Source organism: Anser cygnoides, chromosome 3 (genome assembly GCF_040182565.1).
Source record: "Anser cygnoides isolate HZ-2024a breed goose chromosome 3, Taihu_goose_T2T_genome, whole genome shotgun sequence".
NCBI classification, from domain to species: domain Eukaryota; kingdom Metazoa; phylum Chordata; class Aves; order Anseriformes; family Anatidae; genus Anser; species Anser cygnoides.
Genome location: NC_089875.1, coordinates 14,982,000 through 16,135,432, shown reverse-complemented (window position 1 = coordinate 16,135,432; position 1,153,433 = coordinate 14,982,000). Strand labels below are relative to the sequence as shown.

General features: G+C 40.5%; 13 protein-coding genes and 8 long non-coding RNA genes across 39 annotated transcripts; 8 read left to right on the top strand and 13 right to left on the bottom strand.

Annotated features, from left to right (window-relative positions):
* Positions 1–68,322: 68,322 nt before the first annotated feature.
* Positions 68,323–69,009, bottom strand: LOC136790339 (uncharacterized). Of its 2 annotated transcripts, none has more exons than XR_010830076.1 (3): positions 68,874–69,009; positions 68,663–68,714; positions 68,323–68,460 (listed from the first exon to the last, which is right to left on the bottom strand). It is a non-coding gene; the product is annotated as an uncharacterized lncRNA (long non-coding RNA). The 2 variants fall into 2 exon arrangements; XR_010830077.1 differs by having other exon boundaries at positions 68,663–68,717; positions 68,874–69,001.
* A 150,906-nt stretch (positions 69,010–219,915) lies between these two features.
* On the bottom strand, positions 219,916–712,076 carry LOC106044717 (uncharacterized). Of its 3 annotated transcripts, XR_010830075.1 has the most exons (8): positions 643,939–644,057; positions 643,731–643,795; positions 621,585–621,700; positions 409,305–409,432; positions 244,523–244,697; positions 238,101–238,133; positions 237,479–237,596; positions 219,916–220,346 (listed from the first exon to the last, which is right to left on the bottom strand). It is a non-coding gene; the product is annotated as an uncharacterized lncRNA (long non-coding RNA). The 3 variants fall into 3 exon arrangements; XR_010830074.1 differs by lacking the exons at positions 219,916–220,346; positions 643,939–644,057 and adding an exon at positions 711,071–712,076 and having other exon boundaries at positions 235,809–237,596; XR_010830073.1 differs by lacking the exon at positions 219,916–220,346 and having other exon boundaries at positions 235,809–237,596.
* An 18,160-nt stretch (positions 712,077–730,236) lies between these two features.
* On the bottom strand, positions 730,237–768,146 carry LOC106044771 (uncharacterized). Its single transcript, XR_010830072.1, has 10 exons — positions 767,800–768,146; positions 763,104–763,251; positions 757,415–757,525; positions 757,188–757,295; positions 752,465–752,585; positions 751,905–752,071; positions 746,905–747,057; positions 746,092–746,795; positions 734,747–734,813; positions 730,237–734,088 (listed from the first exon to the last, which is right to left on the bottom strand). It is a non-coding gene; the product is annotated as an uncharacterized lncRNA (long non-coding RNA).
* Positions 768,147–805,126: 36,980 nt separating this feature from the next.
* Positions 805,127–873,146, bottom strand: LOC106044770 (uncharacterized). Of its 2 annotated transcripts, none has more exons than XR_010830071.1 (3): positions 872,459–873,146; positions 806,163–806,288; positions 805,127–805,312 (listed from the first exon to the last, which is right to left on the bottom strand). It is a non-coding gene; the product is annotated as an uncharacterized lncRNA (long non-coding RNA). The 2 variants fall into 2 exon arrangements; XR_007169021.2 differs by lacking the exons at positions 805,127–805,312; positions 806,163–806,288 and adding exons at positions 822,313–823,512; positions 827,765–827,835.
* A 38,196-nt stretch (positions 873,147–911,342) lies between these two features.
* Positions 911,343–932,062, bottom strand: DTD1 (D-aminoacyl-tRNA deacylase 1). Of its 2 annotated transcripts, none has more exons than XM_048078910.2 (6): positions 931,906–932,062; positions 930,897–930,987; positions 928,439–928,674; positions 922,761–922,858; positions 912,914–913,090; positions 911,343–911,959 (listed from the first exon to the last, which is right to left on the bottom strand). In XM_048078910.2, exons 1-5 carry the CDS (start codon positions 931,946–931,948, stop codon positions 912,935–912,937), a joined length of 624 nt encoding a protein of 207 aa, XP_047934867.1. In that variant the 5' UTR covers positions 931,949–932,062; the 3' UTR covers positions 911,343–911,959; positions 912,914–912,934. The 2 variants fall into 2 exon arrangements, with proteins under 2 accessions (XP_047934867.1, XP_047934868.1); XM_048078911.2 differs by lacking the exon at positions 931,906–932,062 and adding an exon at positions 931,598–931,744.
* A 1,177-nt stretch (positions 932,063–933,239) lies between these two features.
* SMIM26 (small integral membrane protein 26) lies at positions 933,240–934,147 on the bottom strand. The gene is made up of 2 exons (XM_066993541.1): positions 933,893–934,147; positions 933,240–933,653 (listed from the first exon to the last, which is right to left on the bottom strand). Exons 1-2 carry the CDS (start codon positions 934,011–934,013, stop codon positions 933,466–933,468), a joined length of 309 nt encoding a protein of 102 aa, XP_066849642.1. The 5' UTR covers positions 934,014–934,147; the 3' UTR covers positions 933,240–933,465.
* A 261-nt stretch (positions 934,148–934,408) lies between these two features.
* SEC23B (SEC23 homolog B, COPII coat complex component) lies at positions 934,409–949,058 on the bottom strand. The gene is made up of 19 exons (XM_013194928.3): positions 948,838–949,058; positions 947,758–947,815; positions 947,251–947,337; positions 946,807–947,043; positions 946,354–946,439; positions 945,428–945,572; positions 944,737–944,895; positions 943,799–943,914; positions 942,869–942,992; positions 942,310–942,390; positions 941,861–941,950; positions 941,276–941,382; positions 940,946–941,099; positions 939,505–939,582; positions 939,056–939,217; positions 938,172–938,258; positions 936,613–936,768; positions 935,511–935,576; positions 934,409–934,662 (listed from the first exon to the last, which is right to left on the bottom strand). The coding sequence occupies exons 1-19, from the start codon at positions 949,056–949,058 to the stop codon at positions 934,573–934,575; spliced, it is 2,304 nt and encodes a 767-aa protein (XP_013050382.2). The 3' UTR covers positions 934,409–934,572.
* Positions 949,030–956,163, top strand: LOC125184659 (uncharacterized). Its single transcript, XR_007169002.2, has 3 exons — positions 949,030–949,174; positions 950,428–950,500; positions 955,996–956,163. It is a non-coding gene; the product is annotated as an uncharacterized lncRNA (long non-coding RNA).
* POLR3F (RNA polymerase III subunit F) lies at positions 953,364–961,392 on the bottom strand. The gene is made up of 9 exons (XM_048078909.2): positions 961,246–961,392; positions 960,815–960,932; positions 959,084–959,151; positions 958,074–958,141; positions 957,197–957,309; positions 956,445–956,588; positions 955,563–955,670; positions 954,648–954,839; positions 953,364–954,048 (listed from the first exon to the last, which is right to left on the bottom strand). The coding sequence occupies exons 1-9, from the start codon at positions 961,299–961,301 to the stop codon at positions 953,971–953,973; spliced, it is 945 nt and encodes a 314-aa protein (XP_047934866.1). The 5' UTR covers positions 961,302–961,392; the 3' UTR covers positions 953,364–953,970.
* Positions 961,312–983,233, top strand: DZANK1 (double zinc ribbon and ankyrin repeat domains 1). Of its 5 annotated transcripts, none has more exons than XM_048078905.2 (22): positions 961,312–961,395; positions 961,928–961,983; positions 962,961–963,085; positions 963,717–963,870; positions 965,123–965,237; positions 965,634–965,730; positions 966,504–966,628; positions 967,172–967,257; positions 967,588–967,705; positions 968,665–968,778; positions 969,075–969,167; positions 970,809–970,931; positions 971,956–972,120; positions 972,714–972,942; positions 976,039–976,142; positions 978,255–978,329; positions 979,244–979,340; positions 980,486–980,574; positions 981,694–981,774; positions 982,339–982,466; positions 982,724–982,798; positions 983,039–983,233. In XM_048078905.2, the coding sequence occupies exons 3-22, from the start codon at positions 962,977–962,979 to the stop codon at positions 983,202–983,204; spliced, it is 2,343 nt and encodes a 780-aa protein (XP_047934862.2). In that variant the 5' UTR covers positions 961,312–961,395; positions 961,928–961,983; positions 962,961–962,976; the 3' UTR covers positions 983,205–983,233. The 5 variants fall into 5 exon arrangements, 4 of the variants coding, with proteins under 4 accessions (XP_047934862.2, XP_047934863.2, XP_047934865.2 ...); XM_048078906.2 differs by lacking the exon at positions 961,312–961,395 and adding an exon at positions 961,425–961,470; XM_048078907.2 differs by lacking the exon at positions 961,312–961,395 and adding an exon at positions 962,088–962,217 and having other exon boundaries at positions 961,569–961,983.
* Positions 983,011–985,208, bottom strand: BIRC5 (baculoviral IAP repeat containing 5). Its single transcript, XM_048078912.2, has 4 exons — positions 985,042–985,208; positions 984,818–984,927; positions 984,599–984,716; positions 983,011–984,326 (listed from the first exon to the last, which is right to left on the bottom strand). Exons 1-4 carry the CDS (start codon positions 985,159–985,161, stop codon positions 984,243–984,245), a joined length of 432 nt encoding a protein of 143 aa, XP_047934869.2. The 5' UTR covers positions 985,162–985,208; the 3' UTR covers positions 983,011–984,242.
* A 1,176-nt stretch (positions 985,209–986,384) lies between these two features.
* On the bottom strand, positions 986,385–1,004,991 carry KAT14 (lysine acetyltransferase 14). 2 transcript variants are annotated; one of them, XM_048078903.2, is made up of 10 exons: positions 1,004,736–1,004,991; positions 1,002,514–1,002,632; positions 1,000,196–1,000,317; positions 997,479–997,660; positions 996,492–996,911; positions 995,115–995,686; positions 994,473–994,609; positions 993,823–993,998; positions 990,428–990,618; positions 986,385–988,086 (listed from the first exon to the last, which is right to left on the bottom strand). In XM_048078903.2, exons 1-10 carry the CDS (start codon positions 1,004,989–1,004,991, stop codon positions 987,913–987,915), a joined length of 2,349 nt encoding a protein of 782 aa, XP_047934860.1. In that variant the 3' UTR covers positions 986,385–987,912. The 2 variants fall into 2 exon arrangements, with proteins under 2 accessions (XP_047934860.1, XP_047934861.1); XM_048078904.2 differs by having other exon boundaries at positions 996,492–996,908.
* LOC136790338 (uncharacterized) lies at positions 1,003,075–1,004,729 on the top strand. 2 transcript variants are annotated; one of them, XR_010830070.1, is made up of 3 exons: positions 1,003,075–1,003,445; positions 1,003,601–1,003,664; positions 1,004,485–1,004,729. It is a non-coding gene; the product is annotated as an uncharacterized lncRNA (long non-coding RNA). The 2 variants fall into 2 exon arrangements; XR_010830069.1 differs by having other exon boundaries at positions 1,003,550–1,003,664.
* Positions 1,004,992–1,005,233: 242 nt separating the features above from the next.
* On the bottom strand, positions 1,005,234–1,009,417 carry PET117 (PET117 cytochrome c oxidase chaperone). The gene is made up of 2 exons (XM_066993542.1): positions 1,009,218–1,009,417; positions 1,005,234–1,005,386 (listed from the first exon to the last, which is right to left on the bottom strand). The coding sequence occupies exons 1-2, from the start codon at positions 1,009,311–1,009,313 to the stop codon at positions 1,005,237–1,005,239; spliced, it is 246 nt and encodes an 81-aa protein (XP_066849643.1). The 5' UTR covers positions 1,009,314–1,009,417; the 3' UTR covers positions 1,005,234–1,005,236.
* An 11,030-nt stretch (positions 1,009,418–1,020,447) lies between these two features.
* OVOL2 (ovo like zinc finger 2) lies at positions 1,020,448–1,028,029 on the top strand. Its single transcript, XM_048078901.2, has 4 exons — positions 1,020,448–1,020,704; positions 1,021,285–1,021,475; positions 1,024,104–1,024,293; positions 1,026,822–1,028,029. The coding sequence occupies exons 1-4, from the start codon at positions 1,020,605–1,020,607 to the stop codon at positions 1,027,130–1,027,132; spliced, it is 792 nt and encodes a 263-aa protein (XP_047934858.2). The 5' UTR covers positions 1,020,448–1,020,604; the 3' UTR covers positions 1,027,133–1,028,029.
* A 3,425-nt stretch (positions 1,028,030–1,031,454) lies between these two features.
* Positions 1,031,455–1,039,808, bottom strand: MGME1 (mitochondrial genome maintenance exonuclease 1). 4 transcript variants are annotated; one of them, XM_013194947.3, is made up of 6 exons: positions 1,039,511–1,039,808; positions 1,038,495–1,038,678; positions 1,035,118–1,035,719; positions 1,033,717–1,033,939; positions 1,033,147–1,033,279; positions 1,031,455–1,031,782 (listed from the first exon to the last, which is right to left on the bottom strand). In XM_013194947.3, the coding sequence occupies exons 3-6, from the start codon at positions 1,035,653–1,035,655 to the stop codon at positions 1,031,639–1,031,641; spliced, it is 1,038 nt and encodes a 345-aa protein (XP_013050401.1). In that variant the 5' UTR covers positions 1,035,656–1,035,719; positions 1,038,495–1,038,678; positions 1,039,511–1,039,808; the 3' UTR covers positions 1,031,455–1,031,638. The 4 variants fall into 4 exon arrangements, with proteins under 4 accessions (XP_013050401.1, XP_013050398.1, XP_013050403.1 ...); XM_013194944.3 differs by having other exon boundaries at positions 1,039,543–1,039,808; XM_013194949.3 differs by lacking the exon at positions 1,039,511–1,039,808 and adding an exon at positions 1,039,268–1,039,398.
* Positions 1,039,809–1,039,851: 43 nt separating this feature from the next.
* Positions 1,039,852–1,055,027, top strand: SNX5 (sorting nexin 5). Of its 2 annotated transcripts, XM_048078899.2 has the most exons (13): positions 1,039,852–1,039,983; positions 1,046,597–1,046,701; positions 1,047,195–1,047,305; positions 1,047,879–1,048,000; positions 1,048,357–1,048,480; positions 1,049,109–1,049,204; positions 1,050,070–1,050,175; positions 1,050,261–1,050,336; positions 1,051,167–1,051,206; positions 1,051,295–1,051,381; positions 1,052,446–1,052,605; positions 1,053,352–1,053,437; positions 1,054,463–1,055,027. In XM_048078899.2, the coding sequence occupies exons 1-13, from the start codon at positions 1,039,951–1,039,953 to the stop codon at positions 1,054,508–1,054,510; spliced, it is 1,194 nt and encodes a 397-aa protein (XP_047934856.2). In that variant the 5' UTR covers positions 1,039,852–1,039,950; the 3' UTR covers positions 1,054,511–1,055,027. The 2 variants fall into 2 exon arrangements, with proteins under 2 accessions (XP_047934856.2, XP_013050397.1); XM_013194943.3 differs by lacking the exon at positions 1,039,852–1,039,983 and having other exon boundaries at positions 1,047,172–1,047,305.
* Positions 1,055,028–1,095,010: 39,983 nt separating this feature from the next.
* Positions 1,095,011–1,120,407, top strand: RRBP1 (ribosome binding protein 1). Of its 4 annotated transcripts, XM_066993534.1 has the most exons (24): positions 1,095,011–1,095,151; positions 1,101,768–1,102,472; positions 1,104,778–1,104,926; positions 1,105,185–1,105,307; positions 1,105,763–1,105,915; positions 1,106,240–1,106,358; positions 1,107,212–1,107,365; positions 1,110,160–1,110,298; positions 1,110,584–1,110,771; positions 1,110,922–1,110,959; positions 1,112,012–1,112,102; positions 1,112,745–1,112,837; positions 1,113,207–1,113,299; positions 1,113,412–1,113,492; positions 1,113,591–1,113,680; positions 1,114,138–1,114,230; positions 1,115,647–1,115,718; positions 1,115,909–1,116,004; positions 1,116,411–1,116,494; positions 1,117,864–1,117,956; positions 1,118,858–1,118,941; positions 1,119,189–1,119,287; positions 1,119,774–1,119,917; positions 1,120,202–1,120,407. In XM_066993534.1, exons 2-24 carry the CDS (start codon positions 1,101,788–1,101,790, stop codon positions 1,120,238–1,120,240), a joined length of 3,000 nt encoding a protein of 999 aa, XP_066849635.1. In that variant the 5' UTR covers positions 1,095,011–1,095,151; positions 1,101,768–1,101,787; the 3' UTR covers positions 1,120,241–1,120,407. The 4 variants fall into 4 exon arrangements, with proteins under 4 accessions (XP_066849635.1, XP_066849636.1, XP_066849637.1 ...); XM_066993535.1 differs by lacking the exon at positions 1,117,864–1,117,956; XM_066993536.1 differs by lacking the exon at positions 1,119,189–1,119,287.
* A 4,464-nt stretch (positions 1,120,408–1,124,871) lies between these two features.
* DSTN (destrin, actin depolymerizing factor) lies at positions 1,124,872–1,134,742 on the bottom strand. The gene is made up of 4 exons (XM_066993538.1): positions 1,134,600–1,134,742; positions 1,126,685–1,126,992; positions 1,126,371–1,126,447; positions 1,124,872–1,125,160 (listed from the first exon to the last, which is right to left on the bottom strand). Exons 1-4 carry the CDS (start codon positions 1,134,600–1,134,602, stop codon positions 1,125,051–1,125,053), a joined length of 498 nt encoding a protein of 165 aa, XP_066849639.1. The 5' UTR covers positions 1,134,603–1,134,742; the 3' UTR covers positions 1,124,872–1,125,050.
* Positions 1,134,743–1,134,827: 85 nt separating this feature from the next.
* On the top strand, positions 1,134,828–1,135,530 carry LOC136790336 (uncharacterized). The gene is made up of 2 exons (XR_010830066.1): positions 1,134,828–1,134,965; positions 1,135,317–1,135,530. It is a non-coding gene; the product is annotated as an uncharacterized lncRNA (long non-coding RNA).
* Positions 1,135,531–1,147,182: 11,652 nt separating this feature from the next.
* On the top strand, positions 1,147,183–1,152,728 carry LOC125184670 (uncharacterized). Its single transcript, XR_010830067.1, has 3 exons — positions 1,147,183–1,149,241; positions 1,151,177–1,151,358; positions 1,151,458–1,152,728. It is a non-coding gene; the product is annotated as an uncharacterized lncRNA (long non-coding RNA).
* The last annotated feature ends 705 nt before the right edge of the window (positions 1,152,729–1,153,433 follow it).

Here is a 1,153,433-nt window from a genome sequence, read left to right as displayed (position 1 = left end):
TTATTACCACATTTCCATGGATGCTTTTTTCTTTTTTTTTTTTTTTTTCCATTTTTGTGTCTATTTTTAAAATATATCTTCCAAAAGTATATTTTTAAAATATATCTTTCAAAAGTATTCATAAGCGCTTCCCTCTTTGATAGAACTTTTGCTTTTCTAAAAATTAATGAGAATAAAAATAGGGTGTATGTGTGTAGCATTTTAATGTAAAGTTTTAAAACAAGGCCCTTACCCAAAACTTATTGAAGTCACTGGAAAATTATCATTCTGATTTCCAGCAAATCCTAAACATTCATCACACATCTCGCAGTGTGAACGGCTTCAGTGTGATGAACAGCTTCAATATGCTATTGTTGTCACTGCTGGTTAGCTATGGAGATGGTCACAGCTTATTGAGGTAGATGAGCTAAAAGTATTGCATAAAACTCATGCTGATTGGAAGCTGGATGGAGAATACAAATCATGGGCATTGAAGGACTTAAGCAACACTTTAGTGATTCAGAAGTTCACTGCTGTTTGCTTTGTGAACAGGGACAGTTTTACCCAAGTCTTTACTATACTTCCTTTCATCATTATCCAATTATTTACTGTTGCTAATGGAACTATCTGTCATTAGCCAAGATTTGAAATACCATAACTTACTAAAAACATATTTCTTTTATATATATATGATACAACAGTGGTTGTCATGAGTGCAACCAGTAACAACTGATTGATTAATTTTCTGAATTATGTCTTAAAGAGTAACGTTTGATTAGTGCAATAGAGCACAAGCAGGATTTTGATTTTATTACCTCAAAACCATTAATTCCTCTACCATTTCCTTTCTAATCAGAACACAGCATGGTCTGTGCAGAAAATAATTGATTTTTTTTTTTTTAGCAAGTCTTAATAGCACAGAGAAATGCAACGATTACAAGACAGAATGGAATCAGATTTATTTGGAAAACTGTCATATAGAACTTCAGTCTGTCTCACAGAGACAGGAATAAGTTGCAGGTAAATGATGCCATGCATTTGAGAGCTACTTTTTCAATGCCATACCATATATTACAAATGAGTCTCCTGCACAGATAGTTCTCAATGGAAAAATAATAATATCCCCTGTATTGACACTTGCTTAAGAATATGAATACTGCAAAACTGATTTTCACATTATAAGGAAAGAGTGGGATACAATATGTGTCAGATTTTGTATAATTTCAGGATTTTTCCTCTCCCCCAAGAAAATATGATTATGAAATCAAGTGTTTCCTGTGTCAAAACAAGTGATAGCTCTCATTCACGTGCTAGCCACACTGATCATTTTCTGTATATGTACAAAACTCCATGTCACCAACTGTATTTCTTCTATCATATTTGTAAATATGAAAAAATATACCAACAGCTTGGTAATGAAACTGGTTTACCTTGCCAGGTATAATGGGCTTTTGGTACATATAAAAATACTGACACTAGAAAAAAATCCTTTGGGTTTTGCAGTCCACTACCAGCTGAATCCTATTTTTCATCCAATTGAAAAAAGTGTCAGGAAAAAAACAAAAACTCTTAAAATTCAGAGAACAATATAATTAATCCTAACATACATGATTTATAATATGTTAATGCCAGCAATGCCATTTTTTAAATGAGGAAGAATATGAAGGATTTTCATTCTGATTGATTTTTAAATATAACTGTGCACAGATGTGTAATGAGAAATTTTTGGGGGGATTCCATGTTGGAAGAGCAGAATGGCTATAGCAGTGTGTTGAATATTACATGTATGTGGAAATACCAGTAAAAGCTGAGCTTCTTCATTTTACTCTGCCTAGAGCAGAAGATAGGATTAGATGACTTGCTGAGGTTCCTTCCAGTCTGAATCATCCTATGGACCTTGAAAAAGACAAAGTTTAACACCGAGTAATTTAGCAGAAAGAGGCCAGATATACAGAAACAGAATATGTTCTTTACCAGTATTGCTCAGTCAATAGTTCTTAAACATTAAATTAAGATTTCAACGTAGACAGCTCTTCTGTCTTCAGAAGTTATATGGAAAACTTTAATCTTTTTATCGGGTTTTCACTCATACTAGCCTGGATGATTCAAAGTCTGTAATATTTCCTGAAAAGTCTTGGAAAAACTTCCCTGTTCTTCATCAAAAGACAGAATTATGGTACAAGAAAGGTAGAATTTTAATACTTGATATATGACTTGTCTTACTAAGCAGTTGTTCCTTCAGCCCCTCTGAACTCAGCTTCATACATGACATTTAGCCATATGAATTATTTTTTATGTTCATTTTATTATAAAAGATGAAGGCTTCCCCAAGAACCTACTATAATAGGAGTTCTAGCAAAAGCAGGAGAGGAGAAATAGGGTACAGAACAGACAAAAGATTTGGCAAGGTAAATTTTGAGGTAAAATCCTGATCCTTAGAACATTGATAAAATTTCCATTTGCTTCCCTGGAAGGAACTACAAAACCATCCCAGCTTTCAGAGAAAAAATAACTTATTTAAAATGCTATTTAGTGAAAAACTTCCCCATAGATCTTTAATATACCAACATTAACATTGGCAACATGGTAGAAACACCTTCAACTGAAAAGGAGAAGACAATTTTCAAAGACACATTTATCCAAATTAAGTATTTGATCAAGCTGACCATAAGATTTTCTGAAATTTTAAAATGATAAAGGTCACAAATTCTGTTTCAAAAGGCATCTTAATTGTTTGAAAGATAAAGTCTCTCAGGTTCTCACAAAAACTTTGCTACAGGAAAATTAATCTTTGGTTATGATCTTCAGTTGTGAAAAGCAGCTCAGAGAGACTAGCTAATCGCTAACTAACTTCCATGTTTTTAGCTCATACTTTTTTCCTTCCAGCACATTTGCACTGGATTTTTTAGATCTCTGTGTGGAGATAAGAGATGTGATTCTTAATTTTGAGTAATGATTTTTCTTGCTAAATCAAAACAAAGTTTCTTCACAATATTTATAAGCTAGGCCTCATTCTACTTATATGAATTAAAAAGTGAAGCTGAAATTTTCAAAGCAATGTTGGGTTCATCGGAAATTGAGTTGTCTGAAAGAGAGGGTATGGTGTTATCTCAGCTGAGATAACTGAGCTTCTCATCAGTAAACGCATCAAAATTTTTGTCCTGTCTGTTAACAGCTTTCTGTCTATGTGTCTTAGCCTTTGCAACTCACTATTGCTTTTTTTTTTTTTTTTTTCCTCATTTAATCTTTCTGGCTAGCTATCATCTACTCAGAATGATGAAATACCTCCTTCTTGTTTATATATACTGTCTATATATGTTGACTCCACTACATCTGTAAGACATTGTAAACAACATTACTAAAAGTCTTCCAATATTGTTTCCAGTTTGCAGGTATTCTAGTCATATAACAACATGCCATTCCTGTCTGTGTTATACAACCATACTATGGAGGACACTCACCCTTTATAATGAAATTCAATAGCTATGCAAATGACTAAAAATCTATGTGTGTATAGCATGGAAATGACATGGTTAAAAAACTTACCTTATCACACTGTTGCAATAAAGGCACTGTCACATTTCATTTTGCTATCTTCTGCATCTCTTTGCATCTTTCTCATGTCATCACAATCTTAGTTTTTTACACAAACACGTATATTTTAATGTACATGTTCAGAGCACTTGAGTTGCACTGACAAATAACTTGGGTAAAAATATTCCTATTGTTTGACTCTTTTTCTTTCCCCTAATTACAAATGAATTTGAGACTTTCCCAAGAGAGTATTTCTCTCTTCAATGACTTTAAAATCATATTTGTCTCTGAAAATATGACACAGACGTACCAGGAATTTTCTTCTTGTTTCTAGTTTTATATTCATTGTTCATATGAAAAGGTTTAGCTTTAATGCATTAACATAGAAGAGAAATGATATTTAGTTTTACCTATAGAATATCATTGAATAGCTGAGAATTGTTTACATATTACTTTTCAATCTTCAGTGAATCAAAACAAAATCAAAGCAGAAGTTCTAACAAATAATTCTAGTTTATGACTGCTAATTATAAAAAAGGCAAGCACTGATGAGCTTGTGCAGATGAAACAAAGTCATTTCAGGTACACAGTGTAAATTATCAACATGAAGAGATAACCACTACAAGTTTTATCTGTTTTATTTGCACTGCTTTCTGTAGAGAATTAAAAATAAATAAAATAATGAAAACAACAACTCTTGCTAATTTTTACTTTCAGGTAGTCTACTGATTTATCAGTTAGTTGTTATGAGAATGCTATCTCAGTCACTGGAATCTTCTACCAACTTGTGTCTTTTTCAAAGGGTCATGAGTTAATGACGCTGTTCATGTAAATGGAACATTTCAGGATTAGTCTATGAGAGGAGATGTGTAGCTGTTTTATGGCCGTGTGGATTAGCTTTCACAGCTGATGCCACAGGGTTGGTAGCAGTCACAGAGCTCCTGCTTATCACAGTTAACTTCACTAACACAAAGTTTCATTTTTCACGTCTCTTTCAGGTAAAGTCCTATAGAATGAGATTCTCTATGTAAGATTGACCTTGCAAATGGATAGAGTAGACATACACTGAAAAAGATGAAGAAATAAAATTTCCTGAGGGTTATTAATCAAAATATCCAGCAGACAACTAAAGTATAAATACTTCATTTTAACTGCATATGACAAACTAACTGTTATAACAGCAATTCAAATCAAATATGGGTAATAGTATATAGGTGGGCTATATTAGTACAGGTAATTTAAACTCGTATACTGATGAACTCTTAGCTAATAAAACCTTTAAATAAGAAGACTTAGACTATTTTGAGAAGCTCAGTGATTATGCTGAAACATGTGAGGTAGAAATTTATTTATTTACAATAGCTATATAAAGAAGGATAAAAGCAGAGTATCTGTCAACACTTACAACACTGTCTTACCTCTTGTCCTCCTTTCCTCTTGTCAGATATGAATGGAGATAAAGCATGGTAAACGTGAATAGTGAACAAATGTTGTTGTATTCTGAATTAGTCATTACAAAAGAGAAACATTACTGGAAGTTTTTCTGAAGTATTTAAGGATAAATTGATTAATCACATAATTCAAAAAAAGTTTAATTTATAGAATTAATTTAAAGAATTCACTACATGTCACTGACAGGAAACCAACAGCACTGCAAATTCGTTGAGACTTTCTGTACCACACTCCAGCAATGGATGTGTAAATTCAAGGCGATGGGACATATGGTACATATGATTGGACATAAATTGAAATAAAAAGTAGAGATTTTTTTCTATGGTCTTTTTCCTTTTTCTAATGTTCTTGCCTTTGTAACAGTACTCTTAACTTCTTTCTCTTGAAACTTTAATGATGTAATAAAAAAATGTTATAGTTCTTGCACAAGCTCCTTATTAGTCACAAAGAGAAAGGTAGTAATTATAGTAAATTGTGTAACATTTTTTCTTAATACTATATATGTTCTCATTTCTTATAGATTTTCACAAGAAGTTAAATATTAAATTATTTAAAAAATTTAAGAACTACAACCTGAATTAAATCATAAGTATATATCTGTATAGCTATTTATAAGTGTGTCTATAAACTCAGACAATTATGCCCATATGACCAAAAATAATGTTGTCTCTTCATAGCTAATGAACGTGTAGACAGTGGTACTAGTGAGCTATATCAGTATGTAGTAGGCCTGCTTAGGAGACATTTGATTGTTCTCAAGGTATTGGTACAGGATTGCTACTTTCCAAACAAGTCTAAGTGGCTTAGAATAGCTGCATAAGCATCGTGTTTTAAGGATCACCAACCACTTGAAGCTCAGCTGTCTGCCTGTAAAAAGAAAGGCTTTTATGAAGTAATTTCTTATTGCCATTGATGAGTTGTTCTTTTGTTTGTATTGCTGAAGGCACTTAAAATAGACATGAAATTGAAAGACTTTTCTCTTTCTGTCTCCCTTTCCCCCTAAACCTAGAAGGAATTTGAAAACCTTTATGCGCTACAAATCTCTTGGCAAAGAATATTACATATTGTGAAAGTGAATTATGGTAATTTCTTACTATATTTAATCATGAACAATATGTTCAGAAAGATACAGAGAATAAGAATAGAAAGGTCTTTCTGTCAATGGATTCTGGAGGACATCCTTGCCATCTGAGGTGCTATGTCTCTTGTAAATAGTTGTGCATTGGATTCAAAACTATTTTGTTTTTCAATCCCATTATTCCCTAGAGACACGTAAGAGAGACTACCTAGGCGAAACCTGTTAGAAGTTATTCATTGGAATGATTTTCTTACTTTGCCTTTTTTTTTTTTTTTTTTGACATTGATATTTCAATGAGATGTATTGTCATTCCTTTACATATGACAGCCAGTTCTTGGGATATTGCCACAGAGGAAAAAGTCATTGACATACAGCCTTGATATTTTCTATATGAAACTCATTTTATCTGCATTTCTGGGAGAAAGATCATCAAAAAGAATAGAATGACAGGCTGTTTTTCAAGAATTTCATTCTATCACCAATATCTAGGTCCAAGTGATGCTACATTGCTACCCAAATCACATGTAATCAATCAAACAAACAAACAACAAAGAGAGGACAAATGTATTCCACTTTCCTGGTTTCCTCTTTTCTGTGGCATCATGGTCGTTTTTGGACTAAGACTGGGAAACTTCATGAACCAAAGATGTGATCAGGCATGCAAATTTTGAATTCCAAAAGACTGTGCCCTTTTTTCAGAGAGTGTGCTCTGGAATTTAAGAGGAATTCATTAAATGCTGTGGAAGTTGCATCATGTCTTTTACTTGAGGAATAATTGGGAAAAAATGGTTGAAAGGAAAGAGAAAATTTAAACATAACCCAATGAGAACCAGTCTGAGAATGAAAGGCTTAGGCTGTGTAAAAAACACTTAAGGAACCTGTTGACACTCTAAACAAAGTCAAGAAAACCATTATCATTTGAGTATATAACTTCAAGTAAAAGAAAGGGATACTTAAAATGACTTCAACAGCATATTTTGGGTTTTGGTATTTCTTTTCTCACAAGTACCTTTTGTTCATATGAAATTCCTGCCTTAAGTGCTACTGTTAAGAGTATACTTAGTTTCTTAGTTTGTAGACTAGTTAACAGAAAAAGAGAGAAAAAAAAAAAATCATGAGGAAGAAGTTGAAATTACAAAAATGAGAACTGGAAAACAATTTAAATGGAAGATAATACCAATCTATTTGTGAATTTTAAAAGAAACTATGATTTTCTGCTGAGTTTGGACCCAGTTTAAGGTACGACTTATGGAATCATATAGTCCTGCAGATCTTTTTGTTGTAAACAGATGCTGAGAGACAGAAAAACCATGGCATTCTTCAAAGTTGAGGCCTCTGTGGTCAGGTGCTCAATGCTTACAGGTGAAGATCTGATTTCACGCTATATCAACACCAAGCCATTCCCACATAATACATATGACTAGACAGTTAACATTTTGTAGGCTTTAGGGAAATTGGAAAGTTTGGATTCCAAAAAGGATTTTGTGGCACAGGTAGAAATTAGATTTTATTTTGTCATTAAAAGACACCCTTGCTTTGCTTCTTCATTTTTTTTGAAGAATTTTAAAAACTCAAACCAAACCAAAGTACTCTAAAAATGTTTTTAATTGAGAATTTTATTGTAGGCCCAGCAGAACAAGGATAATTAAGTCCATGCCTTGAGCAACGTGATCACTTCTAGCTGTGCTGCTCTTAAAAACAATTTCCATGCGTAGCAGAACTAATACAGAAATACAAATACACCTAGAAGAATAATGATAATTACAAAAAATAAAATAAGAAAAAAAGTCCTCAAATCTGCTTAATTCAATATCTGAGTATCTAGGGTATATGCTAAATTAACAGCAGATCACTTTAATTAAGAACTCATAAACTCATGAGCTCTGAAAGTTGAATTTTTAAGTGAGTTCACTCATTAGGTAAGTCCTTCCAATATCTTACTGTTCTTTTACTTATTAAATATGAACTCCATTTAACCCCACACACATTAAGCAACTTCCTTAGTCATAAAGATTTTAAAATCAGTATGGTTATTTTTTATCTACAGGTTTTATAAGGATGAGCAAGGCCCGTTTTCATTCTTTCTAACATAGTGTCATATAAAATATAAAGAGGTTTATGATAGTTGTTTTGCTTGGAGGAGATGAAAATAAAAAGAACAGTACTGACTGTAATAATGACAATGTCTTTACGCTATTCCAGCATTCAAGTATAAGTGGTCCAAAATAACTTAGCTCAGGGACCTTCATAGTCTGAAGTCATGGATTAGGCAAGGATTTGGGGCAAGATGGGGCTGCGGAAGAAAAAGCTCATCTGTTCTTCTGCAATAATAGCTAGCTTAACAAATGTACTATGTTGTTAACATCTCCATGTAGCTGAATGTTTTGTTTTGTTTTGGTTTGGTTTTTTGCTTTTCTATTTGACACCACTGAGTTGTCATTAGTGTGTTAAAAGAAAAAAAAAAAGTAAATATTTCAAGTTATATATATATATTTAACAAGTATATGACTTGAAATTGATAAAGAATTATATCTGCTGTTACAAAAGTATATTGAAGGCAAAAACACAGGTAATATTATTTCCAGTCATCGCAGTTTATGATTGCATTTTTGTATACTTTTAGAAATGTAAACAACTGTATTTTAAAGCAATATATAATAAACACATTCATACATATAGTTTTGTGAGATGTCTCAACTGTTTCATTTCCACTCTACCAAGACACTCACATTTGCCTGGAAAACTGCAGCCCTTCAGATTCCAAACAGTTTTCTTTGGAAAGGAAAATAAATTTCTTTCTGATATGAAGATCATTCTTCTCTCATTTGCAGTGTCTTGAAGCTCAGTACTGGACCCATACTGTAACTAAGGTCTGCTGTATTTAGTGCTGGGCAGCAAGCATTTGAAATCTTGTTTATTACTACCAGTCCCAATGTGACAGTGACAGTGACAAGGCAGTTATTTTTAAGAAAGTTCACAGATAAGCTATCAACCCTATAAAAGAGGATATTTCACATTTATGCTCAGTTATAATTCTACTTTCAAAACAAAACAGTGATAACAGTTATTTGGTATCTTAGCAGAAAGCAAAATTCTATTTTAAATTTATTGGTCCACTCTCTTGTGAGAGATGAGTGTACAGGTGTGACATTATGGTCTTCAAAAGCTAGCTCTGACTAACTGGTATTAAACAATAGAACATGCTGAAAATAAGGAAGGTAGTACATCTGTGGTATCATATAGTTGATACACAACTAGTATAACTGCATAATTTGCCAGCGGAGAGCTACAAATATAATTTGCATCATTTGTAACAGCTTGCAAGCAACATCAAATGCTTTCATTCTAGCTTCAAACTAGTCTCTTTAATGAAGAGACAGAAAGAATTGCCCGTTACCTTTGCCAAAGTCAAATCAAAACCCGATGAAGTTAGTAGCTCTCCAGTAGATCTTATGCCAGCTCTCAGGACCACTAGTACAAGCTCAGTCTGTACTTCCTATTACCCCGCTATTACAGGTGGGAAAGGTTCTAACTAAATTATTTCCTGACTAGTCCAAAACTCCCTATACTTGGACAGTCTCTCCAGAAGGATAAGACAGCAAAGTTTGAATGCATTTGAACAACGGGCTCATTGGTCTACTCTTAAAGAGCAGGATACGTAATCAAAAAGTCATAAAAAACAAACCAAATTGCAGTTCTTGCTTTCAGAAAATTTCCCTTTTAAAGTGCAAATAGAAATTTTTGTGTTGAGAAGTCTGGTGACAAACAATCAAATCAAGCATGACCTCTCTGAGGCTTTGTTTCTTAGCTTGAAATGCATATCATATCTGTACTGAAACTGAGTTCTTGTCACACACTTACATCAATTGATCTATTAGTAATGTGTAATACTCTGTTCAACTCACATACCGTGAAGAAAATAATATAGAGTGTTTTGCACTTAAAATTATTTTTTACCTTTTGTTATTTTTGTCATATTCCTCCTTTTCCTAATGTGTAGTTTTTGCTGGATGTAAAATTCCATTCCTGCATAAATATCTTTTCAACTAGAAATAAAGTCAGTGTTTGCTAGTTTGTTCTTGTCTAAAAAAGCATAATTTTCTATTTACATAATCTGACTCTGCTCTTGAATGCACCTGTTTAAATTTAGTGTAACTCTGAAATCAGCAGAGTGGTACACGGTCTGCTTTGGCAGTCTTCATATGTCTATAACCCAATCCCATATACAATAGTAGCAATTTGCAAAAACACTGACCCTAACAACATGTGGTTCTGCAAATAACAGTGTATTGTATATACTTATGTAGCCATTTAAAATAATTTGATATTATGCAATATGCCAAACGGGCAGTTTAGGAGATTAAAAGCACATGCTTTACAGAAAAGAAACAAGAGGAACACACCTCAATGAAAAGAATTTTGCATAATATTATTTCACACTGAGAACCTGCCTTCATACTTTTTTTTGGTTGTTGTTGTTGTACTAAAAAAAAAAAAAAGGGCAAAAAAAGCATCAGTTGACGTTAATCCTGAGACGGTTGCCCCAACTCAAGCATCCTCTCTTTGTCAGCTTCACTATTTCATGTGAGACAGGATTCTTTCTCTTGAACTTTGAGTGAGAAGATTTTGTTTCTTTTATTCAGCAGAGGCTTGGGCTGTTGTCCTAAATTTGGCTCTGTATCTGCTAGGAGAATATAGCAGCTCATCTGAGGTGAGGTAATTTGCTGTCTCCATGTCTGAATGTCTTTTGAGTATAACAATCTCAATTACAGCATCTACACTGATTAGTCTCCTTTGTTTTATCCTAAATAAGGATAATCAAAATAAGGGAATAAAAGTGTTCACAGACTTTTTTTTTTCTTTTTTCTTTTTTCTTCATCTTTCTTTCATTAAAATTATATTTGCAGGAGTAACATTTGTTATACAACAAATACATTAGTTCTTCATGTGCCAAAGCCATTGGAAACATGGACAGGGTGCTCACCTTCTTGTGCTTGTATAAATAAGGATTGTACTGTCAGAAGTTACTTTATGTGAACATGTGACTGAATTATGAAATGGGTGGTGAAAGTATTTTGATCCACTCCCTGTGGCCAAAATATGAAATTCAGAATTGCAAAGGTATGTGAGGAAGGGACTGAAAGGAGAGATACATAAACTGTTTCAAAGTCATCAGCAAAGTCCTTTTGGTGGCATATTCTCACTTTTTCCTGGAACTAGGAAAATAAAAACCAACCAACCAAACAACAACATCAAAAACAAAACCACAAAGAAACAGGTATAGAAATTCATCACTGAAGCTCAAAGCTGCTGGATACTCTTGCTGAAATAGAATAGCAGCCCATCTTTGTGATTGTCTAAAGCAAGACTGCTCCCAGTCTGTTAACCATTTAATTGAATTTCAGGTAAAACCAGAGATGTGGTGAGTCCAAAACAAATGGCAATTTATGCACTGTCCTGAATAAAAACTAACACTAAATATCCAAACTGCTGTTTGTTACTACATTTCAGTTGCTTTTTCCATGTAAAGAAGATATGAAATTGGGACTTTGATGTCGTACACAGTGTTGATTATCGAGATATTTTTGCTTTGTAGTACTCCATAACATGCTGTAAATGTTTCCATTTAATCTCTCTGAAATTTAGTACACTTCAGGTTGATTTTGCCAGAACATAAAAAAACCTCAGGGTATTCAAGGGTGTTAGATGTAGACATATAAATGAGGTGGACAAGGAGAATTTGTGCTCCCAAGAAACTTCCGTGGATTAAACTCAGTCCAAAGGGGCTCAGGAGTACATGTGCTTTTGGAAGGATTATAGACACAGCCATAGCTTTCTAACTATGCTATTGTGGGAGGTATTATTTCAAGAGTTAAATGATGGAATGAGAATTAAGATATGCATGAGCCTAATTAACCGATGAGTAACAATGGGTCATGATGTGCATGGGGGTGTGCTGTGGTTTTACTCAAATAGGCAGATAAGTGCCACACAGCTGTTTTCTCACTTCCCTTCCTCAGCAGGACAGGGTGAGGAAAAAAGCTGGCAGGTTTGAGATAGGAACAGTTTAATGAAAGGGAGAGAGAAAAAAAAAAAAAAAAAAAAAAAAAGCAAATGCCACGTGGAATCAAAAGGAGAGAAACAATTAATACTTGCTTCCTATCAGGAAACGATGTTCAGCCACTTCTTGGGAAGCAGGGCCACCTCTTAGTGGTTTATCAGGAGGCAAATGCTTTCATAATGAGAGTCTCCCCTTTTTCTTCTTCTCCTCCGACTGATTTTTCTGAGCATGACATCTTGCAGTATGTAATACCCGTTTAGCCTGTTTAGATCAGATGCCCTGCTGTGTCCCCTCCTCACCTCTTTCCCATCTCCCCAGCTTACTGGCCTTCGGTGGACTTGGAAAGACAACCTTGCTTGATGCTGTTCCAGCACTGCTCAGCAATAGACAAACCAACGGTGTGATATCAATGCCGTTCTAGCTACAAGTGCAGAACATAGCACTATATGGGCAGCTGTGGAGAAAACTAACTCCATCCCAGTCAGACCCAGTACAGGGTCCAATTTCAGCCTGCAAAGCCTGAAATGCCAGAAATACTTGCAGAGAGTGGGAATAGTTTTTAAAATTTATTTACTTATTTATTGATATATTTATTTAAAGGAAGGAAGACAAAGCATCTTACGAATGTGAAAGGAACATGAAAAAAATGTTGTTTAAAACACCTGTTTAATGTATCATCCAAGGTGATATCCATTTGTGACTTTTTTTTTTTTTTTTTGAATGCTCTACAGAGTAACTAAAAAAAATTATGTTTATCTTGAGTTGGTCTTCTTCCTAGTCAGTCACATCCAAGTTATTTCAAAGATACTCAGCTTTGCTGTCCCTTTTGCTTTGTTTTTATAATAGCCAATTTATTCAAGATTTCCCTTAGATATTCTATCCAGATTAATAAAAGAACAACATTTTGTTTCAATATGAAGCTTACTAAAATGATCTATGTTGCTTGATATTTCAGTACAAAATATTATTTATATATATATTTATACTATATATATATTTATATATATATTTATATATTATATATTTTATATATAATATAATCAAATATATAAATATAATATGTATATATATAAAAATATACACAATGTTATATTATATATATTATATTATATATTATATATTTATATTATATATATTATATAATATATAGTACAAAATATTTCTTTGCATCTGTTGACATATCTCAATAACTTCATTATTTTCAGAACAAAGACACTAAAAAATAGAGAAAAAAGTGAAAATGATTAATTACAGGAGGCATTCTAGTTTTCATATAGTATTTATATAGTTATGTACTGGATAATTCTTGATGACCTAACCACCTCAACAGTTTGTGTCTGTATATTATTTAAATGATTATGGCTACATAAAAATAACAATTTCTTAGTAAGTGGCCACATTCCTTGGAAGCTGATACCTCTCTGTTGAGCTGTTTCCTATATTGTGGTGGAAACCAAGGTTATCCAAAGTTTTTGAGGTATGGAAGAAAGAGAAAAGCATATTTGTCTTTTATCAAAGAATACAATAGTGAAAAATGTAATTATTTCCCTGGGAATTACTTCCTGAGATATCTTATGTCTCATACATTTCATATTTCAATAAGTAACTCCAGTTTCAAGAACCATTGTACTTTATAAAAATAAAATAAAAAAATAAAAAAATAAAATACAAAACAAAGCCTTTTTTTTTGTTGTTATTTTCTGATTACCTCTTCCTTGCCTTAAAGTTCATTCCTTTCATATGCAGACAAGCTGCTTGATATGAATCTGATATTAGTTTACAAGAAAGAATTGTTAAATATATTGATTTCAGATAGTATGCATATTTGAAATTTCTTAGGACAGTGAGGTTCACAGTTCAATTACATATTAGTGTGGAAGTTCTTCCTTTTGTGTGTGTGTGTTTTTAAGTTCATCAGAATCTTAAAATAGTTATCAAAAGAAAAATAAACATAGTTGAAATAGTTTATTTTTTCAACTTTTTTTTCCTTTTTTTTTTTTTTTTTCTGAACACTGTAACACATAAACATGAAGTAATGAAGAACTGCAAGATAATGTGCATCTCTGGAACATGCCATGCTTATTCTGAATGCATGATGGAAATCTATGTCAATATTCTGTTCAAATTACTGTACATGTGTTTTCCTTGGAAAGCAATAATGTCGTGTTTTCAAAGGACACACATTCAGTGCTGAAGCATACCTCACCAGTGCTCCTCCCTCTTTAAATTTAAGACATGTTTTAAAAATTCTGAGCACTGAGAAAAAAACGTCTTTAGCTTTTTAGCAGTGGTAAGACTGGTCAGTAATTCTCTTATTTTATGGTGGATGCTACTGAAACTCTGTCAGGTTCAGTCAAAAGCTCAGCTTTCAGATCTGCTTTGTGCTTCTGCCCAGTAGATAGGAAACCAAAGATTCATAACTTATGATATTTCCGAGGCAATATATATATATATATATATATATTTAATGTGTTTGGATCTTATTAGAAAAATACATTTTCAGGAATTATAGATAAATCACCACCCTTGCTAATAAAATCTTAGACAGTAGCCTTTCTTTTCTTTTTTTTTCTGTTGTTGTTTTTTGTTAAACTTGTGTAATATTTAACTATGTTATAAACAAAATGGAATAAACAAATCACCTGCATTTGCTTCTCTAATGTATCCTGCCTGTACATCAATCTATATTTGATTTGAAGAAATCATATGCAATTACACTGTTCATTGTACTGCTAAATAGGTTATTGAACTGGGTCTATAATTATTAGTTTCCAAAAGCTTCTTGGTTGCCTCCCACAGAATTTTTTGCAAATGTTCTAGAAATTTACTGCAAACACAGCTATACCTCAACCTCAATTGTTTTTCTGTTTATGCATGCATGTACTTGCTAGTCCTGAGGTCAAAGGCTTCAATATTCCACTTTTACAGCCAAGCAGAAACAAGCTGAATAAACAGGACATTATGCAGATACCAGGCAAAAACATCTCTTGATTAATGCCACTCCAGTGTTCGGCAAAAAGAAAGTTTCAAATCTTTATCTAATCTATATCTATATCTATATCTATATCTATATCTATATCTATATCTATATTTATATCTATATCTATATCTATATCTATATCTATATCTATATCATCTATATCTATATCTATATCTATATCTATATATATCCTTGCTAATAAATTCCCATTTATTATTTGTTGTATTACTCATACAAAAATGGACCCATTTTGGAAGCAAGAGAGAGATGTTTTCATAAGAAATTGAAACTTTTTTTGTTGTGGTGGTTTGTTGTTGTTGTTTTTGTGGTTCTGAAATTCAAATAAGTCACCTATATAACTTTTTATATCTTAATTTTGCTTTGCTGAAATCAAGACCAAAACTGAACAGTGTTGTAACTTTGTGTTTCCAATATGAAAATGTTTACTTGTGGAGAGAAGTGAGGGGAATTGGACTTCATATAAATTTGGATTTGATAAATATAGTGCTTTCTTTTACACTTGAGGAATTTCTAGGTTCCCCTAAGGCCAAAAATAGAAATTCTAAAAAAAAAAAAAAAATCTTAAAAAAAAAAAAAAACTACCACCGTTACCACCGCCATCAACAACAAAACTAAGATATTATTCTGAAAGCAATCTTTTTCTCTGTGTGATCAAGGCTTTGAACAAAACCATAGACCCATGGGTCTGGAGCTAATATCTGATTAATAGTATCAGCTTTGTGTGCCAGACTGGATTCTACTTGCTAACCCTTCAGGCTGCTTTACTTGTGCCTATGTGTGATGTAGTATTGTGATCTACATTAAGAAGTTTCAATGCATAAAGATCCTGGACTTCCTGGAGTACATTTGGAAGTGATTGCACTGATAAAATATGATATTGAGTACGTGTAAATTTGAATACATACCCTATTTGGGTATGGAGACTGGTTACTGAAGAACTTCCAAACCTTCTTGACTTAAAATTCTTCATTGTTTGCAATAACATACAGAGTACTAAAACGTTAAGAGATATATTTTAAAGAGATATATATGACAAGGAAAACCATATGCAGATAAACAATTAAAAAGGATGTTCACTAGAAAATTCATTACGTATTTTTTAATAATATAAAAACAAGGGAGATTAACTTGATTTTTATGTAAACTCACATAGATCCTATCAGTGGATATATGCTCATACCTCAAGGGATCCATGCCATTCAGAGAGTTATTACTCAAAACAAAGTAGAAGTCCCACAAGACTCCACAAGAATGATATTTCATTTTCCTCTCAAGATTATTGTAGTAGGTATCAACTTCGACCATATGATAAGACTTCTTGTGAGACGTTACTCTCCTTGCACAAAATCTAAAGCAAAGACAGCCTACTTTTCAAAAGAAGATGTCCGGTCTGACAAGAAAATGGAATCATTCTAATAAATCTAAGAGAAAGGGGAAAACCTGTTATTTGCAGGCTGAGGATTGAAAACTACTGTGACTTTTCTTGCTTCTTTGATTTTTAAAGGAAGAAACAAGCTTGATGTTTTTGTTTTTCCTTGGGTGTTAAAAAAAAACAAAAAATTTGAAAACTTGCTGTTGTAAAAGATAATTTAAGAAGCACATCATAAAATATCCTTTGTAATTAAAATGTTCTTTATATTTGTTTGATATTGAATATTTAGTTGAATTTTTTTTTCCCCATTTCCAATAAAATGGAACATATTGAAGAATGATCAAATCATGTGGATGGACATAATGACAGTTTTACTTATAAATACCTTAATGAATTAAAGAAATCTCTCAACATTTCACTGAGACATGTGGTAAATACGCTCTGTTAATCCCAATATTGCACTTGACCAAATTCTCTTGAAGTTAACAGAAATGTTTTCAATTACTTTAGTGCAAATTTATCAAGCTACTAATGGGGAAAATGAGAAGATTAATATATTTCCAAAATATCTCAGAAAATAAAAGTTTATACACATGTAAGAAATCTATTTTTAAAAAACGATAAATAAAAAGAACTATCATAGCTGAAAAAGATGTTACATTTAGATTTTCTAAACTTTGGGTATGTTTGTCTGTCACATAAATGTATAAGACTTCATAAAACTATTTCTACAGCATTCTTATATAAGAGAAAATACACATTTTAGACAAGTTGAAAGGAGGGATAAAGAAAATGAATTAAATGTAAAAGGGAATGTCTTGAAATAATTCATATATAAAATTAATTGCAGATTCATTACTGTTATGAAGAGCACCCCAGCTAAACCAAGCAGAAATTATTTTGACTTTAACACTACAAAAAAAAAAAAAAAGGAAAAAAAAAAAGGAAATATAACTTGCTTGAACCAGAACTAGAGATTAATTTATATTCATCTGTTCATTAGACTTAATCAATTCAGAGACAGACATCAGAAGAGAAGCTGGTCATTCAGAAAAGACAGACAACTCTTCATGAGATTACATGTGTTTGTGTATGCTAAAAACAGCACAGCTCTCTATTTCAAATTATTTGATAGTTATGTAACTTAAAATTTCTATTAAATATTCTCTGCACGTGCAGTATTTGCTGTTGTGACTCTTCATATAACCCAGACAGTTCTACTTTAAAAATATAATAATTGTGTTAGTAGTTCCGCCATCATTTATTTTTTCTTTCTATTTAATGGAGAAAATAATATCCTTTCATATCCTCCCAGGCATCTTACTGGTATTTTCAACCCTTAAATGCTATCTGTAAGGGATGGGACACAATGTTAATGTCCTGGCTGAGCTGACAAATCTGGTCAGTTTGGGCCATGGCCAAACATGAGTGTTCAAAATATGGAACTAGTCCAGGAGGCTGAGATTTTCAGTGAATCTGGGGAAAAATCTGACAAAAGTGCTCAGCAGCTATCTTGAAAAGAGATTTCTCTAGAAATCTACAATGTGTGGGTGAAAAAAAAAAAAAAAGGAAAAAAGCTGTGACAGGACAAGAATGAGCTGAAAGAGTTGAAACTGGTGAACAGTGAAGGAGGATAAAGTTTACAGTGCATGGACAGAATGAGAATGACAGGAGAACTGAAGTACAAGGATATAAACTTGACCACAGTTTCCTGCTTGCAAATAGCAACACAGTTCTTGCCACCATGTTCTCTATTTGGCCAGTGTTAGAAATGAACGTTTGTAAATGTTTTAAAACAGATCAGTTAATCTCTCTGATATTATCCTGTGTTTCTGTATAAGCGAACTTGCTCTGGGGGTGCACTATATTTAAGAGGGGCGTGGTAGTAAAGACGGACATCCCATAACAGCTCTCTAGCAATGACAGAAACATGTCCAGTTGACTTGTAAAGGGAGCTGTATAGCTTGCTGCCTCTGTTAAGTACACTAATATTTTCTGTCACTGTTCAATGAGCCCCTTCAATGCACATCATGGGAAGCTCAGAAAGGGCAGGTCCTCTTCGCTTCCATCCAAATGGAATCCTTCTTCTGTGGCTTTTAACACACACTACAGTATGCTGGGTTTAAATAGCTACTGTTCAAAAGTAGCCAACTCCTATCTGTCTGTCATCCACTTTTTGGGCAGGATTGTTTTTGGGAATGCTAGAAGAGGGGAACACATGTGGCTGCAGGACTTTGGCAGCTATCCAGACAGACAGCATGTGCAGGCAGTAATGGAGCTCTTCTCCAGAAGTAATGAAGGTAGAGGCTCACAGTCAGAACGATGTGGTGATGTGTCAGCCCTGGAACTCAGGTGTGTGTGGAGGACAGCCAAGCTTCATGGTGACTGTACTGGGTTTTATATAGGAGCACTAAGTGGGCTCATGTCCTTGGGCAAAACTGAAATCATCCATGGTTGTGTCCTTGTTCCCTCATCTTTTTTTCTAAGTGTTGAGATTATATCTTTAGTATAACAAAATGTAGCAATAGGAAGTACGGATGTAATTTTTAAAGGTAGATCTTTATCTGTCAAAGCAGGTTTTTAGCCCTGAACCCTCAGGGCAAAGTACAACTTTTATGCACAGTGCAGTTTCCAAACTGGCCTTCCACTTGCATATTACAGGATCTGCAGAATTGGCTTTATCCCAATTCCTCTAAACAATGACAAAAACATGAAGGGAAATCTACAACTAGATGGTGAAAGACAAGTCCTCTGGGTTCAATGTATGTGGAAGCATCTAGGGATGCTAACTATAATGTCTGCATCGTAAGAAAGGGTTCCTCCAACAACACAGTATTGAGGAAAACAGAAATACCTAGTGGTGAAGAGAATATCAGTGGTACGAAACAAGCAAACAAACAAATAAACAAATAACAAAAACAACACCAGAGCCTAATCATATAATTTTGATTCAGTTTGGTGCCAATGAGGGTTTGCAAAGGATATGAATTACACTTGCTTGGTGTCTAAATATTTGTTACTTTTACCACACGAGAAAAATAAAATTGTTTTCTGAATCCCCTGTTACTCTGACACAATATTTGAGACTTGTGAAGTATAGTGTAAATACTTTCTTCCCTCCATGATGTTGATAAAATTGTATTATGAGTCTAAAGTTACCATTCTTTTCCCTATGTCTTCTGAATGAAAGATCTATTTTTTTCTAAGTACTTATACTTGTAGAGTAATTTCACACTGGTGTCTAGCTAAACTTCACTACATTGCTCTCTCATTCCCCCTCCACAACAGGACAAGGAGAGAAAACATGATGGAAAAAAACCTCATGGGTTGATATAAGGACAAGGAGATCATTCACCAGTTACCGTCATGGTTTTTCCTTTTTTTTTTTTTTTAATTTATTTTTATTTTATTTTATTTTTAATTTTATTTTTTTAAAGCCAGAAAGAGTCTTTTAGAGAATCCAAATTACAATTTCAATCCTTGGAGGCTGATAACTCTTGACCATGTTTTGTATACCCAGAGTAAAACAAAAAGCCAAAAGGCCAAAGCCTGTAGTAAAATGCAGAAACATTACAGTGTGTGAGGCTGCATAACTGACACAAATGACCACAGATTATTGTTCATTGTTTCAAATTCTTAGTTGCATTTAGCTAGGTTTTACAGTGTTAGCTGATCATGAATGGCAATAATTCATCATGAGCACTAGATGAACATTCAAAGACCATGAGTAATTCATTTAATATGTTTTGACAGTATATAATGATAACACATATGCCTTGAGAAATCTGAATTATAAGATAAATAACATTTTGCCCCTTTTCCCCTTTTTCTCCCTCTTCTTCTTCATCTTCCTTCTCCTCCTCCTCCTCCTCCTTCTCTCCTTCCTCTCTCCAAGAACAAGTCTTCACTTCTTTTCCTTCTTTTAGATGAATTTTTTAAAAAATTAGACGACTACTTACAGTTTTTTTAATACACAAGGAAGGCAGGAAAGAACAGAACTGCTATGGACTGCCACATATAATTTCACCAGAAAAATACTAAAGGTTTCAAATCCTCTTAAATGATAAGTATTGAAATAAAAGATCTCATCACTTTTTAGATTAGGGGTGCATGAATGCATACAATTGCCATTCTGATTTGGTGTCTGTCCAGTTAGTCCCTGTTTATTTATCTATCTATCTATTTATTTATTTAGTTATAATTTTTTATATTTTTATATAAACTATCATCTGCTGTTTTGGGTTATCCAATAAATAATAATGACAACCTGTGGAGAACATGTAAGTGATTCTTGGGACACATAATAAGAAACAGCAATTGGTGCACAAAAAGGAAACATTCAAAATGGAAAAAGAAGGTGTTTATTAGGTGGACAGGCCACCATTCAATTTTACTGAACTCAAATACTATTTTCAAAAAGCAGCTCTGAATATGACTAACATATATTCAAAAGGAGTTTGAAAAGATACTGATACTGATCCATGCTGATCTTTACCAAATGACAGACTAACATTTCATTCAGTAGATCTTGTATTACAGCCCTCTCAGTGCATTTAATGGTTTGCAGTATCTTACAGTTATAAATGACTTCCACAGTGATACTAGAAATTTTTAATAGGACATGCTGAAAGAGATGACGTATGCTATGATAGTCATATCTTGTATGTTATTAAGGATAAAGTGTTTTGCTCAACATTTAGGGCTGACAAAAATTATAATAGTGCAAGCAGGGTTTCAGAATATTAAAAGGAATCAGTCTTTCTACAAGAAGAATGCTTTCCCCAGCATAATAAGAATTTATTTCTTAAGCTTGAAATTTAAGTGTGCCTTCTTTTATTCATTTGAGAATATATTCTTAAATTAGATGCAGTCTTCCATGCTACACTGTCCTGTAAGCAAAGTTGTAAAATAGTGGGTTTATAGCATGATTTTAAAGTAACTTTTAAGGGATTTTTTTTATATTATTGTATATTATTGTTGCTGATGAGGCAATTTAAATGTCTAAATCAAGCATTATATCCTAAAAACTATATTTTGTAACTTACATTATTATATTTTGTCAGAAAGATAGTACTTCAAATAGTAATTATGTTTCTCACTGAAGAAGACTAAGTTAAATCCTTCCTATACAAGTCAGGAAGAAATCAAACTTGACAAGTACATCTCTTACCTTCCAAACAAGCAACTTAACTGCCAAAATTGTAGATAACCTAATGTATGTCTACGTATTTTCCCCCTTCCACTTCAATCGTTACTCATTACAGCAGAGAACCTGGCTATTTGTTTGCTTGTTTATTTTAAATGGAGTAGATGAGACACTGTACTCTGATGAATTTTTTTGTATATAATGTGGAAAAGGTACCTGTCTCACATGACCTACTTCTGAGTGCATACAGAAGACCTGAGCTAAGGCTGAGTTAGCCTTAAAAACTTGGCTCTTCTGTTCTGAGGCAGTGCCCCAGTCACTAATATTGGTTCTGCTAACATTTGAACTGCTTCATGTTTGTGTAATGATGCCCAGTTACCCATAATTATTCCCCATGAATTTTATTGCATGTAATAAAAACGTTTCTTTCCAGTTATAACTGAACATAGCAGAATTTCTCCAGTTTCAGAACTGAAGAAGTATTAATATTTTACACTGTCAACATAGATAATTTCTTTTTATCTGCATATAGAATAACTTTAAGTCAGCTTTGTTGATGTGGAGAATATTTTACTAATTTTGATGGTAGGGATACAGGGCGCATTACTTGTATCAAAAATATCAGGAAGTGCATTAGAATATGGTTTGGAGAAAGCATTCAAGAGATAAGAGAAAATGAAAAAAATGTAACTAGATTATTTTAGATACTGAAAAAAACGCTTTTATATAAAGGTGTGCAGCTTGTGTCAGCCATTGGAAAGACTATATTGCACATGAATAATAATTAAATAAAAATCTTATTTGAGATAGGTATCAAGGTAAATGGCTATTTTCACAGAAATAGTTCTGAAATAAAATGTTTCTTATTAGCAGAATGAGTTTTATACGTGAAAATCATCCTCTCGCAGGCTGATTGTTATTCGTGTTGATAATATCCCTAGAAGGTGTCCCATGACTATTTAAGCAGTGATAGCAACAAAGTAATAAAAATCTTCAATTTTCTTTTAAAATTCAACAATGACAAAAAAAAAAAAAGACAATTTTTAGCATAAAAATAATTTGCAAAATGCATCTGGTATAAGAAGAATGGAATATGACTCTGCCATACCATCATAGAGAAGCTCATCATACCAAGATTTAGTACACATTTAAGTTTGTGAGAAGAACCAATTAAATCATCTGGATTAGTTACATGCATAGAATTAAGAACATGAAAAAACTATTTGTCTAAAAATGTTCAGATTTAATATTGCTTCTCTTAAATTCATAGGTTTTTTTTTTTCAAGAGAACACTGTTTTGTAAAAGCTGAAAGCTCTTATCTTCATTGCCTATAGCATTGTGATTTGTAACATTTCACTGTATTTTAAAACAACAGCTACCTCCATTTGTTTGCAAAGGAAATGTTGTCATTCAAGTGATCCTTCAACTGCCAAATCAGGTAATTAGAGCTCAGTAAGTATTAATCAGTTTACTTCCGTATGTGTATACTATATGCAAAGCTATATGTGATATGAATTTAAACCAATAAAAGGTGTATCCTCTCTATGCTACATTAAATCTTGACCCCTTTCATCTGTTTTTTATATCAGGATTCCTACAAAACCTCAGCAATGATTGTGCACTCTTTAGATTATGAGTAAAACTGATTTAAAAAGTGTTTTGGGAAAAAAAGTGTAGCAGAGCTGACAGCATCAGGTAGGTTTCTTTCACCTTTTATTTCAGATGTTGCCTGTTAAAATCATAGCATATTCTGCTGCATGTAAAAATATATTTTAAAAGTCAATTTAATCTTGTGGTCAAATGAACTGTCCCTTGTAGACTGCAGATTCTATGATAAGAATTCATTCCTCTTAGAGGTACTATGAAACTTGTTCCAGATGTCAAGAAATGCCAGAGCACTCAAAGTTTGCTAAGCACATCACTGACATTAGTCAATCCTCAAGGTAACAGTATAAGGCAGGCAATTGTATTTTGTTTGCTTCCCTGGAAATTAAGTAACTCGTCCAAGACCATGTAGCTAACCATTTCAGAAAAAGGCTTGATCTTCAAAAGCACTTTAATGTGCCTAGTAGATTTCAGTTCACTTTGAAGTTGAAAATACTCCATTTTGCATCAGAATGAGATTAAGACCATTGAAATGATATTTTTAATGTAAAAACAAAGGGAAACATCCATCACCTGATGGTTGACAACTCATCTGCTCAAATGCACAGTGGAGATCTGGCTTTTAGCCCTTATCTTTTCATCCAAATACTCCAATACACTGACTGTTTTGGAGAGGTTCCTCATCTTTCCTTTCTTGGAAATTGAGCTAAGAGTCTGAGAAATGTTCAAAGGACTAACTGTAGTGAAATAAACGTGGTATGTTTTTATTGTAGTTGTTTTGTTGTTGGTTGGTTGGTTTTGTTTGTTTGTTTTACAAAAGACCGCAACTTCATCAGCTCAGTACAAGTACCTCTACATTATTAATGACTCTTTCTGACAAGCACTGTCCCATAGGGATTTTTTTTTATGCTGAGTAATGTCAAGTATAGTCCCCAGTTGAAAGAACTTCTTTCCTATCCCCCAGAGGCCTAGTTCTAACATACATGCAGATCTAAAAAAGACTTTAGTGTGCCAACAGAGCAGCATGTGAGTTCTGTAAAGATATATATCTAGGCAAAACAACCAGCAAAAGAGCTCAAAGTAAAGTGCTTTCCAGAGGACTGTCAACATCAAAATATTCTTCAATCAGACCTGTCAGCTTCACTGATATGAGTAGTAAGCTGTGTCTTTTACCGATTAAACAACCAGTCTAAGTGGTAATCTACCACCATACCACTTGTTGCAAAGATCTACTGCATTTAGGGAAGTCTGGCATTCCAGGCTATAGATATCTGGAAATACTGGACAAATGGCTGTTATGCATCATAGGATTGACACCAGACACATTGGACCTGTTGCTGTTGGACCTGCCAGATTTGGCAGAGTTGTAGGCTGTACACTTCCAATGCATATGTATGTTTTTGTCTTTCAGAAGAATGACTGTCATCTGTAAAGCAAATGCTTAGGAATATTTGTGTAGGTAGGGGAGGTTTAGTAGCCCTCACATTTAGAGGAATTTGCCATACGGAATCAAGTGAGAGGCTGAGAGCTGGAAGACAGTTCAATTACTGGGCATGAAGAGGCTTTGCAGTAGTTTGGAAGTTGAGACAGTGGTGCAGACTATTTGGAAAGAATTCCAAAGTATCCGACAATCAACTTTTTAACCTTAATAAAGAGAATCAAAATGCCCTTGAAAATTATTAATGAGTATTACTGTAGTCACAAGTAGTCCATACTGGCAGACTTTCAGGTTCTGACTGATTTAAAAAATAAAACAAAATAAAATAAAATAAAATGAAATAAAAAGTCCTCCAACATATTACTTGTCAATTATACAGTCAGATTATTTATAACTACAGTGCACTGACATATATAATCATACTTGCCCAAAGGAACAATCACTGCTTTGTACTTGCTGTCTAAAATAACATCATAAAATGTTTATTATAGAATCAGAGAATCACAGAATGGCTGAAGTTGGAAGGAACCTCTGGGGATCATTTTGTCCAACTTCCCTGCCAAGCAGAGTCACCTAGTGTACATTGCACAGGATCACATCCAGGCGGGTTTTGAATATCTCCAAAGAAGGAGACTCCACACCCTCTCTGGGCAACCTGTTCCAGTGCTCTGGCACACAGTAAAGAAATGTTTTCTTAACTATTTATGCCTTTTGCTAATGTGGCATTCGTGGAAATAAAAATATGTTATCTACAAGACAGACAGACAGACAGAAAGAAAGAAAGACAGAAAGAGAGAAAAAGAAGGAACACGGTTAATATGTGAGGAAAATGAGAAAAAATGCTTCTTTAAAATAGGCCCAGAACAATTGACAATGTAGATCTGCGCTAGCAGAAAGGAGAGTTAGAGTTTAGTCAAAGCCTCTTTAAAGACCTATGGAACGTGGGACAAGATATCTCTAAATTGCTGTTAAGATATTATGGCATTTTTTTTTTTTCACAGTCCTGTTGTGAAATTGAAAATTGAGTTTCAATAGAATTTGATACATTTTTACACACTGTTGTCCGTTCATGCTATATCATTGATAGGATACATCAAATCTTGAACAACTCATCAGGTCAGTATGTTATAGGCAAATACCCATTATAAGTTAAAGCCCTGGCATAGTATATAAGACTAAAATTCTATTCTGTAAGTAACTGCTTGGGTAGCACTTGTGATGGTACAATTGCTCATGGCAGAGAAAATTGCAGGTCATATTGTTCATATTTTAATGAAATAGACTCGGATTTTATGGAATACCTTTTGGGATTGATATACCAATAACAGTTAAGAAAAAAGTACTTAAGGTCTTTCTAGATAGAACACTGGGTGTCTTCCAATGAACAAAGAGTGTATGTCAGGAATAAATATTAAAAGCTGATAAAAATATTTGCTTGAATTTTTAATGTCAAGTGATGTTAAATTTTCAGTGATGTGTTTTGTCAACATACTTTTACCTGCAGCCCTAAGATGCTTTGAAAAGAATTATCACCATCTGGAGTGTTACAGAAGTATAGTGCTGTTATCTGTTGTTTTCCCCAAAACTTCAAATGAAATGGTAGCTGCAGATATCCAATTAATCATTAATTAACCATTTAATCAAATGTATCACTGAGTTCATATTTTTGGTAGCAGCAGATGGGTGGTAAGTCTGGAAGACTTACCTAGAAAAGGCTTATAGTAGTTCTGAATATTTTCTTAGTATGTAAGCATATGCTAAAAGTGAGTGAGTTACCACAGTTTAGTAAATTTCTGCTCACTAATAGTAACTGGGGTAACTGATCATGTGCAGATTTAGTATACCCAATTGCAAAATATCAATGATGGAAGGGAAGGGAAGGGAAGGGAAGGGAAGGGAAGGGAAGGGAAGGGAAGGGAAGGGAAGGGAAGGGAAGGGAAGGGAAGGGAAGGGAAGGGAAGGGAAGGGAAGGGAAGGGAAGGGAAGGGAAGGGAAGGGAAGGGAAGGGAAGGGAAGGGAAGGGAAGGGAAGGGAAGGGAAGGGAAGGGAAGAAGGGAAGGGAAGGGAAGGGAAGGGAAGGGAAGGGAAGGGAAGGGAAGGGAAGGGAAGGGAAGGGAAGGGAAGGGAAGGGAAGGGAAGGGAAGGGAAGGGAAGGGAAGGGAAGGGAAGGGAAGGGAAGGGAAGGGAAGGGAAGGGAAGGAAGGGAAGGGAAGGGAAGGGAAGGGAAGGGAAGGGAAGGGAAGGGAAGGGAAGGGAAGGGAAGGGAAGGGAAGGGAAGGGAAGGGAAGGGAAGGGAAGGGAAGGGAAAAAATAAAAAAGAAAAATATGTAAAATTTCTTTTAATAGTAAAAGTAATATTTATAAATGTAGCAATACAGGATACCAGTGATCAGTTCTGTATACCTGATTCTGAAGTAAGGCTCAAGCACACGCACTCAGTTGGTCTGCTGTGGACTAGCGTGCAATCCAGAGATGTCTCTGCTCATGCTACCAATGACAATCAACATCAATATGTTTTTATGCAGTTCTTTGAGATTTTCAATCATGCTGTAAAACTGCTATTAGCCTGTGTTGCATTTATTAGGAACAGCATCTCAACACTCCACCCTGCCAGAGACTGTGCTATCATCCTATTCTTGTATTTTGGAGGCCTTAATTATGACTTTCAGAGATGTGTGGGTCTGCAGATTTCTAATTTGGCAGTGCCAATACAGAAACCTCATTAATCAGGTTATGTTAAGTCATCAGACAGTAAGTCCAGGTGGTGTTCAAGGACTTTAATATTTCAGCAGGGTTTCCTTCCATATGGACTCCTTAAATTTTGTTGTCTATTTGCAAGTTTCTTGGAAGCCTTTATATATACTTATAGGCAAAAACAAACCTTACACAGGTTCATGTCAATTTTGTCCCTGAAGAAAACACTTCATTGCATGTTTCCTCTAAGTATTTTCTAATATTTTTAATCATTAATAATAATAAAAATACTGAAGCTTTTGAAATTACTTTAGAATTGTGAATTTAACCTTTCTAAAGGAGATGTAATCATAGGGAAAACTGATAGTCTACAAAAACAGCAAAACGTCATTTTATCAGATTTGAATATTTTCTGGTATTTGAAATATTTATTATTCCTCATTCTGTGTCAGATACTCTTGTTTTTTATTTTTACTTTTATTTTTTTTCCTGTGTCTCTAGCCCCTCAGCTTGAGATCTCAACTGGAGAAAAGTTCCATTAAACAGAGTGATAATTAAGACTACTTATAAGTAGGCAGATTCGACTAACCTTGTGACCAAAGTTATTCAACTAAATAATTACTCTTTTTTACATGTAAAGATTATGAAACTTGCTGCATTTTCCTGTGGCTCTGATGTGTCTCTTCATATATTTATACCTGAAGATGCAATAACACCCCTGCTGCTGGTAAAGATTTTTTCTAATAAGTAGCTCTTCAGTAAATTAGGACCTTCTGAGAGAGACATAGCTTTTGCAGTAACATAATAATTTTGATGAACTTGTTAGAAAAAAAAAAAAGGGAGGGAGGTTGATAAATAGCTAGTTGGAGAAATAAATCTTCTGACAGAGAGCTGTACTTGTTTTGTAACCCAGATGCTAGTTCAGTCCTTTGTCTGCGTCCTTTAGAGAAAGAGCTGGAACCCGCATTTCTTAAAAAATGTAAACTGACAAGTATAAACTAAGATCAGGATTTCCACGAAGTACTGTCCCATTTCTCTGGAAGGTTTCTGAGAGGACACAATACCGGTCCATGGTTGAGAAAAGCATGCAGGAGAAAAAATGAATTTTGCTAACAGTGACAACTTATACAGGAAGGATTGGCTTTATTAAAGATAAAAAAGAATAAAACTTCTGGTATGTCAAAGTAGGAAACCTTTGAATAGAATCATCAAAATAAAAACTGCTTGAAAGTCAGCAAGTGCTTCATTCTCTAGAGGTACATTAATTTAAAGATTCAATATTATTCACAGCAACAAAAGATAGAGCAAAAAACACATTTCTTGTAGGAAACAGCAAACAAAAGTCACATCAAAATGAACATAATAACAAAAATCAAAAGTTTATAAGTTTCTGTACAAACATTGGAATATAGAAATGAAGTGAATGAATTGAAAAGCCTGGGTTTAGTTAAGGTTATTGCTACTGTGGGTATGTATGGAAGTTGGGGGAAAAAAAAAAAAAAAAAGTGTGTGGGGGGGTTAATCTGTGGAATCACTTAAAACTGGGAAATAAAGAAAAAATTTAGAGATTCTGAAGTAAGCCACACCATGGAGGAGTGATTCCTAAAGATGAAGATGGAGGAAGCCTCGGCTGCAGTGACCACATCCTGGTTTGAGTTTGAGGCTAAGACCAGTCAAGACCCTGAACTTTAGAAAAGCAAACTTCCAGCTGATCAAAGAATTAGTGGATGAGATCCCATGGGACATAGTCCTTAAGGACAGAGGATCTGATCAGAGCCAACAACTCTTTAAGGATATTTTCCTTGGAGCGCAAAAGAACTCTCTATTCCTCTATGTCATAAATCAAGCAGGGAAGGTAGGAAAACAGCATGGCTGGACAAGGAACAGCTGGTCAAACTCAGGTAAAAGAAGGAAATGCACAGACAGTGGAAACAGAGTCATGTAACCTAGGAAGAGAACAGAAATGCTGTCTGGATGAGCAGCGATGGGATCAGGAAAGCCTCAACACAGATGGAACTGAGCTTGGCAAGGGAAGAAAAAAATAACAAGGGATTCTATAGGTACATTGACCGCAAAAGAAAGACTAGTGAGAGTGTAACACCTCTGACAAATGAAGACGGAGAACTGGTAACAATAGATGTGGAGAAGGCAGAAAGGGAAATGTATCAGCTGGTTAAAATATCTGTCCAAAAGTGTGGAATCCTTGCAGTAGCAAAGTAATCTTTTAAATATTTATCAGTGAATTTTCAGAATAAATGTATACCCTACGCAAACACTGCAACAGGAGATGTGGGCAGAGGAGGAGAAAAGCTGTAGAGGCAATATTTCCATTGTTAATGGAGGAATAAAGAAATATATTAGAAATAAAAGGTCTTTTTATAAGAGATGTGCCCAAGTGAGAAAAGAAGTAAAACACATACCAGGAAGTTAAAACTTTAAATCATGACTAGGATTGTCAGATTTAACTTTGACAGTGCAATCATATTATCCAGGTTCAACCAGTTTCTAGTGTAGGTTAGACCTGTAAAGCCTAATAATGCAAGATGTATTCAGTAATATATTTGTACAAGCTTTATTATTATTATTATTAGATTTCAATTACTGTTTTAAACTCCTATTATAATTCAATGCTCAAGTATAAATTTATAGTTAAATCATTCCCCTACAAAAACTGTAATATTATCTATACATTTTGTTGCCTTGAAAGTAGAATTTCTGTCTTTAGATGTTTCTCTCTACCTTGTGTGGTATACATACTAAGAAGAAATAAAGTTTTGCACTTTTTGGAGTAGTGCATTTTGTGACTCTGTTATTAATGAACATGAGTGTAAAAAGTCCAAGATTTTTTACATATTATATTTTTAGTGTGAGATTTTATTTGGAGAGTCATAACTTAGTTTTTATATGAAAGCATTTAAATAGAACTTTAAACCACAATGATCTGAAATGTTCTGCAAAGTCAATTACACATTACATATACCTAAATATATATTTTAATTGTATTCAAATTATTTATCTGCATATTTCAATATTTTGCCACAGTGTGATCTTAGGGCTAACAAATACATTGAGTTATCATTAGTGTTAGGCAATATATAGATATTTCGAAATCCTGAAGTGTCAGGCCTAGCAGCACCTTACCTGTTGACATCATAAGGCAGTATGGACTCTTAACTGACTTGAAAGGATCTATGTATCTTAAATTACCAGCATTATCTGTACAGTTTCTGAGCTTTCTCAAGAGGTCTTTTATTCAAACACCCAACCCTGCTTAGCTTATGAGATCTAACAAGAATACAGGTGTCATGCCTGCACAAAATTTTATGTAAACTGTAAACCTGATTTTATTTGAAATTTAGTACTCAAATAGACTGAAATGGAGATATACATTTTTGTCAAGTTTCAATCCACAGAAAGATTGTACAGCTGATCTATAAACTAGTAAAAATAGGATTTGTAAATGAAGTTCTGACAAAAGTCTCAAGCATAATAGGATGAGCATTATCATATATGAATGAGTCTCTCCCTTGCACAGTAACATGTCATGAAATATTCAAATAGCTTGGCTTAATGAACAGTGTCATTTAAAAAAAGAGTTCATGTGGTTAAACACTCAGTTATTAATGTTTTAATTTTATGCACTAAACTAGGATGCATAACATTAAATCCAACAAAACAAGAAATAAGTAGAAGTCAACTAAATGAAAGTCATCATAGGTTAGTATGTTGCTACCAGATTAGGGTTTCAAATCACAGGAAGGTGAAAGGAACTTATCTTACAGAGAGCAAACAATAAAAATACTCACACAAAAATACATCTGGATACTCATGTAATGTGTCAAAATAACTTTAATTAAACTAGATAAATCTACTTTAAACAAGTGAAAGACGACCTAATTGTGGCTTCCAGACTACAGTTCCTGTACATGTTACTATTTCAGAGGAATTAGTATGAATCTTCAGACAGTTTAAAAGGAAGAAAAATTCAACCAGGAAGCATTTCATAAAAGATATGTACAAAGAACTGTGGAGAGTCTTTACTCATTTTAGTGCTACTTAAATAAAAATTAATCAAACATGTCTGTCTGTCTATCTATCTAACTATCTACCTATATTTTTTTTTTTCCAGGATCACAGCCCCAGCACAAACAAGACACACCAGAGTAGAGAAACCTCTTGTGTTACTTGCCTGGATCCAGTGGATGACATCAGTTCTACCAGCTTATGGTATGCCCTGTGTGTCAGCATGCATGGTTGCATTGGAGTTGCATCCAGGTACTATTTGTAATAAAGTCTAACCTTTCTCCCAACAATATGAGCGTGTGTACATGCACTCAGAGAAATTCCACTTCTTGCCCTTACAAAGACCCAAAATTAAGAGTACTCCAACAGTTGAAACATGAATACATTACAAGAAAGAGGAGAAGAGGAGGAAGAGAGAGGGGTGGAGGAGAAGGGAGGGGAGGGGAGGGGAGGGGAGCTGAGTTGGAAGGGACATACAAAAATCATCCAGTCTAATTGCCTGTATTATGTTTACGTGACAAGGTTTTGGTCGCGGGGATCTGCAGGGGTGGCCTCTGTGAGAAAAGACCAGAAACTACTCCATGTTAGATAAGGGCCAGCTCCAGCCGGCTCCAGAAGGGACCCATTGCTGCCCAGAGCCAAGCCAATAAGCGATGTTTGCGCCTCTGTGACAGCAGATTTAAGAAAGGGGAAAAAAAACTGCTGCACAACAGCAGCTGGGAGAGAGAAGAGTGAGAAACAACCCTGCAGACACTAATGTCCGTGAAGAAGGAGGGGGAGAAAGTGCTCCAGGTGCAGGAGCAGAAGTTCCCCTGCAGCCTGTGGAGAGGCCCCTGGTGGAGCAGGCTGTCCCCCTGCAGCCCATGGGTCCCACACGGAGCAGATCTCCACGCTGCAGCCTATGGAGGAGCCCCTGGCGGAGCAGGTGGATGTGGCCTGAAAGAGGATGCGGCCCATGGAGAGCCCCTGCAGGAGCAGGCCCCAGGCCAGACCTGTAGCCCATGGGGAGGAGCCCACACAGGAGCAGGAGGTCTGGCATGAGCTGCTGATTGTGGGGGACCCATACTGAACCAATTAGCTACCCATAGGCAGCAGCTCTTCAAGAACTGCTCCACATAAGGGGCCATACCATGAGGTCCATCCATGAGGTGCTGTTCTGACCACTGTTCATGCTGCACCTTTGGATCCTGCTCGGCTGCCATGTTTCTCCTTATTTCAGAATGTGTCCTCCAATGTGGAGGGTTAAGGTTCCAACTCATCTTCAGTCTCTGCTCACATTCCAACTTCCATGCAACCTATCTCCAGCTGTTAGTTATATCCTGACACTGGTATGGCACACCCTTGCCTGTGTGCCACCCTTAATGGGGAGCTGCTTCATTCATGTGCTTACTTAAGTAGCTTCTTGACTTTGGTCCGTATTTGGTCTCCTTCTCAAATCTGGTACTTATTGAGGCTCTATTTTGACTCCAGAAACTGGTCTGGCTTTTGCTTATCTCCTGCTCAACTTCTGTTTTGCTCCCTGTTCAAGCTGCCATGTCTATACTGCTGTTTCTCAGAATGTCACTTTTCTCCATGTCCTTCTCACATTCCAGCTCAACTCTAGCTCTTCTTTGTCTTGCTACTAGCTCAGAGCCTTCCTTGGGAGGCCGCTTGTCTCTGGATCCACCTTAGGCTCACACTGCTCACCAGGCCTTTCTTGAGCTGTTACACAGCTCCAGACTTTGCTTGGGGCCAATACCTGGCTGCTCATGTGGTCTTTCCTGGCAATCTTTTTGGGGCTTTTCCTTACTGTCCCCAAACACATTCCTCTGATGCTAACATTCTAGTTTTCCATTTCCACTGTCAGTGTTGTCTGTGTCTTGCAGAATCTTGCAAAACCGCAGTAACAGACAGGCCATCTTGTCTGTCTGGAGGCAAATGTGTATGTAACCCCTCAATTGGGCTCACAGGACTGGCCTCTGCTTTATACATTGTGGGGGGTTGCATGGAGCCTCTTGATGGCCTCCTTGGACAGCTTCATATCCATTAGACATTTTATCCAATGTGTTGCTTCCTCCCCCACCCACTTTCCATCTCTCCATTTTATGAACCTCACCCAAAGATGTTAGGGCTTGTTCAGCAACCTTGTAAAGTGGGGTGTCTTGTCCCTGCCTTTTAAATTTTTTTAAATTCCTTTCCATTCACATTTAAACTTTAATTATTTATTTCATGACCATCTTGTTAACAGATGTTTTGTACATTATATACCTACACTTTTATGGATATATACATGTATAACTAATGCATCTATATATATTTAGACATACATGCTCTATATGCACATATGTAAATACATCTGTCTAAATACAGTATACCTGTAGATAAATAAAGACTATATTTATCCATATTAGTATACTCCTAATATGTATATAGATGTAGTTAGTAGTATATAGGTGGGGTTAGTCTCTTACAGTGTCATATAAAATCCTGCTAATGATAATTTGGTGACAATAAGAGAGGAAACTAATGGCATGAACAGAGAAATGTAATAAAAGTCTGCTTGGGTAAAGTATTTTGTATGTAATGCTTTTCAAATTTAAGCTTAAACGATCACCTGAGAAACTGGCTTACTGTCAGTAGCTACTGTTAGTGATCTTTCTTTCCTTTCAACACTGAGAATATAAAATGCCTGCAGAAGCCTACCAAGATAAAACATATAGGAAGCTTTGCACTGAAAAGCTCATTGTCCTGATTTTGTCTAGGATAGAGTTAATTTTCTTCCTAGTATCTGTTATAGTGCTGTGTTTTGGATTTAGGATGAGAATAATGCTGATAACACACCGATATATTAGTTGCTGCAGATCAGTGCTTACACTAAGTTGATGACTTTTTTGCTTCTAATGCTGCCCTGCCAGTGAGGAGGCTGGGGATGTAAAAGAGACTGAAAGAGGACAGAACCAGGACAGCTGACCCAAAATGGCCAAATGGATATTTCATACCATATGATGTCATGCTGGCTAGGGGTGAGGGCTGCCTCTGCTCAGGGTCAGCCTGGACATCAGTCAGCTGGTGGTGATCAGTCAGCTGATGGTATTGTGCATCACTTGTTTTTTATATTTCTTGTCATAATTATTATCATTATTTTCCCTTCCTGCTGGGTTAAACCACAATACTCATGCTGGTAGAAATCAGGGAAAAAGAAAGGAAGAGTCTTTGGACTATCACCAAAAAATATGTTAAAATTATTAAGAATTTATTTTGACAGCAGTTTAGTTTTATTATATAAAACATTGGATATGTAAAAAAATCCTGCCTCCAGATTACTGTATATATTTGTAATTCAGTAGGAGAGAATTAATAAATAGATTCCAAAACACATTTATCCCTTTCTTTTTTTTATTTCCCAATAATTCTTTTATCTTTTTAAACCTTTTATTAGTTTGTTCTTCAGAATTTGCTTCAACCGATTTGTGATATTCAACCATCTGTGTCAATTTTGATATTCGTCAATAAATATAAGTAATAATGTATAGTATTTTTACTTGCTCAGATTCTAAACAGGCAATGTTAGAGGGAAATTCTTGGCAAAATATCATCACATTATAGATGTGAAGAATGGGTCAGAAAAAAAAAAAAGAACACTGGTATATTACAGGATTTTCATGTTTAGGTGAGAAAAAATGAACACAATGGAACAATACAGACAGCTGTCAGGGTTTAAGGATAGCAACTTCTGTTCTTTCATGCTGGGCTGGTGGTAACTGTGAGGAACAGATGACAGTGAAAGAAAGAAAGACTGGAGTGCTAGACAAGAAGATATAGGAGTTTTTGGTCAACTTGGCTTTCTCTGTTCTTGAGATGGAACAGAAGGATATTCCACTGAGGAAGTATGGGACAGAGGAGAATAAAGTTGTCAGGAAAATTAAAAAAAAAAAAAAAAAAAACAGTCAGTGCAGAACTGTGAATGCAAAGACAGTTGAAGAGAATAAGGCAGACATAGCAAGCAAAAAGTAAAAAAAGGTTTTTCTTCCTTCTTGCTCATTACAGCTAATAATGGAATCCCATTTTCAAGGAAGAATGTCTTCAGACACTTGGAACAGACAAATTGTTCAGGTACTTTAGATGTGTGAAAGCAGGAAAACTGCAATGGCAAGGAGAGTCTTTTATAGAGCAAGTTTTTTATCAGACTTTATGTATAGCCAGAAGGTTGGAGCCAAAGCAAGGTTAAAATAAAGTATAAAGGAAAGAGAAACTTACAGAAGATACTAATATTGAAGAGACATTTCAGCAAGTTTGGAAAGGATAATAATCACCAAATAGATGATAATAATTTCTATTTTACGGTTACTACAAAAGTCATATTCTAATGAGTATCACCCTTCCAATCTAGGGAAAAGATAAATATTTTTCTTATGATAAAATAATTACCCTTGATTTGCTAGGCAAACAGATCTCTGTGGCTTGTTTGGAATCTAAAGACAAGTTCAAGGTCTGGAACTGGGTGCTTTGATTTTGATCAATGTTGGCTAAATCATTAAAGCTCTGATGATTTGAATCTGTAGTATTACAGTCTGAAAATAACTTAAATGATCTTAAATGAAAGGTGATAGCTAGAATATTGTTTTATTTAACTTAAACGTAAATCACTGCTATAATTTAGAAATGTCAATGCTTTTGTTACTTTCTTTTAAAATTCAGTTAGTTCTCTTCCTAAAATGAAGATATAGTTAAATGTCTACATACTTTCAAAAGTGGGTCAATCTCCCAGTTTCATCTAATGAAAAGTGAGATCTATAAGATAGAAGAGAGTTCACCTCTACTGTTAGTGAACAATGACAATTGGGATAGACTTCCCTCCCCTCCCTGCAACAAAAGGAAGAAAAAAAAAATGAAACCTTAAATAGTTATTATACTTTGTATCCTTGAAGCAGAATCTGGACATAAACTAAATGAGCAAAGGCTTCAGTGGGTTTGCTGCTCCAAAAAAAATGAGGAAAGTTCCCTGGACTGCTTTTCTTTAGGGTGTTTAAGAAGTATAATGTGACAGAACTTTAGAAAATCAAACACAGTGTATAAATTAGTCAACACAGATGAGAATCAAAAACTCTTGTGAATACCCAAAGCCCTGCACATATGTAGAAACAGATGATTAGAGTGTTATGCCTGTCCTACCTTTCAGTGGGAAGTGGTTTAATATGCAGTGAAGGTGTCTCTTGAGCAAATCTCTTTCATATTCCAGGTTTCACTGATCTTACAGGATGGTGCCTTGATAACTCTAAACTCTGGTTAGTTAAGAATGGTGAGAAACTGCTTACTCTTTCATTCTTTTATATATGTTGTTATATTAACATTTCCCCACTCTAGGACATTAAAATAGTCTTCTGTAATCATCACTGTTATTAATTCATGGCTCATTACTAACTAAAAGTAGTCTGTAACAAAAACAACAAGTGAATAGACATGTTTTTCCTTAAATTTAATACTGTAGTTTCTCACTTAACATGGACTTTTTTTGAGATACAACAAACTTAAGGTAAGTTGAAAGACAGGTATGAAAAACAACACGTTGTAAAACTTATCATTAAAAATTACTTTTTACAGAAATTTCTTCATAATAAGCTACTAAATGTCAATTTGTTATGTTGTATTTCAAAAAGACAAAAATGAGAAATAACCTTTTATAAGCAAATTGTGATGAGAAAGAAGAAAAATCCAACACTGTTTACTCATTAGAAAAGTTTTGTAAGTTCTGTATTTTTGCACAAAACTAAATTTGTTCAATTCAATACCAGATAAAATCAAGCTGTCAAACAAAAATTCTCTTTGGCCAGAACAAGCTTATTAGATTCAACACTTACCATCTGATATTCCCATTTTAGCATATCTGGAGTATAAAGTCAACAAACAAACAAACAAAAATTGTTTTTTGGTGCAATATTTAAGATAATGTCTTTGACCGCTTCCCAGATTCCAGTGATTTCCACGAATGCTGTCTGCAGGTTAAATTTATCTGCTTTTCCCCTACTTATGTACTTATTTATAAACATTATTTATGGGGAGCAATGTCCCAGTAAACAAATATTACTGTCCTTCCCCTGTCAATAAAGATAAAAAGTAAAATAAAAAAAAAAATAATCAAACCAAATCAAATCATCACAAAAGTACAAATACAGTATTTCTGTCTATAAGGCTATTATTATTCGCAGATGGTCAGATACAACAAATTAAGAAAATTAAGTTGGTATCTCATACTAGAAGGTATTAAAGGCTGAGTAATAGCAATGTTAGTTTCAAGGGTAAAAACAATTAAACGTTTAGAATAGCTGTGACTGGTAAAGCTTTTGTCTAATGAAATTGGAATTGTGCAAGTAAAATTATATAGTGTTACAGCTGCTGTAATAATGCTTTACAGTGCTGACTTTTATGAGGAAAATTATTAAACGTTATTTGCTTCTTGACTAACATGCTTGTAAACAGCAAACAGTATCATTCAAAAAAAAGTAAATATTAGAGTAGGACTTAATTCATTGCTTCAACATTAAGACTAGTTTAGCTTAATGTACTATAAAGTCAAAATGTTCAATACTGTAAAGCTTGAACATGAATACTGTCTGTCCTTAATTGGCCCAGGTGAAGGGAATATCTGAAAAAAAGAAAAAAAAGAGTCCCAAATTATTTGCTAAAATGAATAACGGTTTTAACTCTTAAATTTCATCAAGTAAAAACTTCAGCATTTGGGAAAAAGACATTTTTATAATTTTGTTTAATTTGGGGATGTTTAATAATGTTTTTATTCATTCAATAATTAATAGAAAAAGTCAGTAACTTCTTAATCTTTTTGGCAAAGAGTTGACCTTTTTCATGCAAATGTAAGAACACAATTTAACTTTATGGGATCAACTAGTCCCAGGAAACCACTTGAACAGAATGGTAAACAAGGGATTTTGAGCAAATTTGGAGAACAGAGTAGAGTTCCTTCCACTAACAGATGGCTTTACAGCAGGTAACAGAAGAAGATAATGAGTAATCAAGTGCAATGAATAAGCTGCCTTGGACAGTTTGTGTTTTCTATTCTACTTCCCACTTCATGTCCCTATCTCCCTATCTGCAAGGATTCAACCACTGACCTGTATATTGATGAAGCCCTCATCCTTAAAATACTTTAAAATGGAAAAAAAAAAGAGAAAAAAGTGAGATTGCAGTAGCATTAAGTATAATCTGATAATTGTGAAGGAGAGGATTTGTAATCTGTAATGAGATCCTCAACACAATATTTGAGATAAACAAAGTTTTTCTTGAGTTTACATTGTTTGACACCCTTGACAGAAAAACTACGAAAACTACAAAGAAAAATGAAACAGATTCGTGATATGATAACCAGCTGCTAAAAATAAGTAGGAAGTCTATCTAGCTAGAAATTTCACATTTTTCTCATAGGTATGACAAATAATATAGTAGGATAACTGTATTGGAAAGGCAAAACACAAAATTAGAGGGAACATTTAGTGAATGTCTATTTGGCATGAAGATGCAGGTACTAAGGGAGGTTATTCAAGCACTTTATAGAAGTAATTCTCATCAACAATTCTGTATTATAAGTAGTGAAAATTAGATACATATATATTAAACAGAAACTACATTTGTTCTACATTCATGTAATGGAAATCATAACAGCAAGATTGGTCAGCAGTACAAAATCATTTTCCAGAACTTTACATGGGACATCTATTATAACTAAGATATGGAATCACATGAAACTGCATAGTCAAAAAAACTGCCAATGTGAACTCAGAAAGCAACTGAAAAGAAGTAAAAGATATTTTTCAGTATTTTCAGATGTCCTTACAGTTTCAAAAAGAAAAGACAGATGGCAGAAAATGCAAGAGGTGAATCGACATGTGTGGTGTGTGTGTGTTGAAAGGTACTGTGTTTTCACAAGAAAAACGGCAGAGTAAGCAGACCAGCCTATTCTCATAGGAGAGCACTGATATTCTCAGTTAGAAGGAAGCAAGGGCATCCTAGAGAATGTTAAATAAACTAACCCTATATAAAGGCAAGCTCACAAAATTGTGAAGAAAGGCAGGCTTTCATTTACTTTAATATCAAGGCTAAAAGTTTTAAAAATAATCATGCAGAAATTCTCAAGAAATGTAGGAAGAGATCTGTTGTATACTGGTCAAATCAAAATAGAGAACAGGATAAGCTACCATTTAAAAGCATCTGTTTATTATGACTAGAGATTTCTTATTACAGATGTACTCTTGTGTACTCTGTACACCTGCAATAGGTATTATAAGAGGACCAGATTTCAAGAATTGTGATATTTCAAAACTTAGAAAACCTCTGTGACGAAAACTGAGAGAGAGGAAAAAATTATATGAGAATGTGAATGAAAATTGATGATGTTTGGGAGGTCATATCTCCACAGCCCGGGATGAATTACAGATAAACTAGTGTAAGAATGCTTCACTCTTGAAGAACACCTGGCTCTAGCAAATGTCAAATCTCTTCATGCAAAGGGGAACTCTTTCTTGTGAAGTACTAAATTCAGATTCCTGACCCGTTTTCTTGTCTCACTTATATTAGCATTCCTATTTTCTGTGACCTTGGTTAAGCCTGCCTATTTCTTCTCTATGGTTAGTTAAGAATGGTGAGAAACTGCTTGCTCAATCCACTAAACAACACAAATGGCAAAATAATGCAACAAATAAATATTAAAAAGTATTATATAATCAAAGCAAAGAGAAAATAGAAAAATAAGTCAAAAATAAAAATAAAATAGAAGTTTGAAAATGTAGAAAATTGCCAAGGGGAGGCTGGAGCTAGCAGGAAAGAAATTTCTGACTCTTGATGTAAATCAATAAAATGGTGGGTTTCTGTGTTTAAAGTAGAATAGAATAGTTCAGCTGCAAGGGACCTACAAAGATCATGCAGTCTAACTGCCTGACCACTTCAGGGCTAACTAAAAGCATATTCCTGAGGGCATTACCTTATATGCTTTGTAAACACTGACGGGCTTGGGGCATCAACACCTCACAGGGAAGCCTGTTCCAGTGTTTGACTACCCTCACAGTAAAGAAATTTTTCCTAATGTCCAGTCCGAACCTCCCCTGGAGCAGCTTTGTGCCATTCTCTCACATTCTATCATTGGTTACCAGGGAGAAGAGATCAGCACCTCCCTCTCCATTTCCCTTCCTCACTGGCAAACTTGCTAAGGATGCATTCAACTCCTGCATCCAGATCACTAATAAAAATGCTGAACAGGACTAGCTCTAGAATTGAGCCATGAGGAACACCGCCATTAACTGATCACCAGCAAGATATAGCCCCGTTCACAATGACCTTCTGAGCTCTGCCATTGAGCCAGTTCATCAACCAACATACAGTGACCTGTTCAACTCACAGCTGGGCAATTTGTCCAGAAGGATGCTCTGAGGGAAAGTATCAAAGGCCTTACTAAAATCCAGAGAGATTATGTCCACTGCCTTCCCTCCCTCCACCAAGCAGGTGGCCTTATCATAAGAGGAGATCAAATTACCACAGCAGGACTTTCCCTTCGTTAACTCATGTCAACTCTGCATATTAATAGCTTTGTTCTTTAAATGCTGCTCAATATCACCCAGAAAAATTTTCTCCACAACTTTTCCAGGGACTGAAGTTAGACTAACAGGTCTGTAGTTTCCTGTGTTTTCTCTCATGCCCTTTTTGTGGATAGGTATAGCATTGACTGGCTTCCAGTCAGCAGGAACCTCCTCAGACTCCCAAGAGCTTTGGTAAACTGTTGAGAGGGATTGCTGCTATAACATCTACTAACTCCTTCATTATGCTGGTGAATCCTGTCAGGCCCCATGGACTTACGTTCATGCATCAGTTCAGCTGATGCAACTGTTCCCTTACAATTTCAGTGACTACAGATGGAAAGTGACTGCTCTGTCAGTCATGGTCTTCCAGCTCCGAGGACCAGGCATCCCAAAATATGTCACTGCTATTAAAAGACTGAGGAAAAAAAAAAAAAAAAAAAGCATTAAATGCCTTTGTCTTTACTCAACCTTACTTGTTAGGTGACCATCTTCATCAAATATCAGTCCAATGTTTTCCTTAGACTCCTCTCACTGTTGGCATGTTTCAAAAAGCCTTTTTTGTTTTCTGACACCATACTCACTAGTCTTAACTCAAGCTGAGCTTCTGAGCTTTGGCTTTTCTTGTTTTGTCTCTGCAGATGTGAATTGTATCTCTGTGCTCTCCCTGTCAAGCCAGACCTTGCTGATTTTCTTCCCTAGTTCTAGGAGGAATTCTGGTCTTCTGACCCTTTCCTTGACTTGTGACACAATGGTATTGCCTGCTTCTGGACTTTCACAAGGTGTTTCTTGAAGAGTGACCAGTTCTCACGGAATCATAAACCCTCTAGAACCAGAGTCCCAGCAGACAATACTAGCTAGCTCCCTGAGCAGCCTAAAGTTTGTTCTCTTAAAGTCCAGAGCAGCCTGCACTGAGCTTTTTAATTCTTACAGCAAAAATGTTGAATTCAACTAATTCATGATCACTGGAGCCAAAACAGCCACCTACTGTCAACTCTCCCACAACACCTTCCCTATTCTCAAACAGCGGATCTAGGAGAGCACCTCTCGTAGCGGGTTCACTCATTACTTTTGATAGGAAGTTATCTTCAACACATTTTAGGAATTTACCAGACTTGCTTGTCACACCAAATCACTGTTTATGTTTGGAGAGTTAAAATCTCCCACAACAGTGAGGAAAAATGATCCAGAGATTTCCCCTAATTAATTACCTGTAGAATAGCTCACCCGTACCATAGTTCTGGGCAGGCAGTCAATAGTAGACACCCACAATGACATCTGTTTTGGTATCTATCCCCTTAATCCTCACCCAGAGGCTCTCTACTGCAACAACCCTAATGGCAAGGGCTGTACAGTTTGGTTGGTTGGTTGGTTGGTTGTTTTTTATATTATATTGGAAACAATAAATATTATTGGGGCATAAACCAGACACCAGCCAGATGATGATGATGAACTTTTGAACAATGTAGAAAAGGCACAGATATTCACTAATAAGAAATCTTGTTTTGTATTTGGAAAGCTGTGAAAATATGTAGGTGTGTCTGATAATGTCATTGAAAACAATGAAGCACTTTCTAGTCCATTAGTACAAATAGTACATAGCATTTACTAAGGATTCAGATTTTTAAATAGGTAGGTCTAGAACTGTGACTTATGCTTTCAGAGACAATACTTTTAAACAGGAATGAAACTCATGATTTCTTTCTTAGTTTGGAGAAGGGCAGAAGTTAAATGAGATCTCACAGTCATTCTAAATATAGAGGGAGTTCTGAACACCACACACTTTCCCCCCCCCAAATTAGCTGAAATTATATTTATATATTTTTAACATATCTACTGAAATAGATATGCTGAGGTAGATCCACAATGTTTTTGTGCCTTTTTTTCAGGAAAGGCAAACAAGATGACCTTCTCTGTCTCACAGGCTTCTAGTAAAATCCATAAGCAAACAAAAAAAATCCCATCCCACCCCAAACTGATTGATAGAGCACCAAATAATATTAAAAATACTCAGTACAATATATGGAAAACCTATCTTGTGATGTAAACTTAATTTCAGTGTTTGTGATCACAAGTTTGGTAGCTAAAGGTAAATGTGTATATATAATATAGTTCCCTTCAACACCTTGATAGGAAAATAGCACTATTCATGTCCATAAAGCCCATGTGAAATGAACTAAGAGCTAGCTTGCTGACAGATCTCAAAAACAGTTGCCACAGGGAGTGTTTTCCAGCAGAATCTTGAAGAGAGAAATAATAGGTCTAGCAGTATTTAGCATTTTTCTGTTGTTCAATGTAGTTTTAAAATAATTTTAAAATCAGTTATAAAACTTGGTGCAGAGCTAAACTATCAAGGAACCATTAAAATTGATAGGTAAGTTGAGCTTATTAAAAGAAAAAAAATATTTTAATGTGAAATTATACACAGAGTTATAAATAAATCAGGTAACAAGTTAGATTCTATGGCTGTAGAATCAAACAAGCAGTAAAAAATAGAATAGTCCACCTTGTCTAACCTTCTGTAGGGCAGTGATTGAAATACTACATCTGTTTCTGGGGCCCAGTTTTTAACCACTATGATGGAAAATAAGATTTCAGGAAAGCAAGACATTTAATAACTTACAATAAGCACTCAAGGAAATGCACAAAATGGCATTCTTTTAATTTTAATAATTTTAATAAATTAAAAACTTGTGATTACAATGTGTTACTACTTTAACTGGGAGAATGTCCCTAATTTCCCACACAATATCCTTGTCTCCAAATTGGAGAGACACAGATTTAACACGTGGACCACTTGGTGGATGAGACATTGGCTGGATGGTTTTACTCAAAGAATTGCTGTCAACAACAGGATGTCTAAGTTGAAACTGGTGACAAGTGGTATTCCTCAGGGATCTGTATTGGAACTAGTACTATTTAATATCTTTATCAGTGACATGGACAGTGGGATTGAGTGCTCCCTCAGCAGGTCTGTGGATTACACCAAGCTGAGTGGTGCTATCGACATACTGGAGGGAAGGGCTTCCATTCAGAGGGACCTCGACATGCTTGAGAGGTGGGCCTGTGTGAAAAACATGAGGTTCAACAAGGCCACATGCAAGGTCCTGAACCTGAATCAGGTCAGTTTTAAAGATGAATACAGGCTGGGCAACAAGCTGATAGAGAGCGGCCCTGCAAAGAAGTGCTTGGAGGGTACTGGTGTTTGAAAAGCTTGCCATCAGCCAGCAATGTGCATTTGCAGCACAGAAAGCTAACCGTATCCTGGGCTTCATCAAAAGAACTATGATTAGAAGATCAAGGGAGGTGATTCTCCCCTTCTGCTCCACTCTCGTAAGACTCCACCTGGAGTACTGTATTCAGGTCTGGGGCCATAATACAAGAAAGATGTGGTCCTGTTGGAGCAGATCTGGAGGAGGCCACAAAGAGGGTTAGAGGGCTGGAGCACCTCTCCTATGAAGACAGGCTGAGAGAGCTGGGGTTGTTCAGCCTAGAGAAGAGAAAGCTCCAGGGAGACCTTATAGGGGCTTTCCACTAAAGGGGGTCTACAAGTAAGATGGGGATTGCCTATTTATCAGGGAGTATAATGGTGGGACAAGTGGTAATGGTTTTAAACTAAGAGGTGGTAAGTTTAGATTAGATATGAGGAAGAAATTCTTTACAATGAGGGTGGGGAAGCACTGAAACAGATTGCCTAGGGAAGTTATGGATATCCCATCCCTCCTGAAGTCCTTGAGGCCAGGTTGGATGGGCCACTGAAGAACCTGATCTAGTGAAAGGTGTTCCTGCCCATGGTGGGGGGGTTGGAATTAGATGATCTTTAAGGTCCCTTCCAACCCAAATCATTCCACAATTCTCCAATTCTGTGAAAATGTTGGATATGCTACAGCAAAATTTAACAAAACCTAACAGTTTGAAACCATGTAAAGTGAACATAAATAGTACCGGGTCCATGATTACTGATTTTAGCAAACTAAAAATATGAGTATTTTTTCCATACCTTGGTGTCTCGGTGCCTGGATTTCTTTCATGAATGTCTGATCATTTTTTCTTCCTACTTCAGGAATATAAGTGGCTTGGTTTTATTCTTCTCCTGTCTCTCAAATCTTCAACTGCTCTGTTATGTGCTTCAGCATATTGTATCTGATTGCATCAATCACATTATGTTTTCTGAAGTAAATAATATATTGTCAAGTTATATATTATTTATTCCTGAGTAAGGCCTTCACATGTGAACACACAGGTACAAATTTACAATTTTGCTGCAGTGCTGAAACCTTTATTTGCCACAAGGCATGAAGGGAGAGATGAGTGAATTCATTTTGTCTGATGTTGAATACTTGGATATTGACTGAAAAGTTCAAGTTGAACTCCATCACCCACTTAGTCAAGATTATGAAATGGTTGCAAAGGCAATGTATTTTCTGCTATCAAAATAAAATAAAATAAAATAAAATAAAATAAAATAAAATAAAATAAAATAAAAATAGAAGAGCAAACATTGAAGAATATATTAAGACCCTCAATTCCCTGCAGCTCATTTAGCAGTAATGAAAGGCTGTACATTATTCCTTCGATTTTTAAAGCTACTAATTCTAACATGCTGAAGGCTTAATCCATATCTTATGCTCTGCTGAATCATATCATTGTAGGCATAAAAACAATAATGTTTTAGTACACATAGTTAAATTATAGTACAGATCTTGTTAACTTATTCTCTGATAAGTTTCAGTTTTGCTTGTAATAACTTGGATGTGTTACTTCTAGTGTCATTTATCTGATGAAAACTAAGGCTCAGAAAGATATTAATAGTGGTACCCAAAGGTTTCCTGGGTTTTTGACTTTGCTGTAAATCTAAATGTGACAAAATTATGAGGTTAAAAAAAAATAAATCCTATTTTTGCAAAGAATAGTATAAACTTAATGCTTTGTGGCATTTTTGTTGTTGTTGTTTGTTTATTCTGTTTTTGATTAAAAGCTATATTCTGATCTTCCTGGTGATAAGTTTATATCTGTAACTGATGATTTCAATTGTGCTATTCTCTAGAGCTAACAATAACCAATTTGCAAACTAAGAAGCTTACCCACTAACTTAATCAGAAACGTCAATGATGTATGCACTGCAGTAGTGATTAATGTGTAATAAGCTACATTTGCAGATCATAAAAATCTTTACTAGCTGTAACATTGTTCATACTGATATTCAAACTAATGTCCTTGTCTTGCTGTTATTTAGTCCAGCTGTACAGAAAAAGAAGAGCTTCCAAAGTCTCATTTGACAGTTTTTCAGTTTTAGAGTCATCTCCAGAAGTGAGCTGAGAAAGTGGATACATATGACCTCTGTTCATTGACACAGACAACTTGCGATAAGTCTGTGATAAGTGAGGGGACTTAGTTGTAGCGATTTATGTCAAATGTACCCTCACTACTGACAGAATCAATGTTACCACAGTGACAACAGGGCTAAAGTATTTTTATAGATCAGTAAGTCTCTTTTCTTCATTTGGTTTCAATAACAATATTTTAAAGTTAAGTTAAAAATTCAGATTATAAGTATATTACATAATTCCATTAACAATCTTAGCACAATCTCCCTTTGAGTTCTGAAGGTATATTTAAAATTTAGAGTCATTTGTGCAAATTTTTTTTGGTAGAATATACTCAGCCTATTAGTTGCTGGTAAACCTTTCACAGAGTACTTGCTATTTGGTGTTCTTGTGTCTGTGATCACCGAATTTGTTTTGGTATTCATTTTGCAAGCAGGTAACAGATGTATTACACAAGAGAACTGTTCATGAATTCTAAATAATTCCTGTCAAAATTATAGCCACTGCTATGAATGCCCAGTGACTGTCAAAATATATATAAATTGTAAATCTGATTCCTGACTGCATAATTTTTAATAACAAATTAAGTGTGGTGTTTTAGGTACCAAAATCATGCCTTCGTTTAACAATACTACCACCTTGAAGTGAAAAACTAGACCATCTGGTTTCAAATAATTTGATAACATAAATAATATTTACTTGAGAGTAAACAGAAGTGAAGAAATATGCTATTTTGAGATTAAGGACCATGGGTTATGTTTTCATATGATTAGATATGTTGTATGTGATAGACACAGATATTTTTCTGGATTTGCTCTAGGTGTAATATGTGTGTATTTCCAAAATAGTAATATGTAATAATAGTAATAGTAATAGTAATATGTATATTTTATATATTTTATATATATTTTATATTATAATAATTATAATAATAATGAAATATATTAATAATGAAATATTATAATTATATTTTACATTATTATTTTATTTATTTATATATTTTTAGTATTTTTGCTAACTCATTTACACTAGAAGAGATGTTTTTCTCTTTTCTGGATGTCACTATATCTTAAATTTAACATAATATACATTAAATTGTTTAACTACATACAATATAGATTGAACATGATGCAAACTTGGCATTGTAGGTTAATAGTTTTGGACTTAGGCACTGTAGTTCCATAACAAGAAAATATGCACTTGAAGAAAAAAGTGTCAGCAGAAGTCCCTAATGAAGAACTGTAAAAAAGTATGGAAAAATATTCCCCCAAAGCCACTTCAAACATCACTTCAAACCTTTGAAGCCAATGTTATTCAGTTTCAGCCTTCGCACAGTAAAAAATTAAACCTTTGACTATTTTGTATTAATGAAATGTTTGGTTTTCTATTCTCCATAAGCAAAATATAAACAATTTCTAAATATCAATATTGACGAAATCGATGTTGCTACTCCAGAAAAAGTTTAGCAATAAATTCCTCTCACCTGAGATACTTTGTGTATTTGTATTTAAGTCCCATAATATTTGTATACTGTTTATCTTAGTGATTACTATGCTGTTACAATTTTCTGCTTATGTATTCAAAACTAAAAAATATATATTTTTATTTAATTGCATACATTGACCATGTAGCGCTATACCTAAAAGTTATATTACTATAACTTTAAGGCTACCTTATGGTACCTGATAGTATTTTGGTTGAGATGTAGCTTTATTAAAATGAGTGCATTCACTGTCTTCAGCACTATGCTCATCTTAAAAATATTTACCATACCAAGAGTCCTAATATATGAAGTGGTATTTTACAAATAAACAGAAGTGCAAAACTCTACAGCTAAGAGTTTATTTGTTAGAATGGAGTACCTCTGTGATTCAGTCAACTTTCTCATGAAGATCCTTTACTTAGGTATTTTCAGAATGCAATAGTGAGTTCAGCTGAATGTATTTTATGCTGTTGAAGAAATTATTATTTTTTAAATCATTATTAAATAAGCATGTGTGCAACAGAAAATTAAATGGTTTAGTGCTATGAACTTTTTTTATTATCTCATTCAGAAGACATGAAATTATTTGACAGAACTATAAAGCAGTCAGAAGAAGATATTACTACCACCCTTTAAAACAGTACCTTGAGGAAGGACATGTTGCTCCTAAAGTGATGTCAGATTTCCATAATGCCAAAGACATCTTTTTGCGAAGACTTTTTAATGGTATGAATCACCTGGCCAGGTATGCCATTGTATACAAATTAGTCTTTTATACAAATATAGTATACAAAAAAAAGATTCCTTTCTGACCTCATACCTCCTTACATCTTTCAAAAAACTTTGAAAGTGTCAAAGCTGCTTGTAGACAAACTGGCTTATTGGACATCAGATCTGTTTCACTTTCTGGTCTTGCCCTATTGCAAATTACTCTTTATCTTCATCCAACTAGCACACTCTTCTCCACAGGTTCTGAGGTTTTAGGAATCGTTCCCCTTCTCATCTTTACTATTTCCACAGCATTTTTAGTCATTGTGGTAAAGTTAATTTATCCACCTGCCCCAAGCCATATTTAGACTAAAATACTTTTTTTCAAGAAAATCTCCATCATTGCCAGATGTCCAAAAGCAAGATCAATGTTGGGAACTCTGAGGCAACCTGAGCATCTCTTGTAACATAAACTTTAGTCAACACAGTAATGTTTTTGTAATGCCTAGTGTTTTTGCAGAAAGCAGGTGTTTTTCAGAAAGCTGCAGGCTCTTCGTTACAAGCTCTCTGGAAACCAGGTAGATGTAGTTTAGCACTAGGCTTGCTTCAGGCTAGTAAGTCCTACAGAGAGGCAGAACATAACATCTTCTGGGATGGCTTGTCTGGTTTTGATAACATGCAAAATGTAATCACATACACTCCTGTTTGCTTTATATCATGACCCATTCTCTCATAAAGAGCCTAATTGTGCTAAATTCTCAGTCTTGCTAATGCCAACAGAGTAGAACTGCACTTAAGAGTTGGTGTGAAATTTCCCCAGGGTTAGCAAATCCTTGGTCCATGAATGCATGGGCAAGTATTTTAAGTCTATTGGCATAAAAAATATTTTGACAGTGTACCTAAATAATCTAAAAGAAGCTAGACAAAAGAAGAGGATGTCTGAAATGCAGAAACAGTTTCAGTTTGATGTTACTAGTAGCCAGCGGTATGCCCAAAAACCTCCCAAAGGCTATGAGAGCTAACAAAGGGAAAAGCACAGTCATGGGAAATGTCTTAATGCTGCTCTGAAGTTAAGCTGTGGCATAAAGAAAACACAGAGAAAATCAAGACTCCCACTAGATCTTACCATCAACAGCCATCTTGGAAGTTTTCCATACCCATACCGCGTTTTGTGACATATTTTGCTAAGGTAGCATTCAGATTTTTCCACCGTTTTTGGACCTGCATTTTTTTGCTTTAATCCAGTTCCCAGAGAGGTCCCTATAATTGTGCCCAAGGTTAAAGTTAAATTACTATAAGTGGTTTTGCATTCCATTTTCACTTATTCATATGTCTAAATTGTCCATTTTCACCATTGCTCTCACTTGTAACTTGACTTTCTTTAATCCCTCAATCCATTTGCATCACCATTCTTTGCTTTGAGGAAATGTAAGCTTTAATAAAAAAAAAAAAAAAAGTATATCCAAGGCAGTATTACATTAGAAAGATGGAAATAAGTATACCAGTAACACTTTCAGAATGTAAAAGTACAGCTTGATCATTGCATTGAGCTATTTAGATTTTTCTTTATGTAAAATTAAAGAAAACATATTGGTTCTTTTAGGAGTTTCATGTTGTAGTTCCTAGGAAATATAGAGGGTACTGTACTTGTGTTCATGATGGTTTGGTGTATATCAGTCTCTACCCCTGACACTATTGTTCTCAAAAATTGATGCAAGTCTTCTAATTAGCTAAGGAAGCTGATCAGACTTTTTAAACAGAGAGGTGTAGACACACTTTTTTTTTTTTTTTTTTGCCTTTGACTATACATACGAGTAGATATTTTCCAGAGAATTTTTCCTTAATTGCATCAAAAATGGTTTCAGTTACAGTTTTTCTAGATCTAAAAAGTCACCAGTCTGTTTGATTTCTTACATCTTCTCCTATTTTCTCCTTTTCTCTTTTTCTCAGTTATTTATTGTCTTTCATTATTAACCATTAAGTGCCTCCAGAATAGTTTTCATGTTCATGTCTTCTGCTAGTAATTTCGTATCAAGTCTTCAGAACTGTAATTCTATAAAATGCATTCTTTTTCATAACTATGCTAATTCATGTTCAAAGAATGGTACCTTGCAATCCATTTCATAGTTCCCCATAAGCATTTTCTATTGATTCAATCAACTTATTTTTCATCACCTAGCAACCTCCAAATTCAGAAAACAGAAGTGAATCTCTGCAACAGATATTTTAATAATTTTCAGCTCATTGTCATAGACATTTTATAGTGTCCTCAGCTGAAATTAGAAAACTATGTTTTGACTTTGAATAATGAATTTATCAGGAAAGATGTTATTCCACTGGGGTTATGGTCCATCAAATGAATTTGTTTGCCATTCAGCAACCACCTGAGATATTCACTGAAAGTTCAGAATATCTGTGTCTCTCATCAGGTTTAGCTGATAGTACATTTGGATTCATTCAGATCAAACTGAAGAAAATAACAATGCATTTATTCTTAATCAGGCTACACATTTAAGGGAAACTTGAATTCATAATGTCAGAATTCAAGTAGTAACTATTTAAATAGCTTTTGAATATTTCTTTGTTTTTGTTGGTTTTAATGGCTGATATTAATGTGGATGTTTAATCCAGAATTTCAATAAAATATTTAGGAACTGCAGTTGTGCAAAAATGGTGAAGAGACACATTGTGAGAAAGTCATTCTTTTCAGACAAAATGAAGCGATAGCTAGGATTATAATTGGACTTTTAACAGTTATCTTGGTGACTGTGGCCTAGCCCATTTAGTAGCTTTGCAAAGTGTGGCAGATGGTTCTTTCTGATTTCACAGCATCTCACAAAGTACAATATAACCTTCTTCATAGACACTTTGTTAATCCTTATACTTAATGAATCTGCAGAAAAATGTGAAAATGTTTTCACTTCCAATGAGCAAAGATTTCAGATAGAGAAAAAATGCTGAGATGCATGGATTGCTGGAATGTCGTTATTTTTAGAATATGTACTTAGTATGACAAAGTAAAATATTAGATAGCTGATATGTGATATATATATTCTTTTTTCTTTTCTTTTCTTTTCTTTTCTTTTTTTTTTTTTCTTTTCTTTTCTTTTCTTTTCTTTTCTTTTCTTTTCTTTTCTTTTCTTTTCTTTTCTTTTCTTTTCTCTTCTCTTCTCTTCTCTTCTCTTCTCTTCTCTTCTCTTCTTTTCTCTTTTCTCTTCTTTTCTCTTCTTTTCTTTTCTCTTCTCTTCTTTTCTCTTCTTTTCTTTTCTTTTCTTTTCTTTTCTTTTCTTTTCTTTTCTTTTCTTTTCTTTTCTTTTCTTTTCTTTTCTTTTCTTTTCTTTTCTTTTCTTTTCTTTTCTTTTCTTTTCTTTTCTTTTCTTTTCTTTTCTTTTCTTTTCTTTTCTTTTCTTTTCTCTTCTCTTCTCTTCTCTTCTCTTCTCTTCTCTTCTCTTCTCTTTTCTCTTCTTTTCTCTTCTTTTCTCTTCTCTTCTTTTCTCTTCTTTTCTTTTCTTTTCTTTTCTTTTCTTTTCTTTTCTTTTCTTTTCTTTTCTTTTCTTTTCTTTTCTTTTCTTTTCTTTTCTTTTCTTTTCTTTTCTCTTCTCTTCTCTTCTCTTCTCTTCTCTTCTCTTCTTTTCTTTTCTTTTCTTTTCTTTTCTTTTCTTTTCTTTTCTTTTCTTTTCTTTTCTTTTCTTTTCTTTTCTTTTCTTTTCTTTTCTTTTCTTTTCTTTTCTTTTCTTTTCTTTTCTTTTCTTTTCTTTTTTCTTTTCTTTTCTTTTCCTTTCTTTTCTTTTCCTTTCTTTTCCTTTCCTTTCTTTTCTTTTCCTTTCTTTTCTTTTCCTTTCTTTTCTTTTCTTTTTTTTCTTTCCTAATAAATTTCTAAGCTTGATACTATAAATGGCTGATTCAGTAGTTATTGAAAATATATAGCTTTATGACATAGAGCTCGTTGTTCCATAGTGAAGAACTCTTTATTCCATATTGAAGAACTTACGCATAACTGGTTAACAAATTTTGCGGATTTTATTTTATATATATATATGTTTGTCTACCTTTGTGTATAGTTCTGGTGAATTGTAGGCAAGTAAATGTTAAAAGTATTCGAGATGTTTTTCTTTTTTATTTACACAATAAAATCTATTTCTAGGTCATTGTGAGAAATGTCTCTAATTATGAATCTCTGCTTGCAGTAATTTTTACTGTATTACAGCATTTTCTTTTCCCCACCTGCTTATTTTTAGATATTTGAATAGGTTGTGTTTAGGACTCTTAAACCCCATTTCAGGATGGGATTAATGCGGAATATTGGGAATTTGTTAGATCTTCATTTAAAATCTTAGATCTTAATTTAAGTTTTTGGTGACAGGAGGAAAACTGCCACCAAAACTTCAACCCTGGATATGGGGACTTAAGGCTTCTCAGGAAACTAGTTAGTAGGGTCCCTTGGGAAATTGCTTTTGAAGGTGTCCATCAGTGCTGGTCAGTCTTTAAGCACTGCCTCCTAAAAGAATGGGATCAGGCAATTCCAAAATACTGGAAGTTAAGCAGGCAGGGCAGAAGGCTGGCTTGGCTGTCCAGGGATCTTCTTCTGGATCTTAGGCATAAAAAGAAAGTGTACGGCTGCTGGAAGCAGGTCGGACAACGTGGAAGGACTACGGGGACGCTGTTCACCTTTGTAGGGAGAAAATTCATGTGGCCAAAGCCCAATTAGAGTTGAATCTGGCCAAGCCTGTGGGAAACAATAAAAAGGGCTTTTTTTTTTTTTTTTTAAATATGTGAACAGAAAAAGGAGGACCAGAGAAAACATAGATTCACTACTTGATGGGGATGGTCACCTCAAAAAATAGGACATAGGCAAAGCAGAAGCATTTAATGCCTTCTTTGCCTCTGTCTTCAACATTGATAGTGGGCTTTGGGACCCCAGCTGCCCTGAGGTGGGAATGATAAACTCCCAACCAACGCCGAACATATGTGGGATTTGCTGCTCCACCTGGATTGATACAAGCCCATGGGGCCTGATGGGATTCATCCCAGGGTGCTCAGAGAGCTGGCTGATGTCTTGCGGGACCACTCTCAATTATTTTTCAATGGTCTTGGGAATCTGGAGATGCCCCAGCTGACTGGAAGCTGGCAAATGTTGTACCAATTTTCAAGAAGGGCAAGAAAGACTCTGGTAACTACAGGCCTGTCAGTCTCACATCAGTGCCTGGTAAAATTATGGAGAAGATTATCCTGGGAGTTATTGAAGCACACCTGGGGGACAATGCAGTCATTGGTCCCAGCCAACATCGGTTCACGAGGGGTAAGTCCTGCTTAACTAAATTCATTTCCTTTTATGATCATCTATCTAATCAATCATGGGAAGCCAGTTGATGTAATCTTTTTGGATTTCAGTAAAGCTTTTAATATGGTTTCTCATAGGACTCTACTGCACAAAATGTCCAGCATACAGCTAGATAAAAACATAATACGATGGGTGAACAATTGGCTGATGGGTAGGGCTCAAAGGGTTATGGTAAATGATGTTACACATCAGGCTGGTGGCCAGTCACCAGTGGGGTTCCCCAGGGCTCCATTTTAAGGCCAGTTCTTTTCAATGTTTTTATAAATGATTTGGATGTAGGACTAGAAGGTAAAGGCAAGAATATGTGCCTCTGTTCCTACATTTTCTTTCAAAAGTTAGCTTATTAAATGATGAATTAATGATATATATCATATAATATAAATGATGATCTTCCCTTCAGTAACAAGACACACCTACCGCTTTCATTCAGAATATTATAGTAAGGGATGTATTAATAACAATTTCATGTGAAAATGCTCATATGTATTTGTTTGATATTTATATTTCTTTCTAAGATTCTGGATAGACATAACTGATTTTTACCACAATATATATCAACCACAACTATATCAACTTTTTGGCATTTGAAAATTACTTTTCCTAAGTTTAAACAGAATAATTTGTGTTGCAGTTTAAGCATAGTTTGTTTTTGTCCTCACTGAGAAGTTGATGACCCTCCTGTTATAATATCCTTATTGTTATTTTCTAATAAATTTGTCTTTCCTAGGTTATCTTTTCTCCAGTCTAAGCATACCCTTTTATCATTGGCTTCACTTTCCTAACTTTTAATCATTCTCTGTCATTCAAGGTTGTGACCTCCCTACTTCATTTGTTCTCTTTTTGAAATATGACAAAAATGGTGAAGGCAGGCCCTTAACATTGCAAAATAAACAGAAGTGTACTAATTGCTCATTTTATACGTAATGCTCCTAATAATGCCATTGAGGTCTGCATTTGCTTTCTTGTTACTTGTTTTGATGTGTAATCTGTTATCCAAGATGTTGGAGTTGAGATAATTATTCTCTGCTTTCTACTGTTTCTTCATTTCTCATTATTTGTCTCTATTTAAGTGCCTGTACATGTCTCTATTCAACTATGTAATTGATGCCAGTCTATAAATATATATATATTTCAATTTATCAAGCTGTCATTATTCCTTTTGTGAAATATACTTAGTGTTTCATTTCCCAGGCTTTAAATTATTCAAAAATTTGATTAGCTTACTGCCTCTTTTCAACTTCCCAGTCATTATCTGAATCCCAAGAATCCCTAAGCAGGATTTTCAGAGCCCATTTCAAAATTCAATAACCCAATGTGACATAAGCCATTAATGATGTCTCACTTGGACTGGTATTTTAACTTTGTCTAGTTTTTCATAAAGTACCTTAACTAATTCCTGATTTTTACATACTTCAAATGTATTTTTCAGGTAATCACTAAAACTTCCTGAAAAGACAACATGGTATGTATAATCTATCAGGGTCTGATTGGCCAAAATATGGCTGGAGGAACAATGTAGTCTAATCTCTAAGTGCCTCTGTTGTCTATAGACCATATGCTACTCTTTTTCTACTCAAAGACTGGGAGGAAAACCACTGAAGTCCCTCTTCAATAGTAAAATCTCTATAATCTTAATCCTCGTTTCATGAGACCCTGTGGTGCTTGGTTGTAGACTTCATGTGTAGCAGGGACTGAGAGGATACCAGAAACCCAGGATGTCTCCTTTGTGAGCAGTAGACACTTTTCTGTATGTTTCTCATTCTGTTTGCTTCCCAGTACTGTTTTAGGCATTGCAAGGCTGCATGCTCAGAGGTTCTTGCATCTCTCAGTATTCATCCAAGTTTTGATTCAGCTGGCCATCCTTTTCTATGAAGTCTCTGCTTATATAACAATATTTTTAGAAAATGACAGGTTGTATTGGGCATATGTGGCAAGGTTTTGGTAATGGGGGAGGGAGGGGTCTGTAGGGCTGGCTTGTGTGAGAAGAGCCAGAAGCTGCCCTGTGTTAGATAGGAGCCAGTTTCAACCAGCTCCAAAAGCGACCCGCTGCTGACCAAAACTGAGCCAGTGAGTGACGCATGTTGTGCCTCTGTGATAGTAGGTCTAAGAAAAAGCTGCACAACAGCAGCTGGGAGAGAGGAGTGAGAAAATGTGAGAGAAACAGTCCTGCAGACACCAAAGTCAGTGCCGAAGAAGGAGGGCAGGAGGTGCTCCAGACACCAGAGCAGAAGTTCCCCTGCGGCCTGCGGAGGCGACATGGTGTAGCAGGCTGTCCCCCTGCAGCCCATGTTGTACCACGCACGGCAGAGCAGATCTCCAAACTGCAGCTCGTGGAGGAGCCCCCAGTGGAGCAGGTGGAGGTGGCCTGGAGGAGGCTGCGGCCCATGAAGAGCCCCCGCAGGAGAAGGCCCTGGGCTGGAGCTGCAGCCTGTGGAGAGGAGAACACAGTGGAGCATGAGGTCTGGCAGGAGCTGCCACCCATGGTACAGACCCATGTTGGAGCAATTCTTGAAGAACTGTATTTAGATTGTGGGAAGCCCACATATAATCAGTTCAGGAAGGACAGCACCCTATGGGAGGAACCCCACAGAGCAACAGGGGAAGAGATTGAAGATGAATGAGCATCAGATGACTAAGAGAGTTGAGGTTGTTCAGCCTGGAGAAGAGAAGGCTCCAGGGAGACCTTATATTTAGGCCTTGCAGTACCCAAAGGGGCCTACAAGAAAGCTGGAGAGGGACTCTTTTTATCAGGGAGTGTAGTGAAAGGACAAGGGATAATGGCTTTAAACTACAGAGGGTAGATTTAGTTTAAATATAAGGAATAAATTCTTTACTTAGAGGGTGGTGGGACACTGGGACAGATTGTCCAGAGAAGCTGTGGATGCCCCATCCCTGGAAGTGTTCAAGGCCAGGTTGGATGGGGCTTTAAGCAACCTGGTCTAGTGCAGGGTGCCCCTGCTCATGGCAAGGGTTGAAATTAGATTATCTTTAAGGTCCCTTCCAAACCAAAGTATTCTATGATCCTCTTAGCCTACAATTCTGCATTTTAAAATAGCATTTGAAGTCTCTTTTAGAAAATTACAAACATTAAAATGTTGTGTTTTAAGGTAAAGGTTTATGAAAAACACTTTTATCATTTTTCCCCTTGGACTGTTTATCTTGATGTAAAGAACTCTAAAATGACACTTCATTCTGAATGAAACACAAATATGGTTTTAAACTCTGGAGGTGGTTTATGAAATCTGATCTAAAACCTTCAAAGAAAATAACAATTTTAGCTCAACTTTTGTGCATTCAAATTTTCATCTCAGATTAACCTTTATAACACTTTTATACATGTAGTCACTCTGTAGATCTAATATGGAAAGAAAAATGGGCACTGGTTATGAGAACTCGAATCAGAGAAATGAAACAATATCACGGAAAGAAAGCAGTATGTAAAGGACAGAACTGGGATGAGAAATTTAGGTTTGTTGCTAAGTGCAATGAGTTGCATTGAATTTGGATTGAAAGTAGTTTGTATTTTTAGTTTGTAATTGCTCATTTGGTTAATGAATCTTGGTAAAACATTTATTTATTTGTTTATTAATAGTATATTTTTATTTATTGTGTTTCTAATATCGTCAGGTAATGTCACATTTATATGTCTATAAATGCCATATTTATATGTATATTACAAAATAAGTACTTCTAAGAATATAGTAGATGCCAAGTGGCATGTCCCACTTAGACCTAAAAAATCTAATTTGCAGTAGAATATTTCAGAAAGCTGCAAAAGTTCTCTGAAAACACCATTCTGGGCAGCAGTAGAGAGTTATTTCATTATTCTCTTGTCCCAATATCCCCAAGTACAATGATGTATCCTGGAAAAAAAAAAAAAAAAAACAACAAAAACGTGCTTCTTCCATGAACATAAGAACATGTTATTTATTTATTTATTTATTTATTTTGTTGTTGTTGTTTGTTTTGTCTCAAACAACTTCATTCCACTGATTTCAAATGCTCCAGTTTCAGAATGAGGTGATGAGGTGAACTCAGTTTGAGAGGGTAACTCATTGAGAATAAACATGTTTATTTAGTGTCCTTGTACTGCTATTTATGAAATATGTTGTGCTTTTTAAACATTTAACCATTAATAAGGTATATTGAATGAATCCGGAACAGTTAAAAAACAATAAGTTGCAAAATAATGTCTGGAGTAATTTTCTTTTTTTTGTACCCAAGGCTTCACATCAACTGATGTGAAATTAGAAACTCACATGATCTGTATATCAGAAATATTAGATCTATGTTTGTTTTCATGTGTTATGAAAATGCTGTACTTTAATGTTTAGAACTTGTTTAAAGCTGGCCTATGCACATACTGCAACAGAAACAAGAAAAACCTAAATTACCTTGTATCATACATTTTTATGGGAAATAATGAAGATGTTTCTGTCTGTCTTCCAGATACTTAAGTATATGAGAACCTAAATCAAAATATTCTTTCCACCCACAGGCGTTATCCAAAGTAAACCATGTTAGGAGTTGTATGTCTGCTGAAAGACTGGTTTCAAATAACTGAAGACGAAAACAAATTATTTTACTATCAAAATGCTGAAGTGCACTATAACATAATTTTGTTCAAGAGCAATCCCTGCTACCCTTACTGAAGATTCAAGCAAAGAGTTGATTTTTTTTTTTTTTTTGTCCCTGAAGTAAGAAATTCTCCAGGAGGCTTAGTAATGTGACAATTTGACTGCATTATTCCTTACACTTTTTTTTTGTACATTTTTTCAAAGAAAAATCAAAAAGAATTTTCCTTTTCTTTTACAAAATGTAGTCTTGAAATGAAATTGGGTTCTGCTGCCTCACCCTTCATCTCCTTTTCTTAAATAGTCTGGCTTCCTTCAAAAATTTTATAGCAAAAAAATATAGTTAGAAAATGATAGTTCACATTTTGGCCCTATTTAATAAATAAATAAACAAGCAAAAAAAAAGAAAAAAGAAAAAAGAAGGAACTTTCCAGTGCAGCTCAAATATGTTCTTACTCTTTGTGGTTTGCCTCATGAGGTGTGGTGGCAGATAGAACATTAGATTATTGTTAGAAAGACAGACTTGTCTTGAATAATGGTATGGGATATGCCCTAAGTAGCCCTCATATCTGTCTTTGACGGACATTTTTTACAGGAGGTGGGTAATGCTTGCATAAACTCTATTTCTGCTGCGGCCTTTGAGATAACCTGTTAACGGCAGCGGAAATGAAGGGCCAGACAAATGCTTTTGCAGGTACAAAAAAGGTGGTTGTGCTGTCAGATCTATGAAGGGCTTTTGTGTGCTGTTGAAGCTGGCTAAAAGCCTTGTTCTGGGTGCTGAAGAGTCCCAGACACTATGTCTTACCCAGCCCTGGTATTGCGTCATAGGTTCGCATGTAGGAATTGGTACATCCACCAACTTTCTGCCTCCTTGTCTCTGCAGGACCTTGCTCTCTCCATGAATCTGGGTGGTCTGTAAACTTCTGTTGCTAGAGGCAAAAGGAGGAGAAAGGTTATCAACATTAGTGGATTTCCTTCAACGTGGTAAAAATACTAGGGCGAAATGTCACTAAACATTTACAGGAAAGTAAATCTTAAAAAGAACACCTCTTGCAAAAACCTATTATTTCTATAAACACATGAAGCTGAAGGCTTTCTCTGGATTTGATTTTCTAAAAAAGACAGCAAAAGCATGGCTGAGGTTAATTTCAGATGTTCATTTTAAACTTTCCTGTTCTTACTGTGTACCAGAATACTAGAAAAAGATCTCAACAGAAGATAGGAAGTAGGGAATGATAATTAAAGATCAAAGGTAAAAGCAATCATAAAGCAATATATATTTGTCAAAAGCAATCATAAAATAATATATATTTGTCAGACTTTTCTGCTAAGTTAGTTTGAATAGATTTCTCGTATTACATCTTAGAGGATTCTGTGACATCTCACACTTTATCCCTACTTTCAATTACATGTCTTGGATCCAACAGCTTTTTTGCAGGTTAATGGTGATCATCAATTAATGGTTATTCTTTCCCTCCCCCTATCTTCCCTTTAATTTATTTTCCTGAAAGCAATTGCAAAATAAAACCTTGTACTCACCAGAAATATATGCAAATGAGAATGCTTTGCTATTGTAATGTCAAGCAACTAGAGAGAAATCCAAGGCAATGAGATACTTTGACATAAGAGTGGATTATTCTGCCATTTTGCAAATACTGTTATATCAAAGAAGAGAAATAAGTAAGATGCAAATTCATGACTGTAGATTTTAATCTGGATTGAAATTTATACTGGCACAAGCAAGAAAAAGGGAATTTGTGCACTATAAACATTTCATTTGTTTCCAGGATCAGGTTAAGATTTTGTGGGGGATTTATGTAGTTACCTGCTGAAATTAATGACTAAAATAGCTGAAAGTGATAAATATGCTAGAGAAAGTATAGTGTCCTTTGAGGAATTTCTGCGATCAGAGAGGATGATAGCAATTTTTCCAATTATATACCATACTCTAATATTGATTAATGGTGTAGCCTGTGTCTGATGCAAGAAACCAAGGTTCTCAGTCCTCTTATGAGGTGGAAGTGTATTCACTGTGGATATCTGCAGTTCACTTGACTGGTAGCATCGATGACAGCTTTACCACACAAGCTAAGCACTGCATGATAGCCTTTTCTTACTTGATGGTGGACCCCTTGCAATAAGGATTTGGTGCACAGATGTGAAGCCGAAGGATTAAATTTCTACAGATACCAGTAATTGGTGGGGTGGAGGGAGGGGGGTGAACTGTTATCTAGTGAGCTGTTTTCTATCACTGATTATATGTGTAAAATACCAAACTAAAGACTTTTTTTTGTTGTTGTTGTTCAGAGAAACACATCTTTCTCTTCAGCTTTTAAGGTGAGGTTTTCCAACCAAAATGGGAGGTAAATCAGAATCTTATGATCTAACAATCATACACTTTTATTTCTAGAATATTTCTGAAGCTTGTTCAGTATGGTTGTCTTAATTTATCCTTTTGATTAAGATGTCTTGCCTTTTCTTGTTTTGGCGTGTTTGTGTGTGCATGTTTTTTGTCTGCTTTTTGCTTGTGGTTGGTTGGTTTGGTTGTTTGCTTGAAACCACGGTATTTTCCCTTGAAACCGGCTAAGCATCTTGTGCCATGAGTGGCTGTTCCTTTCCTTGTCTGAGTGCCTTGCCTCCTCTTCTTTCCATTTGGGGTGTTTTGGCTCAGTGTGAGCTCTCTGCTCAGATATTTCCCTGCATTTCTGCATGTGCAGGAATTGACAACAGATCCCAGGGCACACTTTGAAACACAGCATTGCAACTGGGATATTAAAGAGAAAGATTTTTGGTTTCCAGTAGCACATTGAAACATCAGTGTAGGTTACCTGTGACTGAGTCTGACATTTTTTAGTTTTTTAGAACTATTTGCTTACTAGGAAAACTTGTAAGAAAGATGTGGATCCTCATTGTATGCAATATCCAAGGAAACCATATCAGTACCCTGGAAAGTCATTTGTTTACCTCTTTCTAATACCTCTTTATACCTTCCTTTGGAGCACCACACAAGTAGGACAATATACTTCTGTAATCTAGAGCAGGCTTTTGTGCGTGTGCTTTAATGTAAGTTAATGTATTTCTTATAACCCTTGTTATCTAGTTGTGTTTAAGATGATTATTGTAAAACAAAATTCTCAATATTTTAGATAGCACATCATAGCTTTTATTGATTTACTGACTTCAGTAATAGTTGCTGAACTCTCTCTATAACACTGCAGTCACAGACTAGGTCTCTTCAGATTTTAAAAAAACTTTACCAGTCTGAATGACCTGTCCAGGTTGTTTTGTTTCTTCCCCTTTTTTCGTCCTCATTAAAACAAAAGGAAGAAAGGAAGAAGAAGGAAGGAAGGAAGAAGGAAGGAAGGAAGGAAGGAAGAAGGAAGGAAGGAAGGAAGGAAGGAAAAGAAAGAAAGAGAGAGAGAGAGAGAGAAAGAAAGAAAGAAAGAAAGAAAGAAAGAAAGAAAGAAAATAAAGAAGGAAGAAAAAGAAGGAAAGAAGGAAAAAAGAAAAAGAAAAAGAAAAAGAAAGAAAGAAAGAAAGAAAGAAAGAAAGAAAGAAAGAAAGAAAGAAAGAGAGAGAAAGAAAGAAGGAAAGAAAGAAGGAAAGAAGGAAAGAAGAAGGAAAGAAGGAAAGACTTAATGCTTGAAAAGAGCTCATATAGAGCTATTAGCGATCAAAATAAATAAGCATTGAGATAGTCATAGAAGCTGCCAGAACATGCAAAAAATCTAAGAGCTAGCTGATATGCACAATATATCAAAAATAGTATAGGGAGAAATTGAGAGGATCCTTATCATACATAAATCTCTAAAATATATATTTATATTCTATTTATAAATATATATGGAAATTGTTGATCATTAAAATACTTTGCTAACAATCTACTTGTCAAGTTCTATCAGTCAGCAATTGATTACTTCCTAAATAGAAAAATCTTTGTAACAGTTAAAAAACCAGTTCTTTTAAAGTACATTTTTTTTAACAGTTTTTTTTAACAGTTATAAAAACTGTTCTTAATAAGAACAATTTATTTTTTATTTTATTTTTTTTTTCCCTTTGTGGGCTATTCTGACAATAATTAGAAATTATAGATTAAAACAAAATGTCATAATAATATTAAGTATAATAATAATAATAAGTATAACCATTACAAACATCAACAATGTCATGTCACCAACTTGAATGGAAAATAAAATCTTTAATAACAAACTCCCACCATAAAACTAGAAATATCCTGATCTTAATTCTTACTCATCTCTGGCTGTCCAATATTAATTTACATTTGTATCTCCTTCCATGCTTGAATGCTGGTGCTGCATTTTAATAACTTGTAATCCTTTTTCATTACTTTTGAAATGCATTTCTTATGTACTAGTACTAGAGTTTTTCTGTAAATGCAATTTTTCAATGTAAATTTTTAGCTTCATTTATTTTACATGAATAAATAAAACCATTATGACCTCAAGACATGAAAAATACCTTATAAATTAAGACAAAACTCAGATATAGTCATCTTAATGAGTTATTTGTTAAATGGTATAATAAAAGGTGAGGTGACTTTCCAAAGAAACTGTAGATTGTTGATTTTAACCTCACTGATTTAATGGTTCATTGAGAAATTAATATTCTAAATCAGTAGGATCAATAACACATATAATTTTGTAGTTTAAATTCTTCAGTTTAAATTTCTATCAACTGATACTTTTCAAAGTTCCTGATTTTTTGATACTTGATCCTTGACAATTTTCTGTTTACAAATGAAATGTCAAATTGCAAACGTTCTGTAGAAATCTGAATCCAAGACATGGTGAACAATCTCCAAGACCGCTGCAAGTCCATTCTTTTAATTGAATTCTACAGAATGGATTTTTGATTAATTTTTAAAGGTGGTCAATGATCAGGGAATTTAGGAAGCATTGCTTTAAGCAACTACAGCAGATGCCACCTGCTGGCAATTACTGTTTTAATTGACAGGAATGTCATGACTAATGGAGCAAAGATGAATATGACACACTACTGATATATCTAATATGTTCAAAGGTATTACTGGAAACATCTTTTCTCTGACTTTGAATGCCCATGTCAAAAATAATCATCTAAATGCAACAAAAATTGCAATTGCCACATTGGATTAGATCCAATGACCAGCTAGAGAGTGATTTCTCTGAGAGCAAAGCAAGGTAAGAATGTGTACATGTATTCGTACATTACTGTTTCTGGGAGTACTGTCCAATCACAAGCAACCTATGTTCAAGAAATTCCTGAGCAAGTAATAATATATAATTACATTTATTTAGTGGCTATGTAACAAAGATATCGGATATCCATATATATATATCTACACATATAAATATGAAGGCGCATAACAAAATGTAGAGTGGGATCTAAAAGCTTGCATTGTTTTTTATATGAAAGTTTTGAAGACAGAACTGTGTGTATCTAAATGGGAGACATCTTTAATGGACTAATGTTACAGGGGAGTGGGACAATACAAAAATAGAACTTTAATTTAGTCACAGTCACTGTGTTTTTTTTTTTCTTTTTTTTTTTTTTTTTTCTCCAGGTTCTCTATCAAAGTTGTTATTTTCCCTTTTTCAGTGAAACAGTATCAATCCTCAGCCCAAGAGACTATACTGAGGCAGGTGGTGGCAGATTTATACCACCTGTCTCCATAATTTCTCTGAAGCAACTTCCTTGTCTGTACGACCTGAGGAGCTGTTTCAAAATGTCTTCAACTTATATATTGCTATTTCCCCTAATGGAATATAAAAAATTTTACAAATTACATCACTTTCTTTGCAACTGCTATACCATTTTCTCTGGAGAAACAGTTTTTTGGCAGTGAGTAGAAGAACTTGGTAAAAATTAGGGACTGTATTCAATTTACAGTAAGAAAATCAGCATGCAGGTTGTAGATCGTAACTTAGATTAGGATGTAAATTTGGCCAGGACATTTGGAGTAAAGTACTACTAATAAGAAAAATGCCTTAAATATTTCTGGGACCAAAGGAACAGTAGCACTTGTTTACAAGCACCTTCCAGATATACAATAGTAGAAAAGACAAACATGTTGTCCAGTCAGTCTTAGGATATGACTTTTCAGTGCAAGAGAAGATATTAGTGTCCTGCTGTGACCATCATTGCTGGCTTGAGTAAAATTCTACAAAAATAAATTTTGATTTTTTTATGTGATTTTTATTTATTTATTTATTTATATCTCCTTTAGTTGACATCAGGAATTGATGAAAATCTGCAAACTTTTAGTTCCAATCAAATATGTAAACCCCACTCTCTGGTGGACAGTCTGGTGGAAAACATACTAGGATGGAAGATAACAGTGACAATATACAATTAAAACAAGTAAATAAATATTTTAAGAAATTTATTTTTCTATAGCACATTTAAAAAATCCAATTAATATTGGATTTTAAAAGTTCTGTAATGACTCAGAATGAAAAAAAAAAATGTTCTAAAGTCATCATACTATCTTAATTTCCCCCCCTACACGTTATACTGATTCATATTTTTCTGATTAAAATTTATGATGAAATAATTTCATTGTGCTTGAATAAAAATAATTTCTTATATTAGCCTATTTATTTATTTATTTATTTGAAATTTCTATGTTTGGAGACCAAATTATAACAACTTCAAATAAAAATCAGCTTTTTTTTTGGGGGGGGGGCAAAACAGAAAATTTCATATTTTATGTCTTCTGTTGACAGGCTAGGGCTTGATGTTTTATCTGAGCAACGCATGGTAGATTTTTTTCACGCACACTTAGGTTTCTGTCCACTTTCCACTAGCTTTCAGTAGTATTTGGATACTTAATCTTTGTCTACCATGGCAGTTACTGACCCACACCCCACTTCTACAGGCAGCTTGTAGAAGCAGTGCATAGCTTTTGCCTACCAGTTTTTCCATGGTGTAAACTCAGTGAGGAAGAGAACAGATCAATTTTTACAAAACAGGGCTGTTTGCAGTGGACTGGTGAATCAGCTTGTTTCTTGTCTCTGTTAGAGACAAGAGTTAATGGATCAGGGTAGCAAATCTGACTCTGGGGCTCAGATTCTGTTTAGGTACTGAGAATATTGTCCAAAACAAACAAACAAAAAAAAAGTGCAAATTTACAACACTTGAGTTCTTCTGAATATTCTTATGTTTGCCATCATTAAGCTGCTAAGAAGTAAGTTTTAAGTAAACTTATACAGATATTGAAAAATAAGAATGTTATGCATAAAAAAAAAGAGAATTTACATATATAATCCCACTGAGCAATGCGTCATTACTGAATTGTCATAAAAATACATGCTGAGCTATTTACAGGATGAACCAAAGTAATTAGCTGTATCTGTTGTAATTAGGATTCAGTCAGTATGTCACCTGAAATAATTATATTTCAATGCAGATAATTTTCTTGAATAGCAAATACTACACGGAATCTACAAGGAATTATTTGTCTCCTAATATGAAGATACTTCTCCAGATAAAAATTTCAGTCTAGAAAACTAATAGATATTGCAGTGACTGAACAAAAAAAAAAAAAAAAAAAGTGTGAAATTTAGTTAACTTCAATGTTGTTTCAGATATTCATATGATTGTAATAATTCCACCTTTGTTTGATGTTTTTGATGCTTTTGTTACAGATAAGTAGTCTCACTGTTTAAAGAAGAATAATCAAATTCATCTCTTGGTAGCACTTCATTGAAGTCAACAAAGGTGCTGCAAGCTTGACTACTTTATAATCTTCTCTTCTTTCAGGTATGTAATTCTGTATATAGTATGCTTGTTGAAGGGCTATATCAGAATATCCATCTGTAAAATGCAATTTACATAGTAACGAACATCTAAAGGAACTCCTGGATTCTTACTAGAAGACTTAATTAAGTTTTTGCACATAATCTACCTTTGTATTATTGTATATTTGTATATATATTTGTATATTTGTATATTGTATATTTGTAGATTATTGTATCTCTCTTTCACTAGAAGATATTTTAACCAAAAAAATAGATAAATGATAGTCAGTCACAAACCTTTAGTTTCAAAATTTCCAGGTTTGCACTCAGGCCCAGTTCATACTAGAGCTGGGACTAGTAGAGAGACAAGGTCTCCAGTTGCAGTGGGAACTGGGCTGGAAAGGGGCTGCATGAGGAGATCGTGGGCTGGAATAAGAATCACCCCCTAAGAAGCTTCTCATCTTAGAAGCTGAGGGTCCCCTGTGGTCTGACTCAGCCTCAGCCAACTAAAGGGCTTTATCCAGAAATAGCCCTGCTTTAATTTATTTGGGTTGTCATGCCTCTGGCTGATGGACACAGCTTAAATTAGAATATGGTTTATTTTCATGGAGGCTTTTCCAGTTATTCTGAATTAAGAATTTCTCATTCTAGAGACAAAGGATTCTGTTTTCCTGCCAGCACTCAATACCTTAAGCAACTGTATGCCCTTTTCTGACTGGTGAAGACAGACATCTGTGGTAGACTTCAACATTTAAAAAATAATTCAGTAGGGTCCCAGAGACCAGCTGCATTAGATGCCCATAGCAAAAATCATGCACTTTGATAGGCAATACAGGAAGCTTAAGGTGTACACTAGAAACTGCCGAGTTTTACTGTTCATGCACAGTGAGTCCATGAATTTGTATTTCTCTCTGAAGCACCAAACTAAAAATTAAGTACTTTTGTGCACTCCTAGAAGTTGGATGATGAACTCTGAGACCAGATGCAAAGTAAAGGTGGAGGCAGAAATTGGTACCTCTTGTTTGGATGGTCACACAATGGCTGGTGCATGGTAGCACATAATGGGGAACACTGGTTCTGAACTGGCCTCCAATTAAGAAAACGAGAATCTGCATCCCAGCTCTTATATTCCAAGTAGATAGAGTAACTATCAGGTTGTAGCAGGGCACAAACAAGCAAGAATAGACAATTTTTTAAAAAGACAATAAAATAAATAGTAAAAAAAAGCTTCTAAAATACATTAGCAACAAAAGGAGAAGAAAGGAGAATCTCCATTTTTCATTGGATGTGGGGGGAAATGTAGTTTTAATAGGAAGGGGTTTAACAGATTGAACAGTTTTAATAGGAAGGGGTTTAACAGATTGAACAGGAATAGGAAGAGTCAGTGATGGGGAGGCCTCCACGTTCCATCGCAGCTTCGGTCCCTCGCAGCACAGGCAGCAGGGGATGTTTTCCATCGGACACCCGCTTTCCTGGTGCTCAACCGAGTCTCGAGGGTGGTGCTGAACGTGGAGCGCGGCGCGCTGCTCTTAGGGGACTGATGGCAGTGCCTGGGGCTCTGCCAGCGACCCTGCAGGCAAGCCCCAGTGGTGGCGCAGCTTCTTCTCTCGTATGTGCATCTCCAGGAACTCCCTCACGTCCTCATGCAGGAACAGGGCCTCCGGTGAACAGAAGTAGGAGGGGGCAGGACGGGAGTGCAACAGCGTGGGAGTTGTGCGGCGTGCCATCCTGTATGTGTACCTCCTGTGGGACTGCTGCACCATGGTGGGGAGAGCTCCCAGCTTGGTCTCTAGGGACTTCCTCAGGGTGTGCATCCACAGGAGCTTCCAGAGGCCCAGTCCTTGCTCCAGCCTTGCCACAGGACAAGGATCCGCACCAGCAGGCAGGCTGCCATCCTCGTGAGCTGCATCAGAGCCTGTGGTGGGGGACAAGCAGGCCTCGTGGCGCACAGGAGCCATCTCGACGAACTCCTCGGCCTGTCGGAGAGGCCCAGCATCGCGGGGAAGTGTGGCTGCCCCCTGGGTGTTCAGCGCTGTATGCTGGGGAAGGAGTCTCCTCTGCTTTCTCTTCCGCAGCACTGGCTGCCACCAGGACCTGAGGGATGTTCCCTTGGCTGGGCGGAATGAGCTGGCCGTGGCCCCGTGCCGGCAGGAGTCGCTGGAGTCCCGAGAGGAGGAGGAGTACGGACAGCAGGAGGGTCTTGCCTGCCTGGCAAGGAGCCGCTGCTGCCTCTCCCTGACAGCCTGGCTGCAGCGCCCGCAGTCCAGATCATAGCAGAGCAGCGTGCCCATGGGTCTGCTGCCCACCCAGAGCAGGCTGCTCCTGCAGCCGTGCGGCGCCTCAGCATCTGCAAGAGAGGGGGGACGCGGAGCGCCGTGAGCAAGTGTCTGCGGGGACGGGCCCTGCGCCTGGGCCAGGTGGCCAGCTGGCCTCTGAAGGTGGGGCCCGGCTACCCGCGGCTCGGATGCGGCCCAGCCCTGGCCAGCAGCAGGGTCCTAGGGGACCCCAGCACCTGCAGGAGCCAGCGCCAGAGCCGATGAGAGCTCTACCTGAGTTGTCCGTCTTCCTGCGCCTTCCCCTGCCTCGGCTCCCGGCACAGACCTGCTGGCAGAGAGCAGCCCCCCAGTGAGCCTGGCCGCGGCTAAGCCCACCGAGAGGCCTCGTGTCCCGTCCCACGGGGCACTGGGATCCCCCCGAGCCCCCAGCCCCCCTGCCCTGCCAGGCTTCCTGAGAAGGGCTGGCCTGGAGCCTCCCTCCTACCTGGCGCCGTTTGCCCGAGGTGCTGCGGCAGCAGCGCAGGGTGGCCCAGGCCACCAGGAGCAGGACGAGGCCGGGGCCGAGGCAGAGGCAGCCACGCAGTGCCAGCCCCAGGGCATCCAGCATGCTGGGACCAGAGACAAGCGTCTGTGCCATGCTCTGGAGAAGCCTCTCCGTGCGACACTGGCCTCGGTGGCTGCTGTCACCGGGGGATAAGGGCAGGAGTGAGACTGTGAGGTCGCTGCCAGCTCTGTGACACCACCGAGCGCATCAGAGAGCCCAGGCGCAGGGCACAGACGCGGGACCAGGGAAGGGCACCCAGCAGGGCCAGGGGCTGGGGGCTCAGCAGGGAGCCCCTGGGCAGGAGGCTGGGGTAGGCCAGGCCCTGGTGGCTGGGGAGAGACATTTGTGGCTGTCAGGAGAGGACAGTAAGACTGAGGAAGCCGTGCATTTCACGGGCCTGAGGGTTCCTGGAGCCTCAAGGCAGTACTGTAAAACACTTCCTCAAACTGAAGCACCTCTCTACCTGGCAATACCTACTCCTGACTTTGATAGTGCTGCTTTTCCTGGCCACGGCTGGGAGGTTCTGGTGAGTTTATGGCGGTTGCTTGACCGGTGGCTTATTGCTATGGTTTTACCTTTGCCTTTTTGGCTGTGGTTGATGATATTGAAGGATTTCTTCAGAGAGGGTTGTGGTGGCATGAGTCTCAGGGAGCAACATCCCCAGTGTGCAAGTACCTTCACAGCTGCATTCCAGGGCTTCAGAAGCATTGTTTCCGCCTAGCCAAAAGTACCCTTTGGCAACAGCTTGGCTACTAAGAGTACTCTGTTGTTCTATTCAAAACCCAAAGCACTGTGCGAGTACAAGAATATTTCCCATTCATTCATTGTTTTCTGTCCATACCAGCCCATTTAGATTTCTAAAGTAGTGTTTTTGGCAATGAAAACTTTCGGGTTGAAATTATTATCAGTTCTAGTGAGGTTGCAATTGGCCTGGACACCAAGGAAATCATGTGCACATCCTGTCCCTCCCCTTTTCTCTGTGCCAATGGGTGTTTACCTTTGAATTTGTGTAAAGCTAGGGTGGCCTGTCTCCTAAAAGGAGGAATGTGAGAATGGCCTAAAGCCCTCTTGTTATGTTTTGTAGCTATGCATCCAGGTTCAAGGGAATTGCTGCCAGTGAAAGCTTCCTTGTGCCACCCTAGGGCCATGGAAACAACACCTGCGATCAGTTTCATTTCCTTCAGTGGCAATTGCTTGTGTCCATTTAATAGTCAGGTTATTTTGCTGGTGTTCTGATTTTGTTTGCTTTGGGGATGTACAAACAAGCATGCCTATAGTTATTAGAAAGCGCCTCATGGCAATAAACAAATTATGCTGCTCACCAAAAGTTATGACATCTCGCAATCTATCAAAATGAGTATGTTCCTCATTGGTCAGTATAGTTCATGGCTCCTATCCTTTAGGACTCGGAGCTTTAGAGAGTCAGTGGGTTGAGTGGTCCTTGCGGGAGCTCCCTCAGTCATCTGGTCTCTTTGGGCAATCTCACTTCTAGCGCCTCGACTACTTGCAGTCGTACCACACCTGAGAATTCCTGGGGGAACCATAGGAGCTTGGGGGAACCATAGGGACTTCCATTCATATAATAGGTTCTTTAAACTCTGTAAATACTGCGGGACCTGCCAGATATATAGAGAAGAAAAATGGAAAGAAATACTTTTCTGCATAACATAGAATTGTAAGAAGAGTTTGGATTGACCTATTACTGCAATCTCTTTTGACCTTATCTGAATTCTACAGTTAAAATTGTTGAAAGTTTCTGAAACACTCAATACCAAAAAAAATTTTTAGCTAAACCACCATAAACATTCAGAAACATAAAACTTTTGGAAATATCACAGGGATGCAATATTCAATGTTTAAGTGGACTTCTGTTTATGTGACTTACTCTCTTTCATGGGCCTCAGTTTCGTTAAATGTACCATGACTGCTGTATTCTGGAACTCCTATATGGCACTGTTTGGACAGAGCTTGAAATTTTTTGGTCTCTAAAGAGAGTTATGACATTTGTCACCTAAATGGGGACTTCTGAGAGGAAAAATTAAACTGTTTATTAACACAATTAAGTCGTACAGATTAGGACTGATCTTTTGGAGGCCTGATATTTTATTTTTTCTGAAATGTTGATTTCCAGTAATCTCAAAAAACTGTTTCGTGCATCATTTTTCATTAGAATTATTTCTAGAAGATATGTGAATATATTTTTCATCTGCATATCCCCCAAAGAGGGAACTCCAGTATAAAAATTGCATCTGCCTTCTGAAACAAAAATCTCAGCACCAAATCTTACATTTGATTTACCAAAATCAGAATTATATTTGTTTCAAACCTCTGCTAGTTGTCAGCAGGGTAACTTACTTGAGGTCTGACAAGGGTGAGAGTTGAATTAACTGAAATTCTGCATCTTCTTGATAACTTCTCCATTGCTGCTTGTCACTCCTGCAAAGCTCTAATATCCCTAGGGCAAAGTGAAAATCCAGTGAACCTTAGACAGGAGACAGCCCTGAATGCACACAGAACAGTTTACTCAGAATGTAATTTTTTAGGCACTGCAGAAAAATTATTACCCAATGGATTCTGACAAAATAAAATAGAAAATGTTAGAATAAATTAGCATAGCATACTTAATTTTTTATCAAATGGTTTTTGTTTGTTTGTTTGTCTGTTTTTTAAGAAACAGCATGGAAAACTCTCTTCTCCAATAGAATAAAAAAATATGACAAGAATAAGACAGATGAGGCTTCTTAAACCTCAACATGCAGACAAATACATACAGATACTGAGAGAAAAAAAAAATCCACAGCACATTTTGTTTCATTTCTTTAGCAGACATATTCCAGCTGTTCTACAAGTTATGACTGGGGAACTTAAATCTTAGAATTATAGAATCATTACAGTTGGAAAAGACCTTGAAGATCATCTGGTCCAACCATCACCCTACTACCAATGTCACCCACTAAGCCATGTCCCTAAACACCATGTCCAACGTTTTCTTAAACACCTCCAGGGGCAGTGACACCACCACCTCCCTGGGCAACCCGTTCCAATGCCTAACTACTCTTTCTGAGAAGAAATGTCCCCTAATTTCCAACCTAAGACTCCCCTGATGCAACTTGAGGCCATTTCCTCTAGTCCTATCACTTTTTATCTGTGAGAAGAGGTCAACTCCCATCTCCCCACAACTTCCTTTCAGGTAGTTTTAGAGAGCAGTAAGGTCTCTGTGCCTCCTCTTCTCCAGACTAAAAAAACCCAGTTCCCTCAGCTGCTCCTCACAGGACTTGTGTTCCAGGCCCTTCACTAGCTTCATAGCCCTTCTCTGGACACGCTCCAGGGCCTCGATGTCTTTCTTGTTGTGAGGGACCCAAAACTGAACACAGTACTCGAGGTGCAGCCTCACCAGAGCAGAATACAATGGGACAATCACCTCCCTGGTCCTGATGAACTGTTGATTAGTGCAATGGCATGTTTAGTTTTATAAAACAATCAGGCATCAGTCCTGAGTCAAATGCACAGACAGGATAAGGAAGTTTACAGCATGTGGAAAAAGGGACAGGCCGCTTGGGAGAAATACAGGGACACTGTCAGAGTATGCAGGAATGTGAAAAGGAAGGCCAAGGCCCATTTGGAATTAGATCTGGCAAGGAAAGTCAAGGGCAACAAGAAGGGCTTCTTCAAATACATCAGTAGAAAAAGGAAGACTGGGGAAAATGTCGGCCCACTGCTAAATAGGGTGGGTGCCCTGGTGAGAAAGGATACAGGGAAGGCAGAGTTGCTGAATGCCTTTTTTGCTTCAGTCTTTACTGCTAAGATTAGCCCTCAAGAATCTCAGACCCTAGAGACAAGAGAGGAAGTCCAGAGAAAGGAGGACTTTCCCTTGGTCAAAGAGGATTGGGTCAGAGATCATCTAAGCAAACTTGACATCCACAAATCCATAGGCCCAGGTGGAATACACTCACAGCTGCTGAAGGAGCTGGCCTATGTTACTGCTAGGCCACTCTCAATCATCTTTGAAAGGTGGAGAACAGGAGAGGTGCCTGAGGACCAGAAGAAAGCCAATATCACACCAGTCTTCAAAAAGGGCAAGAAGAGGACCCAAGCAACTACAGCCCAGTCAGCCTCACCTCCATCCCTGGAAAGGTGATGGAACAGCTCATCCTGGAGGTCATCTCCAAGCATGTGGAGGATAAGAAGGTGATCAGGAATAGTCAGAATGGATTCATGAAGGGGAAATCATGTTTAGCCAAACTGATATCCTTCTATGATGAGATGACTAGATGAGTAAATGAGGGGAGAGCAATAGATGTAGTGTACCTTGACTTCATCAAGGCTTTTGACACTGTCTCCCATAACATCCTCATAGGCAAGCTCAGGAATTGCGGCCTAAGTGAGTAGAAAGGGAGGTGGATTGATAATTGGATGGATGGCTGAGCTCAGTGTTGTGCTTAGTGATGCAGTCTAGTTGGAGGCCTGTAACTAGTGGTGTTCCCCAGGGGTCAGTACTGGGTCCAGTCTTGTTCAACTTCATCAGTGACCTGGATGATGGAAAAGTGTGAACCCTCAGCAAGTCTGCTGACGACACAAAGCTTGGAGGAGTGGCTGATATCCCAGAGGGCTGTGCTGCCATTCAGAGGAACCTCAACAGGCTCAAGGGTTGGACTGAGAGGGACCTGATGAAGTTCCACAAGGGCAAGTGCAGGGTCCTGCACCTAGGGAGGAATAACCCCAAGCACCAGTAAAGGCTGGGGCTGACATGCTGGAGAGAAGCTCTGCAGAGGGAGACCTGGGAGTCCTGGTGGACAGCAGGCTGACCATGAGTCAGCAATGGGCCCTTGTGGAAAAGAAGGCCAATGGTATTCTGGGGTGCATTTGGAAGCGTGTTGCTAGCGGCTCAAGGGAGGTGATCTGTCCCCTCGACTCAGCCCTGGTGAGGTCACACCTGGAGTATTGTGTACCAGTACCAAAGGGACATGGAGCTACTGGAGTGGGTTCAGAGAAGGGCTACGAAGATGATTAGAGGACTGGATCACCTGTCATACGAGGGCAGGCTGAGAGACCTGGGCCTGTTTAGCCTGGAAAAGAGAAGATTGAGGGGAAACCTCATCAATGTGTATAAATATCTGAGGGGAGGGTGTTGAGAGGATGGAGCCAGTCTCTTTTCAGTTGTGCCCAGCGACAGGACAAAAGGCAAGAGGCACAAACTAAAGCACAGGAGGTTCTGGCTCAATGAGGGGGCACTTCCTTACTCTGAGGGTGACAGAGCATTGGAACAGTTTGCCGAGAGAGATAGTGGAGTCTTCTCATCTGGAGATATTCAAAACCCACCTGGATGCCATCCTGTGCAATGTGCTGTAGGTGATCCTGCTCAGCAGGGGAGTTGGACTAGATGATCTTCAGAGGTCCCTGCCAACCTCAGCCATTCTGTGATTCTGTGAATAATGACGGTATAAAAACTGATAATTTATTAATTATCATGGTGCTTTGGGCTATGAAACTTTACATAGAGTTAATTATCACCTTGTTAATGAGTGGTGTAATGATAAATACAGAGTGGGTAACTTCACTTTCTGATTGTATTTGAGGAGTTAGTTATCCATTATAGTGCTCAAATTAGAAGTGAAAAACCACCATTTTTCCACAGTTCTGCTTATCCTCACTGTTAATGTTAGTGTTTGCACTGCACCATGAATGTGAGTAATTGCAAGTTCCTCATTAATAGATATTAGCTGTAGCTCTGTCCTGTTTTGTGTTAAGGTGTCTGAGAGTAGTACCACAGCTGTCTCTAATTTATGCAGACTGTTAGAATTTTATTTTTTTTTTTACTTTGCCTGAATTTTTGTTTAAAACATGGAGTGGAGTCTTCACAACTTCATGACCTCCTTTACTCTTTTTATGTTCATCACAGGAGAATGTTCAGACCTAGGAAAAATAGCATCCTGAATATAGAAATGCCTTCTAATAGTTGTAGGCCTGCTGTTTTAATTAATCTTTTCAATGCCCAGGAGCCAGTTTATAAGCACAGTTTGCCAGATTACAGGCTGTAAAGCATCAGTAATGAAGAAGTAAAGCATAATGGCATCTGAGTTTCATGGCAAACCGAAGATAAACCTGGCTTCTTATTTGTAAACCAGGTTTTGAACACTGTAATGGATATGCAAGACCATGTGGCACAAGTCCAGAAAAACAATAATGTGCCTCAAGTTTTTGGGGTAAAAGTTATAATTGGTAGGGTTAGGAGAGAGAAGTGAGAGCCCCACCAGGAGTTGGCACTTCGCTTGTCAAAAGGAGGGGTGAACTGCAAGAAGAATGGTCCTCTGGAAACTTCTTAAATTGGGAGAGGAGTGGGGAGGTCTCATGTAATTGTCTGCTCATGCTAAATGCAAGAGCTAGGACCAGGTAGCACATCTTCAGGCCTGCTGCAGCTGGACCTGTCCCTAAGCCAACTCTTAGCCCTTGTCCAGGTTCCCTGCTTTATCTAGAATCTAGTTATTTTTTCAGGTAATATATGTCCCACATCCTTTTTACCTTGCTTCACATCCATTCTTTTGCATGTGTATGCTAGAGACTTTTTTTTTGTGTGATTGGAAGCCAAAGTAAATGCACAAATGATGTGAGGAAAGCTCCCTTTGAGCTGCAAACACTGTCCTGAGGATTTCTGCAGGATGTACTAGGAGCAACAAAACAAATATGTGATGAAACGCAGTAGTCCAGTTTTGAGAAAACTTTGGCTCTGGGGAAGAGCAAAGTCTCTGGGAGATAAAAACAGAGGACTGGAGCCAAACAAAGACCTGCACTTCTCCTCCAGCAGATGCAATGTGCATGGAAATAAGGGAAGATGACTTGTGGAGTCACGACTGGTGTAATATGATTGGATGTGTTTTCATAGTGTTTAGTTTATAAATTGTACATAAGATATTGCAAATTTTAATGTGGGACTCTCTCCCTCTCATTTACCTAATAGAAGAGGGGTCTCATGATCATTTAGTAAAACTTTAGTAAAGCTTTGTCTACCTGCCCTTGGGTCCTGTTTCCTCCTCAGTTGTGGAATGTCCAGAATCACTTTTGTGATAATGGGCATATTGCATGAATTCCTTCTCAAACAGGACTTTTTCATCTTGTCAGTTGCTTTTTCTCGTCAACCTCCCCGCCCCCCCCCCCCCTTTTTTTTAAAAAAAAAAGATTTTATAAACTCTTATATCACTTTCACATTGGTTTCGATGTCATCATTAAGCCCTGGGGAGCATTTTGCTGAAGTTTTTTATGAATAATGATAACTCAGCTAAGTCTACATTTACACAATTTTGATTTGCTGCTTGTCAGAAGGCAGATTCCAATCCTTCATGTATTTCATTACTTAAATTTGTCTCACATTTGACACATTCTGATAGTCTTTAAAAGAGCAATACACTGTGTGATGGCTTTGCCTCTTTCCCAGGATGACTTATTTCAATAAAATTTTTCAGTCATAACCAGCACTTTAAAAGGTAGATTCTGTTTTAATTTTTTTACATTCCATTGAAATCATGTTATAGCTGAGTTATCTGTTACTTTCAACAAGTCATTTACTTTCATAGATCTAAGCATACTACATGTAGAATGAAACAACATTTTTTGTTTTTCTTATTGGTCTGACATTCCCCATGCAGCCTGACTGTGCTCCCCTGGGTAGTTATGCTTAATCTTGTTCCTTACAGGGATTGACGTATTTTAGTATTACATATATGACTTGCAATGTCCTTATTAGCAATATTTTACAGTTGCTGTAAGTATCAGGTAAAAAAGAAATCTGGGAATGGAAGGTGAGGACAAATTATTTTGTCTGAGAGGCCTGAGCTTAATTTGAACTTTGAGCAGCAGGAGGAAAATTCTTGGTATTGTATAGAATATTTTCAGCCAAGTGGGCTGGCAACCATGAAAGAAGGAAATCCATAGCATCACTTAAATTTTCCAACTTCACTCTCTTTTGTTTTTCAATTAAAAAAAAAATTATGATATTTCTTCAGCTTCAAAACAGCAAAGAAAAATAGAGCAAGGAGCACTGCTACTAATGTTGTTTTTGTCAGGTGACCAATTGCTAGACAGCATCATCATCTGCTCCATGTCCTACTCAAATCACCTTCAGCCCAGCTCCCAGCTGTATTCAGTTTAATAGTTTAGAAACAGGTTGTAGCATTATGTGACAAGATGTAAGCAACTATTTCCTCCAGGGTGTATAGCAGTTACAAGAAATAAACACATGATTATTTGCCTAAAATCAAGGATGGTGTTAGCCTGATATCAATGGTATATTAATGAAATGAGAAGTTCATACCTTCTGGGAAATGGATTTGCAGCTTCTTTACATATATTTTTATATAAGAGTTGAAGCGTATACATAAAACTATATAGATATCCTATAAAGATTTTCATACATATCTATTTTGAAAAAAAAATGGGTTCTCATATTGAGACAAGAAAGCATAACACTTGGAAATCAATTACCCTGTTTCCATTGCACTTCTCCAGCACTGTACTCAGTTTGCCATATTCAGTCCTCTTATGGTAGCCTGAATAAATAACACATACCCTGCTTTGGAGGACAATACTACTGGATGAGTCTTATTTCTGAAGTTGTTTGAATAGTCCTATTCAGTCATTTCTGTTTCTATAATTGTCAGCTGATGGAACTCTAATGAAAAATGCATAGTTAGTGAAAGATATGAAAAAGGAAGACAGACTCAAAAAAAGGAGTTATTGCACTCTAAGCACACACAAATACTTGCATTTCTATTTGAGATGCAAATACATTATTGAAAAATATTTAGAAGTGTGAACACTAGAACCAATAACGAAGAAATTTACAAAAGATCAATAAACCTTTTCTTGAAATCACTGCAGTAGTTATGTGTAGTTAAGATATACGTAATATATATGTAACTATGTTGAGCAATGGATACTCTTCTGAACATTTCAGATCAGACATCGTGATATTCAGGAGTCTAAATGCTAATTCAAATTATCTGTATACGTAACATTACAAAACATACGGTAATTTCAAATTACATCAGAGCCAGGTATTTGCACTGATTTTTACCACAAGATTTTTTGTCTTGATGCAGATGGCTGTAGTCAAACCTATGTCTTCTCTGCACTATTTTCAGTTCCAATTCCCAATCACTGAAGAGTATAACATTACAGAGGAAGTTAAGGAAGATCACAATGAATTAAAAACAATGCAATACATCAAAAACTCAAAGAATGTTTTGTTTCAGACAGGAGTGAGAAAAAAGACTTGTATTGTTTCTGATGTTGGAGTGGAGCCATTGAACATGTTTCCTTGTAGTGCTGTATCAGTATGTGGAAGACACTGAGAGTGCTTGCCAAGGAGGCTAAACATAATGAAATAGCTGTTAAAGAACAGCGGTATTACTAATGACTCAGGATTTTGCAGGCTTTACCATTTTTTGAACTTTGTAGTTCAAACAGGATCAGATGAAGAGATGAACTACAATAAATTTTTGAGTAATTGAATATGCTATAAGAGGATCCCAAAAGAGCAAGGCTTGGGTATCTGAGCACACTACTGACAAAGGAGACAAGTCATGACTCCACAGTTTCATGAGAACAGAAAGCAACAGAAGGGAAAAAGTAATTAGGCCACAATACAAATGTTGGCATGAAACTGGATGTAGGTAAGGTAGCCATGAATACAGCAAGGCTGGAAATCAGAGACTCTGCTCATTACTTGATTGCTGGAGCTTTTGGAAGAGTATCCACTGCTCAACATAGTTAACATATACCTTACATATACCTTTATCTACATATATCTACTGCAGTGATTTCAAGAAAAGGTTTCTTGAGGTATTGTGAATTTCTTCACTACATGATAGAAACATACTTTTGGAGTGTTTCTATCATGAAGGAAGAGCAGAGAATAGGTATAATCATCCCAGGCAGTTTCTTCCCCCTGTATATGTTTAATAGTATTTAGTAAGCAAAATCTCCACCCCCCTGTGTTACAGTTTCCACCCTCCCCCCCACCCCCCCACCCCCCTTTTTAGTATGTTGGTGCCACTACTTTGTATTTAAGTGACACAGTATGCACAAATAAGATCTCTTTGTCCAGATTTACATTGCAGTCCCCAGCATTCAATGAGAATAAAAAGAAAATGGTTGTTCTGGTCTGTAATACCATTGTTAAGTCATTGCAATCCTGAAAGACCCAATGAAGATCCACACTCCATTGCGTATAATGATTCGGTGTGTCTTAGTGTAGCACCAGACTGAAGTTATGGGCACAGAAACATGGCAAGCAGCTAGAAATTAAGTACTTAATAATGTAATAACATGATGCCACTATCGATAAACCGTTTAAGGGAAATTTTGTTTTAATATCATTCTAGAAGCTGCCCCACACTTAAAAAAAAAATAAATCAGAGTAGATATATCTTGCACAAGACACTGGGCCACTTCCTACACTACTGAAGCAGTAAGAAAGATGTCTTTATTTTTTACACCGTTAGTCTCAACAGTAAATCTGCAGGATGTTTTTTAATTAGAAGTAATATATTTCAGATAGATATTTGGAAAACATTTAAGGCTTTCATTATACATGTGCAGAAAGCTGACTTTTTTGTCAACAATGATAAGTCATGCTGCTTACACTGAAGTAGCATGGTGACAGCAATGTAATCTACAATTCTTTTTGCTGCATGGAAATTATAACACTTTATATGCAAAAAATAATGGGACTATTTACAGAAAAAACTAAAATCCTGGATTGATGAGGCAACACAAAGGGTAGAATAAAATGTTATGGAGGAGTGCTCACTATGAAAAATTAAGTCATATTCTCTGAAGAAACTACTTCAGAGTTATTGTGTGTGTGTGTGTGTCTGTGTGCATGCCCCTGTCCAAGTCATAGAGTTTTTAATTAGTCCATCTTTGTCTTATGAATAAGCTAAATACCTTTTAGCTCATTGTGATTTTTTGTTTTTTATTGGGAAGTGCTGTGCAGGATGTCCTTTTTACCTTAAAAAATAAAAATAAAATAAAATAAAATAAAATAAATCCCTTCCTCCAAGTGAAAACCTAACATGAAGTTCTTTACATTTGCTTATCAGATTACATTATTAATGTCACTTAGGGAAAAAAAAAAATTATATTTATTTTTGCTTGACTCTTTCCTCGCTAGATTCACCTCTTTCTCAGCTACTTTGCAAGATATTAGGGACAGGGACTTGAGTTTCTTTATTAGACTCCCTGCTACCAAATTCAGTGAGACTCTGTGCTCTCAAAAGGTTACAGCTAGTCAAAAAAATCGTGTTACCACTAATACCTTTCTACATTTTAGGTATTTTGTATATCTGTCAGGCCCTCTGCTTTATTAAAAAATATATTGTCATGAGCATTACTTTCTTTTCATCATCTCAGACCAGCCATGATCTATCTTAACTTAGCTCTTAATGTATTTTCATACAACTGATTGTTTTACTGACCAGTGTTAGCACATTACATGGAATGAAGCCAGTAACCTACATGTTTGGAAGAAGGAAAATTTTTGGATCAGAACCAGAAAAACTCTGATCAGAATTTAGCCTGACATATTTAGTTGTCAAGGGCATTGTGCATTTCAGGACAGGCTATTGTAATGCAAAAACAACACAGCAAGAACCATTTAGTTTATTTGGCATTTTACCAGTTGTTATCATCAATTTTCATGCATCAGAGGCCAGTTGAAATTGTTGATGCAAGAAATGATAATTTTCTTGATGTGAGATGAATAGGACATTTTAAATTTAATACTAAAGTAGAGAAAAACTTATTATCTATTATAGTGGACCTGGCTTAAAAAAAAAATAATAATACAGAATTAACTTGTCAGAGCTGTAACTGTGTATGAATCACGGAAAGGGAATGTAATCAATTAATATCAATTAGTATCATACTTACTGATAGAGAAGAAATGGAGAAAATGACATCTCTGCAAAGACATTTGTTAAACTTCCAAAATAATCCTTTTCCTTCCTGGTCTATTTGCCCAGGTTCTTTTTGCCATTTTCTTTTCAGTTTGGCATTATTTCTCCTGAATTTGGGAGTCATAATTCAAACACACCCATTGCCTGAGTTGGTTTTTGGTTTATCTCTAATTTTGTCTATCCAAATCTGAAGGAATCTGAAGGACCAAGTGACAGCTTCCACAGGGAGTTGTTAAGATCCCCATCTCATTTAACTATCATCTTGTCTTGCCCTAGTACTGGAGCTCTACTTTACGTTTCCTTTCCCACTTTAAACCATTCTTGTCTAATCCTACACATCATGTACTCCTATTTTAATTTTGTTGTTAATGCATGAGAGACATCTTTTAAGTTTCTTCCAACCACATGGAAGAAACTTTATAGATCTGCTGAGCATCTTTCCTACTGATGACAACATGTGGTCACAGAGTGGCAGCAGGATGACCACCAAACAGAGGAAGTCAGCACATTCCCTATCCTCTTTATCTCTTCTCCTGATTGCAGGCACTCTGCAAAACTCGGCCAAGCCATGGGACTTGCCTTTTCACTGCCAAGAACCTTCTCTTTTCTCCCTAACTCTCTCAAGGCTCTTCTCGAGAATACCTCTTCCATCCTAAAATATTGCTGTATGACTGTCCTTGTTTCAACTACAGAATAAGATTATGGGTACAATCTTTAATGTTTCTCAAATTCTTTATATATTAAATCAATCATATTAACCTAAATGTAGTTTATATAGCAGTATATGCGCAAACTGTATACAGAGCATGAAAACAAGTATTTATATACAAATTATCAATAGATAAGAAGTCTGTGATTATTTTCTAACTCTTCTGTGTCAAGAAGGAGTATTATTCTTCATTGTGTGATTATCCTGGGTTGTCTTCAAACTTGATTTGTCAGGCTATTTAGTTTTTCTGCTTATGTAACGTTTACCTCTCCTGAGTTACATTCCTGCTGGCCAGGCAGTAGATTATTAAATGAACAGTTTACATGTTTTCTTACACCTTTTCCTGAGTCATACCTTTTATTTAGAGGAAAGGGGAATGAATAATTTTAAGTTCAAATGCATATTTACTTAATTAATTCACAAACTAAACTACCAACACAACAGTCCAGATCATCTGCTATGTGCTATGTGCTTGCAAGATCCAGCTATGATTGTCCACCTTGGAACTCATCCAGTCAAAGGTCAACTTGACTTTCAGGGTATAAGCCAGACATTGCAGTCTGACATCAGATGACAATGTAAATTCTTCAATATTTATCAGTAGCAATCACAGCTGCTTCTGAAGGTATGTGAAAGGACTTCTTAGTAGAGTTCTTTCCCCAAACTCTCATTGCTCAAAAACAAAACAAAACAAACAAACAAAAAAAATAATATATGACAGAATATCTCACTTTGCTGTGTGTTGACTGGGATAGGTTGCTCTGATGATCTACTATTTAAAATTGAATTTTCCAACTACTTTTGGTAAGACAGATAAACTCTTTGTGCCTTAGTTTCCCCATCTGCTATAACAGCACATACCTTTCTCACTGGGGAACTGTACACTTTAATTAATCAGCAATTGTAGATTGCTATGTAGAGCAGAGCAAACAATCTGGAGTGAGCAGTTTATTCAATAAATTTAACCTACTTGCAAAAAATCCTTGAGCAGATGGTGTTGTCATCAACTGCAGAGGAAAAGAGTTAAAATCACCCCAGTCTGAATATTTCTGCTTTGTTTTATTTCATTTACAGAATCTTCAGCCCCAGGGAAGTATTTCTCAAGGATGAGGAACTCTTTCTTTACAACAGTCTTCAAAATACTATGCCCATGGGACTGCTGGAGCTCTCTCTGTCTGATTCCCAAGCAGACAGGTGGAGGAGGTTTCCACATGCAGTTTGACTGATCGAGGCCCATTGGGGTCTCCTTACTTCAGGGAATACTTTACTATAACTGGAAGGCCTTTTTTAACTATCTTGTCTTGGCTGAAGACTTCTGATAAGTGGAAAGCTTTTCTTTGGCATCAAGAACCAAAACGTCATTTTAAAGGATAACAGAAAAATAGCCAAGTCAGAATGAATTTTACTTTGAAATATTAAAAAATTCTATCATGCAATTTAACAGTTATGTACCACATAAATTCGCTGCTTGCCATTCAAGAGAAAAAAACTGTTTTGTTATCATTGGATTTAACTTATTTTAAACCATTGTACATTGTTTTATTTTTCTTTACGTTTTCGTCTGTATTCCCCTGGAGACTAACTTAAGGTTTATATGAATTTTCAGAAAGATATTTTATAAACTGTAATGCTATGCTAGTCATTGCCTAGCAGTCAACAGTTGAAAACAATGACTGTACCGTGTTATATGTATTATATTTTGAACTGCAGCTAATAGCCTTCCAAGGGCCCAGTCACATAATATTTAATAACTTTACTGTGATGGTAAACTAAAAATACCTTCCTTTCATCCATTCTGTTTTCTCTCCAAATGGTGCTGGAAAAACTACACACAATGGTGCTAAATATACTGGACATAGAGATGGAATTTGGTTTTACAGGAATCTCTGTACAACCTACATTTATTTGTTTCTGTCTGTAAGAAACAGAGAAAACAATCTTTGATCAGGCCTTCCAGCATGACTTCTAGTGGATGAAGCTCCACTTCCCTGAAGTGTCATGACACATGATAGTGTCATAGTCATGACACTATCCTCAAGTTGACAACAAAATCATCAATGAAATTCTATATCAAGGAACAGTTTCTTTCTTTCTTTCTTTCTCCCTGAGCCTCCCTTTTATCTCTGTTTTTTTATTATAGAAGTTGACAAGACATAGCTTTAATTTTTATTCAGTTTTAGAACATATTATTTGCATTTTAAAAGACAATAAGAGAAAATAATATTCTGTACCGCAATGGTAGAAGTTAAAAAATGTATTGGGGACATGCGTCTGCTAATGAAAAGGACATTTTCTGAAATTGCTAAATGCAAAAATACCAAATAGACAAAGACTCTACATAGGTCTTAATTAAGATAATTATTCCCTAGATTCCAGATATTTAAAAAAAGACTCCAGGCAATTTTTTTTTTATTATTTTTTTATTTTTTGGTAACACTGAAATAACATTAAAGCATAGTTTAAATCAATGATATAGTCATATTCACATAACTAAATTCAAGTGTAGTATCACGTCTGTCATTCTTTGGCAGCATATGTCATGTTAAATAAGTTGAACATAGGAATAGAATATATGTCCTATGATAGGGAAAGTCTTACATCTATGATTTTGCTAATAATTCCATCTAGCTGATTCTTTTAAAAAATAAACTGAGTTTTACTAAGGGAAAAATGTTAATTAAATCATAACTTAAGGTCTGAAGAAAAAAAAAAGATGAAGAAGTTAAGTGTTATATAGTGTGAGTCAATGTAATCAGCAGTTGTAAATCAAAAGTCAGTTTTCCAAAAATATCTTTCAAACTCCAGTCAGTTCTGAAAACATAAGAGCTAGTACATCTACATGGCAGACTGTGGTATGGCGTTGTTTTAGTTAAGTTGGCATTGGCAGTGGAAGAAATCTGGTGCAGTTAAATTACCTACCACAGCATCATGACAAAACTCATGTCTCATTCAGTGCCATACCTTGAATTTCAGTGGCAGCCACCACTGCTCAACATGACAAATTAATTTCCTTAATAAATTTGTCTTCTATTTGCTATAAACAGTACTACTATGGTGTGGAAAAGCATAATTTCTTATACTAGAATCAAGGTCTAAACTGACAGTGTCTGGAAGTACTGGACAATTCTGGGGTATAGTCTACTTCCTCAGGATTTTATTATTATTTTTTTTACTATTGCATAATGTCTTCTGCTTCGCATAGATGAAAGTTTGGAAGCATACCTTTTTGAAAGTTTGGAAGCATACCTTTTTGCATAATTACCTTACCCTTGTTTTCTCTCTAGGCAGAAATTGTCTGCACAACCTATAAATTTTAGGCAAATGTATGTTAAAAATGACAAGTTTGTGCAGTGTTTTGGATTGTGGTCCTAAATGTTCATTGTGTGGCTGCTTATTTTTACTGGTATAATACATTACATGTTAGGTCATACTGTGTTCATAGGGTATGTTATATATTTTGTTTTCTTTTTCAATATTTGTCTACTAGTTTATATTCCTGCCTGGCACACCTCCTGAATAACAAAATAGAGCAAATTGCACTATTCTAAACAGGGCCAACTTGACTTATATACCCTTGCTGATTTCTACTGCTCTGGAGATGAAAAGCAGACTTTAAGCAGGGATTGTACAAACAAACTTGTATAGCGGAGTCATGTAGGTTATATATAAACTGCATCTAAATGAAAGCTAGTAGCAGGAGTGTCATCTTTGGCTGTCATTTTTATTTTTGCCTTCTAAAATAATATTAAAATATTTTAAAATAATATTACATTTGAAAATATTATTATTCTTTTTCAAGTAATAATTATTAAGGCTATATAAAGTATCTATCTGTGGGTTTCTTCTGGGTACCTTTCACATATTGTTGATACATAAATAAGAATGGAAAATGTAAACTTTGCAAAGCTTGTTCTATTATGAGATCTTATGGCCTGTGTCAAGACATATAATACTTTTATGTTGAATGAAGTTTTATATGGATTAGGATGATTTTATGGATCATGTTTTGTTTAGTTTTCATTAAAAAATGAATTGAGGCATTAGCATGGTATTTTTGGAAGACAGTTCTAATTTAGAGTCTGATGTCACATATGTGGCATTAAAACAATTCATTCTGGAAAACTGAGTGATTAAAAACTTATGAATTGGATCTAAAATGCAAACTTGTGAAGACACTTCTCTACAAAATATTCTGGGTAACTTTTAATTGCAAAGCAACTGCCTTTTTTGTTACTCTGATATTCATAAACATTTAATGTGAAGAGAGCTTAAGGAGCTGTAAAAGGAGATGGGAAATAGCAGGCAGTCAATAATTTTCTCATGATGACTTTAGGAAAAAGTAATGAAAAAACATATAGTTGTAAGTATGATCCATGACAGATTATTGTCATGGGAAAGTATGTTTTTTCACAGCTTTGTGCAAGCATTCTGAAACGAACAAAATACCAAGAGACCTTTAAGACATGAAGAAAATTGGTGGGGAAAAATGTTTATCAGCAATCTATGACATTTACTTTGTCCTGAGATTTGAAGGGAATGGGGCTAGTGTTCAAACAATGCCCAGGAATTCATAAACATTTTCCAGTTTTCAGCGCTGCAATAATTCAGCTTTTCAAGGTAGCTAATCAGTCTCATTTCAGCAACATAAAATGCTGGACTTTTAATTAGAAGATGGCAACAGAATACACCCTGGCAGATTTCAGCCTGCTTATCAGCAGAAAACAAAAGTATATCTGTATTACTAGCAGGCAATCGGCATGAGGATTGTTGATTTAGTGCTTTCAAGGAATTTCCACTAGTGTTATGTTTTCTATAAGCATTTCAAAAGTTCCTTATTTAAAGAGGCATCAGAGAAAGAACATCTCATTCTTCAAGCAAAGTGAAGGGACTTTGCCTTTGTCTCACCGTGTCTGCTTGAGGCCCAGTTCTCTCAGCCTGTACTCGTCCTCTTGTCCTCAGCACCTGACAGGTGCTCCAATCCCCTAATCATCTCTGCTGGACTTGCTCCAGCAGCTTCATGTCCCTCTTGTACTGGGGAGCCCAGAACTGGACACAGTACTCCAGGTGTGGCCTCACAAGGGGTGAGTAGATGGGGAGGATCACCTCCCCTGACCTGCTGGCAACACGCTTCCAAATGTACCCCAGGATACCGTTGGCCTTCTTGGACACAAGGGCACATTTCTGATTCGTGGTCAGCCTGCTGTCCACCAGGACTCCCAGGTCTCTCTCTTCAGAGATGTTCTCCAGCAGCTCAGCCCCCAGCCTTTACTGGTGCTTGGGGTTATTCCTCCCTAGGTGCAGTACCCTGCACTTGCCCTTGTTGAACTTCATGGGTCCCTCTCAGTCCAACCCTCCAGCCTGTCCAGGTCCCTCTGAATGGCAGCACAGCCCGCTGGGGTATCAGCCACACCTCTGAGTTTCGTGTCATCTTATATGTGTGTGTAAAATTTGCTCCTTTGATAACCATGCTCATGCACCTGAAAATAATGTCTGTGAAAAGACAATGCCCATTTAGATTTATGGCTGTGCTAAAAAAATTCATTATTCCCAAAGCTTCCCAAAATCCTTATCAGCTAAGACTTTGCAGCAAATATGCACAGACATTTTCTGACATTTATGAAAGACATGTAATAGGGTCATGTTACATTGCAAAGATCAGTAAGGTACATTGAGCATTATTAGCATATATGAGGAAAACAATCATTAGAAGCAACAGATCTCTTAGATGCAGATAAAGGAGATGTCAGTTCATTTTTATTTGGGCAGGAGTAAGTGTAAGAAACATGATGTTAGAAACAGTAAAATTAACAAAAAATCATGTCTAAAATTGTTTCAGCTGTTAAGCTCGGGGTTTATTGTTGTTTTGGGGGTTATTCTTTGCTAAGTACACAAACATGCTTTTCGTTTTCTCTTTCTGATAAAGATATACTTAAAACAGTTACCTATGGTATTATTTCTCACATAAATATTACACAAATTTTGTGTAGTTTGTTGATTCTGTTCCAATTTAGGCATTTTCTGTTCTGAGACGTGCAGTTATTCCAATGCAAACTCAGCTACACTTCAGTGATAGGGGATTGTACTAGAAGCATGATCTGTCTTTTCACTTAGCATCATCCTTCCCACACTTCTTGTGAGGAAATCCACTTTGCTTCCAGTGCAGACTAGCATGGGAATTCATCACAAGGACTTTGAAAAGGAGGAGCAAATAAAATGTCCTCCCAAGGCAGGTTATGATTCTGCCCCCATCCTCCATAGTTATGGCACAGATAACTAACATCACAAATTACATGCTACTAAAAGTGCATGGTGGCTGTGGCTGTGACCCTTGCAGTGAATCGCAATGAACACTCATAGAGAAAGAATCTGAGGAAGCCTCTTCACAAAACTTTCTTAGCAGGAGCCCACGTGCAACATCGCAACCAGCTCTGACACTGCTGATGTAAAATCAAGTTATACTGACTGTACAGACTGGAATGTGTTTGGCACTTGCCAGCCATAGTACTAGAAGACCCTTATCCCTGGTTCTTCCATTCCAGTCCCTTTAAAAAGCCTTGCACTCACCAAATAAATAAATAAATTGATATATCCCCTGAGGCATCTCTTGTAGAGATTGAGAGACAGAGGCATTAATGTTTCGGTAGGCAGTAGATGAAATGAATCTGTGTATCTGATTACTGAAAGCACACTAGGAAATTGAAACGAGTGATCAGCACAGAGGTGAGAGAATGATGATACTGAAAACTAAATTGGAGGAAGATTAAGCAGTTTGCATATCAGTGAGCACTGAATATATAAAAACATGCACAGAAATTAGGAAAGCAGAGTGAGGAGGCATAAGAGACTCAGCAATAAAGCCAGTGAAGGAGACTTGGGGCTAAATTCTGGCCTTATGTACAACCACATAGTAAACAGTTCCTCACTTCATGTCCACCACTAAAAAAAAAAAAAAATTGTCTCTTTGAGGTTTAGAGAGTGTGTTTATGAGTAACATTTACAGTTTGCCTATTGGATCTGTTACATAAGGGATTCTGACACTTACTGACATTGGCATTTACTTGAGCCACAGGAATTAATCAGTTCAATGGCTAGGGATACCAATTAACTTTTGGACCAAACCCCAGTGAAGTCAATACCACTTCCACTGAAGTAAATGCCAGAATTCCCATTGATTTCAATAGTGACAGGTGTTTCTCTTAGCAGGCATCTCTATGCTGCAGTGGAATCATGCTGGACTGTGTGCACTGAGGAAGATGTCTTCTTACTTCCTCCAGTCCCTTCATATGAAAGCAAGCAACATGGAGAGCTACATCCATTCACTTACTGAATAAAAGAGGGTGCGCAGTCCAGACTCTATAAAATGAAGTCAGATAATGAAAGATGTTACATTACTAACTGAGAAAGACCACAGAGCTCAGGAGGATCTCTATCCTGTATTCAAAAAAGAAAAAAAAATATATATATGGCTGAATAAAAGATGTTCACTGAGGAAAGCAGGATAAAGTAGGCATCCATTCTGTGGGGAAGTTTCGTGATAGGTTGGACCATGCTAAAACTAATAATGAAGCATAGAGAAGTTGCAAAACAGAGAATGCTGCTAGTCTTGATGCACTGTAACCCAGAACTCTGAAATAAAAGACATAATTTCATGAAACTGTGAGATAATAAAACATTTCATTTGCATCTCACATCACCTGCCATAGAACTGCCAAAAAAAAAAAAAAAGTGATATTTCAGAAAGTGCTCATAATGATGTAACCTGAACGTGATAGCAAGGACACATGCTGTGGTAAATGAATGTTTACAACACTGCAGGCTAAAAACCTCCTCCAGCATGTGAATACCTGGGACCTGGTGCTACAGAAAATCTTTCACAAATTGGAGGGAAGGAAAACATCTGAAATTTGTCTAATTATAACTGGCTGGCGCTATGGGCCGCATGGGCTATGATACATAGTATTCTGAAAGTTCTATTTGTCTCACACCATGCACAGAACTGTAAATATAAATTTTAGAATCTCAAATTCCTCATATTCCTAATCTCTTAATCTAAACCCTTATGAAAAACAAAAAGATAAAGGGAAAAAAGGAGGGAGGAAGGAAGGACATGATGAAGGAAACTCATCTCTGAACATCAGAAGAACCAGTCACTCTACAAGCAGTGAGAAATTTTGGGCATACCCAACTGCTTTTCTGTCTGCAGTCACTTTCTCCTACATCTCAGTACTTATAAATCTACCTCCAATTACTCCCTCTGCTCACCTAATGCCCCCAGCCTGTGAAGATTTCCTTACTGAGCTGTCCTGGTTCCAGTTAGGACAGAGTTAATTTTCCCTCATAGTAGCTGGTAGGGTGCTATGTTTTGGATTAGGATGAGAAGAGCGCTGATAACATGCTGATGTTTTAATTGTTGCAGAGCAGTGTTTACACCAGGCCAAGGACTTTTCGGCTTCTCACTCTGTCCTGCCAGCGAGCAGGCTGGGGGTGCAGCAGGAGCTGGGAGGGGACAGACCCAGGACAGCTGACCCAAACTGGCCAAAGGGCTATTCCATACCATCTGACGTCATGCTAAACAATATATAGGGGTGGCTGGCCGGGGTGGGGGGCCGGCTGCTCGGGGATAGGCTGGGCATCGGTCAGCGGGTGGTGAGCAATTGCATTGTGCATCACTTGTTTCTTACACATTATTATTATTAATACTATTATCATTATCACTATTATTATTATTATTGTTATTATTATATTCCTGTCTTAATAAACTGTCTTTATCTCAACTCACCGGCTTCACTTTCCCGTTTCTCTCCCCCATCCCAGAGAGGGAGGGGGGAGGGTGAGCGAACGGCTGTGTGGTGTTTAGCTGCCAGCCAGGTTAAACCACAACAGCCCTTTTGGCGCCCAACGTGGGGCACGAAGGGTTGAGATATCGACAGATTTGACCAGAGTGTGTTAAACTAAAATTGGTATAAGTATTGGACCTGCTTAATAGTTGCTAGTCACGATGTTGATTGCCTTAATCTCCAGTCTGCTGTACCTGTATTCCAAATTGAGTTTTATGGTGCGTTACTTTCTGTATGTGCTCCCTGTTGCACTGTTTATCCTTTCCGGGCCCTGGTTTAAGATTGTTATGGTACTGTGCGGTGTAACAATGGCTTATGAAATGATGAAATATCTGGCCACGACTTTAACCTGGTATTTGTACTCAGCACTGACGTCGACTCTATACTTTGGAACCCATATCTCGGAAACTATTAGCAATTACACCTATTGCCTGTTTTCGTTAGGGAGCCAATCTGTGAAGGGGACAGGGGAAGACATGTTTCCCTACCTGTTCACTCTCCCTTTCTCCTTCACCACCACCCTCTTATCCCCCGAGCTAGTTACGGTGGTTCTCCGAGATGTTGAATATCCTTGGGATACTCAGACCAGCCTGCTCTTGTTGTTATGTCTCCTGAATGCGCTTCAGGTTTTGTTGAGGGTTAAACAACTACTTAGGAATCTCATCCGGAGATCTGTCTTGAGGCGGGATAGTTGCGAGTGGCAGGGAGCGTGGGAGGATATGGGCAGGTTTCTAGAGCAGTGGTCACCTCCAGTGTTTTGGACATTCACCCCTGAACAACTGCAAAATCCTAAAAAGCTGGCAGAATGCTTGAAAAAAAGGTGTCATGACTCTGGCAGTTCCAAAGTGACACAAATCACTGTAGCGTGCTGGGGTCTGGCTTGTGCCTATCGAGCTGCAATTGATGCTACTAGCAACCTAGCGACAGCTCCTGCAGCCGTTCCAGCTCCAGCTCCTGCAGCCACTCCAGCTGCAGCTCCTGCAGCCGCTCCAGCTCCAGCTCCTGCAGCCGCTCCAGCTCCTGCAGCCACTCCAGCTCCAGCTCCTGTAGCCACTCCAGTTCCAGCTCCTGCAGCCACTCCAGCTCCTGTAGCCACTCCAGTTCCAGCTCCTGCAGCCACTCCAGCTCCTGCAGCCACTCCAGCTCCAGCTCCTGCAGCCGCTCCAGCTCCAGCTCCTGCAGCCGCTCCAGCCCCTGCAGCTGCTCCAGCTCCAGCTCCTGCAGCCGCTCCAGTTCCAGCTCCTGCAGCCGCTCCAGCTCCTGCAGCCACTCCAGCTCCAGCTCCCGCAGCCACTCCAGCCCCTGCAGCAGCTCCAGCTCGTGCAGCTGCTCCCACTCCTGTGTCTGGGTCAGAGAAACGAGCTGTAGCAGTGCAAGTTGACCCCGCAGAGGGTATTCCAACCCCTGTGGCAGACCCTGTGTCTGGGTTAGAGAAACGAGCTGTAGCAGTGCAAGTTGCCCCTGTAGACAAGGTGAAAAAATGGTATAGAGGCTCAGGTCGTTTAGAACGCAGACAGTCTTCTGCTAAGTCTGGGCGTAGTGAAGACAAGGCTGGGCCATCAAAGGTGCAGGAGACTGAAGATGAGGATGAGGATGTCGAAAAATCAACAGTAACTACCCGGACTCTACACCGGCCATCAAAGGTGCAGGAGACTGAAGATGAGGATGAGGATGTCGAAAAATCAACAGTAACTACCCGGACTCTATACCAGCGTGAGCTACGAGATGTGCGAAAAGATTTTGGTCGCTGTATAGGCGAGCAGCTTGTCACCTGGCTGCTCCGGTGCTGGGACACGGGAGCCAATTATGTGGAATTAGAGGGCAAGGAAGCCAGGCGGCTGGGATCCCTTGCTAGGGATGCATGCATTGACAAAGCAATTGGAGATGGAGCACGATCTCGCAGCCTCTGGAGGCGTCTCCTGTCAGCTGTGCAGGAAAGGTATCCCTTCAAGGAAGAACTTGTATGTCTACCAAGCAAATGGACCACCATGGAGAAGGGAATTCAGTACCTGAGGGAATTGGCCGTACGGGAAGTAATTTATAAGGACCTGGACGACGCACAAACATCCGCAGATCCAGATGCAGTCCGGTGTACACTACCCATGTGGCGGAAGTTTGTACAGAGTGCACCATCATCATATGCCAGCTCATTGGCAATACTAGCCTGGAAAGCGGAGGAGAATCCCACAGTGAATGAAGTGACTAAAATACTCCGGCAGTACGAAGGAAATCTCTCCTCTTCCCTAAAGGCCTGTGTCTCAGCTGTGGAGAAACTCTCTGAAGAGGTCCACCAACTTAAAGAGAATTTATCTTCCCCTCCACCTGAACGAACCAGTGTCCACCAGCTAAAAGAGAATGCTTTGGAGAAACTTTCTGAAAAGATCCACCAACTTGAAGAAAGATTATCTTCCCCTTCACCTGAACGAACCAGTGTCCTCCAGCTAAAAGAGAATACTTTGGAGAAACTTTCTGAAAAGATCCACCAACTTGAAGAGAGATTATTTTCCTCCCCACCTGTACAAACCAGTGTCTCAGCTATTAGGGGTAAACGTTCATCTATGCAAGGAAGACAATATGGTGGGCACACACACCGCGCCACCCTGTGGTTTTACCTACGTGACCATGGAGAGGACATGAGAAAATGGGATGGAAAATCTACTGCGACCCTAGAGGCACGGGTACGTGAATTGCAAAGGAAAACAATTGGGAAAAAGGAGTTCTCTGAAAAGTTTGCTGCTCCAACTTCCAGCAGGCAGTCCTTTAAACACAGAAATGAAGATTCTGACCAGGACTAGAGGGGCCCTGCCTCCAGCCAGGGGGAGGAAAGGGACAATCGAGTTTATTGGACTGTGTGGATTCGATGGCCTGGCACGTCAGACGCACAGAAGTATAAGGCTTTGGTAGGCACCGGTGCACAATGTACTCTAATGCCATCAAGCTATAAAGGGCCAGAGCCCATCTGTATTTATGGTGTGACGGGGGGATCCCAGCAGTTAACTGTATTGGAGGCTGAAGTGAGTCTAACCGGTAATGAGTGGCAAAAGCACCGTATTGTGACTGGCCCAGATGCTCCGTGCATCCTTGGCATAGACTATCCTAGAAGAGGATATTTCAAGGACCCAAAAGGGTTCCGCTGGGCTTTTGGCATAGCTGCTTTGGAGACAGAGGACATTAAACAGTTGTCTACCTTGCCTGGTCTCTCAGAGGACCCTTCTGTTGTGGGGTTGCTGAGGGTTGAAGAACAGCAAGTGCCGATCGCTACCACAACTGTGCACCGGCGGCAATATCACACCAACCGAGACTCCCTGAGTCCCATCCATAAGCTAATTCGTCAACTGGAGAGCCAAGGAGTGATCAGCAAGACTCATTCACCTTTTAATAGTCCCATATGGCCAGTGCGAAAGTCTAATGGTGAGTGGAGACTAACAGTGGACTATCGTGGCCTGAACGAAGTCACGCCACCACTGAGTGCTGCAGTGCCGGACATGCTAGAACTCCAGTATGAACTGGAATCAAAGGCAGCCAAGTGGTATGCCACAATTGATATCGCTAATGCATTTTTCTCCATCCCTCTAGCAGCACAGTGCAGGCCACAGTTTGCTTTCACTTGGAGGGGAGTCCAATATACTTGGAATCGGCTGCCCCAGGGGTGGAAACACAGCCCTACCATTTGCCATGGACTGATCCAGTCTGCGCTGGAGCAGGGGGAAGCTCCTGAACACCTGCAGTACATCGATGACATCATTGTGTGGGGTGACACTGCAGAAGAAGTTTTCGAGAAAGGGAAGAAAATAGTCCAAATCCTTCTGAAGGCCGGTTTTGCCATAAAACAGAATAAAGTTAAAGGACCTGCACGAGAGATCCAGTTTTTAGGAATAAAATGGCAAGATGGACGTCGTCAAATCCCAATGGATGTGATCAACAAAATAACAGCTATGTCTCCACCAACTAGCAAAAAAGACACACAAACTTTCCTAGGTGTCGTGGGGTTTTGGAGAATGCATATTCCAAATTACAGTCTGATTGTAAACCCGCTCTACCAAGTAACCCGTAAGAAGAATGCTTTTGAATGGGGCCCTGAGCAACGACAAGCCTTTGAACAAATTAAGTAGGAAATAGTTCATGCAGTAGCCCTCGGGCCAGTCCGAACAGGACCAGATGTAAAGAATGTGCTCTACACCGCAGCCGGAGAGAATGGTCCCACCTGGAGCCTCTGGCAGAAAGAACCTGGGGAAACTCGAGGTCGACCCCTGGGGTTTTGGAGTCGGGGATACAGAGGATCTGAAGCCCGCTATACTCCAACTGAAAAGGAGATATTGGCAGCATATGAAGGAGTTCGATCTGCTTCGGAAGTGGTCGGTACTGAAGCGCAGCTCCTCCTGGCACCCCGACTGCCGGTACTAGGCTGGATGTTCAAAGGAAGGGTCCCCTCTACACATCATGCAACTGATGCTACATGGAGCAAGTGGGTTGCACTGATTACTCAGCGGGCCCGAATAGGAAACCCCAGTCGCCCAGGAATCTTGGAGGTGATTATGGACTGGCCAGAAGGCAAATACTTTGGGATATCATCAGAGGAGGAGGTGGTTCATGCTGAAGAAGCCCCACTGTACAACAAACTACCGGAAAATGAGAAGAAATATGCCTTGTTCACTGACGGGTCCTGTCGTATTGTGGGAAAGCATCGGAGATGGAAAGCTGCTGTATGGAGTCCTACACGACGAGTTGCAGAAGCTGCTGAGGGAGGTGGTGAATCGAGTCAGTTTGCAGAAGTAAAAGCCATTCAGCTGGCTTTAGATATTGCTGAACGAGAAAAGTGGCCAGTTCTCTATCTCTATACTGATTCATGGATGGTAGCAAATGCCCTGTGGGGGTGGTTACAGCAATGGAAGCAGAACAACTGGCAGCGTAGGGGCAAGCCCATCTGGGCTGCGGCATTGTGGCAAGATATTGCTGCCCGGGTAGAGAACCTGGTTGTAAAGGTACGCCATGTAGATGCTCATGTGCCCAAGAATCGGGCTACTGAAGAACATCAAAACAACCAGCAGGTGGATCAGGCTGCTAAGATTGAAGTGGCTCAGGTGGACCTGGACTGGCAACATAAAGGTGAATTATTTATAGCCCGATGGGCCCATGACACCTCAGGCCATCAAGGTAGAGATGCAACCTACAGATGGGCTCGTGATCGAGGGGTGGACCTGACCATGGACACTATAGCACAGGTTATTCATGACTGTGAAACATGTGCTGCAATCAAGCAAGCCAAACGGTCAAAACCTCTTTGGTATGGAGGACGATGGCTGAAATATAAATATGGAGAGGCCTGGCAGATTGATTACATCACACTCCCTCAAACCCGCAACGGCAAGCGCCACGTACTTACAATGGTGGAAGCAACCACCGGATGGCTGGAAACATATCCTGTGCCCCATGCCACCGCCCGGAACACTATCCTGGGCCTTGAAAAGCAAGTCCTATGGCGACATGGCACCCCAGAGAGAATTGAGTCAGACAACGGGACTCATTTCCGAAACAACCTTATAGACACTTGGGCCAAAGAACATAGTATTGAGTGGGTGTATCACATTCCCTATCATGCACCAGCCTCTGGAAAAGTTGAACGATACAATGGACTGTTGAAGACTACACTGAAAGCAATGGGTGCTGGGACATTCAAAAATTGGGATACACATTTGGCAAAGGCCACCTGGTTAGTCAACACCAGGGGATCTGCCAACCGAGCTGGACCTGCCCAATCAAACCTGTTACGCACTGTAGAAGGGGATAAAGTTCCTGTAGTGCACGTAAGAAACATGCTGGGTAAAACAGTCTGGGCTACTCCTGCCTCAGGAAAAGGCAAACCCATTCGTGGAATTGCTTTTGCTCAGGGACCTGGATGCACTTGGTGGGTAATGCAAAAGAATGGGGAAGTCCGGTGTGTACCTCAAGGGGATTTGATACTGGGTGAGAATAGCCCATGAGTTGAATTGTAGTATGTTAATTATTATATAATACTGTATGTCATCACTACCATAATTGCTATATATCATAGATGAAAATGGTGATTAATTAGAATGTATTGGAAAGAGTGTAACCTGAGCATGACATAAATGGTATGGAATAAGGGGTGGATATCTGTCCTGGTTCCAGTTAGGACAGAGTTAATTTTCCCTCATAGTAGCTGGTAGGGTGCTATGTTTTGGATTAGGATGAGAAGAGCGCTGATAACATGCTGATGTTTTAATTGTTGCAGAGCAGTGTTTACACCAGGCCAAGCACTTTTCGGCTTCTCGCTCTGTCCTGCCAGCGAGCAGGCTGGGGGTGCAGCAGGAGCTGGGAGGGGACAGACCCAGGACAGCTGACCCAAACTGGCCAAAGGGGTATTCCATACCATCTGACGTCATGCTAAACAATATATAGGGGTGGCTGGCCGGGGTGGGGGGCCGGCTGCTCGGGGATAGGCTGGGCATCGGTCAGCGGGTGGTGAGCAATTGCATTGTGCATCACTTGTTTTCTTACACATTATTATTATTAATACTATTATCATTATCACTATTATTATTATTATTGTTATTATTATATTCCTGTCTTAATAAACTGTCTTTATCTCAACTCACCGGCTTCACTTTCCCGTTTCTCTCCCCCATCCCAGAGAGGGAGGGGGGAGGGTGAGCGAACGGCTGTGTGGTGTTTAGCTGCCGGCCGGGTTAAACCACAACATGAGCTTTTAGCCATGCTATGCTATCTGAAGTCCCCTCGCTTCTTCCCTCAGAGATACTGTCAATTTTGTGTGTTAAGTCCCACTATAAAGCCTTCATTTTATATGTAGCTTGTGGTAACTATCTCTGATGCTTTTTGTGAAACCATGTGTGAAAGTTGCTGTACAGAAATATACAACAAGGCACTGGAAGCTCAGTGCTGTGGAGATTGTGGAGTCATAGAATATACTGATTTGGAAAGGACCCACAAGGATCATCATCTCCAGCTCCTGACTCCACATAGGATCACACAAAAATTAAACCATATGTCTGAAAGAGTTGTCCAAACACTGCTTGAACTCTGGCAGCCTCAGTGACGTGACCACTGCCCTGGTGAGCCTGTTCCAGTGCTCAGTCACCCTCTCAGTGAAGAACCTCCCCGATACAGCTTCATGCCATTCCCTCGGGTCCTATCGCTGTCACCAGAGAGAAGAGATCAGAGCGCCTGCCCCTCTGCTCCTCCTTGTAAGGAAACTGTAGCCTGCCATGAAGGCTCCCCTCAGTCTCCTTCTCTCTAGGAAGAACAAACCAAGTGACCTCCGCTGCTCCTCATGTATCCTCCCCTCTAGACCCTTCACCTTCTTCATAGACTTACTTTGGATGCACTGTAATAGTTCTATCTCTTGCTTATATTGTGTTACGTAAAACTGCACACAGTACTTGAGGTGAGGCCACACCAGTGCAGAGCAGAGAGGGATAATCACTTCCCTTGACCAGCTAGCAATCCTGTGCTTGGTACACCTCAGGGTACGGTTGGCCCTTTTGGTTTCCACAGCATACTTGTTGATTCGTATTCAACTTGACTTCAGCCAGAACCCCCAAATCCCTTTCAGCAGGCTGCTCTCCAGCTTCTCATCCCCCAGTCTGTACATATATCCAGGGTTGCCCCATTCCAGGTGCAGAATGGATTTTTTTTTAATTGTTTAATGAGAAAAAACAAACAAACAAAAAAAACCCACCTTATTCTTTTGAAAGCTATATAACACAATTATTTTATGACTTCAGAATATTTTTTCTTATTTTTAATACGAAAAACTTCTTTGAAATGTACCTTTTCCTTAAAATAGCTTGAAAAACATTGATTTGTCATATGAAAGGAAAATTTATTTGAAAGAAAAAAAGTGAACATTACAGAGATGTAAAGAACTTACAACAATATGAAGAACAGAAAAAAATCAAGAGAATATAATGGTACAGACTTGTATGGCTAATGAAAGAAAAATAAGGAACAAAACAGAAAAATCAAATCCATATGAAAACTCATTAACTAAGCTGTAAAATAGCAGTTGAAACTGAGAATAACTTTATTTATATCAACTGTTAGAGTAAGGAGAAGAAAATAAAAAGAATATTCTGTAGTTCAAAAATAAAGACAAGCAAAGCTCCCCGTCTTTGCCATTTAGGATATGGATGTCCGAAATATAATTCACATTCTGTCTGATTTATATTCTGGAATAGTTGTTAATCAGATAAAGCTGTTCTGCTTTCTATGAGAGCTGAGAAGAGGGTCTGGGTGTCCCTGGTGTATGCTCAAACTACAGAATCATTTTCATTTTCTGTCTGACTCTCTAAATATTTGAACAACTTGAGTAAGAATGGCAGAGGGATGCACCCTAGAATACAAATTGCCTTCAGGCATTCATTGCAATTGGCCAGTTCTTTAGAAATTCATTTAGGAAGTATGAAACCTGGGTGTTTAAGTCATTAGTTATTAAGCAAGGTGGGAAAGGATGCTGCCTTCCCTACTAAAGAGGTTTACCCGTCTTATAGCTCATGAGAGTCTGAAAACACAAAGTGGTACCTAAACATTAAATTTAGTGAAAATAACCTAACAGAGCATTTAGAACCTTGCAAATTGCAAGATAGGACATCTTGTACAAAATAAATAAATAAATAAAATAATTGTATGTGGAAGCTGGTATTTATGAAGGAACGTAAGTGTTCCATATGTTCATACATGTATGTACACATATGCAGTAAGAAATTATGCCCATCGTCCTTATCTGGATGCAGAAGAGAGCAGCAGTAGAGAACTTTTCTTTAGCCACACTATTTAAGTACATTTTTATTCAGCAAATTAAGACCGTCTTAGATAGATGTAAAGACTAGAATTAAATAAGAGGAAAAACAAAAAGCTGTACTGATTTCTGTGGAAGGAGGAGAAAATTTTAAGGTACTCGAGTATTAAAAATCACTAATTGGCATTATTCTGGACAGTCTTACAATTCTTTTCCAGCTGAATTAGTTATGAAGATGCACAGGTCATAGCCCACATTGGAACCGGCTGTACAGTCTCAAGGTCTTCTTGCAGTGCTCAACATAAATTAGCTGCCCTGTTCATATTCAAACTCAGACAGGAATTGTTTGAAGTTTTCATTTTTCATTATCAATCTTTCACATTTGCAGGCTTTCCTAATGCTCCTAATGCTTCTGAAGTTATTACAAGAAAGCACAGCTTTCATAAAGCAGTAAGTTTTTTGTGTGTGGTCTTGGTGGAAAGAATTGAAAATATGACCAGGGAGTGTAACAAAAAAAAAAAAGTTACCAGGATTTTTTTTGTTGTTGCAGCTGATATTTTTAGTTTCTTGAAGTAATGGCTTTTGAATCATAGATTCATAGAAAGGTTTGAATTGGATGGGATACCTTCCACCAAATCAGGTTGCTCAAAGCCCCATCCCACCTGGCCTTGAACACTTCCAGGGATGGGGCATCCACAGCTTTTCTGGGCAACCAGTTCCAGTGCCTTATCACATTCTGAGTAAAGAAATTCTTTCAAATTCCTAATCTAAATCTACCCTTTTTAAGTTTAAAAACACTACACTCCCTCCCTGATAAATAGTTCCTCTCCTGCTTTCTTGTACACCCTCGTTAGGTACTGGAAGGCCACTATGAGGTCTCCCTGGAGCCTTCTCGTCTCTAGGCTTAACAACCCCAACTCCCTCAGCCTGTCTTCATAGGAGAGGTGATCCTTCCCTCTGATCATATTTGTGTCCCTCTTCTGGACTCATTCTAATAGGTCCATGTCCTTCTTGTGCTGGTAGCCACAGAGCTGAACGCAGTACTCCAGGTGGGTTCTCAAGAGAGCAGAGTAGATGGAATGGGACAATCTTCTCCCTTGACCTGCTACACTTCTTTTGATACAGCCTGATATACAATTGGCTTTCTGGGCTTTCTGCTGGCTCATGTTCAGTTTTTCATCTGCCCTGTAAGGTGGATGTAGGGTAGTAAAACCATAAGCAAGAGAAACATCACATGCATGTTTCACAAAAATAAAAACAAACAACAAAAACAAATGTCAAAAGCAAACAGACAGACCATCAAAAAAATTCTGAAGCAGATCACACTGGCCAAATTCAATTCAAATTCATCTTAAATTCTTACAAGCTTAAACAGTCCTTGAGATGTAGTGTTTGTCATGTGGCTGTTTCTGATGACATCTTATTTTTTGCCTCCAGTCTCAGCCCTTCTAATCCTGGTCAGTTTAACCATTACTAAATTTCACATCTCTAGTGTTGCTCAGAAAAAATATTTGATATAGTGCTGCTGAAGATGGAGTTAATTCACTCCTAACAAGCTAGAAAAAGTTATGGGTACTTATCCTGGTTATGCAGTAATTCAGAGGTCTTCTCTCTGCCCCCAGTGTCCAAGGTTTCTATTGATACAGGTTTAGCCAGCTGGTACAAGTACTTTATCTTCTGAGCACTATGAGATTTGAACACCTGGTGATTCCCAGTGCACCACTTAAAATTGCCTGCAGCAGCTTGCTCCTGTCGGAGGGTTGGATGCCCTGCCAGTGTGAACAGATTTCCTGTTTTCCTTCCATCAGCCACAGGACTGCTCTGCTGGAGCTCAGCACACTTCTAAGTAGTAACAGAAGAGCAGTGGGAAATCATTTCATCAGCTACTGCTGAGATTTCAGGATGATCCATTGCATGTTCAGGACTCCCAAGTAAAATATAGACTAAGAGTAGGAAAGTGTTAGCCACACAAAACACTTAGTGGGAATTATAACCTTGTCATTGAGAGTTTAGTATGTAACCATCTATATTCCATTTTACATTCTATGTGTAGAACAATATTGTCCTTTAAAAATTTATTTCCGTTGAGGTTAAGAAGATTCTTTTATCTTGCATCTTACTCTTTGTGGGTTAAGAATTAAAAGGGATCACACACTGTTTTAATGAGTTTTCTACTGAATATTGTATATTGCTGTTCTTCTGAATATTTGTGATATTTATTACAGCCAAACCAATGGTTCCCAACAAAAGTAATATTTAGGGTTGAGGTTGCTTTGAACTGGGGAAAACAGACAGAAAATGAGAGGCCTTGGGTTGGTATACTTAAAAATTCCCTATCAAAATAGCTGGGAAAAAAAAATCACGACCATGTTTTGCTACCTCACTTCAAATGCAATAGCCAAAACTATATACTGGAATGGGAAGGCTGGAATCAGAGTACTAAGACAGCTAAGCGCATTACAGGACTTTTCCTTGTCCTATAAAACCCAACAGCCAAGACACAAACTGGGCATCATATGTAAAATTATTATTAAGAGAAGGACTGTCATTGGAAGCCATTATTTCATTTAGACTACTCTAGTATGACCTACTCTCATGAACAATGATCCTCATAATCACTTCATTGATCAGTCTACACACTTCCTTCTCACCTAACCACGGCTGAAATCTGTGCTAAAACTACTTTGATCGTAATGGTGGTTGATGTTGCACAGATTCATAAAAAGACAAGGAGATATATTAAACAAACAAACAAACAAACAGCTTTTTTCCAGAATTTCATATATCAGTATAGCCTTCCTGAACTTCATTTCAAAAGCTGTTGGACTTTTAAGCATTCTCCCATAGGCTTACAGACGTGAGTCTTAAACACTTCTGTAAATTATGCTATAATCCTGTCTGAGAAATTTAAACCACTTAAAGCACAGAAACCCAAGAGAATTATTTCTGTTCTGTAAACCCATGACCTCACATTTTGAAAAAGATCAGTGTCTCATGACTTTCCCCCTACTGAAATGTGATTTTTCTAGTATTTATTTATTTATTTATTTATTTATTTATTTATTTTGTATGGGAGAAGACAGAAAGTTGAAGAGTTTAAAAGGCACAGGAAAGTAAAATAAAAACATATTTAACAGAATTAGCTACAAACATGGCTACTTGTACATCTTTAAAACTAAATGTTAACTTCCACGGTATAATGAAATTCAGGACATGTATTAAAAAAATGGAGAAGAAACCAGCTGGGAACACAGTGATAAATGAGGAAGATGTCTCGAACACCTTAGGAAATGAAGAGTTTCAGTAGGGACATTCTTCCTTTATTTAATGAAGGAAAGGTGGAATTATTTTTAATTCTCTCATTCTATCATTTAGAATAGTGATGATGATGATGATAATAATGATAATACTAATAATAGTAGCCATGGCCTGTATTTCAGTTGTCAGTTAATCATAAACTTTATCTACCCTAGGTTCATTAAATCATATTAAATCCCACATCTATCTCTTCCTCCTTAACACTGGTAGGCCTACTTTGACATTAGGCTATGCTAGGTGTTTGCAGTATTAAACAGAGTAAAATTTGAGTTTTATGTTCCTTGTTAATGCAAAGCTTATCTAGGACATAAGCTTGCTTTTCCCTATACTCAGGTCCACTTTTCACTGAGATGGTTCAAATACCACTACATGAAGGATCATGGACAAGCGGGTTCCTGTATATGTAATTTTTTACATGCACAGTTGATATGTCATGACAATGACATTGAGGACAACAGCCTGGAACAAACAGACTTCTCTTGAAGTAGGCTTTCCTTTAACATATCTGTATGAGTTGTGTACAACAGTTAGAAATGCATGTTGTTATTATTGGTTTATTTCAGTTTTATCAGGTATCTAACAGTAACCCAGTTATCAGTCTCATAAATGAGATATTTTTAGAACTAGATATACAAAAGAATTTAGTGTTTTGATTTTCCAGAATTGCATGAAGTACCATCAACGTGATGGGGTATTATTCTTCCAGAATGTAGTTAGAATATTTGCTTTTAACTTGTATAACTTTTTTTTTTTTTTTTTAATTGGAAGAGACAAATGAACTGAAATGAAATCAAGTCCTGGAGACACAAAATCCATTTATTGGAATTTAACAAAAAATTTCATCATGCACACACAAAAATATACATATATGCATATTAAGAAAAAGAAAAGCTCATTAATTCAGAATTTATCTTGCAAAGATCAAAGAACTTTTAACACTGACATATTGTTTTTCAAATAGTCTTTAAGTTTTGTCATACAATACACACACAAAATATATTGTAACAGATCAACAGTGTATTATTAGCTTCACACACACACACACACACACACACACAAATTATTCCACCAAAATATGCTTAGTAAAGTAAGCTGTTTTCTTCAGCAGGAACAAATCTCAGAAAATTCTGAATCAGCTCTAGTTATACTATCAACCTTGGTCAACATTAATAGTCTCCTACCTCGGCAAGCATTCATAAACTTAACCTTTGCAACAGGATGATTTACCTAGGAAGGACTGTGACAGTCTACACGTGGGATATGTAATGATCTTCAAACTTGTTCGCATATGCTAAATTCAATCAGAAAGTCAATCTTTTCCCACCATTTTTAGGAGTATAAGATTACACTGAAAAGTAATGCTGACAGATGTTGGAGACATCAGAAAATTTTGGACCACTTGTGGTGTTAGATACTGTTTGACAGGTTTCAACCCAAACTGTTCATCTTCTGATGGTTCTTAGATATGCATGAACAGGATTCTCTGTAGAAAACACACATTCAAATCCTTATTTTAGTTTTTCACAAACATGAGTTGCTGTGCTTGCCTAGGGTTTTCCTGACTTCTGTTGTCTATTTGCTACCAAAGGGTGTTAGAGATGCACACATCCAAACTTTATGACCTGAGAGTTTCAGGGTTTCTTATTTATTTATTTATTTATTTATTTATTTTAATGAGAACATTTGATAACTTTGTTCTGTTCTGTCCTTATTCTGTAATCCTCTAACAGCTACTCTACCTGAGCATTAAGTGCAATTTATTCTCTTTCTCTCTCTTTCCTTCCATCACACATAGACACACACATGCATGCACACATACACAATTTAAACTATTTTATTAAAGCTTATAAATGCCTGCATTGACAGTTTTGGCAGAAGTGCATGGCTGGCAATCAGTCTGATAAGCAATGACTTGTGACTGCAGCAATGGCAGTGGCATGTGAAGGTAGTGACAGCTGCGAAGTCTGAAGTGTTGATTGAAAATATGCATTTAAATGATGCAAATTTCCAAAACAAGTGGCAGTTGCTGTGTTGAAAGCAATTGATACAGCACTTCACTTACCATTAGAACTGGTTAAATGGTAGGATTTCCAGTTCATTATAAATTTAATTTTCTTCCAAGCTCTCTGGTAAATAACCCTTTCTTTCAGTTTTTGACATGGAGTGTTTGTCTATTTCACTACTAACAGCAGCAGCAAAAGGCATTTAAATGGTTTCCTGAAGCTTGCCAGGGACTGCCGTGATGGTTTGAGACATACAGCCTCCTTCAGACCCCAGTTACCAAAACAGTCCTCTGGAAACAGTGATCCTTGCTAGCAAATGGCAGGCTGAGAGCCACAAAATCATAATTTCTTGCTCCTCACCTTACTCTTTTCTGTTTTACGTCTCTTCCTAACCTTTTCTGCCTTTCAATTTCCCCATTAGAGCTTTTATCAAAGTAGAAATCACATTGTTACTGGAGCTATGCACTACTGCAAGCATTTAGGAACTGTTTTGTGTTTCTCTGGCTTATTAAAGCTTCAAGTCTAGATCCTGCAGCTTGTCAATGACCCAAACTGGTCACACTTCACAGTTCTGACACCTGGATATAGGCAAAGAATCAAATATCAAGCTTTTTTGCTCACTTCGTTTCTCTGTGAACTCCTTCCCATCAGAAGGTCCATCATGTGCAGGCCATGGAGATGGATCTCCACTTCTGTGACTCTTCTGATGTTGGAGACCTTCTTAGGTGGCACCTTGCATTAGCATCAGAGCTTTTCACACCATGGTTTAGGTCCAGCAATGAGGTTTGCTCCTCATTTCTAGGTTGGATTAGATGATCCTAGAGGTCTTTTCCAGCCTGAATGATTCTATAATTCCTAATTGAGGTATTCGTATTTCCTTACAATGAAGCCTTGAAAACAGAAGACACTGATAATCATTTCCAGACATTTCATGATGTGTGAAATCAGCTGTGGTGCTGGAGAAGATTGAAAGGTCATGTTTTAAATACGACTAGAATTCACTCAAAGCATCTGGAAGGTTTGCTAAACCCTCCATGTAAGACATGATTTCTTATATCTAGTGCAGTAAATGTTGGTTTTGGAATGGCACCCACTTCCACTTGTCTTTTCACTTATATCTCTTCAGCTGACTTCTGGTCAAGTTGTGATGTCTTATTCCCTGTGCAGCGCAGAGCCACTCATCTGTCAGCAGTAGCTGTCAGTACTGGAATTTGCATGCTTGTAGTGATGGTAGAGAAGGCAAGTTACAAGACCTACTTTCTTTCCATCAAAAAACACAGTCAACGTGTCACTTGCACACTGTAGTTTGTTTCTCACACCCTAGAAAGGCAGTGTCACAGCTGTCATTAGCATGTTGGAGAACAAGCAGTGCTCATGTAAGCATTCTGACAAATGGCCCTTCCTGCAAATGCCAATCAATCGCTTTCCCCGTTGTACTTCAGATTCCTCCAGCCTTGGCAGCAGCTGCATTTCTAGCATGACAAACACAAATGGCTGCAGATGATTTAGTGTGATAAAAAGAAATAGTTTATATAATTGGTATAAGAAGCATTCTCAGGTACTCTCCGCAGCCATGTCAGAGAAAGTAACCATACAGATGGAATGTCTCTTTATGTCCTGCACATGTGATAATGTGAATAAAATACCAAAGCTGAATATGAGGTATGTGTCAATTTATCCTGAGGAAAAATAAAATGAAAAGAGAGGTGTTAATAATATTTCACTATAAAGTGTACAAAATATCAACAAACACCAAAGCTAAGATATTTTCTCAATATTCAACAGCCAGCTATGTTTTGGTATTTTAAGTATTTAATTTCAAGATCACTTCAATATTTGTACATACCAGCTGCATTGTATATTTATTATAGTAAATATGCACAAGAAGCTTTCATATAAAATTATATATGGAAAGTAAGGAAATAAAACAGTATCTACAAAGATGTTTATTGCAAAGATTTAAGTTCTCTAGAACAAGGCTGATGTACAGAATTTACCTCTGTGATAAGAATGACATATATGATTTCCTCTGTCAAATACTGTATTTTTCAACAAATCTACAGTTCAAATTTAATGTGGGAGGGGATAGAGAAGAAAAAATGTGATCTTAAATTAATTAAATTATTGTTTTTATGAAAATGAGTTGCTCTTTGTAGTAGATAGAGCTAAATGATGTGCTTTACATGCTAAAGCCATATAGTTGGTACAGGCAAACCATGGGCTTGGCAAACCATGTTGGTATAGGCAAACCATGGGGTTTGCAAACCATGTTGGTATAGGCAAACCATGCTCCATTTTGAAACTCTCATTTGCAGTTATATTTTCAAGGTATCTTGTGCACCTCCATAATATATCTTGATAGAGGTTACTATTCATGTATTCATATACTTTTTAAGAGGTATATGCATGCACAGCTGTGTTGAAAGTGCAGCTCAAAGGTCCATGGGCATATTAAAGTATGTACCTGTTCAAACATATGCATACAAATACCTGATTTTATAGGAGATTTCAAATGGAATGCATTTATAAGACAAGTAGATATTTACAGGTTTCTTCAACTTGTACAAATCCAGAGATAATATCTGATCTTCCTTTCTGGTGTTATCTAAACTGTAAATCAGAAATGAGATCCACTGCACTACTGAATGAATACTGTTGAAACTGCCTATAATTTCTTTATGTGCTTAGCATCATAAGCAGTGGGCAACTATGGAGTGTAGGCAGTATATTTATAAAGGAGAGAACTAGTGGAAAGTTTTCTTGTTAAAACACTTTTCCTCTCAAAAATACGGATTTGACTAAATTGTGTTTTGCAGATACTTATTGCTTTCAGTGCAATTCAATAAAATTGTCAAAACTTAATTTCAATTGGGTTGAAAATATTTAATTCCTACCTCAGATAGATATAAAACTTTTCAAGTGAATTAACATGGATTTCTACATACACCTGTGCAGCCCTAATGTCTCAAGAGAATACAATGTTCTTACAATATAGTTCCTATTCAGGCCAGGCTGTCTTTACATAAGAGGCAGAACCTACTACAGTCACCAACCTCACCAAGTTCTCTGATATGTCTCAATAAAGGCCGCCATGGGAAATATATCTTTCTGGAAACATGGCTTGAGAAGGAATGTAGCTAAATAATAAGGTTTACCTGAAGCCATATTAAATACTTTATTTTTCATTGTCATCCAAAAGTAAGGTCTTTCAAATTACATATACTGAAGCACCACACATACAGGGTCATTCCAGTATATTTGAAACAGTTTCTTAAAAACAAACAACCCCCCCCCTACCAACAACAAGACACTAAACAAACAAACAAACAAACAAAAAACCCTGAAGGGGATGGAATCAGATGTTCCTAAACATGGCAAAAGCCATTTCTGTATTGTCTCTAACTCTTACTGCAAGTTCAGGTAACACTGATTTAAAATTAATTTGATAGACCTTGTGTTGTTTCCTCTTGCAAACATCAACACCTCATGGTGATGAGTAAAATTTTGCTAGATATTGTACTGGCTTCACTGGTAGAGTTTCTCAGAGATATGATCATTGTTAAATGTCTGCTTACGTTTTTAACTTAAAGGTTGAAAGCTGAAGATTAGAAGCTTTGATTTTTTTTCTTCTTATGTTATAAGCATATCTGTGTTTTAAAAAAAAAAAAAGAAAATATGCTTGTGAGAACTGGATCAGACTCATAAGGATCAAGACTATTCATATATCCTTATAACTAGATTCGCCTAAGTGCTTTTAAGTCTATAGTTTCCATATAGGTTAAATACAAAAAAAAAAAAAAAGAGCAAATACATTATATAAATGTGAAATTATTTATGTTATATATAGGGAATATTCTTTTCCTTTTATCACTTATTAAGAATCATATTAACCATACTGACGTATTGTACAGCAGTCAGTCTGTGTCTAGCCTCTGTTCATCATCATTAAACTAAATGTTCTACCTTCTATGTATTATTGGAAATGGAGACTGTAATGCATGCATCAGTATTTAGGAAGTTTTTGCAGTGTAGACTTTTCATCCCGATGCATTTTATAAGTGGATTTATCTATAATAAATCTATGAAACAAATGCATGCAGAAACACATTTCTGAATTTATTACTTCATTAAGTTAAGCTTCAGTAAGGTTGCTGAGGTAAAGATAATATCAGGGCATGCCATATTGTACTGGATTCTAGATTTTTCTGAGCAATAAAAATAAATCAGAAACATTCCTTGCTGTGTTGTGAAGGCTTATGGGTAATTACCAATGTGGCCATTCTCCCAAACTCCAATGTTTTAGGATTACTTCTATATTTCATTTTTTCAGCACTAACAGGCAGCAGCAATAAAAATGTTGAATCCAAAGAAAAATCTAACAGCCCATAAAAAGATATTGACATTATCTTCACTATTTGTGGAACAGTCATATTTACTTAAAATTTTTTTTTTTTTTTTTTTTTTTTTTCATTTCTAAGCGTTATAGAGATGGAGCCCACCTGCAATCTTTATGACCTCGAAGGGCCTTCTCGCAGGACTGTGAATTATGGCCCAAACATACAAAGGAAGTCACAAATCCTAGGTAGAAACCTAATGTCTATTTTAATGCTACAATTAAAAAAAAAAAAAAAGGGGACACCTCTATCACCTCTATCTCACTGTCTTGGACAAAAGTTCTTAGCTTTTAAAAACAGATAATGCCTTGAGGAGAAAGTTGTCTTTATTCAGATCAGTTAAATATTTTATACAATTTCATACAGATAGTCTTGCTTTTCCAAATTATTTGGTCCAGTTTTAAACTGTCATAATGATTTAAGAGCTTATCTGACTTAAGGTACCTCATACTATTTCTAAAAGGAATTAAGGCAAGCAACTGAGGTGGTTATGAGTTTTCCAGAGTATTGGCAGATCCGATCCCCCTGCCCATAGCACCTAACCAAGGTAAAGAAATCAATCTTGGTTGCTTCAGGAACCCTATATTGGCAAGAAACAAGAACCTCTCAATGCAGCTATACTCCCAGCCAAGGCACTCAGCTGCATGGAATGAGTTCAAGACATGGCGCTTAGGGCACTTTTGCAAATGGTCCTAAGTGTGGAAGGGAACATCTCTAGAGATGGGTGCTGGCAGACCAGAGGATCCTGCTACATCCCAAACTACTAGAAAAGCATCAGATACAAAGCTGTACCAGATGAGCATGTTGCTGTGGGTGTCCTGATACACCTGGTCTTGCAAACAGGGTTATCAGTTCAGGCCCAATACCACACCAAAGTAATTATTTATCTGATGTTGCAGGCTTGTATTTGCACAGCTCTGAGAGTAAGCTCTCTACTGATTTTATCCCTACAGGCAGACTTTGTACATAATACCTCCTCATTGCTGACTGTAGTATTACACTGAAATGAATGTTATGGGCAAAAAGGAACTCCCTGTATATATGAAGAAAGAATTAGTTAGCTTAATTAAAGCCCTAAATGCTAACTAAATACAAGATACAGTTGTTATTGGTCCTGCTATTATAAAACTAACAGATAAGCCTCTATAATAATCTTATAAATAGGGGGGAAGGAGCAGGGGGACAACCTGCTCCACTACGGCCCTCTCCACAGGCCGCAGGGGAACTGCTGCTCCGTGCCTGGAACACCTCCTGCCCTCCTTCTGCACTGACCTTGGGGCCTGCAGGGCTGGTTCTCACTCCCCTCTCCCAGCTGCTGTAGCATAGCAGTATTTTCCCTTTTCTTCAATCTGCTCTCCCAGAGCCCCAGCCAACGTCACTCACTGGCTCAGCTCTGGCCAGCAGTGGGTCCCTTTTGGAGCTGTCTGGAGCTGGCTCTGATCTGACATGGGGCAGCTGCTGGGCTCTGCTCATAGAGGCCACCCCTGCAGCTCCTCTGCTACCAAACCCTCGACATCTAACCACAGTACAATGCTCTCCTTCTACAAACCCATACAGAATCCTTTAATTTTTTCACTTTTCCCCCCTTTCAGATAAAACATGAGGAGTTTTCAAAGAGTTGTATGTTAAATTATGAATTTTTACATCAGAATAAACTCAATAAATGAAACTCAATTTAATTTTTAAATATTGTCTGAAAATATTTGACAGCTACTTGAGGATTTTATCTCACTGTTAGAGGTTATCTTCATTTCTAATGCTAGATTAGTTTCAAGATCAATTAATCAGTTTTTCTGTTTGTATGCTGCTAAAAACTCATCATAATATGTAGTTGCATTTTAAAATTAAGACAATTAAAACTATTTAAGGACACCCTATTTATCTTGCTGACTTTGGATACAAAATTATCAGAAGTTATGGACGCTTGTGAATTATCAAAAGAAAAATGCCTGTAATAAAATTTACAGAAAAGATGAGTAAGGAAAAGTAATTTAAATTCAATGGAACAAAATTAGATTCCATAATAAAAGATGTTGTTGTATTATATGACAATATTTTGACATATAATGACAATATATTCTAACTGCAACAGAGTGATCTGGACTGTGTAGAAATGGAAAATATTTAAAGAAATTTACTGTGCAAATGTGATGACTCATCACATTTCTTTTTGGATAAAGACACACCTCATAGCTTTAAGTAAAAATTGATGATTCTCTGCTCTTCTTTCAGGAGGGTTTTGGGACAAGCTAATTACCAATTTATCAGTTTTAAATCTAGTCTCTTAAAAAATTGGGAGAATTGTTATTTAGAACTGCTTATTAATCTGCAAGAGATCGCTGCAGTAAGATTTTTTTTTGTTTGCTTGTTTGTTTTGCATCCTACACTATTACTTGTCTACTTCTAATGGTATATATCATTAGAAAAGTGAACTATGTACACTGTTTGCACAAAGTGCTGATTGTGTGGAGTATTTATTTTTAAACATAACATTTGTGTGTGAATGTGTCTCATCACTGAAAAAGCTGCAGAAAAGTAATAACAGGAAAACAGAAGATTGATGGTGAGCCCTGAACTTTGAGTCTTTATAAAAAGGTCTACTCCTACTATCCGTACAAAGGACATAGAATGTGGTCAGTTTTAAAATATATGACACAAATCCAACTGAAAATACCCTATTGGAAACACAGGAATCTTATTGCTCAATTTGAGCCACATATTACTAGGATAAGTTCACTGTCCATACACAATTATTGATTTGGGTAAAAGACATTATTCTTCTGATAACTCAAGCTCCTTTTGTTTAAAGAAAATTTTCTTTAAAATGTTGTTCAAACAAATGTTTTATTAGGGCAAGCAAAGATCAAAGAAGTTATTCATTTTTATCTCATAGTTATTTTATCTCATATCATCCAAATTCTAGCTTCTAGTCCAAGAAGAAATCTCTGGCCCTTTGTAAAGAATTCTGATAATGTATATTATGTGTTTTTAAAGGCAATGTTCACATTACTCAGCAAGAAATTTCCAATGGCAAGTCATCATAATACCTTGAAGTCTTGGTAACTTGTAGTACCATACTGCTCTTAGGTCAAGCTGTTGAAAAGCACTTATACATTTATTTGTACACTTATATACTTATTTGCATGGGGAGAAAGTAATACTTTACACTAAGTAGATTAGAAAAGTTTGTACGTGAGCAGGCTAAGGATCTTGCAGGTTCCTCAGCTCTGATGGTGCTCCAGATATCTCCACAGAATGATTTGGAGATGAAAAGGGAGAAGGAGAACCTGGTGGATACACACACACACACACACACACACACACAGAGACACAGACACAGACACAGACACACACACACACACACATACACACACCAGTTCCCCATGGATATTTCAATTAGTGTTTATTTAGTGCCTTGTGTTTCCATGAGAAAGAAGCTCCTTCAGAATATGGTTGTATTTACCTGCATTTTTTCCTTCTCTCTCAGGGCAGTAGAGATAATCCTAAACTAATCCTAAAGAAGAAGAGGAAAGACAGCAAATGCAGGAGAAGGATTTAATTTTATCACTATGTAATTATATCTTAAGTCTTCAAGACATTAACTGATATTCTGGACATGCTCTAGAACATTAATAACACTGAGAAGAAAAATATCAACATACTGCAGTCTTCCTAAGGCAATTGGGTTTGCCAATGTGAAATGTTATGGCCTGTGTCATGCAGGCAGTGCTCTCGCTTGAAGATGAGCATAAGCCCACAGCCTTAATAAACAGGGTTTTTGTGAATAAACAAGCTATTTTGATGCTAATCACCTGTCTCAGTGATCTGCAAATGAAAACTGCAGTTTGATCACAGATGTTGCCAGCAATGTTGAATTACCAACATGCTGAGTTTACAGAATTGCTTTAACATGGTTTTGTTCGCTAAGCAAAATAGTCAGCAAATAAATAATTTGAGCCCTACCTCTAAATATAAGGAGAAGTAAAAGACATGGTCTGAGATCTGTTGCCTGCAGTATTTTCTATTCATTTAAGGAACTTGGAGTGAAATTTGCTTCAGTATTGGTCTCTTTCACTTACTGCTTATCCATTTCACTATGAAACTAAGATGAACATTTAGTAATCTGATATGAAAAAATCATCATTATGCTGTGATAATTCATACTCACGTGCATGTAGATAATTTCAAGACAAACAAACAAACAAACAAAAAGTTATTTTTGATTAATTTCCTGTGTAGTCTCATTCTGTACACATGAAGAGAAAATAAATTTTACAATTCATTTCAGGGCTTTATGTTAGCAAACTACCTTAAAGTCTTGCAATTCAGTCGCAGTTGCTGTGCAAATAAACCATAGTCTTTAGCTCACAGTTCTAAACTATATTGTACATGGTTGCACTGTGTCCTAGATTTCTTATACATATTACTCCAGATGATGAGAATTATTATAGAGAAGTTATTTGGGGGCTAGCTTCATTGTATAAACCATTGGCTTGGGAGTGTCTCAAGGACCCCAAAAGTAGTAGCTTAATCTGAGTATACATTTTAAGTTATATTCAGCGCAGGAGACCCATAATTATGTAAAATAAAATAATTTTATCTCTCTCTCTCTCCAACGTGACATCTCTCTATATTAATATGAAAGCCTAGATTCCCAACCAAAACAAGCACCTGGGCAACTTTTAGATTTCTTTCTCTTGCTAATGATATATGAAGCATCAGGAAGAGGGTGAGGGAAGATTTTTTAATAAAGATGTTGAAGTTTATCCCAGTACATAAGTCAACAGTCAGCTGATTTAAAAAGTCAACTTCCTGCACTAATAAAGGCAAAAATGTGTTATTGAATTCTTTTGGCATTTCTTTACTAAACAGAAGCTAAATCTGGAATTTTTACAGCAGTTCATTTCATGGGATAACATCTTAGAAATCAATACCAATAAATTTCCTAGACATTGACTTAAGAAATTATGGCTACAGACATAGAAGGTTTGTTGGTTTTCAATGTAATCAGATCAGCTGATCTAAAACCATATGTTGAACAGCAAAAAGCTCACCTGGCTTCATACATTACTAATCAGTACTGTGTAACTAAAGGTTTTGTTTTGTTTCCTGTAGTGAAAGGTCTGAGTTGCCGAATATAATTTGCTAAGACTAAGATGAATCATCTTTTAAATTTCACCTCATGATCTAGAGCTGGTGATGAGAAAGAAATATGGAGGCTCCACAATTCTTTAGAACCTATAAAACCCTGTGACTGCTTTAGCATTTATCAATTTTTAACTACTGCTACAAGGCTTCAAGCAATCAATTATTTCCCAGCTCAGCAAGAGACTCAGAGCTATACCAGATAAACCAGAAATCAATTTTACTGCCTTGTGGCTGGGTTCTAAATATGTTTCTCCTTACCATACTTAAAAGCAAATGAAGCTAGATTATTATTATTATTAATTATTATTATTATTATTATAAATAATTAATATAATAAATAATAATAATAATTACAGACATGGCAGAATTTCCTTCATACTTCAGAGGATGTTAAAAAATTCATAAAGGGATAAAACTTTTCTTTGTTGGGATGTAAATGCATTGTTCTTTTATTATTGTTTCCTAAAGAAACAGAAAAACATTTTTTTTTTTTTATATCACCCTTTTGGACTTCTCTGCTGGATGGAAAGCATTTGTTTGGCATAAAGGCTGCAATATTCTGCTAAGTAACCATGGGAGTTACAATTGTAATTAGCAGCATTTTAATGGAAAACATCATCTCCTCCAAAGGTTGAGTGAAACCTTGCATGAAATTCAAAGCAAAAGTGCTTTTTAAAGAGGCAGCAATATGAAAATACAGATTTAACTTCATCTGTGCCAGCCTCTTCCCATGAATTTCTGTGCCTGGGTTTGAATCTGCCTGACATCAGCTGAAATGCTGTGAGCGCATTTGTAGATTACAGAACTTCTAAGTGTTATTTTTATTCTTTCCCTGTAATGTGGAACGGCTGTACACAAGTTCTAGTGGAATTTTTCACTCCTGAATCACAGGAAAACACTGCATAATTGAGGTTGGAAGGGATCTCTGAAGGTCATCTTGCCCAACCCTCCCTGCTCAATCAAGGCTAGCTACATTTGGTTGTCCAGGACCATGCTGAAGTAGGTTCTAAATATCCTCAAGAGTGGAGAATCTACAGCCTTTCTGGGCAACCTGGTCTAGAGCTCAGTCAACCTCACAGAAAAGAAGCATTTCCTAATGTTCAGATGGAGCAATCAGTGTTATGGTATGTGTCCATTACCTCTGTCCTCTCACTGGCTACCACTGGAAAGGGCCTGGCTCCATCTGTTTTACACTCTCACTTCAGATATTTGTACACACTGATGAGATTCCCCCTCTGGACTTTCTCTTGTCCAGGCTAAATGGTCCCAGTTCTCTAAATCTGTACAATAGACAATTCAGTCTCTTTGTCATCCTTGTGTCATTTGCTGGACTTTCTCCAGTAGCTCCAGCCTTGACCCTGGGGTAGACTGCTAATTTCAGGCCTCCAACAAGACTTCATACCACTGATCACCATCTTCTGAACCTGCTCACCATCCTGGTTTCAGCTAGGTTAGAGTTAATTTTCCTCCTAGTAGTTGATATGGTGCTGTGTTTTGGATTTAGGATGAGAATAATGTTGACAGTCACTCATCCAGCTTTCAGTCTACCTCACTGTCTGCTCAAAAAGCCCACAATTCATTCACTTCTTTGTGAAGATCTTAAAGGGCACAGTGTCAAAAGCTTTGCTGAAGCTTAGGTAGACAATGTATGTCCACCACTCTCCTCTCATCTACCAATTGGGTAAAGTCTTTTAATTGTTAAAGGTTACAAAGGAATAGATTCTATGTAAATGATACCATAGAAACATGAAACACTAGAACATATTCAATCTTTCACAGCATTTTGCCACTACTTTTTACCAACACTGAAATCAAAATATCCAAAAAGTATCCAAAAAATAATTTACTAGATACCACCCCATCTGATATTTCTTCTTTGCCTAAAAATAGTAGTAATATTAATTTAAATATAAATGTCAAGTTTCTTGAAGACTGGGAAAATGATAGAGCTCATTCAAAACCTGTGAAATGCAAACTGTTTCAGACATTTTTCCTTTCTGAGTTCTTTCTGGTTTTGATCAGCTAAGTCTGGACACTTTCTAAAGGGCAATGACACGTCAAACAGCAATGAAAGCACAGGAGGCCAATGGCAAGGACTATGTACAACTGCTTGAATGTACAACTGCTTGAAACATTTTCCATGGAAATGAGTCACAGGTTCAAAGCTATAGTGCTCTGAACTTGCTTCTTATATAAACTAGGACATGCTGTAGTATTTAAGTCTGTCCTATCAGGAGATTCATTGCAACTACAGGGTCATTACCTGCTCTAGTAAAGGCATAAAGCACATGTTGTTGCCTGCAAATATTCCTACAGTACTTTGCAGTGAGAACAATGCTGCTTTTTACAAGCTAAGCCATTTGCCTATCAGCAATAGTTCATTTGTATGTTCTTTCTAGTCAGTCATAAACAATCCTCCTCCGGTCTGACTTCTGAAGATGTGTTTTGAAGCTTTGCCATCATATTCCAAAATAAGTTTATTTTCCTGTATAAATTTTTACTTACATAAACTTTATTAAATACAGAAACTTTATTAAATATGGAGACAGAGCAAAGACCTAATACTATTTTTCCACATGCACAGAGCAGTGGCTTAAAAAGTCACTATACTTTATACACTGAACCTTATTGGATTTCATTAAAATTTAAGGTCAATGCTACTGATTTACAAGTTCTTATATAGAACCTTTTATTTTAATTTAATTTAATTTTTTCCCAGAGAGGTATATATAGTCTATCAAATGTCACACTATGTGAAATATAAGGTTTTTCAGTGCATTGAAACCTCACAGTACCAATGGTTACAGCTGCATTGTAGTTACACTGCATTGTAGCATACTGCTACCTGAATGAAGCCACCAAAGACATAAGTTTTGGTATAAGTAAAGCTGAAAACATCTCTGAGAGCATTTTGTAGCCTGGTTATTCTTATGAAGTGAGTGTGTCCATGAATGTAAGACATAACCTGGAGCATATACAAATATTTTTGTGTCAAGTCAATAATTTTACACAAGCTTTAATTCTGTTCAATCTAAGCACCTGTGAAGCTTATCTGAGAGTTTTATTTTTCTTTTGAGCAGCTGACATGATATACTTGTTGACCAAAGACTTTATTAAAAGACATACCATCAAGTTAAAATGAAAATCTTTACTTCAATAAGCATCAAGGTTGGAAGTGAAGCATATAAAAGGTAAGAAATACTACAGCAGAAATTGTCTATTCAAATCTAAATCTCATCTATTTGCAGCATATCCATTACATATGTGCAGATGTTCTAATTACATGCATGTTTTAATTAGATGCATTTGTTCACAGAACATAAAAGGATACACACAGGATAGAGTATGCTCACTTAATGAGTAGATCCTCATCTTGAGTTTTTATCTCCCTTACTAAATGTGTTGTCCTCTGCCTTCTTCATTTTACATTATTAAAATCCTATTATGAAATTATTACTTTGCTCAAGGAATTTCTATTACTATCACTGTGACCAATTCCTGAACACTCATTTATTTTGCAACACCTGCATGAAGACTGTGCACTAACCATTTTATACAAACAGTGAAACACAAATATACAAGGTTTGTAAAAGAAAAGTAACTCAACATTCCCAAGGCTCGGATTTTGTAAAACAAACAAAAAACCAAACCAAACCAAACCATACACACCCTTACAACCCCGAGACCTGCATAGTCACTGTTTATGTGCTCCAGATCTCCTCTGGAACGGTCTGAGTTACTTCTTATCCTTAGGTAACTAAATTTTGCTGGTAGTGATCCCATACAAAAAATGTTGTGTGACTTAACTCAGGATCAAATGGGAACATACAAGGGGTATAGCCAATGCTCTTTTGCTAGCATAATATTATGTTAACGTTCTTTCTTGAATGTCTCATGTATTTACTACAATGGATATACAAAAGAGGCAAAAGTTCTTAGAAATAATATATTGTTTGATTCAGTCTCAAAGACCATCTTCTGTACTGAAATATATAGGAGAAAAAGAGAGTATCATAAGTTCTATTAAAAGTATTGCATAATGTTATAGTACAGTTTTAACAGCCTTTTTATTTTTAATTTCCTTATTTTTTAAAAAAAGCTTGATTAATTGTATATTCATTTTCATATAGTTTACAAGCAACCTGGGACCTTGACAACCTCTTCACAGGCTTCAGCTTCTTTTCTGACAGTATCAACAGCAACGATATTGATTTCTGTGATTCAAACTTTTGTTAGAATTACATTAAAAGAAAAAAAGTGGCCTGTAATGCAAAGCAAAATAATGTAATTGCTATGTGCCTACAACAAGCTCTGTACCTCTAAACAGGAAGACTGAGACTAAAACTCTTTTGGAATTTCCCAAAGCCTAGATGGCTAGCATTGAAATTAAAGAGCAGCTTTGTTGAGAGCAGTAATTATTTTAGGACACTGAAAAAAGGAAAAGCAGAAGGAAGTGTATTTTCCAAGGTGGACAGAGGCTTTGGCCTAAAGCCTAAGGGTAAGGCTGGTGTTGTAATTTATATGTTTCATTAGGAAGTTTTATGTTGAGCCACTTTTTAATCAAGCAGTGAATACTTTTACTTGACAAGGATGAAATTGGTTCTGTACTTCAGCAACAGTGTCTGGCTAATGATGAGAGAAATGCATAAAAAGCTGATTTTTCGGGGGGGGGGGGGGGGGGGAGGGGGGCAGACTCAGACTTACCCATGTATTAAAATGTCCTGTATGGAAGAAATGAAAGGCAAGGGAGAATGTGGGGAGTTTGAAGGCGATGAACTTTCCATTGGATATTCTCCCTGAACTGGGGAAAAAAACAGGGTCAAAATACCAAATTGTGGAACCAACATCTACAATAAGACAGTCAAACTGGAAATATTAAGTCCGTTTCATATGTCATCCCTCTCAGTCAAATTAAGATGCTGTGACACTTGATCAAACTGCATGTGACTTTGAGTCACCTTGACACTGTGTCCAGGATGCCTTCAGAATTCAGAGGCAAATTCCATACTCTTTCCTTGACAGCTTATTGCTCAGATGTGCCCTTCGTGATGACCTTACATATCTGTGCAGTATCATGTACCACACTGTCAGGGGAATATCCTTCCAGCACAAGACACTGAGACAAGATATTGTCTAAAGAAAAGAGCTAGGCAGAAGCAGAGGGACAGTGGACATGCCAGATTCATTTTGAACTGATCTGCATCAGAGTGCTGTGAGTTCAGGCCAACGAATAATGCTTTGATTCAGATTAAATACATATGTAGTTCTCTGGGAAGGATCTTTGTGGAATCTAAGCAAACTATACTTTAGGAAAAAAAAAAAAAACAACAATGCACATTCTTATCTGATTGTAGTTATCATGTAATAGAGCCAGTAGACATACATCAACTTACTGCTGTTATGCTAGAAGACTTGAAAAAAGTGTATATAAAGTCACCCAAGTATCTATTTTGTACATATCTTCTTTTCACACTTCCACTGTTCTGCAGCTCAAACAGGAACAAGTCCATTCACTGAAGCACAATATATATATATATATAAATTACCAAATATTTTTTATCCCACCAGTTATTGAAACAATAAGCCTTCCATCATTAATCTCCATGTTCTCAAGTGACAGCTGCACATCCCCTATAACACAGGGGCTTTTCTGATGATCACCAGTACATGCCCTTGATTCATGACAGTGATATCAAGGTGTTGACAGGAAATAAGAATGTGCAAGAACATTGACAGCTAAAATGATCACATTGTGGAGATCTTCCTATGGCTGAAAACATATCAGTCCTCTGAAACAAACTTCAGAGAAACTTGTAAAATTTAGATATATTGGTTTTAATTATAGTGTTTTTGTTTGTTTGTTTGCTTGTTTGTTTGTTTTTTGGGGGGTTGGTGGAAACTAAACCATTTGCCTAACTAGTTTTGTATGAGCCTTTCTATCCCATGTGTTCAAATGTACCCCCAAGTCAATAATTGTTTGTATTTTTTTGGTTGCTTTTAATCTCCATTTTCAAAGAGCTTTTGAAAGATGCTTTTCTTCAGCCTATAGCACTCCAGGGTGCTTAAAGAGCTGGCTGACGTAATCGCGGGACCTCTCTCAATTATTTTTCAATGATCTTGGGAATCTGGAGAGGTCCCAGTAGACTGGAAGCTGGCAAATGTTGTGCCAATTTTCAAGAAGGGTAAGAAAGAAGACCCTAGCAATTACAGGCCTGTCAGTCTCACATCAATGCCTGGTAAAATTATGGAGAAGATGATCCTTGAAGTTATTGAAGCGCACCTGGGGGATAATGCAGTCATTGGTCCCAGCCAACATGGGTTCATGAGGTATAGGTCCTGCCTAACAAATTTGATTTCCTTTTATGATAAGATCACCCATCTAGTCGATCAAGGGAAACTAGCTGATGTGATCTTTTTGGACTTCAGCATAGCTTTTGACAGTTTCCCATAGGATCCTACTGGACAAAGTGTCCAGCATACAACTTAACAAAAACATCATACGATGGGTGAGCAATTGGCTGATGGGCAGGGCTCAAAGGGTTATGGTAAATGGGGCCACATCTGGCTGGCGGATGGTCACTAGTGGGGTCCCTCAAGGTTCCTTTTTAGGGCCAGTCCTCTTCAATGTTTTTATAAATGATTTGGATGTAGGACTAGAAGGTGTTTTGAGCAAATTTGCTGACAACACCAAACTTGGAGGAGTTGTGGACTTGGATGAGGGTGGAAAGGCCTTGCAGAGAGATCTGGACAGATTGGAGAGCTGGGCAATCACCAACCACATGAAGTTTAACAAAGGCAAGTGCCGGGTCCTGCACCTGGGACAGGGCAACCCTGGCTATACGTACAGACTGGGCGACGAGACGCTGGAGAGCAGCCCCGCAGAGAGGGATCTGGGGGTTGTGGTTGACAGCAAGTTGAATATGAGCCAGCAGTGTGCCCTGGCAGCCAGGAGGGCCAACCGTATCCTGGGATGCATCAAGCACGGCATTGCTAGTCGGTCGAGGGAAGTGATTGTCCCACTCTACACTGCGCTGGTGTGGCCTCACCTCGAGTACTGTGTGCAGTTCTGGGCACCACAGTACAAAGAGGACATTAAACTGTTGGAGAGTGTCCAGAGGAGGGCGACGAAGATGGTGAAGGGCCTAGAGGGAAAGACATATGAGGAGCGGCTGAGGTCACTGGGCCTGTTCAGCCCGGAGAAGAGGAGGCTGAGTGGAGACCTCATCGCAGTCTACAACTTCCTCTTGAGGGGGAGTGGAGAGGCAGGTGACCTATTCTCCATTATCACCAGTGACAGGACCCGCGGGAATGGTGTTAAGCAGAGGCAGGGGAAGTTTAGGCTGGACATCAGGAAGAGGTTCTTCACCGAGAGGGTGGTCGCACACTGGAACAGGCTACCCGGTGAAGTAGTCACTGCACCAAGCCTGTCTGAATTTAAGAAGAGATTGGACTGTCCACTTAGTCACATGGTCTAAACTTTTGGGCAGATCTGTGCGGTGCCAGGAGTTGGACTTGATGATCCTTATGGGTCCCTTCCAACTCAGGATATTCTATGATTCTATGATTCTATAGTGTTTATAAGAGTAAGTGGCTAAAATAAAAATGAATTCTTGTTGCACTGGTCAGTTAAAATGTCAGTGAATTAAAATGCTTGGAAAGAAAAAACAAGAAACAAACAGCAACAACATGAGAAAAAAAATCATGCTGTTTTGATAGGGAGAGCAAAATGCTCCTATGGTATCATCATCTCAGTAAGATAGCACTAGTAATTCTTTATGTATAGCAGTCCTCCAGTAATATTCAAGTTTACAAAAGGTTTGAGAATGGTTAGTTCTCTGAGCACTATGAATGTTTAAACATTTTTTTCTGTAAGTCTAACAACAAAATTGATGAAAAATATAATGTCATGAAAGCTGCATATCCTGAGTTTAAGTTTCTCAGTTTTAAATAGAATAGAAATAGGAAAAACACAGGAAATGGTGTTCAAACACAGGAAATGGTGTTCTTTACCCATTAAAAAAAAGGCATTGCAGCAATGTAACTATGTAATTTCATAGTAACACCAGTGTAGTAAATTTACCTGGATGATATCCTTGGATGCTTTCCCCTGTTCAATGCAACATCCACATTCTGTGAGCTGCCCCACACAACCACAGAAAGAATTTATCAGAGTGGCTGAGACATCTTGGTTTCTTGGTAGCTATAAGAGACCTGAGGCAATCCTCCGTATGTAACTTCTGTATCAAAACTGGGCTCCAAATCTACAAAATAAAGAAAGAACAAATTAGACTGGTGAATCTGAACAAGTTTTACACCTAATGCTCAGAAAATATTGGCTCATCTGTGCACAGAACTTGTATTTGTACATTCTGTCTACTGAATAACCAGCTCTTCTGCCCCTTAATCAATGATCAAAATTCCTTGACCCTTCCTAGCGTATTTGTTGAAACAGTAACTTCACAATAGTGCCCAAATTTAAAACTTTCTGAATGTGTGATCCTCCAAGTGTTTTCACATAAAATATATTGTTATATTATAAATATATAATATTATAATATTAATATATATAAATAAAATAAATATAAATTATATTATATATTATAATATATTATAATATATTGTTATATTATAAAATATAACAACAAGGTAAAATTAATTTATACAGCTAATTTATACCAAAAGTCAATGCCTGAACAAATACCCTGAGTAAAAACCACACACACACAAAATCCCCAAAATGCACTGACAGAATCAGTCATACAGTGCTAAGAAGTAAAAGATCGTAGCAGATCATTTAATGGAGTTACCTTACTCTCACCATATTGCTGTTCCCCAAGTCTCTAATAACCTGGTCCTGGGATAGATACACATGATTGTATCATTTCAGTTGTTTCTTCTTTATTTTCCCTTTCCCATCTATATCTTCATCCAAGCATCTCCTCCTCAGAGGTTTCAAATTGCTTCACTACATTTCTGTGAAGTGTTGTAATGCATAAAGGGTACAGGAATCACAGAAGATTAAAAAAAAAAAAGGAAAACAGTTTGCAGGGTGATGCTCAGGTTGAGAGGATTAACATGAACTTTCCACAGTTCAAGAGAGAATAGCAAGCTGGAGAAGATGTTTCTTTCATGATGGCACGCAGCACTGTTAAGAATGATACTTGAACTTCTTTTTAAAATACAATTTCATTTTAAACATACTTTAGGAAGGCTATTAAATAAGAAATGTTGGGGTCCAAAAGATTTCCGGTCTGAAGAAAGAGTCTGTGTAAAGAGGGCCTTAATGGACTTAAAACTATTTGGCTCAAAGGACAATTTAAAGGTGATAGGTCTTATACAAGTTACCGCACTGAAACAGTGCCAATTACAAAAAAGACAACAACTTGAACTCTCAGACAATTTCAAAAGAGAAATTACATACGCAGACAATGAGGATGATTAACCACTGGAAGCAAATACCAAGGAAAGAATATCATCCACCTCTAAGCTGTTTTAATAAGGACAAGATGTCTTGTCTGAATCATGGACATCATGTAGATAGAAGGATATGTGTTCAATACAAAAATAACTGGATGAAAATCTATGCTATTCTAGAAGACAGCCTGACATCATAGATTATACAGTTCCTAATTCTTTTTGTTAAAGAAGATGGGATTAATGGCACTGGTATAAGTAACTGTTTACATGCCTGCTAATGCAGAGCACTTTTAAAGGTAGGATTTAGAGAAACTTTATAGTCTTTGACACTTGGAAGAAAAGTAAATGAGGAACAGCTAGGCTTACAAAGCAAATGGAAAAAAAAACACGAAGGAGTCCAGTGGTTAGAGAAGACCTAAGAGGGATTTTTTTTTTTTGTCATTTTCATTTTACTTATCTGTGTGTTCAGAGACCTCTAATGAGATGGAAAATCCTTTGCTAGTCAAGCAAAGTATTTTTGTGCTTACCTTGTTATAAATGTCAATAGATCCATCTATTCTTCAAAGTGATCTAGCATTAAATAATAAAGCAACCATGAAAATTGTAGAATTATCATGGCCTCTGGACACAAAATAAACGGGCAAAATAGCCACTTTCTTAATAGTGTTGATCTAACTGATACAAGTTATATTCCACAGTCCTCATGAAGTAGTGAAATACTGCTGTCTTAAACATTTCAACAGTGTCAGAAGACAGAATATATATGTTTTTAAACTTAAATATTTTTTAAAAAAAAAGTAGGAAAAATTCATTCAGGCTATAATTCTACTCTGGATTCATTTTTCACAAAGGGCTATATTTTGGGCCTACATCTTTAACATGTAAAGAAAAGAATTTGGGGTAAAACTGAGAGATTTTTTTTTTTTTCACAAGGCCTATTCGCTAGGTGAATGAAAGAAAAATCAAGTTAAAATCAATGATGCTTTCTACTCTCCTGAAATATAACATGCAGGCAATATACTGCTGTGTAAAATGGTACTGTCAACTGAATGTGGGGCTCTAATGGCTTTCAGTCTTTGTCATATATCACACAACTTTGGAGTTAACAAAGCAGAACCAAGGTCCTGAAATACAGTGTTAAAAATCCCTCTATCCTCTGCAGATACCATCCTTAGAGACATATACAAGGAGAAATAAATTTGGAATTAACATTAAGCCAATTCTACTCAAGGCTGCATGTAATCCATAATACACCTTTATATATTAGAGATTGTTCATGGAGACTGGAAAATTAGAGATGGCTTTATTGGAAATGTGAAGACAAAGATGTAGAGGTAGAAAGCAAGGAATGCTCTGTGGTAACTGTATAACATGGGCACATACATATCAAGTAACCATCTGACATCATTCTACTACTCCTAGGAACAGGCTGGTGGGAATCAGTACAATGCTACAGAAGGCAGTGTAACAATGACCATTTGAATAAACTGAATATATACTCTCTAGAAGATGAGAGGCTGTGGGATATGCAGGGGCATGATCATCTCGCCTATGAAAGAAGAAAAAGCCTATTTTTTCCTATTTTTCCTATTTTTTCCTATTTTTCTCCTTTTCTACTGGACTGAACCAAAAAGTAAATCTGATAGAAAAGTTTCTTTAAATATAAGACCATATCACTAGAATGTCCCCTGGACAAATGCATGTAAACAGCGAGATACTTTGCTTTTTGCAGCAAGAATAACTTTCTCCTTTTCAACAGCAAAAAAATGTAGTTTTTCCATTCTGTGTTTCAAGAGCGTGAATGAAGCTCTCTTCATTTAGTCCTTCATTCCCTCCCATCTGCAACTAAATTTAGTACATTAGATTCACTTGGTTTAGAGGACTTCTTCAAGAACAGTTGAATTTCTCTTGCTTTTTCTTGTACTTTAGAAAGAAATAGCAAGACTGGAGAACTAACAGGATGCATAAAACCTGAGCCATGTAATTCTCTCCACTTGCATAGGTTAGTGATCCAGGAAAATAAGCCAGAGAGAAATCCAGCAGAAATGGATTGCAAAATAAGCATAAAATTCAAAATAAGGCAGAATTCTATGTCTTTCACCCACCAATTTCCAACAGTAGAGCAGACCTGGGTGCATGGTATATTCTGCTTTTTTGATCTGATCTACCAAGTCAGGGTTTAATTTGTAAATCAAGTATTTTACATGAAGATGGTGCTGGGCCTTGAAGAGCAAGCATTTGTTTATGTTTTGAATTGAAAATGATGCTGTAAATTTCAAATAAAGAGGCACTTAGAATATACAAGACTTTATGGAATGAAATAGAAAAGATATATGACATAAAGAAGTTTCACACAAGCATAGTTATTCTGTTGCAAAATCTTGAGATTAGTATGTCTTACAAAATAATGATAATGATAATAATAATAATAATAATAATAATAAATAGGAAGCCTGATGGAACAGTTTTCTGCATAGATTAATGTGGCTTCCTTTCTTTTTGAGCAATCACATTTCAAATAATTATGTAAATATCTAAAAATGCTGCAATAAAGGTCACATCACTTATTGTCAAACATATAGTGAATACTGAAAGAAAAATGGCTTCCTTTCTAAACCAGAATAAGCTCTTAACGTGTCTCTCCTGCTGATTATTCTATTACAAGATTACTTACTGAAGTTTTTGTAGACTATAGGGTCATTACCAGCATATTTTTCATGTGTTATTATTTTATGGCTTCTTCCTGACATTGCATCAAAGGAAAACTTATTATTATTTCAATATCAGCCATCCTGACAATAAAAAATATTTGTTCCAGAGGAAGTGGATGAATCTTGTCATACTTATGTATACCTTTTTGCTACTGGAAATAGAAACTGTTAGCATTCTCTCTAGGTTTCATGTTTACTCCTCCTGTATGAAAATGATACTAATTAAAAAAAACAAAGAATCCCAATATAATGTACATTCAGAATAAGTTAAATGGGAATGTGGCTGTCAGTTTCTCAGCTATGAAACAGCTGCAGTAATATTTCGATGACTTTAGTAAAAATTATATGAAAAAAATAAACAGCAATACTATAGTGTTTCACTTCACTAAGGTCTGGCAATGTAACTACGTCACTCAGAGAATCTTAGCTCTGCCTAGGATAAGTAAAATTAAAATCTAAAAATTAGAAAAAACTGCCCAAGGTAAGTAATATTGAATATCCAAATTAACAGCAAAAAATGTTACCTTATTCTACTAATCTGAAATTACAAACAAAAGTTTCATTGCTCTAAAATGTACTGCATTCGTATTACATGAGGGCAAGCATGAATTTGTGCAGTGTTTCAAAAATTCATTCCTATCAGGTTACAACATATTTTCCTAGCTTTTTGTTATGTTTGGTTTGAGAATAATGAAAGAATGCAAAGAAGAGTTGCAAAGATTGCTTCCTTTTTTTTTTTTTTAAATTAAAAAAATAAAACACATTTTTAAAGTGTCTGCTTCGCTGTAGCATTCATGAAAACATTGTAACTCAAGCTCTTCTAGAACTGCTGAAGTCTGGCTTCTTTCTGCAGTTCCATCCTCAAGGATCTTGTAGATTTTCATGGACAAACAAAACATGTCATTTTGAATTAATTCTGATCTTCCACACTATCTGAATAGACTTTAAAACTGTGAATATCACTGTATTACAGTTATAGCTTTGCCATGGCAAACTTGAGCCTGTGTCTGTCAATTGAGGGGTTAAAGGAGAGTTAATATGCCCCATCCAACTAAAAACTAGTCCTATAATACAACATACTTTTACTCTACCAATATAACACTTTTTTTTTTTGATGTATCTAAAGTAAAATGAAAAGCAAAGTTCTCCTCCTTTTACCTGACTGCTTCATCACATCATTTAGTAGAGAGAAACAAACAGCACATCTGCTATCAGATGTGTGAGATGAAGTGAAGATATTGTTATTAAAGTGATCTTTAGTCACATCAAGCTTTTTCTTCCTTTTCATAAACTCTCCTTATAGAAAGCTGCTGATTGTCCTAAATATCCAGGTATTTGGACTGGTATTTCAAAAGTGCAGGTCAGTCATAAAAGCAAGCAAGCAAACAAACAAACAAACAAAAACCCACTGAGATAGTGTCAGGGATCTCCTATGATCAGTGGAATGACTTTTATACTACAGCATCAGCCACAGATGAATCCTGAACCCTATACCAATTACAGCCTTCACACTAATGCGAGGTCCTATAATATGAAGTCCACACTAAGTCCTATAGCTCTTTCTCCAAATTTTAACTTCTTTTATATTAGTGCTTCATCAGATTTGAGCGAGGGATATAGGAATGTTAGCTCGTTTTATTTCACTTTATCCTCCCCCCACAAACTAGGTTTTCATGCAACAGAGTTTTCGTGTTGCACATAAGTATAATAGAACTGGAAAGATTCTGCATCATTTCTTACCATTTTAAAAATTTGTTTATATTCCAAATAGTAATCTCAATTAACTGAATTCCATAAAATAAAATTATATAAAATTATCCAGTTCAATTAATCAATTGCATATGGGAATTCCTTAAAAGTTACCTTTTTCAGTTGCTGAAAGAAATCATTATCTAAAACCATCACCAAAAATCAACACATTGTTTTTTTATTAATTAATTTAATTTCATATCTGTCTGGTGAATGAGCCAGAGCCAGAACCTTATTAAGTCTCTGCTGTCACGGGATGTGACTTATGCCAAAAAAGTGAAAATCTGTAGTCAAGGCAGAAGTAATTAGAGTATGTCTACAGTGATATTCAATGTGTAACTTCTTGCCATCCATCTCACACCAAAGCTGAACTCTGCTGAAATCCTCACTTCACATGTTAAGCAGTCAGGGATACTGTGGACTGGTCCACACTGGTCCAGAGACAATCTGACTTTCCTCTGGCTCTGTGTTTGGTAAAATACAGATTAGAGAAGATAAGTAAAAAAAGGAGAGAAGCCAGAAAGAGGGAAGTGTGAGAAGGCTGGTGTCAGACTGCTTTAGAGGTTTCTGCCTTCAGATTATTCAATGTAATGATGGGTAGTTTAGAAGAAAACCATCCTTGGAGTAGGCTCAAACTCAAACCCAAAAATTCACAGGGCTTTGTTATCAGTGGATCAGACACAGAGGTATACAATATATCTTGTCAATGAGAATAAAACAGCTTGATGAGGAATTTAAAATCAGCCCAAGCTACCAGAAGAGCAACACTCTGAAAAGGCTTTAAGAATAGGAAAAAAAAGAATACACAGGAAAGCTAAGGAAAGGGGATGTGGGGGAAAGAGGAACAGTTCCAGGGACACAAAATGATCTGTTATTCTAATTGTTCTGCTTATTATTCTGTAAACACTCTGGCAAATGTTCTCCGTAGTTATCAAGCATATGTTTTGAATGTATTATGCGAAACAATTAGAAGCACCTGCTTCCTTTTCTATTCATAGAAAAATGTCAATATTAATCTTATTCTCACTGTCTTTCCAGAGCTCTCCTTTGGCTAGACACTCCCCAGGCAGCTGTACTAGATCCCAGTCTGCTTCAACTCTTCATATTAAATTCATAGAATCACAGAATGGCTTGGGTTGGAAGATCGTTAAGATCTTTTAGTTCCATCCTCTTTACTTATGCAAGTAATAAGACTCACTTTCTTTAGCCTTCCTTGCATATTTCCTCTGCACATCTTCTTGCCCTTCACCCTGTTACATAGAGACCCTGACCCTTGTAACTCTAGTACACTGACTCTTTCTTCTGAGTGAGGAGCTGGGGGTCAGCCTCTTCTTGCAGATAACTAGTGATAGGACTAGAGGGAATGGCCTCACGCTGCACCAGGTGAGGTTATGTTGGAAAATAAGACATATCTTCTCAGAAAGAGCAGCCAGGCATTGGAATGGGTTACCCAGGGAAGTGGTGGAGTCATTGTCCCTGGGGGTGTTCAAGGAAAGGCTGGACATGGTGCTTAGGGACATGGTTTATTGGGTGATATTGGTGGTAGGGGGATAGTTGGACCGGATGATCTAGGAGGTCTTTTCCAACCTTAATGATTCTATGATTCTAAATGTCTTGTCTTAAGGAAGGTCTGTGTTTACAAGTCCAGGGCAGCTCTAACACTGGGTACAATGCGGTCTATCCCCAACATAGCTTGACTGAGAATTACCTTGCTAAAATCTTGCCTGAGTTATTTCCCTCTTGTTTTAAAGCATGGATGGCAGCAGCTCATACTCCAGCACTAAACCTGGCACAGAAGAACTTCAAGTGCACAGCAAAACCAAAAGTACCTCCTGCCTGTGCAACATCACTCCAGGAGGAAGATCCTTGCCAGATAAAAGGCGTTAGAGAAACCACAGGGTAACTCTTGTACACAGTGTGTTATGTGATTGACGAAGCAAGAAAGCAGGAAGGCAAAGGCTAAACTTATGGACAAAATGGAGTTTGCAGGTTAACATATATTCCACTTTCTTTTTCTGTGGACGTCTGTACAAACTGATAGCAGCAGTTTTCTATGAGAAAACCTCCCCAAGAAACGCATATAGGGGAAAATCCTAAAACACACTAATATCATAATGATAAACAATGTGATCCTAAGCTCTGAGTGTCAATGGTCTTTCTACTCCAACACCTGCTGTTCAGAAGAACTTCTGGATGGAAAGGCAATACGGAACAAATTTTGATACTAACATGATGTGGAAATATAAAATGGTCATATAAAGAAAACAAATAACCTTGAAGAGAATTTCAAACAGCTAAACATCTTCTCTAACCACTGCAATCATTTCATAACATTACCAGAAGTTCAAATATCTGTCTTTTTTTTTTTTTTTTAAGGTTTTGAAATTTGTTGTTGCTGATGATGAAAATGAGAAAAGGAATGTTCATGTTTTTCACAGAGAAAAAAAAAAAATCCTGCTTCCCCGTACCAGTATAAAAACTAACGATTTAGCAAAACAAACAACAACAAAAACAACTCAAATTCAAAGTAGCTTTAAACAATTCTGATTGCTTCTGAAATAACCTGTCCATTGCCAGTCTGTTATGTAACTAAAGGAAAATAAAGGAATATCTCTTTGGCAGCTGCACAAAAATGGGTGGCAGAAGAAGGCTCTTTTGAAGAGAAGCTACAGGGGGCAACAAGAGGTAAGAAGACCCTGAAAAGAACTACTCCCACAGTCTTTTACAACATTATAGGCTGTTAAGCTTAATAATATTAAGCTTTAATTTATGCTCAAACACACAGAAATTTAGAAGAGAATATAAAACATCTGTAATATTCATGCAGAATTAATGAAAACACTTTTTGAAAATGTTATGGTTTGTTTGTGTAACTTATGCCTCTCAAAACTAGAGTGAGTAACAGGAAATCAGTCAGCTCTGGACTCAGTTATTTCCTTAATGTCTTAACATCTTTGAAATTCTTCTCCTAGTGCCACCTTTCTTTTTCCAGTAAAACTGATGGTCTGTACTATTTAACAAAAGAAAACCAAAACAAATTTAAAGCACAAAAACTTGTAATCTCAGTATAAAATTTTAAATAAGTACAATAACTTACTGTAAGTAACTTACCTGTAAGTCATCACGGATTTTTTTTTTTTTTAATTTATTTTTTTTTTCAGGCAAGAAACCTAATAGCAACAAAAGCTCAGTCAAAATGCAAATACAGATTAGTATTTTGAATTTGATTTCACATTTCTCATGAATGACATACAAACAATGTCTTTGCTTGAAAGAAAAATAATATTGTGTTGATATGAATATTATTTCAAGCACAATGTTTTTAGTAACTTAATGTTAGAAATATTTATTAAACAGTTATTTTAAATGACTTCCTCAAAATCAGACTTTTACTAAAGGGTGTGATGTTTGTAGTTTTAGAATTGTTTGTGTAGTTAAGTAATGCTTTCAACCTAACTTTTTGTTTATATCCAACAAGGATTGTTAATGAACCTCAAAGCTTAAGACTATCTTTGAAAGTATCTATTTTATCTTTTCTTTTTAAACACTGTACAGTAATCTGAATGATCATTTTCAGTATGTTTTGGCAAATCCTTCAGTGCAATCTATTTGACTTGGAATAGGTCTAGAATAAATCTTTGGCAATTATGGGACAGGAAATATTTTTAATGATGAAATAGCTTACTACATTAAAGTAGGACAACAGCATATGTCCCTGTTCTTGAGACAACAGGACAATGATTTAAAAATTAATCTCTTCCACACATGATACTGTGACAGACTGGAAAAGGTTTGACACAAAGAGGACACATAGAGTAATCCCTTCCAACACAGCATGCATATCTGTATAATACGTTTATTTTATATTCCTTTTATCTTTTCTTCCTGGATGGGCACATAAAACTCATCACTGCAACAACAACCATGCTTTGTGGAAGTTAAGTTAAGCCAGGAATACATGTGGGAGACTGGTGTTTTGTTTTTTGTGGTTTTTTTTAGGCTCTGGCATCCAGCTCTCAAACCTAGCCACTTGATTTGTTTGAATTGCAGAATTGCTTGGGGTTGTAAGAGGGTGACTTTACAACCCAGAGTGAAAACAGACCATAAAAAAAAATAATCTATATTATGAATGGATTGCAATAGTCATCCCTAAGGAAAAGAGTTACAAAGGAAGCAAAATAGTTTCTGGTTTTGCTAGAATTCATGTATGTCAAATGTTCGTTCCAACATTGACATGGGAATTAGTTTTAGTGACACTCACTTTTGATGATCCACATAATTCACTAATAGCTCTCCTGTTTGCCAAAGAAATAAAACAGTCATCTAACATGGACAAAAATATGTAACTTTTCCTGGAATCATCAAGTCTTATTTCAAATTCAAGACTATGTCACACCATGTACAAGCTTAAATCTCAGGTGGAGACAATGGAATTTGAGGGCATTCTGTACCTTGCAGAACACATGATATTACAACAAAACATTTAGATTTTTCTTTTGATTCATATTACAATTTACATAGAAGCCAACATCAAAAGTTATTGTCTGTATGAGAAAAGGTTGTTTCCCAGATACAGGAGCTGAATAAACTTTATACATAACCTATCATGTCACTATATAGAAATTCTTCTGCTTCATTGGGTTAATTCAAATTTGCATAAAAACATAATGATTTGAAGGCAATACCTGCTTCTCAAAGGTACAGAAATTGTAAGATTCATCCTTCACTGGCAAACACTTACTACCAAGAGTACAGCCATTATCTGCTGATCTGCAAAACTCATCTCAAGAGAAAGAAAATGTTGCCCATGCTGGTCTGAGAACTTTCATGATTATTAATCAATACAGCTTCTGCTTCAAGAAACTACCAGAGATTGTAATTTATTTATATATATATATATATTAGTTTAGTTTCTCACACTGCAAAAATCAAAAAGAAACACTAAGAGATCAGGTAATTAGAACATTACATTGGTAAAAGCATTATAAAAAAATTACCATTTTCTAGTTTTGACCACAAATCACCTCAAAAAAAAAAAAAAAGTAAGGGAAGAAAAGAAAAAAAAAAAACACCATTCTCCTGCAGCTGATGGTAGTGAGCGAACTTAATACAAGCAGCTACATCAGCTGGTATGACCTACTCCCAAAACAAAACCACCAAAAAATAAAATCTACACTGACAAGGGCAGAAAAAATCATCTGGTAACATATCATCTTACTGCAGTATTAACTGAAATATTATCCATGGATTTTCTGATTCTTTTTTGTTGCAGAGAGAATAAAGCCCATTCCATTGAATTGTGAATGTCCCAGCAGCAGAATATTGTGGAAGTCAATATGTGCGATATATCATATAGAAAACTCTGCAAGTAGAGCTACCTTTGACCTTAAGCAAAATGTTGAAAGCTAATCTGCTTAACCTCTAAGCTTGAATCCAAATTTATCTTCAATATCACTACCAAATGCAGGCTGATCAATGTCTGCATCGTGCAAATTGCTGCTTAAACAACACCAACAACAAGAAGTCAATATTTACACACACAGCACACATAACAGAAAGAGATCATTGTACATATTGCTCAATTCAATACATGGTCCAAAAAAAATGCATGTCACGTATTTATCATGGTGCAAGTTAATGCTATATTTACAAGAATTAACTTGGGAGAAATACCCCACTAAGTTGACTGGAAAGTTGTTTGGAATACATGAGTTGGTATTTTGCAAAATATTCAGTGGTTATGGGGTTAGCAATGTCATTTTAGATTTGTGGCATGTAAATGAGATCAAAATGCACCAGTTTTCATTTTCTTGTGGCAGAAGGAAAGAAGATGATTTTAAGCACTTACTATAAATAATAAAATATTCAAAGATATTGCAAAGGCCAAAATGTGTCATTTATATAATGGCTGTGACAGGTTTGGGAGAGAACAGTCTGTCTCCTCACTCTGAACTTAAGCAGGAACCCACCTGGTAGGGAGAGAAATCTGAATGTCACATGAACTTATTGAAGACTCATGACATTAAGTGCAATGTTCACATTTAAACTATTTAGCACTGTTAGTGCAATGTTTATATTTAAATTATGTAACGTCTTCAAAAGGCCATTATGATCATGTCATTTAAATACTCACAGAGGGATTCTTTAGGATTTCATACAGCATGGCTCACTTTAACCCCACAAATTGCTGTGGTTGAAACTGGAGCATTTTTACCCCCTTTGAAACATCCTCCAAAAGTGAGTATTTGGGTAAAAAGGTGTGGGCAGCAGTTAGCAACTTCTACCACATTAACATTTAGGTTCATTCTCAGGAGTTGGGTTCAACATTCAGAGGTGTTTAAGACCATAATTACCACTGCAGTCAATGGCAGGTAGCTGCAAAGCATCATTGAAAATTCAAGTCTTCACCCTTATGAAACTCCACAAATTCTGGACTGACCAGTGCACTGCAGGGATCATTCATGGAATGCTGCAAGCGTGTGTACTTTTTTTCAACAACAGCTGATATCCCACCTTCACATCTCAAAGTTAAGACTAAAGTTTTATCTACCAAACTCTATGTTGTGGTCATGAGGCCTGTGTTACTGAAGTGTGAATTGCATGTAGTAGCACATCTCATGGATGATACCTCAGCTAAAACTGTATTTATATGTAGAAATACATAGAAAAAAATTAAATGACAACTCTTGTGACTTCCAGTTAGGTGTTGTGTTATAATACAATTTTCAAACTGAACACAAAAACTAGCCTAGAACAACTACACGGAGTCCCTAGCAAAACTGTGTCTGAAAACCACATCCTATTTGCTGGTTCTCACATTTCGAGAGTAGTTTATCATACATTTAGGAAATGCACACTGGTAGCCAGCACTTTCATTTCTGTAATTAGTAGTCAGTATTCTGACATTTAAAGCTCTCATGCTGGAAGAAGAGCTCAGAGCTGATCTCTTCTCACAACTTTAAAACTGCTTCTGCGGCTTGCACAAGGAAGGGAATACCCTCTGCTCTTTCATGTGTTTGTCCGTTGTGATCTTGACAAGCTTGTAAACATGTCAAAAGCTGACTATCATTTAACTAGATTTAACAAGTCTTCTAATATAAAGTATTTAACATAACTGCTAAGTTGTCCTCCAATCTCCAAGGAATATTTTTGGTGCCAAAAAGGAGTGGAAATTCTAAAGACATTAGCAGAATATGTTTTTTCATTGGAAATAATGATTTTTACTGGAAGAATAAATTTTAAATGTTGTATTTCATATTGACATGCATACTGGTATATGTCATAATTGCATGGAGATCAAGGAAAAAAACAGCATTTCGAGCTCCATTAATAATTTCTGTGTTACTATGTTTTGTTTAGTGTAAAATTCATTAATAAGGTATTATCTCAATGATTCTAAACAACAGAAAATCTGAATTCAGGCACTAAAAACAGTCCTGACCTTCACTTTCTAAAAACTTTTTAGTTACATTTTTGTTCTTGTATGTTTTCTTTCTGAGTTTTGAACCTGCATGTCACACATTTTCAGAGGTTCCTTTTTCCAGTCACAAGGGGAGATATGCAGAAGTTTTTAAATAAACAGCAAGAGGCTCACATATTACCAATTCTCTGGAAACTAGTGCTTTAATAAACACATCAAATAATCTGCTATTCATTACGACAATATAAGTTTGTTACCCAGGTCATAAAATTCCTCCAAGAAGTGTCCACATAACAGTGATGTCTTGCTTAGATTAATGAATACAAATAGATCTGGCAAAATTTTACTTCTTTTGTGTGTGTCTTGGTATAGACATTTCCATGTGTAAGGAAATTAGCAAATGCTTGCCTTTGCAGGCAGTCTTCTGGTGTCCTCTCTGAAACAGTAATATTTAGTCTTGCAGGTAAAAAATATACCTGGCAATAAAATGTCATGAGCTCCCCTGATTTAATGCGAACATTTTAAAGAACATATTAAATTAAGCTTTTTTTTTTTTTTTTTTAATGCTATAATAATAGTATAGGAAGACAAAGCATGGAATCATGAAAATGGGTAAGCATTTCTATACACATTAAATGCATGGAGAACATCCATGACTATTTAGTTACCAGATTTATTCACTACATGGGAAAGCTAACAATATGTTGTTTTTATCCGTATATAGATATAGATATTCAAATGTAGATTATAGATTATATTGGAACTTTAAATAGACCAAACAGGATAAGTTCTATACTAATTACATGTATCAATTCTTTAGGAAATATTACGTAGTAGAGGCGTGTGTGCAGAAGTGCTCAATTTCCCTAGATTTCAAGGCTGTCTAGATTTTAAGAACCTTGTGAAAAGAACAAAGAGAACACCATTCTCTGTAGTTTCAAGAAAAATCTTTATTGAAAGCTAAGGAAGTCTTTTAACAGTTTTCAAAACATGGATGAATTCAAAAAGTTCTATCTGCAAGTGCTTGTAATTTCAAGGCAGGTCTTGCTGCATCTTTCACCTGTTTTCTTTTTCTGTTTTCAGAGAACAGAAAAGACACAGAGTTGCAGCAGAATCTTTAGTGAAGTATGGGCTTTATTGTACCTTCCCAGGCTCATTAGTTCAGGCAACAGCTTCTGGTTGTTAAGAGGCTCTTTGGGTAAAAGCATCAGCAGTCAATGATGCTAAAGCAATGAGGTACATGCAGAGATGAACCTCTGGTTCAGGCTCTGTCTTGGGCTGGAGACAATACTATGAACTCTGGTTAGGGAATGTTTGGGTTATATTCATTTTATTCACATTTCATTGTGATTTCCTTTTCACACTCAAGTCAACTTCACACCTCTCAGACTTGCCTTTTTTCAAAGGAAACTGAAGAATTATCAGTCATATGCTGCTCTCACTAAAAATGACCTTTTTGTTAGCATGTGTCTGTGGAAGTTTGTTTTTTTTTTAATTCTGTATTTGGTCATTTTGAGCAATAACAGAACATAATAGAAGCTGAAATATAGCCTTCTGGTTGACACTGGCTTAAACATTTGAAACGTTTTTGCTGGAGGGTGCTGTTAGTGCTTTTGTGCCCCCTTTTTTTTTTTTCTTCTTTACCGAGTATCTATTCCTTACTGTCCTGCAGAATGAATATGAAACATATTTTTGATGAATACACAGTCAAACTGCAAAATCTTCTGGTTCAATAATGAAAGCAACAACAGACCCATAGTTGTATACCCACATGCATTGCCTATGTTCTTCTACTGAACATAAAATCTCATTGATTTAAGGGGAGGGCCTTTATAAGGTCCCTGTGTGGTATAAGGTTGAACTGTGCAGGGAAGATCTGGTGGTGTACCAGCATCACCTATACAAATTTACAGAAGTAGAAGTTTTGTCCCAGAAGAAAATCATTGGATTGAGGGGATTGATTGTTGTCTTCAGGACAGTCTCCTCTTTGATGGTATATGGAAAAATTTTACTATCTCCAGATGGTAAAAGTGCTAGTGCCAGAGTAATTTGTTTTTGTAGCAGTAGTTCCTGTCCTTCCCTGCATATCTATGTCAGAAAGTGAGCACAAACTTTTTATTTTTTGTCTTCCTTAAGCTCTTCACAGAAGCCCAGCTCAGAGTTGCAAAGAACACCACCACACATTAAAAAAAAAAAAAAAAAGAGAGAGAGAGAGAGAAATACTTCCACATACTTCCTCCATGTTTATGGCATAGCTGGCATAAAGAAATTTAGGTTGTTCCTTTTCATGGAGGGGAATGGAGGGGACATTGCAAATACCCTGTAATATAAGAACTGCATGTTCTTCTCCCAAGTAACAGCTTCCAGCTCAGAAGATATCTTGGGCATCACAGTTTTGAGTCAGTTTGTATATAAGATAGCGTACAGCAAGAAAGGAGAACATAAGTGTACCACTTAGCTTAAAAAAAATTAAAACAAACAAACAAAACAGAATAAACAGTGCTGCTACAGGCTGTACTGTACAAGCAGAACTTGTCAGTTTTCTGACCTTTGCTGCCAGTGGCTACTGCTTTTTCTTATGCCTGAGAGAAAACAGACGATCCATCAGCTGGATTGCCAGAACAAGTCATTCAAGAAATAGATTCTGTTTCTTTCACTGTCAATGGGACCTGGAGCAAATCATGTAGACTAAGTTTTGAAGTGATGATAGGAGCCCACATGTTTTAAGATCTCATTAGGCATCAATGCATCATCAGGACCCTAACTATAAACAAAAATACCTCTCTTTGCTACATTGTACAGTTTGCAACACGGGCAGAATTCAAAATGCTGTTCTCAGAGTGAAAAGGCCCATGGCCAGTCCCATCTCCCACTGCACTGAATTTCATGGTCTACCACTATGAGATCTTTGCTATTTACCTGCATGAGCTTTCCTCACGGTTAACAGTTTCAATTTTAAAGCTGAAAATTCCTCTCAGGAAAAATCTCCATGGAGATTTTAAGTATCAGGATGAAGACCTTGAATCAGTCAGTATTTTCAATTTGTGTGCAGAGCAGAATAATGGGGTGATATATATATATATATATATATATACACAGTATTTTGGAGACCAGATGGATTTCTGCCCTTGAAACCATTCACTGTTTTCAGAGTGTAAGACTTCATCCCTAGATGTAAAAAATTCATCTAATTAGTTCTCAATGTCAAGAAAGTATATGTTAGTGTGTCCTATTCTGTGCTCACAAAGATAAGTCTGGCTTGACCTTTGGCTTTTTTTTTTTCTTTTTTTTTTTCTTGTTTACATTGTTGTTGTTGGGGAGGTGGAAGGGAAAGTTTCATTATTCCTTGTTTCAGGCTTGTTTTTCTGTCATATCAAAGAAGTGTACAGCACTGGAGAGTAATGTAACAAAATGGTGGTAAGACTTACTAATGGTGGGAAAGAGCATGGAGGAAAACCAGTTTTCCCTTTACGTTTTAGTCAGTCAACTTTTGTTGATCATGTGGGCTGACTTAATGTGCAAAATGCATATATACAGTATGTATGGACAGTTGTCAGTTCATGAGTTTTATACCCTAAAATGCTGGCATGTACACCAGTTTCCTCTCAAAATCTGACCACAAAAACTTGTTGCTGAGCTTGGCCTAAAAACTTTTTAGTTTGGAATTAGCTGTTACACATCTGAATGTGTATGAATGAATGAACAACCACATGCCAGACATAAGGCCAGTGATCCTGCAAGTGTGTTGTTAGACAACAGACAAAAAAATACTGATCAGAAATAGAATATCTTAAGGCTGTTATATTATGCAGATTCTATCTTCTAATCTCAAAGTGCAGACAGAAGAAGTTTGTTTCTTTGACCAGTGTACTATGTACATATAGCTTAAAATACTTCATGGATGTATTGAATACCATCTGAGAAGAACATTAACCCTACGAGATGCGGTTCCAAATGATAATGTTTCATTTGAATACAAAGAAAAAAGGTTTGATATTTTGCTCAAACCAATTTTGTACCAATCAGAATATTCTTATTTCCCAAATGAAAAATGAACTTCCATGAACACAAAGATTAGCAAAAGAACAAACAAGAACAATGACAACAATAACAACAAAACTGTTATTACTTAAATGAATTAAAAATGCATTGAAACTAGAAATTCTCTTTTCTGGGAATTTTTTCCACTACAACCACTTGTTCTTTATGAAAAAAAAAAAAACAAAAACCCTTTCTAAACTGTATATGCTGCATATGAAAGATAGCTATCAAATGTTCACTTTATCAGTGCAGGAACATGCAATTTCATTCTGACAAGCAGATGGTCAAGAGTTTGCCAGTGACCACAGCTACTTACACTGCAGTTATTTTACATTTGCATAGTATCATTTTCAAGATGAAATAATGAATGCTTGCAAATTAGCTATTAAAGTATCTAAGGCAAAGCTGCCAATTTTTACTTCATTTTTAACTATACATCTCAGGAAATTGAATAGACTAAATTCACTCTATAAATTCAAAACTTGGTAATTATTATCTTGAACTTATGCAGTCCTAACAAGTTATTTTTAGTGGGATACAGTTCTTAAACAAAATCTTCCTTTGAATGCCAGAAATTTGTAAGCAAACAAATAATTGTCACAATCCCATCTCGCCTTTGACAGAATTGCAGGAACTAATGAAGTCAAATTCTGCCTTAGCTAAAATCTTCTTACCACGCTGGAGATGTTCTGTCTCTATTCTTATTGCTGTTGGACAGTGATCCTGGCTTTCAGTATGCAAGACCACTTGTATTTATAACTTCGATATATTTTAAAGGTCAAAGGTGTTCTTGATAAATACACTTAAAAAAAAAAAAAAAGATACAGGGAAAAGGCCATTCAAACTTTGTCTTAGAGAAAAGCACTCCAAAACAAACAAGCAAACAAACAAAAGCAAACAAAAACTCCACCCTATATAATTACCACATTTTGAAATCTCACTAAGGGAACATTTTCACATTTTCTTACACTGAATTAGGAATCTCCCCTGACCACAAATGTCATGTACTCAACGACAACAAAGGGAAATTTTAGTATAGCTGGGCAGAACAGTACATGCCCTTCTAAACCCAGAGACTCAAATATTGCAAGGAGCCTGTTATACTAACCCAGTGTGCCTTATCCAGTGTTTAGTCAGCTGGAACTGTCAATCCATGAGGATTTACTTGTGGGCTTCATTCAGCAAATTTAGTCCACTCAATTATAAAGGACAATTGTAACCTTCAGACATCCTCTGCAAGTTTATGAAAACGATAAATAGTATTTATTTATTTATTTATTTATTTATTTATTTATTTATTTAAAGGACAGTGAACTACTAGAACAAGATAAAAGGGAAGCATTGATTTTCTGTTGATGTCTCCAGATCAAAACTAGACATTTTTCTTCAGAACAGTTTTTATTCTGACAGAATTTAGTGGGTTAAATACACTTTTTTTTTTTTTTCCCTGGGTGTTACAATTGATATTGAATTGAGTTTTTAATGTTTTTCATAATCTCAGAATTTCTAAAGGCAGAATAACCCTTGATGTCTTCTGAGACGCTTCAGCTCTCCTCACCCAGACAGCACTTAAAGTGCAGCCATCAACATTAGCACTGATGCACAGCCACACAATAATTATTCTTACATTTCTACCTATATATATATATATATATAACTGTTTTCACATCTGTAAACAAATGACTGATAGCTAATTTTCACCAGCTGAAGCATGCAGCTGTTCTTGCAGTGCAAAAATCAAATAAGACATCATTGAAATCCAGGTTAAGAATAGGAAGTTGGCTTTTGAAAGGTGCTGACTAAGACTGAATGGCAGCATCAGAGTTTAAAGTGCTGAATTTTTACCCCTTTTGGTAAATAGATGAGAATCCATTTAAGCAGGGGAATAAGAGATACTTTTTTCTTTATTTCTTCCATTTCTTAACAGTCAAAAATTTGTTGAGAAGATCATTTTCATCTTTCTGTATTTTATTTTTACCTGACAGTGTAGTAGAAGGAACTCAGGGAACCATCATATTATTTTTCTTTTCACGTTACTGTTTAAATTGCAAGTTCCTTAGAATCTGATGGTATTAAAAAAGCAGAGAGTCACTGTGACAAGTGACAGAGATCTTTACTGGCGGTAACAAGTTTATCTTGTACATAGAAATTGTTTGAAAGTTCCCAGCTATCTGAAAGAACTCAAATTAGAATTTGGGGGTTGTAATCCCAACAGATACACACTGATTATTAGAATCTGTTAGAAGAGAGAACAATAATATTTCTTAACACTGAACATAGAAAATTCTTAGTCTGTTTCTAGAAAGGCACTGAATTTAGTTGAAAGGCAAGGCTGATTCCACCAGTCCATGCTATAACATATGATGAATAATAACATTTCTCAGAGTATTACTTTGCAATAAAATACTTTACTGGGCAATACTGTCACCAACTGCCTCTGTTTCCCCCTACCTCCAACATACTCTTTCACCACTCAAAGAACAACTTGGTTTACAGACAAACGTCTATAAGAAAGAGATGATTGATGAGTACTCCACTGATGAGTAATGGCTTAGTGTAAAACCAGTTCATTAGATACAGAAACATTTTAAAACCTGAGTCTGTTAACTTCTAATAGTAGGCAAATAGATTATATGTCATCACTAAAGCATTAAGATAAATCTTCATGAACAGACTTGTACAGCAGTGATCGGCATAGGCTATTTTCCCTTCGAGTGCTATGTTTCATTCTTTTTGTGCTATGTAATATGTGAGAAAAATTTTCACATTTCCATAAAATATAAAGGATGTGTAGAAAGTACTGACTGGGATGAAACTGATTCCCTCTTTAGTTAAGCCTCCAGCAGTCACTCATGCACTGGAAACTCCTGTCCTCCCTTGCATGTGCTGATTGAAGTGGCTTTATTAGCTTCACAATGACTTCAATGCTGGTAACCACTAAGTCTTTTCTCTGTGATTATATAGAATCATAGCATGGCTTGGGTTGGAAGGGACCTTAAAGACCAGCTAGATTCACCCCCCCTGCCATAGGCAGGGATGCCGCCCACTAGATCAGGTTGGCCAAGGCCCCATCCAACCTGGCCTTGAATACCTCCAGGGATGGGGCATCCACAACCTCTCTGGGCAACCTGTTCCAGCGCCTCACCACCCTCACAGTGATGAATTTCTTCCAACTGTCCAATCTAAATCTATCCTCTTTTCGTTTAAAACCATTCTCCCTTGTCCTGTCACTATATCCCTGAGTAAGGATATACTCCCCCTTTCCATCCTTTTTATAAGTTCCCTTTAAGTATTGAAAGGCTGCAATGAGGACTCCCCAGAGCCTCCTCTTCTCCAGGATGAACATCCCCAACTCTTTCAGCCTTTCTTCTCAGGAGGAGTGCTCCAGCCCTCTGATCATCTTTGTGGCCTTCTTCTGGGACTGGCTTCCAACCCTCCTTGTCTTTTTGGTCCCTTCCCTGTTCCCAACAGCAACAGGGCAGGGGCTCCAGCACCCTCCCCCAGCACCCTTCTCTCAGGCACACCAGGGAGTTACTCCACCACACAGTCTCCTGCTCACACACCCTTATGCTCCGTAGTCTCTCCACCTCCTCCCTGAGCTCAGCCACCATTGCAAGCAGACCTTTCCCAGAAACAGGCGGTCTCCCCGCTGCCCTCCTCCCACAGCAGCAGCAGGTTGTGGCACTCCCTGCAGGCAGAAGCCTGAACAGCCACGTCTCTGGGCAGGCCCTCTGTCTGGGTCACCACAGTCTTTTTTGAGTAAGCTCTCTGCCTAGTGGACACCATGGTACATGTGTGATCTTGGAGACCGCCAATACTTGGTGCGGAGCCCCGGGCTCTGCCACACCAGTGCATACGCACTGCTGGCCCCTCCCCGTGCCTGGTGGACACCGCGCGGTGCTGCACTCTAGGGGCTGTTTCTAGGCGAAGGGTGAGGGCGCAGCCGCCATTGCCCTGGCACCGCCCCCTCCCGTCAGCCTCTCTTGTGAGAGCCAATGGGTGCAGCCTGGCTTCTTGACTTCCTTAGAGAGGAAAAATAAGCAGCACCCAAAACATCTCAAATAAGTTATCCTCAAAAGCATATATACACTGGCAAGGTTCTTTGACAAGAAGCTAACCAGTGTAAGTCATTTGAAATAATGAAACTTGCTTAAGGTTGAAGTCTTTCGTAGAAACATCAATATGTGTTACTCCAGTACTAACAAATAAGGCAGAACAAGTACTTGTCATGTCATCAAATAAATGTATAAGCAATTAAAACAAAACAAAAAACTATGTTTTAGTACTAAGTTAAGAGCAATTTAGAGGACTTAAAAAATCTGGAAGTATAAAATGTAAAAGCTGGCAGCGATAGAACAAGAATGAGAACACTGGCCTTGTCAAAGTGGGTAAGTCATAGAAGATATTGGAAAGCAAGTCTAAGCACATACATTAAAAGAGGACTTTTTTTTGTTCTATTCCAGTGACTCAGTGTGTCAAACATCTAAGGTCTGGAAGGTTTGAATGGGTTTAAATTAATCTATATTCAATTATTTTAGGTGTCCTGCTGTGCATACTGCTGATTGGAAATCTAGATTATAATTTGTGCCACATAATGCCAGCAGTATAGATGTCTAATCTTGGTGATATTATTTAAAAATATATCGCCAAGTATATTTTACTAGATTAGCCATTTAAAATATTTACCCTTTCTGTGGTCATTTTTCATTTCTGAAAGGCTGACAGACTTACACTGAGTTCTAAGAAATCTAAGGTTCCAAGGATATTTTTCTACTTAAAGTTTCCATTCTTCCTTCTGTAACTTTATTTTTCATTGGGGAGTGTGAGACATGGCAAGTTGTTCAAATGTTCCAGCATTTGAAGTAGCAGATCTGTAAATATTTGAACTGTCACACATGACTACTACTCTTCATAAATAAAGCGTCTCAGAGTGTTTAGAAGGACTGTTGTTCAGGACTCACAAGTTGTTCCCTCTCTTTGTCTTGTGAGCGCTTGATTGATCTTGAAGGATCATTCCTTCAAGACAAAACTCAAATGTCTTCAGCACTTTTGCAATAAATAATATGCTCAATTTTGCCTAAGCAGGAAAGAGAAAGCACAGTAGTCCACCACGTGAATGAGAGGGCTTTTATGATAGGAGACTTTGAGTGGAGTGAAAATGGGCTGAGCTAATCTGATTTTAATAGGCACTATGAATATTCTTCCCAGGGTTTGGAGTAGTGTCTGTGCTGTATATTTACACTTCACCATTCTGCACACCAACTCATGTACACAAGAGCTCTGCACTGTCAAGAAGAAATATCTATTTTTTCAATGACGATTATATTGATCTGTAGATGGGTATGTTTGTCTTAGAAGTAAATAAATAAATAAATAAATACACCTTTGTATGAAAATCTAAATGAAGAAGAAAAACAAAATCAGAATGAAAGGGATGTAAGAAGTCCCAGTTATGATGTGTATAGAACAATAATCTCTGAAACATCTGTTTGATGACATCATTTCTCACATGAACAATATTTAAAAATAGGCGTTAACATAGCACTTACAACCTTTTCCAAAAGCACAAAGAAGGAATTACTATTTTTCTCTGTCTTACAATGTCCAAACATTTTTACATAGACAGAATACTGCCACCACCAAAAAAAAAATACCTCCTAGATTTGATACACATGCTCTTTTGAAGACTTGATGGTGTCTGTCATCCATGCTTATTTGTGTATAAAGAAAGAACATTCATTATCACCTTTGAAGATATGAAATGTTCAGTTGTTTACCATATGTAATGTAATTCCTGACCAAAGATAAGGAATTCAAGATTCATTATTGTGGAATAATTAATGGAGGTGACTTATTGAGGCTAAACGCATGTCCATGTCTTAAGAGAATGTTTAACGTTGAGGAAACTTCCGGGGTGAGATGTGGCAGATATGCAAGGAATCTGTTTCATGATAGTCCGCTTGGCAACATAGTCCGCAACCTTAGGTGATACCAGGGGGTCTTGGTGTGCTGACTCTAAGAGATATAGCATGGAGGTTGGAACAGAGAGAAGACAGTGAGGCCAGGCTCTGTGCTATCACTGCAGGGATGGGAAACCTGATGGTACTATGGAACTAATAGCCATGGCCAGCCCTGAGTCTAACTGACAACCAAATCATGTCTCTGGGTGTACTCATTACAATGCCAACACACCTCCATCCCAAAGGCTACTTGCCTGCAAGGTGTGAGCACTCCTCACTGAGCAGGTGCTCTGAATTCCTCTGATCCTATACCTTTAAAACAAAAGTGAGAAAAAAAATATACCAATGAAAACAAAGGCATGTATAGCTAGTTACTCAAGCTCCACCTAAAAGTAGGAAAATAGTATAAAAATGGCTCAGGAGAGGAAAACATAGGGGAAGAAACAATTGGAGGTAAGTTGGAAAGACATTGTTTACTTCTGGGATTGGTTGATGGGCTGAACCTCTCTTCCCCCTTTTTGGGTGAAATTCAAACTCTCAGTTATACCAAGTGCTTCCCTGGGAAACCTAACACTCTCTATAGAGTTGTTTCATAAGTTAGCACATTTCTAGTTAGTTGTGTTTGTCATATTATTGGTATTTGCATGTGCTTTGCAGACAGTATATTTATCACTGGCAATCCAAAAGAACCTGTACTCCTGCTGGTTCAGTAAACTACACCAGCCATTTACTAGACTGAAAGTGTATTGTGCTGTTTGTGCATCTGTGATCATGATTAATGGAACCGGACTTACAGTGCTGATTGCACTATTTGTGCAATCCATGATTGTGGTAATTCAACATAATTAATGTGACCGGACTTCTGGTACTGCAATATTGTGCAATTTGTGCATCTGCGATCATGATAATTTAATATATTGAATGTGACTGGACTTCTAGTACCAAATTGGACATCACTCAGAATCTAAGCCTACATGCCCTCATCCCCTCTCATATCTGAAGACAAGCTGGAATGCAAGGGGGTTTAGGTCCTGCCAAACTTCCTTACCCTTTAACTCAATAGCTATGTACTCGATCACTGAGATAGTTATATGCAATATTTCTGTAGCTGAGTTCTCCAGATAAGTAAGAAGGTATAATTCCTAGATTTAATTTGAAGTCTAGGAGCATGGAACTTATTTAGAATACATAAGCCCTGAATTGCAAGAGAATTCAGCATTATTTCAGTCTTAGGCTTTAAAATTAAGATTTAGTAAAAAGATTGATTTCCAACACCTGTTGTAAGTTTGGAAGCAATATCCTTAATTTTGGTTAAATAACTATCTCCTATGTTTTGTTAAATTCTGGATGTTATTTTAAAAATACTTGTTATCTATAAGTTGCATTTCTATACTTCTTATGTAAATACTATTTTAGCTGCAGCAAAGAAAAAATGTATACTTTGCATTGTATACACTTTCCTGATTTCTAAGCAATACACTTACATATCAAATAAATTATAAGATCCAAGCAGACCATTATAAGCCAACATTAAGAGTCCTTATGGCACTTTGTACTTAAGAAAGAAACAAATGTATGCTTTCTTCTTCAGTGGTTGTCTTTCTGGTTGTCAGGGTCATAAAAAAAAAAAAAAAAAAAAAAAGGAAGCAAAGTATACTCCAAATAAGGCCTAATAAGCTTGATTTTCCAATTCATTCATTACTTCTTACATCCCGGATGATCCAAGAAACTGATTTCAGGGCTCTTTTCCCACTCCCAATTATTTAGAAAATGCCTAATGAGGTGACAATACACTTCATAGTGTTAATTGCAGTTTAACTTTTTTTAATGTGCTATTTCCCTGAGTCATAAAATAAACTGAAGAAAGAAAGACAGCTTTATTACATGCATTCTGAAAACATTACATTGGTGCTGTTAGGTAGCTAGATAATATTTATAATTTTTTTATAACATGCATTCTAGATCCTGGATATACCAAACCTTATCTTACATGTTTGCAGCACTGAAACTCAGGCTAGAATTGGTATGTTTTCCTGCACATGAAGGATGTCCTTCACATGAAGGATGCACATGATGTCCTTCACCACACATAGTGCCTTTATTTACTCCTTTTTGAATGTTCAAGTGTCTGTGACTGGAATTTTGTCCTCAAATCAATCAGTTTTGTGGGAGAATCAGTTTTAAGCAACCCTCAGTACACCTGAGTGGGCAGTCTCTATTGCAGCGAGGCTCCCCACAGAGCAGAACATGACAACTTCTTTGCCACCCATGACCCACGCTCATGAGGTGGGTGGAAAGGGGGCATTGTCATGACTAAAATATGGACAAAAATTAATAGGACCTTAAACAACCTGCATTATACAAAACATTTTTCAGACTCATTTAACTTATTCTGGGATTTGTATGAATACAGTATTTCTCAGGGCTATGTTTTAGATGGTATTTAGATGTCATAAGATTCAAGTAGGTGCTTTACAAGGCTGATAAATGTGCCCAAGTATCTGAAGTCCATTAGCCTCCTGATTTTCACTTACAAACCTACAAACTCATGTAAATTTACGTGATGAAGTTATTTGTGTTATTTGGGTGTAGTGTACATAGTGTACACATATATTATCACTCGTGTACCTACTCTTCAGAATGTATGCTGTTTGCTGCTCAACTTCAGATGAAACCCCAAGCCATTTTTGTCTTTCAAACAAGGAAAATGGTGAGCAAATATGAAAGCTAAGTTATGCTTATTATGTTCAGCTGAACAGCTGAAAAGTTAAACGAAACAATTGTCAATAGAAAGTTGTGAAATATACTTGTTTAAGATGGAAATTATAATTGATGGTTTTGGATCTAATGCTGAAGGAAACAATCTTGCTCAAAGGTGATAGCACGTATGACAGGTATGGTGTGACAGATTTGCATATTAACTGGCCAGTTTACCACTGGTGGCAAATACCAGTTTAGGAGAAAAAAGGAAAATACTGATACTGAGTGTTTATAAAGCATTTGCTTGCTTAACTATTTCTTCTCTGAATGTCATTCCAGTACTAAAACACAGTTTAAGAATGCTTTCAGTGTGCCAAAAAAAAAAAAAAAAAGTGCCAGATCTTATTAAGTCCCTAAGCCACTTAGTCTCTTGTGAGAAAAGATTAAATGTAGGAGCAGCAGAGAGAACACAGCACAATTTCATTGGAACTTCAGAACCATGCAGTTTTATTTTGCAATTTTAGATAAGTGCACCCAGCATTTTATTTAGTTATAAATTGCTTTTCCACGTTGTTTAAATAACATGAGGAGCAGATCTACATTATTCCCCTAAGTTCCAATCAAAGTCAGCTTCAGTTCTTTCTTCTCATTTTGTATTTATATGCCACATTTCTGCAAGCAACGTACAATGTATTCCCGGGTATTTGACTGCATTACATTTTATTTGTCATATGCATTGCTAGGCCAGTCAGGAACAATTATACAAAATGGTGCAATAACACTTGGTGGAACACAATGCGTCTTTGAATGTAACAGTTACATTACTGATAACATAAATCATCTGCCATATACACAACAGTTGGTATTTGTCAAACTTTGGTACTTAGGGTGCCTCTATTGGGATTAATATGTTTCAAGAAATCCAGAGAACTGTAGCAATTAATCAACTTTCCAAAATCAGGTAACCTTGATTTAAGCAAATTATCCTTGAAGCTCTGAAGAATCAATGGGTTAGATAAAACTGCTGAGTCAGTAATTCTGTGGTCAGTAACTGGATCCTTACAGCTGATTTATTGAATAATTTCTGTATGTAAGTCCCCCCCTCAACACCTTAAAAATTCAAATCTACCTACCAGTCCAGATGACTGTTCAGCAGAGGATTGCCCTGAGACCTCATCTTCCAGCCTGTTAGGAGTTCTCACGTCCTGAGCTTAGGAGTTTTCATCAGATTGTGTTGCATTCATTCGGTTAATTTCCAAATAAAATAAAAATAAAAATAAAAAAAATAAAATAAAAACATACAAACCAGGAAAGGAGAAACAAACACTAGCTGCCTTAAAGAGATGTAGTAGAACAAGAGTCTAGGGAAGAAACATTTCAAGTCCTTTTACAGTAAGCAGTAGAAGAAACATTTGCACAAAAATTGAAGAAGTCCTACATGGAGGACAAAGTGAAAACCTATTAAATGTGAAGAACCTGGAAGGTGTTTTGGAGCCTTTTATGCATCTGTTCTTAAAATGTTTGTCTTGATGGGGAGCAACTTTTGCTCAACTGAAAAATGACAGGACAAGGGGGAATGGTTTTAAACTAAAAGAGGGGAGATCTAGATTAGAGGTTAGGAGGAAATTCTTCACTCAGAGGGTGGTGAGGCAGTGGAACAGGTTGCCCAGAGAGATTGTGGACATCCCATCCCTGGAGGTGTTAAAGACCAGGTTAGATGAGGCCCTGGACAACCTGATCTAGTGGGTGGAATCCCTGCCTATGGCAGGGGGGTTGGAAATAGGTGATCTATGAGGTCTCTTCTAACTCAAGCCATTCTTTGATTCTATGAAAGAATAAAAGGCTATCACTCTTCCTTCATTAACAGAAAAAGCAGAATGTCAGTACGAACTATGGAATAATTTTGTTCATGAATTTCCCTCCTACGGCTTCTAAATGCATGTTTACTCCCAAAGCTAGGCATTGATCACTAAATCATCAGCTAAAAGTGGCTGACCTGTTGTGTTACAATGGCTGGCACCATTGCCTCATTTCACTAAGAAGAACTCATAACTGTTATCAACAGAGTCATGAGTCCCAAATTCTTTACTATTCATACCACTTAACTACAAAGAGTAAGAAGAAAAGAATTTGAACTGTTTGCCAGGCAACACATCAGAGTAAAGTGAACAAGATACCTCCCTCACATATATGAGACTTTAAAAAGATCAAGGTCTCAAAAAGAAATGGCATAGTTTAGGGTATAGAATTGTAGAATCATAGAATGGTTTGGGTTGGAAGCAATCTTAAAGATAACTGAATTCCAACAACCCTGCCACGGGCAGGGACACCTTCCACTACAATAGGTTGCCCAAGGTCCCATTCAACCTGGCCTTGAACACTTGAACAACATGGAAGGCCATTATAAGGGCTCCCTAGAGTTTTCTCTTCTCCAGGCTGAACAACCCCAACTCCCTCAGCCTGTGTTTGTAGGAGAGGTGTTCCAGCCATCCAAGCATCCTCATGGCCCTCTTCTGGACTCACTCTGATAGGTTCATGTCCTTCTTGTGCTGGGGGGCTCAGAGCTGAACGCAGTACTCTACGTGGGGTCTCACAAGAGCAGGGTAGATGGAAGGGGAAAATCACCCATCTTTTGATGCAGCCCAGCATATGGTTGTCTTTCTGGCCTGGAAGCGCACACTGCCAGCTCATGCTGAGCTTCTTGTCAACTTGGGACTCAGGCTATGTGGCTAGAGCTTTTGCCAGGGAAGACTGAGACAAAAAAGTTACTGATTACCTCAGCCTTCTCCATATCCCAGATAACCAGCTCTCCTGTTTCCATCCAGAGAGGGCCCACAATTTCCCTAGACTTTCTTTTATCACTGGCATACCTACAGAAACCTTTCCTGTTTCCCTTGATGTCCCTAGACAAATTTAATTCTAATAGGGCTTACCTCTCCTAACCTGATCCCTGGCTTCTCAGATGATATTTTTCTATTCTTCCCAGGCTATCTGTCCTTGCTTCCACCTTCTGTAGGCCTCCTTTTTCTGCTTGATTTTGGCCTAGAGCTCTTTATTAATCCAGGCAGGCCTCCTGGCGTTTTTTGTCTGACTTCCTCTTTGATGGGATCCATTGCTCCTGAGCTTGGAGGAGGTGATCCTTGAATATTAATCAGCTTTCTTGGGCCTCTCTTCCCTCCAGGGCTTTGCCCCATGGTACTCTACCAAGCTGATCCCTGAAGAGCACAAAGGCTGTTATATTCTGTAGAATAGACGTGAAAGTCATGTAGGGTTGATCAAATCAAAATCTATATAACATTCATCCAGAATCATTAGAAATTATTTTCTTAAGGAAACTTAAGTATTTTCTGAAAGAATATGTGCTTCTGTTTTTACATTTTCTTTCAAAAGTTAGCCTATTAAACAATGATTTTATAATATTTATTCTATAATATAATATTAAATGATGATCTTATCTTTACTGAGACATACCTTGCCCTTACATTCAGAATCTTATAGTAAGGGATGCATTAATAACAATTTAATGTGAAAATGCTCACATATGTTTGCTTGATATTTATATTTCTTACTAGGATTCTGGATAGATGTAATTGTCTTTTACCCCAGTATCTACCACTATATTATTTTTTTGGCAGTTGACAATTGCTTTTCGCAATGTTTAAACAAAATATTTTGTGTTTCACTTTAAGCGTATTTTGTTCTTGTTGTCACTGAGAAGTCAGAAAAATTGATGTCCCTGCTGTTATAACATTCTTATTGTTATTTTCTAATAATTTTGTCTTTCCTGGGTTATCTTTTCACCAGTCTAAGCATGCCCTTTTATCATTGCCTTCACTTTTCTAACTTTTAATCATTCTCTGTCATTCAAGATTTTGATTTCCCTACTTCCTTTGTTCTCTTTTTTCTTTCACTGGTTGTCATTCAGGGAGCAGATTAAGCTGCCTTACTCAGCTTCACACCCTGCATAGGGGTGAACATAGAATCACAGAATCAAAGAATATCCCAAGTTGGAAGAGAACCTCAAGGATCACAGAGTCCAGCTCCTGGCTCTGCACAGGACCACCCAAAAATCCATTCTGAAGCTCCTCTGTTGCAGCTTCATGCTGTTCCCTTGGGTCCTATTGTTGTTTACTAGAGAGAAGAGATCATTGCCTGTCCCTCCATTCCCCTCATGAGGAAGCTAAAGACCACCACGAGGTGTCCCCTCAGTCTCCTCTTCTCTAGGCTGAACAATCCAAGTCACTTATTTGATTAAGCTTTAAATGACTGCCAAACTCTCACCAATGTTTATCACTATCAAACATCTCAAAACCTGCAGGTTTTTAGCTATGCCATTCACTCTCACATCATCAACAAAAGTACTTAGTAGCATCTGTCATAGAACTTACATCATTTCACTAGAAACACTAAGTTTCGTGAACCCTTTTGGAGATGTGCCAGTTGTTATTTGAATAAACTCTTCTTATTTAGTATTACAAAGTGCTAGTATTTTTAATCAGAATGCTTTAGGTACAATGTGGTCATTGCCTTGGGAGTGGGGAATATGTATGACAACTATTTTCTATCTTTACCAATCACTGCTTTTCCATGAGTTTTAAATTGCTCTGAGAAGACCTATTTTCCTTAACAGAAGTTTGGTTTGTATTGTCTATAATAATAATAATCTAAGCATACACACTTTACTACTAGGAAACCATCTTCACACAACCTCACAGAACAGCCAAGGTCAGAAGGAACCTCTGGACGTCATATAGTCCAATTACACTGTTCAAAACACAGGCAACAGGAGCAGTCTGCTCAAGGCATGGTCCAGCCGTGTTTTGAATATTTCTAAATCCCTTGACTACCTTGACTACCTTGACTTCAGTAAGGCTTTTGACACCGTTTCCCACAACATTCTCCTCAAGAAACTGGCTGCTCGTGGCTTGGACTGGCATACGCTTTGTTGGGTTAGAAGCTGGCTGGATGGCCGGGCCCAAAGAGTTGTGGTGAATGCAGCCAAATCCAGTTGGAGGCCGGTTACTAGTGGAGTCCCCCAGGGCTCAGTGCTGGGGCCGGTCCTCTTTAATATCTTTATCGATGACCTGGATGAGGGGATCGAGTGCACCCTCAGTAAGTTTGCAGATGACACCAAGTTAGGTGCGTGTGTCGATCTGCTTGAGGGAAGGAAGGCTCTGCAGGAGGATCTGGATAGGCTGGACCGATGGGCTGAGGTCAACTGCATGAAGTTCAACAAGGCCAAGTGCCGGGTCCTGCATCTGGGGCGTAACAACCCCAAGCAGCGCTACAGGCTGGGAGATGAGTGGCTGGAAAGCTGCCTGGCGGAGATGGACCTGGGAATACTGGTTGATAGTCGGCTGAATATGAGCCAGCAGTGTGCTCAGGTGGCCAAGAAGGCCAACAGCATCCTGGCTTGCATAAGAAGCAGTGTGGCCAGCAGGTCTAGGGAGGTGATTATCCCCCTGTACTCGGCTCTGGTGAGGCCGCACCTCGAGTACTGTGTTCAGTTTTGGGCCCCTCGCTACAAGAAGGACATGGAGGTGCTCGGGAGAGTCCAGAGAAGGGCAACGAAGCTGGTGAGGGGTCTGGAGAACAAGTCTTACGAGGAGCGGTTGAGGGAGCTGGGGTTGTTCAGCCTGGAGAAGAGGAGGCTCAGGGGCGACCTCATCGCTCTCTATAGGTACCTTAAAGGAGGCTGTAGAGAGGTGGGGGTTGGTCTATTCTCCCACGTGCCTGGTGACAGGACGAGGGGGAATGGGCTAAAGTTGCACCAGGGGAGGTTTAGGTTGGATGTTAGGAAGAACTTCTTTACTGAAAGGGTTGTTAGGCATTGGAATGGGCTGCCCAGGGAAGTGGTTGAGTCACCATCCCTGGAGGTCTTTAAAAGACGTTTAGATGTAGCCCTTAGTGATATGGTTTAGTGGAGGACTTGTTAGTGTTAGGGCAGAGGTTGGACTAGATGATCTTGGAGGTCTCTTCCAACCTAGACGATTCTGTGATTCTGTAAAGAGTAAGCCTCCGCAACTTCTTAACTTCTTAGGGAAACCTGTTCCAGTGCTCGATCTCCCTCCTAGTAAATAGTTTTTTGTTTGTTTGTTTGTTTTTTTTTTTTTAATGTTTAAATGGAGTTTCTTTTATTTCAGTCCATGCCCACTATGTCTTGTCTGTTCATTAGTTCATGAGAAACCTCTAAGAAGAGTCAGGTTACATGTTCCAATACCTCCAAATGCGAGGTTTGAAATTTTCAGAATCATACTGAAAAAGCATGAAATATTCTATTTGTGTGTACCTGGCATGAGGGATTTTGAAGAGTCATGTTTCTGGAATCTCATGCTTTTCTCATTTTTGAGTAGACAACAGCTGGTCCCTTTCTACCTTGGATTATATAATGCACCAGGAAACCATTTTATGTATTATATCAAGAATGAGACACTGAAATCACAAGTAATGAGATTCTGATGTTATAAGATATAAATGTGAAGCAAATCTCCAAGATTTAATCAGAATTCTTTGCTTAAACTTTATTTAGAAGCTAATACCAGCTCCTTATTGTATGTTTCGGTTTGTGTCTCAATATAATGTTCATGCCAAGAGAGTAAAAAGTACATGCCTCTTGAATTTAAGTCAGAAATGGCTGTCCCACATTTGATGTCTAATGCTGCACAGAGCGTACAATGTATTTGTATTTTATGAGTTGATTCTGAAATGTATATAAGTATTTTGCAGGAACATCCAAATAAAGCATGACAACCAATGTGAAAAAGAATTCAAAAGGACAGACCTCAAAAAGAGGCCTTGCTGTGTCAGAGGGCAAGGCAAGGCAAGGCAAAGCGAGGCAAGGCAAGAAGGAAAGGAGTAAGAATTTTAGCTTTCCAATTATTATTGCCCCTGCTCTTATGACTGGATTTTATCAATGACTTCCAAAAGACATAGTAAGCCACTTGCACATGTATCATTTCACATTACAAAAGTCAGAGTAAAAAAATAAGAAAATGACTGGATGGCAGAAAAGACGAAAGTACCTTTTTATTTTTTATTTTTTTTGGTTGAACTTTGCTGTAAGTAGAGTATCAAGAAAGCAGACAGATGCACAATAACCTTCTCAGATAAGAATAAAGTTTTATTAACAGAATACTGAAACGGCAAAGTGAAAAAGAGAGTGTCAATAAAAGGTAAGAGGACAAAGCAGAATAGAAAGTTAGGAACATAATCCACAAGGTAAAGCTCAACTACAGCATTGAGAGTTTAAAATCATAGAATCACTGAGGTTGGAAAAGACCCATAAATCATCAAATCCTTGTGACTGAGTTTATAACTGAACTGAAAAAGTCTCCTGAAGGCAAACAGAAATAGTAATGTTAAAATAAATGCATTCTGTGGAGAGAGAAACCTCTTCAGCATTCATAAACCCTTAGCACAATGCATACTTGACAATTTAAAAGAAGGTACTTCTTCCCATGTGACAAAACTACTCTTTGAATTTTAAGTTTCACATCTTACAAGACATTATCCCATACTGGGATTTGGTAAACCGTTTAGCACAATTCTGTTTAGAATCAGGTGTATTATTTTTATGAGCAACAGACATACATATATGAGTAGTGATATGCTATTTCTCTTCATAAGAGGCTCATAATCTGATGGTGAAAAGAAGACCATTTATATATGTAAATATTAGACCAATGATTTCATGCAGAAAGACATGAAAAAAACATCATGGGTTTCAAGCAAATATGGACCTAACTTTATTTCAAGCCTAGCAGTAATTAGTAAACTATCACATCACTAGATAAACTGTTCCAGAGGTCAGTAACCCCGATTGCTAAATATTTGAAGTTTATTTATAATCTGAATTTCTAATGCTTGCATCTTTTCCAGTTCCTTTCTGCTACCTTTAGATGGTCATGCGCTATGAGGTACATATTAACACAACCTTTGTTTGGAAAAAAATACAGGTTACATTGCTCAGGCCACTAATGAAAAGACACTGTTTGTGCTTGAATCTGAATTTTTTTCATTCATACCAAGGAACTGTTAACCTTACTAACGTTAACCTGAAGTTAACGCTGTTATCTCCCCTAGTGCTAAACAGAATAGTAAAAATAGTCTTATACAAGAAGCTTCAGCATCCTCTTAAGAAACAAGTTTGGTTTTCAATGTTGTTTTATTTTCAAGTACAGTGTAGAGTTAATACCTACTACTTTTAATTTTTATATTGAAAATATTCTGGCATCTGTTTTGTATGATGTGTCTGAAGACTGTCCTTTTTCTAAAGATAAATAAATTTCAGGTTTCAGTTGCATTTTGACTTGTAAGAGGAAAACAAACAAACAAACAAACAAACAACAACAAAAAAGACAACCAAAACCCTCCTTTGGAAGCCAGTTAATTTTCACAACTTCAGTGAGAGAGAACTAAAATGCTTCCTGCCAAGATTTGCAGCATTTCCTTTGTATATTCTGTGTAGAAATAAAACAAGAACACCTTTCTGCATGATATTCTGGAGCTTTGTTCTTCAGTTTCATTGACTGATAAAGAAAACTGAGGTGATTAAAATGAATAAAACATGGAAACATACTTAAAATGTTCTTTATTTTAGAAAAAGTTATATGCGACATGGCCAAGTACTTTTCAGTTCCCAAATCAAACTCACTATGGCTTTTATTTCTATTTCCGGATACGTCCTAAAACTGATTTGTAATTATTTTAGTCACAAAAACAAAACAAAAAAACTATTAAAAATCCTGAAAAAGAATTTTGCAAAGTGATTTAAAGACAAATATAAACTGAAGATGAATAACAGTTTAACATCTCCATTGTCTACACCAGACTAATAAATGGTCAATAAATACGTCCCTATTTAATTTATCATTTGCAAAAATATACTTCTACAACTTACTTCAAAAATTCTCAGTAGTTAACCTTTCCCACATGTCCTGGAATTAGATCTGTTAAAAGGTGCAAACATTAGAACTCTCATGTTTCTACGTGAAAGCTTTGATAAAAAGCTAGAAAATGTATTAAAGTGGAAATCTATATTAATTAAGGGGAAATGCAAGTTCCAGCACACCAACAGAAGCTACAAATTATAACAGATTTTGTGTCACCACTGAAGTGTCCACTTATGTATATCTAGGTTAATGACTAAGTACAAAAAGCATTTGTAGTTTGAACAATAAAATTTCAGAGCAGAGAATTGAATCTCTTAGGTAACTTTCTTCCCTTCAGAAAAGACAATTATAATGACACCTTGTGCTAACTCAGAAATCACGCAGTTCAATGAAAACCATAGACAGTAAATACATAATGTAAAACAAAATTATTAGAGGTACTGTTTGATTCACAGACTATAAAATTGAACACATGGTGGCCTATCATTAGTTTAAGCCTGATAAGTATCTTAGTATGATGTACAGAGCAGTGAAGGTCGGCTAGTATGAACAGAATTGTTGTTATTATGACTTATGGCAACTCAAATGCAAACTCCGTAAGAGCTCCGATTTCACAAAAACAAGACAAGCATAAGAAACAACAGTAGACAAAAGCCAATTCACATATCCTTCACACACATCTTTTGTTGCTAGGAAAAGTCAAACACTAAAACAGAATATTAGAACCCTCTTCCCTTAAAACTCCTTAATTTGCGTTGTGTTTGAGGAACGAGGGCTAAGTGACAAAGAATGACAAAACCTAGAGTTTCAGCTGGAGTACAGCTGCAAAGGTACTGACAAAGAAGAGGAACAATCTGTCTTCAGCCTACCTTCTCCAGCCCAACTGCAGATGAAGCTCTAGACTTTGTCTCTCTCCTGGAACTAATTATAAACATAACCCTAACAACATACAAGGGGCAGGTCTGAAACCAAAGACTGCACACCAGCCCTCAATTAAGTCATCAAGGCGACACCTCTTTTTCCAGCCTACCCCTCCTTTCAGCAGCCTCTTTGTAACACAGCCCTCTAGGATTTCTCTCTCTCTCAAGCCCAGCCCTAATGCTAACTGGAGGGATTGACCCTTAGCCCAAGAAACCCATTCTTGAGCCACATTAAAAGTGTTAGAAGCAGACAAATATTTTTCAGCCAGTTCCACCATGGGCAGCCCCTTTGCTGCCTCACTCTAGATAGAGATCAAGATTTAGTCTACATCACAACATTAAATTTAACTTGAATCCAACCCCCAAACTTTTGGTTAAGTCTTAGGACAAGATTTTGTTCGAGAACAGGGTTACAGTTAGGGTTTGGAGTGAGTCAAAGCTTAGAGCTCCAGTTGTGGTGAGGCTGAAAAGGAACTGGGATGGAACAAGTGGATGACTGAATAGGGATGGAAAAAAATCTTTTTCCTGAGAACTTCATATGAAAAAAGGTGAGGGAGTCTAAGACAATGACCTAGCCAATGATTAAGTTTAGGTCAGGTTTAAGGATCAGGTTAAGAGAAATGGAAATCACAGATCTGCAGCTGGAAAGGAGCTGTCAAAAGAAGTGAAAGTGGCACTGCCTAGGGAAGTGAGAGAGACCTAACTGCGAGACATTTTATTTTGGGCAGTGTTTCATGGTTGTTGTCAAAGGTTCAGACTGAGATTATGGATGTTTTTTAAGGTTAGGTCTCAGGTTGAGAGAGGGAAATCTCAGAGCTGCAGTTGGAGAAGGGTCTCAGAAAGGGGCTGCCAAAGGGAGATGTGGGCTGCAAAGAGAAATAGACTGCGAGAAACTTTATTTGGTCAACAGTTGGTGGCCCTTGACAAAGGCTTGGCCTCTGGTTATGTGTTGTTTTTTGTTGTTGTTGTTTGTTTGTTTGTTTGTTTTGTTTTGCAAGGGTTAGAGTTAAGGTTAGGGTTGAGAAAGCCTAGAGCTGCATTTATATTGGAATAGGAAAGTGTTGACTGCAAAGAAAACTGGGCTGTGAGAAAAATTTTGTCTTTGTAATGGTGAGGATCTCTTGTCAGATGGTGAACCCAAGATGACATTTAGGGCTAGGGTTAAAGTGCAGAGAAAGAGAAAGCTTAATGCTGTATTTGGGCTTGGGCAGGAAGGGGGCTACTAAAGACTAATGTGGACAGTAAAGAGAACTGGGCTGTGAGAAACCTTCTGTCTGGTCAGTGGCTGGACAGTCTTGTTGTAAACTCAGTTTGGGAGGATGTTTATTTTAAGGGTTAGTGTTTCATTTAAGTGAGACATCGTCTAAATCTCCAGCTGGAATGGGGTTGAAAAGGGCTTGTCAAAGCAAGGGGTAAGCTGCAGTCACAGCATTTCTCTGAGAACTTCTTCATCTGGTTTGAATATAGAGGCTTGGGCTAAGGCTGCCAAAGGAAGGAACAGGCTGCCAAGAATAGTTCTCCATTGAGAAAATTCTCATTAAGGACAAGGATGGGGGGCTTGTGTTAAGGCTTAGTCTGGGCCTAGAGACAATATTGATGTTAGGGTTTGGTTTGAGAAAGAGTTTAGAGCTCCAATGGTAGTGGGGCTGTAAAGGGGCTTCCTAGGTAAGGGATAAGCTGCAAAAATTTGTCCTTTGAGAACTGGTTGGTCTAGTAAAGAAATAGTGTTAAGGTTGGGAGCAAAACAAAGCCTAACATTCCACTTGGAATGTAAAGGAGCTGGCAAAGGAAAAGGAAGGGTTTCAAGAGTTCTCCCATGAGAAATTAATCTAGGACAAGACTGAGGGGTTTCAGCTAAGGCTTAGCTTGGGGCTAGGGTTGGGGCTTGTTTTGGGAAAGAGACATAGCTACAGACTATTAGAGAGCATAGCCATGACAGAGAATCAGTCATAGACTCATTTGGAGTGGAGATGTAAAGGGGACTGTCTTCTGTAGAAAGGGGTAGACTGTAGAAAGAGTTTTCTCTTCATAAAATTCTTCTGAGGCAGGTTTGAAGGGCTAGGGTAAAGGTTAATGTTAGGGTTCGGTTTGAGATAGAGATATAACAGAGCTGCTGGAGTGGGGCTAAAAAGTAGCTACCAGAGGAACAGGTAGGCTGCAAACAGAGGTCTCACCTGGGAACTTCTTTCTGTACAACATGTGGTCCCTGGGCTACAGCTCAACTCCCACTTGTGTATAGTTAGCCATAGAAAGATATGGTTAGACCTCAGAAAGATGTTATTGTAGTGGAAAATAAAAGTGGAATAAAAACCCACCAAACTATGACATGGACAAATGTTAGTGTGAGTGTGAGAAAAGAAATCAAATGCGTAGTGATGTTTAGAAATGATTGAAGAGGTGGGTGAAAGCAAAATACCCTAGAATATCAAAGACGTTTCAATAAATCTTACATAGTATCTAGGCGGACAGTAAGTAGCATTTCACTAAGCAGAAGTATACCTCATTATTTGGGCTAATATTTTTTTAAAGAATATTATAAAACACCAGATAAACTTTACAAATGTTTTTAAAATGGATCCAGTTTGTTATGTCCTGAAATCCCATTCTCATTTTACCAGTGTAGTCTCTTGATAGCCATGAGTGTACATAGTATCCTTGACATTTTCTCCTGTTAATTGAATTCTGGCTTACCTCCATTAATTCTGGGATCAGAAGCAGATATAAAATGTTGTACACTTCAGACAGCATTAGATTCACTTTTTTGTTTGTTCATTGATTTTGGCACAATACTTACAGTTTATCCATGTCCAAAAATATAAGCTTTTTGCAAAAATGCAAAATATAAGCTATGCAGAGAAAACACCTGTATGTCAAAAGATCATTTGTCTCAACCTTAGCCTGCATAGGACTTGCTGATCTGAGTGAATATTGACATAACCTAAAAAAGGCAAAGATGAAGTGAGCCCAACATACTCGGCAACTGTGGAAGAAAAGACAGACAGTGAAATAAAAAAGTTAACTGGGTTTGTATTGGCTTGGTGTGACACGTCTTATAATTTGTCAAAATCTCTCTGTAAGGCCTCTCTGCCTCTCTGCCATTAAGGGAGTCAACAGCTCCTCCCTATTTAGTGTCATCTGCAAACATAGTATACATTAAAGTCCTGCATGCAAGTCCTTTATGAAAATATTGAAGAGAACAGCCCCTAAAATAGAGCTCTGCAGAAGCCTACTAATGACCAGCCACCAGCCTGATGTAACCCTATTTACTATACCTCTTTAAGCCTGCTGACCCATCAGCCAGTTCTTTACCCTTTGCATTATGTACTTTTCTAGCTCGTTCTGGACATTTTGTTGAGAAAGATACTGTGAGAAACTATCAAAAGCTTTGCATCTTTACATAGACTGGCTTCCTGTGGTCATCTAGGTGGATAACCCTGTCAAAAAAGTTAGTTAGGCCGGACTTTCCCCTCATGAACCCATGTTTCCTGTGAGTAATGTCTGCATTGTCTTTCAAGTGTTTTTCAATAACTCCTAGGATAACCTTCTCCATAATTTTATCAGGTAATGAGACTGAGACTAACAGGGCTGTCATTACCAGGGTCTTCTTTCTTACCCTTCTTGAAAACTGGAACAACATTTGCCAGCATCCAGTCCGCTGGAACCTCTCCAGTTTCTCAAGACAGTTGAAAAATAATTGAGAAAGGTCTCACAATGACATCAGCCAGCTCTTTGTGTACCCTGGGATGAATCCCATTGGGCCCCACAGACTTATGTGCATCCAGCTGGAGCAACAAATCCTGCACCAGTTTAGAATCGGCTGGGAGTATTGTTCTCACTGTCACGGTCCTACAACTCAGGGCTCCGGGGGTCCTTGGGGCCCATCACCAGTGTTAATGACAAAGTTACAGTCTTTCAACAAATATTCTTCCTTTATTTTATGTTACTAAATTCAAAGAAAACTGTAATTTTGTAAGTTTAACTCTGTGAGATAGCAAAAAATTATCTTACCTGCTCTGGCTGATCTCTGATGATCTGATGACTGGTTTCAGTATCAGTGATGTCTTTGACATAAGTGGAAGCTTCTTGGTTTGAAGTAATTGGTGCCCAATCTTGAAACACGTCAGCCTATGAAAAAGAAATACAGAGCATTAGTCAGATGCTGTCTGTGATCAGTTTCTGAGTATACTTGAATTACTGTGATGACTATACAGATAATTCTATCCAATCCTGAGAGTAAGTGGAATTATGTTTCTTTTTATTTCATATTTAGACAAACACTTCATTTTTTTCTTTTTCCTCCCTCATCCCATATTGAAACTGAATATCTCCCGCTAGTCCTAACAATGCATTATTTTAAGGAACAAAGGTGGACTTCCATCTCCAGTACTATTCATTTTATACAACATTCAATCAAGCTTCAGCTGAAATCTATTTTCATCCATTTTGGCACATGTCCTTCTCCTGTTGCTGTTGGAATCAGAGAGTCACTGAGTGTTTGTAGTTGGAAAGGACCTCTGTAGATTATCTAGGCCAACCCAGCACAGCGCAGTGTCATCTACAGCAGGCCTTTGAGAATGCCTTTGAATACCTTCATGAAGGGATGCTCCACAACCTCTCTGGGCAACCCGTTCTAGTGTTTGACTGCCCTGACAGTATTTTTTGTTATTATTTTATTTTGTTTAAGTGGAATTTCCTGGTTTAAAATTTGTTCTCACTGCCTCTTGTTAAGAGCTGGAGCACCTCACTTTTCAAAAGCCTGTTGTAGTTTTCATCCTAAATACATTTATAACCATGTCTTTTCATATTTTCTGTGTGCAAACAGTCTTCAACTGAACAGCTCTTCTTCCACCCTGGTATTTCCCTTGATGTATTTATAATGTAGAATAATCTTTCCCTCCATCTGTGTTTTGCTAAATCAAACAAACCAAGCTTGTTTACTCACTTCTTGCATGATATTCTTCCCTTTTAGTCTGCTATTCTGTGCCTGCTCCAGTTTGTATTAATCGTTCCTATACATGGACAACCAGAATTGCACATAATTCCAAATGAATTTTCAGTGCAGAGTAGTACTAACATATAATCTCTTCTAAAGGGCTTTTGACTTATGTATTCATGGCTGCAAAATGTTAGCATCTAATCTATACATTCTCCCTACCAAATGCTATACTGACTTTCAACCAAGTAAGATGATCATCAAGTTCTCATTTACAAAAGAAAACATAGAGATCAGTTTGATTAATCCTACTTCTCTAAGAATGTGGAATTGTATTCCAATTTACACCTTCCTAATTATACCCGTCCAACTGCAGATACTGTAATGGGACAATTTGAAGAGGACTTCATGTACTTTTATCTAGTGTGCACGTTTTACTTCAGTGAATGACTTTAACACTGAAGAATAAAGGACATCCTTTATAATTTTGTTTAAGAATATATTCAGAGTTGTAGATCTATCTCTGTAAATCCCAATGAAAAATAAATGTAAGACAGCTTGCCCTTATTCCTACAAATCTTTGGACAACCCTACAAAACCATCAGATGTTTGAAAAATATTGATAATTTCAAAAGGAAAAGAAGTTCCTATGAGTTCCCAGCCCTTCCTGCCCACACAACTTTTATGTTACCTTGTTTTCCTCAGCATGTGAATTCCAGCAGAATATTGCTGAGTGCCATGATTCACTCCCTGCTGTGAATGATGGCGGTGAATCATCATTTTGAATCCTGGTTAATCACAACTTGCTTGACCATCATAAGTGTGTTAGATAGCTACCAGATGGCAGCTAGAGAGAGTACTTTTTTCTCTGTCTTCTTATTAATGTCATATTATCCAGGGGAAAAAAAAAAAGTATTTGAACCCTATCATTTGTTTGCATTTTACTTTTATTTTATTTCTAACATGAGCTTAACACAAAACAAACAGAATGGAGCCCTTTATTTCCTTACTATGATTCATTTTCTTGGAGATTAAGTAGTTCTGTACTTTTTTTTTTTTTTTCCCCAGCAAATTATAAAAGTAGATAAAGAGGAAATCACTATTAGTAAAATGCAACATATTTTTAATTGCAATATACTATTTTATTACACACCATGATTGAAAAGTTTCATTAGATCAGTTAGTGTGCAAATGACTCTCAAAGATAAATTGTTTCTAACACAAATCTGGAAAATAAGCCAGCCAAGTTTCTTCCAGAAAAAAAAAAAATATATATATATATATATAAAAGATGCTCTCTGAAAAATACAAAACTAGAATTAATACTGAATGTGCAGATAACATAGAAAATTCATCCCTTCTTAGATTGCCTTCTGAAGAGACTACATAAGCATTCACAAGAACTTTTGAAAATTATGGAGTTGTGATGTTTAATTAAGCCTCTTCTCATCCATGTTCAGGTGGGATGCTGTGGACTTCTTACAGTAAGAAAAAATAAACCACAATTTTTACATTTTACTTACAGGTTACTGTGTTATTTGTACTTGAGGAAATGCTTGAAAATAAATGAAACCCAAGCATAAGTAGAATTATGAGTGCCCCTATTTAGCAGACAGAGCAATACAATAGAACACCTTTGACTTACAGTGAAAGTCAAGATAAATATTTGCCACAGTTTTTAAAATATTCCCAAAGGCAACAAAGTGTTTAAATGAGTTTGTCTCAATAATACATACATGTCCAAGTACACTTAGGAAATTTAGTTGATGACATATAGAACTACAGGATTAACGTTCATGCATTTTTTAATACCTCCTTCACTCACTGAAAGCTGATGTTCCTTAGACCAGGAATTTAACATGTTTCTGAGATCTTTCAAACAGCTATCAAATAATTATATATATTTAATTAAATCTCCACCAGAAAGAGAACTTCCAGGAACAAAGTCAGATTTCTTAGGCAATAAAAATGATATTGTAGAATATAGAATGAAACAGAATAGTTTATGTTGGAAGGAACCTTAAAGATCATGTAATTCCAATCCCCCTGCCATAAGCAGGGACACCTTTCACTAGATCAAGTTGTTCAAAGGCTATCCAACCTGGCCTTGATCACTTCCAGGGAGGCAGCATCCACAGCTTCTGTGGGCAACCTTTTCCACTGCCTCACCACCCTCTGAGTATAAAATTTCTTCCTTATATCCAATCTAAATCTACCCTCTTTTAGTTTAAAGCCTTTAAACGTTGTCCTCTAACTACACTCCCTGAAAAAGAGTCCCTCCCTAGCTTTCGTTTAGGCCTCCATTAGGGCTGAACAACCCCAACTCCCTCAGCCTATTTGTAGGAGAGGTGCTCCAGACATCTGAGCATCCTCATGGCCCTCCTCTGGACTCACTCTAATAGGTCCATGTCCTTGTTGTGCTTGGGGTCTCAGAGCTGAACGCAGTACTCCACGTGGGGTCTCACAAGAGCTAGGTAGATGAAGGAGGACAATTGCCTCTGTTGCCCTACTGGTCACGCATCTTTTGATGCAGCCCAGGATATGGTTGTCTTTCTGGCCTGGAAGCGCACACTGCCAGCTCATGTTGAGCTTCTCATCAACCAACACCCCAAGTCTTTCTCCTCAGAGCTGTTCTCCATCCATTCTCCAGAAATACCTATATTTGTGCTTCGGATTGCTCTGACCCAGGTGCATAACCTAGCACTTGGTCTTATTGAACTTCATGAAGCTTACGCAGACCCACCTCCCAAGCCTATCAAGGTGCCTCTGGATGGCATCCCTTCCCTCCAGTGCGTTGACCACACCACACAGCTTGTTGTCATCAACAACCTTGCTGAGGGTGCACTCGATCTCACTGTCCATGTCTCCAGCAAAGATGTTAAACAGTGCCAGTCCTAATATACTGACCCCTGAGGAACACCACTTACTGATCTCCACTTGGACACTGATTCCTTGATGGATGGCTCAATGTGACGAGTGAGAGATTGCACGCAACACTTTGAGTGTGACCATCCAGGCTATTCCTTATCCACTGTGTGGTCCATATGTCAGATCTGTGTCTCCAGTCTAGAGACAAGGATGTCATGCTGTCATGCGGCATCAAGAATGTCACCCACATCTCCAACTTGCTACCAGCACCCTACCCACATCCCTACCCCATGCAGGTAGCAGCAACTGCCAGTGTCACTGCTACGGGCCCCAGCTGCAGCACATCTGGGTACAGCACAGGCCCCTGGTCTACAGAGGAGGAAGGCAAAAAAGACCTCAAGCTCCCCATGCCCACTTGCAGGGCAGGACAGGGCAGCGCAAACATCCCCACTGCAACAGATCTCCTCCAGGAGAAAGCTCTAGGCACTGCCAGCAATCTGAAGCAATATGCATTGCAACCTCACCCTTCAGCAGCCCCATCTGTGTGGAGGCATAAGCCACCACTGTATTAGAAAAGACTTTTAATGCGATCAGTGCTTAAAACAGAACAAGAAGATAACAATGCTACAGGTAAAGAAGACTATTCAGGGTCTCCTTCTGTACAATTCCAAAAGCAAGGATATACTTGATGGCATAAGTAGTAAAGAATGTAACATGCATGAAAAGATGTTTTTTTTTTTTTTTTTCTTTTCTTTCTTATTCGATGTGTGGAAGTAACTAGAATGAAATCATGATCCTGTGAGTAATTCATGGGAATATTTGATTGATAAACATTCTGAAAATGAACAGAACATAACAGAGGAGAGGCAAAGTTGAAAAACTTGGAGGACTTGTTTTCCGCTTGTCACTACCAGGGGTGCTTTATAATGGTTTAATAGTGAATTGACATTAATGGTAATATTAATTTTAATTAAAGTACTCCTTTCAAATTCCACTTCATTAAGCTAAAAGATGTGATTACCTTATTTTCCCACTATGTTGGGGGAGTTAGCTTAGCTCACTTCACAGTTTCTGACTAGAAAAATTTGGGCACTTGGTAAAAACAAATTCTTTCACATTTTAGAATTAACAGAAGTGGACCAAAAGGAATTTTAACAGTTTCACATCTACAGAAAACATTTCAACATTTTGTATTTCTCTTCTTACTCAAAGGAACTCTTCATCATGGGCTGAAATGAAAGGCAAAACTCTTATTTGAGTTCCATGCTCCCAAAACAAGCTGCATTAAAAAATAAAATAAGAATGGAAAAGACAGAATAAAATACAAAGTCATAGCCTTTGAGCATAGCTTGAATGAAAGATTTTTGAAACAACATTCTTGGGGTTACCCTTTCTGTGGACTTGGGGAATGTTTCTTATTTTCACATTGTGAAAAACTGATTTTACTGCAACTCCTTCTGCATACTGCATTCATAGCTTTATAGTATCATAAAGAGTAACCATCTTTCCAGACAGTCATATGAAACTATTTGAAACATTCATTAACTGGAAACACCTAGTAAGCTTAGAATCTGCTATTTATTGACTATAATAGTACAACACTCTTCCATATAGTAAATCTAAATTGGTTTATCGGTGGAAAAAACGTCTCCAAGTAAAAGCAGTTTATGACTCAACTATTACAGATTTGTGAATTCCCATGCAATTACAAGGACAATAAAGGGTTTTGTTTTGTTTTTAATTACAAGATGCATCATTTTAAAGAAATATAACTTTCTTCAATATTCTTTTTAGAGCTGTAGTGAGGAATCAGCTATATCAATTTGATTAGAGGAATATTTTCCTTCCCTTGAGACTGACTTCTTACACATCTCTAACAGAATGATTCATAGGGCTCAGCCATTTAGAATTGCAAATGTGGTATGGGACCTCTTGTCAGTTGACAAATGGGAGTAGGCGCATTTAAACAAAGAAAGAAAAGATAGAAATTATACTTTGGAAGAGATGAAACTGCACTTATTTTAACCTCTGTGCTCCACTGTTGTGATTACTCTAATTAAGGAACTTCACTGGCTTATTGGGTCTTTTAGTTCACACACATACCCTCAGAAGCGTATCTTGCCTATCCAAGGTAGCAGAAAATGAGACAGAAGCCATTTTGGCTTATGAAATGCACTCAAGTAGCTGTCTGCATTGCTTATATGTGAAATTTTGTTGTATAACATACTTGTGGTGCTTGAGTAGTCAACTTGGAACAGAAATGTGGAAATGTCAGTCACCTGTCATACAAGCTGAACTTAATTATGCAATAATTGCACATCCGATACACTAAAATTGAAAGGAAGCAGCACTTCCTTGTACTTACCATGGAATTAACATGTATTATTTATTCATTAAGTTACTATACTGAAGTATTATTGCAGGCATTACCATTTTGCTTTAAGGTACAATGAGTAATTTATTAAGTAGAGATGCATATGTTTATAAAAACTGCTATACTGAAGTTCTGAAATGAACTAATGTAAAGAACGCATGGGACTGACAGTCTAATTCATGGTTAGGTAAAATGTGTAGTTATAAAGATCGGAGAGGACTCCTCCAAGGAATATCATGTCCTGGTTTTCATTTCCCTGTCATGGTTAACTCCAGAGCATTCAGAGGGATTGTTACTGATACCACATCTATAGCACTTAACAGTAATGCTATTGCCTCTATATTGGTTCATCTATATCCTCCCAGCAGTTACTGTATAACATGCAGTACTGTGCTGATACCCCACAAGAGTTGAATTTTATCCTTAAGCCATTGAATAGACTGTTCTACACTAGATTGGACTTCGTGGAGGTCACAACGCAGGTGAAAGCTTATAGAAACAGGAAGGAAAAATATACCATTGAAAAGTAAAGATATACGCAACTACTTAGAAAATTTAAGGGGTTTGTAATATTGTTTTATGCTTGTGTCACAGGAGATATCCAACTCTTACATGGCTTTAGTGATATAACAGCAATTTATTTTATTATAAGAAGTAGATTGATACCATTAATTTTTTATGTTGACAAGAGTCACAGTGAATAGTTTACTGCATATCCAAGTTGCTAAAACTTAACATAAATCAGGTACCTATAAAGTTTCACTGAACAACAAGCATAGCAAGGATATCTTGACCTTCAGAAGTAACCTTGAGAGGTGTCCCAGTGCAAGGGGAGATAATTGCCATATGGCCCACTGCTTCAGGAAGGAGAGCTCAGATTAGGCCTTCTCTGACTGCTATACTTATGCGATAAAGTGATTGTCCTATTGTCGAACTTAGAATTTTACCACATTCTTTTTATTGTCCTTCTTTTCCAAAAAACAAGCTAGTCATAAAAGGGGCCTTGCCTGTTGGTTGTCTCCTCTACTCTAAATTACCTATATTCTTGCTGTCAAAAGAGCCGTTTTAGTCCAGCTTGAGAGAAATTTCCTACCAAACTGAAATAAGATCATAAGACTAAAGAAATGGTAAACACAAGATCATAAATTAGGCATAGAAAAGACAAAAAAAAAAGAAGGAAAACCTCTTATCTCTTCATAAACTCATGAAAAAAAATAATTTCCTTTTAAATTAAGGTGGAAAAATTAATTAAGGTTTATTAGTTCGTGTGCTTGAGCAAAATGCCTGAGCAAACTGTGACAACGGACATTGCTCATACAACTTAAGCACTTTGTATTGGAAGTAATTAAATGATTTTCCTCACCTTATTCACTTCTCTTTTCAGACATGCAAATACCAATACACTTGACCATATAGAATATTTTTTTTACTTGTAAGAGAAAATGAGTAAATACAAATTGTGTCCAATGTCAGGTGGTTGAATAGCATATCTGCCATCAGACTAGCATATTCACAGTCAGCTTTAAACAGTTAATACACATGCCTGAAAGTGATCTTTACCTTCCATATAGTCAGTGACATATATGGTGCGTGAGTGCTTTGACTCTTCCCGTGGAAATTCTACTGACTGATGACTCCATAATTCATTAACTCAAGTGCCCACTTTCTACCCTAAACATATCAAGCTTTTATAAAGATAGAAAATTATGAAAAACTTCTAAACAGATTCTCAGAATGCATGAACCTGTAATATTCCTTTGGAATGTTAATAAAGTTTTGGGATGAAAAACAAACAAACATACAAACAAACAAAAACACAACAATTGCTCCATAAAGCCAATCATTACAGAACTCAATCATAGTGACTGGAAGATTCACCGAAGAATTTGCATTCACCAAAACAGTCTAGTAGTAGCATTGTCCCCTTTTAATAAAATATGGCTTTATTAGCCAATACCCTTCAATAAAAATGTCTGACTATTTATCATAGGTTGATGAACTTCAGGAATTCACTGGACAAGACTTCAACTAGAAGTATGGCACAGGAAGCTTTCAGAATTTATACGGTATTTCTAAGACCATGAGAACTGTTTTTCAGAATCCTGCATATATGAGGGGAATTTTTTATGAGGCACCCTATATGGATCATCCGGATTTATTTTAATGTCTTGAGGAAATAACTTATTCAGCACAATAACAAGGATTTATTACAGTCTTTGTGAAGTGTTTGAGGACCAAACTAAGTGGAACAAGCAATTGAGGATTTTTGTTTATTTATTATTATTTTTTCTAATGGCATGATACATCTGAAGGCTTTCCCAGTACTTGCATTGACTAATGAGAGAAGCATGAGTTCAAGCATATAGAACAGCTTTATGTATTCAACAGCAGCTCACCCAAAGGCATGAATTTTAGAATTTCTTCTATTCAGAAAAAGTAAATACAATATATTTGCATATATGGCTAGATATGCCCATATATGTATATATCCAAATATAGTTCAGAAGAGAGAATATTAGGCAAGAGAAACCTCTTCAGATTTTCAAAAGCAATGAAGAATCTTTAAAAGCTACTTTTACAGCCTTTAAAAATGGAGAAAATGCAATCGCAGTTTAGCATCTTGTTATTAACTCAGCATAATGTGCATGTCTCTGTGTCCAGTCCCTTGTATCAGTAAGGGTGTAGGACGGGACAGAAATTAATTTATCATATTTCTTTAAAACTGCAGGAATTCTGTAAATGAAAACATGATTGTGTTTTCTTACAGCTGCTAAGCTGTCACAGCTGATGTATTCATGAGCACAGTGAACTACAGTTACTGCCATTCCCTAGTGCTCACTGCTTTCTCAGCATTCACAGGACAAACTTTACAACCAAGGAAAGCATTAGACAGTGGGGGCGTGAGCTGGGAATAGTGCTCTACTCAGAATGTTGTCTGTTTTTGCAATCTTATCACAGATTTTTTAATAATTTGTATTTTTCCTGAAAGGCACAACATTAACCACATGCTTGTGCTATCACATAAGTACACATTCGTGCAGCTACTTGAGATCTACAGTTTTCATTAATAAAATAAGCCTGGTTGTAGTCTTCTGATCATCAGGTCTAGTCAGATCTTCAGGGCTAGTAAGATAGAAGGGCTAATGTCAGAAACTACAAAGGTATTTAAAATTAGTATTGTGCTTGGCCTGTCTTATAGTTACACAGAGAAGTACTAACCCATGAATTCTTGTGAATAGCACCTTAAATACATTTCAAACTGCATATAATACAAACTAAACACACTACAAACTACTTTCTTTATTGAGAAAAGATGACACATATGAGCCAAGAAAGATTACCATAGACATAAAAACCCCTAATGCAGGTTACTACTATCACTCCAAGTAAGGTGACTGCAGAAGTTATCACACTGCATGAAACAATGTGTTTTTTGAAGTCATTGATTTAAATCAGATTTTGAGAAGCTGAATTAGGAATCACACTTAGCAATGTGACTCAGACCTCTTCCAAAACATGCTTCAGACTTGGTGTTTGTGCATATCTGGCAAAATTCATGGTTTATTCTGTCATCACTTTAGTAGCTAAGTATTGCTGAAGTGGTAAATAAACAGAGCATAAGATGATCCTTACAAGGCCATGCAACATGTCAAACACTTACCCAAGACAGACTTTTGTAGCACTGATTTTACCTGTTCCCAAGGGTACAGGAATTGTATCCTGAAGCACATGTTATAAAAAAATTATGTTTATTTACTGCTTATATTGACCTAGCTCTTTTCATTTGAAGGTCTCCATGTGCTTTACACATACAGTATTTCAACTTAATCAGCAGCAAAGATCAAATCAGACAGAGAAGTAACATAGCAAGATGGCTGAATACGACAGTGGGATATCCAACCTACGTCTTCAGATCCTGGTATACTGTAAAGCCCTTGGACAACTGCTCTTTCTCAGACTGTAAGCTGATTGCCTTCTCAAGAATGGTGTAAGTGCCCCTTCAAGAAAGCCCCATTCATATTTTCTTAGAGTAATACCCTACCATCAACAAAATTACTCATTCGATTACATATGTGATGTGAAAAAACAGGGCATTTATCACCTATGTAAGTGAAACTTGCTATGATGTTATCTTCCACTCTGAGTGTTAGGACCACCACAAACACTGCAAGCTGGAAAATGTCCTTTTCTTTAATGAGACCTACTCAAAACATAATGTAAATGACAGGGTTGTCTACTGTATTATTCTCAAACTGATGGAAAATACAATAAAGCCATTTTTAAACTTCACTATAACTTTTTTTTTCCCCCTTTAAAATTCAGTACTTTGCTCCCTTTGGAAGGGACTGCGTATATGTTATTCACAGTACCTTCTCTAAGTCTGTCTTATAATTCAGAAGATGAACTGAGACAACATGCAAACTGCTTAAAGTGTCTCCTATTCAGGATACTTAGAAGACAGGTATTTTTCTATGCGAAAGACAAAGTTTCAGGAGACTAGTTTGACTCAATATTTGCTGGCTGAGTTGCAAAAGACTCTTGTTCCTCAAGTCTCCAGTTTTGGCTGAGTGCATTCAGACCTTGAACCTCCTTAGTCAGTTAATAACCCTTTCTCACAAATGTATTCTTCTCACTTTTGATTCTTCACATTTGAAAACATACATAGAAACCAGTCTCTCAACAAACTTTGTGATTTCTCTTAGAGTACTTCAAGATGCCTTTGTTTCTGTAGATTACAATATTTTATTATCACTGCAGCAAACGTCCCACAGAAGGGCACAGCAACAGGCTGATATGTGGAGAATGATCAGTCATCCACAGCTGGAAGGAACAGTGAAACCCAATTTCATCACCAATCTAATGAAATTAGCCTCTCAAATCCACTTGATATATCTAAAAATATTAGGTATAGATTGAAATATGACTTCTTCCTCAAGACCTTTCATAATCATTTGAATTAGGGTTGTTTAGGGTTTAATAGAGAAAAGGAGGCCCAAAAGGAGACCACGGTAACACTTTAAACGACACAAAAATCTGCTGGAATGAGGAAGGAAATAATCTTGTTCTCCGTGTCCACAGTGGATAGGACAAGAAATGAGTGTTGATTAGAAAAATGACACAGGATACAGTCAGAGGTAGTTGATTAAAAAATAAGTCAGTGTTTTCAATGACAGAGATAATGAACTACTGTCACAGATTGCCTGGGGAAGTGTCAGAGTCATTGACTTTGGCAATTTCTAAGAAAAGGATAGCCATTCATAGCATTAAGAAGGGAAAATCTATCAGGAATGATATAGGAAAGTATTCTCATCCTGTACTAGGTGACCTCCTGAAGTTCCTCGCAACCCTATAACTCTGTGACTAGCAACTTTCACTTACATAGCATATATTACACTATCATGAAGGCTGAATGGTCGTGGTAGGAGCACTTGTTTATTTTCTTTTGCAGCAGTTATTGTTTTTAACTTTTATTTTACTCAATTTCACAGCACTGAAGTACTTCTGTGTTCTGTGTTGCATTGTCATGTTACTGTTGGGACACCTTACTCACTGACTTCATCGACTATTTTATCAAGCATCAAACAGACTCATTATAGACTCTCCATTCAGTTTTACAGTCAAGCATCCCAGGACCTTTGTTAAGCCCTAGTGCCATTACAGCTGCTGAAGAACTCCTACGCTGCATGAAATAGAAAGAAGTTGGAGCAAGAGTGGGTATTAGTCACAAAGCTTTTCTAATGTCTTTTTACGTTTTCTCTTTTGACTATTATTTGGCTTGTTTCTGATGTCAGAACTGAGAAAGGAGATAATACAGTACTACTCTGGCATCCTGGTGCTAGCTAGAAATGCAAGTGTGTTCTCTGGAGGTCATTTCTCCCCCTTACAGTATGCATAACTACAGCTGTGCATTCAAGGTGATATAAAGAAAATTATTTTGAAAACCATGGTGCAATTAGACAAATATGAATTGATTGCTATAACAGAAACATGGTAGGATGGATCACACAACTGGAACACTGGAATAGAGGGCTACAAGCTCTTCAAAAGAGATAGACAGGGAAGGAGGGGAGGGGGTGTTGCCCTCTACATTAGGGAAGGGATTGATTGCAAAGAGATGCCTCTGAAAGACAGCCATGGGCAGGCTGAGAGCTTGTGGGTGAAAGTTAAGGCCCACACCAAAAAAAGGACACCTTGTGGTCAAGGTCTACTACAAGCAACCTGATCAAGGAAGCCTGTGGATGAGGCATTCTTGCTTCAACTACAAGAAGCATCATGCTCACAGGCTCTCATCCTGATGAGGGACTTCAACCACTCCAATGTCTGCTGGAAAAGCTACACAGCAGGCTGTAAGCAATCCAGGAGATTCTTAGAGTGCATTGAGGACAACTTCCTGGTCCTGGCATTAGACAAAACAACCAGAGGAGAAGCATTACTGGATCTGGTCCTCACCAACGCAGACGAACTCAATAAAGAGGTTAAGAGCAAAGTCCCTCCCATTATAAGCAAAGAGCAAGTTCAGGACCATCTGATGAAACTGAACAGGTACAAGCGTATGGGGACATGCATCCCAGGGTCCTGAAGGAATTGGCTGATGTAGTCGCCAAGCCTCTCTCCATCATATTTGAAAAGTCCTGGCAGTCAGGTGAAGTCCCTGGTGGCTGGAAAAAGGGAAACATCACTCCAATTTTTATAAAGGGTAGAAAGGAGGACCTGGGGAATTAGAGACAGGTGAGCCTCACCTCTGTGCCTGGCAAGATCATGGAAAAGATCCTCCTGGAAGCAATGCCAAGGCACATGCAAGACAAGGGAGTGATCTGAGACAGCCAGCATGGCTTCACCAAGGGCAAATTACGCCTGACCAATCTGGTTGCCTTCTACAATGGAGTGACTCCATCAGTTGAAAAGGGAAAGCAACTGATGTCATCCACTTAGACTTCCGTAAGGCCTTTGACACTGTTCCACATGACATCCTGATCTCCAAATTGGAGAAAGATAGATTTGATGGGTGGACCATTCAATGGATAAGGAATTGGCTTGAAGATCATACCCAGAGAGTGGTGGTCAATGGTTCTATGTCCAGGTGGAGGCCGGTGATGAGAGGTGTCCTTCAGGAGTCTGTCCTGGGACAAGTATTGTTTAATATCTTTATCAATGACATAGATTTTGGGATTGAGTGCACCCTCAGCAAGTTTGCAGATGACACGAAGCTGAGTGGTGCAGTCGATACAACAGAAGGAAGGGATGCCATCCAAAGGGACCTGGACAGGCTGGAGAAGTGGGCCCATGTGAACCTAAAGAGGTTCAACAAGTCTAAGTGCAAGATGTCAGGGCACCTGATTGCATCTGGGTTGGGGCAATCCCAGACATAAGTACAGACTGGGAGAAGAACTCATTGAGAGCAGCCCTGCAGAGAAGGTCTTGGGGGTGCTGGTGGAAAAAAAGCTCAACATGAGCCAGCAGTGTGAGCCTGCAGTCCAGAAGGCCAACTGCATCCTCGGCTGCTTCAAAAAGGCCAGCAGGACGAGGGTGGCATCCCTGCCCATGGCAGGGGGGTTGGAACAAGATGATATTTACGGTGCCTTCCAACCAGAGCCATTCTATGATTCTATGATTTTAATGAAATGGTTATTGTTGAAGATGTTGATAACTGTTCAGATTTTGTGGATTGAGAAAGTATTGCATCACTTAGAAAAAATGGCAACTAAAGAGAGGGGCAGCTGGCTATAGTAAAGAAACAAACTGACATAAATAGCAGTAATAGTTTAGCTTGTAGTGTTAATGTGTAGTCTGGAAAAATAAATAATCGAAGGCAATAATTGTTAATAAGACTGTCATTTCAAGCAATATATTCATTTGTCTGCTAAAGCTAGTTATTAGCACATTTCAGCACATACGTTTTCCACATTTATGGCCATATGGTACCCCTACCTCCACTCCGAGCACATCAAATGTCTTATTTATGCTACCTCAAGTACTGACATAATGCTTTGTATATTATGAAATCTGTAAGATTCTTGGCTGAATATAGGCAGGTATTTTCAACAGTATCATTAGAGAGAACATTGGGATTCAGACAGAACTTCTCTCCTAGCAAAATTATAGTAGCCATTGCACTGATGGAAGGTGAAGGTGCTGAAGTACCTTTCCCCAGCTGTGCTGCTGTTAGTGAGACTACCGCAGTAGCTTAACATTAGATGTTTTTCCTTACCTGGAGTTTGGGTTTTGATTTTGAACACTCTGTTCATGAGTCCACCTAGTGGGTACTATGAAAAATATTTCTGCATACAGATGTGTATACATATGGTGTATATACATATATATATATACACATACATATGTATCTCTAAGCTTTTTTTTTTCTCCTATTCTATTCATAACACTTTCTAAAGCAATTAAAAATATGACAGTATTTGGCATTTATTTAAATAATTTCATAAAGTTTAAAAACAACTGAAAATACTGCAATGCTTGCATATTTGTCTTGCTTAGAAGGCACAATCCCTAGCACATGGTTACAGAAGCAAAATAAAAACTCCTTGCTTCCATGGGCAGGGAAATTTTGAAGATGATGCAAGCTTCAGAAAACAATCGTTTTCTGAATGTGAAAAATACTGAATGCCCCCAAAAGTCTTAGAGAGGATGGAATTCTGCAAAGCCTTGTGCAATCTTCAACATGATACTCTTGAAGCCTCCCTTACTGTTCAGGACTTGTCATATTCAAAGATTCAACTGGTCACTAGAATTCAGTGCTCATAAGGGCAAAAAACACCAAGGAAATGTCTATACGCATTAGCAGGTAGTGCAAATTTGTCATTTTCTGCCTCTGACTTAGCCATCAAGCAAGCCCTCTGCTTCTGTCTCCATCTTCAGACTTAGTCGTTTCATACTTAGGGCCAGTCGTTTCATACTTAGGGCCACAGGGGATTCCATTACTTTTTCATATTTATAATGTTGAGTGGTGAGCGTGTTGGAGGATAACTACAGGGGGAGAAGAATTCAGGGCTGTGTGGGATCCACTTTCCATATAATGTTCACAAGACCTGGACCTCCCACAAGTTCACAAGTTTGCTGATGCACATGAATAGTGTGCCTCTTTGAATATTCTGTTTTTCAAAATCTAAGATCAGCTGAGACCTTCAGAACTTTTCATATGATTTAGCAAGGGGTACACCAGCCCCCCTTTTTTTTTTCTCTCAAATTACTATAGCAAGTAACTAACCTTGCATAACATTGCAACCTCTTGCAAATACTCTTGGTAACTCCAGTTTCAGAACTAGACAATAATTTGGCAGTTAATACAATATTATGCTGCCAGTTCGGAAAAAAACATTTTACTGAAACGTTGGCAACTTGTATCAGTTTGACGTAAACAACTTTAAGCTTTCCAAAATGAAAAAAAATAAAACAAAACAAAAAACATAAAATGAAACCAAGCAAAACCAAAACAGCAAAAAGACCAGTTCATATGCTAGTTGACATCTGCAGAGAACTTCAATTTTTATATCTTTCTTTGAGAAGTAAAATTCTAGTTTTTAACATTCAGTAATTTCTCTGTAAATTAGTTTTTATCCTCTGCATTTTTTTCAGGCTATTCTTTACCACTGCTTTTCATGTCCCATGCGATCTTGTTACTGGAAACAGAAGTTTACTTACACTAGACGTAAAATAACTATTAGTAATTCACAGTTCAGGAAAGTGAGTTAAAAATACTACCAGATAAATAAGGTACCTTGCATCCATCATCTACTTTGCTGATCCCGGAGTGAGTGTTCCAAGGAGTCAGGTATCTTGTATCTAGGAGAGTTTCCACTTCAAAAGTAAAAGCACTCACACTATCAATATTTTTTTAGAGAAATGGCCTTCATATTTCTGTTCTGGGAAAAGCTGAAGAGGAATGAAGCTGTTCCTTATCCACTCCCTGTTCAGTCCATGACTCCGAACCACAAACGTATCCCTCTGCACCACCTACAGAACTATCCATCTGGAGGCTACAATTATAATATATCAGAGGGAAAGATTAAGCATTAAATCTAATATGTTACTGAATGATGACACTAGCACTATCTCTACAGATAGGATAATAGTTGCACTTAATTTGCATCCAGCCATATAGATACTTGCATGTCATAATGTGTAAGTAAGATGTTTGGCTAGAGGTGCATCTGGGTAAAACTGAAAGCTCTTAATGATACAACAGTATCCTTAGATATTAGTTTTTAAAGAAAAACTTTTTACTGGGAATTAGTTTTGCTTCTGTTGAAAAAGCTGTGAATGGAATTACAGGCATTTCTAGCATTTCAATGGAGAAGGGACATCACATGCCTCTAGCATGGACAACATAAGTATTTGCAATTTTACATACCATTTTATATTTCATGGGTCTCTCATCTGACTTCCAGCAGTTCCTTCAAAAGTATGTCCTACATCCACTCCCTTACCTGCCAAGTAAGTTCCTCAGATACTCAAGAACATGTAAAGTGCACTAGATGGCTGTCTTTAAGAATCTGGATCACTTCCCAGACTACCTACTGGGCTTGCTGAAGATAATAGGATGAGTGCTAATATCCATGATTATCATTATTCTTTACTGCTGGTGGAAGTTATTTTAAAACACTTTCTCTGGCTTAAAGACAGTCTTCACTTTATAACTTCATAACAGCACAAGCAGGTTACAACGGATCCCACATTACTGTAAAATAACACTTTTCTGTTTCTGCTTTCTCAAGCTCTCCATTTGCACATTAGTGCTGAGTTCATTTCAAATCCTACCAAAATTGTTTCTGTTTAAGAAACTAAGTTAAATTCCTACCCAAAGTACTTAATTGACCCAGTTAATCATACTTAATATACACATACTATCTTTATATGTGTGCAATTGTCATCACTGGTCTTAAACATAAGTTCATTGCTAATTTGTTTATGTGGAATATTTTAAATTAGTGTAGATGGTGGTTGCATTACAATTTTCAGTAGCTGGAGAAAGAATTTTGTGCTAGATGCAGGGTTTTTTTAGTTATATATATAGTTCTTTGGCTTTGTTATGTAAGAGAGAGCAGAAGAACATTGTATGTCAAAGTTTAACTGTTTATTATTCTCTAACTTGAATTTAAACCTTGAATTTTTGAAATTGCCTTGAGATTTTATCCCATATTGTCTTTTGGTGTGTGATTTCTGCTTCCATTTCTAAATAAACATTCCAAAATAGAAAATTTGTCATTTTTCTTTCATTTTCCTTACGCACACTTTGTTTTCACTGAGGTTTGAAAACATTTTGTGAGGAATTGTTTCAGGATTCCTTCACTGTTAACACTGTGGTTATGAATTCTGGAGCAAAGCTATACAAAGACAGAAGCAAATGAAAAATGGAGCAAAGGCAGGTGGAGGAAAAGTGGCCTTAGTTCAGATCCTGGAAGTGGTTCCTTTATTTCATTCTTCTCATCTTTGTAGCACCTTCTAGACAATGCTTGCTGACATCTATTGTCCAGTGGCTGAATTCAGTTCTTCTAATGTATATACCTCCTTTAGCAATAATGCCTAGGAACTATAAATCACTGAAAAACTCTACAATATCAGGTTTGGATCCTTCTTTGTGTATGGAAAAAGGTATTGCAACTAACAGTACCAATCTTCTGGTCTTGTGGGACTGATCTTAGTGATGAAAAAAGGTTTTGCAGCATCAGAGCTACAAACTGTACACTTTCAGGGCAATAAAATGATGGAATCCCTTAGGAAAATAATATGAACTTGTAGACGGAAAAAAGGACTAAGAATAATATGAACTGACAGAAGGTGAGAATTTATTGTGAAAGCATTAAACAGCCCCTGCTTATAAAAATGTTCAATTATTTTAACATTGAAAATATCAAGCACAATGAATGAAGGAAGCCTGAATTTAGGCCATCCAAAGTCTGCACTGCAACCGTTTGGATTTAAAAATTTTAGTCTCTAAAAAAAAAATGAAAAAACTTGAGTCCAAATTCACTAATCCTAGAAAACTTTCACTATTTCACTGGTGAAAAATCTAGTATCCATTTTCTCACTGCACCTAAGGCAACCATGAATATTTCATGGTTACTTTTGAATATAAGTATTTATTTTTATTCGGGGATGATATCTACAGGAGAAAACACAAAGAACAGCATGTAGCAGGTAACATGATCATGTCTCCCTCACAAGAGGGCTGCTAGTTTTACAGATGCTTAGGAACAAGAAATGAAATACATATAATAGCAAAGCAGAGACAAAGCATGGCCTTTGCCAGTAAAATCACTGTATTGATTTTTAATAAATGGGCTTATCTAGTATCAAATATAACTTTTTTTTTTTCTTTTTTTTTTCCTGAAGACCTTTCATTACAATCTTCTCACACGCTCGGATGACTGGAGTTTACAGTTTCTGTTAGCAATTTCCAGCACAAGTAGTACATACTAAGATAAACACGAATGAAGAAGCTTTTATTTGCATGTACTGCTTTTCAATTACTCCAGTGCAGATTCTTGAATACAGTTGATATTTTTATTTTGCTTTAAACACAAAAAGTAATCAACACAACAAATCTACCTTTGACATATGTACTACATTTTTAAAAGTTAACTTTCTTCAAACAAAGGGATTGTTTTAAAAAAAAAAAGAAGGCAAGTAAAAAGGAATTGGCAGATCTTTTACACAGAACAAACAGGCCTGGATTTTCTTTCACATTTTAGAAAATTTACCACACTGAGACTGTTGTACTTTAAACCTAAGCTGTGTGTATGTGTGGTAGAGTAAAACAAATTAAAGTTTGATTGTATGCCCTCCCTATCAAGTGATCTGAAAGAACAACTTCAAATGAGGCCCCAAGCAACAATAACCCTTTGAACAAATTAAACAGGGTATCATGCATTAGCCTTTTGGTCCAGCCCAGGCAGGACAAGATGTAAAAAAATGTGCTCTATACTGCAGCTGGGGAGAAATGTTCCTATCTGGAACCTCTGGTAAGAAAGCCCCATGGGAGACTTGAGGTAGACCCCTAGGGTTCTGGAGTCAGGGATACAGATGACCTCAGACCCACTACACTCCAACCAAAAAAGGAGATATTGGCAGCATGTGAAGGGGTTTGAGCTGCTTTGGAAGTGGTTGGTACTGATGAACAGCTGGATGTTCAAAGGGTGGGCCCTCTCTACAAATCAGGAAACTGATGCTACTTGGAGCAAGTGAATATTACCCATATTTACGTAGTTTATTACCACTAAGAAAACTGTAATGTGAATTAAACCAAGCAGTGCTAATTTCCCATACAAGTGGAAAATAAATAAATAAATAAATAAAATGTCAATAACTATATTATTCTGAGTAAGTGGAATAAGGAAAATGGGAACAGAGATTAGACCTGTAATTTTGGTAGTGTTTAAAGTGCTTCTACCAGTTAAAAAAAAGAAAAAAAAGACAAGACAACCATACACACACATAAACACACACACACAAAGACAAATGACAAAACATTGTACAAAAAATGAATGATCTGACACGTTCTCAGGTACAGACACTCTACTATTCCTTTATCTTTATAAGTTATACTTCATTGGAGGTATGCTTCGTTCATGCAAACATGCTTTGCCTTGTAGGGGAAAGCAGGTATCACATACACATACATGTGGATGAGATCAGCACAATCAACTTCCATTGGGCACTGAAAACCTTTTCAAGTGCTTTAACAATCAATACACAATTCATTACCGCTTCACAGATCGCCCAGTGCGCAGTGAGAGAATTGTCATCCTTATTTTACTCTTACCCAGACATAATTTATTTCACATCTTTGATCCTAAATATCAAGATTTCTTGTTCCCTCCACTCTTGCTGATCTAAGACAATATCAAACCAGAAGATACATGATTCATGAGAGTTTCAGTCCTCACAAATGAACAGTAAAGTGTATACATAGGAGTAGGATGTTAAGGGAAAAGAGAGAATAAATAAAATCACATCTATACATTCATACACATACTATGACTTCAGCCCACATATCTCAGTTCCACTTACTGTGGAGAACTCTGTAAGTAACTGCCACAGCTACCAATGCTACTACAGCTTTATCAGTGCTGGCAGTCCTAGTGTAGATGGCACCCCAGCAGCTGTCAGTAGCATCATGTCTATTAAACCAGCTCAGTGCCAATCTAATTAACACAGTGTTGAAACAGCTGCTGGTGCTGGAGAGCTGTGAATATTGCAGCTTCTCATATACTAATGTCAGTGGAGCTGCAATAGTGGGAATGTTCTCTAAATGTTCCCTAGTGCAGAACAAGCCTATGCTGGCAGTGACCTGCTTTTCTGTCCTTGTTGGACATAATACTTATAGCAAGGTGTCAAATGTAACTCTCTGCTTCTATTCTAATTAAAGGCTCCTCATCCTGCATGTTTCTTTACAAATTTCCAAATTCTGGCCTTCTGTTTATAAATTCCTTCATATACTTGACTTTAGCACTGTATATGATAAACCTGTTATAGAGAGAGCTGTAAGGCAATGTAACCCATAGAACTGTTCATCACTGAAGAAAACTTTGTGAAAAGCCCCAAACAATTATAGTAATAGTTCCAAAAGGGGCAATACATGTTTATATCATTTCTTAATGAAAGTAGGAGAAATCACTATTTTTAGATTATTACAAACGTATATGTATAATTATATATGTATATATCAATAGAGGACACAATCTTAAATTTCCCACCTCCAGTCAATTGAATTAATAAACCTGCAACCATATCTTGAGAGAGGTTTTCATGACTTATCTTCATACATAGATCCTGGAGGAGGCTGCGGCCCATGGAGAGCCCCCGCAGGAGCAGGCCCCGGGCCGGAGCTGCAGCCCGTGGAGAGGAGCCCACGCAGGAGCAGGGAGTCTGGGGGGAGCTGCCGCCCGTGGGGGACCCGTGCTGGAGTAGTTTGCTCCTGGGGGATGGACCCTGTGGTACGGAGCCATGTGGGAGCAGTTTTTGAAGAGCTACTGCCTGTGGGCAGCCCCCACAGGCTCAGTTCGAGAAGGACGGCATCCCGTGGGAGGGACCCCACATGGAGCAGGGACAAAGGGGGAAGGTGTTTTTAGTTTCTTTTTTTGTTTCTCACTTCTCTAGCTTGTTAGTAATAGGTAATAAATTACATTAATCGCCCTATGCTGAATCTGTTTTGCCCATGACAATAACTGTTGAGTGATCTCCCTGTCCTTATCTCAACTCTTGAGCCCTTTTCATCGTATTTTGTCCCCCTTTCCCTCTGAGGAGGGGGAGTGAGAGAGCAGTTGTCGTGGAGATCAGGTGCCCAGGTGAGTAAAATCACCTCAGGTCCATCTGACATAGGCTACAACATGTTAAATATATCCTTTAATTTTTTAATTTTTTTTTTTTTGATGAGTGACCTGTCTGTCCGCACTTTACTTAAATCCAGTTGATTAGTAATTTGTCTTCTCAATTTTTTGCAACAATTTCACTATGTCCACCTTTTTATTCGTGTGCTATTTCATTTCACTTTTAGTGATTGTTATGACTGGGTGAAATGTGTTCACAGTATAATCACAAATTGAATTTTTTGTCTTCTGGAGTTAATTAATCTCTTCTTCATAATCAACATTTATTTCTGAAAACAATTACTAGGTTGGACCATTGTTCCTTCCCCAAGACTGGGGAAAAGCCCATTCAGTTTTCCCATGTTTTAGTTCAGATTTTAATTCAAAAGGCATTTTAATGTCTATTGAGTTTAGCAAGAAAAAGTCAAGGTGTCTGAATGTTAATGTAGATGCCCATTGGTTTGGGCTCTGTGTGTTCAATCCCTGATATTTAATTTATCTGTATTTCTGTCTGTTACTGCTTCTTGGGTTGCTTATAGCACTCAGAAGGATTTCTTTGCTGAGATGACTAGTACAAAGTGCCCATGCTGTCCAGACACATTTGGGTTCCTAGAAAGCATATAAAAGGACTTCTTGAAATGTGGTAAGACCCAATAAGACCAAAAACAACTTTCATGTCTTGGGCAACTCATTTAGAGACACCTTGGTTTTCAGCCACCCCCACCAAGTTACTGTGAAGCATGAGGAAAGGAATTAAACAATAATAGGCTTTTTTTTTTTTGGTCTTTATAAATTGGAAATAATAAGAAATTTATAACAAGCTAAGTCACTTCTCTAAAAGTGTTTTAAGGGGAACCCCATCACCCTCCCCTGAGTGGGAGCAAAAAAGTACCCTTCAAGTGATTGTTCCATTCATAAAATGACTCAGTGGAACACACTGGTCTTATTTATAGAATAACTTTTGTGACACATTGAAAAAAAATAATTGTGGCATATTTAAAAAAAAAAAAAAAAAGCTGGCTTGATGTTTTGCTGGGAGCTTGACATTGGCTCCAGAGTAAATGAGTAAATAGAAAGGTAAGATGATGACATTCCCTTACATAAGATTTAAAGATTGTGCTTATTGTATATCAGAGTGCCACTGTCATTGACTCATCTGTTGTTCACATCATCAGTACTTCTGCTCCACTTCTCCTCTTGCAGCAATATCACTTGCTGGTTACTTTAGAGTGGTTTTTGGATTCAGTTCCTGTAGCAAGCACAGGGGAGAGGTGCTTGGTTTTTCCTCTGTTCCTGTGCATTCATTTTCATCTTCTCTCTCTTCTAATTTTATCATAAACATTTATTCTAGGTTAAAAAGATCTCTAGGAGAAACAGGAGAAGTAAATAAATTTTAAAAATCATGTTCAAGGAATATTTCTTGATAGTCTAGTAAGAGAAAAACTATAAGAATGCACTGTTTTTTAATATTAATGTACTTTTAGCTTGTTTCTTTTCTCCAAGATTTCCAAGACCAGAGGTTACTCAGAAAAAACATTTCCTCTGATTTTTGTTATCCATGTTAATAATACAGGTGACCAAATTACTAGAATTCAGATAACTTCCTGTGACAAAGGAAGTAAAAGGCTTTCATTATGTATTCCTCTATTTTTACTTTACTGATGAATCATGACATTTATACTCAGGATATTAATTCAAAGTACAAACATGGCCAAAAAAAAAAAAAAAAGTTTCTGAAGATTAGTTTCGTTTGCCATGTTTTGACTTACTTATAAGAAAGATAACCTGGAAGACTGAATATTAAATCAGCTGTTGGTATTACTGGAGGATACTTCTATCTACGTGGGCCAACAGAAAAGCCAAAAACTAGTTTTAGGCTGTTCATTGCTTTGACAATTCCACGTTGTCAAAAAGCTAAGTATAATCAAATACAAAAAGAATACTCATTAAGTTTTATTAATTATACCATACACAAATCTATTTGACATGTAATTTGCTTAATATCACACAAGCAACAAATGCAGTTATATTTTTTAATACAACAAATTAAAAATTGAATTTATATAACGTGCTTTTAATGGGCATTAAAAAATATAGCTGTGTTTAATTGCAAGTAACAGCAAAAATTATTAACTGGTTAATTGACATTGATGTGAAACTTAAAGTCATAAGACTGGTACAGCAATAAGGAACTTCCATGACCATCTTCCTGATGTGTAAGCTTTCACAATTTAGTGTTGGTTTTGGTTATAAATCTTCTATGCTTTTGTCTTAATAAAGGGTAGCCTTCTTTGGTCAGAGTAACCATGTGGATATACTTTATTTATGAAAGCTGAATTATAAATACAATTTGCTCTCTTTGCTTAGCAATGGTAGGGTATGTTGTATGCGGATGCAGTGTAATATGTATTCTGCTTCACTTCCTGCCTTATTATTCTTGTGGTAGGCTATTCAATAGCGGTACATAGATTCTTATTGTGTTCAGCCTCATAGTCATTGTACATAAAGAATGGAAAGACTGTGTCTGCTATCGTTTGGTGACAGTGCTGCAGGCCACATGGACAAAAAAAAAAAAAAAAAAAAAGCTTCGGAAGCCCCGTTGATTCTGGGCATATAATAAAAAGAGATTTAGTGAATGTGAACATAAGCAGGCAGAATATCTTTGTGACTATCGATCCATACATTCACATACAGACACAACTGTGATTAAAACACACAGCTAGTAGAAAAGGGCAAATAATTTCTAAGTATATAAAGACAAGTATTCAGAAAACTATTCACACAGAAAAGAGCATAAAGGACTTGTTCTTTTCTCAGAAACAATGCATCTGCTAAGAGATTAAAATTGAAACAGAAACTAAAACTTTACAGGTACTTCTGTCTGGGAAGTAGCATAACTATCAGGACTCCAAATTAAAAATTCTCCTCAGGGAATCTTAGTGGAATGACAGCTCCTGATTTCTGTGGAGCCAAAAAAAAGAAAAATAATGTTTACCTTTTTATAGCATTTGTCTTTGAACTTCACTCCTTTAATATCTCTTGCTTCCTGCAACAGAGGAAACAAAAGTGGAATGTAATAGACTTCCTTTTGCTCACAGAACAAAGCTGGATGTAACTTTTATCCTTGTTTTTTGTTGTTGTTGTTGTTGTTGTTTGTTTGTTTGTTTTTGGTTTTTTGTTTTGTTGCTCCCCAAATCCATCTCTCTTAGAACAACCTTCTACTTTGTGCCAGCAGAAACTTTAGAAGAAGGCTATCTACACTGGTTGCTGTGTTTGGGGACAGACTCTCTTGATTCCTAATGCATGAGAATGGAGATTTTGCTGCGACCAGAAATCTCAGCCATCATGTTTGGGGGATGAGGCAGATCTCAGAGAGAGAGACACATACTGCTGCTGAGTGAGAAATGGTCGTTCACTCCTTCATTGTGGAGGTAGACAGAGCACATTCTGAGCCTACCTGAAAAATAAACAAACAAACAGATAAATAAATAAATAAACGGAAGTTCTACTGTCATTTCATATAACCTCTGCCAAATGAATGAATTACTTTGAGGAAAATTTTCATAGTAATGTTTTAAGTGGGTCACTTAGCTTATGCAGTGCACTGGAGAAAATGTGAAGATCTCATCTACAGTAAAGGGTTATCAGATGTTTATATAGTGGCAGTCCTCAAGAGGGTCTAAATATAACTGAGGTTCTGTTGTACTATACAGGAATGGAAAAGAGATGGAGTTTGTCTTTAATGTGTTTTCACTTTGGTAAATTATACTTAGACCAGAGCTATACCTCTGTAGTACAGCAAGAGAAAAGGTTATTTTGATTCATTTCCATCAATCAGGCATAGCTTTCTTCTCTTTAATTCAAACCTGCAAATATGAACTCTCCTAAACACTTTCTGGACTCTTGTCTTTCATGTTTTTCTGTTCCTCTCCTTAAGGCTTATTTGTGTCTGTATTATGAGCCCTGCCTTTGAGAAATGCCATTAGAGTATTACCCCACAAACAGAGAGGAAATCCTCCCAAATCCCTTCTGTTTAAGGAGGAAATTAACAACAGTTTAAAGGCTCTCCTCCCTCTCCAATGAACTCATAGACCTCTCTTTTCCCTGTACCCTCTGCATAACTGGTGAGTTGCAGATTGTTGGAGGCCATTCTCCCAGGGAGGAAACACATTAACAACCACTTATTTATTTATTTGTTTGTTTGTTTATGATAAACTGTTGTCCAGTTCATTATAATTGGTGTTTCATCTGTTTTTCTCATTTTAAAGCATTGTGGTGTTTTTTTCTCATATGGGCAGCTGAGCTCCACCACAACCACTCTCTCACTCCTGCTCCTCAAAGAGAAATGGGGACAAAATATGATGAAAAGAGTTGAGATAAGGACATGGAGATCACTCTACAATTATCATCATGGAAAAAACAGACTCAGCATAGGGAGATTAATGTAATGTATTACCTATTACTCAGAAGCTAGAGCAGTGAGAAACAAACAAACAAAAAGCAAACTAAAAACACCTTTTCCCCGTTATCCACCCTCTTCCACCTCCTCCCCTCAAGCAGTATCCAGGAATGGGAAATGGGGGCTGCAGACAATCCCATGACGTTTCTTCTCAGCTGCTCATTCACGGCCTCTCTCTGCCCTTGCTCCAATGTGGTGTCCCTTCCAAAATGCTGTCCTTGTCCTGTCCAGATGCCATCCTTCCTGAACTGATCCTGCATGGGCTTCCCACAGGCAGCAGCTCTTCAAGAACTGCTCCCACATGGCTCCATACCACAGGGTCCATCCCCCAGCAGCAAACTACTCCAGCACGGGTCCCCCATGGGCGGCAGCTCCCCCCAGACACCCTGCTCCTGCGTGAGCTCCTCCCCATGGGCTGCAGCTCCGGCCCGGGGCCTGCTCCTGCGTGGGCTCTCCATGGGCCGCAGCCTCCTCCAGGCCACATCCACCTGCTCCAACAGGGGCTCCTCCACGGGCTGCAGCGTGGAGATCTGCTCCATGTGGGACCCATGGTCTGCAGGGGGACAGCCTGCTCCACCAGGGGCCTCTCCACAGGCCGCAGGGGAACTGCTGCTGCGTGCCTGGAGCACCTCCTGCCCTCCTGCTGCACTGACATTGGGGTCTGCAGGGCTGCTTCTCACTCCTCTCTCCCAAAAGCTGTTGCACAGCAGTTTTTTTTTTTTTTTTTTTTTTTTTTTTTTGTGTGTGTGTATGTGTGTGTGTGTGTTTTTTTTCCCTTTCTTAAATCTGCTCTCACAGAGGTGCAAACAACATCACTTATTGGCTCGGCTCTGGGCAGCGGCAGGTCTCTACTGGGGACAGCTAAACTTTGCCCTTATCTAACGTGGGGCATCTTCTGGATTCTTCTCACACAGGCCACCCCTGCAGCACCCCGCTACCAAAACCTTGCCACGTAAACCCAGTACAGGACCCTATCTAAATTATGCTTTATTCAGTGTCGCAGTCCAAATATGGCAATGTTTAGGATCTTGAATTTTATACACTTCTCATTCTGTTGACTTGAATCTTGGAGTGATATTGTCAGTTCTTGTTGCTTTCACTGAAATTAGGGCAGCCAGTCAGATGTAAATGCATTGAAGAATTGTGTCTTTGTTTTAACAAAACTTCTTCCGCTTTAAGACCACTCAAGAAGACATAGTTATTTCTTAAATACCCATCTCAACATATAGCAGTTAAAATAGTATGGGCCAGACCACACCCCTCTCAGAAAGTGTGGTAATTAAAGATAAATGGTAATAACATTGTGTGTAAAGACTTCAGGGGAAATCTACTCAAAGGAGTTTAAAGTACTGAGTTTTGAAAGTGCTAAGTTTGAACTTGTAAATTTTGCATTTCAACCTATTTTTTTAAATAATTCTTCAGTGTGCATATGTAAATTTGAGACCTATTCCATGAGTGTAAACTCATTTAGCCACAAAAATAAGTGGTACATCTAAGTCAAGAAGGTTGCACTAATACAACAAGAAAGTACATTAAACCTCCGTACATGCTAAGCTTTAGCCCATGTTCTCTTTACAAAATGTCACTACTGCTCTTTCTAATCAGATAAGTGGTTTATTTATTTATTAAATGTCATCTCTTTATTAAAATAAATCACTTAATTATTAAAGCCCCCATTCTAGGTAATTCTAAACTTCAAAGCAAAACCAATAAAATACATTACAGCAGCATTCCCAAAGAGAGAGTGATGGGTTGAGTGATGGGATGTTAGGGTTTGTTTACTCACATGAACACACATTCTCAAGAACAAGTGAACAGAGGAATCAAGGAATGGGAGGATGAAACTTACATATCGTACACAGGAAAAGGCATGCTATGCCTGGTAAAAGAGATCAAGCAAATTACTTCTCCTTGTGGAAATGAAGTGACAGTCATTTTGTTACAACTGGTGCTACGTAACTGCAAGTTCTGGAGAGATAAAGGACAGGCATAATCTAGGTCTAACTTAACAGACTGAAAAGAAAGAAGAGAGAAAGAATTACAGTTTCTTTCGATATTAGCCTTCATCCTAAGTGCCTGATATCTTGTAGCTCATTAGGTGGTATCGTTTTGTCATAAAGTTCCTTAATGTCACTGAACATTGCCCCCAAAGGTGGAGAAAGTTGCAGTAACAAGCAAGGGCTTCTATGCTTTGGTTGATGATTAAAATAACCTATCAGTCTGTAAGAACAAGGGCATGGACATAAACTTTCTCTTCTGTTATTTAACCTTTTATTAGAATTGAGAGCTTTGTTCCAGACCTGTGGCAGTTATCTGGGAAAATAAGACTTCAGAAAAATACTGAACATTCAAAAATGCATAAAAGAAATTGCAGTGGAATACTTCTCTGAGGTTTTTGTGGAAGTAAATTGATGTGAAATGCGTTCTAAAAGACTGCAAAAGATGGTTGTACATTACGTCTTCACATCCAGTATGAAGCAAAGAGAGCAAGTTAGAAAACAAACTATGCTTAAAAAACAATAGACAATACAGCTTTGGAAAAATCCAAATAATTGTCTTTTCATCTGCTTTACTGATGACTACTTTACTATTTTCACTCTCTTTACAGAACACTAGAATTCACAAGAGGTAACTTCTTTCACCATACGTTGTTTCAAAATGCTGATTCGTCTGAGTTTTTTTTTTCTTTTTTCTTTTTGTAGAGTCAGTATGAGAAATTTGTCTCTAAAAAGAGAAGTCCTTGAGTGATGTGGAATGGAAAACTCAAAATGGCTGACTACTATAAGCTATCAACTAACAACAAACTTTCTGCATTGCTAATACAACCACTCCGTGAAGGTAAAAAGTTAATTGCCTCCCCTACATTAAAATAAGCAAACGTAGGTTAACACAACCATCTCCCCAGTAACAACAGACATTCAAAATACTACATCAGTTGTAGACAAGATGAAGTGCCAAACAATTTTCAACCTTTTAATTATTTATCAGAATGCAAAGGTATAAGCACATACATGTGTTGAAAAACCTACAAAGGCTTCCAGTTCAGCTAAACAGGGTCATTTTTTTTTTTTTTTTTTTACACACTCGACTCCAAGCTAAAGGCTCTATTGAAATCAGAAAGTGTCATCACTGGATATAAGAGCCCCACATATAATTTAGCAAGAATACACGACTGGAACAAAAACTTCAGAAGTGTAGAAAACAAAAAGAAGTAATAATAAAATTAATAATGATACCTAACTTTGTCAACAAACAAAGAAAAACAAACAAACAAATAAACCAAAAAACAGCTGTTTTAATGGTTTCTGTCTGCTTTAATCTGCATTCCTTTAGTTGTAAATTAGTTTAGTATGTCTTCTTTTTAGTTCGGTTCTGTTTTTTTTGTTTTGTTTTTCCATTGCAAAAAGAAAAGCGTGTGTTTAAGTGTTCTTGTTATTTTACTCAGATCAGTTACAATTTAAAAAATTTCTTCTGAAGCTTTGGATACTATTAAGGTCAGACTGACTGGGCTATAACTTCTGGCATCCTCTATCCCCCTCCACTCTTATTTAAAAGGTATAGTTGCTACATTTGCCAGTCTTCAGTAACATGGGAACTCTGGCACTAGAGAATGATAAAAAATCTTTTAAAATATTACTACTAAAATAAAAATTACTATTAAGTATAGCTACTCCAAATTTTTGAATGAATATCTGAATGAGTATCTTCATGGCTCTAATTTGTACAAATAACATTTTTTGTCCTTTGTTTTAACTCTAGATATGGGAATAGGCCAATCCAGACACTATTATCCATGAGCTGCACTACCTTTGTGTCATAATCTTTACTGAAAACTGAGGCAAAATTTGACTTTGTTAGGGTTACTTCAATGCAACAAGTTTATGTGTAGCCTACTCTTCAAACAGCTATGGCTGGAATGTGTACTGTTTTGCCTCTAATTAAACACCTACTCAAATAAGTTGTATGGAGACGGAAATAGCTGATGATAGGGATATAAAAATGAATTCTATTTAACCTATTCTATTTAACTCAAAAATTATCATACTCCTTTTTTCACTTTAAATGAACTGGCATAAGACATTAGCTCCATGTTTGTGTCCATTCATAATTTGATCAAGACAGAATTGTGCATATGAAAAGCTCAAAACAATATAACTCAAATTATACAAATGTGAAGGGAAATAAGAAAACAAGAGCTTATATAGCCATTTAATTTTAAGAATCAAAATAGACTGGAACTTTTTCTGTCTTCCCATGTATATAGTCCCCACATAGCCATCACTGAGGTTAACAATTGCAATATTATTGACTATAACACTCTCACTTGCTGTACTACAAATATTCTGAGTATTGAGTTTAACTGTCTTCCAGTGATGCATGAATTCATCCAACTTGTAAAGCAGTAACGTTCACTGTGGTGCAAAGTGAAGCTATTTTGAAACACATAAAAAAGATTCACTTACCTTATTTTAAATGAAATTTAGATATGCTAAGGTAATGTAACATTTCTTTATAATATCTTGATTACATCTTTATGCAGCATTTTTTGTGCAGCATACATTAAATCTTTGGCGAACTCGTTGCTAGCAATGGATATTGCCAGTGTGCTCTGCTGGCTTCCCTATTTCTCAGACATGCATTTCTCCACCCAAAATATTCAAAACTCAGAATTGAGGAGTTCTTTGTTTTGTTTCTAAATGACCCTCACTTGGAAATATTGCTTGCTCACTAGATGTAATCTGCTGTGTATTCCCAGACCGAGCATACCCAAAATGAATATTGGTTGTCTCGTTAGAGCACTGGCCTGAAACATAAAAGTTCTCCCTCTGCACTGATGTCCATGCTTTAATCACTTCACAAGTCTTACTGTGACACAGAGCAGAGATGAATTTTCCTACAGCATTTTACATTTCCAGATGAAAAATAACACATAAGAACTTAACATTGTTAATGTTTCATTGTTAATATGATAACATAGTGCTGTAACTGAAAAAAAAAAAGTCAGAAAATCATTATTTTCTGGATAGAGAGTTAAAATTATCTCTTATCTATTCTTCCTTCCTAAAAGAATATATATATGAAGTTTTTTTGAAAGTATATTCTTAAAAACATTCATTCAGATTACCAAAAGAAGCCATATGTCTGCAAAACTAACTCTTAAAACTGGCTAGGTTTCACACTATTGACAAAGAATTCAGCCTAGACTCTTTCAACCCTCTCAGGCCATTCTTCTTAAGTACCTTAAAACTCCAGTGTCTGGTTTGCAAGTAGACCTGGTCAATACTATTATGTGAATGAATTGTTCTGTAAATGTTGCCATTTTTCACCGAATATAATTTAATTAACATTTTTGCAGTTTAATTATACTGATGTATAAATTACTCAGATAATAATGGCAATATTTGTCATTCATTCTTTCTAGTTTTTAGCCAGTCCTAGCTGCAGAAAAAGTCAAGGGAATGTTTCAGTCTGAACAGAACAAACACAATGTCTCATTACAATTAATCAAAAATGGACATTTCTATTTATCTTATTTCTATGACCCTGCTCCTATGATGAACATCATGAAGCCTCCTCCAAAGTTTTTTGCAGTTAGTGGAAATATTTACACTAAATCTCATGGTCTTTGGATCAGATTCTAGTAATGCTGATGGTACATAGAGAGCCCTATTTTTTAAAGAAAAAAATAAAAATAAACAAAGAAATTCATGCCGAGGTTCAGAAAAGCATACCTATTCATGAAAAATCTTAAACGTGGACTTAGTTTTAAACACGGAGCTGTGATATTTCCAGGGAAGAAAAGATATGAAAATTGAGTTTATTCTGACCTGATAAATATGTGCTACTGAAAAAAATAATCTGTACTCAGGATTACATGTAAATTGTTCCTTAACCATTCAGAACACTGGTAGGTCATGAGTATTCACACTATACTTATGGTTTAGAAAAAGGTTGATAAAGACGGGTCACTTAATAACAACAATCTGTGTTGTGTTTTCTTTTACCTGAATTTGACTTGGCATAAGAAGTTACTTCTTCAGTCTTCTGCTTTCTAACTGATTCAACATCAACACAAAAGACAAGCACACTTGCAAAGAAATTTTATTACCATAATTTTCATATTACATTGCTGAAAATATAATCCAAAAATAATGTGACTCTCAGTTAAATTCCACCTTTACAATCTCAGTTTGCACCAACATCCAACTATCACATAAATTCTGTTGAAACAGTGAAGTTGTGCAGAGGTTCTTGTTCAGAACTTCCTCACCCTTCCTCACCTACGTATCTATCTATTTATCAGTGCAGTTGGTTTCCCTTCTGCAGTGAACATGAAAGATCCATCACTAAGGGCCTCAAACACATATTTTTTGTTCTTTTCCTGGATATCATTAACAGCCCAATATTTTGTTTCTTGAAAGACATTCATTCTTCTGCCAATTATATTATTTTCCCATGGAATAAAAGTGTTGTAGATGCTCGTCTGTAGTGAGTAACTCTGGTTTTAAAGATTACAACCAAATTATATTTTTCTTCTTTCCTTCTGAGATTCCTGACTTTTGTAAGCCTCTGGATTTAATCTCTACTGTGGAGGAACAATAATAAACTCATTGCTTATGAATTTTTAACACACATAATGCAAGTGCAAGATGAATAGAATTTTGAATACACACTATTACACTATGAGCGATTACCCAGAAAATGTAGAGAACACATACAAATACTTATGCACTTAAGATGATTGCTAGCCCTGTCTCACAAAGCTCTTTCCTCCCTGCTGCTTCTGTCTGCTTTAATCTGCATTCCCTTGGTCATAAGTTAGTTCAATGCATCCTTCGTTATATTGTAGTTGTTTTGTTCCTTCAGAAAGGAGGAAAAAAACCCTACATATGTTTTTCAGCTTATCACTAGTAACATATCTAGAGTTCTAGTGCTATTTATATTTATTTTTAGTTTTCTTTGCCTTGAATTCACATAAAGTACTTATTACAAATAAATAACATTTTCCCTTTATAAACTATAAACAGTTATTATATCAAATATTGTTGTTATATGGATTTCTGATATTTTGATTTATGAAGCAAAAACAGCCATTGGAAAATTCCACAATGTAAATTTCATGTCCAGTCATCTGTGTTATTTAATTATTACCTCAGTTCACTTGCTTCTGAAATTATATGTAAGGATCTATACGCTAATTAAAATGACAGTTAAGGTAGCTTACTGTCACATATCTGTGTGAAACTTTAAGCATTCTATATTTTTTGGTTTCTAGAAATAATATTTTATTTACATGCCTCATAACTGAAAATTATTTTTATCACAAAAAGTGTATACCTCATACATAACCATAAAAAGTATTGAATGAGGCACATTAAAAATGTATTAAACTAATTTTAAGATTAGTTTTTAAAATCATCTACTGAAAAGCTACAAAAATTTTTGCCTGTGGATACCAGAATTAGCTACTTTTATTTTTCCTCAGAAGAAAGCAACAGGCCTGCCTGCTAGTTTCTTGGTAATTGCAGTTAGTATTTGAAGTTTTCTCTTCTTCTTAATAGAAAAGAGTGATTGATTCAAAATCTACAAGTCAGATTAGAGTAAGGAGGTGCATATTTGCTACAGTCTATTGCAACTCCATTCCAAGATTTCACATGATATCATTTTCTAGAGTACTAAAAACAAATAAAACAAAAACCACACGCTGCATTCACCTCAACTCCAGCCTTAATTGAAATGTATGTAACTTGGAATTCAGCAAACTATGTCTGGAAATCAGGGCTGATAAACAAGTTCTTTAACACTTTTTCTTTGGAATAAAATGCTTACAATGAAAGTAGGCACAGGTTTTCATGATCATGGAGTGATCCTCATTTCAGATCAGTAATTTTCTATTTATTGAGGAGCAGGTACTGAGATAGAAAGCAAAATATACTGCCTTCTTTGGAAGATATAATCCTTAACAATGGTACTGCTGTACCTTTGTGAGTCAATTGACTCATTTGAGTAACTTCTAACTTGGCTGCATAATTATTGTACAGGTAACTTATTGGGATTTATCCCACAAATAAGTGCTCCCTGGAGTAACAAAGGGGTTCATGGTTTAATATAGGTTTTCCTTCCCTTTAATGTAAGGTTCCTGTACCTTGAAACTCAACACAATTGCAGTAGACATCGGGGGGTGGGGGCAGGGGGGGTTGGGGAAGGGGGGAGGGAAGTGGGTATGGCTAAGTTAACAGAGTATATAGGGTGTAAAATTTTATTCTCTAGGTAGAGTTAGCATGAATTCGCAAGGAATAATTGCAATGTGCACTATTGCTATACTAGACAGAAATTTGCTGCACAGAGTTTATTTTTCATGCTGCCAAACACCAAACCTATGCCAAAACATTTATTTTTCTTTTGCAGATGTGCAAGTACTTTGCTGAAAAGCTGTACTCAGTAGTTTCTCATATTTATTTTACATCCCACATTTCTCATGCATCTGTTGGAATTTGAAGGACTGACATCTCCTACTCCCAAAAGACAACTGAAAAGCAGTAAGTTACCCTGTGCACTGTATTACATGGCTTCTTCTGCTGAAGACACAGTCCAAATAAAAGGCAGGAAAGCCCTTGATTGCAGAGGGAAAAATACAGCTGCCACAGTGACCCTTTCTGTTGCTCCTGCTGCTGTATATATTCAAGGCAACATCTGTTGACTGTAGCAAAGAGAAATGTGGAACTAAGCTTACCATCAAGAAATCGTGTTTTATCTGATAAATAGACCATAGCAGCTGTATTTAGAGATAGGAGATTTCCTCCAACCATTGGACAAGCCTTGGACACTTATTTGGCACACCAAAATTTGAGGGACGGTGTGCTATTGAGATCCTTCAGTCCACTCCATGGGGCACTGGGTACACTGAAGCACATTTGATATGTTTCTATACTAATGCATGCATCATGAGGAATAAGCAAGAGGAGCCTTGGCTCAGTCCCAGAGCTACAACATAACTGACATAAGCAAAACTTGGTGGGAAGGGTCCTGTGACTGGTGTACTGTGATGGACAGTTATAAGCTCTTCAGAAGGGATATGAAGAGCAGGCAAGGAAGGGAGGTGGCACTGTATGTAATGCAGGGGCTGGAGTGCATGCAGATTTCAGGAGAAGATGACACAGTTGACAGCCTCTGGGTAAAGATTAAGGGCAAAGCAAATGATATGGTGCCATTGTGTCCTTCTGTGTAGTCTACTACAGGCCACCCAGACAGGATTACTACATCAATGAATCTTTCTATAAGGAACTAAGAGATATCTCTAGATCAGCCACCCTTGTCCATTTGTTGGGATGTATTGCTCCTGAGCTTGGAGGAGGTGATCCTTGAATATTAAACAGCTTTCTCGGGCCCCTCTTCCCTCCAGAGCTTTGTTAAAAGCCACTGTGAAGTTTTGCATCTGGGATGAAATAATGCAATGTAACAGTGCAGGCTGGGGTCCATTTGGCTAAGAAGCATCTCTGCAGAAAAGGATCTGAGGGTCCTAGTAGACAACAAGTTGACTATGGGCCAACAGCATGCCCTTGCAGCAAAGGCTGCCAGCCGCATCCTAGGCTGTATTGGTAAGTGTCACTCACCAAGGCAATCAGCTCTGGTGCTGGCGTGTTCCGCAGTGGAGTTCAGAACTGCAGTGTACAGGCAGGTTTCTGGAACTGAGGAAACCCCAGGGGAGGGCAGAGACCCACCAGAAGCTATCAGCTCTCCCAGGAGAGGCTGAGGGGGCAACAGCAGCCACCTCTGCACCTGTAGAAGGCAGCCTTAGGAAGCACTAGGAACAGGGCAGGCAAACAGAATGTGGCATGTCAGTCAGGGAGTGGCTTGGTAGTTTGTGTGTGAGGGCGCTGTCACTCCACCGGCTCAAATGTCCCATTCAAATCAGGCTGTAATCCACTCATGAGGAGCTTCAGCAGTGGTATCCATCCAGCAGAAAGCCATGTCCTCTGTGTTCCCTGCAACCTCTGCACCCATAGGAACCGATTCAGCTACCCAGACAGAGCTCCCAAGGGAGCATGCGGCCACACAGGTCTCAGGCTGCAGGGTGTGCCTGAGTTTTCTGATGGCAGCAATGAGCGCACCTGGGGGGGGTGGGGGGGCGGAAGGGCACCCAGCTAGAAGAACTGCTTAGCCTTGTGGCAGAGCTTCTGGAGGAGGTGGGTAGGCTGAGGAGCATCAGACAGCCTGAGAAGGAGATTGACTGCTGGAATTGTACTTGACCATCCATGGGACAGAGGCATCAGCCAGCCTCTTGCCACCTGGCAGAAGGTAATGACTGAAGAGATAAGGGGAAATGGATGCAGATTTCTCTTTGGGATAAAGGGATGAAATCAGGCTCACCACTGATAAACTGTGGCAAAGTTTGAGGGAATTCTTGACCTTCTTGATGATAGGAGTAACATTTGCTTTCCTCTAGCTTTCAGACACTTACCCTAGTTACCATGATTGACCAGATTATCGAGAGTGATCATAATCACAAAGTCCCTCAGCACTCATGGTGTATCCCATCAGGGCCATGGACTTGTGGATGTCTGGTTAGCTCACGCATCCCTGACCTGATCTTCTTCCACCAAAGATATATCTTCCTGGTCTCAGCCTTTCAGCCTGGCCTCAGGGAGCTGGGATTCCTGAAGGCTGGTCATGCTGGTAAAGACTGAAGCAAAGAAGGCATTCAGTACCTTGGCCTTTTCATTGTCCCAGGTAACCAGCTCTCCTGTTTACTTCTGGAGAGAGCCCACATTTTCCCTAGTCTTCCTTTTGTCACTGACGAACTTGTAGAAGCCCTTGTTGGCTTTGACATCCCTAGCCAGAATCAATTCCATTTAGGCTTTAGCTTTCATAACACCATCCCTGGATTCTCTGACAATAACCCTATATTCCTCTCAGTTTACCTTGTTTCCACCCTCTGTAGGCTTTTGTGTGTGTGTGTGTGTGTGTGTGTGTGTGTTTTGAGTTTGGCCTAGAGCTCCTTGTTCATCCATGAAGGCCTCCTGGCATTTTTGCCTGAATTCTTCTTTGCTGGGATGCCTCACTCTTGAGTTTGGATGAGGTGATCATTGACTATCTACCAGCTTTCTTGGGCCCCTATTTCTTCCAGGGGCCTTTGCTAGGGGACTCTACCAAGTAGATCCTTGAAAAGGCCAAAGCCTGCTCTCCAGTTTCTGGTGATGTCTGATCAAAGAGAATGTTAATATTGGTTATTAGCATACTTTTTTTTTTCTGAGAAAAAAATAATTTGTTATTAGCAAATTTTAATTTGTTATTAGCAAAACTGTTATTTGAGCTACATGTATTAAAAAAAATAATAATAAAAAACACATTACACTTCTGGAACAAGGTCACGTTGAACATGGCAGCCAGAATCTGTTCTAAGTATTTCATTTGCAGGTCAGAAAGCCATTCACTCTTCCATTTAAAGTTACATATATATAAACACTGACTTTATTTATGGATTTAAGCACTGGGTTAAGCCCCGCTACCTCCCATCAGGCTCGTATACATGATTAAAATACATCCAAACTCTATTTTGAGTAGCATTCTTGCTCTGAATCCAGGCTGTTACTCAGTTCTATTTCATACAGACATTGCTGTAATATCTGAGGGAAATCTGAGTCAAAACTGTATGACTGTATGGGATTTATTCTTACTGTTAAAGAAATTTTAAAGGTTATTGTACATCTTTTCTTATAACAGTGTAGTCTTCTTTGATATGCAAAACAGTCTGAACCTATGATACAGAGAATTCCAAAAGCAGCTTCTAGCTTAAATCTCATCTATTTACACCCATCCTTATTTTTAACATATCCAAAAACTATAGAGTTGTGAGCAAGAGACATACGGTGTGTTCTATAAAGAGCAAGCAATTGCCTGCCAACAGAGTTGCTATGATTAATTGCCAGTTCAACAGAAGGTTGGAAGTTCTCATGAAAAGGAGAAGGAAAAAATGGTCAGGGAAAATTTTAAAGGGTCAAGCAATTTAACTGGCTTGAAAATTATTTGATAACCAATTAAGGAAAAAGAGAACATGATGAAGGTGGGTTAATTCATAATGCTGGGTGGATAATTACAAGTAACTAATGTACTTTTGAGAATATGAAAGCTGGCTTAAATTTCTTGTCTCTGCAGGTATGAAGGTGAATAAGCAGGCTGGGTAAAAATAGACTAATCCAAAAATAACAAGAATTACTTATCACTTATAAAATTAAATGCAAGATAATTAATATGAAACTAAAAATAACTCTCAGAAATCAACTACTCCTCTGTTGTTTCAAATTACACAGACATTAAAAGTCAAAATTAGTCTTAATTCACCCCACCATTATTCATATAAACTGTGATCTAGCTTGCAAAAAAAAAAAAAAAAAAAAACCAACATATTACTTCTCAAGTTCTCTGCTTCTCTTCCCTGCAGAAGGAACAGCACAATGCTATGCTATATGCATAACACATGCTTCACAATGATAGCTTCTGAATAAACTGTTAGTCAAGATTTGTTCATTCTCTTCAAAGTAGCCATGATGACCCTGAAACACAGAAAAAATGTCGGGTTGGAAGGGAACTGCAGAGATCATGTAGTCCAAGGAACTGCTCAGAACAGGTCTAATTACACTAGGTTACTCAGGGTTATGGACAATCAAGTCTTGAACATCTTCAGCAATGGAGATTCCATAACCTTCCAGGGTAATGGCAATTTTAGAAAGCTAGTAAGTTCCCACTGAAGCATTTTGTCCTCACAGAATCGAAGGGGTTGGAAGGGACCTTGAAAGATCATCCGGTCCAACCCCCGTGCCAAAGCAGGCTCCTTAGAGCAGGCTGCCAGGTAGATGTCCAGACATGCCTTGAATATCTCCAGAGAGGGAGACTCCACAACCTCCCTAGGCAGCCTGTTCCAGTGCTCTGTCACCCTCACCGTGAAGAAGTTCTTTTGCATGCTGGTGCGGAACTTCCTGTGCTCTATCTTGTGGCCATTGCCCCTTGTCCTATCCCCACAAACCACTGAGAAGAGGTTGGCCAAATCCCTCTGTCTTCCACACCTCAGGTATTTATACGCATTGATAAGACCCCCTCTCAGTCTTCTCTTCTCCAGGCTGAACAGACCCAGGTCTTGCAGCCTTTCCTCATAGGGAAGATGCTCCAGGCCCCATATCATGTTTGTGGCCCTCCGCTGGACTCTTTCCAGGAGTTCCCTGTCTTTTTTGTACCAGGGAGCCCAGAACTGGACACAGTACTCCAGTTGAGGCCTGACCAGGGTGGAGTAGAGGGGGAGGATCACCTCCGTTGACCTGCTGGCCACGCTCCTTTTAATGCAAGCCAGGATCCCATTGGCCCTCTTGGCCACGAGGGCACACTGCCGGCTCATGGTCAACCTGTCGACCACCAGGACCCCCAGGTCCTTCTCCTCAGAGCTCCTCTCCAGCAGGTCATCCCCCAGCCTGTACTGATACATTCGGTTGTTCCTTCCCAGGTGCAGGACTCTACACTTGCTCTTATTAAACCTCATTTGGTTTATTCCTGCCCATCTCTCCAGACGGTCCAGGTCTCGCTGAATGGTGGCACAACCTTCTGGTGTGTCAGCCACTCCTCCCAGCTTTGTGTCATCGGCGTACTTGCTGAGGGCAGACACTATTCCCTCATCAAGGTCGTCGATGAAGATGTTGAACAAAACCGGACCCAGCACCGACCCCTGGGAAGTACCGCTAGTCACAGGTCTCCAGCCGGACTCTGCGCCACCCTCTGAGCTCGGCCAGTCAGACAGTTCTCAACCCACCTAACTATCCACTCCTCTATCCCACACTTTCTCAGCTTTGCTACCAGGATGTCATGGGAGACAGTATCGAAAGCCTTGCTAAAGTCAAGGTAGATGACATCCACTGGTCTTCCCCCATCTACCCAGCTGGTGATGTCATCATAGAAGGCAACGAGGTTGGTTGAGCACAACTTCCCCTTGGTAAATCCATGCTGACTACTCCTCATAACATTCTTCTCTTCCAATTGCTTGGAGATGACATCCAGAACAAGCTGTTCCAACACCTTTCCAGGGACAGAGGTGAGACTGACTGGCCTGTAGTTTCCTGGATCCTCCTTCTTGCCCTTCTTGAAGTCCGGAGTGACATTGGCTATCCTTCAATCTTCAGGCACCTCTCCTGTTCTCCAGGACCTTTCAAAGATGATAGAGAGTGGTTCGGCAATCACCTCTGCCAACTCCCTGAGCACACGTGGATGTATTCCATCAGGACCCATGGATTTGTGTGCATTGAGCCCACACAGGCGCTCCCCAGCTACCCTCGGGTCAACCACGGGGGGAGCCCTCCATTTCCCAGCCCCTTTCTCCCCCCACCAGGGTCGATAAGTCCCAGGGGGGGAGTCCTTGAAGCAAAGACTGAAGCAAAGACAGCGTTCAGTATCTCCACCTTCTCGGCATCTCCCGTTACCAGGACACCCCCCTCGTTCAGCAAGGGACCTACATTATCCCTAGTCTTCCTTTTAGCGTTTACATACTTTAAAAAACCCTGCTTATTATCTTTTATCTCTTTTGCAAGCCTCATCTCTAGGTGGGCTTTAGCCTTCCTCGTCGCGTCCCTGCAGGCCCTGACAACACTTCTGTACTCTTCCCAAGAGGACAGGCCCTTTTTCCACATTTCATAGACCTTCCTTTTGATCTTATCGATTATCTCCTTGCTCATCCACGCAGGTTTCCTGCCCCCCTCCCCCTATTTCCTACTCTTAGGGATGCACCGATCCTGAGCTTGAAGAAGTGCTGTTTAAATGTAGCCCAGCTCTCACAAGCACTCTTGCCTTCTAGCAACCTAGCCCAGGAGATACCTCCAAGCAGGTCCCGGAAGAGGTCAAAGTTGGCTCTTCGAAAGTCCAGGGTAGCAATCCTGCTTTTAGCCTTACTTCTTCCAACAAGGCTGAACAAGTCCAGCTCTCAGCCTCTCATCATAAATTATATTTCAAGCCCCTGACTAATATGTTAGCCTACTGGACTCACTCCATTATGTCAAAATGTTTTTGTACAGGGGAGTGCAAAAGCAGACACAGTACTCCACAAGTGGTCTCTCAGGTAACAAATATAGGGGATCAATTACTTTCCTGGACCAGGTGGCTTATTAATCAATGCATATAGTTCACCATCCTCAAATAAGATCTACTCTGGCAACTGTGTTTGAAATTCACTCAGGCAAATCCAGAAAAAGAATATCTACCTCTTTTAGAATCATAGAACATCATAGGTTGGAAGGTATACACAAGGATCATTAAGACCAAATTCTGGCACCCAAAACTGCATGCAATACTTGAGGGGAGGCCACAGCAGTGCTGAGTAGAGAGGGACAATCTCTTCCCTTATCCAGCTAGAAATGGTGTGCTTGATGCACTCCAGAATGCAGTTGGCCCCTTCAGCTGCCAGGACATGTGGTAGACTCATAGGGTTTCAAGCTTTGCTGGGAGGTAGATCCATATCAAAAGGGAAAAAAAATTCAAGGTTGCATGCTGCAGGAATCTGAGGAAAATAGTGATCTCCTGTTACAGTCTTGAAATTGTGTTTGCCCAGTTGTTGCCAAGTGTAAAATACAATTTTATTATTAAGTATTTCTTTCTTGGACTTTCTCTCAGGTACGCACATTCTGTGTAGAGGATCTGATTGACCTCCAGCTTCATGTTCTTCTTATCTTTTGGAAACATTATTTTTAGAAAATTCAAGTCCTTAATTTGTATAAGCTTTGTGTCATTTCATCCTTGTAAGTTTTAAGGATGGATAGAACTTTAAGTTTCCACAACAAATACTCCAATCAAAGTTACCCAAAGAAATAAGACGAAAGAGCAACTGGTAGCAGTGACAGTAGACACCATGGAGTTACTTGGAGCACAGAAATGTGGATATCTACTGTAGGAATATATGTACTATACAGGAATGTTACTGGATGTCCAGGGGGAAACTATATTGAATTTCTCAGTTTCCTTTCTAATAAAGAATAAGCTTGCCTCCATGGAGAATATGCCTTCTATTACCATCAACTAGTGAAAACTATTTGCATGGTCCCTGACTTTCTTGACTTACATGTAATATCCCTTATGAATTTGTAAATACTTTGGGGAAAAAATAAATAAACCTGAGAATGGAGTATTGCCTTAGTCATGAGGGATTCTTAGAGGATTTGTGCTCTAACCTTTCCAGGGATTGAGGCATGGCTTACTGACCTCAGAGGATCCTGTGGACTCAGAAGCTGAATCTTTGCCTTTGTCAATAGTCAACAGCATCTCTTTGAATCCACTGCTGTTTGAGACTTTCCTATTCACTGTAAGGATGAAGAAGGGACCTCTTGATACCCTAGTCCTTCAGCCTCTGTAGTATCAAGATGGCTAGGAACAAATGTTCCAAGGCATCAAATCATCATTGGTAGCTCTGTTCCGCACAGCAGGGTGTCTACTGTAACCATTGCTTGCCTTTTCACCCAACAGAGGGAAACTTGGTTTAGACATAGCTTGCTTGAATTCATCCCCAGATGGTTCTTGTTCATTCTCACTGGGCATTGTATCTATTCTGAAGTAACAGATCTGCAGATGGAGCAGGAATTTTCCTCCTGTTGCCAGAAGTCACAAGCTTGCAGCCTCCCTAACCTGACCATGGCCTCAAGCTGAGCCACCATATTTGCCTGGGCTGCTACATTTGGTAGATCTTCCATATGGGTCCTGTTGGTCTCCCATCATTCTCTCTGATGGTGCACATCCTGCTCACTTCTTCCTGCAGGACCTTCACGTGGTACTCTGTTCAAAGTGATGGGTCATATTTCCCATAGAAGGGCTCCTTACTGCTGCCCCAGTGACAGGAGGAGCCCCAGTCATTCTCTGCAGCCCTATAACTGGGCAGTGTCATACGTCTTCTCACACTGCTAGCTGGGTCAAGGTTCCCACTGTACCAAGGACATCAGAGCATGTGCTCTGTGATGTGATGAGGCTGCACAATTCCCAAACAGCCCTGCATAATTCAGACACAGCCATTGTGCTCCTCTGGTCCCCTACTGCAGTAACTGCTATAACCCTGCCTGCCTCCTGTAACTGGGATGCAAGCAAGGAGGGAGATGCATATTTGATCATGATCTATGTCTCCCACTGACCACAGTGTGTGTCCTCAGCACTTCTACAAAGAAGTCCTCCAGATCGTGCACTCTGGGCACAAAGAGCTTGGGCAAAGAGTGACTTGGCCTGAATACAACAAATGACAATTCACAGGTTATCTCCTGCTCTCAGAAACAGTACATTTTGGTACATATTAATCAAGAGCATTGTTTAAAAATTCACACTGCAAATTTAATTTTCACTTAGAATAAGCCACTAGTCTTTTCATATTAAACAAAATAACAATATATGTGCCTTTCTTGTTCAGTCAGCAAAGCTTTTCCTGTAAGATGGAACAAAATTCTATTATAGAAAGACAAATATTAAATAGTCTGATTACCTTGGATATCCACAGAGCAGCTGTGATTAGTCAGGAATTGTGATTAACTGATGTGAACCAATGTGAAGGTATCACATTTTGGTAAAATAACATGGTGTAGAAATTCAAATTCCTGAGAAGCAAACCCTGTAAAGACAAAGCAATTTTTACATGTTGATATGAACCCTTGCAGACTACAGCAAACTGATTGTCACAACCATAAACAATGGCTTGTTTATGCTAAATATCGAACAATCTTATTTAATGCTGGCCCTCTTCCACCCTTATCCTTGGTCTGTTACTGCCATGGTGTGCTTATATTTAATTCTGTAATATCTGTGTTTCTTCAAAGGGCCTTCTTCAATAGCCTCAACTTCCAGTACCATCACCTCTGTATGCCACAGGATTTAAGCCTGATGCAGAATTTACAAGCCACACAATAGTCCTGCTCACTCATGACACAATTTTCTTGGATAATACATGTCTGTACACAGTATGAATTATCCATCAAAATATAGTATGAACTCCTGATCCTGTTAAGCTTTATGGGACAAAGTTTTGTCAATAATTGTCAGTAAACTTTCATATAAGACGTCCAGTGCCAGAAGCTGCTGCAAATTCTACTGTAGATGGAGAGGGCTAGAGTTTATCTTGTCTTTCAGTTCTTCGGTTTTCTGAATCCAAAGGTAAAATCTGAAAAGGGAACATGCTATTCATTGACAGATAAGCTGTTATAAAAGATGAAACTGATTATCCTATCAAACTTATTATTCTGTCATTTAACTGTGATGTCCCCATAATTTAGACACCTCTTGCATAGGAAGAACCCATTTATAAGTTAAGGATGAAACTAAACTTTCTTTTCAATTCACTGATGACATTTTCAATTTCTAAAGGTCTTCTTCATTGTTCAAATATAGTATTACTGATTCTAAAGAAATATAACAAGGTAAGGCAAACCAGCTGAGGTGGAGCATGAAATTGCATTTCTCAAACATCATTAAGATTGGGTTAATTTTGTACCACTGGCCATTCTTGACTTTAGCCACAAGAGTGGATTCATTTGCAGATTCTTGGTCAGTAAGTTGAATTCGGTCATGATGACTTTAATCACTACTCTGCATTACTGTGAAAGTTTGTTATTAGTCAAAGGTGATGGGAGCAGCAAGAATAAATAGCTTATTACTAATTTCTGTCAGTTATAGATAAGCTCTGTGCTTTTCTACTTTTTCACCCACATGAACATGAATTCCATTCGGCAATCATGCCCCTACTTCAACATGACAATTATACTTTGTCTGCCTTTCTCACAACTATGCCTTTATTTGCAGCCAACACCACAGATGCGTCTATTTTACAGACAAGTAGGAAGGTCTTTGCCACAACAAGGTCATAATCCTATTCTCCTGTTACAATTTACACTTTTTTTCAAACTTCTCTAATAACCTGTAAGATTTCTACATTTCCCTTGCTTATATATATATATACATAAGCACATTCACATATGTGTATATAAGTGTATATATACTTATTCATTTAAAACTTATTCCATTATGTAAATTACACGTTACAAAAAAAATTTTGCAGATTCTTTATTTTGTCTACAATATTTCAGTGGAAGGACATCTGGATTTTCATGAGGTATGCTAACCCTGATTACCTTTCAAGAACATGTTTATGTTGATAAAGGCAGAAGTGAATCACTGGGGCGTTTTCCAAGATAAGTTTTTGCTTCACTTGGAAAATTTAAATCAATGTCCTCTTGTTCAACCACTAGTTGGTTGAGAGAGTGACCAGTTTGCATTATCAAGCCTGCAATTTACAGAAGGTCAGACAAGCTCCTTACAGTCATTCTTCCTGGTCTGAAAACATCCACATCTAATTGAACAAGAGGAATAGACATTGTAATATAACATGGGGAAATAGATATTCTTTCCATGATTATGTTAGATTTATAAGTGGTGAGAAGAGCTGCTAGGATTCCTTTCTGGCTTTTTGGGAAGATCAGAAAAGACAGCTGAAAATATTTCCCAACAGGATGAACATTTTGGAAGAAAAGTGATTTTTTTTTTTAATTTTTCTTTTTTAATCTTCTTAGCTAAACAAATCATCAGCAAGTAAAGAACAATCGATATTATTTTCCTAGTAAGTGTGTAGCAGTATAAATCTTTGAACTCCAGACCTCTTGTAATAGAGAGTTAAGACAGATACTTGCAGTGCTCTATTTTAATTTGCTGTGGATCAATATAAGTGAACACTGAATATTTCTATTCATTTCATCTTAATTAAGAAGGAAAGAGGGACTTAGACACTTTGCTTGTAAGCCAGATAAAACTAAATTCAAAACTGTTTTCGGCTCTGACAAATTTTGGCAAATTTTCTCAATTTCTAATTTTGAATAAGATTAGGTCCAGAAGCACAAGCATAATACAAGATAAACAGCTTTCTTACTCAACTTATTCCTCTGAATCTGTAGAATACTATAATTTTAAATGGAATTCTAAGAACATATCATCATTCCATTTTTCCCCATTCTTTTTAAAGAGGTCTGTGAAAAGCAGTTAACTTCTGTTTCATATGTTAATATACTATTAGATTGCTTTATAGCTTTCTGATGTACAGAAACTTTGACGTTGGCTTCTCTATTTTATTTCAAGTATTCTTTTTGCTTGTAAGCTTGAAAAAGGATCTTTCACTTAAATAAGTTGATTGCAAGTAGTTTCAGTAATTGAATCCCCAGATATTTGTCTTTAGTCTGGGAGGTTTCATTTAACTTTTAATGGATTTTGAATGCTGAAGCAGTTTCATTTAAAACTGTTGCCATAAAACATGTTAGAATTTTCTCTTTTTGTTAGAGAATTTTTTCCCAAAAAAACTTTTTAAAAGCTGAGATTTAAGATGATATTATTACACTAAGAAATACTGTAGAACATATTCTGAGAAAGAAAAAAAAATCTGCAAGATAGAACTGTTAAGACTGTCATACTGTCAATCTGTTGCAAAGTGTTCACCATTGTTATTTTTATTTTATTTTATTTTATTACATTTAAATTACATAATATTACTAATATATTACATAATATTACTAATAACTGGAGTGTATTTTCAGTTGGATGAACAATCTTCTGTGACCAAAATTTGTAGGTCCTGTAAATTAAAGACTTATCTACAGCAAAGTTAAGAAATCCATAGCTTTATATCTGCACAGAAGTACTGTCAACAGAACGGATTATCTAAACCCACTACCTGTTAAAGAATATTAACATACTTCTGTCCCTTGCTTTTTTAAAATTTTATTCTCTTTAAAATTGGTTTCATTTCATGTCCTGGTGCACAGGGTCAGCTGGATGTATACATAATCCTTCTGTGCTATGCATCATGGTCTAAGGGGTGAGCAGCCTGCACAGGGGAGACATGGTAACAGGGATCTCTCTCACACACACACACACCACCTTGCAAGACTAGGCACAAACTCGGACCAAGGATGGGTGGGCCCCCATAAGGCAGCATTTAGAAGCCAAAAGGTGCTAGTTAGGACTCCCTGCACAGGGCTATGATCCATTTTCTATGGAAGGAAGAAATTCAATGACTGATGTTTATCAAGATGTGTACATTGTAAATGTATATACACACAAAGTACTATTTGAATGCATTTTCTGGGTGCAGTCAGCAGCAATGTAGTTGGTGGTCCTAAGCAAAACGGGGTACTGTTACTTCATAAGCTATTGTTTGTCAGCTAAGCTATAGTAACAAAAGGCCTGTTCTGATCACCCTGAGATGCAAACTAATTTGGCTAGATAAATATATTTTGACAATAAAAGATTTAAAGCTAAGACCAGCCTTCCATGACTGTCTCATGTAATTAATCATTCACACAGATCTTTTTGTTGACACATTTTGACAAAATTTACAAGTAATCTGTAGATACGGGACCATTTTTCATTTTTGTATCTGGCTAGATCTGGTTAAGATCAAGGTAGGTAAATATCCAAACCACCTCTGGTAACATAAAAACTGAAGTTTAGTTCCCTTGAAATTATTCACAGACTTGTTTTCTAAATGAAAAGTAAGAGGGATGTCAGCAAGTTCATTACTTACTCATATAATCTGGTCCTTTAAAAATATCTCCTGTTTCATCATTGCTTGAGTGAAATGAATTATTCTCTTTATACATTTCTCAAATTCTCAGATATCAGTATAAGATCAGAATAAAATAATTTTCAAGGAATAATTGATAACGCACTCTTATACAAAGCTGAAAAATGACCAAATAATCATTTACACATGTGTAGAGTAGGGTGATGTTTGGACCAGATGATCTTGAAGGTCTTTTCCAACCCTTATGATTCTACGATCTTATGATTGTCAGGGAAGTATTTTATTTTTATTTTTAATTTTACTTTTTTATTTTTATTTTATTTTTTACTTTCATTTCTTTTTTTTTTTTACTTTATTTTATTTTATATTTTTATTTAAGTCTGTCTGAGAGGACTCTCAACTCTTCCTATGTTCATTTCCTCTAGAGTCAATTTAGATGAATGTTCAGTGTTAACACATCTAACTTCACACAGAATATGTTCATAAATTCCTGTATTCTGTTCATCTTTTATCTTATGTTAGGCTTTTGAGCCATGGGTTAAATAGTTGAACAGGTGGAAAACCTGTTTTAACTACAGACAGCATCCAGCAGAACATGAGCTGGCAGTGTATCCAGGTGACCAAAAGACTAAAAGCATCCTGGCTTGTATCAAAAATAGCATGGCCAGCAAGACTAGGGAAATGATTTTCCTCTTGAACTCAGCATTGGTGAGACCACACCTGGAATATTGTGTTCAGTTTTGGGCCCCTCACTACAAGAATGATATTGAGTTGCTCAAGCACGTGCAGAAAATGTGATAGAAAACCAGGCATATAAGGAGCAACTTAGAGAAGTGGGGTTATTTAGGCTGGAGAAGAGGAGGCTGAAGGCAGATATTGCTTCCTACAACTACCTGAAAGGACATTACAGAAAGGAAGGTGTAGTGTTTTTTTTGTTTTTTTTTTTTTTTCCTCAGGTGACAAGTGAGGAAGCAAGGAAGAGTCTCAAGTTGCACCAGGAGAGGCTTAGATTGGATCTTAGGGAGGACGTCTGCATGGAGAGGGTGGCCAATCTAATCTTTGGGACAGGCTGCCCAGGAAGTGGTGGAATCTCCATCCCTGGAGGTATTCAAGAGAGGTGGATGTGGCACTAAGGAACATGATGGGACTTGGTAGGTCTGGCTGATGGCTGGACTTGATGATCTTGAAGGTCTTTTCCAATCTAAATGATTCTATGATATTACGATTCTAATATGTATGTCATATGTTTGATAATAAGTAATAATACTTATTATACATGTAATATACATGTACTTATTATACATCATTATACATATGACATACTAATAAGTATGTACATATGACATACTAATAAGTATATCATATGTTTGATTTTCCTCCACTCATTTAAAAATGCTTATCTCTGTTGTTAACTTTTGGCAGAGGCTGGACAGAAGCTGATATTAATATTAATGTTTGCTCCTATGGCGGGTTTCTGACCTCTCAGAACACAAAAATTGTGTTCAGTATTTGAAGTATGGGATTATTTTAGGCTATTGTGTGTTTACTGCAAGTTAAATTTCATAACACTACTTCTATTTCCCTCTGAAATGTTTCACAATCCTCCATAGTTCTGCTGCTGTAGTACTTTACAGTATTACTGACTCTGTCCTGTTTCTGTCTTCTGCCTTTCCCTCATCAAATGTCTTTTTTTTTTTTTTAATTAGAATTCTATTTTGTATCTAATGCATATTTGGACCGGTATTTTACACACTGAGGCATAGTCACATGGCTTTTTTGATGAGCAGTCCTGTCTCACACAGATGTATTTTTCAGAAGAACTTGACAAGTTGATTAGGGCTTGACTACTGTTTCTCCAGAAGGCTTTTGACAATATACTTCACCAAATCCTCTTAAGGAGGTTAAGATAGTATAAAAAGGAAGATGTTTGCATGGGTACATAATCTGGTAAAAGACAGGAAACAGAAGGTAAGAATAAATGGTCAGAAAACGGTCAGAAGGCTGTGCGTCACTTTAATAAGCAACTCTGGAAAAAGTATCAATGAGAGGGGAGACAACAATGTTTAGAAATAATATTAAGATATGCAGGATATATCAACTCTCAAGACTTGCAGAAAGTGCTTACAAAACTGAGTAACTTTTTAATTCTATGTTGCACCCATATGGTGTGCATGTAGTTTTATTTGCCTCATTTCAAAAAGATAAAACTGGAAAAGCTTCAGAGAAGAACAGCAAAGATCACAAGTATGGAGTATCTTCCATAGGAAGAAAGACTGGGTGGACTAGGTCTCTCCAGCCTGGAAAAGATCCAAAATGTGTCAGAGGCCTGTAAAACTATAAGTAGACTAAGAAGATTTTTGTTCATTGTCTTTTCCATTGCAAGGACTAGGGATCAACAAATTAAGCTAACAGGAAACAAGCTTGTGCTGAACAAAATATGGTGAATCTTCAAACAATATGTGGTTAAACTGGTGAAAATCTTTGCTGTAGAATGCTCTGAATGTTAACGACATACATGACCTCATGGGGACACTGTATAAAATCATGGACAAGAAATCCAGTTGAACTATTAAATACAACGGTTTATTTAAATCTCTCTGGAGAAGTCCATAAGCTGTAAACTCTTGGTAAGAGGGCATATCAGGAGGTATCACTGGAGGCTTGCATCCCTAGGCACCTGCTGTTCACCACCACTGGCAAGGGGACACAGGATTAGACACAGCGTAGCCACATCTTATGTCTACTCCATTCAGCAGTGGAGTTGTCATGTTTGTTGCTGTCCTTCCCCTAGATAATTGGAACAGCTTAGTTGGCAGCGATAACTTCATGTGAGTAAGCACGGCAGAAATGTGCCATGAATATGCTTTGGTTTTCACCTCTAGTAATAAGCAAGTTCAGATTTTGAAGGGTTCAAAACCTGAAATTTTGGAGAAAAAAGAAATTAAATTAAGAACTACTATTTTAGCCAAGTCATATAAATTTCAATATCATATGCATGACTGAAATTTTACAATATCCAGAAAGGACTGTCAGTTACTGTTCTTTACTTTGTGTAGTTACCTTACAGAAACAAATTGTTGGGACACAACTTGTAAGTATGCTGGGTTTTTTGTTTTGTTTTGTTTTGTTTTGTTTGTTTGTTTTTGTTTTGCCCTTTTTTTTTTTTTTTCTCCTGGGAATATGCTTTAATCTCTCAAATGTATACATTGGGATTTTTGTAATGTTACATTTTTAACAAGTCTGTGGAAGTCTGAAGCAGTCTCATACTTGTATGCTTTCCTTACTGTAGAAAGATAAGCTGACAAATATGCATAAAAATCTTTAAAAGTACCAGGAAAATACAAAGTATTCTGATTAGAAATGTCAGTAAAAGAGACAGAATATTATGAGTACTCCTATGGCTCACAGGAAAAATGGAATAAAATGTTGTTTGCTTCTTTGTTTTCAATAGCTCAAGTGTCTGGAGTTCCGTTTTGAAAATGGTATCTCTCGAGTCTCATATTTTCTATCAATCACTCACACTAATTTCTAAGTACAGCACACATCCAGTCATAGTAACTAAACCTGGGAACTATAACCCTCACATTTAAAAACAAACAAACAACAACAACAAAAATATAAGCAACTGATGAGGGCCATTCAATGACAATGCCAAACATACCAATGGACTGATCTCCTAACCTCAGTAACTGCGCACATCCTTTTGAGTATTCATGCCAATTTAATGCATGCATAATTCTTGCTCCTTACTATAAATACAGAACTAGATTTATATTAATCCCAGTAAAGTAAAGTTCATTGCCAAACTAGTGCCTAATTCTTGCTTCAGAGTGTATTGTATTGGCAAAATTGTGAGCTCAATGAGCTAGTAGAATCTGTTTTGAAATATGGCCTTGATTTTGTGATCAACTACCTAGCACCATAATCTTCCAGAATTAAATTCAGTCTATATTTGTCTACCTGTCTGTAATAAGAAGATAATAATTTACTTCACAGGAGGGGTATAAGGATGGGACCAATCTTGTCAGTTCCTATATCTGTACCTTGCTCTATAGTCAGAAAAGTTCAATACCTGGAGGAATGCATGGCTGAGCTCAGTGTTAGCAAAAGGTTTTGGAGATGAAAACACGAAGTTCTATTTTTAAAAGATACATTATTCAGCCTTCAACTGTGAAATCCCTGCTGCTATGTAAAGAAAACGTTAATTTTCTTTTAAAAGAACAGTGTGTGGGTTAAACATTTCTGATGGCAAGACTATGCACAGCATGTGGGTTTTAAGTACAGACATAAAAACTATCTTAGAATACCGTTTCACACATAGTGAGAAAATTTGTACTATTTGGTTGATCTAAATACTTATGATGAACTTTGAAGTTCACATCTACAAATGCACCTTGACAGCCTACTGCAACCAGTGGGCATAGAGCACCAAAATACCTTATAGGATCTGAACTTTTATGTGCTGTTTTTGGTGCTCAGCCAGGATTTAGATTTATATGGCTTCATTTCCAAAGGCATAATCTTTATTTTGCTTGTATGTGGTATATCACACTAGCAGTTCTTATATCTAGGATTTGAACCAAAGATTTATTCTCCCAGAAGTAAACACTGTGCAACTGCTTTCTATTTTTTGAAAGCAGAGTATAGAAGTGCATAGGCATCTACCTGTAGGAAAATCCTTTGTGCAAAGCAAATTCTAGGCAGCATTCAGCAACATTCAGACTCCTGCTTCAGCTAGATTTTAAAATTCAAACTTCTGTTCCCTGTTTTGCTGTTGGCAAATAATACAGTTCTGTGATTATATTTCTATTTTTCAGGTACGTTTACCAGAGCTGTACAGGGAACCCCAGCACTTGGTGTAGTCCTGTGGACTTTGCTTTAGCAGAAGGGTCAGGAATGTCACTTATATACAAAACTGATATTGAGGCTTTTAATTTTCTTTTGATAATGTTCCAATAAATAAATAAATCTATTTAATTTTCACACTGAAGATCCCTGAATTTCCAAGAGACTCTCATATTCCATTATCAGTAAATCTTTTTTCATTAAACAGTGGTCTTCTTTCTGGGCAGGCTGTTTTCTTTTCCTCCCCCACTAATTCAATGAACATCTACTCACATCAGCCTTCACCCTGTATTTATTCTCAACATACAAGAGAATCCCACAGTATCAATTCCAATTCTGTCATTGTTTTTTCCTTACTGACATGAGATATAGTGAACCGTGAGTCACAGGAGAGTCCACATTGTGGCTAAGGGACAAGAAAAGCAACTGTTGCTAATTTGCATCTGTTATCAGGCTGATTAACTGTAGTCACAATGATATCACTGACCTCAGAGACACGAAAAAATAGTAATGTAAGAGCACATTTACATTTCATGAATACAGTAATGTAAAAACTTTGGGCATGAATACACTGCAAACAACCATTGGCCTTTTTCAGTAGAGAAAAATCATGTATTGTGCTACCATGGCTACATTGCTGTCTTCACCAGGACAGGCCATTTCAAACTGCTTCTCCAGCTAACCTGGCCCTTGGCCATCTCATGACTTTTCTCAGCCTATAAAGGGCTAGTTTTTTTTGTGCGTGGTTTTGTTGTTGTTTATTTTGTTTTGTTTTGTTTTGTTTTTGTGTGTGCGTGTTTTTGTTTTGTGCTTTTAAATATATATATACATGTTAGTTATTTTTCAAGAATACAGACATATAAAAGGTAAATGCAATTTAATTTTAGACTGTTTCATTTTGTCCTCCCAGTGTTTTTTTCTGTATATTCATTTTATACTTAAACTAGAAGTGACCTGTCACTTTTAATGCTAAAAAGGTTCGAAAAATAGATGAGATAGAGACATTCTTTCTTCTCTCTGCTACTGTCTTGCTCCCATTTAGGTGCAAAAGGACCGCTGGTGCTAAGTACTAAAGTCCTGTCTATGGTTGTATTAATGACTATGTGATCTCTCCTTTTCTGGTCAAATATTGTACTTCTCTGTCTCAGGCTTTGATTATTGTGCTAGAATTTCCCCTTAGGTGTCACTCATCTGACAGGATGTATTCAAATTACATTTCACTTTCTTTTGAATGAAAAAGTCTTGATTCAATTAAAATATTCCTATAGCAATCTCTGGAAAAGTAATTTTGTCCCTAAAGTTTAGACGTCATCTCACCTCTGGGGGTTGTATATAGCAGTTTAGATAGTATGCATTGTTTTCAGCAATAAATGTGTATCAAACACAATCCCTACATCAACTGCTAGTTTGATTTCTAAGCACTGTCAGTACATATCATATGAATATATATATCAGCATTTAAAATTGTCTGAAAAGCTGGTATAGCTAATCTCTTTATATAAAAGGGGGAAAAAAAAGAAAATTTAAATATCAAGAAAGGTTTCTTGAGAGCTGTCAGGTAGTCATCATACTCACTGGGAAGCTGGTGCACAGTCTTTCTTCTGCTAAATTCACTCCCTTCAAATTTATCTTATCTGTATAGCTCAGTGTGGAAGCATACATACCACCTGGAACTGGTTTGGCTGTCATTAGCAACTCCATCACATTCAACAGCAGTGATCTCTAGACTTCACTGGGATTTTGATCTAGTCTGTAATGAAGCAGGTGTGCCTGTGGGTCAAACTGAACCTGCCTTTTTACCGGAGTACATATGAGAGGCTGAGCAGTGGTGTTTTTTTCCATCTGCATCATGTGCAGAGGTCAGCTCCCCATTCAAGGACTACAGCCTTATCTCAGCACATGGATGCAGTAGGCAGGGCCACAGTCATGAGCCTGCAAACAACAACAAGCGATACTCAGTGCCATAGTGACAATATGGTTTCAGTTCTTCAGCCTGTCAACAGTGCAGTGGCTCCAAAAACTCACTTCCTTGTGGTTGGCAGATCTGCCGAAATGTGAAAACATTGTCACCATTTAAATTGGTATGACCTATCTAGTGTTACATTAGTATAACCCAGGAATTTTTACTATCCATTCTTTAACCATCATCTCTACCAATGTGCATCAGTGGCTGGCAATGCATTGGCTGGTTAGTTTTTAAATTCTGGCCATGCAGCTGTTCACCTCACTGATTCATATGATCCTGTATGGCCTGACCCATTGCCTCAGAAACCTCTGGCTCAGCTGTCCGTAAATTAAACTGTTGACTGAGTCTGAGCTATGCTTCTCTCTTAGGTAGCACCCACAAGTATAACAAATGAGCGTGCTACAGCTTTGCTGAAAACATTAAAATGAGTATTAAAAAGTATTGACATAATTAGAACCCAGTGGGGTTTCACTCTTTACCAACTCCTGTGAATAGCAGATACCTTTAATTCGTGTTTCTGGTTCCTAACCAATTCCTTATCCATCTTAATCATGTATTACCTCACCCATATTTAGAGAACTTTTACAATAATCTATCAAGGGAACCTTTGTCAAATAGCTTTCTACAAATCCAGACATATTACATCTATTAACTTAATAACTGCTCCACATTGTAAAAGCAACCACTTCCTTTTTCTGTAACAGTGAGGGAAAAAAAATGCTTTGAGTCACTACATTGGCTTCACCCTGTTAAGATTATATGATGTGACTGCTTCAAAGAATATTTTTTAATAAAAACTACTGATTTGCACTTTCAAAAAAACTTTGCTTTGATGGCTGGTGTCCTAACTTCCTACAAGGCACACTCCTATTGAAACTAGAAGTCCATCACATTAAAAATAGCTTCTTAACACCAAATGGAGAAAACACTGAGGAAAAATACCACTATCTCTCCACCTTATTATGTGTTCCAAAGACATTGAGGGAGATAATAGATCACTTTTATCTTTTTTTCCTCAAAGTATACCCGTAGAAGAAAAAGGTCTGGCATTTTCATAGAATCATAGAAACATAGAATGGCTAGTGTTGGAAGGGATCTTAAAGATCATCTGACTCCAACCTCTCTGTAATGGACACCTCCCACTAGACCAGGTTACTCAAAGCCCCATCCAGCCTAGACTTAAACACTTCCAGGGACGGGGCACCCACAGTTTCTCTGGGCAACCTGTTCCAGTGCCGCACCACCCTCATAGTGAAGAATTTCTTCCTTATATCTAATCTAAATCTACCCTCTTTTAGTTTAAAGACATTACTCCTTGTCCTATTACTACACCTCCTGACAAAGAGTCCCTCCCCAGTGTTCCTGTAGGGCCCTCTTAGGTACTGAAAGGCTGCTATAAGGTCTCCCCAGAACCTTCTCTTCTTCAGGCTGAACAATCCCAATTCCATCATGTTATCTTCATAGGAGAGGTGCTCCAACTCTCTGATCATCTTTGTGGCCCTCCTCTGGGCTTGCTCTAACATATTTCCATGTCCTTCTTACGCTGGGACCCCAGAACTGAACACAGTATTCCAGGTCAGGTCTCACAAGAGTGGAGTATACGGAGAGAATCACCTCCCTCAGTCTGCTGGTCATGCTTCTTTTGATGCAGTTCAGTATAGAGCTGGCATTCTGGGATGCAAGTATGCTTTGCTGGCTTGTGTTGAGCTTTTCATCCACCAGTAACCCCCAATTCCTTCACCTCAGAGCTGCTTTTGATCCATTCTCCTCCACCCAGACAGTGTTTGTACTTGGAACTGCCACAATCAAGGTGCAGGACCTTGCACTTGGTCTTGTTGAACTTCATGAGGCTTATATAGACGAACCTCTCAAACCTGTCTAGGTCCCTCTGGATGGCATCCTTTTCCTCCAATGTGTTGATCGCACCACACAGCTGGGTGTCATCAACAAAATTCCTGAGGGTGCAGTCGATCCCACTGTCCATGTCACCAACAAAGATGTTAAATAGTGCCAGTCCCAATACCAACCCCTGAGGAATGCCACTCTTTTTTACAAACAAGGGTATTCCAAACCCCTGAAGCTGCAGAGGGAAGTTTTAATATGTTATCTTTATGTTTTCAAAACTGTGAATCCAAATACATGCAACTCTAAATTCATTATATTTTTTAAAACCCAGGACTGTGGAAATTGGACTCATATTTAATCAGCTGAGTCATTTTGTCAAACAGAAACAATACGTGAGGTGGTTTGTTTCAAGAGGACTTGAAGAATTTGTGTTACTTAAATATTTGGTTGGTGTTGACTAAAGGTATAGCATCTTGAATTTTTATGTAAAAAACAATTATTTTGTGACTCTGTCATTAGCAGATTTAGCCACTGAGAACTGAAAATAACACTAGGTTTGTAAGACTGTTAGGAAGGATTGATATAGATCACATGTTGAAAAATATCTTAATTCTTGTTCTCTATTTAAAGTAACAAGATTCAAGGACAGAGAAACTCCTTTCATCTTGAAAAGTCCACCATATACTTTCTGTATCACATACTTGGAATTGTTGGCTTCTGCTAATCCAGGTTTTAAGGGAGAGTTTTTGCCCTGAAGAAGTTGGTACAGTGATTCAAATTTCAAAGAGATCAGAGCAAACACTGTTTTCTTCTTTGGTTAACTTTGCATAAAATGTTAAGATGTGTCAGTCTAATTCCTGATAAATGAAAGCAGCTAATGTTTGAAAATGTACTGTGGAAATAGCTGGCTGACTGCTCACATGCAGGGTGATAATCAGCTATCAAGCTTGAAGGCATTTTAATTACGCCAATGTTTTAATTTTGACTGTTAAACGAAAATGAAGATTTAATTTTTAATGGGGAATACAGAACTTCCTAATGGTTTGGCTAGGACTTTCTCTTATATCTCAAAAATTCATACAATCAGATTAAGCTATGAAAAATGAGATATTGGACCATATTTGTCTTTGATGTAGTAAATCCACATAAAGTTAGTGAAAACAAGACATAACTTTGACCCAACAGCTATATTTAATACAATTAAGTTTAGGTTTAGAGTCATGGTCTTTCCTGTTCACCATTATTTTTATTTTGACAAAAAAAAAAAAAAAATCAGATAAGGCTTCATAGTCCTAAAAAAATTACTGTTAGAATAAACAACTATCTGAACTTTTTTATTATTTATAATGAATGAAATTTCATAAACTGTTTTTAGTTGTTTATGATAATGTACAATTTTTAAATGAATATTGATGTGTTTTATTAGGAACATTTATCCTACAGAAGATTTCACCCACTATTTCATGGAACAGTTTATAAGATTTAAAGGAAGAATGTTGACAGACTTTTATTTTCCTTTAAAAATCAAAGAACTTTTAGACAACACCAGTTCATATGAACAACTTTTGGTGGGCTTGTGCCATCAATCCTTTCCTCCAAAGTGTTTAACAGTGTTTTAGATATATTTCCTGTTATTAACTATTCAAAAGAGTCATGAGAGTTCAAACAAATCTCATCTGAGCAGACTTTCTCCTTGAGTCTATGCCACTTTGCAGAGTCAGGAATGGAAGTAAGACTGAAAAAAGAAAAAGGAAAAAAGAAGGAAGAAAAAAGAAAAAAAAAAGAAAAAAAAAAAGAAAAAGGAAAAAAGAAAAAGGAAAAAGAAAAAAAAATAAAAAAAAGAAAAAAGTAATGTCTGAAAAAGAAAAAGAGAAAATGTGATGCACTAGTGGTCTATGACTGATGAAAACATTTCTGGAATAAAAGTGCTAATGAAACAAATGGTCTGACCTTACATGATGAAAGATGTGAGAAGAAAAAATATTTTTAAGCCCTCTGACTAAATCCAGCCAATACTGTGTCCTGCTTTTCCTGTGCTTTTGGAGATGTGCTTCCTTGTGAAAAATTAGGGCCAGAAACAAATGAAAAAAATGATTCAAAATTTAGGAATCCTTTAACGTCAACTATGTATTTTTTTAACACAGAAGTCCACTATTTCTTCTGGAAGAAAACTTTTCTGTATTTAGTCCACCCAGTTCTAGAATAACAATGTCTTCGGAAGATTCAGCACTTAAACTTGGCACAGAAAGCAATTCATGTTTCACATTTACTGAATTCCTCCTCTGGTGTGGATCTGAAAAGAGAACAAACATATTTGTTGCTAATAGCTAAAAATATTTAAAGTTTTGTTTCAGTTAAGATTTTGAACATGAATTTAAGATGGAGTTATTTTTCTTCTTTCAGCATCTGCATCCTGAAGAACACCAGTGAGTGAGTAGTAGCTAGCTTAGAAATTTGCACTGTAGCACTTAATGGAGAGGTAAAGGAAAGATAACAGGCAAGCATGATTTGTTCTGCACTGATTTAGATGCCAGAGATATTTCCACTGATGCAGCAAAAAAGCTTGCTCTGGTTTCAGGCTGGTTGATAAACTATTTAGATTACAGTTCCAGTAGAGAACTCACCCCTAACTAAAGTCCTGTTGTGCTAAGCATTGTAATATATGGAGCTCCTGTTCCAAAAACTTCCTGCAACAGCATACAGAGATATTAAGTGAATCATTGCAAACCATGTATTGCAGCTTATGCAGGCTCTCATTCTCTAGAGTCACAGTTCAGTGTTGCATCCAGGCTACTCAGGCTTGTGCAAAAATGTGGGATTGTTGGATTGTTTTAGCTCCTTCAGTTTCAGGGATTTTTCTAAAGGCTGAACTTGTGCTTGTTGAAAGTTTAAAAGAAGGGTGTTCGGGTGAGCTGAACAATGAACTGGTTTGTCAGTGTACCAATGCAAGATTCATTTCCATCTGAGAATAAGTAACCCATACAGATCCAATTATGTAAGTCATTGTTATTAAAAAGCTACTGAATTTGGATGTACTAGTTAAAAATAATTTTGCTGTCACAATTTCCAGATATAAATAAATAAATAAATTCTGCAATAGGGAAGCTAATATAATAGGGAAGCACACTACATATCCCACACTAGAGAAGATAATTAACTGGTGTGATCAAAAAAATCATAGAATGGTCTGGGTGGGAAGGGACATCAAAGATCATCTAACTCCAACAAGCCCCCTGCCATGAGCATGGACACCTTCCACTAGAGCAGGTTGCTCAAAGCCACATCCAACCTGGCCTTGAACATTTCCAGGGAGTGGGCATCCACAGCTTTTCTGGACAAACTATTCCAGTGCCTAACCACCCTCAAAGTGAAGGATTTCTTCTTTATATCTAATGTAAATCTACCCTCTTTTAGTTTAAAGCCATTACTCCTTGACCTCTCACTACACCCCTTGACAAAGAGTCTCTCCTCAGCTTTTCTGTACGCCACCCCTTAGGTACTGGAAGGCCGCTATCAGATCTCCCCAGAGCTCTCTCTTATTCAGGCTTAACAACCCCAACTCCCTCAGACTGTCTTTGTAGGAGAGGTGCTCCAGCCCTCTGAACATCCTCGTGGCCCTCCTCTGGACTCATCCTAATAGGTCCATGTCTTTATATTGGGGACCCAGAGCTGAACGCAACAGTCCAGGTGCGGTCTCGCAAGAGTAGAGTAGAGAGGGACAATCACCTCCCTTGACCTACTAGCCATGCTTCTTTTGATGAAGCCCAGGACACAGTTGGCTTTCTGGCCTGCAAGTGCACACTGCCAGCATGTCGAGCTTCTTGTCAACTAGCACCCCACCAAAAATAAATAAATAAATAAATAAAAAATTGAGTTTATGGGTTTAGATCAAATGTTACGAATCAACATATAATTGAATTAAATTATTATTTCGGTGTATACCCATTCTGTCATTTTAATCCATTCCTCTGGTTCCCTGCCCACATTTCTCACTTGCCACTTCAGTCACTGCTCCCATTGGGAGTGAATCAGCTGGCTTGCACTGAGGAGTGCAGAGCTACACAGCTTGCCGTGGGCTGTTTGCTGCTCCAGGAAGTACATCTGCACACCTTCTGCTCCCACTAGTGCTAATCATGAATAGCGGAAATGCGAACCAGTCCCCGTTAACTGGCTTCAGAATCAGTGTTTTGCTTTGATGTAGCTAACTAATATGGTGTGAGTATCCATAAACATGCAGAGAGTTCACCAAATGACAGTGAAAATGTCTCTTTAGATATTGATTTCAGAATAATAAATCCCCTCAAGCACTAAGAAAAGGAAAAAAAAAAAAAGAGAGAAAAAAAAATAAATAAAAAAGAGAGAAAAAAAAAAAAAAAAAAAAAAAAAAAAAGACCTGTTTTCTAAAGGAGGATAATCTATGAGAAAGTTGTCTGTGTTAAGGAAAATATCATTAAAATAAGAATGTGGACATAACTAAGGAGCTGTTGGAGTGTGTGCTAATTCCTAAATCCATTTCCTTGGCTAATAGGAACAGGTATATGCTGAACATAGACCCTAGGAACTGTTCGCTCCAGGAAAGGGTTCCGCTGTTGAAGCCCTGAGCATAAGTCTTAGAGGCACTGCTATCTAGTTTACCTTCACTCCCAGGGTAGTCTTCAAGGCTTGTTTTCATTGCAAGGATATTTAAAAGGGATTTACAGGATTTCATACGTGATGTGACATAAAGAACATCAAATATAAGGTGGTAATATGCACATCAAGGGTTTATCTAAAACACACGTTGACTTTCAATATGAAGGCCAGATCCCAAAGAGGACTGGAGAGTCTACACTAAGAAGAGTACAAATATTCAAGAACAAACATGATATTGTTGGGAGGGGACAATCATTTGATTGTTTAAGTATCTGAAGATCCACAGGCATCTGTGCTTTCCTCCAGTAAAGTTATGTAGCAGTCAAAGTTCTGGTGCTGATAAAACACAGAGATGTTTAATTAAAATACATCAGCTTTGGTTGAGCTATAGTCAGCTCTGGACCCTAAAGCTTTTCATTTTCAAGTACCAACTATTAACATATCTGAAATGTGGTAGGGTAGCCCTTCAAGTATGAAAAGGCATAAAATGTGAAAGGTTTCAACTAACCATGGTGTTGAATGGTGTCAGAAGGAGAGAGTTTTTCTTGTGTGCTTTTTGCTCTCTGTGCGTGTCCTACAAGAATGGTTGTAGTCCTACAAGGTTCTGAAGAGCACATAATCCCTTGAAATGTCACTAATTTTGTGGAATCAATTTTTGTTGTTGTTTATTTGGCTTCCCTGTTAATTCTACAATTAATCTAACATGATTTGAAAGTGGGAAAAGAGTTTGCTTACACACTGTTCTGTCAACTGTTAACTGTTTAAGTGGTCTTTCTCTATTTGTCTCCTGCAACTGTCCTTCTAAACAGTCACATGACAGTTATTAAAGTTACAATGCAATACTGCACCATTGCACAGCAGACATAAACACAATGCAAGTTCAACATTCTTTACAGAGAAAATCAATAGATCTTCTAACAGAGCAAAACCTTCAGCAGTTTCTTATCCAACTCACAAACCCCTTTGGTTCAGCAAGTACAAGATGAATGACAGATAGCGCTAAGCTAATTTCAAGAAAGCAGGGCCAAAGCAAAATTCTCAGATGGCCTATTATTCCTGAAACCATTGAATTTTCACATTCATTTGTCATTATATATGTGGAAGTGTCATATTATATGCTTAGGACATTTATTCTACTGATCAAATAGTATATTTATATCACTTCAAAACCAAATGCATCAATAAAATAATCTTCTGCATTATTATGAAAACATAACCTTGAAAATACGTTAAAATATTGGTGTTAATACATTCTAAATTAATGTTTTATTAGGACAATGGATTATAAATTTACTTATTTCCCAGGCAAGCCATATTTCTTTTTTTTTTTTAAATTTCCTTTGTCTTTGCTTTATTACCCTTGTAGAAAAGGATACGCCCACTTCTAAGTCCACAATGAATCATTACACTGCCTCCTCATACTTATTATTGTTATCTATATAAGAAGAGTTTATTAAAAACTTTTTGAGACAGTTGCTTTCTGCTTACATAGGTAAAAGATCTAATGTTGGCAAAACATACAATGAAATGGTTGCAATAGAGGGCTTAAGTGAAGACAGTATTTCAGCCTCACTGACATTGTCTTTCAATAGTTAGAGAATCCCAAATAATGCATTTTTCTCATTAGGAACTGCAGCCAATTAATATCATCAACAGTGTCTTCTAATAAATTTATCTTCTTTTCCATTTACATATTTCTTCCACTCTACTACAACACAGCAGAAAACCTAGTTATTCTTAATACCAATACACAGGAAGGCTTCCATATCATTTCTGAATCTGAATCACAGGAAGTATTTTTTTAATCCATATAGTAGAGGTAAGAAGCTTGAAATGATGCTGATACATTGACTTCACTGAGGTACGTATAAATTGATGTATTTAGAATAGTCTTGTGTCAAAGGATGACTACTCACAACTAGATGTTACACATGAATCTAGCCAATGAGAGTCACAGAGATTGAATTCATCCAGAACTGCAACAACATGAAGACAGGATGCCAAGGAAAGTTCTCACTTTTCACTGCATGGTGGAGAACTACGGTTAATATAGAAAGAATTCGTGAAGTAAAACAGATGGAAGAAATATTCTGAGCATTAGGGAAGAAGCTAGAGCAGTAAATAGTAAAGGGAGGTGATTTGTTTTGCATGAGCAGTCAACATTCTGGACAGATTTTATAAATAGTCATTATTTTCTTTTCTATTCTATTCTATTCTATTCTATTCTATTCTATTCTATTCTATTCTATTCTATTCTATTCTATTCTATTCTATTCTATTCTATTCTATTCTATTCTAATTTTTTTTTTTCTAATAATAATAATAAGACAACAATATGATTATAGTCTCAGAGTGATTAGTTCTGAGAATTAGTGTTTATCAACTATCTGGTTAAATTAACACTTGAGCTATTTTAAAAAAATCCTAGTTTTGTCACTCTTCTACAAACAAGAAACCAAATTTTGATAAGTCCACATGGAAGACAGATGTGATTTGACCTATGAAGTTGCAGAAATAGTGAGCCATATAGAGGGCTTAGTCAATTTACTCCCTGCCTAGAGAAGGTGGGTTGCAAGAAGAAAGAATAGTCAGAGATTGATAATTCATTGAGTACCAGCCAAACTATTCAAGATTGCTGCTGCAATTTAGCAGTAATGTATGACTACAGTAACAGTAACTTTACCACAGTTATAATAAGGCTACCATGCACATTCCCAAGGGATAATCACCTCTTCTATTTCCCTTAAAGAGAGCAATATTTTAATTTTGTATATACAGGTAGGTAGATGTTGTACATTGGTAGCCTGTGAAAATGAAAATTGCAAGCATCTGTAATGGTGGTGTAGTAATGTATGACAGTTTGAAAATATTCTTATAAACTTTTGTGTAAGCCCCAGATTAGGAATTCTGAATATCTGCGGTTCTTAAGTATCTTCATGGATGACTCTTCAGATTTCTAATAGCATATTTTTAAACTATTATGTAGTATCATAGAATTATAAAATGGTTTGGCTTGGAAAGTACCTTAAAGATCGTCCAATTCCAACCCTTCTGCCACAAGCAGGGATGCTTTCCACTAGATCAGTTCGTACAAAACTCCATCCAGCCTGGCCTTGAATACTTTCAAGTATGGGACACCCACAGCTTCTCTGGGGAAGCTGTTCCAGGGCCTCAACACCCTGAGTAAAGAATCTTTTCTTTATATCTAATCTAAATCTACCCTCTTCTAGCTTAAAACTGTTACCCCTTCTCCCATCACTACACTCCATGAAAAAGAGACCCTCCTCATGTTTCCTGTAGGCCCCCCTTTAAGTACTGGAAGGCTGCTATACGGTTTCCCTGGAGTCTTCTCTCCTCTAAGCTGAACAACTCCAACTTTCTCATGCTGTATTCTTAGGAGAGGTACTCAAGCCCTCTGATCATCTTTGTGGCCCACCTCTGGACCCATCTAACATGTCTATGTCTTTCTTATGCTGGATGCCCCAGAACCGTATGCACTACTCTAGATGGGGTTTCACAAGAGCAGAGTAGACAGGAATAATCACCTCCTTCAAACCTGCTAGCTACATTTCTTTTTGATGCAGCCCAGAATACTGTTGACTTTCTGGACTGCAAACACACTTTTAACACCATTTCCCACAGCAAACTCCTGGAGAAACTGACTGCTCGGGGCTTGCATGGGTGTATGTATCACTGGGTTAAAAACTGGCTGAGTGACCGGGCCCAAAGGGTCATGGTGAATGGAGTTAAATTCAGTTGGAGGATGGTCACAGGTGGTGTTCCCCAGGGCCCGGTACTGGGGCCAGTCCTGTTCAGTATCTTTATCAGTGATCTGGACAAAGGGATTGAGTGCACCCTCAGTAAGTTTGCAGACGACACCAAGTTAGCAAGCATTGTTTGGTTGAGGGTAGGAAGGCTCTGCAGAGGGATCTGGATAGGCTGGACTAATGGGCCAAGGCCAACTGTATGAAGTTCAACGAGGCTAAGTGCCAGGTCCTGCACTTTGGGCACTACAACCCCATGCAACGCTATAGGGTGTGGGGAAGAATAGTTGGAAATATGCCTGACAGAAAGGGCCCTGGGGATATTGATCAATAATTGTCTGAATATGAGCAAGCAGGGTGCTCAGGTGGCCAAGAAGGCCAACAGCATCCTAGCTTGTATCAGAAATAGTATGGTCAGAAGGACTAAGGAAATGACTGTCCCCCTGTACTCAGCTCTGGTGAGACCGCACCTTGAGTACTGTGTTCAGTTTTGGGCCCCTCACTACAAGAAAGACATCAAGGTGCTGGAGTGTGTCCAAAGAAGGACAGAAGCTGATGAAGGGTCTAGAGAACAAGTCTTATGAGGAGTGGCTGAGGGAGCTGGGGTTGTTTAGCCTGGAGAAAAGGAGGCATAGGGGAGACCTTATTGTACTTTAGGACTACTTTAACAGGGGTTGTTGCGAGGTGGAGATTGGTCTCTTTCGCTGAAGCACCAAGTGATATGACAAGAGGCAATGGCCTTAAGTTGCACCAGGGAAGGTTTAGGTTGGACATTAGGAAAAAATTCTGCACTGAAAGGGTTGTGAAGTATTGGAACAGGCTGCCCAGGGAATTAGTTGAGTCACCATCCCTGGAGGTCTTCAAAAGTGTGTAGACGTAGTGCTTAGTGACACTGTTTTAATGGTGGACTTGTCAGTGTTAGGTTAAATGTTGGACTAGATGATCTTGGTCGTCTTTTCCAACCTAAATAATTCTGTGATTATCTGATTGACTATTTTCTGAGCATCAAATTCTTCCAAATTTAATTTGAAATGACTTATTTGTGACAACTTCAAAATGCCCCTCAGACACTATCTGGATATGATGGCATCACTAATGAGGAAGGAGAGAAGTAATAGATTGAATTGTGATTGCTGCTAGGGCCTGATTTAGAAAAATCTTTAAAGAAGCACTTCATTTGTACAGAGGAAGTTTCTTGTATGTGATGTGCCTGAGGTGATCGCATTTACTTACCTTTAAGAATGTGAGTAACCCTATGAACAGGGCTTTGGGGCCTTTCTCCATATTTTTACAGTCTTGCTGATTCATGGACTTTAGGTTTTCACCTATTTACACCAAAATAATTGAGAATTTATCCACTTATTCAGATCAGCCTGTGAACAGACTTTTAACTAGCACTGGTAAGGAGCACCTGACTGAGAAGAGGCTCTGTCTGGCCTGCCTTTCAAAGACTTATATTACCTTCTGTTGTGCTGTTTGCACTGATTCCTGCACCATACCAATTGTTAAGTACTACAGCAGCAATACCAAAGGAAAATGAGTCTTGGTTCTGCACAGGCTGGGTAATTTGGCTGATCTAGCAGGCCTGGGAAGTTTTCAGGCACAAGGTCTAGAGCATCTAGAGAATTTAGAGAAGCATGCTGGAATTTGTATCTGGATAGGATGGGAAACTGCCACTGAGTTCCCTCACTCTACTGCAACACTGCTAAATAGTCTCATCAGGTCCTCCTGATGGGACCACTAATGCTTTAGCAGGTACCAGCCACAAAACCCAAATCCTGGCTCCCATGTACCACCAGAGAGATCATGATCTCTACCTAAAGGTTCCTTTGTATCCACTGTAATGGACTGGCAAAGAACCAGTACTAATTTAGCAGGGTGAGGGCTTGAAAAAGAGCCTTCATCAGATTTTCCAAAATACAAATATATATATAAATCATGTTATCATGTTTAAAAGTCTATTAGAAGGTAGCAATGATGAATAGTTCAACCTAGCACCTTTCACAGTGACTAATACACAGCTTCCCTGGTGTTCACTAGGATGACTGGTGATAATGATAATGATGAATATCCATGCAAAGTATCTGAGGTTTCTGGAAAATGGTTCCCTTTGACTCATTAAACACACTGACTTCACCAGCAAGATAATGTGTCAAAAGCTATTTCTGAAGAATGCAAGCTATTATTTCATTTAAACAACACAGGATAATTTTAAATTACTGAATGTGCCTCGGGATTGCAAATGTAAAGCAAAAGTAAATTTTTCCTCTTTTAAGACTTGTCTTTACATTAGCCAAGAAAACATTAAGATTACTCTCACTGCAGTCATATCTCAGTTTTGTACTCATACAATTTTGTGATGGTAATAAATTCTTTGAAAAATTTGTATCCCCAGTATGAAGAATGGCAGCTGATGTGCTCACTGCGTATGGAGAATCATGGTACTTCACTTGTAACTTTTAACCTGGAAATGTAAGAAATAAAATAACTCATTCACTGTGTAATCCTGACATAAACTAAAATAGACACAAAATAATAATACATAATAAAATCCAATGCATGGTTACATGAAACAGCAAGCAGATGTGACTGGCTCTAAACTGAGTTAATGCGTAGGCTGCTTCCTTCACTGAATGGAATCAAATGGCAGATAGTTAACTTCAGGCATGATGTGTCTCAAATATATTCAAGCTTGAAATATAATGAAACAAGCAACTGGCATTTACCCAAGAAGTACTCGTATTAAATGGATACACAGAAGTAAGTAGTAGTATAAAGCAAGCACGAAAGCTAACAATGCCTAGGTGATTCTCTTTTCTCCTAGAGAACTGTACGAAGTTTGGACAACAAAATAATATGCAGAATAAAAGCACAGAAGTAATATAGCCAATCTCAAATATCGAGGAGGGGAGGGGGAGATGAATGAAAAAAAAAAAAAAAAAACACACAAGCAAACAAACAAACAAAAGCTATATCAATAATTGTGAAAAAAATAATCTTTTCCTGGAACTGACTGTATTTAGATTTTTTTTTTCTTCTGGAATTTATTGTATTTAGCTATTTAGCTACTAGTACCGTCAACCCAAACTTGCTGCTTCTGTCTTGGAATAGCTTCTTTAATATTTAGGATGTGCTGCTGTCATTTTTTCCCTCTGCTTTTATGGCTGCATCTGTTATGACTGGCTGCTTGTTGCTAATGTTAGTGTGTCTTCAGGGGAGAGGAATCATCCTCCCTCTTCAGTTCCAGTCTGAGGCTGATGAGCATGAAGAGAGATGGCACTTTGAGGGACTATGCAGCACAGAAATTTGTCCAGCAAGGAAAGAGAAGCAGGGCTGCTCAGTAATCAGCTCTGTGATTTTTTTAATTTTATTTTTTTCTGCCAGTCTGCTAGGAAAAAATTACTGGTGCTTACATTTCCTCATAAATGGGAAAATGAGAACTATCACACCTCATATCATTTCAAACAGAAAAATAATATTCTTGAAATCAAAGTATTGCATTTTTAGTGCATAATAAATTAAGCATATCTTAATTTGCACGATTGCAGTAGGAAGGAAAATGTATCCAAACTCGTGCTGCCTTTCACAGCCCATTGTACGGGCATTAATAAAAACAGGTTTATCAAATAATCTGACAAGACCTAGAGATACCAACAAAATGTAATCTACCTTTACAGTTACATGGCTGTGTCTGCACATTCATTCTTGTTCCCTATATCCTTGAAAAGACTGCCTCTGGGTTGCAGCCTGCCAGCTAAAGTACAAAGGGTTTGAGAAGCACAACTCTTAACAAGGGAAATAAGAATTCATTGCAAGCATTCCTAATACCAAATAGAAGGTCTCTCTCTGCACATATGCCCTCATCTGCCACCCTGCTTGCAAGCCATACAAAAATACATTTACTGGGTGGCTGAAAGTAACTTAGTATTCCTGGATAACAGCTTTATCCTGTTACACTGAGGCTGCTTTAATGACACAAATAATACAGACCTCATGGCTATGTACTACACTGACAGAATTGCTCCCCCCCACACACTACATTATGGCTCAAACTTAACATGATACATGATGCCAAAGATACAAAAATAATTTTGTTTCTTAAAGTGGACAGGAGATGTGATTTAAACTCCCTGGACTGGAGTTATACAATCAATCACCAAAAATAAAATACATTATTTAAGCCTTATTCAGAAGCATACAAGTTGAAAATCTAATTTTAAACAATTAAAAAGTTTATAGACTCTTATAAACATCAACGTTACTTCTCCATACACATTCTGCACACTGATTTCTTTTGTTTCATATGTAAGAATTTCTGTCATGCTTTGTGACTATGCTTGGCAGTTTCTATTTGCAGGCACCACACACTTGGTGTTTTTTCTTTTTCTTCCTTTCTCCTTCCTTTCTCCTTCCTTCCTTCCTTCCTTCCTTCCTTCCTTCCTTCCTTCCTTCCTTCCTTCCTTCCTTCCTTCCTTCCGTCCGTCCGTCCGTCTTTCTTTCTTAAACTAAAAGAGGGTAGAATTAGATTAGATATAGGGAAGAATTTCTTCACTGTGAGGGTGGTGAGGCACTGGAACAGGTTGCCCAGAGAAGTTGTGGATGTCCCATGGTTGTCAAGGCCAGGTTAGATGTGGCTTTGAGCAATCCAGTGTAGTGCAAGGTGTCCCTAGCCACTGACAGGGGAGTTGGAACTAGATGATCTTTAAGGCCCCTTCCAAGCCAAACCATTCTATGATTCTATGATTCTACACGCAGAGGAAGTCTCAAGGACCACATCTCAGCATCTCAGGAAACAACACTGAGATCAAAGCAAATATATAACCTTTATGTTTGACTGGACCTAACTGAGAAGTTCAGCTAAAAATATCTCCTTTCTGGACCTGGCATCCTCAACCAGAGGAAAATAACACTCAAAAATACAAAATTTCCGATAAACCTTCCATTGGCCTTAAGTGCATTACAATGTTTTCCCACTTTTATGGAAGAGAAAGTTTTTTTAAGATAACTTTTTTTAAGCATTTCTACTTGAAGAAAATAGGCTGTTTTCCTAAATTCAGGAGAAGAAAAAGAACAGAACAGCTATGAACTACTGGACATATCTTGCTGGTCAAGGGCATTTTCAGAGAAACTGGCAAACCCATCTATTTTTATCTCATTTTATGCCCTCAAGGGTTAGGAAAATGAGTCAAGGCTTTTAGAATACTGTATTACACTTAAATGGCTTTTGCTTGAAAATGTAAATCTTCCCTGGAAACACAGACAGAATGTAAAACTTACCAGTTGAATGAGGAGCATGAAGAAAAAAAATTATAAATGATGTTGCAAAGATTGGAGATAAAATACGCAGCCTAAGAGGAGATAAATATATAAGGATTACTGTAACATATATTTACTCCTGTGTAATCTGGAAATGACTGGAATAATGACAGTATTACTTATAGAGTTGTTCATGTATTTAAACATTTTGTTGCTGTTATTTTAAAGGATTACAGGGAAATGTAAATAAATGCTTATTCGTGCTATCCTACTAAACTGAACAACAACAACAACAACATAGTCTTTAACTACTATTTTCTTTTGTTTACAGGTAGTAACCAGACTTCATCTTTAGAACTCTTCCTATTTCTAAAGTTACAGTTGTCCTTGCTCCCATTGTGAAAACATGAAGATGTTAATCCTGAAACCACCCCTAGCTGTATCTCTGGACAGATCCAGAGATTAGATCACATCTTAGATATTCCTCTTGTGTTACCTGGAGACTTGCTCTTTTATCACAGCTAGAATCACTGATTTGTCCTAAAATAAGCCAAATTCTACTGAATTCAATATGGTTTCTTTCAGTGATTTCATAGGTTGTGAGATGTTTATGATGCCATTTTCACTAATCTCGGATATTAGAGATAAGAGAAGGGTATTTTTTATCTACTCAGAGAATTTGTACAGCACAAGAGAAGTTCAAAACTGGCCTTGGGAGGTTCTCTCTCTCTCTCTCTCTCTCTCTCATCCTGAAGCAAATTTTGGGGCTCGCAAAGTTCAAGTGAATTTTGTATCTGCTAAGATATATTCTATAATCTTTATTAAAGATTCATGACAAGCAAGAATCACTGTTTCTCTATGCTTATAAAAAATAATTGTCCCTAGAAATTGCCATGTAATTATTCTTTTTTTTTTTCTTTTCATTTAAGATTGATTTAAATAGTTTTGAATTTGACATCAGCTTTGAAGCTTTTCATAGGAAAAAAAGATGCATGGGTCAGGACTGTGTCAAAGTGACATTTAAATGTCAGCCCAGCACTTATTTTATTGAGATATGAAGTAATGTCTGCCTGTTCACTGAAAAAGTATATAAGTCTATTTCAAGTGATCAAAGATAGTTCTCCAGTAATGATGTCTTTGAGTGGCTCCAGAAAGAAAGTAGAAACTGAGATAGATTTGATGGGGATAAATAATGGGGAATAAAATTATGAATTGTCTACTAGTCTGACGTGAAGTCAACATGACCACATTACATCTCTATTTGTACACAGGATGAATTAAAGCAAAGAAAAAACAAATAAATAACTTATTTTTGTGAAGCATTGGAGCTCAAAAACAATAAAATAGATTAAATGACACAAATTTGGAGTCGGATAAAACTTATTTAGCATAGCTGAGCCAACATCACTTTCACCAATTTGTAAGAAAAAAATAGAAGCAGGAGGGACAGTTACTACTGTGCCAAGGATTTGCAGTTAGAAATGACAGAGGATGTGGAATGGGAAACATTGCTATCAAAATGGAAGGATAGAAAACTGATTCTAAAGACTATAAAGTGAAAAGTCTTGTACGGAAAATACTATGGAACTGCAATACGATTGTATAATCCCCCAAATGAGGTACTGAATTACTTACAAAGACAGCTTCCCTCATACACATCAGTTTGTAGTGGAAACACTCCTCTTGGTTCTGGCCTTTCCAGCAGGGATGATGAAATGGACTACAGCTGCTCCAGGCATTGCTCTGGCCACGGGACTGGTAAAGGTGGTGGTGAATGACAGAAAGGCCCCTATTCCCAGGCAACAGCTTTCTTCACCTGTGCTATCTGCCATCCCTAGCTCCTTCCATCACATTTTTAAAAGCAGGTTTCATACCCAGAGAAGAGCCTACTTCCCTGGAAGAGATGAAGTTTCTCCTCTGCTTTTCTAATAACCTCATGTGTATGTGTCCAGGGTGAGTTCAATTTCCATGGCCAATATATACTTGCCTGCTGTGAGACCAAATTGAACTAGGAGCATCCAAGTGAAAAGTTTATAGTCCATTCCAAATCTCATGGCATTTTCCCCCCACTTTGTAGGGGTTAGGGAAGAGAGAGAACGGAAAATTTCCATACATTCCTCTCTACAAATTGTTATATTTCACCCCAGAAGTTCATACTTCAATGTTGTTGATTATTTTAAGGAAAATTATCAGTGTAATTTTTTTATTTTTATTTTTTTATGATATACTTAAGAGCTCAGAAATAGTGAGCTTGCTATGCTGTACAACACATTTAAATTATGGGACAATCTACATTCTTGACAGGTTGTTATTTGACAATATATGGGTATGTTAACTGACAGGAGGGCAATGTCCTTGTAGCCTAGTATACTTTATGCTGGATCTGGCAAATTGAGCAAGCAGACATTAAATACTGAAGACATTCAGAATACCCAAAGTGCATTTTTCATCCAGTATTATTTTTCACAAATATGCTTAGCCGACAGCTTGTTTAATATACACTGAATAATATGGGTCATGATATTTGCCAGCAAGTGAGAGAGTTCCACCAGCAAACATTTTATTAGGTGCATTATTGCTTAGCATTCACACCATCATAATATTTGCATTTCCTTTTTATCTGGTGAATTATCAGGAACTACACTGTAGCATTTAGCATAGCTCTGCATTAGGCACTGTGCAAAAATGAGAAGCACCAGGAGGTGGAATACATCCCAAATGGCAAACAGTACAAGGGAGAACATAAAGCAATGTTTCTCTTCAAGAGGTGCAGGCTCTCCGTTACATTTTTGGTGAATCAGAAGGTTGGTATGGGCAGAGAGCCAACTAGCTACCCTACTAAACCCAGATTCCTCTAACTAGGAGAGTCTCACTAACTTTGAATTCAGGAGGCAACGTGCTAAGGTTTAAATCTCAGGTTAATAGTCAATCTCAGGTTTACCTGGACTTCTGTATCTTACATGGGTCACAGGGCTAAATCACAACTGTTCTTATGCAGGCTACATGAGACAGGGACTCCTTATGCTGTCCCTTCTCCTGCCTACTGTATGGCTATAACAAAAATGTGACTTTATACCAAGGATAATTTAAGAAACATGCACACACAAAACCAACCAATCAACCAACCAACCAACCAAACATGACACTTAGGCAAGCATCTCAACATCAGGATTCTGGAGTTCTGGTTTATCACAATGACATACATATCACCACGTATCACCATATCCTCCAGTGCCACTCATGGGAGGCCCAAGTCTTTCCAGAAAAGTAGCCGAGGTCAGCAGGAGAACACCTGTAGAGCAGCACGAATAAATGACAGCCAGCAAGTCATGTTCATTAGGGGCCCAACTTAAATGTCTCTGCACAAATCCATGTAGCTTGGGAAATAAGAAAGGGGAACTGGAATTTTAGACCAGTATCAGGACTTTGATATCACAGGCGTTAGTGACATGTGGTGGAATGGCCGTGGGTGTGACCGGATTGCTGAGATGGACGGCTACAGGCTATTCAGGAGAGAGATGCAGGGAAGGAGAGGAGGGGAGGTAGCCCTCTACATTAGGAAAGGTCTTGATGGCATGGAGCTTAGTTATCGTGATGAAAGGGTTGAGTGTCTTTCGGTAAGGCCAACAAGGGAGGTATTGTGATAGGACTATGTTACAGACCACCCAACCAGGATGAAGAAGCAGATGAAATATTCTGCAAGCAAAAGTGTCATGATCACTAGTGCTTGTTCTCATGGGAGACTTCAATTTCCCAGACATCTGCAAGAAATGGTACAGCGGAGAAGAAAAAGACTAGGAAGTTCCTGGAATGTGTGGAGGATAACTTGCTGACACAGGTGGTGAGGGAACTGACAAAGTAAGATGCCTCACTTGGGCTGTTGTTTGTTAACAGGATTTTCAGGGGCAAGATTTTGGCCTGCTTAGGGACCCAGGTTACTGATCCTTTGGGGGGCAGTTCTAGACAAAAAAAGGAGTCCAGGAAGGCTGTACATTCTTCGAGAAGGAAATCCTGAAGGCACAGGAGCAGGCCATCTCTATATGCTGAAAGACAAGCTGACAAGGAAGACCAGCTTAACAAGAGTTTCTTCAAGTACTCAGGAAGAGAGTTTATGACCTGTGGAAGAAGGGGCAGGCAACTCAGGAGGACAATAAATGTTGTGAAGTTATGCAGTGAGAAAACTAGAAGGGCCAAAGCCCAGCTAGAACTTAATTTGACTACTAGAGTAAAAGACAATAAAAATATTTTTATAAATACATAATCAACAGCAGGACTAAGGAGAATCTCCATTCCTTATTGGATGTGAGGGAAAACATAGTGATGGAACATAAGGGTAACACTGAAGTAGTTAATGTGTCTTTTGGCCTAAATCTTTATCAGTAAAGCCAATTGTTCCCAAGGCAGACAGCCCCATGTGTTAGATTAAAGTGACAGTGAATGAGATAAAGCTTCTATAATCCTATGGGAAAGTGTAGGTGACATGTGAATGACAAGGATCTGAAATAACATGATATACATTTAGAGGACAAACAGAATCCAAAGATTGTGACAAACCACTGGTGATTAAAATGTCTTTTTTGCTTTATTTGGTGGACCTGTTGGTGTTTAGGGAGAGTAAAGCTGCCTGAATATTCCCCTTCTGCTTGAGAAGCTGGTGTGACAGAAATCAACTTTAGGCAATTTTGACACACGGCTTAGCTCTTCTCTATTTTATTTTATATTTTATTTTTTTTTTATTTTTTTTTCTGTGCATATACATGCATGCCCTCTAGCTCATACACAGATTCCTCCAACCTTGTCAGTGTTCGTTTTACAACCTGCTCGCTTTACCCACCTATACACGTTTTCATACAAATGCCATGGATTCTTCTTCCTAAAGATAATCACTGCTGAACATTGCATTTTGCCTTGCCTGCCCAGGTCACATAGCTCATCTTGCATCTCTAATATAAATTCACCTGTGAAATTATATTTTAACTTTTGCAATAGATGTGCAGTCAGTGTTATGAACACACCCTGGATTTTTCTCATTTTTATTTAGTTATTATGTAAAGCAAAATATCAGCTTTCTGGTAATATATATTTATATATATATATATATATATAAAGAATAATGAAAAGAATGAAGCTTTGAAAGTTTTGTTCAGAAATTGATTCTTATGCTGTATTTCCAACATTACATTTGCATCTCTTTAAGGCTGATATTAGTTACATGGCACAGGAATATTTTTTTTTTCTTTTTTATCTGGGGGAAAATAAAATCTTTTTTATTGGAACTGAGGAATTTTCATGATGGCATTTGAAGCTATACAGGAATTTTCAGGATCTTCATCTAAGTGCTGTATTAACATTACATAAATATCTGCTTTTTAGAATTATTTTTCTTATGGCAAATCATTTATTTTATCATTAAGAATGATAACCTGGTACAGGATGGTGTCAGCCTACTGATGAGTATGAGAAGTGGTCAGATATGAAAATATAATAACACGGACAAAAAAGAGGAAATAAAGCCTATAAAAATATTTAAATAAAAAATACACCTTTAAACAGTGAGATTAATTGCTATTATTATATATTATTAAAGAAAGTGGTAGGCTCTCTTTCTCTGGGTTTCATCAAAATTGTTGTTTTCCTGGAACATCTGCTGCTGCAAAGCATGTGTTCCTGGGCCTCGATGGGATATGCTGGACAAAATCTTGCATTAAGTTGGAGTTCAGGTCAGATCCCCGGTTCCCACTAGCAAGGTATGCCTCCCTTAACAAGATCTTACATTGTTGTGGCTGGTGGAGACCTTTTCCAGTGCTTTTGGGCACAACATCATGCTGCAGGAGGACAGGAGATGGGAAAGTTGCATGCCCATGGGTGCTGTCTCTGTGATCTGTCTCCACCTTAAAGTAAAAGTACAAAAGAGCATCAGCCACGCTGTAAGACCCAGAATTAGAGCTTCAGAGAGGCAAGAAGGAGTAGGAAAGGTTATATGGGAGGGTAAGTTATACTATGTGCTTTGTCCTCCCTTCCAAACCTAAGCCAATGGCACCAGATACCTGAGAGAGAATGAAAATGCAGATCTGAGGAACAAGGTCTGGATAGAGGGATGTCAGGAAGGTGACAGAAACCATAAGGGCTGGGAGGCTGGTGGTCTGAGACAGACGTGAGAGGACGGAGAGGCTGGGATAAGGACTCAGCAGTAGGGAAAGGAGAGAGGACAGAGATCGTGAGTCCTGACTAATGCAGTCTGGGAACCTCTGTGCTGACTCTGCTTCATCAGACAGACCCCCATCAGCATGTAGCTTCATCATGTAAAGATATAAGGAATACCTGTGGGTTGCCTGAGACTCTGTTTTGCTATGTGTGGTGGATTAGCTTCAGCCAGTAGCCTGACTCCTACCCACCTGCTTTCTCACTCCCCCTCCTCAAGAGGACATCTGGAAAACGAGATGAAAAAGCTCATGAGTTGAGTGTCATGCTTTAAAATCTATATAATCTTGTCCTGTTTTACACTTCTTTACCCCTCTATTCCCTTAAATACTATTCATTCAAGAAACTCTGGACCAAAAGCTAAAAGTCTGCTCTTCTCCCTTCTTTCTTTGGTGTTTGGGATAATTACCAAGGGTAAGACCACAGAATTGCAGACGGACAGACACAAGATCCTCTCTCCATGGTTTGATCTCACTGGACATGAATTCAAAACCTGTATTAACAAGGTGCTATCTTTTGCCTTATCATAACTGGTCTCCCTGAGTTTTAGTCCCAAAGAGGCCTAGGCTATTTGCATGGTATCTGAACTCCCTTCTGTCTGCATCTGTATAGGCAGTTAAACTTGACTAAATTTAAGAGAAATTTACATTAGTACTAGCAAGATCTGAATCATTCGATTCAGATCTTCCATATTGGCAGAACCAGGCCCATAGTAAAGCCCAGAGGAACTGATAGCTTCCCCATGTGAGTGATAAAATTACATTAAAAAATCTGTTTCTTTGACTGATTTCTCACACTGAGTATGTTATTAACATGCATTATTTCCTTTTTCTTTTAATAGAAACTTTGATATTCAATTTCTGGATATAACTTTCAAATATTAGACTATGTTGAACTTGCAGGTTCCTGGAAGCTGATGACTGACATTAGCATTGAAAGATGGTAAATACTGTAATTATACTAAATTCATAAGTAAAATGTTATAGCTAGGAGATGCTTAAAAATTCATGTTTCTCTTAATTAATTTTCAGTAGGAAATAATAAAATAATTTATAAAAGTTTTAATAAAAATGAATGCGTAGAGTTTTTTTTTTTGGAAATAAATGGTGAAAATCAATTATCTTTGGAGAAAAAAAGTAAGATGCATGTTTTTCAATCAATAAAGATCTGATTACACCACAGAAACAATTAAAAATTGGACCATAAAAAGAGCATTTTTTGATTAGTTTTGTCACAGAGAACAGCTTCAAATCCAAATAAAAAGCAGAAGAACTTTTGTTTATTCCTACTTTTTCCTCAGATTTTGATAAGTATCTGCACACAGCACCCTATCTGTGAAAGGTGGACTTTATGAGAAATGATTATAAAGTGTTTTGCAGATTAAAAAAAAAAAAAAAAAAAGCTTCTTCATAGAACAATAAGTATTATAATTGAATTGTTTATCTAGTTTCTGCTGTCAACATTACAAGTGAGATTGCAAATGACCCTACATAACCTATACAGAGCTCTTTTAGAGGGCAGTTCAGACATTGACTGTTCACAACATCAGAGTCGATGAAGCCTTACACACGCTTACCCACCTCCACTCTATCCTACACAACCAACAGTCTTTGTAAGGGAACAGAAAGAAAGACAGCAAGGAATGGGCAAACAAAAAAATGCCTCTATTAATTTTTTATTTTTAAACTGTGTTCTTTTTTAAAAATAATTTGTGGAGCTTATATCCAAGATAACCTTCCTGAGAAAACCAAAATAATAAATCACCAAAATTACAGGTTGAAATTTTCCAGCTCTCCATGATTTGGCAAACTGATAGTTCTGACTCTTGAAAGCAAATGATTAAGCCAATATTTGTAGACAGACTTTTGTTTCACCATTAAGAAAATCATAGAATCATAGAATATCTAAGTTGTAAGGGACCCACAAAGACCATTAAGTCTAACTCCACCCAAAAAATTAAACCACGTGTCTGAGACCATTGCTTAAATGCGTCTTGATCTCTGACAAACTCAGTGCTGTGACCACTGCGCTGGGGAGCCTGTTCCAGTGGCCAACCACCTTCTCGGTGAAGAACATTTTCCTGATATCTAGACTGAACAACCCTTGTTCAGGGGGCTTCAAGCTGTTCCCTCGGGTCCTATTGCTGGTCACCAGAGAGAAGAACTCAGTGCTTGCCTTTCTGTTTCCCCTCGTGAGGAACTTGTAGACTGCAATGACATCTTCCCTCAGCCTCCTCTTCTCCAGGCTGAATAAGCCAAGTGACTTCACCTGCTCCTCATACGTTTTACCCTCTAGTCCCTTTGCCATCTTTGTTGCCCTCCTTTGGACACTCTGTAACAGTTTTATATCTTATACTGTGGCACCCTAAACTGCACACAGTGCTCAAGGTGAAGAGTAGAGCGGCACAATCACTTCCCTTGATTGGCTAGAAATGCTATTCTTGATGCACCCCAGGGTACGGTTGGCCCTTCTGGACTCCACGTTGCTGGTTCATATTCAACTTACTGTCGATCGAACCCCCCAGGATCCCTTTCTGCAGGACTGCTATCCAGCATCTTGTCCCCCAGTCTGCATGTATAGCCAGGGTTGCCCCTTCCCAGGCGCAGAATCCAACACTTGCTCTTGTTAAACTTCATATGGTTGGTGATTGCCCAGCTCTCTAATTTAACCAGATCTTTCTGCAAGGCCTCACCACCCTCGACGGAGTCAACAGCTCCACCCAATTTGCAAACTTGCTCAAAAAACCTTCAAGTCCTTCATCTAAATCTTTTATGAAACCATTGAAAAGGACTGGCCCTAAAATGGAGCCCTGGGGAACCCCACTAGTGACAGGTTGCCAGCCTGATCCAACCCCATGTACATGAACCTTCTGGGCCTCACCCATAAGCCAATTGTTCACCCATCTTATTATGCTTTTAACCAACTGTATTCTGGTGATTTTGTACAGATGGAAACTGTGAGAGACAGTATCAAAAGCTTTATTAAAATCCAGAAATATTACATTGACTGGATTCCTTTGGTCAATTAGCTGTGTGATCTTGTCGTAGAAGGAAATTACGTTTGTTAGACATGAATGCATATACACACTCAGGGGTTTGTTTTAGAACACATATTTCAATATTTCCTTGTCTTGCTTGTCTTATTTTCAAGGGTTGGCATCCAAAGGTTGTCATGCTGCTTCTTAATAACTTTGACATCTGGTCAATTTTCAGAATTAGATGACATGCAGCTTTAATTTTTCTTTTTTCATCCTAGATAAACTAATACAGAAGATTTTCTATCATATACAGAAAAGGCACTTCCATATCAAGCTCACCATTCTGTAAACTGCAGTACAACCAGGACCCATCACAATATGAAGTCTCACCCTGTATTGGGTTTATGTGGCAAGGGTTTAGTAGGAGAGGGGCTGTGGGGGTGGCCTCTGTGAGAAGAATCCAGAAGCTGCCCCATGTCAGATTTAACAGCAGATTTAAGAAAGGGGAAAAAAAAAAAAAAAAAAAAGAGAGAGAAAAAAAAACAACCTGCTGCAACAGCAGCTTGGAGAGAGGTGTGAGAAGCAGCCCTGCAGACCCCAAGGTCAGTGTAGAAGGAGGGCAGGAGGTGCTCCAGGCAAGGAGCAGAAGTTCCCCTCCTTTTTTGCCCATGAAAATAATTGTTGAGTGATCTCTCTGTCTTTATCTCAACTTCTGAGTCTTTTTCATCATATTGTTCCCCCACCACCACCCTTGTTCTTTGAGGAGGGGGAGTGAGAGAGCAGTTGTGCTAGAGTTCAGCTGCCCAGCAGGATAAAACCACCATACACCCATGTTGGAAAAAAATGCTTTTGTTCTCAAGAAGGTTAGGAATGCACCAAAACAAAATGAAAACAAGCAAACAAACAAAAACAACAACAACAAAACAACACAAAGGTTAGACGCTTCCTGCATGAATTTTGAATTAAAAGCCCAACCTATATGCCTGAAGGATTGCCTACTGAAGTATGAGAGCTTGGTCTTTTTTAACGTACCTAACGTTTACAGGTTAGGGCAAAAATCATCACCTGATGGCCTAGTAGTCACAGATGCAAACAGAACAAGCACCCCTTTTTAAACTGTGTTTCTTATTAGCAATCCTGCCAGCTTGAACCTTACAATAAAACTCAATTCACTAGTAGCATCATAATCACTCAGTTCCAGCTATGTGTTCACATTTCCGTACTAACACAATATTTTTCAAGAAACAGTGAACAGCAGATTTATTTATCATCCTAAGAGGTTCCAAAAGGAAAGTTAAGGACATACTTTAATGTGACTTTCATTAGTATTTCTGTATAGGGAGCAATTCAGGACCCTCCAAAGTGCCACCACTAAAACCAATTAGTATCCTTGTGGCGTGAGCTGCCATTCACAATGAGAAAACATCTGTGATCTATTCTTGCATAATTAGTATGTATTTGTAATGCTGTAGATACTTTTCTTTCTCTGCAATTTTTATGCTAATGCAGAAGGCAGAGAGAACAAACTCCTCACTGTTCACTTTCTCCCCACAACTGAATCCTCTCCTCCAGTTCAGCTGAGAAGGGGGACAGCAGTAAGGGAGGGAAAATGGCTGGTTCTTCAGCATGAGAATAATATGTCCCCAGGGCATAGTGGAGCCCTGACCTTCTAACCCAGGGCCACATGGTTGCTTAACAATCAGGGCAGTTCAGAGACATCAGGCATTGTGACAGCACATTTATGAATAAATCAGTTTGTTGCACTTTTTTTTAATGATATTCTTAAAGGAAATGAGAACTTTTGTGTTTCTTGTGCTTGATCTATTTCTAAGATGGAAACTTAGCCTATTAGAAGAATATGCAAATCCCAGTTTTCTTTTTTAAATGTTAATTACAGTCAGTGCAACTCACACCATTTATTTGCACTGTGTGACATTATGTTAAATTCTTTTTCAGTTAATTTATTGTTTGCTACTGATCTCTAGTGCCCTTCAGACACTCTTGAAAATAATTATTTGGGGCTCTATTACAATATTTTAATGAATAACCCCCCTGAAGTGCTACCTGATGACCACCAGCAATATTTAAAAGAGGAACAGGCTTGGAGCTTTGGGTCTTGTTATTTTTAACATTGCTGGAAGTATCTGGAACAAAGCTATTGGTGAACAAGCTTTTTAAAGCTCTGTAATCTTGGAAGTTAAAAGAAAATTTCATACATTACTTCATACATAGGCACTGCTTTGAAAGGCTCTTGCCTGATTGCTAGATTGAATTACGGAAAACTAGATTAGCAGAATCACACAAAAGTGTTAGTTATCTGTCTGCCAATGCAGCATATTTTTGAAATCCTAAATACCTTAGGCCCCACTTCTATTGTTGTAAAACAGAGATTTGTGTATATTTTACAGTGTAAAAGATACTTCTCTTGTCTTGACTTCATTTTAACTATGGAAAATCTAATGCCACCAAATTCCTCAACAGAGACACATTAATTTGGATTATGCTGGAGCCTGAGGTCAGAGCAGACTGATTATTCCTGTTGGAACACCCATTGGGGTGGAGGTGGGGTTGGGGGGTGGTTAGGAAAAAAAGAAAGATAGCCTTATTTTGTATTCAATTAGTCAATTTTCAAACCATTCTCACTCCATGCTCTGAATGACAGAAGATCATAGAGTTAATTATTACCAGCATATATTACATTACAAAATTTCTACTTTCCCCCACATTAGCTGTACTCATTCAGCCACCTCTATCCTCCCCTCCACTCATCTCCCGTCCCTTTCTTTCTTTTACCCTCCCCTCCATGTTAGTTTGTGCCTGTAACAACATACAGCCTGAAAATAATGTTAAATAACAGATATATATACAATTAAATTTCAAACAGAAGTTTCCTGTGAATCTGAATGTTTCTAGATTGTATTCTATAAATAATAACATAATCATATATAATAATAATATTTTAAATATGGACATGAACACTTTTCATCATAACAGGATCAAATAAAATAAACGTATTCAAGAGAACATGATTTATTTACTCATTTTCCAGAAAGCAAATAAAAGTGTATTTTATATACCTAAAATGTCTTTGAATCATTGTTTACTAATAAAGCCAATACCTTCCTTGTTAATCTACTGTTTACATAAAACTTATGTATATATGTACTTAGTAAGGACAAATTCAGTAATGTTTTATTTCTGTCACAAGAAAGTCTGGAAGAAAGTGGCATATTCTTAAGAGAGCATATCAACAGTAGAGTGCCAAACATCATCAGATTGTGACTAATGCTCACTCCATTTTACATCTTAAATACTTTTGCCTTGTATTTGTTTTGTGCTATCTGAAGTTAGGTTTTTGAGTAGGCGCTTCAGAGCAAATATAAGCCTGTATGCTTCACTGCAGTTCAAGAGCACTCTTCTCTCCACAAATCCCCTCCTACTGCTTCCTTTCCATCTACTCAGTGCCTTAGCCTCTCATGAACTAGACTCTGTAAGTCATTTAGCACCCTTCTTCAAGAAGGCTCAGGCACTGCCACCTTATGCATATGAAGTATCAACAAGATGCCTCCTCCAGATGCACTCTACATAAGCAGTCCAATGAGCTAATTTACCAATAGAGAATCTCAGAAAATGACTTACATCCTTCCTTACTCCTCCTTTTTATTTCCTTTCCTGTTTTCTCCTCTTTTCTCTTCCTGCTCTTTTTCACACAATTATGAGTTTGATGGGCTAATGCTTGTGAGTCCTGTTGTGTACGAGGCTGTAAAATATACTCCCCAGGCTTGACAGTTCTTTCAGCTCAAGAAGAACATCTCTGCAAAAGTGGCAGAAAACCATACGTCACAACAACTCCATTGTAGTGACAGACAATCAATGAAAACAAGATAATATCAATAAAATGTATATAAAGGTTATGATGTTCACTATTTCTGGGCTGCATCATTGATAAGATGTCAGTGACAGAACAGTAGGAACTGACACAAAGCTGTGACACAGATTTTCTAAAATTGGGGTCACCAGGTGTTTGTCAATAAAAACAAAAAACAACAACAACAAACAAAAAAACAAAGAAACAAACAAAACAGGCATGCTTCCTGGCCACTTGGGAGCTGTTGGTTAAGGAGTCAAGTAATATAAGATTAGGGCTATTTAATGTTAACACAGAAAACTACCCAAAACTCCTGTAAAGTAAGAGCTCATTAGGGGCAGAACTGACAGTGAAGGTATTTCCTGCAGCTGAGCTTCCAAGACAAAATGCTTGTATATATAAAGATGGGGGGCAGGGCAGGAGAGAGTATGTTAAAAATATATAACTGTGTTTTCTATATTGAAAAGGGGATGATTAATAGAAAACCCTGCAGCATCAGATTTAATCCATCTCTGATGTGCAGCATCACCCAGCATTTTACATTATAAGATTTTAAGATGCAACCTTGCTTTCTTTCTGAAAGATTTCTTGATTCACTGTAAACAAACTAATTTGCTTAAATATTGAAATATACTAAAAGACACTAAATTTGTATTTAGAACTAGAGCCAACTTTGGAATTTTCTAGTAGTGAATGGAAGAAGTGTAATTAGCACGTTACAACTAAAAAAATAATATAATAGTATATGAATTTGACGTCTCTGTCTGTGCTCCATGATAATATCTCCACTGTTTTGGCACAGTTCACTTTTGACTGCATTTCAAGAAAATCTGGTTTGAAAGTACTCTGTCTAACAATCTCCTTTGTATGTGCCATGAGGCTCACTCAGCTCCTAAGAAGCATATTCTTACCATCTCTGCTATGTAGCCGTCCTTGGACTGTGCCACGTGAGCAGCATAAAGTAAGATTTAGCAAATTGGCAAATTTTGTCACCTATACGTATATGTATACGTATAGGTGTATGTGTAAGGATACACATACATGATAAGGATTCTTCATACCTTCAGAAGGTAGCTGAGAATTAAAACGTAACTGAGAAAGAAGCTGTCTGAGTCACGGCTGGGGTGGGGCGGCGTGGGCAACAGACAGACCACCATAGTTGAGAAAAATAAGCAAAGGGAGTCAAACACTGCTCTTACTCTTTGTCTTTCGCAGGAACCAAGATAGATGGGACTGAATGATCTGCCACTGTAAAAAGTAGTGAAGAGCTTTCTTCCATGGGAAGTCATCTAAACTCCTATTTCCTTGAGTGTGCTCAGTATTACCCATAATTAATCAGTAAAGTTGTGCAGGCTCAAAAAAATATTCCAAGATCACTTCTGTGATGTCAGCAGAGCCTTTATTTTTCTGAGCTTAAATAGTTGATGGTTGTTTGACAGAAACACAGCTACCAGCAGATCTGAAACTCTGGAGCTCCAGAAAGATCCAGTATTTCAGGGATACACACTCCCAACTAGCAGTACAAGATTAAAACCTGGATTTAGGAAGAAAAACAGACATCTCTTTTACAGGAAAAAAAAAAAAAAAAAAGACTCTCTATTAAATTGCACCTTAATTGGACCTTATTTTTCAATGCATTCTTTTTCTGGTAAGTTTACTATGCCATATTAGTAAGACATGATGGTTGGCTGAAAGTAAAGGAAACTTGAAGGAGCCAGAGAAATACCAACTGACAGAAGTATGCTCAAAGACCTTTCTTTCAAAGGAAGCTCATAAAATATGTAGCCCAGCTGTTCTTTACTTTCTAATCAGGCTTTCTGATATAATGAAAGTTCATCCAGAATGACAATTTTTCATTCATGTGATGCGTCTAGCAAGAAAATGGAAAAAGCAAATAATGGTAAAAGAGGATCAGCTTAATCCATTTCAGCTTAACTGTGCAGGTGAACTTGGGAGGAAATGATATTGAACTGAAATCTATGAAATTTTTCCCTCTTCATAAAACCTCTTTTAAATAGCAAATATTTGTTGAAGATTGCCCTGTATTATTGATGCTGCTAATTAGCTAATGAAATACTCTGGTTTTGCTGCTACCTCTGGCATTTCTATCTGCTTACGGTATAAATAACCATACCACTGTCCTCACTCATAATGTGATTATATATCATATGTCCTATATAGCATATTATGCAGCACTTACTCCTACAAATATTCGAAAATACCTGCCCAATACTGGCCACACTGGTTGTCCTGGTAGCAATGGTTTTGCACAGCATGCCAAAATTTTTCATATATATGAGCATCACCTCTCTGACAGATACAGTGAGATATTCACAGCAATTAGAATAGTGTTATTGATGGTAATCAAGGATTGACATCATCTCCTGCTCAGCCCATATTATTTGATATAAAAAGAAGCTCAATTAGATCTGTGTTCAGAGTCTGGGTTTGCATTAAGTTGTGGAAGTGGCAATTAATTGGAGATTCCCATTTAAGCAGGTAAAAAAAAAAAAGAGGCATTTGGGTAGTTGTTTTCACTTTTAATGAGAGCACATTTTATTCATAAGATCAGAAGTGTGACATGTTCTATCTCATGTTACAAAAATAATGATGTTTTGGGTCATCTGAGATGAAAAAAAGGAAAAGCAAGACAGAGAGAGAGCTATAGGCCTGTTCTTGACTTATAATAGTCTTTTTCTGTGCAGCCATCACTAAATGCCAGGCTGCTAAATAACTTGAAAAATTGCTAGAATTATTTATTGTTTTGGATTGGGAAACAAATATCATTTGTAGATCAGGCATTTAAAATAACTGTTTTGATATTCAGGCAGTACCAAGCAATGAGACAGCTTGTCAGTGCTTCCCTTATAAAACACGCATTTCTTAAAAAAAAAAAAAAATCCCATTTATTGTCAGTTAAAATGAAAAACATTTAAATCAGCTTGTCTATTTTTGAAATGAAGATCAGCAAAAATCAAAACAAAACAAAAAAAAATGTTTTAACTGTTTCCAGGTTCTATTTATACTTTCTTCATACTTTTTTCTAACAAAGAAGCATTTTGCTTTCCAGAGGAAAATTCAGGAAAGCCCATATGAAGCATTATGTTGTTTTAAGCCCAGTTCTGCTAATTAATATATTTTCCTGGTTCACAGGCTGGACAATGCAGATGCATTAATTTTAAGAGTTAGGAAGCCATCAGCAGTGTCATTCCCCATTGCTTTATGGGTAGCACATTGAAGATATTTGCCTCATGTCCTCTTTCTCCTTCCTATTCAAAGCACTCAGATTGTGGTTGTATTTGCACACCCAGAGGCAAAGGAATCTGCAGAGAACTGTCTGATTGTACCCCAAAGTGAGCAGATAACCAAAGTAGTAGGCTAATTTATAGTTTAATTTACTGCAGACCAGACTCCAAAAGAAATTATCTGCACCTCACTCTATGAAATCAATGAGACTATTTGCAGAGTAAGGGTATGGGCAGACAAGCAAACTTCTGTTGAGTGAATTGCTCTGTCAGCTAAAATGCATGAAGAAGGGATCAGCATGAGGTTGCTGATGCAGTCCAACCTAGTTTACTCTGAGCAAATTGGTTGAGTGCCCATCCTATATCAAAATGTTTTCTGCAGTGACTCACACATTTATTTAGAAATACAATATCTGCTCTTTAATTCATTGATACCAGTGTTCAGAGAAGCATTGTCGAAGTCAGTAGGGTTACATGAGCATGAGAAGGGAATCAGGTCAGCAGTATTTCAACTAAAGCAACAGCTAAGACTAAATCCCACACAAAATCCTGCTCAAGAAAATATTTATAGAAGCTTGCAGATCTGCTGCCTATCAAGTGGCTCCCTCCATAAAAGCACCAGTTGAACCACCTGTTCTACTGTAGGTCAAATTTGTCTTTAAAGGCCAGGTCTGACATGCTGGCTGCTAATGCCAAGCCAAGAAATGGAAAGCTGCAGGGCTTTCTCTACTTCTTGTAGACTGATGACCTTTCCAAAACCTAATTACAAAATACAATGTATTGATATTTGGGGATTGCTCACTATAATCGTAAGCTGCACATTTGTAAAAACTTTGTATGGTAACTATTTTACTTGCCATATAGGCTATATGATATTTTGGTAAGATCTGTGTAGTATGAGGTAAAGCACGGCAATATGAAATAGTAGCATCCTGTGAAAGACTAGAATAGTTGCTGGCAAAAAAAAGAAAAGGAGAAAAAATAAAATAAGTTTTATCACTGTCTTACAATGAAATGTTTGATAAAGAAAAGAGCTAAACTCAGGTTTCTAGTGTGCTTTTATAATGACATTACTCTTATAGCTTCCATTGGTTCATGTTTGCTCATAGAAAACTGAGAATTATAGTTTCCATCTTAGAAAAGAGTAAGAGTTAACAAAACAACAACAACAACAACAAACACAATAAAAATCGCAGAGGGCTAGAAACAAACAAACAAACAAACAAAAAAAACACGCACAAAAACAAAACAACATCAACATCAACAACAAAACAACAACAAATCACCTTTCAAAATTCCAAACAAACAAAATCAGATATCTAAAATTCAAAAGCAGAAGAGAACTGAATACCACATATTCTTGGATCAACCAATAACTGAGCTTGACAGTATGAACCTTAGACACATATTACGTAGGATATGAGTCCAGTCACTTAGCAGGCAGATGTTTTTATGTCCCATCCCTTTGGGTGTGGCAGTGCTGCCCTCAGCCACACCAGGCCAACCTTGTAACGAGAAATGGAGTTTATGCTTCTTTTCCAGTTTCCTTTCCACCAAATCATCATGATGGCTATCAAGTGAAGTTCTAACATCTGGTGATCACATGATTTCCTTTTGCTGAAAATATCTGCAATCTGCTCCTTATCTGAGTCCCAAGGAAGAAAGAGAAGCAGTGGGTTTAGGAGCATCGTTGTGGAGTTACAGTTACTGTGGAAGTCCCAAAACAGCTGGCAACACTGAGTTTCCTCCTGTTTAATCCCCACATAGCCTGTGCTTCCCCTTGAGTTTCATCCATCATACTTGAGTCTAAACATGAATTTATTTAAAGACACACAAACTGAAAAGGGTTAAAAGAAATTACCTAAAAGCTTAAATCTAAAAGCAGATCAAAGAAGGTTTCTAAGCTGACAGGTGAAGATGAGGCTCTTAAAACATTATTTATTGTTATCTAGGCCTTATTGCAATCTCCTGTTACAAAAACATTTCACAGATGACATTTAAGTGAATATGGTAGTATTATAATTACACATAACATACTTGTTATGATTGTTTCTAGTTATCTGCATCCTTTTATTTTGTCATACATGAAAAGTTCCTTTGTACTATACATTTATTTGCCAGTTCACTGTATAGTCGAAATGTCTCCTTTACAAATAATTTAACCTAACCAGTTAGGCAAAACAGCATCCCTGGAAATTAGTTCAGTCCAACTGAAGCAACTGTAGCAATATCAGCTACATAAATAAATGAATTAAAGTATACCTGCATCAAGTAACAAAGTACTATTTACAGATCATTCAGCTGTCTTTGAGATGATAAAATTCACATGACAGTACAGTGTGGTGAAAGAGCCTGAAAATAGTGTAGGCATCCATGTGTATGGGTGCATTTATGTGAAGACTGTAAACCTTCTGGTCAACCCAAAATCAATTAGATCAAGTGTACTGCTAGGAAACATGGCCATGTTACCTCCTGAGCTGAGGTGGCTTATAGAAACACAAGCGTAGATACCTGCCTAGTGCTCCCCACTATTTCTGTTTCTGGGATATTTTCTGTGTCCTATGTTGTGCTGTTCAAAACCTTACTCCGTCCTGTTTATGAATTTTGAAAAGAAAAGCAGTATCATTTACAGTAAGCCAGAAGCACAGCTAGCAGCCAAGGAAGAGCGCACTGGAAGGAGCAAACTAACAACAACAACAACAAAAAGTCATTTGATACTGGAGTGACTAACCTCTGCCAAATAGAAAGTTTAACTCCAAAGAACATCCCACATAATTGTCGCCATATTTCTTCCATTGCTGGTACAGCTGCATGACATTGGACTGCACTAGAATAGCACAAAACACAACTAGGCATAAGTTTGTTCCACTTGGGGATTAACATTTATTGTTAATCAGATTTCCACCGTGTCTATATATATAGCTATTATTCTGAGATTCTCATTCTCCTCGATGAACATAGCTGTGGCTCTGACAACTCCTAAGACAGAATGACCCCTCTGACACAGGATGTGCTGCACTCCCAGTGACATGGCAGTGCTACCAAGAATAGCTGCCAGAAGACAAGGAGTCATTGCCATTTGCACAAAGGTTTGTACCACTAAGGAATGAAGCCTTGTGAATCTACACATTCCCAAAATAAAATGTTAATGTTTTCATCTGAGCTATAGAAAGAAAGCAATTTCAAATACTTTAAAAAAACAAACAAACAAACAAACAAAAAAACCACCTTTCTTTATGAATATGTTCTACATTAAGCTTTCTATCACAGTCATGTTCCAGTCTGGGAGAATAAATGTGTGTCAAAATTTTGCAATATCCACTAGAAGAGAAATTGTGCTTTCCATTCATCACCATCACTGTAAATTTAACATATAGTCATCATCGTAAGCTTAACATACAGTGAGGAAATATTTTTGTATATTTTTGTATCTGCAGCAAGTAGTCTCTACAGTTATGGAATTCAGAAAATTTCCCTGCTGAATTTTCACAAAGGATGTATCTCAGTTCAGCTTTTAATAGGAACTGTTTTCCTGAGTTGGCATTTCCTGGTAAGAATTTGCAAATGCTGTTTTCTGTGTTGTAGTGCATGAAAAGATCCTATTCCAAAAGCTCTCATGCAATATAAGTGTATCAGTTATGCACATGTTTATCCAGTTGTCATTTATAAATACAACGTCATCGGTCCCAGGCCTGTTTTGGCACAGAAAATACTGTCTGTGGTTTTTTTTTTTCAGTTTCATTTTTCTTGTTTGTTCCTAACAAATAAGAAAGTTGAAGAATAATTAAAGCACAGACCAGTACAAAAATAACCTCATAGTAAACAAGTGTGCTTAAGCAATATAAATGATAATTTATTTTACAAGCAGAGATTAAAAGAGCTTTGTTTGTTCAGCTTCTCAGAACAATGTCTGAGAAGGGATATGAACTGTTCCCTATAAATGTATCTGGGCATGTAAACATGAAAGGAGAGAAAAATTACTTAAGCAACCAGTAAAATATTGGCACAATGACAAATGAGTATAAACAAGCCATGAATTAATTATGGTTAGAAATTAGGATAAGTAGAAATACCTCTTCTTTCAGGCTGATAATAATAACAACAATAATAATAATAATATTCTGCCCAGTTGCTCTGTATTCAGCCTGAAAAGTATATTCATCTTATGCTTGTTACAAAAGTAAATTTGTGTGAAAGCATAAATATGTGTACAATCTGACATGTATCCTATAACATTTACTACAGAACTATAAAGGTTTACCCCATCAGTCTTGTGAAAAGCAAAGGAAAAAAAGAAACCAGAAAGAACTAACAGAAAAGTGTGAATATCCTTACACCTTCTGGTTTTTTTTGGAACTAATTTTAGATTCTGTGGGGTCAGATTACTACTAACCTTCCCCAAAAGGGAACAGAGTGAATAAAGGCCTGCCCCTGGACTCCCACACCATAAAATCTCACTCTGTCCATATTCTTCTCCAAAGCTGAAAGCACTCCTTTCCTCAGTAAAACATGTTCCAATCCAAAAAATAAAATAGCAAAAAATTCATTTTGGCATATCAGAGAGGTTTAAGGGATATTTTGTTCCCCTATGGTAGGGCAATTCCTCATTTTCCCTACAATGAAACAAGTTTTTTAACAGACAGAAAAATCAGCTTTCTTGACAAATATTTCTTAAGCTCGAGTCTTTATTACTTACCCATTTATAAATTGTCTGTAAATGTATTTTTAAAATGACTATGTTCATCCTATACTTCAAATTATTCATAAACATGTCCAAGAAATAATTCTTCTTCTGCAGACTGCTTGCAAAATGCATATTTATCTGGAATTGAAAATTCATGCTATGTAGCTAATTGGCCTTCACAGAGGGCTTAAGCAGGCCTGAAGGGTGCCTAGGGCTTGTGCATTTCCTCCAAATGAATTTACATTTCTAAATTCCTCAGTCTACTTTATCTGGAAATCAAGTCTCTTCCCCAGCCCCCTTCCTGCGTGTACCTCAGTACAATATTTGTTTGTTTTGATCCACTCTCTCCTAAAATAATGAAACACATTCAGTCTCCCTCACTAAGTTAAAGCCTATTTAAAAATATTTTTAATTCAGTTTAGAAATAAGTCGGCAGTCAAAAAAATGTATAAAGAAAGTGTATCTTTCACTTAGATTTTAGTCAGATATTCATCTTCAGTTTTTCTCCAGTAAGATCAATTTTCTCCATGCAACTTTTAGCTCAAAATTTTTATTTCTACATGCACTGTACATTCTTTAACTGCATAATATTTAGACCTCTTAAAATGCAAAGTGATTTAGCCAGTATTGGGTATGACTATTATTCTTCCAATACCAATCACATTCATCAATAATACCACATTATGTTACAATGAAAATGTAAGAGAAATAATGTATAAAAAAAAATAAAGAAATCTGTTTGATTCCATAATGTCACTAATCACTCACTGCTTTCAGATAAAAATTGTAACTTTCGTAGGCAAGGAGATAATGCACATCATATGTGAATGAATTTTAACTTTTCTCTCCCCCACCATTCTCATCAATATTTAGAAAATTAATTTGTCAACATCTTTTCAAGAAAATGTAAAAGCTTTCAAATCTCAAAGCCCTGCTATAACAATTTTTTTGGCAGGAATATTTTTGAAAAGTTCTGGATGGTCTTTGACTGGGAGCTCTGAGACCTGTCAGAACTTCTGAATGTGTTATGTTTCCAGTGTTATGAAAATCTGAGTGACAATACTGGAAGAAATTTTCACAAAACTGGACTTTGGACAAACTTCAAAATTATTGACCAACATTTAGAAGTATTTACTCTCGGTTGTGAGGATAAGTAAGAACTGTTAGTGTTCAGAGCAATCAGAGGCTTTGCTGGCCACATATATATCTAACCAATCTAGTAAAAGCTATTAAAAATATTGCTAAAACAAACAAAAAAACAACAACAACAACAACAAAACACATTTCACATTCTAATGGATATTCTGTGTTAGTAAATAGAGTAGGGCCAGACAAATTTAGAAAACTGTAGGTATACCTAGGTTTAGGATCAGCAGGTGTGTTTATTGATATTCTTAAAAGTAGTGGGCTGCTTGTGGAAACATTAGTTTTCAAGGTACAACTGATGACTAGCAAATCTTGTGAAGTTCTGCCTAACATTAAATACCTGCTGTTAATGGTGGCAGTTTAAGGTATGAGTTACAACATAGAAGCTGAGATCACCTGAACAATATAATTACTGAGAAAGGGCATGTCAGGTAGAGAGTGTCTGGACTCTACTTCATTTTATTTCTGGAGCTGATGAAAGCTGCAATTTGTTACTTAGTTAAACCCAGCAGATTAATGACTTATCAAATTAGAGATGCTGTATACTGCATCAAAGTCACAACCAAGTTATTCAGATCCCCAATCTATTAAATCAAATCTATAATTTAGCAAACCATATCACTCATTAAAAGCATTCCTTGATCAGCCATGCTAGGATGCTAATCGATATCACCATCCCAGCTAAGGACTTCACTGTGCTTAGGTCACCCAGGATAGTGGGAAAGTAGTATGACAGTGCAAACCCTCATGAGTGGATGAATTACTTCAGTGTAAATATGCTCTTTCTATACAAATGCTCCATAAATGTGCACCATTCCTAGGCTAATCCCTGGAAATAATCTGTTATTTTCATCAATTTTGACTTAGAACACTACAATATGGACTACTAACCCCAAGAAATCCCTGGTTTGAAACACGATTTCAGAATAAATCATCATAATGTATCAGAGAAAGGTATCAGAAATTATCACAAGGTGTCAGAATACAGCATCACAAAAGGTCAGAGAAAGTTGTAAAATGCAGTTCTGCAGATTAAGGTCTCTTCTCTATAGAGCAGATGCACAGAGTTTGATGCAGAAAGATGTTAAAACACCTGGATAAGGTACAGAAGAGTCAATGTTCCTTTTGCACATACAAGCAATGATGTTCATGTGAACAATAGGATTTTTTCCCTTGACTTAATTCAGTCATTTTGTTGTGGAGCAGGTGAATCTGAGACTCATCAGCACCCAGAATATTACATTATACCTGAACATGTATAAAAAGTAGGTGTAGAGCTTGGAATCACAGAAACAGTAGATCAAAGATGGTAGAAAGAAAGGAGGAGTAATGGGATTTCTTCCGTAGCCACTTAACTGTACAAGAACAAGCAACACATTAGATAAATTCTTCATGAATTTGAAGCTGCCTTTCCTTACTGACCTGCCTTTCCTTACTGACAAATTCAACAAGAATTTCAAAAGACAGGGGTGATGTTGAGACATGTACAAATCTGTAGACATATATTTTTTCTTTCCATACCCTGTTTACTGATAATTTTGATCATTTCTAAATTTCTTAATATTTCTCATTTTATCATAACTTCTTATCATTTGTATCAGTTCATATAAACCCTGTTCTTGCTAGTACTAGCCCTGATCTTGCACCTGCCACTTTTGCCTCTGGATCCACTGATACTTTCTTAGTCACTTTGTATTCACCCTAAATTGCAGACAAATGATTCAAATAGGAGTATGTATTGGGAATTTCTTACCAGTTATTTCTCATTACAGCTCTTCTTCTTGAAGCTAAATAGTCTTGTGTTTGTTTCTGGCCTCCATCAGTTAAAGAGATTAAAAACCTGGAGTTGGATGTAGCTGGATCCCACCTTCATGAAAGGGAGAAAACTGGGGAATACAGAAAGCATTTAGGGACACAGTTCCCTATCCTGAGATTTGGGACAGACTGCCAAAGAGGCTGGGCTGCCTAGGACTTCAGAGACAGTGTGAGTCTTAGGAAAGGGGAAAAAAAGAAAAAAAAAAAAAAGAAAAGAAAAGAAAAAAAAAGGTCAATAATAAGAGGAAAAGGAAAGCAGCAGGGCAGAAAATTTCATTTAAGAGAGATCTCTGAAGAGACATTGGGTCGAAGGCCATAAACACTCCAGCTGCAGCAAGAAGACATGGACTGGGAGGAGATCTCACCACAGGAACAAGAAGAGGACAAAAGATGATTTATAAGCCCAGAAGCAGCAGAAACCATAACAAAATGCTTTAAAATAAACAAGAAAAAAAGATTAAATGCTTCCTTTAACCTCCTCAAACTGTATTAACATTGCTGCTGACAAAAATTACACTGCCTAGAGTGGACAGACTCACTTCAAGCTAGTCCACAAGCCAAATCCAAGGTTTCCCCAGTCATTTTAAATAATATTTATTACAAAAAGCAGAAGTGTTCATATTCCAGTGATATTGGGGTTCTCTCTTAAACAGAAAAATAAAAAAGATTTTGAAAGAGAAAAGGCTCTCTTCAATGTGTATTGCTCTGGGAAACATCAGGCAACCCCAGGGGAGAGTGAAAAGGCAGTGGAAACAGGAAGTGCATATAGCAGTAGTATAGTACACCAAAGCTAATTAAGAAGCCAAGAAAAATCTACAGCAGAGGTGCCTGGAGGTTATAATAGAAAAGAACAGAACAAAAAAAAAATGGAATGGAATGGAATGGAATGGAATGGAATGGAATGGAATGGAATGGAATGGAATGGAATGGCATGGAATGGCATGGCATGGCATGGAATGGAATGGAATGGAATGGAATGGAATGGAATGGAATGGAATGGCATGGCATGGCATGGCATGGAATGGAATGGAATGGAATGGAATGGAATGGAATGGAATGGAATGGAATGGAATGGAATGGCATGGCATGGAATGGCATGGCATGGCATGGCATGGCATGGCATGGAGTAGAGCAGAGCAGTGCAGAGCAGAGCAGAGCAGAGCGGAGTGGAGCAGAGCGGAGCAGAGCAGAGCAGAGCAGAGCAGAGCGGAGCAGAGCAGAGCAGAGCAGAACAGAACAGAACAGAACAGAACAGAACAGAATAGAATAGAATAGAATAGAATAGAATAGAATAGAATAGAATAGCCTTTGCTTGCCTTTGCTTCCTCCCCTGAACATTCTGTAAGTGTTGTGCAATCCCAAACTGCTTTTCCCCTGCATGCCACAATGTATCCCACACCCTACTAATGGGCTGAAGAGTATCCTAGCAGGATATTATTTGGACTCCCTCTCCTGCCCTTGTCTCTCTGATCTCCTTTGTGGGTGTGCAAGAGAGCTTTTATCACATAACCTAATAAATCCTTCAAATAAATGTATATGTAAAGTGAAATGCAGTTATAAAACTGATTTGGCAACAAAGCTACAAAGATCCAGTAGAGAATACTATGTGGGTAGAAGTCACATCTACTTTCACAGCAAAATTACTTAATTTTGTTTCTTTACTGTATTAATATTCTAAAAGGTAGCTAGATAGAGAAGTATTTAAACTTTCAAAAATATAAATAGAAGTTATGCACAATAACATTTGCACATTACTCTTATATCACTGGAAGGTTTTACTATTGTGCTACCTTGACATTCACAACAATGACACTATGGTGTAGTATGCCCAGGTTTTCAGAACTCCACATTTTGAGTCTCCTCTCTCAGCACAATCAGAAACATGGCAGAGAGGTCAACATGTTTTTAGCTTAAACACCGCTCTTCCATAATTCTGATTAATGAATTTCATTTCAGTGTTCACTCCATCAACTACCTAAAGTTTTAACCTGCTACCAAATCAATAGAGACCTTCTAGTGTTCATTATTCAACTCTCAAATGCTTTTCTTTCCTTATCATTTCTTCCCCTGTCTTCGTTAGGTATATTAAGCACTTTGGCAAAATGCTATAAAGCCTCTAGCATAATACAGAATTACTTTTCCAAGTTTAAATTTAATCTACCTCTCTTTACAGTACAAAGTTACATTCCCTGGAGTTGCAAATGACAAAGTAACAGCATGGCATTAATTCAAAGGACTTATGTGTCCAAGTTAGATGAGCTAGGTCACCTACAGATTGGATGATCACAGATAATCTTTCATAATTGAGCAGTTACTATGAGATGTTTCTGTGTTCAGTCAATACTTCAGTTTATAGGTTGTCATTGGTCTTATCCATACTACCTACCCAGTTTAAAGAAGACACAACACTTTCATCCTTGAAGAAAACACTTAATCTCAAATAGATTACACTGCACTGACATTAAATTCGTATGCACAGGAATATATATATTTGTACAAAATACAAATATATATATATGTATGAAACCTTAAACCCAGCTGTAAGAGGGTATACCATATTTTTGTAAGGATTAATGACTCTGACAAACTTGGTCTTGGGTATTGGCATAAAAACATTGTACAAATATCTTCAGTCAGTGAGGCACACTACATTTAGCCTCATTTATCATAATTAGTTTAAGTATTTTCAACATTATAATAAAGGCCACGGAATTGATTTTAGTTGTTTATTTATTTTAGAGAAAATATTTTCCATTTGTCATCATCATTTCTGCTTTGCACTTGGCCTTTTAATCAAAACGTGCACAGTCAGTTCTGTTCATCCTATGCTTATTCACTGATTACTTTTGCTCATGGTTTATGTTTGCTGACTATTGGTTACTGCTGGGTAACCAATAGTCAGCAGGATGACTCACTGGCATGATACGCAGCTATTATACTGTTCTAGGAGATCACTGAAAGAAAAGATGCTGGACTGACTGACTGACTGCCTTCTAGCACCTTCTCCTAGTCTGTGGACCTGCATATCATAAAATTGAGTGATAAAACAGAAATTACAATTTTTGCCACCCAAGGAACTGATGAGGCAGTGCCTGAGCCCATGTCAGAATTGACTGATATTGCAGTTATGCTTTAAAAACTTCATTATTTCTTTGTTACCTTCAACACTTCAGTTATGAAAACTTATATATATATGTAAATATAAAAACTTTCTTTAGAAATAAACTAAACCAAACAAAAAAAAGGAAAGAGAGAAAGAGAGAAAGAGAAAGAGAGAAAGAGAGAGAGAGAGTTAAAGAAAGAAAGAAAGAAAGAGAAAGAAAGAGAAAGAGAAGGAAAGAGAAGGAAAGAAGGAAAGAAGGAAGGAAGGAAGGAAGGAAGGAAGGAAGGAAGGAAGGAAGGAAGGAAGGAAGGAAGGAAGGAAGGAAGGAAGGAAGGAAGGAAGGAAGGAAGGAAGGAAGGAAGGAAGGAAGGAAGGAAGGAAGGAAGGAAGGAAGGAAGGAAGGAAGGAAGGAAGGAAGGAAGGAAGGAAGGAAAAAGAAACAGGAAGGAAGGAAGGAAGGAAGGAAGGAAGGAAGGAAGGAAGGAAGGAAGGAAGGAAGGAAGGAAGGAAGGAAGGAAGGAAGGAAGGAAGGAAGGAAGGAAGGAAGATCCTCATTAACAAACACAGGACGAGTAACTGTATCATTAAAAAATGTTATCCAGGATATTTTAATACATAAAGAGAGAATGGAATAAATCTTGCATAACTTGTACTTAAGTACAGACTGTAAAGTCATTAAAAAGTTTGCCAATAAGCAATTTGCAAAAAGAAGCAACAAACTCAGATTATTCTTGACCTGCAGTCCCTCCTTACTAGCTCAAAACTGAAAAGTAGACCTATTTTAATTAACAGATTTTACCAACTGGAAAAGACAACAAATGAAAAAAAAAAAAAGTCTCTGTAAAGTTTTCTAAAAGTTTGACCTGAAAGAGCCTTTCAAAGACTAGATTGGAAAGAAACATGGAACACTATAAACAGATACATTTACAGAAGCGCTCTAAGCAATACAATCTTGCTTTTACTTAATATACATGGAGAATATTGATAGTAGAGCTCAATTATAAGTGACAGGGAAAGGTACTGAAAATTAATTTGAATAAAATGAAGGCCATCGATCATTGTCACCAACACTAAAAAAGAAAAATAATTAAAAAAATAATAATAAAAAAAAAACAACCACCAAAATCCAAAAAATGACAGCTCAGCATATTTGGGAGATAATTGAAAAGCAAAACAATAAATCTCCTTTTATAGTTATTTAGGTCAAATAGAAATCATAAAATACAAAGGTAGAAAAGAACTGGTCTAACCACAAACAGATTTGCATTTATGAAAGTTAACAAGAGAGTATTCTTTCCCAAGTCTGATAAATAATAGGATCTACAACCAGCATATCTATCAGGTAACTTATTCTTCAGAAAAGTGGTGCAGAATTTGAATGAGTAACAGCTACACTATGTCATAAAGCAGAGTTTGAAAATAAGCAGGCTAGAAACAGAGCAATGATATCTTTTTTTTTTTTTTTTTTTTTTTTTTTTTAGGAAAACTTTCCTCTAGAAATATAGATAGTTTCCAGCTTCTGAATAGTACAATTCAGTAGTATTGCTTGAAGCTTGTAACTGGCAAATTAATCTATCAGCCACAGACATGAATGCTGAACAGAGATGTTCAGAGACAACTTGTATTGATATTGAATTGGGGGATAGAAGAGAACAGAGAATTTTACCAAAACTATTGATAAAGAAATTTTATCTTCACCTCAGTTTCACCAGAAAAGGAAAGTTAACTTGTATTTTGTGTCCTCAGCTAAAGGAAAATGTCTCAGCTAACCCTCATCATTATTCCTACTGAGTTTTTATTCTTCTCATTTGCACAAGACTACTTTAATCAAATTTATTTTTATTATTTGAAATTATTTATAAGTAAAATGCTGAATCATCAAACTCTGGTAACAGATCTTTAAGTTAATGTGAAGCAAATTAACGACATGTCATTTTAGAGCATTGTTTTTTTGAAAATTGACCTAGGTTAGATACCAAGAAATTCTTTTGCATGCCCTAGCATTTAGCATTTCAACACTACAGAAAGAGGTAAGGGGCCTGCCAGAGAAGGTTTCACCTGCAGTACAGTGGAAGAGCTCAGCACATCACTACAGCACCTACAACAAAGTGCAGTCTGCATGACAAAGTCAACATGCTGAGAGGGAGCCATCTAGAGTTACTCAGCAAAGAAATACACCAGAAGGAGGTGCATCTGAAACTCACTTCCAAGATGTTCTCTTCAAGACTGCAGAAAGAAAACTGGGAATACACAGATGTATCCCAGAAGAGGGGCCTGATAAAGATTCTCAGGGTCTGTCCTTCAGATATACGTGTTGGAGAGTACACAACTCTCCTCCTCTCTCTGTTCCAGGAATTATTTATATGTTTTGTCCCATATTTGTTCCACATAAACCTGTCAGCCTCTGTTGAGACAGAAGTGTCTCCTAGCCACTTCAAGGTAACAGAAAGCCACAAACATATGTCAGCACACAGGTTCAGCAAGGCACGTTGCATAATGCCCCATTATAATACAATGAAAGATGACCATACAGACATTTAAAGATCTGCTCACTTTTATCTTCTCTCAACTTTAACCTATTATAGTCTCTTGATTGATTGATTGATTGATGATGATGATAGAAGAGCAAAAAGGGCTCTACTTGTTCTTAAAAACAGACTGAGAACTCTTTAAATTCCAGAATGAAGTAGAAATTAACAATGTCGTATATATTTAGAAAAATCCACTCCTTTTGTTTTTCTTATTCCTTATGTCTGCCTTTAAGACCTTTGTCCTAAAACTTGTAATATGAAAAACTGAAAGACATATGTTGCATAGTTGTAATCAATAAGTTGGTTTTTTTTTTTTTAAATAATATTGGGAAAATCTCATTAGCTCTCTCTCTTTTTTTTTTTTGTTTTGTTTACTTTGGTTATTTCCATACCTTAGCACAACTGGCCTTTTCTTTTTTTTTCTTTTTTCACCCATTCCTCCCTTAGAATTCAGGAAGAAAGGATTATTAACATATGAGTATTGTCTACTTTCAAAAAAGTAATAATAATTAAAAAGCCATATTCTCAACAGAACGTAAGGACAAACAATAGGAGAACTTTGCTAAAAGTACCTTTATTCTATGGAAAAGGGCTGTCTAAATGCAAATAAATCCACAAACCTTTACTCAGATCCATGGGAAATTTGGCCTCAAGTATAAAGTTAGCTCCAGGTAATTCCAAACCAAAAGAAAAACAAACAAAAAAGAACAAACAAAAAAAAAAAAGCAAAAACCAACCAACCAAAAAAAAATCTCTGTGAAGGAAAAGCCATCCAATGAGAACTGCTTTTAGAATGGTCAGCATTAAGGAAAGTTCAAGTAAAAATATGTATTATAAAATATATTCATAGTTATAGTACAGCAATATGTAAGTGATAAAACCATAAGTAGTCCTATAAAATACTCTCAGAAATACCTATGAATAAAATCTTAATACCATACCAAATTCCTAAGCATTCTACTGCAGAACAATGTGTATTTCCTTCCCTGCTCTCCAACCTCCCTTCCAGAAATTGTATCAGACCACTGCAGCAGTCCTGTATTTCAAAGAACAGAAAAGAAAATGAAAATGAGTTGCCAAAGATGATTCAAAGAATTAATAGTAGGGAAAAAGGAACATGACCTACATTTGGCGTATTTCAGTTCACTCTATGACGCTGCCAGCTCCCAAACTGTTACAAGAAGATTTTTCTGAAACCTTTCACTGAAACTAATATTCATGTGCTTCCATTAGTTCAAATATGACAGGAAACAAAGAAGAAAATCTAATAATTTTTATCACTTCTGAAAATAACCTTAAAACACTTTTTATATAACTAATACGTAACTCCTATAGCAGATGCATAAGCTCAAAGAGGGAATTGTGGAGTGCAACCAGCTTGTCCCAGTCAACTTTTCCACTTAGCATGAAGAATGCACATTAGCCAGGAGACTTAATCAACTTTAGTTTTCAGATATTCAAATATTGAATATTCTCTTTCTCTATGCAGGAGGAATATATACACTACAGAAAAAAAAAAAAAAAGGGTCAAAGGAGACTCTTCCATAAATTTATCATCTCACAGAGTATATGAATGAATGGAGAATTTCACTTGTCAAATTCTTTTTTCACGTCTGTTATGTGAGATTTCTGTAGGAAGAACTGATAAACAGCCAGTCTACAAATTTCCAACATTTATACCATTCCTTCTGGAACAGTATGCACTCAGTCCAGAAAAGTGTAAAAATAGAATCCACAACCTTCCCAAATCTGTCTCCCTATTAAGCAAGAGATACTTGCTTAATACATATAATAGATACTACATATTTCTTCAGAAATATTCTATTCATTTTGGCCTCACTCAAGTAACAGAATTTACTGAAGCCATTATGACAAAGAACTCAATCGCCCTCTGTTATATTTGTTCTATAGCACTCCTAAATTTCTTAAACCTGCTGACAGGATTCTAGGATAAGCGCTAGCAGCATGAATGTGCATTTTGATATTGGAAAGTGATTTTGACTTTTCCATTGTCATCTAAATATTTTCAGTTTAATTTAAATATTTTTAGTTTAATTCAGTTTAATTTTTGTTAATTGCCTTGGCTTTGTTTTCTGGAATGGAAGCTCAATTATTTCTAACTTTATCACCATTGAGCAAGTCCTGGTGTAAGAAGGCTGATCTTGATTCTTTGTTCATTTTGTAAAAATATCAACTGAAATGATAGGGCTTGATTCCAACCTCACTTCTACCTGTTCTACATTGTGACAATGAAATTGCCTTTATTACTTTTATGCAGTGCCAATAAGGCCAGAAAGAAAGTTCAGAAAACATCCTAAACAGGAGTCTAAAGTATTTGTCTATGTTACTGGGAAACTTACTCTGGCCTGAGCTCATACCTATAAGAAACGTGCATGTGGATGTTTAATATTTGCAGAACTGGAACCTGCTTAGCTGTTCTAGATGTCTTTCCTTTACACTTGTGGTTTCAAGACTTATCCAGTTGGAGTTTATGGCAGCTAAAATATCCTCATTTGACCATGTTTCATCTCCTTGTTAGTTCAGGCAAACACTATAGTCACACTGTTCACATTCGGATGGCTAATGTCTCATCAGTACTTTCATTATAAACCCTGATCTAAAAATTCATTCCAAAATGAAATATAACTGGCATATTTGTTCAATACTTGAAAGCCTTTTTTTAAAAAGTTGAGAACATACTTTGACTATTTTTAATCTACAAGAAGAAGAAAAGTAAATGAAAACCAAAATTAAATTCTCATTATTGTCTTCACACACAGCATAAAATATTTTTCTCTTTGATGCTGGCAATCGTTTCAGTTTGTCTCTGTTCATTAGATTCACTCTAAGTTTTGATGTAGATGGAATGAGAGGTGTTAGTGAAAGAAAATTTGCACATTACAAAGAGGACACAGGTATCATTGGGAAAGCTGAACTCATTCTCCTACAATATGAGTTTGAAGTACTAGGGGTTTGAGATGAACATGATGGGCTGATATTTCAGTCATAATTTTGAGTTTCCTGGGTGGCAAATCTCTTGTGTGACATGAATCAGATGTTTGCATTTTAGTTAACCGTTATGAATCGTACAGAATACTTTAACACCATCAGCATTTCAGGTTGAGTTGATTATCATGCAACCCAGACAGAAGTGACATGGTAGACTGCACCATCACAGCAGGACTTCTGATTCCAGTATTGCTATCAGGAAGTAGACAGCTTTAAACTGTTCAGCCAGAAGTCTTGACAGACTCTCAGTTTCATTTAGCCAGGCTTACTGAAGAACTTTCTAGATCAATATAATCAAAGAAAATGTGCACAGGAGGCTCCCTTCTAATTCTAGTCTGCAAGAAAACCACAGTTAGAGTTACTGGCGTTTGTTTTAAAGCATGTTTGGAGACACGTTTCTCTGTTGTTGACAAAAGATCAAACTGTCTCACTTAGAAAACAGCTTAAGAAAACAGCCTATTTATTCTTTTAGCAACTTTTGCCTTAACAGTGTGACAGGACTGTCTTTCACTGATAGATGAAGCCCTATTGAGGAAACTGACAGATGCCATATTCCCAGAACAAGAGAAAAAACAGAAATGGCTGGCTGGATGAGGTTCTTCCTTGGCACTTGCCATTCTAAATAAAAAAAATAATAATAAAATAAAATAAAATAAAATAAAATAAAATAAAATAAATAAAATAAAATAAATGACTGTACTGTTTATCACAGATATCTATAAATCCTTTCAAGTCAGAGGAAGACCTTCCAGCTTCACCAAACAGCATGTTCTCTGCAACCAAGGCATCCAAGTTGTTGACAGAGAACGCAATTGTAAATAACTCTCAGAAGCTTGTTATTTTAGAGGCTGCAGATGTTATCCAGTTTAGAACATGCACAAAATCACAAGACTTGGAAATTCACTGAGGCAGCAGCTTTCTGGCTGAGAAATAGCCTGTTGGTAGGCGAGAGAGAGTTCACACTCATGGAGCCTACTGGGATCTCTTCTTTAGTTATTGCTGCCTAGCCCTTGGAGCTTTTCCTGCTACAGCATGTGTTCTGTTACCTGGAGTCTCAGTTTTCTCTTCCTGCTACCAGTAATGAGTACAAGCATCAATCAAGGTTCTTGTGTTTCTTTTTTTCTTTTTCATTAGTCATCTTCTATTCTCTCTGTATTATTTCCAACAGCAGAGATTTGCAATGGCCCTAATAAATTTTACAGATTCTGTTGAAAAAGGGCCAACTCTTTTAGCTACTTCATTCTTGATAAAAGTTGCATCAATTAACTCACAGATAGGTGAACATATTACTAGAAAATCTGACTTAGCAACTTCTTGCAAGACATAGTAGTAGTGGATGATGTAATGAGACAAAACATTGTTTTGCCAGGTTTTAAAAGAAAAATAGATTAGGAATAAAGAAACTTCCTTAATAAATAAGAAAAAAATGTCAGTGAAATGGACAAAATCATTCTGCAAACATGTAATCACATCTCCAGTGGTGAGAAAGATCTGAGATCTTTCACTGATGTCCCTCAGAGCCTTAAAGAGAGGACAGGGAAGTGCCCTTTGCATTGCTTTGTATACACACAGGAGTAATCTGACTGCATCTACAGAAAGCAGGCTGGTATGAATTTCAGAATGGCAAGCAATTTTGGATGGAAATAAAACTTTACCTTGAACTTTATCAATATACATACCATTCCCTACAGTCTGATATGGTGATACAAGGTATTTTTAAGAGTGCATATATCACATGAAGAGTTGAGATTTGTGAAAATATGCCATTGCTAGTCTCCAAGACTCCATCTTGACTGTCCTGAGCACTACCTGATCTCTGTGGAATGGTTTTACATGCACTGATGGGAGAGGGGTTTACAGAGGATCAGTTACCTCTTTGTTGCTTCTAACTGCAAGCGGCCTTTATGAGCATATGAAACAAAGTTGTGTTCCCAATACTGGTTCCCAGCTAGCCTAGAAGAGAATGAGTGAAAAGCTTTCCATGGTCAGGTGAGAAGAAATGGAAAAAGAATGAATAAGAACAGAAGCAAGGGGAGAATAATAAACAGGCATTGGTGGAGTCTGCCAGCAAGTGGGGCAGAAGGGAGCAATTGTAATAGAAAACTCTGCCAGAAGCAAGAATTGAAATGCAGTCAGGCAACAGCTTGGCAATTTAGTAGCAGAAATGCATTCCTCATCCCTCCCTAGTGCCAGATCTGCAGAGAGGATGACTTCATGCCACAGGTTTCCCTGTTAACTCAAATGGCTTACATCTGTGCTACTGACCTGAGAATGCTGACTGTAAGGTATTGCACTAAAAAAAATTGCAGAAATGCCTGCTCATATTTGCATAATCCATACCAACAGACTGCAAAATTTCCACTGATTTTCATCCTTAATTACCCTTTGATTCTATGATCATAATTAGGCCAACATTTTGGTACAAATCTACTGGAAGAAGCACTGGTTGATTCTGAAATTCCCACCTGTCTTTTTCCTTCAGCTAAGGGTATGTTTATTATGGTTGGCTGTACTTACCTTAAACCACCTGAAAAGGTGACAGGGAAGGGTTATAGACCCCTGGTCTCAATTTAGTTATGTAGCTTTAAGTGTCTAACGGCTGTTTGAGAGGCAGTCAGGTGCCTAAGCTTAGGCAACAGAAGAAATCCCAAAGACTGCTAAGATCCAAGACTGCATTATAACTTGTATTAAGAATTTTGCAATCAGTACATACCAAATAGTCATCTACAGAGAAGAACCACTGTGACTCAAATGCTGAAAACAAAAGTCATTTTGTGATTTCATTTTTGCCAAAATGCCAAAAAGCAACCAACCGTGAATCTTCTGTGATACCATCCAGATCCTTGCACTAACAACATGCATTTTACACTTAAGTTTTGTATTTTGTATGTAACAGTATGTAATATACTGCAATTTTATTCTACAACCTTAAAGAATTTCATAGACATTAACTAATTACTCTTGACAAGACTCCTCTGAGATAGGTGTGAATATTCAATTTGCATTTTATAGGTGGGGAATCTGAGACAGAAGAACATAGACCTGTCTCACATTGTTGTAAAACCATTGAAAAATAAATCATTATTAGCCAAAGGAGCACCAGACTCAGACTAAATACATGGAAAAGTTTAAAATGGGACATTTTGTTTTTTTCTAATGGTATTTGTGCTCAGTCCAAAATATCACAGTAACATCCTCTCATTCCTGTATGACAGCTTTCAGCAAGGGTTCATTCCTTTGCTGAACATTTGCTTGAAACCTAATACAATACAAGCTTAACACAATATAAGGGGTTAACGTAGTAAAAACATGGCAAACACTTTTTAACTAAGGCTTGTCAAAAGTTTTCTGATTGATGTGCCTCCTGCAACAGAGATGCTGCTGAGGGATGTGACATCTCAGCCTGAACCACTGTCAGGGAGCAGCCAGGGAAGATCTGGAGCCCTCTCTGGAGAGACATGGAGCAGCTGGGACATGCATTACTCCTGACCAGGGAAGCAGGGGTTTCCCTGGCTCTTAGCCTTCTGCCTGCCAGCTTCTCACTTCACAAGTTGCTGAGCTCCACAGACTTCTCAGGAAGACATATCCTTTGTATCCTTCACTCCCCAGGCAGTCAGAGTCCCCCAGCAGTTCTGGACGAGAATTTATGAAGTAGCAATGTATATTGAGCAATTGCTTATGGAGCCATACAAGGCATTCCATTTTGGTTCTCACATAACTCCCCTTCCACTTTGGATTTTCTGATATAGAAATTAAAAATGTAAAAATATACATTCTTTCATCCCAATTCGGGACTTTATTTTTTTGTACTGCTTAAAGGGATGTTCACTTTTTAGTCAATAGCCAATTCAGAAAAATCCTGTACTTTTAAATTTGTAACATCTAGAAATAGTATAATTTCAGACCGTTAAAACTTCAAAGAGATCCCCACATCTCCTGCCATCTCTTCATTCCCCACATCTCTGTGACAGGGGTTTTTCTCATTCCAGGCAGGCAGCTGGGTAGCAGGAATGGTTGAAACACCATGCTGTGATAATATCTCAGAGGCCTGTAAGTAGCATGATGATGGTTTTTGTTATTTCTTTCCTTCTAGCTTTCTTGAAAGGTGGCATGATTTCTCATGATATCTCCCTGGTAAATGATATCTCCCTGGTAAATATTTTCTGCAAAAACAAGGTATGTGGAAAACAGCCACTGTGTATGTTCACTTTCCTTGCTTGCATTTCGAAAAGCGTAGAGTGACAGGGTTATTTACTCATGATTCATACCTCTGGAGTCAAAATGAAAGTAAACTGCTGCCTAATTTCTATTCAGAAATGCAAGGATACCACAAAGTAAAGAAATATTTAATGTAAATATTGAGGGGAATAAAACCTCATGCTATAGGCATGCCATGTCATAGCTCATCTGATGTGGCATTTCTGCAATTTAATACAATGCATCAAGAAACGATACACAATACAGCCCATGACATAAACATCCAATTTTAGTAGATGTTCTCTATGCTACATTCAAGCCTTTTTCTGTGCTCTGAGATATTTATGGAAGATTCACTTCCATTGTAATCCTGGGTAAGAGGTGATACATAGCACTAGGACGTGCAGCACCATAAAAACAGCTCTGCGAGCTGACTAAATTCCGTGAAAAAGACCTGTTGGAGTAAACATTGTGTACCAGAAAAAGGTGATAGATGTCAGTGAAAACTGCAAGAAATCTACTGTTTGCATACATCATTCCCTGTGGCTAAATCTGTCACTTCCATTGCATATAAATTGGCTATACACTGGGGAAAAAAGCAAGAGCATTAGACAGCTAGATCAGAAAGATGAAACACAGCTTCAAAGTTCTTGAGTAAGACGAGCAAAGCAAGCTTTATATGGTTGATTGAGAATGGATGGAGTAACAGATGTGTTGTGAAAGAATTCACAGCCTGTATTGAAAAGCAGCACATTGCTCTTAGACACCATTGCATACAGCCTATAAGGAATACAGTCCACACAACTATGTATATATGTCTATTTTTTTTTGAAAACAATAATGAGACAAACATTTTGCTTGTATGAGGATGACAATAGAGATGTTACAAATGCAAGTTCTGTAGCCTGTTAGAAAATAAGGATGGAGGGGTGAAGAAAGACCATGTATAAACTCAATTAATAACGCAATGTTGAAATTTAGGGAAAAGATAGAAACAATTGAAATTTGAGGTTGTTCTAAATTTTTAAATAATCTCTATCAAAATTTGTAACTGTGAAACTGATTTTGTTTAGATAAGTTCTATTGGCTATCCAGATTAGTAGAGGAGCAGGGCTGTGGAATGTCAGCAGAAAAGCGCCATATTAGATGTTCTGTAGCTTAAATTCTTATGCAATTTCAAACTCATTCAGGATCACTTCATTTACTCCAGTTTTGCATGATTACAGACAAAGCACAGGCTTGAGAGTGACCCTCAAGCATACTCCACCTCCTCCTCTCCCTGTTTCCAGAAGAAGCAGGGCCAGGATATATAGGAGAAACAGGGCATGTTCCAAAAGAGTCATTAATCTCAGAGAACCTGGGAGCACAGGACAGCATTAATACTATGGAGAACTAAATGGACGACATCTGCACATTTCAAAAATTTTGTCACAGAATCACGAAATGGTAGATGTAGGAAGGGACCTCTGAAGATCAACTAGTCCAACCCCCCCTGCCAAGCAGGATCACCTAGAGCATGTTGCACAAGACTGCATCAGGCGGTTTTTGAATATATCCATATATCCAGAGAGGAGACTCCACAACCTCTCTGGGCAATCTGTTCCAGTGCTCTGTCACCCTCACAGTAAACAAGTGCCCTCTCATATTCAGATGGAACTTCTGTTTTTCAGTTTGTGCCCATTGCCTCTTGTCCTGTCACTGGGCAACGCTGAAAAGAGTCTGGCCCCATCTCCTTGACACTCTCCCTGCAGATATTTAGACACATTGATAAGATCCCCTCTCAGTCTTCTCTCCTCAAGAGAAACAGGCCCAGCTGTCTCAGCCCATCCTTGTACAACAGGTGCTCCACACCCCTAACCATCTTTGTAGTCCTCTGTTGGACTTGCTCCAGTATCTCCATGTCACTCTTGTACTGGGGAGCTGACAACTGGACACAATGGTACAGCCCTCACCAGGGCTGTGTAGAGGGGGAGGATCACCTCCATGGACCTGCTAGCAATACTCTTCCAAATGCACCCCAGGGTACCATTGGCTTTCTTGGCCACAAGGGCACATTGCTGACTCATAGTCAGCCTGCTGTCCACCAGGAATCCCAGGTCCTTCTCCTCAGAGCTGCTTTCTAGCAGCTCAGCCCCCAGCCTGTACTGGTGCTTGGGCTTATTCCTCCATAGGTGCAGGACCCTGCACTTGCCTTTTTTGAACTTCATGAGGTTCATCTCAGCCCAGCTCTCCAGCCTGTCCAGGTCCCTCTGAATGGCAGCACAGCCCTCTGGGGTATCAGCCTCCCAGTTCCATGTCACCATTAAACTTGCTGAGGGTGTACTCTGTTCCATCATCCAAGGTTATTGATGAAGTTTGACAAGACTAGACCCATACTGACCCTTGGGGGATCACTGTTATCTGTCACCATTCCCTTCAAAGGAAGCTCCAAAGAAGGCAAAAGGAGACTGAATTCATCAGTCTTTTACTTGGAATATGGCACCTCATACAAAATCTTCAATGGAAAAAAAACAGAATGGTGTACTTGCCACATACATGAAATCACAACAATCTTGAATCCCAAAAAGCTGAAAGGAAGAAGTAATAGAAATTTGCTTGCACCATGAAAAGTGTCTTGGATGTCATTACGGTTATTGTAATGAACTAGATGCAGACAGCTTAAAGCTTTACTCTGATCAGCTATCATATTTCCCAAGTCATATTCAGCACTAATGACTACCTGCATGACACAATGGAACTCCTAATTACTTTTCGTTTAGCAAAGAAACAAAAAATGTTAATGAGGAGTTTTGAATATTTCCAATATCTCAATATACAGCTTGGGACTCTTAATCAGTCTGTAAGACTGTGTAGAGAAATAAGGATAAACCCAGAGACTGGTAAAAATTAGGTAGTTCTAGTGACCCCTACTTGTACACATTCAAACAAAACAGCAGGGAAATAAAAATCAAAACTCACAGCTTGGTATACCAAATGACAGGTGTTGATAATGGAGTGCACAAGTGACGAGGCTAAGGAGAACTTTTTCAAATGCTCATAGAAAAAAAAAAAAACTACATTGGAGAAGAGACTTGAAGTTTCATTGAGAAAACAGACATGGAAAAAGGGGAATAATCTAAGAAAAGTAAAAAAAAATAAGACTAATAAAAAGAGATGAAGAAGTAATTTAATTTCATTTTAAGATAAGGAATAATGTTATGAAGAAGGCAAATGAAATGACAGCTGAGAAAGGGCATACAGGAAAATGTATGCACAAATTGTGAATTATAAGTTTCAGTAAGTCTTCCCAATTTCCTGACTCCAAAGAGGAAAGGGGATGAGAAATATGGGGAGTTAGAAACTAGAATAAGAATAAAGACAATGTGATGTAGATGAGATAAAAAACACTAAAGATTTTGGAGAAACCAGTTGAAAATTACTTTAAATTATTACCTTCTGAAATCCCTTTAGTGATCTATGGAAAATTAGTGGTGGTCTTATACCAGTTTCTAACAATAGTCAAAATACCATCTTCATGTTGGCAATTTTATAGGAAATGGCAAAAAGAAAAGAGTTGTGAAACAGTCTTAAATAACTTCTATGAGGATTTGTTTTCAAGGTAAGCCAAGCAAATACTTTGTGAATAACACATATGTTTTGCATATTTTTTTCTTCTTTTGAAATTTGCACTAACAAATTACCTTGCAAACTATATTTATGAGAATTTGTTTGGTAACCCTTCTAATTCCTGAGCTATGAGCAATTGAGTACTTGAAAACCAAGACCACTGACTGATTTTATGTGCACATTTGCGATCATTCTTGCTGAGATGACCATACTCTTACAAGAGATCTTTGGAAAAATTTGTCTTGAAGATTTAAACTGTTTAACTGCTTTATACCTTTGTTTCCCATTAGCAAAACAGAAATGTCCCCTTTCCTGTTTGTGAAAATCCATTTCTTTATGTTGTTTGGTCACACTGAGCAATATTCCACTGTGATAATTGCCAGGTCAATTTATAGATAAATCTATAATTTCTGCCGGTAACATTGTTAGCCAAAGTATTTTTTTCTCAAGTGAAATACACAGAATTTTAAAATTAAAATAATGTATCACTTTTTTCTTTCTTCTTTCTTCTTTTTTTTTTTTAGAAGTCATGAGAGAGAGGAAAAGAAAGAAGAAGCTGTTTTGGTGTAAAGGAAAGCATAAAGAAGCTTAAAACAAAAAAACAAAGCAAAAAACCAAACAAACAAACAAACAAAACCAGTGCAAGTTGTGCTGTCCTTTACATATACTGCAGATATAAAATAAGAGCCTTAAATAAGAGATTTTCTAGAAAATGTAAAGCCCTACATTGAGTGTTATATTTAATCTTCATAAAGCCATTAAGTATAATGCCATATGGTAAACTGATAGGGAATACTAAGATGGGAATTGCAAGATGGCTAAAGCAAATAAAGAAAAAAATATATATATTCATAGGAGCTATATGACATTACCAGCAGAGTCCCTCCAAGAAGGATCTCAGGATCATTTTAATTTACTACTTTCATTAACAACTTTGCCACAAATCATCAGAGTCATCTCTGAAAACTTGCTGACGACATGAAGTTGGAAGGTACTGTTAGAAAAGGAGTACAGACACCATGCCAAAAAAAAAAAAATATATATATATATATATATATAAATGACCTTGGAGACAAAAGTAACAAAATGGGATTAAATTCAGTAAAATTGTAAATTCATACACAGAGGAATTAATAGGAAATCTGAGTCAGGAGTTAAGGAGTTATCAACAAAGAATGATGAAAATCAACAGATAAGACTCAGTGAAAGGATCATTGTGAATTTCCACGAGAAGCAGTAGCAGACAGCATAGCGTTTGTAGCCACAGCCACAGAGACTGCGTCCATGCTAATAAGGTGAACAGGAGCAGAGCCTGGGTCAGTGGGGGGTCCACACCATTTAACCTCACATAGCCATCAGTTTGGCCTGCAATAGCTAGCACTCTCTCGTGCAGTTCCCGAGGAAAGCTCTGCACAGCAGTGCAGACCAAGGCCTACTCCCACAGGCAGTGCTGAGAAATTCATCCCATGCTGGAGATGTAGAGTGTATAGACACAGGTGTACCCTGCTACTTGTTTTGAAAGAAGGAGGCTCGTCTGGACTATTTGATTTCTTAGTCAAATCCTGGTCATTATTTCCACTAGTGACAGGGAATTTTGTCCCACTGTGCAAGGCACTGATGTTAAGACCTAAACTAAAGTATATAGATTTCTGATTACTCAGGGCTAGGAAAGACAAACACAGCCTGGGGAAGGTTTCAAGATGATTAGGAGGATGGAAAGCCCTTCATTATACGAAGGAAAACCAGAAGAAACCAACTTGCTCAGCCTACCCTCTCAAAGGCTGTGATCAGCTATAACTCTTGTCTATGAATACCTGTGGGGAAATAAAAAGAATGAAGAAAACAGACTGCAAAAGGCCGTGTTGGCGAAAGAACAATTTGGTTTGAACTGCTTACTGATACAGTTAGCCTGAAAAGCAGAAGGAAGATTTATGCTGTCAGAAGAGCAAGGTTCAGTAACAGCTTTCTGAAAGACTGCCAGGGCGACAGAGGACCAGATTTCACAGTCTGCTGACCTCGTGGATTCCTCTTCCCTTGGATTCAGTCTCAAAGACTAGGAGTATTAAAATATCAAAGCAAAGCTGTATGCTGCTTTCCAAACTGTGGTTTAACACTGACATCTTAGTAAAAACAAAAAGGTGATGATTACTGTATCTCCAGGATGAGGAACTATAATTCATAATTTTGTTTCTTGGTCACAATGCAGCTACTCACTGCAAAAATACTGATCATCCAAGCAAGAGATTAACCTTCTCATAGACATCTCCAAAGCTGTGCAATGAACTCCCTTTGGAATTACAAACCACCCCCAGCCTTAAATACTTTCTGCTTCAGTGTCACAAATCTGTAGCACACTTTTACAGAGAATTGCATGTATTACTTTCTTCAGTAGTTAAAATGTAAACATAAATTTAATATGTACATATATCTTCCATGAAAGAATGAATCAAGCAAGAAAGAAAACTATCATTTTATCTTAATACAGTGCTGGAAAAGGCTTAGCAAAACTGTGAAGAGGTATTAAAGGAACTGTGATATAATAGTTGTATCTGGGCTAGTCTTTCTGTTCCAAATAATGAAATATATGACAGGAGGTTAGTTTTATTGGATGATCAAATATGAGAGGTTCAAAGATATAATCAATTAATATATCAGCAAATCTTCATATAAAAACTTAGGCGGGTACTCTGCATAACTAATAAAATCTGTAAGGAGAGATTTCTTCTGGTTTTGCTTTGCATGGTTCCCTTAAATAAACACAAAGAATTCTAAGATAACAGTCACTCCTGTGAATTCTTTTTGTCAAATACATGTTATCACAGAGCATCTTTCTCAATGAATGAATAAATAAATAAATCTTTAACATGAAGGAAAGAATACAGATCAAATCTGTCTACTTCATTTTAAATTAATTCACTATTATTCACTATGGCTGTCTATGAAACAAATATACAAAAATGTCCTATAATGAAAAAAAAAAAAAAAACACTTGAATTCTGGGGGAAAAGGGAGTAACAAGTATAACATCTTGATCACCAATAACAGGAAAAAAAAAAAAAAAGGAAAAGTACCACCATTAGGACAAAAGCAAGGAAATATCTTCAGTGGATACCTTACTGGGAAAGGAGTAACTGAAATAATAAAGGTTTCCTTTCAGATAGCAATAGCAGAACTTGATATAGATTTACTTACAGAGCAGTTCAAAATGTTTGCAAAATAATTTAAAAATTAATTTTGAAGTGATAAAATGCTCAGGTGGAAAATGAAATTCTGATCACTCATTATTTTTTTCCTGTGGGTAACTTATTGCATTGGTAAGGAAATCAAATGAAAATGAAAATTAAGCATTTTCAGTGGCTAGAATTGCTTTAATTATATTATGTACTCACTTTGTGTGACAAGGAATCACTGCAAATGGTACAGAGCTGGAGTCATTTTAAAATAAATAAATAAATAAATAAGGAATGTTCTGCTGATCTTTTAACTGAGCTTCAGCCAAATTTTCAGAAAACAAGACTAGTGTTTTTGTATGACGTGCGGACTTCCTAACCAGAGATGAAACACATTCAATATTACATGTTTCACTTCATTATCTCATGCCAGGGTTTCTTCCAGAACCTTCAAGCTGAAGAACCTTCAAGGTGAAAAAGCTCAATTCTTTGACTGCACTTTGAAAAGTGCATGCATACACAAACATACATACATGCCTACACACAAACACACCCTACACATGGTCCCTTGTACTGGGCCTGGACACTGACAACTGCAGTTTTAATTTTTATCCAGGCAGGCTGTTGATATGAAAGATGTGCATTTCATAGTCATTACATTAGTGTTAATTATACCCTTGAAAAGAACGAAGCCAAATTAAAATGGTTTTAGTCTAAATAAAGGTTTAATGAAAAATATGTTAAAAAAAAATAAAAATGATACCTTAACGTTACTTGAAAAGGGTTTAATTGACCACAGAGATGTTTCTAAGTATAATAAACCTGAAAGAAAATGGAAAACCTTGAGGGGAATAACAGAACTAGATTAAACCTTGAAGGAAACTGACTCTGAATTTCACATAAATTGAAACATACAAATATGTGTATTTCAGGCTTTTCCGGTCTTGCAGTTTAGATGAGATATGCTGCAAGCTCTAACTTGTATAAGCATTATATTAAATAGGAGGGTTACAATACAGACTTCAGATGGTATGAGTGTAATATTTGGCAGACAGAAATGCTATGCAGACTTAACAATCAGCAGACCATAGAGAATTTTTTATTCTATAAATTTTAACAGGCATGTAATTGTGTCTTCTCTATAGGTATTTGAAGTCATGCTTCCACTTTAAACAATGCAAATCCCCAAAATACTATTATAACCTTATTATCTCCTCTGTTTGTTTTCCATCACTTTCAGCACTGCAAGCCTCAAGCAGAGCAGTTATAGCTTTTGAATAGTGATAAATACCCTTACGCTACTCTTCACGAAAATGGTATACCCAATTGCACTTTGCCCGCACATAATGAAGTTCTTAATGATAATAACCTATTACTAACACAGAACTCTTCACTTGAATGAAACTTTATGAATATTAATGAGACAAATTCCCTACCTGGAAAGGTTGACTGCTTAAAATAAGAAAGACAATATCCCTTTATTACAAGCCAAAAAAGCAAAAGAATCAGCTGAAAGAATAGCAGTTCAAGCCAGTTAAGAACTAGCATTTCCCATTTGTGCTCTTGCCAGTACCTATGGTTCTGAACACCAAAAGGGAAAAACATTCTCAAAAACAGCAGTGGTAATCCCTTATATGAAACTTCTGATTAAGATGTAGTCAAGAATTCATAGAATTTAGATTTTTACTTTATTCCAATATTTTTAATCGTTTACTGAAGGAATAAATCTATTGATTTCAGTGAAATTCTTGCTGTGGCAAACTGGAGCTGTTGTACTATTCTTGGTAAGAATATCAGAACCTGTTTTGTAATTATTTTTAATCCAGAAGCATTTGCAAACTTCATCTGAATGTAGAAAGTATTTAAGTGTTCATTTAATATATCACAAAAATAGTTCTTCACTTTCTGCTTTCAAAACTAGTTGTACTTTGGACAACTTGCTCCTCCAGTTTTGTAGGTGACCAGTCAACAACACATCATCAGGATATTATACAATCACAAAAGACAGGAGGAGAAAGCAGAGGAGGCGACTGATGATTTTTGTGAAAGACAGAAGTGAAATCAAGAAGAATAAGCTACAGGCATGAACCTTGGATTGATCAACGAGCCTTGATCAAGGCCTATTAGGAGGCTTGCTTCATCATGCTTCCGAGGTAGGGAAACGGCACAAGGCAAACAAGAAAGACTGAAGGAGAAAGATGCAGAGGGCATCTGTGTAGCACAGGGGGTTTGGAGAAAAAGGAAATGAAACAAAATAGGAAAAAAAAACTGAGAATCATATGGGAGCTAAAGTAGTTTTGTTAACATAGGATATCACAAGAACATAATTTTAGGCAGTGTACAGTAACAAGCTGAAAAAAAAAAAAAAAAAAAAGTGCAAGAGCCTCCAAAATAGGCAGGAGAGGAAGAAATTGAAGGGAAAGGAGAAACCCCCAGAGTGAGATTCAAAGGGAGCATCCATTTCTGACAGTGTGGTGAGTGGTGACAGATGGGAAGAAATAGTGGGAGAAGAAAAAAAGGTTCGAAGATGATGCTGTGGATTTGAAAATAGGGTAGTCTAAAATATTCATATGACTTTCTTGTGGAGAAATCAGTTTTATTATTTTATTATCTGTTTGTTGTTTGTTTAATTCTAGCATATAATTGTACTGCTTTAGAAAAACAATGATAACCTGGAAAATAATTTGGAAATTTTTCTCTGAATGCATTGCCTGCTTGCTGACTAGAAGCAGTTCTCAACTTCAGTTAGTAAATAGTAACGCAAAACTATTAAACATATGCTAACAGCATTTGTGGCTTTGAGATTCTGCAACACTGCAAACCAAGAAACCATAATCCCAGTGAAATATAGAAGTGTATTAATATTAAAATCAACAAAAGAACAAATAATCCTGGAATTTAAAACACAACTGGCTGAATATTCTGGTTGTTTGTAATAAGAAACCCATTTATCATTTCCCTTGTTTCAGGAAACAAGTCATATCAGCAATGGTCCCCTTAGAAATGCCCTTCCTGTGACAGGAAACCTGAAGTGACCACTTTTCATCACAAATCATAAGAAACAGAACTGGCTCCATGTCTACGGCTAGGTCATCTATGCAAAGAAAGTAAAGATTTGGGACACACATCTTGAAGGGCCTGTCAGTCACTGGGCAAATTCTGAGTATTTCCCAAAGCCTAGATCCTGTCCATGTCTTGCCACATGGAAAGGCAGAATTTAGTTTTCTCTTTCCCAGAACAGTCTGCAAAAATCTCTCTCTTCTTGTATCCATCTTGTATCCCTCCCTATGAGGAAGAAACAGTTTTCTTACCCATATCTAGACATATTTTCCAGGGTGAAAGAAATGCAGAGAATGCATGTTTTATGACCACAGAAATAAAACCAGCCCAGAAATAGGAAAAAATTGATCATTTAATAAAAAGTAAGTCCTACAATGCACAATCAGAACTAATTTCAACTTTGATTTTAACAAGTAAGCTTTATTTGCAACAACAATACTTTAAAAAGATTATTTGTATGTCCTTATTTTGACAAAGATAGTCTTCATCTATAGTCCTGTATTAAAAAAAAAAAAAAAAGAGATCGGGTTATCCTCTTTGAATCAATACCCTTATTGTTTTTAATTAAAATGGAATGAAGAGGTGTGGAAACTCATTTAAATAACATCTGAATCAGGTATTAAGGCTTCAAATACTTTTTTTTTTTTTTTTTTTTGTAGTGACACAATATAGTGAGGCTTGTATTGCAGGCAAAGTTTTGCAGAAGTTGCAATAGTTTGAGTCTGGGGCTTTCCAAGGTATCTATGATCATGTTTGGAATCCTTACTACTGAGAAATCTTAAAAGGCAAGATCTGCATATAAGTTACTTTTCATAAAGTTGGACACTGTCACCAAAAGCATATATGAAGAGAAAGATTCTTATCTAGTAATAACTATCTATGATACACCACGTAATGAAAGTCTTTGCAGAACTTTATGCAAACTAGGCATAATTTCATCTTGCTAACAATTTTACTAAATTGTTTCAATTTTGTAACATAAACACCTATGAATAATTTAAAAATAAACATCCCTGTTAGATTGATTTAAGTATCACTAGCCTGTGATAAGGACTCCTGTCTGATGGATAAAACAAAGGCACTGTACAGCATGATATGTCTCCCTGGACAGCATGTAGGTCACTTTTGCCAAAGGTACAGCTGGAATGGGCTTCCTGAGAAAGCTCAAGTTGCATCAGAGAAGAAATCAAAAGACTTTTGCCTTTGTAAAGAAGTCAAAAGACTTTTTGCCTTTGAAAATCTGTGTACAAAGATATCACAGACAGCAGTCTGTGGTCCCAGGAACTCTGTGCAGCTTGAGGAACAGCAGTTCCCTCCTCTGGCAGTCAATGTCCATGTACATCCATGTAATGTACTCAGAGCCTCCTGGTAAAGGACATTCAGTAGCATCACTGCCACAAACTCTTCTCATCTGGCAACAATCAGCACTTAAGCAACTGTTAGTGGAATGGAAAATAAATAAACCGGCAAAACAAAAATAGTTTAATTTATAGACTGTCATTACCACTTCATGCCAGATGGGAAACACAATGAGCTCGCAGGTGAGATGCTGCCACCTGTCAAAAACAGGTCATATGAAAAACTTCATTTTATTGTCAATCCTTTGGAGGCATGATCAAAAAAAAAAAAAAAAAAAAGTCTAGGACACTGGACTTTAATTATGTATCCCTTTACTTGGCTCAGATGGATTTTTTTTCTTTCTACTCATTCCACACCCACAGAGACCAGCTAAAAATGGGTGATACAAAACATGGAAATGTTTCAAGGGACAGGGAAGCAACATCCTCTACAAAATATTAACACTTTTCTCAGCACTTCGCCAGTGAGATCACCAAACAGGCATATTTAATGTATTTTGTTTGGCAGAAGTGGTGACAACAGTGAAATTCAGTGGTTGAAACAACTTCTAGGAAATTTGAAAATAAAGTAGCACATATAAAATGTCATCCCACAAATGTCTAGCATATCTGGTACCACAAACTCAATACGTTCTTCCAGTTTAGCTGGAAGGTGGATGGAGTGCAAAAGATGATAAGCAACAGTGACATGAAGGCTAACACCATGTCATAACAAAAGTACCTCAGCATAATGTGTCAAACAATGAGGCATATGTCTTTGGGAAAATAGAGTGATCCAGTTTTATATAAATATATCTATATATTTTTATATATATTTATATATATTTATACACACTGACATACACACAAATTGATTTTAAATACACACACACTCCTGAATAAATATACCACAGCTGTAAGCACAGCATATGATCTCAATCAAGCATTTCAAATGCTCAGAGGGTTGCAAAAATCACTGGAAACCTGAGGAAGTCAAATGTTTTTCTTTCAGAATCCCTTAGAAAACATAAAGCATGGGCACATTACATAACAAATTAAAATCCATGTGAATCTAAAACATCTACTTTTGCTGCTGTTTCAGCTTTTCACCATAAGTTTTTGTTTGTGCACGTAGCCCTTTTTGTGAGCTGGTGGATGGACACTGTCCTCTCTGGGGCTTAACCAGACTCTGTGTCACTGGACTCTTCACCACCCTGTCACACGTATCCACATCAGGTCTCTGTCACAGCTATTTTGTTTCTACATCCCCTCCAGCTGCTGAATACTATTCTCCCTGAATTTCTGACTCTACAAGTGCCAAGATTAAATTTAAAGGGTAGTTAACAAGCATTTTGTTAAAGTGTTGCTATCATTTGTATTTATAGTTTAATCCATCAACAGATTCTTGTTTCTACCTTCTCATTTTATAGTGAGCATCTTGCTGGGGAAAAGAGAACACAGCTATAGCAATGAGTTTTGTAATGACACTCAGAAACAGTATTAAAGGAAAAAAATTTCAAACCATCTATGTGGTTCATTATGCATGTTTTACTAGTGCTAGATCACTGAGGCTCACAGAGCTTGCAGACATGAAAATAAAAGACTTCCTCTTACTGAAACAGTTGTCACAGGTTCTTCTTAAGTTTGGGAAATAGGAACACACATGATTAAGCACATCACTCTCCTGTAGAGCTCACTTCAAATATGTGCTTAGGGACTACACTCAGTTGGGATTTTTTCCTCACCTGCTGTCTGGAAGCCAAGCTTGAAGAAAATATTTAGGCTTTTAAGATGATTATAGATGACTATGCAGGTTTATGAAAGGGTCTAATGGAGTTAGGTACCTCATTTCTCCTGACATTCAGCATTTTTAGGTGCTTATCTCTTTATGAGACAACACAATTTCATTTATCCTTCAGTTAGAATTTCTTCTGAATACCAAAGTGAAACACTTTCTTCCAGTAATTCTTCTAATTAAATGTTGTTTCAGAAAATATGTTGCATACATCCAGTTTTTGAAAAAAATTAAGAACACGAGCATTTTTGCCACACATTCATATAAGACATTACATCTGTCTTCAACATTTCCAGTACTCCATCCTTTGGTTAGAAATAAATTAAAAAAAAAAAAAAGTTTTATATTCCTGGGGAAAAAAATCCAAAACAGCTCATTCCCCTCTAAAATGGCAACCCCTGTGAAAACCGGAAGCAATATACTTGTTTATTCTTACAAAGTAATATCAGACTCTGAACTCTGGTCCTCAATGAAATGTCTGCTACAAGCTATCAGCTAAATATAAATCCATCATCATCTTATACATCCATACTATAATCCATACTGCAGACTTTTCCCACAAACTTTGGGAACGATACCTTCTTCCCTAACTCCTAAATAAATAAAACAGATTTGTACCAGCCAGCTGTAAAATGTTTATGCTTGGTTAAAATCATGTCGTCCTTGAGCACACAGAAAACACAGCAATTGCCATATCTGATCAGCTCAGTGATCCATCTCACCCACTATCTCGCCTCAAGCCCTTGCCAGTACCTGAAGGGAGCGTAATGAAGCTGCTTTTAAAAGGGTACTTGTTATGACTGTGCCCAGTGTGCCCCATATGCCATTAACAAAGAAGTAAACAGGCACTCCATCTTATTCAAATTACAGACAGGAGAAGATACAGCCTTTATTTAGAACCTTCAGAATGTCATGACTTAAGAAACAGTCTGGAAAAAAAAAAAAATCAGCTATATATTAGGACCTCTTTAAAAAAAAATAATAATTTCAAAATATTTATATGCTTTTTACTAACACCCATTTTGCAATACAAGTAGGGCATCAGGTAGGGACATGTTCAGATTTCATGCATGGCTTGACTATGAAGATTAAATTGTTACTCTGTGATAATATTAAAAAAAAAAAAGCATACATACTTAGGCGTTTTTTATACTCTGATATGTGCCACAGATTTCAGCTTTCAGAATGGCAGAATTTGCCCATAGCATTTCTTGAACTATATAAGGAGACATTAAATAATCCAAAGATTGTATAAGTAATTCCAAGAGGCACCAAATCTTGCTAACTCTCTCTTGAGTCACTTTGGAGGTTGCAACTTGCATATATTAGACTAGCATAAAGCAACTCTGGAAGTAGGAACTCTGCCCCTTCCCTTCCCTTCCCCCTTCTCTTGTCTCAGTCCCCATGAAAAGGTAAAGAAAGAGAAGACATTTGAAGATAAGAGCCTGAGCATCCTCCTGCCCATCTCTTGCTGTTTGAATGCTCTCTAGATCCTTGACAGAAGATGAAACACAGAGAACCTGCACTGCACCTCATGGCTCTCATACCAGGATGAGAAGACGTAAAGTGTTAGAAATCTTACAAAAAAAAAAAAAAAAGGAATATTTTCAGCCAAGATTTAAAAAAATGTGCAATTTCTGACATCTTAAAATGGAAGAATGTTGTTTTCACCCTAAAAATAGGTGTATTTAAGACCTGTAGCTACTTTCAAGAATGGTCTAAATAAATTATGTGAACATTTTACTTTGCCTGTGTACCAAATCTACTTCCAGTACTTGCAGTTTTTATTCTAGTTTATTTTTTTAAGAAAGTGTTAAAGTAACTATTTAATAGAGCCAGTCAAAGACATGTGCTGTCAAGAATCCTCTTCTTGAAGACAGAATGGGATCCACAGTGGACCAGTATTGACAGCTGAATTGAAATTTTCCTCTTCAAAAAGAAATTTTGTGCATGCGTCATCCCCTTCCATACACTATAGGCACTTGTTTCACAGAGTGGCAACCTCTACCTGGGAGGAAAGGCAGTAGGAGAATCCTGTCCCCAGACTAACTCAGTCTCAACAATTTAAAGATTAGACCCAGACCTAACAATTTAAAGATTAAAAATGCACAGCATCTTGAACAGAAGCAAGCAGCAGATGGGAAACCATTATGAATCATAAGTGCAGCAAACCATTGCAACTGCCAGAAGGAGGTAAGCAACCATAACAACAACCCAATTTGTTTTCCATATATCAAGCCTTAACAGTAAGCTGAGTCAAGAAAAACAGACAAATTCAAAAGAACTGAAATATTAAAGGATTATATTTCTAAGAGAGCCTACATCTTGTAGGAAGAAACTCAGATTTTGAAGGGAGTCTTGAATATTCTGTTCATTTCTTAGCCTGCTCTTTCCAAACAGGTTTTCACAATCTAAATGGAGTAGCAAATCAATAATAGAAATAATAGAAAACACAAAATGATAGTATGATAGAAACAATAGTAATCACTAATAGAAACATCCATATGCAAATAGGTAGTAAAACTCATTTCAATGGTCAGCTGACCAAAATGAACCAGTCACTAGTTTGCAAAAAACTGTGTAAAAGTGAGAAAGACTCCTGAAAGTAGCAATTTTTTTTTTCCTGTTTCTTTTATTTCCTGTCTTTGAAAGAGGTTGGGAAATTCCTTCTCTAATTTAGTCACTGGATGTCCTAGGCATGACTGTGATCAATAGTTCATGTATGTCATCTGCTAAGATTCTTGGAAAGGGCTTGAACTATTTTGACTACTTATTAATGATGATTTATTTTATTAAAACCCATTAAAAGCAATTTTACTGTAATTTATATAACCATCACTCAGTCACTGGAAATGTATATTGTCTAAATTTTTTCTCAGAGACAATTGAAATTTGCTGTTCATACTAGCCTCCTCTGTACTGTATGGTACAAGAGACATACTTATCTTCTGGGAGTTTTACCCAGCTTGCATTCCATAGCCTGGATTATTTGTTGTGATTTAATATGATGTATTCTGTACCTAATAAACCATTTAATTCAAATAATTATTAGATTATTGAACTAAAATTGGAGTAGATAACAGTGTGTGGATTCCTCCCCTGAACTCATCCTCTCTGTAACAGTTTTCCAGAGCAATGTCATTTGAAGTAATCACTTTTTAGTGTTATAGCTAAGTAACCATAAATTATTAAAAACTCCATTAAATGAATTAACGTGACATAAAACAATCTGCAGTGAAAGGGAAGGGTATTATTTTCAATGAAGAAAAGGCACGAATACTGTCTTCTTCAGCAAGTTAGTCCGTTAGTACACACACAAATGGGAGGTGGAGCACCTATCTTTGCAAAACAAACTACAATGAAACACAATATACCAAAAGTTATTCCAAAATGGATGTGCCTATGAAGGGAGCAAAGACTGAAGAAAGACCTAAGCTAATAAATTTTCCCTCCCATATACTTCTTTTAACAGTAGCTGATAATAAGTTCTAAAAATGAGTAGGGTGGAGATCACACAACGTAAAAGTAACTACCAAGGCACTGAAAATATGAACTTCCTTTTGTTTCATATTCCATGGTTTAGTCCTGAAAAATGTTTTGTTCTCTAAAATGTTTAAAAACAACAGCATCAACAAGTGTTACTTCTGAAGTACTATTCAGAAAGATTGTTAAGAAAAGGGTTTTAACCCTGGAAATAATACATGTTGAATACTAAAATGTGTTTTACCACAGTAGAAGGAAGCTGTCAAAGTTATCTTTGAGAACCACTGCTTACAAACTATTTTCCCTCTATTTTAAAGTCCCCCAATTTTTGTTACGGCTGATATTGCTGCCTCAGCACTCTAGTGTTACATTCTTTTGGCCTCACCTTTGAATTTAATTCCCTGTAATTCCCAAATGGCCAGCTGTGATATCAATTAGGAGGAAGCAAGGATAATGTAGAACCATGGCATTACAGCTTCTTCTTGGAGAAGCCTATGATAATGATGAACCATAATGATGAGCCAAAGAACCATAGTACTTCAAAACATTCAAAATCATTTAGTTCAGCATTGCAGAACTAAAGAAAAAATTCAATTATAAATAATTGCTTTAGAATCATACATGTCCAGTGACTGCAAAGGAAAACCCATCATGATATTTCCTCATTTAAACAGACTGTGATAAACATAGGACTGGGCGATTACAGCCATGTATATGTGGTAACCAGACAAGAAAATAGAAAATTTGGAAGTAGACTACAGATTGATCATCTGGAAAACTAGTGTTTGCATGAAATAAATCCAGAAGTGTGATCCATATGCAAGATGCTCCCCTCTCCCCTAAGAGGAGGACCTAAGAATGCCCTGATGTGCTACCTCTTGGACTAACAGACATCTCTTTGATTCAAATCAGGCTTTCAAAATAAAAATTGCAATGTTGAGGAAGTGAGCAAAGTCACACATTTTTAGGCTAGAGGAGACCATCAGTCTGGTCTGACATTCAACAAAATAGAGGCATAGTATTTTAACCACTGCTGAAAGGTTTGCCTTTCCTTGGTTCTGCAAGACAAGAAATAACCTTTCCAACTTGTCAGTGAATGTTTGGCTATTAAAAACCAAAATTGGCTTTCCCTAGCACATGGCAGCTACTGCCAACTTATAGTTGTTATAGGAATAGAAAGTTATGCATTTACTTGACAGTAGTCCAACATTTGTGCATTTACTTGACACACCAAAATTTAGAAACACTATTACAGGCTTTAGAAAGAAAGAGAACCTACAATATTTCTGAGGCATCCTTCAGGGGCTGGCTCCCATAAACAACCCAGTCCAGAGATAAACAAACAAAAACCCTAAACTCTCCCCTCTGTGAATCCATCTGTCCTATCCCCAGCTCTCTTCTTTCTGTTTGGTATTAGAATTATTTAATAAATCTCAAGCTCCAAGTAAAAATGTCACAGTAGGAGAGGGTTCATGAATGAAAAACCAATGACATCAAAAATGATGCCATCAAAATAAAAATGATCAGGAAATACACTCATTTTAGGTGCTGGTCAACCAAAGGTCAATATCATTATACCAAAGATGAGTTTGGCTTATTACAGCCTTGGGAATGCATCTGTTTACAGGTTACCATCATAAGAAGGAAGAATTAAAAATAACGTGGAGGAAAAACATTCATTGCCTCTCTCCCTTTGTCATGCCCATCTCCCACCCCCTCCCAATTTAATTATTCAGTGCCTGCTAAAAGTGACACTTAGAGAGTTCAGTTTCTTTCACTTAGTTTTATTCAGCTATGTGGTAAAGGAGAGTTCAGAGATAATGGATTGTTATAACTTATCCATCTTTTGTTGTGCCTGACTTACAGGGAGGAAAATCTTATATCTTTTGAATAGTATGGTATGTTGATCACCTAATTTGTAGGTAAGTGCCTGCATCTTTCTTGGATCAAAGTATCTTTAAATCTCTTTAAACCCATAAAAATGTCTGGTAATTTCTTAATTGAGTATAAGGTTGTGCTAGAATGACAAATTAGTGCTACAAAATGAATGAATGTGACTATGTGACTGGGATGAAAACAAAATGAATGAATGTGACTATGTGACTGGGACGAAACACTTCACATAAAAACTTGACAGTATCAGTTGCAAAAAGAGGGTCTTAGCTAAGAATTCGCACAATAAAACAGCACATTCAGACAGCTTTAAATACCATTAAACAAAAGAAATACTAAGGTCAGAAGAAGTGGTTAGGTGATAGCGAAGCTTCAGACTGGGGAATCATCTCTGGATATACATTTCATTCTCATGCTGACTTGTTATCACTTCTTGTCAATCAGCTTATTATGTGTGCCCCAGTATCCTCATAAAAATGTCCGTTATTTTATTTGTTCTTGGAATGCTAATTTTTAGATATCAAATTGATATCTTCTGAGAAGATTGGAAAGAAGCATTGTCCGGTAAATTAGATAATCATGTTTAACTTCAACGGTACAGTATCATAGTTGTGGTCTGCTACTTATTTACTGGTTAATCGTAATAAAGTCATATTATTTCTTTTATGTGTCATTTCCCCAGACAGAATAATAGTAGGAATAGTGAAAAATAAATGCTTCCAACCAGTTATTCCTACTTAGACCTTTGCCCATTACAGCCTGTAATCTCATAGTATTTCAGATGCACACTGTTTTCTGCATGTGGGATGGTGACATTAGCATGGATAACCCATGTAAATAATTAATTGAACATTTCACTCTGATGATAAGATTTATGTTGAGGAGGGAGGAGAATCCAGATGGATTCATTTGATTGTTTCTTTATTCTTGCCTCTTAATAGAAGCACTGTGTGATCATCTGACTACTTGATATTAATCGCAACATAAATACAAAAGAGAAGTAGCCATTAATATAAAAACGGAAAATCATGACTACCTGAGATGGGCATGTCACCAATTTTTCTCTTCACTGTTCAGATAAACAGCCTTGTCTGTAGAGCACATCTTTTCAGGTTGTTTTTCCCCACATCTTCCATGATATTAATTCAATGATAAATAATTCATAAATTAAATCAATATGATTGATTTAATTTGGGGAATATTTCTTCTTATGTTCCAATACAAAGTCATACAGAATCAACATTCATACAAATTCATAATAACAACAGCAGGTTCAAAGTCCCAGCACTTGGCATGCCTAAGTATGCCTCTTCCATCTTTCAGGCTAGGGAAATACATTATAATACAGACTCAGAAGATCCATACAAAAGTGCATTCTTTTTACCCACAAAATGAGTACTACTTATTTTTAAGCAAATGTAAATTTAAAATTACATTTGCTGTAATGAGAAGAAGATAAGACTGGGGCTTTGGGAACATTTTCTCCATTATGGGAAGACATTCTTACAGATTAAATCTGCTGTAGACAAAGACAGAATTTGACCTAGGAATGTCTGATGCGTGCTGGGAGAACTGCATGCACCCATAGATGAGACCTGCCAATATGGCTTACAATTATAAAGTTAGACAGATTTCATAGCTATTTTTGTTGAGTGATTTGTTTGTTTGCTTGTTTTTGTTTTAATCATCTTTGCATTCTGATCCAAACAAGAGCAATTTTAGGAAACAATGACTTTTAAAGAAGATTTTTTTTGTACTGTTTACTGGGTAAAAATCTCTTAGGATGTCCAGGCCCAAAGGTTTACTGTGAATGGAGTCAAATCCAGCTGGTGGCCTTTCACAAGTGGTGTTCTCAAGTGCTCAGTACTGGGACCAGTTCTGTTTCTTATTTTTATCAATGATCCAGACGTAAGTAAGTTTGCAGCTGACACCAAGTTGGGCGGGTGTGTTGATCTACATGAGGACAGGAAGTCTCTGCAGAGGGATCTAGATAGGCTAGACTGATGGGCTGTGTCCAATCATATGGCATTCAACAAGGCTAAATGCCAGGTACTGCATTTGAGTCATAACAACCTCAAGAAGCAGTATAGGCTTGGGGAATACTGGCTGGAAAGTTGCCTGGCAGAAAAGAACCTGGCGGTGCTGATTAACAGCCAGCTGAACACAAGCTGGCAGTGTGCCCAGGTGGCCAAGAAGGCCAATGGCATCCTGGGTTGTATCAAAAATAGTGTGGCCAGCTGGATTAGGAAAGTAATTGTCCCCTCATACTTGGCACTGGTGAGACCGCACCTTGAATATTGTGTTCTGTTTTGGGTCCCTCACTACAAGAAAGATATTGAGTGGCTCAAGAACATTTTCAGAGAAGAACAATGAAGTTGGTGAAGGGACTGGAAAACAAGACTTATGAGGAGCAGCTGATGGAACTGGGATTGTTTGGTCCGGAGGGGAGGAAGCTGGCAGGAGACCTCATCACTCTCTACAACTACCTGAAAGGAGGTTGTAATGAGGGGGTGTTGGTCCCTTTTCTCAGGTGACAAGTTGCACCAAGGGAGGTTTAGATTAGATATCAGGAAGAATTTTTTCACAGAAAGGGTGGTTAGGCATCGGAACAGGCTGCCCAGGAAAGTGGTAAAGCCACCATCCCCAGAGGTATTTAATTGATGTGTGGATGTGGTGCCTAGGGACATGGTTTAGTAGTGGACGTGCATGCATATGAATTAAATATATATGGGTAGAATGATACAAAACAGTTTTATTGTTTTCCATTCCTCCTCTAAATGTAAGAAAAGCTTTCCTATACATGCATTAGCAGAGCTGTCTTTTGGGTGCAAACTCTACTATTGTGCCAGGTTTTGTATCATATCCTGCAGCCTGAAGAAATAGACATTCACCAAAAATACCCTATAAGGGACTCATTTGGGATCTTCTTTTTTAGTTCTTTTGTTTAGTATATTGTTTAGTACATTTATTTAGTATTTTTAGTACATGTCATATTTATCTATGACAAGCTCAGGAAGTGCGGGCTAGATGACTGGACAGAGAGGTGGATTGATAATTGGCTGTATGGCAGAGCTCAGAGTGTTGTGCTTAGTGGTGCAGTCTAGTTGGAGGCTGGTAGTTAGTGGTATGCCCCAGGGGTCAGTACTGGGTCCAGTCTTGTCAAACTCCATCAATGACCTGGACGATGGAAGGGAGTGCACCCTCAACAAGTTTGCTGAAAACACAAGCTCGGAGGAGTGGCTGATACCCCAGAGGGCTGTGCTGTCATTCAGAGGAACCTCAGCAGGCTAGAGGGTTGGGCCAAGACGAACCTCATGAAGTTCAATAAGGGCAAGTGCAGGGTCCTGCACCTTCACAGAATCACAGAATCGTCTAGGTTGGAAGAGACCTCCAAGATCATCTAGTCCAACCTCTGCCCTAACAAAACAAACATTGGGAGGAATAAGCCCAAGCACCTTTACAGGTTGGGGACTGACTTGCTAGAAAGCAACTCTGCAGAAAGGGACCTGGGAGTCCTGGTGGACAGCAGGCTGACCATGGGTCAGCAATGGGCCCTTGTGGACAAGGAGGCCAACAGTATCCTGGGGTGCATTTGGAAGAGTTACCAGCAGGTCCATGGAGGCGATCCTCCCCCTCTACTCAGCCCCGGTGTGGCCACACCTGGAGTATTGTGTTCGGTCCTGGGCTCCCCAGTACAAGAGTGACATGGAGCTACTGGAGCGAGTCCAGAGGAAGGCTACGAAGATGAGGACTGGAACACCTGTCATACGAAGACAGGCTGAGAGACCTGGGCCTGTTTAGCCTGGAAAAGAGAAGACTGAGGGGAGACCTCACCAATGTGTATAAATATCTGAAGGGAGGGTGTTGAGAGGATGGAGCCAGTCTCTTTCCAGCTGTGCCCAGCAACAGGACAAGAGGCAATGGGCACAACTGAAGCACAGGAAGTTCCAGCTGAATATGAGGGGGCACTTCTTTACTGTGAGGGTGACAGAGCACTGGAACAGGTTGCCCAGAGAGGTTGTGGAGTCTCCTTCTCTGGAAAACCCACCTGGATGCCATCTTGCGCAATGTGCTGTAGGTAATCCTGCTCAGCATGTGGGTTGGACTAGATGATCTTCAGAGGTCCCTGCCAACCTCAGCCATTCTGTTATTTCTTATCCTCCCTTTCATTACTACAAACAAACTCTATGTATATTTGTCCTCAGTTTACTCTCTAAAAGCCCAATGTTGTTCTCACAGACTTCCTTTTCCTGTGATTTTATTTTCATGTACCATGACACAGTTAAGACTATTATCATTAATGAGTCACACTTTTTTTTTCTGGCTGCTTTTTTTCAGATCACTGAACTTTAGTGGAAGGCAGACAGGCAAACTTCTATTTTACCGCTGGTCACATTATCACTATCAACAATGCTTTTCTGTCTTTCTACCAGTCTCCATCACACATTATTTGACAAGCTCTGTTTCTGAATAACACTGACATGAATTGCCATGCTCCATTATAATTTGCAAGGAAAGATGGCTTACACAGAAAATAACTGCTTTTAAAAATCATAATTCAGTTTCAGTAGTAGTTATTAACAGGCTTTTTCCCTCTTCCTTCTATTTTCACGCTTTAACTTTTCTATCCTATGTGGCTACACCTGTACTGAAAAATTTAAAATCCAACTTGAAAAACACCCACAAACAACAACAGTAAAGACCTGTTTTCAAATTTTCCAGTCAGTTGAGTACTACCAATATAAATATGATTAAAGAGATTAAATATTGTGCCATTGCTAAAGCCCATTATTAATATCAGGGTATTTTCTCAGAAACTATGAACCATTAAAAATACAGTGATGAACATACAGAAGATCAAATTTGTCACAAATTTTGTTTATTATTAAGCTACTAAGGAAGTAGTATTTGTCTTTCCCTTGCCTCTCACACATATCTTTAAAAACTTCTTATTGAAGTGTTAAATTCTGAGTGCTTTAATAGAAAAAGTACACTTGTCTTAGGAATCTGGCCCCACGCCATATTTCAAAAGTTACCCAAGATACTATACTGGACTACACTAATTTGCGTATATTGCTATAAACATCAGGAATGCTTTAGTTTCTGTAAGCAAGGCACAGCCACCAAATCTAAAAAGCTGCAGAAGAATGAATTGAACTACTACTTAGCCTCCTTCCATCATCTCCACTCAGCAAAGCCCCATTTACCCCAATTATGAAACTGCAGCGAGCTCATTCATTCACATCTGCACAGGACAGGATGTGTTTCTATAAACACACAATCCTTTTTTTTTACTTCTTTTTTTTTTTTTTTCCAAATGAAAGAGTAAAATAACTTGAGATAGTAGCTCAGCAAGTCCTGAAAATTACATAATTTTATATCCAAGACATTTCACGCTTGGATATGTATTCTGAAGCAGATGGTAAGCTTTGGAAGAATATGAAGAATTGGGATTCAGCCACAGCTAAATGTTCTGGAAAATGAATGCAGATTATAATACAAAAAGTACAAAAGGTTGTGGAGATTGATGTATCAATTCTATCTATTTTAAAGCGAACTCATGCACAAGGTACACAAACATAAGGCTAGAACTTCATAGTCACAAAGAAGGTGTAATTTCAAAGATCTGTATGGGCTCTTCTCACTCTTCCATGAATAGGAATTAGACAATATGGTTCTACTAATGTTTACCAAGCATAGTAATAACTGGAGGGTAAGTTCCAAAGCAATCTCTTTGAGTCTAGCATCTGCTGAAAACTGAATTCCTAGAAGCTTGCTCAGGTGTCATATCCAAGAAGATATAGCCTTATATTACCCTGAAATCATTACAGAAAGCTCAGATTTCTCCACCTAAAGCAGTTTCAAGTATCTTATTCAGCATTCTCCCTAGTGACCTATACAAAACGTTACGAATTCCAGTTAAATTGATGATGATCCATAATAGAAAAACATCATGAATAGAGATTTTGAGTAACTTACACAGAGAAATGATGAGTTTGAACTTGCAGTCCCAGAAAAGAAATGAGATTCAACTGGAAAAATGCAAGCTTCTGTACAAGAAGTAATAAATAGAATTACTGTTAAATGTTGAAACTCATTAGGTGTCAACAATAGACTAAAAACCAAAAATGCTACTGGTTGACTACAGTGAAGGACTACTATGGGAGTAGGGGCATGAAGCCCTGGTGTTCTACTAATAACAAATTCTTAAGTCCTTGTACAGGATCTACAACAGATTTCTGCTAAAGAAGAGAAACCAATACTCCAAATTTCATAAAAGAGTAATATCCTTGTGAAGTATATCACTATAAGAAGGCAATAATTATCTCCTACAGCAGGATTTTTACACTGCTATTAGCAATTACTGCAATGTCCTGAAATGTCTTGCTTGGTAGTAGGTACAGATGACATCATTTGGTTTTGCTCATTATTTCATGAGTCTAATGTCTGCATATGAATATCTCCACAAGCTTCAAGGTAAACAAAATAATAAACCTCATAAACAAAAAGGTGTAATTTTACCTGATTTTGCATATCTCCAAGAAAAAAAAGTTTTTATACAAAGCATATCAAATGTTTCCTGTTTTATGATCAAAGACTCTCTAAAAAATATTATTTTGTTACCAGTTTGAAATAAACCCATAACAATAACATATCCTTAATATCCAACATTTACAGTATAACTAACTCTCAGCATTTTAGTCTAACCACTGTGTTTTTAAAGCTGAGGTACAAATATATTAAAAGTATGAAGCTGGAAATCCAACTCCTTTTTAAGTCAAACTGACAAAATATAAAGTGCAAGCATATTTCTTTAAACTGTATCTTGTTAGTGTTTAGCAACCTGTCATAATTCTAAAATGTTGGTAGATTGTGTTAAGACATTAGGAAATGCATCTGAGTACCGATAATGATGAGTGCTGAGATTCTCCATTCCAATTGGAAGTTGATGTGAGGACGGATTTGGGGCAGAAAGCAAGAATTCTGGTCCTTCCTCAGGTAAGCACCTTCACTAAGGAGAAAACATATGTATGAATGCCCACTTTAAAAGAGATGGGTTTAATCACAACCCTAAGTACTATTCTGAACTTTGAGTGGTCGGGACGTGGTGGTATCTAGGCAGCTCCTTGGGTGAGTCAGGGCAGGGCCTGGCAGCAAGGGCCTGTCTCACCACCTGAGCCAGGAAAAAGGAAAGGGCTTTTGTACACAGACACACTTACACAAGGTACACAAGGAAAGAGTGTGTGAACTGAATACAAATGACATATTTTTAGCACAACAGGAAGCTGATATGATACCAAACTAAACTCAGAAAGTAATTGATCTGGTTTAATTTTATATGGCAAGTTGATTTATTTTTTTAGGTCTTGCTTGGTAGGTAAGCATGTATAAGACTTTTTTAGTAAGACAAAGGGTAAGAGGCATCAGTAGTAAAGCAGGGAAATAAGTGTCACTCACTGGCTGAGCTCTGGCCAGCAGTGGATCCCTTTTGTAGCCAGCTGAGCTGGCTCTGATCTGACATGGGGCAGGTGCGGAACTCTTTTCACAGAGGCCACCCCTCCAATGCCCCCAGTACTAAACCGTTGCCACATAAACTCAATATACCTACCACACTAGCTACCCAGCAAGAAGAATTTATGTACTACTTGCAAGAGACAAGTGTTCAGTCTTTGACTATTTCTGTTGGAACATTTGAATGACTCAGCTAGACCTCAGAAATCCCCGCTGAACGCACCTGCTGTTTACCAACAGCTTTCTTTCAAGCAATATTCTCTCAGAATGAAGGTCCCTTGCTTCCATGTTCATCTTACTTGAACTCTGTGTTAGCTTTCAACAGTGTTGTTTGAGCTGTCCTCAAAAATATATCCTTCAAAGCTTTTTCAGTCTTCATCTCCCAACTCCTCACCTGTTTGTCTCTCTGTGCCCTCTCTTGGTATCTCCTTTGATGAATCAGTTTTCTATTTTAAATCTGATTATTTCTGCAGAGTACCATAGACATTGTCAACCTGACTTTATACAAGGTAACTCACATATTCAGTCTTATTGTAACAAAACAGTGCTCTTCTCAGCAAACTTCCTTCTTCTCACCCCACTCCATGTTTTCATATTTGCCATACCTTGGGATTTTTATTTATTTATTTATTTATTTATTTATTTATTTATTTTAATTATTAATAAAGGAAATGCTTTAGCAATACTATCCTAGATCTTTTAGCCCTCTTGTTTAGTTAGGTTTTTTAAACCCTAAAGGCTCCCTTCTACAAGCTATCTACATTGAAGGGAGTTAAGAGGAGAAGCAAATGAGAATAAAAACAGGTAATTTATAAATGATGCTATAGTATTTTTTTCTTTTTCTCTTGATTTAATTTTCTATTAATTATAATTACTATCTGTGCAAAAAGGTGGCAATATACAAGGGACTCTTGGGCATGTAGAAAGACATTACAAGTGGAAAGCATTTAGTTCAGGATAGTACAGTGTGGATGCCAAAACAGAATTCCTGCTATGTTGTTATACATAACCTCTTTCCAAAACGCCACTGTTCCTCCCATCCTCACCAAAGAAGATTTTTTACTGCCAACTTAAATCTACATTTAAGGTTATTTGAAACAAAGCCTCAGGCTTCAGTTTTGCAGCTGGAGACCAATCCTATCTGTATTAATGAGCTCTATAATTGTCTTGTATAACATAGCTTTCGAACCTGTGTACTTTCTAAAATTATTTAAATCTCATATTAAACTCACAGAAATATTTCATGGAGTCTGCTTGCACTTAACAAAAAAGACTCCTTCCTAAAATTGTTTAAGCTATATTTCTCACTTAACAAGATAGTTTTAAAAGTCAAATATTGCATGCAAGATTATAATTTTTTTTTAAATTAAGCAATTCTACTTCTCAGCAAAATAACCTTAGATGTAAACATGGCACAATTTTATCCAATACTTTTCCACTCTTACAGGCAGGCTCTGAGCCATACCTCTGTTATTTCTGCTTTTAGCTCTTCCTTCCAGCATATACCAGAGTCTGCAGGGATATGGAGCAAAGTCCAAGATTGTGCATGATAGAATTCAGGCCAATTTACTTCACACACAGTCACTTTAGGTCAGATGTTATTTCTGGTGATATGTAGGCAAGAAAAATAAATAAATAAAAAGCTTGATTTTGAAGAAATGCTTGGAAGTTAAAAAATATATATTCATATACACACATCTTTTAGTAAATGTTAATTGAAATTCAAATGTAAAATACGGCAATTACACACGATCATTTTAGCTGGCCCAAAAATCAAATATCCTTGTAGATCATCTTGACTTTAAAATGCAGAGGCTAAATGGTTAATCAAGATATTTATATAGTATCTCTGCATGATCGTTTTCTTTTAGGAAAAACAACAACAACAACAACCTTGCACCACTGAGCAATCAAAGCATTTTTCATAATTTTACTACACTCATTATCTTTAGAAAAGTGTTTGATCTCAGCTCACAAATTAGAGTGACTTTAAAGAAGCTTGATCTCATATTAAGAGGCCAGTAGCTCAGATGCATATTCCCGTCTGTTTTTCTGTAGTCTCCTTCAACATCTCTGGCTAAAACCTGGCAAAAATTCACTGAAAATAAAAGAGCCATCTGCAGAATACTGAAGTTCCTACAGAATTAGATGTTTTTTGAATTGCTACTTGACATTTTATATTTACTAGCAAAAACAGGAAAGTGTCAAGTTCTGTTCTTAGCTATATTGGTGAAAGCTAGGAGAAATTCAAATGATTTCAAAGCAATATCCCTAGAATTACACTGACTAGAAAGCTTGTCATTTGAAACTTTGCTTCAATATTTATTCTCAGTAAATTCTAGTCATCCATACGACAGAAGATGCTGCTATGTAGAGAAAACCTTGTAAATTAGTATAGGATCATCTGAAAGGTCACCTGCTATTTGTGAAATTACACACACATATATGCAAATGTGATTATTTGCCAGAGTCTCCACTTTGATAAGTTAAAGATGTTCTCACTGTATTCTGTTGTGATGTATTCTAATGTAGAGGTCACGGCTTTGTGTTTTTTGTACTCTGCCATAATGCCTAGCTATTCCTTTGGTTTTGTCTGTTCGTGTATGTACTGGATAGGTACACTCTATACATTATATTGAAATAAAAATTTTCCTGACCTTTCTATTAATCAAGAGATATTGAACTAGTGAATCTATAAAAGTCAGTAGCAAGAAAAATAAAACACCACAGGCACAAGTGCACTTTAAAATTATTACTTATTCTTTTTAACTTATTTTTTGAAGTATCCTCCTCAAATCCTTCAAAGTCATATTCAAGTCTGCTTGCTATGTACAGACATACCTGTCTGGCAATGATTTTAAAAAAAAAAAAAAAGTATTGCTGTAAGAGGTTATGAACTTTTACACCTAAATGAGTTAATAGCTTTCAAACTCCATCCTCACAACTACATAAAATTCAGAGTTTAAGAACACTAAACTGAAAGCTGGTACTCAAAGCTGAGAAACAAACAGGTAAATTTTAATTAAACCAACAGGTCTAATGATACCTGTACAAGGTCAAAATCTGGCTCAGAGTGAAGCTAGGTTTCTTTTTGTTTCAGTAAGCTGGAGGCCTTAATTCTCTACCTTCTTGCACCAAGCATTTTTTTGTGTTCAAAGTGAGAAAATGTTAACAGTGTATTCTTGCAGATCCAAAGGGTTCTGAGAGGTGCCCATCAATAAGGAATAACATTTAGAGCAAGGGAACCCAAGGGAATATCTTTGGTTGGCTATACTGGAAGAGCACTGTTTTTTCAAATATGGCCTTCCAAAGAAATTCAAATTGTACCTAGAGGCCAACTGTACAATGTTGTTCAAAGCCTATGGTAGGCCCATGAGATTAATATGCATGTTTAATCTTTTTCTATTCAAATCTTCTTAAAGTCTTTTGATGGGAATTACTGTATCTAGGAAGGAAAGTGAAACAAAGGCCTTACCAAAAAAAAAATAAAATAAAAATGGTGTTTTTAGGTTGGTATTTCTTTAGTGAGGAAAGAATTTTTCCTACTATCCCTTTTAATCTTTTATTTCTAGGAAAACATCAGAGAGTGAGTCACAGCTTCTGGGTTTATGCATGTGCTTAATATTGAGAGAACACATAAGAAGCGCTCAGTAGTGCTGCCATCACAGCTCTGTCATGTTATCTTCCCCCAAAACAGCAGCCCTCCCCCATGGAGGGTGTGAACATGCTGTGCCATCTGCCCAACATACACTTTTGCTGCTTGGCAAATACAATGTAACTGATCCTTTATCCATTAAAAGATAAGAGATGTTTCATGATTTTTGCTTTTTTAGTGTCCTGTAGATAGGAAGGACTGAGATTATTGAACTTGTAGCTTCTTTCCCCAGCTTTGAGAGGATGGGTTTTCTCTTGGCATGCAAGGCTTCCAACTAATGCAAACATCAAAAGCCTGTTAACAGAGCAAAGAAAGTATCTCCTACTCACTCCCCCTTCCCCTAAAACACAGTCTTGACAAAGAGCCAGTAAAATCTCAATCATTTGCTAGTGTTCATGCATGTATCAAGACATTGTTTCATGTATCTGTTGATTTTAACAATGCTTTTGACTACCTGCACATACAAGGCCCCTGTGCTGGGAGCTATTGCTATTGTTCAGCATAAAAATAAATAAATAAATAAATAAATAAATAAATAAATAAATAAATAAATAAACCTTCTGAACTTCTGTCTGGGACTTACTGGCCACTGCTATAGGCTTTAGATCATGGCAGGGCTCACCTGTGTGGGCTGGGGATAAATGTTTTCCTTCTTGTTGAAGCATGGGCTAAGAAACTAGTCTAAATATATGATGGAAGTAGGAGGCAGGAGAGAGAAAGGCTTCTTAAGGACAGATCTTACCGGAGTAGCAAACCTGGTATTTCAGAATAGGAAAGACACCTGATGGCTTTCCCTTATATTCTGAAAAACAGGACTTATTTACAAAACAAACACATTGAGATTGCACCAAAACTAGTGAATGCTTGTGTTACCACCTACTCAGTGTTCTTGCAAGGTCTTTAATTTTGACCAGCTGCTCAGGTTAGTGGAGTGGTGGTAGTAAATTCAGCTTCTTTTGGCATTTAAAAACTGCCTTCAACATGATGAGATAGTACTGTCAATATCAGTTAATCAATGTTTTCCTCGATACCACAAAAGAGATTTCCTGATTTTATATAAACGGGGCGACCAATATATAAAAAGTACTTTCTAAAGTCTTTGACAAATCTATAAAATTGCATTTGCAAATCAGCACAGGTTTGCATAGATACTTCAGTACTTTCTTGTGCAGGAAGCTGGGCATTTTATCAGATCGCAGCCATAGATTAAATATCATGCTTAAGGGAATAGATTATGCTATTCTTCAAACCAATGATGATGTATTAAATATAAGCAACTCAGATATGACCCACAGAGGATGCCATGACAAACTCTGTACAAAAAGAGATAATAATGATCAGGTGAGTTCTTTAACACTGAATGAAAACATACACTGCACCTGAAAGGTATGATTAAATTCACAGTGGAGTTTGAGGGTTTGGTTCTTTTTTATTCTTCATCTACTTTTGGTCTCTTTCTTTACTAAATCTGGATATACAGAATGGGGGGGGGGGAGTCAAAGTACGTTATAAAAAAAGAACCAAAGTTAGGAGAACTCATAAAATATGAATACCATTTCAAGTAGCTTAATGTGTCATAGCTGCATAATAGAAAAGGGAGTGAAGTGCATATGTGCCCCTGCTGCTTAACAGTAAGTTTGAAAGAGGCTGTAAAGGAAGCACAAGTGGAAAATTCCCCCGTTGGCTGCTTTCCAAGGCATCTATTCAGTTTATGAAAAATATGATGTTTTATTTGATATTGAGTGTATGGATTGGGTTTGGGGGATTCTTTTTTCTAGGAAAAAAAAAAAAAGAAAAAAGTAAAAAGGAAAACAGAATGGGACACTGGAACCCCATGTGTTCTGCCTTTCCCCCTTCCTCCTCCCAGCCATTCCTTTATTTTTAAGCCTCTCGTCAAATCTGTAAAATGCCTTCTTTCTATAATGTAGCCAGTTGTATATGTGACAGATAACATGAAAGTGCATTTCTGTGATCTTTCCTGGTCTCAGAGGTGAACAGTAGCCTAGTAACCAGGGTCTGCTAAATACTGATACCTTAATTCAGTGTAGCTCTGGTAAGCCTGCCATCTTCCATCTCCAGGGGAATCACTGTATTAAATTTAGATTAAAGATGGCTGCATGACTGACCCAAGGGTCATATTAGCATTTTTACTCTGGTAAGTTGGTCAGCAGAACATTTCTGTACCATGACAATTATTCCGGTAGTCTATTGTTAGGAATTAAACATTTATGAGAAATTTTGTAAGAGCGTATTAGAAAGAATGAGCTGGTAAGAATACGATAAGGGCAGAGCAGTATCAATATGTAGATCTGAGAAAGAAAATCAAATCAGATTCTTTTTATCTCAAAATGAAAGTGGACACTGGGAAACCAAAAGGAATGTGAGTGAAAAGAACTCTATTTACTGGAAGAGACACAACAAAGGTAATTGTGACAAATGTGTTCAATCCCCCCTGCTCTTCTGCACTTACTGAGCTCTAGTCTAATACAGACCCTTTCATCAGATTCTAAGTTTGTCATAGAGCAGATAAATATAATAGACCTGAATCTCCATTTTTAGATGAGCATAACACGCAGAGCTACTTGGATTTTACACTCTTGAGATTCAAGAATCAGTCACAAAATAGATGAGGGACTAATTGACATTTATTCTGTATTTGAAAGAAAACCGAGAACTGTATGTTAAAAGGGATCAGCTGTGAAAAGATAGTATATAGAAAATGCTACCTCACAGCTTTATACATGCAGGAGAAATGAAAAGGAACCAGCAAGAATTGACATTCAGTAACGGAATAACAGCACTTCTTACAGACCATTAATATCTATTTCTCTTTACCCTAGATAATTCCATATGGATGAAAATGACCAAAGAAAAGCACTTAACAATCTAATAAGCACTAATAAGCACATTTCTTTGCACTAAACAATGCATATAAGACCAGTCCAGCAACTGATTCTATTACATTTAAAAGAGACTGGGATATTCTATGGCTGTTCGTTTGTTTTTTGTTTTTTTTTTGTGTGTGTGTGTGTGTTTTTTGTTTGTTGTTTGTTTTGTTTTGTTTTTCTTTCCCATAAGACTGGCTTCTAGGAAAAAAACTTCTATTGGCAAAGTGATATCAATATGCTAAGGTAATTTCAAGCATCTCTCTTTTCCATTCTTGAAACAAACAAACAAAACAACCAAACAAACAAAAAAGGTGGTTTCCAACCTGGGAATCTGGCTCTGCAGACACTACCTCTTGGCTTGCACTTTTGCCTCAATTGTTCATATGTAAAAGGGGAGAGGACTGGCTTTTTGATACTTCAAAGTTTTGAGAATATATGTCACACAAAGAACATGAGATGATATAATACCTGGAAAGGGGACCATCATATTTTTCTCAGAAAGTTTCTGGCTGGATCTTGAAGGAAAAGGAAGACTTTCTGCAACAGGAGAGGCAGAATTAAGTAAACACTATCAGATATAAGCAAGGGAATTGAAATACAGCTATTTCCATCAGATATACAGTGCCACTTCCTGGAATATCTCCTGCATTATACAAGCACTCAGTCAAGAATATATTGGTTAAATAATGTGCTAAAATACAAGTGTGGAAGAATCATATGTGTTTAAAAAAAAAAAAAAAAAGTTAGAAAAAGCCTTCTAATCTCTGTTCCAGCCAAAAATCTCCTTAAAACACATTCTCTGATTTTAGCTGTAATGTGCCAACTTGCAAACTAAAGCAATATATTTGAAATGAGTGACTGAAATGAACTAAACCTCTGTGTTCCTGGAGGAGCACAAAGACTGCAAGAACCTGTAAATAACTCTTTAGTTAGCTTTGAAAAATCACTTTTTATCTGAAAATTTTCTTTAACTTACAGTGCATTTTTCTTCCTAGATTTTGGTGGGTTTTGCTATTGTTTTTCTGGGGCAGAGGTTGGTGTTGGAGTGTGTTTTTTTGTTTGGTTTTGTTTTTTTCTTATTCCTGTTGTGTTGCCAGGAAGACTTGTCTCAGGATATTCATGCTTTATTTTTCTAGGGGATAGCCACATATTCCTGTTTTCTCATTTAACATCTTCAAATCACATCACTTCTCTCAATGCACGTTTGTATCCATTGAGACCCCTGCCAGTTTAAAATCCGATGGTTCAGATTCGAGTATATAGAGACCCCAAAGCCTTTTGAAAGTATTTGACATAAATTACTCTTACAAACGCATGCACAATCTCTTCCTGAAATGAGAAAACATTTTAGTCTGAGCTGGGACAACTTCTTGCTGACAGAAGAATTTGCAAGGTAAGACGGTGTCATATTCACAGCACTAGAAAATTGCTATTGAATGCTAGAAATGCTCTCAAACCCAGCAGTCATGGCATTGTGCCAGACTCAGAGGAATTGAGCCACCTCTACAGTGTTTACCTTCTGGGGCCAGCTTGTAACTGGCCCAATCCCTGGCACAAGTCACAGGACACTAAAAAGTTGCTCAGACTTACACCTGAACACCCACTGTTCTGATAGCCTGCTACAACAACAGGGACTGTTGTAGGTGCTTCAACTGTGACCCTTTTCTTCTCTGAATTGCCTCCACAGCAAAAATACACACAGTAGAATAAAAGCCTTGACTCATCACCACCGGGAAATCGCTTTCTACTGAAGAGACCTCCCAGGGCTACATCCATGGTTGTTGTGATTGCTTTTGGCAACTGCATTAAGAGGGACATGGTCAAAACAGGCCAACAGCAAGTTTATTTCCAGTCTTCTACCTGAGGCAGCTGTTTTGCAGAAAAACAAGACATAAAACAACATTTCAATAGCAGGCTTTTTTAATTTTTTTATTTATTTTTTAATATTTATATACCAATTCAATTTGGGTGTAATGATTGAAAAGTTTTATAACTTTAATGGACAAAAGTTTTTAAGTTTTTTTGAGAGAGTCAGGTTTGAGAATAGGGCAGATTTATTTTTGCATCTTTTTACTTATGTTATTACAGATATCTGAAACACCGTCCATTTGGGTTAGGCTAGTCACAAAGTAGTTTGCTTAGCAATAATCTTAGAAAGACCAATTATGACTTTAACAATAAAGACTAGAATTTCAGCTGGGCTGCTTCTGATTGAACTGTTATGTCTAGTTCTTGCAGTTTTCCCTTTTTCCATTAGAATGCAGGATTTCACAAGAGCATGGCTAATCATTCAGGTTGCAAACAAAAAATAGGGTGACCTCATTGCAGCTTTTCTATACTTAAAGGGGGCTTATAAAAAAGATGGAGATCAACTTTTTGCTCAGTCAGATAATGACAGGACAAGGGGGAATGGTTTTAAACTAAAAGAGGAGAAATTTAGATTAGATGTTAGGAGGAAATTCTTCACCCAGGGGGTGGTGAGGCACTGGAACAGGTTGCCCAGAGAGGTTGTGAATGCCCCATCCCTGGAGGTGTTCAAGACTGGTTTGAGTGAGGCCCTGAGCAACCTGGTCTAGTGGGTGGAGTCCCTGCCCATGGCAGGGGGGGTTGACAATTAGATGATTTTTAATGCCCCTTCCAACCCAAGCCATTCTATGATTCTAAGTGATTTCTCCTTTAACTGACATGCACGCAGGATACAAGAGCAAATATTTGACTCAATCCTCTTTTTGAAGGTTTTTGAACCTGCATCTCCCATGGCCCAAAAAGAAAGGACTCAGATTACCAGGCTATGTAATATTCCAGGGTAGCACTTTCATAATCTATACTATAAACTATTCTACTTTTCATGAGAAATGGGGTATGAAGAGAAAGTGTAGACAAACACGAGCAGTTTTTGCTGCATCCTGGTGACCTCAGTCACCTAGGGAGGAGCTGACCTAGAAGAGCTTTTTTCGATGAACACATAATGTTCAGTACATACTAAAGCAGGGACATGAACCCACTTCACAGTTCTCCCAGAGAGACCTCCTCGTCATTAGGCTGAAGTTGTATTTTTTTTCTCCTCCTGCCCTATTAATTATTAATTACTTAAAGTGAAAGCAAAGGGAAAGCTTCAAGTCTGTCACTCAGACACCTGCCACTGCAGAACAGCAAGCAGTTACAGCACCCAGATGCAAAATGGCAGCAGATGCTCTAACTTTAGACAAAGTGAGTAGAGGGTTTTATTATCACTGCTGACTTTTGCAGCACGGTTTCATTAGGCATTTTCCTCCACCCTTTCTCATACCAGAAGGAGGAAATCAGACTGGAGACGGATGGTACCCTGCAGCATACAGTTTGTTAACTTTGCTCCTGAGAGGATCAGGGTTTCAGCTATATTCCCCACTCTAGCACTTTCTGCTGGTTAATCTGAGCTTTTAAAGCACTAGCTTTTTATGCATCCATCTTCCCTCCTGCATTATAGAGACAACTCTAACACTTAAGTCAGCACTATTGAGTGCATCAGGAACAACGCATGTTAAAGCTAAAGCTGCAGTGTTGGTTGAGCCCTGTCACCGTACCTCTGTGAAACAATATCAGAAATAATTCCCCCCTCATCCCTATCAAATGTTTCAAAGATCATGTTGGACGACTTGAAAGGCTTGAGACAAGCCATGGAAAATCATGATGCCTTCCTGGGTTTGTTAGTCAAACTATAAAAGCTCTGAGAAAGAAATAGTCCTTGTTTTTATGCAGGCTACATGCTACAAATCTGCCTTCAATATCACTCTCCAGGGTTTCAAGCAAGATCTTTTGATCTTTCAGCAGGTTCCTTGTATAATCTCATAATGTTAATGGCTTTAGGCGGTGACAAACAGCAAACTGTGCCTGACTCAGCAGTCTCTCACTTTCTATATGTATCACCCCAATGAAAAATACAGCATTTCCCTGCTGGCTGTTCCTTTCTAACTTGGATTGTGCCTTCAAATAAAAAGGGAGAGAGGGGCAGTTATATGAAAACAAAAATAAACAATTCTTTTTGACTTGGAAGTCATCACATTGATGCACCTGCAAACCAAAAATCAAAACTCACACAACTAAAACAAGCATGTGCTGCTCACAGAAATTTAGGTCTGAGTTCTGCAGTGAGGTGGCTTTTTTGAACAGGAGAATTGTTTGTAGAAGCTTCCAACTACTTAGAGTGGCTGCATGCCTAGACACAACTGAATCAGAACTTACAGGATCACAATAAAATATATTTGAAATGCATCATAAGATAACATGTAAAATTCATATGACAATGGCCTACACAGAATAAGTGTTTGATAAATTGAGGCACTGAGGTTGTACTCTGAAAAAATAAAATAAATATCTCACTGCTAAATTGTTTGATAACTTTACTTCACATCTGAATCTTCTGAGGCTCTTTAAATATATCACAGCATATTATATTGTGGGACTGCTCTCCTTAACCTCCAAAAAATAAAAATAAAAAAAAATCAAGCAGCTCCAAAGACAGGTGATGCCATAAGAAACTCAGAAAGGCTGTAGATACATCCTTCTGGGATTGTGCTTTTCTATTTCCCCTTAGAAGGAAATTTTACGAACTGAATGCAAAGGCTGTATTAAAGGAATTCAGAGGCTACAGAAGGGCAATTAACTTTAATATAATTTCACAGAAAAGTGAAAAAAATATTCCAGTAGTGTTTGGAAATTAAAGCTATTCTGTCCTCCCAGGCTTTAAAATAAATGAGATGGTGAGGTAAAGACCCATTCTTGCTTTCTGTCAGAGCAATCATTGATTCTTAGATGGTTTAGAAAGATTTTTGTTTTCCCACTTTAAACAAGGCCTTCAGCTTTTCTATTTTACTGATGTCTCATCTAAATCTCTCTTTTCTCACTATTTCACTATTCTGATTTTGAAAGTATTGCACACAGTCTCTGCATTTTATAGATTAGCTATGCCAAGAGATTCTGCAGCTTGGTGGCAACTCCAGTCATTCATCTTGTGGTTCTGGTTTTCCTGACACATACCTCACCTTTACAATGCCAAAATCCCACTGATTTCACTGGAGATAAAACTGATTTACACTTACATTGCAGAGTCAGGCCATGTAGTTTCTACATAGCATCTTGGTCTGTGGACAGATTAGAACCTGCTGAAACACAGTGGGGTAAATGCCTTTTCCCCTGCCAAAGTCATAGTGAGGGAATTATCACATTGGGTTCAGCATGGAAGTAAGGATAAATGTCCACCCTCTGTGGAAGCTTCATGTGTACAAATGTGTAGAAATACGTGCAACCCCACTTCCCCTTCATACGAATCACACATCTTCTATACTAGACATTATATCTGTGCCTGCCTGGGTGTGAATACATCTGCTTCTGTACAGAATCCCACCAGTGGCACGAACTTTTCTCAACACTAGCCATTTTGTCACAGCAGGGTCCCCAGATCCGAGAACAGGTAACACCAGTGAAAATAAACAGCTGTCTGAACACTACAGCTGCTATCATATGATGCATGATCTCCATGAAAACTCAAAGGTTAGGATTTTAATAGGAGTTATTGACAGCAAAATGAAGACTTCTTATGATATATATGGGGCGCTGTCAGCTCAGCAGAAGTAGAAACCTGTTAAAAGAAAGAAGTCTTTCCACTAGCAGAAATATGTTAAGTGACAACTAAAATCCTTTCAACCAGAAGAAATGTGCTAAGTGAGGACTGAAATGGGAATGCACATTTAGAGAAAGCTCCCCAGGACAGAAGAAATGAACACTCCAGGAAATTAGCAAAAAAATGGCAAATATTAGTACAAATGCATTATCAAAGCCATTTTCTTTTGGATAAACCAGACAGGAAGGAAGTGAGCCTGAGAGACCTGTTTGAGACCAAAGAAAATGAGGAAATGTCGAGTCAAAGAATGCCCAGGGCAAGCAGGACTAAGCTGCTACCTTCCCAAAGTCATTTCACATGCCTGTTCTCAAAGACAGTCTCTAACTGGGGCTTTGTGGATCCAGCCTTGAGCTAAAGCATCTAAGACAAGTCTCAATCTTATATAAAAGTTTGGTGAAAAGATTGCTTTCAAATTTATTTTAACCTTATATTTTCCTACTTTATGTCTCCCTTTTCCAAAAGCCTTTTCAGCTTTGTAGTCAAGAGCTTATCTCTCATTTTAATCTTAACTACTATTTGAAGTAGACTCAAGTGAATCTGACAGTCTCAAGACACACGGCTTTTATGAAAATGACAAATCCAAATAAATTGGTCGTGCTGACAAACCCTTTGGGCAATCTGCGGTGAAAGCTGCATTTGGCAATCCCACAGGCTAGGGCAGTCTACACCTCCTGCAAGCTTGCAAAAGTCAGTTTGAGAAAGATATTGCAATTTACCGTATAAAACAAATGATGTTTCCTCTGGCATATTTTATTTAGTACACTTTAGCAAAACTCAGACAGTGGAGAAGAAAACCTTTGCCCTTCCAGCATCTATTTAGCTCAGAAACTCTTAACTCCTGTGCTCCCCATACCATTTCCTCCTCCTAAAGGAAGCTGGGTTCTTCTCTTTGGTATTGCATTTTCCTAAATTGTCTCAATATGATGGCTAAAACAGCCCATACATGAAGCTATGTATATTTGCATTATGGGCATATGATATTGCCATGTTTATAGAGGGTCAGGCCTTTTCCTCAAGTGTTCATGGATATTTTTGATGTTTAGAGTTTTTCTGTTCTTTAGAGCTTCAGAGGAAGAGAAAGTGTTGAAACAATGCCATGCCGAGGGGTGTTTGGAAACGGAGATCTGCAGACTTTAAGAACAGCAGTAATAATGGCATAATATGTGGGATTCTGGAGCTTGAATTAGCATTTGTACAGCAACAGATTAAAATAAGATCTGTAATTTGCAGTTACATCTTCTACATCAAGACAGTTGAAATACTTCAGTATTACAATATCAGCTCCTGTTCAACTACCTTTAACTCTATGACAGTATTAGACCTTAACCTCAACAGACATTGAATCCTAATATTCAGGAATCACATCTGGGGAAGGAGTACCTCCTGTTTTCTTTCAGCCTAGTTAGAAAACACATTCCATGTTTTTCCATTTCCCTGTTTGAGCTGTCTTCAGTGTTGTTATTTTTAAAGCAGCTATCATCTTCAGCCTGTTTACATCTGCCGGTCCATGATCGTGCATCCTCCAACTCTCTCTCAGCCATAAGCCACAAATGCTTCACACCCTCTGAATGCAAATGACACATTTTCTAGTGGTTCTGGTAGATATTAAAACATCTCCTTGATGTCTCGTCCCTTCCTTTTTACAGAGATTTTACGCTTTTCTTTTTTAATAAAAAACCTTCAAGCTCCCTAGAAAAGACTCTTATTTAAAACTACCATTGAGACTATAAACAAATAGGTGGTTTAGAATAATATTTTACTATAACTATCTTACAAATTGATTTTCTTTCTAGTGTAAGTATCTTTGTGAACAGAAATGTAAATGATTTCTGTTATCAGATTTTACCTATTTTTCTCTATAAAGAACATAAAGAACATGTATAGTGCCTCTATTTCATTACTTACAGGACTCTTGAGAATGTTTCTTATATATGTAGGTCATCTATTTGCTATGAACCATAAGCTCAGAGTATGTAATCACTGAGCATTCCATGAAGTTGAGTGGTGTTATTTCTTTCCTGAATGAGCCAGACATAAATGTATGTATCTAAAATAGTGAAATCTACTTTAAAAATAAAATCAAAGTTGTTTGGTGAAAACCTTCAAAACCTACCAACTTGTCAGGAGTATGCGTGACAACCATTGTGGCAAAAAAACAAAAAGGTGGAAAATACTGCCTAGGTGAATCTTAATTTTCAGCTTAGAATTAATGTTATCATGATACTCTTCCTACTACTGTTGCAAAGAAATGTCACTGCATAAGGCTTCATTCATGGTTTTCCGACACTACTACTTCAGAAAAGCAGCACTGAAAATGTCAACAAAAAGGACGTTCAGAGGAACAGCTATAAACACCCCAAATTAAAGATAGTCATCCTACAAATATCTCAAGTAAAAACAGTCTGTATAAAACACTTAAATAAATCTTTTCGAGAGTGTGATCTGATTAAATTAATTAATGTATTTTTTCCCTCTCTCTCTCTTTTTTTTTTTTAAGTAAACAATACTGTCAGTTAACATAATCTGATGAAATTAGAGGTGCAGACACTTCATAAGTGTTTCTTACAAAGAAGTACCAAAGAAAGTGCTTGCACCCCTTACTCTTAATGCAAGCATACACAAAACAGCAGCAAGATGTTTGAGCAGCTTAGAAAGCTAGTCTTTTTTCTCAGAGTCCATACTATATCATGATTTCAATGACATTACTTATTGGTAAAGTTGTTACATTTCCAAAGCACTGTGGCTTGGCTAATTGTGTATATTCTTTTTTTTGAGAGAGATTAGCAATATAACAACTCCTTGCTTCTGTCAGTTGCTGTGTGTTACATCTGATGATTAGTTTTTATCAATTGAATAGAACAATCAGCATGTGTTATTACAAAGCTTGAAAAAGGCAGGCTCTGAGAGGATTAAGATTCTTTTTAAATTATCAATAGGGGAAGCTTGGCAGTTTTCAGTGCAGAAAACAATCTGAAGTCCTAAATGCATAACAGGGATCAGATTCTTGTCTGGTGTAGATCATCACAGGACTGCTGAAGATGCTTTGCACTAGTCAAGCATCTGCTGCCAGTAGTTTTCTAAAACTGTCCACGCTTCTTCTACATGCATAATTGGGTTGGCTGTCAAGCAGGAGTGGATGTACTCCTTATGTTCCCGCTTCCACTTGGAGCAGCCATGATGCAAGACTGGCTAGCTTCAGCGTATGTAGGTGCAATTGCTTCCGCTCCCAGCAAAAGATGAGAAGCATTGCAGTGCTCAGAAGTGGGAGAGGGAAAGGACTGTCTGGGCTGAGAAATTCCACCACACTTTCCTAAACAGAGAACACTGTGCCCCGGCCTGTCATTCACCGATGCCAGGAACCTTACCAGAGCACAAAACCTGAATTCAAGCATGGTACCTCCCTTGCTCTGCTTAAAGTCCAGGAACAAAATGGGTGTAGCCTAGTTTCTTTGCCTTCTGAATCAACTTCTAGTGTAAAATAGATCTCCTGCAAAGTGTAGAAATGAGACATGATAGTTATGTCATTGCTGGTGCCAAGAGGCACAGAATGCAGCAAATCCAGTATCAAATGCAACAAGCTTTTTTTTTTTTTTCTGACATTTCATCCGCCATTGCTGAAAGCAGAAAAATATGACCAACAGTCTTCAGAAAAAAAAATAAAAAAAATTTAATTAGTACTTGTGTTCAGACTCAAGAGCATCTCCTGATATGCTCTCTGTAGATTTCTCCATTCCAGAGAAAATGCAGTAAGCCCACTCTACTGCCTCTGAGTAGAAAGAAAGGTTACAGTATTATTATTTGAAGTCAAAGAGTGAGAAACAAGGATGTCGGAGGAATTAGACATCAATTAAACCTACTCTTGTTGTACCTTACAGTAAGCACACCTATTTCTTTCACTTCTACTGAACAGGAATCAATAAAACAAACAGTATAGATAATTAAAAAAAAGAAAGGAAGGGGAAGGGGAAGGGGAAGGGGAAGGGGAAGGGGAAGGGGAAGGGGAAGGGGAAGAAAAAAGAGGGGGGCAGGGGCGAGCACAGCATGGAATATCGTTGTGTCTCTGGATATATGCACAGAGTGCCAACATCTTGAATAATGCAGGTAGTCCTGGTCTGCCTTTTCCAAAAGGTTACAGTAGAACTGGAAAAAGTTCAGAAAAAAGCAACAAGAATGCTGTGGGTGTGGGACAGCTTCCACATAAGGGATGAATAAATGTGCTACAATACTACAGCCTGAAACAGAGATGTCCAAAGGGAGTTATGATGGTAATCTGTGCCATCACTTGTGGCACACAAGCTCTAATAAGACCTAGAAGTTCACCGTCTCTCCTACTGCAGGACATCAGCAAAGCCAGCAGGAAGCAGGAGGTGGTACAAACAAATAAAAGGAGGTGATTGATTGCACAACAGGTACAGAGGCTGTGGGGTGTCCGTACCCCGCAGCGATGTGGTTACTACAGTCTTACACATTTCCAGAGTAAAATCTATACAGGGCTATTAACGCAGAGATGCTGGAGATGAGTAGAGTATTCTGAGGAAGTGCCGCCATATGCTCACTTAATTTTTATACTCTTCACATAGGTACCTGCTATAAGTTTCTGTTTAAGATAGGAAACTGGACTATATGGACTTCTGATCTGACCCACAGCTGCCATTCTCTTATTATGTGCCTTGGCTGGGGATCACTCCCAAACGCCTCAGATCCAAGAAAGCAAGGACTATTGTCCTCTTCTGATGGATTAGTTTGGTTTTGGGTTAATTTAATCTGTGTGGTAATGTTTGCTTTTTGGGAGGGAAGAAGGGGGAAATCACCCTACATTTTTGGTTTGCTGTTGAAGTCATGTTGAATTATTTTGTGGGATGCACTAACAGTTTTGCAGGTTAAACCTTCACATTGAACAATATATATTAGAGTGTTTTATTCTTTCAATATCCTTCTAAACTTTTGGAGGTAGCTCCTTGAATATCTGCTCTCTGCATAAGAGAATGTAAATGTAAATCCAAATGTAAATATAAATGTAAATGTAAACGTATGACAGAACAGTTCAAGTAATTTTCACATACAAGTTTTACATCATTCTCTTATTCTCTGCAGGGTCCCCTTTAAGCATCCTGAAAAGGTAAAATCAGTGAAGCCTTTTAAATGTTAAGAATGATGCAATTCATATTCAATGGGTCCTCTTTCCACCCAGAAAATGAGGAGTATCATGGCACATCTAGTTTTATTCTGGCACAAAGTGCACTTGTGAACAGCATTGACTCTTTCCTTTGAGCAGCAGTCACTGATGCTAGTCAGACAGCAGTACCACAGTAAACTGTCATCCTACAAAACAGCAGCATATAATCAAAATGTCTGTACCCTAGTGAAAACTGGTACATCAGCTGAGGACTCTGGTCTAGATCTTCTGCTTACGTCATTTCAGTAGATCAGTTTACTCACTGAAGGGCCTCTGGCTCGCACCAGCTGAAAAGCTAATCTTTTCTTCTTCATCATAGTTTATTCAAGGCAATGAATGATTCAAGGGCAAGAACACGAAGGTGTTTTGTAAAATAATCTTATTTTAGTAAGAATGCTACACTTTGATACTAATCTGTTACATATACATATATATATATACATTTTCCAGCTGAAATTCCCATAATTAAATCTCCCATTATTAGAATTTGCTTTCACAAGTGAAAACATTATTTTCGTACAAGTGGTCAGTACTGTGTGAACTGGAAATTTAGACAAGCTTATGATGAATGTATTTTCTCCCAGATGTGTCAAACCTTACTAAGAGTTTCAATTCCATGGTATAAATTTTAGTTCATTAAAAAAAATGTTTGTAGAAACTATATAAAGAGATACTGATTGCCTCAGAAATGTATCTTTGAAGAAAATATGGTATCTACCTAATAATTAAAAATGAATAAACAAACGTAATTTAAAAAGGAGAAGCAAGAAAAAAAAAAAAAAGGTTTAAATAGCATGATATTATGCATTAAGGGGTCTACAAAGTCTTCTTGGTACTCTACTAAATACAAAGGGAATTTTGCTTTATTAGTAAGTGACAGTACTTTTACCTTTCCTGTTGAAATGATCAGCTTTGAACTTAGAGAGCTCCACAACATTTAGTATTGACACATTATTCTCTTTGCCAGAAATGGTTCAGAAAACTGCTTTTTCACTAGAAGAACTGAACCTTTCCTCAAGTTACAACCAGTCTTTTGCAATCTGAAACTACCTGTGTGAACTGAAATTCTAGTACAATCCTTGGGTACCATTTTAATCTATTTTGAAGTGTCTCCCAAAGACACTGGGGCCATTCTCTGGACTCCACCATGGTAAATTTGATGCAGAAATACAGGGAACTTTATACCAACTTTTTTGGCTGGGGTTTATCTAGGGACTAGTCAATGTGTGGCAAGGCTGAAGCAATACCAAGGTTGTCTCAGACTAAATCATCACAACCTTAAATGTCTCCTGGGAAAACTACAAAAAACCAGCTATGACACATGGCAGCTCCTTGTTACAGGACCACATTAAGGCATGGGATTACCACAAATGTTTATAACAAACAGTTTTCTTATACATAGATAGTTTGCAATATATACCCCTAGATTCTCTGAAACTTGTTCATACTCACAACTTGACAAGTCCATATGCTGAGTAAGGGCTACTCAGAATGAGCAGGATTTTCACAACCTCACTTGTATACTCCAAACATGATGATGATAAAGATTGGTTTATGTTCCAAAGAACTTACATTGTACATACATGCTGGACAAAGATAATTTTTATCTGAACATAAAAGAAACAGTGCCATATCAGTAGAAATGTGACATATATTATGTGCTTCCATACCAAAATCCTCTAATGGGAGAATTGGTTCATCAAGAAACTATTTAAGCAAAACTGTTCTTGGTCTGTTGTCATCTGTTTCAGAGAAATATGAAGAATTCTAGCTTGTGTCAGTTACTGGAAATACTGCATTGCAATAGCAATTTTTCTTCCACCTATGCCTCAAAAACCTATCTGTAGTGATGCATAGAGGGGGAGTGAAGGATGGTGGAGCCAGCCTATCTTGTGATGCCAACTAGACATCTGCAGCTCTGTTCTGACTGTTTTCCGTAGCCTGAGTAGGACAGAATGCCCAGGACAGAAGAAAAAATGTTATCCCAATATGTGAAAACTTATTCTAAATGCTATAGGCAGTAACACTTTTGCAGTTATTTGTGCTCATTTTCTCCTTGTTTAAAAAACATGGAATGAAAAATATACCATTCCTACAAATGGTGGAAAACACACAGAAAGCAAAACAAAACATAACAAAAAAGGCTCATCTACTGATAACACTTCTCCTCTCAGTATTGAATGTACAGATGTGTTACAGTTTTGGCTCCAGAGACAGTAGTAAGGATGTTGAGTTCCCAGAACTTCTTTATTCTGAGAGCATGATTACATAAGTTTGCAACAACAGAAATTGTCATCAGTACTTACAAAGTGATACATATAATCTCACTCTTTAAAACTCAGAGTGATGGCACTTACTTTTACCTTTCCTCTTTCATAAAAAAAACTACTTTTTCAGATTTACAACAAAGTAAATCCATAGAGAAAAGAGAGAAGAAAAGAAGAGTAGGGGAAAAAAAAAAAAAGAAAAAAAACACTCGTCCTTTTTAAAAGAAACCATATGTTCACAAGAATGGAAGACTGCATCTTGCACTGTAATCATAAGGGAGAGAAGATCCTTCAGAAAAAAAATGGACTTAATATTCGTTTAAAAATAAAATCCACTTTAAATACATTTGAGTATCAATAACAGGTTTTTCAAGGCTTAACTGCAGCACACAAGAGTCCCACTGGAACAGACTACTTGGCATGATTTTGCTGCTGTATGTTCTGGTCTACCACCAAATGAAACCCTTTTTAAATACAAAGTTTAGCTACAAAGTCCTGTAGCTACCAGTGTCCCCCACGGGTCAATACTGGGTCCAGTCTTGTTTAACTTATTCATCGGTGACCTGGATGATGCAACAGAGTGCACCCTCAGCAAGTCTGCTGATGACACAGAACTGGGAAGCTGATACCCCAGAGGGCTGTGCTGCCATTCAGAGGAACCTCAACTGGCTGGAGGGTTGGGCCGAGAGGAACCTCATGAAGCTCAACAAGGGCAAGTGCAGGGTCCTGCGCCTAGGGAGGAATAAGCCCAAGCACCAGTACAGGCTGTGGGCTGAGCTGCTAGAAAGCAGCTCTGAGGAGAGAGAGCTGGGATTCCTGGTGGACAGTAGGCCGACCATGAGTCAGCAATGGGCCCTTGTGGCCAAGAAGGCCAACAGTACCCTGGGGCTCATTCTGAAGAGTGTTGCCAGCAGGTCCGTGGAGGTGACCCTCCCCCTTTACACAGCCCTGGTGTATTGTATCCAGTTCTGGACTCCACAGTATAAGAAGGACATGGAGCTACAGGAGCAAGTCCAGCAGAGGGCTACAAAGATGATTAGGGGACTGAAGCATCTGTCATATGAGGAGAGGCTGAGAGAACTGGGCCTGTTTCTCTTGGGGAAGAGAAGACCAAGAGGGGATCTTATCAATGTCTCTAAATATCTGCAGGGAGAGTGTCAAGGAGATGGGGCCAGACTCTTTTCAGCATTGTCCAGTGACAGGACAAGAGGCAATGGGCACAAACTGAAGCACAGGAAGCTGAGCATGAGAAAACACTTGAGGGTGACAGACAACTGGAACAGGTTGCCCAGGGAGTTTGCAGAGTCTCCTACTCCGGAGAGGTCCAGAGGTCCCTTCCAGCCTCAACCAGTCTATGATTCTGCGAAAGTTAATCTTACCATTCTCTAGAATTAGAGGGTACCAGCCTCTAATTCATAGACTGTTTACTACATGGGCACCACGCCTGCATCACACAGCACAAATCACTAAACGAGCTGAATACATACTCCACTGCTGCTCTGGTCACACATCAAACAAAATAAGACTTAGCATGTGTTCCTTCTTTGTCTGGGTAGGGCCTAAGGACTCAGCAGCATAGTGGTCTGTTGTGTTTCTGACAGAGCAGGCTGGCAAATAAATCTAGTAAATAACCTCACCCCATCACTATTCCCGATGGGTCCAGTGGTGGATGCATTGTGCAAACCTCCCCCAAAGTCTCCCAAAAAGCACTGAGGGGATAATAATTTAAAGCAAAAATTGGCTCCCTGTAAAAAAGAAAGGAAACTATTTCCAAAGAGTACTAGAAAAGATCAGACTAATATTCTGAGGTACCTGGACACCATAATGACAAGATCAAGGACTACCCACAAACATATTTGGGACAGAGACAGTATTCGCTTTTTTTTTTCTCCTTTTCCAGCCATCAGACAATAATCATAATTTTTGAGGTAAAATTATATATATATATATATTATCAGGAGATCATAATTCACACACTCTGGACACACAACTTAATAAACAAATGGTGCCAGGGTAAATATTGTCAGTTCTGTCACTTCTGAGTGGAGGGGAAATCATCCAATTGGGAAAAAGAAATCTGACAGAGGTTGGTCTGTGCAGTAGGGAAATCTGCTGCATAGGTTTGTTCTTCTGCTCTTCCCCAGAAAAATCACAGAATAATATTAACAGAATCAAGAATTGTAGAATGGTTTTGGTTGGAAGGGACCAATTAGATGACAGAATATATAATTCCACTCCCCTGCCATGGGCAGGGACACCTCCCAGTAGATCAGGTTGCTCAAGGCCCCATCCAACCTGGCCTTAAAACACTTCCAGGGATGGGGCATCCACAACTTCTCTTGGCAACCTATGACAGTGCTTCACCACCCTCTGAGTATAGAATTTCTCCCTTATACCTAATCTAAACCTACCTTCTTTTAGCTTAAAGCCATTACTCCTTGTCCTGTCACTACACTCCCTGATAAAGAACCCTGTTCAGCTTTCCTGTAAGCCCCCTTTAGGTACTAGAAGGCTGCTATAAGGTCTCCCCAGAGCCTTCTCCAGGCTGAACAACCCCAGCTCTCTCAATAGAAACTCAAGAGGTAGCACTTACCAGTGCCATTCTGCCAGATGCAAAATACGCTGCCGTGATAAGGTTGAGGAGAACTGATATAATCAAAATAAAGTATGATAACATCCACATAGCATAAAGGGGATTCTGTCCCATTTCATTCTTGATATTAAAGTGGGCAAATCTTCATCTCATATAAACTGACATAGTTCCACTACCTACCATAAAGACCTGCTGATTTTCCATCAGGAGAGTAGCAAGTTGCGTAAACCATTTTCAAACAGAAACACCTAACCAGGAAATCAGCTTGTGAGGCTCAAATTTTCAGTCTTGCCATGCAATTAAGTAGTGACTTGAATGGAAAAATAGTTTATTCTGTCACTCTGATTTTCTGTTTAAAAACAGGTCCTGTCTCAGTTCAGGTGATGAGATTTCTCTATACAGAAGATCCAACCATAAGTCTACGAAATCTTTTTATTAAAGCATTACTTTCCCCAATATATTTTGCATCTCTCTTATCCAAAACTCCAGAATGACTTGATTGGCTTAGTTTCTGTTTCCTGGCTGGATAAGTGAGATGAAATAATAGGCTGTTAAGCTGCACCTCTAGGAAGCACTTGAAGCATAATAACACATACATTTATCCAGAGAACAGAAAGGCTGAAAAATGGGTTTGCATCTTTATTGACATAATAGTATTAATAAATTACAGGGAAAAAGATTGCTCTCATTGTGAGGAGAGCCCACAGATCTGCCAGATGAAGCTCTGCCTTGGCCCTCAGAAGGATAAGGAGATTCAGCTGGTCAGTGCCATGCACAAAGCCAAGTATGTCAACTATTGAACTGTCGTCCACTGCTGCAAAGCACAAGTAAATGATCACACCCCTATTTTGTATGATCTAAAAATCAGTTATTTTTCAATTTACTTGACAAGTTAGTGGTAAAGATAAACAATTTTGCAAATAGTATCTTGTGAGCACCTGTGCCGAATTGAAAAACAACATGTAATTAATGACTTGCCTTGCAACAAAATTGCCACACTGATACCAGGATTAAAAATACACAACATGCTCAAAAATAAGAATGCAAAAGCTAAATTCACCCACAAAATGGACGGAAATCACCATTGCGAGAACACAGCTGGGGCAGGAACAACAATACATAAGAGATCATTTCAATTCTGCCCTGTTGTTCGGATCCATTATTAACCACACATGGGCTTCCTCACACAGCCAGACACAAACTCACAGAAGTTGGCTAAACATGACAGAAACCTGTGGAGCTGCCTCTCTAGTACTTGTTAGACCCGAATCTGGGGCTTTACAGTCATCTCTCTGAAAAGCCAGAACTATCTGTGGCTGTTCTACTAATTGAATGTTTTGTAGAAATATAGCCATAGAAAGACTGGAAGGGAACATCTTTCATAGTCTCAGCTATTAGAGATGCATTAGCACAGAAAATGATTTTCCAGCCTTTAACTTTGCTTCCTTGATTGTGAAGACCCTACATTCATACCAAATGCTAGACTTCACATACTTGGTTCATCCACCTCTCCCTGCTAACATAAGTGTCAACAGTTATATTACTTGAAAGCAATTGTGTTATTTAGGAGCTTAAACCAATTGACTTTGATGTATACACTGTGAAATATGACAGCTAATCACTCAACACAGAACTGCTTTTGAAATTCTGAACCATATCTAATTTACAGTGATATTCCAGTAAACTTTTTTTTCTTAGACATTCCATAGATGTCAGTGAAGTTTCACGAAGATGAGTTCCAGCAGAAAAAAATAAAAAAAAATAAAGTGGTGATATAAAGGCCAGTAAAGTCTGAAGGCATCCTGCCAATGAACTAGCTGAATAAGAGTGAAAACAACTTTACCAGAAACCTTAGGCTAGCTTCATTATTAGGTAGCTTCATTTTGATCTGTACAACAAAACAGTATACCAGTACATAGAAAAAAATGATTTAGTGCTTTTCTGCAATTTACAGGTTTATAAAAGAGCTACATTCTGGGATTTGGATGACTCCAAGGGCACAGCAATGATTTGCTCATAGTATGAGAAGAGTGTGCCTCTGGTAAATCTTTCTTGTCTATCATATAAAGGCTTGCATATAGATCTTTTGCAGACTCAATAGATAAGAACACACAAATACTTTTGGAACTGGAGGTGACTCAAAAGAAATTTCCTTCCCATAGCAATCCACACAAGTTGTTAGATGAGACAGATGCTACTTCAAAAATTTTATTCTACAGGGTTTGGCAGACACGAGCTTGAACTAATAACCAGTTAGCACCACAGGAAAGGGACAACAAAAAAATGTTGCTTCATTATAATTTTGTTGCCTTCTCAAAACCTGAGAAAAAGCTTGTAAGGTATTATTTATCATCTCACAGTGCCAACAGCATGCACTGAAACATCACAAAATGAAAGAGAAAAAAAAAAAGACAAATTCCATTTATCTTACTAGAAAAGATTTTTATTATAACAAAATGAAGAATCCTGCATTCACTGTAATCGTTTTTTAAATTAGAAGCTAAAGGGAAGCACCATAGAGGAAAGAAGGTGCTTGAGGATAAGGCATTAAGGACCTGACACCCCAGTTAATTAAAGCCTTGCCTGAGTAACGAGTGCAGTATCAAGACCTCATTAGTCCCAATTTCATTCACGTAGGCAATCACCATGACAGGACCATCAGAATCGCTTTCTTTTTTGGCACTTTAAAGCTTAAGGCCTGGAATATAAGAGGCCAAGAAAAGATTTTTATTTCACTGAATTTAGTCTCTGTACATGAGGATGTGGGCAGCAACACTATATGTAAGTGCCCTCTGCTACCACGAAGGGCCCATAAAAATATGGATTTCCAGCCATGCTGCTCACTGCTCTGCCTCTCCAAGAATAACAAAATATAAAGGATGAAAACAGGGCCAGAGGTACTCATGCCAAATAGCCTGTTTATTTTCTCAGCATATTTACAGTAAGAGGGTTTAAGAACTGAAGAAAGAACATTTGAATAAAAGCACATATTGCTACTAACCAACGAGTTTAACTTAGATGGCTTCATACACCTTAAAACTAATGCTACATGTTATTAGTTAAATTCAGCTCAATTCAAGATTTGTACTTATTCTTCAGGATTAGAGATATTTTTTTCATTCTTTAATGGGAAAACTCTATCCCAATACCATGAGATCAGCCTCTCTACCACACAAGCAGCCTAAGGAAACAGGTTAACATGTTAGTATGTGTTCCTTTTCATTTTAAACTTTTCCTGTTTTCATGTAATGCTCCACTCTTTCCTTTAAAATCCCTTGAAGCAGCAGATGTCAGCCAGTAATAACTGATCTTGCTGCTCTAATTGCAGGACATGCAAATTAAATTAAAATGAAGGTTTATCAGGAGGCTACATACAGAAATATGCAAACAGAGAATTTCTATTAATTTCTGCATCTGAGGCAGCACTGTCACTTTGCAAACATATCTGCCTGTGGATGAATTTGTCTTATAAGAAAACACTCCAGACTATTCCTTCTTTATTTTCATACACTGTCTCCTAGCTAAGGTTGAAAATACTCTTGTTTCTGGTGTTAATATTTTGGTGGCATGAGGCATTTGGGAGGCTTGGAACTATTTCAATTCAATTTTTCTGATGATATTTGAAATGATAATTGATAAAGTATCACTTCTTTTTACTGGGGTGAAGGAAGTGGAACGTCAGGGTGTGAAAAGGACAGTATGGAAAAAAAAGTACAGAGAAGAACTGCAGAAAATAAGTAGTTCAAGGTGCTATATACTACAGAACAGAAAAATCCTAAACTATATCATCTGTTGATTCAGTAGCATGTGGGCACTTCACTTTGCTATTTATAAATAGCTTTCATGATTGCAGACCTTGGCATACATGTCAAAGGTCATACAGTAGCTAAAAGAATGCTAGGTTTATAAATTTAGACATAGACCTGTTTTTATATTCAGCTTTTCTATATTAACTGTTTTATGGTCTGAAATATCAAAGAAGAGCCACAAAGAATAAACACGCACAAAGTTAAAGGAACATGAAAACCAGAAAACAGAGAAGAGCAATATTCCTAACATAGAGCTTAACTTCCATCCACAAACCTATGATGCTGAGCTGAAGGTTACTCAGATTTAAACGTTTGAGTGGCAGGTTGATGGCACATGGAAGTATTTGGGAGAAAAAGGCTGTATGATTTCATTGTACCAAACCTCAAAACCACTAAAACAAAAAGTCTTGTGATTCATTCAATGGTACTAGAATACTGAAAATGAATCTCATTTGTGCTTTTTGGAGCCAAAATATCAATTTTCTCTCTCCAAAACTGTAAAACCAGAAAGACTAATTTTCAAGAAGTGCATTTCACTGCTTTTGAATCATGAACAGGAAAGCAAAAGTCAACCACACTAGATCTGGCCTAGAGCTAGCTCATACTCAAACCCACAACATGACAATCCTTACTTTTAAAGGAGTAACATGCCCTAACTGAAATCAACCAAGTCTATTTTGTACTATTCAAGACTATGCCTTTTGTAAGACAGTAGTGAGGTAACAAGAAATAATGAAAAGTGAGCTCAATAGCACTGAATTTAGCGGATCCAATGAGAGTGAAGCCAATGAAAAAAAGCCTCTTTTACATACCTAAGGGTATGAAGGAGACTGTCTGCTCCTTTAAGGGTATCTGGGGTAGGGCCTTTTCCAAGGCACCAAGGGATAAGAAGAAACCCTTTTACTTGGTTCTTACCAGGGCAGATCTTTTGGGATATTTTGGTGCAAATGTACAGTGAAATAACAAACTTATTTTCTTTTCCAGTGCCTGGACAACAGACAACAAAGACAAAGTTTGTCAGTCCAAATGTTGTCAGTACAAAAGGTATGATATAGTATATCATAGTATGATATACTACATCGTATGTATATATAACTAATGATGCTTAACCAAATGCTTAACCAGAATTGAAATTTGTCACTCGCTCCAATAGGCAGGCAATAGTGAGAATGGATTGAATTAACTCAGTTTCTGGACATTGCTTTATTAAGTAACCTTTATGATTCAGAGTGTTCCCCAGTAATAAATGGACCCAAGGAGTTAAAAAAGTATTAAAAAAGTATTCTCTGTAATGATTGAAAACTGGACAATAAATAGATTCAATATAAACTTTCTCTATGAAAATGATCAACTGAATGGACAATTTTGAAAAAAAAAATAATAAAATAAAATAAAATAAAACTCTATGAAAAGAAACTACCTAAATGGAAAAACATCCCTTTCTCAATATTTTAAAATGGAAAGATTAATCACATGTTTCAGAATGTCTTTTAAATAGTTATAGAATCATAAAATGGCTTGGGTTGGAAGGGACCTTAGAGATCCTCTAGTTCCACCCCCATCCCCACCATAGGCAGGGATGCCACCCACTAGATCGGGTTGCCTGGGGCCTCATCCAACCTGCCCTTGAAAACCTCCAGGGTTGGGGCATCCACAGCCTCTCTGGCCAACTTGTTCCAGTGCCTCACTACCCTTACAGTGAAGAATTTCCTCCTAACATCTGATCTAAATCTCCCCTCTTTTAGTTTAAGACCATTTCCCCTTGTCCTATCATTATCCACCCAAGTAAAAAGTCTTTCTCCACACTTTTTATAAGACTTCTTTTTTATAAGAAGAAGAATTCTTCTCCCAGTCTGTACTCTTGTCTGGGATTGCCCTGATCCAGGTGCAATCAGGTGCCCTGACACCATGCACTTAGACTTGTCGAACCTCATTAGGTTCACATGGGTCCACTTCTCATGCTTGTCCAGGTCCCTTTGTATGGCATCATCTCTTCCTTCTTTGGTTTCAACTGCACCACTCAGCTTGATATCATCTACAGACTTGCTGAGGGTGCACTCAATCCCATCATCTATGTCACTGATGAAGATATTGAAAAGCACCAGTCCCAAGACAGACCCCTGAGGGACACCACTTGCCACCAGCCTCCACTTGGACATAGAACCATTGACTGCTACTCTCTGGGTGCGGCCACTGAGACAATTCCTTATCCACCGGATGGTCCACCCTTCAAATCCATATCTTTCCAATTTAGAGATTAGGATGTCATGTGGGACCCCAGACTTGTAGTTGTTAAGTTGCACCAGGAGGTCCCGAACTTGCTCTTTGCTTACAGTGGGAGGGACTCCACTTCCCTAGCCCTTGCCTAGAGGTTCAGGGACTCAAGAGATGTGGGAAGCCTGACCACTAGTGAAGACCAAGGCAAAGAATTGTTAAGCACCTCTACCTTCTTCACATCTGTCGTTACCAGTTCTCTGTCTTCATTTGTGAGAAGTGATACACTATCCCTAGTCTTTCTTTTGTGGCCAATATACCCGTAGAACCCCTTCTAAAGACCAAAATATTTCAACTGACTCAAAATTAGAAAAGCTATTCTATGTTGTCACATCAACTCTAAGACTCTAGGATTAAAAATGTGAATTATGAAATTCCCAAATAGTAGAAAATCCACTGCTATCCAGTTCTGCTTCAAGCTGCACCAGCTCCAGAGCTACATTTGACCCAACACTGCCTTTTTTACAAGGTTCACAAAATGCAAGAGGTGGTCTGGTTCCTTGCTAAGGGAGGTGTTAGAGACAAGAGAAAGCTGAAGAGCTTGACAAGACTGTGGGGCAATGGTCTGTGTATCCATGGCTGTTGTCAAAACACTTCTTAGGGTAGAAAAACGGACTTGGATTGGATTTCAAATCCCATGCCCTGCCCAGCATGTCTTTGGGCCAGTGCTTCATACCTGATGGGATGGGTAAAGTTCCCTGCATCATCCTATGTAACTCATTTATAGAAGCTTCACAAGACATGCAGATTTGGCCCTTCCTCGCAGCACAAAAACACCTTAAACATTCCACCTCAAAATAAACCACCAATCCTCCATGCAGGTGGGTAGTAAACACCAAACATGGAAAAACTAGAGTAAAATCTACAGTGGCTGATCTTATGACCTTTTAAGAACCTTTTTCAGACCACCATCTAGACTAGCAGATTACCATGACCACAGTCTGCCAGGCAGGCTGCAAATTAACCATGGGTAGCATGGGGTCCATCCCACAAAGCTTCGGTCAAAAAGTATGATTACTACGTGAGGAAATATCTGAGAGGAAAGAGACAGTTATGGTAAAATATTTTTCCTTTTACTTCTCCTCAAGAATGGCTATCAAGTGCTGGCTAGCAGAATGACATGAAAAAATGTAAGTCTCAATAGAAATAACCTGAGGAGTCTGTATGAATCATAACCTAACCATTGCTTCTGCGACTTCTAACCAGAGATCATGGTGGAAAACAGCATAGCCTTACAAAACTGAGCTACCCAGAGTAAAACTCTTATGGAAAATTCTCACTTGCAGGTGGTGCACCCAGGGAGAGCTGACGAAGAATTTAGAGATCAGCTCCCCATCCTGGTAGGGAGTGTCCCAAGGCAGACATCACCACTGGGGACAAGGACAAAACAAGTGCAAGACTGGGGCAAGCAGCACATATTTTTGCCCCCCTAAAAGTGTTCCTTACCAGAATGGCATAATCTTGCCACCACTTTGAGGCAGTGGAAATGACTGGTGTGAAGGGATGACAAAAACATGAAAAGTATATTAAACTTTTTATCTACTGTGGCTAACAATATAGGAAAATAGGGAAGCAGCTGTGAGGATGGGCACAGTACTTTTGAATACCACCAACTACTGGCAAGTTCTGTAGTGTGCTTTGCTTTGAAGTAGAAAACTGCCTATTAATTATGAGTATGTAATATTAATTGCCCTCCCCAAAGCAGATGCTACAGACAGAATAACACACAAATACATGCGTAACAACTGAGTGATACAAGAGCTCAAAAGCTCCAAAATGAGGGAAGCTCAATTAAGATGTCTCTTGAGGTTTTCTGGCTTAGATGCCTAAGATGATATGACTGAATCTCTTCTCAGATATGTGGGTTTTGATCCCTCCAGCTGCCTACCCTTTTGGACCTTAATAGGCTGGCTTCCTTATCATCAGTAGAACTCAGGACTTAATACTCCACTTCTAAATTTCTCAAGTTTACATCCAATTCAAGTATAAAATATAATACACAATATTCCTTCTTAGATTATTTAATTAAACAAGGGGGTTTGTTTGTTCATTGTGGGAAAGGAGCACAAAGTAAATTCAATTTTGAATTCAAAAACAAGGGAGAAATAGGTAAGCATAAAAACCAGAAAGATTCATAGTTAAAAGCCTGAAAGTAATGAAGAATCATTAATAAGCCTTTCTGCTTCTGTTAGCACTCACAGCATGACACTGTTCTCTAAATGAGGAGCTCACTACAAGGAGCATATCTCATCTGTAACAAAATCCAGAGAGGTGGTCAGGCACCAGGAAAAATGGTATAATTTCTTAGTTTAAAAAAAAAAAAGAAAAATTACTGGAATCTGTCTTGGTGGCATCTAATTGTTAATGTTAATTGTTAATCTAATCATTATTCTGAGTTCAAAACATACAAATCCATCCAGAAAGGGCTTTACTCAGAAATCTGGTATGTGTAAACCATCTGAAAAAGAAATCTTTTTCACTTCCTTTCTTAGTTGCTCACTAAACTTCATACGACATTGTTTATCTTCATTTGCTTCTTTCTATTTGACATTCATCATCTCTCATCATTCATCTCAATTTGTTCATGTCCACTTAACAATTGTCATCCAACACTGTTCGGCTTCATTTGCATCTTGTCTGCTTGACAGTCATTATCTGACATTACTCATCTTCATTTGCTTGGCAATAATTTCCCTGACATTGTTCTTCTCACTGCTTTGAATTTCCCATTTTTTCAATATGTCAATAAATCTATCAATAAATATTCCCCCACTTCACCATAATGAATGCTATTTCCCATTTTTACTTCACAAGGAAAAAAAAAGACTAAATATTATTTTATTTATTTTGGCATATAAATATATATACAAATACATATATAAATACATATAAATAATCATAACTTCCAGGAAAAACAACAAATATAACTCAGATAAATAATGTATCTTTTGACCTCCAGCCCTCAGAGTAGAGAAGCTGTCAACCAGCAGTACTGTATTTAGAAATACAGCATATTTCGGCCTTTCTTAAACTGAAGAGGGCATTGAATAATTCATTATCCCCTCCTGCCTTAGTATTTTTGAAATAATAATAATAATAAAATGAGTAAATAAATAGTTCATAATAAATATATAACCAATTATGGCATCTCCCCTACTCTTTAATTTTCTTCAACTGCTTCCTATTTTTGACAAAGTAGCTTCTTAGAAAATACTCATTTTTTTTAATCTTAAGATAATGACAGGACTCTTGCACATTTTCAATTCCTCAGTCAAATTTACCTGAATCTTGTCTGTGAACAAAATAGCGTGTTTAAACCACGCATAGTATAACTCTGAGATTCAGATGTCTGATATATATCCAAACATATGTGTGAGTTTCCAATACTCTCTTAAATATGGTTCTATGAATAGTCTGCAGATTAATTTGTTTGCCAACTTACTCGCAGAAGGTGACCAGAGAAGACAAATAAATAATTTACAAGATGTAAAGAGAGTTATTATAACTGTTTCATAAACTGCTCCAAATAGCACAAATCTGTCTTGCCTCAAGACATCCATTACAGTTGGTATCATTTATTCTGGACAAAGACCTGGTCAAAGGCTCCAGAAGCTGCATTTCAAGGATTCTTGTGATTAGGGGTTACTCGATGTACTTTAAAGAAGGAAAACCAGAGAAAAAGTTACCACTAGAACCTCCTCAAATATGACTGCTGCTGCTTTCATGTATTTTATTTCATGTCACATACACATAAGTTCTAATCATATGAATGAGATTAGCTGTAAAATCACTCCTTTTTCAGCTGACTGACACCAACCTTCAAATAAAGACAAAGACAGGCAAGGTACAGGCCTCCCTCCTTGTGTTACTTTTTGCAGCTCCCCCTACTTGCATATGGATTTCTTGCTTGCCTTTTCATAGAATCATACAATCCTTTAGGTTGGAAACAACCTCTAAGATCATCTAGTCTGACCTAGCACTGCCGAGGCCACCATTAAACCATGTCACTAAGCACTACATCTACGCACTTCTGAAGACCTCCAGGGATGATGACTCAACTACTTCCCTATGCAGCCTGTTCCAGTACTTCACAACACTTTCAGTGCAGAAATTTTTCCTAATGTCCACCTAAACTTCCCCTGGTGCAACTTAAGGACATTTCCTCTTGTCTTATCACTTGGTGCTTGGAAGAAGACACTGACCCCCATCTTGGTATGACCTCCTTTAAGGTAATTGTGGAGTGCGATAAGGTTTCCCCTGAGCCTCCTTTTCTCCAGGCTAAACAACCCCAGGTTCCCTCAGCCATTCCTCATAAGACTTGTGTTCCAGACCTTTCACCATCTTCGTTGCCCTTCTCTGGACACACTCCAGCACCTCAATGTCCTTCTTGTACTGAGGGGCCCAAACCAGAACACAGTACTCGAGGTGCGGCCTCACCAGAGCAGAGTACAGGGGGATGATCACCTCCCTGCTCCCGCTGGCTACACTATTTCTAATAGAGGCCAGGATGCCATTGGCCTTCTTGGACACCTGGGCACACTGCTGGCTCACGTTCAGCTGGCTATTGACCAATACCCCCAGGACCCTTTCCTCTGGACAGCTTTCCAGCCACTCATCTACCAGCCTGTAGCACCGCATGGGGTTGTTGTGTCCCAAGTGCAGGAGCCGGCACTTAGCCTTGTTGAACTTCATACAGTTGGCCTTGGTCCATTGCTCCAGCCTATCCAGGTCCCTCTACAGATCCTTCGAACAGATCAACACCTGCATCTAACTTGGTGTTGTCTGCAAACTTACTGAGTGTGCACTTAATCCCCTCATCCAGACCGTTGATAAAGATATTGAAGGGAACTAGACCCAACACTTGCGACTGGCCTCCAACTGGATTTAACACCATTCACCACAACTTTTTGGGACCAGCCAGCCAGCAAGTTTTTAACCCAACAAAGCATACACCCATCCAAGCCATGAGCCTTCAGTTTCTCCAGGAAAATGCTGTGGGAGACAGTGTCAAAAGTCTTACAGAAGGCTAGGCAGACCACAACCTTTCGCTCATCCACTGAGCACGTCACCTTGTCATAAAAGGAGATCAGGTTCATCAAGCAGGACCTGTCTTTGATAAACCCGTGCTGACAGGGCCTGAAGGAACAGGCAAGCCAAGATGAAACAGACCTGTTTCCTCAGTTCTTATTCCTAACCCTTTAAAGATGATGGGTCTGTTGCTTATACAGACCAGCATAGACCTATGGAAGGTAAATGAGATACAGACTGGGACATTGCACCCTAAACTATATTACATTTTCAAATTTCTGATTTGAATTCAGCTCAGTCTCTTTTCTTTCAACTATTAAAGAAAATTATTTTCAGCACACACAAGTTAGCCGTGTAATACCTATTAATTCATCACAGAATTATTAAAGAAACTTTATTTTCCGTAAAGCTTAAAAAATAAAAAAAAACTATTGCTAGGATATAATTCTGTGACCTTCTCATGCCCTCCAGCTGTCACAGTATAAGGTTCTCAGCATTACTGAAGTCAATCAGTGAATGTGCATTTCTAATTCTCTAAGGAAAAATAACTTTTAAATAAGCTTAGTCCTCCACCTCCTGTAAAATCAAGTTTCTTAAGACTAGATTAAGCTGTCCCATAAAAAAGAAGGCACAAGTGTCACCTAGAATAGACTCAAATAAGTGTATTCCCATTATCATATATCTTGTTAAATCCAAAAGATTTCATAATGATTTTTTGATTTCAAGAACTTGAAGCAATAATAATAATTCAAGAACATGTGACATAATCTTCCATGATAGGTAGTAGAAACGTCACTATTTGAGATGCTCAAAAGAAGGCAAGCACAAGCATTAGAAAATACAGAATATGAAATAATCCTTCATTGTTAAGAGTGGGTTTGACTGGACAACCTTGGGGGACTCACCACTTACCTCGTTTGTAGTATCTAACAGTTTAAGAGACAGAAGTGTAGTAAGAACAGGCTGAACTAAATTACAAGGTATTTGGATTGTGTGGGGGAAAAGAAAGATGTAGAGAAAATTAGTCACAAAGCCACAAAGCTCCCTGTGGAGCTTAGGTAAGTCCTATGGTTAGGTGAGAAGATATGCTCTAGAAATGCATCACCAGCTACTGTATGCTTAAAAAGTGTTCCCAAATATTTCACTTTCTCTACACCCACCTCCTCAAATGTGTACTGTTGCTATGTTTTGTTTTCTGTTTTTTTTTTTTAAAATATGTTAGAAACGTGTACAAAATGTATAATTTCACGACTATCTGTAAATTAACCTAGGGGGACCTATAGGCAGCACACACAATTTCCTAATTTGTGCAAGACAGGATGGGTGTTTAGTGTGTGCAAAAAGGATATGTGTTTGGATTTTTAAATTAATTTCTCAGCAATTAGCAAGCATCTCTGCCTCGAGTGAATTGAATCAAAGAGCTCACAGATCACAAGTGTCCCAGTGGATAATGACAACCCTTTGTCTAAGATTTTTACTTTTTTTGATAAATCACTCTTATTTCAAGCAAGTGTATTTTGCATTTCAATTCAAACACGTCCTGTGTTGTTTGTTTTTTTTTTGTTTTGTTTTTTTTTTAGATTTTTAGAATAGATTTCATGCATTTACAACTAATTTCTAGATCAACAACAACAACAAAAAAAACGCCCATATCCAGCTGCATAGGAAGTGTCTTCCTCAAATTGAACACAAAAATCCCATCCTTAACTCATTTCCATGTCTTCTGATGCTTGAGCAATTATTTTTCAAAGCATTATCTCCAGGGAAGTGACACGACATGGAGAGCTTTCAAAGAAGCTAAGCTTCAAATGAAAGATAACAGGTGCTGAGCACCTCCACCCACTAGAAACTTGTTAATCCAAGCTGAACTCCTTTCTAGCTCAACACCTCCCACAAGAAAATGCAAGCTTTCTTGCTCCCCTCAAGCTTGCCTGCATATGAATCTGTAGCAAGGGCAGTCTGTGTGATTTTACAAGTGCTGGCACTATTTCCAGGCAACTAATGCTCCAGAGAAGGCTCTATAACTATCAGTCTGATCTAGCATAAGTGATTTCAGTGCGCTCTTTCAGAACAGGCTTTGGTGCTGGTGTAGTTCAAGTCTCCACCACCGTCAAAGCAGGATGCGTACTGATAGATGCTACATCGCATTCAAAACGTACACTTACATTTAAACAAATTGCATCTCATTACAAATCTTTCCTACGCTCATCAAGAGAGCAATTCTCTCAGCTCTCAACACTGACTTCAGAACACTCAGTGTGTAGAGGGTTCCCAAAATCTAAAGGACTGTTTAACTTGCATTGCAGGATAAGTGCCCATATAACGAACATCTATCCTGCAACGCAGTTCTGTTGCAGAAAAATGCATTTAAGGAGGGCAGTGACAATTGGATATGTTTCACAGATAGCTGTAGTTTCATTCAAGCCTTAAAAAGACAGGTAAGTGTCACTTTTCAACCTTCTGTTGATATAGGATAAAATTTAACGTCCACTGTGGCAACATTCACCATAGCTTCCTTAGTTAGTTATGCATTAAATTTGATCATACCTGGGGCAGTGCTTTGGTAAACAGGTCCAATATTTCATTTGAATCCTTAATTGTTTTCGTTACAATTCTATTCATTCTAACTCCAACACAGAAGCTGGGGCTTAGGGAGGTTCCTGTGGTGGACTTTTGCTTACAAACTGTATTCTGATATCCTCATCCTGCATGACCATGGCTAGTGAAAATGCTGGTCAGATTTGTAGGGTAGTCTGAACTTCATGAAATGTCTCAAATAGTGTCTAGTTTAACCAGCATTTCTCATTTGCTCTTGCCCACTATTCCTTATTGTCCGGGTATGATGAACAGGATGTTCAGAGTAGTGTCGGAGCAGAGCCACTAGTATTGAGACTGCAGCTCCTCCAGTCCTGAAATACACTGTCTCGACAATTTACTCGGCCTTCTTCCAAAAGCTATGCTTAAGATTTTTGAGGTTTAGAGTGTAAGGAGAAAGAAGAAAGACGATTCAAGCCTTATCAGGCAGGTTAGCTATTTCTACAAATAACAGAGTGAAAAACAGTTTTCCACTGTCACTGAAACCCCACTGAACACAAGATTTGAGATTCCATTATCCATCTTACAGCATCTCAGTAGCTGTGCTGCATTCAGATGTTTGCCGTGATCACTACATATTAGATTATACCCCAAAAATAATAACAACAAAAAAATCACTTTACAGTGCATTTCCAAAGCAGAAGCAGAGCACAGAGTTTAGAAGCCTTTCAAGTAACACATTTTGTTTGATTTTTTTTTAATCGCATTTAATTTGACAGTACTGTTCATGAGTTGGGTATAACAACATTAAAGAGGAAACCACATACATTTGTAGTTTTCACTTGGGAAACTCCAGAAAGAGATCAGGAATAATAGAAATATCAGAATTGTCTCTGCCTCTACAGAGATGGTTTTGGAAAAATTAGAAACAAGAATATTTGGAATTGACAAGGAAGAACATGTTATTCCATCACCCAGTGAAGTATGTGTTAAAATGCTTAAAGAAAAGCAAACAACCAGCAGCAGAAGAGACCCTGTACTTTGACAGAATAATAACATTATTAATAATAAAAAATGCAGCAATGAAAACAAAAGGTTAATGTTTATGTTTAAAATGTTGCTGTGAGTACTTGGTCCCTAGCTTCCTTTGATTTCTTTTCTCCCCGCTGAAATGTTGCTTTTGTTTTCAGAGTACAGGAACTGCTGTAAGGAATCACAACCATAAACTACCCACACAGCACCCTCTCTCAGACCCCCAACTGACAACCTCTAACTACAAACAACAGCTAATTGTTATTTAGTCTTAGTTACGAAGCCATGGCCAACCAAAAGCACAAGTCTGAAAAATGTCTGCTCATAAAATGGCACTACAGCAAAATTACATGTTGGGCTGGAGGATGGGTGTTACCTGTTCTGAAAGAGATCAGTGTCTGTAGGCTTTAAGAGATTTAGTTTCACATGAATTGAGCCTGATGTTGCATAAAAATATTTCATGTCACAATCCAAAATAAAGTAGGCATTCATATACACCTATTTTTCAGCTTTAACACATCATAAGAGGAAATAAAATAAAATAAAATAAAATAAAATAAAATAAAATAAAATAAAATAAAATAAAATAATAAAATAGCCATAATCCAGGTTTTATCTCTTTCCAAAGACCAGGTTGGTAGTCTGTTCAAGCCACTGAGTAACTACAAGAGCAGCATCTATTGAGACATTAAAATATGCTGTATTTATGCTGCTTAAAACATGACAGCCATTATAAAGATTAATAGTCATATAAATCATATGATATATAATCATAAAAATGCTTGAAAGCACGAGGCTTTTGGAAAAAATGTTGTTTTATAAAAATGACAGCTTGATGGTGCCTATTCAAAGATATGGCTTGTTTTGTTTGTTCTGTTTATTAATGGAGAGTTTTTTGGAGGGTTAACATTTAGGTTTTCAATATATGTGCATAAAAATCCCAATTTTTCATGCAACCTGGTCACTTGGCAGCATCTTATAGTCTGCCCAGAACTTTAAGCTACCCCAGAAATCTGCAGAAATTTAGCTGAATTTTAGAATCTGATCTCTGATGCACTCAGACTAGACAAACTGGATTTGGACTATTGGCCAAGGCTCATGTCACAAAGACCTTTTAATCAAGTCCCTCAGTTGCTACTTCTGGAAGTAGCCACTTCCAAAACCACATCACTTCAAATCAGCTGAGCTCAAGCCAATATATATTTATCACCTGAGAATAATACTAAATTTGATCATAACTTGAAAATAACAATTTTTGGACCTGTGTAGCTCACAATGAAATCCAACACACCTAAACTCCCAGTGGATCTTTCAATCCTTAGGCTAGTTCTTGGCTGACACTAATACAGTTTCATAGAGTTTGTACGAGATGAAAGAGCACATTTTCTTGAAGTATTACACAAAGTAATGATCACTTCTGCTTTAGTAAAACAAGTTTGTTACAGAATGCAGAAAGCATGGGTGCCTTATTACATACACTGGCAAGTAAAAGGACTTTCACACTCCTGGAAGAGCAGCTATTCTAGGAGTGATCACAGAGAATTGTCAAACCTTGCAAAACTTCTGTGGCAATGCCATTTTTGAAATATAGATATATTAATATTAATTTGTGAATTAATGAATTAAATCAATCAAATGTTTTGCACAAGCATAAACTAAGAAATTCTGTCCTATGAATTGCTGAATTACAGTTTACTAATTCCTGAGATTCCTGTTTTTTGTTTCATTTCTATATTTATTAACCATAACATTTGAAAACAATAAGCAGAGTTTTCCTTACACAAAGCAGAATAGATCCAGAGAGTACATTAGTTGATGTTAAACAAATTCCAGACTCTCTTTAGCATTACTCTACAATTTATGCAGTCAGTTTTTTAACTAAGATGTTACCGGGAAAAACATTTGCCAAATTTCAGAGAAATGGTAGTATCCTGGGTGAAAGTTTACATGAGGCATAGTGGATCACAGACACAGACTCCAATGCCTCATTCACACAGGCATAAAAACATCAGGATGCCTTCACTGTCAACTGTCTATGCCAATCCAGCTGTTGTCTTTGTCTCGTCTCTCATTTTTTCCTTTTCCTAAGGAACTCCAGAGTTTCAGGAGCACTAATGAAAAGGAAGACACTTGTTGTACCATGTGTGTCAGCTCTACAACCATAATTGACTGCCAAAACCTCCCTTTAAACTGCATCCTTGCACACACACAAAAAAAAATAAATGCATTCTGCACAAAGCATGAAGCAAAGCCAGTGTAGCAATTTTGACTCTTTTTCCTTGCCTCTTTGTTTTGATACAGTACCATGAATAGGGGGGAAAAATCTAGTTTATTAATATTTTTCAATACAAGATTAATGTTGATAGCAGTAGGATTCAGAAGCTCACAACCTTGAGAACTGTGGTGACATTTACACTGTTCCACTTAGCTTTAGTTTGGATTGATAGTAGCTATACGATTCCTCCTAAGAAGGTGATGAGTCCCTGTAACACTGAGTGAAAAAGAAACACGAACTGGAAAAGAGCTGTTCTTTGGTTTCTCATAGTTTCTGTTGCCAGGGAAACAACTTCCCATCAATGGATGGCATGGGGTCCGACCAGCTGCTTCCTCCCAAGACTAGCTCCCTGACATCAGAAGGCTGTGCTGAACAGAGTAGGAATAAAACAGAATAAATGCACACCCCTTTTAAAAAGAAAAAAATGAGCAGAATTTTCTAATTATGCCTTTTTGAATATGGCACCACAAGAAATGTCTTTTAGAGACACAATAAATCTAAGATCCTGACAACACATGGTCACTAAAGATCCCATGCCAATTTTTATAGGATGAAACACATTGTTAGTCTCACTGTCTTGGCTGTGCTCTGAGTTGAATAATTGCATTAGGGGTAACATACCTAAATTCCCCTGACGCTTAAACATGACATCAAGTTTTCATAATGTCCTTTTGTAAAGCACCAGGGGTCATTGCTGGTGCCATTATAATGGCTTTATGTCACCAAAATGCCCACAAGAAGTGACAAGCTTATTCCCAAGACAACACAAACAAAAACTTATAATTTAATAGATAGCAATAACATGGGTTGCTACACTAAAATGTATTATATATGTTTATTTAAGTGCATCACAGTTGTGGGTTTTTTAAATAACAATAAAAGTAGACATGAATAATGAAAGATTTAAAAAAAAGTGGAGAAGCAGTAAGCAACCCAACAGAGTTTTTTGATACTCCCCCTGAATCTAGTTACATTTAGGTTCTGACATTTCTTCAGGTCTCCATATCACTCATTATTTGGAATGTAAGTTCAATTTCTACTTCTGGGAACATACATTAAATGTTCTTCTTAAAGGGCAATGAATATATTGCATTTTGTCTTGGTCAGCAAGTGCGGTCATTTGGTCAGTGATATAAGACAAGAGCAAATTCCTTTCTTGACCCCATAGCTGGGTTTTTAGGTACTCGATAACATTGGCAGAACATGAGCAAGTTCTTACTCCCATGCTTCATTTCCTAGCATTTGTTTGATGGTACCAACCCATCATGAAAACTCAAAGCTTGCAAAGAATGTAACACGCAACAGGCAGCAGAAGGAACAGACTGAAAACAAACCACACCAAATAAATAAGACACAACTGATTTTGTTTCGTTTTGTGACTTGTTTCCAACAATATTCATGTTTATATATATGTCTTAGTTCATAGAATCATAGAAACACAAGGTTGGAAAGGACCTACAAGATCATCTAGTCCACCATCCTCCTATCACCAATACTACCCACTAAGCTACTAAATCAGATCTTGTAGCACCTTCTCCAGGCGCTTCTTGAACACCGCAAGGGACGGTGACTCCACCACCTCCCTGGGTAGGCTATCCCAGAGCCTGACCACTCTTTGAGACAAATAGTTTTTCCTGATATCTAATCTAAATCTCCCCAGGCGCAACTTGAGGCCATTCCGTCGAGTCCTGTCATCAGTTATCTGAGAGAAGAGGCCAACCCCCAGCTCCCCACCACTTCCTTTCAGGCAGTTGTAGAGTGCAGTGAGGTCTCCCCTGAGCCTCCTCTTCTCCAGACTAAACAACCCCAACTCCCTCAGCCGCTCCTCACAAGACTTGTACTCCAGACCCCTCACCAGTTTTGTTGCCCTTCTCTGGACACGCTTCAGGGCCTCGATGTCCTTCTTGTAGTGAGGGGCCCAAACCAGAACACAGTACTCGAGGTGCGGCCTCACCAAAGCTGAGAGTACAGGGGGACGATCACCTCCCTGCTCCTGCTGGCTACACTATTCCTGATACAGGCCAGGATGCCATTGGCCTTCTTGGACATCTGGGCACACTGCTGACTCATGTTCAGCTGAGCATCGATCAACACTCCCAGGTCCCTTTCCTCTTCACAGTCTTCTAGCCACTCTGCCCCGATCCTATAGCGTTGCATGGGGTTATTGTGGCCAAAGTGCAGGACCCGGCACTTGGCCTTGTTAAACCTCATCCCATTCACCTCAGCCCAGCAGGCCAGTCTATCCAGATCCCTCTGAAGGGCTACCCTACCCTCAGGCAGATCGACACTACCTCCCAACTTAGTGTCATCTGCAAACTTAATGAGGGTATGCTCAATCCCCTCATCCAGGTCACCAATAAAGACATTGAACAAGATAGGCCCCAGTACTGACCCCTGGGGGACACCACTTGTAATGGGATACCAGCTGGACTTAACTCCATTAACCACTACCCGCTGGGCACGGCCCACCAGCCAGTTCTTTACCCAGAGAAGAGTGCACCTGTCCAGGCCACGGGCAGCCAGTTTCCCCAGGAGAATACTGTGGGAGACTGTGTCAAAAGCTTTGCTGAAGTCTAAGTAGACTACATCAACAGCCTTTCCCTCATCTACCAGTCTGGTCACACGATCATAGAAGGAGATGAGGTTGGACAAGCATGACCTGCCTTTTGTGAACTCATGCTGGCTGGACCTGATCCCCTGGATGCCACACAAGTGCCGTGTGATCTCACCCAAGATGATTTGCTCCATAACTTTCCCTGGAACTGAGGTCAGGCTACAGGCCTGTAGTGCCCTGGGTCCTCCTTATGGCCCTTCTTGTAGATGGGAGTCACATCGGCAAGCCTCCAATCCTCTGGGACCACTCCAGATAACCAGGAATGCTGATAGATGGTGGAAAGCGGCTTGGCAATCACCTCCACCAGCTCCCTCAGCACCCTAGGGTAGAGCTCGTCTGGTCCCATGGACTTGTGACATTCCAGATGGAGGAGCAGGTCTCTAACTGTCTCTTCATGGATCACGGGGGGGGGATTCTCTACCTGAATCACAGGGGACGTCCAGGTCAGGAAGTGAAGTACCCTGAAGATAACTGATCTGACTATTAAAGACAGATGTACAGAAGGGGTTGAGAACCTCAGCCTTATTCTCGGTGATCACATTCCCTGCTGCATCAAGTAAAGGATGGAAATTTTCCTTGGTTCTTCTCTTGCTGTTAATGTATTTGTAAAAGGATTTCTTGTTCTCTTTCACTGCAGTGGCCAAGCTGAGTTCAGGCTGGGATTTTGCCTTTCTAACTTGTTCTCTGCATATCTTAGCAACTTCCTTGTAGTTGCCCCAAGTAGCCTGTCCCTTCTTCCAGAGGACGTAGACTTTCTTTTTCTCCCGGAGTCTCAACAAAAATTCCCGGTTCATCCACACCAGTCTTATTCCCCTCCGGCTCACATTATGTGACTCAGGAACAGCCTGCTCCTGTGCCTTTGAGATTTCCTTCTTGAGGAGCGTCCAGGCTTCCTGCACCCCTTTGCCATTCAGGAGTGACTCCCAAGGGACCCCTGAAACAAGTGTCCTGAATAAATCAAAGTCCGCCCTCCAGAAGTTCAAGACAGCAGTTTTGCTAGTTACCCTTCTGACATCACCAAGGACAGAAAACTCTACAATTTCATGATCACTCTGCCCAAGACAGTCCCCAGCTTTCAGATCTCACACCAGCCCTTCTCTGTTAGTGAAGAGCAGGCCTAGCGGGGCACCTCCCCTGGTAGGCTCTTGGACCAGCTGTGTCAGGAAGCTGTCTTCCACAAACTCTAGAAACCTCCTGGAATGGTTCCTCTGTGCAGTATTATACCTCCAGCATATTATCAGGGAAGTTGAAGTCTCCCATGAGAATGAGTGCTGGTGATCGTGTAACTTTTGCAAGCTGCTCATAGAATGCCTCATCCATTTCTTCATCCTGATTAGGTGGTTTATAACAGATGCCCACCAAGATGTCATCCCTACAGGCCTTCCCCCAGATCCTTATCCATAGACACTCAACTTTTTCATTCCCAGCCGCAAGCTCTTCAACATCAAAACACTCTTTAATATAAAGAGCTACACCACCACCCTTCCTTCCTTGCCTATCCCTTCTGAAGAGCTTGTAGCCGTCCATCACAGTATTCCAGTCGTGGGAGTGATCCCAACATGTTTCAGTTATTGCAACTAGGTCGTAGTTTGCCTGTCGCACAATCGCTTCCAGCTCCTCCTGTTTGTTGCCCATGCTGCGTGCATTGGTGTAGATGCACTTCAGATGAGACACCTGCCTCACCCCCAGCTTCAGCATTGTTTCTCCAGGCACTTCTCTGGTGAGCCCTGTTTTACCCCCTTCCCCCATCAGAGCTAGTTTAAAGCTCTCTCCACAAGTCCTACTAGCTCCTGCGCTAGGATTTATTTCCCCCTTTGAGACAGGTGAGTTCCATCCATCAACAAAAGGCCAGGAGTCTTTTTTGAGTCAGAACCTAAAGTTCCTGTCTCGACACCAGCCTCTCAGCCAAGTATTCATTACCTGTGTTTTCCTAGCCCTCTCTGTGTTCTTAACCTCCCCAGAAGGAATAGAACAAAACACACCTTGCACTCCCGCTCCTTGAACTATTCACCCTAAACCCCTGAAATCTCTCTTCACAGTTTGCAGGCTTCTCTGAGAGATTTCATCACTGCCCGCCTGAACTATGAGTTATGGGTAGCAAGCAGTGGGCTGAACCAGCTCGGGGAGTTTTCTAGTTATGTCCCTGACCCAGGCCCCAGATAGGAAGCACGCACCCCTACAGCTCAGGCCTGGTCTGCAAATGAGACCCTCCTTTCCTCTGAGAAGGGAGTCGCCTACCACAACCACGCTTCTTTCTTTCCTGGCAGAGGCAGTCTGAATGCATGGAGTTGACTGCCTCGTCCTTGGTAACATCTTTGGGGAACCCTCCCGCGCCTCCCCACTGACCTCCCCTTCAATGTCCACTGCTACAAACCTATTGCTTAGGGGGACCTGGGGACGTGAGGGAAGCAGAGGAGGGGGTTCGCAAGCTCTCTGCCTGGAGGAGACCATGGCAAAATCTATGGTCACAGACTGCCAGCAGATAGAGTGGACTCGAAAGGGAGGAGGGACAGAACCCCCGTGCCCCACCACACGAGCTCCCACAGCCACCACTGCAGCACGCTGTGGGCTCCCCATGCCTGGTGGGCACTGTGCAGCACTGCCCTCCCGGGGCCATTTTCTAGGCAGAGGGTGGGGGCGCAGCGAGAGCGGGCAGGTGCGACTTGGTCGTGCTGCTGTCCGGGGCCGCCCCTGGCGAAGCATGGCTTGAATCCTCCTGCAACACATGGTCAGGCGCTGCGGCAGCTCCAAGGCAGCCGTCCTCAACCACCGAGGGCTGGTTCTGACTTTCAGTCATTTAAATTGAGTACTAGCTCTTAGTTTTTAAATCACTTGAAATGTAAGAAGTGCTATCATAATTTGTCCAATATGAGTGTGGGCTGTTTGTTTGTTTCTTAGTTTTTTTCCCCCAAAGAACCCCTGCCCTGCTGTCGTTTATCCTGGGAAATGAAGAAATGACAGAAAAGTCGTCTAGACTTACATAATTGTCAACAGGATCACAATCTGTTCCTGGTTTTCTCTTTCTCTATTGTGACATATTCTGTTCTTTAACTAGGCACATGATGAGATGTAATTTGAATTTACAGCGTGGAAAAGAATCCCAGAGCACATTACGAACTCATCTGCCAACTGCACACAGCGATCATTCCTCTCATTTTTGAAACTCAACCACTTCTGCTGGGAAGCACATTGACTTTTAATGGCATCACAACTGTTTAAGATGGAGAAGAAGACAGACACCATATCCAGTCATAATATCCAAGAGATTTTCAAGCTGATCTGTGTTTCTTTAGTCCCTCTTAGAGCACTTCCCAATGGCCTGAGTGCACTGGGCAAATCTTCAGTTATTTTTAAGTCTCTTTGGAAAGAAGAGCCTGCTGCACATTTTATATTTGACTCATGTAAGGAAAAGACACTTCCAGAAAGGGGATAAGAAGTCATATTTTTTAGTAGAGGAGAAAGTACAAAAGAAGAAACAAGAATATTAATGTGCAGAGCATTATTAGAGAATGGCACAAGCTATGGGATTATTCATGTCTGCAGACATTCTTGAGCACATTTATGTGTGTCCACAAAATCCTATAGCATTTGTCCCCAGTTCAACAATTAGCTGCAGGAAATATTTTTGAAGTCCCAGTGAAACCAATTAAAAGGTGTTCCTGAACTGAGGCTCAAGTCACAATTAAGTTTCATAAGACTTTCTCATACTCAACTGAGTTACTAAAAAAAAATGAGTCACCAGAAATTACATTTAATTCCCATTTTGGCAGCTGTGAATCATTCTGGCATATGAATGGACTCCGTGATCAATGACCACAGCAGACCAAAGTACCTGCTTGTAGGATTTGCAGGAGTATTCTATGGTCAGAAGAGCCCTTTTGTACACACTTATTGATGCTTCCTTACTTGCTTTGACGGCATGCAGGGAGAACTCGGCTGTATGAAAGATAGGATTTTGCAAACATAGTTGCTGGGCCTGTGTAACAGAAATACAATCGCACAATATCTGATTTGTTCAAGTTATATCAAATTGTAGAAGCAGTAGAAAAAATGAGCTACATATCATTCTTCCCCTGAGTAAGGGAATATTTGAATATGTTAGGATTAGCAATAGAAATTAGCTCCAGGAAGAAGCAATGCATAGAAGTTGCAAGCTGAAAATAAGAAGTCAAAAGAACAAACCACCCCTTTCAAAAAAAAAAAAAAAAAAAACAGACAAAAAAAAAACACTACAATACTTGGCAAGAATGAGACAATCCCTTACTGCCAGTACAGAGAAGCAAAAAGATGCTGTTTCCCCATCAGCAAAGATGCTTGTGCTGCAGAAGAATGAACATTGCTGAGGAAAGTAGAGCCAACAATTTTCCATTACATTTAGTTATGGCATCACAGGGAAGCACAGAGTAAAGGCTGATCAGAGCTTGCAGTCCTATGACTTAGGACATGACGATTTTTGTGGCATGACACTGTTCACTTAGCAGAAACAAAGTCCCTCTAAATCCTTGGAAAACCCAGTCAGCTTATGATCCCTGACAGCTCCTCCAGTTAGGTCTTGGTCTATATTCATGCAAGAAAACATACAAAAGGGCAAACACGAAATAATCCTCACCCTTTCCCAGTTTTAGCCTCCTGCTACCATTCTCAGACATGGTTTTATCACTGTACTGGTGGTATGATGATGGTGGCAGAGAGATGAACAAGGTTGCAGAGTTCAGTCCTTTGTTGCTGCTGTCTCTTCCCTTGTTGTTTAAGGGAGATGGTTGCAGGGCTGGGTCTTAACCCATCAGCTTATATTTCACAATATCTTCATAATGACAAAAAAAAAAAATTAGGTTGTACAGGGAATTAGAACAAAAAGTGATATTAAGCAACCCACTGCTGACTGTATCTGAGTCCTTTGCCAAGGCTGGCTACTGTAAAAAAAGAGTAGGAGGATATTTTTATTGATTATTTTCAAACCAAATTTGTTATAGGAGTCGATATAGAATCTGCTTGCTAAAAAATACTTTATCATTCACTTTAAAATAAATCAAGCGTGCAATGGTAGTTTTTATCAAGCTGTCACCAATCCATTAATAATATTTCAACAGTTTCAAAAATATGGCCAGTTCTTTTTTGCTAGGCAATTTGTGCAATTTGTGAAATTCTCATTTTTCCAATACTGAGGTGAAGTGCACAAGTTATTCCCAATAGGATGGGAAAGCAAATTATGATTTAAAAAAAAAAAAAACTCAATTCATCACTTACTAAAAATTCTGCTTTTTGTTTGAATGTCTAAGTATTTTACCATTCACTTTCCTACAGCTAAGTACACTGCAACAGATATTAGCTTATTTTCACTCATGCTGCAAATGCATTTGTTAGTTAATAACCCTTTTGCTATCCCAATTAAAAGCTGCACTACATATGTGGCCATGAAAATAACATTATTAAATAAAAGATATAACTCTAACACTACAGAATAACCTTTGTGAAAGACTACTGATATGAAATACCTTCAACCGTACTTTTACTATAAGAATCAGGTAATGAATTGACATATATTCAATTATTTTTCAAGACCTAAAGTAGTGAGGAAAATAGTCAGGGCTCTATTCTGATGTGTAGATGAATTCCCATTACACCAAGCTGCAAGAGTGAAAACAAGACATCCAACCTTCACTCTCTTAGCTTAAGGTCCTCACAGCACTTTTCTACTAGGCATATATGAATCAGCTTTGAGTTAAAAAGAATGGCCTAAATAGACCAAATTATCTTGAGATCAAATCCATACTGAATCTCTTCTGAGATTCAAAATATTTTATTTTCACTTTCTCATAGCTCTTCTCATTTTAGATTTGCCCCCAAAGGAATATGTTGCTGTGAACTACCTATTCTCAAAATATGTTCCATGCTCGAGAAAATTAAGAAGTCCCAAGAGAGGTTCTGCTGTGAGATTTCCACATGAATTTTCTATAGCCTGGAGGTTTGATTAAAAGCTGAAAACACAAGGTGTGAACAAAGCTTCCAATTACACACTGCAGATTTGAAAAAAAGGTCACATATCACTGTCATCCATGTACTGTGGATCAGGTTTGGCAATTCCTTAGGACCAGAAAGTTGACCATAGAATCTGCCAACTATTTCCAACAGTGATAAACCCCAAATAAAGCTTATGCTGCAAATAACTGCACCTGGATATTACCATCAAATGCTTTTTTATTCACTAACAGTCAGATTACTAGAAGGAAAGGAAATTAGCACCCACATTAGTACAATCCAGCAGAGCATATGGTCCCTCATCAAGGGATACCACTGCAACCTCATACGGTCTCATCAGATTTGCACCTTAGTATATCCCTGACCTACACACTATGTCTAAAGTAGCTTATTTCTAGAACTACAGAGAACTGCTAACCTTCCCCAACAAGCCTAGTGTGGCTGCAAATTGAAGTCTTGATCCAATGTTTTGGTCTCCAACGTCAGTGAAGTTTAGATGGGGTTGCATCACAGCAAGATATTCACCTGGACTGTACCAGAGTCCCAGATCCAGCTTTTTTTTTTTTTTTTTTCCCTGCTAGATTTATCTCTATATTTTTCTCAAGCTCTATTCAAGGTCTAGATTTACCCTGGAAGGTTTTAATTATCCAGGGGCAGCATAAGCAGATCCTTTCTCCCAATATAGCATGTTCTTATAACTCTTCCTCTGTTCCCAAGTCTCTTTGTACCTTAGCCCTGATACATATCACAGTGGATATACCCTAGAAAATCTGCTTTCCTGCACCTTCACCACATTTCTGTGTAGCTTGGTACCTTAGGGCTTGCCCTTCAGTTCTGAAAGCTTTATCAGTATTTTCCATGGATAAATGACAATTTTCTTTTTTCATCATGTTATTTTTCCCCATTTCTACATCTTTAGCACTGAAATATCACTTCTCTTTCACCTCTGAGGGAAAGAACCGTATTTACCTTGTAAATAATTTTTTTCCTAATTGTCAAGAACTCTGTTTGTGTTCACTCACTTTGAAAACCTGCCTCAACTGTCCAAAATCACAAGCTGGAGAATTACCATAAAGAGTCAGGGCAATCCTGATCTCTCTGTTTCTTAGCTCCTTTTGCTGTTACACACCCCCACCACACTCTAAACAATGCATAATGTAGAAATGCCAATCACTGGGACAGGACGATGAAAGAAAGCATGACTTACTGTTACATTACCTAAGGATATACTTTTCATAGTGAAATTGAAGGCTCATGGACTAAAGACTAAATGGACTCATCCCATAATAAAAAAAAAAAAAAAAAAGTTAGAAAGGGCCTCTGCTATAAGTGAAAGATTCTTCAAAAAAATCAGCAGGGCTAAGCAGAATTGCCACAGTTAAGGAACTTGCACATAGATAAGGTAAGGAAGAAGAAAAACTCTGCCACTTCAGAGCATTTCCATGCACATGAAAAAACAGACACCTACATGTCACGTGGACAAAGACTGGTATTAATATCCTGTGAATTACACGTCATCTGCATGTACTACATCTCAATTCATTAATGTGCTTGGTGTGGTTAGGCCGTCTTTTGTGGGAGGAGGGGAAGATGTACTAGCATTGGTAATGCAACGTTCAAAAGGCAGAGTAGCATTTTCTTTTTCCCATTTTCTGTGGTAGAATCAAAAGCATTAATAATTAAGAGAAATGAGACACTCCTTCAAGGCACTGAATGGCATGGTGCAGGACGGATATGCTGAGCTTTGTTACTCAGCAAAACAGAATATGTACAAACCCTTGCATGCTTTTTATTAGTGTTGTACTCATTCACTTTCTATCGCAGACAGAAGTATAGTCATTTGCTTTCTATTTTTTTCAAATATCAGTTGAATTGAGGGTGACAACCTAGACTGTCAAGTGAGTGGTGCTGAAATAAGAGGAGAGTTCTAGTACTTCAGTGTACCACAATTCTTAACTTTACTTTTGAGAAGCATCTCACAGAGCAAGCACAACACTTAACGTTAACATGTACACGCTGCAGACTGCAATACATTGTCAGACCAGAGCTAGCTTTATACTTGCTGTCTGGGTGCTAGAAACAATGCTGTCATGATGAGATATGAGCTCTGGAGAGTTATTTTACCATATTTCTCTAAACAGAGCCCAAGATTTGCAGGATAAGATCAATAGGCTGCAAGGCTGTTCAAATGCCAAGCAAGCAGGTCCTTTTCATAAATAGGGAATTTATTAACATGCTTAAGACATGCAGCTGACAAATATATTATTATTTCCTTTACAGTAGCATCTAGAGAGGCCTCCAGCTGAGATAAGGACTCCCAGCTGCACTAAACACTATGCAGGCACACAGCAAAAGACAGAAACCATTCAGAGGGGCTTACAATGCACTGTGCAAATGTTCAGCCAATTCTGCTTGTCGGCAATGCTGCACTCTAAGACCTGTATTTCACACCTGTGTTTTTGAGCAATGACTTATGGATTTCATGTAAAAACCCTGGCTTACAAATCTGATGCTATATTATACCTGCCAGGTTCCCAATAACTGATTTTGATGGTATATTATTTAAACACAAGGGAAGTCTAAAATCTTTGTATTTCTTTAATGCAGTATTAAATACTGTTAACAGTAATTCAAGTGCTATTTAGCCTATTCTGCTTTACACAGTTGTATGTCAGTCTTCTATAATAAACCATGTGGTGACTCATAAACATCTAAAATATTTCCCTTGGTGTTTAGTATTTTATTACATAGATGCCAATTATGTTCAAGTGGCAGACTGCACAAACCTGAAAAGTCATCTATTACATGAATTGTTCCATTGATTTCTACGCTACAGAGGGTTATGCTTTCATATATCATACTGAATAGGATTTGTTTTCACAGATACTGGGGGTAAACCACTAGTGAAAGTGCTTTCACCGGTTATAGGCACCAGCAGTATCCTCAACCTTACTCAAAGATTTCCCAAGCGTAAACTAATAGACCTTCCCTCCTACCCAACCCCCATTGCCTATTTGTTTTAAAGCAAACTTGGCTATGAGGGAAAAAAAAAAAAAAAAAAGAAAAAAAAAAACTAATTTTACAGATATGCAGTAATACCATTGTGCTCAGCACAACTTAACAGGAGAGAGTTAAAGAAAGGAGCTTGAAAATAACCTAGAATGAACAGCAGGTTGTCCTCTTAAAAATACCTAGTTGGAGCACTCAGTATAGGAAGGCATAGAGCTCATGCAGATGTATACAATGCAGGTCCTAGAGATACACAACACATCGAAATGAAAGTAATATTCTGGAGATTAAACTCTCTCCTTTTAAAAAGAAACCATTTAGAACTGTTTCATTACAAAGAGATACAACATTTCTAAAGCACAGACAAGTGTCATGGTCAAGGTAACATGAAAAACATGAACCACTCTTAAACCATGAAAATAACCACATACAAGACATCTGTTCTTACGACGCAAATTTATCACTCAGAAATGTCATCTGGCTGCTTTTAACAAAACAGCTGCTGCTGACTGCTTCCTTGGAACAAACGTGAGGCCACAAGCAGCAAAGATGGCCCACTATGCAAGAGTGCTGGGGACATAGCACACAATCACACCTTTCTCAGTATTAAAACCATTGAAGCAACTGGTAATCTTCAAGAGAAGACAACAGCATAGGCAGAGGACTCCCATTTCTCATGGATCACCTATGCCTTTCAAATTGAGAAGTTTCTCGTACTGGTCTAGCTCCAAACAGGATGACCACAGTAATCCCTCTTCTTCCTTTGTGTTGAATCTGTCACTTTCATCTCAGCATCTTTCTGTTCCGTTATCTCAGCAGTAGTAAAAGAGGTCTGTGGGCCACTCTTCATAGATCTTCAGATTAGTGCAAATGACTCCTACCTAAAATGTAAAAAAACTTTGGCTCCACCAAAGTAAACTAGGGATTTTATGTCAAAGGGATTAGGAGGTTAGACTAACTGTAAACTCCTGCTGTCCCTCCACAGCAAACTTCTAAGGAAAAACAGGAGCATAAATACCATAGAGCTCACTGGAAGGGTGGGATCCGGCTTAGGAAGACCTTGGGAATAGGCATAGGAAGCCTTCTTCCTCCATTTTAGTGGAGGCAGGATTCTGAGTTCAGACTGTAGGGATCAGTCTTCTGGGATCAAACTGCAGTAAATAAGATTCAGAGAAAGGTGCAGGATGGTGGATGACAACCCTATTTCTACACAGGAGACTGCAATCCTGCAAGCCTGATGTGTAGGAAACAACAATAAATATATGTATATGTATATTCATCACTGTCTCATTTTTTGTCTGATTAGACTGGCAGATTTCACTAGAATGACATATTTTTCTTTAAAATGTCATTTTAAAGGGAAGAAAATATTTATTCTGTTGGTTTCTTTGAAAGCACTGAGACCCCAGTGGTGAAGTATACTACTAAATACCAAATATTATCAAGTTTTCTTCAGTCTCCTCCACATCTCTGCTGACTTTCTCTGTATTGCTTTTGTTAAAATGTCCTCAGAACTGTCACTTATCTATACCCTATAGTCACCTACCAGATGCTTATTTTTTGTCTTAGTCTTCCTCCTCAAAAAAAAAAAAAAAAAATCCTAATTAATCTCATGTTCACCTGGTTTCCTTTTCTAATTCTCAGACTATACTTTCTACCTTGTCTCTCCAAAATCAGTATCTACCTAGCTTTTCCTCGCAGAGGTAATCTCCAGCCCTAACAGATGCTTCCCTGCTGTTTCTTCACATTTTATTGCTTCATCTCCTGTAGCTGTCCTGCCACAAATTATTTTCTGCCTGCCTTTTCCATCACTGCTTCATTCTGCCTCAGCCCATTGTACCAATAATTCTGTTGGTACCTTTTTTCATCTAGAAATGCCTTTGAGCTTAGTTGGTGTTTGCAAGCCCACCATTCACAGCAGGGAAAAATTTTGTCCCACAGTAGAAAGGACTCTGTTGCTCAGCACTGCCTTGTAACAGCTCACCTAGCACATGCAAAAGATGTAAGGATCGTATGTTTACTATGCCATTTTAATTCGCTGAAAGTAATAAATGGAGGGCAAGAACTTATGATACTCTTTCAAGAGACATCATGAAAGCCCTGGATGATATATCAAACACATTGATCACAGCTGTACCAGGAGAGCTGATAAACACACCTTTAGAGGCTCCATAAGGCCAAGATGTCACCACGTTTTCCTGTTTCAAGTTATGTGGCAATTCTTGGTTTTACTGATAGTTCCTGTAAACTAAAATATGGCAGACTAAATAGTTAGATGAAACCATAAAAGTCCAGGTTGTGAAATGATGGGTATACTTTATTCAGATTATTTCTCATACCTGCTAAAGCCCAAGCCCCGTTCTGTGTCCTTTAGACACACAGAGATGGTTCTTGCTGGAAGACCTATGATTGGAGCATGCAGAAGTGAGCAGTCCTAGAGCATACTGACAGCACATACCTGCAAAAGGCACTGCACCCACAGACATGGGTCAGAAAAACAAAGTAGTCGAAGATGTGTCTTCTCATCACATCTCTACCACACAGAGATGAATGAAACATAAAATTGCAAGGGTCAAAAGGAGATAAATCATTTTTAAGGGAGATAAATGTTTCCCTAAGGAATCAGCTTCCATATACGCTTCTCCTAAGAATTTCTACTGCAATTAAGTCAATCACTTAAAATCAATCTTTTGCAATAAGTCACTGAGATCTACTAGATACTTAAATATCTTTGGCTGCAGTGGAGATTAGGTATGTAAATAACTTAAAGAAACTGTACTTAACTGTATAGTCCTCTGAAAATCACTGGATCTAATGTGAAGAAATGCTGAGCATCCACAGACCCAACAGAAGCCAGCAAAAGCAGTGTTTCACTTAAAAAAAAAAAAAAAAAAAAAGTTCTATATTGGTTGGACAAGCTGCCAACAACTGGTGGATGCTTCTGGCTTTAACCCGTTCTCTAAATTTCCCATCTGTAGCGCGGGAACTTTGCCATGACTTTATCCCATAGGCTAATGTGAAGATAGAATATACTACTATTCAGACACTTCATTGATAAACATCACAGAGAAACCCATAGGATCATTACTAGTTTTTCTTCAGAGTTCTGGTGGTTTTACCCAGCCAGGCAGCTGAGCTCCACCACAACCGCTCTCATACCCCCACTCCTCAAAGGGAAAGGGGGAGAAAATACGATGAAAAGGGCAAAAGGGTTGAGATAAGGACAGGAAGATCCCTCAACAGTTATCCTCACAGGCAAAACAGACAATGCAGGGAGATTAATATAAATTGTTACCTATTACTAACAAGCTAGAGAAGTGAGAAACAAAGAAAACAAACCCCATGCACCCTATGCTTTCCCCCCATGCACCCTCTTCCACCACCTTCCCCCAAGCAGTGCAGGGGAACGGGGAAATGGGGGGGTTGAGGTCTGTCCCTGACGCTCCTTCACGGTCACTCTCTGCCCCTGCTCCCCGTGGGGTCCCTCCCACGGGATGCCGTCCTTCCCGAACTGAGCCTGCGGGGGCTTCCCACAGGCAGCAGCTCTCCAAGAACTGCTCCCACATGGCTCCGTACCACAGGGTCCATCCCTCAGGAGCAAACTGCTCCAGCACGGGTCCCCCATGGGCGGCAGCTCCCCGCAGACCCCCTGCTCCTGCGTGGGCTCCTCTCCACGGGCTGCAGCTCCGGCCCGGGGCCTGCTCCTGCGGGGGCTCTCCATGGGCCGCAGCCTCCTCCAGGCCACATCCACCTGCTCCACCGGGGGCTCCTCCACGGGCTGCAGCGTGGAGATCTGCTCCATGTGGGACCCATGGGCTGCAGGGGGACAGCCTGCTCCACCAGGGGCCTCTCCACAGGCTGCAGCGGAACTTGTGCTGCATGCTTGGAGCACCTCCTGCCCTCCTGCTGCACTGTCTTTGGGGTCTGCAGGGCTGCTTCTCAGTCCTCACTCTCCCAGCTGCTGTTGCCCAGCAGGCTTTTTTTCCTCTTTCTTAAATCTGCTCTCACAGAGACACAAACAACATCGCTTATTGGCTCGGCTCTGGCCAGCAGTGGGTCCCTTTGGAGGTGGCTGGAACTGGCCCTTATCTAACACGGAGCAGCTTCTGGACTCTTACCATGGAAACCACCCCTATAGCCCCCTGCTACCAAAACCTTGCCATGTAAACCCACCACAATACTATATGTATTCACTAATAAATAATCAAGCACTGTTCACCTTGTATACCAGAAAAGAAAGAGGTCCTATGGGAGGCCGATTGAAGACTGAATCATAACGTATATGCACAAGAGGGACATATTAAGCTAGCCAGAGTAGTTTCTCCTTACAGAAAGTTGCAAAATTGGGATAAAAATACATGGAAATAAATTTCACTTATGGGAAAAACAAATCTTCTCAACTGTAGCTCTTGACTTGCTCTAATTTGGACCTTCTTGCTTCAGCATTGTATATCAAGATGCCCAAAGGGAAGCTGGTGATGGCTTAGTTTGTTCTGAAGATATAATGAAACATTTAGAAAGAGTAGTAACATTACTTTCTTGCCCTGTAATTAAGAGGTTGTGCTAACTATTCCCATTGGGTAAGGAATTCTTTTAAAGGTAGCATATAGTACTGCTGTAAGATATAAAAGAGACTTTCTATAAGTTATCATGCCTGTAAAAACCTGAAAAAGTGTTTATTCTGCATGCCAGGAAAAAAAAAAAAAAAAAAAAAAAAAAAAAAAAAATCTGTCATTTAGCCAAATGTTGCAAACAACAAGATTCACTGCTTATTAAAAAATAAGGAAAAATCTTTCAATCTTCTGTAATTACAGCAGATTCTGACAGTGTGAAGATGCTAATTTCTGGTTTAGATATACAACACTATGACAATAAAAAAGGAGAAATGATAATAAAAAAGAACAACATATAACTTCATAGAACATAGTCTTATGATGGGTGACCTGGTCATGCATATGATTTATAATCATAGGAAGTACTGGGCTAGATTTTTTGAAATATTCAACCACAAAACTTATCTATAGTAAATTCAGATGCTTGCTGCATCTTGAACTGCAGCTGAATGATAGATATAGAGAACTGAGATTTTTTTTTTTCCCACATATGGCTTACAAACCAGCACAAAACAACACATGGCTGCAGAAAGACATCAACCCAACTTTTTCATGACTGAAAGTGGAAGCAGAGTGACTGAAAGTGGAAGCAGAGTGTACTGCACGTTAAAAGTCAATAAACTTTCTCTCAGTGCTTGTGAGTCAAATATGCATTAAAAAAAAAAAAAGGTAAAAGATGAGCATCTGCAGTCTGGATGTACCTTTGAATAAGAGGAATTCAAGGTGCATAGAAATAGCATGGTGTGAACCAGCCACCTTGAGAAATGCAGACACCCATGCCTGGGTGCAATCAGTATGCTGGTTTACATGAAGTAACCAGGTATGGTGTGTCACAGTAATTATATGGCAATCCCCCACACACTCTACAGAATATATTCATTTTGCTGAAAACACTACCAAAGTTATTTTTCATTAACACAAAGAGACAGCTTCCTTGGTGATGATCTCAATTACTTGAGAGGAAGAATGCAAAAAGGCAGGACTCCTCAACTACTTCATTCAAGAATACCCACATGGGATATGAGTGAGGAGGAAGGCTGGGAGTTGGTTGGATGGAAGTATTTTACTCACTGTAAGGGAAATGCACACAAATAAAAATTAAACTCTTTAACTCATCTATTGAATCAACATTTGCCTCTCTCCATTTATCAGTCCACTACATGTAAAATATTTCCTTAGCTCAGATATATGACACTTTGAGTGCAGTTTCTCTGAGGTGCTAGATCCTTGCCTAAAAGGCAAAAATACCAAGTATTAGAAGATGCATTCACTGACACAAATTTAGCTTGAAACTTTTAATGTTTGGTGTGGTCATGGGAATAAGCAAGTGCAGTTATCAGGAATGCATGTCCTCAAACACAAAAAGAAGCTAGTCAGGAATAAACTAACTTAGCTGAACTGCATATAGTCCTAAAACCAAGCAAATACAATTCACTGTAAGTATGAATTTTACTTGCATTATTCTTTTTGCCTAACAGGAGCACTTTGCAATAGTTCTGTTTAATCTTTCCAGATATTCTGCTAGATGAATGGAGACCATGAAATCGTAAATACATTTTTTCACACTCAGTAGGAGCTTACATTTGTCTTTAAGAAACAACAATCCAAATCTGGATGGTACATAAATATAGTTCTCAAGGCTGAAGCCTTTGGGAAAAGAAGTTCAGTTGGGACCTGCTACTGTTGCAGGTTAATAAGGAACTAATCATTTCCTACCCTCCCCCCTGCCCCACAACAAACCTATAATTTGTATCTACCTCCACAATAAATCAACAGATGAAGGATAAACGAACAGCAGACTGGAACTAGATGCCAAATGTAACAAGGCACCAGATGTGTCAGAGGAAGGACAGAGAAGTTGTGGATGCCCCATCCCTGGAAATGTTCAAGGCCAGATTGGATGGGGCTTTGAGAAACCTGGTCTAGTGGGAGGTGTCCCTGCCCATGGCAGTGGGGTTGGGATTAGATGGTCTTTAAGGTCCCTTCCAAGCCAAACCACTAAAGGATTCTATGATTCTATGCATAGAATATATGTAAAGAAGTATTAGCTTATACAATTGTCTGAATTACAGAAAGCACTTATATCTGCCTCCGAAGCCTAATAGACATGCATAATCTATAAATGATTTCCTCTCTCTCAGTGCTAACTACTCACTGTCCTTCCCTCTAACCTGACATGCTTCTTTTGGATTTCCACTTTTTCAAAAACAAAGTAAAATTTCTTTTCCAAAACAAACTAAATTCTTCACTGTTAGAGCTATGGTCATGGACTGCACAGAAAACAAGTCTCCACAATGTCTAAGAACCAAACATGGACAAAATCCTCCACTCTCCACTAGTCAGAGTTTGAATGGGGCACTTCCTGCCCCTCCTTTCAAACTTAGCTTATCTGTTTCGGCAAAAATAAAATAGCTTGAACACTGCCTCCTGCACTGCATAGTCCTCTACACCTAACTGCATTACCATGACAAAAAGAGTCCTTATGATTCCTCCTACGCAGGAGTACAGGAAGAAAAACTTGTAAGTTGGTAGTCACATCAACTGCTAGAAAGTGATTCACATACTTCATGAAACAGCAGGGAAAATTAAATTTACTCCCAACCACCCCAAAGCTCTTCCACTGAATCACTGTGTGGCAGAAATGATAGTAGGAGATGTAAATCCTTTCTCTATTTTAAAAAGACAAGGATTGGGTAATGAGCTAGAGTGCATAGAGCAGAATTATCATTTACTGTCACTGAAATATATTTCCCCTGTGGTTTTGCCAAAAAAAAAAAAAAAAAGGTATGAAACTGGGATAGAAAATAAAACAGGTGATGCTATAGGCAAGAAAGTGGGTTAGTACGCATCACCAGCAATATGTGACCAGCTTACAAAATAGTGACTGACAGTACCAGAAGACAAGCCATTTAAAATTCTCTCTGAAGCTGCCCTATTCTTAGAGCACAGCCACACCTGAATGTACTGCAACATTTACATAAGCCACTTTGCTGACAGCAAGCTGAAGTTTTAACGTGTGAAGGATAAAGGTTCCCCACCTCTTTTTGAATTCTGTTGGGCCCTGGAGAGAGAAACAAACAACAACAATAAAAAAAAAACCTATAACAACAACAACAAAATAGCAAATGAAATCATTGTTTGTTTTTTGTGTTTTTTGTTTTGTTTTGTTTTTTCTACAGAACTCCTCGACTGTAACTGCTATTTCCATTTATATTATAGGTGCGCCCATGACAAGCAGACATTCGCAGGCAAATGTACGGGATCTTGCCTTGCCACAGTCTATAACTGATTGAATTGTGTGACTTTCATTCTGGTATCTTTTTCTGTCCATGGGTCAAAGCATTGCAATCTCCAAATAAATTAGGCATAAGCACCACACAACAGGAGATAACGTCTCTAAAAAGTGGTCATTTATGAAGATAAATCTAACTTCAGTGAGACCTACCACATGCTGAAACGAGTGATATTTATCTAGCTCTGCAGAGAAGACAAGCTTGAAGTTCCATTTCTGTGTTGGAGAGAAGGAAAAAAGACTTAAATGGCTGTAGACGAAGTAGCCTACAGCCTTTATCTTAGCTCATAATGCTATAAATCATCATGACATAAGGACCCCATACACAGAAGAGCATGTGAGAGTAATTTGGTTCAAATTTCTGTAATCAGTATCTGAACCATACAAAGACAGTCATATTCTTTGATCCCAGCAAGATATTACCCTGGGCATTATTCAAAAAGTTTCCAGAACTTTGCAAACAAACCTGGGCGCTGTTTCAAGCAAGCTAGACCTTAAATACAGTTTTACTTCAAAACCACATGAAGTTTATTGTTTCATGCAATTTTGATGGAAAAACACAGCTGTACTGACAGTTCTTGTCATGATTCAATGTCCTTTTTGGAGCACCTCATTGACAAGCTGGCAACTAGCCACAAGCACTGCAAGAAAATAAATGAAACGTGTCTTCCTGTTTCCATCCAGTTCTGAAAAAGGCATTTGTACTGCAGCAAGTGATAAGTCAACCCATGACTGCTACAAGATTCTTTATCTTACACTTCTTTTAATCAGGAACCAATGTTATCAATGTAAGGTTTATACAAATATATATATATATATATATATATATTTTATTTCAGCACAATCTTGCACAAAATTTTAAGCTCCAGCAGAAAAACGAAATTAAGGTACTATTTAAAATATATGTATATTTAAAAAAATGCCTAAGAAACATAGAAATTAACCTGATAATAATATAGTTTTAAGCCAAGCCCCTTCTTGTTCTGAAAGCAGAAGAGTGATGTGAGCCTCACTCTTCACCCAAGTTAGTAAGTCCTTGCAAGGAGAACTCTCCATTCATACACCATATCCCTGGGCTATAAGCCTCTAGGTGCACAACCTGCTGCACTACATCATGCCCTGCCCAGCATATGATTGCTGCGCTGTACTTCTGTAGGCCTTACTGAGTTTTTACTCAAGCAAGAATCCCTTTATTTCAACAATAATTTTGGTAAGAGTAAAAGCTTGTTTGTTCACACAGTTTGTAGAAGTTATAATAAGGGTTATCCTCTAGCATTCCATAACAATTTTTTTCAAGAGTAATAATAAGTCAACCCAATAAATAATTACGAAACATTCCCATAATACTCATTTTACTATTTTAAAATCGCAGAAGTGTAGCCTCCCTGATCAATAATGGATAAAAGGAGAAGCAAACCAATTAACGTCTCTTCTAAAGAATAACTTCCTTCTCTCTCCACTCTCAGAGTAAAACAGAAATACTGGTTCTGTGCCACACTGCTATTGTCAGAGGAACAGCTACCAGCAGACTTTTTTTTAATGGTGTTAACAAGAGTTCAGTAAACGACTAAATCTGAAATTAGTAATTGTAGGTTTGGTTTGGTTTTCTTTCATACCTCAACATCAAAACTGACAGAAAACAAAACCTGTCCTAGAGGATGTTGCTCTGCTTAAGCACTCAGCAGGTCAGTTCAAATGAAATAATAATTTCCCACAGCTTAGAGAATGCAGGGATGGAGTCCTTTCATTAGCTAACTTCTGTGCTAATACGATAGAGCAACAGGGCTCCTGGGGAAGTACAATAGACCTATTTAAGCATAGTAGTTTAACAAAACAAAAAGAAAAAGGAAAAAAACAGTAGCACACACTGCCACACACCCTTCCATTTCCTGCATTAAGCAGAAAATACCTTGATGCTCTTCCTTCACATGAAAATAATGTGTGTTTTCCACAGGGATGGTTGAATGGCTCTGTAAGTCTCTCATCATCCCCCTGCTTTGCATGTATTCCTCTTGTGAACCCTTTCCAGACCTGTCAAGCACAGCAGGCACAGGCTCACAACTCCCCTTTTCAAATACTCCCGCTCCTGGCCATCCAGACCGCCTGCTCAGCTCTGCTTATCGAATAAACCTTCCACCTCAGATCTCGAGGAACCTTCTTTGAACTGTTCCTGTTGTGCCCTGCCCCAGCTCATGGACCTACCAGTGGTGGAGAGAAGGAATGAAGTGACAGCCTACTGCCACATAACAGTCAGAAATAATTCATGTTTTTACCTCGCTTCCTGATTACGTACAATTTAACATTTCATGTTCTTCCGCTGTGGAAAAATCAGTGTCATCATCACTATGCTCATTACATCAATTCCTCATTATTAGATTTTTCCACAATATACCTATCATTCTAATATTTACCATTAATTACTGATTGTAAGTAATAACTGTAACTTCAAGGTTGCCTTTGCTGGAAATGTCAGTCCTGATACAGAAATAACAGACGCAGAGGTAGAGCAACCAAAGGGAATGTTTATCAGGACAGCAATTCGCCTTTTCAACAAGGGCTTCATTACAGGATTCTGACTCAGCTCAAATGGACACCAACATAAATTAAAATCAAACAAAACAACAACAAAAACAAAAAGCAGGCTGCTCCTTCCAGAGGTAGTTTTATAAGATACTTGACAGCCACACATAGAATCACTGAATTATAGAATCATTGGTTGGAAAAGACCTTCAAGACCACCAAGCGCAACCATCAGCCTGACCTACTGAGTCCCATCACTAAATAATTTTTCCTTAGTGCCATGTCCACATGTCTGTCAAATACCTCCAGGGATGGGGCTCCACCACTTCCCTGGGCAGCCCAGTGTAACGCTTGACCACCCTCTCTCTGAGGAAATTCTTCTTAATGTCCAATGTAAACGTCTCCTGGTGCAACTTGAGGCCATTACTGTGATAAAAGTATTTGATTAGTGGTAACAAATCAGGCACCAATTCAGAGGCTTATTTTATACTCAAAAAAAAAAACAACAACAACAAAAAAAACCCAGTCACAATGGCAGCTCAACACTCGAGTTCAGATTTGGACACAATTTAAAAGCACCTATTTAACACAACACAGGCGTGCACCTGCAAAATTACGTACTTAATCACTGAGATTACAGGACTTGTAAAGAGTTATTTGTGTCATCCTCATATTAAATGCTGTGTTATTCCAGTGAAGGTACCTGAAAGTTTCATTAACATTTTAACACCAGTATAAATCTCTGTTTAAACCAAACATGTCACTGTGTAAAATGATGCAGATGATATACACAACAAGGCACACCTCAGTGTCTTTATGCTCTGCAAACAAGGTAGCAACTAGGGTTTTCCTGCATTCCTGAACTCCATCTTATCATTTATCTCAACACTATCTTGTCTTAGTGCATCTAAGTATTAGATAACTTCCTTTTGAAATGACAGCTGGAAGGTTGGTCATAGTTAGCTGTGATTCCCTGAGCTGCCTCTGAAGTTACACCTTGCAACCCAGCCAGTGGTTACTTTTTTTTTTTTTTTTTTGGACAATATGAAAACAAGCTCTGGAAACTCCTAGTGGGAAGTGCTAAAGCATCCCAGGTTCATATAAAATGTAAATTTGGATTTGGCTTATGGAGCATTTTAAAAATGCATACTGGATATACATTCAAACTCTATTTCCAACATTACAAAAATGTTTAAATTTTAATAGGATTGTCTTTTTTTTATTAAAATACCTTCTGGATGATCCCCAGACAATCTGAATCAATGTATGAACTGCTGCTTTCCTTTGCCTGAAGAATTAACTGTACATGTATAATTATTGTTCACTGAATCCTGGAAGGCTATTGGACAACACCTGATCAGCTTTCTGGCTTTGCTGGTTGACTACCATGATTTTGCACAGATCCCTGACACTCCAGAGCAGCAGTTCTCAGGGTCAGGGGAACACCCACAGGACAGGACCACCAAATGTCCAAGGGAAGTACAGCTTTAAAACTTATTATCCACTTAGCATACAGTTGCAGCTCTTCCAATACTAAGTCAACTTAGCACACAGGTGAGGTTGTTACAAGTGCACAGAACATGTGCATCATGTCCTAAGCGAGTTTGATAATGGCTTCCTTACATAATGTGGCTACCTTAATTTTTGCGTAACGGGTGGCATTGAAACCCACCGTAAGCAGGTTGTTTTGCTGGAAAAGGAGATATCAGACAAAGCTCCCTCATCCATTCCAAAATTTAAGAAACTACAGCTTATTTGAGTTAATACAATATTTACAGAATTATAGAATGTCTTGAGTTGGAAAAGACCTTAAAGATCACCTATTTCCATTCGCCTTGCCATAGGCAGGGACGCCACCCACTAGATCAGGTTGCCCAGGGCCTCGTCCAACCTGGCCTTGAACACCTCCAGGGATGGGGCATCCACAACTTCTCTGGGCAACCCATTCCAGTGCCTCAACACGCTCTGAGTGAAGAATTTTCTGCTAATATCTAATCTAAATCTACCCTCTTTTAGTTTGAAACCATTGCCCCTTATCCTATCGCTATTTGCCTATGTAAAAAGTAGCTCTCTATCTTTTTATAAGCACCCTTTAAGTACTGAAAGCTGCAATGAGGTCTCCCTGGAGCCTTCTCTTCTCCAGTCTGAACATCCCTGTGATGGTTTTACCCAGCTGGGCAGCTGAGCTCCACCGCAACCACTCTCTCATTCCCATTCCTCAAAGAAAAAGCAGGAGAAAATAGGATACAAAGGGCTCAAGGCTTGAGATAAGGACAGGGAGATCACTCAACAATTATCGTCACAGGAAAAACAGACTCAGCATACGGAGGTTAACAAAATTTATTACCTATTATTAACAAGCTAGAGCAGTGAGAAACTAAAAACAAACTAAAAACTCCTCCTCCCCCATACAACCTCTTCCATTACTACCCCTATACTTGGGTAGGAAGGTCTCATTAGGAAGCTAAGAGCTGCAGGCATCGTTTTTTTGTTTGTTTGTTTTAAAAAGAGGACACTGTTTAGGGGAAATTCTTTCTTAAAAACAGCCACACCAATCAGCCTGGAAACACTAGGGTGACACTTACAAGAGGTTTGATCAAATGAAAAATGTACAGAAGTCTGGACAACGGATGTCAAAGCAAAAAAGTTGTCCTTTCACAAGGAGGAATATAAAAGCTTCCCAGCACACTCACTGGCAACAGACACCCAGAGCTGCCATCAATAACAATAACACATCCCAGAGAAGGAGGAAGCATCTTGCCCGATATAACATTTTACATTGACAGTGGTAATACATCATTTTATTTGTTATGGTGACTGTTCCTGCATCATTTTAGTTATAGGGAGCAGAAATAAGACAATTCCACTCTTTAAAAAATTGCCCCAGTTTTCAAGTAAGCACAAGAGTCTGTTTCAATGCAGACTAAGAAAAGTCGGACAATCCCAAAGCCCAGTTTTGCCAAAAGAACTAAAAAAAAAAAAAAAAATCAAAATATTTCTTTATGAGAATCATTTTAGTGTTCTGATCTTTTCTATTCAACTTCTTAATGACGTAAAAAAAAATGAGTGGGTAGATATTCAGTATGTTCTTTGCCAGTCTATTCTGTTCTCAATCTGTACACAGTTCCTGTCCATCTTGAAGAAAGATGGATCAGACGGGAAAAAAAAAAAAGGGCAAAACAAAAAATGGCAGGCATTTGTAAATGATTCCATCCAATTTCAGTATTCTTGGCACTATTAACCAATTCCATTTACTAGAAATAATAATAAAAAATTTTGTCTATTTAAGATGTAATTCTATTTCCAATATCATCCTTTTGTTCTCACAGATGAGCCTGTCCTAGACCAGCAATAATGGGCATCATGCCTCTGCAAAGGGTCCTATAACTGGGTATTAAAACCTGGGGGGTCTTACTCATGGCCCCAACCTCTGCTGTGTGAGGGCCTACACAAAATTACGATCTTTTCACATAACTGCCTTGATAAGCTAAGTAATAATCTTTGGGAGGGTCATTGTAATGATTTGTTGCTCAATACTTCTATTTCTAACTTCAGTAGGAGTTGCCGTACAATGTATTTCATCATTTTCTCTTATTTCAAAGGGCTTCTCCAAAGTCATCACATGTAAAATCATTGTTCTAAAAAGAGATGCTTTTTTATGTGCAAATGCTTAGTATATATAAAAGTGCATGTCAGTAACTAATGCATAAAAATGCACACAAAAGTTTTATAAGAATCAGTAAATGTGGCTATGCAATGGAGAAGGCTTCTTTAATGTAGCTTTTTATGGACTCCTCCCAAAATATATATACATATACATTTGTTCTTTGCCCTGTAAAAGTTATTTCCATCTCCTCTCTCCCCCTGCTCCTAAACAGTAGCCAGGAAAATATATTTTCTTTACTGATTTGCAAAAGCTATTTTTCCCAACTGGGTTCTTAAGCTGCACACTGCACCCTGTAAAAAATATTTACCCTGATTTACAAAATCTATTTCTCTCCTTGGGCCTCTAAGCTGCTGTTGCAGAAGTGATAAAGGTGTTCTCATTCAGACTTTTATTGTTTCTGGGCCCCTTGCCACCTGTTTTTATTTTTCCCCTCTTGCACTTTCTTCCCATCCCTTTTCCACATGCACCACAGTTGTCCATCAGAGCTGATTCTGTGTAACAGGAGTCACATTTTCACATGTTAGCTGACCCATAACTTAAAGAGGTAGTAAGTACTCTCCAAGTCACATGCCTCGGCCAAGAAGTAAATTTGATCAGAAAGCAGAAAAATTGATAAATATCAGCTAAGCACTTTTTTTTTTTTCTGGCTATAATAAATGAAAACACATTTGCTTACCTTTAATTCTGTCTTCTAGAATCATAGAACCATAAAATCATCTAGGCTGGAAAAGACCTTTAAGATCACAAAGTCCGATCATCAACCTGACCAACACAATATATGAGTCTATATTCACAAGCAACCCACCTCCCTTGTCTCAGCACTCCCTACATCAATCAAAGGGATCTTTGTGAAAACCCAAACTCATCTGAGTTCACTTTAAACCTCACATGGCTTTTTCTTTTTTTCTTAAGTAATCTTGTATCATTACATCAGCTTATTTCAGAAGTAAATGTCATATAGATTCAAACGGCTACCATCGTTATGAACAACAGTTACAGTGCTTCCAATAATTTTGTAGACTGCAGCTAAGGACTCTGTTTAGACAAAAACTCACTATGCTAAAGAAACCATGAAATAGTCCAGTCTATAACAAACTACTAAAAATTTGAACATCTACCAAAATCCTGAGAAAAAAAATCAATGACCAGCAATTCTCAAATAAACAACCGTTCAAAAGGATAAATTGTTGCATGCAACTGCAAATTGAAATGGTATCCTAGAGATTAAATTTTGAGTTCAATCAAATTTACATATATTCAAATATAATCCAATTTAGCTTTATGTACTCACAATTATTTTCTCCTCGTAAGCCATAATTGTTCTTTGATAGTCTGCTTTTCATTTGCCTTAAATTATAAACATAGTGTTACACATTTTGTGTCACCCCAGAGGTCACTTGTCCTGTTGCTCCTCCTCTGCTGTGACCTGGTGAGCAGGGGGAGTGTGCTGCCACCCAGGCAGATGACACCCACTTTTGCATGAAAGTGGCGACTTTATGACTAACAGAAATCATGATGGTACTTCAAAATGAACGTTAAAACCATTAAAAAAAAAAAAAAAGGGAGGGGGCAATTTAGGATGCATTTACTTTAATGTAACATTGTAGGCTTACAACTCTCTCCTAATATGTCAAAACTCAAATACTTAAGATGTTTTGCTACTGTAAAAAAAAAAAAAAAAGTTCAAGTATTAACATGAGGCAAATCTAGACACCTGCAGAAGGTCCACTAGCTGTAGAAACAATTTTAACTGCACTGCAAAGTGGCTGGGGTCCTTTAAAATCCAGGCAAGATGGTATCACTAGTTACTCTAGGCCATATGCTAGTGTCCTATGATGACATCTATCAATTTATACTCCTGGGCTGTGCCTAACCCATCTCAAAGGAAGTGCTACATGCATCTCATGTCCAGAGCTATGGGTACCTTCAACATCATGTCATTGTGGTTTCCTTTGAAAGAATTATAGAAAGTTCCTTTGATTCAATCCCAATTCATTAGAAAACAAAACAAACAAACAAAACAAAACTAACTAACAAAAACCCACAACCCCACCAATACTTTCACAGGAAGCCTCTGATTAAAAAGATGAAAACTGCCTGCAAAGAGAGTGTGCCACATGAAGCTTATATGCCCTTTTTTTTCCCCCAGAGGAAACATGTTTCACATTTGTGCATGTCTTGTTAATTATTCATGTGATTTGTCCATAAAATTCAAGTACATCAGTGAATATGTAATGCAGAAGTAGAAAAGGACATAAAAATGACAAAAAATCAAAAAGCCGACACAAAACAATTAGTCACTCGTCAACATGTTTCAACTAAAAGTTTACTCAAAGCACACTTTTTTAATCTGATAGACCTACTTCCACTGTAGTCTCAGATGAGATAATAAATGTTACTTAGTATAAGTATCTTTTTTAATATCTGCCCTCATTAATATATTCTACTTGAAAGGAATGGAGTAGTTCATACAGAGTTCAAATGAATATGGTTTGATTTTGCAGAAAGTATCTTTTCTTTGAGTGTTGCCACTTACTGCATCACTTCAACATGAATTAAACATGAATTCATGATAAAATCATCAAAATGCAAAAACAAAGAGATGGTGGAGGGATCAAAGGCAACTTCTAGTTGCTAGAGAAACCAAAACAGCAAATGAAATTGAAGTACACAGTACTCACACAATCTCCCAGGACAAGTGCACATGAAGTGCATGAAGAAACTCTTTGTATATGTGTTTCAGCAGCAGAACTGAAATGAACAGAGAATAAATTCATTAATATTATGCTCAGATGGGTTAACAGTTGTCATATTAGTGGGTGGCATTTCTAAAAGGAGCTGCAGCAGGTCACTGTGAAGAAGTTCACACTGCCACTGTGCAAGTTGAGTGGGTAGAAGAAATTCAGATCCAAGTTTTGGAGAGAACTATTAACCAGGAATGCATCATTTGCATCATTTAGAGCCCAGAAGAAACTATATTAAAGAGTTCAGATTCACAGATTATGAATATGGAATGCAGCTTTCTAGGCTGCATATTCAAAAACATCACCACACAAAAAAAGCATGTAGTGTAAGCCTGAATCTTTCTCAGTTCTCACTTCCCCCATATTCTTCTCTGCTACATTCAGCTAGCTCGCAGAGGCTCCAAAGATGCTGGTAGTAATATTATTTCATGTAATATGGAATCTGTCCAGTCTACTTACTCATTTCACAAAGATGACAGACAAAATAGCATATGGTAATGATTTTTCAGTCACGGCTGCCCTTGCTGGGATTTGAAAGGGGAAAGGCTCTGTATCCATTACTGACTCCCTGAAAATCACATCCTCCAGGGAATAAGAATTGTCTCCTTTGTTAGCTATTCTAATTCTCTGATTAATAGTGATGGTTTTCATTTAAATATAGGCATGAGAAGCAGCAAAGCAATATCTTCAGCAGAACTCGTTACAAGGCAACTGGCAGTGCAGTACTGCTCTGAGGGGAACCAAAACCCACTGATTACCCACACGTCACGTCATAGGGGAGCTAAAACCCACTGGTTACCCACATATCACATCGTAGGAGCCACTTTCCAGGTTTTATTAGGATAGCCACTGCTGTAAATAACTCTACAAACAGAAAAGTCGCTCGTGGGTGAAGAAAAGGGGGCATGCCCCCCCCCTTGACCTGGGGGCAGCTCTGTCTGTCAGGATGGGTTTTGTTTTCCCTCCCAGGTACAGTCCTGTGACCCCAAAAATCCCTTGCCTCAGCACTGGCCCAGGGATGCCAGCCCTCCTGCCCCTGCACCGCCTTAAGACGGCTGAAAGGATCAAAACTGGGAGAACTGGAAAATAGCTTCAAGGAAGCAGGTCCTCTAGTACAAGGGCAACCTGCTTTGAGTATGACAGGCAAGGAGGAGGCATGTAAGAAAGACGTGCCCTGATTCCCCCTTATTTTCTTCTGTGGGTCCAAATGCAATGTTGCAAATGGCTGGATCATTAATGTTCTTTATTTTAAAGCATTAAGGAAAAATAACATCTTGATGTCTGACACCTCATGCTCTGTGTCTCTTCCAGCTAAGGATATTCTATGACTTGGTGATTATATATGAAGTTTCAAGGAAAAGAAAGGCAAACATTTCTAAAGTTCAACTTACTATAGCCTGTGCAGTACCCTTGAAGGACTAAGCAGAACTGGCCCTGGCATATTCATCATTCTGCTCTTGTCACAGCGCTTGACTGAATGTTTTTTCAGGAGGTAGAGATTAAAATGAACCAGAACTAATTGAAGGTATATTTAATGAAAGCATCATCATTGTAATGAGTATACAACTGCTACACTAATGTTGAATAATGTTTAAGCTACTGAACAACTCCATATTGTTTCACCTAATGGGATCCGCCAATTACAAAATAATTAATTGAACCCTATAATTTTGCAATATGTGGAAATGTGAAACCCACTCATAAATTAATTAATGCTCAAGTCAATAAAAGAGACAAGTGTCTGGGACTTACTACTATTTCTCCTGAAATAAATCTAGGTATTATCACTTACTTTGAGCCATGCAGGATTGGTTTCGGTTCTTCAAGCATTTGGTCTAGTTATTACGTTGTAATCATTCGTAATCCAATTCTGGTAGACAAGGGCAAACGCTCGGCAGCTGAAGCTCCTCTGAAGCTTTTTCTCACCTTCAGTTACGCTGATGCTCCCGTTTCATAGCTTCCTCTTACTTGCATTCTCACCATCTTTCCCACCCTGTCACATGCCCTTCTTTTAGATTTCCTGCACTTCTGGTCAGCACATGGAATTTGAAGATACCATTACACTCCTCACTTCCTATTTTCCAGCTCAGTTACAAAGGCTATTGGCACATTTGTTGCAAACACTCTTTACTGAGCCAGGAAATTAATGGATCCGTTTTCAAAATGCATTTATCAACTTTTTTTTTTTTTTTTTTTTTTTTTAAGAAATAAATCAGCTACATTCACAAGTCACACTAAATATATCCTCATTCCTGGAAATACCCTTCCTTAGAAGCAGTCTCCTACCTGAAACCACTCTAACTTTAATGGAGATTGGTGTAAATCCAGCAAGATTTCTCTAAGTTCATTTGTGTGGCTAGGGCCCCAATTATTTTAAGTTAGGACTACTGTGTTTTAGATATCCTCCTCCTACCTTTTTGCCATACATAGTTCACAATCAGTGGGATAGGCAGTACCTCTTTCACTGAATAAAAACTACTGTTGAGCCCTATGTACAATCGTGCAGATCTGGCAAGTACAACCACAGGGATTTGCAGAGTTCTTACAAAACCAACCACATTAACAAATGTATAGGAAAACCAGGACAACCATATTAATCTTTAAATAGGATGGGGTAAAATATTTAAGGTCTCTCATTTAGGCAAAGCAATGCTCTGATTAGGCTATTCAATTATTCTTAAATATTTGGAAAGGAACAAGCAGCAGTCTTACATTCAGAGTTTATGATCAGTAATAGTTTTTTTCCATATACAGCCTCTGACTTGTCTCCAGAACTCAAAGCACAACCATACCAATAACATCCTTGATAAGGTTTTCCCTTACACACAACACCTGTGCTCCACAGAGAATGGGCCTCAGCTCTTGACGGTGCTGTCTTTTCTGGCCTGTGTCAGAGAAGAGTGCACCCACAAGCCTGTGGTTTTTTTTTCAGGGTAGGAGATTTGGGGAGATAGGACAGGAGAGAAGAAGTTTTCTGAGGTGCAACAGGTGCCCCCATGGCATGGTGTGGTATTTAGTTCATCGCAAGGCTTGGGTTTCCTGAAACAAGATTCAGTTCTACGTCTTATTCCTCTCTCCCACCCCATCTTCCTGCAAAATTTTTATATCTGAGCTCCACCATGAAGTCCATTAAGCATGAAGCCCATTAAGCACAAAGCCATTGCACACATTTGACAAGCCTGAAGATGACTGGGGAAAGTGGTAAACTGGCTACGGTCTGCTTTTGTGGTGAAGCTGCTGGCACAACACAACAGATACTGAAGTAGGGGGGCAAACCATTAGTGTTTTCTAACCAAGCTGCCCTGCAACACTGTCAGAGTGAAAAGAGACTTTAACATGACAAAGGGTGTAGCTGAATGTTTCTACTTTCATTTAATCTTTCTAACCATATAAACCAGAAACTTTAAATCAAGAATTTGAACGAGCACTAGAGTTCCTCATTCGGTCTCATATAATCAAGTCCTTAAAAAAAGAAAAAAAAATCCAAATGCTTTTCTGAGCCTTTTGGAGAAACAAACAAAGAAAAACCAGAACAGGAAAGCATTTGGTGGTATACTTTATTTCCCCCTCTACATCTTTTCAAGGAAATTCCAGAAAACTTTCAAGTTGTCTTGAAAGCATTATGGATGGCACAGAAATGACAGAACCGTACAAACTGCCCTCCTTCTGCCCTTCAGCACTACCAAAAAGCCTTTCTGTTCCCATCTGTATCACTGATTTCTCTTAACTAACATATAGACCTCATGGAACAGAAACCTGAAGAGTAAAAGCCCATTAAAAATGGCAAAGCTGAGATAATACAGTAATAAGTGCTACATAGAAAGTTAGACAAAACTTCCAACAGTGTGTATAAACATTGCACAAATGACACAATTATTTACAAACTATTAAAAAAAAAATCCAAGCCCCAAGAAGCTCTAACATGAATAAACGTGTTTTACTCCTGTGCATCTTAAACGAAGAGCAAGATATGAGAGATTTCCCCTCATATTTAGAAATACTGCTAAGGTTTTCAGGAGTCTGTCTCCTTCAGGTAGCTTAACACTTCTTTTTCATTTCTAACATCCTATCAGTCCTAATTCAAAAACAGACAAGTAGAGTAATAGGTGGCAAAAAACATCTAGAAGGTGAGATAACTCCAAAGAAGTGGAGCTGGCTATGGCAAATAGCCGTTAAATTGGCAAAAGGAAGTGAAAATGGAAATAATCAACTTTAACCTCATCCAGAACGGAGACAGAATGCTAGGGCATGTCCAGTCTCTGTGACTGCCCTTTTCTGCACTGACACCACAGCAAAAGAGGAGTAAGAAGCAATAGCTGAATAGGTTTTCTTTTTTCTTTTTAACAAGAGATTATATATACCTTCCTGATTCCTGCCTTGTATACTGCTCATAGAAAATTTGAAACAAGAGTTCTGCAAGATCCCCTAAGCAGCTACAAAAGAGGGAAATGAGAAGACTATCACAGGTTACTTAATGGGGTCCCAAGAGAGGCTGCAAATCTCTTGGGTTATACAAGCGTCTTCCAAAGACAAACATACCCTAAAACATTTACAGTAGAAACAGACAATACCTGAAAAGCAAGGATTGCCACACCCATCTTAAAGCTGGAAGACTGAGGTATTCAGTAGTTTACACGAAGGTATGTGGGGCATCTGTAGCAGAGCAAAAGCGGAACTGAGATCTATGTCTCTATTAGTCACATCACTATTCTTCCTCCCAAAATTGTTCTTAATTTCTTTTCTTCTTTTTTTCTGTGTGTGTGTGTGTGCTGTCTTCTACATAATATTAATTGTACTAATAAAGAGTAGAAAGTAGAAGTGTATTAATTTACAGTTTAATTAATGGTTTAAATGAAAGTTTGAAAAGAATTGTTCTTTAAGGCAAATAATTATAATTGTCCCACAGAAGTGAGTGGATTTATTCTGCCTAATACAACTTTTCTCATCTGGCCCCATATATTTCCTAAACTGATGGCTTATTTCCTTTCAGTCCATAAGATTTACAGCAGGGGTTTAAGATGGCTAATGAACATAATATATGGAGCTGAAATCTGTTCTGAGAGGTGAAATATCTCACAGGTCAGGGACGTGCAAAAGGGATTCAAGACTCCCGATCATTTTATCTGTAATTCAGTTCAGTCCCTACAGAGCAAAATTCAAAGCCTGTGGAAATCAGTGGGTGTCTTCCAACTGACCTCAATTTTTATATCAGGCCAAGGTCCATGAGAATAAAAATGGCAGACTAATTCACAACTAAAATCTGCACTCGGAGTTTCTGATTGCTTAAGGAAAGTAAATAGCCAGTGCTTGATTAATGCAATTATTCATCAGGTATGAAGCATTAAAATCCAGCATTGCTAATATCTCAGCACAGATCAGAATTAGCCCACACTCTCTGATGAGATGCCCATCTTCTTCAGGTGCAGGGAGATTATGAACAATCAGCCCTTCCTCCAACTTGAGAATTGCCTAGCACACTATGGTAAACACACACACTGCTATTAGCCCTGAAGTTTTCTCCCTGGGAATATTACCTCTGGTGTCTGATATGCACAAACATGTATTCACTCTGTGTGTGTGGTGCATATCCGTACACGTGAGGCTTAGATCTTATTAATTCTATTCACAGTCATAAAATATTTACCGCAATAGAGAGACATTGAGAAGGTCATAGGCTTGCATTCACTTTAGCAGACTTTATAGTTATTACTGATTTTTTAAAAGGATTCGCTTCTAACTTTATGTTTGCAGAAGAAAAAAAAAGAGTAGTTTCATTTTCCATGACAGTTGTGTTCAGATTCATTGTAATCCTCTCTCTTTTTTCTCTCCTGTGAGCAAACACATAGGTACACATGCTCTCTTTCTCTCAAGCTGCCCTGGTGTTTTGCTGCATTGCCATCCGGGGCACGGTGGATGTATAAGGCTGGAATTATTTAGGGCAGAGAACAAATTCCTCTTTTGTCTTAAACTACATGCCTGAGATTTCATATTTCTTGTCATTTACTCTCTGATGCTTTGCCAATGAGGCCCTAATAATATAGGCAGCCAGGTCACATATTTTAATGAACTGCACAAGACGGATACTAACGTTATTTAAAGAAAATGACATTCACTCCATACCAATTAAGTTACCCATATTGGGCAGTATATTATGCCTTTGCTGGTGTAAATTAGAAAAGCACCATTAATTCCACTGTATTCATAACTATAATGGATAATACAATATAAATAATTAAGGTAGGGAAGTAGCTTTGTTTTGTTTTAATTACTGAAAACACAGGAATTATGCTGTTATACGTGAGGTAGTTCTGGACTGACTTTTCCACAAAAAGAAAATAATATACTAGTAAAGATTAACAGTTTAATATACTTCAAACTACAACTGATGATTTCCCATGTCAAAATTTAGACACTGAAAGCACACAAAAGTGAGGACTATGTCTTTAGTATGATGTGAAGGCAGAAACAAATGCATTTAATGACATCCTTTTTGACCTGTTAGCAAATAATGTTGGGAACAGCCTTCAGAAGACTTTAGGCACAGCAAATTTCACGACCATGATATTGCACTTTGGTAAAGTTAAAATGAGAAAGAGATTTATAAGGGAACCTGCCACATAATTTTAATGATAGATGCTTCTCTTGGTCCACTACAACAGAAAGAAAATCTCTGGACTACTCATACTGAGTAGATGAAAAAAAAACAACAACACTTTAAGGCAATCATCCATGTGTGATTCACAAATTTTAAAGGATAAAATTTAATTTCTTTTTTTAGTCTTTTATGTGTCCTACTGAATTATACTTCAGAAATTCCATCTCACCAAATATTCCTCCCAATCACATACTCTAAATTAAAATCTGATGAAGGCTGGTATAACAAATTATTTTTCTTCATTAGTTTATCCATCTTACTAGCTCTATTTTGAAAGCTAATTACTAGAGCGAATTATTATTCAATACATAGACATTCAATTTAAACAGCAAATTATTTTTCTTCTTCCTCTTCCACTAAAATCTTGTTCTCTAATATAATGTTTGCACTGGTTTATGACCATTTTAAATAATCCAGGTAAAAATATATTACCAGCTGAAGCAACACAGAAAACATGATTTAAGAAACCAAGGCTGGTGATAAAGTGCATGAAAGAGTCAGACAATTTCCTACAAGATGAGCAAATCTTAATTCTTTAGAGATGAAAATAATAAATAACTGCAGTTCAGCACTGTTCTTTATGAGACCATTCATTGTTAACAGTCCCATGTATAAACTCACATCCAACAGGACCAATGTGTTACTATGCAAGTAAAATGATACTTTCTTTGTGATTACTTAGTGACTTGACTCCTCATAATGTCTTTCCAGATAACATCTTGAAAAGCCTGATTCATTCACTTCTTTCACGGGTCTCTACCTATACATAAAGTACGTAGGTGGCATCACCCACTTCCTCTGTGAAACAGGCTAAAGTGCTGTCCTGGTTTCAGTTAGGACAGAGTTAATTTTCCTCCTAGTAGCTGGTAGGGTGCTATGTTTTGGATTAGGATGAGAAGAGCGCTGATAACATGCTGATGTTTTAATTGTTGCAGATCAGTGCTTACACCAAGCCAAGGACTTCTCAGCTTCTCGCTCTGTCCTGCCAGCGGGCAGGCTAGGAGTGCAGCAGGAGCTGGGAGGGGACAGACCCAGGACAGCTGACCCAAACTGGCCAAAGGGGTATTCCATACCATCTGACGTCATGCTAAACAATATATAGGGGTGGCTGGCCGGGGTGGGGCGCCGGCTGCTCGGGGATAGGCTGGGCATCGGTCAGCGGGTGGTGAGCAATTGCATTGTGCATCACTTGTTTCATACATATTAGTAGTGGTAGTACTATTGTCATTATTATCATTATTATCATTATTATTATTTTCCTGTCTTAATAAACTGTCTTTATCTCAACTCACCGGTTTCACTTTCCCATTTCTCTCCCCCATCCCAGAGAGGGAGGGGGGAGGGTGAGCGAACGGCTGTGTGGTGTTTAGCTGCCGGCCGGGTTAAACCACAAGTGCTAAGAATATTGCTTTTTCTTGGACTCTTTGGGTTGCTGGAATTTCTTGTTATTTTTGTAGAGAAATAAGATTGTTTGTTCTATTGAATCTCTTTTATGTAAGATTATTTCATATAAGTAATTGTTATTTAGTATGTTGAAAGAAAAAAAAAGCAGTATCTAGGATAGCACTTTAAGAGGGAAAATAAAATAATTTCAGAAGCACATTATATATAAACAAGATAATGCAAATGTCATTGTGCAAATTCTTTGATGGAAAATACTTGGAAATCCTCTAGGAAAAAAAAAATAATTTGTTAAATGTAGCAAAATAAGGGTTAAGATAATGGAGAACATCTTTGTGATGTTTGGTGAGCTTTTTAAATTTTTAGTGAAGTTCATAATGTTCACTTACCAGAAATCAATAAGGATATAGATATGCAGAATTTTATGCAACAAAGCTGCAGCATTGATTGAATTAATAACTGTAGACCTCTGAAGACTTCTGTACAAAACATGCCCATTCCAATCTGTGTATATACCACATTGATTTTTTCCATCCGTCTTGATCATGATTAGGAAAATGAAACTTTCTGCTCACAAAGGAAAGGTTAAAAATTTTGCATACTTTTATTTGGTGAAGATACTCCAGTTATCAGTTCTACTTTTATGCAATGAAGTGTTTAAATCACCTAGAACACAAAGCTTTACTTTTTTAATTATTATTATTTTTTCTTTTGAACTTCTATAACTTTCTACGCACTATGCTAAGCTATACCTTGTAATGAATTATGCATCTGATTACAAATAAGACATAATGATTTTGGATACAGTGTATAACTATCCTATTTCTTTATATGCAGAAATGAAGATACAGATCTGAATGTATTCTTGTTTATCTGCAATTGCATGTGAGTAGCTCCAAATTAACCAGTGGGACCTGTTGTATGAGTCAACTCAAACCTGTTTAGACAGTCACCCAAGCCTAGAGACAGTTGTTTTGTACTATTTCTTCACTGTATCCAGGATGAATTTGATTAATTTACCAATAGTATGAAGCCTCTGTTTCTTTGTACCATTCCTCTCTTTTAGTTTCTGTCTCACCCAGTTAAATGCCATGGATAAGCTATTTATGCATTTATGCTGAGTGATATGCCGCTGAACCTAAACTTCAAGTGTAGAAGTTCTCTATGGTTAATTATTATTTTTTTAAAAATATTTGTCCATTTAAACAGAAAACAGCTGTGATCTTTTCTAGGCCATCTCCAAGCTACCCTGTATTTCATTTATTTTTTCTTTGAGGTCTGACTACTAGTCCAATTTTTGCCCTATATTTTCAAACAAAGTTCCTGCTGTGTGGTTGCAAATTAGATCAGTATCTAAACCCCATGGAATTAAGTGCTTTTGCAAATGTAACTTTTTCCTTCTTTCTTTTTTCCTTTTTTTTTTTTTTTGTGACAGAATATCTGTGTGCAGTCTGAGGTGGATTCAGTAAAAATAAAATAATCTATGCAAAATTTACAGCCAGATTCTTCTCACTTTATTTTAGTCACTGCATCCTTAATTACCACCATGGGTTTCTGTTACCAGTCTAGCTCATCTTGAGTCAGAGATAACCAGTGCTTGATGTACCAGACAGCAGAGAACAACATGGCTGAAATCATGGTTGATGTAACCATGCTGTTTTGCAAAAAAAAAATCATGGGATCTTCATTTCTTGAGTGCAGGAAGCATCCCACAAGATGAGACAGTTTTCTCTCAGTGAGGAGCTACTTTCAGCTAATGCACACATCCCAAAGGCATTCTTACAGGCTTCTTTTAATATCCTGTTATTCAAACTGCGCTGGCTTTCCTTCTAACTGGTCAAAGTTTATCACTTCATATTTCTGAAAATAATAAGCACGTGAACCAATTTGCCTATAGCATTTAAGGGCTTTTCAGCTTCTCATGCTGCCCTGTCAGTGAGGAGGCTGGGGGTGCCCAAGGAGCTGGGAGAGGACACAGCCAGTACAGCTGACCCAGACTGGCCAAAGCGATATTCCATACCACATGGTGTCACACTCAGCAATAAAAGCTGGGTTGAAGAAGGAGGAAGGGGGTGATGTTGGGAGCGATGACATTTGTCTTACCAATAAACCATTATGTGAGATGAGCCCTGCTTTCCTTGGAGTGGCAGAACACCTGACTGACAATGGGAAGTAGCAAATCAATTCCTTGCTTTGCTTGCATGCACAGCTTTTGCTTTACCTAGTAATCTGCCTTTGTCTCAACCCGTGAGTTTTTGTACTTTTACCTCTCTGACACACTCCCCCATCCCACCTGGGGAGAGTGAGTGAGCGGCTGTGTGGTGATTAGCTGCCTGCCGGGGATAAACCACAATACTCTCCACCCTACCCATAATGATCCTTTCTGAAATGCTGCTAAACTAGAGACACAGCAAGGTGCTAATACTAATACTTGCTAATATTAGCAAAATGCTTCCTTAGAGAGTCACTTGTTAATTTATATTAAAAAAAAAAAAAAAAAAAAGTTTGTTCCAGAGGAGCACTTGTGAAAGTGAGGTCATCACCCATTCTGATCAACCTGCTGCAGGGAGACTTTTCAGAGTAGCCAGTGTTTCATCTTAGCATGCTGAGCACCAGATACTAAAGCAGCATTTCCAGACAGGCTAGGCACTTTCATTCAAAAAGAGTGAGAGACGGCCATGCTCTGCCCACTCAAGTGCCTGTGGTTAGCAGCTCAGCAGCTTCCCGAGCTGCTTCTGGAACACCACAGTTCCTCCTGCCAGTGACCTCATTCCTACCCACAGAAGTCTGATAAAAGGAAGAACACGCAACAGGTGTTCAAGCTTCCAAGTTTTTCATTTTGGTTAACCTTCAGATCAGGCACGCTCCTTTCCTGGCCTGAAAGATGAGCAAAACATTTATAAGGCCTGTTTGTGGCTGTAGGGACATCTCCTGGCAAAAGGCCTACGGACAGTCGCCTCCAGGGCAGCGTAACTGAGACACAGCCCTAACAGGCTAAAAAGTAGAAACCTGAGTCATTGCTGCCTAAAGAGAGAGAAGTTTTTTTCCGACAGCCTTGTGGTCAGCCAGCTGCTAAGCATGGCAGGAGAGAGTGCAAGGCACTCTCTTATTATCACTCCCTCCAGTAAAGTGACCAGAATATTTCCTTCGCCCAGGAGGTACGTTGCCATCACTTAGTGGGGAGTAACAAGAAAGTACAATGATAGGACAGGTAAAATCTGATTTACTTTCCTCCCTCACATAAGAAAAGGGCTCAGTCCAAACCACCACTGACAACATTTATGGGGAAGGAAACAAAAATCAAACACAACGTTGCCTTTTTAGTTAATTACATTTTGGATCTCGCTGCTTCTCACTCTTCCAAAAGAGCAAGCCTGAGCACTCCTCTTCCTCTGGGGCACTGATAAGATTCAAGTCTGCTTCAGACCAATATTTGCAGCTACCTTCAACCCAATGAGGCATCGGTTGTTTTCAGATGTACAAATGAGTTTAATAAGGGTCCCAGCAAGAATCTGAAATCATGGTTGACTTGTCACACCTCCAGCCCCCCAGGCAACATTTTGTTATTGATCTGTTTGTTGCTTCCGCTGAGCGAACACTGTCAATCCACCTATGTCAGAATCCAGCCTGCAGCATGCAGTGGACACTATTATTACTATTTAAGTGATAAATGAGACATGCATTTCATTCAGCATGTTTTTGAAGCAGAAAATATTCATTTTTAAAGCACCAATGTGCAGGAAAGTACACAAGTCTCTTCGTTTTTGTTTCTCGATGCAACTAGTAATCGGTTTTACTGAGCTCCAGATAAAAATGCTCATACAAAACAAAATATTGCTATTAAACTTTGGTGTTTTGGCTGAATCTCTTCAGAATGAATATTATAGAACTGAAAAAAAAAAAAAAAGGAAAGAAAAAAAGAGAAAGGAAGAGAGGAAGATAGGAAGGAAAGAAGGAAAGGGCTCAATCCAAGACCTGCAGAAGTCTGGAAGTTTTACTATAGATTTCTATGAGTGTTTTCTATGAAAGCTTGGAAATACAGAAAGATCCATCCCAGTCTCAGTGTGTTGCTTGCCAGTTCCTTCCATCATACGTGGGAGCCGTAACTTTTCAGACTATACCTTTCTTCCGTGGACAGAGGAAGGCTTCCTGCTGCCTGGAGACGCCTGTGGATTCTATCCCTCCTGAAAAAGGCATTTCAAGACTTGTGCTGCCCACACAGCTCATCCTGAAGGAAGTAGTTGTTTTTTTCTCTCAAGCTTCTATGGAGAACACCTCCATCAGCCAGGTCCTGGACCAGTGAGTCACTGTCTGGCATGCACAAGCATGCTGGAGGCTTATTGGCTTCTGGGAAACTATTCACATGCCCAAAGCTAAATGCACATGTAAGGTTACAAACCTTGCTGATGTCAACTAATTAGGAAAGGATTGGAGTTTTATTTTTTTTGTCTTATTATTGTTTCTCTTATGGTCCAGCAGATCCTGGACTTGCAGTGTAGGTTTAACATCTTATTAAAGCCTGTACAAAGCATTTGTTTGTGTGATATGGTGAAGTGGAAGATGGCTAAGATGTAAGAAAAAAAGTTTGCTTGTATTTGAGAAACACTGTGTTTCGCTTTTAAAGCCAGAGCATATTACACCTCACGTATACTTTCTTTGCCACTTTAAGTCATTCTCAAAAACATGCAGCTCACCTAGAGCAACAAATTACCTCATTAACTTTTGCATTTTCCAAAAGTGATCAAGCCAAAATAATAGATCATGATTCTTTCTGCTTATCACAGTTTTCCTTATTTACTAAATGCCAGTTGCCTACTGGAAAAGGAGTCATTTCCCAAATTAATAACAGAAACAGCCTGTTTTGATTTGTATCAATGGCACCTTTCCAGCTTAACTCTTTAAAAGCCATATAAAACGCAACTGATTTTGCTTCTGTAGTGGACCTGAACAGCCATCGGATTCAGTGAGAAAAGGCCTCAAGCACTTGCCCTTGAGACTAAGGACCAAGTGAGACTCTCAGCTGCTCTGAGTGTTGTTGGCCTATTACAAGGTATTTTCTGGATATGAATATTTTAAAGAAGTGTGTGAGACCTAGAGGCATGAACAAGTTTCCAAGCACTTACTGAATTCATTATGAAAGACAACACATTGCTCTGCTAGAGAACAAAATTCACAGGAAACATCTTTTTAACCTCCCAAACATCATATCCTATGCTTAATGGAACAATAAAAGAAAAAGAAAGAAAATAAATTAACCCTTGGTATTTCAAAGAAATGCCATCCCTGGTCTATTGGAACTGATGAGAACCCTTGACATCAGTAAGTGATGAATCAGACTTCATTTTCATAGATGCTACAAATTAATGGTATGAAGTCTGCGTTTTGTTTGCTTTGGTCCTTAACAATACAGGGGCTGTTAGCCTAAGATTTCAAAAACTGAATAGGAGAGAGGAGTAACCTTCTCCCTGTAAAAAGACCCAACTAGAAAATGTGAGAGGTGACCCTACAGTCTTACCCAAATTGCTAAGAGCGCATTATCATAGAATTAAAATCTAGGGGACATAGGAATTTATCTCATGTTCATTTCCCACAGTGCTCTGAGTTATGACTCACGTAAAGAACATTTACAAATGTTAATGAATATGTACCCATACATTTTCAATATGTCAATGCCAAAACACTTCTCATAGATATATATATATATATTTATTATTATTTTTATTTTTTTTGGAAAAAGGAGGGAAGGGAGATTTGTCAGAGGCCAAGAGCAAAAAGATTTGTAAAATTCCTTTCTTCCATTTTTATTCTCTTGTTTAGTAATAAACAGTAAATGTTAACCTAACACACTTTAAAATTTCAGGTTTATTTTTTGCTGAGATACTAACATCTTTTTAACATGCCTTCCAGCGTCAGCTCATGCTGACAATAAACATTAGTATTTCCCTGTTTAAGGATGAACTCAATTGAGGTGACATTAAAACCCTTGTGTCAACTGGTGACACCTCCTGCAACAAGAGTTTATTTTTCTGCCTAGTGCCATGCCTGGCATGCTGGAAGGAGGAGGCTCAGAGTTGGGCTGTGAAGCAGGAGGACTTGTGCATGGGAGGAAATGAAGTTATCTGACCTTTCTGCCCCAGTGCTTTCAAAAGCTACCTTCACACATTAGGAAGAGCTAATCTATTGCTGGGTGTTAGCCAGGATCATTAGGGTTGCATATGTTTGATCCCAAGATTTAGAACCTATGCTAGCTGCAACAGATGGAATATTTATTCCATGCCAGTTCATTCACCACTAATCATGACAGACTAGTTCTTCCCTCACCTTTTATGCTGAAACTGTGTAACACACTCAATTTCCCCATCCCCAGGGTACTTTTTCTGTCTCTGATAAAACATAATAAACAATCTCTTTCCTAACCTTGAGCTGATGAGTCCTTTAAAGCTTACAGTATATCATTCTTCCTGGGGCTGAAAAAGTGGAAAGTGCTTACTTGCTTAGACAAGCAATCTAAAAACAAACTAAATCTGCAAGTCCTTCTTCTACCACTTAAACTCGATTCACTTCAATTATTGGCAAGGCTGGTACACAATACACAATATCCTAGTAAATAAACCCCAAATGGGATAATCAATCTTAGACATTGTTAACATTTAATATGCCCTCTATATATCTTATTTAATAGAAAATCATATAACTTGGCACTGTTAGAAACTTTTTCCCCTCAAGCAGTCCTAGCCTAGTTTTTGAAAAGGATGATACAGTTTAAAACATAAGACTTTTTTGTTTTTTTTTAGAGAAGAGATGAGAAGGACTACATTGAGATGATCCCAGAAAATTGTTTATACGAAAATAAAACCACGAAAAAAATTCAAACAGCATCTGAGTGTCCTTAGAGTCCTAAAATCTGTCAATACATCTATTGGTCCCAGATTTAGAACTGGACTGTGACCAGATTGATTGCTTCCAGGTAGGAAGGATAAAAACTCTTTAAATTTGCACATAGCATTTCAAAAAACAGGAATGGAAAACGTGACTTGTAGAACACTAGCAATCCCTGAATAGTAGGGTCAGAAAAGTCTATCCATTGCTTCCTTTCAAATAATCCTACCCTCAAAACTTGCTTAGTTTGGAATAATGAAGAACAGCAGTTCTACATATATCCTAATTAGACCTCACACTGTATTCTAAGTAGGAAGCAGGTATCACAAACCCCAAATTACACATAGCAAAATAAAGATGTAATAAATTATCTAATGTCTGGCACAGACATGACATCACCTTCTCTGCAGCAAGTTCTTCAAGCACCAGTATCCCTATGTACCTCTTTCACATACACTAGAAGAAGCAAGATGAAGAGAAGGCAAGCAACATCTGCATACATGCTGGAGAACAGGATCTCTCACAGGGGCAGGGCAGCCCTGGGATTTATTGTAATGTCCTAAAAGGTTTTCCCCTCCATATTTTCTTAATTCAAGGCATTTCTGCCTAGATATAACAGGATTGGTCACTTTCCGCCTCTCATTAGATAACTCATTTGCCAATAATCTCCAGTTTCCTTGATCAAGTTATACACTAAAAATAAAGGTTTATGCTGTCAGACAGTTTGGATCCTGTATTAAAGACAAATAGGCAAACAAACAATTTGTATCTCCATACTTCCCAAAACTTCATAAAATATTTCTCCATTTGTTTCCCCTGTTTTTTACCACCGGTTCGTTGGCAGTAAGCAGATCTGTGTGTGATGACTTATTTCCATTACAATGGGAGGAGAGCTATTCTTGGTAATCACCATATTACAGTGTAACTGGGCTCTAAAAAAACCACTTGTTTCTCTTGTGAGACAGAACTGAATAATCCCCAGCTGTGGTTAGTCCACTAATGTTGTGGATAGCTGTGTATAGTCCTGCTGTCCCAGTCTGGGCTTGTTATTGCTCTCCATCACCTCCAGCAATCTTTTCCAGGGAGGAGCAAGCAGATGGGGAAAATCTGTCTGAAGACATTTCCAGCAGAAGTGAAGGAGCTTCTTGGAGGGAGGTGGAACTAAGTGACTCTCTGCTGGGAGTAACCGTCTTGAGAAAAGCAATTATGGGAATGGGAAAGTCTAATAGGTCTGAGAAAATAAAATGAATGCATCAATTTGGGAATGTTTAGCTTCAGGGAATGGCTGGAACAAGTTAAAGAGGGAGGGAGGGCTAGATCCAGACTCACGCTTTCAAAGTTCGTTTCTCATACAGTTCATCAATAGTTTGGTCTACCAAGCCATGAAAATGTGTTTCTGTCTTAAAATGTCCCAGAAACACTAAAGCAAAGCAGCATTACATACTGCAATAACTGGTATATCTATTTCTCTCTCACACAATTCGGTTAGGGATTTGACACAGCATACTTTAAAAAAATATTTGTCATCAGTGATCTATTAAGCCCTCTATCTGCAGCAAGCTAATGAGAATTTTGGAAAATTATGCCAGTTACCAGCTACACAGAAAACTATTGACAGCAAAGATTATACCCTAAGGTGTATTCACATATATATCACATGTTGTTTGGATTAGACAGCACAACAAGAACAATTTACAGAGACATCATGGTACCAAGACCAGATTTCTTTTTCTAATACATAATCATGGAGAAGGTTAGCCTTTTCCCATAAATGTAAACAGAAAACCTTTCACGAATTTTTATAAAAAATAAAATTGGTCCCTGAAACATTGTAATATTCAGGAAAATAAAATTACCCTGCTTATGGTCATAAGCCATAATACCATGGATCTCAGCAGCCACAAAAGATCCAAAATAGAAATGAAGATTGGGAGATTTGTGCCAGGGAAAATAAAGAAAGGGGGGAAGCAGAGCAGACAACCACAGATACAGTAACACAAAGCTGGCAGCAAGATATGCATATAATGAGGCTGGGGAAAATGGTCTTTTGTTTGCCAAGTGCATGTACAGAGCAGGAAGAAAACCTCTGAAGCAAGCTGCTATTTATCCTCCCTTGCTCCAAAGAGGAATTGCTGCTCTACAGTCATGTATCACTCAGAGACAAGGTGTTAAGTCTAAGCCAAAATGCTACGAAAAGCAAGGGGCTGGCGGAATAGAGGCCAAAAATGCTGCATGGGGTGGTATGTCCTGTGAGCATCCACCCCTTTGGAGCCAGCACGGAGCACTGTAGAAAGGGCTGCTGCAGGGATGCCGACGGATACAGCACCTGTCGCTCTCTTGTGAGACCACGCATACTCCTCTGCACCCTGCCACCTGCGGACAGAGGGACAGCAACAGCCTCTTCTTGGAGAGGGGACCTACCAAGCCCAGATAGCTTATGCCACCAGGCAATGTTTAATCCTGCCTTTACTTTTAAATGGATGCTGCTTTCATTGCAGAATTACCTCGTGAGTAGGTTGAGAGGGTAGGAAAGCAAGCAGAACGCATGGAATTATTCACCTTTACCTTCCTGTGCATGATTTCATTCTGATAACCCAGTGCAGGAATCTACCCAGCAGGTTAAATTCAGTATTTGAATCAATCTGCTGGAAGCAGAAGAGCTCCTCTCCCTCTTGATAAAAAATAACTACATCTGAGGTGGTTCTGGCTGTACTTATCCCAGACATAGGTTTGTACCTGTTCTGTGAGGCAAGCTCAGTTATCAATATTTCAGGCATATCTCTGGGGAGTATCAAGTACTAACTTGGTCCTAAAGTAATTAAAATCTACTATGCAATTCTATTATTCCATTATTGAATGATATTGTCTTTTAATTATGCATCCAACCAGCCACTAGGTCTGGCACCTGCTCCATTCTGTTAACAAAAAATAATACAAAATTAAAACGTCTTTTGGTCACAGAGATCCTCCACTGGTCTTTCATGGCAAAGCTTTGTCTAGTAGCTTCCACACCTTTGCTCAAAAACAACATTTCCATTTCACTTGTTCCTCTTGATTTAGACTGACTGAATTGCTTTTAATCTCTTTGTGGGATGTGACCGGGTGAAATATTTTATGACCACATAAGGATGAAAGAGAATTTGGTCTTCCCTGGTTTACAGCTGAGGGGATGGCAGCAAGAAATCTTTACATCTCTGGTGGTATATAAAAGCATGGGAAGATTTGCAGCCTGCTCCGTGCTGCTTAGTGTTTTCCATCTCTCTGCTGCATTGGTAGGATGGTAAGCAGTGAACTCTGAAAGGGCAAATGGGCTCTGGAACGGAGTTAAGTCTTCTCTTGTCTACTTGGTCTATTGCCTCTGGAGGAACTAGATGATCACAGGCTAGCCTGGCACCTGCTGATATCTGTCAAGAGGAATATGGTTGAGGAAATAGCACAGATCTTCAACAAGTTTATTACTCAGTTCATCTGCTTCTACTATTCATCTGGATATTATAATAATACTTGTGTGTTAACTTATTCCTAGAGAGAACACTTACTTTCTTTACCCTAGCTGCAATGCTATTTCCATAGTAGCACTATTATTTAGACCATCTCAGCAGACACTGTTATATAATTTTGTCATTAAAAATGCCATCAAACTGCACGGGCATCTATATAACAAGAGGGTACATAGAAATTCCAACCTTACAGACCCACTATACAGGCTCATAATGCCACTTCAGCAGCTCACAGCTGCAGCCTCCAACATCTATCTATCACATGGATCTTATTGCAGTCCAGATTATTTCACTACGAAGAGAGTGGGCAAAAATAGCCTACAAAGAAAGCATATTTGTTCACTTACGAAGAAAAGTTCCACGAATTTCAGTAGCTACTTTCCGTATTTCTTTTTTTTCTTCTTCTTCTCCATTTTTTTTTTGCCAGTTTCAATGAGTCTAGAAATCAGTACATATGTACATTATGAAGTGGCACGCTTTTGCCACATTTCACTCCTGAGGGATGACCTCATTACTCAGAGAATGCCTCAGTGTCTTCCGTCCAGATGGTGTTTGTTTGTCTGACATGGGGGCGGATATAACTCACACAGATGCCCAGGACTTTAAAGACAGAGTGGGTGGGAGAGTCAAACCAAGCACTTGCTGCTTTTTGGCAGGAAGGTGCAGTTGAAATAAATGCTCAACATCTGAGTTTCCTTACCGTTATAAAAATACTCAATTAGAAATGTAGACATTTTCAAAATGAATAGAAAAAGGAGATCACAATGGAGAATAAAAAAAAAAAAAACAAAAACGAACTATTAAGTAAGGACTTACAGAAAATTCTGGGGGATCTTCACTGAGATTCAAATACATAACTTCATTGACATAGTTCAGGTCCCTTCATTCTTCTGTTATGAAAGATGGGCACAGCTCTCTCTGTTTTACCATATCATTGTGAAAGTGTAGAAATTAATGGAAGAACACATGCAGGGACAAGAATTCTAACTTTCGAATAAATTTCAAATAAATAAATTTCAATCTGAGGTTCTTGTCAAGGCAGCAGTAGAAATTGCAATCAGCAATACATTTTTGATCTTACCCTATTTCAAGGGGTCATTTCTGATCATAGTCAAGATTTGAGTATAGGACTACCACGAAATTCAATCTATATCAAAAGAAACAATTTGGCTAATTTGACTATAAACATGTTATGTACCAGCAGAAATGGGCCTACATTAAATTATGTAGTGGATGCACAACATCAGCTTTCCTTACCTCTGTCATCAGTGGATGCCATGTCTCATAACTTTTAAAATAACAAAAGCGCTTAAAAAACAGCAATACTCAAAAGTATACGAATGTCTTTACTCTTGCAGAGTTATTTGAGTTTTTATGTATTATTTCTCTTTCTGAAAACATGCAGAAAGTGCAAAGGATCGTTAAATAATTTGTAGAATTATAAAATTAGAATTAAAATGATAGCTTTGCAAAAGGTATAAACTTGTAGAAGTGTAGAATCAGGCCCAGCGTATAAGCTTATATCAACATCAGATTACATTTATTAAATAATGATTATCAAACCCAGGAGAAGAAACTGCCCACATAAAGACAATGTTGTGTTAAATAATCAACATAGTAGAGTCCACATGCATTTTTTTAAGGATAATAAAAATAATAATAATGATAAAAAGATAGATTGTATCATGCTTTTAATTTGTGCTAAAATTTGGTTGAGCAGCCATTATATCCATAAATGACAGTAGAACAGCCTAATGATACTAATGAAATATAAAAATTAAAACAATTTTAGCTGTTGAGCTCTGGTTTGACATTCAGACATACATTGAAATGATACATCCGTGAAAAATCTGCAGAAAGCAAATAAATTAATGCATATAATTCTTTTCCTTGACATTTGCTAAGTCAGTTACATAAAATGTACAGAAAATCACTGACTACCCAAGAAAATAGTTTTGATTTGATATTTGAAACATCCCGTATTTCTCTTGGCCTGTACATGTTAAATAACTTTGTTTAGTGGGAAACTGAACTTGCAAGACAATTTAGAAACTTGTTAAGTAAAGGTCACAGTACTGGAATCTGCAGCAACTCTCATTTTGATCCATGATAAAATCATCACTGTCTTCACTAGGAAGTAGAGCTGGGCAAAAGTGTTTCCCAGACAGAAACTTCACCAAAACCCACAGGTTTGGAGAAAATGAAAGTACAACTGGAAGAAATTAAACTGATCACATATTTACTTTCATTTTGTGAAACAGTTTGACAGAAAATGGGAAGGGGGGGTGTAGAAAAGTTTAAAAGAATTTTCATCCTTAAGAAATCAAAATGTTTCATAGCTATATTTGAAAGGAACATTTCAATATATTATTCCAAAACAGGTTCAGTTTGAAATCTAAATGCATTTTAAAACTACTACTGGAATTGAATAGAAAGTAAAAAAGATTCACTTTAATTGAATATATGCAAATACCAATACACAACAAAAAGATTATTTTCTAGTTCTCCCAGAGTGTTCAAAATTCCTTTGGTTTGACAGCTGAGTTATAATATCCACATTCTTTGGTCTTTAGGATATTTTCAGTGAAGAATGTGGTTTTTGCCTTTACTCCATTGCCAAAAAATAGACTGCTAAACGATGGAACAATTTTATTTGATATTAAATAATGCACTGCATAAATGCAAAAGTATGGACAAAAGTAATATTAAAAATGGGTATTGCTGATGTGTAGCACCTGAACGTAAAAAGAAAAAAAAATTGATCATAAATACTAATTTAAAATTATTTATTTTAAAGTGTACTACTTGAAATAGAGGTATTGCTTTTCTTTTTATCTTGATCCATTAACAGCATAGCCGAGGCTAACATATCCATGCACAAACCTTTCTAGTGGGAAACCTTTTATAGTTTCTTCAGTCTTTTTTCCTCCTACAAAGAGAGTTAACATTGTTTGAAAATTTGTTGAGGCAGTCCTAATTTTACTGGGGATCCAAAAAAAAAAAAAAAAATGTGTTTCATTAAGTTAAAGTCAAGGGTTTAAATGTTCAACTGAAGAACAATACTTTTATGTACTTGTAGAAGTTATCTTAGACTCTGACATCTATTTTTCTGTATTTAAAATGTGGGTAAGGATCCTGACTTTTCCCAAAACAAGATATTTCACCAGGAAGTAACTCTAGACCATCAAGCTCTGTTCCCTCTGCTTGAGCCCTTCTTCTCCTTTTAGAAACCTCAGGCTGATTGACTATCAGCTATCAGGCATACATTTGAATAGGCTATGACAGACACCTTCCAAATATTTATTTCAACTTATAGAAAAAGATCTGTTCATTTTACCAAAAGACAGGGAGATGTATGATCTCTTATTTAACTGCTAAGCTTTGCTTCCTCTGCACCCTAAGCCGTCAACACACAAAATGTACACTCCCTCCACTATCCAAAAGAAAATAATTGAACAACCAACTTTCCTGCAAACTGGCTTGAAAAAATATGTTTTTTGTTTGTAAATATCTGTCACTTTCATTCATTATATATATATATATTACTTATTTAGAATCTGTATTAAAAACACCTGTTTCACCCAAGGCTTTAGAGGTCTTACACAAAAAGCATCTAAGCCCATGTGTCTTTGTCAACACACAAAAATTCCCCAGGGTACATGAGATAACAACTCACACTGCACTGCTTCCCCCAAACAAATATCAATTCCTATAACATTTTTCCCTGTTCTGTAGCTCACAAAAGGAACCCTTGCATCATGATCTGCTCTGAAAGCTAAAAAATAGAGAGGAAAAAAAAATAGTTTAAAGCATAAAAATGTACTTTAAAGTTCATTACAGAAAGATCCATCAAAGTTTTTATACCCCATATTATTCATCTGGCACTGGGAATCCAGATTCAGCATCTCAGTTGACTACAGAGATAAAGAAAGAGCTTTTCTCTTTCTAAGTGCCTTACGTTTGAAATGACAAAACCATAATTTTACACATTACTTGACCATCAGGAGACCATCAATGAACCGAGCAGAGTATTGGAGCCATGCTCCAGCCAAGAAATATACCTGATCCATTAATTATATCTATCCCTTTTACAAAGCAGAAAGGTCTTGCCTCAGGAAAAAAAAAAAAAAAAAAAAAAAGCAATGAATTAACATGATAAGGAAGGGAAGAACTTTCAAGTTGTCCTCAAGAACTCAAGAATATCAGCTTAATCAAAAAAAGAAAAACTAGTTTACACTTGGGAAAGCCTTCTTTAAGGAACACAAACTGTTATCTGTGATGCAAAAATGCTCTCAAGTCCCCAAAGACCTTGAAACATTTATCTTCACAATAGGCTGCCCTGTGTGTCTTAAGGGGGCCTGTCTTTGAAAATATTAACTTTTTTTTTTTTTTGCAAGTCACAAAAGAAAGGAACAGATGAATTATATCAGAGTACTAGGCTTGAGAAAGGTTGGAAGAAAATGACGCACAGGGTTAGGCAAGCAGGGACAGAAGATGTTATCAAAATAAGGTGAGGTTAGAACGATATTAGCATTTTTTTTCAATTCAGAAGTTTCAGAAACATTATCTAGGAGAAGCTGAGTACTTACGTCTATATTCTAACATGCATATAGAAGATGCTGTATATGCCTGATGACACTAAAGACACGATAAAAAATGTGAATCACTGGGGAAATGACTTGAGTCATCTTCAAGTTGATGACCAACCTGTATAGTAAAAGTAATTTAAAAAAAAAAAAAAAGGCTACTATATGTATTATTATCTTTTAGACAAAGATATAAACTCAAAACAACCTAATGATGACCTTGCAAGAAGTAACGAAGTGAAGCTTCTTAAAAATTCTGGATAGAGAGTGGGAAGTGGCAGCCACGCTACAGAAGGGTCAATGTCAACCTTCCCAGGCAGCCAGATGCCAATGCTCTGCTTGACTAAATGGGGGCACACCACTTCAGAGTGTTCAGGCCATTGCCTCAAAGGCAGATATAAAAGTTTAAGTGATAGCTAGGATTTTATGTAATATGTGATGTGATCTCTGATACTTTCAAAGTGGAAGATTCCCTCCGAGGTTTTGAACAGGAAAGCGGCATACGTGTTGAATTTGAGTCACTGCAGTGATTCAGACAAACCATTCAAGCAAAGTGTTGCAAGACTTTTTAGTTTACAGCCACCAACTTCACTGTGAAATTTTTTTTTTGTATCTGGTATTTTAACTGGTAACTTCTCTTCCAGTGAAAACATTTAGATGTTTTGTTTTGTTTTGTTTTCTCTTCTGATGACACTGATCAAAGCTCTTTCCTTCTGTGACCCTCAGAGACTTTTAGTCACCACAGTCAGCTCTGTTTTCTACCTTGTTTTTTACTTTAATCTTATCTGAAGTCACTCAAAAATGATGCAGTGTTTACAATAATGTGCTGAAGCTTTTCAAGTCCATCTGATGAAATATTAATAATTCATAATAATGTAATAAATCATTTATGTTTCTGCAGAAGGATTTATCACACTGTCTTGCTTGAATCTCTTCTCTTTCGAGGTCCTATTTGTCATACACAAATACCGCTGGCAGAACTCAATTGGAAAACACGTTTCTGCCAGTCAAACCTTAGGAGGTGTGAGTGCTCCCTAATGACAGAATCATTTTTGTAGGGTAAATTCTGCACAATCACAAAAGTTATTGAGGGACATTTCTTGAAGTTAAAAACCTGAACAAAGATTGAAAACTCAATAACATAAATATATGTGTATAAAATGGTCTTCTAACTATGGAAGAAGGGCATACGCAGAAGACATAGAGTACGGCTAGAAATTTATGCCCTTTCCCAAAATTTGTATTTAGAGGCATAACAAAGATTCCATGACTTCCTATCAAGAAAACTGGACTGGCCCTGCTGTTGTCAAAATAGTATGTTAGATGAAGCAGTGGTTTATTGTTGAAGAACTTTTCAATCACTGTTAGAACAAACAAACAAAAAAATTTAGGCCACCTCTCCAAAAACAGTACATTCATAGTATAACACACCTCATGTGAGACATAAGACTGGTCTACAGAATTGCTGAGCAAATATAGGACCTACTGTTCTCACGGGGGTTGCAGCTCTTTGCTTCTGACAGCAAGACTCTCAAGAATTTTATTTCAGGTGTCCTGTTAAACACAGACTATAGAAAAAGGTGTTCATGGTCAGGCAATGTTTTCCTTTCTATCATCTTAATATATTAAATCAGTCTCCAGTACTTCCATTATGGTGACTGCTTTGACCTTGACCCACACTCTAACCTTGTGAGCTCAATATAGATTCCCATTAAGTCTACAGGAGCTGCTTAACTGGCAGCAGCATTTGAGCCAATTACTGCACTGTGAAAGAGGACAGACAACTCCCATGGTTGTTCAACTGAAATAGAAGTACTGAAATTCTCTCACCAGTCTTACTTGGCTGAATAGGATTCAGCAAAACAGGACCTCAGTTCAAATGACTTTTCTTTAAACTGTTAGCTAGAGCCCACTTGTTATTATTACTGTTCTGCAAGACCATGCTTTCTTTAAAGGAATTCTTGTTACTTTACCTCCGCTTTTGTAACCTCATATTCTTCAATCTCAGTTTGTCTCTGAGGCCTATCTTTCTTATTGTGGGAAAAATCAATAGTGCCTGCATTTTGCTAAGACATGGTGGCATTTTTCCCAATAAAATCATAGTAAATTGGGTATTCCTGCCTTCACTACAGAAGTGACAGCAAAGTGTATAGTGAAAGTCCACTGGAATCTCCAGAATCAGTATCTGAAGGTTGAAGGTCTTTCTCAGGGATGGACTGAACTAACATCTGAAGAAATTTTTCTTAACTTTGTTCTCATACTAGGTAACCTTGTCTGTCTCTTTGGTGTCATGTCTTTCCTCTGGGATCCTCCTTTCATTTAGCAGCATGCTCACAGGAAGTTAACTAGCTCCACAAAAAGAGTTGAGTACTCGAAGACAGATCTGGCAGGCAAGAGGAATGAAGCACTGAAAATTTCAACAAATCTCCAGGAGCTGCAATAACACTGAATGCTCAACACATTGTCATCTTGTCTGTCATCCCTAGGTCAGTAATAGAAATCAATTTCTATATGAAGCTATCAGAACCTAGAGAGCTAGAATATTGCTGCAGGTGCTCAATGTCCTTTTTTCGAAAGCCCTCTCATGCCAATTTTTAACAATCAGGGGAGTTTCTCAGTTCTGCACATAAGGTATGACTTATTTTTTGTGCATAATATGAGAATTCAATTACTGTGGGACCTATTCAAAGAACAGAGCTTGAAAGCTTCAGCATAAATTCAAGTGGCGTTCAAGATGGATAATTCACTTCAGTCACTAACATCTGCATATCCAAAATACTGTACTATCCAACAGAGCAATCAAGCCCTTCTGCGTAAACTCAGCAGGGCTGCTCTCCAGTCAGCTGGCTAAAAGGTCAGATGTTAAACTGATTTCACAATGTCACAGAAAAGCTTAGAAACTAGAAAAAAAAATAAAATAAGCCTTATTCAGACTATGTCAAGGGTTAGAATAGTACATCATTTCAAAAGAATTAATGACAACAGCATAAGTAATAAAATACAGCAAACATCTTTGCTAATTCTTATGCTATTGATAAGCAATACTATACTAAGTCGTTATTTCAGTTTATGGAATATCCAAAAGTATGTCTGTGATTTTATCCTAGTCTCTTAGATTGAAAACAAAAATGAGAAGTGCTGAGCATGTAAGATTTTTGTGACTCATTTATTTCAGTGAACTGAGAAATACGAGAAAACTAACATTTTTGTTGTGATGCATAATCTTGTTTCTTCCTGCCTCTAATGTAAAAATGAAATAGCTGAAGTGCTTGAACACCTTAGGAATATACATTGAAATCCCAGAACTACTTTGGTCATTCTGCACTGCTGCAGATGTTAGCATTGAATTGTCTTTTGATTTTAAGCCAATTAATCCAACCATACATGAAGAATGAAGTTATAGCCAGATAATTTGGCCCATTTTAAAGAACTATAAAAACATAACAGCATCTCTGAAACAGATTTAGCTACATCATTGTGAATACATCACAACAGCAGCTGAAAACCATTTGGTTCCCTCCTGTGAATATGTAATACAAAACTAAAGGTGACTGAGCCTCATCTCAAGAGTGGTAAATTGACTCCACTGAAAAAAAAAAAAAAATAGAGCTCAGCTTGTACTCTGAAAAGCTCACCTTTTGATGGACAGCATGATTATGTGTTCACAGATACCATAGTATGCTTTACTCCAGGTTTATGTCTATAATATATTCTCTTTATCCACTTACATACAGTCTCATTTGAACTACCCATACTTATGTATTTTACCCTCCATCAATGTACAGATCTAAGGCATCCCTTACTGTTCACAGAAAGCTGTTTTGATACTATTCATACTGATGGTAAAGCCTTAACTGGGTCTGCTAGATCCATTGCATATATTTTCTATATAGGCAGAAATGTTAGTTCATTGTCAAGTTTTCAATTCCAAGCACTGTAAAACAGTTACTGTAATTGTCCGTAATCCTCCAAGTCAGAGGACTGTGGGCACCAGTGGACCCCAGTTTAGCAATGAAATAATGTTATGGAGCTGTCTTTAATTAAACACCACAGAAGTCAACTGAAGATTCTAGGTACTTGAAAATACTATTCATGATATTAAGTATGCTTCCTTTTTAGTTCATTTTTAATGAAAATTGACATCTATCTGCCCTCCCACATAGCATCAAACCTTGAATTAAATGTGAGGATGAGAAAAAGGCAAAGATGTATGAATAAGGCAGCTAGAACAAAAGTTTATCCATCATGTCACATTGGGCATAGCTTTTCTTTTGGTATGCAAGACAAAAAAAAATGAAGGAAATGCTTGATCAGAGGCATGGATCTGGGTAAAGGATAACATGCTAATCCTGAAACAAGCACTTTTTTCATGGCCTTTTTTTTTTTTTTTTCCCAGTAAGCATTTTTTAAAGCAACAATGATAACAGGATTGATCAAAGCAACAGACTGTTATATCAAAGGTCCTTCACAACTGTAAGCAACATTCTATCTTTTTTTGGTTCAAAAGGAATTAATGGATATTTTCAATATCCTAAACCTCTAAGCATGATTTTTCCTTACATATTTTGCTTTTGAACAAGTATGAAATACATTGAATACAGTTCTGTCCTATTTGCTTCCCAAATGCTGGGCAATAGAAATTAAATTAATTCTGAGGAAAGCTCAATCATTGTTTTATGCTTTTTTTCTCATATTTTATTTCATTGCATATATTCTTTCTGTAATCAGAGAAAACAGAGGTTAAGTGGAACCATGTTTGTTTTGCAGTATTCCTGTTTCATGCTGGGGAGTATGGCAAATGCTTTAGAAGAAAGAAAAAGAAAGAAAAAAAAAAAAACTACTACTGGGCTACCATAGCATTGTGTTTACTTAGATATATTCAGTGGCAATTTACTCTTAGGCATCATTTATGTACAAAAGTGTTTGACTCCTGGACAACAGAGAAAGCTCATTGATCAAATTTACTTTTGGCTCTGCAGACAATTGCAATACAGCACAACTTCCATTTACCTCCCTCAGGGGTCAGGCACATGCAGAATGACCTACTTTCATCCTCAAAGACCATCCAAACTACATAACAGATACTGAAAACACTCTTTATGACAAGCTCTTCTTAGCCACCGTATTATGTAAACATATAGTCACCAATTGCAAAATCTTTCATTTTTTATACACACCAAGATGCAGTTGCTTCTATTAATTTTATTGTATTTTAGTTGTTCTTCTTTCCAGTAGAGTTAATACTGCAAAAAAATAATACCAAAAATACATATATAATTCTACTAGAGTTGAATGTTCAACAAAACAGTATTTGTCCAGCTTATTTGTTCCACTGAATGCCTTTAGAAAGTATGAATAAATGCTTTTTCCAGCTTAACCTTATGTAATGCACTGAATAACTTAATCGTTGAAAGACATTCAAATAGTGACTGCTACTATTCCTTATTCCAGTATGTTAAGGTGTGGGGGGTAGCAGATACTGTAACAGTAGTTGTTACTGTTCACAGAACTGTAAATTCAAATGGTTTGCACTAGACATTTGTTTTTATTATATATTGCTACTGATATTTGTTCACTTGAACATCCATTAGGAGACTTCCACTGATATTAGTGTAAACAGTAGTGGTCACATTCATCCAGCACGCTATATCTAAATGTATTAGCAATACCTAGCACACAACATTGATTGACTTGGCCTTTTTGGTGCTGTTATGCTTGTTCAGACAGTGAAAGATAGCTAGACTACAAAGGCATTTATTTATTTGGCAACTTCGAGGAGCAGCAGAATGCAATAGTGACCTCAGCTCCATTGACACTCTCAAATAGCAAATTTCTAAAAATAAGATTTCAAAACCTACCATGGTTTTGTCTTGTACATGTCATTCCTTCAAGATGAAAAGAGTTGTGCTTCTGCAGCTTTCAAGCTTTACTTACCTACAAACTTAAGAGCAAAATTTGCTAATTGCATGCAAAAAAGGCAAAGAATTAAGCTTTGTTGTTTAGTTTTTTGATCTAATGCATTCTGCATTGTCAAAAGGAAGAGGACTTTGCAGGAAAAAATATAAATAACGCATAATAACTTCAGAAAAGTATGAATGGATATCCTCTCAATAATCTCTGATATAACCATTCCCTGATACATGTCAGAAACAATGCCATAATAACACAAATTTCCTTGCTTTCCATCTAAGAGATGGCAGCAGAACTTCAAAAGACTTGGCTAGGTTTGTGCCTTTTTTCTTAACTTAAAAATCTACCAATCTTTAGTCTAATCAAAGCCAATAGATGAATGCCATCAAGACTTTTTTTCTAGTACTACTTCTAGTACTTTTCTTTTCAGCTCGGAATTATAGAGATAATACCCCTTATTTAGTAAATGAAGTTAGAGTTATGTTAATAATTGATTTTTCAGTTTCTTAAATTAGCAAAGCAAATCAAAGCTTCAACTTGAAATGTTAATGCTTTCCTCAACAGAAATAACTCTTCCCTCCTGGTACTTCCATCTCTCTCACTATCTTCCAAGTATTTTAAATTTAATGAAACAATTCATATTGCTTTGCTTTGTAATTTTTGTGTGGTAATAGTGATTTTTTTTCTCAAATTCCAGTAATGAAAAATACTTTAGTTTTGAATATATATATGTTATATATATATTATATTCCAGGGTAATTTTTCACCTTTGTGTTTGTTTTCTCCTCTTTCTGTTCTAAGAACTTGTTTTGGTTTTGGACAGAAATGGTCACTGAACTCAGTATGATTTGCAGATAGTTCTACACAATCTAAAAGCTGTAAATAATTTACCAGGTTTAAAAAAAAAAAAAAAAAAGACAGCTTTATGAAGCTCTTTCACAGCCCTTTCATTACTGCTAGGCAAAATAAGGAAGAGGTGAGAAAACTGAAACATGATTACTTTATAAACAAAAAGGCAATTCTGCTCAATTTCTAATGAAGAGATTTCCAATTCAGTTGGGTCCTTCTGTCTTTTAAAATGATGTCACCCCAGAATCAGTAAATGTTTCTTTCTAGAAAAATGACCTTTATGCTAGCAGACATAGTTTACATAATAACAATAGGTTATATATATTATTTACTGATCCTTCAGCACCCTAAGGACAACCAGTAGACTGTTTGCAGTTTACCATAAATTAAAAGCAATCCTTGGAGTTCATGTCAATAAAAGTGTAGCTCCTGAACAGAGACACTTTTTGGATAAGGCAATTAGAAAATATGTTACTAATTCAAACATATGCAGGATATGATATTTGGGGTGTCATGATGAACTTACTCTCCTGCTTTAGAGATATTGGATGACATATTTGTTGGAAACATTTTTACTCTCCTGTTTGAAAAATGCCAGTAGCTCTTCAGCAAAGCACTGAAGCATAAGATGACGTCTGGGCAGCATGGCATGCTATGGTCAAGGGAAATGTCCCATTAAGCAATTATATTAATTATAAATTGCCTTTAAGAGGCACATGCTAGTACAGCAGATAATGTTCTTGCCAAAAAGACGGTACAAACAGAATACTTGGCTAATCCTTCCAAAACTACTGGATAGGCTTAGCAAGTTGATGTGTTATCTCTTCATAAGAATATTTCTACTAGAATATTTCTAGCAATTTGATTTGAGTTCAGTAAACTACATATATCTTGGAGGCTGTCATTTAACACTATAAGGGCTTGCATTAAATAACACACATGTATGTAACTATAGTTTTAAGACAGGGTTTATTACAACAAAAGAAAACAATTGTTCATGTTATGCAGCATTATTGACACAAGTTTTGATGCTTTTGTTTGACTCAATAACAGATAAGCGCATATATTCACTTGAAGCAACGTATGCTGTCTATATGAATTCCCAGCATGCATGCCTATTTTTCAGTTTTAACAAAGACATGGGGTTTCTTTTCCAAAGGTGCCAAAACTAATTTGGGAATTTAGAAACTCAGTTTTCAAGAACAGACAGTTAAATGAGCTTTCAGACTAACTTGTGGGCGCATTCAAACCCAGTTTACTTAAGGGTGCTGACATCCCTGGGTCCAGCTGGCTGCCTAGTGTAGTTTGTAGTTGGGTCTGCAAATTAGGCCCTGGCTGTAATTCAATACCTTGCAATTCACAAATGATAGATGAGTTTGGTCTTCTAGCTGAAAAGCTCATAGAGTGACATTCATAAAAATAAACAAGCATTTGCTACTTAGACAACATGTTCTGGAATATATTTCCAAGTGTCATCAGAGAGACAAGGAGGCTGATAATGAGGATGATTTGTTTGTCACTAATCATCGTAAAAACCAGAAAAGATAAAAGTTAAAAAATAAATAAATGGAAAGTTGATGATCTGAGACTGATTTCTGTATTCTATTTTGGCCTCTGCTTTAGTGAGGTTTTTTTATTTTTAAGGATTCACTTAGTGGTGGATGTGTTTGAACAGCAAGTGTGTTTAGAATCTTGATCACTTGTGAAAGGAGTCCATCTTGGTACTTTGAGACTATTTAAGCAGGAAACAGTAAAACACATTTCATAGGAGCTATGGTCTGGCAAACAGACATGACCTTTCCCAACAGATGGCTTTAGAATAAAAGCAGAACCCCAGGATGCAGGGGTATGTACATAAATATACACCCAGCAGACCTGGATGGAAGTATTATCTGTCAGAGTGAGACTTTCTAACAGCTCAGAGCATTAATTCCATTATTTTTTTCAAAGGTATGTGCCCAATGTCTAATGTTCTGCAACAAATAAGAGAATGTGTTTAGCAGTCTATACTGTCAATGCCAACCGTAAGGACACACAAAATGTTGAAGACTCCATGCCACTCTTCCCAGCCCAACTACTCTGGAATCTAACAGCGGGATCGTTTCTTTCTGAAGAGAGATTTCTTTTATTGCCACACAAACTTAAGACTGCTGCTTTGTCTTCCACTGCTAAGTGATTCACAAAAAAAAAAAAAAAAAAATCAGCAAGCACTCTATCATGACTCTACACAGAAAAAATGCTTATTTTGTAGCTGCAAATTTTCTTTAAAAAATGGTCAGCTCTCCTGTCTTTCACAACTCAGCAAATGGCTGACTTGCACATCAGTTCTTATGAGCAATATCAAAATAGACCCTGACACCACAGAATGGTACTGCATGGATTCGGTAATTTTGGAGATCTTAAGCATGTTTATATTGATATTGTCTGAGTCCATATAATGAAATATAGGTCATATTCCTGATCATATTGTTCAAAGAATCATATTATTCAGAGATTGTTTTGTGTCTGTAAATGTCTGCTATAGATGACATATACCTTAGAGTTCTCACTTTTTCATTTCATTCCTGTAATCCAAATATCAGAATCACATTTCCACAAGCACTGATGGTCACGAACCATGTAAACATCTACCACAAGAATACTGTCTATTTTTGTACATTTTAATCACAAATTGCTGATTGATCACAAACTAGTAAATGGATGCCAGTAGAAGCAATCACTAAAGTATCAGCCTTACCAGAGTACCTCAATCTAGTTAAAATACCACCTAATATGGGACCCGATACTCAAATAAAGGAACAATGTAATTTCATGCTATGTAATTGTTTTAAGGAAGCACAAGATAGAAATTCAGTACTCTTCAGCTGAGAGGATGGATCAGGGGATACTACAGTAATTTTTAATATATGATGTAAGTTCAGAGTGAAATACCACCAAGTATTCTTTAAAGAAGGCAGTTTCTCCTGGTAAAAGAGTCCAGGTGGCAATGTTTTCTGGTGGTGCTGAAGAGAGCTAATACAAGAAAACTGATTGTGAATTATGCAAAATAACTGAAAGTTGTAAAGAATATTGCATAGATGATTAAAATAAAACCCAGAAAAACTATGGTTGCAAACACATTGAGAATTTGAACTCCTGGTTCAACCTACATGTGAGAATACCCAGTGCAGAGGCTGATCTCTAGTGAAAATGCTGCAAATCATATACAAATTAGAATGAATATTTATCGAATGTTTTAATTAAAAATATCAAGCTGTTAGATTCTGTTGAAAAAAATAAAAAATCAAAGGAGACAAAAACCATGAAGCAGAAACAGTGCAGCAGAACAAAAACTCAGCTGGAACCCCCATCAGCAGCCAAGGAAAAAAAATACCTCGTGAGCATCCCACAGCCTTAATTCAATAATACTCAGAAAGCCTGCACATCCCAAAGGATGCATGTTGCTTGAAAATGGAATTCATTAATGCTCATGCTCAAAATCAATACAGGAAACTCACTGAACCCAAAAGCATATGCCATGAGTCAAATTATCATCATTATAGATTGCTGTTTTCATATTTTTGCTTTCTTTTGTCAAACCCAAATAAGCCATCTCAAGGCAAACAGCTTTTGTTCTTGGAAAGCTCAACATTAAATTAGATATAAAAAGACGTAAAACTTATCAAAAAAAACCCTTGATGCTGCATGTGCTAAACTCTCTCTGCTAGGCAGCTGGAATAGAGAAGAGCCACTTGTACAGCATGACCCTGTCTGCTGTGGTTGACAATTTGGATCATACTTCCTCTCCAAAGAGAGGACTTTACCAAGCTACATTTGCTCACACCATTAATGCAACTTCATGCAGTTATCAAATAAAGCAAAAGTGAAAACAGAACATGGCCTACAACTTCTGTGGCACAGGAAAATCCAGTAAAACAAACAGGATTTAACAGAAGCCATTTAGGGTGAGTTAATTATTTTCTTACATGTTCTAATGTATTTTAGTAATAGAAAACCTTCAGAACAACTGGGACTATGTGTTTAGTGCCAATCCTTTCACGTAAGAAACTATATTTATCATTCAACTTAGCTGAAAACTGAATCTAAATGCAGTATTTGTTTATAAATTTATGACAGCACCCTCTTTATCAAACATGCTACAAACACGTTCTCTACAGAGAATACATTAGATTACTAAAGAGACCTTAATTCATAAATTTCATATATAAAGGTTTCACTGCAGACAGGTATGAAGTTGAATTCTCAGCTTGAAAGATATTTTAAATTACAAACTATATTGCTAATACAAATAAGAACTCTTACACTGAGATAATTAATAAATTAACAAATCCATCCATAGTATAATATATTAGGCCAAATAAAGTACTATTCCATCCTGCTAATGTTGGCCAGAAGAAATAACGGTGAGTACATTTGGTGAGAAGAATTAATGGTGAGTACAAGGTATGCAGAACCAGTTCATTGGTTTTAATGGATATTGCAAATTCTCACTACCCCCGAGAGCCTTAGCTCTGTAGTACAATCTTGGTTCAGGGAGGAATGCTTAAATGGTATCTTCTATTACTGTAAACAGAAAGATTTTCTGATGAGTTCAGTTTGATGGGCAGTCTGTTTGAAAATGTGTCCTACCTAAATTATAGATGCAGAAGCCACAATTAATCAGCTTCTATAGTTCTCATTAAAAAGTAAATGCACTGTGAGGTAAAAACAAATTTGCAGACAGCTACCTACTGCATTAGTCTTACACTTTATTTCAGAGACAAAGAAGTGGTGCCATTATTAAAGAAAGTCTCTCTGTGCAAAAGAATTTTAGAATGAGAAACTGCATCAGAAATGAAAATGTAGGAAGCTACCCATTTGCAGTTTCATTTCCTCTTCATCTGCTAAGGATAACATAGTGTTGTGCTTTGTTTGATTTCTTTATATCTCAAAGTAAATACTGTTCCAGATTCATAAGCAGACCTCACAGATCATTTAAGGCTGAATCTGTAACAAGTCGCAACATCTTTAATCTGCTTCCTTCTTCCTCTGAGTTCTTTAAAGGCTTTAATTTTGCAACTATCGCCTTTTAGATTGTATTCCACCCTACGCATTATATTTGCCATTTTATTATTTTGCTGCTTTTTTTTTTTTTTGCCATGACCACAATTAATGAAAATGTGGCTCATAAACCCCAAGGCTTTCAAGAGACTGGACAGCTAATATCTGACAACAAACTTCACTTTTTGCCAATAGCAGCTAATATGCTCTAGCCTTAAACCCTCATGGGCTACAAATATAGACTACCCGTTTATAACATACATCTTATGTGAATTTGCAACAAAAGAGGACAAATCAGCTGCCTCGATCCTCTTTGGATATTAGGAGAAATTTCTTTACTGAAAGAGTTGTGCGGCATTGGAACAGGCTGCCCAGGGAAGTGGTTGAGTCACCATCCCTGGGGGTCTTCAAGAAACGTGTAGATGTAGAACTTAGTAGCATGGTTTAGTGGTGACTTTTAGTACTAGGTTAAAGATTGGACTAGATGATCTTAGAGGTGTTTTCCAACCTGAATGATTTATTATTCTTTTTTAAAAACTAAAATGACTTCTGCAAATCCAGACAGACAGACCTGCACAGTACAAGAGCAAAGTGAGTACTAATCACTCCAGAGCAATTTTGTTTCTTCTTGTTGCCAGTGCTACTTGGCATAAGTGTATCAGTTTTAATCAAATCATCTTGATTTCAACTTTTTAAAATAATTTTCTATGCCTCCCAGTTCATTGGAGAGGGTTTTCTGTTTGTTGTTTCTTTACTTATTACCTCATAAGGTACCCATATAGGCTTTTAAAGCATTCAAAGACAGGTACAGCTACAAATACAGATTATCAGAAACCTGTTTATCAATATCAAGCTTTATCAGTGAGACCACCTATGATTTGCAATCAGTTTTCTGGGCTTTAAGAAACAATACCTCCCATCTTGCTCTAACTGATTTAAAAGAAAGTCAGAGTTATTATATCTAGTTGTCACATAAAAATAAAGACATAAATAAATAATTAAATAACTAAATAAAACAAAACAGAGGAAGTAGGTTATGTCAGATCACCCAAAGGTCAGCTGCAGAGACAGGAAGAGCACCACAGCTCCTGAATTTTGGGATAGCACTTTAACCAGTAGTCTACAGCTACTGAGGTATGGTTATAAACCTTTGCAACAAAGCATATAAAATTCACATTTGCCATGGAAGTCCCATCACAGTCCATGGTCCAACCCATATATCTTAACTGTAAATGGCTAACCATACACCTCATTGGGTTAGTACCTGTTCTACACAGGAACAAAGCTGAACTAGTGTATTAAGAATGTTCATACAGCACTTTTTGGTATTGTATGTCCAGAACAAAGCAACATTTTGCTAAAAGCTAACATCACTGCCATTTAGTAAAATACTGAACACGTATTAGAACATTTGCTTCATTATTATTGATTTTATTTTCTTTTATTCCTATCTTAATTTTGACGACTGCCTCATAATAGCTAGATAAGGAGAGAAGCATCTCTGTTTATCAGGCAAACCCTTCTGTGCCTTTTGCTCCATCATTACAAAATTAAAGCCAGGGAGTGAATGCTATGGGCAAACTGGTAAAATGTGTTTATTTCCTCTGGGAAAATATGTCAGCAGGAAAGTGAACAACTATATGCACACATATTAGAAAGCAATAATGTGGCTTGCAATTCTGGAACTGTTTAAAAAACTGCCTTTGGTGTTCATGGACTACTTGCATCTGAATATATATCTATGTGGTTATACGCTTTTTTTTTATTTATTATTTCCTAACAATAAAACCAAATAAATGAAGGCAGTCTAATTTTATAAACAGCTCAGAAAGCTGCCCCCTGCATTTCTGCACAATTTAAAAGGAAATTGCTGCATGAAGAAAAGATGATGCAATCATTTCCCAAATTTGAAAATCCTATGTATGTCACAGTGCTTGGATATTTTTCAGGCAAAACTGTCATCCATAAGCCCTAACACTGCAGGAAGAGGAACAAGGTGACTGAGGCTGTGGTTTAATCAGGTCACAGAGCTATTCACTCAACACGTCTGAGAAAAGAGCTGGCAATAACTTACCTGGTACTGGTTGCTCTTCATTTCACAGTTGGTGAAAGGAGGAGCCAAGGATAAAAGCACTCGAAGCCCCCCAAAAGGCATTGCACCATACTGGCAGAGGGAAAGCAGCCCTGCTGTAAACTCATGCATGAGAGCAGCCCATTCTTCCTCAGCACAGCAGCCTCCTACTTGAAAGAAGGGGGTAACACAGGCCCTCGGCAGTGGTGGGCACCGCATGCAGTCCACCTGCCCACCTGGCTGGCCTCCATGAACACTAATCCCCAAGGGGAGCAGACACAAGAAAGATTAAGAGGGTTGGAGTTTTTAGCAATAATCCTAAACCGTGAGGGCAAAGAGGTATTGGGAAGGTCCTTTTTATAACCTCTGGACACTGCTGACAGCCACCCATGGTTTCATGGTAACAGCCTCTGTGAAGTCAAAGCAGCCCTTGTTTAGCTAAATCACAGAATCACAGAATTGTCTAGGTTGGAAGAGACCTCCAAAATCACCTAGTCCAACCTCTGACCTAACACTAACAAGTCCTCCACTAAACAATATCACTAAGTTCAACATCTAAACGTCTCTTAAAGACCTCCAGGGATGGTGACTCAACCACTTCCCTGGGCAGCCCATTCCAATGCCTAACAACCCTTTCAGTAAAGAAGTTCTTCCTAATATCCAACCTAAACCTCCTCTGGTGCAACTTTAGCCCATTCCCCCTCGTCCTGTCACCAGGCACGTGGGAGAATAGACCAACCCCCACCTCGCTACAGCCTCCTTTAAGGTACCTATAGAGAGCGATGAGGTCGCCCCTGAGCCTCCTCTTCTCCAGGCTGAACAATCCCAGCTCCCTCAGCCACTCCTCGTAAGACTTGTTCTCCAGACCCCTCACCAGCTTCGTCGCACTTCTCTGGACTCTCTCGAGCACCTCCATGTCCTTCTTGTAGTAAGGGGCCCAAAACTGAACACAGTACTCAAGGTGCGGCCTCACGAGAGCCGAGTACAGGGGGACAATCACTTCCGTAGACCTGCTGGCCACACTGCTTCTTATACAAGCCAGGATGCTGTTGGCCTTCTTGGCCACCTGAGCACACTGCTGGCTCATATTCAGCTGCCTATCAACCAGTACTCCCAGGTCCTTCTTTGCCAGGCGGCTTTCCAACCACTTGTCTCCCAGCCTGTAGCTCTGCTTGGGGTTGTTGCGTCCCAGGTGCAGGACCCAGCACTTGGCCTTGTTGAACTTCATACAGTTGGCCTCAGCCCATCGCTCCAGCCTATACAGATCCTCCTGCAGAGCCTTCCTTCCCTCGAGCAGATCGCCACACGCACCTAACTTGGTGTCATCTGCAAACTTACTGAGGGTGCACTCAATCCCCTCATCCAGGTCATCGATAAAGATATTGAAGAGGACCGGCCCCAGCACTGAGCCCTGGGGGACTCCACTAGTGACCGGCCTCCAACTGGATTTGACTCCATTCACCACAACTCTCTGGGCCCGGCTATCCAGCCAGTTTTTAACCCAACAAAGCGTACGCCAGTCCAAGCCACGAGCAGCCAGTTTTTTGAGGAGAATGTGGGAAACGGTGTCAAAAGCCTTACTGAAGTCAAGGTAGACCACATCCACAGCCTTCCCCTCATCCACTAAGCGTGTCACTTTGTCATAGAAGGAGATCAGGTTCATCAGGCAGGACCTGCCTTTCATAAACCCATGCTGACTGGGCCTGATCGCCTGGTTGCCCTGTAAGTGCCACATGATGACACTCAATCTGCCCCATGAGCTTCCCTGGCACTGAGGTCAAACTAACAGGCCTATAGTTCCCTGGGTCTACCCTCCGGCCCTTCTTGTAGATGGGCGTCACGTTTGACGACACGTCACATTTGACATCATGTCACAATTGAACAGCAAATGTAAGATAAAAACATTGTTGGGACGTTGTAGAGTGATGGACTCGATATAAGCAATTGGAAGGGAGAAAGAATATCTCCTGTTTATCTGAAATGATCCACTCAGCCAGCCTGATAGTCATAAGGGACATACAACACATCATTTAAATGCCAAAGTAAACGCCACCTTCCCTGGCTTTTGAGCATCACAGGTACTCCAGACTATTTAGCTAATGATGAGGCCCTATAACACCGCAAGGTAAATTGCAAAGTGGGAGCCAAGCATCGAATTAATAAAAGTCAGGTGCCCATAAATCCATGGTAAATGAATTTCACAGAGATCTTCCAGTTCTTGGTGGTCATGCACTCAGTTACAATCTCACCTCTAAGTCTGTTCCCAGACATCCCATGTTCTGGACTTCCCTTGTTGCAGGCACCTGTGTGTATAACACCATGCAACAGTTAACCTCACTGAAATTCAGAAACTAACAGCACAGTTTTTTACTGAAGCCAGTCCTTGATTTGGACTGTTACACAGATACTGGCAGCTGATGCTTGGAAGGATTTCTTTCGGTAATTTCCAGGCAAGCAAAAAAGACGTCAATTAGACATTATCATCACATATGATGAATAACAGGAGATCGCAGAACCTTGCTCAGGTAGAAAAAATAAACAGAGTAAAAAACACAGATTTTTTTAAATTAGGCCCAGTCATATAGTCCCGATGCTGTAAAAGATTTTCAGTGCAACAGCTGTGTACTTCTACATGACAAATTCATTATTACTGTGTCTCTTGCTACTCATAAAAAAGCAAAATTCTAAAATACTTCATCACTTTCTGAATTAGCAAGAGCACATTCATGAGTTATTTTTAAGCCAGTAGTTATGGGAAAATGAAAATAATCCCAGTTGTTGTCAGCATTGGTTTCTTCAGAACTGTTGACTATGAAGTTTTGTGCACTGAAGACATTTTCAGCCAGTGTAGTTCAAAGATGTAAGGCCTGCTCTGCTTTCATGGCAGGCAGGCAAAATCTTCCCAATGATTTTAATGGGACTTGGGCATAGTCCACAGAGAGACACAAACTGAGGCTCTTTAGCACTATTAGTGATAACACCTGCCACCATATTTCTTATGAAAAGAAAGGCTACGCTATACCTTTGAGATATCTGAAACAAGCTGTTAATGTGAAAACTTTCAATCTCTACTAGACCATTGTTTGCAATTTCAAAGTCAAACCCAGTAGCATATGCAAGCTTGAATTTAATGCCATGGTACATATTGAAGACATTTAACACTAGATGTCAAAATAAGTATATATCTGGTAAAACTCTTATTACAAATACATCCACTCAAATTCAGATGCTGTCTTATAAAAGGAAAGTGTGCCTGGAATGCATTTAATGCCAAGAAGGATAAACTAAAATGTGCGAATGGCATTTCTTTTTCTAGACTCAAGCTACGTTTATCAGATCACAACTGGATTGGGGATAGAAGTGATGTAGTATTAAATCAGAACAAAAAAATACCATTGATGTAGCACTGATAGTCTAATCACAACCCACAAAGGCAAAGACAGAGCTCAGACTAAGTACCTACCATTTATTTGTCAGAGCCTTACTCCACTAATTATTAACGGAATTTGTTCTAACCCACAGGCATGACATGTCTCTCTGAAGATTACACTTACCCCAATATCTGCCTATAAAGTATATCAAAATGCAAGTCTCTCTAATGTCTGACTTTTCACAAATTGCATTTGTTTTAGGATTAAAGCAGGGAATTATTCTGTCCTTAGATAAAAGGGTTTATTTGACACTTGTCTTTGCTCACCATAACACTCTGCAACATTTAGGCAGTAATGACTCACATTTATACAGTCTGCTCAAGTCCTGTAAAGCTGGAGTTGAGTCAATTTTTAACTCAAACTGCAGAATACACAGTAATAACACTTAACTCTACAGCTTATCAGTATATACTATCTAAATTGTAAAATGCACAACATATAATTGCAGAACATATCATTCTCCGGGTCAGATATGAGTATACATGAGAAAAACTTGAAAAATGTGAATTTTGTCCCATTACTTTATATTTTGGAGGCCTCGGCTTCTCTGAGATTATACAGTTTAACTAGCTTGACTGTAGCAGAATAAAGAAAGGGTGATCTTGGAAGCAGAGATACCTCCTGTCCAGAGGGTTACAACCTCACAAGATACCAGTCTACTTGTTCTAGAAAAGGTAAAATACAATGTTTCCCTATCTTCCAGAATTAGGATAATGACACAGTGGGTTTGTGATTTTTATTTTTTTTTCATTTTACAACAATTACTAAATGGGGAAACAGGGAAATTCTAAGAAACTGCCGTATCTAAGGTACCTCCTACTGCCAGCAATGTTCAGGCTTAACCGTAAGTTATGTTATCCAAAGTGAGGTAGAGTAAATAAGCTTTGACAAGGGAGGAGAAAAATGTCAAGCTGCCTCATAAGGGGTCATTATGTCAAGAAGATGAGAGCATTCATCTAACTATTACATCTGACCAAGCTTCAAATGTAAGCAAGTATATTGGGTGCTCTTCTTTTGCATTGACATTGCTGTAGCCAATCTCTTATCATTTCCCTTGTACTCTAACTGCATATTATTGATTCAGCGTTTTGCCCTGAATTGAGGCAAACATTTTAATCACCTTTAATTTTAACCTGACCTTAACCTTGATCAAGCACTAAGAAAATTCTCCACTTGTTACACCTGCAAGGATTGCATGTGCTTTTACTGTTCCCAAAGGACTTTTATAAAATGACTACAAGCCATATAGCTACATAAAAAGGCCTTTTACCAGGAACCAGATGTCATTGCATTCATGTTAACCCTTTCTCATCTTTAAAATGAAGCAGCTTTGTGTTCCACCAGCAGGAGCTGTCACTGCCTGCAAAAGGCTGTATTTCTGCAGTACAGATCTTTATCTTGTTTGGCAGGAAGGTCTCCAAAGAACACAACAGAAAGACAAATTTTTGTCAGCTGTGACCTCAGCAGACAGTGAAAAGGGCATGTTACATCATCGAAAATGGGTTTTGGATTGTTCTACACTTTATTTACAGAAATGTAGAACTGTGATAAGAAACTGAAAACGTATCTAAACTTAGGAAGAAATAAAAATTAGGACAGAAATGCAGCAATCTTCTTGTTCATTTTCAAAGCTGCTACCCTGAATAAGTCTCTAATAAGACATCCCTGTGTATTCCTATGCAATCTTTTCTATAAACAGTTAGATTTCAAAAGATAAAACTTTAAAAAAATCTGTTCTCCTTGGATAGCATATCTTTATTTATAATTAACTGTCACTGGATGCTTAAACACGTATGTGCAGAATTGCTTGTTTTCAGGACAATTTCTGCGCAGAGTTATATAAAAGCCACTGGCTAAAAAAACTGTGGACTCTGCATCTTACTTTCATGGTTGCTAAGACCAGATCCACTACACAGCAAAAGCAGCGGAAAGATTTCCACTGTTTTCAGTGGGCTTTGTTTTGGACTGCAGTCCTGTCTTTACTGAGTATGAAGCTCACTCAGATCAGACTGGCAGCCTTTTAAATTGACTTTACATAAACTGGAGAATGAAACTCCCCAGTCTTTAAAATCAATTCTTACATACATGATATGGTTTTGGAAATATGTTTGCTCTGCTAGCACTTAGTGCCTGCAAGTCATTTTGCCAAACTGACAGAGACAGGAAGATTTATTAGGATGAAAAAAACAAACAAACAGAAAAAATAAAAAAAACAAGGGAAGTGAAGCCAGCTACTCCATGAGAATTTATCTGCTCACGGCAGCTGGCCACTACCCCCTTTCCCTGCACAAGTAAACACCGAGGTAGATGGCAAAGAGATGCCTATCTGTAAGATACACAAATAAACAGTTAATACAACAAATAAGAGGGGGGGGGGGGGGGGTGGAAGACAAAAGGCAGAAAGTGGAGAGGCAGAAAAGACAAAGAATCAGTAAGGGATTACTGAGATGAATGCAAAGACCATATAGGAATGCTCCAGAACAAACAATATGTTGAAAATCACATACACCATATTTTCCCAACACGATGGTATTAACTCCAATTCTTGCACATTAGATTCTTCTAAAAGACATCGAAACACTGTGAACTACTTATTCCTTTTTAACACAACAAACTTTGAAACTAGCTTCAGGAGAAATTAAAAGTATTACATGATTCATCATAATTTCTTCTGCATCCCTACATTCCCATTCCTTTCTTGCCACTCCCACCTCATTTTAGAAGTGAAGGAAAAATCTCTAAAACTGGGCATGTAAGTCTGTAAACAGCTTTCGATTCAACAACAATTGAGAGCATATGAACACCCTGAACAATAACTAAAGACTTTCTAGATATCTAACAATTTATCTGATCTTCAGAGAACCATCAATTAAGTCATTTTTGTCCTTACAGTGCAATGTGGTGAAACTTTGTGCATGTATCCTCATCACTGACTAAGCTGCGCAAGTTACCTAATCAACTGTAAATAATAAAATATTCTCAGTAAATAAAAACATCTCAGTATTTTGCTGCAATGCACTGTTTGCATCTGCAGGGGTGTTCCACACTGCCAGGGCAACTGGTATCACCAGTTTTGAAAGGTGCTTGGTAGAAACTGTTTGGTAAGTCACAAGATTCAGGCATAAATACTAAGAGACATTCTGAGTACCACGACCAGTGTCCACAAGCTTTTCAGTCTCAAAGAAAAGGAGAGTCTAGTATTCTACAGATCAGCTAGATGCATTTTTATTACAAGGGACATTTGAAAATGGACTGCCAGGTTAGGAGATCAACTGGAGGATCAGAATCAAATAACAGAGGAAAATTACACAACAGGCTAAGTGCCTCCCTTTGCCAGGCTTTCTACTCAGACTCAAGCCTGGTGCAGCAGTGCTATCCTGACAGCTGATGGTGGGATTAATATAATACTGCTCTAACATTACACCAAATAGGCTACATGGGTGGGGGAAATGCTGCTTTAAACATGTTTTTGGAGACTATCAGGTTTCCCTGCAGCATGAATGGATTACCAAAAGGGCCATCTTGGGGATGCTGCTTCTCTCATTCTTCAATTATAGAAAAAAAAAACACGCTTATACTAATTTCACTTTTTTTTTTCTCCTTCTTCTACAAATTGAAATTATATCATTGCATAAGAGACTGTTGCCAGTGAAATTTCAAATCAAGCCATGTCAGGTTTGCTTTCCCATTTGGTCACTACAGTTTTAATCCCCCAACAACGTAACTGGGGCAAGAAAGCTCTCCACCCTAACCCCAGTTATAGATGACTGTATCATCACACTTTTGGTGTCAACATGTCTCAGCTATCTGCTGTTTCTTCCCAGCTCTCCACAGAATATAACCATGACATACAGGTATGACAGAAGATTGTTTTGAAAAGATGGAATTGAAGTGCAGCCCCTGCTGCCATCCAGTTTACTAGGGGACTCTGTCACATCAACCAACAGCTACTCAACTGCTCACTACTTCTTCAGACAGGCAAAAATTAGATTTTGGACACCAGGTCATAAAGTGTAATATGAAAGTGTATGTATCATTTCTAAAGCCACAGAAATGTAACTACCTTCTGTAGGTTCAACAGTGCAATTATATACCACACAAAATAAAAGCAGTAAAACTGAGAAGACTGAAGTTAAAAGCAAACATTTTAAAAAGATACGTCTTTTGTAGATTTATGTAGTAAGTACAATTTTGCAATACTTACTCCTTGGCTTCAATACATAATAGCATAAGTTAGTCACAAGTGTAATGACCCCCAAAATATGCACTCAATCACAGTGGCCTTCATCACTATTAGCAGTTCGGTATATTAATTTTCCCACCTTTAAAACAGAGTTCTTTCCAACTTTGAAGGAGAGAATGGCTGTTGCGATTTTTCTCAATCAGGCAAAAATGTGTATGAAAATCTCAGGTAAATATATGCTAATTCAGCCTTCTGCAAGCCATCAGATTGGAAGGCACAAAACTACACATTTTAACTTCTTCCATATCTCTCTCTAAGAATGCACATTTTTAAGAAGTTGGTCCCTTAGAATCGGAGTTTACATTTCCTCAGATGCCTTGTTCCTCCAGTGACTAATTTCGTGCCTTCAGATGCTTTCTGTGGAATTGAAAACATCTACTATTAAACCTGATGCCATTACTCTGACCTCTATTTTGTCTCAGCTGACCTTAGACTCTAAGCAATAGCCATTGCTCAAGGCTACCTCTTGCTTCAAATGTTCCAGATTATCCACATTTCAGCAAGACTTTGGATGTAATATGACTTTCCTCTTTTGTTCAAATTAGTCAACACTATTGCTTCTTTATGAGACTTTGCTTCTACCTTTGCTGCAAATGTTTCCAGAATGTAAGGGTTTAACTTCTAAAACTCTGTTAAGAAAATTCTTCCCTGGCTAAATTACTTACAGATGTATCAAAATGGCCGCTATTAATTATAACTCCTGAACCAAACCATATTATGGCTGGTTCTGATAACAGAAACCTGATAAAGGCCAGATCTAAGAGCAGCTCTTTCTGCCAATTTCACTAGGACAGCTCCCAAAACTATTAAAGATCACATTTCTCAGACTGGATATTAAACATCTCTACACCCCAAAAGCCCAAAAAGGTGTTATCAGTGAGTACAACAGGAACAGCAAGCTAGAGCTGTCAAATTTTCAGCTGTGAAAGAACCAGGACCCATACATTATCACAGGAGCATGCTGCTGTTCCTGGATTTTAAATATTTAATCATTTAATGCCATGCCTGTTTCTATAGTTGCAAGTCAACACAGCTCATGCTGAAAAACAAAAACCAAGCAAACAGAAAGAAAAAAAAAAAAAGAGAGAGAGAGAAAAAAAAAAAGAAAGAAAGAAAACACAAAAGAAGACAAATCTATTTTGCTCTTCAGCAACAGTAATGCACTCTCCAAAACATGGGATCTGGTTATTATTCTTTCCTCAGTGAGGACTCACCTGGCGTCTGCTCTTTAAGGAGAGAAAATAAGAAAGGGGCTAGAGGAAAGAAACAGAACTGATAAGAAGCTTTAAATGAAGTGGTCTTAGCCATGAATTAGTGTTGAATGATTTGGTCTGATGGTCTCCAAAAGAGACAGATAGCGAGGGACACAATAAGGACGTTTCAGTTTGCAAAAGTCAGAAAGTTATCCATTGCTACCCATGTGCTGTCAGAAATGGGAAAGGATATATAACTACATAACTATGTGCTAAGTGGAACAGGCTGCCAACCAAGGTGAGGAAGCCTTTTTCACCAGAATTACCAGGAAAAGGTTGGGCAAATGTCCATCAGCCAGCATCCATATACCACCTCTCCTCTTATAAATATTTGCATGAGTAACACACATACTTAGGTACATATATTTCAAATAACTTGCCCATGGTTGAACAGTTGTGGCTAAAGCTTAATGAAGAGATGCATTATATAATCTGCCATTGTGTGTTTCTTTTTTAACTAAAGGAAAATCATTTGAAGCAATATGGAAGAAAAAAAAATGAAAATAATTACCTTGAAATCAGTCACTTACAAGCAGGAATTCAAAAAGCTTGTATCTCATGGACTTTGTTAAGTTTAGTCTGGATTTTTCACGTTGAAATCTAAATTTATCTGATTTTTTTGAATATCCTCAGATGATACTTATTAGGCTAGAGGAGACCATAAAGCCTTACTCTTGTTAATACTGTCAGATCTTATCTTAAATTCACAGTGCTGTTAAGGTCAATATTTCTTTGCTCAGCATATCTATAAGGGAGAAGCTGAATTGATGGAGAATATTTGAAGTGTGCCATCCCCCTCAGCCTTTCCAAAAGTGAAGGCAGAAGACCAATAAGCCATTTACTTTTATTGCCACTTTCTCTGAGTAGCATTTTATTCCTTTGAAGATGTATCTTAGTCTCTTCTAATTAAAATTTATTGTTGTAATTTATAGAATGTATTGTCACATACACTGCCCACCTTTCTGCCACCATTTTTAAGAGCTCTACGAAATCAATCTGACCAGTGACACATCAACATTTTTCCATAGGTCAATGTATAGGTGTTTGTAACATGTACTAAACTCAACGAACAGTTGAGCTTTGTAATTTCATCACACTAAAAGAGTGTACATGTACATGTACAATGCAGTACTATATCTGATGAAAATACAGAGACTTTTCACGTAGTCTGACAGGAGTTAATCCTGCTCCCATTCAAGACAATGAGAAGCCCACTGGGCAGAACAGGAAAAGGAGTTGGTTTACAATGAATAACAATAACAGACATAACTGAAAATGTAATACTAACTCTTGATCTCAAATGGAATTGGACTCTCGTCATACTGGATGCTTTACTAACACATAATAAAATTATGGTCCCTGATCCAGAGACCTTTCATGGTAACTTTAGAAACAGAGACCACAAATGAATCTCCTTAACAGATGGCAGCAATCAGAGCAATGTATGACAGGCAGATCTACAGCGCTAAGAAAAACTGTGGGTAGTCTTTAAGTGGAAGTATGCAAAAGAGGCTCCTTACCTTCAATGCAGGCCGCAACGACAAATCATGGCCTGTAATGCTCCTCCTGTGTATTCCACAGACCACTGTTGTGCCCAGAATGGAGACAGGTAAAGGTGAAAGAGGCCAAAGCACAAGGACAATGCTGCCTGCACAAAAACACAGAACAGCAACCACAAGTAAATTTTACTCTGCCTGTTACACCTGCAGGTAAATTAGGCACAGTGGCACCTCACTCTCAGTGTGACACAATCTTTCACACTTAGACCCAACTCCCTTTCCTTTCCCCCAGTTTCCAGGCTTGTTTTCATCAAACATTCACGCAGTTCACTAGCAAACAAATAGAAGAAACACTGGACCTTCAGACAAACCAATATACAACCTAAAGAAGAGCTGAGCTCTAGCCACACACCTACTGAGGACCATGACTGACGGATACTGCAGTCCCAGTGGATTCACTTCCTGGGACGACAACAACTCTCTCATCTGTCTTGGGTCAATGTCTTTGACTTTTTTCTTTGATGTCTGTGCCAGATAATTCGACAAGAAGCTGCAGTGCTCTCAGTACATGTTCTCTGGCATGCTTATATGCCTGCACACTGGCATACATTAATACAAATGAGTTTACATTGTATTTCAGTTAATAGGATTTAAATGTGACCATGCAAAAAATCTGCACCACAACTAATATGAATATATACAGTTTTCAGAGCTTATTTTCTTTGTGTTTACAGTCCTGTATCCTAGGTATCTTTGTGGTCTGGTGGAGAAGGGCAAAATTCAACTTTTAACCTTTTCTTTATTAATTTTACTTAACAGTTCCACAGACAGGAGAGATGATCTTATCTGGAATGTCAGTAATTTATTGCCTTCCCACTCTGATTTTGCCTACTGCAAGGAGAAAAGCTATAAAGCAATACATAATACCAGACTTCCACCTGTACCTCAGGGCAAATGAGGACATCCTCCCCTCGTCCTCATCCTTGTCCTCCTCTCCAAAGCCCACAGCAGCATCTTCTTGTTTTACAGGCAAGCAAGCACACATCTCTTGTGCCTTGCAATCCAATTACTTTCCTTTTTTTTTTCCAGTCCAATGAACACTTCATCATGACCATTTATGTGGTCACCTAACAGAAGTTTCAACACCAAGTGAATTGACTACAAGTTTCAGCACAATACCCTCAATAGAGCATTAGTTTCTTCATTCTGAACTTCCATGTTTGAAGGCTGTTTCAGACCAAGGCTGTCATACAGCTGAGCTCTTAGACAACAAGTCTCCCTCCCAACAAAAACTGCCGCTATAATTAGTGCCACTCCTTCTGGCAGTTAAAGAATCAGAAGAATAAGAGGTGGCAAAGCCTAGCATATCACCTAGTGTACTCCTCTGCAAGTCCTTGATTTTTCTGTACATTTCTTCCATGCAATTTGACAAGACTTGTTAAAAATGCCCAAAGCAATTAAGTTTTGACGTCTTCCATTGGGAGACAATTCCGGGTTGTAACAGATTTCACTGTCTGGACGAGTTCCCTAATATTCAATCTAAATTTCTCTTCTTAATAATTTCCTCTCATTATTTCCTTCTTCAGACCCATTGTCAAACCCTTCCTCTTCATCCATTGCTACATCCTTCAGGTAGATAAGATAAAAGCATTATCTCCTATTTTTTCCTAATTTAACTGCCACATTTTCTGCGTCATTTTATACCTCTTGGTGACAGAGCCAAGGAATGCATTTCGCTTAAATTTAAACCCCTGTGCCACCTTCACAAAAGACACATTAGCACATTTAACGGGGATGACTTGCACTGTTGTTGTGTACTTATGTTGCCAGTCTGTAAGTCAATGTGAACAGAGTAATTTACCTAGATAGTTGTAAAGAAATTCCTTCAAATGACAGAAATATTTACTTCTAAACACTTTTCTGAAACGGTATGAGTCAGATCATAATGGGGCAAACTGCAAATTTCATCTTTTTGCAGAGTATAGAAATTATATGGGAGAGTAGGGCAAAACCATAGTTGCAGAGCTATAGCAGTGTGGAAGCTAACTCCAGCTTTCATGCTCACCTGATTTGCCTTTTGTACATTACATATGTTCATTCAGCATCTGCTTAATTTGTATAAATACATAACACTCATGATAGTACTTCTTTAATCATTTTCAGTACTCAATGTAAAAAACACCTAGCCAAAAATTATAGCTTAAATTTTTAGTACTTGATAAAAGACCTCTAGATACAGAATGTTCACTTACTTCCTTTTCTAAAGGGAAAAAAAAAAAAAAAAAAAAAAGTAGATGAGGGCATTTGCATTCTGAATTCAATAAACAGCAGAAGGTCAGCTATATGGCTAGAAAATAAATTCTTGATCATGCCCTTAATGACAGAAGAAAACATATTAGTGTATTTGGAAAGTGATTGCTGGAAGATCTGATAATTTTGATTTGGTCAGCTATCATTCGTGAACTGTTTGGTATCAGAAACAAGTTAAAACACTCCAGACCAGATAAAAATTTTGCTAGATTGCTGAGGACATAATCAATGTAAGTAGATAACAAATATGACACATGATCTCAATAACTATGCTCCTGTGACTATAATGGAGCAAGGTCTTATATACAACACCAAAAAAATGACTGCCAGAATGTCAGAAAAAGCAGAAAAAGGATGCAGGTGGCCTGCCGTAGTGTAAGATGGTAAAATAACAGCAGGTGCAGGTGATGCAAAGCAGACAGAGATTAAGGGGCAAAGAGAACTCTGGTCACACGAAACGGACTGTCCCCACCAGCTTAAGGAATATTTTTAGCCACCGAGAGCAGTTTAGACCATAGTCACAGTCACAGCTGAGTTGAGCAGAAGTTATCCCAAAGGCTTCCCAGATTTGCCAGAATATTGTGGTACCCATTGCCATGTTTTTCAAGCTTGATGATCTCGCTTATCTTGATGATCTTAACGGGTTGTCCAGGGAGGTGATGGAATCACTGTCCTTAGGGATGTTTAAGGAAAGGCTGAACGTGCTGTTTAGGGACATGGTTTAATTGGTGACACTGGCGGTAGGGGGGATGGTTGGACCAGATGATCTTGGAGGTCTTTTCCAACCTTAATGATTCTGTGATTTCATGATTTTGTGATTTTATGATTCTGTGATTCTATGACTGATGGTGGTGTTTAGCCATTCATTTTCACAGTCCGCCATGACCACCACCACAAAATTCTTCTTTTAAGAGACGGTTAAACCCCATAATATATTTGAATATTACATAGTGGTACAAGTGATAACACAATCTCTGTATCTTTTCTTCCCACCTGCAGTACAAATGCAAGGGGTCAGGCACAATCCTGCTTTTAAAGTGTAAAAAATGCAGTGACGATACTAGGACATTGAATTGGGTTATATTGTGTTACATAGTATGAATAAAGTTTGATTCTCAGAAATGCTGCAGTAAGTTCAAGTTCAGAAAATAAACTAATTAAGGATTTCAAAAATACGCAATAAAAAGTACACGTTATTTTTAACTCTTGTTCATCAGCCCTACTGAGGTTATCAGGACATATATTCTGGCACAGAAAGCATTACATCTCAAATGTCTATTGTGTTAAAACAGTGCAGCTTATGCTATCACACTTATACATGTCTGTAATATTCTGCTCCAGGGGTAGCTGTATTCACATTCTCCTTTCTCCACATGGAGTGATAAATCAGCTTTCACTGCATAATGGCATATGGCCAACTGTAAAAGCACTGCCCCCTCCCTCATAACCTAGTAAATGTGATTTTTGCCACGAATAATAAAAGGCCACAGGTTTTGTATTGATTTGACAGTGTGGGGTCTCTGCAGTTGTCCAGGACTGCCTTGGCCTTGTCTGGCTTTAACAGGTTTTAGCAGTTGTCTACTGGTTCAAGTGATTATTACATAATCTGTGTTATCTTAAATTCTGCAAATACAGTAATACTGTTTGGCAAAGGCCTGACAAACCCAGGTTGCCACTTCATAAGAAACAATACCCCTTTTATGCTAGTTGATGCTAGAGTGTGATTTTCAAACTTGAGTGGGAAACCAGTGATAAGAAAGCAAACTATGATGAAAATTGTATAAAAAATAAACCCAAGTAGACTCTAGACCAAGGAGGTCTCCACAACACTTGTCATACATCTCCTGGTGAAGACCTCGACAAGTCCCTGACTTGCCACAGCCCACTGCTGCTCTGCTGGAGCCAGGCAGAAAATGTTGACTGTAGGATTCAGAGCAACACTGGTACGGTGAGCACAACATTAGGAAACAGGGGTAGACAGAAGTGAGGTCTTTGCATAACAATTTAACTGAATTATTAATGAGGTTTTCTGTATTCATTTGATAATTTGTAAAACATTAGACCATTAATTGTACTTTGAATAGATTCTTTGTTTCATATGTATGGTTCATGCCCCTTTTAAGGTTGTTCCCATGACTCTTTTATATTTTATATATATAACCTATTATCTTTTTCCTAATTTTGATTGTGAAAAATTTACCTGTCTCATAAAACCTTTGCATCACTCACTTCTCAAAAAAAAAGTGTAAAGTTGTCTTTATGATGAGAGCAAGAACTACATGCAAAACTTCATACAATTTGCACTACTGTGTTGTCGTACTGTAAGACTTCTAGTGCACCATGTTTCTAGTAATGAAATAATTACATTGCATGGCTATACACATAACAAATACTGTTTGATTTATAAGGAAAGAGTTGGAATTAAACTTGCAGGTTTTTCTAAATGAACATTTTAGAGATTATTAAACTTGACTCCAGTGAGGTATGGCCCCTTGCTAGAGCTGTAATATCTCAGGAAAGCTTCTCGGCAAGCAAAGTCATTCCTCATGCGTGTAGCATGATCTTAATCACAGTTAATGGATAAATTAAAAATGTCAAACTTCAGGCAGCAAGGTAAGTGAATACACTGGAAAAGAGTAACAACAAAGAACAGCAGGAGCTGAAAAATACGTTTCCGTATCATATTAGAGATTTTCCTGCTCTCTCAGTTTTTCTGCTTTACTCTTTCTGAATCAACCTGCATGTGGCTTGTTCAGCAGATAGATAGCAAGCTGTTAGAAGCAAGCTGAGCTGGCTTTTAACTACATAATGGTGTACAGGCAAGGAAAGTCACTGTGAACCTGGGAGCGCCTCATAATTATACCATTCACTGAACAGTTCACTTAAACATTGTCAATTTAATGTAAGGAACATCTGAGCCTAGGTGGAAATAAATAGGAATAGGTCAAGATACATTATGCTCTATCTGTAGAAATTTGAAGCGCTGTAGCTGCTTGCACACCTTTCTTTTCTTATGTCATTTCAGAAATCAAAAGAACGTAAAATAAATGAGAGAGATGCCCTGGCAAAGTACTTGTAAAGAACTCCTGCATTCACCTGTACATCAGGACTAGAATTGCTCCTGGACCAACTTGCAGGGAAAATTTTCTCAATAGATCTGGTCAATGTAAGGAACACCAGAATAATGCAGGCTGGCCAGAACCAGGTCACCTAGAGCAACCCCCTGCCCAAACCAGGGTTAATTTCCAAGGTAGCACAGGTCACTCAGGACCTTCTCTAGTTGAATATGGAAACTCTCTAAAGCTGTAAATCCCACAGCATCTCTGGACAACCTTTTTCAGTGCTGAACCACTCTCATGGTAAATTTTCTTTTTCCTTAATCTAAAATCAGAATTTCCTTTGTTTCCACTTAAGACTCCTCTTTCTTTGTGGTACACCTCTGAGAGGTGTCTAGCTGTCTTCCCCCATCACCCTCTTTAGCTTTTCTCATTTATAATGTGATCTCCTAGCCGTCTTTTGCTTTTATGTACATTATATTACATTACTGGTTCATCAACATCTCTCATAGTGGAAGCACTTTTCCAAATGTGTTATCACCAATGCCAAGCGGAGAAGAATAATCACTTCTCTCAGTCTACAGACCCCCATGCTACTATCTCCCAAGCAGGTCTGGATGATAACACCTACTTTATCAGTTATTCTGAATGCTCTAGAGCAATTCCTAGAACCGCAAATATGTTCACATAGCTCAGCTGTAAGAATCACTGCTGCCAAAAGGGATGCTTATGATTGTTTTTGTCTGTTACCTCAAAATCACTTTTAACACTAACAAGATGAAAACATGAGTTAAAGCAAGTAACCTTTTATAAAATGTAAAAAAAAAAAAAAAGACAAAGGTTCATAGAGATACAGATATGCAAATAAACCCTGGAAATTAATTGAAGACAATGTGCAAGCTGAGCCAAGTTTATGTCATCTCATATGTATATAAGTGCCTCATAGTACCAGGCCAAAGACCGAGTCCTACATTTGTGCATTGTTTTCATGGGGAAGGGTCTGCCATGAAAGGGACATGTTTTCCTCTGGAATCCAGATCTAGCTGTATGAGTTACTCAGTTCCAATTTTTTTCCTCCTTTCCCTTCCCTGGCTTTTACCACATTTAAAAGAAGTCATACAGAAACACCAGCCATCCTGGCAGATGTCATCACCTCCTCCTCTAGCTTAGATGGCATTTTTACAAATAAACTGCCTTAATACAGATGTGGCTCACTACAAGCTCAGGTGCCATCCTAGGAGGTGAAATGCACCTCTCTAAACCACATCTATTTATGCTTTTCTAGCCAATGTATTGGGAACTGCATGGTGAGGAAGGCAGAGAATTAATGTTAATATAGCACAAATGTTAACTGCTAAACTGAAGAGCCATGGTAACATAAACTGTCTAAGGATCTATCCCAAGCACACAAAGTCAAGTCTTATCTATTGCTTAGAAGCTGATGAAAATAAAGAATTGATTACTATTAATGCTCCTTCAGCTCAGAAGAAAGTGTTTATCAGAGAAAAAGATTCATAAACAACTGTGCATGCATTTTATGCATTTAAAGAAGAAAAGGTTAAGCAATTTTAAAACAGTCTGTTTGCATAATATGTCTGCTTAAGCAACCAAAACAATTTCATACAATTGCTACCCTTTCCTAAAATGATTTCTCCTGCAGACTTCTCAATATCTGCAGACTAAGTTACTTAGTTTTATTTCCCAAACCTCATAAACATTGACTAGCCATCCATGAGGCTCCAAACACTTTGTAGTTCAGCAAAGATGAGGAAACAGCATTCAATGACATGATTAATGCCAGCTGAGCTGATAGCAGACCTGACAGTCTTAAAATGACCGTCTTGTAAAGGAGATGTTTCAAGCAATGGTAGACAAATGGGCTTTACTGGATTATTCACATTTTAAAGGCATTCAGTGTCAGGAAAGGCAATGTACTATGTGTGGTGAAATTGTAAACAGGCATAAGAAATAATGCATTCAATTTCCCTTATCCTATTTTCTACTTGGCGCAGTGTTGTTGCCTCTAAGACTGGAATACAAACATCTATGCATGACCCCACACACACAGGGATTGCATTAAATGCTAAGACGCTAAGACAGTTGGAATTAATTGGTACTGGACTTTTCTTTAAGCTCCTTGAGCAGCTCAATTCACAGGAGACTTAAAAGATTGTGTCTTGTTCCACCCTCCGTGTTATTAAAGAATGGTGGGGATGGCTTAAAAGAAACAGGGGAGAGAGGATATCTCTAGATATCCCTAGACACTTATTTCCTTTCTCTCTGTTTCTGTCTCTCTTTTTTTTTTTTTCTTTTAGTAACAGATCTTTATTTTATGATGGCTACTAAAATATCACAAAGAAAAGGCTAGTATTTCACTTCCATGGTCCCACATTGGGTTCTAAAGAAGTCTACAGAATCATTCATAATGCAAAGGGGAGTTGGCCTTTTTAGATTCTAGATTTTCAGCATTCAAAATCTCTAGTCTGGCTACCTAACTTAAACAGTTGGATTACCAGAGTTTTGCAGTGCTATTCTTGGAGGAACAGGGGAACTCTGGAGAACTTTCAGAAATGTTGGAAAAACAAAGCATATCTAGCAATATTGTCTGTAAATGTGAATAACAACATGGGGAAAAAATCTACACCATATTCTACATTAGGAAATACATTTTAAGAAGAGAGAGGGTAAATTCTTTAGCATACTTTTTAGGAAGCCACAGCTTCTAGTAGCCCACATTTAATACCCTTCATCCACCCCAATCCCCCCCTTTCAAAATAGCATCACACAACTGTTAGTCATTGAATTTTAAGGATGATTTTTTTCAGAAAAAATGAGCTATTTTCACATATAAGCTAAAAGTACAGTATCTAACCAACTTTGCATCATGTATGAATTCTCAAGGTCAAGGTAGATGTGCAAGAAATACCTAGTCAATTGAGTCATTTGCCCTCTGACATTCATCATTTGAAGTATTTCATCAACAGAATAAGTTTGATTTTTTTGTTAGCATTTTTGTTCTTGGACCTGATTTTGACAGTAAAGACACAAGAAGTTCTTGAAAAATTAGATTATCAGCAAGAAAGGCAAAAATGTAAGAAAAGTTCTGAACAATCTAATACTTTCCTGACAAGAATGTTTCCATATCCTAAACTTGATTTAATTCATGTGGAGCACTTTCCCTATTATTCACGGTTTCCTGTAGAAACTATTTTTTCCTTTAAGCATTTGTCTTTCTACTAGACTACAATAAAGTGTGCCACATGCTTTCTCCTTATGGAATATTAGAATAGATAGTTTTATTGTCTCCTGTATGTTCATCTCATGCAAACAATTTAAATTGCTTTCTCAGAAAATACATGAGTATGTTCAGTATCTGTAAGAGAAGAAGTTTGCAGCCATTAAATCGAAGTACTATAGATATGAATTCCTAGCAGCACAATGAAATTCATGGACTTCAAGAATCTGTACTTTGGATAATAGGGATGTTATCTTGCTTGTAAGGTGTGTTGCCCTGGCAAGAAACAAGTTATTATATAGATGACAAAAGAATAAGGACCTGGTGTCTGATTTTTGGCACCCATACATAACATAAGACTTTTAGACTCAGAAATGAACATTTCTGGAGAATTATATATATCCAAACCCATTTGTGTTAAGCAACCACATGTTAACACAATATCTCATAGTTTGTTGTAAGTATAAGTTATCTTTAAATGTCATTAAATGAGCACACAGAATGAAATAGTGTAGCCAACCTTAGCTAACATCATGATACCACTTCAGATGGAGAATTGCATGTCTGAGGGCATCATCATTCAGTGAATGTTATAATGTGTGTGGCATTTTGTAGGAGAGGTCTGACATTGCAAGAAGCCTTCAACAATGTGTTTGCCAATAGTCAAACTCTGAAGAGAAAACCTTAAACAGCTCATAAGTCACATGCTGTTCATAAGCCTGGATGATCCTCAAATCAAGAGATCAAGGTCATTTATTTATTAAATGTAAGGTCTACCAAAAAAAAGACATACTCTTCCCAACTCCAAGTAGGTGAACAGAAGGAACTGCTAAGCTCTAACTGTGCCACTCAAACTGTTTAGGAATGCCTTTTTAGCAACCCCTTCTAAAGCATACCTTATACACTGAAGCAATATATCACAGCTATACTGTCAAGCAGGTAAGAGGGCATCCCTGGACAAGCTAGGTAACTGGGCCCATGTGAACCACATGAGGTTCAACAAGTCCAAGTGCAAGGTGCTGCACCTAGGTCAGGGCAATCCCAGACATGAGTACAGACTGCAAAGAAGAACTCATTGAGAGCAGCCCTGCAGAGAAGGACATGAGGGTTCTGGTGGGCAAAAGGCTCAGCATGAGCCGGCAGTGTGCACTTGTAGCCCAGAAGGCCAACTGCACCCTGGGCTGCATCAACAGGTCGAGGGAGGTGATTGTTCCCCTCTGCTCTGCCCTTGCAAGGCCCCATTTGGAGCACTGCATCCAGGTCTGGGGCTCCCAGCACAAGAACGATGTTGATCTTTAGAACATGTGCAGAGGAGGGCCACAAAGTTGATCAGAAGGCTGGAGCACCTCTCCCATGAAGAAAGGCTGAGAGAGCAGGGGCTGTTCAGCCTGAAGAAGAGAAGGCTGTGGGGAGACCTCACTGCAGCCTTTCGGTACTTGAAGGGGGCTTATAAAAAGGATGGAGAGCAACTTTTTACTCATGAAGGTAATAGGACAAGGGGTTTTAAAGTAAAAGAGGGGAGATTTTTAAATCAACATCCCCTCTAATTCAGATCTAGATCCTTGTCTGAAATCTAATAAAGATGAATTCAGTTTTCAGTGTCAGTCTATGTACTATGCTTTCTCTTGAACATCCTACTTTAAAAAAGCAAGCTTAAAAGACTTCATCAACTAGATGAGAGAGACCCTCCATGGCATAAAACTAATGATCACTCAGCAGGAGCATCCAGAGATACCTTACATGCCAGCTTCAGCTCAAATACACAGTTTTACCACTGTTTATGTCTCCAAGTTCTTTACCATATTCCCAAAGTTTTCTTCTTAGGATTTATGAGGGTCTGTCAAACTGTCAACAGATCCTTCCTCATCTCTACTGTGTGTCATTGAATTCCTGCTAGCAGCGATCTTTAAAGGCACATATTGTTATTCCTTCCCATTCAGACTACTTTTAAAGCTCCATATATTAAATGTACCAAGAGATAACTGTGAATTCTGATTCTCATTTGTCAGCATATTACAGTAAGGAAAAGAAAAAAAAAAAAGACCAATGCGTTAAGGAGGGAAAGGGAAAGAGGAGCTGGGGTGCATCATGGGAGGACCAATAAATTATGATACTTTGTCAGAATGAAGTAGATTCAGATTCAAGCAGAGGAAAAAAAAAATTCTGCCTATTCAGGGGGGTAGTTTTGCATCTTCCAGCTTTTGACAGGTTCTAGAATCCACTTTCTAAAACTTTCTCCTCTTTATTTTTCTAAAAATAAGGCAGCTATATAAAACTACTTATCATGAATGTCAGTAAGTTTGAGAATCTTTCCAGCCCTCCTCTGTTTTTTATTCCGTGTGCTTTTAGCAGCACACGGGACAGTGTTGCTAACATGGGAGCATGTTAAGAATATGGACTCACTGGCACTCGTTTACAAAAAAGCAAACACGGAGGCTTTCTCATCCAGAAAATGCTGCAGCTGCTACCAGCACTGTGGTAACTTCTAACAGCAACAGCAATGACTGCAGTATGTAATGTCAGCTCAAGATGAGAAGCTGTAACACTGAAAAGAAATTTTTTGTATACGAATCCCTCTGTACTCCTGACAGCCCTGCCCTGACTTTGCAGCAATGAGAGCACCAAGCATCCCAGTCATGACACCAACTACATTTTGTCAAGGCAGTAGAAAGAGAGAGAAACAAGAAGGAATGATCTGTGCAGAGCCCACATCTGCTGCAGCACAAGCGTAAGGTAAATTAAAAGTCCCCTTGCCTTCTGCAAAGCATAGCCTAAACTATTTTGACCTATCCCCAACACCATGTCAAGAGCATTTATAACCTCACCTTTCTTTCAGTATCTGTCAATGCTGACTTTACATTTTTATCATCTGTGCTCTATCACCCCTTGAGAATTTGACATTTTATTCAAATATTTTTTCATTGAACTTTAAAAAAAAAATAGCTGTTTCAAAGCACTAAGAAGTATTTGTAAATTTTGATTTGTATTTGCCAAATTCTTTTAATCCATGGGGGAAAAAAAAAAGAAAAAAAAAAAAAGAAAAATGAGAGATGGAGGGAAGGAAAAAAAGCTGTGGGGTTGGGGAGAATAAATACTTGTAATGTTTGTCCAGGATGAAGTGGATTCAGACTGAAATCTTCTTTTCAGCTGATGAGCTGATGGTGTTTGAGCCCAAACACCAGCTCCTACAGGACTGCCAGAACTACCACAAAGTGTGGTACCTGTATCTACTGGAGCAAGGAATGCAAAAAGATGTTACATTTCCCAAGCAAACGCCTTGTCACCAGGCTATGTGATGTCTTTCGCTATTGGAGTCAGCATTTGAATTAGAAAAAAATAAAACTTTCAAAATTATTATTTAAAGAGAAAAGGAAATTGGTAGAAATAAAAATAATTTAAGCATGTCCTACTGTCCAGATCAATGTCACACAGCCCTTGATGAAGCCTTGACCTTTTGAATCATCGCTGCCCAACTCCGATTCTATTAAACTAAGTAATCAGAAAAGACAATAGATCAAGAGTTTTAAAGCTCCACAGATGGTCTTTATTTCTTAGCACAGGCCTCATGGCTTTGCAAAGCAGTTCTGTGAGCTCACCTTGGACAATTTATCAAGTTTAATGTAACTGATATAGTCTTTAACTTTACCGTGTAACTAGCAAAAACAGTACAACAGTGTGACCTCAATGGCTTTCTGGTCCTTCTAATTTACAGAAAGAACTCCAGAGACCCTTAGAGCAGAGAATGGTAGAATGGAGGAACATTTCTTTCGGACATACTCAGCATCACCACGGATTATTACGTCTGAGACACCCGACTGTACAGGGTCACTGTCTTCATCTGTTGTTTTATAAGAAAGTCAGCCCCAAGGTGACAAAAGCAACAACCCATTTCAAAATGAGACATAGCCAGAAAATAAATAAATAAATAAAATTGGAAAATCAGAATCCAGTAAGTTTTTAGAAGCCACAGGAACAAATATAATGCTGTCTAGGTGCTGCTTAACACGTTTCAAAGTCCTTTACAGAGCAGTTTTCTGTGTTTTCCTCATCTGTTTCAAAACATATTTAGCAGTGTCACAGAGTTCAACAGTTTGTGAAAGTGGTTTTACTGGTGGAAAAATGGAGCTTGGAGAGAGATAATGGCCTACCCAGTTTTATCAGGTATAGCTAGTGACAGAGCTAAGAGCATATCTAACACACCCTGCATTTCTGCCCAGTGTTCTGGCTGCCATACTTAAATTGATGTCAGTAAAAATGATATGAAATAATGGAAAAGGCAAGCCTTATTACCTTTGTAATAATCTCCAGTCCATGGGAAGGAGGGGGCTTGCTGAATCTTCTAATCTCATTGTTCTATTAACATCCTTAGCACCCCCATAACACATTCAGCTGCTAATGGAAGTTAACACTGCTAGCAAAACTAACAAATTATGAAAAATATGAAAATTTAACAATTTCACCAAATATTCCAAAGGGAAACAGTGGCAGAAACAATGAATTCTGCAGAGGGAACTAATTTATGGTCTCTAAGGATTATGTTTACAATATGATATATTTATTTAGAGCTGTAATACTCTAAATACATCTACAGATGCAGCCAGGACATATTTCTTCAAATATTTATGTATCTCTGGGTGCCTTACAAATCTGGGCATCCTTGGATTTAAGTCCCCCCATACATCTATAATAAGTACTAGCTAACATACAACATGTAGTGTTAACACAGACTGCAAAACCCAGCTAAGAAGCACAGTAAATCCCTGGAAAGTTAGTACATGCACAGCCATCTTCTCTGCAGGACAGACTGGAATCAGGAGACTTGATTTAAGCCCATGTAGCAATACCTACCCCACACTGTAATCACAAACTAGGTAGCCTGCTACACCCACACTTCTGCTGTAAAAACACACACACCTTCTCTAAGATGAGGCAAACTAGTTTATGTGAAGACCCAAAGGATCCAAGTATTTGCACAATGAACATATCTGCACTGAGATTTCCACATGCTACAAAGGATGAAATACATGGTAAAACAAGCAATCTTTTTGCCACGATGTGTTGACGCAGTTAACTTTCTTTTTAAGTGCTGTGCTCCGAAGGACACTAAATAATCTCATTTCTGACAGTGGCACATGCTAACAAGGCAAATAACAGAGGAACTGCGCCGAAAAGCTGAGTGATTTAAATAGTGATTCAGTCTGATGTGAACTGTAATGAAATAATTTTCAGTCCCGGCTGCTTTCTGTGACTATTTGAGACTAAAATGTCAAAAGGTTAAAAACTTGCACTTGGCATCAGATACTCATATCAGCTCATCTCCCTATCCTGTGTGCTCACTGGGTGATAAGGGCGCAAAGGGCTGGTCTCCACAACTGGTGGGTGGCTATGGCTATACGGTCCTGCTGTCAGACCTCGCGGTACCCCTGTGTGCTCTTCAGTGCAGGACTATGGGCAATTTCCCCAATGCAACCAGAGCCTCTCCTATCATTGCTCTCTAAAGGATTTAAATAAGAGCAGTATATTAATCCTGCTCCTTATTCCATGAATGTCAATGTAATGAGAGTTATGTTTTATTTTTCTTTGATTATTTAAGTACTGTACCTAATTCCCTTTCTAATGGCATTTTATACAGAAGACGTGTGAACTGGAAAACTATACATTTGTGTTTACTTATCATCATATAAACAGGAAACTAATTTTGCCATCTCCTCTAGAATGTGATTTGATGAGTACTTAACTAGTGTTGAATTCTCTATCTTATTAGTATTTTTTCTACTAAAACTTCAGGAATAGAAGAGATAAAAGTTTGTATTTGCTTATCTTATTAACGCACATACTAAATTGTTAAGGCACTTTTCCCACTTACACTAAATCATTAAGGCTGGGTTTTGGGCAGTATAAGGCTATAATCATCTCTCCCAGAGAAGAGAAGGCTCCAGGGAGACCTTATAGTGTCCTTCCAGTACCTAACGGGGGGCTACAGAAAAGCTGGGGAGGGACTCTTTGTCAGGGAGTGGAATGATATGACAAGGAGTAATGGCTTTAAACTAAAAGAGAGTATATTTAGATTAGATACAAGAGGGTGGTGAGGCAGTGGAACAGTGCTCTGTCAACATTGTAGTAGGTGTCAGCTGCAGATTATCTGATCAGAAAGAAATAGATGAGGCCTTCTTCAGATAACTGCTGGACCTCATATTTACAAGAAAGAAAGAGATGGTCAGGGATGGGAATGCTAGGGGCAACCTTGGCTGCAATGACCACGAGGTAGTGGAGTTTCAGGAACCTTAGCAGGAGTAGCAAAGTAAATAGCAGGATCACAACCCTGGACTTCATGAGAGCAGACTGTGGCCTTTTCAGGACCTGCTTGGAAGAATCCCATGTACACAGCCTGGAGAAAAAGGGGTCCAGGAGAGTGGGATGATTTTCAAAGATCACATTCTCCACGCCCAAGGCCTAGTCCACTCAAGTCAACCAAAGGAAGTAGCAGGTGGCCTGCATGGATGCACAAGGAGGTACTGACAAACACATAAAGAGGAAGCATATAAAGGGTGGAAGCAGGTATAGATTAGGAGGAATTTGGAGACACTGTCCAAGCACACAGGGATGGGGATAGAAAACCCAAAGCCAACCTGAAATTGAATCTGGCGAGGTATGTGAAGGCAACAAGAAGGGTTCCTACAAGTATATCAGTAGCAAAAGTATGCTGCTACTAAATGATGCTGGGGACCAGAAGGCCCAACACTATCAGGAAGGCACAAGAAAGGCAAGAATGGCAAGAGGATCCACAGAACTACAGGCCAGTCCCAGGGAAGATGATGGTGCAAATAATCCTGAAAACACTTTTCCAAATACATGAAGAGAAGAAAGTGACTGGAGTAGCCAGCATGGATTTATGAAAGAAAAATCATGTCTGATAAACCTGACAGCTTTCTGCAATGAGATTGTGAGGGGGGAGCAGTGGATGTTGTTTATATTCATTTCTATGAGTCTTTCAACATTGTCTTCTATTAACACTATCATAGACAACATCTACTTGTCTAGCACATGCTAGGTAAGTGGACAGTCAGATGGACAGTCAGTGGCTGAACTTTGGACCTCACAGGGTTGTGATTAGCAGCAAGCACGAAGTCCAGCTGAAGGCCAGTCACTAGTGGTGTACCTCAGGTTTTGATACTAGGGTCAATATTGTCTAACAATATCACTAATGGTCTGGATGATGGAGCAGCAGGCTGCAGATGATACAGAACAGTGAGGAGTGGTTGAAACACCAGATGGTTGTGTTGCCATTCAAAGGAACCTCAACAGACTGGAGAAATCGATCTGACAGGAACCTCATGAATACCAGTATATGCTAGGGGCCTACCAGCTACATAAAAGCTTTGCAGAAAAAGGCCTGGGTCCTGGTGACCACAAACTTGAACATGAGTCCACACTTTCTGGACTGTTGTGTAGCCAAGAGCGTTCTGGACTGCATTAGGAAAAGCATCACCAGCAAGCTGACAGAGGTGATCCTTCCTTTCCAATCAGCACTGGTGAGACACATCTGTAGTGCTGGGTCCAGTTCCGGTCTTCCCAGTTTAAGACAGACAAAGACATGCTGTAGTGAGTCTCACACAGTGTCAGAAGGGACTGGAATATCTCTCAAACAATGGGAGAGGTAAGACTTTGAGAGTGTTGGGGCTGAGCAGCCTGGAGAAGGCTCAGGGGGAATCATATCAATCTTAGTTCCTCACAGGGCAGTAAAGGAGATGAAGCCAGACTTCTCAGTGATATATCCAGTGACAGGAAAAGATGTAATGGGCACGAACTGAAATACAGAAAAGTCCACTTAAACATAAGAAAACACTTTTTTACTGGGAGTGCAGTCAAACACTGGAGCAGGTTGCCCAGAGAGGCTGTGGAATCTCTATCCTTGGAGATATTAAAACCCCAGCTGAACATTGTAATGAATAACCTGCTTCATCTGACACTGCTTGGAGCAGGGGGGTTGGACTAGATAATCTCCAGAGGTGCCTTCCTAACTCAGCCATCCCATGATTTTGTGATCCCACTACCAGACCACTGTATACATTTACTTGAGGTATATGCAAAAAAATTTCACTCATTATGGGGCATGTTATCAGTTTCACAGGAGTAGTAACTACTGAAAACAAAAGATGCCAGCCCAAGGGCGCTGTATTACCTTCACCATTATTAAAACAATAAATGAATAAATAATCTCCAGCTTGTTCAGATTTTAGTTTAAATTGCTCCAAAGTCCAAAGTAGCATTATTAAAACAAAAATACTTCTCAATGGACTATTCTTTTGACCTGTCCCATTCTCATGATCTTTCCAGAAGTTAATAGCCTTCATTTAACCTTGACTGCACAAGCAAATTGCTCTCTTTGAAGCTGAACTGTTGGAAGTACATATAGTCCAGAGCATCCATTTCAGGCTTGCCAAATTTGTTGCAGTTTTGCTCAATGTCTGCACTAGCTCTGCTCTGAGCTGCAGTGACCCATACAGGCATGGTAGTTTGTGTTTGCACCTGGGAACAACACGTTCTCTGAGGCTTGGCAAGATCAATAATCCCCTGAAAGATGGCTGAATGAATAATAGTAATTTATCTGTAATCATATTACTTCAATTCAGAGACTGACTGGGTTACTCAACCTACCAAAACACAGCCCATTCTAACTAGCTATTACACGTTTCTTAACTCTTTTAAAGTGTAAAATTGAGACAAGCCTTTAGAAAGCTTCTAACTGGATTAATAACTAATGGGCAAATATTTAACCCATTAACTAACAGATTTCCTTACGTGAATCCTGAAAGAACACTGCATAAAGAAAGCTTGTTGTTTCAGTGTTTTCTTTTTATCAGGTAGGAGCCATTCTCCAGATCCTTCTAACAGAAGATATGAACACTAGCACTATGCACCACTGATGGTAGCAAAACCTCTCAGGTACACGGTAATTGTAAACTCTCGTCAAGAGCTGTGAAGTTGACGGAAGTCAACAAGACTGAGATCACATTGAAGAGAGTGACCTTTGGGGAAAGGTGCAATAATTCCTGGAGCTCTCTGCAACCAAACCTGGATTGTGTGCATGGGTGACTACATGTCTGGCACTATAAGAAACTCTGTCTCATTGACATACAAATTAACAAGCCAGTTTATAGGAAAAACAAACAAACAAACAGAAAATTGTGTGTTTGTGTGTAAGACACATGAAAGAGCAAGTAAAGATTAAATGGCATGGGTGATGGCAGTCAGCTCAGTGAAGGGCAAGCAGACACAGACACGTAGCTCCTGTTCTTTATAGTACCAAAGAGGTACATAAGATTTAGAGCCATTCATTTAGGCAGAACAGTGAAGCTGCTGCACCTGGCTCCCACCTCCTAGGAATACTTCTGAATCTATTTAAAATAGACAGAAATTGTAGAAAAATATGTAAAACATCTTCCCACACACATACAAGTGTGATGTAAAACATCTCTTTAATTATGTAGAGTTTACAAATAATTGAAGCTCCAATCCTTCATTCAATACTGAAAGTCCATAATGAGAAACGGGTCTACAAAGATCAGAAAGCTCTGTAAAGACAATTTTTCTATGCATTTAAGTATTTTCTTTCAACTATATCTCAGAGGCATGTTTCTGCAGAATTGGGTCAGTGGCGAACAACATGCATTTTCACATTGTCCTATTAATTTGCCTATTTTCTTCCAGCTAGGAATGAACTAATCCAGAGCTGGAAAGTATTATATACTTGGGGCAAAGTGATAACTCAGCTAACATCTGTAGATGTTTCAATACTATTAATGTAGATTTATTAATATATTTGTTCACAAAAGTATGATATTTTTAGAACAACAAATAAAATAAAAGCAAATATGTAGGAAGACATCTCTGGGTTTCATAAAGTTTACCACTGCTGTAAGCCTGCTTTAAATTATTAGCTGACTGCATCTTATTCATATAATTGAACATATTTCAGCAACACCAAGAAACCCTTTTCTACCTTAGTGATGCCCCTGAATTGCGAGTGTCAACCATTTCACTAAAACTGCCTCCTCCTACAGTAGTCTTCCCCAGCTCTGGTGGAAAGGACTAGAAAACTGACTGAGGAGCAGCTGAGGGTACTGGGGTTGGTTTGTATGGAGAAGAGGAGGCTGAGGAGAAATCTCTACAACTATCTGAAAGAAATTTGTAGTAAGGTGGGTGCTAGTCTCCAGACTTTATTTCTTGAAGCTCCAGAAGAAATAAAGTAAGGGAAAATAACACTTCAAATGCAAATCCTAGGTTGTCTGCTGCTAACATTTAGTTTCCAATTGAGTTTGTGTGGGGTATAAATTCAGGCCAAAATTGTTAGCCTTTGGACAACAGCACAGAATGATTGCAGCATTCTCTATTAACTTTTTCATTTCACCTCAGACCCAACTGAAAAGTTACTTTCCTGCATATTTTTTCAGTTGGGCTTCAGGATAACCTCAGCAGCTTCTGACCTTGCAAAAGCCAAATCATATGTGTATGTCTGTGATCTCACACGGCATCCACACTTTCCTTCCACATAGGACGAGACTAGTTAGATACACTCCCTCAGAGCTCTAGACATCATTATTTAAACTTGGGGTTTGAGTTACTGAAATGTATCCCTTTGCCAGAAAAAGGATTTTGCAAGACAGATGCCTGAAAATTACACCCGTGCCCTGCAAAACACTCAAGGAGCCTGAGCAGGCCTTTTTGCAGCTCCAGTTTATAAGATTTTCCAGTTAATGCCTAAGCCCTTTGTGACCACAAACTACTTCATGTAAGACAGAGACATTTTAGAAAGATTACTAAGTCAATCATTTTTATTTTGCAACAGCATAAGCAATGCTGATATAAGACAGACGTATATGCTACCCCCTTTCTCAGTTTCAATGCATGAATGTTACAGATTCCTAAGAAACAGGATTTTCTTGGCTAGAAAATAGTTAGTTCTTCATGAAAGCCTTGTCTGAATGGGTGATTCTCAAAGCTTGACAGCCCGTTGATTCAGTGCAACATGAAGTCTCAGTGGAGTCTATAGCACAGCACTGGACAGCTCTGCAATCAAAATTGCCTTTACAAAACAAAATGGAGGTAACAAATTGAGATAGCTGCATACAGATTTGTCTTCTAATCTGTCACAGGTTTAAAAATAAAAGTGGATTCTATTTTGTTTTACTGTCAGCGTATCAGATACAGAATAACACTGTTAGTAATATGGTGCATTTAATGGGCCTTAAACTTTCTCCTGCACTGCAGAAATCTCTTTGTGTTACCTGCACATGCAGACTCTCCTAAGCACTGGTACAGGCCTCCAGGCAATGCCACCAGGCAAAAAAAAAAAACTAGGAGCAATACCTCCATAATGCTTCCTTCCTGGGTGATCATCTTTTGAATCAACTCTTGAGTTGATATTTACCCATTTATACAGCAAAAGGACTGACAACCACAGGTGTCAATTCTCTGCAGGCCCCACTGGGACTGTGGGGGCCTAGGATATGTGGGGGAAAAGAAGTATGTCCCAAAGTTACTGTTATCAGAGACTCTTGAACATTTACTGCTGCAATGGGTCCTGAACATATTTAGAAAAGAAACAGGTCTTCCAGGAATTTCACACCCCCAGGGCACGTGTCAGAAGTCCAGAGCAGCCTCACACATTGGTGTCAGAGTAGAAGCTTCTCTGCTAGCTCCCACAGGTTCACAGCAGAAGGAAATTGAGCATGGTGAGCTCTGCTATGGTCAGCAACTCTCTTTTCAGCGCTCAGAAGAGAAACAGTGAGGGCCTGTGACCACATAATACATGCTCTGAAAAAACCCTGATGCAGCAGCATGGCTGATATTCTTTCAGAAGTAATGACCAGCCATTGCACATCTTTCACCAAAGCACAGTTACTGCACAGCCACAGCTGGTTTCGAACAACAGAGTAAGCTATCCTAAGCATTTTAAAGGTAAAGAAAAATTCTATTCCAATAGCACCTCTGAAAAAACTCTTTCAAAGAGGAAACTTTCAAGATGTTGCTATTTAAGATTCCACAATCAGCATGCTTTTTTATTTTTTTTTCTCTTGTATAGATACGTAAGGAGTTGTCCCTGTTGCAGCTGGAAGCGTTCCTCTCCTCTGGATTTCAGGTTGATGGATAATGCCATTCACTAACATCCCAATTATATGTCAGTCTCTACAGACTTCATTGAGTTCAGTCATGAATTCCCACACCATATTCCTGTTTTGCTGCCTTTGTGCATAGGGGGAAAAAAAAAAAAAAAATAGGTCAAGTCATAAAGTCCAAAATTATAAAATTATCTCAGATGATCTTAGATGATAGTATCTTAGATCCAGCAGCATGGGGTATAATTTTCAAACAATAATAGTAAGTCCACTATGTCAAACTCTACACATTACACAATGGCAGCAGCGAAAAACTCTACATTGCATACTAAGCCCACTTGCACCATAGACACAACGTAAAACACTTCGTTCTTTGAATGTATGCAGGGTAAATCATTGGAGGATGTGTAGAACAAGCCAAGAGATGGCCTGAAATAAACTTTGAGAAGCTACAGCACAAAGTGAATCAAAGATTGATCAAATTTAAAGGTAAAGCTCTAGATAAAGATAATAATAAAGATGAAAAGAAAGAGGAGACGAATGATGAAAGAAACAGAGAAGGCTGAAGTCTTCAATACCTCCCGTGCTCTCGTGCTTCTGTCTTTTCAGAAAATGTTCAGAATGATTAGCACAATTAGCTTGAACAAGAGGAGAGAAGCACAGGCAAAACAGGGATAGAGCAGGGTATTTAAATGTCAGATGAATTCAAGTCAGCGGGGCCTACTGAAATTCACCCTAGAGTGCTTAAGGAACTAGCTAAAGCAATCTCCAAACCATTAGTAATTATCTTCAAGAACTCATTGAAAATAAAGAGTTCCCAGAGACCTGAGGAGAGACAAATAAGTGAATAACTTTTAAAAGTGGAAAAGAGGAAGTTGGGGATTTGTAGACAAGGTGGCATTGAACTGACACCTGGAAACATACAGGGACAAATTATTAATAACCAGTTTTTAAGACTTTCAAGCATAATAAGCAGAAAAGAAACAGACAACACAGATTTGTCAAGAGCAGAACACGTAAGACCAAACTCATTAGCTTCTTTGACAGAATAAACTGGCTTTGTGAAGTGTGCAGAAGCTGTAGATGTGATACAATTTGACTTCTGTAAGGCTTTTGAGATACTGTGTCATGGCATTCTCCTACATGAATCAGGAAAACAGAGTCATAATTACACAAGTCAAAGGTGGGTGCATTATCCTGTGTAGTCTAAAAAGGTTTGCTATCACTTTGGGAAGGCACTTTAATAGAGGCCTAGCTGTAGCTTACTTCTGTTTAATAACTTCACTTAAGACTTGCAAGAAAGAATAGAGAATCCAGCTATAAAACCCGTGCTATGGTTGAGAACTAGCTCGCTGAAACCATCTGGGTTGAAAATCTTAAAGTAAGTAATGGTCCTGATCAAGGGAAGAAATTGTTTGAAATCAATAACACGTAATTTAACACAGAATGCAAAGTGGATTTAGGAAGGAAGAAAGAATGAACAAATACAGAATGTGCAATAAGTGGCAAATAATCTGGGCTCTGTAACAGACTCTGGGCTAAGCGTGAGTAAACAACATGTCCCCAAAACAGCAAGTGTCTTTCCGAGATATACTAACAGGAGCATTGTGAGTACAACAAGGTCAATCATTATTACACTCGACTTATCTCAGTACAGATGCAGCCTTACTGAAGTTCTTAGTCCCATTCTCCACTACACTTGAGGAAAAAAAAAAAACATAAACAAGATGGAAAGATCCCAAAGAGGACAAAAATAATAAGAGGGTTATAAACATGACTTACCAAGGTAGAAGGAACTGACAGAGGAGACTACATAAGACCCTGCTTAATTTCCTTCACTATAAAAATGTATTATAAACTTGACGGTTATCTATTGTTCTCTGCATTTACCTATAAAGTACAGATTTTTAGCAAGAATTAAAATAGGCTAGATATGAGGTAGGACTTTATAACTGTAATGCAAATCAAGCACTAGAACAGGTTATAGATAGGGAAGTTGTTGAATATCTACCAGAAATGTTTTAAACATGGATTAGAAAAACATCTTCCAGTGAACCTTTAAACAGAGGCTAGAGTAGATAAGCAAGCTGAGGTCCTTAAATTTGTGTGTGGCTGAACCAGGAATCCTGATGAAATTTGTGCTTGATATGGACAAGAACTTCAGTCTCAGGACACACTCTCATCTCCAAAATATAGGCACTTTTTTTTTTCTGGAGCTTGTTGAGAGCTCTACCAAAATCAGTAGAGAAAAGGATAGTTCTTCTGGGACATAAACCCTACTCCCATTCCTAGCCCTGCCCATATTTCTGGTGTTTTTGTTTGTGTTTTTTTGTTTGTTTGTTTTTTGATTTTGTTTTGTTTTTCTGTGGTTAAAGATATAATTCAGTGCAACATAAGCTTCAGTCTCCTTCCCAGACTGTGTATTTATTCTTCATGTGGGGCTTAAATGACTCTAAAATCTTTAAAGTGTTTTGCTGCTTTCTGTGTTATATGAATGCAATAAAATGCTTATACAATTTTGCAGGAAGTCACCTGAAGATCACATTTGCATCACCCTTTAAAGGTTGTATTTTCAAATGAAGACCCAAAGGAAGGTTTGCAGGCCCAAAAGCTTGTTTCAATTGTTCAATTACTTATTTGTCCAATAAAAGATATTACTTCTTTCTACAAATTTTGTCTTACTGATGTCCTCTGACAATCTCACCAATAACAATGAATTTAAATTGTTAGTACATGCTAAATTACTGTGGCCTCCATAGTTTCAAACATCTAAATGATACAAAATGAAAAGTGATGCCATACGCATTATTGCATTGCTGTGCTTTGACCAAAAAAAAAATATGTCCACGTAGCCCTTTGCATTAGTTGCATCCTTTTCATTAACCACAACAACTACTGAAATGATCATAGTAGACATCCCATTTTTTTCTTATCAGAGATCTTAGAAAAGCTGTCTTCTGCTACCCCACCCATAGTCTGCCTTTCCCCACTATTCCTTATTCCATTCAGATCTACCCATGCCCTAGACTTTTGGAGGGTGAGAAGAACCTAGACAAATATTTCTTCATCCATGTGCTTAGCCTACCTGAAAAACGGATCATTTTTTTAACTATTTCTTTGCTAATCAAGCTTCTTATAGGGTATGCCATCAAGATACATTTTTCTTCAAGCAGTTGCATCTCTTTCTCATGTTGCTATGTCCTCTAAACTGCTGCAACACAGTATTATTGGAAATTTCTACCATTATGTCTGGGCAATCAACTTCTTATGATTCTCTGGCTGGAAACCAATGCTGTATTCATAAGGGCTAACGGTTAACAATGATTTTTTATTAGAGGGTAGGTTCAAGGACTGGCAGCATAGTCTGCTGCTATTATGCAAGGTCAGCCTTCTCAATTAAAGCTCTGTTAAATCTGGCAGATTTGCCTCGTGTCTGTCATTTGTGGCTACCACTAAAACATCCTTTCTCTTGTTTTCTGTTGTTATCCATTCATAGACTATAAAGTAAATTCTGCCTTGGAGACAAAACCACATATGAGCAGCTGAAGACAGAATTTGGCCCTCTCTGTTTTCAATCTGCCCCAAACCAGATTGGTTACTTGATTGACACTTTGTGAATTTTATTAATTACACGGTAGTTCTTCAGTCTTATTTTCTGAGCTGTGAACTGCATTTTTATTATTTTTTTCCTAATGTTGTATTTTTCCCTATTGCACATAATTATTGTTACCTGTATTTTCTGCAACTGATGTGTTTTCTTTTCAGCCTCATTTCTGATACGCAGTCAACAGCAACGAACCAACACTGGCTCATTTTTGAGTGGAGGTCCTCAGCCAGTATAAATCAGTTTTACTCCATTATCAATCAGAAAATCTTCACTGTTGAGATATTTGAGGTTAATTCTCTGATTCTATGCATATACTCGAAATCTCAGTATCTGGAGAGCTTACCTCTTGTTTTTAGCATGATGCAGTTTTTTTCTCCTACCAAACTCTTCTTTATAATCGAAGCTGAATTAATGAGCAACAAATCTAACACAATAGCCACGTTTACCCTTAATCCAGATCAGCATAAGTAGACTACAGCCACTTTTTGTCATTTTATGTTGCTCTCAGAGTGACATGGACAAGGAACAAGGGCAGTGCTCTAACCAGTACATCCATCCATGAAGACCTCTCCTTTCTTGAGAGGAAACCAGCTGACCTCCAGAAAACCACTTGAAATCCATGCCATAAAGTGACAAGAACCAAAACAACAACAACAAAAAAAACCTACTACTCTTTGCATTGTATACCCATTTGCCACTAGCACTGTACTCAACATTTGGTCTTTGAATATTTCCAGGAAGAAAAAAGAAAAAAAAAGAAAAAAAATAACAAAGACCATGGAAGTTTTGTTGCCCAGACCTGAGGAAAGGGCAGTTCAGCAGTGATAATCCAAAACAATTACAAGTTACCATCTGGTAGAGCACTTGTTTAGATAATCTTAATTGAAGCTGCAGGCAAAAGCTAGTACATACCAGGAATTCTGCTTCAACAAACCACACCATCACCTTTGTCAGAAAACCTACAGGTCATTTAGCATTTCAAGAAAATGTAAACTTTCACAAGACTGAGCCATGTGAATCCTGCAGAAATCAAAAACACAGAGAAAGATATACACAGTAGGGGCAGGAGCTTTTTTTTCCCCACTGAAACATAGGACTGGAGACTTAGCACATTTTTGGAAGTATTGTTTTGGGGCAGTGCTTGACTTCAAGAGAACCAGATTAGACTCTGACCTTGTAGGGCAAGTCTTTTCACTTCTCACTGGTCTAGATGGTCTGAGATACAGACCTCCAGGAACATCCTCTCCTGCAAAACTCCAGGAAAGACCATTTCTCTAGGATTTTTATGGGATGATAATTTGGTCTACATTCCTTGCTTAGCAGAGCCTATGCCACCAACCCTACAAACCAACACAACTGCCCCTGATTAATTTGGTTATTTGGCAGAACTACTTTTTTTTTTTTTTAATTTAATTTAGACCACAGTCATGAACCCCACACCTCATTTATAAATGCAAGAAGAGTTTTAAAAAGCAAACACACTTTTTCTGTAAAAGGCAGGTCAGAGAAGGGATAAAGAGCTTAGCTGCACGGAATATAGAGTTAAATGGAGCATTCAGGCCAGTTAGAGCAGTTTTCAAGCCACCATGTACTAACTGCTTTGGACTATTGAGTGTTATACACATAAAGGATTTGATGGAGACTATAAAACGAATCTTTGATCATAATAAAAAAAAAAAAAGACTCCTAAATGGCATGAAAATCTCCACTTAGAGAATTCTGGTAACCTTTGCATTTTAACTTCCAGAGTTCAGAGGCTTAAGTTATGTATTGCTGAGAGAAAAAATATCTCCCTAAAGGAAGACAAATTAAAAGCCATACCGGTAGTCAAGTCATGTTACTGGTAACCAGACTGAGACAATTTTGACCATAGGAGGTGTTGACAAAGGCTTAAACTTTTTAAGATAATACAATTTGAACAGCAGTGCAAAAACATACAAGTATTTCTTGAGAGTCCTTTTTAGTATTTATAAGCTGCTCCTATCCTTGATATTCTAATGGAAAAAGTGGGTTAACTAAAAGAGGTATCTAGCATTGAGGCTACACATCTTAGTGAAAGAAATAAAAGAGGTTTCTTGTGAAGCATTCTACAGGTTCCTCTCAATCTGTTGAGGTCAGATTTCTGCCTGGCACTTGCTTAAAATAAAAGGTTTCATGTGAAGGAAACTTCTGGAAGCCCACAGGATCACACATGGATTATTTCCACAAAGCTCCTTTCCATGGATGTAGCTGTATGAAGAAGAATGGGGTTGATGGCAAGCCTGTCTTGGCATGTTGGAGCAGGGTGTGGACATCTCAATACTCAAGATTACTCAATACCAACACTGGTGGGAAGCCACACACATTTCCACACCATGCCACTAGCAAAGCACCGTCAGCTCCTTATACAGACATTTCTACCAAATGTTTTTCCCTGTGAGAACAGAACTAGTCTATTGGTAAAGGACCAGTCTTTTTCCAGTCAATTTTTGAAACTGACTTTATGAAAACAGTTGTACCAGTCCTTAATTTGTCCTTTTCTGACCCAGTAGAGCTGGCAGCTCTGACACAGTGTTTGGCACTAACTGTAGACAGAGCAGCTGTACCAGGCACAACTTAAATGGCTCCTAACAAGGAAAACATGGTTGATGACTCATCCCTGATTGCATTTTAATATGGAATCTCAGAGTTTTATCTTCTGTTCCTGGTGAAGCCAGCACAACACAGCCACAAGCCTGTGTGAAGCAGCAACAGTTGCTGTTTTCATGGGCTTCTACATTCCGTGACTAAAAAATGTATTTTGAGCTGCTGAATCTAAATCTAGAAAGTGGGGATTTAGCTTCCTATTTTCAGTAATATTCCAGGAATTTATGCTCTTATACTAACTTTTTCATGTGTGGGATTCTATAAGCATGTAGGCTGGTTTACCGTATTACAGATGACCCACCTGCTGTCAAAGTGCACTTGTCTCCCACCAGCTGGGAACTCAAGATCTATTGATGCTAAAACAAAGCTTCAGAATGATATCACTAAGTTCAAAAAGATTACTCAGTGTCCATCTTCCTTCAGCACATGCCAAGCCATGAACCGCAAAAGAAAAATGCCATGAGCATCAACTGTGGCACACTTGTAACTTAGGAAGTGAATTGCAACTGCCAGTTTATTTCTGTCAGCTCTTCCCAACTCAGCTTTGCCACAATGGAAGGTGTTGAAGAAGAGAAAAGACAAAGAAAAGATGAAAGGGGAAAGAGAAAAGGGGAAGGGAAAAAGGGGAAAATGGAAACAGGAAGGGCAAGGATAAGAAAGGACCTGATCAGACTCTTTTCTACTGTGATTTGGATTGTGACCTTCCTTAAAACTTACAAAACAGCTTATATTTTAGAAGAAAAATAAATAGGTAAAATTTATCATCTTTTTATATTGTGCCCATTCTTTTATATTATATTTTTATCATTCTTTTATAATATGCCCATTATATTATGCGGGTATAATATAAATGTGTCTCCAATATGAGAAACTGCTCATCTCCATGAATAAGCTAGGCCTAAGCACATATATTTTAAAACTGAATCTTTCCAGGAATTGGATAATACAATCAGCTCAGCAAAACATTCTTGTGCAATGACTCTGTGCTGAAGGGATAGTAAACACAGTCTATATAAGACACAATCAAGCAAAATTTATGCTAGAGCTTTAAATCACCTTGAAATGGTTTTGTCTGAAATATCTGCTGTATTTTAGGAACTGAAAGCTTTGGGCTTTATTTTTGGATATATAGCTATTTCATGGTTAAATTAAGAAATATAAGCACTTTAAAAGTATCCTTCTTACATATAGTAAATAGCAGAAACACAAATAGCTTAATTGATCCTTTACCTAATTCACCTACATGCCACACTCACTCTTCTTCTGAAAGCAATTACAGTATGTGCTCTAAAGCTTATGGATTGCACAGTGTTCTCCAAAATAGTGAGCTATATCACCTGTATCTTGTTTCAGAAACAGAATGGCTTTCACTTTGGTGAAGTTTCTTCAATAATGTAAAGAAATGAAATGAGCTGTTGACACACAACTGTTTTCCCTTGAAATCTATTTCATGTGAATTACTTGAGGCGTAGCTATATATACAATACCTGCTGAAGGATTTGTCACAAATAACCTGTAATCTTTCACTATATTATCAAGGGGATATCTTAATAAAAGGAAATTGTTAATGTGTGTATTTGAATGGCAGCACACTAAATGAAAACACAGCTGCATTACTAACAATGCACATTATGCCCCTGATACTAAGCTCCAGGTTATGAGGACATCTTTATTTCCTTATAAGTACTTCAAAAAGTAACCCTTTCCTAAAGTCTGAAGGAAAATATGGGCCCAGTGTAATGCCTTACAGAATTTAAGAGCTGTCAGTATTTAATGCTGCTCTCAACAGTGATGTAGGCTGAACAGTTAGAGAAATCTGTGCAGTTCTTTCAGTTGGCTGAAGAGGCATCATTTAAGATATGGCTGGTTTTCTTACTGGGGTACACTGATGTCACGCCACAGTTTAACTAGACTACACCCAAGACTTCCTATCCTGTTCTTGAAAGATGTTCATTACTCTAAGCCTGCACAAAAGGGTTTTTAGAGGAATCCATTATTATGTATCTAATTATTTTTGAAATTCCACTGGAAAGAATGCAAAGTTACTCAGGTCCACTTTTCTTAGAACAAAAAACAACATTTTCAGGCACAACTATTTATTAATAATAAGTTGCATGTATAAAATTTGTAAAAATTCTAGCTGCTGTTAAAGCATCAAACAATTGAAATTGAGTTTCTACATGAAGTACAAAACTCTGATACATTAATGATCACTTCTATAATCAACTGATGTAATTACATATATCCTTTGTATGCAGTGATGAGGACAGAGTGTATTAATGTGGTACATTTAGATACAGCATCAACTTTTGTGCAGTTCAACTGTCTGGATGTGTCTCTGATCTTGCCAATAGCTTAATATTTCATTAAGAGTAATAGTTCAAAAAAGACATTGATTAGAGTTCCCTGTATCTGAGTCAGAATAATCACAATCAGGAAATAGTACAACTGAGAAGACTAAAAGGAAATACAGGAAAGCCACAGCAACAGAATTTCCATCAGTTTGTATTATTCAAGTTTGACTGCATATCAGCAAGACCATAAAAATCCAACTTTTACCTCCTATTTGTTCTTTACACTTTGTGAAGAATATGTGATAACTGTAAAGAAGCAGAAAATAATCTCACCTCCGTGAAAAAGCCTTATGTTGCTACTAGATGCTGGTATCTATCCTCATTAACAGATGAAGTGACAGCAAAACCTTCCAGGATTTGGTTTGATTTGCTTTCCTTTGCCACCTTGGTTCAGCACTTTTGCACTGAGCAAACAAAAATAATGGGACATATAACACAAAGCTTAGCGGTAAAACAAGAGTACTCAATAACTATGATGCAGTCCTCGTGAATATTATTGAAAAACAACAAAGACTGATTTTCAGAAAACCAAGAACAACAGCTCTTTTCCACTAAATGAGAGTGCTTGTATTATGTGAACACATGTTTGTCACACATGTTGGTCATTCTACTTCTATGCTACAGTCAGGTCCAAGGCTAAAACACAATGGTATGGAAAGCAGACTGGAATAAATTGCTCCACATTTGGTGGATAGAGACCTATGAAAGGAGACTCTCAGTATCCGAGTCTGACTTTCCAAATATTTCGGACAACCTTCTACTGCCATCTAAAATGTCAGATTGAGAAAAAGGCTCAACAGGCAAAATTGAGATCCTGGCTGAGCATTTATTGTTCCACAATTCTGGGCACCAGTCAAGGTCAGATTTGTTGGTAAAGATAGCAGCTTGCAGTTGCTGCTAGTAGAGAGGATCACAGCACATTCCTGTGTCCTGCCCATGTCCAGCTCACTCACAATGAAAACAGACTGCAATACAGCACAAAATATGTTCAAGTGTACTCCCAATAACAGCCTGTGCGTAAGCAATACTTCTGGAAAAAAAAAAAAAAAAAAAAGGGAAGGGAAGTGGGCTAATCTAGATTTAAGAACAGGCTTATAACCGTGTTTGACTGACAGGGCAGATGAATGCCACGGATATTCTCTGTACAAGCCAAATGAATCAGAAAGAAGGGATGGGAAAGGTCAATACAGTGGCATGTGTAATACACATGCGTACCAAATGAGTAATATATGCTCCAGAAAAGACTGCACTGCAGATACTAGTGTTCACACAGAAAGCCATAGACAGAACTTAGCTCCATACTATTTTGGGAAAACAGTCAGTACCTCTCAGAACTGCAGAACTGCTTGCAGCAAGCTCAGATGATGGATCTATATATTAGTAGTTACCTGCTGCTGTAGGGCATAACAGTCCTACTAAATACTGAGCCATAAATTGACTTTTCCAGTGCTAAGTAGCGGTAGTATTTAAGATTTAATAATTCATTATTAATTACTAATTTTATTACCTATAATGTAATTGAGCTCAAGAATATTTATTTCCCCACAAACACTTCACTATCCTTTCTCTTTTTTTAATCTTAGAACTCCTACAGTGATTATGTCTTTTTGTAGGCTAAAAATGTTCTTCTGGTTTGAAGTATTCACCTCTCAAATAGCCATATACTCTTCCTGTTATTTCTCTATTGTGCAAAGCAATGCAAAACAGGTACACATTTTCACTTCAGTGGGAGCTGGTAGCTTCTAACCCCTCTGTGAGTTTTACCAAAACGTTTCATATCTGAGCAGCTAAAAAGCAGGGCATCCAAAATTAGTGGCCCCTTTAGAATACGTCTCATTATTTCACCTTAAACATATCACTTTCCAGACCTCAGCTGAACTCTTCCTCCTGGGCCAGTATCTCATACGTGCATTGCTGCCAGCATTACAGCTTTCACCAAAGGCACAGCTGCATAGAAAAGGAGTTCATTACCTCCTCATTAACACCAAGGCCACAAATGCTACCTAAGGCTTTTATCCAGCAGCTGGCTACCCATGAAGCTTTTGTCCAGTGGTTACACAACATCAGGCTCCCCAAGAGCTGGTGTTACTCCTTCCAACCCAACAATATACAACTTGTGCCCTTCTTCTTAGCCAGAAACAATGATGCTCCCCTCACTGGCTCACTGTGCTAACTAGTACCATCCATCTGCTCCACAGGAATCAAGGCGCCAAGGAAAAAATTTAACCATAACCTTAGGGCCTCTACCTCAAAGAAAATCAGAGGTAGCAGAGGAACTTGTAACATTTCCTTTGCAACTTTTAGAGTTTTTCAGCTAGTCACCTTTCTTAATTGTTTGTCAGTACCCAGTACCAAATGTCTACTTACCTGTTCATTTATATATACTCCCTAATATAGTAAGTCTACAAAACTGTGGTACAGCTTGTACCAAACTGGAACCTGTCACCCAGACATACAATCGGTCTAGCAATTTTCTGTATCTTGTTAGGGAGTACATGGTATCCTACACAAATCAAAATAGTAAAACACAATACTTTGTTACACTACAAATGAGAAACTCATTGCACCAGGGTATTGCAACTAAGCAGAGTTTAAAAAGGATTTTGCAGGCACTGAGAAAATTTGAATATAATAGTGAATACTTATGACTTTGAAAGGGGTATCAGTCTTAAAACCATGCAGTGAAAGTTTGACTTCTAACTCATGAGAACTACATGGGCATTAACTATGGCTAACTTGTTATCCCACAGACAAATTGGCACCAAAGAGGATGCTTACACCTAATAACCCAGTGCAGCAGGGTAATGCCTATGCAAGGCTTTTCCCAAATTGGAGTACAGAAATGGCAGAAATTAGACCACAGTTTTTGTCTGAATAAACCCAAGAGAGGTTGCTTCCGGGCTCTACAACACACACTGTAAAATGGCAAACTACTAATGTGGTAGTAATATATCACTACTTCTACAGTCTTTAATGCACATGAAATAATGGGTTGTGACCATGATTAACACCAAAGAAAAGCTAACTAAAACAAAAAGTAGTTCTTAATGCATGACTACATAAATAAGCTCAATGCATTTACTAAGACTTTACACATTTGCTGAATCCAAAATAATTCACTTTGTGTATTTTCAGGGGTTTCACTCCTCATCCATGCTACCCTGCTACTGTTAAATTTGTCCAAGAAAGAGATTCAATATTAGTCCCTGGGGAACTTCATCCGCCCTTTCTGAGGCTGAGTGTTGCAATTTGTGAAGTAACAATAAAGTTCTTGCAGAATAGACTGTAGTGTATTTATACATGTAAAAGAGGTCCCAATTCCACCTTTACATCTGTGTAAGTTAGAAGCAACTACAAAATAAAATTGATGCAAATGAGTTTGTGATCGGGAAACAAAAGTCCTCTTGAAATAACTAGTATTCTTTAATTTTCATTACACAGAGATCTGGTATTATTTATAATACTGTTCATGTTATAGAACCTGCCATGACTCTTATCCCATTACTGTTGCATAAATCAATGTCTTTAAATAGTCATTTATGTGAGGGAGAATATTAACATATTTTGTTAATTTCTTGCCATGCTTTTGCCTATTTACTGAATTCTGGTCCCATTTCTGTCTTTATTTATCTTCTACACTCACTTCTTTTCCAGAAAAAGACATTAAAAATAAGTATTTTTACTTCTCATAAAATAAAGAGAAAGGTAAAGAACATCACTCCAGTGAAGAAAAATTATCAGACAAATCTTGAACATTTTTTGCACTCATTCTGTATTTTTCTTTAATAAGAAAAATGCTGGTAGAAGCTCTTTTCCGTTCCCATATACTAAACACTACCAATCACATGGGTATTGATTCAGTCTGTGAAAATGTATTGTAATGCCAAGTTTACCTTTTGACCTTCAGTCTCTACAATTCTTTTGCGATGAGCAAGAACACATTCACAGTTCCCAGATCTAAAAGTATTTATATGGAAGCAATATAAGGAAAGAAAAGGTACGGAAGATGCCTCCTAACCCTTACCTGTCAGAGACAGAACTTTTGCTTTTGCAGTAGGCGTTTTGCCTTTCTTGCTTTGTCACTTCTAGCTGGGATTTATCATCTCTGCCATGACATGGGTTTGTTTATTGTCACCTCTTCACTCAAATTCTCACAATGACTCCTTTTAAGAATGGCTTGTGAATTTGCTAAATAATGAAGTCAGAATGCCTGTCATTGCAAATGTCTACAAAGCTGTGAAGGCTGAAAGAGTGGTGAGAAACTGATACTAAACATACACATTTGAGCTAGTAACAAACAGGGCTCCACATGCTTGTCCTGGGCAGACCTGCCTTGCAAAGCACTTCTGCTTCTGGAGCCATTTGGTTACTGGGTTCTTCAGTCCAATGGTCATGAAACTACTGAGTGCCAGGCTTGAACCTAGTCAGCAAGACTGGTCCCTGGCCACAGATCCCAACCCCTCAGAGTCTGAATTCAGATAGTCCCCCTGGCAGCATCAGCTTGTGGACAGAGGGGCTACACCTGTATTACTGTATTAAAGGCGTCAGATGTTTCTCATGAGGAGAACTCAACTACCACAACTATGACATTTTCAAAGAGTCCATCACATGGCTTTGGCCCATCCCAACTAACATTACTTCAAACATTTACTTGGCATCACAAGAGGCTTAGCAGGTGTCTGGGACTAGTCCCAGTGGCAGTTTGGAAGTTGCTACCCTCTTCTAGAGGATAAGAGAGTGTAATGGCAGAGATATGGACTGTTCTACCACAAGTGGCCTGATGCTGCATCTAGCTTGCCAATAGTGCAGCTTCTGTCAGCAGATCTGTAGAGCAATGCAGCTCTGTGAGGTACCCCCAATGCCTACACTATACACCTACCTGGGTAACATGTGGAGCAAGGTCCTGTTTGCTGCTGTAGACTGAGTGGATATTTGTAGCTGGAGCACATCAGGTGCATTCCTGATAATATATTTTGCCATTTAGTTACACCTCAAAGGAATGCAGCTTATGTGCTCCAAGCCCACTCTGCTCTGTAAACCAAGACAGTATGTAAAGTTAGGAAACGCACTTCCAAAAATATGGAAAGTATTTTTCCACAAAGAAATAACTGTTTCTTTCCTTTATTGACCATTACACAGTGACCAACACAGTGTTTGTGTTCATTCTAGTGCAATATTTACCCATGTAGTTTCCTGCCTGCATTTGGTGTATTTGATGAAGTCAACTGCATACCACAAAATGCACATATAGAGTAGGTGGCCATTCTGAAGGCTTCAGGGATGTGCTGGTGCACTTTGCACCTTGGAAAAATGTTAAGCTCCATTTGGTGCTCACTGATCTCTTTTGCTTTCAGCGGTAAGTCTGGCCAAGTGTATGAACTATTTGAAGACTTACCACAGGTATTCTGGGAAAGAAGTAAAATCATAATCCTTTTCTACTTTACCAGGTAAGTTCTTAATAATTTTCTGTACACATTTTAGTACAGCATAAGATTAATTAAGATTTATGTAATATATTACTATTTTACTTAAAGGCTAGATGTACTTTGATGTAGAAATGATCTTAGGAGTTAACAATAATCTTCAAGTACAAAGAACATTCTGTTTAGGATAGGATGTTTTGTTATGCGAGGATGTGGCATTTTGACAAAAGAGGAATGATGCATGTTTTGGAGAACCAGATTTTGTTTGTTTTTTAATGATTTTTCTGAAGAGAATTTTGTGCCATTTTTGAGAAAGATTATAGCATCTAGAAATGATGATGTTGGAGTAAAATACAGGATTAAATAAAAGTGTTTTTCTTGAAGAATGCAAACAGAATATTTGCCATATGTATAGCTAATATTTCTGAATGATTATATGTCATCTCTACTCTTTTTGTTTCCAGTTTAATGACAAGGTGGTATTAATGGTGACATTTCTGGCATATATATTATATTAATGTTATCTCTTTGGTATACAGATTCATTCAGGTACACAGAGATACATACTCACATGTCCCTACCTGTATGTGCAAAATTCACATTTCACATGCAGAAATTGAAACTCCCTACTTCTGACCATCACTGAAATGAAAGGACTCAGTATGAAGGAGATTTATAGAATCAAGCTCCCATATTTGTATTTCATCTGTTTTCCCTATTGCGTCTAGGAACAGAGTAATCCTTATAGCAAATCATCTGGAACTCATGTCAAAATAATGATGTCCAGGCAGACATAGGTGACATGATTACAGGGAAAAGTAAATGAAATGTCATGTCATAAATCCATTACATTTGAAAAGAAGGGAATAGTGCCAAACTTGAGATGTCAGACTTCAAATTTCAAGGGGATCACTATCACTACTCCTCTAAGCTTTATCTTCATGACTTTGATTCAAGCCTCCTTTTTATCAGTGTACATTGTATGACTTCAACAGTGTCATCAATATACATTGAGAGGAGAGTTTGGCTCAAAATTTTCAAGTTTAATTTTGTAGCTTATGATATGATAGTGCACAACCAAGACAACACGTATAGTGAAAAAAGTCTGAATGTCATTCCTGGCATGGAAATCTTCAGACTTAATGCAGTGTATAGCTGTAGGTGACCCTTCTCTGAGATTGTATAAATGACATCAGAGCAATGGAAGGATACTGTTCAAGTCAAACATAGCCTGTTCTTCATCTACACTTTAAAGATCAAGGGTGTTATTTCTGAGTATTTTTAACAAGTCAGTGTGATACAATGATGAATATGGGTAAGATTTGACTGTACCTTGTGAATTTAAATGAGACAGGTTTCCTGTTACAAACCCAGAAATTAATTAGGGGGTAAATTTACACTGCATTTAGCACTGGTTCTACATTCCAAAGATTTATCTCAATGAAATAAGAGGGTGTGTTGTAGTGAAGATTGCTACTGCAGAATTGCTAGAAAAATTATGTTGAAATTTACATTACATATATTTTCAGATACTTCATTATGACAAATTTTCTGTAGAATATTTGTGTTGTAAAAAACTTTCAGGTACAGTTTTATTCATCTTGCTATGATAAAGTTGTTCACTGGAATACTTCTCTTTCCAAAAAAGATGCATTAATCATGTTGATACATGGACCATGGTTTACGAGAATACCATGGAATAGAATAGAACAGTTCATTTGGAAGGGACCTTCAAAGATCATAGAATCATAGAATATCCCGAGTTGGAAGGGACCCACAAGGATCACTGAGTCCAACTCCTGAGTCCAACTTCAGTCAAAGATCCTTGAGTCCAACTGCCTAACCTCTCCAGCGCTATCCAAAAGTTAAAGCATATTAATGAGGGTTTTATCCAAATGTCTCTTGCATACTGACAAGCATGGAGCATCAACCACCTCACACAAGGAAGCCTGGTCTAGTGTTTGACCGCCTTCATGGTAAAGAAATTTTTCCTAATGTCCAGTCTGAACCTCCTGTACTGCGTTTACGTGAATAGGTTTGACGGATGGACCCCATGGTACGGACCCATATGGGAGCAATTCTTAAAGAGCTGCAGCCCGTGGGCAGCCCCCGCAGGCTCATTTCAGGAAGGATGGCATCCTATGGGAGGGACCCCACATGGAGCAGGGGCAGAGAGTGACCATGAAGGAGCAGCAGAGATGAAGCCTTATGGACTGACTGCAGCCCCCATTCCCTATTTTCCTGCACCGCTTGGGGCGGGAGGACATAGGGTGGATGGGGGGAAGGTGTTTTTAGTTTGGTTGTGAGTCTCACTGCTTTTGCTGTAGGTAATAAATTACATTAATCTCCCTATGCTGAGTCAGTTTTGCCAGTGACAACTGTTGAGTGATCTCCCTGTTCTTATCTCAGCCCTTAAGACCTTTTCATCTTATTTTCTCCCCCTTTCCCATTGATGAGGGGAAGTGAGAGAGCAGTTGTGGTGGAGCTCAGCTGCCCAGCTGGGTAAAGCCACCACACCTCACCTGGTGCAGCTTTGTGCCATTGCCACATGTCCTGTCATCCATTACCAGGGAGAAGAGATCAGCATCTCTCTCTCTCTACTTCCTCTTCTCAGGAAGTTGTAGAGAGAATTTATAACAGAATTAATTTCTTAGACACTTTTCGCTGTTATTATGTCTAAAATAAAATAAAAATAAAAATAAACTTCTATCTATTCTGCTATAGGTTTAACTCAGTCCATTCTTAACAACGGATGTGCAAAACTTCTGTATCATTTTGAAAGTATTCAGTTGGAATGAGATTTTTCTGACCTTTTTAAGGGAAAAGTGTCCAGGGGTCACTGGACAATTAATTCCTCCGTGCTTATGAGCTAAGCTTTTCAGTCAAGCCTTTCAACTTGAATGGGATGATGGAATATTTTTGACAAATGTTCCCACTTCTCAAATAAAATATTTTCAACAAAAGGTATTTTACCAGTTCTACCTGCCACCTATTAAGATAATTAAGGATCTGTTTACAGTTTTATTCTCATTTTAAAAAACAGCACATTTCAACTAATATTTAAAGAACTTGTCATTTTGACTTATGACCTGAGTGAATAGCATGTGTTGCTATACCTACATACAATCTTTGGCAACATTCACTTTTGCTCCTGGGCTCAATTCCAAATAATGCAGTTTAAAAATAATGTAAATAGATGTTCCTACAGATTTTTTCTCCACTACTTTCCAATATTTGACCTCCACTTTCAATGTAAGTTTAAAAAAAAAATCATGGTTTGAGCCAAAGCCATTAAAACATAGCTCCTGCCAACTTTAACCCATTCTGCAGTTGCAAGTAACTGAGACAGTTTGCCATAACGTAGATCAGTGTTGTTAAATAAAGTCTGATTTCCACAGGCTCCTTAGTAATAAGATTAAAACATCTGTCTAGATAATTATGTGTACATATACATACAACTACCTCACTAACACATGCCATTGTGCAACACCAGCTGCTCAGAAACCAACTCCCTCAAGGACTTGCTTGAACCAGGACAAAGCCAGAGTAGGTTCCCTAATCCACATGCCAATGATGTTTCCCTTAATTAAAAATAAGCCCAGCTTTGTAATAGTTACCAAAAATATTTTGCCTAAATAACGTTATATGTGATACAGACATTTCACCAGCTCCTGTTTGAATTTCATTGGGCAGGGAGGCTAGACTGATGGAAGAGAGGCACTGTTTTATTTGGCGCCATCTAAGGGCAGGACGGAATTTCACCTAGACCAGCACAGCATCCAGTCCTGGTGCTGCTGTGGCTGTTCTTCAGCCTCCCAGGAGAGAAATTTTTGTGAAGTCTTAGGTGTTTCCTCAAGATTGAGCAATCATGATATAAAAGTTTCTCCACTCATCTTCCTTCAGTACCTTTGAAGTTGGGGAGGCAGCAACATCTGCCAAAGTGCATCAGACAAATTGGCACTCACAGTTGAGCAGTGGTGCTCTCCTACATTTATTTCCAGGGGTTGATGTGAATGCAGTATGAATAGTTAACTATGATGAATCTATCTACTCATAAAGATTAATTGGTTCTATTTGCTGCTTCTGCTATTGTTATTTAAAGAATCAACAACCTAATTTTCATTAATATTTTGCAGAAAAGGATATGATTTAGACTACTGTTAGTATTCACCCATCTCCCTCAAGAAAACTGCTGAAGATAAAATTACAAATGTGTAGGTAATTTATTTGCTCAGCCATGTGTGTCAAACCAAAATATGTTTCTCTGCATATTCTGACCAACTAACCTCCCAGTAATATTTTAAGACTGTGTACTATCAAAATTAAATACATTTTCATAACTGCATTTGTCAGGATCATAGCTCAATGTGTTTTCTTTGCACAAAACGCAAATTTGAGTGAGATGGTAAAGCTAAAGGTTACATTTGCCTTGGGAATTAATCAACGGCCTACATGGAACATTCAGATTGAATTCCTTTTTGCCAAAATAATAGTGAATATGGAATTTTTGCATATTTTAAAAATTAATCCTTCTTCAAGGAACAGATGCAGACACATAATTTAAAGTAGGAGAGTCAGAATAATCAACAACAGCATATGCATAAAGTAACACACCCTCTAGGTCCACAGCAGCATGGGACACAAGCAATAAAGGTTCGGACAGGTTTTACTGAGCAAGAAGGAGATGTTCTTTGGAAATGATAGCGTGAATAAAACACCTATAACCTCAGCTATAACTGTGTGATTCCAGGTGGAAAATGAGAAGGTCACTGAAGTATCAGCTGTATTTGTTGTTTTATTAATCAACATTCACTAGATTTTTTTTTTTTTTAATGTGCATAAAGATCCCTTTGCTAGATCAAGGTAATCATGATCATCCAACTGCAGTTGTGAAAGACTGTAAGATGAGACGTGGTGCCACAGATGAATCCACTAAAAATGGACAACTAATCAAAATTAACCAAACCAAATGCAATGTATGCAAATTAACTATGATTTCCTTCATTAGGAATTGTGTTCATTTTGCTTTTCCATATAACAGACCTTATTACCTCTCCTAGGTACAGTTAGTTGTCCTAATTTCTTTCAATAGCCAACATTGCCTTGAAACTGGAGTCAGGCATGCCACTTCCCTCTAATAAGAAACAGTGAGGCAAGAAAGAACAACTAATCTTGCCTTCAACTTTTTGTATGACAAATAATGCAGTTTTACAGCCTCCCATGAGAACTCATATGGATAAGGTTTAGTGGGCTATCAACACACTTCGTAACTCACATCACATTGCATTAATCATCAGCTTACATTAAAAAGGCCACCTGTCCTTGCCTGTTTGTTCCCTACAATGAAAAATGTTCCTCTATATCACAGTTGTTCAATTAATCTGTATATTCGTTACAAGTTTTTACACATTAACATCTTCTCATACTCAAAAGTCTGCAACCACTAAATCTACAACTCTTCCTGTCAGAGTTTATGCCTCTATTTTCAGGTTATGAGGTAAATGAACTGAATAAAATGACACAAACACATTAGTTCTGTGCTCAACGTCTGACCATTTAAAGACCAAAATATATTTGAGGTCTGAAATGTTCTGATAAGAGTCTTAAAGTTCCACATTCCAGTCTGGACTAGATGGTGAGATGCCATAAATTTATCAAACTTCTGCTAACGGAAATTCTAGCTCAGTTTTCTGTGCTCAAGCAATTTGGACAGGCATTTTCTGGATGAGTTTTTCAGTACAAAAAACAAACCCAATCTCAGCAACACAGGCACACAAACACTGATCTGAAGTCTTCCAAACATTAAAAGGAGGAGGGCATTAGACCTTAGATCCGTACTGTTCTGCTTGATCTCCAGCCTGAACAAGAAGATGTTACAGATGTGTGCATCTTTAGGAATATAGCTTTAGGATGATAGCAATCTGAAATTATGAAAAGTCTAAAACCAACAGGAAAATACAGTGGTGTGTGCTCCTCCACACCACCCTCCAGCCCCCACAACAGTAGGGGAGCTCATCCTGATAACCAGTAATGGTCCTTGTTATGTAAGACTCGGTCACTTACCAAGGCCATTTGTGGACTAATATTTGTTCTATGCCATAGGACAGAGAGAAAAGCAAGCAACAGAATTATGATGCAGACTAAAGGTTAAAAAAACAGGTGAATTAAGACGTGGCGCAAGGAAGGGGATCAAAGGATGCTTTGTGTGTGTAATAACCTGGAAGAGATCCTGCAGCTCACAGCAGCCAATTGCAAGTTTTATTTTGGTGTGATTTAACAGCTATTTGAGGAGCTTGCATCAGCAGATTTAGTTATTATAGCTTTCAATAATTTTAGCAGATAGAGTACTAGAGGTGGATGCTAATTATTTTGTTTGTGTAAGAGCTGGCTTTGTTGTTGTTGTTTGTAAATGCATATGATCTAAGAGCTATTTGCCAAGATATTAAGTAGTAATGGGAGATAATATTGTTGCTCATGTAAATATTTGTAAAATATACAAAAGAGATTTATTCCTTAACATGGCAATCCTAACAGTTCACCAATTCAAAGAGAGCTCTAAAGCCTGCCGTCACTATATGTATGCTGCTAGTTAGGTATTCACAGCAAATTGCAAATAAAATTTTGTTCAAACTACAGAGGGGGGAAGATGCCTCCTCCCGCTTTTCATGGTTACAGTATGAAACGCTGCAGAGGAAAGGGAGAATGACTGTTAAACACACAAGATAGGAGAAATAACAGAACACTCCATGAGAGATACTCTTCTTTCTGTTCCTACTTTAACACTTTTCCTTTATACTTCACATGAATATAGAGGTAAGAAAACAGAGTAGATGTATCTTCATACATTATTTCAGTAAGTAATTAACATCAGCTAAAAATACGTCAGTCTTCTTTACAATAAAATCCCAAATTCAGTCCTCTGTGATGTGAGACGGTTTACGAGACCCCAGATAAAAACATAAGGAACTTTAGAAACCTACGGAAGATTTTTTATTTTATTTTCTCTCTCTTTCTCTCTCTCTTTTTTTTTTTTTAAGTTCAAGAAACCAAATGAAAATGTGTCTGATAGTTTGATTTTGATTTACTTGTAGCTGACCAGCAGCTACACTTTCCCTTCTTTGATGAAAATAACCCTACCAGTTTCTGGTTCTACTTGAAGAATCACTTGAAGATCAAGTTTAAATTTACTTGATCTTATTAATCAACTCCTCCAAAATTTTGGTCTTTAGTTAGATTTTATTTTTTTTTTTAGGTAAAGAATACATACGAACACTTAGGCTTTTAATAATATTTTACCCAAAATCATCAAACAGGTGATATAACAAAATAGTATACATTACATAAAATATTTCACAGCATCAATAGGATTAATTTGGGTTCTATTTCAGAGGTAGGGCTTCATCCCTAGGTATAACTAACTCAAATGTAAAAATAATGTTATTTTTGTATTTTTTTTTCTCTAGGTCTCTCATTTAGCAGGAACTACACTGTCATCATTCTGCTCTTCATTTTACACACATCTCCATCTATAAAAAGTTCAACAAACTGTGTGTAGACCTGAAGAAAAATGTAAAGTATTGAAAAATACCGAGTGCTCTCTTAATTACCACTCTGAGGAGTAGCTACAAAAAAAAAAAAAAAAGATTACTGTTCTGTCTGATTACACATACACTTTGACTGTGTCTATAGGTTCCAGAGAAGCCTAGGGACTCATTCTGGCTACCAAAGGGTGGCTCCATCCTGAGTACTGTTTCATTCATTAGTGTGGTGCACAGCCCAGCTTCAGCAGGGCTCACGGCCTCATGCCCAACGCTGTGTTAATGCAAAGGCATGGCTTTTGGATAGGAGCTGTGCTCAACAATACCAAAGAGAAGATAGATCCAAGGTAGGTCTTCATTCCCTTGCCCTTAATGCATGCCTCCTGATGACTCAGCTCTGGGAACTGCTGAGCAACATTGGATAAGAAAGCACGGTCTGCACAAAGGAAGGTATAAAATCTGGATGTCACACCGACAATCTTCTCATGCTTAAATCCTGAAATGTTCCTCTCACAGAAGTGAAGAAACTTCAGAAAGTTAGAATGGTGCAAAATGAGGGAAGGAATGGTTATAATCATTGTGAAATGACATTCCTGTTCTTGAGTTGATGGACTGGAAGGCTGGAGGTCAATGTTTAGCAGATGGGTGTTCTTTAGTTCAATATGAGAAAAGCAGACCATTACACTGGGACTGCAGAAAAAGGGGAAAAAAATAGAAGCCCTGCTGCTGCTACTGTGACAGGCAATGACTGCTCCATGTGGCCATAGTGGTCTCTGGCTGGAGAGGGAGATGCTGGCACCACACCAGGAGCCCTTCAGAACCCTTTTTAGCCCCAGAAAAGCATTATCCCAGAATTACAGCTGGGTAACAAGCATAAATCTAGATGGACTTCAGCGTAAGATTATAAAAAAAGGTGCAATGGAAATAACAGATGGAAGTGTACTGTCCATCAAAAAATGGAGGTAAGGGCATGTTCCTAATATAAAATTATAATTTCAGCAGACAGCTGCCAAGGCCAGAGGTGTTACAGCTGTTTATAGCAACTCAGAGCCTATATCATTCTCCTGAAGATGAACAGGGGCCTGCTTTTACTTAGAACAAAATACTCATGATACAATAAATATAGCAGGACAAATGCTCATGTAGCATTAAATAAGCACAACCTCAAAAAACCGTTGTACGTTTACAGCAGCTAAAGAGTTGGTCCTACGTGTACATGACTTCTTCTCATGACATTATCCAGATTTATTGCTTGTGAGTCACAAAGGATCAATCTTTAATCAAAATCAGAAGTCTAGAAGTGAATTAAAATTAATAGTAACATACAACTATAAAGTAATTCCTCATATTGCAAAAATACAGGAGGTATGGAATACAGACAGCAGTGTTCAGTAGTTTTCATTTGTGCTCCTATATATATTCATTAAAGTGGTTTTACCATTATTTCATCAAAAGAACTTGTGAGATTTGAAAGAACCATAAAACTTATTTTTCCATCGTTTGGTGTTAAACCAAATAACCCAGAGACCAGCCTCTTGTACCTGGACTCTGTACAACTGAGTTTGCAGTTCAGGGAAACCATTCAACATAACACAGGTACAAGAAAACATGGAGTTTCCTTTGCCATAGGAGATATACTTTACAGACCACTGAAAGTTAAAAACATGAGTGGGTAAAAAAGCACCCATGAACAGTGGGTAGGGTGGAGGGGAAGAGATCCGTAGCATTCTACCTTTCCTACTTCTTCCACAAAAACCTGAGTGTATGGGGGAAGGAACAAACAGACATATGACATGTTTGTGCTGTTAAAAAGGGGGTGGTAGATTATCACCAGCTATATATATATATTGGGGGGGGGTGTGCATCTTTAGACTTATCAGTTCCTCTAAAATACAATTTCTATGATTAAAACCTTTGTATTGCTATTCTCTCCTAAGTCCAAAATCCTACAGCACTGCCTGAGCAGGTGATAAATAGTAGTTAATACTAAACAGTAATTATAACACTATTAAAGAGGGTTTTTTCTTCATTTACCCAACAATTATTAAGCCCAGAAGGATACACTGTGAAACTAACACTCAAAATATTTTACAAAATGATAAACACCAACCTACAAACATCACAAAATATTTCAGAAGCTCTGACAATCTAACAAACGGTTATTGAAAAACAACACAAAAAAAGTTTTAGAATGAATAGGTTACGCTCTTCCACCAGAGCATTTGAGTATATGAAAGAAATTAATTCCAAGCAAATTATGCACATCAGGGCCATAAGCCCTGCTACCTAAATTTGCTTCTCTCTAAAATAGATGACCCATGCGCTGAAGTCAAAGGCATAAATGTGATATCTGAAGTCAATCACATATTTGTACCAGGAGGGTTTCAGTGTCAGAGTTCCTGCCTGAAAGACTACAGACACAGTAACTAAATTTTGATCCAAAGAAATCGTTTAGTTTTATTTCAAAAAAAAAAAAATTTTCTTTCACTGAAGAATATAAATAAGAATTTAAACAGAAGAAAAAATATTTTCTAAGAGCATTTTCTATTTTATTTTCCAGTTTCTTGATTTCTAAAAGAAAGATTTTGCATGTGATTCCTAGAGTATCTTTATTTCATCACTTTCAGTGCTCGCTCATATTAATACTCCAGGCTGTGAAGCAGAGCAGCTGAGGCAGCAGTTCATATCTTGCTCTGTCATTCTTTCTGCAGAAATGGTAACCTCTAAAAAAAGGGCTAGGGTAATAAGTGGGTGCCTTAAAGTGCCAAATCATTAAAACTAAATCTATCATTTCATAAATCATCATGTAAGCCATGTATATGAACAGGTCCGCACACAGGTAGCCAAGACTTTTCTGAGAAAAAGAAAAAAAGAGGGGGGAGAATAAAGAAAGTAAGTCTTCTATTATTTTAAGAAGATTGTCAGAAAGTAATCAAAAGGATGAATAAAAAAAAAAAAATTCAATTCTATTAGAATTGTAGCTTGTTCTCTTCATGTGACTATTACATGACCTAATTTTCATAAATTTCATCTCCACTTTCATCTCCAACAGTTCCTAAGCAGTATTGCTCCTTTTGACTAAGAGACCTTGTTTAAAGAAACAATTTAGAAATTATATAATTCTCTCTCTATCCCATTATTCAATATACCTGTAATCATGTTGCCCCAAATCTATTTGTCCCATATTCAATAATCTTTTATATTTTCCACTTGAACAGATCCTTCATGCTGTTGCACAGAGTAATACCATTCTTCCCAATCATGACTGCCTGCATTTTAATTTTCCCCTACTATTAAAATGACAGAAATAATAATTTAGCAAAATACACTTTTCTATTCTTTAGAACTACCCCCTTAAGACCTGCTTCAACAGATGACTTTATTAAAATATAACTCATTTATCTACTCCTTTTCTTCCTTTAGAGTAGCGAAGAGCATCTGGGGATAACACTGTACTATGTTAACTTTTAGAGGTGTATTTTGGAATACCAATAGCAAGTGTCCAAAAGCAATTGTTTTTGTGATCACTTAAAATCCTCAAAATAATTTTCGAAAGAAAAAAAAAAATCTTTAAAACACTTTTTTGTATAGAAACTATAAATGTTATTTTTCAAGTGGTGTATAATACCATAATAAATATGTACATATATATGTGTGCTATGAAATTACAAAGATATACTAAAGTTACATTTTTTAAGCCTGGAGGATATAGACATTCCCCTTGCACACACACGCAATTAGTCAGTTGCCTGACTTTCTTCCCATAGTTTATAGTACTAATTATATACATGGGCCCCAGCTTCAAAGTTAACTGGAGACCCGAAGAATTATGTGCGCTGAAGTACTGGGCTTACATGAATAGGTTTTGGTAGCAGGGGACTGCAGGGGTGGCCTCTGTGAGCAGAGCCCATCAGCTGCCCCATGTCAGATCAGAGCCAGCTCCAGCAGGATCCAAAAGGGACCCGCTGCTGGCCAGAACTGAGACAATGAGCGAAGCTGGTTGGGCCTCTGGGAGAGCAGATTTTAGAACAGGAAAAAACTGCTGCACAACAGCAGCTGGGAGAGAGGAGTGAGAAGCAGCCCTGCAGCCCCCAAGGTCAGTGCAGCAGGAGGGCAGGAGGTGCTCCAGGCATGCAGCAGCAGTTCCCCTGTGGCCTGTGGAGAGGCCCCTGGTGGAGCAGGCTGTCCCCCTGCAGCCCATGGGTCCCACACGGAGCAGATCTCCACGCTGCAGCCCGTGGAGGAGCCCCCGGTGGAGCAGGTGGATGTGGCCTGGAGGAGGCTGCGGCCCATGGAGAGCCCCCGCAGGAGCAGGCCCCGGGCCGGAGCTGCAGCCCGTGGAGAGGAGCCCACGCAGGAGCAGGGGGTCTGGGGGGAGCTGCCACCCGTGGGGGACCCGTGCTGGAGCAGTTTGCTCCTGGGGGATGGTACATACGGATGGTACCCCGCGGTACAGAGCCATGTGGGAGCAGTGCTTGAAGAGCTACTGCCTGTGGGCAGCCCCCGCAGGCTCAGTTTGGGAAGGACGGCATCCCGTGGGAGGGACCCCACGTGGAGCAGGGGCAGAGAGTGACCGTGAGGGAGCAGCACAGACACCTTAAGAAATGACCGCAGCCCCCATTCCCCATTCTCCTGTGCCATTCAGGGGGAGGAAGTAGAAGAGGGTGTACGGGGGAGCAGGAGTTTTTAGTTTGCTTTGAGATTCTCAGTGCTCTACTCTGTTATCAATAGGCAATGAATTACATTAATCACCCTTATGTTGAGTTTGTTTTGCAGTTGCTGGAATTGGTGAGTGATCATCCTGTCCGTATCTCAGCCATTGAGCCCTTTTTCATCGTATTTTCTCTCCAATTTCCTTTGAGAAGGAGGAGTGATAGAGCAGTATGTTGGAGTTCAGATAGCCATCAGTTTGAAACGACTGCAGCTGAATGGCATGCAGAAGATACAGACAGTTCTGCAGAGTTAAGGCTTCAGAAGCAATTTCTCTTTTGGGCACAGGATGTGCTCACCACCTGGCAACAAGCAGTTCCCCCAGGGAGGCTGCCCAAGCTACACCACCTTCTGAAAGCTGACTGAGAACTGCAACAGCTTTTACTGTGCTGCGCTCAGGGCTTTTTCAACCCCAAATGGATTCATGTATGCTTCCTTCTGGCTATGGCAGCCAAGGTTGGATGAGAAGAAGAGTACAGCACTTAAATTCCTTTGGAGCTGTAAAAGCTAGCATTTCCCACACATTGAACTCTTTTTGCATATCCCCATTACAGTGGTTGAAGAAGTTAAGGTAGCAATACAGTTGCAAGATAAGACAACGTGCAAATGGCTCATTTACTTTGCATCCCTCCTTCCCCTTTCATCTTCTAATGACTCTGAATTTAGCCAGAAGTCCATTTGTTTTAGCCATTTCTCATTAAGAATATGCTCAAGAGCAATACAGTCTTCATCATTAAGTTTTATCCCTGTTCCAAAATGACTTCAATTCTTGCCCATGTGTCTTCCCCAGAGACAACTTTACATGAGCTGAGGGTCACTTCTGTCCTTCCTTCAAGCCCTTCCTAAAAATGACCACTTGGTCATTGCTTTTGTGAAATACTTACGACAAAAGTAGAAAACATTGAATCATAGAATCCTAGAATATCGCAAGTTGGAAGGGACACGCAAGAATCTTCAAGTCCAACTCCTGATTTGGCACATGAGTACATAAAGATTAAAGCATATATCTGAGATCATAGTCCAAATGCTTCTTGAACTCTGGCAGGCTCAGTGCCATGACCACTGCCCAGGGGAGACTGTTTCAGTGCCTGACCACCCTCTCAAAGAACCTTTCCCTGATATCCAATCTGAACATCTTCTGATGTAGATTCACGCCATTCCTTTGGCTGGTCACCAGAGAGCAGAGATCGGCACCTGCCCCTCCCCTCCCAAGGAATCTGTAGGCCACCATGAGGCCTCCTCTCAGACTGCCCTTCTCCAGGCTAAACAAAGTCACTTCTGATATTGTAGCACCCAAAACCGCACACAGTACTTGAGGCGAGACCACACCAGTGCAGAGTTGAGCAGGACAATCACTTCCCCGGACTGGTTGGCTATGCTGTCTCTGATGCACTCAAGAATACAGTTGGCTCTTTTGGCTGTCAGGGCACACTACTGACCCATATTCATCTTGCCATCCACCAAAACCCCCAGATGCCTTTCTGAAGGGCTGTTCTCCAGCCTCTGGCCAGGGTAGAATCCGGCACTTGCTCTTGTTAAATTTCATACAGCTGGTGATCACCCACACCTCTAGTTTGCCAAGATCTCACTGCAAGGCCACTCCACCCTCAAGGGAGTCAACAGCTCCTCCTAACTGAGTATTATCTGAAAACTTACTTAGCATGCATTTGAGTCCTGCATCCAGATAATTTATAATAACATTAAAGAGAACTGACCCTAAAATAAACTAAGTCACTACTATGTTACAAACACATGACCACTGATCACTTATGTCAAATCCAAGGGTATGTTCTTTTGTACTGAGACATTCCATCAAGTTATGTTTTCTCTTGGGCAAGGTACAGATTGCTCTGTGGTGCACTATATTGTGCTTTTCCCACACACATACTTCTCGGAAAAAAAAAAGAAATAAAGCCATCAGATCTGTTCTTCTGCCTCCATACAGCTAGTACAAGATGTTCAGCAGGACACAAGGTAAGGTAAAAGGAGGACAAGAACCAGAGGCAGATGAAGCTATAGGGCTCCCAGATGATAGCACCACAGTATTAATTTATGTTTTGTAAACAATGCTGAAGAAAGACAAAACAGAGGCCTATGATAACTAGAATTTATAAGTGCCTTAGAAAATAATTGCTATTAGCTTGCGCTGAACCCAAATATAAGCATACTAAAATAATGTAACCAACAGCAACGTACAAGTATTATGCAACATTGATGGCACAGCCAAACCCAATATACAATACAATTAACAGTATGTGAACAACCTGACCATCAAAGGGGTAAATCCAAGCAATTGCAGACAGAAAAACAGAAGAGTAAAGTTTGTTGATAAAGAATGAATTTAGTGATGTTTAGTTTTGAAGTTGAAAACTGGCCTAATTTGTCAATCTTCTAAATATTCCTATCAAAATAGTCTCTAATTCTGACATATATAGATAGATACACAAAAATATATATTCACCTACAACATTTTGCTTGTTTGTTACTGAAATCTGTACTACATGATGAAGGGATGCCAGTATTTTCAGAATCACACATTTCTTTCTGGCTCCAGTCATATTGTTTATTTTTAATGTCACACTCTATGTTTCACATGATGAGCTTTGAAGTTCAGTAAGGTTTTCTAAAATCAGATTACCATCACTGTAGGGGAAGAGGAACCATTATAGCCAGGGTTACAAAATGCTTTCTAAAGCTGTCCTTCTGAGAATATTGTTAATCTTGAACATGCAAATAAAGAACAGCAGGAAATAAAAGAAAAATTGGATCCCCATCAGGAGTGAATGAATGGCACAATTCTTTAACCACATTTTTCATACTCGTTAATTGAGCAATGGCTATGAAATAGTCAGCTGCTAACATGTCCTTATATACTTTGTTACTAACATTATCACCAAGCATTTGTGTATGTTATTCACTGACAAACTAAGTACTCTGAAACCTATTGGGATATGGGGACACAACAGCAGCATTCAAAACCTATTCTCAGTGAGATAAAGAAAAACACAGAAGGGTTGGAAACACATTAAAAGAACCAACAAGATACTGAACATCTTGCACCTGAGGCTATAAATTTGAGCGCTCTTCCCAGCATAGTGCCCGTGATGCCCTCCCACCTCCTGCTTGTCCTCCTTTTTCCCATTTGTGGGGGAGGAGGAGAGGAGTGGGAGTCTCCAGCTACACTAGAATGACTGGCTGAGCTGCCCAGAAGATCCCTCTATGACCTACTTCTGTCAGAAGGAGCTATGTTGACTGTTTGAATTGCTTGTTTTGACTGTAATGAGACTGGAAGCTCTCCTGCGCCTAACTGAATGGATACATCCAGAGCTCAACAAACCCTAGCACAGTGACGGCAATAAACAATAACCTGTTCACAGCATGGATGTGGCCAGAGAAAATGCTGATGTTGGCTATATAGATAGCATCCTTGAATATCCATGCAAAAGCCATTCACAGCATATCTGACACAAACTGCTGACTTCAGTCTCATTCTGGAGGGGACACCAAACACTGCCTCTTTGTGAACAATTTTGCTTCAGTAGAGAAATGAATGAGAAAGGGAATGACTCTCCCACTCCCACAGGTGATGGCTGGAAAGCAGGGTTGCAGAACAGAGCATTGTGAACTGTCCCTGCCTGCACTGTCCTGCTGTAGATAAGCCAAAGACTCCCAGCTGCAGACTTGAAAATCAAAGATTAAGATACATGCTAAACAAGCAAACAGGCTAGCTCTGCCATTACCTCTGGGATAGCTGCTACCTTACACCGTCCCTGAGGCATCAGTAAGGGAGGATTTGCTGAGGTGAAGAAAAATAAGAGTCTAAATCAAGTGACATAGGTATATACATTGTGGTTTGCTGGGTAATTTTTTTTTTTTTTTTTTTTTGCTGTCTACTGAAAATCCTGCCAGGAAAAAAAAATGTCGAAGAGGTACTTCCCTCTTGAAGATCCAGACTTAGTATTTGGCTCTGTTTACTGTTGGAGCCTTCTTCCGCACAGATGACCTTTCTGTGCTGGACGGGTCAACAGCTGTGTTTCACATGAGCTCTCCCAGTCTCATCCCTTCACAGTAAAAACCAAAAACTCCCTTGCCCTTTGCCTGTTTCAGACATGCCTTCAGACACTAGAAAGCTAAGAAATATGAAATGAAAGTACACTTATAACAATTTTAATTACCATATAGATGTATTCTATCAACCAAAAACTGCTTCCATGCTCAACACAGGGGAAGGACTGAGACAAACAGGAGTTATTTAACATGCGCATAATCAATAATACATGATCTTTGGGTATGGGCATGCGCTGTATGTCAGCAGAGATGGTTAAAAAGTCAAGTCTGCCGTAAACAGATGTTCCTTTCTGTTTTTTAAATTAAAAAAAAATGCTAGCTTGTGACACTAATTTCAGAAAAGATAAGGATCTCAACGTGTCACAGAAGCTATAGTAGGATGGAGTGCCCATACTTCTTGCCAACACAAAGTCAAATACCACACATTCCTTTCAAAGGCAACTTCAAGTATTACCATCTTGTTAATTTACTGTCACACTGGCTTCCACAGTTATCTATGCATTGCTGAGATGATGGTCAAGCCTCCAGCAGCCAATTTATCTCCATCTGGTGTATAGGAAGACAGATTTGTTGTACTGCAGGAAAGGGGAACTCTGACTCTGAACTTGTGGTGTGCTGCTTTATTTCAAATATAAAAGTTAATAGTGCAAGAAGCAGAATAAGAAAGGACCAAGCGACAACATATGAAAACCTCAGTGAAGAGATTTAAAGGATTTAGTGTTTTTTAATGAACAGAAGTGCTTTGAAAACAGATCATCATCTTCATAGAAAGTAACATCAGAAATAATTATCACACCCCGGGTGATCACAGATGAGCTAGGAAAGAGAAATTACACAGGTCGATTCTTTTTCTCCCCCTTCCTTCATACACTGCACCAACAAGTACACAAACAAGGAAAAAAAAGCCTAGTACAATGGCTACAAAGAGTGCTTGGAGAGCTGCCTGAGTATCCATGGACTGGCACATTTCTGTGCCAGGCCACGTGATTGCAATTTGAGCTCTATAGTGCATGTTCTGTAGATCAGAGGATGCATTCATTACTGGGCACATGCTGCTGCTGCAAAGTAGTGACAAAGCCTACCTCATTAGGTGTTTATCACTGCTGGTCTGGCTCCAGAAACCTGGACCAGAAAGACAAAGATAAATCTCCTCCACTATACTGCTCTTTCTATCACCAATGAAGGGAAAGATTTACCCTGATACAAACACACAGTAAGAAATGACGTAGATTGAATTTTAGCTAAAATTTATTTGCAAATTTCTTACTGCCATGTTACGAGAAAGTAACAGCATAAAAGTCCTCATTTATATTAGATGAAATGTTTTCATCTGTTCATTATACAAAGAAGGTATAACTGCATGCTGGTTTAAAACAACAACTACAAGAAAAAATATAGGCTAGAAGAAAATCTCTGAACACTACCCTCTGATTTCTGGAGTACTTGAATTTTTTTTACTTAAGCCATTCCATATTGTTTTCCTCCCATTTTATGTTTACAGAATCTATATTCTAGATCTAGTTAAAACAAGTCTGATGTAGCCAATTTATTTACTAAGATTTCTGTTTGTTATATTTTAATGGTACTGACCTTTAACTGTCATCTGCACAAAGGCACGGATCTTCATGCTTGCCAAGATCTAATTTATCTCTAAAATTTAATATGCAGAATTAAACTGAGTAAAACTTAGCTGAGTAAGTATGTAAGTCTAACATACTGTCATCTAAGCTATTTTAACATTATCCTTAAGTGGTTAAGTGTGCAAATCTGTGATCGCAATAATTATATTTTAAGGTAAATCAGATTTAAGTAAAAGCAGGTGGGAAAAAATTGGCTCAGCATCTTAATGTCTAAAAGCATACATTTTATATTTTATTTTATTGGTAAACCATAACATTTAAGAAACCTAATCATCATGCAAGAGCTGACAAAAAAAATAGTACGGCACTCTTTGCTGCTGACACATGAAATGCATTTTCTTGCCCACTCACACTTCCCCCCCCCCCCCCCCTTTTTTTTTTTGTTTCCCCACCAGTGTTAGGGTTATTTAGACTCAAGTTTGCTCAAGAACCTGCTAATTTCTACCTACTAGGATTAGTTTCATGAACCATACAACTAATGGAAGCAGAATTTTTACTAATTTGTGTCTCGGTGGCTATCCCTTGTGTAGATTTCATTTTGTATAATAAGCACAGAATTCTGATGAGAACCTTCTTTCAGTTGAGTGGTAGGTTCTCCTCTTTCTGTCTGCCTTTTTTTTTTTTTTATAAAACTCTTAGAAATACAGTATTTTGCGTATCTGTGAATTTTGGTTGAAATTAGCCAATAGATTAAAGACATATTGGAGAACAGAAAGAACAATTAAGTACGTGTATAACTCCATATATATACACATATTTACAAAACATGGTCACAGAAGTCTTCTGCCCTTGGGAAACCAAGCTAAATCATGATTCTCATTGGACAAGCGAGATGCCAGACTACGGCCTTCTGCAATTTGCTAGTTATTTAAATGGTAGTTTGAAACATGCATTACAAGCAGCACCTTTTGCAAGTGGGGCTCCATTCTCAGGAAAACAAGGCCCTGTTTTATTCATGAGTCTCCTTCACTAATGATAGGATATCTTCAAAGCAAACAGTCAGTACCTGACCATAACACAAAAATGCTTCTTTTTCCAGCAAGATTTTCACTTCACCTTCCAATGCTGTCAGCTTCCAAACAGGCAACTACAGCTCATTGAAAGTCCTCTCAGAACACAGATAGGTCACACAGCTCATTTCTGGATGCATGCCTTTTCTCTGTACTCAATTAACCTCTTCCTCTCATACCATCAGGGACCGAAGACTTGAACTGATTCTTTCACAGTCCCATGGGAGTCTCAGCTTTCTCTTTCTCTCCTCCTCTCCCCTGAATGTCAAAGGTTATAGTAAAGAGGAACTTTCTTCCTTAATGACCTCCAGTCTTATCAATAGATTGAGTTGTAATAAAACAATGAGGATTCTATCCAGGTAACCAATTGTCCTTCATCTTTGAGCTCCATTTCCTAATTTTGAGCAAATGAGTGACAAGAACGAAAGAAAATACAATTTGCCAGAATTACCTGCCATCTTTCTACTCCAAAAGATTCAAAGCCAATCTGTACAAATAACGCTCACACACAGAAGTGAATGCATTTCAACTTAGTGTTAGGATGTGAGGTGGAGGAAAGAAAATTAATGGATGAGGAAAAAGCACGGAAAGGGGGGAAAAAGTAGTACAGAGTTGCTAGGTTTTCATTGTTTTCTAAGGAAGATAAATACAGGCTTAAAAATCACACCAAAAAAACAATGTTTTTCCCTAGTCATATATCTATAGCAACATACTTAGTGACAATTGCTTGGTTCAAAGGATATTCCATTTTACAGATAAACTATCTTTTATGAAGAAAAAAAGGAATTTAAAGACTGAAGTCATGAACACAATAGTCACTGGTGGTTATCCATGAATTAAAATTGACTACACAAAAGGAAACATGTAAAATCATTTTTCTTCCCTGAAACCCTATATTCTGAGCTCCATGCCTTCCACACTAGACTCAATGAAGTTACTGGCCTGTGGACAGAGAAGGAAAGCCTTTTCTCCCCCCCCCCTCCCCTTTTTCTTCTTTTCATACTTCTCTGCATTGCTCAAGATAATATTATAATGCTGTTAGTGATTATACAAGGTAATATGAAACCCTGATTTTAGGAAGGAAATGAAGGAGATGTAGTTTTTCATCTGCTTTGTTAACGCAGAATTGGACTGAGAAATGCATGGTGAAACACATTGTAATTATGAAGGAGAATTGCTTTAGTGGCAATTATAGTCCAAAAGGAGATGTGCTCTCAACTTTCTAAGTTGCTTTGTGAAATACTTTTGGCTATATTTACTCCTAATAATCAAATACACATGCATGCATGCAAAATCACATATGGTCTTTACTGATCATATGATAGATTTAATGTGATATGATATATATACACATACTCACAAACACATAACACAATTTTACATGAAAAGATCCAGTGGGAAGACCTCCCTTCCCTGGGTCTATTCTGTTGTTTGCACAAAAACAATAGGAAGGAATTTCACATCACTTGAAATTAAAAAAAAAATAAATAAATAAAGTATGAATTATCAAGCAGAATTAAATATTTTTAAAAATCAAGCAAGGATGGGAAATGTAAGTCACCCATTTCTAATGTTAAACTACTGCTGACATTAAATTAGTTCCGGTTTTGCAATTTCCTCCTAAATCAGTAGTGGTTCATTAATATCATACCTTAAAATGTACCTAAAAATGAACCGGAGTACAATGATGTACTGCTTACATCATTGAATATAGCTTCATGCATCTCTTTGCAAGTATAAGGAATTTTATAACATACATATACGTATATTATAACAAAAGAGCTTCTAAAATTGCGTACATGTGAGAGCTTACCAGAAGGCAGCTGATTCCATGAAGGGCATCCAGGTTTTGGAGGCTGGGAAAGCTGACAAAATCAAGAATATTTATACTGAAAATTATTCTTTCCTTTGTGACCTAACTGTATCCTAATCTAATTGCTTAATAGTTGGTACAATGTTGAATACAAAGAGATGAAATTAACATGTTGCTTCATACTGACAGAAAGGTTTCTTAAAACTCCACTGAGACACTCCCTGAGTCATGGACATTATTCTTTCCACAGTGTGTTCCCAATTTTAATTGTTTTAGCAGCTGTATTTTGCTCAAAGGGCAAGATCCAAACTGATACTGGCACATTTCAGATACAAAATTGGCAGAAGCTGGGTGCCTAAATCCTAAATTTGCATCGCGCATGCACAAAGCCACTAGCCAGCCTGTTTAGGCATATGAAAGGCTGCAGGTTTTTACATTTCTTTGCAAATCTCTGGGCATTCAAAAATCTGTTCTTGAATATATGCAGTCACCATCATCCTTGCTAAACGGACCATCTCTCTAGGCACTTCTCTTTTTTTTCCCCCCCATGGTTCCTTACTCCCAGACATTAAGTCCTTACTCCCAGACATGAAGTCAAGCTCAAGCTTGCTTTCTCTCCTTGAAAATTCCTCCTTGGATTCTTTTAAATTTTATGTCCAGTTTCAAGAGGAATGAATAAGAATGAGCTCCTGGGATGTGTAAGGGGATGGTGTAGATAATTTTCTAACAGCAGGTAATATAGAGTTGCTCTTCTTGGACTGAGAATTTAACCCCAGCCTCCCTGTTTCGGTCCCCTGCTGCCTTTACTGTCACAGAACCATCACTGACTCCATGTTGAAATGAAAGGACAAGCCTGTAATCTCTGTGGGATGCCTTTGGTGGCTATGATATTCCAGTTTTGAAATGCACCTAACTGAAGGCAGCAAATGCATGCCTTAGTTTCAGAAAAAAAAAATAATAATAAAACAGAATTTCAGAAATTAAACTGGTATTTTTATTGGTTAATTTTGAAGCCCCCATCTCAGCATGTTTAAGGTCATAAATTTCATTCTCTGAGCTAACGCTGAAACATATCAAAGACTATAAGACATGGCCCAAATTCCCTCCACATCTCTCAAAATAAGGACTCTCTGCCTATTTTTCATTGACTACTGGGACAGGTGTGTTAGTTAAGATCTACCTGTACGTGCTGTTAGATTAATTTCTGTCTCATGAATCTTATTTCTGTCATAAAAAATTTGCATATCTAGTTAGCTGAAGCTAAAATTCTCATCCTTCCCAAAATGTCTCATTGCCTTTGGGTGTATATTCTTCTACTGTTTTTTCCCAGATAAAAAATTCATCTGTGTAAACCTAAAGCCCTCTATACCTTCAAAAATGTGTTACACCTCAGGTGTTGAACATGATCCAGACAGCAGCAGGAGGAAACTGTCTCCCCAAAGGAGGTGCTGAACACACACAAAGACTAGTTCAGTTTGCTAAAAAGAGCTGCCAGAACCCTGCTGTTACGCTCATTATAAAATATAGCTATGCATATATATAAATATATATACAGATATATTTGGCATCAATCACAGTTCCAGAAATGTCTTCTTTTATATGTGGTGGAGAGCATTCTTTCTTTTTTTTTTCCCTCTTTCCTTTTAATGTATTTAATTCCTCATTTTTCTCCTGAAACAAACAAACAAAAAAATATATTCATCCTGTTGTTTCTTCTCTTTGCTCAGCAGTTTCCAAAGCAACAGGTCTACGCAATTCTTTTTCTGCTGTTTGGACTGGGGGATCTGTCCTAGGGCATCAGCCATGTGGCTAAGCTGAGTTTTTTTTTAACTCAATTCAATATTCTGCTGAGAGCTTTTATGTTCCCTGAATGAAGTATTAAAATTTCCTTAGCTCTTTCTAACCCACCAAAAAACCTTGTTCTCTTGCTAAAGGTCTGATAGGATTTAACCCAGTGATGGATATCATTGTCTGTTTTTGCTGGTCCTAGCACAAGTTGTGTCATTTTGCATTTCCCACACATTTAATGTATGCATTCGGTGCATAGAAATTCAGCTCTATAAATCATCTGCTTTAGTATTTTAACCCTCCAGTGCCTCTGGCTTTTCCTTTATTGCTAGAACATAATTTGTGGCAATATGTTAGACTGTGTATGAGCATCCAATTTAAACAGCCATCCTGTTTGCTTTTAGATCAATAGCCTGTTCATATTCTGTTCTCTTCCTGCCCATAGCTGCTAGGAAAAAAAAATAATAATAATCACACAATGAATGTCACCTTTTTGTCTTTTTTGTGCATACTGCACAGGTGATGACAGACTCTATGCCCAGCTGTGTAGCAGGCTATATTTCTTGCACATTTTCCCATATGCTTACGGCACTGGGAAATCACTTCAGCTGGTGTCAATTGCCACTACAGATTCTGTTTTGTTGGAATTTGACTTCCTATTTCAGTTACACTGCTGCCACAGGACTCTCCCTCTCATATGCCTGTAACTGCTACCCACACTTAATGCAGCATGCTGCTTCACGCTCCACAGTCCGAAAACCATGCCGCTGGAAGCTGCCATACAAAAATATCAGTATCATATTCACGAAAATACTGATCACATTCATGAGAATAGTGGGACTGCTGGCTCTAAGAAGATTAAAATAACCCAGCCTCGTAGATGTGCTATTGGCTTCAAAATTATGAGATAAGAAAAACAAAATGACATTTTATTTTGGGGGTTTTTGGCTTTTGTTTAACTTATAGCCCTCACATCTTCCAAGGTTTTTTCTACAAGACTAGATCTTCCAAAACGACAGCAGAGAGGTTCAGATAACTGCCTTATTCAGAGGATGGATCAAACACAAAATATTATGAAACCCCTTAGAAAATTACAAATACTAAGGTCACTGAAATTTATGTGGAAATTGGAGGCAGCTTGCCTTTCTTTACTAGATAAATACAGAAAGTGGAGATATCACTTCTGCCACTCCACAAAGGAAGATAATCAAGAGCAATCTGGCTGTAGACCATCTTTTCCACAAGCAGGACTTGTTTCCTTTTTTGCAAATATTTCCAACATACCTTTCATCGGAAGAAGACACCAGTTCCTTTTTGCTTGTCTTGCTTTTCTTTCTATCCAGTTCAACAATCAGCAATTAATATTTCCTCCAGATGGAATACATTGTCATTTTGTTTCATGAAACACTACAGAGGAGCAATATAAGCCTTTCCAGGCCTTCCATATGTCTTACCCTCTGTGCTTTATTAGATTCCAACATCTATATTTTCTTTTTGAACCACATGAAATAAGATAAAAAGCATTTTCCTTTAGTGTTTTCACACCTTTATAATATATCTATATATTTGCTAAAAAACGAAAGACCAGCTGATAAATATTTCTGTATTGTTGTTATCAGTGTGTTTTGTTATCTGTCACTTCCATCCTTAGGAGCTGATTGTTTGCAGCAGGAATGCAGGTCTGAGCATTGTCTTAACTGCTTATGGTAACAAATCCTTCTAGTAGTAGGCCTTTGTTTCCATAGCAACTGTCTAATAATTTGCCAGATAACATTTATGTGATAAACAAGCCTAGAAATCATTGTTGACTCACATTAGAAGAAATCCTATACATTTTGTGCTGCGCTCTCAGAGGCAGCAGTTGCACTGTGCGGCTCTGAGGTTTCGTATTTCACATTAGGAGGCACTCAATCTTCTTCAAGAAGTAATAGGATTAAGAAATTTCCCCAAGCATCATAGAATATTCAACACAACTCATTTTAATGTGATCAGGATAAAGGCAACATCCTCTGCATCTGTCACCACACTACGTGTTCACAATTAATTAAGAAATGCATCTGCAAGCACTGCCTCATTTAAAAGGGTTCCTTGAACAAAAAAATAAAAATAAAATAAAATAAAATAAATAAAAAGCAGACAAGCACACATGCAATTCCTAGAACTTTGAAATTTTGTTTAAAAATTAAATATAGACATTGAAATGAAATAAATATCCTGAGCCATATCATAGTTCCTTACTGGCTTTTTGATTTACCTCTTGCCATTTCTTTATAAAGCCAGTATGTGCAATCATACTGGGAATCTGAAGTGAGCAGAAACAGCATATTTGCTACAGTGAGAAAGTGATGCTGGCAACACGGCACAGTACAGTCGCAGAGGAAGCTACATGGAAATACGAATTCCCCTCATTCATTGTCTTCAAAAATAACACTTCAGTGGATCAAGACTGTCCCAAGTAACAGTTGTACAAGACTGAAGAGCAGAGCTACCTGGCAGGCTGGGAAATACGTATGCCAACAAAGAACTGAAATGAATGCCCAAATTGCTTTGAAGACAATTAAGTTGACTATACTATCTGGCATAGAAACACAGAAGTCAGGAGTTGGCAGAGCTGATAGATAGGGCTTTAAACTAGAGTCGAAGGGGGAAGGGGATAAAACCAGGCACGCTGGTGCCCGCTAAGGGATGGTGCGCTAGAGTCAGAGGGACTGTGTGCTAGTGAGGTTCTTCGGTCAGCTCCACAAGGTGCTGCATGTAGGGAGGCGCATTTGAAGTGCTTCTACACAAACACACGCGGTATGAGGAATAAAATGGATGAGCTAGAAGTCTTGGCCCAGTCCCACAGCTACAACATCATCAGCATAAGCGAAACCTGGTGGGATGAGTCCTGTGACTGGGGTGTTGCGATAGATGGTTACAGGCTCTTCAGGAGGGACAGGCAGGGTAGACAAGATGGCAGGGTGGCAATGTACGTGAAGCATGGGCTGGCTGGACTGTGTGGAACTTCAAGTTGACGATGGCAAAGTTGAGAGCCTCTGGGTAAGGATTAAGGGATGAACAAATAAAGGGGATGTCATTGTGGGAGTCTATTACAGACCACCTGGCCAGGACGACAACGCCGATGAATTATTCTTTGCAGAACTAAGAGATGCCTCGAGATCAACTCCCCTTGTCCTTATGGGGGATTTCAACTTGCCAGACAACAACTGGGATCACCACATGGCTGACACAAGCAAGTCCAGATGATCTATCATCTATCTAGATGATAACTTCTTGGTGCAGGTGCTAAGGGAGCCAACTAGAAAAGGTGCCCTCCTAGATCTGTTGCTGGAGAACAGAGAGGGTCTTGTGGGAGACGTGGCAATTGGCGGCCGTCTCGGTCATAGTGACCATGAAGTGGTTGAGTTTAGAATTTATGGTGACAAAAGGAAATCTGCCACCAAAACTTCAGCCCTGGATATGGGGAAAGCAGACTTCAGGCTGCTCAGGGAACTAGTCAGCAAGGCCCCCTGGGAAACTGCTTTTGAAGGCATTGGTGTCCATCAGTGCTGGTCAGTCTTTAAGCACTGCCTCCTAAAAGCACAAGATCAGGCGATTCCAAAATATCGGAAGTCAGGCAGTCGGGGCAGAAGGCCGGCCTGGCTGACCAGGGATCTTCTACTGGAGCTTAGATGAAAAAAGAAAGCATACAGCTGCTGGAAGGACGGTCAGGCGACGAGGAAGGAATACAGGGATGCTGTTCGTGTTTGTAGGGAGAAAATTCATGTGGCCAAAGCCCAACTAGGGTTGAAGCTGGCCATGTCTGTGGGAGACAATAAAAAAGGATTTTTTTAGATATGTGAACAGAAAAAGGAGAACCAAAGAAAACATAGGTCCGCTACTGGATGGGGAAGGTCTCCTCACAGACAATGACATAGGCAAAGCAGAGACATTTAATGCCTTCTTCGCCTCTGTCTTCAACACTGATGATGGGCTTCGGGACCCAGGGTGCCCTGAGCTGGAGGACCATGACGGTGGGAATGACAAACTCCCAACCGACCCTGAACGTGTGTGGGAATTGCTGCTCCACCTGGATCCATACAAGTCCACGGGTCCGGATGGGATTCATCCCAGGGTGCTGAAAGAGCTGGCTGACGTCATCGTGGGACCTCTCTCAATTACTTTTCAACGATCTTGGGAATCTGGAGAGGTCCCAGTGGACTGGAAGCTGGCAAACGTTGTGCCAATTTTCAAGAAGAGTAAGAAAGAAGACCCTAGCAATTACAGGCCTGTCAGTCTCATGTCAGTGCCTGGTAAAATTATGGAGAGGATGATCCTTGAAGATATTGAAGCGCACCTGGGGGACAATGCAGTCATTGGTCCCAGCCAACATGGGTTCATGAGGGGTAGGTCCTGCCTAACAAATTTGATTTCCTTTTATGATAAGATCACCCATCTAGTCGATCAAGGGAAACCAGCTGATGTGATCTTTTTGGACTTCAGCAAAGCTTTTGACACAGTTTCCCATAGGATCCTACTGGACAAAGTGTCCAGCATACAACTTAACAAAAACATCATACGATGGGTGAGCAATTGGCTGACGGGCAGGGCTCAAAGGGTTGTGGTAAATGGGGCCACATCTGGCTGGCGGATGGTCACTAGTGGGGTCCCTCAAGGTTCCTTTTTAGGGCCAGTCCTCTTCAATGTCTTTATAAATGATTTGGATGTAGGACTAGAGGGTATTTTGAGCAAATTTGCCGACGACACCAAACTTGGAGGAGTTGTGGACTCAGATGAGAGTGGAAAGGCCTTGCAGAGAGATCTGGACAGATTGGAGAGCTGGGCAATCACCAACCACATGAAGTTTAACAAAAGCAAGTGCCGGGTCCTGCACCAGGGATGGGGCAACCCTGGCTGTACAGACAGACTGGGCAACGAGATGCTGGAGAGCAGCCCCGCAGCGAGGGATCTGGGGTTTATGGTTGACAGCAAGTTGAATATGAGCCAGCAGTGTGCCCTGGCAGCCAGGAGGGCCAACCATATCCTGGGATGCATCAAGCACGGCATTGCTAGTCGGTCGAGGGAAGTGATTGTCCCGCTCTACTCTGCGCTGGTCTGGCCTCACCTCGAGTACTGTGTGCAGTTCTGGGCACCACAGTACAAGAAGGACATTAAACTGTTGGAGAATGTCCAGAGGAGGGTGACGAAGATGGTGAAGGGCCTAGAGGGGAAGACATATGAGGAGCGGCTGAGGTCACTGGGCCTGTTCAGCCCGGAGAAGAGGAGGCTCAGGGGAGACCTCATCGCAGTCTACAACTTCCTCTCAAGGGGGAGTGGAGAGGCAGGGGACCTATTCTCCGTAATCACCAGTGATAGGACCCGCGGGAATGGTGTTAAGCTGAGGCAGGGGAAGTTTAGGCTGGTCATCAGGAAGAGGTTCTTCACCGAGAGGGCGGTCGCACACTCAACCAGGCTCCCCAGCGAAGTAGTCACTGCACCAAGCCTGTCTGAATTTAAGAAGCGATTGGACTGTGCACTTAGTCACATGGTCTAAACTTTTGGATAGACCTGTGCGGTACCAGGAGTTGGACTTGATGATCCTTATGGGTCCCTTGCAACTCGGGGTATTCTATGATTCTATGATATGCCCATCACAGTCAAGTTCATTCGACTAGCAATCTGCTCCCATTCTACTATGCCTTCTCTGGGAAACATTTATGTCATAAATCAAAAAAAAAAAAAAACCCTGATAATCGCTGCTGACTCATGTTTTATTGTGTTAACACTCCTTTAGCATTTTTGCAAATCCTGTTTGCTAATTTTATTGTTTCACCTTTTCAACATGGAGTCCAAACCCTATTTGTTGTGACACTGTCAACCTCAAAAAAACATAGTAGTCAGGGAGGTCATTTGATATGGCTTGCAACTCAGGAGAGTTCCCTTTTAGTTTCCTTCAACTTCTGATAGTGAAACTCATACCATAACACATTTATGAAACAAAACACAATCATTTAGCATTTGAAGTGAGAACCACTGAAATTCCTTGGCCCACATTACACAAGAGTTCAGATTAGTTTATTATCATTTTCCCTTTTGTTTTTTAAATCTCTGCATCTTTAATATATATCTATGTATACATTTCAACATGAAAATCTGGTTTATAATCCCTCAGTGCCTGCAATTAGAGTTGAATAAATTATGTATTCAGAATCTGTACCATCAAACATGTTTCTCGAGAGTTGAGCTGAGTTTTGCTCTGGCCAATTTATTCTTTGTGGTAGAAAAGCATACATAACCAACATAATTGCCCTTTGAATTTGAGTCAGAATCTCAACATATAAAGCCAACATAGACCAGACCTAGTGATCAAATACTAGTAGGTTTTACAAAGTTTTGATCAGAGCCCCTTTGGAATAGTATCTTTCAGAACAAACATGTCACAGCTATTCAAAGTTCTTATAATGCACATTGTTGCACAAAATCACAATAATATACTCTATTTCCTAACTGCGTAGTTGCATAGCTTAACATTAACAAAAATGAAAAGGAAAAATGCCTAAAGAAAATGTATGTATTTTGAGTTTTGTCCATTATATAAATAATAGCCTTGAATATTCAAGTAACTGGTTTGAATGATAGAGATGACAGAAGTTTTTTGGCTTTATCTTAAAATCTGTGTTAAAATCAGCATGAAATTTAATTTCCAACTCATGAATCTCAGCGCATCTTTTATGTGGAGTACACTGATCTTTTTACAAGTGCTATGTAGACCTCAGATAACCTGCTTCTATTGTTTGATGTATCAAATATCTTTATCATTGTTTCATTTTGTAGTGGAAATGATAGACGATTACAAAAGGAGACAGAAGAATACAGGCATTCAAGTACTGTGCATTAAAAGTTTTTATATCACTTTAACACAACAATTGATCAATGATCAAATGATTGAATTATTGCTATCTCTCCCTATAAAGGAGAAGAGTTCATTCCTCTCATACTCCTCTGAAACCAATAGACTGGATTCAGCCTTTTCCTTTTGATCAGTAAACCTCTGAGCAGATGCCTAATTTTAAGGATAAAATTCAAGCAAAATCAACAATCTTCCCCTATTGTAGCTTTAAAAACAATATATATACTTGCATACATGTCCACAATTCAAAAGGTTTGATTTACAATCCCACAGGTAAAAGATATTGTTCCATTTCATGAAACGTGTCCCACTCAAGTGTGCACAGAGCTGTCTCTCTATGAGCTCACTCCACACAACTTCAGTGTTACAGAATACATATTTATAGGATTTAAGGCTAATCAGTCTCCATCAAATGCCACGCAATTTCTCTGCAAGGGTGGGATTTATTGCTTTGCATTGCAATATGTTTGGTTAGCTCATCCAGTTGCAATTGGACTAGCTTTCAGTTCTACAAGAGTATTTAACATTCACAAAAAAAAAAAAAAAAAAGCAAATTTGAGCCAAGAACTTAGCCAAGCACAAAAAACAAAACAACAAAAAAACTTTTCTTTTGTCACTTTGATATATCAAAAGCTTTCTAACATAGGCATGCTGAAAATTTTGTAAACATTTTTCAACTTTGAACTAGTTTTGTAACTGACATTTGCTGTACATGGATATTTTATGGTAAGTTTATTATGCCATGTCTGTCTGCCAAAGCGTGCACTTGACAGACAAATCATTTTACAGTACAATAAGTAAGGTAGAGCACTTCATATCCAAGTGTTTTGCCTTGGATTGTCAACCAGTGTCAGCTAACAGCTGTGTTTTGAAAGAAATCCCTCTGAGCTATTTCTTGTACCTAATCTCCAGCAAGCCGCAGGTTCCCCACAACAAGGTGAAGTTTCACCTGCTGTCATCCATCCCCACCTCCTGTCACTAATCGGTAAGCCATCATCTCACTCAATTTCTGTTCACTTCTTTCTAATTGGGTTATATGTTGTTCATACTGGCATGAATTGAACATATGTGCTACTACCATCCTGAATCACTTGTCTTTGAGATCCTTTATTGAGTAGTTAATTCATGCATTACAGTATGTAGTGTGGAGGCAGAGATGCAACTAAACTGTATCACTTGCACAGTACAACAGTAGGAAATATGGAAGAGAACATAGAAGGAATATGGTTTATTACTGGGTTAGTTTACAATAAGCAGGAGAGAAGCTCAAAACGGAAAAAAAATTGCTTTTAGGATTTAATGCTTTGACCTAATTTGGATAAATTCAGATATCTGATAATCTAAGACATCGAAACTTCTCTCCAGTGCACTATTACTTTGAACAGAACATATTTTTTCTTCTGAACTGTAATCACAAGATGCAGAATGAAAGGAAAAAAAATGTGATTTATCAAAAGCTAGTAAAAATGTGGTAGTTCTAGACAGATAAATTTGGGATTATGCCCAGACACAATGCTAAAATCAGATTAATTTTAATTATTATTAAAATCAGATTTCAAATATACCCCTCTATTGCAGTTTAGAAATCTCTACTAGTAGTGAGGTTTAACTGGACGAGACTAGAAAAGAAGGAAACAAGTGGAGGGAGCCCAGTTTCAATTAACATCAGAACACAGATTTACCTTACAGATCTAACATCCACAGTGAAATTTTCAGATGTGCTTAAGTGCCTTCATAGCCTCCAATTTCCAAGCCTATCAAGTACCAACTGTTCAAGTCATCTAGTCAATCTATATGGAAGGATGTTTGTCTGTGCTCATAGTCTAAAACAATATAATCATGCCTACCACTTTTTTGACATTTCAACTAGTATCAACCACTGCAAAACTCATTCTCAACAACATGGCTTATCTCTGCACATCAAATCCATCCTCTGCTCCATACATTTCCTGAAACACTAAGTCAAGTTCAGAGTTAACGACCACGACTATTAAGTCTAGCCTTTATAAAATGAATGAAATTTTATTTCTCCTCAGGTGGAAAACTAAACCTTTTTGAGACTTGCACATTTCTCCTAGAGAATAAGAAACAGACCATCAACCTCCTCCTAATACTGATTCCTCCTAATACTGATTCCTTAGTGAGCAAGCAGAAAATATCTTTATAAAGATAAAATAATAATTCTGAAAAAAATAATTCTGAAAACGTCAATGTTGCTTTTTAGAGTTGTTCAGCTTTCTCAGGACTCTCAAATTCTCTCTTTCAGCAGACAGTCACACTTGCAGCACTCAAATAATTCATATATGCATGAAAAGAGTATAAAAAGAAGTTCAGGCAATTTCTGAAACAAATTACCAAATTATACTGAATATAACTGAAATAGCTGCATTTATTTAGCCACGTATAACAAGGGGATCTTAAAAGATGTCTGTATATTCTACTTAAATAAAATACAATTACTGGAAGGTGTGTGCCCTGAGCTCTGTAGCTGCAGTTCCTTGAGGGGATTTTTTTCTGAGTGTCACTGGCTGGCATATTTTCTTATTAGTGCATAATAAAATAAATAATGAAATAAATAACTAATAGTAATTATTTTTATTATTATTATTATAAAGAACACAAATCATAGCTGAACGTCACATTCATACATTGTTTCACCAGGAGTTGGGGATCTGCATGCCCCTTGAGCATTTAAAAATGTCATCCCCTAACACAGAGAGAGAAACTTTGGAAATCTTCACCATTTCTGATTAAAATTCATCCTCACAGCAGTCCTGCTCATTGAATCTGATTAGTTATTTTGTGTGATGCCTGGATTTTTATGAAAGTTAATAAACCGAGAAACAGCAAAGGTTAATGTGATAGTGCTTTTAGGATATTTGGTAGTATCATTCTATAGTTAAAATATTATGATAAAAACAATCCAATAAATATACTTATTTAGTTTTAGTTTTGACGCTTCAATCTATCTTCCATTGAGGAGTCGGTATGTTGGCTGTGCTGAAGAGAGATAAGAGGAAGATGCTAAGTTACCACTGATGTTTGTTTCCTCCTAAATAGTCACTTGTGACCACTGTTGATATCTTGTTATAGCATTTACTTTCTGCCACCCAGATAAAGAGGGAAAAGAAGCCACTTTATGGTGAGGCATAGTCTGATGGTAACAAGTCTGAAGAGCTCTGATGATAAATGAATGCCAGCAGATGCAAGAGCCGTATAGGCAAGGGCAAGACAGATGAAGTCCACCAAGCTGTAAATACCATTCAAAATTTTTCTAGACTAACTGAAAGTCTTTTGAGCTACATTTCCATCTTAGGGTACTCCTATTTAGCATAGTTTTTAAGGGATGCTGTATTGATAGCAGACAAAAGCTCATTCAGAATGACTTTTCCTGGATTTATTTTTTTTTTCTTTTCCTAGCCCCAGAAAGTTTTAAGAGGGGAGATTTAGATTAGATATGTTAAAATGAAGTTCTTTACTCAGAGGGAGGTCAGGCACTGGAAGAGTTTTCCCATAGAAGCTGTGGATATCCCATCTCTGGAGGTTGGATGCATCCTGGACAAGCTGACCTAGTTGGAATTGTCCCTGCCCATGGCAGGGGGGTTGGAACTAGATGGTCTTTAAGGTCCCTTCCAACCCAAACCATTCTATGACTATACAATTCTATGAGTGTTCTGACATACCATAACTTAGTCACATTATTTTGCATTTTCAAAGTCTAAAACAATATTTGGAGGCCTCTGAAATGCATTAGTTATAATTCCAGTCTTTACCTGGTCTAGAGTGTTGAGGAAGACGAGCTTTCAGGCGCACAGGAGTGACAAATCATTCCAATAACCTTTTAGATCATTATCAAAAGGCACGGAGAACAGAATGATATCTATGAAGGAGCCACCTCCCCTCCTGAGGGAAGGAAACAAAGGTAGCTGAATAATGAAAACAAACATTCATAAAGAAAATTGGGATTTAACAATTTAAATATGATGTTTCTCTTATTAATGTGATGATAATATTCATTGTTCATGAACATTAAGGTGATTACTCAAAACTGTATATATTTTTTTAATGTTATTTCCTCTCAGCACTTTTGTTTTCTGAACATTTTTATCACTGGCTCACAAAACACAGGCAAGGCTAGTTAATAACTCATAACATCACAAAAAAATCTTTGAGAGACTGGGATGGGATTTTTCACGACTCAGTATTAACTTGCTGCTCCTAACACCGAAGACAGAAACCATTTCTTCAATAAAATTAAGTTAGAGATATAAAAAAAATCTCATTTTTAAGAAATCACTTTTTTTTTTTCTGATTTTAGGACAATATACTATCAGAAACACCGCAGCATTGAAGGCATATCTTAACGTTTCGTTTCAGCTGATTATGGCTTTGGTCTGTTAAACTTGTGTGTAGGATAAATATTATAATAATTTTATTTTCACATTTAATTTATGCTTGAAATTTCTCAGCAATTTTAAGATATATTCAAATGATTATCAACAACATTTCAGATTCTGATTGGATTTTCCAATTTCCAATGTTAATAAAACTTGTAATAAATGTTATTAAAAACCACCCGCATATAACTGATATCACTACCTGAAATTCCTAGCTTTGTCTTTTTTTTTTTTTAATAAAATAAATTTGCAGACTTTAGGGACTCAGGGAAAGATTGCTAAAAAACACGAGCTCTCAGGACTCCAAAATATATATAGTAAATAAAAGTGGTTCAGCTATATGTTTTTTTCAAAATATAAGTGACTTTACCTGCAGGATACCTGGGATCTGTTTCATGACATTTAAATTTTAGTGCTGTCAATTTTTACTGAAGTTCCAAGTAAAATACTAAGCCTGTGAAAATCACAGTTTTTCTGACAAAGGACGTGCACAGCCCTTGCAATACCTAATTCACAATGTTACTTGTGAGGCAGAGCCAGTCCACTATTTCTGTTGATTTTGGTGGAATTTAGGAGTTTCCTCTCCTTCTATTTCTGACTGGCTCTCTTCTCACTAACAGCCAGCTTAGAGATTGGACAATTACTTATTAGCTCTAAAAGGGATGCAGTCTCAAAGCACTGAGATTTCCCTGTCACTAATGTTGCTGAGAAATATAAAGGAATTAAAAAGCTAAAAATAACTTGCAGTAGTATAAAGTGTTATTGTGTGAGATTATTAGTGGAACAAGTAAAATTAAAAAAATAAATAATACCCAGATGTTACATTATTTTTGTGCTCTCCTTCACAGTATGGAATAGCCCATAGTTTAAATTCTCCCTTCTTGAATAAAAGTCACATAAATGAGCACCACCCCAGCACCAAATGAGCCACTATTTAGACAAGCATTGGACTTCCAGGGAAGACATATGCAAACCTATAGAAATGGCCAGGACTCTGATAGTGTATCTTCACTATTAAGTAGTCTGTTAGCTTGCTAGCTGCACTGCTTGCTGCCTTTGCCTGGTATCTCTTTCATTTTCTAACAAGCTCCAAGTGTTTGCAGAGATCTGTAATGACTACTCAGGTTTAGCTCCTGTATGCATTGCTTGCATGATTATTTCATTATTTCGATCCACGCAGACCTCTGTGGAAATTGCCTTTTGTGGCTCAGAGTTTGTCCAGTCTAAAATCCCAGGGCATACCCTTATTTAAAGATGACACACTTTATTAGCTTTCATTTAACATCTGCTTGTGCTGCAGACAGTTTTTTTTAAAAACACATTATGTAATTAGCTCTGATTTTATCGATTGCCTGTTGATGTGTGTTACTAACAGCAAATTTGATAAGGCTAGTGCAAGCAAGACTGCAATCATTGTGCAAGAAATTTAGAAAGTGACTGCCACCCATAGACTAAAACTAACATAACACAATAGGTGTCTGTAAACAGCTGCAGGACCAAGAAGGACCAAGGAAAGCAGAGCTTCTCCTGCAGGCTTTCACTATTGCTGCCATTTACAAATGGCACTGCACAGAAATTTATTGGACACAGGAAACTAAACATCCTTGATACGGTTTTATAAATTTACTAACAGAGTCACTGCTAAAGTGAAAAATGCCCAACTTCGACCTGCCAAACAGCTCTAGTGTTAGACAGAGAGTATTTTCAAAACCACATAATTAATTTAAATGTGCTGTGCCCCACATGCAAAGCTTAGCTTTAAAATAAGAAATAAATGTGCTTGAACTGCATTTTTGGTGTGCCAGTGGAGCAGCAGACAGACAGTGAGTGTCTTGGACACTTAATAAATCTTTTCAGGACTCACTCTGCTTGTAGAGCCTCACACAGTTTGCCAGCGTATACCATCACTTCCCTGTGCAGTAAGCTGGAGCCATGCAAGTGACAAGGCTTGTGAACAAGTCACACTAACTAGGCACAAAGCAGGCCAGGCAAGGTTTCATATGGCCCTCTCCTCACTTAGGTACTAATGTCTCACCACACTATAAGATTTGATTCCTTTGCTGTCAAAGCATGCAAAAAGTTATGTTAGTCATATCTGGGGGAACAGAAGGTTACTTAATTTTAAATTTCCAGGCATTTTTGCTGAGTGCAAAAGCAGAGCTTGAAGATGTCTAGCTTGTAAAGATGAAAGCTGGAAGAAAAAACTACAGATGAAAAGGTATTTTCTAGCTTTGGCTATAGTAGACACTGATACTTTCATTAAGCTTTAAAATTTTATATAGGAGTGTTACTGTTCCCATGATACAAATGATTTTGGAAAGCTTTATTTCAGGATGTTTATGGTTGATGTACCATAGTAGGGAAAATTAAGGAAGGATACTCTTGGTGGAAATATCCCATCTAGAGAGTCTGTATAATAACAAGGAAGCAACTGCTTCTCTTTGCAGTGTCATCTGCAAAACGAGCCTTCATTTATCAGAACTAGTGAACTAAAACATATTGATAAGAGTTAGTTCAATAAAAGTGCAGATGGCCAACTGCAATGCCTGAACCTCGCTCAAGATCATATGCAGCCATTTCTTCCTCTTCTTCCTTTGCACCACTCCAAGGCCTGTGCCAAATGATGGTGCGTTGCTTCCTGTTTGGGACAAGGTGTCTATATGGACAAAATATTGTTGTGTCAACAAATGAGTGCAACCTATAGCAATTTTCAGTTGGTGCAGAAGCTGCCAATGTTAGAGAAGTATTTCCTTTTTTTTTCCCCAAAAGGAAGATAGAAGAGTAGAACTGAACTTTTCCATGAATTTAGTTGACCCCCAGCTAGCATATTTACGGCTAGCATCACAGCAGCCATAGTGTGAATGGAAGACACTTCCACGTAATTTTCCGGATACTTTTCAAACCATTTAACAGCAATACAAAATACTAAAGAGAGAGTCTGTCTAGGGGGAAGAAAAGCACATAATTACAATCGTGCAGGAAGAGTTTTTGCATAGTTTCGCTTTTTATGGATCAGTAAAAATTACACTGAGCATCATATGGCACGTGAAGAAGATTTTGATTCCCAGGCTCTGATTCCTAGGACAGGTCTGTTCCTTTTCATCTCATTCAGTGACTGGACAATTTTCATCAAAGTTGTCATCACAAAGGGATCTTAAACAATACACCACAGTTAGGATTCAAATACACCACAACCTCTGCCTTTCCATGAAAGGATAACAGGGACATACTAGGAAGAGAAAATTGATCCAAACTTTCTTCGTACCATTGTTGGAAGTCTCATGCAAGGTGAGAGCTGGTAAGGGGGCTCAGTCAGCCTCAGACGGCTGGTAGCCCCATCACTTGAAGGCAGCCAACAACTTGTGCAAGAAGAGCTGATGATCCCTGTACATTATCCAGTACAGATGATACATTTTGCAAAATCACCAGTAATCGGTACAACCATGACAATACTTCTGGTTACACTGAAAAAACCATCACAGTAAGACCTCTCACAGTAAGACCTCTTACAGATTTGTTTCTTTTTCTCGTGCTTATGACCACGTTCAGTAGAATCATAGAATCATTAAGGGGTAAAAAGACCTCCAAGATCATCTGGTCCAACCATCACCCTACTACCAACGTCACCCACTAAACCATGTCCCCCAGCACCACATCCAACCTTTCCTACCCTCAGGGACGGTGACTCCACCACCTCCCTGGGCAACCCATTCCAATGCCTGACCACTCTTTCTGAGAAGAAATGTCTCCTAACTTCCAACCTGAACATCCCCTCGTGCAACTTGAGGCCATTCCCTCTAGTCCTATCGCTGGTTATCTGTGAGAAGAGGCCAACCCCCAGCTCCCCACAACTTCCTTTCAGATAGTTGTAGAGAGCAATACGGTCTCTTCCCTTTGGAGAAGAGCCTCCTCTTCTCCAGACTAAACAACACCACTTCCCTCAGCTGCTGCTCATAAGACTTGTAAGTCTTATGTAAGATAATACTACATCTCTTGTGCAAGTGCAATCATCCAGTAAGTTTGATTCCTACATAGTAGGATCTTCAGAACTGTGATTAACCTGAATAAGCAGTTGTCCTATAAAAAGATACTTGGAGCAAAACGAGAACAAAAAAAAATAAATAAAAAATAAAAAATAAGGTGCATTTCAAAGATACATGCTTAAAACAGAAACCATATAAAGAGTATAAACACTGCAGAATAATCCCCTGAGAAATTCATGTGTACATTAGCTTTTAATTTTCTCTTAATCCTTATTTGCAAACTTCATATTAAGGAACGAAGCCCAGAAATTCCTGCCTGCTAGTTAGCACCAAGCCAAAGAGAACTATGAAAACATAAATTGATATTTCCATTAAACAGAAAACATTTTCTTTCAAATTCAGAACAGCAACTTTCTTTGAAGATGCTACTACCTGACAAACTGGCCTAGTGCATATACAGACACTGGAAAAACTTTCCTTACTGAAGTGTAGTTCCAGTGCCAGGTATACCATCCTGTGTATATGTATATAGACAACTCCCTTCTGTCAGATCTGGTGCTTTTCCCAGTTAAGGGGATTACAAACAATACATTTAGCAGGAATGTCTGTTGTGTGAATATCATACAGATCTCTTGTAACATTTACAATACTTACAACGTTTAGTCTTTCTCTTGCTAATGCTCTAACTTTACTTAAATCCAGCAGCAACATTGCACCATTCCCAGTAGTAACACTGGAGCACTTCCACTGCCCTAAATGACTGTAAAGAGTTGTAGTATTGTGCAAATGTGGCACTACTTCATCAATTCCTACGATGCATTTCTCCTGTCACATTTTAAAGCCGACAGTGACATGAGTCCAAACAAATTAAGTTTTGCCAACTGTGTTAGCCTTTTGCCATTGCAGTGCTGTCTCCTGAATGTAGATCAGGCTAAATAATCCTCGAGGCACCATTAACTATACTATATTTGTGGAAATAACTCTGTTTTTTCCTCTACAATATCAGTATATTTAATTTAACTTGAAGGCAACAAGTAAAAAAAGAACTAGACTAGCCAGAAAGTGAGCATTTCACATTCTGTATTGAAATAAGATACATTTAAAAGTGAGAAGTGGGATTAGACACATCTGTTGTAGACAGCAGCTCACACAACAATCATTTGCAAGGCAACTGGAACTGCACGAGCAAGTCTTGCTTCTGCAATGGAAAACATTGAACTTGTAAGTGAACCAAATGAGAGGTATGAGCCATTCATCTCAGAAACTGATTTTTCCTCACATTTGGGTTATTCTACCCACTCTGCTATTGCAAGACCATATGTCTTCAAAACACATTAAACCAAAGCTGAAAGGGACCACTTATTTTATATTCAAAGTGATACGTTCTTCATATCAGCTTACATAAATCTTCATGTAATAAAGGCATATTAAACTATAGGATATAGCAGAGAGTGTTTGGGGTAGGAGAAGCAGCTCTAAGATAAAGACGTGGAGAGGTGGAGAAAGAATACTGGTAGCTGAACTGCCAATGATGAGTAATGCAAGTACAGAGCCACTTCCTCCCCAGTGGCATATCCCTTCAAGGGCTGGTGGATCACTTTTGATCACTCATTAGAAACACTGAGAGGCAGAGCAGGATCTGCAATGCCAGGCTGTGTAGAAACTGGGGACTGCTGATAACACTGCTCTTTACTTAAAGGGACATCAGGCAGTTCTTCAAGCTATGAATATGTGTATAGGGTATATGTAATGGGCTTGGCCTGGTTTTGAAAGGGAGACCTTGCTTTTAACACAGTAGGGAGAGAAGTGACAACTGACTGTGGTGATGAGTAAGTGATGGAGAACACAGGCCAGTCTGCGTGTGGAACGTAACTTGAGCAAACCAAGTAACTGAAGCAGCCGGGAGGCTGTTCATACCAAATTCTGCAACACGGTAAGGCAGAGCTGACTCCTAGTCCAGGAAGGAGCACATGTCATTTTAGAGACCTTTTTATTTAAAAAGAAGTTACGTCTGACATCAAAGAGTTTTAAAGCCTACCCAGAGCTCAGGCAATCCTCTGGAGACAAGTCCCCAGTCACCCAGTACAGTGTGTGAAGGTCTTAGAATATCATTGGAGCAGTAATTTCAGTCTTTTGGACAGAGATTGCTTTGTGATGTGAGCTAGCAGAGCACTGGTGTATCAACTAAACAGCAAGGACAAATTTCTGAGCATGCTGTGTGCAATAACTTCATCTGCAAGGTTGACATGGCCAAAGAGCATTCAAATATGGGGGGTTGGAGGTGGGAGAGGAAATACATGAAGTTCAGAGCTGCAAAATAGTTCCCTGTGAGAGCAAGTCCACAAATGGAACAATTTCCCTTGACAGCTTTTGTGATACACCATGTATGAGACAGGTTATATATCAACCCCAGCCTACCTTTACGGGAAACATTTTGTTTTCATGGTACATTTAGCTAATACTGAATTACAGTTGAGCTCATGTGATACTACCTATTATGCAAATACATTCATTATGATGCATGGCATTACAATAGGTAGTAAATGAATTGATAATTACATGACACTTAAAACAAATAGGATAACACTTTGCAAAATCACAGCTAAACATTACTTTTTACAACACATTATGTTTGTATCCTACTCTTGCAACAGACTGTAAGAGGTCTGGAATAGGAGTGGCAATGCGGTATCTGCAACAAATTGACTGCAGTGTACTTTATTAGCAAGGAAGTGCTACTATGTGTTTTAGATGCAATGAAGATATTTAATTAGAAAGCTGCCTAATGTACACTTGATGTCTTGTCATCCAGCTGTTGACCACAGGGAACCACAGAGGATAGTTCAGTTAATATGAACTAGATGACTTTTTACCCCTCTGAGATGATAAATACATTATACATTCATGCAGAAAGTTCCATATAGCTTTTTACAGCACAGGCATTGTTAAAAATAATATAAAGAAAAAAAAGTCAGATAAAAAGCAGAATAAAATGAAGCAGTTCCTGGATTTTACAACAGGATACAGAGGTTATTTTTTTGCCCCAAGTATCTAAATGTTAAGAATGTGGAGACTAAAATGGAATTGGTGATGTGGAAGACTTGTCTTTAACCAAAGGGTGAAGTACAACCAGATCTATGACTGCACCAAACCTTTGAACAAATCATAAAACATGATTAGGGTAAGAAGGAAGTAGCATTTCTTCCCATATAATACAATATGGGTTAGAGACAGATTTTACGTAATTTCTTTGGGGGAACCAAAATAAGAAATGCCAAAATAAACATTGCAAACAAATCCGCAGCTGCCGCGGGAGGGTAGAGATACACCAACGAAGATTTCAGTGGAGCTGAGAAGCAGTGGCAGCTTGTGCTGCACCGCCTGGGCAGGTAGATAAAGAACTTCACTTTCTTGCCTAGTGCAGACGGCTGCTTCTGCAAGTGTAGCCTATACATTTGACTTAGGCACACACGACAGTTAACCATCCAAAACCCAAACCCATTATCTCCTCAATGACTGAATTTCTCTGTCTATCTCGCATGTCTGCTGCAAAGCCTTTTAGTATGATTTGAAGAATTTCAAATTACTGTTACTCCTACTGTGTCAAAAGTAAATAGTAAAAAAATTAAAATAAAAACCCTGTCATTCTTAACATAAAAAGTATCAGATCAAATCAGACACTGGCTCATTTGCTTACTCAGTGAGAACCAATTCCAATAACTTCTTTATAATTAAACTTACTGAACTTTCCAAGGCCTTTGTCACTAATTATTCTGTCTTTTCACATGTAAAAACATACAACTACCAACATTTTTATATGAAAATGAAACAAAACATACTAAGTTTGTGGACTTCTCCAACTCTGAAGTTAACTTACATACAGGATATGCAACTGTCTGAATATTTCATTAAGCCTTCTGTTCATTTTGCAGCCCTCAGCAATTTTAAAGGAACCGTGCGCTCTGTCAGTTTCATACATTTTCTAGTTGGGTTCAGATCCCTCTCCCTCCCCAGAAATATGTACAGGTGAAGCACCTCACTTCTGGTACTTTATAATAAAGATCATCACTATTGATTTCCCATATGGCCATTTTATATGGCTGAAGAAAGGCACCTGAACTAGCAATCAGAAAGCAATCAATGAATGTTTGTTCAACATCTGTCTTCCCATCGTTTCCTTAGGCAGAGTGCAGTATTTAAAGGGACACCACCAAGCAAAACTTACACCCAATAAAAGGCTTTTTAAAAAGTAAAAAACCAAAGTGTCAGTCTCAATGGAAAATGGTTATGAAAGTTGGAGGAGGAACTCCAAAAGGAAGCATACTTTTAAGCAAACACTGTCCTGGGTTTGCTGTTATGGTGCTGTGACACCTTGATGGTATGTACACAACTGACAATGAAACTTGCCCGTAAACTGACTGAAAAATGTAAGCAAAATGGACTGGTTTCTCTCATCAGATAATAAGGGTTAGATGACAAACACTAGCCACTTTACAAGTAGAAAGTGTAAATCAGATTTCAAAAAGCCTTCTCTTCAAGCAATTTAGGAGTTAATTTGTCAGGATATTTTCATATACATTTAAATCCTTACGTATTACACGAAGACAGGTTTCATTACCAAAACCTCATCAACTCTCACAAGAAGACTGGCCTTGTAGACACAGCCCCCAGCAAAAGTAACTGACCAGCTGCACAAGCAAGAAACAGCAGCACCAGAGATCTCTTGCTCTTGCCATTGTCACCAAACAAGCAAGACTGATATGTACAAAAAGGAGGTAGAAAAATAGCCCTATCCCAGCGTAATTTGTAGAAGCTAGTTGCTTCTTGAGTCTCAGAAGACCAAGGAGCAATTTCATGATCTCCATACATGCTTTTTGTAGTTTTCCAATAAACAACATTACACCAAGGCATTCAATGAACATACTTTAGAAAGAAATTTGATGAAAATGTCAAGTTTATTTGTTTTCTGTAAATTCAGATCCAATAATAGCTGGGAAATTGATATTGCTCATTTCTGAATTCCTGTGTACATCGTGGCTTTACAAACTTCAGACAACAGGCTAACATTAATGGTTTTCTATTCTGCCTACAGGAGTTCACGGAAGGAAAACGGAGCAGAAATTGGGTGTTTTGCCTTACCCATATAATTTGGACAGAAAGGCAAGGAAGGAAAAAAAAAAGGAAAAAAAAAAAGGAAAACCACATAAAAGCATAACAGATAAAAATATAAACCAGTTGTAAACAGTCTACACAGTATTTGCTGATGCCAGCTCAATTTATTATCAATATTCCTCTGTGTTTAATTCTTTATATAGCATATCATTTTCTTTTCCTAGAAAACTATTTGAATAGTAGAACTGCATCACCTTTGAAAGGAAAAACACTTAAATTAACATATACTAAGACATTAAAAATCCATGCTGAAAATCTAAAATGAATGTGAGAGCTTCCCACACTCAGCTGGCATACGAGAGGTGAGAAGAGCACCTTGCAAGTTATGAAAGCAAACCATAGTCTCCATAAGTCTCAGGACTTCTCAGGAGTTGGGAATATGGGCAAAGAGGCAGAGGTCAACACAACTGCTTCTAAGGCAGATCCTAGCTTAAAAACTTGAGTAAAAACCACTTCTGTTTGGCTTGCTCCCAAAGTACGAAATGTGGTTTATTTAAAGAGACGCCTCTAAATAGAAAGCTTCAGGGTCCTGGCAGTATTCAGTTAATATCTCATACATTAAATAGAACAGAGATTTATTTTCTTCATGTAATTTGACAAAGAACACCAAAGTAATGCAAAGTAATACATGTTCGAGTTGAAAGAGGCTGTAGAACTTAGAGTAGACTTATACAATTCTCTCCATAGTTGTTCTTCTGGAGAATTGTTTAAAAATAAGTTTTATGAGCATGAAGCCTTCTCCTCTCATTCCTGAACACCTTTACAACAGCAGCAAAGGTTTACCCCAGTGTAACCCCAGATAGGGACACAAAAATAGGGAGACAAAGTTTTGTGACTTCTATAGCCCTACCAATGCTGCTAGCGGCTTCAGTTTGAGATTTATACACTAATCCAAAGAGGTAATCAACAAATAATTGAATTAAGCTTTATAGAAGGTGATGAAACTGGCAGTAAGGAAGCAAACTACAGCGCTGCAAACAACATTACATAAAACAGCATTTGGAGCATACTGTAATGAAACTGCTGCCTCATTTCACGGTCCTGCCACAGAAAGCAAAGAGAGAAAGGCCATTTGAGGAAGCCAAGGGGATGGATTCAACACTGAGATGAGGTTCTTGTGCCTCTGTGATATTTAGTGAAGGGGAAAATTTAGTGACTTTCACAGCCAGGGGCAATTACCAGAGTCAACAGCTGGTGAGGAGAAATGGCCCAGAGAGTTGGTCATGGTGGGAAGTCCAGGTATGCAGTGGTCTGCCTAAAGGAAGCTGTGTAAAAAGCCCATGAGCCAGACATGAATTGGCCAAGTTGCTAGGGCCAACATCTAAGGCAAGAAAAATGAACAGCAGCCTAGATGGAAAGCATGATAAAGAATGGCAAGTATAGGGGCATTTCCTTCCACAGTGACCACAATTTTGGCTAGGGGAATTAACAGAAAAAAATAATTACCCTCCTGAGACCTCCGTACAAGGTAGGGTTTCTTCTTATTTCATCCTGAGATAATTAATGGAAGATGGAGCTACCCTTGTGTGTTTACTAGGCTGTTGCTGGACATGAGTGAAACATGCAGAGGCTGCCAACTGTACCAGGCCAATTCTGTGATCTTTGCTCATTTTTTCTTTAAGATTTTTATTCATTTCATAAATATCAGGATATAGTTTTACCACAAGAAAATAACTACCAAGAGGTTGAAGAGTGTAAAATTAATGCATTCTGTAATATTAGTCATTTATCATTTATACGAAGTGTGTAATTGCTGAAAGCTGCTAACAGATTGCAGGTCAAGAGGGCCAAAATGTGTACTTCCCACACCACTGAGGTGAACAACTCATTGTGTTTATGCATAATATTCCAACTTGAAAATGCAGGATAAGATGCAGCTGCAGATCTAAAGCATCATCTCCCTAGTTTCTCCAAAGGAGCTGCGCTGATCTACAACAGCTGCTGCCTCTGGCCCCATGTTTCACAGAATAAAATGCTTCTACTGCATTCAGGTTTTTGTCACTGGAGAAAACACCCTCATAGACATTTCTTTCACAGTTCTACTTTGTAAGTGTTACAGGCAGAAATATCCAGACCCTGGATTAAAGCTCCCCAGAATGACAGCAGGGACCACACAAAGCTTCCAACCCCTGCATGACAATGGATTTGCCTGTCACAACAATTGGGAAAACAGCTGTGAAATTTCCTCCTGCGGCTGTGCAGGGGAAGGCATGGCTACAAGCAATGCGCTGGTTTGAGGACATGCTGTCCCTTGCAGGAACTTGGAGCTGTCAGACACTGAGCAATTGCCCAGAGCTCAGAGACCACAAGAGGATGCTTCGACTAAACCTCTATCTAGCAGGGGCAGAGAATGAGGTGTTGTCTCATCAGAGCAGATCTAAGCTGTAATTCAGTGTGATGGAAGCATGTTCAAGCAAATCTGAGCTACTGTGATACCAGCTATCAATGGTGGACTTGTCACCAGAACGAATATACACCATCCTAAATGGGAAGGTACTGCCCATATTCAGCTTCCCAGCTAGTGGTTGTCCAGGTAGCTTAGCTCTGGGCTTTCACTGAAGACCTACATTGAGATAAAGTACAGAGCATTTGTATTTGGCTCTGTCTGTAGTGCTATATGGCCTTTTCTTTCATCTCCAGACTGCTCAACGTGTTTAAAGATAAACATCCCCTGCAAAAACAAACCAAAACAAAAAAGAAAAAAACAACAAAAAAAAGTGTTCGCAAATATCAAGGAAGTGTACAGTTAATATATCCAATATTTTATTTGCAATTAGAAGAAAAAAGGTACTTAAAAAATACAGTTATTGTATCTTCTGTTGAAGATATCAGACAATTAAGTACTGAAATAAGCTATGCACATTCATGCAGGCACAAACTAAAGATGTTCTTCTCCGCAGGAATTTAACTGCAACTGTGTTAAATAAAAAAACATATAAAAAAAGAAAAGAAAGAAAAGAAGTAACAATGACAGACTGGGTAGAACAGTGACACCAGTCTAAAATTCAGAGATTTGAATCAGTCCTTGCAAATTTTCATAGGCTTTCTGACACTCTCCACAGAAAACTTTATTGTGGAGGCTAACATTTATTTTTCCTATTACATTGTTAGTTTTGTTCATCTCAGCAGATATTAATATTGATACTAACATTACTCACATAAAACTACATTTTAGAAGGCAAATATTACAAAGACCTCAGTAATGTGCTCAGCAGTTTGTTTTTGTATTAACCCTTTATTTCTGCAATCATTCTCAAAGTCCCGGAGCCCCCTTCTGAGCAATTATTACCTGCTTCATATTGGTAGCCTTTTTAGTTTAATAAAAAAGTGGGACAAATAAGATGAAATCCCAAGAAATACACCTGAGATTTATGTTTGGATTGATTCAGAGTGTGAATATTCACATGGGAACAGCAGGACTTAAAGTCTTCCCCCATTCGAAGCAGGCAGAAAAGCAACAGAGCATCAGAAAGGTCCCAGAGAATTGCTCTGATAATCCCTGACACCGCTACATGAAAAGAGGAGGTCGGTCCCATCTCAAATAAACATCTTGATACCTTGGAGGCCCAGACTACAGCCACCTCTGGCAGCTGCGTTGAATGCTTCCTGCATCTTCAGGGAGGTGCCATTACCATGCCTTTGTTTCCTGCTCATCTGATTATTCAATTGTTCCTATTTTATTGCCTCAAATGCTAGATTGTGAGCTCCCAGGGGCAGGGATATATCTTTGTTTCAGTCACTCAGAGCCTAATGTAGCAGGGCTTTGGATACTCCCCAACACCAGAGACAATAATATTGATCATTTTTCCTACTCCTAGACATGATGGTAATGGTTGTGTTAGAAATACGTAAGTACAGTAGACAGAGACAGATAGACTGACCTTTAGTCTTTACAAGGTCTTCACAAGAAGGCATGTAGACTGGGATATGAGGCTTTTGCAAAATATCGATTTCATCAGATTGGAATTGGACCTCTACAATATCAATGCATCTTGGATAGAGTTGTTCTAGTTTCACTGTCTTTAGTGATTTATGCTGAGGCGTTTCACCTTTACAGTGATACTGTTCCATTTATTCCTGAATCTCATTTTTGTCTTATTTAATGACCATCTCAAGCAATTCCTTTTTGTATTTCTCACCTAATTCATACTTGACCTTTTCCAGATTTCCTTCCTTATAGCAATAAGCACACTTCAAAAGGTTTAGCAATCAAATCAAATAAGCTCCCAGGAGCTTTTCTGTGTTCCTAAACTTTTTTTCATTTACTCAAGCCTATTAAAGGAAGCATCCAGTATCACAGACGGAGCTTTCCTTCTTTCTCAATGGCCTTCTTCATCATACCTTTCAGAAGTGTTGGGAACAAAAGCCAACAAGCTACTGCCTGTGTCTGGTATCTACAGCTTTCCTCCTGCAGGTACCCATTCACTCCTTATAGTTTCCCATCTCTAAGAGGAAAGTCAAAACAGCCCCTGGTATTGACAAGGTGCTTTTGTGCTTTACAGTTAGACTTCTTTCCCAAATACATTTAATAAGTAAATGTCCCGCAGATACCGGATACATCAAATACCACATAATACTCATGAAACAAAGAAAATTCAAAGATCATAAAATACAGTCCTTGAGTTTGCATGATAGCTAAGTGTTTATATAACCAAAGTACTGAGATTCAGTGGTATTATGTGAAAATGTAGCAAGATCCAGCTATTAGAGTATCACAAGTTTACTTCCTTAGCCAAAATGATAATACCAATGTGACTCACAACAGGAAGCACGCTGCAAGCAGCAGGAATATACTATGGCTTCTGAATAATGAAGCCTTTGCAGTAAATTCTTCTTGCTATTATGAAACAGAGGCTTATAGCTACTGAAATATGATGATACCTCTACGTTCACCATTGAGAAATGGGAGACAGTCAAATTCTTTCAGTAAGCACAGAATTATTTTGGTTGGTGTAGAAGTTATTTCAGACCTTATGCTCTTGCAAGGAATAGCTTACCATCAAAAGTCAACAACAACAGCCCAGCAATGACAGCAGCTATCTACAGTATGAGTCAATCATTTTTAATTCATCCATTGCAAAGAAAGCGCCTCTGTTCCCTGTGTTACAGGGTTCTAGCTAACAGTCACCATATATACCCGCACCTGTAGGTAATATATCACAAACACAGCAGTTTATCAGCTGATCCATTCAAAGCCTTGTTTGTCAACACCAGAGTATTTCTGTTCATCCAGCACTACATAACTGCTAAAGAAACCTAAATGCATTGCATGCCGTTATTTCCACCTTCTAAACAGTTTGTCTTCCTTCAGTAATAGCAATAGAAATTAAAAGGCATTTTTCTTATCATAAATCAGTCTCAATTCATTAATTTTACAATGTTTTTGAAGACAGCAGCCAAACCTTCTGACTGTCTGAGCAAGAAAAGATTGTTTGCCTTAAAGTATACTGCAAAGACTGAAAAATAGAAAAGGAATTATGTGACTTGACTGCCAATTAACTGTAGAGCTTCTGAAGAGTTAACGAATCTGAAGTACAACAGAAGTAATCAAACTAAGTACAGATGAGTGCTGCACACCTCAGTGGAGACCAACAGCTGGTGTTCTAGCACACAGTCAGATATTCTATAAAACTGTCCTCACATGAATAAGTATGTGCAATGGCTGTCTTTCACACAGAGAAAGCACCGTCTGGGGATTGGGCAATTAACCGCAGCGGGAAGCCATGAAATCCTAGAATACCACATTTACAAAATATAAACACAGGATCTCAGGGTCTTTCAGGAATAAACTCCACTTGCCTTGCTGTTTGTAGACATCTTCACTGGGGGTCACTATGGTCATCAACTCTTGAACAGTTTTTCCTTTAAATAAGCAGCATTGGTGTTCTTGGTCTATACTATGCTATACTGGAGTCTCAGTCAGGGAGAAATAAGAGTGATTTGGATTCGAGTTCGATTCTGCCTGCATATTTTGGTAAGTTTGGCCATGAATATGGGTCAAAGTTATCAAAACGCTTTGTTCAAGGGTCAAGGATGTGACTGGATAATTCAATCACAAGTTCTTATAAGAAAACAAACCCCTCTTCCTATCATAGAGGCAGCATGTTGAAGCACAAACATGAACAATCCTTGTCTTCTAAAAAGTCTATGAGTTTCCTTGAACTGGAAGTATAACGTAGTAGCAACACACTCATCACATAAATAATTTTAAGGTAGTTGAAGATTTTTAATCAGAGCTGTATTCCAAAAATCACTTTTTTTTTTTCCTCCATTTCTAGACCCTCCTGCCCCCCACACTTTTCCTGCTAGCACTACTCTTTTCCTACTGTTGTTGTTGCTATTTATAATGAAACACTGTAAATCAAAATCTTTTCACACTTGTAAATGTTGCTACAGTGAGTTTCGGGATTTAAAGTTAAGCGGTTGTCTCTCTTGATTTTATTTCTTCAGGTTATAAACCAACTTCCATATGCTGCAGTGCATGGTGATCAAGTACTCCCTGGAGATGTTAGAGTAAGTCAGCATAAGGGGAGACAGGAGAAATTTTTAGATAATACTTATCATTTCCTCTGAGAGACAATAAGTATGGGTATCAAACGTTCAGAATGGGGTTTACAAAATATTATTCAGTTTAGTATTTCTCAACATTGATAATCCAATACAGTTTACACCCCATCTTAAATACTTTTGCACAGATTATTAGAGATGAGTCAGCTTCGCAGTTTTATAATACTGGGAAACTATTTTTCCTGGCTATTACGTAACACTACAACATGTTTAAAGGAAGTTAATTGCATACCATAGGCTTCCATAGATCTCAGTTAGCAATTTTCTCCTTTCTCCTCACACAGTACTTCACCCAATCAAAATTAAAGCAGAGGTACAAAAGGAAGAATATATCCTAAAATTTTATGCATGAGTGGTGAAAGATAAAGACAAAAAAGGTCTCTAGGAATGTTCATAGCTCCCGACAGTAAAAGGCACACACAGCAGTATTGCATGATTCTGATAAAAAGGAAGGTGGCATCAAAGCAGACAGTCTTTCACTCCAAACTGACCAGCTTACAGAAAATGAACTTTCTTTTGTAGAGAAGTAGTAAACCATAAAACCAGTAAACATTTTTCTAACATGTACCCATGAATAGCAACATTTTCATGCTCAGAAGTGCTCGGTTTATCTCAGCAAAACAGCATTTGTAATTTACAGCAACAACTGTACTCTGGGTAAAATCCTTACAACTTTAACAGGATTTTGCCAAAGACTTCAGAAGCTGGCTGCTAGTGTCATGAATGTACCACCTTTTTATTGCTATCAGCCTAAACTTATGTCACATATAGATGACTATAGAGGTGCAAGGAAAACATTCCTGAAAACTAATAGTTCAGGAACATAGATTTGTGAACTCTTTTTTACAGAATAGAATCATATATATATATATGTATATATAAAGAAAAAGCATCAGAAAATTAACAAACACTATGAAAGACAACAACATAGCTTTTGCAAAAACACTTTCTCTAACTGGAGCATAATGATGGCTGGAATGCTTTGTATGTGCTTAGAGTAAAACCTACACACAGAACCTAAAATGATGTTATTGGAGCGTGTTTTATAAACATTTAGCATTATTGCATTATTTAAAAACATGATTTATAAAAGCCTCCACTGAACTAACTAGAAAAAAACAGCCTATGATTTCTAGAGGAGTTAAATTAACAATGTCAACTTTCAAGCATATCATTAATGGTCTGCAATGCCTGGAGATGGCTCTGTATGTGTTCCACTCACCTCTCCTGCTGCATGAGCATGGGTTTAATACTTTTCTGTCCTTTGCACATATCTGAAAAGTGTTTGGAGGAAGAAGCAGCAGAGAGGAACTCTTATGGGCTGACTGCAACACCTGCTCCCCATCTCCTGTGCCTCATGGGAGGGAGGAGGCAGTAGAAGAAGCAAAGGAGTGAAATCAAGCCTAGAAAGATGGGAGAATTGGGGAAAGGTGGGTTTAGTTTTGTTTTTATTTCTCACCATCCTACTCTATTTTCAATTAGTAATAAAGCAAATTAATCCTACCCAAGTCAAGTCTGTTTTGCCTTTGGTGATAACTGGTAATTCATCTCCCTGTCCTTATCTACATCCAGAAATTTTTCTGTCTTAGTTTCTCCCCCTGTTCTGTTGAGAAGGGGAACAAGAGAGAAGCTGACTGAATACGGCAGCCAGCCAAGGTCACACCAGCACAAAAATGAAAAGATTGTCCATGACACTTCAAAATCTTTATAACTAAAGATTAGAAGCAGATTTTTATCTTGAAGTTATAATTGCCATTATTCTCCTTATGCATAATCATTTTCTAATACTGCCACATGACTTAAGAGTAGAAATATGATTACACAGACTACCCTTACATGTTGCGGACTGATAGAGTCAAAAGAAATCATCATGAAGAGGTTGCAGAGATCATTTTTTTCAGGCATAAAATACTTTCTGGTTGTGATTTAGGCTGTGAGACAGATCATCAGATGGGTGACTACTTCCTGTTCACATGAATATAAACTCACAAACTGAATTGCTGGAGTGAAAACTGAACTGCAGGTTCTGAACATTTAATTTATGTCAGTTATGGCAAGTAATTTAGCTTGAAAAAGTCATAAAAAGGAAATACTACATAAAGTAAATACTACAGCTGCAGATATATATATCTGTGTATGAACCATTACCTCTGTATGCATAGATTTAAATCATATCTAGAGACTACAAAAATCCATCAGTCATGTGTACAAAGAAGTCTTAAACCACCTTGTTCTTAATCAATTTGAAGTCTGGCTCAGGTAAAACCTCATCTTTGGGACAAAACCCATACCTTGATTTCACAGGCTATGGTAATGAAGCACTCAGACTCGAACCACACATAACAACAATGGATCCCTACCATCTCCTTCTCTGATATTAAATCAAAAAAAAAAAAATCCACAAAGCTTATCCTCTCTCAAAGCATGATTCAGCAACAGAACAAAAGAAGTGCTGGGTATGTAGCAGATTCAAAAAGTGAGGTCAACCAAATTGCAAAAGCATTGTTAAAAGGGAATATAGCAGCAAATTGTGATCAGGTGGCTTTAGAGATTCAGGTTTCATCCAGGATGGAGGAGCTGCAAGAACAGTAGAGTTCCGAACTAAGTACTCATTTTCAAGGAAAACACAGCATTTGAGCGGAGGCTCCAAATGTAAAATAATTAAATTATAGACAACTGAGAGTATTATATAAAATTCTTCCAAGATTAAATAGCAAACCAAGAAACAAAAAACAACCTTAAGGCATAATACTGAATTTTCTTTGTGACATCAGATACCGGGGCAGAATTCCAAGAACAGCCTCTTTAGTCAGTTACTGCAATGAGCAAAATTAGTTTCCAGTATCTTCCCTTCTAGAGTGGCTCTCAGTTCAGTTACTTAAATAACACAAAACAATTGACTATATACTGTGTATATACAGTACTTCATATTGTATCTACGTAAGAGATTCTGCCTCTACAGGATGCTTAGCATGCTTGCTATTTTTTGGACAACTTTTCATTTTTATAGGAGAAGAGAATATATTCATCTAAGAGAACAATTAACATTTTCATTACATGCAGAACAGGTGACATATCAGGGCTTCATGCATTTACTTACTGAGTGAAGAGCCTTTAAGAAATGCTCCTTCACTGGAACGCTGGCTGCTAAACCACTACATGAAGTATTGGCCCTCTAAATATAGTCCTGTTGACAGTTGTCAAATGTGTAGTACTTTAGCGAAGTCAAGATAATCTCAAATATTGCAGTCCCTGCTCAAAAGATGATGTAGCACTTTAAAATGTGCACAGTGCATGCAACTAGTGTTTTATCAAAAAAAAAAAAGTTTGACTTACTTTAAATCTACTTTCTTAACATTCTGACTAGCTGCCATCTAATTGAGTTTTCTCCATTAAATTAATTCCAACCTTTGTGCATACCTCAGAGAAAGAACGAAGTGAAGAAAACTTGCATTTCATCACCAGCCAAATAATGAACAACTACATTAGAAATATGACTACAACGATCACAGATAGTCTGAATCTATACTCATATTAAAAAAAAAAATGTTTTAATTTTCCTCATTAAAACTGAAGTAATTTAGTGCATTTTAATTCTATTTGAAATCCAAATACCTGTGAAAGCTTTTGTAATATCATTTAAAGGACCGTATAACCTACATTTTCTTTTCTTCTCTTCATTCTCTCCTCCTTTTCACCCTTTTGTGTTGTCTACCTGCTTAAGTCATTCATAGTAACTGGAGCCCTACAGTCTACTTTTTTTTTTTGTCTTAAAAGAATCCTCTTTCATTTCTCCCACAAATTTTCCTTTCTAATTTTGCTTTCCATTTTTGACTTTTCAACAATGAGTCTTAGTTATTAGCACATACATATCCCTTGCTGAGGCAACCATCTCCTGTGCTGGCTCGGAGCAAGGGATTGCGGCCTAGTGTCCTTTCCTCACCACACTGGGGAAACCCTGGGGCAGCAAAGACCCACCAGGAACTGGCAGCTCTCTTGAGAGTGGCTGAGGAGCAGAGGGGCCAGGAGCAGAGGTGGCCTCCCCCACACCTGTGGAAGGCAGCCTTAGGGAGCATGGTGGGCAGGGAGGGCCTTGGTACTGTCAGCCCAAACGGTCTGTTCAAACCGCAGCTGTAAATCACTCATGAGGAACTGCAGAGAGTGAGAAGATTGACCGGTGTAGTTGTACTCAACCATCCGTGGGACAGAGGCGTCAGACAGCCACAACACAAGATACAAAGGATCCCCTACCCTCTTGCCACCAGGCAGAAGGTGGTTACTTAAGAGACAGGGAGAAATGGACACAGGGTTCTGCTCAGGGCCGCAGGCAAATCCTATCCCCACCTACCTGACCTTCCCAGGTTCTTCTGGTACATTTTTTTCTGCTTCATCTCTTCTTCAAAATAGCTGTCCAGGTTAGATGGCAATGGCTCTCACAAAAACTAGTGAACAAACCACCAGTAATCTCATTACTTCTCATTTGTTATTAAAATAATGCTGAAGTTACTGAAAATGGCATATTATGTCAGTGTAAGCTGGACAGTTTGCCTATCAAAGTCCTGAGCACGTTAGTAGTGCTGGCTTTTTGTGTGTGTTTTTTGTTTGTTTTTTTTTTTTTAACATAATTCAGGCTGAAAATAAAGTTTGTGAATATTTTTTTCTGAGTCATAAGCCTGTGAAATGGTTAGAAGGAGGAACAAGTATTTACCTAGCATTCACAAGCCTTCTACAGTTTGTCAGAAACAGTGCTGGTCTTTATTACAAAACTCTTATTTATAGCAAGGAAAAATGTTAGATGTCTATATATTTATAGTTATCAGATTTCTATCTTAAGAGCCTTATAGGAAATAAACTAGATTCCATGTAGTTTGTGCTATCACATTGTATTAACATGCATAGGGAAAAATGTAGTCCGAAACCTGGCCAAGGGTACTCTGCTTTCACATTTGCTTCTCTTTTTTTTTGTGTGTGTGTGTGTGTGTGTGTGTGTGTGTGTATGTGTGTGTTCCTTAAAAAGCTTTCCTGCTTTTCTTAAAAGCAAATGGAAAAATAAAACCCAAGATAAGCAGCAGTCTTGAAATCCAGATGTTCAAGGGATTGCTTCAGTAGATCATCAATAGGCAATGCACAAAAAAAGTCAAACTCAGCACAATAGGCAAGGAACCAGAGAGTTTGAAGACAAAATGGAATAAATGAACATCTAAACTTTCTCAGTGGCAGCGACTGATCCCAGCAACTCAACAAATTCTCAAGGCATCAACCATTTACTGTGCCAAAGGACACTGGTCATTAACTCAGGGGTGCATTCAGACTCCTACAGACAGACAACAGGCAGCTTTAACAGATGGACAACAAGCTACAGACTGTGACTGAGGAGCAATGAAATGTTCATTCACTGCATTAATCACATATATGTGAGAATCACAGAAAGATTGAGGTTGGAAGGGACCTCTGGAGATAATTAGTCCACCCCCCCAGCTCAAGCAGGGTCACATAGAGCACATTGCACAGGATCATGTCTGGATGGGTTTTGAATATATCCAGAGAAGGAGATTCCACTACCTCTTTGGGCAACCTGTTCCACTGCTCTGTCACCCTTACAATAGTTTTTCCTCATATTCAGATGGAACCTCACATGTTTCATTTTGTTCCCATTGCTTCTTATTCTATTTCTGGGCACCACTGAAGAATCTGGCCCCATCACCTTGACACCCTTCCTTAAAATATTTATAAACATTGATCAGATGCCCTCTCAACCTTTTCTTATCCAAGCTAAGTAGGCCTATCTCTCTCAACTTTTCCTCATAAGTGAGATTCTGCAGTCCCCTAATCATCTTCATAGCCCTCCACTGGACTCGTTCCAATAGCTCCATGTCCCTCTCGTACTGGGGAGACCAGAACTGGACACAGTGCTCCAGAGGTGGCCTCACCAGGGCTGAGTAGAGGGGCAGGAACACCTCCCTCGACCTGCTGGCAACACTATTCCTAATGCACACCAGGATACGACTGGCCTTCTTGGCCATAAGGGCACATTGCTGGTTCATGGGGCTTATGTCCTTTAACTGTGCACATGCATACACCAAATAACTCACTTGCTCTTCAAAGCTGCTCTATGTCTTATTTCTCCTCTTCTACAAATCATGAATATACACAGGATAGAAAGATAGTGATTGCTGCTAGTACAGAAGTAATGTCAAATCTGGGGGCTATACACACGTTGAAGCTCTTCTAAACTACAAGAGTATTATAGCTGAGCATCTGGAAATGTTTTCAATCATCTTTGAGCAAAATCTTTTCAATGCCACAGGGCTAATCTGGGAATGAAAGCCCAGCTCTAAGCCATCTGTAACAGCCCACTTTTACCACATTCTTTATTTAACAGTTCATTGTTCCAAAAGTTTGCAAGTAATTGGCTTGTTACATTAGCAATTACCTTCTTGGGTGTAAGTGCGTATTCTTTCCTATGTAATTAAAACTGCTGAGCTGAGGAAATGAATCTAAGCCATTATACAATAATGTAAGATCAGAACCTCTTCAACTTTCATTTAACCTGGTTTTGTAGACTCTGAGATTTCCAATCAAATCTTAATTTCTGACTCTGTTTGGACTTTATCCTTAATCTAAAGTGTCGGTAGTTAAATACATTTCACTTGAAGAAGATGTATGAACAAAGCCTCTTTCATTGCTTGGGATACTTCACTGAAGATACAAGAGGAAGTCTCCCTGAAATGCAACTGTGGGGAGAGGAGAGGAGGAGGTTTCAAAAGACAGTAGGTTGACTTCATGGCAGAAAACCATACAGACAATGATTCAGAGGTATGGAAACAGTTCCTTTGCTGATTTTCTACTGAGACTGTCATAAAAACAAGATCTTGATTATGAAACACTGCCTGTGCAAGAAATAATCAAAAGACTGAGCACTAGATTTTTTTTTATGTTTGCATAATGAAATCCAAACTTGCATGGTGCCATAAGATCTCTGATCTCTGTCTCCATTTATCTCACAAATCATGAGCAGTGTATAAAATTTGTGGCAATTAGGTAAATGTGCATGAGGTAGACATGGGATCCGTCTAATCAGCCACTTACTGCATTTTCTGTAAGCTAAAACACTGACCCCAGCAAGAAGATGCTTTGCACTATTTGACGTTGACACATATGAGGGAAGCAGAAGTACACTTTAAAAGTTCATTCTCAAAATTCCTCTGAGGGCCTTCAGCCTGTACAAGAAGAACTATCTCTTCTGTCTCTTTTCATGCTCCCTCTTCCATTCTCCAGGATGTTCAAATAATCCAGATATCTGCACAGAGAGCATGAACTATTTGATTTCCCCTAGAATAGCCTGTGTGTTGAAATTCTACTGGACTCCTCAATGGGATCAATACACGATCAATGCATACTGCAACACAACCAAAAACTTGCAACTAATTATTAATTACTTACAAAAATGCCCTCATTCAGGTTAATTGTATTAAATAACCTCTCAAGGAAACAAGAGCTAGCAAAGGAGTGTTCTATAGGAAGTTTATATTAAAAGCTGATTTTTAGTATTTAAAAACATGGTAACTCTATTGCCCTATTTTTAAAGCCAAATTTACATGCCTCTGTAATAAAACAGGAAAAATCCTAATATGTCTAACCTTGCTTTTGAAGGGCTGGCTATGACCCAGTACTTACAGAACTGATACAAGCTGCCAGCCCCACTGATGTCAGTGGATCTCTGCCAGTTGATATCAGCAAGGATTAACCCCATTATCATTCTTCTTGCTCTAACCTTGCATTCTTCTTTTTTTTTTTTCCTCCATTTACCTGCATAGTGGCCTGACAGAGGCAATCATTGAACAAATATCTTTGAGACTAAATCCTTTCCATACTCCTTAATTTTTACTCCTACCTCATTTAATATTCTCTATGTTGCCTGCACCCAGCCTTAATGTTACAAACGTGGTTGCATTTTCATCTTCCATCCACCTAAAAACAAAACAAAACAAAAAAAATCAGATCACTCTCTTTATTGTTTAAGAAATGCCTCTTTCTTCATAGCTATTGTTCCCAGGCATTTTAGCACAATCAAATGTCCCTGGTTGTTGATTCAGATCATACCTGCACAAAACAACCCTCTCCAGCTATCTAAGAAGCAGCTTTAGTTGGCAAACTAACAGTTCTGAATTATTTATCATGTTCATATACTGGGATTCAGATTACAGACAATGGGGATTATTACACAGAGTGGAGTAGCAATGCTACATATATTGCAGTAATTCTTAAGTGCTCATTGAGCAAAAAACGTTAGCATTTGAATCCACTTGTTAAAATGGACAAAAAAAAAAAAACATACAATTATTTTCTCCACATCTGATGACAATTTGCCATGCCATCTATTCAACATGTCTTAAAGGTAGGCCTCAACTGAACAAAGCATTTCAATAATCCCTGGAAGTGTTCAAGGCCAGGTTGGATGGGGCTTTGAGCAACTTGGTCTAGTGGAAGGTATTCCTACCAATGGCTTGGGGATTAGACTAGATGATCTTTCAAGGTCCCTTCCAATTCCTAACATTCTGTGTGTCTGTGATTCTGTGAATCCTGTTTATCTTTAGAGGTCTTTTCACACACAAAGATATTCAGGGACATTTTGAAGACCAATTTCCTCTTTAGAAAACAGACTACCTAAACCCAAAATCCACCATGGAAAGACAGTCTCTAAAACATTTACTGAGATAGGCCCATTATTTTACACGTGATTATTTTTCCTTGCTTCTTCCCCAAAATACCAACTTCTTTGATTTATTACACCTCAGAATAAAAAATAAAAAATAAAAAAATAAATCAGAAAAACTTCATCTTTTTTGATGAAGACAGTCATTTTGGAAATTTCAAAAATTTGGTAGGCCAACAAATCCATTTTCTTGCCAGCATTACTCTTTGTAGTTAATCACAGATTCAAATTCCTTAATATGTTTTGAAAATCAGATCTGTATGTGGTCAGTAATATTGTAATGATTTTTAATATCTCCTCAAAGAGATAAGAATATCTTCTCAAAATTGATCTATCATGGAAGCAGTATTTTCTAAAGAGGCTAGCATATAGCAGTGACACTTCAGCATCCTGTGTCTGGGATTCCCCAGCTCCGATACATACTGCATAAAGAAGCATCTTCTCTTGCTTTGAGTATGTGACCGTTTAATACCGTTTAGTTCTTATACTGGGAGAAGAACAAGCAACCACAACCCTTCTTCTCCCTGGCAATCCTGATCTTTATATACTGCTGTGACTTCTGCCTCAGTTCTCTCTTGTACAAGCAACAGTCCTAACCTACTTAATCATTCCTTGTTCAGAAATGTTTCCACAGCTTTGATCATCTTCACTGCCCTTCCCAGAAATTCTCAAAATCAGTTCACCAATATACTGTATATGGAGCTGCCTTTCAATATCACTTGTCTGCTGATTCCTCCCTTCCTTCCCAGGTTATTTTTCTCCAGTACTCAAAATGAACCAATGGAAGACAAACGTATTACTGAGTATTCTACAACAATTTGACAGAGCAATTTTCAGCTTCGTATAGCTCCTAGATAATGCTACATACTATCAGCTTCCTGAAAAACCAATCTATTTTCAAGTATAATTACAAAAAAAAAAAAGGGGGGGGGGGGGGGCAATCAAGGCCAAAGCCAATCAGCCTAAATAGTTCAATCTCATAAACTCTTGAGGAAAATAAGTGGGTTTGTGCACATTTTGACAACCTAGCTCTCTGATTCTGTGCATGAGCATTCCTGGAATCAACCAATTCAGGTCATCTCAAGTTGTGCCAGAGGAGGTTCAGATTGGATATCAGAAAGAAAGTCTTCATAGAGAGGGTGGTCAAGCATTGGAATGGGCTGCCCGGGGAAGTGTTGGAGTTCCCATGCCTGGAGGTATTTATGAGATGTGTGGATGTGGCACAAAGGAACATGGTTTAGTGATGGCACTCAGTAGGTCAGGTTGATGGTTGGACTTGACGATTTTGAAGGTCTTTTCCAACATATATGATTCTATGATTACTCATTTTTTTACAGAATGTGTTAAGAAAATAAAAATCTACATTTTCTGAACTTGGAAAGCTGCTTTGGGACATGCAGCCTTCACATAGCCAACCATTTTCTTTTCTCTTTGACTATCCAAAGTAAACTTCTGCTGTGCTTGCTTCACATAAAGGCAGAAAGCAAAGACTACTTAAAGAAATCTACCTTCTTTAAAATGCTTGTTTTCAAATTCACTTTATAGTTGATCAGATATTACTTCAATCTTCTGTAAACACACTGGCAGAAATAAGTTTTTATTCATATTAACCAACAGACTCATAAACAATGATCTAGATTCTTGAAGTGCAGAAGAGTAGCTTTACTAACTAAGGCTTAGAGTAAATTCAAATACCATCTTAATTAATCTTTACATTGTCAACTTACTGTTTCAGTACAATGTCTTACTTATTAGTCATATATCTTTTTTAATGTTACTTTATATGTTTGGTTTTTAACATAAAACCCATCAAATCTTTAGTTATGTATACTCTGATTACTCTATTTCAAATTCTGGTCTACTCTATTTCAAATTCTGATTATATAGTTGTGTTTTCTCTGATAATATATATATATATATATTAACATTCTTTCAGACCTACCTATTGCTCTATTTTTAAAACCAGCTCTATTTCTGTATTTACTTCCAAAACATTACTGAATTCCAATGAGAAATCCCTAGGGCATTTCACATTTACTCAGTCAGCTCTCCTGAAGGCAAAATTCATTCTTGTGCTGTTCCTCAAAAATGTGCTTGCATGACAATGTCGAATATAATGACATCTGAAGCTGAAAACCCTAGACAGCGACAGTTCTGGCACTGTCTGTCACAGTAGGCTCATTTACTTAGGTTAGGGCCAAAACAGATTGTGTCACTCTCTAGCACATTGCATATAAAAGATACCTCTGTGTTTCAAAAAAAAAAAAAAAGAAAAAAGAAAGAAAAAGAAAAAGAAGATCCCTTCCAAAGTTTTACACCACCCTCAAAGTCAATAGCTGTGCAGTTAAAATCTCTAAGCAGTTCAAAGCCTTTCTTGCAAGCCTTATCAATAACCCAAATTCCTGATCTATTTTCTGTACCTGTTCTAGAACAGCAGGAAAGCACTGCCGAGTAACCCCAGCTATTGTCCCCACTATGTCTTTTCTGCATAAGGCAAAACATTTTAAATTTTTATTCACTTGATATTTCCTTTCTCTAAACACTTTATTCCCCCAGTATTAATTTTAACGTGGCAAGGGTTTGCTAGAAGGGGGGCTGCAGGGTACCTCTGTGAGTAGAGCCCATCAGCTGCCCCATGTCAGATCAGAGCCAGCTCCAGCAGGATCCAAAAGGGACCGGCTGCTGGCCAGAGCCGAGCCACTGAGTGACGTTGGTTGGGCCTCTGGGAGAGCAGATTTAAGAAAAGGAAGGGAAAAAAGACTGACGCACAACAGCAGCTGGGTGAGAAACAGCCCTGCACGCCCCAAGGACAGTGCAGAAGGAGGGCAGGAGGTGCTCCAGGCATGCAGCAGCAGTTTCCCTGCAGCCTGTGGAGAAGCCCACAGGCCTGCCCAGAGGCCCATGCAGAGGTGGAGCAGGCTGTCCCCCTGCAGCCCATGGGTCCCACACGGAGCAGATCTCCACGCTGCAGCCCGTGGAGGAGCCCCCAGTGGAGCAGGTGGATGTGGCCTGGAGGAGGCTGCGGCCCATGGAGAGCCCCCGCAGGAGCAGGCCCCGGGCCAGAGCTGAAGCCTATGGGGTCTGGGGAGAGCTGCCGCCCGTGGGGGACCCGTGCTGGAGCAGCTTGCTCCTGACGGATGGACCCCGTGGTACGGAGACATGTAGGAATAGTTCCTGAAGAGCTGCTGCCTGGGGAAAACCCACACAAGATCTGCTCCTCGGAGCAGGGGCAGAGACAAAGCATTAGGGACTGACCGCAGCCCCCATTCCAAGTTCCCCTGCGCCGCTCAGGGGGAGGAGGTAGAAGAGAGTGGATGGAGGGAAGGCGTTTTTAGTTTGCTTTGAGTTTCTCACTGCTCTAGTCCATTACAAATAGGCAATAAATTATATTAATTTCCCTATGTCAAGTATGTTCTGCCTGTAACAGTTATTGTTAGTTATCTGTCATCATCTGAACCCTTGAGCCCTTTTTCCATCGTGTTTTCTCCCCCTCTTCTTTTGAGGAGGGGGAGTGAGAGAATGGCTAGGGCAGAGTTCAATTGCCCAGCAGGGTAAAACCACCACACCCCCTTGAGCTAGAATATTCATTTAACAAATCCTATAGCTTGCTGCTTTTAGATTTGCCTGGTTTGAGCTTCTTTTTCTTTTTATTCCCCCAAAGGCATTGGAATTATTTCAAAATTGGATGTCTTGGAGAAGTATTTTATCATTATCATTATTTCTATGCTATCTTATATGCAAGTGCATAAAACATTCTTTCTTAATCTCCTTCTTGTGTACTGTCTCCCCTTTTCGTTCTTTCACCACTTCAGGAATGTGCCTGAAATCCTAAATCACTTTTAGCTATACTGCTCTTGGATGACCAGAATCATGAAACTCAGAACTCACTTGCATGACAGAAGACAAACTGCATATATTGGGTCATGAAACACTCAGCTTTGATAATACTTTGCACTTTATATTCCATTTAAAAGGCTTTTGCTGTGCATTTGTATCCAGATGACCATAAGTAGAGATAGCAACATACCTGGCTTCCAATTTCACCTTCAAACTTCCATGAAGTTCTGAGGAGTTTTTCTCTTAAGATTTAATTCAGGACTGCTCTTATTTCTATTAATGACCATGTATTTCTATCAGATATTAATTATTTTAATCAGGCTAAAATCAGATACCTCATGTCTAGTAGCAGTATTGCTACTTCATTGATTCTTTTCTGAAGCTGCAGTGTTTCAAGATTGCTTATAAATGCATGTATTGATAAGCAGCAAGTAAGAAGTTTCGGCATTTATATTTTACATTTGAAAGAGTGTTGACACTATTTTTCAACACCAGGTGATTATAATTTTTATCTTACGGTGGCATTTTTACCTGCGCTTCTGGTTAAAGCTACTGTTTTACTATGTATTCAAAATACTACAGGTCCATAGAGAAAACACTCCAGTAATTGTCTTCCTCTCACTTGTCTTTTTTGCACTTCTTCAGTAAATTATATTGCTCACTTTAGAGTTCTTCATATCCAGCAACAGGAATTATATTAACTCATCTTTAAAATTATAAAAGCATAAGGTACTTATTTGTTTTTTGAATGTTTACAACAGACACAGGAGGTAAGTTATAAGTAGTAGACACTTTTTTCTTACACAGGTTTACTTTCACACATGAAAGAAAAATACATTATTAAATAGGAAAAAGGGGAGCCTTTTCATAATTGCTGTTGTTTTCTTCTTTTTTTTTTTTAGAGTCCACAGAACAGTATCAAATTCTGTCATATAAAGTGACACTAAAATATAAAAGTCTTTCACAGATCATTAACAACAAGCAATCATTCTTAGCTTAGTGAAAAAAGAAATTATTTGGGCACCAAATATGTTGCTTTAAATTTTCAGCAACTGTAGCATCTATTTCTCTATGAAAATAGTATTTGATTAACTTAGCCTCCGCCTTATATACACACACAGCAACATGTAAAGATCTCTCAATTTTCAGAACATTCATGACAATCTTCAATTATAATCCAAATGTATTATCTGAGGACTAAGCCCCTAGCATATACTAAGCAAATTTCATTGATTAACTGTGAGAGAATTGGAGAAACCAAGCTTAAGTATTTTTGTTTCATGTTTGCCCATGTGCAGAAACATCTAAGATGAGAGGAGAGGAGGGGAGAGGAGAGGGAGAGGCCGCACCAACACTAACTATAGCAGGAGGATCACCTCTTTTGACTGGATGTCTATGCTGTGTTTAATGCACACCAAAGGCAAAGTCTTTTCACGAAACTTATTGGCTGGAGATGTTGAAATATATTCCTAGTGAGCACTTATGGTGGTGAAGAATAGCTGACAAAAAGCAAATATGAAACAGAAGCATATTTCTCATACTTGGAGAACTGCAGACATACGCATATATAACATAATCATAATGAACTAAGAGTATTGGCAACATTCACCATTTTTTAAGATACAGTGGTTAGATAAATAAGCTCCATTTATGTTCTATTTTCTATTTATTATTTAAACAATTTAAAAATAGTTTTTTTAAAACACTGTAACAATATTCAATGAAATCATTCATGCAGTATATTTTTTGTTTCCACTTTTCCCCAAAGGTATACAAGCAGTAAATTCACTTGTTCTCATTTCTTTCAGGTAAAGAAAATTTATTTTAGAAATAATAGTGATATCATCCACAGCACTGCTGTGGAGCATTTCCATTATATAAACATTGAAGCTATCCTGCACTAAGAAAAAAATAATAATCTGTGAACTGGATGATAGTCTGAAAGCAACAGAGATCATGTTTGATGTAGGGAAAATAAATCCATATTTTTTTTTCTTTAAACCAAATCTATTGAAAGTGTCAGTACAGTTCAAACTGAAGTCCATAGAGGTATGCTGATATTCACAAGCTGAGGCTCCAGTTTTCTGTTTTTTGTAAACTGGTAAGGACAAGTTTGAAATAAGATTGATAATGGAATGCTAATATCTGTAACTTCCATTCTCTTTCACATTTATTCTAAAAAATAGGTTTTAATTCAAGTGTTTGGTCTGAAGGAATCAAAAGGCTGATACCAATGTAAACCTTTCTAGTTTTCAGTCCAACCATATGGCCTTTTAGTATGAAAGCATATCTCTGCTTTCAAAGCACAGTTCCTTCATAGACATTTTCATTACGCTAACTTCCTATGCACCCTGTAGAGGAGAGAGATCAGATGGCAGTTGTATGAATATGTGTCCTGGTTCCAGTTAGGACAGAGTTAAGTAGCTCATAGTAGCTGGTAGGGTGCTATGTTTTGGATTAGGATGAGAAGAGCGCTGATAACATGCTGATGTTTTAATTGTTGCAGAGCAGTGCTTACACCAGGCCAAGGACTTTTCGGCTTCTCGCTCTGTCCTGCCAGCGAGCAGGCTGGGGGTGCAGCAGGAGCTGGGAGGGGACAGACCCAGGACAGCTGACCCAAACTGGCCAAAGGGCTATTCCATACCATCTGACGTCATGCTAAACAATATATAGGGGTGGCTGGCCGGGGTGGGGGGGCCGGCTGCTCGGGAATACGCTGGGCATCGGTCAGCGGGTGGTGAGCAATTGCATTGTGCATCACTTGTTTTCTTACACATTATTATTGTTAATACTATTATCATTATCACTATTATTATTATTATTGTTATTATTATATTCCTTATATTCCTTATATTATTATATTCCTGTCTTAATAAACTGTCTTTATCTCAACTCACCGGCTTCACTTTCCCGTTTCTCTCCCCCATCCCAGAGAGGGAGGGGGGAGGGTGAGCGAACGGCTGTGTGGTGTTTAGCTGCCAGCCGGGTTAAACCACAACAATATGCAAACTTTAAGTTCGTATTTCTCGTTTATCAAGAACTACCAACACAACCGCAAACAGTAAGTGAGCTGTATCCAAACAAACAACAAGTCCCAGTACTGGGACATCCAAATGGCATAACTTGCTAGTGCATTACTGCAAGTTGCACAAGCTTGTTTAATGGCCATTGTTTGAGCTGGCAAACTATGAGGAAGAAACGGAGGAAGTTTTCAGAGCTCTTAGCCTTTTTTCATCATTTGTGAATTACCCAAGAACTCATTTTTTTTTCTTTTTAAATTATTTCCTTTCCTAAATCATTTGAAGATGTTTTCCATACACAAAAACTCACCCCATGCTTGATAAGTGGCTAAGCACTGCCCAGGATCTACCTTCCATATAGTTAAACAAAGGATCGATATTTGCAGCGGGAAGGCTTCTTTCCTTTGCGCTTCCCATCAGTCCTGACTTCAGGGTTGGCATCTATGTTGTGGCACAGTGTGTGGCATGGGAGCGATGCAAACTGGTTCGTCCCTGATTCACTCACTTCTAGTGCCAATGTCAAATCTGCTTTGTACTGATCTAAGCGGCTGCATCCAGGGAAAGTAGGACAGACACTCCCCAGAGAGGGGGGAACAGTCCAAGAGGAGGGATTGGTCCAGACTTTATGCTCTGTGCTCCTGCTGTGCCTCTCTGTTTGAGTACCCACAACTATTTCTTTTCCTCTTGGAGGCTTACATCTCTATAGAAATGATGATCTATTAGATAAATAACTACACTACACTCTAATAATTGAAGTGCAATTTTTCCCTCTTGGACTTTTCCCTTGAAGGCTTTTATTCCAGCAAATATGGCAATTCTAGTAGGGAAATGCATGCAGGCACACTGAGCTCTCAAAGTGGAAGCCTTTCTCACCTCATAATCCCACGTGAAGTTGAGGAGCACTTACCACTGTCATTCTTTTGAATCTCTTTAACCGTAAAAACTACTAAGAAAGCAGTTATGCTAAGCAGTACCACTGAAGCAGGCATTACACTATGCAAGGAGACACAACAGGGAAAATAAATACTGTAGCAGAGCCAGTATCTCTTCTATATCTTTTCTTTTGTAATTTTAATTAAGATGCTCAAAATAAGCTTTGCCTGGTAACTGGTATAGAGCAGTCTGCCTCTAAAAGCCAGGCTAGAAACGCCAAGCATTTTAGATGAGTCTCAAGTCATTGGACTGAGGACATGAGGAGTGATCGTTACAAAGTGCCCAAATTTCATCCCAAGATAAAAACCTTTTCTTCTGCAGGTTTGTATTTTCAGATCATTTTCTGGCATCCCTTAAAAGTGACAGAGTTTGCCACAATAAAAATCCTTCATGTGAGATATTGTATCTTAAGCAAGAGGGTCAGGCCAGCAAAGGCATTGCCCCCTTTCAGATATCCAAACCAAACTATTTTCAGACATTTGGAGCCACCATTGCTATAGATGGAGAAGCTAATCCACTGTGAGCACGCCTCTGCAACAAAGAAAATAAAGAAACCAGCCACAGCCAAAAATACTTCACTGACCTATCTGTAGTAGATTGCCTCCCCCCTAGTTATTAACAATGGCCCCTCATGCATGGTTAAATTCAGACACAGATAAAAAGGTAACCCCTGTGGTAGCTGAAACACTACTGAGATAAAAACACCTCCAAAATGAAGCTTAGAACTTTCTGTAATTCACCGCCTATTACAGTGGGGCTAATTCAAAAATAAAATAAAATAAAAATAAAATAATTAAATTAAATTAAATTAAATTAAAATTAAAATTAAATAATAAAATAAAATAAAAGAAGGTTTGATTTCAAATTCAAAGTCTTTCCTGGGTCTTTCAAAATACATTTCAAAGCCTTCCAACAACCTGAAAAAAAAAATTTCAAAAATTTAAAAAGAGGCAAAAAAAATAAAGCCTTTCAGACAGGCTGGGGCTTTTAATGCAAGTTTGACTCAAAGTCTGCATCAACATCCCCACAAAAACAAAATTACCTGTGTGATCCAAAAAAAAATACTTGAAGGGAAAATGTATATTCTAGGTAGCACAGAATTTAATTTATATTGTACACTGTAGACCATAAAGATGTAGTTGTTGAAATGAAAATAAAAGTGAGGACTTCTCAGGAAGGAGTCTTCTAAATGATGCAGATTAAAATGCTCTGTTTGTTTCCATTTAATAACAAACCTGTGATCCAACCCAAAGGAAGGGAATAGCAGAACAAATGTTCTATAGTATTAAATGCAAAAGTGGGTAAAAGCATGTGATATGTTTTGAAAGAGTCAGTATCACATCTGATATCTAATATTATTGGCTCATTATATGCATGCTTTGCTTTCAAACAATAAGTCTCATTTCACATTCAGCCTTATGAGGACGTCCAGAAAATGTAGAGCTCAGAGCAGTCTCTCAGGGAGCCTTAATGGCAGTGTCTGTGTAGTCTCTGGCACAGACTGCATCTGGGAAACTCTAATGGCACAGAATCACTGTTTTGCTTGCTGGTGGTGCTGCTGTAAATGAGGAAAACAAATTTAATAGGATTAAATTACATATATTAGGCCCAAAAAGTCGGTGACTTATTTGCTGCAAACTGTGTTTCCTGAAAAAATTATGTTGCAAAATGCCCTAGTTATGAAAGCCTGCAGCCCAGAGCTGCCACACAATTATAGCTAAGTCTACAGGATGCTTTTTGACACAGTCCTACAAAATATTTCTTCTTCCTCTATGAACACTTTCTTACAGGCCTTTCTGATCGCTCTCACAGGGAACATCAGGGTTTTGAAACTCTGACTGGTTCATAGCCATGCCAATGTGTGAAGGTCTTACGTAACATAGTCCTTCAACCATCTAAACCATAGAGAAAGCTATTTTCCCCGTTCAAATGCCCTTAGAGATGAGAAGTATAAATCAGGATTACAATGAATCTAAACCAGACTTAAAACTGCCTCTCCCTCATTCCTCAGCATTTCCACGCTGGGAGTCATATTCTGGCTTGGGGTTACAAACGTGTTCCCATTAAATTTTGGTCCCACTTAGGTGCTAGTCCAGAAAAGTTTATATTTTGGAGAAGCTTTGAACAAGCCCTAGAGAGGCTCTAGTTGTAGATCCTTTATGTTATCAGTTACAAGTACTTCGAATTTTACCCTCCAGCCCAGGTTCAGACCCAGTTCAGACCCTTAACTGAGCAGAGTCCATCTCTTCGCATCTCTAGTTGTGCAGTACAATGTAATTACTTTGAATACATTTAAAATTACACTGGAAAATGACGGCATTCCCACAATTTACCTTCCAGGATGATTCCCCTATTAAAGTTTTAGTTGCACTGGGTAAACCTATGGTGCTTGCCAGACCTAATACTCATTAACTGCTCCCTGCACATTAGCCTCATTAGAGTATGAGCTGTATTTTAACACCAAACTGTTCTCCAGTCTGAATAGATTGATGATTCTGTTTTATTTACGTGGAATTTTTACTTCTTTACTTAAACCTCAACATATTTAAAAAAAAAAAAAAAAGTCATTTTCCCCTCCCCATTTTTAAGTGCACAGCACTGAGACACATAAATAGAGCAGGTGATATGTTTCAGTTCATATCCTCAGCTGAATCCTCTCTATTGTATATGCAGGGCTACTAAACCCACGCATGAGTTTTCAGACATAGCAGTCCCAGGCTTACTTAAGCATAAGAAATATGGTCTGGACGTTCCTGCTTACACATGATCCTTCTGCAATGGGAATGACATTGTGAGGTTGTGATTTCATACTTTAGTCCAGTATGAGTGTGCAGTACACTGGTGATCCCACACGGATACGTCCTTTTGGTGGGAATAAAGCTTTACAGAACAATTCTAGTCATGGGCTTCACTGGAAATCCTGATTACAAGAAGATTAATACTCATCATATCAAATGTCAGGTTTTTACTTTCACTTCCAAAGCAACATTTCCAATCAGGCAACTCTATGCTTTCCTCAAAACCAGGTGGCATCGCTGGAATAAAGTTTTAAGATCTGACTTGTGATTTACTTGTTAAACTTATTACAATCTTCCTCTTTTATAATCAAGAATGGGAAAACGTCATTAAATAGAAGCTCATTTTCTCATTTCCTCTAATGACAGAAAGGGAACCAAGAATGAATATCTCAAGAACCAAACAAACATGTATCTTCATTACTGACAGAAATGTCCATGCACTTGGGGGACACCATTTCACTTGAGCAGAAAGACTTAACCTAAAATAACTTATACACGCACAGCTGACTGCTACTGACATACTAATAAAAATATTTATATGTCCTCGGGATTTTCCATCTCAGCAGTGCAGAGGAGCAGGGCTTCCTGCATCATTCTGTGTGTTTAGTGCACAAATACCAAGAAGCACATAGGATTGCTACCATTTGGGCACAGGTCAACAAGTGCAGTGAGATCAGCTTGAAGCTCCAATTCTTGCTACAGTGGATCCTGTCTACCTGACTGTTGCCTTCCTCCAAGGATAGCTTTTTATTTTTTACTGTAGGAAACTACTTTTGAAGAAAGACCAAGAAAAAAAAATTAGTAATTTATGGATCAATACCTACTGTCTCCCCAGGAAATATATGTCATGATAAAATATAGTTGGTACCCATTGTCAAAAAAATAAAATAAAAAAATAGAGAAAAACAGATGTTATTTTCCCCGGTGTAAGCAAATGTAGATTTTCCAGACTGTCGCCCAAAGAAATTTTTTAACAATCTCTATATCAATCATAAACATTGACATATCCTGTCACTGCCACTGGAGATGACAATTAAGAGCTAACCACGAGGAAGCATCCCACTCTTTATTTACTACATAATTTAAAACATTACAGCTAAGATCGTTATCTAATTTTTAAACAAGAAGACTCACTCAAGCTGACTGATTTTGTTTAGAAAATTAGCCTGAGGTTTATCTTTGTCACCACAGTCCTCACAAGATAGCTACAGTAGTTATCGCCTGCCAGCAAATATTATGTGAGAAAATGGGGCAACAACTCTTTAAGCTGACATTTGCACTATTTCCACTGCAGAAGGACCCTCACCAGAACAGCTGCCCTGGAGATGAAATAAAATGGGAGAGAAGTGGTTCAGTTTAGGATGAAGGGATATTATATTCTAAATGTTCACTGTATATTTGGGATATTTCACCAAACTGTGAGTCACAGCACTGCAAGGAACACAGAAAGCCAGTAGTTTTGTACTCACTATTTAAAAACTGGCAGCACAAGATACACATAGAAAAGAGTTATCTGCAATTTATAAAACCAGCTCTTTTTGTACTTAAAAATAGATATGAAAATATGAAGGGAAGGTCTGAAATTTGAAATTTCAGTATCTGCAAAGCCACAAAGCGCATAATGACTCACCTGTACAAGCTTTCCATGCCAGGGTGATACACTATTCCCACGTTTCATTTATGCCTATATTAAAAAACAACTTCAGAAGAAGGATCCAGTCAGAAAGGCCCTTTTGTTCTTGCTTTGAGAAAAGGGCCAGTGTAAGAAAACCAGAGAAGCTATTTCCGTCTCTAGGTCAATTATAAATGCCTGAAAGGCTATTGACCTAATTCTACCCATATTTCAAATGCCTTTGTGCACCTATGCTGCAGTACAACTTGAATATACATAGAGATCTGCTTCAAACCTTACTCTTACCCCCCACAAAAAGCTCACCCATTAAGACACACAGTCCTTCCTTAGCTGCTCCTCCAGCCTCCACCCAAGCTGGTGCTCTCTGAAACCAAACACAACAGCAAGTAGAGCAGGATCTGTTCTTTGCTCCCCAACAGATCCATTGCACTAATCTGCCTGGTGAAAAGAGTAGAGATTAGTCATGTAGGCCAATGATAACCTGATACTGAATGTTGTTACATGAAAGCGTTCCCCTTTTGTACCAACATCGGTCCTTTGTAAATAAATGGCTATCACATCACAGCACTTGAAAGGCAGTAACTCATATTTCCAAAATTTTACTATTTGAAAGTCACTGGAATTTTATCAAAAGGCCTTCCAGTCTGTCCACAGGGGGCAAAAGAGCAGCAGAAAGTTTGGCCTACGTGAAATCACCTCAATAAAACACTTTCCTCAAGAATCCAACAGTGATCCTATGTGTTTATCTCATACAATCATCAATACTGTCATTGTTATTTCATGAACTGGAGAAGAAAATAAATCCACAGGTAAAGTATAATCCCTCTAGATCAAGTTCTTCCCCATATGTTAAGAAGGAAGAGAGCAGAAGAGCGAATAATTCCAGCTATTGCTGTCATATTCAATAGGAGATATTCATCTTTTCCCGTATATATTAAGAAATGCTGCACTGCTATATTAGCATACGAAAAGAAACGTTACCTTTCCATGTAGGCTGTTTTTAACCCTAAGGATTTGCTCTTCTGCTTTAGTAAAGCTAATATGTCTGTACAGGGTAGTAGGACTTGACAAGCTGAATTGGAATAGAAATATTATTTACAAATTGAAGAGTTTATAGAAAAACATAAATTTAATTTGTTCAATAAAATCTATTTTGGTTTTAGTGCAGAGGGAGTGCCTACTCTTCATACAGGTAGATGCCTTTCATTTCAGAAGTTCCTCCTGTGACCAGCTGTGTCCTCTGCAACAGTCAGTAATGATCAGATCCGATTAGGTCTACATCTAATGTAACCCTAAGGCAGAGGTACTGATGATACTTACATATTCCCAAATCTTAGCAAGAGAAAACAAGCAAGACTTTGCCATGAATGGACCACATGATTTTTTTTTTATTTTAAAACAGGCCTCACAACTCTTCTTACAAGTGAAGTTTATTTGGCTTAGGGCTTAAAAATGCATACATTCATGGGACTGGACCTTGCTAGGTACAGGGGCAGAGGAAACACTGGCTTGGATTTCACTTATGCAGTGCTAAGACAACTGGATCTCAGAACTAGATTTAAAATGCTCGCTATCAGTTAAATCCAGATGTCACTTGACAGCACACAAAAGCTCACCACTAAAGTCCTGCATCCATCTCCATGACCTGTCCTCAGGTCAGTGCTCCTAACAAAGTACAGCTGAAGTACATTGAGCCCAAGTCAAGAGTAGTTACGTCAGCATATACTGGAGGAACAGACCTCACTTTGATCAGCAAATATTGATCAGTAAGTTTGGTGTAGTTGGCTTTAGGGTTGTCTTATATTTCACATCACAAATACCACTGCACTTAATCAATAATCATACTGCTCACACAGATGGAGCTTTCATATTAACAATGTTCTGATAATACTTCTCAAACTCCATTTTTGCATTTGATAGGCTACATTAAAGTGAAACAAAACTGAACTCTTGAAATAAATTCTAGTCTAAGTCAGCTTTCTTAGCTAGCTGCCACTTTGGAAATAAATTAGTCCCTGCAGGGATCGCCAGCAGCACAAGCACCAGGCATCCACCCACACAGCACATTCAGCTGTTATACTTTTAATTCATTAGTGTCTTCAGCTAGGTTAGAGGTTATTACAACCTTTCCAGGAAAAAAAAGAAAGCTTAGATGACATTCTAACCTCTTTTAAAACCTATAACAAAGTTTTTAAAAATACAACAGCTTAACAATGGGAATTAGAAATGATTCTTATACTAAAATAACATTCAAACCAGACCAGACAAGGTCTTGGAAAGCTCTTCAAACAGCAGCAGTAGTGTATGCTAAATCTCAGAACTGCAAGCTATTTTGATCATTAGATTCTTTTCAATTTTCCTTTAAAAAATAGTTACAACAATGATTGTAAAAAAAAAAAAAAACATGTAAATTAAAATCCTGAAAATGTCTTAATGTCTGAAATGTCTTAATCTTAAATTATTTCCACTTCCATGTGATGTTCCAACTGACATGATATTAATTACTGTGTATTGGTGTATTCTTAGTTTCTACAGTAAATACTTTAATTCCTTAACTAGTCTTAATTCCTTAATAAGTGTTTTCTATACCTACCGTTGTCTGCTTCAAATATCTTTCTTCCAGTGAAGGAAAATATTCCCACAGATCACATTTTAGTGAAAATGATACAATGCAAAACTTCAAATGTTGCAAATATCTAAATCATAAGAATGGCCATGTTACGTTAAACCCCAAATCCATCTATTCAGCTCAGTATCTACCCCTAGCCATTGCTGGAGAAAGAGACACATTAGAAAAGCATAAAAATCAGAAGCAGGACTAAACTATCCTTCCTTCCCAACAAGTTATTAATCCATGAGAAAGCCTCCCACATGACAGCTTAATTTCTTTAATAGCTTCTAGTGTATTCTGTAACTTTTTTAAAATCTCGCTCATCACTTGATTGACAGGCTTCTTTTTTCCCTTCCAGAGAAATCCAAGCCAATTGTGAGGCATTATATCCCTTTGGAAAAGTCACAGTGACACTTTCCCAACATACCCCATTCACTTCGCTTACTTGTTATCTACTAATTTTATCCTTTGTGAAAGTTTTTTTGACACCTTATGTACAGAGATCACACTGACCATTCCCAAGCTCCCGGGTCCCTCAGGAGCCCTGTGGGCACTGCAGTTCTGTGACCTCCTCACAGTCCCTTGAGCTCCTTGACCAATTAAAGACACAAATTACCCTCCATGGTAATCTTCATAAAGCATATGCAGAGGGAGACATAAAGTGTTTTCTTCTTTTCTTTTCTTTCTGGAAACTTCCTGTGTCACGCAGCACAGCACAGGGATGTGGGCAGCCCCCCCTTGCTACTATTGCCCTTCCTGCAGCAGGGAGCTCACTCTTACTTTAATAACTGCCTACTGGGAGGTGCACAAACCTAGCAAACACTACTTTGGGGAAAGGTTTGATGAAAGAGACAAAGCAGCATGCAGAAGAAGGCAGAAAGCCTGACCATGCTTGCTGTCACATCTCTCTCTTCTTGGCCTCACAACAGACAAAGTGGACGAGGAAGTGTCGCAGGTCAGCTAAGCATGAACTCCGCTTGTATCTGCCCATTTCAGCAGTCACAGCCACTGAGGCAACATATACAGTAGGAGGAATATATGTAATTCCCTCCAGGAAACTAGAGAGCAGGCTGTAGACCTGCTGACTCCATTTCTTCTGTCTGTTACTGAAGCAGCCCACTTGATCACTTGATTCCTACGCTGATGGTTTCACTTCTCACACCAGCTGCATCCTTTTGGGGGGCACTGGAGAGAGGGTAAATGATCTGAGAAGGAAGGAGGAGGATTGTAGTAAAGTGCCAAGGACTTGATTCAGCAGCTACTAGGGTCAGTGAGATTCTCTGCTCACTGCCTTTCAAACAAAGCTCATTTTAGTCACAACCTCTGGATCCAGAATCTGGACTCAGGATCTCAAATATTTTGCCTTTAAAGCACTCTGACACCACACTAAGATAATAAAAGCTGCAAACTGTTCAGTGAAGGCAATAGAGCTGCATCAAACCAGGCCACTCATAATCTAACACTTTTCAACCCTAATACCAAGATTTACTGAAAAACAGAGCATTTTTTTTCAGTGTTGGTTTCTTACCATTGGACCATGCAGCTTCACTTGAAACCTGTCCTCACTGAATAAAGATCAGCTGCAGAAAAAGATAAATCTGACAGCGGTTGTCTGATCCTCAGAAAGGAATTTGACTGTGAGAAGGAAAACTGGACAGAGAAATCAAACGCTACAACAACACAAAAAAGGAAAAAGAAACAAACAGGGAGCCCATGCAGTAAATTCAGAAAATGGGATCTTTCCAAAGCATAAACTATCCGATTGCTTTTAGCTTTTGGCAGTGTGCTGGCATTAATGCCTTTCCTGCTCAGATTTGAGACCTAAGCAATCTTCTTTGTCTGCAGGACCTGTCCCATATGGTAGAACCAAACAATGCGCTGAAAGCTTATTGCTCTCGCTGTAAACAAATCTGCAGTGGAGGTCAATAGAAATCTCAATGGGAAACAAATGTTCTCATGATGAGACAGTTGCTGCTGGATCCTATCTTGCTGCCAGTGACAAAGAGAAGGTAAATGCAGAAAAAATGAATTGAGATGGAACTCGTGTCTTATCATCAGCTACGAGGGAGGCTCTGAAAAATGTATTTTGAAGCATGTCAAAGCCGGAAAAATTCAATTTGCCAATAATAGATGAATTAGCTCTGAAAAGTAAGCTTAACGAAGTCAAACTGCACGTTAGAAAATCAACCCTCATCTGCCATCACTTGGAACATGACTATAGCAATACAAGAAATGATAAGCTGTCTCAGTAGGGCTAAATGTGCTCGTCTCATGAATAAACAGAAAATATGTACCAACTCAGAATCATTCCATGCTTGTACACATATCTGCATACACAAGCAAACATAGAACCAGTTTCTATCAAAGTTACCTATATATGCCAAATTGTAAAGGTTATGGATCTGGCTAGTTCTACAGTTGGTATGATACTAGATCAGCTGAGGACAAAATAGTAAAACTCATTTATACCACTTTCAGTCAGGGTTTCAGAATGCTTCCCATAGCCTACACAGTGCTGCAAATGCAGAGAGCCCAACAGACACTAGACAAAGATCATTAAATGTTTTGTATCATGTATCAGCTTTGTAGTGCTGAAAAGCATGTTGATCTCAGCTGTGTTCTGCTACCAACACAGGTAAAAAGGTATTGTAATTAACCTTTGTTTCAGCCTCTGCTGCCTCTTTACATCACTTCCTCCATCACTCACATATTAGCAGCCAACTACATACACAACTGAATTCCATTTGTGTATGGAATATGGTTTATGATGTGGCTATCATTTGACTTGCACAAGAGGCAGAAACAATTTTGCACAATGACAACTTGCAACTCCAAAAACTTGCAGACACTACATTTGAAGTTACATGGCCTGATACCGTAGGTTTAGTAGTGATTAGCATTTGACTGTGGGCTCAGCACCTGGATATAGAAATGACCCAGTTAAGAGACACCCATTAGATGCATAACAGATGATAACAGCCAATGCCGGTATGATTCAATACTTGGGATTTGAGCAGCTCAAAATTTGAGCAGCAGTTATTTACATTGCCATATACCTGTTGAACTCTAGTTTGAGTTCTACATTTCCAACCAATCAGAAAGCCTAAAAGGAGAAGTCTGAGCAATAAATCTATGCTCTGCATCAGCTGCCTGTGGTCAGTGAGCATCAAGAATGGTTCAGGATCCTCAGGGGGCCACCATCAATAGTTCATGTAATAAACTGGGCAATCTGTTACTGGCCTCAAATTTCTGTATATACAAATTTGCTGCCTCAATTCTGTGCCTATATTTTACAAGTATTGGTGCTTGTGTGTGCACACACAAGCCCTTGAGCAATCCATATGGGTTAGCAGAGTATGGGTACATGCATGCGTTCGTAGTAGGGAAGCACAAAGCGTCAATCTCTACACATCAGCAAAGAGTCCCCATGCTGTTTCAGAAGGTCCACCTTAATAATTCTAATAGGACATGCCATAAAAATTATCTGTACATCATCTCACATAAACAGCCTGTTAATTATTTTATCTGAATAGTCAAGCTGAGTTATGATGAAGCAGATTTTGTCATTCTTAATTCTGCAATGCTTTATTTGAGAGGTCAGACAGAGTAACGAAGGGAATGCATAAAAAGGATGTCAGAATCAGCCCCTGTATGTTTGCAATGTATTGAGATAATCCCTCTAGACTACTTTATCTGATGCCTCACAGTTTTTTGTGTATGATAATGCACAGATGGAAACGGTAGCAGTGCAGGAAGGAAAGGAAGCACTAGAAACATAATAAATGTGACAAAAGGTGGTTACTTGTTTACTTGCAGAAGGGCAAAGATGACAAAATCTGAAGGGAGCACAGCAGCAATGCAAGACATTTTCTTCCCACATACACATTAAGCACAACAGCCAAAATCAAAAAAAAAAAAAAAAAAAGGGTCTTCCCAGGTGACAACATACAGGATCAGTTTTCTCTAAGCTTTTTGATTCTAGATATAAAATTATTTTGACTTTCTATATATCCCAGCATGCCCTTATCTTGCATGTACTCCTTACCACTTCACACTCAAAATTGAAATTAATACTCTCATATGTGGGTTGCCCTGTACAGGACATCTTTAAAAGGTCTACCTTTTCAGAAAGGGCTTCCTGTCTTCTCCTTTGACACAAGGGTTTCATTTTTAAGTTAAGCATCCAAAAACTGAGAAATACAAGTTTACCACCACGTCTCATCTGGCCAGTGTCACCCTTCTTGGATGGAATCAGATTTGGAGAAATGCTTATTTCTCCCCAGTTATAAAACATAGGCCTCGGAAATATTAGTGTGGATGTAGATGTCTAACTTTTAGCTACCTTAGGTAGAGCAGAGAATCCCAAACTTCAGAGCTGATGTAGATCAATATTTATACATCAAAATCTCAATGAGTGTTGCTATGCAACACCAAACACTGGCTTTTAGATACCTCATCCTGATAAATTTCATATGCAGTGATGCTGCCAGATTACTGAAAAAGATATTTTTTGCAGTCCTCATTCACATGAATTTTGCTGATCTCTTCTATTTTCCAATACTTTTCTAAGAGATTTTAAGTTCAGCTGAAAAGACATACCAATTTATTATTTATTGGTCAACGTTTTTTGATCAAGACCTTGATCAGTTCTTCAGTATGCTGATGTATACATCACTCCAATCTGCATGCTACATATACTGATACTCTTATTTCCAGTAGCTGTACATTAATGAAACCAGAACTGAAATGTGTGATTTCATACATCTGTGATTCTTTCTGTTCACACATTTGAAATAATATGGCAAAAATTCACAATGGATAAATTATGCTGTTTAATGAAGTTCTAAATCTTTTTTTTTTTTTTTTTTAATTTGGATAATTTAACTTGCATTAAAAAAATGGAAAGCAGAAAGTACTGACATGAAAAATAACTGAAACCAAGAGAAAGGGAAAATAATAAAAACAAGCACTAATGAAATACAATTAAATAGATAACAATCTGGAAGTAAAAAAGAAGAAAAAAAGGATTCCAATACTAATTTTGAAAGACTGCTCTGGAGAAGAACACAGCCGGAATAAACAATTGTTTTTACTGATAAGTCTACACAGTCATGGCTGTTTTCTTTATAATTAATTATTAGCACAATATCACTTGCAGATATTTGACATTTCAATCTAAGTGAGAAATAAAAATATGAAAGTCAGAGTCAAAGGGATCATACATTCTTCCCATAACCAATTTTAATGACAAACATCAGTAATTAGCTGGGTGAGTATTAGGAACTCAAAGTCATAGAGTTAATTTTCTCTGAAACTTCTTTCATTCCTCTTATGGTAATCTGTCACCAGTTAATCAGAAAATAAACTACTCTTTACCGTGTTACTAGAAAAAAAGAGAAAGAAAGTCTGACATTAGCAAGTAAGCATTTACAGCATGTTATACCTCAGCAGGGTTGCAAAAAATATCCTGTCCTTCCAAAACTTTTCTTAGGGTTTATTTTTCTAGGGAAACCAGGTCAAGGAAGTTATCCCAGAGGGGTCAGTAAAAAAGAGACAAGGATGAACAACAGTGTCTTGTTTATGAGCTTGGAGGAAAAAGGAAAATACAGAAATGGGAACACGTTAGGAAAGTGGGAACAGAAAAAAAGTGGTTGCAGAAAGAAGAAAACCAGGCAGATAACTCAGCTAAAACCATTGTAAGAGAATGTAGCACTGATAATGTCCTGAACATCCAACTCACCCTATACAGCTGATTGTTCATACCAGGCTTCACTTTCCTGTCCTGTCCATCCCCTCAAGGAGAGCCTGTCTAACCTATGCTCCTCTCTCTGAAAGTAAAAGATCCTACAGGTTTGGTAAAAAGGACTAGCAGTGCTACTTTCATAGCTTAGTATCAGGACACAAAATGGAAAAGACAGGGGGCAATATAATATTTAAATGCTTTTAGAATTGATTTATCTAATAAGTTAGGTGCTTATGCTTCATATTACAATTTGGTCTATACCAAAGTATAGATATATAATTAAAAAAAGGCTGTGAGCATATTTTCAACATGAATGGCATATGTTTATCTGAATATACTATTCATATCTACAGGTAATATATCTGTTGGGTTTACAGCACCTTGAAGATTGTTTAAAAGAAAAAAAAAATCCATCAAAATAATTCTGTAGAAATGATTCATAATTAGAGCTGTTCTCTCACACACAACAAGATAGATATTTTGCATTTCTGTATATCATGGAAACACCATCTCTGGTACTAAATGACTTCATCTTCCTTGTGTTTTACAGTGCTATAGTGAGAATGGCTTTTTGATAACATCACAGCCAACATTCAGAGAAATGTATCATCTGCCATTGTTAAACTGTATTCGTGTTCACCCTAATTTCATGTGTTTTACGCTTTGCAATTGTCCTACAAGTTTCACTGCAAAAGAGATTCTTACTTTACAAAATAATTACACATAGTACAACTATGTATTATAATAAAAACATTTTATTATAAATACATGGATTTTGGTTGTGTTTCAGTTGTCTTAGCAAACATATATTTGCAAGGTTCTGCCCAAAATATTTGAGGAATTTAAGAACCACACCACCGTACCAAGAAATGAAAGACATCCCAAAGAAGGGAAACTACCTTTTTTTTTTCTGTTAGTTACACAGTGACACTACAATGACATTTAGCCCAAGTAGTGGTATTGGTCCATTCAATTTGATTCTTTGTCCCATGGTTTAAATAGATAATAATTTAGTTGAATGACCTGTACTTCTGGAAAACTTTAAATATGAATGAATCTGAAAATAATTTTGTTTGCTTTGCACAATAAAAGGAAAAAAATATTTACTTCTGATGAAAATATGTGAAATATTGGATTTTTTATATAAGCAAATTTAGCAGCCTTTTCATATGCATTTGTGCCACAAGATACAAATCAAATTTAAGTTTCTGAACTGTTTGCTATATGAATAAATACAGATTAGTGGATTGAGTCAAGATAAACTTATCATATCTGCTTTTATTTGAGATTATTTATGGAGTTCTACATTTTTTTTTAACTCCATTGTTCATTTCAGGATGTATGCATTTAGTCAGAGCTTACTGTAGTTTCTTTTAGCTGGTTTTCTTTCTTTTTTAATAGACTTTTATGCACAGGTTACTGGAAAAATATTTTAAATAGTCACAGAATTTGTTTGGGAGAAAACTAAGAACAAAATAATACTAGCTGTTGTTTAAAACTTTGACAATTGCTTATTTTACTGCAACAGTTGAAAATTCACTCCTATCATTAAGCAGATGGCCATGTGATTGTCTCACCCACTTACTTCAGCCTTGTTGTTTGGGAATGAGGTCCATTTGTGCTCATATGTCCCTCCTACTAAAAATTAAGCTGCAGATGCATTCACAGACTGCCCACAAGTGACAGCTTTGCAGGTGAGCAACACATTTTAGGACTGGCAGATGCTTAGAGGTATATATTGATAACTACACCACCAACTCAAATATCACCTTCTCCTCTGCCACAAACACACCAACATCTTGCCTTTCATTCTTTCACACAGTGTTTGGGGTAGGTGATTATTGCCTTAGGGCAAAACAGGTCACAGTGAGGAGGAGGGTCCAATCTGTCTTCTCTCTCTTCTCTAGTCTACACTAATGGAAATACCCCATGCCAAGCAGTTCACAGATGGAGGGTTGAATGAACCAACAGTGTCCTTGGAAGTAGAAGATTAAAAAAAAAAAAAAAAAAAACATGTTTAATGGGTTTCCTTCCCTTCTCTCACTAGTCTTTGTCACTGAAGCTTCATACCAGAATCAGAAAAGCGAATAGCCACTTTGCACCACTTTCCATAAAAATTTAGAATCTTTTATCAATAAAATGAAAGTAGACTTCTAAGTTTGTACTCTCCTGTGTTCACTCAAGTGAGCTTTGAAGACAGGTAAAGCGATCATTCTGCCAAGCTACAACATGCAATGTTTTTTCTTGATCTTCATTTGTCTTTGTAATCTGTAATTATAACACTTCCTGGAAAGACCAGTGTACTGACTGTGTCTGAAAGGTTTCTATAATACCGTAAATGCTAACTGAAACTAAGAGATATGAGTCTTTCAAAAAACTTCTAAATGATGCAGTTTCTTAGATGTTGAGAAGGGAAAGGATCTTTCATTCCTCCATCATCTAGTTTTATACACAGAAAAGATACAAGATACATGTGATTTTTAAATAAAACATGAACATGTACACAAGATTTCCTCTGTGCTTACATCCTTACTTGGATGAAGTCATACAAACTAAAACTGAAGTTTTCCTTGTAAGGAAGGAGATACTGGTAATTCAGACATCAGAAGATGTTTATAAAATTATTTTATTAAGTCTGGTCAACAACATTCCACATCATTTCACACTACTTATCGCAACAGCATATCTTACAGATACTGCATATGCAGAATTTCTGAACAGGCAGCTATTAAAAAGCAAATATAAAAGCAACAGCAAAATAAATCACAGAAAAGCTGACTAAGGAAAAAATCTAAGGAACAAATCGTGCCTTTTCTATTAACCCAGACTTTCAGTAAAGCCAAGGTGATGGTAAAATGATATTTATTCGTTCACGATGACCTAATAAATAGTGCTACTGAAATATTAGGTTATTTCTTTTATATTCAAAATGGAGCCGGTGAAAGTTTGTGCAAGTGTAAACTAGCTTCTTAACATTGCTGATATCATAACGTTGTCCTACTGCCAGATAATCAGATTTTCACATTTTAAAAGATGGACATATGTATGTCCATGTGCATGTCCTGCCTATTCATCTTGATTCTTTCACTAAGAAATGGATAAATATCAACTTTTGTATGTTTTAGAAGAAAAGACTGGTATTATTGAGCTAGCTCAACTAGTCACTCTTTGCACTGAAAGGGCTCAGTGGGGTGGGAGAATCAGCAGACCTTGTAGCTATGCTGTTGATGTTCCTCCACGCACCACAAGTCTTAGGACTAAACCAATTCCCACTGTGTTTTACATGGATCTGCATGGAAATGTTAGAAATGCACAATTTCTGCTTTAATTACTACCTGTCCCTTTTTTCTTGTTCTGTATCTTCAGATTGATGTAGGGAGCCCATCCTTGTTGCTATGATATGCTTCCGTGCTCTCTACCAGATATTAAAAGCTTACATTTTCTTTTCCAAGAAACATAGAATCACAGAATATCCCGAGTTGGAAGGGACCCATAAGGATCATCAAGTCCAACTCCTGGCTCCGCACAGGTCTGCCCAAAAGAAATGCATGAGCACCCCAACATACAAGACACCACCCCTCCAACCATGTCACCTGAGAATTCCCTAAAGCTGAGATGGGCATGTTTTTTTGTGATTTTTTTTTCTCATCATTAACTGAGAATCCAAGATGTGAAACGTAAACATACACATTGCTGAAAATAAACAAATTTCAGCAGTGCCTAAAATATGTGTGATTAACAATGGCAATAATGCAAGATCTTTAAAAATCTTATTACCGTATCTGAACAGGCCTAAAATAAACAGACAACAAATCCCAAACAGTTGGAACACCAAAGGTAGAAAGGTACCAATTAAGGTATACATGTTTCAAAAGACTTGGAGAAGGAGAAGAAAATAACTTAATCCCCCACAGTCAACAAGTGGTGTTTCAGTGCCCAGCCACAGGAGTAAGATAAAGTGCAGGTGAAATGAAGCCTTTTTATCTTGTGCTAAAGAGCAGCAGATCATCCAGTGAGACTTCTACGTACCTCTGCTAGGTGTGTTTCACAACAGAAGCATGAAGGACATAGCTTTAATATTTACCCAGAACACAACTGCTTTACAAGCTATGAGGTATTCTTACAGGGTATAATATTAATGCTTTATATATATTTTTCTTTTTATATAACTTCAATACTGCAAATTTATGTTATTAAGTAAGCGTATTCTTTTAATCATAACTCCTGCAGTAGATTCCTCAGGGCAAGAGCACAAAAGATGTGCCATTTCCATAGAAGTAACAGTCTCTAAAACCATGGCACCACCAGCCCACCTGCTCTAGGCCAGTGCCTTACAACACATTTCCTGGGTAACACTAAGTCAAACAGAGCAAGCCTTCACTTTTACTTCCTACCTGGTAGTTTTGGAGGACAAGAGGCAGACGCACGTGCTACTGTGCACATCAGGACACGGACAGCACACACGTGAACCTGGCAGTAGTGGAGGGGACAGTTTCTCCATGAAAGAGGTCTAGAAAAAGCTCTGCTCAGCTGAGTGCCAAAATGCAGGCCTACTGCCAGTTTCTGAAGAAAGTTTCTCTCAATCTGCCTCTCACAGCTACAGCTTGAAAGCAACTGTCCTCATACCCTGCTCACCTAAGAAGTGCAATAAAATAAATTCTGCAATATGCTTTACAGTTCCATAACAATTCTTTAAAACTTTCTAAAGCCATTACATCATTTTATTAGGATGTGTTAACAGTTTTTAGCAGAGTTTCTTTAGTGAGATTATTTTGGGGTGAGCAGTCATTTCACAGATTTAATACAAGTTCTACACTTGTAGTATATTAACTGAGCTGAATTGCTGCTGGGGAAGTTAAACATATTGCAGAAGATACTTTCTAGAGTGAAACAGCAGTAAAAAAGAAGCTATTTTGTTGAGAAGATGCATTTTATTTCATAGTCAGAAACATATTAAAGTATGTAGAGCATAAAAAAGTAAAGCATTGAGATTTCAGCCAGGATAGTTTCAATTTCAGATAAAGAACCCAATTCCTTTTCTCAAATGAAGGGGGGGCAACAAAATATAAACAAAACAAGACTGTTCTCTGACCACAATCTGACAGGCACGGAGATCCTTCCAAGCAACAGTCTGCTCTACAGAAATGCTGTCAGGTCATCGTGATCTGTTTCAGTGAAGAACCTCCTAGGAATACAGGAAATACAGAGCAGATTCTCAGAAGACATATGTTATACAAACGTGTGTGTATATATATATATATGCATATATGTATATTGAAGCCATGGATCAATACTGGAGAACATCATCTAGGAGTCTGAACTATAGTTTTCTAAAGAGCCCCAAGGACTCTGCTCTCCAAAAATGTCATATTTACTTGTTTATCATGGTGGTATCTCAGAGACAGCAGCCCTGAACTCCCCTGAACTCTCATATAGGTCATCTTTCAACACCACTGTGACTGCAGAACTTTCTGACGATACAAACACACACAAAACAAAGTTGTTCTTTTCCATCTTCTCAGTAACATCATGATACGGCTATTTCTGAACAGAACAGACACACCTAAATCTAACTTCAATTCTACAGCTTTCAGAGTATCTGGTGTCTAAAGGGAAAGTTTTTAATGAAAGGCTTTTCATATCAGAGTTCACTAGAAAACCAACCAAAATATGTAACTTCTATGCTGATTTCCATGGTTAGATCATGCTATAAGACAACATGTAATACACTAATTCACAAGTAGTTATTTTGAGGCAAGTAAAGTTTCTGCTGCACTAAAAGAGAAGACACTGAACACAGTCCCCATTTCCTTGCAAAAGCAACCTTTTTGATCTGTGCAGCTCAAGTGCATAAGCTTAACTTGGCACCCAACTAAGCTTAACGTACATTTGGAAACTCCAAAATTTCCCTGTTTAGGGCTTTAGAGTGCTCCAATTCCAAATCTACCATGCCTTAAATGCATTATAAAGAAGGATAATGTTGTGACAAGATCAGGAATGGTGTATGATATCATTGCTGAAGTTCTCTAATAGCAGGTAAATGAAAGGAAGACACCATCATCTTCTCTTTAAAAAAAATAAAATAAAATTTAGAAACTGTAACAAAAAGGGTTTGTCAGTGTACTACATGGGCTGCTGGTATTCAACTTAACCTTCTAATCAGCTTATTTGCAATTCAGTAAAATCATATGTTTACAAAGATAAAACACATTAAAAAAAAAAAAGGGATTTTAGATTTACTCCTAAACTGTGAAATTCTGTTTCTGACTTTAGGTAACTACAGACTGTTTTTGTCTTGTCTTCTGCCAGTCAGGAGTAATGAAGGATCCTAGTGGTTATGTGACAAATTTCCTTATCCTGCAACTATTCTGCAGTTTCAGTTCATTTGGAGAATTTTACCTCAAGGGTGCTGTCTCTAAGCTTCACAGTTTAACAGTCACTACACTTTACATCCATTTCCATTACCTATGTTCAGTGAGTTTCAAAAGTAGAGTTGTCATAGAGCAGAATGCCTGCTATCTAGTGGTGTAAAACCCATTAAGACAACTTAGGCTTAAGCTGGAAAGAGTACTAGCTTTCCAGAGGCAGTGAACTAATTCTTTTTTTTTTTTTTTTCCCCAGAGTGAAAAGTGCCTGTCCCTAAAACACATAATAAAAAATAATAATAAATAATAATAATAAAAAAAGTTAAAAGATAGGCTCTTCAGCAAGTTATTGAAAAGGGGGTGGAAAATACAGGGGGAAGGAGGGGAGCAAAGGCAATACCTACATCTAAATGATATTACTTAATCCATGTGTTTTGGCTATTAGCTAGCATTATAGGCACACATCTGCATACTTTTCTACAATCTGCAATTTTCTGATATTTGTATTGTCCTTTGAAGAAACTGTTGCACGAGCAGTATGTGCATCTTGATCAGCTTATTTTTTGGCACTTTCATTTTACCATTCAGTTTGTGTTCCCCACATCCTCCCATAGGAAAGAAACCATACTGGCAATCTCTTCATAGTAAGTGTTATCCTATTAAAAGCTGGAAGCATCTTTTATGCATGTATGATGTTATTCCACATTGCTAGGATAAATTTGTATAAACAGCAAAATTTCCTGTTGGAGATCTAGGGACTCCATGTGTGCAATAATGTAAGTACAATTTAAGACAGGTCAGTGAGAAGTTTTATTAACTATAGTCATAGAATAGAATAGCATAGAGGAATAGCATAAAATAGCATAGAATAGTTCAGTTGAAAGGAAAGGGGAAGGGAAAAGGGAAGAAAGTTGAGGAAAAACAATCATTCCACCATTAGCAAGTCCTGGGAAGGATGGACTCCTTAAGTAGCTTGTTAACTGCCACACTATGTAGAGATGGCTTTTGGTGGAGCCTATAAGCACTGGCACACCAAGAACCATCTTATCTCAGAAGTGGAGAGTTGGAAACAATCAGAGTTAGCTTTTAGTTGAAAGGCCCTAATTCTTTTAGTTAGGATAAATTTCTTAGCCTGACCTCTCAATCTTAAATATTAATAATTTTCCTACCACATTCCCTTCTGCAAAGATTTTCCTAATGAATTTCTTTTCTTGGGAAAGCAAAGGATGAAGGGAACTATTTGCAAGTCTTCCATATTCCAGGCCAGGAGCAATCCATACAGTAAACAGGGAGGGAACTGAATATAGTGCTGTGCAGCTACACAGAGGTGTTGTCTTCTAAAATACAACTTCTTTTAGCTTTCTTAAATTCCTTTTTATAGCTACCAATAGTGCCATGTTGTACAGTGATATACGAACAGCCTCCCTAAGGAGGCTTTGACTGCATTTCACTAATATTGTGCTGCGGTTCAAAACAGAGACTGCCAAGAGAGTGCACTGGCACCAAATAAACGACAAATCATATTTGGAACTTAGGAACATAATAAATGAGATAACACACATTCCATCCCAAACGCAAAAAGTTTGACACTGAAGTGCCAAACTTCCAAACCTGAGACAAGCTTCCTTTGTTATGCCATAAATTCCCCAAAACATGCCTGCAGCTTATTTTCCACAGTATAAGTCAGACGCGTATTCAGCAAAGCATGCCTTATACAAAGACACACTCTGAATCCTATATTCCACACATAACCTCAGCTGCTAAACCCATGCACCATAAACTCCCAGCTATTAGGCACAACATGGTTCCAGTGTGGATGCAACATAAATTTCATAATGGGCATGCATAAGCCATCCAAATTGTATGTCTGCTAATGCATGACCCTGGCTACAGACACACATCACACAATAAATAAGTATCCCTCCTGAAGGACAAAATAGTTACATTTAGTAAGGAGAAATAGGTAGTTGGAGAGGCCAGTTCCTTTCCTCACTCCCTACCCTAACCCTGGGGTGAAACCTGCTTGTGGTCTATAGCTCATCTCAATCTTGTGGTTAAGTGCAGTAGTTTATCTGCATTTCTGCAGCAGGCAAGGCACTAGACCTAAACTCAGTATATGCAGGCATAGCTCTATTCTTCCTTTCAAGAGACACCTCTAATTCTGTGTCTTAACAATACAAATAAACTGCTGCAAATAGACCCTTAATTAAAAACAGGTACACCCTGAACACTTATTTTGATATAAATTGGCACTTATTTCATTCTGCTTGCAGATTTTAGAAAACAAATCAAGTTTATTTTGCAGCTTATTACTGCACTAATTATTTAACCTACTGAAATAAAAATCATAGTAATGTTGATTTGACAATATTAATTTCAAAATACAATTTCTGGTATGATAACATATATTTCCATTTCTTGGTAACACTAGTATTTACTGTATACAATTGAAATTTTCAAATTAATTGAGAAGGCTATACTTCTATCTGCCAGTCTGTATGATGGCTCTGCCAGATAGATTTCAACTGAAAAACTATGTACAGTATTTTCCATTGATAAAAAAAAAAAAAAAGAAAAAAAGAAAATAAAATTATAAAAAAAAAAAAAAAAGAAAAAAATGTTCTATTAAGGAGTAGATTTTTGTTAATGACTAGCCACCTAGAGTACTGTGTTCAGCTCAGGGGCTCCCAGCATAACAAGGACATCGGCCTGTTGGAGTGCATCCAGAGGAGGGCCACAAGGATGATCAGAGGGCTGGGGCACCTCTCCTGTGAAGACAGGCTGAGGGAGTTGGGGTTGCTCATCCCGGAGAAGAGGAGGCTCTGGGGAGACGTTACAGTGGCCTTCTAGTATCTAAAGGGGTCCTACAAGAAAGCTGGAGAGGGACTCTTTGTCAGGGAGTGTAGTGATAGGACAAGGGGGAATGGCTTTAAACTAAGAAAAGGTAGATTTAGATTAGATATAAGGAAGAAATTCCTTACTCAGAGGGTGATGAGGCACTGGAAGAGGTTCCATCAAGAATCTGTGGATGCCTCATCCCTGGAGGTGTTCAAGGCCAGGTTGGATGAGGCTTTGAGCAAACTGGTCTGGTGGGAGGTGCCCCTGTCCATGGCAGGGAGGTTGGAACCAGATGATCTTTAAGGTCCCTTCCGACCCAAAGAATTGTAGGATTCTGTGACTTCACCTAAGATTGCAGAGAAATTCTTTAGCAAAACCTAGATCCTCTAATTCCTGGATTTAACACTTAATGCCCTTAAGCACAATGGTTTAAAAGATACTGACTTTATTATTTGACTGTTCACATACGCTTTCTAGAATATGCTTTCCTAAATCTTGACGGTGGGAGTATGGGGAGAGGAACAATAAACATATTATTGCTTTGACCTCTCAGTTACCTATGTGGAAAAATATTTCTGTTGTAGGTTATCATAGAAAATACAGCTTTGCAACTATTGAGATAGTGTGTTAACATACTTCTTTTTATCAGCCATTCATGTCCTAATCCATGTGTCTAATGACAGTGGGCAAATCATCATGGGACATTCAGGGGCGTAGGGCCATAATGTTACGAACAGGTGAAATAAAGCATACCACAAAGCAACACACCCTGTGAGAGCTCACAGAAAACATCATTCAAATCATTCTTAGAGAACACTGCCTCTTGGCAGGTCATGTTTTAAACCATCCATGAGAATCAGGACTTCTTGCAAGCAGTCTTGAACCCTCCTGATTTCCTCACTACCAGAATATCAACAAAATATAACGACCTGTGAAAAGCTCTGTGAAGTCTGCTGTGTTTATCCATTTGACAAGAGAGCAAAGAGGTGTGATACACAAGACGCAACATTAAAGTTAAAATCTTTTCGTGTTTTTAATAAATGCTTAAGTGCTAAAAAGCATGTATAAAGCAAAGTGATGATGGCAGCACCATTTATAGTGCTTCCCTGGCTTGCTGTGTGCTACATAAACTATACTGTGGTGGCGTGATGCTGTGCAACAAAGCCACAGGCTGGACCCGGGTGTTGTCAGGATCCTTCCAGAAATGGGGACAGGGCTGCTCTGCTCCCCTGCAATGGCAGAGCACAACAAGCTTGTGTACTGCAACACGTGCCAGGTAGAAAAGAGACACTGCCAAGCACAGAGCTTCCAGTGGAAATATGGATTTGTATGCCTTGGAGAGAAGTAGGGCATGTGCTTAGAGAGAAACACAACCACAGAGGGGCCCAAAAGAGATGTCGATAAGGAGAGGTACCTGCAGCTCCCTAGGGCAGCGTGGGGGATTATTCCAACCCACAAAGCCAGGCTTTTCTCAGCAACTGACAAAACCAAAATCAGAAAAAAAGGACCAACCTTTCAAGGACCCACTGACGATGGAGATGATTTATACTTAAAAAAAACCCTTTTGATTCAAATCTGCCTGACCCAACAGATCTGCATGTTCTCTCTAAAACATTTCTCTGGTTCTAGCTTATTAGTTTGTGTTTGTTCTGGTGAAACGAGGACCAGAGCCTGGGAGACACTTTCAGCACTTTGGCATATCTGGTATACAGGGAAGCAGTAGCTGTTCTGCCTCAAGGCCCTGGCTGACTCCAGGTCCCGCACAAATGCCTTTTTAAACAACCGTTTTCTTTTTCAACACATTAAAATTGGAGGATCTAAATCAATAGCTGGTGCTCACAATGGATGCAGAGCAGCTGTGGTTTTTAACAAGGCATGCAGCCTCATGGGCTCCAAAACGAGCAGCTGCAGGGGGAGAAACAGCAGGGGAGGGGAAGCCCTGCCAAGGCAGACCATTAGGTCACGGTCTCTGCAGTGGAAAATGCAAGGGGAAAGGAGAATTTTCAGCAATGTTGGTTTTTTTGGTTTTGTTTTTGTATTTTTTTTCCAGATCTTTGTTGTATGTAGTAGGAAGGAGTCCTGAAATCTTAAAGTAATTCTCTTTAAGCACCTATGTCTCTGAAAGCAGTGTGTTCTGCCTACATTGCAAAGGACAAGAGAGAAGTGGGCAACAATGTGAAAATAGTACCAATTTCAGCAGAGAACTCATCAGGCAGGTATCAATGTCCACTTCCTGGCAGCTGTCCATTACATGGCTCCTAAGTACAATTTTGTACAGTTGGATAGAATACAGAAGGCACAACCCCCTATTTACTTACATTTGCAGTAAATTCAAAAAAAAAAAAAAAATTTGCACTGAACTATTGGTTTAGCCTTGGCAACTACAAGGTGAGGCAGTTTATTTTCAGTAGTACATTCTCTGCAGAGCCCCAGAGCATTCAAATGGGAAGGGGGACGACAAAACAAAAAACAAACAAAACATTTTAACAAGTCCTTTTCATGCCAGTAGGCAAAGATCTACACCAAGCATTAAGCAGCATAGCCCTTCCATACAAAAACAGTAAAACAAGTGTTATTACAGTATGCTGAAGCACATTATACTGTCCCACTTGCTCAAAAAAGCTTGTGGCTGTATGACACAAACTCCAGGTCTCACTTGTCAAGGATCAGAGGCAACCAGGTTAGCTTAAATTGGGAATGGGGCAAATGAAAACAACTCTGGTTCAATATATGTACTCTTCACAGTATTGTATGAAGCGTACAAGAAATCACAAGAGATTAGCTATCATACATGACAGCAGGTGAGTTGCAATAATCTTTTGCTCTCTTTGGGCTAAAAGCTGACATTACAATTCAATCTACTCTTCATTTTCCCTCACCAATATTTGTTAGCTCCAGATTTTTAAGCCAATGTACCAATGCTCTTCTAAATAGCATCTCTGCACTCTGCCAACAGACTAATTTTACTGCCAATAAACACACCAATTTAGAAAGGGGCTGATTATATAGTTCTATGTAGGACAGTATAATAATATATCTCGACAGGAATAATCATTGTTATCTATACTTGACAAGTGCAACATCCAAACTTTAAAATGAACCACCCTCTTAAAGAATAAAGCTTTTGTCAACAAAGAGACATGCTCTCCAGAACTTAAATACCAGCTAGAAGGAAAGCAGAACACCTGCTGAGATATATCAGCTAAAAAGCATTTCTTCATCCTCCATTAATACCTGGTCCAAGGCCTACTGAAGTCAATCAGAGTTTAATAATCTACTTCAGTGGTGTTGGCAATATGCCTTTATACTGTATTAAGTTTCTTTACATGTTGTTCAAGAAATACTTCTGTTCGCTTCTGAACACTTAGTAAAGATAATACTTATTAAATATATATGTATTAATTTTGTTTTGGTTTCAGATCTAAGATATAATACAAACCTAAGATATAATTTGCAGGTATGAGACTGGAGACAGATTTGAACTTTCTCCCTTTAGGAGAAAGGAGATCAGCCCTGCAAACACCTGCCTTCTTTGGCAAACTTGGCCACCTGGGAAATACCATAGCCCTGGGGGCAACCACAGCACATGAGTTATCTCAGTATCAGCAGTTCTGGTGGCCCTCATGAGCTGAGGCAAAATGCAGTGATAACATAGCAGTATACCATGTAGTCCTATTCACAAGTTTTCCCTTCTAAAATGTCTTTTCTCTCCTTTTTTTTTTTTTTAATATTAGTTTACTTCTGACTACATGTGACAGTTTATGGATGCCTGTAATCCCTACTGGTTTTATGGATAATATAGATCCTTAAACTGTTACCTGTGCTTTTCAGGCTGCAGATGTGTGTATTTAACCAGGAGCACAAAGAAGGGCACATCTGCTCTTCTATCATTCTGCACTGAAGGCAAATCATTATATCCAATTTGACACATCACAATCTCTTCCAAGACAGGTTGGGTAGCCAGAGGGGTAGAAATACCAGTGACATGTTTGTTTATAACTATGATTATTAGACATACGTTCCTTAATCACACAAACCATACATAGCTTGTATATACAGTACTTCGGACAATAGCAAATGTCTCTGGGCTGCTCTTCATTGCCAGCAACGTCCACCATGTACTGACAAAGTCTGAGCACCATCAGGAACACTCCCATGTTCCACTTACTCCCAGTAATACCCATTCATCTAGAAACCATGAAAATTTCTATTGAAAACAGTTTTGTAAAGCTAACCAGCTGGTGACTAGTAGCTCAAAAAGGGTGAGCCACTCTTGTCTCCATAGTGGTACCACCAAATATCAGGTCCTATCCCCAATTTATATATTAATTAAAAGCAAAAGTTATCTAGAAAACAACAACAAAAAATGTGCTCCTACTAATGAAGAAAGATTAAGAAAACTGACATTCTTCTGCCATTTTATTTGTGATTATCAACTACGGAATTCAGTCAGTTCAATCTGTTTTGGTTTCCATTAAATAAATATTAAAATGTTTGTGGTGTTTTTTTGTTTGTTTTTTTTTTTTTTTAAATAGAACCTCATCTATAATACTGCCTGCTTATATGTCCACTCTTTTTTCATCCACGTCTTTCTCATTTTCTCCCCTATCTGTTCCTACTGTGATTCTTTGTACCAAGCTGAAAAGCAACCACTTCTGGTTTTTTATCAGAAATTATGTACAATAAATTTTAAACAAACTTCCAGATAAATAAAGTACTTCTTACCCTGTTGTATTAAGTCTACAGTACCTTATACAGCTATAGACTTACTTTTATACCTTAAAGACAACTCTGAAAAGCACTAAGAGTTCATCTAACTTAAAAGGAGGAAAGAGGATAAAAAGGAAAATTCAAAATGTTATATTTACTCTTTTGATTGGCATCTGGAAAAAAAGGCATCAATCTCAGCAATCACAGAATCAGAGGTGCAGAAGGTTTTCTGCAGGTAAGGTGTTTCACACACATCAGCCTTTGTGTGTGTGGAGCAATTGCTTGAAGTGCCTGTTGATATCACGATTCACACCTCTAACATGCAGTATTAATTATTCTGGAAAAACTTCCCTTGCAATTGATTAAAACCAAAATTCAAGGTTATGTGGCCTTCTACTCAATGTCTGGTGAGATTTTATTCCTTATTTCCTTCCAGAGTCTGCAGACAACCCAGGCTCAAGGCATGTCCCAGAACTCTGCAATTCAGTCTGTTCGGGCTATTGCTGCTAGTAGGCATCAGATTGAAAAGAATATCAATTCTCGCAGCAGTTTACTGAAAATAATGTTTTTTACCACAAAGATTACTCATTTACAACACTATGAAAATAATCAAAAGTCCTAAAATATATACTAATTTCAGGAGACGCTGACATGGTATTATCTGGCTCATAAACCCTGTGTTCATGCAATGGCACAGCTCAGTAAAACACCTAAGAACCCTAGCATGAAATACCCAGCCAGTCAGCCATTCAACAATTAACAAAAAAAATCACAATTGGTATAAAATCCAGCTGCTCTTTTAGTATTGCTAATCATGGGTAATGACCCTATTCTTCTTGCCAGGCAGTTAGAGAATTACAACCACATCACCACTTGGAATGGGGATGTAGGCCTGAGGGTTTAAGCTCTGAAGGCAGAACAGAACATCAAGGAAGAAAGCTGATGATGAAAACACCCATTTGAAATGAAGAGTTTCACGTGTTGCCTGCAGTCTTTGCGCCCGCTCCCAGATTGCCTTTTATTGTCAAGAGCAGGATTTTGCAGCCTGCAGGTCAAGGAACTGCATTTATTCTGCTAAAGTAGAAACCACAGGGAAGATTATTGAAAAAAGTGTTGAAATCTTGCCTTGATTTGCAAGAACCACTTGCAGGTGGATGCAGAGCTCACAGTCATTAATCAATTCAAGCACTAGGCAAAACAGGATTTTTCACTGGCTGGAATGGAAAGCTTCACTTGGGTGGCCCTACCCAAACCATACTCCAGCATGAACTTCAAATTGCTACTTTAGTAATTGCTTAGGGTACGGTACTCAGTCCCACCCCAAAGCTCAAATACTCTTGAAAGAGTAAGATTATAACCTCAACACAGGATAATATTAATACTTCACATACACAAGGTCCTTCTATGAGGCAGTCTGAGTGTAAATAAACCTCAGTACAATCCTCGTAAGTGTCAGCAGAGGAGAATTTGGAAAATGGCACTTAAACAGAGTAATTTTATGAATCACACCTTTACATGTTGAAAGTTGGGTTTCCTACCATAAAATTGAAAACTCAATTTCCTCTACATTTTCAGTGAAGTCTCTGACATGACCTCAGTGACATAATATGCTAATGAACTCCATACCTTAAAGACTAAATGAAAATACTTGTTTTCCTCTGTCTTTTTTGTTTGTTGTTGTTGTTGTTTTGTGTTTGTTTGTGTTTTTTTTTGGTTGGTTTGTTGGTTGTTTTTGGTTTGGTTTGGTTTGGTTTTTGTTTGTTTTTTTGGGGGGGGATCAGATTAGGAGATGGGAGAAAAAAAAAAGAGAGTATATTTCCTAATACTACCTTAGCCCAAAAGATTGCATCATCATTTCTATAAAACATGAAACAATTAAAAGCAACCCAAACCAGGGCATACTTTCTACTCTAGATGGCTCTTAGGAATTTATGTTTTAAAGAAACCTGAAAAGAAATAGCTAGTTTTCATATAGAGGTATACACCAAGAATGTTTTTGCATGCCTCTAGGAAAGAAACCTTCAAATAGCATGTGACTTGATTTTTGTTTTGAAATGTGTATGTACAGAGACATAGTTTTATATAAATATACATTCAATGAATGCACTGTATATGTAATATACACACACAAATACAGAATTCACTTGGAAACAAAGCCATATACCTCACTTCCAGGAACAATTTTTCAGCCATGCTGAAAGTCTAATGCTATATTTTAGCTGCCCCCCCTTTTCTGGAAGCCATCCACTCTGTGGTAATATTCACATAATGAGAAAGAAACATCTTACTAGAGAGTTGTTCAAAGACTCTGCAACAAATGCCCACTAATGATCACCATAAGCCTCTACACCTCATGATCCTTATGGAAAGGCTCTGTCTTTAATGTACTTCTGCCAATTGAAATGCAACACAACCACAAAAATATAATTAACTGACTAACTTCAAATTAGTGAAGGTGTACTATAACAAAAGTAATGCAACAGATATGTGTTGTCGCTAATTTCTTATTTTTTAATGTGCTCATCTTAGGTAGTATTGTTTAAGATGAACTACATAAGAGGCTTTTTTTGAATATAGAATGGGCTAGAAATGTATCGACAACTCAGGAGACATTTGCTCCTTTTGTCAGCACCCACAATGAAGTTCCCACAAAAAAAAAAAATCATATCTCAAAACTTTCTAGCCCTATAGATTCAACAAAAAATAGCACTTTTGGCTATAGGCTGTGGGAAGCAGATAGATTGTACCTACGAATGACCAGCAGACTTGGGGAATCAGAAAACCACAGATTTTTATTTTTTGTTCATAATCAGGAGTCAAATCAAACTCAAGGCAAAAAAGTCCACTGAGAGTGTAGCATTTTTAGAGTCAAAATGAAAACAAATTTCAGCCTGTAGCCAATAAATTGTATCCTGAACAACACTGAAAATTATCATCAATGACTCTTCATCGAAGCTGCCAACACAGTGTATTCATTCATGCAGCTGAGTCCTTCTGGCCTTCTGTTCATTAGCTCCTGAACAGTGTATATACTTACTCCTATTGAACATTCTGCTCCCTAGAGTCCTAAGGAGATGCTTTGGGGAAGAAAAAAAAAAAAAAAAAGAAGAAAAAAAAAGTAAACCTTGGTTAAGTGCATTTCTTTTTCTATAAAAACTCTTCTGTTTCAAGCTATCTCTGAAGTGGAAATCCTGTTGTGAAGAGATGCCAGTGAAGGACCAAGCTTAACCAAAGGAACTCTATAAACAATGCTAAAGTCTTCTTGCAAATATACCTGTAAATAACCAACAGTAACTAACATAAATCACAACAAGTTAACTGAAAAAAAAAAAGTTTAAAAGAAAAATGTGTCTAGTGCTTTATCCTATTTTATTCACCTTTGTGGATTAAAACAAACAAAAAAAGTTGGTAAGATTTACCATTTCCCCGCTCTTATTTAAAGTGCTTTGCTTATCCTTATTTTTGAGTGAGCTATAAAGGGACACACGTGGAGACAAAAGCTCTCGAGGTGTGATCTTGCTTTTCCAGTATGATTTTATTAAATTCATAGAGCATGGCTGAAAGGAACTCATTGTCAACAGCTGATTGGGTTTTAAAGCAGTGGATAATCAGTTGGGTAAATTACCGTTTATTGTCTTTAGGACTTATGTACTCTGGGAACACAAGCCCACCAGTGACTGACTGGGGTATTATACTCCTGCTTAACTGCCTCAACAAAGAGCCTCTCCCTGGTGTTGTATGGGGCAGAGCTATGGACCTTGAAGAATGCAAATGAATATCAACTGGAAGCACTAGAGATGACATGTCTCGGGAGTATCCGTGATGTTAGCAGAAGACAGAAACTGAGAAGTAATGACACCAGAAGCATGCTGCGAATAAAAAGCAGCTGCAAACTGGCACGAGAGAACTGAAAATACTGCTGAGTGGGGGGTACCTGTATACCACCCTTCATTTAAAAAAAAAAAAAAAAAAAAAGTTAAGAAAGTTCTTTCTCTATAAAACCACTGCTGCTAGGCACAGTCAAAACAAACCCATACAGTGTTAAATATAAAAACGTCAATGACTTCAACATATATAGGCTTTTGACTATTCAGAAACCAGTAGCATACCTCAAAGTAATTGCTGGGGAGATGTCAGCTTAAAGCATTTTTCACCACCACTAATCTGTTCAGGAATTCCAGAAGACTACAATACATTCTTTAAAAACTAAGAAGAAAAACATTAGGCTCCTAATAATATTTTAACTTCATATTACCATTATTTTCAAATGCTTTTAGCTTTCTCCGTCTACGTTTTTCACTTATCCATGACACAATCTTTGGTTAGGTCACAGCCATATTTGTGATTTGATCACTAGACTTGGTGTTAATCCTCAACTGATGCAAGCTGAACACTAGTCTGTTAACATCAACATCTAAATATGGGAGCAAGGTCTTTACATTAATTTTTTATTTTGCAGATTGAATATTTTTGCTGGATGTTCCTCCAGAATCAGGAGAGCATCTACAGTATGTGGGAATAAAGTCCAGAAATACATAAGAGCACTGACAAGGTGGAAACCTTGATGACTTTATTCCCTAGAGTCCCGTAGACAGAAATTAAAGAGAAACACAACAGACCTTCCCCAGGATGCTACAGTATTATTTCTTTTTCCCTCTCTCTTTTGCTGTTGTTCCTTCTTTCAACACACAGACTCAAAACAGGAAAATGAGGAAGCAAAGAAAAAGTTTATTTTATTTCTCTCTCTCTGTTTGAGGGGAAAAAAAAAAAGAATCAAAAAAAATCAATAGCAACTAGTTACCATCTGAATGATGTCAAAAGTGTTTTGAGCCTGGTTATATTACATCAAGAGGATGCTAAAGTGGAGAAAAACATTTTATTTGACTGATGATTGTTTTCTTTTCTTTGGTTTACTTTGTCACATTTTGTTACTTCATTATAAGTGCATATGAACATAAAATAGTTCTAGCTATATTTATTTGCCAATTAAAGTCATTATTCCTACAAAGAGCAAATGTAACATGTAATTTTAAAGGGAACCTTGGGAATTGGAGATTAGAAAACTGAATCTACAAAGACACAATGATTAAGGAAGCAATGTGTTACGCATCTAAAAGATCACACAATATTGCAGGAGGGGATCAATTTGTCAAGAACAATTTCCATCAATCCAGTTTAAATTCTTTCTCTGACAGAGCTATAGAAAGTGGGAAAAAATATAATAGAAACCAGATGTACTATCTGTTGCCTTGAATGCATTTATGAGAGAGCAGAAATCACATTATATAAACAAACTAGGTAAAAATGTATATAGATCAATATATAGGTCGATATTTTTTCATAGAATCATAGAATCATTTTTGTTGGAAAAGACTTTAAGATAGTCAAGTCCAACCATCTACCTAACACTATAAATCCCCTGCCTTTTCAACCTTTTTTGGCTTATGGATCTATATCCATTGTGACAAAGAGGTATGAGCACCTTGTAAACTTTACATATTTAAGATTACTGATTTACATTGCCTTTTGCAAACCCTGTAGAAGCAATGGATACCGTCTGCCCAACGATTCCACAGACCACAGTTATGTGATGACATAGATTATCTTGAGTGTCATCACGCGGCACTTGCAGGACCACCAGGTGATCAGGCCCAGTCAGCATGGGTTTATGAAAGGCAGGTCCTGCTTGACGAACCTGATCTCCTTCTATGACAAAGTGACACACTGGGTGGACAAGGGAAAGGCTGTGGATGTGGTCTACCTTGACTTCAGTAAGGCTTTTGACACTGTTTCCCACATTCTCCTCAAAAAACTGGCTGCTCGTGGCTTGGACTGGCGTACGCTTCGTTGGGTTAGAAACTGGCTGGATAGCCAGCCCCAGAGAGTCGTGGTGAATGGAGCCAAATCCAGTTGGAGGACGGTCACTAGTGGAGTCCCCCAGGGCTCAGTGCTAGGGCCAGTCCTCTCTAATATCTTTATCGATGACCTGGATGAGGGGATTGAGTGCACCCTCAGTAAGTTTGCAGATGACACCAAGTTAGGTGCGTGTGTCGATCTGCTCGAGGGTGGGAAGGCTCTGCAGGAGGATCTGGATAGGCTGGACCGATGGGCTGAGGTCAACTGCATGAAGTTCAACAAGGCCAAGTGCTGGGTCCTGTACCTGGGGCACAACCACCCCAAGCAGAGCTACAGGCTGGGAGATGAGTGGTTAGAAAGCTGCCCGGCAGAGAAGGACCTGGGAGTACTGGTTGATAGGCAGCTGAATATGAGCGAGCAGTGTGCTCAGGTGGCCAAGAAGGCCAACAGCATCCTGGCTTGCATAAAAAACAGTGTGGCCAGCAGGTCTAGGGAAGTGATTGTGCCCCTGTACTCGGCTCTGGTGAGGCCGCACCTCGAGTACTGTGTTCAGTTTTGGGCCCCTCGCTACAAGAAGGACATGGACGTGCTCGAGCGAGTCCAGAGAAGGGCAACGAAGCTGGTGAGGGGTCTGGAGAACAAGTCTTACGAGGAGTGGCTGTGGGAGCTGGGATTGTTCAGCCTGGAGAAGAGAAGGCTCAGGGGCGACCTTATCGCTCTCTACAGGTGCTTTAAAGGAGGCTGTAGCGAGGTGGGGGTTGGTCTATTCTCCCACATGCCTGGTGACAGGACGAGGGGGAATGGGCTAAAGTTGCACCAGGGGAGGTTTAGGTTGGATATTAGGAAGAACTTCTTTACTGAAAGGGTTGTTAGGCATTGGAATGGGCTGCCCAGGGAAGTGGTTGAGTCAAAATCCCTGGAGGTCTTTAAAAGACATTTAGATTTAGAGCTTAGTGATATTGTTTAGTGGAGGACTTGTTAGTGTTAGGTCAGAGGTTGGACTAGGTGATTTTGGAGGTCTCTTCCAACCTAGATGATTCTGGGATTAGAGTTTTCTGTGCAGCCACTACTGCATGTCTGAGTATCAAAAATTTTTCTGTCAAATCAAGAGGCTGTTTAAGCCTGAGAATGTTTTTTCAGGTTTATTTCTGTTCAAAATGTCCATTAATAACTCAGGTGGCAAAACAGAGACTGTGCACATCACCTGCAAACACTTGGATGATGGGTTCAAGTGATCTTGATAGAGAAATAGCCTGAAATCAAAATCAATAAGACTTCTTATTAAATAATAATAATAATAATAATAATTTAAGAAAAAGAAATAATAATGATGGCACATAACAGATTAGAAATAAAAAATAAAAAATAACAAAAATGGGGAAAAACAACTTAGCTAAAGTACCAAATAGAACATGGTATTTATAGTGGGCTGAAAAATGAGTACAAACCCACAATGTGATGTTGTTCCAAGCAGGATTTAAAAAAAAAAATTACCCTGAATTAAAACTAGTAGGAGCATCAAAATTGTATCCACTTCTATTTTTAACTTTGCACTAGTATATAGCTTAAAAATCTATCCTTCTTCCATTTATTTATCTCCCATCTTCTGATAGCTTTGACCCAGCACAGAACCACTCTTTCTGCTTTAGAACTTGGCCCAGAGTTTGGGTAAAAATCAGACATTTTCCTTGGGTAGCTCCAGGCTGGATTTTGCACCAGCTCTTTGTTTCTATTTCACAGTGCTTTTTAACCATACTGTCAGTAATGAAATCAATACCATGTTTAATTTTTCATTTAGCCATCTCCCACTTTGGAAGCCAGGCCTGCAGGAGCACTCCAGAGTAATGAGCTCATCCTCTGAAAAAAAGCTTTTCATTACATTAATGTATCTTATCCTGAGTTGACACTGCACATCAGTTTCAGAAATTGTAGGTAATCACTACTGATGTTATATATCATGATTTTAATGAAAACAAACTTGTTCTGTGCATACTTCTCAGGTGCCTTTTGTTATCTCCATAGCTGGATTTATGCACAGTGATCACTGTGATATTAGTAATTACGTTCCCAGCCAAGTTGATATAACTTAAAAATAAACCATTAAAGAAACTAAGTAATTAATTTACTCTGTGATTCTTCAAACAGGACGCATGCATATTATCTGTCAGAAAACAACACAAAGGAATACTGACTTCTTTATAGCATTTGATTTAAAATAAATGGTCTATGTATAAGAACACAGGATGATTTTCACAAATAGACCTTTTTGTGCAGAGTTTTATTATGACAAGAGAAATTACCTGTATCTTAGGTCTATACCACTATTTAAAGTAGAAGCTGCTAGGACAAAGAGGAATGAGAGATGCAGTGAAAATGGCTGAGGCCTCTGTGTGTCCCTCCCCCCCCCTTGCCCTCCTCCTCCTCTTTCATGCAATGGTGTTTGATGGAGCATCAGAATAGAAATACTTTCTATCTATATCTTTTATACTTGTCCAGGTTGTCATCATTAAGAAGTGAGGCTTCAATGCTATTGTTAAACCTTGGATAAAGCTCAGATGTAAATATTTCATGCTGTAAATTTATATGTCATTGTCAGATGTGCTGTATATATAAATCACCTACCAATGTCACAGAAGCAAAACTGTCATCATTTTCACAGGAGCATTTAAGATTTCCTGCATGTTCCTGCAAGACTGATCGAGAAACACCTGATGGCTACAAGACTAGATTCTTCCCTTCCCTGTAAAAATAAAATCAAATCGGCTTCTACAACCAAAGAACCACCCTTTATTTGAATTATGATATATACCCCTAAACCTATTTACACTTGGATACCTGCCACATCTTTATTTAACCTTGAATTTATCTTGATCAGAACATTGCCATATTTTCATCCAAAGACCTTTCAAATTGTGCCTTTCTTTTTTCCCCAGAAAAAATACTGTCTTTCTTAAAGTTAACTAAGAATTCAAATATCTGGATTACATGCTTAGCAGGTTATCTGTATGTATTTGCCACTATTTGTATGATGATGATAATGTGATAATTGAACCTGAACAACTATTGGAGGACATAATCAAGAGGTTGGCAAGTTATCACCACGATCAGTGTGTTTAACAGTACCACATGCTGCCCAAAAAGCAATCTCTGTTAAACCAAAAGCTACGAAGTGTAACTGGTTTCTACCTTGAGAGCCAAAAGATAAAAGATCTGTGTTTACAACTCCATGTGCTCAAATAGTCCATATAATGTTTAACTCTTGCTAAGCTGAAGAGAAATAGCATTGTGCAAAATCCAAACTAAGGCCATGTTGACATATTTGTTAACAAAAAAGAAAAAAAGAACATCTCTGCAAGGCAAATGGATGTTTACAATATTTCATATGATTGTTATCAACTCTGTTGTGCTGTCTAACAAAAATGTAGCTTTCTTTGCATTAAAAGCTATGATAATCACGTCATTATAAATTGAAGATCTTTGTTATTTAGAGCTTCAGTATCACATACCTTCTCCACTGCACAGATTTATACAAATTTGCATACAAAATAAAACCTTCAATAAAATTTCCCACAGAACAAACATATACAGGGCACAAATTTTATCTATTTACCCTCATGCACTTACTTTTCCAGGGTCTCATAAAAACAGAATTAGCTTAGTTGTTTGTTAACAGATAAGAATGATCATTTTCATTTTTCCCCAGTTGATGTTTAAGTATATTTCTTTTCCTGAAATTAGTTCCTGCCCTTAATTTTCCCACTCTTGTGACACCACTACCTTCAGCTGAGTAGGTATCAATACCACTCTGTTGAACTGATAGTACATACAAGTCCTGGTGATTTAACATTTTATCTCACATGTTCCATGCAGTCTTAGAAACCACCAATACTTGGAATTATTCATAACGCTTAAGGATATGGTTAACAAAAAATGTTTAGTAAATGTTTATAAAAAAATTATACTGATTTAGTACTTTTAATAACACAAGACATTATGTGACAATAGCAACATTACAACTAGGAAAAATTTGGTTTTCTTCTATTTAGCAACAGAATCAATAAGTACAGTTTGTTCTGCTGAAATATAACTCCAAAATACACACAGGCATTCACTTTGGCTCAGCAGATATCTTTTCTTCCGAAATAAACTTGAACATTTCCAATATGACATTGGACTTTAACATATAAACGAGAGTTTTCATGAGAAGTCTTGTTTCAAACAGACAAGTAAGGACGTTTTTTAAATGCAAGGACAGTATGTTTTGATTTTTTAAAATCCTTATCAATATAATTTAAAAAGAATTTAGTCACCAAATTGACCCAGACTGAGAAGTCATTTCAATGCTTCTGAACATTCATTTTTAGTCAATTTACTTGTCATGAAAAAAGTGTCCATATCACTTGATGGTAACAATTACATTTGTAAACAGAGTTGTTTTATCCAGAAAATAAGGACAGAAATAGCATAAAATAAGGACAGAAATAGCATATTGTCAAAATAAAATAATTTTAGGAGAAAGAAAAAATTCCGTTCTTTTTCTGCAGTTCTATTTAAATATGGGTTTAATTTATGCAAATTTATGCAGAAGTAACTCCCTTTCCATGGCAAAAGTTCAATAGCCAGTTTAATTTCACTTTTTCCCCTTCTTAATTATTAAGCAGACAATTCCTAGAGAGTACAATGACTCTGGAAAAAAAAAGTTAATCTACTAATTTATTCAGATAAACATGCACATATTTATCCTTCCTTCATAAAACAAATCAGTCCTAACCCCCATAGAAATTCATTTTATGATCTCCATCTCTGGTTTATATCAGCACTGTTCTCTTAAAGGGTATCTTCAAAGATATTCCTACTTGGCTGTTCTTCCCCACAGCAGGGGGGCTCTGCTATGTGTGTCCTATCCTCTAACTCCCTGGAGAAGCTCGAAAAATTGGCAATAAGCATCCTTTGACAGAAATTCTGTAACTGGTTTAGTACTCTGTGATAAGGCTGAGTCTTCACTCCAAGATTTGGATAGTCCAGCCACTCTGTGGACAGTGGTCTAGTAAGTCTAACAGAAATCACTCTCCCTCTCTGGAATGAGGACCAGCAATTTTTTTTGTTTTGTTGACAAAGTCATCATACAAGCTCCACAAGCCACATTTCCAGAGAAAAACAAAGCGTAAAGTCTTATATACCAATATAAGGGAAAGCGCTACTACTCAGTTTCTTAGTCCCACATTTTTATGGCATCTGCTTTAACTCTTCAGTGAGCCAACAGGTGAAAGGATTATCAGTCACTTCCACTACTGCTATTATTGTCACTATATCCCAAGATTATGGTGTGCAGATGTTAATACAGTTAAAAACAAAGAAGCATAAGTGAAGCTGTATATACAAACTATACTGAGTCTATTTATCCATTTAAAAATATGGATTTTTTTTCCCCACAATGGTGCACAGTAATTGAAAGATTTTAATTTTGCAAACCATACAACTGTTTTGCTTTGGATAACTGCAATAAGCATGGCTACACTCCATGAGAGCAAATGCACATCTAGCTCAGCATAATCACTAGTGAATGTAAAACGACCTGCATGAGGATAAGGCAAACATTTAGTACTTTAACCCAAAATAGTCTTCTGGGTCCAGTAGTAACATCTTATAAAATGTCCCTTGGTGGATTTTTGTTTCTTTGCTTATAAGGTTTTATTTTTAGTTAGCTTTTTATCTCCCCAAAATCCTGTAGCAAGGTCCTGTAGCAAGGAGTTCTACAACCCAATTACATGCACTGTGAGGAACCATCCATCTGTTAAATGATGTCCATCATTTCTTGTACAGGAACAACAAAGCAATCATTTGCTATTTACCCCCCTTATGATTCCTTGGTGCCTTTATTGTATTATACTTCTTTCTACATCTACTTCCCACTTCATTTATCTTCCTGTGGAAGCCTTTTTTTTTTTTCTTCATCCTTCCAAACATTTTTGACACTTTTTTGAACCTTTTCAAACAGAAGAGTCAGAACTCCAGGCAGTGTTCAAGGTGCAGTTGAACCATGGGTTTACAGAGTATCTGAATAACATGCTCTTTTTTGCCATCCATTCCTTTCCTAATAATTCTAAACCTTAAGCCACTTTTTCAGAATGAAACAAAATGGTAAGTCAGTGCTGTCATTTAGGACAATGCCAACATCATGTTCTTGAGCAGAAACAGTCAGTTCAAAGCCCATCATTTAAGATTTTTTGCCCCCAGGGTGCATGGTCTAGATTAAATTCAATCTGCCATTTTATCTCCCAGTTACTCAAGATCAATCTACTTCAGCTAAAAATGCTGAAGTAACCCTTATCGCATTCTGCTTTATAGACCATTCTCACTGGCAACAATATATTTATTCTCTGTCTGGCATTAAAGTTATCTTCCTGACTGAACCACCAAGTCACATGATGGGATTGACAGCAAGCCATACCAGATAATACTAGCCCAGAGTCCATAAAGGTGACTGGCAATGTGGCATCTGGTGCGCTAAAACTATCAAGTAGCCCTAGTAAAGCCGAGGGCAATTGGGAATTACATCAAGCTAGCTGGAAGCAACATGCTTTCTATTATATGGAAATATTTTTTATCCTATCTAGGTTAAAAGCAAATCTTGAAATATTGTCATTTCAATTCTGCAGGATGGGAGCTGCAGTTCTTCAGCAGCTGTACTAATAGTTGCTGGATATACATGTATCCATATATACAACAATGGGACTGTCACAGGTTTTTGTTTGTTTGTTTGTTTCTCGATTGTTTGGTTTCCTTGTGCTGTTTTTTGTTTGATTGGTTGGTTTTAAGATGTAAAAAGCAGCAGTTAAATGTTTACTTGGTCTTCGCCAACATACTGCTGAACTTCCATTTTTATTTAGGCCAGTGCAAATCCAATATAGTATTCTGAAAGAAATGATTGCTTTATCTGGTAAGATGCAATAATGAAAGCAGTTCACTGATTCTCTCACAAGAGTTTTCTTTTTACACTTATTTTTACCCTACTCTAGCAGAATTGGTCAAGCGCATTAGAGGCAATTGCAGTCAGAGCACTTCAAAAAAGTGAACAGAATATTGTTTCCTGATTCCTCTGTTCTACGGCCTTAAGCAAATTATTGTAACAGCCTTGAATAACATTTTCAATATGAGATTTTTATTATATTTTCCAGAAATTATAAAACTTACTTAATGCAGAGGCCCTTGATCAAAGAGTACTTTATAAATATAAGGACTTTAATTTTACGTTGATTTCTCTCTCATGAAATCCTATTGTAATCAGTAGAACCGCACCGGTGCTAAGGCCAATCAGAGTTTTTCCTAGGGCATTTTTTTTTTATTTATTTATTCTAAGTTGGTAATAGTAAGGCTAGATACATTAGTCACCACAGATTTTTAAAACTTCATATTTATGAGCAATACTACATATTGTTTACTATGAATACAATTAACTGAGGGAAAACAAAGTTAATACTTGAGCTCTTTTTCCACGAGGTTGCTTCTCTCAAGCTTCTGTTCGAAAACTCCTGCTCCTTTTGTTAACTGAATAAGTCCCTCCTAGTTACATTTATCTTATTCCAGCACCCATGATTCTTCACTCTCAAGAAAAGCTGTATTTGGGAAGAGCCACTGCACCACACATGTACCCACTCAGTTCTTTGGAGAAGTGAACACTGAGAGAGAATCAGTAAATAAAATACATATTTTTATATACATGATTTATTTATTTATTTCAACTTAAGCTGAGTAGAACTCTTGACAATACAAGTCATTTTCTAGCTGTTCCACATGAATGCAGAAACAGTGAGACAGAAAAACTGTTTTCTGAAGTACTTTGTGCCTAGCTCTGGCCCTACTAATGTCAACAGTAAGCTTGGTGACTTAAGGTAGCAAGTCATAGCCAGGAAGCACTTTAACACCCAGGTGTTTCAATTTCATGATTGCTCAGTCTGCTACCTCGTTCTTGTGTTCACTTTCTCTCCTTCTGAAGTCAGAAATGTGTTCATTTCCCACAACTTCCAGGAGAATTTCTCTCTGATGCAACAGCCTGCCAAACTAACACCTACTAACCTGAGGTTTATTTGGCATGTTGTTTAAAATAGAGACAGACATGAGAAAACCTCGAGCAAAATGAACATTAATCAGAACATATGTTGAACTGTTCACTGTAAATAATGTAGCTAGCAAGGCTGCAAATTTTGTTACCAGGAAACACATTAGATGAATTTCTCAGAAAAATGGAGCCGCCCCTTCTCAGCCAGTTACCTGCTCTACTCACCTTCCACAGCCTGCAAGTCTCCACATTTCAAGACTCAAGAAACCCACACACAAATCTTTCCTTTGTAAATACAAAGTGAAAAAACAAGTGCTACTTTCATTTTGTGCCAGGCCTTTGTATGCTTTTCAGGGGTCATTCCACACTTTCCTACAAATCCATTTTTAAATGCCACCACCACAGCTTCACACAACCTAAGACCTCTTTCAGAGATACCGAAGCAAGTATTAATGCTTTAACTTTGATCATGTTGCTAAGATCATATACCTCTCAATTTTCACTTGTTCTGTGCTCAAGTGAGTTTTTGTACCTGCATGCATTTGGAAGGATATCCCCTCCACGCACACCTTTTTTTTTATTTTTTACAAAATTTGAGGAACAAAAGGTGGGGGAAGAGCATGTTCACAACGCTCAGACCAAAACCAAGTACAATGAAGTATTTATCAGTCTTTGAAATTAATACTACTGATCACATGCCAGAATCCTTCTTTACTTTACATTTGACAGTTTTCTCTGAGGGACAAAAGTGGCCAGAAAAACAAAAGCTGACCAAAAAAAAAAAAAAACCAAAAAAACTTGACTACAGTTTGCCCCTTCAAGCAGTCTGAGAACACACTTGTTCCCAGGGCTCGATGAAATACATGCTATGCATTTTTTACAAGTTTTTATCCCAAGATTTAGAATTCACTTCATTAGTGTGCACTTTTTCACCCAGGTCATAAAGTACCTTTTCTGCTTTGCAACTGAATGGTGACAACTTTGAGGGGGGGAGGGATTATAATAGCATAACACAAACAGCAAAAGCTTCAGGACATGTACGAATGCAGATATCCACATTCTATTACTGACATTTACTAATCAGTGTATGAAAACAAAAGAAAGCACATTCATATCAATAGCTGCAAAAAGAAAATGGAAACGGAATAAGGTTAATCATGCTAATCAGCAATCCAGAATGCAAATAAATGTTTAAAGACAGATTTTTTTTCTTTCAGTGTTTTATTAAGGGATGTACTTTTTTGAATTGCTACATTTCTATGCGAAGCGAAATTTGGTTGCAAGTTTATCACATTTGTGAATCTTCTGGTTCATTCAAGAAGTGACATATTATTTGACATTTAGAACATAGATTTTGATATTTTTCATTAAGTTTGCAGTCTACTTACTTTTATACAAAGACACTTAATCTAATGTACCTATGCCCCAGCAACTGCATGAAATTTTAGAACACAGGTATCCAGCAATTACTGATTTTTGTCATAATTTATGAGCGATCTTTAGACCTTATTCTGATGCACTGAAAAGTAAATCATTCCTACATGTATGAGCCTGATCATAAATTATACTTATGTACTGTTACCCAAAGTTGCTGGCCAAAAGTGTAAATGAACAGCTATCTTTTAAAACTTGATTTCAGGTGTTTGGGGTTTTGTTTGTTTGTTTCTTTCAGTTCACCTTTATCTGACTAAAATCTAGTTATCCCTGTTGAATTAACCAATCTTTACACAATCAGGTTCAGTACCCGGTAAGCAAAGTGAATAGTCTATGAAGTTACGAGACTTGTCAACACGACTACTACAGAGAAACACGTGTGTATACATTTATGCTCCTATGAATATTATTTAAGCTGATGGATGCATAGAAGTCATTTTTCACAGGAAACACTTGAAAGATAGTAAAGCTAAGCTGTGGGCTAAACCACAAACATCTTTCCCCATATTTATTCTATAAATAGTCCCAACAATACAGTAGAGCTATTGGAACGTGCAATAAATTGGTGCTACCTTTTACAGGGCAAGTCTATACATTCACATTCAGGGATAGTGCAATTGCAGACACAGTGCTCTAAAAACATGTCATGTGCTAAGTGACAGACCATATGCTTTGCCTTGAATAGGAACTTTGGCTTGCACAAAAGACTTGAATTAATGCATCAAGTAGGTGACAAGCTTTTAAACTGATGTATACATCGAGCTTCTCATAACCAAGCTGTCATCCTCAATTATGTTTCGTGAAAAAGTCCCCCAGACAAACATAACTTTTCTTATTAAGCCCCATGTATTGGCTACAGCCTGCTGAAGAAGATTGCTTCTGTTTTTTCAATGTGTTTCCATAAAACACACAACAAAGTAATTTGGATCAGTGTTACTGGCAATACCTGTAAAAAGCTTGAGATAAATGCTTAATACTATATATGAAAACTTGCAGAAACCAAGTGACTATGTACATCAAGAAAGCTTTCTTGGCATCAGACTTGAAGTGAACTATTTACTAGATATTCAAATGCTGATTAAGAGACCATTTTTATGAGGTAGGGAAAGATTTTTTTCTTACTTATACTCTTCAGGCTGACACAAAAAGGAAGCTGAAAATAAAACTGAAGGGTAGCTGAATGCACTCTGAAAAGCTCCATGAAAGAGAACCAACGGTACAGACCAGAGGGCAAGGCAGAGCTGACAAACGTGGAGAGGGGTCTTTTCTCCCAGAGGTAGCACATATCTTCTGAGAAGACCCTGGATAGTAAGGCAAAAAGAAAAAAGAAAACGAGAAAAAGGAAAAAAAAATGAAGGGCAGGAATCATCTAGAAATGCCTGTGCTATTCAGGGTGCAAGCGCTTCACTGAATTAAAGTCACGAGCTCATAGGCATCATGTGGGACACGTACAGTGAAGATCCTGGTGCTAGTCAGAAGATAACAATGTTAAGTCACATTTGCAAGAAAACCAGAAGCAATATTAGAGCACTGTCTAGCTAACTCAATATTTTGTTCTGATGAGTATGCACAGAAGGCAATTTTTCTATCAAAAGGAAAGCATGTTAAGAAAGGCCTTTATGTGGTCAAGTGCTCTGATTTTGCAGGTAAATTCTTGGACACCAATGTTGTGCTAGGTATGAAATGTCGCCCTTATACTCGAGCTTTTGTGTTGCAAGGAGATGCAATTTCTGACCTTCTGAAGGTAACAAATAACTCGTGTGGAAGCTCTGTGTGTAGCTGTGCACAATACACATCTTTAGTACATCCCAAAAACTGATATTGACACTGAAGGCAGATCATTCTAAAAGACTATTTTCAGGTTGGGCTATTCCCTATTTTTATTTTAGCAGCCTTATGAAAAAAAGACACGCTGGATTTAATTAAGCTCTTCCCTGAGTGCTTGATTATCTATTTTTAATAAGACCATGCTTACCTATTAGATAGTATGTGAGAATTCAGTGTTCTTTCCTTACTCAGAAAGGGAGACAAAAAAAAGATAATGTTCCCATTGTCTGCCTGAATCTACAATCCCAAGGTCATGTTTCAAAGTGCATAATTAGAACACCTTCCCCCTCCCCCCCTTACAGAATAGGAATAGAAAATAGACATAGAATAGAAATAATATAAATCAAAAAAGAAATAATGAACTGCTGCCAGCCTTCAGATGGTATTAGCATAGATTTTGTCTTAAAGTTTTTATGGAGCTTAGCAATTAGTCTCCATTATCATGATGATTAGAGCATTGAATCACTGTAATGATCCATGTCTGTACAAATCACACGTTAATAGAAATAACAATTTATGGCTATCTTTGCAATCTAAATGAAATACTACAAAGTGCCAGCTACCAATGACAACTGTTACAAACTCCAACAGGACAATGAGATACTTCAGCATCAAATGCTGAATATTCCAATCCACCTAAGGCATCTGGATTCCTTGGTCTCAGTGGATGTGAACAAGGATTACTAAACCCAAATCCTCCTCAAACATTGACACTTCCACACAAACTGGTCAGACACGCTTCTTTAACAAACTGGGATGAGGAGAATGTAACCCCTCTGCACACTGCTAGGGCTGGCACTTACTGCCTCGATGCATCTTCTGGGATGGTGTGACCCTGCATTCAAGCTGACATTTACCCAGGTGATACACTATGCAGTCTGAGTTATGAATATAAAGATGAATTGTAGCATGATGAACATAAGTCCTGCCATGTGGTAATACATTTGCCATGTGAGCAATAACATTAATGAAAATTAGGACACACAACGGATCATTCGATTACACAGAACTTTCCTAACATGTTGTTTGCAGCAGTTACACGTGAAAAGAGCAGTTTTCAACAGAAATATGGCTATAGCCTTGGAGCATTAACAATAATTTTCAGAAGCCTGCCACATGAGTCCACGCTACCATGAACAACCACTGAGTTAGTTTTACATAACTAAGGGCTGGAGTTCTCCGTTTGGCTAAGTTTTGAGACAACTTTCTTCCAAACAGGTGGCCTCCTGGCTCCTAAGTACCTCCTTAGACTCTTCTCTGGCCTTGTGAGCCTGCACACGGGCTGTGACTGGGGACAACACTGCAGTCCATCTCAGACAGCTAAGGCTTTTTTTACCAGATCAAAATTATAGTACTGTTCTGCAAGTAGCAGTGCAGGTTCAGAGATAAGGCAGTGTGAAGAGGGAGTCAAATCTATGAAGGCTTATTAACTGAATGCATCTTGACATCCTGACCAGATCAGGTGCCATCTGACCTTGCCTGTAGCACGTGAGCAGCTTCACACGACTGAATCATGGTGCTTGAGGACTGATCAGAGTAACACAAACCTTCAGCAATCATTCTCGTGGCCCAGGTCTGGGCATTCTCATTGCCCAGGTGGGCAAATTACCCACACGGCATTAGAGGAGAGCTCAGATAACATCAAACGCACAAGGTGCCAAAACCAACTAAAAACTAGCGCAGCACAACAACATCCCTGAGACGTGAGGAGAAAGATCATCATCTTTGTGTTCTCCTCAGCCATGTGAAGAGGCCTCTTGGAGGGGACTGAAACCTTTTCTGGAGTGGCAAAGTACCATCCTACTACCCCAGCAAAGTATTTACCTAAATGTTCCTTAAATCTACTTTTGGTGGTGGGAACAAGCCATGCCAAGAGAAAAAAATAAAAATAAAAAATATAAAAAAATCTGTATCCAGTAAGGATTCACTTAAAAAATGATAGTATTTTCATATCTCACCATGCTTCTCACTCTTATAATAAACAAACACAATTCTAAGCAGATAGTTCCCACACAAAATATGCATGACTTCTTGCCATTCAAAAAAAAAGAAAAAAGAAAACAAAACAAAAACCTGAATTGAAAACCTCATTAAAAGTCAAAATATTTTCAAACAAAAATCACGGCAAAACACAGAAAATCACAATCAACCTCAGAACATTTATTTTCTTAATTATCAACATTCCAGAGAATGAGAGAGGTTTATTGTCAATCCAATCAGGAATAGTGGTTTGTTTGTCTTTTTGCCAAGCAAATGAAAAGCAACAAATAAGGTGATTTTTTACTCAATTCTACCTTCACTTTTGTTAATGAAGTGTCTTGAAATCCTGCAAGCTTTCTTTGTTACTAAATATTCATATTGTCCATGAAATGAAAGAGCATATTATCAGAAATAATAGGTAGTGTACACGCCAGCTGTGGATGACTCAGAAATTACTTTGATTTGTAGCTCCCTGTAATAAATCTCCCCTCTTCTATTTCCCAATATGAAAATCTCACAAGTCTTGAAAACAACCAAGTTTTAATATACCTTCTGCAGATTATATAAAGAAAATTTTCACTGAATTCGAGATAACCAGTTGTGTACTCTGATGCCGTGTTCATCTGCCTCTTCTGGCCTTCCTCAAATTAAAGTTACCACGTTTAAATCATGCTTACTGAGAAAATAATCTAATCCCAATCTAATCTTTATATTCACAGACTCTCACTACTTGCTTCTTTACCCCAGAGCTCTCCTCAAACATTTCCTTTTATCCAGTCCTCAGCATTTGGTTTCTCTGGCCACAAGAACATGATGGTTTTTCTTGGAAAACCAAACATTTGGTTTTCCCTGGCCACAAGAACATGATGGCCTTCCTAAGGAAGAAGCATGAGTTTCAATCCCTAAATCACTATGACACTGCATGGAAGCATAACATAATTACACTGTCCTTCAAGAAATGATACGTCTTAAATATTTTTTTTTTTTTTTGAGCAGAAGAGGGACAGGAGGAGGAAGGAGAAACACAAAGGCATATTATCATAAGTGGTAGTTAATGATTTTCTAATTAATGTTACAGGTCTCAATTTTCAGTTTTAATTGTGTCTGGCCCTATTTGCAAGTTTACCCTCATGTTTTTGCAGTGAACAACCCTATCTTCAATAACTGTAACATACCAGTAGAAAAGCGGTTATGGAAAGTGGACCCTGTTGCCTATTAATTAGATAATTACTATTGCCTTTTTTTGTTGTTGTTGTTATTTTGAAAAATCTCTCAAATGGATTAACACCCTTCCAGGAGTCAGAAACCTCTCATGCCACTGAGGTTTTGCTCTTACTTATTTAGTCACTAATTACATTCTAATTGCTAAACTTATATTGCAAATAAAAATATACCTTTACTCAGATAAACACTGATGTTCTGGAAAGCACATTCCTTTATAAATGCCCAACCTGGAACTCTTCTATGAAAGAAATATCTCCCAGATATTTACACAGATTATGACAGCCTGTAAAAAATAGATGCAAATGGTGTAAAAATTTTCCCCCAGTCTTTTTGTCTTTGAACAACTCATATGTGTGATGGTGATGATGATAATAATAATAATAATAAACTTTCTCCGAATGAGCTTGCACTTTTCTTTCTTTGGGGAGTACAAAATTGCAAAATGGTAGAAGAAAGAAAAGAAGTCGAAGCACAGAAAACCGAGGCATTGTGCCACAGGGACTGTACTGCTTTCCCACAGGACAGTGCTAATGTCTGCACAGGCCTGTGCTCATGAAGCCCACTTTATAAGCCAATTCTTCCTTTATTATTGATTACATTCACTCATAAATGTATTCAGAAACTTGCTTGGAAAGCCATTTTAACACTTGCAATAGGAAATTCAGGGTCATTTTAACAGGGACATGAGGGAGCAAAGAAACTTCTGCTCAGTCCTTGAGGCTGGCTTTTTTGAAAACAGAGTAAGGAGTAAAAGAGATACCTCAAGTGGTCTTAAAAAATCCTATCCGTCAGCGGATCTGAAATGTTCTTAAGAGATCATAGCTCCAGACTGGCTGAAGAATGTGAGAATAATTCCTGAAGGTGCAAAATTTGTGAGAACTTCCATTAGAGGGACTTAGGCTATAGCCTAAGCACAGATGTTTTCATAGCTCCTAGTGGACTTGATACAAACTCATCTGTCCTGTAAGCAAGTTATCTCCTTTACTGCAAAAGTTAGAAACCATCCACTGAGTGGCATTGAGGCAACATTTTGACCTGCATCATTCCTCTCCTCTGCTGAGGATACCTTCTTTATCATTAAGATGTTTTTTATCATTATGAAGTTTTTCTACTGCATTCTTAAAATGAGATGAGAAAATCAAGCTGAACGATAAAAAAAAAAATACAATAAAATATGTGCAGGAAAACTGCACATACTTCAGAATAGTCAGCTCATTCAGAAATATAATGCAGCATTCATGTAGCTAGTGTAAATGCCACACATAATAGTGAAGTACATATTGTACGGCAAAGCATAATTAACTGCCAACTATAAGGCTGTACATAACCTAAGTATCTTTTTTTTTCCCCGTTTGTTTTTAATATGATCCCTGGGTCATTATTATAATCCATTACTGGATAAATACTTCCTTCCACACCCAGATTTACAATGCATTTTTTTTTAAAGTAAAGGAGATAGGGAAAAGGAGCAAGCTGGAGACTTTAGTCTGCAAAACAAAAGGGAAGTAGAAAAAAATCTGTAAAGCTGAGGAGAGTCTATTTCAAAAAAAAAAAACTACTTATTTAATAACATTGAACTGTTCGTTAGTTATAATAGAAGCACGGATAATGTATTTTCATGGGTTTATGACAGTCAGAAAAGAGTCCTATCTGAGTTAAATCAAAAATCCATTCTCAGACGGGGGCCAAGATTTTAATGTCATGCGTATTTTATTTCACATTCTTGTGAAAAGATACTGTCATCACATATCCTGACATCAGCTTTGTCATTGACCTTTCTTTATTCCCCAGCTTCTGCAGTCACACGGACTGAATGAAGAACCACCAGCACCAGTGAGTCACCTCAGCTGCAGCCAACCAAGCTGCCACAGCACGACCTGCAGGGCCAGACCCACAGTCCCCAAACCAGAACCTTTGGCAGGTGCAGCCTGGCTCACAGCATGGTCAGAACTAGCCCAGCCAGAGACCCTTCAGGCCATCATTCATGTAGGAAACGACCTCTAAGATCATCAAGTCCAACCCTTAACCTAGCACTGCCAAGTCCACCATTAAACCGTGTCACTAAGCTCTACATCTACATGTTTTTTGAAGACCTCCAGGGACATTGAGTAATTCAATCTAGCTAGTTTTGTTTCAAGTGTGTTCACTGCTTTAATTATCCTCATATAGCTTGGACCCAATTTAGTGGTACATGATTGCAACATAATAGCTGTGCAGTCCCACTGAGGAGCTATAACCCTCAGTAAAACCTTCTCTCTCTTCTATATGAATTCAAAAGACTCTGCTTTTACTGTTGCCCTACTTCATTCAACATATATACGTACAATAGACATATTTTTGCCCTCTTGCACACATAAAATATTATTTTCCCCACACTCTGTCCTGCTCTGGTCTCCAGATAACCTATTTCCTTCAGCCTAGAACAGATCTCTCTTCTTTTACCCAGTATAGGTCCATATGTCAATGCTATTTATGAGTCACTGCAAATAACTACCACAGGTAATTTTTTTCTTTGCAGACTGATTTTCCAAATGTATTTAAGACCCTGCCGAGAAACATACATTGTTAGAAATTTACTTACATTATACTGCTAATTAGAGATTTATAATTAAACTGTACAAAACCATAGAAAATATACAGTAAGCAGAAAATCTGTCATTGCCAGAAGCAAAGATGATTTAAACAGTCCTTCTTCACGTCTAAAGCCTCTGGCTGGTAATTAAACTATGATATTTGAACATGAACACCAGTTTAGCCATTTAATGATTCCTATTCATAAGTCCAACAGAGAACAACATTTACTGCATGCAAACTTCATCTTTTTCCCCCATAAATATGCCAGCAGAATTAAAAAGAAAAAAAAAAAAAAACCTGCCATAAACCATTACTAGATCTTTTTAGACAGACATGAACAAAACTGCAACAGGAAATTCATACTCTACCAATACCCTACAGATAGGGTAGTTCTGATAAGTGGAAAATCGCAGGGGTTGAGGAGGGAGGATTTGTTTCAATGAACTTTGAATATATAGCCAGATGATAATACAAATGAATGAACCATTTCTTTTTCCAAGGAAGCTGAAAGAATGCTAGATACCATCAAAATTAATGAACCATGAATAGACATATAACGGCTAAGCAAATGGGACTATTATAACATCCTGGGAGGTTTGCTCCATTCCAGCTCTGCTGCATGCCCTTTCACACCTTGCTGCATGACAGTCGGCCCTCTGGGCATTACTAGCTGAAGAAAATCAATCATCAATGCAGTGAAAATACCTCAAACCTTGCATCAAAAAATAAATGCTAACACCTAGGCTGACTAGGCATTGCAAGTACTTTTCCTCTTGTTTTTCTTGCTGTTATGCTTCCCTACTTCAAACCAGGGCATCACTATTTTTTGGTTTGTATACATGAAAATCTTTAGATAAGAAAATAAAATATAAAATAAAGTATTAATTGTAGCCTGTTAATCTCATGTAATTACAAACAGCAATCAAATTTCAACAGGTTAGTCAAAAGCATCTCAGAACAGTATTTCTGATGCTTACCTACTTTAGGCAATAACACAGCAAAATTAGCACAGATGTACAAGGGTGAGAAATTGTCACAAAAACTAAAAGTATTCAGAATACTCTTGGAGAAAAATTAATGCATCAACATTTCATCCAATCACATATTTTCTGAATTATACACATGCCTCTATATGTCAGCCACTGGGCTGGCTAATTTATATTGTGTAACACATGCAATGACTTCACCTGCATTCTCAATAAGAATAGTTACTACTGGCACAAATCCTTGAGCTCTCTAAGCATTTCTTGACTCTCTACTGATTATTCCATGAATTCTCAAAAAAAGTAAATGTATTGGTACCTATATATAACACAGAAATGTTACTTTGATAGAACATTGCCATGGCAGATTTAGGCTCTGAAAAATCATACTATTCCAGAATTCAGATTATCTATGTGATTTTAATTTGCCACCCTCACGTACATTCTTTATGTGTAGCAAATTATCCCTCCATCAAAGCAGCCCACAGTCTCTTATAAAATTAGTACAATTTTTTTTTTTTGGTGGACCCTTTCCATACATAAACTGGACTTTCACACAGCAGCTGCAAATACCACTACTGTATAACTGGCACTTTTTCTGGCCACAGTACAGAGATTTAATCTCTCTCTGACCCTGTAATCAGACATCATAGGAAGGGATATCCCTGCTGCATCCTGCTGCACGGGATGGCTGCAGTGCACTCACAAGTATCTGCTGTGGGCAAGAGGAGGGGGGTATGCAGCGCCCATGGGAAATGCGGTGGCAGGGAAAAAGGTTTGATGGACAAGAACAATTGGCCTACTTCCAAAACACACTTTGTCATTAGTCTGAGAGGTCACTGGAACAGAACTACTGCTGTAAAGACCAGCTGATGTATTCCAGGGGCGATATCTGTCCCATGACTGGACACCTCTGCTATTTTGCACCATCTTCAAGATGGTTTATTTTGTTCTCCTGTGGTTATATTAAGCTCAATTACAATTATATGAGGCCCAGTTACGATGTATTAGGTGAGAGGTATGGAGTGAATGGAAAAGGCAGAGGTCACATGGTGGCAGAGTCCTCCAAAGGTGGTGAAGAAAGTTGTCATCTACAATGCCACAGGCATGCATGAGATAGTTGCAATGTCATAAGATATTGAGAGGGAAAAAAGTTTAAATTACCCTGTTTTCAGTCCAGCTCCAATTTTACTGCTCAAGGTTGAAAAGTACATAAAGTACAAATACATATAGATGCAGATCAGAATATAGAGAGAGATTCCAAAGTTATTCCTGGCACACATAAAATTAAAATATAATAATAATAATAATAAAAATAAAATAAAAACTTTTTCACCTGCTTTTCTGGAAAGCCGTGACATTAAGTGGAAAGGCCCCTGCCCCAAATTTGAAGCTTTCATTTCATGGGAATTCCAATACTCATGTGCTGCTTTTCTTCACAGATTGGAAGAAAACATCATGACAACTTTTCACTGACAACAAGCTTCTGGGAAATTCTGATCAGGAAATATTGAATCATTTTCTTCTAATAGGAAAAAAAAATGTAAAAGTACAAGTATTTCGGCATTCAAAAGACAGCACATTACCTCAATATCAGTGTGATATCAAGAAAAGCTCATGAAACTCACACCCTATATTTCAGCCTCATTTTCTCATTTACCCTTGTTTATTGAGCAGATTATGGATGCAGAACCTTCCAAGCTGAAGCTACCAAGCATGTTGAACATTTTCATCCCAATTTTAATTTAGTTTAAAATTCCCAGTAGAAACCCTGCGTAATTAGGGCATCCGTTAGAAGTTTGTAATGATAAGGTAATGTAAAAATTTCTACTCTAGAACTCAATTAAATTATTTCTGTTAATAACTGGAGAAAAGCTGTAAAATGAACTCTTAAATACATGCTTAGAAACTCCATGCAAGGTCACTGCCTCATAAACAGCACACATAAATTACAGTTTTAGCCTTTCTCCTGTGAAGGGATGTAGGAGCTTGAAATACTCACTAGATAATGCAATTTGCTGTGAACTTTGACATACAGACATCAAGTAAGCTAGTCTGGTTCTACTAACAATTAAAAGTGATTCCGCTGCAAATGCAGAATGATTAGCTTCACCGTTTGTTACAGGATCCTTTTGGGTTTTGTCACCCCAGACTGATTGATTATCATTGCCTGGTCTCAGTCAAAAGGCAGCAATAAACTCCATTTATAAAATCCGTTTATAGTCCTGTCAATTTATGGGTTGATAAAATACGGCTGGGTGGACAGTGACCCGTAACACTTGAAAGTCACAAGCCAAGGAAAAGAGCTGCTTCTGAGCAAACTAAGGAATTAAGGAGTCAGTCAAGAAGAGCAGATGGTACCTGATCTGTCAAAGCAACATTTCCATTTGCTTTTTTGGTGAGTGAATGAAGGCATTTATCTCGTATACTTGTATTTTACCTGCATATTTGTATGTGGCACGCAGGTTTTTGCCATTTGATGTCAATTTTGGTGATTAACAGAAGTTTGATATAAGCATATATATAATTAAATAAGATCTAAAATCATAGCTGCCCTTTTAAATCACATTTTAAAAATCATATCTGTATTTTTTATTCTGCAAATCTCATTGTTTATACTAATAAAAATAAATACAGAAGAAAGGGAATGTATTCAAGTTAAGAAAAAATCTGTTTTATCTTCAAGTTAAAAAAAGATAAATCGTGGTATAAAGATCAGCTATTGCTATTGAAGTCACCTCTGTGACTTACACCAGAAAAAAAATATAAAACAGGACATTTCATATTTCTGTGAAAGCTGAGTCAGCCCTTGTGAAGTCAATTGTTTCTATAGCAACGTATGAATCAGGGAGAAGATAACGTCTGAATGCAGAGAATGAATTTACCTAATATAATCCAATTGCTCTTAGACAGAATATACAGGCTTACTTGGAAGGGAAAATCATCTCATTTTAATTACTACACATTATTTTCAATAACATTGAAAAAATACTGTATAAAACAGTTGAGTCTAAAAGGAATGTTATCCAGTGCACATTACCCTTGCACTTAGATTGGTTTGATTTTTATTTTATCACCTTCCAATAACAGAGCAGTGGTATGTGTAACACCTTTTTACGTATTCTCTTTCTATCCCTGCCATCAAGATACAAATTAGATCTGTATGTTCAGAATTTAAATAAGTGTACACCATGGCACACTGCAATAAACCTAATTACTGTGCAATACTTTAGAAGCTTAACCATGGCTGTTAATAAAAAGAGTTCAGATGCTGGAAATCCTTATTTCCAATTGTTTAGTTGAAAATGAAAATTTGATTTGCCCTGAAATCAAAGTCATCTGATAACACTTAGTTAAAATCATTACAAAATATTAAAAACGAGAGGGAAAGAAGTATTAGAATTCATACATTTGTATTTTTCAAAATCTCTTTCAACATTAAATCACATTGCCCCAAGCAGGAAAACAGTATGTTCAGCATATGAAATACCCGCTGCGGTGAGAATATAATCTAGAATTTCCACCCTAATTATCCAGCAGCTTTGGAACCACCTTTCTTCTGCTGAAGGCACTACTTACAAGTTTCCAACCCACAAAAACACGGTGCAAAAACACACCCCCAGATACCGTACACTCCACCCGTATGCTTTCTGGCAGCCAGGTGATGCGCAGCCTGGTGTGTCAACTGAATGAGACCTTATTTGCCAATCTCACGCAAGAAGAAAACATGCAGGAAGAACAAAAGCAATGCTCGTTAGTGAGAACAGATAAGCCATAAAATGAGATGCAGCTCACAGAATAGTCATCTATAAACAGATTAGCCAGAGGAGGAAGAGCAAAACAAGTGCAGGACTGCTGCTCAAATGAGAGCCAAAGTATCAGCAAATTGTATTTGGAAGACCAATGAACATAAACCCTGGTTTATATCAGTCTCCACTAACAAGACTAAGTTGTTAGATTCAATTAATACCACCAGCAAAAGCATAAAATACTCTAGAAGGCCAGAGGAAGTTATTAAAAATTGCACAGACTGGTTAAGTTTCTTTGTATCAGCTGGACTTCAAACACTTCATCTGATTCCTTAGGAGTCAACGAAAACATTGAATAAATCTCAGAATTGTTAAATTTTATTAGGGATGATGGGGAGAAATGGGGACGCAGAAATCAATGCTTTTGGCAGACTGAGGAACCCATTTTCCCCTTAGCAAATGAGAACAGCACTTCAAACATCCCTGCCACCCTGAAAGAAAAAAAAGGTGGGGGGGAACAGCCAAAAAAAAAAAAAAAACACCACTGAACAGAATCTCCTTTGTCCTGCCACATCCAGTCTGATACCAGGTGGTGCTCAGCTCTAGTGCCTCAGGGACCAGCAGCAAGGCAAACTTCTGGAAAGAGCACAAGCAACAGAGCAAGGAGAGGAATAAGCGAGTATTCCCACAGCCACAGGCCATGCACACCAAAACTGCAGCTGCCTTCTCTAAGTAGTTAATGGACATGCCAGTAATGATGCTCAGGATACATACACTTTTAGTGGGAGGAAAAAATGAGAAGAGATTAGTTAGAATTCAGTATGATTTGGTGCTATGCTTCCCAGATGCATCTCATCATGTGGAAAATTAGCAGAGCGCCTGACACAAAGACATATCATCCTAAAGCTTTGTCCCTGTGGTCAGCCACAGAGAGTCATCAACAATTCCCCTTCTTCCCTCGACACAAACATGCAGTACAAACGTATGTGAAAAATAGAGGTGCTTTAGGGTCTCCTGGGTAAAATAACTGCAAACCAAAATAATGAAAGTGCATCAGGTGGAGGAGCCGCACTAACCAGCAAGGAAAGAATACTTCCTAGTTTGCTACCACTTAGAGGAGCTTCACAGATCTTGTGGGAGAAAAAAAAAATCCACCTAAAAAAAAACATTGCAGCAATGGCATATTATAACCATGGCAAATCAAAAAGCAAAATAAACCACACACTAACTTGTAAACAGGCTGAATCAATACCCTCAACTCACAAGTGTGAGGTTCCTCCACACCACCAATGAGCCTCTGAGATTACATGGTGCTGCCTGCCTGTGATAACCAGTCAGAACACACAGAAAGCAAGAACAAGGCAGCAGTATCATGACCAAATTTTGTCTGTTTAGCAGTGAATAAAATGAAGGATGTAAAATTAAAAAAAAAAAAAAACTAAAATATACGTATATATGCACACATTATACATGCAGTAAAAGAAGAGACATTAGAGTGAATGGTCTTCTAGTCAAAGGATGCACATGGTAAACTGCACATTGCAAGAGAAACCATGAATGCAGCAGATGTCTAACAGCATCCCGCAGGTTTATTGCAAGAAAAAGGTACACCACAGCACAGGACAATTCAGATACATAATAATTATAAACAGACAGTAAGTCTTCGTTTCCACCTGCCATTCTGCAAATGGTAGCAGCAAGTGAAAGTGTTTGCATGACTCTTTGAGACATCATCACCATACCCACATCAGACATGCAAACAGCTCCCCAACAGGTATTAGGGCCTTTTAAAGTCGCTGGTGAATTAGAGTGAAATCCCTTCAAGTTGCAGGAAGATGTGTTCAACAGCAGAGCTCCCTTTCAAATAGTAAAAAGGAAAGCAGCAAGAGGGGACTTTATACTTCAATGTTTTATAATTTTGTTGCAGTGTAAATGTTTATTGCATCTATTTTATTTCATGAGAAATGTGAAAAAAAATCATACAGGATAAGACTGAAGCCACACCAGTTTCCAATGCCAAGATGACTTCTGGCAAATTATGAAAGCATTTATTCTTTCATACTGTGAGCTCCTTTTGCTGATATAAGGGTTGTGAAAGGAGCTTCCAAATTACAAATTTTCAGCCCAAAATATCTTTTGCTATTTGGCGTTGGCTTTGCTCCAGGACAAACCCACTAGGAATCCAAGTAGGAAGCCAACAAACTCTGTCTTAGAATAGAGAACACTTTTCAAGGTTCAGACCTCTCAGTGAAGTGTTTCTGGCTCAGAAACATGTTAATTGCTGAACATTTGTTTCAGTAGACATTTCTAACTGCTCCACTACTGAAAGGTACCACCATGTAGCTGTAGGTGCAGTCAGATTTCAAATAAACTACAGAACTGGAGTCACCACAACCATGTAGAATTGAAACACTACCTCTGAGCAGCTGAGACTGTTCCTGGTGGCCTGCACGCTGTCCCACAGTGACACAGCTTACACCCCACTGAGATTCAAGCTGAAGTATGTGTATTACGTTGTACAGAGTTGCATACTACCCAAATGGAAGCTGATTCAGATGTGCATATGAGAAAACTGCATGGTGACATGACGATGCTAGCTTGCTTTAGGTAATACCTAATTCAGTTGAATATCAGAACCGATCATCATCCAAACCCTGCTTCACTGTTTATTAGAATTTTGAGTCTACTTATGTTAGAAAAAGTGAGGCATCTACAAACATGTGGTATATACATTGGATAACTTAACAAAAAGCTCAATATAGATACTGAGAAGAGCAAAGCAATTTTGCAACTCCCACGTCTGCACAACATGAAAACACACAGGGAACCAGAAATTCTGCAGTTTCAAAAGCTGATGTACGCCTCCCAGTTCTATTGATCTGTTAGTAGTCAATCCACAACTCCTGAAGTTCATTCCTTATTTATACCCTCAGCACTTAGCTAATGAGTTGGATTTAAAGTTAAATCATTTATATACATCACTCTTAACATGTCAGGAATACCTGCCTAAGCCACAACGGCTTGGTATTGAAAGGCAAGACATGAAAGCTTTGCTCCATTTCAGTTTTACTCCAAATCTGTCAGAAGTTGCTAGTCAGAAAACGGAAATAATTTTCATGTCTTTTTTTTTAAAAAAAAAAAAAAAAACTTGTAACAATCAAAAAGATAACCGTGCTTTGTCATCACAGGGGAGAAGTAAATGTATGTGTTAAACAAGCTTATCCCTGCATACTTTACTGCCTAAAGTTTATGTCACTGACTTAGACAACAGAAAGTTTTCTGGATTTTTCTGCTGCTCAATAGTATTCTATTCACTAAGAAATCCTTTCATAATTTCCCTCTACAGGGAAAAATCTAATATGTGATTTGGGGGAAAGTAGTTGGTTGCAGAAAACAAATGTCCATTGAGAAGCCAAAATATCAAAATTAATTTTGGTCAAGATTTTCTCACATGTTCTTCAGTCAGAAACCAGTAAGAACTCTGCCTTTGATGATGCAAATTCCATTTTGCTTCATTCATCTACTGCTAAGAATCACTGAAGGTATTCCTGACAGTCTATTACTATAAAGACAAACAATACGTTTCAGGTCTCAAGAGAGTTATGCACAGCATTGAAATACATGCTTGATTCCATCTGCAGGAAAAGCTATCCCACTGGAAAATTGAACCATATATCAGTTATATCACATTCCTTCTAGCATTTTTATTTATAATTAAAATTTCACATTTTAATGGCAGAAAACTATCACAAACTACAGGGCATAAGAGACGAAAATTAAGCAAGATCCCATAGATTAAAATACCTGAAACTAGCTAAGTGTAGCTTAGCCAGCAAGGGAAATAATACGTTTGTATTACCAGTATACTGCAGGTAACGTGATGGTCTATAATGCAGAAAACTAAATACTATTTGCATATGATGTGCCCTGACGACTCTCTTCTTTGTCTTCCTTTTTTAAAAAAAAAAACTAAGGACACTTGCAAATTTTTCATGGTATCTTGCAGAATTTGCAGGACAGTGAGTGAATGAGTATGTGCGCATGTATTTATTTATATATAAATATAAAAAATCATGCATCTCCACTGTGCTAAACAGGACTTTCAATAAGCAAGCACCATGGGAAAATGTTGCGCTTCTTCATTATCCTACACCAAAGAAATATGCAGGTTAGATGAAGGCTTCAAGCAATTCTACCCTCATTTATATCCTTCAGATAAAAGTTAGTAATAAATCAAATCAGTGAGGAGGTAGAAACTTAAAACCTCAACAGCACTACCAATGGCGCATAGATCTTAAAAAAAAAAAAAAAAAAAGATATTTCAATATTTAGAGAGATTGTAAATATTTATCTCTTGTAAAACTCATGACAAATAACTATTCTTTTCATAAAGCATTACAGGCAATCTGAGGTATAACATGCAAATATATTAGCAACATATTTACTAAAGTGTTACTTCTACAACTCTTCTCAGAAGCATGAGGAATGATGAGATATTAACAACAGTAGTTAAGTATTTTCCCCCAGTATGCCACTGCAGTTTAAGACTCCTGGTTTCTAAAGATATATTTTTTCTTCTTCTTTAATAATATATGACTATTTTTCCATTAAGTACTCAGCTGCATCCATTTACATTTCTGAATGGGAGTTTCAGCAACTCCAGTGTTGCTCCCCCTCTTTGTTTAGGTACCTTTTAGGAGATGAAATTCTTCATGTAATGAATGGTTAGAAGTCAATGGGGGAATTCAGAGCATCTGTGCTAGATGCATGAGTTGGTTGATATGAAGACCTCTCTGAAATGCTGAAATTTGAATGATTTATTCAAACAGCAAACACATTAACAAACAGATTATTTCTATTCAAGACATTAAATCCAAGAAAAACAAGAAGTTGCTTGAATTGTAGTTTTCAAAAGGATCAAAAGTACATCACTATAAACATGGTGCAGCTTTCTGTCTACTTCAGTGATGTTGCTCACTGGTTTTCAATAATAACAGGAGTCGTTTCTTTCCATTCTTACATTCTGTCCTTTACAGTGAGAGCCACTAACAACAAGGAACTTGGCCATCCTGTTAAAGCTGGTGAAATGCAGATACTTCTTGGATTAGGTCAGTATTTCCACATAAAACCATTCACTTCAGAAATGGGAGGACAGAGATACAGGGGTAAGAAGGATTTTGAGCCTGGGTAGAACTGTCCAGGACCAAACTGGTTTTGGTGTCTTCTCCAAGGCCGACAGAGAAGAAACATCATCATGCTCAGCGTATCTGCCTTTCAGCATGACAGCATCATACCAACAGCAATGCAACAGGGAAACAAACATTTTGTTCTCCAGTCAACTCAGATAAGAAAAGGCATGCAATGTTATGAGAAAGAGTACTAACAGAAAGATGGAGAGAATTCTTTCAACTGCTAAAAGAAAATTACACAATTCCCTGTTATAGGAAAGAGCTGCCATCTCTTAGGAGAAAACAAGCACACTTCCACCAGAGCCCAACTCATACAGATGCAGGTTCAGAGAACAGCATACAGTTTCTTTATTTTTCTTTACAAATAACCTCTCTGTTTGATTTAAGATCTTCTACAGTGTATCAAAATGTCAGTTTTCATACATGAACACAGTAGTTACACAGTGAAAATCAGAGGTTTGCCACAGCTTTAACAGCACACTCTAAGTAGGAGGTGTAGCCTCAGCAGAAATAAAATGTCAGCAGAACCTTTCTATTCCTGTCCAGGTGGAAATAATTCCAGTAGCAAAAAGTATTTCAGACTCATCATCCAACCACTAGAAGATGATGTGTTAGATTCAGGCACACTGGCATTGGCTAAGTGTGTTCCCAGTGGACATACCTAAAGCAAACACCTTCAGTACTGGTTTTCACAACAGATCAGTACATAGCAGCCCCTCTTCTAACCAACCTCAGACTTTGATTTTGCCACCAAATCTTTCTAGTTGTGAATGCAGTGCTGATTTTCAACTTTAGTGTTCTATGCCTGGAAACCCTGGCATCTTTTTCCTTTAACAAAGGAGAGTAGAGACCCCCGTAATATTTCTTTCTTAACCTACATATTGCCCCTTGACCATCCACTCTCTCCTGCAGGGCACTCAGCAGCATCACTTTGAGTGAAACATATAGCAAGAAGTTTGACCTTAGAGCAAGACACCAAACTGTAGCTGTGCCAAGTCAGATCACCCAATTCAAATTTACTCTATACACCAGCTTGCCATCCGGAGCTGGATATGGATAGTGATTTTCTAGGTAGAACTTCTCTTTGGCTTACTGAAATTGTATTTAGCACTGGACTCTGCTGCTATTGCGATTGTTCGAGGAGATGTCAGCCCCTGACAGCTGGAGGAATATTACTGCTGTCTGCAGTACGCCTTGCCTTCTCATAAATGCCCCCTTCCTCAGGGGAGACAACAGTACACTTCCAGCTAAACAGCTGTGCTGGTGGCTATGCTGTCATTCCTTCTAACAACTGACAGTAGCCATGTTGCTCAGTGCTATATTTAATAATAGTAAAAAATGTAACATACCAGCAGCAGCCAACATATAGTTGGCAGTACTTTGCTGATTATTAAAATCCATAACAGGTATTTATATTGCTCCTTGATTGTAGAGGGCAAAGACATACTTGTTATTTAACTCCAAATCAGTGGCTATAATTTATGACAAAGGCACTAGCACAGTTTTACTGCAACAAAACTGTCAGCGTCAGTGCTCAGGTAAGCCGGATCTACAAACACTCATCTACCAGAGAAAAACAAGTAGTGACAAGTTAAATAAAGTGAGGGTGCAGGGGTGAGGGGGCAGAGGGAGGACAACAAATATTTCACTTCACCCAACTAGAATGGCAGAGCCTGCTTTCTATACTGTAAAACCAAAAAGCCCAAGTGCTGGCATTTCCCACATCTCATTCTCATTTCAACTCATGCACACACACAGTTTCAGCTCTCTCCTTTCATACAGCAGTACTCACACAGACAAATGCCTAGTCTGTTGTCAGCAGAGGGGGAAGATCAGGAACATTTTCTAGCACAAGTTCAGATCTTCCCAGGACCCTGGATTTTCCCAGAAATTAAGTAGATTTCACTGTCTGACTTGTATGTAGAAAGATCACTCAAGCTAAAATGGAGCTCTAGGATCTGGCTCACATACCCACTACTTCCCAGTTATTTGGGTTCTGGCTGCTGTTCACTTTTAGGCTAGAAAAAACGATCAGATGAATAAGTAGGTTTTGTTGCTATGTTTTTTCGTCTCTGTAGAAGACCTCATATACCTATCAAATGAGAAATTCAAACCCAATGCCCTGTGAGATGCTGCAGACTGTCACCCCAGAGGGACATTTCTCAGTGACCAAGGAGCAAACTGAGCAACGCTATGACCAGCAACTGGGGATGTCTCTCCTTGAAACTTTACAAGGTATCCCAGCAGTGAAAAGGTAGTGTTTGACAGCCACCAAGTCTACAGATTCCTGGGGACAAAAATAGCCATTAAGGGAGAAAAGCGTGTTTGGAGCCAGGTTACCTGGGTGCCTGTGATCCAAGAGTGGTGGCAGCTGTAAACCAGAAGCCATGTCAGCCAATGCAACTGGATTACAACAACAGTTTAAAATATTTCCAGATCCACAATTTTGACAGTGATTCAAATTCCACAATTTTTTCCGGCACCCTGCTTTATTCCCCGTATCAACCTACGAGTTGTGTCTTCATCTATATTTTTCACTAGTGGGAGAACAAGCACACTTAAAGAAAAGAACATCCTGAGTTGGAAGGAACCCACAAGAATGAAGCAAAGCCAATCTTGTTCACTAAAATGCTGAAGCACTAAAAACCAGTGCTAGCAATGCTGCATAATCCCAATCTATATTTAGCAAAGTCATATCCTATTTTTGGATTCAAACGTGTAGTATCAATGAAGCTAAAGAACCAATTACATCCCCAATGTCATTATCACAGTGACAGGGTAATAAAAAGCAGAGTAACAGACTGTCATTGATCAGCTAATCGGACATGTTTCTAGATGTTTGGTTATCATAAACAAACTACAGTGCAGCTGAATCCTTAAATCTTGTCTCCGTTAAAATTCTTTATTCCTATATGCCTGCAGTTTTACAGATTAAATTAATGCCCCGGTCTCGTTCCAAAGAACCCGACTGTACTGCTTATAGATGTTATATCGTAAAACGATGAGCATTAATTTTGACTAGGTTGTCCGGTGGTCACTGGCTTTTCCATTGCTTTCCATAGGGGTATTTTTGGAGACTAAGAGTATGTAGGGAGATATTATTGGGAACAAGAATACTTTTAATTGGTGTTTTTTTGTTGTTGTTGTTTGTTTGTTTGTGTTTTGTTTTTTTTTCCCCCCACCAGAGTACAAGGAGAAACTACAGGACACAAAAAGTCACAGCACTCAATCATCTTTTCAGTCCTGGCTAGAATCAATAAGAGGCTGTGAATGACCACTCTTCTGACAATGCAACCTCCACAGCAAAAAAAAAAAAAAAAAAAAAAAAGAGGGAGAGAGAGACAGAAAGAAAACACTAATCACTGTAAATCAATAGAGTAATGAAATCTTTTTCCTTTGGAAATAACAAGAAGGGCACTTTATTTAATCATAATTTGCCACAGTCTAGACTCACTTTCTACCTCAATTCATGTACACGCATACAGAGAAAAAGCAGCCTTCCACACCAGCACCACACACTGGTACATCTTAGGAGACTCTTTTCCTTTCCAAACACATGCACATACAGATGATATATCTTTCTCTTCTCTCAAGGATATTTTCAAAGACAGACCAAAGGCATTTCAGGAGATATCTAGCTCTCACTGCTAAGCCACTTGCTTCTTTTTATAAAGAGCTTTAACTTGTGTTTTTCTGCTAATAAAAGCTGGATTGTAACAGTAACCAGTTCTGTACAAAAGATAAGATGTTTTCATAAAACTGATTTTTAGCATTTTTTCTCTACGTGTACAAAGGAAAACAAAGAGGGGAGGGAATCAGGGCAAAGACTAAAAAAATATTTCTCTGGTACTCTTATAGATAGCATTAGTGGTATTGACCAGAGGAAAGGTCACAGATACCTATCCCATCTAGTTCAAATACAGGAGCTTTGTAAGAATGGAGATTCCACAAAGTCCAAAAGACTAACTCAACACTTTTTTAGTGCTTTTAAGGGCTTTTAAGGTGCAAGAAGGCTTACATGGGTCCAAGAGCTGAATTATACTTGTATTCTGTGCCTTTGTGTTTTCGGACAGAATGACACAGCTTCTAAACAAAAGAAACCATTTCTGCTGAAGTGACCCAATCACAGGTTATAGCTGGGATGCAGAAGTTAAATGTGACTGGTTTAGGTAAAACTGGTTGAACTTCAAGTCTTTTTTTGCTTGCCAAAATCCACAGCTTCAGTAAGTCCCAACCTCCTAGTAACCAACGCTCTTTTGAGAAAGAACTAAGCAATGTTCTCTCTTTCACTGGTAGAATATAAATGAGCTCCTATCTCAAGGCTGTCTAAAACTGCAAAATAAATTATTTAAAAAAATAAGTCTGTACCATTTAACTCCTGCTTCCTCTATTAGAGGTGTTTGTCTGCCTTTCCTTACATAGTCATGGAGAAGTGACAAAAAGGAGGAGGTGGCATGATGGTAACAGGGCAATAGGCTGACACTGCATCATCAGCCACCATCTTCTCCCTGGGCCCTGCCCTTTGGGGCAGCACGATGGCCCTTGGGCTGTGAGACAGTCCATGCAGAGACTTGGGGGCCAGCAAGCAACCCAGGGCCACCACCAGTGAAGGCAGCAGAGGAATTTGATAACAGCCCAGATTCACACTGGCCCTAATGAGCCCGTTTCACCAGTGAAAAGGTGTCAGGCCTAATGACAAGCGAACTGCTCTGCAAATCATGAGATGAGCTTTTCCAGATTTTTTCACTGCTCTGTATCTGAGGTAAGCGCCTGCCTGTTCTCCTCTACTCTGCCCCTCACTTATGTCTGTGGCCTGGGTCATCTATTGTAGTGCATGTCCTCCTCCTCATCCGTACTGTTGTTCCCTACCCTAACAATGCCATCTGCTATTTCTTCCCCAGTGCTCTGCATGTCTCCCTGCAGGGATAAGACAACAGCAGGAACAGACAAGGGAAACCCACGCTCATCCAATTGCTAAAGGAAAGGTTGAGATTGTTTCTATATTCTAGTTTTGTTTTGTTTTTTTTGCAAAGCCAAGTTAACAGAGGTCTCTCAGGGGAATGGCAAAAAGGACAAGGCACAAAGTTCTCAACCACCAACATCATGACAGCTTACAGCTGCATCAGTGGAAGTTCAGATCGGATATTAGAAACAAGTGCTTTGCTGAAAGGGTGGTCAAGAGCTGGAACAAGCTCCCCAGGGAAGTGGTCATGGCCCCAAGCTTGTCCATGTTCAAGAAGCATTTGGATAACACTCTTGGATATATGGTTTAACTCTCAGGTTGCCCTGTGTGGAATCAGGAGTTGGACTTGATAACCCATGCTGACTCTGTGGTTTTACATTAGGATCACCCACAGATACTTCCTCCAATTACAAAACTGAAGCAGCCAGGCTGATCTGTTTACATTATTCCAATTTGCTACTTGTTTTCATACATTCATATCAGAATAGCTCAACCATTTTGCTATTCTTCTTGAATACCCCCATCAAATTCATACAAATATGAGGAGTTGCCTGAATACCTGTTGCTACGAGACCTTCTACTTCCTAGCCATGCCATATTTTGTACCATTTAAGCACAACTGTGCAAGTCAAAAAACATACACAAACAAAATTTAGAAGTATTCAATAGCTAGCAACACAGCCAATAACACTTTCTATTATGACCAATCATGAAAGGGATTGTAGGAGATGCAAAAAGACAGAATAACTAACCAGAGAAGCACCAGGTTGTCTGATGGCAGCCTAGCAGACTGAGATCAAATGGCTCCTAAACCACACATGAATTGTGTATTAATTGCTTGAACATATGGCCAGCAAATACCGGCTTGCTTCTTTTGCACTGGAAGCTTTTCTGACCAAATGACAAATGTCTGCAGTTATTAAGCCATCTCTAGGAAGTCCTTTTATTATCTATACTCTTTCTGTCATCTCACTCTCAAGGCCTGACAAAGCTGTGGGAAAGGAACTTGGATACCTCCAACAGGCAGTAGGTTTAACTGAATGTTTTTAGGGAAAACCTTAACCCCATGAGTACACTGCCACACAGTCTCCTGCGTGTTTTGGCCACTTGCTAGCAGCCTCTGCAAAGCACATAAGTGCATTTCTACACTCATTTAGAAATAGTGCCATGCATCAATCACAGTGGTCTGAGATTACACCAGGCTTCAACATTTGCATTGGAATAACACGCTGTTCTGATTCAGCAGACCCCACAACCTTTCCAAAAAGCTTGCTTTGTTCTTTCTTCAATGACTCGTAACTTTTCTATAGCGTCATTTTATTGCAAACGAAAGTCCTGCTGTGCTCCATGGCTAGGAGCATGCCTCCTGCTTTCTGTCAGGTGATAAGCCTAAATGATCAAGTAAGGAAAGGGACAAACCTTTCCCAGTTCGCATTCAATCAGAAAGTGGATCTGGCACAAACTCATCATCAATCTGTCACATAAATATCTTCCTTGAAGTTGCTTCTCTTCTTTCATCTTTCTTCTACAGGTTTACATGACAATAGTAAAAATAGCTCCTAGTGTGTCAATTAAAAAAAAAAAAAAAAAACTTCCTTGATAAATATCAGCAATAAATATCAGCAATCCAATTTTTCTCCCTGTGCACATCCTCAGGTTATGCTGAATTTCTCTCCAATTAATTCTGTCAAGATCTTATGCAGACTTTGAGCAATAACATTCATTAAAAAATTATGACAGTCACTCTGCAGTATTTGAAAACGACGAGTTAGATACTAGACACCACAGATCCTCACATTTGATTTTTGTCTTTAATCTTTTCTCTATCACAACTGACTTTGTATATGGACAGTAAAGTCCTGGGTAAGCAGCATCCCAAATGGCCAGAAATTGCTTTGCAGAATTGCTAACTGAAAGCTTCCACAATATTCAATATTTTTCATTATGTGCTAGCTCCTGAGATCATGTGGTTTCATTGCAAATCTTGGCTTTCATTATGGAAATATCTGTTCCCAAAACCCGTCCAGGAGAAGCTCATGATGATAAATTCTATCAGCTCATACTACAGAGACATAAAAAAATCCTAGAAATATATTATGTTTTGAGTCTCAGTGTAGCACAATACTTTTCTGCTACACTGCACAATACTGCACAATACTTTTGTGTGTTTGAACAATACTTGTTCAAACACACAGACACCACCTATGTAGTCACGTGCTCTGTAACAATAAAGCCACTCTTGATCTTCAGTGCCTTTGTACTACTGTATTTTCAGACCTGCACATTTATATTCTCTATCTCTTGAACCAACTCATACTGGAGTCTATAGCAACTTGACCAATGAAAAACTAAATAAGGAAGTCAAGATCTGGTGTGCTTACTTTAAAATAAAATTAGGTATTTCTGGATTATTTACTGCCAAAGTATCTTCTGGGGCATTTCTGAGCTAAAACAAGGAGTGCTTTTACTACTGCTAAAATCTCAGCTCACAAGGGCACACTGTATATAAGGCCCAGTAGAGGAAAGCCATACCTGAAACCTCAACCTTGCTTCTGTATCAACGCAGAAGCATTGCTTCCATTTGTTAAGCCATGGAAGTGATCTAAGTCTGTTTTAAGCAAATAAAAAAATAAATCATATTGCCCGGTGAGGGATAGGAGGGAGGGAAGTTGTTAGAGTGCTGGAAGCCAGGCTACAGACCTGTCAGACTCCTCAGACATCTCAGGGGAACAACATTGTTATGAAAGGCAGGCTGAAGTACATTTCTTCAAGAAGAAAATGTTCTCAGAGAGTGAGATCATCAGCGGGGCAAAGGCAAGGTTTTTTTTCCCTGTGAAACCAGACAAGCTGCACTGATCTACTCTAGGTGAAAATCTCGCCCCTGGCTTTCACCCAGTTCTGAGGAAGAGATTTTCCTGTAGCAGTTTCAAATGACAGCAAGGATAAAAGAATAGGGGGAAAAAAAAAAAAAGAAAAAAAAAGTGATGCAATCCATCCAGAGGACTTAGTTAGAGCATTTTAAAGATGATGCAGTTACAATGTGCTTTCAGAGTACATGATTTATTTATGGAGCACAACATCCACATACATGTTGTAACATAGAGTTCTAAAATAATAATAAATAAATAAATAAATAAAAAACAACAACAGAAACACACAGAACTGTTGCTTGCTGTGAACCAAACATAACCCGAGGACTTATTTCTAGATAGCTAAAAGAATGCCAGCTCACAAGAATATACTATACATACTGCATTCAGCTATGAAACGTTAAATAAACTTTTTCTTCTTCAGTGTGGACGACTCTGACAAGCTCCACTTTCCTTGACTTAATCATCTGAACCCGTGAAGTTTATGCAGAGAATCATAGAATCACTCAGGCTGAAAGAGACCGCTAAGATCATCCAGTCCAACCTTTATCCTAGTACTAAAGTCCACTACTAAACCACGCTACTAAGTGCTAACTCTACACATTTCTAAAAGACCTCCAGGACTGATGACTCAACCACTTCCCTGGGCAGCCTTTCACAATGCCACACAACCCTTTCATTAAATAAATTTCCCCTAATATCCAGGCTAAACCACCCTCCCTGGTGCAACTTTAGGTGATTTACCCTCATTTTATCATTTGGTACACATAGCATAGAAAGTTGTATGTATGCTTCTAGCCTATTTCGTACTACATCCTCAAAACTTTTTTTTTTAAATATATAAAGAGTTTGTGAATTCATATCAAAATCATCCACCTCATGTCAGAATTATCTAATTGCATGCAAGGTGCATATTTAAAAAAGTCTTGACAGGAAAAAAAAAAGCAATCTTCACATGCTGGATTAAGGTGAATGACATTATTTACAATTTGTACATCAAATCACTTTTTTCTTCCTTTTTCTAAATCCAAAATAAAGTCCAGTGGGCACCTGTAAATTCTGCTACTGTGTCTCTCTGCTAACTTTAGGCATAAATTCACATTGACAGACCAAGACCTCAAAAAGAGTCAAGGAAGATTAAAAGCATTCCAAAGTTTGCTTCCATATAAAGGAAAAGTCATCATAAGGATCCTGTAATTTTGCATAACTAATGATAATTTTACTCCCCATTTCCCACATACTAGCTGCATTTTTTCTCTCACTACACACAAAAATCAAAATGTAAATAAATTATTGTGGGTCTTCTTTCAAGTTAAAAGAATCATGTTGAGCTGGGCATCTTTTGTTATGCCCTTGCCTTTATTATGTACTTATCATTTACCCCAAAAAAGAGTTACTTTTCTTCATTTAAATACATAACCACAAAGTAAATGCAGAATTGCAGGGGAAGGACAGGGAGGGCAAAACATTGAACAAAGAACTTCCTTTCCTGTAGAAGATACTCAGAGTAGCCTACACAAATATCAACAAAACTCCTAGACTTAAAATATATAGATATATTATATATTACTCCTGTTCCAAGAATTTTAGAAGGTGGAAAACTGACAGCATGCAACAGTAACGTAATTTGTGGTAATATCTAATATTTTGAATTCATGGGGGAACTAATTCTGAAGGCTATTTAATTCTTTTTTAAAGGAAAAATCTCACGCCAGTCAATGAGATTGTGTGGGGTGAATTTAACAAACATAATACAAAGCAATGAAATACCAAGTAGTCCATGAGATAAAAGAATATTACTCCTTTAGAACTTCTCTTGAAACAAAGGCCAAAATTATCAAAAACCTCACATGGGTTTAAATTTCATTATAATTTGAAATAAACCAAGTTTCAAAAAAGTTCTTGAAGTATATCAAACTTTAAAGCAGTCTTAGACTTATTTATACGAGTAGACACAGAAGTCAGCACATAGGCTTGCACAAAATTAATTGTGAGAAAATTAATGGTTTCTGCTTCTTCCAGTTGTTTTGACCAAACTGTACTTTTTTTAGGAGAGATCAAAAGATACAAAACAAAGATCATAAGAGTTGTCATATTCTTTAGCAGTGTTACACTTAGACGAGCATCCTAGCAGCAACAAGAAGTGCTTCAGAGAAAAAGTGAAGACAGTGGGCTGTTCAGTGACACTTGGAGTCACAGACTCCGATTGATTCTGCTTCTTTTAATGACCAAGTTATAACTAGTTAGGGCAGAAAAACATGAGCATGGCACAAACCCTCCATGTGATCTAACAGAATATTTCCCTTAAGAAGCCTTGCAGAAGATAATTGGAAATAGTTTGTTCTCAAGGAAGGTTTCTTCTAGAAACCCCAGCAGTTAGACACTTGGCTTATCCCTGAAGCATTAAAATTTACACTCCTAAATATCCCTCCTTTATTGTAGTATTTAATTACGTCTTGACTGTCAGCATTACCAAATTACAAGCTGTAAAATGTGTACCTCTTGGAGTTTGTTGTTTTGGGGGTTATGGGGGGAGAAGGAGATCTGCCTTACAAGCTGTTAATGTCACTGATATCTCCAACTGATAATTCCCCCCCAGAAAAGGAACACATTCTTTCATGTATCTATCATGTATCTATCATCTCTTTCCTCAGCTGTTGTTCTCAACCTTTCCTGTCTTGTCATGAGTTTTCTCCTCCATGTACTGAATACCCCTAGGTTACATTGGACGATGCAATACAGTATTACTGGGAAGTTTCCTTTATTGACTATTCTACTCTTAGTGTATACTCATCTTTCATCTGCTTTGTCTCTGAGTCTGATGCGGCTTCTCCAAGCAAAGAATAAACATTTAAAAATCCAGCCATTCTAAAAACCACAGGTTTAGAAACCCCTTCCCTTTACCCCCCTGACATTTCTTAATTTGACTTGATACCATATAGTCTCTTCACCTAGTCTGAACTCATGCCAAAATTACTCAGTGTCCTCTTGACTGCAAGTAAAGTTATCAAGTACTATCATCCAATTTTCCAATTTTATTCGTATTTTGGAAAAAAAGAGATTGAGAGCAATGCACCACTGATGTACAGCTTAGCTGATACATGATATTGACCTTGGATGAAATATTTATGTTTTCTTCCCTTCTAAGCTTCTAGATAGTGTCTGATCCATAACAGTACTTTGACCATCTCATTAGGACAACTGGCATCAGTAACACTTTGCTGTGAAGGATGGTTTGTGGGGTACACGCAGAAATCTCTGCAGGGTTCCCAGAATGCAACATCTGACGCCACCTAAAACATGCAGTGGTTGCAGTGGTCTCTTCTGTGCTCTGCCACAAGAAATGCAGATTTGAAATATTCCAGCCTGATCCTGGTGTTAGGAGGTGCCTGACCTCCCACCCCCTGCAGTGGTCTGCTGCATCCACAAAGTAGTGAACTTAAGTTGAGGCACCAGTGTTAGTAAAGCTGTAGAGACCCACACCAAAACCAGTCAGCTCTACAGAGAGCTCCTACGTAGCTAAGTACTGCTTCTCCACTTGCAGAGTGAATTTCTCCAGTAGCTCACACACTTCTGTGACACAGTTTGCAGCCCCAAGCAGCAAACCTTCACGATACCAAAGAAGCGACACCTGACTTGCCTCAGTAAGGAGCAACACTGTTCTACCCCCACGTTATTCTTCCACTCACTAAGATTTCCCTGGAAGCATATAAAAGTCTCACAACACGCCTAAATGTGTACTAAATACCAGAGCTATTCAAAATAATCTGTTTTTCTGACATTAAAAAAAAAGTCCTTCTGCCACAGAAGTTTCTTTCTTTCTCATGAAGCAAAAACAAAATAAGGATTGTTCTTTTAAGAAAGGACTTCAGTGTCCTAGGAGCACATTTCCTGCACAAACTCATGCCTTCAGAAGTCAGAGCTGTACTGGTTGGCCCCCTAGGGAGCATCATACAGCAATTTCTGCTGGCTTTCTCAGACAGGATCCTGTCACACCACCTTATTCCCCAGTCACATTTTGTAGTTTTATTGTCACATTATCTGCAGTCCTGCTCATGAAAAGGAATGGGCAGACATTAGTTAATATGCCCAGTCTCAAACAAGAAGTTACCATCAAAGCCTGGAGCAGGATATTTTGCCCCACTTCCCTTTTCAGCAGTGTAGATAATCACTACTGAACCTGCAATGAAATAGCATAATTACTATTCTATTACTGGAAGAGTAAAATATCAATCTCACTTCTCAGCTTGCTCAAACATTTCCCTGGAATATCAGCCCCTCTATACTTTAAGTATTTTAATTACATTAATATTGGATCTGCTACTGCAACATCCATTAATTTTAGAAAAAAAAATTAGGGAAGACTGATATGAAATTTTTTTTACAGAAGAAGCACAACAAAGCTAAGCGTATTCCTAGGAATAGAGAGCTTCTGGTATGCATGAACTGTAGCAACTGATCCACTCTAAGAAGATAATTGGTATAGGGAACAAAGGGGTTTTTCAGTTCAGATGTACGATAGCATAAAAGAGTTAATGCTGGAACTTCTGAGAAGCTATTATGAATCTGAGAAATGTCACAACTTCTTTACAATCTGTGAAAAAGTCCCTTCCTTTCACTTCTGAGGCAACATTACGCTTCAGCAGGCATCAAAAACTTGAAAGTAATGGAATTGGATCAACATCACAGTTCTTTCAGGAAGCTTTGCTTTTTGCCTCTGAGAAATTAATCTTTTTTATGAAACACTACTTTAAATAAAGCATCCCTCTCACTGAAACTCAGCGTATCATGTTTAGTGATACAAGAAGTATTGATATTTTGACTGGGGCAGATACTTTTGAAAGGGAGGAAAGGGGAAAGCCATTTCCTTCTCATTTATGGTCTAATCCTCCAGATTTTAGAAAAATCTTTGACATCTACATACACATATTCAAAGGGTTATTTTTTCTTGGCCAAGCTACCAAAGGGTCACCAAGTCATTTCACTGACATTTTGTTTAGGGACTGTATTTACTTTGCTTTGAGGATCATATTGAACAGATAAAGACTCAAAACACATTCAAGCCTAAACAAAGCCTCCATTACGGAGCAGACTTCTGCCATGGGGCTGTGACATCTAAATGTATATAAAGCATGGGACACACCCTCCAATGAAAGCAGATCCAGGGCAGATCCAAGCAATTATCTTCAAAAAAACATTGCAGCTGACAGAATGGACAGCTTTATGGCACGTGAAAAATTCCCACCACAGAACAGTGTGCAAGATACAGAAGTAACAAATTCTGTTCTAAAAATCCATACTAGTAACTGAACCTTGCAATGACTGCACCAGGTAGTAACACTGCAGCACCTGCCAGACATGAACACAAAACATTTTTAATTCCCCATGTGGAAATGCCACACACTCAGTACAAACTGCTCGTGAATATTTGTTTTTGCTATAGCACATCTCGAGGAAGCATCAGTCAGGGAAACCCATGAACTTCTGAGAAGATGCAGACTAACCATTTTTAGAAAGGCACAACTTCAAATGCAATGAGAAAAACAAAACCAACCACCAACACACACTTTTTCTGAAGTTCTAGTGAACTGCTGCAGATTCAGGGAAGTAAAGAAAAGCAAGTCTACTTGTCTCTGGAACTGTATGTTCTCAAAGAGCAAGGACTAAGACTGAAGGAGACAAAGATCCTGCATGAGTCAGCAGGAAGGCAATTCATACCGGGCACATTCAGAAACTCCCTCACCTTAGAGTAGTCTCTCTCCCATTTGCTTCCCACCACTTCAAATCACCTCCAATTTTAGGTCAGAAATAATATTTTTTTAGGTTATGTAAATTTTCTCTCCTCCCTCTTTAACATGTATACAGAGTTTTAGCACATGCTTCTTCCAGACATTGCTTGTTTTTCTTTTTTTTTTTTTTTCTCCAGGGTGATCTTTAAAAGGTTACAGTGACAGACTGACCTATCAAATCAATGGTTCCTTTTCTTCTTTTTCCCCCTCACAATCAAGAAAGGCCAGAACCACCAGGCTTTTCCAAGCCCAAAGGTCAGTTTTGTCTCAAGTATCTGCAGAGCTCTTGATAGCAACCATGTTAAAGGTGCAGGATGAAAGGATCAAGACTTCTTGATTGTGTTCCATCCATACAAGGATAATGGAAAACCTCTCCTGGGACTCAAAAACCTCTCCTGGGACTGGGGTTAGAACCTCCTTCTCAGCTAGCCAAGAGCTAATTATTTCTTCTGCAAGCTTTGTCCACCCATAAGCACACCTCCTTGAAGCAACGGGAGACCTCTGGAAGGTAAAATGGGCCGTATATACAACGGCTGCTTTGTGGGTGTTTTTCCACCTTTCCATTCTGCGTGCAGAATCCAGAAGTGTCACAGACTCTACAACTAATCTCCTGTATTAAAAGTGCATTTCACTGGGGGGAATTACAAAAGTCAAGAAAAGTGTCTGATGTCAGAAAATTCCTTCATAATTGCTTCAAGATTACCCAGCACAAGTTGATCTTGTCAGTGGTAGCAATTCTCACTTGAATTAGCCTATGAAAGGCAGATGCAACTATCAGAAATGCAATGACATAGATAGGATAGTTGTGATTACACATAAAAATCCTCTCACATATTGCCACCTGCTTTGAAGCAGGATAGACAGGTGATCATAAAATTGACAGTTACATAAAAAAAATAACAGAGTACACGAACTCAGGCATGCAATCCTCCGATAATTAAGACACTCATGTACAGGAAGTATATGTGTCAGTAAGCCTCTTGCTTGCTTTGTGGCCTAGAGATTTTTCAGCACTACAATTCTTCCTTTTTTTTTTTTTGTAATGATTCATCCTGGGATAATTCCAAAAAGTGGTGAAGCTATTAACTCAGAGTTCTATTTCTCATTGTAACAGATCAGATCAGTTTATCAGATGTCTTTGCATAAATAACATACTGAAACACCTTAAGTATTTAGAATATTCTATTCCAAATAAATATTCTATTCCAAATTCTGTGCAGTTAGTGTTTCTTTTGATTTCCTTTATATTTACAGTCAAAAAAAGCTATGTTACAATGTTAATTGGAGAGTAAGAAATATACTTAAATATTGCTTGGCAAAAATAAAGAAAATAAAACCAGTCCTTTTCTGAATTGCATGAATACAGTAAGTTGATGAAGACAAAGTTGAGCCCATGTATGTGGGTGATGTGGGACAGTAATTTTGAGGTGTTACCATCATCATTAGTATCAGCAATCAAGTAACTATGGCTGCCCATAAATCACTTTATGTAGCTGTGCACATACACTTGGAAATTTGCACCAAAAAGGTCTGGTAATAAATTGTCCGCCTAGCCATTTGAGTTTACATAACTGCTTTTATTGCATAACTTCAGAGTTCTTTTCAAGTACAGACTGTCATAGTTGAGCTGTCAAATTATCACCTTTATTTAACAGTCTCAACTATTTATACAAATGTAAAAAAATAGTTGTAGCTATTTGATCAAAATCAGCCAATAATTTGTGTCAGAACTAGGCAGAGAACACTTATAATCTGGATCCTGGAACCCCAGCTTAACCACCGAAAATGGTTATCCTTTCTCCTATTTACAGTATCTACGGTTATAAAGCTCTAAGAAAATGGCTAGAGAAAGTAGAAGTCATCTACAGCTCTTCACTGACTTAGTTTGTAAAAAGCAATAACATGATGTTCCATTTATTCCTTTTCATGTCTCCCAGTGAGATGTTTTGTTTTAAATATCAGACAGACACAAATCCAGGGTGTATGGGAGAGTGAAAGGTGAAGGATAAATGAAGCAGAAATACCATGTTATAGATTTAACTATTTCTCATTACATTGAAACATACTTGGATTTCCCAGACTACCAGATTTGTTCAGAACAGAACCCAGAAATTTTGCACATTGTGCAAATTTTGCACACTTCATTGAATATCTTTCAAGAGGGCAGAAATGTCATCGAGAATACCAAAACTGTAAGATAATGCCTCTCCGTAGTTATCTGTTATGCTTATGCCATGTTATGTAGCTATGGCTGAAAAAACAGTAAGTACCTGAAATCTCCTTGGAAATGAGCATTGAAATATATTTTTTTTTCCCAGTCAGGAGAATTTCCCTATAGACTTCAATCAAATTGTTCCGTCAAGGAAGTACAGTACATGAGCCATTGCTCTGTCATTTTGCAACTAAGCCTGAACAAATATTGATGTATTTTCAATTGGCAAAAAATAAGAATTAAACAACAACCATAACGGAAAGCTAGTCAGCATTTAAAATACAGACATATATCTTAGGTAAGAAGCTGTCTTCACTCTTAAATGACTACAGCTGTTGTAAGGTTTGCTTCTTTTATGTGAAAAGTTTCCGTATGATGAGAATATTGTACATGCATAAATTACCCTAACACCACTCTGGTTCTCTTTGCAAATAGTGGCAAACCAAATAGTTTAAGGGGATGATTTTAAAGTATTTATGTAGAAATGAATTTTAATGCAGAACTGGCTGCCTCCTTAATCATAAATCACCAACTATGTCAGTACTGACCAGTGATTAAAACTCCAAGCATAAAAGGCTTTAATAGATAAAAGCACACACTTTATTAGAAGTACCTAAGACCATCGATTCATACTCTGAAAAAGTGCCTGAATTTGATAAAAGGAAGCACAATTAAACTAGTGACTAGACCAGAAAGTCTGCAGTTAGTTTACTGGAGTAACAAGCTGATAAATGCCAAGTAGTGTTCATTATGTAGGTTTATGTGATGTTTGAAAAGGATGGTAACACAAGATTAATTTAGGAATAAATCAAAGTCATTTGGGAGCAAAGCTGGGGGAAGGTAGTGATACTGTTTCCCTATTTCTAAGCAATAAGAAAAAATGGACAGGCACAAGAGGTGCCAAGAAATATTGTCAGTGGGCCAATGCAACTCAAGCAATAAGCAGAAAGAGATACAATAGGTATGCTGATATCACATGTGTTTTGTTTGTTTGTTTTTTAAACGCTTTCCTGGAACTGAACTCACACCACTGGAGGACTTCAGTACTTCCTACATTAGAGCAATGTAAGCACTGAGGTGAGTTTTTTTTTTTCTGTGGAGGGTTAGTACAAGTTTAATCTTAAAGATGATTTTTCTTTGTCCTTCATAAATGAAAGTTTAATGTTCTAGACAGAGTCCAAAGAACAGTTGTTCTTTGAGAATGAATATTGTGTGATTTTCAAATCCCATTTCATTACAATCAGTTCTAAATTACACAGGTACATAGGCGAACCCAGCAACTATGCTGACATTTATTAGTGATATCCTGAATGCATCTGTATCTCCAGAGACAAAGTGCACAACTCTGAAAGATGTGGTAACAAAAGCTAGTTTCCCTAATTCCTTGGTAAGTGATAGTAAATCCCACCTTCTCTCTTAATAAAGCTACAAAACTACAAATGAATACACGCAGGGCGTACTCAAAATGGCATATTTAGTGTGTTAGTCTGTTTTAAAAGACATATTCATCAGGACACTTGAAGGCATTTAACTGCAAAGAACAAATTAAAAAAATCTTCAAATATTTGTTACAGATAAAGAAATAAGCAAGGCAAAGACACTGATACATGTGAGTTCATAAGTCTCCATGGCATGGAGCAAACATTTTCAGTCTTCTTTCTCCAAAACTGTTGACAAACACTTTTCTTATTTGAATTGTGAATAAAATTAAGTAAATGGGGATGATATGTGAAAAATTTTGCCCTTCAAGGGTAAAGGGACAAAATACTATAACTAGCAGAAACTAGCAGAGCAAATCAGAACTGCTTATGCAGTATCAACAATGGCAGTTACCACCACTATCTAAATTTATCTGATTAATAGAGGCAGAATCTTTTTTATACTGAAATCAATTTAAGTTTTACTCCATTTACAGGCACACAGTTATGAAACTAACAAACAAAAAAAAGCATGCCCAACTGAACTTAACTCAGCCATTCCTGAACTACGAAACATTCAGTAGCATCTGAATGACTAAAAAACATGTAAAACAAATGCTGATTCCTTTCATTTATGCAAAAGTATAATTTATTAACATTTAGATCATGTGGCTAGCTACTGACAGATCAGCAGAGTTCTATATTCCTTAATTTTTTTCAGTTTCCAAACCAAAAACTGAGATACTCTATTCCAAACTCAGAAGTATATAAATGGCACAAGGGAGCTACTCATGATCCAGGTAGGACACTGAGGACATAGGAGAAAAGGTAGCACTACACTCAGACGAATGGGAAAATATTGAGGTTGGTGTTGGTTTTGGATATTTCTAGTATTGTCAAGTGATACTTGCGACTTTTTGTACACTCACAAGTTCTTGATAGGGAGTACTTTGAACCACATGCTGCAGAAGTTGCAGTTAGGAGCTACACTAAGCTGTCCAGGGGTTTTCCAGCCTGCTGCCCCTAGTGAAAACCCTCCCCCTTGCACACTGCCAGGTGTGATCCCAGTTGAACTCTCTAAAGTGGCATGGTCCAGCTCCACACAACAGCAGGAAATATGGACCTGCAGGGACCTTGCTCAAGCTCCCCAAGCATGGAGACAGCTTTGGGAAAGCCTGAATAGGGTGAGTGTATCACCATTTGTCCTCCTCTATTAGCTCTACTCCATCCTCCAAATGGACGGAACAGTCACCAAGGCTGTTCAAACATTATGCTGTGGAAAAAGTGAGGCACTAATTCTTCTAAATGGGAAATAACCTAATTGCATCCAACACTCACTTTTTTCTAAGGCCACCACGACCAAGACTCTAACTCAATTATTTCTAAGACTGGAACGCAGATTTATGAACACACCACGTAGCTCCAGCAGCCCTTTATTATACCATGGCTATATTGTACCTCAGATACACACTTTTTCCCTACTCTGCTATAAAATAATAGGAAAAAAAAAATCCTTTTTAGATGACAGAACTCAAACTGGAACATCACAATTGGTTTTGCATACATACAACAAGCACAGCATTGCACCTGACATAAGTGTTTGAGAGTCCAGTTTTCTGCTTCTGAGTGTGTTTTAGTGTGGTTTCTATCTGTGAAATTATCATCACTTATATGGCAAAGATCAGGTTTTTCTTGACATAACTCCTCCCAAGACATAAGTAACCCCTGAAAGGGATTATTTTCACCAAAATCAGAAGACTGAGAAATTGGTTTGAGCTTGAGAGACACTAAAGATTACCATTTAGTTCTGTTGAAATCTCTTGGCATCGCTAATGAAAACTGACACTGAAAGAATGGCTACCACGCTGGGGCAAGCTTGAATAAAGAAAAAGTTGGAACAAAAAGCAATTTACTGTGTCTAATTTCCTTTACCCCTGTTGTGCTTTCTAATTATGTAAAGTTTTATGAACAACAACTTTTCTCTCCTAAATTAGGTTTTACCTTATTCTGCAATGGAACTAGAATACAGAGTATGACAACTTTTATTGACAAGAATCACCTGTAATTGCACAAGTATTGATCACAATGACTTTGCTGCAGAACCCAGAAAGAAGCATAGAAGCAAGTGCTTTTTCTCATAAAGAAATCTTGTCTTTTTTGACAATTAGTACAAACAGCAGTTTTTTAAAATGTGGTAGGGACACAAGTCTGTATTTAAATACAATACACAGAACACTGGGGACTTGTTTATCTGGATAGTTATTATTATCCAAGCCTCCTATCATGCAAAATTGGGTTACCTCCCATGACATGCATCATTTGCACCAAAAAGTCTCCCGAATCTGAAACCTCATTTAGCTGAATAAATTCCATCTCCCAACCTACTCAGGGAAATGTAGTTCTACTACACACTCGGTTCTCATGGTATCCACTTTAAAACATTACAGAATGAAATTCTCCAGTTTGCCTGCATACTGTATCTGGTGCAAGTCTTCTCGCTTACATACAAGACTAGCCTGGATGCTCAGACACCAAAGGCTAGATGAACAGGCCTTGAAATTGCCTTGGAATGAGTAACTTGTGAAAGACTAGGAGTTCTATCACACCTGCATGCATTGCACTGATACAGTTCTGCACTATCACCTCATTTGCAAACCAGCTAATATCTAATACTTAGAAAAGAGACAAATATCTTTTATTATGGAGTTATGACCAACCCCTAAACGTCCTGTACTTGAGCGAACAGCTACAGTATGCCCAAATGTAAATTCTGTTACTGTAAAAGCAGTTAAGAGCTCCTGAAGACTTAATGATACAGTCAAGGTTTATTATGGAATAATATTTAAAATATGATGGAAAGTAATTTCTTATTTCTATGAGGTATTCAAGATAATAAAAGCATTAAGCCACAACAGACACAAAAGTAATGCCTATGCTTATAGACATTAAAAAGACCATTATTGAAACATAGAAATTTAAGGGTATTTTTGATTTCCTACTCACAAATAGTTTATTACCTTATATCAATAAAATTGCAATTTCCAATTATTACCAGTTCATCATGGTGGACATTTAACATGATTTACTTTTTAATTAGGGAGCAGTTTCCAAGACTGAAATAGTTCATTTTTGTCAAGAAGAAAATAGTCATCTTTTTTCCTATGAACTGTGAACCCTCAAAGGGCTTAACAAGCTACAAGGCTGACATTTCAATCATTACTCTCTGACTAAAAATATAGACTATTAATGTTCGCTTTTTTTTTTTTTAACGGTGCAGCTAACACGATGCACCTTCCCAGTGTTGGTCTTAGACATAAAGTAAGTTGCATTTTATAATGAGCAAGAACTGTCAATGCAGACTGAGCGAACTATCTGTGCCTGTTCTATGGGTTATGTGATATTTTCAGATAACTAGTAAATTGTAAACAAGCAATTTTAAAATTTGGAGAGTGATTTAAATATGGGGCAGACAGTGCTTTGATCCTCTGGAAATGACCTTGTGCAGAGTCAAGCAGCATGCTGCCTTTCCCTCTGCTAGTTGACATGAACAACCCACTTAGACATTAGGAGAAAAAAAAAAATTACTTTAAGAGAAGACAATGCAGGGCAAAGATATACACCATTTGCCAAAAGCAGATTTGCATTGAAAATTTGAGGAAGGTTACTCAGCCACTGATGTGTGGAGACACCAGAACAGAAAAAGCAGGAGGAAAGCATTGTGGTTTTTGGGTAAATGCTCACAAAACTAAACAAATGGATTATGGTAGAATAGAAAGCAACAGCCAAGTCTGGTAATCTCCATAATCCTACACTTCTATTTGGAAAGAAAATAGTTGTCAAGCGGGAGATTCGTGGCAAGGTATCTCAGCATGTCCCCGCTTTCATTCCCTTTACTTTTTGTGGACTCTACCAGCTTCTAAGGGTTCGGGAATGGGGCGTTCTTTAACACAATAATGTTAAGAAAAAAAAAAAAAAATTCTGCTGCTCAGAGTCCAAGCTTACTTCAGACAGTGTAACTGAAACCAGTGGCACTAGCTATAATACCCTGATCTATCCCTCGGCCACTCACAGTTAATAGGAGGCCAAGCACTGCAGCAGAAGGATCAAACCCACTAGAAAGATAATTAGTGGCATCTCCAGATGAAAATCTGTGATTACTTTTACTAGAGCACAGTCACCTTCTATTTGTAGGCCCTGAGTATCTGAGTGCCTAGATGGAAACGTTGGCAACCATGTTGTGGTTTAACCCAGTAGGCAGCTCAGCACCACACAGCCACTCGTTAACTCCCCCCTGCAGTGGGATAGGTGAAGAGAATTAGTAAGATAAACATGTGAGGACTTGCAGGTTGAGATAAAGACAGTAGAAGCAAAAGGGGAGAGAGAGAGGGTAGAGAAGGGAAAAAAAAAAAAAAGTGATGTACAATACAATTGCTCAGAGCCAGCTGACGGATGCCCAACAATAGCAGCCCCCCAGTTTTAGTTTTATTGTTCAGAATGACACCATATGGTATGCAATATCCCTTTGGTTGCTTTGGGTCAGCTGGCCTGGTTCTGTCCCCTCCCAGCTCCTTGGGCACCCCAGCCTCCTCGCTGGCAGGGCAGCACGAGAAGCTGAAAAGTCAGTGTGTTATCAACATCATTTTCATCCTAAATCCAAAACAGCATCATACCAGCTACTATGAAAAAATAAATAAATAAATAACGCTATCCCAGCCCAAACCAGGACAGACTGGCAGGGGAAAAATGGCTGCCAGGCCGCAGCCCGGGCCTGTCATGGCTGGGGAGCCTGGCCAGGCCCAGCCTCGTTGCTATGAGTACTGCTGGAAAAGGAGGGGATAGTGGGGAGGGTGAGGCCTCACTCTCAGGCAAACACCAGCTTCCTGTGTCAGGATTGTTTGCATTTTTTGTTCACAGGCCGCTCAGAAGCAGATTCCACATACAGATTTTCCAGTTACGTACACTTTTTTAAATATATAATTAATATAACTAATTAACTGGGTAAAATAGTAATAATAATAAAGATTTAACAGCCAGAATGGTGCATCAGGACAGTGGGAGGCGGGGAGGGGGGACACACCACTGCACCCCAGCTTCTTGATACAAGGCAACATCGTTTCAAAGCCAAAGCACACTGACATGCAGTCCTGACACTACAACTAGATGTGTTATATAAATAATTACACTTCTAGTTCACATATACTATTCATTAACAGAAAAGAGCTGTTTAATTTAAATTCATAGATACAAATCATACTCGTGTGCTAGCAGACAAGCGACAGGAGGGGAACAGATTCAGAAGTTTTAACCTTGACTATACAAACCTCACGTTTCCTGCTCCTCATGGAAATAAGGATGATAGCCCATGGGCAGAAGATCTGTTAGCGTTCTTCATTAATTATGCACAGATTTCTTAAAATTATTCAGAACAGGCTGGACAAGCCTTGATGGATTTCAAAGGCCAGCCTATGTCTATGTACTGAATAGTCTACATTTATTAAAATCCAGCTTTCAGCTATACATGGTGCACATTGCCACTCCAATAATTTTCCATAAATTGAAGGCCTTGGAAATGTAGATTAATTGAGGCAATGAAACAGCAGTTAGAGTAAAGAAATTACATATTCCCTTTCATAGCTTCTTCCCTTAAACTTTCAGATTTCACAGTGGTGGTAAATTCCTCCAAATTAACCAACAAGAGAATATAAACTCAAACAGCATTTATTATCTCCAATGGCAGAATTGGTAAATGATCGTATATAGACTTTGCTTTCCGTCACGTTATTTTGAAGCTACCAAATAAATACATGGTTGAGCATTGTGGTTGGGCACTTTGGTTGTTAAACCAAAGAAGCAAGCATAATTTGGCTTGTCATCCATATTTGCTGGTAAACTACAGATGCTTTTGGGATCACTGTGTTTATTTCCTGAGACAAGTTACTTTTTGCTTTTCAAAAACTAATAAACCCAGCAAAGCCCACGGGCCATTTAGTTTCCTGAACAGCCTTTGATGTTTTAAGCATCCACCTAGCATTACGTGGATTTCTTACTCATTTGGCTCACGGTAGCTCGAAACCATGCAGTAACTGAAGGGTTTTCATAATGTGACTGTAGGCATGCATTCAGCTAGCTGAATAGCAAAGGCTTAAAAAAACAAGAGTCCTTGGTGTGCTATACTGAATTATGTTCTTTGCCAATCATATCTACATCGCTTCAAGTAAATCTGCCACCTAATAAGTTATTAGAAGGATGCAACCTATGAAAACAGCATGGTCACGGAGCCACTGGTGGGCCCCTAAACTTCCTGCAGGTACCAGTGACGAACTCATGAGCAACCTTCTGCTTAGAACCGTGCCATCTCAAACTCCCTTATTCTTGCCTATTAGTGAACTGAGTCCAGGTGCAGTGTTTGGGAAGTGCAACAAGAGGTGAGTAAAATGCAAATTCTTCAGCTGAGTGCCCCTTGTACTCCGTCTTACACAGTGGGTCTCATTTTCGTTATGCAGACACATCCAGGCACATACCAGTGACTGTTATAGCAGCAGGGCTGCAGGAAGGCACACAAGGTGCTCCTGGGTCTCTTTAGAGACAGATGAACTCCTGCAGCTCCCTCCCAAAACATAAAGAACTTTTTCCCCTTTGTTTTCTCTTCCCCCACTGGAAAGCTAGGTATCTGATACTACTTATCCTTCAGAAAGCACACATCCAATATGACTGCACTAGTCTAGTTACAGAGTTAAAAGAATCAATAATAACAATAACAGAAAACAATAATGATGAAGCACCTAAGATCAGTGTCTGCATTTCAAATATGATGAAACCACCTAGCCCCAAATTAATTTTTAAAAATAAGCATCAGCAAATGGAGTAATTTTTTAACTGTTTCTGCGGCAAAACATTACAGCTGTCTTAAGCGACTTGCAACTTTGATATTTTGTCAAAAGTGATAACCCTAACTTTTTGGAAGAGCTAACTTCACTTTCATGCTTAGCTTATATATCTCATTAGCTGTTATTGTTATTTTAACAACAATTTAACTTGTACTGCATTGCACAGACATTCCAGAATGAAATAATAACATTTAAAACTCATTTGATTGGATAAACGACAAGTTCCCTACCTAGAAGAAGAGCAAGAACAGGACAGGTTTAAGAGGGAAGGTGAGCTGAGGGTGGCCACAGTGCAGGCTAGGCAACCACCTCACCAACAGGACTCAGCCCGTAACACCAGAGCTGGGCAAGTAGAGCAGCGATAGCAGAAGGCCTCATGGATGGCACAGACAAAAGCAAGGCCATGGAACAGGTCCAAGGTCAATTCACCAAATTCAAAGAACAAGTCAGGAACAAAACTGGAAATAAATACACCTGCATCATAACCCAGACAGGAAGAAAAAGCCATACCACAGTTTAAGCAGAGCTTCTGCAAGAAACTTCCAGAGGGTAGAGGGCCAGGTGGAGTGGATCCCAGGTGCGACTGGTCTAGGCAAATAAGGCTTATTGGTGCCTGACAGAATGCTTCATTTGAATGAGCTTTAATGAGGAAGATCTTTTAGAGAGCACACCGTAGCAAGATGATATATCATTGTAAGATATACCAGCTGACGGCTTGATTGAGCCAAATAGTTACATGGTGTGGATCAACAGAATTCACTGTTGAGATGGGACAGATTTCCACACACACTGTACTTGAAATTCTTAGGAAACTCACAGGGAAACACCAATCCACAATTAATAAACTTACAAATTGCATACTCTGATGTCTCTGTCGTTTGGTCTGCTTTCACATTTTCATTCTGACAGCGGATGAGAGGCCAGCTGTTCTTCCAAAATATTACCACCACACATCACATCAAAATCCAATTTTGGAGGCAAAAATAACACAAGAAACAGTGGTTCCAAGAGAGTCCTTTTCATGTGAGGGACATTGGAAGTCAGGGGACAATCTGACCAGCAGTTCTAGTTTGTCTCTTCCCTGCTTGAAGGGTGTGTGCTTATGCCTGTGGGCATCTCTGCATTCACAAGTGTGAGCTACCCACACGTGTAACATTGTAGTTACCAGTTCCTCAGTCTGCCTTAGCCTTGCTGCAGGTCTTCCTTGAAGTTTAGCATATTCCTCTCAAGACCTATTTCCTCCATGCTGTTCTCTGCAAATATGGACCTCCAACTCTCCCAAGCAAGGAACAACTTATATTCTTTACATGTGGGATTTGGAGAACAAGCCTTCAAATGCATAAGCACCAGAACAACCTCTTCTCAAATAAATAAAGTGCATAAGACAGTGAATTGCTCTTTCACTTCCAAAAACCTGCCTCAGATGCCTCAAACCCTGAAGATAACTTGTTTACCTCCTCCATATTCCTACATTGTGTTTTAAACTTCCTCATACAATGTCCCAGAATAGATCAAAAACCCATCTTCAGTTCTAAAAGCACTCATCGCTCCCTCTTGAACAACACCAGTCCATTCTTAGAGTTGCACTTCACCTGAAGTAAAGCCCAGCCACCATTAGAAGAAAGTACCCATCAAGTACACCATCAATTTGCTTAACAGGAAGGCAGCTTACTTCACAAAACTTAAAAAAAGCTCAGAAAAGTGGACACTCCACTTCAAAACATACTCACTTGCCAGTGTTTTTGCAGGCCATTGCTGCTTGTAGCTGCTTATTTGAAAGAGCAAAAAATAAATGGGAAGAATGAGTCCTTCTAGTTAAGGATCAATATAGACTGATTCAAAATACGGCTAACAGAATCAGTCCACACTGGCTCAGATGTGTAGCCAGAGAAATCAGGTGTGATGTACAATAAAATGAGCCGAACACAGTACAGGGAGGAGCTTATCTGAGTGACCGGAATAGGAAAGTCTGGATAGCGGCAAACAAATAAATGGATCAAATAAATGTTTGCTTGTTCATTCATTCGTTCTTCGGCCTCTTAAGCATAGCTCTTCATGCTTCATCATCGATCCGTAGTTGTAATACCCCTGTCTGACTTTTACATGCTGCCCTTCCCCTCCTCACCCCAGGCCATATTTGATGAGGAGCATTTATCTAGATTTTGAGCTGCTCAGGGCACGGAGCATTTTTTCTAAACATCCGAGCCCCTGAGACTCTGATCATTGAATCGGCTGCTGTATGCTACCTCATTTAAGATAATAAATGTGATAACAAGCTCTTAAATTATGAGCCAAGACACGTATTTTTACAAATGTATATTTTTATCCAACATAAAATAACTTTCAAAGTTAAATCTAAGCACATCAAAACAATAAGACAGTAAACATGGCATTCATCCTGGAAAGGAAAAATACTCGCCTGCTTTCAAAGTGATATGCCTGCATACATGTACATGGAGGCAGTGCAGCCACCTGAAGCAGCAGTATGAAACTGCAGGAAGAGGAATGAGCTCTTTCCCCTCGCTTCTTTCTATTATGCTTCATGTGGTGATATTGAATCAGCAGCAAGCAAGGCAGATTCATCCACAGAAACAGAACAGCTTTTAAGCTCTTCCACTATTAACAATACAAAGCATAAAACAAAGGTGCAAAAACAAATGTCCCTAACAAACAGCACTGCCTATTAGTATTCCCATATCACTGACAAGATTTAGGACTATCATTTTCTGTGCATTGTGGTTTTTTTCCCCTCTTCTGTTTTCATCTGCCAGGAACACCCACTGAGGGCATCCAGCTAGCTTGTGCTTTTGGCAGAGGAAAGCTATTCCACAGAACTTGAAGCCTACATTTCTCAAGAGTTCTGCTCAGCTGCTGGAAAATTTGATGGGTGAAAACACCATTTCTACACCCATACTTTCTCTGACAGTCTCAGACATTTTTTCTGACCCTCTAGTGCAATGAAACACTACAGTCTCCTTCCAGCTTTAAATCAAATAATAGAGCCAAGAAAGAAAAAAATAAAGTCTCTAACCTTACTGTGGTGGTGATATTGCTTTCATTACTTTGCTTTTTTATCAGTTAAAACATTTTCCTTGCTAACACTGGATAGTAGCTCTGATATAGGCCTTAATGAGATTGAGCCTTGCATTTGTTTTCCTGAAACAGACAGATGTCATCATTTGCCATTCCTCAATTCATTAAAAAGTGCAGAATTGGGAACTCATGAGTTCCTCCCAGCTCCTGCGCAATGGTTGACCTGCTTTTATTGGAAGCAAGTCTTATGTAGTGCCAAAATCTGTCAGTCTCCATCTTTTTACCAGGTTCACCTTCACCCAAATTCAACAGAAAGACTGTGCTTGAGAGCTAAATGGTCTGAGCAAGTTAAACCTACACTGCCTTTATCACTGAGAGCTTGTGCACCTCTCACAGCCAGGTCTTTACTTGTCTTACCGCAGCAAGAGCAACAGCCACATAGGCAATGCAAATTATCCCAAAAAATGAAAATAGATAAATAAATGCAGGATGAATCAGGATGGAGTAATGGCTGTGATTCCAGTTTATCCCAGCTATGCAGGTAGAGTCAACACTACACTGCCAGATGTTTGATGTCTGAGGCTGCATAGAGGACAGACACCGTGTCATCCTCTCCAAGGGGCAGGCTACAAAATAAAACATTATCAGGTACCCTATGATCTATGCAGCAAAGACAGAAATATCCTAACAGGAAGAAGTTGCCATATAATAAATTCTATCTGTCAAAACAGTGGATAAAAATTCATAAAAAACATCAGGCTTCATTTGTTCTGGTGCTCAGAGAATTATTCATTTAATGCTGTTTCTTAACATGACTTTAATCCTCATATTATTTGATAATTTAGCCAATGCATTCTCTGCATTGATGATTTTATGAGACATTCAAATTATAAGCAGCAAGCATCAATTAAGACATCAGTGCTGAATTGTGTGTGATAGATGGTCGTTTTGAACAAATGGCTTGCTAACATGTTTATTTATTATCCTTCTCTCTCACCCACATATACATAAACTTTTTGTTAATATTAGCTTCCTGCATGTTTTTGAAAGTGTAGGCCTGACAGCAGCAACATGAGTTTAGCAGTCATTGTGCAGACTCCCAGACAACACAACAGAGCCCAGCTCTGTTTCTCTCGTCTCTTTGAACAATGACAATTAATCATGTCAAATTGTGCCAGGTGCCAAAGCTGTTTTGTGGTGTCAATAAATATTCAGAGGAGACATGCTTCAGATAAAGGCAGAGATTCATTTCAACTGGTGATCTAAGAAGGGTTCAGACCTAGAGGTAAAAGGCTGTTGGGCTAGTTTACTGCATATCCTTCATCTCTGCAATCCTGGGAATATGAGGTCATATTTTAGGAATGAGAATTAATATTTTTCACTGATTTTAACACATGTTGGCCTCATCCTCTCATCTTTATAAGCAGGAATGATTCATTGGTTTTCATTAGAGTACACATGCACCACAATTTCAGGACAGCCTGTCTTCTCTATAAAAACAGGAGCAAACTCGTTTCTATTTTGTAATGTTAGTGTACATTCCAGTATTTAAATAAAATTTCTTTCTTATGCCGAACTATAGATGCTGTTCAACAGCCCCATTTAATTCCCATGACAAGGTATTTGGGATTTTTTTTTCTCCTTTATCTTCACATCACATCATTTTAATTCCAGCTGAGACTGAGTGAAGCAATGCTGATTTCCCCAGATGGTTCTGCTTTCTTAGACAGAACCCCGATGGAATGACAATTACAGCTGAGGAGATAGGCAAAACTGTGAAATAAATGATAGAAAAAACAATAAGTACATTTCACTGGCATGCACAAGCTAACTGAAGCGATCATATGATTCATTATTGGCCTCATGCATGATGCTGCCAGGCATGTTTTTCATTCTTCATCAGATTTCACTAGGTCTCTTCCAGACATCCTTTCTGTGATTCCACAATGATTGGCAAATTCCTAAAGTAAGAAAAATGCTCTTCTTTCAAACTTCTCCCCTGTGAGAAATGAGGAGTTATCAGCAAGGGAAAAGCCATTTATTGGATTATCAAAGATGCTACTTCTTGGTATTTCCTTCAGGAACATGTGAAATTCTTTTTAATTTGGAAACAATTTTGCTACACTACCAAGGGGAGTCCCATGCATGATCCCAGAAGCCAGAATCAAAACAAAATACACAACCAGCCGAGTTATGGGTGGGCTCTAGCTGTCTTACAGTCACAGCACAGAATAAATACATACAATATTTTTTACATTTCTATACATACAATACATACAATATTTTTTTCGGACCAGCACTATAAGGCCTCACAACAGCTTATATATGCTCAGTAACAGAGAAAAATGCCGTACACATCAGTGGATGTTAAGTAAAACAGACTGTTTTGGTGGAAGAGACTTGGGGAAATGGCTGCGTGTATCAATTCATCCTGGCCATCAAGAATTTGAGTTTACTATGAAGTTGCCGCTTCAACACCTAACTTGTAACAGCTCTTTCTACTTGCAGGTGTCCTGGGATTAATGATGAGTAAGGTCAATAATCAGCCTGCAAGGTGTCCATGAGAGCTTCTCTGATTATGCCCATTTCTTTCTATTAAAAGACTTTCCATGAGGTGTCCATTAGCAGCACGGATCACAGAAATGAGTGTGCTTGCTTTCTTCCCACACCTTGATAATGGATCACAAAAACAGCTTAACAGGGAGTGCTTGTGGCAGCCAAGTTGCCTGTTAAACAGACAAGTCAGCAGAGACAGCCTTGCAGACATCCACGTGTGAAGTATCTGCATAAAGCAGGGTTGTCTCATATCCCCCACTGACTTTAAATTCTTAACTAGAATGTACTACAATTTATCCTACCCTCCAGCTGAGCTAATGGAGGGGCAGGCTACTCCTGGGATCATTATTATTCATTATTATTTTATAATGCCTGCTAGTGTTATTTTAACAGCTGCTTGCATGAAGGAATACATAAAAGACAGGCCACCTTTGTGACACAAGCGCCAGGCACATGCCTCAGGAATGGAGAGCAAGGAGGAGGATGCTGGGTATTGGTGGCAGCACTAGCATTATCTCTCTGTAACATACATGCTAATACCACACGAGTCCTGTGATTATAAGAATCACCTTTTAAAAAATGAACTGAGCTAACATACAGTCAGGCTTGCTTTTCAGGCATGCTGCGTACCTGCAGCTCCAGCTGAACTGCAATGGCAGAAGCTTCAGCAGACAGCAAGAATTATTAGGAGCACAGGGGGTGGCAAGCCTATTATGAGGTCAGACTAAAAGAGCTTAGTTTTCTCAGTGTACTAAAATGAAAGCTGTTAGGCAGCAACATTGCTACCTACAGACCAAGAAAGCAAGACAACAGAAGAGATCAGCACTGGGGAGGGAAATGAGCAGCATGAGCTAAAGGACAGAACTAAATCGTTACAGCCTATCTACTAGAGGGAAAAAAAAAAAAAAAAAAAAAAAGAAGAAAAAAAAAAGTTCCTGTTGGAACAGATAGCTCAGGATAAATCGTGTCAGTAGGAGAAATGCCAGCAAAACCTTCCCGTTTTTACAATGTGGTTTGATCCATTTCTGTAAAGGGTTCTCTAGTGCGAGGCCTGGGAGAGGAAGGTAGTAATTGAAGTAACTGGGTAATACAGGAGATCTCCCCCATCTTGTGCTCCTACTTCACTCCATGCACCCCAAACTTCAAAACTGATCACAAGGACCAAGGAAGGATTTCACTTCAGGAAAGAGCTGTACATTGAGCCAGAAACTTTCAAATTTTGTCTTAATTCCATGACCAACTGAGTCTTTTGTGTATGCAAACTTTATATCAAAAGTTCTAACTGTATTTGTATGCAGACAATATATTCTTTGTTTCACCATTCAGAAAATGAGGGGCATTACCAACATATTTTGCTGGTTCTCGCTCCAGTGCTAAGTAACTCTTTCTCAAAGCATCTGACCATATCAATGTCCAAATCCAGAAATACCATTCATTTCCTTGCAACATTAGGCAACCCACTGGATTCTCAGACAGCAGACTCATGTAAAGTTTACATGAATGCATCTGCACTTATATAGGCTGTCTCATCTCCATTCTAATAACAATAACAGTATTCTTATTCCTCTTGTCTGTTCAGATTCCCAGCTCTTCTCTGAATCCCAACGATCTCTTCCAAGTAACAACCAGTCACATCTACTTCCATTTCACAGAGAATTCAAGAGTCTCCTCTTCAATATTTACTTAAAACGGCTAAAGGCTTATTGATCCTAAAAACCCAAAGCATGAAAGTTCTGTGGACAGTATTCTATGTAATCAGGGGAGAGGTGAACAATGAATCACAATATGACATCTAAATATAACTTTACAACAATAGAGATGATGTCAGAAGAAGGGACAATAACGTGAAAGAGTAAAGAGAGCAACAGAAGAATCTACAGAATGTTGTCCTATAGAATAACCTGCCAAAATGTATAGTTCTGATGACTTAAGGCCTCAAAAAAGTCACACAAAACTTGCATGCAGGGGGGAATTCACCAAAGGTGAGTAAAAGACAAGTAGTGTTTAACAAGTTTCAGCTATCCCCAGGGTCGTCTGAGCTCTCTGGGAGGCAAAAGCACCCTGGCATATGGAAAAGACTTTAAACCTCACTAGACCTACAGCACATGCAGAGACTTGAGCAATAGATAAACAAGCAACTTGAGGGGGTGAAGGACAGAATAAATGGGCCCACATTGCAGGATAGAAGCAATTGTTAAGAAAAAAAAAAAAGTACTATTCTTTTATTATATTATTAAAACTTATTAATATAATGCAAAATGAAACATTGAAAGGAAAATTTAAAAAGCACGTTGCTGTCATGCACTAGAAACTAATGAGGACAACAGACATCAGCAACCAACAAGGAAAACACAAAATTTACCCAAGGTTTTACAGAAGTTACTGAATCCCTACTTAGACCCTCTCATTTCCTCCATCCCTTTCCCCTTCCATTCTACCCCAGTGCTCCACTGTTCTGCCACCAGCGACACCGCACCCTGCGCCCAGCATTCCTGCTCCTTCAGTGTGCTGCACTTAAATCCCTTCCCACCGCTCCTTCCAAATCCCCCCATTGATGCTTTGCCACCAGCCACAGTGCAGTCGATGCAAAACACCAAAGTCAATGCTGGGAATTTGTTACTAGCGCTGAGTGAAGAACAGCTCATGAAGAACAACAGCTCAACAGTTATGCAAAATGAGCAGGGGCTCTGTAGTGTCACGAGTCTTGGGAGGCAAAGCCAAGCCCTTTCCAACAATTCTGCAAAATGGAAGGGTGACAAATGAATTTGAAGACTAGAGTATGGAAGTTACAGCACTGCCATGGGATATGTGAGGAATAGCTCAAATCCTCATTTTGCATTGAGTTTATCATGCCAGACGATGCAGTCGAACTCGAGAGATCTCCCATGCTAGTTCCATGCTCTGAGATGTACTATCTTTCCCTTGGGGAAGAAACAACAACAAGGTCTGTTATCTGTGAAATTATCCAATTGCTCCTCAGTCAAATACTGCAACTTATCGCAAACATGTATTTCTGCTAAACCTTTGTAACTTCTTCAAGAAGCATCTTATTAAAGTCCCTTTATTAAAGTTTCCTTTTATCTCATGAACCTCCAGCCTGTGCTGGAGAGAAAATGGTAAAATCAGTATAGTCTAGCTCTTCAATGAACTGCAGAACTACAAATGACTATGTAGTGAAAAATGACATTCAGAATTAATACACTATTTACATAGCAGCAGTAAAATAGGTAAATGTTTATTGGCATCAATATCTATTATAAAATCAGCATTATTGATGTTACAGTAAAAATTACAATTTCATAAAGCCCTGCATAATTACTAGTCCTTGTAAAAAAAGAGGGAGATGCATATTTACAGCAAATAACGCAGCAGAAGAAAATGACAAGCCAAAAATATCCAGTTAAGGACATCATAATTTAAGACAGGCACAGTGTTAAGTAGAAGACAATGCTTCCTAAGAGTTAACCAGGTCAAAATGGACATTTTCATTGAATCAGACATTGATGTATATGCCATGAAGATTATTTAACCTGTATCCAAAACGCAAAACAAGACTTGTCCAGTTTTCACTGAAATTACGTTTATATCTTGTAAATTATACACTACAAGGACAAAATGGATGTTAGATACTGTAATGTGTATTTTGCTGTGACCTGAGATAGGTCATTCAGTGATGAGATGATTCAGTGTTAAGAATAACGAGCAATCATACAATCCAAACTCAGACAGATATAAAATGTCAGCCTTTTCTCTTTCTATTTCCTCTCATCTGATTTTAAGCATAGTACCTTTTCATATTGCTTTATATTGTTTTCATCTGATTCCAAAACACATACAGCGACCAAGCATACGTGTTATACTGGGTGCATAATGAGATTGTAAGAGCACTTGTTACCCCTTTAATTATCAGAAAGTCATTTTATGTTCCTTTTTACACTGAATGCAATGAAAAGCCAGAAGAACAGACAGCTTATTTTAGGTCTTTGTGTATGCTTTTAGTAATAACTACAACCATCCCAGTTACTACCAACTGCACAGAGATGATTCGGCTTTCTTCCCTTACTGTGTCACAACAAATTTCTGGACATACAAACCTCTACTCTCTGCAAACACAGAGTATATACATACAAAGGTTATTAGCAACTCGCTCACAGTGTTAGGGCTGCATCAAAGTAATCAGAAAATAAGGCATACATTCCTGCTCTTGTCCCAGAGTAGGGCTTTAACAATAACATTTCCTATTACTTTAGCATACAGGTCTCTTGAAATTTCCTACATACTCCCACTTGCTTTTGCTCCATAAATACTTAATAGGTGGCCTTTAAATTGAACTCTGGCTGATTAGTTTTGAGATTTGGTGGTTGGTTGGGTTTTGTTTATTTTGTTCTGGAAAATGTCCAGGGGCTCTGTAATGTCAGACGGTCTTGGGAGGCAAAGCTAAGCTCTTTCCAACAATTCTGCAAATGGGAGGGTGACAAAGGAATTTGAAGACTCCAGAGTCTGGCAGTTACAGCACTGCCATGGGATACGCGGGGAATAGCTCATATCTTCATTTTGCCTTGAGTTTATCATCGCAGACATTTGCTTTGGCAGTTCTAACTTCCTTACTATAAATATGCAATACTGAAAAGTTTCCAACCAGAATAATAGGCTGGAACTTCTTATTCAAATAATGACAAATTCAACAATTGTACAAATACCAAAGGTTCTGCTTGATTTCTCTGTGAGCAATCTACCTTAAAGACTGCAATATTATACTGAGGTACCAGAACCAGCTGGAAAACAACTAGCATCTTGGAAGCCACATAGAAAAGATGCTTGTCACTGCTGCATCTACAGTGCTTCTGGTGCCCAAGCTAACTGGTGCAGATTTAGTTGGAGTGCCTATGCAACTCCAAGCTGAAATCTGGGACCCAACAAATTGCAATCAAACTGGGCTGTGAGGAAGAGGGACTCTGGTGGATTACTCTAAGAATTTGAGAAACACAATTTAGTTTGCAAAATCACTTCCTAAAGCTGTGAATATCTGGGGTCTCCATGGTGTGTCCTGTTCCTTTAAAACCTCAGTCTGTTTGCTGTCTTCAATCAAAGTTCACCAAAAAAACAGTTCTTAAATTCACTGGCCTAATGACAAAAACAGAATAAATCCTATGACAAAGGAGCAATCCCACTGCTCTCTTTCCATTTCTGGGTAACCTCGCTAATATTTGCAAATATTTCAAACCTTCAAAAGCAAAAAGGATTTATGCAAAAAAGAAGAAATATCTTCATGACATAAAAGGACAGGCCATATTTAACATGGGAATGTAAAATTTATTCCTCTAGTGACATGTGCAGTTATAGGTTTATGCTCATTATTTCCTTCTTATCTTACACTTCTTTTTTTGAAGAGGTCTCCCTATGGGAGCCTGGGGAGCTAAATGCTGCACCAACATATTAAAAATACAGGTGTTTCTCTAAGGGTATGCTTCTGATTGGAAACATTTGGGCCTATTAAGCCAAAACACTCTTAATGCTGTGTTTTGTAAGCGCCCATTCCTTTTCATACACCCCAACCAGCATGTGGGCTGTCCAGCTGCCTTCATTTATACTGTCAGAGTTGTAATTTTATCTCTTCACCTGAGAGCCAGAGCTCTGAGGTGGATGTGCCCAGATGATCTGCTTCGGTGAGATTCTGAAAGAAGCACAAAAGTCTTATTTTTCTCCAAGAAGCCAGGCTTTATTGAAATATAAACCAGGATTCGTAGTATTCTAATCAGAGGACTCTCCAAATGTTGCAGCTCAGACAAATTTGAGTTCATGGGTTCAGACTGATCCAGTCACTTCTGTCACAGATTATTGTGGACTAGCTCTCAGGAACAGGCACTGATCACTACCAACAGAGTCCTAATCCAGCCATGCCACAACTATACATCAGATTAAAAAGGCAGATTTCCAAACTAACCATCATAGTCCCTTCTCAGAAAAGGTCTCAGGCTTTTCACATTGACATTTGAATTAGCTGTATTTAGTAAATCAGTACTTTACCTCTGCTGAGGTTTTTCCCAAATATTGCTCAGATTATCCAGGATCTCACAAATGATGTAAAATATATTCAGCCGTTGGAATTCTCGGTAAACTCCAGTTAAAAATCCATGTCCATAAGTTTACTTTTTGATTTAAAGATTTTACTGGGCAGTAGAGTTCTATTCTTCATTTGATGAGGAAAGATGAAGGAGATAAGCATTAATTTAATGAGTAAAACTAAGAAGGGAAGAAATCCCCTCCTGCCAAATGATTCAAAAAGGGAGTAAGTTAGTTGGTTGCTAACAGGAGTTTAGCTTCAGGGCACCTCTTTTTTTCTTTCTTCTTGAATTTTAAATAATTTTTATGACCTTGGTTGTTTCTAAAAATATTCAGATACCTTTTCTCTCTCTGAGAGCTATGTAAAAATGTGGGGTTAAAGAAAAAAGGAAGGATGGGAGAGAGGGGGTGAGAGAAGAGGAAAAGAATAAAATGTGTCCAGAACGTGCAAATTTATACTTTGTGTATATATTTCTTACATGCCTCTTCTGCAATGTCCATGTAGGGAATATTTGCTTATTTTTAATACTTCGGCATAAGAGTTTCAATTTCAGCTGAAGGCTTCTCAAACATACTTAACAAATTATGCTCTTGAGAACAGTTCAGGTGGAACTAACTTAATTTCTTATAACTATTTAAAAATAAATTGCAGCAGAATCAAACCAAGAAAAATGTTAGGACAAATTTTTGAATAGACCTACCTGAAAAAGGAGGGTAAAGAAGGCTTTATGTAAACAATGGACTGCAGAGAACATTCCTGTTGTACTTGATACTACTGTCATTAAATCCTCGTGAAAGTGAAGATCTAGATGAATAAACACACCTAGTACAAAGGGTGATTATTGTACAAGAATATTGCTGTAAATTGCTGCTTACAACTCTTTCTCTTATGTTAATATATACCTACAACAATGCAAAATTATCTCACAGTGCTTATCAACAATACACATTGCCATCATTAGACAATATTCCATAAGACTTCCAATCAGCTTTTCATCCCTATCTTTTTCACATTATCTTTCTTAAGCTGTTAAGTTTACTTTTGTTTAATTTTAGTACAGTTACTCTGTTTTCCTTCTGAGTAATTCCATCTCATTTCAGAACCACTCTGATATTTTATTCCAAAAAATTAATGCCCCCTATCCAAGAATTTGATTGCTTATCATGACACACTGTCATGACGTGGTGGTGGTGGTGTTATAGCTGAGTTGCAACCATCCAGTCTTATACTGAAACAGTTAATCATCAAGCTACGCAAACAGGCAGCATAAAAGGAAAAAGAATTAAATGTACAGTTCTTCTCATTCAACTCAACTCTCTGCTGCATAGTAGCAGCTAGCTAGTTGATTCAAGCCCTCCTCAATTACAATTTAATTATAGGATTATAAATGTGATGTCATTTAGCATTTTGACAGTCAAATTAACCAAATCCATTACTTAACATATCAGCTTACATTGGTAGAGTTGCGTGCATAAAAGACAAATTACACTTATCCAAGGCATCCCTTATAGAGCCTGTTTTGTATCTCAGGGGTTTTCCAAGACACTGAGAATAGATTTCAATGTTTCTAGTGTTCCCAAGTCTTCTCGAAAAATCAGGGTTAAATTTTTGTCTTTTCAGAACTAACTTGTTCAAAGTGAATCCTGCCCATTCTTAAAACTGACAAGGACTGCAACACGAACAAAAATGGGGATGTGTGAGAGAGCGAGAAGGGGTTCTTCACAGTCTAGAAAATTAGATTGCTCATCTCTCTCACAGGTGAAGGTCTCTCAGTGTTATGAAAATATGCTTAATTCCAAAGAATGGTGAAAAATTAGACCATACATTTCAGGGCTGGGACTGTGAAACTTCAACCATCAGGAATCTCCAAAAATGAAGTGTCAGGATGGCACTGTTGGGGAGTGCGTTGCTGTTCTGACCTCTTGCGTTTTACAGTGGTTCCATGATGACCATATAGCTTCTGTTTATTAATTTATTTTATTTAAGTAATATTGCTTCCAATCAAAGTTTGAAGTCTGCTACTAAAAATCAGAGTACTACCAAAATCAGGTATGGATTACAAATCAACAGGAACTTTTGTCCTTAGGAGGACAAAATCCAGAGAAATCTTGTAAAGATGCAGGAAACAGGAAGCTGTTCAGTCAAAGACTGCATTTTGTTAGGTCCTCTTCTTCTCTAATTTGAAGTAGGAATGAGGAGAAGTTGAGAAGCTGAGTGAGAATGTGTGTTGCATGTCATCAAAAACATGTGGCATATCATAATTATTTCTCAGGTTTGGTTTGGTTCTTAAACTGTGTCTTAATCTTGAGGGCGGAATTTTCACCTGCTGATTCATTTATTTCTCATTTGAAAGCCACTGTTTGTGTAGAGAATGCTACATTAATCTTATTTTTCATTGGTCATTGCTCACAATGCCTTCCTCAATCTCTTAATGGTCTTTACTTTAATCTATTGGGCTATGATGAAAAAATACCTTGGTCTGATAACGTACTATCAATAAGTCTGTACAATTCAATTTCAATCCACTATTAAATCTCTTTTGTAGATCTAGCACTATTACTTCCCCTTCAAATTCACTTTAATAAACCTTATTTTAGCTGTGGTATGTACATTTTTCCCTTTGTTTTCTCTCATCCAAAGACCAGATCCTTAAGCAATGTCAACTGGCCTATCTCCACTTGATTCCTGACTTCAAGCACAGAATCTAGCCAAAATGTTTTCTTCCACTTTCACTAGATCTTAGGTTATGGTCTGTTCATATCATAGTAACAGCAAATATTTCTCTGTTGTTAAAATGCTTGGACACATTTTCTATTAATTCATTATTTTTTTTATTCCACATTTAGATTTGACAAGCAGAAATCAGTGCATCAGTGATTATACCAGAGACATTAATTTCTTTTGGGGAGTAACATTTAGGCTTGTCAGGTAGAAAACAATATACAAGTTCTTATGTCCCAAAAGAAAACCCCAACACTCTACCTCAGAGCCTTTCTCTCCGTTAGGATCAATGCTTTTCCCACTTAGAGAATGAATTTAGGGAAAAAAAATGTTTTATGTTTATTGCATCAGAAGCTCCAAAAGTTGTCTGCAATGCTCAAAAGCATCAAGAAGCTGAATTCAGGACTCAAAGTCCTGATTTTGCATAGATTTCACACAATTCTTACAATATTACAATTAAAATCCTAATGAAACTGTGTTCAGGTCTTTTTAAACATGTCAGTAGCCTTTCCAGGAGGAAAGCAGAGAGATCTACTCCTGAGAACACACACTGTTGTGTTTTTCCATAAATCAGTCTCAATGAAAGCTTGCCACAGGAAACACTGCTTTAAAGAATACAGGGAAGTCACACACCTCTTTTCCAGATTCTTTCCTTCTATTTCTCTCCACATAGTGATAGACAGAGCTTTTGAAAAATATGCCCTGTTCCATGTCCTGTAAGGCAGAAAGCATTCATCCCATAATCAAAAATATCAGTGAAGAACCACTGGTTTAGGTAGTACTAGATTGAGCATGTCAGAATAAGTCATGGGATCCGAATGACCATGTTGCTTTTACTGCTCTAGGAGGGCTGAGATAGGGTTACACAGAAAACAAAAGCAGCAGAAAGCATGGAAGGCTACACTTTAAGAAGGAAGATGTATATTGTCTCATGAACCGAACATGGAAAGTCCAAATATCCTGTCCTCTATTAGTGCTCTTGATATATACCTCCTAACCTTCAACCATTTTTCACCAGAATGCAAAGACATGTAGCAACTTTAGATCTTGAGAGCGGGCCAAAACCAGTCAAAACCTAAGTCTGCTGACCAGTGATGATGGTCACACAGAAGACTGCAGGTGAATTACAAACATCCTTTACACGAGCAAAACTTTTAAACCACCATGGATTTAGGGCGTATTGTAAATTTATTTGTCATTATTCACACACAACTGGAATGAGTCTTTTCCCCTTTTCTACTGAAGTTCATTTATCCTATTTTAATGCCACCACACATGGCTTGGCAAAGACTACTGTTATGGCAACTTCATCATATAATTTCTGGAGAGCAATCATTTTGGCACAGAAATATATAAGACTGCACCATATGGCATTTGCATGTAAAAGGGGATATGATCCTTTCCTTTCTTTTTCAGAATGTTTTACATAAGTTATAGCATTACTATATATTAAATGTATATATTCCATGAAATATATGAACTTGTGTATTTTTGTCAAGTCTCCAGTGACTAGAAATTCAAGTCTTTCAGTCTTGATTCTCATTACTGCTGTGCCTGCCAACGCTAAAAGTGAGCTTAAATTTCAAGATCTTAAATTTAAATTTCCATCAAAATGAAAACCTTGCATAAAATTAGTGAGTTTCATTTCACTTGAAAAGGTAGAACCATAGATGATCAAGATACATTAGTCAGATACACGTCTTTCAAAAACCATCAAGCAGCTTGATCACCAAAGTGGATGACATCTAGAGTAACAAATATATATATATATATATAAAAAAAGGGATTAAACATTGCTTAGTTTTGGCACATGCTTTTGTAAATCTACTTCATTAAATAAAAATGGTTGCGTGTAATCTGGCAGTTCTGGAACTTTCATTCTTCTAACAAAAACCTTAAGTACAGAAAATTGTAGATGATAGTTTTACAGTCTTAAGCTTGACGTAGAAAACACATGAGAAGATAACTGAAGTCTGTGGAAAGGGGTAGTAAAATGAAATATACTCTAACTACTTCAAGAGGAAAAAAAAAAGGTGTTCACTAAAATAATAGTTGAAATTTCTAGAGTAAAAACACAGTAAAATCAGGTACTAGTTTGTTTAAACAGAGAAGAAAAATGAGATCTAAAAGCACTAGAACATTGATCAGGAATAAAAAGGAGGGATCACAGCTGTATTGCAATTGACAGCAGTAAAACAGTGGAATAACTGCTAAAGAAGTTTTGTATTTCAAACTGTTTGGGATAGTTCAATCTGTTTTCCTACCACAGTTTATTCAACAAGAAAAAATAAGAAGTAAGAGGTAGTAGGAAAATTAATTGGGTAGTAGGAAAAATGCAGCTGGCTAGAATAAACTGAGCAGAAAGCCACGGAGACTTAAAATTCAATGATTATATTCACCATATTGGGAAAAATTCCTTGAGGCATAAGTAGGGAAGCGGCAACACAAAGGAAAGGGACTCTGAAGAAAGCACTCACTGATTAACTGCACCTACACAGTAAATAGCTTGACAGAAGGTAAGCTTCACTCCTTTTGGCAAGTCTTAAGACTTAGTGGAATTTAGTACAAGAGATGAGAAGATCCTCAGCTATATGGACTTGCATCAACTGAGGAGCCTGGCCCTAAGTCCCTTGTCTTGCTGTTACTGAGTGCTCCATGCCACCTTCTGGTATGTACAGCCTATAAAGTGAATACTCTGTACAGGATACTACATATAGAGGCTGGCTGCAGGAGCTCCTCTCCCATCCGTCTCCCAGGACAATGGAAAACACACCTTTTACTTCAAGGAACAGTGCAATGAATTTCCCGAGTTGTTTTCTGTCTCCTGCCATGCCATACTGACCAGGTACTACACTGCTAGCAAGGCCGGTGATGGGAGATGCATAAAGATACTGAAATCTATTTCTCAGGGGAGAATTGTGACTTTGATGCTGTTTTTTATTTTTGTTTTTCTTCTCCTTTCCCCATTCTAAAGGTAGCTGGTAATGTTCACCTGCAATAATGCTTTTTCTAGACTATGCATAACACACTATTGTGAACTGTCTGAAATGACACATTTCCCCCTCTCTTTCAAGCCTCAGATATGAGTTATATTCCCAGATTTCTGTTGGATTTGTGGCATAGCACCACACATGCCACTTACTGACTTAGGCACAAACAGGCCTCTGAGAAACAGCAGTAAGGATATGCCATGTACACTACACATAAAGACCTCTGAAACTGATGGATGAAAGCTAGTATCTAAATGTATTATATTGAGCAATTTCCTAATTATTCTAATCAGGTTTTTTTATATCCTTAATTGAGTACCCTTTCAGAGTATGATTTGAAGCTGCTTTTCACTATCCTTTCAATGAAACAACCTAAAGGAAAACCAAAGAAAAAAGAGGGGGGGGAAAAAAAGTGCACCATTTCTATATACTTACAGCAGGGCATTAGCTAGGAACGGATCTGAACTCAAAGCACTAGACAGGGCTCCACCAAGCTCCCTAATGAGACCATCATTTAATGCACTGGCTGCTTTAGCTTCTTTCAGACTATTCCCTTAAAGGCTTTTCAATCCATAGCTGCAAGCCAAAGGCACCTGCAGTCAACAAACTTGTGCTTGAATGTCGCCCACATCCCATTATTATTTCATCCTCTGATGGTCAGGAAATACATGTAGCTTGCTTCTAATGTGATCTCCTTTTAGATTTTTTCTTTTAATACTCTCTGAACTTCTGCTGACTCACTGTGTTTCTTTATAGGAGATGGCAAGCAGAGCTTCTTTATCATTAGTGTCCTTTGATCCTGCTTTCTGTCTTGCCTGTCTCTCCCTCATTCGTTTAGTACACCCTGTAAGTGCCCTTTGATCTCATGCCACTCTTGCCTCCCTCATTCATTCTTACAATGTGAAGGAAACTGCCTTTTCCAAATTTATAGGTGGACCTCTTCTTCTGAAATAACCTGTGCATTTACTAGAATTTTCAGTGGTTTAATGTTATTTATTTTGTCGCTATAAGCTTTAGTTTTTTACTGGTACATGGCGTAACTTCTCACATTTCCTTTCACCTGAAGCATTATTTCTTTGTGAGGGCAGGTTTCATCTTCCTTTGTATGTTCTTGAATCTTTGGCTTGCATTTTTCTTACACATGCTGTCCTGCAGGGAGATCGCTCCACAAAGATGGCTAACACTTCACAGTATTCTATACATTAACTCTCATTTATTGGAAGGCAGCTGGAGGATACCTTTGTTGCCATGTGGCAAAATCAACCAAACCCAAAACTTAAAAAAAACAAACAAAAAAAACCCTGAAAAATAAAAGAAACCTGAAAGACTGAAAGGACCACACCTATTAAACTCAGGAGAGAGTTTTCAGCTATTTGTGGAGTTTTGTTTGGAACCTGGTTTCTCTCTGCTGGATCGCAGGTGCAGCATATACATGTTACACCTAAATACTAGCTGAGCAATATGCAGGAGTGCAGACATCTGAGTTAACTATTTTTACTTTGTGATGAAATCTTGCATCATCATCTTGAAATGCTACTACTAAAGTTTACTAAATAATCTGATTTCACTACTGGCATGCTACCAGTTTGTACACAGCATTGATATCGCTTCAGACAATGTCATTAATCCTTTCACATACTGCCTGAGTTCTATTTTTATTTTATTTACAGAGAGAGGAGAGCAGACAGGGCAGCTCTTTCTGAGGGAAAGCCTGACAGGTAGGTGTGCCTACTGCATGCATACCTGATGTCTTAAGCTTCTCCACACAACTCAGCAGTGCGTCCTTGACCCCGCAGAAACCAGTGGTAGAAAACCCTAACTGCAGGGGGATAGGAGGAGGGGCCAAGAATGTACAGTGATTTTCACACACAAACTGCAGCACCATAAAAACAGAGACAGCTGCGCTGTCTGGAGCCTGCTGCAAGCTGCAAGACAGATGCAATGGCAAAAAGTGTCAGCACTGCACCCTCTTTCTTCCTCAGCTCTTGATAATGAAGTGCCTCCCATGCTGCTTCCACCTTTTCCTCCCTATATTTCTTAAATAATTTATATGCAATACCTGGTGAGGGATCATGACCCAATAACATCATCTGGTTCCCATGTGGGTTGTGGTGGAAAGTCCTACAAAAGAGGCCACTGAACTTCCTCAGCTTATGCTCAGACAATATTTTCGGTGCACCTGCTAGTTCAAAGGGGACCAGCTACCTTCTAACGTGACCAGCCAGCATCGGCTCAAAGCTCGGTAGCTGCTGAACATGGATGAGGAACCCGCCTGAGGCCAGGCAACTACTGTCATCATACAGGGAGCCACAGGGGAAAGAGGCAGAGTGGGAGAGATCCAGTCAGCCAAAGCAGCACAGAGAAGGGGGATATCAGCTGGCACCACTCCTGTGAGCCAGCTGCCCACCCACAGCCCAGCTCTCGCCCCGACGAGGCAGCAGCTAGATGCCTACCTTGCAGCACCAGTGTCTGGCTAAGCCACAAGATCACCAACGTTTTGCCACCTCTGGCTGCTTGCTGCCTATTTTTCCTACATGGAGTACTAGGTTCTGGCCTTAGAAACAGTAGAAATAAGTGCCCAATGAATGTGAAATAGGAAACATCCAGACCACAGAAACTCCCATGGCTACCCCCTGCAATGTATGAACACACACCATTCCTCCTATTGATTTTGCCACCCTCTATTCTGGACATTTTATATAAGACTCTTCAAGCGCCATTTCCAAATCTCAGTCTCCCCAGTCACTTGCCTGTTTCCTCTGAGTTCATTTTCACCTATTTTCCTTCAGTATGTGTAGGTGCTTAGTGCAGGTAAAAGCCTGGGGTTCTGCTGACCTCAGAAAATACTCAGCTGCCTTGCTATCCTGACCCAGGTAGAGACGTGCTGTTTTCTGGCTTTTGTTTGTTTCTTTCTTTTTTTAAAACAATGCACAGTATGCTAAGTAGTGCTGTAGTTCCAGCCTTTTCAAAAGTAAGCATCTCCTCACCGTTCTCTACTCCTTTTATTGTCTTTCACACAGCTGAATTCTGCTGTCCATTTTAGCCTTTTTGCAGCCTTTAAAGTCAGCTGAAAGTGTTAAATTCTAATTTTTCAATGCCAGCGAGCATGAAATCTGTGACTGAGTCATTTAAAAGTCCTTTTTAAACAGCATCTGAGGAGATGGCTTTCAAACTTTTGTGTGCTACATACTTACTGTAAAGTCTGACAGAGAAAAATGTGTGTTGGCAACACTGCTTAATCCACATTGAAAAAAGAAAATTGAAGCCATACTTCTAGCAAGATTGGTTAATGATCAATAGCGACAGGTAGCTATAAACACAGTAATGGAGATCCTCTCATATTCTCTCTCATCCTTTCGTGCAGCCCTCCCATAACTACATTTCAGGAAAATGAATTTGTTCCAACTCCCACTCTGGGCAAGTTACCACAAAAACAACATGAGACTGAAAAAAAGCCAGAGAAATTTCCCATGAAGAGAAATATTAACAGCTGCAAGGCTAGGCAAAAACAACCTAACCCATCTGTAAAGAAAGTGGAAAAAAAAAGGGGGGGGAGGGCATGTTGCAAAGGTCCATGGAGTAAAAGAGGCTGAGGAGCCTGCCCTGTGGGAAAGTGAATAACTGTAGAATGACAGGTCTCAAAAGACAGGAAAACCAATGAGAAGAGACAGGAAAAAGTTTAGGTACAGGCTGGAAAATGCTTTCTCTGGTAGAATGCTCAACAGTTTGGCCATTAAGAGACAAAATTCTGCTTTTTCCTGACCCTATTTCTCTCTTATAAATCGTGTGTTCCCAAAAGCCTTCCCAAGAAGAATCACAATTTCCACCAAAAATTTCGGATTTCTTGACTCGTTAAAGACTGTCCAGAAGAAGGGGTTGAATTTCAATTGTTCTGTGGAAAGGCAAGCACAGCTTTCAGAATAACTCTATCATTTCCTAACTGACAGCAAAACAAGTGAGAAAGTGAAGGTCCTGCAATTGCTGGCCCAGCTACACTCAGCGGTGCTCACAGATGTGTCTCCCTCATAGTCCGGGAAGACCCAAACAGGAACGCAGCAGCTTCAAGAAGCTTCTTGTCTGAAGCCAAAAGAAGTCCGGTGGCCTCCTGCTGTATCACAACTTACAGGTTCACTTGAACTAATGAAACCACTGGAAAGATTTTATTCTCTCACCAGGATGTTTTGACGTAAATTCTAGCTCTAGTCAAGAATATCTCACCCTCCCATTTCAGCTGACTGACTCAGAGCCTGCTGTTCCTGGGATCACCATATAGCCAATGGAGACAGATGAGTTTTTCTAAAGGGGAATTTCAGACCACTTACATTTAATTTCTTGCTCTCACTTGCTCTCTGTTGGAGGGTCCTTCCCCTGATTACACAGTCTGTGTGCCTAAAATAAGAAAGTGACAATAGCCTATTCTCCTTTAAAATTCAAAGGAATTTCCCTCATGCCTTAAAGGTGGCGCCTTAAAGCTCACAGCAGTGATGCCCCATTTAAGTCTAATTGGTGTGCTGGCTGGGCATAGTGGCACAGCATCTGTGCCTGGACACAACATTGCTACACCAGGCATCCTCCCAGGGGGAAAGAGAGGACAGACAATGAAAATGTTTTAATACAGCTCCTTTGATTGTGAGTATATTATCAAGAGTCTCGCATGCCCCATATTCTTAAACTATAATGCACGGATTTCTTACTCTGTGTATTAGACTAACAATCGTGCTTCCATTTAGCATTAGCAAGGATGTCAGTTCTATTTCAGTGAAAGTCTCATTAATTCAGGGTAATTTATATAGGACTTAAAATGTTTTTAAGTAGCTTCCTGTAATGAAAGTGATTTCTAAGCTTCCTAGAGTGATTATGTGTTCATTATCACTTTGTACACGCTTTGGCATGTACAAAGACCCCATTGCTTCAGAAAACAGCACTTGAATGTAGGAATTTAAAATGCAGGAGTATTAAGGATTTAACACACAGGTATCTGCAGAATCAAGACCGCTACATAAATATCAGCTGTATCTTTTGAGAAGAAATTACTCTGAGTTATTAATCTGAGTTATTTTATATATATATATAATGTATATATACTCAGAGTATGAGTATATATATTATATATATGAGTATATATATATTATGTATATATACTCAGAGTTCTTACTCTGAGTTCTCTTAGGCATAACTTAAAATGCAAGACAGCATGCTAGAAAGCAAACTGGTATTAACAGTTCACACTGTCTCTCAGTAAAGGAACTTAACTGTAAGTTTGCAAAAAGAAAATAAACACAAGCGAATGGCAATTCTGCATGTCTTAAATGAGCTAGAAAATATCAAATCAAAATGTACTAATTAAAGGAAAACTTTATTAGCCATTATTTTATGGGCAGAATATAAGCATAATAGGATAACACTGAAGGTAAATAAATGTATCACATATGTAAACCACATATGCATATATTTCTGTCTTGGTAGAGCTGACTAAGCAGCACCATCAACTCAGAAAAAAGTTTGCACAGTCAGTTTAGAACAGAAAAGGCCCAAATCTACATTTCTTAGGACCTAAAAATTATGACGGAAATTAAGATGTATGGGCAAACAGAAGCAGCATTAGTCTCTGAACTAGTTACTTTTACATAAAAAGGACCACAATGCCTAACTCTACCTTGAAGTCTTAGAAATATTAAAACTGCAAAATTTCTCTTTGTGGTGTTCTACCCAGAATAGGCTGAGCCTGGCCTTTATGCCACAAGATTCCAAAAGAAGGCTGAAAAAAAAGACTGACAGACAACCTTTAGGAATCAAAACCTTCATTCTATGTAGAGAAATCCCAAGTCCATTTGCAAATTAATCAGTTGAGGGTTCTGCATTTTCCACTAGCTGCTGGGCATCCAGAGAAATACACAACAAAATGTGCATACAAGGAACAATCATGATGCCATCCTACAGGTGCATTAAACAAACCTGGCTTACTATAAGAGTGATTTTTCTTCTGGATTTGTCCTACTTTTCAGCCTTTATAATCTGATAACCCTTACAGAATAGGTGCCACATTGCCACGGCATTTCACTGATGACAAAAGTTCTGTTTTAGCCCTCGACAAAGATGCTCCTTTTATTCACAGTTATCCTAATCCACTTTTAAGGAGATGTTACTGCATAGAAAATTCTTTGCTACAGTTAAACAGCCCAGAGCTGTATTGCTTTTGCTTTGCAGTCTCCATTTCAATCTGTATGATGCGTTTCCATGGAGATTTCCAAGGGGAGAAATATCCCTGCTATGTCAAATCTGGAGATCACAAACATTTTCTCTCCAATATTTAAGAAAACAAATCCAGAAAGAACATCCTGTCCTTAAGCTACTTACCTTGATTCACAGTTCCAGCCTCCTGTCTGATCTTAGAAAAAGTTAACATCTCTGAGCTTCAGTTTCCTGTAAATTAGTTATAACAGTTCTTCCCTTCTGCCACACTTTGCCTGTCTTGTATACTTCAAAGGTATGGTCTTCAGCACATGGAGTCTCTTACTAGAACTTTGCACATCACTTGGGGGGAGGAGGGGAATGAGAAGGAAGGGGAAGGAAATGTTCATAGTTTGAGAGTTCTGTAAATGAGTTATACACTGTTGCTCACACCAGTTAATGACAAAATGATAGTCTTCTATGAAGCTGGTAACCTCACCAACTCCCAGGCTTCTGTAAGATATTTATCCATTTGTCTCACCAGATGCCACTAGTGCTTTCAACTACCAATGATTAGACCTCAACATCTGAGCTCATTTATACCAAGTTCAGAACAGAACTAGCTTAATTATGGTGATATGTCTGCATGTTTAATCAGATACTGCTAAATAAACGATTAAAACAATTACCTGCATTTTGTAAGACAGTGAATACACACACATCAGCAGCAAATTGTTTTCAAACATTGCAGGTGATTTGGCTTCTTATTATAATAGTTTGGGGAAAGCTGTACACACTGGCAATAAACTGATCTAAGATTTTTTTCTAATAACACATGGCAACCTTAAATAGCTGCGACTGAGATAAAAGAAAGGGAAGCATCTAAAGAAAAAATATGGGGCAACCACACTATTTTTTTCAAAGGAATTTAACTCCTTTTTTTTTTTTTTGCCTTGAATTCTTTTGTCAACATCTTATATTTTGCACCAGTATAAAATGGACAACTGCTTGTCTAAGCTTGCAATAGTATTTCTATAAGGTTGAGCATCAGCACATTTTTATCATTCTTTTTTTAAGTAACTTCATCAAAGTAGGATTCAGTATATTGAGCCTAAAGAGCAGTCTAAGATTAAATGCTACAAAAAAGCTTCAACATAATATTCCGTTTTTCCCCTAACATTGCAATTTATACATTAAAGAGGAATTGAAAGAAAAAGGTAATTTTATTTCTCAGGCTTGACCTTGTTCTCGTGCTTAGCTTTTATGGGTAATATTCCTAATCATGTTTTAAATGTAATGCAGACCAGAGGTGAAATGGCAGTTAAACAGTAGGTTCTATAGCTATATAATATATAACATATAACTTATCATCTTTTCCTGATTTGTATGCAAAAGTGTGAAATTGACCAGCCAAAAATTACAAAATCATCTATTCCCCTTTTCTTATTTAGAAATTAGGATTGTATCCCTTCTTTACTGTTGTCTCCTCACCTGTATCTTTCTTCCGTTTCAACCCCATTAGCTTGTATTCTTATTGTTATATTGTCAAGTACATAGCACGGAGAACACAAATCCTGTAAGGAAAATATCTAAGGATGTTTGAGAAAATGAAGACACAAAGCAATAGGAATCCTTTGAGCACTATTTTTCACAAAGGTTCACTAATAAACTGATCACTGCAGGGCTCTGCAGTTTTCAAAATGAAAGAGATGAGAATGTTAAAACAATTCAGTGTATACTTTAAACCGTAGCACAGTACATTTATTTTGGCATTTAAATCCCTCATTTCCCCAAGGACAAACTGTGCACATCTCAAGTAATGATGCCCAGATGGCTCTACAGATATGGCTTAGCAGTTAAGTTTTTGCTGGTGCAAACTGGCAAATTCACTGATCTCTCTTATTCTTGAAAACTCACAAGCTATTTCATTTACAGAATATCATACCAACTTCAGTAAGTCTTAACAGTCTGCTTAAGACCAGTTTTTCAGCAATATTTGCCGTTATGATTTTGAAATTTGTTTTCCAGAAATTTGCAATATTTATTCAAAATACATTGCTTTGCAACCATTCATGGCACTAAGCTTGTGAGTAAAAGAAAATCTCCAAAGGGTGTGAACACTGTGAAAACGCATGTGCTTACTAAGTCAAATAAATATTTGCAGGTTTCTTTTCAGCATTCAACAAGCTTTAGTGTCAACACATTTGCAATCACTGCAATTAGCAGCAAGTGAGGCTTCAAGACTGTGATGTAGGGAAATATCCTTTAAGCAGGAAGAGACCTTACTTGACTTGCTAGAATGATTAGGAGATAGACTGGAAGTGAACAAGCAGCACGTGGTGTTTCTAAAGAGTTATATAAGTTTAGCAGAAAGAGCTGCTCTGTTAGTTCAGTTAATAGAACATTCTGTTACCCTCAACTTGCTCTGTTGCTGTGCAGAACAAAAGAGGAATATATTATTTTCCTTTAAACAGAATCAAGGCCTAGCAAAAGAAGACTATATTAAATAATTACATTATTATGAGACTGGATTTACTGCCAGAATTGCTAGGACTCTGCCTTTATTGTCTTTTTGAACACAGTTGCACTATCAATTCAATGCTATAATCAGTACATATATTCAAACATAGATCAGCTTATATGGCAAATGGACACATCCTGACTTCAGCAGTAAGGAAAGGGATTTAGTATTTATTTTATCTGTAAGCACAATTGAAAGTCTACAGGCAGACGAAATTCAAGTATTTATTTTGGTCATCATATATATAACTCAAAGATGAAGATACCTCCTCTTTCCTTTGCATCACCTTGTATCTGAGCCCATAGCAGCTAATATATATCTAGTTCTCTTAATGACATAATAAAAATGATGGACAGGTGGAGTAGGGGGAAAAGAAAGAGTGAATGAGCATTTCAGTCTTTGCAATAAAGCTTAAAAAGGCAAACCTCTCCTAGAATTAGGAAGCAACATATTAAACCAGGTAATACCTTCATTTTCTCATAGGAAAAGCATAATTATTCACAGAATGTAAACTACTGGAGTCATTCAGGTTGCTGTATCTCCTGTGATTTAATGCTAAATAGCTCATGAGTTTTCAAATGAAAGAAGGGCTTTCTTTTTTTCATTTGAAAACACAATCTTGAGCAAGACAGTGACCGGGCAGAGCGTATCAGGGTGAGATTATCTTCCCTCTTATTTTCCTATTATCAATTTGCTCAAAGGAAAATTACAACAGAAAGGTCATCACAGTGAAGAAAATAGCTTAGGGTTTTCATCTCCAACAAAACCCCAAACCTTGGCATTTACTGTTAAAATCTAGTGGACTTTAACAGTAATCCTCCTGGAAGTGCTAGTTCTAATCTTACTGCCATTATAGCTGTTGATTTTCTCCCTTTCTATTGTTCGTTTATATCCATTCTGATTTTTTAGTGAAAGGATGATAAATTCTTGAGCTTCACCTCACAGGCTGTCAGGTGTAGCATTTGATAATGTTCTGTGATGGGACACCACGCTGTGTGGTCTCCAAGTATTGTATATTAACCTTCTAAACTCAAGCCATTTGAAGAATGTAAATTGTGCAATTTCTCTTGCTGTACTTTTACCTTTTACTAATTTATCATGAATTATATTTCTGAGGCCAGTCAAGAGCTGGAATTTTGTTGGATTTTTTTCCACATTTGAAGCATTTTCAACATTTTCCTCATATGGCACAGATCGCTTACTGGGAGACACATGAAGGTGTGTCTGATCACAACTCTGTTGTATGAGTCAATACAACAGTATGATCTTTGTTTTGTTGTTGTTGTTTCTTTTCCCTCTAATTAAATTATCCTTTTCTCAACCTGTGAGCCTTTTTCTTTCCCATCATACTTTCTCCCTTCCTGCTCTTCTCCCTCCCTCCCCTTTGAGGAGGGGGAGCGAGAGAGTAGTTGTGGTGGAGTTCATCTGTCCATCAGGGTGAAACCACTACATTCCTTTTAAAAATATATGGAACATATATCAAATGACATACCTTCTATACCCCAAATTTGATAATTCTCTCTCTATATAGGCAAGATTACATGAGATCTTTCAGTCACAACAATACGCTGATTTCACATCCAGGTGATATTCCACAGGAGTTTCAAGACTTTTCCATTGTCGTTTGCCACAAGGGAATTCTCCCTATCCTTACCGTCATTATCACTACTGGGGAAAAAAAAAATCACAGTAAAACATGATTTTCTTTGCTCTTTCAACATACCAACCAATTCAGATCATTCTGCACCAGCAGTTTTCTCTTTTCCAGCAACTGTCATATTCCCAATACTTGTGTCACCTTTGAACTTCACCAGTGGTACAAATCTTGTTAAGCCAACACTAGAAAGAGACAAAAGGAAATAGATTTCAGACAGGATTCGTTTCTCAATGACTTCTTGTTTACAGTTCAAGTTTGAGACACACCTCTTAGCTATTTTTCATCCATACATTGTAGAACATTTTGATTTTGTGTCATTTTAGATCTTAATGAGAAATTTTGGTAGTATCAATGCATTGTCTCATCAAATCATCAATGTTTTCAATTCATCAGGACCAATAGTAACAGACATTTCTAAAGCAAAGCATCTAGAACTATTTTGTCCGGGATTGACACCAGACTGACAGGCCAAGAAGTACCCAGAATGGTCTGTTTTAGTGATTTAAATGTTACATACTTGTTTTCTTTCATTTCAGGGATGTTTCTTATAATTTTGAAAAAATACTAAAAAAAACAACATCAGTGATCCATAAAAGTTCTTTGTGAGTTATTTAGATCTCTGGATGTAAAATATTTACCTTTAATATGTTGCTGTTTAAGAACCTTCTGAGTAGCACCTCCCCTTCTATAAAAGATGAGACTCCAGTATCCATTTTATAACAGTCTCAATAAAGCACATGGGGACATGCATGTAGTGCTATGAAAAACTGGATGGGGGGGAGGGAGGGGTGAGAGACATGTGACTCAAGGTTTTTTTTTTCTATTCTTTTAGGCCCTTCCTATTCCTTACAGAGTGCTAACTTCATGTGTTCATGAAGTTAGTTATGTTTAACTGAATCAGGCTTCCACTTCTTAAATTATGTAAGTGAAGAGTGAACTAAGCAAAGTACTGATTGGCTTAAAATGGCCAATATCTGCCCCTTGGCCAGGGAAACAAGATAATTAAGCTTGCTCTCATTTCCTCTCTAGCCAGGTCATTTTTCTTTAACATGAGAACTTGTCATGCAGAGCATCTTGACTGTGGGTTTGATCATGAATTTGTAGACATTTACTGAAATATTCCAAAGCAGTTCCCAGTTATCCTTCCTATTTTTCTTCTGCCCAAATTCCTAGCAAATAAATTTAGCTATGGCTAGTAACAGTTTCAATTTTCAGAAACTGGCAAATGTCGGACACATTTTGTCTCTAAGGTACCAGTCATTTGGCAACAGGATATGCCATTTCGGCACAATTTGCCACTTCCTCTCCCATTTTTCCTCACTTGCTACTTCATGATCATAATTTTTACTCTTGTAATAAAGTCCTCCCCCTCGGGTTTCATTAATACTAACTAATACTAATAATATCAATCAAATTAATGTCTATAAATAAGTAATAATTCTCTATTGTATTACCAGTGAAGCCAGCACTAGAATTTTTTTCAATTTCTTTGACTGGTTTTGTGAGCCCATGGCTCTGTTTTGGATTTGTACTCCATTAGTTCTACCATTCACCTTCTACTTTCCTTTGTTATTTAACATTCTTCTAGTGCCTTTTGGATTTGTTTTCAGAATTATTCTAGTAAAAAACAGGCCTCCTCATCACAGTTTCACCAGCTATCCATCACCCATGTTTTGAAGGGGGTTAGCACTCAAAGAATAATCGCCATTCTCTGAGGGCTTAGTTACAAATAACATACTCTGTTACTCAGCAAAAAAAAAAAAAAAAAAAAAAGAAACATGGTAGAATAATATTTTCAGAATGAAATAATGTAAGCTTTATTCAGCAAGTTGTAGTAGGTAATTTGGTTTCAGAATAACAGTTGGGACCCTGGGGACTCAACAAATATTGATTACTTTTCCACTGATGCTAGGCATGCAGTTAGTCAAGTGGTCAATACTATCATGGGTAAATATTTCAAGAGCCAAATAGCATTCAGTATATTAGCAAAGACCCTCACTTCATTGTGATGGATAATTATATGATACCTGTCCGTATTGTCACACAGGTGAAAACAGAGTTCTTGTTTAAAAAACAACAACAACATACTATTTTACTGAGACTGTTGCATTGGGTAATGCCTACATAGATAATCAAATCTCTTGAATAGGATGGGTCAGTTACTCTCCAAAAAGCAACAAGAGACTCATTCACAAGTGCCCTTTCAACCGTGAGTTCACAGGAACTGGGAGAGACTCCCTGAACTGCTCTTTGGAAGATTTCTTACATCCAGCTGGCCTAGTCCTGTTTGACTGCTCCAGCGCATGCACGCTACATCACTGTTTATTATCCCATGATGTGTACATAGGCTTTTCTGTCTATCTTTGTTATGCACAAAAGGTTCTCCTTTGTGATCATTTCCATATTTACAAAAACAGTTTCTAGTAGCTAGTTACAAGCATCTTACCTATGTCCAGTTTGGTCAGTTCTGTAGCAGAAACCACCCAGACTCTCTAGTACAGCCAGGTGCTCCACTCAGTTCCTACACTGATTAACACTGGCGCACTGATACACACAAATTGCTCTAGACTCAGCAGGAGTTGCCTGAGGGAGCCTCTAGGGCTTTTTCTGAAACTTCTACCTGAAAAGCTTTTGTAGCAAATAGTCAAATACTTTTGAGGCAGTGGTTACAAGTCAGAAATCACCTCATCTCAAGTCAATCTATGGTCTCAAACAAGTTGCTAGTCACATCTAGGCAAACACTTCTATATCAATGAGATCCTGGGCTACCCAGGGAATTAGTAAGTCGAGTGCACTAGGTGTGCATACAGGTACAGCCCTGATACATAGCTACACCACAACTGCAACTATAGTACAAATTTAATTTTCATCCTTGTATCTCCCTTATGACTTAATTTCAATAGCTTTTGGCACAGTATGATCCATATTTTTTATATGGATTATGGGTTATTGCTGTGTCCCTTTATTCTGATTATACTATTCCTTAAAGCCATGCAAGCCAATGCCCAGGTATAAATACAAAACATTCAAATACAAGCGTTTGTGTGATACATATGTACATGTCTTTAACAGGACTTCCTGGAGGTTTGAACTGATTTGAATCGAAGAGCCTCATTCTTTCTCTTCCAGCAATCTCATAGTAGAACAGAAACAACAAGAGTTAGCATTTCAAAGTGAAATGGTAATTAAAAGTAAGATCATCATAAAGTGCTTAATTTCTTGAGTGGTATTGACCATTCTAAATAGGTAAATCTGAAAAATTCTCTAGAATAAATTACAAAGAAAAGGGATACAAACAAAGACAAGTCAGAATTTAAAAACAAGTTATATCAGGCCATTTCCACTACGATTAGAAATCTAGCATGTATTTATCTGACAGAAACAACAGGAAGACCCTTGAAGAGACAAAAATGCTAGGACATGGGTACTTAAAGCTGCCCTTGATAATAGATGCCCAGTAGGTTGTGAGTGCTCTTCTTTGCATCACTTATTTTTGTGTTTGTTTGTTTTCCCTCTCTTACTTTCAAATATTATACTGTCTTTATCTTGACCAATACATTTTCTCGTTTTTGATCTTTCTATTCTGCCCTTGTACTGCTGGTGTTAAGGGAGTGAGGAAATCGCGATGTGGGAGCTTAGCATCTGGCTGGGGCCAACTCACCACAAAAGGTAATACTGCATCTTCATCCCCTTTTTCCACCTTAAATGCTTTACATACTGCTGAAATTAGTAATTTCTCTAAAATCAGAATGAATTTAGGAGCCACCTTGGCAATATTCAGATTATCACTACTGAGCTGCCTAACTGGTACATAAAGATGTGTTTTAAATTTTGCTGCCAATCATCCTAGGTACTGGATGTAATGACAGAAAACATCGACTACTACATTTTTTTTTCCTTTTTTTTCTTTTCCTTTTTTTTTTTAATCTGGACAGAATTTAGCTCAAAGCAAGATTTGGTTCATATCTGAATATCTCCCAAGTTCAGGAGGATCAACCCTTAAGTTTTCACACAGTTCTCACTCTATTAAAGAAAATATCAAGCAAGCAAAAACAATAAAGTCTAGACTGAATAAGAGAGTTGTAAAAATGAAGGAGATAAGCAAATAGGGACCCAAACTTTACATCAGACTCAGAGATCTTTATATCTCAGTCATCACATTCTATCTGAATGTAAAGAAACTGTTGAAATGGACTACTGAGGGTAACATAACTAAACCATAATAATGGAATTTTCCATTTTCCATATTTCTTCTGGCTTAGTTTTTTCACCCACTTCATAGTGATGACACTCGTTTGAATGTCCCATACACATTCGTTCTTTTGTATTCCTTATGGGAGGTGTTTTGAAAGACAGGACACACAGTTCTTTGACTTTGCAGGGCCTTCGGGTGGTACCAGTCCTGTTCCTTGGTATTTAGTGTTTTCTGCAAAGAGCACGAGTTAGATATAAAAGCCACACCTACTTAATGCATAGGGGTATCATGTGCAAATCCTCCTGAAAGCCTCTCAGGAGGCTTCATAAGGTAGACAGAAGATGAGGCCCACTGGCTGATACTTTCCCTAGCTTCACACAGCAATGTCCTGAAATTCTAATGGCTATAAGGATCTCACAATTAACATTCTCTGATGAGGCAATATCCTAAGCATATCAAAATGTATAAGGATCATTTACAGAGAGAACAAAAAGTGTAAACTAAGTTTTAAAGGAAAGACATTTTTAGCATGTTTTTGCTGATTACAGCAATTTTCAGGAAGCATTTCATTCACTCTACTTTCTGTATCTCTATCAGTATATATGGTTACTTTTACATATAGATCTAGAAATTCAAGGAAAAAGAAAAGTAACATATGATACAACATGAAATCCAGCTGTACCAAGCATGCTTCAGCCAAGGTTGCCACAGTGGTATTGCAGATGAGTGTATTGTCGAAATGCCTGAGCTCAACTGAAGAGTACAAGCAGACTGAGATAGCAGTTAATGCAAGCTGACTTTCCTTTATGATTTCTCTTGACACTACAACAAAATAAAGTCATAAAAATATCCATAATCTAAACATATTCTAAGTAATTCTGGGATAGTACAATTAAATTCCTTGACATTTACAGAAAAACGTTCTCTTCACTTTGCTTACTTGACCAACTGGTTGTTTTTAATGATGTAGATCGAGGGCTGCTCCTAAGAAGCATTTCAGAAATGTTAAATGCTGACTTTTTGTTTTGAACCAAATTAAGCCTCCCTAAAAATTATTTCGATGCTTTGGCTGGTTCGGTACACACTGTCCTTGTTTTGAAAGGACACTCAACTGCAGACACACAAAACAATTAGTGACATAAAAAATAAAATACTGCAGTAAAAAACATATAAAACATCTTAACATCATAGTAAGCCTTAGCTTTGCATCTAGCTTTTGGTGTTTGGTATGCAGAGAGGAAACCATAACTATGTTTTAAATGACTACTAAAAATCAGTTTGTTCAGCAGGAAACTTTAGGGAAGTCTGGAGGGAAATGCTGAGTACAACCACTGTGAAGTTTGAGCCTCTAAGGAGTGATAATTAAGAATCTTCTCCAGAGAGTAGGTGCTTAGAAGCAGTCTTTCAAATTTCTGAGCACTCTTCTTTGAGACAAAAAAGCCAGGTGCCTGCCTTTCCTTTAGATTATTTGTGGTAAAGCCAGGTTATGCTTTATCCCATTGCCCATTTTCTCATGTGTCTTAATTAGTCCTTCCTTCAAACTTTGTTCTAAGTCATGCATGCAACTGAGGTGAGATTAATGGCCTGTCCTTTCCCACATCACTTTTCCCATCCCTTCTTAAATAAAGGTAGTACATTTGCTATTCTGTACTCATATCCATTCTCCCCTGAGGTTTATTAAAAATATTCACCAGCAGTCCTGCAATTTCATGTGCCAGCTCTTTCAGCATTGTGGGACAGAAATTAGTTGGTCTCCAGGCTTGAAAAGATTAAGCTCTTTGGGTTCCCATCTCGGAAATGATAATTTCTATTTACATAACTTCAGTCCTGTTAGCCATCTTGCCTTTGCTGAAATGGTCAACATCCCAGGCCTACTAAATCCCAACAAAAGCCATTCATTTCAATTCCTAGCTATGCATGGATTACGCTTTCTCTCTCTCTCTCTCACTGTATAGCAAACAATTCTTCACTCATTGTTCTTCGTGTGTATATATATATATGGCTGAAGAATCTTTTGCTTTTTTCCCCATTCCCCATTCCCCTGAGCCACTCAGGGGGAGGAGATAGAAGAGAGTGTATGGAGAAGGAGGAGTTTTTAGTTTCTCACTGTTCTACCTTGTTAATGATAGGTAATAAATTTTGTTAATCTCCCTATGCTGAGTCTGTTTTACCCATAACAATAACAGTTGAGTGATCTTTCTGTCCTTATCTCAACCCTTTAGCCCTTTTTCGTCATATTTTCTGCCCCTTTTCCTGTGAGGAGGTGGAGAGAGAGCGGATGTGGTGGTGTTCAGCTGCCCAGGAGGGTAAAACCACCCACTTCTAATTTGCAGAACCACTTCTTTCTGAGACCACTTCTTCCTCTGGGGATTTTTTTTTTTTTTTTTTTTTGTCCTAACAGCTCTCTCTTTCCATGCTCCAAAGTCTCCATTTTTCCCAATCTAAGTAGTCTATGCATGGAAGCACAACATACAATTGCTTTCCATGTTGGTGGGTCTGTCTCACATCCCTTTATTAAGAGGAAGAGTCAGGCCATGCTGTTTCAGTTTAGTCCAGTTTTTCAAAATTTAAAATCAACCCATATTGGTTGTGTCTAGCAAGTAGGAGATTTCTGCTTGGAAGTTCAGAGGCTCAGTTTTTGACGTTCAGTGCCACACCCCCACACACATCTTAAGCTATTTTTTGTCTGAGACACTCCCCAGTCAAAGAGTGTTTCTATCATTTTCTTCCCTGCTAGGAACTAGAAAATATTCCCAATCTGAATACAATCACAGCAAACACTGAGAACCCAGTAAGTAGAAACATAAACAAGAGGTTTAATGTACCAAAGTGGAGCATTACCTTCTTCTCTAGTGTCTTTTTAATTGTTTCAGTCATTAGACATAGTCTCCATATAATAAATGAAGTCATCACTTTGCCTTGTTCTGTGCTCCAGTATATTTACAAACTTTTTAAAAATGCCAACTATTTCTGTTTTGTTGTATGTGACTCTGAGGTATTTTAACATTTCTTTTGCAGTCCACAAAGGCACACTCATGCTATTACAGTGGTTGTTACTGAATCAAGAATATCAGATCAATATAAAATGCACTCACAACCAGTTTAACCAGCCACATCATGGATTCAGTTAATTGGCAGTCTCCTGGAAGCTTTAAATGGACCATCTGCAAGTGAAGACTAGAATTGTAGATGATCAAACTCTGTTGAACTGTAGCAGCCCAATATATTTAACATGACTAAAGTAATATTTAAAGATGTACAGTTTATCACTCTATAAAGTAATGCACCACAAACTGGGGAAAATATCCCTGTGCAAGCCTCAAGAATGTATGTGATAATCCCATGTCATTCAAGTTAATTTAAGCATTTCCCATAGATTCTTGGACCCAAAGGCAGTTCTCAGGCTTCTTCTTAAGTCTACTCACTGCTCAGATTAAATCCATTGTAAATAATGGTGCAGACCACATTTAACACAGTCAGACATGGGAAAAACAAAGCTGTCCATCTGAATTCAAGGAGAGGCTGAGCAACAGGTATCACTGGCTGAAGAGATGCTGATATCTGTTGACAAGAATGGCCCAAGACATTACACCCCACATGAGTGTAAGAGAAGAGCTAGGAGAGGATATCTTCCTGGGTGTGCTGTTCTGACAGCTCTCTGAAGTTCTGCTAAATGCCAGAATCAACACAGGTATATTCATCCTCACTAGGAATAATAGCAGCAAAATTGTGCACATTAGACCTGGACATTGAAGAACCAAAAACATATTCAATCTCCAGTGGTCATTTCACTCTCAGTGAGCAATAAATCCAACTGACCTCATATTGTGGAGGAGGGTATAACTGTAGCAGCAGAAAGCTACAAAGGAGTATTAAAATATAATGCTCTGACTGCATGCTGGGGTGGGTGGCGGTGAATCAATCAGGTTTATTGAACCTGCTGTCAAAACCAGACTGCTATAATTTGCATCTAACACACTGTTTTCTACTGAATTGTCTCTCCTCTCCAAGAAGCATGCAATCCCAACATAGTTTTTTCAGGTGGCTCTTCCTAGGGTCCTCCTCATCTCCCAGACTGAGAGGCCTACTCTTATTTAGCTGTCAGCTCTTTCTCCAGGTGTTTTCACTCTGAACAGATATACTCCAGTACTGGATGCCTGCGTACATGTGAGTTAGAATCACAGAGTCATAGAATATCCTGAGTTGGAAGGGACCCATAAGGATCATCGAGTCCAACTCCTGGCACCACACAGGTCTACCCAAAAATTCTGACCATATGACTGAGAGCATAGTCCAAACATTTCTTAAACTCTGACAGGCTTGGTGCCGTGACTACATCCCTGGGGAGTCTCTTCCAGTACACAACCCTCTCAGTGAAGAACCTCTTCCTGATATCCAACCTGAACCTCACCTGTCGCAGCTTGACACCATGCCCTCGAGTCCTGTCGCTGGTCACTAAAGAGAATAGATCGACGCCTGCCCCTCTACTCCCCCTTGTGAGGAAGCTGTAGGCCGCGATGAGGTCTCCCCTCAGCCTCCTCTTTTCCAGGCTGAACAGGCCCAGTGACCTCAGTCACTTCTTGTATGTCTTCCCCTCTAGTTGAGCAGAGCCACATTATCCACCTTGGTCCTGGTTTGTTTCCAAAACAGATTTCATTACTGCTGAAATACATGCCATCAGCTACTTGCCCTGTCTAATGACAGATGACAGAAAGTAAAGCCAGTGCAGAGAAGGATAATAAAGGATGACTGCAGGCTTATAAGACCTGTAGTGCATACCGGTATTTGACAGCAGATGGCCAACACTTACAGACATTTCAGCTTTATCTAGCACTGCTCGTTACCTGAATATGCAGCATCTCTCCCTTATAGAGCTGTCTGCTCTCACATCAGATCATATACACGTACCATAAACTCGTCTGTTCAGGTTCTCTGCCATTGACTGCTGCTCAAACACCTTTCTCTCCTTTGTCTGCTTCCGAGCAGTACTGACTTTCTCCATCATATGCTTCCTTTTCCCTGCCACCACCTGTGCTTGTAATCCCAGGTGAATTCAGCTCTCACACTCATGACCCATACAACCCACAACTGAATGGCTCCTCATCTCTTTTATTCAGTCCTCCCACTCCAATAATTGCAGCATGTCAGGACACACTGTTCTTGCTGCCTCTCATCTCTTTTACAGTAGTGATTCCCCACTCTGACTTCTCTGCCTACCCTTCCCTTGGACTCTCTCACCCTGGGTGGCACCAATTTCCATGCTCCAGCACTGTGAACTTCTCCACCCTGATGACTAATTCCTCTTTGGTCTTGCATGCTGACGTAGGCCTGACTATCACTTCTTTCCTCCTTTCTTTCATCTTATAACTTGGCAATCCCAGTAAAACCTCACGATCCCCTTCCTTCATTCTCAACATTTCTGATAGAAAAAACAAGATCAGATGTATACTATGAATTTGTCCTGTCAGCATTTAACTCATTAAGCAAATCTCTCCTTTCACTTGAACAAAATCCTATGTTGTCATGGATGATGATTATTTTGCTGTCGTTGTATGCATTTATTTTCAGAGTACAACTGGGTCAGGTGGACCTTCTGGTAGCAAGTGTACAGGCTGTGGGAAGCAAAGTATCTGTGGAGTGCAAGATGTTGGCATGGAGATCCTGTAACCAGAAGAAACAGATCCACAGAATCCAGCAAAGACTGATGTTACCTGAAACAGACACACGACCATGCCTCAGATGTAATGGGAATAAAGGGACACCAAACGACCTGCAGAGAGCTCTCTGAGGAAGCACTCCAAGTTGTTAAGAAGCAAGCATGAAAGAAGACTACTGCCCTGCAAGAGCAGAGGAGAAAGGGGCAGATTTGTTTACAACCCCTTTTTATCTGTCTCAGCTGAAGTTTTCTCTATTTTCAAAGATTTCCTTTTAGTTTCTGTTCTAATAAAACTTGGCTATTGAATTTACAAGTCCTTTTGGTCTATTCCAGCATGCTCACTGTAAGGACTGTCATTTGAGGATCTTGTTGCACGTTTCTATAATCCTTGCAAACTTTTCACTATTTCTGGCTGCTCAAACAGATATTCCCACTTCAGCTCCTGTTTCTGCACAGGAGCTGAGTGTCTTATTTCAAGGGAGCACTGACACAATACATTATGACCTCTTATTTCCTCACTTGCTTCCTTTCTTCTTTTCCTCTCTTTCCTCCAACAGATGAAGAATTTAGCATTTGCTTTTCTTCTCTAATCCTTCACATGTCCTAGTGAGTCAGTCTTGCTGCTCTTCTCCCTTTGAAATCACTCTCTCCCCCCTATTGTTTTTCCCCTCCAATTGCAGCATGTTTGCTCTTTCCATACCCATGACCTCATTTGTCTCTTTCCTTTTGTCACATTTCTCTTTGACCTTTCACTTCCAAGACCCTTCAATACATTGCTGCTACTGGATGTCAGGAATCCCTTTTTTACCGTTCATCCTCAACCCCTTCTTACCTAGGTTCTGCTTTTCTTGCCCACATGCTCTGCAGAGCTAGTCCCTAATGGCTGCTTCATAATATTCAAGCAAGAACTCCATTTTCATGTGGTTTGATATATACCCTTCCTGGTACCAAATTCTCTGGTTTCTGTTATTTTATTCTTTTTTTCTCTTTACTCTCATATTATCACCAAGTGCATTTGTCTAACTCCATCTAACTCCCCTCATTTTTGCAAGGAGCCAGTTCTTCTAAAGCATATCCCAGGTTAACATGAAATCAGAAATGCAGATATCTTCACCTTGCTATAACCTCAAGTACCTGCGTATACTCCATATTTGTCTCCTACGAATACTCATTATCTCAGCCAACTTCTCAGTGATTGATAGCCATGAAGTGCAACAAAACCTAAAAAGAGTTCCTGACCTGTCCATTCCACAAGCCCTTCCTCTTTTTTCGATCACTGTAACTCACCACTTCGCTTGTTATTCAGGATGATAAAACCCTGTCTAACCTCCAATTCTGAGCTCTCATCCAAATTCTGCAGTGCTTTCTTGCATAAGATTTTTCAGTTATAATCTTTCCTGTCTAGCTACTGTCATGCTACTAAAAATCACTTCCATAATCTCACTTCCATTTTGCTTACTGAAATCATATTCATAGCCAATCTATTCAACTACACCAGCTTTTTCACTTTGTATCCTTCTATGGACTACTTTCTTTACCACAAAAGTCATAAAATAATTTTCTTCTTTCTCTTTTAAAATACTTCATAAAGCACACTTTCCCTATAATCTTTTACTACCTGTTAAAAGACTACTTCCAGTCCCTATTCGGTTTGTGACCCCTCCTGCCATCATTTATTTGCTATTGTTGTTGTTTTTCTGTTTTTCAAATGAATCTTTCAATTTGTTGTACCACTGTGCCTTATGTCTTCATCCCTCTAAACCGTGTATTCTCCTCAGCCATGGTATATGCAAAAAGTCATACACTAAAACAATAAAAGTATCATTTTCCTGTTTCCTCTCAGTCTCTCTAGTAGCTGGATGTGCTCACCTGTAGCCTCTAATCTACACTAGGTAGAAAATTCCTTAAAGCAGAAAATTATTTTGTGTGAACTATTTCCTAAGACAATGGGCACTGATCAGTGATGAAGGCTCTTTACTGGTATTATAACACCAAAAAATGGTAGTAGCATCATTACAGTAAGAGGCCATCGAAGTCTATTTTTGCCAGTTGCCTTTGCCAATATCTGGGTGAAAAAACTTCATCAAGAATCAACATTATGAAGACGCAAATACAATCATTTGTGCCGGAAAGAACTTTTAGACTGCAAATGCATTGCATGCCTGAAAATAACTGGTAATTTATTAAATTCAAAGAAATAAAAGCTAACTGACTCCGCTGTACCCTGCCTCTGGATCTCATCTCTTTAGAATTCTGCAAAATTTATGTAAGCCTAATATAATCTACCTATGTGTCATTGTTACTTACATTGTGGCAGCACACTCTCTACATGAACCAGGACCCCAAAACCTCAGCGCTATTCAAAGAGAACCAGATGGGGAATACATTCTCAGCTACAGCTGGGTCTATTCTGAATGGCACTACAAGCCATGTTTTCAGAATTGTCTCTCAAAAATAGTCGGTCAAATAAAAAAGAAAAAAAAAAGAATTTCTGTACTAAGACAATGCAGATCATTTTGCATACCATCTGCAAAGTACTAATTATACACACCGTTGCTATTTGTCAGTATAAGATATTTCAGAATGATATCTGTAAGCCATCTGCCAGCTATCTTACTCACATTCTTTAGATCATCAGCAAGAAATCTTACACATTTTTTCCTTAGGTAACAATCTGCAATATGCAAAAGTAGTTAAATGGAAATGACTTTCTAAAAATGACTTAACATATAACTGAATTCGAGTGAACTCCGAATGAATTATTTTGAATTGTTTTAAAATGTCATGTTTGAAGTCATGTTTTTGAGACTTCATATTAGGTGTTATGCAAGACTTTCCATTCCATTTTATTTGCTTTATGATAATTTATTCTGTCCTTTATGTGATCTTTGTTTAGAAACAGCAAGGACTTCATGTGTTAAAAATAAAGCATCATTAGCAGTTACATTATGCAAACAATTTATGTTCCCCTAATCCCAATCTTTGTATTTTGTACCTGCTTAATATGAAAAAGTTTTGTTCAGTTGGTTTTATTTTTGTTTCATTGGTTGTGCGCTTTGTTGTTGTTGTGTTTTTTTAAACATACATGAAGTATTATTCATTCTTGGGGAAGCAGTTTTGCAAAATTTTTCCTCCTTTCTCAGCTTCTCTAAATGTGTAATTTCATTGCACAATTGGGTACAATTTAGGTACAGGAAACAACATGGAAAGGAGAAGAGGAATTAAGAAAGTTAATTCCCATACAAACAGTGAGCAAGAACTATAAAAGTGAAACATTCAGTTCAGTGGCCATCACATAACCTTCTGCTATGACTGAAATGACATCATATACATGATCAAAAGAAGATCTCATAACCAAATAAAAGTCTTTCATTCAGATACATGAGACGTGAAGAGTTGTACTCAGTTCTTGACTCTGTAACAGGATCCTGACATGACCTTGTGCACATCATTTAATCTCTCCTTATTTCAGCTCTTTTCCAGAGGAAAACAAACAAAAACAACAAGAACAACAACAAAAATGTTAATGGTCATTACACCACGTTTAAACATCCCACTGCTTCTCCTGGCCCCACCCAAGCATCGTGAACCTCACACTCCAATCCCTCACTCTGATGCAGATCATGCCATCACCAGAGCTGATGTCCTACACTTATCAGCAGATTACTGTTGTAGGTGTTGTAGCAATGCAGAAGAAAAAAGGGAATTTAGTAAGTATTGTACCAATGCAGAAGGAAAAAAAAAGGAATTTCTTCTTCAAGGAGGATAAAACTTAGTATATGAAATTTCAACATCTACAGATACAGAAAGGATTTTTTTTAGACTTTTTTTCAGGAGGTAGTAAAGATGACATGCAAATGTCTGTAAACAAATCCTTGGTGTGTAAATTCTCCAGAATCATGAATCAAATAATCCAGAAAGGCTCTGTTCCATTGCACAACACCTGCTAGGATTTCCCAACAAATCTATACAGAAACAGAAATCATAAATATATATACATATATATATATATATATTCACAAAACCAGAATCAACTATGGATAAAGAAAAAAAAAATCAGTGTTTTTTTTGGTGGGCAAATGGGTTACTTCATAAGAACATGAGCTTCTACCTTCACCACCCTCACTCCATCTGATGGAGTTTTTCTACTGTCAAGTACATTGAGTTTATATTTTCATTGCCAAAAAAAAAAAAAGAAAGAAAAAAATGGCTATTTGACAGCAAAACAACTAACCTGATTTAGCTAGAACATTTTGTAAGAAAATCAGCTATGTAGATACCATCTTAATATATCTGGCTGAGGTCAGCCATAGTTAAAAGGACATTAATTTCACCAAGCTATGTCAAGGTAAGGACCACTTGACTCCATCTAGGACTTTGCCACAAAGCAACTATCTGAAATTAATTATCTCAATTAAATAAATAATAATTAAAAAAAAAAACTATTACAGCAAAATGAGTACATATTGTTATTGCAAAGACCAACCATAGAAAGTTCATACAGGGCTATGCTGAGACAAATGGCTCACAAAATGTCAGAAAACATGCCTGACAGATGGAAGAATCACAAATAGCTTGAGTTAGTCTCTCCTACATCTCATCAGCTGGCCTAGAAACTACAGGTGAATACAGGTGACTTGCTGTCAACCAGAACCCTCAGGTCTCTTGCTGCAGAGCTGCTCATCTCCCAGTCTGTAGATATATCCAGGGTTGCACCAACCCAGGTGCAGAAGGGGGAAAAGGGAATAAGTCAAAGAGAGTTTCCTGCATTCTCCTACCCAAGCACACATGGAATCAAGCAGAAGTTAACATGCATTTATTATGGGAATGGATGGAATCAAGGCTTAATGAAATGAAAAACTATCAACAGATGTCGCCAGACCAATACCATTACTTTTCACTAATGCATGCAGACAGTCTTAGGGCTAGCTATTTGTTAAACATGCCACTGCCTACTTTCCAACCCAATATCACATAGCCTCTAATCCCTACTGAATCATATGAATACCACAAATGTTCACAGCTGGAATATGGCATTTTGTTGTTTCTCTTTCAGAATATTTTATTTGTTTTTTTAAGTCATCCCACAAGCATCTCTGTTTGAATTTCCTCCAAACCATGTTCAATCCCACAACAGGCTGCCTCTCAGTGCTGTGTCTAATCAGTGTAATAACAACAGAGCTAAGTTAGAAATGTCCTGTTGAATCCAGCACATTAAAAATAGGATTGTTTGGGAGTGTGCATACCAAATCACATGGCTAATGCCAAAACATTACCCAGGTAAAGAAGGTCTTTCTCAACAGAAAACAATCACATGGTTATTGCGCAAATGGTGTCAATACAGATTCAGTACTCCCAAAGAACCTCTTTATTGTGCCAGTTATACGATACACTCAGCTGCTTTCTTCTCCACTTCATTTACTTCGTTTTCAAATAAACAGTTTTATGCTTGCAAAATCTTACTTGCCAGATACACTACGGTTTTCATGTGTGTCACAAGCATTGCCTCAAAGAGCTCACTGCCTGCTTTTCAAGGGGATGCAGTTAGTAGGAGTAAGAGAGAAGACCTAAACTGAAAAGATCATTCAGCTTCTGCCTTCAAGCAAGCACACAGGTTCAACTAGAAATGAGGGTTTTATTTGTACAGGCTCACATATGCTTGGCTTTGTGGAAAAGGTAAGTGTTAAGAAGGAATATCAATGAGAAAAGTGCAATGACTTATCAAACGACCTAAAATGATGTTATCCAAACATAAGACAATGTAGAAAAAGGCACAGAGCATGTTTATGTATGAGTGGGGAAAAGTGCAGTAGAGCAAGGATTACTTTACAATTAACCAGGTTGGAGATGTGGGCAAATATGGACTTACACAGGACTGCAAGAAAAGAGTAAGATTTGAAACACTGTGGCATGGCAACAGAAGGGGGGAAAAACTTCAGTGCCACATTGTCACTGGATGGGAAGAGCATGGGGAAGGTACTGAGAAAATCAAGAGAGAGCTTGCAGCAATCAAAAGAGGATGAGGGCAGTTATCTGGGCTCCGTTTCCTGGCTGATACAGACAGAGGTCTAGCTCTTCAGAGGAAAGCAAAAGAAGGATCAGCAAGATTGGAGCCTGACACAGGCAGGAAGAAAAAAAGCATTATCACTACTCTTACCATTCTGGGTGGTGGGACAAGTAACCGTATAGTATCACAGAGGATGAAGAAAGGCTCAGGGAGGCAAATCAGTAGTTTTCTGTGTGCAAGATTTGGTAAAGAAACATCTAGCCATTCCTAGCCATGTCTGGGGAAGGGACATGTTCAGTCCTTCAATGTCATGGAGATCCAAGGTGCCTCCTTGCAGTGACACTTCCACCAATACATGAACGTGTTGGTGCAGTGGTACCTTGGAAAACCAAGTCAAATTCAAGTATGTGTGATATATTGAATAAATATCACAAGGTATTCTTTTAGCATTTTCCAATGTCTTGATATTTTTACTTCATTATTACAAGCATGTGTTTCAACATGCAGTCTCTAGCTTTCATTTAAACCCAAGAAAGATAAACAAACCCTGCTTAAACTGTCTGTCTCTTGAAAGGAGAAATTGAAGAAGATAAAGAATGAAGAAACAATTAAAACTTTGAAAATGCATGTACCACCAAAAATCTCTATGGTATATGCACCTTATTTCAGATCACCTCTTTTAGAAGATAAGACACTGAAGCAAAGGTAATAGCTGGTTTCAACAGAACAGGTACTTTGTGAATCCCATGTTGATTTCAATGCTCCCTGACATGAGAGTTGAAAGCTTTTTAAGAAATTCTCCATGCGAAAAGAGCAATCATTATTAGCAGCAAAACAGAGATATACCTTTTCCAACCAAAAATAGACATGACTAGAGAGTTTCAGGATGTCCTCAGTTAATCCACAAAACATTTTTATAATCCTGTAATTTTCACATTGTTTAAAAGCTGAGCAAATAATCTACTGAGACAATTTAAATATTTTTCTTGCTCACCAACTGTCTACACACAGTCTGACTGCAGTTCATTTGGTACTGGGACTCTGCTTTGAGTGCTTTCCCACAGCAAGTTGTCATTAGCAGTCCTTGCAAATTGTTTAATTGATTTCCTTTAAGTAATCAAACCCTGCTGTGGCTTTGGTGCTTCATTACCTGTATCAAACATTACAGTTGTCTTACAAGGTGGTCTTGTTCTCTTATGTTGTGGCTGTAATAAAGTACTGCTGTAATTTATTCATTTATAATTTGGCAGTTCCCATGTTCTCTCACACAGACCTGTCCCTTTCATCATGGCTCTCACAGGCTTAGTTATATAGATATGAGACTGAATGTATAGCCTAAAGAAGCTTTACCACTGAGTTTAGAAGGCATTTAACTTGGTCCTAGGCCTCCAGTGCAACAAAGACAAAATAGTCTTTAAACTTCAGTCTGTAATCAGTATGAATCTAGATTATGAGCCGGAGGTTTTTCAGAATAATCATCTCAAGCTGTGGCTTAGTTTTCAGGTATAGCCATAATAAGTTAATGAAATCGGTGCTCTACATCATAACCTCAGCACAACAGAAATATGTGTCAAGAATATTTTCAAGAAGTAATTTTCTCTAGGAAAAGATGAAGAAAAGTGAGAACGATTGAATCTGTGGAAATTGTTGACCTTTTCATGTCCTGGTGTTGTGGTTATCCTAGCCTCCCAAAACAACAGAACTTTTGCCAAAGCACCCCCCCAAAAAGATGTAGACTTCCAGGCCAAAACGATCCCAAATTGAAGATATTAAATCAGTACAATAATCAATATATAAAATCAGTAATATAATCAGTATAAATGAATTAAGTTTTTCCATCTGTTATTGTTCTCGTTGACAAAAATAATGTATTGTTCTTTTTCCAGTCTACAGAGCATCACAGAGCTCTTCCCCAAAGCAACTGGGAAAAAAAATGAGCTTTGTGGATGGTGGATGCATCCACCGTCTTTTTTGCATGAAAATAACTAACAGATGAGTATTTATATTTAGGATTATAGTTTTGTGTAGACAAACAGCAGATAAATGTGTGCCCTTGGTATCTGGGTTACATCCTTTAGGAATTGGGCCTAACGTTCTCTTTCCATAGGAAGAAAAAATAATAATAATAAAATAAAATAAATAAAATAAAATAAAATAAAATAAAATAAAATAAAAAAAATAAAATAAAAAAAATAAAATAAAAAAAATAAAATAAAATAGAAAGATTCTAAGAAGCAATGCGAAAATGAGAAGATGAGAAATAAGCCTACTTTGAAATATATCAATCATGATACACAAATGCATGCCAGAAGCACTTTAATTGCATTCAGGATAAAGTAAAAAGTACAAGAGATGTAAAACAAAGTGGAAGATATAATGAGATGTAACAAATGAGAACCAGGAATAGCTGTGTTGCAAGTCAGAGCAATATGCAAGCTTATTTACAAATCAGAGGAAAAATAATCACCCTTGGATTCAAGAAAAAGCCTTTTCCAAACCTCTCATTAACTGTATAGTGATGCATGTAGTTGCCAGATTTTAATGATCTAGCCTAGATTTTTTAGAACTGATTTGCCTCCATTTGTGACCCTTTGTGGCTAGCAGAGAGGGTCCAGAGGCTATGAGAAACCCCTCCCAGTAATCCAAAACTGGTCATGACTGCATACCTACATGGTCTACACTGTGACAGAAGAAATACACAGCTGAACTACAGCAAGAGTGATGCAAACTAAGTAAATTCTATGATTCTATGAAAGTGTGATCAAGGCAAATGCATGCAAACATGATTCTGGTTTCCGCAATGGTCTACTGCCTCATGGAAATATTATAATCTCACTTTTTCCTTTTTTCTTTTTTTTTAGTGTTGCCTGTACTTCCTTCTCTGTGGCAAGTCTGGCAAAGTTTGGAACTAAGAGAGACTGTGGAAGGCATGGTTATCTTATATCAGCAACTTCAAAACTAGAAGGAAACAAAAAACAGCCTACGAGAGCAGGTAAAAGCACAGCTCAAGGCCAAGACCAGAATTTCAACCTATGTCCTTGAGTGCTCGTTGTGCCTTGAAATCTTAGATCACTACAACTGTCTCACTGAAGGACCTTCAAAGCACTCTGTATATTCTGCTACATGAAAGAAAGGTTTTCAGTGTTATTTTCTGTTTGAGCAAGAGAAATATGGTATTATATGCCTTATACTGGCAAATAAACAGAGGTGAAAAATGGCTGTAGCACAGATGTGCTTGAGAGAAAACATAGCCAAATAAATGAAAGGGAACCACTGTAGCAGTGATTCATGTGTAGTAAAGGTATTCTACCCATCTGCTTGTTATTCTGCAAGGCAGCTCAGTTTGTCCAGATACATCAGCCTGCTCACTCACTGCTCGCTACAGCATCCTATTCACCTGTTTTTTTCTTACAGTGCCAATATTGATAGCCCTATTCCAAATAGCCTCAAAATGATGGTCCCTGCCAACAGACAAATCCACTGTGGACATTGTGACCACTACTGAATGTTAGAGGAAGCAAATCAATAGAAGGGGTATCATAGTAGTCAGCTGGACTGCTCGGAACACCAGAAAAGAAAAAAATGGATGTATGAAAACTTTATGCAAGAAAACTGTATTGTTTGTCATTCATTATTTAGTTATCTACCAGTATGAAAATTTTCAGCAGCACAATCTGGAAAACTAATCCATGCTTTGTGCCGTAGGTCTGCCAATTTCAGGAGCAAAATTCTCATTTGGTTTCAACGGATCCTTGTTTTCACTTCACTGTGAAAAGAAAGACTTCAAAGAATATCACATTATTTGCAAACTTCAGCCTTTGGCAAGTAAGTATGAACAAATACTCTCACAGTTCCCAAACATTTAAGAAGATTTACATTAAGTGCAATAAATAATTCAGTTTGCATTGCTCCTGGTACAAGCCACTTTATGAGCTCTGGTAAAGATGTACAGAGAGAACATGCACAGACACAGTGGATAAAACCTGGGCTAGGGTGAAGTCAGCTGACCTTCCTTCTGACTCTAACAATGTTGTGCTAAAGAATGTGAGAGGTCTTCTATTGATATCTACCTTTCTCATTTTCTCAGTGAGGCCTGAGCCTCAGCTTCTCCATGTAGCTGCAATCAAATTTAGTCAATGTCATGGAGAAGAGACACTGTCTCATGCTACCTGACTTCAGCGGCTCCACTGGTTTCCACAGTCAGAGCCTGACAGCTTGATATTTCCCAGATGGCTCAATAGCACAATTCTTGCTCTTCTTCCTGACCCCCTGCATGAACCAAACTGAGTTTATGACATAAAGCTGAAAAGTTTAAAGGAGCCAAATCAGAGTCTGAACAGTGTTTTCATTACCTCTCATATTCTTTACTTTTTACCAGGGGCTTTCACAGACCATAAGGAACAGTGCAGCATTTCTTGCTCTAAGGAGACCTAAGCTAATAGTTTTCCCAGTCCTCAGCAAGACACTGATTGCAATGCTTTTGTTGGAAACTAAAGCTATATCCCTTTTTCAGATGCGTCTTAGCTTGCTGCCTAGAGGCACTAGACGTGCTACTCAAGGGCCCTGTCATGGAGGAGGCAGTGCAAACCATATCGCTGCTAGCATCGTTATGGTCAAACCCAACAGAGTTTCTGCAGATTCGGCTGAAGGATTAGGAGCTACAGAAATGCTTCTCTCCAAGTAGGCGGTAATCTTTAATACTACTGCTATTTACAGATGTGGTTACTTAGATCTACATATTCTGTCATCTGCTCTGCTTTTAATACAGTTAGGAAAACACTAAAAGAAGCATGTCTGCAACTATTAATCTGAACATTTTAAGTATTTTCTCAACCCTGCTCGAGGCCTTTGGGTTGGTTATAAGAAAATGTTTGATTCACCTTTTTTTTCTGACCTAAGTTTTTGGACAAACTTTTAAAACCCAAGAAAGAGTGTTCCTGGCAAATAAGCCTCAGTTTCACCCACACAATTATTTGTGCCAGAGTGCCTGCATGTTTATCTAATCAAGGAGTAGAAAAACCATTATGAAATGCTTCTGATCGATAGCCTGTAGGCACAGAGCTCGTAGGCACAGAGCTTAAACGTTGAATATTCATTGTCAATCAATAGTGTAAACATTCAAAAACACTTGTTGAAAAAACTCAAAACCCTATCTGAGTAAACCACAATCTGCTCACAAATATACTGCTAATGCTAAAAGGAACATTCCTCTAAATGCTATTCTTTGCAGACTGTCAATACCTTTCCAACTATATATTTAAGTTGCTTAAATCTTGCTGAAAAGTACAGAAGTTTTCTGAATTTAATATTTCTTTTCAGATCAGGAAAAAAGAGGGCTAGGTAAAAGACAGTAATGAAATATAAAGATCTGAAAAGGAGGGAGGGGGCATTTAGAAAGATTTTGACATTTGGTCTATCACATTTTTTAAACTAACCATGTGTCAGGAATCAACAGATTTGTTCCATTCACACAAGCATAGCAAAAGGAATGAGAAGGAATGACATATAATTGTATTTGTAGACTTTCCTATTCAAGTAAGATGCCTTTTCAGACTTTTAGCCCAGGATGTGGAAACTTTTCAAACAATATGTTAAACAATTATTTTTTTTGCAGTGTTTCTGGAAAAACATGTGATAAGTCATACGTGAATAATGTAGCACCACATTTCACTTGCAATACTTAAAATGTGGGTATGAAGACTTTCGAAGTGACACTCATCTTGCAAGTAAACTATTTATTCATTTTTTTTCAATGTATTTCAAAGAAAAAAGACTTTCACACTTCAGCAGTACAATCCCTAGGGACTTAAAGATGATTTAGCAATACCTGGATAGTGTTCAGCTGTATATTTTTCTCAGTGCTTCTTTAGTTTGCTGAGCCATATACTGTGGTGCACTGTTTATAATTTGCACTTTTATGACTCCATCCAGATGAGAATCTCGAAGTATTTTTCAAACAAGAATGAACTAATCCTTGCAACTGAAGCAAGGAGAGGTTCAGTGACTTCCTCAAGGACAAAAAAAAAAAAACAACTTTGATTCAACTCACAGACTCCAGTCTGGTACATAGCAAACAGCTAGTGTCCAAAAGTTCCCTATAAGTTTTCAACAACATTCCTTTTTACAGCCCTGATTTAATAATGTGATGCAAATAAATGAAAGAGTTGTGGTTGCTGAAATGAACTAGTTTGGGTCAGGAGTCAGATTTCCCAATGCCTTCTAGTCATCATACCCGATTTTCTGATTGGAAAATTTCTGGAAATTAGTTAGGGCATCAGAACAGTCTGACGTCCCAAGCTAAATATCATAGATAAAAATTTACGGCAAGCATCACCATCCTGTCATGTGATTTACCTTGGCAGGGGGGTTGGTCTAGATGATCTTCAGGGGTCCCTTCCAACCTCATCCATTCTGTGATTCTGTGAAAAGAACAAAATTAATTGCTGATAGCTTTCAGGAGGAACAGCAAACAACCTTGACAGAGATGTGGCGTGCAAACCTAGACCCCCACCTAAAGTACTGTGTTCAGTTCTGGGGCTCCCAACATAAGAAGGACATGAACCTGTTGGAGTGAGTCCAGAGGAGAGCCGCAAGGATGATCAGAGGGCTGGAGCACCTCTCCTATGAAGAAAAGCTTGGGGTTGTTCAGGCTGGAGAAGAGAAGGCTCTGGAGAGACCTCATAGCAGTGACAGGGAAAACCTTCATTATGCAACAAAATATGATACTAGCTGTCCAGACAATAACTAGGGGGGTTATTGCAGGACTGGGGAAATGATTAGTTCGCAGAGCGTTTTTATTTTTATTTTGTTTTCAGTCATTTGTTGCAAAGGCATGTTTTTCAAACAATTAAATATGCAAAATATGTTGAAGGATTAACTGAAATGTTGAAAGATTAACAGAAGGAGGTAATATTAACTGTTCTCAAGTATCCATTGCTTCAGTAAACAGCTCATTCTTCAGAGCTCCACTGCATCAAAAATACAGTAATTCACTTTTTATTTCTAAGCTCTCTATTCACCCTATTTTTTAAGAAAAAAATAATTTAATATCAAGAAATCCCAACTTCTTGCACCTTGCAGGGATTATAAGGAGTGTTGGCATGCATAGTGCATCTTAAAAGATTCTCTCTTCTGCATAGATGATACACTGGAGTATCAAAGTTTCTGATTCACATCTTAGCTGAAGATGTTTTCAGGGTTATGTTTAAAACCTTTAAGCTTCAAGGCTTGATCAAGCATTAACACTTCGCTAAAGCAGAAGCCCTGATGCTTGAGAACAAACGCTGAAGTGAATAATGTGGTGCTAAAGATCATGCTGGAGATTTTAACAGAAACTGAGCATATCTACTTGATTACATATTGAAACCGTCTCTTTTCACTTAGTTGCTTTTATCTGTTTCCATATATGCAACATGTTTATTAGACAACGTGGGATATGCTCCCAGGTCAAAAAACAGACATAACTATTAACTCGAAGGGAACGGGATAATATACACAAACTGAGGATATGACCTCTATTTTCAGTGAAGTGACATAAGCCTCTCCAAATGAAAGAATACACTGAGAGGATAGTTTGCTTAGCAGCAGGAAGCCAATTAGAACAGATTCAAAAGGTCAAATTACCAACTATTTCTGATCTTACACTGAAATCAGCAGAATTATTTACATAGACAGAAAGAAGGAGCTTTGCTGTTAAGTAAGATCAGACTAAAATCCATGCTCTTTCTAACATAGAATTCCATCCCTTACCTAATTACATATTTATTACATTACTAGAAGCTAATTTAAATCAGCAAAATTAATTTCAATTCATTTTAATTAATTTAATTAAATTTAAACTCAATTTTGATTAATTTAATCCTGGTGCAAAATCAGAATCAGACCCCAAATCCATAGACAGTGAACTCAATGTTTTACCTCATGTGAAAAGAAAATAAAAACAGAGTTACAAGATCCCTCTTTTATGTTGGTTCTGCAAAGGATGCTTAACTTGTACAGAACAGCAGCGAGTGCTGAAGAGAAGCAAGAGTCTCTCATATACACGCCAACTGCATGGCACCTTCAATTCCCCAGAAAAAGGTTGCACAAAGTCTGAAAGCATTAGGATTTCAAGGATAAGCTTGCCAGTTGCTGTATTAGCTCAGCCAGCCAGCATTTCCATGGGAGATAAACTAATGCCTCACTAATATATTGGCCACACTTCAGTAGCATTCTTAGAAGAGCTTTTGTGGTAGGATTGGAGGTAAAACAGTATTCATTTGAGAAACCTGCTTGGTTCTCATAAAATCACTGGACCCTTTTACACACTCTTCACTTCTTAAGAGACGTATCCTTTGTTATCCTATACCAGCTCTTCCATCAGATCTAGAGTAGTGCATTCATTTCCAGTTTCTCATATAAGGAGATGCAGAACACAGCATCTGATCCAACACTTCTTGCAGTGTGCAGTAGCAATGGCAATTGCCCTTTAGTAAGGCTATATATATGTCGTGGGAAAATAGTCCTGTAAACTTGGGATATGGTAGTGTGAAGAGCCTCACCATGAGCAGAAAGGGCTGAGGTAGGTAGCACTGTCCTATCTCCTATCATCCCAGCCACGCCAACAATATTGTCTTTTTAATTTGCAGAGTACTGCATCTCTCTATAATGAGATTCTGATGAAATAAAATTTGTAACAGTGTTGGCTTCAAATATCTCCACTGCGACTAATGAAGTTAATCCATATTTAATTTCAGGGTAACAAGATCAGATTTCAATCTCCAGTGTTACTTGTGGTGTGGTCACACCATTTCTCTGTCATGACAAAGCCACATACCACCAAAGAGAAAAAAAAGTCTTGCTAGAACACTCAAGAAATGGGCTTTAAGCTGTAAAGCAAGACTTGTCCTTTTAGACTTCACTTTTTCTGCATACATATAGTCCTTTTATTACTGCTTTATATGCCAAACTCATTCTGAACCTTAGTTATGGCACCTTAGCATTATGCTCCTCGAACTATATGGAAAATTAAGAATTAAACACAGAAATATTTACGTAAGAAAAAGGGAGAAAAATAGAGTAAGAGAGGCACAAGACTCGCTCTTAAAGTGCTATCTTGTGCTAAACACATTGTGCCAGATGCTGAGATCAATTTTTCTATGATATTGCCAACTGTCTTCAGCATTTGTTCAGGATATTCAGTGACAGTAGGTTAAGGCCAAGGGAAGAGAAAAGCGGATCATGTACTAAGTGGAATATCTGACATTTTTCAGGGCAGCAATCACCTCTTGCTGTAATGAGCAGAACACATGCTAATGTGCCATGGTGCATTGCAACCAGGAGAAAAGGTCACGCTTAACAGAGGGCTGCAGAAGTCGCTGCAAACCGAGCATCTATTTAATCACCACAATGAGGCCAAGAGCATTATCCATGGGTAATCATATTATTTCTCAAATACAGTTTGTCATGTTAAAACAATATTCCACCAGAATGAGAGGCTATTTGTGCCACTGTGGGATACTTTGAAGCTATGACTATCAGTTTTGTGGATTTGTGTCAAACGTGCAGGAGACGTGTGATATGCCGTTTGAGTTTTCCCATTAAATGAAACCCTGTGATGAAGTATTTATACAAGGATGTGCTGATACTATTTGGTCAACCATTTCAGGTAAGGGTGCTAAAGATCTCGTGCTAATTACATCATTGAAAAAGGCACCAGAGAAGCAGAACAAAGTGATTTTATTCACCCTTTCTTCTCTACTATTTCACAGGAAAATAATGATAATGCAGCAGGTCAAAGAGCAACAAAGTTGAAATATTATGGGGAAGAGAAATCTTTAATATGTACTTAACCATTTTTATCTCATTTATTATTCTGGGCTTATGAGGCAGTAAAGTACCTAGAAACAGGTTTATCTTATTCATGAGTATGGAGGTAGTTTTAGTAGTAGCTTTGCTTAATCACTTAGAGCAGATACTAGCATTGACAAAAATTTCTACAAGTTGATGTGATAAAGATATTTAGGAAAATAAATTGAGTTAATAAATACAATAAGATCATATCAACATCATTCCTAAAAACTTCTGACTCATATGTCACAAAAAAGTATAAACGCACCAGCGTATGCTGGGAACAAAGAGGCAGAGGTTAATTCTTAGTCTGATCATAATATAAGCACAATCACGTGAGCAGACTGAAAGCAAGTGTTGCTCAATTTGCACCACTGCGATAATAGTATGGAAACCAGGCAGAATCTGCTGCTGATGAAGCTGAGTAATTTTAACTGAGAAAATCAGATAGTATTCCACTTTTCAGATTGCTGCTTCCTCCACTAGCCCCTGGTCTTTCCTTGCAACCCGCTGTATTCATTATTACAAAGTTCAAAGTCTCTCTTCTTTTCATCCCTGAACACAGCCCCAATTTGTGCTCAGTTTCCAATTAGGATTCAGCTGCAGACAACAGATCAGCTGGAGACAGGGAGAAGGGGTGGGGGTCTTGCTGGAAACACTGGCCTCTGCCTCAGCATCGTGTTTCCATGCCAACAAATAGCACATGAAGACATATTGAAGTAGCAGGCTTTGTGAAGAAAAAGTACTGTTAATTTTACTTCACCTGCCCTCTGGAAGGATCATTACAGGGCTGATGAACGCTTATCCACAAACAAAAATGATTTAGAAAGCAAAAAGAAAGATTCCACCTTACCCTCCACAACCTCTCTGTGTATACCCATCCAGGCACTTTCCGGAGAACTTAAGAGAAGTAGGCACTCAAGGTACATTAGCTTCAATGCCAGGATGTTCACAGACTTTGCTATGACCAGCTCTGGAGTGTTATGTGGTTAAATTGCCCACACTAGCCACTGGATCTCCAAACCCAAAAGATTTCAAAACTTTACTGCTCCCCAGGTAACAGTATGGCAGCCGGGTGCTCTGTACCATTAGAGTGTGCTGGCTGCATGCTAATCTCTTTCCAGTCTCTTAATTTTGGTGTTATCACAAGCCCAGTTGGCAAATGTCCTCTGCTCCCTTGCCAAAGTGCATTTCATACTGGCCACAATAAAGCATTATGCAGGTACCAGAAGTGAGACTGAAATAGCAGGATGCAACAGAGCTACACAGATAAATAGATATCTAGCTCACATCTCTAAAACTGGTCCTCTTCAGCATTCAGCACTGGATGGTGCATATATGCATTCATGCACCAGCTAAACATTTCTAAAAAGCCTGGTCCCCTGGAGCAGAATTTACTAATGCCTCACAGTCCCCTTCTGCTGACAGAGCTAGCCCTTACCTTTGACTAAAGATCCTTATTTCCTTATTATTTACATCAGGGAATTGGTTCTTCCCTATTCCACTTCTCCTGAGCCCAGCTGCTGTGTCTCATTCTTGTCTGAGGTTGAGATGTATTTACTTGCCCAGACCTTTGACCCAAGCAACATAAACTAAGTGAAACATATTCTGAGATAGAAATAAGAGTCTTAAAACGTACCTTGGGTCACCACCATTCACTCCGTAATATCTGTTTGGCACAAAGATGCCACATAAGATGCAGTTGTGCAATACCTAGTGCTGCCAGCACCTTCTTTGGAAACAGAACTGAAGTGCTTTTGAAAAACATAATCCATCTCTTCACATAAAACTACACAGCTCATTTTACTTAAGGACTGTGCATCAGTGATAAGCTAAGCAACAGATTATACAGAGTATAAACAGGTACGTTGTAAAAGAGACTATAAACTGGTTGTATAGAGCTATCCAGTTAACCACTGAGACAGTATATTGATACTGTAGCATCAACATAGCTACATAAACAGGTATCTTGAGGTCATACAGCCTGAAAAAACAGCACTACATTTTAGGGGGTAAGGCTTTATATGGCCCAGTTCCCATGGAACTGATAATGGAAGGCAACGCCTAAAACCTGTAATGGAGTTATTCTGTTTAACAAATACCACCTAATTTCAAACAAGACAGGAAATACATCCCTACTGATTTTCGACACTATTGCCACATCTCGTGGACTTTTATACAGTAATAAATTGGGCACAGTGGTAATTTGTCCCCTAAGTTTATATCTCCTATCTACTGGCTTCATTAATGATCTGAGCTCTGTCTATTTAAGCCTCTGTTTAATGACACCATTCCCTGTATTGGTCATTAATGCCTTTACAGTTTAATGCAGCATGACAAATGAACACAGTGCATTTCATACAGTTGCAACTACAGTAATGCCTCATTTGATATTCCTATCAAATGGAAGTAGAACAAGCAGACAAAAATGTGCTAGAAATGCAAACAGGCTTTGGGGAAAATAATCAGTGTTCACAACTTGCACACTGCTTCAAGTATTTCACATTTCTGTACTCACCTGAACTGAGTTTTCCAGTCAGTTTAGGTCAAAATTGAATGAATTCCATAGAAAAGTCTTCAGATTTTCCTGACTGCTAACCTTCAATTTGGTGCTGCTGTAGAGTTGCTTCAATTCAACCATTTGAATTCACGTTACCTTAAGGGCTACAGAGTCTAAAAGTTGTTTTACATGTAAGAGTGAATAGCCTAGAATTTTTTGCATGTCCTCTCCCATACATTTGCTACTGTGATATTAATTATGAAATGAGTGCAAGGGCAATGTGTCAGCAGTATAAGGAAGAATCAAATTTCTTTTCTTAGACTATTTAATTTTAGTCCATTTCTGCATGTGCTTTTGACTGACTGTTCTACTGTCCTAGTTTCAACAGTGGTTTCCTTTGCTATCGATGTGGCATTTCTTTATATCTTTCCTAACATTTCATCCTTTCTTTGCCTTGATGTGAAGCAGGGCTTAAAGCTTTGTTTAAGGCATTCTTACTGTACTGTAAGACTGTAAGTATGTAAGATATTCAACCTCATCTTCTTGCATGGGTTCAGCTCCCCCGTCCCTGGGAATGATTCTTAAAGTCACTCTCAGTTTAACTCATCTTCCTTCAGCCTCTTATCCCTGTTACTGTTCTCATCTCCAAGGCAGGGATCATCTATTTTCTCTTTTTCTTCTGCGTCAAAGCCATAAGTTCATTAATGCTCTAGCTTCATCTTTCCAGTGCTGCTAAAACAACTCTTTCCTCCCTGCTAGCTGGCTCAGCAGTGCCCTGAATGTTTCTCATCCTCCTTACCACAGTACTCCATTAACCATAACTCTCTCTCATATATCCCTCTGCTGTGTTTCCAAAATACCACTTTCAGAATAAGCTTCCCAAGGCATCAACCTTCAGGTACATTCTTTCCTAACAAAAATTATTCTCAAAAAAAAAGCAGGCATACTCCCAGTGGAGGTGGCTGTTCTGTCTTTCACTGTCTAAGAATAAACTTCATTATGCTGTGAACAACTTGTTAGACAACTGAGTGACAGAATTATTGAAAGATTACATTTAAAAATTAGGTGAAGGCGTTATAAAGCTGAATATAATACAATATAATATGCACACAATTTTGGAATTATAGAAGATGTGTTTCAGCAGTGCTTAATATAGATAGCTTGCAACTGGGTAGTGCATGAACATGAGTTCTAACAAAGAAGGATTTTTTTTTAAGATATTATTTGAAAAACTACAATATGATGCACAAGAGCAACACTGACATCATCTAAACTCTCTAGATAATCCTTGAAGCACTTTAGGAAACTTTGTCCTAAAAAAGAGTCATATGAGTCACGTACAAGCCTCTTAGGAGTTGTAGAGGCATTCATATTGCAAATAATGCAGCAGCCAGGACTCACTCCTTTGTCCTGAGTGGTCAATGAACACACAACAACAAAAATAAAGCAAACAACCATTTGAAAATCAGAGCTCCTAAAATGCCTGCCAGATGTCAAATCCCCTGAAAATTTGTAGGACCATTGCAAACATTTGATATTTTGCCCAATTATCTGTAAGCAATAGATACTGACTGTGACGTTAACAGTCAAAACTAGTTCAATTTCTGACAATAAAATGTTTTTCAAAGTCCTTTTTTTTTGTATGATTCTCATTTACCTATGGATTATAAACCATTAGGAAAGTACTACAAGTAAAAGTAAAACATGAAAGGTGTTGGTTTCTTTCGGTTTTAATCACAGGGTGCAAACGACATGAAAAAAAAGATTGCAGCAAATTTTGACATAAAAGCCAAATCTTTAGGGGCAGAGTTCCAGCCAAGAGATCAGCCTGATCTTGGGTTCTGAGACAAGGCAGTCAAAGAGTCTCTACTGTATGGCCCAGGATTAATCACTGGTACAGCAAACAGAATTTTCAAGCAAAGACTCCCTTTTGAGAGAATTTTATAGAAGAATGTCCTGACATTAATTCAGTAGACAATAAATTGTTTTCTTTAAGCTCAAGAAGACTTTAGGCACTGTGGAACTCAAAATTGGAAAGTTGATCTTGTCCTCCGGGAGAAGCAAACAGAAAAGCTGGAAAGGCTGCTTTAAAATCACAGTGCAAATGGGGAAAAAGCAACCAATCAAACAAAACCCAGAATGCAATACATCTGTTAGGTTCATTGTATAATAAAAGAACCTTTTCACTTTATATACAACTTAAAGAATCACTGCATATTTTAAAATGAACCTTTTTTTATGGAAGACAGTTTTTGAAAGATAAACAAATATTTTACTTTGCAATATAAGCAATCAAAATTCCAGAAAACATTCTGATGTTGGTACACATTTTCTCATTCAGTAAATATCCACTTACTAATTTTAGGCAACTTCCACTAGTTTACTATACAACTGCTGTCAGTTCTTAGTAGGTTTCTCCCACTTTTGCAGTCTAACAGGTACTGAGGTCTACACAAAGCATTTTGGAGAAAATTACAGCAGAATCACAAAGAGCTCCAAGCAGCCTAAAACAGTACCAAGCACCAGAAAGAATAACACCAGATGTCATGATGATGCAAGATGCAAGGGGAAATTCCACGTTATAAATTTTCTTCTATCTTTTTCGTTCCTAAACATCACGGTGTTCAGAAAATTATAGACTGCTGCACCCATAGTGAATGCCTACTTTCCAAAGATCAATTTTTTGTGCTACCCAACCCATACATGCAAATCTCATAGGATAAACTTTTGATGAAGTCATTTTCTGCATTCTTGTCAGCACCATTTTAAAAATGTTTAGATCTGCATCATGGATCTGTTCTAGCAGATCAGTCAACAAGCTCTGGCCAGCTGTCATAGAACAATTTAGGTTAAAAGTGGTCTGTGGAAGCCACCTGGTCCAACCTTCTACTCACAGTTTCAGCTTACACCAAGTTGCTCACAGGTATGTCCCATCATATTCTTAGTACTTCTAAGAATGAAATCTTGCCGAGCAAGCTAATCCACCCTTGCATCTCAGGTGGCATTGGACCACACTCAGGGTTAGAAACAATAGATAAATAACCAATAACACTTAACTCATCAGAATTTCCAACGTTCCAGCTTGTGTCTACTGCCTCCAGTTTTATCATGGCATATGTCTGGGAAGTGTCCAGCACCATCTTCTCTATTCCTTTGAATTTTAGGTAAACAGCAGTAAAACATCCCATTTGCCATCACCAAGCTGAACAAAGCAGCTCTATGAACCTCTCTTTGCACAGCTTGTTTCAGCCACCTGATCATCTTGGTGACCTCCATTGGACTTGTGGTACTACGTCAACGTGTTTCATTCTGTGGAGCCCAGAACTGGACATATCATCACAGCATGGAGGGAGTCATGTCTTCCCTTCAGCCTGCTGACTACATGCTACCTGCTGTGCGTTTGGCCTTCTTCACTGCAATAGTACCATGTTAATTCAATGACTCTCTTCTTCCAGAACAAGGAGAAGATGTGGAATAATGTGATCCCAGACCTATCTCCAATAAATATTTGTTTAAACCGTGAAGCTCAATGTTTGAAATCCATCCAGAAGTACTTGTCATTAATTAGAGCAGTTATGGATATCCAATACAAATACCTATTTCATCATCTCATAAGTGTCACGTTCTTGACCTCAATGCCTTCCTGTGTCTGAAAGTTCTACAGTTTAATCAAAAGCTGCATGGAAAAGCATTTTCTTTTATCAGTTCTGAATTTCCCATTCTAATGTAATCATGCTTATTCTAATCTTCTAATTTCAATCAATTTGATTCTTCAACTGAAGTTAAAAATGAATTGATAAAAGAATTTGGTTTAAAACTGTTTCAAGCAAGTCCCTCTAATTGTGTACGTTGTCCTTTCCCTGGATAGGAATCTGAATTATCTTAATCTCTGTCGTTCCTTCTCCTGCTGAAATTAAGAGTAGTGTCCTGTGATAAAAAATCAGTGTTTTATCAGCATTATTCTCATCTCAAACCCAAAATACAACACCATACCAGCTATTAGGAAGAAAATTAACTCTGTCTTAGCCAAAACCAGGACAAGTACCCACCAACTACTACTGGTTTTTTTTTTTTTGTATTTTTTCTGCGTTGTCCATAACACCACAAAATTATCATTTATTCATGCATCATTATAATCCTACAGATGCTTTTTACTGTTTGACATTAACTTACAGGCAGGAAAGCATTCCCTTCCTTTTTGCACTATAGTGAGGATTAGCCAGTACAGTTACTGCAGAAATTGTCCAATGGAAATTATTTCATAAAGCATCCTTTGTTTGGTACAAAACTGCTTTGACACAATGTATACTCAGATTTGGAGCTTGTAAATCTCAAGGTCACTAAACCCACAAGCTTTGATTTTCTCTCTCAGGGGTTATTATAGATTTCCATTGGCTTGTGCATTGAGGAAGTCAAGACTATTTTCAATCGATTCTAGCCCTGTGGTATTTAAAATAACAATCTTAAAGAAATGCATTTTAGAAGACCCTTTGTGGGTCTTGTTTGTCTTGTTCACATATTTTACCCATAAATTATAAAATGCTGTGAAATTCAGGAGACAAAAAAAAAGTTTGAAGACACCGATGAAAGGGAAACTAAGCATTTTATAGTCAAAGAACCTGAAAATGTTGATGTTTCCCAGGGCACCTCATAATGTCAGTCTGTTAGAGAGAACAGCCTTTGCATTCCTCCATTACAGGAGAACGTGGCTTGGTGCAGACAAAGTCCCCATAACCTCACAGAGTTCTAGCAGGTCTTCTGCCTCTGAAGTAACATCCTGTCTTCTTAAGTTTTCCTTTAATACAAAGGAAGTTTTTGTAAGAAAGAGAAAAACCTCACTAGTTATTCATTCTGCATCCAATACAGGGTTCATTAAATAAGGTTTTCAATGACAGAACAAAATACTGAACAGGTAAATGTTTTTTGAGCAATATTCATTTCCATGCTTTCAATAGTTGTGGGTCTTTTAGGGGGAGAAAACATAGAAATGGTACACTGATAAAATAACGCTCATCTTACAAAACACTCTTTCAGTGCAACTGCATTTTCCATGGAAACATATCAATACCATTGAAGAGCTTGACTTGAGAGGCAATAAGATAGCCCTGGGCTTTTCAGTGCTGTCTTTGGTTTCATTCCAAATTTCTCAGAAGTCAAATAACACTGTTGTGTTTTTTTTGTTCGTTTGTTTACTGGTTCTCATTTTGCTTTTCTAGTAAGCCCTGCTCTCTCTCTCCTCAGCAGCCTGCTGAACGTTTTCATCTTCATGTTCTCCCTGCCATTCACATGCATTTGGAATTTTTTTTCTTCGCTCTTAATGAAGAAAGTTTTCCAATATGTGTATTTTTTATTAACTTTTATTTATTTATTTTACTGTCAGGAAAATCCCCATTCTAGTTAGTTCTAACTATGAGCATAGCACGAATGATATAACAACTTGTAAGGACAATTTCATCTGGTTTACTTTACCAGAGGTTTGACTTTTAGCTTGTGTTGGTGGTTGTTGGTTTGTTTGTTGTTTTTTTTTGTTTTGTTTTGTAACTAGTCTGTACTTATTCTGATACTCAAAACACATACTGGACACTTGGAAATATGACCATTTTATCAGGAAGGTCATAATTTGATAGTCTAGTGTTAATGTAGTTTCCTTCCTTCAAGGCTGTACCAGAGGATGTGATTGTCACTAGTTTCCAGCCAGTGCTGGATGACAACAGAACAGAAGAAGAAGTAGTCCATAACAGAAATAGATAGATGGATAGATAGATAGATAGTTAGATTTCCTTTATGATGTCTCAGCCTCAGCAACTTAGCAAATCAAACATTTTATGTATGTGTTTTTTTCAAGTCTCCTATTTACCCCACCGTGAAAGGCTAGTCTTAAATTGGCACGGTGATTGTGGCTGATTCCCTTTATCGAAGCACAGGAATAAAAAGAGTGGCTCAAGGTTTGAGGCTTCCTTAAATAGACTTTTAAATTACCTCCAAACATTTTCTCAAGTGGGACAAAACAAACTGCAACAAGCATGGTAGTAACTCAGCACTACTTTGCAAGCCAAGCCTTGCCCTGATTGCCAAGAATAGGGTCTTTTCTCTGTACCAATAAAATTTAACAGCCTATACCCATGGGTATATATGAAAGAATTTAAAATGCAGTGGAAAGAGATTATGAAGAAAAAAAAAAAACTCACAGCACACTATAGATGAAAAATAACAAGGAAATGACCATGAATGTAGTACCAGGGACACTATCTTTCCAAATATGTAGGAGAGAATCAGAACATACGTTGCCAAAAGAGTTGAAGCTAATGAAAGTCAATTTAGCCTTTGGTTTGCAGATTACTGAAAACTGACATGGCTACAAATAAGATCACCAGACCTACAAAATCAAGACAGGTTTCTTCAGATGCTATCTTAACCTATTCTCAGGTTAAAGCATTACTTACAGTGACATAGCTATCAGAAATTACTTCTAAGGTGACATGCATTATCCTTATTTTAGTAGAGTTGACTGTATAAAAACTGATGTAGGTTCACTTAGGATATAATTATTTTCCAAGTTACATAGAAAATGTTTAGCATTGCTTTCAAATTTTGTTTCTACAGGTATAAGAAGTCCGCATGTATATTTCTGACATATAAACTATAGACACATAGGATTACAGAGTAAACCATTTAAAAAAATTAGTTGACAATTTTGCATGGAATTTGGAAATTCATGCTTTTCTTCACTTTCAAGTCCCCAGGAGTTTCACATTCTACATCCTCCATTTTAATTACAATTGCCCAAATAATGTCTTTCCTAGACTTGGTAAACAAACAAACATATATGTATCTGTATATATATGTTTAATGTTTTTGACTGTGGAACCTTCTTGTGTTCCATGGAGATATTTAAGTTCTGCTCTCTTCTATTTGGAGACTGAAAAATTTCAGGGTAACTCTTTGAATAGTTTCATTCCATTATTTTCAAAGTAACTGAGTAGTCCACACTAACGTACCAAAGACATACGGAAAATTTAGGTGCTAAAACAAGTCCCACAACAGATCAGTTAAAAAACAAATAAATAAATAATTTTAAAAAAAGACCTATCCAGAAGTAGTAGAGAGTAGTAAGGCTATAAATAAATACCTTGGCACTATGCAAGTGATAATATGCCCTTGCCCTTGGCAGAGTATAACAGCAACAGGACATAATTTGTAGGTCAGGAGGTACAGAATGGAATAGTGTAATACGTGAGGAAAAAAATGACAAAAATATGGGTGGTGCAGGCGGGGAAGGAAACCATCACTAGCATGAGGGATTCAATGTAGAGAAAAACTGTTTCACGCAACCTGAAAAAAAAAAAGGGGGAGGTAGGGAAGGCAGTTATCAATAACACCTAAGCAGTTCTCCATCAAGCGTCAAGGACTTGCTAACAGAAATGCTGAAAATCTCAAGGACGTTTTGAGTTTTCTATCTATCATATTGAGTTTATCTTTCTCGTAACAGTTTTTTTATGTGCATTCTGAATAATTCTGTTGTCAACATGACTGTTCTTATCTGTAGAGACAATTTAACTTTCTCCTTGTCACTCAATTAAAACAATCGTCAGCATCATGAAAATTAATCCAGAAAAAAAGACCTTTTTGTTCACTGTCTTCTGGAAAGACATGAATAAAACGATGTTGTTTGGCTCACACGTCTTGCAATCCAAGTACCTATCTATGTAGAAGATATATGGGGCCATTCTAGGCAGCACCAATTTAGGAGAGACTCTGGAGGGAGGGAACTTCTCTCACCACAAACCACCCCCTCCCAGCTTCTTGGCACCCCCAGCCTCCTTGCTGTCAGGGCAGCAGGGGAAGCTGAACAGACCTTGGCTCTGTGTAAGCACTGCTCCGCAAAACAAAAACACTGGTGTGTTATCACCACTATTTTCATCAAAAATCCCAAACACAGCATTATACAAGCCTCTGTGAGGAAAATTAAATATCTCAGCCAAAAACATCACAATATCTACCCCTAACTCCATACCACTTATGTCATGCTCAGGTCCCAAACTTTCCAATACATCACCACCCTTCAATTAATACACAGGTATCATTCCCTTAGACTATGGACCACTCCTGTCTAAACATCGATAAAATGTCCCCTGAGTTCTTTTAGTCCATGACTTAGATTCTATGTGATATGGGATGTTGTTCAGGACAGGAGAGCTGATGTGTTGCGTGGAGTCACTGGATGCCAAATCCAGCTCGGTTCGGGTCACTGCCGCACTTGCAGTGTGTCTTGTGAGGCTCATCTTCTGTTGGTTGTTGAACCAACAGAGAAAATACACTGCACAACAGCTGAAAGACAGGAATGAGAAAACGCAGTGAGAATCAGCCCTGCAGCCCCCAAGGTCAGTGCAGCAGGAGGGCAGGAGGTGCTCCAGGCAGGCAGCAGCAGTTCCCCTGCGGCCTGTGGAGAGGCCCCTGGTGGAGCAGGCTGTCCCCCTGCAGCCCATGGGTCCCACATGGAGCAGATCTCCACGCTGCAGCCCGTGGAGGAGCCCCCGGTGGAGCAGGTGGATGTGGCCTGGAGGAGGCTGCGGCCCATGGAGAGCCCCTGCAGGAGCAGGCCCCCGGCCGGAGCTGCAGCCCGTGGAGAGGAGCCCACGCAGGAGCAGGGGGTCTGGGGGGAGCTGCCGCCCGTGGGGGACCTGTACTGGAGCAGCTTGCTCCTGGGGGATGGACCCCGTGGTACGGAGCCGTGTGGGAGCAGTTCTTGGAGAGCTGCTGCCTGTGGGTAGCCCATGCACGATCAGTTTAGGAAAGATGGCATCCCGTGGGAGGGACCCTGTGTTGGAGCGGGGGCAGAGTGACCATGGTACTTAGCTATCTATCAGTGTTAAACCACCACAGTGACTCATCTCTATCCTTTCTTTCCTGTTCACCCTGATGAAAACAGATAAATCAAGTCCAAAAGAAACTCCTTTCATTCTGAACCTACATTTCTCTCAAATTAGGATTGTTTCCTCAAATGGATTAGATGGCTAGGCATTGGCAAATTCGGATATTCTACCAGATTAAAATAATAGGAATGTAAATGTATAGAGTACAAACACAAATACACAAGCTACTTATCTAGACAGTTCTTCAGCATAAAATAAAATAGTTTGATAACCTTTTCACCAGGTTTATTCACATGCCTGTTCTGCCAAAATCCACCAATTTTTAAGTTGGTTTATTACCTTTCTTCTTCTAATTTCAAACAGAAGTGTTTTGCACATATTTAAATACTCCTCAGTGACCTTAGAAGACTATCTTTATCTCCTGCCTTTAAGACAAGCACAACTGAAGTAGTCTCAAGAGACGTAGTAGCCAAGGTCAGCTTCTATATTTCTAACACAAATGAAATGGGAAAACAAACTTGGGTTAAGCTTTATAACTTTCATGGAACAATTCTATTATATCCTTTCTGCAGCTGCAGAACAATAAAGTTGCCAATGAAAAAAGGATCCAAATATCACTATTTGCTCGTGGTACGGTTTTAGGGCTGAAACCTGTCATTACTGTATTGCTGTCAAACTGACTAACTGCCAGGGTGCACTTATGTGCACATTCCTTAAAAAATCCAGCTGTTTTAATCTGAAGAGGTAATTGATAATTTATTTTGCAGCCTAAATTCCCACTGACCTCATTGCACCTTAGGATCTGACAGGGATGCCAAAAAAAAAAAAAAAAAGGTGAATTTCAGTATGCTGAGAACCTTCCCTGAAAAGAAGCACACAGGGTGGGATTCAAGGGACAAAGCTGACTTTGTAAAGCCTTCCTTAAGTTAATGGCTTGCAGAAATGCAAGCCATTAACAAATGCCTAATGGCTCAGGCAGAAATCTGGAAGAAGCAAAGCTTCCTTCTGCAGTCAAAACATCTAAATCTGCTTAGGCAGAAGTTGCCATGAAGATATTTTCATGTATCCCGAATGGTTGTCCTAGATTAATAGGAGCACTGGGACACCCCAGCAGGTACCCACACAGCAAAGTACCATGAGAAACAGACAAGCCAACACAGATAACTGCAACTGTCTTCACCTCCAATGACAATTTATGTGCCAAGTGGTCCAGGCAAACAACGAAATATATAGTAAAATAATTTCAGTAGGCTGTTACAAGAAGAATTACTTAGAAATACATAGGCCTGATGTCTGCCTACAAACCTGGAGCTATAATACCCTGTTTAAGGATTCACAACAGATTTGAGAGAGAATACGTAAAACAAGTCTTGATTTCACCTTCATATTCCAAATACACCACACCTCTTTTGATTCAATTTTTTTAGAAACTGAAATAAACTGGAACTATTCGGAAACAAATCCTTCTGACCTTTCCATAGCTAATTTGCAGGCATGAACAACAGTTATCCAGTTAGAGAAATCACACAATATGATATGATATTAAGAAATTGTTCCAAAAATCCCACCAGTGGTAAGAAAATATATGTAAACTAGTAACTCACACAATGAAAATATTTTACAGTAACAAATTTGCAAAAAAAATCAGGATGGTCTCCAAACTGTAAGTATGGATAATAAAATAATATTTTACAAGACATGCTAAGTGGCTTTCCAAAATTGTGCTATTTGTCACATATACACAAACTAATAAAAACACACTGCATGCTTCTCCCCTCAGATTCATGAAATATTTTTATCAAGCTATAAATATGACACACATTTTCTCTCTTCACTTGCAATGCATCAACATACTACTGAGAGAAGACTTTCTCAGACCATGCATTTATTTCTGAACCAGCAATATGAGAAAAAGAATAACTACTTAGGCTTGTAATTATAAGGTTATAAACTTACAACTTTATAAGGATATAAAGCGTGCCTTAACCCACCTTAACCAATCATTTCTTCTTAGCTTAATGAAGACAACAACACTCCTCATTAATGAATACATTTTGAAACACTTGTTTCACATCCTGATATTTTCTAGTATGTCATGTTAATTCAACCCCTCCTCAGTTTCCCTGTTTACAAAAGATATTTTTTATCAGCTTTGTGGGGTATCGCTGCAAGTTCAAACCATTGAGCTGTCAAAAACTGAGAGTCCTGCAGAGTCATCAGAGTCCTGCAGGAGGAAGTAATACAGACAGGTGATGAGATATGCCCTGGTAAGTTCATTATTTTGAGGAATATGGGCCCAGCAAAGAGTAAAGTCAGGACCATTAACTTCAGGAGAACATAATTTCAGCTGTTTAAAGAATTAGTGGTTGAGATCCCCTGGGAAATTGTCCTTAGGGATAAGGAAACTGATTAGAGTTGGCAGCTCTTTAAAGACCCTTCTCATAGAGTACAAGATTTCTAAGAAGGGATTCTACAGGTACATTAGCCAGAAAAAGGAAGACTAAAGAGAGTGTACCCCCCTCTGATAAACAAGGTGGGAGAACTGATAACAACAGACATGGAAAAGACTGAGGTTCTCAAAAATAAATATATATATATATATATATTTTGCCTCAGTCTTCACTGGCAATCACTCTTCGCATGTCTCTCAAGTCCCTGAACCTCAAGACAGGTACTGGGGGAGTGAAGTCCCTGCCACTGAGTGAAGATCAGGTTCAAGACCCCTTGAGGAACCTGAACATCCATAAATCTACAGGGCCTGATGAGATTTGTTCCAGTGTCCTGAGGGAACCAGCTGATGTACTTGCCAAGTCTCTCTCCATCATATTTGAAAAGACAGGGCAGACAGGTGAAGTCTCTGGAGAGTGGGAAAAGGAAAACACGATATCCATTTTTTAAAAGGGAAAAAAAAGAAGACCCTGGGAACTACAGACTAATCAGCCTCACTTCTGCCTGGGAAGATCACAGAACAGATCCTTAGAGAAACCATGTTAAGGTATATAGAAGATAAGGAGGCAATTTAAGACAGCCCACATGGCTTCACCAAGGGCAAATCATGCCTGACCAATCTAGTGGCCTTCTATCATTGAGTAACTGCATGAATCAACAAGGGAAAACCAACTGATATCATCTACCCGGACTTCTCAAAGGCCTTTGACACAGTCCCACACAACATCCTTGTCTAGATATGGAAGTGTCTGGATGGCTGCAGCCAGAGAGTTGTGGTCAACAGTTCCATGTCCAGATGGAAGCCGGTGACAAGTGGTGTCCTTCAGAGGTCCATCGGGGGACCAGTGATGTTTAACATCTCTATTAATGACATAGAAGTGGGATTGAGTGCACCCTCAACAAGTTTGCAGATGACACCAAGCTGAGTGGCGCAGCTGATACACCAGAAAGAAGGAATGCCATCCAGAGGGACCTAGACAAGCCTGAGAGGTGGGCCCGCATGAATCTCACAAAGTTTAAGTAGTCCAAGTGCAAGATGCACATGGGTCAGGGAAATCCCAAACATCTTTGCAGACTGGAGAAGGCAAGATTGAAAGGAGCCCAGCAGAGAAGGAATTGGGGGTACTGGTGGACAAAAAAGTTGGATATGAGGCTGCAGTGTGCACTTGCAGCCCAGAAGGCCAGCTGTATCCTGGGCTGCATCCACAGAGCGTGACCAGCAGGTCAAGGGAAGTGATTCTCCCCCTCTATTCCACTTTTGTGGAATGATCAGAGGGCTAGAGCACCTCTCCTTTGAAGACAAGCTGAGACAGCTGGGGTTGTTCAGCCAAGAGAAGGCTCTGGGGCGACATTACAGTGGGCTTCCAGTACTTTAAAAGTATGCCTACATGAAAGATGAGGAGTGATTCTTTATCGGGGAGTGTAACGACAGAACAAGGGGTAATGGCTTTAGACTGAAAGATGGTAGATTTCGATTCGACATTGTGAATAAACTCTTTACTCAGAGCGTGGTGGAACAGGTTGTCCAGAGAAGTTATGGGTGTTCTAGCCCTGGAAGTGTTCAAGGTCAGGTTGGATGGGGCTCTGAGCAACCTGGTCTAGCGTAAGATAACCCTGCCCATGGCAGGGGGTGTGAAACTAGATGATCTTTAAAGGTGTTTTCCAACCATTTCCAAACATTCTAGTATGATTCTGTGCTATTACAGCTGTATTTAAAAAAAAAAAAAAAAAAAAAAAGAAGGGCATCATTTGCTACAGACAACCAATGGTAGAAACTATGTACAAATATACAAATATTTTGCTATGTCTGTTTATTCTCCACACTTTTAACATTGCCCTTCTCATTCCATTAAATTTAATGGAAATATTCTCCCTTGATTTCCAAGGAATTTAATAGCTAAATCAAATTTAATAAGTAATACTTTTAAAATATGTATTTCTTTAAAGCAGTATCCTACTAACCTACCTGTCTGTTTCTGTAGTATGGAATCAAAGTTAATTTGTTCTGAATAGGCATCTGACTAGGTTTTAGGCTTTATGGATTGGATCGGTGATTTTTATCAGTGAACCATCACACTTTATTCAATTAGTGTTACTTTTCTTGACAGCTATAACGAAGACTTATTAACCTTTCATTTCTACAGAAATTGCTATTCACTGATATGTCCGGTCCAAGTTTTAGAAAGTCCCAACAGACAAATTATATACAAAAGGAAGAGGGAAAGTAATAATATATCACTATTGTTTCCCTAGTAGTCAATAAGTATTACTGTAATAACAAGGAAAGAAAACTAGCATTAAGGATGGGAATGGCAAGGACTTGGGAACGGGAGGAATAAAGCTTTCACAAACTTTGGTTTGAAACAGGCTTTACATCAGGACGTTCCAGCCAGGTGGACCACCACAGCTGCACTGGTAGCATATAATGTACAAGTGAACATCAGCAAAAAATAACCTGGAGTGGTGCTGGAGTAAAATATCTTGACAGAGTTTTCTCACCTGAAAGTAGAGGTGCACAATGAATAACAGACAAGATACGCAACTGAATCCTAGAAAGCAAAGAGAAAAATCCCTTGTAGCAGGAAGCATAAGGTATGACAAAAAAATTCTCCTGGTTACTTGCTCAAGGCAAGCTTACAGCAAAAGGGAATGGCACATTCCTCAGAGGTGAAGCCTGCATTAACAAGTGTAAAGGCCTGTGATCTAAATTAAATGAAGCCCCTTATTTTTCAAGCATAGCAATATAACTATGTGAAAGAAGAGGTGTTATTTAGGAGTCACGGTCAATTAAAGGAAAAACCAAAAGTAACAGTAACTAAGGGAAATAAGAGACTTAGGAAAGCCTGGCCTTCAGCAGTGACTATGTCTATATTAGAAGGTAGATTCAGTATTTATGACTTTACAGAGATGTTGATATATTACTTGCCACTATTTCTAGCCTTCCAACCTAACACTTTCACAAAGGCCAGCCCTCTACCTAGCTCAATGAGCTGTCCTCAACAGAAGCCAGACCTGCCCTGTTGGCTCAATCACTGTCAGTCACCTGTATCAATATAAATCTGTGATTGTTGTTGCTATGAAACCTTGAATTTAACCACACAGAAAGTGAACAGTGTGATGCTTATGTGCAAAATATGCCTTTCTTCAACCGTGTATTTAAATATTTTTGGAGATATTATATAGAAGCCATCAAAAACTTCATAATGGCAATAAATAGGACAAGAATGACAAGGAATAGCAAGTAAGCTCTTTCTACTCCCATCTTGCTAATGAATTAATTATTACACTGAATGTAAAATGAGTGGGATATAGATCACCTGTGTAATTTTACATTCATTCAGGATGTATGTACAAGACCAAAGCTAGTGCAAGTCAGTGAAATAAGCCTAAAATAGTATTTTAATTAGATCCTCTTTTGTTAGTAAGGACAAAATAGTTATGAACATACAGAATGTGCTTAAAGTGCTCTGTTTTACTTACCCTCATCTTCCAAACAGAGCAATAGTCACTGTAAAATGGTCATTGAAATAAATACAAAGCAAGAATTTTTCTCTCTAAAATGTCTCATTTGTAATTTCTCATTTCCCAGACTTGCTGGATTAACATGAAAATACTGGACCTTGAAATGGAAAACTGTTGAGAGGTTTCTTCTAGCCACTCTGCCTTCTCTATGGCATCTGCTCCAACACTAAATTCTAAAGTGCAGTTTAAGCACTCAAGTGAAACAGAATTACCCATAATATGTCTTTACTGAGAGTGCAAGGGCACCCACTCATGCCAGTTGAAAAACAGATGAAAGGAAGGCGCAAATATACCAGCTTTTAAAGATGCCAGTAAAAGGCATGGCTTATTAGCAGAGAGAAAATCCATGCAACACTGCACAGCAGTACACTGATAAATCACTTCAGCTGGCATTAGCCCTGCAAATATGCACTACTTCTCCTCTTGAATAGAAACGTGGGTATTAAACAGAATAATTCCATCACATACAAAGTAGGCATATGTGAACAACTCATTCAGGCAATTAAGAAAACCCAGGTGGCTCATGTTTGTTGGTTTAAAAAAAACACCTTCTCATTTAGTGGTATAAATCAAGAGTAATTGCATTAAAAATTAAGAAATCAAACCAGTATGGGAAGAGATGCAGATCCATTTAAAGTTACATAGAAAGACAAATTTCAGTCTCAAGGGAATCTCTGACACTTCAACAGTAATTTCAATGTCAAAAGAGAAGGCAAGTCAATGCAGAATATCATGCGGTACAATAAATAGGGCTGACATACTAAGCTAAAAATGCTTAAATTGCATCGTTGTTGTAGCTTTTTGTAGAGTTCTTTATTTTGCACTACTAAATAAAAACAAACCATCTCCATTTGAAATATTCACTATTTCTACAGCTGAAGAGTTTGAGGTGCTTATTTTGAAATTTTCTATCAAAAATGAGAAGTTAATTCACAAATCATCATTTACTAAGACAAATATACATTCTAACAATAGCTTATATATTAATCAGGAAGATTCTTTTATAAACTTTACGACTACTATAGGGCTGGTTTTTTTGTTGGTTATTTTTGGTGTTTTTTTCTTGTTATTGTTTTTGTTTTTGTTAATGAACTATCATTTTACCGTCTCTAAATGTAATCGGAGTACTGAGTTAGAGTTCCCATTCTTACCAAGCAGTGTTTCCTCAGTCCCTAATTTCTTCAGTAGCTTAGACATGGAAGGAGACTATAAGAACTTCTTATTATGAATTAACTAAGACATAATTATATAGTTTTCCCATGTGTATGAATAAGTGTTCCCAATTAATTTTCCAAGATAGCATCTCTTCATCCCAGAACTCATTTATATTTATGACATTATAAAGGCTCTTCACAGCAACTACAATGTATTTATCAACAGAAACCACGAGTTTATTCAGATATGTGCAGAGAAATGTTTTCTTCACAAGCATAGCCAGATCTCTCTTTTCTCTTTGGCCACTCTGGCATGATACAAAATCAATGGCAGATCATAGCTTTGGGTCAGGCTTACAGGGCACAGATATAACCAAATCTTTCCCGTTGTCAGATAACGGGTAAAATTGTTCTTAGTAAAATAAGAATTAGGCTGACATTTTATTCAGTATTTTTAACATTTATGTCCCACCTTCTTAATTTGAAGTTCTCTAATTCCTCATAGAAAGCCTAAAACAGCTAATAATGCAAAAGCTGTCATCTCTAAGTCACATTTGGAGTATCCAGGAGTCATGAGCATCACAGTTCTTGTCTTGTGACTCATGTCTGCAAGGTTCTTTCTACCACCAACTGAGAAAGTTCTGGTACAGTCAGGAGAGCTTCAGAAAATGTGAATACTCAAAGAGTCACTGTCAAGGACTAGGCTTTGCAAACTCCTTTGCCTTCTTGCTCTGTACATCCCCAGGGTGTGGCTGTCTGCCCTCAAGGCAGCTCCGCTATGGCACAGTCTATAACTTGGGACCAGACTCCTATGAAAAGATTTTTAAGAAGCCTTGCTGGGTCTCCCACCTATCTTGGTTCAGAAGCCACTCAGGCACTTGCCTAAGCAACGCATGTGCTCAGCCTTGGGTCTTGCTGTCCTGACTCACTGACTTGCCTTCTTGGGCTGGTGTGGTTCTGCCTCGTCATTGTGGACTGAGGATCTGAACTCTTGGCTGACCCTGGCAACCACCACTGGTCCTGCTCTGCTCTTCTTGACCATGTGCTGTAGTTCTGTCCCTTTTTCAGGGAGGACACTTGCCCCATGTGCAGAGTAGTCACCCCTGCTTCCATCTGGGTTTCCAGTGTAGAGAGAAGCTCTCTCCAATTGCTCCTTGACTCTTACTTCTCAGAAATGTTCATAGCTTCCCACGCCCTATTTTATCCATCCTAATTGACTTGAGACAGCTGTAACTGACATAATGCACTCTACATCCAAGAACACATGCCATCTCAAAAGAGATAGATATAAGTGGGGAGATTTTTGGAAGTCATTAACTCTATATCAATAAATTATGTCACTTTGATCAGAATTAACCCTGCAACAGGCAAAAAAAACTGCATATTGTTCGAGGTGTTTAGTACATGGGTGTAAGGAAGGGTTTGCCTGGATGAATCCCACTTGCCAGAATTATGCGCACCATGCTGGCTGGTTATAATTTTCTGGGGCAGATGAAAATAGCTTCTAGAAAAATCAAGCAAAAGGCATAGCCAGCATGGAAAGCAATCTCCTAATTAAACAGGTTAATCTCTTTCTCCCATTTACATAAAGAAAGAAGATGGTAATCAAGATGTAGTCTTACTGCTGGAGGAAGTGAATGCCAGTGCCACAAGTTTCTCAGAGCAAAGTCTGTAGGTGACAATTACTGTTTAAATTGATTTATATCCGTTTTTTAGCATATACTATATTTTATATTATATATACAGCATGCGTGCCTGGAGACAAGCTTTTTATCTGCTTGTTTTTCATCTGCTATTTGTGTACGTAGCCTACTTACTCACATTTTGTCTTGTAAATAATACATATCTATTTATTTTCACTTAGCTGGCTGAAGTGGGTTTTCATGAATAAGCAGCATCCATTTATGAAATGCTGCGATAAAATTTAACACATCTTCATGATAATCTTCTGACCCTAAAGAAAACTGTTGAGAATGAAGCTTTACTCCAGGTAAACCATCTTTAAAATAAAATTGTTTAGCAGCAAGGGAAAAAAAATAATAAATTGCAAAGACCTTAAACCATAGCTGGCTGACTGGACAGGGAAGTCTATAAGCAGTGTTGAAGTGAAGGCAAGACTGGCTAAATCCAGAGGATTCAGATTCAGCTTGTGCTTTTCTATTGACTTCAATACACCATCCAAAAACTATTAAAGCTGTGGGAAAAATGAAACTACAGAACTGACTTTAATAGGTTTTAGATCAAGCCCGAAATGCTTAAAACACACCGCCGTAAGTCAGAGCTCCACATTCTGCTTGCAGCTCTGCTATTCACCATCAAGGAAAGATGGCCCATCTTTCTTTGCTATTGATTCTCAAATATTAATTGCTTTCTTCAGGGCTCTGGGGTGGGGGGGGGTTTCCAAGTCTACCTGCAGATTCCATAATCCTTGAGTGAAAGGAGATACATACATGTAATGTGGGAATGTTTTTTTGAGAGTTTACAGTAAGTGATAAGCGCTGTCTGTAGTACTCACCCATACAGTCATGTGGTATGGGAGATAGAATTTACTGAGCAGGAACAGAGTACACCCACAGACTGAAGCATTCTTCAACATCAAATGAGTTTATCAAAGTAAAACCCTGCCCATTTTTTTCACTGAAATTCTTAGTTAGTTGTGATTTTTGTTGTTGGTTTTGTGGTGTTTTTGTTATTTTTCTTGGGTTTTGCTTTTTTGGGTTTTGTTTGTTTGTTTATTGCCTGAAGGTGCCTTCTTTAAATACATCAAGATCCCATTCACTATATGGATTACAAACAACTACTTTGTTCTAGGTTTCACACTTATTTCCTTATTTTTCTTACAAACCAACACATTCACCTGCAGTTTAAAAATAAAAAAATCAGCAAAACTTTGATTTCAAATGCCAGCCTAAATGGTTACCTCATCATTCAAAAACAGGTTGCAAAAACTGGTGGTCTAGTAGACTAAAACATGAAGAGTCTGAATGACCATATCTTAGAGGACTAGTTCTAGGCTAGTAAAGTTCACTGCAATTAAATACATCCCTCATAGCCACGTGTTTAAATAAAGGACATACTTTACAAACTTTCAGGAAAAATAAAATTTATATTCATTTTTATTTAGATTCCTCAAGTCTGATTTGAAGACACTTAGGAGTGTCAGTCTGTCTCAGAAGAGAGATAGAGTGGAGATTAAACTAATTAGAATTAAACTATTGTGTTAAATACATTTCTGAGTAACTTTGCCTTAGCATATATTTAATCAGAAAGCACATCAGCAGGTGTTTAAATTCGAGTCTGAATAGGGTCTCAATAATAAGTGGAATTCACAGGCTAAAAGTGAACCACACACTAAAATGCTTTGCTGAATGAGAGTCTTGGTGAAAATGGTAATTCCATATTGTTTTGAAGTACTTGAAATTTATTCTATACAGTGCTGAGAATCTCACATACTGTTAAGATTATAATTACATTATGCTGTATATAACAACAGTAAAACAATCCCTGATCAAAGGTCTGGCAGTCTAATTAAACAAAAGAAGCAAAAACAAGAGAGAGGAGAGATATAAAGAGGGAAATCGAACTGGAATAGAAACCAAGACTTCTGATTTTCAGATTTTTAGGTTATCAAGAAAAACATATTGCACCTGCAGGTAAATTTCACTAGTTATTCCAGCTGTTTATGGGTAGAAGATATAGACAATGCTAATTGAGATTTCTCACGGTCTCCTAAAGAATTCCCTGAAGTCAGCAGGAACTCAATGTTCCTCCAAAAAATGTAAGCTTTTGAAATATTTCTATTTCATCTCTATTTGAAAACAAACAAAATCAGTAGCTTTCATTATGTCTTGGGCAAGAGTTTTTTGAATTTTTTGAAAGAATTTTAAAATAAAGGAGGCAGATGATCATAAAATATCATGTTAACCTGTAAGTTAAATACGTGCTGAAATGTAGGATTCAGAATCTTGATGGAATATGTAAAAAACTATTGTACATACATATCATTTCATGTTGAAAATAAAAAAAATACAATATATTAAAGGATTAGTAATGGGATATTAATCAAAATTGAAAACCTGCAAACTCCCTTATTGCCGATATTCAGAAATAAGTAATGACAATACCCAACAAGTTCTTGTCCAAAAAGAATTAGGCTATCCACCTAGAAAATCAAGTAGAATGCTCTTTACAGGCTTATCAGTACTCTAAACATGTTTTTTTATAGAGGAAAATGAGTTTGCCAGAGAGAAACCCACTAGACAAAACAAAAGCTTTATCCAGTGAGCACTTCGTAGTTACAGACAATGTCAGTCATTTACTTTTTTTGCCAGAAAAAAAGTGAATCATATCAAGTCATTCCAAGCTCAACAGCATCCATTACTATCTGGCAGAAGAAATACACCAGTAAGATAGCTCTTCATTACTCACAGTGTTTAATAAGCACTGCAATGTTAGTTCCTATCTCCTGGCCAAATTCCAGTTCAGGTAATTGCCTCTTGCCTTCCTAAATTCCCTTTGCAATTCACTTTGATCAGATACTCTTCTGCCTGCTCTAAGCTGCCAATGTACTGTTAAACACTAGAAGTGACTACTTTCAATGAGTGAATTATATGGTGAGCCAAATCTTCCAGTTCTTTCTCAGACTAGAATTCATGAAATGCCCATACATGATGAAACATAACTGAAATCTTCATTAGAGGGCACTGGCATGCATGAAGCATTTTGCTAAATGTGACTGTGTAACTCAATGTGTTTTAATTAATTCTGAATTCATGGAATGTATATTTTAACATGTATCCAATTGTTTTTCAGGAATAGGAAAGAGGAATAAAGATTTTATTGCAAGGATTTGCAAAGCATGTTTCCCAATTCACCAAGAGGGTGGTCAGGTATTGGACAGGCTCCCCAGGGAAGTGGTCACAGCACCGAGCCTGCTGGAGTTCAAGAAGCATTTGGACAATGCTCTCACACACATGGTCTGATATTTCGGGTGGTCCACTGGGGACCCAGGAGTTGGACTCAGTGATATTTGTGGATCCCTTCCAACTAGTGATATTCTGTGATTCTGTGAATTAACTGTGAAAATTACATGTATAGCCTTAGAAGTCTGAATCTTCAATATTCATAATTCTTAAAGACGTAAACCCTAAAGTAACTAGGTAAGTTTTAGTCAGAAACAAAATTCACTATTCCTCTCTGATTTATTTCTCAAAACATTCCCCTATGTATCAACCACCTTGCCTGTTTAGCTAAATTTCAATACTTCCATCCACATACAAGAATGAATGCAGGATTTGCACCTAACAGAAGATCTTGTCACTTACTTTGACCTTTACATTGCAATCACAAATGATTTTTCCCTTTAGCATTTGTACTGTTCCTGTGGCATTTTGTTTTGTTTAAGCATTTTAATAATAAATTTTTATTTAATAATAAAAGTTAATACACATTTAAAATAATTTCATGTGCTATATAGACACTAGAATACATCTCTGTTATCAGTAAAACAAAAAGAGAAAACTACTTCTGTTGGAAACAGAATATTCTAAGCTCCAGTTTCATATTTGGTTTAGTCACAAAAATATGAACTTCATCCACAATACATGATCATGAATTTTTTATTATTTCATTTCCAGGTTATCAATATGCAATTCCTTTTGTTTTTAGAATAAGCAGTTCTTTTGTCACACTTCCATTAGTTTTTCAGTCCCTTTCCAAATTCCAATGTTCAACTGCCGCATATACACCATATCAAAAGGCAACAACGAGAGTTGCAGAAGAGGAAATCCCAGAGAGCATATGGCCATGAGAAAACACCATTTCCTTTTGATGATGAACAGTCATCTGTGATAGTCTCTTGCTGAATGGGACTGGCACAGCAGCTTGTTTTCCTACAGATTTAATGAAGAATCAAAGCCAAACTGCGTCCATGAGGACAAGGCAGCCCAATCAGCTCATCATTACATCAACTGTGTGACAGGCTCCAAAAGCAGCTCCAGAAGCCATCACAACAATTACCTCTTTTGCCTGCAGTTTCAGGCAAGAAATAAAATATTGACACAGGTAAATATTTCCCATTGACTTGTATTAGGGTGCTTCGATTTGCATCTAAATTCAATAAAGCGGGACGGGTGAAATTATTTCTGAACCAAGTTGTTTAAACATGTAGCCTGTAGAAGAAACAGATATAAGCCAAAAAATCACACGTCTCTCTAGAAACTCTAGCATATATGTTAGGCCAAGAGCTCAATTCTGCATTACATTATGTAAAAAAAAAAAAAAAAAAAGCTTGAGAATGCATTCTTTTTATACAGTCAATCTGTTATGACACAAATCCCATTTTTTCCTTCAATAGAAAAAATGGGAGGTCTGGGAGGTCTAAAGCTGCTCTGAACTGCCAGCTCTCTTCAAGCAAGGACAGTGCTCCCCTAAAACCAGGAAGATGTTCACCAAATTGTTTTCAAAGTAGTAGTAAGTGCTAAGTGTAAAATTCCTTTTAACTGTGCCCATCTGAAATCATACTATAAATAACTTTATAACCAAAAAAAAAAAAAAGTCAAGGAACGACGACAAAACTTTCTGTTAGAGGTGAAGATGAGCTTTGCAGCTGAGCCATTTAGATCAGAGTTATCTGGGCACAGTTCCCATGCCTGACAGCATCATTACAGTGACATCTGGGAAAATCATGTGATACTCTGAGCGTCACATCTTCTTGCAAACAGGAATCTCAAAAAAAAAAAATCTCCTTTCTTGTCATGTTACTTTAGAATATAAACTCTTTATGTCCAGAAACCCCTTACAATTTATAGATGCAGTATCTAACATGATAATGCTCCAAATGCTGCTGCCCGCCAGGTACAATACAAATAATAACCAGCTACTATGTATGCCAGGTAGCAAGAAAAAAGAAAGACTAACATCGCTTAAACCTCTCAATATGAATTTCATTTATTTCAGCAGTGATTATGTGGCACAATATTATTTTACATTTTTTTCTGGTATCTATTTTAATATCCTAAATTCACTTACTTTCTTCCAATCACAAGGCTTTAGAAATACGTGTCAACCAATCATTAACTCAAAAAAGAAATTAAACCTTCCCATTCACCTCTTGTCATTACAAAGTTTAGAAGTAACTAACAAAACATCCTGAATAAAACACTTATTTTCGAACAAAATTAAACATGTTTCCATCACTAAGATACAATTTCCACTTATAGGCACAAGCACTGTTGAATTGAGGACATTGGTTAGATATCAATAAAGCCCTTAGTAAATTGATTTTAGTTATAGTTCATCAGGTACTCAGGTTTTAATCCTGAAGAATGAAACAAAAACGTGAGGAAAATATAAAAACAAAAGGCAGATAAAATATTAGGATTACAGAAATGCAAACCCATTCTATGGAAGTACATGATCAAGACATAGTCATAGCTGTATCCTTGAGTTTCGGCTTGCACTTGGCTCCACTTTGCAGGAACTACATAAGCTTTCCAGAAGGTGAAGGATGCATTGTATAAAGCCCAGAAGTGCAGCAGACCCTTTGCAAGAAAAATGAGCAAAGGAGCACCAGGGCAGTAAGGCCTTAGGGAGGTGAGGAGAGGTTTGTGCTTTTAGCCTTGGCTTTTTTTGGTGCCATTTAGGTGTGCTGTCTGTCTGCAGTCCACATGGGTTGGTCAGTATGTTACAGCTGATACAAACTCTCAAAAGTGCTATCACAAGCTGTATTCAAAATGAAACCACTACAGGTTTGGGAGACATTGCAAGACTTTCTCTGATAGCCCTACCAACAAAATTTATTTGGTAGAGTCATTAAATTTTAATAAAACTAAAACAAGTAAGTGACAAAAAAAAATGCTCTTCAAAGACTAGAAGGGTTTCTAACCACATGGTATTATTTTCCTTTTGTTACTTATGGGTATGCTGTTTCAAATCAGAAATGATATAATATGACATGCCAGAACAGTGTGACTTAGCACAGTATGCAGTATGCATAAGAATTTTCGTCACACTTTTCTAGCTTTCTCTGATACTAGACTTGTTATTTTCTGGAAGGTTTGGAAAATGTGGGAGCTGCTTGTTCTGCTTTCAGCCTTTTGCACCACACTGCTTTGTATAGTGAGATGAAAAACCATTCTGCAAATGTGCTGGATAAAAGTATTGTGCATGTATTTCAAGAGATTTCAAGGCCTCTCCGTATCTTAAAAAAAAAAAAGCATAAGATCAAATACTTTTCTTTGTATTACTAATCCATTTTTTCATTCTATTACAAATGCATATACATATGCAAATAATACTGGATGTTGAATGATAAGTCGTGCAGACTTTAAAGAATATTGATTGGCTACAGCTGCATTGCTGTAACTGGAGTTCTGGGTCTCTAAATTGCAGCAGGAATAAAATGCAAAAATTATCCACAAAGACATTCACTCCCCATTGTAAAAACAAGATTTTCAAATCATAATTGCCACTGAACACTTAAGATTTGCAAGAGTAAAGAAATACATATTTTACATGTCAGTAGGTCACATAAAAGGCATGCTATAATTCAAGAACAGAATGAGAGAATGAGATGAGTGGGGAGCACTCAAAGTTGGTGGACTCACAAGCAATAGGGAACTTCACAGACACCACTAAACCTGCTGGCAAAGCAAGTGCTGTGGAGCACAAATATTGCAACTGTGCTCCACTCCATTAAGAGCACTTCAAAACACAGAGAAAACAGCTAGCTACTCACAGTAGTTAAAAGACTAATCCTACTGCAAATTATCCACCACAGACTAGAGCAAGATTCCAGCTCCAGTCTGTAGCTGAAATGAAGACACAGAAGGAAAGTATCATCTTCCCCATCTATTTTCCCCCTCCTCCCTTCCCCTTTCTCTAGGTGTCATCAAAAAGAAATGAAATCTTCTGGGCTATTCAGTTAAAGACTGTTTCTTTTTGCTATTAATTTCAGCTGACTCAGGAAATCACCACATGTGGCTATCCTAACTCTAAGTACCAATAGTTCTGTTCTCATTAAAAGCTACAAATTGCACCCTCCAAGCTGCACAAGGTCATGAGCTGCTTTTGTTACCATTTTGTTGTAGTGAGGTGTAAAGCAAACTCAAGGAGTATGGAAGTGATGTCCTTCTTAAAGCACACACATGCTTTTCTTGGAGACTGTTACCCATCGAGGGTCTCATCTTGCCAGCTTCATTAGATGAACTAGGAATGTCTTTGCACACCCTCCACTCCATCATCAGAAAAAGCAGGCACTTACTAGGAACCAGGCCGAGCAGACGCACTGCTTTCCCTGATGCACAGGCAGCTAGCAGTTATGCAGCCTTCTCCAAAGTACACAACCTGGCGCAAAAAATAGCACGGCTGTCCCTACCAACACCTATGGACAGAAAAAGAAAGTCTGGGAAAGCGTACTGAACAACATACGCCAGCAAGACTGGTGGTTTTGAATTAACTAAACACACACAAAAATGTTAGATTTTAAATCATGTTAAACTATTCTTAATAACCATGCCATTAGCAATGCAACACAACAACTCAACCTTTAGCCTAAGACTATTCTTAATCTTATCAAAATAAATAAATAAATAAAGTATATACAAACTCAGTAAAAATAGTGGCACAGCTTGTCCAAAAATATAGAATCCAAAATATTCAAATACTTGGTACCTATAACACAAGAGAGAAGCAAACAACCACAGCAAAACTCATCTCAGACATTCGGCATTGATCATACGGAAGTCAAAGGGAAAAAAAAAATAAAGGAAGAACTGTCCTTGAAAACAAAGATGATCTACAGATGATCTACCACTTACTATTGATTTTACATGATTCATCTTTCAAAGTCAAATAACTGATAAGTGATTCGTGGTACATATGAACTGAGAATATCAGTATCATTCTCTCACTGTTGTTTTGCCATTGAAAGAGTGAAATAGTTATCTAAGATACATGAGCAAACAAAATCTTTGTTTACTGAAAGCAAAGAAATATCCAGAAATATCCTTTTATGTGAACTATAAGAGCTGTAAGATCTAATATAAGAATAAGTTCTTATAAGAGCTATAAGAACTATAAGATCAGAAATCAGCAAAGGTTATCACATGGACTATCACAAGGCTATGCCTACATCTGAATATTCAAAATCAAAATCTTTTCAACAGGTAGCAAGGCATGCCTGTACCTCAACTCTATCAGATTTGTTGAGAATCAAAATTTATGATCAGAACAGTTTGGGTGAATCAAGTAAATGGTCCTCTCTCTAACTTATTAATTGTACTCCAGAGTATAAAACCTTGATTTACAAAAGAAATCAAGGATTAACTTCTCAGGGAAGCCAGATCTTGTTCATTTCCATGGATGTCATTTGAAGTGAGTGGTGTTCAACACTTCTGGGAAAAGAAAAAGCCTTACCAATCTCATACAGCTGTCACTGAAATCAGTAGCAAATTAACAACGTATAAACCAGAGTTTCAGAAGTTCAAATGGCATTTTTATATCAACATCTCCTTGGAAGGAAAGAACAGTATGAAAGTAAAAAGCTCCAAAATTATGAAAACATCCAACCCGTTGTTGTTGTCGTTTTAGAACTGGAGGTCATATACAGACAGCTGTTTTAAGACTTTTTGATCTTGTTTCTGTGTTACAAAGGCACTGTATTTACCTTAGCTGCTCTCTGAACACCTTGCTATTGTTAGTCTTCTCTCTTGTCCCCCTACCTAACCTCCTTTCTGAACTAAATAGAGAATCTTTTCCGTTTCTTTTCACATGGAGGTATTTTAATGTCTACAGTGTAATGATGTATGTTTTCTTTTTAGTGAACTTTGACTCACAATAACTTTATTGTGGTGGGATAAAGAGGGATTAACACCACGCTCGAAGTTTATTCTACATCAAATTGTGTCAGTAGAGCTCTGTACTGTGAGAGAAAATGCGATAGTCTCCAAGCAGATTCCTCCTAGCACTCATAACCACCCCAAACACAATTATTCTTAGCAGTTTTTCTTTCAGCATGAAACAAGATCAGGCTAGTTTTTAACATAAATTCATAGACAGCTAATGCTTTTTTTTTTTTTTAAATGCCTCTTAAAAGAAATAAAGCTAAAAAAATAATTTCAATATCCTGATGTCACTGTTACTCTTTTGGCTTTAAAAGACGTATTTAATATTGGAAAAACATGTTGATTGTTCATTTTGGTAACTCAAGATCTGCACACGGGCTGTCAGAAGGAAAGCTTTACTTGCATAAGGAGCTGGTCCTGAGCTTGGTCTCTGAGCAGAGCTGATGTTGCTCTCTAGAAAATGGTGTCTGCTTGGGCTGAAACTTGAAACCACTGGCCAGGCAGCTCAAATCCCTCTGACTGAGAACCTGTGGTTTAGGTTTAAAAATAATATTTGAACTTACAGCATTCACACCAGGAAGTGAATCAGCAAGATTTGGGACACCCACTGCCACTTGAGAGAGACATAGAAATACCTTTATAAAGTATTTGCTGTTATATGCTATTCCTATTGATTATGGCAACACAGTGTAAGAGCTTTATGAAGTGGAATTGAATTTGCCTTACAATATACTGAATACAGATCATATTGTAAATACTGCTGCATTGTGCTATTTCCTGTAAGACGAAGACAAACTCTTTTAATCTTGGAAGGCGTAATAAAGTTTATCAGCTTCAGAAGTCTGAATGTTTTGCATCTATTCCTTTTCACTGCAGTGTATGTTCACACTCTTGCCTGACAGCCAATTAGCTCACCAGCCCTTTGGAAAGAATTTGTCTCTGCACAGAGCGCCATAAAAATTCTAGTATTGAAAAATAACACGAACACGAAAAGTACTTTAAGGTTAATGTAAAATAACTTTCTTTAATAAATATTTTTAGGGCTTTTATGTTGTTTCCCATCTGACTATATTGCTACAGTGGCTGCATGTTATGGAGTGCTCCCATCAGCAAGGGTCTGTTGCACACCAAGGGCAAGCTTTTATTTAATTCACTGCATTGAGACTTTATATTAAAGGCACCTTTGTGGAGAGCTGCATCGTAGAGTTACACAGACTTGTTAGTGAGCAAATCACAAAACAAAGTATATCCAATTTGGTCCAAATGCCAGAGGCTACTCAACTCTATTAGCACATGATGCCAGGTATGAAACACAAAATTTCAACACACACCAGTTCTTGGATGCACAAGTCTTTCTGACAACCAACTATGTGGGCCAGGTCTGCTTGCTTAATTACATTTATTTCATATGTAGACTAAGATCATTAATAAAGAGAAAACATAACAGTTCTTCAAAAATTGTTAGATATCATATTATGCATAAGATTTTACATAATCTGGGAAAAGATTTACAACCACAGTACTTTATGTCTAAAACCACCTTGCTGCAGAGATTAAAAAACACCAAGAGTAACTGCAGCAAATGCACAAAAATATTCTTTTTAGATTCTTCAAGTTCTTTCTTGAAAAACAGGGCTACTTGAAAATTCATCACAAAGACCTGTTAGTGTTTTTAGCAGAAAGGGGATTAGGCTGATCACATTTGACCAGTTGGTTGTTTGGGGAGCTAGCAGAAGCCATACTGACTCCCTTCCTCTGATACATGTCGGTGAGAAATACACAGTTAACAGCAAGAGAAAATGACTGTGCTGCCCTTTGTTAGATAGGAAGGTTGGACAAATGAAGGTAATTTATCACACATACTCTAAACACACACCTAGGACCTAAGATGTACTTCATTTCTCACTGGCTGCCATCACTGTCCATTCCTCAGCCAGCTGCTAAGCACTTCCCAGGAAATTCCACACCTGCACCTTCTTTCAGAATTCCTCCACTCATATCTCATCCTGTCTCTTTTACTTCCAAATATCTTTTGTTTCCTCTCTCTGTAGTTTCTTAGGTCATTAGCCCCACTGACTCCTGCCTACGCCTTATCCCTTTCCATCATCAGCTCCTTCTCATGCTCCACGGCACTTCGTTAGTTGCCTGAAAAGCAAACAAATACCCAGCAAAGTGTTGTGATCCTGTCTGATGTTTAATTTTGCCTTTTGGCACCTACTTTTAATACATGGAGGCACCCTTTTCTTCTTATTTGTGCTCCTTTATCTGACTTCCTCTTTTTTTTTTTTTCTTTCCCCACTCTCCAACCTTTAAATGTTCTTTGTCAGTACATTCAACCATAATTTGGTTTGGGCAATATTAAACAAAAACAACTTAAGAAGAAGACAACACTTACTCAATCTCACTTGTCTCAACACTCGCTCCCTTCTGTTTGCCCCCAAACAGTTTATTTATTATGCTGCCTATATCTGTGTCCCTCCAGCTTTCTCCTTTGCTTCCTTTTATCTGTTACCATCAGTCTCTATATAATTCAGTGACTAGATTTTGTAACATTGAAATAGCCTGAAATCCTCCAATAATCCAACAGGTACCTGATAAGACACCAGAAAGGGGTTAGCACTTTCTAAGGACAAACACTAAGCACGCTACTATGTCCTTCTCTTCCAGGACTCATCACACCTCACAGGACCAGGTAGTCAAAGAGGTTTTTCTTTCAACCAGGACATCCCAGAGCGCTTCCAATTCAGCATGCTATATCCATGCCCTAGCCATATCCTGATTTTATGGCAGCTACGTACTGATGTTATTTTTTCCTTTCCACAGGAAGAGACAGGAACAGCAGGAGAACACCAGCCTGGATCACACCAACACGTGTACCTGCAGGTTGATTTAGATGTGATCTGAGCGTATATCAAAGCTTCCATGTTTCCTTTGGATTAATATAACACCATGACATTAACCAGTCCTTCAGGTATACCTCTCTCTGGGTATACACAAGGAAAAGAACATTCGTAAAATATTACACCTGGTTGCCAAGTCCGTCAGACTGTTGTCTGCTTTCTTGCTGTGTCTAGTTTGAGCCTTTAACCTGCCCCAGGGTTTGTGGGAATGGGTTCTTCTGCAGCCCCATGGTGGAACTTAGCAGAGACACAGGAAACTGACTACATGTACCAGCTTGGGCAATATGGGGCTTTAAATAATCGGATATTAAGAGCAAAAGAGAATATATATAGTTTATAATATATTGCATATTGTTTAAAATTACTTAGGAATGGCAAGCAGAGACCATCAGCATTGACCAACTGAGCGATGTATTTTTCAGCTTCCTTCACAGTGCAGCAGATATTTTTAATAGAGGGGAGATGCAAGTATCTCATTGCCAGTGGTCACGGACTCTAAAATAATAATTATATTCTTTGCCTTTCAAGCTGTCTTCTTCTGACCCCATTTTATCCCAAATACTCAAATAAATTTGGAGCCAACACTAATCTAAAAATATATGCCTCTGAAATTAATGCATTACCAAATAATAGGAGTCCAATGTATCTCAAATTTAAGGAATGAGTTCCCTAGAGTGATAAAGCTCCAGCAACCACTTACAGCTAATTTATTTTAGATGTATGTACATGGTTCAAAATTTATAATATCCCAGCAGAACAAGGCAATCTTAACCTTGACTAGATTATTATAATTTCCAAATTGGTTGCCCATCTTGCTTTGTGCCTTAGGGAAGTTTGTATCAAATGCATTGTTAGAATAGACAAACCTCTGGAGTGGGATTTGCTTTGGTGAAAATGATTAAAACCAAGGATGGCATTAAGGATGGCTTCAGTAATGTATTTTTAAACTATAAAATTGATAGCTGTAATCTTGACTAAGTAACTGATTGAAAGAGCTGAGTGTATATTTGAACTGCTCCTGTCACAGGATCTCCTCCCTCTGTGTTTAGGTACATTTTTGAGGATGTGCTCAACAGTTGTTCTGAACCTGCGTAAGGATACATTATTCTGTAAAGCGTATGATGTTACTGATGTTGTATTATTTATATTGCACATATTCAAACACTGTCCAAATCTAACTTGGATGTTCTGTGTTCTCCATGCATTTTTAAAAAAATCTTTATATGCTATCTTTCACCACATTCACAGGTGCACATTGCTAACCTCAAATACCTGCTTTACTCTGACATACCCTTGTATCACCAGGATCTTCTGCTGGCATCACAGTTTGCCTCTCACATGCAACAAGTTAATGGAATCAGTATTTCAGAGCACATACATGAATTTCTGTCACTCTTATTACTGTTGTTGAAAGTAGCAACTTTCACACAGTTAAGTTTCTTCACACCTCTGTAAATACAATATTTTTTCATAGAATTACAAGGCTTGCAAAGTTAGGGAAATCTGATAAATACATGTGTATAGTTTCTGTTAGACTTTCTACATTTGTAAAATGGTTATTGTTTTGGAGGGATGGGGCTAGTTTTAAATTAAACAAACCAATTTCAAGGTTGATTTATTCATATCAGTTATATGTAACTGTCAATGCTACTCTAAAAAAAGTGTGATGATGTAAGTGTTTCCAAATCAGTGGGCATTATACTGATGCCCATCATTTAAATATATTAAACTGCATCCTGCAAAACCACAACAGGGGTTCCAATGAAAATGATCACAGTTGCCAAAAGACAGGATCTGCAATCACATCGCACATAGAGGACAATCAAAACCAAATGACCATATGTAGCCAGCATGGGTTTAAGAAAGTCAAGTCCCACCTGCTTAACTTGATCTCTTTCTACAACAAGATGACCCACCTAGTAGATGAGTAAAAGGATGTGGATGTTGTTTACTTGGATTTTACAGAAGTGTTTGACACTGTCTCTGTTCTGGTTACAGCTAGGACTGAATCAATTTTCTTCACAGTAGCTGGCATGGCACTGTGTTTTGAATTGAGGATGAGAATAATGCTGATAACACACCAATGTTTTAGTTGTTGAAGAGCAGTGCTTCCACTGAGTTGAGGGCTTTTCAGCTTCTCGTGCTGCCCTGACAGTGAGGAGGCTGGGGGTGCCCAAGGAGCTGGGAGTGGACACAGCCAGGACAGCTGACCGAAGACGTATTCTATACCATATGGTGTCAGGCTGATCTATAAAAGCTGGGGGAACTTGGTGGCAGGGATGGGGGAGAGAGAGGATAAAGGCTTTACTTGCTGGATAAAAAGAATGGCTGGGTGGCCAGGCCCAATGGGTCATTGTGAATGGAGTTAAATCTGGTTGGTGGCCCGTCACAAATGGCGTTGGAATGGGCTGCCCAGGAAAGTGGTGGAGTCCCCATCCCTGGAGGTATTTGAGACGTGGATGTGGCACTAAGGGACATGGTTTAGTGATGGCACTCCATAGGTCAGGTTGATGGTTGTACTTGATGTGCTTGGAGTTCTCTTACAACCTAAATAATTCTTTTCCAACCTAAATGATAAGGGAAGAATCCCTGCTCCTTAAATGTAAAGGCTTTTTATTATTATTATTTTCTTTTGATACCATGATTCTATGATCTGTCCTCATCAGAGGAGGCACACCACAGAAATATTTGAAACGTGACTTTGGAACAACACTTGGCCTTCCTAAGCTTAGAGTCAAACCTCAGGTTCAGAGGGAATTTGTCTATCCCTATTGTTTGCGTTTGGTAAAAGTAGCACAAAATATCCTGAAAAGGAGGCAGAGTTTGCAGATACCACTATGAACTCAATGAAAACTTCAGCAGGCTTCCCCTGGGTTTTTTAGTTCAAATTTATAAATGTCTGTCTATACTATAATTTATTTCTGTTAACTTTTAAACCACATAAGTTAGATTTCTGCAAAAAAAATATATATAGAAAATATATACATAAATATATATAGAACCTCTTATTTCCATTAAACCTAAACTATCTGTACAGGTCAATTCAATTAGGAGCAATCTTTCTATCAAACTATGTCTGTCCACAATTATTCATATTGTTTTACTTTAACCAATTCAATGAACTAGTGTAAATGTGCAGACAGCTCCTATCTTACCTTTCCCATCAGAAAACAACAACATATTCCTAAATGAGTGCTTCTTGTAATGTGTTGTCAATGATGACTTTTGCAGGACAAAATCATGTTAAGTGCCTTTAGCTTTAGAAGAACTTTAATTTTATTATATATCTTGAATGAAGTTTGAAAGATTCCCATTCAATGGGTACCCACTGAAATTTGAAAGATACCAATTCAAGGTGATGGATATGGTTAATGACAATAAATATTGATGGTCACACAAAAAATATCGACATTTCATAGAATACCCTGAGTTGGAAGGGACCCACAAAGACCATCAAGTCCATCTCCTGACCCAAACTGACCCAAATTACTATATTATTCTTATATGTATATTTTCAATTCAATCTACAATTATTCTTTATGCCCATTTCTTGGTTTGTTTGGTTAGAGGTGTATATTTCCCCCTAACATAAGATGCCAAGAGACACATAAGAAGTTTGAAAAATTCTGCCTTGGCTAGTATTTTCATCAACCAAAACCAGTGAAAAGATAGAATCTAAGGAAAAAGAAATCAATACTCTACTCCTCTCATGAAAGATGAGAAATCAGATGCTTGCTTTTTCTTTCTTAAGATGCTCAGAAGGGGACCAAAGATGTTAACAGAACACAATCTTGAAACCATTAGCCTCATCAGATAGCAGTGCTAGTTCCTTACCACTGCAGATTGCTGCATGGTCTATTCAATACATTCCATTTTCATAGATGCATACTTACTTGTGGATGCTTCTGAGATTTTTACATGAATATAAATCCACACATAGACCTTATCAGCATTATCATTCTTGATTCATATATTTTTCTCATTCTAAACATAATTGTGGCACTATGACACAAAAAGATTAGAACAAACCTTTACATGAAATACCTAGTATATTTTAAAACCCATTAAAAAGCATTTCTGTATTCACCTTATCTGACCAGAAGGGTTCAAAGGTAATAATCCTAAATTCCTAAAAGGTATTGCAACACTTCATACTAAAATCCTCAGTATGAGGCACTCATTTCCATACTGAAGACATGGCCAAAGTTGCTAAGTGAGGAACTAAAAACAAACTGAATTTGTAGCAAATTAGAGTTACTTCAGCTGAATGTAATTAGTCATGACAAATAAATGAATACAGTTTGAAGATCACAATAAACAGGAAGGAAAGCAGAGAGTCAGCTGCCTGTGATAGGCATGACACAGCTCTTTGACTAGATATAAAAAAATTATTTCTGCATGACATCTTGTTGTGGTTTAACCCAGCAGGCAGCTCAGCACCACACAGCAGTTCACTCAGCTCCCACCCCAGTTGGATGGGGGAGAAAATCAGGAAGAAAAAAGTAAAACTTGTGGGTTGAGATAAAGACAGTTTAATAGGAAAAAAAAAAGGGGGGGGGGGGGCGAGGGGAGGGAAACAAACAAACAAAATACATAAAGCAAGTGATGCACAACACAATTGCTCACCACCAGCCAACTGATGCTCAGCCAGTCCTGAGGAACAGTCCCACCCCCAACCCCAAGCCAACTCCCCTCAGTTTTTTGTTGAGTATGACACTGTATGGTATATGGAATATTCCTTTGGTCATTTTGACTCAGCTGTCCTGGTTGTGTCCCCTCCCAGCTTCTTGTGCACCACCAGCCTCCTCACTGGCAGGGCACTATGAGAAGCAGAAAAGTCCTTGGCTTAGTATATGCAGTGTTTATACCAAAATATTTATGTTATCAACATTATTGTCCTTGTAAATCCAAAACACTGCATGATACCTACTACTATGAAGACGACTAACTCTTTCCCAGCCAAAAACCAGGACATGTCTACTAAGAGTTTATGAGGAGAGATTAATGAGGTAGAACAGCAGAAAGAAGTGAATACTGGAAAGATAATCCAGGAACAGCACCTGAGAAACAGCAGAAGAATTAGGATTTCCCTGGTTCCACATATGATAATGTGATTAAATTTCCATACTGTAGACAGAGAGTTCATTTGACATATCATGTAAATTTTGATACCAAAATCACACTCTTAGGAGATGTAGGAGGACAATCAATTCATGCTTTGAAGCATCCTGGTTTTGGTTGGGATAGAGTTAATTTTCTGAAGAGAGACTTGTATGACACTGTGTTTGGGATTTTTGATGAAAATAGTGGTGATAACACATCAGTGGTTTTGAGCAGTGCTTGCACAGAGCCAACGACTTTTCAGCTTCTCGTGCTGCTCTGCCAGCAAGGAGGCTGGGGGTGCCCCAGGAGCTGGGAGGGGACAGAACCAGGACAGCTGGCCCAGAGCGGCCAAAGGGATATTCCATACCACGTGGTGTCACAGTTAGCAATAAAAGCTGGAGGGAAGGTAGGAAGAAGGTGAGAATGTTTGGAGTGATGACATATGTCTTCCCTAGAAACCACTACATGTGATGAGCCCTGCTTTCCTGGGAGTTTCTGAACCCCTGCCTCCTGGTGGGAAGTAGCAAATCAATTCCTTGCTTTGCTTTGCTTATGTGCACTTTTGCTTAAAAGCTTTTGCTTTACCTAGTTTCTTACCATAATTGCAGCATGTCAAGCACTGTGACTTTCTCCACTTCAGTCCTGTACTCATCTGCTCTTAAGTCCAGCTGCTACATGAGCCTTCAAGGTCATCCTGCAAGTTATTTTGAGCTGGTCTGTACCCTTATTTTTTTCCACAGGATAGAAATTCCTATGCTTTAATGTGCTGAGTGCTCCTTGCTACAAGCCTGATTTTACACTTGGCCACACTGAATGCTGTCTCCTTACCAAGTGATTCAGCGTTACTCAGGGTCTGCCAATTTGTTCTCTTCATCACTGATCAGCTTCTTACAAACGTTAGTCATCTACAAAACTTAAATTTGCGACGATTTTCCACTTTGTCTTGCAGATTAAAGCTAAAAAATAAAACACTGTAAGGGTGATAAGCAGTCCCTCTAGGGACTCCACCAGAAATACAGAAGTATAAAAATAATTATATGTTTACAATTATATTTTGAGATGCATTAGCCTGTTTGAATAAATTTAGCACGGGCCACAGTAACACTGGCTTTTAATCAAAATGGCAGGAACTATCAAGTTTAAAGCCTTAGAGATATCTGTTACATCAATATCTTTATCAACCAAATATATAACCTTAAAAAAGTGATGCCTAACTTGTTAAAGTTTATTTCCCACAAATTCATGAAAATTAGCATTCATTACATTCCACTTCTTAAATACTTTATCAATCAAGTCACACATCAACCACTCCCTAAATTTACTTGTGGTGGATGGCCAGAGTTACATGACAGTGAGTCCATTTATCCTGTGAAAAAAAACCTTATCTTTACTTCTGCTTCTGGAATTCCTGTTGTGTTCTAAAATTATTAAAAAAAAATAAATAAATGCAAATATATTGAAGAACCATTTTAATACACAGTTTCCCATAGCTGAAATTACTTTGGGGGGAGTTAAGTCACTTTCTTCAATCATTTTCTTAAGTTACACAGATATCATAGAACTGGTAAAATGTGTTCCACATGACATCTACAGTACTAGTCAAGGACAGATTCCTATATGTGAAGTATAGATCTAGTATAAATGCTTTCTTTAACAACTATCTGCTGATTTGCTGCCAGCACTATATAGTCTTATACCACCACATTTTGCTTGCTGAGATTCAATTCTAAATTGTCAAGATCACTTGCTTCTGAGTGATACGTGACAAAAAGCAACAATTTGACTGCTTGCCTACCTGATCCTTTCTATGCCATGGATTTCAGCACTCCAGTCACATGTCTCTTCTAGGTGTCTGTCATATCAGTTAAGTTGCATTTAAGCTCACAAATGAGGACTTCAATTCCCACTTGACATTATCTCGATCCTTCCCATTAGCATTTTGCCAATCAACAAATCCTTCTTCCTTTGTCTTCCGGTGTCAAGGCTGTTCTCACACACCTCATGCTGATTTTACAATGAATGCATCCATGTGTTGTCTTTTCCCTCTAGTTCTACCCTAAACACTTGTCATCTATTAAAAGGATAAAGGATAAATTATAAAGGATCCGAAGTGTACATCCTTCCTCCTCTCAGTTGTGGAATTCACTCCCCCAAAATTCCAAAGCTTGCTAAAATCCCAACCCCTTCATCTAAACCACTTGTCTAATCATCAGTTCATAACCAAAATCTTCTGCTTGTTTTCTCGGACATATTCTTGACCATTTTTCTCTATATTGTCAACTGATACCATCTTAGTTAAAACCAATGAAGTCAATAGAACTGCATCAACTTATACCAGGTGTTTTTATAGCCAGCATTTGTTATACATTTGATACATTATTTAGATACTACCCTAAATGAAGTTTCTATCCTACATTGTAGCACCACAGTCTTAATCAAAGAAAAACATTCATATTCCAATACATTGCCCATTAAATTACCAGATAAAAAAATAATAATGAAACACATCTTAGCATCCAACAAATATAGTTGTTTTTTTAAAAAAAATAAAGTTAAACTTCATTTATTTCAACCAGAAAACAAAGTAAAATCAATAAGATGTAAAATTCCTTTTTCACTAATATAAGTAAAATGTTTCACTCAGTATTATAGTAACATTGTGAAGCGATTTCCTGGTTTCTTTTGTGCTATAGATTGTCTTACTTCTTTTAATCAAGCCAGTCAGACATCCAGTAGTTATTTTAGCCTAATAGAGAAAGCCTGAAAACAATTTTTCTCTCCCATTATGCTTCACAAAGCAAAATATTAACAACAATAAAAACAACAAAGGAAAAAGAATCATCTGTTATGGAAGAACACCCAGCCAAACCAGAAATACACCTTTTCTTAGCATACTATGAAATATGTATATATATATATATATATGTATATATATAATATACTATGAAAATACACATTTTCATAGCATACTATGGCAGGTGTTTAGCGTCTTTGAAAATCCATCCAGAACTGCTTTAAAAAGTGAAATTGTTCAGTATTTCTTAACAACAGACTGCTTAAATGCACGGACCTAAATACAGATTCAGGAATCAAAAGATCTGCATTGTCTGAAGACAAAAGCTGAGGTGAAATGTTGCTGTCTTCCATAGTAAGAGTCAGCACTCAGGGGAACAGGACGGAAAGGGCAACTGTCACTGGCCTACTTCATTTATAACTAGTGTGAATCAATGGACTGGAGATAAACGTTTAAGTTTCCTTTATTGCTTTTATGGACTACTCCTGCACACAAGCTAGATGTCTCGTGTAGCCTAAAACAACTCACATCAATACCTTCTAAGTGTTTAGACAGCTATTTTTATTTTTTAAGTACATTGTTGGTTTTTAATAGCAATAACAGAAAAAAAAATAAAAAGAAAAAAAAAATAAAACCAGAACATAGGAGTGGACATCCATTGTTATCTATGCTCATATCCAGATTCCATTGATTTCCATGGCAATTAGGCACCTAAATGCAAATTTGAGGACCTGATTTGCAAAGGTACTTAAAGCTAGCTAGTGTAATCATTTTGAAAATCCCAGTAGGTCTTTTATCTTCACATTCAGTCACTTAATTGTCTCATTACAGTTAGCCCAAATTCTCAGCCTAAAGTGAGCCTATGCTCTTAAACACACTGTACTCTTACAAGTTCTTCAGTTCAAGTTCACCTGTTTTAGCCAACTTTTAGTATTTTATCCCTAGGTTCACTCACCAGAGGGGCCTGTTGGACAGAGTGGAAATCACAGACTTTACATGATAATAGTTTATAGGCAAATAAGGGCATAGAAAAACATAAGTGTCTGAAAGACACAACCTAAAAGCTCCAAAATAGCAATTTTCTGCCAGAAGAGTTCAGAGGACTCTGCTCTATGATGGGAAACAAACCAAAAAGTCCCCCAAGAAGCAAACAGACTTCAGTGCTATTTGTCAAGTTTATTGAAACACAGGTAAATCAGAATTTATAAGTCTTTAATTCACCAGACCTGTTTCCCTCTGATGTGGTTCTAACTCCTTCATAAATTACCCATGAGTAAACATACAGGATTATCCAACCATAAGCCTCTGAGAACTAGATTCATTGCTGATCACTGGCATTACATAAAATTTCACTGCTGTTATTCTAGTCGACCTGAGCTCCCACTCATACACAGAAAATGTTACAAAGCTTACACACTGGCAGTCGAAATTCCTCTTGCACTGCTAGGCCTGGTGTTTCCAGTGACCTGGCCTACAGAGCTCCTACTCAGCGGGCTAAGCTATGTACCAGAGCCAAAGCTCAATGTATACCTGCTAGCTGTTTCAGCTAAGTCCGGCACTTCAAAACAACTGCCTTACAACAATGAATATCAAATATTAATATTAAAAAAAAAAAGTCTTTCACAGTTACATGAAAAAAAAAAGAGACCTGTCACTTTCTTCCTAAATGTTTTTATAATACTACTACTAGAAAATAATTCATCAAACCTTGATTTGTTACTAGGAATTTCCAACACAGACTGGTCAGGTCAATTAAACTAGCCTGGCAGCCACACCAGATTGACAGACAGTTATCACTTATTGTGGTATCAGTGATCAAAATAATTTATCTTTTGGAAGAAGAGAAGGCTATTAAGAAGAGGGAAGTCAGACCCATAGCTGAAAACAGGCTTGGCAGAAGACCAGCCTCAGTCACTAAGCAGAGGACCACTGCTTGCATCAAAAAGCAGTCACAACTGTGGCACAAATTTCTGCAATAAATTCTCCTTTAAATCCATTCACAGTTTAATTAAATCTACAGTTTAATTGTGACAGAAAAAAAAAAAAAGCACTGATCTAAGCCACAAATCCACATGAAATAATACAACTAAAATGCTGTTACAGTTTTTAAATGAGGTCCCATAAAAATATACTCAAAAGAAAAATGAACCCTTTCTGAAATAAGTGAAATATATCAAAGTTATATTTACAATAAGCATAGCTTTATTTGAGTAAGAATTCAGGATAAAATTTGAAAATTGTACAGTAATGTTTGAAGTATGGTTTTATTTACTGGCAAAAAAAGCTATTTGAAATACAAAAGTATTTTAAAGTAATTTCAAGGTTTGGGGTTTTGACTTAGAGCTTTTCATAGATGTTTCTATTAAAGAAGCCTTCATTCACATAAATAATTTTGTGTGAAGGATGATATAAGTACTCTAATATTCCAGGGTTTTCAAGAAGACTCAAACCTACATAATTGCAATTAAGAGTGAAGGGAAAAAAATAAAGGTTTTATGGGGAGGTGACAGCAATCACTGGAGTTCATTGATTTTACTGTAGCTAGCTGACAAATTTATGTGAAAACATATATATTAAACCATAAATACAGCTTAGAAGCAGCTCAAATATACAAACCAGAATGAGACTCCTTAATAAAAGAGAACATCTCTAAATATGAGCATCACTGATACTCTTGATAGGCTAAGTAAAATCGTAGCTTATCTCATGCGTGGCTCATCCTCCATAGCTTTGGGCAACACATGCCCTCAGGAATATTGATAAATGAGAACATTGTACTTCTGACTTGCATTTGCCAGCTTTATGCAACTATATATTCCCTGAGGTTTCAGAAGCATATTATCAGATATCTTTCAGGCAAATTAACCCTTCCCTTATCTCACAAAAGATAGATAGGTTCACCTCAGAAGGTCAAATTAAACACTAACATTCCTGCAAAGGTAGAGGAGAAACCTGTTGAGGAGACACCCTCTCCTTTGTCACCCTATAATAAAAATTACACCACTACTAGCCAATTATTTATTGATAATTTAAATAATCTAGGTAAACACCTGGTGTGCAGGTCTTCATGCACATGAAGATATGTAGAAGATATGACCTGTGCCCTTTCTTGTCATGGTGTAAACAACATCAAAACAGATTTCTGTCTTGCCAACCCAGAATATAATTTTTTGCTTTGCTATACGGATCTTATTATATTTTACCACAGCTCTTATTACATTTTACCAATCAAAGGAGGTGCTTTATTGTTTCAGATACTCTTCAGGACTGGCTGCATATTATACTGAGGAAATAATTTACCGGCAGATGCTAAATGTCCTCTATCTTCTGAGCTGGCAGTGGAAATCACAGTCTCTCTCACTTCACATAGAAAAGGCCTTTGAATGAGTGAAGTGCCTTTTCCAGATAATTCCCAGAATATACTTAATTTTATTAAACATTTTTTTCCTAAATATTAGTCCACAGTACTTTCCATGAGGGAGATCAACCAAAGTAAAACTGTAAACGAGCTGTCCTGTGTCATTTTCTGATATGTTTTGATACTGGGAATCTCATAGTTATCTCTAGATATAAGGGGTATGTTTGATTTAGCTTTGCTAGTTAAAAAAAAAAAATCAAGGAATTAATGCAACTATGATAGCATGAGATCAAAATCAGGTCTCAAAACTACTGCAGAAATCACAATTGGTCCTGTTAACAAAAGTGATCTATATACAAATAACTTGCCATATGAATTGGCACGGCTCATTGTATTCCCAATTGCCTTAGACTGCAGTGTAGCTTGTCTGATATTGATTGAATTTACTTCAGTCAAGTCAGCCTATATCAGTAAAAGGTCTTGTGTATGGCTACTGCTTTAGCCCCTTTTTCTGGATGTGAATATTTCAGACACAGTCATCATTTCTTTAATTTTAAAAAGAGTACTATATATTTTATTTAGTGTTTACTAAAAGCTACTTCATCATGTGTATTTGTGGCCTGAGTTGATAAGGAAAAAAAAAAAAGAAAAAACAAATCCCCCAAACAGATGTTGGCAGATAGAAAGGAAAAATCTAAATATGTCAAACTGCAGTCTTTAATAAACACAGCTGTTCTCTAAAGCTACCTACACTTTATTTCTTTTACCTTCTTTGGAATTTACAGCTATCTCTTCAATAGGCTTGGCTTTGCTTATATCTAAGAAACAGCTTCCTTTTTCAAAGGCATAAAACATTGCGTTTAACTTGGGACAAAGAGAAAAATCACTTGGCAGACTTAATACCCTACAAATGGACTTGAAGTACAACTCAATGAAGAACTGAAACTTCAATGTGCCTGTTGTTCCCTAAAGTAACCATATGCTTAACAGTATGTAATTTCTTTAAATATTTATTGGACAAGGGTAGATTCAATAAGGTTCACATTTCTCATTATTATATGACACAATTCTTCTTGCTTGAGTCATGAAACAAAGTGTGATTACTGCTGGTGGCGTTATATTTCCCTTCCAGAATTTAACGTAATTTGCATACGCTTTCACAGAGGTCTAAATCCAAGAACAAGGTATATTGGCATGTTTCAATAATACCTACACAGGCTTGCTAATCTTTTTACAACTGAAAGTGTGTACCTAAGCTGGAATTAAAATATTTTTTATTATTAACAAATGGTCTTTGTTTAAAATATTTTTGTATTTCCAAATTTGCAAAAAATCATCTTACACATATTGGTAATGGCTACAGATCTATTTCTGAGTTTAGTCAGGGAAGAGTTTAACAGACTATTGCATAATAAGCTATTTTATCACTACTCTCCCTCTCTAGAATCCATTACTAAATCTGATATTAAAGCAGTGCAATCTGCTACTATCCAAAGCATAAGAAAGAAAGCATCGCCCAGTCATTTTCTGGTAAGCAGCAGAAAATATGCCTGTAATTAGAAAGTCCTCCACATGAACAACCATTGGTCTTAGCTTACTATGCATGGTTGTTTCTTAACTGCAAGTTGTTTGAGGGCTGCAGGAGACACAGCGCTGAAGTCTGCCTTGCTGGCACCACACCGCACCAAAGCTAATGAGGAAAATGCCAAATGTACATGGTGAGGGGCAGGAGATGACACACCTTACTGCCTTAAATTGAACAAACACAAGATACTGTTGTTCTCAAAGTCAGGCACAGACTGGGTAGGAAATGGAAGAGATTCATCTGCACAACCTTATTTCAGCCATCTTTCTCTCTGTTCACAGGGAATTAAGACAGCTCATCTGACTTGCTACCACGTTTGTAAATGGAAATATATGTCAGCACCTGCTACTACAAACAATCTGGACTGGTTTCTTTCCTATTTATGTAACACTACTCCATTTCTTTCTGTCCCCACATTGACTACATTCCCCGAAGCTGGTGTTTTAGTTTGACGTTTCATTGTAATTACTCTTTTACAGGCCTGTAACCATTATTCAAAAAGTCACTGAGGGATCCATATAGCTTGTTTAGACATTGTACTTTTCTCACGTTTAGACTAATATTAGGTCTACCAGAATTTGGTAGAATTTTACCAGAGGATGGTTTCTAGCTGCCTCAGGACTAACAGGCATTTGATTTGAGGCCAAACCAAAAGGGATCTTTTTATGTTCTCAAAGCTGCTACAAGTCCTTTACTGCAACATGGGGTCCACCTGCTACTTTAATCTGTTATTTATTATGTTATTTCTACATGAATTGTTAGATACAGCAGCAAAAATGTCAGTGACACTGAGCATTGTGACTAGCTAATGGTTTACCACTTTGCATGGATGCTTATTTTCTATAATTTCCCATCTATGAATTAGCATTTATCTTGCTGATAGGGACTATTATCCAGTTGAAATCCATATTCTGCTGAAATGGATCACTTAATTAAAACCACAGTGCAATTCTTATTGTGTAGAGAAGCATTTCCCTATCATTTACAGTACACTGAGTACTGTTATAGCTACAGGAGCAGTGCAGTATAATAATATACTCCAGAATAATAATTTGCACTTATATAGCATAAAGGTGGTTAATATTTTTCAAAGAGAGCCACAGTATACACCATTGAACTTGTTTTATTCCAATTTACTAAGTATGATTTGACACATATAAAAGCATTTTCAAATAATATTCCCACTAATCATATCAGACCTTTTCTACCCAAAATTTTGAAGGGTAGAAAGAAAATGTTCAGCTTGAAAATTCCAAAAATATTCAAATCATATAATTACTGTTTTTTCTACCTTTAAAAATGTGATTTTTAATGAACAGATTGCAGGATTTCAAAATTAGCAGTTTCACATGCTATTGAACTTTTAGTGGCAGCTGCATTTTTTCTCTTGGACAGCAAAGAAGGGTAAAAATTCCTATTGCTATCAAAGGAATTTGGAACAGTCATATGACGACAACATGTTGTGGTTCCCCCCCTCTCCCCCCCCCCCCCTTACAGACTGTCCTGAACTAACAGCTGCCAAGACAGTTTCTAACAGTGCAGATATTACTTTAACATTGCACTTTCCTAACAGCTAGAACTATCACAGAGGGCTATGTGATTTCCAGTGGGGGAATTATTGACCTTTATGACAGAAAATAAGAGGAGTGATGGAGAATAATACACTTGCTGTAGTAAAATAAAGTACTTGCACATCAAATATCAGATATATGCTGTGGATCATTCCTACCTGAAACAAAATGCAATCAAAAACCTCTTTTTGATTAGCTTTGGACACAGCTTCATCCCTCTGTCATAAAAAAGAGTATTTCTTCTGTCATAGCTGTCTCCAAGAGTTCAATTTCGGAACAATTTTTTGGTCAATTTTATCAATAGAAAGTAAAAAAATAATCCGCATGTAACTCCGTAGAAGTACAGGCACTATCAATCAATGAAACACACTTAACATATTTTATAATACATATTTTCTAAAATCTTAGGTTCATACCTTTAATTGTAAAAACTGAGACAGCTTAGCTCTAAAATATGGTCTGTTTCTCCAGCTTAACTATTAACTCAAAACTTCACGGAGTTCCACAGACTGCTGAAAATTGCCCTTCTTTCCTTGTCCTACTCCTATCATTTCTGTACTGGTGCTGATTTGGAGTAAAGTGGAGATGTTTCAGCTTTGTTGAGGAAAGCATTTATTCCACTACCAGCTCTTTGAACCACCCAGCTCCCTGTGATCTTTCGCATCAACTCTTCCCTAATCCACAGAATGGTGAAGACCATAATTGTTCTTTAATGTCAGTGTAGCTCTTACTTCATCATTGCTAAGATTACTACAACATGACTAAATCTCTCAATGATATCTGGAGGGGAGACTATGAATTATTTAACATGGCAAAGGGGAAAGGATCTATCAAAAGCTATGATCTCAACCTGATTTCTCAGTTTTGCAGCGAGGACAAACCATTTCCTTGTTATTCCATTTGTGAAGTGAGTGGCTTGCTGCCTACTCAGACCTTCCCTTCAATACAGGATATGTCTTTCCTTCACCTAAATTTCAATTCAATTATGGTTTAACTCCAGCACTTTGACCACTTCAAAGAAGCAGTAAGTAGCTTTTAATTATATGTTCTATTAATATATGGTGAATCTTAGGTGCTGGAAGAGTAATGCGATGAAGAACCTCAAACAGCTGATACTTGAGTTTTGTTAAAGCTAAAAGCAAATAAATAGTTTGTGAATACCCTTAATGTGATTAAAAACTACCATTGCTAAGGAATAAGTAATCAGAGATCAACTCCCCTTATCCTTATGGGGGATTTCAACTTGCCAGACATCAACCGGGATCACCACACGGCTGACACAAGCAAGTCCAGGAGGTTCATAAAGCACCTAGATGATAACTTCTTGGTGCAGGTGCTAAGGGAGCCAACTAGGAAAGGTGCCCTCCTAGATCCGTTGCTGGAGAACAGAGAGGGTCTTGTGGGAGACGTGGCAATTGGCGGCCGTCTCGATCATAGTGACCATGAAGTGGTTGAGTTTAGAATTTATGGTGACAGAAGGAAATCTGCCACCAAAACTTCAGCCCTGGATATGGGGAAAGCAGACTTCAGGCTGCTCAGGGAACTAGTCAGCAAGGCCCCCTGGGAAACTGCTTTTGAAGGCATTGGTGTCCATCAGTGCTGGTCAGTCTTTAAGCACTGCCTCCTAAAAGCACAAGATCAGGCGATTCCAAAATATCGGAAGTCAGGCAGGCGGGGCAGAAGGCCGGCCTGGCTGACCAGGGATCTTCTACTGGAGCTTAGATGAAAAAAGAAAGCATACAGCTGCTGGAAGGAGGGTCAGGCAACGAGGAAGGAATACAGGGATGCTGTTCGTGTTTGTAGGGAGAAAATTCATGTGGCCAAAGCCCAACTAGGGTTGAAGCTGGCCATGTCTGTGGGAGACAATAAAAAAGGATTTTTTTAGATATGTGAACAGAAAAAGGAGAACCAAAGAAAACATAGGTCCGCTACTGGATGGGGAAGGTCTCCTCACAGACAATGACATAGGCAAAGCAGAGACATTTAATGCCTTCTTCGCCTCTGTCTTCAACGCTGATGATGGGCTTCGGGACCCTGGGTGCCCTGAGCTGGAGGACCATGACGGTGGGAATGACAAACTCCCAACCGACCCTGAACGTGTGTGGGAATTGCTGCTCCACCTGGATCCATACAAGTCCACGGGTCCGGATGGGATTCATCCCAGGGTGCTTAAAGAGCTGGCTGATGTCATCGCGGGACCTCTCTCAATTATTTTTCAATGATCTTGGGAATCTGGCGAGGTCCCAGTGGACTGGAAGCTGGCAAACATTGTGCCAATTTTCAAGAAGAGTAAGAAAGAAGACCCTAGCAATTATAGGCCTGTCAGTCTCATGTCAGTGCCTGGTAAAATTATGGAGAGGATGATCCTTGAAGATATTGAAGCGCACCTGGGGGACAATGCAGTCATTGGTCCCAGCCAACATGGGTTCATGAGGGGTAGGTCCTGCCTAACAAATTTGATTTCCTTTCATGATAAGATCACCCATCTAGTCGGTCAAGGGAAACCAGCTGATGTGATCTTTTTGGACTTCAGCAAAGCTTCTGACACAGTTTCCCATAGGATCCTACTGGACAAAGTGTCCAGCATACAACTTAACAAAAACATCATACGATGGGTGAGCAATTGGCTGACGGGCAGGGCTCAAAGGGTTGTGGTAAATGGGGCCACATCTGGCTGGCGGATGGTCACTAGTGGGGTCCCTCAAGGTTCCTTTTTAGGGCCAGTCCTCTTCAATGTCTTTATAAATGATTTGGATGTAGGACTAGAAGGTGATTTGAGCAAATTTGCCGACGACACCAAACTTGGAGGAGTTGTGGACTCAGATGAGAGTGGAAAGGCCTTGCAGAGAGATCTGGACAGATTGGAGAGCTGGGCAATCACCAACCACATGAAGTTTAACAAAAGCAAGTGCCGGGGGTTGTGGTTGACAGCAAGTTGAATATGAGCCAGCAGTGTGCCCTGGCAGCCAGGAGGACCAACCGTATCCTGGGATGCATCAAGCACGGCATTGCTAGTCGGTTGAGGGAAGTGATTGTCCCGCTCTACTCTGCGCTGGTGCGGCCTCACCTCGAGTACTGTGTGCAGTTCTAGGCACCACAGTACAAAGAGGACATTAAACTGTTGGAGAGTGTCCAGAGGAGGGTGACGAAGATGGTGAAGGGCCTAGAGGGGAAGACATATGAGGAGCGGCTGAGGTCACTGGGCCTGTTCAGCCTGGAGAAGAGGAGGCTGAGGGGGGACCTCATCGCAGCCTACAAGTTCCTCGCGAGGGGGAGTGGAGAGGCAGGGGACCTATTCTCCGTAATCACCAGTGATAGGACCCGCGGGAATGGTGTTAAGCTGAGGCAGGGGAAGTTTAGGCTGGACATCAGGAAGAGGTTCTTCACCGAGAGGGTGGTCGCACACTGGAACAGGCTCCCCAGTGAAGTAGTCACTGCACCAAGCCTGTCTGAATTTAAGAAGCGATTGGACTGTGCACTTAGTCACATGGTCTAAACTTTTGGGTAGACCTGTGCGGTGCCAGGAGTTGGACTTGATGATCCTTATGGGTCCCTTCCAACTCGGGATATTCTATGATTCTGTGATTCTATAATAATTTCCATATTCATCAACTAGATTTAACAAGTACCGGTGAACATAAAATTCAGTGAATGCTTTTATTGAGTTAATGGTAATAAACTTTATTTACTTATTCTGTTGAACTAAATTGATTTACTTATATAAACTACTGAAGGAAGAATTAGGATATAGTAGTAGCAGTCAAACTATTATTCACAGAATCAGCTGTAAGGTCACTTGTGGATTATATATTTTTAGTAAACTCAGTGAATCTCTTATGAAAAATTTGCAAAGAGAAACCAAACAGTATTAATACTTAAGAATAAACTTATTTCAAAACATTTCAAATGGTTTCAGCAATAAGATGTGTCATGAGAGAATGCACAAGAAGTTAAAGGCACTTCTAGATCACAGATCTGTTTCTAAAAACAAATTGCGCCAGTTTGTTTTGCTATCATAACATAACAAAAAGACTTGACTCATTAGGAGAAAAAAAGGCTAAACATACCTCAAGTTAGCTGAAGTGCTAATAATGTGGTGCTATTTAACAACTCCAACAGGACATCAAACTTCTGGACTGTCTTACAGATCTTGACACGTGAAAGCTTCAATATCTATCTTGTACACCAGAATTTTATCTCACGCTAGTTATGCTAGCATGAAATAGCTCGTTTTACCTCATGCCAGTCAGTTTATCTGCTAATCTAAGATCAGATTACCACAGTCAATGCAGCAAAATTTAAAACACCAGTTCACTCTACACAGAGCCAAAGCCACTCTGAAGAAGGAGGGAATCAGAGGGCAAGGTGACACAGAGAACAGCTCATCCTTTGATGTTCCCATACATTGGCACTGGAGTAAGAAAGGGTGTAAAAAAACCTGAAAGCACTCGAGTAGTAAAAATGATTCTGTCAACACTTCACCTAGTTGTCAACCTGCTTTTATGCAAAGATACCCAGTGCTCATACCCACCAGAAGACGTACTGAGGTGAGCTCTTGTTACTCCACTTACATCAAAGTTAACTCTGCAGGTAAAGTAAGAATTCATCGTTTACTCACTTTAATAAGCAGTGCTGCCCACCAGTTGGTGGTGATAGTGATCTTCAAAATAGCGATGTTTACCATCACAAGAGAGGAACTGAAGGAGAGATATAAATCCATAGTTTTCTTCCATCTGTTTGATCACTAGCTTCTACCTTCCATTCATTCCTATTCTTTGGTTCCAGTGGAAAGGATCATATAAGAAATTGCTCCATTTCATCATCTCTGGACTCAAAATCCGATTAAGGAGGAACAGTTTAAAATACCTGTTCCTACTTCCTGCTGAGCTGAATAAGAACTAATTGAGTTTATAGCCAACAGTTTACAGGTAACAGATCTTAATAATACTCCCCAAAGTGTATGTTGCAGGGTCATACACATTTCCTGCAATGGGTAAGTGAGCATTGCTGGTTAACTCCTTGGTCTGTACGAGCACTGTGCTGCAATGTCTGAGTTGTAAACCTTGCTGAAAGCGCTTTACATTCAAACAATCCTTCCTCACTGAAATTAGATAACCTAGGTCAAGAACAGTGTTGATATCCATACTAGTTAATCAGAACTTCATCTGAAGTTCAAAATACTGCAGAGCTCTGTATGTAAAAGTTACCTGAAGCGTATTCGGTGCTAAACCTGAATCATGCATTTCCCTGAACCATGCATTCACCAAAGACTATAATTTTGAGAGTGATCAGCTTTCCACATTTTTCAAATTGAAACAGTATGTTTGATGACATAACAGGGAGAAAACACACGTAACTACGTTTTGATTACATTTTTTCATTTATATTTTTCCTTTTCAAAATGACCCTCATTTCAAAATTGATCTAGAGGTTGAAGAAGGACCAAAATCCAGAGCTAGAGCATGGGGAGGGAGCGAGAAGGGTTACCTAACATGAAAATAAACTGGTGCATTTACAGTTAACCAAAACGCACCCAACTGATGTGGGTGCAAATAGTGGTTCCAGACAATACTGTCAATCACAGGCCTAGCATTAACAAATGCTGTAGTAAAGAAGCACATTTGTTAAAACTTTGCCTCCAGACAATACAATTATTACAGGAGGGGTGGGAGATCCCCTTTCTGATATTTTAATCTGGCTGAAGTTAATGTAGTTGCAGGTATGAAAATATTTTAGAGCTTGGATTTTTGAAAAAAAAAAAAAAACTTTTTTTTTCCTGAAACTGATTTTTTTGGTAGATGCCTGGACAGTGAGCTATGTCCATCTGCATGAGGAGGGCTTGCCAGCAAAGCTGAATCAGTATGGCTAATTTTTGCTTGCTTACTCTAAGTCTGGTCTGAGCAGGTTGTAGCCAACTACTTAACAGATTTATTTCACCCTTGAAATACCACTTCAACTTTTAAAATATCATTGTGTGCTTCTTATTACTTTTAAATTGTAGCTGTTTCTGAATATAGATAGGAACTCGAAAATAATTCTGAATGAGTTAACCAATGTTACATAAAAAGAGGTAGGACAATTTCAAACTGTATTAAGCAGAGGAAGGAGGAGTAGGGGGGAGAAAAAATAAAAGAGTAATAATTCCTCTACTTCTTCCCAGAGGCAAAATTCTGAGAGGCTGTGAAGTCTTTATACCATAATTTAGTAGGTCAACCCTACAGCTAAGAGAACTACTAATTTTTAATGACGTGTGGCAATTTTTGCCATTTCTCCTGCTTCAAACTGAGCAGATTTTCATTTCTCTATGGGTTTTTATTATAGAAATCATCCAAGCAAACAACATCCACATGAAGGCCAGGTACATATGCTTTAGGTTTTTCCCCTTACCTTGAAAAAAAAATAAAAAATAAAAAATAAATAATAATGCTGAGATTAAAAGTTAGAAGTTTTACATTGAATTCCACCCAGTAACTGACTTCAATAGGATCTTATGCTAGTCCATGTACTAGCAGCTATTTAGAATCCAGTATTGTTTATAACCTCCAACATAAAGGTCCTTTATGCATTTTAAATAACAACCTGCAAATATACAGGTGGTTATGTGCAGTCTCCATAGTTTCGCACCTGAGCTTAGAGGCTTCCCAAAGAAATTGTTTGGCAGTTTTAAAAATTATTCTCATTTTACAACATCACATAAGCATACTTTTGCAAAATACATTTATGGAGAAATGATCACAGTAAAGCTGACAATCTGATTGTGTAGTTTCAAAACAACATAAATTAAAATGGCTATACTGGCATACAAAGCCTCTATTTTAGAAATTTATTAAGGAAAAGCTGAGCAAACTTTAATTACAGCAGCATTCCCCATGCCACCGTATCACTGACAGGTCTATTGCCCTCTTGCTCCAAGGCAGGATTATAGCTTTACTCAAGAGCTTTCTGTTTGAGAACCTCCTGCAAAAGCTTTCTATGACAAAGCATATGAGTAAAGCTCCTGGAATTGCACTGTCTAAATCAGCATAGCTCAGTGTTTTTCAAAATGAAAATCTCGCATCCTATGGGAGCCCTGATCACTTCTAGAGCAAGCTAAGTCCAGCAATAACACAAGACAGGCTAGAGTTCTGAGATACTGGCAATGGGAACCATAAAACAGCTAGATGAGACTGGTAGTATTCAAAAACATTAAATTCAAGTGTTATGATTACTTCTTCACCATTAGCTCAGACACCTTGCTTATAGCACACTTTCAATGGCATAAATTAGATAATTATGATGGAAGTCTGGTCTAGGTAATACACTGAGCCTCATCTCCAGCTGCTACAAAATGTCCTATCTCCATTAAAGTCACTGCAGCTTTGCTGATTTAGATCAGCTGAAACTCTGGTGTAATAGACAATATGTTACTATAGTCATTAAGTGGATGAGTTAGAAGGTGCAGAAGCAGGCCAGAAATGTCAAAGCCTGAAGCTTTCTTTTTTCTTGCTTATCTCAGAAGGGTGTGTGCAGGGAAGCAGTGTAATCGAATCTGGGAATGTTTTAAAAAAGGTAGAAGAACACATTAAGAAAATCCAGTGGCTAACACTGCTGAGGATGAAACAAGCCTTGTTTTCCCATGCTCTTAGTGACAATAACCATAGACAGCCACTAAAGACTAGGAATTTCAAGGAAGATCTTTGAGCAACTTGATCTAGTGGAAGGCATAAGTCTATGGGGCCTGATGCCCTGCATCCCAGAGTCCTAAGGGAACGGGCTGATGCAGCTGCCAAGGCTCTCTCCACCATATTTGAAAAGTCCTGGCAGTCAGGTGAAGTCCCCCATGACTGAAAAAAGTGAAATGTCACTCCCATTTTTAAAAAGGGTAGAAAGGAGGACCCGGGGCCAGTGAGCCTCACCTCTGTGCCCAGCAAGATCATGGAAAAGATCCTCCTGGAAGCAATGTTATGCAAGACAAAAAGGTGATCCAAGACAGCCAACATGGCTTCACCAAGGGTAAATTGTGCCTGACCAATCTAGTGGCCTTCTATCTTGGAGTAACTGCATGAATTGACAAGGGAAGACCAACCGATATCAACTACCTGGACTTCTCAAAGGCCTTTGACACAGTCCTACACAACATCCTCATCTCTAACTTGGAGAGAGAAGGATTTGAAGGGTGTACAATTCAGTGGATATGGAAGTGGCTGGATGGCTGCAGCCAGAGAGTTGTGGTCAACAGTTCCACGTCCAGGTGGAAGCCAGTGATGAGTGGTGTCCCTCAGGGGTCCATCTGGGGACCAGTGATGTTTAACATCTTTATCAATAACATAGAAGTGGGATTGAGTGCACCCTCAACAAGTTTGCAGATGACACCAAGCTGAATGGTGCAGCTAATACACCAGAAGGAAGGGAAGCCATCCAGAGGGACCTAGACAAACTAGAAAAGTGGGCCCATGTGAACCTAATAAGATTCAACAAGGCCAAGGCAAGGTGCTTCACACAGGCTGAGGCAATCCCAGACATGAGGACAGACTGGGTTCAGACCTCATCGAGAGCAGTCCTGCAGAGCAGGACTTGGGGTTCTGGTGGACAAAAAATTCAACAGGGGCCGCAAGCACAAACTGCTAGCTCAGAAGGCCAACTGCATCCCAGGCTCCATCAACAGAGGAGTGGCCAGCAGGTTGAGGAGGACCGCAAAGACGATGGGAGGGCTTGAGCACCTCTCCTAAGAAAGGCTGAGAGAGCTGGGGCTGTTCAGCCTGGAGAACAGAAGGCTCCAGGGACACCTCATAGCACCCCCTCAATACCCAAAGGGGGCTTATAAAAAAGATGGAGAGCGACTTTTTACACAGGCACGTAACGATAGGACAAGGGGGAATGGCTTTAAACTAAAAGATTAGAGACTTAGATGAGATGTTAGGAGGAAATTCTTCACTCAGATGGTGGTGAGGCACTGGAACAGGTTTCCCAGAGAAGCTGTGAATGCCCCATCTCTGGAAGTGTTCAAGGCCAGGTTGGATGCAGCCCTGGGCAACCTGATCTAGTGGGTTACATCCCTTCCTTCAGCAGAAGGGTTGGAACTAGATGATCTTTAAGGTTCCTTCCAACCCAAATCATTCTATAATCTGACACAAAATTAGTCACTGGGAATGTTAAAAGTGAAGTTGAGCCTTTATAGCATAATGAACTTAAACTGTGCTTTCAGAGATTTCTTCAGACTCAGTTAAAGCTGTTATAGGACTGCAGCTTGACGGGACTGTTCATGACAGAGGCACAGAGAAAGACAAATCAGGAAATCATTTTGCCTTCTTGACAATTCCAGCTGCAGTCTGTGAGCATATAAATTCTGCTGCCAGACATCTTTAACTCCAACCATTCCTTTGAGGTCATCAAGGATTTTCATACCTGCAGGAAACCTGTACAAGCAAACACACCCTGTACTCTTCTTTGCACATCTCTCTACGAATAAGGCTCTAGTCAAGCAACAAATTTTCACAGTAGAGATGATTCTGCTCTGTGCATGTGCTGCTGAAAGCAAGAGAGCAGCCACAAAAATCAAATTCCTTTTTTTCAGCTACATAATATACCAATTTCTACAAAAGAACCTCAGTACAAGCCTAGCAAGAGCTAAAAAAAAAAAAAGTATACCTATGTAGGCAAAAACAGGTAATTCTGAAACTATCTGTAGTTAATTTGCAACTACACAAACTATCTAACAATTGTAGATCTCAATGTTCATTTTTGTGATATCTTAACAATTAGATATCAAGAACAGGATAGCCAGTTGTGAGAACATCTGGAGAAATATACAATATATGATTTCCTGTGTCACTGACTTTGAAGTTTTTATCTTTTTGCTGCTTGTCCTTTAAGTGATCTAAACCTCCAGAAAGTGAAAATACTTACTATCCTGACAGACTGAAAATAATCTCATTAGCCACACAGATATTTTCATCTCATACCAAAAGGGCAGGTCTGCAACAAAGGGTGTGCTGAAGTAACAACTTCAACTTCATTCTGGCCCTAGATTCTTAAGCTGTAATGACTAGTTATTTATGGTAAAGATACCATATCTGGACCAGAGCCCTTCACCTTAACCTTCAAACTCTTTCCTTCAGATAGACTCCTTGCAACTAAGATTATTAATAAAAATACCTTTCAGAGCATTACTTTGTGGGCCAACAAATGAAAAAATTCATAGCTGAAAAGTCCATCAAAGGCTACAGCTTCTCCTTGGGCTACGCAGAGCTCTCTCGCTTCTGCATTAGTCCCAGGATAGAGTATATATCTGTTATAGATATTTTAAAAGGAAAATGAGAGGGCCCCGATGAGGGTCTGAACATCAGCCTAACCTTATTGTTTGTTTAAGTTCTATATTTAGGCTTCTAGGCTCTGCTAGTTACATTCAGCAAAGCTGTTTTTTTTTTTTTTTCTCTACTGTTACCATAAGACTTGATGAATTTGCTCAGGACTGTTTATAACCCATCTTAAAATAGCCCACACCTATTTCCCACGTTGCACAAAGATGCTCATCCTCACACATTCTTCCACAGCCGTTCACTACTTATGCTGCCTCCAGGCTTCACAGTTTTTGCCAAGATCAAGAGATGATGTGTCTTCACGTTGCCCAGTAAAGAACTGAAATTAGCAATGCCGAGACAGCTGTAATTCAGAACCATCGTTACAAAGATGTTTGAGTGTTGCTGACAGGAGGTGTATGACACCAAAGCAAACAGCTAAAAGTGGGATGGCTGGAACTCAGGGGTCCACAGTGACATCTACTGGAATGATTCAGCTTGAAGTGCTATTATAAGACGTATCGTTAAAGCTCACAGAAGAGACTTTTTTTCCTTTCAGTATCAACAGCACGGAAATTGATAATATGAAATCATCTATAATCTTGAAAGATGAGCAGACCATGCAAGAATTCAGTGCCTCGGTCTAAGGCAAGCTACAGAGTATTGAAGCTAGCTTACACTGAAAAATGAGTCCCAAGCCCTTCAGCATGCTCATCTGCTACCTTCTTTTTTTTTTTTTCACCCTCACACTGAAGCCTGAAAAACAAAGACTCCAAGTACTTTCACAGTGTAGTCAGAAATAATACGTACATAGGCTGGCATCCTCTTTTGCTCGTTTCACTGAAAGCACAGCTCCTGATCAGAGTGGGAGAGTCGCCAGCTTTCTAACAGTGTTAAATCCTTCCAAGTTTTTTCAACCATGGATTTTTCCCCTTTTTTCAAAGCAGACTGTTAAAATCCTCCAAATCTAAATTGACCAACTTGAGCATGCTCCTAGAGCATATCAAGCACATTTGAAAACTTGGAACTGCTTTTCAGCAGCAGTTGTAATAAGATATTAACAATACTAATTCCATTCAGCAGTTCTACTTCCATGGCCTTTTTCTTTTTTTTTTTTTTTTCTTCTTGTCATTGTTAACTGAAACGTCTTTCTTTAAAGCTGAAGTACTTCACATCATTACCAAAAAACAATTTTGGCACTGCAGGGTCAAGCCCTTTCAGATCACCCTTCTATATGCTGAGATAAGAGAAGGCACACACAGCTGAGATGCGTGATCATCCTGATGGCACGAGTATGTAGTACTTTTGGGGATACAGATGAGCATCCAGCCCCAGCACTGACTGACTGTAAGAGGAGGCCTGTTAGGTCAGGATTTATTTTTATTTTTTGTTTTTCAAAAGCAGCATCTAAAATAAAGGAGAAACTAGCAGTCGATACCAAAGAAAGAAGATACTAGCAATCGAAGGAGAACAGAGAAGTCCACTGCACACCTCACAGGATTCAGAGCAGCCATGAGATATGGGCGTCTTGAAGCTTACAGGAGGTGGCAGCAGGAGAGGGAGGGAAGAAAACTGCATGAGAAATGGACCTCACTGAAACTGGAGGGAAGAAAGCTTTTGAAAATTTCCTGGAAAAAAAAAGCAGTAACAGGTCTTACATACGATGCGTTCCCTCCCTCAAAATCAACTGCTGATTTTCCTATATTTTGCATAAGATGACTCATGAATTATTGAAAACCAAATAATTTCATTTTTAAACTTTAGGTACCCGGTTATGAAGCTTTGATGCATATGCTATCATGACCATAAGCTTGTGCTTTACCTGGGCATGTAACATCTAATGTGCAGGCATCCTACCTATGGTACCTTCAGATCAAAAATGGGCACCCAACCTCTTTACAATATTGCATAGGAAGACAAAAAGTAGTGTCAGGATGGAGCTGGGAAATTTCATGACCTAACCAGCCAGGAAAGATACAGAAAATGGGTGGCATGGAGAGCCTAATTTGGCGCATGACAAGCAGGCTCGATATTCGGCACTATGAGTGCTTTCCTGAACTCAGCTGCATATATAACTCAGTTGCTTAGGCCACCCATATCAATTTACGTAGTCCATCTGAAAAGCTAAGAAAAGACCAAAAGAAGGAAAAACACCCCAGAATAACCAGTAGCCTACTAGTTACATCATTCACCCCCAATACATAAGATCTTATTTCAAATCATAGCAACTAAGGACAATTAATTACAAAATAGTATTAAGCCCTTCGCAAATGTAAGCCTGGAAATATCAACTACATCAAGGTCTAACCAGAAAAAAATGGAGATGTAGGAGATGCTGCCGCTATGTAGGACATTGGTTATGGATGTAGGTGCCAGCTGAGCGACAATTCAGAACGTGATGGTAACTAAAGGTAGCCTGAGATGACCAAAGGAGCAAAAATAACAGATTCAAAGAGTGTTTAAAAATATAATTTGGTTATCACATCCTTGAACACTATATAGAGGTTCAGTTAAAAAGACAGAGCATATCACCTAATTTTCAACCAAAACTCAATGATGAAAATTTTGAGACAGCATGGAATATGAGCAAACTATTATAGAAACACAAATTGCTTATCATTAAGCAGAGGGAGGGAAAGGCATCACTATGATAAAGCTCTATTCTATAAAAAAATATTAAACAGCGATTTAATCCATCTGACAGCTCTAACGCTTCAAGAGCTTCAAAAATTTCTCAGCTAGAAATGTAGTTCTGCCAAAAATGTGTCAAACGGGCTTTTAAGAAGTCACGCCATCTGCTATGTTAACACTGCAACTCTTGATCACTGGCTTCGGCTCCGAACAATTCATGACATAGATGAATTATTTTTCAGTCTCTCCACAGCCCTACAGCACAAACTTTACCTGCTATCTTGTCCACCCTGTAAGACAGAGAAGATATAAGGGACATTCTCTAATGAGACTGCAACATTATTAACCCCTCTGGGAACCACCTGGCAATATACCATGCAGAAGAAGGCAATTATTCTTCTTTTATAATTTCCAGCTGTTTGAACTGTTGTCATTCCTCCATCCTACCTCAGGCCCAATCAAACCTTCTGCTAGGACCCCTTTGTCCCCTTGCAAGCATTCACACAAGTAACATAAGGAGGCACCTCCTCAAATGTTTGAACTGTTAGGTCATCAGACCCCTCTGTAGAATAAGTGCCCACAAGACATAGCTATTAATTAATTTATTGCTATTTGATGCCAGGCTGATGGCAGTTCCCATCCTGATGCCCCACAACAAAGCACCATCTTCCTGGTCAGGCCAGGATACTCCACCAAATCCTGGTTATTCAGTGCTACCTAGTAAGTATTTTCAGTCTTCTCTGCTCATACCCAACTGCAACCAACTGATGGCTATTTTCATCAGCCTGCAAAAGCACGGGTCATTGCAATGAAGCATTTTAGTTAGCATATAGTCAGCTGGATGAGAAAATACTAGACTGGCCACAGATCCCTCTGTGATCTGATAAATACTCATCCTCTCACAAAATTTCAAACTTTTCTCATATGAATATATAATTATTATTTTTTTCTGCCAAAAACGTCAAGAAAGTCGTCATCCAGTATAATTGCCTCCGTAGGCAGGACAAGCCCAACAAACGCCTTCTGCCCTCACTGTTGGGCTGGTGACTGATATGTCCCTTACATCAAAATGCCAAATTAGGAGAATATTGGGCATCTTCCAGGATCTCTTTGATGTAGCAATTATCCCTTCAACCCTGATCATTCAAAAGCCACTGCAAAGACCTGGGTAAAGTTGATCTGATACCAAAAAAATGGATGACAAAATTGTGAAAGGAGGTGATGATACCATACTATCAACCACACATCTGACCTGCAGAAATAAGATAAACCAAAGTCAGTGCTATGCTTTAACACCTCTTTTTGCTAAACCATAAATAACATGGAAACCTTGGTGACTCGTAAAGCTAAGTCTCACTGTTTAATGTGACCATGCCCACATACAAACCAGTCCATGAGCTGTTTAATTAGGAGTGAAATAGGTATAACAAATTAAACGACAGACAATAACCACCCCCAGTAACTTGAGGCCTAGTTGCTCACATTTTGCCACAATGACACTGTTAGCCCAGAAACTCATTCTTTCATTTGTAAACTGCTCTCCAAGTAATTACTTTGGCAAAGTGCTGAGGAATCAATAAATCATGGTGAAAAGTGGCAGGCATCGCTGCAGCTGAAGTTGGTTATTTGATAGTCCCAATTCTTTTCTGAGTGTTGCTGATTTTAATCTACATTTTACATGGTAGCAGGCTGTTCCACCATCCCTGCCGGGGGTGTAGGGAGGCAGTTCTCAGGTAAATTTATGAAGAAACAATAATCCTCAATTAAGTTGCAATTTCATCAACCTTCAGCCAGCAAATTCTCACTTCATTTAGCATGTGTTTGAAGCACCCTGATGGCATGGAAGTGGTGGAGGCAAAGGTGGCTGCTTCCACATACACATAAAGATGACTTCAGTTTGTAAGACAGAACACCAAAGGTACATATAACAACAGCACAAGACATCTCTTAATCATACCAAGAGCTCTTCCAAAGCGCCTCTCTGCTTGGTTCTTTTCTCTTTCCCTTAGAAGGCATTCATCCCATCTATAGCCTCTACACATTTTTCCATAGATTTCCATCTTCTCACTACACTTAGACATCCCTGAAGCCTAGAGAAGGAACCTAAAATAAAATCCAGCTATATTTTTCCAAAAGAAATTCAGAATTAACTATAAAACAATTTATAAAATGCTAGCTGCCGTGAGCTCAGTAATAAATACTGCTGTTAAGATCCTTCAACTTTTCCCCCTCAGACACATCGGGTCTGTCTCCTGAAGAGGCTTCTGATTCAAACAGGATCTACAAACCATAAAGAGTCATGCTAACATACTGCAGTCCAAACACATATAAAGCTTCACAATGATCAAAGACAACACTTGCAAGAGATGTTCTTTCAAACGCTCTGTTTCTGACACTCAAATTCTCTACGTCAACACTCTCCAGCAAACTGTAAAAACAACATTTTAAGGGGAGTCATGTTTGTAGTAGTTTCTGTTTCCTATTTAGTACTATATTTCACTTCCTCCTGCAAGTATACATGCAGGTTTTTCTCTCATTCAATTTCTCTTTTCACCTCTGGAACTCAGCATTTTAGAGAAATCTTCATTATGCAAAATATTCTCCAAAACAGCACAGCCAGTTAATGCAATGTTCTGTCTTTTGACAAAAACAACCAAGCCACTACAGCTTTCTCAGGAAGTAAATGTAACAGAAACATTTACAAAACTTTCTAGGAAAAAATGGTGAACGTTAAAAATCTTAAGCTTCCAGCATGCAACAAAAACTGTTTCCCATCAGAACAGTAGATTTATGCACTAGTCACATATATGTTATCACCAACTTATATGGCGCATTCCCAGCTATACTGAGACTGTCAGTAACTCTCTCATTGGCTTAATGAGGACAAGCTTTTCCTTCTAGATTCTAAACATAGAAGGAAACAAAATGATCTAGCTGAGCTGCAGAACACCAAAAACCATAGAAAGCCACCAGTTGTTTCCGTGTTGAGTCAAAACAATTCACACATGAACTAGCACATGTAGCTGTCAAAAAGCATCCAGTTCTATTTCAGGATTTTGCCCAGGGAACTGTATACTTTTTGTTTTTTGTTTTTCTCATCTAGCTGATCTTTGCATGTCTTTGTTTCATAAAGAAATTTCCAGAGTCAGGTAGCTTTCCCTCACACAAGAGAGTTTAGGCATCAGTAGTTACTTCTTAACCTTCTTTTCAGTATATTAATATTTATAAACTTTATTTATAATTTAAAGCAGAAAATCTCAAAAATACTCTGCTGAGTCATTGGGGATGAATAGAATGACTCACAAAGACTTAGATGGTAACACAGTTAATACAAATTGTGCACTCTACCAAATGTTCCCTTATCTGGGATCTAACAATCCCCGAAATTCTGCTTTCTGTGAAGAATGAAACTGCTTAACGTGCCTCGTGGTGCTTAGGTTATAAGGCCGTTTTAATCATGGTGGTTTGGCTAGACTGCATACATAGGACACATCAATGAGCATCAAAGACACCATTTCATCTATTTTCCAAGCAGTTTTCAACAGCCCATCATCTCGGGCAACAGTGAGTCACGGCGCAGGCTGCTCACAGAGGCGTGGCAATGCGCAGAGATTCCTGCACAGCTATCATCATCATCAAGAGGTTTGGTTTCACTCAACAAAATTTTGAATAAATAGTTTTCAATCCTTAAGAAAACAGACATTTCCAAACATTTCAAAATACTCAATTCTAGCGCAAATATTATTAAACAACTCTTTTGGCAAGCATCATTTATCCCTGCAGAGCTCATTAACAGTTCCCCTTGGTGTTTTAATCTCAGGCAAAAGACAAGTCCATTTCTTCTTGCTATTCAGGCTATGGTATAATGGAAGCAGGGAATCCCCTTTAGGGTCTGTTGGTCATACACACTGTAACAGGGGCTCATGAACTCTTAAGGTATGTCTGTAGTGCTACATAAAAAGGCAGACACAGAGCAAATTTGAGTACTAGACCTTTGCCTATTTGCATTGCTTCATTGTTTGTTCAATTTTAGATGTGTTTTAAAATGCACCAAAGAGCTCTCTAGAGCTTGCTGTCCTGGGAGAATGCTCTAAGCTGTATTATCCTAAGCCTGTCAACACCACCCAGCCTTGAAACCAAGAACTACTCTCTGCCTCCTTTCATTTAGCAATGGAGTTGCACCCGTAGGGACATTTCTGGGTGGGACAAAAGTGCAGGAAAAACACTGTCCTTCATTTTGCATCAGTCACAACTAAGTTTAATCCAGAAGAAATCTTTACAAAGTACTCAGAAAAATGAGACCTACCAGTTCTGATCACTTGTGCCAAATGGAAAGAGAGAACTGTGAAACGTGTTTGAGAAAGAGCCTGTGCCACTTCCAACATCTTCATGCTTAAAGGAAAATGCCTGGGGGGGACGGGAGGGGAGGGAAGGGAGCTTAGGAGGGAGGGAAGTGAAGGAAGTGGTTAAGATGCAGCTGAAGGAAATAAAGGCTCTGATTGAGTAAGGTTGTGGTGTTTTTTTGTTGTTGTTTTATTTTATGTTTGTTTGCTTGGTTTTATTTTTGTGGAACAGGGAATTTTCAACCTTTCAGAATCTCCCCTGATTTCTCTCAGTTTAAAAGATAAAAGATGAATTACATATCCAGATATTAACTTCTACAAGCTTTTCATCGAAAGCCTGAAAGACAAATGTCATAAATTTTGTTCATCACTTTAAATTGGGTCCAAGTTGTGAATTAGATCAATGTAAATCTTGCAGTCCCCCCACCCACCCTTTATTTCTTTCCCCCATCTTGAGCACTACAACTGTGTTTAAAAAAAAAATAAAAAAGTAATAAAATAGACCATACAAGTTACCCTAAATGTACCATACTGAACTGCAAGAGACTTCTCATTCACATCACTAATTCAATTGTTTCGTACTAACTACTCATCTATTCCAAAGCTAATTTAAAACCTAATGCCTAATGTTGATGTCTGAATTTTTATATTTAACAGCAACATGAGCAACATGCAGTATAAGACACCCTGCCCACCCTCCCTTCTTTTCTTTTCTTTCTTTCTCTATTATTTTTTTTTAAGCAGAAAGATTCTGCAGCAGCTGTCAGATCTGTGGTGTCTAAGATCAGTTTCCATGGATATAATTAGCTCTAGATTCTCTTCCATCAGCACAGCTTCTTGGCCCAGTATGATTAATTCTCCACTGCAAGTGTACATCACAGACAAAAGGATGCCTTGCATGCACTTTAAGGAGAATTCAGAGAAAAAAAGTGTCTTTTTGCTATCCTATGCCACAGATTTCAAATCCTATCTACTCCCCCCATGTCTATTTATTGCCAAACCTTTAATTTTGCTGTCTTCCATCTATTCTTGTATTTTTACTGATGCTCATAGCTACAGTTCAAGTTACATAGTTTATCACACCCATTCATAATTCAAGTCAAGCAATATCACTAGTGCATAAAACTTAATTTCAGTGGTTATCTACAATGAATGCCAAGTGAAATGAAAAAAAAGTACATCTATAACTCCTTTCCAGAAACCTCTGTCCAGTCTTTCACTCCTTCATTTCCAACCACATCACTTGGTGAGGAAAACTAATGCTTAACTTCAAATATTGAAGAAATTCAGATAGTTATGAAACATTGTTCTAATCTTCCACACTTAGGAAAAGAGAGTGAAAAAGACTGAAAAGGCTGATGTCAAAATGTCTTTCTACACAGACTAAAATAGAAGATGAGAAGACTAGATAGTTTCCTAAAATCATCAATCTAAAAGAGAGGATTGTGATGAAAATCTTCATATGCTACATGAGAATACAGATACAGAGAAGGAAAATGAATAGCAGACAATTAAATGGATAGCTCTCATATCATTAGAAAAGAGGGAAACTTAAAAAAAAATCCTGCCTAACTGTAGCCTTTTACTTTTTTTCTTTCCTTTTACACAAAACACAAGGAGGATGTAAAAATACGAACTTACAATAAAGACAAACTTTAAACAAAATATAAAGAAGGAAATTATACTATAGAAACAGACACACAAAAACAGGACATTAAGAATAAAATTAGAATAGAGACAGTTTATAGTCATGTGATACTCCATTCAGTTTATTGTCATGTGATACGCTATTTATGCTCATAAACACCAACTAGATATTGAATGGTAAATTGGTAGTCATAGGTAAGATTTTAAACCTTTTGTCTTTCAATTATTTTATAAGGTGCTGGGAGGAGCAAGTTTCCAGGAAATTTCAGTATTGAACATATTGCTCAGTATCAGTATATGGGAACATGCATTTGGATATTCAAGATACAAAGCAAACAGCTTCAAGTCAACATGAACTTCAACAGATTCCAGTTACTACTAAGTAGAGAAACACACCAATGAACTTCTTTCTAACTTTGCTATCAGCTACAGATCTCTCAACTGTAGAAAAGAAACACAAATCCTTGAATAACAAAAGCTTCTTAGAGGTGTATTTACATCACACATGGGTCTTATTAATTCAAAAATATTGTTCGGCATTTAATAAAGAAAAATCTGAAGTTGACTTAGAAATAATAATTAGCAATTAAGAACTGAATTCTCTCCCTTTCATGACAAGGAGAACAAACAATATATATATATGTATATGCATATATATATATTCAATTTATTATTAACCTTAATGTTTTATCAAAAATGTGATTTTAACACCACAAGTTTTTTTGACAGGGAGGACAGTGAAGATTAAATACAATATGAATCTGTGCTGAAAGCCTGGCCCTGCTGAACTTGGCAGTTTTGCTACAAAGTTGAAATGCTGGCTTTCACAAATATTTTATATATGTATATTCTGCACCATACATCTTAGTCAAATTTGAGCTGCAGCTATTTGCATGTCTAATACAGAGTCCACTGGAAAGACCCTTGCTGGTTTGTGTGAACATTAGATGAGGATCTGAATAGCATCCTGTTTTAGCCTCTTTATTTTAAAACAAAGAAGGAAGGAGAGTGGAAGTGAGGAATGACTGAAATTCCAGAAATTATAGGCAATTTATTTTATAGCACCATGCCATTGGTTTATCAATCTGTATTCTATGTAGAAAGCCTGATTTCATTCCTTCCTATGGCCCAGTAGGAAAAAGAAAGTCTGGATATTTGAATTCAACACCATACCACAAGAAATGGAAAACCTCAAGTCAAAAGAGATCCGACTGCTTCCCTACATACACACTTAAAGTATACTTTCATTAACGTTAACTCTATAATGTGCTCTGGAATGTGAGTGATCTATTACGTGTGAGTATAGCCCTATGTAGATTAAAATTAATTGGGTTTTCATTAAATTGAAAGCTGCGATAAGGTCAAACCACTAAAAAAGGGGGATGTCGCTATCTTTCAAATTCAATTTCAGAAATTCACCTCAGTAGAAATTTCCTACATGGGAATGGTGAAGGTAATCACGTTATGATTAAGAGGACAGGTTGCTCGTTTCTGAATAATTAAAAAAAAAAAAAAAAAAAAAAGAAAGAAAAGCCTGGAATTGAGATGCTTTAAAAGTAGAAAACAAAAGTGGTTTGGGGTTGACAGCAGTTCACATGGCATCTGGCAGCGATGTCAGGTAACTTTTGCAGGGATCAATGAAAGCAGTAAGGCAAAAATCACACCCATGCATTCCATACCATCTGTAGAGCATCTACCAGGTAACACTTCATCTTAAGGCACCCACTTCATCACAAGAAACACATTATACGCTCTAAGGGTATGTAGAAGGACAGTGTACGTTCCTGCAAGAGTGTCTGGTCAAGGACCTTTTCTGAGGCAGCAAGGGATAAGAAGAACGGGAGGCAGTGATGGGAACCAATTCTGGTCACTCACAGCAATTTATGAGAGCAGATGAGAATGAGCAGGGTTGACTAATGGAGGACTTCTCAGGTGGGAGAGAATCACAAGGAATCACAAGGGCAGACCTCCCAAACACTGGGGATGGTGCGATGTGTGCTCCCAAACCAGCTACTGGGGTGGAATTTGAAAGGCTAAGTGCCAGCTACCGGGAGGCCAGCATCAGTAAACGTAGCACCAGCTACTGGAGTGAGTGAGGCTCTGGCATCAGTAGTTGGAGAAGCTGTAGCTCTGGATCTGAAATAGTCCTACAGACTTTGAGCCCAGAATGGCAGCTACTGGGAGGCCTGGCATAAGTGGACTGGATGGCAGCAACTAGAGTCAGAGTGGGGGTGTACTGGAAGGTCTTCTATTCCCAGCCACGGGGTGGGAGCAGCCTGAGTGAAGTGAGTACAGGGTTCAGTACTGGCAGCCAGAGCATGGCCATGGATCACAGCCTGCACGCCTAGTGCCAGCTGCTGGAGTGGGGGTGTCTATCTTCCCCAGCCTGGTGTGCCTGTGTCTTCACTAGTGAACATTAAGGTGGCCTTGCCAGCGACTAGCAGAGGCCTTGTGTCATGGCTGCGGTGTCAGGTAGGCAGGGGATCCGCGCTGGTACGCCCAAGGACACTTCTGAGTGTAGCGTGCATAAGAAACAAGCGTGCGAGCGCTGCACGTTTGCTGTGAGCTTCAGGCTGGACTAGCTGGCAAGTAGGTATCCCACGAAATGGGTAAGGAGGCCAGGGATCCAGGCAGGAGTGCAGAACTTCTGTCTCTGCCAGCTGGAGAGGAGGAATGGGTCTTGTCTGTCTGTGTCTGTGTTCACGTGAGTCCTGCATGTAAGTGCTGTTGAAGGCAGCCCTTGGCTGGGTGTCAGTGTCCCGTCTCTGTGTATCTCCAGGATAGGTACTCAGCTTTCCTACCAGCAGAAAGGGGAAACCAGCAGCTGCATTCCCCAGCCTGGGCAGAGACCCCAGCGCCCTGGGCACCAGGCTGGGCCCCAGCAGCCAGACAGGCACGGTCCTGGGATGGAGCAGTTCAAGGAGGTGGCTGCACGTTTGTTGCTCTTTGCCTCACTTAACATACACGTGAATATGCCTAAATCCCTTGTTTTTAAAGTTTAAAGATGCAACTCACAATGGTAAAGAGCAACTCAAAATGGAAATGGGAGGAAATAGTAAAGTTGCTTCTGAGAGTTCGAGTACTGTCCACACCTAGTCATCTGCTGTCCAGGAAATACACACTCAATCTTCTGGATAATTCAGGAAAGAGAATCTAACACAGGGAGCATTTTCAGTTTATTTTGATTTTAACCCAACACATTTCACAGTACCATGATAACATCAGAGTTCTGTGGGAAGGGCTGGACTGTAATCTTGTTTGTCCATTTGCTAGAAGCCCTAAAAGTGTGCATAGGAAACTAACTCTTCTCTGAAAAACTTAATAGATTTTTTTGATCATTGGCAGAATTAGTCAGCAGAAAAATTTAAATACCAGTAGCCTAGAAAAGGATTGGGAAGAGCTGTTGACAGTTCTGCCAACAAACATTGCCAAAATATTTTGTGTTTTGGAATCCCAGGTTGTTTTTTTTTTAATAACTATATTTTATTTTTATTTAATCCTTCTGGTTATAAAAATAGCTTCAGAAACAAAGACTGATGACAAAAAGGTTTGACTAATTGCAATTTTGAATGGGGTCTTTATAGGTAGACAGTATTCAGTGTCACGGTAATGATTCCTGCATTTTTTTTAAATCATGCAGTTTGCTAGACTTAATCATTTTTCCTTATCAGTCATCTCCAGTGATAGGACTAATTTCCAGTGTTAATACTTTACAAACAGTGAAGTATTTACAAAAAGATAGCCTTTCCCCCAAAAATGTTTATGATCTAAATGACAATGAACTTGCTTAAGCTACATTCTTTTGTTTTCCTCTTGCCCTCTATCCAATAAACTTTTTAATGCAAGGTGGCATAGGTAAATAGCTGTAACTAAACATCTGCTCACCTGATCCAGGAGCAGGCTGATCTATCAGATATAGTCAGTCATCACAATAATTTCAAACAGCAGTCATAATTAACCCTATTTTTATGAACTTCAGCTTTCCAGAATACGTGGATCTGACCCATAATCACCATTCATTTCAGTTCTTTCTTTAAAATGAAAGAAAAATAATCAGCCTGGCATTTTGAACTGCAATCAAGACTACGAGAAAGCTGTTTGCAGCCCCTGGTCAGAGGGGAAGGAGGAAAAAAAAAAAAAAATCATAGGACAGAGAATGAAATCCACATAAATTATTCCATGAAAGCCATGTAATCCTCTGAATTAAGCTCATATATTTTCTGGCTTTCATTTTATATGAACATTGACCAGAGAAGTGATTTATACAGAAACATTTTCAAACGGTCTGCAATTTGCATGCCATCAGTTTTGCTTCTAACTTTGAAATGGAAGTAGAGTGAGACTGACATCTATGGTGTGCAGATCATGGTGTGCTGGACAGTCCAAGAAAGAATTTGCAAGAATCTCTGAAGCTGTCAAAATACGATCTGTGAATTTTGAAAATACTAACAGTGCTAATGCAACCTCAGGAGAAAAACAGAGACTTTAAAGTTAAATCATGAGATAAAATTCCCCTCTCCCAGCACTACAAATGAAAACATGAATTTTTGAAATAATTTATAATTATGGGAAGCAATATTGCTTTTCTATAATTTACAAAAGACAAAAATCTCTCAATGAAATAGAAGAAAAAAAATGTTTATCTATTTTGAGCTTCTCAGAAGTGAGTGTACTAAATTATATGCCTGTGTAGTATACAAGTAGGAATAAGATAGCTCTTTTATACTGTTAAAATAAAGTGTTTGAACACTCTTTTGGAACTGGGACAGTCTTGTGCCAACTTCACTGCTGATGGATTGTTTAATTTCTTACTGACACAAATGGCCTGAGTAAGCCAAGAATGTTGTTCATTTCCTGCAGACAAGTAGGTTTGGAACCCCAAATCATATTGGAGTCTCACCTATTTCTGCAAAAATTCTCAACCTTGATAGGGTATTTTGTGCATCACCAAAACCTAAAAATGAAATAGTATTATAAAGGAATCTGGCTAATTCTGAATGTTAAAGCATCTGCAAACAAGAGCAAGGACCATTATTTGCACCTCACAACTCAGGGGATAAGACACCAAAGAATTTAAGACAGCTCAAATGGTACTGCCCAAATGTAACACACAGCGATCTCTGGCTGGATAGCAAAATAATGAGAAAAGGGAGAAGAATGAAAAAAAAAATACTGGTAATAACTAACATTCTCAATTCCCCAGTGCTGGTGAGTGACAGACCTGCAAATAGGGTTCAGGCATCCTAACTTGCACACTAATGCCCAATACTGTCATCTTAGTGAACTTGCAGAAGTATTCGTATCCATTAATATCGCTACTTACTGAACATCGTTTCAAACCAAATCAATGCGTGCAGCTACAAGATATTTCTGCATTTGGAAAGCAAATATATCAAGAGATAAATAGGAGTCTCCAGCAAATGGTACAGCATATTAGACATCCTATGTAGGAAAAGCAGCTCTCTCCCTTTGTGCAGCCAGTAAGGATAACACACAAAGCCACTAGCACTGTGACACTTTCATGTTAAACAAAGAAAAGCAGATGCCTCAAATAAAGCGCTTTGAATAGGACAGGTACAGTATTTGACATACGTAGATCTTTACAATGTAGGTTTCCTTCCTCCAGAAACTGGGGAACAAGGAGGTGAGAAGGACTGTGGTAATGAAAGGTTACCTAAAAGCTATTGGATTGGTGGGTGTGCATTTTAGTTGAAAGCTTTTGCATCCCAGGATTCAAACGAAGCCTGTTCGAGCCTTGCCTTACTCATGTGACTTCACTCAGATGACATCTTAGTTTCAAACTCCATTGAGTACCATATATATTTTGGGTGCTGAATATTTGTAAATAAATACATCCATGCACCACTACATTTAAAGAATTGTGGCAACAAGATCAGAGAAACGAAGTAATCCAGTTCATGCACATAACCTGGGTTTTGAATTTCAGATATAACATACTCAAAGGAGTACTCACAACAAGTATTTCACAGCCAGTCCAGAGAGGAAATGTAATTGAGTAAAATATATTTTAATAGATTCTCCAATGTGACAGGTGCCGTAAAATTATACTATAACTGACAAAACATCCATAAATGTGATTAGAATCAAGCTCTTTATATTAGAGCAAAGACAGGGCAAGAGCCAATTAAAAAATAGTCAATTACTACATTTAGTCCAGTGAGCAAGTAATTCAGGCAATTTATCTTTCAGTCTTCATATTCTCTATCTAAACACCACTATAGATTTTCAAATGTTTTCTTATTAAATTTCCTAACAAGACAGTTTTCAATGGGCACACTGTTGATGGCAATCCAAGTTTTTAATGGAACGAGTCATAATTTTTTATAATCTATTAACGGTGGCCCAAAATTGAATACATCAAATAAAAATCTAAAAATTCACTTTGTCACTAAGGCTCCACAGCAACAGGGTAGCTGGAGACAAGGTGATATCACACATTTTTTGTATTCTAAAATGTTTTCAAGCACAAACAACATGTATACAAGCAACTATTTTACCAAAACTGTTGAAGTGCTGCCATTTAAATGCAATTCATGTTCTTTAATATGTCTGTTTTCTAATTGTTTGATCTCAGTATGGTTTGGTCAGTAATTTACTTATGAAGCCATTTTGGATATAAAACATCACATGAGTGGGGGAAAAATTGGTAATCCATAAAACATAAATCTTTCTGTTAAAAAACATAATAAGAAAAATTAGGAAAAACGTTGTTTTATGGAATTCATATTTTGGTTTCAACATGCTGTAAAGTTTTCTTCTTTTCAACCTGTCTCCAACCTAACTAGATCCTTCCTGACTTGGTAAAATCAGAATACTTCTTTTGTAATTAAAGCAGTTTTTAATAAAAGCCCAACTCTATAAAAATATCTATTGGTATACAGATGTGCAACTTCTGCCTGGCAATAAAATTTTCATAGGAAAGTAAACATAAGGAAAAAAATAGAAAAAAAATGAAAGATGTATTTTCAAATTTAACAACTCTAATAAACACACTATTGCACTGCAGTGGTCCAAATAATTCTGATCAATTTTAAAATTTCCACAGAATTGGAAGCGAAGAGCTACATTTTCCCTCTCTTTGTTTGAAACAACAATTCATTTCAGTGTTGATAATGGAGAGAAAGTTACTTCAAAAACTCTTCAAATTACATTCTCTTTGCAGAATTTATCAAGTCACCTTATACACCGTGTCAGGCATAGCTCCCTATTTTTATTTGGGTGTCCTGCTTTCTTTTCTAGTCCGAACACATACTTCTTGTTCAATAAGCTGCAGAAATTAATATTCTTCATCCCTTCTCTTCTACCAGAATATAAAAACTGCAATAATCTTGAAAATACATTCTCCTTAAATAGCACCTATTATCGCACAGAAAAGAAATCAAAAATAAAGCTTTCATTTACGTAGAACAAGTTGGGAAAATTTACCTGATGTACAATATACTCTTGTAATATAGTTTTTCCAGAATTCTGATTTTGATTCTCATTCTTAACAAATAAAGAAAGTAAATCATAAAAATCAATGCAAGCTTTGATTCAAAGCTTTTGATTCGGGCTTAATGCCCGACTGTGGATTTTGGAGAAAATGTAAGGAATTTTATAGAAAGAATTAAGCCAAAATCTACCAATTTATCTGCATCAAATATCACACACAATAACCAGAATATCCTGATACTCATTTTTGCTGAGCTTGCACAGAAATATCTTTCAATGTATTGACAAGATGATTTGACTCAAGCAGGTATCATTTAAATATTTAAAATATGATTACTTAGATAATATTTCAATCATTTCTATAAGCAATTCCAGGGGGAACCAAACTTATAAAAAATAATAATAATTATAACCCAAAAAAAATGACTACAGCACTGTGTCCATGCTTGTATGCTTGCAGAAATACTGAATTTAATGCACAGCATGAATCATTTTTAGCCCTATTACGATTTTTAAATAGAAAGAAGCTATCTAGGATTTTTAATCAAAGCAATTTGTTGAGTTTGCAGACAACTCCATAAACCAATAAATAAACAGTCTGAATGGGCAAAACATCAAAAATCAGACTGCTTCAGCATAAGCATCTGCAGCCTGCTAAAATAATAATGGCTCCAGCAGCAAGAATCAAATATTCAAACCTATCTCTAAAGGTACCTGTGCAATATTCATATTTGTACAGGAAAATTACATTTTCCATAGTCAATTGTTTGACTAGCATCAGCATGTCAGATTTACAGTTTCAGACTTAGGCCTGCTTGCTCGACTAAGAAGATGTAAAAATCCTCCAATTCCTACTCTAATATAATCACCTATCTAATATAGGGAATGCAGCAGGAAAACATGAAAAGTAATAGAACATAAAAAGCGACAGTTTCAACCAGCCAACTTTAGAGAGACCAATTCTGATTTCATTTATACAAGTTTAAGTCAGAATCTCATTATATCTGCATAATAATCCATCTTCCTGACAAGGAGGCTGGGTGCCTTTGCGCACCCAGACAGCTGAACAGTTGCTGCAAACCTGCAAAGAAACGTTAACTTAGCTCTGCTGACTCATTCCAGCATTTATTTCAGCTGTCGATAAGAGGAGACGGAGTGTTCTGTGAGAGGTGCAACTTGACTGGGTAGCCGTCAGGTGGGGAACGCCCTTAGTGTGTGGGTTACCTTGTTCTTAAGCAAAACGGCAGAAAGTCTCACCGTCCTCTCCCTCCTCGGTGCTCTGAGCCTTCGCTTGGGTGCAGCAGCCATGCTGCTGTAGCCCAGCCTGAAGGCAGGCAGGGAGTAGGGAGGCTCAGGAAAACAGGATGAACTCTGATGGCACACCTTCCAAACCAGCACACTGTTTGCATTCAGACATTAATTATTGTTTATATTTGTCTTTAATCTGCATATGTATTTTAAACGATCCACTAAAAGTGTGCTCTTACAATTAAGAGCAATCTTCAATTACTTCCAGCCAGTGTGTAATCTTGCCTGCCAATTAATTACAGAGTTCATGAAAAGTGTTTACAAATTAGGCAATCGAAAGGCTAAATACAGCAGAGGACTCATCCTGATGAGGCAGGAAATAAAAATGCCCTAAGATAATTTATGACTCTATTCTGGTGCCCACAGCTGAAGACTGAAAGGCACGGTGATTTTCCAGGGTGCCAAAATGATGTTTTGTATAGAACAGGGCTCCACAAGTCATAGGATTTATGGTGCCTTCTGAAATTTGAGGCTCATAGTGGCAACAATAGATCAGTCCTTGTTTTACAAGTTACAAATGCTTTTTAAGAGCCTTTTTCCCAACAGTCTTCTGACTTCATAACAACTGTAATTCATGTTGACAGGAGCTGTGCTCCCTGATTTTTCATGCTTTGCAGGAAGAAAGATGTACCATCAGTGATTTAAAAGTTAAAGAAATGAGGATCTCACAGTAAGAAAGTACTTGGGTGATTAAGTTCAGTCACCTACAGATGTGTTTTTATAATTGTTCTGATGATCTTTTCATGTTCCTTATTTGGACCAGTTTGACTTTTTGCCCCTGACAGTCTGACTGTTAATTCTTATTTCTAACCTAAATATACTCATGCGAATTTACACCCACTTGCATTTATGCCAACATTGTACCCTGACTTCAGTAGGTAGGATTTTTTCAGAAAAGACATAATTATATTGTGGAATTCATTGCCATAAGATGATGGAAGCATAAAGGAATAAATTAGAAAGCATGGATTTATGTCAGAAATATGTAAGCTTAAAAACTGATCAGATAAATTAATGGAAGTCTGTCAAGGGCTATTAAAAGAGCATATATAACTTTATGCAGTTCCAGCACTTCAGACTGAATGTGTAAACCAGGAAAAAAATATGACTCTACACTTGTTAGTTCTTACATTAGTGCCATAAGCATCCAATACTAGCTACTAGCACAGAAAAGGCACTGGAATAAATGATAACTCCTGGACCCTCCCCAAAACAATATTTTTCATGAAAATATAAATCAAGCAAAAGACATCATGCTAGTCAAAGATTCTTTTCCACTTTCCTTCTTGACTAGTTTTTTTGTTGGTTTTTTTTTTCACTTTAAATTTCAGGAAAGAATCCCTCTTCACATTTGGTACTGAAGTACGCTGAAGGTCTCCAGTGTGGTCATTGCTAGATCCTGTGATGGAATACCATTTTCTTTGATAAGAAAATTAAGGAAAGCAGTGATTAAACACTTCTGTCTTTTCCTTCGATGAATTCCTAAAAAAGCCTTTAGCAAATAAATAAGATCAACCAGCAATGGGTCTATGATGCAAGCGTTCATTAAGTGATGACTTAAATAGCAACCTTCTGATTAGCCTTGGCATGTGAATAAAGGTTTCTGCTGGTTTAATTGACTTTTTCAATTACTATACAAAACACTGAATCTGACTTGATAGCACTTGATGTGACAGTAACAATAAGACAATCTTTGCTCCTGATCCCTGCACTCTGAATGTATTGCCATGGAAACATTTATCCCTTTACCCAAGATTCGTTCCCTTGAACATGTCTGGATACATAAGGCCTGTATGTTTTAATAGCAGCCGAGGGAGAGACTGGGGGGCCATAGGAAAACAGGTATGATGCTCACATAGCTTAGAGCAATATGTTTATGAAAATTCCCTCCCAGCGAACAATGTCTCATCCTGACTGAAGCAGCCTTTTGATGTTGCCCCTAAACTACGATCAACCATACATCTTTGACAAGTATCAAAGCACACTACCATACAGAGTTAGCGGACAGGCAGAAAGTCCTGCCAAAAAATTACATCTCCTGGCAGATATACTGCAGCAATGTCTGCCTTCTTTATAATTCAATAGCAATTTATCCAGGCAACAGGTGCAAAGGCAGCCTCTGAAAACTAACCGATCCCAGCTCAAATCTCAAAAAGCAGTGCATGCTTCTTGAGACACCAAGGAAAGCAAATGATCAGGCTACAGCAGGAATAAGGAGTAAAAGATAATATATTTCCTCCTCTCAGCAAGACTGTTTTACCATCTATAAATAGTAGGATTATGATTGTGGTGGCGTTGTTTTATGTTTTCATAGAAAATAAAATTCCAGTGGATCACAAGGGGTCTCTAACTGCAGGTTTCAAGTATCATGTGTGCTTTCAGCTGTAGACTGGAAGCACTTTGAATTGTAATAACACATCAAGACCAAAATATTAATTTCCTTAATATGCATAGCACAAGTCTTCAAATCCTAGGAGCATCACCCCTCAAAACCAGTGAAGGGTATTCATTTAAATCTCAGTATCAGATCTATCCCCTTGCCTGAAAATACACTTTAATATTTTTAGTTACGTAGTTAGAGATAACATAGTTGGATAATATAATGGAAATTAGGACAACTTCAGTTTACTTACAAATGCCTTCTGTTTTAATTTAGAATTTGCATGGGATAAAATTGTTTTTGTTTAAATCAAGTGATCATTTTTGGATTTTAATTCCAACTTAGTATATTTATCATGCAAAAGTTTTTATAATATTTGTTATCTTGAAAACTCAGGCTTATTAGAATCATAGAATCAGAGAAACACAAGGTTGGAAAGGACCTACAAGATCATCTAGTCCAACCATCCTCCTATCACCAATACTACCCACTAAGCTACTAAATCAGATCTTGTAGCACCTTCTCCAGGCGCTTCTTGAACACCGCAAGGGACGGTGACTCCACCACCTCCCTGGGCAGGCCGTTCCTGTGCCTGACCACTCTTAGAAACAATTTTTTCTGCTATCTAATCTAAATCTCCCCAGGCGCAACTTGTGGCCATTCCCTCTATTTCTATCATCAGTTATCTGAGAGAAGAGGCCAACCCCCTCCTCATCACAACCTCACTTCAGGAAGTTGTAGAGTGCAATGAGGTCTTCCCTGAGCCTCCTCTTCTCCAGACTAAACAACCCCAACTCCCTCAGCCGCTCCTCATAAGGCTTGTGCTCCAGACCTCTAACTAGTTTTGTTGCCCTTCCCTGGACATGCTTCAGGGCCTTAATGTCCTTCTTGTAGTGAGGGGCCCAAAACTGAACACAGTACTCAACGTGCGGCCTCACCAGAGCTGAGTACAGGGGACAATCACCTCCCTGCCCCTGCTGGCTGCACTCTCTCTAATACAGGCCAGGATGCCATTGGCCTTCTTGGCCACCTGGGCACACCGCCGGCTCATGTTCAGCCGAGCATCGATCAACACTCCCAGGTCCCTTTCCTCTTCACAGTCTTCTAGCCACTCTGCCCCGAGCCTATAGTGTTGCATGGGGCTATTGTGGCCAAAGTGCAGGACCCGGCTCCTGGCCTTGTTAAACTTCATCCCATTCACCTCGGCCCAGCAGGCCAGCCTATCCAGATCCCTCTGAAGGGCACCCTACCCTCAGGCAGATCGACACTACCTCCCAACTTGGTGTCATCTGCAAACTTACTGAGGGTACGCCCAATCCCCTCATCCAGGTCATCAATAGACATATTAAACAAGATAGGCCCCAGTACCAACCCCTGGGGGACACCACTTGTAACGGGATACCAGCTGGACTTAACTCCATTAACCACTACCCGCTGGGCACAGCCCTCCAGCCAGTCCTTTACCCAGAGAAGAGTGCACCTGTCTAGACTATGGGCAGCCAGTTTCCCCAGAAGAATGCTGTGGGAGACCGTCTCAAAGGCTTTGCTGAAGTCTAAGTAGACCACATCAACAGCCTTTCCTTCATCTACCAGTCTGGTCACACGATCATAGAAGGAGATGAGGTTGGACAAGCACGACCTGCCTTTCATGAACTCGTCCTGGCTGGGCCTGATCCCCTGGTTGGCACACAAGTGCCATGTGATCTCACCCAAGATGATTTGCTCCATAACCTCCCACGGAACCAAGGTCGGGCTGACAGGCCTGTAGTTCCCCAGGTCCTCCTTACGGCCCTCCTTACGGCCCTTCTTGTAGATGGGAGTCACATCGGCAAGCCTCCAATCCTCTGGGACCTCTCCAGATAACCAGGAATCCTGATAGATGGTGGAAAGCGGCTTGGCAATCACCTCCACCAGCTCCCTAAGCACCCTAGGGTGGAGCTCGTCTGGTCCCATGGACTTGTGACATTCCAGGTGGAGGAGCAGGTCTCTGTCTCTTCATGGATCACGGGTGGGATTCTCTACCTGAATCACAGGGGACGTCCAGGTCAGGGAGTAAAGTACCCTGAGGATAACTGATCTGACTATTAAAGACAGATGTACAGAAGGGGTTGAGAACCTCAGCCTTATTCTCGGTGATCACATTCCCTGCTGCATCAAGTGAAGGATGGAAATTTTCCTTGGTTCTTCTCTTGCTGTTAATGTATTTGTAAAAGGATTTCTTCTTCTCTTTTACTGCAGCCAATCTGAGTTCAAGCTGGGCTTTTTGCCTTTCTACCTTCCTCTCTGCATATCTTAGCAACTTCCTTGTAGACGCCCCAAGTAGCCTGTCCCTTCTTCCAGCGGACGTAGACTCTCTTTTTCTCCCGGAATCTCAACAAAAGCTCCCGGTTCATCCATGCCAGTCTTCCTCCCCTCAGGCTTGCCTTATGGGACTCAGGAACAGCCTGCTCCTGTGCCTTTGAGATTTCCTTCTTGAGGAGTGTCCAGGCTTCCTGAACCCCTTTGCCCTTCAGGAGTGACTCCCAAGGGACCCCTGCAACAAGTGTCCTGAATAGGTTGGAGTCTGCCCTCCAGAAGTTCAAGACAGCAGTTTTGCTAATTACCCTTCTGACATCACCAAAGACAGAAAACTCTACAATTTCATGGTCATTTCAAAGAAACCAAATGAAGTTTAACAAGAGCAAGTGTAGAGTCCTGCACCTGGGAAGGAACAACCACATGTATCTGTACAGGCTGGGGGGTGACCTGCTGGAGACGAGCTCTGAGAAGGACCTGGGGGTCCTGGTGGACGACAGGTTGACCACGAGCCAGCAGTGTGCCCTGGCAGCCAAGAAGGCCAATGGGATTCCGGTGCACATTAAAAGGAGCGTGGCCCGAAGGTCAAGGGAGGCAATCCTCCCCTTCTACTCTGCCCCAGTCAGGCCTCAGCTGGAGTACTGTGTCCAGTTCTGGGCTCCCTGGTACAAAAAAGACAGGGATCTTCTGGAAAGAGTCCAGCAGAGGGACACAAAGATGATACAGGGTGTGCAGCACCTTCCCTATGAAGAAAGGCTGAGAGACCCGGGCCTGTTCAGCCCGGAGAAAAGAAGACAGGGTAGGGGTCTTATCAATGCTTACAAACACCTTAAGTGTGGGAGACACAGGGATCTGGCCAACCTCTTTTCAGTGGTCTGTGGGGACAGGACAAGGGGCAATGGCGACAAATTGGAGCACAGGAAGTTCCGCACCAAAATGCGAAAGAACTTCCTCGCAGTGAGGGTGACGGAGCACTGGAACGGGCTGCCCAGGGAGGTTGTGGAGTCTTCTTCTCTGGAGATATTCAAGGCCCGTCTGGACGCCTACCTGGGCAACCTGCTCTAGGGAACCTGCTTTGGCAGAGGGGAGCTGGACCTGATGATCTCTGGAGGTCCCTTCCAACCCCTTCAATTCTGTGATTCTGGACAGCCCCTCCCTTTGGATCGCCACAGTCTCTTCGGGGCAAGCTCCCTGCCTGGGGGAGACCATGGTAAAAACTGCGATTACAGAGACTGCCAGCAGATAGGGTGGACTCAGAAGGGAGGAGGGACAGAACCCCTGTGTCCCCGTGGCTCTGGCAACGCCCCCTCCCGTCAGCCTCTCTCACGATAGCGAGCGGGTGCAGCCTGGTCGCGCCGCGGCCCCGGGCCGCCCCTGGCAAGGCACGGCCCCAATCCCCCGTAACGCGGGGCCGGGCGCTGCGGCTGCGCCGGCTCCGTGGCGGCAGGCCTCGACCACAAAGCCGTTACTTAGGTTGCTGTTTTGCATCCCCAGAAAATAATTCTGTCCAATTCAGGATGCTTTGGGGCAGAGAATCCTTTTGTGCTGTGCATCCCGTATACATCTAGTGTTTGTGACTAGAACCTAGACCAAAATGCTAAAAAAGTTATCTGCGCATGAAGCAGCATATGTTACATCATAGAATCATAAAATGGTTTGAGTTGGAAGAGACCTTAAAGGCCACCTATTTCCCACCTATCTGCCATGGGCAGGGACACCTTCCACCAGACCAGACTGCCCAAAGCCCCATCCAGCCTGGCCTTGAACACTTCCAGGGAGGGGACATCCACAGCTTCTCTGGGCAACCTGGGTCAGTGCCTCACCACCCTCATAATGAGGAATTTCTTCCTTATATCTCATCTAAACCTATCTTCTTTTAGTTTAAATCCAGTACCCCTTTTCCTGTCGCTACAATCCCTGATAGAGTCCCTCCCCAGCTTTCCTGTAGACCCTCATTAAGTATTAGAAGGCCACTATAAGGTCTCCCCAAAGCCATTTCTTCTCCAGGCTAAACAACCTTAGCTGTCTCAGCCTTTCTTCATAGGATAACTCTTCCAGACTTCTGTTCATTTTTGTGGCTCTCGTCTAGACCCACTCTAACAGGTCCATGTCTCTCTAAAGCTGGGGGCCCCAGACCTGGATGCAGCACTCCGGGTGGGGTCTCACAAGGGCAGAACAGAGCTGGACAATCACCCCCTCGACCTGTTTGTCACACTTCTTTTTATGCAGCCCAGGATGCAGTTGGCCTTCTGGGCTGCAAACACACACTGCTGGCTTATGTCCAATTTTTCATTCACCAGTAACCCCAAGTCTTCCTCTGCAGGGCTGTTTTCTGTTCATTTGTCACCCAGTCTGTATGGCTGTTTGGGATCACCCTGACCCAGGTATAGGGCCTCACACTTGGCCTTGTTGAACTTCATGAGGTTCACCTGGGCCCACCTCTCAAGCCTGTCAAGGTCCCTCTGAATGGCATCCCTTTCCCTCTGAAGTGTTAACTACACCACTCATCTTGGTGTCATCCACAAACTTGCTGATGGTCCACGTCACCAATGAAGATATTAAACAGTACCGGTCCCAGTATGGACCCCCGAAGGGACACCACTTGTCAGTGATGTCCACGTGAACATTCACAAGATAAAGACACCAATCCAGATCCACATACCGTTAAACAGAACAGAAAAGTCTCTACTGACTACTGCCTTTAAATGAGATTCATTGTTTTGAAACTGAAATCAGCTATATACAACTTTAAACTGTGCTTCAATATCACAAAAAACGAGCTGGAGAATAATGATGATTTTGGAGTAATACGTCTGGGAAAATTAAGGAGCAAAGAAGATACAAAAATTTTCAAGAGCAATTAAATGAGGAATTGAAATGTATTTGTGTATGAAATATTTTCTAATATACAGAAGGTTTCAGAAGTTAAATAATGTTTTAAACCCAAAAGAAAACGGAAATATGCAAAAAACTGTAGAACCTTATCAAATTCTATTTCTGAAATGAAAGAACATTACATGGAAATTTGCCAAAAAGGAGCAGATGTTTCTGTATGAAGTGACAGAAGATGAAGTAAGAATTATAACCTGAAGGAGTTTAGCTCAGTGCCACAATTCTATCTAGGCACTCAGCTCCTACAAATTAGGGTCAGATTTGAAAGAGTTTATCCAATATGAGAAAACCTAATAGATCCCATTGGATCTCTTCCCTCCTAAAATTTAAGAACCAAGCTCAGAACAAAAGGAGCATATGCTTCTGTTTGGGCATGCTGAGCATGCACTGGTCAGAGAGTTTTCGAAAGAATGTTTGTTGTTCGTTGTTTTTAACCATGTTATGGAGATAAATTCAACCTCAGTATTCTACAAAACAGGACTTTGGTTAGCAAAAAAAAAAAAAAATCCTATAATTGTTTGTTTTTACATTGAAAAAATCATGTGTCTCATTTCAATACTATTTTTTATTTGAAACTGTTTTTGTGCTATATTGCCATTGTTATTATAAACCTAGTCAAGTAAAATTAAATAGTGTGGTTTTTTTTAATATTTTAAAAAAGACTAAAAGAATCCTTCTTTCTTCACTGAAAATCAGAAAATGTATGTTTTCAATCAGATTCAGAATGAAAAAATAGTTTAGTACAGAATGCCAGTCCTCGGCACAGATCTGCATGTAGCACACTTGCCTGGATTTCTGCATATGCCAATAGAGTTTCACCAAAAATGTATGTGTGCCTGAATCTGAAATTTAATAAATATTTTAGTGCTGGAAAAATATCCCTTGGACCCATATAGCATTAATGCAATTAAGTAAAAAATGCGTGATTCTTGTTAAGGCCGGTTGTTGCCTAGCTTGGCAGAATCCATGGGAAATTATGCTATGATGTGTCATCAGTCACAAGTTACTTCAATGACTTGTTTGCTAAATCTCCCTCCTACCTACAAAGGTGTTTTAATTCATTATTTTGCAAAATACCTTAGCATACAAGCATCAAAGCTATTTTAGGTGCCATCCACTGAAGTGTCATCCACTATAGAAGACAACTGCAAATTAACTTTGGGGTGGGGAAGAGGAGGAATACTGAGTTAGAAGGGCACATTTGTAGGTTTTGTAGAAGGGCCTATTGTAGGCTTTCTTTGAATTAAGTGCACTAACACAAAGTAACTCAATGTTAGATTTTGACTTGGCACTTGGGCTTATTTATGGCAAATAGCAGTTCAGGTTGCTTGCAGATCAGGGAAACCTATTGCCTGCCACTGGGAGACCATATATTCCACCCCACTCCAACCCATCAGGCATCAATAGGTGAGTACTTTATTGAAGCAGCATGTCTAAAAATACTGTAGTGAAGTGAAATCTCCCCCCTCAGAGGCTTTCATCTGCGGACAAACCCACCTCCCTGAGGTTCTGGGGAAACACAATAGCATGAAGATACAGATGAGTCCTGGTGAATAAGAACAGCAACAACACAGAGCACACTGTACTTCAGCAGTGGATATTATCACCTCTGGAAGAAATAAAAGAGCTGGATAGCCCACAGATCTTTATATTTCTGAGAACTTCAAATCACCGTCAGTCAGAACAAGGAGAACTGCCTAAATAAAAGACACTGTTCTCCAAGAAAAGCACAAAGACAAAACTCCAAAGTGGTAATAGAGCAAAGAAAGAAATGACACTACCACACTATACTCAGCCTCTGAGAAAAACATTTTTTCTACTTACTAATTTTTTAATTTTTTTTTGTAAAGGGATTTATTCTCATTCCCTCTTATGTAAGCAATCTCCTATTTAGGGAATTAGCAAAAGTGAGAATGAACAGTACTGGAATTAAAGGAATTTGGCTTCTCATGACTTTTATTAGCTCCTGCACTTAATTATTTTTGAAATCATTCTTAGTAGAGAGAACTGGATTAAAATCAGATCGCAGAGCAATAACTTGGGAAGCTAACTAGTCACCATGCCAGCCACACAATATGAGCATGATGTATAGTGTTAAACAAGCATAGTAGCTATGGTGGAAGAAATTAAACTTCAGCAGGGAATTTCACATTACCCAAGGTCCAAGAGGACACAATGCTCCACTGATACACACAAGCGTGCACCCAGGTAAAACGGCCACTGAGATGAAAAAATTACGGCTATGTTATATGAAGCAGCATCGATAATGTGTTTCTTCTAAAATATTATTATTATTATTGTTACATTTTTTTTCCTTATATTCCCCACCTCAATCATCAGTGAATGCCTACTAGCAAGCTTAGAAATTTCTTAGATGGGGCAGACAGATGACTTTTGTAAGTCTTCTAACAGGCTGAAACAAAAGCAAACGAGGGCACTCCAGGGATTCTTGGAGGACTGTATTTTCAACCAACTTCTACCCTTCAGCAGTCATGTTGCCTGATTTTTGTTTCACACAAGCTTCATACATCCTTTGCTTTCCAGGTAGCTACCACTCAATGTGGAGCACACAAAACTTAATACTAATTCATCTTAGTAGAGCGGCAATGAATGTTGAGATATTTACCCAAGAAATTTTCTTTTCTAAAGACATGGCAGGGCTACTTCACAGCTGAAGTGCTACCAAAACAACAACAAAAAATAAATAATAAACTGAACAATGAAGCATGGACAGTTCTCCAATTTTCCTGCAAATGTTGCTGCTTTTCATTCAATGTGGATACCCCAAACACTCAAGTGTTATGGTAGGCATTTCCCTTGTCAGGAAGGAAATGGGCCAGAACCACAGCAAGAAGGTGGGATTGGCCACTGCCTACCCTCAGGTGTGCTGAACATACCAGCCTCCTTGGTACTCAGAGACAGCAGCAGTGGGCGGTGTGGAAACAAACAGCTTTGTTTTCTATTGGGAGGAGAAAGTTGCAATTGGGTTGGTAAAACAACCAAATAATAAGGTTTGTGAAAACTAGGGACAGGCAGGAAATGTTGTTTATCAACCTTTGGTAAGCTCTGAGAAGGGACAGTGAAACAGTGACATTTTCCACCCTGCAGTTCAGGGCCATATGTAATGCCAGCAACTGGGGAGTAAACAGAAGACTCCATTTCCCTTTGGCACATGCTTCCTCAGCAGCAGTGTCCTCAGTGGTCCCCCCTCCCTTAGCAGCATGTCAGGTAGAATGGAAGAAGTGAAATGACAGCCTCACCTTGGGACAACATTTGACTTACCAAACCTTTTCTACCATCCATAATCCATAAATCGAGAAGCAGACTGGCTGCTGAGTGCCAGGCTGTTTGTAGAGCTGATAGGAAGGATTTGGTGGTTCAGCTTCGGGCTCAAATAACTAAGCTGAAGTAAATTAACAAGTTCTGGGCTAAAATAATTTTGCAGTTATATTGTAGTAACAGAAACAATTTCTGTCCACCGGAAGCCCCACAACATCACTGTCACAAAGTTATTTCCCAGAATAGAAGCATGTTTTAAGGGGAAAATATTTCCATAATGAGGAGGACTAGGTGTTTTGCACCCCACCGTTCCCTAGAATAAATGGCTGTAATAGTTATAAAGATCCCAGCTCAATGGGAGTAGGGATATTGCATCCATCTCCCCATAGCAAGCACTTACTTTATATTAGAGACAGCAGTAAGAAAGGTCGTCACTGACCTCAATATTGCAGTTCAAAATACACATTAAAGTCTGGAAATCCCTGTTGAACTTACTGACAGCTGCACGTGCACAGATGCCTATAAAAAGCAGGTCCATGCCTCTGTTAAGGTCAACTCTGCCAGCAGTATACTCTGCCAGGGCTGAAGAAACTCCCAGCAGTCCTCCAATAAGTATACCACAGTGAAAAAGAAGAGAGGGTCAGAGTTTTAGCTGTCCTGTTGTGATCTTCCTCGAAAAAGGTCAGCCCCAAAACTGCAGATCAGAGCTATAGAGCAACTCTGCTTGGCTCCACCACTGAGAAGTGGGTGGATGCTCCGCCATCCTGAGCAATGTTCCTTCATGGGGTCTCTGGCTGAGGATACCACAACAACTGCTCTGCATTGAACCTTTGGCTGAAAAACGCAAGAGTTGTAATTTAGCATCTGCAGACTACTGCAGTGAGGTTGCATGAAGGGCAACTCATTTTTTTCTCTTAACTGTATTTCTAAGTGGGTCCTCACTGCTCTAACCTTTTGGGGGGATTATGGAGGTTTCCCTGGCATCGATGAATGCAAACTCTGCCACAGATTTTAATACCTGGGATTAGTTTTAGGATCAGGGTTAAATCTTCACCCTTCATAGCCTAAGAAAAAAGAAATCTTGGAAGACTTATACCAGATCACTGTTTTTTTTCATACTAAGCCTACTTGTGTCTCAGTAGAGTTTAAGAGTTATGAGGTATCTTAACATCTGTTGCAATATATTTGTATGTGAAAACTCCAAGATCAATTCTATTTCAATCTTTTCTAATTCCGACTTAAATAATAACATCCACTCTTGCTTAACAGCCAGTTAACTAATTCCTGAAATGCGTTTTACTTTGAGGTTCCAAGTACTGTTGTTCAGGTAAAAAGGGTGATAATTTTAGCCCAAAGCAAACAGAATAGACAGATATTTTTTTTTTTCTCCTTATGCAAGAGTAGAACATCAGAACTCCTTTAACAGCTTTAGGCAGAGAAGAGACACCAAAGTCTTTAATTTCACTTGGTTTGAAAGTATGTCCCCCCACATGCCTGAAATCCTAGCACTCCCCATTGAACTCAACCCCGTAATATATTTCCTGTTGCAATGAGTGGAGGAGCTGAAAGACAACAGATAAATCCACATGCTGTGACATATTCACTTATCTTGAATCAATAGTAATGACATCAGCGGTACAGGGCACTCACCTATTTGCAATAAATAGCAGGGAAGAGCTGGGCACACAGCTTGCATCCACAGTGGTGCAATACATCACCCATTTACAGCTGGGGAATGGACAGAAGGAATTACGGGGTTATATGCACCACGGTGGTAAGTCTATATGATTTTCCTTTGTAACCCTTCTCTTTCTGCTGTTAACAATATCAGCATCACTAACCAACTCACAGGCATTTTACAGACACTATTCAAGGTGGAGAGCATGCCTATTTGACGCAGCTAGTTTGTTTTGCCACACCAACTTTTCTGTGGGGTAAATAGAAACACAGGGAAGGCAGTTAACTAGGAGAAGCAGGGCAGGCCACAATAGGAGTCCCCAGTGCTACTTGGGGAAAGTTGCATTCTAGCACTGGCTTTGCCACTGGCCTGTTGCTTTACCTTGTCCTCTGTGCCTATGAAATGGAGATAAAGGTGTTTACTGCTTTTTTAAATTAACTTGGTATACAAAGCACCGTATAAAATCAAAGCATTGCAGTTTTGCATCATAACTAATGATTGCACTATCTGCATCACTCTGGGGAAAATAAATAAATAAATGGGAATAGCAAAATAATGGCTCTCTACTGTAGTTAGAAAATCATGCGCCATTTTTGGGTCCAAAATCTCTGGCCTTACTCATCTCTGGCTACCCATCATCCTACAGCTGCCAAATTCTATTCAATATTTCATTAGTGACTTGGATGGTATACCAGAGTGTGTACTTACAAAATTAGCAGATGAGGAGAGAAGGGTTCAAGCAGGCTAAGGGTCAAGATCAGAATCCAAAATGAACCTGATAAATTGGAAAGAGATTTTTAAATCAACAGGATGCAGTTCAATAAAGGCAAGCTTGAAATGCTACACGGGATAAAGAGAAAATGAAAATACAAATACAAAATGGGAAGTAACTGGTGATGCCACAATGAAAAAAAAAAAAAAAAAGGAGAGAGACTTGTGTTTGTACCACAAAGAGGATACAGGTCAACCACACCGTAGTACACACAAAACAGCAAGCCTCAATGCTAAATACATTAATGCAGTGTCAAGCACCACATAGGAGATATTTCTTCCTCACTCAGATGAGGCCTCAATATGTAGCCAGTTTTGCATGGGGTGTTTAAAATAGCAAGCAGACCAGTTAGACAGAAGCCAAATGAAAATATTGGAAAGACACACACACACACAAAAAAAAAAAAAAAAGCTATGAGAAAACACTGAGGGAGTTCATAGCAAATATAAAGGTTTTCTGTGAAAGGAGGGAATGATACAGCTTATTTGGAGTGGATTTAGAGATGATTTCAGCCATTAGAATGGTGAAACAGGGAAATTGGCTGGGTAGGGCTGGGGTGGCAGCTCTTTAATTGGAAGGCTTTAAGGAAAAGGTCAGTTAGGGTATAGTAGCTAAGTAGGTACATTTGTCTGTGCATGTCTAAGACATGATTTGATGACCTTTGCAGGCCCGCTTCTGTCCTTTGTAAGTCCTAAACTGGAAAATCCCATGTTACATTTTTACTCTGTGCTGAAAATGCACTGCATAATTTGTCATGAAATGTTGTGCTTTCATTTTATTTTGGGATTATTTCAGCTTTTTAGAAATATCTTTCATTTAGAGCAGAAAAAGCAACAAATAATGGGGATCAGGCATATAAAAGCATATGCAGGTTGAATCTTTACACAACACTGACATACTTATCAAAGAAAATATTAACAGCAAAATAAGCAGGCAAGGAGAAGCTACATAAACCTAGAACATACAAACCAACCCCAACAGAATTTGCTAGTAGGACCTGGCAGGTTACCCCAGCACGCTCAAGGGGACTCTCGTCCATTTGGTGTTTGTTCATTCTTCCCAACACTCTTGCCCTCAGTGCAGAACGCATTCAACCCTTGAATGTCAAGAGCCAGTGTATGCCAGCCCCTTTCCTGATTGCTGCTTCTTTGTTTAAATTACAAGCTCTCAGCAGCAAGCACCTTGTTTCATATTATACCACAAAACACCCACCACTGTGCTGATGTTCTAACAAAGACAGACAAGACAATAGCATTTCAAAAGGCTGATTAAGAAAAGCCATTACTCATCTCCAGGGTCTCATACAATCCCTTTCAGGAAGATGAATAGTGCTACAAATATAGGCCTTTGTGAATAAGGCACTGAGACGATAAGAACTTAATTTCCATAAGAGGAAAGATATACATTTAAGTTATAACTGCTCTTATTCTTGTATGAGCTTCTAGTCAGAATTTAACTGTAGCATCACTAAGCAAATAAAAAGGTAGGGTATTGCTTAAGCCATTCTATAACACACGCTATAAATTTCTAAAGACAGACTTTTGTCAGTAACCACCATGTGATAAGAGACTATACAGTTAATGAAGAAGACCACAAGTGAGTAAGTCTGTTGAATGATGTAGAACGGTCTGGCCTACCTAACCTTTCTTTATTACATGAATCCTCCAAGCTATAGTAGTGTCTTGAACTTCAGCCTGCCTCAAACAGCTAAAACAAAGGCTTGCATTGAAAGGAAACTAGACAAAACACACAGTTCTTGAGGTGTTAAAGATTCGTGAATACATGATGATTACCCTTAAAGATTTGCTGATATTAATGAAAGTTAAACACGTGCATTCAGAGGAGAAAAGTCTTTGGGTGTATTATCTGCCTAAAAATAAAGTGTTCAAAACACAATGTTTGCTAGCGGGAGAAAGAGAAAGTTCTTTCATATTTATGCTATTGAAGCATTCTGTTTTCTGGTTTTAAGAATAATGCACATATGGGTTTTAAAGCATTTCACAGCAGTGTCAGACAAAGACACACTGTGCATAAAAGCTTAATTTTAAGTGATCCCCAGTATTTTTTTTATCATGTTTTTGGTCTTAAAATTCCATTAAGGAGCAAAGATTGCATGTCAAGCATACTTTCTTCAGCTATTTTTCTTCCATGTTAGTTCTTACAGCTTAACGATCTAATGGTATATAGGAATCCTCGTAGGCACCAAATATACCTGTATTATGCACGTCCTGCAGAAGGTTCCTGCACTGTGACTACCATGACATATTTAATGACATGCTTGACCTAAGTTCTTTCAAAAATCAACTTAACACATCACTCCATCACATTTATTTAAAAAAAAAAAATCCTAACAATCCTACCATCTTTCCCATTTTTTATGGAAAGCCAGGCAAAGGACTGTATTCCCAACTATAGCACCAGGGACTACCAAATATTCCAAACAGCAGGAAACATTGAACGTGAGAGACTCAATTCAGGCTGAATTTCTTCATTCTGATGAGAGAAAAGTAGGGATACACAACCCTTTAGTTGGATTCAAAAGGTTATCTTCAGCAAGAAAATCTATTTTCTTAAGACACAGCTTTCCAGTGGTAAATCACCTTACATGGAAGACAAGTGCCACCACAAGGCTGATGTGTATGACTTTGCCAGTGCCTTCAGAAACAGAAATCACAGCTGACAGTCAAGAGTGTTTCCATGTTAATATGTACAAAAATAAACTAGAATTCCTTAGGGAGAGTCCTTTCCTAAACAATTAAGTCTCAATTAGAGATTCCTCCTGCGTTTAAAAATACTTATCCAAAGACTTAGAAATGCCTGTTGGCTACTCCATTGCTAAGCCAGAAATGTCAAAATAAACCTCTTCAGACTTAACCCTTACTTGGAGGAAAAAAATACTCAAAAGCTAAACTACAATTCTAGCATGCCTTATATTGTCAAAGAGCAACAGAAGACTCACAAATATAGATTCCCCAGTGTCAGAAAATATGTGGAAAGCTGTTACAACAGATGGGTTATTATAAAATTCCTTTTAAAAAGAAGGAAAAAAAATTGATAGCCACTCTCAAGCACACCCCCCATCTTGGTGTTCAAATGTAATTTCTACTTTTTTCTTTCCCTGAAAGTAAATAAGGGCCTCAGAAAATCTTTACTGTGGGGTCCCTTTAAGCCTGCTAAGCTGTAATAGCAGAACATCCATGCTGCAGGAAATTAATTAATTCTGTAAACTGTCAGCGTGTGGAGCAGGTGGCTGGACTTGTCCTAAAAGAACAGCATAAAGCCTGTGTTTAGGTTTACTTCTGCAAAATATTACAAAATCTAGAGACAGAAAAACAACAGAACAGCACAGATCTGCTCCCATCCAGCACTAAGTTCTCCAGATATGTTAAGCAAACAGGAAGGTTTTTTTATTATTATTATTTTTAATAGCAAACGTGGAAACTATGTTAAAATACAGGAGAAGGAACTCCCACAAAGGAAAAACTGTTTTCCTTCACATCACACTGATGTCAGGGTTGTAGATTTGAATGACAAAAGGGACCCACAGCTGCTACTTTTTATTCTGATGAGGTTTGTGAAGTAAGCACAGCCAAGAGAGAAAGAGCCCAATCCCCAACTCCACTGCTAAGAAAGGCGTATTTGTTCTTTTCTCTGTGGAAATCCACTGAGATGTCTCTGGATCTTGGAAACTTTAGATATTGTCCCTGGTTAAACTGGGGGTTTTGAAAGGTTTTACTGTCAGGTGGAACAAAAAGAGCACTTAACGTCCAAATTTTCAACTCCTTCAAGCTACACTGTGTCTCTCAGCAGTCATTCTGTGTCCCTCTGTTTCCTTCTCCATTCACGGTAACGGAGTCGTGGGCCATTACACCACCAAAAGTCCTGATGTGGAAAGGGTAGAAGGATTACATATTTTTTTTTTTTAGGTTCTCCGTAGTCCTTGAAGACATCTCTCAAACTGCTTTCCTCTCTGACACCTGCCACGGCCTCTGTATTTACACAACTTCATGCTGAGGACACAGCCTGTCGTTACACATGCAGACTATTTATCTTGAGTTGCTTGGGGGTGTGAATCTCAATAGCACCACCAGTGTTTCAGCACAGAAGTCTACCACTGTGCAAAGAAAAATGAAGGCAAAAACAGTGCTGGAATTCAGGTCATCAGAAGAATATTACAGGCATGCCTATCAGGAGAAAATATGGAAACCCTCAAAAGAAATATTAAACTCCATAATTTACTTTCTATAATTTTTGTCTCTTGACAGGTGTGGACTTCCAGGCTTATTTGTCTGTACTCTGCATATATTAAAATTAATATGAATATTACTATTTCATATAACTTTGACTTTTCCTAGTAATACTCCCTATAACAAAAGTGGTCCTGAAGTACATTTCCATCAGGCAGCTCAAGGGAATTAGTTTGTTCAGAGCCATCCAGGTATTAGGAAGTGCAGCACAAAAATGTCTTAACTCTCTTTGTGGATCTAACTCAAAGATAATTTATTGATACAGGCACTAGGTAGATCATTTGCATCTTATATATTAATAATACATGAGGATCTTTCTGCTAAAGAATACTTCCGATTTTTTCTTCTTAGAAGAAATAATTTATATATTTATTGTATCCTATTTTTGTATTACAAAAGTTTCTTTGGATTTCAGGCATTCCAAACTTTCCTTAGTTTCAGGTTCATGAAGAGCAATCAAATTATAGTAAAAAAGAAACATTAAAATCTGTATTTAAACATGAAATTACTCTTTTCCATTCATCTTCAGTTAGAGAACTCAACTGTGCTTCCTTAATGGAGAAAAGAAAATGTTAGGGCAACGGTAATTCCCCTAAAACACTGCTTTTCCCTAAATTTAGAACATTTCTTTTTTATAACTGCAGATAGATATGCCATACAGCAATTCAAGACAAATAGTGTGGAATATTTAATTAACTGAAGCTACAGGAGGATTTTCAGGTAGGCAGAATGTAATTATCCAAATTACAACTTATTCTCAAAATTATTATTAATTCCTGCAGACATAGGAAAGCGTTTTAAAGACAATAAATCACAGGAATATGAGCTTTACATCACATCTGAAAGATGGTACCTCCTGCATTTTGTTTTTTCCATTAAAAGGCCATTTAGGCCAATGGGTGTGTACGCATACAGGCATGTGTGTGCACGTGTGCGCACAAAGGGAGGGAAAGGCAGAGGTACTTCTATCTACTTCAGAATAAAGGACCGCCACTCATAAAACAGCTGATATCACTTGTGATTTTCCCCAGAGTCACACTGAATTTCTAAATTAGTATGACTATTCTTAACTCTAACGAATTAGGTCTGAAACCAAAAAGCTATACTGAAACGTCCCTATCATGGATTTACAAGAAAATGTAGTCCTCATCCTTTCCAAGTTACACCTACAATATTTTTCTTTTACAATGACATCAATTTTTGTATGCTGTCATGCCCTAACGAACGAGAATAATGTTTATTCATTTTTGAAAATAACTGTTTTTCTGATAAATCCTAATAACTCCAAGATTTGTCTTTAACCCCTCACAATGCTCTCTCACATATATCATTGACAACAATGAAAAATTCTCTAATTAGAAAGGATTCTGTTATCCCAAGAATTCACTAGAGAGTTTAATTTAGGCTTTAACTTTAATCATAGCACAGCTTTCCACGCCTTCACTTCTAATGCAACCACATGCCCAAGTCCTCTGGGCATTAAACCGAGCAAACGCCATCATGCACATGCATTAAGAGACTGGCTTCTACCAAAAAAAAATTTATCTTCTAGTCCATGCCATGAAGATAATACACCATCAACATCTTACGAGAAGAGAAATAATGAGCCTACAAACGCCTTATTTTTACCAAGTATTATGTTACAAATTTTCTTTTTTGTGATAGTGTCTCTGGCTTGCACAAATGCAGAATTCAGAATAGACTTAATTTTGTTTGTCAGCAAGTTGGCTGTTAAATTTGTTATGTGATTATTGGAGTTTTAATTTTTCAATATATTTATTAGTACATTTGTATTCTAATTGACAATTTTCATTATAGTCTCATGAGCAGCAAAGTCTCCCAGCTTTCAAGTATTTCAAAATCACTTGAGCTGTAACATTTCTTTTTCAGGTAACTGAACTCTACTGAGCTATGCACTGCCTACTAAGGGCCCTGCAGGCATGTCGTGGTAAAGGGGTTTTGATGCTCAGCTGCTAAATAATTAGAAGGTAAAAGCCAAATGGAAATTAACTTCAGTTCAATCAGTCTTTATCATTCTGCAATTATATCTAAAATGTTGTCAGATGCTGATTAACGAGGGCTGTTCATAGCTGTTTTTATGAGGTAGTCAGAACTTGGAAAGGACTAAAAAAGTAAATACATTATTTTGCATAAAGAAATTTGTTGTTTTGTTTTGTTTTAAAAAAAAAAACTAGCCAAACAAAAAAGAATAAAATCTGCTAACATGACAATTTTAGACATTTTTTTTTTGAACTAATGAGCAGTATCACCAGTATATTATTTATATGATAAAATTTAAATAGTAAGTCTGTCAACAGCAATGAGTCAAAAACTGAAATGATTTAATTTCTTACAGAAGAAGCATATAGGGACACAATATGTGCTTGGGCTTGTTAATAGCCTGTTTTTTTCTGCATCTGTAATGAAGTAAGACAGATCATTCGTCTCTGATGAACCTGCAAAATTTCCTTAATCAGTAAAAGCCAAGTGGATGAAGCAATTAAGACAGCTATATAGAACTCCAACTCCTATTATCAATTATTATTATTATTCCTGAAAACTAAGAAATTTGAATATTATTACACAATATATATACATATATAAATCCACAAGGAAATGACAGAGAAATGAAAGTTATATTAACAGTTATTTTAAATAAAATCTAGATAAAATCTAAAAAGTATAAATTGGTAGACTACTTATATCACTGCTGAAGTACTTGAGCAGCATATCAGACATGTTTAGCTCTAGATGTGATGTAGATCACTTTTACACATTTCTTATCCCACAAGAAAACCTTTCGTATTTCTTTCAGATCCTGTTTGAGAAAACTACAAAGGCTGCAACAAAGCTAAAAGACAAATTCTAAATATATTTCTGGTAACTAAACACTAGGAACAAAATTGATGAAATAGAGTTTTGAAGACAGAGTGAATAGGTATATATTTAATTTAGGTAACTTCAGAACTCCTTAATAGCAAACAGCAGAAAATTCATTTTTTTCCTCCACAGATTTAGGATATAAGCCATTTCCCATTGACAAAATCACACAGTGTTCAATCAAACCGAATCAATACTATAATTATTTCCAACTTTAATGGTAGTTGTATCTCTAAAACCATTGCATAAGAAGACTCAAGACAAAATGGTGGAATGTTTAGAGGTGTTGTTGTTTGGTTTTTTTGTAGGAATGAAAATGACCTTGAGATTTTAAAAGAGTAGTGACTGCTCAGACTGGAGGAAAAGAAGACAAAGCGGGAAAATAAAAGCTAATTTGTTGCAAGCTGCGGTGAACAAGGTCAAAAAATTAGAAGAGCTTCATAAAAAGGATTTCCAACACAAAGTGAAGTCAAAAAAAAGATCTATAGTTTCAAGCTAAGGAGGTGGGTGGTGGGTTAAAATAATTCATCCTACCTCCCACCAGTGTATCAACCCATAATACTGCAAAATAACCATGAAATTGTTATCCATTCATCTTTGTTTGCTATCCCAAAGATGACATCCCCAAAATAAAGCTTATGTGACTTAAAAATTTCTACCTAAAAAGAATCCACACCTTGCATTCTGTAATGGGATGTGTCAGAGTTCCCGAGAAGTGGCACTTAGCCTCTTCTGGGCTCAGAGGGGGAAAGACCCTCAGCCTATAAAGAAAAACTCATAAGATACTCTGTAAATTGCCACATTTTTGGCTGTCCTCTTTCTACCCCACTGGTCTAAGAGATCCAACATTTTTCTCGCCAGGCAGATTACTTCTGATTACCTTAAATCACTTATTTCTTGTCTTTGTATCTGAATATTACTTCTTCAAAATCCTGCTTGACTTCTCTTATCTGCCAAAGTCCCTTTCATTTTATTAGAATAGTTTGGACTCCTAGTCTCTTTCTAAAGGATAGATTTTAGCTTCAATAAACTATTGTATCTTATCTCTTGAACACATTACAGGGGCTCTCGCCTTCCTCGATTTTTTTTCCTTTTTACATTCTGGGGTGTGCATACTGTTCCTTCTGTGATGCTAATAGGATGCTCTTTAAGTGCCTCCATGCTGAGTCTAGGATATAATATCCTAACTTTTTTCTTTCAGGCAGTTTCTAACTTCTTTTAAACAAAAAAAGTTTCTTTCTTGTGGGTTAATATTACTTTTTTACCCCTTGGTGTGATACAACATTCAACTTTCTGGCCTCACTACATTTCTTCCTATCTCCTCACAAACACTGATGACTACAGAGACCTATCCAAAGGTACATACTTGGTGGTTTTGTCTCTGTCAATTTAGTTAACTGATTTAGTAATTCTGCAATAACTTATTCCACAAAGAATTATTTCACTTATTTTGCAGAGTAGGTGCAATTACCGCATGTAGACGAGGACTAGTATTCACATCTAGCAAAAATCAGGGGAGCTGCAGAAGCCTCACGTGCAGCTTCTAACCACAGCTCTATTCAGAACTTTCTTCAGTGCCAGCTTGGCTGCATAAAAGTGGGTATCTAAAGTACTCTTGAAAATGTTAGCTATCGGTTACTTACTATGCTGCATGGCCTTGGAGCTTTATCTGTATCTATGGTACCGGGCTGAGAAAGAAAGAAAACATCTTTCCCTCCCACCCCAACGTGGAGTCACAGATGGGGGACAGAAGCACAAGAGCTTGGCTGCTCTATGGGCAGCGTGGGACTCTGAAACTCATTTCCAAGGTGGCATTAGCCTCTTGAGTCAGTTGTGGGTCTGCCCCATGCCAGTTCCAGCTGGCTCCATCAGCCCCATTGAAGGCCACCTCAGGGAAAACATGCTTAGAAAGGGAAAAAGTGCTGGACAGATTAAGGAGGAGGGAAGGAAAAAAGTGAGAAACAACTGAGAGAACCAAGGTCAGAGAAGGAGGGGGAGAAGGTGCTCCAGGCACCAGAGCAGTGATTCCCCACAGCCCATGGAGGACCCAGGCTGGAGCAGTTGGAGGCTTCCTGAAGGAAACTGAGGATCACAGAAAGCCCACACAGGTGCAGATTTATCCAGAAGGATAAAGAGGCTGTGTGGAGACACCACACTGTATCAGGGAAAAAATGAAGAGGAAGGAGCAGATAAGAGGAGCTGTTAAGGATTGACCCCATTCCCACGTTCCCCACCCGTCCTGCACTGCTCAGGGATGGGGTGGGAACGTAAAGGAATCTGAAGTTAAGGTGAACCTAAGGTGAAGTTAAGCCTGGCGAAGGGGGAAGGAAATGTGTTGCTTTAATGCACATAATGCTTCCAATATTTGTCTTTTTGCTTCTCACTACTGAACCTGTTTTAATTGGCAATAAATTGATTTTCCCCAAGTGGAGTCTCTACTGCCTGTCACAGGAACTTGTAAGCAATCTCTTGTAAGCATGGGGTAAGGCAGGGTTCACTGTGCTAGGTTAAGGGAGATAGAGAGTGGGGCTGCTGAGGCTGCCAATTAGGATTGGTATATAATTCGTTAACTTTTTTAAAAAACTGTGAGAGGATCATTGAGTATACTCCTAAATTTAGTTTTCCATATAACTGATTGTTGTAGTTACAAAGGGACAGTATGTTCTCACAAGGAAGAAGTCAGGAAGCCTGTGCAACAGGAGGGAACATGATTTGTACCATAACCTCAATGAAAATATCGTGCAACCGCTTGAAGACATCTGTCTTACAGCACTTTAATACACAACTCTATTCATTTTCATTGGGTTCAGAGCTGCCTAGTCATTTGATAGTTATCTGACTTTCATTTCAATTATATTACATTAGGGAAGGAGCTGCAGAAAGCTCTGAAAATACACAATAAGCAATAAAATAAATAAAAGAAAGCAAATTGCATTTCTTTAGTCAAGCAACTCATGGAAGATATTTAAGAAAGTTGCTTATGGTGTGTGCATTTTAAAAAGGTCAAATTAAATTAACCATTAATTTATAGCAGAGTTGCCTGCAAAGATTGTCTTAGAAATCTAGTATAAACCAGCTGATATGGAGCATGAATTTATTTAAGTTCCCTCAATCTCTCTCATACTGGACATAAATAAAGTGCAATGAAGTAGGAGTCTCATTTCTGGATGATTTGTGTATCTGGTAGAAGGACTTTTTGCAGTTAGGATTATTATTATTTATTAGGCATGATCAGAACTCAATAGAGTTTTGCACACAAACTATGCTTTCTGATTGTTTTCTTGGGTGAAGTAACAGAAAGCAAAACAAAATGGTTTTAGCTACATGTAGCAGAAGCGTGTTCATACAATTTTTAAATGTCTCAATTGAAATGCCTACAAGCTTCAGTGCTGCCCACATGAAATGAAAATGGTTCAATACACTTATACCTCTATGTGCCCAATACATTATTTATATTGGAGAAAGATGAGGCAAGACAGGGGGGACTACTCAGGAGACCAGATTAAACAGTCTCTTGATAAAAAAGAAAACAGCAAAAGACTCTAGTACATTCAGCATTTTTATTTACCTCTTCCACAATCTCAATTTTAGTTAGCATAGTAAAAAAGAAAAAATGCTTGAATTTATTACTCTGGGACAAAACAGGAATTCCTTCTCTGTACTTTTTCTACAAATATCAGTATTTTCTGTGGCATATTTCAGAGATATTCAGACAGCTTTGCAACCCCTCCGCTGTTTCCACAGGACAGAGGAGCACAGCAGATATCAGACCATGCTACCACTACAGTATATCCAAGAATTCCAGAAATATCCTAATATTTTACAAGGAGCTCCATTCCTCAAGACACATAACTTGTTACACCTGAATTAGTCTCTCCCTTCAGTAGCTAATGGCATTTCAAGACCAAGTTAACCAACTACAGAATTTGGGGAAGATTACAGAGATACTGGAAGTGCTGCAATTCCTTCCTAATTCATCAGAGAGGGACTGTGGAACCACCATCATCTTTTTAGTGCCATTCCTTGTGACACAAGACACAATGCAGGAGAGCCTGTCCATTTACCATGCCCCATCTTGTGCATCTAGGCTAAAGCTAAAATTTCTTGTGTTTCTATTTAAAACAAAAGTTTCCCTGTGGTGAGCTTTTTCTTACCTTCAGACCTGGCAGGAAAGCAGTAGCATTTCTGGGCAAACTCGGCAGAGAAGCTGAAACTGGAATTAGGCTGGATAAAGAAGAATCCACCAGACTGCAAACTTTTGATGCAGGCTAAGGCAGCTTGTAACAGCTAGGCCAGCTCGGATGCACAGAAGCATTCTGCTCAGGTATGAAACAAGAAGGTCCAAGCTTTTAATGGTAACAAACGGGTTGTTCCAAGACAAGTAGAATAAATGGTGCCACCTGTCCTGTGGATTTACACATTAAATTCCACACTGACAGCAAAAATCCCATTTATCAGAGTTAGTTCCCCTTCATATCCACTGGACCTGTTAGTCCACCCATTCCCCAGTCACGACAGAAATAGCTCCAGTGTACCCCATGCTTCTTCCTAGTCCTTCTCCACCTTCCCTTCACATCCCATGCTTCCTCTCCCTGGCTACAAGCTGGCATGACATTGTGTTGGCTGTAGGTGTTTTAAAACTATGTACATATGCCAACTAGCAAAGGATCATGTTGAACGTTCAAGCGGCAGGCCAAACAGAACACATCCTCTATTTGGCTATTTTTGCACTGAGGATACAACAGCCGCAGTCTCTTGCTTCAACAAAGTCACTAGTTTTCATGAAACTCGCAGAAACTTAATCATCTTTCAGATCCTGAACCTTCTGTCTGAAGTGGTTAAAGCTTGACCGCAGTTGCTGGCAGGTGAATGTAGAGAAGGGAGGAAGTCACTGACAACTTTATTTTTCCTTCAAAAAAGAAGCTAAAATAATATTACCTGGAACGTGTCTATGCTATTAAACTTACCCTTGACCAACTGATCACGTGGTTTTCTGAGGCAGGAATGGCATCCACCACAGGAGTGAGGTCCCTGGGTGCACCATACCCAATGAACCACATCATCCATTCTTGTGGTTGTTTCACAGGGTGTGTGTTATTCTTTAAAGTTTTCTGGACAACCTATATGAATGGAGAAGAAAAGAAAAATTCAACAGGCTTGCAGTTCGTAATGACTTATCATTCAGCAAATCTCAGTAAATTAGTACTAGCTTTTGAGATTGACTTGTATTTAATTCAGTATCAACAGCTCACCATGGATAAAACTGATCTACATTTATTTATTCATTTCTGAAAGTTTTCTTTTTAATTAAAAATGTATCCTGCCTGAATAAATGAACATTGGCAAAAGCAGCGTTTGATACTGGAAAAAATATATACAATTTAATAATTTCTGAAGTTTCTGATGCAATAATCTAAATAGCAATTGTACATCACTTGGAATGTGTAAAACACTGAGCTAGATGATATTGCATTATAGCTGTTAATAAAGAGGCTTTTCCAAAGCAAAGATATAATTCAGCAACGATTCCTGATATTTCCCATTAAAATGTCTCTGGAGATTAAGTGCACATTTTATATATATGTATACATACACCTCCTATAAATAAGCACATAATCAACATCATACTTTGCCAAACCCCTTCCATTCCCAATAGAACATAAAGTGAATGAAAAAGATAACACTGTTAGAATCAAATATGTAAGTTAATATTTCAAAACCTATATACTTGCTTCAAGGCTAAAAATATCAAGATGATTAAATTATTTGGAGGTTTAAAATTAAGAAGATTTCATGCCTCTGGTTTGTCTTTTCTTTACCATTTGGTATGGCAAAAGCAACTAGATTAAAGCTTTTGAAAATGTGCTAATTTGTTTATACTAATATTTTGCCAATAACCGAGTGGGAAAAAAAAGCTCTCTGAAAAGAAGTTCCAAATGAAGGAATGGAAAATTAGGTTTCCTAATGCATAAATATAAAAAAAAGAACCCAATTGTTCTCTTAATAGCCAGAAATTCTCTGAGGTTCAAGCTATCCTTGATCTGTTCCCTTGTGATACTTTCCAGAAGAAAGCCCATCCACAAAAAGTTCTAAATTAATATGAAGAGTTCACTTATGTTTGGCAACTGTGAATTATTCATTTGCAGCAGATCTCACCACAGAGGACTGCAAGGTAATTACTGTCCCAGAGGTATTCCTTATACTGTAGTTAAGATGATGTATAGTATAGTTGAGATGATGCATCTGTGTCAAATATTTTTAAAAGCACACACCTGAACTGCTCTCCAGGTGCATTTCTGCACTGATGGACCACAGATCAGATGACTTATGAAGTTTTGCTGTCCTGGACATCTCAATGAAACTAAAGCATTGATGTGAAGTAAGTCACCAGAACTAAAAACCATCCAGCCCAGCCTTCGGATGGGGCACAATTAATGGAGTGGAAATCCTGAATCTCTAAAGATGATGTTCACTTCTTTAATCTATTGACTAGCTATGAGGATTTGATCAAACTGAATGTGCTGTTTCAGCACTCTGCTGGTATGCAGTTTAACATTCCCTATTAAGATCTTTCTTCCTGTCTGTAAGTATTACAGCATCTCACTCTTTGAAAGTTCTCAGTAAGGTGTTTTTCCATGAAACATGTGCAAACAGCTTTGTCCTCAAGTCTTCAGAAAGATCACAGTAATGGCAGAAAGGATGAGTAGTGGTAAATGCATCCACTTGCTTCCTGACCCAGAAATCCAGTGAAGAAAAGCTGTTTCTCTAACATAATTTTCATCCGTACCTGTGGATACAGAATATTGTCCACCAAGCCTTACAATCGAATTACTCCCAAACAGTTTGCAAATAGCTACCACCTTCAGTATTTTACAGGTCCTACCTTAATTATAATGATGAAAAGAATTAGCATACTTTCTGTCCTGAAACTGTGATTTTCATGCTTGCAGTGCAGACAGTTCAGAAGCTTGCTGGGTTCCACCAAATAGTACCAAGAAAGAAAAAGCCTATGATGAATGTGTAACGGATAGTGAACTACCCGTAAAGCCATGTGTTATCCCATTAAATCCAGAGGCAGTTTTTGTCTAAGCAAAACCAAGCTTTCAACAAACCAGAGCACTAGTTCTTCTAGAGACATAAACCCAAAAGTACGTCTGTCCTTGTTGACATGGAAATGGCTTATATGGCCCGTGGAGCAGGATGAAGCATAGTCTGTGTGGCTCTGGCTTTGTTTGTGGAATTATGGAAAGCAGTCATCTTGACAGCACTTTGGAGCACTCCTCTCCAGGAGCCTGAGATCTGCACATTTTCAGAATCATGATCAAAGATAAATAAGCAGTACAGAGGGACAACCAATGCTCTTCAGTTTAGGGAATGCAGAGGTGCCTGACCATCAGTCCTTCTCCATCAATGTGGGGTTTAAAGCGCGTGTTACCCGGATAGCTGGATATTGCCATCATGCCCATGTCTTGGGCATGGCAGCACAATCAAGCAGGTAAGTGATATAGAAGGCAGCAGATTTCAATGGTAGTCCCAGCACAGCAACTGACCTGCTGGGTGATCCTGAGCTAATCCCCTCTGCCTCCACAGCTTTGTTTTCTTTTTCATCCTTTCACAACTCTGAGGGAGCAAGGACTTTCAGCTTTGAGTTTTGAGCTATAAGCTTCAAGAGAGCCCTGCAGCAGCCCAGGAGTTTAAAGCAAAAGGTTTATATTAAAAGTACAAAATTACAGATTTCTCTGCGGGTCGTCACCTTGGATGTCCCTTAGCACCCAGCAACTAGCCTAAACCTTCACTGAAGGCAAAAGGCAGGCAAAATGCCCTCACTGTCTTTCTCGGTAATCAGGACTGTGAAGCTCTGTAACTAATCACCACAATGACATCCGTTTGGATCAGCCATGGACAGTTTTAGACCAAAATGGAAAATGACAATGACAAGCCAATAAAAACAACAGCATCTGAGGTAAAAAGACTCCAGATAATAAAAAGTTGCAGAAGTGAGAGCAGGACCAAATCCCTCTTCTATCTTCTCTATTGATTTCACCTCCAATTCTTGGCTAGTCTTTCCCTGCCCATACTAAAAGCCATCACCAAGTCCTGCAGCAGCAAACACATGAAGGGCATGATACTTACTTGCTTAGTCAGCAAGGCTGTATGCAATAATGAAGAGTTGTCGTGCAAGGCTGCAGCAATGGAGGCTATTTAGGGAGCACTCAGAGGAATTCTCTCATACCTAGCCAATTTTTAGTGGTAATAGAGAACAGAATAGCACGTGGACTTCAGGAATGTCTGTAAAGATAGATCTACTTGTACAAAAGAGCTTATAAACTAAGTTAAGAGAAAAGTGAAGGAGAAAGAAGGACAAGGCAGAAGGACAATATGATTATGTAGTCACTTGGGAAACTAATAAATATGAATTGAAGATAACACAGTAGGGCTTTGTTTTGTTTTGCTTTGCTTTAAATATAATTGTATTAACTTTAACTTTTAGTCTATAAATAGCTGAGTTGAAAAGTCTCATTGCCAGAAGATGTTCAAGGCGTAAATTCAGCAGGAGAGTAAAGGATGCAAGCGCAATGGCAACAGGCATGGAGTTCCTGGCAAATGACACAGTTTACATGAAACCACAGTGAGAGCCAAACTTGCTTTGTGCTGACCAGGCAGACATAGGGCTTAAGAAAGGAAAAGTGAAAAAAGAGTGAGTTACTTCCTAGAGCCTCCTGAGAGGCTCTAGACTGAGAAAAGCTGCCTTTTTTTTTTTTTTTTTCTGGGAACTAAAGTTTCTATTTGAATTTGACTAAAAGGCAAAACAAAGGCACCTGGTATACTTCTAGGCCAGGTCGCTTTTTTTTTTTTTGGACTTGTTGGTTTATTTATGTTGAAGTGAAAACTTAACATAATTAAAACAGAAGTTAACACACTTTAGTATTTAAAAAGCAATTAGAAATAAACATCTGAATGGTATACAACTTTCAAAAAAAGACAATAGCCCCTAGAAAGCAACAGGTTGCAAAGAATAAAGATACCAAACCATAAACAGAATGGCAATAAGGCAGAGCGGTAATGTTCTATCTCATCCAATCCAAATATAAAGTATTTATTTTCTTTTAGACACTCATGCCTTAGAGTTTCTGAGGCTTATCTCAGCATCTCATTGCTGACAGTTCCTTACCCATCAGGAAAATCCCAGGCCTTGTAAAAAACATCTGTTTCTGTAAAAGAAAGAGAGCTGGCCCTCTTCCTCTTCATATCCCAGTGCCTAAAACTATTTGTATTTGACCACTCCACCACACAACTAGCTCTTTCAAAACTTAGACTTTTACAAGCCATACAAAAAGCAGTGTGATGTACATGGGCCAATGATGATTTCTATTGACCCATGACTACTAAAGCTCATACAGTGAAGTACTGAAAAGGTAGCACATTTAAAAACAGCAAAAAGGAAATAGCAATCATGTACTACATGTGTTTAACCACAGAAAGTCCCTCTGTCACAAAGACACCTTCTGTGTGAAGACCACAACACCACAAGCCAAACAGAGAAAAGTACACACTGAGAAATCATTGTGGGAAGGTCTAATAATCCCCCTCCTGTTGATTCAGCAAGCAATGATAATGCCAGGACACCTGCAACGTGCCAAAGGCCACTGCAACACACTGACATCAACAACAGATAGCATTTTCGTACAGCTCCCAACAAGATAGCGGCTTGCTATATGCAGATGAAAACTACAGGTCTGTACATACACCTGGTGAAACAGAGCACCCTCTCAAGGACTTTCTGAGCACCCATATGCCACTGGCACATCAGTGTAACCCTTCCTCTTCCCTATCAGCCAGGAAGCAGCTGGGGTTGGGCAATTCAAGGCAATCTCTTCTCACTAGGTTCTATCACCCATTCCTTGAAGCGCTGCTACTCATGGATTTCTAAGGCTTTAATCAGTGAGAGTGTGTGCACTGCACTTACAGCTTCTCCATCACCAAGACAGGGAAAGAAAACTGATGGAAGTTGGAGAAAAGGCACTCCAGCATTTTAGATCATAATTCAGAGACAACAACTGAGAACGCAGGCAGTTATTTTGTTTCTGTCAGCCTGAGGTTTTCAGTGAGCAGCGAACTGTGTTTGCTTCACTCCTGACAAAAAAAAAAATGAAATTATTATAGTAAGCAGCCCCAAAATCGTGATATACACTGTGTTGTTATGTACTATTGTATATCTATATATAATTTAATCGATTTAAACATACTGTAATGAGGGTACTATCTAATCAGCAGCTCAGTTAAAGACAGCAGACTGCCAGTGACCCTTGAGGCTGTGTGATACACTCAAACTGCCTGTTGGCATTGCAGAGAGGCATAGTCCAGTGCTATGATCTGCTGACACTATGTGGCACACACCTCAGCAAATAAAATTACACATCAGCAATGGACACTGCTAAATGCCTTGCTCTCAAAGCCAAAGCATGAAAGCTCTTCTGCTTAAGTGACATCCCAGCATGCACCCAAAGTATTGCTTTTCTTTCTCACCTCTGATTTTATGTCCGTGCTTTCCTCCTTTCCATCCTGTTATTATTCTTATTTAAAGTACAGCAATGTCCAGAGTGCATACATCATGCAAACACATAACAGGAGACGTCTGAGTTTCCAGCTGAAGTAAACAGCACATAAAATTAAGATGTATAAGCTTAAAAGTGTATGCTGGGGGTGGAGATGCAAATGGTTTAAGTGACTTGCCCAAGGTCAAGTGGACTTCCCCAACGGGTGTGGATAAGAAAACTACTTTGTTAAGTGATCAGATCAAGATAATATATCATGCTTTTCCTAAACAGTGAACAGCACATACAGACTCTCATCCAGAATACTAAATTTAAGGTCATGGACTTCAGCCAGCTTAAAGTTAAACATGTAATTAAGACCTTGGCTAGATAGAGGTTCGGTTAAGCTTGCAAATTGTTGCACAGCCATCCCCTGATTTCAGACCACCTGTACTTCTGCAACAACAGTCCCTCTTCTCAGATATAAAAGAGAGTTTAATGCAGATGTATCAATAGGAATCACATTCATGTGTCAGAAAGGTATAATTTGCTACTCTTAGGAATCAATGGAGTTCTTCCAGACTTTCATCTGCATAATAAAATGAAAATTGCTGTTCAAATTCATTCCTTGATGTCTTGCTGATTTTTCCCTCCCACTGAATAGCTACATTATTTTCTAGATATATTAAGTTCACATCCCTGAACTTTAATTTTTTAATATATTTTCTGGCCCTTTCTTCAGCTTTTAAGTACCTCTGCAAATGTAAACTCGTCTGTCTTCACAAGCATTCACCACTTTTCATTATTTAGCAGTCTCTGGGGATTTCCATTTTGTTTCTTTTCCAGATCAGTAACAAAGATATTTAGTATGATATGCAAGTTACTCAACCAGACATCTTTCCTATATATCTACTGGATATCCCAGTTCTCAAGCCACTTGACAACACCCTGTATAAGCCAATTGGAAATAATTTTCAGCTGAGCATTCAGGACGCATTCAATCTCCTCTCTCCACTCTCCTGTGAAATTCATAGGCATAATAGAGATGTTTGTACAATGTGATACATGTGGAGACTAAAAAGAATAACAGAGCCTTACAAGTAAAGTTGTAATTATGGAAAGTGTATAGCAAAGCTTAAAGTACAACAACCTCCCCCCATCACCTTCAGAGCATCTCCTCTATCTCCCTCCCCAAAGCCACCTGATTCTCATTTGTGCAAGCACTGGTTTCACAGCCTGGACAACTGCATTGTGAGCGGGGAGCTTTTTCTCATCTACAACAGAAGAGGTGACAGAGGGTTTTGTTGCACACAAATAGTCCTTCACAGCTTTCTAACCTCTCTCATTCCTCTCAGTAGATTTACCTGTGGATTTCTGTAAGTGCAAGCTGTTAGAATTGTATGCGACTTTTCATTGAATACATTAGTATTGCAGAGAACTCACATTTGAGCACCCACTGGAATCTGCATTATTGCACTTAGTAACTCACTTCTGCTTCTGTTCTTTAGAGCACTTCAGATAATGAACATGAATATTTTTCTGGTTTTTTGTTGGTTTTTTTTGTTTGCTTGTTTGTTTGTTTTTAAGCAAATATTTTCCTTAACAGTTCTGTCACCGCAGTTTCTACTTTCACATCCAATATTTTTATTCCTGCTGATGTGCAATATCAAAATTCCTGTCACGGTGTTTTTAAATTATAAACATCCTCTAAATAGATTATTTGCTACCAAAGCACTTTATTAAACCTATCAACTCCTCCCTTGAATTACTAATTCACTTCTAATTTTGAAGGACAAGGTTATGAGGGGACATATGGCCCTTGAAGCATTTATTATTTAAAAAAACAACCAAACCTGTTATAAACTCAGGCAGCACCACAGCCATCTGTGAAGCATTAATGATAAAAAAAAAAAAGGGCAAAGAAAAAAATGGAGCCACTTGTTCATTAAAGATGTCTTTTTTTTTTTTTTAATGGAACACAGCTAGTAGATAGCATGATGATTTTAACGTTTGTATGGAAATAATATTCCTGGCTTTGTTTCCATAAGGATCAGCAATATTTACCCTTTCACATACTGCCTGACTCTAAAAGTGGGAAGAATCATCATGCAATCCATGAGGGAATGAACCACCATCAATCACAATAGTGTGAAAACTGATGATAATTTGCCCAGGACAGAAGAGGTCAATACTCCATCTTATTTAGCCTTATCTGCACCCAGCCAAATATCCCACCTGAAAAATAGATCTCCATATTTATGTTGTAAAGACCAACTCTTTCATTATCTTTGTCTTTTTTTTTTTTTTTTCCACACAATCTAAAATATGAAATACAATGAAATATCTTTCTGGCTTATTATATACTCAGGTAACAACCAAGTTTCATGGAATGAGAGTCAATCTCAAGAGCTTTAAAGTAATTTTAGAGGAACTATGGTGATCAGAATAAAGGGGCTAGAAGTAAAATACAATGGCACATAGGACAAGACATTTTCTCCCTTTTAAAATCAAATTTATAGTGGAATTTGTCTACTCTGTTTATAAGACCTTTATTTCTCCACTTTCCACTGCTAGAAACATTTGTTCTGCCACCTTCCTTAACAAGAAAATCACATAGAGAGTAATTGCATATAAGACTTAGAACAAATACATATCACTCTCTTTCTGAAAGCATATATACCATAATTTGATTATGTCAAATAATATCCCTATAATTATAATTTAATCATCTTACAATCATTTCTTATAGGTTTCACTTTGAATCACTATTTTAACACTTGATGAATAAAATTAATATGTCAAACATATAAAGGAAATTCATATTGAGACCATATATGGGAACATAATTATAGAGCAATTAAAGTACAATTGCATTATGATTACTAGAAAATTTATAGCAACTGACATAGTAAAGACATAATTCTCTTTTAATACACCGTGTTAGATGATTTTCTTTATTGTATTTTATTTTAGCAGTTCCTTCATCTTGATTTTTTCCAAGGTTAATCTTACATGGAAGCTTAGTTTAAAAAAAAAATCTCATAGACACTTAAGCTTCTTGAGCTGCATACCTAATATAAAGCAATTACTGGGTAACATTACTATCATCTTACAGTTTTATTGACATGAGGGTTAAACTAGCACTAGTACCCGGCAACTAGTTAAATGTGCTGGGTCATTTAGTGGCAAACATGAGCCTTGCTCAAGGAAACCATTTATATTCAAGACACAAGATAAATTCAAATCTCTCTTGAAAGCAATTCTCAACTGCACATTTTACTAAACATTATAGCGTGAATCATGCTTTGTACCAGGACCCAATTCTGTAAAGCACTTGAGATGTGCTTAAGCCACTCTGAAATAACCAAAACACTGAATCAGTCTCACTTTGTGAAGACTCCCATCCCTAATGCAGTGAACTGAGTATGGTAGATATGCTTTCACCAGTGTAACGCAGTTTTCCCTTTTTCTTTCATTGTTTCTCATTTCTTGCAGAGAATTTTTGTAATCAGCTGCAGCAGTTTTGTCATTCTTTCTGGCTTTAGCTGTCCTCTAACTCTTAACACAGCCCACAAATATCTATACCACATCAAAAATGTAATAGTTGCATCTGGAAGGGGATACATTTTCATGGACCAAATATCAAACCTTAGGCTGTAAAGTTAGAGATATTTTTTGCAGCTAAGCCTTTATGTATTCACTGTGTAAATGGAAATAGTTCTTTGTTCACATAACAATTAGATTAAGTATCTGGATGTTACTCATCTGTGCACGCAAATTTGGAAACAGGCATGAATATGCAAATTTCAAATTATAAACACTTTTTAAAAGACTAGCCCGTGACATCTTAGTCACTCTCCTCAGTGTATTTAATCAAGTGCCTTGTTTAATACTTAAACACAATTCACATAACTATAAACAATGTAAGACTGAGAAAACAGGAGAAACGGATAAGAGCTATTGCATAGGAAATTAATTTAATAGATTTATAACAACAGCAACTTTTTGTGAATTAATGTGCAACTAGTGAGTGATAAGTCCTTGAAGCAATCTGTTATACTAGTACATCCTAACAGGTAAATTAAGGTAGAAGAGAGAGATTTTCTAAGTGTTTATTTATAATTGGTAGAAAAATATGTTTATTGTAAGAATTATTCATGATGTACTGTGCCTCAACTATTCATTTCCTTGTTTAGACTTGGATGTTGTCAATGATGTGACTGTAATTTAACTAGATATAGATATTTTTTAAATAACTTTAAAAAAAAATATATTCCTAGAAATATTGGCAGGAAGGAGAAATATGAAAGAGGACTGAAGAAACTGACCTACAAGGGAAGACAAATCTGCCAAAATTGCTACACTTACATTAAGAATCATTTTGTTATTTCATAAACACCATGAAATACCTGGAGAGACAAAATTGGCTTTCCAAAGGTGTGTCATACAAGAAAGGATAATGGTCCAGCGTGTAGAGCTCAAGACTAGGACTCCAGGTAGCTGGCCTCAGGTACATCATCTATCATTGATGATCATCTGTGTGATCTTGGGTGAGACACTTGGGACTGAGTGGAATGTAACTTAAACCACGGATCATCTGCAGCTCAATACCAGGTTTTATAGTGGGTACTATAGCCCTTAAGCTGATGCAATATGGAGCTCACAAGTCACTCATTTGAGTGTGGACCCAGGAGCCATGTGGCATTTGCACTCACCTCCAAACTGAAGGAGCCCATGCTAGTTTCAAACTGGGTCAGACAGGTCTACATTTTAGAGCCTTGGTGTAAGAGCAGTCTCTCCTCTGCTTTGGTTCCCACCTCTTCCTAAAGCAGTGTTACAAGGGTAAGAGAAGAAAACTCATGAACTCTCATAAACAATAGGAAACCAGTGGAATCTAGTCTAGTAGACATCAAGGAGAAGCTGTAGAAGTTCAACCACCTACCTCTCAACAGTTTTCAACCTAGTGCCGGTGCCATGACAGCTAACACAGGAGAAAGATTAACCAAAACAGTTGGAGTCTCTGCTTGTTTCCTTTTGCACCCATTGTTTACTTCTAAAAGTAGAAAGTAAAAGAAAACCTTGAAAACAGAGCATATGAGTGAAACATTGACATCTGTCTGATTTTGCAAAGGACCTATAACAAGAACCATAAAACAGGCCAATCATTTCCACGTGCACTATGTTAGAATCCAGTAATGATACATTACTGGCTATAATGATCTCCATTTCAGTGCTCATCAACAAAGGTAAAGTTGGAGAGGGAAGACCACACTCTATACTGAGTTACATACTAAGTGACTTCTCAGACCAGAGGTGGTCTAAACAAATACCATACAGAAAAAAGTAAAAACAATATACTAGTGGACAAAATACAGTCCACTCTCCTTAAACTCCACTTTCACGAGATGAATAAGAAAAGAAGCAGAGCAATGTCTTGAATAAATAATGACAAAGCAAAATGGAAGCAGAAATTCAGCGCTGGATGGGAGAACTCCCCTAAAAGAATCCTTTACATGATCATTTGCACAGTCATTTGAACAGTCATTAGAATTATCTCACCTGCTGACTACGGTCTACATTCTGCTTTCTCTGTTCTCCTGCTTGCTTTTATATTGGTATACAACAGTCTCTTTTTAACATAAATTCAAACTGTATAAAGTACTGTTTACCAGTGATGTAACACAGGAGACAGGAACACAGACTTGTCTCAACAGCCTGAAAGCAAAGCTGGCAACAGCCACCTCTCTAAAAAAAAAAAAAAAAAAAAAAAAAAGGGGGGAAGCAAGAGTGGAGCATCAGAACAGTGCCAGTCTCTGCAGGCTAGGCTGCCTCTTCTCCCAGGTGGCATTACATCTGATCTCCTGCCAGAATACCGAAAAGGTATTACATTATTACGTATACATCTTTAAAGGGAAGTAATAACTGCTAAAGCCTTGGGAGAACATATCTTAATGCCTGAGATTTAAGCAGAAAGAAAAATGTGACAATGAAAATATATTAGAATGGAAAAAAAAAAGAAAAAGAAAAAAGCTTACTGTATACATCAAACTGATAAACTGCCACTAAATAATGGGTACACTTACAGGTTTTCTTTCTTATTTAATTTCCTACAGCAACAAGACCTTCATATTGTAATTCTGCGCTATTTGTGACAGCTTTTGGCATATTAGAGGTACTTTTTGAAAGGCAGGCTCAGTGTTGTGAGGTTCTGATTTAGGTATGGTCGTCTTCTGTCGGGGTCCTGGAGAGTCTGGACTAATTCAGGCAGAAAGAGTAAACAAAAGGATGCCTAGTGATTTCAAAGAGGACCTGATGGACAGATGAGATAAAGTACAAAGCCTTGAATTTTGGTGGATGGGACAGGGAAACAAGGCTGCAGAGAAGGAAAGAGAGTCCTTCAGTTATTTGCTTTTCCATTATATGTAAATCTTGTCATTCTTTTTTCTCCTCAAAGATACATCCATAATTTAGATTTCTAAAGCCAAAACTTAAAATCCATAAAATGTACACTTAAATGGTAGAAATGAATTATGGAGAGGCTGTGGATGCATAGGTGTAAATCCACAAGGAGTCTTAATAATTTTGTTGTCTTGGTATTAATACATTTTGGAATAAGGAAAGCGAATTTTCAGCAGACACCCAAAATTCAAACCTGTCATCACTGCTCACCCTATTTTCACTTGGTTGAGTGCTGGTAGAAAGGTATTTAGGACTTGATATTCTTCTTTATACTTGCTAGTCATAAAGCATCCCGTTGGATTTACATTCTTCTCTCTTTACCTTAATTTTATCTTATTTAATATTCATTCATAGCCTCTGTAAATATGCAGGACCATGCAAATCTAGAAATTAAAGCTGGCAGACATCCCTGGAGCACAATCAGGCTGCCCTGGCGAAGAGGTAGAAGAGGTCTCTGACAGGATCCATACAAGAGGATTAGAAGAGGACAGATTAAACCCTCATTCACACAAGGGCAACATCCAAGGAGCAAGAGACTGCAGCTAATGAGGAGAAAAATCTCCCAAAATCCTTGGTAAACTTCTTGGTTTGATGAGAATTAATGATTTTTTTTCAACCTTTCATCTGTAACTGTCACTCTTTACATTACTCATGACCAAGCAGAAAGAATAATTCATAGTCATACAAGGCAAGCAAATGTTAGAGCATCCTCAAAAATTGGTTTCCATAACAAAAACAGTTTACTACACTTTTCTCACAGTCACTTAGTAAAGTATTTGCTACAGTTTAAAATTTCATTGACCCACTGGAAAAAGAGATCGGAGGCTATATAAATGGGTCATGCTCATCACTTTGGGATGAAAAGCTGTCTGCAAGTTTGATGAATGAATAAATATTTGCATAGGCAGAGACTAACAAGGTTACTTTTTAATAATCTTTTTCATCACTGTGTAAAAAAAAAAAAAAAAAAAAACTTCCATAAAGGCTAACGACATGGTGGGGGGGAGGTTGATCTGACCCTTTACATCAGATGAAGATTCAGAGTGATCTTACTTGTCTATGCAGGCCCTTTATCAATACTTCTTCTCTAAACACCTTTAGATAAAACTGTTCACTGGCACTCTTTCTGCTCTCAGATTTTTTCACCTGCCCTTTAATACTATAGTTCTGCTTTATTATCAGGAAAAGGTTCTTCACCAAGAGGGTGGTTGAGCACTGGAACAGGCTCCCCAAGGACATGGTCACAGCACCGAGCCTGACAGAGTTCAAGAAGTCCTTAAGCCCCTTTCATCGTATTTTCTCCCCTTTTTTCTTTGCAGAGTGGCAGTGAGAGAGCGGTTGTGGTAGAGTTTGGTCCCTAGCAGGGTAAAACCACCACACTATACATAATGCCACACTAATGCTCCTACCAGTATTCTGGGTACATCAGGAACATCAGTTCCCAAGCCTTTTCACACTGGAATTTCAGAAAGCCTGTGAATCAGACAATAGTGGCACAATTTTTTTAACCTGACCTGCTGAAATCTGGACAGCAAAGTGTCAAATGTAAATACTAAGTTTGACCACAATTGAGTATTTCTTGCAAGCAGAGATAAATCTTTAAAACTCTGTGGCAAACAGAACATAGTTCCTTGGTACTGTAGAGATTTACATCCAACTTCAAATATATTCTGGTCACAATTAGTCATGTATTTTTCCTCATTCTTCCTGAAACATCTGTCTTTTCACACTAAGTGATGGTTTTAAAAAAAACAGAGGAAGAGTACATTTCTGCATTGATACTCAGTAAGAATACTTAACTGACAAGAGCTGCAGAGGTCACACCTCATTGGTATTTCAATATTTCCCTGTGCTATGTGAATATATTTGCAATATTTCCTTCTCTATTTTTCTGCTTTGGCTAATGCTTACCCATCTTAGGCAATATAAACAAACAAAAAAAAAATGTAAATATTTCAAGCCTTTAAGATATGTTACCACATACTTATTTATGTAGATTCTTGAGCTAACTAAGGAACTACACATATCTATTAATGAGATTTATGCACCTTCATAAAATCTAGCAACAAGTTCTTAAAATATTCTGATTTCACAGTCTCAAACAATTTCCATACAAGATACAGTAAAGCCGCTGATTCTATTCCAGGTAATATAACTGCTAAAATTCCTTCTTCACAAGCATCCAGTGTCACGTTTGATTAACTTACACCCATCAAAGTATTGCCCTGTCTTCTTTGGCACTAAGAAAATGCTAAGAACTTGATTCTTTCTTTTTGATCAAGTTTCAGTTGTCAAAGGTGGTGGCAAATACCTTAATTTTTTTAATAAGTTAATTTCAGACATGCTATGAAATAAGCTTTTAAAACCTTCAGACCCTCTTTATTTATTACAGTAATCAGGGGGTTGGGTTGGTTTTTTTTGATTCTGTCACATAACAGCATGTCAGAACTCTTCTTTGTTACTTCTTTGAGACATCTGCTATTTACAGTGAAAAAAAATCTTTCCCTAAAGAAACCTAAAAAACATTTGTGCATATGTAAAATGGAATTCATTTATAAGCATGAAGAAAGGTATGTATGGTTTTGGGTTTTTCTCCCTAAACAGTAATGTCTCATATATAAAAACTTATTTCTCCATAACTACTGGCATAATATTTTTTTCCCAAAATAATTATGGGACTGATTCACTCTTGCATTACTCCCATACCAAAATACATTTAAATCAATTGACTTTAAAACTGAAATAATGCTGCAATTAGTTAGTTTTTACATATATTTAAAACAAATTATTTCCAGATATTTTTCGTTTTAATATTAAGCATCCTCTCTAATGCATATGCTTCTGTACCCGAATATCGAACTATTCATATGTACCCTAATTAACCCTTAGAGGTTCCCTTATCCTTCACTTTTTGTTTGTGCAAGACAAAAATGATGAACTGTTGAAACTTTACATAAAACAATGAGAAGAAGTGAAAATCTCTATTTTCTTCCCTCGCAACGACCTGTCAATTCTTCCTGCTCTTGCCTTTATAAAGATCACTAAACCCCTTCATGGCGAGCCCTTCCTCAGCCAAATGCTGCCAGGTGCTCCAATGAGTACCTTTCCATCTCGTGAGTAGAGATGGACTTCCATATTTGTACATCATTAAAGCAGAAGGCATCAGACTCTAGCACTACAGCTGATTCTTCAGGGATCTCTCTCTGTGTTTCTTGCAAATAAAAGTATTTTACATACCAAAATGCATATTCAAATACATGACTGAAGTGAAGGAGTTAGGTATCCAGCATCACGAAGTGTCACAAAAAAAAAAGTGTATACCACTGCGATAGATACTTAAGTGTGACAGTTCCTATTTTGAAAAAGGACACAATTAAAATATATGTATGCTGACACAGAAACACTGTAGATGTACATAAGCAATAGTTAATATCATTTTAGGTTTTATGAAAGATACTAGTAAAGCACTGAGCTTGAATTTCTGCTTAATTGATTTTTTTATGAATAGGCTTGCCAAGAGTAGCAGTTACACGGTTTTAAAATCAAGAATCGTCTCCAAAAAATTCTGCAGTGTTGAAAATGTTACTACCTATAGACTGCTCATTCAAGCCAACCTGATTTCACAGATAAATTCATTGATACATTACAATTCATTGATACATTACAAATCTCAGAACTGAAATGAAAATTGGACTTCACTCATCACTACAAACACAGGAACACACAAATGGAGATCTGTTTTCTAAACTGTGTAGTTACCTGTTTAAGCATGACTACAAACCCAGCCAGAAAATCTTTGAATTCACTCAGTTTCAGTTTATGACCTTAATCATACTAAAATGTGCACACTCTCCTCATGTGTTTCTCCTGCTCAAAGATTTCAGCCTTCAGTCATGTTAAGCTAGGATCCTGGGTATTGCGGATGTCCTTAGGTTTATTACTAAATTCCTCCCAGTGCAAAACTATTAATACTTTGTATGACATTCTAAGAGACAACAGAGATACCTGACAAAAGCCGTTTGACTTCTAGCTGACACACACTCCACAGAAAAAGGTCTAAAATGTCAGTCAATCAAAAATGTGTAATCATAAAAAATAATAATCAAATAATAATCAATTGCGATCAATGATATATCATAAAATTTTCATTATTTTCAAGTAGAAGCCATTACCTGATTCCAGCAAATCACTCCAAGACATTCCACGATTCCAAGTTTAAGTTGATTTTTCCTTAATCCAGGCTTCTGTTTTTCACTTTAAGCCTTTAAACAAAGTGTCCGTGACTGTGACAGAATACTCTATGTCCAAGAAGATAACCTACTTTGATGAGAAACAGACACTTATAATGAGACAAAATTTACAATGAGAGAAATTTAAATCAGAGAGAAAATCCTGTTAGACCAAGGATTTTCCACCTTGACACTCACATTATTCCTTACAACGTTCCAAGAAAATATTTTCCAGGATTTTCATCTGTTTTTTCCACTTTTCTTTTTAGTTGTGCACTCACATACACATTGTAGCAGAATCCATATTAAATATATCAACTCTTTACTGAGAGTCTATAGACTAAAGAAGCAGATCAAAACTATATGCAAATCACACAACCACTGCTTGATGATGATTTTTTGCCAATGGGTATCTTCAATTGACACAGATATTGGATTAAGTGCTAGAGAAGACAGGACAAATCTGTTTTCTGTATAACCACAAAAATCATGATTGAGACTTAGCAGCTTCCATCTGAGTTTCCTCATTCCACTGAAAACAAGCAGTATGGCCATCCTGTGATAATGGCTGTGATAACAGATTTTTTCCCTATGTGTCTCCTCAGGCACTTTTATTGTCACTTACTGTATAAGCAGTAGTCATCAAGGACAAACACGTCCTGCATTTAGATAAAACAAAATAGTCAAAAATTTAGTTAGCATTAAATGACTTAGCACACACGTAACGCATTTGTTACAGGTGCTTGTGGACCTTTGGTGATGGAGTAGCTAGAAGCAGTTAGCAGTCAAAACCCAAAACCCAACATCATTGTTGTTGGTTTTGTTTTCTTTTGTTTTTAATTCTCTAGCTGCACAATAACAAAGGCACTGAAAAAAAACTTAGAAGTCCTATCTCTCTTGCCTCATATATATATATATATATATAAAATAATTTCATTAAAGTGCAAAGTCATTAGGATCCAGTTTCCACACTCCTCAAATATATGTGAACAGCTCTTGACAGTTCAATGCCTCCAGCAACTTACCAGCAACAAAGAGCACCAGGTAGGAAACTTAAGGTCCCGTTGATGGGGCAGACATTTCGGAAATAATTTTTCTGCTTTAGCCCACATTAAGAAGAGAGTACAGAGTTGGGGATGAATCAAGGACCTGGAGAGTCTTGAAGTGCACACGTTTGGACAGCAGGTTTGCCAAATCACACTCTGCTGCATTACTACTAATGCCCTGCTTTAAGAGGATTGGCCAGGATGACATCCTGATAATGCAGGATGCACATCCAAAATCTACAAAAATAACAGAAATCTGCAGGTAGGATTTTTCTTTAATGTGATTCCGGATAATGTACCACACCAAGAGGATACTACATGGAGCAGAGATCATCTGATTTATTCATAGGAAAATGTTAGGATCTCTACTTTAAATTTCATAAATTCAAAATGAGTTTACTACTAAACATACTATACATGAACACATATGTGATGTATAATATAAATATACAGGTGAGCACCACGATATATGGAAAATTGAAAAAATACTCAATTTTTTTAGTAATAAATGCAGATTGATTTGATTTGCACAATGACAGTGTGAAATGTCAGATGAAAGAGTACCCCAGGGAATATGGTATCAATAAATCTGAGACTTTGAAAGTAATGATTTTTATTGCTGAGCAGAACTGCCCGATTTCCAAGTGAAATGCATCAAAAATCACTTTAACCCTTCAATGGAATTTGAAAATAAAAGTGTCATCATCTGCTAAGCCAAATCAAGAAGGGTTCATGATTCCAACAAAATACTTGATTTCAGTTTTATGAAGGAATATGTTCAGTCCCAGTGACAGATAAGAATACAAAGAATCCTTGGTTGTCTAGGTATGTGCACTAAGTTCAGTACCTATAGATTTATAAAAACCCTGTACTTAACATAAGTAAACTGAAGTAAATAAAAATAAAGAGGGTTAGTGGATCAGGTGCTTTTGGAACACATTCCTGGGCACATGAAGGATAAGGCATTGAGAAGAGGCAGTGCAGATTTACCAGGAGTAAGTCATGCATGAGCATCCTGAGCACCTTCTGGTGTGAAATGAATTGATTTTATGAACAGAGAGAGAGCAACGAATGGCATTTACCTCATCTTCAGCACAGCTTTTGACACTCTCCCCCAAAACAGCAACACGTTTAAGTTTATATGTTACATTATGCTGGATGCGTAGACAGCTACATGGGTGGAAAACCAGTGGGGTGGGCAGGCTGAAAGGGCAGTTCTTCATGGGTCATGCTCTACCTGGAGGTATCAAGCAGAATACACTCAGGGCCTATCCTGGCTTCTGTCCTCCTTCACATCTTCATCAATGGCCTGAAGGAAGCCACAGAGGCTACTCTCATCAAGCTTGCACGACACCAAATTGGGGCAGTCTTGGGGGGAGCAGTAAATCCACTGGACAGCAGGGCTGCCATTCAGAGGGACCTGCAGAGGCTGAAGGAAAAGCCTAACAGGAACGTGGTGAAATCCACCAAGGACCAAGACCAAGTCCCACTCCTGGGAGGGAAGAAGCCCTGGCAATGACCCAGGCTGCAGCTCTGTGGAAAACAGCCATTAGGTCCTGGTGGACACGGAGACAGCGGTGTGCCAGCTCAGGCCTGGCAGTGATGAAAGCCAAGAGCATCCTGGCTGCATTAACACCAGCACAGCCAGTGCACCAAGGGCAGGGATTCCCAGTGCTTTTTACACCCCATCTAGAACATCCCTGTCATGCCTGTACAATTCTTACAGGTGGGGTTGAATTTAAATGTAGCTACCCAGAAGTCAGGCTTCTGTTCTAAGGCAGTTATCTACACGTAGCAAGGCACCTCCAGAAGTTGGTTCCTGTTGTTCTTATTTGATTTAAAAGTCACATTCAATCACCACAGAAGTGCTGTCATTAACCTGGCAGACAGGAGCTCCTAGAAACAGGCAGGCATCTATCCTTCCCCTCTCTGTTAGTAAGACTGCAACTGCAGTAACTCAGCTGCTCATGGTAACAATGGATGTGTTCACCTTACAGACAAGCACCTTTACTTTTGCCTTTTGGCCAGTTCTGATTGCTGGGCAAACGTGCACTTTCACAGATAATGCTGTAGCGCAACAGCTGGCAAATACTGTGTCAGTAATTGTGACCTCCGTGCCAAAAGGCATGTATAATTGTGCTTGTACAATAAAGCATCTGACTGCTATGTGTGTACATATATATTCCCATTAAAATAACATTACTTTAATAGTTGCAGTGTGACAACAGCCATAAGGTAGTAGAAGAAACCCTGCAATCATTTTCTTGGAGTTTATTTGAAATATTTTATTGTTAATAAGGTTGGAAGATAGAGCCTCCGACTCAATTAGCTGAGGAGTTTATGAGCCTTTGCAAGCCCTATATGCATTACTCTTTGGGTTGTTAACTGAAGATAGTGTTTTAGGTTTAGTGAACCTACAACATAATAAAGCTGTTTTCTAAAGTTAAACTCAATATATTCCAAAAGTTCAAATTCTGACAGTCTTAAATGATTAATAAGCTTACCTTACCTAACTTATATTAAAATTATTTGCCCAGTTCTGTAAAGAATGTCATTTTCTGAACTAAGACTAGGACCTCTAACCTGATCATAAATTTAAAAATAGTTAACATGAAAAGATAGCCTTTTAACTACAGAACTGTAAAAAGTCCATCCTTGACTGTGTTTGTGGCTCACATGCAACCTACCAGAATAGATACTGACCAAACTACAAAGCTATCTCTAATAACAGTAGGAGCTTCTCCAAAAAATGCATTATTTGAAGTGTGTTCCAGAAACAGCATCAGACCATAATGCCTTAGTTTGTATTATTATTTATAGGCACTTAAAAGCATAGGAGCAAAGAAAAGAAGCAGCATAGGCAAATTTTAACATTCATTTGCCTATTCTATTTGCATAGCTGTTGTTTGAACAGGAGAAAGTGCTTGAAAATGCTAATGAACAGCACACATGTGTTTTGTCAAATGCTTTCCATAATACTTTTTTTTTTTTTTTACCCAGTATGCTCAGCATCTTCACAGACTTCCCAAACCCAGACAACTATGTAATATCTGGTCTGTCTCTTCTCCAGTTTCTTACCTGCACAGTAAAATAAATAAATAAATAAGTAATAATTTTAAAAATATAAACCAGGTTCATTTGCACTTTATTTATTTTTTGATAGATTTATCCCTCCTCACTACACTGGTCCATGATATCTCTCTATCCACGTCAAATTTTCGTATCTCACTTTTCTCATTAATTTGAGTACAAGTTTTCAGTAAGAAATGTCTCAAAAATGCATAATGTCCTTTCTACCATTTGAGTTGGTACAATCTTTCTGTTACTGAATAAAATCTCAAAAATACCCCCCTGCCCCTTATACCTAGGAACAGTGCTGTGGATTCTAGCAGCACTTCACTAGTACCCACCAAGCCTAAATGATCTACACGGAGTGCCACACCATGTCTAGAGCTGATAGCAGCTCACACACCGCAACATGCATCAAAAATACACCTCTGCAAACTCACTTTCCTTCAGCTTACACTCACCCTGTATTGCCTCACTGATACTGTAATACAAAACCCCAGAAAGTACCAGTACAAGGAAATCACCTTTGAACAAGTCTAAAAATGTGTAGAGTCAGTTGAGATTTTCTGCTTGATTCAGGGAGCTTTTGGATCACAATCTCTGAAGAGAAACAGATTTTCAGCTTCACATTGCATCCACTCCTGCAGATATTAAAAATGTTTTCACTGAAAATTGAACAATTGCAACCAGCAGCAGTTAAAGACAATGAGAACAAAATGCCAGAGATGCATGAAATCAGCCTTCCCAATGTAATATCACTAGAAGAAATCCCATAAATGTACAGTGATCCTAAACAGTAGGGAAACAGTCTTTCTAAAGTATGATATTAGATGTGCATTATCTGAGGTGCCACCCTATTTTCCAAGCCTTCAGGAAAAGCATTTGAAATGCCTAGAAAGCTGTATATTTTAAAAAAAAAAAAAAAAAAAGCCAGTATTCCGCCAGAATTTCCAGGAGAGAGGTAATGAACCTTTCTTCTCTCACGCATGGCAAAGAGCCTCCATCTTCCTAAAATTGAAACAAACTGAAAAGGTGTGCTAATTGCTATCTACAATAAAAAAAAAAAAAGTATTTTCTCTGTTTCCTTTTAGCCCTGATGAATGGCCTTCAGGGGGCTGTCATTTATAACACTTTGTTGTTGCTGTTGCTGCTGCTATTGTTTTGTTTTGCTAATTTTTGCTGATAGCACAGAATGGTGCCGTCTTTGTTCTTGAAGCCAGAAAAAGATTTCATTCTCTGTTCCCCTGATATCCAGGAACTAGATTAAATGACACACTGAAACAAGGGTTAGTCCAGTTTTATTACTGCTCTGTGTATATGTGTACATCTATGCACGCACCAGAGCAAATTAAAGTAACATTGCTTAAGGCATTTTGCGTTTCAAGATCTTAAAATAACCAACTTCTGAGTCTTTATCAGCCTTATTGTTACATTAAAACTACACAGTTCCCCGAATATTCTTGCATCATTCAATAACATAACATTCACTGCTGATTCTCTCCCCCTTTTCCTTTCTTTGAGCCTGTGGTTGCCTTTCTGTTCTCCATAGCCTGCAATATTCCTTCAAGGAGGGAAACAAAACAGCCCTGTAGTGCTCAGAAAATGAACCCACATCCTGACTCCTAGCTGTGATACAAAAGCAGTCTGCAATGAACTTCTCAACAAGCAAGGCACTTCAATTTCCTCAAACCAATGAGAAGAAAAAGAAGAGCCAGTAATTCAGAATAAAAATATTCATATTAAAATGACAATTAAAAGCATCCTAAATAGACAGCCGTCTAACATAACAGAAAATAGTATAACTGAAGAAGAATTAGAGAGGTTAAAAAAATGGCTGTGGAATATCAATACATCCTGACTGGGTTATGTTCTCAAATGCGCACTGAAATCAGTTTTATTTTCCTCAGAAGGATGCATTCACAATTTTGCTTTTATATCACCAAGGTTTTTCTACAGGAGCTTTTGTACTCATTATTTTCAAGCTTACTCCTTTTCTTTATGGCACCATAAGTATCCTCCAATTTCACATATCTCAGTCTGGGGCTGCTCACCTGAAGCCTGCTTTCCAGAAGCAACAAGGCTTTCTGATCACTAGGGCTTTGTTGCTGAAGTGCTGTTTATTTTATACACCAACTCGCATTTCTGTCTTTCATTTGTTAGGCAGCTACAAAGAGCTGGTGCGCTTTACTTTCCTACTTCCTTAGCAGCCGCTTAAGGTTACATATTCTCACAGCTAATATAAGAAAATCAAAACTTGCTTCCACCAAACAAAGGTTGCTGAATGAAGGATTAAACACAAAATCTTTTATACCAGATACTACTTTTCTGCTGTCTAGGGTTCTGTCAAGGAAAAAAGATGGGCACAGCAATCACATGAATTAAAATTATTTTTAGTAATACTTTTACTTTTTACTTTAAAAAAAAAAACTTTTACTTTTGCCATTTGATAATGAACAAATATTTTTGAAAACAAAGCCAACTTTGAAATCCACACATTTTTCTTTTTTTTTTTGTGTAATTTTAATAAAATATTGTGCTCAGAGATTTGCGAAATGTTCTTTTAATTCCAGCTTTGAGAGAGAGCTGATGTTGGGCTGGGGAGGGAGGAATGAAAGAAAGAAACAGGCATAGGATATTAGCTCCACTATTATGTTTTTCTTGGTGTATCCTGAAACCCCAGTATTCAGCCTGAAAGTGTGCTAAGTAAAATCTATCTAATAAAAGATTGGCTACACATAAAATTAAATCAGACATGCAGTTGGATTGTTTTTACAAAAAGTATGAACTAGCGGACCTGTCTTACCCAGAATAGAATCATAGAATCATAGAATATCCTGAGTTGGAAGGGACCCTTAAGGATCATCAAGTCCAACTCTTGATACCGCACAGGTCTACCCAAAAGTTCAGACCATGTGACTAAGTGCACAGTCCAATCTCTTCTTAAATTCAGACAGGCTCGGTGCAGTGACCACTTCCCTGGGGAGCCTGTTCCAGTGTGCAACCACCCTCTCGGTGAAGAACCCCCTCCTGATGTCGAGCCTAAATTTCCCCTGCCTCAGCTTAACCCCGTTCCCGCGGGTCCTGTCACTGGTGTTAATGGAGAAAAGGTCTCCTGCCTCTCGACACCCCCTTACGAGGAAGTTGTAGACTGCGATGAGGTCTCCCCTCAGCCTCCTCTTCTCCAGGCTGAACAGGCCCAGTGACCTCAGCCGTTCCTCGTACGTCTTCCCCTCCAGGCCTTTCACCATCTTCGTGGCCCTCCTCTGTACACTCTCCAACAGTTTCATGTCCTTTTTATACTGTGGTGCCCAGAACTGCACACAGTACTCGAGGTGAGGCCGCACCAGCGCAGAGTAGAGCGGGACAATCACCTCCCTTGACCTACTAGCGATGCCGTGCTTGATGCACCCCAGGACACGGTTGGCCCTCCTGGCCGCCAGGGCACACTGCTGGCTCATATTCAACTTGCTGTCAACCACGACCCCCAGATCCCTCTCTTCTAGGCTGCTCTCTAGCGTCTCATCGCCCAGTCTGTACGTGCAGCCAGGGTTTCCCCGTCCCAGGTGCAGGACCCGGCACTTGCTCTTATTGAACTTCATGCGGTTGGTGATCGCCCAGCTCTCCAACCTATCCAGATCCCTCTGCAAGGCCTTTCCACCCTCATTCGAGTCCACAACTCCTCCAAGTTTGGTGTCATCAGCAAACTTGCTCAAAATACCTTCTATTCCTACATCCAGATCGTTTATAAAAATATTGAAAAGTACCGGCCCTAAAATGGAGCCTTGAGGGACCCCACTGGTGACTGCCCGCCAGCCTGACGCAGCCCCATTTACCATAACCCTTTGGGCCCTGCCCGTTAGCCAATTGCTCACCCATCGTATGATGTTTTTATTTAGCTGTATGGTGGACATTTTGTCCAGTAGGATCCTATGGGAAACCGTGTCAAAAGCCTTGCTGAAGTCCAAAAAAATCACATCAGCTGGTTTCCCTTGGTCCATCATACGGGTGATCTTATCATAAAAGGAAATCAGGTTAGTTAGGCAGGACCTGCCCTTCACAAACCCATGCTGGCTGGGACCAATGACTGCTTTGTCCCCCAGGTGAGCCTCAATAAGATCGAGAACCATCTTCTCCATGATTTTACCAGGCACTGACGTGAGACTGACAGGCCTGTAATTGCTAGGGTCTTCTTTCTGACCCTTCTTGTAAATCAGCACAACATTTGCCAGCTTCCAGTCTACCGGGACCTCTCCAAATTCCCAGGATCGTTGAAAAATAATTGAGAGAGGTTCCGCGATGACGTCCGCCAGCTCTTTCAGCACCCGGGGATGAATCCCATCCGGACCCATGGACTTGTAGGGATCCAGGTGGAGTAGCAAATCCCGCACACGTTCAGGGTCGGTTGGGAGTTTGTCATCCCCACCGTCCCGGTCCTCCAGCTCAGGGCACCCTGGGTCCCGAAGCCCATCATCGGCATTGAAGACAGAGGCAAAGAAGGCGTTAAGCGCCTCTGCTTTGCCTATATCATTGTCTGTGAGGAGACCTTCCCTATCAAGGAGCGGCCCTATGTATTCTTTAGTTCTCCTTTTTCCATTCACATATCTGAAAAAGCCCTTTTTATTTTCTCTCACAGACACAGCCAGCTTCAACTCTAGGTGTGCTTTGGCCACACGAATTTTCTGCCTACAAACACGAACGGCATCCCTGTATTCTTTCCATGACACCTGGCCCTCCTTCCAGTAGCGAAACACTCTCTGTTTCCGCCTAATCTCCATTAGAATGTTCCTGGTCAGCCACGCCGGCCTCCTGCCCCGCCTGCCAGACAGTAGTTTAATTGATTATGTTCATGAGATCTCAAACTCAGAAAACAGCAATAGTCCTAATTCTACATGAAAAAACGTGTAATATGTTCTTCCTGCATTTTAACCAGGTACCAATTTAAGCCATTCGTAACCTTGTGAGTATTTTGGAAATTTGGCTACATAAAACATTTGATGTCTATTTAATTTAAATATCTACATTATCAATCGCTTCTATGAATATGCAATTCAGTACTAGTAAAGGTTGTATCAGATCACGGACTTCAGAGAATGAGCAAATCTTTATAAGTACACATTCAAATAGGAGGAAATTTAGCCAACAGGTTGGCTGATGCAAGGTTTCTTACTGGAAGCTGGAGACAGAACAAATAGCACTTCCTTAGAAACAGAAGAGATAGCATCATTTAAAACAACTGGTATTAAAAAAGGGTGCTTGAGGAGAGACCTGATTCCTGAAGAAGACCCCAATATGGAGAAGCAAAGCATTTCCTCAAATAATCACATATATCTTTGCACTTATTTACATCTATAAAGAGAAAGAGAATATATTTCCTGGGCTACCTATGTGAAGACTGACGTATTTTTGATCTGTTGCCTTCTATCTAGTTGCTTCTCTTAACACGCACCCATGAAAAGGTGAAGTAAAGCCTCAGGGAGCCACGAGACTGGATCTCTCAAACACTGGAAGTTCAGGAACCTGAGGAGTCATTTATCCTACCAGCAACAAGAAAGCAGAGCCCCAGCTCTTACACAAGTGGAGTCTGTCTGTTCTGAAAGTCCATCTTCACCTTGCTCAGTTCAGGAAAACAATAACCTTAGTCTAATACACAGGCTCCAAACTCAGTAAGGCAGGATGCTCCATTAGGACAGTTTCCCCATCTTAGTGATATTGTTTACCAGTCTTTACACATTAAGTACTCATTTGCTATGATTCCTCCAAAACAAGAAGCTTCTCTGCTATATTTTTGTTCAGAATAATCCCTAAAGCATTGTCATCACAAAATTATACTGCATTTGTGAGGCCTTTGTGACAGAAGTATTGCTACACTAATTTATGCCTCATCATAAAACTTTTAGAAGCAACAGAGACAAGAGGAGGGAGAAAAAAAAAAAGAAATTCCTCATTATGAGAATTTTCGGTTTTATTTATAGGATTTGTATTTGTAAAAGACCTAAAGATGATTGCTATCTAATTTAATTGTCTGGGGTGCACTACTAGTTACAACAACAAAAAAAGTATTTCTTAACTAATGAAAATTCCATATTGTCAGTAAAATCAGTAAATGTCAAGACAAAGCAAGTCCTGAGTTTGAACTCATCTTCACTTTCTAAAGAGAATGAATTTATATTCTCTACAGAGATATACTTGCTACTTAGTACATATTGTCATAACTCTGAGCATCACAGCAATAAATCTGTAAAGTTCATTGCCTGGGGAATATTTTATCAAAATATGTCCCTTCCTCTAAAGGGTGGCTTCAGTAATTAACAACTACTCTTCTACAGTTATTCAGTCTCACTTTAGACTGATTATGTATGTTTACACTTCGCAAATTTGACCAAAAAAAAGAAGTAATAAAATATTGATATTCAAAAAATAAAAAGATAAGCAAACAATACCAAGCAGCATTTTGAGTGTTTTTCTTTAAGATAAGAACATTTGCAAATATTTTGTTTGAGGACCCGAGAAATACTTTGTTGTCTATTGCATGTGTTAATCATGAGGCAAAGTGTACTTTAATGTATTTTAATGGCTAGCTATTTTTCTTCTCACATGCATAAGGGAAGACCCTAAAACAAAGACAGGCCATCCATTATGGAAAGACATGTTTTCCAAGGCAGCAAGAAGGACAAGATGGCTCATGGCAACATATAGATTTCTTAGAGGAGTAGTCTTCTCTGGGGCTGCTGGACACAGGTGGTGATGTGGACTGAGTGCCCAATTACAAGTCCCCAGAAGGGTATAGGAAAGTGATAGGCAATGTCTGGGTTTTGATGAGTGCTGAAGATTCAGAGAAGGTGTCTGTGATAATGTGAATATATAAATTGCATGTGGGCATCCATCTTATGCCTATATAACATAAATTTTTTTTAAGCCTATGCTTACATAAAGACAGTTGGTACATTCCAAATATTCAGAGTTCTCCATGAGCATCTGAAGACCAGATAACAGAATATGTGACCAAATATCAGAGCTCCTGGGCATTAACAACGCTCTTGGCCAAGCGGGAGGAATATTTTATTCTAAGAAGGGATATTTCCAGCATAACTCACTCCACATGGCTTTTGTTCTGGTTCACGTTTATTGTTTGGTGGCATACAATTCCACCTGACTGTGCTGCACCATTTAACAGTTCCTTCTAGACCTGCTGTTCTATAGTTCTTCGACTGCCCAAGGCTCTCCCAAAGTAGCATCATCTCCTACTTCGCAGCTAATATATATATGGTCATACCTAATATGGTTTCATGAGAGGAGAATTCTGCTTAAATAACTTAATTTTCTTTCACAACAAGGTTACCCATTTAGTTGACCAAGGGAAGCCACTAGATGTGATCTTTTTGGATTTTATCAAAGCATTTGAAACTGTCTCTCACAGTATCGTACTGAATAAAATGTCCATCATACAGCTAGACAAGTACATAACATGAAAGATGAACAATAGGCTGATGGACAGTGCTCAAAGGGTTAGAGTAAATGGGGTTGTATCAGGCTGGCAGCCAGTCACTAGTGGGGTTCCCCAGGGCTCCATTTTAGGGCCAGTTCTCCTCAATGTTTTTATAAATGGTCTGGATGCAGGACTCAAATGCATACTAAGTAAGTTTGCAGATGACACTAAATGAGGAGTGGCTGTTAGCTCCCTCAAGGATAGAGAGGCCTTGCAGAGAGATCTTGACAAATTAAAGAGCTGAGCAATCACCAACAATACGATAAGAGCAAGTACGGATTCACAGAATCGTTGAGGTTGGAAGGGACCTCCAGACATCATCTAGTTCAACCCCCCTGCACAAGCAGGATCACCTAGAGCATGTTACACATCCTGCACCTGGGATGGGGCAAGCCTGAATATACATACAGACTAGGGACAATAAGGCTGGAGCAGCCCTGTGGAAAAGGATCCAGGGGTTCTGGTTGACAGCAAGCTGAAGATGAGCCAGCAGTGTGCCCTGGCAGTCAGAAGGGCCAACCATATGCTGGGGTGCATCAGTCACAGCACTGCTAGCCAGTCAAGGAAAGGGATTGTCTCTTTGTGCTGGTGTGGCCTCACCTCAAGTACTGTGTGCAGCTTGGGGCACCACAATATCAGAAGGACATAAAACTGTTAGAGAGCGCCCAAAGGAAGGCAATAGAGATGGTGGAAGATCTAGAGGGAAAGATATATGAGGAGTGGCTGAAGTCACTTGGTTTGTTCAGCCCAGAGCAGAGCAGGCTGAGGGGAGGCCTCATGGCGGCCTGCAGCTTCCTCACAAGAGGAGCGGAGGGGCAGGCGCTGAGCTCTGCTCTCTGGGGACAGCAACAGGACCCGAGGGAACGGCATGGAGCTGGGACAGGGGAGGGTCAGGCTGGGTGTGAGGGAAAGGTTCTGCACCCAGAGGATGGTCGGGCCCTGGGACAGGCTCCCCAGGGAAATGGCTACATCACTGAGCCTGTCAGAGCTCCAGAAGCATTTGGACAAAGCTCTGAGATATATAGTTTGATTTCTGGGTGGTTCTGTGTGGAGCCAGGAGTTGGGCTTGATGATCCTTCTGTGTCCCTTTCAACTCAGGATATTCTGTGATTCTAAATATAAAGAAAGTGATTTGCTGTTTGTCTGTGAATTAAATGACAATACCAAGCCTGGAGCTTAAGCTGCTATTTGACAGACCAAATTTCATGATAGATTAGGATAGTGCTCTCTCTGACACCTATCAAACATAAGACGCTAGTCACAAATAAACTTTCACTGTATACCACATGTTTCTACTATCCCTTTCATAGAATGCAAACTGCAAGAAACCAAATTAGACTTTCTTAAGAGGTTCCCACCCCTTATCAGAGATGTGGCAACTGGTGATGTGTACTATATTAATTATCTGCAAATATGAAGCTAAAAAGGTTAATTTAAATTCATTATTATTCTAAGACTTCAAATACCACATCATTTTTCCCATCTGTCAATAGGAATTCTTCTAATATTTCAAATACCACACTTATCCCCATCTGCCAATGGGCCATGCAGGTGCTCCTATACAGAGCAAAGCATTCAGATCAGACTATTAAGAACAAAATCCCTCAATTAATTCCACTGACACCTAAAGTAACTTCATTTTCTTTTGAGTTTCCTATATTACGCGTTGTACTATCTTGTTCAGAACTTTATTTTCCTAAATCTCATACTGATATAAATAGGATGTAGCATGTAAACAATACAGGCCTACTAATGCTACTGAAAATTTTTGAAGTCTTTGTGATGAAAAAGAAATAATCATTAATAAAAATTTTGTTTCTTATAGCACTTGCATAAACTACAAGCAACTGTGGCTGGGTAAAAAAAACTGGCTGGGTGGCCAGGTGAATGGAGTTAAATCCAGCTGGAAGCCAGTCACAGGTGGTGTCCCTCATGGCTCAGTATTGGGGCCATTTCTTTTTAGTATCTTCATCAATGATCTGGATGAGGGGATTGAGCGTGCCCACAGTAAGCGCAGATGACACCAAATTGGGCACAAGTGTTGACCTGCTTGAGGGTACAAAGGCTCTACAGAAGGATCTGGATAGGGTGGATAGATGGGAAGAAGCCAACTGTATGAAGTTCAGCAAGGCTAAGTGTTGGGTATTTCACTTGGGGCACAACAACCCAATGCAGTGCCACAGGCTGAGGGAAGAGTGGCTGGGAAGCTGCCTGGCAGAAAGGGACCTGGAGGTATTGGTGGACAGTCGGCTGAATATGAGCCAGCAGTGGGCTCAGGTGGCCAAGAAGGCCAACAGCATCCTAGTTTGTATCAGAAATAGTGTGGGCAGCAGGACTAGGGAAATGATTGTCCCCTTGTACTCAGCTCTAGTGAGGCCACACCTTTAATACTGTGTTCAAATTTGGGCCCATCACTACAAGAAGGACATCGAGGTCCTGGAGTGTGTCCAAAGAAGGGCAACGAAGCTGGTGAAGGGTCTAGAGAATAGGTCTTATAAGAAGCAGTTGAGGGAATTGGCATTATTTAGCCTAGAGAAAAGAAGGCTCAGGAGAGACCTTATCTCACTTGACAACTACTTCAAAGAAGGTTGTAGCATGGTGGGTGTCAGTCTCTTCTCCCAAGTAACAAGTAATAGGACAAGAGGAAATGGCCTCACGTGCACCATGGGAGGTTTAGATTGGATATTAGGAAAAATTTCTTCACTGAAAGTGTTGTGGGACATTGGAACAGGATGCTCAAGGAATCAGTTGAGTCACCATCCCTGGAGGTATTCAAAAGACATATAGATGTGGTGCTTAGGGACGTGGTTTAGTAGTAGTCCTGGCAGTGCCAGGTAATGGTTGGACTTGATGATCTTGGAGGTCTTTTCCAACTTAAGTGATTTTATGATTCTATGATTCTATACAGTGTGTGTAGTGCCATAACTAACAATGTATTTACTGTAATGTAGTAATTTGGAGGTGATCTTGGGTTCCTAACCTCTATAAATCTTACTACAGCAAAAAGTAGATCCCTTCATTCTGAAGCAATAAAAGACAATAGTGAAAGCACTGAACTGAAATACCAACTGTTGTCTCACTTGCAGCAATTACTACCAGAAGCAATAATGAAAAGTAGCATGACACTGTCACTGCCTAAGTGTATGTAGGTATCCAAGGAGTTTACAAGTTAGTAGGAGAGATTAAATTGGCATCCTGAGAGATTTGGGTATAGGGAAGTTATTAACAAATATCTTTGATTTAGGAATTTTCAAAACCTACCTAGAAAATCCATAGCAAGAAGTCATTCTACAAGCGTGAACAAAGCACCCTACCACATCCATAGCTAACCAGTACTTCAAGCAGCATATGGACTTGATTTCCATGACCAGAGGAATTACTGGTGCCTGATTTCCCATGGATTTGTATTTCCAGCTTAAGCATCTGAGCCTGCAGCCTTCCTCTCAAGGGAAGGCAAGGATCCTGCTCTAGTTCCTTAGACCAGATCCTATTTTTCTTTGTCCTCACACCCTGTGAAGGAGTTATGCCTGGCAGCAGCACCCAGAGCTCTCCAGCAGTCTGTGAGTGCCCTAAGAAGCACCCAGTGAAATTAGTACATCTACATTTCACGCAAAACCCAACTGGCTGCATGCAGAATGAAATACCAAGCAGAGACTCCTCCTTTTGAAAACCTTGGTCCAAGTATTATCAGGATTATCTTGTATCAATAATTAATGTAATTAATGAGCAGCATACATGCCTGTACTGAGTCTCCGTGGAAGATGTTACTATTGTATTCATGGTTTTTTTCTGTTGTGTGCTTCAAGAATAAACATAACCTTGGGGTGGAAAAGAGATATTGCAGTTATAATTTATTTATTACCTGCCTTAAAAAGGGGAATATTTACAACTCCAACAATGTGAAGTAAACAATTAAGGAGGTGCTGCTGTTTGCTATTACTTTGGGGTGTTGGATAACGCATTTCTTGATATGAGTGATTACTAGACCCCCCAGGGAAAGTTTCTGTCCTGGCATACAAAAGTCTCTTCATTTGAAGCAACCATCCAGTTGGGGAGGTAAAAATAAAAATAAAAAAATGTAAGGAATACAGTTGCCAAATCTAACAGAGCCTCAAGTTTAATTGGATAATGCTTACACAGGGGTACCAAACAGTCCAGCCAGCACTGAAGAGCTTTAAACACAAGTAGGAAAGACAACAGGCTCTTTACTCCGAAGCAATATGAGAGACAGTATAAATACTGCAGCTGTGGTGTCTGTAAATGTAGGTACTCTCCATGTCTAGACACAAGAGGCATTTATTTTTTCCTTTTAAACACTTCTCGCAGCCTTAATTTCTACCTACTTGCTCTTCAGTTCTTTTCCAATGCTAACTCAAGTCACAAGAGAACAAACACTCAAAATCCCTCCTATTCTAATTAAAGAGGGCTTGTCTCATATTGTTATGGGGAAACCTTCTGCCCCCTCCCAGGAAGCTTGATGGTCTCTATTTTGAGAGATCATCGAACTTGAACAGGACAAATGAGCTTGAGTCATTCTTCCTCCTTCCTTCTCTGCAGTAATTAAAACTGGCAGACAGAAAGAATGCTCAAGTTTGACTTTCTTTTATTAGGGTCAGCTAATTAAACCATGATATTTTGAAGGTACCTATCACTTTCATATCAGAGGATGTAATTCTTCAAAATATCTTCAGGAGCCAGGGCTTCAAGAAACAATGCTTAAAAATCAGATTTATTTAGGACCCTGAGTCCTAGTGACAAGGAACATGCCTCCAGCTCCAAAGTAATCTGGCGTTTGTTTTTTTGACAATGGGTGCAAAGTTGCAATTTGTAGCCAGTAAAACAAAAGAAGGCTCATAGGCTGTTCTAAGGGCAAGTTTCCCCCTTTCTAGGGATGTGCAGTCCCCATGCCTGACAGAGTAGACCTGGGACCCCTCTCCATAAGTCTGTCATGATGAAAGGCAGTGACCCAGTAGAGCTGTCTACAGAGGGGCTCAGTAATTAGTTTGTAAATTGTGAGAAAAAAATTACATTTCAGATATCGCATAAAAGTATTTTTTGATCAACAGAACTAGGCTGCGTTTACTCAAAATACTCAGGGAAGATCTTTTCCCCAGCAGACAACAGGTACAGCTCCACCGAACTTAATAGAGTTGGACTGGCTGATACCAGTGAAAACTAAGTCAGGATTTGACTGCTTTAACACTAAGCAGATTTCATTTGGACTCTTAATTTCAACACACTGCACCTCCCCTCAGGCACTCATCTGATATCCTGCATGGCTAATTTATACTAAACATAAAATATGCATGCTTACTGTTGTCTATGGGCTAAAATATCCAACCTACCAGTGCATACTAATGTCAGGTTCCCCTGTACACTCCAGAGTCATAAGAATATGCTATAAGTGTATACCAGTGAATTGGGAATGCATCTGAAATTTTATAAAAACGTTTTCAACAGCTTATTGAGTCTTTAATTGCAGGCACTGATGCGTTTACTCTTCACACAATTGCACAACAATTAAAAGATCTATTTCCACACCTACAAATTCTGAATTTTAATACAGTTCTAATTCTGGTAAGAACTCAAATCCCACTGGTGCAAAACAGGACAAGGTCTTGCATAAGATTTCTTAAGATTTATTTTTTTTTCTGGAGTGAGGAAAATTAGAAGTAAATAAAACCAAAGCTACTGAGCTGCACCTTTCTTTGCCATCATACCAGCAGAATACACTCTAAGCCCTGGGAATTATATTTGCGTCTAAGGCAGAGACAATGTTGAAAAAAACAGCCAAGCAGCACTGCTGCCTTGCCAAGAGCTGCAGCACGCTGACTGTTGGGTTCTATGTCTATATGGCTGCTGCAAGACAGAGACAGGCAACCTGCTCCTCCCGTTTCCAATTCATCTTGGTTACACTTTGTTTAAAGGAAGCTGGGTTACATATTGCTAACTGAAACAAAATGTACCGGTATCTGTGCACCGCATTGGCAAGAGAGTAGAATTCAACGTTTTGATTAAGAATATGATTATTTTGCACCAAATTATTTACCTTACTAATTCACTCTCAACAGAAGCCATAAAAATGCCATCTGAAAATAATTTAATTCTCAGGTAAGGCTGCAAAATCCCAAGCTTTAAACTGCACTTAGCATATCCCAAACAAGATGAGCCACTCCAAAGCACAGCCCTCAGGTTGGATGTCTCAGGAGAAACACAAGTCTAACACTGCCCAAAGGACACAGATTTTGCCACTAGCTTTGCAACAGCCCTGAGTGAGTCATCTTAAGGGCAATCTCTGACTCCTTCTCTACTTTGTTGTCTTCTGTCAAATCTCACATAACATTAGTTTGGATCTGACAGTTTTCAAAAGCAGGAGCCATACTGCCTTCGGCTCAATTCCCTGCGATAAAAACACAGGTGAGATGTGACAAGGGGTGTTGTATTTATCCTGGCAATAACTGGAAACTGCACCATGACTAAAATGTTAAGCCTGGCAAAATGAGGCAGCCAGAATAAAGACTCAGGAAGGATAAAGTAAAGAGAGGAAGTTCTGAGCCTGAAAGGAAAGCCTGCAAAGGTTGAACAACATTTAGAAAAACATGACTGCCAGCTCCTGCTGTCTGAGAGCTCAAGGAGCAGCCATGGAGACAGAGAAATGTTGCAGTTTCAAGCTTAACCTATAGAGCCAGAGGTACAGATGTTAATGAGACATGTAGTTAATGATTAAATGAAGAGTGACATCAGCAATCTCATTTGTGCAAAGGAGAACCAGAGAGGAGTTTACTTTATAAAATGGAGCTATCACCAGGTTATGGGGGCTGCTGTGACCATTTTGCTCCTTGCAATATTCTATATGCAATCCAAACACACAATATAAACTTTCTTCCTCCCAGAAGAAAAAATATTGCATGCAGTGAGGTATGTACTCTTAGCTTTTAAGCTATAAAAGTCTTACATGATACCTAGGCTGGGGCAGTGATTTCAACTCACAATTACTAGACCGAAACCTAACAAAGACTCTGCACTGCCAGCTACCTGAACATCTTAGCAAGTCAACAGTATTAAGACAAACTGCTACTGCTGTATCCCACTCTATATTCAAGCCATAACCTTTACAATTTTCACTGTTAAGCAGTCTGGCTAGCAAGAGCACTCAGATCTTGTCAGTATGATCTATATTTATTTTTTAAAAACAAATGTTCTATGATTAATTTCTCTCTCCTAAAATAGCAGGATGATGAAATCTGTGATTTAATTCCTCTGCAGTTACATTTCTGACTACAGTCTAGCATTCAAAATACTCCTCAACTATCATGGGTTCTACTGAGCATAGGTCTTTTGCTGCCAAAGATTTCATGTGAAGTTGAATTTTAAGTACCAGAAGTAGATTAGCTTGGCAAATGGAAGTACTATTAAGCATTCAACAACTGTTCTCACACAGCCTGGAACATAAAATGTGAGCTGATGAAACAGCTTGACAGAGAAAGAGAGCATGAACACATCACTCTCGTCACTTTTTTCCAGAGAGCTCTGAGATAGCAAACAAAGAAAATATATCACCCAGCAGACAAAAACAAAGACAACAGGCTGGATTTAGATTTGGTTCGGAAACTGTGTAGGCTAACAATGCACCACCCCTGTGCAGGAAGAGATGATTCTGGGTCTGATCTGGGGGCTATGGCAGGGGTCCACGCTCACAACACCTCTTGATCATTTTTCCCTTAAGACTTCAGGCCATAACTAAAAAGTGAAAATGCTGTAAAGAGATTTTGTTGTTGTCTTAATTCATAAAATTCTCATTTTGCATTAAATGTCCTTCATGTTCAAATCACTGAGACAGTGGTGGATTTTAAGGGTTTAGTATTTAAAAAAAAAATGCATTGAGGCTATTGTTCAAAAGAAACCCTTTTTGTGGGCATCCAAAATTGCCTCTGTAGTTTTGTGGAAATAGTATGACCATTAACTGATGCACATATACCTGCATCTAAATACAGATTTGGGGAGGAGCATAACTTCAGCATGTAGATCCACATCCATATTTTGGTCTACAGAAGAATCATCTCTGATGGTACTCTGCTAACCAAAAACCCAAACTGTCCTTTCAAATCATATTAGTAATGCCAGAAAGGCTTCTATATCCAGAGAAACACTAGCACTTAAAAATAAGTGCATCATCCCACTATGAATACATAGTGCATTATCATCAAATATTTTTAGATGCATACAAACTTAGCAGATTTATTTCCAGCTGAAAACCATCCATCAAAAATTTTGGAGAAGCCAAAACATTTCCACACTTCAAAAATAGATATATAAATCTTTTCAGTTTTGTCTGTAAGCAACAATTTGCTACAATATATGGGGGATTCTTACTAATGCAGCATAACCCAAAATTAAATCCTATGTTATTTTCAGCTCCAGGAAACACTTTTTTTTCTTCTCAAAACCAAACTGTTTTGCTAAAAGTTTGGAATTTTTTGGTGGAGGAAAGGAGCAAGAAAATACTAAAATCTTCCTGGTTTGGTGGACTTGCATTGTTTCTGACAGGCCACAAACTTCTTGTTCTGTTCAGAAAATTTAACATAGGCCACAATCTTTTTGTTCTGTTCAGAAAATTTACAATGACAAAGCTTTAATTTCAGCTGAGAAATGTTGATGATGAAGCCCACCTACTCTACTCAACTTCACAGACAAAAACACTGTGCTGACCGTTAGAATCAGTCTCTACATAATCATGGAATCGTGAAACAAATAAAGTTAAAACATGCTTAAAAGAAATAAGGCAGGTACAAATATGCAGAACAGAAGTGGAAGGCTACATAGCAGGGATGAGGATAGGCTGGTTGCCAAAACTAACATGTAGAAGGAGAGAAGCATTGAGAAGATGGAGGAGTATTATATGATTGTAAAAGTTCATCCCAAATGAGGTAAGGTACACACACAAGCTAAAGAGCATGGCAAAGGCTCTCCGTAAGTCCACTAGTGATGCAGTCGCAGTAGAGGGTGAAGAAATCTGATGCCTTAAAGCAAAGCAAAGATTCAAGCCAAAGAAAACACACACAACATCTTCTGCAATACTTACAGAGAACGAGGTAGTCATTTTTAGTCCATAACAGATTTAAATATCAGCATAAAAGGGAACTTAATGGAACTCCACACAATAGAAATAAATTATGCTCTGAAAGTCTCAGTTTATCTGGCTGATTTTAGCTACATATTTCAAAAGAAATGAACGATACCTGAAAATCAATTTATCTCTGTTGACTACGCGTATAAGCCTAGTTTATATGGCTTTCACACAGATGTCTATACCCTACCCTTTCTGCCTGTACAAGTTCATTTTCAGAATGGATTAATTGAAGTTCCTGACATGAAGAACTATTTCTGGTCACCTGTTCAGTGTCTGCTGCCTTGGAAAAAGTCTGCAATAGGATGCCATAGACTGTTTTAACAACACAGACATGGAATAATATTAGAAGGGTAAAGGGGAGAAGTAGGTATGTGTAATTTTTCCTCTTACAGAGATATGCATTAGAGCAAAAATGAATCATCACAAATCTCATAATTCAAAACCTGCCTGGATGCCATCCTGTGCAACGTGCTCTAGGTGATCCTGCTTGGCAGGGTGGTTGGACTAAATGATCTTCAGAGGTCCCTTCCAACCTCAACCATTCTGAGATTCTGTGATTTCCAGAGAAGTCAGACATGGAAAAACAAACAAACAAACAAACAGATATCATGTTATGCTTAAAACTGCATTGCAAAACCATTAGTGTGACAGTAACATACAAAATTTTAAATCATGGTACAAATTCTCTGCCACAGGCCTATTGCCACTGAGATGTTCCAAGGTCATCAAAAGAAGTGCTTTTGCCTTTCTAGAACTCCCTTACTTGCCTAAATCTACCCCTTCTTACATTTTACTTTTCTACATGAAAAACATACTCATTAATGCTCCTTAAGCTCTCACTTCGATGCCTGAAAAGAGCATACACAAGCCAAAATAACATATCAGAAAACACTGGCTACCAAACTACTGTGCAGCAAAAATAAGGCAGATATTTCAAAACATGCTCTCAGTACACAGCCCTTCAGGCGAGATGCACTGTCTCAGTAGCTTTCCTTTAAAAAAAAGTCAACAAATTCAGGCTATTTGAATTAGTGGGAATAATGCACTCCAAAGAAAAGAAGCCCTCCGCAAGAACGCTGTAACAGCAGCAGCATCTGGTTTACATTAATATCTTGTATTAACATAAATATAAGGTATCTTGTTTGTCTGCGGACCCTAGATAAGCCAGAGTAGAGAAGCTTACCACAGACGGAACAGTACATTTGTTCACAGGTGTTAGCTCCCATGTGCAAAACTGTCTCTCAAACAAACCTTCGGGACAGAGTAGCAGGAAACTTAGGGTATCAAAATGAGAGCCTAAACTCATAAGATGTGACATCTGTTCAACAGATCAAAGGACAAAAATTAATGATCCAGATCTAAACCGTAGCTACTGCTCTCAACACCCAGCAGCACATGTTGTTCTAGCTGTGTTTCAACAAACTCAGACTTGAACAAATGGCTTCTAAACAGGTCTTGGTCCTGACTTCCTTCAGCATTCAATTTCAGTGAGAGAAAAAGGAGTTTCTAGAGCTGCAACTTCAGAATAGCCAAGGTTGTTTTGTTGTATAAAAGTGTTTGTGTTGCTTTTCAAATAAATCCTGGAGAAGCTGTTATTCTTCTTTCTGGAAGGAATGTTCTCTGTCTACAACTGGCATGATTTTTTTCATACAAAAAATAAAATAAAATCCCATAATAAGATTCATGTTATAAAATGCACATGAAAGCGATCAGATGAGGGAACAAACAGATTCCCCTGGAATACCATAGTAAGAAATGCATATTTTGCTCCGTAAACATCTGCTTTAGAAATATGCTTGCATCAGCAAAACAATCAGACACCTTTTCCACTATCCCAGCTGTCAGCTGGGATTAGACACAGAAGGATGCTAACTCAATAGGAATTCAAAAGAGCTTAATACCTCCCAGCCAAAATGTGGCGTGCTGTGGGGTCTGACCTGAAGCAATAAAAACCTGCCTATGCCTTGGATTTTTGCACGGAAACACACAAATCCACCATGAATAACAGATATCTCTGTCTTGCTTCTAAGACTAAACTCATGCTTTTCATGTATAAAAAATAACAGCGTGTTTCGGCAATGGCTGTTCCATTGACCTCCGTGAGACTTTTAATCAAATCTAGCACATAGCTCGGGCTTCAGAGATTATTTGATTTCTTCTCTGGAAAGAGCGAAACAGCTCTTGTTTCAATTCATATTTCAATCTCGCAGAACACTACATAATCAAAAAATGTAAGAGGCCTCAGCAACTTCAAAAAAAAAAATTGAACTCAGTAATTAAAATAAAGATTAAAAATATCATGCAATCCTTCTGTGGCCATAGCAATATAAATACACCTCCTGCTTCCATGGCAACACTTCCTTTTCATTATTAAATATATTAATTATCTTGCAGGTTTTAGCATCACTCACTGCAGATGGGTTTCAGGCATCACTCCATCGAGTATACTGCTCCCCTCCTCTTGAGCTTGTCGTGTTGAAACACTAGAGGTCAGTCTCCCAAAGAAAACTAATCACTGCTCTGTTCTAAATTCACGAGGAGTTACAGGACCTGGACCGTACCGCATTAAAACTGGCTCTAGAGATCCATCGGTCAGCAGAATGCCAGGCTCAAACCACAAAAAACATCACCAGAGCGTCAGTCTGGGGGAATGGCTTTTGTTCTTAAGCCAGTCTTCCCTGAGTATTTGGCTGATGGAGACTGAACCAGCTAGGCAAACTGGAATTCTGCGTTATATTTCACAGACACCTGCGTGAAGCCCAGATAGCTCACAAGCACAGAGAGAAAATAAAAAAAGATTCTGCCATATTTTTCCCCAGGGCAGAGAATACAGGATTCAGATTCTCCCCAACACTCCTCTTTTTTATTATTTATTTATTTATTTTGGCTGACTGGCTTTGGTTCACTGCGATTTTCAAGAATCTAAAGAGGCTAGCAGCAAAAGAATTGTTTATTTGAGTTAAAAAAAAAAAAATCTACTACTCCAACCTAAAAAGAGAAAAAGCTGTGTTTCTTGCACAAAGAGTAGGACTCTCTCTTTTGTTTCTTTGCTTGTTGTAATTACTCTGTAGCATTTACAAGGAGTTAAGTCATGCATGAGCATCCTGAGCGACTTCTAGTGTAAAATGTACTGATTTTATGGACAGAGAGCGAGCGAGCAATGGATGGCATTTACTTCAACTTCAGCACAGCTTTTGACACTCTCCCCCAAAACAGCAACACATTCGAGTTTATACATTGCATTACGCTGGATGCATACACAGCTACGTGGATGGAAAACCAGTGGGGTGGGCAGGCTGAGAGGGCAGGTCTTTGTAGGTCACGCTCTACCTGGAGGTAGCAAGTAGAATACACTCAGTGCCTATCCTGGCTTCTGTCCTCCTTCACCATCTTCATCAATGACCTGAAGGAAGCCGCAGAGGCTACTCTCATCAAGCTTGCACGTGACACCAAATTGGGGTAGTAATGGGGGGAGCAGCTGATCCACTGAAGGGCAAGGCTGCCATTCAGAGGGACCTGAATGGGCCTCCAATAGACCTCAGGTATGAATAAATTGGAACAAGTTCAGCAGAGTGCCACCAAGATAACGGGAGGCTGGAGCACTTGCCCTTTGAGTAGAGGCTGAGGGAGCTGAGCTTGTTCAGCTTGGAGGGTAGATGGCTTTTGGGGGGGGGGGGGGGGGGGGGGAAGGAATAGCAGCCTGCTGGTACGTGTGATGATGTTACAGAAAACAGAGAGCGATGCTCTTTGCGAGTCCTGCATAGCAGGAGCGTGAGAGTCAATGGACAAAAAAATGGAGCTACGCCTAGACTCAAATATGAACTGTCTTACACTGGGACTGTCAAACAGTGACAGAGGTTGTGCAGGGAAGTGCAATCTCCATCCCTTGAGGTTTTCAGGGTCCAATTGGATAAAGCCCTGAGTAGCCTGCTTTGTATGCCCAGTTACCTTTTTTTGAGGGGGAGGTTGGACCCAAGACCCCCTGATGTCCCTTTGAATCTAAATGATTCTGTGACTGTTCATTTCAGGATATCCCATTTAAGAAGTCTGTAAAGGGTATTCCATTCTTTCATCTTAAAGCTTGGCCATAAAATTACATAGAGTTTGCCAAATCAGGGGATTATTAAGTACGAGTTCTCAGTTCCAGTCCTTACTCTGTCACATTACTCTGAAGCATGACTGCTCCTTCTGTTTCAGATTGAATGACATTACACAAAGGCAAGGACTTATTAGATAATGCTGACCCTACGCTTCTCACCCCAGGGTCCAACCACAAGCACATTAAGGTGGCAGAAGCCACTTCACCTTCACAAAACATGCAACAGTAGTTCAAGAGTCCACAGCAACACTACACACAACATCTGGGCAGAAGACAGGAGTTGAGACCAAATAACAGATCCAGTAGAAAATGCCTTGGAAATATCAGCATGACATTAAGACAACTAACAGAAGCGCACAGCCTGAAAATGGGCCAGAATTCAAAGTAAGAAATCTCTGTTTTGACAAAAAACAGCCATTAACGTCTCTGATAACTAAGAACAGAATTGCACCTGCCCTGTTGCATCTCACCTGAGAAGCAGCTCCCTGACAGGGCAGCAGCCAGCCACAAGGCACAGGCACAAAGGGAAAGGCAGGCCCTGCTGAACCCCAGGATCTCTGCAGCATCCTGCCACCTACTAACTGGCTCAGGTTTGCTTATTTTGTGCAGTCAAGCAGAATCACTGCCTGCAGCATTTCCTTTGTTTGCTTATCTGCTCACTTTGCTATACTGTTTTTTCATCTACAGCCATTTCACACTCCCTCCTTCTCCCCCCCATTTGCCTTTTTCATCACTACTTTCATGCTCAATTAGCTCTACAGTCTCCATCCCTTCTCCCTAGGCAGGCATCAGCGCACTCCTTGTTTGGCCATAATCGCCTCCAAATCTCTCTGTCATCTCCAGCTCTTCCAGAGCTAATGACTAGAACGGATCACAAAACAATGCAGATGACATCCCACATTCACCTGTGAGCTGGTGAGACAAAAAGCAGGGCTTCCTGACACCAATATTCTAGATCCCATACATCCTCTAGCTGCAAGATAACCATCGTAATGGCAAACCTCTAGTGACTGCTTTCCAGCGCAACTTTTTAGTTACATAACAAGTTTTTAGTTACATAATTCAATGAAAATAAAGGTGAAAGAGAGCAAAGAGACAAGGCTAAATGGAACTATTTTCACATGCAACACAAGTATAACAAGATATCGGAGAGAGAGGATGAAGAATGAGTAAACAATGTTTTACCCCCAAGTGGAAATAAAGATTACCTCGGCTTCTATCCAGAAGTAAAGAAATGTATTGTTGTGCTGATATCCTCCAGATCTCAGTGGAAAACAAAGAACACAAATACACCACAGACACAGTAGCCTACATCAGCTAAAGTACTGGATGTTTTATCACAAAGAAACTGGAGTTTTAGCAAAGTCAGAAAATCTTAGTATTTTCCCCCCTTTTTAATACCTTCTTTGCTCACGCTAATAAAATGCATTTTACAAAAGCTTATTATTTAAACTATGCATTTGGTAGCAGAGCCATAAAAGCACAACTTCTGTGAGGCTCCCGTTCCTGAAATCCTCTGCAAAGCTGGGTCTCACCGATCCTGTCTGACACAAGGGACAAACACTGTAAACGTATCTCAGGCTTGGCAAGAAACTGCCTTGGTAATCAGGTCTAGCACACACAGTGGGATCATCTGAGAAAGAAGACTAAGAAACAGCTGTAGCAGTAGAAGGAAAACGAGATAAAGACAGGAAAGTGCTACAAAGGACAACGCTTCCTCCTTCCCTGCATAATTTAAGCCGTGTATTTATAAAACATCGTGAAGGTCTAATTATGTTAGCTTGTAATGAACACTTAATTGTAATTAGCCACAGTTTCAAGCTGGAGGGAACAGTTATTTTCATTACTGCTAATTAATGTACAGGATGCTGTGTAAGATTTTTTTTCCTAATTCTAATGAAGTGACCTCACCCACTCCATTGCTTTCCCATCTTTTAATACAGCAGGTTGCAACTCTGCCTTCTCTGCTGCTCATCACAATCCCGTTCCATTTATTCTTTTTCTTTCATTATTCCTTTCAGTGTTCTCAAGCTGCGTAATTTCTCTCTGCAAATCCAGCAAGACATTAAAGGAAGTAGACGCTTTCTTAGCATAGGCATAGTCCCATTAGTTTCAATGGGTTTCTCAGAACAAAATTTCAAAGAACTTCATTTTGGATATAGCAGATAATTTCCTGAAAATTGTTTGGTTTGGTAGGTTTGGTTGGTTTTCATTTCCTTTGTGAGGCATGTAAAAGAAAAAAAATGCCCAGTTTTTGGCCGAAACATTTTGATTTTCAAAGTTATGCTTAAAAAGAAAATCTCAACCTCTTCCACATGTGAGGAAAGTGAAATTACAAGATGAAATTATTCATATAGACTAAAGCTAGTTGAGTATGGTAGTTCTCTTTGTAAATGGTTGTGGGGAACCCAGAAGTACCATCACAAAAAATCATTTGCTTTATTTTTCCACTACTTTCAGTTGCTTGTCTTCAAATTAATACTGATCTGCCATCCTCATTGTATTAATTTTCAGCTCTTCTGCTGTCTTCTCCTGACAGTAAAGAACTGGAACTATAAAGTCAGGTTCAGGTTCATGTCTTTGATATTTTCTTGGTAACATTTCAAAAACATGCTGCAATCATATGCAATCATCCAGCAATTACCTTCCTATTCCTCTTTGTCTTCGGGATTGAGTAGGACTGTTTCTAATTCTTGGAAAAGTTTATATGAATTTGGCTACCACATAATTCCCAACAGCTGTATCATTACAGCAGAAAATTATAGTCTTTTACCAAACCTAGCATATTCTGAACATTCAGAAAGCAGGCAGCCCTACTCAGCACATTTCATCTTGGCAACCCTTTCAAAAAACAAAATTTGCATTTAAAATTGCACTTTTCTGATTTGTGGCATAATAATAGGCCAATGGGGGAAAGCTTGCACTCTTCTTGTGTTCTATCTAGATTGCATAAACAGAAAGATTACTTTGTCCAGAGAGTGTTTGTCAGAAATATTAAAATCCACTGAATCAGAACCGGTCACAACTCACACACATGCTTGGTACCTTTTCAAAGCAAAAAGAATCCAGAATTTAAGCATATATGCTACAGTCTTACATTTTACTCTATTTAATTCAGTCAATGAAAAAACAAAACAGACACCCCACCCCACCCCACAAAAAAAATCAAACAGCCAAAAAAACATCATGGATAAAGCATAAGCCAAACTCTACTGATTAAGAATTAAGGTGACTTCAAAGGCGTTACCTCTACCTATGTGTTCAGCTGAAGCACCTGGTACTGCCTATTACTGTTAAATATGGACACCAGAGCAAACAGACCTCATGGTTAATCCCATGCCTTCCACTGGTCATTGCCACACAGGAGAAAGTAATATCGATCAATGTTCCCGTACGCTGTCACTAAAACCAGGCATATTAAAGCCTTTGAGAATCCCTGCAAGAAATCTCACTAAAGCAAGCCCACAAAAACAACCGTCATATAATTGCTAAACAGGAACAACAATCCCAGACATAATCCTGTCACAGACTTTGCTATTCCATAATCTACAGATAAATGCTTTTCTATTTGCAGTAAGACCTTATGCAAATTAGCAAGGCTAACATGGTTGAATGTGTTGGTGCACATCTCAACTCAGGACAATGAATCATTGAATACTGAGCTGTATGGATTGCCTGGGTTACTTCTGTGAGACACTGGGGTCAGAGAAAACATTCTTCAGGAACGGTTCAGCTCACTCGGGTCAAGTACAGTTTACAGGCCTACCCAAGGAGCACATTAGCTTTCACAGTATAGGACCCACCACTTCACAGATAACCACATTTCAGGACAGACAAAAAGCCCTTTGTGTGAAAACTTGTTTTATGTTTTTCCCCAGAGATTAAGTGTTATCCCATGTGATAAACACACAATAACCTACATTAATGTAAGACATAAATGCCATTTTACCATCTTGTATTTCTTTCCTACTGTATTTCCATCCCTGGCTTATGTTTGTTTAGAATGTTTTTTTCAAACCAATTTTCCAACACTGCTGACAGTACTGAATAAAGAAGCTCCAAAGATGCTTGAAAGAGGTATTTGAAATCCTCCATGGCAATATGCAGGTACATTAAAATAGCTCACAGCACTCGGGCTATTACCAGGAGGCACGTTTTAATATGACAGATGCATAGCAGCCTATCTTCTCTGAAAGCACAGAAGGAAAAGAAAGAACACCAAGTTCTGTGAGCATTTCACTACATGCCTCATTTATGAAATCCACAAGTTAATGAGAAAAAGAATAAGCAGATTCCCTTGAAGTCCCAAGCAGCTAATACGATATGTCCACTCTACCTATATTTTTTTAATTAAAAGAAAAAAAAAAAAGAGACTAGTCACTGAAGATGCCATTAGATTTTCCAGCTGTTTCTGAACCATTTTCTGATTTTGTCCTTGACAGTAGGTAAAGGAATAATGCATACCCTGATGGCCAACTTATTTCAAGGAAAGAGGCTTTTCCTGCAATGTTTTCACAGGTAATTCAGAAACCAGAATCTCTGAACTAAGGTCTGCAAATCAAGTCACACATAAAAGAAACTGCAATCATAAGCTGTGCTGCTGTAATTCCTGAACTGCAGTGCAACCAGAACTGCAACTCTTTGCCCTCAAAGCAATAACATCAACATGCAGAAAGAATCATGAATAGAAAGTAGCTTTACACTTTGAATATCGGCTTGAGTGTTACTATGCTGAAAGGCCATAGAATGTACAAAAACACATTTACCATTGTATTTATTCACTGAGGTGATTAAAAACTCCACGGTGGAATAGAAAGAGAGACTCTGACACACGGCCTGGAAAACAACATCTGTCCGTTGTGAAACCATACAGGCCCCTTCAGCTGCTAGAAGTCTGGAATGAAATCAATTCTGCAGTACTGGCCAGTGGAGCAGCTCCTCAGGAGCTTCTACGCCCAGCACAAATCTGGCCTCTAGCAGATGAGCACCAGGAGAACCTTGCTGTGGTAATTTAATACACTGCTATCTACTCTTCCCCTCAATGGGAGGGATATATCCAACAGCATCCATGCTCAAGCAGCCAGCATACAAGTCACAGCATCATAGCCTCTGCACTAGAGACAAAAAGGAGATTTGAACAGAAGTGACAGAGTTTGAACGATAGTAGCAGCTGAAAACAGACTTATTTCAGTCTCAGTCTGCTGCTCTGCATTGGTGGCAGCAACTCTGACACAAGGAAAACCTAACAAGCAGAGGAGAAACTCATCCTGCTATTGCTGGATTCACAGCATCTATAAGAGCCTTAAACGTCTTCTGTGGCTCCCCTGACATACTGTCCTCCAAATTCACTACACACTGCTGTGACTCAGTTAGCAATTTAACCCATGAGACTCCAGAGATCTAACTACAGCATTACTGCAAAGGGCAATAAATCTGCTCTTTGCACTGACTCCAAGCAATGGGAACAAAATTATAATCTTGTTTTACTTTTGCCCTTATTGTAGCATAGTCCAAGAATAAAGGATAAAGCAGCAATTTTAAATCAGCATCAGGGTACATCAGATCACTCAGCATCTGAGGAAGACAAAATGACAGTCAAGATGACAAGAATTCTCCAGCCTGTGCCACTTAGAACCTGTTTATTATTTTCACAGTTTTTCATGTTCACTTCCATACATTCAAGCAATGCAGAGCTCTGCAGTTGACATGAATCTTAATTATGGATTTTTTTTTTTTTTTTGAACAACACTGATGTTAAAAGGCCATATAATGCACAGGGCTCAGGCACATAAAAGGAAACTGTACTCCTCAGACATGTTAAAAAGGACTAGGAAAAAAAAATGTGATGTGCTTAAGAGGTTCTGGAAAGTTTAAGTACTAGAAAGCAAAGGGACCCTATCTGATTGGTGATCTCAATATTCTGTTATGGGCCAAAAGTTTGTGTGCACTGTGTGTGTGTATACATACATATGTATACATATAAATACACAAATTTATGGAGTTAAGAACTTACTGTTAGTTTCATTTATACCTTACCAACCTAATTTAAAATTCACCAGTTATTAATTAGTCCAATTGCAATAGTCTACAATACTGCAGAAAAGCATCATGCAGTTAAAATTGTTACATACACTAAAAATTCCCTTGGAATTATCTATTATCCATCCCTTTTTATGGTATTATATTCACCCTTCCAGTGTCCATCTGTATGATGGCTTCCATTTTCCTCAAATAGAGTGGGAGTAAAGCTGATGACAAGTCTTCAGCATTCTGAGGTCCTCACCAGGAGGAGTTCAATGTTCACAGTGCCAGTCCCTTCTTCCTCAAATCCACTAATGGTCATTCTTATGTTTGCTTCACAGACCCTGCTCATATCATCTTTCATTCCTTTGTTTCCCAGTTGTTTGGGTTTGTTTGTTCTCAACTATGTCTAAACTAGCTTTACCCAATTGACAAGGCAGCTCTTCCGTAGTGACTGCCAACTAACTGGGACTTCCAATATCACCTTGCCTTTTCACTCCACCACACAATCTATTATTTTGGTTACTTGCTATTGCTATAAAATAAAGCTAAACTAAAGCTAAATGATGCAATGCTCATTTTAGTTTAAAACAATTACCCCTTGTCCTATCACTACGTGCCCTTTTAAAAAGTCTCTCATCATCTTTCTTCTAAGCCCCCTTTAAGTACTGAAAGGCCACAATGAGATCTTCCCAGAACCTTCTCTTCTCCAGTCTAAACAACCCCAGCTCTCTCAGCTTTCTTTCATAGGAGAGGTGCTCCAGCCCTCTGATCATTTTTGTGGCCCTCCTCTGGAACCACTCTTAGAGGTAAATGTCCTTCCTGCACTGGGTCTGTTTTGCCTGTGATGACAACTGTTGAGTGATCTCCCTGTCCTTATCTCAACCCTTGAGCCCTTTTCATTGTATTTTCTCCCCCTTTCCCTTTGAGGAGTAGGAGTGAGAGAGCAGTTGTGGTGGAGCTCAGCTGTCCAGCTGGGTAAAGCCACCACACTGGGTACTTCACCCAAGACTGCCATGACTTTCCAAACACGATGGAGAGTGGTTTGGCAACTACATCAGAACCATGGCAGCCATCTCAGTGAGCCCCATAGACTTATGTATGTTCAAGTTCCTCAGGTGTTCTCAAACCTGATCTTCACTCACAGTGGCAGGGACTTCACTCCTCCTTAACACTTAGGGACTAGAGATTTTGAGAGTTGTAGGGAGAGTGATTACCAGCAAAGACTGCGGCAGAAAAAAAAAAAAAATGAGTTACTCAGCCTTCTCCCTGTCTGTTGTCACCAGTTCTCCCATCTTGTTTATCAGGGGGAGTACACTGTCTTTAGTCTCCCAGCCAACATATCTGTAGAATCCCTTTGTGTTATCCTTTGCATCCCTTGCCAAGTTCAAAATCCCAATGAACATGAAAACTATCAGACAACTTACTGCAGGTTTAACTTCACTTTTAGCATCTACTCAGAGCAGCTGTAGGCCAGACATGTAACAGGATGAAGGTTTGGGGTAAGGCCATCTTTGTAACCCCAGATTTCAATCACATCCTTAAGTCTTCCCTTACACTGCCTTTTCATGCTGGTGGGGGAAGCCACCAGCAATCCTGGAAGGAAATACTTCTGCTTACTGCAAGGAATAAGGCTTTTTTCTGGATCTGGAACAAGTTGCTCATATCACAAGGAATTAATAGCAGCTGGAGAGCAGAAGAGCCAACCTGGCTCCAGCAGTCAGAAGATGCAGTCACTTCTGCTTAGTGGCTTGAGAGAGTACACCTTCATGTCCCAGTCTTGAAAGCTTTTCTAAAATGATTGGAACTCCCTGCTCACCGACAGTAAGTGGGAAGCAGGGATTTAGGTACTGTAAATTTGAGAACTGTGCTTTCAATAAGGATGTAGTGTGCTGTTGAATAAGTGCCCCATTTTGGTATTCCCGTACTGCGTTTTTGTATCCCCATCTCTTTTAATTAGGCTGTAAAAGCTTGCTGAAAGTTTAGAGCTAAGTGAATCGCACTTTCCAAGGGTAATTCAGATTGAAAGATTCCCATTTGCCAGTAGGAAGACTGAGCAAAGCACTAGAGATGAGAGTGACTGCAACCCAACTTCTCACAGGTAATTTTGAGCCTTGGTCAGATTTTAAGCCCTCCTGTTTTCCACCAGCTGTTCCAGATAATTCTAATGCCCTGTTATGGTCACAACCTTTTTTTTTTTTTTTTTTTTTTAACATTACTCATCCATAAAACACCACAAAGGAGAATTTGAAAAATGAATTTAAAAGTGTTCAACACAAAGATCTAAGTATATGGTTAATTTAACAATGCCCTTTTAAGTTCCCCTGATAATACATAACTGAAATCTAACAAAAAATTTACTCTTAATTAAGGAAATGTCCCTTGCCCTTCACCACAGGATTAGGCCAATTCTTCTGTCTCCTCAGGATCTTACAGCAGACTCAAATACAGAGACCTTTTTAACTTACTAGGCAGTGTAAGATCTAAACCTCTTTCCTAGCAAACGGCCTAAATAATTCTATTCTGTAAGTCATGAAAGCCCAGCAGTCTCTCCTGATCTTGTCTGCCCACAGCTTTATAGTGTTTGATGTTAAGGGAGGTAAAGAGCAAAGAGCACGAACGCCTTCTGCAGCCACTCTAGCCCAGCACCCCTCCAGTCCAGCCATTGCAGCCCAGCACAGCTCAGGGACCCGGGATCTCTGCCCAGACTGGGGAACGCGGCTGCTTCTTTCCCCTTTGCAGGTTCAGCTGGTAGCAAAGCTGAGCACCAGTCCCAGAGATACACAGACAGGACACTGATGTGACCGGCCACAAAGGCTGCCCTAGCCAAGAGTAGCCACCAACAGCACTTACACATAGGACTCAGGTAAAACAGACACAGACAGCCAAGAGCCCTTCTTCCTCTTCAGCTGGTAGACACAGAAGCTCACTAGTGCAAGCACACGCACACACTCTCTTCTCCAGGTTCACAAGCAAACACATTCACAAATCCTTCAAGTGGCACAGTCCCTTTGTATGCCCAGTAACCCCAGCCAGATCTGAGGCCTGCCTCGCTGTGTGTGCGTGTGCACACACACCCCTCTATCCCCTTATTTGTTCCTCCTGCTCCCTCTTCCCCCTGCACACCCACCATGAGTTTGCAGAACTCTGCAGTTTCTGCATACTCCCAGACTAGGACCTCTTGGTTCACAATCTTATCAGCTGCAAGGCTCATCCTTAACTTTGGAGATAATACCAAATTCAGAGGAGACGTTGACTCTGTCAAGGGTAGAGAGGCCCTGCAGAAAGATCTTGACAAATGAGAGAGCTGAGCAATCACCAACAGTATGACAAGAGCAGGTGCTGGATTCTGCATGTGGGATGGGGCAATCCTGAATATATATACAGACTGGGGGAACACTATATAAGGGCGCCACAATATAAGGACGTAAAACTGTTAGTGTCCAAAGGAAGGCAATAGAGATGGTGGAAGGTCTACAGGGACCTTACAGCAGACAAGGAATGCAAGACAAGGAATACAGCAATGTACAAGGAGTGACTGAAGTCACTTGGTTTGTTCAGCCCAGAGAAGAGAAGACTGAGAGGAGGCCTCATGGCAGCCTGCAGCTTCCTGCAGGCCCGCAGGGTAGTAAAGGAGCAGGAGCTGGTCTCTGCTCTCTAGGGACAGCGACAGGACCTGAGGGAATGGCATGAAGCTGTGATATGGGAGGTTCAGGTTCAATATTAGGAGAAGGTTCATCACTAAGAAGGTGGTCAGGCACTTGAAAAGGTTCCCCAGGGAAGTGGCCATGGCACCAAGCTTGTCAGAGCTCAAGAAGCATTTGGACAAAGCTCTCAGACATATGGTTTGATTTTTGTGTGGTCCTTTGTGGAGCCAGGAGTTGGACTAGATGATAGGCATTAGGGTCATATAGCAGATCCAACGGGGAAAAGAGAAGATGACAAGATCACGGTTTAAGTATGTGTTAATACAAGGCATCTAGAACTGTAGGTCCTAGAACTGAGGATTTTTTGGCAGTGCAGGATTTACAAAGAACATCAAACTAATACAAATCTTGCTCTGGGACAATGTAGATCCCATTTGTTTTTTAAAAAAATCTGAGGATCAAGCCTGTGTCATATCCTGGCTCCTCCAGAAAGATACTAAATACTAAATAAAAATACTTTCAGAGACATCAGTCTTCACCACCAAATTAAACTAAAACATGCTGTAATGAGAGAGTTAGTGGCAGGCACTATCCCATGCAGCATGCACTAAGAGAGCTACTCCTCAGGCTTGCCTCCTTCAGATACATCATCTGCTCCTTATAAAGAAAAAGTACATCTTACACAACAACAATTTATTGTCATTTCACATCCTACAAGGTCATCAAAACCTTCTTCAGAACTCAGGCCAAAACCACACAGCTCAATTAAGGAAAAATCTCGAATCCAAAGAGATACTGAATATATCCATTTCCACTCACCTATTATATAGTCCTATTATTATATATAGTCATAGCATAGTAAAGAGTCTTAGCATGCAGATGTCTTGTTTAATCCATTATTAGAATAAAGTTATAGCAATTCCTTTACTTCTAAGGATCAGTGATTGGCCTACAGCCAAATTTGCCATACTCTCAGCTTCAGCAGCCTATAAGCACAAGTTTCACCTGGATTGAAATGGTGATTTTCAGAACTCCAAGAAGCTGTTTTCTGTTAAATCAACAGAGCTCTGTTAAATTACAACAGCAATGAATGCAGCATCAAAAACTCAGTGATTGGATTTGGCTCAAGTCACAGAGCTGACAGCCTCCCTCCCTTGAAGCACCTTTCAGCAGATCAGCAAATAGCAATGACGGAGCCCAGCAGCATCCCACCTCTCCTGTGCTAGAAGGGAAAGGAGCACTGAGAGGGAAATGAGGATGTGAAAAACCTATCAAAGCCTCAACATAAGACTCATGAAGCTCAGCTTCATAAGCTTGGCATCACAGATTTTATGTTACTCAATCAATTACAAATAAGTACTTGCACCAAATGTCCTGATCATCATCTCTACATTTGCAGATAACAACCTGGTTATTTCTTCCCTGTCTTAGAAGTAGACACAGCCATGCTGCTTCTTACAAGTCACTATGAAATCCTACAGTATAAAGCATGAAATCATACTTAAAATCACTGTGTAACTGTCAGGGGCCTGCTCTCTAAGGGGACAGTGAGCTAGGAGCTGGCAGGGTCCACAGCACAGGGTGCAGTACCATCGCACCAGAGCTGAGCAAGCAGAGCAGGGATGTGATAGCTGTCACATCCTATCTACGGTCCAGTGATCATCAGGAAGACATACAGGTCTGAGTCAGGTCCAAGTTCAATTCAGGAAATCCAAACAACAATCTAGAAACAGGCCTAAAACAGCTACACCTAAAACATAGCACAAGAAATGAGTGCCCAAACCTGAGTTTAAACGAAGCCCCTAGTGCCACATGAGCAAGAGATGTGGGGTGGGGTTGCCAGGTGCAGCTGGGCAAGGCCTTATTAAGGCCTGTTGCTGACAGGGCCTGAGGGCCAACTGTAGTGCCAGGAACACCTTCTCACCAAAGTAAAGCATTTTGCCCACAAGAACTCTGGGCTTCTTTCACATGATCACCCTGCAAAAACATGTTGGTTGAGAAGGAAAGTCCTGAGAAAAAAAAAAAAATCTGTTCAAAATGTGATACTTGCAGGTATTATCAGCTAAGACGGGACAGAACTCAAGTTAATTGTTTGGTTCAAGTCTGTGCTGATATAGCGTGCTTGAACCCAGTTGGCCACCACAGTCCTGCTGGGATGGTCTGCCCAGACCTGAGACTCCAGGCTCTTCAGGACAGTCCTGCACCGTAGAGAGAGAAGCACTGAGTCAGTGGAGCTGCGCTGCCTTTGAGAGCAGGAGCCACACTGGGCCCTCTAGCCTGTATGGAAATTGCTTGTAAATATTGTGGAGTATCCTGAGGTTGTACAGTTTTCTCCACCACCTGCACCAATCCTTACCAAGAATTAGCGCAACGGACACATCTTTGTCTCTCACAGGTTTTCTTTAGGACAACTTGTGTGCTGGAGGACACAAAGAGGGTAACACTACTAACCTCAGCTCAGGCCTGAGCCATTTCTACTCAGCTATTCCACTGTCCGTTACATTCAAAGCACGAATAAGATGTCCACCTGCCACGAGTAACTGCACCAGCACTGTGTACCACCACCAATGCACTGGAGACCGTTGTCATCTGCACTTTTCCTTGAGAAAACCACCACATGAGTTCCCCCTCCTCTGCATGAGACAAAATGCTGAGGTACCAGCCCAAACCCCTCAGACTGTTTGAAATAATTCAGAGGACCTTGCCTGCAGTGGATTAGCACAACATGATTGCTGGAGACAGTTACCACTGAGGGAAGGGTGGTTATAAAGAAGTAGGGCACGAAAGCCAAAACTACTTTATGCACGCTGAAACGTGCGTGAAGAGGCCCTTTGCCTCTAAGCTCTGAAGGGAGAGATGAATTTCACTTCTGATTGAAGTCTGATGTTATGTTTTATAGCAGCTAGAGATCTGTGAGCAAAATAAAATAAAAAAAAAAATTGATTAGAAATGAAGAGTTGGGTGCTGGCTTGAAGTTAATGAAGTTAATTTGTCATAGATCCTGCTTCTAAGTAAAAATAACAGGCTGTATCTCATGAAAAACTGGGATAATGGTTGTTCTGGCCCTGGACAGCGTTTCTAGAGAGAACAGCAAAATTAGTGGTCAAGGAAATGAAATGTACATAGTGATTTATATACAGCCCTGGGTAATCTTAGAGAAATTAGTTCCAGATATTATTTCTGCTCCTTAGGTAAACCATTTAAAACAAATGTCTGACAAAGCCTAATTCTCATATTAATTGAAATTGGCCTGAATGATAATGCATTTCCAGGGATTTAAACCTGGAAAAAAGAACGGGAAGGAGAGATTAATCTATCATGATGCACAAGGTAGAGGAAAAGGTCTGAAGACTAAAAAACTCTCATCATTATGGGTGTGAAAGGGCTTACTGAATATGTTAAATTAAAGCACCAGAGCCTGTTGAGGGTAGAGTTTTGCTCTATCAAAGCCAATGCAATATTCACTGATCCATTCTTACCCCAAACTCACATTCTGAATGTTCATCCCCCATTGTTATATGCTACAGAAAGAAGCCAAATGTGCATTAAAGACAGAAAATCAAAATGGAGTAAAAATTAGGTAAGGCTCAAATGTTTCTTCGGTTGTGAACGTAACACCAGCAGTATGTGCTAAAATAAGTAAAATAAATAAGCAGTATGTGTGGTTTTTTGAACGTTCACTAGTTTGTCTACATAATAAAGCAATGTCTAGAGGTGTAAATAACCAAAGAATCCTCTCACTTCCTTTCTTAGTCTAGCAGCACAATAAGAGCAAGGCTGGTAAGAGATCACACTGAGCCTGCAGAGAGATGTTTTCTAATATTGACTGCTCAAAGAAAGAAAGACCTGAAGGAAGAACACAGAGATTTTGGCATTTGGAACCTTGACTTTGAGGTAATATGAAACAACTATAGAATTACAATTTTGCCTCACTGGTGTATGGAGAAGCCCACTACAGGAAGAAAGAAAGAAAAATGAGATATACAAATGAAATTCATCCTGGTTAAGTTAAAGGGCAGTAGAAGTTGATGCAGTTTAATAGGAATGTAAAAGCTATAAGCAAACAGCCACTGAAAAATAAAACCAATCTCACAGGTAGGATTGAGAGATCTGATTTTTTTTTTTTTTTTTAGAGAAATAGTGAATCTCAAATTGCAAAGGGTGTTCCAACTAACTGTAGAGGTGTCTTAAGCACTACAGTCACCTCAGACAGAAGATAGCAAAAAAGCCAATCTCCCAAAAGAAAGAGCATAATGCTGAAGAGGAGCAAAGAGAAAAAAAAATAAAATACAAAGATTGCATTTCTAGAGACGATGAAAACTAAGAACTGCTAAGCCAGACAGGTGATTTGCAGGTACCTTAAGGAAGTGGCTATATTGTTTTCACTTCAAGTGGAAGTGTTTGTGAGCAGAATGCAAGTAATCAATGTATGGGCAGTGGAGAGAAACCAGAGTGAGAAGAGTTAGCTGAGTTAACTCCTTTCCCTTATTTTCCCATCCCAGCTTTTGTCTTTATCCTCATCCAGCCACTCTTCCAAATAATCATCCAAAACATTTTTTGCTAAGATGTGGAAGCGTGAAAATCATAACCATTTTCTACATTCCCTAACTGGTTAATGAACAAACAACACCATCCACAGGCTCCAGATAATGGGGGCAGCTCAGACTGCAAATGTCAACCAAAAGCCATTTCACATTAATTGCACTGACATAGAGAATATGCTGTTGTTGTGCGCACCATCTCATTGGTGATTCACTGTTAAATTTTTGCTCAGTTGTATAAAAGTCTATATGACCTCTTTACCACATTATTGAAATTTCCAGCACAGGCTCCCCTTCTCCCCCCCAAAACTAATACATGTACAAGAATGAGTGCAGCTGAAGCACGGCATGATGTGTTCACTACCCCTCCATAGAAGCCAAATATCTTCAACTCCACATGGAGTAGGTTCTGCATCCAGTCATTGCATAAGGGCTGAATTACTACATTTCATAAGCAATGACAATTTCCTGGCCTCCACATCTCAGAAGTGCTGCTCTGTAACAACAGGAGTGTGCTCCTAACTCCTTGAGCACCTTGAAGATTATACTCTGTTTGAGCCAGAAAAGCACACTTAGAGGTTTTAACATTCAGAAGAGAGAGGTTCTGACATGAGGACTTAGACCTTGTCTCACAGTCAGCTACAAGAAATTCCTTGGTTCCTCTTTCTGTGCCTTACTCAAAGTGCTCATCATTGTTACTCATCATGCAAAAGACCAAACAAAAATCTTTTATGCCAAGAAGCATCACTACTACTGTCAATGAAGAGTCTGCAGTAAAGAGCCAGTCCCTTCCCTATGGAGCTTATCCTGCACAGTAATCATTGGTCTGCTCTGTAGAAGTCTCTGGGAAGAACTCGCATTTCACTTAGTAAGCACCAACCACAGCAAATGGCACAGACTAGAAGCAAATGCTGTGTCCAAAGGAGCTGATGTGATAGGTGAGCAGAAAAATGCAGGTAGGTTCCCAGTGCTATAGGAAAGATGGGGAAGAGTCACACCGTCATCGTACCCCCTGATTTCAATACCTATTGGCATTTCTGTGCTAATTTTTCACTAGCTTAGCTAATAGTAGTGGTGATAAGAAACAAACACCTGAGTATAGCCAGGCAACCCTCACCCAGCATTAGCAGTGAGCTTTGCACAAATACTCAGTACACTTTCATGTTAATTATCACCACTTCTACTAGGAGGAATGAGGGAGGAATAAAAAACAGATTTAAAAATAAAACACTGGAACAAGAGAAATTATGATTCCTACCAGAGATCTTAAAGCTACTAGAATTGAGCATATATGTGCAAACACACCTTTCTGTGCTTTAAAATAAAACATCAGATGTGGGAGCTGGAGAAAGATTTATCACATACCACAATATCCATAACCATACTCATAATTGGATGTCACTAATTAAGGAGTACTTTTTGAAACAAACACTTCATGACATTCCAAACAGATATGCATAAAGCAGACATAAGGCGTCCAGCTCGCTAGGAACAGACAGTGTGCTCAGCATTCCCAGCTGGTTTTGGAGCCATCAGGTTTGTGGCAGTCCTTTCAAATAAGGACTTGCTAAACAGTATCAGATCTTACTTGAGTGGCAGAGATGCTTATGCAGAGTCTGACATGCAGCACAGCTCTCCACAGACTGATATCACTGACAGCAGGAGTGCACAGTGACTGTCAAGTGCTCCAGTCACACTGGGAAACAGAAGGTAAAAATTCAGGAGTTCCAGTTCCAATGAGCTGAAACAGCCTCTTGTAACAAGTGTTGGCATGCACACCAGAGAACCACTTCCATGTCCTTTTCCTCCACTTCATGTCTGTCAATAGGCTGAACAGAACAACACCAGTGGAAAAATCAGATTTCACAAATGGTTAATTTGAAAAAAAAAAAGTTTGTATGGAAAGGAGGGTCATCACAGTAAAAAAAAAGAAAGAAAGAAAGAAAGAAAACCAAATTAAAGGACTGAATAGGAAGACAGAACTTGTTGCTTATTTTACCCACATTATTACTTTATCGCATGCTTCTTCGCTGTTCCTGTCATAACATTACCCACCAGGAAGCAGGTGGCTGGAAGGTCCAGCAAGCAACTTGCAAAAAAAGAGTCCAGAATAGTCGATGGCAGAGATGGAGCAAGCAGGTCCTGAGGCTTTCGGTAAGACTCTATTCACAGAAGAGGGCTCAGCATGAAAAAGGCTGGGGAAAGAGGGAGAGAATGGTACTTCTGAAGTATAAAAAGGGAAGAATGCTATTTTTCAGAGTTTAAAGGTGGGTTGTAAAATAAAAAGCTGTACAATTTTTTAAACAGCCAGAAAGCAAACTTCACTCTACAGAGATCTTAAGGCTGCAGTTTGACGTCAATACTCATGTTAGCATCTACTCAGCCCATACATCCAGCGTTCTGGTCCTGTTGACACTTACACAGCTCTAGCCCAATGATATTCCTGCTGCAGTAGCATCTCTCATCAGCCATCGGTTTTCTGCTCATCATATTCCCACTGCCTATCTCTGCATCTTCTCCTTTCTGCCTTGTGGGCCTTGACTGTGTGCCCTGCACTGGATCATCTCTTCTGAAGCCCTTCACAGATCCTGTTTTGCCACAGATGGTCTACATTAACATTTCTTTCCCATTACCCCTCTGGAAAGTCTTACTCATTTTAAAAGCTCACCATTTGAAATGAAAAGAGTTTTGAGTCATCTAGCTTGCCTCTCCCACAAATGTATCATTGCTTTTGGAAGTATCCCTTTCAATACCCCTAAACCTGCCCTTTCTGTCTTATATCAGCAGATTCTAAAAGCCCATAAACACTAGTTCCCCATACCTCATACTACAATAGCTGCTGTCTATAAATACACACAATATGACAAAAGAAGCTGTATTGGCATGTATTTATTCATATATTGCTGCAGAACAAACAATGACTGTGGCATCATTTGCAGTGCCAGGGATCTAACTTTTTTAAGTCAGAAAGACTTCAATTTAGTAGTGTAAGACTCCAGAATATGTGATCATTCTGCAGAATTGCAGCTTCAAACCATTTCCTGCAGATATGGCAGAATCACTAATATTCAATGTCATTTGCCGAAAGTGTAAGGCAACCGAAGCATGGCCATCTGTAATTATAAAGATTGTCCTGTCAGTAGAAGAAAAACATGATTCATACATCACTATCGTCTCACAAAAATTATTCGTCACTCATCCATGAATGAAATGGGAATTTCACCTCAGTGAAAGTCCCCAATTCATAAGCCAGAATATACCTCCTGTCTTTCTATCATTAAAAAGTACATCTTTCAGGCTGTGCTGCATCCAATTCTTAAAATAAGCTTTTAGCTGTACATTTCAATATTAGCATTTGACTGTATCATAAGTGAATAGCTACCTAATGCCTACTTCTCCTGTCTCTGGAGTGAAGCTTTCAACTCAGTCATACCATGGAAACTTGTGGACTGCAGAATACCAAAAAGTCTTATTCCAAGCAGATAAATTGTCTGAATTATGACTAGTAAATCCCTTTCCACAAGGCATAAGATTATCTTCTAGAAACTTTTTATAACCATCTCAGTTATCAACGTATACAAGCAGACTTTTATGTGCTCTGTCTCCAAAAGGGCCTTATGCCACAGCCACCAAGGCAGTTCTTATTTATCAAGGCACTGGAAAATACCCACACCCCTATAGCTCCTAATTTAAGATACACTAACTGGTGTGAGATTTGTTGACACTTTTTCAAATGTGAGATTTTTAGGCAAAGCTTGAATGGTACATCTCTAGGAAACTGATTATTGAGGTTGGGAGTCTTATGTGCAACGGGTTTATCAGCAAAGTAGCTGCACTCCACAGGAATAAGAGCTAAAAAAAAGCGTAAGGTCAAAGCTTGGACTATTCAGGGCAGGCACTACTAAACTTGTTACTCTAGATATTTCACCAAAATAAGTGAAATCATTTCCTCTCCGAAAATACCTCATGCTAATGTCCAGGGTTTTGAGCCATCTGGAAGGATGCAGCAACAGATGACACCTCAGTGTTCATGAAATGCTTCCTCCACTGGAGTACTTTGCCACCATCAGCATGCAAGGAAAAGCATTTCTGAGAAAATAAAGAAGAATGGAAAGCTAATATGGGAAAATAGGGATAGACCACTAACTTAAAAGAAGCAGTTGCTAAATGTCTTGTATTTTGCATAAACACTGGAGGAAATAGTAACCAGTGGAAATTACCCAGAAGATATTTAGATATTTCCATAGTGCCCGCGATAGGCATAGATTCCTATTCAGGTGTTTCAGATTTTGATGTAATGAACATTGTTTCCTTCTAAGTTTCTGATCTCCTTCAAGTCATTTCCATAGGGTATCAAACCAACAGCTCTACCCATGATCTAAATGTGTTACCCTACGCTTTTGTGTTGCCCCCTGGAAGCTACCAAAGTGCTAAGGAGTTTCCACCTCTGTCTGCACTCAAAACCCAGTAATTGCAAAGGAAACTTCCACTTCTCCCCACCTCTGGCACAGATTAAAGCCTGAACATCTGTTCCTGAGATCTAACTGTAGCAAGAGACAGAGTTGGTTGAAAACTTCTTGCTGTAGTCCAGGAAGACAAGCAAGACTACAGAAGCATCTGAGGAGCAGGGTTCCGTATACTCTCTGACACACCAAATTCCAGCACATCAACAGAGGGCACTGCAATGGGTAACTACAGTTCAGAGGAGAGGAAGGCCAGGAGAATACAGTGGAGCAGAATAGTTTAAACAAACTTCATATCCCAAATGAATGTCTTACATCATTTCTGTCTGTTATGAAGTTAATATCTTTTTGTTGTTGTTGTTTAGTTGATATTATTTAGGGAAAGGAAATGCCTGTTGGGACACTAATAAAAGCAATACAGTCATACTTCTGTATCTAGGGCATTTTTTTTTCAGACATGCTAGCTCATTTGTTAATGCTAATGGCTGATAAGAATTCCTTGTACAGATGTTTGTCCAGATAGACAGCACCTCTGTGTTGAGCTTGGAAAGGCCCTGGAACACTTTGCAATGTTATTTAAAAAAAAAAAAAAGGAACTACTGTTTGCTTTTTTAGAAAAATACCTCCATTGGAGTATCGTTATTACCTAAAGGCAATCGTGATTGTGGCTCCATTTTCAGCAACATAAAAGGGAATGTTGCAATGAATGGTTTGGGGATATTAAATCCCTCTTTCTGTCCTGAAGAATTTCAACCAATAATAGTATAATAAAACAGTATAATAGAACAATAAAAATAAGCTGATGTGTACTGTGCAATGAAGCATAAGAATAGCTCAGGACTCATCAGAATGTGATCTGACCTTCGAGATAACTATAAAGCATTTCCACCAAGATACGTATTTTCTGTACATCACATTTTAACAGCTCAATGGAAAGATCTCAGATGAAATAGCATGCACTGTGACATAGGCTCCATTGTGCAAGGCACAGAATCCCAAACTGAAAAAGCAGCAATTCTTCAATGGAGATCATAGCTTTTTGTTCCACTTTCATTGACAGAAATAGAAAATAAAGATGTTGTACTTTCATTACATCTACCAAAAGAATGCAACATCTTTGTGTCAACAGTCATAAAAGTCAGAGACCATCAGGGTTTTCCTACCCTGCAAAAAAATACAACCAATAGTTTTGGGTTTTTTTGGTTTTTTGTTTTTTTTTTTGTTTTTTTTTTTTTGTTTTTTTTTTGTTTTTTTTTTTTTTTTTACTCTTTCTTGTACAACGGCTGACCATCAAAATCTTTCAACTTCTAATTTTCAAGCTTTTCAAAATCACAATTTTTGGTAAAAATGACACAGGTTCTGCCTTCTCCAAGATACTGGACTGTGTTTAACTTGTTTTGCTGCTGAACTCTACAGTACTTCTATGGCATTTCAAAGCAATGATTCTTTACACATAGCTTTACCTTATACTCTGCTTGATGATTCACCAATACTTGCTATTTAACTCCATTTTTAGATCAGTCAGGACTGGATTAAGGCAAAACATTCTCAGATAAAGGTCCTGAGCGTGAAATTGGCGCCAAGAGCATAGTACACAGTCCCTGATAAAAAACTCTTGTAGTCATTCTGCAAGTATTTTTGTCAGTTTATTCTTAATGGTTTTATGGAAGCTGTTCACTCTTCTCTTTATTTCATTTTACAGGTTGTGTGTTTCTAATAGGGATCTTCTAGCCTTCTGTGATCCTTTGAAAATCTTTTGTTCTGATGCTTTTCTTTAGTGCTAATCTGATTTGCTATAGCTCTTTACTGTGGGAATAGCTTATTCTGGAATTAGCTCTTCATGTTTACGGCACTGAATGGCACACTGACACCTACGAGCCAGGGGCATCCTGCTCAAATAATACATATTAAGCAAGCATGATAGCAGGAGAGAGGACGCTGAAGATGGAAGCACTCTACATCAATATTACATAACCTAGGAAAACAGGGTGCACAAGTCAATATCAGTTCGACAAGAGGGAGAAGGAATGGAAGGCTGTTCTCTCCTCATTAGTAAACCTATACATGCTAAAATCCAAAACTTTATGATATGGAGGTCTAAGATTTGTCTATTAAAAGTGAGTTTACATAGACATGCATGAACACTCATATACAGATATCCCTGGAAATCCATTTTGACTTAAACATAGATCAAAGTAGAAAAATGCTAGCATGTATACATGGCCTCTTGATACACACAGATCTTACAGTGGTATAGGTACCTCTTTTAAATGCCTCCAGACAAGTTGGAATCTGACCCCACATGGAGGTAGAAAGTGGATTTGGTTTAGTCATGAACAGAAATAAGTTCCTCAGCTGCAATATGTTCTTTACCATGGAGAGAAGTGTTCTGCTCAGTTCCTATTTTCCTATCCCCTCATGTCTTAGCTGAGCTCCTTTTTTCTCAGCTGGTAGGGTAGAGCTTCTCTACAAATCGGTGCCTTTCTGGGATATGTATGGAATTTTTACGAAGAGGGGGAAAGTGCAAGAAAAAGAGCTGTGCTTGGTTAATTTAAAAATGCTTGGAAATATGACCCCCAAGCTAAGAAGGTGCAAAAATATTTTCTATCAACCCAATTGCTGATACAGATTTCAAGCCTACACTTGAAAGTAAACACACTTCCTTTTAAATTACACTAAGTTGGAATTTTGCTAGGGAGGACATAGTTGTTTTCTCTCTTGCTATCCTAAAGTTCCTCTTCTGCTTCAGTCAGATCTTGGCCAAGGTTTTCTTTGTTTACACAGAACTAATTAGTTTCTTCTTTAAATTGCAGTTTCATGGAGAACTGTCATTGCTTAGTCACTATGGCAAAATGATTTAGAGAAGCATACACAGGTCTTTTGCCAACTGTACAGAAGCGTCTTTTGAAGCCGAGTCATTGTTCATATAGCTCAGGCACACAAAGGTATACTAAAACTTTTTATTTTGATTCCCAGTGCTCTGATGCCAGAAGCACCTGTGAACAGTAGTTGCCATTAACCAACTGTGTCTGATTAGTAGTAGGATAAGAAGCATTTCAAGTTATTTTTTTAATTTGCATTTATGCATAAACCAAGCTGCAGTGGTTAAACTGCAATTTTTTTAAGCAGTCATACCTCATTTGTATGGCATAATAGAAACACATCATCATCCTTTAACATGTGTTAGACATAAAGCTTATGTCTAGTCATTCATTTGATAAAATAGAAATTTAACCGCACACATAATAAGCCAACATCATGAATAACTATTTTTCTATTATTTCTGACAATCAAAATTTCAAAAGAAGCATTACACTTGGGAAGACTGAAGAATGTAGAATCTAAGTGATTCACTCAGCCACAGAGTATATAATAGCCAGGCATGGGGGCCAGTTCAAATGAAGTCTAGCCAGCAATCCACACAGTGTGTGTTGTCACATGATTTGCAGCTCCTGTGCTAAGGAGAAAAAAAGAGGTATTTTAGCTTTACAGCTCCACTTAACAAGCTTCTCCTCTGTTGGCACTGTCTGGAAATATACTTAATCTCTCACTCTCTTTTTTAATGAATTATTCTTTTTCAACACTTTAACTTTGGAGATAATGTTTACAGAAAGATGGTTGAATTAGAGACGTGTAAATAAGATGCTTCTGGAAAATAAGAGAACCAACTCTATGGTCTAGGGTGAGAGTATCTACAGTGGTACTGAGCCACGTCACAGAAGCTCTGACCCGAAGATAATGTGCATAAGTTCTCACTTTCCCATTCCAACCTCAGGGAAGCCCCTGTGGGTAAATGGAGGTTCCCCTCAAAGAAGATTCAAAAAGAAAAAAAAAAAAAGATATCTGCAAATAGATTGTTTGCTTAGGATAAATAAACATTTTGACTATTTTACCAGAGCAATATATGTGAAAAAGCACATATTTTGATGGAAATGATTAATTAAAAAAAAAAATGAAAAAAGCATTTGGTACATATTATCTGACTTGCTCACTCTAGTTGCTACACAGCTACCTGCAAATCATCTCTGATCATTTTCAGAAATGCCACAAAACTAGGATACAGCTATTTAAAAGGCATGGTAGCCAAAGGGCCATGCTAACAAGTTTCTCAGCGAGGACAAAGACAGATATGAAATTCCCAGAATGAAAGATTAACCAAAATCTAGTTCCCTTTCTCTTGACTAAGTGGTTAAAAAAAAAAAAAATGTTCTGCACTGCCATTGGGAGTCTGGAAAAAATATCTGATTCCTAGTTTTGATACATATTTGCTTCCACATTCTTTGCTTTCAGTCAGTAGTTCAGCTTTATAGAAAATGGCAACCAAACTTAGAAATACAAGGGGTAAAAATAAAAAAAAAAATTAAAAAATCCACCCACAGCACAACACAACTTCCAAGATATGGTTAGGGAGATTTTATCAATGTTTGACCAAGGACAATTGTAGCCACACTGAAAAGAGTTTCAAAACTTTTGCCACAGAAGCATCAATGATCCTGAAATGAACTCAAGCCATGTTCACTTTAATCTTTCAAATCAGCATCAAATATTGTTTCAGAACACCTATAGGCAATGCAGTTCCCAAAGTAAAAATAAAATCTTAAAGTAAAATCATTGTGGAAAACACAATAGAAATAATGTACAAAGTATTTAAGTTTCAAAAGAGAACTCTTAAATGATCAAATGGCAACACTTTTTTTTTTTTTTTGGTGCAGTTTCTAAACTTTGAACTGAAGGACATGGGGCTTCAAATCTTACCAGACTGCATCACATATCTCCAGAGCCTGCTCCTTCACTTACCAACTAAATTAATTTGTTTTAGTAGGACCTGGGGAAGTTATATTGTCATTAAGCTCCCGCACAGGGCAAAGATGCAATCCTTTCTTCTGCTTCAGCTCTGAACTTCAATCTGCCACCAAGCACAAAGCTTGACAGGTCACACATTCCTTGACTTCGAAATGTAAAAATACTCAATGTCTGTCTCATTTTTTTGTTTTTCAGATAAATAACTCAAATTTTAGATCTGGGCTTTCAAGTCTAAGCACAGATCAGAAAGTCACCAAGGCATTATCTAAGGATCCAAATCTTCCACTTACTGGTACAATTAGACAATCAAAAAGCTGACAAAGGAAAAAAGTCTTATTCCGGTTTTCTTATAAATGAGAAATACTTGAAGTATCTGCTTCTGGGCATCCCAAACGTTCCCCCTTGATCACAGGCAAGAATTTACTGACATTCCCATTCCTCAACTAAGATGTGTGAAAATATTTTAATTTACTTCACTCAAAGCTGAGATACACTCAATCAGTGTAACTGCTGGTTAGGTTAAAGCAGCTGGTTTTACCCTGAAAAAGATGAGAGTCATTAAGATCAGTCAGCTCTGATATGGTAGGACCAGAAGTAACTAGCAAGAGGTTTCACAATGTCCTCAAAACAATTACATTTTAAACTACCCTGGATGCTTGCAAAGATGATTAATTTCTACCCTCAAATCTGGATTCAAATTAATAGAGCTTAATATGGTTTATCTGACACTGGCAAATGGACACGTGCACAGGCATACTGACTCATTATTCCACAGTACCATGATAAAGTATACAAGACCTCAGCATTTTTCCAATTAAGTTTAATGCCTAAGTTTAATTAACACACCACGTAATTTAGAAATTGTAAAAACAAGAGAATGGTAGCAACAGAAGAGAAAAATGGGAGAGGCATAAGCACATCCAAATGAAGTTCCAGGTGGGACAAGACCAGCTTATACAGTTCATGAGGACTAAAAAGGCTTGAATATGCATAAGTTAAGGCCATAGAGAAAACCAGGAGAAAGAGAAGCATCTCCCATTAGACAGCGGTAGAAAGTTTTAGAATACCATCAAAGAAGATAGGAAAGGGGAAGCAGTCGAGAGGGAACCACAAGGACTGCCAGGAGCACAGCAGAAGCCCTCCACAAAACTTGAAATTTTCATTCTGCAGAACATTCCAGTGTTTTGGCACAAAACAGAGCTTGCATTCTAAATTGGAGCAAAGCTGAGGAATATTGATATTTCTCTGACTTTCTTCCCAACTTCTTTTTAGGGGTAAAATAAATTGGTTTTAAAATTTCTTTAAAAAAAAAATCCACATCTTCAAATCTTTGTGATTTGTGCTAAGTCTTCTCTCACCCCAGAGAAATTAATGTCAACCCAAGTTGCTCCCTGCCATGGACCACAAATCTAGCAGACATGAAAGCCACTATTTGAGCAAAGTATATAATGCTTTAAGGAATTTTGGAGCTTTGGAGGTTATGTTGGCTTCCATAGCTAGGGGAAAAATTCTGCCCTGTATTCCTATATCTCCACTGGACTCAGAAAACAGGAATAAGCAGGGAATATTGCAGGAAACACCTTCCTCAAAGCACACACATACAGTAAAAAAGGTAGGATTTTTGCCTCATATAGATGAACCATTGCTGAAAAACATCCCCCAAAAGTTCCTGGTCTTCTGGCAAGGAAAATGGCCAGCAATGCCTCCTCTGTAGCAGGACGCTTGATATGCTCTGATGTGCAACCCACAAACATTAGCAGGGAGCAAAAGACTCTCCTTTCAATTAAAAAAAAAAAAAACTATGCAAATCCTTTGATGCATTCTTCCATATGCCACCCTGGCCTGCATCACTGAGATGGACTTTCTCAGCCACAGCTGGGGTCTATGCACTCCTGCCATCAGCAAAGGGAGAACTGGCTTATCAATGTTAGTGCTACGTGTCCCTTCTCCACTCTCTGAGAATCACACACCCCTCACACATAAAATCAGAGGACTGTAGTCAAAACCTGCCTTCTAAAGACATATCACACTGCTTCCAAATGCAACTGCTAGTAATAAACTGGAAGAAACTTTTTAGGACCAATTCACTTAATTCTGGCATGTTACCTTGATGTCAGAAAGCCTACATATACAAGCACACTATTCCAAATGCTTCATTTATTATTTTTTGTTTTATTATTGTGGGATTTTTAAAGAAAATGTGTTATTTTATTTTGCCTTTGGGGTTCATTTCCTTCCCCCTTCTTCCTACCTTTTTTCTTCCTTTTTGTTTTGCCACATTCCTGAATATGCTGGATGAAGCTCACCACCAGTGGTACCATTTTGCATGCAAAGATTCATCTTCCTCCTGTTCGTTATTCATTAACAGCACACCGAACTATGCCTTTTGACTGCTACTTTTTGTGGGTTTTTTTTAAGCCCTGTTTTGTGAAACAGAGTCTGGAGTGAAAAGGATTCATCAAAGTCATCATTATTCCACATTTATCTGCAGCGAACTATCTTTCTCATCTATTATCCCTTAAATGATCTAAAGCCTCCTATCTTCCATGCTCCTCTTCATTATCTGCTGTTCCTCTCTCATCCGTTTCTCACCAGCACTGCCTTTGTTCTCTGCCTTTCATTTTTTCCACCAAATATCAGTACTGCTCACAGTGATCTAGAGGTTCACAACAAGAAGTCACACAAATGATTTGCTAAATATGATGCAGATCACAAAAAAGATTTTATGCTTCTTGTTTGGATAGTGTTATTATTCAAAATGAACCCTGCTCTGCAGTAAATGCCCTGGCTGCTCCCTTACCTTCCAGTGTTTTTCCCCAGGAGCACTCGGGAAATGGCACTGCTATGCAATAACTAATGACAGAGAGAGACATGACTTTCATGTATCCCTATTTTCATCTCCCTCCTCCATGTTTAATGCTACATACACTTTACTTTGTGACACTTTTTAATTTAATATGTTGAACAGCATACATACATTGCACTGATATATATTTCTCTATAGCCCTGACATCATTTATTAGCAAAGGGGGAATTGCCCTTGTCATTCATTTATTAGCCTTTTAGAAGGTGCCTCTCTTTGAATTCATAAGCTAGCTGTAGTCTTTATCAGCATTCAGCAAAATTACCACTGTGGTAAATGGCAAATGACTGAAATAATCAAGTTTAGTATGCTCACAGCATTCTGCTGTTTCATAGCAAGGACTTCATGCAGTTGATCAGTCATCAGGTAGGAACTAGCTTTCCCACACCAAATGGAGCTAACTTGCCTCTGAACATTGCTGGTATGGGAATTTCCAGTTCTCAGGTTGCTAATAAGATTGAAGGATTGCAGTGTTCCCTTCTACTCCTTTTCTGTAAAGCTACACATGAAATATATAGATGAAATACAGTCCCAACCCACAGTAGGAAAAGCATCAAGAATATGTTATAGGAAAGATCGTTCTAGGCAAAATAAAAAGTGTATCAATGCCTGTAATACTGGCTTCAGAGACCATGGTTCCCATTCAGTCATAACCAAGACACAAGTATTTGGATTACAGCAAACAGACTGCAAACCCTTTACTGTTCTCAGGTGGTTTCACACTGATGGACAGCTAAGCTTCACGCCACTTTCTCACTTCCCTTCCTCAACAGTCCAGTGGGAGAAAATACAATGAAAAAAAGCTCAAGGGTTGAGATAAGGACAGGGAGACCACTCAGCAATTATCACCACTGGCAAAACAGACTCAGCATAGGGAGATTAATGCAATTCATTGCCTATTGATAACAGACCAGAGCAGTGAGAAAATAAAATGCCCAGAGAAGTTGTGGATGCCCCATACCTGGAGGTGTTCAAGGCCAAGTTGAATGGTGCCTTCGCCAACTTGATCCAGTGGATGGCATCCCTGCCTATGATGATCTTTAAGGTGATGATCCTTAAGGACCCTTCACGATCCTTGATGATCTTTAAGGTCCCTTCCAACCCAAGCCATTCTATGGTAAAAACAAACTAAAAACACCTTCCCCCCATCCACCCTCTTCTATGTCCCCAAGAAGCACAGTGGAATGAGAAACAGAGGGCTGCAGTCAGTCCCTAAAGCTTTGTCTCCACCACTCCTTCATGGTCCCTCTCTGGCCCTGCTCCACGTGGGGTCCCTCCCACAGGATGCCGTCCTTCCTGAACTGAGCCTGCAGGGGCTGCCCACAGGCAGCAGCCCTTCAAGAACTGCTCCCACATGGCTCCGTACCACAGGGTCCATCCCCCAGGAGCAAACTGCTCCAGCACGGGTCCCCCATGGGCAGCAGCTCTCCCCAGACCCCCTGCTCTGCGTGGGCTCCTCTCCATGGGGCCCGCATGGGCCTCCTTCAGGCCACATCCACCTGCTCCACAGGGGCTCCATGCCTGGAGCACCTCCTGCCCTCCTTCTGCCACTGGCCTTGGGGTCTGCAGGGCTGGTTCTCATTCCTCTCTCTCCCAGCTGCTGTTGTGCAGCAGTTTGTTGTTTTTTTCCCCTTTTCTTAAATCTGGTCTCTTGGAGGCCTAACCAACATCACTCACTTGCTCAGCTCTGGCCAGCAGCAGGTCCCTTTTGGATCCAGATGGATCTGGCTCTGATCTGACATGGGGCAGCTGCTGGGCTCTGTTCACAGAGGCTGTGTCAGCCTTCCCCTGATACCAAAGCCTTGCTACATAAGCCCATTACAACTATTCACACTATCAGGGAAAGAAATAGCCACGTATCATTCCTTCTAGATTTTCAGACTAGAGTGCTTGCCTTTTTTTTTTTTTTTTTTTTACCTACTCTTATGTTTCATTCTCTCTGTTTTATAACTTGGGATATTTCTGAAAACAGTCAGTTACATCAGGAGAGTCTTAAAGTCATATAAGAGACAAAGGACATAGTTGTGCTTGAGAAAATTTTCCTGACCATTGGCACTTGGGTAATGTCTCCTCATGACTCAAATTGACCAAAAAGGAAGAATTTTGTGTTCATTTCTGCCTTGCACCCAGCCCTCATGATGTTTGTTAGACAGAGATGAAAAACTCCCGCTGGTGAAAACAGCATTGGTCTGCCAGCCTTTTACTTACTGTTTGGACACAGTGACTGCAGAACAACTTCCTTGAAAAATCACAAAGAGCTTAGCTGGGCATCTACCTGCTGTCCTCTTTGATTTTAGAGATTATAGGGAAGAGGAACAGTACAGAGAAGAACAGAAATGACACTACCGTATACTCACTGCAGAACTACCTCAGAAAAAGGATGAAAATTACTCGAATCGATCAGCTAACATACCTTACTTAAACTACTCTCACCTTAAAGTTCATCAGGACAAAAACTGAAGACAAGTTTGATGGAAAAAAAGTAGAGCGTGTGCACACACCTAGCTAGAAAACCTATTCTATCAGATAATTAATTGCACTCGCATCAGTGTCTTAAATTATCCAATTGAATCATCACAACGACATTCAAATACTGGGATACAAAGAAAGGAAACCCAAAAGGAAACATCTATCTGCATTAGTTACCCTATTTAATTACTTTCACTACCTAGAAGGGCTTTCACATGGATTCAACTACTTCCACATAAATATCATGCTATTTTTTTCCTGCCTGATAGTGGAGCTTATGATACTTTTACATCTTTCATTTGATCCTCTGGTCTTGCTGAAAATAGTAGGGGTGCTGTTCATGCCAGTGCTTGCTGAATAGAGACAAACTGAGTCCTGTTCCTATACAGGAAGAAAAGCAATAAAACCCAATAAATCATACTTCACTGTACATTTGTTCTCAAAACACTCCTAAGTCCTGAATCCAGCTCACCCATGTGTCTGATGCTACGTATTTCCCAGTCAGAAACAACCAGAGCTAAAACTTCTTTCCACGTGTGCACATTTCATAGTACCAGAATGAGACATGCCTTGAAATACCAGCAGCAGAGGAAGCAAAGCACAACGTAGGACATCAAGTTCCCTCTACAAGAGGAGGAAGCCTGAAAATGTTGGACTTGCCAGCACAATTTTCACATACAGAAAGATGACAGTTTTGAACACTTCTCAGGATTTTGAGAGGCAGGCAGCATATGTTGTCATTGACATGCGAGTGAAACCATGTATTGGTTTTCAAAGAATAAGTTTTTGATTAGCATATCTCTTGACAATGGTTATCTAGTTAATACAAAGTCCAGATTCCAGCTGCCATGTGCAGCACTAAAAGTTTACAAAATTTGCCCTAATAAATTTACGATGAATCAGAACATCACCATCCTCAACAACAAACTTAAAGCAGCTCATTCTTGTTGTCCAAAATGGCCTCAACAAATAGAAGGGATCTACGCTTCTACATGTCTTTTTTGAAAGTCTGGGGGACTGATAAGCGATGAGTGGAAATGGGGTATGAAAACCAACCATAAACTTGACTATAAGATACATTGTATGTATCTTATTAACTTCTATATATAGAATCCTAGAATGGTTTGGGTTGGAAGGGACCTTAGAGGTCATCCAATTCCATCTCCTGCCATGGGGATGGACACCTTCCACTAGATCAGATTACTCAAAGCCCCATCCAACCTGGCCTTGAACACTTCCAGGATGAGGCATCCACAGCTTCTCTGGGCAACTTGTGCCAGTGCCTCACCACCCTCTGAGTGAAGAATTTCTTCCATATATCTAATGTAAATCTACATAACAAAAGATAGAGTCTTAGTCTTATTCCTTAAAGGACCTAACAACTTCTCAGAGCTGACTTTTCTTGCAGGGAGAAAGTTGCATGGTTCTAGTCATTTTTTGATATTATTTTTTTTAATTTTCTTTTTAAGTATTGTTACTAAATGAGAGGGATTAGAACATATGAGAGTAAATTAGATTGGAAAATCTTCCCTGAGAATCTGTCCCAGTTTATAAGCTACAGCTATAGGTAACATTGGCAGATAAACTGCATGAGCTTATCTTCAAGGACGTGAACGTTTATCTGTTCAGTTTATCTCTGTTCAGCTGGGCTTGAGACCAGTCTGGTTCCTCCACACCTAGCTCTAAATATCCATTTAAAAAATATATAAATATTTATATTTAATACCTTTTGCACAATTTCCACACTTTTCTTAGCCTTGAAAATTTTATGCTATCTTTTTTACTTCCATGAACGTCAATGGATCTACCTTAACATTTCATACTTGGAGAAACAAACATGTCTTCAAATTTTTTACCCCATTTTCACAGAAGAAATCTGCTATGAAAATAGGAAGCGAAAAATCTTTCTTCCCTCTCCTCTTCTTAGGAACCATTTTTTATTATTTTTTATGTTATTGTGAGTGTGCTCAAACATAGGAACACCTTGTCTGGAGAGGTTATAGTGTCCACATGCGGAAAGGCTCAAAACATTACTGGACCCAGACCTGGGCAACCTGTTCAAGCTGACCCTTCCAACCTAAACAATTCCATGATTTTGAGACAAAAAAAAGCACAGATTATTGCGATTTTTAGGGGATGAGCAGTGAACCAGGCAAATGTTTGTTAGGTGCATTCAGGTTCTGTATCCCTTTTGTACCTTAAATGCCCTACTCTCTCTCTATGACATACTGTTTTAATATCTACATCTGGTAACCCAAGACAAATCATAGCAGGTGCTGTAAATGAAACTAGTTTGTTTTTCAGTTCAAAGAAAGACTAGGTAAAGCTGTAGCTGTTTTTACTTTGATCTGCCTGATAGGATGGAAATTCAAAAAAAAGATATATAATCACCTCAAGAAGTTACATCTATTGAATGCGCAGCAGCACAGCACTACGGGGCTGGAGGCTCTAGATCTGTAGACTTAACAGCATGAACACTTCCTGTGCTCAGCTAACACAGTCGCACATCAGAGGTAATAAAGGCTTGCTGACTTTAATACCTTTTGTTCATCTAAGACTCTGTAAGGAATATTTGAAGGAAATATTTTATCTCAGCATTCATCTCTGACAAGACTTTCTTGGTTTACTGCAGGAACACCTCTATGAGCTTTTTTCACATCAGACATCATGTACACATTGTATCGTAAGGTAAGGTTTTTGTGAGAACAGACCTCAGTAACATTATTCAGAAACAATTTTCTTGACCCCACTCTCACTTTTTGTGAACTACTTTTTAGGCATTAAACATATCATTTAGATTTCCATTAAATTAAACAGGAAAGAAAGAAGTTAGCACTATATAAAACCACTCTGAAGCTCTTCTTGTCATTCTCCCAATGACAGTTATCTGCCTGCATTTCCTGCTACATTTATTCTTTTCCACCATCTCAGTTTGACTCTGGTAGGGTAGAGTTAGATTCTAACAGGTCATAGGTAGGCAGGCCCAACAGCTGCACAAAGCTTGTGGCAAAAAATAAGGACAGTGGGGGGAAGGATGGGGAAGCTACAAACAAACAAAATCCAGGATTCCATTCAGAGCATGAAAGGAAATATAAGTGGAAAAAAGAGGAAAAAAAAGTTTTGTCCAAAAATTTAGTGCTGCCCATGAGCCAGCAATGTGCCGCTGGGGCAAATGTGGCCAACAGCATCCTGGGCTGCATCACCAGGAGTGTTGCCAACAGGTGAAGGGAGGTGATCCTTCCCCTCTACTCAGCGCTTGCGAGGACATAGAGTGCCGTGTCCAGATCTGGGCTCCCCGGTTCAAGAGAGACATGGAGCTCCTGAAGAGTCCAACATAGGGCGACAAAGATGATGAAGTGACAGGAGCATCTCCCCTAGAAGGAAAGGGGAAGAGAGCTGGGACTGTACAGCTGGGTGCAGAGAAGGCTTAGGGGGATTTAGGCAACCTACAAAAATGTCTGAAGTGAGTATACAAAGAGGACAGAAGTTTTTCTCAATGGTGTTCAATGAATGGACAAGAGGGAATGGATAAAAGTTACCACAAAAATCCATTTAGTTCACAAAAAACACTTCTTTAGTATGAGAGTGCTCAAACACTAGCGCAGGTTGTCCACAGAGGTTGTAGTGTTCGTTCTTGCAGATATTCAAAACAGAATTAGACATCGTCCTGAGTAATTGATATTGCTAGCCCTGCTTGAGATGGGGGGTTGACCAGATGATCCTGAGATGTACCTTCCATCGTAAACAATTCTATGACACTTGTATGAATGGACTTTAGAGATCTTCACCAATGTAAAACAGTTTGAGATTCTAAGGCAGCAGATGAAGCAACAACTAGTAAGGGTGGAGGAGGAAGTGTTGCCTTTGTCCACATCTTATTTTCTTGCAGGAGTCACCCATTCTTAGCTGTTGGCCACAAGCTCTTCAAGATAACAATGTGAACCAGAGCTGGCAAATTAAAAGATTGTATGGAAAAATGCAACATGGATAATTATCAACAAGATCAAACCCAGTTTTAGTTGCATTTAAATGAAAGAGTAATTCCCTTTGTAAAAGAGAAGGAAGAGAGGAAAAAAATAATCCTTACCTATAAGAAACTGTCCATGGCAATTCATCCCTAGCTTTGTTTTAAATTTACCTGTATTCATAAGGGGTCATTTCAGAGATGAGAAATTCACAAAGCTAAAATAGTGATTTTACTGAGTATTTTCATTGTCTGCATCTACGTGCTATCTGGGGAAGGCTGAGTTAAACGTCTGCAGCTTAGATTGAGGGAGCCGGAGAAGAAAAGTAGCATTTTATAGCCTGTAATTAATGAGTCACTCAGCTTGAGGACAAACATTTTGAATACTGATTGCAGCAACCATCATTCCTTCACCCATCATTTACATCACTGATAGAGGAGCAGCAGCAAGAGCTCTGTGATCCCACAAAGCCTGAACTCTTAGGCTTTCAGAGTGTCAGAGTCAGCTTACAATTACTAGAGACAGAAGGAGAGTATAAAAGGACACAGTCATCACTTATGGGGGGAGGAAAGGATATTAAGGGGTCACCTACTGCACACCTTCTGCCTCAAGCATATTAATTGTTTAGTACAATAGCAAGGTTATCCCAAATGATTAGTGACCTGCATTAGAGCTGTTCAGATCGGGGCTGACAAAGAACAACAACAAAGTGCTTAATTCAACAGGAAACAAGTATTTGTACTGATGGCAAGCAGGATTTAGATTCATACAGGGTAATTTGAGGCTTCATCATTTTCCCTGTAATCAGGGCTACATCTGCTTTTAATTTACATGCAGAATCTGGTGTGTAAAGGGAGTATGCTCTGTCACAGGTTTTGAAGCATACTTATTCTGAACCAGGAGACAAGTATGTATTCTTCTAGCTGTTTATAATTGTTTAATACCAAGTAGCTCTTTTCCCCAGGGCAATGTCTCACTGCTTCGCCCTCCTCTTTGTCACCTTACAGTAAAAATCTGCTAGTGTGTATATGACAAACAGCTGGTTGTCACTACAGGGGTGTACTGTACTAATCATCTAATGACAAATTATGCCCTTAACATGTAATAGCTAGAACTTCCATACACAAACTGCAGCATCTCCATAAAGCTCTGTCATGTTTTTCAGAACCACTTCCCTGTAATGTGAGAAAACTCATGCATTAAAACAAAGGCCAACAGCCATATGTTCTTTAGCACCTGCTTGAAAGAGTTTATTTTACTTTATTTTATTAAGTACCAGATGTTGTGAGAAGACCATAAGCTTGTTTTATTGAGCATACTTTTTAAAGCTTCTCATCATGTCATAGCCCTTCTATACAATCTTGTAAACACTGCTTGTGCCGATTAAAAATGTTGTGTTATTTGCCTGATTTGACCACTTGCCTCTTATCTGTATTTCCCACCTCATTAGGTAAATTTACTGGTTAAAACATGCTGATCTACTCAAGAACAGCAGCCATCAAGGATTCAGCATGAAAACACTGATGTCTGGATGAAACATGACCTAAATCTAATACATCTTAACGTATATTGATCCTGTTGTTTTTTTGCTTTTAATTAAAAATTGACTTTTTCCAGTCATTTTACATTAGTAACAGATGGGGATGAGGTAAGCAAAAACTTGCTTCTAGTACCTAGAAGACCTAATATTGCATCAGTTTAGAGAAATTAGAGAAATGTGCCTGAAATAATCCCGTGCGTATGCCTGCCAGCAGCTTTCCATAGCACAATAGCTAACAAAGTGACAGCATCAGCCACAGGGAGGGAGAGAGAACTGGTTAAATTCAAATTCACAGTAGCCCAAGTGATGGGATTTCTGACAAGTCCTGGTGTATTCTAAACCCAAAGGAATGCACGTGGAAAACTAATAATAGCAGCAGCACCAGCTACCCCACTTATATCACAAGCCTCATATTTTACATCTTCCTTAGAGACCGATTGTCAGTGATTTATTTTTTTTAAGTAGATTTCTAGGCCTCATTGTAGAGGGAAGGTTAAAAATTCAAACTAATCACTCATTATGAGACAGCTCTTTGGAAAAAAAGTAGAAAACAAATGCATTGATTTTTAAGCTGGTCCTGTGATTTGGGAAAGCCTGATGCTGGCATTACAGTACTGACATATAGGTAATATATTTGGTTTCCTTTAGCACACTTTTAAGGCAACCAAGCATACTAGGAAGTAATCATGCATTAACTTCTTGCGTATACATCCTTCATGTCCAAATGCAATATACTTCTTCGATAGGTAGCATTTTTGGCAACCCGATATTAGCCCCAGATTAAAGCAATAGTACTGAACAGTACTGCCTCCCTCATCTGCATTCAGTGGAGTCAAATCAAGCATAGTATACTTACACACTTTTATTACAGGAATAGCCCATTACGTGTGCACCGATTACCCGTATTGCATAACCTGGCTACGCAAGCCATGCCACATGTTATCTATTCAAATATTACACAGCATGGTACAATCAGAGAGGGGAAATAAATACAGAGTCCAATACTTAAGATTCCACTTCCAAAGGATCAGCTGGAAGTCAGAGAATCAGCAGGGGAGCTCCAGGTAGAGAGAGCCCTCGCGTGTGCACAGGCACTTGACAACCACCAACACTCAGCCGTGGAGCAGCTTGCCAAGACAAGGTGTAAAAGAGGTCTCCTCAGGCAGGTAGACATTCATACTTCAAGTGGAAACACTGTTTGGTTGCAGTCCTCAAAAGCAAAAAGGAGCAGTACAAAACAAATATAAACCTATTTGCAATATTATGGGCTCTATACAAGCATCCAGTTCAGAACCCATGAGATTGTCTTTAATTATAAGGAATGCTCATCTCAGTTCCTACATTACACGTATTTGTGGTTTTAAGTTATCCTCTGCATTGATAGTAAATAGAAGCTCATTAAAGCTTTTTATTTCAGTTTTAAGAAAGTAAAGAGACAGATATTAAAACACATAGTATAACCACACTGTGGATAACAATCGCTGGACTTGATTTTCTGTCTGTGCATGTGTCCCTATCTCCCTAATTAAATATATCAGAATTCAAAGAGGCCTATAGTTCTGGATTACAGCCATTGACAGCACTGAAAAACCCTAGGTAGTGCTCTGCTCCAGCTATGCCCACTCAGTACTAATATCATCCATAGAGCCACAATGTCACAGCAGCGAATGCAGCATTCAAGGGAGATATAGCAGTGCCAGTCTCACCTCAGCCAACCGCATACAAATGTAAGCGCTTCTGGGAGCATCAATAATGCAAGGTAGGCAAAGCACAACTCTTGGCACAGCCTCATGTGTGCATTAGCTGAGGCAACCAGGACAAACAAAGTTAAATGTGGCTGGATAAGTCGACAGCCTGTGTGGATTCCTGGCACCCTTTTCCATCACCCTCAAGGGCTTCATGAATAAAGATAAGCTAGACAAACACTCTCCATCTATTTCCACCTGCCCCCCACCCCTCATCATCATTGTATGTGCTCACTTAATAAACTTTCTTATCTCTTTTGGTAGCAATGACCTGAAAGATTCAACAAACCCGAGACTGAATAATTTAAAAATAACCAAACAAATAGCTGAGAAAAATGATAAGGAAATGTTTAGCTGACAATGTTGGATGAACAAAAACTTATCTTTAGCAGACAATGCAGTCAGGGTATGATGTCAACACAACAAAAATTGCATCAAGTAAACAACAAACAAAAGTTACCTTGACCTTTCTGATCAGCATTCAGTGATTTTAAAAGTCTGAAACTACAGAAGACCAACAAATGAGGGGGAAAACATTCAAGATTATTATAGCTTTATAATACAAATTTCAGATTTTGAAAACCAATGGATTTAGTACTAGAGTCAATGCAGAGTTCTAAGCTTCTATTCTGGTTTCAGGACTTGTGAGCAATTTCTGCACACCTCCCACTCTGCAGCAAGACAACATACCACTCTTCATCAGAGAAGGAAAAGATACTATGCTTTTCTACACAGTTGCCTCAAAACATTTGTCTTTGATAGTCTTATTTGCAAAGTTGCTTAGATTTCACAAATCTTACTAAAATTAATGTAACCTAAAAATACTCAGTGTCACTGAGCACTACGCAGTGAGCATCTGAGACTCAGCTCAAACTATAGAGACCTGCCTCTGTGTCAAAGCCAAGTTCTCACCTTGGCTGGCATTGGCAGTCAGAAAAACCCTTGTGCTGCGGAGACAGCTGTATCAGGAAAAAGGTGATTCCATTTTTTCCTGATAAATACTGTATTCATAACTCTACTATCAGCAAAATATATTCTTGGTAAGGTTCAAGTCAGACTAGAGACATGGGCTTTGCAAAATGCAAATATATAATTCAGTAATACTGAATGCATACACTTTGGGGATGAAGATATTCCAGTTTAAATCACAGTGAATCAATCAGAAAAGTGTCACTGAGGCTTTATTCTTGTTTCACAACTCAAATACCCTGATCTTTACTCATTCTGAGCCACCTTTTATAAAAACACTATATAATTTTAACACACTGAAAGCTCTCAGATGGTTGAAAGAGTCAAGTCGGTTACTAAGAAGTGCCACTTCAGTAGCTTTCAAAATGTGTGGCCCAAACTGGTTCCTGTCTCCAAGACAATTGCATTACAGGTAGGCCATTTCCTCACTTTGGTTGCTTTCTTTGTACTGGCTGGGGGAGCCATGAGACTGGAAAGGCAGTACAACTTCCTCTGAAGCACACAATGCTTTCAAGTATTTTTATTTACCTCCTGTTCCACCTGACAGACAGTTTCTTCTATCTTTCCACATTGTTTAGAGCTGGGATAGCAGATTTCACTTGTAGGAACCAAGTTTCTTCTAGAACCCAAGGTCTCCAGCTACAACCATTCCCTCACCTTCACCTTACCATGCACACAAAGGGGTGCTATCAACCCTGAAGGATATATGCCTATCCTCCTGTGCCACATACTGAAGGAAACTTGCCCTTTTCCTCCTTGATCAAAGCCAGCTGTGATATTGACTAACATCCTTCTTATGCCATTGCTGTCACTAGTTCATTAATGTGATATTGTCATCTGATTCACCTGGGTTGGTACTAAGCAGTGGAAAGCCCCGATAAAGATGCACTCCTTGTTTCCACTGACAAGGTGCAGATATCCATGGGAGTTTGTGGATTTCAGGGGAAGGGGCATGCAAGGCTGAAGGGTGGGGTTGGCAGATGAGTGAATGGAAACAGTCTATAGTTAAACCTTCTCCACCCCATTCATTGCTCAAAATAGATTTGGCAAAAATCCTGTGAATGCAACTATTGAGGTACTGGACAAATAAGGCAGAAAAAATAAACAGAATTAGTACATTAAGGTCATCTGCCCTGTCAGAGGAAGAATTAAGCTGTTGGAATGAAGCAAGGAGAGCAGGCTGTGGAGATCCAAGGTCACTGCAGAGCCAACCTGAGATGAAAACTGTCAATTAGCTGAATCCAGATCCAGGATCACAAGGTATGCAAAGGTAGCACAGTTCAGAGCGAGGAACTTGGAAACCAGTTGACTAAACCAGATCAAAGACATTCAGCTGGAGAGACATTCCAAGGTGAAAGCAGGATATGTGATTCACAGTGAAACAGACTGCTTGGTTTGTTCTATTCTGGAAAGTGCTTCCCCTTTCCAAAGGAGATACTGATCCCTCACTAGAAGAACGTAAGCCCAATAGGTTTGCCTCCTTTCCATGGACTTCACAGATGTAGTCAAGAACAGGCCAGGGCTCCTGGACAAGAACTGCTGTATGAACATAAACAGCTACTTTTCTAGTTCATTGGGCTGATCCCTAACAAACCTCACTGCTCATTTTCTACTTTGTTATTAAGCAAAAGCATAGGAAGACATTTCTGTTGAGAGATTTTCAGAAGCATCATAACCACTTTTTTCTGAAAAGCAGATGGGGAATTCCTAGAAAGTGAATATGGGAATTCAGAGAAAACAGATGAGGGTTTCCAAGATGTATAACAAAGTATACTAGACAGCAGTAGGGAATTCATAGCAAGCAGAGCGGAAGGGGAAAAAACTCCCAGGAAAAATGAGATGGGAAAATCCTATAAAGCAATTTGTAAATCCTAGGAAGAACACAGGAAATTTCTTGAAAGCACTAGGGAACAGCTAGAAGGGAAAAAAAAGGGAAAATCCTTGAGAGCAAGTAGGACTTTTAGGAAGAAATTCCCCCAAAGTAGAGAGGAATTTCCAAAAAAAAAAAGTGGTAGGGAGGGGAAGAACTATTTCTCATATGTGGTAAATTCCCAGAAAACAGTAAAGGAGGTATTCATAGAATGCATTGGGTGCTTCTAGAAAGCATTATGTAGGGGGATTCAATAAAAGCCTTTACGAGGGGATTCCTATGAAATGTACGTGCCACAAAAAGTGGTGATTCCTAGGAAGGGAACTGGACGATTCCTCGAAAACATTTGGGAAGCAACTGCAGAAAATCCTAGGAAGAATTAAGTGGCAAATTCTCAAAAGCAAAATAGGTGTCTCCTAGAAAAGAAATTGAGTGGGTTCATAGAAGCCGTGGAACATTCCTAGAAAGAAAGAGAGGTGGGATCTTAGAAATTAAACAGGCAAGTCCTAAAACACTTGGCAGTTCCTACAGAGAAATCATAGGAGTCCTAGAAAACATGCAATATTTCTAGAAAGCTAGAAAAAAAAGAACATGTTTCTTCAAATTGTGAAAAATTCCTTGGCATTAGAAGTGGTAGGATTCTAGAGAACAAGAAGAGAAGAGTCCTATAAAGTATTGAACAGTGATTCCAAAAATAAACAACCTTCGCATACACACACACACACCAAATAAACACACCATCGAAAACCAAAGTTCCTAGAAAACAAACAGGAAAACAAGTCACAGGTAGCAGATTTTGGAACTAGATGATATTTATGATCCCTTCCAACTCAAACCATTCTATGATTTTAACAGGATCACTTCAGAACATGTTTTACCTTCACGAATAATTTTCTCCTGAACAGTTTTGTGGTTTTATCTCCAGAAAATGCCAGTCTGCCTGCAAACACTGGGGAAATTAAAAGAGAACAGATTAGTATAGGAAGGTCAGAATGTATACACCAAGGGTTGCCCGTGTTATTTTAGGAGTCTTATCTCTATGCCTGTAAGGGATTACTCAGCAGCCTTATATGTTAACCTGTGGGGTGATTTCTGTTAAGAACCTTATCCATCTATTAATCTGTATACTTTACGTAAACTACTACTCCAAGCTGAAACAAAAAAAGTAGTTACCACCACTTTTAGTGTTAAATGAAAAACATATGAGAAAAATGAGTTTTCACTGTCTGCGGGGACTTTATTAATCGAGTTTTTAGTTCCTTGAGCCAGAAGGTATACTTCTCGTGGAAGATAACATCCCTAGTCACCAAAACCACTCAAGACACCACAAGGCTTCTGTGCTAGATCGGTAGGCTGACCCACCTGCTACTGACATTACCTAGAGTTCTGTTACGAAACCTCCAAGGGAGCTGGATTAAAGCGTCTGGTTTTGTTTCATTACTTGCCTCTGCCTCTTTTTACATTCTGACTGTCTCCTTTCCAAAGCAATGAACTCCTCTGAGCATGGATTTGACTCTCCTATCTTCCCCCTCCCACACTTCTGTTCTATTTAAGGAATTCCTTCCATACTTTATACTCAAAGGAGGCTACATGCAAAGACCATATGCTTATTCATCACCATATCCCAACAATCTTTACAGACATGTCAGACTGACAAGGCAAAACCTACATTTCTGAATGCTACCTGAATGCTTCTGCCTCAGATGGCATATGGGGAATAGGATACAGCAGGAGGACATTAGGAATGAAAATGAAAAAAATGCCTTTTTCACTCTCATCTTAGGCTTGCAGCACTGGAAAGCAAATAGGAATGTTAACAAGGGTAATTTAAGATGGGATTTAGCAAGTAGATATGGTATCACAGCATAGGATCGTTTTACTATCTCAGTCTCAGAAATCCAGGTAGCAAGTCTTAAGATGTGGTTAGTGCTACTGAATATCAAAAAACAGAAACAGTCTAACTCAGGCAGGACAGACCTGACAGGAATCCTGAGCAAGCCACATTAACTGCTGGGTGCAGTATGTTACTCCACAGCAGAGCAGCATTTCAGAAGATAGCAATAGGTGCAAAAAAAGCTAACTGAGCTGTTGTGCCATTTATAGCACTGAAGCTCTGAAAATCCTAAAATGAAGTGAAAACAAAAAGAGTGGGCAAAAGGATAAAGTCTTGTTTGGTAGCACTGGATGTTAAAGATCATCTTGAACAAATAGTGTTCGCAGCCCCGCTGTTGCTTCTCGCCACACTGCAACTCAGCAAGCAATGCCTTCTTGCCCATCTTCCACCTCGACCAGGCAAGGTTATCAAAATGCAGAGGACCCCAGTACTTCCTGGGTTGATATTTTTTCTGGGAACTTCTCTGTCTGTTGTCTTACACATGGTCCTTTGATCCTCACCTTGCTCAGGGGCTGGGTGCTAGGGAGGTGAAATAAACTGCTGTTAAGCTAATACCATGATGCAGAGGTGGAGCACTTGTGGAGGTGGTCCTTGCTCTGGGCAATAGGAGGGCATTTCCAAGGAATAAGGGCTCAGCAACCACATAATCCCAATCCTATTCAACTGTCAAAATGTACATATATCATATATATATATATATATATGATATTAATCTCAAGGTGCAGAGAGACCAGCCCAACACCAGCACAGTCCTCCTTCAAAGGATACAGAGGAGTTCATATCAAAGGACACACAACACTGCCCTCATTCTCAAACTTAAATTCCAGATTGGCCCCTAATCCAACCCACATTCTCCATTTCTGCTTTCAACCCCTCCCCATTTCTAAAAAGTTTGTATTAGGGGTTGAATTCAGATGCCACTTGAAAAACATTTGCCTAAAAGCAGCTACCCAGAAACAAACTGAAGTTTGTTTTCCACTTTGAGACATTAAAACAAATCCATAAACTAATGTCTTTCCAGAAAGTGGAACTTTTGAATTAAATAATGTCTTCATTTTTTGTTGTTGTTGTTTTTTTTTTGATGTTTTTGTTGTTGCTGTCATTTCGTGGTTTTATTGTGTTGTGTTTGTTTTGTTGTGGTTTGACTTTTTTTTTTTTTGCTGCTGCTCCTCCTTCTGGTCAGACCCCACTGTTGCTGCCTCCTCCTGAGCAGAAGCTCCTCATAGGAGCAAGTTAGAGCAAGTTAATGTTTTGCTATACAACTCCTCTGAGCTATAGCCACTTCGTTAACACCTCAGTCCTTACCTCCATGGTCTCTGGGAACCTACACCCTGAAAAAATTGGTGGACTGGAGCTCTTGATGGTTCATTCCTGAGCTCTCAGCAGCATTCATTACCTTCTAGAAAAGTTGGATAGGAAAGCCAGGAAAGAGGAGGAGGGGTCTAAGGAAGCAATGCTGCCTTGCAAGCTTTGGTATTTTAAATCAAAGACTATCTCTTACTAGCTTCCCCCAGAATCAGATACTGACATCCAATGAGAGTTTCTTTCTGGAAGAAAACTTCCAACCTTTCTTCTTTCCTCCCCTCCAAAACGGTAACAAAGAAAGTTCTGTATAAAAGACAGTAGTAGCAAACAACTTAAAGGAAAGTCAAATAAAACATTAAACTTGAAAGTAATTTCAAATCTCTTCCCTTTCAACATTTTTTTTGTTTGATAGAGGCAAAAAAATATCTGTTTTCCTTCTTCCACACTCCCATAATCATTCTGATATTTGCACCTTATGGGGGGCACAATCTAGTTCAAAGACGGAAAGGAAGAGAACTGTAAGATAGTGAAGGCATGAGCAAAGTGTTGAGAAGCTCTACGAGTATATAGCAACAGCAAGAGCTCTGCAGAAACAGATCTCCACTCTAACTGCACTAAATTAAAAAAACACACCAAAAAATTCCCATAGCCAACACCCTCTATAGGCTTAGTGGGTGTACCGTTGCTTTCTAACCAAGTAAGCAGAGCTACCTGGGCAGTGGTCAGCACCTGTAGATGTGGGTGCTAGAAAGTGCTCACAGGTTCAGCTTCATCTTAACTGACAATATGAAATCCAAATTCTGTTTTCTCCAAGTTAAATCTTTAATCCTAGTTAAAGATTCAATGATACCACATAGCTTGAATGAGATCTATCTTATTCTTGTTTAATAACATGCATAACTGCACAACATGAGTGACAAACCGAGTATAGCATGACACAGTACATTACGTGAGGTGGGCATGTCTTCATATTTTTGACAGACTTCATGCTGGTGGTATCTGGTTGGAATGGTCTTGCTCATCCACTCAAGTCTGTTTAGGAGAGCTCAGAGTTATGGGAACTTCCAGCATTTAGAGTGAGAATTTCCATCACTGAAATATAGTCATATTCACAAATGAAACCAATCTATGCCTGGCTAAGTAAGGCCTGTAACAACAGAATTGATATTTCAATTATCTTTTAGTAATAATCACAGGTCCTATACTAATTAAATTACAATAAATATTGTCATCACTGAGGCAAGTACAGAATAAATGCCATGAGAAAGTGCTCATATTTAAAATACACAGCCACATGTATAAATGAAGAGATCTGATTAATTTATTCACTGAGCTGCAATGTCGCTAGCTCACTTTAACACAAAAAACTGTGGTGGTTAATCAGTTTGCCATTAGAGGTACCTGAAAGGGTTTCAGGTAAGGCTCCATAAAGAGGATGTCTCTCCCGCTGCCTTGGCAGCTATTTGAGTACACCAGCATGTTTTCCAAGTGAAAGACCTTTTCCAAGGCACCAAGGGATAACAGGAAAGGGAGGCAGTGTTGGGAATCAAGTCTGTTCACTCACACTAATTTATGAGAGCAAGTGAGAGTGTAGGAATTCTCCTCCCTTCTAAGGTGGGAGACAATTACAAGAAACAGACCTCCCAGACACCAATTGGGCCAACCAGCTACAGGCACCACTTCCAGGAAGGATGAACCTTGCAGCTGATAAGATTGTGAACCAAGGGGCCCTGCACTGGGAGGGGACAGAAACTGAAAATCAGCAGAAAATGCTACCAGCTGAACCTGCAAAGGGGAAAGCAGCAGCCATCTTCCCCAGCCTGGGCAGAGACCCTGGGTCGGGCCCCACCAGTCCCAAGCTGGAGACAGCTACAATTGCATTGCTCTTCACCCTCCTTAACTTTTTTTTTTTTTTTTTTTACACTTTAAGGCATTCTGTACAATACTGCCTAAATCTTGATGCAATAAAGCAGTCATTTAGGCAAAGATAAAATAAATCTGTTCTAAAAAAAATTAGAAGAGAATCAGGCAAGAAGATTTTTATTCTCATCAGGATATCCATAGATTATCCTAAAAGCCTCCATTAACACAACAGAAAATCTCTTCGGTCAGCATTCATCTTTAGGCATTGTGCACTTTTCATTAAAGAAGGTTTCTGCAGCTTTTGTTTACTTCTTCACTCACTCTAATAAATTACCTTCTGACAGCCTGAGCTTGACTGCCTATTCTGTTTATTTGTGTAGCCTCTCCACCTTGAAGATATGGCTGATGTATTCTTTCGGAATAGTCAATACCAAATACCTTCAGTGCTACTCTGTGCGAGAGGTGCTGATTATATTCCACTTTTAATTTCAAAGCAGATACCACAAATGGCTACATAATTCTGAAGTGGTGTTTCAAGCTAGTAAACAACTGTTATATTGAAATGTATACACTATATCATGCTTTATGTTTTTTTTTCACAGATAAACTAGTAGTGCAGAATACACTACTAAAATTGTAATTGAGTTAATGGTTATCAAGGCAAAGCAAAATCATACATTGTTGTGCTGCAGACTGCCAGATCAGTACAGTGTCACTTACCAAACAGGCTACAGATGAACATATAACTGTCCTTTGTCAAATGAGTTGATTTGACAAAACGAAATGACTGCACACTTCAGCAGTTAGCAAGTTGATCTGTAACCATCCGGGAAGATTCACGCCATTGCAAATGGTGCAGTGATTAAACATCAGCTCAACTTCAGAAAACATCTTACCTCTGCAGGACTCCCGCCTCCACAGCTGAGTTTTAAAGAGCACAACAGAAAGAGTTGTCTATAATAGATAATCTATCACCCAATATCTCCTCTGCAGTACCTAACAGAGATTTGAGTTTTATCAAACAGGAGATAAGGCCTTAGTTATAAGAGAAGAATCAAGCCCTATTATGCTTATATAAACTCAAAGCAAGTGTACTGAAAACTACGTGAGATTATTATACGTAGCAGAGAGAAATGGGTTTTTATCTGGGGAAAAAATCCTCTGATTTATTTATTTATTCAGTAAAATAGTCATTCAACTCCACTTCTACTTCAGCAAGAGCAGAAGTAGAGGAATATTCTCATAAAAGAGATCATCTTTCCAACAGTAAACAAGAGAAGCCTACACATGATTTCTCATGGTTATTACAGAAAGTGGATAATGAGTTATGGCTCTGGTTTCTGCCGGTACAGAATTAGTGTCTCAAAGGGAAAAAAAATCAGCTGCCATGTTTCTTCAAAGCCACAAACCATTCATAAAACATTCATCCTTAAGTATGTTATTGGTTCAAATTTCAGAAAGAATAAACCAAATAACTATGAACCAAAAAGACAAGCTATTAGCAAGTTGAATAGCTCAAACGAACCTGATAGATCAAAAGATACAAGAACTATTTTAAGAAAGTAATTAGCTCTAGCACATCACCTTGAACAGATCTCTCCAAAAAAAATTACAGCAAGAGATGCTGAAAATTGAAAATTATCATATGGTAATTTATCACCAGTAAGTCGTCCTGCAAGGAAAGCAGTTCCCCTTGGATAAGAACCCTGTCAGCTTCAGACAAAGATCCACAGCTTTTTCAGTCGTATGCGGTCACAGACAGTGGTTGCAAGGACAGGAGCAGCAGGATGAGAACAGGCAGCGCTCTCAAAGTTTGTAGGTTACCTGAGCTCTGAGGGGTTCATGGTGCCCAAATCTTCAGGTAGATATATCGATGTAGTTGCAATTCTTGAGAACTTTCTAAGTCTGAAAATTCTAAGTCAGGAAAGGAGAAACTTGAGGAAAAAAAACAGGAAAACATTTAAATTTGTTTTTCCTTCTACAACTACACCTAAAACCAAAGGCAGATTTAGGAAAATGAAATGAGTTAGCAGAGAGCAAAGAGTAACTGAGATTGTCTGCTTTTTCCAACAATTTAAAGTTCTTTGAAAATATCAGGTATATTCAATGAATATGCCTGAAACAGAAGAACAGTAGTTTTAAGAGTCAAGAAACTACTCCAAAACTGAAGGCCCCTAAAATACAATTGCTGCTCAAATGCAATAAAGCAAATTGACCAATGACCATCTAATAGATGAAGGCTTCCAGGTTAGCCTATGAGTGGTCTACTCTTGTTTTTATGCTTAAAAGACAAAATACATTGTGGGGGGAGGAGTCTGAGAACAAACGCTTTCAAAGTGTAAATATAAAGAAACAAAGATGACCAGAATTTTTTTCCTTTCTTTTACATATTGTTTTCTAGTAATGCATGACAAATTATAGCCCATGAAACAATCAAAAAACTTATTTTCAGGAAAAAAAGCCTTCTGCCTCTGCCATACAGAACAGTGTGCTCTGTCCCTAAGAACTGAGTAGAGCTAACATGGAGCAGAGAGTAAAACATCCAGAAGTGCTACTCCTTACTTTATTACATTCATCATCTAACTGTAAGAAAGTATACTGAACATGAAGATATGCAAACAGTATGTATATTATTAAGTATCTATTTAAGAGGTTCTCCCCATTGATCTCCACCTAAGCTATGCTGCAGGTGCATTGCAGCCATCCCTGTGCCTGAGCAGGTGCCCCATCGATCTGGGCCCAGGTCTGCAGACTGTTTCTCCGCTCACCCTCAGGCTTGCCTCTTCACCAGAGACCTCTGTCATGATCTGGGGTCTTGGCTGAACCTGGTGGTCATCACCAGGCTTGCCCTGCTTTCTTTGCAGGCTCCCAGGTCACCTTCCCTTGTGGAAGGGCTGTTCCCCGGCACAAGGCACTGCTGAGACACTCTGAAAAATAATCTTTCCCTGCTTACACTGTAGTTTGGGAAGCTGTGGCTGAACAGTAGTAGCAGTGACCACTCCCCACAGTGACCAAAACCAAAGCAGCTTCAGTATCTTAACTGCAGCCCTGCAAGCATCCTACCCCATACCTTAGCTACAGAAAGAAACTGAAGAAGCAAACAGCTTGTTCCAACAGAAGAGCAGCCTCCTTTTATGTGGAGATAATGAGAAGGAGTGAGATGACAACATTTCTATTTCCCCTGCTTAGGCAGGATTGGGTCCTAAGTCTGCTAAAAGCAAATAACTAAATGCGTGCTCCACAGATAAGCCTACTACACCCTTACACAGCCACTGACAGAGCTAACCTCAGACTGAAATCACCTTTAGTACCTTGATACAGCAGTAACATCGGTGGACAGGCTATCACAAACTTAGTAAGAGCAGGAGTGTTGGATATGAAGGGAGGGCATTTCTGAGTTAAATAGGTTTGCAGTAAGCCATTACTGCCCAACTGCAAACGCACAGTGCCTCTGGCATCACTTAAAATTCCTTTCCCTGCAGGTCTTCCAGGCTCTGTTCTTGTATATCAGTACTTCTTTCCTCCCATATTCATTTGCTAGTGCAGATGAAGGTCAGGAGGAGAGCAATTTTAACCAGAAGTTCAGACCTCATCTTGTTACAGATATAATCAAGGCATCGGACCCAAAGGACAGCATCCACTTTCCACTTGGAATATGCATCAGACCCCAAAAATAAAACCAGATTGTAATCTACTCTTTTCTGAACACATTTTTTTCACCATTAAGTCTATTTCAAGCAACACTGTGTGTCACCTGTCAGGGTAAACACAGATGAGTCTTCCCAGATTTCAAATTCAAATCGATTCACATTTGCTAAACAGAAAGATTATAAATATAGTTGCATTTTTTAGGCATTCTCCAACCAAAATGCAACACATGACCACCTCAGGGGACTGGAGGTAATCAAGCTGTCAAACAGCTTCTAAGGCACAGGCATCCACATAAACCTGTGCTGAACTTCACACAGCAGCAGCCTACCAAGGATGGACAAGGAAGTGATCCCTACGTCTCCCTGCCCCTCATCTAACCACCCACCTTCTGCCCACCTCTTCCCTGCTTGTAGCAGCTCTTTGGTCCATCACAGGCTGTGAGTCGTTTCCTCTCCTTATAAGTACTCGAGCAGAGGAAGAGTTGAAAGGGGCTCTTGGTGGGAAGGGAGACAGAAGGTGTAGCTGGTTTTGGCAGAAGAGCCCCTCCAGCAGAGCTTGCACCAGATGACGGAGGCGCTGCTCTTCAGGCACCCCGCATCTCCTGCCAGGGTTTGTTTGCCCTTGCTTAGCACCTAACACACACCAAAATAACCTGAGGCTTCCTACTGTGCTCAGCCAGCTCATACTTACTAGTTCCTATCCCCGTAAGCCTCCATAAAGAACAGGCCGAGTGACTCATCATAAGAAACAGCCCAAAGCAGTTCACTACCAGAATATTAGAGTAATACTGTTTTAGAGTAATACTGTTAAAAAAATTGCATGTTTGAAGACTAACTTAAACAAGTTTAAGCTCTATAGCCCAGCATCACAGCCTTTAAGGACTTTATTTTCACAGAAGGCCTAGTACCTTGCAAGTGATCAGTGAAAGTAGACATAGCCCTAGCAGGCATTTGTTTTTCTTTCCCTGTGAGGACTTATTTAATTTACAGACTACAGCTAAGGTTCCCAGGTTAAAGAAAAACTTATCTCCACCTGCTCTACAATGCCCTGAAGGTGCCAGTCGTTCACTTGAAATGTGCACCTTGTAACCAGACGATCCTAGCAGTCTAGGTGCACACTCCGCATGCCATAGATCTCCAAGGGAGGCATCACACTGAAGGCAGACAATGAGTTTAGAAGTGACATTCCTGGCAGCTGCTATTGTGAACATTTCTTGGAAATTCATGCCATTTATTTAACTGTTCTTCTGCGACAGGTAGAGATAAAAGCAGCTCAAATATTGATCCAGCTGGGACAGATGTGTCATCTTATTCAACATCATCACAAGCCTCTGCTAGATGGGCTGGAGTTTAAAAACCTTTTTTTACAGGAGGGTGTCCAGGAAGAAGCTGCATTTCCTGCTACCTGTAGGAGTCATAAAAAGAACAAAGCCAGCAAAATGAGGAGCTTGGCAGGGCCTGTTTGCATGCATGGGGCTGCAACGCTATTTGAAACCAGTATCTCTGTACAGTGCCCTTACAAGCAGCTGGTTTGGTCTGAGAAGCTGACACCTGTTCCTGCACACAGTACACAGGTACTGGGACCAGTGAGATTATCAAAGGTGTTCTCCAAAATAAGCCAAGTGACTGCTGCTTATTGCTTGTTCTCAGGATTTAGTTCATGTATCCTGGCTTTTAAGATGTTTTGCAGGAGCCCCAGCCTATCCTGCAGGAATAGCATATATGCTCACCACGCATAACATTTTCCAGCATCTCTGTTAAACCAATCTGGAATTTGGCTTGCTCTGCTATGACACTTCAACACCTAGCTTAGACTAAAACCTGGACGTCATCCATATTCCTGCCACACTCCCAAACTATTCTCAGCTTGTGACTCCATTCCTTCACTGTCCATTTCACAGCTTTTCCACACCAGTCCCCAAAGACCAGTTAAACAAAGCATAAAGTAAACCTGGCCCACTATCTTCACAAGCTGTTTCTATGCAACCCCTGGCAGCTCTGCCCTACTTGGTCTCCCACTTCCATCTTGTTTGGCCTAAGCCCCTCACCCTGGAGGTCACTACATCCTGCCTCCAGTCACACTCCAGAACCTTTAGCCATCTCCCACCTTTTGGCCTCAGCTGGTACTGAGTAATCTTTTGACCAGAACAAAGATGTCTCACCCAAGTAACAGCTGTCAAGCCAGACCTCCACCTTGCCCCATCAATTTATCTAAAATTCTGCACACCTGCAATTCAGATCATGTTTCTCCTTTTGTAAGGCCTCCCTCAGCCTCACAGGCAGAGTCCCACAAAAATATTGGTAGCAGTGAAACAAGAAATATGATGTTAGTACGCAAGAAGCAAACAACCAAAGAATCACAGAAGTGTGTTGTGCTGTTCTGTGTACTCCACACTATCTGAAAAACTACCTTCATCTTCTGTCACGTCACCACAAGGTGAAAGACTGGTATCTCTAATACAATCCATGTGTAAATAAGATACAGAAAAGTCTGTCCCTTGAGATCATTTTAAATCCTACATTTAGATCTCTAACAACCACCAACTTCCCAGTCATTCATATCAGCATGGCCTCCCTCCCCTATTCCCATCTTCCTCTCCCAAAAAAGTCTTGAGGGCTCAGAGCCCTCAAGATTTGACTATCTAATCCTGAAAAGTACCTGAATTGCTCTAATTAGTCCATGTTTTTGAGGACATTCAAACATCAAAATAGCTATAAAGTTTCTGAGTACACAGTTCCTACCATTTTCCTCAGACAAATACGCTTGTTTTGAAAGCCCAATACACAATAGTTTCACTTAGCTTTCAACAGGGACAATAAAGGGAAGACTGACGTATATCAAGGGCAGTATATGTACAACTTTACAACACAATTTTTATGCTAAATAAACCTTTAGTTAATCTTTTTCTCTGCAAAGAAACTTGATTTATTGCCTGACTTCCTTCGAGAAGAAATTATAATTGTCAGTATTATACAAATGACAAACTTAGTCACTAATCAGAGCTCACATAAGAATGCATAAAACAGCAGTTAGAAGCCCAGGTTAAGGTTAAAGAAAACTTGTAATTAAATAAATTACAAATTTCACACATGACAGACAGGCATTTAGCTCCGTTTTGGGAGGTTGATAGTCTCAGCCATATATGTAGACAAACCATACTAAATTAATTAAAATACAGAGCTATCATTATCTATGCTATTAACAAGAACAGATTTAGAAATGAATCTTGAGTCAGAATGAGTGTGAAATTCAGGACATTTCCACCTCCATATTTGTTTCTACATAATCTGATTTACAAATTATGGTGTGGCTTAAAAGACAGTGTAGGTCTGCTGTGTGCATGCTATGATATGAAGCAATAAGATTACATAGTACCACAAGCAGTTTTGCCCCCCCTCACTCCCATTTAAAGAGTATGTGTACACATATATAATTTGCTGTTAAGTTTCCAGTAAGAATGCAAAGAAATTCAAGTTTTCCCATGGAAGAAGTTCCAAGAATACCTGACATCACACTTTAAGGACACTAGAACTCAAAAAAACATTCTAAACAAAAAGTAAGGGAAATATCACCAAGTGCATTCGCCAGTTCTGCAGCTTCAAAAGTTTCCACGGAGAGTTTGAGATCATAGGGAACATGGTGGGTACTGTGGGAGAAGCAAAGCAGAGCAAGCCTAACCCACAAAGCATGGAGATGGGCAACCCCCACATGCAGGTTTAAATAAATAAATCTACAAGGGAAAAAGACTTCATTCAAGTAAAATTGACAGTATCTAGCATCTTGATCCCAGTATATGGTTAAAAATCTAGTAAAGGCAATCTTCAGCCCAATGCTTCTCCTGGAAAGACTATGGATCAAATGGTTAATGTTAGTATCTTAACAGCAGCATTGTTGGAGCTTCAGAGTTAAAATAAAAAGGACTTCTCAGATGCATTTCAGCCTGACTGAAGTACTAGAAGTTGTCTAGTGCCCTGTTTCACATTTCAGTCAGAAGAGCAGGAGGTAATTTTTATGAAAAAAACATTCAGATCCAGGGGTGCCATAAGTAATAAGGCAGTCATATAACATGCAGAGCCTTGACCAAGCAATGTAGCCTTTGAAAGTGAGAATTAAAGCAGCTATTCCACCATCCATGTCTGCCTCAAAGCTGGGTTTCAGAGGAAGATGGCACACCTGCAGCCATGCATACCATAGAAATACAGCTGTGGCATCTGACTGACAGCCCACAGCAAGGAGCATCACATCCATCGTGTGCTCTTCCCCTCATTAGCCAGCATGAGGTATCAGATGTGTTCACCAGCTTCATGGTTCAGTGCTGCAAATGCCTAACCACCTCAGCACATGCTATGACTGTCATCCCCTCTGCTGAGGCTCAGAAAACCTCAGAATTATTTTGGTAGCTATTTAGTACATCACTCAACAGCTACATAGTTAAGCAACTGTTTTTGTTGTCTCAAGAAAAAGAGCTGTCAGGCTGAGATCTGTCCTGTTGTTTAACTGACTCGCCTTTTCCTGTTTGGTGTCTCTTATTTATGCCTTTGCAGGGGTTGCAAATCCCACATAGGCACTACCAGCACTGAGCACAAAGCCATATCAATCACCAAAAAAGTGTGTTCCAAGATTTCAGCATGGTGCAAAGCATCTCAGGATGTCCTGGTTTGTGAAAGTCTGCCATCACACCTCTCAAAAAAAAAAAAACAGTGCTATGCACCAAGAAACCAGAGTTCCAGCTTTCGTGTCAACAACATCACTCATTAAGAGGAAACCGATGGTTATTTTTAATATAATTGCATCCTGGAAGAGACAGTGCCTTTGGAGTCTGATCACTGGATGTTGACACAGCCTAAAGCAAGAACAGTAAGAGCCACTGGGATTTGCCTGATCATCTTGATAGAGGGAATAAGCAAAGAAATGACTGCCTAAAATGGTAGAAATTAGTACTTGCTAATTATGGTAGATAAATGTTTGTTGATTCCTTACATGTCATCAACTGCTAATAGTGGAGGCTTTAGTGATAGACTGACTATACCTCTTCCTTTTGAACTGATTTATTCTCTTTGCAAGCTGAGCATTGAAACAGTACATAGAAAAATTCATTTGTAACTTTCACATACACAATACTTAAAGAGAAATAAATTATACATAGAGTCATTCAATGGAATGGTTTTCTAAGGCACTGCATAGCAGGCCTCCTTTTAGCCTCATTGTAATCAGTCCAAAATGAGTTTGGCCAATGAAAAAAGCAGCAGACAAAAAAAAAAACAAGCAAATGAGACTAGCTGAAGGGGACAAGGAAAAGCAAGCTATGAAATCAGTAAATGAATGAAGTCAGTCTCAAGGAGCGTGAGCTGTATGGAAATATTTTAGTTCAACCAACAGTTGCTAGGCATTTCCCAGGCAATTTCTTGCAGAACCAGGAAAAAAAACTTTCCAAAATTATTTGGAAGAAAACGGAGTACTCTTTTCTATAGAGAGGTTGGATGAGGAGTCATATAGGCTGAAGGACCAAGATAGCTGAGTATTGTCATGTCCTTCTTCCTCTGATCCACTGGTGTCCATGCATACACACTCACAAAAGAAAAGTGTAGATGCATCTTTACAGATGCAACAATAGAGAAATACCCTTGGTAACCTTTGACAGAGTAGAACTTTAAATGTAAACAATTCTGAAAGGAGTTCTGTTTTTATTTTTCATTAAAGAGCTGATTATCCCTTTTACAGTTGATGAGCTCTACCTTGATCATTACTGAAATCTTTGTGAACACCTGGACAAAGCAAAGCTTTAGAATCCAAACAGGGAAGCATTTTGACTTTCCAGGTACATTGCAGTCTGCCTTTCACATCAAAGGTGATGCCAAAGAAAGCATGAAGGTGCATGAAAGACATACCAAGAGACGATGAAGGCCAGCCATTTTTCCATAACGCTGTTTCCTTCATCTTTTTACAAACTTGACACATACAGTTTACATCCTGTGCATGGAAGGGGGGAAAAAAACATGGAGAGGAAATTAAGAAAGTGTATATTTCTCCATTATCTCCTACCCCTTTCTGACCTGAAATTAATAATCTAAGCCATATTCATAGATGGCTTGTCAAGATTTTCTAGCTGGACAGATGACTCCAATAAGTTTTGTACTGTCAGGAATATTTATTGGATATTAAATGCTACTCCTGACCCTCAGTAGTCTCTCTAAGGGCCACCACTAGGATATTTGCTTCCAGGAAAATGGAGGCTTACAGCAAAATAGTGGCACCCATCAGAAATATTGGCACAGGCTTTTTATTATCTGTGAGGGGAAATACCACAAGCACCTATCCAAGTAAGGGTCCACTGTGATGTGCATGGACACTTCAACGACTTTACAAAAGTCTAAAACAAGAACCTTCCTGCTTACATCATTACTAAGGATCATATTTTGCACACTTTGATTCTGTCCTTCAGGTTTCTAATCTTAGCTGTTCCTTCAACCAATTCTCCTTCCATCCATAAACTCATTGCACCCTTTCTTCCCCTGCCATTCCAACCACAGATACACTCCTATCATCTGAATCATCCTCTTGAAAATCTGGGCCCTGGCTGAGAAAACCCATTGTTAAGCAATCACATCACCAAACATCCCTGCAACTGCTTCACGCCCCATCTGTAAGGCCTATAACTGACTTCTGCTTTCTCTCCGGGGCAGTGCGTGTGCCTCACTTATCTTTACGGAGCTCTTTAAATTATAACCTTAATTACAGTGGTCCCATGGAACAAACAACATCTTTTAGAAGAAACAAACCACTACTGAATGCATATTTACTTCTCTCCTTCAGCAGAAAGTCTAACCCAATGGATTCCTAACATCTTAGGAACCTCTGCTATAAGACCCTTCTGACTCTAGGAGGAAATAGGTCAGGAAATATGACACTCAAAATTACTCAGATTATTTCAATCCATTATCATTGTCTGTCTTAAATCTGAGTCAGAGATCAAATCAAAAATATACTCTACCCTGTAGCCTAGAACGTCTTGAAAGTATTAGAGAGGTACCATTTAAGTAAACAGTATGAAAATTGATCAAATACAGATAGAGTAGGCACCAAAATAAAGTACATATTAACCTGTGTAAATAGTTCTTTTGTCAAAATAACTCCTACAAATTTACACAAGTCTAAGTGGTGTTTATCCAAGAGTCCAAAGTAGCTCCCAAGTTACCACAGTATTCTACACTTTCCAAATTAATTTAAATTAAAGCATGTACAACTGTCAATCCATTGTGCATTACCATTTCCAAACAAAATCCTTTACTAGGGAGATATCACTGGGTTCTTGGGGAATGCTTGTTTTGCATGTCAAATGCAGATGAGATCACTGAATCTGAGTACCACGTGTGTATACTTATTCCCTGCATCCTGAAACCCTCAGAAGAACCACACCGCTGAGAGTTTCATCACATCAGCTACTTAAGGCTAGTTTATTTTGCCATATACTCTTCCTTGGGTCATTGCTGCTTCTGCAGATTTACTCTGCTCCCCTGCTTTTGCAGCATACATTGTCCCTCTGACAGCAAAGTTCGGTGCTTATTTCCTGCTTCATAAATTGGCAATGCCCCTGTAAAGTTTTTTAGGGTGTTAAAGCTCAGCAGGTATTTATTGGAGAGCTAAAAATAAGCAGTAACCTGTCTTCAAGTAACTATGCAAGAGGACAGCAAGAAGCAACAGTATGTGTTGATGGAAGTGGCTGACAAACCAAAAAGAAAAATAGCAATAAACTGCAAGTCATTCATCTGAGAATTGACCAAAACCTCTCATGTCAAGTGTTCATGGCAACATAATCCCCAAATTCCTTCCTTTCCTTTCGAGTTTTCTTGTTATACCTTCCTTGCAGAACCAGCTGTATAAGCACTAGCCTTTGAACTCAGTCTGCAGACTGTTAACACAGCAATTAGTTTAAGCCCCAGGAGAGGCAGGTGAAAACCAGTAATTATTTGTAGGAAGGATTACACTGCACTAGCGATAACCAAACTGGCTTTGTTCCTTCCTTGCTTGTACATTGTTCTTTGTAATATAGGTGACCCAAGTAATTACATATTCTATCAGACTCCACAAAGGAGACGCCATTGCTCTGGTTCAAATAATTCATGCAGAATAACCTAGAATTGCTAACTGCAGCTTGCAATTGCAAACTAAATCAAAGAGCAAGAATCAGCACAAAATACCCCTGCTGTAATTACAAACCAAATTAATATTTCTGCACCGAACACACCCTTCTCTTTCCACCTGACCTCAAGCACTATTTTCTGTCCTACCCATATCCCTAGATTCAGTGTCCCCCTATATTTCATATTTCACTCAGAATACTATTTCTTTCACCCACCTTCATGCTGAATCTGGCCCCAGCACTGACCTCGTTGGTGCCGTGCCAGCCAGAGCACGTGGCTGCAGTCAGCAGCTGACCCAGGGGAGGTGGGTGAGGCAGTACCTTAGAGCTGGCCAGCAAGACCTGCTCATCCTCTGTTCTCAAAGAAAGGCTATTCAGCTCATTTTAAAAGGAGTTATCTTTTCTTAAATGAAATCAGAAAAGTCAGTCACAAATAATCAACCTAATGAAAACGTTTCTTTACACATACACATATAAATAGACACTCACTATGTAAGTCAGTGCCAAAGCCCCAAGTTCACTAGCAGGCCCTTAATCATCCCAAACAACCTCACCCAGTGTGAGATCCACAACCAAACCTTTGCCCATGAGCACAGCAGCTCTGGTTAAGCTCACTCTCCAGAAACTTAGTCTATTTGCAGAAGTAAACACCCCCAGATTTCACAGCTGCTACAGGGATTATACACCTGCTCCAGAAATCTTAGCTCACTTTTAGATACTCAGGACAATTTACCTGCACTTGAACCCTAAGCTTAACTTTAAAATGTAAATTCAGTCCGTAGCAAAGATAGGAAGTACCTTTTGTCTCCAACAGGATGTAAATAGATGCCTGACCAGCATGATGGCATCCTCTACATTACCATTCTGCTCTGCTAGGAAATATGTACATAAGAACAAAACCAGCAATATCTATGGCCATGTCTCATAGTCAATGACAGACCAAGTCCCACCTGGATTTAATTTTTTATGTGGTGTGAACATCTACAAAGCTTAAAATGAGAACTGGAAGGCTGGTGATATTTGCATAGGCACTAGTTCAGTCTTAGTTGGGTTACTGCAATTTTGATGGCAAAGTCAATTATGATAGGCAGGGTTAAAAGGCAGAAGTGGATTGACCTTGCATTGTAGGCAACACTACATCTGCTTTCCCCAGGAACTACAAGGGGTAGCACAGCTTTAAATATAAGCCTTACCACCCATTTTCCAGCTATGCCCTATCCCTACTTCTCAGATCAGAATCAGTTCTTAGCCCCCAGTTTCAAAACAGTCCCTTTCAAAGAGAATACTAAGTATTAAGGCTTTTTTTTTATTTTTAATATAGAAGTTACAACAACAACAGACAAGTTTAATTCAGATTATTTGGGATACAAATAAGACATTTCAAAGTGAGGGCAATTATCCACTGGGAAAAGCTTATCTCAAGAAACAGTCCAAATTAAGGCCAGCACCAGAAAACTGTGCGCTTTCTGAATGACAAGTTTTAGCTAAATTAAATTACTGAGTTCCAGATGCAACAGGGAGAAATTGACAGAAGTGAAGAGTAAATGAGGTGATCAACAGTTACATTTAAACAAAACCCATTCCTCCGTTGCAAAACTAAAATGTAGCAGCTGTAGCACTGAAAGCAAAAGTTATTTTAGAGTATCACAGATGACTGTAACAAACGAGTACCACAGAATTTACATAAAGAAGATTAGATTATTAAATTAGCACAGACAAAAGGTTTACTGCTACATTACTATTGCCCCTGGAAACATGATACGTGAGCAAAAATTCAGAGACTACAGTTTGCCCATCAGATATTAGACATCATTGCTAACCACAAACAAATCCTGTGCCCATCCCACTTTTTCAGGGGTCCTAAACAAAATGAAAGAAGCTTGGAGGAAAAGAATGTTCGGACCAAATGATTCATGAGATTAGATTAAATTGGAGAAGCAGTTTTTAAATTGCTGTTTGCTACTCCATTACTCACTAAAATCAAAGATTTACTATGACATCTTTTCATCCCAACCATTACAGATGCAAAGATGCCCCATCACAGCCAGGCCAGAGAATGACTCATGGGAGATGTTGTCACACCAGGCTTTCAGGGAGTTTTCTTCCTTGCTTCATTCCTTGCTGTTGTGGGGTTTTGGTTTTATTTGTTTCATCCCTCCCCACGCACCCACAAATTTCCCTCTTTCAATCTTTGCAAATACCAGCCTAGCTGACCCAGATTTTCCCTTCACTCTGGCTGGGAAAGCCCATGATCAGAGGGGCAGCACAGCACAGCTGCTGCAGGGTCTCACAGAGCCTGGCCAGAGCACCGGCTGGGCTGGCCTTTCTCCAGCAGTCAGGCTATGGCAAAGCATCAACACCTAAGACAGAAACTGCACTTTCCGCCTTTGGCTTATCCTTTCACTCTTTCACCTTTTTCTCACTTGGCTCTTAAAAAAAAAAATATCTTAAGTAGGCAGTTTATCTTCAGCCTACTTTTTCTTCTCAGTTCCTTCACAGACAAAGGTTACCCATAACAATCTCTAATACCAGGACTTCAAAAACCTGTCAAACATTTCCCTTCTTATCCCTTATAAAAGTTCTCAAGAGCTATGGGATTATGGGAAATTCTGCAAAGCATTACTTAATACTTCTGCTTCCAAGCACTTGAATTTGTTTTTCCTTTTTTTCCAATAACTATTAAAAAGACTAAAAAGTATTTTCATGTGGGCAGAAGCCGTGGGGCCAGGCAAACATACACCCTCACTTTAAAGCCAAAACTGTACTTTTACTGTCACACAATGACACATCTGCACCCAGCCACAGCCACAATTACTGCAGACTTGAAACTCCTCCCAGGCACTGAGAGTTAGGCACTGACATGCACCCACCCAATTCTTGAAGCAGCTCATCTACATAATTGCTCCCTAATAGGCTACTCATTTACTAGTGTTCCTGTTTTAGCTTCAGGTTACTAATAAAAAAAACCTAAGTTTTAAAGTCTTTGAAAGATACTTAGTAGAGCTAAGCAAAGTCAAACATACAGGAATAACTGTCCATGATCAGAAGCACACTATTCTGTCGCTTAACTCTTACTGTCTTTTCATTAAGCATTGTACTAAGAGCGAATACCAGTGACAAATGCATTTTTTAGCTTGGTTTTTGCTTTTTGTTGTTGGTTTTGGTTTTTTGTTGTTGGTGTTTTTAACCAAAGGCCAGTTTGATGCTACTTAAAGTTCACAGCTCACACAGCACCTAGGTCATTCAGTGATCAAAACTGTTCCATTTACCAAAAAAAAAAAAGTCTTCACCAGGCAGTATGAATTTCAGACTCAAAATGCAAACAGCTGATTTCTCAAGCAACTTAGAAAGCTGGATCTACTCTGAAGAGGTCAAGAGCACTTTCAAACCCATCCAAGAGAGGGACATCAAAAGAGCTTTGGAGCAGAAATAAAAACATGGTTATTTTGAACACACTAATAGAAAAACACATCTGAGCTTTAAGGTAGCAACTTCAGCACCTAATTTAAAACCTATTTCAGAGGCCTGAGTTTCAGCAAGTTATTGCTGGCCACACCCTGGAAAACCAGTTCTCTCCAGAGCATGCTCCTACCTGAGGACTTCATCAAACCAATGAAAGTCCCTCCTGAAAGACCTTGACATGAACAGCAAAGCCTTTTGCATCTATCTCCCCGGGCTACACATCAGCTTGGCATTGCATACCAGGAGTTGAAACCACATTTTACATTCATAGCTCTGTTTCTAAAAATTACACTATGAATGATCTCAAACGCACATCGCAAGTCCTTTCAGAGAAAGATGTAGAAGTGATCCCATCAGCTATGTCCCTGTACTAAAGCAAAAGCTGTTGTGTTTTATACAGCTTATACAGCTGTGCATCGGAAAAGGGAGCCCTGACAGCACTGTGTTACTAATTTGCTGTCACTGGCAGTGAGTCAGCACTGCTCCAAAACATACATTGCACTGTCACCTATGGCAGACTGGCAGCTGGAGATTGCTGTACTCGGTCTGCAAGCCCACCTATAAGTAGAACATTTTTCCTTCCTTTTATAGAGGAACATAAGTTTCTTAGACTTTTTCTACATGTAAATTTTAGCACAACCAATTATTTTATTACCTGCAACAGATGCTGCATCTGCCAAAACCAAACCTGTGTTTTCTGGGCAGCAGGTCTCAGTGGAGGAGCAAAGCTCATTGAAAATACATTTATTTTAAGCTTACAGCTTGGAGATGTGAAAAGCCTTTTAAAACAAATCAGCTTATGTCCAATAGTCTATAGTCAGTGTGATCTAAGGAGGGGAACAGATCTGTAAGACAAAGCAGACAGCAGCTGTAGAGGGATAGCACTCTCATGACTCCAAGAGAAACCAAAAGGATCATCTTCAGAGGATGCTTTAATCTCCGTCCTTGACTGCCAACAGGGGCAACAACCAGGAGCAACTTGATATGGAGGGGAGTACAAGAAGAATCTGCCTCTTAAGTCCACGGCACTAAGCATGGATATTTTAAAAAACATTTTTAAAAGCTTTCAAGCTTCCTTAACCCTCCAACTTCCAGGGACTGGTAGGGAGCTGCCTCTACAACTCCTAACAGCGTTTCTGTTTCTTGTCCTCAATATTGGACTGAAAGCACCACCTAGCGTCTGCAGCATCTCAGCTGGTTTCTAAACTGTTTGCAAGCGTGTAGTCCCTGGGGACAGAGGCACAGGCAGCACAAACAATTCCAGAGCAAAAGGAAGCATTCAAGGTCCAGCCCTCTGTTCCCTTGTAACTCAGTTACCTACTCCGCTGCAAGACTCCCATCATTTGCCACAGAGTGTTGCTTTGCTATTCCAAAAATCAAAGCAGTGAAATTCAGATCCCAGGGAGTACACAGTCAGACTCCATGTGTTTAATTAATGATAGATTCAAAGGTTGCCCCCAAGCTACAAAGCAAGAATTTTAGCAGTATTGTATACTATAACTTTAATAATCTAATTAAAACTGTTTGGAGCTCAGCAGAAATAAATGAAAGTGATTAGAGAATATAAGATTCTTCTTATCTTGTTATGTAAGCTTACATACTTCTGTGCTTTATTTTCAAAGAAAAGTTATAAATACCATGGCTTTCTTGTAAGGGCTGCACCTATTATGTTTTTTTAGCCTATATGGAGCTCAATCCTACTCAAAAAAATGTAGAAGTACATAATTTTAGAAATCACTTTCAAGTTGCTTCTGATTTACTGACAACAGCTAATGTTCTTGCCATGAAATATTCTTCAACCTGAATATGGAATTAAAAAAAGGTTTAAGTAGGTGATATGTTACATACCTAAGCAGCAACCACAAGCTGGTTCAGTCACTTCATCTTATTGTGAAATGTATATCCTTGTCTAACTTTATATCAATGTCATTTAGCTGTGGAGATGCACTGAACCGTACTAGAGATCTACTTCTTTAAAACCCAAAGCTTCCTTGACCTCCCGTTGTCATTGTTTTCCTGCAAAGGAATGTCAAAATGGCATCTCTGACATTTCAAAGTGACAACTAGCAGTCTGAGTAAGTACATCCCCTAGAGGGGGAAAAAAAAAGAAATCAATAACAAAAAAAGTCATTTGCTTACAGTGAACTCTGAGAGCTGGACTGAGCAGACGCATTATCATGATTAGAATCAGAGCTTGCACTTCTGCATTTTGGCTTCCATGCAGTAATAGTGGGATCCCCATAAGGTTATTTTGTAAAAGGAAAGAAGGGGTGGGAAGAGAAACTATAAAAGTCCACCTAGGAAGTGTATCTATTTTTTATTTTAAATATTACTTTCAAGTTCTCCACATAAGACTGGAATGCATTTGCCATAAAAGTCAGCTATCTAACGATAGATGAAAAGTGCACGAAGTAAAGCATTTCTGCACCAAAAAACTTCTCAGATGCTGAAAATATACAGAACTCATCAGGTCAAACCCAAAATAATTTCCCACATCTTGATGTCTCATTTCAATAGGACACACAGTATTGGTAGCAGGGAAATATGCTAAGCACGAGAATGAGTTTTTCCTGCACAGCAGAAGTGATTTGAAGAAGTTCTTGAAGGAGAGGAACAACCTTCAGTCTATTACTTAGATACAGTAGGCAAGATAGTTTTTCTTTGTGCAATATCAGTGATTTCTTGTCTTAAAAAAAATCACTGTAAGGTTGATTTCTACAGCAATCCATGCATGTTAAAGTGAAATGAATGTAATGGATTTCATAGCAGGAACAGAGTACAGCACCACAGAATCACATGTAACCCCATATAAGGCCCACATGAAAAGACACTCTTAAACAGAGCACTTGACAAGTCTTCATTTTAAAGGGAATAGATACACAATTCCATAATGTTTTGGGAAAACCACCCACCTCCTCTCAGCTGATAAGAGATTTTTTTTGAGTTGACAAGCTGAGTGGAGGCACTGGGAACCAGCATTCACCTTGAATATTTAGACAAGGACCTGTTCTGCTCCTGCCCTGACACAAATGAGGGACAAGTCCACTGAAAACAAACAGAAGCAAGAAAATGTAAGGGAAGACGCTTTTGTTTCCAGGATATTTCAAAAGCACTGTGTGTTAGGCCCACTGCACAAAGATATTCATTTCACCCCACTAGAGCTTTGGAGGGGGGAGGTGTTGAGATATTGCATTTCTTGTAGCTTGCTTTTTCATAATAGAACATCATGCCTAGGCTCTCCTCCTGAATCTCCATCTAGATTGCATCAACAAGCAGAGGTTCAGAGAGATTGCAAGACCTGATGATAGAGACAGCTGGGAGCAATGCAAATGCCGTACTAACAGCACACTTCTTTCAAATTTGTCCTTAGGCATGAAAGCTGCACTATTAACATTTTTTTTTAAATAAAGTCTAGACCAGAAAAACACCAGTTCCCACTGAGACAATCTGTAAGAACATAACACTGAAACAATAGTTCTTCTTTGGAGGCCTAGAATGAGTTGGGTTGATCACAGGATCTCTACTATTTACTCTTTGACAGAGATCCAGGTTAATAACCACAGGAACACTTCACGCAGCAGTCAATACCCGAGGTTACTAGTCAGTGTTGAATCATGATGAGAAAGGCACCATAACTGCTGATGTTCTAGAATGCTAGAAAACTATAGAACAGCCCAAAAAGAAGTCTTAAAATATACCAGGCATATCTGTGTCCTTTCCTAGCATTAGATCAAGATGGGGCATGAAGTTATGAAGCCCTTCTCCAGGATCTCACTCCTTTCTGCATCTCCAGTCAAAAAATTCCCCTTCTAATTTAACTGTGTGGTATTTGCAAGATTACAAAGGGAGCACTGGCAAGCATATTTAGCAATGACATTTCACAGGTGAAGAGATTTGCAGAAATGCTGACTCCTTGTTCAAGTTTATCTTTCCCTCCTCAGTATAAATAGCAGCCACACGTCAGCACACTGACTGTATCTACTTGGACATGCCTTTAAGTAATTCAGGTTGAGCTCTCAATCAAGCACTATGAATTTGTTTCCAAGCTTTATATTTTCTATCGCATAAATCCTATCAGGTGGCAGGTACTGAATACTCTCGTGTTATAGATGCCCCTTCCTTTCCACTCATATCTTCATCACTATAAGCTGCTGACAAGGACTTATCTTTTAGAAGTTGAAAGGGTAAGACAAAAATAGAGAAAGAATTTTAGAGCTAAAAAGTCCCTACAGGAGGGTTAAAAAAGAAAAAAAAAAAGATTTTGAAGTTGTTCCACTGATTTACTTTCTGAAATACAGATCCAATCACACTAGCATAGATACTTTCATTGGCCGTGCTTGCCCTGGGCTCCTGGCCAGCAGTGGAAAGCAGTATTTGCCCACGGGAAGCAGAGCATCACTAGCACTCTGTCTTAGTGATTTCCATACAAACACAGCATAAATCAGGGATATTCCTGCTCAGGACTTCCATCCTGGCTACATTTTACACCCACGGGGATCTCCATGGAGAACAGCTCTACATGCTCAACCTTGTGTTCACAGTGAGATAGAGCAGATACACTGGAATAAAACTGTCAGAGATCAAGGGATTGTCCTGTGTGTCCACCAGGCATTTTAAGCGTCTTTTTAAGTGTCTTCAAGTTCAGGACCAGCCTAGACTATCATGTAGACATAACCATTGACACATTTTATAAATAACATGTCATAAAAGGATGTCTAAGCAGCTTAGACTATTGTTTTCTTTTACAGGCTTTTTCCCCAGAAATCAAACTCACTGGGTGTTACAACCAGGAGCAACTTCCCCATGTGGTCAGTAGTTGCAAATCTGTGTTAATTTCCTAATTCCAACACTATTTTGTATATTGCTTGGCCAAACATCTTCAAACCAAACAATGCCTGTGCTGGTCCAACACTAGAATCCAAGTCTGCAATAGCTATGAGACCATGCTTTCCTAAAGTAATGGATACGTTCTTGGATGCATTAGAAGTTATTCATCTGTGTCATTAAATCCATGCTATCACTGTTCTAAGTTTATTTTTACATGCTAAGAGACAATTCTACACCAATAATGGAAGCTATCAACAAGAGAAAAAATCATGTAACATAAGCGTGAAAAACAGTTATTTGCAAAGCATTATAAGTTACAGGGACAGACTGTTTGTGTATTATTAGCTTTTATATTTACTTTTTATAGTTACTATTATAGTTAGTTTTTACATGCATCTTTTTCAGCTTATTTTTAAAATGCACATATTCACTGACAAATGTTTGACTTCATACTCAAAGAAATGACCAGTGTAGATGTTTCCTTTGTTTCAGACCAGTAGTAGAGTCTTGAAAATGATGCAATATTTAGATTTTATATGTTATTAATCCTAAACATGGCTATAAAATCTAAGTTAGCATTGGTTGAATATGCATTAGTTGAGATATAGAAGAACTAGAATGGATTGCATCTTTTAATTCCACTATTTACGCTCACTACAGAGTCTTGTAAAAGGAACAAACTATATTACAGAAATAAAACTGGCAGAGAAAAATGCCACGACAAAATGAAAACATGGTATTACATTTTTAGCTCCCCAAAACATTTCCCTATAATTATTTTGTAAAGAGGTTTAAGGTTAAGGAAGTGCCTGGTTTTAAAATAAGTGATGCTAAATTTGCAGTGAGTTATAAATTGGCCACACACAAGGAAGTCATCCCTCCAGAATAAGTATGTAGTAAGTCCCAGGAAGTGCTTGGGAATTCACATCACTAGTAACAGATGACATATGGCAACCCTCAGAGAAGCCAAAATTCCTTACACAGTAATGGCCAACAAGTCTGGCTTGAAACTTAGGATCATAGGTGGCATTCAAATCACAGAAGAACTTTTAGCAGCCAGCCATAAGCAGTTTGTGCAGAAGTCTGAATCTGAATCTCTGTAGTAAAAACGGAGAACTTTAACATTTTTACTCTCTTCAGATGTTGGCTCAGAACCTGAACAGTCAGTAAGATCAAACAAGGTTGATATGTTCCCAAATGGTATTAGTTTCCCTTCTCTCATCCTTCTCCTCATTCCTGTCCCATTCCTCAGCATCACCTTCCTTCCAGTAACCTCCAAATCCTTCTTCACATAGGCTTCACTGCATACTAACTGTTAAAACATCAACTTAAAACAACAAGTAACTGAACAACTGTTAGCAGGAGATAGACGGGGCACAATAGTCCCAGTTCTCAGCAGTGAAACAAATTATTCCCCTACTCCTAACAGGAATGAAAACACTAGGGTCAAGATAGGACAAGCCACGGTGTAACTAACTGCCAGCTGCTGAGGACAAAGACTGTCATATATATACCACAGCTCAGAAGTCACTGCTTTCAAAAGGAAGCAGTAGAAATTGATGTAAATCAGGTCTTCTGAGCTATCCAGCATGAAAAGCATCCTCAAAAAGGAAGATGGAGGAGTCACTATCAAGCTTTGAATAGCAGTCAGCTATGAAAAGGAGAGCTAACATCCTCAGTAATAAAAAACACGTTGAGATATTATTCAACATTAGGTTGCACAGATAAGCTGGCCGTGGAAAGAAATTAGAAAAACCTTTAAGATGGTGATTATATGATGAAACCACTAACCTCTACCCCGACTTGGGATCAGGCCCCGTGTTTAGCAAGAACAAAGAAGAACGGTAAGTTGCCACAAATTAGTTTCAGTGTTGGGTATCCAAAACCAACAGATCTATCAATCACCTTTTAGGATTTTTCCTCGATGAAAGATGTTACAGGATTCAAGGCTGAACCAGAAAGGCTCTTAAGCATCTGCACCACTGTGGAGATGTGAAGAATCCATCTGATTCCAACAGCATCAAAGCTGAAATAGTCATAGGTTCTTCTGCTCTCTCAGTATCTACCTCTTCTCGTGGGTAACAGACAAAAGCAACAGCTCAAGAAAACAAATATTATATTCAAGACTACGTAACTGGTTGTTGAGTCCTCTGTCAGAGGTTACATTTCCAAATCCCAACCTCTACAAGAATACATTTACACACTTAGGTAATTTTATTTGTGCAGTCTCATTCATTATTGTTCTGCACGTACAAGTTCTTCTCTGAGGAAAGACTGGCCAGAACAGTTACTCCACAGCAATCCCCTGTTGACATTTTATTCCAATATAGACTTTCTCTATACAGAGCTGGCCTGGGTCAGCCCACCCTATGACAGTTAGCATCCTGTCACATGTGAGGTTTAACTATTTCCTGGATTGGGAATCTGAGGCAGAAACCATAGCCGCTTAGGTTTTGTCTATAAATTGCCTCGCACAAAAAAGAACCCCATATCAGGTTATGTTATAATGCAGCTAGCAGCAGCCACATGACATTTTAATCTGAGGAAGCAGAATCTTACATTTTGAAAGTTAGTCCCCAAACAAATAATCATGAAACAAGTTTTGATGATGATACGGTTACTCAATTGCTCAAGCTGCAAGTGGAGTAAAGACATCAGCACATTTTGGAAGTTATTTTAAATACAGCATAATTCAACCGTATAAGACGGGAAGCTAGTCATAAATGTGTCCATTTGGATTTACTGCGGTATGCGTAACAATGCCAAATGCACAACAACAGCAGGGAAACACAACTGTTAAACACAAAGTAAAGCGCAAGTGAAGGCAGAACATCCACCACTGACTTGAAGAAACTAAGCCAATTAAAATTCTGCTGATTTTCACAGAAATAGTCAGATGTGATGGAACCCACAGAACGCCTAAAATGGAAATATTAATAACAAGTATTTTATGGTATTGTTAGAATGAGCATTGTAATTTAAAGCATCTATAAATAGTGCAGAGATAAGGAATGCAATTCTAACTCAAGGCAGGAAAGGGAATCTGTCATATAGGAAACAGGTTTTCCACAACAACTGGAACTGGATTGTTTTTTTTTTTTGTCAAAGTGTTATTTAGTACAAATGTGTATGGAATAGTAGCTGGAGGTGGTTTATTGAAACTAAACCTACATCCACATCTTAAGAGAGGGTTCAGCGGTGAGGAAACTCCCAGGGTGAGATGCAGCAGATATGCAAGGAATCTGTTCCGTGATAGTTCCCTTGGCAACACAAACTGCTACCTTAGATATTGGCACCACCAGGGGAGCCTGCTGTGCTGACTCTAAGAGAAATAGCACGGAGGGTGGAGAGGAATGAAAACACCACGGCCAGGCTCTGTGGGAAGGGGGACCTGATGGTACCATGGACCTGACAGACTGCATGGCCAGCCCTGAGCCAACCTGATAACAAAATCACACTCTCTGGGTGAATGTTGCTCATTATAATCTCATTGTAATCCAAGGTGCAACCACCGCTCACTGAGCATGCACTCTGAATTCCTCTGAGCCTATTCCCTTAAAGCAAAACTGAGAAAATTTTATACCAATTGTAACAAAGGTACATATGACTAGAGTCACTCAAGCTCCACCTAAAAACAAGAAAATAGTATAAAATTTCTCAAGAGAGGGAAAAATGTTAGGAAAGATACCATCACAGACAAGCCAAGAGGATATTGCTGACTTCAGGGATCAGTCAACAGGCCATACCTCTCTTCCCCCCATAGGGGCATCTACTGGGTGAGATCCAAACCCTCAGATATACCAAGTGCTTCCCTGGGAAACCTGGCATTCTCTCTATAGAGCCATTTCATAAGTTAACATATATGTAGTTGGTTGTGTTAGTCATATCCTTGGTACTTGCATGTGCTTTGCAGACAGCGTATTACACAAGGGTGTAGCACACTTTGTACCTCCTCTGGGCAGTACCCTGGTAAGCTAAAACTGAAATGCTTAAATAACACAATGTCAGAATACCATCATGACATCACTTCAATCTCTGCCTTATTTCTGGAAAAGATTTAATAAAATAGAACCCATCTTCCCATGAAAAGGGGTATAGCAGAGAGATGTAGCATGTTAGTCCCATACTTGAAAAGAACTAACATCAGTATGTGACCGCCAAAACCCTACAAGAGAAGAATGTTTATCCTGCTTCACTCGTGACAGCTGAGGTGTTAGAGTTTAGGAGGAAAGAATTCACATAACACACGTCCTCCCCCTGAAGCCACCACCTCTTTCTTCTCTCCTGTTCTTTGAGTATGTACTACAGTTCCAGAACCAGACAGTAGCACAAACTCACAGGTAACAAGTGACTGTACCACCAGATAAACTTGCCTAGATGCTCTGAAAACTTTCGAGGCTCCCAGGTCTATTGTTTGAGACAGTGGAGAGAAGCTCCCTAGTTAACAAGAAGTACAGTAATGTTCCTCCTGGTCCTCTCTGAGCAATACCAACTTGCAATTTTCATTTAGATTTTTAATAGAACAAACAGCGTAACAGCATGTTCCATAATATGAAACAACGCTTTGTATAGACTACCTCTATCAAAAGGCTTTAGTTCTAAATCCAGAACAAATAAAATGAAGTAAACATAGAATGGCTTTAACCTCCTACATATAACATGCAATAATTTTATTTGGGAATGACTTAAATGAAGATATGAATAGAAGATGTAATAGCAAAAAAAGGAAACATAGCAAGGGGGAAAATTAAAAACAAATGTCTAAGCTCAAATTTTTCCCTTTGTTGTAACAGTTCTTTTTCCAATCAACTGCACTTATCACCTAATCTACAAAAGATATTATACACAGATTTTTCATGTTTGTTTGAAAAGATATACTGGGTGCCAATTTAAAAACAAAGGGCTTTTTCTTCACTAGCAATATAGAGCTCCTAAACAGCAGTTAGTGATGTTCCTAGAGTCCAGATGCAGGAATATTTACACCCACCCCAGCTTGATATCCAGGTTCTGTGGTCATAATTTCAGAAGAACCAAGGAAGGAGGCAGGTTACAGAGACAGACAGTATCTGGCCTTAGACTGGCCCCATCATCATCCCTGGGATGGTCCTGATGGCTAGAGAGCCCTTGGCGCTGGGATGGGGCATTTCGTAGCTGGGGACTTGAGGCAGTCAACCACAACACGGTTCCAGACCATTCGGAGCTGGGGCATGCCATCTGAGGGAGGATGCTTCACAGGCACCCTGCGTATTTGCAGCCAGGGTAATCCTCCAGCCCTGCTTCAAGAAAGCACCACTCCACCACTCTCTTCCCATCTCTACATTTTCTTTCTGCTACCCAGTTTCCAAACTACTACTTTAAGCCTTCATACTGGTACAGATGTCCTAGGAGTACATTTTAGTGACTCAAACATGAGGCTGCCATGCAGTGTTCCAAAGATCAGGATAAATGTGTTTTTTTCCATGCTGAAAGCTCCTTAATATGACAATGACATTATCTGTCTCCCATTAACCTTTACAAAAAGTGATGTCCTCATTTTTATATTCTTTATATTTCAAGAGAAGGCCTTCTTTTCCCCTCTCTCATACTTAAATGCACACTGATAGATTTAACTGGTGGGTTTATTTACTCAGCAGACAGCCTATACAGCCGAGACTGTTTGCCAAACAGCACTTCCAATCTCTTCCCCTTTACTGTAACAGTCAACTACTTGGAGATGCATAACAGGCTACAAAACATTAATGGAATTGAATTTCACATTAGCAGAAACCAAGGGAGAGGGAAACAGAAGCAACAACTTTGAAGGTCAGTGCTTTCCACCTTCCAAACTGTGCGATAGTAATAACATATCCTGGGCTGCAGAAACATGTTACTGCTAGAGAAGAGGAGGAAAAAACCCGCAGCATGCTGTAATTAGAGAAGAAAAATGCTCCTCAGAAGAAATACCCAACTGGCACCAGAGAGGACTGTGGGTGTAAAACTCGTAAGCGTTTGAACACCATCTGCCAAGATATTAAAAATGCAATTCCAGGCTCAAGAAGAAGCATAGCAATTTCAAGAACCTGCCAAGCACAAGGGTTCTGCAATCTTAGCTCCAAGAGGCCAGGAAGAAAGGAGTTACAAGATGAGAAACATGCTTCTTACTATGTATGGCTGATCGCCACTGTAAATGTATACAGTTCTGGAAAGAATAAAAAAGCTAGCATGAACAAGCAGGCGTATTCTTCTGAGAATCAGTAAAATAGCTGGGTTTTAAGTACTTACTGACAGAAGTTATTTAGTGCGCACTCTTTTTCATTATAGTCATTATACAGTAAATATCTCAGTCCAGAAATGCACCCTAGCATTTATTCATGGCTGCTGCTGGCCTCCCTCTCATAAAGAGATTTTCCTTAGGGGCATCTATGCATTGCACTGCACAAACGGTCAGTGCTGTGCACCACAAGCATTCCTGATTTATATGCATTTAAAATTCAGACAGCAAGCACTGGGCTCCAGGAAGCAAAAGTGGCCTTGATACAGCTTTCTGTTCCTTTCAGTTCCTATTGTCAAGGCTTTAGAAAATATCTGATTAGAATTATCTTCTAAGTGCTCAAGTCAGAATAAAATGTAAGCTCTACAGCCATTTTCAGAAACTGTTACTTCTGAAAGACAAGCCAGAAAAACAACAGGATGTCTCACCAGCGCTGAGGCTACTCTAGAGGTTAGCTACAAAGCAGTTTCCGAAGCAATCACAGCTAAGCAAAAATAAACTCAAAGCAAACTGTTTCAAAACAGCAGCAAAATGCCCCCTAGGAGTGTGTTTTGAGCCCTGCCAGCCTCCTGCCTATTCCACAGGGCTGGCCTCTTGGACAGACCACCTGAGATTGAGGAGGAAGTGATGGCCCCAAGGTAAGTCCTCCCTGTTCCCGTCTACACTAGGACAAGTTACACCCTTCATATCCCCAGATTGCATGCTTCAATCCTTTAATGCCACTAGACATAGTGAGCACAAACCATAGTTTCTGTACTTCAGTCAAACTCTGGTAGAGTCATCACATTCAGCATGTTACAACCGGGGCTAAATTTCATGCAGAATGATACAAAACAATATACTAGAAGGCCTAGTCCTAGTGCAAAACCACATCTCAGAATAATTCCTTCTGTCAGAACAATTTTCAGCTTGGTATTTAGTGTTTTTTGCATCTCCATTAAGACATTTTATTTCAATGCTATTTGGACCTCTAGAAGTATTGTATGTCTCCAAAGATAAAAAAAAAACTATCTGCTACAGCTGTGAAAATGTTAAGGTCACATTTTAAAATTGAGGCTTGTAGCAAAAGGGAAGAATTTTAGATGGCCTATTAAATGTACCACATTTAGAAATGGCCCATAAAGACAATGGTAACTGAATTTAATGCATTTTTTATTAATGAATGAGCAAATGACCTACAGTGACAAAAGTAAGCATGGCCCTGTACAATGTACAGGACACGTTCTGATCTGCTAGCAAATGCAGCTAATTTTGTTCCATGCATCTCATCAGAAAACCTCTACAGAACAGAGGGTATCTTCATTCTGTGACCATCCCAAATACCTCATTTTGGGGGAAAATCATCTTTAACAGAAGCAGGTAAGAAAATAAATGTCACCCCTCATACTAGTATTTCAGTCATAAAAGGATTGTGTTATTTTAGTGAACTCCTTGACTCTCAATATGGCTCTTAATTAATCAATCACTAATTCATGAAACCTAAATAATTGATTCAGCAAATGGCAGCAGCACCCTCAGAGAGAAGAAAGCAATGCAATCAGCTCATCTGCTCATAATCCCCTTGCCTGGTGAACGTATTCTTCATCACTCCGTGGTCAGTACCCTGAGAAATACCTCTGCGCTCCTTGAAAATGAAGTGAGTGCACCAGGCTTCTTACTGAGATAAGCTCTGCCTTAAATTAGAGCACAGGAATTTGGTGCTAAACCTGTCTCATCACTTGACTTGCTTTGCTGACCTCATCTTTTTGGGATCAGACATAAGTGGGTTTAGATGTGCCATCCAAATTTCTACTGCATTCTCTTCCAGGCACCTTTCACTGGGGTCACGTCTTTTCAGCTACCTAGGCAAGAAACTGGAGAGCCCAGCTGGCCAGAGCATCTACTGTCTACTGCCCTCATCAGCTGAGAAGTATTTGACTCAAAAACTGTAGAGAAGGTACACAACAATAACTTTTCTGCCAACAGCCACTCCGTGGCCTCCCATTGTACTAGCAGGTAGATGGGTTCAAGACCGTGGCCTTGTGCACAGCACACCCCACATCTCTTGTGCTCACATTCATCATGACCTTCATTTCTTAAGACAGAGAACTGCATGGTTCAATAAAATATACCCCTACTCGAGTGTCATCTGAACCTCTGAAAAACATCTTGCTAAGCATAGCGTAAGGAAGTTCGAATTTCCCCATTTGCCACGTAAACTCTCTTAGCTACAGCTGCCCTGAGTGGCACCAGTTGAAAAAAGTGTCATAAGGACAATACATGAACAGTGTCAGAGAGCTACTGCTTTCAGCCCGTCATAGCTCTGGGAATATCCTGAGCTATCCTCAGTTACACAGACACTTGAAATCTGTAAATGCCATCTCTTTACCTGATTAGTCATAACTACTTGAATGTTATTGCAGACAAGTGTGCCTGTGGAGGCATTTGAACAGATGGGGACTTATGGATTTGAGCTAGTGAGAGATGCTGCAAGGAGCTGAGATTTCGGCTTGCTCCATGCTTTTCAAGGACATTATTGCTCTGTAGTCCTGTCCACAACACTTGAAAGCACCACGTCTCTCCAAGTTATTCTTCAAAAGATAATTAAATCCCAGAAGAAATGTAAATTTTCACTGTAAATTTGGAGCTCTGCATTTATACGGCTTAGAAGCACTCTTTCCCAGAGGCTCAGTTACCAGTGAGGAGTTGCAACCCCTAACTTTTAGGTACTATGAAATCTACTGGAATCCAGAACCCCAGCTGATATATCAAACTCCATATCCGCAGCACATGGAGAGGTGGCTGTCTGTGCCCACAAGATCTGGCAGATGAGTAGACCTTGGCTGGTCATCAAGACAGAAAAGAGAGATGTGCAATTAAGAGGCATAATGTGGAAAGAGAGGAATAATTAAGGAATTACCTCTGGACAAAAATGAAGCAGCCATCCCTGTTTGGGACCCACAGCCACAAATCCTTTACTCAAGTTAGGTCACCATCTGCATCCATATGAAATTTAAGAATGGCACATTCTTTCTCTGCCTGAAGTGACCTGGGTCACATCTCCAGTAGGCTGCAGAGCACTGCAGCCTTGCAGCTTCCCTTGCCATTCCTCTGGGATTTGGATCACTTTTGTAACATACTGAAATAATTGTAGGAACTCTCCTCTAAACCTTCCCTTCCCTCTCCTGGCCTCCCACCCAACTTCTGCCTACCGAGGCACAAAGAAACTGAAGAAACTGTGCTGTGCTCATGTGCACCTATAGCAAAAAAAAAAAAAAAGGACCCCCAGAGAAACTCTAAACTGAACAACATCTGTAATCAAAGTGTCCATACAAACACTGGTCTTGATTTAACGAAATATTGATGCCCCTATACTTGACTGTGCACAGCACATCTGCAGATGCAAACTGTTTCAATTCTTAATCGATCTCACAACTTGGCACGCTGGTAACTAGCTGGCTTATTCCATTGGAAATCCAGAACAAAGATCATTATTTCAAATAAGGGCTGATGATCCTGCTGCAGGGTAGCAGGCATGATAGTGTGTCACGGTCTGCCTCCCTATAGTACCTTCCTACAATTTTTTTTTTTTTTTAGGCTAAATGGGATATTTTCTCCCCATTTTCTTACGTTTCTTTCAATCACGGTCTAACATATCAGCAAGTGAACTGTCCAACTTCTCCCACACTTCAGGGAGCACCACCCTCACACAAGGAGACAGACCTTGCTGTGCTCATTGTGGGTGGGAGACACCAAACATCAGTTCCTCCTGCTTCAGGAGGAGTACCACTCTGATGCCTAGTAATTGCAGTCTTCACCAGAGAGAATAGGAGATGCTGCCTATTCCCTCACTTCTTAATCAAAGCACACTGATGGACTTGAGTGGTGGCTTTCCTTTCCCTAGGGAGAGCTTGAAGGGTTCAGCTATATAGCAGCTTTTGCTTTTTGGACCAATTGGTAGTTAAACATCCTGTAGAAATTATTCCTCTCAACAAGAGGGAGTACAAGAAACCTATTTCAGGGCCCTTTAAAGCCAAGTTGACATAGAAGTGGAAAATGCATGCTTAGAGTCCTCCAGCAGAAAGGAAATTAAGTCCTAGGACTGCCTTTGCTGGCTGAAGGCTCTGTCTGCTGTGGATTGCAGTGAAGTGGGCAGGCAGGAGGTGAGTTTCTAGATTACACACATTAACACCCAGAAACAGTATACACTGTATTATCAACCACTTATAAAATAAAACTAACTCTTCTCATGTGGAGAAAATAGCAGGAACAAGCAATGGACCAAAGTGAAAAATGTCACTAATTATAAAGTATTCTCAGCCAAGGCAGCAGAACTACCCAGATGAAGGGAATTAATATTAAATTCCTAGAGACTGCAATAGACAATGCTTGTGCACAAGCCTTGTTACCAGATACATGAGGTAAAAGGGCCAGCATTGGAAGTCAAGTATTTATTAATGCTAAAAAAAAAATCATCTCCTATGTACATCCACTATAGGCATCGGCATACACCTGATCTGTCAACTTCTGTACTACTTCAAGGATCAGACCTTGCGGCTATTGTCTCTGCCCTGTAAATATGCAGACTGAAAGACTTCCAGACTTGCTAACATATGCAGAAGTAATTGCTTCAGAGACCCTAGATAATGCAAACAAATAACATGCCAATTTAATGTCTGCTTCTCTTGCTTACAAGCCAAATTACATCTGGCTATCCTGGATACATAGAAGATTTTTAATAACGTTTTTCCAGGTAGAACTATGCTTCCTGTAAGTAAAGATTCACAACACGAGCTCTCTAAACCAGCACACTGACAAAAACCACCCATAAAATATACCATGAGCGCAGAGGCAACACAACTTTCACGCAAGTAGGTATTAGTATCTCCACATTTACCCATTAGATCTTCTAATTTCTCATTATGTTCGGGGGTTGGGTTTTGTTTGTTATTATAAATGTTCTTGAATTTTGTATGGTATGGATTTAATACATCAAGAAATTAATCTGGTTAATTCATGAATATTCTTCATGAATCTACTTTGTGAATCCTTTGCAAGTAGAGAAAGTTTTTTATCCCCATAAAATCTACAAAACCAGTCCTGCTTTATGGTAGGGTGGCTTCCGTATATGGAAACTAAGAACGATATTTATTGTATACTGAATTCAAATTGCTTTCAAGTCTTGGAATAAAACTTTGTTGCACGCACTTGCTCAGTCATCTCCTCTCAAATCATAAGCAGAATGTATTTTTGTCACTGGCTTACTTATCTACTTCTAAGAGCACTACTAACATGGGGAGAAAAAAAAATTCTTTAATATATGACCCAGTTAAATTGCTTTCCTGCTCTTCTACTTTCGGTGTATCCATATCACATGCAAAGCATACTGGCTTCTTACAGCCTTAACTGCAGGGCATGGATCAGCACTACCAAGTCATTAGTTGCCACCACATTGCCAACACATAGCAGAACCTGGGATATCACCTTCCTCCTGTAAGAAGTGTTTATATAGTTTCTATTATTCAATGTCAACTCATAAGAGGCAATGACTACATTTCACCACTAAGTTTTAATTTGTAGGTTTTAAGTATACATTTTACATGCAGCAGGGAACCTCCTACAACAGCTTAAAACCCGTTCTTTCTTTAAGCATCTCATACTCTGCATGAACACAGAGCAGTGAACAGGAGAATCCAACACAGAAGGGCATCTGTGACCCACGCAACTCACCTGGAATTATCCTAAAATTGACAGCTGGGCCCAGCTTCAAAGAGGTTGCACGGCCTTCATCTGTAGCATCACCCAAATACATCTCTACTGTCTCCCTAGCCAATAGACAACAGTGAACAATCATCTTTTATCCTCATTAGGTCATACTTGACTAATATCACAGCCAGACTATTTCTTATTCTCCTTTTTCCCCACATCATCAATCACCTTCACACAGTGGCAATAGGCTATTTTAATAGCCAGCTTCTCTATAGGCACAGGTCCACTTTCTTTTGGTCACAGTGAAAGCCAAACCTCCCACATACAAGGTCTCCTCTCCCACTAAGCAGCTGCCAATATAGCTTTTCTGTTTTCCCTTTTGAAGAAGGATAGCCCATCTGCTTAAATAAAGACCACGAAAAGTCATCCTCTGAAGCTGAAGCAATTGGAAAGGAAAGGCAGAAAGGAAAAACACGATCACTGGAAGAAAGTGATGTGAGATGTAAGATCTGCTTTTGATTCAATGATTCTCCCTCACAAGTGTTGGCACCCAGGTGGAGTCAGACAAAATTAGTGTTTTCCTGGGCATGTTACTGGTCTTTTGTTCCTCTTGTCCTGCCTAGCTCTGGGACTTGGTAGGCATCAGGCATCCACCCTACATGCTCTCTTTGGATCACAGGTGACTTGAAATCTGTCATCAATATCTCTATCCTTGTTGCATGTTGCTGCCCACATATTTCATTGTCATGGCCAAAAAAATCAGTGGGAACAAATGCTTCATAGCCTAGCTACTTTACCAACTAGAAGAATTTTAAGTTAGTGAAAAGGATTACAGGTCTTGAAATGGACTACAGCAATTGTGTTTGGATTGACCAAATCATCTTTTTTAACAGCCTTATAGTCCTATCACGTAACTGAAAATCAAATTTTAAGCAAGACAAAAATCTAAAGCCCTTTCTACTATATTAGAAAATTTTCTAATAAAAATTTAAGAGCGAATGTGCAGAATAATGTTTTGCATGGAAAAATAAGCATTTGAACTTAAAACAGCTATTGCAGGGGAGCTCTGGAAATGCTAAATTCACATCAAATGAACTTACATCAATGAGCCATTATACATGCTTATGCTTTGTATAAGCACACATCACTTGTGCTCACTGTGGTGTTATCAGAATTTCTTACATTTCCACAGCCTTATGCTCCCTGTGAACCATATTCTTTCCTTCTTCAATTAAACACTGAGAAACTGAGTATGGTTTCATATATAGACATACGGTATGTATAAGGCACCTAACCTCAAATATTTCTTTGAAAAAATAGAACACCAAGAATGGATTGAAATGGGAAAATCCAACTGGGAAGATTAGGTCAATTCAGCCTTCAAACGCATTTTCATCTTGGACTCTCATAATCCAATTCCACAGTGGAGGTGCATTTGTTTTCTAAGCAGAGAAACATTTCTCCTCCTCCCAGTCAGAAAAATTTGATACAAAAGAAACTTAACACCACTCTCCAGAAAGACACTGAAAAGATGTTCCCCGACCTTGTGCTCATTTTAGTACCTATCTACTGATCTGAAAGATAAGATACAGCAGGGAGGCACAGCTACAAGATTTTCAGTTCTTTCTACTGCCGTAACCATATTTTAAGCCTATATGAACAGATTACTTATTTTCATTTGAGGTCATTTCTCCTGTTTATGAAAGATATTAGGCTAATGTTTTTCAATGTACACATAATGAGAAATAGTTTTGATCTCCAGCCTTCTCTATGATTTCATCTATGCCGTAAGAAAGCAATAACAGCACAGATACAAGGCAGCAAGTGATTTCTTACAATAGGATGGGATACCAGCAGGCTAATGCCTTATATTCTTTATTCATTACAGATACTGAGCTGTTTCAGGAGAAGGATTCAGTCACAAAAATAAGCAGTAAGTGACAGGAGGACATTAAGCCATTGAAACAGAATTTCCAGTGGTGTAGGAAAATAATCATTAGTAGTGATAAATATGCTCTTAGTAAGGCCACACCAGACCCTACAGAAAGAAGCGACTGGGAAGGTCTAGACACAAACAAGCAGATGTACAAAATAAAAGCAAGTCAGATGATACACTGACATTGCCCATATGGATAATCCAATGCAGCAACTTCTGCATCCATTACTGACATCTACCTTATCAGCAATTCCAGGCAATTCACTGAATTATGCTGGCTCACCTCTGTAGAATAGTTTCAGTTCTAAATAATGTTTTAAAATGAATTTTAAAAAGCAGTTTAATACATGTTTAGTACGTCTGTTCTGTGTGTTGCTGTTGTTTTTTTCCTGTTTTGTTTTTTAAACTGAACCCCTACTGTTCTTTTCCTAATTAAATCAGACTGCAAAGAACAGCAAACACTTCCAATGCAGCACCTAACACAAAGGCTCCAGAACACCCACAGCCCCCTGATAAGCAGCTGGCAGCTGGTCTGAGGGACTGGGCAGGCTCACAGCCTCTCCCTCACAGCACGAGCAGATGCTCTGGAAACTCTCCCATGGGATGAGAGGCTGTGCACAAAGCCCCTCTGCTGCAAAGCCATCAGCAATCAAACAAGTTTCGGACTGGCTGCTGTTAGACCTACGGCAAGGGAAAAGATAACACCGTGAAACAAGAAATTTTTCATGTTTCACTGTTACACGGGACAATGCAAAGCAGGGGAGACCGTGCATGGGCCATGTTTCCTGTGGTCATCATATGACAAGTCACCCAAATGAGAGTTACAGGAATGGGAGCTGCATTCAGTTCAATTTGCCAACACTCAGCCTTTCCCAGGCTCAGCCTCAAACCTGAGGCCTGTGGTTTCAGAGAACAGCTGTGTGGCTATTTTACACTACCACATATGATACACTTACTGAAAACTAAACTATGCAAGAGATAAAAGTCCAGGGGCTTTTTGGTAGATATGGTGGGATGGCATCAGAAGGACGCAACTGCAGTGCTAGTAAGGATGAACATCTCAGGGAGGAGCACTGTGCTGCACATCAAACACATGCAGCATTTTTATCTCTTCCACGTGAAACACCCATGCAGCAAGCAGAAGAACAAAGCATATGACAAATGCTTTTAATACTGCTCTCCAGATAGCAGCATTACACTGGACACGCGCTGCTCTGCTCGGTCAGTGTTAAAACCGCAAGCTTTACTCCAAATAGCAATATACACTCAAGAAACTGTTCTTGTTATAAAGATACTCATCTGGCTGATGGGAAACAGGATGTTTTAGGTGACCCAAAAGCAGTACAAGAGATATAAGAAATGGAACATCCTAGTACAATAGTTAAGTCTCCAAACTACAGTGCAGGCATTTGCCCTTTCTCAAGACCTTGATAGTCAAATACTTGAATAACCAGATTTCAATAAGCCATCATAAAGGCATATTTCATGACAATTCAGAAAGATCCTGGATTACAGTGCTGCTCACTGGAGCTCAGGGGACTGGGGCAGCCCTACACCAAGCGTAAATACGGCTCTGAGAGCCGTGAGAAACGCTGTGGGTGACTGGAGAATGCCAGCTTCAGCTAGCTGGTGGGAAAGCCTAGTGTCACCAGGGATTATATGCCTGTGTGTTCCTGTTCACAAACAAGGCCAGATTAATTTCAGACCAATTCCTATTTGCTGTTATCTTGGAGATCCCTGACTCAGCTGCATTAGTGGTTCTCATGGCACAGCTGCAGGACAACTGCAGATTAGTTTGGCACATTAAAAACCAGAATTTTCACAGCACACATGGCAACAGCTGTCCAAGCTATGCACTGAGACTTATTGCTAAGCCTATTTTCCCCTCTGTTCACATACTAAGCATGCTGTTATTTCAAGCACATGTTCTAGAGAATATGCTTATGGGACCAAAACCACAGAATCACTTCTTTCGTGTTTATTATGCAGCACTAATAGAAGGAATGCCTCCCTACTTGTTATTTAGCTGCAGAAACTCGCTGATCCCTTTTCCACTGGGGGCTCGGTTAAATACTTTCCAAAATCCAATTCACAGTGCAAAGGGGTTCCTGAAGCCTCTGGGTCTCACGAGCAGCAAGTAGGAGAGCAAAAGAGAGCATCTCTATGCTGAGAGCCGAGTCAAGATGCTCTGGGGAGCGAGGGACCAGCAGCGCAGGCAGGCACCGTGGTACCGACGTGGGCATCGCCCAGCACCCTGCCTCCTCCCCGCAGCTCTCGGTTTGGGGTTTTCCAGCGTGAGAAGAGCTCCCCCAGGCTGCCAGCCCTCCCCGTACATCTGGCAGCACAGCAGGGCAGGAATTGCTACCAGCCCTTGTAGCTCCCCTTTGGTACACGTATAGAGAAGGCTCAGGGATTTAATTCCTCTTTACCTACATCAGGTTGCTTTAAACTTGCCAGAGCCTGCTGCTCCTCCCAGCCTTATTTTCTTTCTTTCTCTTTCTGCCTTTTTGGTGCTTGCCTGTTCAGTTTCCCAGCTCCAGTTTCCTGCCACTCCCTCCCCCCTTCACCCTTTTTCCTCCTTGCATTTGTCTTGTTTTCCCCAGGAGAAAAGAATGAGCCATCCAGACATGAAAATCTATACGTCTATTGGATTAAATAAATACTAGGATGCATTTGACTCTGTATACATCCTCCTCACACACATCCCGAGCCCTCCTGCCCCTTTAACATGGTATCCTAGGCAACCTGCATTTTCGTGTTAGGGATGAAACCACCCAAGCTTTTTTTCCTATATAGAAAAAAATTAACCTTCGCACATCATCTGAGAATTTCAGAAAGCACATAACCTGATTATGCCTAAACTCCATGAATTATTCATTTGTCTGCAAGTAAAATGGTTTGGATTTAATTATGTTTGAGGGGTTTCTTATGTAGAATTAAGCACTGAAACCCTCATTTGTCTACCTAGCAGTTTTAAGCACAACTTATGCTGGGCTTTAAATACACATACGCATGCATGACATTAGTTCAAAACACCTGCAAAGGGAAACCAAAACTACACAAACACCTCCATACATACAAAAGACCTATATACTCACAAGCTGCTCTTATCTTAAATTCAGAGAAACCTTATCTCCATGATTTTAAAGCAAAAGCAACAATAAATTAATAATACCAAGTTATCTCAGATATGGCCATGGGTCACATAAAACATTTATACACTCTGTACGATAGATTTCTTAAGCAGCTACAGGCCAATGTTAGCTATTGAAAAGCGTGCAATCACAAACTAACAGCCTCTCGTCATGTTTGGCATGCCTTAAATTAACAGCAAAGGTGAGACTTCAATTGTAATCAACATTAGTCATCTGTGTAAGCACTTTACAGAACACTTTCACCCTGAAACAGATGAAGAGTGCCTTACAAGAGCTATAATAATAATAATACAGGTGCTTCCACCATTTCAAAAGGAACTCACTGCCAATAGTTAAGATGCACCCTGCCTGTTCACCCCTCATCAAGATTATTTATTTTATGGGCTGACTCGCCCCTGTACTAGTCATGTTTACTGGTGGACTTGGTAGTGTTAGGTTAATGGTTGGACTTGATGATCTTAGGGGTCTTTTCCAATGATTCCTAAGTGATTCTCAGATTCTCATTTCACATGTGTGACTGATTTCAGTGTAGATGTTCTCAAATGAAACTATAAGCCTATCACAGCTAAGTAATCCCATTATTTCTCTGCATTGAGGGTTTGTTTTTTTCTTACTTTTCGTTATTAATTTTCACTTAAAGCTGTTGATATAAGCCAAAATAATTTACCAACAGTGAGTACTCTTGCATACAGACCAGTTGAGAGGGGACTACTGGTTAAACTGAATAGACTGGCAAGGACTTCCAAACTTGGTTTTGAAAGCAAACACATCACCACCTGCCAGCTGAGCCACAGTGACTGCCCCATGTCCAGCCCTTCGGAGCACTGCCTGGGCACTGGGGAGCTCAGTTTGAAGAGCAGGGATGGTTGGTCCAGGACTGCTCCTGCTGCATGATGGACAGCCAGCATGTGCATCAGCACAGGACAACAGCTTGTGCATCAGCACAAGACAACAGTTGAGGAGAAGCCAGGATGAAGAGAATATTTCAGCTTAACAGCTTCCAGCAGTCCAAGAGCTGGCCCATGGGCAGCCCAGAGGCAGCATTTCCCTAGACATGGCCAAGCAACCCATAACCACAGCCACCACATCCCTCACCCCTGCAGCCAGTAGTGCGTGAAACCTGCAGGTGAAGTCGCACTGCCTCAGTTTCCTCGCCTAAAAAAAACACATTCTACTTCTACATACAGTATTCCAGGTTACACTGAGCAAAGGCCTATTTAAGAAGCTGGTATTCTTACTTGCAGCTCACAGGGAGGTTTTGTTTTGATTTTTTTTTAATGGAGTTAAGTATCACTCATATATACAAAACTCTCTCCCTAGATGTCTGGCTTTTCAAAGGGATACAGAAGGGATTTGGAGTGAGCTGAAGCACCAGCTTCTCCTGAACATCACGTCTTTAAAGCCTGCAGCTGTCTTATTGCAGAAGTACAACTGCACTTGATAAAATTCATTTGACTGAGGAAAAAAAAAAGCACTATGTTTAACAACAAAAAGAACAAATCTTCACGGACATCTGCATAAAACAGTTAAGTGCATCTGAATGCAGCAAAAACGGTAGGTCTCAGCTGAAGGATGCTCTGTGCCCTTCAGGTGGTGGCAGCTGCAGGGACAGCCCAACAGCTGTTTGCGTGCTCGCGCTGGAAACACAGCATGGTCGGTATCCCCTGGTGGTTTTGAGCTGAATTGATATTTTATAAAAACAGAAGTTTAAAAACCCTAGGCTGCCCAACATGTAATGAATGTTTAATATTTCATTACACACACCCTCTGCATTGCTACTGGTGAAAGCAAGCAAGTGACATGAATTGGTATTGGGTAAGGGTCAATACTGCAAAATGCAGATCTGGACTTTGAAACCCCTGAAGACTGTGGGGGTGGGATTCTGCATCTAATAACTATACATAGCAAAGACTTCTTTCTTATTTGTATGCCTAGGCCAGAAGGAAACATTACTTACAAACCCAGAAGCCTAAATATACCCCACTAGATTTCAAATCAGAGGCCTCATTTCAGGACTGAGTGCCAGAGATACTGATTCATTTCCACAGCACTTAGTCTTCCTTGACAAATCTTGCTTGTGATTCACTGGGAAAGCAAAAATAAACAAGCAGCCCTTTATTTTCCACAATTACTTTCCTTGCCATTTGGAGAAGAGGAGGTCACAGCAGCACACGCAAGGTATTTCATCCAAAGTACGGCGTGCTTTAGTGACACCAGCCTGAATCGTTGCCCACACTTGGGATAAAGCTTGGTTTACGCCGCAGCTGGCATCTTATAAAGGAGAAAGACAAACTGTTCAGCCTTCACTGCCCAAAGCTTCACACAGGGCGCAGCCGCTCAGACGAGTCGCCCCATTGGCTTCAGTTACTATTCAGCAGTTGGAGCACCAGCGTCCCACTAAAGCATCTTCATTTTCAGCTGCTGAGCAACCATGCGTGCTCAGAGCCAATGGCTCTGAAAATGAGTGCATAATTCTGCCTTCAGGAGGCCAGCAATGGGCATCTGAATGTGACTGTCATAGCTACTGTGAATAGGCACAAATAAGTTACCCCGGTTTTATTCCGGCGTAGGATTCATATTTTAAATACATGTGGCTGCAAAACTAGAAGAGACCCTGAAAATTGCTTCCTTTCTCCTAACACCTTTCTGCACAAATAAAGCTCACAGGCAATGTAAATTCAAGTCTATCCTTATGTTCTTCCCTACAGAATGCCTTCTTAGTGTTTGTTTTCTGTTGCAAGGAAATTAGATGGCTAACATTTTAATACTTTAATATATATTGACATTTCTGTTTTGTGAAATATTAATGAGTCCTCAATGCATTCTTACACAACTGCTGTAGGCCTCCAGAATGCCTGCTTATTTCAGAACTGCTATACTGCACAAATTTAGGTTTTCTGTTGCTTTTCTAAATACTGCCTTTTCTGAAATAAACTCCCTGCCTAAGCACATATAAAAATACTATGTAGATGATTGTCTTCACATAACAGCACCCTCACAGAGGGAGTACTTGGGAGCTTATGGCTTCCTTCCTATCCAACACAAAGTAGAGAGTGCTGTATCAGGTCTCTGTGGAGATTTCTTTTGACTCTGTATTATAAGACACAAACTTTAACAGTTACAACTCTAGTCTCCAAGTAGAGCAATTATAACTTCAGACCTACCAAATTTACCATGTTTTCTAACAAGCGATAGCCCATACGCTACAGTTCATCCTGATACAGCATTGAGCTATGAAAACCACGCTCACCTGCAGCAGTTCCACACACATCGTACAGTCACCTTTAAACACTTTCAATGGGCTTTCTCTCCCAGACTCAGTAATCTTCCATAAAAGAAAGATAACTCCTGAACCCAGCAAAGTTTACAAGCCCACGTTGACGCGTTCACAGGCAGATTACCTGTTGCAAGTCAGCGCAACTCATGCTTTAGGAAGCCTCTCCTCAGCACAGCTTCCACGTGGAGGACCAGGGGACTTGCAGGTGCCTGTAGGCCTATGTTTATGCCCTTTTCACTGATGACTGATATGAGAAAGCTAGCAGAAACCTAGTTGTGGTTAATATGTGAAAGCTGTGAGATGGCATCATTATCTTCAGAGGGGATGGGAAAGCTGTAGTAACTTATCTGTGGCCCAGAAGTGTAAAAAACAGCTGTGAGCTTTAAGAAGCCAGGGACCCCTTGTGGTATGACTGCTTTGAGGCCAGAGGTCTGCTTACTTACTTCAGAGGACTAATAGCAACTGAGGTTTCTCAGCTGGTTTCTTCTAGCAACGGTGACCCTGTAAGATAAGCTAAAATAGACATTTTTTGGATTTTCAAAAGGAAAGTTTTCTTCTGCCAGCAGCCATCATATTCCCTCAAAGCCTCCTTGCTCTAAAGCGGTGTGCATGTGGATTGCACCTGCCCTCACCTCAAGCACTGAGCTCTGAAGCTCACCCCTTTTGCTCTTGGCAAACCAAGAAGCAGCAAATTTTGGGGCATTTTCACAGAGGAATTCCAAGCCTGCTTCCTTTGCAGATTTGGACTGAAGTAGTGCAAAGTCCCAGATTTTACCCCAGAGCATCATCAGTTTGTTGCCAACCACATTGCAAAGTAGCACCTCAAACATCTTCACACCACGCAGGTCCCCCAGTCTGTAATGCATGCCATCTCTTCCTGCGGTGTTTATCAGCCAGGCAGGAAGTATTCTTTTGTAAAGAACACTCTCTTTTTGTCTTTCTTTACCTATCACTATAATCTGTACAGCTCAGAGCACATGGGACAGTCCTGCAGGCTCCACGTCTGCTGGCAAAGAGATACTTTCCTGGTTTAAAGCATGGGAGCCCTACCCTGTGGGCATACAGGATTTTGGAAAGTCTAATGATTCATTGATGTCACCTGAAAATGGACTCAAAAATACAAAATAGAAGGTTCTGACCTGGGTGATTTGTTCAAGATCATGCAGTCAGAGATGAGGCAAGAACTAGTAAAGACTCTCCTCTCTGAAAGCACTCTTGATTTAATGAAATTGCAAGTATTTGAAAGCAGTGACCTGAGCTCAGAGTAGCAAATTATGTCTACAAAGGTGCCTTTATGAGCCCATCCAGCTCCCATAGAAATCAATAGGACCCTGTCCATATTTAGCTCAGGCCCTAGAAGACAAATTACTCCTCTCGCTATGTAGGAGTGATCCTTCACACCAGAGCTGTCAGAGCAGAGAAGGAGCAGGCAGGGAGAAATTATTTCCCCATCAGAAATGTTCCAAGGCAAAAAGATTCAAGACACTCTCTGTGTCTACGCAGGCACAGTGTGGCTGCCCTCTATTTTCCAAAAGTTTGGTGCAGGTGTGCATGCTGCATGCTAACAGTTTTCACCCCAATTCATAAAAAGTGCATCTTTCTTCCTTCACTGAAAATAAGAAAGGTCAAGAAAGAGAGGCAGAAAAATATTACTCTGACATTTAAGAAGAAAACGAAAATTAGTAGGAACTCAAAGCCATTTCAGATTTCACGGATAAGAACGAGGCATAAAGGCTGGGACAGAGAAAGTGATGCACAGCCATTCTCCTTAGCCTTTTGCCCTCCTGTCTGAGAAGGTGCTAATTTTTTTCTGAAAACACTGTTATCCTGTCTACGTCAGTAAGTATCAATGCTGAGCTCCTCACTGTTTCTAGAATTACAGAGCTCATTAAAGTTACCTAGAGTTAATGCTGCTGATCTTTAATCCTCTCTGCTCTATTTCATAATCACAATTGTATGAAAGCCATTTAGGCTGTGAATTTACTTTCATTGTATTCCCCTGTAGACAGGCATTGCCTATCATGGAGAAACCTGGAATGAACTCTGAGATCGTATTATGAGTGGCAAAACCTTCCTGGATGTTAACAGTACCGGGATTTCACTCATATCCTTCAGAAGGAACCTTCCTGAATGCCAAACTCTCAGCAGAGTTGAGTAGATTTCTTGACCTAGTCTCTGCCTATGCATTTTTCTCCCATGAAAATTCATGTCATTTTGCCTACTGCAGTTTGGGCACCATAGGTAAGGTCACTGTCGACCCGTCACTTTGAAGATTATTTTATTGTCACTTGTTGGGACTGGTGATAGTGTTGGACGCTCTGGTCTGTGCTTTCTTTCTTGTAGCTAAAGGCTGTACGTTTCAGTCCCTTCTTCCGTCCCCTGAAATCTTTCACCTTTGACCCCACTATCTCTTTGCAGAAGCTAAACAGGAGCACTGCAAAGCTGCCTGAAGAGGCTCCAGCACAGCTTGACAGGAGAGTTTCAGCAGCTGCCTCTCTCCCTGGCTGTGGCCACTCATACAGGCGCTGCAGCAGCTGCTGTGAGAGCAAGGGACAAAGCCTACAGTCTTCTCTCGTGGGGCAGCCAGCTATGAAGGAGGGCATGTTATCACCAGCGGGCTTCCTTCCTTCCTCTTTGGGTCATCTGGGGGTAGAGGAAAGAATCTGGTGGAGTCCCCGGAGCTGAAACAAGCCCTGGCTACCAGAAGGACTGGTAGCTGGGGCACACGCAGAAAAGTCCCTGCCTTTTAATGACACCCCAACCAAATGGGCTCCTAGAAATTTTGTACCGTGCCACTTTAACAGCCAACAGGCTGTATCATGTTTATTACTGGCTTTGTAACAGCACTTTTATTAGTTTTATATGCTCTGTTGGCTGTCAGAGGACTTTCCCTTCTGCGCAAAGACTACCGTTTCTGCTGATAGAGCTGCCCAGGTTTGACACGATCGATACTGCCTGAAACAAGACACTGGAGACAGCAAACAAGAAAAAGGCAAAGGCTGTACCTCATTCAGAAACTCAGTCCATCCTCAAATTGCCTCTGTCACACCGCCTCTTTCCCGTCTTCGCCACAGCCCCACCTTCCCCTGGGCCAGCTTCGGAGCAGAGCCCGCAGCCTTACCCTGCTCACCCTGTGATGCTGGACATTCACATCAACGTGGTGTGTCACACCGTGAGCACAGAGAGGTGTAGAAATACAGCTGAAAGCGGCCAGAGGGTTGTGGGGCCAGTCTCTGCATCAATTGCCTTTAGTGGAAGGGCTTTCAAGTAAACCTGACTCCCACTCGGGGTCTTTGTGTTTCCATGACCTGGCAAGTTCAAGCTACTGAGATGGAAGGAGTCAAGTGCCATCCGTGTCAAACGATGATTCCTTTTTCTGACACTGAAATTTCTGCTGATACATTTGTACATTCACAGGTTGTAGCATAAGACACCACCTTTAAGATTATTTTTTTTCAGGCACAGAAATCCTACTGACACCCGTCTGTAACATCAAAAACCTACATACAATACACTTTGAAGGTTAAAATTACTCTCATATGGCTTCCTCCACTCTTCCAATCTCTCCACCTCTTCCCAAACCTGAAGTCTGAGCTCTTGTTAAAGTAAAGCTGCAGTCAGTGCAGTTCCTCCCCAGGGTAAAATCGCCCGGTAATATGACTGCTCTGCGGTCCCAAGGCTTCTGGTAGTTTGAGATGCAAATCATCTTTTGCAGCAAGGCAGCTAAAGTCTGAGAGAACAAAAACTCAGGATGCTCAGGAGGGTTGATAACAATCTCAGGTAGAGTTGTTCTAAGGGAAATCAATAGAAACAGATTTTGATTTTGGTAGCTCCCTAAAGTTGACATTATTCCTTGCAACATTTGGCTTGGCATTTCGGTCACACCTGCTGCCAACCCCTGCATATATTATTTATATATTTTGAGTTGTCTACATTAGGATCTCCTGTACAGGTTGCCTAGCTTCTGCCTGTATGGGCCTTGTGGCTTTTCTACTTTAGGGGAAGAAACCACAGAAAAATATACAAGATTCAAACCACAGGCAGCTGGAGGAGGAGAGCTGATCTCCAAATCGAATGGAGAGAGAAACCTGTCTTTCTGCTGAGAAACTGCAGATGACTTTGGTAGAGCCTAACCTTTCCTGGTATCTTGAATACCTGAATCTGCCGTCTTACTCTCTCCCTTCCTTCCCTCCCTGAGTATTTCTAACACATTTGTATGGGTGTCATTCTGTCAGGATTTTCATAAGAAGTCAGGACTAATTCTGTCGTTATTCATATGGGCAAACAACAGTGTTGAAATCTTTGGACCCATGTCACAGACCTACCCAGTCCTGCCTTCCACGTTGTGTTTGAGCAAGTCCAGAGGAGGGCTGTGAAGATGATTAGGGAACTGGAACATCTCTCGTATTAGGAGAGGCTGGGAGAGTTGGGCCTGTTTAGCCTGGAGAAGAGAAGGCTGAGAGGGGATCTTATCCAGCTTTCTCCCAAACAGAACATGCTCTGTGCAGGTAGCCCTTCAGGAAATTAGGCTCCTAAAACTTGGACAGCCTCTGATTTATATGCATCAACAGCACTGTTTTAAAGGCAAATATTTCACTTTTTACATTCCTGGGGAGCTTCTTGCCCAGACCAGAAAATTGTCCACCTCTGACAAAAAAAAAAAAAAAACACTATCTCCCTCCCCAGAGCAAGGGATCCCTGATACCAGGGATGTGACACAAAATTTCAACCATGGCAAAATCTTGCTGCATTCAAAAGTGATTAACATGACTGAAATAGAAACTCAGCTAAGCAATTTCCATTTAGCAAAACTCCAAAAAGCCAGAAATAGGTTAGATAAACACTAATCTTTATGCTGTCTTTGACACTAATTAGCCAGAGGTAAATGGCTCGCCGTTTCCCCTGTTGAGACAAACTGCTTTCCAGCATTCAAGTCCCAGGACTGAGAAGCTCATCCCAGCACCAGGGAGGGAGGCACATGTCCATCCCTGTACAGTGAAAGAATGCACAATTATCCCCCTTTTTAAGGTGTGTTTGAATACCTTGAAAGGGACATTGCTGTGAACAAGTATTTGATGTGTGTTATGTCTCTACGAATGTGAGTATACACATGCTAGTTAGCAAGAATATATGGAAGAATATATATCAACAGCAAATGAGAGCACCTTACTTCTGCCCTGACATTGTTAAATGTGTAAAAAAGATATCTGGGGATTTCCTTCAATACAGTCCTACAAAGTGCAGTTGAATTTATTCAGCTTGTTGAAAAGAAGGTTGAGAGGTGATTGAATCATCGTGTATAGGTAATTACACACAGAAACAGTATCTGATAGCAAGGGACTTCTTAATCTCACAAAGAGCTAGCAAAACCATGTGGCTGGAATCCAAACAAAGCCAGACCAATTCAACCTTGAAATAAAACTACTCCTGCCATTAACAGAGTAATGGTAATTAGGAGCAGGAAAAGCTTAAAAAGAGAAGCTTTACACTCACTCATTATAGACATTATGACAAGATTAAATGTTTCTCCAACAGAATGGCATTTTATTCAGATTCTGGGACACATTTTGCTGGCTGTATATGCAGAGTCCATTTGCAACATCACGGCAGTCCTGCCTTGTCTTGAAATTCCCTTCCTGCATAGTTACCTTCTTTGTTGTGTCCTTAATACATTTATAATATTTGTAATAGTACCGCTAAGATAACTACCCCAACTACCATAATTACCACATTTTAGAGCATCAGATAGCTTGCAGGATTTAGAAACAATATATCTTCCTATTCTCCTCCCACTAATTGTCCATTGATGAGGCATATTATTTTCCTTGGTTTTCTATCATCTTGCTTTCAAAAAAAGGGGGGATTGGACAGGTTGTCAATAAAGAAGACACAACACATCTGGAATGACCGATCAGAACCACAGAGCAGCACAAGGAATGCTCTTAGGTATGCGGTTGGCGTACATCCCTCATGCATGCAGCCAAAACGCATACCAGGTTTGAGTAACTAGAATCTCCAAAAGAAATTTCCCTCGTTTATCAGACATCACAAGTAGGTAGAAAACATATGGTCAAACAACAAGTCAAGAGGATAAAACAAGCCATTAACAACCTGCTAGTGATATTTCACCTGAGTTTATGCGTCTAGTAGTGAAGCATCTCTTTAACTAGAAAGAACACCACAAACAGGTCCGTCCTAAGCTGAGATATCTCTCTCTGCCACCTGCTAGGGACAGACACCAGCAACTGGCTTGAACAGAATGTGCAGCTTCTAAAGCCAGGTTGGCTGGACAGGGTTCAGAGCAGCTCTATTTTTAGCTAAAAATATGGAGAGCATAAAGTGAAAACTACTATAAAATGAAAATATAATTGGTCTGATAGGAGTTCTCCAATACATTTTTTTCTCTGACATTGTTTATTTATCAAGAAAAGTGTTGCAATGAAAAAGTATTGATATCAGTGACTGCAAAATGAGTATTACGTACTAGCAAAGAAAATCTGCAGTTTGGTACAGCATAGTACATAAGCAAATATTTGAACACAAAAAATTCACAAGTTAATCAGATTTTATGCTGCAATTTATACGGAGACAAGGATGTGATTGTTTCCATAATTCATTTTCTTTTTGTGAAGAAAGCATAAACTTTGAAATGCTTTGCTCAGCAAACGGGAGTAGAAAACTGTGAAGCTATAAAAAACTGTGAAGCTATCTCCTAAATTCATCTACGTAACAGGTAAAACATAAAATGCTTTAATAAGCCTAGCAAAATTTGTGGTTAGTTATTGTTCTAGGAGAGCCTTTGAAACGAATAAATTTATCTTGGAAAACTTTCATAACACAGTCATTATGGAACTCTCAGTAAGTGATTAGTCACAAGCATCTCCCAAATCCTGCCTGCTAACACCACCACATAGTTTGATATTCCATATTGAAATCAAGTGTTTTCTCTTGAACAAAAGGAAGACATACTTAACAGAGTTGTGGATGTGGCACTAAGGAGATTCTTCTAATGATGGGACTCAGTAGGTCAGAACTTGATGATGTTCAAGGTCTTTTCCAACCTAGATCACTCTATGATTCTCTGTAGATTTGGTTTCTCATCCTGCTTCAAGACAGCCTGCATATAGCTGAAAGGCATGGAGCTGTCTGGAAGAGTAAAGTCCATAAAACATTCTCCTCACCACCCTTCTGAAATTCCTGGTCTGCTATCCCATCCTTCTCCATCTTACAAAGATATGTACAAAGCACAGAAATCATGATGAGGACATCATGAGGGTAAAACAGACTTTTTTACATGAGGATAACAAAATTCCTGCAGATGTTCGTTTTATAGCTAGTATTTGCAATATACTGCAAATCACATTAAAATTAACTAGCAAAATTATCATTCAGGATGAAAAAGACATTTGAAATTGTGATTTAATGTGAGGTGCAAAGCATCATTCCATTTCTCCAGTTCAATCTCCAGATGCAATTCACAGAGGCTGCATTTCAAACGATAGCTATGTATGTCAAGTGCAAAACCGTTTAACTGTTAACTTAGACATTGATATAAGCACCATATATTACCTATAGTAAATATTTATACACCTGATCACACCTTTTTTCCTTAAAAAAAAAAAAAAAAAAAAAGCTTTCAAATATAGAAAACTTTTGCAGACTTAGAAAACTACAAGAGCACATCACAGAACTTGCTGCGAACTCCGGCTACGGTATAAAACTGCAGCATGAGACGACGTTACTACAAAAAATATATTTACAGTAGCTTTTCTCCGGTGTCTGCTAATTGCCATCATGACATCTAGAGCCCCAGAGTCGAGTCAGTGGCAGTGTCATTGCCGGGCACCACCTGGAGGGGCTGGTAGAAGACGTGGGTCCTGCAGACAAGCTGTGAATGGCTGTTCCCAAGCAAACTGGTCACCTTGTAGACGCTCACTCTCTAGAACCAACGGCATCGCAAGATAACAAATGTGAGGCAGGGAAAGGAAGAAAGGTTGAAAAAATTTGAATTAAAAAAGAAAAAAATCAAACAGTAAGTAGAAACACAGGATTATACTGTTAACTTGTTGTTGCCTGATTATGACAGATCCAAAAGAAATGAAACATTTTATCCTTAATTAGAAAGTTTCATCCAACCAGCCTAAAAGAACTACCTGCCTGGGGAGAGAGAAGCCCATGCACTATTACCAGAAAGCAAAAGGAAGTCTAGAAAGAAGTAAGTCAAGCAACAACAAAAAAAGGTAGCATAGGGGAAGACACTTTTAGAACAAGTATTAAATAATACCCTGAGTCATCCATTATTGTTCAAGTTATTTCAACTTAACTTCTCTGGATGTATGGACTGCTAAGACTCCTAGTTATGTTTTTGTACAGAGCATATATGAATCGTTATCTCGCATGCTTCAAAGTGAAATGAGAAACCATTCATTGGAAAACTTTTTTCTTCCAATCATGATATAAAATGACAAATGCTTTCCTCGCATCTACCATATTGTTATGTGATTGGACAAAGGACACACAACGTGCTAATAAAAGAGACACTAACAGATCTGCAAAGATGCGTTGACTCCAAAGCAAACCTCATGACAACAGAGTAGTAGCATATCCTAATACAAGACTGAAATTCTTGTCTCAAATATGGCTAGAGAGCACAAAAATTAACTGCCTGGCAGCAGAGGTAGCAAACTTTCACTGGACTGAATCCTCTAGAAGGATTTATCTTCTCCCACCTGCAATTTTGACTTCTTTACAGAAAAGTCTTGTTTCTCGCTATCTTCTATGAAGCCTCTCATTAGAGACAAATGCTGCTAGCCTCCGTTCCTAATTACTTAAGAAGCCTCCTTCACACCCCTCTGCCAGCGCAGCATAGTAAAATTATGCCTTCAATAACCTGGTGGTTCAAGCCAAATCAGAAATGTGATCCCAACCCCTTTTCCAGTTAAAACATGAATATATTTAAAGGCATACATATCTAAGAAATTATTTCCTTTCTGGAGGTACCTTGTGATGTCACAGTCAAGCCTCATAACTTTTAGAAAGTTGATTTGAATTTGACTGCAGGAAGTAAAAAGGCTAGTTTGAAAAGGGAGGCTTGCTTGAAACTTGCCTACAAAGGAGATTTCTGTTTCTTTAGATGGGATAAGTGCGATGCAATAACAAAGAACATAGATTGAACTCAAGTTGAAGTGGGCTGAAAAGCATGAAAGGAATCAACATCAGGCTTTCTGCCAACAGCTTTCAACAGCTAAGAGAAGAAGGGGAGCAAAAGAACCTGCAAAAGGTGTCAGAGCTGAATCTCTGGAAAAGAGAACATAGATTTGAGAAAAGTCTGAGTAAGAAGGAAAGCAACTAGAAGAGAAGGCCTCATGTAGCATAAAAGCAGCTTCTGCCTTTTTGGCTATCTGACAAAGAGGTGAGTTATGGAAGAAAAGGTTAATTTAATTAACAAAATACTCAGGTGCAGACATTACATCATGTCTGTTGGCTGACAGGAAAATAAAAACAATTTCTGATCAGAGTCTAGCATAACCTTTTCACTATTAAAAGGTGGTATTTCATTTTCTTGTTTGTCTACTTAGCAACTGACGATCACACACTGTATCTTTGCTGTCCGCTCCCCGAAATGCATGGCCTGTGGTTACGTGGTTTCCATAAGTAATTGTGTGACCTTTATTTCAGGAACAGGAGTGCAGCAGAGCAACAAGAGCTTTTATAAAATACAATGTGCATATATTTGAGAGCTTTAACTGGAAAACAAAATTGTATGTATGTCCCCAATTTCAGATAGGATCAGCCTGAAGTCCTTTCCACTTCAGACCAGACCCAATCCATTCCCACCCCCTGCCATGGGCAGGGACACCTCCCACCAGACCAGGCTGCCCAAAGCCCCATCCAGCCTGGCCCTGAACACTTCCAGGGAGGGGGCATCCACAGCTTCTCTGGGCAGCCTGTGCCAGTGCCTCACTGCCCTCTGAGTGAAGAATTTCTTCCTTACATCTAATCTAAACCTACCCTCTTTTAGTTTAAAGCCATTACTTCTTGTCCTATCACTACACCCCCTGACAAAGAGTCCCTCCCCAGCTTTCCTGCAGGCCCCCTTTAGGTACTGGAAGGCCACTGTAAGGTCTCCCTGGAGCCTTCTCTTCTCCAGGCTGAACAACTACAACCTGGTTCAACCTCTCCTTCAGCCTGTCTTCACAGGAGAGGTGCTCCAGCATGACCATACTTGAGTCCAGTAGTCTCAGAATGCAAGCTGTTTCCACCATAAATGCTCATCAAAGACCCAAATCAATTATAATTTAGCAATTCTCCAAAAATAATGAATAAAACATTGATCTAAAATTAAGAAATATTCCTAAAATACCTCTCTAGACATGACAAATAACTTGCACATCTGAAAAAAAAAATAGAGCAGATGGTATGAGTCAAGAACAAACTAGCAGTCTTTAATATATATTCTATTCAAAATGGCATCTGTGGTTTCCTCTATGTGTTTTTGTCATGCTCAAGCCTGACATTGCATATTCCTGGGAACCAGTTAGTGCCAACAGCCATTCCAGTGCCTCCAAACACTTCTAGAACTCCTTCTCTATTTAGATTATCCCAAAGCAATCTGAAATTTTAACTGCAATCATTTCTGACTTACTTATGAAAAAGAAACCTAGTTCAGTTTACTTACTTTTCATGGTTCAGGTTGGAGAGGCACCTGCTGTGATCAAATTGACCTATCAATCAATTGAACAATCAATCAGTTGTTTCCAAATTTTGTCTCTGTAAATCCATGTACCTCACCCAGGACTTTGAAATTCTTTTCATGTAGAAGAAACTGTGGTTATAGGGGCTGCAATGCCTCCCAAGAAAACAAAAAGACAAACTCTTCTGATATCCAGACTGAATTTATCACCAACGTTGATGAATCTCATGGTATTTATTACATGCTACATAACATTTGGTATATATCTTTTTAAATGATCACTCTTGAGATGTAATCATATGAGAATATTTGCCATTCCTAGAATCAGAGGAAATAAAAATATAAACTTTAAATATTCAGTTCATGAAGCAAAAATACTAATTTCTTCAATCCTTTGTGTTCAAATCATAATTTTCATTTAATTTCCTGACCAACAGGGAGAAATGGGGTAGAAGAGGCGCTTTGAGCTAATATTTACAGCTTCTAAAGACCTGGAACTAACATGTTGATGGGTCATGTTTTCCAAAATATTTCCGGATTTAAAATTGCTACAGGAACCATGAAGAGTGTTTATCTGCAAACAACACTGTACTGAGGACAACAGTGATCGGCATGTAACAGCTTTGTTCTCTGTGGAGCAGTAACGATCTATTCTTATCTGCCGTCGTCATTCAACTGATACAGACTTTAGAACAATCTGGTTTTTTAATGAAAAAACTTTAACATTCAACAAAGCTTGGTGGCATTGTCACTGCAAACAAAACCCAACACATAAAATAAAACTGGTCTGAATTCAGTAAGAACATATTTTACCGCTACGGAAGCCCAAGCACAATTAATGCAGCTGGTCAGGAGCTTACAGTCACGCTCCCAGAAGCTAAGGCATGGTCCATTTCATAGACCAAGACCTTTTGTAATGTGTAATTTAATACAATATAACATATAGGAACTACACAACCTATGCTGCACATTTAATGTAATGTAATAACTACAGATAAGTATTGGTTACTTTCCTGTGTTGAACAAGGGGATTAATGTTGGAAGTCCCAGTGGCAAGTCCCAGTGGGTAAGTCATACGACTTATCAATAAAGTACAGAAGTCTCAGCAGTAAATGCAGGATAATGATACTTCTATCACACTGTAAATCCAAGGATAGGGATTTTAGCACATCTCACCAATAAAAATACTACTTCTTATGGTGGTATCCAAAAAGCAATGAAGTCTATTGCACTTTGATACTTTTGATGCTGTTTTCAATCAAAAAGCAGTAGCTTTCCAAACATAAATCTTAGCTCCAACCTGCCACATTAATTAACTGCATTCAACATCATTCAGTACCACCATAAAGTAATTCCATTTAGTCACATATGCAATCAAAAACATGAGTAATATTTTTTAAAGTGATGTTTGCTTTCCTTATTTCAATCATAATATTCATGTATTCTACGATACATTTTATGCTGCAAAATGGAAGTCCTGCTATGAATCGCAGAAGAAATCAGTTTCTTGGAAAAGTCTTCCACTGCATACTTGCTATTTAATATACAGCTTACTTTGAAGACTGCTGCATACACATCAAGTGACTAAAAACACAGACCTTTTAGATGTAAAAGTGGAAAAGAATCTGGAGGTTGCACTGACACTTCTCAATTTATCAACCTTTAAGTGCACTGCAGTTCAGAAGTTACACCACATATGAAGGAGTTTGCTCTTTTTCTTTTGCTGTAGGAATACATCACCCACTTCCTTTAAAAAAAAAAAAAAAAAAAAAAAAAAAAAACTGCAGGGGTTCAAAGAAAAAGCTTAAACATTTTTTTTAAATAATGTTTTTTTTACTATGTCACCTTTTACTTCCATACTTCACTGAGTAACCTTCAGGGTGAAGGACAGAGAAAGTCCCACATGAAGCACAGCACAGTATACACATGAAAGAAAGTGGTGCTTTCTATTAAAAAGATGAGAGTCCATTTCCAGGCATCTTGATGGAGAAACAACAACAACAACAACGGTACTGTTGATCCTATAGTTGCTTCCTTCCTTGAATTGCAATACAAAGATTTATTTATTATCTCTGATGAACAATGTTAAAACATTCATAGAAGAAAAGTCAAACTTAACAATTCATAATGCCACTGACAAATGCCTTAAATAGCTAGTACAAATTCAGAAACCACATAAATGAAGTATTTTACCATTACTTGCTTTCAGAACTTGATTTTCCCCTTTTCAAAATGGCAATCAACATTCCACTTTAACTTGGGATGATGGCTTACTCTAAAACCCTAGCTGTGCTGTGTTTTTCTGGGGAAGTACTCCAGTGCCTGCAAGCCACAAGCAACACCTTCTTACTATTGACATGGACATCACATTCCAGAAATCCAAAATAAAACAAAACAACACATTTGGTAGTGTTACCATTCTTACAAGGGTTACCTTACACGTACTGATTGCCAAATGAGCAATTGCAGAAGACCTCGCCTCTATTGTCTGACAGAGGGTAAGCATCTGCACCACATCTAGCTAGTTGGGATGACCTGTGGTCGCTCCACACACCCCTGCTGAAACAGACGTACCAGGTAGCTCTGGAGGAGCCAGGATAGGCATGTCAGTGCCCCTCCACAGTTAACTAACAATGCAGGATCTGAGCTGGTTGCTTGCAGAGCCATTTGGCTACACATGGCTCCTTATACCCCATTAGAGGACCTGTATCTCCCAGGAGTCCCTGTCTGTCCCTTTTCATAGAATCATAGAATGATCTAGGCTGGAAAACACCTTCAACACCATCAAGCCCAACCATCAACCTGACCTGCCAAGTCCCATCACTAACCCATGTCTGTTAGTGCCACATCCACACATCTCTTAAATACCTCCGGGGATGGAGACTTCAACACTTCCCTGAGCAGCCTGTTCCAGTGCTTGAACGATTTCTTGCATGGTAGGGGCTGGCTGTGAAGTCTGGACAGAAAAGGCTGCTACAACCTGACATAAGTACACAGAGATGCAGATATCCTTGCTAGAGCAGCGTCCAGGCTGACCACGAGCAGCTCAGTCTCGAGCTGGTGCAAGAAGCAGAAGAGCAGCAGCTGCTCTTCTAGTGCAGAAGGGTCAGTAGTGTCAGGTGCCTAATTAGGCAGGAGTGTAAATTCAGTATGCCAGGGACACACATCAGCTGGAGGTGTGAACACCAGTTCTTGAACTTGTCAGCACAAACCCTTCATTTTTAATTTCCTATGCTCAGCCATGTGACAAGCTTATCTCAATGCAAGTGCTTAGTACTTTTCAAGTGGGAAAGGCTGTATCTCAGCACAGCAGCTGGCCTGCCTACCCTGATTGCTCTTGGCTGAAAGAATAAAAATGTGAAAACTTCTGACTCTTTTTTCCTTTCTCCTCTCTTAGGGTCTGGTTACTGGAGACTGTGCATTCACTGTGCAATGTAGCTGCTTGTCTGCTATAATTTCAGTTAGACAACCAAGGACAGTTCCCAAAAGCCTGGGCAACACCAGCTGCCCGCCACATCCTTGCTTCATGTGAAATGTGTTCCTTAAAAAAAATGTTAACTGCAGACTCCTTCTCATGGCTTTTATCTACCAAGGTAAGTAACTCACAAACAAAGAAACGTGAATGTATGTGACAATGCTTTTAAATGCAGAGTCTCAAATAGTAATGGAAACAAAGAAAGGACGCTAAATAAATTTCCCCAAGTAAAACCCTTTTTCACTCAAAAAAATATGCTAATTAGCATTTAAAATAATATCCCAAAGAAAGTCATTTTTAATAACATTAACACAATTTAGTGCCTTTCAAACAATTTTTTTTTTTTTGGAAATGAGTCTGAAACTCAGCCATTTATCCCCCAGTTTTTCAATAACAATGCATAAGTCATATTGCTAAGTCCATATGTTGAAGCTGCTTCCTTGGAGGGTAAATGTGGCAAGCACTGTTCTATACAGGTTATTGAATTTTTTTGGCTGACCACGTTTTGACTATAGGAGTGACAATGAGCTGTAAATATTTATTATGATAATTTGTGTGGTTTGTGGTTTAATTACTGGCAACTGCTAACATAGAAGGATAGACACTTCATTGGAAATACAAATCAAATTTAAAAACTAATAAACAAAGCCAGTGGGATATTGCCTCAAAAATGTAATCAAATTATCTTCCCTTTGGTCTTCCAGAAGGATGAACAAGTCATTTTAGGAAGGTGCAGTATGAATTTATGCTCATTGCCCACACTTTATTTTCCACACACAGCAGAAACCTGGCTGAAGTACACCCAGTTCCTGGGGCACACCCCTGACAGCTCCCACCTCCACATGCATATACAGACAGGCAGGACACGTCACCCCATCCCAGGTCCTCACCCCATCACAGAGCTGGGAATTGTACTTGGAGAATATGTAGGTGTACGTACCAGTATAGACGTGTTTATGATGACGTGGATATGTAGCCCATACTACAAATACCTCCCTAAAGCAAGCTAACTATGAATTAAACACTGTGATGAGTGAAATGCATTCAAATACATTTTTATTTCTATAAAGGTGTGGTGGTTTTACCCTACTGGGCATCTGAACTCCACTACAACCACTCCTCTCCACGGGCTGCAGCTCCGGCCCGGGGCCTGCTCCTGCGGGGGCTCTCCATGGGCCGCAGCCTCCTCCAGGCCACATCCACCTGCTCCACCGGGGGCTCCTCCACGGGCTGCAGCGTGGAGATCTGCTCCGTGTGGGACCCATGGGCTGTAGGGGGACAGCCTGCTCCACCAGGGGCCTCTCCACAGGCCGCAGGGGAACTGCTGCTGCGTGCCTGGAGCACCTCCTGCCCTCCTGCTGCACTGACCTTGGGGTCTGCAGGGCTGGTTCTCACTCCTTGCTCCTCCAGCTGCTGTTGCCCAGCAGGATTTTTATCCCTTTCTTAAATCTGCTCTCACAGAGGTCCAACCAATGCCACTCAAAGGTTCAACTCTGGCCAGCAGCAGGTCCCTTTTGGATCCAGATGGAGCTGGCGCTAATCTGTCAAGGAGCAGCTGCTGGGATCTTCTCACAGAGGCCACCCCTGCAGCCCCACTGCTACCAAAGCCTTGCTACGTAAACCCATTAAAAAAAAAAAAAATGTAACTGCTATTTCTGCTTCCCAGTTTCTGGACATGCAATTGCTATTGATAATTTGACCTCCTGATGCCATTGTGCATTAGCACACTGCATTTAGCACCACTGATGTTCTGGAGAGTGGTGCACACAGAGGGGTTCCCCAGATGTATGCTTACCAAAGGGTCTGCTGGAAGCCCCTGAGATGTCCTCATTGTGGCCTAGGTTTCACTTTGCAGCTGGAGGCAGTGTGTCCCAGTTCTTGAGCTCCAGAATGACATTAAGGGCATCGTCATTCAGGGGATCAATCCTACGTAACAAAACACTCCCATAAAATGTCATTGTTTTATACAATACCTTTACAATATTAATGGGAACAATACCTAGAATTCTTTCCTAACAAATCTCTGACAATCTACACCCTAAGCACTGAAAGATATCCAAGACAATTCTAAAGTAATTTTGACAGAACAACCCTTACTAATGCAATTCTATCTTTCTGTTACTTTTTAGAAACAAATTAGACTGGAGGAGAACATATCTGTTAGCAAATGTATATACCTCAGTAACAAGCAACACTCTCCTCTACAGCAGCTTGTTATTCCATTTCCATCTAGGCTTTAACAAGGTCTCTTGTTACCAGGATGTTATAAGCATTTCCATCACATTTGGCGAAAAAGAAGTCAGATCCAGCATATTTAGGTATTTGCTTCATTTTTTAAAAAATACAGAATTCATAAGCGTTTCAAACTCTCCTTCCACCAGAGATTGCATTTATGCATATTCAGAAATCAGCGTGACTTAACATTTCAAATCTTAACAATGTACAAAGAACTTTCAATGATATGTTAACTGGATAAGTCGGTAAACACAGCAGGTACCAGCAACTGTTATGGCGCTACCTATGATAAAAAGCCAAGTAATTTCACAGAATATATTCCTAGCTAGATGTATACGTTCCTGATTTTCCATCTAAGTGGAAAACTAAATGCTCTAAGTGCACAACAATGCCAGATGAAAAAAATTTAATAACTTGCTGTTTTCAAGAGACTCACGTCAAAGGTTATTTTATGCATTTTCTAAGTGTTATTATTATTTCCTTTTAGGACATTAAAAGACTTCATGTTTGACTGCAACCAGCAGAAAATAATTTTTTATACAATTACTGAAAACCAGAAAGGGTAAACAGCTGATTGCCTAACTTTCTTTAAGCAAATGGTTATTTTGCTTTGCCACTGGTAAAAGGCACTTAGATTGACCTGATCACGCAACTGCTTTGCACAGGAAGCCAGAGACAGTTAATCAACCATGTGCATAAATGTCATTTACTGTCCGTTATTCTCCTGTCATTTTCCAGGATCATATAGCTAATATGATGAGCTTGCAGAAACATCAGTTTTCTAGATTATGTGATAAGCACTATTTAAAATATATGTATTTTTAAATGAGACGAGCAATTTCTATAAAAGCATTTGTGTATTACATATCAAAATATTAAAAAGCATTATATATTATGTAATTGGAAAGTCAGATATGTATGTTTGCCACTGGATAGCAATAGTGTAGCATGTCTACCCTTTCAATCACATTTAGTTTTCTGTATGAAAATACAATTACAGAATCACAGATGTACCAAGCTGAAAACGTGCTCCTCTAACTACTGCTTAGAAAGGCATGAATGCTGATGAATGACAGCAATTCTCTAAACGAAAAACAATAAAAGTATAAAAGCCATAACATTGAACTTTTTCAACATTTTTAAATGTGACTTTTAGACTTAAAAAAAAATAGTTTTATTGAAATACATTTTGACATCTTAACAGTATCTGAAATACATCTCAATATTTAAAATTAATTAAATCTAAAAATTCTGCTCCTTTCCTAGAGGTAAGTAATAAATGTAATGAGCTCATACACATCAAATTATTTTGGTAAAAGCTCATAAATGTGGAAAAATAAAATCTAAGCATCTTTTCAAGGATAACCAAAAATAATAATAATAATTCATACTTTTAAATACAGGTTTAATTCTATAATATCTAATTAAATATTAGAAATAACTGCTCAGTTATATCTACATGTAAAAAAAATGCCAAAATCAGAGTGGTATTTTGGTCTTATTCCTTCATTTGACACAATCTCTCACTGTATCTGTTTGATCCCCTCCTAACTGTGGCACAGTTTCATTTTCCATTCATTTCCTACCTCTTCTGACCTCTTTCTTGGCATTTGAAATTCTTCTCAGATGAATTCTTCTCAGATGAATTCACATTCACTCAGATGAATTTGGGGGCTAATATATGTTCAGTGTAAGAATGGAAAAGGATGCCTTTCTATGGGATAGTGATAAAAAAAAATCTCAGCTTTCTTCCTAAAGAAGTGAAAGAAATTTATTTTACTGAATCTAGCTGTTATCCATGAAGTTTTTATTCCAAATTTTCTATAACCCTCACTATTTCTGATTGTGGTAACTAATGATTGTGCACATATTATACAAGACTGGCACCAGCTTTAGAGAGTAGCATACAACATTTCAAAAAAAAAGAAACGGAACTATCTGCTTACCAGAACCCACACAGTAAGCGCTCTGGATTAGCCACCTGATTGCAAATACAGCAGCTGCTCTTCCTGCTGTTCGTGTGCTCCAGCTCATAGCTTGTGTGCTCTGGCAACTGGTCTGCAGTAGGCAGGGAGCGGCCCAGCTTCAAGAAGCCTCAAAATAGAGTAAACTATTCAGGGTACAGGCAATATCCTATATTCATCCATAGCAGGGTGATCACATATTTCAGAATTGTATTAATTAAATTAAAAATATATATATATAGAAACAGCATACAAGGAACAGCACATCTTCTTAGTGTATCACAGAAAGCATCTGTCATTCCATTTCTGCTGATTACCTCTAATAAAACAAGTTTATTTTACCAATGATCTTCCCAAACAGAAAAACCCACCAGGTCCTCCCAGAGTGCAGCTATTTCTAAGAAGTATCAGCTTAAAATGTAAAACTAGTTTTCAAGACTCCGGACCTTACAGAAAATGCCATGCCCGCTTGGTTAGGTTTCACCTTGAAACTGCCATATGAGATACGAACATACTGAACCTCAGAATTAGGGACTAGCCTCATATTGGGAACATTTTAGGACATACGTTCAGTTGTATTCATTGGAGGATCTGCAACTCATTGAGCTTTCATCAGCATTTTAAAATGCTACTTTTAAATAATAATAAAATATTTATATATTTACTGAAAAATATTTTACAGGATGCAGTGAAAGTGGCAGGATCCAAGCATTCAAGAGCTGTCAAGCAGGAGCTCATGATGTTAAGTCCTATTTCTGTCTACCCTCAATGTTACAGGCAGACCTACAGACTTCAATCTGTATGTGAGGACATACATATTCACAAGGCCACTGAATCTGCAAAGTCCATTTCAGCTCACCCAGTAACTCATTCCTTTGTGCACAGGAAAAAATAGAAAGATATTGTCAAAATAATTTGCTTTCCCCTGCCCACATTGAAGCTAGCAGTAAATCTTATTTCAACATTTTGTTCATTACTCAGAATTTTTTTATAACATGATTAAATTCTGACCAACAATTTGGGTGTTCTTTTTTAGTTAACAATTTTCCTGCACTTCACTTCTTTGATCTGCAAGCTACCTATTGTATGATCTACAGTACATTTTTAGTACAGTCATCATCTATCTCTTTCCTAAGTTATTGTATCATACACTGAGAGTAGGACACAATATGATGACCAAGGATATTTAAAGACATTTCCTAGGTGTTTGCAATGAAAATCAGAACAAATAAACCCTAGGCACCACTTCACTGCAAACCTTATACATAATTTATAGGAGACCGGGTAAAGCACACTGGCTAGTATCCTGGTGTGTAATTTCACATGCGCAGTGCAGGATCTGGATGAGTTCCTGCTTCAGGCAATCTACTTGATCTGCAGCCCAACCACAGACACTCTGGGCTGTGATAGGTACCATTAGGAGGAAAAATTTCATTTAAAAAAAAAAAAAGTGTCCTTTCTGTGTCCTTGAAATAAACCCTTTTAGTTGAAGCAGGATAAATTCAAGCAAAATATCACTGCAGTCTCTTTCCTTGTAGGTGAACTGCAAAACTGCCAAGTTATTTATTAGGTCTGGTACCATCCCCAGACCAATGGTACATATGTGGTGGTGTTTTTAAAAATACTCCTAAACCAACTGCAAGAAGATGATATCCTATTAATTACTGGTATTTAATTCTCAAGAAATTTATGTGAAATGTGATCACTTTACAGCCATATTTATTTATAAGTACTTTATGTCTCATTTAACATTTGAGTTCAATACATACTCAAGATTGATATCAGCAAAATAAATTCAAAGGCAAACAAAAACTTTAGCAAAGATTATCCCAGTCATATTCAACAGCTTTTATCAGGGAAAAGAAGTATACCACCTTCAGACCACAATTTTTTTTTTTTTTTTTTACAAAAATAGGCTTTTATTGAGAAATTACAAGGGAATTTCTCAAATAACCTCCCTACATCTCATATATTCAAGCCTCACTTGACTATAGGAGTCATGTCATCTGCAGACAAAAATCTTCTGGAATGTAATAACAGCTAAAATGTTGCTTAATTTGACTTTTCTTCCTGATAGGAAATAAAAGAAGTCAGAGTTGATCACAAGTGGAAGACAAGACAAAATGAGACACTCAGATCAGGAATTACAAAAACAAGCCAGACCCTAGAGTTACTTTTTTTTTTTTTTTTTGGATCAACTGGATAATTTGTGTGATTGTTTGTTTTTGTTTTTTAATGGGGATGAACTAAATTCACTGCTATCAAACATTCCTGATCTATTGTGTTAGAGTTTGAGTTTAAGAAAAGATTTTAAAGGTTTTATGAAGTTATTTTCCTTAAGGAAGCACACCAGCCTCTGGTGCTACTTCACATCATAATCCTGAGAGCTGTCTATAAAGGGTGAACAAACTTGAACTCTGTCAAAAGGTAAAATGAAAGATAGCAACTAGGCACAGTCAAAAAAAAAAAAAACAATCAGATGCATTTTCTACCACATGAAAATTCTCACTGTCCCTGGTATTCTCTGGCTTAAAACAGTCTCAGGTGCATGGACTCCTGGGGAAGTGGCTGGTTCACCAGAGGGCTGTGCTGCCATCCGGAGGGACCTAGGCAGGCTGGAGAGGTGGGATGACAGGAATCCCACGAATTCCAACACGGAGAAGTGCAGAGTCCTGCACCTGGGGGCAATAAGCCCAGTTGGTATTAAATTGAAAGCATGGTATGCTCAGGGCCACCCACCTGTAAGGCATCTCTGCAGAAAATGACCTGGGGGTCCTAATGGTAACCAAGGTGAACATGAGTCAGCAACATGCCCTTGCTACTAAGCAGATTACTGGTATTCATGACTGCATTAGGCAAAGTATCACCAGCAGATACAAGAGAGGTGATCCTCCCCTTTACTCAGCATTGGTGAGGCCACATCTGGGGTGTTCTGTCTACTTCTGGCCACCCCAGTACAAGAAAGGCCTAGACGTACTGGAAAGAGTCCAGCAGAAGGCCACTAAGACGATCAAGGGCCTAGAGCACCTCTCCTACGAGGAGAAGCTGAGGTAGTTGGGACTGTTTAACTGTGGTGCCCAGTGCCAGGACAAGAGGCAATGGGCACAAACTAGAACACAGGAGGTTCCCCCTCAATGTCAGAAAGTACTCGGGTACTGTACAGGTAACTGAGCACTGGCCCAGCTTCCCCAAAGACTGTAGAGTCTCCCTCCTTGGAGATCAGAAGCCACTTGGATGTGGTCCTGGACAACCTGCTCTAGGCGACCTTGCTTGAGCAGTGAGTTGGACCAGATGGCCTCTGGACGTCCCATCCCACCCTAACCATTCTGTGATCCTGAGATTCAAATTTCCATGAAAAGCTCTAAATACATTGACACTATAGCTGCAGATGGTATGCAAAACTAGAAGCTCTTAAGTGGCTGAGATTTGATCCTACATCTTGACCTGAGCTGTGTCAATATTTAACCCTCTGAATGATATTTTTTACATTAAATTGGTTTGGTAGGAGGGCAAGGAGACTTTAGACAGCAATATATATATTTATTTACTTATTTATTAAAATAATACCTAAATTAATTCCTGAAAAGTTAGGAATAAGAATCTCTATTACTAAAGGTAAAGTCAGTGATTAATGACATGAAGGCAACTCACTGACCTACCATATGTATACATGTATATTGAGAAGTAAATTTTTTATATTTGATGGTTTTTCCTCCGTAATTATAGGTGTTGTACGATAAAGCAACCATTATTTTATTTACTGTTTTATACTAGGGCTGTGTACATCACGTCACGCAGAAGATGACAAGGGTCATGATCTAAAAGAATTTATCATTCAATTTCAAGTGCTCATTAGATTTGTTGTGCTGAAATAATTTTCCTCTTCCATGGCATGGTGATCTTGTTCCAAAACTAATGAAACAAGGGAGATATGAATGTGTGTGGGAGGGAAACTTTAGTTATAAAAGTATGTCCAAGACTTTTGTTGCTTTGTTTTCATGCCCAACACTGGCATGAGGAGAAAGTAAATCTGTATTTTCCAATAAGTTGTCCTTTCTGAAAAGAATCTAGCTAATTAAGAGTCTGTTTGATTCAATTACAGCAACAAGTCAAGTTCCCAGAAGACAGAGATGGGTTGATAAAGGTTTTTGAAAACAAAAAAACTAGACAGAAATTATGTTCTACAAGACTCCTCTTTGAAGAGCAGAGCTTCTCCGAGGAGATTTCTACAAGGTTGTTTCACTCTTGCATGCAACCCAAACCCGACAGTTTTTCAGGTGCTTAAGGTGCAACTCTGATACCTCAAGAGTTGAGGAAGGAGGGCATAAAAACTCTGAACATCAGGAAAAAGAAAAAAAAATTTAAATAAAGGCCAACACAGTATGAATAATTTCAAAATGTAAGATGTATACTTAATGTTTTTCTAACACCATACACGAGAGTGAATGACCTGCTCAGAAGTGCCTAACCTTTGGCTGCATCTGGACTGGAACTTTCCTTAGGCAACATTTCCAAACATCCTTCATCACCACCATTATGTGCCGGATACAGGGGGGTGCGCTTTGTCTTTTACTTTGTCACAGATCCTTTCCCATACGCTGTAAATACTTAGCACTATGGAACAATTACATTTTAATTTTCTCATCATTTCTCGTACAGTCTTTACAGCTTAACAACAAAATCCTACCTATTTGTTGCACTACTGAATTTTTTTAAAAGAATTTATCATTCAGTAATATGATCATAATGAACAGTGTGCTTTGGCACAGCTTTGTACCAATGACTAGCTGGGTAAATTGCATTGCTACGTACAGATTCAAGAGCTGCTAAAACGTTGTATTCCATTATTTTAAGTAAGCAAGGAATAAACGCACTCTAATTAGAACCAGAGACAGAGATGTCATATTATCCTGCAGTCCTTTTTACAGCAATACTGAGTGCCCATAGCATGTATTTAGATCCAGACTTCTGTGAAGTTTGGAGGTGAACTGAACATGCAAGCTGCAGACAAAATGAATATTTCCTTCTGTTCAACAGCACTTACTGAGATACAGAAGCAGAATAATCATCCTGTTTCATAACTCACACCCTCCATAGTTAGAGGTTAGTGAACAAATGCAGGTTCCTTTGATACAAGGATTTATTGATGCTGCACAGAGATTGCAAGCTTGTTGTAAAAGCTACCAAGGCAGTATTTGACTTAAAGATGTTTCTAGTGGTGACAACTGTGCAACCCAATCTTTCATTCTTGAAAAGCTGAAGAACACCCAGTTCTACAATATCTGCTCCAACCTGACCTCCTCATCAGTTGGGGAAGAGACCTCCACCTGGTACAGCTTCAGTGACAGTTCAGCTGATTATCACCTTTTGGTAACGGTTAAGATCAAGCATCTGATAGTAATTTTGCAGTTAGTGGCCTGTCTTCAATACATTTGTGCTCTGGGTCATGTGCAAATGAGGGTGTTCCCCAGAGGTACTTCTCTGCAATGACCTGCTGCTCCAGGAATTTCTTTCCACTCTTGAGTTTCTGCTGCAAAACTACTTAGTTCATAGGGATTGGGCAAATCTATAAGTACATTTCTGGAAGGATTAAAGGAACTGCTTTGTGGGTTTGCTTTTTTTAGCTGGCTCAGCTAATTCATTATTTGCATATGATTACTTCTGCTTCTTCATGGTCATGACTGTAATTCCAATTAAGAGCCATTCAAGTCTCATATGAAGCATAGGGTATTGTTATTTATACTTTAAAATGAAAAAGTCATATGCCCGTTAAGTGAATTGATGTTTGACTCAGCACTGGGGAAATCCCTCTGAACTCATTAGGAGATGGATCAAACTCAGATTAAAGGCTGAATTCAGAATAGTCATTCACTCTTCTGGGACTGCTACCGGATATTGAAAATATGAAGAGGATTGAAAGATCTGAATTCCAGGTAGCATGATAACTCTCTTTTTTTCTTTAAAAGCAGAGTATTCTCATTGCTACCCACGCATGGCACAGCCAGCCCTCACAGCAGGCCATAGCAGAGGTTTCTCCTTGGCTTGGCAGATGATGTTTGCACATGACAAACAGCCAGTACATTGCATGATGGATCATTACACAACACAAAATAAACAACAAGTAACTGTTAATTAGTAGTTAGGGACCTCACAGGGTGACTTCACCATTGAACAGGTTTTCCATAGCATTAAGCAAACATCTACTATCTTGCTGCTGTTTAAACTGCCATGCTTCAACATATCACAGCCAGCGACCTTCTCAAGTTCTACATGTGAGGATTATAGCAACAGGTTTCCTGTTTCCCTGAATAGGAAAGAATTCACTTATTTTTGAAAAACACTGTTTTAAAGAAGATTTGGGGGTCTATAGCTTCTTCATACTAACACAATGGTTCCATGAGGACACATCATATTGGTCACCCTTTTTTTAAGTTAATCACAAAAATACTAAAAATTGCAGTGCAGCAAAAAGTCATAATCCTTAGATAGTAGTTATTTATGCTGCACTACTTATATTGTGCTAAAATAACATACTACAGGAGGAAAATCACTTTCTCCATATGAAGGATACTGCCTTTATTCAATACGCTGCCTTTATTCAGTCTTGCTAAGCTGACAGATTGTTAGGTTCATATAGCTGCAAATTACTGGCAATATACTGTACACTAATAAAAATGTGTAAGTGGAACTATAAATCATGTTCACTGCTCCTTACTATCTCCAATCCTACTCAAATGTTACATGTGGTTTTCTACTCCCACTGTAAAAGAAGATAATGCTCTCACGGGAGCAGGGGAACATCAGTCCAATTCCCTGAAAGATCAGCACAAAAGCAGATAACTTATTTTGGAGATATTCCCCCGTGGGTATCGACCGACCAGTTAATATGATTTCTCTGGCTAGGCTAAGGCATCCTCAGGTTTAATAGTGATACACAGAGTTTTGGTTGAAAAGAATAATTGCACTTAGCAAGTTTTATATCTCTATGTGAATGAAACTATTGCTGTCACTGTAGGACTCTGCCTTCACTGAACAATATCCTATTACATGAGCAATTTCATCAAAACCAAACTACTTTGCTAGAGCTACTAAGGATGATTAACAATACCCTGAAATTTGGTCTTTGATCTTCTCATAGGTTTGATTTCCTACTCGTGCTATTACTTAAGGGAAAATGCATAAAATTACTGAAACATATTAATGGTTTCCCATATCTCTTTGCAACTAAAATTAAATTGAAAATATTGGAATTAGCAATGTCCGAAAATAGTACTAAAACCGTATCTGATGACAATTCAATGCAATTTTAAAAACATAAGCTAAATTACTTATGACCATTACCAGGGTACAGAAGCTTTCTTAAATTCTCCATCTTTCCATGCTGTGCAGCGACAAACAAAGATGTAATTCAAAATCATCTTCACATCCCTTGTTTACTTCTTTCTCCAGGAGGCTTTTTATTTTCTCAGTGTATCCCTAAAATGAATATTTCTGCTCTTAAAAAACACTGGGAAACAGACACAATCTATGCCAAACTGAAGGCAGAAACGTGCAATATATTTGATTATCTAAATATAAGATGAAAAATTAACGGTGAAACAAATTAGCCAAATTTAATTTACTTTTGCACATTTTCTCCTTTACCCAATAAATAGAAATGGAAATTAAATTAGTTTATTAGAACCATTAGGCTCGCATTTTTCTGTTCTGGAAATAGGCCATATATCTCACTTAGAAACGGATACCAAACAGAACTCTTTCTCAAAAAAATTTCATAACAGATTCACTTCCCAAATATAATAAATGAACCCATAAGTACATGCAATATTTATAATACTTATTGCTTCCTAATAGCTCATGTAGTTTTGGATACACTCTTGTAGTGCATTTCAAGCCCATTAGCATTTAGACTGCCTTTTGGTTCTTAGGATAGGTTAGGAAAAATTGCCTGATAACAAAGCAAACTATATACAAATTACCACTCAGAATGCAGCAGTACATGGGAAAGATCTGATAAGACTTGCAGGTTGCCTGTAATTTAGGAATTTCATCCTCACCAAGGATGGTGTCCATTAATAGTGGAGCAGGCAAATCACAATGCCTGCATGTCCTTTTTCAGCAGCTTAAAACACAACAATAAAGAAAAAATTGTTCTTCTTCAGATATAATTAAAGGTTTCAGTGAACAACTTCATGGTTTCATCACTAAATTCATGCCAAAATAATCACATTTCTTCTGCTTTTACCCTCCCTTCTTAAAACCAAAACTGATTTGTCCTAACTGATCAATCAGCACTGATTACCATGACATCTGTAGTCTATTCAATAAGTCAAACACACACATGTACTGCCTTCTATTGTGTTTCAAGAAACACAAATTATTTGCAGCACTACTTAGAGGCAGACAAAAATTTTCAAGTATGGAATGGAATTTTTTAGTGAATAGACAACAGACAAGTACCTTCCCCTTTCTCCAGGGGGCATAACAATAGAAATCCCAGTCAAGTAAACTTAACAGAACCTATTTTCTAACCTTCAGAATCATGGAACTTTATTTTAAAACACCCATTAACCCTGACACAACATGCATGTATGGAAGTTACCACAAATATAAAGAGGCAATCGCTTGTGCAAAACAATCAGAATTGCTGTTAAGCTTCAAATTTAATGATATTTCAGAATTATTTGAAAGAATGCTAACTCTATGTGGTCAAAAAAAAAAAAAAAAAACCTTTTTTCTATTTGGAATGTCATCAGACCGTTGTAAAAATACATTGAAATTGCAGGAACATTCTTTGATATTTCCATTCAGCTGAGAGACTCAGGTTTAGGATGTAAAGTTCTGGGTGTGTACTCAAGTAAAAATTCAAATAGCTAACTTCCTCACGTCTGTCAGGCCTGACCCAGATCTAGCCAATGCAAACTGAAGATAAATAAGGGATTTTACTTCTGATTTAATTTGTAGGTGGGGAGCACAGAATCAGTTCTGTTAGCACTATAAATGATTCCTCATCTACCCTCATGTTAAAGAGGATGTGTAAAATGTAACTATTTCTACTTATCAAAGCAAACAGAGATATAAATAAATAAATGAAAAACCTACTAACTGTTTAATCCTCAAAAAGACGTCAATGGAAGAAGAGGAGACCCGTCTCTTGATAGACTTATGACTGATTCACCCTGTCAGACACTGCATCACACCTCCAAAAGGTGAAGGTTAAATATCTCTGCACGATACCAATTTAAGATGTATTTATTGGTGAACAAGGCTTCAAAAACCTCATGCAGCTTTTCAGAAGACCTGAGAGCAGAAGGCAATGGGCTTTGTAATAACCTCACGTTGGATGTCACAGACTCACCCTGGTAAAATCACAGAAACATAGAATTGTTTAGGTTGGAAAAGACCTCTTAGATTATCTAGTCTAACCTTTAACCTAGCACTGCCGAGGCCACCATTAAACCATGTCACTAAGCACTACATCTACACATTTTCTGAAGACCCCCAACAATGGTGACTCAAGCTCTTCCCTGGGCAGCCTGTTCCCATACTTCACAACCCTTTCAATGAAGAAATTTCTCTTAATATCCAACCTAAACCCCCCCTGGTGCAACTTAAGTCCTTTTCCTCTTGTCTTATCACTTTAGTGCTTGGGAGAAGAGAGCAATAAATCTAAGTTCACAAGATGTACCTTTGATCTTACAAGGAACTGAACCCAAACAACACTAAGACTGTTATCTTTCTCATACCTCAGCTTATTTGCATGCATTATTATAAAGGAAGCTAGTATTTTAATGAGACTCTTAAAATAATAGAAAGTAAACCACAGTTTTTATCACATTGCATTTCTGGAAATTAGATAAGCACTTATTTAGGGGGAAAAAAATCTAAAGGAAAAAAAAAAATCATAATGCAAATACTGGCAGCCAAATCAAGTAGCAGGACATTCACCAGAAGTAGTACATGAGGAAAGTTAAGAAGCATGTAAAATAAGTCCTGTAATGACCCCAAGAATTTTCCAGGGTGGTTAACAAGTAAGGCTTAAGTTTCACTCTGAGATCAACGGAGAAGAATTAAAAATAAATACAGACATATGTATAACAATCTAGAATTTACCTGAAGTGAATTTCTCCTGGTGTAACATTTCTCCTTCTTGCTTCCAATACCAAAGCATCTTAGCCTGATAGCTGGAGCTCTTGCAGGGGTTGTAGGAAATTTACTCACTTACATGCTCACTAACATGAGCCTTTCGTCAAAAACTTGTGAACCCAAGGACCAACAGTTAAAAAAAAAAAAAAAAAAGAAAAAAGATAAGAAAAAACTATGTCATTCTACCCAAAGATTTGTCAAACAAACAATGTCTCTGTATTTCCCCATCAGTAGCATCATTTACAGCTTATTTCATCTGATTTTCTGCCAACCCACACTCATGAAGTAAATCTCCACTTTGGCTGGATGCTGGTGATGCAAGAAACCTGGACTAAATGAATCAGACGACCAGAAGAGCTGGAAGTAAGTATTACTATCATATGAATAACACCATGGACCAAGAGGTATTTCCATCTTCCTCAGCACCTCCCCTGTTTTACAGAACGTGTACAGGACACTGAGGATAAAAGGTCAGGTTATGTCTGTTCTTCCTCATTCCTCTGGCATCTTTGAGGAGTCACCAGTCTACAAACAGATTTTTGGCCTCCAGAGGAAGTATATATGTCCAAGGTAAGGCTGGGACTTGATATAAAATAGAATTTACTAGCAAAGCATAGATGGGACAGAGGGTAAACTTCAGAAATCAAACATTGCTCTTCAGAGACATACAATTACTTGTGACTGACTGAAGAAAATGATTGCATCGTGTTAAACGAACATTCTAGCAAGTCACAAAAAGTGTTGATGCCCCAAATTCTTGTTACATGTACACTTAGAGATTAACAGATGGTCACCCTACAGACCCCACTTCAGAGCTCTTCAGACCATGGGTCGATATATTTTATGTTTTATTTACAACAGCTATTCTGGGAACACCATTACAGTGCATTTAATTCATCTCCTATGGCATTTACACAAGGCAGTGCTGGGCATCCTGCCATTTGTCTAGAAACTCCACATTAAATTCATACACAAGGCATCACTTACTCCACTTGGTTCCCTCCAAAAAAAAAAAAAAAAAACCTCACAGATCTCATCCAAGCTTCCAGCTGCTTTCTTTTCCAATTTATTCCATACTACCCCACTGGGGCATCAAAATGATTCATAACTGCACGAGTATGCAGCTTTTCTTCCTTTCTTGTGATTTTTATGTTATTCTTCTATCCTTTAGAATATTTCTGAAGACAACACAAAAAAACACTTCACAAGCTATGCTAGAAATTGCATGTATGTAGAAGCCCCCATGGGATGGACCCATGTTTCAGCATGGAAATATGATAGATGCAGCACTACAGAGGGAAGGGAAGGATTGTGTGGAAGGAAAGGATACTGGAAGACAAGATAAAATGTATTCAAAAATCAATAAATGCATCCAAGCATTTCCCTAAGAGGCTGCAAGCATAAAATAAAAAAGGAATCCAATGTATTCTGGGTTTCTCTTTACAAATAGAAGTATTTCAAATAGACAACACAAAAAAAAAAAAAAAAAAACACAGTCTGTTCTCATCTCTGTCTGTCTTTTCCAGCATAGGTCAGAGGAAAATCAAATCCACAATGGTACTTGCAGCAGTAGCAGCACCACTCCCCCTGGCCTGAGGTCCTGCTTACCCTGAAAGTTTTCTAGGATAAATATGGATATATGGATACCTACAGATAAACATGTGACACCACACAAACACCACAGTTTAAATGCCAATGCAGACAACAGCAAACAGGTTTAGAAGTTGAAGTCAAGAGGTGAGTCACAATTTCTGGGCTAATTTTGAATCCTTTTGCCTAAACCACGTTCAGCATAATCAGCTGCAATTTTAATCTCGGTATTTTTACTCTTGCAACCTTTCAGTATTTATTGCAGAGCTGCTCTTCAAGACAGTTTTCTTATCAGCATACCACTACATCTCCATGAACTTCTCAATGACAGTTTCTCTTAGACAGAGGACATTAGTCCAGAGATAAATACTGTGATCATTTTTCTTTATGGATTTTATATCAATAATGCCTCATATTTCACCATAATTATCTGTAGGAACATTCTGGTTAGCACAATATAGTTTAAACAAGGAAACATGGAAAATTGTGCGATTCCTCCCACCATCCATAATATCTCTGATCGGTTTTCATAGTAGATCAACATGGATTTCAAGTTCTCCAAAACAGGTGGGGAATGTAAATTTATTCATAACATCATTAGTTAGACCTGTTAAAAATCTGTGTTCATTAAACAGGAAATAAAAGTGTGTTTCTTACCTCCTTCTTCCCCCTAAGACACGGAGGCAGTTTTGCAGCAGGCAGATCACTACCTGACGATTGCAGGGGACTCTATGGACTATGTTCCAACAAATTCCCCCAAATTTAAACTTTTTTATTGACATCCTCTTTAACAAATAATAAATAGCCCCACTGTTTCAGCTTCCCTCCCCTTTCATGGAGTCCTCACTTCTTTAACTTCTTCTTACCACACCCCACCCACATTAACCCGAAGAGATTCATGAGGTGTTAAAAAAAAAAAAAAAAATCACACTTCAATCTCCATTTATTACCCTTAATAGTAGTGTGGGTGATGTTCAAAGCACAGAGGCAAGGCTATCCAAATGCAGAATCAAGGAGGACCAGACTAATCTACATACACACATGCAGCGTGCATGCACAGACACTAGGGTAGGACAATGGCTCTACCAGGTCTCACCAAGGTTCCCCCAGCCCAGTACCTAAAGAAGAAGGGAAAGGCCAAGCAAGAATAAAATGACCCTTCTCCAAACCACTGTTCTATTCTTCCTCCTTCCCTGATTTTGACATAAATCCATGTTTGAATCCCTCCCAACCTTCCCAACCAAGCTTCTACCCAAAGGAATAGTTTCTCTCTATGCCTTTGTACCAGCTCTTCTAAATAAAAAGAAATTATGCTTATAGTGTAAAAATGGTATAAATTAGCACATCAGAAAATATGTCAGCAGATTTGCCTTTTTTTTTTTTCCAGATTGTTTTTTTGAGAACCTTTATCAACATTTTTGAAGTTTTCCACACGGGCTGGGAGGTCATTGGCTGGGCTTCTCGAGGTTGTTCCCAATACTGCTGAAAACACGCCAAAGAATTTAGAATTTCACCCAACTGATTGCTCGTTCGGCCTGCTCCAAGGAAAACAAAACCCAAAGTTGTAGGACCATGGCAAGGATTCTAAAAACCTCCTCGAAAACACAGCAATCAACCCTCCATAGAGCTGCTGGGAAAATTCCATTTACCTGTCCTTTTGAAATATTATCTTGAAATGATAACTTTAAAAATGTGAACAAATGTATTTTAGAATTAACAACAAATGTGTTTTCTCTTTACATTTTTATCATGCATCCCCTTAACTCAAATAAAACAAGAACAATGACAAAAAAAGCACTTACAGAAAACTTATTTACAGCTATCACAAGCCTTTTATTTCTCTGCATATACAAGCACAAATCCATTGTACAATGAAGAGCGTCCTGGCTAAGACATCTCGAACAAACTCTCAAGCAATAATGAAATGTACATCTGCAACCTAATTTAAACCACAGAGTATCTGCACATGCAGAGATAAAATATATAGAGCAGATTACCTAGAGCAAAGGCAACCTCCCACCCTAAAGAAGACTTTACTGAATAAATGTATTTGAGCACAATTTTATTCCGTTTTTATTCAGAAGACAAGCTCCTATGTTCGTAGGCAGATAATTTTTCACTCAACGGTAGTTACAGTATTTGTAAGCATTGCATTTACCCCAGGAAAAAAACACCTCCTGCCTTTAAGCCTTGCCTCTAAATCAATGCCATATACGTTGACAGTGCCAAAATCACCACTATCTGCACTGGCAAACGTTTTTAACTAAAGACAACCAAGGTTCTAAGTTTTTATTATCATTATTTTGTACAAAGCAATAAAGCTAAAAAGAAAAATAAATATATACATAAAAAAAAGACTTTTTTTTTTTTCCTGTTTACACTCCAGGGGTGAGAGATGGATACCTGCAGTGCAGGAGAAGTGGTGCAAGCAAAGGCTAGCCCTCGACATTCCTCTTCCAGGAATACCATCTGTGCTGTAGCCTCCGCATGCAAGATGCTCACATGCTTTCTTTCCCAAATACAAGTCAAGGGAGCAGAGCTTTACGTCAGCACCTCAGAAACCCTACTTCATTTCCAGCTCCCAGTTTCCATAACCATAGCAGAGAAAATGCTGGCGCCAGCAAGGCTGCAGTGTGAGTAGCAGGGAGGTTTAGCAGCAGAGTTCCCAGCAGGGTTGCTACCTCCAAAGAAGAGCTGCCAGCTCCTGAATCCCACCTGTGTGTTCCTTACCAGCCTGAGGATTTTGCACAAACGTAACACTGATCGTATCTGTAAATATGCAAAAAGGTGTATATCCTACAGTTTTTGAACAGATCAGCCATCTACAGGAGGACACAGATCACACTTGTCAACAAATACACAGATTCTAAAAGAAATAACTACCCCAATTAACGCCTAAATAATTATTTACCTGTAAGGAAGGATGATTTAATAGAAAACACCTTAATCCACTGCAGTGATTTTCTATTTCTTAGGCTTTACTGACACCTGGTGGCAAACAGGAAAATAGCCTAAAAATGATAAACATCCACGTTCCTGTTCTGCTCTGCTATGAGCCCTTAACCTCTGAGCGATGATTTGGCGTTTCTGTTACAGTAAGACAATGTGCTCGGAGTTTTAGAAGGGTTGCCATGGAAGTCTTTTGCAGGTTTAACCTTGAAACAGTCACGTATACCACAGGAACTATTTGCCCCCAAGTACTTCAGTCTTTGGCATACACCTGTGCTAATGCAAAGTGATTAAGAAGAATATATACATTACCACCCCATGGCCATAAGCTTTTTGGCCGTCCATATGAAATGAATGAGCACCCTCAGCCCTTAACGTGAAACACGTGTTTGCTTTCCTGCCTCAGCTGGCAGTGGTTAGTGCCCCCCAGGTAACCTAAACGCAAGAGGAAGGAGCTAAACAGGCACGGAGAGCAAAGGGGGCTCTTAACCAAAGCTTAGATCTCTTCTCCTTATGTCACAGCTGAGCCACCAGCCCCGTACACAAGCCCTACAATACGTGCGTTATATCAGCAGGATTACTTTGTTGTCCAAGTGCTCAACGGAACAGCTCTCTAAAACATTGTGTGTGAAGCCAAATTCCTGAAAAGCAAAACCTTATTCAGATACCGTTGACTGCGTTAAAATCTTTTTTTAAAGCAGAGTTGCTCCTAAAAATTAATTAGCATGGGAAAAAATATACATATATGAGTAGTTTTTTTTTTTTAAAAAAAAAAAATATCTTCTTGGTACACAAGTGCTTTTAATAAAACCAACGTATATCTATTCAATAAATATTTTATAAGAATATTTTCAGTATGTTTTTGTCTGAGTCTCCACGCTACAACCCTGACCACACATAGGCACTTGCTCAGTAGTCTCATTGAGACTCCAGCTCTATAAGGGTTTATGAAGATCGCCGTTATTTTTCACAAAACTTGTTTTAAACACCATTCTCACATTTATTTTTTCCTTTGTATATTACGTTTTCCCATTTTAAAATCCTCTTGGCTGTGCAACCCCAGGACTGTTCCCTGGGCCAGTCTGGCCTCCTCCACTCACACATGGCATTAAATACCGTTACCCAGCGCTCCTTTAACAAAGATTTCCCAACAAGATTTCCACTTGCCACAAACTATTTTAAGCAAGTAATTCATTTAGTTTTCTAAAAAATAAAATGTGAATGGACTTGCAAATAAAGTTAAGAAAGCAGCCATGGTGTTGACTGAGTATGGATGGGAGTAAAATACTAAGCCCATGCAATCAGATCGTTTGTATTCTGAAGGTTCCATACTGCAGGTTTTAAGCATCCTGATTATGCAACCAAAAGCCAGAAAAACGGTTAAAATAAGCAACTGTAATTGCTAAAAACACAGCTGCTGCAAAACTAGAGAAGTTATTGTGGTAAATTTGGATCTCCTGTTGCAACAGCGTATAAAAATGAACAGCCTGAAACACTGTTTATTAAAGAAAACAAGTGATGCGGTTGGAAAAGCTGCCCTCACTCTCTACAAGTCGTGCTCTGGTTATCCTCATAACACGCCACAGCCACCATAACAAACACCGTTATAGTTTAATATCATCCGCAGGCTGTCTGAAGCATATCAGCATAAAACTGGATATCCAATTCCTTGCCAATCAGCACGGCGCTGCCAGAACACAAGCAAGGCAAACACTTCTACTAGATGCTGGTTGGTCTTTTTTTTTTTTTTTTTATTAACATTAAAAAGCCTCAGAATACTCAATTATTTTTTTCCATTAGCAGGTTAATGGGAATACATGCAGAGCATACAGAAATTAGAGATCAAAAGCGTTCAGATGTTTAGAAGCGGAAGTTTGACAGAAAGCCCTAGCAAGAGCACATGAGACTAAAAGAAAAAATAAAAAGAAAAGAAAAAAGTAAAAAATAAAAATAAAAATAAAAATGAAAATAGAAAATGAAAATAGAAAATAAAATAAAAATGTAATAAAATAAAAAAATAAAAATGTAATAAAATGTAATAAAATGTAATAAAATGTAATAAAATGTAATAAATGTAATAAAATAAAATAAAATAAAATAAAATAAAATAAAATAAAATAAAATAAAATAAAATAAAATAAAATAAAATAAAATAAAATAAAATAAAATAAAATAAAATAAAATAAAATAAAATAAATTTTTTGGAAGCACTAGCTTATAGGAATATCCTGTATCTGCCTGGGCACAGCCGACCAGCACCCCAGGGCAGAGAAGTGGCTGGAGGAGGTGGGGGGGGGTTCTTGTGGCCACCCCCAGGATGCAGGACGGGAGCACGTCCCCTCCCAAGGGGCTGCAAGGAACACACCAGCCTGCATGGGAGGCCCGTGGTGCACACAAGGAAGCTCTGGCTCTGTCTGCTCCATCTGTAGCCCTGGGATTGCTGAAAGTATTACAGATCTGTTTTAATTGCCAGCCCCTAAATACATCAGAGCACTTTTCTCAGCACCGCTATCCAGACTTGCTGGACCCCATTTTCGGCACGCTGTTGAAGCCTGGTTAACAGGGGACTCACACTCCCCCAGCTCTGTGGCAGGTCAAATACGAAGGTGCATTTCAGAGAAGTGCAATAAATGATGCTGAGACTGAAACCTGTCATCACAGACCCACCAAAGTGGACCGGAGAGAGGGAGTTAGAGGCAACGTTTTCAAACGAGGATTCTCCGAGAACCAGCGTCTCTGCAAATCAAACCATTTTAATTCAGTGCCCACACTACCTTCCAAAACTGGAAACTGTGAGCTTGATCAATTAGCCTTTATTTCCACAGTTAGGAGATTTTTGAGCATTTACATCAATAGACCTAAGTTATTTTGCCTTTAATTCATTTCTATTGACACACCAAATCCAAACATATTTTCAAATAACTTTGGCCGATCCTAGGAGCATCACTTAGTCACATTGCTCCATCCCTAAAATCCTACTTTTTAAAGCAACGTAATCCATACAATCGGTATCTGAATTGAGGCATTTGCAAAATGCCTTTTGAAACTGGTTTTTAGCGTAGTAATGATTATCTTTTCTGGACACAGCAATCAATGAAAATTAGCAGAAGATTTTGAAAGGACTCCTAGCAGAATTTCTGGTTACCAAGGAGATTTCATTGGGGATCTTCTGTTGAGAATATAAGGATGAAAGAAATACAATACCAACAGTAGACAGTACAAGCCAGTGTTTCAATACAGAATGATTTGCAGGCGCTCCCTCGTTAGCCAGTATTTTAAAAAAGAAGTTGGAGAAAATATTTGTATTCAGATTTATATCATGTCCCAGACACCTGCTGGGAATTTCAGTTTTTCAGTTTCAATTCATAAATCCAATGCAACTTTCTTGCAGGCCCGTCTTATACACAAACGCTACCAAGTGTTTGCAGAAATCCTACTGAGAATACCTTCTGTAATTTTATGAGTGTGTTTGTTGTTCAGGCAGAATTGCTTGTTAAAGTATGACCACGTGGCAGCTGTACAGAGACCTTACAAATACATTGAACTCTAAATAACCAAAGCCACAACAAAACAAGAGCCTAATGAGGTCCCTGTGCCTGAGGACACCACCACTGACCCTCACTTGTCATGTATATGATTTTCACAGCATTCTAATGTTCCCCAGGCATTTCACCGACGAGGATGATTTTTGCCTGAGCTCACAAGGCAGAGCAAGGCAGAGAGCAGTGCCAGCACAGGCAGAAGCAGGAAGGCAGCTGTAAGAGTCGGTCAGCACCCATGAAGTGTTATCAGCAAGGCAAACAGCCACAGCTCATTTGGTTTTGGGGGCACTCCCCAAAATATCCACCCCACAGGCTCTGCTGCACAACTGGCCAGTGTGCAGCTAGAGATCAGACACTGAAGGGTCTCTGAAGGAGAAGCCACTTCATTATAGCTATAAAAATTGCCCACAGCCGTCTTTGAGGATCATCTTCTGGCTCTAGCCCATAAATCACAAAGAAGCGAGCTCTGGCAAAACCCCCTGCTCTGTGAATCAGGACAGGAAAACGGAGAAAAGACTGTAAGGCTAAATCTGCAATTTATTCACAAATTTTGTCCCTTAGAATTTATATGAAATAAATGTGCTTTTTTGTTAAATAAGGTCATTTTCAACAATAAAGGAGAAAAACTAAAAAATGAAACTAACATTCCTTCTAAGACCTTCACCTATTTCACAGACAACAAAAGCTCACCAGGGCACTAGCAGCCAACCAAGCCTAAAAAAAACACCAGGCAGAGGAACAGATACAGGAGTTAAGAGTCTTTGGGTTTTGCTTCTATAGCTCGCTACAAGCAAGAAAAGCCGTGGGTAAGATACTGAGTTTGTAAGCTGTGTAACTGCACTTTCAAACCAGCCAAGTTTTGCTGTGAGCAGAATAGGGCATAATTTTTTTGTTAAACAGCACTTTTAACAGAGTTTGGCCTGTTAGGTTTTCATTGAATCCTGAAACAAGTCACAGCATGTGAAAATACACTGGGCACGGGACAACAGGAAGCATCCGTCTTCAACACACAGCTTTCCATGGGTATTTCTAGCCTCCATCCCCACAGACCACGACCACATCCCAAGTTTATCCTCACATCTCCCACGTGAGGCAGGACAACACTATTGATTGGAGAGGCACGGAAAGACCACATAATCTGGTCACTCAGGGAAAGTGTGGTTGAGCTGGGAGCCAAGCAGCACATGCACACATCTTTGGCTACCAGCCATCGCTTTACCTCTGCTTAAATACAGCCGGAGCTTGCCTCCCATGGGAATTATTTATAATGCTTTTTCTTTTCAATATTTATCATTCTTTTTTTAGCTTGGCTTCTACCAGCTTACCTTTCAGGATGCAAGGAGACTGTAGGACTTTCTTCATGCCTTTGTCTTCTTAAGAACAGATTGCACAGCAGAAGGCAAGATTTCAAAGATGCTGGAGTAAGCAGGAAACTTAAGTTGGATGACATAGGCCTGACACGGCTGCTGATGACCAGCCCTCAACACCTGCAAGGTGGGCACTCTTCTATCTTCCCAACTGAAGGTGCTCTTTACAGACAAGTAAGCGCTAATGTGCCAACAGCCTAGCGGGCTCCAGTCCCAGAAGAGTGCACCTTGAAGGGAAAAAACACAGCACTTGTACCTGGAGATGCAGAAGTCCTGCTTGTGGCAAGGCTGTGACTTCAGGCAAACCAAGTTTCATACAATGGCCAGACTAAAAGTTATGTAAATTCTCAAAGGCAATAGTAAGTCTAACATTTTAATCTACCCAGGCTACTCCACTCCTTCGCGTGACTTGCAGAACCGTGAGGTTAGTGCATTTTAAAAAGCCATGTCAGAGTGGTTGCACACTGTGCAGCAATATCAGTACGATACGTGTCTGGATTAAGAACAACTATCACCAGTGAGTCGCCCTTAAAATCATGTAAAGCTTTGATGGTGGCCACGGCAGGTGGCTAGTGAAGACCATAGGACCAAGGCAGGCTGGGAGAATACACTTCATAAAAGGTACTGCAACCTCTGAAAGAAGTCAAAGATGCATTTGCATTCTTTCGTCTCCCCTGCCTCAGCCTGCCTGAAGCTCCCTTAGCTTTAACAACCAGAGGAGAGCAGTTCTGCAGCCTGCTGCTTCCTGACTTGTTTGCTGGCAGCTTCCTAAAACTGTCTGACATAAATGTCAACACATGCACGATGCCGTATGCAGAGCAGCTGCTGACGCGCTTTGATGACCACTATCAAGTATCTAAAGGAATTACTGTGTTAGAAAGAGTAGATATTTCAGGGTAGAAACCTGACTTCTGAGTTTCCAAAGGAGACGTGGATGAGTTACGTTGGGAGGTGTTTTTTGGCTGTTGCTTTTGCTCTGTGTCACCCTCATTGTCACACACATGGCTATGGACTAGGGAATGCAACAAACACCAACAGGCACTCAGCTAGCATCATTTGTTTAATAAAGTCTTTTCTGTTTTTAAAAAAGTTTACAAGACAGATGTGTTTCACATGATAAACAACTAGTGGCTGATCTTTCCTTTTAATAACTTAATCCATGCAGAAAGACTAGACTGCCTAACTTGGTGTTACATAGCAGTTGAACAATATACCAAAATACACACAGACCTACAGGCTGCCATGGAAACAGGTAGCACATGACATCAGAGAGTGAGAATCAAAGTACAAGCTTGCTTGGATAACTTTCAGAATTCAAGTGTAAGTTTAAGGAAAAACCCTGATTTATTTTTGAAATGGAGCTTTATGTACTGATAGTGAATGTTCTGCTACAATCTGCCTACAGTCATCCTTTATTCAGCAGTCATGTGAAAACACATACACAAAAATGTTACAAGTCCTTTTTACTACTGATACTACACATTAACAACTGGATCTGAAAGCATTGCTTTGGTTGTTTCGATACAGAATGATATAGGTTTCTATTGTCTTAGTTCTGTTTCTCCATTTCCCATTCCTATCCGAAGTCCTCGAAGAGTGGTGCTGAGGTGAATGTCTGTTAGGTCTCTCCTCAAGAATCCAGTGTAGCTTTTATATGAGAAACTCTGGAAGGCAAACAAACAGAAACATTACTGTAGGTAGAGTAGAAAAGTACAGGATTCCTTCAACTCACACAGACAGAAGTACCTTGACTTACTGTCACGGCATGAAATTTAATGCTAGGTTGCACCATTTTAGAAATGTTCAGCAACCTAGATTTTCAAACGCTATTGGAAGGGTCAGGCTGATTAAAGCACTCATAAGGCATGCAAACTCCTGCCCTCTAAAATGTTCTCATATCAACACATAACCCAGAAACAGCGGGGGAAAGCTTGTGTTCCTGTGGCATGGCAGTAAGGCCAACAGTTGTTGAAAAATGGTACGTTCTCACTTTAGTTTCTAAAAAAACATTCTCCTTCCCAATGTGCCTACTCATCACCAGTATTAAAACAAGAGCATACACTGAGTGTAAAAACAAGAGGACACACTGAGGGGAGGGGAACTGTAACTTCCAGTTCTGGTCTGTCTCCAACTTCCAAAATGTTTTCCACTTCCATTTCTGGGGATTTTGAGTTATTTGGGTATTACAAATGGTGGGGGCTGTTCCAGAGTGACCTGCCTGTTAGGGAAAGGCAGGGAGAGAAACATGACCACGTATCTCAGCTCTGAAGAGCACAAAGCAGGATTCTCGGTTAAGTCACTGCTGTGCTCTAAGACCGACATTTTAGAACTCCAGTCTCAGCCTGGAAACGGTCCTGGCCGGGCCAAATTCAAGACACACACCACCAGCCAATCGCACAGCTAGGGAGAGGTTTTCACCCACTTCTACATTCTGGCATTCTGCTCTGCCAACTGCAGATCAAAAAGGAGGCTACCCACCAGCAAGATTATCAGAATTTCACCTTTCAACACTTTAAATGCAACTCTGTGCAGACTCCAGGTACTGCTTCAGCGAAGTACCCAGGGTTAGAGACTGCCAAGCAGGAGGACACAACTATACAGGAGTGTAAAAGCCATACCTGAGGCCTGCTTTGGAGGAGCTAAGGCTCTCTTTCCGAAGACACGTCTCCTTCTGCTCCACTGCTTGCGCTGGGGTCGTCCTTGTTACGGGGGGCATTTCTTTCTCTACTTGATTCAGAGGGTACCTTGGTTCTGGTCTTCTCTTTTCTTTGCTGTTGCTTTTCAAGTTTTGTCAGCTATTTACAAAGCAAGGAGAGTGAGAAAAGACTTTATGGAATAAAGTCATTTCAGAAGACAGTATTTCTAAAAACTTGTAAATGTGAGCATTTGTAGCAACCTGGTAACTCAGATTCATAATAGCTATACGCATATCATTAAGAAACAAAAGAAAGAAAAAAGAAAATGTTTAGATTTTCGGGTATTTGGAAAAGACAGTGAATGCTCATACACTAACATGATCACAACCCTGAGTGTAAATGAGAACTGTACATATTCAAAGGACTATCCTCTGCTTTTCCTCTGAGTTCCTTTTCTGCTCAACGCAATCTGCCAACATAGAAAAGAATAAAACACAAGGACCAAAAGGGGTGGCTGGATTCCACCAACCTCCTGTTCTGCTTTGGGTCTTAAGCAGCAGTGTCGTAGTCTGCAGGTTTCTAACAAGTTCAGGCAACCATTCATCAAATACATTTATTTCTACCAGGAAAAAAAAAAAAAAAGAGATGAACTGTAGCATCACATAGGATATAGAATAACCATTTCAAATCAGCTTGGACGAAACCTTCAGCTAACACCACCTTGCCACCTCTCCACAGAGGTATTTTCAATGCTCCTAGAAAAGTCAAACTAAGCTGCACTTAGCTGTCACTGTTACATCTCTTTCCCATTTTTCAGAGAAGCAGGTTGCAGTAAGTTTTGGGGACGCTACAAACTGATAGTTACTTAAATCACTATGGACGCTGCGTGCAGTCCTTCAGCTTGGTTAATTTCCATAATCTTCTGATTTTCTCAAGTGCTTCCATGATGATTCCCCCAGGATAAAGCATGCTAGTCACAAGTTACCATTTCATGGCTAGCAGATCTTTTCTGAGGTGAAATCTTCATAGAATCAAGTAAGTTAGATTAAGTGTGCTGATTTTGAATTAGACAGGCTTGTGGAAGATGCATGTGAAGATGTAAATCTGCAAGCCACTAAGAGCTTTGAGGGCAGAATGCAGAGCCTCGGGAGGATGCACAGCATCCCCTTGTGCCTCATGGCACATACACACCATCCTTACATACCTGCACACATGGGCTTCTAGGCTGACACAGAATATCCTTTGATTTTTTTTTCACAACTAAAATTAGTTTACTTTCACTGTGTGAAATGACAGAGTACAATGCATCTGTTTAGCATGATCCAGTCCTTGTCACATGCAGATATGTAACAAGCACCCAGGGCACGATACAGGCAATATTCTAACTCAAGTGTCTGATAGATGTACACTACTATTCTGCCAACAAGCCTACACAAACAGCACGTGAATGTTAAAAGTGACTGAGAAAGTGAGTGCATCTGCAAGAAGGGAAACAAATGTTTGAGAGCTCTTACTATTAAAGGTGCTAAGCATTGATTAACGGTACTTGGATGATGTCTATGCAGTTGTTTTTTATTTATACAAATGGCACTGGGCTCATTCTGCTGCTGAAACCAGGTTTGGGGTTACAGCGACCTTCACAGACAAAAATGTATTGAAGTGGGAAGGCATGTTATATTAGCTGCAGGCTGCAGAAAGCACAGCTCCTACGTTTCAAAATATTGATTTGTACACCTTTATAAATATCTACATCATTCATCACTGATGTGTGTACATCATTCCTCCCTAGCCTTCAACCTAACAGTCAATTATTACAGAGTACCCCCAACACAAAGCCAAAACAGTCAAACCTGTTGCAACAAATCTGTAACCTAAACAGCTGCTGCAGCTGGTACCCCCTTCTGTTACTGTGGCATCTTGGCTCTTAGCGGTGACCCTTTCTCAGCAATAATGGTGCAGAAAAAGTGTCTGCGTAGCACGTAGTTCCGTAACGTAACTCCATGAAACAGGAAATCCACTCCTCTCTAACTAGTGTTCTCTTTCTTATTACTCAAAAGGAGAAAAAAAAAAGCCTAAATCACATAGACACAATAGTTTAAATTGAATTACCTTTTCCTCTGAGGAGGCTGTGAGCTAACCCAATGAAGCCAACCCCAGATTTTCCAAACATGGGAAATAGTGGTGTGTTCATACTGTGAACCTTGCGGTATGGAATACAGAATCCATGTACATAATATATATTTGTTCATATATAATTTACACAGAGGCAGAAACGACTCGATATATACTAGCATGCCATATTAGCATTTCAAACATGCTTATACTGGCCAGTTTCCAAGATGGTCTTGAGGGCAAATAGCATGCTAAGACTTCTGAAGTATACATAGTTATATATCGTGTTTTTATATTTATGTACATTTAGTCTTAAGTACAAAGGGATCATATTCTCTTTTGAAATCTCTGTAGTATTCATATTCTAAAGTAAAAAGTAAGCAACAATTTCTAAAGTTATGATATACATTTATCATGAAGGACCTCATAAATTACCACCGGTTCTGCAGCTAATTAGTTTGAGAATGGTGTAGTGGAGAAGCACCGATGGCAAACAGAATAGCCAATAACCAGAGAGAAATCCAGATCGATCTTCACACATAGATCTGTAGCCTGCCCAAGACCGTACGCATGACAACCCAACTAAACATCTTCCTCACAGGGCAGCACCTTTAATAGATGAAGAAAAAGCACCACGAACAACCTTGAATATTAAGAACAACGCCCACGTTGGCATGATCTGACAGTAGTACTCACCCAGCTCCAAGAAAAACGACAAGTTCGTTTACACGAAGGGAGAAGATAATTTTAATCCATGTCTTATTATAAACAAAATTTAATAATTTATTTTAAATTATAACAAAATAAAGTTTGTAAATGAACTGCTTCATCCATCTAATACTCAAGTAACGCTGAAATAAATAAAGATTTGTGTGTACCTATGGCCATACACACACACACATGCATGCTCTTCAGTCTGTGCATGTACCGTGATCAGTCTATGAACCAAAGTTTGGGCACAGAGATAAAATATGTATTTCTTTGTACCCACAAAATACACACTCATCTTCATTATGCAGGCAATAAAAGAATTACACATCTCTGAAGTTTTTCATGTCCTCGCTTATAAAGCGCTTGATTGATTGAAAAGGATATTACAGAAGCATGCTCTGCCAAAAAAGACCTGCCTGCAAGCTGAAAAAAATTCATGACAGCTCATTTTTCAGTATTACAGTAAATAACACTTCAGACACACAATTCCATCTCAAAGAAACATATCATTAACGCTTTTCATGTAAGTACAGAGTGTGTTGACAGTCATTATCTCATCTGTAGACCTATCATGAGCTGTTTGTGTCTACTGCACCATGATGATTGCTAGCTAGCTGCGGAGATGGTGCACCTGTATGGAAAGCACCTAACTCCACTCTACGTCTAAAACCCTAAATTCATGCTTAGACCTCTTGGAAGGCTCCTCAGCATTCAAAGCGTGGTCCTTTTACAGCAGATGCAGCACTGTCTTGTTGCAAAAGCACTGTGTCTGCTTACGATGAAAAGCTGCGTGGTCAGCAGCGTGAGAAGGCTGCGCAGTAGCGTCGTGGAGGCTGAGGAGGAGGCAGACAGCTGGAGCCAAGCGCAGTCTGCAGGGGACCCTCAGCCAACAAGCCAAACCCTGTTGGCCCCACCAGCACACAAAGAAGGGAGGGAGGCCAGTAACGCCGAAGAATGGAAGCTTAAAACGGCAAGGACCAGCAGGAGGAAGAGACTTTCCCCAAGCCTGAGGTGCCCTGGCAGAACTGCTTCGCTGCTCTGCACGCTGACGATGAAGGACAGGTCACACCAGAGGAGATGCTGGGGCCGACTAAGCCAGCCCGATCTGGTACCTGAATAACTACCAGTGTGACGGGTGACAGCAGTGGGTGACCCTCTTCTGAGAGGTACAGGGGGCACCCACTTGCTGACCCGACACTCTGGAGAGGTGTGCTGCTTTGTGGGGCTCTTACCAAGGATATCACCAAGAAACTACAAAGCCTCATACAACTCACTGGCTATTATCTGCCACTGCTGTTTCACGTGTGCACCAGGAGCGGTCTGAGGAGCATCAAGGACTACAGAGCCCTGGGAGCAGCAGAACGGGACTCGGGTTCAGGCAATTTTCTCTTCCATCGCTCGTGTCAAAGGGAAGGGGACTGAAAGGGTCAGTCAGATCTGGCAAACTGACAAATGGCTACGGGGCTGGTGCCATTCCTACCCAGGCCATGGGACTCGCTTTGTGAAACCTGCTCTTCTGGGGTCAGATGGGGTCCGTCTGTCTGAGGAGGGAAAACGCATCTTTAGTTACAGGCAAAGAGGGCTTTAAACTACAGCTGCTGGGCACAGGGAACGCTGGTCAGCATCAGCAGTGGCTGCCTGGAGACAGGAAAAGGAGCAGAGGTCAGCGGGAGAGCACCTGAAGAGCGGCACAAAGGAATGACAGCCAGTGATCAGCTTCCTTAGGGGCCCAACTTCACAAATATGAAAGGGGAGCTGGAATTTTAGCCCCGTCTCAGGGCTATGATACCACAGGCCTCAGTGAGATGGGGCCTGGAGTGCTGAGATGGGTGGCTACAGGCTATTCAGGAGAGACAGGCAGGGAAGGAAAGGAGGGGACGTAGGCCTCTATGTTAGGAAACATCTTGATGGCATGGAGCTTAGTTATGGTGTTGAAAGGGTTGAGTGTCTTTCGGTAAGGCCAAGAAGGGAGATAATGTGGTACGAGCATATTATAGACCACCTAATCAGGATGAAGAAGCAGACAAAATATTCTATAATAATTTAATTCTACAGTAATTCAATGATAAATTATTGAAAGTCGCTTGGTGAGTGCTTCTGCCAGCTCCTTCAGTTGCATCACGGAAGGTTTAGATTGGATATCAGGAAGAATTTCTTCAGGGAAATTGGGGAGGCGTTGGAATAGGCTGCCCAAGGAGGTAGTGGAGTCACCGTCCCTGGGGATATTTAAGAGACGTGTGGATGTGGCACTTAGGGACATGGTTTAGCACTGCACTGGGTAGTGTTCGGTTGATGGTTGGACTTTATGATCAAAAGTGTCTCTTCTAACCTATGTAATTCTATGATCCTGGGTGTAGTGCAGTTACATCTCCACAAGCACTGAAATGTTCACATTTATAACACAAGATCAGACATCCTCTGTGTTGATCTATGACAAGTAAACATACCACAGACAAAAATATGGGCACAGGATTAGAATGGGAAACCCTCGAATCCTTAAGATAGCCTTAAGTACAGACAAACCAGGAGTAACGAAGCCTGAAAAATCACACACAAAATAATTTCAGATGTAAACCTGAAAATGCTGATCATTTTCTCTGAAGCCACAGTACCCTGGCATGGCTCCATGTTATGACTTTGGCAAGAATCACAGCCCACAAACAGATAGGTTGTTCAGAAACTGCTAGTCCCTTGCCAGCAGTCAAAATCTGTGCTCCGCTTCCTAGGGGAATCAGTATCTGGTCTGACCCTACTGCTGAATTTCTGAAGCATGGAAGAAGTCAGAAAGATCTTGAAATATCTCAAGTGTCTAAGACCATCTTCCTTGTGACAATATACAAAAATACAAGTCTTCAGTCCACAGAAACTAACTTTTCTTATCTGCCATTGCAATACAGATATCCTGCACTGCTGAGACACTGCTGATAAGCAAGACATTTTGAAGCATGTGGACATTGCTTCGTTCCCAACGGACTGTCCGAAATACAGAGTAACAGTTTTTGAAAAAGGTCAAAATTTACATTTGGTTTGACAGCTTCTTTGGCAAATTCTAGCTTGATGCAATTTAATAGTACATCAGAGACATGGAAAAAAAAAAGTGAAAATTGAGTAATTATAGTGGAAAGCAAGGCTGCTCTTTGAAACGTTTCACTATTCAGAAATGTCTGCCATTCCATCAGCTGTAATACTATGATACATTACTTTTGAAACCAATTTGCTGTAGTATGAACATGCAAACTAGCACGAGATGTCCCCCACTTGAAAATGCTAATAATTCTCTGGGTTGTTTGTTTTGCTCAAGTTAATTTCCCACATCCTACAACTCCTCTTTGTCAGTCTTCCTTGAACAAACAAATACATCCAGTGTTCCTGATTTTCTGTGATCAATGTGTACACAGAGATTGATTTCTGCTCTCAAGACAGCTTTTCCTTTTGATAAAACCATCAATAACACCAGGAAAAAGTGAACGACACCACTGGCAGAATTGTTTTGTTAGCAGTCTGCCAGAAAATCAGTGGCAGTACTCATGTTTCTGGAACCACAAGATCTGCAGATGTACATTTTAAATTTCAGTAGTTGTGTCCAAGCTGCTATGATTTCAAATCTCAAAAAAAAAAAAAAAAAAGAAGAGAGAGGAGAGGAGGGGAGGGATCACAACAACTTTAAGGACAGGCTACATTTCCAAAAGAGACAAATCTTTCAAACTATCATAGGGTCATCACAAATAAAGCAGTTCAGTACGAATGTCACTAAGCAATGATAGCACTGAGATAAAATGCAGGGGTTTACTGCAAAAACAAAGCCACTGAAAGGCTGTGGCACAAGGACTGTCTCACAACCTGCTAAGAAAGCAGCAGATCATCTAATATTTTCCTTTTCCTTTCCACACAACTGTACCTTATTCTTATGATCAAAGTATTATTAGGTTTTTTTCTTAAGAAGAGGACAGGATCCTTTAGGCCAATGAGCAGCTCACGCATGAATTGCATACTTCATTTTGTTCCTAAAAGAAATGTAAGCAGCATACAATCAAGTTACATTATCTGTAACTTCAGCCTGAGGCAAGAAAAGTGGTACCTGCCCTTCACCAGTTACCCTGGTCTAACTGTCCTCCCAGGGTCTTGGAAAAATTCCCTAGCAGAGCAGTTTATCCCTGAGTGGGGATAACCCTACTTGTTTTCCTCCCCATTCTTTATCACCAGTGATATCAATAACAAGCTGAGCTCTCTTTCGTTCATTTTTCTCACCAAAACTTTCAGTATAAGAAAATGAACTCTCAGGTTTCAGGTTTATTTCTTGAAAGTAAGCTCAGCATAACTGGAAGAAGGCAAACATTAAACAAGCAGCACAACATCTAGGAAAAATGTCAGCTAATAGAGTCAAGGAGAGGACTGCACTTTATGTCTCATATGGTGCATACATCAACGTGGGAAGGAAGAAAAACTAGATTACAAAAAAAAAAATCAGAGAAAATTCATTCCTTCTGCAGATGGAGGCCCTCACCATACAGTCATTTGCAATAGTTTAATATCACAAAATATTTGACACCAGCTGCATAAGTACAATGGTACTGATCACATAATTCTAAAACAATCTCCACCCTTCCCCAAAATGAAAATACAAGCTGAAGCAATACCCTCTTTGGGGAACCAAAACACCTTCACACTTTGCGGTTTGTTTTTTTCACTTGTGTCCATGTCACTTCCCCTAAAACTTCTTCCCGCTTTTTTTCCATCTGGCTGCTTCTACTAGCTACAAGATCCTTTGAAACAAGACAAATTACATTTTTAGCTTTCCCCAAAATAGGATATAAACATACAAAGCACTCTGGGCATTGCTAACCTAAACTCAGCAATGATCACAACAAACTTAACTGAGACAGCACAGACATCATTTGTCTTGGTGCCTACCTCTGCAATTATCCAAATGGATGCATGTAAATTCAAAAAGGGATTACCCAAAAATTGCTTCACAGGTTAAGGCTGGAAACTGCAGTGCCTGTGATTTGTACTAGATCATTATGAAAAATCCTTTTGTTTCCTGCATCGTAACTGCAATACCCGATCTTGCTACCTTCACTGCAAGACTGAAAAGAAATACTTGATCTACCCTGACTCTCTGAGACGATGTAGGAACTGTAGAACAGTTCGAACGGGAGATCAAAGCACGCCATTGCTCTGCCATCCACATTTCTACAAGTTATATTTCCTGAGCAAATCAGCAGCAGCTCCATCCCTCCACACGGGTATGTGAGTGCTTACATCTCCTAGCCCTTCATCCAAGGACAGCACTGCTGCTGCTGCTAATTATGTATGGTCTGGGCTGTGAACTCTGTGCTACAGCTGTGAGAGTACAGCCAGCCAGAGAAGAGGTGTATGTAGTTCTTTCAGGGGGTAAAACATCACAAAAGGATGCAGAACAGAATTAGAAGGTAAAAAAAACACCTCCAAAACAATATACCCTAGTTATTTAAAGCAACAAAAATAAGCAGCTGCATGCTGTTTACAGCTTGTTAGCTTATACAATTGTAATTCCAATGCTTTCTCTTCTCAAATGTTTTAGCCATACATGCCACATCAGTAGGACTGGTCCACCTGCTGCTAATCATGTACGGTCTCATCACCAGCCTGAAGAACTGAACGATTTTACTGCAACTGATCCTTTGCTCAGCACTGCAGTATAGATCGCTGATAAAGACCTTCTGTCATTTAAACAGAAAGACTAAACTGAATCTCAAAAATTCAGATTACAAGTAGGCAAATGTGGAATAATTCCAGAGCAGAATCAGATGGGTTTTGCTACCTTGGTACATTTGGTATCTTCATACACACAAATAAACAACAGCAAACAGGATGAAAAACATCTGTGACCACGGGAAACAAGATAATTGGGATGGATTTAGACTGCAGAAGAGTTACAAAGATTTAGCCTAAGATTCAAGCTGTAAAGCCCTGGAAAAGATTGCCCCAGGGAGCACTAGCATCTCCATCCCTGGAGGTTTTTCAGAATCCAATAGGCAAACCCCTGACAGAAATGCTCTTGCTCTGGCTGGCCTGGCTGTTGTGCAGGGTGACAGAACTACTTACCTCCAGCTAACAATAGCATACACATACTGGCAAAACTTGTTCCTTGCCCAAACACTGAAGGAGTTGGACCAGGTGACCTACACAGGTCCCTTCCAACCTCGACCGCTCTGTAATTCTGTAATTAGGGAAACTGTATATGAGAAGCTTTATAATCAGAAATAGCAAATAAGCTGTTACGTTAGCACTAGGATAAACTTGCTTCTATTCTATCTGATGTTCTCCACTCAATGCCTACTTTCATCTTTAAGATAGCTCAAGATAAAGTATTTGTCAGTATAGCACTGCTTTCATCAGTTACTGCTATAAATACCTTTAACTACGAAAATCATTAATAGGTTTGAGATATGCAAAGGGAGTTTATCTAGAAGATAATACTTCAGCTTTTAGCTAGCCTGTCTGTGCAACATGACGCTCAAAGACACAGTGAGCAAGCAAAGGAAGTGCTTTAAATCACCATAGTGATTCTTCTTGTGTACCCTCTCTCCTCTGGTGCCTGTGAGTTGGGTTGTTTTTGTTGTTTAATTTCTTGATGTAGGCATTTTTTTTCAGTTGACAACCTCTTTCAATAGGAATTCATAATTTTAAGGAGAAACTACTGTATAAGAGACGATGCTTTAGACTGTCCCTCGTTCTTTTCCCATTAGGCTCCAAATGCCTTTAGTATGTGGTGGGTTTTTTTGAGCTATGCAGAATTCCCAGGGGATGCATAATTCCCTGTATTTTCCAACCTCTGTTAGAACAAAAGAGGGAAAAACAGAACAGTGTGCATGAACATGCAAAAAAAGAAAGAGCTCTGCTGCCACAGAGTGCCCTACATGCCAGTATTCCCAAGTACACATAAAGGCAGATGTATGTATTCACAGAGGAGGCACAGCCCCATGCATCCACCCTTTCCAGGCAGACCCCCTGGCTCGTTTACCTGTTTAGGGTCGACAGTGGCAGCCGGGGACTCCAGCTCTATTGTTACAGGACCGTCGTTCTGGATGTGTACCTGCATGTAGGCGCCAAACTTGCCGTCTGAAAAGGGAAGAGACAGAAGTGCTGAAAGGATAACACGTACCAAAATCTTTCCCAAACGTGCTACTTAAATAAATGATAAATAAATACAGGACAGCTAATTAATGAACTGCAGAAAGTTACTAAGAAAAACGTCTACATGCACTCAGCCTTGTGCTCTGATATTCAGAGACAACAAATACACAGCAAAGTACAGAGATGTCCACAAAACAGAACAAGTCCACAGATAATCACGGTGCTCACACTTCAGGTGAGGCAGGACACTTCTCATTGGCAGGAGACAAAATTGTAAAGGATGTAACAGTTAAGTCTAGGGATCCAGTCCAGCTAAAAGGCTGAAGTTTTGAAGAAATCTTATATATGGGCAAAAGGTTTAAAAAAAAAAAAAAAAAGCATATTCTGAAGCGCTAGTTTGGGGCATTGGTTTGCAGGGCAATCCCAATCTGATACAGTAATTCCTATGCTCCTGTTTGCAACCTAGGCCATTCTTTGTAGGAGTTTGGTAAATAGCTTTTGAAAGAATTTTTTTTGCATTTTTTTTTGAAAAAATACTTTTCAAAGAGCTCTCTGTAACCATATCCTCCCTCTCCTGTACTTTACTCATGAAAAAGGCCAGCCTTTCACACTTTCCATGCATGTTTGGACCTAAAACAAGCAAGCAAAACCTTCCCCGGCACCTTTCTTCAAGGCTGAGAAAGTGGTAGATAAGCCATCAAGTTTATCAGTACCCTCACAGCACTCCCAGGTCACGAGCACTTTCTACCTGAATTGTCCCTGCATCAGAACTGCATCCGAGGGACATCTTTTTAACAGCTCTCTCCTGTTCTCCTCATACCTAAACTTCCAGTCTTTTGACCCAAGGAGAATTCACCTCAGGTCAAGGTGAATCACTGCTCAGAGAGTTTAGGATTAAGAGCTAATGGAAACAGTACCTAAAAACAGAAAATGCTGCCCTCCTCTATTGCCCCCTCTCTTCCAGATCTTCCTCTCTGTGCCTTGCAGCCACCACAGTATGAAAGGCAGAGCAGGCTTCAGTCGCGGCAATCTCATTCTCTTAAACAATTTAAAAAGCCAACCATGGGGGAATTTCTTCACATACTCCAAAATCCCTCTATTGCACTTATTCCAAAATGTCTTGCGGGCCACCACTCACCCCCATCTTCAAGCTATTGAGCATATTGCAAAGCTGATGTTCCTAGGAGCAGCTGCCACCCCTCCTTACCACAAATTGATGTGTCCTGTAGTTTCAGGAACTACAGACCCTGTGCAGCGTGTGCTTTCCTTGTAGGATGCTTCTGGGTTTTTGTGCTGGCAGCTTCTTTGTACAACAAAACTAAAGGGTTCTAGTGGTGCACCAGTTATCATCACTCTTTTCAAGAAGTGGCCTCACTGTAATACAGTTCTTATTCTCTGCAGCTTGGGGGTCTGGTCTTGCCTGGAAGAACAAGAGAAAGCTAAAAAACTAATTTCACTTCTTACATCAATACCCAATTATTCATTAAAAAGAGATACTTCTACAGCAGTATCTCCCCCAGTGCTGGCTGCCGGTGAAAAAAACTTGCTCCTGCCTTTTTTCTCTTGTCCTAACGTCAGCAGTAGTTTCAGTATAAGGCACTTCACACAGGCTTTCTGAGAGGGCATTTTTCATTTTTGTGTTTTGGTTTCCTGAAAGTGGAGACACAAGCCTGACTCCCCTTAGAACAGGCCAACACGTGTGGTAATGCTCCAGTTTGCGTTCACCTCAGAGCACACCGGAGGAACACAGCACCTCTGTGGTACTTGGGCAGAAGGACTGCAAAGGAGCTGAGCTGATTGTTCTGCCCTTTAATGCAATTTCTGAAACTCAGAGAGAGACAAATCCCTCTCCTGCACAGGACTGCAAAGAAACTGAGGATTTGATCTCTTCCATCTCTGTGTCCCAAGGCAAAATGAAGCCTCTCCGGACTGATTTCATATTTCAGTCAGAAAGAAAGGAGCTGAAAGAACCCTCCCTCCTACCACGTCACTTGTTATCCTGGCAACTTTGGGTAAATCTATCACACACATGGTCCTGTAATGACCATGGGAAACACTAGCAACTTACCCCTGAATACTATTTCTTTTCCTGCTTTTTATACCACAACGCTCTTCAAAGTAGTAAGCAATTTTTAAGATTTCTTAACTGATCGAGTCACCTCCTTGCAACCTCCTCTGCAATGAAATAGGATCCTACAAGTGACAAGTTTATTCTGCTGGCCACCCATCTCTTCAAATTCCTTTGCCCTTAGACTCTGGCACACATGCCTTCTTCAGAGGCAAAGAGGATTTTTATCATCTGAGCTGAGAAAGACAAGACAAATCTACGATGTAAAGACTTGAAAATGAAATATTTTTTGGACATATCTCAAGCCTCATGACCTAGAAATTTCACACTGATTTTATTCAGAAGTTACTTCTACGCCTGTCTATTTGGAAAGTTATTCCTAATTAACCCCATGTGAGTAACCCTGCTCCAGATAAGCGCACTTTATTCCAAAGTGACAACGCTCACAAAGGGAATTAATCTGACAGAATAATTCTGCTTTCATCCTGCACCAAACCTCAATCTGAACTAAACTCCTTGTTGTGGAAAAGTCCTCCCACATTGACTCAGATATTGCTATTAAGGCAGTGAGATGTTTCGCGCTCTTTGCCATGCTAATTCTCACTGCCTCAGAAGATTAATCCACATTCAGGACAGAGAGCGAAGGCCTGACCCGCAAGGAGAAGCCTTGTGTAGGCCTAGTTTTCGGATACTAGCTTGTGCAGAGTCCTCAGACCTGCACTCACCAGCTCTGTTCCTCTGAGTGAAGTTGAGGTATTTCAGAATTAATTTCACAACAAGAAGTGCCGAAACAAGAGTAGCGCTGATTTCTGATGCACCCCTTCTCTCCTCCCCAGACCTGTGGGTCCATTTGCAGTTTTAAAGCATCTGTGTGAAACAAGAACCACAGCTCCAAGCCTTCTCCAAGATACTGTCTGTCAAACGTCCCCCTGCTTGGGGTGTGAAAGAATAGTCTGCACTTCTCTTTGGGGGCCGCTGGTCACTCTGAGCTCCCAGCTGGCCAGTTCCAGGTAAACCACAGGCTAGATGGAGGAGTCGCCTGCCCCAGCACACGTAGTACCTGAACTTCTGACAGCCAGATCAGCCTACTGAAACAACAACACTGGAAATAGAAAACACAAGGCTCTTAAGCAAAGCGGCAATACATTTATGAGCCTTTGACTCAGGTACACAAATACCCTTTCAAATAATGAAATGATTCTTCTAAAAGGCATTAAGCGTATTTGCAAGATCAAAGGGAAAGCCACCTACACCAATCCAGAGAATCAAACTAATCTCCCAGTGACTACAACTGCACGTGTGTGGAAGTGTATGTGTAGGGGAAATATCTGAGGTCACATTTTGAAGATAGCAGGCAGAGCCTCACGTTGATAAACTAAGCCTATTTTAATAGCCTGCCAGCTCGTGCATCAGCGCTCCTTCCCAGGGCGCCCCCATTACCCTTTGTAACCTAGTGGCACACAGGACAGACCCCAGGCTCTGGTTTTCTCATGACTTTTTCAGGGCAGAATTCAGTACATTTGCACGTCACACTAAATCACAGCCCAGGCATCACAATTTCAAAAATGTATATTTACTCCCAAGCAGTCCTGCTCGCATACAACCAGCTAGTGTGCAAAGGCTCTGTCTTTTAACTCACCTCAGCTCAGGGAAATTGTAAACTCTGCTGCTGCAACCGCATGGCTTAGCCTGCTATCCCTGAAACTGTCAAGCTACAGAAACCTTGCACCCACAAACAGATAAATAAATAAATAGCAAACAAACAAAAAACACTAGCAAAGCAACTGGCACAACAGAAACTTCCATCATAAGACGCTAACAGGCTTGAATGCAGCCCAGTGCAGGCTGGAACAACCTAGAAATAAAGCAAAATGATAAATTAACAGGTGGTTCCAGTGCTGAAAGCAGTTTCAAATGTCTGTGTTATCTGACACAATAGCAGAGGCGACCACTCTGGTGCTTCCAAATCTATGTTTTCAGCATGAAAACAAAGAACAGAAGTGAAAGCTGGCTTTGAAGAAAACATTGGCAATCAAGGGCCAAAATATGGGCACTCAACAGCAGTGGCTATTCTTTTCAAGTGTACAGCTTACTGAAAAGAGAAGGTTAAAAAGTTGCTGTCAAAATACAAAAAATGCTTGAGAGTATCTCAGAAACAGAGCATTTTCCAAATACCAAGGATAAAGATGTAGATACGTAGAGATACATCAATTTTTATGGACCTTGTTTAAGTGAAAAAAGTAAGCCCACACCTGCTTTTACTTTACCCGGACAAAGGGGCCCAACTCAATCAAATCTTCCCAGAGCAAATTTTAGTCCCATTGACTTCCCAGGAAGTTCTGTTATCAGCTTCAGAGGCACAGGAACGGGTCCTAACTTAATCACAACTCAACAAAAGATAAAAATTCAAAAAGCACACGCTCTGAATTCATTAGACCAGAAGTTTCATGTTACAGACCAAAAGGAATGTATGGAAGGGGTATAAGAAGTGCACTCCTTATCACCAGCGAAGGTTGACTGGAAGAATATATCAAGCTATTGGGAAGTTGACATAAGACAAGCATTTTATGCACGTGTTTCACTGCGCCTCCTTGGAAAACACTTCACTGTAATGGTACCTTATCTTTCATCCACAGTCAACATTGAGATTAACCTCTAAACCTTCCCCCAGCTAGTGTTCTGCCTTTTTTCCCCTTTTTCCTCATAAGGAAAGTAAGGCTGACCATTATCACGATCTCAATTTTTCCACTTCTGTCTATGAATAACCTCCATTAAAAAAGTCCTTCTAGACTCTTATCTTCTGGACAACTATATCTAAAATTCAAGTCTAAATCTGCAAATGGTTGGAAAGCAAACAGAAAAGATTAAAGGTGGATAAAGCACAAATGCAAAGGGAAGCCAGGCATTTTCTGGTAACGAGAAAACTGTTTCATAAACGGCATGTAGATGAGAAAAGACAGTCTACATCAAATGCTGTTTTCAAGTAGCACATTACACCTCCCACTGTCATCATTATCACTTATTGGAACACAAAAATAAAGTGACGGATTGAGATACACTGTCCATCACACACTGGCAATGCCTTCCAGCCTGGCCAACCACCTACCCCTCAGAAGAAATGCTTGCAATGGGTGAGTCTCGCACAAGGACATCCAGCCTTTGAGCAAGCCTGACCCCAGAGCTAGTTCTCACGGCTGCAGCCTCTCCGAGTTATGCGGTCAGTCATTGCTCACTTGGTACATCTGACGACAACACAAGAACATCTAAACATCAAACTGTTCCAGAGGAACACCAAGAAATGGCTTGGCTAGAGGAAGGCTGGACTGATCACCCCATCAGGCTGCTTGTAAATGTACTGTAAAACCGCTCATCTATCGCCGCATGAAGACAGCTCCTTTGCAACATAGACACTCACAGAATAAGGTAACAATCACGGAAGAGCACGAAAACGAGGTCCACTGGTCGCCTCAAGGACCCTACCAACCTTTCACCCTTACCTTTAATAAGCTCTGGTTTGTAGGCTTTTCTTAGCTGCTCTAGGAAGTTGTTATAAAAACTCTCCGCCTGCTCTGTGGGCATTGCCATGTGGTAGTCGGGTTTGTTTCCTTTCAGGATGCACTGGAGAGTAAATTGGCTCACACACAACACTTCGTACTGTTTATCCATCACACTTTTGGACCAGTGTTTCCCACTTTCGTCTTCAAACACTCGCAAGTTTAAGATCTTTCGAACCCTAGAAGGAGAAAAAGATTTTTTAAATTTCTAAATCGTCCCATGCAGGATCAACGAGTACAAGTAATACACACCACACAGGAAGAGAGAAAAGGGATGGCAGATGCACATTCATTCTGCCTCCACATAACAGATCCCTTTGTCCTTTCCTTCCTAAACCACAGAAATATCCTCACATTAGGTAGACCCCACAACCAAGAAAGTCCTTACACACATGCATAATATTATCTGACCATTAATTAATATCTTCCATCTTTTTGTAGAGAACGAGATCAGGACAGAACAACTGCACATCACAGGGTGACATGAAGATGGTATAATAAGAAAGCTTATTCTTTACTATCTGATTTTACGAGTCACAACGTTATTTAACATGTATAGCTTTGGCAATTTATTCCTCCTACTGCACTGGGAAATCATACTCATTATGAAATGAGATCATCCTAAACTATGGTTGTTACCAAACATGATTCACATATACTCCTCCAGCTTTGTCTCCCACTAGCATGCATCCCAAACCAGATGCCGCAAGCCCTGCAAGGAAAGCACTTTTCCGTCAGGACCAAAAGGAAAGCAGGGAACAGTGCAGAAATAGAGGGGGCAGCTACGTGGTGACTGGGATTTGTCATTTAGATTTGTATTAGGGCTGCTGTTTCAATGTGGGTACCAGAAAAGACTGGCTTGAATACTCAGAGGACAAGGACAAAGGGACTTTCACAAATGAATCCTAAAAAGCAGCAGACAGACTTGCAACCCAATCAGTTGTTGGACTTCGATTACAAGAGTGCACGCGTGCTGCTCTCCAGTCTTTAGTTTCTTCTTTTAGCTTCTCCACACCTGCAGCATCTGCCAACAGTGAGCGCAGATGAGTGCAAAGCATTTCAATTGCAGCCATCAGCCAGACATTTTACCTCCACAAGAGGTGAGGCAGATAGCATAAAATAAAGCTGAAACTTTATTATGGGCTAGCTTCAGGCTTTGCCAGCTCTAAGGCACAGCCACAGGAAAATATCCTTGCCAATTTGTGCATGTCAAAGACAAACAGAAACAGCTTCTGAATGAAGCACAGTTAGAAGCTTTGAAAGCTGGCACATAGGTTTAAATTATCGTCACAGCTGTGTTTTAATGAAAAAGGTATTTGCTGTTTCATCTACAGGATTACTAAAGTTTCCTTTAATAGCACTTGAAGAGCCTGGTCACGCTGATTTCTTGTTATTTGTTCTTTTCAGATGCCGGCTTCCTGCCTTTTCTGCGTCAGCCATCCAAACTTCCTGGTGTTGAGAGCACGGTCGTTGGTGATCACCCACTTGCAATATTCAAAAGTATCTGTCATTCACCAAGGCAGGAATGAGAAAAAAACTATACAGCAAATGCCACACCCCGAAGAGACAAACAGTAAGACAAGACACTGGAGCATGTCTTGATTAAAGCGTCTTCAGCTTTGCTGCCATTTTCCATGAATTTCATAAGTGAGATCCTTACCGACCTTCAGTTTGCATCCTCACTTTCTACTTTCTCTTCCACATCTGCTAAGGGTTGCTTTCACCCTCAGTTACGTTCTCCTCTCTTCACTGTCTTCCCTCTTCTTGAATTATCTGGTTTTCTTTGTCTTTGTAAGAACTGAGATCAGCCCCAGAACAATAAAAAGCCTGAAGGAGACAGAAGAATTGCCTGGAGAACTCTCTCTCATGTGTTTGGTGGCTGAATTGCAGTATTTTGTGGCCATGGAAGGGATGGCAGAGCCAGGCCTCCAGGCTGCCAGAACTGATTCATATTTACAGAGAAGTAACTGATGAGATTTTCCAGTCTCTTGGAAGAAGAGAATTTGTCAAGCACAATCTAAGAGTTTGAGGTTTCTGATATATACCATACTTGAAGGACGGAGTCCTTTAAGGTGAAACTCTTAGAGTAAAAAGGTCAGACATTCAAATAAGGGAGATCAGAAAAACAGAAAATGTTGATTCTTCCTCTTCTTCACAAAGAAAAAAAAAACACATAGACAGAAATTGGAAAACTTATTTTCTCAATGGGACATAAAAAGAAAACTCCAACTAAAACAAAATGCATTCTAGGTAAAATCTCAAGAGGAACTAACACTGGCAAATCTGTGTTTCCCAACAGAAGGAGTGCCTCGTTTCCTTTAGTACAGCATAGGCAGTACTGATTCAAAGCCAGAAATGTACAAATAAAAGAGTACAAGGAAAAAGGAAATACATGACTTACATGTGCTCCAGTTCTCTTTGTGTATCTTCCAACGAGATGCCCAGCAGCACACAGAGGCCTCGTCCTATTGAACTTATTTGCTCACCACCCACTAGGGAAGAAGGAAAAAAAGAGAAAAAAGATTAAATGCATTGTCTCATTTTGTAACATAGGTAAGTATTAATTTCAGCTGTACAAGCACCACAGAAAACATAATTCTAAACCTTTCTTATCCATCTTAATTTTGCTAGAGAGTAAGGCATTGGAACGGGTTGCCCAGGGAAGTGGTGGCCACACCGTCCCTGGGGGTGTCCAAGGAAAGGCTGGATGTGGCGCTTAGGGACATGGTTTAGTGGGTGACAGTGGTGGTAGGGGGATGGTTGGACCAGATGATCTTGAAGGTCTTTTCCAACCTTAACGATTCTGTGATATATATGGATAATTCTTCACTGTGAGGGTGGTGAGGCACTGGAACAGTTTGCCAAGACAGGCTGTGGATGCTCCATCCCTGGAGGTGTTCAAGGCCAGGCTGGATGGGGCTTTGGGCAACCTGATCTAGTGGGCGGCATCCCTGTCTGCAGCAGGGGGGTTGGAACATGATGATCTTTAAGGTCCCTTCCAACCTGAGCCATTCTGTGATTCTAAGATATCAGAGAAGCCCTCTTTCAAAAGCCTTCTGAATACAGGGTCTCACCTGCGAGGGACCAGCCCACCGCACTTACTTCAGCATTGAGGAACTCCACACACAGACTACAAACGGGGCAGCAGCGCTAACGAGAGGCACCACAACTCCCCTCAACCTTTGCAAAAATCACCCAAGTGAGCTACACCAGCGAATTCACCCCATTTCCCCACCGCACCGCTGCCCAGACAGCCTGAAGGCTGAGCGAGCTGTGGAAGGGGACACGGGGAGGGGGGGAGGAGGAGGCGGGGGCGGGCGGAGCGTGGCGGAGCCACGCTCCGCCCGCCCCCGCCTCCTCCTCCCCCCCCTCCCCGTGTCCCGTTGTCGGTCCCGGTGTCGCCCACTGACCTGTGACACTGGCCTGTGCCACCCGCTGGACGATGGCCTTCATGGTGGCGCAGCGGAGGCCCGGCGCGGGGAGGCTGCGGCGGCGGCGGCGGAGCTGGGCAGGGGAGGCCCGGGGGGGGGCTGGCAGCGTCCCCTGGCGGGTCGGAGGTGCTGCGGCAGCCCTGGAGGGTCGCCGAGGGTGGTGCCGATAGGGAAGACCCTAAGGGAAGGCCTTCCAGCCCCCCCCCCCCCCCCCAGGTTTTAGGGTTTTAGGCGAGGAGGGGGTTGTTTGGCGGGGGAGCTGCAGGGAGGTACCAGAGCAGCCTTCTATAGGAATTCCCTCTGTAGGAATGCGGTGTCCGTAGGTGCCCAGGAAACTTCTTGAAGGAAACTTCTTGAAGGCTTCTTGAGGAGGTGGTAGGTGTAGGGACAGAGGAGACAGTAGCTAAAGTGTGTCTGTAAGTTGGGAGCAACGCGGTATAAAAGCCCCTGTAAAATTTGGGGTGGGGCAGCTACGTGTGTAAAAGCCCCCTACAAGATGGGGTAGAGGGACTGGGAGCAGCTTTCTATACACCAAGGTGGCATCTACAGTCTGTGGGGAGGCTTTGTAAAGACTAGCTGCAAGCAGGCATCCTCCTAGAAAAGGCCATAGGGAGAGGGGGCAGCCTCTGTAGAAACAGGGAGGTGTCTGCAAGGGCATTCCCTACAAGAAAGGAAGGTCTGCATGTGCAGGGGCTGCAGTCAGCTTCCTTCAGATGGGAGGCAGTGCCTATAGGGTACAGGAGAAGCCCCTGTAAAAAGCAGGCAATGTCCACAAGGACATGGGGAAACCTTATAGAAACAAAGTTTACACTCAGTAGCAGGAGACAGTAACCTATAAAGGGGAGATAGTATGTGTAAAGATCAGGGAAACCCCTGTAGGAACAAGGGCCTGGCAGAGGCAACCTCCTTTAAAGGGACCCAGAAGCTCTAAGAGGAGGGAAACCCCTATAGAAATGAAGGTTAGTGAACTCAGGGAAAGAGGTAATGAGTATAGGGACTGAGGGCAGCTGCACACAGGGACAGAGCACAAGACTTGGTCCCTGTACCTGAACGCACTGCCCACACGGACCTGCAAGGGGATAGCAGGTCTCTCATATAGGTGTGCCGTTTGCTATAGGAGGCAGTATCCCTGGACCCATGTTACACAACGCAAAGCTATATTGCTCTTTCAGAAAAATCTTCATGCTTGTAGCTGAAAAAACACCCCCACTGAGCTGGGAAATCTTCACAAAAAGCTGCAACAGGTACATGGTCAGACTATAGGGCACAGGACACCAGGCAGCACACAGACTCATTAACATCTCACAACGCTCTTAGATGAACTATTCATGTTTAATAATTTGAGTACAAGTGCAAATACAGCATTGATCTCAGCAGATGAGAAGGTTACAAGTTTTGCAAAGTGATTTCAGTGATGGAGCTGTCATTTCAACAAGACGAGAAAGTTTTCGACTGACGGTGTGGCGCCATGCTCCAGGACGACTTTCTCCGACAAGCCAGCTCTCCCCCAACAGCACAGAGTTCAATTTTCCAGACTACTCACTTTTCAGAAGGAGGGCTATCAGTAGGGTCAAAGAAAGATTTCACACTCCTGAGCAGCCGAGTAGCAGGAGACACAAAGTCCTTGTTATACGTTGTTACCGTTGTGATTTTTAATCCTATAGGTGTATCTGTAACGACTACTTCTCGAGAGACTGAGTCCTCCGGTGGAGGATGATTTTCATTCTCTAAGGAGTAGAAGAAAAAAAAGATGTTTAGTACTAAAATGTTTCACTGCTGTGAACATTTCGGTGTTATTTCCTACCAGCAGCGTGTTGAGGAGGAGCTACAGGAGCACCAAGCACCTAGCTCGGGGCGGGCACAGCGAGCCAGCAGCACCCCCGGACACCCCCCTGCCTCATCCCCTGAGGCCGGGGTCTACGTTCAGCACCCCCGGCCCCTCAGGCGAGCCCTCCCGGCCCCGTACCGGCCCCGGCCCCGGCGCTGCGGTAGCTGTAGTGCATCATGCCGCCCAGCGCGGTCCAGCCGCCCAGCGAGTAGAGCAGGGCCCAGCGGGCGTTCCACACGGCCGCCCGCGCCGCCATCATCCGCCTGCGCCCCCGGGGGGCGGGACACGGCGGCGGCGCGGCGCCATTACGCGGCCGGGCCCGCCCCGCCCTCAAACCCTCCCCCAGTGAGCGCTTAGGCAACAGCGACTGAAGTTAATTTTAATAGTTTCTGCGCAGCCCAGTGTTTTATTTCTCAAAAGTGGAAAGGAGGTAGGCCAAGGCCATCGTGCGTCCAGCCACGCTGGGGACTGCACCGGCTATTAATGCTTTCCTTACCCGGTTTTATTTTTCGTTAATACAGGTTGCTAAAATACACCGTTTAAAAGCAAAGAATGTTACAAAATAAGGTAAAGACTTCTAAGGGCTACTTTAACTCTAATTACAGTATGAAAGAGGTAGAGTAAACAATAGAGACAAAAAGGAATACAAATAAATTAATATCTAAAAGGGCAAAGTACAAAACTCTCCCCACATATTTATTTCATTCAATATTTAAAAACTGTATTCTAAAAGAGAAGGAAATGTAAATAGATCATTCCACTTTTGTCATCAACATGATCCATGTAATTCTTCTGTTCTTGCTTCTGTCAGATCCAAGTCACGATGCACTTGAAACTGCCAGTTTCTTCAGATGGTCCATGAATACCTGGAGACTAACATCATCTGTCAGGATTGGAGCTCCTGATTCCTGCAGACAGGTTAAAAAAAAAATGATGAGTCTAAAATAACATTAACACCAGGGACTAACTGAAACCAAATCAGAGGTCAGCAGTCTACTAACGCTAATTGCCTATTAAATCATTCACCTTTTCCTTATAAAGGACAGACCTACTCAAAAGAGACCACTCTTTGATTACAGCACTGACAACATCTTTCAGTGCCATCTGCACCTACAGCAAAAATGTCTCTTCTTTCTAAAGCAATAGGAAGTTTTCTGCCCAAAGCTCTACAGAAACAAGATAAAAAATGTAAATACCTGTTATTTGCAGAAAAATTAGATATGTATCCATATGCTAGTTACTTTTTCCAAAAGAATAAATACACTATGTCCTAAGGGTTTTACATCAGAGCTATAGCAAATGGTGAAAACAAATTTCTATGTCAGGTCATCTAGAACCTGTAGGAGTTCCCGTATCAACTTAGCTGCATCCATCAGTAGCAGCCACCAAATACACTCTCCTGGTCTGTGCCCTACACAAGTAGCTAGCTACGTGAGAGGAAGGGAGATCAAAGGGGCAAAAGCACTGCTATTACAATTTCAACCAGTAATTCCATCATAAATCCTTTGGTGCACAGAAGTAACCTTGCTTCTTTGTACTTTGCAGCATAAAGAACTGTACTGTAAAAATTTTCACTGTAAAATTTTCAAATCCAAGCACAGATGTCTTGCAAAAAGCCATTAGGTAAGAGCAGGACAAATAGAACGAGTTTGTGGCCAAATACCATGTGATGAAGCAGGACTGCCCCTATGCAGACGAATATGTAGATGTACATTTTACAGCATTCCCAAACATAAGCAGCTCTTCCATTGCTTACCTGGCCCCATGCATAGAGGTTATTGTGGGTCTGTGAAGGGTTCACTTTAGACAAGAGGAACCGGGCCTATTAAAACAAAACATGGGAAAACTGTTTTTACAAAACGGCAGACTTGTCAGCTCTCATAAGACTTACCACCTTAGATACATGAATAGTGATTTTCCTCTGCTTTTACAAGCAATGTGCTAGTTTAACTTAAACAGGTTTGACGTTCAGAAATAGCCCTGCTCCATAGACAATTTTACTGAACTTAAAACTTGGGGCATTTTCCTGTTGTCTCAAAAAGAGAGCAGCAAGTTCTGCTGATTGCATTATCTACAAAGTAACAGCAGGGAAGGGAGTTTACCACCAGGTGGTGGCAGTTCCCTATGGGCACCTCCATTTCGAAAGGGAGGACGTCACCTTGAAGGTCCGTCCAAGGGACATAGCTCTGCTGCAGCAAGCGGTGCCTGCTTGGCAGGGCAGCTCTGGTTCCACGTGACACAGCCACGTCACCAGCTGCATCCCTTGCAAGTCCCCATCTGCACCGTAGAAAAGAGGTCAATGGAGAACCAGGGTAACACTCATAATATCAGAAATTAACACCAAAATTCTGGTTTGGATTACCGATTCCTGCCTCTTCACTCCTACAGACAACAACACAGCCAGAGACAAGCACTGAACTACTGCAATTCCAGAAAGAACAAAAATAGGAACTGTTTTATATCCTCATCTGGCATCCGAGAATAAAGGAACAGATGTTCAATCATTCAGTGTGACTTATGGTTATAGCAAACTAACCGCACTCCCTGTCTTGAGCAAGTTTAGATACGGAGCCAAGTCACTGATTTCCCACTTTTTCTTTGGGGAATAAATAAATATATTTAAGCTTTTTTTCCCCCCCACCTTCCATCCTCAGATTTCAAAAGCATATCCAGAGAGTGACTGGCTTATTAAAGGAAAAAAGTGGCAGTAAGAGCTCATGAGAAAATATATAAGCTCTGTACTTTTAAAGGCTAAATTATCACTGTATTTAACTTACAAAACCACCCCTTTCGTAAAGCAGGAAAAGACAGGTATTTGCTTTATTCAACAGAGAGAGTTCCTGAATAAACCTCCTTACCTGACTGCCCCCATGTTCCGTGTGGATGTAACGTGGCATTGGGAATCTAGTCTGCAAGATTTCCTGGGCATCATCCAGTGGGGCTTGCAGCAGGTGCTTGAAGTTTTCATATTCAGGCATGTCTTGGTAACCAGCTTTCTGCCACTGTGCAATAGTCTGTTGACAGGGAAGAAATTAAAAAGTGGTAGAGACGTCTACAAGCCTCCCCTTTTTAACTGGGGCTTCTTCAGGCAGTAGAAGATTACACATGCTTCTGCTTACGGAACACAGGACAAACAAGCTTTCACTGTTCTGTCAATAATATTGTTTAGTTTCTGTCTGTTCCTTAATTTAAGAAAAGGCACTCAACACAAAATTGGGTAGCAGTCTGTGCAATACAAGAACAATTTGTTCAAAGAAAACTTCAAGGCATTATGTTTCAGCCTGCATTGACATAAAAGTACCAAGCAGCTATAAAATCACTGACATTTTGAATTTGACTCAAATTTGACTTAAATGGAGCAGCCATTGTACTATGCTATTTTCAAGTGACACTGGTAACTGACAATTGCTCCGTACATAGGCAGATCACACACCTCACTCTTCCTTTGTCTAATTTTACCCAGCTGCTGAGTGTGTTACTTCACAACAGTTGAGATATGGAGACACTGGTTAAGGTAACTTCGGAAGATTTATCGTTGTTGACTCCACCATTCAGCTCCTGCTCACGTCACTCACATATCCCTGCTCTCTTCTCAGTGAGAACAAACACTACGTGGAGGAATGTCGGGAGCCAACAATGGAGCTGCTGCAAGCTATCATACCAAAATTTAAGCATTCTATTAACAGTCATTAAATATCAATAGCTCAGTTCAAAAATGAAGGGAAGAGTTAAGACACCTCCAAAAAAATTCACTAATAGGAATGTTTGACCATAAGCCAAGATGAGTTCATTTAAATTCCAATTCGATTTCATGTTTAGGTAGAAGAAACTGCATGTGGACTACTCCCTGAGTAGGACTGAAAGGATATGAGGGGAATTAAAAAGGCATAAAAGGGACACTGCCAGAGAAAGAAGAGGAGAACAAGCCAGCTTTGGATATTGGTCTGAAGGTTCAGAAGTAGCCTGCACCTAAGTGCTTATGTCAGTGATGATAGAAGGAATACAGGAGCAGACCTCGAGAACATCCAATATTTACAAGCAGAAACTGGCCAAATTCATAACTGATTTCTTTCAGAGCAGCAGTATTTGAGTGTCAAAACCCAGTAACCAACTATGTCATGTATCTGACGAAACAAACCGCAGCTCCCTCTGCCCTGCTGAGTTTCATCCTTCTCTGGCCTTTTCCAGGCACAGCAAGAAAAGTTCACCTGCGTTACCAAGCTCACATGACAGCTATTGCTCACTGCAGAACACACCCTTAGCTACTCCTGTAGGGTTTTTGTGCATTACAACTGGCAACACATATATGATGTTGTTAGGCTAGCAAAGCGGTTCATTTTGTACTAACAGTGACATTGTTTGCCTGCATGGCAGGAGGAAGAGTGCAAACAGAGAGCAAGAATGCATTTCACCATACCTCACCAAGGTAAATAACTATCTGGAAGAAAGTATCCATCAGTAGGATTCTGTCAGGAAGAATACTGCTGCTGTCCAAAAGCACCGGCTGCAGAAGACAAAGAAGATCAGTCACTACTGCGCCCTCAGAACTGTATTAACCTGCACAGCTGGGGGGGAACAGTTTGCTCAGCCACGCCTGTACAGAGGAGACTGTCGAGGGCTGCTCAGCCCATGAGAATGCCTTGCAGAGCACCATCAGCCTCCTGGGGCAGCACTGAATGGAGCAGCAGGTCCTCAGCTACTTTATGAAATGCGTGTGAAAGCAATTTCTATGGCTATCAAATTTAGTTTGAAGTGATCTTGAGCAAAAGTTTCAAAAAAAAAAATACATGGACTCTGGCAAACGCTGCCAAGAATGTTTTAAAATGTTACTCCAGCAGCTTCTGTATTTCCTTCCTGCCAGACACACTCCACTCAAGGTGGCTGTCAGAGTTTGTGCAGCAGTTTAACAGTGCTGCATAAACAGCTGAAAACAAGCAGCTGGTGAGAGATTATGACCTGCAAGGCTGAAGCTTGCTGACTTACACAGTAGAGGAGGCAGCCTCTGACAGAGAAACAGAAGCGCTACCGAGAGCTTCAAGATTCACCAGGTGTTTGGTTTTTGGTGGTTTTTCTTTGCTGTGTATGCGTGTGCATTTTAAAGGCCTACTGAAAGTATGATTTACATACTGAAAGAAAGCCGACTGAAAATATAATGTATATTTTACATCATCCCAAGTCACCCCCTAGTAATTACCTCGATTAAAAAAATACACAGGGGCCTTTTTGACGAACTATTGTTATTCTGACTGAATGCTTATTATCGTGGTTTGATCCACCTCTTTCTGTTAATCACAGGCTTACCTCAGGAGGTCCATGGAAAGAATAAGCATAAAGGATGGGCTGGATCATAATGAGAGACTGGGTCAAATCTTGCCTAGCAAAGTGGTGACGGTAATAAGAAGATTCATCTGGACTGTTATTGAAGACCTGCAGGAATGGGGAGCGTCGCAAATGGAACATGAACTGCAACAGAAAGATCAGCAAGAAGAGAAGTGTCAGTAAGGTCACGCTGAAAGCTCTGTACTCAGAAATTTGTATACGTGAACAACAAATTCTTTGGGAAAAAAAATATCCCAGTGAACTCCTCATTACCAGTCATTTGCAGCACTCAACCACAGGACCAGCCCACCAAATTCAAAAAGCATCTGTTCCTTCCCTCGTGAATCTGAGGGATGGTACTAGATGCTTTATCATCGCTCTCACTCACCCTTGCACACTTTTCCCAGAGCTCCAAGAAGATAAATTCTTACCTGGGGATACAAAGAAAATGATTCCGACAATCTGAAGGAGTTGGGATCATCTTTGTTGTATTGTCCAAATTTCTGACACTGTAGGAAGCAAAATGCGTATTTGGTTATCTCTCCCTCACACACATCCGTCAGCAATAACATGTTTTTAAACAGAGCAACCAAGTCATGAATGCAACAACAAGAAGTAAAATAAGAATACCCTTTAAATTTGTTACATATGTCAGTGACTTCTGTATCTAACTGGAATGAGAATGACGACTTACTAAGAAAAATCTAGAATTTTGAATCTAGATTCAAAGTTATCTAAGAATGAAAGAAATAGTGCTTCTAGTACCATCCATTTTTCCATTGGATCAGGGATACTACATCACACTTTAGCTACTTTGTACACTACGAAACACTTCAGCATCAACTCCGCTTCCTTCTAGAGCAGCAGCAAACTGGAATTTCACTAACTGCTTCACTGAAAATAAGAAGCATCCTTACCAAAATTTATCAATTTAAAACCTCTTTATCAACTATAAATGACTCCACAACCATTTCAGCATGTGGCATGCCCATGTGTGTTTCAGTACTCAAATTCCTATCTGACACTGGCTGGTTTTTTTCAGTTTTTGATGTGCCGTAACTGTTAGTATCAAATCTGCACAGGTGTTCAGAAAAAGCTGGAACTGACTTGGTTTAAGGCAGCTTAAGCCTGTGGAATCTGAAGAAAGAGACATTATGAGGACACAGGACAATGCCATTAGCTGGGAAGTGACAACTCCTCTCAAGTTTGTACTGGTGAGAGCCCATCTGAATGCTGTGTCCAGTTTGAGGGTTCCCGGTGCAAGACATAAGAGGATGTACTGAAGTGAGCCTAGCAGATGCCACCAAGGGCTGGAGCACCCAATGCAGGAACAGAGGCTGAAGAAGCTGAGTTTGTTCAGCCTAGTGAAGTGGGATCTGGGGTCATACTGTGCTGTCTGCAACTACCTAATGGGTAGCTGTAGAAATGGAAATTCTGACCGCAAAAAGTAGTAAGTCACAGTAACTGCGATCAATCACTGAAACAGGCTGTCAAGAAGCAAGACAACCTCCATCCTTGGAGATCTTCAAAACTCACCTGAACAAGACCCAGAGCAACCTGCTGCAATACAAAACTAGCCCTGCTTGAACAGGGTGTTGAGACCTCCAGAGGTCCCTTCGCACCTGCATTATCGTGGTTCCACTATCACTTCTTTCATCTCAGGTTTGGCCCTTTCAGCACAATGGGATGCTTACCTAACCCACCACAAATTTACCAATCATATTGTCTTCCAAATATCACATACTATAGCTATGGGACCGTGATCAGAACACAATGAAACAAGTCAACCTGGAAAAAGAATGGTGTTTTCATTCCAATAGACCATTTTTATTTGAATTAAGACTGCACTCAACCGCAGCCTACTGGTCTTACCAGTCTGATCAGCTGCCTGTCCAGCCACCGCAGGACATCAGGTCCCTCCTCAGATTCAGCTCTGTACACGCCTAGTCGCGCCATCAGCACAGCAGCTGCTTCCTGGTCAAACGCAGCTTCTATGTGCTGGAGTTGACTCTGTGCATCTGCCCAGCTGAAGGATTAGTAAAGGGTTAGCGCATTCATCTTCAGCAAAACCCAAACCAGATTTATTCCCCCTGTGCCAAATACTCTGTGGCCAGTGCGTGCAATAAAAGGCTAAAACAATTCCAGCACAGACTGTGCTGAAGTTTCTGCCATTCTGCCAAAGAACTGGCACGAGATACTCACTTTCTGGCTATGGTGGTGACACGAATGCGTTTCTGTGTACTGGAGTGTTGATACTGAGTGACAAACTGCACTGCCCCTCGGCCTCCCTGAGGAATCGGTGCATTGTGCTGCAAATGAAATAAGGTAAGCCTTCAATACAGGCTGGCTTTGCCATAGCTCTGTACTCTACAGGAACAACTCCAGGGCATCAACTGAATAATCGTAGAATAAGTTCAAGCTTGAGATGGACAAGAGAAGAGAAAAACATCTGCTTGTGAGCCATCTCATATTACAACTTAGAGGATCAATTCTCCAAGAATTTGAAAGCAATTGTCCTTTTATTCTCCAGAGCACCTAATAGCAAAAAGACTATTTCTTCTTTGCGAATGAATGCCATCAGAAGAAGACAAGAAGAAAGAATGCAGTTCTTGTACAAAGTAAAAACATCATGCAATTTATGCACATGGAAACAACCTCTAAGAAAATTACTTTGGCACTTTACAACCATCCATCGACAACACAAGCAATGCCATTTCATTTCCTGGCCCTGTTACAACTACTCAGCTTGTAAAAATGAAGACTAAAAAGAGAAAAACAAGGGCTGACCTGATTTACCACTTCAAAGTAAATGGCCAGAGTTGTGCTGGGATCCAAACTACAAATTTTCCATTGAGATGTTCCTCCAATTCCAAGTTCCTGCACAGAATTGAAAAGAAAAGAGCCTTTTTGTCTCTGGCAGTGGGTAAGGCAAGCCGTTAAATTCCGATCAGAGATACAAGTCGTGGCAGTCCTTCTGCATTTCTCATCTTCTAGGTATGGATTAAGTTACTGAAGGGCATGCGGTTACAAGGAGATTTTTACAGGGCAAGAACTTAATCTAGGAAAAAATGCCTTTTCCTAGGGATGTTTTTAAATCACTCTTCTTGAAAACTCTCACATTCTAGCTGACCTGTAGGTCTAGCCAGAAATTTTGCACTCTGTTTCCTACTTCAGTATGTTTTTTTTTGGTTTTTTGTTTTGTTTTTTTTTGTTTTTTCCCCATATTGGAAACTTACATTTTCAGAAACACATGGTCCTTTAGCATTCAAGGATACACATGGTCCAATAGCTCCTGCAATTTTCAGCTCCCTAGAGGTCTAGAACAAGGTCAAAAAAGTTTTCAAAAAAAAAAGTTAGTAGAACAGAACATACACAGACTGAATCAGCTGCTCAGCTTTCATCATAAATTGAACGTACATGGCTACCAGGAAAAGCATCTTTGAGTACCTTCCCAGGTCACCTACTGCTACAGCTAGTGAACATGAAATGTGGCCACGTAAGTACTCTTAACAGTGGAGATATATCCATAGTCACCATGAGAGAGTACGAAATGTTACTTGCTGAATGAGGAAAAGCAAAGTTCAGAATTTTACTTTTAAGAAAGAAAAAAAAAATTAATAAGCTTTCGAACAAAAATCCCTCCACTCAATCCGTTATGGTACTTCTTCCAAAACAGGCACTTCAGCTGACCTCAAACACATAGAAAATTCTACAACACAGATACTTAATCAACTTTTCCAATCAACAGCACTTGCATTTTCCCATTGACGTCAGCCAATTTAACTGAACTCTCACCTTCACTTCCAAACTTGCACCAAAAGCCATCCGAAAGTCCCCATTGAACCCTTTGTTAAAAACACGCTGGAAGGTCTGCTTGAAGAGAGAAGTGTTGAAGGAGTCTCCCATCACCATGTGTCCTCTAAGAGGAAAATAAAAAGATAAAAAGAAATTGAAACAATTAGAAACTAGAAGTAAATCACAAAGGATACACCCCTCCCCAACTCTCATGCATGCAAACACGGGCAGAAACTGTTTTAAAAGCATGCGTTTGCATAGGTAGAATTCGTATTAGAGAACACAGATTAATGAATGCCTCCAAAGCCAGACAAGCTAATGCTCCGTCTTTGCCAGCTTGCTTTCTCAACTGTATATCTTGCCATCCCTTCAGCTGCCTTAAAAATGCTCATGTTCCAGGGGTTACAAATATCTCAACCCAGAGAACTCTGCTCAGCCTACTCCCCCTGAGAAAGCAAAATGAACTGTTAAGCAGAGAAAATCTTGCCCACACAAAGAAAGCTTCTGCCCTGCGTGCCTGAAGCTCTGCTCTTCTGATGGTGCTTCAGTCATGCACGCACCACAGTGCATGGAATCTGCATCCCATCAATTCTGTGAAGGGCGCTGGTTACCTGCCAAGGCGTTTGAAGGAGGCAAAAGGCATTTGCAAAAGACATGTTGCACCATGCTTTAGAATACCTTTCTCAAAAGCAGGACATCAAGTTTTCTACCAGCAGTGTTAATTCATGTGCTACTTTGAGACTTCAGAAATGTGGACTGGGATCAGGGGATGTTTGCCATATAACTCCTGGCAAATTCAAACCACAGTTTAGAATAAAACGACAAAAATCTCTCCCTTTCCTCTTGATAGCAAACTAACTGCTTTCTGAGCCATTTTCCCCCTCCAAAAAAGTGCAGGTGCCACCTTTGTGTTTCCTGCTGTGAACATACCCGGTGAGGTTTGCACAACATTTCATCTCCAGCAGCCCGGTCTGATCCAGGGCGCAGGCGTAGATGTCGATGCAGTGCCCGTTGGCTGCAGTGCGGTTGGCCAGAGTCTCATAGTGCTGGGGAGAAGAGACAACGCACACAGCGTTGAGGATGCTGCATCAGGCAACGTTTCTTCTGCTCTCCAGCCAAGGACAACACATTGAAGCACAAAGCACAAACTAAGCCAATACCAGCACTGTAAAAGGTAAACAGCTCTCTGCCTGAGCACACTTCTCCCTCCCTGGATAAGCTTGAATTGCAAGTCACAGGTACGGAGAAGACATGAACTGCTACCCTCATCCAAGCACGGACTCTATCAGTGATAACATACTAGAAATTCAAAGGTTTCTAGATGATAGTAAAGAGGACACGTATGATACTGCTTCCTCTAAGCTGCCAGGCACATCTCATGCCTGAATTTTTGACTGTTCTTTCATATGTCAGGAGATAAAGGACCCTTTGTGAAAGCTACCAGTTCTTGGGAGAACAGGCTTTATTTTCCCCTCTTCCCTGAAGAAGATACAAAGCTCTCCACCCACCATCAGCTAGGAAATAACACTGAAATACTTCTCTGAGAAGGCACAACACCAGGCCGGAGAAGTAACTAGCAGCAAGTCTCTTTCACCATTCCCTTGACCTTAACACACAGAAAGACTCGTACATTTCATGGACACACACAAATATATGTGTGTTGTATGTGTTATATAACAGACACACTGTTCCCACAGCAAGAAAGTAAGATGTTTGCTCCCTGAAGAAGGATATTGGGCAGCTGTCTACATGGGTTTGTGTCATGTCCCAACACTCAGAACGCTGTTTTTGCCTTTAAACACACCATGCCATGCAACAAGCCTAAGCTGCTGCGTGTGCCTTTGCCCCCAGCTGACACCAGCACCTACTTTGGTGGCCTTCTTCATGAACCTTGCGTTGTCCTTCTCTATGTCATGCCACGAACGAATGGGTGTCTTCAGTTCATCTCCCACCACCATGCCCGGTCCTTGCGTTGGTGGCCCACCTGTAAACAGCATTATTCTGGCCCCTGTGTTTGGAAACGTGCCCTAAAATAAAAATAAGGCCTTACATTAGAGAGCAGGGAGAGGAAGAGGGTGTTTAAAAAGGACAATACTTTCTTTAGAGAAGCATCTGCTTGCTCTTCTGCAATATCATTAGGAACCCATCGCTGTCAGAGGCAGCCTTGACAAACAGCAGTGCATTTCCTGTCGGGCACCCTCTGGTTTAGGCTCAAGCTACATGAAGCTTCACAACAGGAAGTAGGCAGTTTCTGTTCTTTCTACATATATCTCAGATGACGCTCGGATAAACCCAGTACATGCAAGCAACTCCACGTGGCCATATGCACAAGGATCAGAGACCTTTAAACACCTGCATCTTCTGTAATGTAATTTACATTTAGATGTAAATTCCCAGCCCACTCTACACCAGCTGGTGTTAACTCTTGTCAAATGCCAGTAAAGACAAAACGCACCGCTGCATCCCAACGTAAAGGGGACGCAAACCAAGCTGGACTGAGGCCTGCACGTGTCTCAGCAAAGACAGCTCATCTCGAAGAAGCAGCAGCAGTTAGAGTACCTCTAACAAGCCAACAGCAATTGAAAGAGCTACTCCAGTGGAACGTAAAGGCCTCTTTCCCTGGGTCACTGGCCACGGGTCCCTTTGCAGTTCTCCCAGGAGATCTGTTAAATTCATGTCAATCTTATGAACTGGCTGCAGAAACCTGAAAAAAAAATAAAATGAAATGTTTTCCTGCTTACAAATCCTTTCAGTTTAAGAGAAGAAAAGTGCCTCTGTTCCTAGCACGCTTAAATTGCGCTGAGACAGAGTTATCAGAAGCAAAAAGTCATGTGGCACACTCCTTCATGTACAAACTTTCCTAGATAACAGGCCTGGGCAAAATAAAAGAACTGACCAAAGCAAGTCATCAGGAACCAAGGAGAAAGCAAAAATCACACGAAGCATAGGAAAGGGGCTTCAATGGTGATTTTGTATACCAAAACACATTGAAAAAGAGGAGCTGAGGAAGAAAACACTGTATTCAACAAAGGCAAATACAGCTTCATTGTTCACGGTCACTGCCTGCCTGCCAATCTTTTTTTGGACTTGATTAGGCAAGGAATAGAAGGTGACAGGTAGAAATGTTACTCAGACAAGGTCCCTGTTGGCCGGTGAACCAAAAGACCCTTGCTCTAAACACATACAACCCCTGAACAATATGCATTCCAAAGGCTGCTACCTTACGCTTTTCAAGTAGAAATCCAGCCCAAATGGCAATTACATTCTTGCAACTGCAAAACCAAGATACTACAGAAGTATAAGGCATTGCTCTAGTAAATCCCATCCATACATATCCCATGACAGAGGGAAGTAACTGTGACAAGACAATACCATTTAAGTCTCCTTACAAAAGTTCCTCTTAAGAAACCTAGGTTTAGAAGTGTGATCCCAAAGGGTCATAGAACATCTTCCCTGCTCTTCTGCTGTGTTGATGAAGCACTTACCTGCTTGAAATAGCAGGTTGCTCCTGAGTCTGAAGAGGTCTTCCTTGTTGAACGGGGACAGCTGGCCTTGAAAGCCCAAGCATATCCTACGGAACAGGAAAAAAGAGGTAGAGGAGGTGTAATATTCAAACACTAAACATTATTTGTTGTCAAGCAATATAGACCATGGCCTGCAGTGCCGTGGCACTAAGTAAATTAAAAACTGTGAAATAACAAATCTTTACATCCCCATTAAGAAATCATCAATAGATTTTTTATATCTTGCATGATGGATCTACCTTGGACAAGCTTCTAAACATTCGCAATGACAAAAAGACAGTAGAGGCACTAGGAAGGTAATGGCATAACAAAGAGCACTGAACCTTCCTTCCTCCCTCAGAGCTTGAAAGACAGCAGTGGTGTCAACAGAGCTAACAGGAACAAGCCACTGGCCTAACAGTTGGCAGGACATACCTGTATTTGCTTAGCCGTCAGGTCTTTTGTGCCCCTAAAGACGTAGCTCTTGGAAATCCCTTCACAGCTCAATTCGTGAACCTGGACCATTCTGCCGAAAGTGATAAGCCCCACCAGAGCATCAGCAGGCAGCAGACTCAGGGACATCTGCAGGGACTCCTTCAGTGCCTGCAAGTCCTCCTCTTCCAAGCACGTGTCAACAACATACAGGAAGATCAACGGCGTCTGTGGACCTCGCTAGGCGGAAAGAGATGGGTTTACTAGGCACGTACATATGCTCGATGACACTTATTATCATGACTCCAGTCAAAGAATAAAATGAGCCCTATCTTAAGCATCTTATATAAGTCACACTTATTTCCGTTATCTTAATTAAAACAAATACATACAGAAGATATCACAAACAAGACAGCTCTGGGGGCTGCAAACTTGCCTATGACTCACCTGCACGATATATTCAATTGTTGAAAACTGAGGCATAAGCTCAGCTGGTTGATTGACTTCAGATATGCCTGCATAGGCTGGAGGGAACTGAAAAACAGAACCAAAAATTAGGACAAGGAATTTGCCGGGCAGAAATGTAGGGCCCTCCTCTGCAGTACAGAGGCTGCCCTGCTTGTGATGTGGTTATTCAACTTTTTATTTACTACCACCATGCCAACCTGATTAATTCATGACAAGAGCCCTGTATTGCTGCTTTCCTAAGCACAGACAACAGCGGCCAGCAGTACAGACAGCTACTTACTCATTCCACTGTAAGCAAAAGGCAAAATGTCACATAAAACAGGCTCATTAACAAGTACTCTGGCCTGGGTTCATTAAGGGAAAAAGGCCAAGAGATGAAACCTAGAGAGGTGGAATTTCTGCTCTTTTTAACATCCTTTGCCAGGGGAGGCCATCAATAAAACGCTCACCGAAAACATAGAACGGCTGAGGCTTTTTTCAACATACCTGATTTCTCTGAAAACAGAAGTTACAAGCCCAGAGCTTGGCCCGATAGTCAACTTGGCTGCAGGGAAAAGGTGAGGCATTAGTATAACTGTAGGAACAATCTTACAACCCAGCTTCACAGTTACCTACGCTGCTTCACAGCGCCGAAGAAGAAACAAAATACCAGACAATACAGCTCCAATGACAGGGTTGGAGGGATTCAGACTCTTGTTCTAATGCCAGAAAGACTGTTACCTCAGCCAGCCTGGCTGCTTCCAGGCTTGTCAGCATGAGGGACCACCAACAGCACTCCGAAGCTCTGGCTTTGGTAGGCAAAAGTTTACATCTTATTATTCTTTTGCTATGCTTGGGCCTATCTCAGTGATCCTATTGTTTGTATAGCTGCAGTACACAAGCGCTCCAGTCACAGAGCAGCAGAAGCCACCCACCCACATCCTGTACAAACACAGAACAAACTGCACCAAGGAGTTTACTCTTCTCAGCCCAATACATACAATAATTGCTAGTGCAGTAAAGCCTAGCCACACTCCTATTTCATGGGCTTGATCTCTTCCTACTTCCTCTAACTAGTTTCCCTCCTTTTTCCTCAGCCCGATGCTATGCTCCAAGTAAGCACAATCACCGCATGATTTCGGGACAAAGATTTCATCTTAAATTCTTAGCAAAACTGCAAAGAAAAGCTAGACGCTCATATCGGAGATGACCTACAACCAACAGGATGTGTATAAAGCAGGAAACCAAATGAACACAACGGCCCACAGGACAATATCAGTAAAACTGGCGTCTTTGTTTGTTCTATGTTTCATCATCCACCACAAAATTCTCTGGGATGGTAACAGGATTGGCTGTTTCCACGTTACCTTCAGCTTAACAGCCCTCCTGAAGACAACCCTCTCTCCTCAGGTTCTGGCAGCTCCAGCTATAAGCTGGCATCTACCATATCCAGCTAGGCATACATGGCTTTTAACACACTCACTACAACTAAGCGAAGAAAGCCGACGAGCACCAGGTTAAGAAAAAGGTGAATAAGGGACATTAGGATAACGTCTCTCTCAACGTCCCCAGCTAAGAAACACGTACCAGAGCGGGTTGAGCACCGCTTTGCACGTCGGCCTGCTGCAAAGCACCGGCTCGTACTGCACGGGAGGCAGGTCCGGACGCTCCTTCAGCGGGGTCAGGAGGCAGGCAAGGGGGACAACCATGCGCGTGGCCTCCAGCCGGCTGGAGGGCCACACGTTCCAGCTGAAGCGCACGCCGTCACGCTCCTCATTTTGCTGAATGAACTCCAGGTACGTCGCCATGGGGCCGCAGCAGCTCTGGAAGGACCGAAGCAGCGCGCGTTCAGGCAGGTTGTCTAAAACCTCAGCAAACCCAGCACAGAAAGACGAAAATCTGACAACCAACGCCCGAATGCGAGGTGGGTGTTGTTGCGAGGCCGAGGAGGTCGCCGTGAGGAGGCTGTGAGGCCGTGAGGAGGCTGTGGAGCCCACCCGCCACCCCCGGGGCCCGGCCGGCGCCCCCCTGCCCTGCCCGCACCTCACCGCTCCCGGCCGCCGCCGCCGCTCGGTCCCGGCAGGCCCCGCTCCGCCGGCAAGGCCAGCTCAGCGGTACGCCGCCTGCCCGCAGACAAGATGGCGGCGCCGGCACGCCCCGCCGGCATCTTGGTTAAGGGCACCCGCCCCACCCCTCCACAGCGTTCCGAAAGGGGTGACCACACCAAACGTGGCGGCGGCGGCATCAGGAGGCCATCTTGGCTAAGGGTAGAGGGTGAATGGAAGGAAAGGGGCGCCCTTAGTAAATATGGGGGAGGCGGCGTCGACTCCTTCACGGGCACTATGGGGTAGGCTGGGGGGCTGAGGAGGAAGGGGCTGGCTGAGGGGATGACGAAAATTCCACATTGCCGCGAACTGTTACGTGTGGTGTTACGCTACAGATGTTGTTTTTTTTTTTCCTGTTTTCTGTCTCCACGGCTGGTTTGTGCCCACCTTGTCAGAGTTAGGTTAAATAAAGCACTTAAGAAGTACCGTGATCTGGCACACGGAGCAGAATCCTAAAGCCCCGTGTTTATACACGGGCTGCCACCAAAACTCCAAGCAACAATTTTCCCATTCTGTTTACCTGGAGCAATCAGCTAGCTCAAAAATAGAGGGATGGGGGGGGTATAAACCTCCATCTGTTCTATGTTTAACAACCCCGAGGAGAGCACTTTGAACTCGGCTTCCTCCCATCCCTACCCACCAGACCCCCAGAGCAGCACCAAGTACAGTAATTAACAGCTGGACTTGATGATCTTAGGAGTCTTTTCCAACCCAAATGATTCTAATCAACTTCCTGAGGGAGCAAGTGAACGTTTTCAGCAGAAACTGAGACCCTCCATGGCACGCCTTGTGGGACGTTTGTCCCCGGGCTCAGCACAGCTGCACGCCTCTCCACCCATCGCCCTGACAGATGTTTCCAGCTACATGAAGCAAAAAGGAAAGGGTCTGCATGGTGTGGAAGATGATCCTGTGCGTTAAGCTGTCTACACCCTGTTACAAAGCATGAAATGTTTGGCAGCAATAGGAGACCCAGCTGTCCCCACTCAGTGTTGTTTCCCCCCCCCCCAGTACCTGCTCTGCCTGTGGAGGCAAAACAGCAAGCCAGGGTTTAAGACCTTTTTTCTCGTCTCAGGGCAGCCATACCAGGATGAGACAGCAGATGGCACTCGAACAGCACCAGACGAACAACCACCACTCCAGTAAAGGTGAGATGTGTAAGCAAATTAATTTAAGAAAAAAAAAAATCCAAACAGCCAATCAGCCACAATTTTCACTATCAAAGCTTTAAGCTTGTCATTGTTTTAAACTTTGGACTGTGAAGGCTAGGCGTGTTAAACAGTACCTGGCAGCTGTACTTCCTCTCAGTTCACAGTACAGCCTGGCACTGTAGTTAATGTTTCTCTTGGAAACAAAAGCAATCCTGCACTTCATTTCACGTTAAAATGGCATTTGGGTGTGACCTCCAACTTGCCTCGGGACTGCTGCTTACCACTGGCAAGCTGCACACCATAGGGCTCACAGGAACGGGACTGAGCTCTCCCAACACAGGAGGTCGAGCAGCACCAGACGAACAACCATCACGCGTAACACCTCCGACAGCAGTGAGAGGTATCAGCCGAGTGCGCCTGCTGAAGTGTGCTCTCTTGTTATGAGGCTAACATAAAGAAAGAAGCAGCTTGTGCTTTCCAGTGTAAGATGGTTTGGTGGTGGTATGTTTTGGTGTTCAGTACTGCAGCTAGTATGACTTCCTTAAAACATTACATTTCGTACCACATTTTAGTGGGGATAGCTTTGCCAGGTAGAGGGGAAAAAAATGAAGGAAGCCTGGGAGGAAAAAAGACTAATAATGTTACCTTTTGATATTTATTCTCTTTTTAAACAGGCTGATAGGTCAGACGGGTTCATGAAGATCCTTAGTGACAAAGATCATTCTTATTTAGACAGATCAGAGATTCCTATTTTACAGATAGGAAAGTGAAATTGCTTTACTTTTCTCTATAGGCATATTTTTTCCAAATTTGACAAGTCTCCTAACAACTGCAATGCTAAGAAGGTTCGGGGACCACAAAGATAAGGACATCTCAACCAGATAATCCCTGCATAAATGAGTCATAATTTAAAGTGCTTAATAGACCAGCTCTCCACTTCCTAAATGTGTTCACTGACAACAAGCTCTCTGTCCTTTTTCTTATTGCCAGTGAATATGGTCACACCACAAAGTGACACACGTGCGTGATAAGGACGTGTTGTTTCCCTGAAAGCTATCTTCCAGATGAAGCAGAGCACAAGCAATTTGTGTTATCTCTGCAGCAGCAGGATGCACACCCTGTTGTGTTAGGTCATCTTTGAAAGCAGGAAGACAAAGGCAATCCCAGCCCCACACCTCAGTCAAGCTACCTCTGGCCACGTAAAGGATGTCATTTATGTTAAGACTCCTTTCAGTGAAGTTAGCAGCATTTTTCTCAGGCTTCAGTGTGCTGAGGGGTTAAAGGCAGCAGAGAAAAAACAAACATATAATAATCTCACCCCCACATCTCTTTTTTGACAACACTTCTGCCTCTGTAGATAGAGGTGCATCCCTGTCACATCAAGCAAGAGACAACACTATGACAAAAGAGACAGCTGTGGGCATGCACACTAGCTAACACCAAAGTCATTCCCCGGATGTGCCAGCTTGTCATTCTAGTTGTCTGCTCCAGTCTAAGACATCATGCCTGGCTGCCTCAGTATATACACCTTCCCTTTATGGGACAGGAAATACATATTTTTTTATTCCTTGCACTGTACCTACGGGCATTAGCCTTCTGTCCGCTGTCCGCATTATAAGCAGGAAAAGAGGAATCAAGATTCGAACACTTCCTTATGGCATCCAGACCGCTTTTAGAAGTGACAAATTCCTGGACAGTACTGAAGTAACTGGTATAGTCTCCCACCCCACTTTGGTAGGCTGTTCTTCAAAATCTGTCTATATTAGCCAACTGTTTACTACTCGTGGTCGGACTTCCTGGCATGCTGACAACTCAGCTGCAAAGCTGCTTGACCATTGCCCTCCCAACAAGGTGTCCAGGAGGGCTTATCTTCAGACAGAGCTCTGAAAATAGCTAGATGCAACAGGTCCACTGTTGTGCTCAACCCCGCTAATCGTTTCCCAGCACTGTGAGGCTAACACAAAGATACTGAGTGGTTGTGTAGATATCCAGCACGGCTAAGCCATAGGTAACAAGTTGTACTGGGACCAGGCTCTCTGCAATGTTCACTCATCTACAGTGCCCTGCCCACGAGTACTTCATCCCAGCCCTCTGGTTATTCTGGATGGCAGAGAGCTGGCTGTACCATATACGCACAATATTTTAACTTACGAAAAAGGAGACGACTTCTCAAGATGTTGCTCGATTACAGATTAAGGAAGAGGTGATGTAACTAGCATAACAGCTGGTACAAAAGTCTGTTTACTTACAAAGGAGGATTTGAACCCACGTTTCCAAAAAGCATCACACCTCTAATGCTGCCAGATATTCGTAGAGAGCTGTGTCTAGTTTCCTCAAAGAACACATCCATGTTCCAGCATGCCTTGGGCTACCATCAAGGGCAATAGCCTTATTACAACACAATTTATAAGTTATTGCCAATTCATCAGTCCAGAGAAACACAGAGGAGCCAGAGAGGCTATGCTTACAAGAAACAAATTGGCTCCACATCACAAGAAGAGAAGATCATGCTTTTTGAAGATATGCCAGTATCATGCCTTTCTCAGATCACAAACCAAGGCCATATTTATGTACAAACAGCTATCACTGGCATCTTTTGCAACCCTGAGGGCATTCAGACAATCTATAAAAGTTTCCCCTGTACCTGTAGTATCAGCCCAGAGGAACTGTTTCTCTTCTGGAAAATACATCTTTACAGAATACTTACAATCACAGTTTCAGCTGACATGTGTGTACATAACGCAGCTGCCAGAACACAGCAACACAGATTAGATGATCCTCTAGCCGTCAGATGAAGGAATAAATACAGATACATCACCAGATAATGATAGCAGTGGAGAAAACGAAGCACAAAAATACGTTAAGAAAAATCAAACGGCATTTTAATGATAAATTAGCAGGTAAGAAAGTTGGTGAAGAATCAGTGAGTTCTATTTAACATATTTAGGATCTTTCCCACATTAGATTTTTAGCCACCAATTAGATGGTAGCTCTCATGGGAAAAAAAAAAGTGTCAGCTTTAGGACTTAAGCTCCATCAGCAGCATTAGTCTGAACACAAAGTTTGGGATCTCATTCTTGGCAACACTCACCAGCAAGTTTTTCTGATCGGCTGATGACTTATTTTCTCTCATTTTAAGTAAATGTCTGCAGAGTACTCAACACAATCCTTGAAAGTGACACATCACCACCCAGTTCTATGACATTTTTCAAGTCACACACATTTTTGTACAAGAATGGATCTGTTTTCACTTCAGTCTTGGATCTTCAGTCCTGGTTTGATTTTCAGCCCACTCACAGGACACGTAATTGATGTGTTGCTGCTTTATGTTTACTTGAAAAACAAAGGAAGGAACTTGAAGTTGTCTTGAAGCTTTTCACAAATTTAGAAGTCCACTTTTAAAAAAGCAAGCCGCTTTGTCACCTTGGCTATATAGAATGAATCCGGTTTACAGTTTTTCTTTCCCCTTAAAACTCCAGCCACTCTGTCATATAAATACAGTTTGATGGAGAAATCTCACCACCTTCATGGCAATCATCAAAAACCTGGGAAAGAAAGCCCTGTGTCAGTGGAGTAATTATGTACAGCAAGCACGACTGAACTAGAAGCATGATCTTGTGTTTTCTGCTTCTTTCCCAGTAGAGAAACAGTAGTCTACCACAGGACAAAGTATAGGAAGTCCAAAACCAGAACTGAGGAAGAGTAATGTGAGCATAGCAAAGCAAAACAGACCCCACTGTAGTAAATGATGCAAACAGACACGCCTGGCAAGTTTCACCCATGTATCAGTTCAGGATCCATGCAGAAAAGACCAAAAGCTAAACAGAAGTTAGCTTGTTAATATATAAATAGGTGAAAAACTCGGGATCAGATAAGAAGTTATATTTTGGAACAGGCTGACTTGAAAGCACCCTGTTACATACAGTAAGGGAAAGAGACAGCTTGTAAGTAGGCATCCTGGTCTAAACTAAAGACTCTGCCTCTTACATTAAGATGTTAAATGATACTCATGAGCATAGTTAGCTTAGAAATCTGTAAGAATCACTCACAAGCATAACCCTGATTTACACTGGCTGGCCATTTATAAGACTGTATCCAAAATTTGTACACACCCGCATATTCACATACACAATTTGTCACTTACCGGGCAGAGTCCGCAGGGTGTCCTGACTAACCCGGTAGGTTGTATGAGAGGACTGACAGCTCTGTACAACTTCATCTGTCCATCCACACTGCCTACCGTCCCTTCCTTTGCAGCAATAATCGTCATCTCCACTTTTCCATCATATATTAGTGTATTTAAAATGGTTTCAATGTCTTCCATTGACAACTCTACCTAGGAAACAATTTGTAAAATAAATACAGAAAGGACGTGCCAGTAAGTCCTGCAAGAAGAAAATGAGAGTAAACTCCATAAGAACTCCAAATCCTTGGAGTTCTAACCTAGCCCAGATGAAGACACAGTTCTTACTGGGCACTTCATGGGGCTGTGCAGATACAAAAAGAAAAGCAAACACATGTCCTTCCTCCCAGGCACCTTTGGATTACACTAGTCTTGACTGGCTAAAAAGGATTTTCCTATGCGCCTCAAGTATCTACATCATCCTAGCATGGTACATGTCCAATTTTACAGCAAAACAATTGTGGAAGAAGAAAAGTCAGAAGTACTGAAGATAGTCTGTTGATGGTGACTAGTAACGGCATTGTTGTTTTCTCCTTCTAAAACTGTTTGAAGTGCATAGGCAAACTTGAAAGAAATTATAAAACATATCCCAGGTGAGTTTATTAAATGAAAACTCATTCCAGTTTCCATCTGCAAGGATGTAAACACCAGCGTTTATACATCTTTGAAAACCCACATGCATGAACTATCCTGGAATCCCATATGGCACCGCTGACACTCCTCAAAAAGCAACACAGCAGCAAAACCCACCCCCCACTTCAGTAACTGCAGGGTACTAAAGCGCTTATCAGCCCCTTACCAGATTTGCAGGACCTCACTCCTGTACCTAGTCATGTACTGACAATTTTGAGAGAAGTAATACAAATCTGTTCTGACCTTACTGATACCCAGCTCACAGATGTATTTCCACACTTCATGGGATGATGCAAATGAGCTGTTCCTCTGTATCATGGGGTTCTGTTTGCTCTCGCGAGCTGCTTCTGCCTGAGGGAAAAAAAACAAAGACAAGTTCTCGTCAGTACTCATCGACAACAGCTTCCTTCACAGTTCAGTTTCAGGCAGATTGAAAAATAAAAGTTAGTTTGCAAACCATTTCTGGGACATGTTTTTTATTTAGTCTTTACAGTTATGTCCTCAAGACTGATGTATGTGAGATAATGCAGTGCACATCCAAAGGTAAATTTTATGTCATTTAGTGTAAAATTGCATGGTAATTTAGATTGATATGAAGGAATATCAGTGTTTGGTGTTTTGTTGCCACAATGAAAAGTTTCTGCTGTACCTATCACCTTGTTTGTTTATTTAACAGAAATGCTGCAATCTGCCTAGGACTTACTTAGTGGAGAACAGGATTCTGCAGTTAAGACTAAAGAAGACTGAAGTCTTCCAGGCACAGCTGCCTGTCTAGTGCCTTTAGCCTCTCAGAAATGAGCAGCCCTGAGGGCGAAAAAAATAATAATAATAATTTTTGCTGTTTTGTTTGGTCCTGTGTCATTTTCTGCCTAGCTTGTCATTGGAGTTTGGAGGTAGAAGGTTTCACTCCCTGTGAAGGGTGGAACAATATGCATTATTAAAATGCAGTATCATCACACTTGCTGTGACAAACAAAAATCCAGTACAGATTTGCTGATCCAGTTGTAACAAAGGGTAACACAGAAGACACAATGGAAAACTTAAGTCTTGTCCATCACTGGTTTTAGAAATAAAAGAATTACTTGCATGATACAAATGGAAGATTGGTTTAGCGGTAGCACTCACCTTACTCTGTAGAAATTTAAAACATTGTTGATTTAACACCTCCACAAATTCAGACTCGAAGTCTTGGTCACTGTACCAAGCCCCACCCGTCACTGACCGGTCAGGCTGCAGGTTATATAGCATATACACCTTCTTTTTGGATGCCTGTTAGAGAAAAGTGCACAGCTCTTAACCCATGAGAAAGGAAGACTTAAGAAAATACCCGCAGAAGAAATAGTTTACTACACCTAAAATCTACAGCACAGAAATCCAGCTGACTCAAGCTATCATTAATGTGTTTGACCCGTAGGTAACATGGACATAAAGAGAAGATTCATACATTTAGATATATATTTAATTTTATATAATGTATGTTATAATTTTATAACATACCATTAGAAGAGACAATCCTACTAACAATGCACACGCAATTCAAACATCACTGAAGATGAGCTCCAAGTTTAGTTTTTAACCTAATTCCCCTCCACTGGCAAAGGTGGGCAGAAGAAGAGTATCTTTACAGGAACTTGATGTATTTATCACTTAATTAGATTATTAATCAGTTTGTTAGTAGTATGCTGAATATTTAGCAAACATTATGGCCTCTTATATCTGGCACACCTCAAACACGCATTCTAAAGGTGGAGAGTCCAACCTCAGTGCACAGTCAGTGACCAAGCTGGTGGCAGAACAAAGCTTCTCTGCTCCCAGTCCCCTGTTCAAACATGTAGCTAACATTTGAAATGGTGAAAAAAAAGTCACAAACTACTCACTGCCACAGATTTAACTGCTTTAATTAGTTTCTTGCTTTCCAAGTTTTTCAGTATCTTGTTGATCTCCGTTAAAGGCAGATTACTTTTGTATCTAATGTCCCTGCTCCAAATACCTGTTTAAAAACAGAGAAATGAACAGAAATTAATTACAAGAAGCAGCCACTTGTTTCTGCAAGTACTCACAAACCAAAAATCACAACACAGCATCGCCTGACTTGCTTGCCAGCCATAGCATGTATTCCTGATCCTATGACTCCCAGCAAAAAGGAAGAGTTAGAAGAGGATGGAACAAAAATCAACTGCCAAAACAAAACACATGCCACAGCCACCAAAGTGTCCTTATGCCCTTTACCCCTCCTCTGAGAGCTCTTAATGCAGACCCCATTTGACTGCTAACATGAATACATCAAGTAAATGTTCTTGCATTTTTCAGATAACCAGTATTTCCTTCAACAACAACAAAAAGTACAGCCAGTTCTATCTGCCATCTCTAAAACGGAGTGTGCAAAGACTGCTAAGAAAGCATGGTTACTAGTAGTAGTTTTTGCTGGCAGTACAGCTGTTAAACCCAATATAGATATCACGTTTTCTTTTAATTAGTGAGTGTTCTGCACAGATTCCTCAGTTTGAGTCCCATAAATAAGTCATAATTCATATTCTGAAAGAGGCCCCAAAAAGCCAGCCAGAAGAGGTTGTTATTTTACTAGAGAAACGTCTCTTTCTTTGCTTTTAAAGAAGGGGAACATTAGCTACACACTTGTTAAGGCCACTCTAGATTTTATATTTGTATTGTCTAAACAAACATTTAAATGTTTGGACAAGAACAGCTCCATAAAAAGAGTTAGTATCATTCACAGTTATAATTTATTTGAACTACCTTTGTTGCCTGCATCTTCTATAATTTGGTAAACCAGCTTCTCTTGATTGTCAGAGCCTTTCATTTTACTGTAAAGTAGAACAGACAGCAGGATTTTTAAAAGGCCCGAAGTTTGAAAGTTTTAAACTGAAAACAAATACTATAAAAAAAACACAATGCACAAAGAAAAAATCTACGCAATCCATCCAAGTTTGCCAGTGAGAAGCCACAGTAAAGAGAAAAGAACCCAGTTTGAAAAGAAACGTGAGTAAGCAGGAGTCACTCAGCTTGTAGTAACAATGGGGAATTCAAAGCCACATACTAACACAAGGTCAAACACTCACAGAACATAATTTGGATAATCTGTCTCTGGAAGGAATGTCTACAAATGGGTAGCAGAGTGCTCCCACCTCTAAAACACGCTTTTTCCACTGGGCTGAGAAAACCTGAATTCATCAATCTTTTTCTAACGCATTGTAAAGAGAGGTTGAGATGCCTGCGTTGAGGATAATTTTGAAGGATATTTCTTTCTAGAATTAAGTCTGGCGCCTCTTACTCATATTTACACAGTCATCACAAAACATGGTTTGAAGGTACATTTTAATAAATCAAATGAAGAACACGCACAGCAGATCAAGTGGTCTCCTGGAACCTCTATAAATGTGAGCACTGCTCATGCAACACGAGCAATGAGGAAGACCACAGAACCACAGTTGCAGATGGTATGGTCGAACTTCAGCTGGATTTCACCTGAACATAAACATCTGTTTGCACGGATCGCTTTGACAGCTCAGGAACTCCACTAGCACATTACAAGGAGAGTTCCATGATAGCCTCTGTTTAGGAGAAACCATTAAAACAGTTTCCAGGTTCGGCTCAGGGGAGTTAAATACTTGTTTTAGGAGGGTACGCTTAAGTTCTGTAATATTCCTGTTCCAGAATCCATGTTAAATTGCTTGGTGGCTTCTCAGCAATGAGGCACAAGCGTCAGAATTGTGTTCAAATATTTATTCAACAAGTGTGAGGCTTACCTTGCATTTTGAGACTCTTTGATTCTATACAGGAGACCTGCATTGCTCCTGAGAAGGTCCAGTTGCCCCTATGAGAAACAGACACAGCACATTTACTCTCCTTCAAACAGCTTGTTTCAGAATGTGGCAAAAAGTCTCCTTAACTTGTAAAGGAAAAAAAAAATTAAAGACTTCTGAATAAAAAAAGGAAATTTAACATTTCTATCTGTTGGACACAACGATACCCCTGAGGCTATTTTTTCCCTATGAGTATCCATTTATCATTAGCTATCAGAAAAAAAAAAAAAAGTTTTTGTTTTGTTAGGGGTTGTTTGTGGGGTTTTTTTTTGGCTTAAGTAGAGATCACTGGAAAACTGACAGCCAGGACTGAGAATTACTAGCATCTCTCACACACTTGTTCAAAGACTTGTTCTGCTATGCCTAAACCAGGCAAATTCCTCTTTCCTGTTTTGGAGAAAGAAGCAAGCAATTAGAGAAGCTCAAGAACATGCACATAACAGCATTAGTTAACGTTTGCTTTTCCGTTGCTGTTTGATCCCTTCCCCACAGTTACAATCTTGTTTCTTCCAGATTTGGATTATGTAATTGAATGGAGCTCCCACTTCAGGATGATCCCTCTCAATGCTTTTCTACAGAAGAAATACTCGCAGCTTATCTCCCAGATTCTTATTAACGCCTATCTCTCACCACAGTTTTTCCCCCCACCAATAAGGCACTTACTAGATCTCCCCCCACATCCCACTCCCCAAGACATGTATTTTAGACAAGTTTTAGAGACTTAGCTGTCTTTGAAGCCTCAGTCTGAAATTTGGACAACCAATTCAAAAGATATTGAACAAAAAAGCTCACAGCCAATGTCCTGATAAATATATTGATAAATAGAAAAAACAAAATGAGGTAGGTTAGATTACTTCCAGAACCATGTAGTATGGACCGAGCTAAGAAGTCTGGTTAGCTGATACTGAAGTTCATACCACACTAAACCATAACTCAACAGCTCCTATCTACTCCTTAACATGTAGCAGGAGTTGACTGCGATGCTCAATCTTATCTTAGGCTGGAGTCCTGATAACAAAGGGAAATGCCAAGCAAGATGTAGGAAATTTCTAGAAGATGCAAACAAACTCCTCAGATGTCTCACCTGCTTATTATCAGAGTAATCCACAAGCTCAGGATTTCGTGAGGGGTTTGGTGAAATGCTTCACATATAAGACCATAGGCTAACATCCATTCTTTCATCTCTTTATCACTAGCTAGTTCATTCCCTACCAGGCTTCGTTATCACTGTGGCTAACCCCCTGCTGAACCACAGTAACTACACTTGCACTTGACTGTTACATACAAGAGCACTGTATCGCATTTTATTTTACATAGTAAATACAGAAAGTAATACATAGGGGGGAAGAGCAAAGGATTCTGCACACCTCAGAAGACTAATGTGTTACTTCTCAGTGGCAGCTTCCTAACCTATACAGACAAGTAGACATACGCACATTAACTTTCTATTACAGAGCGGAAACGGTAACTTTTGAGGTATGTTTAACTGGTTATGGAGACCCTGAGTGGTTACGGCAACCAAAAAGAAGCTATGGCAACCGTAAATTACAGCAAACGCCACTGACTCCAACCAGACCCGCTCGGTAGCCCTGCCCAGCCGGCGGCCACCACGCAGCCCGTCCATACGAGTGGCGCGGGGTGCCTGAAGCAACGGGGGAGCTCCGCGGGGCCTACCATGGAGAGCAGCCTGTTGATGGCCATGGCTCGCTGCTGGGCTTCCATGTGCGGCATGTCATTCTGGATCACCTGGTCGGTGATGCCGTGGGGGAACTGGTGGCACAGCTCGATTATCCTGGGGGAGGGAGAAGAGCGAGGTTAAAAACCGTATCCTGCCGCATCCGAAAGGTCGGGGTCGGGATTGAAGGGCAAGAAGAGAAGAGCTCATGGATAAAACTATGACGAAATGCTTCTTGGTCATGCCTATGCGCTCCGGCAAGCCCCGGAGAAACCAAACTTCGCTCCATTTTGGTTTTGCGCCGCTCTAAGCCCTGGGTGGAAAGTGACGGCGCGCAAGCAGCGACCAGACAGCTTTAGGAACCGAACGACGGGAGACAGGAGAGCTGCGGCCCCCGGGTCGCTCCTCCCGGCCCCGCCGCCCCGCTCACCGGCTCTCGATGTCCACCGGGTCGGGCGCCTCCGGCTTCACCCGCACCTCCGCCATGGCGCCGCCGCGGCGCGCACCGATGGCGTCGGAGCCGGGCGGGGAGCGGGGGGCGGGACGGGGCGGTTGCTAGGCCGGGATCGTGGCGTCTGTGGTAACTGGGGGGGGAGGATCGAGTCGGGAGGGCAGGGATCGAGTGGGGCGCGCAGGGATCGAGCGGGGTGGGCAGGTGCTCCGCAGCAGGGATCCAGTGGGGATGGGCAGGGGCTCTGGGATTGTGATTGACGGGGGAGGGCTGGGATCGAGTGGGGTGGGTGGGGATCAAGAGGGGGTGGGCAGGGAATCCATAGCAGGGATCGACTGGGATGGGCAGGGATCGGGGGGGCATTCAGGGGCTTTGCAGCAGAGGTCGGTCGGGGTGAGCAGGGGCTGTGTGTCTGGGCGCTGCGGGGGGGACAGGCCTCTGCTCCGGGACCAAGCAGGGTGGCAGGATCGTGTGAGGGGATCGAGTGGGGCTCCATCCTGCATCAACAGGATGGAGCGGGGTTGTGCGGTGTGAGGAAGGGGCACGGGGCCTGGCGGGGCTGAGGGCGTCTCCTGTCACAGGGGGGCTGCCAGCGGGACCTGTTCTGTCCCTCTGGTGGGCTCCCACCAGGCTGACTGGGGACCCTGTGCTTCTGCCCCAGGTGTGCCAAGAGCTGTCAGAGCCTTGAGGAGAACTGGTCACAGCCCCTGGTGTCAGGTAAAGGTCTGATCTGCACGCCCTTACGTGACTTTGCCGCAGTGTGCATGCAGCACAAGAGAGCTTTGGCTGAGAACTGTCCGTGTTCCTCATGTGCAACCCAGCGCGGAGATGGGCAGCTGCAGGCAGCGCGGTGCCTTACCCCAGTCAGAGCATGGGCTGACAGACACCCTCTGTGCAGAATCCTGACTGCGTTAATGGGTGGGGTGAGAGGTGTTTCTGGAGGATCGAAAGGTTAGCTAAAAAAAACAAATCCTTCTAGTGTACATGCATTTTCTGGCCCTGAATATCAATTCCTAAGATCTGCTGAACATCTTTTTGTATAGTAACATGTTACTGAATCCAAATTCACTCTCATATTTTGTGACGTGATGACATAATACATAATACATAAATTATGGTAAATAATGTTTGGCATGTGCTTTATAGGTATATTTTTAATGCATGCCATAAATGAGATAAGCTTAAGGAATACCTGTCTCTCTCTAGCCCGCTTCAGGACATCTTCTTGCATTGCCTTGACATCCATTCAGGTGGCCACAGCAAAACAAGTAGCTTGCTCTTCCTGCAGAGAAAATGACACCATATCTTTAATGATTAGAGTCAAGATACCTCACTGGTCTCTCTCAGCACGTATCACTGATGTATGATGCTAAAGTTGTTTCCCTTGAATACTCAGAAGTCAGACTTGAGCAAGGAAAGCTGAAGTGAAATAAAGGCAACAGAGCTCATCTTAAGCTTTGTTCACAGTTCTGTAATAGGAGAAAATGTCAAAAGTCTGATGATCATTAGGATCTTATTATTTTTCAATGTGAAAAGCACATAAATATTAATGAGTGAGCAGTTTAAAGTATCCAGTGTTCTCTCTCCTAAAATAAACAAATGAAGATGAGGAATTACATTAAAAGACCATATTTCTTAATGCATTCTTCTGTCAAGAAAAATATTGTCTGCCTTTTTGTTTTTCTGTTTTAAAGATCACTGGTGAGAAAAATGACAGCGGGCTCTGTCTCAGTTCCTCAGGTCATACCACTTCGAATCCCTCTTCCAGGGAAGGCTAAACATGAAATAGATACAAATACTCTCGTAGAAATAAAATCAGGTATGAATAATAGCTTTAACTCTATATAAAACATTTTCTTATGTGACCATTTGAAACTTTATCATATATTTATGAATATCCACTTCCTTGAGTAACTTATAAAATTAACTGTGTTTCGATACACCAAATATACATGCACTTGATTTGATTAATTCAAACAATGTTATTGACATGGGGGTTACTCCTCTATGTTAGCAGTCTTAATTGCTTTCAAGATCAAGCTCTTTAAGCTGTTGCTTTTTGCTGTGACTGCAAAAACAGCACTTGAAAGTATCCTGTGCTAGGCTCACCCTAAAGGACTTCCTTACAATTCCACATTTCATCGTAGGAAAAAATATATTTTTTTTGGTTTTAGAACGGATGAGTTTTTGCAATGTTTCCCAATGTTTCCCATTGTACAGCTACTTTAAGAAGAGAAATATTGCTTACAATTGAAATTGTATTCATTTAGTAACCAATTTTTCATGGGAGAAACAATTTTGGTCATGAACTTTCAGTCATTTATGCAACTGCTTTATTCTGTTTATGTGAGAAAAATCAAGCACAGCAGAGAGAATTTCCAGAGCTGTAGCATTTGTTTTTTTTACAGCTCTCACACAGTTTGGCTGATTACTTTCTCTATGTCTTTCAGATACACCTGAGGTCTCCATTTATTACACATTAGATGGAAGTAAACCAGAACGCAATAAGAAACCTGGCTATGGAGAGCACAACACTTTTAAATATAAAAGTCCGATCATATTACCAGTTGGGAAAATCATGGTCAAGGCACTTGCAGTTACAAAGTAAGTATCCTGGTTTCTTTTAGTTTTATTTTGTCAGGGGACTGATATGCCAGCAGTGGCTTAAAGCCATGATGTTTAAAGTACCCTGTATTTGGAAAATGAGAGACAGCTCTTTCCCCAACCAGTTTGCAATCTAAGTGATCTTTATGGGTGCATTGTCTTCACTTTCTCATAAAACTTTTTATTTATTAAGTGTTTATGGGGATGGATTATCTCTAGGATGTTTATATTCTGTGACATGGATGTAGGCCAATGATCTGTAGAGGCTGTGGGTGAGAGACTAATAAAACACACTGTACTCAGAGTTCATCTCTCAACGTGATCAAAAATGCCAGAGGGACTAGTGTGGTATTTTCTGGCGTCAGCAGTCATCCAGTGATTCAACAGATTTATAAAAGCTGGTCTTCCCAGGAGTTTGCATAGTTGCTCTGGAAGGAGCACAGAATGGCAGACCCCACAGCTCAAGAAAAATGTTGCCATGCACAAGAGTGAAGTAAAAATGCAACATTCCAGAGAAATGGATTTTGCTACACAGACGTTGACTTTCTCCTAACTTCATGCTTGGAGACAGGGAATACGTGCATTCTCTGTTGTATTTTCATCCTGTTTTTCAAAGGGAGCAGAAACACCCAGTCCAGCTGGGGATCTGGGCTTGCTGTTCTCCTCTATTAGCACCTGCAGGCAGCCTTTGCTTGTATCTGCACTGGAATATTACAACGTTATATTCCTTGCACAGGGACATGCAAAATCTGTATATATTTTCTTGTATCACTATCTGTATTAGCGCTTGTTTCCAGTATGTTTTCATTAAGACTTTTTCAGGTAGGTTAAAAAGATGCTCTAGAATGACAATAAATCCAAAATGAATGGTTTGGACGTTTAACGCCTTTTAACATTACTGCTGTAATTTAATAAATGCTTGAGAAATACAGTTGTTACATCAAATGAATAGTGTGCTACCTGGTGCTTGGCTGGGAATGTGAATATGGTATTATGAATGTAAGACAAGTCTGGAGGTCCTCTATTTTCTGCAATTCTGGCAAACAGTAATTACCTCAGAAAGCAGACACAGCAGTATCAGGAGTTTTACAGGTAAAAGATGTTAAGGGATTAAAATATTCGTACATTTTATTGATAACTTGGTTTGCTCACTTTTAACTTAAAAGAAAATGAACCATGTTCACCAATGATTTACTTTTTGCTGCACATAGCTTCATGACATGTATATAGCTTTGTGAACATTGATTTTCAGGGACTGCAGGGAGAGCACTGTTGTAACAAAGGTGTTTCTAGTAGAGTACAAGCAACCGAACATCTTCTCTATTGAAGACAATGACAAGAATTTCCTAAAAGATGTCACCACACAGGCAAGTTTTAACAATTGTAACCCCCTCTCTGAATATAAAGAGTTATATGTATGAGATTATTTAAAGATTAAATCTTGATTACCTATACTTTTTATATACTTAATTTTCCCTGTTTGTCCATCTTTGCTGCCTCAGTCCTTTTTGTAATACTAAAAGTTCAAGGCAACATATATTTTTTTCTTTTTTTCACTGGTCTTTCCTGACCAATTCAGGCCAAATATTTTTATAATGCATTTATAATTTAAGCTTTTCAAAGTCTTGCACTGAAAATAAGAACCTTAACGTTTAAAAAGGTACCTATACCTTTAAAATCCTAACAAACACCTATAGAAAGAAAGGATTAGAGCAAATATATATGTATATATTGTTTGGAATTCAATTGGAATTACTTTTTAGGAGAGAGAAGATGGATTGTTTACTACGAAGTCAAAGAAAAATGGAATGAATGTGGAAATCAAGCCTGCCTGGAGTGAAGCACCCCAAGATTTTCAAGGTGTGGTATTACTTCATAAAGCTGAAATATACTTCTCTCTTAGCTGAAAGTAGACAGGGTAGGTTTTCATCTTATATCATTATCAAAATACAAGTAATTTCAAAACCGTCTCAGAAGACTGAACATCTTTTGGGAATTCCAATTTCCAGTTCTCAGCACTGCAAATAGAGAACAAAAATTGCCTTTACACATATCAAATTGCCTCTTAAATAATTTTTTAAAAAAGATTGTTCAGTTTGAGCAACATAACAAGGCCCCCATTTGTGCCAGAAAATGCTGTTAAATTGATTGAATTGCAAATCCTTTACAGAGTTTTTTACTGATATTTGAGTGTTGCCTGCAGTAAGATTCCGAAATAAATACACAAAGCAGAAATGAAAGCTTGACCCAGATTTCCTGTATAGATAAAGGCTTTTATCCTATGGTCACGGGAATGGGACTGTTTAAGAGTAGGGAATCACATTAATGTTTACACATTAATTTACTCTTATAAGATGGATTTTTTGAGAGTGCAGGAAGGAAGAATAACCTAAACTGAGAAAAATATAAAAGTAAACTCTTTTAGAGAGGAATGAGGTTTCTTCTAGTTTAACTTCCTGCAATTCCATGGAGTTTGTTTTAACCCAAAATATGGATATGAAAATAATTTTTGAATGGCTAGAAATATGCTTGCCTATTGGGATATAAAACTTGAGAGTATATAACGTTCATGTTAACATATATCTTAACTGCATGAAGTGGATGACAGTGGAATAACAGGTTTGTAATTTTAGACTTGGAAACAGAAAAAAAGACGTATCACAAGTCCCTGCAAGGACCACAGCTCCTGACCTGCCATTTAGAAACGACAGGATACAGAGAGGAATCCGTCTCAGCACTACCAACAGAGTCATTACAGGCAAGCAGAGGGGTTTGAAGAAGAACATAAAAGTCTGTCAAAAGAACTGAGCTCTAAAAAATGTAAAGATTTGAAATTTTGTGATCGTTTTCATATAATCTCTCATAAGCTAATACTTTTGGCTGTACTATATGGTACTAGTTTAAATTTATAGGTAATGACACACTGGAATAGGGATGCCCAAAGCAGTACACAGTTATCAATAAAGACAAAACCAGGCAAGGCAAATTACCAGTGCCTGCATTCCTACTAATCCTCTTCTAATATGTTACTGAATCTGCAATTAGCAATATCTAAAACTTAAGATACAGTAATGCTCTCTTGGAAGTAAATAATTTATTTTTTTAAGAAGATGATGTGGGTCCTTAATACAGCTAAGGGGGGAATCAAGATGTAGTAAATACTCTTGAATGCACTGCATTTCAGTGCACTTTATCTCAAATAACATGCCTTTAGCTGAATCTGTTAGATGCATTTATGTGTATCTTATATGCATTTTGCAAACACTAGCTAATTAATGCTAAAGAATTACCTTTTTTTCAGTTTGCTAGTTCTTCTGTGGTGACTAGCCGAAAAAGCTTAGCAAGCACACAGGTGGCAAGGATCCAGAGGGAGACAAATTTCCTCAGGTAAATGACTTCTGCTTTTAACATCTTTGCCCTTGGAAAGTAACAGAGCAATTGCTACTAGCAACCAAGCTGATAATACTGTGAGGCTCTATTAAAAATTAGGAAAGACAAAGCAGATACTGGCTTATAGCAGCAGAATGTGATCTAGTTTAGTGCTTTGAAAATTCTCTCTCTTATATATAATTTTATTTACATATCAGTGTTTAATGTTATCAACTTTCTTACCATCCTTTTAAAAATTCCTAACACTTGTACGATCAGAGGAAAAGCTGTCTTTTCAAATTAGAAAAAATACCAAAACAAGCTCAGCTAGTTTGCTCTTATCCTCAGATGTGCACGCTGTTCTGCACCTCGCCTGTCTGATCCCTTGGCTCACTTCTGCCAGGAATGTGGATCTCCTATCCCACCTGTGCCAGTACGTCACTTCCCGCCCCCTGAAGGAGCACAGGTCAGCAAAAAATCATAACAGAACAAATCCTCTTTATAGGACCAACCTTCCTCAGCAAATTACATATTCATTATTTAGTCACAGCTTCATTTAGTTCTGATTGTTTCGTTTTGTTTTGTAACTTCAGCAGTGGGCCCAAAGTAATTCTTAAATGATGGGCAAAATTAACCATGGATTGCTTCAAGTGCCATGTATTTTAATAAGGTTAACATTAAAAAGGTAAATTGTGTTTTATTCACTTCTGTTGGGAAACATCACCAAATTCAGCTTCCTCTTCATCCTGCAACAACAACCACTACGTCTTCAGGATCTGCATGTGCATCTTGTTCCAGTGCTGACTAGTGAAGTTAGTTAGTAACTTGTGCTTGTGTCATAGCTGTAGAAGATCCATCTAGTTTGCCTGAAGATTTTAACAGTGGTATGTGTGCATATGCAAGAGCATATGCATATGCAAGAGTTTTTACAGTGATGCCTATAACTGTCTTCCATAATCTCTTCTCATGAAATAGTAACCCTATCTAACAAGTCAAATGTGATTTTTTTTTTTTCTGTATTCTCAAAAAGATGTCTTGTCTGGGACAATGCTGTAGTCTCAAGTGATGACTGAAAATATCCAGCACCTCTTTAGATGAGGTTCATAGCTAGAAGGATCTGAACTACCTACACACATATTATGGCAGCATTTAAATCTACTGAAAAGTAATTTAACACCTTTCTGGCACACATAATAGTCATCACTAAAACATTCTCATTCTGGTTGTCTTTGTGATTTCTCAATAGCCTTTGACCTTTATATCAACATTATTTTGCTGTCAATTGCTGTGTTTACGGTGACTGCTGCTGATGTGGACTCTAATAAGCAAAATACTGAAAACCTCACGATAACCATAATGATCTCATGATAACCATAATGATCTCATCATGGTCCTTAATAAGGTATAGCGTGTCTTTTCTTTCAGATGGCACCATGTCTTGAATGCAGACATCTTGTGCCAATGAATACACCCACCTGCATTGTATGTGAGTCACCAATAGCTCCACAGCTGCAGCCCCAAACCAACATCTGCTTGAAGGTAATTGACTAAGTGACCTGACACTAATATATAAAAAGGTCTGGAATTATTGATAATGGATCTCCCAGGTGACCTGTACCATAGCTTAAACAAAACTGGCACCAAGATACGTAAATTTGTGATGACTAGGCTATATAGCTTAACTAAAACCCAACTCCACAGCACAGACTTGAAGGATCTCTTCTATTTGCAGAGCTGAGTAACCACAGCACTTTCTGTGATCAAGTCCTCTTCTTATTATTGTTGCTAACAGTTTTGAAATACCTTGTGAAATGTATTCTTTTTCTATTTAAAAGGGCAAAGTAATTTGTCAGGCATGCGGCACAGGAAATCCTCTTCATCATAAATATTGTGTGACCTGTGAAAGCAAACTGCCTGAAGCACAGATGGTAAGGCTTCTTGCATCAATTGCAGTTGGGTTATTCAAGTCAAAGCATAAAATTATTTTCTTTTGAAAACTGAATTAATATCCCTTTGTGCCTATATTACAAAAGCAGAGAATCCTTCCCACATGCCATATTCTAGACCAGTACTCTCACCGATGTGCCATCACAAACATTAAGCTAAACATTATAAATATATGCTATACCTCCAAATTTCTCCTGTGGAAGTCAGGATTGTAAATACCATTGTCAAAGCTAAGAATGCACTTAAAAAACAGGTCGTCTTGACTCCTTGGGAGTCTTGCTGGTATCCAAATCGTTAATTGCAATAGAAAACTTGAGTGGATACGTCCAGATGATCATTCTCATTCATATCAATTACTTTATGAAAACAAAATAATCTTTTACCTTATTTTTGTTAACTCAGTTTGCTGCTGCCCCTATGCACATACAGCTACTGTGCTTGTATTTGTCAGTGATTCTGCACTGAGGGGAGAAACACAATAAATGTTCCCCCTAAAATTGCTGTCCATTTCAACTCCCGGTTTAGCTTACTTATTGGGTTCCTTGCTGAAGAGAGAAGTCTTATATAAAAAGCTTAAGATTTCACTTAGGATACATTTCAGCCAGTGAAGTGTCATTGAATTTCAGCAGAAATCTGTATGTATTTACCTAAGATAGTCATGCATGTAACTGCTTCACTGAATGCAGATATTAACATGTAACCCCATAAAGTTAGACATATGACTTCAATGGTGAGCTCTGTAGAAGCTTAGAGAGAAATTTAACTGCTCACTGAATTACTATTAATAGCAATCACAAATGCTACTAGTTACACTGATTAATTAGTAATTAGTGATGGCAAATAATAAATCCTGAATAATTGATCATTAGTAATGAAACTAATTACTATTAATTACTATTAGTAACCATTAAGTACTATTAATGGTTATAAAGTAATTTAGATTAATAACATGTTTACACTTGTTAGATCCCTGTTAGACTTCTGAGGCAATACCTAACAAAACATTTTAAGACTTGTTTGTCCTAGCTAGGATCTATATTCAACCTCTGGAAGTTTCAGCTTCTATTTTCTTTTGTATACCCATATAAGTTAATTGTAGTGGGAAAACTAGGTAATATATAACTTGTATGAGGTAAAAGGGTACAAAAACATTTATGTAGCAAATATCAAACTGGGAAAAAAACTTGTTTTCTGAACACGCTCCTCCCACCACACCACAACAAAGACTTTAAAAGGTAATAAGAAAAATAGCAGTTGTGTTTTGGACTTGAAAATGTAAGTTTATCAGCAGAGCAACCTCCCTGTTTATTTGAAGTGTACTTACACATGGGGCCATATTAATAACGTACTCAATATAAAAGGACAGAACTGATAAGGAATTTTTTTTTTTGCACTTATTCCTACTAAAACAAACAAACAAATTAATACCACATTTTACTGTGCTTTTGAAATGTTGCAAATTAGATGAAAATCAATCTGTTGCTTATTCTACATTGAAATAATTATTTTAGACTGCATATTATTTTATCAAAGTTGTTTGATTTCCTATTTTGCCTTATTTAGCTACTGAACTTTTCTTTATAAGAAGTGTTTTCTGCCTAATGTTTGTTTTGTTTTATTAGCACGTGCTTCGAGGAGATAGCCCCCCAGCTTATACCAGCCAGCAGGGAAAAACAGTTTCCTGCTCAAAATGCAATCGTGTTAACCAATGTGATGCTCGTTTCTGTGACTGTTGTGGAGCCAAGGTACATGCTGTCAGTGTTTGTGTTGACAAATCTGGTTTAACTCATCTATGAGCTGAAACAATTTCAATCTTCTCTTTGCAAAACTCTTGTCAGTTAGTACATAGCTTATTATTATCAAAATACTTGCTTAAAGCACATAGGATAATATAGAGAAACATTAAATGCTTATAAAAACATCCTGACCCTACTTCAGTCAATGACTTAGGGGTTTAGAGATGTAAATAAATTGCTGTGGGGCCAATGAGCATCACCTCATTGCATCAGTTGAGATGCAATAGCTTTGTACTCTGCCAAAGTAGCTAGTCCATCAAAGGCTAAAGCATAGGCTAACCTAATTCAAGTTTTCCCACAACTACCCTAGGCCATGATCACCTGTACAGGGAATTATCAGAGATGAGATGATGCATCTGATTCTTTTGGCTGAAGGCCTCATTAACTTGTCTTTCAGTAAAGACAAGTATTTTGTCAACTGATGCTCTGTAGAGTTTTGAACCAATGGGAACATTTTCTTTGGGCATGTATTTTGTTTGTACGGTGTTTCAAGTTAAGATCACACTAGTGGAGAATAACTTTTTTTTTAATGTGAGCAGAGTCTACATAAAATTTTAAGCACTCCCCTATATGCATGCATAACCATTGCTACCTGTACTGTTCCAGGAAAGGTCAAAAGGGTAAACTGGAAGGGTTTCAGTCAATATTTGGTATTAGAGCACCACACTAGTAATGACAGGGTTTTGACAAAGAACATAAATATTTTTGAAAGTATGTGTTAGAAAATAATATACCAAAATAGTAAATCTGTCTGAAAAAACGTTTGCCTTCTTAACATGGCGCTGAGATCACTAAAGATTCACTGTCTTGCATCTGGCAGTGTTAACAGTCTGGTACCCTAGTTAATATTACTATTCTAATAGCTTTGGGTAGTGTTATTTTGCTTCCTTTTAATTTGCGTCATTGCTTTTATCTCTTCTGAACTGTGCATCGTATGTTTCTGTAGTGACAAGTCTCTCATTAAACTTTCCAGCCTGACCCTCCTCCGTGCTACTTTACTTGTTTCAAGTGTGGTACAAACAACCGTCCGTATGCTCGGTTCTGTGCGTTCTGTGGTGTTTACATAGAGCCCCCATCAAGGGTGAGTTCTCACAGTGGAGTTCTCTTGGATGCTGGGGACTCGCTGCAGTTTTCTGAGGTAAGACACACAGTATTACAAAGCCAGGCTCGAACACAGCTAAAAGATAGGCCAGTCCACTACTAGTATAGATCAACACAACTTAACTTCTTTTTTGAGACGTGCTCTGTGAGAGTTCTGAGGGCAAAACCGAGCATATGTTTATTCTGAGAGCCATTTTCTGCAAAAATGTAGCCTTAGCCAAAGGCTTTAAAGGCCTTCTTCTAAATATCAAAGTGAGAAACTAGCAGCTTTCAAAAGTCTTGATTCTTTAAGCATTTTTATCTTACTACTCATGAATTACTGTGTCCTACTAATACAAGGTAATGCATTGAAAACTGTATTTTGAGAAGAGACCATAACACTTAGCAAGGACAGCTAAGTGGCCTGATTCTTCTGACAGTCATGAAGAGTTTTGCTTTCTTGAATATTTGTGATAAATCACATCGTTACTGACTGGTAATTATAATCAATAATTGTTAATGATTCTCCCTTCTAGCTTTGTCATTCTTAACAACTTTTATACCGTTTCAGTTTATTTTTGTTTGTAAGCCATTTAATAATATCTAATTAATTTACTTACACTTTTTCTTCCCCTCCACACCCTCGCACAGACTAAACCACTTCAAGCTCAAGTTGCCTGGCAGTCTCTTCCTATTTCCTTGTCCAAATCTAGAGTAGATCTAAAAGAAACAGAAGATAAAGGAACCCAAACCATTGGACTTTTTTACCCATCTAGCAAACTGTTGGAAAAGAAGGAACTTGAGCTGATTTTACACAAAGAAAAGCTGGAAAAAATGAGTGATCGTAAGCCTCTCCTGACAGCCATCAGTCCTGGAAAAGGTTAGGAAGAGTTTGATTTTATGTAATCATGAAGGAAAATTCTTACTCAAAACAAAGCTGTGAAATATGACTTTGTTTTTCTTTGTAAGATTGTAGTCTATGGAATGTGCCATCAGCAGGTCACTGACTTACTGCTTTACAGATCTGTCTTCCAACCAGTCACTTGGAAATGCAGTGCCTTAGAAATCACCGATTTCCAATAATAGCTTAAAAGAAAGACTGTCAACAACCATCAAAATTGTTGCTAATGAGTCCTGTACACTCTTACTAGTTTGCTAGTAGCTTGATATTTTTCAGATCCTACGAGATCAAGGGTATGTGTGTCCTATATTTGAATTGGAAACCACTAAACAACCCCTATTCCATGCCAAAAGTTAAGTTCAGTTAGTACTGCGATAGAGCCTGCTGGGAGTATTATTAAACAAAACTCTGATGTGCTGGGGGTTGTAGCACTTAAAAAATACGATGAGGCATGTCTATGCGAAAAATCTGTTTGGAATGCTGTTGTGAAATAAATAATATAAGTCTTGGAAGCAACACAAACTAAAACAGGGAAAGGGATTCTTAACGGCATTACAAGAAGTAAGGGTTGGTAGGAATCTTGAGAGCTCTTGCAGTCCCCTTTTTCCAGCCCCCTAAGGTATCTGTCTCACTGCAGAGACTGTCCACGGGGGGACTACTGTATCACTACTGCACACTCCTTTGTTTTGCGGTCGCTGGTTTGGTCAGCAGGAGTTCTTTGTGGAATCACTTGACTGTTGTCAACCCCTCAGGCCGTTATCAGAGTTATTTATCTCTTGGGTGCTAATGAATGTTAGAATTTCCTGTTTTGACTCTGTATATAAATATGAACATGATGCACTTTTGTTTTTTAAATTATTACTAGGGAAATCTTTTTTCCTACTCCCTTGCTCTGAAATGTGGCATGTTCTCTTGGAGACATGACTGTAGGAAATAAAACATTTGACTCGACTCAACGTGTGAGGGAGCTTAATCTATTCAGAGATAATAAACGACTGGCCTATAATAGTACTGAGAAAAAAATAGTAACACTAAACATTCATGTGTCTCTGCCAGAAGTACAGCTCTTGACTTGGGAGAGAACTCCTTTTACTAGGAAAGGTTGGGAAGAAATTCTGAACTGCTTTTGTACTACGTCAGACTTGTTAATTTTTATCCAGTTAGAAACGTCAACTTTGTTGAAGGTGCACTGTGTCATGCATTCTCCTTCAGACACTGCCAAGGCCTGGGGAACATATTTCATTCTATAAATCAATAAATGTCTGTTACAGTCAAGTCTTTCCTGCTGCTCTATTTCCTTGATGCTAAGCTGTCTAAAGGGCTTGACACTACATATATCAACAAGACCGTATGCTATCACACCAAGAAAACTTGTTTATATAGGCCAGATATGTCTGTTTTCTTGAATTCAAATAGTATCAGACATTTGATATTAAAGTTATTAAATGCAAGTGATTTAATAAGTGATTTGTTGTTGTTGTCCTCGACCATATCAGCCATTAACTTACCTTCTTTTCTTTTGGGAGGATTAAAAATAAACTGTTAGGACAGGGTGAAATAACAGCAGTACCAAAATACTAATCCTCTGATATGTACTATATTTCTTTTTTTTTTTTGGCTGTACTTTCATTCTGTTTTGAACAGGAGCCAAGTCATTTACCAGGTAAACTTTACAAAGAAACCTTCCCTTTTCCACTCTAACAATCTGTAAATCAGTATGACCGAGGTGTAAACAACAGCATGAATTCAAGTATTCTATCAATGCTGCCCAAAAGCCTTTTAGATGTAATAAAAAGTCAAAAATGCAAGAATATGTTCCTGGCCATCTGGATTTTTTTTTTTTAAATGAAAGCTGAGGACCTAGGCTAGTTATCAACCAGTTTATTGCAAATAATACTGACATCCCTGGAGGGATCACTCACAAGATAGTACCCTAGCTTAGATTTTTAATTAGTATTTTCAACTTGTATTCAACTTGTTTTTACAATTTATGTTGCTCTGTGGGTCAACCATCCTTCTTTTTTATATTCCTTCAAGCTGCCTAACAAATAAGACTTGTGGTTTTAGTTTGTCATAATTTCTACCAGCTCTGTCTTGGAAAGAGTCCTCCGAGCACAAAAGTCCCTGTAAAATTGTGTTTTCTCTTGTAAATGTCAGAGAGCAGCCCTTCTGACTTGGCTTCGTTTCACTGTTATGAGCTTCACTTACTGTGAGGGGACAGATAAGGTCAGAGCAACTTCACCGTGTAAGTTAAACGAGGTTACCCTGCCTACACAATTTATTTACAACAAAATAAATCATACGCTGTACTTTCCGTAAGTGTGCTCAAAAATAAAATTATCCTGATAACAATCACTTCAGAATGAGACCAAGACCTTTTCTATCTTTCTCTAATGAAAACATAAAGTTGCTGTGAAAGTGCTTGGATGATAGATGCAAAAACTCTGAATGGCTTAAGCTGAGTTTTGAATCCAGGAGCGTTCAGCCACAAGTGTTTCATGCCCTGTACCAACAAAACAGCATGCTAACTCTTTCCCAGACATTCTGACAGGCAAAAGAGCAGGAATGCTGAAGCTTTCAACATGCTCTCCCATATATAATTGAAATGCATACAATTGGAAAATAACTTACACAGACTAGAATGCTATATAGGTTCGGTTACTACGTTTGCAGTTTTCAGATTTAGTTTGTTACCTGTCCAGGACCTTAAATCAACTAAAAATCAGTTCAATCATGTAGTTGTACTATTGAACTATTATTTTTTTTTAAACGTGGAAATGGTTTCTCCTTTACACATGGCTAGTTTTGATTCCAAAGGATAACTCTGAGACATGATTTTGTTGTGAATAGAGCTGCTCTAGAAATGAATTATAACCCATGTATGAGACAGTATTCCACCTTTCTTAGAGTGTAACTTACTTCTCATTTCCTGATCAGCTAAATTTTCTGAAAAAAATCCTTTTTTTTTTGTCTGAGTGAAAATCTGCTATTTTTTAAATCATCAATCAGATGAGCAGAAGAAATGTTAACCACAATCTCAGGGATTTTTTCTCCTGCTTAACTCTCTCTGATCAGGTTACTGGAGAAAGCAGCTGGATCATGTCTGTGCTCACCTTAGAAGCTACGCCCAGAACAACCTTGAATTCAGAGCACTGATTGGAGAACCTCGAATGGGAAAGGTAGGAAGGGCCTTGTGAGTAATATCTTCCTGTGAAGCGTCATGAAAAGAATATTCTGGCTGCTAGATAAACACTGGAAAAATACATACCTCTGTTTCTTTAGATCTAAACCTGTTTGTATGTGGGGATTTTTGTTTGTTTTTGTTGTTCCATCTTTTGCTTAGTCTTTCACTGAAGATTTTTTTCTGCTTTCTTGTTAATATGGCAGTTTCTTTTCTTCTCTCACCTCACAGCTGTAAGAGAAGTGATAGAAACCAGAAAGCTCTTGCAGGATTCTGTAAAAGCAGCTGAGCAGCAGGCAATCAAGAAAAAGAAGAGCCAACTGACATCTGTGTAGTTGGTCAGTTAAATAAACCCTGCTAGAAACTGGATTTAGATGATAGATGATATGCTTGCCCCCACTTAGAGCTAGATTACACCAGCAGATAGCAGCAATTCTCTTTGGTTATATAGCCTACTTCTGGTGTAAACTATACCAGTAGTGGAAGAACGTATTCTTTCCATACTGGAGATGTGGTCTTCAGTGCACCAACCTGCATTAAAATGATTAAAAGGGTGATAGCAACCAAAGGTGGAAGTTGGAGACCCTGCCTAAAGAGTCCTAGAAGACAGGGCTGGAATGACTGAGAGATCATTTGGTCCCTGTCCTGAGGGAGGATCAACTCTGCCTAAACTGTTCCTGACAGATGTTTGTCTTGAAGCTTTTAAAATTCACCAACAATGGAGATTTCACAATTGCCCCAGGCAGTCCATTTCTGTGCTCAATTATCCTTTGCAGTTCAGCTGCAGTACTGTATTGCTTTCTTTGGCAGCCCTGCTGGATTAAGGAGTTGCTTCCCCCCGTTGCTGCTTCCTAGGTGATGCCAGCACAACTGCTTGTGCCAATGGCCTGTCTACTGGAATCAATGAACCAGGCTAAAAATAGTTGGAAAAAATGAAAGAAAGAAAGAAAAAAAAAGGTGCATCAGCGCTAGTAAAAAAAAAAAAAAAGCTGAAAGTAGGATGCAGGCAGAAGTAGGGTTGGCAATTCCTTAAACTAGCATAGATACTGGGAAGCTCTTTCCTGGTGACTGACCTGAATCTCCCCTGTTACAGTTTAAACTCACTACATCTTATCCTGACCTGAGAGATACGGCACATCAATCAAAAAAAGTTATTGTAGCACATAGAAACAACTATAGAAAAGCTAATGAATACTAAGGATGACAAATGTAATTGGTATTTGGCCAGATTAATTTTTTGGGAGGCTTAACAGCAGATATTTTGCGTCTGAATTACATCTGAGACCTATGTGGTACACCAGTGTGTTCAGAAACTGTAATGCAAGTATATACAAAAGGTATCTGCTTGGTATAGGTGGTGTAGGACATGAGGTATAGGTCCACTGCAACTTGTTTCTTTTGCTAGAGGATTCAGAAGGATATGCCTGAATTGCCTAGAACAGGCTACTCCTGCTGCTGTTCTGGCCTTTTGTCATTCTATTGTCCTGAAATCACTGCCCACAAAAGTAACAGAAGCGATTCAAAGTAGATGCCAACTATCTGGGTTCAATGCCTTCTTATCAGTTATCGTACAGATTAGAAATCTAATCAGCCTTATCTCAAAATTCCCAACCTGCTGCAACATAACATTGTCTGCTTCATTTCAATTCTTTATAATCCCCTGTGCATTTATTTACATATAACTTCAATAGCACTCTCGTCAGCACTATGCTTTTAATGATATAGAAAGTTGCCTCTGTTTTACTGTAGCTTGTACCGCCACAGGCTGGTACAACTAAAGCAGCATTTGGGTGGAATAAAAAAAAAATAAAAATTTGGGTGGAAAAATGACCGCACTTTAATGAAACATAGCATTACCGCATCTTTTATGTTCATCCGGCAATTCTGTCATTCTGATATTCCCAGCTACTCAAAACACCACCTGTCCCTTCCTCAGTTAACGTATAGGTGCCGTTTCAGAAACGGTCAGAGGTCACCGGTCGTGTGTGATTTTGTGCATTGGCTCCATAATAAACATCATCAACCCATCAGTGTGACTTATTCCTAAAACTATTTCTGTCTCCTTTTTCTCAGAGACACTAACAGTTGCTCGGTTGCTCTTTCCCTACAGATTACTTCTGCTGCCATCTGTGAAAACGACGATCAAGTCACTATTACGTTAAGTTACACTGTTGCTGGTAACAAGGTCAGTTTGGGGGATGAGGCCGGTTGTTAGGCAGCTGGTCTAAAGCTGTTGCTAGAGCAGTCAGGGTAACACTGATACATTTTAAATTCAGGTCTAAACACGAAATTCTTTTGTTCACAAGGTGTTAACTCATCACTTCAGAGAAAGGAATCTTTTTTGTTTTCTTTTGGAGCTGGTTGAACAGGTATCTTTATCTGATTAAGCCAGACTTCATGGTTATGTTGCTATCATCTTACGTTTCATTAGTTTTCTAGTAATATTGACATTCTTCTTTCTATTGATGTTTAGTCATTCTAGCACCCCTTAGCTCCTGATCTTAGAACCTCCTTTTCTTCAGTCCACATATTGTGCTCTTAAGAAACAAGCTTAGTAATTTTTAATAGCTTGGAGATAATATTTACCAAATCTCCTGTTAACAGTATTCAAACACTTAAAATCCCTACCTCCGGAATCACCACGTTCCAAAAAACACCCACATATTCATTTCCAACTTTTCAAAGATGAAAATCTGCCATTTCAAAGATCCAAAATTCAGACTGTATTTCTTCTGTAGAATCTTAAAAAGCTTACCTTGCCAAATGGTGCCTGAAAAGGCATATCACATCATTTCACAAGTGAGAAATTAATCAGATTTCTCAGCTGGCAGAGGCACTGTCACTTGGATAAGAATCTTTTTTCAGTAAGTGAGGTTGTATCAGTTTCTAAAAAAAATCAAAACAAACTAACACGTAGTTTAGGAGAAAACAGTACATTATGTTGTGTCAAAACAGAGTTCAATTACAGATGAATCATGTTTTATGCTAATTTGAGACTGATTTAAAGCCTATATAATTTTTTATTGTTTTGTGCTACTGAGTTTATAACAGCATTGCATGATAATCTGATCAACTTCCTGCATTTTGATGCTTCTACAGGATATTCATACCAGTAAACCAGCAAAGTTCAATAATCATTACCTAAATAGCGTAACAGAAGATGGAAATAATCTGGATGGCAGTCAGACTAGTTTGGGTGAGATTCTTTATTTGTGCCTTTATGATATAACAAATATAGTAGTCAAGAATGGGGAACTAGTGCTTACAGACTGGGACAGGCACATTCTGCACCTTCCTAAGTTGATCTTCAAGTCTCAAACTTTGGTTGAGTTGCAATTTCAGCAATGTACAGACTGTCAAAAGCTTATGGGTATGATTCATTTCCAGAGGATAGCTGGAGAGGTCAATAAACTGCAGCCACCGCTCACTGCAGTGTTTTTATTCTAGCGATAAACTAGCGATAAATATGCTTTGCATATTCTTTTCCAGTAGAAGCCATAAATACCAATATCATCTCTACATTTGAGCTACTGCAGGGACTTCAGCATTGGTACCTTACGAAAAGACAAGAGATGCTGAAATACATTAATTCTAGTTTTCAGAGATGCTTAACATGCATTTCCCATTGATGTCAGTAGCTGCTCAGCCTCTAAGGCAACTCATATGGGATTTTGGTTTTCATTAAATAAATTATTTGTAAATTCAGCATTAGAAAGCAGAAATGCCTAGAGTACCAGTTGACATAGTTCACGTACACGTTAAGGCCACTTTCTGCTTCCAATGTGAGACATTGCAAATGGCAGTAGGAGCTGGTTTTCCAGACTGCCAGTGACATGGCTGTGATTCCAGGCTCCGGTAGCACCAACTCAAAGGGTCCCCACATGCTTCATAATTTATCAGCCCTCCTGAACAGCGGTAGATTGCGTGTCTTAAAAATGATGGACATGCATATTTATTCAAGGTCCTCTAGTCTTGTTCTTAGCAGCATTGAAAAAAATGTAAGTTTTTTGGCCAAAAAAAATCATGAGTCCAAGTCAAGCCTGTTGAATAGCTGCAGCTAGTTAAAAGACTCAAACCCCCAGAACTCTACATTTCATTGAATCTTCACTTCAAAATAGCAAGTTTTTAAGTCTGCTTGAGTGCAAACCTTTTGTTAAAACCAGTCTGATCTGCAACAAATATTTCATCACTTTCTCTTGTAGAATACTGATAAATATTGCCTTCATTTCAGCACAAAATAAAATATTTTTTTGGATAAATTATTTCCAGATTTTTTCCCCTGAGTTCTTGTTAGGATACTGACTTTGCTTTGAATTGTTTGCTTGTTTCCCTTTCTGGTAGGCAAAGAAGATCACGATCTTTCACATTCAAGAGGCAAAATAAAGAGAACAAAGTCAAGAATGCTTACAGAAAAAGAAGATAAGCTCCCTGTACATATCTTCTGCTGGTACAGAAAAAAAAAATAGATATAGAGCAGCACTAATATGAAGGAGGGCATCCAAGGATAAAAATAGAAAGCTTTTAACACTAACAAGGGAAGGCGTGGGGGGGGAGGGGGGGAACAGACAGAAGTCCAACTTAATATAAAACCTGAAAAACTGATGGCTGACATTTATTACAAAACTGGAAATAGACGAGCTTTGTTCCTCCCAAAAGCTTAATTAGATTGCTCCGCTCATTTTTTGATCCATTCTGTTTTAATGACACAGCATCAGGTCTAAGCTGTTGCAGACTGATTTTGCTACAAGTTTTTCTAAGAAGCAACGCCAGAAGGAGGCACTGCCATCTTCCCTTGACACCTGGCTCTGACTCCACAGGACATAACCTTGGCTGCGTCACAGCTGCCGTTCACGCAGTCTGACTGAACGAAGCCTATACAGCAAGCTTTTATTTAGGTCAGCTCTGTTTTTTCATCAAGCTGAGATGTCAGCACAACTAAGGGATACCTTAATGCAAGAAGCAAGCTTTATTTCCACTAGAGACCAAACATCCTGGAAGTACTGCCGAATAAACATATTGCCAGTAATGGCACAGAATATTTGAAAAGCGAAATGTGCAGTTATCTAGGTTTGGATCACTTCGCTAACTCAATGGGTGGAAGACATAGAGCTTTGTGATATGAGTCCAGAGATAAAAATGCTTTGCCAAGCTATTAGGTTTTTGAAAGAGGAAGGGAAGGAGGTGGAAGGATGGGAAGAAAAAAAAATTTAAGATTTGGTTAACTAACTTCTGCAAGGCAAGTATGTTCATTTTCTAAATAAAATACTTCCACTAGTTCTGGAAGCCTCAGACATAGGTGTATCAATGTAAAGGTAATAACTTGCAGATTCAGGACTTGAGATATTCGCCTCGGTTATCCAACATTTGCTCGGATTCTGAAACTCCCACAGAAGGGTCACGGGTAATACTGAAGCTCAGCTATATGGCATTGTTCCCTCAGCTGCATTCATGCCGTTGTGTGCATTTCCTTTACTCAGATGCAAAAAGAGCCCACTTACTTGTATTTTCCCTGCATGAAATCTTAGTGGCTCTTTTCTGTGTTTCCACAGCCAGAGTCCAGACAACTGCTGGACGAACTGGGTCCCCATGGGAAAGGAAGGATCACTTTGATAGAACAGTTGCTCAGCAAAGTAAGTCACTGTTTCACCTTACAACTCTTTGACCATTTACTGTAATTAACATCAGCTTGGCACAGTGACTTCAACTTCCTGCTTAGGGGGCAACACCCAAGCAGTACAGCAATCTTCAGGTTGAAAGAGCATTTTAAATGAGAAAAAACCTACTTTACAATCATATTATTGTCCCAGTTTCTGTCTTGCGGGTGTGTAGAGCATTCTCCTCAGGGTTTGGCAAGGCCACGTAGAAAGAAAAATATATGAATGCTGTAGTTTAGGGTAAAGTCCTTTGTATAGCAAAACAAGGCACAACCTCTTATGTTTTGGCTGTGCAGTAAGAGCACCTTGACCGCAGTAATCTAGTTTGACTGCCCTTGCTACGCGCACGTTCTGGTTTTGAGCTAGCAGACAACGATTTTCAGAAGAAACATGAGGAATCAATACCACAATCTGAATACTTTTCTCTTGAAAACAAAGACCATTTGCCAATGTAAATTGGCGTTAATGTTAAAGCTAGGTGGAAGCTGAAGAATCTTTATGGCTTGTAACAGCTTACCTTCCCTCTCCCGCGCATCCCAGGGCGCTGACCCAAACTGCACCAGCGATGACGACCGACCTGCCCTGACAGTGGCTGTCCGTAATAGGCATGCAGAAGCGATCTCTCTTCTTGTGCAGAAAGGAGCTAACGTTGACCAGCAGTCAGGACTGTAAGTGAGCGGTGATTCTCTGCCTCAGGTCTTTTGAAGTTTTACCAAAAATGTACTTGTGTTATTCCAGTTAGAAAGGCTGTTCTATTCAATTCCTTTTCCCATTAACTTAATACACACACCAAAGCCTGCGAAAGAGATCACTGTGACTACTTCTCTATCTTCCTATTAATTTTCCTTAATTTGCTATACCATTTCTTTACGTACCAGGACGGTTTCCTTAGGTAGTAAGTACACTGCTGATTCCTCCCGTGCAGGTACAACAACACCGCTCTCCACGAGGCAGTTCTGCTTGGATTAGAGGGAAAGGAGTGCATCCGAGTCCTGCTACGGTAAGTGTCCTGCAGCTGGGCACCCACCCACAGCCCACCTGCACGGATCTAGCCGGCACTGCTGAAGGACCAGAGCCTGCCCAAGCCTCAGCGCCCTTATCGCACAGCTCTGTCCTTGCGGGAACAGGCATCCAGAAAGTCTGAAGCGACTCGACATCAACGTTTACCTAGAAGCAACTTTACTAATTCCAGTAACTTGGAATGAATCTAAGTAGCTTAAAATCTGTTCTTTATTTACAGCTGCAATGCAAGCATAAAAAAGAAGAATACAAAAGGACAATCAGCATATGATTTGGCTGTTACAGATGGAAATAATGAAGTGATTTCATTGTTTGCAAGTAAGCTTGGAGAGGGAATGCTGGACAAACTTACGAAACCCAGGAACATTGGTCTCATCAGTGTTTGATCATGACTGCCTCTTCTCCAAAATGGAGCTTGATGTTCTTTGAGTTTGGGAGAGCTTTAACTCACATGTCCAGTTCTGTGTACAGACTTCGCTGAACCATGCGATCAACTCTGACCCTGTAGCAGCTGCTTACTTTGTACAACATTCTCCCACTCTTTCCCAGCGGTTCAGAGCACAATTCTTCACTACCTGTACTCTGTTCAGTGAGGTTTCTTTTCCTTGCCAAGCTTGCACAAGGAGAAGGATCAACGTTATCTTCCAAGGCATTAAAGCATTTTAAGGCGACATGGTGAATACTAACTGACAGTTTGACACTTGAGCAAAAGAACTACAAACTGTACTTTGATGGGGTTATTTTCCATTTTGAAGTTAAAACTGCCTTCAATGTAGCTCATTGCATTAAAGGTCAGATTTTTTTCCTCCAGAGAATTAAGTAAAATTACTTTGCTGTTTTGCCTTCCACTTTTAATTATAAACGCATCGCCATGAGGCAGCAGACAGCTAAAAACAGAAGTTTATAAGTATACTAAGCACACTAAGATTTGGTATTACTAAACGTTATTAGCCAACACAATCCTAAATCCCTGAAGGAGTTTCTTTTTTAAAGTCCTTCCCCTTTTTATTTTAAAAGTTATCCATTAGCATTGGTATATTCAGTAAAAGAAATGGAAAAATGGAAGTGTCTGCCAGCTCTTGCAAGAAACACAAGTTTTTGCAGCAAGGCTACCAGTACCCTCTAAACTAGAAACAACTAGGTTTACAAAAGAAAATAAGAATAAGTAAAAACAGGAGTTTTTAAACGCTCCTAAATTAAACCAACTGGAAGAATAGGGGAATCCCTGCAGAAGAATATTATCTATGCAGTGCATCAAATCCCAGGTACTTCCCGGACAGACTCAAGTGAGAGAAGGAGAATCCAGAGTTGTTAAGCTTCTCACGGATGTGGCCTTTATGAAAGTGGTCCCAGGAAACAGTCGTTCAGCGAACGTGGCAGTGTCACAGTACATACACAAGACAGACAGCAGAGGCTGGTGCAACCTAGGAGGCCAGGTTCTCTATTTCACGACGCACAGACTTGGCTTTGTCTTCAACCTCGGTCGCCTTCTGAGAAATTTTTTTTTTCTGCAAATAAAAATAAAAGTCACTGCCTACCACTGATTTGAGCATCAGTTAGGTTTCAGGGAGGTAGCGGGCTGTGTCTCTGGTAAGGCAAAGGCTGAGAACCAGCAGAGGACAAGCCATCTGAGCCAAAGGGAGCCTGGAAACACCAAGCTAGTTTGGCAGCAGTGCAATAGGGAAGCAAGAGGCCAGGTAAACAGCCCTGAGACATGACACCAAACCACTTCCAGCCTCAGGGGGGTATAGGAAACGTCGCACGACTGGCAGGTACATACGAGTGCATTCTTCATCCGCTCTTTGTCCAGCTTCAGGAACTCCTGCAGCGTCAGGCTAGCGGGATCCTTCTGAAGGGCGACAAAAGCGCAGCCCGCAGAGTGCTTCTTGTGCTCCTCCCTAAAACAAAAAAGAAGAAACCCACCCCAGGGGGCTGCCAGCATCGCTCACACCTCCCCGCTCCCTCCCTCCCCGCCGGGGCAGGGACCCCCGCTACTCACAGCGGGTCGTCGTCGGGCTCCCAGCCCTCCAGCTCCTTGAGGCAGAAGAAGCACTGCGCCACGTCGGGGCCGTTCTCGATGGGGCAGTGCACGAAGCCCGCCGCCGCCATCTGCGGGCAGGGGAAGGGGCGGGGGGGGGGGGGGGCGTCAGCGGGACCCGCTCCCGCTCCCGCTCCCAGCCACCGCCCCTCGCCCCCCCCCCCCCCCGCTCCCCCCGGGCTCACCCTGTCGGGCGTGCAGGAGCAGCCCTCGGTGAAGGGCCAGTTGCAGAACGTGGCGATGCGGGTGGGGACGAGGTAGAGCCGCCACGCCTCGGTCAGCGCCGCCGCCGCCGCCGCCGCCATGGTTCAAATGGCGGCGGTTGGAGAGCGGGGCAGGGCGGGAGCCTGCGGGCCGCGGGGCCTGCCGGGAGCTGTAGTCCTGTCCCTGCGGTGACGGGAGGGGGGGCGCCATGTTGGTGGAAGGAAAGGGGTGGCTCTCGGCTGGTTTCGGCTCGGCAGTAACCCCTTAGACCACAGCACGCTACCTACGGAAAGATAATTCCCTTTCAAAGGAAACTGCAAAGCATTGCTTTTACCACGTTACTGACCACCACGCAGAACGATCCCAGTATCCACCCAGCCACTGTAGATCACCAAGCAATAAAAAGCTAACGACACTAGACAGCCTCCTGGTTGTGAAGCATAAAGCACACGCAAGCACCTCGAAAGGCGTGGGCTTGGCTACCCTTTTAGGAAACGGTGAAGTTCCACCTTTATTCTCTAATAAAAGTTTGTTCTGCTAAATTGGGTCATGTTTGGCAACTGCAACCATCACTACAGTCACTGCGCGGCTCAAGGAAGCGCGCAGTATTTGTGTCATTAAGCGGGGTGGGTGCTGGCTTTCTAATCACAGCTAAAGGAACTCATCACGCTGGTCTCCGAGGAGGAGGCACGAGGAGGAGGGAAGCAGGAGGCCAAGTGCACGGTTTGGTTCATTCACAGAAATCAGGAAGGTCTTCTTGGGTCACGGCCATTTGTCTTTGCCCAGACCATCAGTAAAATGATCCTTGAGACAGCTGCGCTTGCACGCTTTTCTCACCAAAGCCGTTAGGATCAACAGGAAAGGATTTCATGGTGAACAAGTCAAAGCCATGTCAGATTTTCACAGGCAGCACTAAGGAGCAGTTTCCCAGAGCACATAAAGTAACACAAAGGAATCAAAACTTAAGCCTATAGTCAGTCCCAGGAATGTGAAATATAATAGATACAGCAGTTAACTGGCTGCTTTTCCAAGAAACAGAGCAAATTAGCACAAGACAAGCCCTCTCCACATAAATGCTGGTGGACCTGCAAGGTCACAGAGCAATTTCTTGTTTCTGCAGACCAGCCATATTGCTCCCCAACCCTTGTAGCCTTTACTGAGTCCTTTCTTACTCATCTCCCTGAAGAAGAACGCTGTCCGCGCTCCCGCAGGATTTCATTTCAGAGAAGCAGGAAGCATCCTCTCTTGGCCATACATGAGTCTTCTAAATTTCAATGAAAAAAAGATGATGGAACGACAGCTTAACAAACAGTATAACTACGGGTAGGCTTTTTCAAGGGAAGGGCTTTAATTCCATTCATAAAGACAATTTTTCTCCTTTCCAAGTACAGCTAACTCGTAACATCAGTTAACATCAAAAATTTTCACGTAGTCATAAAGCAGGCTGAAATGTGCATGGATGTTAGGGCACACAGCTCTTGGATGGGCTCTGTTTTCCTCCCACCAACTCCTGGCTACACAAAAACATACATGTCCACCTTCCTGCTGTTACCAAAATGAAGAGTTGATGGAAAAGGAACAGGACAGTGGGTATGGTTCATGTTTTAAAAGCGCTGACTGGCCTTCAGTCAGGCAGCAGCCAACTGCCAACTCACTGCTTTTCTGCAGTAAAAACCAGGGAGAGAGAAAAGTTGCTAAACTGTGCAAACAAACTTTTTTTTCTTAAATTCTTGGCTATTTCTTTTTTTTTTTTTTCTCCTCTTTACTTTTTTTGCTCTCTCTCACATTACTGTGAAATCACCACCTAGATGCTTCCGAGAACTGGCACTAGCTCACCTCTGCCCTCTGCCCCCTCCCAGCTGCACACAGGTTGCTTCTACTAACTAGAGCCTGCGTTTCAAACCTCGCCACCGACTTTTGTTCTGTCTGTAGCAGGAGGAGGTGGATGCTGGCTGGAGCCTGCGAGGCTGGCTCTGTGGTTAGACGTGTGCCCAAAGGGCTGATCTGCAGCATCAACAACTGGCAGATAGGCTGCACGATTTCAAAGAGCTGGTTTGGCAGCTGTTGTGTCCTCCCTCACCTAGCTACGAGCCTACTTGACATCTTGTTCCTGAACACAAAACACTGCGCACTACAAGAACTTCACACTGAGCACAGGGGCAACGGGGGGGAAGGAAGGCCGCAGGGAAGGGACAGAACAAAGATATCTCCTCTGAGCCTTTCACTCAGGATCACGTGAGTTCACACACACTTCATTATTCCTAAAACGTGGTTCCAGTATTGCAGTTCTGGCCTGTGTAGAGCTTTCCTAAAGTCAGCATACAGCTATATGCACCAATACGCATTCCCCTTCACGAATTCAAGACACCGTTCCTAACAGAGCAATCAAATCACAGAAACACTGCGGATGATTTAAGTTTAGATGTTCATTTTCCATAAACGAAAACAGAAACAGAAAAGCCTGCAACTTTAGATAGGTTTCAAAATTTGAAATCCATGGGGCCCCTCTGAAATGAACAGTTGGTTTTTTTGTGTTTTTTTTTTGTTTGTTTTAAATCAGTGGGGCTCTCCAAAGTAACAGTGTCAGAAAAGCTCCCCATAAGGATATCAGTCTTCCAGTGGCTTCAGCATGTCCCAGTTGGCATTTCCAGGCCTCTCTCTCCCTTGGAGAGCATGAACCAATCCCTTTGGATTGCACTTTCAGCACACAATACAGCACTGCTGATGTTAGAAGTCCTAGGGAAAAAGGCATAGGTGTGTTCCAGCTCTCACGTGACAGCCAACGTCCTCTGCTGAAAGCCATGCTCGACAGGCTGGGCTTCTCGCACATTCTCCCCAACAGCTCGGACAGATCAGCGCCGCAGTCTGAGGAAGAACGCATGCTTGCACTCCTTGCTGTCCAAGGGATAATATTTGTCATAAAAATCCAAAATGTATTCTTCAGTCTTAAATCCAAATTTTTGGTAGAGCAGCATAGCAGGGTTGCTTGCAGAGACGTGAAGGGTTACGTCTTTGCCCATGCAGGTCTGCCAAGGGAGGAAAAGGAAAAAAAAAAAAGGTATCACAGCAAGAGAATGAGAAAGCCTCTGGGGGAATGCGGAGGTGAAGAGATTCATCAGTTCTGGTATTTAAGTTACTGAGGAAACGTGAGAAAATCGCAGGTCTCGACACAGAAGTTGCCACACATAGCACCAGCTGAAACGTGAAGGGAGGCCAGCTACTGTTCCTCAGAAGCTTTGTTTCTGAGAAATGGGGACCCTCTGACAATAAAAGCAAGGCTTTGGATTATAATTTCTCAGCTTTCCATTGTCAAATTCTAAGCAATTGTTCATTAAAAATAATCTCAGCATACAGCACTAATCTCAAACACTTAATAACAACGGCCTGAAGAAAAGACAAAACATGCCAAAGGATCAAGCGCTGTGCTCCTCCCCATCAGCAAACAGAGCTGAACTCTCTGGGACCGTGCTGCACCACCACGCCACCTCTGGGCTGTCACACTGGAACTCCTCTACATCCCACCCAGCTCCTCTCCCATCCTTCAGGGCACAGCACTCCCCTCCCGAGAAGGCAGGGGAGTTCAGACAGCAAATGGCATCGCTGAAGTTACCGTAAAGATCTGAGATTATACGGGCATCTTTATCTTTGATAAAGCCATAATATAATAATAAAGTATTTTTTTCTTGCTTTTATCTAGTGCTTTAATAGCATTCTCTGTATATTGCATGTATGGTAACTCTAAGTGGCAATAATAACACCCTTTAGGAAATCTACCTGGTAGATCACTTGAAGGGAAACGGCCTCACAGAGATTTAAGAAAAAAAAAGTGAAATAATGAGAAGCCATTTTGGGGAAACGGAGATTGGAACGAGATCATGAAGAAGATGCAGTTTGGTCCTCGCCACTTCCATCAAAACAATTTTTGTTAGATTATGCTGTCCCCAAGAACTCACCCCCAACTTAAGCACACTGATCTTTATCTTCAGTAGACAGACCTTCACCCAAAGGATAAAGGTGGCCTTAGCTACAGAGAGCAGACCCCGGTATCAGCCCAAGTGGGCTGCGAAGCAGCACACACAGCCTGGCAGTAGAGGGAGAGAAGATCGCTGTCACCACTTCTACATGAGCGACTGCCATCTACCACTGGCATATGCAGCAGTGGAAAAATAAATCTAACAGGAGCTGAACATATAGCGGTGATCTCTCACTGCTAGCAAGTCTAATCAGCCTCAGACCTGCCTGGCTGTTCTCCACGTGATAATTTAACGCTGGTCTACCTGAAACAGAAACAGGTTAATCGGTGTCATAGGTCCTACATTAATTGGTGCCATAGGTCCTACAAAAAGCTGTGGCGATTCCCCACATCTGACTTGCAAACGCATCCCAGTCCTGCCGGAGAGACAGGAGTCCGGTTGCTGGATCCCTGCAAACCTTGGCTCATCTCTGTGCCTGTTGTTAGTAGGTGTTGACATCTCACATCAACTGACTGCAGTTGAGGGCAATTTACTTAAACACTTCAGGCAGAGAGGCTCAGGAAATGCAAGAGGTGAATTTAAAATAGATTGCTCTGCATGTTGACGCAGGCTAGTAACCAGGGAGAGGTGGGCACTGCAGAAAGCTTTGTTGGTAGAATTACCCTCAGGTGGCCAAGAGGAGCTGCTCTTGGTGGAAACTGCTTTTCTAAGGTACAGATCATTGTTCCCAAGGATTTGCCAGCACTCCCTATCTCTCCTTAGCCAAACGAGTACAAGTAAAAACAGTTTCAATGGTGAGTTTTTACTAGCGCAGCTCATCTCAACTAAAACAAGTTAGGGAATCTTTCACCTCAGCAGCTCTGCCATGAGAGCTCAGGGAGTATTAAAACCGTGGGTCCTGAGGATGCACAGCTGGGCTCTGAAAAAGGACATCTGTCTGCATCCTTTCTCAAATTTGTGCAATTTAATCCAAGGAAGTAAATGGAATTAAGGCCACCTGCAAGACAGCACTCATTCAGTGGTTTAATGAAGTTTAACTACTTTAACCCTACCCCTTTAGTTAGCTCAGATTAATTTTTCCAAGTGTCCCTGTGCAACAAAGCCCAGTACAAGCCAGTCTAAACAAATTTGAATGCGGTTGCAAACACTTTATCTTCAACTCTAATGCATTTGAACCAGTGTATTTTAGACGTGAACGAGAATGATTAAGATCAGTAAGTGATTTCATGCAACTGCACTAGTCCCAGAATAAGCTTTCAGGTGTAGATAAGAAAAGCTACCATGTATTCTAACCGAACTATTACCTCTGTTACCAATTTTTCCTTTCAAACCCCAAATTTACAGTACTACTGTTATGTGAACATTATTTTATGTGAACATATTTTTTCATTACCTGAATAAGATGATAAATCATGAAGGTTGCAATTCCAGCTCTCCTCCACTCAGGGTGAACAAACAGAAAAGAGATGTAAGCTTCATTGTATTTCACATCTGGCACCATAAAGCCAAAGGCAATAATAACTTTTTTGTAAAGGACAACAACACTGAAGTCTGGATACTGTAGGCATTCTGACAAATCAATTCCTGCAGAGAAAGAGAGAAACAGCAGTTGAAGGCACTGCAAACCAAGCAGAAAGCAGACTATATTGTGTCACACGTCCATGGAAATTCGGATTAAGCCCTTTTGTAAACACTTGATTTCTTCCTTTTGCCTTATTGCAAGGCTCTGTGATTGACAGATGCTTCAACCAAGCCCTTAGACAAAAATGAGATTTTTGGCACTGATGTCAATAGGTGCAGAAGTTAACATAGCACGCACAAAGGGGAAGACTCCTTTACTAGTGGGGATTCTGGAACAAAGAAGTTAAAGCCAATCTCCTTCCAAATGACCTAAGGATAAAACTAAAACCAAAAAAACAAAAAAAAAGGAATGGGTTTAATACATATATATGTATATATATATGTATATGTCACTATGTCAGCACCCAGCTAATCTTTCCTTAGTTTGTATTCTGAGCCATATCAGCAGACTGTTAAGAATCCAGTTCTAGACATGCATATGGATAAAGTTACTTGCATGTGCAAATGTTTGCTGGATTGGGTCCCAGTAAGTTTGTGCCCCTTGCCTGGGGCTCCCAAGGGCTACGGTACCACCGGAGGAAAAGGGCCAGGCCAGCAGCAGGCCGGCATGCACCATCACCGTTCCACTCTGCAAACGCCGAAGGACCTGCCCGCAGACAAGCAAAGGGCGCAATTCAGAGTGTATCAGCTACTCCGTCCTCTTCCTCCTGCAAACTTTCTCCGGGTGCAGCAGACCTGAAATGGGGTTTCAGCTTTGGTAGTGTTACCTGCAAACAGTTCTTGTCTCTTTCTCTCCCTGGCCTTGACCTCCTCCTGCTTCTTCCGTTGCCTGTACTGAGCTGTTTTGTGAGCTACACTGTGAACCCGACCGCAGCTTTCAGCACTATCAAAATGTTTGCTTTTAGTGTGCAAATTCTCTAATCTGGGGACTGAAACAGCCTCCCTGGCAGCGGTGCTTCTATGAGTCAGAGGCTGGACAGAAACACCTGAAGGCAGTGACTTCTGAGCGGAGTTTGTTACCCTGCCTAACCACGCTGCTGTTGCAGCCTAAGAACATCTACGCGGCATGTTAGGGCCAGGCAGTTTAGCTCACAGCACTGAAGCCTGCTTGGTAATTTGGCTGGGCAGACAGGCCCTAAACGAAGCGCAAGACATGGCAATCACGCCATAAATGCTAGTTTCAGCCTCAAACTGGCGATCAAAGATATATTTTGAACGTGGGGTAACAAAATAGCAGAGTATGTTTTCCAGCAATGTTTATCGCTCTTGATGAGATGCAAGACTTCATAAAGCGCTAGGCATAAAAAAGCGGGTGAATTATTTTCCTGCTCGAGAGTGAGCAGGGTGGAGTAAGACGTGGGAGGAATTGATTGGCAATAGGGAGCAGCGTTAATTATCTCAAGGCTGCAATTGACTGTGAAGTGCCTTACAGCGTGTCTGTACAGGAGCACTACATTGCCCTGAGCGCTCTGGCGTCGATGAAGTGGTGCCGTCCCCTCAGCACGCAGTTATTCCTGCAGGAAGGTGCTTAGCTCAGTAGGGTTTACCACTTGTTTGCTCAGGAGATGTTTCCCGTTAGGACACGAAGGCACCAGATACCGTGAGAGGAATCTTGCTTCGTGTCAGCTCATTTGCGGTAACTACCTGCGAGCTCGTTTCTGCCGTGAGAGGAACAAGAAAAGCTCTGACAGGAAGGATTTGTAATAAATAAGGTCTAGACACACAGCACCTTGTGAAGTGCCCAAGAACTCAGTCAACAAGACAGCATCACTACTAGAACGTGTCCGGGTGTGCCTAAGTGCATTAAACGTGGCTTAGTGACGGTATACTTGTTAGGTCAGGCTGATGTTTGGGATTCATGATCTTGGAAGTTCTTTTCCAACCTAACTGACTTTATTTTAGCTTAACATACCCTCCTAGCTGCGTATCCCACCCTACCACCACTTCAGCAATTACACCAGCCCATTGTGAAGCTAAACCCTTGGTGTCCACGCAGACACTGTGTTTTATCTCCTGAAGTATCACGTCCTCATTTCTCTCTCCTACTGAAACAGGCCAAGGTACAATAATCCTATTATCCCAGCCCCAGAAAATGTACTCCATGGAAGAAACTTTGATTCCTGTTATGGAGGCTGATGGGAGTGTCAGCTTTCTGATTTAACGATGCACAGTCCATAGGAGGGTGGAACACGCCCACGCTCCTTATGTTAAATAAAACAGGGTGAGTCCTGAAGAACTTAATGAAGGTGCAAACCAACTTGGCCAGAACTTCAAATGCATTATCAGAAGAGAAGAGTCTATGACAAAGGGGTTCAGCCTCTGTGAGGATTGCAGAGTGTCTCATGAGCTCCAAAACAGCTTGTGAACGGGAAGACATGCCAAGTTATCTACCCCTGCATTGTACAATTTGGACAGTAAGAAGCACAAATAGCTCTGATCCTGACTGCAGCTTATGAGCGCTGCTGAACTACAAACAATGTTGAATCACTATCTGCAGATCAAAATGTAAAGTAAACAGTTACTTGGAATAAAGGTGTGGACTGTTTACACTGGGCCTTCTAAATTAGTCTGCAGTGTTGACTGCTGATCAGAAGCTGATCCAGGCATTAGATGAACCTTACAATTCTTATTTCATAAGAATTTGAGACAACAGCCACATAACTGCGGCCCCAATCCCACCCCGTAAAGGGCAGCCGCTGTCCCAGGGATCTTACAATTAAAGAGATGATTCATAAAAATCAATACCCAGCTTCTCCCATACATTGCAAATACCGAGGCTTGAAGCAATAAAGAACACCATAGCGAAGTTTACAGTAGTTAGCAATTCCCAGATTTCATTCCAACGAGCATTGGATCTCTGGCATAAAGCTGTTTGTTTACATCGAGCCCCCACCCCAAGCTGGATTCTGCTGGATGGTTGATTTTAGTAACTGCCTATTCCTATTGGCATCAATGGTGTTACCCAAAACGACCTGTTTCTTTAAGTGCTGTGCTAATTAGGGCCTAATTGCCCAGTTCTAAATGATCTCAAAAACCAAAAGACACCAAACTCATGTCTCCATCTCAACTACATTCCTATGACATCATAATAGTTTTCTAAGAACTGAGCCAGACACCAACTGAAGACACATTTGGCCAATTTTTTTTTTTTTTTTTCTGAACAAAACCACTTCCTTCTTAGAAAACCAAGCACCGAAGGAATCTTACCAGGCCAGAAGAATTCGTGGCACATGGAGTTTATAGTGGGGATGTGATTAGGGCGAACGTAGCAGTAATCAACAGGTGCTTCTGGCTCAGCCTTCCAGTGAAGATTATTCCTGTGTGGATGCGCCCGGATTTCTGCCAGCAGCCTGAGTTTTGGGGGCTTTGTCTCATAATCACGCCTGCCAGTTAACAGGGAAAGCAAACACAGAAGGTGAGTGAGCAACAATAAATGCTACCGCAGCTGAACGGGTACTGCCCATGAAATATTTTCTGACATGCTCAACTTGGAACAAAAGAACAGTCTTCCATTCATGTGGGAAAACAGCACCCAGCTCAGCAAAAACAGCCTCGTGCCAGAGGCCAGGACGCTTCCTGGATCCACAGCACATCGAGCCAGCCTGTGGTAACAGCAGGACCAAGGGTGTTATGGGCTTCCCCTAAAAGCAGGCGCAACTTACATTCAGTGACTATGGTGACTCCTCCTCTGCCCTGTTTTCTCTTCGAGATTCTCCTTCCTACTGCAGGGATGAGCGGGGATCGCTGCCCAAAAGAAAAGTGTCCCCTCCCACAAAGACACCTCTTCACCACTGCCCAAGAAATGTGGGCTGCTGGGTCCCAGGTCAAGAGCAAATTCAACCTCTGACCATCCGTACCTGATATAAGGTTTCAGGACACGGGATGTGTAAGGGCTGACGATGCTGTGGTCTGTCAGGAGGTCTTCTGAGCCTACCAATCGATACAGAAACTTCGTCGTCTGCTGTCGGTATCCCTTCATGGCAGGCAGCATCGTCTGTGCGTACAAAAAAAATCCAGAACACATCAGGAAAATTAGTCAGTGACTTAACACAAGGGAATCACGTCGACAGAGAAAGAATAAGGGCCTTTCACTGTAACAGGATGATCTGGACCCACAGGATGACGGTCCTACCTCGGAGGACTCTGCAGTGCACTCTCAGGTTCAGCACCCAATGCTATGAGCTGCACATACTGCTCAGCAAAGCACTGCAGGCAACTTCTCTCCTGCATGGCATGAAAGAGCGGTTAGGTACTTCCAGGCCTCCACCATCAGCGTTTGTGCAGCGTTTGTGTCTTATACTGATAGAAAGCTGTACTGATTGAACATTGCCTGAGAAGAAAGGGGCTTGTGAGATAGTGGGGACAGAGCCCCACGTCAAAATGAGCCTTGTTCACAGAATTCTTTTCATTTTCATGGTATCCCCACGGTGGTGCTGTTCTCTGCAGCAAGAGCTCTGAAAAAACAGTGTCAAAAACCACTTAAATTTGATGACACTCACCTGGTACCTGTCCAAGATCCTGAAGTCCTGACTAGTAGTTCTGTACGTCGCTTGCCCTACCGGGGACCTGGAAACACCTCCTTCTTTGGCTCCATAAATCCCATCAACCAAGAGCAGCGCAGCATTCACGACCTGGTCCAAGTCAAAGAGTGGCAGCCCTCTTTCCCTCTTGGCCTGCCTCACTATCAGCTTGCGCCTCAGTCTCCGGGCCTCTGGGGTCATGCTCATGGCATTGGGACAGGCTTCCAATCTCTTCAGCAGCAGCTTTTCCTCGTAAATACTAACAGAGGTATGCTTGGGAGCTCGGGGTTTAGCATCCTTCTCCACCTGCGGTTTCCTCTTGTCTCGCCCCCGCACCTGCAGCGATGTGTTTGACTCTTCAGGATCTTCGCTGTCACCTTCCATCCTTTCTGTTTTTTCTTCTTCACTCTCCACCTCTTGCTTGATCTGCTCAGCTGTCTTCACTTTTTTTCTGCCTGCTATCACGGCCCCAGCACCAGCAGTCCCACTGGGAGGGGGAACGTACTCTATTCCCGGGTCTATGACTCCATCCCCTTCCATCTCCTCATCATCTGTTCAACAGATCAAAAAAAAAAACAGGAAAAAAAAACCATAAAGTCTCATTTCAAAGATGGTTCTTTGCAGGACATTTCTGCTAAGGAGAAATTACATGGGTTTACCCAACACACTCCATTTTCTATTTACTTTTGGGCCTCCAGATTTTGGACAGGGGGCACATTAAGGGGTCCTATTTCAGGACCCCTTAGGTCTCCTGCCCTTGGCATCCAAAACATTGCATCCTGAGTTATATGCTCACGCTCTTTGGCAAACATTAAATTGTTGAAAATTCCTGAAGACTGGCAATCAAATGATCAAGCTCTATTTTTAGCTAGCATACCCTGGAGAAGTTCAGTTTAAAATCAGGGAACGACAAAGAGGTAGTACAAAAGGAGGGCATTTGACCCTCTGCAGAGCACGTCCAACAAGAACTGCTTTACCCTCTACTTCCTCAGTTAGAGAGGTCTGACTCCTTAAAGTACTACCAACATTTAGCCTTGCATTTCTGCTTTGCAACCCGACCAAAATTTACGATCTGTTAATTAGGATGTTGTTGCTAGGTGAAATCTTCTACCCATTGGGTATTCAGGATGCCTCAGAAGACAATGGTGGTTCCTTCTGGTCTCAGAAACTGTGACTACAACTGTGAAAACCTATTTAAGACTTCCATGCAACCAAGACAAACAGAATTTTACCAGTTACTTTCCACCTTTTCTTGAAGACATCCTGCAGCTCATTGGAAGTTTCTTTTTTATTTAAATGTTTTCCTTGATAACTATGCGTGGATTATTATTAGACAAAAAACTTAGCATCTCTTACCATGAAACAGAGCCTGTGGCGGCATGACGTCTGGGATGAGATCCGCTTCTGAGAGAAGACTAGGAGTAGCTGAATGCGAGGCTGGAGTGCCGGGAGCAGAGAAGTCCAGAGATGGGGAAGGAGAAGGGCTTGTCAGAGGCGTGCGGTCTGAAGAGCTCAAGGAGGAAAAGTCAATCACCTCGCCTTTCTCAAGGACGATATCGGGACGACGGCCTCGACTGGTGAATTTAACAGGAGTGGAGGAAGTACTGCGGTCCAGGAAGCCAGCTGCCTCCTTCTGGGCTCGCCGAATATCCTTGGCTTCCTGAGTGCGAGATCTCTTCTCCTTCAGCTCCATGGCTGATTCGACTGGATTGCGGCTCACTCGTTTCCTGAGGCCTTCCACGGTAATGATGGGATCCAGAGGTGGCTTTGAAGCTGCTAAAGAAGTAGCTTGCTTATTCTAACAGACACCGAGCTTCTGCAGTCATTGTATACGTGCTTATGGTCATAAGGACAGATTAGCTAGAAATTTTAGAAGATGTATTTTCAAAATATACAAGAAATTCATTCCAAGGCATGTAGCATAAAGTTAATGCATTGCTAGAGCCTCACTTAAACCCCAATTTTGCTTCTCTGCACAGAAGGGAATTTGCATCCAGTGTGGACAAAAGAAAAAAAAAAAAAAAAAAAAAAACATTCCCCAGGGCAAAGAGGAACAGAAGAACAACATATTTCAGTCGCAAAAAAATGCACAAATCTCAAAAGCCTTACAATCAGTTAGCACAATGCAAAAAGGCACTGAAATGAAATATAAAAGGCTTCTCATACTACAGTACATGCAACAGAATCCTCTTAAATCAGCCATTCCAGCAGAGCAAAACTAAGACAAAAAATCATGCCCTGTAACTATCCATGCACATGAACACGTCATTTTAAGTAAACTTTTGTCATGCCTTCCAGCTCTGGCCCAGCTGGGAACCTAAACACCATTTTGGAAACAGTTACCTTTTGCCTTCAGTGCAGATGCAGACAGCTTCTCTCCTTCAGGCTTCATTGTTGGGGGTTTATTATGAACCAGTTTCCACCAGCCTGGTTCTCCAAATTCCTGGGCCCCTGAGCGGAAGAACAAGGGGCTCCCCACAGAGAGACAGCCAGCAACTGTGCTCCACCATGTCGAGGTCTTTTTCCTACAGTGGGAGATATGCAAAAAAGTGTTAGGTCCCCACTCACCAGCTACGCCTTCATCCTGAAGCCTCCTTCCTCCACAAAGATGGAAAGGGCATTGTGCTTCAGCCACTGACTGCGATCCCTATGCTCCAGTCCTCGAAAAGGTGAGGGATTGATGAATTTGTTCTCAAGCAGAGAACCATTCAGGACAACCTAGTGGGCTCTGACATACAAAGAGCTGCATACATATGTTCCATACATAAATGCCACACAATTACAGCACGGCGAGAAGTCATTTTTCTTCTTTTGTCAATGAGTCACACTACGCTCAGCCTACAAAGGACACTGCCACTGGCACCCCAATCGTTCAAACACTCATGTTCCTACCTTAGCTAACCATAGTCCTCTTAAATCAACCACTTATCTACAGCAAAACATGAACAGGATCCTAGTGATAGCTGTGTTGACCTGACATTACAAGGACATATCCCCTAATTGAAGACAGCAAACAGGACTCTGGGTACACAGGATGGGAGAGGTAAGGGAAAGATAGGAATAAAGGTTTCACTTCACACAAAAGGAAAGAGGAACTTAATTTAGACATCTGCTTTGGCGACTTTGAGATTTCAACACATTTAGCAAAGCCTGTTCCCAAAGCTGTAGGACAGAATCCTGAAGGCTGAATTCACAGGGGGTGTTGGGATTCAATGACTCCGCTCTCCATAGCTGCAGCTGTGCCAGGCACTGCAGAGAAGGAGAGCCAGGGGCCTGAGAAACCACTGAGGACAACTGAGCTGCAGAAACTGTCCAGGGAACAGAGGAAAACCTACGCTTGTCCCACAGACGTATGAGCATGAGCTGTATTTGAGCCCTGTCTCTGCTTGGGGTTTTCTGTCAAAAAACCTATCCTGTAGCACAACAAAGTGGACCAGCATACCTGCATCAGCCACACTCACTGAGCTGTTTCTGAATCACATTTTTGGCCACTTGGAGGCAGGGAGCTGCATTTACGCCTTTCGCTTCCCAGGACAGTGTGCTATAGTGGGCACCTGAGCACTTCCTGGCCTTCTAAGAACTTGTCTCGGGGCTAATGTAAATATCATTTAGGAAAGAAAGTAAGAAGAAATATTTAAAAATGGCTCGTGGCCAGTAACTGAGATACTCCCTTGAATATGGGAGAATCTAGTTCATGGTATAGAGTCTCAAACCGTATTTGCACGGGCTCTCAGGATTCCTTCTTGCCTTTGCACACCCCCACTGTCCAACGTTTCAGTACCTGGGCTGGGGCTGGCTGGGCAACTATTTGTTGCTGTCTTGAGTCTTGCAATTACATACCTTACAGTCATGTCCCTCAAACACAGGGGATTAACATCAAATGCCCCAGTTCAGAGTTTGAAGCATCTATAGAAGCTACTGTGTAATATGCCAAGGATGTAAAGCGTAGCAGTTCTTGAATTGGTACATGTATGGGTCAGCTGTCCCTGCTCCACCCCAGCTAGTCCAGGCAAGGCAGGGAGCACATGTCTGAGGCCAGTGATCACTTCATCTGAATTCAATCAGAGCCAGGAGCACCCAGTTCACAAGGCGGGTCTCAAAAGACAGCGGCAAACACTGGGAGGCGATGGCTTCCTGAGCAAGGGACAACGGGCCATCAGCTGCCTTCCTGGCAGGGTCCTGGTCGTTTCCGGAGGGGACCAACATTGCTGAGAACAGAGCAAGGAGGCGCAAACGTGCAATGGAAGCAAAGCTAAACAGCAAATCTGGTTAGGGAGAAACCAGGTCTTAAAAGAGAAAAATCCCTGCAGGGAGGGGGAAGTCTGTGAAATCAGTAAATTTACAACTTCGGAGGCTTGCTCATTTCCTTTCCTGCCTCAACAGCACATGCATTAACAGTGACATTTATTTTTTGGCAGTTTCAGCATGCTCAGAAAAAAACATGTGACATTCACCTATACAAGACACGAGTCGTGCCACAAAAGGCTAGCGTTTATAAGAAGTGCTCTTATTCTTACAGCTTCTTTCTTAAAATGCACAATGACTGTGAAAAGACATTCCCATGGTTTGCAATACCTACTAAGTAAGAGCTATTATTAAGACCCAAAACAAGCTAAAAGACAAAGCTCATTTGGGAACAAAGCCCGTTTTGGGAACTTGGTCCATACAAGCTTTATAGCTGAGGAACATGGTGCTTTGCTGGAGCTCTTTTTTGCTTTAAAGCCCAGGCAGAAGATAACAAGGTTAGCCCATCCACTGTGCCAACTTAGACTGAAAGGTTCTGTGGGTTCACTACCTACAGAAAGACAAGAAACACCCTCAAAATATACGCATCTCCATTGCTTCTCTGACTTTTTTCCCCCTCTCCTTGAGAAATGCTTACCCCTTCTCAAGATTACCCCTCATGCCTAAGTTCAACTTCTTAATAATGAGTCCTCCAGTTTTCTGGCTAGCTAGGCTCAGCAGACGTCACTGAATTAAACAGGATTCTTGTCCAGTTTTAATTCACTTTGCTCAGCAACCAGAGCCAAATGAAGAACAGGGAAACATCATGCCATTACCTGTTTCCTAACAAGAAAGTCCAGTGTTTCTCAATGAAAGCACAAATGTCTTCTTTCCACCTGAAGTACCCTTGACGGCCGGTTCCTTCCAGAGACAAATTGTACATTGCCAGCATAACAACCTGGAACAGAAAGAGGTGGATACCAGTGCATCTTTTCTGCTTCAGCTGGTGAGCTGCCACCCGGCCATGTGATGTCGTACGCACACAAATCTCTGCTGTCTCATAAATTTCTTATTTTTGCAACATCTCAAGCAATTTCTGCAATCCATCTTTGTCCTGTTTTCATGGTGCCCTTTCTAATTTTCCTATTGTTAGATGCACGTTCTGCTGTTTTTCTGAGATTTCTCCATCCCAGCAGAACAAAAGCCGCCTAACTATGCAGGTTTATGACGAGGCAAACTTTTGCACTGAGCAGTATAAATGAATTATATCACAACTGGGATCCGAATGTAGGGTGGAAGTATGAAAAAAAGTCTTTCAAAAAGAAAAAAAAATTGTGACAAGTAATCCCACCACCTTATCCATCAGAAACATTGTGACCACAGTCTTTCTAGATACTTGCTGCTGCATTTCAAACTGAACAGAGGTTAAACTATGTAACGCTACATGGTATTTACTACTTAGTCTTGGTATGCAGGCCTTAAGTTTGTCACCATACCATTTTCGTTAAACAATACTTTTACAGATCTTCTACATGCTTCATAACCAACTTCAGTCTGACCTACTACAGGACAGGTTTGAAAAATAACACACCTTCTTCTAAGTAAACCCCAGGTGACCAACGGTTAAATATATTTAATGAATGCATTTGAATACAACGAAAATCATAAAGCTAGGCTGGGATCATCTTTAACAATCACACAGCCTTGACTGGACACCACTTCTAATGGGGACCTATTTTTCCCTGCCACACAGGTTTGAAGTATTATTTTTTTTTTTGTTATTGGGGGTTGCTTTGTTTGTTTGTTGTTGTTTTTTAAACAGAGATGGTCTCCTAGCAGTGGGCAGTTGCTTTTGAAAATACATCACTGAAGACGCCAAAATGAAGAAATACAGACAGCCTTAATGTCCCCCATACTCTATTTCTGCCTCACAAGCCCTCTTACTGTGCTAACTATTTCTCTAGAATTTTGTATTGATAAAGTCAGGTGGGACAGTACTTCAGAACTTTAAATATATATATATGTATATATATATCTATCTATCTTTACAACTGGCCATAAGGATCTGTTGAGGTCACATAGTCTGAAAAAAAATCAAAAATAACTGTCCGCATTTTTCCTGCTTCAGACAGATCGATTTTACCACTTTCCTCAATTCGACGTACTCGGAAGCAGCAGCTCTGGCTGCTGGAGGCTTAGGGGGTCCTTCTTCTTCACCAGTTTTGATCCCGTCTTTCCCTTCCCCATGCCACTCTCCTTCCGCTCTTCTGCACAGAGCTGAGCGTAACGGTAGCAGCCTTTGCTTCCCAGGTGTGTAATCTGCTGAAACTCCCCCACTCTGCCAGCCACAGACAGCTGCACTAACCTTTCCCAGCCCTGCCCTGGGCACCAACAGAAAGCACTGCAGAAGTTACAACTAATGTTTTAAATGAGCTATTATGAGGCAGCGCACTACCAGTGTCCCAAAGGACAAAAAGATGTCTTGCCCGTACTGCCCAATGTTTGGCCTGTGGAAGCACTTCACGCAGCAGCTCCTGCTTGATCAAATCCACTTCAAGCAGAAGTACCCAGCACCGCCTGCCCCGCCTCAAATTAAACCAGCCCCCTGCTCAGAACAAGATACGGTGCATCAGTCTACCCATGCAGCGGTTACTGCACGATGCAGAGTATTTTGATTGCTCAGGCGTGCAAGTGACTGAAAGAGCAGAATTCCGCAAGGACTACTGCTAGCAAGCAGGCAGCCAAGCCAGAGCTCTGCGTTCAGGGAGCTGGCAAGCTCTCTGTTTGTGTGTTGCCACCTCACAAGTTTTACATTTGTTCGTATATATAAAAAAAACTGTTCGTGCCTTGCAGCCAAATTGCAATTTGCTTCTCCAAACTTGCCTGAAGCCATGAAATTCACGAGCAACATGAATGAGGAAAAAGAAAAAAAAGAAAAATGAGGAATGTGGTTTGTGTGATTATATTTCAATTTACTTGCCAAATGCTCAAGTTCTAATCTGCAGGCAATCCCTAGCTAATTAATTTCTGAAGTTCACGTATATGTTTCTTTGTCATCTATACCCAATCCTCCTTTTCTAGGTAGTACATACACAACAAACAACAATTTTAGAAAGTCCTGTGGTTATTCTCCTGGCACAAAGATTATACTTACTTGTTGCCACGTTAATCGCAGCCGTTCAAATTGCTCCTTCCCATCTTCTGAGCAATCCGAGCAAGTAAATCTGAAAAAGTTGTCTCCTTTGAGGTAGCTGAGCTGTTCTCTCAGTTGACCTAAAATGAATAGGCAAAAGATGAGATTTGCAGTCCTTTCATAGGAAAAATAATTCCCTACAACTTCAGGCAGGGAAGTATTTTTTTCCTGGAGTCCAGAGACCAGCACTCCTTGGGAACGGTCTGGAACTCACTGTGACGTAAGGTATGGATCAGTTTTACAGTTGCAGCAGGCAGCAGTGACCAACTGAAAACCACAGGCATTAAAAAGGGGCATCTGAACACATGCACAAAGCCAAAGCATTTCCTCACTTCCCCTGCATTTTTCCCTCCTTCTTGCTTCCCCAGAATAATCTATATACTGCAATAAATAACTGTTTCCCCGCTCTACTTTAAAAAACAGCTGACTTGCTAACCCTCAATATAAGTTTGAACAAAAGTGATCTACTGGGATAGAGACAACTACAAAACCCCACACATCCAAAGTCAAAGGCTCAAATTCTGTTTCTGCAGCAGAGCACGGGGAAAAAAAATCAAATGAATCATGACTTCTAAACTCAACATGCATTAAAGAAATACGAAAAAATAAAAAATGAAGTCACAAGACAGGGAAACAGTTAAGACCATAATATTTCTGAAATTCGCACACAAAAGGTCTTTCTCCAAAAGCATCACGTCTCTTTTGTTATGTTACTACAGCAGGCCAAGCACTTGCAATATATGGCTGCTCTGCTTTTGTAGTCAATTGCAGATCCAGCTATAAAAGTCGCACCACTGTTTGTTGGAGAAAACCAAACCAACCGATTTGGCAGTTTAACAGAACGTCTAGATGGCAACTCAATGTGGAAAGCAATCATTTGCCTGAGCTCACTGGTAACTTTCACAAGTGTCAACTGATATCTGTATAACTGAACAATTAGCAAAGAGAACAGCATTTTCCTTTTTCCAGCTTGTTTACTTTACGCATTTGTATCTAGTTACTGTTGCTCTGTGACTGGCTTTTTCTGCTCTTCGGATTTGTTCCACAGCAACAAGAAAGAGGAACATCTTTGCAAAATAAAACCAACGGAATGTTAAATCGAGTGCTCTCAGGTGAGATACCTCATGCTACCTTTACTACCTTTACCTCTGATCTCTCTCTTTTTTTTTATAATTAATACATTTCAAGTTAATACGTCCCATTACCTGCACAGCATCTTAACGGTACTATGCTGGCTCCACTCCCTAACAGCACGGTGCTCACTAACCATGCATCGAGAGGAGATTTCTACACTAGGCTCCTGGCAAGCTCTAGGATGGCAAAAAGGGCAGCTCCGATACAGCTGCAAGGCAGATGCCAACTGAAGAGCTCGGTATTTCTAAACACAGAAATAATAATAAGCACACATAAAAGCAGATAATAAAAAACAGTGCTTAGCAATTTTTAGGTTTTGCATCTAATAACAGGTCCAACAACGTAGAATCAGAAAGTAAAGCCAAGTCTATTACTTAGCTAACAGAATATATCATACGTCAAGCAGCAACAGCAAAAGGATCAAGTGATGTAGCTTGCTCCGAGTGTCTCCCACAGCTAGCTGCTAAGGGCTGGACACGCTTCTGTCAAAGCTGCATTAAATTCACATTCTGGACACACTTCCATGAAAGATGAATTAAATTCACATTATCGGGAAATCATCAGGGCTAAGATTTAGCCATAAACGTGGAAAAGGAAAAAAAAGTACCAGCACCTACAAAGCCCTGTTCCTTCCAGACCTCTGCAGAAAGTGTCTTCACCTGAGGGGAGTGAGAGGCCAAGACCCTTGGCCGAAGTCCCTTAGCAAGTCAGTGACAGACACACAGGAAGGCGTGCACGTTCCTGAAATCACACCTTTGGTTGGTTACCAATTAGAGCAGACAGTCCCATTTCTTGCAGGGAACGCCAGCCTCAGACACCCGCCTGGCTCTTGGATCAGCGTGCCCAACGCACGGAGCGAGCAGCACGAGGCTGCTGGGCTCCACGCAACGCCCGGGCAGCATTTCCTCCCCAGCACCGGGACGGAGCTGAACAAAAGCCATCCTGCAGAAGGCATCCAGGACAGCATGGATACCCGGTAAATCACAACCCTAGCAATGCCGACTACACGCAGGGAGGGCAACAAGAAACAGCAAAACCAGCCTCCTTACTTGCTGGAATCCACTTCTGGCATTTTTCGCAGTAGTAGGACATCTCCTCCATCCAGGACGCGTCGCCCTCGTCGCTGTTCAGCGAGTCTCCGCTCTGGTCGTGGGATAAATCCACCGAGGCCTGGTCTTCAGACTCCACGATCAGGAGGGTTTCTCCTTCCACCTCGCCCTCTTCCAGGCCCTCCGAGGTCGATGTCCTTGTGGCTTCATCATCGTGGCGGCTCAGCAGCCCGCTCATGTGGACGTTATTAGCCATCCCTCACCGCCTAAAGCAGGACGGTGTTTGCGCTACAAGGAGCCCACCATCCCCACATTCACAAGCCCATCCACGCTGGAGGTACCAGCCAGGTGTCCACAAGCAATACGAGTGGAAGAAATATTTTGTGTATGCTCTATGGCTTTTGGAACAGGAATATAATGTGTCTGAAAGAAAGCCTTTCAGGAATGGTCTCTGTTTACTGAAACACTTGAGAGTAGTTACTCTAATGCCTCAGGTCCTGCCTAGGACTGCTGGGAGCCCTTCTCCATGAGCATCTTGTCTCTTTCTTCTTTAAGCTGCTTTGTCAAAGCAATCTGCTCTTCTAACAGGCGAATATTTTCCTTCTTCTGATGTTGTCGCTCCAGATCTCTGAGAACTCCTCTGTGCAGCCTCTGAAAGCACAAGGGACAGGGTTTATTTCATCAAGCCTGTTTGGTGGCGAGCGCGACCAACCCCACCCCGGCTCCGTTCCCTCCTGCAGAAGTTCTCACCATGCCCTGCTGCCCCTGCAAACCTTAGTCCTCTGCCACCTCCTGCAGCCACACCACTTAACGTCCTTTGAATCTAAAACTACGGGAGCTGGCACCTGGTGTTGACCGGACTGCACCAAACCCACTTTGTTTGTACTCACTTCAGATGGGTGCATTTTCTGAGCAGAAGAGACATTGAGCAAAGAAATGCTTTGCACTAGTAGCTCCCACGCTGCGCAGGATGCACACGCCCTGTAACAGCCTTGTACCTCCAAAACCCGTACCTCTGCTTGGAGAGAATTTGGTGGCAAACTGAAAATAATCTTAAGGAAAACTGCTATTTGTCTTCATCTGCTTCTTTCTGCTTATGTCCTACTCTTTAAAAAACAAAGAAACAAACAAAAAGGCTGATAAACTCTTGCTGCAAGGAAGGTATAAAAAGTCCCACAGCCAAGTCCCTCTGCCAAGCTCTTGAAAAATCACGGTACTTCATTCAAAAGATATACATACCCTTTACCAAAAATGTTCACCATAAATAAAATGTGCAACACAGACTGGTGGTTTGCACACAGATGGGTAAGCCACCAAAGGAATGTAAAAAACCCTAAGAAAACCCTCGTTAGTCTTTGTTTCCTCCTTATACTTGTCTGTCTCTGCTACCTGGAAGGCTTTCTTACTCAGCTAGCTAGGTGAAATGCTCAACCTTCACGTCTCACCAGGTGAACGCAAAATGAGTGAAACCAAAACTAGTGACAGGGACTGGGATGGGGGAAAGGAGGGGAGGGACCAGCTGGGAACCAGCTCTTCGTACTGCGGATGTACGCGTCTGGGAGCGGGCAAGGCAGCAGAGGGATATAAATGGAGGGAAGGTGAGATTAAGACACGGGATGGAGATGCCAAGACTGACAGTAACTCTGGGAGGAAAGGAGACCACATTGAGGGTTTAACTGGTTGGGCACCTTGTGCAGGTGACAGCAGCTGGGCCTGCTTCTGCAGAGGAACACAAAGCGACCTCGGTGGGCTCCAGGTGCAGGCACCCACCCACTCCCGCAGCACTTCTGAGGCCGTGCGAGGCGTCCTTCTCAGCTCGGCTTGGGCTCCTGGGGCGGGCAGCACGCTTTTACGTGTTCAGACACTTACTGGATGTCAAAGCAATAGTCATAAGCTTGTCAGAAAATATTATGCATGAGGGCAGAACATCCGCAGTACTTATTTCCGTTGCATTACCTAAACAACTGTGTTCCTTAAACCGGATGCCATTATTCCCTGACTTGAAGATTAAGAATTATAAAATCTCAGATTTCATTTATAAAAATATAAGCTTTGAGCCTTAGGCTTTCTGAATAGCATTTCACATCAAGTTTAAACTGATTGCTGGTAACATAAAACTGAGCATTTTGGCTTTGCTTCTGCAGCAGCAGCATCTTGAGGAATGCTCGTATCCCTGCAAATACATAATCTGCATCACATTCAGCTGCTGGGGAGATCACTTCTAATTCTAGAGGTTTTGCTAATCCATCCCCAAATATACAGCTCAGGCACCTCTGAACGCGTCAGATGTACATTTTGGGAGAAGAGGGGGTTCTTGGGAGGGAAGATACACCCAAGCAGGCTGCACGGCGCAAGATATGGGAGCTTGCCTGTAGCCACGCAATTCTTTTTCCCTTCCTGGCATTTAGAGGCTGTGCCCACACCTGGGTATTAGGATGGATAGAAAACAATAAGTTAATTTTTTTTGTGGCAAGGGACAACATTTTCAGTCACCTATTCAAAAAAAAAAATTTTTTTTTGGTCCCCAAAAGCCCAAAAAGGTTTTCCACTGACCAACTGGATCCTTTGACCCTTTCATCTCTAGGAAACTCAGCAAAACTGCTTATCTGCAGGCAGCAAAAGATTGCCTACCCACAGTAACGTCTGCTTCTAGTTGTGGGAAAATGTATTACAACAGACCCATGGGGAGAAAGTTGCCCATTGCTGTTGATAAATTAGCCAGCATTTGGTAGAGGTAGCATTTACCCAGACAGAAGCTTGCAGAAGAGCTGCAAGTCCCTATTTGCTTCCTGATATCGTTAGAAATACAAGAATCAACCAGAGAGCATCAACCGTATCAGTTCATTGGCAGATCCACCACTCTTCTTATTAAAGACATTTTATATGCTGGAGGAATGCAGATTACAGACTTGGAGTTGTGCCCTTCGTTTACCCGTGGTTTGAGTTACGATGCAGTCCCTACACACCAGGGCACCGTGGTCAGGATGGATCCTGATCAGGCACTCAGCGTTTGGTTTCACATTACTTGTTTAGCCTGTTGCCCGTGGCATTGTGTACTTCGTGATAAGCAGATCCTGCTTGGATGGTAGAGCGACTTATTTCCTTGAGGACTTTTCTACGCCTGTTACCTCTTTAGAATAGTGATGCTTGGTAAATGTTAATTCAGTGTAGTCCATGAGATGAAGTAGAGAGATTAGCCAAAGGTTAAGGTCAAAATTAATTTTAAGTGTCTGGCTGAAACACCCAAGAGTGATTTTTTCCAGAGAGTTGATTGTCCTGTGGCACAACATGCGCCAAATGTACAGCTCCCATCTCTTTTGGCTGTATTTTCAGCCGAGCATCTAGCATGTGCTCCTGCCAGGCCCTCAGTGGCTCAAGGCAGGTGGGATGAGTTAACCAACAACCACCTGCAAAAATCTGAGCATGTACGCCAGCTCCGGCAGCTGCAGAGCTGTTCCCATTGCCATGCCAAGGAGACCAGTCTTCCTCTTCTTGCTGTGCCTAGGATACTTGGCACGTTTTCCAGCTTCTGCAGCACAGAATCACAGAATCATCTAGGTTGGAAGAGACCTCCAAGATCACCGAGTCCAACCTCTGACCTAACACTACCAAGTCCTCCACTAAACCATATCACTAAGCTCCACATCTAAACGTCTCTTAAAGATGTCCAGGAATGGTGACTGAACCGCTTCCCTGGGCAGCCCATTCCAACGCCTAACAACCCTTTCGGTAAAGAAGTTCTTCCTAATATCCAACCTAAAGCACCTCTTTCCTTCTCAGGTCAGCCTCATCGTCCTCCAAGATCCCTTGTTCTTAAGTGCTGACAGAGGCAATGTCTGTAGGATAAAATGTAATCTTGTCATTACGGATGGCACAGCAACAGGCACCTGAGCTGTGGTGTGGATTGGCAAGTTGAACTGTGGGGCTTGTAGCTCCTGACTACTTCAGACCTTCAGTAAAAGATATTTAACGTAAGATTTTGTGGCGTGTGTTTCCCTAGATGTTTAAACCAGATGCATGCCCTCATATTGGCACTCGGTTGGTTCACTGGCAGAGCTGAGACCGGCTCGTTGCCCCAGATTCTGCCACGTGCAGCTTGTCCGTTCTGCATTGATTGCCCTGGGTCGGATTTGCCTGCAGACTGCCCACCACCACACCTGAGACTTGTCTGCGGGGCTCTCCCGCACCCCACGCGCCCGCCTCACCAGAGGGGGACACTGAGGGACACCGCCGGAGGTGCCGGGGGGGAGACCCGGGGGGCGGGGCTACAGGGCGGGGGCGGGGCCAGCGAGGCGGAGCCACGCCCCCTCCTGCCTGCAGGTGATGGGCGGGGCCCCGAGCACGGTGGGCGTGGTTACTGGGTCGTGTGGGCGTGGCCTGCACTGCGGGGGCGTGGCCTGTTCTGCGGGGGCGTGGCCTGGCTCCCCCCTCCCCTCCCCTCCTCCCTCCCCCGCCCCCCCCCGTCCCGGCGGCCCCGCTCACCTCCTGCTCCCGCCGCTGCTGGACGTGCACGGCCGCCACGGTGGCGGCGGAGAGGAGCGCGGTGACGGCCAGCACCGCCCGGGAGCTCCTCGACATCGCCGCCGCCGTTACCACAGCCGGGCCGGGCCGGGCCGGGCGCGCGAGCGGCCGTTGGCGGCCGTTGTGGGGGGGTGGCGGTGGGGGTGGGGGGGAGGCGCGGCCAGGCCGAGCGCCGAGCGCATCGAGCCAGGCGTGAGCAATCGAGCGCCGAGCGGCGGCCCGGGGGGGGGAGGGATCGGGTTTGGGGGGGGGTGTCGCAAAATGGCGGCCGCCTCTTCCCGCCCGTTGTCGCCGCGGGCGGCTGGAAATGGCCCCGCTGAGGGAGGGAGCGCGGCCAGCTGGGCCGCTGGTCTGAAAAGCAAACAAAAGGAGTTTTTTTCTGAGCCCGAGAAGGGTGGGTTTTTTTTGTTTTGTTTTGGTTTTTTTTGCTGTTATGGCACGCAGACCTCCAGTCCTGCGCTTCCCTCGCCCAGAAAAGCCGAGCTGCGCAGGGCGAGCAGCTGGGGAGAGCGGCTCCGCCATTGTTCGGCCTCCCCGCGCTGCGCCGCGTGTGGCCCCCGGCCCGGCACATCGCCGCGCTCCGACGACGGCAGCCTGCCTCTCCCCGGGGGCTCTGCCCTGGCACCTCCTCACCGCAGCGTCCCAGCGCCTCGCACGCACGAGTCCGTGCTCCCGCTGCTCCTGTGTGAGAGCCGCAGATGGCTGCCGGGAGCGGTCTCGATTCAGCGTGGTCAGATGTGCTTCAGATGGAGGGCTTCAGGCTCCGTTTTTCAGGGCGCTTTTACTCTGTAGCACACAAAAGTCTCTCTGGCTGCTGTTGAGCTGACAAGAGGCTTGCTCCCAAAGAGCGAGGAACATGTGAGCAGTCGCTATCTGCTGTGTAACAACCCAAACAAGCAAATAGAGGTACAGGGCAGCAATATCACAGAATCATCTAGGTCGGAAGGGACCTCCAAGATCACCGAGTCCAACCTCTGACCTAACACTAACAAGTCCTCCACTAAACCACTAAACCTTATCACTAAGCTCTACATCTAAACGTCTCTTAAAGACCTCCAGGGATGGTGACTCAACCACTTCCCCGGGCAGCCCATTCCAACGCCTAACAACCCTTTCGGTACATGGGTGACACTCGTGAATTTACCAAGCAAAGGGATGTCTAGCAGGGAGGTGGGATATCTCATGAGCTTTGCAAACTCCTGAAGGAGGTCAGAGAATAGCCATTCACCCTTCCCCGCACTACCGTGGTAGCCAGGTATGTGGATATGGATAGCAAGCTTACCCAAAAAATAAGTTTTTTTCACATGATGTATGAGCAAATGGTGGAAGTCAGCCCCACGTGCTGCAGAAGCTGAGCTTATCTACAGATTCAGAAAGGATCCAGGCAAATTTGTGGACCACCATTGCTGTCAAGATGTTGCTTTCAGCTCGTGAATTCTGTAAACCACAAGTGAACCGTCAGGTGGAAGGTTTGTTGTGAAAGGCGTAGTCTTATCGCTGACTTCTTTCCTATGTGTGTTTTTTTTTTTTTTTTTTCCAGGCATTTGCTGCTGCTCTCTGTCAGGCAGGATTGTGGGTACAAAGATTTTCAACTTCAGCAGGTACCACAGTCCCTAGCTGTAAAACAGGCTCAGATACTTCCAGGCAGAGCTTGGCAATGCTGCACTGCAGTCAGCTTCGGGAACATTAATGGGAACCTTTGCTGCGCGGAGGCAGCCATGTCACATCCCCAGCCCAGTCCTGAGCAGAAGAGGAAAACCAAATGTGTGAAGCCAACCCTTCCTCGTTATAATCTTCTTCATCTGTCTGCTGAACAAATGTGATTAAAATGAAAGGTGAAATTAATGGGAATGATAACATTTCAATTTAGTATAATAGTTTTGCTCACATCAGTGTGTTTACTGTTATTAAGACTTATGCATAAGTGCTTGTAGCGCAGCCAATGCCACTGGAGTGCCAAGAACTGGGTCGAGCCAGATGCACAGCGGATGTGAGCCAGCGTGTAGCGCCCTTGGCACCGTGGAAGGGCTCACCCCAGCTGGCAGCCAAGTGCCTCTGCCCAAGCCTGGCATTAATCACTTGAGGGGCTAAAACCCCAGACGGGGAATGTTCAGGCTGTGGTTTCACAAGGGAGTTCTGGCTTAAGGTGTTCCCGTTCTCCTTCCATCCCTCCCGAGGACCAGGGATTGCCACAGTGCTCACCTTCCCTGGGTTCAGTCTGCTGTGGTCCTGCTCTCCTGTTCTGGTGGTTGTCCTTTCTGTGCTCGGGGAAGGCCCACTGAGGAGGTGACCCAGTGGAAAACCCAGCTGTGGACCAGGCTGGCAACTGGGTCTGGCAACTGCGTGGAAAAGCCCCCTTTCCTTTTCCTGCAGGAGTGTTTTTCAGCTGGATCGTGCAGCCTGGCAGTGTGCACACAGCCAGGGCGTGCTGCAGAGACAGAATGGGGGTGGCGCAGGAGGGAGAGGCAGGGGTGCCCGACAGTGATAACGCTGGGGAAAGCCTTTTTAGCTGGCAATTAGCAAAAGGGGGGGAAAAAAAAGGAGATTTCAGAGTTCCCCACAGCAAATGCAATCTTAACTACCCACAGCCCATCGCAGAGATGTCTCACAGGACTTGTGGGGCCAATGGAGCGTGTGTGACTGGCAAGCTGCTGGTGGCTTCTTGCAAGGAGTCAAGCCACATCGCTGATACGCTTGAGCAGGGAGTGAGATAGAGGTTGAGCCAGTGCTGAGGGAAACGTGGTTTAGGAGGGCCTATTTTTTTTTTTTTGCTGGCTCTACTGGCTTCTCTCCACATGAGGTTTCCTCAAATAAACACCGTGGTTGCTAATGGAAGGTTCCTGGTGTGTTATGTCCGTGCCCGTCTTTGATGTTGTGTTTCCTGTGTCTCCACTCCTCCTTTGCTAGCCTGGGCATAGCGGCACGCGTCATCTCGCGGGGAAGGGATTGCAGATCAGTCAGTAAAGGGTTTACTCACATGCAGCGGAGACTGTGAAAAGCTAAAGGCCATTTTCCCCCTGGGCAAACAGCTCAGATCTCGACAGTTATCTTGGATAACACGTCTGAAGCCAATGCTTAGGGGGCATTTTTATCCTGGTTTCCTAAGAAAACGACGCTTGTGCAATCCCCGTGCCTCATTCGCCCCCTCCCTTCCCCTCTTACATAGGCGTCTGCCAGTCTCCCCAGTGAGGCTGCACGGCAGTTTCTGTGTCAGGAAGGCTTCCCTGCTAATTTGCGGTCCCATGCCGACAGGCGTGGAGGAGATCTCGCCGAGCTGTGCGTGAAGGCGTGGTGGCACCACCGCGAGAGCGCCGAGCAGCGTCCCGCCGGGGGACGGGGCGGCAGCATCAGCTCAACCCTCGCCTCGCCACCAGGGAACCCACGCAAAGGGGCGCTCGCTTGTGGCTTGCCCGAGCAGGCCAGCAGTCACCGTAAATCCCAAGGAAAGCCCTGTGAAATACGGCAGGGGCGGATGTAGAGTTGGAACCGAAACCATTTCCAGGTTTGATTCACAGCCCCCTGGTTCCCTCTCTCCCTTCAAGGAATAAATCAAACAAAAAAAAAACCACCATGTAAGTGGCAACCCCAAAGGCGGGTTTTCACAAAGCTTTCCAGGGGTTTTGGCGAGGCTGTGAGTCCCCAGCCGCCCTCCCCTCTTTGCAGAACCTCCCTTCCTCCCAACGCGGTGGGCATGCACGTGCAGGCGAGCGTTTGCACGCGCCCGCAGTGCCCCGCCGAAACAGCCGGAAAGGAGACAAAAAGCCCAAACCCAACCCAAAACACCTTCCCCTCTGCTCCGTGAAGCCCGGGAGGGTTCCCGGCGCCGCCGGTGGGAGCCGCACCGGCCCCGTGCCCCCTCCCCTGCGTGCGTGTTGCCAGCGGGGAGCCTCGGGTACGGCGCAGAAGAGGCAGCAGAAAAGGGGAGCGTGCTGCCCTGCTGCCGTTAGCGTCGCTTTTCCTATTATAGCAGCACTGATAACAGCAGCGGAATTATCATGACCGTGTCGTAGGCACTTTTTTCTCACCGTGATAGCATTTCCCTTCTAAGAAATGTAATTATCCCCCCCCCCCAACACCAACAGATGTGATTGCAGCAACGTGGACATTGTTCAGGTGCAGCCTACCTGGGCAGGCAGGATGGTTTTCTGCGGAATCTGCTGGGTAGGGGGTGTTGCAGTGTTAGTACGCAAAGTCTAGAAAAACACAGGGGGGGGGAAAAAAAAAAAGGTAAATGTGTTAAAGGTTTCACGTCCCCGCTCTGTAATTAAGAGGTAGAGCAGCCGAGGGCTTGCGTGTGTGCAGGCTGGAGAAGCGATTTGAATGAATGAAAAAAGAAAAGCCAGGCAAAGAGCCCTCTGCTCTCGTGAAGGCGGCAGAAAGCGAGCGCGTCCCAACCTCCCCTTCCCTTGGCAGGGCGCTTTGTCAAACAGTTACTTCTCATTTCAATTCGCCTTTGCTCTTCCTCCTTCCCAGGGGAGGGCGGACGCCCGGGGAAGCCGGTGCGAGCGTGCCGACGGTTTTACAGCTGGCGACGTTTGGTTACAGGTTAGCCAGCGAGCCCCGCTGCGCCCGTGCTCCAGGAAAGCCAAGCTGTGGGCTCAGCTACCTCTGCTGCCCCTCCACATCGCCCCAATTCCCCCACGGCACGCCTTGCCCCTTCCCTTCCCCACCTCCCCTGCTTTTGGGGCGCTTTGGGGTGCCGGAGGGGGTGCCGGGCTGGGGAGCTTCCCCCGGGCCCCCCCGGCGCGGGGACAGGCGGGTGAAATGCAGGTCGAGGCCAAAGTCTAGCAGCACAGTGGCGAGAGGAGGATGTAAAAACAACACTTGATAATTATATTGGTGGCAATTTCACAGACCCTTGTCCGCAGACGGAGCGGGGCAGGCAGCGCTGCTGGGAGCGCGGGGCAGGCAGGGACGCTCGAAAGGCGTGGATTTTTTTTTTTTTTCCCCCCCTCTGGTAAACATTGTAAAAGGCATCGGTGATAAAAACCGTTGTGCAAAAAAAAAAAAAAAAAAAACCGTTGGCAGAGTAATCCTGAAAGCAATCACCCACCCCGCAGCTTGCATGACAAAGGTGGCTCTGCAGGAAAAAGCCGAGCTGCTGCTCCCGGGGGAAGGTCCCGTCCCCGTCCCAGTCCCTGCTCCCCAGTCCCCATCCCCGTCCCCATCCCCCAGAAACCCCCAGCTCTGGGGGCTCCCCAAGGACAGGGAGGATTTATCTGTGGATAAAGAGGATTTGGGGTCATCCTCTGCCCCAGTGAGGTTAAACCCAAGCCTCTGGCTGGGGCGGTGGCCTGGCTTGGCTTCCCCTCTCCCCCCATAGGCAAAAGGGTTGCACAGGGCAATTTTGGGGTCTTGCTGGGGTCGGTGCAGGGTGAGGGTGCCCCCAAGGGGGAGGGAGCAGCAGGAAGGAAGCTCCCCACCGGGGAGGGAGCAGATCCGGCTGCAAATCACTCGTCCCCCCTCAAACCCAGCCTGGACCACGCCAGGGACGGAGAGGTCGCGGCCGTGCGGGAGCAGAGGGAGCAAAAGTCAGGATTTGGCCTCCGCCTGGCTGGGAGCGGCAGCCGGGAGCTCCCGGGGCGATTTTCCAGGCAGCGGGGGCCTGTGCTGATGGGTAACTGGCTCTGGGCATGTTTGAACAGACGCTCTGCTGCGGCACGGCCGCCTCGGGCAGGGACGCTCCGCTCCGGCAGCGCGCTGGGTCCCCGCGGGGAGCACGGGGGCAGGAGAGGGAAAGCTCCGTCTGCAACTGGGATCGGGGTGTCCCGAGCATCCCCCGGCCCAGCTCGGGGCAGACTCGTGCTGGCAGCAGCGGTCCCACTGATGATGATGATGTTCCCCCTCCAGATGAACCTCTCCTATTTCCATGCTACAAAATTCCCCAGATGCACAGCGATGGTGCTTCGCCGTGGGATGCTCCCTGAGCACCTGAGCCCGGCTCAAGACAGTTATTTCTTCCTCCAACTCGTCCCTGTCTCTCTGCGACCCTATTAGTGCTTGCTCGCACCGGGAACCCGCGTGTCCACCCCCAGAGGGTGAGGATGGCAGGGAGGGCACCCCGCCGCTCCCCGAGGTGCGCTCCCACCCGTCTGAAAGGGTAAAGAAGTGCCCCATATGCATACAATGGGTTTTATGGCTGCCGGTCATCCTGCAGGAATGAGGAAGTCTCCCCCGAGCCCCAGAGATGCCATTTACGGGGATTTTCTCCCAGGGGAGGTCTGGGCTGGGGGGGGGGGGGATGCCGGAGCTTGCGGCAGAGGTTAGGATGTGCCCGTTAGCCCCTGAGCAGCGCCTTATCGGCGCGTGCCAGCTGCAGGAAGCGGGGATTTGAAGCCCGTCCTGAAAGCACACTCAGTATTTTTAGGAACCCAGGAGAGGGCTGGCTGGGTCAGACCCCAGCCTTCTCCCACCGGCCCCAGCCAACGCCACGTTTTTCAGGGAGTGCTTTCCCAAGCAGGTGGCTGACCGCAGGGAAAATGCGGCTTTTTTGGGGTGTCACCTGCCTTGTGCATGGGTCACCCCGTGGGAGCAGGCACCGGCCAAGCCGTGACATGGGGATACAGAAACGTGGTGGCGCAGGGAGCTGAGCGGGACGTGGTGAGCAAGCATCTCCCTCCAGAAGGGAGTCAGCAGTGCCCATCGGGGACAAAAGCAGCGGGAGAGGGTGAGCAGGTGCTGCCCGGTCGCTGCTGATCCCCTGGCTGGATGGGTGCCGCCGAGACGTCCCCTGAGGAAAAGTCGCAGGGACCAGGGCACCACCAGCAGCACCGGGTCACCCCAGGAGCCAGGGGGGCTCTGCCTCGTTGGGGATGTGGCTTTGGGAGGTTAGCGCCGGTGCCTAATAAAGCTTGCGATGGATTTCTGAGCGTGGTGGGGACGTCAACGAGGAGCGGCTTTCCCTCCTCTACTTAGCCCCCGCTTTGCATGTGGGATTTCGGTACCCGTGCCTGCCACATCCAGCTCGGTAGCAGCCCTGCACCTCGCCGGGGCGGCCGTGCCGCTTTCCAGGGGGGCGCCGGGAGCGGCCGGGGCGCCGCTGGGCGCCCGAGGGAGCGGAGCCGCGGCGAGTGGGCGGCCGGGGAGACAGCGCCAAGCCGGGAGGGGAGTGGGAAGGAAGCGGAGGTATCGGTGGAGAAAGACAGGGAGACGCTGGGAGTGGCAGGGGATGTGGGAGGCCGGGAGCCGGGAGCCCGGTGAGTCAGCGCGGTGGGGTGCTTTGAAAGCGGGCAGGGAAGCACACGCAGCCCCAGCCCGGGGAGACATTTCCCCCCCCCCCCCCCGATGCCGGCGCCTGCTGCGTCCCTCCAGCCCTGGCTGCTCAGCAGATCGCCCTCCACGTCGGGGAGGTTTCGGGGAGCCGCTGCGCCCTCCTTCCGAGGCGTGCTGGCACCCGGCCACCCGGCTTTGGAGAAGCGGCTCCTCCGCTAACTGGGGCGGCCGCCGGCGTCTGGGCGGGGAGCTGGGCTCCTCGGTGGCCAGGCTTGGTCCCACAGCACCTCCGTGCCTTGGGGGACGACGTGCCCTCAGAGGTGGCAGCAAGGCCCAGCCCGCAGCACTTGCTCCCTGGGCTCCTTCCTCTCCGTGACACAAGAGAGAGGCCCTGCCTGGCTGGGCTGTCCCCAGGGGGATGCTGTAGGACCGCAAGCTTTTCATCCCAGGATGGAGCGCAGCTTTTCCCATCCGGCTCCCCGTCCTGCTGCACAGGGTGCACGTGGAGCCCTCAAGGTGCCAAGCCGGGGTGCCTCTCGCAGCGGCCAGGCGGCATTTTGACACCCGGCCTCCTCCCTGTCTCCCTGAAATGCCTCTGGGAAAAGCGGGGGGGAGCCGGACACAGGGGCAGCCGGGTGTTTGGGTGACATGGGGCAGCCCAGGTCAGGCTGCAGCACCCAGGAAGTGAAGGACACGAAGCTGTGCCCATAAACCCACATAATTTATGTGGGTTAAACCCCCCATTTATGTTATTAAACCCCCATCCGAGCTGGGAGCCAGCAACCAAACCCGCTGCTGCCGCATTTCCAGGCTCCCAGGCCAGTCAGGGTCTCAACTCCAACCAGCCCTGTTTGGATCAAAATCACAAGAAATGGCAGGAAAAGAGGCACCGGGTCCTTGCGGGCACAGAGCTCTCAGCCTGGCCCGTCCCTCACGAGCAGAGCAGCCCCACGCAGCCTGTGGGTTGGGGGCCAGTGTCCCCCCATCCAGGCGGGGTGGTGATGGCATGGGGGACAAGATGTCATCCGGGGCTGGCCGTGCTCCAATCCCCCCGTCTGCAGGTAAAGCTGAGTCCTCCTCACCCCCACAGCAGTGGACAGGAGCCTTTGCTTGCACCCCTTTGCCTCTTTCTGAGCATTTCTTCCTCCCTCTCTGCCTTCCTCAAGCCCAGTTCCTTCCCACACTCTCTAAACAGGGGTCCCTGCTCTTGTGCACCCTTTCTCCACTTTATTTCATTATTATATCAACCGGGACGATGCTGGCAGTGAAAGGGAGCCCTCCAGACAGGACCGGTCCCCCACGTCAGCCTGTCCCCACGTCAGGGGTTTGCCCGGGATGGAGGGGGTTGCGATTGCGACAGCATCGCGTGGCTGATGCATTGTTTGATCCCATCTCTCTCTCTTCTCACTCCCAAATGATTTGAGTCAAATGAAACACATTTTAGTAGTCAAATATGTAAGGGTGGGTCCCATTGTGCTTTGACCCTACAGGGCGTTTTGTACATTTAATTTGATTTACACCCAAAATGTTAATTTAACATACTGGATTTTCTTCCACACCCAAGCAAGGCTGAAAATTAAACAAGATCCTACAGAAAGGCTTGTGTGCCATTATCTCGTTAGCGTTGTTATTTATTAAGTAATGAGGGCGCTGGGGTTGTACGCGTAACGTTTCTGCAGGGGCCGGTGGGGAAGGACACCAGGTGACGTGTGATTAAATAACAGCTAGGAACGGTGTTTTTAGGCAAGGCAGCATTTGTCTTCTGCTTCCCAGTGGGCTTAGAGGTGTCTGAACCAGTGAGTGGTGCCGGAGCGATGCTCACCCTCTTGCTCCTTCCCTGAGCATCCAGGAGCCAGAAGGGGGACGCTCCCAGCCCCTTTCCCCTTGTGTCCCCAAAGCTCTGCTGCCAGTTTGGGGCAGAAATGCTGCAAGCAGAGCAGAGTGGGCTAAGCCCAAACAACACCAAGGCACGGTCGGTCTGTATTTCCCCTGTTGGGTCAAGGAGAAGGCAGCCCACCACCGGCAAGGTGCTCCATCTGATCCAGGCAGTGTCTTCCCCATGCCGCCTCTCCATCCCTCTCCTCTCGCCTTGCCAGAGGCTGCAGGACCTCCTCTCCTCCCTGTGCCATCAACTCCGGGCACACGGCAGCCCTGACCGCTCGTTAGGGCTCCAGAGCCGATAATAATAATAATAATAATAATAATAATAATAATAATAATAATAATAATAATAATAATAATAATAATAATAAAGTTCCTGATTCAGCCGTGCATGTAAGTGCACGTCCGACTTGGAGCACCCAATTAAAGTGAAGAGCGCGCTCCGGTACCTCGCTGAGTGGGAACCTCAAAGCAGGGTTTGAAAAAGCCAAGAACACGCTGAAGTAGTCACAGCAAGCTCTTCATTCAGGAGTGTTGTGATTAATGACGTTTGCTGCCTCTGCTGGCTTAAAAGACAAGGAGTGGTTAAAATAAAAGAAACCTCAAGTTGAAAGCATTGCAAAAAATCAATTAAAACCCGTGTAGCTGCATCTTGACCTGGAGCAAAATCGCAGACATAACAGCGGAATTACATAGCCTTAAAGAGAAAGACAGAAAGAGGAGGTTTACGAGCGGTATCCCCCCGAAGGCACGCTCGGGTCGCTTCTCCCCCAGTGCTCACGGGTGCTCTGGTGTCCCCGGGGAGCAGCCGGGGGGTCCCTACCGAAAGGCAGCTCCTGGCTGGGAACGCCAGGGGTTGGGATGCTCAGCCCTGAGCCCGGCCATGCGGCACCCGATGGTGGCTCCTCCGCTTGGGGGCTGGGGCCGTCGCCCACCAAATGCTGGAGGTCCTCGCCCCGGGCTCTGGATGGACACGCGGGGACCTGCTGCATTCGAGGGCACGTCCTTTCCAGACAGCCCCACCTCTGGACCCTGCTGCTGAACAGCGAGACCCCCGTCGTCTCCCCATGGCCCTTTTGCTCTTTGGGAGGAAAATGGCAATTTTTGGGGGGGGGGGGGGAGCGACGCCGTCCGCAAGGCCTCCCCGTGCGGGGAAGGAGCTCTCCGTGCGCAGCCCCAGCAGCCTGCGAGGATGTGCCCGGGGAGGAAGGCTTGGAAATAACAGGCACAGGGCAGGAGAAAGCACCCCTGAATGTTGTTAAATATTCAAGGACACTCCGTGCGCGGGCTCTGCGGCGCTCGGAGACTTTTCAGCGCAGTTTTGTGGGTTTTCTTCTGTTTCTCTTGCTTCCTTCCCCCCACCCGTCCTCTTTTCTTTTGTTTCATTTCCACTTCGGGAAGAGGGGGGAGAGGACAAGAGGCAAATTAAAAAAAAAAAAAAAAAGGGGGGGGGGGGGAAGGATAGAGAGAAAAGACCGAGGCCTTGACACGTTTTTCATTTGAAACGAACGACTACAACAAAATAAAGAAATAAAGCCTTTTCTTTTTCTTTTTTATTTTTTTTTTTCCTCCTTCCCAGAAGAAAAGCTTGTCATTAAGAAAAAATAATAACACCAACAACTTTCCCTGCCCGCTGCTGCCCCGAGGACAAGCCCAGCCGCTTCCCTGGCACCCACGGGGGGCAGGCAGCGCCGGCGGGACCCCGGGCCCAGCACCCATGGGTGGGGGGGCACCGCCGCCGCCCCCAGCGAGGGGGCTCCGGGTGAGGCAGCAGCGGGGGGTTTGCTTTTTTTTTTTTTTTTTTTATTTTTTTTCCCTTTTTTTTTTTTTTTCCTTCTTAATTTTCAGACGTGAAATTCTTTTGCAAACATTCATGCCTTAGGAAGGGCTGGAACAAAGCTCAGCCGCTCCAACCGGTCGGACAGGTAAGCAGACTTGTTGACACCGTTATGTTTGCAGCACGCATGCTCCTTCCCAAGTTTCCTGGTGCATTTTTCTATTCCACCTTATGAAACTTTCCTCCCACCCCCCCCACCCCCCCCCCCCAACACCACCTCCTCCCCTCTCTCTCTCTCCTCTCTTCTCCCCCCCCACTTTTTTTTTTTTTTTTTTCGCACCCTCCCCTTCCCCTCCCCGCTCCTCGGGCCCGGTGCGGGCGGCAGCGCAGTGCCCGCTCCCCGCCGGGGTTGCGGCCACCGGCGGGGGGGGAAGAGCCCCGTGCCGAGCCGTGCCGAGCCGTGCCCCCTGCCCTCGCCATGCCCAGAGCCTTCCTGGTGAAGCGGCGGAGCCCGCAGCCGGCCGTGCGGAGCTGGGCTGGGCTGCCCGACGAGGAGCGAGCCGACACCTACATCCCAGGTGAGGCACCGCCGGGCCCCCATTTTGTCCCCGAGCCCGCTGCCCCCCCGGGGAAAGGGGGGCGGTGGGGAGCCGGGAGGCGGCCCGGTGGGGAGGGGGGGCCCCGAGCCTCGCACCCCCACCCCCGGGGGTGTTTTGGGAGCCCCCCGTGTCGGGGTGGGAGGCGTGGGGTGGTGTGTGTGTGTGTGGGGGGGAGAAGGGGTTGGGGGTCCTCCCGGCTTCCCCCCTTCCCGCTGCCTCCTCCTCTTCTTCCTCCTCCTCCTCCTCCTCCTCCTCCTCCTCCTCCTCCTCGCCTGCCCTTGCCCCGGGTATAACGGGCAGGCGGCGGAGCGGAGCTGGCTTGTTTGAACTTTGGGACCGTCCGTGTTTGAGTTTCCGATTGCGGAGCGAGCCGGGGAACCTGCCCCGGGGCCCGCCCGCAGGTTAAACAGCCCCTGCCCACGGCACGGCCCCGGGGGGCCCCGTCCCGCCGCCCCCCGCTCCCCTCACGCCGCCTCTGCTCCCCTTCCCTCGCCCCGTCCCGCTCTCATCCCGCTCCGCTCTTGGTCTCTCTGCATCCCCACCCTCGGCCCCGCTGCAGGCGGCATCGGCTGCGTCCTTCTCGGCTACGAAGACAGCTGCAGCCTGGAGAGCAGCGGCAGCAGCGGGACGAGGGACGCCGAGCCCAGCGACCCCCCCACGCCGCGGCCGGCCCCCGCAGACCTGGGCACGGCCGGGGGGATGCTGCTGGACCTGGCCGTGAAGCGCCCCGTGGTCAGATCGAAAATCAAGGTAACTGACACGGGTGGCCCCGTGTGGCGACCCCATGTTGAGGGCGGCTGGTGGGGGGCACCAGGCGCTGAGCTCAGCTCCGTTAGTCCGAGGCGCCAGCACCCAGCCCGCAAACCGAGGCAGTCGCTCCCCAGGAGCAGGATGGCGGCGTTGGGACGAGCCTCGCAAGCGATGTACCATAATCTTCCAGCGCCCTTTGCCTTCCCTTAGCCCTGCCCGGGCCGTGCCGCCCCTGACCTGCTTGGACACGGGCCCGCCGCAGCTCCGAACCCAGCAGGAAGCACCAGTGTGAGGAGTCGTGCCCCGTGGGCCGGGGGTGGATGTGGCCCTCAGCGCCGGGCCTCCTCCAGAGCCCTTCTCCCAGGTGGTGGCCGAGCGGCCACCCCCTCGGTGAGGCTTCTTCCAGCCCCATGCCCTCGTGGCTTATCAGGGCAGCGCCCGGGAGAGGTCCTGAGGTCCTGCTGGCACCTCGCGGGGGTCTCGGCTGAACGGGAGCGCTTATCTCAATGTGGGAAGCCCACGGGCAGGAGCTGTGACAGGCTGGGTCCCCTGGGCAGGGCCAGTGGGGCAGAGCGGTGCTTTCACCCCAAAGGCGGCGAGGGCAACCGGGGAGTGGGCTCCTCATGGCGATCAGACCCCAAACTCCTGCACGGTGGGGTGGGATGTGCAGTGGGATGCATGGTGTGATGTGAGGCACAGGGCCACGTCCATCTGCGAGCATGCCGGCTGCCCCTTGAGGTGGGGTCAGGCCCCCCAGGCCACCCGTGTGCTGGGAAGGAGGAGATGCCTTTAGCCATGGCTAGTTAGCACCTCGTTAAACCCTGGCTGCTGCTCTGCTGGACGGAGCTGTAAATGTTCCTGCTGTCTGTGTGGGGATTACAGAGTTTCAGCCATGGCATTATCAATCTTGTAATGAACGCTACGTTTTTCCTCTCCTTATACGCAGCCGTGGTGAGGTGGAGCCCTACCTGTTGCCCAACGTACTTCTCCCTCTGCTGCCCCTCTAGTCTCACATCCCGATGTCTCACAGCTAGCTTGTTGGTTTTTTTTTCTGGCTTTTACAAACCATTTCAGGTAACGTTACTTCATGAGTAAGTGAAGGAGGAGGAGCAGGAAAAATAACAGGCTCTTCAGGAAAAAGAAACCCCAAACCTATTCCTCTTTTCATGCTTCGCTGCTGTTTGAGTTGAGCCCGCTTCTTATAATTTAGTTTGTGCTGTTAGCAAAAATTACATCGAAATCCACGGAGAGGACCTGTGTAGTTAACCTTGTTTCTGCGGAGTTAGGTTTTCTACGAATGCCACAGAAACTCGCCAAAAGCACCCCGAGTGCCGATGCCGTGTGTGTGGTGCCGCTGCTCTGCTTGCTTTCACCTGGCTCGAGTGGCTAGCAGTGAGCACATCGTCTGCCCCAAGAATAATTAAAATAATAATGAAGTATTTGCATATTCCAGACAGTAAACCTTCATTGTAAGGAATGCTCTTCCCAAGAGCTGAATCATCAATGTCTCCCTTAGTCAAGTTAAGTCATGGAGTTGGCGCAATATTTTTGGTATTAGAAATGGGAATGAGGAGATTAACCCATAATGACACTCTCAAGCTAATTAACCAGCAACGGGGACCGATGGGAGGAGATTAGTGCCATTGTTTTAGTCTCCACTGAGTCAGCACAACCTTGCTTCAGTTTATCTCGCCAAATTTACCTGCGCAGCCAGAAACACCATTAACTATTTTTTTTTTTTTGGGTGAAAAACCTCCAGCAGAAACCAGCGATGTTTGCAGGGAGGTCTGTGGCGGGGCATCCCCAGGCAAGACGTGGCAGCGTGCGGGAGCATCTCTGACAGGGAAGCTGCAGGGCATCGTAGCATCTCCCGCAGCCTTGAGTTGTGAATTAACATCAGCTCGGCGTGGCAGCGCTGCTCCCTCTCCCGATGCTCCTCCTGCGGTCCAAGGGGCTTTTATTTGTGTCCGCTCCTCGGTCTCATTCAGCCGGGGAGGGATTCAAGCTGAGCTTGCCGTACACGGCCACGCCGGCACCGAGCTGAACTTCCCCATCCCCTGCAAAGCCCCTGTGCAGACACAGCTGCTTTTTTATTAACCTCGCTGAGCCGGGCACTGGCAGCGTGAGCGGTCACCGCTGCTCGTCGAGGCAGGCAGCGGGGAGAGGCGCGAGTAGCGGAGGTGCTGCCGGCAGGGAACGCTCACTGCCTGGTGGGCTCATGGCCGAAGCAGGTGTGCTGGATGCGGCTGGCTGAGGGTCCCTGCTGCTGGGGGGCTCGCGGCACAGCCCAGGAGGGGGCCAGCAGGCGGTGGAGAGGGGGCTGCTGCTTAGGCATGAGGTCTGCTGCGCCTGCAGCCGCGTCCAGCGCTCCCGCAGGTGCCGCTCGCTCCCCGGTAGGGCCGTGTCCGCCTGACGTCTGTCCCAGGCACCTTACTGCAGGGCAAGCAGAGGTCTCCCAAATGCTTTCACTTTTCATTTTGAATTTATCCCGAGAGTTTTTTAATGTAAACAATGAGCCAGCACCCCTCTCCTCCCCCCCCCCTTTTTTTTTCTTTCTTTTTATTTTTTTATTTTTTTTGGTCTTTGCCATGTCGATACCTCCTCACCCGGTCCTGTTCCGTTCCCCAGTTCACCACGGGCACCTGTAACGATGCGACGGTGCACTCCTGCGAGCTGTGTGGCAAGGGCTTTCGCCTGCAGCGCATGCTCAACCGCCACATCAAGTGCCACAGCCAGGTGAAGAGACACTTGTGCACCTTCTGCGGGAAAGGCTTCAATGACACCTTTGATCTGAAAAGGCACGTCCGGACCCACACTGGTGAGCTGGCTGTACCCGGGGGCTCTGCGCTGCTCGGTGCGGGGTGGGAGAAAGGGGTGAGATGGGACAGGGACAGGAGGGGAGGGTAAGCCTCCGAGGGGAAAATGCAAAACCAAGGTTAAGCAAAATTAACGACAACAACAAAAATAGCAGCGATGTGGTGGAGGAAAGGGAACGATGTGAGCCCATCTCCCAGCACGCCTGGGTCCCGCCAGCCCCAGCCGAGCGCGCACCGGTGAGCGCGGGCAGGCGCTGGGTGAAAACGCTTTGCCCTCTAGAGGAAACGAGCAGCAGTTTCTCCTGCCGTGGTGCGAACCGTCCCTGCGGGCTGGGCTGTGTGGAAAGGAGCTGTGGTGCGATTTCGGCGCTGTCTGGAGAAAGCAGAAGGCGGCTCACGCTGTGCCTCCGGCTTTTGGGAAGCCAGGCAACACGTCCGTCCGTGGGCAGCCCGCAAGCAGCGCTGCACAGTCCCGTGCCCGCGTGCTGAACTTGTCTTACCTTAGGCAGGAGTTTGAGAGGCTGGTTTTTACCCTGCGACGATTTAAAAATCAGATCCGTGAGGGTCTGTCCTCATTCTGAATGAACTTGGGTCAAAGCAAAGCGTTTCAGACACTGGAAGTAGGGTGCTCACCCCTTCACAGAAGTGCTTGTGCTAACCTGGAGCATGGGGAAGGCTGCCTTTTTTTTTTTTTCCTTTTCCCCTCAAAGTGGAAGTGGTGGTTTAAACGCCCTTCAAGTCCATCCTCACCAAACAGGATGCTTTCTGGCAAGCCAGGCTGGCTGCGCTCGGGAGGCTTTTAATTTGCACTGCAGGGCGCCCAGAAGAAGAGGCAGCCACATCTCCTGGGCGCGCTCCGCCTTTCCGCATTTGCCGTTGCCTACAGGACCTGCTGGTTGCTTGGGGCTGCTCTGCGGTGCCCTTTTCCTTTGCTTATGGGATGAGGCAGAACTAAGCAGGTGCACTGCTAGCGGCGCAGCAGGTCCGCTGGGAGCTGCTCCTCAGCAGTGGACCTCGCAAAAACAATGCCGCCCCGTTGATTTGAATGCACTGGCCAGAGCCAATGTTTTGGGCTGGTTTGGGTTGTTTGCCAAGAGCCACAGTTGTGATTTTTTTTTTTTCATTTCCTGTCGAAGTCGATTGCTGTTGAGGGAAGCTGGGCGATGTTTGGATACTGGGGCTGGGAGCGGTAGCGTGGGCTTTATTCTGTCGCAGCAGGTGCTGGTCTACACCTGCTTTATTGAATTTCAGTGTCCCGGTGGGAATTGTTTGTAACTGGACTTTGCAACAGCAGGGTAGTGTCACAGGGTGGGAAAGCTGAGCCTGCCAGTCCAGGTTCACAGCATAAGCAGAGTTAAATGTTAAAAAATAACTAATATATGCAGTTAAAGGGAATTTAAAAATGAAGAGGTACAGTCCCTGATCAGCTGATACGGGCCTAGACCCGTGCAGATGCTGAGAGGGGCGACCCGACTCAGCATCAAGATGCTTCTTATAGGAACTCCGAATTAGCTTGGATTTCTGGTACAGATTACAGCAAGTGAGTTGTGAACACAATTCGCTTACAAAGTTAAAGCCGTCCGCTGCTTTACACTTCACCCTTTTTTACCTGCCTATTACCCTAGGTCTGATCTTCCACGCTCCTTCCATTGAAGAAGAAGAGGGTCTGGGCTAACATTGTGTCAGCTTTAAGGCTGGTCTTTGCTTGAAAATTTACTGAGCTACTCCCTAATAAGTAAAATCACAACAGCGTTTGGGTTTTTCTAGCCTTGCTAAACCCTAAAGTATTTTCCCTTCAAGCGCTGGGGGGTGGTTGTTAAATCAGTGCTGACTGGTGATAAAATGGATGCTCCACTGCTCGGTCTCTTTTATAACGAAACTGTTCAGGCATTCAAATCACAAGCCAGCCCCTTCTTCCTTCTCCGGAGCACACATACGTCTTTCTTTCATCTTAATGCACTTCTTTTCTAGAACCCGAGCTTGTAAGCCCAATAATTAAAACTCCATCCTGTGAAAACAGTCTTGCTTGTTTGAAGTGCTGCGATCGCCGAACGCTCATGTTTGGCAGCCATCCACCGAAGCGTTATTAAGCCTTGCTCACTAAAAGAGAAAAATTAACAACTTACCAAGATATAAGATTTCATTCCTTGCAAATGCCAAGATGAAGGGTTAGCTGGAACCGACAGTTTCACCTAATCACAGGACTAAAATTTCAAGTCAGGCATTTTAAGGAGTAAGTTATACCAGAGCGGATAACGGTTTGTTCTTTGGGATCAAAGCACTGATGGGCACCTGTTAGCTTCGGCATCTGCCTGAGCCTTATCAAAACATTTCTGTATTCCCAAATATCTCAAACCGTTCCTGAAAATTTTAGCCTAAAAGTAAAATGTTTTATTTAGAGTTTCCTTAGAGCAGCTACCTATCGCTAGGAATTTGCTCAATAGCTAATAAGACTTTCTCTTAGCTGGTTCCTCACTCGGCTGTAATAAATGTAAACCAGAAGAGTAATCGCTGTCTTTTGATGTTGCAGGAATTCGTCCTTACAAATGTGAGGTTTGCAACAAAGCATTTACCCAGCGGTGTTCCCTGGAATCCCACCTTAAGAAGATTCACGGGGTGCAGCAGCAATATGCCTACAAACAGAGGCGAGACAAACTTTACGTGTGCGAGGATTGCGGCTACACCGGCCCCACGCAGGAGGACCTGTACCTGCACGTCAGTAATGTTCACCCTGGCAGTGCTTTCCTGAAAAAAACCTCAAAAAAACTCGCGGCAGTTTTGCAAAACAAACTGAGCCCTGTCCTGCAGAGGAACTCCAAAGACGACGACAAGGATGAGTAACGCAGTGGATTACAGTGGGCTGCAGGAATGAAGTTTACATGTAGGACTACATATATATTATTATTTTTTTTTAAAAAAACAATTTTGGAAGAAATCCCTGAAAGAAAAGGGATGCTTTTGTTAACAGGACTCTATTGATCCTGGCAGAACCTCAACTTGAAAGAAATATTCCCATACGTGACGCAAACATCTGTCTGGTCAAAAAATGGAAAGACTGGAAGGGGCTGTCACCTATTTGATGGAGCATTTACTGAACTGGCATTCAGGTGACCTGCTTTGTCTCAGCTCTGCTACGCATCCGAATGGCTGCTGACCACTCAGTTCACCGTTCCCCAGTGCATTTCTTAAAGACGACAACAGTTACCTCCTGTAAAAATTGCCTTTGAGAGGTTTGGGTGAGAGGGGCCATGTAAGAGCAGCTACAAGTACATTGTTCTCACGTGCAAAAATAATTAAAATGGGCTTACCAACAGGAATACATTGTATCGGTACCTAAGTTTAAATGTGCAAATAACCTTAACTCTGACCCCCCGTGCAGTAAACTAATGATTTCCAGAACCGTGACCCAAGGTGAGATGAAACTTTATTTAAAAAGGACGCGGAACATTTTCCCCTCCTAAACTTTCTCTTCTAGCAAGTGACATCCCAGGGCAGCCTTACGGTCACGTTCTAGGTACTTTAAGCTGTGAACTCATTTTATCATATTTAGATTTAAGCGTGTAACCTTAACTCTGACTTTCCTGGACTTGTTACGCACGCTTTGGGGATTATTACCACATTTGATTATTACCACATCCTCTTAACATACATCAATATCAAGCCAGAAACTCAAAGAAAACACTTTAATGACTTGAAGATTTATATTTTCTGTCACGTCGAAATGCATTTTTGTGTGTATTTTATGGTGTGCATGTGTGTGTGTTGTTTTTTTTTTTTTTAATTTTTAAAAATCAGGTGCCTTTAGTTAGTACAACAGAGCTGCGCAATGCAGTTAAGAGCACAGCTTAGGCTGTCTGCCTCACGAGATCAATGCAAAACTATACGCGTGTATCTGGCCCCTAATGTGTAATCACCATCAGTTTAGAAGGCTCCTGGTGAGACTGACGCCACCAGAGAAGAAGGTGGTGATGATGGTGAGGGACTGGTACGATGCCTTTGTTGTTTTCAGACTCCCTTTACATTCCTGCTCCAGCTCCTGTTGACCTAGGACAACCGAGATGGTAGCGCTATAGGGACCATCAAGTGCGAATTCAGGGACTAAAAAAAAAGTAAAAAAAAAAAAAAAAAATGTAGAGGTGCTGTAACTGTTGTTGCTGAAACTTCGTGACACTTTAAACCTCTTCAGAAGTTGCTGCAGCCCTTCCTGGGCACTTGGGTGTCTAAGGAAAGTCAGGGTGGGGTGACAACTTCCTCAGCAATCACAGGTTATGCTGGTCCAAGCACATGTTATTCATCTGTCTCATGTCTTAATGGACACAGCTGCTAAACAGGTTTTAATTAACTTAAATGCATCATAATTAATGGTGTTCGTTTTTAAATACTCCCAAAGTCATTTGTGTTTCAAAATAAAGCTGTACTTTTGGGGAAGATCATGCCACATTCTGTGTACGTTGAAACAAAAGCTGTACCATAACAGACCTGAAACAGAGTCATGGCCAGGACCAGAATAATCGTTGCTACTAAAATGGTAAGATTCTGAGAATCAAACAAAACAAAAAACCTCTCAAGATGCCTTGGTCTTGTACAGACATCTGCTTGAGTTCTTGCAGGGAAGAGCTTTTAGGGTTTCTAAAGATACAAGTATTTTATTCAGCACAACTGTGGGTGCTTGGGACCTTGAAAACACTGATAATAAAGTGACGCTACTGTGTAAAGAACAAACTTGTAATCTATGTAACAGGGAAGTCTGCAGAATACTTCAAGAAGTAGCAAGTCCACGGAAGAAAAAGCATCTGAGGTAAATTAGAAGATACTTTGCAAAAACACCTAAAGCTTACGCACTGATCCCCAGTTCTTCTGAGACAGTGCCCCTGTAACTGAGCGGTGTCAGTGGAAGGTTGTAGGACACGGTGCTTTTGATTTCTCTCCAATATGCCAAACTATGTCTCTGGTGAAGGAACCAGACACGTTGAGGTGGGTCCTCTGTGTGGCTTCAAAGAAAGCACTCGGGGCAGCAGAACAAAGCAGTACGTAACAGAAAGTAGCAGAATCAAAACTGCTCTGGCTGGAGAGGAAAGCTCCAACAAGGCTGACACTACAGCTGCAGTAACTGCCCCCATCACCTGCTGTCTGCAGAAGACAGATACTCCCCGGAGCAGACGCCTTGGGCACATCAGTTTGACAGTCAGACAAGTTGGTTCAAACTGGTGACAAAGTGGGTTTCAGTTTGCATGGGACTGGCAACGGCTTGTCACGGGACAAAACTGGCAACAGCTTCTTCAGAACTGTTTGAGAGCTCACAGGGGGATGCCCGAGGCAGACGGGCTTCCGGAAGTGCTAGGCACGAGTAACTTCTACCAATACTCTCTTTGAAGACTGCCTACCTCCTCCTGGCTCTCTGACGTTACAGGCTCGTCCAAGACTTAAGGATAGTTTTACAATCTGACATTGTCTGAGGAAGGCTGCCAACTTCAGTAGCAGAAGGCTTTTGTTACACAGATGACCACAGGTGAAGCCAACAGGTGCCTGTGCTGCCCAGGCTCCAGGCTTGTCCTCGCTCAGCAGGAGGCAGGATGAGGATGAAAACTTACACAGCCCAGAGGCACCCCGTGGCTGTACGTGTGATGCGCTGAGGGAGGATGCAGTCCCATCCCAGTGCTGCCCGGCTGTTCCATACTCCCTTGATTTACCCAAGCCCAACCAACACATGGAGTCCAGAACATTTTATCACCTCCTGCTTCTGCCCAAGACAACTCCTCGCCTGTTTATGCCCACCTTCTTTGCACCTACAGAGCCACCTTTCACAGAAAATTGACTGTGTTCGGTGATGTTGGCCTACCCACTTGCTAAAATTCTGTGATGTGGGGATGTACTCGCCAAACAGGTACAACTTCTGAGCACGCACACAGCTTTGTTGTAACGGGCCATCTCTGAACCTAGCTCCTCAGTCTCCACGTTTGTCTCTTTAGTTAGAAATCTAATTAACCACACTGTCACCAGACCAGTGTTTGAATAAGCAAGTACCAGTACAGCTAAAGGTTTTCTGCACAGGTTTCCACAGGGCAGTACTCTAGAGGAGCTGAGGACTAAACACTACACAGGCTCGGGTTTCTTCAGCAGCAAGCTCGCCTGTTGCTTGTTTAGATATGGCTCTGGCTGATTTTCTTGAAGTTTAGGGGTTGGGCTTATTTTTATATGCAATCTTGAGTGGTATTATGAAAACTCATACCTACAATTCAGAGAAAAAGTGGATGAGGAAAAAAGCTTTCCAGGCATGCAACGCACAAAGCATTGTCACCTGACATCATCAGGGCTCATTCTGTGTCTGTGAATTTAATTTTATGAAACAAGCTTCAGAAGTAACGCTTCTGTTTTAGAACATTTATTCACAAACTTATTTGAAAACAAATAAACAAGAACAACTCAAAAAAAGAAAAAAAAAGCAGCTCTTTGTCCCCCAGAAGGCCCAGCTTCAAAGTCACAAGTCTGTGACTGTTACAAGGAAGTGTACTTGCACTGGCAAACGCTACAACCTGACACTGGAGGTAGTTCCATATGGGGGGGCTCCTTGTCCCCGCAGACCCACAGCGAAGTCAGAAGAGCCCTAGAGAGTCGCAGACCCGGCCTGTAGAGCCCACTGTAAGGTCACAACCTAGGGCACAAAGCCCATTTACACTTCCCTATTTCTTTTACGTGTGCTACGCAGCCCGTTAAGAAATCTGCAGGAGGGTTTACCAAAAGCAGTCAAAACTTCCCACCTTTCAGAACGCTTGCTGGAAATTAAGTGTAACAGTTCTGCCCCTCTGTTTCCTAAGCCACTTCTGTTATACAATCAACTTTTACTCAGTATTTTAAACAAGCACTTATGAGAGCTTGGTTGTAATTCATCGAGCAGTTTTTCCAATTGTTTCTGTAAGAAAAAATACAAATAGTAACAGACCTGTTAATAGATATCTTTGAAATGGGCAAGAACTGAGCTGGCTGAAACCCAGTCTACTGCATTCATTCGTTGTTTACATTTCTCTCAGCACAGACAACGCAGATGTTGTTTTGCTTTAGTTTACCCATTCCATTTTCAGAGTCTCAGCTCTGCAACAGCTTTTTCTCAAAAAAGAAAAAAGAATAATTCAACTGACTGAAGTCTCCTACAACTTAGACAAATATGCATTCCCCGTTCTGATTTTTCTTTCCTTTTTTTTCTAAGGGGAAAAATGATAATAAGAAATTAGCTCAAGTTACTAAAAAAAGAATATTACAGTATTTAAAAAAAGATTTTTTTTTTTTTTTAAAAAAGGATTTGTGCCTTGGATCTGTGCTCAGACCACTTGCCTTGACCACTTGTATAGCTTAGTTTGGGTCAGTTTTGTCCATGTATTCCTCGAGGCGCAGAAGCCACTTATTCCAGTACTGTGAGCACAGGTCTGGATCCATGAAATGCGGATGTGCGGGGCAACCGTTCTTATAGGCAACCACTATGAGTCCACAACTGACCTGCAATTAAAAACAGGAGGCTGTTAGAAATGGAACATTTACACGCAGCTTCAGTCAGCAGTTTTAGAGACCAAGCCTGACTGCAAAATGTCAGCTTACACATACATATCACAGACTCAAAGAACAGCTGAGGTGGGAAGAGACCTCCGCAGGCCAGCTGGTCCAACCCTCTGCTCGAGCGGGGACACCCAGAGCAGGGTGCCCAGGACCACGTCCAGGTGGTTTTGAAGATCTCCAAGGAGGGAGATTCCACAACCTCTGGGCAGCCTGCGTCAGTGCTCCATCACCTGCACAGTAACAAAGTGCTCCTTCATATCTTAAATAAGAAATATTTAGTTTATAAGAAATATCTGAAGTGAGAAATGAGGAAAAAAAAACAGCAATAATTCACCATAAGATACTTGGAGACTAACATTCAAATGTGGAGAGTCCAGAGCTCTGACTGACCTGGGTGAAAACTGGAGGACTCAAACTCTGAATATCAATTTTTTAGGGTCCACTTATACCTTCCAGATGCTGGTAAAATTCCCAGCGACTGATGAGGTTTTGCCTGGGGCCATATGATCAGACTGACGCCATTCTCCAGCATCACTCTGAGTGGGAACGCTTACTTAGGCCTGTTCGGAAATATTTAATACTTGACAAACAGCTCTAATCCAAACACCGAGCAACCAACAGGGGCAAAGAGAAAGTGGTGGAGTCAGAAGGCTGACGGCAGAATCCTTGAGTTACTGCCTGTACTGCATTCTAAGGATCATGTTTGTTAAGCACTTCGGATCAGTAAACCGATCTCTGTAATATCCTAGAAAGTCCTTTGCAGAACCCATGAATTACCCTGCTCTCTTCTGCTTTACATTTTCCCCCCTTCAAGGCTTTGCATTGAAATAACAATCCTTCAGGCCAAGCAGGCCTGGCTAGATTGCCTGTGGAGTCTAGGAAGCAACACGTGACGTGAGCAATGCGCTCCCACCCCATTTCCCTGTTTGCATGGTCTTTTGCTTCACTTCCTCTCCTCCCGCTTCCTACTCCTGACACAAACCAAAAACGTACAGAACTAGGCACTGGGGACTGGCCAAACGTCAAGTAACTGGGATTTCACCTGACCTCCTGGGACACTGAGCATCCATCCCTGAACAGGGATTCCCTTAAAACCAGGGACAAGATACCACTGACAAGCAATGGCAGCATGATAAGCAAGAGTAGTGGAATTATTTTACAGTACAGCTTTATGTCAGCTAAACCTGATCTAAGCCCGGGCTGCTTTGTTATAAATCCTACCAACAGTTCCATCACGGCCAGCAGGTGCTGGAGGCAGTAAGGGGGGAGAAATGAAAGTAACAGGGGCAGGTAGCAGGCCTGCTGACCTGGAAGTCGTAATTGGCATCGTGATTTATGGCTCCAACATATGCTGCAACCTGCAGTGGGTTGTCAAAAGTACTCTTCAGAGACGGCTTCAGTTTCTCTGATGTCTTCCAGTCAATCACACATAACTGGCCTCTGCGTAAGACAACAAGAAAGGACAACATTTTAGCTTAAATTCAGTCACAGCAGGAAATCAGACGTGGCACAGCAAAGTCAGGGGTATCACTCAGCCCATTTCAACCCGAAGTCCTGTTGCTCGTCATCACTTCCAGTCTAAGGAAGTCTCCCCCATACTGGTAGCTTAGATCCAGAAATTCAAGGTGCAGTAATACCTGCTGCATGCAGCTCCTGCAAACTGCTGAGGATCACCTAACCCTGCCCTGCTCAGTCAGGTCTCCTCCACAAGGAACAGCAGCGCTTCTGTCAGCGGGCTCACCTCTGAGTTCATCCACTTCACCCCCTCTCAGAGATCTTCCCAGCTTCCCCTCAACAGCTCACCAAGGCGGCTGCTCCAGCCTCCCACGTGCCACAGAGCACCAGTTATCGGGTCTCTCAGAGAACCAGGACCTCACCGATACTTAGCCACGCAGTCTACCAGGCCCAGATACTGAAGAGTTTCATGCTGAACTGCGCTTTCCAGAACTTTGACTTCACTGATATCTTTTAAGACATGTTGCACGCTTGTTAAGTAGCCAGAAATAGCAGTGTCTTCTCCCTGCTCCTTAGTTGCCAAGTCTTCAGGTAAAAACATAGATTCCAAAGCTGCATGGAAGAGCTCTCCTTGGAGGAAAAGATCTAAGAAAGATGCGATATTTTAGACACTACTCATGATACACGATGGACTTGTATATTAGACATTACACAACAAACCCTTACATCAGACGGTTTTTGTACTGAAAACTTAAGGATGTGGGGAGAAGGGAATGAGATAGAAAAATAACTTGTGTCAACAGTGAAATTATCTCTCTTACATTAATGCTTACTTTACTCTTTTTTTTCTAATTCTGCAGAAAAAAATACGAGCTTTAATTTACTGTTTATTAAAAGGTATTGTTTTACTGTGTATTAAAAATGTGAATTTCTGTGAGTGAAAAAAATATCATTCCAGGCTTCTGGCTGCATTTGCTTCTTCTGCTGTATAGGTTCATTTGAATTGAACAAATCTGAAATGGGTTGGCATAGCTCTTAGGAGCAAGCGCTTATCTCAAAAACAATTCAAAAACAATTTTAAACAGCTATATAAGGTTGTGTCAGTTCTTCGTACTAAGCTTATTCAGTCAAGCACTTTGTAGCTCAAAAAGAGCATAAACAAAGGATATTCAGTTTTCCAAAGCATAATTGTTCATGTAAGGAGCACTAGGATATTTATCAATCTCGCTGCAAGAGCCTACCTATTGCTCCCCAGGTCTCCCCAAATCCTCTTCAGTCGCACAGCTTGGGGGAGGTACCTTATGAAATGAAAACCTCTAAAACCTCTGAACTTCACAGAAGGGGCTGGCTGTACTCTATGTACTGAATGGTTACTGAAGAACTTCAGCATATTTGGCAGGACCTGTTTTTTAAACGCTCAAGATGACACAATTTCAGAATGCTCATTCCCACCTGTTACAAAGTGCCTTTGGATCTGCAGGCAGGCTCAGTAAAATCTGCTGGAAAATATTTGTAAACAGATACTAGCACATAGAGAAATAGCGGAGAGGCAGGTAGGATAGGACAAAGAGTGTCTACAGTCTAGTTCTAGTTTCCCCACTCATTTCTGAATCAGTTTTAGCAGTCCTAGAACAAAGATTAGAGCTTGTATTCATCGAGAACAGGTGCCCTCATAATATGCTCTTCCCCCCTGAAATGGAAACAATGAACTTTCAAAACACTCGACTTCTAGAGCTGGATAATGCAGCTCTGGTAACGTGTCCCAGACGACTACTCAGACCATTGCTCCCACTTCATCATCATCACACTGTGCTAAGACTTACTTTTAGTATACTCTGCAAAACCATCCTTCCCGAGTTCCAGTATCATTTTCTGCTTCCATCTTTCTAGGTAAAAGGCTTGCTGCGGAGGGATGGTCTGTTGAAGGATACGGGTAACACTGGGTATTTTTGTTTTTTGTAAAGCAATTTTCATGGGAAGGCTGGAATCGCTGTCAAGAAGTGGAGCTCTCTTGTTGGGGTTTATGAGAGGAACCCAGTTCTTGGGAGTGTTCGTTTCAGCTTCATTTGGAGGGGCGTGTTTAAGTGGTTGTCCATATAACAAACCGTCTTCTTCAAGTATTGTCTCTGGTGTTTGGGCGCTGGCTTTGTAAGACGTAACAGAATAGACCAAGCTTTTGTATTTTTCTTGATCAACTTGTTCATAACCGTTCACTTTTTTCTTTTTGCTATAAAGACAAGCAGAGGTAGCCAGACACATGTATGGGAACTGCTTTTTGCAATACCGCAGTTGAAAAATCATTTCCAGTCTCTCGGGTTTCCTGGACAGTAGCTGTAGGAAATTCATTCTGACAAGAAGCATTTGTGAGTCGTTACAGCTCTCTTCCTTTTGTTAGGAGTGGTCTGTAGGATACCAAAATCTGCCCCTGGAGAAAAATAAATCAGTTATTTTCAGAGTCATAAAACACCATCAACCATTTTGTCCTTTGCCAAATAAAGAACTACTACGGTCATAAAGTGCCTTCATACACTTTATACCACCAAAATTTAGATAAACAATACAATAACAAAAAACCTGTAACTAATGAAAGAGGAAACGATCCTGAGAAGAACCAGCGCTGGCTGGCAGAATCTGAAACAGCAACCACAAAGATGCCGCAAGTAGCAAAAACTGCAGAAGATGCTCTTACAGCAACAGTATCAGAACCGTCAGGAAAGGAAACACAAACTGATCTGTAACAAACCACCCCCAAAAGTAAGAGAGGGGAATAAGAAACAAACAAACAAAAAACCCTTTGTAGAGGAGAATGAAGCAAACCCATTGACATGAGATAGTAAATGCGATTAAGTTCACAGCGCATGCTGAAATTGGGAGTCTTGAGACTGCGAAAGCCGGAGAGAAATCAGACACGCTGCAAGTACCTTCAGACGTAAATAAATGTTTTAAAAACCAGAGTAAAACAAAAATTATTCTTCCAAAAGAAGTTTCAACCATAGTTACGTTCCAAGACACTTAGGAAGTTTTAAAACAAACCCAGTATACCATAATTCTTGCTCATGGCATAGCTTTCAAAACTATTTTATAACTCCAATGCTAAGTCCCATGGAAGTCTACGAACACGGCTAAAACAAACACGTGAACCGTGGCATTTAAATCAACGCTAAATAACTGCAGAATTGAGGCCTTTTCTCCTACTGAAAGTTATCTGCTTACCACTACAAAGTTCCCTTCCATCCACCCTCTGCAAAAGAATACACACAACACACGTCGCCAGTCAACATCAGCATTTTGCTTTGGACAATACTTTTAACAGTACTCTTTTTTTTTTCCTTTCCCCCCCCACACTTCTTACACAGCACTTCATACACTGCCCAAAATGTAGGCAGCACAGAAGACAAATACGTGATAGGAGGAGTTATTTCGCATGGACAGATCCTGAACTCACGCAGAACTGCAGGGACACCAGAGTGTGGGTGCAGGCATCTGTCACACACAACAACTTGCAAAGTGGGGCGATACCAGCTGCAGCTGTTTAGATCAAGGAACCTTGTAACAAAAGGGTGAGACCTTGGATTCTGGTTCCATAAATATTGTTCTTCGCTTGCGAAGGACAAAACCTGCCAGCTGTAGAAGTTTAATCAGCAACAGGCAGATACACCGCATTGTTTCTTTACCGGCTTTACACTTTTCACACTGACTTTGTAAAGCTTGGGCAAATAATAACTGATCTAACAAAAAGCGTACATAAAACATCAACGGTGCAAACCGACAGCATGCAACCTCTGCAAAATTAACCTGTCAAAAGCAGACAATTTCAACCATTTTATTGCCATGAAAGCGTGCAAGTTTTGCCAAAAAATAGAGCAACCTGTTTTAGACAGGTTACACTACAGTGAGAAATTGGATTGTCCACGTTCTGTAACTTCTGCCCTGCTTTATTTCATGGATGTCTGAGGAAGCTTTACAAAGTTGAGTGAAATATATCCAAATTCTCTACTACCTCTTATTTTTATTCAGTGTCAAGGAACTGTTTCTACAATTTGCTAGAAATTTGTAAGAGCTTAAGAAGGTACTTTTAAAGAAGTACACATCTGTCTGAATTTTTCAGTCCTTCTTGGGTTTTCAGCCAGTGTATTTTGTATGGCCTCATTTTTACTACTAATCATTCTAACGCATTTCTTTTTAAGAAGCTCTCTATGTTTTTCTTTTTAACTATCAAAAAGTAGCTCACTTCTGCAAAGCTGCTACGCCAAAATTTGCAACAACTCATTCTTCTAAGAAGATGATCACATTTTTAATAGATCTGTGATCTTGAAATTGGTTACCTGTCAGAATCTGCCACTTGCTGAAAAAGAAGTAATGAACTATATTAGCACATTACATCAGGTTTCACTTTGCTGCGGGTGGTAACAAGAAATAGTAAAAGCTGCAGAAGAATACCTAAGACTCAAACCTTAATACCATAAGCAAGTTTTTTCACAGTATTTTTTCCATCATAAAGAGCAGGGCACAAAAATTAATCTCTTCTCTTTCTGGGGTTTGCCCCCTAAATAAGGTTACTGAAGCTGTAGTTTAAACTAAATAGGAAAACAAAACAAAACAAACAACCCTTACTCAAATGCAATACTATCCAAGCTTGCAGTTTCTCAGGCCATTGTTTGACAGCCTTTACAATCTTACAAGTGCATTAATCAGAACAGAATAAACACTGGGTCAATGACTGGGTATTTGTTAAGCTAGCCAGAACACAAAAGAAATAGCTTATGCTGGCTTTGTGTCAGTGGCAGCAGGCAAGATGATACCTGATCAAGCATATAGCTCACTTGTAGTAAACTGCCCCCTCAATAATTTTTAAGGAGTAACCTTATACCAGACCAGTGCTTTAAATCAGAGGGCCATGAGAATGCTCAGTATTACAAGCACTAAAGCTGATTTACTGTAACACTCGTGCAGCGTTTCAGTAATGTCTAGTATGAATTTTAAATTTACAGCCTATTTTGTTCTGGAGTAATAGGTCTGGAAATATTTGTGCACAGTATGAAGTGAACAACAGAGAAAGGAGAAGTTTGTCTGCTGCTGTGCTGTTCTACAAAGATGTTCTAGGACCATTCAGAAATAAAGAACGCTTGTACTTAACATACTAAAGAATCACACACGTTGTTCAGTTAATCACAGTGACATTTCTGTACAAAGAACTTACATTTACAAGAAAGCAATGGGTCTGCGGAGGCCTGGATTTGCTCTTGCACAGACAGAGCAGAATTTGATGGATATTTCTCTCAGGGGAAGCGTCTCCCTTCTCCCTCAAACCGTTGGTGCTGGTAGAATTGTTTCAAGTACCGTGCGATGAGCCAGACTGCAGACTTGAACCAAAATAAAATAACCTGAAAAAACACAAAAAGAAGAACTTTTTTTTAACTTCCCCAAGCTAGTTGGCTTTGCAGCTCCAACATCAACGGCACCAACATAACTGATGAAGTTTTTCCAGGATACGAACGAGTAGCCTATGTGTGAGGCACAGAAAGGATCGCTTCAGTGTTCACAGCCACCAAAACACTGCTGCAGCCCTGGTTTCAGACAGCACCCAGTACAGCTTTCTCTTCACTCACCAATCAGGCAAACAAAAGCACTAGCTCACTTCAGAGATGCTACGAAAGGACACTACTAAACAGGCTTACGGACCCGTTATCCTGCGTACCTCATTTGAGTACACGGAAACCACTTACGAAGGCGTAATTTTAAGTTAATATCACAGGCTTTCGCCTGATAAGAAGTAGCATTACTAGTTGATGTAGAGAGGCAACAACTTTTTTTATTTATTTTTTCAACAGAAAAGCAACAGTAAGCTATGTTTTTCATCAGAATAACCACTTTTTTTTTTTTTTAGTAGTATTTTAATAACGCGAGGCTCCGAGAGCTCTGTAAACTTTAGGACCTTGCACAGTTGCTCGTTCCCCATCTCCCTCTGTCCACCTTGCTACTCGTTGCCCTGCCGCAGGTTATAGATAGCCATCCCCCATTCGGGAAGCGAAGAGCGTGAGGAGAAAAAGGCGCTTGCCTAATTTAAGAAAGAATGGCAAAAAGGCTCAGCTCGGCAGCCCAGCTTCCAGCACAAGCCCGTACCGGAGGGAAAGGAGCCCCCCAGCAGGCAGCAACCCCCCTGCGTTGCCCCAAATCCTCTCACAGAGCCGCCCCCCAACACAGCCGCCCCCCCACCGTCGGGACGCCCCCTCGGGGGGCGCCGGTACCTCAGGGCCGCGCTGCCCGCCCGGCCGCACACGTGCGGCAGCGACACCGCACACACCGCGCATGTGCCGGCGCCCCGCTGCCTCTCGGGATTTGTAGTTCTGCACCCCCCGTGCGTGTGGGGGGGGCTAAAGCCCCTAAAAACCGTTGAAACAGGATTTCTTCCCTTCTCTAGGTTTTATCCTTTTCATTTAAAGGGCTCCCAGAATGTTTAAAAGCGAAGGGAAAATAAAAAAAGCGCTGCCATCTTGGATGAAGGCGAAGCGGCGCCCTGCCCTCACTCAAGATGGCCGCCTCCTCGCGCGGGCCGCCGGGAGGGGGGGGGCGGTGGCGGTGATGGCGGCGTGAGGCGGCTCCGCCCCGGGCTATATGAGGCGCGGCGGGGCGGGGGGCGGGAGGCTGCTGGCGACATGGCTCTGCTCCGGGAGGACGCGCAGAGCAAGGTGAGGGCTGCCCGGCTCCTGCCCCGGGGGTGCCGAGGCTCGGAGGGCGAGGTCTGGCAGCGGGGAGCCGCCTGGCATGGCGCTGTGCCCGCCGGGGGGCGGCTTGTGCCGTGCGGTGCTGGGGGCGTGAGGGCTGTCTTCTCGTCCGTGCTTCCCCCAGCCCATGGGGGATGCCTCGGGAGGAGCTGAGCGGAGTTGAGCGTCTTGTCCTGCAGATATTTGCTTTGGATTGCGAATTAGTCGGTGCTCCTGCCTCCTGATCCGCACGGAACTTAGCAATGGGCAAAATACCCGTGCTCCCACCTTTTTCTGCTCTGCATTAAACTTAGCAACGAGTAAAATATCTCTCACTTAAGAATAGCGAGTGGAAAAGCCTCTGTGGGCTTGGATCTGCGGGTGGGGAGGTGAAATACCAGCTGTCTTGCAGCACCTCGTGCCTTTGGTCCTGTGCCTTCCTGCCTTGGTAGGCAGCAATCCTGGGGGAAGGGGGAAATGTGCCTGCCGAGGGTCCAGTAGCTTTTTAACCCCAGCAGAAATTGGCCAAAGATTAACCAGGTTTGTCAGGTAGTGGGGCCGCACTAGGATTCTGGCTGCTGGGGGGAGGATAGAAGTGCTGCTATCTTGTCTGTTCCTGTTTACTTAAGGAAATGGCAACACGAAGCTGGTATGTGGCCCGTAGATAAAAACCTCTCTGTCTATAAAGGAAACTTAACAAGGTATTAACCTTGAGTAGGAATCGTTGGGAAGCATAAACTAAAAGCTGACCCTGAGTTGGCAAAGCAGGAGACAGTCAGGATATGTGGGAAGAAGAAGGGAGGGTGGGATAAAGGGGATTGGAAGCGCCGTGGGAAAGGCAGTATAATGGGGAGGAAAACGCTCTTCAGAAAGTGAAGTAGTGGGATTGCCAAGCTAAGCTTGTGTGAATGTACCGGTGTTTCGTAATGTCACTGTTTTGATAGCTTAAGTGCAGACCTGAGCTTTCTGAATACCGGTCTAGATCAAAACGGTGACAGTGGGTATTGTAGCAGCTCTTCCTTAAAAAAAAAAAAAAGTCAGTGGAAAATGAAATGTTATGTTGTGGTCGGGGTCCTGCTGTTATCGCTTCCGAACAGCAGTTCTCAGTGCCAGACAACTTCTTCTGGGTGCTCTGGGAAGAATGAGACCTATCAGGTCTTGCTTATGCTCCACAAGAGAACTGCTGCACGGGAGCAAAAGCTCATACAGAGATGAACTGCTAGCAAGGTGAAAGCTACTGAACAGGAATAATGTACTACCCAGGACATAAACCTCTGTAAAGCTGGCCCAGCAGCCTGGACTAATGGTAAAATTTCAGATCCATGGGAGTTGAAGAATGTATGGTGGGGCTGTATTGCGCAGTTCCTTCTGCCAGCTCTGGCCTCGCTGCAGGAGGCCACTAAAACATTCTTGTAAGTGCTGAACACGGCTTAGGGGCTTGCTTCTGTTGCACAGTTTCCATCTTAGCTGGGCATACTTCATGTTACAGATGAAATATGGGCTGGAAGTGCTGTGCTGTGCAGGCAGATTGCTGCGGCGGGGCGGATTTGGCCTGCGCTGCCAAAGCTGCTGCTTGACTCCTCGAGAGCTGTGGGAGTGGAGGGAGGGGTGGGGGTGTCCTGGGTGCTGCTAGCTGGAATAAGGGGAACTAGAGGCTTTCGCTTGGAATATGGGATCCTTGAATGCTGCCAGCCCCGTCCCTCTGTAGGTGTGTGACCGCTTGCTTTCTGCAGAGTGAAGCTGAAATCCCTGTGGCAGGAGAGCGGAGTCATCAGGCCTGCTTGTTGCACAACCGGTAGCAACAGGTGCTATGGCTGTAGACCCTGCCTCCTGCTTGCTTGGCAGGCACCACGCTTGGTGAGGAACTTAGAGGGCTAGACTAAGCTGCTATTTGTCTCAGAACAAAGACTAAGAGGGCATAATCAAACCATTGCATCCCTGGAGCTCTGCTGTCCAAAATGACCAAATTGGGGGTCTGCTATAGCATGAGTAGTGATGTGAGGAGTGCATGTGAGAAGGCTGGTTCGGTTTTCCTGGTGATGTGTAATTTGTTCTACTTTAGGACTGTTTCAACTAAATATCAGAGAGCTAACAGCAGGTCTGTCACGAAGGCTCCAAAATCGAAGCTTTTCATCTACTGTACTAGCTCCTTGCTGCTGCAGGTGTGCAGGGTACTTTCAGACATATTTTTACTATCTTGATTAAAGGGAAACTTAAGTTACTTGTGCTGAATATGACTGAAACATAATTCTAGCAACTAATGCCTGTGAAATGTGCTGTCCAGATACTCGGAAAGGCTGCTGGTTAGCTTCTGGGTGTTGAAATGAGGTGCTCTGGAACTGAAAGGTCTGTATAAACTTCCAGAAAGCATCATGATCTTCTAGTGCTCTCTAGAGAGCACTTACGCTGGTTTAATTAGACTGCTCTCTAAAAACTAATGGATGCTGGGTAGTGGCAGATGTAATTACTGCTGACGTCTTGTTTGTGGCTGTTTGAGTGGCAGCAGGGAGGCGATCAGCAAAAGGATGCTCGGTTATGAGGTAGCTGACAATATGCAGAAAGCTCTGATGTGTAAACTCCTGTTGAAGGGGTTTCCTTTCTCCTTCTAGGAGCCCAGTTACGTTGGAAACCCCTGGATTAATCGGGTTTTGAGAATGAATACGGGTTCTTACGTCACTAGTGGTTGGATGCTGTGTCACAGCTGCTTGCACCGGCAGATTCTTTTCTTAGAATGGAGAAGTAACACGGTCATCTAAAAATGATGCTAAAACTGCAAGGAATGTAACTTCAAAAGCAGCAGCTCAGGCCGCCCCACAGCCCTGGGCAGCCTCTGTGGCCAAGGATATTTCCTTCCACTGGGTGCTTGCAGGCATGAAGGTGCGTGCTGCATTGAGGGAAGCCTGGGCAGAAACTTGTTCATCAAGTTGAAGTCTGAGGAGCTGATGGTCGGTGCTGGATTGTATTTAGGTGGTCTGACTTCTTTTTTTTTATTGTCTTTAAGCAATGGAAATAAACAACTGTTGTAAAACTCTGCCTGGATCGGTTGGAGTAGTGCTCTCCCTGCTGTCTCTTCGCTTGGGCTTCTTGATGAGGCGATTATCGCAGTGCCCTAGGTAGTGCCATGACATCTGGGTTGTGTCCTGGAGCTGGAAGCAATCGATATGATGACTCTGTTGTTCTGGAGAGCTCTGCTTGATGTCCTGCTCTAATTCCTGGGTCAGGCTAAGTAGGAGTCACGGTGGACAGTCTGAACAGGGAGGAGTTTTTTTTTTTTTTCCCTGAATCCTCAAGAAAGCCAAAGGATCCCAATGCAAGTCACTAAAGAGGCATGAGCTGAGAATTTGAAAGCATCAGAGCAGCTGCAACAGCTGCTGTGGTTGTTGCAAACCAGAAGCCTCCAGAACCTTTCTGAGGAAGGGAAACGAGAGGTGAAAGTGGGGGCACTGCACTGGGCTTGGGGAAGTGCTCAGGTTTCTAACACAACCTGCCTGTCTCCCTGGTAGGGGCGGCCATCCTTGGCACCTCCCTGCTGTACGTGAGGCACGCTGTCACCTCTGCTGAGCTGTGGATGTGGCTGAATACGGGGAGCTCAGCTGGGGTGGCTTCCTGGGAAGACCCTGGGCTGCGTGTCTGCTGCCCTACAGGATCCAGCTCGGGGCCTGCAGATGAAAGAAGGCTTGGCAAGGCCTCCGTGTGACTGTAAGCGAGTTGTTTCTCATTCCTGCGTGTAGGGTGGGTGTAGAAGGAATGGAGTAAAGCATCCTGGAGGATGAGCTGCTGGTGCAGAGCATCTGCTTGGGGTGCTCCCCGGGTGAGTGCCTTGTGGAGCTGGGACCAGAAACAGGGCTTCTTGCTCCCGGTTCAGTGGGGAAATGCTGCTCCAGCGCTTCCTGTGGGGGAACAAAGCCCTCTGCCCCGAGGTTGGGCAATGTGAATGCTCTCTTTGTAGTATGAGCCTTTCTGCCGTGGTTGTGTAATCCAAAAGGTCCCTGGCCTGGAGTTAGGAGCCTGCAGTGACCTTCACAGGAGGAGAGTAGACCAGTGGTTTTCTGGTCCTCAGTTTCGTATTACTGAAGGGCCTGAGGCTAAGACTCCGTAGGGGCAGAGTTGATAATCCTATGCTCTTTTCCAAAAGTGATATGCTTGATGTTTCAGCCTGCAGTGGTCAATAAGCATAAGCTGGGCCATGTACGTTCACAGCAGATGTAATGGCACACAAACTGCTTTGACCTGACGAAGCAGTACCACCTCATGTCCATGCGCCCCCACCTCCTGTGCAGGCCGCTACTCGGCACGGAGGGGTGTGAGGACAGCATCTCATCATGGGTTACTTTCTCTGCAGCACTTAACAAGAAAGCTCACAACTTCAGGAATGGATGATTTGTGTAATCCTTCCCGTAGTTTAGCTGATGGGAAGCAGTTTCCTTTGGCTTATCGTACTTTTCCCAGACTCAGCAGTTTGTATTGTTAGCTCTGCTGATCCTGTTTGGACAGTGAAGATAAGTAAGCAGGATGCAAAACACCGAGTAGAAGGGTCTGCATCTCATACTTTGGCTGCTAGCACGGTCTGGCTATCGTAGCAGGACGTGCTCTGTAAGCTCAGTGCCCTCCCTAACCCCAGCAAACGGCTGGGATGCAGCAGGTAGGAATCTTGATGTGGCCAGAGGGATGGAGGCTGTGGTGGCCGGGGTATCCCTCGCTCAGGCATGAGGAGCCGAGCCTAACAGGAACCCCTGGTGACAGCCAGAGCCAGCCAGCAGCAGGCTGGGTGGAGGCAAAAGCTGCCCTACAGAGGTCCCTTCCGACCTCAGCCATCCCGTGAGAGGCTCTGCAGCCTGATGGCTGGGTCCTCTGCAGGCTGGCAGAGAGGCTTCCTGCCTGCCGCTCTGGATTGCAGCTCACAGATGGCCGGAGCAGGGGGAGGGAGCCGCCGAAGCTTTTTGGAAGTGACACCTCACCTTAAAAAGGGCAACCTCTCAACAGCTCTTACGCAGCTTTACGGGAGCTTAAAGTGGCATCCGAGCCATCTGTAACGCGAGGGGGTTGCTCAGATGCTGTCTGGGCTGCCGTCAGATGCCCGTGCGCTTGGCGCTGGGTCTGGTGCTTGGCTGGTGGTACCGGCAGGCTCCTGCCTGGTGGCCTCCGTTGGCTAGCGTGCTGTGGTGTGGCAAAACAGCATCGGTCCCATCCCGGCTCTCTGCCTTTCTTTCCTTGTAACATGCTTAAAATTTTCCCTAAAGGACAGCCTTGGGATTTGGCCCAGCTCTGACAGCTGCTCTTCAGCGCGCTTCCCCTGTTGTGATCCCTGGCAGTTTCTCCCTTGTCGAGAAAATAAGAGTGATGTGTTAGTGCTGAAGGAAGAGCCTCTGGAAAGACGAGTCCCGTGGCAGAGGAAGGCACCATATCGTGGTAGGCTGGGCTCCTTGAAGAAATAAGTCCCCTCCTGCTAAGGAAGGCGCTGGCTCTATTTAAGGCCCCTCTTTGAATCACTGAAGGTAAACCTGGTCTCTGTTGAAGCTGGTATGCTCTGGGGCCTCCCCCAGTTTACTTGGGGCACATCCTCACAGCGTGCTCTGAAACCTCTCCCTGGCTGCTCTGAGTAGAAGCAAATGGCGTTAAAACGTTGCCAGGCCCAAAACCGTGTCTAGGGAAGATAAGACCTGAATTTAGCAGAGGGAAAGAGGCTCGTGGCTACAAGCATAAATAGCTTTTGTAAAGCAAAGTTCAGGTATCGTTGAATCTGGTTCTTATTCTAGCTTATTGGGGCTTTTCTTTTAAAAAAATGTGTGCATTCTAGCAGCAATTAATAACATGATGCCAGGTATCTTGAGAGTAAGTTTATGCAGATGTGGTGTTAGCGCCCCGGTGTTCTTGGGTTTTGGTCCTGTTTTTGGCAAGCAGTTGGACCTTAGACTCATACGGGAGTCTAAAGAGTCTTTGTGCAGCTGCTCCCCTTTTCCCCCAAGGTCAGGGAGAAGACAGCCTTTGCAGCTGCCAGCAGCTACTGGAGGTGGTGCCTGCCGTCCTTCTGGGAGGTGGGAATGGTACAGTGACCGGTCTGTGCCCGGGGAGGAAGCACCAGCCTATGGCTTGCACTTCACGATAGATAAAATCACTTAATTCTTCTTGTGCCAGACTGAAGCAGCTGTCTGATGTAAGGATGAGGAAACAGATCACAAGACTAGGCTATTAAGCCTGGGATGATGAAGAGAAAACTATTAGGGTTGTTACTCTCTTCAAAATGGTATTATAGGCTTTGGCTTGTTGTGCTCCAAGTAAAGAAGCTGGAGGAGTGCTGGAAGGGGAATGCTTCTTCCTAGAAATATTCCACAAATACCTTTACTGTGATCTCTAACAATTGGTTCTGCAGACTTTAAGCTGCAAGCCTTTAAGCCTTTTTTTTCTTTCATGTGTTTGGAAGGGAAGGCTTGTGGCAGTGATGTGCAGCTTGTGTCAAGGCTGTCATACTCCTTCATGTGTACTCTCCGGGAGGCAGCAGTCCAGTGCAAAACGGTTTTTGTTGGCAATGATGGCCAGTCTAGCTTCACTAAGTCTGCTTGATGCTTGACCAGGGCTTGTTCTGTGAATTCTGTTACAGCTGAGGTCTGTGTCTGTAGACCTGAATGTTGATCCTTCTCTCCAAATTGATATACCGGATGCCCTGAGTGAAAAGGACAGAGTGAAGTTCACGGTACATACTAAGGTAAGGAGATCATGGGGTAGTTAATGGACTTCGTAAATATGATGCAAATACTGTTTGTAATACACATACCTGCAGGGATGGGCTTGGCGATGAGGAAAATCTCATTAGATGGAGTTTTTCCACTTAGAGGTGGCCTGAGGCTAAAAAGGCAGAAACTTTAAATTTCCTAAGTCTTGAATGCTCCATTTAGAGACAAGGTAACTGATATGCTAGGTTGGCTTTCCTAAGAAACTGCAGTTTGTGATCAGAAGGCTGGGGGTGGGGAAGCCAGCCACTGTGAAACTTCACAAAATAAACTGTATTAATGCTGCTCTGCAGCAGTGCCTGTTCTTTAAATAGTGTCCTTAGTAGTAAGACTCACTCGAGTGCCAGCTCAGCTAAAAGAGTAGGCGAGGCTCTTACTAGGCAAAATAGCTTCCTTTGGAAGTAGACAGAACTGTTTCTAAAAGCACTAATTTACAAAACAGTAGGGCTTCTATATCTTCTCTTCCAGACTACGCTGCCAGCTTTTCAAAGCTCTGAGTTTTCAGTTACAAGGCAGCATGAAGACTTTGTGTGGCTGCATGATACGCTCACTGAAACTGAGGAATATGCCGGACTCATTGTAAGTACTTCCTGAAAATGCGATTCTGAACAAAATACTACGGTGATTTAATATGGAAACTAGTAAAGACACGAAGTTTGCTTTACCATTGTTGTTAGTGTTTCGTGACGCGGGTATTCCCTATGCTTGCTTCTGCTTTAATTACCAAACAACTTGAGTGTTACGGCTCTACTGTTAAATTTCTGTATAGTTTGGCTGGGAGCAGGAAAACAGCTATACCCTCTGTGAGTCCTCAACCCCGTCCTGGTACTGACATCTGCCTGAAAATGACACAGTGGGCTGCTCTGTTAAATAGTATCTTTGGTCAGGATTATTCAGCTGCCACAGGAGCTGCTGGCTAGTGGGTGGAGAGTAGAGGCTATTCCTCTTGGAATGGCCCCTGTGCTTCAGGGGTACCACAGGGCTGGGAGGGGCAATCAAGGACCTAGACATCAACTTGCCTGTAGGCTTCCTGGGTCCAGAACCTTCCTGGCTTGGTATGACCATATGAAAGAGCCTCTCTACAGAAGACGAGAAGTAATTTTGGGAAACTTATGCTTGCTATCATCTATCGTTAACCAATTCCTTGCCTAGATACCTCCAGCACCTTCAAAGCCGGACTTTGATGGTCCCAGAGAGAAGATGCAGAAACTAGGAGAAGGAGAAGTGTCTATGACGAAAGAGGAGTTTGCCAAAATGAAGCAAGAACTGGAAGCGTAAGTAGAATGAGTCTGCTACTGAAGGCTGAATGTAAATAAGTCTCCTGGGAGAGCAACATATTTGTTGGTTACTGATGTTGAGTGTGACTATTCTGGAGAGTGTCTGCTGCTGCCTGATATTCTGTAAAATCACTGGAACTGGGGAGTTGTCAAAAGCTTTTCTCAAACTGGAAAACTTCCTCAATAAAAAGACTGAAAATGGCTTCTCTATGAAAATGGCTTCTCTATCACTCTGTAGAGAAGCTCTATCACTACTTCAGGAACACACTGAGTATTTTTCCTGGAAAAACAAAGCAATTATTTGTGCAATGAAGTGGGTAGTACAGAAGGGATCTGTGTTTTTTTCCTTTCAGTGAATACCTTGCTGTCTTCAAGAAGACTGTATCATCACATGAGATCTTCCTTCAGCGGATTTCTTCTCACCCTGTGCTCAGCAAAGATCGCAATTTTCATGTTTTCCTGGAGTATGACCAGGATGTAAGTCGCTTTTTTCTTTCCATGTGAGGCAAGGTGTTACACGTGCTATCCCTCTTTTGTGCAGTTAGACTGCTATGTAAACCTACACACAGTGTCAGCGAGCAGATACTGCCTGTACTTCTGTGAGATGATTAAAAGGCGAAGACCTGTCTTTAGACCTTCTGCCATAAGTCTCATAGCATTGCTTAATCCTGCTCAAGTTGGTTAGGAAGCCAATTTGATGTGTCCTGGGATCTTAGGAACAAGTATGGTTCAGGTGTGCCTTTGCTGTCGTGTATGCCTCATGGTCCTTAAAATGGAAGAATGGAAGTGTTGAAGTTAGTATTACATCTGTTTTGTTGCCTCATTATCAGTGGTGGATGCTGATCCAGGAAATGTAAGGAGAAACTGAGATGTTCCTGGGAATGGGGAAAATCTCTGGCACAGACCAGTTGAACTTCTAGTAAAGCCATTTGTTCCGTGAACCATCCATTGTACAGCTTAGAGGGGTGGTTATGGAGAGCTTGCAAATCAGGCTGCTTTATCATATGCTAGATACAAATTATATTACTGCTCTGCAAATGTTTAAAATGGTCACTTTTTCCCCCCTGTGGATGACTTTGAAGCTGTCTTGGTCTCTCTCTTCTAGCTGAGTGTTCGGAGGAAAAACACAAAAGAGATGTTTGGTGGCTTTTTGAAGAGTGTGGTAAAGAGTGCTGATGAAGTTCTCTTCTCTGGAGTCAAGGTAAGGTAGCTGGTTTTCCTCCTGTTCACCTTACTCTTGATTGCTTCTTGCTTCCTTCTTCAGGGAAGTTGGTTATCTGCTTTAGGCTTGATGTGTGTGAGGCTTGGAGCTGCTATGCTAACCTCACAACTTAGAACAGCAGTGTGGAGTAGCCTATATTAATTTTGACTACTTTCTTAAAAAAAATAAAAGGACATTGAGGCTATAGACTGTTTAAAAATTTGAGAGTATGTTTCAAGTATCTGATGTGCAAGAGTTGCCTGAACATGTGATACTGGTGGGGAGGAAGGAATTATACCTTCAGCAAATATATTTTTGGCTACTTCAGGGTCTGAACAAACGTGATTTACATGTTTTTGCTTGTACTAGTTAAGATCAAATACCAAAGACTCCTGTAAATGGTCCAGCTTCAGCTTTTCTACCATGTTGCCATGGAAGTTCTTCCTAATAGACTTGCTGTCTGAAAAGCAATGTCATAAAACATTACAGTACGTGTGTCTTGTATGGATGTGAAACAGGCTTGTAAACTGCTTAATGTTTAGCTACTGTGCAGTGGCGGGCCCAGGAAACAAAATTCCAACGGCTAGTAGCCTTGAGGGCTCTCTGATAACTTACTGGTTACTTCAGACAGCCTGCAGCACTGAATAGTTGAGTGTCAAATCCATCTTCACTTCACTGTGAAGAAGAAACTTAACAAATGGTTTGGAAATCCTCAGGGTTTTTTTGTGAACTCTGCTTTTCAATAGTGAGTGACAAGCATAATCTTCAGGTGGCTAAAGTTCTTTGTTTGGACCCTTCCCTAAACAGGGAAGAGCCTGTGTTCTGTGGTAAAGTAACTGACTTAACAGGTTATACTCTCTTTCAGGAAGTAGATGACTTTTTTGAGCAAGAGAAGACTTTTCTTGTAAACTACTACAACAGAATCAAGGATGCATGTGCAAAAGCAGATAAGATGACAAGATCTCATAAAAGTGAATCTTTTCAAAGACCTTTCTAAAGACCTGCAGTCTTGCTGAGTGATTTTTGTAGCCTGAAAGCCTTGTCTTGTTCTTGCAGATGTTGCAGACGACTATATTTATACTTCAGCTTGCTTGAACAGCCTGGCATTAGAAGAACCTACAGTTATCAAAAAGTAAGCAACACTAACTATTCGTGAACATTCAGAGTCCAGGTATTCTATGTTTTCAGAAAATTAAGGGGAATAAGTCATAGCTGGTTTGGCTTTCTTGAATTGCATACAAGTGGCATTGAAACTCTTTCCTTTGATGTTCCTGGTGTGACATTTCTAAAACTGTCAATTGCATTGGACTCTCAGACTAGCTGACCTCTTGCCAGTTGTGCAGTAGAGCTGAATTGTACTGCTCATCAAAGCTCCTTCTAAGTAGAAGTCTCCCTGAGCGTTATTCAGGTCACAAACTTCTGGAGAAAAAGAAGTTTGTGAAAGTTAAGGGGTTATGCATCTGTTTTCTAATGTGCTGTTAAATACATCTGTAGCTTATACTAGGCCTGTATTATCTTCTGGACCTGGGAGGTTCCAAAATAGTTTTTTTCCAACTTATGGAAACCTGGTCATTTTAAGAGGTAAATAGTTTTTAATAACTTTGCTATTAATTCACTGAAACCTTGTTAATACAGTTAACAGCTGAATAAACAAAATGATCCATCAGTCTTGGGGGAGTAGCAGTGGGGAAATTCTCTACAATATCTTCATGCTGCTTATTGTTGCTCATCTTAATGGTGTCCAACTGCTTATCTCTACTGGTCTGTTAGGCTGGAATCCAGCACCTCTTGCATTAAACTTCTTGTTTAGGACTGTGCCTAGACCTCCTTTCAAAGCTCTTGTCTGGATATGTGTGTAGGAACAAACTCTAGCCTTCAGCTTCTTGGTTTCATGCTAATTGATTCTGGCATTTATCACACCAAAATATCTAACATTTACTTGCAATTTTCTTCTTCCCCAAGGTATCTCTTGAAAGTTGCTGAGCTCTTTGAGAAACTCAGGGTAAGAGAAGTTTTGGAAAAAAAAAAAATCTGTTAATGTGGATGATGCTGTGTCCTGTTACATACAAACTATATAATCTCTTCTGCAGAAAGTGGAGAGTAGAGTTTCATCAGATGAAGACTTAAAGCTCTCTGAACTGTTGAGATACTACATGCTCAATATAGAAGCTGCTAAGGTGAGGAATTTTTTTTGAAGGTCTATTTTATTATGGGGATTGTGACCCACTTTTATTTGTGCTTGGAGAAGACAGCAAGGTGGACCCTTGCCTTGCTTAAGAAATCTGGTACTTCTGAATGACAGCAGAATATGGAAGCCATGTATTGGCTAGCTGTGGTCCAGTCCCTTGCTGGACTAAGGGTACAGATCTCTGACCAGTTCCTCTTCGGCACGTAGAGGAAAAGAACTCATTGGATTCCTGCAAGTTAGAGCCAAACGAGTTTCCAGTTCTGGCACATCCATTGTGTGAGTTCTCGTGACACATACTGATGACTACAGCACTTGAAATCATTAAGTAAATCCCTAATTAGTCCTTTTACGTGGACACGTGATAACGTGAAAGTGCCTGGAGTTTGGAATTCTATCAGTCCTGCCTGGTAGATTGATGTGACTGCAAAACACTTGCCAGTAACAAATATTCTAACAAACATTTGGTTTGGCAAGGGCATGACTATGCTGAGAAATGGTATCTGGGTGTATTCTGACAGGCCTCTCCTTCCAGTGCCATCTCCAATGTCACATACCCTGGGGCATTCAGTACAAGCTCTGTGTGATGTACTGCTCTAAGTATTAGGACTATTCTGCTAGATTAGAAAGGAGTTGGCACTGAGACGTGCTGCTGCTTATGTCTAGGTTAGTATAGTGCTTCAGTCAAATTGCCAAATCTCCAAGGAATGAAATATACTGTATGCCCTGCTGGAAGCAGACTGAGGGAATTCAGAAAGTGCTATTACTGCTTGGTGGGAAGGCCCACCTTATAGAAGGATGAAACTACTTTAAGGGAAGAAGTGATGTCTACAATAGCCCTCAAACTTCATTGATTAAGGCACAAGTGACTGTCCTGAACATGTGTTGTACTGGTGAAAGGCTTTTGTTGCTGTGCTAAGAATGCAGCAGGTTATAACAGCTTCTTAGAGAAAGCATAATCTGGTGCTGAAAGAAGTGAAATCTCCTGCTAAAGTATTTGTACCCTCAGTTTGGGCAATAGTCTTAAGGATTTGCATTATTCCTGTCTACTTTCAGGATCTTCTGTATAGACGTACAAGGGCTCTCGTCAATTATGAAAATTCGAACAAAGCTCTAGACAAAGCCAGGCTAAAGAGCAAGGATGTCAGGCTGGCAGAGGAACATCAACAGGACTGCTGTCAGAAGTTTGAAAAGATTTCAGAATCTGCAAAACAAGGTAAAACAGGCTTTGCTGTATTTCTCCTGAAGGGAGACTCTAATGCGGCCCAGGTCTCCTTCTGACCTTCAGCAACTGAAGTCTCCTGAAGGCTGTCCTGAAACAAGTAGCCCATACATACCAGGGACAGTGTAAATGCCTGTAAAAAATGATGCAACTCAATCGTTTGAAGAATGATTGCCTGAAGCTGGTCAACGTCAGTACTGGACCAATCTCAAGTATAAGCCCCCACTTGCTTTCTAGACTGAACTCTTGTTCTCAGGCTCCATCTGAATATAACAACTCAGGCTTCTGATTTTCTCCAATAGAACTGTGCAAATAGGCTTTTCAGCTGTCCTGGGACAGAGCAGTGCCTGATACCGAGTCTCACACTGTTTCTTAGTTGGATGTCTTTGGCCAATATAAAATAGAGACATACCTTCATGGTGCACACTGCTGCTCCCTTCCTGTTCCCAGTGTTCAAGTGCTCCAGTTTCTTGCAGAACTTGTGTGGCCTACTCCTGTTTCATTTGTCTTCCTATAAAACCTCTCCGTCTTAACAGAGAAATAGCCATCTTGTCTACTAAGATAGCAGTATTGTGTGATGGAATGAATCTTCTGGCTAGAAATAAGACTAAACTCTCGAATCTTTTTGTGGTCAAATGCTGTAACAAGAGCTGTATACTATGAAACAAAGGGCACTACTGAAACTTCAGTCACTACTCTGTACGCCTGTCTTATCGGTGCTTATTCTTTCTTCCCTACAGAACTGATGAGCTTCAAACAGAAGAGAATAGCAGCCTTCCGCAAAAACTTAATTGAAATGGCAGAACTGGAAATAAAACATGCAAAGGTGTGCTCTTTGGAATTTGACATATGTAACTTGAAGAAAGTGACTAATGTTTAACTTAGAGGACTTGCTGGGTTTTCTTTAAGGCTAGGAAGTCTAAAATGGAATTGGCAGGCCCTCTAACTGAGATATGAAGAGGGGAAGAGAAAGGAATTGAAGGTTTGTAGGTGTTGTGCATACACTGAACAAGTGCTGGCAGTCTTACCTGTCTCATACAGTCAGTTTTCAGCCTGTCACTCCTAGGACACTGGCCTATTGTACTGTAAATAAGAAGTCTGTTTTGCAGGTAGTAGGCAATATCGTCTCACTTAACTTTCTGCGATGCCTGCAGATGCCTCATCTTAGGGAGTTTCTCCACTAGATTCAGGAGGGGGTCAGCTACTGTACAGACAAGTGCTGTGAGAGCATGTTCTGCAGCCTGTCATCTAGCTGTCAACCCTTCTTAACTAGCTTATTAATGAAGGGAGACACTGGCTTGCAGGTCTGTCATGAGGCCTCTGCCAAGGTGTGCTGAGCGTGCTTGAAGTAGGATAGGGAGACCACACTGTGTATTGTCAGCTTAATCTAGGAAAGTATATACTGGTTGCTCTGTATGTGGGGTCTGCTAACTTAGCAAAGTGGGAAGCCTCAGGAAGAGGTAACCTCAGCCTCTCTGAGGAAGAAGAATCTGATTTTCTACTTCCTGATTGCCCTGAACTTCATCACAGGTAGCTGCTTCAGTGCAGTGCTTGAACGTGACACAAGAAAGGCTCAGTTTGGCCCACTTAAGTTTATTGCTTTCCTAGTCTCCTGCTCCTCTCTTCCTTCCCACAAAGTCACAGTTGCAGGCCTGCAGGGAGGGGCAGATTTCAGACTGATCTGTTTGACACACTGCCTGAATGCTTGTTCCTGCAATATAATCTCTTTAGCACTGTGACAATCTACAAAATCCTGGGGTGGACCTACTATTCTGAAAGCTCCTGCATTGTGGAAAGCAGGATTTAAACAATCAGTCATATTCATCTGAAACTAATTCTCTTCCTTTCCAGAACAATGTGTCTCTCCTGCAAAGCTGTATTGACTTGTTCAAGAACTAAGGCGCCTTATTCTGAAAATGTGAAGAAAAAAAAGCATCAGTTGCACTCAATGGCCAAGGGGAACTTATTGGCTTGATTTCATTAGCTTAAAATAAATATTGTCACTGAGATTATGACTAATACCTAAATATATTGATAGTGATGCATTGAGTTGGTATAAATGAGAGCCGAAATGCGTATGAATTGTCTGGATGTAGCTAACATCCTGTTGGCTGATAACTCAAAATGAGTCAAATGTAAGAAATCAATTTGATGTTGACTGACTCTTCATCTAGCAGAAAATGTTTTCTGAGAAGAACTTTTTGTTTCAGCATCATAAAGTGATCTGTCATCATAGCCCTGATATATTTGAAACTTGCAAGTGGGAATGACTTGTGTAGTAATTTTATAAAGTAAATATCTTAACATTCCACTTCCCAGACAGATTTCTACTACAGTATATTTTGAATTTCTATAAACACATTCAGTATTTGTACACTTGGATGATACAGCAAATAAAGATGTCTGATAAAAACAAGCTGTTGCGCTATGGCAAGACTGTCATTTTACATCCCACACAAACAGGCTTCAAGTACAGAATTACCACATTACTCATCACCTGGAGCTCTTCATTGAGAGCACTAGAGCTTACATATATTTGACTTGGTAGGATTGCTTTCAGAATGGGTGTTGACGTGAAATGTGGGGACTTCGGGTCATGCTGCTGTTTGAGTAGCTCTCAAACTTTTAATTCCTCTATGCTACACACCAGGGAAACTAAACCTTTCTAGAGCAGAACCATGTCTAGATGGCTTGGACTCCTTCAGGCTACATTACAGTACTTCATGCTTATCCATCTTGATACCTCCTGCTGGCAAGGGCTGTCCTCCAGAAGCACTGAAGAAGCCTTGAAGTCCTCTATGTAAGCTAAGTCTCTGTATGCCTGGTTGGCTGTGCTAAGTTTACATTGCCATAGTTTAGGCAACTTGGCCTATAAATTCCAAGGTCACCTTGCTACATTTTAGCTGTCAACTGGCATATGTGGAGATGGATCAGCAAGCCCTACCCTTCCTGAGGCAGCTTTCTGTGGAGTGAAAAGAATATCTGAGCATGTTATTACTTATGTCTAACCACCTACTTGTACACAAAGTAGGCTGTGTAGCTACACTCTGAGCAGACTGCCTGAAGCAGTTTCAACCAGAAAAGCTCTGAGAATGGGCTGCTCAACAGCAGTATCTAATGGTTGTTAAGGAGTTTACTCTTCCCTAAGCTATTGCTTTATTTATTTGGAGCCCCTGTGGAAACTGTGCAGCTCTTGGTAGCCACAACCTCCTGCAGTGGTCTAGATGAGAGATATCTGAACTCTGTCACCTTTTAACTTCATTTGACAGGAACAGGTTCAGCTTATGGTTGATGAGATTTCTGGCATTTGTGTTCAGCCTCTGCCCAAATAGCTCACTTACAGCAGCAGTTATAAAAGCACACTGCTTGTGGACATCTGGCCCTTTATAGATAGGGTTGGTAGGTACCATTGCACAGGCATTATATTGCATATGACAAAGATAAAGCACTTGTCCTGGTTAATTATTCCTCCCAAGCCAGACACTTCGTGCTGGCAAAGCTTTGACTTTTTCTAAAACTGTACAAATCCTTTTGCGCTCACTTTGGCTGCTTCATTCAGAGAGCAGGCTGGAGATGCTGGGCTTTGTTGGTATGCCAGCTGTGCCACAATGAACTTCTAGTCTGCTGTGGCTCACAGAAGCTGTGGTTGCTTTTTTCCCTTCCATAACTATTGCACATGCTACAGGGCAAGTAGTGTCCCTTTGCTTATGATGGTTGGCAGTAATATGCTGTTTATATGGTGGATCTTTCTGAAACTGGCTGTAGTAGTTGGGTCATCTTTGTAAATCGAAGTCAGTAGCTAGGAGCGTACAGGTTGTATCAGTATTTATGCTGAATCTGAAGAAGCTGGGCTCTGACTATGCTTGTCTTTAACTATGTCAACTCAGTTCGCAGGTCCTCCCCCTGAGAAAGTCTGCACCTAGTATTAATATGAGAAAACACTTTGTCTTTACTTCAGAAGCAGTCTAGGCTGTTGTGGGCTACATGCGCTGCCAGCAACTGTGCGTTTGAAGCTTTAGGTGAGAATCTTTTTACTCTTGCATAGCCTGACTTGGATTAAAGTACTAATCTAATCAGATTAAAAGTATTGGAAAGATTTTGAATGGATGTAACTAAGGTTTTATACTGGTGTAGTAGTTAGTTAAATCACGTTAACCGCAGGAAACTATCTAGAAAGTAGCCTTTGTCAATAACGCTGTTGCTTTAAAGGAAGCTGCTTTGTGTTAGCTATGCCAGTAGAGTGCATCACAGTCAGCTTCAATGTCTGAAGCAAGTTGACTTGGAAAATACTACTCACAGCACAGATCATGTTCCTGGAGGCCAGTGGGTGGCAGCCTGGGACAATTGCTGGTAACCAGTAGCACCACGTTTGCTTTCAGTCTGAGCTGTAATGAAATAGTGGAAAGATGCTGCATACCCTAGTTTCTTACCTGACAGCTAGACTGATGTTGATATTTGAAAAATTGTCTGCATGTGAAAACAGTCTGCTCGTAAGAAATTAAAATCTTTAACTAATGTAATATGGCTTGCCTTGTAGCAGGGCCTTGAACAGAACAAAGATCAGCACAAGCAAGCTGGTGTAACAAGACAATATAATCAATATAAAACCAAGTGTTCAGAAATATTGCAGAGACTCAATTTAAAAGGCAAAAACAGAGTTTATAGATGTCCCATACAAAGGCTGACTGTTTAGCGTACTCTTACCCATCACATCTGTGAAGCAGTTTATGTTTACAGCCTGTTGCTCTGGTCTAGGAGTTGTGTTTCTCCACCAAAGCCCATCCACAAGCTTCACCATTGTCATGGTTATTGTGGTATGTGGCTTTTTGTGTAAAGTCAGAGGGAAGGCTAACTATGATGAAGTTTACTCAGGCTTGTTAAACATCCAGCTCTAATTTTGACAGGGGCAGTCACTGCTATTACCTGGAGGTAGGAGATAGCACAGAGGAATTGCCCTCTGAGGGAGAGTGCTTCTACTGGCGTGCAGCTTCTGGGCTATGCAGGGTGTTGTAGGATACAGTGCTCCCTTCCACACATGGTAAATTGGGAGTCTGGCTTTTTCTGTTCCATCTTGGGAAGGAGCAGATGTTTTTCTTTTTTACCCTCGCAACAGATGCACGGATCCTGAGGAATCCAGCTATGTGCTCAGCATTAGGGAGCAGGGAGGTGATTCATGTCCTTGGACAGCAGTCGCGCTTCTCTGCTTACAGAGAAGTGAAGGTGCTTGCTGGGATGGTGCAGGTCAAGTGGCTAGAACCAGGCCCATGGGTGCTGCAGGTTTCTGGCTGTTTCCAGCAGAGCTGGAAGGTAAGACAAGAACAGAGCTGTGGATTTGGGTCAGTGCAAACCCAGAAGGGGTTAGCTTAACCCAGAAGGTAGCTGGATTAGGAAGACCATGGTCTTGGTATGGTGAGTTCGCAACGGGTGGGGCATGTTAAAATGAGAGCATTTGGGGATGGGTGAAATAGGTGTCAATTGTACTCAGGGTGTAGGCAGCATCTGGGCATTGGAAAACTGCAGGTGGGAACCAACCTGGTCAAGTATGATAAGCTGATAAACGTGTCCTGTTGCGTGAGATTGCTATTTCAAGTGGTGCAAGAAACGAGGAATTCAATAAAAGTGTTCTGTAGCCACAGAAAGGGTATGATTAAGGGTCAAGTGTGCTTGGAAAAAGAGCTGTTTTACTCTGATTTATGCAAGTACTAATGATTCTAGGGAGACACATCACATGCTAAGGGTGGTGAACCGCGAAGAGAACAGTTCCTGTGCCTTTGGGATACAGAAAGCCCAGGGAAGCTGTGAGCATGGATTGTGTATGCTAAGTTATTGCTGGTTTTGTGATGCTCACAGTGGTTCTGCAGCTATGACTAGCTTCACGAGCCTGAGAAACTGCTAAACACCCTGGTCCTGGCTGGAGGGAGAAATTCAGCTGCAGTCTGAGTTATCTTGGGATGATTACTGGTGTTTTAATTAGGTTTATCACCACTAGTGTTTTTTTTCTATGTGCTCCCGATTTTTTTCAGCTTCTCTCTTCTCTGCTCTATCCCGTTTCTTCTTGATTCCACGCGCTTCAGGGGTGCTCAGCTCTGATCTGAGGCCCTGTCCTCCAGTAGCTTTGTAGCTGTGTGCTACGCTTCTGATGGCAGCAAATGTGAATTTCACTACATGTGGAGCTAGGAAGATTCTCCTGGTGGGTATTAATAGCCTCTGGCACCTGCAGCCTCTCTTAAAAGACGGGGAGGAACAGCTTGCTTGCTTGTGCTGTGAAGCAAAGAGCTCCGCAGAGGTCCCATTCTTGAGCGTAGCTTTGAGTACTCTCCTGCTATCCCAGCACTTGCTGCTGTGCCTGAGCGATCAGCTCTGAGTTATTTCAGCTTGTGCTCCTGAGAAACACCTGCGTCACTGCATGGTTACAGTGGAATAGCTGAACTGGCTTTGAAATGTGTCCATTTGCAGCTCACTAGTCACTGGGGAATGAATACCAGCTCTGGTGATCCGTTTTAATCCCTCAGGTCGTTGCCTGGTTCTGGCTTTAGACCTGCAGCTGGCTGGTTTCTGGAAACGTGCTTTATCTGCTATCAAACACTGTCCAGTGGCTGAGCTCTGGTGTGGGCTCAGCCTTGCTTTCTGTTTACTTTTTATATTACAGAGCTGATGAGAAGGCCCAGCTGAGATCAGAGTCCATCTCAGCTGGGTTTTCGTGCTTGCGTGCTAAAAATAACCCCTGCTGGGACAGCCTTATGATTTGAACAGACCAGCAAGAACAGGACCCCTTTTGCAGGGGAGGGGATTCACGGAGAGCATGGAAAAGGTGACTTGCCTGTCATCCCACAGGGAATGTGCAGCAGAGGCAGAAATTTAACTTGGATCTAAAATCCCCGTCCAGGGGCTCCCGCTGTCTCGATCTGCTGCTGCTGGAAGCAGCCAAATGAGTTTGTGATTTCAGTTTGACTGCCCCTTGGCCGCGCTTTGCTGCTCTTCTGTGGAAACGTGGTAACTGCTGGTGTGACTGTTCCGTGTCCAGCCCAACGCAGTGAAATGTGTCAGCCTAAGTGGCTTTTAGTGCTCTGTTTTGTGGGTCTGTTTTACTTGGCAGCGGCATTGCAAGGTCACTTTTTGCAGGGAGGGTGGCGGAGTCCCAGGCGCTTGGAAATGCATTGCAAGTACTTTGCTGCTGATACCTCAGCTTCTTGTCAACACTGAAAGGCAGAGTGCAGCGGCCAGGTCGTGTGTGCTTACTGCTTATAACACCTTAACTTCTTTTGGGTAAGGCTATAGGACTGTCCCTATCAGTTAAAGGGATTTTAATTCATTTTCTGTTTCTTTTGTTTAGCATAAATTTACTGTTACTTACCAACTTTCCTAAGCCTGTTCTTTATGAAACATGCCTCTGACAGTCTGATTCACTGGTATAAAAAATGAGTGAAAAGTATTTTAAGGTTCCTTTTTGATGCTAGCCTACTGCCTGCTTTGAAACCAATTTACTACTTTACTGCGTCTGTTTTAGTTTGGATCAGGTTTGTTCTGATAGAAACCACCCAGGCCTCTCTCATAAGGCAGCACAGGTTTAGTTTGCACCTGTGGCTCAGCTCAAAAACTTACCTCAGGTTTGGCTTCATTTAGTCAGCGGCTCCCAGCTCTTTCTTGAAGTACTCCTCCTGGAAGGTCTTGCTCAAAAAAACCCTCGTCTTCAGGCATAAGAGGTTAATGAGCGATTCAGCAGAGCTACGCTAGTAAAGTTGTCTAATTAAATTTGGTCAGTGAAAGATGTAGTTTCATCACAAGCTTGCTGCCACTGAAAGGGGATGGCCTCACTTCCCCTCCTGTTTTGTTCCTATTGCTTCCCTTGGGCTGGTCCTGATGTTCGTGTGGCCGTGTGCCAAGCTGATGTAACTCACTAAAATGGCATGAGATGGGCCAAAATGGAGGTGGGCCAAACCAAAGATGGGCCTGTCGCCAGCTCAGTGTACTGAATCTGTGTTCCTGCAGCAGAGCAACACGCAGGCAGGCCGAGAGGGGATGAGAAGGGGAGACTTTGCAGGGAAGGCTTAGCTCAGCTCTGCTTTGAAACTCTTGGACCAGTGCTTCCTTTTCGGGAGGGACTTCTAAACCTGCAGGGGGAAAATGTGGGCCACGTAACCCCAAGGCTGTCTGCATGATGGGGACTGACTCCGAACTGAGAATCGTGCCTTGTTAGCAAAGGCTTTGGAAGGTGGTTAGTCAGCTCTAGCTGGGAGGTGACGGTGTTGGTGCCTTCTTCAGAAAGATTAGTTTCTGAAGTACTAGTAGGGATTGAGATCAGTTTCTGAAGTACTGGTAGGGGTTGGGAATAGCTTCCCATGCGTGGGCAGTTGCAACGCTGGAGATTAGCCCCATTCACGAGTGGTTCCGGACCGTGGACGTGGAAAACATCAGCGAGCTGAAGCTGGGAGCGAACAGGCAGTGCCACTTTAAAATTTTTCATTCTGCTGTGGAGATTATTGGCACGGCCTCCTTCAGTAAATGCAAGGTTGTTGCCATGGAGGACAGGAAATCCCTCGTCTGCACAGAGAAGGAAAACATTGGAAACTGTCCTACTGTAAAGCACAGCTGCCTCTGTGGGGGAAGAGGGGTGCTTGCTAGCATGGAGTGTTTTCCAAAGGTCTCGGTTTTGTCTGCAGATCTTTGCACGTTTGCTCCGTCTCAGTGTGCTTCTTGTGTGTTTGAAGAGGCGATGGACAAAGGAAGTGGGAGCAGCTGGTTAGGACTAGTCCTAAGTGCCCTGATTAATGTGAGAAGCAGAAGGGATTTTCTCTTGGGAGTAAGATATTTAGCAAATTTACACTATTTGCCTCTTACTTTAAATCCACAGTTCCTCTTATTCCTTTTTTTTTTTTTTTCCTCTACTGTTTGCAGAGGAAGGTCTCTGCCTTTTCTTCCACTGGGCCGCCTAAAGCAGGAGGCATTTCTGCAGTGGCGGGTCTGTATTCTTCACCTGGCAGTCTGAGGCATGTCCTGGCTGCTGCTGCTGGAGGCAGGGGCAGCAGTCTGGGCCATATTTGCGGCTCTAGGAGCTGGCTGGTTCCTGCAGACGCCTAGGTGGTGAGAGCTGCCCTGTCCCTGAGGGACAGGGAAGAAGTGAGATTTGAGAAGGATCTTTCAGGACGTGTTAGCACCATCCTTCCAGTGCAGGCTCTGTGAGAGGACCCAGTTCCTGCAGGAGCTGAGACCAGATAAGTCCGTGGGGGCTAATTAGCTTCGTTGAGCCATCGCTGTTAGCTTCAAGTTACGTAAAGGTTGGGGTGCTTGGTTGCTGCTAGGTGCAACCACAATACCCACGACCAATATTTGTCTGTCTTTCCCATCGTCTGCCTCAGAGGCCAGACCAGCAGATTACCACTGATGCACACCAGTGGTTATTGATAATCTGCAGAGGGGCCACTGGATCAGGAGTTTCCCTCCCTTCAGAAACAGGTTTGTCTGTTCAGGTCTGGTTCTGTCCCATTGCTGTCCTGTCTGTCCACACTGTTGTAGTCCTGAGTTGTGGTAGGTGATGAACAGAAGCAGGTAGAGAAAATCCTGGCTGACTCATGGAGCTTTAACCTCTGCTTGGCAGTGTTTTCTGGGCCAAATTTTTATGCTGACATTCACGAAGCTGAACTTGCTGTTGCAAGGCTCCAGAGGATACTTCTGCATTGTAGCCCGTGGTGTTATACAAGGTGTCCTGGCTGGAGAGGAAAGGCAGCTTGTGCTTTTCAGCTCCTCAGTACACACCAGTCAGTGTTGACTTGTAACATGGTATGTTTAAATGAGCCGTGTGCTTCCTAATGCTGTATGCTGTTAAATCAGCAGCAATGCCTCTGGGTTATGTCTTGGGGGTTGCTCATAGGGATGGTGTGGGTGAAGCCGAGCACCTTTGACAAGCAACGTGATGGGAACAGCATCAAAAACTCAGGGCTCTGGTTGAGGGGTGAAACTCCCAGATCTTCCCTAAAGCGACTCCAGGATTTCCCTGGCAGCTGTTCCTGGACTTGCCACAGCCCAGCTTTTTTGCAGTGCAGGATGATGTAATCCTAGTTCAAACAAGCCTCTTGCACGGTTTCTTCTCATATTGGGAGAGGAGGCTGGAGTGTCTTCTGATGTAACCTGGCATCATGTTGACTTGCACGGATGCAAGGCTGATTTACACCGATGGGGTTCCATGGCCGTGTTTGTCTAGCTCTGAACATGGTTGCTTTTGACGTCTGTCTGGAGTCAGTATGCAGTGACCTGATTCACATCTTCCTTTTATGACTGACCACAAAGCACCACCACCTCCTTTCTATACCAGCCCTCCCTAGGTATATTTGCACAAGTCACTTCCCACCCTCTGTGCTGCTTTATTTTCCCATTGATAACTGACAGTGTGTTTATATGTCTTCACTTTGACGTGCTTCCTCTGCCCAGATGGGAGACCAGGCTTTTTAAACTTAGCTGGGGCCTGTTTATTTGCATCTATCTACTGCAGAAAGTTTTTTGCAGCCCTGGGATGACCTTCTAGGTCTGGGCTGGAACCATTTGGCCTGCTGGTGCAGGTCCTGTCTCAGTTTCTTTAAGGCTGCCAGTTCTTTGTGGAGTTTCAGCCCTATGCCCCGTGAGACATGCAAGGTGACGCAGAAGCTGGTCACTGACATTGACAAGATGATATAAAAAAAACTTGCCTGTCCTTCCTGTGTGCAAAGAGAAACAAAATGTAGGAATTCAAGGCAGTAAATGAAGACGGTGATGGTGTAGCTTATCTTCAGTTTGGTTGTCAGCGACAACTGTTCTGGCAACTGTGTGCTGTGTGGAGTCTGTCTTTTATTTTCTGGAGGGGCCAGGCCACCCTTCGGTAAGAAGGAGGAGGCAAAGGAGCATGGCTCTGGGGAGACTGAATGAATTGTGTGTCACATTAGGCCCTGGGACAGTGTCTCCTTGTCCTGTGGCAAGGCTTGGCAAAAGCGCAGCCAGGGTTAGCACTGCTGCAGGAGGAAGCAGGGAGGTATTAGTAGTGGAGCCAGTGATGCAAAACAGGGTGGCTGGGTGTGCTTCTGCCCCATCTTTTCTACGCGTGCAGACACTTATAAGTCCTATAAGGCACTTCCAGGGTCTCTGGAGAGGGTGACTTTTACAAAATCCTTGTGCTCGCATTGCACCAAGCACAAAGTGTTACGTGGGGCCTGGATGCTGCAAGCAGCTCAACCCTGGGGAGAGGGGAAGAAGGAAAATGCACTGTTTATTTGCTGCCCTTGGAACTGCGCATGTAATGTTTGCCTGCTTGAGTGAAATTGCAAGCTGGAGGATCTGTTCTGAAGGAAGAAAGATGACGCTTGGCTGAAAAACTTTCCTGAGGCAGGGTAATTTAGTCTACAGAAACTGGTTAATCATAGGAGCTATGTGGTGTGTGAGTATGCAAATCCCGAACCACCACAGCTCCCTCAGTGCACACAACAACCAGAGGGAGGTACAATGAAAACAGGGAGTTCTCTGTGGGAGACAAGCATCCCTGTGTCTTAGTGGGGAAATCTTTGCAAATAAACCACCTGGCTGTGTTTGGTTACAGAGGAGCTAAAAATAGGAGCAAGGACGCTGAGGCTGGACACCCTGGCTGGTAGCTGATGAGAGATGGATTACTTCAGTGAAAGACAGAGGTAGCGACAGCTTCCTCCCCTCTTTCCTCCCGGGCTTCACCCATGGCAGAAAGGACGTAGGAATCGTGTTATCACACGTTAGTGTCGTGCTGTTGAGCATTCCTGCTCGGTGTCCGGTGCCCCACTGGCGGACGGGCTGTCTCCTTGCTCCTCTTGGTGCTATGTCTGGTACAACATGGAGCAGTGGGCCCAGGGTCTCCTCTCAGCTCCCCATGGGCCAGACGGACAAAGCACTTTTGGGGAGACTGCAGGAGGTTCAAAGATGGACCACTTCTTCTGAAAGCACATCAGAGAGGAGGAAATGGGAGGCTTGAGGGCACCCCCTGCCCTCTGCCAGCCCTGGTGTGCCGCTCTGTGCGTGAGCAGGGCCTGCCAAAGCCGTGCGATAAGGCAGTCCTGCAAGGAGGCGTGTTTGCCGAGCTGTGTGCTGAAATTGCCCAATCCTTGTTTAAGTGGCTGCCGGGTGGCTCTGCAAAGTATAACGAAGCAGGTGAAGGAGAGGTGGGCAGGGGGCTGCCCCCAGGTGACTGCAGAGAGGGGCCAGCATGCCAGTGGTGTTGGGGTGCTGCTGCCTCACAAAGTTGGCCAGAAGAGTGGCAGCGCTTCCCAGCAAAGTAGTAACGTGACTTCTCACAGCTCAGCACTTGTTTTCCCTTGCTGCTCACAACACTGGAATAAATTGAGGATCCCCTGGTTGCAGGACCACGTCTTAAGCCCCCCCATCAAAGAATTTAGGGGTGGATGTCTCCATATCTGCAACTGCCTTGTTTGCTGAGTGTCTCCGCAGCCCCACCACGGCCTGTGTCTCGGCTAGGCCTCCTGTTGGGCCGTGCGAGATGTGCTCTCGCCATATGGTTTTTGTTGCCATGAATGAGTGAGGCCAGAAATCTGATATGTGAAAGCAATATCACGGCTGATTTCCTGGGCTGGTAAGTACGGGAATTAGAGAAATACTTCGGCATGTTTCAGTGAGGTGCTTCTTGTAGCGTAGCACTGGGCTGGGGGACAAAAAGCAGAAAGTGGAGGGCGATCAGCTGTGACAAGGACACCGCAGCAGGTGGGCGAAGGTTTTTAACATGAGTGTTTCCATACTTCAAGGTCCTACTGTAAATTTGGGAGGAATATGTTTCTTTGCTAAGGCAAGGCTGGATGAAATTCTCCCTGTTAAACATCAAAAGCAGTTTCTGCTTCCCTGGCCAACAGCTTCCTTTCCAGCCTTGGAAAAAAAAGAAAAACCCCAGGAAACTGGCCTGAGGCTTCAGATGTCTGCAAAGGTCAAATCAAAGAAGAATTTCTGCAAGAAAACCAGAGTGAAAGGGGATCCACCCCTCACCCGCCTCCATCCCTCCCCCAGGGCGCTTGTCTTTAGGTCTCCGAGAGGAGAAAGGAGGATGCAGGGGGGCACAATTCTTCAAGGAAGTATGCAGGAGTGTTTTTTGTCCCAGCTGGCTGGGTTTGGCCAAGTCCATGTATTATTAAATTACCTCCAGAGCAGGGTAGCCATGTTCATGCTGCCTGGTGGAAATGCCGTCTGGCACAAGCTATCTCAAATCTGGGATATCTGCAGAACGAAGCTACTTGGCGTGAGCTCAAGCCACACCAAGGACCTTCCTAACAGTCACATTTCCAGTTCCCAGCCGTGTTTCCTGGTATGTTTAAATACATTATTCCTAGAACAGTGAAACTGCCTCCTCCTCCCCTTGGTACAGCACAAGGCTGGCTTGTCCTTGCTGGTGTGCATCAGGGCAGGGGGATGTCCCAGCTCCGGGACTTGCTGGACAACAAGGATTGAACATATTGAAAGAGGGCATTTTTGGCATTTAGCACTGACCAGGAGGTGCTGGTGGCGTTCCCGTGGTCGCTTTCCTCTCCCGTAACAGTGCCAGCCCTCCCTGCAGGCAGCGGGCTCATCGTGGCAGCGATGTCTGGCGTGGGGTGTTGTGGTGGTGGTCAGCTGGCTTGCTGGAGAGCCTCGTGGAACTAGGCAGGTTAACACAATTGCTTCCCCCACCCTCAGCTGTGTCCAGATCAGCACGTCGGCTTTCAAACAAATGCCTTGAAATCAGCCCAAGGAAAATGCTTTGCTGCCGAACCCAGGATTTGCCGGGTCTGTCTCGGGGGCAGGCACCCGCCGCAGGCACCCTGGTATTTCCATTTGCTGGTCAGCAGCACCCACAAACACAATGTCTGGCAGAGCTCCCGCCTTCGCCTCGTCTGTAAATATTTGCATCCTTTCCTTGGCATCAGCAGCCTGGTATTTGCGCAGGGAGAAGGTAACAGATGTTTGAAGAATTAATTTTCTGTGCAGCCCATTCGCAGGAGCTGTGTAGGAAGGCTTCTTGGGGTGACTGCAGCGTAGCCAAGCAGAGAAAGCAGCGGTGTTGCCTTCTGTCAAGGGGCATGGTCTCAGCAATGTTCTCCTTGTGATTTATGGGGCACTGAGCTTATCTAGCACCTGCCCACAAAACAGGAGGTGCTATCGGCTTGAAGCACCAGTATTTGTAGGCTGCTGTGCCCAAGAGGAAAGAACAGGGCTGTTGGTAAACTGACAGCATGTCTAATCTCTCATCTTTCAATGCTCCTCTGAATCAGCCAGTTTAGTGGTTACAGTTTTACTGTTTCTTTTTTCTAAGACTTGCTGGTGGTTCGCTTTGGCTGGTCATCCAGAGGCAGGACGTGTGGGCAGGCATCTTGTTCCTGCAGAGCAATGCTCGCCAAGGTCCCACTGTCCTGGTTTCCCTCCTGCTCCTGTGTGGTGGGCAGGTTTCTGCTTCCATGGGGAGGGAACCAAGGTGGGGGGCTCTGAGCTGAGGCTTCCCCTGGGGTCCCACCAACCTGCCTCCTTGCAGATCTCGCTCAGTGGTCCCAGCCCAAATACCACTCTCCCTCCATCCTGAACATGGATTCATCAGCAGTGCTTTGGTTCCCCAGGGACATCAGCTGTGTGATTTTGGTCCAGCTCTGCCCCGTCAGCAGCAATATGGTGGACTGGAGCAGGGATCTGCTCTGGCTTAAAGCCCTCTTCCCTCCTTGTGCATTCCCCTCCAAACCAAACCAAACCAAACCAAACCAAACCTCGGTCCACCGTACCAAACAGCCTCATGTTTTCAAACTGTGGTGGTCTCCTGACCCCACTGTCCGTGGTGTTTAATAGGGAGTACACCTTCACCACCAGCCAGCCCAAGGGGCAAAGATGGGGAGGAAAGCCAGGTCTGGGGAAAGTAGGTAAATTTTTTCATCTCTTCATCTACTGCAATCACTGTAGAAGCTGTAACGTGTGCCTTAAGGGCACGTCTGCGTTGGTCTTTGGACAAAGCTGGTTCGAAACAGGCTGATTTGTGCTGCATGCTTAAGCAATGCCTTCTCTTCCTGCCTCCTGTTCGGTCGTGATCCTGGTTTGTGGGGCGAGGTGTAAAACAGCAGGCGACTGACCCAAGATAAAACAACCTGGCAAAAGCAGCGGCTTAGCTGTTGCTGCTGACGCTGCTTGTGGAACCATGGCCGTGGTCAGAGAAGTTAGGTGGGCTTTCAGATTTCTGCTCTGGGTTTTCAGGTACAGGCTAAAGCACCACGTTTTGTCTAAAAAGCCACAAGGCCAATATTAGAGATGTTTTTTAGAAATGTGCTTTCTCTGCTGGCATGCCAGTTCTTGAAGAGGATAACAGTGTGTTTCAGATTAGGAAAGCCCCAAACCCTTAATCCCTCCTAGAAAAGGCCAAAGTGAGTGTAAATCATGCCCCAGCCCATGTCTCTCACCTAACGTTTCATTTTCTGATGGGGTTCTGGAGGAGACATTTGCCCTTGTTAGAGGGGTGTAACATAGAGCGCTTGCATGGCATCAAGCGCTTCATTTTGATCTACCAGAAGCAAAGCAAGCAGCAGAGGGGAATTAGCCAATATTAGCACAAGACAAGTGAGGAGGCAGCTGGTACTATTGTGGGTAAGTCCCTGCCAGCCCTCTCACATGCTGTGTATTTCCCAGGAAGAGTGCCCAGACACTTTTGCACCGGGGCAATAACGTTTGCCTGCTGGGGGGGCTTGCAAGAAGGGCTGTATCCTTTGTGTGATTAAAGCAAACAGTAATTAGGGATGTGGCAGCTCTGTGTGGGGCTCAGAGGGACAGCAGGCTGCTGTAACGTGGCACAGCTAAGCCACAGCTTTGTCTTGGCTGAAGATTGGTCCCCAGCCTCGCTTTATTTAGCATCAAAGGAAGCACAGAAACCCCAGAGAATAGTTGGGAGTGCTGTTGACATTCGCTAGCAGGTTCTCTTCCAGAGGAGACAAGGGCTGATCCCAGAGTATGCTCCCAGAGCGGGCTGGGATATCCCAAGGAACACAAGGGAATTGAGTGCCTGAGCCTTCCCGAGAGGGACACAGTGTCTGCCTCCTTTTGGTCTGTGTTAATAGCTTGTCCCTTTGATATTTTTGGAAAACCAGGCTTGTAGCATAGCTAGAAATTCACTTTGAGTTCTGTGGGCTTTGCGTGTGTCCAGCACCCCCTAAAACACATTCCCCACTTGGACAAAGGTAAGGAGTAAGTCACTGCCTGTTTTCGGCCGTGATAAACACTCAGTGTGTGTGCAGATGTGCAAAACATTGCTGGTGGCCGGGCTGGGATGTCCTCGGTTCCTCGGGACGTTGCGTGTGTCTTGCTGCTGTGAGCTGGCACCAGCCGCTCCGGCTGCGTCTGAGGTGTCCCCACAGGAGCGTGCCAGGCCTGGGCGAAGAAACTGCTGCTGTGCTCTGCTCCCCTCCCTCCGAGGGCTACCGACGAACTCCTTAAAACACAACCCATCTGTTCTCAGCCTGCGGGCTGTTTGAGATAGGGGCTGTCATTGCCATGTGGGTTTGAACAGCGCTGCAGAAAGGGGTCCTGGCCTCGGGCGCGATGACAAGAACAACATGAAGCTTCTGGTGAAGTGGCTGCATGTCCTGGCACGGCCGTAGGCTGCTGAAGCTCACAAGAGAAATGGCATGTTCTTGTACTTTCAGCCGTGTGCAGAAACCATCACAACTGCAGAAGGAGGTCTGCTCAGGTTGGAGGTGTTTTACCGTCCCCTTACAGCTGCTGCCTTCACGTCGCGGGTACGGCTAAACCACGTCGTTCTCCCAGATCTGTTTTTTTCATGCTGTCTTTTACTGTCATATCCTGAGTTTCTTGGACTTTTTGCTTTTCTGGAAGAGTGGTGGAGGAGCTGAGGTTTGTGTCTGTGCGTCTGTGTGGTCCTGACTTAACCAGATCTCCTGGATCCCTCTCCAGAGCGAGGCGAGCGTGCCACTCGTCACGCACCACGTCCCGTGCCGCCTCCTGCCCTCTGCCATGGTTTTCGCCCCGGGCTGGAGGCTGTGGTTTCAGGGCTCCTGATAACCACATCAAAAGTATCTTGGCCCCATGACGCAAGGCTCTAATTACCAATGCAAACTCACTTTTCTGGTTCAGATTTGTTAAATATTTTTGGCAGGCCGACTGGAGAGCCTTGTGCCACATCAGGCGCTGCCCTCCCTGTGTCCGTGCCCTGCTAGCTGCGTGTCGGGTCGTGCACTGCCTGTGTGCCTGCACACAGAGAGCGTAAACCCCACAGCTGTGGCTAATCGGGCACAAATTAGATGTTCTGCTCAGGCAAAACCTAGATCAAATGTATGCTTCTCAGAGCTCTGCTGCACAGATGCTGTGTTACTGAGTGCGGAAGCACAGCCTGCGGGGACGGGAGACCTGGTGCGGTCCTGTCTCGGGGTGGGCGATGCTGCTCCATTGCTCGGTCGTCTCCACAGCTTCGGCCGCAGGTTCGTGGTTATGCGGCTCATTCGTGAAGTCCTCAGTTTGTAGGGTCTGGAACCAATTTTTTTTTTTTTCCTGCTGTAAAATTGTTGCTATGTAATTACATGTTGCAACCTTCCGGATAGGCAAATCTGTCAGATTTTGACATTTGACAGCGTTCTGTGTATGATTTTTATTAAACGTGGGCTTTTACCAAACATCTCAATAACCACCTCAGTTTAAAAGCACACCTAAAGGTCAGCTTACCTAACGTCATTTTGGGGAATGTTTTAACTTCAAAAACGGCATAAAAAAAAATCGGTCTACGTGACAGTAAAAATGCGGTCATCTCTCCTCGCTCTCTGGGTGGTGGCAGAGGGAAGCTGTGATCCAATTTGCTTTCATCCTTCTTGGCTATGCCCACACGGATAACCTAACCTGATTTCAGACGCCAGAACAAAATTACTCCAGCCACCTTCTGCGCGTGGATACAACGTGAGCCCCAAAGGCGGTGCTGGCTGCGCACTGCTGCCCGGCGTGCCACGCTGTGCCGCGGGGGCGTGAGGAGGAGGACGGGGCTGGGGAATCTCTTAACGATGCCGTGACCATCAGAAAGCCAGCCCCTGCGGCCAGACTTGTGTCAGCGAGCTGTTTGCCAGCCGTGCGGGCAGGCTTAGTGCAGAGGTCATGTGGCAGGGACGCGAATTTAGCGCGCTTGGAAACTGAGCTAAGCCTGGGAGCTGTACGGTAAGCCTGGGAGACCAGCTGTCGGGGCAGCGGGTAAACGGCTAGAGAGCAAAAAAACACTATTTCCCTGTTTCGGAGACAGAGAAATCTCTGTGTGTTTTGTGCTTAGGGCCCCGCAGCGAGGTTTGGGGTTTTACCACGGGACCCAGGTGGGAGTACCGGTCTTGGCTGCAGCCCTCAAAGGTGGGCTGAGCCCCCAACTTTTTTTCTGGGTGGAAATGAGTATGTTTGTCTGGCTTCCAATCCCATGCCACCAGATGAACCATGAAGAGACGTTTTGATATTGAAGGGTTAAGCAGCGTGGACACAAGAAATGAGCTGTGGTGCTCCTTTTGTGAGTCAAAGAGGGAAAAATGTGCCCTCCCTCTCTGATGTTTCCCTCTGTCCAAAAAAGGCTAAATGGGCTCAGTGAAAAAAACCAAGGAGGCATTCCTCATATTCTCTGGAGTAATTAGATTTAAAAGCCCAGATTTAAAGGGGTAGCTTGCAGCAAATTACATATGGCTCTGGGAGGAGTTCACCTTCTGCAGGAAAGCCGGCCGTGCATTGGGTAATGCAGGACGAGCTGGGCAACGGCTGGAGAAAGACAAGGCTGTGTCAGCGATGGACATTAACGAGTGATCCATTAGTCAGCACAGATTATTAAACACAGGAGGGCAGTTTGTCTTCTTTATTTTATTGGGGGTGGCTGACATGCAGCAATAACCACAGGGCTCAGCTGGGTTTGCAGCAGCTCCCGAGTGCGCAGGTTAATGGTATCTACCCCGCTCCAAAACCCATTCATGTCAACGGGAGACTTTCCAGTGACTTTCAACACACTTTGGAGCGCGACCAGAGTTAGTTTAATAAGCTGGTTTAATATATCCTGTGATCCGTCTGCAGCCAAACAGCCTGCGTCGCCTGCACTGCACCAGGATCGCAGGCACTTACTGCATCCCTTGCTGGTGGCAGCCTGCCTCGGGTGAAACACGCGTGAGGGCTGGTTGGCAGCACGCACCTCCGTGCAGAGAAGGATCACCTCTGCCTCCAGCCCCTCCTGAGGCCCCTCTGCCGCCCAGCGAGGGCTCACAGAGGTGGCTGATCCGAGACCCAAATGATGAGGGGGAAGGAAAAGCTTTAAAAAATAAAGGAAAATGAAGAATAAAGGAACATCGTGGCTGTGTTGTGGTCCTTTCTTCCTATCTCTGGCCAGCCGGAGATGCTGATAGCGTGGGACAAACCTTTGGCACGGGTTAATTGTTGCCTCCCCCTCTTGACAGGTCCAGAGCTGGAAAGGTGCCTACCTGCTCCTGGCTGCCCAAAAGCAGGATTTTAGCGAGGCTGGGCTAGGAACAGAGCCACCCTTGCCCTAGGGAATAAGCAGAAAGATCCCTGGTAAGCCATGAATCACCAGGCATAGGTGGGACTAAGAGGACAGTAATGTGCATTAAATCCCATCCCTTTTAAATCCTCACTAAATGACCTAAAGCCTCAAAGCCCCGCGAGCAGAGGTTTCCCCCATTCTACATTGTGTGGAGGATCCCGCTATTTTGAGATGGGTGTTCATCAAATCTCTTCTCAATTTCTGTCCCAGGCTATGGGACTGTGTGAAATGTGAAATTCAGGAGAGAAAGTAGGGGAAGAAGGAACTGGGGGGCTGGGGAAGGCAGAGGAGGTGTCTTCAGGATGTGTCCCTGGATGAGAGTTTCCTGTTCCCTTTGGGCAGATTGACTTTCTGGGTGAGCGGGCTGGAGACCAGGTTTCTTCATCCCTGAAGACAGAGCTGACTTTGCTTTGAAATTTATGTCTAGGACAGAGCTCCTGGCTGGGCATCCCAAACAAAGGCAGAGGGTCTTTCTCCTTAGGTGATCGTATCCTTTGTTGGGTAAGGACTGAGCTCTTCTTGGTGGCTGCTGCAAGTGCCAGGCCTGGGCAGCTCACTCCCCCTTCAGCACCCGGCCAGAAATGACACGGTTTCTCAGCATCGAGCCTACATCTGCTGGTGGCTTTCAGCCTGCAAAAGTTGGCCACCTGTGCAGGAAGCCAAACCCAGGGCTTCTGAGCCACAGGTCCTTCCCCAACGCGTTTCCAGCACAGTGTGCTGGCACAATACAGCCTTTAGGGGAGCGTGCTGGAGCAGGCTCCTTGCCAAAGGGTCCTGCGGGAGCATCTCAAGAGTCCCGCAGTCACTTGGTCTCTTTGCAGCTGCAAATGCCTCAGGAACAGGCTGCAGGCACCCGAGGTGGGGAGCACTCTGTCACGGGGCCTGTGCTTGTTGCTCCTGACACCGTGACGAGGACTTTGTGCGGGTGTTTTAGGAGCAGCTGCCGATGCTGGGCAGCGCTTCCGTGAGGCTGTGGGTCGGGTCCTCGCAGGGGCTCAGCCAGGTGCTGACTTCCCCAGCGATTTCAGGGTGTCACTGCCCCGTGGTTCCTCGAGCAGTTTCCCATCCGACTTCTGTGTGTTTAATTGGCGAATTAAATTACACTCGTGCCTTGCCCGGAGACTGTCCTGCAGCAGTGGGAATACCTGCCTGGCTTTGCTGTGGAGCACAGCCAGCCCCGACAGCGTGGTGAAGTTAAGCAGGAGTGCGTTTAAAGGGAGGGAAGGGCTGTGGTGTGCTTGGGCTTTGCCTTGCAAGGAAATGCCGTTCGAGAGGAGCCCTGGGAGAGGCGGGCGCCGGGATGGGGGAGCAGCACGGTGACTCCAAGACCTTGCAGGGAGGTGAGGACTGCAGCGAGGTGCCTTAGCTCAGGGGAGGATCCGGCTGGACCCTCCCTCACTTAAATGCCTGCAACACACTGCAGTGCTGTTCTGCAAAGGTCTATTCGGTGGCAAATCGTGGTTTGATCCGTGTGAAACTCTCCAACACGGATTTGCCAGATTTACTTCTGCCTGGTGAATATGGAGTGGCTAACGCCGTGCTTTATCCCGTCACTCACAGCATCAGGCTGCATGTCCCCAGCTCGAGCTCCATCCCCAGAGCTCTGAACAAAACCCGTGGGGGGGGCCAGGGCTGGCCGAGCCAAGAACAGAGCCAAACTGCTTCACCGCGCTTCCTCCCCATTGTGCCTTGCACTCGGGTGCATTGCGCACTGCGTGGGCAGAGCATCCTACGGGGAGGGGGGTCTGGCCCTTGGAAATCAAAGGAGAGCCTGGTGGAAAATAGCTCGTTTGGTGAGACTCATTCTCACCCAGCTTTTCTGGGGTCAGCCGTGTGCAAGTTGGTCCTCGGTGCTTGGTTTAGGCTCTCAGAAGGATGCTGGGGTGACGCTGGCTAACCCTCTGTGGTCGGGATACCTTGAGTAAGCTGAAAGAGATGGGAAGAGGAAAGGCAAGGTTAGGAACACAGAACAAACTGAGAGAATGAATTCCTGCCTGCATTGACTCTTCTTCCTGGGGTGCAGAAGTTGTTTTTCTCTCAACTTGCAGACTTATAAGCTCTCCATCCCTCCCCCCCCCCCATTTTTCCTTTCCCTTCAGTATAAAATGGCAATCACTAAGCAGAACCAGCAGCTGCGGTGTGTTTAGGAGTGTGACTCAGCCTTTGGAACAGCGAGTGCCTCAGCTGTTCAGCTTGCACGGTCAGGTGCAGGTGAGTGCTCAAGGGCTTTGTTTTTTTGGCCCAAAGTCTCCCATCTCCCTCAATTTCAAATTGGCTGCTGAGCTTTCCTGCTGGCGCTGTCTCCTTTAGGGGAGTGCGTACCTGCGTCATGGGCATGGGCAGGGCAAGGGGGTCAGCAGTACACTTCTGCAGCCCACCCGTATTCCTGTCTTCTGAACAGGACCCTTCTCCCAGCTTTAGGACGTCCTGCCTTTTATTTTCCTTTTATACTGCAAAGTCTTGAGATGGTAGGCTGAAAGCACGATGCGTATCTCTAGCTGTCCTCCTTCCCTGCTACTAATGTGGATCAGATCCCCGGAGGAGGGACACATCTCCGTTTACCCTTAGGGAATTGGGCTGCACTTTTGCAGGGAGAGAGAACCAACATTTTGATCCGGTTAAAGCCTCTGACCCGTGAGCATCATTTTGCTGCCAGCTCAGTGTCAAGAAAGAGGGTATCAGAAGTGCTTCAAAAAAAATGAAAAAGTGCTGAAACCCACTTTTAACATATTTTTCTCCATGACCTAAAAGAGCAGAAGCCCGTGTGTCTTGTGTGTGTGCTGCTTTACAAGAAACCTGGCATTTCTTTGCAGTCCTGACTCATCTTCAATGGAGAAGCCCCCACCAGACACCACGAGAGCCAAAAGCATTGCGAGCTGGAAAACATCTTCCACTTTCCCTCCCTGGCCTGTAAGAGGAAGCAGGTAGAAGCCTCGCTTCTTTCTTTATGCCAGAAAAGAGATTTGAAAGGGCTTTGCGGCAGCAGCTGAAAACCAGGCAGCTCGCATGTGACCCCTCCATGCCACCTTCCCCGTGGCTGCCCCTTTTCCTGGCAGACGCGGGCATTTCCCGTGATATTTCAAGTTTGGGAGAGTATCCGCACCTCTGGGACGAAGAAACGCCTGGAGGCAAACCTTCTGCCTTGCTTAGCGGGGATGCAGGCAGCCGTGCGGCGTGGCGTGGCCGTGGGGAAAGCCTACGTGCCGGTCGGTGCCTTTCTTCTGCCGTCAGCTGCTGGAAGCATCTCCCGTGCCCGCGGGATGACTCCGTGCCTGGCAGAGGCAGGGAGGGCAGGCGGCCCCCGACCCGCGCCCGAACAGGCTGGGCTTTGTGCTGGCCGGCTTAAAGGAGCTTTATGGCTCCTTCCGGGCACGGCGTGCGCCCCGGCTCCTGCACAGGACCCTCTTTGTGGGGGTGACGTGGTGCTGGGGTGGAGGCGAGGCAGGGCTTCGCTCGCATGGGCTCGAGGCGTCCCCGGAGGGCTGCAGGCGCTGCGGCACCACCAGACACATCACCGGCCATAAGTCAGCATCACAGGTCTCATAAACGGCCAGGGAAGGCTTAGTAACACCCACCTTGCCAAGAGTCTCCTAATTACATGTAAATGTGTAAAATCTCGGCTCTGCAAGGGTTTTGTTCCCACTTCTGCTGCTTGGTTTCGTGTTAAAACCCCCTCTGCAGCTGCAGTCTCTTTCGGTTGCAGGGACGACTCTGTGAATAAGTGTTTTTTGGCAGTTTGGCTCTCAAACCAAAATATTGATTTGGGGCTCACCTGGACGAAACAAGTTTTTGATAACTTGCCACAAAACAGTCTGAGCGTGGAAGGATTTGTTTGCTTCTAATATTCCTAGCAGGGCTTAAATCTTAAAAGACCTTTTCAAAATGAAAAGAGTTCTCACACCTTCTCAAACACGAAGTTTTGACATAAAAAAGTTTTTTTTTTTTTTTTTTTTTTTTTTGGCAGAACGGTTCACTGGTTATGGCATGAATCTGCAAACACTTGTTTCAGCTGGAGCTGCGTATTTTGGCAACAGGAATTAGTCACCTGAATAATTGCACCAGCTCTGTTTGCCATTCTTGCCTAGTGCTTCCCACCTGCTAGTCAGGTGTTTCCAGCACCGTTTCTGGAGACAGTTTCTCACTCTTTCCTCACCCGTTTACTTCAGTGGGTAACAGAAGTGGGAAATCTGTGCTCTCTCATCTCCTCCCAACACCGCTGCCCGCTGCACAGCTCCCACGTTTGTGGGAAACCAAGCCACAGCTTTATGAAAATCCTCACAGCCGCAGGGTGCTACGGAGGTTGTAAATGTTGGGCCCCGTGATGCTGCCTGCGTTGCACAGAGTTGGTTGGCTCCTCTCCTTCCCCAAGGGCTGACCACTCCTCCTGCTGGTGGGGCTTATTGCAGCGTGCCTGCTGGAAATGTCTCTTTTTGCAACGTGGCTGCATCTTTTGTCTATTTTTGTTTGAATTCCATCAAGCTCCACAACGATTCACACATAGGCAGCTGAAAGAGGAGGATTTTTAAGTACTGTTTGCAAACAGCGTTAAGAATCATAGAGTGATCTAGGATGAAAAAGACCTTCAAGATCATCAAGCCCAACCATCAGCCTGACCTACTGAGTCCCATCACTAAACCATGTCCCTTAGTGCCAAATCCACGTCTCTTGAATACCTCCAGGGATGGGGACTCCACCACTTCCCTGGGCAGCCCACTCACATGCTTGACCACCCTCTGTGAAGAAATTCTTCCTAATGCCCAATCTAAACCCCCCTTGGTGCAGCTTGAGACCATTGCTTTATTGCCGATTTAGGGCTCCACCACTTTTGCCATGTTACCTCATCGGCTGCAGGGCATTTGCACAGCTGAAAATCTGGAATGACACAAGGTGAGCCCGGCCTTAAACACGCATAGGAACAGCTAAGATTGGGCAATTTTTCTTATAGGGATGCTGCTGAGCCCAAAGAGGGGGATCAGCGAGATGTTCGACCAGTGCTTTGGAGAGCGGTTGCTGCCAAGGAGGAAGGACAGAAGTCTGCACGTCACATGTAATGGGGCCACAGCTCCCCAAACCTGAGAAGAAACCTGGCTTCGATGCTCCTATATGCAGTTTTATGGATAAGGAGAACCAGGATGAGCATGTGACATGGTGGCAGGATGTGTCTTTTGTGTGGCCTCCGATGTCAGTGTACCGGCTGTGTGTTAGCAAGTCAGCAGTGTCATGAGGAGGAAACGCTCCTTCACTGTGTGGGTGACAGGGGCCCGGCACAGGCTGCCCACAGAGGCTGTGGGGCCTCCTCCTTGGAGATCTTCAAGCCCCACTTGGATGTGATCCTGGGCAAGCAGCTCTGGGTGGCCCTGCTTGAGCAGGGGTTGGACCAGATGGCCCCAGAGGTCCCTTCCCACCTCAGCCCTTCTGGGATCTGTGACCAGATCTGGAGCAGATGGGGTCTGTAACCAACAGGTTTGCCCGTGGGCCCAACAGCATGCTCAGCCAGGCAGATCCCAGCCCCAGGGCACGCGAGGCTGACAGGACAGGACCTCGTGCATTTGCAGGCCGGGAATTATCGGTGCTGGGCCAGCCCTTAGCACTTTTGAGAAAAATCACTATTATGTACGTGTTTCTGTCCAGAAACCCACACAGCTGCAGGGCTGGGAGATACCAGTGCACCTGAAACTGTGGCAGAAGAGCAGGATGCTATGTTTTAAATGCCCCCTGCATCAGGCATTATGAGCTAAGATTTAAAGTGAAAAAAGATAGTACGCCTCTTTGTTGCGGGAAATAGCTTGCTAGCAGCCAAATAGGGACGCTGAAGTCGGGCTGACAGGTGAATTAACACCGCTACTAGCCACCCTTTTAGTTCTTGAAAGTACCAGGGTGTATTTTTATCACCAGGGTTTTAGGTGTTTTAGGCCTGAAACCACCTCGGAGTCTGAAAGTCAAGCCCGCCCTGCCAAACCACGCAGCTGCGCTTGGGCAGCCAGACGTTGAGAAAGGAAAAGCCACGTAGCTAGAGAATTCAAACAAAAGCTGTCATGGTTCCCCAGCTGGGGAGATACAGCAGGGCTGGGGAGAAAATGGTCACTGGGGAACGTCGCTGCTCTGCCGAAGAGGGTTTGGGGGGATTTGGTGAGAAGAAATATCCGGTTCCTGCAGTGACAGGGATCACGGTCTGCCAGGATTAATGCCATCTTGTTATGACTGAGGTGCTCTGGGGTCGGATGGTGCATGGTGTCTGGGCAATGAAACGTGAGCTCTTGAGAGAAGAGGGGAGTTTTAATCAGGAACCGTGAAATGGTTCGCATTTGCCGAGCCATTTGGGGGAAAGAGCTGACTTTTGGATAAGAGACAGATATGTGGAAAGATCTGTCTTATAGAGTCCTCTTTCTGGGTTTCTTGGCTGTCTGTGCTGCCTCTGTCTGTGGCACAGATTTCAGCTGAACTAATCCTGTAAAAATGCTGCAACATCCTCTTAATTCCCTCTAAACCAGATTTTCCTCGGGATAACCACAGCAGAGGCCTGAATCAGTGCAGTCTGTGTTCAGACGTTTCCCGTTGCCTTGAATCACAGTTTGGATGAGCTGAGCTGAGATGCTGGGCAGGGAGCTGGAAGGGCTGGTGGGTCTCATGCTCTCCTGCCACCCTTTGATGGGGCAATAAATTTGGCTGGAGGGCCTGTGGGATGGCCAGGCTTTTTTTTTTTTTTTTTTTTTTTTTTTTAGTATGTAAAAATAGAAAAGAGGGAAAAAAAAAAAAACAAACAACCCTTAAAATTCTTTCTTTCCTTGTCCAGCTTTCTACAGAAACAGCAAGGAGAAAAAGTCCCAGGAGAGCAGTTGCTTGAGGCATAGGCAGGGGGTCCATCCAGATTTGCTGAGTCCAGAGACAAGACACAAAACACATCGCACCAAGCCCCTGGTTTCTTCCTCTTCATGCCATAAAGAACATTTCCTTAAGTGAGAGCACCGTGCCATGCAATTTGCAGACCTCCTGCAACAAAATTTAGAGGGGAAGAAAATCCCCCAGTTTCCTGGGTCCTGAGGGAGCAAAAGGTTTAAACCCAAAGGTCTGCTAAACCCATAGGGCTGATGTTCCTACATCAGGATCTGAGGCTGCTGGTTTTTCATGGTGCTGGGACACAGCTGGAGGAAATCCCATGGGACTTGTAAGGAAACAGAGAGGGAAGAGACAAAGAGAAGATGGAGAAAGACAGAGGACAGGCTGATTGAGATGATCAACATGTAAATGTAACTAAAAGCTAGCGGGCATGTCAAAAACACGTTCCCTGGCATCTTGTACAACCTCCCATGATTTTACAGAGACAATATCCATGGTTTATCGACAACAGCAGGTGAGTACAACCGTGAGACTGCTCTGGTGCCTCTTAATCCCTTTAGCACAGCTCCAGGCATCCTGAGGGCAATGTTATGTGCGTCAGCACAGCAGGACTATCATCCTATGAACAACCTCATGTCCTTCTACTGTGAGGACCAGGGCTTTCACCCAGAGCTGAGGCCTGCTTCTCTCACTCAGCTGGTTGCCTTGCTCTGCTCTGAGAGCACTGGTCAGAAGATACACTTGCCCCTCAATGCCCTTCAGATGTTTTAAGGAGTTGGGCTGAGCCTGGTCAGGCATGGAAGGAGGGTTGGAAGGAGAATGGCCAGGCGGGTTTCTGGGAGCCATCCCCAGGTGGGTAAGACTTGAATCAAACAACTCCAGGAGAATGTGGACTGGGAAAGGAAAGGTCATGTAGAAGCCCAGGAGGAACCTACAGGTCTTCTGCCTACAGAAAAGAGAAATGACAGTAGTGTTGGAGATAAAAGCTTTGTCTCCAGCTAATTAACAGTGCTGATTCCTGCTCGCCGAGCCTAGACGGGCCTTTCAGTGAAAGTCTAAACATTAACAAGGCAAGTGGTGTGCACACAGCGAAGCAGCTCAAACACGGCGTGGGTGGCATGCTGGCGGGCGTTCACACGCAGACACAAAGGAAGGGGTCCTCCAGTGTTCAAGGCTGCCTTCTATCGCTTCGTCAAATATTTGTTTGCATCTGTGACCTTCCGGCATTCCCATCATGGGGGTGATTTCGCCTGCAGGTACGCTGGCAGCCACTTTGAATTACAGCAGGGACCTGTAAGCAGGGCATGTCAACAGAAATCCTCGCAGGTGGGGTTCCTCCAGGAGGTCTTCATTCCTGCAGAACCCAGCGCCAGGCCCTGGCAAAATTTGCCAGTGCCCTGTGACAAGGCTCTCAAAAGTGCTCTTCTCTTCAGAAAGGTTTTTCTGAGGTAACGTGGTGCCAGAGGAACCTCTGGTTTGGTGCAGGGCAGCGCTGCAGCCCCGGGGACGGAGCTGCCCCAGGCCGCTTCAGCTGCAGGCCATGCGGTGCAAGGGGTGAAGGGGAGCCGTGCGCCGCCGCCAGCGATGGGTCAAGGGCTTCCCTGCTCTGGGCTGCTGTAAGCTCAGCCTTTTAAAACACCGCCACGCCGGCCAAAAGGCTCTTTCCACGTGTTGGGAAGGCAAATAGAGCCGAGCACCAGGGAGCAGGCAGAACTGGCCTTTAGTTGCCAGCTCTTCTTGGCTGGTCAGAGAGGATGTTTCCTGAGACCTAATGTACCTCCCACTTTTATTTATTTATTTTCGTCAGGGTGCAGAGCCGGGGGCTGGGGTAGGACGTGCACAAACTCACCGTGTGTTCGGCATCGCGCAGCTGCCTTAGGGAATTCTTTCCCCTCCCCTCCACCCAGGCTGCCCCTCCTCATCTCCTGGAGCTGCAGCCGGCTTGGGAGCAATGCCACCGCAGCGCTGGGACCCGGGGGAGGTCCTGCCTCCAAAAATAATTCTCTGTCTGCCCAGTATCCACTTTATTTATTTATTTATTTTAAGCTGGATCTGTTCCCTGATCAAACCCGTGATAGGGTGAGCTGTGGTGGGTCACTGGGGAGGGGAAGGTGGCATTTTCCTGCACAGGCCCTGGATATTCCAGCACAGGATGGCCTGGTTGGCCATCAAAAGCCCTGCCAGACTCAGAGCAGGGGGACAGAGCACCAAAAATGTTGCCTGATGCTCCTCAAGCAGCAGAGGCTCACGGAGCCTGCGGTGCCTGGTAGACAGGCCCTTGTTATTATGCCCCAATGACAAGCTGCATCCAAGGAATGTCGAAGAGCATTGCTGATGTTTGTGAGATAGCCTACAGGCTCATGGACCCATCCTAACACTGCTTAGTGCTTTGGCGAGACCAGCTACCTGGGATAGATATTTACCACCCTGGTCACACAGGGGTTTACCACCCTGGTCACACATTTCAGGCTAGCAGGGCTCTTCATGTCATCTTGTCCATGATGATTCTGTCCAAGATACTCCTGAACATCATAGTTCGCCTGTGTCAGACCCCAGAGGTTGTGCTGGCTAACACACACAGCAACAAGGAGGCCTTCCAGGCTGTCTTTGAAAGCCCCAGGAGAGACTATGAGTCACAGAGGCTCCTGGGGAAATACCATTAATTTGTATGTAGGAAAAACCCCATGACACTTCAAAATACTATGATGAAGGGGAAATAACTGTAAGAAAAGAGAGGAGACCAGGTCTTTGTTCTCTGGTGTAAGGTGACCTGGAGAAAGGGGGGAAAGGGATGGAGCCTCTGGTTCTTGACCTCCAGAGAAGTTAAGTTGTGCACCTGATCTGATCCACTGCTGAGATGGTAACCTCATGGGTAACCTCATTTGGGTCGATGCAGATCTGGTTCTGGTAGGTGATGCTGAATCTAGCGTGGGAACGGGCTCATCTGTCCTCTGATGGAGAGATGAGATCTCTCCCTGTTTCTTCTGGACCATCAGAGGGTAGTTCTCTTTAGTCGGGGCTAGTCTTCTTGCATTTCTCTGCCTGGTTCTGCTGCACTGTGGTAGTCAGGACTTAACTTGCCTTTGTTAAACTTCAGAAGTCGGTTGCTTTGCTTTGGCTAGAGTATTAGGCTGGCTCTGTGCCTTGACCAGCATGTCTCTAGTCCTTGGACCAAGCTCTAGGGGGCTGGGACATGGATCCTTCAGGCCCTTCCTCTAACAAAAGTTGGGTGTCTCTAGCTCTGGGGATTGGCAGGGAGGCAGACACCTTTGTAATGCTGATGGCCCTTGAGAACGTGTGTCCTGACCCTCCCTGGCAGAGTCACAAATTCCACCTGAGAATGGGGAAATCAATAGGAAGATCAGCTGTAACACTGACCAATGCCAGAAGATCATACTGTCCCTCAATAAAGGATGAAAATCCAAAAATGCTGACCATGGCACAAGTGTCTGAGGTGCTTCTCTGGCTCTTGGAAGAGGTTTGGTGCTGGGAGGTGACGCGGGTAGGAAGACGTGTTTCACTTCAGCCATGCGACCGACATCTTCTGCAAAGCAGACCTGGCCAGACTGAAGGCACCTGATCTGCTGGCCTTTGATTTCGTAAAAAGGGAACCCATCTGGTTGCTGTGGTGGGAAAAAAGCTAGGGGAAGAGGCATGCAAGTTTGCAGCAGGGGAAGTCCCCTGGAAGCACCTTTAAACCATTAGCGGGACCCAGCCTGGACTTTCGAGGTGGCCCACTGAGCCCAAACCTCCCAGAAGGGAGAGAACAGGGCATGGTCCACACTTTCCCAGAGGTCCACAGAGGTCACACCACAGAGGTGGGGTGCATCACACCACCACCAGCGATTCTGAACGTCGCTAATTTTGGGTGCCAGCTCTGGACCTGTGCTGTCACCAGCGTGGAGGGTGGCACCATGTGGGTGGCGACACACTGCCTGCCTCGTTCGGCGGGGATGTGACCTCCAGGGAGTGGATGGTGGGCATGGAAAACCTGAAACTTTGCTGCCACGTCACCCCGCCTTGGTTTTCTCCTCGCCCACAGGCAGATGCCAGCTGTGGGTCTCATGGGTGGCAAAGCTGCGGGGCCCTGCAGCACTTTGTGCCCTTGCAGCTGAAGTGGCTCCCAGCTGCTGGCACCGAAGCCCATCAAGCTCAGGTCCCTCAAGACAAGGACCTATCCCAAGTGACTGTGCCCGTCTGATGCCTGCGACTAGGGATCTGTGCCTGGCTATGGCTTTTCTGATGTCTGATGGTGGCTGAACTCATGCTCCTTGCTGGTGGGCTTTGTAGGAGCTCTTCTCCATCTCCCTTGTCCTCAGAAAGCTCGTGGGAACGTAACTATCTTCAAAAGCTCTCACGCCCTGTCAAAGCTGTTTGAAAGCTCTTGGTGGGTTAAAATGTTAGAAGAGGGGGAGTGAGGAGCAGATGCAGCTCTTGCTTAATTTTTACGGCCTTAAGGACCCGTGCTAAAAACAAGTTAAGAAAAAAGCGTTGTTTCCAGGAAAAGTTTTCAAAAGTCTCGGCTTCATTTCCTTTCCAGGGTCATGAAAGCTGCTCTTTGATAAAAATTGTAATTTAAAAAAAAACAAAAACAAAAACAACAGTCTTATTTTTTTTCTATACTTTAATGTTGTAAATTCTGTAGGGGAAGGGAGTGCTCAGAAATAATGGCAGAGGAAAAAAAAAAAAAAAGGTCTGTGCTTTCTCACAGCTTGTTCTTAGGAAGATATTTTTTTTTTTCTTTTTTTTTTTTTTCTGACAAAGATCTTTGGAAAGTGGTTTTCTTAGCTCTGCCCTGACCTGAAACTGGGGGTAAAACTTGTCAGGGTGGAGAAACTGAGTGGCCTGGCCAGAGGGGAACAGCACTCATGGTAGCACCAGCAATTTTTCCTCTGACTCCACTGCAGCGGTGCTGAGCGATCCCACCCGTGAGCAAACCCTCAAGCTCTAGTGCAGCTGCTGACTCGAGGCACATTTCTTTTCCTAGATGTCACCTTGGGTTTCCTCCCCCCCTCCCCAGCCTCTCTGGATTTCTAGGATGCCTGAACTCATTGCTGACTGTGGTAGTGCTGATGTGGATGGGCTGGGCTGCATATTTGGGATCTGATTCAAAGCCCACTGAAGGCAGGAGCTGTTTGCTGCTGATGTCAGTGGTCTCGGGAGCAGGCACTGTGTAACTGTTATTTGTTATACGGACAATCACAGTTAAAGGGACCGAAGAAAAAAAAAACACATTCATTTTAAAGGTAAATAAAGGAGGCATGATTCTCCTGGACTCTTCCTAGCCCATGAGCATCTGGGATCCCTCCCAGACTGTGCCAGCCTCTTACTTTTTGGGGATTTGCAACTGGCCTGCAGCAAGCAAACGTCCCTCTTTCTGTGCCTTCCCTTGGCAGCTGGTGAATGCCTTTCCAGCCTGCCTCCTGCAGCCTGCAGCTGGGCTTTCTCTGCCTCCCGTGGCACTGCGGCACCCCAGGCTCTTCTTGGCAGGCTGCGGACGGGGTGTCTGGGGGTGCTTCCAGCTCTGGCTGTCCAGAACCAAGAGGCCAACCCACTGCTGGGTGGCCTGGGGGATGGAAAGATGCCCCCTTGCCCACCTTGATGCCTCTGTGGCCGTTGCCAATGATAATAACAGCAAGGGCCTGTCCACCTCCGTCCATGCCCATGGCTCAATGCCTGCTCTGCCAGCTGCTGAGCAGCCAAATTAAGGATCCTGCTTAAACCAGAGCATTGCACCCCCAAAGCACAGAGACACCAAATTGCCGAGGCTGCCTGCTTTAGAAGAGAGTTTTTACTTGCTCTTGTGTTTGAAACGAAAGAAGAGATTTGTGAAGGGAGACAAAAAGCCAACGGTGACCTTACAATCACACACCTCTGTGCCGTGCCTGCGCTGCCAGGGCCCGCAGAAGGAGAGCAGAGCAGGATCCGTGCTGCCCATAGCAGGGAGCGGTGTCTGGGAGGTTTGTACCTTGGAGAGAGGGCAGTGAGTTATAGAAAGTGCTGAATTTGTCAGCTGCGACCACTCCTGGGATAGGCAGGGGTTGTGATTATTCTTACTTTTTCTAGTAATTTCAGTTCTCATAGAGGCAGCTGCTCCGGAGGAGATGTTTATGCACAATGCGTGCAGGCTGGTGCATGCCACCAACGACCAAGTTCAGTGGAGAAATCTAAGGACAATACAGGACCCGTAGAATCAGGCAGTGGGCTTAAAAACCAGAGGATTGGTTAAACGGTTTTTGGAAGAAGGGAACTGTTTTTGCATTGCGGACCTCTGGATGGTGGCTGGGCTGCATGCTGGTGCAAACTCCCAGCGTGGGGCAAGGCTGCAGGTGAGGAGCTGCCAGAGGAGGTGTGTGAGATTTGGGTGGGTATTTAATTGGGGAGAATTACCGAGTCATTGGGACTGGATTGCTTATTTGACTTTCTTTGGGCTTCATCCAAAGCTTGCTAAAGCTAACGTGATTTTTTCCACTGACTTCCGTGGGCTTTGGATCGGGATCTTTGTGCCTACAGGGTTATCTCAATTTCCTGGAACTCGTTCACTGTTTGAATTTGCTAAGTATATTTACTGCCAGCCTTCTTTCTTCTTTAACTCCCGCAGTTGGATTGCAAAAAGTTCCCGGCAGCTGCTGGTCGCGGGGGCCACGTCGCTGTCTCGCAATCCGCCACGGAGGTCCCTGGGTGTCCCCTGCCCTGGCTGGCTCCGTGTAACCCTTACCAAGTCAGATCCGCTGTGAATTTCCCTCTTGCAGGAGGAGTTGAACCTTCTGAAGCAGCTGAAGATTCAGGAGTGTCAGAAAGAATTATGATGTTTCTCTTTTGGAGCCTCAGACCCTCTTTCTCCAAGGCATGGCTGCCAGGAGATGAATTTGCTCTGAGCTCACCCCCAGCACTGTCACTCATGCATCATCCCCCCCTGTGCTGGGGCTTGCCCCGCGGTCCCCGTGTGAGCCTGTCCGCCCCTGTGGGCCCTGCTGGGGATGGGGTTCATTTGGGGCCCTTCTCTGAGCTCATGCAGGGTTTGGTACCATGGTTTTCGGCGGTGGTGCAGGCACGGAGACCTGCCTGCTGTCAGTAAGAGCGAAAGCGAGGATCTGAGTTTGCACAGTCCATAGTACAAGCCGTGATGTCCTGTACTGTACTCATACAAGTGCTGATGGAAATCTCAGTCTTTCAGGAAAATACATATTTGTTTTTCATCCAGGAGTCAAGATGGTCCTTTAATTTTGGGAACCAAACGAGAAAAAAAGAACAGCTTTAAACCAGCCCCCTCTTCCCTTGAGCATTTCTGAGCCCTCCAAGTAGACCCGGACTCCTGCGTGGGGGACAGCCTGTCTTCTTATGACATGTATTTTCTGGAGACAGTGTTCAACGTGAGTGTCTGACCCTGGACTGCCATTTTAGATGGGCTTGGAGTCTACTCCGAGCTTCGTTCATTTATTTTTAACTAGTGATTTGCATTTCAAAAGTTGATGAGTTAGTCTACAATTAGGAGCAGAGGTAGATTGTAGACAAGCTTTACGTTGTCATGCTCAAGGTAAATATTTCCCTTGAGCACACAGAGCCAAAGTACAGCTTGCATATATATAAAACCAGGGACAAGCTGCAGCTTTCCAGCAGCGAATATGCCTCTTTTATTCTGGGTCAGTGCCGGCACAGTCCTCTCCTGCCCGGGTGCTGCGACCTCTTGCAGTTATAGCATGGGCTGCTGCCCCTGTGAAGCTCTGCCCCAAGCCTGCTCCTCCAGCATCGTGTGGACACGTGAGGTTGCAGCTGCTAGCAGAAAGCACGTGTGTCCATTTCTAACCCGGATGGCCAGGAAAAAGTCTAGAAACTACGACCCTCTTCCCTCTACTAAGTCATATTGAGTCAGAAGGACTCTAAATGATTTATTTGAAGGGATCCAGTGTTTTTTTGTTTCGTTTTGTTTTGTTTTAATTTAAGATAATCTTGGCATGTATGTCACATCATAACGCTCGGGGTTTACAACACGTTGTTCTTTACAAGTGACTTCCACAGCTCAATTACGTCGTATGAAGAGATTAATTAACTTTACGAGAGTCGCAGCCTCTGGCAGTGGAAGCAGGAACCGCGCCTGCTGGCTGGGCTGGATCCAGGCTGATTCTGCACAAAGACTTTGGCTGGGCGCACTCCTCCTCCCTGGCACCCGAGCGGCGTGCGAGCCCGGCGAGCGGGGATACAGCACGCGGGTCTCCAAAACGTGGAGGTGGTGGGGCTTTGCTGTCCCCCCTGCCACAGACATTCCCCCCCGAGCACGACAGCGCTTTGGGAGGTGTTTTCCCTTTGCACGGGGCTGTCTGAGACCTCCCCACTGCTCCCACTGCGTGGTCCCAGGAGGAGCCCGGGCGGCACGGCGCTGCCGTGTCAGAGCGCTTCAAACTGACACATGTCGCGATGACCTTATTTCCCCAGCTTTCCCTCGTTCAGCCTCTTCGTGGCCTGGTTTTATTTTTAAGGCCGTGGACAAAGACCGAAAAATGTTCGCCTTTGCCAAGGCGAGCGCTGGCCAAAAGTCCTCTGTGCCGCTGCGCTCCTCGCCACTCACCCACGGCTCGGGCCGGACCTTGCACCGGGCTCAAACATCAGCCTGGGACCAGGGCACAATCATGCTCTTACTCGGAGAGGTCTGTCTTATTTGCTGATGTAAAAATCCCTGAGTACAAGGTGCTGTTTTGAGGCTGAAAGGCGAGCACAGCGTGTTCTCGGACGGCGGGGTGCAGGTACGCGGCGCTGCCCTAAGAAGAGCAATTCAGAGCTGGGATTTACCTTGGCATCGCTCGGTGCCACCTCACACAGGTTTAACCTCTCCCAAGGCCTGACGTTCCCCGATGGATTTTTTGGAAGAAAAACTGCTTAACACTTATTTTCCCTCCTCCCCCCCTTTTTTTTTCCCCTCATTTTCTCTCTTAACTTCTTCTTTTCTTTTTCTCCTTCTTCTGCTTCTTCACCTTCCCCTCAGGATCTGGTTCACCGGTGCCGCTACGGAGGCAGCGTGTTCAGAGCACTCCCCTCACAGCTGCTCTGCTTCTCTGGGTAAATAACCATCCCTAGGTGTGTCTGGACACATTTCCATGCTGATGTGGCAGATCCCAGGAGCTCTGCAGCCAGGCTTTTCCTGCACAGACAGAGAGGCACTGCTGGCCCTTTTGCGCAGCCCCCAACGCAGTAGTGAAAAGTTGCTCTCCATCTTTTTTATAAGCCCCCTTTAAGTACTGAAAGGCCGCGATGAGGTCTCCCCGGAGCCTCCTCTTCTCCAGGCTGAACACCCCCAGCTCTCTCAGCCTTCCTTCACAGGATCGGCGCTCCAGCTCTGTTTGATTTATACGAGTGTGGGACACGGTTTCCTGGGACGAATCGCTCTGCATCAACAACCACAGATGGTGGGACATGCTCAAAGGGGAGTCGGCACACTCAGCTAGGACGCAGGAGGTCCCTCCACCACTGGCCCCGCAGAGACCTAGGAGAAGCTGCATCCTCCTGACTGAGCTTCTTTTCCTGAAGAGCGGGGTTGATGCTGCTGCCTTTCTATCCCAAGTGCTTTGCAGCTGCTTGGTGTCACATTCTGGGAATCGGCATTCGCAGCGTGTCCATGAGGACCCAACACAAAGCCTCAGGGAGAGATTTTCCCGCTGGCTCGTGCTCAAGCGCCCCTGGGCAGCCCAGGACGGTGACTTCGGACACATGTGTTTGCCTTTCCCACTTCTCTTTGCTGAGCAGGACCCGGGGTAGGAGAGCCTCACACATGGCAAATGCTGCGTGCCAGGATGACGTGGTGGTTATAAATAAAGATGTAAAACCAAATTACCTGTCTGGAGGCGAGCGTCCGGGTGGCAGGCGTTATCTCTGCCTGCAGCTTTGACTGCATTATGGAACAGCAGAAACCGCTTCAGATCTTCGCTCTCCCTTTCTGGCCCTTGTGCCACCATTTCGCCATCCCTCCAGGTACACCAAAGCCTCCGACCACAGAGGTGGTTCATACTTTTCTCCCTTTGGATCCAGGAAAAAACAGCCTGGAGAGAAGAGTATGGGGAGCTGGTGTGGCATGGTGAGGGCTGTCCTGATTTGCCTACCAGCCACGCTTTCAGCTCCCTCTTCTCTTTGCCCTTAGGGGGTACAGGTGGCTTGCTGGTGTAGTTTTGTGGTGTAGTTTTTATTGGGTGGGAAGCCAGGCCATCCCTGCTGCTCTTCGTGTAGTGGTCAGCCCCTCCTGACAGCTTGCTGTGATTTGCACCATGGACATGAACTCTTATACCACGGAAAGTGAGAAAAGCCCCCCAGGTACGACCAGCGTTTGCCCCGTTACACTCTAATGGCAGTGGAGGAAAACAAGCTGCACGTCCCTGAGTCACCTCACCAGATTTTGTAAGTCCTGAAGCATTTGGTGTTTCTCATTTTGGAGTCACAGAGCTTCTGTCCAGCCAAACTTTGGGGAGAGGCATAAAGTTACCCGGACCTAAAGCCAGTTTGGGAGGGAGATGGGATGCTCCCCCTCCCTGAATGACCCCTCCTGAGGATGAAGGGCCTCTGAAGGAGCTCCCACTACCTTTTTCCTTGCCCGGAGGGGAATGCCCTTTCTTCCAAGCTGTATACAGCCCTTGGTTGCATGGCGAAGGATTAGGTAATTTCCTTCCCTCCCCTTATGGAAGGTGCTTTGATTAGCGTAACCATTGTGTTCCCAAATTAGCTGCTGTCTCTGGCTTTGCCTTTAGGCTGGCTCTTCCTGTCACAAGCAGGCTCTGGCACTGTGATACAGCTTTCCACCCATCAGCCTGCTGCTGACGTCCCAGCCACCCCACTGACACCGGTGGTGCGCTGGGCGGGAGGCAGGGGCCTGATCCTGATAAACCAAAGCAAAGATAAACTGCCTGCGGCCCCCGGTCCTCCTTGGCCTCAGGGGCTGGCAGTCCCGGATGAGAGGAGAAGGGAGGGTCAGCACCCTGCTGCATGGGGTGGATGGACGGATGTCATGCCAGTAGCTGGCGTTTCTCCTTGTCTGAATTACGCAGGCATAGGCGGTCACAAATCACGCCAAGGTCTCTGATGAGTTTTTCCAAGATTTCCTCAGGCCTGTCATTGCCGGGCTGCCCAGAAGAAGCAGCACAACAGCTGGGAGTCCTGCAGCCGTGCCAGAAGGACACATGAAACGAAGACATTTTAACAGGAAAAGGTGCTTTCAGGCAATAAATGTGGATCCAGCTGTTCTTAGCGACTTATTTTTTTCCCTTGCACAGCTGTAATATGAAGATTAGTGACACGGCGAGAAGATCAGACTTGGTGTTTATCAGAGAACCACAGGATGGCTGAGGTGGGAAGGGACCTCGGGAGGTCACCTGGTCCAGGTATGCCTATGTTGCCCCTATCATTCACCAAGATACCACATAAGCCCATCAGTTTTTGGTTCAGGATGGATCTGGCTATGCCCCGTCTACCAGCTGCCCTTCCAGAGTTCATGTACCTCACGGTGGGACTACAGAGAGCTCGTCCTGCTTCTCTCCAGTGCCTGGGACAGGTGTGTTAAAGCTTTCAGACAAACAGGCTTTGATGTGAAGCTTGTGGGACCACGGCATTTCCTGGGCTGAGACCAGCAGCAGAAGGAACAAAGGTGCATCTCCTTCTCTGCCATGGCATCAGAGAGAACATGGAGCCCTCGCTCAGGAAAAGGGCTGGAGGTAGAGTTTACTGAGGAGCGAGGACAGACTGTGCTGATCAGGCACACGGCACGGCCAGACGAGCACACTGACCAGCCCCTGCAGGGCTTTTGTTCCCTTATCCCTGTTTTCCTCGAGTGACCACACCTGCCATTGTTCCTCTGGGCTCTCTCGGTGTGCCTGCAGACAAACTTCTCGCTGCTTCGCCTTGCACATTGTTCCAGCGCCTGGCACTGGGAAGTTAGGCTTTCTCTGCTCTCCGGGCCCTGCTGGTGCTTCACCCCGCGCTGTTCTCCAGAGCCACAGGCGTCATCCCACTAAGTCTGTGCACATCTTGTTCCTCAGCTCCGCGGTTGTGAACCCTTTGGTTCACAAGCCACCAGGGTTGTTGCTTTTCAAAAAAAAACTTCATTTAAGCCCCTAGAAGACCAAGTGACTCTTCAAGGAGGAGGAACTGGCCTAGCAGGACGCATGCCTGGAAAGTGAAGCAGGAGAGCATATACTGGCTTACAAATTATGTTACAGGAGACACACGACTCGCCTGCAAACCACGTTAGCTGCTCTGAAAGCCATGGCTCTGGGTAATGTCTGTGGGCAAATGTAGCTGGGATGGCTCCTTCTTCTGCTGCCCACCTCATGTCCCTCCTGTTGGCTGCAATCAGGCTTCCCCGTATGTCTTCAGAGAAGGAAGGGAGCAGCTATGGGGCTACATCTCCTGCTCACAGGTCCCAGGGCAGTGCCGATGGCACTAGGGATGGGAGAAATCAGTGTGCAAAGCCCATGGTGGTCGATCAGGGACTCCCGATCGCCACGGAGAGCAGGACCTGCTTGCAGAGCAGCTCTGGTCAGGCATGCAGCTGGGAAGCTGAAGTCTCTTTGGTGTCAGGTCTTGTCCCCAGAAGGTGTGTCCAGGGGTCCCGAACCAGCTAGCTAACACTCACGGCTGGCTGAGCCATGGGAGGTGGCGTTGCAGTTTCACAGCCCCCTCCCTGCTGAGATAAGTCTGTCCAAGAAAATTCAGCAGCAGCACGAGTTTAAATATGCTCTGCCTAAAGCCTCTCTGAAGATGGATGAAGGCACTGATGAACCACATGGACATCTGACCTTGCCCCACTTCAAAGCACGTGTCGCCATGCCTTCAAATGGCCCTGAGCAATCCGACACCAGGCTTCAGGCAGACTTACACAGTGGGAGCCCTGTTACGGCCAGGGAGGCAGAAGAAAGGACACCACAAAAATGTGATGTTCTCGATGAGGTCAGCGGGCAAAGCGGGAAGTAGTTGGGGAGGAAAGAAAGAGATTATCCAGTACAAAACTTTACCACTTTATCAGCTAATTCAACTCCAGGCTCCTCATCAATGCTGTCTACTTCTGTAACAGTTTTATTGTCAGAGGTCCTAAAGATAAAGTCACTGAACTTTTGGCTTCTGGTTGCCATTTCTGCAGGCTGGAGTGGTTGGAAAAATGAGGGAAAAAAAATAAGCTAAAATGCTGATGGGTGGCTCGTAATTAGGTGCGGGCACTAGTACAGATGTGGTCGCAAGAGCAGGGGCTGGCCAGCAGCCTCTGGATCACACAGCCGAGGTGGTCTCATCGCCTGGGGACAGCTGTGCTGTGACACCCTTTTCTTAAACCCCCTTGCTCCGTCGTGGCTGGGTTTTGTGGCTGTGTGCTCATCCCTCCCCACGGGTTGGCCGTGCCAGGTGCCTTGTTTTGCAGGCTGAAAATCTGTGGATGGGTTTGCGTTTGTTTCTCTGCCAGAACAGCCTCTTAACTCCTCACTTAACGCTTTGCTCTTCCTAGCGTGCTTCCTGTGCTGTTCTTAGGGGAAGCCAGGGGATACCTTGCTGCAGAAGCAGGCCTGGTCACCTCTGCAGTGACACGGTGATCTTTCCAACCCAAACCTCAGCCACGCTGCTGCAGAAATGTCTGCAAGGAGCAGCAGGACTGATCCAGAGGTGATTGCTGTGACCTCCATGCGTCTGCACGGCGGCCCCGCTGGTAAATAAAGCAGAGCCTGTAGCGCAGTCACATCCCGAGCAAAGGCTGCCTCTCCTCTGGCTCCTACCAGCCTTTGCGGCGTGTTTCTGTACCAGCAAGCCACGGCAGCAAGGGTGGCGGTCACGTCCCCACGTCCCCGCGGGCACCACCAGGTCCTGTAACACAACGCAGGCCGTCTGCGAGCTGAGCCCCAGCCCCGAGGCAGGACTCGGTGATCCTCTCTGCAGGGTCTCGCCTGGCCCTCCAGGAGGAGAAGGGACCTGGGGAGCCCTGCGGAGCGTCCCCCTGCCTCGCAGCAGGGTTTGTTTGACGACCGCTGCGCAGAGCTAAAAATATCCCCGCGATGGTTATGAATTTAGGATAACTAATACATCTAGCGGAAAGATTTGGAGCTGCTCCAGGGCTAAACAACAGCTTCTTCACCGGCGGCCAAAGACTTGTGGATGCAAAAATAACTAGGGACTAAAAAACTTGAGCTGGAGCAGGGGATTTTCAGATCGAACCCAAGAAAAACTTTCTAGCGGTGAGGATGACCGTGGATAGTCGCCAGCACTCTGGTTATTTTAACAACAGGGTACACAGGGCTCTGGTGGGGCTAGATTTGGTCTGGATGCTGCCTCTGGGCAAGGGCTGGGCTGGGTGATTTGCTGGGGGCCCCCGGGCCGTGATCACGGCTGGGCAGACCCCCGCACCCTAGCTGCCCTCCTCGGCAGGTTAGAGTGCTGCCCTCCTTGGTTAGAGTATTTCATTGCTTTGCCCTTTGCTTACACCTCTTAGAAGATGAACTTTTTGCTCTTTGGCATGGAAGAATTAAAAAACAAACAAACACGGGACTCATCCCTGTTGCTGTAGTAGAGGACACCCAGGTCCAAAACCTCCATGCCTTTACCTGAAGGGCTGAGCGTTGGATCGTCCTCTGCCCATGTTCATCCTTTGTGCCTTTGGTCTTGCCAGTCCAGGTCCAGCCTGCAGCAGGGAGCCCTGCCCTGCCTTGCCCAACCACCTGCTTTGCCTGCAGCGCGCAGAAAACCCACAAAACTCTCCAAGATCTCACGAGTGCTGAGAATAGAAGTGCCGGTGCCTATTTCAGGTCCCCCTGCAGAAGCCGCATTATCATAATTAGCCGAAACGTTTCTCCATTAGCATATTTTTCTCAAATTTCATCGCACCAGTCTGCATAAAACAGTTGCTTATTCTCCTTGCCATTGTGTCGAGATGTACCAGGCTGAGGACAGGACCTGCTGCCCGGCCCAGCCCGGCCTCAATAGCACAGCTTGTTCTCCGCGCAAGGGGTGGCGATGCCGTGGCAGCTGATGTAAATCCCAGGGATACCGCTGAGAACAGCCCCATTTGCCACCCCGTGAGAGCCGCTGAAACGCATTAACGTTGTTATCCCCCTCACTCTTCAATCACCTGAAATTTCATTCTGCCCAAACGCTGAATTTTCCCCGGGACCCAGCTCTGCTGCCTCCGAGATCACAAGTCCCTGCAATAATGTTAAATTATCCCTCCCAGCCACTTCCCATAACAAATTAACTTCTTCCTCTATATCCAGTGCCTAACAATGCAGGAGCCACAGCGTGCACCACAACGGGGCCAGGGCTGAGCAGGACAGGGAAGGAGATGGCTTTGAGCTTGGCTGAAGGTGTGGAGACACGAGGGGCATTCCCACCTGAGTCCAGGCCATCTGTGCAAATCTGGGTGAAAAGCACAGCTAATGCAATTCCTGGGTTACAGAGCAGGCAGCAAACTTCTGTTCCAGCCCTTTTCGTTGCTCATCAGCCTATGGGTCCTGCCTGCTTGGGTGGCCAGTTGGTTCGTTGGGTGGCTGGTTGGGCAGGTAGTTGTTTTTTTTGGGAGGTGGGTTGGTTGGCTGGGGGGTTTGTTGTAGTTGGTTTGTTGGGTGGTTTGCTGTTTTATTGGGTGGTTTGTTGAGCAGGTAGTTGGGTTGTTGGGTGGTTGGGGGGTTGGTTGGGGGGTTGGTTTGGAGGCACAGTCCTACGGAGATGGGCCTCTGGCCGTACCAGGACGCCTCTCACAGCACACGTTAGGGTAGGGCACCTCCCAAAGAGCGCCCTAGCTCTTCTCTAACGGTTCAGCCTAATAATTAGTCCATCCAGCGCGAACGGAGCCCCTTCCAGCCCTTTCCTTTCCACCTCCAAGGCGCCGAAGCACCTAACTAATCCCAGCCCGTGCCACAACCAGGCCCCCGCGTCCCACACCCCCCGTCCCACCACGGACCAGCACACGCGCGGCGCCCTGACGGGACCCCACCGGTCGCCCCCGCTCCCTCGGGCCATCCCCCCCCACTTCGTCTCCCCCCAAAGCCCCCTCCCCCGGTGCCCCCCCGGGGCGGATCGGGGGGACTACAGCCCCCAGGGGCCGGCGCGGCCCGGCCCGGCCCGTCCCGCCCCGCCGCGCTGAGTGGCCCCGCGGCCGGGAGCGGGGCGGGCCCGGCAGAAAAGTGCCACGACTCCACACGGCCGCGGCGGCGGGCAGGGACCGCGACACGGCGCCGGTAGGGACCGCCGGGCACCGGCACCGGGGGCGGGGGGCTCGGGGACCGGGGGGGGGGGGGCGCTGCCCCGCGGGGGGGGCGCTCGGAGCCGGGGTGGGACCCCCACCGCGACCCCCCCCCCCCATAACAGGGACCCCCCCACCCCAATTGGGACCCCCGCCCCGGGACCCCCCCCGCCCCGGTGTGGACCCCCGCCCCGGGACCCCCCCACACCCAACCGGGGACCCCCCCACCCGGTGCTCCCCCCCCCCCAGTGCTGCGGGGTCCCGAGTGTGGGGAGGTGGTGGTGGGGTGGTGGTGGGGAGGGGGGGGGGTCCCCGTCCCGCGCCCCCCCCCGCCGCTGCCGCGTCCCCCACCGGGGGGAGAAGGGGATGGGGGGGTCCGGGGGGGTCCCCCGGGGGGGTCCCCGGCCGGGGGGCGGCGGTGGATGAATGGCCCGCGGCGTGCCAGGGCGGTGCGGAATGGCGACGTGTGCAGGCGGCCGGGGAGGGGCCGCCCCGCCGGATGATGGACGAGGCCGCCGCCTCCTCTTCCTCCCCCGGCCCCCCCCGCCGCTGGGGGGCTGAGGGGACACCCCCCCGTTACCCCCAAGTCCCCGGGTACCCCCCCCCTCCCTCTTCAATCCCGGGGTACCCCCATCCCGGGGCACCCCCCCCCCCCTTCCCTTTCCCCCTATAACTTGGCGCCCCGCTCGCCCCGTCTGCGGTTGTCCCGAAGAAATTGCCAGGAGCCGGCCGTAGGAAATTCCGTAAGCTGATGAAGTGCGGTTGCAAAAAAAAAAAAAAAAAGGTCACAGCTACGAGGAGGTTGTTCCTTTTTTTTCTTCAGCCAGGCGAAACGCGTCGCCCAGCCCCGCACGGCCCTCGGGGAGCGGCGGCAGCAGCGACGGGTCCGGGCACGGGCGAGATGCTGGAGGGGACCGCAGGAGAGAGGTGGCGTCCCCCGTGTGGGGAAGGCGGGACGGGACGGGGTGCCCGGCACCCCACGGGCACCACAGTATTTCCAGGCTGGCCCTTACGAGCTGTCCTGCGGGTTTCTCCGTGTGGTGCCCACAGCAGGACGTCCCGCCGGGGCGGGAGCCCCGTGGGGAGAGCGTGTGCGAGGCCACGTCCGTGCCCGAAATGTCGCCTTTCAGGCGATGGCCCCTGCTTGTCCACATCGCGGAAGGGGATGAGACCCAGCAGCAGAGTGCCACTTGGGGCCAGGGAGAGGAGAGAGATGTGTAACAGCCGCCACAGAGAGGAGTCAAGCCACAGCTGTGCTATGTGTTGCGCTGTGCTCCCTTCTAGTCTATATACGTGTGATATATACGCCGATATACCCCTGCCCTTTTACTCGGGAAGGGAGCCGGCAGTGCTGCGGAGGGCCACGGGTAGGGCTGGCACTCTGCTAATGGAGCACTAACGCAGACGCAATTAAGTCGGGAGGGAACCGCTTGTAGTGGTGCGGCTGCTAACCTGAACTCACGGCGTGTTGCTGTTGGCGCTGAGCGCCACGTGCCAGGCGAGACCAGAAATGCACGGTCACTTATTCAGAAAGCCTGTTTACCCGGAGGCTCCCGGGGATGTGGGTAGGATCCGCTCGAGGCGTGTGGGTTTGGTTGGGGTTTTTTTCTTGGGCTTTCAGTTTTGCCTCTGTCTGTTGCAGCCGGGTGGAGGGAGAAGCTTCAGGAGACGGATCTGGTGATCGTCTTTTATCTGCTGACAGCGCTGCCTTCTGCTGCTGCCAGGCTGCCCCGCTATCAGCAGGATCTGGCCTCCAAGTTCCCTCTCGCTCCTCTGTGCTGGAGGAGCGCTGTGCCCGATGATGGGGAGCCCCTGGAGCATCAGAGCAGGGCGAGCCTTTATACCCCAGGGCTGGGGCCGGGCAGCGCCCTCCCAGAAGGGCTGACCTCAGGCCAGTCCCTTCGGTGCTGCTCACGCTGGTGGCCTGGGAGATAACTTTGCCCTTTGGCAGGAGCTGAAATTTCAGCCTGGAAACTTGCGTGCCAGGTCAGCCAGCCTCGACCCACCTGCGTGTGGTTAGGGCGCTGTAAAGCAAAGGGAGCCGCAGGCGTTGTGCAGGCAGACGTTGCTTCGGGCTGGGCAGAGCCCAGCTGCACGAACCCGGTTCCCTGCCCTCCAACAACTGTTCACATCTTCTTCTGCCTTACCGTAGCTGGAGGCACTGCTTTGGCACTAGAGCAAAGTGCAGCCTTTGGATTGCAGGGGGACGCGGCGCCCTGGTTGCAAAGAGCATCTTATCCCACCCCTTGAAAAGCAGGGGTAGGTGGTAGGTGCATTTCCCTTTGGCTGTAGGAAAATAAGGTGTCTGTGGTTGCTGCACAACCTGTCTCTTCCTTTGCTCCTGCCACTTGACCTGGGTGATTGAAACCAGCACTTGCGGAGGTCCGAGAGCAGGACACCCTGCTGTCACCTTTCAGAGACACCCTGTGGATTTTGTGGAAGCGTTTGCAGAGAGGAGGAAAGCTCGGACAGAGGGGAAGGCCGTAGCCGGAGTTTTGACTCTTCCCTGCTTCGGGCAAACGCACCCGCAAGGCACCGCGCACGGCCCGTGTGCCACACGTGTGTGGCCACGCGTCCTGGAGGCTGTTCCGCGCTTAAAGCCAGCGAGGCCGAGGGCTTTGCTTGTTTCACTTCCTTATGGTGAGTTGGACTTTTGCTCGGGGCAAACAGAGGTGACTGTGCGGTGCGAGGTGGTGAGGGAAATCTGCTCTCCTGGGCTGTTAGCTGGGGTTTTTGGAAGTTTGATGGGCGACTAGAAAAAGCCACAGGGACTGAAGAGTTAGAGGACAACTTCGCAGGTAGCTCCTTTACGGGAAAAGGCAAAATAGCGGGTGTCTGCCTTGTTCCTGTTCTGGTGGTGGTAAAAGAGCTTTATCTGAACAAGCTTATTTTTGGGAAGGAGCAGGAAGGAGTTTGCATGTGGAGGTGTGTGATGATTTTCACTGTTTTGACTGGGTGGCGGCTAGAGGGTGATCCTGTCTGAGGAACTTCACGCAGATTAACGTGCTCTGTGTCGGACGCGAACTTGATTTTTGGACGTGGACTCAAGTGGGTGTCAGAGCACCCCTCACGCTCAGCATGATGCCAGTCTGGGCATCGGGCTGAGAAATGCTCCTGCGGGCAGGAAATCACGGGCTGCCCCTGCACCTATCCTCCAGTTTGCGCTTAAGGAGCAGGTACAGAGGGGAAGATGCTGGAGTCTGGAAGCCTCAGCAGAGCCCGGCCGTTGAACCGAGCCCATCGAGTGTGAGATGTCGCTCGAGGCATCTGCGAGCAGATAAGCCATGGTACCTCTGGTGCCCTGTTTTCCCTGCCTTCGCTGAGGCTTTGTGCAGACGCGAAGTGTTGGCAGGCTTTCCTGCCGAGCAGCGAGGCACGCGCTCTTCTGTCGCCGGGCTCGCGAGAGGGGCTGTGCCTTGCCGTGAAAACCCAGAAGCAAACTTTGAGCCCTTCAAAGGCAGAGCTGGGGCTCCTGGGGAAGGCAGCAAGCTCAGGAAATGCCAAAGCGGAGCTTTGCTCCCGATGCCGGCGCTGCGGCGCGCTGAGTCTTTAACGTTTGTGCAGCGGGAAGTTCCCGGAGGAAGCCTTTTAAAGAAAACTCCCAGTCCAGGCTGGTTTGGTGTAAACGCGCGTGGTACGTGTCCAGCCTGCTGCCGTCTGAGTGCACGCACGCGTCCCGGAGAGGGCTGCTGGGCTGCCCCGCACCACGTCTCTGCTGCCACTGCTTGCTCCTCGCAGCCAGCCCCACGAGATCCACGACAGGACTGACATCCCCTTCGCCCGGAGGCGTTGCTGCCTGGTTGGTGTGTTTCTCATCCTCCTTTTGGATTTTGTCCTTGGGAGCAGCTGAGGGGCTGCCTCGGGGTCTGCCTCCTCTGTGCCGCTTCTTGGAGCTCCCGAGGAGCTCTGTGACCGCTCTGCCAGCAGGTTCAAGGCGTCCTGCTAGGTCAGTGGGATAATGTGGTGCCTCCTTCCTCGCAAAGAGGCTTCGTGGCTTCAGCAAAACCCCCCCAAACGTTGCCCCATCCCCACGGCTTTGCCACGCGGATGTTAAACGTGCCAGGTCAGATTTTCTCTCTTGTTCAGCAGCAAAACCACTGAAGGTGCCAGAGCCCTGAGGGGGAAAATCAGGACCCTTTGTGCCAGGCAATGGGTGGTGCTGTGGGTTTTTTGTGTTTTTTTTTTTTTTTTTTTTGGAGGTGGGGGCTGTTTGGTTTAGCTAGGAAGGACCTCTTACTGCTAATCTCCGCCGTTATCTCGCCCTGGCTGTAAAGTGCACGAGGAGGCAAGGTACAGGCTTTTACTGCAGTGTGGCTGGGTGAGGCTCAGGCACCCTGCTCCGGGTCCCCGCGTGGGCTTTGCGGAGGGGCAGCAGCGTGGGGCGGGATGTGGGGCCGGCAGGGAGCTCTGGCACTGCCTGTCTCACCCCCTTACTGCTCCAGCCCCTGCGTGGTAACGCTGTCCTGCCTCCTCGGGCTCCCCGTGCACGTCGGACGTGTCCGCAGCAGAGGCTGGAGCCACGTGCTGGGGCTTGAGAGCTGCAGGAGCCTCCTGCCGCCGGCACTGCTCGTGGGTACGGCACAGATGCAGCCACAGGGCTGCCAGAGCCAGCAAAATTTGGGGCACGAGGTCTTGGCTGAGCTCTGGAAAGGTGCTTCCGATGCCAGGCTGCTGTTTTTTTTTCTTTTCTTTTCAATTCCATTCCTATCCTCCCTAGGCTCTGTGCAGCTGCTTTTGGAGGTGGCGGCGGCAGCTGGTGTGGCTGGGTTGGATCTGCCAGCACTTGGTGATGCCCTTGCCCCGAGCTGGAGCAGCACATTTGCTCTAAGCACAGACAGTGCGGGGTCAGGAAGGGTTTATTCGTACCAATGTGTGGCGGCTGCTGGGTGAGAAATGCGGGTCACGTCGTTCTGCCCCCGGAATCATCTCAACAGCTCGCAGACACCTCAGTGTAACCCTAAAACCAGCATTAGGCTGTAGATGTGGGTTCTTCAGCCCTACTTTCTAGTTACTGCAGGGGAGAGGAAATCCTGCCTCTTTCACCCGGCGGGTTAGGAGCGACCCGTTTCTGTCCCGGTGGGAAAGACCCCGGAGCGTTCACTCGCTGCAGCCAGAGGGAAGTGACCCAGCGCCCAGCCTGCTGGGACGGAGCAGGCTGAGGCTGTTTAAATCCCGAATGACAGGGTCAGATGTGAAACAGCGAGTGCTGTGGTATCAGCCGGGATCTAGAGCAGTGCCCGGGGCAGAAAGTTGGTCCTTCCAGGGGCGGCCGGTTCCAGCTGGCGTTCAGAGCCCTCCTGCCTGCCAGCTTCCTCCGCTCCGCCCGGGATGCTCGGGGAGAGCTGGGCTCCTGGTGCCAGTGCTCCTTGCCGGGCAGGTGAGTGTCTGCGGTGGGAGAGGGCTGGTCTGCGGCTCCTTCTGGCTCTGCATCATCTTTAGCCTTGGAGAAGGGTTTTGATGCGCGTGGCGTGTGTTGTCTTCATCGCGCCGTCACCCGCTAGCTGCAAGCGTGGCTTGGGCTTCGGCTCTGGGTGTGAGCTCACTGCTCGGGCTGGTAGAAAGAAAAAGCCTCCGAGGTCTCCCCTTCGAGCACCGAGGGTTTGAAAAGATGCTGATCTCCTTAGTTTTTCTTCTTTTTGCCTGCTCCCCTCCCTCCTCAACCCACACAACCTCTTAGAAAGGAAACTTGATAATGTTTACAGTTAAAGTGTGGGGATGGGAACTTCGAAGGGCTTTCTGCGTCTTCCTGATTGTGTTCTGAGGCACAATGACGAGAAACTACCCTTGCCTTCCTGGAAAGCGTTCCTGTGCATCTCAACTGGTCAACTCCTGCATCCCCATCTGGGGGTTAACGAGCCGCCTCGGGACCACGTGGGGGTTATCCTCTGGTAGGAGAAGTGCGAGTGGGACAGCAGGGAAGAGACTGTTTTAGGAGCTTGGGACAAGGCTCAGTTAGAAATTAAGCAGAAGTCACCGCTCTCCAGAAGTCACCGGTGTGATGGCAAGGGGAGAAGGGCAGGGCTGCTGCACAGCAGGTGCTTCTGCGTTTGGAAGCAAGCGGGGAAAGCTGTCCTCCTCGTGCCTTCTTCTTCCTTTCTTCTTGGTTGTTGTATTCCAGAGTTGAGATCTGAACGTGTGTCTGGGCTGAAGTGCTCCGAGGACTCGGGAGAGGTCCTGGCAGAGCCCAGCTCTTGGCCAGCCTGCCCCAAGCTGTCTGAGGAGGGGCTCTGGTGTTGCCCCTGTGCCACAGTTATTGCCTAGGGTCATGCAAAACCATCCCGGTGGACACGTAAGAGGAGCTTGCTTGTTTCCGTCTCTGATCACATCCCTGGTGTTTTCCTTCCGGCTCTTCGGTTCCTCTGGAGATAGCTGCCAGTGGAATTGGTTGCAGCAGGAAAACTGGAGAGCTGTGGGTAGGCAGCGTAGCGGAGGGGCAAAAGCTGGTGATGTATACGGCCTGCTGGCCCTCACCGAGGGTCGATGAATCTTGGCCATTTGGCCGTCACTGCAAGATGACTGGAAATGCAAACGTTCTTTCAAACTCCCTGCTTGGCGAGGTGATTGCATCTTTGGGTTTTCCCCTGGCTAACTGTCGTTCTCATGTCTTGCAGGCGCAGAAGAATAAGGCAGGATGGATGTGTATGATCCTCAGACGCTGGGTGTCGTGGTCTTTGGAGGCTTCATGGTGATATCAGCCATTGGGATCTTTCTGGTGTCCACCTTCTCCATGAAGGAGACGTCTTATGAGGAAGCCTTGGCAAAGCAACGTAAAGAGCTTGAGAAGACCAACCAGCACAAAATAGAGAAAAAGAAGAAAGAGAAACCTGTTGAGAAAAAAGGAAAAGCAAAGAAAAAGGAAGAAAAACCTAACGGAAAGATACCGGAGCAGCAGCTGCCTCAGGAAGCGACAGACTCTTCCAAGGATGTGGTTCTTGAGCCTGCTGTGGTGCCTGAGCCCGTAACTCCCGTTGAGCCTCCGATCGCAGTGGTGTCCGTGCCCCCCCAGGAAAAGGAGAAACCTGCTCCGTCTCCTAAGGAGAAGAGGAAGAAGGAGAAGAAGGTGGCAAAGGTAGAGCCTGCTCCTAGCCCGGCGTTGGCTTCCCCTCCTGTCAGCGTTCCCAAAGGTTCTCCTGTCTTGGAGGTGACCCCTAAGGAGGTGCCTGTTGTGGCCGTGCCACCAGTGGGCACGCAGCAAAGTGCCCCAGTTGTCAGCTCTGTCCCCGCCAAAAAAAACGAGGCTCTTCCAGCCCACGAGGAGCAGAAGCATGATGGACCTGTCAAGAAGAAGGCCGCATCCAAGAAGAAGTCTGAGCCAGGTAAGGCCAAATTCCTGTGTGTATCCCCGCTGAGTAAGCAAACAGGGAACCCTGGTGCTGTTAAAACAGCTGTCCTGTTCTGAGATCTTTGTTCTCCTTCCCTGCTGGAAACAGGGCAGCTGTAGAGCGGCCGTGTCTGGTGAGGTGGACCTTCTGTGGGAAGGCGGGTGACTCTAAAAGTTTCCTCCTCGTTCAGCGGAGGTGAAAAGCTGCCTAGTGGAGGAGAGAGGAGTGAAGTTGTTTTACACTGCAGGGGACTCATCATGGAATAGTTTGAGAGAAGTGACTGGATATGTCAGGGCAAAGGGAAGTTTGCCCGTCACAGTTCAAGCCTCACCTGATTGACTTGGAGATAGAAGAGATCAAAGAACGGGGGCTTACCCTTTCCAGGGTGTAAATAGGTGCGGGGAGGGGAGAAACAGCTTTGTAGCTGGATTCCTGCCTCTCGTTGCACCGATGTGAACAGTTTATTTTTTGTTTTTGGTTAAATGGTACTTGCAGGCTCTGAAGTGCTTTGGCTTGTGTGCTGCCCTACCTGTAGAAGTATTTCCGTATGGACATGTCACAGAAGTCTCTCAGGTGTTCTCAAAAGTGTGATGTGATGCCTGTGTCCCTTTTGTGAGTGAACACTTTACATGGTGGCCTTCTCCAGCATATCCAAACCCAGGCTGCCATGCACCCCATTAGGTTTTGCACCCGTGTTTTGGGAGAGAACCTGCTACTCAGCAGGAAATCTTGCAGCCACGGGTCTCCAAGGTCAGGTTAAAGCCCTTGGATCTGCTTCTCTGAGGAAGGGATTTTATTAAAGGCCAACTCCGTATAACAGTGAGGTTTTGAATTGTTTGAGCTCGGGAGCAACTGCTGCTGAAGTGTATTGCAGCAATAGGAAATCGGAGGTGGCTGGGCATGCTGGAGGTGACTGGTTTGGCACGTGCACCTGGGGATCCAGCGCCACCTCTCCAGCACTGAAAAACATCGCCCCGAATCCAAGCTGGAACAGCTGGGGCAACATGGATGGGAGACAAACTCTTAGCTCTTGTTTACAGCGGGGAGTTTTTTGGCTGCCGTGCGCATCCATTCCTTCAGATACGAAGTACAGATCCCGCGTGTCTTAGAGGCCAGGAGTGTCTGAGGTGCTCCTGTGGGATTTTTCAAAGGAAAGCTCTTGGCAATGCTTGCACCACAAAGCTGAATGCAGTTGGCCCATGGTGTTGTGGGCAGCCTCTCAGTGCGTGCTGCGATGCCTCCCCTTTTCAAAGGCTGAAGCAACAAATCATCCCGCGGCAGATAAAAACCCAGGGTGTTCAAAGGCATGTCTTCGGCGCTGGAACAGACAGCAGATCCGACAGGAGTGGCCTGGGGGTCTCATGTGGTTTGTTTTTAGTCTCCGGCATTGCGAAAAACGCTTGCTTGCAAGCGGTTAATGTGTACTTGGGTCCCAGGCCGTTAGCTCTGATAGCAGGAGCTGGGCTCTGCCTTGAAACGCGCGTGGGTGCCCGGTCTGGGCTGCGCTGCTGAATCAGCTCCTGCCTTTGGGCCTCCAGGCAAGGAGCAATTCGTGTCCCCGGTGCCACGGTGTCCCCCCCGGGTTTGAGAAGTGGCTCTTGGGGCCCCTCGTCCCCGCCGTGCTTCCCCGTGGCAGCTTCGCCAGGGCGTTGCTCCGCCGCGGCTTCTCGTTTTGCTACTCCCTTTGGTGAGGTTTGCGAGCCTGCGAGTCGGCGGGCTTCCTCTTGCGGAGACGGGCTGAGGCGGAGCAGGCCTTGTGCCGTGCCGTGCCGTGGCTTGGCAGGCCGCCCCGGCCCCGTTCGCCGGCTGGGAGGTGGCGGTCGCGTCGTGCCCTCGGCGCATGTAACGCTGCCGGGAGGCGGGCAGAATTTCCCTGGCGGGTCCCTTCACCCGGCGGGACCGGGTGGAGGAAAAGGGACGTGCTGTCACCCGCGTGGGTGAGATGCGAGCCACGGGGCAGCCCCGGCCTCTCCTCACAGAGGCGGTGGCTCAGCCTGCCGGGGTCGGGCTGTACCGGGGTGGCCTCCGTGCCCGCTCCTGCCCAAGCTTGTCCTTCACACGTCAGCAGATGGATAGGGAATTGCGGAAATGCAGAATGGTTGAGGTTGGAAGGCACCTCTGGAGGCCGTCTGGGCCAGCCCCCTGCTCATGCAGGGACACCTAGAGCTGCTTGCCCAGACGTGGAAGGAACCGAAATATCAGTTGCAGGGTTGGAGCCTGCTTAAGGTATTTGTTTTAAAAGCAGGTGATGCTCTGCCATTGACTTGAGTGGTCCCAGTTCCTCTTCTTTCCTCCCTAGCACCTGCGGACTCGGATGGGCCCCTCTACCTGCCCTACAAGACGCTTGTGTCCAGCATCAGCAGCATGGTGTTCAGCGAGGGAGAGGCCCAGCAGCTCATCGAGATCCTGTCGGAGAAAGCGGGCATCGTCCAGGACACCTGGCACACGGTAGGGCTCTGAGCACCTCGGTGCCCATTTACTCCTGACCCTGCCTCTCTGCTGAGCCTTGGGAGGGAGAGCTCCATGTTTTTCGGCAGACTGGGGGCCCTGCTAACCCTAAGGGCCGGTTCTGGAGACCAGAGCTGGATTTTTGTTGGAAGTAGAGGGCAGGAACCTGTCCTGCATGTTGGGTGGCTCCTGCCTGTAGGAAAAGAGTGTGGGTTTGGAGGTGGTCGTCCTCACTGATGTGCTGCCTCGCGCTCACAGGCAACGCAGAAGGGGGACCCGGTCACCGCCCTGAAACGCCAGCTGGAAGAGAAGGAGAAGCAGCTCGCTGCTGAGCAGGAGGACGTGTCTGCTGCCAGAAACAAGCTGCGGGAGCTGAGCAAGGTAGGTGCTGGGCAGCCTTCCTGGTGTCGTTGTAGCTCACCCTGTTTTGACAAAGCGGCGGTGCCACGAGCCTCTTGTTCCCCCACATTTCATCCCCCTGGGAAGTGGAGTATTTAGTATTTGGTATTTAGTGTTTTTTTTTTTTTCCTCCCTGCTTTGTGCCAAATTTTGTGTGATGATCCAGAAAAAAAAATAATCTAGACTGTCTTACTTCTTTCTCATTGCTGGCCCAGTGTGGAACAACAGTGGCATCCAGTGGCCACAGTGCCCAAAACAAAATGCAAAAGGAAACGAAAGTGCTAAGTGACTTGGCTTGGCTGTGCTGTGCAGGTGGCTGGTAGCTCTTAAAAGGCAGAACTTTTAAGTCTTCTGAATGAGAAGGCCCAGTTCTGCATTTCCTTGAAACGAGGAAACTGGAGCACCGAGGACTAAGCAGGTGACATCTCTCCTTGCAGGAACTTGCAGCTGAGAGGGCCAAGGCGGTGGCCAGCGAGAGCAAGCTGAAGGAGCAGCTGGTGGCTCGCGAGCGGGAGATCACCGCAGTTCAGGCACGGATGCAGGCGAGCTACCAGGACCACGTCAACGAAACGCAGCAGCTCCAGGGAAAGGTAGGCTCTGGAGCATCCTCCTCCGGCTGCCTGATGGATTTTGGCCTCTGGGAGTCTACAGAGATGGAGAGCGGGGAGACCAGAGACGTGGGGAGGTGGGGATGACCCTATTATGCTCAGTTCCCTTGTGAGAGCTTTCCTGGATCATGGTGCAGGTGTGTGGGGGCATCGTCACGAGGCATCGCATTCCTGGGGGCCGTCAGTGTCTGTAGACTGAGGAAGGGGGTGAAGCTCCCGTGGGCACGTCCCTCTGCGCTCAGCAGGCTGGGCTGGGATGTCGCGTGCTCCCCACAAAGCGGCGTAACCCGTGCTGGCTTCCTCTAGATCCGGACCCTGCAGGAGCAGCTGGAGAACGGCCCCAACACGCAGCTCGCCCGCCTGCAGCAGGAGAACTCCATCCTGAGGGACGCGCTCAACCAGGCCACCAGCCAGACGGAGAGCAAGTAAGACCACGGCTGGGCTGGGGGGCAGAGGCTGGGCCTGCCTTCTGGCACACCCTGGGGGTTAGCTGTCCTTGGGGCTTGGCCCGTCCCCTTTCTCCGAGGGACCTCTGACACCCCCTGCAAAGCCTATCGCTGAGTCGAGGTACCCAGAGGTAGAGGAGGGAGGGAGGAAGAGTCTGCCAAGCGGCTTCTGGGAGCTGGCAGGGGGAACGAGGGTGTTTATCCCATGCTGTGGCTCGTGACAAAATGGGAGGGCAGGGGAAGCCCTCTCTGCCGTGAGGCGAGGGCTACCTGTGCTGACGCTGGAGCCAGCAGGCAGTGGGAGGGAGAAGGGACTGGGAGGTAGCGAGGCCCTGCCCTGCTTAGGTGAGCTCGTGCTTCCTGGCTTGAGAAGAAATCCAGCTGGCTCTTGGAAACGAGCGATGCTGCAGAGAAAGAACCGAGACGTGCCTGATGCCTGTAGAACAAATACGAGCTAGATAGAAGAATTTCACACTCCTTTTTATAGAAAATACGAAATAGCTGGTGATTAACAGCGGTAAAATAATTACAGACTGGACTCCAGATGCTTAGAGAACTTCCTCTTGTGTCTGGGAATACAGATCCTCATGTCTTCTACTTCATAAGAAAGGAATGTCTCCTGTGATTGAAATACCGCTTTTGAAAAGTGATTTGTCAACTCTTTCCACCCCCTCTCTGAAGCAGCAGGCGTGCCCTAGAAATAGGAAAATGCAGCCACTGAAATGTTTCGAGTCCCGTATCAGGCCCGCAGGAGGCTGTGTTCCCCTGTACGTAACACCAAGGATACTCGACTGTCCTGTGGGCTAAAATAACCCTGCTTTTTCTGGTCCAGGCAAAACGCTGAGCTGGCCAAGCTGCGGCAAGAATGCAACAAGCTGATGAAAGAGCTGTCTGAAAAATCCGAGGTGCTGCAGCAAGAGGAGCAGCAGAAGAAGAGCTGGGAGATCAAAGCGGTGGCCTCCGAGAAGCAGCTCGAGCAGTTGCAGGTTAGGCAGGCACCGTCGGACCCGCTCCCCTGGCAGGGACGTGTGGTGGCTGGCAGGAGGGCCCGTGCTAGCTGCGGCTTGAGCTTGCGGCGAGGGGACAGCTGGCTGAAGCAAAACAGGAGTGCGGGGCTTTGCCAGATGTTTTCCCTCTGATCTTGTCTGGGTTGCTTAATCTCCATGTGTTTCTGGTCATTCTCTCTTAAAAGCGCATGCACGAGGTTGGACAGAGGGAGGGAGAGTTCAGCAGGAGGGCCAAGCCCCGCAGTGTTCTGGGTTTGTGACCTTATGTGGTCTTTTTTTTTTTTATTATTATTATTATTTTTTTTCCAATGGAAATTGAAAATGGCAGCTGCTTAGAGCGAAAGTATCCCATAACGCCCCTTCTCCCTCAGCACCCTTCGGAAGGGAAGGTGCTAATGTCACACCCTGCCTTCTCACCCCTCTCTCTGCACGGGGGTGGTCACAAGGGACGCAGCAGAGTGGTCACAAGGGACACAGGCTGTAGGAAATCGGGCTCTGTTCATTCAGCTGTCGAGAGATAAGGCTGTGTGCCTGCTCCTGATGGTGTACCGTGCGCACACACCTTACCCCGCTCCGTAAAATTGTCCCTTTCCAGGTTAGTTGGGGGCTAAGAGGCTCTGATGTCCTGAAGGGGCGCTGAATTGCTTGGGATCTATGGACGCGGCCATGGAAGGAGCTTGGAGAGAGGGATCACTAGCCACAGCCGGAAGGCAAACTGCCTTGCAGATCTGTTAATTGCCTCTCCCATGGTAGTTTGTCACACGCATTGTGGCTTTCTTGCATCACCCGTCACCAGCAAAGCCCAGGCAGCGTGAGACCCAGTTAAAACCATTCTTCTCATACGTCTCTGAGCCTGGCGTGAAGGTGTCGGGGGAAGTCTAGGCTGTACACGCTGCTCAGTGTGCCTGGTGCTGCCAAATGCCCGGGACCTGAACTGGCAGGCTGCGGCTGGCCATGCCTCCTGGTCCCTGCTGTACCAAATGGGGCCAGGCGTCGAGTCTGCTCTGCTGCCTCCTGACAGTGCCGAAAGCCTTGGAGGCAGCAGGGCGGGGAGCACCTGGGAAAAGGAGGGCTTTTTCTGCAGCAGTGTGGTGGTGTCTCCTGCTAACAGGGCAGTTTTCTGTTTAAAAACAGGACAAAAAAACACCAAAACCCAGAGATGTGATAGAAAACTGCCTGGCCCCCATCAGCTTGGCTCTGGGCTTGTGCAGATGTGGGTTCGCTCCCTCACCCGCTCTCAACCCAGCTGTTTTCAAGCCTATTAATCGTAGCACAGGAGGCAGAGCTTGGCTTTTTGGTGTCACCAGGGTGTGGCTGGTGGTGGTTTTTTTTTGGGTGCTCACAGGCCGCCTCCCATGCAGAGACTCTGTGGTCAGAGCACGTTGCCAGCAGCAGGCTGTAGGGATGCAGGGAAAGCATTTTCTGGCAGGAAGCAGCACTTGTGCTGCGCTTCTGCTAAGCTAGGATCTGGGAGCACTGATCTTGGCAGTACGAGGGGTGTTCAGGGTCCTAGCTCTTACTTTTCGGGGTGCCTGAGGGTGCAGATCTTCTTGCAGTGGACTGGTTTTGGCCCCTGCGGCTTTTGCAGTCAGATAGCAGAGAAAGTGAGGAGCCTGAGGGGTGATGTGGGCATGGTGCGAGGGCAGAAGCTGCCTTAAAACACCAACTTCTAGGCGTGCTTTTGGGAGAACTTCTTCAGGGCTGTCAGCTTGCTGCATGCCTTAATGTCAGTCAAATAATAATAATAAGCTGCAGGTCTTTAAAGCCAGCGATGTGTTTAAGGTGCCTGCGGCGATGGGGAAAATGTGCTTCTGCAGCTCTGAGCTGAGGACTTGGTGTTAAAGCCTCAGAAAGTGGAGGAGCACTGCCTTTTTTTGGCAGCTCTGGAAGCATCACTCAGGCAGAGGCTGGGCTGCTCGTTAGCCGTGCTTTGTCCCCGTCACACAAAGCGCTCGCAGCGGGGCGGTTCGTGGAGCTGCTGGTTCGCAGCACGCCTCACGCCCCTCGCTCTGCCTCTCCCCTCTAAGCGCGTGCCTTGGCCAGGCCTCTTCTCTGCCGCTTTCTAAGATGGAAAAAAAGCCTTCCCTGGCCCAAACCACACAGAAAATTCCACTGCCTATGGAAACACGTGGCTGGCCGGCTGCGTCCAGCGCATCGCCGTGACGGTACCTCTCCGTGCTGGGCTGGGGCACCAGCTGCCTGCACGGGATCTGCTCTCCGGGAGCCAAAAGCACCGAGGCCGCCCTCCCTGGTGTGAAGAGCACGTGTTGCTCCCTGCGTTTTGGCAGGGCGTTTCCCTCCCCTCCCTCCCCACTGCACAGTGGCAGCTGTGAACGCTGTCGGTAAACGGAGCCGCGTGGCGGCTGCCAGAACAAACCCGTAGCAGAAAGGTTTGGAGACGTTGCTCGGGCTCCGAGCAGTGGCTGGGGCTTTGCGAAGGGGAAGCTTTCTGCAGGGCTGCCCAGCCAGGGCTGTGCTTTAGGGCCGGAGCTTGGGTTTTTTTTTTGGCGTTCAGCTCCTCTCTTCCAGGCTGGAGGGGAAGGGAGAGGGTTGGCGGTAGTGTTGACCCAGAACTGAGACGTCAGGGTGTTGTCTGATTCCCACCTGATTACAGACCGAGCACAAAAGGAGGTGCTTCATGCGGAGGGGAAGCGCGACAAGCCCGCTCCCCCAAAACACAGCTTGAAAATAATGCTACGTGCCACTGAGCTTAGCTTCACGTTGGCCAGGACGCCTACTGTGCTGTTTAAAGCCTTCCCTTCCCGCTGTGCAGGCTTCCCAAAGAGAGGTGGAGGCGACGCTGCAGAAGAGGTTGGATGAAGTAAGTGACGAGCTCCGCAAAACCCAGGCCAGCTACAAGAGCCTCTTAGCAGATGCAGAGAAGTCCAAAGGGCAGCAGCAGAGCATCGCTGGTGAGGACCACGAAACAGCACAGGGAGAGCCGTGGGGCAGCTGAAACACGAGGCAGACCTTGAGTTTTTGGGGCTGGGTGTTTGGTGGGGCTGTTCAGGGCAGGACGAGTAGATCTGGGGATCAGTTGGGCTTCCCAGTGTCAGTGCAAACAAGGCACGGGGCTGGTCCATGGTCTTGCTGATGCTGTGTCCCCAGAAGGCATCCGTGGCCAAGGGACCAGGATGGGGAGTCTCTGAGTTTGTTTGCACCTACCTGACTGTGTTCCTCTCCCCTTCCTCCAACAGAACTGCAGGCCAAGCTGCTGAGCTCCGAAGCAGAGCTTAAAAGCAAACTGTCGGAGCTCGACAGCGTGAAGGGGAAACTGCAGGATGCCAGCTCGGAGAACACCAAGCTCCTGGAGAGGATCAAATCCATCGAAGCTCTGCTGGAAGCAGGCCAGATGAGGGAGGCAGAAAAGGACAGAGACCTACAGGTCCTGGGCGTTTTTAATTGGGGTGGGAGGAGGATAACGTTAATGTTAGTACCCGTGTTAGCTCTGTTATCTCGCTGTGGGGTGCCACAGAGATGGCCGATCTGCATCTCTCGCCTAGGACAGGTAATGAAAGTGATTTCTGTCTTCCAGGCAGCCAACGAAGCAGAAATGAAGCAGATGCAATTAAGGTAGGTCTAAGTGCTGCTTAGCATACAAAAGCTGCTTGCTCTTCCAGCTTGCTCCTTGACCCCAAATAACAGCCAGTCCGTGCTGAAGTGACGCTTTGGTTGCTGTCAGGCACGTGAAGGCTAACTCTTCCTCTAAGACTGACTGTGCAAGTTGTGTTGGTGCTGGGGGTGGACAGGGACCTGGGATGCCTCTGATCCAAGTCTGTGCTCAAAGCTGGGCCATTCATAGTAAGGCTTTTGGGGCTATTTTAGGTGAATTTGGGGTATTTTCAAGGATGGAGATTCACCACTGTCTGACAACCTCCAAGTGTCAGTGAAAAAGGGTTTCCTGGTGTCTCACTGGTTTCCCACATCATGACTTGTGTCTGTTGCCTCTCACCCCTGTGCAGGGCACCTCCGAGAAGCTCAGTCCACGGCAGGAGAATTTCTCAGATGCCCTTGCTGTGAGCAAGCACCTGCTGTTCCTCTAAAGGAGGGCAGTTGTTCAGCACGGGGTCCTGGGACCCCAAGAGATTTGAGTGGTCAAGGGCTTGCACCTTCTTTGGCCTGCTCCAGCTGAGCCTCCCTGCAGGGCAGCTGGTGGATCTGAGGGTGTGGAGGGAAGCTGCAGGCTCCGAGGTGTAGCTGGTGGTGCTGATTCACGGCTATTCAAGATAGCGGGGTGATGCTTTCAAAAAGCGGAGCTGTGGGCTGTCGCGGTCTAATGAGCCATGAGTGGGAGCGTGCTGGGAGCAGTTCCAGTTGTATAATCCAGTGTCTGTGGCCTTTGGCTCAAGTTGTTTCTTCCTTGTCCTCGATGCACAGCTAGCCAGCTACTCACTTGTTACTGGTGATAAGTCAGTAGAAAACTAGACCCCCCCCCTCCAGCATGGCCACGATCTTTCATTTCTGCAGTCCTGGTTTTAGTCCCGCAAGTGCATCCCACTCCCTCCATCTCCCCATGCGAGTGCGACTCCCCGCTGCTTGTAGATCCCAGAGCAGACCCCAGATGCAAAATCCCACCCGGGCGGGAGGTGGAGGCGGAAGCTCACCCCTGCATCATCTCATTCCAGGCTGCAGGAGAAAACAGACCAGCTCTCGTCTTTGGAAAGGGAAGCAGCGGAGCTGCGAGAGGCAATGGAGCAACAGAAGACAAAAAACAACGTACGTGAGTGAACTGGGCGTGGATTTGCTGCTCGGATCACTCCGTGGTGCAGCACCGGGCTCTTCCAGCCCCGTGGAGCTCTGGGGGTCTCGCCTTGTCTGCCAGAGAGCGGGAGGGCCCCTGGCCGGGTGTACACCTCACACGCTCAAGCTGGTGGGCTGCATGGGTGGGGTGTCCCTCCCCTGTCCTCCTGGGAGGCTTAGGACCTTGTAAGCAGGGAGATGCTCTCCAGCAAGGTCAAGGGAACCCCTGCTCAGAGGTCCCTCACTCCTCATTGCCTCTCTGCTCCTTTTCCCTCTACCGCAAGGCCGCATCAGTTGCCTGGAGGCAACCTCGCAGCCTTCTGCCAGGCCTGCGTCCTCTTCAGTCAGCTCTGAGGGCTGCTTTTGGAGCTTGTCTCCACCCAGGTCTGCTCTGCTCCTGCAAGAAGGCTCGAGCATTCGGGCTGAGCAACGTGCTGCCTCGGGTGGCCGCAGGGTTAGAAGAGAAAGGAGTGCACGTGGGTGCTGGGGTGGGAGATGCTCGACAAAAGTGATGGGCTGCCCATTTCCCTGAACGGAGGCTTTGGTGTCCTCCAAAGGCAGCTCGGTGGCCTTCAGCATGACGTGTGGCTTATTGCCTTGTGTGTGTGGTCGTGGCAGGATCTTCGTGAGAAGAACTGGAAAGCAATGGAAGCGTTGGCCACGGTGGAGAAGGCATGTGAGGAGAAGCTACTTGCTGCCACAAAAGCAAAGGTGAGCCTGGTATTTCTCCTCAGTGGTGATGTCGGTGCTGCAGGGGAAGCAGTCAGTCTCCTCAGGCCACCAGAACTGTTTGCCCTGGGTTTCCTGCCTCGTCTTAGGAGCAGCGCTGGCCTAACCTTCGTGACAGCTTCTCCAAATCTCGTCTCGAGGGCTGTGTAACCACAGTACAGGTCACAGCTGGGGAACCAGGGCCATGGGTGAACTGGGAGGGGTATTTCAGTGATCCTCAACAGCAGCACTTTTCCCTGCTCGTTGGCTTTCAGCTTACCCGTGCAGACACAGAAAAGCAGGACTGGTACAGGCAGCCTGGTCCACAGGCACCTCAGACCTCCTCTCCACACCAGTTTGTCCCTCTTACAGGAGGAGTTGGCCCAACAGCTTGACACCTTCCAGACACGAACCAAAGAGACGCTGCTCTCTGCCCTCCCAGAAGTCACCGTGTCCTCGCAGCAGGTAGGCACCTGCCTGTTCAGACCCCTGCAGGGCCTCCGCTGTGCAGGTACGTCAGGCATCTAAGCGTCCTCTTCCTTTCTTTTCCCCTCCTTGTCCTGCTTTTCACACTCAGGATTATGATACGTGGCTACAAGAATTTAAGGAGAAGACAGTGAATGTGCTAAAGCAACACATCAGTACAACAGAGCCCGTGGTAAGTGGAGGGGCTGGAAAGTGGAGGGGCGAGGGAGTGTTTAAGTCACTTAGTTCTTTTCCTCATCTCTCTTTTTCTCCATCCTTCTCCTCTTTCAGGATTCAGCACTTAAACTAAAAGAGGCAGAGGAAGCGCAGAGCACTTTACAAGCAGAATGTGAGCAGTACAGAGCTATCCTCGCAGAGACGGTAAGTTACAACTCCTCGCGTTGGTCTTCTAGTAAAAACACAACTCCATCTCCCAGCAGCCCAGATCCTGCCGATGGGCTTGTGGTGGGCATCACACAGTATGCTGGGGCTGCCATGGACAAGATTATTTGCTGGTGAGACAGGGGAAGAGAAGAAACGCGAATTTTTAGAGTTTTTCCTTCATTCTAATTACGCTGGAAACCTTCCTGGTGGCTGTGGGATGTTGTTTGAGGCAGGGTGGCGCAAGCAAGGGCTCCACTAAGCAGGGTGGGTGAGCTAGTCTGGGAGCTGGGAGTCCCTAGCCCCAGCTGGGGCACTTAATTCTCTTGCTTATGCTCTGGCCCAAGTCCTTTGGGAAGAATTGGGTATTCCAGGGCATCCAGCCCCGGCAGCAGCTGTGGTGCTGCCCTCCAGAGGGCTGGAGGACGCTGGGGCTCAGCTGGGGCTTTGCCAACAGGAGGGGATGCTGCGAGACCTACAGAAGAGCGTGGAGGAGGAGGAGCAGGTGTGGAAAGCAAAGCTCACAGTCTCTGAAGAGGAACTCCAGAAGGTGGGTGTCTGGGGCACACCTGGCTTGGTTGCTGATGTACAAAGGCTCCCGGAGCAGGGGGGCTGTTGGCTGTAAGGCAGATGTTGACCCTAACTGTTCCTGCCGGCCTTGAACTCTGAGGCACGAGGCCTCTTGTCACAAAACTACCACAAGAAACCCATCTCACTGAGCCTTTCTTCCACCTGGGTCCCACCTCCCCGCCTGGTATGTGCGGGAGGAGTGGGTTGCAGCTCTCTGGTAGCTGGGAGACTACCTTACTGCTCCAGTAATCCAAGCTCGGAGGCTTGGAAGCCAGGCTGAGTCCTCCTGGTGGGCGCTGACTTGACTGAGGCAGAGCACATGCTGTGCTCTTGGTCTCCCCTTGTCAGAAGAGCTTGGCTTGCTCTCAATATCTAGGTTGTCCTTGGCTTTGGTGGAGGCTTCAGAAAGGAGCTGAGGTCCAGGCATGTGCTGTGCTTAGTTTTTGGACCAGCTGTCTGTCTAGCTCCGGGTGCCACTCTCACTGGTTAGAGAGCCAGCCAGCAGCTGCCAGAGAGCCAGCGTGGCCCAGGAGTCTGGGGGGAACGTGTTTCGTGAACTCCTGTAACTTAGCTGGAGCCTAGGAGAACCTGGCTGGTTGTGCCTCTGCTGCCAAGCTCTCTGCCCTCAGCATCTTCTTGAACGCAGAGCTGAAATGAGGTTGCTCGCCACCCCACGGGGTTTTAAAGCTCATCGGGGCTGCAGAGAGACGGGGGAGCTCGTACAAGAAATGTTTTAATTTCTCAGCCGGTCGCTGGCTCCAGCAGCGCTGCTGGCTGCCTGGCAGGGAGGGCTGGCGGCGAGCACACGGGGGTGACGTGGCTGCTGCTGGTGCGTGGTGGGGTGAGCGTGGCGGCTGGGGCAGGTCCCGGAGCAGTTCTGCCTCTCCGTGGAGAAGAGGTGAATTCCTCCCTTGCAAAGAATTCCGCAGCCGTGAAGTCCTTCTCCGAAATAGATCCGGGCTTAAATGCAAACAGCATACTTCGAGCTTTTGGATAGCTCAGCTTCTCTTCGTAGCAAAGCCAGGGACACCTCGTTGGAAAAACTGCTCTGCTGCTTCCAGGCCCCAGGTGCTCTCAGCAGGAGTTGCGCTGAGTTTGGTGCCAGTTTCTTGGGTGTTGAAAGCTGACTGCAGCCAGCAGGCAAAAGCTGTTACCTTGCTTCACGATTTACGGCCCGGGCTTGTTGGACGAACCTTTCCCGGGAAGAGGAGCTCGGCTGGCCGCAGGCCGGGGAGCTCCAGGCTGGTGTCAGGATTCTTCTGTGCGGGACAGAAGAAAGTGGGGGAGGGCAGGAGCGAACCACAAGCTGGTTACTGGTTGTGCAAAGCGTGTTCAGGACCACAGTGAAATGCCATTTACTGCCCCATTTTTATTTTTTTTTATTTTTTTGGCTTAGTCACAACTCCAGTTGAAATCCCTTGAAGACATGGTCGAGAAGTTGAAAGCAGAGCTGCAGAGCACGGATCAGGTAAGGCTTTTTGGGTGCTGCCAAGCCTCTGGGAATTCCCTGCTCGGGCGCCAGGCAGATGCGTGCTGTGCTTGGGCTGAATCAGAACCCACCTCCTGACCCACCCTGTGGAAGGTGGGCTTGCAGCGTGGCGTGTGTTTGGGATGACTGGCACCTCAAACACCCTCTGCGCTCTTCCCTTTTAATCCAGCTAAAGGAATACATCTCTCTTCTGGAAGCACAACTGGAAAATCACTTGCAGACAGCCAGCTCCGAGCGCCAAAACTACACAAAAGAAGTTGAAGACGTAAGTGCGACAACCATTACCTTCAGTATTTCTTCTTCTAAGCCTGATTCACCACCCGTCCCCATTTTGGGGATCTGACGAGTGCCCTGGGGGTTTGGAACTTTGCAAAGCAGGAGAAAATAGAGAGCTGTTTGCTCCAGTCTGGGTTGTGGATGCCCAATGCCAAGAGGTGCATTAGCAGGCTGGTACAGGGAGATCTGCACCGAGATGTCCATAATGTGTCCGTAGTGCCCCAGGGCATCAGGGTGGTTGGGCTGGGGGGACCACAGGGCAGCAAGAGAGGGGCAGGGCTGGATTTCTGTGGTGTAGTGTGAACCATGGTGCTTTGGAGGTGGGGGAAAAAGGAAGAAAAAGCCCCAACCCTAATGCTCATCCTTACTCATTGCTTTCTGTTTCTCCTGGCCAGTTGAGGCAGCTCTTATCAGAGTCCCAGGAGCAGCTGGAGGCGGCGAAGACAGAAACGCAGAAGCAGAGCAAAGAGCTGGCCCTGGTAAGGGAGATCCCTGGAGGTGCACCACCCGCCTGCCTGCAGGGCAGCTGCTTGGCCTCGGGGCAGTTCACAAAGTGACCCCAGGGTTCGTCTGCCTGCTGGTAGCCCTGCTCCTCCCCGTGGGTCTGGAGAGAGGAGAAAGGCACAGCCAGCACGTGGGTAAACCTGGTACTCCCAGGCACAAAACGTTCAGAGCAAATGTTTGTGACCCAGTAGGGGATTTTACTTGCTTTTCTTTCCTCCTGTGGTGGTAGCTGGAAGGAAGAGAGAGCAGCAAAGCTTGTGTGAGCTGGCGCGTAGCACAAAACCCCAGCTGTCCCCCTGATGGACACTGATTACCCCCCACACACCACTCTGGGCAGACATTTGGGTGCCTTAAGTACCCTTCCATCCAGCTCTGGGTGGGATGAATTTTCCTGTGGGTGTAGGAGTTGCTTGGAGGGCTGAAAGATGGGGCTGGGTTTCTGCGGGTAAGTGGGAGAGAGGCCTGGGATAAAGGGCCGGGAAAGCCATCAGACCCGCCAAATCCGTGAGGGCTTTTGCTTTTTAAATCAACCCTTTGATTGAGACAGCAGTCGCTGCTTTGTATTTTAATATTTAAATGCTTCATTCTTTGAAAGCGTATCTCACCAGTGAGGTTTAGGAGTCCGGGTTAGGGTAGGGCTCCGGCCATTCAGTGCTCCCGTGAGCCCTGCTGCAGTGAACTGAGGGTCAGGAGGTTTGTTTTTAAAGTCCTGGGTGGTACCCCTGGCTTGCAGGGGTGCTCAGAGCACAGTGAGCTGGGAGTTCAGTTTCTCTTAAGTCCTGTGACTCTTCCGAGCATTGTAGCTGCTGTCATCTGGCTCGCTGAGCAAAACCAACGCAGCCTTTTGCTCTTGGGGCAACTTGGTGCTGGGTGGTCGTTAGAGCTCATCTCGTTAGATGGGCACGCGGCTGTGGGCACTGAACACGTTTGTGTCCATCCAGAAGCTTTCCCTGTCTTCCGGACGGGGCGAATGGTGAGCAGGCAGTTTAACGGCTGATGCAGGATTGAGTGGGGCTCCAGTGGGTGGGACTGGGGGCTTTCACTGGGGAGGTTCAGAGAGGCTGCTCCCCCCAGCCCCATCCCAGCAGCTTCTGTGGGCGATGCCAAAAAGGTGCCGCGCTGCCTCGGCTGCTTTGTGTAACGCTCCAGCTACCCTCATGTCTCAAACTGCCCAGGGTAGGCGCACCACTGCTCGTCTAACAGAGCCTGAGGTGATTTTCTGACTGTTTCAGCTTGTGTGCTGGCAAAAAGGCTGCCAAGGTTGCTCTGTAGGTCCTTGCGGGTCTTGTAACGGCTGTGGTGTGGGGTGCGTAACCGAGCCGGGCTTGCTGCTCCTCCTTCCAGGTCAGGCAGCAGCTGGGTGAGATGAAGAGCCACGTGCAGGACGGAGAAGTCGTGGGGTCACGAGCTGAGCTGAGCGATCCCACGCCCTTCGAGGTTAGGGGGGTGAGACCGTGGCTCGCAGGGGCGCTGCCCCTTAACCGTGTCCCTCGTCCCGTCTCACCGTCTCTAACCGCATGGAAAACGGCGCGTGGCTTTGCTGTTCTGTCCTGTGTGTACGGGGCTTGGTCGTGGAGCCCGGGGGAATGCATCCCCCAGCCCCTTCAACCACACGTCCCGCTCCTTCGCCAGCAGAGCTGTTCCCTCGGGAGCCCTCTGTGCCAGCATCAGGCTGGGGGCGTTTTTGGGGGGCAGGCAGGGAGCGCTGCCTCGAGCCGGGGTTGCCACACGGTGATGCCCCCTTCGGGTGCAGGGCTCGGGTCTGCTCGGAGGCCGTCCCAGCGCTGCTGCACCAGGAGCCCCTCCTGGCTGGGGGCTGGGGGTTAGGATTACGGAGCTCACGCAGGAGCAGAGGCCCTGCAAATCTCGCCGGAGCCGGGCTGAAGGCGTTAGCAGCGGCTGTTCCTCGCAGGCTAACACCTCTTGCCGGTGGCAGCTGCTGCCCCAAGCTGGGCTCTGTCTCTCTCTCCTTTAATCCTGTTAACCGTGGAGCCTTCTCCTGGGCGCTGCTCATCTGCTGCAACACGGGGACCCCTTCCTTCACTCTGTTGTGCCTCTTGTCCCGAGTCCCAGCTTGCGCTGCCCAAAAAGCAAGCAAAATTTGGCGATGCAAAACCAAGCCCAGGCTCACCATTGGCATCCTCCCGGCTTTGTGCAGAGGACAGGTGATGTTGCCCCTCGGTGCCTTGGACAAAGCTCCAGGTTTTGTTTCTTCTGTGTAGCCCAGCTTCCTTGGTAATGGAAGCAGCTCATCATCCTCCTGGTTTAGGCCTTTGGTTTTTTTTAATTATTATTATTTTTATTTTGTTTCCTGGACGCTTTCCCCTTCTCCACGCAGTTGAAAACTCAGCTGGAGCAAAACGAGGCGCTGGTGGAGAAGGAGCAAGCGCTGAGGCAGAAGCTGGTGCTGGAGCTGGAGGAGGTAGGTGCTGGGGGCGAGGGGGGGAACGAGGCCGCGCTCCTAGAGAGGGGCTTGGGGCTGCGAGCGAGCGCCACCGGAGAGCGGCCAAGAAATGCCGGGGCAGTGCATCCCGCCGCCCGGCGGTGGCTCTGTAACCCGCCGACAGCAGAGGGGCAGCCACCGGGGCCCTGCTGCGTGGGGCAGGGTGCAGGAGGGGCCCACTGGTGCCGGCTGGTGTGGTGTTAGTGGCCGCGTGTCCCCCTTCCAGGCGCAGAGCTCAGCACGCAGCTTGCAGGCGGAGCTGGAGAAGCTGAGACCGGCTGAAAGCGCGGCGGCTTCAGGCACGGAGGAGGCCCAGCATCTCAAGGTGATCTGGCTGCCGCCCTGCTCCCTGCGGCCTCGGCTTGGCACCAGGCACAAAAAGCCTTTTCCGAGCAGGACGATGGGCGTGATTTTTGGTTCCTGGGGATGGTGGGGCAGGGTAGATAGTTCCCATGGAAGGTGCTCCCTGCCCTGACGTGGCTGAAGGACAGCGGGGTGCGCGTTACAGCCCCTTGTCGGCCAGGGTAAGGGTGATGCTCTGAGCTGACCGCTTTAGCACGTGGTTGTGCAGGCGTACAGGGCAGATCAGTGTGCTCCCTTGAGGTTGTTTCATATCTCCTGAGTTTGCTGGGGTGATACCTGGCCCCTACAGCAAGGAGAGGGCTGGGTGCTCCTCCAGCTCATGGTCACTGAGGCCCCTGGGTGCAGCCCCGAGGTGACCAGGTGTGTTTTGGAGGGGAAGGGTCCCCTGCAAGCAGCCTAGACTGCAGAGGGAGGCTCAGGCAGATGGCTTCTTTTTACTCCCATGCAGGAAAGACTTGAAAAAGAAAAAAAACTAACAAAGGACTTGGGCCAAGCAGCAACCAAACTACAGGAGCTACTGAAGGTTACCCAGGACCAACTGGCCAAAGAGAGAGAAACGGTGAAGAAGTTGAAAGAAAAGCTTCATGAAACGGTACTTGTTCCCAGCACCAGCCACAGCCGTGCCTTCCCTCGATACAGGCAGGGAAACGTGTGTCAGGTGGTGGTTTAAAATGGTAGCAGTGGGGCACCTACTGCCAGAAACCACCTGGCTGGCTTTTGGCAGCCCCTGGGGACTGCATTGGGTGGTGGTCACGATTCTCCCTGCCCAGAAGGGAAGATCTGGCCAGGCTGTGAAACGCTCTGCTGCTTAACCTGTCGTGAGAGTAAGAATGAGAGCCAGCTGAGTAACTGACCTCTCCTGTCTTTCTTCTCCAGGGGGAAGAGGACAGTTCAAAGGAAGGGACTTCGGTTTGACGAGTCTGTGACTTAGAACTTACCCTTCAACTTACCAAAATGCCTTACACATTCCTAAAAATAAAAGTATATGCTGAATTTACTGTAGATAAAATACAAGCCATTAGTGACCCAAAACCTAGTTTTGAAACTTTAAAAAAAAAAAAAAAAAGGAAAAAAAAAAGAAACCAACAACCAGTAAACACTGCAGGTGCACGTTTGTAAGAAAACCTTCATACTGTTTTGTACAACCATTCGTTCCCGTGGGTGCTGCTCTCGACACGTTGGGGCAGATGCCGGGGCTTGACCCTCCTGTAGCGGCAGAACCCGCGAATGTGTGAAAAGGGAAGACTGTGTTTGTACATCAACCGGTGCAATTATTATTTTATATATATATATATATATATATTATTTTTTTTGGAGTGAAAGAAGTGTGAAAGTAAGACCCACCAGTGGAAGGAAGCCTCTCTTTGACGGGTGGCTCTCGGTGCGTATCCTTTGTGTATTTTCTGGGTGTCGATGCAATTAAAATGACGTCGTAGTGAAGAGCGCTTGTTCTTTATTTTTCTGGTTAGTTTTCAGAGTTGCTGTGCCAGGTACGTCTTTGGGATGACTGAAGCGTGACCCTGCTCTGGTCAGAAGTGGATGCTTTGTTCTCTTGCTGTGCTGCAGCAGCTGTCCCCTGGTTTTCTTCCAGTACAGGCGAAGGAGGCGCAGAGCTTCAGCCGTGGTGCTCCAGGTGTGATTAAGTGGCCCAAGCACGGAGATACTGGGGTCACGCAGCCTTGAGGGATGCACCCGGGTGGCTCACACTGAGCATGGGGACAGACAGGGAGGATCTCCCTAGCAGCTGCTGGAGACAACAGTGCCAGCAACTCCAGCCTGCCTGGGACTCTCTCTCCTGTTCTGCTTAATCCTTGGGGTTTCCCCTGTCCCTTTGGCCCTGTAATGTGGTGGTTCTGGCTTGCTGCAGGGTTCTCCAGCTGTCTGTTCTTGCCTTGGGGGGGGGGCTGCTTTTTTTTTTTTTTAATAAACAAAGCTGGTTTCTTAGGAGAGGGCACGTGATCACTTGGTGCTTGGTTCCCCATAGCAAAGCTACTGAGCCTAACGCTGACATCAGCTGCGTTTGAGAGAAGGGGAAGAGGGCTCCGAAGGGCCCGGTTCCTCCAGCATTTGAGAAAAGGCAAGACCAGAAGCGAGGGGCAAGCAAGGGAAGACGTGCCTTGTGTGGTCCTGGGAAAGGCAGCGTGTGCTCAGCCTCTCCTAGGCACCAGAGGCTTCAGGCAGCTGATGCTGGCGGCTATCCCAGGAAAAGCTCGGGGTTTGAGGCCCTGAAGCTGCAGGGCCTGGGTAGGAGGCTGCAGGGAGGGAGGGGGTGCCCCATCCACCTCCCCGCCATGGTGCAACGCTCGCTGCAGCTCCGGCTGCCTCTTCCTGCAGGAAAACCACAAAGCTGCCTTCCCCCGAGCGTGGCAGCTCAGGACCAGAGCCGCTGCTGGCCCTGCTCCTCCTGCCACAGGGGCTGGGGGCTGAGCGCTCCCCCCCCCCAGCGCTGTGGCTGTGGAGGTGGGTTTTTTTTTGAGGTGGTGGGGTGGCTGGGCAAGCTCAATGCTTCTGTACTCACTGTGGGGAATTGCTGAGAGGCCCAAAACTGAGCTTTGGGTGCGGATGGGGTGATGGGGCGCACGCACCTGGCTGGAGGGGAGCCAGTGGCTGTGTCCTGCTGCAGGGGGGTGGCCTCAGCCCCTTGGGTGGCTGCCACCCGCCAAAAAAAAAAACCAAACAATCTAAACAAGAAAACACAAAAGCAAACCCACCCTAACAAGAAAACCCTAGGCTGGAACAAGCTGCTGAGAGGCTGGGGGTGGCCATCACGCCAGAGAGCAGTTGGTGGGATGTGCCCTAGAGCAGTGAGTGTAATATGATGAAACCCTTTGGTTTTCTCAGTTTGTTGCTTTTGCAACAGCCGTTTCCTTTACTGGGCTTGCTTGTGCAAAACAGACCACGCTCAACAAGTGTGCCTATGAGAGCAGTAGCAGCGGCAACCCCCCAAACACAGCCAAAATGAGAGGGGATGGGATACGGTTATGAAGGCACTGCAGGGGTGGGTGGGCACCGATGGGGCTCCAAAAAAAAAAAAAAAAAAAAAAAACCCTTAAAAGTAGATTTGGGCTCCTCAGCATGGGGGACATGTTGCCCTTCAGGCCATCACCAGGCTGGCTATTTTTGGCTAGCAGAGGGGGGCTGGTCATGTTAAGTAAAGCTTGACGATGGAAACGGGTTTCCGGGGCAAGATGTTTAGCGCCGTTTCAGCTCCTGGAGTGGCACCGCGTCGATTTTCTGATGGCAGGGGAAGGGCAGCAGCCTCTGGAGAGGCCAGGCCCTTCACCCCTCAGGTACCTGCTGAGCGAGGTGTGCCTCAGGGCAGGTATGACGGGGGCCTGGATGCCAGGGTGCTGCAGCCCCGCACTTCATCTAAAGATCAGCGGCTCTGCTCGGTGCCCCAGGACTGCCTGGGGACGCCGCTTCTCCTTGTGGCACAGGAGGGCTCCTGTGTCGAGCCAGCAGCTTCCACCGTTTCTCCTGGGAGGACGCTGCAGCCTGCAGGCGCCGGTTATCAGTTGTCTCCTGGATGGGAGTTCCCTTTGTCAGGCACCACTCCCACCCTGTCACTCCCGTTTTCTTATCTGAGCCCGGACTTTGGACAGACAGCAGCGCTGCAGACGCTGAGGTAAGGACAAACACTTTATGGGGATGATTACCCACCTGGGCGAGGTTTGAGGCCAGCTAAGGCACGGACTGGGAGCGCCCACAGGTACCAGCCCAGCTTCCTCACGCTCACAAAGCTTCGCTGCGGTGGATCAGGTCAGAAACCGCGGTGCTCCCACCCCTGTGGCCCCCTGGGTGCCAAGTTAGAGCGCACAGACATCGCTTGCCCTTAATGTAAAGCTCCAACAGAGCACAGCCAGAAAGGGCACACGCAGCGTTAGGTGAAGGACCGCTGCTTCCTGCTCTGCCAGGGAGCTGGGAGGACAAGGAAGCTCCCTGCCCCTGCATCCCCAAGGGCTCGCAGAGGAAGGGGCAGCCCCTCACTCCTGGGGCTGGCCGGACTGACTCACGCTGGGTTTCTCCTTGTTAGGCTGCAATTGCGAGCAGCTTTTCCCACAAAGCTCCCCTCCCCCTGGAAATCCGGGTGCAGAGCCCAAAACCAGAGCCCAGAAGGAAGGGAGCAAGTGGCATGGGGGAAGGCAGTGGTGCAGCAGGCTGGCAGTCACTCAGCCGCTACACGTGTGCGAGGCCAAGGAGGGCATTCACACTGCGAAGAAACGAACGTGCTTTCTCCCCACCCCCTCCTTCCCCCCCACCCCGTGTCTCACCCGTGAGCGGCAGCGCGGAGCTGCAGAGGTGTGCCAGCTTCCTGAGCGCCCGGTTTAAGCCCCACCGCAGGAGGGCTCAGCTGGAGGCTGCAGAGGAATCAGTCACCGACCCAGGGGAAGGAAACCCCATTTATTCAGGCTGTTAGGGTTTGGCACGCACAGAACATATCACAGTAACGCACTGGAGGCTAAGGGTTTGGTTTTTTTTTTTTCTTTTTCTTTTTTTCTCTACAGACATACAGGAAAACTCTATGCAACTCCCATGTACACATTACACAAAGGAAACAGCTTTAATCAACCACTGGTGAAACATGGAAGCTTTTAAGATCTCTGTAGCTGGCACAGGAATGTTCTCTACCCCCTCCCCCCCCCATACAAAAGGCATTTCAGGTCAAACTTTCTAGTAGGTGATATTTCCATGCATTTCTACAGAATTAAAGAAGCTAACAGACAAAAAGCCCAGATCGAGCCGTATTAGTCAGGCTGATTGGTTCTACTAAGTTAAATCAATAGTAATTATGGACAAATGGACCAAGTGACCAAAGACTGGGGCTGAGAACACCACTTTTCATCTCGTAATATTTTTCAAGTGGCTCCTTCTCATCATACTACCCATAGCTGGAGAGCTCTGATACAAGAATCTGCGCTTGTAAAAGCCTTAGAAGCATCTGATCCGCTATAAGTGTGTATTAGTGAAACTAAGGTAGTTCTAAATTAACCTAACGTCAAAAGAAAAGCAAATTTAATAGAATTGTTCAGGCTTGGAAGAGACCTCAAGACACTTCATAACAAGGAAATCGAACCTGTAGAACAAGTGAACCTTTAAATATCACTGCACAGTGAGTTTACGAGAGTGATTAGGACTCTTTCTCCAGAAAAGTGTGTCCCTTTTATCTCTATTTTAACTTCATAATTAACCTTAATTAGCACGGCTCTGCAACTGCAAGCACTAGGAGTTTAACCCTGTTTTGGTGCTAACAGGTTGCTTTAGCCTACCTGTAACTACAGGTTTACAGCTTTTAAGTTTCGCATTACACAGTTACAGGGGGAAGTTTTGAGTTTGGCAATTTGGCCAGTCAGCCTCAAAAAGACCAACTGAATTTACCTTAATTACAATTTAGAAAAGAACAGGAACCAGACTGTTCTCATACCTCCCACCCCTTTCATCCCACAACACACTGCTGCATTGGACCAAAGTTTTTGGAGACCTTTAGTGTTAATCCATTGGGGACAGTATCGGGCTGGACAACCAATGCAAATATTAATACACCAAGATAAATCCTTAATTTGATTTATTTATGGTCATTTGTACATACAAGCTACATCTCCATAATCTACTTTATTCTAATGACAGCTTCCCTACAGTTAGTGAAACCCTTGCCTAGAATGGATGTTTTACATAACTGATATATTAAAACATGGAATGCTTGTAGAGTTGTGGCACTGTATGACATCTACACGGGACTTCCTTCAAAAGCTACGACTAGGGAGCCTCCTAGCTTCTCAGCAATACAAGCTCGGTTGAGGTCCTCTGGCCCATTTGCTTGGCATTCATGCTTTATGCCTAAAAAACAGAGGCAAAACACTCAATAATGCAGCATTTCGATACGCTAGTAATCAACCAAAGAAACACATTTAGTAGTAATATTAGAACAGGCAATCTGCTCACTCAAGCGGTCAAGCCCTGCCTTAGCTTAGGAGAACAAGGAAATTTGGATGTTGCCCTCCCCGATACGTCACGGGGGACACCTGGCTACGCATCCCCACAGAAGTACCAGGGAGGACATTTTCACTAGCTCAGTGCCCACTGTCAGCCCTCTCACGGCAGCTGTGAGCGAACTGATCTCGTTTCCAGCGCTGCCCAGGACGTGGCAGCTGAGGGAGTTACAAGCAAGCGCCGAGATGGCTGACAGAATCCAAGTGGGAACTTGCTGTAGACGCTGCAGGGACTTTGCCTGTATACAGAATTAACAGCGGTTTCTTTTTTAGAGGGCAGGGAGCCCAACACTGCCTTATGTGGAGAAAAGGCACGTTACTGCTTTTCGGTTTCAGCCTGTACACGCGCAGCATACCACATTATCCCTGAGCAGCTCCAATCCACTGGCGAGCTGTCCTGTGACGACTGGCACTGCGGTGTACTGCTGCCGTCAGCCCTACGCTCTGCAGGACTTTGGCCCGGGCACAGAGAGAGCTGAAGGAGCAGCGCTGCCTGGCCAGGAGCCATCGTCATCATTTATCTAGAATGAAATTTCTCAGCGCTGCAGCAAGGTGTTTACTCCTTCGTTAGCGGTGCCTGACAGGCTGAATGAAACTTTGCTTCTCCACTCAGAGATGCGATGCCTTTGAAATGAGTAAGCACGGTTGCGTGGCTAAATCGAGTGGCTTGTTAATTACTACTGCAGCACAGTAAGGCTACGAGACTCTGCATTTCAACAGGCGCAGGCCTGAAAGTCCTCTGCCACACGTGAAATCCAGTGTAGTGTTAAGGATCTAACGGTTTGCAGGCTGCATGGTGCAAACCAGTTGCTCTGTGCAGCAGCGTCGCACGCTTTGAAGCCTGCTCTTGTCCTGAGCACAGCTCTAGCCCCTGTAAAATCTAACAGACATTTTAAGTTTTAACTAGAGCTTATTTTAGCTCTGTCACAGGGCATTTTACCTGTGAAGTTCTCACCTCACTAGCACCTCAAAAAAGCCAATTAGTCAATGCTTAAGCCTTGCTGTGTAAGCATCTCAGGGGGCATGGCACATCTAGGAGCGTTGGCTGCGCTACGTACCTTGAAACTTCTTTTTGATTGCATCCTTGGAGCTTGCGTAGATCATCTTACTTTTGAGAGGTGCTTGTTCTGGCGCCCTAGTGGAAAACACCAAAAATAGTCAAATTAGTGGCATTTATTACCCAGCAAGGACAGAAACAGCATCCTGCTGGTCACATACAAGCGAAACCTCTCCTGGCTCACAACACAAGCACCAGGCTGTTCCGTTCACTTTAAGCCTGCCATCTTGCAGGCCCGAGCAAAACAAATGCTCCCAGACCTCACCCAGTCTTGGACCTCATGCTAGGAATGAGCGAGCTGGCAAGGCCGCTTACCACAAGAAGAACATCAGCTCTTCTTTTTTGGATTCCTTGGTCTCGAAGCTTGCATCATACAAGGCATAACGGCAATCCTTCTCAGGAAGCATCTGCACAAAATGCTTGAAGGGGTCGGTAACTGTCACACCGACATCTCCCACTAGAATCTCTTTGCCTTCTTCCACGATAATGCACTTTTTGTCTGGACTGAGGCAGAAGATGACAGCCTTCTTCCTCTTCTTGATTTCCTCAGGCGTAGAGCACTTCCGCACTTTCATGTCATAGAAGATACGGCATACCTCATCGGCAACTTGTACTCCAGATGCCTGCAAAGATGAGAACAAAGACTTTTAGAGCCACCACTGAATGTTTTCACAGCTACGTTACTGTACTGCCTCAAATCTGAGGCTAGAAGACAAGCAGTGCTCGCAATAGTCACCCACCGCTTCAGAGTCTAGTCAGGGAAGGCTGCAGGCCCTCCTTCTGCAGCCCAAGTAAAGAATCCGGAGCCTCGATGCTGCCCACAGCCAGCTGCCAAACCAAAACTATTCCGAGCAAGGCACAATCCGACTTATATTAGAACATTGTTTCAGAGCAGTTTGACACGCACGTCCACCCCTAGTCCTCTGAGGTTCAGTTGTGGCAGATGCCTTGGCATCGCAGCAACTTGATTTTGTTAGCCACTGCAGGCAGGGCTGGGCAGTCAGGTCTACCAGGATCACTTCTGTTCGGTTTCCTGGCCGTTTCCAGTACGCTTGCTATCAGCTTCAGGTAAAACGCGGTCAAATTCCATGCTCGTCACCTGGGCTCGGTTTAGAGGTCAGAGATACAGCGGGGGTGCTGCCATACAGCTTCTAGCCATGGACAAGCTCACCTTCAGAAGTTGCTCTTGATTCAGCATTTTAAAGGGAGAGCTTGCAAGTCTCACAATTCATTAGTCTGCTTCCCAGCAGTTCCTCCACCAGTAAAAAAAAGGCAGCTTGCTTTAATCCCCTCCCCCCCTTTCTGACGAGAAATTCCAGTTTATTAGCGGCATCCTCCTGTGCTAATCGTGACAGGAAGTGCAGATCCTGCACCGCCAACCTAAAGCTAACGGCAGCTGCACGGGGCTGAGGACCAGACCTAGCAGGAATGCCGAGAGGCCGAACTGCGCTTTCAGTCTGCTGCTTTTTCGCAAACGGGAAGGGAGAGAAAAGAGGTGGCAGGACGGAAGTGTTTGTGTCTGAGTTTTATGCTGGGAACGCAGCAAAAGTTTGAGAGCTTACAGTCGGCTGCGCAATAGGGAACACCGCAATATGGGGAACCACGCTGGTCACTGCTGGAAGAACACGGTCAGAGCAGCGGAAAGCTGACCGAAGCCTGCCCAACGCCCGTCTGCCTGTTCCAACCACACCGGGCAGTGCAAACAGCACAATGCCTTCCTAATACTGCCTCTCCCCCCCATTGCTGTTGGGCCTTCCAAATTCAAGTAACTCCGTGCTCGGATATGGCAATTCCTATCTCAGGAGGAAAAGCCGCCCTCCTCCCTCTGTGTAAACTGCCACACGCCGCTGTTGGAGCGCAGTCAGCCCCACCAAAGAGGCAGGTAAAGCATCACGTGAGAGATACCAACCGAGAAAGACTGAAGCTTGTTACCTATTTTAGTTCCCCTTAAACTCGAGCCCCAAAGCGTGCCTGACAGACGCATTTTGCGGGGGACATGAGAACATCCCCGCTCCACCAAGGTACGAACAAGCAGAGTTCGGGCAGAAAACCAGGGAAATCGGAGGTGAAGGTGAACTGCACAGTGCTAACTCCCTGTCCTTCAGAGACACCAAGGACTGGGTGGCTACTTAACACGCTTTTTCCCCCCAAAGCCTTGACCAAGGCCTGCCGTGCATCACTACTCAGGTGACCTCAGGTTTTCTTCCACCGAGATTTCTTCTGTAACTTCCAGGAGCCAGCACAGCTCTGCTAAGCCGGCAGAGGTTGTCCCAAGCCCCAGCACGCACAGCTGGCGCCATCGATGACCATGGGGTTTGCCTTCAATTTCTACGAGCAGCACTCGGGAGACCTGGCTGCCAATCCTATGCAGCAACGAATCTGAGCTGGAGGCTTTCGTTAGGGGTTTCCTCCAAGAGACCCTCACAGATCTACCTGGAATCCCTTGCATTTACTCCGGCGAGCAGCAGGCACGCAGCCGAGGGAGGAAGGCACTGTGCCTCAGCTGCCTGGCAGGCGGCCACCCTTCTGCGCGTCCCCAGCGGCACAAGGAAAAGTCAGCAGGGAAAGCTTATTCAAGGATAAATTCAGGCAAAAGCGCAAACATCGACACAAAGTGACTCACTCCTCTGCCGCCTCCTCCATGCCGAGGGGCTGCACTTTGTCAGGTAACTACCGAGGAGCAAAGGTCTTTTTCCTCCTGTCTCTGAGGCTGGTGTAGGCAAGAGCTCTCCGGGAAGACTGGAAATAATACAGGGTTGCCCCAATAAAGCAAACAGCACAGCAGCTGGGACTGTTGCATCATTCACTAAGGTTGTCTTGAGTTCACTGTGGATCAGCCCTTTTTTTTTCTTTTTCTTTTTTTCTACGAGGTTTGTCTTCCAGCTAACGGCACCTCAGCAGCTGACAATGGATTGAAGACTCAGCTTTCAGATTCACAAAAACCTTAAGGTTCTGCGTAGAAAACGCACAGGAAACCTGAACTAGCGCAGCCTAACGATGCTATAAAAGCAGTTAACATCAACTACCTCCACTGCTATCAGCTCTTGATCTTTGCTCCAAAAGGACATTGTTACTCAGCGGAGTAACAGTGTGTGCTTGTGGCTGCTGCAGGCCCAGCAGCGTGCCTCCACGCTGGGAGACGAGTCGTTTCCTTATAAAGGAACTGAGCACTGCTGGCGACTCAGTTCAGATTCCAAAAATGTTGGGAGCATTCGGTCTGGAAACTCAAAATTCACTGTGTTAGTCTGCAGCTGATAACCGGGACCGAGCAGAGCCCAAAGGGACAACAGTTAAGGACTGGATTTGTTTTGCTTTACACTTTCCAAAGTAGAAGAAGGTTGTCAGGAGCTGGTGCTACTCTTTTTCACAGCTGCTGTACAACCTCTGGAGTCACCACACAGGCTGACGCTGGCGGTTATTAAATTGCCAGGGACAAACCAGGTATCTTCAGCCTGAGAAAACCTTACAGCCGTGTCACAGTACGGCTTGAAGTGAACCCACACACTCCCAGTGCAGCTCATCGCTTCCAAAAAGAGGGTAAATGCCTGTAACAAAAGGACTCCCCCTTCAACACGGAGCTTGTACCACGATGGGAGTGTCGTAAACACACTCAAAAAGGGAAAAAACCAAAACCCTGCACAGCTTTTGTTGTAACTTTAATTGTAATGTCGTCGTAATTGTGCAGGGCAGCAGGGAGATGTCTGCGACGGCCACTGCAGCAAGGAGGAACGCCGGGCTCCCAAGCGCGTGCTCTCAGCTGGCTTTTTAACCCTGCCCCTGCTGGCCCTCCCTGAGGAACAGCTGGCGAGGAGCCTCCGCCCGCCAGCAACGACGGAATAAAGCGGCTGTTTGTTAGCCTGGGTTCTCTCTTTGGCCCAGCACCACTCTGCTCGAGGATTCAATGCAGCACATTCTTCTTTTGTGTGTGCGCGCACGCGTGTGCGCTGGCTGGAACACTGCTGAGCTCAGAGAGAGGGCTCGCTTCTGCTCCTTTTTGGTGTAGGAGCACTTGCCCAGCTCTGGACTGCACACAGAGTTGCGGGGGACACGGAGACCCCTCGGCACAAGCAACAGTCCCTTGAAACTGTCCTCAGGGGGCAGCGGGGGGGGAACGGCACGGCCTGACAGCCGGGCTGCTCCTGTTCCAGGGCCTGCCAACCTCACCAAAACGGGGCAGCAGCAAGGGGGCACGCCACCGACCGCTCACGGTGGGGAGAGATGACGACGCCACGGCACATCCAGGCGGACGAGCGAGCAAGAACGTGCCAGTTCCCCTGAGGGGTTCAGCAGAAATGAGCCCTCCCCCCCGTATTTCCAGGCGGTTACCCCGAGGGCAGCGTGCCCTGCGGGCAGTGCTGCCGCCCCCGTTGCCCCAGAGCCCTTCCACCAGTGCCCCCATTGTCCTTCCTCGCAGCCCGCCGCAGGCGCGTGAGGTAATGGGTGCATGAAATGCCTCGTCAGCGTGCACCGCGGCAACACAGCGGCTCTTATTCCCCTCACAAAGCCCTCGCTCCTGCCTCGAGCGCAAAGTGCCGCCCGAGAGCCCCGCGAGAGCGACTTCAACGAGGGAGACGCACCAGATCCTCGACACGCTGGGTTTGTAGCACGCCTGCATTGAAACGCAGCTCTGCCCATGAGGTTTGCTTCAGGTTTTGTTCAAAAGCACTGTGGCCTCCAGTATTTTCCCTGAATAGTTAAAGTATTTTACCCAAAACAAGTCCTTGCTCCTTCCTCTCCTCTAAGAGGGACAGGACGAGAAATGCTCAGTTTGTCTCACAACAAGCTGGAAAGACTAAACTTGTTTTTAAGCGCTGCATTGATAACTTCACACCGTAGGCTTTCTTCCCTGTAATCAGTGCCTGGGAGCCCTCGGCAGCGATGCCCGTGCACGGTTATCTACAGAAATATTTTGGGAACCAGTTCCGGACTTGTTTTGTTTGGGAACCACGTGCGCACGCTGCATACACCAGCACGGCCTACCCGCAGCTTCTCAAGTGGAAACTTTTGCTTCGCAGAGAAGCATCATCAGTTTTTCCACCGACACCACGAACACACCGAGGTGCGCCTGCCTTAACTGCAGAGGTTTGAGAGCGGCATGCCTCCCCGTCTGCCAGCCACCTCACCGCCATCTATTTCCTTCCCAATTCCGTGAGCAAACACCCTGTTCTCCCTAGGCCCGGCGTGCCACCCCACACCGCCCCTCCTATCTCCCATACGAACCCCTCCCCGCTGCCAGAACCACCTGGGCGAGCAGGCGGTGCTTCCACCTGACTCGGTGCGGCGTCACACCACACGCCTGCCACAAACACTGCTTTCGACTAAAACTGCTGGCACCTGACGGCTCGGGGACAGCGGCCTTCCCAAAGCCGTCCCCTACGCTGCCACGCAGCGCCCTGGGACGTCGCCAGCACCGAGACCTCGCTGTGCGAACGCAGCCAAGGCAGACACGAGGCCACGCGGGCTGGCCGCGGCCAGCAGCAGGAGATGAGCCGACACCTCCCCCGGGCCTGCTTCCACACCGAGGGGCAAGCCCTGGCCAACAAACGGGCTGAGAGCGAGGGTACTTAAACGCGTCTGGGTCTTAAACGTGGCTTTGCTTTTCATCTGTTACCAAGATAACCCCCGTGATAGCAGCGCTCCCACCCCACAGGGACAGACACCCACGTTACACCGGGCAGTCTGTGCACCTGAAGAAGCCTGAAGCACAACAGGAAATATAACTGCCTTTTTTTTTTTTTTACTGCTGTTGTGTAAGAGGCCATTATTTACACACCATAAACCAGCAAGAAGTACGGGGTTATTTGCATATCGCTTGCAGGCAGACCTTGCCAGCTGGACTCGAGTTTTTTTTTTTATTTTGCTTTATTTGGTCTCTTTCTGCAGGGAGGGCACAGGGAAGGGAATCAAAACCCTATTCAGCTATTTCTTTTCCTGCCAATAGGGGGGTTACCAACTCGACAAGGAGAGACGAGGCGAGCAATCACAGAGAGCAGAAGAAAAATAAATCTCTCCTGAATTCCTGGAGGTTATTTCCGCTGGCTGAAAGCTGAGGAAAGCATCACCTTCACTCAGCTATCGTGAGGCTCGCTCCTGGTAATTGTCCAGGTAGGCAGGACAAGCACTGCCTGCGGAGAGAGGCAATCCCGGCAGCACTGCTGAAAAACAGGAAGTGTGGCAGCCAGGGGGAGGGCAGAAATTTTGAGCAGCGCCTGCTCCTCCGCTGAAACACATGTTTGTGAGGTAATGCGGGTGTAAGCTGGCACTCGGCGGGACTCTTGCCGGAAAGCAAAGCTTCTTAGGAGCACATTCAGCACAGAAATCAGCTAGTTCGAGCCCAACCGCCTGCAGGAATTTTCTCGTGGTCCTCTGCACTCCTATGGCAACCTCAAGATCACCCTTAAGAACAGCTTTTGAAGGCCTCTCCGGGCATCCCAGACACTTTTTTTTAATCAAGATATCCTTGAGACTGCTGCCAACAGCGAGCAGTCAGGGGAGCAGAAGGCTCCAAACAGCTTCAGATGCAAGTTCTGGCTGTCCGCAGGCTCTCCCGCATGAGATTGCTGAGCTCAGCCCTCGCTCCCCACTGGAGCCTCCCAGTAGCGATATCCTGGCGGTGCGAGCAGGAACACGCCCCACACCCACACTACCCATTGTCAGGAGGCTGTCAGCTCGCATACGAGGCACACGTACCTTGTAATTACACGGATTGGGGAATACTGTTGACTAACAACGAGGAAAAAATGATTTGCACAGCCCTCCGAAGACCGTGGAATCATTTAATCCAGTAGTAAAGCAAACCGAACCTCGTGGCAAGACAGATAAAAGCCGAAAATCCAATGTTCTTTTGATGTAAAGTGACGCCCTGCTGCTTGGCGTTATGGTACTCTGCCAAAAGGCCTACGCTCTGCCTAAAAGCAAAATCGTTTGCTGCAACTAGAACGCATCTAAAAACACAGGAACCAAAAAAAAAAAAAGCCAAAAAAACACACCCTGTTCTAAAAAAGATCACTATGAGAAATGCTAGTTCTGGCTGACTTGGGAATTGCCTGGTTCTGAAGCAAGATGCAGCCTGACACGCCGAGGAGTCATTTTAAACTAGGTTTGCGTACTGCAGAGGTGGCAGCTAGCTTGTTCAGACAAGCCTATTTTAAACAAGAGCTGCAAGTCTCGTCAGACTTTTCAGCAGCTTCATCTGCAACTCCCATTAGCTCTGCTCCACGCTGCAGCCCGGCCGGGGATGCTTCAGCTGGGTTTTATAGGAAGCAGGGAGATTACCAGCACATCCTGCGCGCTGGGGCCGTGCGGGGCGGGAGTTTATCCACGAGCTGTGCCCTGCGTCGGGGACACGAACGGCGAATGCTGCGGGTGGGCTGCGACGCCCTTCAAAAGCTAGCGGCGAATAACCTAACGGAGGGCGTTAAGAGACGCCGGTGTTTGGTGCCGGAAAGGCAAGAACAGGGCGGTAATTAGGGCTGTGCGAGCTAATTCATGCCAATTCATCAATCTCAGCCGTGCGGGTTAAACGGGGGGGTGGGGTGATGGGAGGGGGCAAACTTCGCCTTTACCCCCCCCCCCCCGATCCGCCCACACGGCGCCGGGGCACAATGGCCGGGCGGCTCTCTGGGGGCGTTTCTCCCCTCACGGCCGAGGCAGGGCTCGCACCCTCCTCCTCCTCCTCCTCCTCCGCCAGGCTCCAGCGGCCTTGGGCGCCCCCCCACCCCCTCCCCCCGAGGAAGATGGCTCCCGCCGCGCGGCCGGATGCGGCCGGGGGCAGCCGCAGCTTCCTGCCGGGCCGGGCCGGGCCGGGCCGTACCCCCCCCACCCCCCGACCTACAAAAGCCCCGGGGGGGGGGGGGGGGTTGGGTGCGGCCGCGCCCTGCGGCACAGACAGGGAGCGCTGGGAGGGGCCCCGCGGCGCGCTCCGCTCCCCCCCCGCGCCACGAAATGGACGCGCTCGGCCCCCCGCGCGCGCACGCGGCGCGGGCCGTACCATCGCGCCTCCGGGGGGGGAGGGGGAAGGGGCGCTCTGAGGGGATGGAACGTACCACCGCAAAGCGGGGGGGGAGGGGAGGAACGTTCCACGGCACTGATGCGGGGGGGATATGGGGGGGGGGGGGATTCCGCCGCCTCACGGCGCGGCGCCCCGAGGGACCGGAGCCCGGCGGGGAGCCGCCGGTAGGCTCCCGGGGCTGTGGGGTGGAGGGGGGGGGGCGCCCCGCAGGTCCCTTACCATGGCGGCGGCGGCGGGCGGCGGAGCGCGGTGCGGCGGCGGCTGCTCCCCTCGGCGGCTGGGCGCGGCGCGGGCTCCGGCGGCAGGAAGGGAAGCGGCGAGGGCGCGAGCCGGGCGGAAACGCTGCCGACGTCACGGCCGCCGGGCCCGGAGGAGGAAGCGGTTGCTATGGTGGGAGCCCCGCGTGGCAACGCCCCGCTGCCTCACTAGAGACAGAGCGCATGCGCGCCTGCCGCCCCCCCGCTCCGTACGCCCCCTGAGGGGGGCGGGCCGCCCAATCGGAGGCGGAGCCGGCGGGTGATGGATGGCCGGCCGGCCAATGGCGGCGGGCGCTGAGAGAAGAGGGGCGGGGCTACCTGCCCCAAGGTGTGCGCGGAGGGCGGGGGGTGCGTGAGGGAATGAGGGGGGGGCAAAAGGAGGGGGGGGTAAAAATGGGGGCGTGAGGGGGCAAAACGGCGCGTGAGGGGCCAAAATGGGGGCAAAAAGGGGGCAAAATGGGGGTGTGAGGGGGTAAAAAGGGGGTGTGAGGGGGTAAAAGGGGATTTAGGGGGGTAAAAGCGGGGGCGGGGGCGGCTGTGAGGGGCAGGGAGCGATCGTGAGGGGAGGCGGCCGGGTCGAGGCCGGGCGGGGGCGGCGGCGGGCTGAGGAGGCGGTGAGGGGGAAGTGGCTTCGCTCGCTCGCCTTTTTTTTTTTTTTTCTAATTTTTTTTTTTTTCAGGGTTTTTCACTACCTACTTTGGTGCGATCTCAGCCAGCCACTCGTGATTGGCTGGCGCCGGCCGTTGCCGCGGCGAGCCGAGGAAACCCTGTGCATCGCGCCGGCCTCCAGACAAAGCACCCGGCGCCCGGCCTCCGCTCCTGGGGCGCTCGCCCCGAAATGCTGCAAAAAAAAAACAACAATAAAAATAATAAAAATGTTATCGTTTCCTTAACGTTTCTGCGCGATGTGTTGCGGGGCTTCTGTAAGCAGGCTGTTCGCTGATTGCTGAAGCGTCTAACGTGAAAAAGTAGAGGTGGTTTGGCTTCGTTACTGGGTGCGGCGATGCTCCCGGCTTGAACTGCCATGAATTGATGAGCAAAGAACCCCCAGCATCAAGCGTGTTTGTTGAGCCTCTCTCTCTGTGCCTGCTTGTAAGCAGAAAACAAAGCAAGATTTGTGTGGCTGTTTTCAGGGCTGGCGTACGAGGCAGCAATATTTCTGGCTTACATCTAACATAAAGCATCAACAACAAAGGTGTAAGCCATACCTTACAGTTTTTATCCATATTCCCCCGTTCTAGTTACACACATAATTTTTTTTTCTAACCTCCTTGCAGCATACCCCCGTCGTTTCCCTTTTTAGATGCTGTTGTGCCTGCTCACTTGAGATATGGGTTGCTGAAAGATCGCATATTGAAAATGCATGTGTTGAAAAAGCAGTCCTGTTCCGGCAGGCTCTTTTGTTGGGTGCCTTGTGCTGGCAAGGGGTCCCTTTTGCAAGAGCGTTTGTTTGTGGTGAAATTAAGTGGTACTGGTGAGCCTTTTGCTAGACTTAAATGGCAGTGGGTGGGTTGTTCCTCCCTATGCTCCTTTCTGATGTATTTAATCAAGGAATGCTAAATTGGGAGCAAAGTCTTTGTCTTTGAAAGTAAAAAGAATTGAGTGGGAACTTTCTCTTTTTTTTTTTTTTTTTTAAATGTATGGTTCTAAAATAAGTCAGGTAAAATGCCTCTGTAATAGAGCACCAGACCTACAAATGCATTTCTCCAGACAACCCTTTCTGGTCCTGTATTTCGATGCCAGCTGTTGGCACGGTGTGGGTGAAAGCTACAGCTCATTGGTGCTGGGAAGGGAAAATTGAGGCACACACTGGCTGCCAGAGCCTCTGCACGGTGCCATAGCAGACCTCCATCTCTGGTGGCATGAGACTGGGACCCGGGGCAGCTGTGCTTTTTGGTTTTACTTCATGTGGGCGATTTGTCTGTGGTTGTTCTGAGCTTGCTCTCGATAATTCGGTTTCACTATGAGAGAGCGGGGTGCAGAAATCAGATGTCCTGGGGAGGAGGGGAAAGGATGATGTAAGGCCATGAGAACAGGGCCGGGGCTGTTTCATACTGTATACTTATAAGGGAAAATGAATTGAAACTGGCCCCTTGGCTCAGTCTGTTTCAAGAGGTTTTTGTTGTGTTTTTGGAAACGTTGCAACGGGTTGAGAGGGTACCTGACAAGTTAAAGGCGCCTCAGCAAGGAAGAGCTTTTGCAAGGACTCTCACTTGTTTCTATCTCATGTGACAGATGCGCTCCCTCTGCGAAGGGCAGGTCACCGAGAGCCACGATGCCTTTTCAAAAGGCTTTGTGCCCCAAAAGACAAAACGGTGCAGCCCAGTGGGGTGCAAACCCAGCGGGTGCGGTGCTCTGAGGAGGCTGGATGCGCACGACCTGGCTCTGTGGGCTGCGTGTGCCGTACCGCCACGGCACAGGCACTGCTGAGCAACACGGCTCGGGTTTGTCAGTTTGGGAACCCCTGCTCCACAGAAACCTTCTGTGAAGGGGAATGGGAGTCTGCTTTTCCAGCCGAGCAGCCTGTTCCTCGCAGGCCCGCGAATTTGAGCATCGCCCGAGATGCTTGCAGCGCTGCGGCTTTCCTCACTGAGGCCTCGCAGCAGGGCCCTCGTGAGGCTGCTTCATAGCTGCCTGCTCGCTGCCTGAGCCGAGGGGAAGCTCCCGCGTTTGGGGAAGGAATTTTGGTGCTTCTTTTTTGCTGATTCCCTCATCGCCGGGCCTGCCCTTTGACGGGGCAGATACCCGGGGCAGAGGTGAGGAAGCTGTGTCCTTCACCTGTCTGGGTGGGCCAGGCTCCCAGGAGCCCAGGCCTTCCCCTTCGGCCCCAGGACATAAATGCAGAGCAAAGGTCTTACGGAGAAAGAAGTGAACACCATCGATTGCTACAATAGTGCTGTGGAAATGGAGTCGCTTTTCGTTTTTTGTTTTAATTTGCTCCTTTCCAGCACTGAATAAGCTTTGTCCTTTTTTTTTTTCCTGGTATTAGTGCTATGAATAAGCTAGGCGGAAAGCTCAAGCTGGATGTTCAGACGAACCACCTCGAAATGTGAACCCCCTCTGAATTCCCCTCCCTCTCTCAAGGCAAACTGCCTTTGCAATTACCCTGAAACCTCCCTCCAGAAAAATCTGTCCCCCAGCCACAAGTAAGCCTGAGAAGCTTCAGCAGCACTACTGCTGCTCATGGCTGCTTTCTGCTTTGGCTGCAGTCTGAAACGCTGGATGAACTGCAGCCAACAAGCTTCTGTTCGGTGAAGGGCCACTTCAAAACCCAGCGCGGTCAATATAAAAAATTGTCCGCAGACTCCTCTTTGTGGATGAGCCCCTGCATCTACAGACATCGGAGATCAATACTATCTCCACCTCACTGTGTTTCTAGCATTTGAGATGGTGACTACTTGCTTACTTTATATGCCTCAGCTATGTGAACTCCCCCTCCTGTCCTCCAAGCTACTGACTCATTTCCTCCTCTAAAACCTTCCTTTTTTAGCCTTTCGCTCTCAAGTATTTGGTAGCTGTTTTGAGCCGCCTGTTCCATGCCTTACTTAGGCAAACTCCTACATGACAGCCCTGCAAGCCTTGCTTTTGTACCATAGAAATCATTTTTTTTCCCCCCAATACTTTCAGTTCTGAGGGGCAGTTTTGGCTACTGACTGTGCTCTTTTAGGCAAATTGCTGCTTTGCTGCTGGAACTCAAGGAGGCAGACAATTGGCAAAGCAGCTGGTGAGCTGAGGCTGCTGCTGCTTATGCTAATTGCTGTTGTCTCCCTTTTAGCCCCACGTTTCGCCCATCTGTCTGTACCCACCTGCTGCCTTTTCATACACTTTTGCCCCGTTCTCCCAGTTCGCTGCGTTTCAAGCAGGGATTGCTGAGACTCCTCTTCGTTTGGACAACCCCCTCCCCCCCCCCGCAACTGTGGAGCACCCGGGTGGCAGGATCAGGCCCCGACTTTGTGTGCTGTCATGTAGCAAAGAAACAAGCGGTCCCCTTGTGCACGGCGTGGTGGGTGCTCATGACTGATGGATGCTGCTGTAACCTAACTTGCTCTGTGTGCCTGAAATTCAGTAGTCCATATTTCTCGGGGTTTATGGAATATTGGCTCTGTGCTCTTGGCATCGCAAGGCTCAGCAAAGATAATTTTAGACAGGAACAGAAAGTCTCTGTAAACCTTGCAGTCATTGCTGTTTCACTGGCAGAAACAAAGCAATGAGAAACCCATTGCTGTGCGCTGCTGAAACGTTCAGCTTAGTAGATACGCTGGCATCAAAATTTACAGGGAAATATCAGGGGAGGGGGTGAGGCTAAAGATGCTCTGTCCCTTTTCTGAAGATATGGTGCAGCACAGCAGGCAGTGCACAGGAGCCAAGAGCCTGGAGTCTGGCCCAAACCCCTGCTCTGGCCTCTGGGGTGAGGTTGGGCCAGCTGTTTTACCTCTTTGCCTTAGTTTCTCATTTGTGAAGTGTTAACCTTGTTACTGAAATGTGATTTGAGATTTTTTAATGGATATCGAAGCTGGATGCTGCTTATAAATACATGCTATTTTTGCAGTAATGAAAAGGCTGTCCTAAGTTGCTAAAGATTGAATGTCAGAACTCATATTATTTTAATTTGCTCTCAGCTTCCACAGTTGCTGCAGGTTGCAGTCCTCTTAATTCCCAAATGGTAAAAACTCTGCAGCCTGTGAACAACTGGAGAAGAATCTGACCTTGCTTACTGCTATAAATCCTGGCTAGTTTTACCAACCTCATCAGAACCATTCTGGATCAAGCGTGATGGGGAAGGCATCCAGATGCTTCATTACCACCTGGTGGCGTTTTCATCACTAGAAAGATGAAGGAGGGAATAAAACAAAAAGGCAGCTCAGGAATGGAACAGCCCCATGTTAATTTAAAAATGCAAGAATGTCGTCAAGCTACTCTCATAGAATGAATCATAGAATGGCTTGGGTTGGAAAGGACCTTAAAGATCATCAAACTCCACGCCCCCTGACATTGACAGGGATGCCACCCACTAGATCAGGTTGGCCAAGGCCCCATTCAGCCTGTCCTTGAACACCTCCAGGGATGGGGCATCCACAACTGCTCTTGGCAACCTGTTCCAGTGCCTCACTACCCTCTGAGTGAAGAATTTCCTCCTAATTTCCAATCTAAATCTATCCTCTTTTAGTTTAAGACCATTCCCCCTTGTCCTATCATTATCCATCCAGGTAAAGAGTCCTTCTCTGTCCTTTTTATACGACCCCTTTAAGTACTGAAAGGCTGCAATGAGGTCTCCCTGGAGCCTTATCTTCTCTGGGCTGAACATCCCCAGCTCCCTCAGCCTTCCTTCACAGGAGAGGTGCTCCAGCCCTCTGATCATCTTTGTGGCCCTCCTCTGGACTTGCTCTAACAGGTCCACATCCTTCTTGTGCTGTGGGCCCCAAACCTGGACGCAGGGCTCCAGGTGGGGCCTCACGAGGGCAGAGCAGAGGGGCACAATCACCTCCCTCGACCTGCTGGTCACACCTCTGGTGATGCAGCCTAGGATGCAGTTGGCCTTCTGGGCTGCAAGCGCGTACTGCTGGCTCCTGTCGAGCTTTTTGTTCACCAGAACCCCCAAGTCTCTCTCTGCAGGGCTGCTCTCAGTGATTTCTTCTCCCAGTCTGTCCTCCTGTCTGGGATTGCCCTGACCCAGGTGCAGCACCTTGCACTTGGACTTGTTGAACCTCATTCGGTTCACATGGGCCCACTTCTCCAGCCCGTCCAGGTCCTTTTGAATGGCATCTCTTCCTTCTGTTGTATCAACTGTACCACTCAGCTCGATGTCTCCTACCTGACTTGTTCATTTTATTTTATTTTATTTTTTCTGTTGTTGCCACTAGACTGCCTGCACCAAGTCCTCCATATGATGAGAATGAAATGCATCCTGCCCCAGAATCAGCCTAAGAACTAACCACTGCTCAACTCTCAAATAACCATCAAAATAGGCAACAAGCAAAACTTAAAATGATGTGTTGGCTTCCGTGCATATGCATGAATTGTGTCTTAAATCCCCCTCAGTCTGAGAAGGGAAGGGCGTGTTGAGCACACTGAGGCCTTGGACTGCTCCGAACCTGTGGGTAAAGGTTTAAGCACTCTCTCTGGCTGCATTATCTAAATGCTTTGCCATGCCAGCGTGGTTGTGCTCCTGAGCTTTTGCTGTGACACCGGGCTGTGTCTGCAACCTCTTTTATAGAGGGGCAGGGCTGAGCTGTGGGAGGCTGCGTGACACCCAGCCCCAGGCAGGAAATCTGTGGTAGGGCTGATGCACTCTTTGCTGCCTTTTATGGGGTAACACCCTAACCTTTAGGCCATTTCTTCTCTGAGCATGTAAGATGATCATGTTTGTCGAAGGCAGCATGGCTGTAAGAATTTCTTAGAGAATAAGCATTTGTGGCTTATGTGGGCTTTGCTCCAGGTGTGGAGGTGGTTGCTGCTGACATCTATCTGCAATGCCATTAATATATTTTTTTTTTCTTCCTGACTAAATTAACCCCTGCTACTCTCACAATGTGACCCAGGCAGAAGGTTTTTGTAGCAGGTTGTTCTTCATGATAGGGTTTGCACTTGGCTGCCTCAGAATAATGACAAAATCTTGTGGCGCTCTGTTGCTTCTGCAGGATGGCTGTTTCTTCTGACTTGGAAACTCCAGGCCTGTTTGTGTTTGTTGGGGTTGAGGCCACTTGTTGAACCTGTCTGGGAATGGAGGGAGGTTGGCTCTTGTTGCTGAGGTGGTTAAAATTAGCAGTTAATTTTAAGGAGGGTTTCTGAGGGTAAGATTGGGTGGCATGTGAATTAGCCCTACCACACGTATCACCAATCGTGCAAGGTGCTGTACAGGCATCGACTGGAAAGTCCCCGCCCTAATCTGCTTACTATCTAACCATAAGATAAGAAATGTATGGGGTAACGAAAAAGGAAGCAATGAGACCATATTAGTCAGCATGACGGTGTTCATCAACAGCAGCCTGATAGCTGGGAAGGCCTATGAGGAGGTTTGCTAGAGGGCAATGAAAGCTCCCAAACTCCCTTCAAAACTGTCCAAAACCAGCGTTCTAGCACTGAATATGATTTCCGAGAATGTGTTGTTGTATGTGGAGGGCATGGGATGCTGCTCTGAGAATTCAGGATGGTTACGAGAGGCAGGTCTGGAGAGGTAAGCCCACAACCCGCATGGGCAGCAGGACAAATCTGCCCGCAGGTTGTGCTTGCCTTTTTTTTTTTTTTTTTTTTTTTTCGGCTTCCAATACATTGGACAGTCTTAAAATGTGTGTTACTTTCCTTGTGAACCTGCCTCAGGCACATAGAGACGACATTCCTACCACTTCTGCCACGTGGGCTGTGCGAGGTGATGGGTGGGTGGCTATCACAGGGATGGATGCTAGGAGAGATGAGGGTCTGGCTGTGTTTCCTCAAGTGTGCAGGCACACAGTGGATACAGCAGTCTGGGGGTGGGAAGCTCTGACTGTATCCCTGACCTCTGTCTGTGTTGTGGGCACGGTCGGCCAGCAGGATGTGGTCTGTATGTGTAGATCGGGAATGGGGTCAAGAGGGGCTTGGTAGCCATTGCTCTGCTAGCCAGCTGGGCTGCCAGCTGGGCCATGGCGAGCTATACATTCCTGTTGTGGCTGCTCCTGTACAAAGAAGTGCCTGTGGGGAAGCTTCCACTGACAAGCAGGGTCCTGCGAGTGTCTTTCTGAGCCCCAGCACTGCCAGAGCGGCCCGGTTTCAGACAACCAGTCACGACAGCTATACGTGGGTGCTGGCATGGGGCATGGCTGCGGCTGCATTGCCAAGGGAGGCCAGGAAGCCCAGGCAGCCAGCCGATGGTGTGTGGGCTAAATCTGGCCTGCCAGAACAACTTCTCCCTCATGCAGGCTCCCCTGATATCCTTCCTCAGGGCCCTGCTGCTTCCCCAGGCTCGTAAGGGCTGAACATAACCAAAACACAATTCTTGGATCGTGCTCTCCCTGTCACAAAAGTCTTTCTCCTGACAGACAGCACTTCACCCCTCCCCGGCTGCACCTCCAGCCGGGCTCTCGGTTGACTTTCCTCTCCCGGTTTAGCCTTTCGGTCCCAGACTCAGATCCCACACAGCCCGGTCAGGGTGGAGATGTTCCAGCTGCCCTCAGAGGGCTGCTGGGGAGGACAGGGCCCGTCAGACACTGCCGGAGCAGGAGAGCAGAGGGCACAGGGCCTGGCTGGCCACTCCCGTGAAGACACGGCACCATCTTGTGGCACGAAAGTAATTCGCCCTCACAGCTGTAGGAGAGCAGTCCTGACTTTCTCAGCCAGACACAGCCTGGTAGTTGCCAGCATTCTTTTTTTGTTCTAGTCCAGCTTCTCTCCCGTGGCTTTAACTCCTTTCTGTGGTTTTCCCTACCTGCCTGGTGCGCTTGTTTCTCCCCAGCTGCTGGGACCACCTCTCGCAGAGAGGCTTAAGCTAACAAATTTGACCAGCTCCTGGTTGACCCCGTTACGTTTTCTCAGACTGAGAAGGAGTGTTACGGAGCTGCAGAGGGAGTTATCTAAGGACAGGCTCTGCTAGGACTTGAGGTGTGACAGCTCCACGTCCATCAGAGCTGCCCGAGGTCGGATCGAAGGTCCATGTAGCCTCGTGTCCTCTTCCTGACAGCAGATCCCTGGGGAAGGATGGATGAAGGCAATGAGCCAGCAGCAGAAGATCTGCTAAGCAGTCTACCAGCCTCCAATGTGCAGAGCAGGAACATCTTGACATAGTGCCTCCGTTGGAACAACCTTTCCGGTTGTTCCAACAATTTTCCCTGCACTAAAAAGCATCTTGTCCCGTCTTTCATTTGGCTCCTCTCTGGTGAGAGGTGCTCTGGTTGGATCTCCTTTAAGAGAGGGCAGCACAGGACTGTTTTTCAGCTCTGCTCTTGTGCCTTTCACATGAGCAGGGAAAAGCAGTGGGGCCACTGAAAAATCACCTTTGCAAATTCACATGTTGCCACCAGAGAGCTCCCATCCTTCACACCAGTCCAAGGGTGAAGAAATGCTGACCAACATGGGAAAACGGTCTCCACCACATCCCAGCACGTATAGCAAGGGCTGGACTTTGTCTTTGCTCTGCCTTATTATTATGGCTCTTTCTATTATTGCTGTTATTATTATTATCATAGAGCTTGGATGAATTTTGCCCCTTCATTGCAGGCTTCTTGTGGAAGGGGGAATATTTAGGTTGGGAATGTTGAGACTGGCTGATCAGCAAAAACACAGCGGGCAGGTGGAAATCTGGTGGCAGCAGTGCAGTTTTTCTCTCTGGTGGTTTTGCACAGTCTTGCTGATGGGATAGCCAGACTTGAAAGGCATTGCCTGCAGCACACCCTCACTGTACGCAGTCCTACAGAAGAACACAGCACTACAGAGGAACGTGGCACTTCTGCTTGCACCTGTGACCTGTGCTTCTCAGAGCTGTTGGCACATACAGTAGGTTTAAGTTTGTACTAATTTGAGTTTGTAATCACTGGTGATAACGCTTTTCCTGTTTAATTACTGGGTTGAAGCATTAACTCCCCAGGACAATCCAATTCTGGCTTTTTCCATATTTTCTCCTCCCTACCAGTGCCTGGCTCCTGTTCTCACTCTTTCCTGGCTCTTTTAACAAACATGTATTGCCCCCCGCCCCATTTCTGCTTTGCTGAGGTGACAAGTTTTCTGCCATTGGAGGAAAAGATGGGTAATTGGTTTAGTTTGGTGAATGACTTACATTGCGAAACTGAAAAATGTTCCTGACTGAGCAGCCCAGATGCTACAGGGAGGTTGGAAAATGACCGTGCTCTCTTCTTTGGGGGCTGCTGTGATGTCTTGCCTTCCTTCTGCACCTGTCTGCCTTGCCCCTTACCTGTGCCGAGAGCCTGAGGAAGCCCTGGAGCCTGTGAGATGTCAGGCTAGGAGCAGGTCTTCCCTTCATGGCCTCCCCATGGCGTTCTGGGGGAGATGAATCTGGAAACAAAGTCTCAACTGCCTGCTCCTGATTGAAGGGCCCATCCTTCCAACTGCTCTCAATTCACTCAATCTACTCCATCCTTCCTTAGACAGCCCTTATCTGTGATGTCCCATACCTGACAGAAATCCCAAAGGAATTTTGGAACTTGGGGAACGTAAGTCACTAGAGGCCAAAACACCCAAATATCATCAGATCTAGTCTCTCGTCTCCTGCTTTAGAGCTATCTGCCAGCAGTTCCTAAAGTCCATACCTCGAAAAAAGCAGCCTCTGTCTGATATTTAAAGAAGCCTTTACCTCTAGAGCCTCGGCCCATTGGGTGTTAGCTGTGCAACCGTGTCCCAAAGAGCAGCCCCTTCCCCAACTCGCTTTGTTAGCTGCATATGAGTGAGGGCCACATTTGGCTGTAGTGGTGGCCAAGAGGGAATGCTGTTTAAAGCCAGTGCTCTTTCCTGGAGAAGATGGTGCAGAGCCATCACCTGGAGCAGCTCACTGTGCAAGAGCTCAGTCTTCCAGGAGTTTTTATGGCAATTTATTCTGCTCTGAAAGGGGTCTGGTGGAGACGTAGGGTTGTTTTTCACTGCTCGTCTTGCTACTTGCGCAGAGTCCTGCAGGTTGTCTTGGGAGATAGGCTGCCTGCAGCTTCCACTGTGCTGAGCACTGACCTGCAGTCACAGGATAGGGGAAACAGGGACTGTAGGTACAGGTAAAAGCTCATGTTAGTTTAGAAAGCTTGATCTACAAGGGAATATGCAGGGAGTTGGAATGCTGCTTATTTTAAGGATGAAAGCACTTAAGAGTTCATAGCAATCTCCAAACTTATGTGAGGGTCAGCTGCAGAAAATTAACGTGTTCTTTGTGCTCATGCTAGTTGAAGACAAGCTCTATTGGTCTGAGATCACAGAAAGGGACATTTGGGGTTAGACGGATGTTTCCAAAGGTGAGAAGAGCAAGCCAGTGGACTAGGTTATTTGGGAAAGAAATGAATGTCCTTTCTTGGAGGTACCTAAAAAGCAGCATCCATCAATAATGGTGTAACTTCCACCTGTGTTTCAGCTGGTCTGTCAGGGCAAAGGAATTCCGCAGCAAAAGCTTCTGTGGCACAGGAAGAAAGGAAAGGAGGTGGAAACACACCCCCAGTGACCTGCCTGGCAAATCCTCTCTTCTCGGGCCGAGGACCTTTCTCATGGTGAGCCCACAAAGGTTGTGCATGTTGTCTGTTGGGAACATAGTGCTAGGGAAGAGGAGAAGGAGGTCCTTCACAATCCACACAGTTACCAGGAGAGCAATTTTACCCCAGGAAGCCAAGGACACAGCTCCGGCACTTTTCAGGCCAATGTGGATTCCTTCTGACCCTGGCTGGAGGTAGTGGTCCAGAAACATTATCTCAGCCTGGGGAGACAAGACTGTTCTGCAACATTATCCTTTCTCTGGTCATGACCAGCTCTGATTGAACTGGACAGAAACACTGCATCAAACAAGATCGCCCCAAGCTAGAAAGAGAAGCTTGTGGCAGTCCTAAGTACCGATCAGTCATGTATGCCCTTGTTTGCAACAAGAGACTATAGCAGCTCCAGGTAGCCTACAAGAGGCCCTGGGGTTGCGGGTTCGTTCTTGGGAGTGCGGGGCTAGGCAGAATTGTCAAGGCAAGCCAGAAGCTCTGCCTGTGCTGTCTGACATATGCTGTGAGCTTTATCTCACTGAGAAGCAAACCAGGAGAACAGAACAGCCGGCTTGGAGCTGGAGATCTCATCAGCAGAGCCCTCTCCTTCCTGCTGAGCTCCTTGGTCCGGGTGCGGAGCCTGATTCTCACGCCAGCGTGCTGGGATTTTAGATGGGGTGTGAATTACTCTGGCGCCACGTGAAGCGTCCTGTTTTTGGCATGAAGGATCTTTAGCATAGATGAGAATTGGCTCTAATGCTGCAGTAGCCACGAGCTAAACAAGTACCACTTTAAGGTGAAGTAGGTTTTCATGAAGCATTGTTGCTCTCCAGATTTTTTTTTTCACCAAAAACATATCTAAAGAACGTGTATCTTGGGTGATCACCACAATGTCAGAATGGCTTCTTAGCCTGGAGGAATCCTGCTGCTGCAACAAAACTGCAACACAACAGCATCACAGCACTAAAACCCTGCGTAGAGATACGCATCCTGGAGGGCTTTCTGCCCTGAAAAGGTACTTTGAAATAGCAAGGCACCTGCAGTTATAATCCTGGCATTGGTCTGGGGAAGTGTTTCAAAAGTTAGGGTGCACCTGGGGGCATACATATAGCAAGATCGGCGTATGCTAGTGCATTTGTGTGTGAATGTCCACATGCAAAAAAGAGCCAGGGCTCTTCTAGAGTGGGAGAGCTTGTGTCCTCGTTTATTTACACGGTCCAACACTTGCATTTTCATGAGGCTTAGATATTTCACGTGCTTGCCAGAACAAACACAGCACAGGACTCTTCTAAGCAGTTGAAATCATTAAGGGGGCTCTGTGTCTACTTGTGATTTTCCACTTGTTTGAGCTGACTTCAAGATGTGAACATAAAATCTGGCACTCGCAGGCACCATGTGGATTTGTGATGGTCTTGGGAGCACTGCTTCTCCATAAAACAATGTCTCGATCACATCCAAGCACAGATGTTGTTTGTTTTTCTGTGACAGGTGCAGTATCAGTGATATTTGCTTTTCGAGCCATCCAAGTCAGGCTTTCATGGAAATTCTTTTAAGAAGTTACAGATAGTTCATTTCGGTACACTGCTTCAGTAAAGACTGCAGCAAACTCTTTGGCAGAGAGAATGAATGATAAAAATAAGAGAGTTGTCTGTGGAAGGGAAACGGACAGCAATTTTTTTTAATGGCACATTGTAGTGGTTACTAAGCATTATGGTCTTGTCAGCAGTCTCAGGATGTTGTATATATTTTTTTTTTCTTGAATTCCCAGCTGCTGGAAGGAAGATATTGCATAAGAATCTCCATTTTCTCATTTAAAAAAAGTAAATCTCTAAACCTTGTGGTTGCTTAGAAAAACATGAGAACATGAGCTGAATGTTCCAGATAGGATGTTGAAATCAAAACCAAACACAATGGAAAACTTAGTTCACAGCTTTAAAATCCAGACGGCAGATAAACAGCCTTAGCTTGCTTTAGACTGCCATTTGGAAATGTATCAATATCTCACTTTTTGGGGCCTGACTGCTGGCAGGAGGGCACGTATGATTTCAGAATCAGAGTTCAGTCTCTTTTTGGTTAGACAATAGTGATTTTTATCAAAAGTCAGTATTTCTGTGAAATAAAATCTTTATTTTTTTTTTTTTTGAGAGCGCCTCTTTTTCAACTTTTTAGCATTGCTTCAGTCTCACTTTGTCTCTTGTTTTGTTTCCCAACTCTGGGTTGGGAATTGAGTTCTGAGCTGAGAATTTTGCAGGATCACAGAATGGTTGACGTTGGAAGGAACCTCTGGAGATCATCTGGTCCAACCCCTGTGCCAAGCAGGGTCACCTAATGCCATCCTGAATCTCTTCTGTTTCGTGCTTCTTACCCTTTTGGCTTTAATGTTTCTGTCTAGAGACTTGCATTTGGTTTGATGTTCACCTTGGGTTTGATGTTTTCTTCCTTTCCTTATTTTGGCTTCTTCATCCCGTCTGTCACTTTCCAGCTTTGTTTTGAGCTGGTGCTGGAAAATTCCACCTTGAGCAGTAGGTGGAGGTGCACCTGGATATTGACTTTTATCGGCTGAGCACGTGATGTTTCTGAGTGCAGCGCCACCACTCAAAGTCATATTTGAGCTCATCTTCTCGTGACTGGGGAAGTTATTGACTTTTTTTTTTTTTCCCCAGAGATGACTGAATTTCTGGTGAAAGACACGCATGTTGCAGAAATGCATGGAGATGGAGGTTGAGTTCTCCAAGCAGAAGTGTCCCTGAAGGTCTGTAGGGGGCCGTACTGCTGATAAAGCTGTCGGATGGTGTGAGAAGTTGGAGGATGAAAAACAAGGAGATCCTTCTCTCTCTGATCCCCTACTTGCATGACGTGGGAAAAATGACTGTAAATCTTTATCCGTGTTGCAGCTGATAGTCCAGGTTGTTCTTGCACACCATTCCTGGAGCTAAAAGACCATTTCAAGCTGAGATGCTGGCTTGGCCCAAAGCATGGTGCTTTCTGAAATTCGGAAGATGCCGGTGTAAACACACTTGCTGCAAGCCTATGATCTTGCTCCTGGGAGCTGACTGAATTTGGCATGGCCCAGTCACCACAGCTAACCTGAGCCTAGTTCTTCCAGCATAGGTATTTTACGCCCAAGCCACGGTCACCTTAGCAGCCTGTAATGAGAACAGAAACCCTGCTGTGTCCCAGGGCTTAACCCTGCCCATTGTCTTGCAGAAGAGGTCTCATTTCTGACCCTCCTAACTGATTTCCAATTTCATATGGGGAACTGTATTTCCTATTTGCAGAATGAAAATAAAGGGTCTGCAAAGCACTGCTTGTTGGAGTCCCAAGGAACAGCAGTGGAATGAGTATGACCTACACAGGAAGCTCATGGCAGGAGAACTGGGGAAGTCCGGGCCCAGGGAAGGTGAGGAACCAGCGTGTAGCACCTTCCAAGGCTGACAGCCCATCTGAAGAAGACCCTGAGGTACGTATGACTGCAGTGAGTGTAGGAACAAAAGAAAGAGAAGATGATGTGAAGTTAGTTATCTCTGCATAGCCCATCTGCACACGACATAGTTTCTTTGAAGCCAGTACAGCTACCAGCTCTCGTCCAGAGACCACTGTCCTGCTCTAAAATGGTCTGTTTTGGAAAGGGTATGGTTTCTCTCCGAGACTGTGGGAGGCAGATTGCTGCCCATGTGTCTGCATTTAGGGAAGAAACCAGGGGTGGGAGGTAGCGCTTCCACCCAGTATTGAACTCTGCAACTTGCTGACTGCTGCCTCTCAGCATCTGCAAGCAGTCAAGCTCCATTTAGGACTATTTCCTCCTGGGAGGATGTGGTGCCACCAGGCTTTCTGTGACTTCTGTCAGTACCTTCCAGCAGCTCTCAGTTGAAACCGCCTGGCTCAGACAAATGCCGGGTAAGGTAGACGTCAGCATGGCCAACTGCTAAGCTGCTGTGCTTAAAAAAAAATCTTCCATTTCCAATTAGAAATGGTTCAAAAATTATTCTTTTCAGCTTTTCTGAAACCAAGCTCTCATCCCTTTCTGTGTCATGACAAATATAATATATATATCTTTTTTCTACTTCAATGAGAAGTATTTTAAAAAACTTGTTTGTATTTATTTACACCACTATATGCAGAAACTTTGTTTTCTGGAAAATGGTTCTGTTGTTGTATATCTTTAAGGTAACTGCACATACAGACATCCACAGGCAAAATGATGTTTTTAGACCATGACCTTAAAATGTTTAAGATGAGCCAAAGATACTAGTTCTGGTGTGATTTTTCTTTTCCAGATCTTTTCCAGTCTTTCCTTATTTTGTTAAGGTTAAATATACTCAGAATAAGATCTGCAGCTGTGAGCATCATGCATGAGACAGAACTAAATGTCTTTAGCGCCATGCAGGCTTGCTAGAGCTTATTTGTCAGAGTCCTTGTCTTCAGAGCTTGAGTGTCTGTATCTGTCGTCCTGTAGTAGACCCATGGCTGTTGAGGACCTTGAGGCCGTGTGGATGACTAGCAGTGAAGCTCTTCTGCTCAGGCCTTTCCCAGTATTATTAGCCTCAAATGGCCCTGGATGGGCTGGGTGGTGTATACGTGTAAGTCAAAGGCCTACCCATTCATTAAGCAAGGTACACCACAGGCTGCCAGAGGTAGCTTTATTCCCACTGTAAACCGAGAGAGAGAGGTGCCCCCAAGGTTTAACAGCCATAGATGGGACAAGACCCTGAGTAACCTGATCGAGCTGGGTCTGCTTTGAGCAGGGAGCTGACCTCCAAAATCTCTTCCAAAACCTATACCATTCCACGATAAAATCTACAGCTTTATATTGTAGGGCACTTTGGTGGAGATCACACAGGAACTCCTGGAAACAGGCCCTACATCCTGCCACTGAGTGAGGCCGTGGCAGGCCCTAAGGTAGGCTGAGCTATCCCAGCTCCTCCAGCATCTGCCTAACAAATAAATAAAAGTACGAGTGAAATAGCTGGGGAGAGGAGTCTGGGGAGAGGCATTCCTTGGAGCTACACCTCAAGTCATGCCTCATAGCACAGACTCGCTTATCTGTGTTTGCCAGCCTTCAGTAAGTGGTGTGTGTGCACATTATGGAGGAAGCTGCTTAAATGGTGGCAAATTGTGATTAGAAGCACTTGAGCAGGCAGTAGGAGACGTAGAAACTTAGAGGTGGCATGGCCAGATCTTTGAAGGTGCTGTGGCACGGCTGGTCTCCAGAGCAACTGGCAGCTCTCTTATTAAACACTCCTTTCTGAACTGCTGCTTCAAATTCCTAAGCAAGGACTTTGCACAAAGCTTGAGCGTAGAGTGGGGCTGGTGGGAGTTCACATGCTTGCTGGAGCAAGAGGCACCTTCAGTAGCAGAACAAATGAAATATCCTAATTTTTATTTTTCTCTACAGGCTTTCTCAGCTTCTCCTCAAACTCCAAAGTGTGCGGCAGTTTGACCATCAGAGCCCAGATCTGTGAGCAGTGATCTGTTCTGATCACGTTAGATCTGAGAGAAGGGGTTTCTGACAGATCTGATATTTTCAGAGCTCACTTCTCCTTCCTTCTCCCTGCCCAGCTGGGGTGTTGTTGCAAGGTGACTGTGGGCCTTTTCAGTGTTTTTTATTTTGTGTTATTTTGTGTTATTTTATGTTACGTTATTTTATTTTATTATTTTTTTTTTTTATTTGCCTAGTCATGGGATTCGTCTGGGAGCAGCTTGCTGGAATACTCTTATCTGAGAAACATCTCCTGTGGGATACTTGTTCTCCATGAGGAGTCTGGCATTTCTTACCCTTTCAAAACCAGGTTTGCAGTGTAAGGGCCTGCAGAAAATCTGTATTTTGGCTTTTTTTAGGTAATATCTGCTTGCAATTGGCTCGTACTGTAAATATTCTTGCCAATAAACTTGTGAGAATCAACAGAGAGAGCAAAGTTCTGTCATTTGGTATAGTTAGAAACTTTCTCAACATTTGGGCATAACAAATGCCGTGACATGCTGCCAAGTTCACTGCAGAGAGTATAATGCTGGGAAAAGTTATATTTATGTCCCCGTTACTTGTCTGGATTGTTTTTTTAAGCCCCAGGTTTTGCAAGTTTTGTGTTGTGCAAAAGGAAGGAAGGTTATCACTCTCTTTCCTAAGGTTAGGAGACGTCTTCCTGTCCTACATAGTACACATATACCTAACACATTGCCACATTCTTCATGATGTCTCCACCACCCTTCCTTCCACCTGTCCTGTGCACCCCCCTCTGCTATGTATTCTGCCCCTTTTCAGTTCAGGAAGCTCAGAGGTAGCCCATGTATTTTTTTTTTTTTTGCAGTGTGTCCTGGGCTAAGAAATGAGTCCTAACCAGTAGCCTTGCTGACAGGTATTGGATGTTCTGGGCTTTTGGAGGTGGGTGCTGGCTTTGTGCTGGGGACAGCCGGTGGGGAGTAACCTTGACATTGCAAAATCAGGAGGATCCCAGCTGTGGGTTGCCACTGATGAGGAGACCAAGTGCCACCTGGTGAGCAGGCCCTCTACCCCTCAGAAAAGCAGAAAGTAACAGAGGAAGGTGAAGCCACAGCTTTCTGTCTTGTGCTAAACAAGATGTAACGCAATGATTTTTACATTCCAGGGTCCTTCCATTGTCCTTTGATTGGCATCAATAGGTAGGAAGATTGTTCTCAGTCTTCTGAAGTCTGAGAAACCTGAGGAAAAACTGGCAGACAATTGGACTTGTAGCAGGAAAGAAAAAAAAGTAGAGTAAAGGGGTTTGAAATCTATTCCCACCCTCCCTTCCAGTAAAAGTCCTCAGGGTAATGTACAGAGGTATAGGTTTGGAAAGAAGGGACTCTGCCATGGCATGCATCCTGGGACCCCTGTGGTAGCTGAAGTGGATGGAGTTAAATAGGAACACAGGAACAGTGTTGATCTTGGGGCTGGAAGATGTTTCAGGCCAGATAGGGATGAAGCTTGGGAAGAGCAGATGGGTCCCTCACTTTTATGTCTCCTGGTAGCCCCCAGAGCACTGTGGCTATAGGGGAAATGAGGCTGGAAATGTCAGGGTGGGGGTTGTTAAACAGCATCTTCCACGTCTGTGCTTCTGAGGTGTAGCCCTGAAGGAAAAAACTCCTCAGCTGAAGAGGAATTGGCTCTGCTTCCTTCCTCACTTCTGTCTCAGTCACCAGCTGGATGTTACCTGTTGGGGCCTGGAGAGCTTCCAGGCCAGGCATCTGCCTTTGGCAGTGTGTGTATTACACATGCACACCATTACTATTTAAGCGTGGATGGTAGCGATGGAGAAGACACCCCTTTTTTTATAAGCAAGGGCCTTGGATTAAGCAGGCAGTGGGTTCTCGCAATGGAGATAACTTTTGTCCTCTGGTATCTGCACTGACTGAGTTATTTACTTGCGATGGTCATCGCATCCCTCTGCCTGGACTTCTGCCACAGGGTGATCATGTGGGCCTTCTGTTCCTTTGTTTTCCCAAGAATGTCAGGGAGAGACTCGGAAAACATTGGCCTTGGCATAGCTGTGGTGGGACTGTGGTTGTGGGGGTTTGCAAGCAATGGGATGATCCTCTCACGATTGACCCCGGATCCCTTTTCAGAATTTGGCATCTTCCTCAATTACCTCCCATTCTTTGCCTGGTTCATCTTGGCTCCTCTGTACTTGGCGTTAGTA

Bases quoted from the DNA above. Each gene is read 5' to 3' on its own strand.
- DTD1 (XM_048078910.2), bottom strand. From the start codon at position 931,948: ATGAAGGCCATCGTCCAGCGGGTGGCACAGGCCAGTGTCACAG. The intron at 930,988-931,905 runs GTCAGTGGGCGA...CTTCTTCCCTAG, and splicing joins GGCACAGGCCAGTGTCACAG to TGGGTGGTGAGCAAATAAGT. The intron at 922,859-928,438 runs GTAAGGGTGAAA...TTCCCTTTTCAG, and splicing joins CAAACCAGAGCTTATTAAAG to ACGGCAAGTTTGGCGCCTAC.
- SMIM26 (XM_066993541.1), bottom strand. From the start codon at position 934,013: ATGATGGCGGCGCGGGCGGCCGTGTGGAACGCCCGCTGGGCCCTGCTC. The intron at 933,654-933,892 runs GTACGGGGCCGG...TCTACTCCTTAG, and splicing joins CAGCGCCGGGGCCGGGGCCG to AGAATGAAAATCATCCTCCA.
- SEC23B (XM_013194928.3), bottom strand. From the start codon at position 949,058: ATGGCGACGTACCTGGAGTTCATTCAGCAAAATGAGGAGCGTGACGGC. The intron at 947,816-948,837 runs GTACGTGTTTCT...TTTTCCCTGCAG, and splicing joins GCGGTGCTCAACCCGCTCTG to CCAAGTTGACTATCGGGCCA. The intron at 935,577-936,612 runs GTAAGGAGGTTT...TTGTTTTAATAG, and splicing joins CGGAACATGGGGGCAGTCAG to GCCCGGTTCCTCTTGTCTAA.
- POLR3F (XM_048078909.2), bottom strand. From the start codon at position 961,301: ATGGCGGAGGTGCGGGTGAAGCCGGAGGCGCCCGACCCGGTGGACATC. The intron at 956,589-957,196 runs GTGAGTAGTTTG...TTTCTCTAACAG, and splicing joins AAGCAGTTAAATCTGTGGCA to GCATCCAAAAAGAAGGTGTA. The intron at 955,671-956,444 runs GTGAGTGCTACC...TTTTTCCCTCAG, and splicing joins TTAAATTTCTACAGAGTAAG to GCAGAAGCAGCTCGCGAGAG.
- DZANK1 (XM_048078905.2), top strand. From the start codon at position 962,977: ATGACAGCGGGCTCTGTCTCAGTTCCTCAGGTCATACCACTTCGAATC. The intron at 970,932-971,955 runs GTACATGCTGTC...TAAACTTTCCAG, and splicing joins GTGACTGTTGTGGAGCCAAG to CCTGACCCTCCTCCGTGCTA. The intron at 978,330-979,243 runs GTCAGTTTGGGG...ATGCTTCTACAG, and splicing joins ACACTGTTGCTGGTAACAAG to GATATTCATACCAGTAAACC.
- BIRC5 (XM_048078912.2), bottom strand. From the start codon at position 985,161: ATGGCGGCGGCGGCGGCGGCGGCGCTGACCGAGGCGTGGCGGCTCTAC. The intron at 984,928-985,041 runs GTGAGCCCGGGG...CCCTGCCCGCAG, and splicing joins GCTCCTGCACGCCCGACAGG to ATGGCGGCGGCGGGCTTCGT. The intron at 984,327-984,598 runs GTATGTACCTGC...TTTTATTTGCAG, and splicing joins AGCGGATGAAGAATGCACTC to AAAAAAAAAATTTCTCAGAA.
- KAT14 (XM_048078903.2), bottom strand. From the start codon at position 1,004,991: ATGGCTAATAACGTCCACATGAGCGGGCTGCTGAGCCGCCACGATGAT. The intron at 1,000,318-1,002,513 runs GTAAGTATAATC...TTTCTGTTCCAG, and splicing joins TGCGATTAACGTGGCAACAA to GTTGTTATGCTGGCAATGTA. The intron at 995,687-996,491 runs GTAAGAGATGCT...TCTGTTGAACAG, and splicing joins GCCACAGGCTCTGTTTCATG to ATGATGAGGAGATGGAAGGG.
- PET117 (XM_066993542.1), bottom strand. From the start codon at position 1,009,313: ATGTCGAGGAGCTCCCGGGCGGTGCTGGCCGTCACCGCGCTCCTCTCC. The intron at 1,005,387-1,009,217 runs GTGAGCGGGGCC...TTGTGCTTTCAG, and splicing joins AGCAGCGGCGGGAGCAGGAG to AGGCTGCACAGAGGAGTTCT.
- OVOL2 (XM_048078901.2), top strand. From the start codon at position 1,020,605: ATGCCCAGAGCCTTCCTGGTGAAGCGGCGGAGCCCGCAGCCGGCCGTG. The intron at 1,021,476-1,024,103 runs GTAACTGACACG...TCCGTTCCCCAG, and splicing joins TGGTCAGATCGAAAATCAAG to TTCACCACGGGCACCTGTAA. The intron at 1,024,294-1,026,821 runs GTGAGCTGGCTG...TTGATGTTGCAG, and splicing joins GCACGTCCGGACCCACACTG to GAATTCGTCCTTACAAATGT.
- MGME1 (XM_013194947.3), bottom strand. From the start codon at position 1,035,655: ATGCTTCTTGTCAGAATGAATTTCCTACAGCTACTGTCCAGGAAACCC. The intron at 1,033,280-1,033,716 runs GTGAGGTCCTGG...TGTCTTACGCAG, and splicing joins GACTGCGTGGCTAAGTATCG to AGGCCAGTTATGTGTGATTG. The intron at 1,031,783-1,033,146 runs GTCAGCAGGCCT...TTTTAATTGCAG, and splicing joins ATGCCAATTACGACTTCCAG to GTCAGTTGTGGACTCATAGT.
- SNX5 (XM_048078899.2), top strand. From the start codon at position 1,039,951: ATGGCTCTGCTCCGGGAGGACGCGCAGAGCAAG. The intron at 1,050,176-1,050,260 runs GTGAATCTTTTC...TTGTTCTTGCAG, and splicing joins GATGACAAGATCTCATAAAA to ATGTTGCAGACGACTATATT. The intron at 1,053,438-1,054,462 runs GTGTGCTCTTTG...CTTCCTTTCCAG, and splicing joins TGGAAATAAAACATGCAAAG to AACAATGTGTCTCTCCTGCA.
- RRBP1 (XM_066993534.1), top strand. From the start codon at position 1,101,788: ATGGATGTGTATGATCCTCAGACGCTGGGTGTCGTGGTCTTTGGAGGC. The intron at 1,110,299-1,110,583 runs GTGAGGACCACG...TTCCTCCAACAG, and splicing joins GCAGCAGCAGAGCATCGCTG to AACTGCAGGCCAAGCTGCTG. The intron at 1,119,918-1,120,201 runs GTACTTGTTCCC...TTTCTTCTCCAG, and splicing joins AAGAAAAGCTTCATGAAACG to GGGGAAGAGGACAGTTCAAA.
- DSTN (XM_066993538.1), bottom strand. The intron at 1,126,448-1,126,684 runs GTAAGCGGCCTT...GTTTTCCACTAG, and splicing joins GAGCTGATGTTCTTCTTGTG to GGCGCCAGAACAAGCACCTC. The intron at 1,125,161-1,126,370 runs GTACGTAGCGCA...TCTGTTTTTTAG, and splicing joins AATCAAAAAGAAGTTTCAAG to GCATAAAGCATGAATGCCAA.